The sequence below is a fragment of the Micropterus salmoides genome, unplaced genomic scaffold (genome assembly GCF_014851395.1).
Source record: "Micropterus salmoides isolate LMB-PRFRI ecotype aquatic unplaced genomic scaffold, ASM1485139v1 Ms_hic_scaffold_1, whole genome shotgun sequence".
Classification (NCBI taxonomy): Eukaryota; Metazoa; Chordata; class Actinopteri; order Centrarchiformes; family Centrarchidae; genus Micropterus; species Micropterus salmoides.
This window is the reverse complement of record NW_024040040.1, coordinates 29,773,334-30,891,888: the sequence shown is the minus strand read 5'-3', so window position 1 is coordinate 30,891,888 and position 1,118,555 is coordinate 29,773,334. Positions and strand designations below refer to the sequence as shown.

Below are 1,118,555 nucleotides of genomic sequence, written 5' to 3'. Positions count from 1 at the left end.
TAAATTACAAAATTGATTCTAAAAATATAAATGAATAATTAAAACAGTACAAGTGTGTGTTTGTGTGTGTTAAAAATAATATAATAAATAAATAAAAATATTAAAAATAAAACTAAAGTAAATAAAACTGTATGTGTGTGTTTGTGTGTGTAAAAAAAGAGTGATGATAAATTAATTTAAATAAATAAAAAATGTAAATTAAAAAAAAGAACAGTAAGCCTGTGTGTGTGTTGTGAATTCAATTCATATGGTTCATCAAATAAATAAAATGAATAGATAGATACATAAATAGAGATTTATGCATACATAGATACATACATAAATAGAGATGCGTAAATTGAGATGCCCTCCTCGTTTCCTGGATTGTTGACTACCTGACTGGCAAACCATAGTATGTGCGCCTGCAACACTGGGGTCCCACAGGGGACTGTCCTCTCTTCCTTCCTCTCCACCATCTACACCACAGACTTAAACTACCACACAGAGTCCTGCCATCTTCAAAAGTTTTCTGATGAGTCTGCTGAGGTTGGATTTATCAGCAAGGGTGACGAGTCTGAGTACAGGGCTGTGGTGGGGGACTTACCATATGATGTGAACAGAACCATCTACAGCTCAACGTGACAAAGACTAAGGAGCTAGTGGTAGATCTAAGGAGAGCCAAGGCACCAGTGACCCTTGTTTCCATCTAGGGGGTCAGTGTGGAGGACTACAAATACCTGGGAGTGCACAGTGACAATAAACTGGACAGTGGCAGGGCTACAGGAACAGGAAGGGCTAAAGCCATCTCTAATTTCTGAGGAGACTGAAGTCCTTCAACATCCGACAGACAGTGCTGAGGATGTTTTATGAGTCTGTGGTTGCCAGTGCTGTCCTGTTTGTTGTTGTATACTGGGAGAGCAGGTTGAGGGTAGCAGACCTTAACAGACTCAACAAACTGATCCGCAAGGCCAGTGACGTTGTGCAGGTAGAGCTGGACTTTCTGTCGGTGGTGTCAGAGAGGAGGATGCTGTCCAAGCTACATGTCATCTTGGACAATGTCTCCCACCCACTCCTTGACGTGCTGCTCAAACGCAGGAGCACTTTCAGTGCAAGACTTATTCCCTCAAAATGGACCACAGAGCGCCACAGGAAGTCATTCTTAACTGACTTAAATGTCTGACACAATTTGAATTTCAGTTCCAGTACATCCCTGATTTCACACCCACCTTTAATCAAACATTTCTAACCTCAACCATGTTGTCTACGTGTATGACGTCAACAACTTGGCAACTCGTGTACCAAAATTTTCTCCAACTTTCTTGAAGTTCTTGTTCCGACTTCCGATTCACATAAATTTTCCCAGTTGGGAAATCATTTTTCCGATTATTCCGACACCACATGAATGCACTGTGAGAACTTTGGGGCAGCGAGATGGCAGACCAGAACAAATTCTGGTTCAAGCAAGGAGCCAGGAGCTAGAAAATTTCAAATACGAGACTTGGGATGTACCCACTGAGCTGAGAGGACATCAAAGATGTCAAAGCGTTTTGGTTAATGGTTGGTAAAAGTAGCAGTCAACAAAAAATTTTCTTTTCAATTTATTTCAATACCTGCCATGAGCCTTCCATACATAGAGTCTAGATCTGTGCACTATCAACTTTTGCTGAAGCAGCAACCACAGCCTCCCAAATGCTGTTCAAAGAGGTGTGACTGTAAATCTGACATTTGGGAATGGCCCACAAGTCCTCAATTAGATTCAAGTCAGGTGAGGAAAGTGGCCCGGTCCTTATTCGGGCATCTTTAAGGCCCTTGCTGGCTAGCCAAGCAGTGGAGTACTAGGAGGCATGTGATGGATCATTGTCCTGCATAAAGATCATGGCCTTCTTGATAACTTAGGGCTTCTTCTGGACCATTGCTTGAAGAAAGTATCTTCCAGAAACTGGCAGTAGATCTGGGAGTTGAGTTGCAGTCCATCTTCAGACCACAAAGGTCCGACTACTGTATCTCGTCCTTAGTAATAACAGCCCATACCAGTACCCCTCCTCCACCTTGCTGGCGCCTAAGTCGAAGTGGTGCCGTGTCCATCAGCAATCCAGCCATGGGCCCATCCATCTAGTCCATGAAGAGCCACTTTCGGTTGTGGTTGTGTTTCAGCCTTCCTGACCTTGGCCATGTCTTGTACTTCTGGACACTCCAGGTAGGTTGCAGTTCTGGAATATGGTCGCATTGGAGGATAATGGGTTCCTGGTAGCTTCACGTTTAAATCTACTAAAGTCAGTTCATTTGCACCTTTTCTTCTCCATCTGCTTTTTGTGCCCCTAGTTGACTATTAGCAACAAAACGTTTGATTGTCCAGTGATCACACCTCAAAAATGTAGCTATGTATACGAGTATTGCATCCGACTGAAAGGCATTTTACAGTCAGTTAAATCTCTTTTTTGGTCCATTTTATCTAAAGTAATGAAGCTACCTAATAATCATGCACACCTTGATATAAGGTGTAATTCACGTTTGCCACACCCTCCCTTATTACACAAATACATATCACCTGAAAATTATTAATTTCGATGAGCATTCAAGTTGATGTGGTTTGGAGTTGGAAAATGTCCTTAGAAATAATTATTCATTCCGAATACTTAAGCCCCTTTTCCACTTCACCGTACCAGCTCGACTCGCCTCGTCTCTACTCGCCTTTTTTTTGTTTTCCATTGTGGAAAAGTTGTACCTGTACCTGCTACCAGGTACTTTTTTTCCTATCACCTCCGTCGAAGTTCCAAGCGAGCTGAGGCAATACTAAAATGTGAGGTGACAACACAGCAGACTGCTGATTGGTCAGAGAGAATCGTAACTATTCACTGCATCATCATTGGGCGAGGCCAGCAACATAACATTTTAAATTTTACAATTCTCATACGTTATTTCATCACTAAATCCACTTCTGAGAAGTTCTGAGGTGAGAAATCAACTGTGTAGATTTTGAATATTGACAGTTTTACGAAAAGTGATGGCGGAACAAAAATGTGCTTTTCCTCTCCTGATATTAATTCCAATACCTCAAATCAGAGTAGCTGCCATATCCAGCATCTATCCAATACCAGTCTTCTCTGTTTGTTTGTTTTTACAAATTTAAAATCTGCCCGCCTTTACTGCTTGGAAATCATTGGCTCATTGGAGTTGGTAACTGAGTAGAGGAAACTGAATTTTATAATGGCACTGACAAATAAATTGTATAAACTGATTATGTCACAGCTGATAACCAATCCACTTAATAAGGTTGGTGTTGATACCAATCCAGTGCATCAGATCTGTGCATCCATAATTTTAAGTAATTTATTTATTCATGACTAATTTCATTTCCTGTATAACAATTGAGGCTGGATCGCCAAGCAGGCAAACAGGCAACTGCCCCAGACCCCAAAGAGTAACAAATGCCTGTGTCAATTGGTTACAATAATTCAATTTATGGTATATTTGTTTGAGAATCTGCTCCACTGAAGAACAGTATCAACTCAGGCACATTTGCAAAATTAACTAGATTATCTTTCTTGTCCCTGGAGGGAAAGCTATTTTAAAAGCCTGCATGTTCATGCAGCTGCACAAGACATAAATTGGTAATATTGTCATATGTGCACATATACTGTAGATTCATGGCCCTACATGTAACCCCACATATACTTTCATACACAGGTGCATACATATCATATATACATACACACATTTACTATATAGCGTGCAACAGGGTATTATATTTACAGGGGCCAACTCCTGCCAAAGTGGGCCCTCGTCCTGATGGCATGAACTTGACTCATAGAGAGACCCTGTATCAAAATCTAGCTTTAATAACTTATTTTATTTATGCACATATAATGTGTTATATTAGTACAGTAGACTACATATAGTAGACTATATGCAATATATATTGCATATAGCTCATTTTTGCCCTGGGGCCTCTTTAACAGCTTCAACAAAAAACATGTAAAATGACTATAGCTGTCAAGTAACATTAGTGGGGTTAAAAATACATTTTCCTCAGAAATATTGTGAAGTAAAAGTAGCATGACAATGGAAATACTCAAGTAAAGTACGCCAGAATTGTACTTAAGTACAGTGTGTGAGCACAGTACTTGAGTAAACGTACTTACTTTCCACTAGTGCAAACGAGCCCAATTAATGAAGCTAAAACCCTGCATAGTATGAAACAAGACTCTTTCAGGCTCAGGAGACACTGCTACTACAGTTATGGTTACCAATTTATTCTGTCATTGCTATAAATGCTACAACTACTACAGCCAAGGGTTCCCATGACTATGTTCTTGGTGCAGTGTTCGCACTAATATTTTATTCTTACTGCAATAATAAAATAAAGAAGAAGACTTACATTTAGAGTCTTAAAGATAACAGATAACAGTTTATTTGTGTTTATGCTTCAGTCAGCTCTTAGAATCCTGAAGAAGTCCATTTTAATTATTGCAATACATGACATAAATGCACACATATAAACACACATATTTAGACATACATGTAAAGTGACACATACATACACTCACACCCTTTCTGCTGGTATTTCACACCATGTTCTTGGTGCAATGAAGCATGGTGTTGTTAGTTTTGCAGTTTGAGTCACCTGGGGCTACACATGTCCTGTTCTGTTAACCACTGTCACAGGCCTCCATGTATAGTCTGTGGCAGGTGGCAACACTTTCAGCCTATGAGTGTTTGTTTGTTTGTTTTTTTGTTTGTTTGTGTGAATGAATGATAGACAGAAACAGAAAAAGATGAATTCCGTTTCCTGCTACTTAGGATTTGTGTCTTCTTCTGTCTCTCTTGTTGTGTCTCACACACACATATAGAGAGGCAGCAGCAGTGACAGGAGCTTTGAGAACAAAGACATGTAATCAGGAACTTCAGTACAGGTGTTCTCACTGCTGCTTTTCTGAAAGGGTCTGTTTCATGCTGATAGTGCTCGGCGAGTAATATCAATATTTCTCATCTCCCAAAACAGGATATGAAAGAGAGTTGCCTTTTTCTGTAACCCTTGGTGAAACACTGAGGTATCACTGACTAGCATTTGTGCCACTTGTAACACTTGATTAAATTCACAGATATCACTCTGAAACATATGTTTAAACATTCAAATGATATTCTATTCTGTAGCAGCGTGTCTGGCTGTGTGTTGAGCTCTGGACTATATGAGCTAAGAGCTTTTTTTAAACAACATATAGAGGTCTTAACTATGGAAAAAAAGTAGTTGGCATCCTGACTTTGTGATCAATACAAGGATCTTTAGCTCAGGGCCAAATAGAATTAAGAATTGCTTTAGGATAATGACAGTATCGACCAGTGCTCAGTAAAGCGTTTCAAGCTGTGGCAGGTTAATTCCCATCTATGAAGGTGTACAGAGAGCCAGTCTGAGTCAGGTTTGACGGTCAAAGTAATTCTCTCCAGCGCGGTGCTGTAGCAATATGCACAACGCTTACTTTTCCCCTGTTCCACACAGCCAATTTAAGCAACTGCAATATCATTTACGACCTATTCTTTGGAAAGTCAGACATTTGAGAGCCTCTGTGCCATTGCAGAAATGGGGAAAATTTGGCAAAAGCTAGACTTAGATAGACCACACTAGTAAAATTTAACTCCTGCAAGGTTATGGAATAATTTATCCTCTCCATTGGCATGTGCCTACATATCTGTAAACCCAAAATTCCTCAGGCGACTCATGGATGACATGTCATGAATTACAGGTTAGTATGAGTTATAGCCAGATCAGGCTACAAAACATTAAGGCTGACACGGTAATATAACATAATAACACAATTACAGCAACAAAACAAAGGGTTAGGCAAACAATCATAGAAAATAATTAGCTCATTTTTGCATTTTTAAAATAACCAGTTCCTCTGAGGACACAAAGAATTCTTGCAAAATACAAAAATAAGTGGTGTATGTTCCTCTTCTTTTCAAGCTGATATATTTTTCAAGCAAGGTCCTTTGAGTGAGCATTCCTTGTTGCGTATTCCCTCAGTGAATAAAAGTAATCTACCTTGCTCATTATGTGAGACGTTGAGGTGTTTTGATGTTTGGAGATAAAAATGCTTTGAGATGAAATATTCATTTCTTTAGTTGGCTTAATTATATATGTGTCCACTGTCAAGTTGAAAACTGCTGCTTCTGTGAGGGATGTTTCAAGCGTACCTTTTTGCCATTGGCGCAGAATACATTACCTCCTTATTACAGGGATTGCCTGGCATACACTCATATGCAACCTTATGGAAATATTAAATGAAGAGGCTGCACAACTCAGTGGACACACTGAATAAGCATGAGCGTCTCTTGTTCCTGACTCATAATGTGAAGACTGGGGTGATTGTCATTTTTGACTCATGCTTACTGCGTCATCTGTGGTTTTAGCTAAGACTTTGTTCCTGTTATATAGACGAGAATATACCTGCACACTTTGTTGATTTATTTAAATATAACCTTAATCTAGCAGGGATATAATGAATTAGTGTTCTGGATTATGAGTATATGGTAGATGTGTCTTGGGTTTAATTTGTCTGACAACAGTCACATTCCTGTGTGTGTGGTTTTATGGTTTTGAGGAATCATCTCGTAAACACGGGGTATTTTCAAAGGTGTCATGTCAAAGGAAAAGGTCGGCATCTTGGAATATACTCAAAATGAGAGTGAGATGAGAAGACTGATACCACACTCATGTATGTACAATAAATATGAAGCTAGCAGTTAGCTTAACTTTTTTAGTCATTAAGACTGGAAACGGGGAAACGGTTAAAACCACAACCTACCATTTTTACAATCCAGTTTGTACTGATTAAACAAACAAAACAAAGATATAACATGTTGATTAGTGAGCTTTAGACACTATAGTAGGCAGATGTTGTTACCTTAGAACAGAGCCAGGATAACCGTTCATAACCGTGCTTCATATTGACAGATGTGAGACTGGTATTGATCTTTTCATCTCTAACTCTTGGCGAAAACACAAAGAAGCATATTAACAAAAATGCCAGACTGTTCCGTTAAGCTGGACTTTTTTAGCTTTGATTAGCAAGAAAAATTGGAGGTGCGGAGAACAACTATAGTGGCTCTGTCTAAAGTGAAAAAATGCCTATCACCCTGCTAAAGATCACTAATGTTGTCTCTCATTAAAAAAAATCATACGCAAAGCCAAATGTAAAATTAGTAAGCAGTTTTGGAGGGAGAACAACAGCTGGGAAACAATCCTGGAGTCATGCCATCCCAGTGAAGATGGCAGGTTTAAGGCCAATTTATCGACCACCTCACCAACCATGTATGGCAAATTAACTAGCACATAGAAGTGCTGGGCAAATAATTAAACAGTTGTCAAGATATAGCTACAACACACAACTCCCTCTAAAATAACAAACTATCACTTTTACATTACTGTAGGGATTAAACAAATAAGATAAATTGTGTCAATTAATGATCTGGAAGGTGTGTTTTTGAAATGACTAACTGGCAGACTAGCTGTTTCCCTGCTTCCAGTATACTTGCTAAGCTAGGCTAAGGATGTCCTTGGGATGACAATACTACAGGTATATAATAACTACTGCTAAGTATAGTCCCTCTTAAAGCTACTGCCTGTAACTTTGTTTTTACAGTACAGACAAGAGAATGGTAGAATGGTGATGCACCTTTTCTTCTAACTCTTTGCAAGAAAGAGAATAAGCATATTTCCCAACATGTCAAATTATTAATTAAATGCGCAAACATTTATCAATGATCTCCTCTCACTCTCAGAAAGAAAAACTATTCCTTCAACAACTCATCCCAGGGCATATATAAGAGAAAGAGAAAGACATTCAGCTGAAATGTCTGCAAAATGATGAAATTCTATTTAAAATGGCTTTCTCCTTGTTGGATTATCTGGCTGTGTTCAGTCTGTGTGTCCCAACATTTGTGCATGTGTATTTGTATGTGAGGTTTCCAACAGCCTGGCTTTGTTGCTCTTTGGACCTCTTCTCGCTTCAAAACTATGAAGTCAAGGCCATCTCGCTCTTTCCAAAGTTGTAAAACATGAAAATGAAACACTAGTCTATCTCACTTTCAGTTTTGTCCAGATGTCACATAGACGTGCGATGCTCTCCATGTGTTTCTAATAGGGACTTTTGGTGCATGCTTGGCTTGCACCTTTGGGGTGAATACTCGAGAGGTGATCAGGGTTGAACAGCTAAAATACGTGTGTACAAATCTGCACATGTGTTGCACCGCTGAGACAAGAAAATTGCTCACACATAAGCATCTATTTTACCCGATGAGTTAGATCATACTTAGTGATTTGGAAATGTTAAGTTCTGTCTTATATACAGCCAGGAAAAGCTTTACAAGAATTCGGAGCTCAAACCAAGTTATGAAATGCATCACTTATAATTTCCATAATATAACCACGAGAATCCCACGTGATTTCTTCAAACCTTTCTACATCAGATTACTGAACATGCCTACTGCTGATTGAATTTCCCCTTTCTGAACACTTCATTATAAACACTAAAGGAGGACTATCTCTGTACATGTTTATTTCCAAAACCTTACTGGCTGTTATGATATTATTGCAGTCATTTCCTGTGCTGGAATTTCATTCTGGGGCTCCCCTTTTGCTCCTAAAACTTACTAGCAGCCTGTCACCCTTTCACCACCTCTTGCTGGCTCTTGTAAAGGTGTGGGTGGCCACGGTTGGACCCTGAAGTGGCCGCACGGACGCTGAGCTGTGAAATTACATTAAGCCGCCAGCCTAAGGCCCATGGCAATCCTCCCTTAATGAAAACTGTTTCACAGCGCAGGCTGCTCGCAGCACCAGAGACAATCTTTTTGACAACCAGGGCTTAATATGGAGAGGCTGAGTAAAGGGACACCATAGTAATTGGCTGGCGTTTTGGATGTTCATTTATAGTGCTCTGCCGCTATTCATGTACAGAGAAAAATGTTCTGATGTGCTGTGAGTGTGTGTGGGAAAAGAGTAGGTGTGTGGCATTCATATGCATCCTGTGAAAACAGCAGTGGCCTATCACTGATTGAAATATAAGCACGTTCACAAACATAAACCACCTACACACTACACACTCATAGAGCAACACCACTATAGCCATACAACCACACACTCTCAGACGTGTTTCCTTGTAATGGAAATGTGATTGTATACACAGATACACTAATACAGGGAAATGCAATCCATTAATGTGTATTAAAAGGTCACATTATTCATCAATGAAGGTGAACTCCATCATGTTTTGTGAAATACTACTACTACTACTAATATTTCATGTATTATCTCTGTGGTATCTAGCCGATGGTTTTTGGTTTTATTTACCCAGGGTGTGAGATTGCTGACTTAATCACTGAGATTTGTTGTTCATTTTTATATTCTGTCAATTCATATTTATGTTCACAATATCCTCTTCTGTTGCAATACGTCTGCACAACACAAACTGGAGTAATGCACATGTGAATATCTGCCACATTGTTCTTTCTCTGCAAATAGTATTATTTTTCTCTATTCTTTTTATTATTCTTATATAACTTGCATTTGTTTATTCCATATTTATATATTTCTACATTTATTTATGTCAACTGTATGTTTGTCTACGTGTAGCACCTTATCACCACAGCAAATTCCTCGTATGTATAAAACACTACTTTGTAATAAAGCTCTATCTGATTCTGATTCTGAGATTTCTGCTTCCACAATGGAGGTGAATATAATTTATTTTTGTGCTTCTTACAGCAACAATAGATTTAAAGCTGCACTAATCCATTTTGGGTTTTAAACAATGGATCAAAAAAATATATGTAACGTGAAAGGGGTGGCTCCTCAGTTCTGGTGAGCTTTCTGGCTCCTTGTAGCTCATTGTTCTGGTTTTCCGGCCCACGACTTTACTGTTTTGGTTTAGCCACAATGCTGTCATGTCGTGCAGCAGTTTTCAGCGAAATTCTGATAAACCCACTGTACTTTACCTCAAGCAGACAGATTAAGGTCCCAACCACACTTCTTGTTTTGAAACAATTACGATCTCCGTCCACACCAGCGTTTTTGCTGTTGATCTCCATCTACATTAAAACGACTGAAAATGCACATCTAGTGGTCGTTTATGTAGGCCTACTACCCTGGGCATGCGCGTGCAGGTGTAAACATGAAGCAGATGGTCTCTCTCTTCCATAGGTACAGAAGATTTGGCGAAAGAATAAAGTACAACAGAAAAAGAATCACACCAGATTTTTTTGTTTGCATGGACCAATGACGAGCTGGGACTGTTACTAAATGTAACACAGGAGTTAAAAGCGGCTGTGGCAGCGGAAAACAGACCCGGAGTCTGGCAAAGTAATTACGGCGACATACACGATAGTAGCCTACAAGTGCAGGCTAATAGCCTAAGTGTTATTTGCACAGTACAAAATATTTTAATAAAAATACCAAATCAAAAACTCATTGTGTTTCTGCTTTGCATGACTTTTAAGACCCAATCAGAGAGCCAAACGTGAGCGGCTGCGTCATCGTTTCTAAAGTCCTCCCGTCTTCTTTAAAGCGCTTCCCGGAGTTTCAAAACGAAACGGGGTTGGCAGCGTTTTCAAACTTTAGCGATAACAAAGCGTTTTAGGTCTTTGTTATCGCCGTTTTAGTCTGGACGGTAGGTGCAAACGTGGCAAATGGTCTTCGATTTAAAACGAAAACACAGTCGTGTGGATGGGGCCTAAGTTAGCAATTCGCTGATTAAAATGGTGCAGTATATTGATCAGTATTTAGCACTTCCCTGCACAAACTGCACAGCCCTTTCATTCTAAAAACAGATGTTTTGTGCACAGTTTTGATAATAATTATTTCTTTTTTTATTATTTAAATATTTCTATTTTCTATTTCTTGACTATAGAATACTTTATTTTGTCTTACTATGTTTATTGTTATGCACCAAAATACCAAATTCTTGGAAATTAACCCAATTATTATTCTAAAAGCAAATAAAGAGACAGATATTTCCCTCAGGATTTGTTAGAGATTAAAAACAGACCTTAAATACAATTTTTTCCTAGTGCATTTAGCATAAACATTTGCATGATAATATGTCAGTGTGGTGATTTCACCTGGTTCTGCTGTCCCAGTGGCCAAAAAAAATAAATTAATGTAGCTTTGAAAAAAGTCAACAGCAATAACTCTTTACAGAAGGGTTTATTATTATCCACAGTGGATGTTGTGAGGTCATTTGTAATGTCTTTAGCATCAAACATGAAATTCCATTCCCCTTCAGCTCACAAGTCACCTCATAAGTCAAAAATGTGCTTTTTTAAATTGGGTGACACAACATTAAGATTGCATAATAAACAAAGAGTAGCTTCCACGACCAATTTAAATACCTAGTGGAAAACCTGAAAAAGATACCTTTACTGCATCAACATCATCTTGTCACAGCGATACACCTCGGTACACCTCGGTATCACACGTATTATTTCACCACACACTGGTTTCAACTGTAAGAGAAGATGCCTCCAAAAATAACACCTTAATCGACTGAGTTTGACGTCTTTGCAGTGCGCACAAATGCTGTTCCAGCCGCAAGGACAAATGAACAGTAAAATGCAACAGGCGCTCCAATAAATACAGTATAAATTTACACAGGGCTTTCCAGAGGATGGCTGTCTCCTTCTGACAGTCACAAGAGGAGGGAGAAGACGGGGGCAAGCCTGTCTAGAGCGCTAAGGCTGCGTGTGTGTGTTCAAGTGTATGTGCACGCACGTGTTAGTATAACTTCACACACATGCCTGGCTAGCCAAAACAAGTATATAATTTGGCCTGCCGTGGAGACAGGCAGCATTACGTTCACCCGCAGGTCAGGAGCTCTCAGCCCCGTGGCCACCCACCCTTGGAATCATGGGAGTGGGGGGATTCTGTGTTTGTTTGTGTAACTCTGAGCATCAGAGTGGGATTCTTTAACCTTGCTGTACACCAATCGTTCCTGAGAACTGTTATCTAATCTTTATTTTTGACTCATGAAGTGAAGAAAGATAGTCAGAAAGGACAGAAAGTAAAGGAACATTTTGTTTCCTCCACTTGCCTTAGATTAAATGAAGATTAAAAATGAAGATCAGTTTATTTGTCATGGGGAGTCCTACTCAATCTTTGAAAACAGTTCTATATATTCTGTGGCTCTGCAGGACCTTGGTATAACCTGAGTCTAACCTGATAATGTCATTAGGATTATATTGGGTTGCGCTTGAGACATTGTATAATGGCAGATCACAATGGTGGCAATGCAATTGTAATTCATCATATCTTCTTACAGCATTACAAACTGAAGTTTGAAAGAAATGGGTGTTTACTACGGAGATGACCTGTAAAAGGACCTAAAAAGTTAAAGTGGAAAGGAGAGAAAATGGCTACTGTAACTGTTTTATTAACACAAATTACAGTATGTCATCGGATTTCTTTTACTGATGTATTAATGTGTAAGCAGCATTTTACCACTGTGGTCGGTTAAGGCAAGGTGATGTTATTTATATAGCATGTTTCGTTACTGGTAATCTGAATGTGGAGATCATTTTTAACTATTTTATATACTGTTGAGTAGTTTCATCTATGCATCATGTATTATAAGCTCATTATGTGTTTTGTGTTTAAACTCTTCATCTGTTAAATGACTAGTAAATACAGCTGTTATACAATATTTCTCTGGATTGTAGTGGAGATGATTAATAAATAATAATAATAATAATAATAATGAATTACATTTATATAGTGCTTTATCATAGATACTCAGAGCGCTTCACAGTGAAGTCGGGGGGACTCACCTCAACCACCAGCAATGTGTGGCACCCACCTTAGTGATGCACGGCAGCCATTTAGCGCCAGAACACTCACCACACATCAGCTTGAGGCAGAGAGGGAGGGAAACATTGAGCCAATTACTACAGGGGATGATTAGATGGCCAGATGGTGAAATACAGGTTGGGAATTTTGCCATGGGATCTATAATGACCACAATGAGTCAGGACCTTGGTTTAACGTCTCATCCGATGTGACATGAAATGGAAATATTCAAGAAAAGTGATTACATTCCACCACCGCATTCCTCCATGCTTGCAGTTTGTAATGCAAAAGAATTTTTCAGACTTTGGGGCGCTGCCTCCAAAGCCACAAAAGACATGATTCAACTGCTTTGATCTGCTGATTAGCACTCCCCATGACAAGTAAACAAAACTGTTTCAGCTCTGTGAAGGGCCCATTTAATAGAGGAAGAGTATTAGTACTGTGGATGTCTGACGAGTGTTTTGGTTCTGTCCATTTCACCTTTCCCCCCTGACTAAGATGTTTGGGGTGTGGCTCACTCCAACAAGTGTGTCAGCTACTTCCTGTCTTGAGAAAAAAATCCATGGAAGAAGACGGAAGTGAGTTGAGAATACTAGGCTAGGCGGAGGAAAACCAAGAGATTGACATCTAGTCCTCAAAACATTGTATTGTTGGGCTTCAGACTCTGACAGCATGCATTCAGCTACTGTTGAATACTTGGGCTGCTATTTTGTTCAGCAAGTTTCCCCAAGGCGCTGACTTGACCTCAAGAGAGTGACATGAGAAAATTCTCAGGCTCGCAACACGATCTGTTTATTTGCTGCGAGCCACATTGTTGAAAGCAGCAGAATTTATGAATCAAAAGCTGCGTTTCCCCTTCAAACTTTGCTCATTCCCACAGCTCTTTTTATGCAGTGTGGGGCTTCACTTCTAAGCTGAAATTGATCTGTTCTCTTCTCCACAGTATCAGTTGCATTGTAGGCACCAGCTGAGCACTTTTCGAGTGAGTGTGTGTAGGTGTGTGTGTATCTTTTAGCTGGATAACTGCCTTGACTGCAGCTGAGTAGAGTGCCATGGCAGTGATAGTGTTGTGTGGGGGTTGCTGGTCTGTGGAAAGGGGAGGAGGAGGACCTCACATTTAGCTGCCGTCTCTTGGGAGAGATTAAGCAATTTAGTCTTTGCTGTGTCTCTCTCTATCACTGCCACTGCCTCCTCCTTCTCCTCTCTATTTGGAGCAGGGCAGGGTGTACCTTTCCCGTCGTCCTCCTTTTGCACTTTCTGTTCCTCTCTTCTACTCTCGTTTCCTCTGTTCCTTTGCTCACTTGCTTTCTTTCCATCCATCTTGCCCGCATCTGACACTCTTTTGCTTTCCCCCAGACTGTTTCTATTGTACACCCTCCCGTCTTCTCCCCTTTTCTTACCCACACCTCTGACCCCAGACATCCAGCTGATTCTTTTAGCTGACAGCCCAGATGGCACAGAGACCCCCCCCTCCCCTCTCCCAGCCACCCCAGCGCGTGCACGCACGCACACACACACACACACACACACACACACACACACACACACACACACACACACAACAGCAGCCCCTCTGTCCACCCTCTACGAAAGGCTGCTTTGACTCGGCAGTCCCACCGAGCTGATCCCCTGGTCCTGTGTGGAGCACCATGGAGCTCAACCACTACTCACATTAATCTCCTAAACGATCCTGGACCTAAGAGGATCAATACTCATTTTCAGGGAGCAGCATGATCCCTTAATGTAGTGGAGGATGGCTGCTTATCCCTCACTCTCTCTCCCCTCCTTGCCTCAGTTTCAGCTCCCCAGGAGTCAGCCTTTGATTGTATTTCATGACCCACTTTAGTTAAGACAATATCTGGCTTTTATGGCTGATGTCATTATTCAGGTGAATAGCACCTGTATGTCATCTATTTTTTTTTTTTGGGGGGGGGGGGGGGTGATAAAAAACTGCCTCTGTCTTAATTAGCTGAGCTATTAGTTTTAGTGTGGCAGTTTTTTTAAATTAGATCAATGTCTTGTAATTGACTTCTCTGACCCTACGTTTGTCCAAACCTTAGTAGGGGTCATCAGGAAGCCTATGTGTATCTAACAACATGAGCAGCTCCATGTATTTCTCATTTGCTAGTGTAGGAATTTGCTCCAGTACAAAATACACAAAGATTTGCCAGAGAAAATAAATCACCCTGTTTTACCCCAGTTCCTCTGAAACACATCAGATATGTCTTCAGGCTATTTCATATTAGTGGTGGTTGTATAATTGTTATTCTTTGTTTTCCACAGATGCTGAAAAATGACTTCATGCTAATAGCGGCGGGATCCAAGGAAAATGGGAAAGATCTGACTTTCCATTGGATAACAAGCATCCTATTTTTCCAGGCTCGGTGTGCAGGGAACACCGTTATGGCTGCACAGTTAGCTGAGTGTCTCATCATTGATCTTTGCTGATGTAGACTGTTTCTGGGACCATTTTCATCAGGGAAGACAGAAAGAGAAAGAGAGTCTGGCCCCCCTCCCTTCACCATGTCCCTCTCAGGCAGGCAGTCTATTGGTGGAAGAGGCCACCTGGAGCAAGTTTGGAGGTGTTGTTTACGCTGAAGCTATTAGTCTTTGCCTGGGCAGCCTGCCCTGAAAGCTGGACTGTTCTGCTGCTACTGAATTATTCAGCCCAGAGATCTGCCATCCAATGTATACAAACTGTCACATGTAGTTGAGTGATAAACTGGTTGTCCAGCAATGAGGAGTTTGTTACCTTAACTCTAAATGCTTGATAGGAATTATATCAAGGCTATTATTCTTGTGACATAATATCTAATATACGCTTATATGATGATATCTTGGAATTGCAATCCAAATATAACATTTATACAGAAGTGGTAACTCTGCTCACTTCTTAAATCACTTCCAGTGATTACAAAATGGCACGGCCTTATTAAATAGTCTGTCTTGACAATACAGGACACCCAACTTCGAGCAAAACTGTGTTACACAGTCTAGCTGCCACAATAGACTGAATGATAACAACATCTCGCATACCAAAGGTCCAGGCACCAGAAACCTTATAGTCATCTGCTTCAACAATAGCCACAGCCTTGCAGGAACTTCTTCTCCTCCGACCTAAAATTGCAGGTCATCGGACCTCAAGCATCATTTCATTCTGTGAAGACTTTATAAAATTCATCTTTCCTGTCACTACAATTTCCAGAAGAATTCACTTCAACCATGTGATCCTGGATTTTTTTCTTTTCTATTTACACAGAGCCTAATGTGATAAGTGGTGTGTGTTTGTGCATGGAGGTTTGTCTCCCCGCCTCTTCATCACCACTGCAGAGAGCTCGGCTCAGGAGAACAGCGGGGTCTTTCTTTAGGTGGAGGATTGATTCAGTGATGACAGTCTCATGACCTCTTCCTCTCTCACACACACATGCTCTGTCTGCTGTGTTGATAACCTACTGTTCTACACACACACACACACACAAACACACACACACACACACACACACAAGCAAACAGACACATGCATGACACGTAAACAACAGGTCAGGAGGGCAAAGTTGGGTAGAAAATGTCATATTTGAAGGTGTTTATCATAAAATAATGTAGACGGATTATGTCAGAATAATTAATTTTCAATATATATATGTGTGAGAGAAAAAAGTAATAAATTGCCAAATACAGCACAATAGTACCTTCTCAACAATTAATTGTGAACAAAATAAAACAAAAAACAATAACAACAAATGAATGAAATTTCCAACCTTAACTGTGTTTAGGTAGCTACTGTGCGATGTTATAAACAATGCACCCCCCTAACACAACCCCTAACCACTATCACCTAGACCTACAGGTAGCCTACCTTTATATAGGCCTATAAAAAGACACAAAGAAATTGTTGCATATTTAAATACATGCCACATTAGTAAAAGGCTGGGCAGGTACAGTGTGCATGCAGTCATGACTTTCACTTTCAGTAGGCTACTATCAGTATGAATGGTACTGGCAGCGTTGGTCAGGGAGGTGCGGGAAGGTGATGTCGTAAAGCTGAGTGTCGTAAACCAGGTGCGGAGAAGGGGAGGTGTAGGGGAGGGAGAAGGAGGAGGAGGGGAGAGGGGGTGAGAGAGGAGGTGACTCTCCGGCAGCATTTAGACTCAACGAGAGGATCATGGCGGATGGCCCCAGGTGTAAGCGCAGAAAGCAGGCGAACCCTAGGAGGAACAACGGTGAGTAAAAGTACTTCCGACGCGGAGCTTTCATTTCGGGGAAACGGTCAAGGGGTTATTCTGTCTATCGGTAATTTCGCCGAAAAGTTTGGCAGCCCGTAAGTCTGGTTTTTAGTAACTGAAAGTGCTGGGAAGTAGCAAGTGAGCGCTGTATTACAGCCCTGTGTGGTGCACCGTTATACCTGGGTCGCGTCTCTCCCTCCGCCTAGCGGTTCGCTGCGCCGGAGACCGTTATACGCACCTCACCCTGTTATGAGCGGACCCGCTTTTGTCTCCACTTTAAACCTCTTTATAAATTTCTATACACTTTGACCATCTATATAGACTCTTTATTCATTGATTTAGTTACATTCTGTCGAGTTTTTGAGCCGAATACCAAACTCGCACCAGGTTTTTGTGAGACAGGGTAGCCTACCTGATTGTTATTGCGGACCACGACAGACTGGTTGTCCTTAACGAATTGGGTTGAAAAAAACATTAGATATAACCGTGCTTTTGTCGAGAACGTCGCGGACACCATGTATGTTTGTGAAACAGAGGGAACACAACTGTTTGGTTTGTTCCTTCTTTCTTTTGCTCACTAGGAGCAGGTAGCGATAGGACACTGTTGCTGCACTACATCGGCTGACAAAACGCACATAGCCTAATTTAATCCGGCCCGCTACGTGCTTTAAATTAGGTTTTTATTACGACACCATTATAATATTTTAAGGCAGGAAAGAGAAGACAGGCGCGTTGTTGTGTTGAAGCACGTTTTGAGCAGTTCTCTTGCCTTCATCCTCCAACTTATTACAGTGTTTTAGTTTCGTGCTGCTCATACCGCTCACGTTAATTGTTTTAACAAGCATCTTTGCTGATAAAGTAATCACTGAAAGCTTAGTAGAAACATGGAGGGGGTACCAGAGGTTCCGTAGAACGAGAAATATCTCACGCGCTGTTTGTGTGAACAGGGCAAGCGCAGTCCATATAAGGACAGCGGATCCTCTCCAGTCGCGCGCTGGGAATCCTGATTCTCCTATGGCCGTGGACGCGAGCGAACACTCCGGTTTCTTTTATTACTTATTTTAATACAGCATGTAGCCTATACTTATAATACCAGTGGATACATAATCTGCGTTTCGCTATGAGAAGCTCTACGGGTTTTCACCCACCTTATTGTGGTGTGAAAACAATGTTTATATCGTTACAAAGTAGCATTGAATAGCCTAGTGCTCTCTTCAAGAATAGTCCTACTTTAACACTAGATTAATTTCTGTTTTAATAAGACACGTAAAACTTCATGTTGCTTAGGTGAATAGGCTATATAGCCAATCCTAGGACTTTTGGGAGTTGGTAACCTCGGGTTTCCTGCTACATCTTTCCATGTAAGCTGATTGCGTCGTGGGCTGTTGATAGCCTTTACTAATTCTTTTATTGTGAAATCAAGCTTTTTTTTTGTCGCGGTTCTGATGACATGTGTTGTCTATCAACTAGTCGTGTTCATGTGTTGTGCCACCAAGTGTAGCTTAAAGGAACTGGGGTAATGCAGGACATTTTGCGTTATTTTGTCAAAACAAATATATGGGATGGACGAAGTCGCTCAGTAAGAGCCGCTGCTTTCTGTGGTGCTCAGAACAGCAGTTCGTGGGCGGAAAGGCGACCAAACGGTGTTTTCTTGTGCGGGTTTGCTGTCTTGTGAATTTTCTGCGGATACCTGATGAGTGAAGTGAAGAGTGGTATATTTTTAATGGGTGCTATCGATGTTTTCCCACTGTCCTCTCGGTGTTTTTATGGGGTCTGCTCAGCTATGCGCTTCCTCTCTGGAGCGTGTGTGCAGTTAAATAGCCTACGTGCGAGGCGTGGACACACCTCAGATAACGGTCCTGCTGTCAAGGTGTGGATCTTTGTCTTGTGGGAGAAAGGGAGTCTTATATGGTCTGCTTTGGAGACACTTCATTTGTTGCTTATTTCCCCTTTACCTTACAGGGTTTTCACAGCCTTATTGATATTTAAAGTCACAGCCTTCACCAAACAGATGTGTTCCCTGTTACTTTGACTCATTTGCATCTGCTTCAAAGAGCTGTCATGGTTTGCTTTTAAGCCCTCACTTCCTACCACCTTCTGACAAGGCTGGTGAGCTGTCATGTAAATCAACATATCTGCTTTTGAAGGGAAATACTCAGTAAAGTTAGATTGAAGGCTGGTGTTGTTGTGTGTTGTCAAAACCTTAGCTTTGTAACATTTCGGCAACATGTTGCATTTTAATATGAGCTGCTGTCTTTTCAGGAACTCCAGCCTAAGGGCTACTTTCCTATGGTGAAACACTTTCAATAGCCATTGCTTGGGCTCTTAAGCAAGCCCTCAAGTTGTGCCCAGCTTGTTATAGTCAGTGGCTTTGCCAGATCCCAGGCTAGCAGGGGGAGCTGAGATCAAGGTGAGCTCCATTCCCTGCTGTAAACAGAGAGGTGTTAAGAGGCTGCAGGACGACAGGTGTTTGCAATCGGCGGGATACTACAGCTTCCTTTGTCACTTCTCCCCAGTCCACTCCCCTCAGGAATAGCAGCCGTTCCCTGCAATGGTAATTTAACACAGCAATTTGGGAATAGAGGAATGCGCCTGTTGTTAACATTCTTTGCAAAAATAAACAGGGCTGTGCTGGGACAGCTTTGTACCCATGCTCAATAGCTGGGGCTGATGTATTCAGAACAGTGTTTTGGAGACACCTTGAAATGAGTGTGCATCCGGGTAGCAAGGATTTCTTTTTATTTGACAATATCATAAAGGTCATTTATCTCATCCCATGTCTCTCTCTCTCTCTCTCTCTCTCTCTCTCTCTCTCTCTCTTCATCTCTCTAACTTTCTGAGGCATACTCTGGCACACACTTGCACCTTGATGAATCATCCATCAAATAAGGAAAATGAGGTTGTGGGCTTGGCACTTGGCAACAACTCATGTAATGTTGAAGAGCATGTTTATTGGCCTGGTAAAACTATACTTAAACTATACTTAGTGCCCTGGACTCACTCACCCTGTCTAGAAGCTATTGAATACAACAACATGCTGCAATAAAAAACAGTGGTTTAGCAATAGCTACGGTTTGGTGAAACAATGTTTTGGGCTACAGTGAAGGCTTTGGAGGAAGTGCAGATTGGCGCTGTAGCTTCACATGCCACTTCAATGTTTTAAAAGACATCTGTTTACATTTAAAAGGTCCACCCCTGTTGTGTGAAGAGTTTAGCAGAGGAGGAAACTTTTCATTTATCTCACTGCTTTTCACCAACTTCCTCAGCAGCTTAATTTGAGAGTGCCAAGTAAGAAGAAAATCCCCCTGCCTCTGCTCTCTCTCTGTCTCTTCCCTCACGCTCCTCCTTCCAGAGCTTGTCCTTTATTTCGGGGGGTTGAGACACAGTAGCCAGGGGTGCTGTTGATTGCCCCCTGACCTAGGCACCCATGCGTGCCTAGAGTATGACTTCACTTTCCCCCCCTGTGCCATTGTGAGGCTTCCAGCATGTCCAATTGTGTTTGTGTTTAAGTCTGTTCAATGAAAGGGGAAGAGAGGAGGGCGGTGGGGGGATGTTGGAGCTGCAGTTTTCTGCGCTCACTCCTTCTCTTCATCCATTCCTCTCTGACCCCTTAAACTGTGGGCTCCACGTTCCCTGTGGAGTCAAAGAGGGGTGGGGGGTGGACAGAGTTGGTGAGAGGTGGCTGAGGTGACTAAAGAATTTTACAACAGGTGACAACTGAGAGACTGGTGCTGGCAGATGAAAAACATGACATACATGGCAGCTATCTCTCAGCCCCGTGTGGATTTTAGGTTCAAAACTAGGTGTATGTTAACAAACATCAGCAAAAATAACCTTAAAATAATTTTAGACCCCATACAGGTAAAGATCATTTGATTTGCTTGTTTTTATTAATCATCTGGAAACGTGTTTTGTTTCTGTCTAAGTTTCATCCCTCAAATCATGTCAGTCAGGGTGGGAAAAGGCCTGTCCTCATCTGACCATTCAGCTGAATTAAAATGATGTGATGTACGACCACACTCCCACCTCTGTTAAGGCAGCTTAATGATTAGCTGCTCCCATGGAGGCTGAGAGCATTAGCCTATAAAAAGGTGCTCTCCCTTCGTAAAGAAGGAGTTTTAAACTCAGAGTCAGTTTCAGTAACCCCCTTAACTGTGCTTGGATGTGCTTTATTGGGGTTTGTGTGGCTGAATGCCTAAATGAACCATTGTGTGTTCAGGCTGTAGTGAGAAAGCCTGAGGAGAAAGAGCCTAGTTACCTTTGCAGTTTGCCTGCTCTACCTCATACACTTTCAGTGGAAGAAGAAAAGGCCCATTCAGCGTCCCCGGCATGGGGAGGGAGAGCCCTTTTCACACTCGGCTTGTGGGAAACTTCTCCACCATACTGTGCATGACATTTGCATATGACCCATTCTTTTCCCAAAGGTCCCCGCGAGGGAGGAATCCATGGAACGTTCGCAGAATTCATCAAATCCCTCTCTCACGCAGCCCTCCGGCCCTCAAGGGTCTGCTCTGCAGCACTCTGTTTGACATTTTTGTCTTGGAAATGTAGCTTATGTCTGCGTCACGCTTGCTCGCCTCAACATTAACGCCGACACATCCCTGTGGCATTTATGTCCCCTGTATCTTAAAGTGGCAATGTGTGCTACCCAGTGTGCTGTTTTTAATGTCAGGGTGAAGGCTTAATTTGGCACAGCAGGCAGGAGTTTTCCCATATCCCCAGTATGGGCCATGAGGGGTTCATCTGCATGATAGGACAATGTGATGAGGGCCGCGCGCCTTGGAGGCTTCCTAACTGACAATGACGCAGCCAACCACAAATCGTCAACACTCTCCCTGATAGGACAAAATTACTGAGGATTGGGACAAGTTTGAGGTGGTGGGAGCTTGTAGCGATGCGTCAGCTCAGTGAACTGAACCAAAGCACAACCATTGCTCTGGAGCAAAATCTGGCCCCACGAGAATAGTATCATTTAGGTACTGTAGTAACCTTACTGCGACTCCAACATGTGGAACAGCATCCATACAATCCATACTTGTTGTTGAGGAAGTTGTGTTGGTCTGCAACACATCTGACAGCCTTGACCCTAAACACTGATACTGATACAGAAAGTGGTGTAGGCAAGTATGTGTTGCAGTGCAGCGTAGGGAGGAGAGCTCAGTTAAGTGTATCATGTAAGCTGAGCAGAAAAGCCTCCTCTCTGCCCTCCTCTCCTGACTCCTAAGCAGTGAGTCACGGGCAGATAGGTGTGTTTGCAAGATGTGTTCACTCTCACAAACTCTTCAGCTGTGTTCTTTTCTTTGCTCCCTTGTGGGGAGGGGGATGAGAAGGAGGGAGAGACCAAGGGGAAGAAAGGGACACCCCACAAGTATGAGAGTGAGAGAAAATATTCTCCAGTAGTGTGTACTTGAGCGAGAGATTACCTCTAAATTGCCATCCTGGTGGAGGTAAATATTGTGTATTGTGTGCCCGGCATTGTCTGTTGATGTGTGTTTTTAATCATGTATTTTATGGCTGCTCTTCAGGTCCACAGTGAGTCTCTTTGGGTCTGTCTGCAGACCCCTCCTTGTCCCCCCATCATCACCACCACCTCCATCTTTCCCTTCCCACCCATTTATACCCTCCCCTCCTTGTGGTCATCAGTGAAGCGGTTAATGAAAAAGACTGGACTGACACAATAGGCAGAAGGCGGGCCTGGTAAGGGGCTCTTACACCAGCATGTTTGTGGCAAAAAAAGAATTCTCCGCTGTAGCTTAACTTCAGACCACCTGACTGTTGCTTCTATTATGTTGTTGTCTTTTTTTGACATAGATGTTGGATGTCTTGTCCCTTTTAAATGTGCTTGACCTTATCATCTTCTCACAGTGTCTCTGTCTACGGAGATGAAATTAGATGACATCAGATGAGAAGTAATCCACTGCCATGTATTGTGCTTTGAACACAGCCTACTGACTGGCTTTTTGCCAGCCCGTTATGATGACCATATTGATTTTCCTCTCCATAGCACACAGAACTGATAATGACCCTCCTGAGGGGGTACGCATTCATATTCACATACTGATTCCAGTTACACAGTCTGGCTGTGATGTGACTAACAAATCGAGTGTCCCTCTGTCCCCCAAGCCCATGGATTGAACTAGCTAGGCTAGGCTAGTCCTGTGACCGCCAAATAAAAAACCCTAGTCATCCTGTTTGTTAGTCAGAGAGAAGGCCGGCTGCTATGTTGAATGTCAACATGGATAAACATCCACATGGGATTAATGAGAGGAGAATGGCTAGCCTGAAAGCAGAAGGGAGGGCAAAATAGAGGGAGGCATGGAGCATCCACATCGCCCCATTTAACTCATGAGCGTTTTGTTGAGCTCCCCATGACCCCACTAGTGTGACCTGACTGAAGGAGGCAGCCAAGCCGAAACACACTCATCGACTGTTATGAGAATAAGAAAGGAGCTACAGTATGTCTTTGTGAATTAAAAATGCATGTGCATGAACAAAAGGCAAAGGACATAGGAATAATGTTATATGCAGTCTGGACTAAATTGGTACAATTTCTTTAGAGCAGGAAACAGAAAACAAAGACAGATGCAAGTTTTTTTCATCTTCTCTATAGACATTTACTGTATTTCTTCACAAAGTTAGTGTTAGATTTTATACAGTTGTGACTTTCCGGAAGGTTTCCTTCCTCCTGAAAGAGATCCAACAGGGTTGGCCCCTGCCTGAGAAATACCTGTCACTGAATGATGGATTAATCTACAGTGCTTTATAAATGGTTAATTCCCTTGTTAGGTCACTTCTTACACCTGAGTGTCACTAGTCTTTCAACTCTTCCAGTATTGCTTAAGTATTGCTTCAATAGTTAGTGTTACATTTAACCTTTTGGGTTTGGTTCTGTACAGTAGGATTAGGGGTAGGACATTGTGTTCTTGCTCTTGTTTAATTTAGGCTGTCTACCCCACAAGCACCTATGATACACAATTGACGGCCTTCTAGAGAAAAGTACAGAGTGCAGTTTTTATTACATTTGGTCTCTCTGACTCTGGGAACTGGAATTAAGCCAGTGACCTATGACTTGTTTTAGCTCACCTGTCCTAGCTCGGCAGTTCATGCTGCCAACGTTCAGGTGTTTACAGCCAAAACATACTGGGGCCTCCCCAACTACTTTCCACAAATACATGTGTGGGTGTAATGTGTGTGTAGTAGGCAGCGAAGAGAAGGGAGTAGATACCCTCGGATCTCCATAGCCAGGCGATTGCACATCTGTCTTCTTAGTCATGCTGACAGGGCCCTCCCCTCTCTCGTTACACTGGCGCCGGCGCTTTTTTCTTGAAGTCAATGAAGCACGGCCTTTAATTGATCATGTTTGGAGTTGTACCACACTATTAATTAGTGCTTGTTGATAGCTTGTTTGTTTGTTTTGTCCTGCTGTTCCCATCAGAACACCCATCATTAGTTGTATGATCTGCTGCATGCCAGTGCGCTAACAAAATCAACAAAGCCATGCACTTTTGCCCCACCATCAGGCACTTTCCTTCTGTGACCCTCTAATTCTCTTTTTTTCTCATAAGTCTCTTTGGCTCCTTCTTAAATCCTATGTATTCTTTCCTTTTTGCTGTTTCTCTTTCCCATTCCTCTCTGTGGCAGCTGCCTTGGCTCTGATTCTCCAGCACCAGCAGGTGCTGTAGGCATGCAGCAACTCAGCTATACAGCTCTCATAAATAACACCTGACAAAAGTATGAGCGAGCTAGAGCCAGAGTGAGAGAGAGAGGCAGAGATTGAAAGTTTCCTCTGGCAGGAGAACAGGGTGTGGCTCATGGTCAAATGCTGGCCCTCTCAAGAAGGACATATTCAGAATAGAGAGAGAAAATGTGAGAGCCGCAGAGAAAAGAGGAGGAATGTGAGTTTTTTTTTGTTCTATGAATGTGTTGCCTGTTCTTCTGAAGTTTGTGCATTTCCTCAATGAACTTTTTAATAAATCCCTTTCATGCAAATTTCTGGTAAATGGATCTTTTTAGACACAAGGCCAGCACTAAGTGACTGGTTAAGGAGAAACTTGAATTTGAAGGAAGGACGCGTTATCTTTTCTGTAATTAGGGTGTAAGAGCTTGGAACAATGTTAATTGTGCTCTAAAAGCAAATGAAGAGGTCAGCAAAGAAATGAAATGCACACTTTTATTATCATCATCAGTAATGAACCAGCACTCTGAATAAATGAATCCATAAATCAGCCCTGATCAAGGACTATTAATGAACACGGCTCAAAATCAAATCCGGGCTATCTCTTTGTCGTTGTATGCTCTTCAATTCCAGCGACATCCTGTCTCATCAGAAGCTATCGATCAGCTTCTTAGGGCGAAGGTTAGGTTGTCGTTTTCTCTTGCCTCACTTTGAACAAAACCAGGAAGTGTGTGAGAGATTACGGCCCAGGATGCATCCTGAAAGCCCTTTATCTCTGTGAAAACAAGAGGCTTCCTGCGGCCCTGCTCCCATCCAGGCCACATCCCCCTCCTTCACCTACCCGGCCCCCAGCACCTGTGGCAGCCTATTTAAGGCTCCTCATCAGGGGCTTGCAGAGACCACAAACCGGGGCAGAAAACATGAAAGCCTGGAAAAGGAATCAACGCTATTGCTAAGTTGTAGGCCCATCTGATTCACACCACAGAGAAGGGAAAGAAAAGTCTTTTTTCAGACACATTAAAAAGATTTAGCTCTGTTATGTGAACGGTGAGCGTGGGAATTAAAAGTCTTTTTCATGTCTGCAGAGCACCTTGCTATATTGTTGATACTGTGTCAACCCAGTAAGTCCCAGAATTGCAAATAGTTCCTGGACACACAAAATTTGCCACATTTGTGTGCCTTTAGTTTAGCTTTAGTGAAACAGTTACCCCATCTTCAGAAAGATCCCTCGTTTCCATTTCAACATAAGATCCCGCCTCTCATCTGGTATTTTTGATGAGTAAGCAGTGGCACATAAAAACTCCTTTGGTCACCTAATGTTGTGTTGTTAACCCAAAACCTCAGCCATAGAAAACACTCCCTTGCTCCTTTGAGTTGCTGCCACAGCTGGCAAGGGCGTTTTGTCTTGACAGTAGCCTGCGCTGAATTTCAATGACCCCCGTCCTCCCCAGTCTTATTATGCCATCGCTGCTAACTGGCTCCCATTCACTGCAGTGTCCTGACTTCCCAGAGGGACCTAGATAAACAAGGGCTATTCAGTTACTGAAAAGCCCGCCCCCTGCCAGCCTTGGTCTCTCCTTGTTTCAGTGCCAGGCTGCAGCGCGTCTCGTTCGCCACCGACGCCAGCGGCAGTAGGCTCTGTGCCATCGATTCTTCTGTACCACACAGCACACTTTTAGAGAGATTAAACTTAGACTTAACTATGATGACTGATACATGGCTGCCGCTAATGTAACATATGAATGGCGAGGAAGGCGGAAGGGATGATCAGCGACTGGTTTTTCATGCGCTGATAGTAAGGCGATTTTAACTAACTCACTATCAGAACTAAGATGACATAAAAACAGTCTCTAGAATCTGCGCCACACTGCAGTGTTTCCCATTCATTGATTTATTTGTGGTGACACAACATACTATTTAATATGAGTAAAATCATAATTCACTGTGGAACTGCGCACAGCGCATAACTTCACTCAGCACCTCCGCTTGCTTGCTCTCTCTCTCTCTCCCTCCCTCTCTCTCTCTCCCGCTCTCTCTCAAGAACACATTGAAGTGGAGCTGTGTGTATATAGAAAAACTAATGCATAACTGTGAGAAGTTAGTTTATCTATTTTCTTTATACAACGCTGTCAATGTCGGAGACAGATATGTTAATGTTAAAATACAGCTAGGTTGTCGAGGTTGATACACTCTACATTGCTGCTATAGATTGCACCCTCCTTCTCCCCACGCGTTACACAGTAATTATGTGGGAAACACTGTGCATTTACAGATGTTTGTGGTGGTTTAACTTAACGCTAATAAGCCTGTTTCTTCCATGCTGGTATTTCACTTGCTGCAACGCCGCCCTCTGCCGATCAGATCGCCAATCAGTGATCTCAAGTAGCCTTGATCAGACGATATGAAACCCTAGAGGAAGGGGTGCCTGTGTGCCTTTATGTGTGAGTGTGTATGTTTCTGTGTTAATATGTACTGTGTGTGAGAAAGAGGGAGCAGTTATCTGTAGGTGTGGTGTGATGTTGCAGGACAAGCTGACTTCCTGTTGTTATAGTCCATCAGGGAGATCAGGGGTGGGGGATGCTCCCATGAGACTACCCCGTGAGAGTCACATGGTCTAGCTGTAATGCATTTAAAGGCCATGTTTTTTGTGTCTTTCTGTGTGTGTGTGGCTCAGTGTGTTAAGCGTGGTTTGTGAGCGCATTCCTGGCCTCCACCTGAATTCTGACCCGAGTGTGAACTATCTCTGAGCTTCTTCCTCTCCTTTTTTGTTTCGTTTTCTGCCCTTCCCTCTATCCTTCCTCCTAATCAACAGATCTCAGAGGAAAACCACACATCTCCCTAGGGTTCCTCTTCTTCTCCCTCTGTCTCTCCTAAGCAGATGTTTAAAAGCTGTTTGTTTGTTTTCCAATGGAAGTCACTTTGAATGATGCCTACCATAAACAGTGCCTGCACACCGATGCCACATGCCTCTGTATTATAGTAAAATATTTTTAAGAGAATATCATTTGAATAGGACAGGATTTGTTCACTGCCCTTGCTGTTGAAATTATTACAGGCGTCATTGTGATCGCTGGCAACCATAGACCATTGGTAAGCTACAGGCACAATGTCCCTTAGGCTGTAATGGTCCTCCTGTCCGGCCCACCTCCATCATTCCCTGACGCACCGGCTAATTTAAAGCAGTGCCCTTCTAATCGAATGGCTGTCTGATAAATCTATTGAATTAGGACAGATGTCCGGTGGGGTGTGGCAGTGACACAGCGTCTAGACGTGCCGAGAGGTGAGCAGACGACTCCAATGTGATTCAGATCCTGAGGAATCTCACCCCTTTGCTCTTCGTTTACTCTGTTGTTCCTGCTGACGTGGAGCAGCATTTTAACCCAAATCTGTTCCACCTGAGTGTCTGAAAGTCAACCCCTCAGGAGGACAGGGAGAATTTCTCAGGGCAATGTGGATTATTATGGACACACACAATGATTCTAAAGCACACCCTCAGAAATAGCATTAGAGTTGATTGAAGTGTACATTATGGTAAGAGGGTAGCAAGCTTATATTTGGGTCAGGCTTTATCTAGCCCTCTTCTTAGGAAAGGGCAGAAGCCCAGGGCTGAATTCAACCTAATAATTCTATTGCCCTGTGACAGATAACATTGATGTAAAGCTGTTTATTGTTGATGATGAGTCTATTGAACCCAGGCATGCTCTTTCCTTTGTCCTTGGGGAGCTTATCCCTCGGGTAGGTCTGGCTATGTTTTTATTAAAACCCAGGTTTAAATGGACCAGGTTCTCTGATCTACAAGCAGATTAACCAACTAATAAAACATACATTGCGATGTATAGAGGCCCCCTCTGAGACTCTGGCTATTAATATACAAATATAGTGGATTAATGTCTGCTTGTCTCCCTGGCCATGGAGAGGGGATTAGGGTCCTGGTCCAGACAGATTGGATTTAATGTAGACTAAACGATTGCTGTACGACGAAGCCCGTATGCATGTACAGACTGATCTTTGCTGTCTGGCTGAGGCGTCATAACATCCTGTTGTGTTTATAGCTCAGTTACACTCATATCATTTGTTCTGACCTGTTAGAAAGAAACATATTTTATTACATAGGAAATATATTATTTTATCTTCTATTTTGAAGATCTAGTTAATCATCTGCAAAGGTAAATGCTTGAATCTACCCTTATGTTCATTATTATATAACGCTTGCTTGACCAAACATGCAGGTTTGCAAGAACATATTTGATGGCCTTTTGTGGCATCTGTAGAATTTCCTTATGTTTTGTTTGTTTGTTGTGATGACCCAACAATTTGCTTAGACATCACAATAAATACTAGTCTGTAAAACTAATAGGGGTGTTCAACAAGTCCATGGTTAGGTTCAGACCTTGATTTGTGAGCCACTGTTTGGTTCAAAGCTGGAAGGACAAAGATGACAACTCGTAAATCCAGCGCTGTTTGGCAGTATTTTGATCTAGAAAATGAAAATAAGGCTGTGTCAGAATAAACTGGCATATAACCACTCGACTGGAGCAATGCATAACCACATTCAGCACAAGCATGTGGATATTAACCTGCAAGGAGAGCAGGCTGCTGGTGCTAACACTGCCAATGTTAGCCACATTCGGCAAACCAGTATGACATGATTAACTGACATTGTTTTGCCTTTGTTCTGATTGTTTTCTTACACTGCTAAGTAACTTTCTTAGACTAGTCGACTGCAGATTTGTCATTATCAATAATAAACACGGACAGCTGCTGATAAAGCACATTTTGTGGACGGGTGGCGATCAATGTGCATATAGGCCTATGTGTGAGTTTACAAAACCTTGCAGATTGTCATGAACCTGAACTTTACCCATTCTGACTTGTACTCTGCAGTTATTAAAAAGCAGGTCTGGTATCTCACAAGTTTGCCTGAAATTGATATCAAAGTCTGACCTAAACAAGAGAATGCAGGCAAACACGCACACCACATAAAGAACAGACTAGCATATAGAAATCATATTATTCTCTTAACTTAAAATCAACAATTTCATAGTCCACAGCATGCCTGACACTGAGAAATTAGCCTCAGTCTGGCATACATATTGTTCACTCTTGCAGCTAATGTGACTCCATTTCAGCCTGATGCACTACTGAATTGACAAATTACCAGATAATGCACAAAAATAAGGGTCTTTCAAAAGCACAGACTGATTAAAACAGTAATCACTTTTATACAGAATATTCATATTTTTAGTTCTATCAGAAAATGTCTGGCTTTTCCTTCAAGATGTTCCTCTCTATTCCCAGTCTGTATTCAGGACTGTGTGCTGTCAAGCTCAGGAGTCACGATCCTCAAAGGCTGCAATAGTAGGGGGAAAAAACTCCAGAGAAGTCCCAACTTCCTCTCTGTGGGTCCATCTCCCACAGCATTAAATTATAGCTTTAAGTTAATCTGTATAAAGACACACTTAGATCTTTAAGGGAATATGGCACATAGGTAAAGACTCTCATCCAAGTGACTAAATTGACTGGCTAGAATCTCTAAAAAGTGAAAACTTGTGTAGTATCTTACACCACTGATGTCCTCGAGATAGTGCTTGGTGTGTGTCCTTTACCTGTTTTAACATGCAGCCCACACAGAAACACACACATACACCCACCCACACACACACCCTAGGCTGTTTATCCCCAAGGGCGCCCTGCTAAAGGAGAGAGAGCCCCTTAATCATGTCCCTGTCCCATGTCCTCGTTATCAGCCACGATTAATGAGCGTTCCATAATGAATGAAAAAAAAACAGGAGGTGCCAACTCCTCCTGTAGGAGAGAGAGGCAAGGGGGGAGAGTGTGTGTGTGTGTGTGTCTGTCTGTGTGTGTGAGGGGGGCTGATAGTAAATGCTCCCCAGGTGCAATGACATCACCCTCCAAGGTAGATATGATAGCCGCCACAGCTCACTTTTGTTATGGATGGCAGGGTGTGTGTGTTTGTTTAAGTGTGTTGTTTGTGTGTGTGTTGGTGTACACGCGGCCTCACACTCGATACTCTGCTTTGATTGATCAGACTCACCCTCTTGGATCTAATCCGTTTTGCCTTTGTGTGTCTGTCTTGCTCTTTTGTCTATAGTGGCTATATGGGGGGGTGGGGGGGATGGGGGGGTGGGGAGACGAGGGATAGGGAGCGCTTGATGAGACAGTGGAAGAGGAGGAGGAGCAGAGGGCGGCAGGTGCAATGGACACCCGGCGCAATCACCGGCACTCGGCAAAAGCAGCGACAGGAAATCAAGGTTGTCTTGGCAACCTGGCACTATCGATTAAGTGCGGCCGTTTCCGAGCTCACATCAGAGTCCCGATGGAAATGATGCTGCGTTGGGTTTCAGGAGAGGAGAAGAGAGAGGGGGAGGTGATGGTGGACTAAGAGCAGGAAGGAAAGGTAGGTGAGGAGAGGAAGGATGGACACAGATGACTATGGATGATTGCATCTTGCACAAAAGTCTCTCACCAACACTTTGGCTCTACTCCGTGACTATGTCCTCCTTAACTGGAGATCCACCTCAGCTCCATGTTGCTCTGAATCTCTTCTAGATGTATGAATGCAGAATGAAGTCATCTCCATGGTTTTGTTTCCCCGCGTCTGTCTCTGGATATGGGTCTATGAGCACAGTTCTCATCGTTTTTCCAGGCCATTAGTTCACATTGTACCATTTGATTTAAGGACCCTGTGGCACACATTGAGTTTGCTTTTCCGTCGCCACAGGGCAAGTAGGTTGCTGTGAAAACCCCTGTTTGCACACAGTGATTTCAACATAATTGTACACTGAGGTGGTGATGTTGCATAAGCCATGTGAAGAAGTAATCAATACGCAGTATTGACTTGTTCGGAGGAGTATTTTTGGCTGATACTGCACTCTCTTTCACACTTGCGCCCCCTCTTTCTTTCTTTCTTTCTCTCTCCTGACAGATGGTGAGATTGCCCTGTCCTAAATCCCCAACAGATGTGTCCTCTTTCTCTCGTCAAACACACACATTCGCCCACAGGTGAACATAAAGAACATTTCTTCCTGTCAGGACCGTCTTGTCCATCATCCAAACAAAATATTTTCCCATCTACATTATGAACTAAACGCTTGTTAAATTGGGAAGCTGTGTTGCTGGAGGACATTTACTGCTGTCTTCTTATTGGAAGGACACCAGTACAAAACTCTCCCTGTCTCCGTCCCTCCCTCTCACTGGCTTCCTCCCACCCCCCCATGGTCAGTTGAACACAGAGGAATCCTCTGTCCTTCTATCACGTGGGTTTTACAGCCTGGTTAACTCATAGTTATCTGCTGAGCCAGGCTCTATATTGTTTCATGTAGTGAGCTCAGTAACAAATGTTTAGATATGTTGGGAAATATTCTTATTTGTTTTCTTGCTGATAGATCAATACCACTCTTATGTCTGTAAGCAAAAATATTACCTAAAAATAGCGGACAGTTTGATTAGCTTAGCATAAAGATTGTAAGCAGTGGGAAACACTTAGCTCTGTCCAAATGTGACAAAATCTGCACGGCAGATGTTACATCTTATTTGTTTAATCCATACACAAACCAAAGTGTTGGCTGTTTTACAGGGGGTTATGTGCAGGACTATTTCTGGGCCAGGTGTAGTGTGCATATTAATTAGTTATTGTCTAGTAGTCTTGTCTTTGACGTCACATGCATGACGTTGTTGTCTAGGTGTTATTGTCCATCGAATTGTTAGCTATATTGCTAAATAGCCTAGCTAACATAAAATGTCACGGCAGCTTAGTGTCCGAAGTTTCTTTAGAAAGCTCAGTAATTGTGAGGTGATGTTAAATGAGGTGAAAGAAGAGGGACTGATGCAGTGGAGGGTGAAAGACAAGCAAGTCATACTGATAACGTTTAACGGCAGCTAATGTGGGACGCCAGTGGCAGTAAGGAGGTAAAAATCATTCATCTGCTTCGTGTGGTGACATGAAAGTAGCTGCATGGTCAGTGTCATCTTTTCTCTCAGTGCCCTTACAAATCCATAATCTGTAAATTCTGTAGATTAAATGCTATTAAATGGGCCATGTTTCATCATTAAAAAATTGAAATGACGGAATTTTTAAGACCATGTCTGTTAAAAACAAGAAAGTCTACCACAACCTCTGACCTTCCTATAGATATATTCATATATATATATACAGGGTGTCTCAGGACGTACAGCAGGTTGTCCATTAATCAGAAGGTCGGTGGTTCCATCCCGGCCCCTATAGCCTGCATGTCAAAGTGTCCTGTCAAAGATTCTGAACCCCAAATGTGTGTGACAATGATAGTTTCCTGATGGCCAGTGCCACGGGTGTGTGAATGGGTGAATGACATAACATGTAGTGTAATGCGCTTTGAGTGGTTGAAAGACTAGAAAGGTACTATTAAGTTCAGTCCATTTATCATAGAACCAAGCTTCCGGTTTTCCCATGTTTCTAGTCTTTATGCTAAACCGCTGCTGCTCTTTACACAACATAGAAACAGGTGAGAATAAAAAAGAACTGAACACAACAAAATATCTTACAAGACTGTAGGAGCACCTAACATCTTCTCTTTATTTGGGTCTATTCTGGGCCGGACTAATGTGGCGGCAGCGCTGCGTGCTAAGTGAGTCAGCGGTCATTAGTGCATGCAGACAGCACTCTGCCGGAGGCCACAGGAGCCAGTCGGTCTAATGATGAGGCCAATGAAGTACCGGGGACCTGAGCGCTCGGGACGTCCTCTAGCTCCATCCAATTAGTCTCCCCCGGCCCCGCTCATCGTCACTGACCACGCAGGATGGCTGTGAGATGTACATCCCATTTAGGTTTCCTCATTGTTGAAATAGCTCTAGTGAGTGCTTCTCTTTGCCATTTCTGAGTGGCAAGTTTCTGATTGATGTTGTACTGTTGATTTCATAAATAATATCTTGCATGCTTGCATTTCCGTAAAACCTGATTTCTTCTTGTTTGCGTTGTCTGCCAGAGTAAAATACCCAAAGACTTGACTTTATGCTTGTATGTGTCGAGCCACTGCTATCTGTAGTAACTATCATGCAACTGAGCCAAGCCATCAGAGAGAGAGAGGCTCAGCCAGGGTACTCAGATCCAGTCAGCCTCCCCTGGGAGAGGCTGACTGAACAGGAATGTAAACATGGGAGCTAAATAAACCGCTGTGTGGGACACAGGGAGAAAGAGAGAAGAAGAAGGAGAGAGAAAGAGAGAGAGAGCATTTGCAGAGGTCAGGATCACTCAATGAAAAGGATAGACTATTACAGGGGAGATCGTTTAGCAGATGTAATCAAAGAATTAAACCTGGGAGGGGAGAAGACATCCACTGCGCATCGAGGCAGACAAGGACAGCTCAGCATTCCTCTCCCTGCTCTACTTTTAACACCTTATCTCAACCTCTCACTCTAAAATAAGATGCACTCACACCATGTCACACGGCACCAGCCATCACCCACAGCTCCTCAAATACTCCCTGGACTTTGAAAGCTTGAAAGTGCAGGAGACTGCGTTCACGCAGGTGGGCATTTTTGTGCTGTACAGTTGTGCCAACTGACATTATAAACAAACAGTACTAAACACTTAATTGCGACTGTTTATGATATGAGGAGTAACTCTAATTTTGTACTGCTACCTATAGAGCATTTTCAGTTTTGTCAGGTGTCGTATGAAGCTCTTCAAAAGCTGCTAATTTACTTTTCACATGTATCAAATGGTTTGGCATGCACAGCAGCCGCACTCTTTTTCCACTGGTCCCATTGCAGGGAGAAAAGGCTCTCTCCGTCTGTGGCTTCTTCAGGCGCCCTTCGCCTCCACCCTCAGTCGTAGTCTAATCATTTAGTGTTTTTTTGGTATGGCTATCTGACAGTTGAGCACAGGTGCTGCCGGCTGTTGCCATGAGGTCTTTCTCCTTGCTGTAACCCCGGTCAAGTGCCAGCCATTGTGACTCTGTTTAAGGCAGCAGACTGGAAGGTTTAGCCATCACCACCCCACAGCCTGTTCTGCTCTCTCAGCCCACAGTGTTGGTATGGCACAGAATCTACCTTCCTATCTTTTCCCTAAAAACCCACACTTTCTCAAAGGCACTGGTTTGGATCCCTCCTCCCAGGTCCCTGTTCTTCCCTGTTTTGCTTTTTTTCCCGTCTTTCAATGCCTTTCATTTTCTCCTAAGGTGGATCAAAGAGAAGAGGTTTGTGGAGGCGTATGGAACCAGACTCAGTGTCAACAAGAAACTTCTCTGCATTAACTGCTTCCCTGCTACTTAGCTAAAGTTTACTGTGGGAAAAACCCTTTCTTCTTACACTAGGTTACTCTTAAACCAGTGTATCTACTCTACTATCATTCACCAGCTCATCAGTGCATCTTGGTATTCTACATGATGTGTTCTTCTCATCCCTCTCTTTGTCCTCCCACTACTGTCTCTGCCTCCTTCCACCCGTGCCTCCTACACTGGGCGCTGGGCCAGAGGTGCTAAACTGCGTCTTAACCTGGTGTCTGAGCCTCGACTCATCCTTTATTCATTCCCATTAAAGGAGCATGAGAGTTGTTCTCTGCCTGTAGTCGCTGCTGTTCCCCCTCCATTAGAAAGACAAATGACCACAGTGCAAGTGTACCTACCTAGTCTTCCATACATAACTAATAGGTGGGTGTGAATGAAATATGCATTCTGGGTCTCTCCTGATACCTCTGAGTCCAGATTGTGACAAGACAGGTTGTAGGAAGACACAAATACAATACAGAGGTATAGGATAAAAAAGTCTGGAAGTCTTGAGTAGTCTTTTCTGATGTCTTGTTTTTTATTCTTTTTTTTTATATCTGTAAGTCTTCAAAAAAATTTGGTGAGAATTCAGCCCACTCTGTATTCAGTTAAGAGCCATGTTCCAACAGGTCTACAGTTGTAATTGTTTTCTTGTTTATTTAATTTGGTCTCATGTTATTTTCAATGTGGCATTAAAAGGAAGTAAAATCCTTGAAATCCTCCTTTGAGGAAGCTTGCAATCATCTTGAAATATTTACACTAAAACAGATGCTCAAAAACAATACCACACACACACACATGTGCACACGAATGACTCCAGAAGTGCCTTTTAGCTGGCAGTGTGCCAAAATCTTCCCATGGATAGAAGCCTCTAGGCTCTTTGTATAGTATTTCATGTAGAGTACGCACACACACATATATACACACACACAGGCCAAACAGTATCAGCATCTCCCACCTCTACAACCTTGTTTCCCTGTGAGGAGCCTGTTTGAAAAAAAAAGGGAGAGATAAAGAGAGGAGGACAGCAGACGATGGGAGGAGAGGAGTGAGATAAAGGTTAAGAATGACGATGAAAATGGAGAAAAGTGCTACGCCAGCGACTCTGCCAGGGAGACAGGATTGAGCATTTCTGCCCCGCTGGTGGAATTTTGAAGGTGTAGGGAGGTGTGTGTGTGTGTGTGTCTGTGTGTGTGTTGAATTTCAACATTAGAGCCCAACTGCTATGGGACTTTTAAGACCAATACCGATTTTGAAGTTTGAGGATTTTAAAATCCGATATATCGACAAATATTCTTTTTCTTTTCAGAAACACATAACAAAGATTATTCCTAATCTTTGTTATGTGTAGTTTGGAGACCTCACCAAGATGACATGACGTAATTCAGTTTAAAAACAAACTTTTTTATTGTTAGAAATAGTACTTTAAACAAATGTAGCCCTGCTTATGTCAGCTGATTGCTGTTTTTTGGTGGATTTGTGGTTCTATACACTTGTGTTGCTAACAGGGAAGTTGCAGAGTGCCCTCTGGTGGACAAACTATGCAACAACAACACTCATAACATGATTGAAGGATCTGTCTTCCGTCTCTCACTTTCCTTTTTAATGGTCTATTATTGACTGTTATAAATGCTGATTCTGATATATCAGCAGTTAGCTCATACCGCGCCAATTTATTGGTCGGGCTCTAATAAGCGTATCTCGTGGACTGTCATCGTCACCCTCTCTCTGTTTCTCTTTGCCCTCACTGGACTTGACTTGCTGCCTCTGAATCCATTAACGTAAATGCTACAATTGGTTGGAGACCTGTGGGGAAAAAAAGATTATTGATGTCTGAAACTGAGAGATTCTTTTGTGTCTAAGTGCATTTTTGCATGTGTCTGGGTTTCTACTTGTGGCTGAATGTGTAGAATGGGTATCATTCGGTGCATCGGTGTGTACACAAACTGTGATGTTCTTTAATGTTCAGCAGAGGTGGGCGGGGATTGGGTAAGCACCTGAGCAGTAATCCAGCCAGTTAGTTTTGCAGGAACCGTTTAAAATGAGCTGAGGCATTAAAGAGAAGTGGATGAGGAGGTCAGGGTTTTCCTTTAATCATCATAATGCTGCTGGAAGAGGAGAGTGATGGAGGCAGAGAGACAGCAAACTGCACTACCGTGACAGTATGTTTTGGGAGGTTTGAGGTTGGCACTGTGCCACTGTAGCATTATATATATATTAAAAAACACTGAAAAGTAATTATAGTTAGCATGGCGTCGGGGTTACATGGTATACATAGCTTCACACATATAAACACATGCACAAAGATCACTACAGACCTGTTGTATATTAACCCCCAGATGTGTGTGACAAAGTTGGTATGTGCAGAAACATGTTGGCACACGCACCGACACAGCCATGCAAACATCAGGGAGTTTTTTCAGATATCACCCACCAACCCACTTTTTTACGAAGACCTCTCTCACTAATGAAAAGCTGTTGTGTGTAGAGGTCCAGATCAGCCCCACAGGCACACACACACACACACACATTTGCCCTAATCACCAGCCTCATGGATAAGAGACATTACAGTAAAGTGGCAGGTGCCTGTCCATCACAGCAGTGCACGGGCTGATTTGATGTTAATCTATAATCTGTAAGGCTTTGATGCCACCGCCGTGCTTATCAGCCAGGTTTGTTTGGCCAGGCTCGGAGCGTTGGTTTTAACAGGATGACAATGTTGCACGATTAACTTTCGGTGTTTTTTCAACGCTACTCTTTGTATCATTGCTGCTGTTTTAATTTCTGCATGAATGGAGCGATGGTTTATGTGGTATGAGTCTGTGCACAGGCATTTGTTGCAAATGTTGTCACACTACAACAAAAAGTGTAGTGACTCAGGCTTGACTTAAAATCAGGGATTTTGAAGCTTTTCCAATGCTGTTTGTTTTGTCTTTAGTACAGGGTACTCAGTTTGTGTTGGTAAATCAGAGTTAAACAGGCTGTCTCCTACATTATACATAAGACAACATAAGAATGCATTGTTGATTTAATTTCTCTTTCAAGTATTCTTCCATCCCCCATCTCTCTTTATCTCTCACTCTAATGTAGTCTGTGATAGGTGTTTGTGTTGTTATTAATCCGTATTTGTTGGTTGATCCACCATGTTGTTATTTACAGGCTGGGAATGCAGTAGACAGTGAGGCTGTTGGTGGTGACATGTGTAGCTCACATGGCGCCAACTGCTTTTACTGGACAATAATGGGAAGCTGCCATGGATGATTTACAGGGATGCACCCGCAACCTTCCATATGGAGGGGTTTTATTTGAACACAAGACGCTTGGTACACAACTGTGGAAGGTTTTGCTGTAACGCATGTGAAACACTGTATGATGTATTTATCTGGCCTCTAAGTCTCACACAGCAACACCTATAACTGTGGGGGTGTGTGGCTGTTGGATGTATGATTGATGTGTTTGTGCCTCATAGTGGAAGGTTTTAAAAACATACATCACAGGTGAAGCACTGTGGAACATTAGTGGTAATACATTTGTTGGTTATTTTTTATGCTTTCATACACTTGTGTTTGTGAGTGTCTTTACGCTTGTGTGCTTGTGAGTCACATCCTAATTATATATTCATTCAGGCCAGGTTTTACAACCAGGAAATGTAGATGAGCCAGACATTTTCAGCAGCCTATTTAAAAAGAATTTTAGCTTATGGAAATGACAAATTTGAAACAAATGCGAATGTAGTGTTTGATTAGCAGCCCACAGGCACATGCAGCTGTAAGCCTTCATGAAATCCCAGTTCTTATATATTTCTGGTTTGGAGACGAGTCGTCAGAGACAGAGTCGTTGGCAGCTCTTGCCGTGTGTGACATCCTGTTGCCTATGAGCCACATAGTGTGAACTCCACAGCGACTTCAAGACTCCCGTCACAAGACAGCAAGTTGTGTAGTCTGAACAGCACGGCGACCTGCTGACACTGAAAGTCATGTAGTCTGCACGAGCCTTTAGCTCCACCATATCTGGACAGGACTTCAGGTTAGTGCTGTGCTCTGCATGTTGAACCAATTTCAGCTGGACAGTAGAATCAGAAGAATCAGTAGGAGCTTTATTGCCAAGTAGTGTTTTACACATGCGAGGAATTTGCTGTGGTGATAAGGTGCTACACGTAGACAAACATACAGTTGACATAAATAAATGTAGAAATCTGTACATATGGAATGGAAGAACAACGTTGCAGATATATACATGTGCATTATTCTGGGTCTGTGCCGTGCAGAAGTAACGTAACGGGAGAGAATATTGTGTACATATAAATATATAAACTGACAACATAAAAATATACTACAACAAATAGTAGTAGGGCAGTAGGGCAGTCATTGAATAAATCAAGCTTATTACATGGTCTGGGATAAAGCTAGCTATTGAGTTAACAGTGTTAAGTTATCAGATTAACCTAGACACGCACATCCATGGCATTACCACTGTACTTACATTATGTTATACTGTATATATAACTATAACTAATGCAAATAATTGCAATAATAAATGTAATGAAAATAAATGGCTAAGGTAGTGTGTAGAACAGGTTACTTACACAGCTGGTTATTTGGTCTAACCTTCAGGTAATTTTCTGTTTTTGCACAAGTCACACACTGTCTGGCAAAATTCACAGCCAGACTAGCTTCCTCTGAAAGTAGTCACCATCCTGTCTCCTCTGTCGGGTACTGGAAGTGTTGTGTCATCTCTGTGATATCCCCATCAACTTCCTTCTGCTCTTATGATAAAACTTCCCCTTGCCTGCAGGGGCTCACTAGCAGAAGATCTTTGGAAACACACTGCAATCTGTCTGCGGTGGAAAACAGGGAGATATTAGAATGTGGTTAAGTCTAGTTATGTAGAGATAAATGGATATTGGTGCTAATTATAAACAAGACAAACATCAGTACCTCTACTACATAAGTATGTCTGGTTCCTCTAATGAGCCAGTTTCTCTTTCTGTCCTCCCTTCTCTACTTTCTCCCTCCCTCTCTCTGTTGATGTCCAGTTGGAGCACCTGGGAGGAAGCAGCTGTAGGTGGTGATTACAGTTCAGAAACTCTAAAATAACCTCTCCTCCTCCCTGCCTGCTCTCTCCCTACACTCTGTCCTTCTCAGCCGCCCTCTCTTCTTTCTGTGAATCACCCCATCATCCAAATAACAAAAGAAGAAAAGAAATAAGAAAGAAGAAAACCAAATAAAAAAAGAGCCAAAATGCTCTAAATTACCTCCGTTCTATGCTCTTTAATGTGTGAATGTCTCCTGTGTGTGTGTGTGTGTGTGTGTGTGTGTGTGTAGCCATGTAAATAAAGTGACTGATCATCAACATGGGGAACGGTGGACTCTCACTCACACAAATGAACACAGGATGAATAATGTTAGCTGAGCTTTGCTGCATATGACCAACCCTCTTTTCACCCACCTCCAGTGTGTGTGTGTGTGTGTGTATGTAATTGTGTGTGTGCATGTGTTTACTGGATTAAAGCTCCCATCAATCACACGCCCAGGACCTTTCAGCAAGCTACATACACACACACACACACACACACACACACACACACTGTGACACTAACACGTACACACTGTGAGTTTATTAAAAGCCAGAGTGTTATCACTGATATGTCTGATAACAGCTGCATAACGGTGCAGACAAACACACACATATACATTTGACTCTAACACAAGCGTCAACACAAATCATACTCATGTTGGTGTGGTGGTACAAGATGAGCTAGTCCTTGGACAGATCTGTCTTTCTTTCCTCTTCCTCCTCTCGGCTACAGAGCACATTACCACAGTTGAACAGGAAGGCCAGTGTTCAGGGTCACGCACTGCCCAGTGGAATTCCCCCCTGAACTACAGGGAGCTTACACGGGCAAACCACAGCTCTATTTGATGCAGTTCAGCCACCGTAGTGTTAGAGAAACAAAGAGCAAGCTCCTCTTCTATCCATGTTGGTTTTATTCCAAACTGTCTTAGCTTTAGTCGAGGCCCACGCTTACAACTCTACAGCTGTGATGACTCGTTCTATGGATGCAGGTCAGGAAGTGCACCAAGAACAGATCCAAAGAGTAATGTGGCTAAAGAAGGGATTTGGGCTACAGTGTGTACATGGTTCTCAAGTGCCCTTGAGCAAGTCACTGAATACCTGTGAATCTGGCCCTCCTGGACGAATACAACCACAAAGGACATTTTTCCACAAGTATGTAATATAAAACATCAAAATACTGGGATCAGAAGCAAATGTTCATCAGAAAATACTAGTACAATAGAAAGGGAAATGTTGTTCCGATCAAATGTTTCCCTTGCCTCACATCAGATACAGAGATAAACAGCCATAATTGCTATAGATAGGTGTTGGCCCTAAGGCAAAGCTGTTATCAGACAGGCATCTTTCTACTTGGGAATACTTGACATGAAACATAAAGGAGGCTTTCTCCTAGAAAACATCTGTCTGTTGCCTGCTAAATGGCTTCATATTATGGGTGACATCACATGGGATAGTCCCGAGAGTCTGGTCCAATGTCTGTAGTGTGCTTGGGTAATCAGGATCCCACCCTGTTGGCTGCCGCATATGAGAAACCCTGGTCTGGCCTCCCATCTTTCAGCCTCAGGGAGCAGCAACCAGCCTCTGACCTGAACAGAAAAGAACATGACTTAAGCTGAATGAAGGACAAGATAGCTGCATTTATCTTGCACACAGTCAGAAAGACATTATTATTGGTTTGACAGTTGTACTAATCCAACTATCTAGTCAATCCATTAGCATTGGAGTCTGGCTGGCTCACTTGTGTTTCTCTTCCATATTCAAAAGCAACAGTTTGCAAGGTGATGTAACAGAGTACACACGAGGCCCACAGCAGAAGTGTTGGACTCACTGTAGACCCATTACTATAGATAGCAGAGAGTAGTGAGAGATACGCCACTATGGATTGCCCCAGCTGGCCTGTCAATACTCCCTTTCAAATTCTGACACAGCGAAACTAATGGTGTCCCGGGCCAGTGGCAACCAGGCACCCACCCACTCACCATCACAGCACCTCTGGGTGTAATGGACAAAAGAGGGCCCATCAATACATCAATACATGACGTCCTGCATTTACCTGCTGCCTCAGCCATTTCACCAATCAGCTCTGCATTCAGAGGGGGCATTAACAACGGCGCTGCTCACTCAGCCTTTCGTTTTTCATCTGTCTGCCCCTGTTTTCCAAATCATAGTTTACATGTTTGCCATAGTAAAGGGAGAAGGTGTTGGTGGGAGAGGGGCACAGTGGACTAATTTGACCCCTTACACAAACTTTAGGTGAGGTCTTACAACATGTACCCATTCTTTCTCATCTGGTTAACAAGATTTTCATACCTGTCTTTCTGACATGCTGCCTGTAGTTCACCCTCATGGTCATTTAACAGCAGGGTAATAGTGTGAGTGGTACTGGTTGACTGCTCTTCAGTCTTAGTTGCCCTTGAGGCAGGCGTGGTGAGGGAACGCTAACCCTTCCTGATCACATGGGGGAAAGCCACTGTGCCTGGGGAGAAAGAAAAGGATGTAAGGCGGGGGGGGGGGATTGGTGGAGGACTAAGGTGACAAAGGAGCTTTTGTGGATGTAAGTTTACGGCATTAACCCCTTTCTCTCCCTGCTTCACATGAATAACAAGAAACCACTGTGACAACTGAGCAATAGCCCCAGGCAGTGTGTTTGATTATGCGTTGTGTTCGTGTCAGGGGTTGTCCAGGACGTTTGGCCTCGGGTGTCTTGTGACAGAGGTGACATTCTGGAGAAATGAGAGAGTAGTCAGCTGTTGTCAAATGCCACAAAGAGGAGGATTTTCTACAATAAGGAAGAGCTCTCGTTGCACTTTTGCGTGTTAGTGTCAGAATTAGGAAAGCCACAGTAGGTTGTCAGCATGGATCTTGGCCATGGCTCCACTGAGGTGTGCTGATCTGTTGATTGCTATAATTGGGGAACTTGCAAAGGTTGTAAAATGAGATGGAACCAATAAACAAAAAGGCACTTCGGTGTTATTTCTGCACGTCCACCTGTCCGTGAATGTGTTTACTAATGTGTGCGTATGGGGGTGGGGGGGCCTAGGGCCTGTCCCCTCATTGAGACATCTGTCAGGCTGAATCACAGTGTCAACGATTGACCTTTACTGAGGCGCAGGAAACCAGAGAATGCACATGCGCCAATGTAAAAGTTTTCCTTTACCTTAACTCTTTTACTGCCTCTCTCTCTTTTATCCTGCCACTTCCTTGTTGTCTTTTACCTTCATTTTATTATTCACTTTTCCTCTTTCAGCAGCCACCTTTATTTCAGCCTTTTATGTCTCCTTTTCCCAGCCTCTGTCGCTCCTCTACGTTCTCTCTGTCTTTCTTTCACTCGGATTCTCTGACAGTTTGTGACACTCCCTCCCTGGGGCAGCCATCATTTCAGATGAGCATCGGATGTGACAGGCCAGCTTTGTCTTTTTAAGCCATTAGCAGTTCCTCTCCTCCCACCTTTCCATCGTTCCCCTCCGTTTACCTTTTCTGCCCTCTTTTGTGTTTGTGTGCACACATGTCTCGCTGCTGACTGGCAATCTTTGTATTAATCTACATAACAAACACAGTCTCAACTAGAGTGAAGAACTGACGAATGTAAATATGTGACAGTATAAATGACAGTGATATTCTGACTTCTTAATGAACTGAGGTGTTCGGTTGAATTTACTGATGCCGGTATGGTTTACTTACAGGTAAGCAAGATTTAATGAGATTGTTTTCAGTTGGAGCATTGTTTGGCAGTGTACCTCCCTCCCTCTTCATAGGCAAGTGTAATACTCCCTGCTCTGTACTCCCCCACAGTAAACTGTCAAGCCTAATACAGGAAGGAATGTCCAGTCACCTGCTCCTAAAATGCAACAGCCCTGTGCTACACTAACCTAATATAGACCTGCACAAGCATACACACATATACACAAGCAGGTTGGATAACGCTGTTGTTGCTCATTGCATATATTTAAACACACACCTCAACATGCCCCAGCTCGGCTGTTAGGCCACAAAGAGTAGAGTCTAGACCTCCTCTGTATGAAAAGTGCAATGTAATGAATTGGCGCTACATAAATCAAATTAAATTGATTTAAATCCTGCATTGTGGAAACAACAAAAAATGAAAAAATTTACAGATTATTATATAAATGTCATTTTAAAAGAAAATATTATCCTGAACAACTGAAGTGCAGTGCTAACAGACATAAAGAAAGACTGTTAGCATTTGTAGCATGTTAGCCATAGCTTTGAAGTCCACAGCCATCTGACCCATGTGTCTATGACAGAGCTTGGATCAAGCTATGAAACTGGATTCTGTTGTCTTACAATACACAGAGCAGGCTTTATAGTTTGGCCTGCCACTTGTTGATGACAAATGATTATCACACCTCTGGATACATTAGCCCATTGTCCAGCCTTAATGCATGAGTGGGTGAATTTCACACATGTCCTCAATCAGTATCTGCTGATTCAGCCATGCTGCTGTTATTTGTGCTGAAGTGGTTGGGGACAAGGAAACAAGCTACATTATGGAGTTTGATGCTACTGATGTAACCAACTACATTTAAATGGGCTGAATACCTTAAGGCCGTTGCGCTAATAATATCCTCACAGAGCCTCCACTCAGAATGTCAACCCTTGACACAAACTGGCAAAATCCAAAGGAAGAAGACCATCATACCTCTGCGCAGCTTTCAAAACAGGTCTCAGTCAGTCTGTAACTGCAACCTGAATGGAGTCTGACAGCAGAGGTGACAGGGACATTTCATTTCGCCTGCGAATCTCCAATGAAATTTGACAGAGACTAACGCAACATTAGCCAGGTTTGGTGGCCTGCCTGGTATTAGAGAGTTTTGCACTTAACTTAAACAGCTGCTTACAGAAGGGAAACAACTGTTTACCTAGGTGTGTGCTGATGGTTTCCTGTGCCAGCTAAATATTTGTGTTGCTGTTTTGGTGTTGTTTCTGTGTGCAAGGTGATTTCCAGTTAAATCATAAGTTAATAATATCAAGCGAAATATATGGTAGAGTTCAGGTAACATAGTGTGTTATTACTTGGTTTACAGGCCTGGTATATAACTGGTAGCACTGACTGAGACAAAGGGGAAGACAGTGACAGATCAACCGTAAAAAGGAGCAGAGAGGTTAAAGAGAGAGGAGAAGGAAGGTGGTGGTCAGAAGCGTGACTGCAGGTTTTCTGGGCTTACCAGAATCTACAGCAGATGTTTCCTCTCCTCATCTCTCTTTTTTTCTCCTCCCTTCTTACCCAACTTTTACTCCCTGTACATAATGACAAAAGTCACTTGCCCACACTGTGTAGAACTGTACTGGTTGACTTGGTGGACATTCTCACACCACAGACCTGCTGAGTGTTGGACAACTGAAGCTGGCCTCTTCAGTGATGGACGAAGGGAGGGAGGGATGAACCAGAGATACTCTAAGTGGGTAGCGTAGGGTTCAGATGCATTTTTGTGTAGGTGAATGTGTTAATCATTTGATAGTTCATCATGGTCTCCTTTGAAAGATATGCAGCCAAGGTCATGTGACCACCCATAAGCTGTCTACATGCCAAGCAGGCCTTTTAACAGCTTAACATGCAGAACACACACACACATACACACACACACTCTTCACTCTCACTTAGGTGTACCACTGTTATTACCGTGGATGGGGCTGTCTCACCTCCAACATAAACATAGGTTGGGAGACGAGTGTAAACTTGGTGGCCAGGGCATTGCTGTGAATTGTGTGTGTGTGTGTGTGTGTGTGTGTGTGTGTGAGCATATGTGTGGCAAGACGGAGCCCTCCAGTCCCTACCAGCCCACCTGGCCTTATTTAGAAGAGCAGAGAGGAGCCAGAAGCAGCCACTCTCAGAGGACGCCCAGTGTAATAGAATGTGTGTGGCTCATAACCATGCTCATTTTCCCCAGAGAGAAATACCATCACTTGCCACTATGATCCGTACCCAGAACAGCCTGTGACTTCCCTTCGGTAAAAATATTGTCTGTTTTCAGTGTTTCATTTAGGTGCAGCAACACTAGTAGGACTAACTGTAAGAATTCCACAATCTCAGAGGCACAGTTATGTATTCTTTACTTTTCCTAACACTCATTAACACCCACTGACTTCCTTTATGTGTTTAAGTGTCATCACACAGATTAAGATAACAATAGTCTCCACATTAGCATTAGTGTTTTTATGGAAAGTGCACATCAGATGTGAGATGACTGACCCGAGGAGGCCCATTAGCTCATGTGGTAAAACCTTGATCAGCATCATGAGGAAGTCAAGAGCCCATTGTCTTCTAGCTCACCTTTGAAATGATTCCTACGAAGAGCTCTGCTCCACAGGTTGTTGAAGTGCTTTGACTTTGATGGAATAATCTTACCACTCTGTCTTTGTTAGCTGTTTAAAGTTATTTGCCTACTTAAATTTGCTGGCTGAATCTATCATTGGAGAATTTTACATCTCTATAAGTTGCGGCGAGGGTTGCAACAAACGACTATTTTCATTAATCTGTTGGTTATTTTCTCGATTAATTGATTAGTTGTTTGGGCTATAAAATGTCAGAAAATGGTGAACAGTGTCGATCAGTGTTTCCCAAATCTCGAGATGACGTCCTTAAATGTTTGCTTTGTCCATAACTCAGAGATATTGTTTAATATCATAATGTCATAAATATTCACATTTAAGAAGCTGAAATCAGAGAATCTTTACTTTTTTTCTTAAAAAATTACTCAAACAAATAGATCAATTATCAGAATAGTTGCAGATTAATTTGATAGTTGACAATTAATTGAGTAATCGTTGCCGCTCTAGTTATGGCACAAGTAAATACAGAACTGCATCAAAGTGACTCATTCTCATTACTTGATGCTATTTTTATGCTTCATACTAGTGGTTCTGCTTTTTTTTGCCCTCCCAGTTTAACTTACAAGAATGAGTAAGAGTCATTTGGTGTTGTTGCTGCATGTTGTGTTTTGTATCTATGCAGAAACTGGCCAGGATATGACTGGTCGTAGATGTCACTGGCCTCCTCTGGCATGGTTGGCAGAAACTTGTGGTGGAGAGACATGACATTAGCTGCTTGGCAAGGCTGAACGTGATAGGAAACAGTCTCTTGGGACCCCTAGTGCCCTCTACAGCTAACTGAAGGAATACTGTTATGTGTCAACAGTTGTATCTCTTAGCCTAACTATTAACACCAAGCCGCCTTTGTCAAACCTAAATGGCCTAGCAAGTTTGAAGCAGCCTGCGTGAAAAAGTCCCAATTATTTTGTTTTGTTATCGGCACTTGAGTTGACCTTCCTGACTCTGTGGGAGGAAGGCTGTTGTTTTAACAAAACCAGCAGCATGTACCTCAGTGCTGAATGAGGCGCCTCACCTTGAGACGGCATACTTGAGGTTTTGAATGGCACGGCTTTGTTTTACTTTGGTTCGAGCTGTTTTTTTTTGTAGTGGTTGACTTCCCTGAGAAAATGGCATTGCAGAGTTGCAGGGTCAGTACTTTTCGAGGATGCCTGTGGTAGCTCCAAATGAGATAAGTAGCGTACCTCAATGAGGGAGCCTGTACCAAGGCTAAATATGGAGACGTGAGAGGAGTGGAAGGGCAGACAAATAGCTGTCACAGTTGCTGTCACAAGCAGAACAACAGCAGACCTCAGAATATGTGTCAGTCAGTGACTGAGGCTACATCCACACTACTACATTTTCGTTTTAAAACGGAGACCTTTTGCTACGGTTGCACCTCCCGTCAAGACTAAAACGGCGAATGTAAAAACCTAAAACGGAGAAGTTTTAAAATGCTGCCTACCCTGTTTTCCTTTTAAAACGCCAGCGTAGCGTTTTAGTGCAGACGGGAAAATGATGACGCAGACACTCGTATTTTGTGTTGTGATTGGGTCTTATAAGTCATGCAAAGCAGAAACACAATGCTACTGGCAGAGTTTTAGTTGTGGGATTTTATTAAAATATAACACTTATACACTTTTACTGTGCATTTCGCCGTATTTACTTTGCGACCACTCCCAGTCTGTTTTCCGCTGTTATAGTTGCTTTGTACTCCTGTGTTACTTTCAGTAACAGTTCCACCTCGTTGTTGGTCACTGCAAAGAAATCTCTGATGTGGTTCTTCATCTCTAATAGTACTTTCTTCTTTTGCCGAATCTTCTGCAACTGCGGAGAAGACAATCTGCTTCCTGTTTACCCCGGCACACACATGCCCAGTGTACGTGAGATCAATTCTAAAATGCAGCTAAAACACTGGTGTGGACAGAGATTGTTTTCGTTTTAAAACTCTGTTTTAATGTAACATAGTAGTGTGGATGTAGTCTGAAATTAGTATCAGGGGGATATCCCACCCTTTGATCTATCACTTTAAGAGCCAGACTCAGGGAAAAGTGTTTTGGTTGTACATTCCAGACATACCTCCTATATGTTCTGGTATGGGGCTGTTGGCCTGCACATAAGACGTATAGGCTTGGGTTACAGATGTCCTTATAAGTAATCAATCAAGATAAAAGCTTTCTTCAGACGGTAATGTGTTTGTTCACAGGGTATATATGTTTCTGTGTCCTCATCTAAAGCTTAGCTATTAAGGCACTCACTCACACCTTGAGGGCGTCAAAACAAAGAGATAGCTCACTCCCACATAGGTTGAGATACTGTCATTCCTGTCTGGCTTGTCTCAGTGCATGAAGGCAGAAAGCAAGCCATTACTGTATTACTCTACAGTGACTTTAAGTTCCTGAAATGTGTCTTATTTATCAACCAGGCCAGAGCATGAGTCAGCAAGTTTAGACAGTAACAGGACAGAATCTACTAAATGAACCTGTGTCAAGGGGCATATTCTGCTTCATGTTCTGTGTTGACAGATCAATGATGATACGTCTGCCAAGGTGATCTCCTCCAATGGAGTAACGCTGGGCCTGTTTTGGGAGTGACCCACCCAGTCACCAATTCCTTTGCCAGTAATTGATACAGCCTGGCAGGGGTCATAACAACACAGCCCTCTCTCTGCAGGCATATCTTAGTGTAGCTGATGTGGACTGTCTGGCACTGTCTTTCAATAGACGCTGGGAAGTTTTCAAGGGGGGAAAAGGGTGACGAGTGATGGTGAGGGTGGAGAAATTCAAGCAGCTTTAGCTTCAGTCATTTACTATGGTTTTGCTGGGGAATTCCAGCCATTGGCACGTGTATATATAGCATGTTGCAAAGATGTGTAGGTGAAAAGTAAATAACTCTAACATGTGCTTTTCGGCTACCATCAATAACAGTTGGAATTGGGACCCAGATGCATTAGGTCTTCCCTGGTAACGGCCCTTATCATGTAATGTGGATAGCTGTAATCATGTTACATTGAGGCCACTGAGCTTACATTGATTGTGTGTCCTATTACCCAGATCCATAAAATCTTTCCGTGTCAGCATGCATTGCAACGCCGTGATCCATGGCCAGGGGTTATGGAATAACTAAAAGCCAAAGCCATGGTAACAGGCTATTATTTTCTCAGGTGTTCAACACACTGTAACCTATAGAGGAGAGTAAAATGTTCACCTCCTCCACCTGCCAATACTTTGTCTCTCAGCTGCGTAGGAGTTGTCCTCCTGTTGTGTGCTAGCATGCTAGCGCTAATGAGGCCAGCTGTCCAAATGCTCAGTCGGGTAACCAGAAGGGATTGCAGCCTTTGTTGATGCTAGGTGTTACATCTCCTGTTGGAACACAAATTTTTGTTTCAACACTGCCAACCATTTGGCACAGGAAGACTGTCTCCGTTCACCCCCCACACCACCAAGCCTTTACTTTTTATCTCACCAACCTTTGCTGTACTTCCCAGCTCCCACTTTATTCGTCCCACTGGCCGCTGCCACCTCCCATCTGCACACACCAGCACATTGATTTTCTCTCCACAGTTTTATATTTGATCATTTTCTCTTGACACTGCCGGCAGAGAACGTTGCCTTTGTAATCGCTGACCTCAGCTCCACACCTGAGTGGATGTGGCCCTAAACAGCCTCTCAGACTCATCCTGAAGCACCTACTGTTTCAGAATGAAGTGTTGTACCCTGTTTGGGCTGCTGCACGGAAAATACATCACCTGGCAGAGGCGCTCTGACAGAAAAGAGAGGTAGGGATAGGGAGAGAGGAGGTGTAAGGCAGACAAGGAAGAGGAGAGAGAGGAAGAAGGACAGACCAGCTTATATAGACTAAAATGCAATATAAATCCAATTAATTATCACTTTGTTTGAATGGGATCCCGACTCCCAGGTTTTCAATTGTAATATTGGCTTGCCTGTTAAGAACCTTAACACGTACCTGGATAGCAATCCATCAGCCCTGACTGAGCTGAACGTATCTCTCGAAAACTACAATATAGAGGTGGTCACATCATGGTAAAGGAAATATATAATATTGTGGATAATATTGTGAAGAGGGGAAAGAGGTTGAGAATGAAATAGCTCTCCTGATAAACCCCGAAAGGATTTTGCAGCTGCGGCACAGCGGTATTGACCCTGCAAACGGCTCGCCAAATAACAGTGCTTCTCCCTCCTCCTCCGCCACCTTTCATCCCTCCGCCCCCACACCTCCTTCCTTCCACCTCCCCCTCAGCTTGAACCCTACCAAGTTTGTGTGAATGCTAGCCGGTTGTAATGACCTGCACAATGCAGAGAGAAAGGGAGAGACCTCACCAAAACAATTCTCCTTGATTGAAACGGAGGATCATGATTCTCCCAGATACGCCTCCTCCTGACAAAAAACATAACCAGCCACTTCAGAAAGAGGTGGGCGAGTAGAGTTGGGGTGAGTGAAGACAGAGAGGAAAAAAGAAATGTTCAGGTGCTTTGTACAGTCAGTGCATATTCAGAGAGTGAATGCAGGGTGTGTGTATGATGTGAGATAAAGTAACTGGAGAGGTAGTTTCAGTGCTGCAGCCCGGGCCCTCTGCTGACTGTGTTGCTCTCACTGGAGAATTGATTTGGCCTGTGTGAGGATCTGTAGCTCTCTCAGTGGAACAGAGAGATGAAAGGTCTTTGCCGGGGGGGGGGGGGGGGGGGGGTAGTAAGTAACACAGGTGGAAGTGAGAGATGGAGTAACTGGGTGGGAATGAAAAGAAGACACAAGAACACACATTTGAAGCAGACAGTCGGTCAGGGAAATTTACTCCCCTAATAACCCTCTCTGTAGGCCAGCTGTCTCTGTGTCTCCTGGCTCCTTCAGCCTATAACACAACCGACCAGGTCACAGCGACTCCCACACAGCACACACCACTTCAGCCTGAAATCTAATGATCTCACACACTGGTACTGTATGTGTGAGTGCAAGTGGGAATTTTCTCTGGTTCTCTGCAACGTGGAGCCTGTTGTTCCTGAGTTTGTTTTCACTTTGGTTTCATATTTTTCTCTTACATTTTAATACATCAAGGCATCCGAATCATCAGTTGCATTATATTTGATAACCCTCAATTCCTTTTCTTGTTAGTGCCCTAGCTGTTTTATTCTTTCCTGCTTCAACAATCCACTTTCCCCATGGGCATCATTTAAGTTTAATGTTGTCTGCTGAAGTTAGGCCACAGCCTATTTAATTGGTGTTTCCAGCTCCTTACCCCTCCTCCTTCAAGCATCCCCTTTAATCGTTTTGACATTTAAGTGACATAGTACATATATTTAACCTCTTCGGCTCTTGACCTTTCACATTATCTTTCTCAAAGATAAAAATACTTAATGTGTGTAACCTGTTCACTCTCGCTTCATTAAAAAAATAGACATAATCTGACCAGCCTTTCTAACCTCTGTCCCCCTTACACAGTGACTAACTACAATAGTGTGGTGGAGGCCGGCTCAGACTCAGATGATGAGGACAAGCTGCACATCGTGGAGGAGGAAGGCAGCCTGGCGGATGGGGCCGACTGCGACAGCACCCTGCCAGACGACGAGCACCCCAGGGAGCACTGCTGGGACGGAGGTGAGACCAGACGCACACTCATAGGGCACATTATTATCATCACACATCCACACTGAATCATGCCAATACACACCTCACCTTCCTACCCACCATTTCCACAGGGTTCTGTGACTTGTGTTTTCTGCATTGTGAAAACGTTTGGCACAAGTACTTATTTAATCTTATTTTCTGCTTTAAAATCTTATTTTCCTAGCATGTGAAAAAATATCCCACTAACAGCACTTGATTCACTATTTGCCAGAAATGTATGTAGGTAACTGCTAGTTTATTTAGACAAGACAAACAAAGTCTTTTATGCCATTAGTATCATTTAAACTACCCTGGCAGATTTCTTAAGATGTATATTTTCTTTCATTGTCAGTCAGTACTGACATCTTTGGGTTGGCAAAGTCTCTTTGAATACGATACTTATTCCTATCTGCTCAGGATAAGAGCATTGCTTACAAATGTCTCAAGTTCATAAATGCAAATGTGTCTTCATCTGTTGTTACAACATCAATTGTTTGAGTGCTGCTGTCTCATTTTGACCTCAGCTGACGTGATGCAAGCTAAGTTAGGAAATGTATGCGCTGACATCTGTGCACAGTACCAGGCTTTGTCTCATTGTGAAACACAAAGTGTAGGGAAACAGGTACTACAAGTGGAGGGTTTCCAACTAAGGCAGGAAGCACGGTATTAAACAAAGACAATGCCAACAGACCGAGAGACCTTCAAGAATAGAAAATAGCCTCGCAACCAAAGGGCCAGTGGAGAACTTTATAGCACTGGTGGGCATTGGAGGGGCTGCCGTGAACTTCTTTGTACCTCAACCCATGGGGAAGTGACATCAGAGGCAGCCCACTGTCACAGGAAGGGCTTACACCCCCCTCAAAACAACAATTGCAGGTGCTGAAGGATGTTGGTGTGTCAATCTGGCTGAAGGCCTCTGCGTTGCTGCTCCTGACCTCATACTGCATGTGTATATAAGTCTGTGTGCGTGTGTGTACATTTGTGACGCTGTTAGTTTTGGGCCTGTGCCAAATGCAGTATGTGCAACACTGTGACAAGCTCATATGAAATGTAATTAGATATTCAGCCACAAGAATATTTATTTAAGGGTGTTGCTCCTTGCACATTTTGGCTGGGTTGTTCATTTGTGAGAGATGTGTGAGACTGTGTGGGGCTTTGATTTAGCAAGAGGTCAACTTAGCACATGCGAAAATGTCCTGCAACCTATCACTTTCAGTTCAGGGAGGGATTTTGAAAAATTCCTCTCCACTGAGTTGATCTTAGTCAGTTTCAGTTGCAAGGTTTCAGTTGCACATGCACATATACATGTACACGCTTAAACCACAGACCCGTGCACAGTGTAGTCACCTATTCCCCAGATTATCCTGTCATTTTCATCAGTGCTCTCATGTTTTACCTCCTTGAATAAAGGGAGAGTTGGAGGAAGAATAATGTCATTGGTTTTGGCCAGGGTTCGTGAACATTAAACACTTCAGAAGTATGAATTACACTGAAACAGCTCAGCGAGCTGGGTGAGCGCCACACTTATGCCTGATCAGGCATATTCTCATGTGCACACACACACACACACACACACCTCTTTCTTGCTCTCTCACTGTCTCTAGGCCTCATCTCATACATCATACATACTTTACTGTCACTCTGGATCGGACTGATGAAACACGGAGAAAGCCACAGTCCTTTAAACAAACACACTTCTCTCGTCTCTCATCTCTTCATCCGTCCCTCTGTTGGTTTCAGAACAGCCAAGTCTCTGGTGTAGCCTTGAAAAGTGACCACCACCCACTAATCTTCTCCTGAGCATAGCCCAGTTTGCTTCAAATTAAAACCTTGACACCCCTTCTCCTGAGACTGCCGCTCTCCAAAACCTAAAGGTGGTTTTTCAGTGCTTTGAATCTCTTCTTTCCTCTCCTTTCTCCCCTCTTTTTTACTCTCTCTCACTGTTTCTCTTGTTCTGAATCATTCCTCTTGATTATATGGTATCATGGGCACCCTGCTCGCTGTCATTACTCATTCACTCCTGAATAATTATGTAGTGGTGGAACAGCCCAGTGTTGTTGCAGTAAACTACAGCCTGCTGTCCTCTAAGAACAGGCTGACAAACTCGAGGGGAGGAAAATGTAGAGAGAGCTTTGTCCTAGGAGGGCTTCTCCTTTCTATTTGATGAGTTGAGGAGCATGATTACATCTCAGAGAATGGGCAGGCTGGAACTGGAAAGCTTTGATATCGTGAGGCTGCAATGGCACTTAATGAGAGCGAAACACAGGGTTTAACTGCAAGAAAATGTAGCGTTAGACCTTGTTTGAGGGTGTGTGATGGGCACTCGTTCTGTACTGCATTGTTCCAACCAGCATTGAAGTTTCAAGGTTTTCATGCACAGTGACACTATTTCCTCACTGTTGGACTGACGTGCAGTGATGGCATTTGATGTTCCTTAGCATTGGTCTAAAATCCATTTGTATTATTTGTGCAGCAGGGACTGAATACACAGGAACACCTACATTCCTGCGTGCCTTATGTCACAATGCGATGTTAAACTAGAGCCACCCCTCTGGACACAAATGCTTGGTAGCTCTTAACCAATGATAAGCAAATCATACTAAATTTGGAAATACCTCTCGTCTACTCTTGTTGATGGGAGGTAGAGTGTCAAATCTTTACTGACTTGTTGTCTTGTTGTGACTAGTTGTCACACATTGATGATGTTAATTTTAATTATTTTAATATATTACAGGGCATCCGAAAATGTTTTTTTTAATGATTCCAGGGCTGAGAAAGAATCTTACAGTAATCTTACAGTACAGTAAGTAACATTTACAGAGAAATACAAAACCGTAGTAATAAGACTTTATAATAATAAACATTTTACAAGGGGCATGAAGCAAGCCGCCTGTTAAATGCCAACAGCATACGCGGTAATGATTCTAAATGTGTCGGAACAACCAGCAAGGAGACTGAACATTTTGTTAATTTATTTAAACACCATATAACATCACACATGTCTTGTTCTTCAAAACACGGGAATAAATAACTTACAACTTCAAAAGAAGAAATACTGGTGGACAACACAATGGATGATGTATGCTCACAAATTAACTTGCTACAAACTCGCTCTTCTCCTGTTTCACACCTCTCCTGTCCCCAGCTGAACCTGCTTTGTCTTCATTTTTCCCTGGAGTCACAGTCCTGTTGGAGCCACTGTAAATCACCTCGGTACTGCATTCCCTATTGTTAAACTGGCCAAAGCTCCTGCGCTAGCGCTCTCTGAGTGAGCGTCCAGTCAGGGTGGAGTTATCTTATCGGACCACTAATGCCCCCATTCGACTGGATGGTACCAGCTTAACTCGTCTCGATTCTACTCTACCCCAGACCTGCCAAATTGTTGCATTTTTATCTTTGTGTTTCTTTCTCAGTGCTAGAGTTCTTTTCAGAACTTGATGGCTTTATCTAGTTTGTTTTCAAACTGGTTTTGAACTTGAATCGTTTGTCTCTTCATTATACTCACGCAAGATTATGCCACGGCAGTTTTGTCCAGCGTTGCTTTGACGACCGGCTACATTGACTGGATACTATATCTCCAATAGAAAAGTGAGGAGAGGGCAACAAAGCGAGTCAAGTCGAGGAGAATGGAGGCGAGTTAAGCTGGTACCATGCACTGGAAAAGGGGCTCAACTGACTAACTAGCTAGTGGCAGCTAATGCAGTTAGCAGTATTGTAACGCTGTAAGTGATTTCTGTGTTACAAGAGAAAAGGTCGTGTTGCAAAAATCCCCTGATACTTTCATCCAAATGACATGGCCCTGAATGGAGTTAAGGGATGATTGAAATGAATGATTAACTAATTAATTAATTAACTATTTGAGCTGTTTGGGCAAATTCCTGTCGCTGATATGTCCCATCCAAGATAGACTCATGAACAGGTCTGGATCATGGATGTATAAAACTGGACACAGTGTCAGAGCCTTTTCATTCCTATCAAAGTTGCTCGGTGGCTCATGAAGCCAAAAAAGTTCCACTGTGGAAAATAACTGGATCTCCTGCATCACATGGCCCATAGAGCAAGTGCACTAGAGACTTCCTGTTTAGCCCTCTGCTAACTCGAATTTGGATAAAAGGATTTAATCGTGCAGCTCTTCTAGACTTTTCAAATGTTATGGAACCAAACTGATCAAATTCTGATGATATGAAATGAAATGAGTAATTAGCAGGGGTTATCCACTAAATTATTCACCATTTTATAGCTGCTTCTAGAGTCTATGGGAGAAACTTTGTGAAAAAAGAGAGGGGAGTGGGTGATCTGGAGATCTTGTTCTAAGACGTACTATAGTTAGGTTACACTGTAAAATGAGTAAAACTACTTTTTTAGATCATAACTACAGCCGAAAGTCCGGCTATAACCTCACGGGGCCTTCGTTCTGGGGCTTTTGGAATGATTTTCCACTTGTGCAGTGGTGCATTCACATCCCTGCGTCAGCACATAAATGGCCTGTGTGATGTTTCATGTCAGGGGAGCAGCCTGATAACACGGGGCCGCCTCAGAGAGGCTGTGAACCCTTCCGGCCATGTGCTGTACTTAACAAAATAGCCGAGTGAGACAGACACACACACACACACACACACACACACACACACACACATGAAGAGCGAAAACAACAGCTTGTCATACCTTTGCACCACAGACCCCCAACTGGGACTACTACTTCACACACATGCTCGACATTTAGTAGCCTAAAGGTTTATTTGAGTGTTTGGATGCTGCCTTTGAGCAGGGGATGCAAGCTAAGCACAGTCAAATCAGCACTTTCCCACATGCAAGTTTTACAATATCTTTTCAACACACAAAAAAAGAAATGGCTTGACAAATTGGGAAATGCACTAGTTTTCTTCTTCAATACCACTCTTATGTCTGTCTATTAAATATAAGGCTACAGCCAGACGGTGATTAGCTTAGATTGACATAAAGACTTACAGAGCCAGGCTAGTGGTTTCCCCTGTTTTTTAATGTTAAGCCCAAACCAACCTGACATGGCTGTTAGCTTCATATTAAAAGCACAGATATAAAAGTAGCAGGCTCTTGATTTTTTTCAATTATCTCTTGACAAGAATGTAAATAAGTGTATTTCCCAAAATGTCAAGTTTTTTGTCCCAAAACTGTTTCTTTAAGATGCTAAAACAAATGTGGCAAACATGTCTAGGGGGTGTTGTTGACGCTAATGAGGTCATGGGAGAATAACTGTGTGATATACGGGGGTTAGCAGCCCCTAATGTGTTTCTGACCCTCCACTGAATGATGAGAATTCCACAATTTGACTTTCTCAGCGCCTGCTGTTGCCTTCTGCTTTACACACACACACACACATACACGCACGTTCACCAACACACAGCCTCTTTCTCCATATTATCTCTCACAGGTTTTTTTATACAGGGCATGGTCTTTAATAACCATAGCAACAAATGACTGTGCTTGTTTCAGGGCTTTGTTCACCAGAGTAAGCCAGGGCAGGGCTGTATGTAAGAGTACTGGTATGCACTGTGCGTCGGTGAGTCATGAAGGGCTACACCTGTTCCCATCTCCGAGGAGAACACATCTGGCCCCATCTTTCAACACACAATTCACAAAACACAATTCTCAAATCTCAGCTAAGCAGGAGAGGGTGGGGGACTTGATTCAATCCATAAGACATCTGCTCAGTAAACACTGTCTACAGTATCCACAGTAGCCTAACTTTGCTTTTAGCACCTTTGTAATTATTCTTCGTAATGATACACAAAGGCACACTACCATATCCATAGAGGAATAATACTCGGTTTAATTGCCGACACACTATACTTGGTTCCGTTATCCGCTTCAGGAAGCTCTGGGAGAGAAGAGATGGAAAGAGGGAAGGAAGCTTTCATGCATCTCCATCCTCAGGTTACACTTCCTATAAGTCGCCGCTTTGTAATGAGTGCTCGTTAGACTAGCTGGCTGGGATGTGATGTGGAGGAAGAACACGCTCAGCTCCCAGATGCAGGCTCTCATTTGCTGGGATATTAAGTACAGTCTGAAGGCCAAACCTCTCCAGAAAGCAGAGCATGGTGTGCGTGTGTGATATCTATCCACCGCAATACACCAGAACAAGATTCATCACCTAATTATCAGTCCCAGTCTCAACAAGTACCTTACCTAACATTGTGAATAGAGGCTTGTCATTCAGTTCTTACAAAGAGCTTGATGCTCATACAGTAGCCTGTGGCCTTTGAAACTAATACTAATTAGTTTTCTCATCCTATTGTGAATAATAGCATTCAGGATGTTTGTTTTTTTTTTCTCCCGACGGCGCATGCCTCATACCAGGCTGGTGCTCGTGTCATGATCAAGGGCTTGGACTTTTAAGATCTGGTTCAGTTATAAAGACACTCATTGTGACATTATTGGAGTATCACATTTCATATCAGTATTTTTGTTTTGGTTACAATATATAGGTTTCACTGATGCAAGTCTTGAAATAATGGGGTTAACGCTAACTCCTTTTGCCTCTTATCAGTGTGTGATCAGTGTGTGTTTGTGTTTGCACAGTGAAGGAGGATTGCGTGTCAGACGGTGAGGATGACGTGAGCACAGATGCCTTAGTGGAGGAGATGCTTCAGCAAGGAGACACGGCCGTCATCTACCCAGAGGCCCCAGAGGACGAACCTCAACGTCAGGGCACCCCCGACGCCAGCATCCATGACGAGAATGGTACAGAACATCACCGCACAGCGCTCACAGCTCATTCATGTTACACAAAAAAAAACTATAGAAACACCATCAAGATTTTTGTGTGTACATCCCTTTCCAGAAATACTGTACAAGATGAAAGTAATTAGTATAAAAATAAAAAGAAGAAGAAGAGGAGACAGAGGGGAAGGAAGTTAACTGGGGAATGCAGTCTTGAAAAGGTGTGTTTTGAGGCTCTGTTTGAAAGATTTCATGGTGTTAGCCTGTCGGATGTGGCAGAGGGAGGCTGGAGCAACTGAAAAGGCCCTGTCACCCCAGGTCCAACGCTTTTTCCTGATGGTTTTTTGTGTTGTTGCATCTGCGGTCCTGAGGCCTATAGACGTGTGGCATTGGAGGAGGTCGGGGAGGTAGGAAGGGGCCCGGTTGTTTAAGGCTTTGTAGGTGATGAGTAGAAGTTTAAAGTGGATCCTGTAAGTAAGCGGGAGCCAGTGGAGCTTGTGAAGGACGTGGTGATGTGATCTCTGCGACAGCTGGAAGTGAGCAGGGGGGTGGCGGAGTTCTGGATGTATTGTAAGTTTATTGACGATTTTGTTAGGTGAACCTTAGAGGATGCTCACAAGCAAGATGTAGTGTCCCTAAATCACACACACTGAAACACACACCACTATTTCCACTCAAGAGCTCACAGTCACTGAGATCTCACTATTACTGCACCTACCCAGTAATTACTCGCCCCCTGGGGATGGCTCTACCTGCTCCCTGTCTCACCTCAGGTGTTAACTACACCCCATTAACGCCACTCTCCGACATCATTGCACACACCGCCATTTGTTAAGTGCAGCACACTGGGGCCTTTATTGCTCCCGTGCTTTTGGCTTTTACCTGCTACCACAGAGGGGAAAAAAGAGAGGGAGGAGGGCGGTGGGAAAGGGGAGAAAGAGAAACAGCAACACCTGAGTAAATTTGTCACGTCTGTGCGAGCTCTGACTCACAGCTACCTGGGCGATAATATGTGTGCATTCCCACCCCGAGGCCCTCACCTGTCCCACAGGGGAACTTAATACATCACCTGTTAACAAAGTAATGCTTTACCTGTGTGGGAGCCAGGCAACGGAGACCCTCTGTTAACCAGCTTGGATCCAGGCAGACGGCCGTATAACAAGCTCATTTTTCCTTACACGCGTGGGTGTTTTTGAAACGTGAAAAGCTAAGCACAATAGGCAATCAAATCATGGAATTTGAGGGGTGTGAAAGCTGTAATCGCTGGGCTTTGTGTCAGCAAGAACAAAAGCAAAAATAATACACAGTCCTACAGTGGCAACCCAGGGAGCTATTTTTAAAAGGTCAGGAAGGTGTTACTGTGTATCACTTTATCCATATGGTTACCTGGGTACTGTTTACCTGTGGGGGAGGATCTCGCAGTGATTGGTGAAATAGCAGGGGAGTGTCACTGTGGCAGGCCTTGTGTAACATCAAAGAGCCCTCTCTATTGACCATGTGTTTTTAACCCCCTCTTCTCCTTCCCCCTTCACCCTCACAGATGTCATTAAAACACTCTTCCTCTTGTGTGTTTTTTTTTTCACCCAGGAACTCCGGATTCGTTCTCTCAGCTGCTCACCTGCCCGTACTGCGCACGTGGCTACAAGCGTTACAGCTCCCTGAAGGAGCACATCAAGTACCGGCACGAGAAGACCGAAGAGAGTTTCAGCTGCCCCGAGTGCAGCTACAGCTTCGCATACCGCGCTCAACTGGAGAGGCACATGACGGTTCACAAGAGCGGACGGGATCAGGTAAATCTGACTGAGAAATGAGTCAAGACACTGGATACTGATAAAACACATCCAATGGTTAAACTGTAAAATCTCCTGTTCCATTATCTTCTAATGATTAGAATATTTTTTTCTGCTCTTAGTGTTGGAAATGCAGTTTTCAGCAAACACCCCTATGTTGGATTTAAATGCTAAATTTAAATACGGACAAATAATTTGTAAATCCTTGAATGCTCTTGTAAGAGCAGACTACAATAATGAAGTAGACTCGTTAACATGAACTTTTGGCAAAAGTGACTGAAACAGCTAGAGGAAGAGTTTTTATATTAAAGATATTCTCTGCTTTAATATTGTGTGTACAGGTCCAGTGCATCAGTCTACACTAGACATGTTCTTTTTCAAATACTCAGTGTGACTGGATTACCTGTCATTGGTTTCAGTAGCATACTACTTCTAGTAATTACGCATTGACGAAGTGGTTCTAAATGATGCAAACCTACGTGGAAGTTTAGTCCTGTTTCTTTCGCAGCTCGCTTCCAAACATGATAAATAAACATGAGCTTTTGCCCTCAATTGATTAATGACATTGTGACATGAATTAGTAGCAGTTCAAAGGTTGTGTTTTCATTGTGTATCTCACTGAATGTCCCCTCTCCCCTCGTCTGACAGAGACACATCACACAGTCGGGAGGCAATCGTAAATTTAAGTGCACTGAATGTGGCAAAGCATTTAAATACAAGCACCATCTGAAGGAGCACCTACGCATCCACAGTGGTGAGTGGACAACCCCTGTCACCATGGCAGCATCTATCATCATCTATGTGTGTGTGAGTGTGCGTGTACATGCATGTGAGCAGGACTAGGGTATATGTCCTTGCCATGATTCTCAGTTGGCCACAGATGTTTAAGTGCCCATTGAACCAATATTTATGTTTTATTTTTGTTTTAGTCAATTCCATATATTTAAATATCCTTTTATTGTGTTTCAGTCCTTTGTGCTCTTCCCTAATGTGCTGTATCTGTGTTTCTTTTGGCATTATTATACAGCAATTAGAGAAGGGCATTTCCCAATGGTGCCATTACATCAGCGTCTAAGCATCATTGAAATGCATTAGAGCGTTGTCCTGCCATTCTGCACATAGCCTAGCTTGCCAATTTAGCTTCATTCACTAATGGAAATCTGTTTCTCTCCCTGATTCGCGATCTCTCTCTCTCTCTCTCTCTCTCTCTCTCTTTGTCTCTCTGCTACACCCATTGTGGTTGTATTCAGGAGAGAAACCCTATGAGTGCTCCAACTGCAAGAAGCGGTTCTCCCACTCAGGCTCATACAGCTCCCACATCAGCAGTAAGAAGTGCATCAGCGTCATCTCAGTTAACGGCAGACCACGCTTGGGGAATGCCAAAACCCAGACCCAGGCTCCATCACCAGTGCTGCACACGCCCCCCTCAGTCCTCCGCACCCAGATTAGAGAGAAGCTGGAGCACAGCAAGCCCCTGCAAGAGCAGCTGCCCCTCAACCAGATCAAAACTGAGCCATTGGACTACAAGTACGAGTACAAGCCGACGGTGATAACATCTTCAGCTGTGACCGCCATGAACGGTGGGATTTTCAGTGGGGGAGCTGCAGCTCCTCTGCAGGGCACAGTGCAGGCCGTGGTCCTGCCCACTGTGGGGCTGGTGTCGCCCATCAGCATCAACCTGTCAGACCTGCAGAATGCTCTCAAAGTGGCAGTGGACGGTAACGTCATTCGCCAGGTGCTGGAAAGCAGTGCCAAAGGCCAGGAGCAGGTTAGCTCGGGGTTAACCGCTGGAATGCTCCATCCTTCGCAACAGCAACTCATCTCAGCCATCAGTCTGCCTATTGTGGGTCAGGATGGAAATGCAAAAATCATTATAAACTACAGTTTGGACCCCAACCAGGGCCAGCTCACAGCCCAAAACCTGAAGAAAGAGTCTGAGACAACTTTACCAGCTCAGACCACCACTGACATGAAACTCCCAGAAGATCTTACCATCAGAGGCACCAGGCCCAATGAGACTAAAGAAAACGAGGAAAAGACCACTAAAACCTGTCTCCTGTGTGATAACTGTCCCGGTGGGCTGGAAGCGCTCCATGCCCTCAAGCACTGCAAGAAGGATGGTGTCAGGCTGAACGGAGCAGGCCTGGATAAGTCTGACTCTGCTGTTGCTGCCCTGCTTTCAGAAGGAGGACTCTGCAACCAGCCCAAGAACCTCTTGTCCCTGCTCAAGGCCTACTTTGCCTTAAATGCAGAGCCCTCCAAGGATGAGCTGGCCAAGATCTCTGACTCAGTCAGCCTGCCAGTCCACGTGGTTAAGAAGTGGTTTGACAAAATGCAGGAGGGTCAGATATCACTGGGTGCTCCAACACCTCCCTCAGAGGAAGAAGACACCTGTGAAGCTAAAACTGTGGTGTCTCTGGTCCCAGGGAAGGACACAGCCAATATGAGCCCTTCTGTGACCCAGGACAGCCCTACAGAGGCCACCCCAGCGGAGGTCAACGGAACCCACAGCTCGCCGGCCTCCCCCTTGCCACTAAATCTGACAGCTGGCGGTCCCGTCCCAGCCCAGTCTCCCCAGAGCACTGAGGGACCCCTAGACCTGTCACTGCCAAAGCCTGCCAGAGAGGAAGTGGAGAGAGTGATAGCTAAAGCCTGTGTTTACCCCTCCCCTTGCTCTGGCTCTACCAGTGTGGAAGAACCGCTAAACTTAACTTGCACAAAGAAAGAGGCATCGCCACTCTCAGCCATTGGCACCAGCTCCATCGCACTGTACGCCAGCCAGCCAAGTGCAAAACCCCTCGACATTGTGACCACGATGCAATGTCTAAGGGCACTAGCCACTAACAACAAACAGACTATCCTGATCCCCCAGCTGGCTTACACCTATACCACTACAGCAAACAGCCCTGCAGGGACCGAGACGCATGAAGCCATCCACCTCAACAGAGTGAAGGTGCGCAACCATTTATGTCCCCTAATATAGCAACAGTTGGGCTTTCCTGTGTTGTTATAAGTGTAGTTTGACATTTTTGGAAATACACCCTCAGCTGTGACTGCTACGCTTATTTGCTTTCTTACGGAGTTAGATGAGAAGATAGATCCCACTCTTATACCTGTACACTAAATATAAAGCTGTAGGCAGCTGTCAGGTAGCTTAGCTTAGCACAAACCTGGAACCGGGGGGGGGGACATCTGGCAAGGCTCTGTCTGAAGGTAACAAAATCCACCTCTAAAGGTCATTAATTAACATGTTATGATTAACTCGTCTGCTTAATCCACACAAGAGTGTAAAAACAAGCCTCGTGGTTTTATGGGTGGTAATGTGCTAGACTATTTTGTCACTATTTCATCACTCTATTTTTTCGTCACTGTGAGTTTACCAGGCAACCAGCAGACTCCAGAAGAGGTTTAACCTATAAATTCGTCGGGGTTGAAAGGCAGATTTTGTTACCGTTGGACACAAACAAGCAAACTGTTTCCTGCCTTTGTACCAAGCTAATCTAGGTGACTGTGTTAGTTTTATATTTAATGTACAGACATGACAGTGGTATCAATCTTCTAATCTAACTCTTACCAAGTTAGGTCATAGGCATATTTCCCAAAATGTCAAATTATTACAAACCTTAATTCACCCTGTCTATACTCCCCGGTTACTCTGTGGCCTACTGTATACAGGAGAGGAAGTGATTTTAAAATGTTGTCAGCTTCATTAGCTTCCTCAGTATTTCAGTTAGTTTTTCTTCCTCTAGTGTCATTGCAGGTCAACCACAGCAACAAGGTTAAAAACTCTTATTTTGTAAACCAGCTGATTAACAGTGTGCAGGAAAGGATTCAGTGTCTAATCTGGTAGCCATTTTGAGTAGCAAATGGATTTGAATCAAGTTGGCGTTTCTGTTTTTGGAGCGATCAGTCAAACCCTTCAGTCCAGATCATTACTTTTTATTGTTTAAAACCACCAGAACACGGTAGATAGTCTGAAACCATCCAACAGCTAATCAATAAGTCATATAGAGAAATGTCAGAATTCAGTGCTTTGTAAAAAATAATAGCCCTTGTGCAGGCACCTAATGGGCCCTTAATGATGGATGTAGATCTCTCTGGGTGTGTGAATGATCTTCCTGGGCTGTCACCATGAGGACAGGAAGCTGCACTTTACTGCAGAGCCCCTATTGATCTGCTGGAATCTGTTTAAACGGCACACCTCTGCCTGCCTCACTGATTTATTGTTGTTGTATTATACTTTTGTGTTAAGTGGATTGGCATAGACCTGCCTTGTAAAAAAAGAGCCCTGTGTATATATCTTCTTTTTAATATTGCCTCACATCCTGTTTAACTGCATCCAGCCCAGGGACAGGAGAAAACTGCAAGTGTTCTCATAAGTGAACAGTATGGTTTTATTTTGGGACAAGGAGAAAGTGGTTTTGCTCACCCATAACCTGAAAACCTTTTAATTTAACTACCTCCAGAGAGAGCTATGTGTAGGAAATGACACGGCATAATTTCCTGCAATGCACATGCACAGTTGTTCATTAGGACTGGTAGTTTCCTGAGTCATTCATTGTCTTTTTGCTGTAAAAGCTAATTCTGTGAATTGTGATATTTTCCAGGAGGAGAAGCTGGACACTTGCTCAGAGGGCGTGTCCACCATGGAGGAGCACAACGACTCCGACTCCGGCCCTCAGAGGAAGAAGATGAAGAAGACGGACAGCGGCATGTACGCCTGTGACCTGTGCGACAAGATCTTCCAGAAGAGCAGCTCGCTGCTGAGACACAAATATGAACACACAGGTAAATACAAACTCTCATGTGTTTCTCAGGCCTACGCACGGACACGGCCAAAAACAACAGATGGACTCACCATTCCTTACTGTAGGGTCCTGGGAAAGATGAGTCAGAGTGCGAGCAAAAGGGGATTTTGGGCTATAGCGTAAAGAAGGGTGGACACCTCCATTCCAGCAGGTATTACTCAACATGCACAGAAGAGGTCTGAGAATTTCTTTCTGCCAGCTCCCCACCTCTGCACTGCCAGCTACTCATGTGAAGCACCGAATGTTGCAAGAGGCGAGATCTGGTAGTGATTTTGATTGCTCTAAGATGGTGATTCTGTGGCCAAATGGAGGTCAGCGCTCTCAGAGGTGTTTTAGTTTGTCTTTATTTTTCTTTATTACTCTGATACTTGGCTTGCAACCATACTTTTGAGCTCCAAATGACCTCATCCTAGGTGAAACTAGCTGTTTCCTGCCTGGATAAAGTTTCCTTGAAGGTTTTCACAGCAAAATTGCCGTGATTTTGTTGTATTGTTTTGAAATGTTCTCCTTGGATACATTGATGATAGATACTGTTATGGGCCTTGCAACCTTTCACGCAACAATGTGGGGGGATTCACTCTGATTGCACTGGAGGGTTTTTTTTTTACTCCACAGCATTTAACTTTTTTCATAAACATGTTGATGCCTATTTTTTCTTTCTCTGCAGGGAAGCGACCTCACGAGTGCAGCATCTGCAGCAAGGCCTTCAAACACAAACACCACTTGATCGAACACATGCGGCTCCACTCAGGAGAGAAGCCATACCAGTGTGACAAGTGCGGCAAGCGCTTCTCCCACTCAGGCTCCTACTCTCAGCACATGAACCACCGCTACTCCTACTGTAAGAAGGAGACACAGAGCCAAGGCAGAGACCGGGAGAGCCCTGAGGAGGACAGCGAGGCCCAGGCTGAGATGGAGGCCCTGAGCCGGGTGCAGGGGCAGTACCTGGCCCCGTCCCAGCTGGACTCGGACGAGCGAGGGAGCAGCGCCAGAGAGGATGAGGAGAGCGAGGAAGACGAGGAGGAAGAGGAGGAGGAGGAGGAAGGTGCGGTGGACATGGATGACATCCAGGTAGTGCAGATAGGGGACGAAGGAGGGGACGAGGAAGAGGAGGAGGAAGAGAAGAATGAGGAGGAAATACAGAGAGTATTGGTCGTGGAAGAGGGAGAGGAGGAGAAGACAGAGATGGACATGATAGAAGAAGAAGAGGAGGCTGACACAAGGCAGGAGGAGGTGCTCGGGAGCATTCAGGAAGAGGAGGAAGTCACGATGGAGGAAGAGGTGGCGATGGATCCAGAAGAAGGGGTGACGGAAGAGGAGAAAACAGAGGGTGAGATCTCAGAGGAGAGTGGAGCCGAAACTAACAGGAACACGGTTTCTGAAGACTAGAAGCAGACGCTGCAGGAGAAGGTAGATACTGACTAAAAGAGGAATCAGACTCCTCCGTGGGACACAATCAGATTCCTCCTCTCCCCGTGCAGAGGAAGAACACAGGAGATGATGTCTGGTCACTCTTACAGTTTCTTTCAGTTCACTACTGTGTAGAAATCCAGGTGTGCCTGAAAAAAATACTAGTGACTTTTCCACAGGAGAGAGATTTCTCACTGTCAGAAAAAATCCATTTGTAAAGAAAAAGATGAAGACGGACGTGAATTTTAACGAAGAAGGAAATGCATTATACAGACTTTGGAAGCTAGAGCCGAAGTTTTAGATAATGTTTTATTACTAAAACACCTTGGGTCATTTCTTTTTATCAGTGTTACTAATTTTATCACTCATATTTTAACCTTTAAAAGCTGTACAGTTGGGAGATATTTCTATACCTTTTTATTGCCAATGAACAAAAAAAGTCAGTATTTTATTAAGTTGGAAGGAAAAATTGAAAAATCCTGTGCACTACAAGTGGCTTGGTTTACCTTAGGATTTGAGCAGTTGATTTGTGTTGTCTACCCTTCAGTATTACCGCACTAGATATACCATGCCATCACGCTAGCAGATGTTAGCATTACATTTCTTTTTAATGTTCTTGTGATTGGATCGTGAGCCTTAAGAAGAAAAACAATGAAGAGCGGACGGGTCATTTAGTTCCTTTTAGACTTTCAGATACATTGTTGTCAAAGTTTCTTTTACAAATCAGTGTATTATAGGAATAGTTGAACATTTTGGGAATATGCTCACTTCTTTTCTTGGTTAGAGTTAGATGAGAAGATCGATACCTCTTGCATATCTGTCCAAGTGATGCATGCCAGAGTTTTTCTGACTTTCAGACAGAGTTACGCAAGCTGTTTCCACCTGTTTCTAGTATTTATGCTAAACTAAGCTAACCATCTCCTGGCTGTAGCTTCATATTTACCGGACAGACCTTAGAGAAGGATTGAGCTTCTCATCTAACTTTCTGCAACAAAGCAAATAAGCGTGTTTCCCAAAACGCCAAACTATTGCTTTAACTGTTTAAGCGAGCAGAAAGGGGATGTAGAAAACTGTGGACCCTCCTTATACCTACCCCCAACTCTGAGCCATATGCAAAAAATATAACTTAAACAAGAAAAACATGCATATCAAAAGTGCCATTGAATACTGCTGTTGAAGCTTAGCAGCTGATCAGGTATTGCCGGGTCCCAGATTAACCAATAAACCGGAATACTGTTGACTTTGGTTTGCCACCACACCTGACAGCGTAGAGTTTAGCCTACCACATATTCATGTACCATAGACTTTAGGTAAGTTGCTTTTATTTCTAATCGGAGAGGCTAAAAAATAACAATGCACATGTTTTCTAATGGATGATGATGAAGTATGATTTCTAATTGTTAACTGTGTTCTGCCTTTTTAAAGCTTCAGTGCACTTGTTTAACACACCATGATACGCTCAGATGTCTCTTCAGGTAACAAAATGTAGGCAAATATGAATCCCAGGAGGTTAATTCAACAAACTTTTTACCTGTCAGTATTATTTCTTTTTGTTTCTTATGTTGTTTTATGTCCTGTTTCAGTATGGCAGTATTATCCCCACCCCCAAGGAGATGGGTATGTCTGTTTAGTCATAGAGAACTTTTATATTTATGTGACTTATTTTTTATATTCTTTATGGTTATTTATTACACTATGTAGTGTACAATACTGTAGTTTGTATTAATACGATAATATATTTTAGTATGGAAAAAAAATTCAAAGGCAAATAACTACAAGCCTGGAAAAAATTTGACTCCAGCATACTGAAGTATGTTTTTCGAACAAACAAAAATATGTTTTTCCTTGGGGAAAAAGTAAACCGCACCCTGCAAGCCTGAAAATTGGAACCTGTGACCTCTCTGCATTCATTCTCATGTTAGTTTCGTTCTCTTTCCCCTCTCTAATATGAAGCTACTGAACTTTTGAAAACTAATAGTATGTCTAATAGCATGAGTGTGTGCTGTTTTATTGAAGGATTACCCTTAACCACACAAACTGTCCTTTATGCCAAGCCAAAATAATATTGACGTATGTTTTTCTGTTTTTATTTGTGCCAATTTTGTTATTTTATATGTCAGTGTCAAGACCACACCTGCTTTTATATGCCCCTCCCCCTTTAACATCCTCATCTTTTTTATAGTGATTGTTTTTTGTTTGTTTTCTTGTTTTGTTCATTTTTTTTATGAGTCCCCATCTCACAATAAAATACATGAACTACAAGCTGCTGCGGTTGTTATGTTGTTATTGAGAGTTTTAAAATCACACAATATGAAGTTGTTGCTTACACTGCAATAATCAAGTAAATATTACACGGTAAAATCCCTAAAGGGACCACTTCAAAAATGTAAAAACAAACAAACTAAACAAAAAAATGTTCAGAACAGAGACTAGCTGTAAAGCATGGATAAATACAATGGCTGCTGATATCCTCTATATCTTTTATAATTTGTATTAACAGGGATTTTTACATTGCACCACCCTCACTAATCCCAAATCAGTCTACTTGGATTTGTTTTATTGGAGTTACTGGAGTCTCGACCTCCCTAGAGTCTATTGCTGACCCCAAAGAAGTAATGTCACTCTGCAAGATAACTTATTGTAGATATTCTTTGTACTTTTCTAAAGGAATATACAGTGGCAAGAAAAAGTATGTGAATGTCATTTCATGTCTTTATTGAACACACTCATTCAACATTCAAAATGACAGTGGAAAAAATAAGTGAACCCTTATAATTAATAACTGGTTGACCCCCCCGGCAGCAATAACCTCAACCAGGCGCTTCCTGTAACTGTGGATCAGACTTGCACATCATTCAGAAGGAATTTTAGCCCATTCTTCCAAGCAGAGCTGCTTTAGTTCTGTCATATTCTTTGGACAACGCATGTGTATGGCTCTTTTCAAATCATTCCATAGCATCTCTATTGGGTTGAGGTCTGGATCTCTGACTTTTGTTTTTCTAAAGCCATTCTGTTGTGGAGTTGCTCTGGTGTTATGGGTTTGAGGGGTTTTTATCAGTCAAAGTAGCTGTAGTCCACACCTCCAAACCCATTTTCTTAACGAGACTCCAGGTTTGCTAAAACCTGCCTCCAGTTACCTTTTTTTGAGGTCACTTTTTTTTCCACAAGCACTATGAGGTTCGTTTGGTTGGTCTCAATAAAGAGAAGAATTTATTTTGTGTTATTATTTAAGACACATTATATTTGTCAATACCCTTGACTTAGATGAAGATCATATTTTATGACAAATTTATGCTGAAAACCATGAAATTCCAAAAGGTTCACATACTTTTTCTTGCCACTCTATATTTGTCCATGCCCATATAACATACTTGGTGTGATAACAGTTCAGCACAACTGTCACCAAATTTGTCCAGTTTGAGACAAAGATATGCATTACAACTTCAATAATTTCCCACATTTGTTTTTGATAAGGTCAGAAGAAAAGGAAAAAAAACTATGGAAGGCATTGGTTGATTGTCAAAACTCTAATATTTCACTATATGAATAAAGTACCTGCACATACCCCTCAGTGATCAGTCAGAACCCCCGTTTCAGTCCAGTCTGTCTGTTAACAGCCCAACCCAAGGTCAACGCTATTGATCCGGATTAGGTTTCCAGGAGGGTCAACCCTCCTCCTGCTCCCCTCACCCACAGCTCTTCCACCAGCATGAATTAGTAATGGAATGGACTAAAAATCCATAGTCTGTTGAGGAGCTGAAAATGATACAATAGCTGGTGAGCATATTTGATAGTTTCTCCCTCTGATCTTTTATGTCTTCCCAGAAGCACTGACTTGCTCTGCTTCCAAAAGAGGGTTTTTTGGGACATTTTCAGGAAAGTCTTTTAAAGTCTTAAGAAGGTGAGGCAAATTTGGAGTCTTTGTTTTAAGGAAAAGCGAGTGAGACGGGAATCAACCTGCCACAGCCTCTCGTCTGTGGATGGAGTGTAAGCAGTGTATGCGATTGTACAACTGTGACTACCTGAGCTTGCAGTTTGTGTGTTGGGGGAAGACAGTGTGAGAAGGAAGGTTTGACCCTGCCATCATGTTGAGTGGGTCCCCAGAGACTTGGAAGAGGGGGTTGGTGGTGGAATAATCGTTTATAGGACAGTGAACACCATAACATTACTGTGCCAGACTGTTCTAACAGCATTTTGTAATTGTGCCTGTTATAAATGTCTTTAACAGTGGTCACAACAGCTGCTCTGAAACTCCAAGAAGGTTAAAGAGTGTGTAGCCTGTGGCTGCATGTTCACGATGTGGGGCTGTTTTACAGGCTTTAAGTCCAATCCAGGACACACAGCCAAGATATTGCCATATGTTCTGCTGGTCTCAGCATTTCAAAGGAAAATTGAAAAGCTATAACTGCTAAGAGGATATGGAGTGCTCTTGCCAATAATGGTGCAAAAGCCTGATGAAGTATCATGGCTGCCGGTACTCTGACACCAAGCCAAACCCTGGGGGCTGAAGCTCCCCAGGGAAATTTCGAGTAAAGCCGAGAGGAGGAGGTGGAAAGAAAAGCCTGCACTCAGGAAATAGCAGTCACTTAAATATCATGTTCATTTATTCAACCACTAAATAGCTGAATGTACAGAGACATTATATATATATGTGTGTGTGTGTGTGTGTGTGTGTAACTGTGTGCATATGTGTTGAGGGGCAGGTTAATGTGCCACTTGATGTGACAAATTGCTGTTTCACAGCTCCATTTTTGACATGCTGGTCACCATACAAGCTCATATGTAACTGAAAATCTATTTATTTACCAATGTAACCCATGAGACACAGGAAAACCTTCTAAATACAGTATGTTGCTGGTGTTAACAGACCAACAGACTTGTCAAATGACCCATCCAAGTCACAATCAAAACATGACTCTTGACGACCAAATCTTTCTGTAACTTTACTGTTTAACATTACAGAGACGTGCGACCTCTGACATATGTAGCAATTGTAAGTCGATGACTGATTGATTATTATTGATTGATGATTGATGAATGATTATTTATTATTTACTTGGATGTTAAGATTCCATGTGTGGCGTAATAAGGTACTATGAGCTCTTGCCTTGTCAGTACACGTGCCGCAGTATTCTGGATCAACTGGAGAGTCTCAAGGGACTTGTTTGGAGAGCCTAATATTAAGGAATTATTGCAATAATCTAGGCTAGAATTAACAAAATAAATTCTTTATCTCAACAATCAGCGACATTTGATATTACTATTGACTTGATATTGATTTGACTTTCTCTTGGGTGAATATTTACGCAGCCCAAAAGTTGGTCAGAAATTCATAACAATGACTTTGGCTTTTATCATACAGCACATGCACGTTTTATCTTGTGTTATACTTTGGTTTATTAACAAAGCACAGCATACAAAGCATGACATAATAATGTGTAGTGACACTTTAGCCGCTACTGGCTGCTATTTGGGCTGAATTGTTTAAATGTGTACTCAAAAAAAAAAATTATAATCAGCCTTTACCAAATCATAATGCATTTATTTTCTTACTAGTGTCTTAAAAACAGCAGATATCAACATTTTTAAACATAGGTATTAATAGCTCATGCAATGTTTCGTCAGCACAGTAATTTGATATCAGTCCTTAATCTGCAGCTTAACATAAAAGACAAACTTTAGTCACAGCTATTTCATTTAAATTTGTCTTTGTTTGACAAATGTACAAGACTTGTCCTATCAGGAAAGGTTTTCAGTATTCCTCCAAGCATCTATGATCCAGGCAGTGCTGTGTCGGACTTGTTTCTATCTTCTCTTTGCAAATGGAACTCTCTTTTCAAAGAGTCCTGTCATTTGGATCTTCAGACACTCTTGTGATGGTGTGATCGTTTGAGCATTTCTTCAGCTTCACAGAGCACCCTTTGAAACCCTTCATCATCCAAACTTTGCCTTTTCTGATCACCACCATGATGTGATCCAGCAGGTCAGATTAATACTCCACTTAGTTCCCTTTTGTGACAAAGATCTTTCAATGTTGCTCTGATTTAAAGAAGTTAAGGCTTCTCTTAGCTCTCTTCCTGCTTCCACAAAGTTAGTACCGTTGTCCAACCCCACCTCCCATGGCCCAGCTGTTTGTGAAAAAAGCAGGGATTTGTAATGCGGGAACATGTCTCCACTGTGAAACATTGGAGTTGTCCATTGAGGTGGATAGTGTGCTGTCAATCCATCAACATACGCTGCAGCTCTAATTAAAGCATTTTGCATTTCAACTCTAACAGCAACAACAGCCACTGTGAGTTCCAGACAAGCTATAGTGATGGACTTCAGTGGAGCCACTCTGGCTTTGTCAAAAGCAACATGAACTGTTTTCTGAAAGTTCTGCATTCTGAGGTAGCTAACCATATCATATCCATTCTCGCTAGCATAGGAGAAGTGACGTAACAGGGCACTTGCAACCCTTCCAAACCCTTTGGGCTTAATACACCTCTTAACCATGAAATCTGCCACTCTTTCAAGCTTTGTCATCCACTTGTTCCAATTCTGCTGGAAAGTCTGAGGTATCAGGTCATCTTCTTCTGACATAACTCTTGCAACAAAAGTTTAAAAGCTGCTAACAATTCCAACAGATTGTGGATAGAACTGGTTGTGGACAACATGCCACATTTGGTGTGGGGCTGCTCCTTGACTTTGACCAGTGTATCTGTCTCAATGCACCATTGCAGACCTAAAGCCATCTCTATTGGTAGACAATCTCTGTCCAGCACTAGCTCATACAGGTTCTTTGATTTGTATTCTTCTGCAATGCTATGAAGCTCTTCCTGACTATTACCAATCCATTTTGTGAGGTTGAAACCTCCTCTGTTGCAAACCGCTATGAGGTTCTTAACCATGATGACAGCAACCTGGTTATGCACTTTAATTTTGGCATAAAAAGGGTTTATGTTTTATTATGTTTTATGTTATGTGATGTGTTGGTATGTCTGAACAAATCCTAACATACAAGGCATAATTTAACATAACAAGTAAGTTATAACATAACCTATAATAGTATAATATACTATGTTATGTATTATGTTATAATTTTTATTTTTAAGAAACAAAGCATAACATGGCACAACAATAAATAGCACAACATAACATCAAATAAAATGCACAGCATAATGTAACATGTTATGTTTATTATGTTATGAAGCGAAAGCATAATAAAAAAAGGCAAGGCAAGGCAAGTTTATTTGTATAGCACATTTCAACAACAAGGTAATTCAAAGTGCTTTACATAAAACATAAAAGCAACAGGGAAATATAAAAAAAAAAAGTTTAAAAGCAACATAGGGAAATTGAAAAAAGACACATTAAAATATAATAAAAGTTACAGTGCAGTGTACAATCAGGGTCAGGGCTAGCTAGTCTGTACTCGGGTCCATAGCAATGTTTGGGTCCACTGAAACTCCAAAAATCCTCGGACACTGCAGACCAGGACATGTCTGTCCGCAGGCCACTTTGATCCAGTTATACTCTGGACCCACTTGCGCGTTTACTGGTGGACAGAGGTTCCTGCAAATCACTCGGCGTGAGATTTAAGACCACTTCCTTCACTGTGTTCAATCTCACTATCATTATCTTTTCAATCAATTACCTACACATTTCTCACCGTGTAAATATTTAATTAAAAGCAATGGTAAAAAGCTAAAAACAAAGAAAAAGAAAACATGACAGTAAAAGTTACAGTGCAGTGTAAGTTATCAATCTACTAGTTAAAGGCAGTGGTAAAAAGAAAAATCTTAAATATTTAATTAAAAGCTATGGTAAAACTGAAGATAAATGCATGGATAAGTTTTTCCAGGTCATGCTGAGACAAAAGTCCTTTAATCCTTGATATATTCTTCAGGTGATAGTAGGCTGACTTTGTAACTGTCTTAATGTGGCTCCTCAAATTCAGGTCTGAGTCCATGACTACACTAAGATTTCTGGCTTGATATGTGGTTCTTAACATTACAGACTGAAGTCGAGCACTGACTTTCAATCGTTCCTCCCTGGCTCCAAAAACAATAACTTCAGTTTTATTTATTTTGTTTAATTGAAGAAAATTCTGGCACATCCAATCATTGACCTGCTCACTACATTTACTCAGCACTTATATGGGATCATAGTCCCCTGGTGAAATGGTTATGTAAATCTGTGTGTCATCTGCATAATTATGGTAACATATTTTGTTGTTTTTCATAATCTGAGCCAGTGGAAGCATGTAAATGTTAAACAAAAGAGGCCCCAGAATGGAGCCATGGGGAACTCCACATGTCATTTTTTGTCAGCTCATATGTGTGATTACCTATAGACACAAAGTAGTCCCTGTCCTTTAAGTAGGATTCAAACCAGTTTAGTACTGTGCCAGAAATTCCAACCCAGTTTTCAAGTCTGTCTAAAAAATATAACATAAAATAGCATCATATATAAAAAATCATCATATAACATGAAACAGAACATGTCTCGTTATGCTGAACATGCCATAAGGGATGTATATAGGAGTAGGGGATGTAGATAGGAAACATCATCTGGCTGGCTTCAGGGATTTCCATTAAAATGACCAAATACAGTAAAACCTGCTGTCTGGTCTGCCACTTTTGAACTCTGCCTTCTAGACTTTTATCATCACGTTTAAGAAACAATCTGCGACGCATGCACAAAACACAAGTGTGTATCCAATTGCAGCAGTCAAAGGACTCCAGGGTCAACAGTTGAGGAGGTCAGAGAGAACCTCCTTGAGTGTGTGTGTGCACATGGAGCAAAGGGTTGATTGGATTGTCTTTGTTCTGTATTTAGCTCGTACCTTAAACATCTCCTTGGAGAATTACCCTTCAGCTACAGTAATATGAAACCAATCGTTAACCATGTTGTGATCCGCTAAGGTTTTAGGTGTCCTTGTTTTGCAGGGAGTCATTATCCTGAATCCTGGTCACCTTTTACCAATCACCTCAATCACAAATAAAGCTTAAAGTAAACACACACACACACACACACACACACACACACACACACACCCCTGTCCACACACCGTTCTTCTCTTGCCCTCCAGCTGAATCCTATTACAGTGTTTCTCAGAGATAAGCCCTGGTGAAATCTATCTATAAATGAAATTTATGCATCATCGTTTAAGCTTATAATTGCTTAGAGACTTTTCATTTCATTAGACAGCATATCTTCTCTATTGCTGAAGTCAATGTGTGTTAGTAACTGTTATTGTGTCCTCTTTTGTGCAGTTTGGGTTGCTTTGTAACAGGACAATGAGTTGATACCATTACATGCACTCATTCTCAAATCACATTCTCTCACTTTTACTCTCGCTCTCTCTCTCACACACACAAACACACATATATTTTGCATTAATGTTCTGGCAGTTTCGTGCTTTCTTTTCAGGGTGAGGTTCAGGGCTGACTTTCACCACTTCCCCTCCTCGTTACCACATTGGGACTCGAGTTGCGCTAGAAAAACACCAGTGTAACCACAGTCACCTCACAACCCCTGCCTCTACACACACACACAAAAACACACACACACACACACACACACACACACACAAAACACACACACACACACAGAGTGCAAACCAGCTAGTGTTTGCAGGTACGGCTGGCCCTCCCACACTGCTGGGACAACATGGGGCGGCTCTCAGTCATGACTAGAATAACAAGGAGCTGTGCAGAATTCAATTAAATGGTCTGCTCTTTCAAAAGCTACCACCCACTTGCCTGCACAGAAACATACACATACTGCACTATGTTGTAAGTAACACACCTCCACCCAACTACCCACTCTTGTAGGCTTTGGTCCTCCCACACATGAACACAGACACACATATCCTTTTTTCCTCTTTCCTGTGTATCTCTCAGTGTGTGTGTGTGTGTGTGTGCTGTGTAATCCCATTGTCCCATCCTCCTCAGAGAAGCCTGGACCTTCAAGCGTCGTCTCCAAAGCTGCCCCCTGATTGGCTGCTGGAGGTCAGTGGATAAGCCCATAAAAAGGCGTGACATCTCCTTACACTCCTTTAATGTTCACCTTTTTGTCCTGTGTGTGACTATGTTTCACTGCCTTTGTGTCATTCACTTAGTGATGTCAGTAACTTAACCATATACAGTGGGTACGGAAAGTATTCAGACCCCTTTAAATTTTTCACTCTTTGTTTCATTGCAGCCATTTTCCAAAAATCAAAAAAGTTCATTTTATTTCTCAGTAATGTACACTCAGCACCCCATCTTGACAGAAAAAAACAGAAATGTAGAAATTTTTGCAAATTTATTAAAAAAGAAAAACTGAAATATCACATGGTCATAAGTATTCAGACCCTTTGCCGTGACACTCATATTTAACTCAGGTGCTGTCTATTTCTTCTGATCCTCCTTGAGATGGTACTGCTCCTTCATTTGAGTCCTGCTGTGTGTAATTAAACTGATTGGACTTGATTAGGAAAGCCACACACCTGTCTATATAAGACCTTACAGCTCACAGTGCATGTCAGAGCAAATGAGAATCCTGAGGTCGAAGGAACTGCCTGAAGAGCTCAGAGACAGAATTGTGGCAAGGCACAGATCTGGCCAAGGTTACAAAACAATTTCTGCAGCACTCAAGGTTCCTAAGAGCACAGTGGCCTCCATAATCCTCAAATGGAAGAAGTTTGGGATGACCAGAACTCTTCCTAGAGCTGGCCGTCCAGCCAAACTGAGCAATCGTGGGAGAAGAGCCTTGGTGAGAGAGGTAAAGAAGAACCCAAAGGTCACTGTGGCTGAGCTCCAGAGATGCAGTAGGGAGATGGGAGAAAGTTCCACAAAGTCAACTATCACTGCAGCAATCCACCAGTCGGGGCTTTATGGCAGAGTGGCCCGACGGAAGCCTCTCCTCAGTGCAAGACAAATGAAAGCCCGCATAGTTTGCCAAAAAACACATGAAGGACTCCCAGACTATGAGAAATAAGATTCTCTGGTCTGATGAGACCAAGATTGAACTTTTTGGCGTTAATTCTAAGCGGTATGTGTGGAGAAAACCAGGCACTGCTCATCACCTGCCCAATACAGTCTCAACAGTGAAACATGGTGGTGGCAGCATCGTGCTATGGGGGTGTTTTTCAGCTGCAGGGACAGGATGACCGGTTGCAATTGAAGTAAAGATGAATGCGGCCAAGTACAGAGAGATCCTGGAAGAAAACCTCATCCAGAGTGCTTATGACCTCAGATTGGGCTGAAGGTTCACCTTCCAACAAGACTATGACCCTAAGCACACAGCTAAAATAACAAAGGAGTGGCTTCGGAACAACTCTGTGACCATTCTTGACTGGCCCAGCCAAAGCCCTGACCTAAACCCAATTGAGCATCTCTGGAGAGACCTGAAAATGGCTGTCCACCAGCGATCTGCAAGGAAGAATGGCAGATCCAGGTGTGAAAAACTTGTTGCATCATTCCCAAGAAGACTCATGGCTGTACTAGCTCAAAAGGGTGCTTCTACTCAATACTGAGCAAAGGGTCTGAATACTTTTTTCTGTCAAGATGGGGTGCTGAGTGTACATTAATGATAAATAAAATGAACTTTTGAAAAATTTAAAGGGGTCTGAATACTTTCCGTACCCACTGTATTCTCCTCCTCCTGTCTGGAAAAGTGGCCTTGCCCCTAAAATGAGAAAATTCCAGGAATGGTCATTAGACATCTTCCTCCTCCTCTTTATCAGCTACTGGTTCAGAGGAGAACTCTAAGGAAGCTCATTTCCACTCTGTTCATATCCAGAAGAATAAACATTCTTTCAAAAGCATGTGAGCACGTTTTAAGGTTCAGTGTGTAATATTTAGGAAGATCTATTGACAGAAATGCGATATAATATACATAACTATGTTTTCAGTGGTGTATAAAGACCTTACATAATGAACCGTCGTGTTCTTTATTACCTTAGAATGAACCATTTCTATCTACATACATCGCAGGTCCTCTTAGTGTAGTGTAGTCCCACACGTATAATTTAGCACAAATGCCGACAGAGCCTGTCGGCCACCGTAGCTTCTCCTGTTCGCTTGGAAATGGGTGCGTGGTGCATTCATGTGTTGTCAGGACACACCTCTTAAAAAAAGCCGTCAGGAAACGTGATTCCCCTCAAAGAGAAGTGCAGGAGTTCTCTCTGCCTGGAAATGCTGGGGAAATGAAAATAAGTGTACATAGGTTGATGGATGTGGATCAATCACCGGGACGCACACACTCCAGCACATGCGTTATTGCGAGCATGTGAAAAAGTCTTCATAGTTAATTTGAGACGGAAGTTTTTTTTTTTTTATATTCGCGCAAGCGGGGAATCAAACACACAACCCTTCGATTGAAAGGCCTGTACACTACTGACCCCTTACCTACAGCATTAATTACACTGAAACAACACGACAATGGTGGAGATACTGCTAGATCACTTCCTTAGAACATAACATAAAACTCTTACATCTCTGTTTTAACACATTCGTTTCTAACATATATCAAACCTGCGTGATGATGATAAGTCCGTTTCAACAATTCACTTTCATATCGGAGCATATAAGCCCCGCCCCCACGAGCATACCCCGCTCTCGCTGTTGCAGAGCTGAGCAGCATAATCCCCGCCTTTAAACACTTCTTTTCAATCCCCCAAGGTCAACCACTTCCTACAATAGTATTCGCACATCTCTAATATGTTTTGACTTATATTAGTGATCGGCTCTGCTGCCTCAGTCAAAAGGATGGACCAGTCCTTCTATATTGATGGTTTCCATATTAAGCCTTCATCATTGACTCGTAACCTCGGTGTCTTATTCGACTCAACTCTATCTATTGGCGCTCTTATTTCTTCTCTTGTTAAAAACTCTTTCTTTCATCTTTGGAATATTGCTCGTCTAAGATTTTCTCTCACTTTAGCTGACGCTGAAATCTTAATCCATGCATTAATCACATCACGTCTGGATTATTGCAATGCTTTATTTCTTGGTCTTCCCAAAAAACTTACAGTACGTTCAAAACTCAGCAGCAAGAGTTCTCACCTCCACCAGGCGCTCTGCTCACATTACTCCAGTGCTTCATGACCTTCACTGGCTACCCGTGGCATCATGTATCCACTTTAAGGTATTGCTTCTAACATTTAAAGCATTAAATGGTCTTGCACCCCCATATTTGTCTGATCTACTTTTCACCTACCGCCCTGCATGGTCTCTCAGATCAACTGAACTTGGTTTATTGTCCATCCCTCGTTTCCGGTTGTCTACAGTAGGTGGAAGGTCATTTAGTGTTAATGCTCCAAAATTATGGAATTCACTGCCCCTTTATTATATATATTATATATTTAACAACAGTTAAATATATGTCTTCTTCTTCTTCTTCTGTGCATAACACTTTAAAAACTGGGGTTAGCATATGTGACCGCCCCGCCGCACGTACATGCCGGCTAGGGTGTTAAAAATTTAAGGTATGGATTCTGCGGGGGAACAGGCTGCACCAGAACAATCATGCAAGGCTCAGACCCGAGGTTGACAATTTAAAACACAGTCTTTAAGACATTTAACAAAATTAAAATACACAGTTAAACAATTTAATATATAATATAAATAAAATTGTCTCTAAAATGACCAGTGGCAAATAGTAGCAGTCTCTCTAGATCGAATCTCTCTCTGTATTTCTCTGCTAAATGCTTAAATGGGTCGCCAATAATACTTGGGCAGCCGCTATTTACCTGAGTGGCCCGTCCAAGCAAAGCCTGTGTGTGGGAAACACTGATAGGCCTATTATTATAAATTCAACCGGCCCACCCCAAAACCAGTGGTCCAGCTCCTCTGGCATTTGCCAGAATTGCCAGATGGCCAAACCGCCCCTGCTTGTCACACAACCCTGCTGACAAAACCTATTCAGATTGAATTCCCAGCTGAAAGTAAAATCCTTTGATCAGCGCCGTTCAGCCAATCAGATTTCAGCAAAACCGAGGATCGGTCCAAGTTGGGAGGGGCTGCTCGTATCTCCCCTCAATATTGAAAGTATTGGTCTGGCCCGGTCTGATAGACACAGACAGCGTTCACTGCAGCTGACCGGCTGGATCATTTAAAGAGGTGGTATTATGCTCATTTTCAGGTTCAAAATCTTAATTAGAGGTTGTACCAGAACAGGTTTAGATGGTTTAATTTTCTAAAAACACCATATTTTTCTCATACTGCACATTGCTGCAGCTCCTCTTTTCATCCTGTGTTGTACGCTCCGCTCTTGAGCTACAGAGTGATGCATCTTACTTGTACAAAATCTTTGTTGGGAGTTGCACATGCGCAGTTCCCAGGTAAGGACTACTAGCCAATCAGAAGCAGAGAAGGGCGGGTCGTAAGAAACAAGGTAGTGTGATCCAAATCAAAGCCGCTTCAGACTGCGACCATAACCTAGCAGATGGTATAAGTTACACACAAGTCCACAACCACACAACATCATTGTTCCACATCTTACCATCAGGACTAAACTGCTGCCGGTGTTCTGACGATCTATGCTGCCTTGCTGAAAAATGCTACCAGAGCACAAATCGATAGACTCGACTCTACTCGGCCCTGCTCCATTTTCCATTTCATTACCCAGAGCGTAGATTCTAGTTATAGCGACGCCACACACAACTGCCGCTACATAATGTTCAATGCGACACACACATCAGCGATCCACGCAGCTTTCTCTATTTTAAGTTAAAACGTTTCAACATTACTCGGAATGTAAAGACAGATAAGCGGTATGAAAACCTTCCAGCTGTGTTTTCCTCTGCCGTTGTTGCTGCAGCGGTCTGTGTGACGGTGGAAGCAGAGGGCTCTGTGAGCGGGCGGCTGGTCGGCCTCACACGCTCCTCCCGCGGGTTGGCACAGGCTTCCCCCGCAGCCACTTGCGGAGCACATTTTTGTTCCACCATCACTTCTCGTAAAACTGTGAATATTCGAAATCTACACAGCTGATTTCTCACCTCAAAACTTCTCAGAAGTGGATTTAGTGATGATGGTGCACGCAATGCAGTGAATAGTGTATATTCTCTCTGACTAGTCAGCAGTCTGTCGTGTTTTCACATTACATTTTAATATCCCTCAGCTCGCTTGAAACCTTCGCGGAGATGAGGTGATACCAAAAAAAGTACCTGGAAGCAGGTACAGGTACAACATTTCTACAATGGAAACCCAAACAAAGGCGAGTCGAGCCAAAGGGCCTCCGCTCAGACTAACTTGGTTTGAGGGCGTGCCTGACACACTAGCCGCTTGGCAAGCTTTAGAACGCGTTTTCATTGTGATGTCACAAGTAAAGGAAGTGAAAGGCTGGACTACAAATGAGCTGTTTTCAAGCGGTTCAGAGCAGAGCTTTCTGTGGGAGATGGGAACTCCCTTTGGGCTGGACTTTGGGCTTTTTCACTTTGCAAACCTGTGACATGCACAAAAAAGATATATAACTCAATAAAGGAGAGGGGGAAAGCCAAAAAGCATAATACCACCTCTTTAAAGTTGAACATAAGCAACTGAAAAATAAAAACTCATGAACACTGGCAGGTTCGGCCTGAAATGGACCGGCCATTCATGATTGTTCCCAAAATTCCCGATGGCCAATTCGCCCATGGCTGCTCTGTACACTCCTATACACACATCACCCCGGTGACACATACACTCCTGTTAAGTTAGTTTGAGAACTGGTACCAGATGCAGAGGCAATCTGAAGTTTAGCTGGCTTTATTACTGACAACACCGTTACAACAAAATAACATGACCATCAAGTTGGGGTACTGCCTCGTCAGGCAAGGGTCTATCAGTAATCCCGCTATAGCACTGGTGTACTGGAGCCCCCTATTAGTACTGAACTGTTATAACCTACATCAGCCACTACATAACAGCTAGCTTCGTTAAACAGCTCGGGGTCCCTCAAAGCTGGCTAATTAGCTTAATAAAATACTAGAATTTCTCTCACCGAAAAAACTGAAGCATTGGCCTTTTGGGCGGCAATTAACTGCACAGCAATTCAATAAGCTGGACTCGTTCTCAGAGGCCAGCAAGTTCACAGCCAAAAACTCGATCAGTTAGTTAGTGGTGGGGTTTCTGATTGACAGTTTCAGCAGAAATATCAAAATTTCATGAGGTACACGATAAGTGACAGTTGGGTGTTGTGAATGATGAATGGTAAATCAAGTTTAAACATCGGTTGAAAATGTATTAGGCTACTCTATTTTTTTTAATTCACCTAAATTTTTACCATTCTATTTTTCAAATCACATGTATTTTCATCACCTCCATTTTATCATTTACTTTTTGTTACTTCTCCCCTTGAGGTTACTTTCTTTAAATGCTAAATGCCAGTTTGGGGTTGTGAATGACGATTGATAAATGAAAATGATGAAACACAGTTCTGTTTTCATCCTATCACTACTGCTCTAATCAAAATATAAACTTAATCAGGGGTTTTTCAAAGTCTGAGACAGCAGGCCTCCCCTCAGACAAAGCCCCCCCCCACCCCGATCTTTAGTTTCCCTGGTAAGTTTTGCTCAATTCCAGGATGCCTGTGGGATATCATGATTATATCATATCATATTGTTGGAGCCATACTGAGAGTTCTTTAATATAAATAAGAAAGATCTTTTGAATTAACTTTGATATTGTGATTAATGAAATAAGTTATATATATATATAACTAATAATAAGTTTTACTTTGTTTATTGATCTGCTCCTCCTTTATTCTGTCTCTAGGGGGCTGATAGGTTGCCCTTAAGTAGATGATTGAGAGGACCTGTGGAGGAGTTGGACGGCGGAGAGCCTACAATTTTCCGACAGCAACTGGAGTATTGAGTTGACCATTGAGTTAAGTTAAACTTAAATTAAGTCGAAAATGAGCATGGCACAGGAAAACCTACCATGAGGCAGTCCTTAAACATGTCTCTCTCCATCCCTCGGGTAATGGTGCAAGAGGCTCAACATCAACCCTAACATGCCCTCTGTCTTCCCTGGTCCATGGCACTCTCCTCGCTTACTCCTCTCATGGAGGCTGAGGTATCAGTGGTTCAAATCCTACAGCATTGGGCGTTCCTACAATGTGTCGTGGCAAGGACAATTGTCCTCTCACTGCCTCTCCACAGGGTTGCCCCAAGGCAAGGTGCTAAGGCCCCTTCTCTTCTTAATTTACACCACCTCACTGGGGCCGATTATTCGCCGTATGGCTTCTCCTACTATGCAGCCCAAACCAGACGTAGTTGATCGAAAACAGATGCACCACCGCGTTTTGAACCATTTGGCGGGGTTTCACCTCACAAGCTGGAAGACCAGCTGGGAGGGCATTACAATAGTCGAGGCGAGAGATAACCCTGGCCTGTACCAGAAGCTGGGTGGCGTACTGAGTGAGGTAAGGCCTGATTTTTCTTATGTTGTTTGGAGCAAAGGGGCACGACCAAAGGAGCTAACATTTAGCTAACGATAAAGATTTTTAGGTATGGAATGGCCTTGTTAAGTTGATAATGCTACCCTGTAAGCTATATTTCCTGTACACAGCAGAACACAAAGCAACATTTTACATATATGTATAAAGGTCTTTGCAGACCCCCACAGACATGGGTGGGTGGGACGCTTGTGTCACGCAGACCAAAGCAGATCCCTGTGGACACACAGAAAGTAGGAATTAGGTTATAAGTTAAATTGCAGGCTGATGCTCTGTAGAGCTGAGGTGAACTACTGAGTTGTTGAGTAATAATTCTCTGTGGGTTCGTCACTATGATAACATTTTTCACATTACACCTAGTCATTTCACCGTTTGTTCTTATAAATATATTGATTAGGGCAGCTCTAAAGAATCTCCAATTTCAGAAAATAGAGAATTCGTTCCTAGCAGGCATTTACAAAATACATGTATTTCCAATGTACATCAAGCTTAGGTTTCACCAACATTTCAGTGCCTGTTTTGTTGTCAGTGTTTTCAAAGCAATTTCTGCTTCGGCTCCACTTCCCCCTCATCTTGGGCAACTTGAGCCAGTCGTATTTTTGAAAGTGTTTATTTTAGAAATAATCTGAAGATTTCCTGTTATGTATGACTTCTTGAAATATACGTACAAATCTTACTTGGAGACATCGTCACCTTGCCCCAGGGATGCCAAAGTGGCTCATCCCACCCCGTTCCTTAAAATGACATGAAAAGTGCCAACATTTCAATGATGAGGTTTTCACACTTCAGTAGATACTGTATATGTTCTCTCAGTGTCAATGAGAGCAGGTAACAGAGATTCTGTTTGTGTTTTTGTGTTTAAAATACACTAAAAATACAAAGGTTTAAGCTAATTCCCATCTTTACATTATAAAGTATCTGCCATAAAGACACACTCTCATTTGCTTTTCCCATCATAACCTTTGAAATTATCCTAGAAATGAAGCTACCAGTCAGAGGAAGGGTGACAGAGGGAAATGAAGGGAGAAGGGGGACGTGAATAAAGAGAGATGATGAGGATGTCTCTGTCTGTCCCAATTTCCTCAAGCGCTTTTCATTGAGACACCAGTGCTGGCGTCCATCAGCACCCCTGACCTTTTGATCCTCAGCAGGGCTCTTGTGTGAGGGTTAACTGTGTGTGTTTCCATTTTGGCTGGGGGTCCTCCCCTCCAGGCTCTGTCATGCCTCCTGTCCCCACCATCATTCACTGGTTGAGCTCTGGGGGCATTGTGGGAGATAGACACACTTTGTCCTCATCAAAGGGTTACATTGCAAGTGAAAAAGTAAGAGAAAGAGATATCATGAAATCCCAAGGAGTGTGTGTGTCATGTGTTTGTAATCCAACCCGTCTCTCCTGATACAACCCCCCCCCCCACACACACACACACCTCAGGAAGGAGAACAGGTTGGAGCCTCATCTTTCTGTGCCAGATGGCTCCACATTGACAAATCAATTAAGCTCCACCTCATCACCGGGGGGACCTGGGCTACAAACCTGTCCGCCTCCACCCCCAGCACCCACGGGTCCACGGTCATCCACTCCTCCATCTCTCCTCGTGTTAATCACCCCCCTGGTCCCCAGAAAGCTTTTCCTGGGTAAAGAGGGTGAGGAGGCACAAAAAAAAGATAAAACAAAGAGGCAGGCAGCACATGAGTCACATAGCATCAATATGGATGACTTCCATGCTAATGCAGAGGGGGCCGGAGAGGAACAGTGGCAAAAGCTTGATTTTGTGAGTGTGTGTGTGTGTTTACAAGCGCAATGAGAACAGATTTGCCAAATGTCTCTTTTTGTTTTTCCTTCCCTGTGTGGAGGTGGGAGAGGAGGAAGATGAGGAGGAGGGTGGACGTTTGGGGAAGTTAATCCAAGGAGAATAAACAGTGCAGCCTGGAGCAGGTATGCATCTGGGTCGTGGAGAAGAGCGTGAATCCATGTTCTTCACTACACCCTAGTGGGAGAGCAGAGACACAGCAGGGAGAAAGATAAACAGAACTACTAACCAGACCAAACACTCACCGTGTATTAAATCTTCTTTTTTAAAAGGTTCCTGGTGGATTTCATTGGTGTTGGGAGGTATGATTGGAGAAACAAATGCATAAAAAAAATAGGATCAAAAGACAATATAAAATTATTTGTAGGTTACACACTTTTGCATGCAGACTAAACTTGCTTGGTATTTTAATGGACTGTTGATGGACTGTACTGTTCCACAGTTCAATGCACAAAAGAAATAAAGGAAGTACTCACAGCTGGAAACAAATGAATTGCATGGAGGGATGACTCCAGGCTCCAGGAACATACACAAAAATGTAGTAGTAATTAAGCATTAAACCTTGCTTTCTCTGTTGACTGCCCAAATTGTACATCAGCAGCAGCTTTCCAAAGTTACGATTTCATTGAAGTCATTCAGTGCACATCTTGTATTATTTACTATTAGTACAATATATTAATAGTGTGGATTTTGGACACTAAACCTATCCATGGATGGAGTAGATTTCCAGGACACTTTATGTACATCCAGCTGTCTCGGGTGTGTCTAATGGCATTTTGTAGCAGTAGTTGGTCTCCACCAAATACCGAGGGAAATATTTGGTTCTTTAGCTGCTAAATGTTGCACTATATTCACTGGTTAGTTGATACTTTGGCTGATGTTTGGCATGGGGGAAGAAGAACTCATTACACACAATATCTATCGCTGGATTGTTATTATTGATTTTACTACTTTATAAATTGTCAGGTAGCTTAATCTATAACAGTGCTTCGAATAATCACATGTTTTGAATTAAAATGTAAACGTGCAAAGCGAGTAGCTGTCAAAATAAATACTCGTAAAACTTTAATTAATAGCCGGGTCCCAAATAGCCGCATAGCCCGTTTACTGGCCTGGTGTGGGAACACAATTTGACAAATAAACGCATGTCTCCATTAGACGCCTGGTCTAGTTTTTATAGAAGTTCTATGGATGTACAAAACCTCTTAAACCCCGCGGGGTCTCCCACTTTCGCTGCTTCTAAGCTGTCAAAAATAATAAGCTGAAAGATGCCAAAAAGGCTCTGTAGAGGTGAGGGGAACTGCACATTACATGTAGTCAATTAATCCACTGTTTATAGAAAGACTGCGTAATGTGTAGATTAGTGCAGCTTTAAAGTTTATGAAATGTTCAGTCTGAGAGTGTAGAATCTGTGGGGTGAGAGATATAAAAGCAACAAGAGAGAGATCTGACTGTCATGTAAATCACAAATGCTCCACGTTGAAGCCTTGAGCTTGCTGATGAAGGAGTCAGGGGCAGGTGGGAGGCAGGTTTACTTGTTGGGAGGGGCAGTGGGGTGAGGGAGAGATGTGTGGGTGCCCTCCTGGCTTGCCTCAATCCCTGCGTCCCTTTACTCATCCGATCTGGGGGCAGCGGCGAAAGAGAAAGAGAGCGCTGATGCCGAGGCCCCTGGGGAGAGATTAGCACTGACAGCACAACAAAGAAGAATTATGCCAGGGGCCCACAGCTCTTCGACAAATTCAAATGTAATATATGGCTTTAACTGCGCCAAGGAGGATCAACATAATATATGATCGACCCACTTTGCAGTGCGCTCCGTTGGCAGTGATGTAAAAGCGATTTATGCCCGTAAAAATGTGCAGGCTAATTAAGTAAGACGTTGGCACGGGAGCAAATCCAATGAGCTTATGAGAGAGCTGGCAAAGTAGTCTGGCCCTCCCTCTCAAAGGTCTACCTGCAGTGAGAAAAAGAAACTTCTACTTCCAAATCAGAAATGTTCATGTTTGAGTCTCATCTGATCAGACTTAGACATCCACATGTAAGGCTGTTGATCCTTAAATTAAATTCTTGTTTATGATTTGTTTAGGGCCCCACTCCCGGCGGCACCTGCTAGGGGCCCAGGGCCTCTGTAATTACGCAGGGCTTCTCCTCCAATCACAGAGCTGTATTGAAAAGGGCTGTAGATGAAATGTCCTAATTACCGCCTCAGTGGAGAAAGGTTCCGCCAGGGGAATACAAGCGCTGTTAGCTAACAGATTCTGGAGCCAACAGTGTTAATGAGACAGAGAGACAAAAACATAGAGGAACGCCCCCCATTTCACATTAATCAGAGCACCTAGTTCTTCCTGTCTCACTGTCAATTCATATCATGGCCAACCTCAATCTCACATCTGCATCCAGGTTGCAAGTTCACTTCACTGTTGCTCTGATTTCCAGACCACAAACCTCTTTGGGCGAGGCCTTGCCCATCAGTCTCAATCAAAAGAAATTCACACAGCGATTTCTGAGTGCAATCATCACTTAACGGCCCCAAAACCCATACACTCCACCAACACATAATCCCAGCGTCTCCGGGGGAAGAGTGTGTTCGTGCAGAGGGAGGAGGGGTCGGTCGGCTCAGCCCATTTCTCTAATGAGCTGCTGAATAGGCCGTGTCAGAGGCTAACAGCCACCTAAGGGCCGGTACTCCACTTCATTGAAAAGGCAGACAGTATCTTTGATGTTAATATTTCAGCCTGGAGGAAGATGTTGTAACCACCAGTTGACAAAGCAGAAAGCAAAAAAACGTGTTTTATTTTCTTAGCAACAGTAGGAGTGTTCAGTTGATTCAAGCCCCCTCTACCTCTGTATACATACAACATGGCACTATTGTCTTTGTGTTCTCACTCTATCTACAGTTAATTTCCCCAGGCCCCCATAGCAGCTGCTGCAGGTAGACATCAGAGAGGTGTAACATGGGGCCTCATCTCAATTGTCCTATACGCCCTCCTTTTCTAACAGCCAACGTGTTTTAATCACAGCAGGAATAAACACCATAGAGAACTGAGGTTGTCAACTCTTCTTAACAGGTGAGGAGGAAAAGGAAGCTAACTCAGACTCTAGAGGTGGGTGTATCTGCTGGAACAGCAGCTGTAACTGTCCAAGGGTAAATAAATAGATATTGTGGAGAGGTGCCATTATCTGTCATGGAGCGCTCATACGGTCTTGCCTTGTATTTATTGCCTACTTAATGGACTTGATTGTATTACTGAAGGTAAAAATCCATTGCCAGCAATAAGGTACTTTCTGCATCGTGCAATTACCTTATGTAAATCCTGGCCTGGAATGTTGATCCACTGCTATTTAAAATGCATTGAATTCCCATGGAAAATGATCCACTCCTGCCGCCTGAAGCTCATTAATAACAACGACGAGCCCGGCTGACATTTGGAATACTTACATGCTTACTTAGCATTGCCATGCATGCAAGAACACAGCCTAGTCTGCCATGCGCTGTAGCTATGACAGCACATTTTGGAAAAGGATGGCTTTGAATTGAAGCACGCCAGCAAATTAGTTATTTCTGCAACAGGAACCGGTTCTTCTTGCATGTGATGTTACGCTTGTAAGTGCTCACACGATCTTTGATCATAGAGAGAGGAGCACAGGAAGTGTGTAGGCCTCTAGATTTTTGCTGAAATAGCTTCATTCCCTTGAATTTTACTATTATATTAACATGACCAGCACACTGTACCAGCTTTGATATTGTTACAGTTAGTTTTAAAGGAGCAGTTCAAAGCGACGGTTTCTCAACCTAGGTGTAAATGGCTTCCTTGACACTTCTTTCAAACTATCCATCCTCTGTCTAAAATGTGCACCTGGTGGTTCTCAAACGGGTGTCATTTATTATGCATATGTAGATAAACTGCTCAGTCTTGACCTGGGGAGTTAGCCCATCTGTGTTGAGCCATGTGTTTGTGTTGTGGTTTCCCCAATTTACAGGTCTGTGCATTCCTCACTGCATTGGAGAGTATACAATAGATTGCTTTTCCTGTGTTTGGGTATGCGGTCTTTGGGGTGGACCAGTATCTGTCTTAGCTTAACAGGGGTGGGGGCCTGCACCACCACTTATCCCCCACTCACAATGCTGTCCTTTCATCTCTTCCAGGGAAACTGAATAAACTTTCACTTTTGGTCTCAGGTAAAGATATCAACGATTGTCGTTCAGACCTTGGGTGGCTCTAATGACCATAATGACCATTGTTACAGCCAGGAGCACTCACGAACCAGCAGTATCGACGATCCTGGGAAAAGAGTCCACAGAAGTTAATTAGCCGAGTTTCCCTATCAGTAAGTCAGAAAGAACTGAAGAAGTCTCTTGGATGAGGGATGATATGTCTTCTAGTATCTTCAACCAAGTCCAGTTACCCTTAATTTTAAAGAGGTGGTATTATGCTCATTTTCAGGTTCAAAATCCGATGTAGGGGTTGTACCAGAACAGGTTTACATGGTTTAATTAAAATAAAACACCAAATTCTTTTTCATACCGCACATTGATGCAGCTCCTCTTTTCACCCTGTGTTGAAGGCTTCATTTTACCTATGGAGTGGTACATCTTGTCTCTAAATTTTTTGGGAGTTGCACATGCGCAGTTCCTAGTTAAGGACTACTAGCCAATCAGAAGCTGAGAAGGGCGGGTCAGCGAGAAGCCGGTAAACAGCTTCGATTCAGCTGTAGGCCACATGTTGCTGACCAGCTTGGCAACATGGACTGGAGTTTCAGAGTGGTGAGTTATTAATCTGTAACAAAAGTATCTTTCATCCATAAAGTTTTAACTGAGCTCTGTCTCTACATCACAGTAACAACTTCATGTTCATTGACTGCTTGGAGGGTAGCTAGTGTTTGGAAGGGAGAGGAGAGGTGTGCTGCAGTCTAGTGTTTTTCCACCGGTGTTTTTGAGGGAGTAGCCGCTTGGCGAGCGTTATATGACGCACATTTAGCTTTCATCCCTGTGTCGTCACAGGGATGATAGGGAAAAGGCTGGACTACAGACAAGCTGTTTTCAGGCAGTTCAGAGCAGTGTTTTCTGTGGGAGATGGGAACTCCCTTTGGGGTGGACTTGGGGCTTTTTCACTTTGCAAACATATTACATGCACAAAAAAGGTATATAACTCAATAAAGGTTAAGGAAAAAGCCAAAAAGCATAATATGACCTCTTTGATCTTCTTTGGGTAACTATGAACTGAATGACCGAGAACCTTCAAAGACAACCATTTGTTATGTAAACATACACTTACTGGCCATTTTATTTGGTGCTAGTACCGGGTTGGACCCCCCTTTGCCTTCAGAACTACCTTAATTCTTCGTGGCATACTTTCAACAAGGTGTTGGAAACATTCCTCAGAGACTTTGGTCCATATTGACATGATAGCATCACACAGTTGCTGCAGATTTGTCAGCTGCACATCCATGATGTGAAACTCACGTTCAACCACATCCTAAAGGTGCTCTGTTGGATTAAGTGGCACCCGGTGGGGTCTTCTGGTGCTGTAACCCATCTGCTTTAAGGTTCGACGTGTTGTGCGTTCAGAGATGGTTATTTGAACGAGTGGTTATTTGAGGTACTGTTGCCTTTCTGTCATCAGCCAATCTGCCCAGTCTCCTCTGACATTAACAAGGCATTTTCGTCCACAAAACTGCCGCTCACTGGACATTTTCTCTTTTTCGGACCGTTCTCTGTGTCTCCGAGGTTGTGCGTGAAAATCCCAGTAGATCAGCAGTGCATTGAGCTGCTGCCATGTGATTGGCTGATTAGCTAATTGTGTTAAAAAGTAATTAAACAGGTATACCTAATAAAGTGGCCAGTGAGTGTAGAGTGGAGTAATGGTGTGACATCACGTCCCCTCTGTGTATGTTGCCATCCGAACTTCTGTGCTTTGTTTTGGTAGCCGGTCTGGTCGCACGTGCATGAGTCCCTTTTTATGAAACTGTTATCGCTGGAGAGCGATACAACAGCTGTTCCCATGTAACGCTGTGAATTAGGGCTTTACTTCTAAACAATTAGGGGTTTTCAACCAAACACAAGTTGGTGATTGTTGGAACAGTAAAAAAACTAACAAAGATGTTTTCGATGAGTTTTCTTTTGTGTCAGTCCAATTGAATGAAGTGTGCTTTACAATGCTCTACAAGGTAAAATGACTGTTTTTCCTCAATGGATTCTGGTAGGCCATAGTGTAGGTTTGTTTCGGTCTGGCTGCTGGTGCTCTTGAGCAAGAAGATAGATGAAGATAAATGACTATATTTCATTTGGATGAACCAACTCTCTGAAGGTCCTTCTCAGGTTGCTGATAAGCTCTGGTAGCGCTGAACACTTTACATCCAGCTCAGTGTGTGATGGATGATCGCAAGCTTTCCAAACAGACTGACCCACAATGAGTCACAAAAGGTTGGCTGAGCCAAGTGGTCGCTCTGTAAATATGGCCTCTGCACCTGTTGCTTGAAGGTTAATAGTACATCAGCACTGTTAAGCCAGTGGAGCCAAGGAGGGGCCCGGTTGCCAGCATAGACCACTGCAGGTTGGTGTGGTGTAGCAAAGGGCCTTGCAATGGTGAGATAAATGCACAGAAGCCATTCGAATACTTGTTCTGAAAGATTGTCATGAAGTTCACTGCTTATGCGACTCATGCTGTAATTTTACAGGTTACTAAACAGTTGTAGACATACTCCAACAGACCAGCATTTTACCTAGCATGCTCTAGATGCTAAAAATATACAACAAACTAGTAACGTCACCCAGAAGCCCCTTCCTTTACTCTTAACACAAATACTACTCACGGACTGCAGCGACCTCTATTGTTCAGTGTAAATAGAGCTACATCTAAATCACATTACACAGATGTTGTTTGGGTTGGGGTATAGGTGGAGGCTGTAGGTGCTGAACCTGTATATTTGGCTGTTAAAGTAGTTAATGAAATATCACATGTAGCCTCTACCATATGCAATTCTGTATTAGCATCTCAGACAAATACCAGATAATTAAACAGTGAAACCTGATTTAAAGGTCCCATATTGTAGAAAGTGAGATTTCCATTTCCATTTATAAAAAAATTTATTTATATTTTTATTTTTTCAGGTCTAGTTATATAAACACCTGTGAAAGTATCAAAACGCTCAATCTACAGAGAAATGCACACAGTCCGTATTCGGAAACTGACCCTTAAAATGAGCAGTCAGGACGTCCGTAAGGTTGGGGAGGGAGGTAATCTGGCCATGGGCCAGATATTATTGCTGGCGGGCCAGCTTTGGCCCGTGGGCTGCCTATTGCCGACCACTGACGTAGTGGATCATTTAGCAGATAAAGAGACAGATATTTTCACAGTTGGTGGAGAGCAAATCAGAGCTAAAAGGAGGGTACATATTGGATTTACCTTTATCAGGTGGCTAGAAACACTACTCCAAATGAATTATAACCTAGTTTGAACTGCTGGAAGTGTCTTCTAAAATGCTGTACTATAAACATTTCATAATCACAAACTAACTGCTCCATTCCTTAGATAAGCAGCCATTTGCTCACTGAGCTATGAGTAAAAAGCAGTGCGTAAAGTACAGGAGTCTCTACCACAGAGTTGTTCCTCGTCCAACCACTTTGCCAACAGACCACCTGCAAATGAAGCGGGGGGAAGCACTGAAGACCTTTTAAATCTTTTATGCTCCATAATGGCCTGTTCACATTACCTGCCCACACCTCAGCCTTCTTGGAGCAGACCGGGCCAGCCCTGAGCAGATCAGGCCTGAAAACCACAGCAAGCATATGGAGCACTTCAACCACTCAAAGCCTCCCCGGGCCTGAGCTGTGGTCGCACCCATGAATTATAGAAATGATCTAATTGTTTTCTCATTTGGAAATACTGGGGGCCCTCCTCCCTGCGCCTCAGTTTTAACGGCATGTGGTTTCCAAACAGGGCACATGATTCAGTGCTGCCTACCTCTGACACGTTTGTTGAATCCAAGGTGGTCTGTCCTGTCAAAACAGAGCTAGAGCTGAGGTATTAGTCAAACCTGTTGCACTAAATTAACACGTAGGCAAGAGAACGGTGGGGGTTCTATTTGACATAAAAGAGGACTGGTAGTGATCAGAGGAGGGAGGAGGGCACATTAGGTGGTAAATACACAAAACAGATCTGGGGATTGATGAAAACTTCCAATCCTGGGTCCTCAGAATGTATGGATGCCTATTATTGCCAGGAAAAGGAATAAAAAAAATGTTGAAAAGTTAAGAGTCAAAACGATATCGTGAGTTTTTAGTTCTTGCATAGCTTTAGTGGTAGGTTCTCTCTTAACTCTTAACTGTAGACAAACTGAAGAATTCTATATACAATTTAACATTTCAGTCCTCAGACGTTCCACTGGTAAAATTTATTTCAAATGTGGAATGAAAAAATTAATTTATGAGATAAACAGGTGAAAATTGTGACATTTTAAATCAAAGTAATGAGAAGTTAAATTATGAGACAAAGACTGAAAACTTTGACTCACCATAATTCAACTTGTCTACTGACTTAATTGGTTTGCCTCAGAAAGGCAAATTTTTGAATTTGAAATTGCTGACCATCATGATCTTGACTTTTAAAAGGAACATTTGGACTCACTATATTTTCTTTAATCATTCCCTTTTATTCTTTTCTCCATTTATTTGGCCATAAATGGGCATCCATACAGAGCTGCCATTCTGCAGATGTTAGGGGATACAGATATACCGCCAACACACACAGAGCAGTAAAAATAAGGGAACACTAAACAGAGGCCTTCACTCAGTGTAGCTCTGCTTTGCTCAGCAGCACTCACTTCGCCTTGTGCTTCTTAATCAAAACTGGCACCATGGCAATTACCTAATTAGACATCAATTAATCCACACCCTTCAGGTCTGCAGCCAAGTTTGACCTGAGGAGTAATGACAAAAATGCCTTCGAAGAACGGAGAAATCAGATTAATGGACGCTCAACGGCAGAGTTGCGCTGCATTTGAGAAATCTGGAGAAATATACTGCACTTCATTTCATAATTAACAGGTAGGAATATAAATGACTGAAACCTGAAAGCTTAATCACTCAATTCAATAACCAGGATATCAGTGTTGAGTAGATTAATTCAATTCTGTAATTAAAGCCGAGGGAAAGGTGAAGCATTAGAGTTGATTGAAGGTTAAACAGCACTCACCTTTCTTTATCGTCTCAGTCCACCGTGAACACTTAACTTCACATTCTGATAGCGAATACACACTTTGTACTCTGAACATAGTTTGTCTTTTTTATTAGACGTAGCAATTTCACAAACAGCAGTTAGCCTGAAAATTACATTCAAAATGTGCAGCTGACCATGCGCAAATACTCCAGAGACACCTTCAAACAAAAGTAACAGTCAATCATGTGTTTTTTTTCCCTCCGCAATCAGTCGATTGTCACATTTTAATTCAAATTTACAAAATCAAAAATCTTTCATTAGTTCACAATCAAAGCATACACACCTCAGTCACTATAACACATTTTAACAACTAGTTTCTGTCACTGTACATATGCTCTGCTTTTTAAAGGCTTTTCTTTGCATTCTCACACCCATACGCTTCATACATCAACCTTTGAAATATTCTCAGTACCGTTTCCCTTCTGTGAATACTCTTTAATATTAGCTTAGGTGAAGAGAAAGGTCATGAAATTGACAGTCAGAGACAATTCATGTAAAAATTGGTAACATTTTGGAAACCCACATTGTTGTTTTCCAGTAACACCCCGGTGACTATTCCTGTTACAGAAGAAACCAACACTGAAGTTCATATGGAGCACAGACGATGACCCCCGGCAGCTTAACGGAAACTTTACCAAAGCACGTAAGACTACACGACACACAGTTTGCACAAAGTGGCAAGACAAGGGTACTTTTGCTCAGGTTATATTCCATTTAGGTTAATTCACTTACACACACAAACAGAGGGTTTGTCCTCCATCATTCAAGTCACAGGATGCTCATGTCACAGATTTAATGCTTAACACTGGTTGAAAGGGGGAAGGGGTCAGCTGGATTGTGGGAAGTTGGGGAAACGATCTGTAACTCCAGTTCATCCAAGTGCCAAAAGACAAGTCTGTTAACATAACACTGATATTTTTTTTTTCCACCTGATCCAAAACCATACATGGGTAATACATCACAGACAAAGCTCCACAACGCAGAAAACCTATTCAGGTTGCCAGTTTGCCAAGCTCCCCAGCCGCGGTCCGCCAAAGTCTGGTCGGCTTCCACTAGGAGGCAACTGGTGCCACCAGCTCCGCTTTGAAGTTCAAATTACTGGCCTCAGGGATCCAGTTTATGAGAAAACACCTGAATACTCAAATCCACCAAATCACACGGACATCATCACAGCATCACTCTGAAACACTGTCCATTGTTCGGCCTGCTACTTGCAGCGGGAATGGCAACTGAAAAAGCAGGTGAAACCTGTACACCTTTTTTAAATTCTCCAAAACTTCCGTAAGTGCAACACTTTCGTAAACTGTCCCATCAATTAATGTAAATTAGATTTTTTTTTTTCTCCCAACTGCTTGGTCCACAGCAATGGTCAGCTCAGCCAAAGAAAGGAGGGAAAAAGGAAAAGAAGTCCGTGTTTGAAAAGCCTGGCATCCTTATCTAAACGGGTGCCTCTACCTGCCAAAGATGCTTTCATACTCGAGCAGTATGAGCTCCACTATCTGGTTCTGGTAGACCATGTGGACCGCAATGTTGCCTGTCTCTGTCTCGGGCCGGAGCAGCGTGGGTCCAAACACGATGGCCACGCTCTGTGTGGTCATGCGGTTGGCCTCCCCATGGTCAATCACTCTGGGGAGAGGGAAGTAAAACATGAGGACATTTAAAGATGTCAATGTGTCATGAACAGCTTTAGGTGAGCCTGTGTTTGTTTGACAGTCCTGTGGTTTCAGTACAGCTTCAGGGTTTCAGCTAGTAAAACAACATTCAAGTCTTTACACACATCTTTAGGGCTTGAGATCGAGGGCTGAGGCAAGCCTCACGACACACACTCTGTAACACTACTGAACGCTCCAGGCTAGAGCATAATAGCCTTTTTAAATAGAATCTACATCCTTGCATGCAGATGCACAAAACAATAACATATTCATGGAAGGGAGAAAAAAAGGAGATTAAATCCGCCCGCTGATATACGTAGACCTCCATATACTGAATGTCACGCTATAAATTTCCTCAAGAAACACCACTTCGTAGGTACTGAATTATAGCAAACACAGAGCCATATAAATGCAAATTGGAAACCTAGGCAAATGTCATTGTGAACATATGATATTGCCACTGGCTCCAGTGGGCTAAGAATACACGTTAAAGCTGGCTGTAGTTTGTGTTTGCCTACAGGCTGATCAGTCTGAGGAAAGGTAAACACTGAGAGTCAAACAGGAGCTGGTATAAATAAGACATCCTCAGTGCCATTTCTGATATAAGTGCATAAAACTTTCTGAAGTCACTGAATGGTTCAACAGTTAATCTGAACAGTTAGACATGTTTCCATATCAGAAGACTAGTCACATCATCCAATTAAGGTCAATAGAGCAATCCAAGCAAGTATATATTTGGTGGTTGCGTGTTGTACTGTGTGTGTGTGTGTGTGTGTGTTACTCTTGATGTTTTTCACACCATATTTTCTCTGGTATTAACTCACTTGGACGGTAGTAGTTTGGTTACCCATTCTTATTTAGAGATTAAATGGATGTTTTGACTGATCGATATAATATTTTATGATGATGTGATGGCATTTTGCACGTTTGTGGACTATATCTATATATGTACAGTATAATCTTAAAGGTTTTCTGGCAACTCTTGCTTGTTTGGGATATTTTAAAATGTTCCACATTACTGCCAACAGTAGTTTGGGAAGCAAACGTACTGGAACCCTTTTATACATGTAAACAAAATAATGCTTGATAATAAAACTTCTGTCTGCATAAAATATTGTCAAAATGTTTTTTTAAAAAAGGTCCCTGAATTTAATTCTTCAAATATCCGATTTAAAATCAGGAAATCAGGACATAAATAAGCCTAAGAATCTGATTAAGCATTCTGTACCAATCTTCAATACTTAATAAAAATTTTAAATACTACATACACATTTCGGTCTGTACTCAATTAGTATTGAGGTTCAATACACAGCACCAAGTAGTCAAGTATGACTATAGCTTTTAAATTTCAAAACTGTCCGGATTATCAGTCTCAGTGAAGGGTTTTCATGCCTTTATTACTTCGGAAGAAAGTATATAATAGATATATAATAGTTTTGTTGGTAAGCAGTATTTATTTACACAGACGTCATTGTGTAAATTAAGGAGATTAACAATATTAAGAGTGAGCTGTTTTTGCACTTTTCTTACCTCCGCAGGTGTTTGAAGACGACCTGCATTGTGTCATGGTTGGGTTTTGGCAACTTCTTGATTAGGTCTTTGATTGAATTCACTCGCTGCTTGTAGTCTGGGCATTCTGAGGCAGAGAAACCAGCAGTCAGTAAATGCACATGTGTAGAGCACCATCTTGTGGCAAACCTTGGGACATGAATTATACCCTAAATGCATAGTCTCTGAATAATGGTCCTTTGACAAAAGTTACTCACTGATGGCGTTCACAAAGTCATTGAAGGATCCGTATGTGAAGAGAGGCTCGGGAAGCTCCCTGAAGAACATCTTGAGAGCTCCAGTGGTGACGTGGATGTCCTCCCACTTACTGTCGTTCAGATCCACTTTCTCATCTGATGGAGGGAGAGAGGACAAACAAGACAGGGTGATACAGCAAAATCTCATTTATCAACATATCTGTGTGAAGAGACTGTGTGTGTTCTGTGTGCTGAGAGGTCAGCACATGTCCAATAAATGTCAAATGTATTATTCCATATTAAGGAGGCAGTGTTTTGTACATGTTAGTGGTCAGCTGGCGGACTAGAGCAAAGGGGGGTGACTGTAGTCTTACCGTGATTTACTGCAAAGCGGAGCTTTTGGATCACCGCCAGGTTCCCGCTCACTCTGTATAAGCCGTCAATACTGAGACCTGCAGGAGAAGCAAGAGAGGAGGGGAAGAGGGGGTAAAGCAGTGGGTGTAAACAAAAACACTGCATGCCAAGATGACTTCAAACAAACCACCATCAACAAAGGTAGACTTAAAAAGATGCAGTTTAACACACTGCAAGCACAACAGATGTCGTCTAGCTGACCCTCGACATGCATCAGTCGTCCATATAAACAGTATTGTGATATGCTTTTATAATGGATTGCATTTATGTCTGATGAAAAACACTTTTTGATGTGAACTGATGTAAATCTAGCTGAAATTGGATTCACGTGACCTATCTGTGGCTAATGTAAGAGAGGTGCACAGGTCTGAACAAATCACTGTTTCCTCAAGCTGACGTGGTTGTACTGAATCATCAGTGTCACTGAAGAAATGAGTAGTTTTTAGCGTTGACCTTACAATGTGACTCCAGGTCGCACTGTCAACTCAGCTTTGTCAGACAGCATGCTATTTACTGGTTCACAAAAAAAGAATGCAGGTGAGCAGTTGCTGCACTTTTAACCTTATAAACAGTGGTCTAGATTTGGAACTGAAACCAGCTACATACAAGGCTGCTTGATTATGACAAAAGAGTGACTTTGGGCATTTAGAGAGGGGTAAGAACCAACCGCTGTAAAGGAAAGGGATGAATTTGTAATAAAACCAGAGCATCATTGTGAAACAGAATGCAGCACACTTGTTTTATCTCCAATATCGTATTTCCGTAATCGTTGGGAAGCCAAATTCGTCATTAAAAATTAAATTTGATTAACTGCACAGCCCTAGCTACAGACTAAAAATTCTTCCGAACAAAAGACCATGAGAACCATACTGTCACAAAGTCATGAAAGGCGAGGCGATTGCTTGCTGATGTGCATTTTAATGGTGATGTGTCAAAGAAAATGATTAAAATCAACAAAGCGTTTGGTAATTTCCCTCTCTAAGATATAACTGGAGCTATTACCTACAAACAGTAAATAAGGCTGGACAAATTAAATTGTATTATGTACTGCAACTTTTGTAAAAAGTCAAATTTAACATCATTCTTTTCAATGAACACTTGTTTTGAATGTTGTGTTCACATTACTCTGCCTGTGTTCATATTGCTGATGATTACTGACGTGGTTTGACATGGAACTATGACACAGGGAGAACTATGACACAGTCAGACAGTTGTAGGCTCATACCTGTGTTCTCCACATGGTCGATGCACATTTTGACAAAGTTGGGCACTGATGTGTTCTCCCGCTGACACAGACTGGTCAGACTGCAGCCAAAAACCTGATCTGTGAATTACCAAACAACACGTTCTTTTTTAACTTTCATCTGTTGGGGAAGGAGACAGAGGATACACTTTCTGATACTACATATCCAAACAGCGGCACATATCCACATGTGGGAAATGATCACAGGTAGCGACAGAGCCTGCACTGTATTCTGTCTGTTACCTTTGATGTAGCCCTTGTCTCGGACAGCCTGATAGGTGGGTCGACGTGTGAGGAACTTTTTGAGCTTCATCCTGGTTTTCTTTTGGTCTGATGAGTCCATACTTACAGAGGTCTTCATCACTGAGGAACACAGGCAGTATATATATATATATATGTATTTCCTTACGACACTAACTATAAACACATATATAATATATTGTAGGTATGGATTCCACTGGTCTCACCTCTGTTCTTCTTGGAGTCCCGGTGGTCTTTCTCCTTATCCTGTTTCTCAGCTCCTGGAGACTCAGGCATGTCCTCCTCAATGGCCTCATCAGACTCCCAGGCCTGGAAAGGAGGAGAAACACATATTTTATGCACAGATTTAAGTCAGCTCTGACACCTTTAACTGTGGTTCGTTTGGTCTGGTGTTAACAATTTGATTTAAGCTCTGGTGACATTAAAGTTAGAAAGACACGCACAGAATGGTGGGAATTTCTACTCTGGACTGTAGCTCAGTCATATCCAGCTATTTCTGCTGAGAGTTTTTCATTGCTTTAATACAAAATGCATTCAATAAACATGTTTCATTAAATAAATTTCATGAAACCACCACCAAAACTCTGGGTATTTACACTCTATATTGCACAAGTTTACATACTATTGTCAAAACAGTTACATTTGAAATCTAACTAAAAAAATTTTTTTTTAATTCATAAACTCCTAATTGGGATGTTGAGCACCTCATTTGGTTCATTGATACCCTTGAAAAAAAGATTTGTGCCAGGTGAGGAAAACAGTGAGGCAGAATCCAGAAGGGTTTTCTGTACGGGACACTGTGGCATTTTACTGTTCTCTTCCAGTCACACACTGGTTTGCAACCAATCCCTGGATGTTTATGACCACCAGTCACATAATCAGATGTCCCTCTTGGACACAATGCATGCTGGATGCTGCAGAATATTGCCAGGGATGAATCAGACATGCAAAACATGAGAGGACTTAAAGGAGACCTATTATGCTATTCCATATGTTATGACTTATCTACAATGTTACAATGTTGGATATTCATGTTAAACATGGGCAAAGCCTCAAATAATGACTAGAAAAAGACTGTAAGCTTTCACTCTGATTTGTACTGAACAAATGAAAACGAGGAGTGCAAATAAAAGACGCATCAACTCAAAGATAAAACGTATGACTTCTCAAGATGTTGCTAATGAAAGAGGTCTCCTCACATGTGTGTTGATGGTCTCTGTGAGAGCCCGGTACCAATCACTGATGACACTATCGATCTCTGACTGGATCAGGAGCTCCGTCCCTTGACGAGTCTTTAGCTAAGGGAGGAAAAGTCATCATTACTTTTTTACCAAAACCACCCCGTTAAAACATCTTAGGTACAGGTTGTTGTACAGTGAAACTTGACAGCAGATCCGCAGATACCTCAATGACATGTTTCTTGCTCGACTTGTCCTTGGAGGCCCACTCCACCGACCCCCCTCGCAGATCAACTGTGAACTCGGGCTTTGATTGGTTGCTGCCGAACTTCTGGAATCAAGGAAACGGTATGAGTTCATGTGTGACACAAAGACCATCCAACGGGGATACATTGTTTTAGATGGATTTTTAATTTTGTTAAAAAACAAGAAGTTACACACGGTAGCTCCGCTTTCATCTTGAGCAGCTGCAGAGCTGCAGTCTCTATTCATTCAACTTACACTGTAAATTTCCAGCTAAACTGAGGCTTTTTGAAGATCCTTTTCTCCATCTCTCTCTCTCTCGACTGCTATTCACCCGTCTTGTGTGAGTTTTGCGTGCATGCCGTGCTGCAGACAACTGCATGCACATCACGGTTCCTCGCGGGTCTATTTCAAGTAGCTGGATATTTAACAACGATACAATATTCTTTGTGTGGTTCAACAATGGTGATAAAGTATCCGAAAGTCCTGCGAGGTGCGGACAACTTGGCACAACACCAGTGAAGGTGGAGCTCCAACTCTTCAGCAAGTGTTCCTCTTCTGCCACTACCAGGACGACCCAGGGTTAGGGTTACAATTTTGGATTTATTCACGCACTTTAAAACATTAAACGTTGAAATTTATATTGTAATAGGCTGTAAATTAACTTATTGTCAGAAAACTGGTAGTTCTATGTAAAATCAGACGGTAAGCACGGCCATATTGCCAAAATGGCATGATCCTTGTTTCGCTGCGAAGCTTCGACTGAGATTGACGGTCAAATCAGGCTCCGCCCATAAAAGCACCAAATCTTCGACTATTCGGGGTCAGCCCTAATACACACACATCTTTATTATTGTATTCAGTGTTTCTCCTAGGATTTTTTTCAGGGGTGGTGGTTGACCCTCCTAAATTAACAGTGTAGTGGAGCTGCCATGTTAAGGATACGTGGTCTTGTTATCGACGCAACGCACTAATTTTTGCCTGTCAATAGTCGCCACCTTCTCCGTTCCTCTTCGACATTTTTATTGCTAAAGTTATTACCTCCTGACAGAGCTACAGTTATGCTACATTCAGATATTGGGCGATGAAACCATGAAGAGGGCCCTATGAAATACATCAAAGTTTTTGCCAGATTCCGTGTTTTCTGTTAAAACCTTTCCTCCATAAGCTGCTGAACACATGGTATAAGTGAGTCTAACGATGCTACTCTCACGTGGGCAGCGCGCATACTTGTTTACAAAGCTTGACCAAACATATGTTTTTAATTTTTATAATGGATAATCTGACTGCACCACCACAGTCGCGAAATCTACAACGAGCACGGCTGTTGTCTTGCATCTACCGATGTGGTTTCACTTAAGGTTAGCCCTTACTAGCACACAGTCTTCGATATGACAGTGTGTGTCCATCCGCAATGAAACACCAACAGAGAAGAAAAACGCAGCTCCGATAAACAACAGAACAACGTTGCGCAATTAAGGTTCAAATAAATGGAACTTTTGAGGCGACGATAGCCTAATTATATATTTCTGTCATTCTTTCAGGGCGGGCAGGGAAGGCCACCCCCCCCCCCCCCCCCAAAACAACGGTAGGGGAAACACTGGTATTACAAGAAAAGCAAAAACCTTGTTAGCTGTTGTCATTCATATTATGTGCGTATTAATAAACAGTGATTTTTGTTAGATCCTTTGAAGATTCTTGGACTTAAAATTAAAAGCTATTGAATTAAATTTTTTTGTTTTTTTTTATTTAGCTTTTGCCAATATTCTAGTTGAACCCTACAGGTATAATGCATAAGTTTAGTAAAGTAAGTAAGTACAATGAGACTGAACCAAAGCAGTAAGGTTTTGGGCTGCAAAACTAAAACAAGCTAAAACACACTAAAGTGCTCCATAGAGCTCAGGGGTACTGCGAAGTCAGGTGATAATTCTCTGTGATTTCATTATCTCAACCCTTTTCACATTAGACAGTCGTTTCATCCATTGTTAATGTAAACAAACTGATTAGTGCAGTTAAAGCTTTTTTAGATTAGGAGCAGCTGAATCAGGCTTTACTCAGACATAATGACCAGTCTACCAGTCAGTTACAGAAAAAGTGAATGAAAGAATGAAAGACATGCAGCACACATGCAGAGAGAAGGGACATACAGCGGCAGCCTGCATAGGCCTACAGTTCACATAGGACACAGCAGGACGGGGCTTGACTGAGCGCTTCCAGTTGCTAAGGAGGGTGAGGAGCAGCTCAGGGATAGAGCCACTGCGGTAGTAAGACTTCAGGGAGGAAAAAGAGGAGGGGGGGAAGAAAAGCAAGAAACAGAGGATGACAAATTTCACAGCACAGGTGGCAATGAAGACAGGTGCAGAAATAAGGAGGAGAGAAATAACACAGATAAATGGAATGCTAAAAAAGGGTTGAACCCTTGGGGCTGATGGGATACATACCCAACTGGTGCTGCCCCCCTGACCCTTTGCAAAGAGCAGGGAGGAACCCTGCAGCACTGTCCACGAGGAGGTCCAGTTCTTCCTGTTTGTCACAATACAACAAGAACATTATGTGTATCGGATTTTAGACAGCTCTCTAAAAAGCTTATCAGGATTTTGGGAGACCTGTTAGATTCCTACCTGACTTTCTTTCCATTCTCTGTGATTTTGGTGACATTGAGGACTCCACACTTCTCCGAGGGCTGAGGAGGAATACATAAACGCAGATAAGAACCTGCTAGAACACGTGCATGAAAATATCCACACATCCATATACACACTCTGAGGCTTGAGAAGCAAATGGAATAATGTTGGGGGCTGGAAGTGACTGTGCTGCTTGATGTTGTGTCCAAATATCACCAGCAGAGAGCGCCCTAACACAGCTGCAAAGGGTCAAAATTGCTGCATTTCTGCTGATTGAACTTTTTGGCCATGTTGTTAGATGTGATGCAGTTAGATGTGGGATGAGGCATGCAGCAGATGAGAGAAACCAAATGCAATGCAGACAGAGAGTTTAGAAGATGAGGAGTATGACGTGTTTGACAAGTGTGGTGCGATGCAGTGCAAGCTGGGATACTAACGGTCAAGGGGTGCTTAGGAGATGAGGGGCAGGAGTCAGAGTCTGGAGAGCTCTGCTTGGGCGCTGGAGCACACTCCTACCAACAAGAGGCACAACATGATGAGTTGCTAATCTACCAGCTAACTAGACACATGAAGACAGTCAGTCTGAGATTAGTGAGGAGAAGAAAATTGATCATGAACCTGGAGAGGAAGCACAAGATTGTGTTGGATGTTAGTGTAGCTCATCAAAATATACGGGTAAAGGGATGGTAAGTTAGGATTTATGTTAAAGACAACATGCTTTTGAGGTTCTGAGGAAAGTGCACTAATACAGAGTGAGAGATCCATTCCAAGATGCTGCTTCCTTCCTGTTTATTCAATCCACAATAAGAACAAATCAGACACCTTTGATTGAGTGAAGGCATGGCTTTCATTATCACATCACCACAGCTATTTAAAAGGCATTCTACACACTGACTGTGAATCAAAACAGATTTGTTGATTAGAGAAGGGACTGGAGAGGGGAGCCTCTGTGTGGTACCGACTGTATCACGGTTAAGAGACAGACGAAATTTCCTCTTGTGTTGGTTGGAAGTGAGCCGCCAGAATTTGAAAGAGAACTGCAATGAAACCACCACAGAGTTAGCCTACAATATGTTTTTACTCTGAAGACTAACTTTTTTTTTTTTAACTGGTGTCTTTGAGACCAGTTAGTGTCAGTTTTTTGCTTTTCTAATGCACTACATACAAATTAAATTAAAAAGAAGAAATTAAAGAAATACATTAATAAATAAAATACGAAGATAAAGTTTGTAAGGTGATATGCTTTTGAATACGGAAGCCCTAAGCGGTCATATATTCACGCATTTTATTTACTCCATTTTTCCATGATAACGTAATAATTTTCTAGAGATCTCAAGATAATGAAAATGTGTTTCACGAGATAATGACATTATTAATGAGAGATCTTGAGAAAAATAATACGATGGTCACGGGATCAAAAGTCATTTAAGACTGGTTGTCAGTGTGCCCGGTTAGCTCTGGACTTTCAATGTAAGGTTGTGTATTCAATCCCCACATTGGGTGAATGTCTTTTTTTATCCCCTTCAACAAAGTAATTGTGAAGAGACCGTTTCACATGCTCACAATAACTGGTCCACATCCATCAACTTATGATGCTTATTTTCATTTCCCCAGAATCCCTAGGCAGAGAAAATTCCTGCTCTTCTCGTTCAGGGGAATCCAATCTCACATTCCCTGATGTCTATTTCAGAGGTGTGTCATACAAGCCACAGACTTTTTTAAAATGTCCTTTCGAACTTTTCAAAGGTGCTTGACACACCTCTGAAATAGCCTTCAGGAAATGTGAGAGATTGATGGATGTGGACCAATCGCCGGGATCTCAAATTAATTATGCCATTATCTCAGGAAAACAACATTATCTCGAGAAAATGATCCTGTTATCATGAGATAACGACATAGAGTAGATAAAATGTATGAATATGTGGCCGCTTAGGGCTTCCGTACTTAAAGGATTATTCTTTTATGGGAGGTCAGGTAACTGGCGGTTAACAGAGCATGAGTTAAAGTGTACACTGGTACAAAAACATTAAATTTGGGTAAAATAAATCATAAAAACTAAGTCTGAAACTATACATTAAAGGGGCACTCCAGATGTTTTACAAGTCAGTTTGTGATAACAGTTGCATAATGTCTTTTGATTTGTTATCTTTGATGTCCATTAGACATGTATGAAAATGTCAACTATTTCATATTTAAAATATATTTTACATTTACAATGTGTTGTTTTTCCTCCTCGACTCCTGCCTTGCTCCATAACACATAGAAGGTCTAGCAATAACATGTGAGTGCTTGCATTATGGAACATGTATAAAGCAGTGTTTCTGGAGCTTGGCTTATACTAGGGACCAGGCAGGATATCTCAGCCTCTGTTGCTTCAATTTTGACCATTGTTTTTTCATTTGACTCTTGCAAGTCTCACAACTTTGGACTTTTGGAGTGCAATACTTAATACTACTAAGATATTATGTCTGCTGTGATGGATGTGAAAGTTACCCTACAATCTGAGTCTGTCAGAAACTAGCTGGAATTAATGCAAAACAGAAACTTAAAGTGGGTTTTCACTGTCTGACAAACAACATTCACAACAACATTTAAAACACAGGTAGTAAACCTGCTTTTGTCAGTATTCCCAATTAAAAGAGACAAATTAAGCCACCATAAGCTTTCTTCCCCTGTTGATCTAAAAGCCTCATTAGTACTCTGGGATTAAACTCACTGCCAATGAGACAGGTAATGGAAAGGCCAGACGCCACATGCCCGTTTCCACACCAATCGGACCTAACAGTCTGTGTAACCACATTAGTTCTTGGATTTTTAATCATGCTGTCTTTATCGTGTCTTACTTTGTCGTTGAGGTCTAAGACATAGGTGCTGTGTCTCCACTTGGTGAGGACGATGGGATCCTGCTGCTTCCTCTCCAGACTACGACTCTTTGGAACCTCGCTGGACTGAGGGGAGATATTGTACTGCAGAGACAGAGACAAGAACTAAAGTTTAGATGTCAAAGAGTTATTCTAGCACACCTCAGCATCCTTCCTCTCCACACCCCTACCTCTCCTTTTATTCTCCACAGCACCATTGGACAGAAGGACTTCTCTTAAAGCCCAAGCATTGTCTTCAAAAGTCCACTGATTATATCCATGTCCGCACTACTGTCCATTCACCCTGAGAATGGAGTGCTCTATTCTGATCAGCTCTCCAGATTAGCAGGTAAGGAGCCAGTAATAGTTCGTCGTCCAGAGATCAACACAGACTTGGCTCCAGTTTGAGCTCCTCAGACACTCATCCACTTACATAAACAGTACCAGTCAGTCTATACACCAGGGGGAGGAGGAGTCGTACAAAAGTGTGTTACTGGGTAGTAGTGTTATGTGATGTTATATGAGAAGATTTTCATTTTCAAGAGAAGGGGATTACTTTAAATATGGTATGACTAGAAGGCAAAAACACACAGACATTTAGTGTTCATAGGATAATCTTACCTTGGGCAGTTCCCATTCTGACCTGGACCCATCAGCGCTGTAGTAGTAGGGTCGGCCCTGTTCATCCACATGTTTTATCCACTGCAAACATAAAACACATAGTCAGCATCCAAGAAAAGGGGAAACAAGCACATTTGATTGGGGTGAATCGAAAATGACATGCAGAAGTTAAATAAAAACTGTCCCCCAAGACACATCTGGAAGTTGGAATGGTTAATCACTAGACTGCACCTTCTCCTGTGTGTATTCAGAGATGTAGAGTGTGTGTCCATGTTCATCCAGCTCCTCAGACCAGCCCCTCGGGGGTGATCCATACTGGCTGTCAGACTGGCTTGAGTGGGTGCTGTTACAGGTTTCCTCAGAGTACAGCGGCTAGGTAGGACAGACAAATAAAGAGGTGTTTATGTGGTTCATTAGCAGACAGGTTTATTAGAGTATTTCCATTTTATGTCCCTATATACTATACAAAGACAAACAAATACTTTACTCCAATACATTTAGTAACTACTAGAGCCAGCAGCAGGTTAGCTTAGCTAACTTAGCAGTAACGTTACAGACTACAAACAGTTAGCCTGGTTGTGTCAAATTCTTTCTGTGCTAATTAAACTAATAAGATACAGAATAACGTATTAATAAGTGAGTTTTAGAGGTCCCGGTAGGCACATTATCGTACCTTTGGACACAGCCAGGCTAGCTGTTTCTTCCTGTTTCCAGTTTTGCTAAGCTTAGCTAACTAGTTGCTGGCTTTAGCTTTATATTTACTGTAGAGACAAGAGATCTGTATCAATCTCATCTAACTGTCTTCAACGGCTCTCATCCAAGATGGCGCTGAGTATAGCTGCCTCAGTGTTAGATGCGCTTTGTTTTGTTTTGTTTGTTTTGTGTTAATTCAGTTTTCAGCTGTGATTCCTGGATCTTTTTCACCAGGGAGGAGCTCATGAACATCAGGGGAACAACTCCAACCCATTTAATTCCAACTTTTCTCACGTCATCAGTGGAATTATTGGACATTTTGGTGAAGGGTTCTTTCGCTGTCGTTCGCGCTGTGAAGCGCCGCAGGAGAGGAAAAAGAGCGTCGGCGGGGACTCCGCACACCGCTACTGGCAATATTTCTCTCCAACGTGCGCTCACTGTGCAACAAACTCGACAGACTTCAGCTTCTGGTGGGGAAAAACAGAGACTTTTATTCATCTTCTGTTCTGTGCTTCACAGAGAAGCGGCTGTCTGAACTGATACCACGCTCCACGCTGCAGCTGGCTGGCTTCCAACTGTACAGAGCGGACCGCGACACAGAACTCTCCGGCAAAACAAAAGGTGGAGGTGTCTGTTTTTATATTAACAATGGCTGGTGTAGCGACATTACAGTGATTCAGCAGCACTGTTCTCCTAGTCTGGAATTTCTTATCATTAACTGTAAACCGTTTTACTTCCCCCGTGAGTTTGCTTCATTCACTCTGGGCGGTGTTTACATCTCGCCGCACGCCAACGTTCAGGACGCACAGAGCATGCTGGCCGACCGGATACTGTGTGTGGAGTTTATTAAGTGTCCATCCAGAGAGGGTAACACTTTGGATCACTGCTACACCACAGTTAGCAGTGCCTATCACGCCGTCACACGCGCTCCACTGGGACACTCTGATCACGTGATGGTCCATCTGATTCCTGCTTACAGACAAAAACTAAAGCTCTGTAAACCTGTAGTGAGGACATCAAAGAAGTGGACTAGTGAAGCTGTTGAGGACCTCCAGGCATGTTTGGACTGCACTGACTGGGATGTTTTCAACAATGCTACCAACAATCTGGATGAGTTTACAGAGGCTGTGACGTCCTATATCAGCTTCTGTGAGGACAGCTGCATTCCAACACGGACCAGGGCGAGTTATAATAATGACAAACCCTGGTTCACAGCTAAACTCAGACAGCTAAGGTTGGCAAAGGAGGAGGCATTTAGGAGTGGTGACAGGGCCGGGTGCAGGGCGTTAAAGTACAGGTTTAGCAAGGAGATGCGAGAAGCTAAACGATTACTCAAAGAGACTTAAGAATCAGTTATCTCCAAACAACGCCACTTCTGTCTGGAGGGGGGTCAGACAGATCACTCCATAAACGATTCTCACCTGGCAAATGAGTTGAACCAGTTCTACTGCCGCTTTGAGAGTCAATCGGACACCATCCCCCGTGACTCCTCCGCTCAGCTTCGGCCTCAGTCCACCACTTCTTCGCCGCCCTCCTCAGAGCTGGCCAGCTCCACCCCCTCCCCTCCTCTCTCAATCACAGAGAGGGAAGTCAATGGTCTTTTCAAGAGGCAGAAACCCCGCAAAGCAGCTGGGCAGGACTCTGTCTCCCCATCCACCCTGAAGCACTGTGCTGATCAGCTGTCTCCGGATATTTTTAACACCTCGTTGGAGACATGCCTTGTGCCAGCCTGATTCAAAGCCTCCACTATTATCCCTGTCCCCAAGAAACCAAGGACCACTGGACTAAACGACTACAGACCCGTCACCCTGACCTCTGTGGTTATGAAGTCCTTTGAACGCCTTGTGTTGTCCCACCTAAAATCCATTACAGACCCACTCCTGGACCCCCTGCAGTTCGCCTACAGAGCCAACAGGTCTGTAGATGATGCAGTAAACATGGCCCTTCACTACATCCTCCAGCCCCTGGACTCCCCAGGAACCTACGCCAGGATCCTGTTTGTGGATTTCAGCCCTGCTGGGATGATGGTGTTGCTGAACATGCTGAACAGCTGAACATGCCTGCCTCCACCTGCAGGTGGATCACAGACTTCCTGACGGACAGGAAACAGCATGTGAAGCTGGGAAAACATGTCTCTGATTCCAGGGCCAGAACAGTCTGGAGCTCAACGCTCAGAAGACAGTGGAGATGGATTTTAGAAAGGGCCCAGCCCCACCCTCCCCAGTCACCACTGTGGACTCCTTCCGCTTCCTGGGCACCATCATCTCCCAGGACCTCAAGTGGGAGCTGAACACACCTCCATCATCAAAAAGGCCCAGCAGAGGATGTACTTCCTGCGGCAGCTGAAGTAGTTCAGCCTGCCAGAGAATGATGGTGCACTTCTACATCGCCATCAGTGAGTCCATCCTCACCTCCTCCATCACCATCTGGTACGCTGCTGCCACTGCCAGGGACAAGGGCAGGCTGCAGCGCATCATTTGCTCTGCAGAGAAGGTGATTGGCTGCAATCTTCCTTCTCTTCTGGACCTGTACTCCTCGAGGACTCTGAGGCGTGCAGGAAAGATTGCAGCTGACTCTTCCCACCCTGGACACAAACTGTTTCAGACTCTCCCCTCTGGCAGGAGGCTGCGATCCATCAGGACCAAAACCTCCCGCCAAAAAAACAGTTTCTTCCCGTCTGCAGCCTCACTAAGAAGGCCTGGGTCCCCCACTGACACTGCAAATGATACAAATGTCTCTGCACATGTAAATACGGTTTCATCTTGTGTCGTGCACAGACCTGGCACGTTGCACCTATTTGTTGTTGATTTTTGTTGTTGTATATTTTTATGTTGTTGGTTTATATATTTATATGTACACAATATTCTCTTCCGTTGCGTTACTTCTGCACGGCACAGACCCAGAATAATGCACATGTATATATCTGCAACGTTGTTCTTCTATTCCATATTTATATATTTCTACTAGAGGTGCTCCGATCAGGATTTTTTGGGCCGATCACCGATTGCTGAAAGCAGTATCGGCCGATACCGATCACTGGGTCTATTTGGAGCCTTTTATTTATCATGTAGCATTCAGTATACTGTATATCAGCATCTTTATAAATTTTCTACAACCATAAAAACTGCAACAACAAAGGCTGTAGCCAAAATATTTAGGAGATAAAAGGGCACAGGCATCATGAGTCGATGATAAACTCTGAAGTAGCTGCTTTTTGTTCTGGAAAGCTCAGGCAGGTTCTGTGGGCTTTAAGAGAGAGAGAGGAGCAGAGAGAGGGAGAAGGGCTACAGAGAGGAGTCAAAACTGCCTTCAGTGAGATTTGAAAATAAGGAAAATTTAAATAAATAAAAATAGGCTACAAGTAAATTCCATATTATACAGTCAGTTGTTATTACATAGGCTACTATATTCATTATAATTTTCTATGGTTTGTAGGCTATAGGCCTTATATCATTTCAGTGGATTGTTTTCATTTTTTATCCTTGTGCAAGAAGCAGAGTCTACATATCTTACATGCTGCCACGGACTTTACCAGAGGGAGAGTAGCAAACAAGGTTTTTATTTGATTTCATAAAGGTTAAAAATACGGGAGATTTACAGTGAAACATTTAACGGGTGGATACCAGGTGAGAACAGGAAAAATACAGGAGAATCTCGGGGAAACGGGAGGGTTGAGGAGTAGAGAGAGGAGTGTGGTAATGTGAGGCTACATCCACACTGCTACGTTTTTAAAACAGTTTAATAACGAAAACGATCTTCTCCGTCCACAGCAGCGTTTCAGCTGCGTATCAGAGTTGATCTCTGTTTATATTAAAACGACTGAAAACACATCTAGTGGCCGTTCAGGTAGCTACACTGGGCATGCGCGTGCCAGTGTAAACATGAAGCACATGGTCTACTCTGCTCTAGCAGACGATTTAGCGAAAGAAGAAATTAATACAGACCAAGAACCACACCAGATTTGTTTCTTTTTTTGCACTGACCGACAATGAAGCGGAACTGTTACTGAAAGTAACACTGGAGTACGAGAGACGGTGGCGGAAAACAGACTGGGAGTTGTCGCAAAGTAAATACAGCAACATGCACAGTAGGCTAGGCTAACTGTTACGTGTTATTTACAAAGTACTTATATTTCAATAAAAATACCAAAACTAAAACTCTGTAAAGCATCGTGTTTTTCCTTTGCATGACTGATAAGACCGACTCACAAAGCCAAATGTGAGTGTGTGTCATCGTTTTATAAAGTCCTCTGTTTTGTCCACCGGGTCAGCAGCGTTTTCAAACAAACATCTTCTGATTCACCGTTTTAATCTGGACGGGAGGCGGAAACGTAGCAAAAGGTCTCCGTTTTTGTAACGAAAACAGAGAGAGAGAGATGCAGTCAGCTGATTGAGTGGCGCCGCTCTTTGCATCAGGAAACTGACACTGAAGGATCAGATGCGCTGTGTCTGTTAAACACCGGTTGCGGGTGGCGTGAGTGAGATGAGCACAGCTGCGACAGTTTCACATGATCGCTCCTACGTGCTGCTGCACTTGTCTGAATTCTGCTCAGCTCTAATTGTAAATGATAATGTGGGCGAGTTAATCCCTTCTTGTCTGAGAAGGACTTTGGTGCTAGCTAGCTTTGAAAACCGCTCACACAGCGTAGTGAAACATTTTAGCTGCCGTTGAAAATTTGTCTGGCGTGTTTTGCATCATCTGATCGGCTTTTCTTATCGGCCTTTTTCAGCAACCACCGATCAAACTAGTTAAAGCCATTATCGGCTGATTATGATCGGTGACTGATCGATTGGAGCACCCTTAACTTTTACATTTATTTATGTCCACTGTTTGTCTACGTGTAGCACCTTATCACCACAGCAAATTTCTCATTTCATCAAATTCCTTTTTTCTCCAGAGGGTTGCCTATTATTTGCCCCATGAACTGATTTAGGGCATTTACTAAACCCTGAAATAATGTAAACACTAAATTTGTGGTGATGGAGTATTTATAGTATATACGTAGTTTAGAGAATATAAAAGATCCAAGGTGAAACTGTCAGATGGGCGAGACTGAGAAAAAAGACCGCAATTACAAATACATCTGTAACTTAAGCACCACGGACAGCGTCATTTATCAACAGCACAGTTAAGCCTGCTTTATACTTCTGCGTACCGAATGGATCACATACTGATGGTGAAATTAGTCATTTTGCGGGTGTTGTGACACTAAAATAAATTGATCCACTGTGTTACAGCTGCTGGATTGGCCGCTAGTAAAATTTACTTCAAAGCACTGAGCACTTCCTGTGGGCTTGGAGGAAATGTGATGCTACCAATCCGACCAATCACAGTTCTTGTGGTCCACATTGCCACAACGTGTAGTTACACTTTTGGGAAGGTGCACATCAGGCTACGCCATAGATTCGATGCAGAAGTATAAATCAGGCTTTAGGCTGCTATTACTTCAGAACTATGGGCACCTTGAAAAATCAGCGTTCAGAAAGACTACTTTAATGGTCAGTCCCAAATTGTATTTTATAATGTGGATAACTTTTTCCCCAGATGAACATAGTGGCAACATTATACCTTGTCTGGTGCCTGTTACAGCAACAAATAGGGTTAGTCTACAATATTAGCAGCGATTTGCATGGACAGGGTGCCCTGGAATGGAGTCACATTCCCGGGCCTGAATTATTGTGCCAGTCCGCCCCTGGCTGAAGGAGTTTACATGCTGAGGTTTAGCAAAAACACCATGAACTGTATATCCTGCACTAGATGTGGTCCACAACATGCAGGGAAAAACAAGTTTTCTGAGGCAACTGGCACAACAGCAGCTTAAAATAGAAAATACGCCGAGACAGATACACAAATGAAACGACATTGCCGCAACCTGAATTTCCCCTCAGGCCCCATCGGGCCAGTGGGTTTAAAACTTACTGGCCTGATGAAAATTTTTACTGGCCCTCCTTCCAAAAGTTATTTATCAGTGTTACAACAAAACCAAAGACTTAAAAGTTATGTTATACTGTTAACATGTTTACCCGTTTATTAAATACATCCTGGATATAAAAAAACTAAACTAAAATATCACAATTATAACAAATAAAAAGGTTAACAAAACAATTTACTTTTAAAACAAAACATACTAACAGATTCAAACATGACATGCTTTCTCTTGCAGAAAGCCATTTAATAAAAAAAACTTTACACAGAGCAGCGAAAACAAGTTGCCTCTATCCTGATTGACAGGTCGCCATGATAGCAACCTGTCAATCACAAGGTAGTCCTGCCCAAAAGCACATGCTGCATTATCATCTATTTTCCCCTAGATAGGACCATCATTTACTCAATGAACATCATTTTATATTGAAGAATACTTGAAACTAGCGACTGAGACCGTAAACTCATTATGAAAGTGTGTACTGAGGTAATTATTCAGCTGAGAAGTAGCAACATTTTACTATTGTTTACTATTGTCAGATGGAACCTTTTTGCAACAGCGGACTCGCCACCTGCTGGCCGTTAGAGAGAATGCAGTTTAAGTTCCGTCTCCATGGTTTCACTTTTCAGACCCAGAGGTTGCCTTTTGATTGAGATTAGAGAAATAACATTTGACAACCACTCGTCACGTAACTACAACTCTGGATTAGCTAACGGTGCACGCTATGAGCTCCAAAACAACTACAGGAGGTTGAGTTTCTAAAAACAATAATGTTTTTGCACTGGCACAATTGGGCCAGTGAGTTGCTATTTCAACTGTCCCGGCGTTACTTTTTTACTGGCCCCGGGCCATCGGGCCACCGTTACTGTCGAGCCCTGCCCCTGCAGGGAATAAATTTATATATCTTATCTGAGTTGATTAAATAACCCCTGAAATTTTTTTTTAACTTTAGTTGGTCAAGCAAAAATATTTGCTGAATATCTTTGCTTTGCAAATCTTTGTTGATTCCCTCATCAATTTAGCACTGATTATATTCCAATAATGTTGTATATAATTTCCCATCCCCGCGACCCGATCCCGGATTAAGGAAGTTTTTCCTTGCCTCTGTCGCCTAGTGCTTGCTCTTGGTGGGAACTGTTGGGCTTCTGTAAATATCATCACAGAGTACGGTCTAGACCTGCTCTTTTATGAAAAGCGCTGTGAGATAACTGTTGTTGTGATTTGGCGCTATATAAATAAAATTGAATTGAATTGAATTGAATAAGCGGATGAAGATGGATGGATGGATGGATAATTTCCCATCCTTACTCTCTATAACATAATACTGCAATAAACCAAACAACCACCTGGGGTCAGTGTTAGATAATTAGCCAAGATTACAACCAGACAAGTTCAGTCATTTAAGGTCCACCACACCTTCACTGTCTGTTCATTTAAGACTGATCACACACAGTCCATTTACACATTGTTTGTCCCCCAAAACCGTGGCTTCAGCTAAGACGTTTCCTCTCATACAAACTAAAAACCTAAAACCTGTGTTTAAGCATGTAATCAGATCTATAGAAATCACATATTGTCATGATTTTATTTATTTTTTTACAGTGTGTGTATAAGCGATGGAAGACAGGAAGGAAATGAAAGAAATTGCTTAAACTGGCTAAAGCATCCCTCACCTCACTCTCTGCTGTGCCCTGGCTGTCTCCTCGGATACTGCTGGTGCTGCCACTGGTGTCCCTGGTGCGCGGCGGCTTCCAGGTCCGCTCTCCGGTGGCACGGTTATAGTAGAAATGCCTGCCGCTCAGGTCTTTGTGGGTCTCCCAGTCCCCCAGGATGTGGAGAGGGGAGCTGGAGGGGACTGGTGGCAGGCTGGACTGGGAGATCTTCAGCTCCTGGAGGTTGGTGTAGACCGGCGAGTTGGACCGGCCCTGACCTGTGGGTGATGTTGTCTGGTGGAGGAAAAGGAAGAGAGGTCAGACCATGTACAATTCTATACAACTCTTCAGGATTTTATTTAAGATCTGGCATTCTACTTTTTCCTGTTTTTCACCTGATATTCCATATCTTCTTCACAGACTCTGTGAGTGTCTGGATTTTCCTAGAAACTCAAGTAACTCAATGACTAAAAAGCATTGATGCAAATTCTTGGCATCGATGCTTAGTTGAATCCATATACCTATATACAGCGTACTGTTTCGCCTGGACGAGTACTGTCGCACAATGTGCTTTTGGTGTGGAGTGAAGACGACGTAATTTGATGGCACGGATTGTAAAATGGAGGAAGAGAAAAAATAGCAAGGGACGAAGAAAAGACAGGTCAGAGAAAAAGACAAAGTATGGGATCATTTCAAGCTAAAAGAAAACAACATCAAGGTAACATTAGCATTTAACATAAATCGTGATATTAGTTGAGATGAGGGCCAGCAAAGGTAAGGCTAAATTCTTAATTTGATGTTATTATTCTCTGATTGGATAGTCTGTGAGTTTGGGTTGTTGCACAGCTGATCTCGGTACCAGGGACGCCAAGCAATTGAAATTGAATTGATGGAATAATCTGTAGAATACAGATCACTAAAATAATCACTGGCTGCAGCCCCAGCAGGAATGTTGGTCGTGTCCAGTATAAAAACTAGCAGTTATCACATCTTGGACTATGGAACATAATAATCCATGCAAAATTGGGCTAACAAACAAATCCATTTATTTACATTTTTTCTAAATTCTGTTTTGTTTTTAAATTATTTAAATGTTTTTTATGTCATGCTATGCTGTGTATTTAACCTCAAAAGTTGAAAATGAACAATACAAAACATATTTTAGGAACAAATAGAGGAAAAACACTCAGTGCTATTGATAACTGTAGTTACATGTATGCAGAAACCCAGCAGCATATTGTTATCCTTATCTAACTTCACATTGAATCATCTCAGTTTTAACATATTAACATCCAACATGTAACAGATTACATAGTTGTAGTTAAAACTGATTTCTTTACGGTACAATACTTATTCTTATTTTGTGTAAAGGCTGCAAAACAGTCAAAAGTTGCATTTAATGCTGTAATATGCACATTTGCATTGTTATTAATGTCCATATATTTGTTAAATGTCTGTTTTCTTATAATATAATTTATCACATCTTTGAAACATTAGAATAGACATTCTAGCTGGTTACAGAAATCAAACTTAATGCAATCTCACTCCACTGTGGCCAGTCGGTTTTTGGTGTATAAAAACTACATTTTACTCAAAATTTTGATTTCTAAACCATAAACCTGTTAATAATAATTTACTGTAAATATTACTTTTTTTTTTTTTATCTGGACGGACCTCCTTCAATAAAAGTTTTTCACAGATATGCCTGAGGCATTTAGCACATAGCCATCACAGTCGGCCATCTTGGATTGATGAGGTCATCAAGCAATATATATTTGGAAAACGAGAGTAACCACTGTTACAGCATTGCTATCAATTAACCCACACTTTCCTCAAATTACTTTGAGAACATAACCATAATATAGTAACCCAAAATGGAGTTAAAATAACTGTCCACAAATGTGGACACCATGCATGAAAGAGTTAACAACCTGAGCTGTTGAAAGTTCAAATCACAAACATGCACGTTTAGCTGTAAAAAGACAGACCTGCTGTAAATAAGCCTGTGAATAAATAAATCTTTTTAAGAGCATGAAGGTGAGGCAGTGAGTTATGAGTCTCTCTGACAGTCTGCACGGCAGGATGCAAGGCTGCTGATCAAATCAGATGCCGCCTGTGGCTTGCAGAAACTGTTAAAACCATATCTGTCTGATTCTAATCAGTTCCTTAAGCCAGATGAACTCAGTACAGTTACTTAAACATTTATCTGTCTACTAAGAAACCAGATATAAGAACATGAAGACTACTGGTATTAGCATGCAGACTTTACTTACATAGCACAAGTAGAAGATACAAAATGATTTACAGGGAGAAATAAAGAAAAAAAACAAACAAACAAACAAAAAAATATATATTTATTTTCTCTTTATTTCAGGATGGGAGAATGTCAGGATGGGAGACAACCCATCATCCACTCTGAACTCCTGAACACTGGCACACCAGTTATGTTCTCTGCTTGCCCATCCATCCTACCAAAACCAAATTTGCTGACGACAACACCATAACAGGACTAATAACGGACAATAACGAGACAGCCTACAGGGATGAGGTTCGAGCATCTGACATAATGGTGTTCTTATGAAAACCTGGATTTAAACATCACAAAAACAAAGTAAATTCTTGTGGATTACAGCACATGTAGGTGCACTGAGCACTCTGCCCTATGTCTCTCTCTCTCTCTATATATATATATATATATTTTTTAATTTAAAATGGGTAGAATCGTATTTGATTGTACATACATAAATATATATATATAGGCTTAGTCCCTCCTCTCGCTCGCTCCGTCTCTCTCTCACAAACACATTGGCAAGTGCAATAATCCCATACCCCAAGATCTGGAAGTGCAGACTGGGCTGGGCTTTCTTGGTAAGAGAGCTGATATTCAGCTCCTACTTGAGGTCCTGGGTGATGATTGTGCCCAGGAAGCGGAAAAACTCCAGTGTCCACTCACAGGGTGATTGGGGGTGAGTGGGGCTGGGTGTTCTTCCTAATATTCCACAACCATCTCTAATGTCTTAAGATTGTTCAGCTCCAGGAAGGGTTAATTAGTTGGAACAGCAGGACTGAAGCGGACATTTCACATGAAGCTCAAACGTCCCTGACAAGCCGAGTAGGTTCAGTGTTTTGACAGAATGTATGTTGCAGGGGTTGAACAAGTCGCTTTTCTGTGGAAGAAAAAAAAAACACCTTCTGCAACCTTCTGCCATAAATTGCATAAAAAAGGTTCGTTAAAATAAAGAAGATAAGAGTGGGGAAACAAGCAGAATTTGCACAATACATAGCAAAGACAAGTTAAGAGGAAGTGAAAGGGAAGATAACATACAGCGTACCTTCTGAGGAAAATGCTGGTGTCAAGTGTTAAAAGAATACTCGATGAATTGTTTTAGACCGCTAAATAAGAAGATATGGCACTTGGCAAAACTGCGATTTTGATAATCAATCAATCAATCAATTGTTCAGCCCTAATTCAGCATGGCAACTTAATGTATATACTTTCTAAATGACTTCACAACTACCCACAGTCAAGTCAATAAACTTAATCACAAATATGGCCCCACAGTGTCTTTAATGACTTTAAAGACAGTGTTAAAAGTGGTCTTTGAAAACATGGCAGCATCCGAAGGTCACTCCACAAAAGCCAGAAAGCTACGTTTCCATGGCTACAACTCACTGCATTTAACATAGATATGAATGCTTCTGAAAAATATTTTGGGGTTTTGGAGCAGATCTGAGTCTCTGACACTGATGCCAGGCTTGTGTCTCTCTAGACGAGATCCAACACCAAGAATTCTGAAAAACACAGCAGATAAATGTCGGGCCAGAAAATAATTTGATGTCAGTTTGTTAGAGGTGAGGAATGTGGGGGGGATGCCTCTCAGTCAGAGGATTTGAACTGTTTTCAGGACACAGATGGGACTTCCTGCCAGTCTTGGAATAACAACTTGGAATATTTATCATATAAATTATTATTTAATATCCTGTCCAAATGCATGAGCAGAGGAAAGATTTTAACGGTGTCCTGCTGTTTTCAGTAAGGTTTACCTGCTGTTTCTCAGTTTCGGTCCAACAGCACAGCAAGTGTCCGAGAATGGAGGCAAACCACTGAGAGATAATGGTTTGGCTGAACCCGGGTTCCATCAGACAGAACCAGAATGGAGCCAGTGTGGTGCAGCTTTAATTGGGTTTTTGGGAATAATGTGGTAATGTTCAAGTCTAAATACAGATTGATGAGTGTGGTCTGAGAGTGAGGCTGGGGTCAGATCTATTTAGATTCCACTCAGACCAAACTGCATCCAGTGGAGAAGTAATTTACAAGCTTCAAAGTCTATTTTAACAGAAACAAAAACATTTTCCTGCAGTCTCTCTCTACTTTTATTCAGACAGTAATTTAACAACCATTTTGTACAGAGCGTGCAAACGGCCTATTACTAAACAGAGGAACACAGGCCCCTGTTGACAGACATGCTACACATGCCACAATAATTTAACCTTGTATTATCCAAGCTGCCTTTATAGGGAGTATGTCTTGAATTGTACTTTAATAGGTAATTTAGCTATATAGCAGTGCACCTCCATTAAGTTAGGAGAAGGCAAACTGGCAAATTTAAAAATCAATTTGCTGCAAACATGAGCATGTGAGCATTGTAGTGTTGAGCACATTGGCATGTTGATGATTTTGCATTTGGCTCAAAGCACTACCATCCAAGTACAGCCTAACAGAGTTACTAGAATGGTTGTAGAGTCTCCAGGGAAGGATTTGGACTGCATATGAAACAAACCTGTGGATAAGCTTCCCCAGATCCATCCAGAAGAGACAGGTGAAGTGAATGTTACTGGAGTTGACAACAACTCACTACACTACGTAACTCAACAGTGGTGTTCTGTCGGGAGATGAACTGACTTAAGCCAACTTGTAATTAAGAAAAAGAAGGCTATAAATATGTTAATATTGGCAGCGCAAGTCTGCTAGCGGCTAATTTATGCAGTGTAAAAAGCCATATAGGCTTAAGCTAATAATGGTGACTAGCAAAAACAATCGTTTGTCTATAAACCATGACAATTACATTCCCCCCAGTCAAAGCTTCTCGAATATTCGAGAGTCATTCATTGAAGTTCCGAAAATTAAACTTGCTAGTGCTCTCTGTTGGACAAACTATGTAATGGAGACACAGTTAATACATTTTCTTCCAATATCAGTGATAAAAAAACAGCCCAAAACATCAACCCAGTCAATACATTACACTGGCTCTAGCACTATAGCTTTAAAAGACCTTTTTATGAAGAAAAATAGATGACTCCCTTGAAACTAAGCAACAAACTCAAAATAGAAGTGATGTCAAGAGACAATGGGTGCTCTGTTTTACAAAAAATGGACTGTTCTGTATCAGATAGAAAAACATTAATGCAATGTGCACCATTTGCTGAGAGAGAAGTCCAATACAGGCCTAGAATAGAAGTAGAGGCACTTTTTCTACATTAAATTTTTAATTGAACTCATCATCAAGTGTTTTACTGGCAGACAGCAGTCACATAGTATCTGGTAGTTTCAAACAGGCAGACTTTTGTTAGGACCTTATTAATGTTACCTGGAATTCAATTTAACAGTTTACAAAGAACAAAGCTGGCAATGCCTGCCAGTGTCTGATAAAAAGTTCTCAAACTATAAATGAACAGTCTGAGGAAAAGGACACCAGGAAAGTAATTGTTACAGAATATGAATCTTCAGGTAAAGCAAACACCCCTTGCTCTCCATTAATCTACGAGTGGACATCTGACATGGTAAAAATATCACCTTCGAGATATTTTTAGGCAAAAGGCCCAGATTGTTTTTTATATCTATCATGCCTCTATCGGTTGTGTCACCTTGTATCCAGGGCTGCACACAAACACCTCGTCATCGTCCTCCCCGGCTCTCCTGTAACCTCTGAATGTACTGAATGCACGACGCATGGTGCCCAAGTTGACGCTGACCCCTGTGGCCATGCACACAATAACTTCTTCTTTTCTCTCCGTCCTTTTTGCTGGGTAACGGTCCAGTTGAAGGTAGGAGGTAATTTGAGACCGACTGTGACAGAGGCAAAGGGAAACAGGATCTTTCTACCTCACAAACATGCAGCATAGCACACAAACCCATCTGACAAAACAGGAAATTACACTAAAAAAGTCAGAGTTTCCTCTATCAGAGCAGGTTTCTGTGTGGTTAGGTCAAAGTGGGCACTGACAGATGTTGAAGAGACAAACTTCACAGTAGGGCTGGACAATAAAACAATAACATTAATTACTGCAATATAATTTTTTCAATAACAACAAATGTTCAATAAATATTCAATAAATGTTTGATTTTATTCACTTGAATCATAAATGAATTAGGACTTTTATTCTTCTAAAATTCTCTTATGAAAATATGTATTTTGTTGTTGAAAAAAGCTTTTACTTCATTTTACTCGTGCATATTTGTTGACAAAGATTTTCATCATAATTGTTTTGAATGTTCTACCTCAGATTTGTGAAGTGATCCACTGTTTGGCCTCAAGTGTTGACCATAAAGAAGAGTTTAAACCACCATGGTTTCTTCAACTTTCACTCAGGAGCAAAAATCAGCCTTAAAACTCGAAAGAAATAACGATTTAATACTTGTCGTGATAATAATCTATATCGAAAGATATGAAACTTTTTATCGTGATAATATTTTTGGCCATATCGTCCAGCCCTACTTCACAGTTAGGACTGTTTCACCAGAGGCCAGGCTCTTATTTACACTCAACACACCAGAGCAGAGAGGCTCGAGACGGTCAAGGAAAGATAATGCCACTTATCACTACTGGGCCATCGCCTCCTCCTGCTCTCATCATTCACCTGAACAAATGAGTGGTTAGGAGATGATCGACTGGGCAACAGTGTTTTGGCTAAGTTGCCAAGTTTGAGTAGCATAAAAGAACAAGACAGCAAGAGGAAGGCAGGCAGAAGAGACTATAGCTTAAAGTAAAAAGAACATTGACATAGTTGAACAAACTCTGTCTGCAGAAAAAAAAAAAGATAACCCAGCTGTTAAGGCTTAGCTCAAGGAGCGATGAGATACATTAGTGTAAATCATACTATAAAAGTTATTTTTAAAGATGCATTTTCAACTTTAACATAATGCAATGTGTGTTGTAATGTCACTAAAATCTTGCAACATTAGAGTACAAGTTTGTCTTTTGGTTTATAGAATCACTAAATAACCAGTAACAGGAAGTTTAAGAGGCTTTTATTTTTGACTATACTAAAAATCCATGAGTGATAGACAATAGGTAATCATAAAACCATACCTCCTCTCATGCAGGTTGCAGACAATGCTGTTTGAGGCATTTCTGCATTACTGTGTGGTTTATACTTAAGTATGAGCCAGACACTGTTGATAGAAGGACTTTATTCTAAAGAAGGCATGATGTGTCAAAATGACTGCATCTGAGATTTGAGTGCGTTTCCTCTACTATCTTTGACGTCCACCTGTCAGGGTAGTTTTTCCTTAACGTAAACATATTGCATAATTGAATTTTTTATAGAAATGCCTTAAAGCTGGAGTGTGGGACTTTTACATATAAATTAACATACGTTACATTTAAGCCCTTGTCACACAAGTTGACACAATGCTGATTAAGCCTATCACCACCAGGTAAAGTTCTCTGTATTTCGTTTAGAGGAAGGATTAAAGTCAAAAAAGGAAAGCGAGGACAAACAGGGATAACCATTGTGGTAGCTTTTCCTTGTTGGCTGGAGTGCTGAAAAAAGAGAAGGGACTGAGGGAAGACATGCATTGTAGCTATTACATTTACTCTACTCTATTTACCTAAATAATCTTGGGACTTGAGACTTTGAAAACTATGTTGTTTTTTTTAACTATTTCTGAAGAAAAAGAATAAGATGTTCATAATAACTCTGAGGTAATAATATGTGTTGTTGTGCTTCCCCCTGGTGGTCAAAAATTCTTTATATATACACTAAACTACAATAAACATGATGTGGGCAACATTACACATACCTTTGTACATAAAATAGTCAGTCATCTTATTGTATTAACTTAGTCTTCATGTTCTGAGACTAGTTTGTCTCTTTATATGTGATGTAAGCTACAGGATAACCATTTCACATTAGGCCTATTATTTATAGTAATTAATTTACCTCCAACTCATGCACTCTCATAACAACAATCAACAATGAAAAAAAATCACTCAACACACATATTCCATTACACATTCAAGTTGCAGAAGATAAGTCCTCACAATGCATTAGCAGTCCCATGTCTGCCTGACATGTATTCTCATAAGCTGCTTCCTGGCTAGTCTGAAGTGAATTAGATGTGGCAGAAAGCTGGGGGTCAGGATATTGAGACTCTGGGTCTCTAAAAGGTAATTAAATATAGGAAGGACCAGAGGGGGGTGGAACTTGGGAGGGATCGCTCGTACAGTTATGGGGACAGAGTTGTAAATGAGGGATTAATGTATATAGAGATAGAGGGCAGTAGTGAGGAGATATGTGATGTTGAATGCAGAACGGTCTACACAGCAGCCGCAGTCCGTCTGCACGGCCGTGATTAATGAGTTTCAGACTACAGGCCAGTATAGTATAGAATCCCAACAAACTGCATTAGAAAGCATTCTGCAACATGGAGAGTGTGTAGGCACCCCCAGTATTGAAATGTGTGATTAATGCCACTCAGAGGTGTAATGGAGTATGTGAAGGCAGAGGCGAACAGACACACACAGCAAAAGCAAAACAAGTGATGAGAATTGGCTTACTGATGGAGCCCAATGAGAAGATGCTCAGCTGCATGGAATATACATTACTGCACCTTGTGTTTTTAATCACAAAGTCGAGAATACCATTACGTTTTCCCTTCCCCCCCTCCTCCAGTCTATCCTGCCTCTTGTCCCACTGTGCTTGTACAATCACTACAAAATGCCTGTTACCTCGCACCATCAAATATTGTGTGTGTAAATAAGTGCAGGTCAGAGTGAGGGCAGCAGGGATAATGGGTGGTGGTTGCACCCTGACTCCACTAGGTGTCTCCCTCTGGTCTGGAGGGAGGACACTGGTGAGTGGGTGGGAGTCTCCACTAAATGCATCTGGCCATGAGGAGAGTAGTGTGAAGGAGAGGGGGTTCTCTGGTGCATACATGGCAACCCACTCTGCAGCATCACCATGCTGCACTTTAAGACATTATTAGTATCTGTGCAGCAGTATGCACAGAGCCTACACCATACACTGCACAGAAGCAGCTCAAACACGTCATTCTTTGTCATTTTGGACAGAGCTGTGATGTAATTCAGTAATCTTGCTGCAGCTGATTCAGAATCTGCATCTTACTCACAAGGCTGCTGCTGCCGGGACCATGACAGAGACTGAGACAAAGGAAGCCAAACACAATCCTGTCCAACAGGAAGCAACACCTGAGGCACCGTTTTCCCTCAAGGCTGCGTTCATTCCCCTCTTCTCTCCTCGCTGTACACCAACAGCTGCACCTCCAGTAACCAGTCTGTCAAGCTCCTGTTTTGTGGATGACACCATTGGGCTCATCTCTGGTGGGGATGAGTCTGCCTACAGGTGGGAGATCGACCATCTGGTTTCCTGGTGCAGACAGAACAGTCTGAAGCTCAACGCTCTGAAGGCCGTGGACATGGTCGTGGATTTTAGAAAGAGCCCAGCCCCACCCTCCCCCATCATCTCAGCAGCTGGTTACCTACAGGGTGGTACCAGTAAAAACAAAAGATTGGTAAAGGTCTATTTTATAGAACCTACAGACCAATAAATTTGGCGGGCAGGCAGACATATCAGCCATTAAAGAACTAAAAAAAAAAAATTGAATTAAATTTCAACAATTTTAAAACTCAAATATTAATACTATTATATTGTCCCAAAAATACAGTATCAGTTGAGCTATGGTTACACAACTTGAGAGATTGTAAAGGTGCGTTCCCACCGAAAGCGAATTTAATACTCGCCTCGCTTTACTCGCGCGAGTTTGACCGCTGGACATTTTGAGTGTTCATACACACGCGTTTTAAGCGAATAAACACAGCCCGCGAATACTACAGCTATATGAACACAAAGTAAACCCTTGGCTGTGATTTAATTGCAAACTGATGCCGAAATAACTACAATATTATGCCGTTTTGTTAGACATACGAATTCATACTTTGTTTGGTCTGTCAGCAAGACAGCAGGGCGACAACTTTCAAAATACGTGCTTTCTGAATGGAGTTCGGATCGATCAGGGCTATGCTATGCTAACCTATTTACAGTTAAGTACAATGACAGCTGGAATAAAGTTACAGACACACATGTTCTAAACTCACCTGGTAGTTCAACTTCCTCAATTTCTTTTCTCCAAATAATGTCCAGTTTGGTCCGGTTTTTTATATAAAAATGAAGTAGTAGTCCAGCAGAACTCTGGTGCCATCCCACACTAACAACAACAGTGGAACCGGATGTGCACGGAATCTAGCTGCCGACAAGCGCGAGTGAAGATAAATCAAGTTGTAATTTCAAAGAACAAAAGTAAAAAGATAAAAGCAGTTAACTCTGACCTCCTCCCGCTGGTAAACGGCGTAGTTGTTAGAGCAGAATTCAGACTAATACGGGTGTTTATTTCTCCGAAAGCTGCAGCACTATTCCCCCATCCACTTCCCCTTTATATGCTTTGTTACTAGTACACATGGCTAAAACAAATACAACAGTCTTGCAAGTAATTCTTCCTTCATGAAAGTTATAATGTTCCGTTTTAGTTTTCTGTTAAGTTATTTTGGAGGCTGTAGTTTGTGGTACTGATGAATGATATGGTGTTATACTGAGAGGGGTTTCTAATAATTTGTCCACCATTTACAGTCTATGAACGAGGGTAGATTATTGGGGTAAAATGGATGGTAAATATACTGTAGCTACTTGTATAGTGCCTGTCCAGTCTTCTGACCACTCTAAATGCTTCACACTACATATCGTATTCACTCATTTACACACATTCAACATTCAGACTGGCGAAGGTGGCAGATTAAACCTAATAAACGTGCAACCGTGTATTCTTTCAAATAAGCTGTCTTATGACTTAGAAAGTCTCTTCACATTTCTTTCACCACGTCTCTGATCTAAATTTGTCTTCAACTAGTTTGTTTTTAATTCCATTATACGTTTAAATGTTTCTATAGCACTTTGAAACTGCATCACTGTGAGTTGTGCTAAATAAATAGCTTTCCATATACACGTGGAAGTGTTAGTCAGATCTGAACACACAGATCTAATCTAAAGGTGACCACATTCCATGTTAAAGGCTGCAGACAGAAATAATTAGAAGAAATGTTTGACACCCATGGTAACGCTATCACAGGAGTAATGCTAAAATCATTCTGTGTTTAGTTTAAAAGATCTTATCTTCCATCACAGATGGCGACTGCATCAATGTCACACCTCAGAACTTGTGTGCATTTCTGCTAACTGCATTGCATAATGTGATTGTGTAATTGAATTAGATGAAAGCAGGTTAAAGCATGTGAAAGGTGGTGTGGTGACTGACCGAGCTGCTTCTGTGACCATGGCGACACCCAGCCAATCAGGCGGACACACAGGAGTGTTTGAAGATGGGCTGCCGGTTTGAGGGGAGAAGGGGCTCACCACCTTGGAGCCAATGCATCAACCCACTCGGTTGGCTCCCTCTGTTCTTTTGTTCTCAGTCCTCTCATCTTCCTCCACTGACCTCTTCCCCACCTCCTTCATCTCTCACTTGTTTCCCCTCTCTGGCCCTCTTTTCTCTGCGCGCACACACACACACAGCAAACACGCTCTGTGTGCGCCCCCTTTCCTTCGCTGCATCCTCAGATAATCAAGCTCCAAACCTCTTTGTCCGTTCTTTCCCTTTCTCTCTGACCCCTCCCAGGCTGAGCCAACGCCCGACCGCCTCGCTTCACCCCCTCTCTCCCTCTACTCCAGGAAGTATGATGCTGATCATAATGGCTGTGTCCATATGACCAGATTAACCTACTTTTTCACCTCGCTGGGTGTCAGACCATATTCACCCATTCCTCCATCATCACGTTTGTGGCATTTCACAAGAACCCCCCCCCCCCACACACACAAACACACACAAGCAGAGACTGACACAGAAATGTATCAACGTGAACACAAGAAACAGATGCTTACAATCACATACACTGCTCCTCAATTTCCTTAGCAACCAGTTCCAACCCTGTACTGTAGTTCAGAAAGGCATTGTGTTTAAAAAGAACTGATTAGCTTAGAGGGAAAAAGTGTTGGTAGAATTATTTTAATGAAATGCAAGTCTCACACATACTGCAAAAACATGACCAGGGTTTGTGAGTGAAAGTACAAAAAATCCAGAGAAAGCATATGATGAAAGTGAGTCAGCATCCCCCCCCCCCACTCATCAGGATGATGACGGCTAATTTTACTTCATGAATCAGAGGATTAGGCGAGGCCAACAACCTAACAGAGACAAGAGCAATTAACCTTTTGGTCCTGAGCTGATAGTGCTAGGCTAAAATGTCAGTTTGTGTCTGGGCAAATGCACCCTGCTTCTGATAAACCTCCAGAGAATAACTGGTCTAATAGACACTGCTGCTGCTTGGATACTGCAAGCAAAGAACCTTCAAGGCTGCAGAAACAGGTACTCAACCAGTTTAGAGCACAAGAGCTGCAATTATGTTTTACATAATTTCACTTTTACAAACAGAGGATTGTTCATACAACATCTCTGCAGTATACCTTTCCTCTGTATGAGTAACAGAAGGGTTTACTGGGCAGCGCACGGCCTCTCCAATCAGATTTTCTGCTTGAAATGTTAATGAGCAGAGGACAGGGGAAGCTGCAGGCTTACCCATCATGCAGTCTAATGTGCATATGGGAGACGCCGTCATTGGCAAATAAGCAGTCTGCTGTACTGAGTGGCAAATTCTGCTGTAAGAGTGAGCAAGTGAGCTTAAGTAGAGCGAGGGAATCACACTATTCATATCTGGGACAACACGTGCATGGTTATTTTATGGGCACCCAATGGATCACAAGGTTTGGCTTCTATTTTCATTCAAACCTTTATTAATCCAGGATAAAAAAAAACTCCTTGAGATTAAAAATCTCTTTTACAAGAGTGTATTTGGAGCTAAACTCAAGGTGGAGTGTGAAAGGAAACACAGACGAGCCAGAATCAGCCAGACATCTCCTTTTTAGTCCAGTTCTTCTCTTTAAAGCATATGGAGACATTCCTGGGGTGTTTAAGAATGTATGTGTGTGTGCGTGTGTGTGTGCGTGCGAGGATGCACACCATGTTTTTGCATATGCTGCTTCCTGTCAGCAAGTATGATATGATTTGTGTAACACCCTGCTTGGGCAGTGCCATCTGTGACCCTGCAGCACCTGGGCATGTTTTGTTGCAGTGTCCCCTGGTGTGTGTTTCTTTTATTTTCTAAACGTAGTCATCAGATTAGTTCAGCCTTGGTACATAGCTTCTAATGGCCTGGTCACTTAGATTAGCCCTGTTGCTAACAAAACAATAAATTGACAGTTTATTCAGAAGATGTATTTGTACCATGGACTCCTCTCTCATTACGGTCTGTAAACCATGGCTTTTTTGTGGAACAGCTAACTCCAACAGAGGAGGTTAAATAAAAGTGGATGGTGCAACACAGCTTTTAAGCTACAACAGCATCCTCCCCCATTTTGCACTCTGCAGCTCTTCGTCCCTTCAAAGGTCAGCACTGTCAAGACAGATTGCTATTAGTCAACAGTGCAAATTTGAAGTTGAATTTGATGTGAAATATGTGCATGGATTTACTACAATCCAGTAGTATAGCGATTCTATTGGAATGAACTGAATATGCCAGTAGATTTCACCATTTTAAATGCTGGTATGACCAGGCCTTGAGAAACACATGAGAGAAAAGGAGAGTGTCTGTGAGAGGATGAAACAGAGACAAAGAGACTACATGTGCATGCTAGGCTCCTACGTTTCTCTGCTCTGAGGGTCAAAGGCCACAGATCCACACAGCTGGTGTGAATCCCAGACCCCCAGTAGTCTGTCCAGTCTGGGTGCTATGCCCCCCCCCCCCCTTCACTTTCTTTTCATTTTCTGCCAAACCTGGACACAGAACCACCACTTTTCTAAAAGCTGCACAACAGTCGCGAGCAAGCATCTGTGCTCCATGATCAAAGTGTGAGACAGACAGCCAGGCATGTGGGACAAGATGACAGAGCAGCAGTGCAATCTGTTACCCACACAACTATCCAATAAAAAGAAAGAACAGGATGTGATGGATTCTGCCTACGCTCTTGAGAGAGACCAAACGGGAAGGAGCCCCATAAATGAATTTTGGCTGCAGAAGTCAAATGACCTGCCAGCACCCTGACAGCATCGATTTGTTCTTTTTAGTCATGGATGGGTTTTGGGGGGAAAAATATCAACGATGCGCCGAAGGAAAATTCAATTTCTTTAATGGAACCGGCATTGCCAATTCTCTCTATTATTCATTTTGAGTGGTCTTTGCTGTACAAAGACTCTGTGTTTAAACTCACTGCCATCGAGTTTTCTTCCACTGCAGGGTCAAAACAAACAGAGGGTCTGTTCTGTGCCGACAGCACAAAACATTACATTTTAAATTCTTGACACTTGACTATAAAACGTGGTTAATTAGTGCCAACTCATACTGTTTTCAGATCTGTTTTTCTGACTTAACTACAGCAATATCATCTTCAGGACATAAGAAGAGGCTGGTATGAATGTTTTCAGGCTACACATGTGACAGAGACATTTACAGCTGGTACCTGATCCATCCACCCGTGGCGTTGACAGTGCCACTGTATCTTAAGAACTATTTTCCTTCCAGAATTATTATTTCTTAGCAATGGTTCTGAAACAGAGACCAAAATAGCAACACAAACGTCCATGGACTGGTGTTGAGCTCTCATTAAGACAGTGTGGCGGTGGCCGTGCGGTGGCATGGGCGGGGTAGAGGTGCATAATGTATTTCTATTCATTCTATTATTTCTAGTAGGCTATTTCATAATGTCATGATTTTAATTCTGCTTCATTCTCCACCTTATTTTAGTGTTTACTCACTACTTGAAGCTGCTCCCTTTCTCTTCCCTTCTTTTTTATGCACACTCACTGTGTGTTTGCAGTGAGTATGAGTGACGCCTGTCCATCGCTTTGTATGATGTACGTCAGAGTAAGAACATACGTCAGCTGGTTATAATTTGCCTAATCTTTGCAGATATTTAGACCGCGGTGGAAACTCACACAACAATGGGCTGAAGGAACCTTTTAGTTCCTTGAAACGCAGATCCTGGTACTGTCCCGGGTCCTTTTGGTGGAAATGTGGCTAAAGGTGTCAAATCAGACTAACCACACTTTTTAGAAAATAAAGTAACAGCCTATAGGATGTTACAGATTGAGCCCAAATGTTTGCATCCATGAAGACCTCTATTGTAAGTATGCAGAAAGAAGCATCGCATCAACCAAGGCAAGCTTAGATAAAGTTAATTAAGTAAAAAATAAAATAAAATGTAATTAAAAGCAGACAAGTTTAAAAGAATGGTGAATAACATCACAGTCACATATAGACAGGCACAAGCAGAACATTTCACCTGCCACACCAAGCAGAGCAGAATGTCACAGGATCATTACAAGAGGCCTACATGGGTCAACCCACATGCAGTATTGCCGGTTACTAATTCAGTGTAAAAGGCCTATTAGTTCCCCATATCAGTTGTCAAAAGCAACACTGGAAGAGGAACATTTGTGACAGGTCTCTCCATAAACACAGAAAACAGCTAACTGACAATTCATTTAAGACAATTTTTTAAAGTTTAGTTTAACATTATTTCACACTGGATACACCATATTGTACATTATTGAATACATTACCAGGAGGCACAGACTGCATTGTGAAAGCACATAATCACTTTGTGAGAGCTCATTATACTTTGGAACCAGCTCATAGACAAATCTCCAGTAGCTCTCCCTCTCTGTCTTCAGCAGTGGCCTGGAAGGCAGCTGGCTATGGTTTATAGTGCGATATTAATATTCCCTCAAATCTTCTTCCTAATCTGCTCTGTTTATGTGGAAACAGATAGAGATTCTCAAAGGGTTTCTGAGAGCTGGAGCAGGAGAAGGCCAAGAGTGAAAAATGGGGTGAGCCCTGATTTTCCTCTGCTCCACCACAGAAACTCTGCCTCCTTTTAAATGGGATAACATCTTCAATGATCATAAAAACTAAACATAAAAAATAAGGTAGTTTACAGATGATTAAAATTAATAAAGATTGTTCCATCTTTTAAGTAAATCTGAATAATAAAGAAATGATCACGGCTAGACACTTGGTCACAAGTAAATTGACCCCGGATCATTACGCCCCTGGAGATGGTAACAGTAGATCCAGTACAACTTCACTATAGTAATTCTAACTCCTGGCTGTCATTGCTTCCCATACTCCATTTAATTTCGAGTGTGAATAGCAGTATGTCTAACATTGTGTGTGAGTATGTATAACTGAGTGGTGTATGAATGAGAGCTTACTTCCACTCTGCAGCACAACAACACTGGAACATTCATCCTCTTGCACATATTATCCGCAAGCTAACTAGTAAGCAAAGTGTTTTGAAACATCAATGAGACTTCCATGAGCCATGAGAATATAAGCAAGTCCATATCCTTTTACACACGTGCAACAAACACACATTCTCAATGTGTCTAACAAAACCACTACAAGTACATAAGCTTCATCATGTAAAGGAAAACGAACACTTATACAGTGAAGAAAGAACCCTCAGTACTTCCTGTTTTAATGGATTAGGTTTCAGAAGAAGCCGATTACATGGAGTAGTTAAGTTACTGTGTTGGACTGATGAATTAATGGCTGTAAAAATGTTGCTAATATAATCGCATCAACTTAAAATCAAAATAGTCATGTTTCAATGAATCCTGAGCAGCTGAGAGGAAAATTACAGGAGCGGCATGTTTTTACTACTTTTAGTAACTTAGCATGTTTCTCATTTGACCTTTAATTATACTTCATTCTACATCTCAAGTGTCACTCACTTATTGAATTCGCCTCCTTCAGTTCTCATCACACTCACAGACCTAACGTCTCCGCTGCAAACACGTCAGCGTTCCCCACTTCTCATGCCGTTTTTTTCCCCATTACCAGTACCAGTTCAACTCACCTTGACTCAACTAGACTCAGTTTGGCCGTCCTCCGTTTTCCATTGCAGTACCCAGAGATAGCACCCCTCAATTTAGCTGGTCGTCATAGCGACGCCACACACAACTGCCGCAACGTAGTATTCAATGCGACACACAAACACACACAGCCGTCTCTTGATTTAAGTTAAAACGTTTCAACATTACTTTGAATGTAAAGACAAATAAGACGGGTGTGATACGAAAGAAGTACCTGGTAGCAAGTACAAGTACAACTTTAACACAATGGAAAACCAAAAGAAGGCAAGTCGAGTCGAGCTGGTACCGTGCAGTGGAAAAGGGGCTTTACCGTCTCTCTCTCCCTGTATGTCCGCTTCGGTGGCTTTCTCCATCAGTAGTAGGCTAGGCTGTAAAGTCACCGAGAAAAAAAAAATTCTCCGGTGATTCCCTTCGCACCAGCAGCTGAGCTGCAAGTTGAGGAGGCGTGTTGACGACGTAGCCTATCAAAACCAAACCAACATGGTAGCTAAAGAATAACATCTGAATGGTGTGTTCACTGTCGCTTTACCTGGTCCGCTCTTGTAAAATATCCACAGTGTCGCGACTTGTAACGTAATCACTGTGTTTCTCAGATAAATGCTACAGTGTGTCGCCTAACCTGGGCGGTCCGCCGAAGTAAAGTGAATGTGTGGGAAAAACTGAATGAACCGTGCTTTTCTTTTTACAAGCCAGGTCTTTAACAGTGTTGACCAGCACTGTGTCTCCCTCCATCTTGCTGAGAGTTTGTGTGTAGACGTCTGGCAGAGGGAGGGGCGGGGCAGCGCGGTGAGGGAGAGAAGAGCAAACTCTCTCTCTGCATCACAATCTTTTTTTAAGCTACTGATTAGCTTACTGATGCTGTTTTTATAATGTGCCATTCATCCACAATTGCAGGCGCACCTGGCTTTTATAGGGAATGAGAGATGACACTCCAACTGGTTTCATTTATGTCACACCCAAAACACATGCTGAGTAATTAAGAGACGAAATACAACCCCTTGCGCTTAACTAGCAAAAGTGGAGATGGACATGCCCTAAATGCATTTTAGGGCATGAGCTATAGATTGTTTAGAAAGGGCCCATTGTGTCAGTTTGTCCCGGGAAATGTTGCTATACTATCATGTAGGTCACTCTGTATCTAAAGTATGTTTTACCTGCCAAGATAAACAGCATATGTTTGCAAACTACCAATTACACTACTTTTCTGAAAGAAGAAACATTTTTAATGACGGTAAACATTAAAAACTGAAAAGAGTTAACTGCATAAACTCCTTTGTCACTCAGGGAAAAAGTCCCCAGAAAATCAGCAAGAAAGACATGACAGAGAAGACCCAGGGGGCCTGGTGGCAGTAGGCCTGAGGTCTATTGATGTGGTGCCACATGAAGTGCAGAGACAGCGTGGGACAAAAGGGCTCTTGGTACAGAGGAAAACAATGGCCAGTCAAGCCCTCAGTCACTACAGCTGAGCAGCTGACAATGACAGGAGAGGTGGAGGGAAAATAAAGAAATGAAGGGGGGGCGTGCAGAAACACTGACACAGAAAGAACCACAGAGCAAAAGGCCACCGCCACATCTAGGCCTGAACAATTAGCAGTATGGCCAAGCCAAATTGCAGGAGCTACAATGTTTCGATAAAGTAAAAAAATGTGTCACAACATTGTGGCGCTACAGAGATAATTATAATTTTAAAAAAGGATTTGGGTTATTTTTTTGCCTTTATTAAAATCACATAATTTTCAGCCATAGTTGAATGTCAGCTCTGTTCAGTGTCAGGCCATTTAAGTTGAACTGCATTCAGGTGAAGGTCAAATCCTTTCTCTAAATCAGTTACTGAGTCATTGATGCTGAAAGAGGAAACTGAAAACAACCATCAACCTCTTCTCTCTTATGTAACCCAAAACCTTAAAGCCCCCCTCCAGCCAGTTTTAACTGCTGTTTTTGGTTAACGTTCTTTCTTAAACAGAGAATGGGGGTGTGGTTAATAGTCGGACGTAATCAATTACAATGACAACCAAAAACTCACCAGCTGGTGTGTTCGCTAAAGATATGCTGTGTTAACATCACTGCACTGTAAAGTTTAGTACACTTTACTGTCTGGCAGGAGTAGCTATTACTTACCCATGATAGAAACTAATGTGCGCATATCAGCAATTATACAGTCGATGGTCCTGTCACGCACTGCACACGATAACTCCTACCACATTTTATGGTGCGTTTACTTTACTGCGGGGGTGTGGTTCTATTACTCTGTTGAACTGTATGTAAAGACTTCTGATACCATTGCCTCCCCTGATGCATTGGTAAAACGGCCGTCAGTAAAATGCATGTTGCAGACTGTATATAAGACGGTGGCAGGTGAATGTGCGACGCATTTTCTGTTATGTGTCCTCCAACACCGCACACACAAATGCCATGATGAACTTACCTACTGTAAGTTCTAAGTAAATGACATGATAAATTGGTTAGCTAGCTCACTACGATGTTTATCGGTTTGATGCTCTAACTTAACGAGGCGTGAAAGTTTTTTAACGAGGTATGACATTGTCATTCCTCGTTGATGTATGACTTGTATGGAATTACTCGTCATACGTCACCACCCCATTTTAACAAGTAAGCAACTTTTGCAACTTTGAGCACAAAATTAAGCTATTTGTCATGAAATATTTGGCAAACTATGTGGATAATCAACATTGTAAGGAAATGACTCAGAAAAATATGAAATATCATAGAAATGTCAAAATACACTGGAGGTGGGCTTTAACAATAGACAGCCAGCTAATACTACATGTACATTTTCAGGTGCATGTGAGGAAAAGTTGAGAAGAGAAGTTGTTTTTAATGCTGTAAAATCAGAATGCTTTGAAAAATAACTGGAATTAATAAATGGTATTTACAAATTAACAAATGCAATGTGAGTGAACAGAATACAAATCTAGATCAAATCAATATTTGGTGTGACCCCCCTTTGCCTTCTAAACAGTATCAATTCTTCTAGGTACACTTGCACATAGTTTTTGAAAAATTCAGCTGGTAGGTTGGCCCAAACATCTTGGAGATTTAGGCAGCCTCAGTTTTTTCTCTGTCTTCATGTAATCCCAGACAGACTCGATGTTGAGATCAGGGCTCTTTGGGGGTCATTCCATCACTTCCAGGACTCCTTGTTCTTCTTTATGCTGAAGATAGTTGCTAATGGCTTTCCCTGTATGTTTGGGGTTGTTGTCATGCTGCAGAATAAATGTAAGGCCTCCCTGATGGTATTGCAGGACGAATAAGTATCTGCCTTTACCTCAACATTGAGGAGACGATTAATTCTGACAATTTGCAGAAATGCTGCCCACCATGCTTCACTGTTGCCTACAAACAACTTGAATTCTGCTGCAGCCTAAATTTTGACCCATCAGTCCAGAGCACCTGCTGCCATTTTTCTGAACCCCAGTTCCTGTGTTTCTGTGCATAGTTGAGTCACATGGCCTTATTTTCATGTCGGAGGCCACTTCTGACGAGACTTCTCCAGATGGGTGTACCAGAGTCCTACTGTTTTCTGTAGCTCTGAGCTTCTGGCATTACTGGGAATCTCCCGATTACAAAGGGAAGTAAGCATGACGTGTCTTTCATTTGCCGCATTAAGTTTCCTTGGCCAACCACTAAAGCCTAGTTCACACACTACACAATTTTTAGCCCGATTTGCCGCTCGGCGAGCATCAGTTTTTTATCGGAGGTAAATCAGCAGTCGATCGGCGGTCACCAGTTGTTTTGTGTTAACTACTCAACGACACTATAAAACGGCTCCCTGACACATTTCTGACACATCGCCAACGTCTGCCAGATATCTGGAAGAGTCGGCCGACTCGACATCCACATCCAGCCAATGAGAGCAGGCAGCTGGCAGAGCAGGCAGTTACTTTTCACCGCAAAACACTTTTTACTCACCTCCAGCTCTCTCTGTAGCTCAGACGATCCCTGCTACCTCCGTGTGCTAATCCATTCTTTCACCCATATTCTTTGTCTTTATAATTGCTATCTTTATAATAACAAACAACAGCTGTTTCATGTGTAGGTTCACTCATTTCCCGTTTCACATTTCACGTGTTTTCTTGACAAAACGTTGCTGTGTTGCTGTGTTCAGGCTTGCCATGGTGTCTGACTTTTGACAATAAAGTGTCTTCAAAAGCCTCACCTTGTTAGCTGAGTTTGGCTATTCCTCACCCAGTTGTATTCCTCCTACACAGATGCTTCTGTTTCAGTTAATGATTGTGTTGCAGCATACATATTGAATTTACGATCATTAGCACCTGTTTGGAATTACTATTTTATCATACACCTGACAAGCTAGCTACAAAATCCCCGACTTCGTGCAAATGTACCTAGAAGAACTGATACTGTTTTGAAGGGTGGACACACCAAATATTGATTTGATTTAGATTTTTCTTCTGTTCACTTTGTTTTTTGTTAATTCTTAAACATATGTCGCTATTTTTGAAAGCTTTCTTACTTTACAGCATTTTCACAGTGGCTTTTTCACAGTACTGTAGATCACAAAGTAACATCTTTGTCTGAGGGGAGGCCCGCAGTCTCAGACTTTGAAAACCTCTGCTCTAGTCTAATTTTAAATATTTTTACATATGTTTGTGTGTCTTTAGAGTGAAACTTAATGTGGTCATATTATGCTCATTTTCATCATTTTATTTAGATGTTGTACCAGAACAGGTTTACATGGTTTCATTTTTATTTTTTGCACATGCACAGTACCTAGTTATGGACTACTAGCCAGTCAGAAGCACAGTAGGGCGGGTCCTGACAAGCCGGTAACCAAGGCTTCTGTGCAGCTGTTTATGTACCTGAACCAGTTTTTCTAAAATGAAACTAAACATTGTGGCACGCATGTTTCCTATTAATCAATGAGACTATGGTGGCCTGCCACAGTCTAATTTGTTCTGCCATAGTTTTAAAATGAAGTGAAAATATTTTTACACTTCTTATACTAACAATTTTGTGTTTTGCGCCGCTGCTCCCCGCTGCTATAAGCTGCTGTATGCTCACACACTTTGGCATCTGACTCGAGACAACCACTTTTGCACTGAAACAGAGCAGCTAACAGGCAGGTTAACGACGACGTCACTTTCTCACTTTACAAAGACGTGTTGCATTATGAGAGTCTGACATGAAGAGAGGCTGATAAGTCTTCACTGTACATGATATGAGGTACCACATACAATAAAATTTATCAAATTGCCTTGGACTTGGTGAATTTAGCGCAAGGATATACATGTGACAACATTCGGTCCCCGGGACCCCCCTAGAGGGTCAAGATCATCACAGTCTCACAAAATCCTGTGGGAAACACTGGTCACGTTAGCTTGCTGAAGCCAAATGTAGTAGAGTAACAAGTACAATATTTCCCTGTCAAATGATGTGAAGTAGAAGTATAAAGTAATATTAAATGGAAATACTATTAATACTTACTTTATACTTTAGTAGAAAAATCAACACTATTTAGTGGACAATGCTTGAGTAAATATACATAGCTTATTTCCACCACCGACAATAACCAAATAATAAATAGATGGAAAGCACATGGTTAAATCACAGTTTGTCAGTGCAGCTCCGCAGTCATTACCACAGACCCTGACAAAAACCAAGAACCACTACCACCTGCTCTACTTTTCCCTCAGCCAAGTAGCCTAAGCCTTTATACTGCCATTCACATTCACTAAGCCTGTTTTTGGACAGTGCAGAACAACAGCTACTCACAATGTAGTGTGGGCTCCTCAGGTATGAAAACATGGTCCAAAAAGAGATTAGTCCAGCTGGGGCTGGGTGGTCCCGAGCAGGTATATGGATGTGGCAGCTAATGTAACAGCCTCAATGCATCCAGACTGTCGTCACACAGAACAGAAGAGACCTCATCGGCCGATTAAAGTGTCTTAAGAGATCTATTTAGGGCCCTGGTGCTTGCCTTAAATAGGAGGACTCATTAGCTGAATGACCTGAGCCTCTCAGAGACACAGAGAGAGAGAGAGACAGAGAGAGACACAGAGAGAGAGAGGCTCTCTCCAACAGCCTCAGGACAGCAACGCCAATTCAAGCAGACCAAAAAAAATTATCAACAAGCAAAAAGAAAAATATTGAATACTGGAAAGAAACTACCTAACACACAAAGTAAATTACAATGTTATCTGACCTTAAAAAGAAAATTCACACTGGCAAATTATCTGAGCACAATAAAATGTCCTAAACTAAGAAAAGTGTTGACAACATGCAGACTGAGAGAACACAGCCTGGCTGTAGAAAAGGGTCACCACAGACAGCTGGCTACCACAAGAGGAGAGACTCTGAGGACAGGTAGAGACAGAGCTGCTCTTTCTCACCTCATGTCCTAAATATAAAGCCTTCAGAGAAAAACACTTCCCAAACATTTTCCAAATATATCCTGAATTCAATTTTAATTCAGACACACAGAAACTCCCCTATTTACTGGGAGAAATAACAGAATGTCAAATGCCAAATATATCTCCTCATGCCACGAACTGAGGACCACCAGTGGGAACTCAGAACAGACTGATAAATATATTAAATAATTGTACTGTAAAATTTTCAAATTATTATTAATTTCATTATTTGTTATTTTACATTTGATACTTTATTTTTTGATACCGTTTTTTTTTGTTTATGAATATTATGAATATATTGTATATATATATTGTTTCTTTATTGATCCTAAGCATAAAATTACTTCTACATACTACTGACCTATAGCATGCGCGCGCACACACACACACACACACTTTTACGGTTTTATTTATATTATTTTACTTTATTTGATGAACCGTATGAATTTGATTCACAACAAACACACACACAAAAACTGTTTTATTAATTTTTATTTATTATTAATTTTATTTAAAGACACACACACAAACATACACTTACTGTTTTATTTTTAATTTATTTAATGAATTGTATGAAATGAATTGTTCTTTTGTATTATCTTTGGCAATATTGTTCCTTGACATTCATGCCACTAAAGCAAAATTGAATTAAATTGACAGAGAGAGACAGAGAGAGAGACAGAAAATACAGAACCAGATGAAGAAGTGTAAAGAGAAAGAGACAGAGTGGATTGCTTGAACTGTGGTCATGATCAAAGTTCACCCAACAGGCCATTAAAGGCCAGAGTTTGCGATCCTGGGGTCATAAAGTATGTGGTTCACATATTCCAGTTACACAGAAAGACACTGCAGCGAAAGCTGCACTTTAAACTGTTCTGAATGTAAATGAGAATAAAGCCAAAACAACCCTGAAGGCCTAATCTCAGCAGTGTCTGAGCAACACAAAAATAGCTAAACAAAAGCCATTAAAAACACAGTATTACGCAGCAAATAACCCAATCCAACAAGCTGCAAACATCAAATTGCCAAAATCCCATGTGTTTTCTCTCCTTTGTCAAGTGATGAAAGAAGATTATCAAGATTAGATTTTGGAGTTGTGGTAAATCTGCCACCATCTGTGTGTGAAAACAAAGTGACCACAGCTGATTCCGACGCCCCTTTCAATGCTTCTTCCCACTCTGTTAATGGAAAGGTCAGCCAAAAAAGGAAGGGCAGAGGAAGATGACACATCCAATCCATTATCTACCTCGTTAGTCGAGTGGCAGATTGGTGGGAGGAGTTATCTGTCATGGGAACGTCACGATTTTGCCGCGAGGGGCCAGGTGAGAGAAAAGCTCGGTGAGAACCCTGTGCCTGCTGAGTTTAATGTGGGTAAAATTCTTGAGGTGTGACAATGACATCCAGACACTGCTACAGAGTGCGCACAGACACACACACAAATGTAGACACTGTACAGGATAAGATGCAGTGTCTAGAGTAGGGATTGTTGGCAAACAACAGTTTTTGAGAATCAATAAATGGTCAAAGATTGAAAATGTGCATTCCATAAATGCCATGTTTTATTTTGGCATCATTCTTGGACAGTTGTTTGGGTTCAATATATTATCGGCATTAAACAATGTTGTATTTATATGGTTAATTTATATAATGAGTTCATTATGATATTGTTTGTTTGTAGTAGCCTACAGTTTAATGATTCAATTTAAAATGTAGGGTATTTCTCTTTTTTGATCTGTACTGAAATTAAGCAGTTTTTAATAAATAAACCCAATAACTGCCACACTGCCTTTGTCAGTTTAAAGTCCTCCCACACAGCTGAGTGCTTTGGAATTTTGTTTTCCCTTTGACGTACTTGTGAGCGTTCACGGCTGTAAGCGTAGGACAGGCGTGCGAGAAAACCCCCCCTCAATATTCTAATCCCAAAATTGAAAATCTGCTCCATCCCTGCTAATCTGTAAACACATGTAAATAAACTGGGATTTGCTCTGGTGGCATCATACTTGCTGTACTGTATGTAAAGAGCTTTCTTTCCACTTTAGCACCGGTGTTCTGCCAGTGGACACAGACAAGGTAACAGTAACAGCAACTTTAGCATTTAGCTGAAATCATGATTGATTGTTTAGTTGAAGGCTAGCCAAAGTAAGTCGCAGTCCTGAGCCGCCGCCGCCAAGCAAAAGTACTTCTTAAACGACACTTTGATTAATCGTTGAAATAATCTATCGAAGCTTTGAATACTAAAATCATCGTTAGCTGCAGCCCTATGTCACTACACTGTAAAGTTTAGTACACTTTACTGTCTGGCAGGAGTAGCTATTACTTACCCATGATAGAAACTAATGTGCGGGTATCGGCTGTTATCAATCATACAGTCGATGGTCCTGTCACGCACTGCACACAATAACTCCCACTACGTTTTATGGTTTACCGCAGGGGTGTGGGGGGTGTCTCTGCCGATGCATTGGTAAAACGGCCATCAGTAAAATGCATGTTGCAGACTGTATAAGACGGTGGCAGGTGAAAGTGCGACGTGTTTTCTGTCATCTGTTCTCCAACACTGCACGCACAAATGCCATAATGAAAATTAACAGCACAATAAACCAAGAGGAGGAAACTAAAAAATACAATGAAGACCCTCTGTTAGCTAACTTTCTGCAATAACAATGCTAGCTAACTACAACTTAGTTAACTTAGCTAACTAAAATCAAAAGACAAACCAACAATCAGACACAGAGAGACATTCCTACTGTAAGTCCTAAGTAAATGATATGATAAATTGGTTAGCACAACGATGTTTATCAGTTTGATGCTCTGACTTAACGAGGCGTGACAGTGCGCCTGTGCAAGCTTGGAGAATGAACTACAGTCAACACAAAACCCTGTTTTAACAACTAAGCAACTTTCTTCAAAATTAAGACATTTGTCAAAAAATATTTGGGTAATCAACATTGTAAGGAAATATCATAGAAATGTCAAAATACACTGGAGGGGGGCTTTAAATTGCAGCCCACATGCATTTCTTCCTCACGCATATCGGTAAATAATGAAGCAAATGACAATTATGGATAAGATAACCTGTAAACCTCTAAGACCCAAAGAAATTATTTCTACTTGCTACTCCCACACGGGAACATACTTGTTATCATCATTGCCTTGAAAGAGATGGCCTGGCTATCATTCACTATTAGAACACCAAACCTGACAGTAAAGCTAAGTTTCTTTGAGTTTAATGTCAAGGCTGTGTTTTCACTGTCTTCATGTCGTCTGTGCAAGGTTTCTACTTTATTTTTCATCACAGTTGGTAACGAGCTAGTCTGTATGTGCTGCAAACTGATGATGACTCATTACTGGTAAGAATGGAATGTGAGCGCCTTGGAGACACCGAACATGCACACATCAGGGTATTAACCCCAGTGAATCAGGTTAATTGAAAATCAAACACAGTATGGAGTGCCTTTATCTCACAGTGCCATTTCAGCTTAAGGTAGCAGCAAAATAAGGAAAAGATGGCAAACCATGTTTTTTTTTTTTCCGCTCAGACTTTCACTGTGTGATTGTGGTGGAACCATGAATATGCATTAGTGTGTGTTTGCTGTCATGTAGCTGATTTCTAATGCTCCAAATTTAATGATCCTCCTCTCCAGAATGTGACCCAGATAAGCACCACCCTGCCACCCTGGAGCTTCAAGTGGCACGATTCCACACATTTCTGCCTCTTTCCTCCTTTGTCGCCACACTCCAACATAACCATTTAACCCTTTGTGGATTGCTATAGGGTGCATTTGCAAGGGGTATAAGGGTGTATGTGTGTAGGTGGCGTGCACAATTGGATGTGACCACATGCTGAATTATTCAGACCGCCCGTCAGGTATAGCACTCTCCAAAACACTGAATCTGTGCGGGTGCTGAGGGTCGCAGGTACCACTTCAACGGCCAATAGCTATCCACAAGGGAAACGGAAACTTCCTCCCAGCCGATACCCTTAAACCAGCAGCCCTTGTAAAGACACACTAAACTGGCCTACAAACACAGACAGGCACAGGAAGTGGTGTGCTTCAGCTTTGAGGTGCAGTGTTTCCCCACAGGATTTTGAGAGACTACAATGGGTGGACATCGTTCCTCTCAAGGGGTCTGGGGTATATATCGTATATTTTAAAGTTAAGTGCATTAAATTTGGTGCACTTTAAAAGCAAATTAAGTGGCTAGATCTATGAAGAACTTTGTAATCTTATTAACAAGTTTGTACCCTCATAAACAATTTTATCATAAAACACACTGTATAGATATAAATGGTAATGAAACAGTAAAGGTTTTATTGAATGTTTTTCCAGCAACCATAAATTAAAACAAAAGTAATTACCATTTTGTTTTACTTTTAATGGACACATTTAACCTGTTTTATACTTTCTGTGAATATTATCCAATTTATCTCATTTCCATACAAGTTGTGTTAACACCTTATTTTGAAAACCGGACTTTGTCACATGTGTATCCTCACGCTACATTCACAAAGTCCGACGCAATTTGATAAATTATATTGTATGTTGTGCTCGTATTAACATTTAATAGCCTCTCTTCAGGTAAGACTCTCACACGTTACACTTGTTACAAAGTCAGAAAATGAATAAAGTCGCTAAACTGCCTGTCAGGTTGCTCTAAAATTTCAAAGAACGGAGCACTTCCTGTCGGTTCTGAGGTACTGGGAGGCTACCCAGCCAACCAATCACAGTTCTTACGGTCCACGTCCCCCCCCCCGATGTGAAGTTACATTTTTGAGGAGGTGCAAGTCAGGCTACGGCGTAGGCTGCGGTGTACGGTACTGGGCTATGCGTAGGCTACGCTGTCGATTCGACGCAGAAGTATAAATCAGGTTTTAAGGTTTCAAGTTTTTAACAATGATCTGAGCAAGCTATTCCAGGTTAAAATATATTCAAGCAAACATCAGAAGAATGAAAACGCTTAGTTTAAATAGTGCAAAGTAAGTAAAGCATCTTTCCTTTAAAAGACAACAACACAGGATCTGTAGGACACCCTGGTTTAAATGATCACAATACTCTAAGAGCAGAAACAATAAATGTCTTCAATCAAAATCAGGTTAAGATTATGACAAGTAAGAGTCACATAGTAGCACAAGATCAGTGCTAAGAGAAGAGGGATACAAGGAAACAGGTAGCCTGATGAAGTGAATGAGGGTAAAGAGTAGAGATAGTAAGGAGAGAGATTAAAGGGGGGGGGGGGTTGTTTTGGAGGGTAGCCCACCATGACAGTAGATCTGGGCTGATAGAGACCGGCAGCAGAGACCTCCCACAGAAGAGGAGGCTGCATTCACAGCACATGAGGAAATGGAATTAACTGAGCACTGACAGAACAGCAGGTAGTTTGGACAACTCTATAACTCTGCCCCAAGCACAGCGCAGGAGAAGGCTTCAACTGCATATTTACAACAAAACTGATTTCTATTCTTGTAGTTGTCCTCATAAAAAGTAGTCAACCACTCAAACATATAGAGTATTTGTAATAAATAATTGCTGATTGAGGTCTGGCAGAACAAATGACGAGGACAGGGTGTTAGCTGGAGTTGCTACAGGGTGTGCAATAATAAAATAATGGTAAGAGAGGCAGTGCTATCAAGAGGTGGGTGATAAGTTTTTACTCAACGGAAATTAGTAAATAAACAACAACTGTACTTTTACTTTGGAAAAGAGGTTGGGAAACATTCCATTACAAAAAGTAGTTTGAAAAATAAATCTTGGCTTCTTTCATGATTTTGCAACAAAAGCGCCACCTAGTGGCTGACTGGTGCCAAATTTTGCGCAGAGCCTCAGTGTGGCCCAGGAAACTACGGGCCTGAATTTCTTGTTAATAAGACAGAGCAATGTGTACATATAACATCACTCCTTTTGTATGAGTGAAAGATTTTCCTTTATAACTTCAGATTTTTTTTGGCCGTATTGTATAGCACCTTCCTATTCTTCCGACCATTCAAAGCACTTTTACACTACGTCACATTCATCTCTTCACACACACTGTTACCAACTGCTCATCAGAAACAGAAATTAACATCTGCACACATTCACAGGCAATTTGGGGTTCAGTATCTTGCCCATGGACATTTTGACATGCAGACTAATGGAGCCATTGGATTGAACCACCAATCTTCCGCCCCAGGAAACAGCTGCACCCGGGAACGTACCTTGATTATAGCACCACCTGCTTTTGGACAGGTGTCATTTTTGCCATCCGCCATGTGTGCAGCATTCTATACCACAATCAAAAAATTATTTTTTTTTGCATATATCATGATTTTGCATTTGGAACCAACTTATTTACAGATCCTCAGTGTGGCACGGAAACTACTGGCCCAAGTTTTGTGTTTATTGGAAAGACCAATGTGTGAATATGACATGACTTCATTTGTACCGCCACCTACTGGCAGATTGTTGTTTGTTTGACTGTCCAATAATCACCACAAATTGGAGGTTTTCATTAAACAGCAACAAAATATTTGAGAGACTACAACCAGAAAATGTTTTTTCCTGAAAACTGATTATCTAAATAGGCTAGTTGATCATTTTCTTCTGTCAATCAATTCATCAATTAATAAACAAATCATTTCAGCACTAAAAAGAATCTACAGATTAACCCTAAACGCTACAGGTAGGGCTTCCATAGTAATTGTTAAAGTTTTCATCATTCAGGAGGTTTCTACATGGAGCCAAAGTACGTCTCCTCCTCTCCAAAACAACTGCAACAGCTGATTACAACACGTAATACAGCACGTTATAAATCATGTTCCTCCGCCGCTCAGACGGACACAGATGTGAATGCTGCCAGCTGATCTGCTGATCTTGTCAGCTGGAAATATTTTAATGGCCTTCTAAACTGTTTTTGTTTGCATTTCTTTCTCTGTGCTGGAGTTATTTTAAAAACTTGATGGCTTAGTTAGTTATTACATTTGTAACTTTCACTCGTGTGCCTATTTATATTGGTCAAGCAAAGCCTATAGTTTTTCATTAGATTCCTATCAAATCTGATGTTCATACATTTTGCGCATGGATAGTGGTTACTAATGATGCCTGTCCATCGCTTTGTAGGCCTTGGTTGTACATCATAGACTGTACATAAAAAGGTGTACATCAGCTGGTTCATTTGCCTAATCTTCGCAGGTCTTTAGGACGCTGTGGAAACACAAACAACAATGGTCTGAAGGAACCTTTTAGTTCCTTGAAAAGTAGATCCTGGTACTAAAAGTCCTGGATACTTTGAGTGGAAATGCGTCTAAAGCTGGTTTATTCAAGTGTTAGATAAAATAAGTAGATATCGCTTTAGACTCTGGTTACTTTTGATGGGCATTTGTCATTGTATTTTATTGAATAACAATGACTACAGCCTTGTGGTGACAAGGCTAAGAAACATGGGAATGTGCACTACTGGGCTTCACACAATTAAAAGGGCATATTTAAATCTCAAGCCCTTCTACCCACTGGCCCACAAACCGTGACTCAGGGTGGGACGGTGTGGTAGTGTGTGTGTGTGTGTCTGCACTCATGTGCGTGTTGGGGGTGGAGATGCAGTGACAGAAAGATGCATTGTGTCCCATTCGTATGGGTCATGGGTCACTCGCTTACTACCCAGAGCCTGCCAAACCAGCCGGTCCTCCCCGCTCCATGCCCCCATCCCTCTTTATAACCATCCAGAGAAAAGTTCCAGTAGCAGACCAGCCATTGTTGTGTACAGTCCCCGCCAGAGAGAGGGCTGCCTTGTTATCTATACTGCCCAGTCACATGCTTGGGGTCTTTAGAAAAATTTACTGCATCATCAGCTGGCCAATGGTCTGCATGTCACGCTGAAAACATGACCACATAGTGAACCCTGGATTGCTTGCCACCTCCCTATTTACATATTACCATATTCTTTGCAATCTGACACCCACCTGCTGCTGTGTAATACCTGCTCCAAGAAGCACTTGAAAAACACACATACGATTCAGGTTAATAATCATGCTGCCCCAAACTACCATCACAGAACCAACTGTCACATACAAACCCACTTTCCCAGGCTCCAATATCTCCAAGCGGACGGCCTTGTTCCCTTTCAACCTCTGAGTGACCCATAAAAGGTTCTCGGTTGGGTAATTGATCGTCACAGAGCTGCTTGTGTAGAAAGCAATTCAATTTCCACTGGGCAAGTCCTGCCATATTAGCGAGAATAGTGCCATTGTTTTGTCAAGACGGCAATGGCACGTAAAGGCAACTCTGTTTGCCAAATCCTCAGCGGTCTATTGACAGAATGTACACCGGGCAGGGCAGGAACTGGGACACTCTAACCTTAAGCCAGAAGATGGTCCTCTCCTGCTGAGCGATCCAGGGATCTGAAGGAATGGTGCCGCTGGGTTTGATGAGAGTAGCAAACAGGGTCAGCGGGTTTGCTTTGGAGTAACAAAGGACACTGGATCAGGGCCCAAATGAACACACAAAACAAATGGTTCAGAGGAGCTGGAATGAGACTTGTTACTGTTTCCGGGTCAGGACAGGGATCTGGCAGTTCATGACGTTTATGAGATTAATATTTTAAAAGTAAAGTTTGGAAATGACTGGAACAAGACTATGCTGGATAATAGTTTTGTGAAAGTAAAAGTCAAGTTAATTTTCTGATTAGACAATGCAGTGTCTCCCATTAATTAACAAGACCATGGCGGCCCGCCATAGTTTCAAAATGAACCGAAAATTATTTTTACATCTCATAATATATTACAGACCTCTAACGTTGTGTTTTGTGGGCACTGCTCCGCGCTACTGTAAGCTCGCACGCTCAGACACTTTGGCCTCCAACTCGAGACAACCACTTTTCTTTAGAGGTAACGTTGACAGCCTGTTTCTGTCACTCGTTTGTGAGAAGGCAATTAAGCTAGCCGCGCCTACATTTGGAGTGCACACGTATTAAAGCCTTCATGGTAAATGACTTTATCCTGTCAGTTTCTCTCTTTACAGAGACAAGTGTTGCAGTATTATGGTGCTTTCAGACCAAACGTGAATTTAATCCTCGCGACACTTTCCTCGCGTGAGTACATTTGCTGCAATTGTTCACACACACACACACACACAACACAAGAAGGCGATTAGAACCCGTGAAAATTTGCTCGAGTTGAAAATTGTCAACTCACGCGAAGGCCAACGCGTCGTCGGCACCGCCCCCTTCGCGTCACTTCACGCCACCCGACAGGAAATCGCGGCTCTACGCGTCTTTGCATTGACTTTGTTGTAAACTCACCACCCTGAACGCTTACTTCGCTTTTGGTCTGAAAGTACAGTTAGAGTCCTACTTGAAGAGAGGCTGTGAAGTTTTCATTTACGCGATACGAGAACCACATACAACATTACTTCAAGTTCGGACTCTGGTTAGACTTAATGAATTTAACACGAGGATACACACAACGCCTGGTTTTCAAAATAAGGTGTCTATACAGCATGGAAATAAGATTAATTGGATTATATTCACAGAAAATATAACAAATATTACGTGTCCAATAGAAGTTCAAAAAAAACAACAACAATAAAATGTTAGGGAAATTACTTATTCTGTCTTCTATTCTTTGATTCAGGGTTTTTGGGAAAACATAAAAAAAAATTGTTGACTTTTGTTGCTGTTTCATCACCATTTATAGCTATACAATGGGTTTATGATCAAATAGTTTATTAGAGCACAACATTGTTTACAAGCGTACCAAGTTCTTCATAGATAGCCTCTTAATTTTGTACCAAATTAATGCATTTAACTTTAATATGTACAAAATTTTCTTCCCCACATTCCCCCTGTTGAGAGGGATCAAGGCCCATCCACCATAGTGTCTTAAAATCCTGTGGGAAACACTGCAGTGTTGGGTGATAGACAGGTGGCCACTCATGGCATGGACAAGCATGAAACTTTCTTGGTTAATTCAACAAAACAAATGATGACCAACTATGTCAGACAATGTCTCGTTCTTTGAGACTATACACAACACATAAGCAGGGGCCTAGGGACAAAGGTCTTGCTGAATAGAATGTAAAGCACTGACATGTACACTGCCAACAATGAGCAGAACCCTAATGAATTTGCTTGTTAGAGAACCAATAAGATAATCTCTTGCTTTGGGCAATCAGGGTCAAGACCAAGTGTACAGAGCAAATAAGCACATTGTTCAACAAGATGAGAAATGTTAGAACATGTTGGTGTGGGATGAACAGAGGTTTGGGGGGTTGGAGGGGGTTTAACCCAGGAATGTACTGTACACAACCCTTAATCCAGATACGTAAGAAGATTGCATTCTACTATGTGCATGTGTGTATTCCGTGTGGTGGGGGCTGTCTGTCCAGGCTCAGCTGACCTGTAAGCCCCTCGGTCTCACAGTAGCAGGTGCATGAAGCTTTCCAAGTGAAGGCTATAACAATTTTTAGATGATTATGGCACTCTGGCCTGTTTCTGTTGTTTAATCCATACAAAACAACATTCTAGTAGCATTCATTTCATGGTTGAAACTAAAATTAAAATAAATAATAGTCAAACAATATGCATGCACTTATAATAAGGAAATTAAGTGAAAAGAAGGTGGTTAGCAGGACTGGGGTCAAATGAGCTCAACTATCTGGTGACCTTCCACTGTGGAAACATTAGCCGAATGGATTTAGCCTATGTAACCTCCATCAGGGGTAAACCATAGACTGCCTGATCATCCAGAAAGACAAAACAGAGAGAAATTGCAAGAGAAGTGGGACAGGATTATATGAAGGGAAAAGCAAGGTGAGCAGATTAAAGTAGTTTACGAGTAAACACTAAAATAAGGTGCATAATTAAGTACAATTAAAATGGTGAGATAAGAAATAACCCACTAGAAATAGGGTAATGCATTCTTTCCAATGTTTTTAAATAAAATATTCCAACTTTGTATTCCCTCCCTGACAGAATAATGAACAAGCTGTCAATCAACCCGCAATCAAACCAGCCAATGTTTTTGTTGAGCGAATGGAGCATGAGGAGAACACTAAACCCTCTTTCCCACTTCATGGTACAGCTCGGCTCAACTCTATTGACTTATGGTACCATCTACTTTTCTCAATTTCATTTTCCACTGCAGATAGTACCCTCTCAATTAGGGATGCACCGAAATGAAAATTCTTGGCCGAAGCCAAAACCCAATATAATGAAAACATCTGCAGAATACCGAACAGTACATTTTTCCACATTTATTTAGCCTTTTTTACCACTTTAAATAGTCAACATGTGCTTTTTACTCAGTGTATCCCACAGGATTTGGAGAGACTATGGTGGGTAGGTCCAAGGCCCGGGACACGATGACAATGTAATTGTTTGATGAAATGTCTGATCATTATAGCAACGCTGAGTGACACCCTTGTATCATCTTCAACATGACACACTCGCTTGATCCTTTCATCAGTAACCAAATAGAGGAACATCTGCACGTCCTCAATTGACAATGGCTTTGCGGGCTGCCATTTTTAAAAACATGGGTCCTGTGTATAAGAAAACTGAGGTCGCAATTGATGGCGGGTTTGTGCAGGATGTCCCGTGACAATTCTAGTGATGATTCTCTCTGACCAATCAGTTGTGTGCAGTGTTTTAACTCCGCCTTTTAGTATTGGTTCATGTACTGTATCCCCAAAAGGCATAGCTTGGTTGGCAGACTCCCTACTGAGTGCCCACCTGAGTGGATGTGCGTTGATGCTGTGTTAATACTGGATTTGCTGTTTGAAATGACCGTTTGGGTACAGAGCTGCAAACCTGGCAGAAGGATCCAGAGTGGTCCACAGTGGTATATAGTGTGCACTCTCTCTGTATCCCCTTTGTTTTTCACTGTAGTGTCTCTGTTCAGTGACAGCTGCTAGTGGAAAGTTCTGATGACAAAAACACAGAGCTTCTGGAAAGTCAGTTCTGTAGCAAAAACCAGCGGGCTGTTCCTGGACTGTAGGAGCATCACATCCTCAACTACTAGCATACACATGAACCCACAACATCAGAAGAAAATGATGCATCCAACAGAACAAAAACAAACTCCACTGATAGAAGATCAATAAACTAAAATGCAGAGCTTAAAACACACATCACAAGCCACACCTTAGTAACTCCTCTACACCCTTCCACAACCCTGTACACTCTAAGCAGACACCAACAGTTGCTAGATGAGGTGGCAGACCAATTCTAGTCTCCCTTTCACAGTAAATGACCTCTGGCAAGACAACGTCTAGCAGAACTATATCATCGCTGATTGATTCACAGCTTATTCTTTGTCACTTTGGCAGTCATGGCAAGTAATTAGCAACAGCTCTGGCGTATGACAGAGACAATACGTGGGCCCTGATGCTCAGAGACACCTACGCACTTATGCTTCCCCCAGTCCTCGCATACACTGGCAACCAGCAGCAGCTGCACCTCTCCTGAGGAAATCAATGACAGCAGAGAAGTACCGGATGACTCACACATATTGTCTGTGATCTGTAGTAATGTGCCACATTAATGTGCTAAATCACTGACAGACACCAGCTGTTACAAAAAGTGCAACAAGTCAAAGAGCAGCCAAAACACATTGAATAAGGGCAAACGGTGACAAGAAGATGAAAGAACAGAAATGATACTCTTTCATTACACAACAGATGTGATTTTCCCAATGTTAAACTCAGTTACACTTTGATTTATTCCATAAGGAGAGTCATTTTGTGAAGAACCAGAACAGGACTCCTCTGATGTTACTTGCAACATCCTTAATGACATCTGTGCACAAAAAGTTGGAAAAGCTAGAGCAGATTATAAATAAACTATACCCCAAAAGCTAAACTTGCTAAAGAAGTCTACGGGGGAGGAACTATAACCATTAGATCCGGGAAAAGCCATTTAGTTAGTTTTGATGCTCTCCACAGTGATCTTATATTCATGGCACAGCACCCAAGCTGTTTTGAGACTTACCACCTAAGCCTCATAACGGCAGGAAAACTGGTGTTGGGGTTAGCCGGTTATATTTCTATTTCTAGTAGCCTAGGTTATTTATTATTTCATCATTTTAATTCTACTTCTTTCACTACCTTAATTAAGTGTTTACTCACTAGCCTAGGCTAATTGAATCTGCTCCTTTTCCCTTCAGTTCTCTTTTCCCTACACTTGCACACACACACACCTCTGCTGGAAACACAGCGGCGTGCCCCGCTTCTTTCAGTCCCTCCCAATATGTGTCTGCGGACTTTCTCCATCAGCAGTACCTTTTATAAAGTCCCCGAAAAAACACAGAACTCGTCTTTTGGAATTTTCCTTTTTACAACAGCATGTGCACCGCATGTGGAGGAGGCTTGTTAGTTACGTAGCCTTTCAAATGAAACCAACGTGGTGACATCTACACTGTGTTTACTTTACCTGGTCCATGCTTGTAAAATATTCATGTCTTGTATCGTAACGGACAGCATCTGTCTGTGTTTTGCTGCAAAAAGCTAAAATGTGCTGCCAAATATACATTGGTTGCCCGTTCATTTAACTGGGTGGCCCTCTCAAGTAAAGTTTGTGTGTAGGAAACACTGTACCAACCCTTTTATTTGCATATTAAACTCCAAAAGAAATGTCTCCTCATTAGCTTAAAAGTTATGCTTTGCTTTACAAACCTCAGCTCCTCCATGGTTACCACCATTTCTTTTCCTAACAACCACTTTTTTCAGACTCATCTGAAAATTGCAAAATAATTTCACTATCAAGATGTACAGTATGTGTACAGGACGGAGCTGTATACAAGTTTAATCTAAGCTTGTACCTGATGTTCTCTGGAGAAGTAGGTAGTAATGGCATGCGGTTAACCAGAGTCAGGCAGACGTTAGCTAGCGCTAACCGTCTTCAATTTCCAGCAGTTGGCGAAACAACAAGCATCCAATTTATTTACGGACACATTGTGACCTACATTGAACATTTACTGGCAGACTGACAACAAACGCTTTTTCCGTCACTTTCTGCGCTCGCGCTCTCATTCGCTTCACCACTTACTTGCTACGAACACACACTGCGCTCCTTATAATACCTAACTCCGTTGCTCTCATAACAGCAGCAGTCACGTAACTTAGATGTCCTTTGATGATTGAGAAGAGGAAGCTAGCAAAGCGTGAGTTGCCATGCTCGCACAATGTGCGAGTGAATATTCGTTCCGCATTGAAATGAATAATTGAGTGAAATTTTAGAAGCAGCAGTCTAGGGATGAAACGATTACCGGTTTAACGGTAAACTATGGTAAAATTCCCGACAGTTATTATTACCGTACACATTTTAATTGCCATGATTACCGGGTACAGTTAACCGCGCGGTTATAATCAGCGTCTCCCAGACGCAGGCGCGCATGCGCAGAATGCAACGTGGGTTTGTTTGGGTCAATGACAACACGGCGGAAGACAACTCTGCAGAGATTTTTCAGTCACTCTGAAGTCCGGTCGTATTTTAGTTTTTTATGAGCGTGCTGAGGGAAACTTGATTGAGGAAAATAACCTTATAGTGAACACAGGGTGACTTAACTTTTAGCTTTGGTTTGTCTCTCTGACTTGCTAACAGCGTGTAAACTGAAGCTCTCAGTGTTGCTGCAATTGGAAAAACGCTACATTTTGTGTTGCTGTGTGCGTCGTGTGTCGGCAGAGTCTATTCGTCCACTACACATGATAACACGTTACGCAGTTTAGTCAACCAACCAGCATCATCTAGAAACGCCACAGACTCCTCTGTATTTATGTCAGTTTTTGGGGTCTCACTGCAGTTACTATCACTGTCATCTAAAGACTTGTTTGTTTTCATGTAATTGTCCACGGGGTCATTGTATTACCTATTTAATATAATATATAAAATCTTAATAATGCACACTTAGAGGATTTTCATATGTTTACAAACGGTATTTGCTGTTATTTTATTTTTTATGCAAACAAAATGGCATTGTATTTGTAGTTTTCAATATAAAACTTGTTGAAATGGTTTCAGTGTCTGTATCAGTACATTTTAATATTTTTTGGCACATTTTTACAATACCGTGATAATACTGATAACCGTGATAATTTTGGTCACTATAATCGTGATATGAAATTTTCATACCGTTTCATCCCTACAGCAGTCATTATTCAGCAGCGGCGATGCGCCGAATATAAGGGAACTGTGTCTCCATAATGTACACGTCAACATTACCTTATCAATTAACATTTACATAATCAATTTTTATAATATATGAATCAAAAAAATAAATAAACCCAGCTTTAATAGTTGAGCATATTTACAGTACAACCCTTTGTCAGTGAAGTATGAGGGCAAAAAAACAACATTCAAAAACATAATAATCGTCCAATAATCGTAGTCAAGGTAAAATGTTCAATTAATCATGATTTTGATTTTAGGTGATATCGTCCAGCAATACGTTGCACATTTGACAGAGGAGCTACATAACTTTGCCTGGCAGGAAGCCGTGTTAGATACTTGTTCAGCTCACGTTTATTTACATGTCCCCTCTGGTTTAATCATTTTTGATGCACCAACTGAGAAGCGGCTCGCAGATATATTTAGAATGCGTTAAACATTATAGCTTAACTACTCATTAACATTAGCACTCTTCCACTGACAAACAGCATTAGCTTTGTGCTTTGACAAAAAAAAAAAAGAAGTCATGTTGAAAAATGTGGAGTGAGCCTGAGGGCTGTTTTGGCCTGCTGTTATAATTGTCAACTTGACCAGCAGCAACAAAAATATAGCACACTTGGATCTGCGGGGTCTCACTGAGCTCCTCATGTAAACAGTTAATCAGCTGTTACACCAACACCGATAAAAATGCAATTAGCGCATATCTTCCGATAATATCGGCCAGCCGATAAATCCGTAGGGCTCCAATTGCAATATGATTGGTTGGCATATTGTTCAGCCCTAGTCCCAGTGCAGGCGAAACATGGTAGGAAAAAACAAGAAGGAAATAAAGACAAACCCAAGGACTGTTGCAAGTGACGGCGCTCCACTTTAGTGCTCTGCTGACTCTGGTCCCCTTGGGTGGATTTGGAGGTAATAGGAAACGGGGCACAACACACAGAAACCACAGCATAACGCAGCCATGGCCAAAAGAAAGCGATATCTTAACGACTTCACCTTTCTTGTTCTAATAGCCACATATATCTAACATAGACAGCTTTGTAAGAGATGCTATGGAAAATTGTTGCAGCATAGCTTGACCTGTCTGTAAAGCAGGAGGCCGCTTAGGGGAAAACAACTGCTGTTTAAAAGGCTCTGGATACAACCAGCATCAGTTATATAACTATGCACTGAAAGCCTAGTGCCCTTGAATGCAAACACGGACCTCTGTGGATAACACAGCGGGGGACGGTCAAGTTACTTGCTAAATAAATCCCACACAAAAACACCCACGTGTGCCCAACACCATATCTAACTCATAATAGTACACATAACAGTTGGTGCTGTCAGTATGAATGCTTCAAGTTGAAATGTCACAGGCAGGAGGGGCTCTGGTGGTTAAACAGGAATCACACTGGAACGAAAAAGGGCCCAAACAGTCAGGGCAGGGAAAGATCCAGGGAGGGTGCTGGCTGAGAGATGGGAAGAAAGAAGAGGAAGGAAACAAAAGGTAAATAAATCACTGTGCTATCAAAAGCAGGTTAGCTAGGGGTTCTTACCTTCTCTGGATACATGCTGTCCCAGTCCACCAAGCTCCAGTAGTGAGCCATGCCCATAGAGGGGGGCTGGGAATGACAGGGAGGGACTGAAAAAACCAGAGTGGGCAATGGAGTGATGATGAGAAGGAAGAGAGCGAGCGGGAGTAAGCAAATTAAATAGGTGGTGTATCCCCCCCTCATCAACTCTGCAAATAAACGTCACGCTGCATCACATGCAGACAGGGAGAACAGCTTTATGGACACCAGAGCAGAGACATCTACAACCAAGATAAAGCATATTGTTGGATTGTGGTTAGTTTTGGTTGTGGCAAGAAGGAACGCTCTATGGGTGTAGCTTCTCATTAGATAAAAATCTGTCTATAAAACAGGTTGGTGAGACACTTAATACGATTGCTTTCTCTATTTTGGACTCCCGGTTCTCTTCATTCCCTCAAAGGTCACCACTGGTAAGATCGGTTCAAATTTGCTTGTCCCAAAACTAACACTGTGAAACCACCACGTGAATTTACCCAAAGGTTCTAAGCCGCATTTCCACCACAAGTAACTGGAACTTTTAGTCCCAGGATCTACTTTTCAAGGAACTAAAAGGTTCCTTGAGCTCAATGTTGTGTGCGTTTCCACCGTGGTCTAAAGACCTGCAGTGACCTTGCCTCTACTCTAACCGATTCTGTAGAGGAGGGGGATTCAATTTTCCGTAACCAATCACTAGATGTAATTTTAAGTTGACACTCATGTGTAGCCATGCCAACATCCTGTATTTGCTGGGGTTTTGAGATTGGAGTGAAGTGCAGAAAAAAACCAACTATGTCAGGCTGCTATCATTTTAGAACTGCCTAAATAGCTGCCTCGACAACATTGTTGTTATTACTCCTCCATGGCTCCACCACACAGTTTGACAACAGCGTTAGTCCATCCAATGGTGCTGACTGGCTAATTTTTAGTCTCCCCACAGCGCTCATTGGATAATCAATCAGTTTTTCCAACAGTGTCATGTCATAATTTCAGACCAGCATCAGTTGGCAAGGAAGTCTCAAATAATGATCTGTTTCAAAAGGGATTTCCACTGTGTGCCAAGAAAATACAGAGGTAAAAAAAAAAAAAATTTAACATTTACCTTACACAACAGGCATGATTCTCCTTAACCCAGTCTTTTTTGTCAATATCAGCTCTTATAGTCGTCTTGAAGGCTCAGCCTACTGGGGGGTTGTGGGTCTAATCCTCTTTTACATCACAAGGGCGTGGATCAGGATGGAAGTGGGGAAGAAAACAAATGGTGGTAACAGGTTGGAGTGCAAACCAGGGTTTCCTCACTGTTGCCCTGCCCTTCACCGAGACCACATCTGACAACAACATTCTACTTGAAGGGAGAGACAGGTGAGCAGAGGGGAAACGAGGCTGACAGTAGAACAGGAAACGTCTAAACAAAAAAAAAAAAGTAGAAGAGAAACTAAAAGGCCCAGACAGAGGAAAGAGAAGTGGAAAGAATGCAGGCAGATAGATAAGCAGATAGACAAACAAAGAGGAGCAGACTTATGAACACAGCGGAGGCACCATTTGCTCAGGTTTAATGTTAGATTACTGAAGGACCAGTGCTTCATTTTTGAGGGGAAAGCACTGGGGACCTTCATTGACTTAGTTTGCCGGTTGCCTCGCTGTACATGAGCTGTGTGTGGGCACTGAGGCAGGAATGTCAAGTATGCACTGGAAAACAAGTAAAGGCCTCCTCCTCAGCCGGTTCAGGAGTAAGTCTCTCGGCGAGCTCTAGATTATGGGGCGCAACAGTAAGGGGATGGTTACACTTTACAGTACTACTTGCACATAGATTTGGTGGTATTTACTAGGTAATTATGCAATAAAAGCATGCATGTTCTTTAGCTTATTTGGAAGTAAAGAGTGGACTGCTTTGAGTCTACACAGGCTAAGTATCCATTTAGCACAACATGTAATTAACAGGTTATTGTGGCACTGGGGTGTGGGACAGGTCTTTTCTGTACAGTATTCTGAAGAGGTTCCCAGGACCCTCAAGTGCGAGAGAAAAATGCTCCCATCAGTCACCATGATGTCCTTTATATGAACAATACAAATTCTGCTTGTGGGAGAAAACTCATCACTAGACAATAATGATCCAATTCACTGCACCAAAATAGCAGCAGTAAATTGATCAAACCTTTGTAGAAGTGCCACAACCACCACCACTTAACAGTCTATTTAAATGCATTTCTAAGCCCCTGATACACATTCTCAGCCTTTGCTCTGTTGCACAAGTCAGCAAACATACTTAGCTGTTGGTTTCAACAACTTAGCAGAACCAAGCAAAAGAGTGCACGCTGAAAGTAACATTTGCACAATGAACAATCCATCTACATTCATGTAGGCCTACATATCAACAGACTCTCAGACATTCATGACATCCAGTTTTAATACTCTCCTCTTTAATGGTGGGCTTGTAATGTTGCTCTTTCAAGTCATTCATCTCGCTGTGACAGCCAATCGGAGGTTTACAGCTCACAGGCTACAACTAATCTCCAGATTCACCCAGACGTGAAAACATATCGGTCTGGCCTCCTGTCCCCGGGTCTCTGCTATCCCAGAGGGGCTACAGCGGCTCTGTCACAGCCCAGGGACTTCGCACATTATTCCTGTCTCAAGATGCCCCACAACCCACTCTCTCCCCCCCCCCCCCCTCCTCCTCCTCCAGGCATCATCAGCCTGAAAGAAGACCACACAGCAGGCTAAAGGCAGACAGACCCCGTCCTCAACTCAGCAGTTTCTTTTTGCTTTTAAACCCTTTGAGAATCTGCCCGGATACATTTACAAGCTAGTTATGTCATTATAGGTACCCTTAAAGCAGACCTTCAAGGAGATTTCTGTGAAACAAGACATACAAGGCTAGAAGGCTAGAAGATATTATTAACATGTTAGAGACTAGGGCTGAACGTTTAATCGCATTTGCAATATTATCACGATAATATAAGAGATTTTCTAATTGCAAAGGCTGCGATTACAGTCTGGTCACATAACACGTGAGAGTAAAGCAATTTGCAGACAAAGCAGCAACTTCGCACGTTACGCTGTACCTTGACTTGTTGTTTCCTTGACAGAAGCTGACACTACAGAAACTTTAGCGTTACACAGGCAATGAAAGTAGAACCCGCCACCCACGGGTAAATTGGTGGTAGAAATCGTTGGGCCATCTGCTGCTTTGGCGGGCAGGAAAAATGCCCAACAGAAAGACATGTGTAGTAAGGTAAGCGAGCGGCGCCTGCGTCACACACGCAGCTACCTCAGGAAATATCTGCAAAGCGGCGTTACAAACCAAACTCCCAAGTCCAAAAGAGGCCCAGTCTGTCCTGAGTTACAGCCAGTGTGCTGCTAACCAGCATCAGAGGTTGCGGGGGTGGGGAAGTCAGGTGTTGTCGGAGAATTACTAAACTTGTCTTTTAAACACAAGAGCCGTCACTTGGTTTTAATTTCATCATAACACAGGCTTGACCTACAAGAAAGAACAGTGTATGTTTAATCTAGCTAATATAGTGTTGGTCGTACTATACACTGATTTACTGCTTGTCCTCTTTGAATAATGCAAAAGGCAAAGAGTTTAAAAATTAATCGCATATTAAATCGCAATATTGGTTAAAAAAAATCTCAATTAGATTATTTTCCAAAATCGTTCAGCCCTATTACAGACTACATAGAGGACAGCTATGTGTCTGAACTGCGAAAGAAAGGGAGCATCCATCAGTGGTTGACACCTTGTGGGGAGTGTGATTGTGTGAAATTAAAAAAGGCAGGGTTGTGGGGGCCTCTCAAAGATATTTCTAATCAGACAGTGAGTGAGCGCAGGGCAGCCTGCTGGCTCCGCGGTGCAAAGCCACAGACACAAACACATCCAAGGCCACCACATCTTACCCTCGGTGACACATCTCAGAGTAGGAAAACAACAATCTGGCCCTCTCACACAGTCCCGCAGAGGAGCCTTCATCCACTCATTAAGTCACTGTGCTTTGGAAAGAAAAGGAGCAGTTTCCCATCAAAGGACGAGTCTCGATTCTCCCCATTTTAAGAAGATATGAGTAAAAGTATTCCAAAATAACTCAACTAAAAATAACTTTCTCTGTGGCGATTGAGACTGTGCGGTCATGGTTTTCTGTAGAATTCTGAAAAAGGCAAAACGGCAGCTTCTTAAAAACAGAATCATCATACAGACACCCAATATGTTTATGTGAAAAACTGACTTTTGCATTATATGGTTTGCCACATTCTTTCAGGAAAACAAACACTATCCCACTGCCAGGTTCTTGGGAAGTGAGGAAAAGATGTTTATTTTGCCAGTCCCTTAAGAGCAGAGGAGCTGTACTTTTAGAGGAGGAGGGGCTGGACATAGAAACTAAATAGGATTCAGGAGGATGGCTGTGTGACTACAAATGTCACCTGTAAATCAAATTGAATCAGTTAGAGGTGGCCAGCTGGCACTTGAGGGGAGGCACGTCAGAAACAAATTCTTCTAACGGGTCCATCCATCTAGCCATCTGTCCATTCATCCAGCAGCTCTTTCTCTCCTTTACAGAGTGGATGTGTAAGGGAGAGGAGGAGGTTTGTGGAGGGGAGGCTGGTGAAGGATTAACAGGAACACAGCAAGTCAGCATGCAAATAAACAGCATCTTTAGTTTAACTAGTTATAGGGAGACAATTTTACACATCAAGTTCAGTTTCTTTTCGCAAGTAGTACTACATAACCCGTGTACCCCGTAACAGTTGTATATGTCCTTTGTGGGTCTTTAGTGCCAGCTTTCTAGAGTTTGAGAAATTAACCCTGATGACAACACCAGCTCAAGGAGCGACAAAGTTGCATGACACTGTGTCGCAATAGAGTATCAGGATTGACATTGTCCAGATGTCACAAACGGCTTCAAAGCCTGGTTTAGAGAGGAACGGGCAGAGCTGAGGTACTGAATTTCTGCTGGCCGGCAAACAGCTGCTGAGTAACAGAGAGCTGTGGAGGAGAGAGCCGAGAGCAGCGCTGAAGCTACTGGACAAATAAACACCTGTAGTCGGACTGAATTCAGCTCTGACAACTGCACCGTTTACCGGCGAGGAGCTCAGAGTTGAACTGCTTTTATTAAATTAACATTTTTGGGATTAAAAAGTTGATTCTTCACTTTCGCTTCTCAGCAGTAAGCCACCATGCGTTTCTGACTTCCACTGTTGTTAGCATCAGTGGGCACCCAGAGCTCTGTGGGACTACTGCTTCATGTTCGTATAATAAAACCCAACAAAACTGGACATTGCTTGGAGAAAAGTATGCAAGGAAGTTGAACTACCTGGTAACTTCCTAAAATATGTGTCTGTTACTAGATTCTAGCCATCGTTGTATTTTACTGTGAACAAGTTAGCATAGCACAGGCCTGATCGATCCAAACTCCATTCAGAAAACAAACATTTTAAAAGTTGTTGTCCTGCTGCCTTGCTGGCAGACCTGACAAAGCATGAATTCATGTGTTTAACAAATCTTCGTCCTGTTATTTCGGCATCATTTTGATCAGTTTATGCAATTAAATCACAGCAAAAAGTTTACTTTGGTTTCATACCACTGTAGTAATCGTGGGTTGGGTCTATTCGCATCTCGCATTATGTGTGAACACTCGGCAGTAGTCCAGCGATAAAGGCTCGTGCAGACTACACGACTCAGCGTTGGCCGATGGCAGTCTTGAAGTCGTTGTAGCGTTCACACTACGTGACTGATCGGTGACAAGGGGGCCACACACTACACGAGCTGACAGCGGCTCTGTCACCCGACGCAGGTCTCCAAACTACGTTTTTTGTCAAGAAAACACAGGTGAAATGTGAAACAGGAATTGATGCGAACTTACACACAAAACAGCTGTTGTTATTATAAAGATAGCAATTATAAAGACAAAGAATATTGGTAAAGAATTAATAGCACACAGAGGTAGCAGAGATTGTCTGAGCTACAGAGAGAGCTGGAGGTGAGTAAAAGGGGTTTTCCGGTGAAAAAGTAGCTGCCTGCTCTCATTGACTGGATGTGGATGGTATGCTAGATATCTGGCAGACGTTGGCGATGTGTCAGAAATGTTTCGGGGAGCCGTTTTGTTGCGTTGTTGAGTATTTCACACATCATGGGCAAAAAATCGTGTAGTGTGAACTAGGCTTAAAACTCACGCATTAGGAAGTTTCATTTTAGGCAATGTGGAATCCAACGTTTTTGGATCAGCTTCAATATTCTTTTGTATGGTTGTTTTGTACCCCTTTAAGTGTTAATGGGCCCTGCTTTTTCTTAACAATAGAGAGTTGCCACCATCTGTTGTACTGATTTTTAACCTTATTAGCGATGCATTTTCATCAACATACCTTACTTCAAATTATGAGATATTATGGGTCTTAAAATTTTAACTTTATACCTCACATTTGTGTGTCTTTACTTGTATCTAACATGATCATCATATGTGATGAGGAAACTTCAGATCTACACAGTGTGCCCTAATCATAGTTCAGTAGTAAAATCCCAACACACTGCAGAATGCCTCTCATGCATAGTTCCTGGGCTATGTTGATCAAACTGCAATAGAGGAAGAGAGTCTGGTCTGGCTGAGAATTACTTCAGCCGACTTCCCATTCAATAGTGGCAGCTTTGCGCCATGTAATTCTGTGTTTTGCTCTGCCTTCCTTTCCCATCACTGTTCCTCCTTAATGTACTATATAATTAGGTTTACACTTGGAGCTAATTTATTGTGAGTGTAAATAAGTGTTTTACAATAATGTTGAAAAGTTTATTTTTCAACTGTAAAATGTCCTACTCACTATGTTACGCTACTAGAACACTGCACCCAAGCCTTCAGCTATCAAGCTCCTCTCCTGTGGAATCAGGTCCCAATTTGAGTTTGGGAGCCAGGCACCATCTCCACATTTAAGAGTAGGCTCAAGGATTTCCACTCTAATAATGCTTTAGGGCCAGCTCAGGTGAGACTTTTATTCATCCTCTGTTCTATGCTTCACAGAGATCTGGCTGTGTGGATTGATACCAGACTCTGTCCTGCAGGTGGCAGGCTTCCAGCTATACAGAGCGTATCACAACACAGATCTCTCTGACAAAATGAAAGGTGGAGGTGTTTTACATTAACAGTGGCTGGTGTAATGATGCGACAGTGATACAATGGCACTCTTCTCCTGATTATACTGCAAAACGCTTTACTCCCCCATTTGCTTTATACATTTTACATGTTTACATTCCACCGCCAACGTGCAGAACAAACAGCACATGCTCATGGACGAGATACTGTGTGTGGAGTGGACATACTCCTTAGTTATCGTCCTCTGTAACTTTAACAAAAGGTAATCTCAACTAGTCATGGGCCTGTTAACATTTCAAGGTATCCCGTGGTATGAAAAAGTAAAGGTTTCAAAGCCACTAAAATATTCTGTTATAACGTTGCTATGGCATCAACTGTGTTTTATGTCTTGCCAAAGACAGAAAGTGCAGGAATAACTGCAAGCTGACTGCAGCGTAGAAAGTAACATGCGACAAGCTAAGAGAGTTAGCGTGTTCAGCACTAATGAAATAAATACTATTGGCTTGCTAGCAAAGCAGATATCATGGCTAAGTAACTAGCTAACATCAGCTAATTTTAGCCCTCACATTAATTTGCAGAGCTGGGGAAGAGCAGAGTACTACATTTCTGTGATTTAGCACAAAAATTTAATTTAGCTGATAAAACGTCTTTACTTCTAACATTGTGTCGGCTACATCTGTTAAAAATTATGACAAAAAAAAAAAAATACTGCTGGATCTCTGATGTCAACAGACGGTTGTGTGTGAGAGACACTCGCACTCTCTCTCTCCTTATGGGCATATGTGCATCAACACTGAAATAACATTATTTGATATTCTTGGCAGTAGTAGTAGTGTAAGATGTGTTGTTGCTGCCGATTGTGTTCAATGGGAAAAGTTGATATTGTTTACAGACATCTTTAAGACCTCACTATAGATATGCCATGTGCCAGCCTTCAAATCCACCACCATCATTCTTTTCCCCAAAAAACCAAGGACCACAGGTCTAAATGACTAGAGACCCGTCATCCTGACCTCCGTGATAATGAAGTCTTTTGAGCGCTTTGTGTTGTCCCACATCAAATCCATTAAAAAAACACTCCTGGAAATCCACAGTTCGCCTACAGAGCCAACAGGTCTGTAGACTATGCAGTAAACATGGCCCTTCATTTCATCCTCCAGCACCTGGACTGCTCAGGAACCTATGCATGGATCCTGTTTGTGGATTTTAACTTGGGCTGTTGCGGTGAAGTAATTTCCATCACGGCAATATGTTAGGACTCAACTGCGCTGTATGCGGTATTATTGCATCTTTCATCAATGAAGTAATTTGTAGCCATATAGCATAGTAAGAGTGTCTGTCACCTCGGGTTGCAGCTGCTGGCTGCTAGTCAACAACATTGCCAAGCAAACTCCTTTTTGTAGTTTGACCGTGTCTTTTTCACACGTAGCGATATCATTACCTTCAGGGCACATATATCAAGTCAATTTACATACGCAGCAACACACACGCGTGCCACGGTGCGGAGCTGAATGGCTGTCCGCAACTAACCACTGCGCTGTGGTAACATTATAACTTCAATAGAAAGCAACATGAAAAACAGCTCCAGGCATCCAACACAGTACGCTCGTTAGTTAGCTTCAAATGAGGCTTTCCGTTCTGTTTCTCTCGTTACATTAGGATTACGCAAGTCCACATCACCGAGCCTGCTAGCCGCGCAATATGCTAACGGCAAGTTAGCTAACCTTTCAAATAAACAGTAAAAACACTACAATACATGGCAACACTTACAGCTTCCAAGTTTGAAGTCAGGTCACATACAGCCGATGGCGAGCCATCCTTGAACCATTACAGAGCTTGTTACAGTTGTGGAACTTTTGAAGCACTCATTTATTAATTTAACATGCCCTGAAGTGTACAGTATGAACATTGCTGTTGTTGCGGTGATTGCCATCCTTTGCAGTAGGCTTGACCAATAGCACGGTATTTCAATTTTGAGGTTATCACGACAGCCCTACTTTTAACACCATAATCCCAACAGCTGTGCGTGCCTGACTCCACCTCAAGTCTGTGTTTTTTACTCTCTGCTATTCTCCCATACCAACAGCTGCACCTCCAGTCACCAGTCCATCAAGCTCCTGAAGTTTGCGGATGACACCACCCTCGTTGGACTCACCTGTGGCGGGAATAAGTCTGCCTACAGGCGGGAAATTGGCCATCTGATGACCTTGTTGTGGATTTCATAAAGAGCCCAGCCCTACAGTCGACACTGTGGAATCCTTCTGCTTCCCGGGCACTCTCTGGCAGAGGTATGTTGACTGTTCCAGAGTCTCAACTGAAAACTAAAGGGGACAGTGTTTGCTGTCGGGGCCCCGAGGCTCTGGAAGAGCCAGCCCGAGGAAATCAGGTCAGCTGAGTCAATGAACTGTTTTAAGTCCCTTCTTAAAACATACTTTGATTGGAGAGCCTTTCCTGATTTTAGTTTTGCTGCAATGATGGTGCACTTCTACACCGCCATCCATCCTCAACTCCTCCATCACCATTTGGTACACTGCTGCCACTTCAAAGGACAAAGGCAGACTGCAACATATCATTTGCTCTGCAGAGAAGGTGATTGCTGTAATCTACCATCCCTCCAGGACCTGTATGCTTCCAGGACTCTGTGTTTCAACCAAAGGAACTATACCCTGGAACTAGGAACCTTTGGAGGAACTCACTGCGTTTCCACCAAAGTGACCAGGATCTAAATTTAGTTCTAGGGTCTTTATTTTACCCCCCAAAAAGTCCCTGCTCAGGGGAGGTAGTACTTTCCAAAAGTACCGGTACTTTGGGGAGGGTGGGGCTTGTCTTGCAGTGAATTTCTGAATGGGCGAGTAGAGGCTACTGGCTTTAAATCGAGCCCGTCTGCTGTTTTTTTACGACTGCTCCTCTCTTGTCCACCGCTGTTTGCAAACCAATAAATCAAAATGAACAGTCACCATAGACACAAGTCTCACCGATGTCCGCCTGAAATCACACGTCAGCATTAAATGTATTGCTCAGAAATAGCCAGCGTGCAGCAGTGTGTTTACAGCGAACAGGCAAAGTAGTTACGGTAAATACTGGGTCGAGAGTTGTTATTTTAAGTTTTCATCAGTCAGGAAGTTTTCACACAGAGCCGAAGTCGGTCTCTCCAAAACAGGTGGAACAGCTGATTACAGCAGGTAAGAAATCTCATTAAACGCTCAGGCGGACACAGACGTGAGTCTGGCCAGCGGATCCGCAGCTCTTGTCGGCTGGAAATGTTTTACTAACCTTCCATACTGTCGCGATTTTATTTTTGTGTTGCTTTCTCTGTGCTGGAGTTATTTTAAGAACTTGATGGCTTAATCCAGTTTGTTTTGTAACAAACCTTATCGCGTATCTCCTTATTATACTCCCACACAAAAATGCTGTTTTAATGGTCAAGCATAGCCTATAGTTTTTATTTTATTATATTCCATTCAAATCTGATGTTCATCTATAAATTTTACTCATGGATAGTGGTTACTAAATAATGATGCCTGTGCATCGCTTTGTACAGCGTACAGACCTACAGCCTATGTCAGCTGGTTAATTTGCCTAATCTTCGCAGGTTTGCAACTTCTCCCCTTCTTCTGTCTTTTATAATAAATTCTGTAAATGTTGTTTGCAGGGTCATTCCCTTTTTTCGATACATATCAATTCTGACTATAACGGTTTTAATATTCATTTTCCACAGTATCGATCCTGAAGATATGCTTCTCTTGTCCCTAACAGCGAGCTGATACACACACCGCTGCAGTGCCCACACAACCCTGCCTCCCGTCACTCACAGCAATTTCTTCTCGTCTCATTCGCTCCGTTTGAATCAAGTCCACCCTACTGTGCTGTAATTGGCTAGTACTCAGTACTTGTGATTGGATGCTGGCAAAGAAAACAAGCAAGCCCAAATGAAAGTGACGGTACAGAGCGGTGCTAACGAAAGAGCACCTGCAGGACCGACACTCCGTCCTTTATAAGGAACCTGGAGAGGGTGGAGACATCTCCCCTTTCAACATCACTAAAGTATGAAACAAGATGGCCCAGTAAACTGTTGTTGATAAGATAGTTGTCCTGATGTTTGCCTAACAGACACTTATAATTCTCAAAACTAAGCTAATTCCCCTCAGAGCTGTCAGACCTAAGGAATCTCAAGACAGCACAGTTTCAGTTGACAGGAAAATACTTTGACCAAGGTCAGAAGTAAATTAACTGAAGCTGGTCTGCTTAACACATAGTACTATTAATTAACTAAGATAAGTTGGAAATTAGCGTTTGCTAACTCTGGTACAAAACATCTTTTCGTAAGATTAATGTATTTTGTACACTGTCCCTGACAAATAAAAATAAAACGAACAAACAAAAAAAAAAGTTGATAAGATAATTCAGTAATTATATTCAGTAATTTAAGCAACATGTAAATTCCCGCTGTGGTATCAAAAATCAATATTTTTCAAGGTTAGAGTAAAAGTTAGAAATTCCAGTATTGTGACAACACTAACACAACATCACAAAGACACAATGAGAGAGGGAGTGGGTTCCACCTGCCCTGGGCGACCACAGAGAGTTTAGGCTGAATCCTGTCTGTCATTTCTTATCCGCCCCTTCAGCACTACTGTAGCCTGACAAAAAAAAAACGCTCCAAAGAGCTGCCCATGCAAATGTAAATGGCCGAAAGTAAAATGTGTGTTTATTTTGGCCCATGTGACTTGACAAGCGTGAAATTAATTCAGAAAGGTTGGTGAAAGCAGGCAGCAACACAGAAACCATTTTTTTTCTTGCCTTAAAAGTAGCTTTTGAGTTATGTCAATTCCAACCCATAAACCATTTACCTGTCCTGCATATTGAGCTCTGTGTTTGTGGCTTTTATTCTCACTTTCCTTTCTTTCACATGGCGCATCACACATGGCATTCACACTCACACACGCTCTCACAGTGGTCCCCACGGCGGGGCGACGGGGGCAACAGACTGATCCTCCGCAGATATGACCTAGTTTCTATTCAAGCCTGTCTGTCTTTGTTCACTCATGGAGGAGGCTGCTACAGCCTGTGGAACAAAGAACACAAGTAGCACTTCGAGCCTTCAAACAAACTGACCCTGCCTAGATACAGCCACCCCAAAAATGGCTCACAAAGAGCAGTGTAGCTTGTACTCCCACTGTCTGGAAATCTCCTCTTTTTTTCTACTTTGATTTACCTCCGCTGCAGATGAGGGAGGATAAGCCTGCAGCCTTCCATCCATTCTCCAGGCTCAGAGTGATGACAATGATATCATGGAGGTGGGAAGAGACCCGAGTTATCAATCTAAGGACGGCGGGAGACCAAACCCATTGCAAAGATCATCTGCCTCAAAGCATTAGTTTTGGGTATAATAATATCTTTGTATACATTCCTGTAGTACAACAACAAGAAGTTTAAAAAGTAAAAACAAGTGGTTGTATTTGGCATTTCCTTGTATTAAAGTGCCTGAATACAGAAAGCCTCCATTTAACAATGAAGCTGTGAACAGATGATTAAATCTTTAATGACCAGACTGCAATAACCCCACCCCACAACAAAATCCACATCTGTACAAGACAGACAAATTATGCTTCAAGGGCAACAGTACAAGATTTTAATAAGCACCTGCAACTGTTGCTGCTTTGTCAAATGTGGCAAATGAGGCACAAAATTGTTTGAGGTAGTGTGGTGAAGGGGCTGATGAATGAATGTAGCACTGCAAGAGACAGCAAGTGAAGAACATGCAATCTCTGAACACCCAATGTAACATAATCTGCAGGAGACGAGGGTGATTATCTGCAGCCGGCCCAAGACAATAAAATGAGCACAGGGTGGGAAATAACCGGAACGTAAGGCACAACTGAGAATCAAAGAAGGACAAAACCAATGGTGCTCAAGAGACGGAACTAAAAGAGCTACCTTTCACTGTGTATGGTGCCCCTAAAAACATTGATTGATGAATTCTCTTAAACTCCTAAAGAAGTCACAAAAGCAAAACAAATGGATCAGATTAAGCAGATCCTGGAAGGCCGCTATTTGAAAAAAAGGTAAAGTAGCAACTTACCTGCATGGTTTCTGTTGAGCTGCTGCTTAGCTCGTCCCCAGACTCAGAGTCATTGTGGAGCTTGTTCAGCCCCTCTCCTGGTAGGTCGCTTGGTGGGGAGGTCTTGACACTGTCTGGACTTTTGTTGTGGTTGTTCCCCACTTTGAGCGGAGGTGAGTCAGCCCGTGTTCTTGGCAACGTAGAATTGTTGGCATGGTGATGGTTGTTGTTGTTGTGTAGAAGCACCAGTTCAGCTACCACTTTGCAGTGATGGGGACTCCCCACATTGTGGTTGGCATCCTTGGACACAACCAGTGGTGTGGCTGGATCAGAAGATGGCGATGGGGTGGAGGAAGGCGACGGACGCCCAAAGCTGGACATTTCCGGCTGGGGTCTGTTGAGGTTTTCATTGGATGCCCGGCAGATATCCAAAACAGTGGGCTTGGTCCTCAAAGTGGGCTTCTGGGGGGGCATGAGTGCCCGGCGCACCTCCCTGACATACTGTGCCGGGACATAAAAGGCCTTTGTGCCCTCCTCCTTCTTCACCTGCCACCAGTCCTCATTGGTCTTCTTCACCAGCATGTACCACTCTCCCTGCCGAATGGTCACCATCTTGTCTTTGGCCTTGTACTCATAGTCGTACTCCACCTCGATGTAGACCTGGCCTGGGGCGGCGGTCAGCCCCTCTCTGTCAGCCATGACTGCCCAAACAAGCACTTGAACTCTAACCACAGCTGCTCAGCGACCCAGGCCTGCAGGGCTCTTCATGTCTGACTGGGGGAACTTCGGTGCTGCAAGAGATACGACAGACAGGTTTTTTCAGTTAAATGTCACATGCTATTTTTTTAAAGGCATTAAACCTTTAGCTAGCTCAGACACATGAACATACACTGACCAAACCACACAAACATGCTCCCATTGCACCGTACAAACCTCAGAGTCTGTCACATCCTGCCTTATTACTCACCTGATTACCACAACCACAAGGTGTGACTACTGTATCCTATTATGACATGGTCTACTTCCAGACAGACTCTACTGGTGAGTCGTGTAAAGACCACCACATAACAACTGCTCCATCCGATCATCAAAAACCACAACAGACAGTCACGCTGACTGCTCTGGTAACCAATACCACTGCTAAGGATATCCAGCCTGGTTACCCGATCACCCTCTGGGGAGCTTAAGGTGATGGCAACATGACCCCACAAGCTGATCCTGCATGTGATCCAATGACTACAATGACTCCCTGGAGCATGTATTCCCTCAGAGACTGCATCCAAAAATAGCGTGTGTTGTGTAATAGAGTCCTACTCTGCAGTTTGGCATCATTACAGATTAATGCAGTTACATGAAAAGTCAAAAACCTTTAAAAAGCTTAGGGTGAGCTTCTCGATATGTCATACACAGTCAGTGTGTGCACCACAAGACAGCTGGGACTTTGCCACTCCTCCAGGGTTTGTTTTGGGATGCAGCCTGTCATTGATCTGTCTGTCGGAGAGTCTCCCTTCGTCAGTTAACCTACATAAATACCGGGGCGCTCCCACAGCAGAGGAGCTGCTACTGAGACGCGGCTCCCCTTATATCAAATTCTCCTTCTCCCTCCCTGAAATAGCACCCGCTGTGGACGGACATCCTGAAAGTACAGATAGTAAAAGCAGGTGCATGAGAACACACTACTGAATCTATAAAGGGGCCCATCCTTATGTAAAGCAAAATATACACACACTCTGAAGGTCAGACTGACAGCTACACACTCAGAATAGACTTACAGTGGCGAGAGGCGTCTGTGCTAGAGTGGAAGCCCATGAGAGATGGGCTGCATGTTCATAATGGGCTTACTGTAAATAGTTTCTGATGTATCTGTTTCAACGCCGGATAAAACACACATCATGTCAGGGCTTTTAGTGTGTGTCCCTGACAGCAGCCCTGTCCAGGTCTGTCCTTATACAAGCTTCAGCCATGATGTCAGCAAACACATGCATACCTTTATAAAGATTGTCTCTTAAGGAACAGTGTCTGTCTGTTTTAATGTGTGTGTAGATTTGAATGAGAGTTGGAGTAAGGTGACGTCCCAAGAAATTCAGGAGAGTCCCGAATTACAAACAGTTGCCCTGACTCCCAAATTATGTCTTATTTGTCCTGAAAATTTGACTAAATCTGAGTTTTAAGGAGTTATAGCCTAATAAAACATTAAATACTAAACATTATTTTGGTGTTGCCCACAGATGGACACTGTTCCAGCTCTCCATTGGCTGCAGCAGGGACCGCAGGGTATCTGGACACAGTGTCAACAGCGTTGTTGTAGCCGCAGAGTAACACTCGTGCTCTTTTCCTCTTTTTATTTTCTAGTGTAGATGAAGATAGTGGAAGTTGCTGTCGCGAGGACAGGGGAAGTGTATTTGCAGTCAGCCACGGAAATGGAGAGATCTGACATGCTGACTGATGTGATAGGCACCGCACTGATAAAATTTCTACAAATATCTTTGACTTAAATTGTTGTACTGTTCGCTGACACTGACTAGAATCTCCTGGAGGCCACGTCCACCCCCAACTCCCCTGTCCCAAATATCACCCATTCCCATCTGTTCACCTTGTGTTGGAGTGAATGAGCAATCAGTCACAAATCCTCATGTAACCCCACCTCTAACATCACACAGACACAATCTACAGTATGCAGCATCACCAGAGGTGCCAGGGATGCAGTCAGGAGTCTGTCAGAGCTCAGGCACATGATAACAACCACTATCACTGATGTTGCACGAGAGCAACCGTCTCGACGTCCTCACAGTGAGTTCACAGTGCTGCTGAGACGTGAGTTTCAGCTGTGTATACTGCATTCTAAGATAAAGGATTAAACCTGGAATGATAATTTTGTCTGTCCGTAGGCCTAAATGTCCTCTTCATACCATTAGCATGTGAAGTTGGAGACATTTATCCAAAAAATGAAGCCTCCCAAATATACACCAGTATAATCAAAATCGTTTTCCAGACAGTGTCAGCTGATTACTAAACTGGCAAGACAGAAAAGGCAAATATAGAAACTGAAATGATCATATGTGGAGTAACTGTAATTCCCTTTCTGAAGGCCTATCAACACCCTGAGAACCCTAAAGAAACAGAAGCTGGCTGGAGATCAAGCATGATATCACTAACTTTTGCAGGGACCTACAACTGAGTCACTATGACAAAAAATCTACTGTTAACAATAAATTAAAACTGACTCCTTAGACACAATACAGCAGAAATTTACAACTCCACTTCCTCTTTCATCTGCTGTGGTTTCTCAGAGTGCTGGCAGAGGAGCTGAGAGAGTAAATCCTGCTGCAACTGAATCCCTGTCACCACATGGTGTCAGAGTAAAGGGGAGTCTCAGAGGAGTGCCCAACTGTGCTATTTTTTTCTATTTGGGAATCGAGCAGTGGTTTTCAAAGTGGGGCCCGAGGGTCAGTAACAATGTGTCATGTTTTACAGTAGTACTCATGTCACTTGTGCACATGCTACAGCCAAACACCACCCACAACTATTAGATTGCCTTAATTAACAAAGTTTTTAAAACTTCAATACTTCACCTGATCTTCCGTGACATTTATAATGTAGAATTTGTTGCTGTTCTTGTTTCCAGATGTGACTGCAGCGAAAATGTATTTGATCTTATCTGTGGACAGATATGTAATTCTGAAGAAACCCTAAACCACTAACAAAACTCTGATGACAGATTCCTGACTACTCTGGTAGATATGTTAATGTAAAAAAATATTTTGAGCCACTTGTCCACATGCCTCTGTAATGAAATGCTGTAAGAGGAACCTGTAGTAATCAGCTACCAAATATGCTCAGATTTAAATGGCATTGTGACAAAGCGCTCAAAACTATAACTCAATCGGGAGTATAGCTGGCAGAAAACCAAGGTATGCATCAACACTGAGATTAGATCCGTGCTTCTGTCGGCACACATCTGCAGACCAGCCACTGTAGCAGCAAAACACCCCGAGTGTCGGACAGCCTTTGTCCCTGTGCTTCATTCAAAACAGATGTGGCCGAGCAGCATCCACTCCAACATGTGCTGCTGCATTTCAGTCCATCTATGCGAGTTATTTGCTGCACATGTAGATATGCGTTGGCCTGTAAAAGCCCTGAAAACAGGCACCTTGTGTCTATAAATTGTGGGGGCTAAAGCAAGCCAGGGCCGGGGCGGGGGCATAGGTGGGGGGCAGGGTCTCCTCCAGCCCCACGCAGACTGCAGAAATACAACACAAAGGACTTTAATCCATGTGCATTCATAACAAAGGACTCGACTCGACATCATCAAGGATTCCCAGGACGTGCCTGGCAAAGAAAGCCCCCCCACTCCCCCGAGCCGAACGGCGACAAATAGCAAAACACAACGCTAGAAAATAAGCTCAACTCAATGTAGGTGTGTGCCACACACACTGATGGTATCACGTGGAATGTTTAATTACCTAGCTGTTGAAATATCTAAAAACAGACATGTCAAAAACAATGTCCGTATTCAGGATATTTTACCGGTGGAAGACATTTTTTGTGACAATTTCCAAAGGCTTCGTGCCGGAACAAAAGCACTGCAGGTTCACTTGGATACAAACCCTCCGATCTGCAACAGCGTGCATAGCAACAAAGTAACTCCGACAGAAGCCAATAGCCTCTCGCTGACCAGGCGACAGAAAAGCCCCCCCACAAAACTGAAACATACTAACCTTCAAAAACTCCAGTGGCGTCTCTCTGTTTCGCGTCGAACGCAGGGGTAGTTAAGAGGAACTTTTCCAATCTATTTCAGTGTCGCCTGCTCCGCGGCAGACCTTCAGTCCGTCTGTTCGCAATCCCCCGCCTCTCTACACGCTGTCAAGCTCGTTGTAGCAAACACACGGCATATCCGCTCAAAACCTTCAAAGTAAAGGCTATAGGCCCAGTTGACGAACCTGACCTGCATTTTTTGTTCGTTGGGTCTTGAGGCAAAGAAGCTGAAAATAGTTAATATAATACAAAAATTAGCAGTGTAGTAGGCTATATTAAAGTGTAATTCTTTTCAATTGTTTTCTCTTTTGAATGAAACTTTGGTCACAATTTTCCATATAGCCTACCTATTATTAAAGTGTGGGAAATGGGAAACCTTTGTTAATGTGTGTTGCTACTTCAATGAAAATGAATTTGAATGAATTTACACTGAAATCTTATGCTGGCTTGGTGAATTTATACACACAAATTATACACCTACTCAAACCACACAATAGTGCAGGGGAATTTGTTACCAAAAAGTGTTGAATGACTGATGCCGTTCAGTAGGCTATAATAAATGGTGCTATAGGCTTATTAAGGTGTCTCCATATGTGATCAAATGTTGGCGATGTTAAATACACATTTCCATGCAACCATTAGTTAGCCTAAATTGTTTTGGCAAAAGTGTTCATTAAATTTTGAAGACAAATTCGAAAATTGCAGGTTTAGTCAGTAGCCTATATTTCCGTTTAGCTTGACGCAGATGTGGTCTTAAATCCAGCAGACGTTGGTCTGTCGCCCCCCCCCCCCCCCCCCCGTCAGTCAGCGCTGACACACGGCGCCCAAAGCCCCGCGGCTGCTTAATGTGCAACACCTCACTGTCCAGTGCTTCTTAACGTAGGGTCCCCGGACAATCAGGGGTCTTTTGACGGAATTCCAGGGGTTCCCCTGTTAAATTCGGATTACTTCCTTCACCTTGCACACATTGCAATTATAAAAAGATTAGATTATTAAGATTAAGATTAAGATTATTAGAATTTCTGGGATAAACATGTAAGGACCCCCCCCCCCCCCCCCCCCCCACACACACACACACACACACACACACCTCTCTGTCTCTCCACCCAACCTCTATCTGGCAACCACAGCAGGGAGTTTCACCATCCAAGCAGGGTCATGACTGATTTAGAGCTTGGATGATCCAGGAACACAGCAAGTCTTCAATAGAGGACACTCAGGCTATAGAAAGACTGACATTAGGCAATACAACTCTAAGTTTACAGTATTTCAAAATAATGCACATCCATACAGGCATTGAATCACATCCCTTCTCTCATTCTATTAGCACATTTGTGTGAAAGCACACCCTGGTGGTGAAAGGAGGGAGGTGATAGACATTGAGCATTGTTGATCACAGTTACTTCAGTATTGTTTGTTGAAATTTAAGGACTGATAATGTGCATGTTTTGGGATATGACAACTTATGCATTATTTACTTATTCATTTGCTGGGATATCATAGTGAATTAATTCATTTTCCATTCAAAATAGTAGTTTATAATTAGTAGTTTCAAGGCTTTCTATTCTAATCAAATCTTAGCTCACTTCCACAAGTTATCCATCCATCCATCTTCAACCGCTTATCCGGAGTCAGTGGTGGAAAATAACAAAGTACAAATACTTTGTTACAGTACTTAAGTGTTTTTTTTTCTGAGCATTTTTAGTTGTTGCAACTTTTTACTCTCACTTAGCAACTGTGTGGAGCAGGTGCATTGAAAACAAATGTAATTGGAGTGAAAAATAACTATTTATTACGTTTGATAAACACAGACTGGCCACGGTTATAAACTGTAACTTGGAAAAGATGACTGCTGGGGATTCCTTAGGCGCACATCATTTGAATTCAAGGCAGTGATTATCTGTCTCTCAGGCAAGGGTTAGTTACAACTCTGGACAAATGGAACATGGAAAACAATAAGTTGACATTGAATATTAATATGTTGATAAGCGGGGCAGACTGGGAAATATGGATGAACATCTCAGTAAATAATAAGCATCACATATTCAGGCAAGTCAGAGTATAAATAGTATAACAGTAAGGAAACCTGAGGGAGCCAGTTGGAATGGACCTGGTGAAGCTGATGACATTAATATGTAGAAAATATGTATAATTTACAGGAGCTATGCTTAAGTTTGTCAGTAGAGTAGATGGGATGAGATCATCAGTCAGTACCAGCAGAGACCCAGTCCAGAATTTTTTAGCAGGTCCCACAGACCCAGGTGAAATACATCCAGCCTCAGCCAGTATGAGTAAAGCCAAAGATGTAGAGCCAGCATCAGATCCAAGCAGTTCAGACACTAATGGAACAGTTGCTGCTCTACAAAATGACGCAGCAGATTGGCCCCCAGTCTTATCTGACTTCATGAGGAGTTAGTGCGCAGAGGTCCATTCAAACCAGCACTGGATTTTTTCTAGAAGTGGTTTCCACTCAGGCTTCTTACAGAGGGAGGATTGTAGTGAGAGCATTATGGTGTCAGGTGTGACTGTGCAGCAGACTGCCTGTTTTTGCACTGTGAGTTGCAGCCAGTTTGTGACTGAGCGTAAACGTAACTGGTAGAGTTCTAAAAACTGAAGCCAGTCTTACCCTGTTTGGGACTGTGAGCTGCACTTTATCAGGAGGTGCTGAAGTTAACATCTTTGTGGATTTATGGTGAGATTTCTGCCTGATCAAGTGTTTTCAGTTTCAGTTTCCACCTCCTTTTCTCATTTTAACATGCAGTCTCATTATTAATGTTTTACCAAACAAAGTGTCTGTCTTTTTGAGATAGTTTCAAGCAATGGCAGTTAATAAGAAGAGTGATGGAAAGCCAGTCAGCAGTGGTGGAAAGTAACTAAGTACATGTATTCAAGTACTGTACTAAGTACAATTTTGGTTTGCTTGAGAATTTCAATTGTATGCTACTTTATATTTCTACTCCACTACGCTTTAGAAGGAAATATACTTAACATTTGTTACTAGTTACTTTACAGATTAAGATTTTACGAACAAAACATATGATCAATTCATAAAATATGATACTGTGATATACAGATAAGTAGTTAAAATATGTTCCACCTGCACCAACCTGTTACATTAAAATACTGCTAATGTTAAAAGATTAGTAACTACAAAAGCTCACTCAGTACCTTGAGATCATGTCTGGGAGCATGTGGGTGGGGAACATGGAGTGCAGGGGAGGCTGTGTGTACAGCATGCATGAAAGTAATTAGTGGAATGAAGGGGGAGAACATTTCTTGTATAGTTTATTGTAAGTTTTCTTATACAGATGTTGTTACAATGTTTTTATTATAGTGTTTTGCATTTTGCATTGTATAGTGTCAGATTTCTTTAAAGCAACATTATGTGGGTTTATGTGTGATTTGGCAACCCTACCGTTTCAGAGTGTAAGTCAAAACACAAAGTTAGGGAGGGACTTGTCGCAGATACTGATTGCCGTTTACAGTAGCCAGTAGTTGAATGTGCGTTACGCCCCTACCCCGTCATGCAGACTGTGCAGACTGGTTCCAGCTCTCAGTAAGTGAACATGACTGCCAGACCGGGACTGAGCACAGACTCCGAGACTGACATAAGCCAGTTTGACCACTCGGAATACGCTATCGAGGCAATTTGGCTCTTAGCACCCTGGGGCTGAGTTGAGCTGAGCTAACAGGACCACTTTCTGCAAGGCTAACCAAGTAAACTAGCTACAGACAGATATTGTACAGTTGGTTTAGCAAAAAGTAAAGCTATCCATCAAGATCTTATGTCCATCAAGAAGCTCTGTAAATCATCTCAGTACTGGATTCTGTCCCTAATCAACATCTATAACTTATGAACCAGTTAACATAATAAAAAGGTCTGCTCCGTAAGCAGCTTTTAATGTGAACTTGCTAAATGACAGTTTTATCACTTGAAAGCTGTCTATCTCTTACAAGCACCTAACATCAGACTTCTGAGCAAATGCTGACATTTTTATGATTAACTTGCATGTTTTAAATTATTCATATGTCATCACTCACCTGATCCATTTCCTTTGCTATTCGCAGTCACACAAATACTGGAAACAGATGTCTATGTGTTGTTTACACATTGTGAGAACTTATCTTCTTTGTAGCGTCCCTGTTGCTTCCACATTCCAACTTAAAAGCAAATAAACACACCGAAGTCAGAAGAATGACTTTACAACTCGGGAACTAGGACCATCCGAGGAGCATGTAAATGCAGCATAAATTTGCGGTTGGTCTGAATGCACACTAAGCTCATTCGACCAGTAGTTGCAGAGCTTATTAGGCTGCTAGTTAGCAGCAGTTCAGTTAGCTGCTAACTTACTTCAGCAACAAGTAAAGCTATCTGTCCATCAAGAAACTCCTAAATCACAGAGATGAGGTAGAGCAGCCAGGGGACATCAGAGAGAAAACCAGAATCTTCTCCATCAAATATAATCCATTTTCAGCAAAATCAGTGAATAGAATTGTACTTTCGTACAATAATCAGTCAGCATGGTCGGCTCCCAGAAACACTATATTCAGCACAATCATGATAACTGAAAAAGCTTTTCATTGGACACTACATTAATACAGGCCCCCAACTGCAGGATGAGTCATCAACATTTCAAGAATACCTACAAAACGTTTTTTATCATTGATGGGCCAGACACTGGCATACTGGTGACCTACAGTGCAAGACATACCACGTAAAAACATTTAAACATTGATTTTGATTTCACGGGAATGGAGATTTTTAAATTGTATGTTTTCTAAAAATACACTGAACAGACAATGCAGCTTTGATACTCTCTTGTCTTTCATTCCACGTTTAAAACGTTCACAAACTTTTGGACTCTTTCCAGTTAATTCCACATTTTCACATCAGCCATAGTTTTTGCGCTATCGCAAGTCAAGTTTCATGTCGTTTTCTGAGTTTATAATGAGAGTCTATGGGACGGAATGTTGCCAGCTAGAGTGGGAGGACCAACTGACACAATGGGAATTCACTTCAAAATCTTCAACTCACTGTATCTTCCACAGCTTTCACTCTACATACATAATCTCTTCACAAGTTGTAGGAAAACTTGTTCTGCCGGTGAACTTTGAAAGCAAACAGACTTTCACAGCTGGCACAGTCAGCTTGAAAGTGAGAGCAATCCCAGCCAACTGCCGCATAGACTCCCATAGTAAATGAGTCCTGCAGTTTCAGGAAAGAAGCAGAAAGTTGGACATTTTTACATTGCTGCTGTGGATACATTTTTGACAGTAGACACACAAATCTCAGACATCATCTTCATGAGGATCTTATCTCTCTAACAGTATGTTTGTACTGAGAGTTACAGTCTGTTTGGTAGGAGCAGGAGAAGCAGACCTGTGCTTCAGGTTAAAACTCAATGTGAGCAGCTTTCTAAGCCTGTCTAAGTCAGACAGCTTTTATCATCACCATGGCAACCTTAGAATGCAGGCTCAGCACACAACTGATTGAGATGATGTAATGCGGACAACTCAGTGAGCATGGCCCTTCACTACATCCTCCAGCACCTGGACTCTCCAGGAACTAGGTACTTTGTGGACTCAACAACATTATTCCAGCTCTGCTGAGCATGCCTGCAGGTGTATCACAGACTTACTGTCCAACAGCAAGTGGCACGTGAATCTGGAAAAACATGTTTCTGACTCCAGGACTGTCAGCACTGGTTCCCCTTAAGGCTGCGTTCTTTCCCCTCTGCTCTCCTCCCTGAACACCAACAGCTGCACCTCCAGTCACCAGACCACCAAGCTCCTGAAGTGTGCAGATGACACCACCCGCACTGGGCTCATCTCTTGTGGGAATTACACGCTTATGTCCCATTCATACTTTTTTACACCATTTGAAATTTTCCAAGTCTTCGTTCTCTTCTAAAGATCCCAGGTCAAATCTTTACAACACTTGGGACTTTCTCACATTTCTTCAACTTCTTCATATCTTTCAGCTAAAAACTACATTCAAACCTTAAAATGTTCTACATATATCAGTGCAATTTGAAGTTTATTCAACTTTAAAATCTTATTCATATTCTTTAGAACATTTCCCATGTTTCCAAGTTTTCATTGTCCTTCAGCTGCTTCATGCAAATTAAAGCCAGTAATGCATTTTAGCGTCAGCTTTTTAACAATCCTTAAAACCTTCCAGTCTTTCCTACATTACGTACTATTCAAATTTGCTCAAGACAGCAATTCAGTTTAGCGCAAGCCTTTCAAAAATCATAAAAATATTGCACATCTTTCATATCAGCTTTTCAGCAAAATGTTCCACATATTTCATACATTTGTTCTATTCAACTTTTTTAAAGACAGCAATTCAGTTTAGCATCAGCTTTTCAGCAAAACGTTCCACATCTTTCATACATTTGTACTATTCAACTTTTTTAAAGATAGCAATTCAGTTTATTGCAAGCCCTTCAGCATACAGTATTCACACCGCAATTTCTTCAGGAATTGCTTTTCTAGTTGGTATTGAAATCCAAAAGTAACTAAGATTAATCAGGTTACATTACTTTTATATTGTGGTACTTGGCTTACTTTACTGATTACATTTTTAACAAGTAATTAGTAATTAGACTGGATTACATTTTTAATGTAAAAGTCCAACAGAAAGAATGTCAGCTTGGCGTCTGTCTTTTATTTCAGGAAGGAACGTCTGGAACACTGGCGGCCTCTTGTTTGGTCATTCTCTTCTTAGCTTCCTCTGTCAATGTCCTCTTCTGTCTATTCTGCTAACGTTATGTTCAAAGAGGCTGCTGAGTGTGATTATGTAAGTTGTGGCATCTCTCTCCTCCTGCATCTATATGCGCTAGAGCTAGCCAAAAGACATTGTTGTTCAGTTGTTACATAGTCTTAAAAACTTAAAAAACCAAAAACAATTCTAAAATAAATTTTACAGAGACATTTAAGGAGGTGGTATGCTTTTGGCCATTTTCCCTCTCCTTTATATACCTTTTTTGTGCATGTAATAGGTTTGCAAAGTGAAAATTGGGAGTTCCCATCTCCCACAGAAAACACTTCTCTGAACTGCTTGAAAACAGATCGTATGTAGTCCAGCCACTTCAAATGCACGTCATACAAAAAACACCAGTGGAAAAATACTGAGCTGCAGCACACCTCCTCTCCCTTCCAAACACTAGTTACCCTCCAGGCAGTCAATGGACATAAAGTTGTTACTGTGATGTAGAGACAGAGCTCAGTTAAAACTTAATGGATGAAAGATACATTTGTTACAGATTAATAACTCACCACTCTGAAACTCTTGCTCCAGTCCATGTTGCCAAGCTGGTCGGCAACGATGTACAGATGAACTGAAGCTGTTTACCGGCTTCTCGCTGGCCCGCCCTTCTCTGCTTCTGATTGGCTAGTAGTCCTTAACTAGGAACTGCGCATGTGCAACTCCCAACAAAGATCATTTAGAGGCAAGATGTATCACTCCATAGCTAAAACGAAGTCTTCAACACACAGGGTGAAAGAGGAGCTGCAGCAATGTGCAGTATGACAAAAAATTTGGTGTTTTTTGAAAATTAAACCATGTAAACCCGTTCTGGTACAACCTCTAAATAGGATTTTGAACCTGAAAATGAGCATAATACCACCTCTTTAAAAATAAATCATACATTATGAGAGCATGCAACAACAATAAGATAAAAGAAAACATTAATCCAGACATTGTACTTAAATAAGTACTATTACATGTTTTTTATTTTAGAGCCATAACAAAGCCATTCTTAGCAATACCAGTAGATAAGCATGACAGTAGTGCCTTCTAGTGTTCAGGGGTCCGTCAAGTTGTGATACGTACATTCATGTTGGCACAGTTTTGGCTAATATATTTGTAAGTTGCTGTTAAAACAGCATTATGTGTTGATTTTGCAAGGCAGTAATGTGTTTTGTTTTTTTGTTTTGTTTTTTGTGGCAGTGGTTCCAGGTAAAAGTTTGTTATTTTGGAATTAAAATTCCTTTGGGTCTGGGGCTTTGGCTTCTTTTTTGGGTGACTGTGCTTCCATTCTCAGCAGCTGTAGGGAAAAACAAGAGAAAAGGAACCAAACTGAATCTCCCCTTGCATTTACATGTTATCTTTCGGATGTCTTACCTGGATAATGAATACATAATGCAAATACAAAATCTCAGAATGTCTTCTTCAGCCAATCATAAGTAAATCATTAAGTACAATTGACACACTTGGCTATGATCAAGCAGTCACTGAACATAATACAGACTCTGAAGTATGTTTTTCATACCTGACGTTGTTCTGGATGAGGTTGGATCTGTTGACGCTGGGGTTAATGGGAGAGGCTCCCGGCAGCTGGCCTGGTCTGATGGGCTTGGCTGAGTTAGACACAGAGAGATACCATGGGTCACATACAGAGAGCAAGTTAAGACACCCCATGTTATTCAGAGTTATACATACAGTTCTTATTTCTTTATCCAAGGAGGGTTGAACCAAGGGTAACTAAACTTGGTTGAAGATACTTGAAGACGTTTCACCTCTTATCCAATAGGCTTCTTCAGTTCTGACTGACAGGGAGTCTCAGATTTGTGTGTTAAGTTTGGAGCTAGGGCCAGGGTGCAGTTAGCCTATAGCGTAAAGATTGCGAACAGGGGTTAGTAATTAGCCTGGCCCCGTCCAAATTATAAAAAAAAAAATACACCTACCACCTAACACTAAAGCTTGCCAATTTATATGTTATATCTCATTTGTTTAATTTGTACACAAGCAGAAATGACAATAAACATGATATGTGGTTTTTGTGGGAGTTATAGTCACAACACATACCTCACTGTAAAAGCACAAATTTCCTTTTAACGTTTCTGTCTGTCTACGGATTAAACAAGACATAGTACTTGTACATTTAGTGAGCTTAAAGGTGTTGGTAGGTGCATACTTGAAATTTAGACAGTCAGATTAGCTGTTTATGGTATTTCCCCAAATGCCAAACTATTTCTTTGATTTAAGATTTGATGCTTGTCTGTTGGCTCAAAATAATCTTTGGCTATGACTCTATTTTTAGTCGTGTACAAGATATAGTTCCATATAGTATGTGTATCTGTGTTCTACCTATCTGTGCCGAGGGTCTCCTGCCCATGTTTTTGGGCTTGATGGTGTCCTTAATGCGCTCCACCTCCTGCTCGTAGCGCTTTCGCTCGCGAGCTGCATTCTCTTTGGCCTCCTTCAGAGCAGCCTCCAGGGGTTTGACCCGCTCAGCGGTGGCCCGCAGGCGCTTCTCCAGTTTAGGAATCTCCCCGCGAAGGTCAGCGTTGTCCCGTAGCAGCTACAGAAGGGACAAAAGATCGCACAAAGAGTGAGGGATAGAGAGGGATAGGAGAGGGAGGAAGTGCTGTGGTAATTGTGCGTTTGGTCATATTTGTACCTGCTTGTGCACTTTAGTGAGTTGCTCAAGGTTATTCTCCAAGAAGCAGATCTTCTGTTTCTGAGCAGCGCTGCCTTCTGTATCATCTGAGTCCATCTGAGCATTCTGCACAAGCACAACACACAGCTTTATCTGTAAACCAATTCCAATCCATGTTGTACCTCTGCATTCATTTATCAGTTTATCTGATTTGTTGCTTTCAGTTCTTCTAACACAATGTCTATAAGCAAAGCATCCCATTTATGCCTGCTTTGCCTTTGTTTATCTCAGCAAGCCTCAGTCTGGGGGCTGGAGTGCCACACTGAGGGCCTGGGTCCCTAATTTGGAGCTACGACCATTGAAGAATCAAATGGCCTATTTATCACTATTTAACACTTTCTGATGTGTTACCTGGATTCATTAACATTTCATCATCGCGCAAATTAAATGGAGTGCAGCCGGTGCATGAGTGAAATATGGATCTGATTGTCTCATTGCAGGTAAATGTCGTGGTTTGGACAACAAGGGCTCCTGTGACATTACACTAGATTAGAGATTGAAATCACACACAAAACCTGATCACAGGATTATAATTACACCGATAATGTACCATGACCAATCATCTTCCAGACAACAGGAGGACATGTACACACTGTCAAGACATACCTTTTTGACTCTAGTGGCTAAGTCTTGGACAAAAAGCCTCCTGAGGTTGTGGAGTGTCTGCAGCTCTCGGGCCTGTATGGAGGCAAGGAAACCCAACTCAGAGAAAAGAACAGTCTGTGGATATTAAAGGCTTCACCAAGGAGCTTTGAAAGTGTAGTCAAAAGAATTTCACTACACTATTACAGCATTACTAATAAAATGAAGAAGGATCTCAGAACATAATTTAGCCATCAGATGGCATGAAATTAAATCCTCTCTCATATTGCTCGTCATTTTATATAAAGCAATAATTCAGTTACCAAGTTCCAGCATATTGGTGTAGAAAAAGTTATCCAATCACATACATGTGGTACTTTAGAGAGAGTGGTGCTTTTTCAATTTTCACATTAAATGTCATGACTCTGGTCTATGTAAATGAAATACTGACCTGTCTACTCCATTTGTGGATAGTTTGCACTTTCTCTATACTGTATTTTTGTATTTATTCTACAATGACTCATAACGGTTGTGCTGAAATTGGTATTGAATTGGAATTGCTCATTCAAAAGTTAATATCTATAAAAGGGGTCTGCTTCTATACATTTCTTTAAAGGTGTGCACTATTCTTTTGATTGATGTACTGTACCTCTGGAATTAATGTTGGGAAGTGTCCTTGGGAGATTTTCAGGCAACACTAAGGACACTGATTTTTTACCAGAAATAGACATATTGACACAGCTGTCAGTGATTAAGTGATTTGACATTCAATGTTGGTGACCCAAATCCATAGTACATATAATGTGTATACAGTATCTCTCTAATAAATCTAAATGTTAAATGTTAAATCTAAATCTGAATGTTAAATGTAAATTTAAATGTTAAATGTTAAATCTAAATGTTAAATGTTAAATATAAATCTCAATGATAAACATTAAGCTAAATCTTTAGAAAATATGCAAATAGACTTGTAGTGTCCCTGACCACACCACTGATCGTGGATCAGCCACGGGATGCGCATGTGAAACAAAGAGTAAATCAGAAAGATAGATTAAGATGGTGTTGGATGCTTGGACATATCGGATGGAGAGATAGACACTACACTGAAGGAAGGCTATGCACCAACTCAAACAATTAATGAGATAATGAATGTTGTTTTCCTGTGATAACGGCATAATTTTTTCTCGGGATCTCGGGATCGGCAAGTCGGTTTGTAAGGATAATTTAAGACTGGTTTTCACTGTCTGCATAAATATAGTGTGTGTAAAGATGCAGCGATTTGCTTTGCTTGTCAACATTTTTTAAAAGGAGGGCATAGGTTTCATCTGGAGCTAGCATTTTACAACAAGTTCCTTAACTGGCGGAAAGTAACAGCATATTTGAAAAGCCATCATGAAAGTGTGGAGCATAAATTTGCGTTGGAATCATGGAGTGAGTTAAAACAAAAACCAAGCGTTTTGGCGGCATGATTACATACAAAGTCAATGCAGAGAGGCGAATTCCTGCGAATTCGCACTGGGCGGCGCAAAAGTGGCGTTTGTCGCAACATTCTCTGCTTTGCGCAAGTTCAAATTTTTCAACTTGAGCGAGAAATTTGCTTGACGCGAGGTTGTGAAAGCCAATCAGCGGTGAAATTGTTCAAACGTCACCAGCGGCTTCAGAGTGTTGTTTGTAGAGGACCTGGTGAGCGGTGTAATGACAATCCGCTGGTCGACGGAGAGCTGCTAAAGAATGGGGAAGTGTACGGGGAGCAGCGCTGCAGCTTTTGGACAAATAAATACCTGTAGTCGGTCTGGATTCTGCTCTGACAACTACGCTGTTTACCCGCAGGAGGAGCTAGGAGTTAACTGCTTTTATTAAATTAGCTTTTCACTTTAGTTTTTGGGATTAAAACTTGATTTATCTTCACTCACGCTTCTTGGCAGCTAGCTTCCGTGCACATCCGGTTCCACTGTTGTTGTTAGCGTCTGTTTGGCGCCCAGAGCTCATATTTATATAAAAAACTGACAAAACTGGACATTGCTGGGAGAAAAGAAAGTGAGGAAGTTGAACTACCTGGTGAGTTCAGAAAATATGTCTGTAACTTTATTATAGCTATCGTTGTACTTTACTGTGAACAGGTTAGCATAGCATAGCCCAACTCGATCTGAACTCCATTCAGAAAACAAACATTTTAAAAGTTGTTGTCCTGCTTGCTGACAGACCTGACAAAGCATGAATTCATATGTTTAACAAATCAGCATCATATTGTTGTTATTTCGGCATCCGTTTGATCTGTTTATTGCAATTAAATCACAGCTGTAGTATTCGCGGGTTGTGTTTATTCACTTATCGCGTTGTGTGTGAACACTCAAAATGTCCAGCGGTCAATCGTTATGATATTTCTGTCTGATCACAAAACTAAAGCGAGGCGAATATTAACTTCGCTTTTACTGTGAACACACCTTAACAAGCAGGACCAGGAAAACTGAGAGTTGGTTCTGGAGAACCGAAAGTACATGAAAGCTGAGGTGGAATGCTACACTGCTCGTCAGGGGATCTCAGCATAGCCACAGTGAGGATGAGGACTCATCCAATAGGGGTAATTTTCTTAAACTGCTGCATCTTATTGGGATGTCTGATGCAAAAGGCGATGCTCAGTCAGTAATATTCAGTATAGTATATTCAGTCAGTATATTTTAACTGTTGTGTTATAGTGCTATAGCGCCTCTCTCATGTTGGGACATAACAAATTAAGAGAAAGGTTCAGAAAGGATGTACCAAGGCAATGTATATGCACACATGCACATAGGCTTAAAGTGGACCGTGTGCATAATGTTGATGCTGCACCAGTTTTGTGACACACTGCAAATGGTTCATACATTTTTTTCGGGGTTGAAAATTGATTGATTGACATTTCTGGATCCAGATGTTACAGTTGAATTTTTTAAATGTCACTTTGTCAATTCTAATTGTATTAAAATTATGGTAAAATTATCAAAATTATTTTCTGTAATTTGTGCAAACTCACCCATTAGTTATCCAAGGAAGGTTAAAATCAAGGGCTACTGGACTTAGTTGAAGATACTCAAAGACGTTTCGTCCCTCATCCAAGAGACTACTTCAGTGCCTTCCTTGGACAACTATGACCTGGATAACTGAGAACCTTCACAGACACCCTTTGAGTAAAATAAAGATTTAAATGGACATGCCAGTAACTCACCACCGTCTCTTCCAGTCCCTTCAGGTCTTGTCTGGCCTGCTCTCGCTTGTCCTGCAGCACCCTGCGGAACATAAAAATGGATGTTAAATAATGCAAATAGTATAATAGGAAACTGGCGGTACTACACTATATGTAGAGGAATTACGTCAGCTCTTGCAGCTGGCGGCTCTTCTCCTGGTCCGCAGCCTTGAGCTTCTCATGCTCCACCCTTAGCCTCTCCTGCTCCAGCATGATCTTCTGGTTCAGACTACACGGATGTCAGTAACAGTATCAGTATCAGTACAGAACTATTAGTCACATTTAGAAAGACAAGTGTTTGATAATGCTGTTGTGTCGTACTCCTGCAGCTCTGTGATGAGTTTCTCCTTGTTGTCAAGCTCATCTCTCAGGCTGCTGATCTGTTTCTGATGGGCCTCTCTGTGAGACTGGATCTGCTTTTCCACAGCTTCCTGAAGACACACAAGCATACAGCTATTGTCAAAACTTGTAGTTGGAGACCACCACATGTAAGCGACAGCTTAGTTGTACAGTACCTTGACTTCATTTGCAGACTGGATCTCATCCTCCTTCTCCATGGTGTTGACTTTCTCTAAAAGGATACAGAAATATTACAAAAGTGACATTGATAAACTAGTATTCTGTGTATACTGCTACAACTGCTGCAACCTTTAATGCTTTTAGTTGACCATTTTTTAAAACATAATAACTACATAATGTTTATTTTTTAAGCAGTGGTGAACAGTAACTAATTACTTTACTCAAGTACTGCACTTAAGTACAAATTAGAGGTATTTGTTCATTACTTGAGTATTATATTTTCATGCCACTTTCTACTTCTACTCCACTACATTTCAGACCGAGATATTGTACTTTTTACTTCACTACATTTATCTGACAGCTTCAGTTGCTAGTTACTTTACAAAGCAAGATTTTTACACTCAAAACATATGAAGAGTTTAAAAAATATCATGTTTAGTTATAAATTAAATTAATCAATAGTTTATACAAGTACAGCTAGTTGACAGAAATTTAATTGGCAACTGTTTTGTTTGTATTGTAAGTAAGTTTTTATGTAAAAAAATTTCATGATTCCAGCTTCACAAATGTGAGGAGTTGCTGCTTTTTCTTTCTGCTTTGAGTACTTTTAATTTTAATACTTTAAGTACATTTTCCTGATTATACTTGCATACATTTATTTAAGTAACATTTTCAATGTAGTACTTCTACTTGTAACAGAGTATTTTTACAGTGCGGTATTAAAACTTTTACTTAAAAGATCTCAAAATTTCATCCACCACTGATATTGAGTCCCTATCAAACAGTAATGTCCATTTACAGTAAACAAGCTTTTAAATTAATACATCTCTTTTTATGGACGAGAGCAATGTGCGGATAAAAAACATCAAAATTTAACTAAAGGTGAACAAAATGTCAATATGCAGTTCAGTGTTTGTGGAACTAGGCTCCTCTGTGTTTTGGGGCAACAGCTCTACAGTTTTTCTGTGATTTATCCTCTTTTTGTGGTATTCCACAAAAACATCACTTTCTCATCTTCAAACCCAAGACAACTGTGTATTTCCTATACACTTCAATCTCAACAACTGTTATTGTGCTGAAGTTAGTCTATGTTATAATCATTATTGCCAATATAAAAAGGAGCAACCTGGATTTACCTCATCAGCGACTGTATTTCCATTCAAAATATCCACAAAATGTCAGATGAATTATACTGATATGATCATTTCAACAGATATATAGTGTGATAACATTATAAATTGTTATCAGTGTGATATTTATCATCCTGACAACTATTTGTAATTGTTTTGAATTCCTGAAATTTTGAATTCCATAGAAATATGTAAGCATTTCTTTTGTAGGAAGCAATAGGAAAAAGAAAAGAACAACACTGGCCTGTCATATATACATAAAGAAAATGTTTCCCAGATGTTTGTTTTTGTTCCAAAACCCAAAAAGAAGAAAAAAAGAAAAAGAGTGAAAATTATGGAGAGCTGGCATTGCCAGATTTGAGTAGCAATTTCTATGATGCTCAGATTAAGCATTTAATGATTTGGATTAGTGACACAGCAGATCCGAAATTGAAAGGAATATACATGGAATTAGTACAATCATTAGGTTTAATAAAAATCAAGAAGAAAGAAAATGCATTTATGATAAATAACTATTGTGTCACCAGTACAGTTAAGATATGGAGTAGAATTTGCAAGGTAATGGACATCAATGAACATGAAATGATTAATTTGAAGGAAATTCCAGAATTTAAACCAAATGCAATAGATCTGTAAAATTACGGTTCGGTTAAATTCTGGCAAATGTTCACTGAACATAAGATGGATTCTTTTGTTTTATTATTTTGTAACATAATAACACACCAAATAATCAGTTATATAGATACTTGCAAATAGGTTATTTAAAAAGTAAACAAATCAAATTCATGCAGAATATTGATCCCCTTTGAAATATGTCATGAACAATAACAAAAGGAAAATTCAAAAATACAATAGGCAATGTGTATACAATCTGACATGGGGTATGTTTTTATTTCACACTTGTATTGGCAATGTAAAAGTCTGTTAAAGCCCCTTTGAAATGAACTGAATATTTCTTGACCCCCAAAATTTATTGTAGATATAAACAAAGATCAAGCACTCAGTGCTGGAGGAAAATAATTAATTAATTATTTTATATATATTTTATTCATGCAAACTATGAAATACATTTTGGTTAGATGTTTTTAAGTTTATAGAAGAGTTTTTTTTTTAACTCTGTATTTAAAAGCAGCATATATGTATCATACTGGGAAAACCTCCAACTGGTCTTAGGTAAGATGAAAAGTATCCTGAGAATCACAGCACTGAACCAACTTAAAAGAGTGGGGAAAAAAACAAACCTCCAAATGGAAAAGTATGATGAAAGAAGCACAACTTATGGAGAAAGTGACTCACAGAAATGGAAAATATCTTTGTATCAGAAGTTAAGTCACCATACATACATATATTATGTGTATATACTGTAAATACATGTGTGTGTGTGTGTGTGTGTGTGTGTGTGTGTGTGTGTGTGTGGGTGGGTGTATATACAGTGGGTACGGAAAGTATTCAGACCCCTTTAAATTTTTCACTCTTTGTTTCATTGCAGCCATTTTCCAAAAATCAAAAAAGTTCATTTTATTTCTCAGTAATGTACACTCAGCACCCCATCTTGACAGAAAAAAACAGAAATGTAGAAATTTTTGCAAATTTATTAAAAAAGATAAACTGAAATATCACATGGTCATAAGTATTCAGACCCTTTGCTCAGTATTTAGTAGAAGCACCCTTTTGATCTAATACAGCCATGAGTCGTTTTGGGAAAGATGCAACAAGTTTTTCACATCTGGATTTGGGTATCCTCTGCCATTCCTCCTTGCAGATCCTCTCAAGTTCTGTCAGGTTGGATGGTAAACGTTGGTGGACAGCCATTTTCAGGTCTCTCCAGAGATGCTCAATTGGGTTTAAGTCAGGGCTCTGGCTGGGCCATTCAAGAACAGCCACGGAGTTGTTGTGAAGCCACTCCTTCGTTATTTTAGCGGTGTGCTTAGGGTCATTGTCTTGTTGGAAGGTAAACCTTCGGCCCAGTCTGAGGTCCAGAGCACTCTGGAAAAGGTTTTCGTCCAGGATATCCCTGTACTTGGCCGCATTCATCTTTCCCTCGATTGCAACCAGTCGTCCTGTCCCTGCAGCTGAAAAACACCCCCACAGCATGATGCTGCCACCACCATGCTTCACTGTTGAGACTGTATTGGACAGGTGATGAGCAGTGCCTGGTTTTCTCCACACATACCGCTTAGAATTAAGGCCAAAAAGTTCCATCTTGGTCTCATCAGACCAGAGGATCTTATTTATCACCATCTTGGAGTCCTTCAGGTGTTTTTTAGCAAACTCCATGCGGGCTTTCATGTGTCTTGCACTGAGGAGAGGCTTCCGTCGGGCCGCTCTGCCATAAAGCCCCGACTGGTGGATTGCTGCAGTGATGGTTGACTTACTACAACTTTCTCCCATCTCCCGACTGCATCTCTGGAGCTCAGCCACAGTGACCTTTGGGTTCTTCTTTACCTCTCTCACCAAGGCTCTTCTCCCCCGATAGCTCAGTTTGGCCGGACGGCCAGCTCTAGGAAGGGTTCTGGTCGTCCCAAACGTCTTCCATGTGAGGATTATGGAGGCCACTGTGCTCTTAGGAACCTTAAGTGCAGCAGAAATTTTTTTGTAACCTTGGCCAGATCTGTGCCTTGCCACGATTCTGTCTCTGAGCTCTTCAGGCAGTTCCTTTGACCTCATGATTCTCATTTGCACTGACACGCACTGTGAGCTGTAAGGTCTTATATAGACAGGTGTGTGGCTTTCCTAATCAAGTCCAATCAGTATAATCAAACACAGCTAGACTCAAATGAAGGTGTAGAACCATCTCAAGGATGATCAGAAGAAATAGACAGCACCTGAGTTAAATATGAGTGTCACGGCAAAGGGTCTGAATACTTATGACCATGTGATATTTCAGTTTTTCTTTTTTAATAAATTTCCAAAAATTTCTACATTTCTGTTTTTTTCTGTCAAGTTGGGGTGCTGAGTGTACATTACTGAGAAATAAAATGAACTTTTATGATTTTTGGAAAATGGCTGCAATGAAACAAAGAGTGAAAAATTTAAAGGGGTCTGAATACTTTCCGTACCCACTGTATGTATGTGAATAATGTGCATAAATGTGTGTAGTATCCAACATATATGTCAGATCTCACGTTTTTGTGTTTAATTAGGGATGAGAGCAGTGAAGCTGCTGGAGCCCTATTGGTTTGTTCTGTTCTTCTTCTTTCTTTCTTCTTTGTGTTTGGGCAGCAAAAACTGCTGGACAGAAACTCACCAAAATTGGCTTGTAGGTTGCAAATTCCACCCACTACTGTCAAGCAAAATAAATGGCCCTCATAGACCTCATGGTGGCGCTATAATAATCAACTTTATGTTTTTGCAATTATCTCCAAAACGGCTTTGTTTAGAGCAGGGGCGTTTCCAGGCTTTTGAAACATTGGGGGCTTAGCCCAGCACAGAAATCTTTCATGTTTTAACCCCCCACCCCCCAATGCCGTCTACCCAAATTATGTCTATAAAGCAACAGTAAATTATATATGTAGCCTAAATTTATTATGAATTTTATAATTACTACTGATAATAATTCAAACTGATAGCATAAAATTGGGGTCCTCCCCCTGAAAAATCTGGGCTTTGAACACTTAATTTTCTGCATTCTGGTGAATTTCTTTGCACCAATTTATTGAGGAAATGTCTCAAAATAAGAAGAATAAAGTGTAATATAATGCAATAAGGCGGTCAGGCATTCTGTATTGCTGTCAGATATGTTTCTCCTGTAGATCAACTTTTCTCATTTAATTTAATCCCAGCTGAGTTTACATACATACAGGCACTCCTGAAGTAGCCTAAAGTCTTTTCAAATGTGCATATGGCCCCTTTTCGCCTCAATGATAAATTATCTTAATTACTGTGAATTCACTAAAGAATTATTTATTGACCAAATATTCAACAGGGTGAACATTTTCTGCACCAAATTATGGTGGAAATGTCTTTATTTTATAAAGGGATGGACAAAATTTACGTGGCAGGTGACAATTCGGACTCCATGAGAGGAGCGCACTGCCCTTCATCAGAGGAAGAAAACCGAAACTGAAAACACTTGTGATCAGACAGAAATATCATAACGATTTCACACAAATGTTCCCTTCAGCACTTCTGAAAAAGTGCAGATCACATCCGCTTTAGGGGGAATGAAGCATCCTGGAGCAGAGAAACAGTCAAACAGAGGAGAGAGACAGCAGGACACAGAGGACAGGTGTCTGCGTCGCGGTCAGGTGTGTCATGATATTCTCTCACTACTTTGCGGCGTCTGTTAACCGTTTGTGTAGCTACACACTGACCTGACACTGACCGACAACATTTAAATTGACTGATTACAATTTTTCTAGGGACAATTCAGAAGTCGCAGATATGCCCTGAAGCTGTGAGCAATGCTCGCTCTCTCGTGCTCATTCGAAACGCAGGCGGGCTGAGTAACGGTAAACAAAATGTAGCAGGATTATTGCGAGTAGCCGCCGCTCTTTGAAGACTTGCGAGAAAGGCTGCATCATGAAGATTATTGCATATTAACATGGAAAATATTTTTGTTGCTGTTGTTGAGTTACATTCGGGGCTACGGTCAAAACATTCGGGGCTAAAGCCTCGGAAAAATGACCCGGCGACGCCGATGGTTTAGAGTCAAACTTCTTTCATCATTTTAATCTCTCAATTCATCTGCATCTTTGCTTCAATGCTCTTCTGTTCTACAAATGTGAAATTATACAACTTTTTATCACTTTTCTCTAAAACCTATTTTTGCGAACTGGTCCCAGACGGTTTCGACAATTTTACCTGAGACTTTGGCAGGATCATCTACAGACGTCGCTGATCAAAAGTTATCAAAATAATTCCAATCTGTTTTTTTTCCCATAATTTTTTACTTTTGTGTATTTACGCACAATTTTACATAAATGCCCGTAAATCAAAATTGGCTTAAGCTATTGTCACCACACTTGACTAGTCTGTTCAAATGCTGGGTCTGAGCTTCACTGAGCAGTCCTGGGATATTCTTCCACTAGGGGGCTCTACACTCGCAAAAAGTTTATACCTCGTAATTCGCTGCATGGATTCGTACAAAATTCGGTTTGTACAATCTAGGGTCACTACTCAGTTGAGGTATAAAATTTGGTAATGATTGCTCAAAGTGGGCGTGGCTCATTCCAAACTTCAAAAAATCTAAGAACATCACCCGTACGTCCTAGAGAGCTGAGATGTTTTCAGAACATCCACTGATTTGTGACTAACGTTTGCCTCACTACAACCTATAGTCAATTCAGAAGTCAGTCACTCTATATTTTTCAGAATATGCTAAATCAATTAACATCTATATCTCCACAAGTCTTTCTTCAAATGCTACCAAAATCAACAAAGACATTCTCTAGATGGCCGATATCAAGTGTCGCAAAGGATTTTTAGATCGGTCAAACGGTGAGTCTGCAGTGATCTTCAGAATCTTGATAAAACTTGTACAGTATGCACAACATTTTCTTTTTTTCTCAGTTTTGGATCAAATGCCACCAAAATAATAGACAGCACACCCAAAACCAGTAGAATGATGTGTGATTTTTTTCAGAATGTTCTCACCAACATCTTGACTGTTGCAAGCGTTTAAAGTTTAAACTATCCGGGTCTGGCACATGGGATGTCACTACCTCAACTTGTGAGAAGATGTGTGGCAACAGCCTCTCACCAGTAGCTCAGTCATTAAGTCACCTACTCAGGAGATCTTAAGTTCTAGGGTTCAAATCCCCATGTGACTGAGTCAGACTAGCTCATAATGTGGTTGTTCAGATCATAGTGAGTCTAAGTGCTCTATTTTGTTTGGATCCCGTGACACTTTCTTCTTATTTTTCTCTGCTTAAAAGTGTTTGTGCAGCTTAAACTTTAAATCTTGGAAACACAAAGCAGGTGGACCGAACATTTCACCCAGTAGTCAGGTACATATATTGACACTGATCTCAAGGTGAAGCTGTAAAAATCAAGTTTGCGTTTCCCCAATTATCTTATAAGTCCAAATTCTCTCATCACTTTAATCTCTCAAGTCAGCTGCATCTGTTCTTCTCCTCTGAAAATGTCAAATGTTGCGATTTTCCACGACTTGCTTGGATCTCGATCATTGGCGCTCGCGGCTGTATTTTAATTTAAAATTGTGATCACAAATTAATGCTGAATTTGTTATATGACTGCATAATCAGTTGTTCTCACCTTGGGCTTTGATCCTGACTATTTCCTCATTGAGACAGTCCACATTTTCTTCCAGCTGTCTTTTCTTCTGCTCCACATTCTGGAGGGAGTCTGTCAGGGACTTGATTTTAGCTTCATGCTGAACACCAACAAAAATATGTGAAAATGATTATAAACTGTTGTGTGTGATTAAAGCCCACAAATTCAATGAGAGTTCTTTTTACACCCAGAACAAACAGTGGTTTGGGGTGAGACATGCAAAAACCCATCAGCATGTTAAACTGCTGTTTTATTGATTACCATAATCTGCCATTTTAATTAACTGCCATATTTGTCACTATGGTGACAGCATCTATGATGCAGAGGCAGTAGTGATAAGCAGCGGTTACCTGGGAGATACGGAGCTGGCAGGCAGTCAGCTCTATCTCCATCTCCTCCATCTTTTGGGTGCTGTCAGCGTGGGTGCTCTCCAGCTGTTTGCTGCGCTTCACCATCGTCTTCACTTCTGACTTCATCTTACTGATGTAGAGACGAGCCACAGTGAACTCCTCATCTATGAGACCACTGCTCTCTTGTTGCTGAGAGGTCAGAAAACAGTAATTAGGGCTTAGAAGATGTGATTCATGTTTCTGTCATTTGATCTGTATAACTATAACTAACAGTAACTAACATTTTCTTTGTGAATGAATGTGTCCTTTGCATATTTCTACCAATGATTCACAGGAAACTGAAACCTACATTTACAGAAACCAAACTATATAAACAGAAAAAAGGAACAGATTCATTTTTATGTAATAGATTGGTCCGTAAACTGTAAGAAAATAGTGAAAATGTCCTAGATGATGTCTTCAAATTATATATTTTGTCTGGCCAACAGGTAAAAAACCCAAATATATTTAAATTACAATGATATTAAAGAAAGCGAAGCAGCAAATCCTCATATTTTGGAACATATCTTTTGTAATTTTTGCTTTATTAATGAATGAATGACAAATTACATTGTTATTCATTTAGAACATTATTAAAATTGTTGATGGACTAATTCATTCCTTCCCACTCAAAACTTCTGTATAGTAAGGCTTTTGCCATTTACACACTAGCAGTATTGTATGTTTCCACAAGAGAGACTTGACCTGCCCTTTCTGGTGTGGCATGGAGTTTAATGAGCATGATTTGAACCCTACAGCTAGGGATACACAAGAAACTAAAACCTGTGCAAAATGAAGCTGTTAACAAGTATCAGTGTAGGTAGGTAGGTTTATTGTCACAATATAACAAGTTATAGAGTGTACTCACTAGTACTTGAGGTATATATTATATTTTATACATAAAATTATACTATTTTACAAAAATGCAAAACATAAACTGGTTTCAGTTTCTTAATTGTGAGGGTTTGCTGCTTTTGTTTGTTGTTGTTTTTTGTGAAAATTAATGGAGATGTAACGGTGCATTTTCACTATTTCTGACATTCTATAAACCAATTGAAAGTACTAAATGAAAGATTAAATTACAAGATAAATAATCGTTTGCTACAGCCTTTACACAAATCCATCCCCAATGTGAGCATTACCTGGATACTTGGTGATGATGAATAGATTGTAAATGAGCAGACCAAATACAATACAGTTTTATATTACAGGAACACAAGACAAACAAAGACTATAACCTGGAAGCAAGTTGTCTTAGCTACTGTGGTGAACAAGTAGCTCTGAAATCAGCATGTCATTTTTGTTTCAACAGACTGTTCTTGCTCTGCAAAAATGTCAATTTATTCTCTTTTTCCTAGTATATTTCTGAATTTGAAACAGTTCATCAATAGGACTGGAAACCTTAATGTCGTTGCTTCCCAAGGCAACGCCTATCTCAGCCAGGTCTTTGAGTAATGATGACGTCATCTCAGTGACCCTCTTCTTCTGATGGTTGGTCATCTCCTTCAGCTTCTGGAGTTCAGAGTCAATGGAGGCCAAGGAGCTCTGGTGGGGGATGAGAAGATAGATAAATACACACTGTGGCAGGTGTCATAATTCTTAATGGTCTGTATAGCACTTTTCTAATCTTTCTGACCACTCAAAGCTTTAAACTACACACACTGATGAGTAGAGGCTATGGTGCCAACTGCTCACTGGAAAGAGAACTGAACTCATTCATTCACACACTGGTTGGAAGAAACTTAGAGTTCAGTGTCTTGCCGAAGGACGCTTCAACATGCAGACTGGGGGAGCCAGGGAAGAACCACCAATCTTCTGATAAGTGGAGGGCCGCTCTACCCCCTGAGCCACAGCAGATAAATGAATAATTTCAGATAAAAATAAAAAGTACCGATTTCTCGTTCAGCTCCTCGCTGAGAGCCTCGAACTCTTTTGATTTGTCCTCAACTTCCTGACTCTTCTGGTCATAGTTGACAGCCAGCTCCTCCAGGGCTTGCAGCACCTCCTTCACCTCCTCCTTGGAGGCTTCGTTCTCTGCCAGCAGCCGATTTAGTTCAGTCTGCAGGGTGTCGTGATCACGGCTGGAGGAGGCTAAGAGCTACAGGTGAGGATAAGAAGTGAATATAAGACAATGATGCTTGGAAGGAAAGGGGGTGAACAGAGAGTAAAGTCTGAAATCCATAGCTGTATCAGCAAAATACATTTCTGTACAGCAAAAAAACAATCTACTAATGGTCTGTTGCCAGACTGGATTTGTGTTAACAGGAGTGTCTGAAAGGCTGAGGCGGTGGGAGAGTTGGGAAGGAAGAGGGGATGGAAGAGGAAGGGCGAAGGTCTGTTACCTCCTCCTGGTCCAACAACTGCTGATTCAATTTCTCCACCAACTGAGACTGCTGGTTGATCTCCTCATCCTGAAGAAAGTGAAGGAAGGTGGAGAGGAGAGAGTAAAAGAGAAATATAAAACATCCCTAATTGTCTTTCACTACAACCACACGCAATACTGAACAGCACTAAATCACACCATCTGCTGGCAAATAAATTTCTGCATATAAGCCAGACCAAGCCATTGTATGAGAGCAAGAATGGTACAGAGACAAATTTTGTTAATGCTAGCAATATTAGCAATATTTAGATTTCCGATTACAAATATTACTATTGTGTGATAATACATTCATCAGATATAAATGTGAGATGATCTGGCTTTGGAATAGACATTTTGCATGGATGTGCCTTAATTTTTTTATAGTTCATTTATTTTTCAACACAGGTTACAGTATAATATTCATGATATTCACCACCACTAACATATCTCTGTGTGCACAGTTATGTTCAGGGACACACCCATTAGCTGTTGAAACAGGTAGGTTTAATGGTCTCCAATAAAACAAACAGGATTGAAATGTTGAAATGACAAATATAAGTAAGTTTCCTGGTATGTGTACCATATTTTATTATGATGATGACATTGTTATCTAGAAATTCAATGTGCTTGTTTTTTTGTTTGACTCCCTCTGATTAGAATTAGACCAGCTGCTATCGTGGCTGCCGCTTCAATACTTCACGGTCACTTCACTCAGTTAGGAACCTTCCTAAGCAAAAATTACTATTCAACCACAGCCCCTGTATATTCAGACCAATATGGTATAAAATATTATAGTTGTGTTTCAGGAAGGTCTATTGCTGCAAAGGATTTTTTTGGTAGTGGCTGACACAGAAGACAAGTTCTTTGTTGGCAATGAAATGCTTTAAGTAAGAATTTATAAGGCACCCTGGACAGGTCACAAGTCCATCGCAGGGCCAACAAATATACAAACAACTACTCACACTCACACCTAAAGGCAATTTAGAGCCACCATTGAACCTAGCCTGCATATCTTTGGACAGACTGGAGAGAACCCACACGGACATGGGGAGAACATGTAAACTCCACAGAAAGCCCTGAAAGGTTCGAACCCAAGACCCTCTTGCTGTGAGGTGCCAGTGCTTTATCTTTCTCTTATACTTTTACGCACCAAAATACCAAAGCAAATTTCTTGTAAATATAAATCTAATTAGCAACAAAGCGGATTCTGATTCTATAATGATTCATCTTATTTTTGAAATATTAATGATAATTTAAGAAAATTAGCAAATATATCTAAATGATTGTGTAGGTAGTTCATAAATAGTATAAATCAGCCATTAATGCCATTATCATACCACTGAGAATCATTTATTTTGCACTACATTTTACAGACACACACACACACACTTAATATACTGGGACCTCTGTTGTGTTTATGTATTACAGTAATGCATTACTGTACTTGACATTGCTGTTCAATTCAGATCACTTCAGGTGGTCTGAAGCTGATGAATTTTTAGAGTAATCGTGCAGGGCAACGTTGTCATCAATGGTAATGAATAAAGATTACTACCGTAATCCCCTTCCCCCACCACTCCGCCCCGCAACGCCGCTATCTGTTCAAAACATAGTCGGACTTGCCCCTAGCAAGATTGCCCAGCAAGATTGCTCAAAAAGTTGCCTCGTGTATCATTAGCTGTGTGAATTAGTGTGATTAGTTGCACTCCCTGAGTGCAATGACATTTTTCTGACATGATCAAACCAGGCTTAAACGCTCCAGTGTGTCCATACAAACATGCTTGGTGTGTGTACAGCATAAGCATGCAGAAAAAAAGACCAGACTTTCCTAGAAGTTGTAAAAGATGTGAACACTCAACAAATGTAAGATTGTTAAGAGAGTGTATCTTTCCTCACCTTGTCATCCATCTCTTTGTAGAGCTTGGCCATTTCTGCCTCATATTTCTCTTTCTCTGCATCTGTGAGTTTGACCCCAGGGAGGGTGCTGAGGGCAGGTATGGGTGCTGTCTTGTCGTTGTTGAGTGCACTGTCCAGGGCCAGGACCTCTGCTTTGGCCTTTTCTTTATCAAACTGTTCCTCTGCTGGCACACTCTCTCCTGCAGGGGACAACAAGGAAAGAGCATCAGTTCTAGTCTCTGTGCGTGTCTGTGATGTATCTCCTCCATGAGGACGTCTGACAACTAGATCTGTCATGTTTCTAGATTAGTGTATGGCAGACATGACCCTTCACATTTTTGAGCTTTTTTAAAAACTGAAGAGCTGATAAATATTAAATATATGCTATGAACAAGGAGGTCAAACAATCCAAAATGATTTTGATTAAATATAATCCCAAATCTCAGTGTGTACACATACATTTCCGCATAGGCATATAGTCCCTTCAAGGTCATCTGCCTCTGTTTAAATGACTCACACCAAGTCATAATGTAGCATATGCAGCATATAAAATGTGACATGTTGTTGGACAGTGTATTCGTCACCGTTCCTCCAGCGGTTTAGCTCAGTCTCCAGCCAGGTGACAGTGTTTTTCAGCGTCTTGTTCTTCTCCTTCTCTTTCTCCCACTTGCTCTTCCACTGTTCTGCTGTCAGTTCCACATTCAGACTCACCGTGTTCTTGATGGTCTTTGCCCTGTTGAGACAGGAAGGTGAGAAAATGGCAGCAATCTGTTTTGAATTTCACCCGCCCAGCCACTTATAGATGGGTTCAACTGCAGAACTATCGCACTAACCAAGATTGTGCTTTTTATAATTAAGAGGCTAATGTAGGTCATTGAGGGGTGTCAGGGATTAAACACGCAACCCCTCCTGCAGACAACCGTGTGTTTTCTCTGATACTGCAGGTGGTTAGACAGCTTAGAGTAACAAAATAAGACTGGAACCAGGCGGGTGAGTCTTTAAAAAGCACAGTAGTTCATCCTTCTTTGTAAAGACATTATGTCCAATCCCTGGGATTTACCCATGCGAACAGGCCCTGTGACACACCATGGAAACATCTGCAGTAAGGGCAAGTATTTGGGGTCTTTTTGTTTGAGTGGCCAATAATTTCAGGAAAGTGTTACTGTTGTGAAAATGTTAAATTTCACAGAAGTACTACACTTCTTGTCTCATACTGTGAAGAACCGTTACCATTACAATGAAAACGTAATATCTGACATGCATTATAGATTGCATATGTCCTTTTACAATGTGTTATGGAATCATTTAAGAGATGACAAATGGCTGTGCACAACCACAATTGAGTCGTTGGATTCAAAGAGAAGCGATGCAACGAGAGTCTGGATTGTTATCAGCACAGATATAGAACTTTTTAAGTGATTCTGACTAGAATTTCAGTGTCAACATTATTATAAAATCCTTTGCCTTCACTATCAGTTCCATTTATTTATGACAGGCCATCGACTCGTGTTTTTAGCACCACAACGGTCCCTGGCTTCATGTTACCTCACATAAAAATCATTCCCATGATTTCCATGCAGTATGGTAAACAGATCTGATCATCTGTATGTTTGTGTGTGTGTGTGGGATTGTGTACCTCTGCCCAAACAGCAGTGTGGTCCTGGTCTCAGCGTCATTGAAGGCGGATGGTGAGCAGCAGATGACCATGGTGGTTCGACAGTTCCCTCCTAGGGAGTCCTGCAGAATCCTGGTCATCTTACTGTCTCTGTATGGTACATAGCTCTGACAGAGGACACAAATTAAAATCCACAGGGCACACATGGAGTTTCTACTAAGATCATTTATAAAGAGCCTTGACTATTTCCATATTTAATTTTAGATATACTTTGTTTGTTGGAGTATGGCATCATTTCTATTATTACAATTTTTCTCAGTCGTTGAATGACAGTAAACTTGCACAAATTGCACTGAGTAAGCCTTGCGGATCAAAATACTTTGCATTTGTTTGCTATTAAATCATATTTCTCTCAAATGCAATTATACACACATGTTCATTGTGTAAATCCCTACATGCTAAATAAAGTGGCCACAAATCCCAATAACCTGTTATACAGATATCAGATACATAACAGTAATGTGGTAATTGTTGTAAAAGTTGTCAGATGGATGGATTCAGGCTGAATGGGGAACAATTCAGCTCCTCACAATTTAGAGCAATGGGGTGGTATGGTGAGGGTGAGAGAAAGAGGCAGAGGGGGCCACAGAGAACGAGGAAGAGCCAGAGAAAGGCAAAGATGCAGAGAAATCTCAAATGAGACACAGGCAACAATTATAGACCATGTAATGAGCCATGACCTTAGTATGACAGAGGCTGGTCAGAGAGTGCAGCCTAATTTGGGCTGGCCCACAGTGTCGTGAAATAAATGTTTTATTTACAACTGTCACTGTCATTTGACAAGATGTCTTTGCATTTTGACCGTCTTGGTCTAAGCAATGATAAAGGAACCTTTTGTTTCTTTAAATCTGAAACATGAATTAATTGTTTTGATTGAGTGATCAACTTTTGCAGGTGACAGAGAGTAGTGTGCTGAATGTACCACTTGGTGTGACTTTTTGACAATTGCAAGTTTGTTTGAGAAAAACTGTAACCATGCGATTTAATGGCAGTTATAATGGGAGCACAGGACCGATCCCTCTGAAAACCAAACAGCCCCCAGAGAGTGCTGACTGTCTTACCGAGCCTTCTGCCAGAGCTGAAATCACATTTCCCAGTGAAGACAGGGACTTGTTGATCATCTTGGCTTCATCCAGCACTGTGCCCTCTGCTCCAGTTTTACCCACCTTTGAAGCACACACACACACACACACACACACACACACACACACACACACACACAGGAGATCTTATAATGAGTCTGGACTGTATCGTTAGAAGCAATGTTATTATTTTACAGCATTACTCTGTTAAGCAAGCTTTATAACTGTTCACAATCTGGCCATGATTCTCCACACAGTCAAAATGTACATTAACAAAGATGATGGGGCGGTGAAATGATCATTGAACAACAGGAGGATACAAGAGTAGATTATTAGAAGAATGTTGACGAAGCATTTTAACAGATTTACTGCAGCTTTGAGCTATCTTTAGCTTATCACTGATTACTGTAGTGCCCCCTGCTGAAAGGAAGCAGCAGCAGCAGCAGCATTCCAGTCAACACAGGCAAGAAAACTGTGCCTTCAGGAGCAACTGAAATGAGAGTAAAGGGCTGTCCATTTCTAGAAAGTCATCTATGAAGGAAACTAAGTTTAAAAGCAACTTAAAACTACTCCATTTTCCTGGTTCAGGTCTGTGCAGATGGTTTTTGAACACTGAAAAAATGCAAATGCATGAAACTGATAGTTTCATGATACAGAGGAAGAGGGATGGCGACAAAGAGAGGTGGTGGACAAGTGAGGGATGGTAACATACTTTCTCACTCCCAGCCAGATCGACGAGGTAGAGTTTGCCGGTAAGTTTCTGTTCCGTCTGAGTGTTTTCCTGCTTGATGTTGATGAGGAAGATGCTGTGACTCCTGGAACTGTGCTCATTCATGTCTGAGATGCAAATGTACACACACACAGAAACACAATTAGCATTGTGGTCATGTGGAAACACTGTGTGATTTAACCTGTTTTTAATATAATTCAAGAATGAGCTAGAAAGTGAGTAGAATGTTTGTAGACAGAAGTGGATGAATTGATGAGTTTCCAATGTCACATGCAGCATATGAGCATATGCAGTGACCATACCATAATAACAAGCTACACATGGCCTCAAGGGGACACATTTTACACTTAAAGATCAGTTAACTGGTCATGGTACTCAGCCTGTTAAAACGGTTGAATCCTGTCTTCTGTGTCTTTGGAGAAGTTATTGACAGTGTCATAGTTATGTCATCAGAGTTTCTCTGTACGGGCGTGGAGACTACAAACACAAAGCCTGTGTCACAAACTGGAGGTTTCCCACCGGATTTTTGATAACTTTCACTTGATGGACACCAGGTTTGCGTAAAGTCCTGCCCCCTACTCTGCTTCTGATAACCTTACCAAACCTATCCAAAGGAAACAATGAGTACTAGCCAATCAGAGGCAGAGTTGTCAAAATTTTAGAGGGACAAAATGAACACTTAGCAGGCAGGGAGGATCTAATAAAAGATGCTATCCAAATTCTATCTCGGCCGATACTGGGGAGCAAAAGTCAGGATATTTGGACTGCTGCTGCCCCAATTTTGACCATGCTTTTTCAAATTTGTCTCTCACAGGTTTAAAAACTTTATACTAAATACTAAACCTGTGGCGTACTCCTATAGGCTTCATGTGCCATATGTAGGCTAATTCTATACACAACTTTACTAACTAAAGCTAACATAACTATTGGTCTTAGCCTACTTGAGAAAATCTTCTTTTGAGTTACTGGTTTCTGCTCATATTTATGTTGAGAGGGGCCAATAAAAATCAAGACCTGGACTCAAGCTGAAGATTGATAGAGCAAAGACTTTGTCTAGTGCCTCAATGGAGTGTTTATTTGTGTGGGGTCATGAAAATGAATGACGATGGCCAATATAGAAATAAGGAGAAATGCCAGAATGCCAAATCATTGCCACAAACTTGAGTTTGCTTTTTGAACACGAGGACAAAAAACAAACTCAGACTAGACTAATAAATAAATAAATAATTATATATAATAATTATTTTTATTTTCATTGTTTGTTATTTTAGTAATTGTTCCTTATTTGTTTTTTGTTTTTAATTTCACATTTGATACTGATTTTTGTTAATTGTTGTTTTTGTCTATTATTTTCTACACAAACTCACACAGATTTACTGTTATATTTATTTATTTTATTTTAATTTTTAATATTTTATTTTTATTTTTTAACACACCCACCCACACACACACACACACACACACACACAATTTTACAGTTTTATTTACTTTATTTAATGAACTGTAGGAAATTAATTGTTCTTTTGTAATTTATTTTGAGCTTTGGCAATATTGTTATTTTACATTCATGCCAATAAAGCTGAATTGAATTGAAATATAGATTAAGATAACTAAAAATAAATGTATTTTATTGCACTTTGATAAATGCTGGCCCCAAGAAAAATACACTAATATTGCATTGTAAGTAGGGCTGGGCACGTGAACGCATTAATAAATTAACGTCGACAATTATTTTATCACACATTAACGTTTTTGTGACGAATTTTGTGATTATTAGTTTGAAAGTCCCTTCCTCACTGGCTCTGAATACACATACAGTCAAGCCATGGGTCACAGGAGGGGCGGGATGTTGATCAGCCTGCAAATCACCCACCCAAACAAGCAGTGGAGGGAGACTTCGACTACGCTTTCATTTTTTCCCATATTTTTCCACCCACGATCCGTTATCACGGCAGCAGGTGAGCCGCTTGCTTGTTAATGACGCAGCCTATCAAACAACTCAAACAGCCGAAACTTTATTGCTACTGTGTAAAGGGAATACTGCTGGTAAAAAGCACCATATTTGTTTAAAGTGTTTGCAAACCACATGTTATTACACTTTTGTGTATATAGCAGTACATTTAAATACAAATTGCACAATACACTAGTTTAGAATTTTATTATTATTTAATTATTCAATTTTACACGTAACAATGCGATTAATCGCATGATTTTCTTGCAATTAATCGCGATTAATCTAAAATTTTAATCGTTGCCCAGCACTAATTGTAAGATGACACTGTCAACTGATGTTTAGTGGCTAGAGAATGACAAACTTTTCATTGTAGAAACCATTAGATGTAAAAAATAGTCATGTGAAATGAAAGACAATCCGAAGATGCACTCAAGACTAATTAAATTCAGATGAGTTTCCAGGATTCGAAAAATGTATTGACATCAGTGTGTTATAAACAATGCCTAATTTCACGTCACTTTTCTTTCTGTTTTGGTTCTGTGTGCAGTATACAGACAGTGTCTTGGCTCATGAGAGTCTCGCTGCAGTCAGGAGACTCAGAGAGGCTGAACCCATGAGAGGCAGCAGCACTGAAGGCGCTCACTGTATGAACTCACTTGTGACAGCCACGTGTCTGTTGTTTTTGCCTTCATCTATGGTGTCCATGACCTCTTTAGGACTGCACACAAAACGCTCGGTACACCCCTGGGGACACATGCAACACAAGAAAAAGCTGTTCAACAGCCCTGCAGGAGGCCGGCTTTACAGAAAGACTATTATTAACTGAGGAGACCATGACATACTGCATCAGGCTGATGCTTTCACAGGGAAAGTTATGAGTTTTTTAGTCTCTTTAGTTTTTTTGTTCCATGTCTCATTCCTCCATCCATTTATATAAAAAGTATAATTGAGAACAATATAAGTAAGTGAAAGTAAGTAAAAGTAATCCTATTCCATCAAAGACAGTGATTGTTAGAGTATTGAGCAGGTTATGTGTTATGTTAGGTTATGTTTTGATCATATTCTCTTATCTTATCATTCATGGCTAATGCATCACAATTGATTAACCAGAAACAATCAATGTTTTATTTCAAATTACATTTCAACAGTACAATAAATCCCCCTGGGTCTCACCTTGACAAAGGGCACCCTGTTTTTGTCCTCGTGTACCGAAAGGTTGGTCTTTGTTACTGTGGAGGAGGAGGAAAGTAAACAATATGTCTGAATGAATCATATTGTTTGCGTCAGGGTCTAAATGATAATGATTAGAAGCCACAAGAGACAAACATACCATCCAGCAAGTCCCTGATTTTGTCCAAATAGATTTCAAAATATGAAACCTGCAAAGCAAAAGCTTCCAGTAAGACGTAACCAATATTATGACATGTACCTGCTGTTGTTTAAAAGTATCTGAGCAGCTGAGTGAGGGGTTGACATACTTTGATATGAAACTCCAGGTTCTCATCCATGGAATAAATGTAGTTGAAGATGTCCTGGACTATTCTGGGAATGACTCCCATCATGTTTGGGTCATGGAGGTTCCCCTTTAGGAGAAACAATTATATAAAAAAGCATAAACAAGACAGAGTGGAATTTCTGGCTTTTCATCATAATTTTTGTATTTTTTTCCGGTGAAAGAAACAACAGCTGATACTTCATTTTACCTCCATTGTGTGTGTTTTTCCAGAGGATGTCTGTCCATAGGCAAATATTGTCCCATTGTAGCCCTCCAGAACATCTGTACACATAAAAACAAAGAAATAACCCATTTAGTTAGGTTTAGGTTTGTATTTCCAGGGTTTTAGTGTATCAGACTACATCTGTAGTGTATTGTACATCTTACCTCTGACAATCTTCTGAGCTACAGCGTTATAGAACTGCTCCTGAGTAGTATTGGACTGGAACACGCGGTCAAAGTAGTACGGTTTACCCTGTGAAGAAGAGATGGCAGTGATGATCACCAGTAACACATGCCAACTTCAATTTCCATATTGCTACACAACAATAGGCCTACATGACTCTACTACATGACATGCATGTGAGCAATTCAACAAGGCAGGTAGGATATTCATTTTCTATTGAATTGTGCAATTACTCTCTGTTCCCTACAATTAATTGTAACAAGAGCTCAATTTGGCAATCTACGTGCACAGATTAACACAAGTGTTCAGTCAGCATGTGTTCATGATAATAATAAGACTCCCAATATGGAATAAAAGAGGTGGGGGTATCAACATCAGTATCAGTATCAATTTTATTTATATAGCACACTTAACACTACAAAGGTTGACCAAGGTGCTGCACAGGTTAAATATACAACAATAAAACAATTACAAAGTAAAAGTACAGCATTAATGATACTAAAATCGCCAAGGATAATAACTGTCTTAACTTGAAGGAAATGCCAAAGAAAAGTGATGTGTTTTTAACAGTGATTTAAAGCGTTTGAGAGTTGGAATCGGTTCTGATATGGACTGGCAGCTTCGTCCACAGGTTAGAGGCAGCTACACCAAAGGCTCAGTTTTGAGTCTGCTTCTGGGTACATCCAGGAGGAGGAGTTTGGCAGATCTCAGCACTCTAGCTGGAGTGTGAACGCAAAGAAGGCTAGGTAAGGTGGCGCCAATCTATTAAGTTGAAAGTAAGATTTTAAAATCAATCCTGTAATGAACAGGAAGCCAGTGGAGGGAGTGGAACACAGATGTGACGTGGTCCCTCTTTTTCTTTCCTGTCAGGAGGCGGGCAGCAGCATTTTGGACAAACTGCAGGTGTTGAATGAATGACTGGCATAAGCCCACATAAAGGATTGCTATAGTCAAGAGGGGAAGTTATGAAAGCGTTAATCACCCTCTCTAAATCTTTAGGAGGGAGATAGGCCTTTACCTTGGCTATAGTTCTCAACTGGAAGAAGCAAGATGAACAGTGGCAGATATCTGTTTAAATGCACTGTCCAACACCAAGACTCCTCACAGTCGAGTGATTATTTAAAGGGTAACTACATCAAGCAATCCAGGATGTCCAAACACTATGACCTCGGTCTTGTCTCCTTGGGTAGAAGTTATATAATATGTGTTGAAGAATTAGTGTGAGCCAGGTTCAGGTGTAATGAAGTTTTGGAGACTGATGAAGACTTAACATAGAATAGTTTATTGACAGTCCCAGCATACAACATGGGAACCTCTGTAATGCATGGTGGGAACTGTTCTGGGTCTGTGAATAATATAGAGTATAAGAGTACGGTCTAGATCGGCACTATATACATAGAACTGAATTGTCTACAATGGCTAACAAGCAGTGACTCAGCTAAATTTGGGTTCAAGAGGCAGACACCATCACCACATATTTAGAGTAGGCTTAAGACTTTCCTCTTTGATAAAGCTTATAGTTAGGGCTGGCTCAGGCAAGTCCTGAACCATCCCTTAGTTATGCTGCTATAGACCTAGAGTGCCAGTGACTTCCCATGATGCACTGAGCTCCTCTCTCCTCCTCTCACTCATATGCAGTCTCATCCCATTAATGCATGTTAATATTACACTACACTAAAATGAACCAGTAATTCTCAACTAATTATCTTGTTAATTCAGAAAAATGCTTCCTCATGCTTCTGTAGGCACAACTTTCATCAGACTAAGCTTCACTTTTTAAGGCTCAGCTCAACATCCAGCTTAAGCTGTGTTTTGTCTTTGCTTATTGCTAACATAGCACACTAACATGCTTTGCATTAGCAGACACAGAAGCCTATCCTACTGCGCAGTGTGAGTGAAGCTAATTTAAAAAAAAATAGAGGTGTGAGGATTGCATTTTATTGGAATGGACCATTTTCAGTTTGACTGAATAAAGTCAAGACTGATAAAGTGGAGAAATGTGTGACAACCCAAAGCTGATCTTGACAAAGTGACAATCATATGTCTTTCCACTGACACAGTTACTGCTGCCAGCTTCAGGGAGAAATCCCTGTGTAAAAGTGCAAAAGATGTACAGATGAGCATGGTATCAACAACCCCCTGGAAAACCTAATAAATATGAACACAACAGAGGTGTGGACTCGAGTCACATGACTTGGACTCGAGTCAGACTAGAGTCACAAAAATGATGACTTTAGACTGGACAAAATCAAAGAAGACTTGCGACTCGACTTTGACTTGAACAGCAATGACTGGTGACTTCACTTGGACTTGAGCCCTTTGACTCGAGCTGACTTGACATTCCCCATGCCCAAATATAAATTATGATATAAAAAACTGCTGATCGGTGCTTGTAAAATATCCACTGTGTTGCGCCTTCTAACGTCATAGCGATTTATAGTTTTCTCACCGCTGGTTTCTGTCACTGCATCTCCCGACAAAACACCACGGTTTTATTTCAGCGTTCTGTAACATAACTTCGTCAGCTCGAATAGTGTCACCTGCTCTGCTCCCCTCACACACACACACACACACACACACACACACACACACACACACACACACACACAGCCCCCTCAGTGACCCATCCGTCACCCAAAGCTGTCAACTTGGGGGAAACTGTGCTGCTGTCTCCTCTTGCACTGTAGATGCTACTTAAAGTTAGTAATGTTGGATTATTGTTTCTCATTTCATGGGCCATTTGGGATTTTTCAGTAATGCATATATAGTAGCCTCGTTTTTAAAAAGAAAGTATTACATTTCAGTGGTTAATGTTTCCTAAGGCAATGAGTAATCTTGTTAAATAATTGTGATCTCAATATGGACCAAAATAATTAGCATGAACATTTAATTTAATTCATGAAATTTGTTGTGTGAAACCTCGCCTCTGCCTTCTTTCTGTACAGGCTAATGCTTCATTCAATACATTGTTTTATTTTTTACTTTTGTTTTTGTTGTTGTTTTTTAAATTTGGTGAATTAATGTGACTAACTGAAAAGTGGAAGACTTGTAGCGCTGAGTTTAGTTGATCCAATTCAATTCAATTCAAGGGGCTTTGTTGGCATGGAAAACAGATTTTACATTGCCATTATTTTACAGATAACAACAACAACAACAACAACATTAATAACAATAATAACCATTGTTATTATTTTTATCATTATTATCATAGGCTAATAATAATGCATGTACATATGGTATAGGCTAATATCCTCTGACTCCAGAGCTGTGCATAGAGAAACACACTCACCCCAATCTGCACACAGTCATCCCCTTTAAACTTAGGGATGTACTTATCTCCCCGGGCCACCTCCGCGCTGTTTAGAGGCCTGAAACGGCACACCACCTTGATGGTGCACTCGGCCGGGTCCGCCATCTCAGCCGCTGTGGATGGATGGAGCGCTTCGTCCTCCCGTTACAGTCTGACAGCTGCTGCTGAAACTGAAGCAGCAGGGAGTCCAAAGGGAGGCCGCGCCCCCAACAGAGCAGCTTCAGCTGACTAGTAAACAGTGTCAAAGTAGTCCTCAAATCTCTTTACAGCGGAAAAAATGTTCCTTTGAAATGATAACGTTGAACCTGAGCGTGGCAGCGCATCAGAAGTTCAGCAGACACACTCAAACCGGGCGTGAGGCGCTTTGTCTTCAAAAGTTTAAAAAATAAAAATATGAACTAGATTTTTAATATTGCTTTCTATTGCTACAAAACGCACGTAGTCTATTGATAAATAATCGCATATGTCACATATATCAATCAAATCAAATAAAAGATGAGGTAGAATTTAAAGAAAGATGTAAGGTGTCCACTTTGATGCTCATAATGAATACAAAATCCAAATGTGATCTGTGCAGGACTGAAGAAATGTTTAGAGAGCATGTCTTATGACTAGAACAGTCACATGGGACTTCAGATCTGAGAAAGATAGTTTATTGATCAGTGTAGACGGTGCCTTTTGCTTGTGGTGTCCAGGGCTGTTAGAGGTCAACAGAGGTTTTTTAGATTTAAGAGCTGGTTTCACAGAAGTAGATTTTAATCTTACCTGGTTGCTCTGTTTCATGGAAAATGTCATGTATTCCATCCCTCCTCCATTTCACTGTAAATCAGATGGTGGAGGAGGGCAGCTGTGAAATATTAATGCTTATCCCTTACATCAACAAAGACTCTGAAAGGGTCCTAACCTTTAATACATCTCCATCATTGATCATGATGTTGTCCCAAGTAGCCTAACTGCACAGAATTTTAGAAATGTATATGCATGTTTGTATTTTTCCATCAAGATACTTGATTTTTAAGGTGGTAAATAGTCAAATTACCTTATCCTTGGTACTGTGATACATGTAGCTGCCTCCTGAAAGGATGTTCCTACCTCAGATTGTAACATTATACTCCCTTCAGCTCTTCAACTTCATCTGATTCATTAGAAACATGTCATCAGATAATACAATGTGTAAAAAGTGTGATATTTATCAATGGGAGGATGTGAGAAGTCTGTCTGTGGATGATGTGCAGTATCTATTCCAGCCAGTAGGGGTCAGCAGACGCTTTCATTATGCTGTGTGCAGCCAAAGATAAACCATCACTAAAATAACATCAATTATTTTTTGAAGCAATCTTTTACAGTTTGAATCCAGTCAAAACAACATACATGCAGATAGGATGAGACACTTAAATGGGTTTAATTGTGTTACCAATTCTGTAACCAGTCACCAAAAGATATTTAAAAAAATGAAATTAGAGTTGTTATGGATGTACTTTTTTTATTTCATAGAAACTGCAGCATTACACAAGTGCTGAAGCCGTAAACCATGTACCATACACACACACACACACACACACACACACATACACCCTCATCCACACACATTCAATGAATGCTGAGCACTGGTGCAGAGAGATGAAACAGCAAGACTGGAGTCACAATCAAAAAAGAAAAAGGGGCAGGGATGGAGGTTATTTAACAGAAATGCACCATCACACTTTACAGCACGCAAAGAACTCAGGGGGGCTTTTATTTCTGTGACTGACCTCCTACAATGGCGTTTCGTCCTTAACAGATAGAAAATATAAATTATTTCTACAATAAGTACATTCTCTAGATTAAGACCCATAAATATGTGTTTACAAGCTCAACATATGGTGTGCACAGGGGCCCATGCGTCCACGATATACATACACAATAAATATTGGATATAGTCACAATACAGCATCAAGAAGGGTATTTGATTTTCTTTGAACAAATTAATGGTACAGCAAGGCATGGCAGAAGTCCGCATTCACAAACCAGCTGAGGAAAGGCATTCAGAAGATGTATCCTGTCGGTTATTCATTTTTATTAAAAGGGTTGCCTTGGTTACTCCTGTCTTGGCTCCGAAAGCATATTGAAGAGAAAAGATGAGAAGACAAGTTTTGGGGAGGAAGGTCTGAAGAAGCACCAGTGTGCTTGTGCTCCAGGCTTCAACCTGACTCACAATGAAAGAGAGAGAGAGAGAGAGAGAGAGAGAGAGAGAGAGAGAGAGAGAGAGAGACAGAGAGAGAGAGAGAGAAACTCATTTTGAGAGTTATCCTGTGAAAAATCTGAAATGAAATGACGGATCAGTCACTAGCAGATGAAAACCTGTTATCTCAACACTGATTATGATACTCCTTCTAAGAGCTCACCCTTTGACCAGTCAGTCAGAGAAAGAGGGGGAGAGATGGAGGAAGACCATGTGAAAGAAAGTGGTGTGAATACACACTGAGGAGTAAGGGTACTGTGTTACTGTGTGAGTGAAAATGAAAGAGAGAGAAAGAGAAAAAAAATAAGACGACCTAGTTTGGCAATGTGGCTTCTGGTTGCTAGGTAACGGCAGAAGAAGTGCCTCTTTGAGGTTGTTGGTCTCCAAAATGAACAATTTTCACCCCATCCAACCTCCACCCTACTCTCCCTCAGTACGAGAAAGCCTTTCCCGAACAGTTTGTGAATGCTGACAAAGTAAGAACAAGCAATTCATAGTCACGACTGTCAGCAAACACATCAGTCAAAGTGCAAAGTTGGAACTGGAGCACCTCTGTGTTATTTTTCTGCAATGTCTTTTTTCTGAAGCACAGAGCCGCTTCATCCTTAACAGGCCACAAGCAGAAAGCAAAATGATAAAAAAAAACTGTAGGCAACAAAAAATCTAGACCAGTGAGTCCATAAAGCACAGTATGTTTCATTGCCCACACTGTTGCAATGGTGATACAGTATAAACACCAATTTGATGTCTGAACAATTTTTCAATTAACATTAAAAATCTTCTGAAATATTCAGTTATTCAACAATTAAAAGAAAACAAAAAATCAGTCAAGTAAACATTTGATGCTGCTGACTAGTCTTTAAAATATATGAAATCCTCATACTGTACTGTATCAACTCATTCAAATTGCACTAATTAAATATTCAGTGCTCCAGAACCCAGATATTGCCTTATCTTTATCAGACCGCTGCCTATTCCTATTCATGCAGAGACATGTGTGAACCTATTCATAGCTGGGGTTGATGTCACTAAAAAGCCTTTGCAGGTGCTTCACTAACAAGCAGCAAAGGGTTAAAGTATTATGGTTGTAATGAGAGAATAACTCACTGTCAGCATCATAATGTCACCAAAAAAATGTTTTGCCATGTATCTGCACTGACCTAAATGAAAAGCCTTCTGGTCTTGTAATATTCTTAATTTGAAGCAGATGCTAATGATACATTTACCACACAGCATAGGCAGCTGGCTGAGGAGGTGTCTGCTGAGCTGTTTAATTGCATCTCCATGGAGGAGGATGGGTCTGTGTGGACATGGACTAAGCTCCGGTGGGCTACACAACCGAGAGTTAATCCTTGTTTCAGACACTTGAAAGAACTCAGGAGGGTCTGGTTAAGCTAATGTTAGGAGTCACACAACATCTTTTCATCACTGAGACACTAAATATAGCTTAACATCAGACCAAGCTGATCTAAACATACTGTGCCTATTGTCAGAGGATCCTCACACATAGACGTTACAACCTGTGCAGCCAACAGATGACGGATTAGGAGACAAGAGGGAAGAAACAGGAGCAAAGAAAATATTTGAAATGAATGTAATTAAAGCTAAGATGAGTTTCCCTAAACGTTTGCGTTAACCATTGGGTCGTTTCTTTGGAGGTGGATGAATTTCTGCAGCTTAGTGAGCAAGAAGAATCTTATTACTGGAGACCATCAAACACACACTTTTCCAAATAATTGCTTGTGGAGCCTGATAGCAGCACTGGTACTTGTGTCATGGCTGCATCTCTATTTAGCTTAAATTACCTAATATAATAAAAAGGTGACACTTCACTTAATTCCATGGAGGTTTCTTGAAAAGAACCGTGTAATTTGCTACTAACTATAGGCAAAGTGATCAGTTCGTACACTTCCAATTAATTCAAAATCCTAAAATAGTGTAACCTTGAGACTGACCCTGCAAACCTGTACAATTTGTCAACAAACATGCAATTCAGAATTGCTGGAAATGGAGCAGTTATTTTAAAGACATTTCTCTGGGAATTAACAACAAACTTAACCCAGTTAATTGGACTTACTACATTAAACAGAACTTTGTCTGTATTTTAACTGTAATTAGTACCAACTTGCATAGTGCTTTACAGGAAACCTTCCAGAAATTATTGAGTAAGTGTTACCTGCAAATAAAGTGTTACTATGACATAATATGGATCCTATGATTAAGCTACCAGAAACAAGAGGTTGACCTTCAACTTGTTTTGTGTACCCTGTAAATCAAAATTAGTATTCTTTTGTGGAAGGTATTATACCAGTGGACTAAACTACTCTAAAGGTTGAAGAGTGATTTGAGGCACAGACTTTATCTCCTTGTCAAGCATTTCTAGTCATCTTTACTTGCTATCATCACTGTATCCATACACTTTCAATTCAACAGATAAATCAATACACTTACAAATGCAGTTACTTTGTTTACATGTTTTGCAAAGTAAACCCACCAAGTCAGACTGCACTGAAAGTTAACAGAAGCCATCAGCTGCATGTCTGTTTGCCTAATATTAGATGCAGGTTTAAAATCTGTTCCTTCACCTTATATCCGAGGCTATTCCAGCACAGAGCCATGAATCATGAATTGAGCCATGAACTCAGGTGTCTTCACTGATAAATCTTCAGATTATCATAAATGAACAGAGGAAAAGAATGAACTAAACAAAAAAAGGGAATGCCAATGCACATCTTATCTGAGTTTAAATAAGGCTATTATATTTTGAAAACTGTTATCAGACAAAGGGGGAAAGTCTATATGCAGATTTGATAAGGCGCACGGTACACAAGGGGCAATAATATAACTTGAGTTATCTTATAGAGTGATAGCTTATCAGCGTTTTCAGTCAGACAAAAATTTATAACTTCTCTAAATGTTACAAAGTTCTGTGTAGCTGATCGCCCCACAGCATGAGTTGTAATGTGTCCTGACCGCAGCAAACCATGGTGAGACGTGTTAAATCATAACACTAAAACGGGCTCAGACATCCCTTTTAGGTACTATGAGCTGGGAACATTTCCAAATGTTGATTTTCATATCAGAGTTTGCACTAGGTGACAGTGTAGTTTTGTTGTGACTGTCATGATGTATAATGCATCTTAAGAGCAAACATAAAGCTTTTCATAACAGTCTTAAAATAAGCGTATTTTGGTCAGTAAACTATAAGAAGTTGAAAGCTCCAAGGCCTCAGTCTGCTGTTAATCTCCCAAACACACTGCCGGTCAGTCCACAAAATGTCAACAGCAAAAACAAAGAATAAATACATTAACACTCATCAAGACATGTTCTAGTTACTTGGTTTTTACAAATACATACATACAGTACTTATTTCATTAGACAAACTCATATTGTAATTTTATGATATTTTCATACGTACATTTTCAGTAGTCAATACATAGAGAGTATTTCAGCTTAGCTTAAGAACACAGGGGAACAGAGATGCATCAAAAAAATCAATCTTTTGGCTTGAGGGTAGCGTTGTTCTTATACCTGTAATGAGTTATACTTAACCTTAAATCAAACAGTGTTTGCAAATACTTTCTAAAGGTTTCTTTTAGCTTTCTTATGTGACTGACAGGTAGTAAAACACAATAAAAAGCAAAAACGATATCCAAACACTGAGATAGGTGTGATTTTGTATGCATCACAGATCAGCTTCCCCTCAATACATCAGTGTCACAATTTGATTTAAAAAATGTGACGTCCTTTTGTTCTAACTCTTGCTCTTCTTCATTGGCTCTTTATATGTTTCGTCCTAGAGCAGAGAATGTGTATTAGTCAACAGCTGAAAATAGTCCCTAAGCTAAAAATTACAGTTTATTTTTTATTAATCAAAGCTATATATTTGTGATTAGTTTATAAAGCTAACATGTTAGCACAAAATTGCCAATTTACACATCCAGCAGACACGGAGAAACAATAGTATTTATTTGGATACTTCTTTCTGGCCACCTGATGAATGTAAATCTAACATTTATTCTCTTCTACCTCTGTTTTGCTGAGGGGAAATGTTTGGGTCTTTAGTTGCTAAATGCTTCATTATGTCCACCGGCTATTGGATAATTTTGTCTATCTGACTTTGAGAGTTAGACTTTACCTACCTAGACTTTACCTACAACCTAGAGTAGTAAATTTATATTTATTTATCTGACCTTTTTCACTTGAAACAGATGCATGCCATGGCTGGAAACGACGCTAAGAGTGGTGAGAGTGAATTAAAACAGCAAAAGTTGTGAGCCATAAAAACCAAAACGATGAGCTGACATGCTAAAACACTGCGTTGAGGAGAAGTCAGGTGATAATTCTCTTTGGATTCATCACTAAGAGCAACACCTTTCACATTAAACATAGTAATTTGACTCATTAAAAACATAAAAAATATACTGATGGTGCAGCTTTAGAATTTTACATCTTCAATGAGAATCAGAGTATTGACATACAGATTAACGTGTTGTTGATTGTAGTCTTTTCATGGATTTTTGCTGACATTAAGAAAACAGCCTTAACGTTTAATACCTCTAACTGTACCTAAAAGAAATGCTTTTCTATTCCACCATCTACCACATGGTGGTTCACAGTTAACTGGCTGCAGGTTTCCAGCCTTACTGAAGGTGTGTCCAAACTGAACTTGCATGTTATTCATGCTGACAAACCCGCAATTTCACTGTGCATGTCAAAGAAGCTTTATAAAGCTTTGCATTTACTCGCATCTTAGTGCAAGGCTGCATTAATATCTACACTTAAGGCTCAGTACAGATACACACACAGAATTCAGTGTATTTCATGGCCATGCTTCATAAAATAAAAGAGCATGAAATTATTAACAAAATGTCTTACTGCACTGGCCCCTCATACAGGGCTTGCAAACTATACAGGCTACTGTAACTGCATAAAAGGCATACCACAGTGTATTTTAACCCTTTACTCCTGGCTGGAAGAAGCATCTCCAGACTACAGCTTGGATGCATTGCATACATAAACCAGAAGGTAAACCCTTCTGAAAAACCCACCAGCCAAACTATTGATTTTTTCACCGCTGTTGTTTCACACATACAGAGGAAGCATACAGGGCAGACAGAGGCTGAAGCTATCAAGCACACGGATTCTTTTAAACATTCACTTGTTAAAACTAACAATTACTTAAATTTAGTAGCAACAATACAGCGGCACAGTTTTAACTGAAAGGACTATCGTTCTTCCTTGGCTGTCCTCGTTTGGACCCACAGTGTAAGATGTCGTCTTCTAGACCAAGTCACATAGAGGAGAAGCAGATAGGAGAGGCGCAATACCATTATGGACAAGCAGAACACAGTAGAATTAGTTTCACTCCCTGATCTGCCTCCACAGTAGCAATATAGCTCATATTTCGTTGTATTAATCAGTTTTATTTACAAGTGCATCTTCCTGGAAGGACTCAAGTCTTCTGTCAAAAGGGATAAAACAGGAAAGGCTTCCTAATAAATAAAAGTTTAATTATGGATTACATTGCTTTTTCTCTACTGCTGAGGCAGGGTATCAGGAAACCTTAACTTTCTGTATCATAGTGGTTTGACCTCTCTGTCTGTAACAGTAACAACACATATTTGACAGCATTAAAATGAACTGCTGATTAATATAAGAACTGAACCCGGTAGCGGTATGAATATTGTTCCAGCAACACCAAGGCCTTCCTGAGGTCACCTCCAGTTTTAAGGTAACACAGGAGTTCAGCCATTTTGATGAGGTCAGCTCATCAGATGGATATTAACAGTAGAGTGACATCCTACTCCGCCGCATGGCCTCGCTGATCAAATAGGCTGGGCTGATCTCTGGTTCCTCTGTCATCACCACAATGTTCTGCCACTCTCCACACTGGTTGGATTTCTTGATGGTATCCACCACGCAAAGAGCATAAAGACAATCCTCAAAGGTAGCAGCCATTGTCAGAGGCCTCCCGTCCCACGTCCGCCTGTCGTCTTGGTCATGAAAGGCCTGCCGCACAGCCTGGATCATGCGGATCGTTCCGGTGAGATAGGGGGCTGGAATGTCACTGAAGGCCTTCTCCGGTAAGGAAGCCTTCTCAAGAGGTGTGGTGTCTTTGAGCAGAAGTTCAGGACCTCTATTGCTTCCTCCGTCCCCGCTGTTCTTCTGTCCATACAGGTCCGTCCCCATGACTGTTAACCTCCCAACCGTCCCCACAACGATCACCTCCTGCCGAAACTCACCAGGCACGTTGAAGTTGAGCGTGACGGTGCAGCAGGCGCCTCCCTCCAGTACCATCTGAAACGTGCAGAAGTCATCGCTGGTGATCTGACGGATGCCCCGGATGTGATCCGTTTGTTTGACGAAGGTCTTGAGGAAGCCGTGGACTTTTTCTGCACGCTGACCAGTCAGAAACGTAAGCAGGTCGATGATATAGGTGCCAACCGAATGCAGACCACCACCTCCCATCAGGTCATCGCAGCTCCAGTTGTATTTCTTTCCCAGGAGACTTCCACCGTGGACCTTTAAGGCAAAGAGGAGAAATTGTGACAAGGTTTTTTTTGATAACGTCCTTCCTTACCAGCTCTGTTGGTGTTTCTCATACTAACTTAAAAATTCTCCATCTCCAAAAACAAGCATTAATTTTTTTGTCATACCTGGGCCTCACAGACCAGAAGCTCCCCGATGTACCCTTCCTCTAACAACTCCTTCATTCGAACGAAGGCTGGCAAGAAACGTAGTACATTTCCCATAATGCTCAGCAACTTGGGGTAATACTGGGCAGCTGACATCATTCGGAAGGCATCCAGAGGCGTTGCTGTCCGGTCGCAGATGACATTCTTTCCAATACCTTATAAAGAAGAGGAGAGACTGTTTAGGATGAGCCAAATGGGCTTTACTTTTTTGCTGTATCATTTAAATGTTTTTACAGTACTGTTTTCCTCTATACTGTCCGTGTTAGATGAAGAGAGGATCTAGGGAAGAAGTCAGGAAGAGAGGAAGAAGTAATGTGGCCTTAGCAACATTCGCAGACATAACATCCTCTTGAGCGGGAAAACATTCCCTGGAGAAACAATGCAGAGCTGCAATATGTGGCAGCTCCCAGTATAGCTGACTCAAGAGTTACTAAACTTTGTGGACTTTCTCCTCTGCGTCACGGGAACGTTGTGACAAATGAGGGCTTATGCAAAAAGACATAACATATATGTACTCTATACTGTACAGCATTGCCCACAGAATAAGGCTAACAGGGGACATGGTCTTCTAAAACTTAAGATTCAGATAAGAGTAACAAAATATTAGGGAGACAAGCTCATTAGTACCTACATCCACAATCAAAATATAGGACCATAAAACTGTGGTGTATGGTAAGATATAATCAGAGGCCTGATGGAAAAGCGCAAGCACTGAGGTGTAGGAGAGATGGAAACGGGAGGAGAGAAAGAGGCCTGTAGACACAATATGAAACCCAATTAAAATCACTTTCAGCACTCTTTTTTTTTTATTATTTTTTAATCAATTAATTCTTTAATTCTATTATATATATACACACACGTTACTGTTTCATTTATTTATTTTATTTTTTATATATATTTTTATTTTTTAACACACACACACACACACACACACCGTTTTATTTATTTATATTTAAAAAAATTTTTAAACACATAAACACACATGCTTACTGTTTTATTTATTTTATTTTTAATATATTTTTATTTTTTAACACACACACACACACACACACACTTACTGTTTTATTTATTTATTTTAATTTTTAATATTTCTTTTTTTTCTTTTTTAAACACAAACACACATACGCTTTGATTACTTTACGCTTTAATTACTTGTTTAATGAAATGTATGGGGCTGATTGTTCTTATGTTGTATATATGATGCTTTGGCAATGTTGTTGTTACATTCATGCCAATAAAGCTAATTTGAATTGAATTGAATTGAATGAGAGAGAGAGAGAGAGAGAGAGAGTAATTAAAGTGTTATTGTTAAAAAAGCTCATGAAGTCGTTACTAAGGGCTATAGGAATACATGGCTTAATAGAGCTGTGACTCTGTCAGCCTGGCTACAGTGCTGAAAAGTGGCTGTTCTCATTTTGCTCTATTAATGATGAGTAGTACGCTGCTCTGGCATTGTGGAGGGCGTTCCTATAAGTTTTAAGACTATCTTGCCAGATTTGGAAGATTAATCGAGACTCTTCTAGATTGGTGGTACGTCATTTCCTTTGAAGTTTCTGCATTATTGCTTTAATATGCGAGTTTCGGTGTTACAAGCTAACCGTCTTTGTTTTACTATCTTCTTTTTTAGAGGGGCAACAGAACTTGACTCTAAGTGTGATTCACAGTGAGCCTGCAATACAATCAACAAGATGATCAATTTGGGATTGAAATTAGCATAGGCGTCCGCTACATTGAGACATAACACGTAATGAATAAAAAGCTGATGGAATCACTTCCTTAAATTTAGCTACAGCTGTATCAGATTGACACCTAGTGTAGAGATTTTTGGCATGTGGTCCAGTAACAGGAACTCAAAAGTTATTAAATAGTGGTCTGATGGAAGGGATTCTGTGGGAACACTATTAAAATCACGAATGAATATTAAAATCACCTACAATTAAGGACTAACCCTAACCCTTGGCAAAAACTCTTTAAATTCAGATAAAAATTCAGAATATAGACCTATGGTCTAATTTGTGTCAGTTTAGAGGCCCTTGACGTGAAAAAGTTTGATTACCACTGGGTTAACAAACACATTAAGGCAGAGGTATTAAACTGGTCATATTATGCTCACTTTCAGGTTCATCATTTTATTTGGGGGCTGTACCAGAACAGGTTTACATGGTTTCATTTTCAAAAAACACCATATTTTTGTCATACTGCACATTGCTACAGCTCCTATTGTCACCCTGTGTGTTTAATACTTTTTTGAGGGTGTTCCTGACAAGCCGCTAGGCGAGCATTATGACACGGGTTACAAAGTGACACAGATAGTTTGCGGAAGGTAAACTCCCTTTGGGGTGGACTTTGGGCCTTTTCACTTTGCATTACACAATAAGAAAGAAAGGGAAAAAGCCAAAAAGCACAATATGACCTCTTTAATAGTCTATGACACCCTTTTGTAAAAGAACACAGATGCCTTCATTACTGCTTCTACAACTCTAGAATATGAGCATGCTCTGAATCATTGCAAGTACTGATGGAGACATGATACTATGCATCAAAGTTGTTAAGATTTAAACGACGGCAGATTTTTTTAAACAACAGTTTTGTGGCGGTACTGTTTTCACAAGCCTCAGGGAAAAGGTGACTGATGCCTGGTTCCCAACCACATAATAAATGAAAATAAAGTATCCCCCTTGGAGAAAAGTTCCACAAATATTTTAATACATAATGGAAAAAAAGCCTCTTCAATAAAGTAAAAAAAAAAAAAAAGAATGGGGAAGGGGTTTTAAATGAAAACAGACAAATAAGGGCTCGCAGGCAGAAGGTTATATTTATTGAAACACCAGGGCTGCTTTAGGTGCCCTGGGCTCTATGTCCACTCTGAACTCAAGGTCCAGAGTACTCTTATTTATTCCCACAATAAACAAAGGAGACAGCAAAAGGAATCTCAGCAGGTCCCAAAGGACAGAGATATAGGCTGACTTTGGCTAAGGAACGAATTCTGCACACATTGCATAGGGTTCAGCATGCTTCAGGAATGAGCCACAGTGGGCTGTATGACCCTCTTCTTATGCCTTGCAGAATGGGCGTTGCCACATCCCGATTGGCCAAGAAGGAATCACCCAGCTGCACTCAATCCTTGCTGAGGAGTCAGTGCAACAGGTGCTCTGAATGATCCCTAATCAAGAACTGGAGTACTGGAGATTCGGCCAAACTAATGGGAAAAATAAAGTAAAATAGTAGAGAATTACATACAGACTACTACAGTTTCATGAGCGATGCCTATTATTTCTGAAATGGAATAATCAAAGAACAAACTATTTCCAAAGATTATGAAGACTAAGTCAAGTCCAAAAGCACTGGATTGAAAAAAAAAATACTGATTGGCTAAACCTCTCAGTTGTGTCAGGATATTACTACATCTCAAGGATTTGTTATGTTATATCTATATTCTTGAGGCCACTTCCATTAGCTGACAGTGTCCTTTAATTGTCATGGTCACACATGGTCACCGGGGAGTTAAGAGAATGGTAGTAAGAGAAAAAGCACATTTACAGTACACACAGTGTAGGGGCATTATCCTACACACACATTCCTTTGTGAAAATCAGAATGCAGCATGCACATAGCTTCACCTCCAGTCCTGGCTGAGGGTTTTGGGTGGAGGGGCTGTGTTGGAAGTGAAACTTCCCATGCTAATCTGCCATTAGCTTCAATCATCCAGGCCAGGAAATTAATCCGGTTGACCCAGTTCTGAACCGCGCCGTGTCAGCCCCCACCCACCCACCACCCAACCCCTGCAGACAGACAGACAGAGCCAAGCAACAACAGTGGACCCCTGTCCCCTTGTTTTGGTAAGCAACACACACAAACAGATAACAGATTGAAAGATGAATTGTCCTGGGTGAGGCTCTTCTGGCTAAATGCTCTTGACTGACTTTTTTGGCACTCATATTGAGCTTAATGTCTTCACAGGACAATAGCGTGTCTAGCTTCTACAATGCCTGAAGGCAGATTGCACTTTTCCACATCAATTCTCTCCATGATTTGGCCAAAATACATAAACAAATACATACACATACTCTTCAGCAAAGTCTGCAATCAAAATTATTTAAGCTATATAACATTAAAGCCAAACATAAACAAAATTATTCCAATTTATGACTATACTGACTTGTCATAACAGGCTCTGCGTCTGACCTTTATAGAGATTAAATAAGCTCCTCTTCAGATCAACTATGACCTTTTGTGCCTCACACACAAAGGTCTGAAAGGTCGAGGCTGGCTTAGACAGGTCAGCCTGTTGAGTCATCATTGCTACTCAGCCACAGCCTCCTTCAGACAGTGAGAAAATGTATTTTATGTGAATGTGTCTAATAGAGTACGGATGTAACTGAGCATAAAGTAATCTCAACAGCTATTGCAGTACAATATATAGAACTTGGACTTAGGGTTGGACAATAAAATAACAATTATCACAATATAATTTTCTTCAATAACAAATGCTCAATAAATATTCAATAAATATTTGACTTTATTCACTTGTATCATACACGAATCACGACTTAATTTTTTTAATTATGATGTTTATTTTGTTGAAGCAAAAAGGACTGAAACAAGCTTTTACTTTTTATTCATGCATAAATGTTGACAAAGATTTTATCATAATTGTTTTGAATGTTCTACCTCAGATTCGTGAAGTGATTCACTGTTTGGCATCAAGTGTTGACCATAACGAAGAGTTTAAACCACAATTAACCATCAGGTTACTTCACTCAGGAGTAAAAATCAGCCTTTAAACTCGAAAGAAATAACGATTTGATACTTATCGTGATAATTATTGATATCGAAAGATATGAAACTTTTTGGCCATATTGTCCAGCCCTACTTGGACCACCATTCACGAAAGTAAAACTCCAGACTCCAGAACTTGTAAAATCAGCCATGTGGTGAAAATGTCGCTGGATTATTGGTCATACAGACAGCAGGTAAAAAGACAACAAATCATGATGTGTCTACCTATCTACTATCACATATCATGGAGTACTGTCAGGTTTAAGTTGGTGTTGGTGTGGAGCGCATATCATCAGATTTAAGAGAACCGCGCATATGAATGTCTCATAAGATTAATGCAGAAGTAATGCAGGTGGTACGTTTGCTGTGATGGGAGAGTCACAGAGTTTACTTGACAGCGTTCCCCTACAAGGTGGACCAGAGAGCGGCTGTTTGGCTGCACCAGAGTTTGAGTATACGCTCCAGACTTTGGTTCAACTGGACTCAACAAGGCCCGGCCATGTAATGGAGGAAAAAAAAAACCTTCTGCACGACCCCCAATATTTAATTAATAATTAAATATTCCTGTGCAGGACATAACTGACCGAGACAGACAAAGAGAGAGAGATCCTGCAGAAAAAGTGAAAAGGACAACAGTAACCCTATAGATATTATGTAGGTATTACATTAACTAAGTATGACAATTACACATAAAAGATTGCTGTATTTTAAAACCTTAGCGTGGTTTGGTACTATAGGTCACTATAAACTCTATATATCATGCGTCTCTTTACAGCACAGCAGGAGATAAACAGCAAGCATGAGGTATCTTGTAAAGCATCAAGGACATCACAGACAACAGGTGGTACCCGACCACAGTTCATATACATCAATCTGCTTTTGAAGATTAGAAGATATCCTTCCCTTAGCAGCAGTGAATGGTGGCAGCCTGCTAGCCTTCAGGCACCTTTGATGTGCAGACTACTGACATCCTGTCAGAGAGAATCAGCTAACCTCACCGACCTCACAGACTGAAATCACATTTTTATCATCTCACAAACATGAGGTCTAAAACTCTTCAAACTAATTCAAGTGCAACTGGTTCACATACAGTAGCAATGTACTGTCATTAAGAATAAATGACCAGAGTCATACATGAAAAGGGCTTGCGGTTACGGAGCTGTGAAATGAATGTATGTCTATGGGAGTGTTATTTGATTTCCAATTAATAGCGCCACCTAGAGGCCGACTGACGGCAAATTTCACACAGCCCCTCGGTAAGGCGTTACAGATAAGGTTCCCGAGTTTGGTGTAGATCGGACATTGCAAACGTAAGATCTGACATGACATCCTGGTTTTAGCGTTTGTGCAAAAATGTGTTAGCTTATAATTTGGCCGTTTTTTGGCGGATCAAAATTCTCTCTACAAACTTTGTTTGGCTTGGTCCAGAGATGATCCGTCCGATCCAAAGTTTCGTGGCGATTGGACTTTAAATAGGTTTTCTGTACACTTCTGAATTCATTCTGTTGCTACCATCATCAGTTACATGGTAACACTTTCTATGAAGGTCATCGCTATAATGACTTATGCATATATTTATAACACGATATAATGCGTCCATAAGACATTATATATATATTATAGAGATTATAACAGTTGTTATAATCACTTACAAACATGCATTAGGCGCTATAGCAAAGTTCATGACGCAACAGGTCTTCTCTTGAGCGATCTTTCACCACCCTGAGAATGAGTGTCCTTGATGTAATTATGTTGTGTTTTTGTGCTAAACTGCAAAATGTTCAAAATTCATACAGATTGTTCATAAAGTGAAGAAACATAAATAAAAGTTGTTTTCCTGCGCAAAAATGTGTGTCACTTTACTTAAAGCAAACAATTACGTGTTATAAGGTCTTATAATTAGTTCATATGGTATTATGTCCACCTGGAATATATTATACAGGGATAGATATTTTAACAATTTACTTAAAGCAAACAAAGACATGCTATATAACTTTACACATTACTATAAGCTATTATTCCATTTTATATCACTAATTGTAAATGGTGACTAAAGTGTATTCATAATGACGCAGAGTCGGTGGTTATAAAGTGTTATGGAACATGGTCGGAGATTCTTGCCGCACATTGATATAAACTGGTATTACTATTAGTTATAAAACATTAAATCAAAAGGTCATAATACATTATGAACTTTGCTATAGCGCCTAATGCATGTTTGTAAGTGATTATAACAACTGTTATAATGTCTTATGGACACATTATATCGTGTTATAATTATATGCATAAGTTATTATAGCGATGTCCTTCATAGAAAGTGTTACCAGTTTATCATCAATAAATATTAATGAGCCTGTTCCAGAAGCAGCCATGCACGCCCAAGCCATGACATTACCTCCACCATGCTTCACAGATGAGCTTGTATGCTTCGGATCATAAGTAGCTCCTTTCTTTCTCCACACTTTGGCCTTTCCATCACTTTGGTAGACATTAATCTCGGTCTCATCAGTCCATAAGAGTGTGTTCCTGAACTTTTGCGGCTCATCTCTGTACTTCTTTGCAAATTTCAATCTGGCCTTCCGATTCTTCCTGCTGATGAGTGGTTTGCATCTTGTGGTGTGGCCTCTATATTTCTGCTCTCTGAGTCTTCTTCTAACAGTGGATTGTGATACCTTCACCCCTGCACTGTGGAGGTCATTGGTGATGTCACTTACTGATGTTTGGGGGTTTTGTTCACAGCTCTAACAATATTTCTGTCATCAACTACTGGTGTTTTCCTTGGCCGACCTGTTCGACGTTTGTTGCTTAGTACGCCAGTAGTTTCTTTCTTTTTCAGGACTTTCCAAATTGTTGCGCTTGCTATGCCCAATGTTTGTCCAATGGCTCTGGTCAATTTTCCTTCTTTTCTCAGCTTGACAATGGGCTTGCTTTTCTCCCATAGACAGCTCTCTGGTCTTCATGTTGGTTTATCCTCTTTAACAGGAAATGCAGTCTTTATAGGTTTGTCATGCAGAGCTATTTAATGTTTGGACAATGAACCTAAAAAGCAACACCTGGGCAACAAGAAACATCTGTCAGTCACATGTTCCAATAGTTTTGCTCACTTGCAAAATGGGTGGGTTCAAACAAACGGTGGCACGTCCTGAGTTGTTTAACAACTCAATGTGAAAAAAAACAAACAATCTAGATGTGAATACCAGGAAATGAGAGCTGAAATTCTGAACTCTTGTCTCATACTCATCTTTTAATCTTAAACCCAAATGTCTTCAGTGAACAACAAAAACAAAGGATTTTGCCTCACCGTTCCAATACTTTTGGAGGGGACTGTATAAGCTCTTAAATGTATTTTTGCTCTTGAAAATAAATAAAGCTTTGCTGGGTCAGGGTGACAAATATTTAGTTTGAGACAGGCAAAAGAGTTTACATTAAATGACTAATTATTGGTAGGGCTTTATAGAGTCTGTTTAACCAAATTACAAAAAAATAATTATTAATAATTATTTTCTAACCTACCTCTAGCGGTAACTTTTCAGTTTTTAAATATTTGTCTCTGATATTTCTGACGTCACCTCAATAAAATGGTGAAATCCTCAAATAAAAAAAGGTTAGTGAAATTTTGTTTGTGGTGCCTGCAAAAGGCAAACATTACATTTAATATATTAAATTGCAAACCAGCCCTACCTATGGTCATGAGCTTTGAAGAGTGGCCAAAGCATGCTGTCATTAGTTTTCATGGGGAATATTTCTTCAGTTAAAAGTAGTTCCAATGAAAAGTGTTTTCTGCAACATATGTGGATTATCAAGAGACACTGATTCAGAGACAGATGTCACAAGATTTGGGCAAATAAAACCAAACCTTCAAGGTTAGATGTGGAGAAGTGAACATTTTTTGGGCAATTATGAGAAACTCCAGGGGACAGATGTACAGTACATGCACCAAACCATACACCACTTCCCACACATAAACTGGTATCTATAAAAAAACTGCAGTGTTTCGGTGGATTTAGATTATTTTAGGACCTTTAAGAAAAACTTAAAGTGTGTCTATTTTTACCATCTTGCTAAGACAGCAGCAGGATGAACAGGTTACACTTAGTTTTTGGAAAAACACACACAGTTACAGAGAAAGGAACAGAGACAGGGAGAGCAAGAAACCCGTGGAGAAAAAGAAAGGCCAAGAGAGAGAGCAGCTGCAATATTACGAGTGAAGGCCAATTCTCTCTCGGCTCACTGCCACACACATCATCTGGGCCTCACTGCATGGCTCCAGTGTATTCTACTGAACACCAATATTCACTCCCATACTGGGCATAGCCTTCAAAGAAGCAAAATAAAAGTGCGTGCGTGTGTGTGTGTGTGTGTGTGTGTGTGTGTGCGCGCGCGCGTATGCAGTGGCAGGGGGAATGCCATCTTTGCATGTGCATTCACACCTACACTCTACATCCTGTCATTTGGCAGACGCTTTTATCCAAAGCGAGTTACATTTGAGGAACAACATACAAGCATCAACACAGCACGAGATCTACAACTGACAGTACATACTAGTAAGAGCAGCAATATACTAGTAAGAGCAAATACCATATATCGCAGCAATGGGGTAAATACCTAGGGAAAGAAGTAAGAGTTAACAAAAAAGTGCTATCAATACAAAAGTATAGATTATTACAATAAGAAAATTGTAAGGGGATAGAAGAAGAAGAGCACAGGAAGTGCATACTAGAGGTTAGGAGTTAGAGGTGTTATAAGAGGAAGTGTTCTCGGATGAGATGAGTTTTCAAGAGCTTCTTGAAATTAGGGAGGGACGCCCCTGCTCTGATGGTGTGTGGTAACTCGTTCCACCATCGTGGTGTCACAGATGCGAACAGCCGGGATTGGGATTGCTTTGTGTGAAGGGATGGCAGAGCCAGGCGGCGTTCGTTGGAGGAGCGTAGCGGCCGTGAAGGAACGTAAGTTTGTATTATGGAGTTTAGGTAGATGGGTGCAGACCCAGTAGTCACTCTATATGCAAGCACTGGTGACTTGAATTTGATTCGGGAGGCCATGGGTTGCCAGTGGAGGTCACTGAGTTATGAACCATTTGTAGGGATTTCACCGCACAAGCTGGAAGACCTGCTAGGACGGCATTGCAACAGTCGAGGCGAGAGATAAACATGGCCTGTACCAGAAGCTGGGTGGCATACTGAGTGAGGTATGGCCCAATTTGTCTAGAGCAAAGCGGCACGACCGAGAGACGGCAGCAACATGGTCTGAAAAGGACAGCTGGTCATCAATCATGACACACAAGTTTCTCACCACCTTGGTTGGAGTGATGATTGAGGAGTCAATTTGTAGTGTGATGTTATGGTGGATAGATTGCTTGGCTGGAATGACCAAGAGTTCAGTCTTAGAGGTTTAGTTGAAGGTGGCAAGCCTTCATCAATGCAGATATGTCAGAGAGACAGTCCGGGATCTGCGCTGAGACGGAGGCGGGAAGGACAGGCAGAGTTGTGTATCGTATGCGTAGAAGTGGAAAATTGTGAAAATTTCAAGGAGCAGGGGCACTAGCACCGAACCTCGGGGCACCCCTGTGGAGGGGCAGTGGGAGGAAGATAATTGCCCTTGCCACAAAACATTGAAAATAACTTGTGAAGGATGTAATTACTAATTGTTTATTGTTTCACACATCACAGCAGGATGGAAACATGCAATGGCAACTGTGATACAATACACCTCACAAAAGATTGAAGTAACACTTGTTCTGATGGTTACTGATGGCCTAAAATAAACAGGAAAACACCTTTCCCCCGATTTTCCCCCGAAGAATGTTCACAGTTGCGTACAAGACCATGTTTTTTGTGCTACAATTACGTGAAATGCATCCATTTTATTATCATTAGAATCATTAATGTGGCCCAGTGGCAACAGCTAGAAATGACCACAGAGGAAAACCAGGTGGATTAAGGAATAAGTGCTTCATCATGACAAACTACACAATAGGCCTGTCGCATAAGGATGCCAAAAATAGAAATGCCAGGGGAACCGGTCAGGAGAGATAGCAATCTGCCACGCTGTGCTGCGCATATGCTCCTATAGAGTGAAGGTCAGGAAGAGGAGACAAGTCAGTGAGGAGCATTTGAGATTTTTACATAGTGATGAAAATAATTTGAGACACTCTCAACGCATCATTCATGATTTACGTGCAGTTGCAGTTCACAGGCAGAAGCCATTTCCACATATTTACTTCAAAGCTGCACTGATCAACATCTTTATATCAGTAATGAATCTGTTTTTGGCTCAATAAACACTACCTGTCCAAGCACTTGCATGTGTACATTTATGTCTGTTGCCTTTTTTATTCATTTTATTTCATGCAGGCACATGAAATGTTTCATGGCACAGTTGCCTGCCCATTACACAAAAAACTAATAATTCTATCAAACCTTGTCCATTCTCCTCTGGGCCACCAGAGAGTGCACAGATGTGTGCATGATTACAAAGTGTATAATATTTGTGTGTGGCAGCGTTGAGATCAGACAAAGTGAAGTGAGTGGGCCTGAAAGATCACACAACATCCTTCACCACCAAAAGCTCTGGAAAAGTAATTAGCTTGGTCTGAGGTAAACATATGTTTAAGTAATCCCTTTGAGCAAAAGGCTCAGGTTTCAGACTGCTCTGAAGACTAGGTTTCCAGAATATTTTTATACTTTCTATGGAGGTCCTTATACGGTCATCTGCTCATGATCTCCTTAAGGCACAGCACCCCCACGAAGAACAGGAACGCGCCCATCCACCCTCTCATTTTTCAACATTTTTCGGATGTGAAGGAAAGTTAGTAAGTTGCTTGTTGGACAGACGGCTTTACTTGTCGCTATAGTAACTACTAACTACTGCTTATGGTAGCTACAGTTAGCTAATTAGCTAAGCTAAGATCAAGAAGGATTTTTGAACTGGAATCCCAGAATAAACATAGAAATGAGCAGCATTATAGGTACCCTTTAAGCAACAAACAGACATTGGGATTGGAATAGCTCATATATTCTATTTTGCAAGTGGTTTTGATATAAAGTCAAGTTTATAATGTCTTGTACATGTTACAGAATAACACATTGCTAATAATAATGTAAAAACAATGTGTATGTGTAAAAACTGTGCCACAGAGTGCCTAACAGCCACACCTCTCCATGTGTCAAACCACTATTTCATTCAGTTCACGGTATGCCTACAGGAAAAGCCCATTGTTCCAACACAGCTGGTCTCACATCGCCACAACCTCTCTCCCACTCACTTTGCCTCAGTGGTAGCTTCCACTCTACCTTCCCTCAACACATTTTCCTCACTTGAGGGCAATGATGCCACACAATCTCTGTGCTCTACTCTAAGCTCGTGCCTGGATAGCATGTGTCCTCTATCCACCAAGCCTGCTCGCCCAAACCAGTCCCTGATACCATTCGCGGGCTCGGTACTGATCTCAGAGCTGCTGAAAGAAAATGAAACACCCCGCCGACCTTAAGGGCTACCAATTGCTCCTATCCTCCTTCTCAACAAGCATCAGTGCTGCCAAAACGGCGTTCCATAATAACATAATTAGCAGTGCCACTGACTCAAGGAAATTATTTTCCACTTTTAAAGCGCTACTAAATCCTCCTCCACCTCCACCACCCACAAAGTTGTCAGCTGATACCTTTGCTGCCTTCTTCACATGCAAAGTGGCGGCTATAACTAACCAATTCTCTGAAACATTCAAACTCAACCATTGTAGCAGACCTACTACATCTTTTCCTCTGCCCTCCCAGGTCAGTGGTTCTTCACTCTCCTCGTTTACTCCTCTCACAGAGAGCGTATCAGAACTCTTGACCCGTAGCCGTCCAACTACATGCCCACTGGACCCGATTCCTACGAATCTCCTCCAAGCCATATCTCCTACTGTGGTCCCAACAATCACTCATGTGATAAATATTTCTCTGGCTTCAGGAACCTTCCCAACCACTTTCAAAAGGGCTCGGGTTACACCCTTGCTCAAAAAGCCCTCACTTGACCCAACTCAAGTTGAGAACTATCGGCCAGTGTCTCTTCTACCATTTTTATCCAAAACTATTGAACGGGCAGTATTCAAACAGGATCTCAGAATTCCTCTCACAGAATGACCTCCTAGATCCATATCAGTCTGATTTTAAGAGTGCCCACTCTACTGAAACGGCTCTTCTGTCTGTAATAGAAGCTCTAAGGTCAGCTAAAGCTGCAGCCCAATCCTCGGTTCTTATCCAGCTTGACCTATCAGCTGCCTTTGACACAGTCAACCACAAGATCCTGCTATACGCTCTCTCAGCAATGGGCATCTCCAGTAAAGCACTCCTGTGGTTCGAATCCTACCTTTCTGGGCGTTCCTGCAATGTTTTGTGGTAAGGACAATTATCCTCCTCCCACTGCCTCTCCACAGGGGTGCCCCAAGGCTCAGTGCTTGGGCCCCTTCTCTTCTCAATGTACACCACCTCACTGGGGCCGATCATTCGCTCGCACGGCTTCTCTTACCACTTCTACGCATACGATACGCAACTCTACCTATCCTTCCCGCCAAGCGATCCCACCGTCTCGGCGCGGATCCCGGACTGTCTCTCGGGCATATCTGCATGGATGAAGGCTTGCCACCTTCAACTAAACCTCTCTAAGACTGAACTCTTGGTCATTCCAGCCAAGCAATCTATCCACCGTAACATCAAACTACAAATTGACTCCTCAATCATCACTCCAACCAAGGTGGTGAGAAACTTGTGTGTCATGATTGATGACCAGCTGTCCTTTTCAGACCATGTTGCTGCCGTCTCTTGGTCATGCCGCTTTGCTCTATACAACATAAGGGAAATCAGGCCCTACCTCACTCAGTACGCCACCCAGCTTCTGGTAAAGGCCATGGTTATCTCTCGCCTCGACTATTGCAATGCCCTCCTAGCAGGTCTTCCAGCTTGTGCGGTGAAACCCTTACAAATGGTTCAGAACGCAGCAGCGCGTCTGGTTTTTGATCAGCCCAAAAGGATTCATGTCACTCCATTACTCAGTGACCTCCACTGGCTCCACGTGGCCTCCAGAATCAAATACAAGTCACTAATGCTTGCATACAGAGTGACTACTGGGTCTGCACCCATCTACCTAAACTCCATAATACAAACTTACGTTCCTTCACGGCCACTACGCTCCTCCAACGAATGCCGCCTGGCTCTGCCATCCCTTCACACAAAGCAATCTCAGTCCCAGCTGTTCTCATCTGTGACACCACGATGGTGGAACGAGCTACCACACGCCATCAGAGCAGGGGCGTCCCTCTCTAATTTCAAGAAGCTCTTGAAAACTCATCTCTTCCGAGAACACTTCCTCTTATAACACCTCTAACTCCTAACCTCTAGTATGCACTTCCTGTGCTCCTTTTCTTCTATCCCCTACAATGATCTTGTATTGATTGGACTTTTTTGTTAACTCTGACTTCCTTCCCCAGGTATTTACCCCATTGATGTGATATGTACTATGAGCTCTTACTAGTATTTATTGCTGCTCTTACTAGTATGTATTGTCAGTTGTAGATCTGTATTTGATGCTCTGTTGATGCTTGTATGTTGTTCCTCAAATGTAAGTCGCTTTGGATAAAAGCGTCTGCCAAATGAGTAAATGTAAATGTATGCACTGGCTTCAGTACAGCAGAGTAGACACTTGGAGAGATAGGCCAGGCTCATCTTTATGCTGATTATGCCGAATTAAATTTAGCTTAAAGCAATTACAAAGACAGGAGGGGGTGAAACAGAGAGACACTATACATTCTCGTCAGCGTATAGCTCTCTGGCTGAATGTAAATCAGTGTAAACAAGCTTCCTGCTCACTAATTTGGCCTTATTGTGTGACTGGCATGCGGTGATGGATGAGTCACAGTTTGCCTTTGCAGAGTCAGAACTTATTGCTGTTATGCATGAACACACAGGCCCTGTTATACCTTGCATTAACATGTGTCTTGGCATGATCTCTTCACATTTGGACAGGTGTGACTGCACCCAAGACCAGTGGTGGGTAGTAACCCGTTACAAGTAACGCATTTAATCACTCGCGTTACAAGTAACACAAGTGACTTGTAAGGATTGGTACCTGTTCATGTTCCTTTAAAAAAAATGTACATTTACTCTTTACTTGAGTATTCCCTAGGGCCATTAATTAGACTTTAACGTCACTACATTTGCCATTTATACCATTGTTACAACTAGTCTGTTATCTACAATGCATTTTGATACATTAAAGGGGCTAAATGTAGTTTTATAATCAAATCACTTATCAATAAATTGCTTTTTTTCTGCCTATTTGTCAACAGGATGTAACCTGACATAATCTGCATCTTTCCTGCATGCACACACTCCAACACAAACTCCATGTAAGGATAAAAAAGAAATTCTACAAGAAGAAGAATAACGTAGTGACGAAACGCGCTACTGTAGAAACATGGTAGCACAACATGACTGGCTCAGGTGAGTCCTGAACCATCCCTTAGTTATGCTGCAATATAATAATAGACTGCTGGGGGACCTCCCATGAAGCACTGAGCTCCTTACTCCTCCTCTCTCTTTCCTTCTGTATGCAACCTCATCCCATTGATGCATGTTACTAACTCGACTTCTTCCCTCTCCTGTAGTTTTCTGCTTTCTTGTCCCTCTCCTTTCTCTTCCTATCGCTTTCTGCAGGTGTTTCTGGCTCTGGAGTCTGGATCTGTGTCACCTGCTGCTCTCCGGTTCCTGCACAATATCAGCTGCTACAATTATTACTAGTTCAATAATTAATATTAGTGGTGTAACGATTCTCCAAATCCACGGTTTGGTTCAGACCTTGATTTTTTAACCACGGTTAAAAAAATACAGTGTTTCCCACATATACTTTACAACTCAGTGTCCCTCAGCACCGCAACACAAGACTGTGGAAGTTTGTGTTGTGGTTCTGATCTCGGTTTCAGAACCGTTACAACCCTAATAAATATCATTAATATTACAAGAATTATCAGTACCATTATTCACTTTCTGTACAAATGCTTCTTTTAATGTTTTATTTATAATATTCACTATAACTCACTAGCTGTGTTCGTTATCATCCAATACATCATTATCTATATTTGTTCTACCAACTCAATTATCTGGATTAGGCTTGGGTGGTATTTCATAACTTCATTACTTCCTGACATCTCATCAGGGTATATAGGTACCTGAGTATCTGTGCAAAAAAAACTTCAAAAGCTGGGCTGCTGGTGAGAGAAGTAACAGTAGCATGTATGACTTTTTCTAGCCTACAGTGCTGTGTATGTAATATGTAGTTAGCCTACACAGACAAGTCTGGGTTTAAAAACATGCGGCCCATACAATAATGAACAAATAGGAAATTAGCACCTTCTTCCAAAGATCCTTGCTGGAGGACATGATGACACTTGCTGTTGCTGTGGCATATCCCGCAAATCAGTGGGCTGAATGGAGATGATGTAACCTTTTATAAATCGGGACTAAACCAAAAATACTCTAAACAGGGGCAGAGGCATTTTTCTTGTTTCTAGCCCTGTAACATTATCTAAATTTAGCTTCTCTGTATTAGTTTAATAGAAAGAGGAGCATCTGTATTTTTGATGGCTCATACTGTCTGGATTTCTAAACACCCTTGTTTAATGTATTAACGTGATAACACCCAAGCCTTATCTGTATTTGTACTAAAACTGGGGCTTAAACCACTCAACTGTTGTAATCATTGAGGAAAGGCCCCCAGAAACACCCTGCTCCAGCAGCATCTATAGTTTTTTTGTCTGATAAACAGTAATGTTTACAACTTGAGAGCTATCAGACAGATGGTGGTTCTGTGTGTTTCCTTCTAGTCTTCAGTCTATGGTAACCAAAATTGACTACATCCAACACACTTACAGGAATGATAAAACAACAGCAGGTTGCTGTACTGTCTTGTTGCAACTTCAGGTCCATTAGTGCACAGCACAAGCATTAGTCTGACTCAGCCAGCTTTCCCCTTCAGCTAATGCCCTTGAGTTGCAAGGAGTTTAGCATTCCTAAATGTGTTTAAGTGCTGCCATTAACCCCTGGCTTGCTGGCTACAATGGAGAAGAATAGTAACCGAAGGAGTGGCTTCTGACCAAGTGGTTCCTAATGCGCTCTAGCACTAAAAGCACATGTTAATGATGGGTGTGAACTCAGAAGGCTGCTATATTAGCACAGACACACTACAAGTAACAGTTGTCTGCAGGCTCTCAAAACATAAATTTTATTAATTTCCCAGGCTGTTAGATCTTAGGAAATTGTCATTTTAGCAATGGTTTAGTAATAACTTCCTGAAGTATCTTAAACTGAAAAAAACAATAGACTCTTCTAACATTAGTTAACAGTGCTAGGATTGGTTACAGTAGGGTTTATTGTAATGTTGTGTAAACTATCATATAGGAAATGTTATTTTGAGAATGTATTATTAAGGGTCAGTTCACCAAAATGACAAAAAAATATGTCTTAGAATCTGTGTTATAGCAATATAGATGGATCGTGTAGCCAAGTGGTAAGCCAGACTGTGACATTTTGGGCTTCATGAACAGTTATCATAGGCTGTAACCCTAACCCCCGTTACCACTGAAGATTTATCAGCATTTAATGCACTGCATAAATATTGCAAAAAAGGAGACTAATACAATAGCTTTTACGTGTCTGTGTGTGATCAGGCCTCCGTCTACAACCCCTGTGGTCCTATAGATCCTAATTAACTTTCTAATCACTGTGACACACACAGCACCCAAATTAGCACACTTTATGTGCTTATAGTAACACACAAACTGAGACAAATTAAACATGGCTGCCAAAAAAACAGACCTGTCTTCCTCCTTCCAAAAAACTATTTCAGAAGAACTCTGTGTCATTTGCATTTACCTATCACAACAGCCTTTATCAGGTATAGGTAAAGCAGAGAAGACTGTCCAGACATGCTTATTGTTTTTGTTCCTGTAATTGCCAAACTAAGGTGATTCAAAGAGCAGTTCAGCGTGTTTACGTACTAATGATTGGTTGAGGTGGGTTTTTATTGCTTTGGGTAAACTACCCATGTTTACTCCTGTGTATGTATCCCAATACATTAATTAGCAGAGCGGAATAAATGGCAGACCATTACAAGCTGCTTTGAAGTGGATGGTGGGATTAATAGAGCCCTGCAATGTGTGAGCAATTTGTTCACATGCCTTCGGTAAGCTGCATTAGACAACACCTAGTGAGACTGCCAGCGGTCATCAATAATATAAAGGCAAGTGATTATTTGTCCCATAGAAACTGCAGTGACTGCTCCTAATGTTTTGGTGACAGACTATGGGGGTCATAAATAATAGATTGAATGACTAATTTAATATTTCACCAAGTATCAATATCAATTTATTGTGTACTGTAGCTGCACTGTGAAAAACCTTGCATGTTAGAAGCTCCATTGACCTGGGAGGAATGTGATATTTTACCCCAAGGGATACAAAAGAGATGTGGATACTTATGTTCCCATGCTCTTCCAATTGAAGTCTAAAAATTTTATTTTACAACTTATAAAGTTGGATGGTATGTCAGTCTAGAAGTAGAAAAGCAGATTTATACAATGGCTCTTTTCTACTATAATGGAACAATGCAATATTTATTTATTGAGATAATCATAGAAACTGATTTTTAAATATGGACAATGCGTTAAGACTGAGTTGGTTATTCTTTCTTTCTTTCTTTCAGAAAAAAAATACTTTATTTAGTATATAACCTGAGGTAATGTACATTTGTGATCAGAAGGTGTTTTGCAGTAGTTTGGATGACTGACAAACTAGTGTGTCCTGTAAACCCATCTGGGTCGGTCCAAATTATACAAAAAAAAAAAAAATACTAAAATATTAACCAGACTTTTATTTTTATGGCAAATGGGGCAAATCTATAGTGTAAATTAATATGGATTGCATTTTTTCCACTTTTGGAGTTCTACTGTATCAATGAAGGTCACAAGATCTATCATATTTTTACATGAATGCATTGCCACCTGGAACTATAACATAAATTTCTCTTTATATCCACAGAGACTTAATGTCTACCACTAAACAATCCCTCCTGCACCCTCATATTAAATCACCATCTCCATAATTCGCTTTCGAATTCCAATTCAGAAGCAATAAAAGGAAACAGGGTGCTTTTTCAGCTGATAGGTGAGAAAGTTTGTGACATTTGGGAGAAGTCAAGCTTTTACAAACAAGAGGTGAGCTCAAGCCCTCTTTTCTGGTGGCTTCTGTCAGGGCCATGAAGGGCATCTTTGTGTCGACGAGGCTGCTGAGGAGTGAATGAAGGAGGTGATGGGAGGATGCTCTGAATGCTAATTGGCAGCAGAGGGCTAATAGTTTCTGGCCACCTAAAAGTAATGCACTTTTTCTATAAACAGCAGTGATTACTAATAGACACATCTACATTGTGCACTTGTAAGGAGCACGTGACTCACTGCACATCCTTGTTATTCATTTGAATCCTAAACTTCCCAACTGCATACGACAGGGAGCACAGCAAAAATAATCAAGAGGAATTCCACCTTTTGAACACAGTTCAACAAGTGAAAGTTTCAGGAGTCGCAACATGCAGCCTGGAGATCTAATGTGTTGAAGATCCTAAATAAACACTGACATGAACAGGGGAGAAAAACACATGTACCATGAGCTGAAACTGTGATAAAAGACAGTAAGTGTCCATTATTGACCATTCGTGTCCTGAGGCACAAACTAATAGATAAAGACATCTTCACTGACTAGCATTCACCACAGGGCGAAGACGCTTCCTCTGAACAGCTGTGTGCCAGTGAAGCTCCACTATTATCCACCTCACTGTCAGGGTCGCTCTGGAGAGGGACAGTGACAGATGAGCTTCCCTTTATAATTAGTAAAACGATAGGAGGGGAGGAGAGGGAGAAAAATCACACAGATGCTTGGTTGAAGTTGGATTGTTGTCATGGTGATGATGCCCCGCCTAACACTCTGTCTGGCACCGGAGTCAAGAGAGGAAAAGTGGAGCAGAACGAAAAAAGAAGATTGAGGGAAATGGAGCACAGATTGAATTTGGTGACAGAATAGTTACTAAATATGACTACGGAGGAAAAGCCCACATACTGAAGACTTCTGGATTCGGTTGCGCCAGCAAAAAATATATGGATAGTATGAAAAACTAGTGTTTCCTAAATCAGGTTGCACCATTAATACCTTAAAAATATTTCAGGTAGTTAAAATTTAGTAATTTGTAAATTGGTTGCTAGGAAAAATCTGAAATGCCATCCTATATAAAGCAGCCATGAACAGAAAGTCACAAGTTGTAACAAAACTGGCAAAAAAAACAGTTTGAGGATATTTTTAACTTAACTTCCAAACCTTTATGAATGTAGGTATTACTATTATATGTATACGTGGAAATATATTGGTATGTGTGTTTCAGAATAATAGTCATGCAGTTGGGAAATGTCTGATGCTATCTTATCTGATGCTAATGATACTAGCATAATATTTATATTAGCATTTTGAGGTATAAATATCATAGCGCCAGAAATCTTTTACAAAGACAGACTTAGTGGATGTGTCCTTGACACCCTCATTCCAAACTGTATGAATGAGGAGATCTCAATTCAGTTTTATTTCTATAGTGCCAATTCACAACAACAGTTATCTCAGTGCGCTTTTCATATAGAGCAGGTCGAGTCCGTACTCTGTGCTATTAGCCAACAATTCCCACCATGAGCAAGCACTTGACGACACAGGCAAGGAAAAACTTCCTTTTAAGAGGCAGAAACCTCGAGCAGAACCATGGCTCAGGGTGGGCGGCCTTCTGTCTCATCCTGTTGGCGGGGGAGGGGGAAATAAGTGAGACAGAAAATAAAAATATGCTATAGAAATTCCTTGAGAGAAGTAACAGACTCCTCCAAAAGATAAAAAGCTACAAAAAATCCCAAAAGAAACAGATAAAAACAAACAAAAGAAGTGGAGAGGCCTAAAGTCAACAACAGCTAGCAAAAAAGCTAGCTACAACTGCCAGGAACCAGCTACAGCTTCAGGAATCTAACATACCATTTGGAGGAGACTGAGAAGACTCTGACAGAGAGAAAATTATGCTTTAAATGTTTTTGCTAAATAATCAACTATTTGCCAACAAATTCACCATAACAACTTTAAAAAGGTGATAATATGTCATTGTTGTTCCACTGCCCCCAAATTTCCATTAATTAAGCCCAGTTTAACATATAGACATGACATATTGATCTTGTTATCGCATTCTCAGGAACCAAATATGTCTATATCCCTATATTTTGAACTATTCCTTTGAACACCATTATATACAGATTATAATTTAGGCAGCTGTTTCATGCACCTGCAGAAATGTACATCCTTTTCCTTCTTCTCCGAGACATCACTCCTATAAAAAGTATGATTAATTTCTACTGGTAAGTGCACCTGTTTCCCTGCTGTTTGTGTTTGTGTCTCTGTGGCAGGCTAGTTGAGTCAGTGGAAAACTGTTGGAATATACTTAGCCCCATGCTATCAGTATCACTGAGTCATGCATGACAACAAGCTGGACACTCTATGTGGCAAAATTCAGAAGGATGGAAAGAGCTATGAGCCTTCAGTAACGTGAACCCAAGAAGATATTTTAGAAATGGAGAAAAGGGTTTGTGTCATCTCTGACTTGGACGGTAGATCAGATTCCATGTCTCTTGGACGTGAGCTTGGAGAGAAAATAATGATGATATATTTTACCTGTTGTTAGCAGGAAGTGATTGAGAAGAATCCTCAATGTCACACAAACACTGTACACAGGAAGCGAGACACACCACTGCGGTGTACCAAAATATCACTTCCTGTTGCAGCTGTTTGACTGTAAAGTCATCTACACTTTGTCTGAATACTAAATGCTAAATGTTTTTGTGTTTCTCACCATTCATATCCTATCATACAAAGCACTTATATCTGAAAGAATAAGCCCAAAACACACTGTAGTAATAGTGTCAGTGCCAGGGGAAGAACAAGGCCACATGATCAGGATCAGACAGTAGCGTCACCCCTCTGCCCTCAGATCTAACACTGCCTCTTGTCCTCAGTCCCTGATGGCCAATTAAGCAACACAGATAGGCCTATTCCTGAACACTGGCACATGAAGGACATCTGAGCAAGCCTACAATGGAACAGCTTCACCTTGGGAATACACAGGATAAGCTGTGGACAGAAACTAAAGAGCCAGATAAAGTTCATGACACACTGCACCGTCAGTAATGCATTAGAGAAAATTCTCATGAACAGACACAAACTACCTAACGTGTTTGCGCAAGATGAAAATATTTCATAAGTGATTTCCCAATACTACAGCTTATTACGCAGGTATCTTTGTTTTGGCATGCAACAGTGGGTGTGTTATAACAGTCTCATCAGTGAAGTATTTTAGGGTGGAAAAGAGTAGTATAAATTAATGCAGATCATTGTCATAACATGATATAATAGCAATGATGAAGAACAGAGACAACTAAGCTGACCTAAACAAAAAATGCTACTAACAAAGTATTACAGACATCTGTCTCTATTATAAGAAATAATTGGTCCATAAAATATAGTAATAAATTGTTTATCATTGCTGGAAGGGCTAATTGATTAAAATGATTATTCATAAATTTTCAGCTGAATCATATACAATGATTATATATGTTCTTATCATATTGTTCTACTAATTTCCATTTTACACATATAAAGAGTGGTCTCATATAATACATAAAAGTGGAACACAGTTCATTGCTAAAAGTTAGTTTGACTTTACATGTGATTTTGCATACATTAGCCATTTCGTCATACACAGACACGGATAAATTAAAGGAAAAACTTGAGAAATATCCAGATGAGTTTGAGGTTTGGTGAGTATGAAGATGATGTGAATCATATGCTATGGTATTCACTGTCTCCAAATCTCAGTGAAATAGATATCATTCTTCTTTCTGCTTTGCTATTTCACAGTTGTGAACCAGAGATGGGGACTCGAGTTTGAGACTCGGACTCGAGTCCAACTTAAGTTGCACACACAGTGACTTCAGACTCGACTTGAGACTCGAGGTGCGGGTCTTGTGAACAATGTTTCATTTTAGGAAACGTTTGATGAGCTTGCTGTTATTCCCCTCCCTGCCTTAACTATAACCTGCCTACGTAACACGTATGAGCTGCGCGTGGCCACACATGAGAGAGGACAACAAACACCAGTAGCTGCTGTGCCATTCATCATAAACTTTGCCTTTAAAACTTCATACAACAAGACCCAAACAAAGAAGCGCTGAACGCAAAATAGGTTAGTAACCTGAAGTTAGTAAACATGTTTAGCTCAGCATTGGCCATCTTAACGTAATCATTTACGTCCTGCTGGCTGCCATCACGTTAATTATTTAATTATATAATTAACGTTGCCTGAAACAGGTTACAGGTTTATTGTTGATCATGTAACGTTACAGTTTTATTTAGTTAACATTACACTGGGTTTGAGAGTCTGCAGTGTGTTTTGACTTACAGTAGGCTAGTTAATTGCACATAGCATTGCATCGCACATTACATGGTTGTGCTCTGTGAAAAACAGGTTACAGCTACAGAATTCGTTATAGCTATGCAGTGTTATAAGCACCCTGGATTGACAGCAGGTGATACAACATTCATTATAACCACGAGTGACTTGAGACTTGACTTAGACTCAAGCTCAAAGATTTGTGAGCATCTCTGAACGGAAGAGTGCACTGTGCTCCTATGGGTTGGCGTCACATAATATGTGGCAGATGCTGTCAAACTAGGAAGCGGAGGGCAAAATAATTCCCTTAGATATTTTTTTAATATTTCTTATTTGATAGGACAGTGGAGAGACAAGGAAATGAGGGAGAGAGACAGGGGGCGACACGCAGCATAGGGCTGCAGGCCGGACTCGAACCTGGGATGCTGCAGCAAGGACTCAGCCTTGTACGTGGGACACACTCTACCAACTAAGCTAACCGCGCCCGGAAAAATAGCTCTACTCTTTTTGTCCAGGCATTGTAAGGTTTCCCAGCTGCTACGTCAGTTCTCTCTCGAATAATATTTGTCTCAAATGATACACATTACACACCCCTACACAACACCAAATGATGGAATATCTTTTGGAAGAATGGTGTTCATCCCTAAGCTGCCTTTTATTAAATCAAATGGTAGGCTTTTGATTAATATCTGACACTGCACTGTAACTTTTACTGTCCTGTTTTATCTTGTTGTTTTGCTCTTTTTTTAAATTGTATTTAAATGTCTTTTTATATTTCTCAATGTTGCTTTTATGTGGTTAATATTATGTAAAGCGTCTTGCCTCACCTCCAGTAGTGTTCCACAGACTTATATGACAGTGACCACTGAAGCTGTTTTGGAGGGTTGTGGTGGACCAATACCTTACCAAGTTTATCCTTTTAATTTGTTACCCATCTGTATATCGATATCAGAAAATATCCCTGTTAATATCATAATATTTATCATGCAGTTCTAATTGCTGGTAATAACTGCAATCTAAGTGGGTTAAACCTAAAATGTCATCATTGCCATTTAGAGACCATCCTGATATTTAGGCATTGTGGGAAAAATTAGATTAGATGAAAAATAAATTCTTATTAGAAGTCCTCCGCATCTAAGCTCACCCTGGAGGCCTAGAGGTTTAGGACAGCGACCATATAATCACAAGGTCCCCAGTTCAAGTCTGGATGGGGACCTCTGTTGCGTGTCACCCTTTCTCTCTCTCACCTTTCACTTCTCCACTGATAAAATAAAGGCAAAAATACAAAGAAAAAAGCCCTCCACTGTAATTTAATAATAGAAAAAAAACCTCAGTCTAATAACGCAGAATTATTCCTTATGACAGCCGGCCTCCAACCTATCCTTTATATGTATTGGAAATAATTCCATATTAAAAGCTTGCCCTCTCTCTTGCCCCTGGATTAAATAACACAATGTGATTCCTCATCCAAAGCCTGCAGCCCAAGTTCACAGCCACACAACGGTTCCTTCTGGGTCCATGCAGAAGAAAAGCGTCACTTTGAAGGGGCGGGGATGGGGAGGTCTTCTACTTTCCCTGTTTTCTTCAGGAATGCTCACTTGTCAGCACAGCGTGGCGGCAGGCTGACAGAGCCTCCCCTATTCAGCCATTCATCTGATATACAAAGGCAATTTCACAGGAACCTTACTGCTCCTCGTAGTCTCTCCATCCCTTCCTCTCTGTCTCTCTCACACGATCATTCACACACATGCACCCAGGCTACCATTAGCATACTAATGGACATCCAGGAGAACATGAATGTGAACAAGTGGGAAACTCTATGGTGAAAAAAAACAAGCGCTGACACTGAAAAAGAAGGCCTGGGAAGGGCAGCGTACCTCTCCATCTGTGGCATTCCGCTGGCAGGCCATCTGAAGCTGCTGTCTGGCCCAAACCCGCTCTGAAACACAGCTCAACCCAAAGGCCCTAATCCATCAGACTGATGCATACCAGGGAAGTCAAACTAAAGAAAATGGAGTGGATGCAGCCTTTCTTTCTGGTGTGGAAAGCCTTTTCAAGCCTGGTTACATTAAGTTGGGTAAAAGCATAGTTTAGTTAATTTTAGAGTTGGGCAATAAAATAATATTGATAATTATCGCAATATAATTTTCCTCAATAACAATATAACAAATGTTCAATATATTGTCAATAAATATTTGATTTAATTCATTAGAATCAAACAAATTAGCACTTACTTTTTATATTAAGATGTTTATTTTGTTGAGGAAAAGGGATGCAAATAGATTTACTAATAATATTTTTTGAAAAAAAGTTGTTTTGAATATTCTAGCTCAGATATATAAAGTGATCCATTGTTTGGCATCAAGTGTTTGTCACGTTCTGACCATAAAGTATAGTTTAACCACACAATTAACCATCTGGCCATTCAATTTTCATTCAGGGGCAAGAATTAGCATTTAAACTTTTTTTTATTGTGATAATTATCGACATCGAATTTTTTCACGTTTTTATCGTGAACATTTTTGGCCATATCGCCCAGCCCTAGTTCATTTTTAGGCTTGAAGTTATGTGCCTTTTTTTTTTAATAGTCATATCTTGATAAGTGGACAAAAATTGCTTTTCCAGAAAGGTTAAAAAGGGTATAAATAGCCTAGCAGTGTCTTGGCTAATCTCACACGCTGCAAGAAAAACTGAATATCTGATATTCTTGCTGCGACAGTTTTCCCACTCAATGGTCGCCATCTTGGCTACGTAGCAGAAGGGGAGGGACCACAGACCTACTTTTAAACTTGGAAAATTGATGGCAGAGAAAGCTGCAGTGGTTGCGAATGCACACACAAGCAAGTAAAAGTCAATTCGTTTTTTCTGTCAAGTCAAGTGAGCAAACAAGCCGGCAGATATTTTGGTGGTGACAATTGCAGTAAATGGTAACAATAATGATCCAGCGGTTACAATTCGCTATTAAAAAGAAGAAGAAGAAGAAGAAGCGGTCAAATGCTGTGGTAGTCATTTTCACAACGTCTGTGTTTGATTTGAGATACCAATACCTGTCAAAATTCACGCACTACGCAATTAAGTACATAGTGTACACAGTGAAGCACTATATGAAGCTAGTTAGCCTAGTTTGCTAGCTTCAACAAACACAATACAAACTTGATGGGTCTTTCCAGAAGTTCAGTGTTGTAAAGGGACAAATGCTTTAATTGGCAGTACATAACCAGCTCGATGTAGGCTTGTTGAAAAAGGTGGAAAAAACCTTTGTAGGTTGCTGCCACCATTGTAATGGCCAAAAATGGTTTTATCCTCTTTTGATAAATGGAAAAATATGCACAATAGCATCTTTATTTCATTTCCATTGTGTTACATTTAAATTAATATATGATGTCAAAAAGCAGCTGGCTACAGAATAACTTTCTAATCTCTACCAGTTTTCTTGGAGTATTTTGGGTCTACTAGCCCTTTAAAAAAAGTTGAGTGGGCTGCCAAAGAGCTCATCACCGGTCGGAAGTGCAGTTGCATAAGAGCATCAATAGTAGGAACATGTATTTATGATGACGCCTGCTTGCCCTTTGCAGTCAGGTTATAAATAGCTCTTTGGGGGGCCCTCGGAGCAGGTGTCTGAGAGCTCATCAGAGTGCTGATGATACATTAAATTCAATACATCTTATCCTGCTCACTACAGTATTAAACAGTCTGAATTATGTAAGGTTCCTCTTAGTTTATTCATGTATTAATTTTTTATATTGAGTGGCATTTTTTTTAAAAAGCACATCAACTCATCAAAATAACACTTGAACTCGGATAGAATTTACTTCAAGCACTTTTAGAAAAATATCTTTTCAACAGGTCTTGAGTTTCATGTCAGTGTGTCAGATAGTTGACCCTATGTAAACATTTGACAGGTTTTCATTAGAGTGGAGGTAAAGTAGTAGGTGTCAAGAGAACATTTTATCTGTATGGCACCACTTTGATTAAATTATTTGATTTAGTCTTTTGTGTGTAATATCCAAGTTAGTAACCATGTAAGTCTGAAAATATCCTATTGTGTGTTACAGCCTGTCTTGAGGCAACTTAAAGATACACTCCCTGATTGTATTACAGCTATCCAGTAGCATTCAAGTTTCAAAACACAGACAGTTAGCTGGTAAGGACTTGGGGCACTATCAGATGCTGTAAAATCAGCGTAGCTTTAAACTTGCATTAACTTAGCTAAACAACAACTTAGTTATTGTTATGGTGAAAGTAAACAATTTCATATTTACACATCCAGCAGACACAGCAAAACATTAGCATTCATTTGGCTACTAGGTGATTGTAAGTCCAATATTCACTCGAAACTTTGCTTTGTTTTGGCCCACTGACTCTTAAGGAAAACATCTGACTCTTTAGCTGCTAGATGCTCCACTATATTCCCTGTTAGCTCAGCTGGTTGCTAACTAGTCTGTCTATTGTTTGGTGCTGTGCAGATAGCTTCTAGTTGGTTCGCCATAGCTAGCCTGCTGCGAAAGAAAGAGATGAGAGCGGTGAGAATGTACCAATACAGTAAAGTTATGTACTGTAAAACCAGAAAAGTTGCCTAAACAAAACGCTCCATAGAGCTGACAGGAAACGCAGTCGGGTTACAATCCTCTTTGGGTTCGTCACTACGACTGGCCATTTAACACATAGTCATTTGACCCATATACAGTAAAAATTCAGATTAGAGCAGCTTTAAGGGTACATCTGAACATTAATAAAGCAATGGAGGATGGGTAATTACCCAAACTGCCCATTTACTTTCTTTCAAAATATTATTGGAGTGTGATAAGCATTAGATGCTATTCTGAGACAGCACAGTCTGGTCCAGTCGGCAAGGATGTGCAAACGTTCGGCTGTGCAGCTCAGCACGCACAGACTGGATACCTGATAGGTTCTATCTCAGACACAAGAGAGAGATCGGATTCATTTTGGACATACTTTAAAAAGCTTTGAGGAAGCCTTTCAACAGAAGTGTGTGTGTATCTGGTCTTTAGTTGGACCGACCCTACCATATTGCTAAACAAATCAGCTCAGTATCATTAATTAGACCAATGGTTTTGATACAGAAAACTCACTAAAACTTATTCCTATTCAGTAGTCATGTGGGTTGAGTCATTACTGCTGTGTTTAATGTTGCTTGACGTTTTCAACTCCATTGTGGTTTATGTTGCTTTTTTCTTATTATGTAATAACAGAATATGTTTTATTTCATAATCGCATTAATCATGGAACAAAGTGATGAAGGGGACTTTGCACAAATGACATGAAGTGACGTTAACTGCTATAAAAAGATACGCTTCCGTGCCTGTTGCTCATCATCACTGTAAAACTCTCCAGGTCACACAGAGCTGAGCTGTAGGGCTCCTCTCCTACCACTTCCTCCTCCCCCTGTCAAAACGAAACTGCACAAAGGGACTGAAAGTCCACCTGAAACTCTGTCTCGTGTTACATTTCACTCAGCACTCAGATTCACTCTTAGTATCTGGCCCCCACATACAAACAAGCTGCTGCCCCAACAACACACAGCAGGAACAATATGATGAAGACTTACCACAATAACAGCACAATCTTAAAAAGTGATACTAACAAAAAATAGTTTTTGAGTGGTTGAAGGACATTAAGTTTGGCATCCATCACTATTTTCAAACATTATATAGATCAAACATTTAATTGATACAATGAGAAAATAACCGTGTGAGGTTCCCTCTGCTGCCACTGTCTTCCCACCACACCAAGAAATCCTAAGTGACATCAGACGCCTTAGAAATGCCATAGTAGTAAGAAAGAGAAAGGAGAGATGCGGCTAAACAAGACTGACTGGTTTGCCGTAATGAGGACAAGTTTCTGGATTGAGGATATGAGCCTACTCTAGTAAAACCTGAACAACACGTGGAGCATGTTGTTGACTTGTAGCAGTGTTTTTCCACTTTCCTTACCATTTCAGGTCCCTATGGTTCACTTTGTCGTTTAATTCTATACTCATCCAACTAGGGTCATTTTACCTATCTCTAGTCATTTTATGGCTCTTTTTACTCATTTTACTTCTCTATTTCAACATTTTGCATCTCTTTGTAGTTGTTTTGTGTCTCTTTCTAGTCATTTGATTGACTATACAACAACAAATGTAATTTTATCCAAGGGCCCTGGGCCTCTACTTGGTAGGCTAGTTCAATAATCCATCCATAATACTAATACGCCAACTACATATCACCTTCTGACTCTGTGTGTGTGTGTGTGTGTGTGTGTGTGTGTGTGTGTGTGTGTGTGTGTGTGTGTGTGTGTGCGTGTGTGTAGGGGGAGGGGGGGTCTAGACATGCAAGCAAGTCAGAAAATAACACATAAACGGAAATGTCTTCAAAGCCAAAGTTCAAATTCATCCGTTGAAGAAGTCTGATCACACATATCAATTTAGTTCATCAGATAAGCAATAAGCCGGCCATAGGCACATTACTATCAGCTCACACACCCTGACAGAAGAGGAAGTTAGCTTTGCATTCTTACACAGCTGGCTGTTCTTGTCAATGACCAGTCACTGGTTGCATAAGAGTTTTTGGGGGATGTCATGCATTATAGTGATATAATACACTGAAATTTTGTCTGACGTCAAATGTTCTGTCTATTTAGTGGATGTTTTGAGATAGATGCAGAAATCTAAAAAAACACTTGTAGATGCAAAATACAAATTGTAATATTGTTGCTGTCCTGAGAAAAACATGTATGTTCTTAAACTATTCAGATATGAGCTCTAAAAAAGCAACCCTGTTTTTTTCTTTTCTGGCAATGCATTTCTTCAGATTATGCGGGTTATTTGGCACTCATCCTAGAATTGTCGAGGTTTACGCTTGGTCTTTTTTTCCCCAGTAGGTTTAGACAAATTTGCATTCCCGCTACCACTTGGAGAAGCTAGTTCCACGTAAAGTGCATCCACACTTTATACAATTGAAACGATTAGTCAATTAATCATTTAGATCTATTATCTAGCAAAAATGCCAAACATTCTCTGATTCCAGCATCTACAATGTGCAGATGTGCTGCTTTTCTCTGTTTTATATCATTGTAAATTGAATATCTTTGAGTTTTTGGCTGTTGGTGGAGAACAGGTTGGAGAAGGTATTATTATATATTAACATCGAAGCGAACTCCAAAAGCACATATTCTGACTTGGTCTGATCAATGAAACGAGGTTCAACAGAATTTGCAAACACTGTTTTATGTTTGTCATCCAACAGAATGCAAATAGCATTGGACCCAGACTTGGCTGAGGAAGAGAGGTGGGCGGGAAGGAACATGCTGCGCTCACACAATGATGCCGTGAGGAAATGAGCTGACAGGAAAGGGAGAAAGAGAGAAAGAATGACCATTGACACGTTTGCAGTGGTTGGTGTGCAGGTTGAGTCAAGTTCACTGGGACATGATTAGTGATTCTGGCTCGGGATCAGCTGGCTTGTTCAACTTTCATACAGGGCTACATTTGTACCTCACAAGCTTTGTCACATGCATGAATGTAGACAGGGGATGAAGAAAGGGATTTATTTACCTAATCAACAAGGAGGAGAATTAGTGTGTAGCCTATGATTCAGTGCGCGCATGTACAGTACATATTGACATTACTGTAATCATGTTATACACCCTGTCTACTGTACTTCAGGCCTATCCCTCTTGATAGCTCACGCTGCCACTCCACAGAATTTACTGAAGCCAACAAGCACACAAGGCAGCAGTGTAAGAAGGAATAGAGCCACAGAGGCCTTATCTACACTTTTTCCAGAAGCACGCCCAGTTCAAACCTGATGTGTTAATGACTTTTTTAATTCAAACGTAACAAACTGATCATGAGGAAAACTTGCAATTTATGATAATCAAAAAACACCATGTCAACAGGAGTTTGTTACATTAAAACGCGATGTGTCAGGGTTAGTTTTGTAGTACTCGAGACCGGTCTTAAGACCACTTTTTGATGGTCTTGATCTCGTCTCGGACTCGACCACATTTGTACTCGGTCTTGTCTCGGTCTCGGACTTTGAGGACTCTGGATTTTATTTCAAGACCAGTCAAGACCATAACTTTGGGAATATTAATGAATTGCTTTTGCATTGTCTGATTTATTTGTTAACATCCTAACTTTGACTGGATGTAAAACATATTGCTTCAAATGCAACCAATAACCCTAATTAAAAATGTTCCCGTTAACGACTGTCACCCCTCCCTGCGATGGTCAGCATGGAAAAGGAGTGTTGAATAAAGATGCGTACGTTGATTTCAGCTCTCAGTTTTTGTATGTGGGTGTTTTAATGGTAATGTGGATCTTTCAGATCCGTTTGAGAAGTACCTATGATCTCGTTCCACATTTTATTGTGTGTCATGTAATGTTAGGAACAGGTCTTGGTCTTGACTCGGTCTCGCCCTCCCTCCTTGGTCTCGGTTTGGGCGGTCTTGACTACAACACTAGTCAGGGTTATGCCTGTCCGTACATATCTATTTTTCCAATATTTATATTTGTATGTATGGAGTATTCAGGTTTATACCATCTGAAGATAAATCTCAGTAAAAAAAAATGTTGCACTACAGATGCTTCAGCTGCAATGTGAATCTATTTGTGAGATTCAAAGTTTGTTTATGACCCTGGAAACAAAAGGTGACAAAGGTGCATTTAGCAGCCACCCATGCGCTTCTGATCATATCACATGAGCTTCGCCAGCAGATGTAAAACTGTCCATTTTTTCCCATCTGGTGAGGAAGACCATGTGTTATGACTGAATTTCATGGCATTTATTAAGACCGTATTTAATCGTGATTGTTCATGTCATGGTTGATACCTGAACTCAAGATTAATCAATAATGGAAAATCCCTCCTTTTAGACCTCCTATACTCCCCGCTAACAGTTTTGTAGCTAAGATCAGAAATGTTCCTCCATTGATAGTAAGCATCTTTGGACCCATTTGTTTTTCAGTCACAAACCTGACCTATTAGCTCTGCTGCCAAACTGTGTTGTTAAATAAAGCCTGTGTAGAGTACAGCGCGTTAGTCCTCACCACCATTCTTTCACAGCAGCTCCACAGCTCCCAAATTCAGTCTCAAAAATAAGCTGCATTGCTCCAGATTGAAACTAGAACAACCTTTCTTTCTACATCTCTTTTCCTGCGTCCAGTTCACTTCTCTTGGGGTTCTGTCAAGGTCAAATTTTAAATCCTGTGCTCAAGGAGTGAATGATCAATACTTCCTTCTACTCTACGACTACTGCACACACTGCTGCACTTAAAGTCCAGGGCCTTGCTCAAGAGCACTACCGCTACAATCCTGACTCCACCTTAAGGCCCGCCGCACCCTCACAAGTCAGCCAGGAAGGCAGCTTCATCAGTAAAGGAGGTATGCTGAAAAGGAAAAGAGATGCTGCTGCTAGTGCCATCAATAACCCTCATCCCCAGCCAACACCAACATCACTGCAGTACAATAAACCCACAAAGTTGATGTGAGAAAGTATCAGTGGCCTGTCTGTCAGCTCGCCGCCCACCATCATCCCCCACCACATCAGGGCCGCAGCATCCAGCCCAGCAGCAGCAGCAGCAGGACTCACCCAGTGTTTTGACTGCGATCTGCCGCGTCAAAGGCGGCGGCAGGTTGATGCAGACCAGATCCACGTCCTGATGCAGCAGCACGTCGTCGATCCGGTTGGTGTAAAAAGGTACGTTCATCTCCTTGGCCAGCTCTTCCGCCTCCTCCTGCGTCCGGCCCCACAGCGCTTTGACGGCGAAGCCCTCATTCTTCAGCAGCGGAATGATCACCCTGGCCGTCAGGCTGGTGCCGAACACGCCGACCCCCGGAAGCATGGCGCGGGTTTACTGGCTGATCTGGTTCACTCTGTTTTCAGTTTGTTTTTACAGCTTCGGATGAAGCCAGACCTGAACGGGAGGGAAGCGGCGACCTGGACCGTCAGGTTGGCCATCCACCTGCAGCCAAACACCCGCCGTGCTGCATTTTCCCGTCGCTCCGGCTCTGCGATCAGGCATGTAATGTCGTTACTCCAACGGGAAACTTGACCAGAACGGATGGAAAGTCGAACAAGGCGTTAAAAATAGAAATTCAAACGCACCATTCCGGTCTTTACCTCGGCCACGTCTGACAGCGATCAGCGCACTGACTGCGCCAATAAGTGAACGGCATGTCACCTCCTTCCTAGGTTTGTTAGTCCTCTTCCAAATGGACCCTCCCTTCAGACCAAGCGAGACGGAATACCTGAGAGCCAGAAAGGTGTGTTATCTCACGGCATGCTTACAGGAACACCGCCGTCTCCTTCTGCCCGCTCCCCGGAGGATCCCGCAGCAGCAGCACTCTGCCAGCTTGCTGTTGCAGCTCAGACCTGCCCTGTCAAGTCAGCGACAATAACACGGCGACAGGAAGCACTACTAATTTAAAAAAAACAAGCTTTAGTGACGAGCATAATATTTTCCACCATTGTAGCCGATGACTGGAGTAGGAAAGGGTAGGCTACAAAGATCCTTTACTTGCACGTCTGATTCTTCCTATGATTATTTTGTTAATTATGTCATGAGTAGTAGTAGTACTAATGACAGTAGGCTACACATTTATTTTAATGCAACCACCATTTCCGGTCTTTACTGTCTATCTTTGCGTCACTTGACACCGCGCTTTCCTCCCCAGTTTAACCCTTCCGCTCCAGGGCAGAATTAGGCAACCTAATGCACCGAAAGAGCTATGCTGTGTGGTGGAGTGATTCTAATACAAACAAAAAAAAAAGAAATATAAGCTCGTGTCACAGTACAACAGCCATTATTCAAATTTCAGGTCAACATCCATGATAACATTTACTGTAATATTCCTATGATGTGCCAGGTGGCGTTAGTGCACTTGCTGCACTTTGTTCATTATGTCTTCATTCATGTGCTTTAATATTCACAACTACAATAAGAAAATATGTTCTTCTACAATGCTAAGGGAAAGCGATACGTGTTATTTCAGATTAACAGTTGTTCCAGAAGTCCCAAAAAACGATGTATAAATATTTCTGAATGAAAACATCACATTTTTCCCATTTTCAATGCATCTGTTATCAGTCCTCTGTATGTTGTCTTCTTTTTATCCTGGTTGTTGAATGTTGCCTGTAATTCTGTCACACACCCCTCATCCAGAATCTGTATCGCTCCATTCACTTCAGCCTGCTAACCAAGCTCTACTGCCAAGCTTTACTCACTCAGCTGCATGGGGAACTGAACCCCTAACCCTACGGTATACTGCATCCTTTAACACAGCCTGACAGACAGAAACTGTCACCAGGAGAGACATCATCTTTTTAGGTTTACGATATGATAGAGTTGAGCTACTTTGTATTCTGCAGCAGGGTTTAGAAGCCTTTGAAGAGAAGAGAGGATTTGAATATCATCATGGCCACTATGTGCTGAGCTTTTCCACACATCATCTTTCTTTGGGTTTAATAGAGCGAACACCTCGCACACTGTGCTCAGGTAGGTCCAGTATGTATTGACCTGAAATTACTGCACAGAAAACATATTTTGAATGTTTGCATGTCTAATAATAAAAACAAAACATGTCTGCATTTGCTGCACTTGAAAAAATAAAGTTACTAATTCTGGTTGCATTTTTCTGGTTAAGAAAATTAAAGGTCTTAATAAAGATTGTTGTTAAAGTGGTCATGTAAGCTGATTTTCAAGTTCATCATTTTATTTAGATGTTGTAGGAGAACAGGTTCACATGGTTTAATTTTCAAAAAACACCACATTTAGAACAAAAACACATTGTTGCAGCTCCTCTTTTCAGCCTGTGTTTTGAACGCTCCGTTTTAGCTCTTGAGTGATGCATCTCACTTTCACAAGATCTTTGTTGGGAGTTGCAAATGGCAGTACCTAGTTAAGTTACCAACTTTATGTCCACTGACTGCCTGGAGGGAAGCTAATGTTCATTAGGGAGGGCTGGGGTGAGGGGAGGCAGTGAGCAGATGTTTTGTCACTGGGTGCTTCTCAAGTCTCTTTTTGTCGTTTCCCCGCTCCTTGCTTGAACTGGAAGATGTTCCACACCACCATCTTGCAGACCGTCATACATCACTGCATCCTTCACCGATTGACACACTCCCTTATTGAGTAGCAATCAGTCCAATCAGTAGTATGGTGATTGGACGCTGTAGCTGATCGGACTGATCTGATACATCAGGACAGATGACATTAAACTTGTAAAAGTGTATCACTGCAAAATCTTTTATTTGATTTGTTTTATGATTCACTGTCTTGTTAAAATCTAAGTTCATAATAGGTCTGAACAACAAAAGCCTCACATACAACTTTCTTAATTTATTAGAAAGTTTAGTTTTCGTTCTTTTATTTCTCCCATCAACTTTTAATATGGAGAAAAAAGTCAGAGAGAGTCGGAGAGTCTGTCAGCAAGAAACACATTTTACATAATTTACAGTCATTTCTATTCAGTCACATGTGGGGCTGGTCATTCCTGTGTTTAGTCCAAATTGACGACAATAAAAGATAGTAAACACGTAGCCTAAGGAGTCAGACAAGGTACTAAACTGCACTAAAGTCTCTAATGAAGAAAGCAAAGGAAAATAAAGCCTGCACATCCAGCACATCTCACCGACTTCATCTGACGAAAGCAGCTCCACGAGTAAAATCAGCTGATGAAAGAATGAATCAAAGCTGCTACGCTACAGAAAATCATTGGATTGACGTGATGGAACGCAGGGGTCGACTTGCAAGTGATGTGACTTGCAAATAAACTGTAGTCTTTGCAGTAGGCTAGTGACACCACAATCATATTCTGGGTTAGGCCTATTCAATCACAAATTCACAATCAGAATCAATAAATCTAAATGCAGATATTATAAGCATTGTGCCAGTAGAAATGATCCTGTGCCTCTAAGCAGGACATACAGTAGCCTATAATTAGCCTATTCATGTGCAGGTGTTTGTTAAACAGGTAACAGAGAATCATGCTGCTTTGCACTGATAACTGTGAGACTTTATTAGTACCAACATGGTGCACGTGTGTGCAGACACAAATTCCATCAAAAGTCTCTACAGCTGTTAAAGCCGACTGACTGTGACTGACTGTGAACAGCTGTCACCGTCATCAGAAATGGACGTTGCTTCACATGACGCTTCAGAGGAAAGGACATCTCTTGTCTCTTTTCTCTCCTGGCTTGGTTTCCTTGAGTCTCTCCAGATGAAGGGTGTTCCCTTCTTGTGTCATGAGTTCTATCTCACTCAGGCTCCGCCCTCTACTGGACCCTGTGGTTAATACTCCCTCCAATCACACACTGTGCCCACTGAAATTCACATATCGCTGGTACCGATGTGTGTGTTCACGCTTTATAAACAGTGGTGTGCTCACAGCCTCAACATCCTTTTCTCTTTAGCATATGGTGATCACTCACAGATCTACACCTCCAGCTCCTGGCCCCCCTGCTCAATTGTGGCTAGGAGCTGTTAATAAAACAAGCGGTGTCTGTCATTCTAGATCACAACAGACACAAGGGTCTTTACTCCAAGTACTTCCATGGTCCCCGTAAATACTGGAGGCTTCACACCCATCCTGGATCTGGTTCCACATGTTAACCATCAGGAGGTTGCTGGACCTGGTGCAGCCAGGTGACTGCTTCACCACCATCGACCTAAAAGAAGCGTACTTTCTTGTCGAGTTGGTGCTTAAACAGAACCGCGTTTTGCCTTTCAGGGGACGGCCTCCGAGTACCCCACCTTTGTTCCTAAGAACATCTGGAGCTCATTCAGGTCAAGAACACTCCACGTGTGGTGTCAATGGCACTATTTAGTGGGGTGAGTGTTGAGGAGATCTGTACAGCGGTATCTTGGTCTATGCCTTGCTAATTTGTTTGGTTTTACCTCTGGGATGTTTTGTGGCTCCTCGCTTGCGAGTGCAACTCATGTGGCATCCGTTTTGAGGGACTCCAGATGTTCTTAGGAACAAAGGTTTGAATATGTCAGACCTTGTTTATGATTTGGCAGTGAGTGCACCGCTACTTATACAGCACACATGTATGGGCAGCTTTGTCCAATTGGTTGGTAGTGTTCATGCATGAAAATTGCAGTGGGTGATTGCGTGTGTGTGACTGGAGGAGAGAATCACCCATTGAGTCCAATAGAGGGCTCTGCCTGTACTAATAGAACTTACTAGGGAAGCAACATGAGAAAGCACATTTGTCAAGTTTCGAGAGACATCAGGTTGCACTGTCAACATCCAGCCTCTCTTATCGATTTAACCAACAATGCACAGAGCAAATAAAAGAGAAAAAGACAGTAATTTGGACTGGTAGTGCACAGAAAGTGGTGAAAGGCAATCACAGGCTACAGGAGGTCAAAGCTCAGTCAAGGACAAAGCTCAAGGGTTTGCTTGTCAGAGACCTTTTGGCAGAATGTGTCCATTTCCCTGCTACAGTATAATCAAAGAAACCAGCAGCAGAAACCTTTTTAAACACTGGATTATATGGTAACAAGAATCAGGTGCAGGGTGTTGATCAAGTATTAGCTTTTAAAGAAATAAATCAATACTTATTATCTGTATTATATATAATGACTGCATATTCAATAACATTGATAATAATGGCAGCGTGTAAAGGCCAGCTGATGTAACTTGTAAAGGATGAACTTTAAATTCTGTAAACATAAACAGCATCATGTTCTAACACTGTCTCTGGTTTGCTCTCCCTCTTCTTCTCTGTCACGGTCACGCTCTAATTAAATCAGATGTTGGTATGGTTTGTTTGTTTGAAACAGAGCACATGACCAGTTGGGGTCAGGCCTGTCAGTGCTGGATAGCTGATTGTCCAGTTAGATAAAAGGGAGGGGCATACGGGGCAGTAGGAGGCTGACACCACCCACAGTACATGGGCAGGATGATCACCTGACAGCCCTTGCAAAGAGAGAGGAGTGATGTGGATGGACTAGTACAGGCTTGTAAACAGATCGCTTTGTTAACGTGTATTTGGAACAATATATTTGGAGGTCATCTGATATAAAACAGACAAATCTCTGTACCAGTCACTGCCACCAAGCTGCAGCATGAAGCCAATTTCAAGAGAAGGCAAGGCTGCCCTCTAGTGGACAAATGTTATTCCAACAACGTTAAACACTGTCCAGAATACTTTCTCAAACTGTGTTCCTGAAAGTTTGTTTATTTTAACAGGAGCTTCAGTCTGCAAATCACTAAAACTATAATGAGGATCTACTGCAGTGTTTTCAACCTTTTTTTTAATTTTATTTGTGACCCTTTTTAATATAAAGTCCTTGTGGCCTCTCGTCATAGATTGCATGTGCATTGTGAAAAGTTCAACTGAAGAGTAATTTGCCTTCTCAAATTGTTTCATATTAAAAGTAAAATACAGTGTGTCACAAGAAAGATTAGGAAAAAAATCCTATTTAATAAACCTCTTCTCAATCATCTCACAAACCATTGGGGTTCTGATCCCCAGGTTGGGAACCTCTGCTGTATGCAAAAACCTTGCCATAGAAGGTACAGAGGGAAAAGGACATTCCTTGGATAGATTCTATACTAATCTTAAAAATCTGCAAGTCCGTTTAAAATGTTTTCAAATTCATGAGGAAGTGATTCGAGTAATATTTAAGTATTAATAGAAGAATAATTACCTTATGAATCGGCCAGTGTCTTGGCCAGACACCAGTGCACACCCCATACCATGGTTCATGCTGGACGTCCCTATGGACTGAGCTATAGCCACCCCTTACTAAAGTGGAATAAATTCTACCCTGCCCCAAGTTTGCTTTAAAGGGGCTATATCTAGTTTTCTGTAGCCACTAGCAGTAGGGTTTCAAATTGCAACCACTACCTTACCAAGCATGTGTTCGTGCGCAAACTCATGAGCGAGGGGATTCCAACACAGAGGCGTGAATCTCAGTCGCTACACTCACAGACTCAGAGGCTTGTTCCCGGTGAGTCTGTGAGGGCTATTCAAACATTCGGGCCCTTCATTGCATCGGCCATGAAGAAAGTAAAAAAGGTCAACTAAAAAATCTTCAGCTTCACACAACATGCTGGAAACTCAGGTAAACTCCCACTGCAATGTTACAGTAATATGTTTATCAGCTTGACGTTGAACTGGGTTCTTTCTCTGTGGTGTTGTTTTGCACAGTTATGTTGCATTATTGTAAATTATGTGGGTCACGTTAGTTACAGCGACTGAGACGGTGGATAAGCTGTGTACCTGAGTATCAGTAAAATGACAATAAATCTAAATTGAACTTTACAAAGCAAACAATGGCAGATCCATGATAACGTAGCTGGCTGTCCCTGCCTCGCGTCACTGTAGGCTAGTATAAACAAATCGCTCCACATTTGCTTTGTACCGTTACATCATTTCTTACAAGCTACAATCAACACTTTGACATAATACCAGTACATAGGATAGTAATATGGATCATGTTAGCTGGTGAAGTAATGTGGCAAGCCGGATAACGTTAGCAACTGGTCAGCCTTAGCTGTAGCGTCGCCACCCGTCACGGTTTTCCAGGGATTAAAGTAGAATTTCCTGGTTTCAAATTAAACCGTTTCCTTCTACTGTTACTGTGTTTTCTTCCTGGTTGTCTACATCCAATTCTGTGTCCGTAGACGGGTAAAAACGGGTAAAACAGTGGATTGGCCCATGCCATGTGTTTACTTTTATTTGATTGGTAGCAGAAATACAAAGCTCAACTTATCGCCTATGGCTTAGCAACTGTCCGTGCTGTCTGTCGGTCGCGCGAAATCCACACATCCAGGATGAAACAGTGTGAGTGCAGTTGCTAGCTAGCACTAAGCTTTACTTAGTCAGTTTTGTGAAATGGGGGGAGAGACGGATGAGGAGGATAACACAACAAAGTCGGATGAGCCACCAGTGTCAAAGAAAAAACGATTTATAACCTACAACTCAGACTGGGCAAAAACAGACAACTTTTCTTTATGGGTAAGGCCCACCCAAGGAGACCTGTTCTCCGCTAACCTGTGTTTTGTGTCCTGACAAAATTTCAGTTAAATATGAAGGAAAAACAGCGCTGGAAAATCATGCAAAAACAAAGAAGCACCAGAGTTTTGCATTCAGCAAACGCAAAAATCTAGCCATTGCAACGTTTATGACAAAGAAAGGTTCACCAGAGGAAGACAGGATAGCAGTAGCGGAGCTTAGCAGTGTATACCACAGAGTGCTTCGCGGCCACAGCTACTTATCTACAGATTGTAGTGATAAAGCGCAAAAATCAAGTCCACAAGACTCAAGTATTGCCACAAAAATGTTATGTGGAAGAACAAAAAGCGAAGCTTTAGTTCAAAACGTCGTAGCACCTTACAGCCAGGAGCGTTTAGCTACAGAACTGAAACATACCCCATATTTTTCTGTCTGCTCTGATGCGCCAAACTATATCCATACATAGTAAAATATTTCCACAAAAGACGAGGGTGTTAAAATGCTATTAGAATTTTGGAAAAAATTGTGGATATCTCAGAAACAAATGGCTTGTGTGTCCGCCAGATCAGTGCATATGGTGCTGACAGTGCATCTGTAAATTTTGGCAAGCATAATTCTGTTTATCAAAAACTGAATGAAGTCAGTCCACACATCGTAAATTGCAACTGCAAATGCCACTTGATCCACAACACCCTGAAAAACGCAAACAGAATTCTCAGCGCTGCAGGTTATGATGTTGAATCCATTGTCCTAAAAATCTACAGTGAATTCTCACGCTCAGCCAAAAAAGTAGAATCTCTGAAAGAGTTTTGCGAGTTTACTTCAGTACAGTAAAAAGAGATACTGAGGCATGTACCGACCCGTTGGTTATCTCTATTGCCTAGAATTCATTGGACCCTGGAGTGTTGACCTACCCTCAAGTGTTATTTTTTGTCACTGGGAAAGAAAGAATTGTCCTGACATTATCTGGAAGGTTGTATGCAGAAGTGGTGCTGATGCTGCCGACAGCAATGATGAGGATGATGTGACAGTGTCTGAAATGTTTCCAATTGCTCATGCACAATGTACCGCAAGAATTTGACGGCGCATTTCAGAAGTTGTGCTATCCTACTGGATGTTCACGGAGTAATTAGCTGATTACGCAGCCGAAAACAAAGCAAGCATTCCGAAAGTGCAAGAGACCAAACGAAATTTGCAACACTGGTTGACAGCTTCTTTGAAAAGGCTGTTCAATACCTGCAGTGATGTTTCCTGTCCGTTTCCTGACTCTGGAAATGTACAAGTCCTGAATGGAGGGCAGGTTGGCAGATGATCTTTTCTACAGTCCTGACTGTCCGTTGTAGTCTGCTCCTGTCCTTTTTGGTGGCAGATCCAAACCAGACAGTGATGGAGGTGCAGAGGACAGATTGGATGATGGCTGTGTAGAACTGGATCAGCAGCTCCTTAGGCAGGTTGAGCTTCCTCTGCTGGGCCTTCTTGATGATGGTGTCAGTGTTGGGCTCCCACTTCAGCTCCTGGGATATAGGGGAACCCAGAAACTTGAAGGATTCCACAGCAGACACAGGGCTGTTGAGTATGGTGATGGGGTGCAGAGTGGGGGGGCTCCTCCTGAAGTCCACAGTCATCTCCACAGTTTTGAGCGTGTTAAGCTCCAGGTTGTTCTGACCGCACCAGAGAGCCAGCTGATCAACCTCCCGTCTGTAGGCCGACTCGTCACCGTCCCGGATGAGGCCAATGACGTCGTGTCGTCAGCAAACTTCAGGAGTTTGACAGATGGGTCTCCTGAGGTGCAGTCGTTGGTGTAGAGGGAGAAGAGCAGTGTGGAGAGCACACACCCCTGGGATGGCACCAGTGCTGATAGTCCGGGTGCTGGATGTGATATTCCCCAGCTTCACCTGCTGACTCCTGTCAGTCAGGAAGTCTGTGATCCACTGACAGGTGGAGGCTGGCACAGTAAGCTGGGTGAGTTTGGGGCTGAGGATGTCCGGGATGATGGTGTTGAACGCCGAGCTGAAGTCCACGAACAGGATCCTAGCATATGTCCCTGGAGAGTCGAGGTGTTGCAGGATGTGATGCAGACCCAAGTTGACAGCATCATCCACTGACCTGTTAGCCCTGTAGGCAAACTGCAGGGGGTCCAGCAATGGGCCTGTAATGTCCTTCAGGTGGGCCAACACCAGTCGTTCAAAGGACTTCATGACTACAGATGTCAGGGCGACGGGCCTGTAGTCATTTAGTCCAGAGATGGAGGGTTTTTTTGGGACCGAGATGACTGTGGAGCGTTTGAAGCAGGAGGGAACTTCACACAGCTCCAGTGATCTGTTGAAGATCTGAGTGAAGACTGGGGCCAGCTGGTCCACACAGATTTTCAGGCATGATGGTGAAACACTGCCAGGAGCCTTCCTGATCTTCTGCCTCTGGAAGAGGTGGCTCACATCCTCTTCACAGATCTTGAGTGCAGGTGAGAGGTCAGAGGGGGAAGGTGACTGTTTGAAGATGGTGTTGGAGTGGGGGAGAGGTCCAGTAGGATGAAAGCCAACTCTGCCAAAACAAAATGGAGATCTCTCCATTACACAAGACTTTCTGGAGTTGACCAAAGTTTTTACCAAATGTTGATTTGATTGTCATTTGGCCTGACGGGCTTCAGCACATAAAACTTTATTGTTGTTTTTTATCCTTACATGGAGTTTGTGTTGTGCTGGGAAACGGTCATTTTTTGGTATTAGCGGATTCTATTTTGTTAGCTGCGGTGTTGCTGTTGTGTTTACAGTTTACAATCAATAGGCAAGAGGCTTGGGGGTGCGCATGCAGAAAACCCAACCCAATTCCTTCACATTGCAGAATTGTGGCTGTTCCAAGGGACAGAGAAAGCAGGTGTGTGGTTAATTTTTATGTCAGCTTACAGTCTGTTGACAAATAGGCAGAAAAAAAGTTAAACTACATTAAGAACTACATAGTCCCTTTAAAGGTTCTGTGTGTGAGTTTAGTAACATCTAGTGGTGAGGGTTGTGAATTACAACAAATTGCAAAAAAAAAAAATGTTATTGTGAATATTATTGTTACTTGTTCATTAAACAACAGCCACATCAAGAAATGAAGCGCTACATGATGTCTCATACTCCTGTAATACAGTATTTTACTGTACTGTCATCATGCGTAAAGGGTTGTCTTATCTGGACTAACATAGCAAAGTAAATGAAGAACATCTCAAAAACTATCACATCTAGTGTATAAAGTATGAGCACTGACAGATAACAGGAAAATGTAAACCTCACTGTTTCTGTACCACAGTCCATTATAAACCACATAATACATGAAGTTTACAAAGGCATTGGCTGGTGAGAATCAAGGCTCCTCTCGCTTTGCTTAATTAATTAGATAAGCAATCTGAAAATCTTACCAAAATGTTTTTTTTTATTTTTTTAAATACAACAGAAACACAAAGTAGTACTGACAGCCATAATTTAAGCTTGTGGTAAAATGGTGCCATGTTTTTATTGGGCATTTAGCATGTGAAAGTACAAATTACACGATTGTGTGTACAGTAGCGAACCAATATACATTTAGTGCAAATGCTGAATGTAGATTATTGGTCACTTGATAGGCACACGGTCATGTTATCGTATCACCATTAGCAGTAAAAAGAAATATATATTTTCCACCAGGGCAGTAAAATGTGATGTGTGCTGTTACTATTTTATTGGCAATAATATTCATCAGCTGATTGTCCCAGGAAGGTAAAGGCACATATCTGTCCATGTAGCAAAGCCATAACAGAGCTCTAGAATAACTACGTGAAATTACAATCCAACTAACCTTACATATTTTTTCTACCAGGGCAGTAAAAGTTTAGCTGTCTGAGCTGAGCTTCTATGCTGTAAGCTACCGTTTTACTGCCAATTAGTGATCAGCTGATTGTCTCATGAACATAAGGCAAAGCCAAAACAGAGTGCTGGAGAGAGAAAGTCACCATGAAACTAATCCAACTATTTATTTTACACCACAAGCCAAAGCACAGCCATGAAATTAATCTAATGACATGTTTTTTTCTACCAGGGCAGTAAAAGTTTAGCTGGCTAATGGCTTTCATGCTGTAAGCTAACTTTATCTTTTATTGCCAATTACTGATCAGCTGATTGTCTCTCTAAGTAACCAGCAAAGCCAAACCACAAGCAGGAGAATTAATCCAACTACATATTTTACACCATGGGAAACACCTCACTTCTCTCTGTGATTACATCTTAATACATCTATCAGAGCCTTCCATCTGGGAAAATCCACACAGATTATATCTGTGATTTCTGCTGTCAGCTGTCTGTATCTGTCCCAACTCGGTCTGGCTTCATCAGATGAGGATCCGCAGGCTGTCGGCTCTCGTGCTAATTAACGCAGTTGCTCGTCCTCCATTTGTCCAAATGTCACTTCTCTTCTTACTTCTAATAAACCAGAAGACTACTCAGAGACTGTTTATTTATTATTATGATTTCCGCTTCTTCATAAGCATTCAATGTTGTGAGGGGCCTCTAACATACATAACGGTTCATTATGAAAGGTCTTTATACACCACTGAAAACATAGTTATGGATGTTAGATTGCATTTCTGTCAATAAATCCTCAGAAATATTACACACTGAACCTTTAAGTCAGTTAGTTTGTATAGCTATTTAAACACAGATTTGTTTAGTAATATGCAGCATGCAAGCATAATATCAGGGCCTCAATAAAGGTTATTTTTGTATTAATTTGTTCAGTACTATTGTTTGACCAAATACCTGCAAAACTAATAACATTCCCATCAGCTAAGTAGCAAATGTTTGCAAGATAACAAGCTCAAATAAGATAGTGCACATGGTAAACATACTGCTAACCATCAGCATGTTGACACTGTCATAAGCATGTTTGCAATCAGACGTTTTAGCATTTAGCTCAAAGCACTGCTGAGTACACCCTCAGGGTTGCTAGTATAGCTGTAGACTCTTGTTTTACACAGACCTCATGTAACACCCTTTGATTAATAAATACTAACATAAAGAAAGACACATTTCTTCGAAGTAAATAATGATAAAACTAAAAAGCTTCTCAAATGATGACTGGTGTAACTGGTGTATGACTAGAATTTGGACGCAGACAGGTTTTGGTTTATTTCAGAACTTTTAATAATCACTCAGAGAGGCACAAATATAATTTACAGGGGTACCTACCCTCTATATGTGCACCCACAAGTGACTTCCTGTTCCAGCCTGCCAGCTGACTGGCAAACAGCTTCACCCTACAACAATATGCACAGGAAAATACACACTCACATACAATTCTGCTGGTCCTCTCACATAGCAGAGGCTTTTTTCCTTTCATGTAACATCACTTCTGAAAGAGAGATGTGATTGAGCAAGTTATTTCTTCAGCCGTGCCTCAGTGACACTTTGAGGTAGATAACATTCTCCAGTCACCTCAAACATAAGAGCTGTAAAACACACACTGCTGACAATCCTGTTTACCTCCAGTAACTTTTTTCTTTCTATTTAGCATCATCTGCTTAAAGATTCGTGGTATTTATGTATGCACAGATACAGCTATTCAGCTCAGTAACAAATACACTTCTTCATAATCATATTACTTTCACTGTTTTTAAACTTCTTAAAACTGGACAATTTACGTTTGTTTATACAGAATTAGGTTTCTACGCCCTAAGTGGCCATCCATTCAAATATTTATTTTATCTATTTTCCTGTGATAACAGGATAATTATCTCGTGATCTCGATAACAAATGTTGTTTTCCCGTGATAACGGGATAATTTTCTTGTGATCTCGAGATAACGAAACAGTAGTTTAACACAGTGGTTTAATGGTAATTTCAGTAAGAATATCAGTGTCACTGGTTATCTCATTTGGTAGAGCACAGGAATCTTGGATTTGTGGGTTTGATCCTCACTGAACATGAACTTTTTTTATTTTATTTTTTTCATAATCTCTTCAACAAATTTCTTATGGAGAGACTGTTTCACATGCTCACTTTGTGCATCGCGGTGATTGGTCCACATCCATCAACCCATGGACTTTTCATTTCACCATCATTCCCAGACAGAGGAAATTCCTGTGCTTCTCATTCAGGGAAATCCATTTAATGTTACACATTTCCTGACAGCTATTTTGGAACCTTTGAAATATTTCTTCATAACAACTTTGTTGAAGTGGATACTAAAAAACACAAAAGAAGAAAAAAAAGTTGTTGAAAGTGAGAGTTGAACCCACAATCCTTGGATTATGAGTCTTGCACACAACCAACTGAACTAACTTGGGAAGTAGTTTGAAATTATCCTATAGAAATGCACCGGCCGACCCCTGTATTCAGCTATGGTTTGTTATCTCGAGATCATGAGAAAATTTTTCCATTATCACGGGAAAACGGAGTAAAAGAAATATTTGAATAGATGGATTCCATTTCATAGGTTTCACTTTTGGTGGCTAAAACATAAAACTGAACAAGGAAACCGGAACAGTTTGAATTTGTCTCAAGTTTCTTAATACTTTCAGTCCAGGGTGCCACTGTATCCTGAGGGTTTTTAGTCCTGTGTGTTGTGCTTATTGTGTTTCTGGTGGGTTTGAACAAAACACAAAAACCTGACTGCTGCCATCTTCACAAACACAACGTCTCTGTTTCCTTCCTTAAAAATCACACTGAAAATTAACACTTAAAGTAACAGAAGATCAATTATAATGCAACAAACACTACAGAGACCATAACTATATAGTTACATAGGTATACATCAACAACTGAACAAAACACAAGAAAACACAAGAAAACATGAATATTGCATAACTGCACATTCCCCTGCAAAGAACTGCAGGAAAATACCACTTTCTGCTTTACATAATACTGGACAGCTAATTTGGAAAAGAAACTGCGGAGGTACTTTGCTTTTCTCCTCTGACAAAAAGTCTTTCTTTTTGCAGCAGTTAGCCCATGTTAGATGGGCTGGAAATTGAACAATTAGTTGTATTTGCTCAGTTGTTCAAATACAGAATTTGAAAAGAAATGGGCAGGTACGAGTACCACAATTATAAATAAAGGATTTCCAAAGATTAGAGCTTGTCATTGTAAAAAGCAGTAGCTATTATATGAACATGCTCTGACATCCATTTATAATACGTCCACAGCTGCTTTTGTAGTCATTTTGGCACTTTTTTTCTCCTACACATGCTCATAACAACTCATCTACTCAGTCTGGGACTCAAATCCTAAATATTTATGTTTGGTAAAATATTATAAAAACAACATTGAAGTATTACATAGTATGGAATTACTTGCTGTCTGCATCCTTTTCCATGACCTCGGGAGGTCATTTATCTCAGAATATAGTGGGGTATTGACCAGTAGAAAGTGTCACTGTAGGCGATAGTGCAAAATGAATTAAGTGCTGAAAAAAAGGTAGTGCAAAGTCAACAGCACTGTAACTACGTCGATATGGGAAAATTATACATATATATAATTCACACGCGTCACATTGTGCTTTTACATTTTAAAAAGTATACTTTGTTAAATGGCAAATTAAATATTTAATGTGTGAGCAGATTAGCCAGTCTACTATTTCATTAACCTACTACATGCTGTCAAACAGCCCGTGGATCAAAACAATTTAGTTGTTCCAAACTGAGAACTACTTCAGACACCATAAATATGTATACATATTTAATATGTCATCCTACAAAGCTTACAATTACAAAGCTTACTAAAACATTAACTATGGCTTTCCCTATTAAAACAATAAAGCTCTTTAAGTGTGGGACATGTTGACCAATGGTCAAGTATCAGTAAATGATATCTGAAATGCTTCCACCCACCTAACAGATGGTGAGATAAAATCTGGTGCACATTCAGTGTCCTCCCAGCCGGTCCTTCACCATAAATGACAAGGTGAACAACCACAGAACACTACAACTACAAATGCTGCTCGATGTCAGACCTTTTCAGCATTGATCACAGTTTTGCCCCTACTTTAGTTCAGACTGAAACCACTTTTTGTAAATGAAAACATTAGTACAGATCACCAAACTGTATTTGTATTGAAAATTCAGTATGTGTTGTTATGAGTAAGCTTCCTACACTGAGGGGCGAATTCTAACCCTAACCTGCAAAAGGATTACATGGTCACTAACCCTGAACAAATAAGACAAAAAGAAAATTCTAAAAGCACCTGCAAAGGGTGAAATTCACCCTAACTGTGCTGCCAGTCATATAGTATCTTGGTGCACCGGTGCTATGTGCACATATTTCAATAAAGTAATATTCCTACATTTGGCCCGAAATTTGCCCCTTTTATGCAAATTAGCCTCACTGAAAAAAAAGTCCAATACCTAATATCTACCACAAGGAAATGAAACGATGATTACACACTGTAACAGACCAGCACAGAGCAGAGTAGAGAAAACAGATGCAGGAGGGGGAGTGCAGTTAAAACATCCCAAACAACTCTGACAAAACACCCAATCTAGAGTGAGTCAGAAAAACTAGAGATATCCTGCAGATAAAAATAAATGAAAGAGCAGAGGGAGTTAATGGATAATCAGAATAGTTATAATTCTAATTAGAATACATTCTCTTTCAAATCAAACATTTTAAGAGTTTAAAGTTTTTATCTTACAGCTACATTTGTAAAAATATCTTACTCAAATGCTTAATCATGCCGTGTGATATGCTACAGGCATTCAGAACACCTTAAAGGGACAGTAAGTGATTGTAATCCAGTACACTTTTTGTTAAATTGAGCGAATATTTCCTTATGACTTGCTAGCTCTCAGTTTTATGTATGCTCTGAAAAAACATGTGGTTGTCCTACACAGCCCTGGCTCTGTAAATGGAAGACAAAAAACATGGTGTGGATGTTCCCCACAACATTATTCCAGCCAATCAGCAACAGTTAGTGCTCATGTACAGGAGTGATGGGGGGAGGGCACTGAGAGAGAGAGTTCTTTACATCGCACATTGGAACGTGCTGGACTCCAGGCACTGTGAAGAAGGAGAGATGGTTGAGAAACAGCCAAAGAGGAAAAGGTCTGAAGAGTATAAACAGAAGAATGTTATATGACCAGGCAAGGGCCTAGGTGTTTTAACAGTGTTGAAACCGTCATGATTTGAAATTGGGGAGCGTAGCTTCTGAGGGAGCACTAAAGGAGGGAGGATTTGTTTGGCAGTTGAGCTCGAATATCAACAGTCCTTCTGCAGAATCACTTACTTCCCCTTTAAGAACATATATTACTGGGATGCAAAACAAGGGAAAATTGCTCTCAGTTGCATAACTTTATGGGTGTATTTCAGCCGAATTGTCATTACCACAATATCTTTTGTGAATTGCACGTTTAGACAGGGCAGATAGCGTTTGCAAGAGACACACCTTTCATGGTGCTATCAGCAGCCATTCTTTCCTTTCTTTGTGAATTCGCCCCTGAGTTCAAAGCCATTCTGTAACTTGTCATCTCTGTGCATGTTTTTCTCAGGTCCAGCAAACGTCTCGGCATCTCCCAGAATTGAGACAACATGAAAGACTACGTGGCTCATATCAACAGCACACATTCAGTGTTTTAGGGCCATTGTAGATGAATGAATAATAATAATTATGGAGCCATGAGAGGAGGTAATATTCAGAAAAAAATGGTAAATTTGTGAGAAAAATACTTAAAATGGTGTTGTTATTCATTCATTAAAAATACAAGACAAAGACAATAGGAGAAGAAGTGGAGCTTTCAGACAGTTAGGTAGATACGAGGGACTGCAACAAAGCCACTTGATCAGTGACATCTTCTGCAGTTTGTTATGCTTGTGTCCTCCAGCTTTGGTCAGAAGGAAGTATCTCATAATACTGGTTGGTGAGTTTTTTTTCTTGTAAAATATCCATGATTTTTTATCATAAATTTAATTTATGAAATTCTCGGAATATTACCCCCCTCCCCCGGCAACGTAATCTTTCTTTTGTTATAACTACAATGGCCCTAATACTCCGTTCTACTTATCTTAGACACTGAGTGCCAGTAACTTGACAACATCTACACGTGAGGGAACGAAAATAAAAATGTAACAGAACACAACAAAACAATGTCTTCAGTGTTAAATGAACAAAATAAAGTGTCCCTATCTTCCATGTGCAGGGGTACTGTGGACCAGCATGGACACACATTGTGCTTGTACTCTGTCAGTCAACTGATTCAATGCTGTTTCCTTCATCCTGAGGTCCTTCAGACCATCTGTCACAAGCGGTCCTGCCTTTCAACAAACCCCGCCCTTCATAAAAAACAATTTAGGCTTCTTCAACGAAAATGCCGGCTGTTTCCATGGAAGCAGCTTATGTGTGCAGGGTGGGGTGTGAGACTTCTTTTTAAGAGTAGATGGTGATGACTTCACGGCCACCGCCTCGCACCAGCAGGACCCGGTTCAGACCCTCAAGGAGAACCTCCAGGAACTCCATGTCTGAGAAGAGAGCAGTCAAGGTATAAAACATACAGGGACACAAACAGAGACAGGACTGTACCGTATTAGTACAACTCTGGCAAAACTCTTCATCCATCCAAGTGAATGAACTGGAATGGTAATAAAACTTGCCTTATTACCTATTACTTATTGCATCTTTAGCTAATAATTCTCTGTAAGTTCATTACTACAAGCAACCCCTTCCACATTGTATTTAAATTGGCATTTGCTACATTAGCCGTGTTTACATTATAAAAGACTGATGGAAATGGCAAAAATCTGAAAAACTTTCTCAATTCATCAAAAAGTTTTTTATGCTTACTTGAAGTGGGTTTTGCCTTTTTTTAAAAAGAGCTATTCACAGATGCAAACAATTTTACCGCATAAGTTCTGATGTAGTGAACTTTTAACTCTAACCTTCCTTTTTTCTCTGAGATCCTTGCACAAGCAGTTGCCAATCAGTCCTGTGACATTCTACATAGCAATAGTTTATTTGACGATTTTCAGTCAGGATATAGAGTTCATCATAGCACAGACAACTCACTGGTGAATATTACAAATGACCTAATGACATCAGACAAAGGACTTGTCTCTGTACTTGTTTGCTTGTCTTGTTAATCTTAGTACTGCATTCGACAACAATGACCATCACATCCTATTACAGGGACTCTGACATTTAATTGGCATTAAAGTAGCCAAACCAAACTAGTTTAAGTCCTATTTATCAGATTGATCTCAGTTTGTACATGTTAACAATGAATCCTCCATGCACACCAAAGGTAGTCACAGAGTTCCACAAGGTTCTCTGTGCTTGGACCAATCCTATTCACCTTGCTTCCTTCATGCAATATTATAAGGAAACACTGCCTAAACCTTCATTGCTATGCAGATGATACTCAGTTATATCTATTGATCAAGCCAAATGAAACCAATCAGTTAGCCAAACCTGAAGCGTGCCTTGAGGATGTAAAAATCTGGATGTCCTGCAATTTTCTTATGTTAAACTCTGAGATGTAATGTCTAAAGATACAGCTAGGCCAGAGCCTTCAGCTATCAAGCTCCTCCCCTGTGGAACCAGGTGGAAAGAGTACTAAAATATTCTACTTAAGTTAAAATACTATTACTTTGATGAACTTTTACTTAAGTGCAAAGTAAAACGTAGCTAATTTAAAATTTACTCAGAGTTACCTTACTTTTTTAACTTCCTAAAATAATTCATTTATACTGATTTAATATCTTATTTATAATTATTACAGCCTAATTATATAGTTCGTTTGACAGATATTTTGCCAAAGAAATGGTACAAAACAACATTAGAGACCTTTCATGTTACTGCTCTATATGAAAAGTGCAATGAGATAAATTTGGCATTATATAAATGAGATTTAATTGAATTTATTAGCTCCAAACCAGTTGATGGAAACCTATGGAACACCTATGTCATATCATCATTTTTGTCCATTTCAAAAGTTTGCTGTTATTAACACTGATTGATTATTGCTGCTTTAAGGATACAGTTTTCATCTCCTCCTCTGTTCCTGGGTGGTCCAGGCATGTTGAGCAGAACCAGGTGAGCTCCCTGGGACTTGTTGACCACCACCTCGTTCAGCTTGATAGCGGTGTGCATCCGACGAACATTTGACTGGTTACTAGTTGAACAAGAAGGTGACAGTGAGAAAGGACAACAATGAAGACAACTTTAATAACCAGACTTAACTAAACGGAACCCAACATTTTATTAGTTATAATATGGGGGGGGAGCAGTCATGAAATATGGTGGTTGCTGGGTCTTTTGAGACCATCACAAAACTGTACTGTAGCCTTACTAACTTCATCAAACATAAAACTAGATTTGAACTGTGCAAGAAGGTTTCTCTCTGTATACTGGTGGTCTGTAGAGATCTTTTCAGGTAATCTAAGTATATTTTTATATAGTTTATGCTGGCATCAAACTACACACGCCTTTTTCACAGCATACAAAGGTGTCCCAAGGATTTCCTAGTTCCACACTACACACTGATTCTAAGAAGGTTTAGGGTATCTAGTATGTTCACACTATTCTTAATAAAAACATAAGTGCTTTGTCTATACAGAATACTTCAAGCATAAAGTACACAGACTAATTACAATCTATTTTCCAAAGTTGCAGTATAATTGATATCCAATATTACATGTACTGGAAAATTGTATAAAACTGTAAAGTGTGTATATATATAGTATACTAATATTTATAAGATGTTTTATACATAATACACATTGTATAGAATGTAGTATGGACTTGGGACACAGGTTTTGAGTTGTCATAGTAGGAAAGGCATAGGTGTTACTAAACAATGGCTCTGTCACCATGACAGTGTAACATTGAGCCAACATGAACAACACCAGAACACTGAAATATAATAGCTAAAATGAAATCATTAATTTTATTATTTACACCTGTGCTTTCCCTACTGTGACATGTCAAAATATTTTCTGTGAAAAAGTTGTGTTGGAATATGGCAGCACCTTGTTCACCTAGGTAAATAGGAGCTGCACACTGGAAAATCCTTTCAAAATGTCGAATGTTTTTAGCCAGTGCTTGCTTAGGCTCTTCTCTTTCAATCAATAAAATGTTTATTTACACTATAGTCAGAAAACTCACTGAGAGCAAGCTCCGCTTTTCTGGAGTCAATTATTTACATGGTTATACATTGGAAAAACTAATGTAACAGGATGTTATTCTGAAATCACAATACACTGTGTACCTCTGGGGAAAACACCTTCACCAATATCCATAACACATACTCAGATATTTTAATAACATTTTGTCAAGGAGAAAAGTTGCATTTTAGTTAAAGCCTTCTGTCTGTTCAAACACAAATGACAAAACAAGGCATTATTAAGAGAGTGAAGCATATTGAATTTCAAATAAAGAGGCAACATTTTAAGATGAAAGGGGACATGCAGTATCACACATGATGGGCCCTATTAACGATCTAAGCACACAGCGTGAAACGCGTGTCACAGTTGCGTTAAAGATGTGTCCAACTCCAATTTTGCTACTTTAACGGCGGAAAAAATGTTCAGTGCGCCAGGCACATGGTTCAAAATGACACTCAGATTGTCATCTTCCATTCCCTTTAAAAGCCTGGTGCACCTGTACCTTGGCGAATTGCTATTATAATGGCGGATTAATAGCGCATTATTAAAACCATCAATTGACTGATTGAATGGTAGACTCACAGCAGAGAGGGGATGTGGACAGAAGTGTGGGCGTGATATAAAAACTGTCTCTGATCATTGTTGTGGCAGAAAATTGTTCTGGAAGGGTGGAGAGGTACATGCGCGAGAGTAGTATTGGCATTGGATGTCCTCATCATGCCATACGATGCATCACAGCCTCACAGGCAGATGCTAAATGTCCACTCCTTGCCCACGCAAGCACCGCCATACCAACTCAAAGGTTCACACGGCTGGTCAGTGCTCACACACCTCGGACTGCACCATGGTACAGTCGGCCACTCCCACAGGAGCAGTACAGGTCAGGGATTGCATGGACTTGGTGATAGCATGTCAGCGCAAGGCTTGTATGCAGTGTGGCAGTCTGTGTGGTTGTCTACTGTGCATTCAGTGGTGCAATCCCAGGTGTGTCAGCAATATACAATTCCAAGACAACAAGTCATGAAGCCTAATGTTACTATGCAGCTCTGTGGTTTATCAGCAAAGTGTCTGACCTCCACAGACAGACAGACAGACGCTGTCTCCTCTATGAAACGTCTGGTTCTTCACTGTGCTGCATTATTATTATAACTATGATCTCTCTCTCTTCCAATGGTTTCTTCATTTTGTGTTTTCTTTAACAATTTACTTTCATGATTAGAGAGACTATTGTTAGTCATTAAACAATTCCATGGGTGCAATAAAGTCATAGCAAATATTGTGGGGCATTAAAGCAGTTGGCTAAAACAAGAAAATTGTAGTTATAAATGTGATATGACAGCACAAAGGAAACTCTCCAGAGGAAACAGAATTCAACTTTTAGCTTCTGAAAAAATGTAGATGCTCTGATGGAGCTCAGGATTGATAAGAAGGACGGCTGCTTTACTCCAAACAGTTTCACTCTATGAACCTGGACTGTACGTGAGACCTTTTGGATGTGTAGAAGAACACAGAACATAAATTAACATTAGATCCTGACGATCCTGTCAGGAGATTTTAATAATCAATGATGTTACGCTGCTGTGCCTCGTGTGTAAATGCGCACAATGTTTCTCTTACCATTGGAGTAATGCGCCTCTAAAATAACAAAAAATTGTAAAATACTGCGCCGCTGACTATAGACCTGTTTTTTTTTTGGATCAATGGTGTAATCTCTTTCTGCTGCCACAAGATAGCAATGCACCAACAATGTGCCTGACCACACCTCATTATAAGACCTTCACGCCTCTGGGCATTCAGATCGGCCCAAGTGCATTTGCTATTTAAACAACGTGGGTGCTTGGTGTGAAAATCACCACTGCGTCTGGTTGGAAACTAGTAATGACACTTGCGCTGCGCTTTATGCCATTTTCCGCCACTTGGCGCCGGGTTGAAGATAGGGCCCAATCTGATTTTATTATGTTTGTCATAGCCAATTTATGTTTTTTTAGAGTTTTGAAAATAGCATCTTCCATCTCTTATCTCTTGTTGCCTCTTTATCATCACCTTCACAATGTTAGATCACAAAGCAATAAAGCACACAAAGTCAACTGCCTGCAGCCCAATTACATTAAGGAGAAAAACAAGACAATTTCACAAATTTCTGCTTTCCATTCTACTGAATAGGACTATATATCTAAATATCAAGACCAAATTAACATTTTTTGTATTCGCTAATCCTTTTGGATAAGGTAAATGGAAAGCAAACTTGCTCATGCATACGCACAATGTCATAAATATTACATGCAAATTAAATCGATAGAGGACTTTCCACCAACATACAGGGACGCAGACATACATATACAGAGGTACGAGCACATGAGCTGGAGGACACTGAACAAAGCTACAGTCACCACAGTAGCACTACACACATATGGCCTAGGGCAAAGAGAATGCAACTTACAGACTCTCCCACTCTCTAGAAGGAGGAAAATGGGACAGAACAACAAAAACAGGCTTAGATGCTTCCTACTTCAGCTCTCCAGCCCTCTCCACCACACTGCATGCCGTGTCCCAAATGACTTGTCGTGACACCCAAAGGTGACACATGTAAACCCATAGAAATTGATGTGTATAGTGAGGCTTTGTGCAAAAGTAGCCTCCAATTCTCCCTGTCCTGTGAGACTTTACAATATGTTTACAATGACTAATTTGAATCGCAAACTTTATTAGCCAATATAAAGTGTGGACAGGGACACACCAGATGAAGTCCACACACTGATAGTATGGACACATAAGGTGTTAGACTCAACAGCAAACAGATGTCTGCGTGGTCGGGCCATGCACTATGACTAAAATGGCTGGAAGTGCACACACACACCAAATGCAGCCTGAAGGCACACGCCATGCAGACAGTTGTCCCATTTCACCCTGTCAGGCTCATTACTACTACATCTACACATGCTGTCGTCCTGCACTGAGGATTTGGCACTACCCTGAAATATTGTCAGTACTGTAGGTGCTGTTGTTTACTCTTTAGATCCTTCTAATACTTCTAATACATATTATGACATTTAAAACTTGTGAAAAGCAATTCAAAACTGTGCAAGTCTCACAATGCACATGCAATGATATCATGTTTTGTTCTACCACCTTTACTGTATTTTCAATAGCATGTACAGTTGCTTGACAGCCCTCTAGTTTCAGAATGGACCTTAAAACGTTTTAGCTCTTAAGCTACAAATGTACTGAGGTTCTTTTTAGGGTGGTTTGAAAAGACAAATACTTACGGTTTCATGTTAAACAGGTCGCGTACAGCCACATTGGCATTGCACTCGCGGTTGCGATTACGCTCTGTGAAGAGCTTGTCCTTGGTCCAAGTCATGTGAACCCGCTCAGGCCCAGTGTCGGCCTTGTCATTAATCGTGGCGTGAGATGCTGTGTTTCTGTCATGGATGAGCTGAGCCTGGAAAGGAGGGCAAAAGAAAGATGAGGAAATCAAGTATAACAAGGACATACTTCAGGGGAAAGATGAGATGAAACACAATAGAAAGAAAGGTGGTAACAAAAGAATAGCCAGGATGCTAAGGAATGAACAAACAATGAGAGGATAAGATTTCAGAGTCCAAAATAATGCCAAAACGACAAAAGAAGGAAAGTGAATAATGGAGGGAAATACGGAGAAAAATTGGGAAAGATGAAAGGAAAGTAAGGACTCAAAAATAGAGGTGAATAAATGGTGCAAAATGTGACAGATTGGGCAGTGAAAAAGCAAGCATGATAGACAATTACAAAGGTGGGACCAAGGAAGAAAGGAAATCAACATTCCTTCTACAAGTTGATGAAAGTTGGACGAAACCATACTAGCACGAGTTAAAACACAACATTTATAGGTGACCAGGTATAGTATGATGTCATCCATGTGTTCAAATTGGATACTGGGCTTCCAAACATTATTACACATGCTCAAAATATGTTATGCAGGTATATAAGCCTATAATGCAAGGGTAGTGCAGGAATGATCCAACACAGCAGAGGGTATTTCATTACATTTGACAACAACTTTGTTTACTTCTGTGTCTGTGCTACAGAGTACAATGTCAACAGTTACATAACAGCAGCCATTGGCAAAGGATATCAATAATTATGGATTTATTAGCATCTGTCATCATCAAGATATGGATAAGGGACTCTGTGTTCATTGGCACAGATAAATGATAAAACAGGCTATGTAACATATTTAGGGCTTCCTGAAAATGTTTAATGTCTTCATTGTCCTTACATGTAAATGGGAGGATATGTGGTCAATAGCATGCACATTCTTCTTTCTTAAAAAAGTTTCTAGAAGATATTCCTTCATATGTTATGCTTGTTGACTACTAGCTGTGACTGTTTGTACAGAATGGACACTGGTTACAGGTATAAATGGCAGGAGGGTGGGAGATATCAATATGGAGACGACTGGGGTGGTGGCTCTGGGTAAGCAAAAATCCAGCTGTACTTGATGCACTGACTCTGTTAGCATGCCAACAATAGCATTCATCTCAAAGAACAACTCAAAAAACAACAAGTAAAGCAGAAAGAAAGATGGAAACTTTTGAAGTTGTTAAGATCTCAGGACATCAAGACAGTTCTGAAGACTTTTTTACTGTTCAAAAGTCATACATGATTATCAGGTTTCTGAGACAACACTGTCCACAGTTTCCGGATCAGGTGGGATCATGGAGGTGATGGGAAGTCGGGCAGCAGTCTGGGTGCAACTGGCTGGTATTCACAAAGCAACTCTCAATGACTATACAGTATGTAGCACAACTGCTGGGCCAGTCTGGACTTGTGGTTTAATTGTCAAATGTACAAGATGGATACTATCTGTAATCACAAACCAGCTTCTCAGTCTGCCAGTGACCCTACCAAAAGGGCTAATGGCACTTTGTTTTTTTTGTTTTTTCCGATGCTACAATAACTTGCTTGTAGTCCTGGGCTGACTACAACTTTACACTGGTGTATTCTATGTGGAGCAACAGGTTTTGTCCATCTGGAGCTGCTCTGAAGACATTGTACGAACATGCTAAATCTGCCATGAGCTGATGCTATGGGTAAGCATGTACTGAGAATGTTAAAAAGCACAATGTCTTATCCAGACTACAAAACATTTTCCAGTTTCCAGTTTCCAGTTCCACAATGACTCTAGGCATGGGAATTAATGGGACACTAAAGACATGTTTTGGACATTTGTTTTAAAAGAAGCATGGTATGGAGTATCTATAGTAACTCCAACTCTTTTGCGGTGAAAGTTAATTATAAAAAAAAATGAGTGCCACCACTCATAACAGAAAGTCTCTATCAAGCAAGAAAATTTTCTGATTTAAAGTAATACTTGAAGGGCCCTGGTGAGAACCTCTACAAAGTTTTTCAATTAACAAAACACAACTTGATCTTTTCCTAAATAATCATCTTGATTAGCATCCCAACTCTCTGGGTATGGTTGCATTTCTCGTTTTGAAGGTCTTTATGTAATTCAATGACTGTGCCCACATTTAGACTGAAAATGCACTTCCTATGACACAACTCATTTTAAACCACAGCAGTATTAATACTGCTCCATCCTTTCTGTGGATTTCTCCTATCTGTGGATTGATTAAACTGTACACACATCACAACCTGATGTCCATACTGGAGATAAATGGGATTAAAATGTTTGACTGACCACTTGCACATCTGTTTCTGACATCTCATATATATATATATATGGGACTAAAATCTGATTTTCTGAGTTCAGGTTGGAAACCACAATGACGATAAAAGTCATTAAAGCAGTCAAATGACAAGTGACAACTGTAGCCAAGATCCAGCTTTGTGAAGACGGGCCTGTCAGTCTAACAGTGAGGGACAGTGGGATGATAAAATCGGCTACCTCGTCCTCCTGAGTGTCCTCCATCGGTGAGGACTGTTGGCTGAGGTTCACGCTCGGGGCAGCACCCTGGTTCTTCCTCCGGATTGAGCTACGTGATTCGTCAGTGATACTCTGAATCTGAGCGGTGTGGTGTGAACCGGAGAGGCGAATGCAGATGAATAAGGAAAGGTGCCAATTGTCATATGACACAGTAGTAGGGAGGATATGACTAAAATGCTGTTCAGACTTAACTATGGAAGTCTATCATTTGTATAAATAACCTGAACACCTTGTTTTAGATACTGTATAATCTAGAGCTGCAACGATTAGCCAATTGATCAAGTAGTTCTCAACTATTAAATCGCCAACAATTTTGTTAATTGATTCATTGTTTTGATTAAAAACAAATTTTTTTAATTCCCAAATTCTCTGAACCTTTTCTGGTTTCTTTGCTCCTTTATGACCATATCTTTTTTGGACCAAACAGCTAATCCACTGATCAAGAATCAAGATCAAGAATGATCAACAGATTAATTGACAATGAAAATAATCGTTAGTTGCAGCCCCTGTATAATCTGACCTGCATCATATTAAAGCTACCTAGATGGGTTGTGATAATAACACTACACAACATTCAGTGACAAAAAATGTCATCTTCGTCAAGATGTTTATTCACTGATCTTATTAATATCCGATCTAAGACAAAAATACTGCATGATTTTGTATTGAGTAAAAAAAACAGAGTTCAGGGCTGTGTTGAGGTAGGTGAAGTGTAGATTACCTCTCTCTCCCTCTCAGTCCTGGAAAGTTGCATCTGTTTCAGCATCTGAGACCTCTGCTCCATCACCAGTGTCTTCTCATAGGTGAAGGCTGAGATATCATTATCATGCTGCACAGGAGAGGACAAAAACACAGTTATCAATGTATTTTGGAGCAACAGGAAACGTTCTAATGCTAAACCTCTTGCCAACACTGAACAGTTCTCCAACTTGTAATGCCACAGTCTCCACAGCAGTTTGTTCATTTTGTTTGTCTTTCCGGTTTGTCTTACTGTATGGAAACCAAACTAAAGATTAGTCCTAGATTTTAAATAAATATCAAAATCTATTAACTGATCCTTGGTTGGGGTTGAGGGGTGTCTTACTTCCAGACTTGATCTAAATCATAATTATCTTTCCTACAAAGACAACAATCTAAATAATAACAACTGTACATAAACATTAGCCATTTATAAAACATTCATGAATGAAACTTCCTTCCTTACGTTCTTTAAGAGTATGAAATGTCCCCATTAAGAGTAAAAAATAAGTGGCTTTAACTGGTTCTGGCACTGTTCTGTGCTATGTGAAAAACTCATGACACTGAAACTGAAAAATGTCATACTTTATGTTACAGTTCTGTGGCATTAAGTAGCATTAACGTATCGGCCAACTGAACGTACCTGGCAGAGAAAGACCGTTTTTCTTGTTTTTACCTTGGGTTCTTGATAAACAACAGCCTCAACATATAAAACCACTGTATTGGATGACTATGAGCCTGATTCCAGTGTAGTAATGCATCACTACCATTGCGGGATGTAATACAGGAATATTTTATCAAACAAAGTCTCACCATCTCCACCACTTCCACTTCTGCATCCAGTCGCAGGTGGTAAAGGAACATCTGGAGATCTTTCTTCATTTGGATGCTGTTGTCATCCATCTGGGCCACAGTGAAAATACGCATCTTACACTTCCTCCACACCTGGGGAAAAAACAGTTATTATGGAATGAGGTTGAATGAAAGAACAAGTCAGACCGTCACTTTTATCCAAAATGACTTACACTTGCAAAGAGGTCGCACGCCTCTGGAGCAACTAGCGGGTCGTGGGTCTTGCTCATGGACACATTTGTGGATGTGTCTTATCCACTGCTCCATCGCCACCCACAACACAACCCAAGATACACACACACACCAACCTTGTGCTGTCGCAGCAGGAAGGGCAGCAGCATCAGCATGCCTCCATCGTGAACCACCCACCACACATCAATGGTGCCTTCCCCCAGGCGGTCCTGGTTGGTAGGGAAACTGTCCACATTCTTAGCCACAAGCAAGGCCTGATGGGCAGCTGTGGTCTCCCGCACAGTCTCTGAGTGGATAGAGGGAGAGAGAGTGTCTATGAGAGACATAGCCTGTTAATAAGTATGTGTGTTATCTATGAGACATTTAATCATTGCCATCTCAGTGGAAAGATTGCATTTAAGCAGATATGTAATGTTAAGATGTATTATCATTAATTCCTATGCATTTTGAAAAATCTATTTTCTTGTAATTTTATTTAATTGTCCACAATGTTTATCTAATTTTGCATATCTATACCTAATGTATGTATTCCAATTTATTTTGAACAGTCTCCCGCTCTGTACCTATGAAATTCCTCCATGACTGCGGGTCATTGGACTGCCTCCAGGTCCCGGGCCAGGCCATTAGGACTGTGTTGTGCTTCATGCCTCCTAGCCCTGCAGACTGGATGAGGTGGGAGAAGCCGTCCCTGAGGTTTGAAGACACCACAACATGGCAGAAACCCTTTGTTCGCTCTGCTGACATGGAAGACTTGATGTTCTGGACAGGAAAACCGCAAACACAAATTAGTGAAGAAAACACAAAGCTCTGAATTTGTGACAGGCTACCTGTAAAGCCAAAATTTGTTTCCCAAACATAGACCTTAGTTGGGAATATTAATGTCATAAATCTGATAGTGGATAAAAAACTGTCACTGAAAAAAAGTATCAAGATTGTCATTGAAAAACACATGAAATGCAAATAAAATTCAAGGGCTTTTTTATCTTTATGTTCCTGTTTTGTTTTCAATGCAAAATTTTATGTTTGATAAAAAAACTTTATGTTACTGTTCTAGCTCCATCCATCAGTGTATGAATGTATGTGTGAATTTGAGATTATGACATGTAGCGTAAAGAGCTTTGACTAGGAAGACTAGAAAGGTGCTAAATGAGTGCAATCCATTTACCATTTGCCATCTGTGACTGAGCTTAACCTCAAAATTAATATTCGGCACTCTCATTAGTGTCCAGCCAGGACAATTAATAAAGATGGAACGAAACAATACAGCAGTCTGTGTAATCTGGAATTCAAGCTTCTGCAAATGATTACTTTCGCAGAAAAAGTAATCCACTAATTTGAAATGATTTTAAGGACACAGTCAAAACAGGTAGCAAAAAAAACTTTTACATTAAAAAAATAATGAAAGTACTTGCTCAATTTGGCCAGTAGATGGCAGAGTTCATCTGCAGTTTGGGTGGAACATACATGTTCTAACTGTAAATCCCGACAGACACAACAGTTTCACCTGTGGGTCCAGCAGTGAATTTTAAACACTGCCAGAAAAGATTTTGCCTATAATGCTTAGCACTGGTTGTACAGATAAATTAAGCAGTATAAAGCACATTTGAAATCCCACTTTTGGTACAGGGTTGTGAGCGCAGAGTTGCGGGAAACATCATCATAAATGACATGCACGTAATGCATGTGTTCTAGTGGCTTGCCTGCCAGGCTGTGCATTTCCACTGTACCTGCTCAGCCCTCTTGGCTTCTGCCTCTTTAGTGAGATAGGTTCCCTCTAAGACATTTCCCACTATTGTTAGGCCTTTCCCTGCCTTCAGCTGGGTGGTGAGGGACAGCAGACGAGGGTGTCTGACTCCTTGATCTGAATCCAGGTTCAGGAGCACCAACAACTGAGGCCTGGATACATCAGGAGAAAAAGGAGAGGGAGGACAAAGTCAAATTGCTTGAAGGACAAGAGAGATCCTTGCATCTCAGATGGTTCAAAAACAGTAAATAAAGTAAAATAAAGAGTAATTACATCAAAACAAATCAAAACATTATTTCCAGGAGCTATAATAGTTTAATACAACTACCTTGTAAAATAACACCCTGTGTAAAACACATTATTTCTTTAGGATGTGTAGCAACATTATTACAGTATTATTGGTTCTCACTCATCCGTGCAGGGAGACCTTTATTGGTGATAAATAGGGGCCTTACAGTCTTGTAGTACATGTGTTTAACATAAAACTAACAGAAGAGGGGCAAAAAACAGTAACTTTTAATGAGAACCATAGGTATAATTGGAAACATCACATCCCTAAAAAGACTATCCACACTGAACATGCCAAGAAAGTAAATTAAACTTTTTTGGACAGGCAGTCTGCAAGGTCAGCCAGTGCTAGCCCCTGTACAGTATGAAGGCTTGTCAACCTTTTCTGTTAGATTAGGCAGAGGACCAAGAGATTAATCAAATACACCATCTCTGTGTCTATTTTTATTTCTCTTTTGTCCACCCCAACAGTGGCACTGTGTCAGCTGTTAGCACGTCCATTTGAAGCACACACACACACACACACACACACACACACACACACACACACTGTATGTACTGTACCTCCAGTTCTTCGTGTGTGGTGGAGCCTCCTCCAGGCGAATGAGGGCGTACCGTGCTGCATTGAGAGAAAGGCCACGGATGCCGTCTCCCCACTCCTTCTCTGCCCTAAAGCCAACAAAGGATGGAGAGTGTATTAACAAGAATAAGCAAAAACATGAGAACACACACAGGATGACAAAAAACAATGCCAGTGCATGGATGTTTTCTGATTTAGTCCAGTACCTTTCTGGTAAGCTCAGCATGCCTGAAAGTCACATCTGAATTTTGTATAATTCAAGACATCTTCTCTTAAAGGGGCAATATGTGGTTTTCAGCGGCCACTAGTGGTGTAGTGTTAATATTGCAACCAAGTGTGTGCTTGTACTGCTTGAACCATAGACTTGAACTCATAAGTGAGCATAATCCGAAACACAGCTGCTTTAATAAAGAGATCCCACAATAAACACGGAAACACCGGCTGTAGCTTTTCTCCAGACATGTTCAGACTCTGTTACTTCAATGTTCCTGGCTCAGAGGCAGATCAACACCGGCTCCGTACCTTTCAGACAGCGCAGCGAACCACATATTGGCTAAATATGGCTCCCAGAAAAAAAGGCAGTGGCTATAGACAGACAGGGAGACAGATTCACACAACATGCTGGAAACTCAGGTGAACTCCCACTGCACTGTTACAGTAATATTTTTATCAACTGCAGGTTGAACTAATCCATGCTCATTACATGATTACGCTACATTCACTGCATTTGGCGTTAGCTCGCTGACTGCTTTTTAGTAACTGACATTACCGTTGTGTATCTTTCACCGGAGGCTCAGCAATGTGAGCACAGCTGAATGTATAAGTGAGCTAGACTGAATATTATAATGATATTGTTGCCACACTTTATAACAGTTTGACCGTGACTTAGTAAGTAATGTTTCTGTAGTGAATAGGTCTTCCTCTGTGTTGTTGTCCTGCACCGTGATGTTGTCTCTCTGACTCCAGCCTTTCTGGTGTTCACTGTTTTCACCCAACATCATCTGATTCTCGTTTGGTCTGATGGGCATCAGCACATAAACCTTTATTGTTGTTTTTTATCCTTATGTGGAGTTTATATTGGAGTTTGTGTTGTGCTGGGGCCGGTTGTTTTATGGTGTAAGTGGACTGCATGCTGTTAGCTGCATGTTGTTAACTGCGGTGTGGTTGCTGCCCAAGGTTTGAGTCCCTTGAAAAAAAAGTCAGTAAACATTTGATTTAAATTTGATTGAAAAACTACATATAGCCCCTTCAAGTGATATGAAAAGCCACATTTCAATATTTTAATATTAAGGATAATGCTGTCCTCACTAAAAACTGAAAAGTGTAGAAACAGCTCCTTCTTAAACTGAAGTGGATGATTCTAGAATGCACGCTTGCCAATCCAACAAAGAAGGGGTTTCCTTTGAATCTCTCCACAGTAGCCCAGATCTTAAACTTGTGCACATTCTGCATTTAAAGCTTTTTTTTCTTGAATCTCAAAAGTTTACATTTTTAGGTATAGCAAAAAAGGTCAAGATTATATAAGTATCTTCAAAAAAATTTATTCAGTACATAATTTATCAGTTTTGTACATTTACATTTATTCCCTTGGATTCTGGTTCTTTTCTGTCAGCAGTTTTCCAGCCTACCTTCTGTCATATTTAAACTTTTCCTTGTCAAGGATTTATCGTATACCTATGACATGAAAATACAAAGTCATTCTTACCCTCTGTATTCGATGTATTTGTAGATGCAGCCAGCGATGGCTATGGCCACAATAGCATAGTACCAGGAGGAGATGAACATAAGAGCAAGACACAAGCTCATTCCCAGGAAGGACAGAGCCCTGTAGGAGAAAATACACCCAACCCCAGTCCAGTAACTACATACAGATCTATTTACAAAACTGTTTCAAGTTTTCTGCACATTTATGGAAATGTCGTACACCTTGATTCCACCGGGCATGGCCCCATGACGTGGCATCTGCAGCACGGTTTTGTTCCATCCTCTGCACGGCTTCATACCCACTGTTAGCATTTTAAAAGAAGAGCATTTTGCCTGTCCAATTTTGTTGATTTTATCATTTGTCCCAGATTATTGTGCTTCTACTATGGGTAAGTAGGCTGCATAGTTTTGTCTGTTTTAATTATCTATGCCGCTTCAGTGTCTGACCTCCTGCCCGGTTTGATCTGCTCTGTGCAGCTTGACATGGCTTCCGTCAAACAAGACTAGCTGTGTATTTTGTATGGAGCGAGTGGAGAGAAGCTTCTGGGACGCTTCGGAAATGCATCCGTGCACCTGATAGAAACCCAAACATGGCCTAGAATGGGCGCGATCATCTAAGGCAGATGCCATGCCATAGCAGGAATGCAATGCATGAATCAAGCAGTTAATGAAATGAAAACAGTTCAGAATGGAAACCTGAGAGGCTTAGAACTGAAGTAAAAATTATGAAATCCTCTGCTAACAATAGTGCTGTCCTGTATTGTCCTCAGCCTTTGTCGTGGAAGTAATCTCAGTAAAGGCCATCATCCCACAAACCACACTAAAAAGGTGCGTATGTGGTAATGTGTGAAGGCGTTTGTGTGTATGTGATTGTTGGCGTGTGTCCTAAAATCTCAATAAGAAAGCCTCACTCATCTCAAGAGTAGGTCCCTGACAAATAGAATACAAGCCTTACATAGCCTTACAAATTGTTAAAACTCAAGTGTTATGAGACAAATGAACCTCAGAGACTTTTAATATCCTCTTCCTGCACTGTGAGAAAGTAAATATAGAGAATAAACTGCTGAAAGACAATATATTAAATAATTAATCACCCACCAGTGGTAGTATTTGAAGCGTGGTCTCCAGTTAGGGGTCCGCAGCAGGGTCTGAACCGCACAGGCCAGGTTGACAAACAAGTAGCACATGAGGAAAAACCTGTGGAAGGAAGACAATAAATCAAAAAAAGTACTTTCATTATCTAAATCTCCACTTTATTTTAACTTTAACTTACTTTACTGTAAGTTTATTTAAGAAGTCAAATACTTGTGGGATTATAGACTTTATCTGGTGATATGATTCTATGGAAAGAAATTATGCGGCATGACTATACAACTATACAAACAGACACTGACATGGAGAGAATAGGAGCCACAGCATCCAGGGAGGCGATAAGGATGCCAATCTCACAGATCCCAGCAGTCAGCAGCAGAGCCCAGGTAGGTTCTCCATTAGCTTTCCCATGGCCAAACACCTAACACACACACACAGTCAAGTGTGAATATGAAGGTCAGCACATGAGGATAAAGACTAAATTAACTTTGACTGAATTTGTGTTGACTGTGTGTGTCTAACCTGTAAGAAAGGTACAATGCCATCTCGTGCGATGGCCTGCAGCAGGCGTGGGGCACCAGTCAAACTCTGCAGCCCTGCCCCACAGCAGGAAAAGAATGAGCCAATCACAATAACCCACGGTGACGGCCACGATAGTGTGCCTATAACAAGGTTCCCTTTCACAGAGTCTCCAAATCTGCAAAGCAAAAACAATCATATGCATTAGTTGGACCACATTTATTCAGCCATACAACATGTGAAACAATTTCAAATATTTAATTTCAATTAGGGCTGGGCAAAAAAACAATAATGTTAATTAGTGGATATACTTCCTCAATAATAATATACGAAATGTTCAATAAATGTTGGATTTAATTCATTTGAAACATGAACAAATTAGCACTTACGTTTTCTATAAAGATATTCATTTTGCTGAGGAAAAGCGACTGAAAAAAGATTTTATCATAACTGTTTTGAATGATCTGCCTCAGATTTGTTAAGTGATCCACTTTTTGGCATCAAGTGTTTGTTCTGACCATAAAGAAAAGATTAAAACTACAATTAACCATCTGGTTTCTTCAACTTTCACTCGGGTGCAAAAATCAGTCTTTAAAGTTGAAAGTAATAATGACATTTATTGATATTGAATGACATGACATTTTTTATACTGATAACATTTTTGGCCATATTGCCAAGCCCTAATTTCAATTAACTTAAAGGATAATCCTGGTAATATTCTAGCTTTTCTTATTGTTGACACATCCTATGAAAAAACCAACAATGATATATCTTAATCCTCTGTGCCACAGAGCTCCATTGTTGTCCAAAAACTATTAAAAACACACTAGGTGATATGTTCCTTTATTACCTTGAACACTGAAGTTAAGTACACTGTCAGAGTCAACCAGTATGCACTACTTCCTTTTGTTTGACTACAGTGCCCAGATTTAGGAAATTATTAACTATATATTTGTTTTAAAGCAGGCTTGAGGCTGAGAACCACGGAGAGGCCGGGGTAAAGTAAAGTAGTGACAGAGGAACTAAAGCACTGTTGGTTTTGGTCTTTTCATGGGATGTGTTGGCAATAAAAAATAAAGAATATTTGCAAAGTGATCAAGTCTGACAAACATTAAATTTGAGCCTCTTGTGATGAGGGCACTTTCTGACTAGAACTTTTATCCATCTCTATGTAACAGAAAAAAATAGTGAACAAAACCTAAATGATACAGCATGTTCTGTTTTCCTTGCAAATCCTTTCATAAAATATTTTTTCTAAAAACGTCCCTTTAACATACTTTGTGCAACATGTGTACAGTATTTTACAATATGTGCTCTGTGTTAAACTCTTACTTGTCTCGAAGCAGAACTCCCTCAATGCAGGCCCCGAATAGCACCACACATGTAATGTCTGGAAAGCACTGTTCAGGAGAGTAAATTAAATCCACAGCGCTGCTGCAGAATTATAGGATACTAATGATTTTCACTCGCAGACTGTGAGAGCACGATAACACAATTGGCTAGCTCTCTCTCCTCATCTACAGGACATCTACATGAAAGGAATTATTATAAGAGTAGTGTAACTACTTTAAGGAATGGGGCAGCGTATAATGTGTGCCGGTTGAGAGAAAGAGATCAAGTGGTAGAAAGTGATGGTGAAAGCGAGCTGAGCAGAGAAAAAGCAGTAAATTTGTCAGTCTGGCAGTACATGTACAGTGTAGGTGAAAGTGTGTCAGTTAATAAATGCTACAGCTTTTCATGACCAAGAAAAGTCTGTCTGTTGTTTCCCAACTGCTGGAAAAGTAAAGAGGGCTACGGTCTATAATGTGAGCAGGTAAGCCTAACAGTAGGGAAGACTGGGGACGGCTGGGACAGACTATTTGGACTAGACCACCCAAATTGTTATATTAAATGTACATACAGGTGCATCTAAAAAAAGTTATTATACAATTATACAATAATTGTGACAAGTCAAAAAGTTAAACTTTCATATATTCTAGATTAATTACACATAAAGTGAAATATTTCGTAGCTTTTTTTGTTTTAAACTTGATGATTATGTGTTAAAGCTCAAGGAAATCAAAAATCCATATCTCAAAATATTAGAATAAAGAATGTATAATACATCTAGACCTTCTGAAAAGTTGAAAACTTCTGGAAAAGGTTCATTTATGCATACAATACTTGGTCGGGGCTCCTTTTGCACAAATTACTGCATCACCTTGGCATGGAAACAATCAGCCTGTGGCCCTACTGAGGTTTTATGGAAGCCCAGGTTGCTTTGATAGCGGCCTTCAGCTCATCTGTATTTTTGGGTCTTGGGTCATTTTCCTCTTAACGAAAGCACATAGATTCTCTATGGGGTTCAGGTCAGGTGAGGTGGCTGGCCAGTGGCCAATCAAGCACAGTAACACCACGGTCAGCAAATCAGTTACAAGTGGTTTTGGGACTGTGGGCAGGTGCCAAGTCCTGCTGGAAAAGGAAATCACCACCACCATACAGCTTGTCAGCAGATGGAAACATGAAGTGCTCTAAAATCTCCTGGTAGACGCTGCATTGACTCTGGACTTGATAAAACACAGTAGACCAACAGCAGCAGATGACATGGCACCCTACATTACTGCACACCAGACTTCAAGCAACTTGGATTCTGTGCCTCTCCACTCATCCTCCAGACTGAGGGCCTTGATTTACCAAATTAAATGCAAAATTACTTTCATCTAAAAAGAGGACTTTGGACCTCTGAGCAACAGTCCAGTTCATTTTCTCCTAAGACGCTTCTGACGTTGTCTCTGTTTCAGGAGTGGCTTGACCCTGGGAATGTGGCACTTGTAGCTCATTTTCTGGACCAGCTGCGATGCAGCTCTCTACGTACAGTCAGCCCTTTCAGCAATGACCTTCTGTGGCTTACCCTCCTTGTGGGAGGTGTCAATGAGAGTCTACTAGACAGCTGTCAAGTCAGAAGCCTTCCCCATGATTGTAGTTGCGTGTGCTGAACCACACTGAGATATTAAAGGCTCTACTCAGGTTGACATTTATTATATTATTCTAATATTTTGAGAAATGGGTTTTTGATTTCCATGAGCTTTAATCATTAAATTTTATTCATTTAGCGCCAATTCACAACAACAGTAGCGCTTTTCATATAGAGCAGTTCTAGACTGCACTCTTTGTGCTCTTGAGGGTCTATCTCAGTAAGCTTGAAAGATATTTTTAAATCTACAGTTCTAGCCGTGTCACTAGATTTTCTGGTATCAATGTCACAACAAGGTTTAAGGATACAGATGACGGAGGTGGTAGCAATAGCCAGTATGGTCCCAACGGGGATGGATTTCTGAGCATCCCGCAAGTCACCTGACCGGTTTGAACCAGCCATGATACCTAGAAGAAGGGGTCACAACAGAAAATTGCAATTGCAATGTAGACAATATTGGAAGAAAAAACCAATATTACAAAAAACAAGTTTAAAACTTGCTATTTAAAATACATGACAATAAAGAAAGTACACAAATAATTCCCACAATACAATGTGTGTGATGCTGTTATCATAGTCTCACCAGTGACAGATGGGAAGTAGATGCCAACCAGCAGTGTGAAAAAGGTGGTGATATCATTGACTACATAGGGCAAGTAGATGTCCTGGGCAGGGTCACTTCCCCCAACAGATGGCAACTTCGTGTTTTCTACCAACCTACCCAGAGGGCCATACTCTGACCACATATTTTCTATAAGAGAGACACAAAGAGAGTAATTAGTCTCCGAATAACAAAGGTCATGCACTATACAACGCATTATGTCAAGCTGAATGTAATTCACCCAAAAGACAATATGTGTCTTCTTTACAGAGACCGAAAGATAAAAATAAAATAAATAAATAAATAAATATTAAAGCTGCAAGCAGCGTTTGGTGGGCCCTCGCACGTGTAGCACGTCGGGGTGTGAGGCTGCCGCGTTGTATATTCTGGAGCTCTGCCGCTGCGGCTGTGAATTTGCTCCTCGCTTCAGACACTGCATGAAGGTGTTACACATCACTTCCTGTGTCTCCTTTGTGGCGCTCTAGAGAACTATATCACTATCGGCGATACAACTATAAAATAAAGTTTTGTGCATATGTGAGCATGTACATTGAAGTTACAACAACTTCCTGTGTCATGGTGAAGAGTTTAACTTCGCCGCCACGCAACCGCCACGCCATGCCACGCCACGCCACCTTGTTAACTGCAAACTCAAAAGTTTTGCAACATGGCAATGTGTTTTCTGGGACAGTTTTGAAGTTGATATGTTTGACCTGCTAGGTGTAGTACATTACATTGTAAAACGTGTCATTTCCTGTTGCAAGCAGATGGCGCTATGATTTTGAGTGAATATTGGCACGTAGATGTGTTCAGGGTGGGACTCTTATTCCAAATTTGAAGCAGATGTGAGCACGTAGACTGAAGTTACAACAACTTCATGTTTTATGGCGAATCATCAATTTTGGACGCCACGCCACGGGCACGCCGTTCCACGAAAACTCACCGTTTGCACAACTTTTAATCATCAGTGGGTTTAGACTGCACAGCACAAATCTGAAGTCGGTTGAACAAAATCTCTAGGAGGAGTTTGTAAGTACGGAGTGTGTAAATCATCCAAAAATTACCATTAAATCCAAAATGGCAGACTTCCTGCTGGGTGTCGATGTGTATCAATAAATTTTATTTGCTATTTTTAACTATGTGAATGCAGTGAAACAGGGTGGGAAAAAAACTGTTGCTATTCTTTGGCTGACTTAACCAGAGGAATAGAGAGAAATCCTAAATGTCACTAGTACTGTAGCAAAACTTACACATAATGAAATATTTCTATAAAACAAACAACTGTTTGACATCAGATTCATGCTGAATCTGATATCAGTGTCCCTAAAATTATAAATGATCCAGCTAATGAGTGGTTGGTGCTGAGTGAGCACCGGTAGTTAAAGCAGTTAAGATGGTACGGAGAGGCAAACTGGTTACAGCGTAAGTTTCCACTAGTAAGAGCAGACATCCAGACTTCTACATAGACAAAAAGTAAAACCAATTTGAATCAATGGAAAAATATTTCAGAGAAAGAGAATGATTTGGTCAAGGAGAAGTTATTTGAGAGAAATTAGAGTGGAACAAAGGGGGGGGGGAATTAGAGATAGGATGAAGCCAAGTAAAATAACCACATATGAAATCACTCTGCACCTGCACATGCTTACCCCAGAGGCTTCACTGAAGGTTTGCAGTAAAACTACTTTGTCATGGTCAGAGGTTACATAACATTAGGAATGTTCTGAGTTTGCACTGTAACCAATAAACCACTGCTGTCCTTGACTGTGTGTATTTGTTTTAAGATGTTAGTATTTAACAAACATTGCCCAAGGCTCTATAATAATTTAATTTAATTAATAAAAGTTTTTATATAGGAAAGACTTCCAGGAACCTTTTAGTAAAACTCCACAACATTAGCACACTGCAACTAAAAACTCCAAAGTAAACACTGTGTTCCAACCTGAAATGACTCCACTGGTCAGTCCCGGGATGCCCTGCACCATGGTCACATTGTTGTTGAAAAAATAGTCATTGCAGGTGGCATTGAGCTCAGGTCCGTCACAAAACAACCTCCACAGCTTGGTAGTGACCGTCACATTGTCTATAACCTCTGTCTTAAGGCAACGGTCAAAGTTATTGTTCTGCAGAGTGCGATTCCCCAACATGCAAACACTGTGGAGGAAGAGAGGATTAGAGTGAGACATTTGAAAATGAACCACTAGGAAAAAAAGTGATTTTAATAATCTACTTCACATTGACATGCCATCTTCATTAGACACTATGGCTGTCTGACGAATCTAGTCTGATGCTATTTTGCATCACATAGAACGACTGGAGGTTATTGTATAATGGACTCACGGAAAGTCCGGTGGCTCAAAGATGGTCTTGATGACTCCAGCATAGATGGCGAGGATGGAGAGAATGACGCAGGCCAGGAAGACTAGCGCAAGCTTGTTGACATATTTCACCCCTACAAAAACCACTACAGCCATCAGTGTTAGGCAGCATGTGCCATAAACACGCATGTTATTTAGCAAAGCATCCACTGCATCCTCCTTTTTCTCTGCAACAAAGATGGCTGCTTTAGGCACGATGTAGGTCTGAATGGGTAAGGGTGAAGGGAAGGACAAGACACAAACAGACAAAAAAAGAATACATAAATTTTACTCTTAATTTAAGTTTATCTCTTTCAACATCCCAAGTTGCATCCTCTGCACCTGAATAAAATTTACAGGTGGTGGAAATACAGTGAGTTGGAGTAAACAGTTGAGAATAGCGACTTTAAAGAAATAGTCCGCGCACAGTGTTCACTCACCAGCAGAATTTCTATAGTACCCAAGATATACATGGAGCCAGCGAAGGTTGTGCCCAGGTAGAAACAAAGACCTACAGCGCCACCAAACTCTGGGCCCAGAGATCTGGAAATCATGTAGTATGAGCCTCCAGCTGGGAGAAAAAGAGAAGAAAAATGGTGGGGGCACGGTGGGAAAGAGTTTTATGAGAAAAGGAACTTTGGAGAACTTGCAGTTTTTCTAATACATCAATGAACATCCACTAAACAAGGGAATTATTGTCAATGTTTTGGTCATGCCCTGGAACCTAAAATATTTCTATTTGCCCAAAATTCTTAGACTGTGATATCTGCTTTCAATTATCATAAAATCAACAGACAAGGAAGGAAAAGGTGGATTCTATTTGATATGTAAAGCTGGGAAATTTTATCATCATTAGAAACTAATAATCATACCTGTTAATAATTTCTTCTCTATTTATAATACATCTCTGGTTAACGTTTGTGTTCCTGTACCTTACCTGGCACAACCCCATTAGTAGCGATTGCACTCATGGATATGGCTGTCAGCATGGTCTGTGGAGAGAAGACAGTAAGGAACAACATCAGAATAATTTATCAGAATAAAACTCTCAAATCTAAAGACCTTACACAGATGATATTTCCTTGAAATTATTTTTATAGTTAATATTTAACTTGTATTGTATGTATTTTAACAAGGGATGATGTGGTGTAGTTAACACCCATTCAAAACTAAGTATGACAGTTAATATAAACCTCCATCTTTTTTTCATGCCTACCTAAAATTCTTTATTTCCATGAACATACCAGACTTTCCCAACAATAGGACACTTGAAGGGCTTAATCCAGCATTAGTCCTTTAAAATACTTCTTAGGAGCTTATGCTCTAAATCTTGCTGATTGGTAATGGATATAAGCTTTTCCATTAGATCAATGATTGTGGCGGAGGGTATTTGCATCAGCATGTTACCTAATAGTGTTTCAGGATGAGAGAAGGGACAGAGCAGGGAGAAGGGCAGGAGGACAAGATAAGAAATACAAAGAAAAGAAAAGACAGAAAGACATGAAAGTTAAAACTTTAAGAAAGAAAGAGGGAGAGGAGAGAGCGTGAAGGTGAGAGAATAGAGGACAAAGGCAGGAGGAGGAAGAGGAGAGCAGGGACAAGGACATGACCATGCTGGAAAACAGGGCCAGTAAACAGCAGAAAACAGCATGGAGGCCAGTGACAATGTTACGGTGGTTGCTCTGTAGTCAATAGACACCTTAAAAATAAGGTGTTTCTGGTTAACAACCTCCCGCTTCCACTGAAAACAAAATCCGCACACAATTCCTATAAATCATGTGGACACAGTTGTTGGAGTACAGGCATCTGCCTTTTTGGAAAGCTCCTAGAACAAATTTAACCAGAGCCAGAGGCCCAGACAGGACCAAACAAGTAGCAGATCGGCATTAACCAAAGATCACTGCATTCCATGAACCTCAACGTCAACCATACATCTGGGTATTGTCATTAGTGTTTTCATAGTAAGGTTAAGTTATATTTGTTCAGAAAACTGTATCACTCAAAACAATAAAATGTGCCATTAAAACTGAGATTCCATTTACTAAAATTCCTCATGGTATCTAGTCTTATTTTACATTATAAACATTAAAGTATGGTGATATAACAGAAAAAATAAGAGTTACTAATAGTAAGATAACTGTAATAATTTTAATTTTAATTAATAATTTTAACTGCAGTCTACTATAATAATACAATAATAAGTCTTGAAGACACATTTAGTAAACAATGAGAGTATGAAAATTACTGAATCATAAATAAAAAGAGAGTTAAAAAATACAGTTTGAGTGAATCCAACTGCTCTAAACTGAAGACAACAACATTCACTTGAAGTTATTTATAGATATTTCTGGTGTTGGGTCTAGAGCACACAAAATATGACCTATAAACAGGTGGCTGATGTGGAACCATCAGTGCAAAGTCAGATGTGCTCTAAGAAGCGAAAATGAACATTAATCTGTTTGACTAAGCTTGGCTCTCTTATTATGTAACAGCAATGATGCAGTGGAGGGTAAATCTAGCACTAGCTAGAGTGTGATATATGAAATGGAGTCCCTGTGTTTCTAGGCAAACCGTCATCACAGGTACAAAATCTGCTATTAATCCATAGCATTACAGATGCAGTGTATTTGGTAACATTTTGTTCAGATGATTTACAATACATATATACAATTAGGAATTGATAAAAATTCCAGGTTTGATTCTTGACTTTGCATATATAGTCTGGAACGTGACCAATTTTGGCCATGTTTTAAGTGAAAATGATCATGTTGCCATTAGAGCATTCTATTATAAGGCAAAAAGCATTAAACTGAGATAGTAGTCCAGGTTTCTGTTTGTACTTTCCCTGATTGAGCTAAAGTAATCCATTGTCTGCAGTGGGATTGGCAAATATAGCCACTGTGTGGGTGTTTCTGTTGCTATGTTTCTGATACTTTGCAGAGGGAGGAATTACGCATCAAGCTGTCAGGTTCCATTAAAGCTAGGAGTCTATGGGAAATGGGGAGTCACAGTGGCAAAATATATGAGGGATCAGGGGCCACTAAGTCAACTTGCTGGCCATTCATTACTGCTGTCAGTGCAACATTTGCACCAGTCTACAATTTAAAGTTGATGCAGCATCTGACCCAAATATTACCAAAACGCTCAATCATATGCACACATATTCACTCTTATATGCTAATGTGTCATGACACATCAAAGACATTAGTGTACATTAGGTTCACTCTTACATAATCTTGCACATCATTGCCCTAATGGCTTAAACACTATAGTCTTGATAAAGGACAAATAACATCTATGTCAACAGTCAGACAAGCTCCTTTCAGTTTTTAGTTTTCTTTAATCTAACAAAACATAAACACAGAATAATAGTGTGGAGGTGCAAATGTTTAAACCTATCTTCAATTTAAAAAGAAACTATGATGGATAAAGTATAGAAAAATGTGAGTCATGTCCATCATGAAGGTTTAGTACTCACACAAGAGCAGCACAAGCCGACTATCGCCAAGGACTCCAAGATTCCGGCAGTGCCAACAATCCAAGTAAGCCGCAGAAATAAGATGACCCCCAGAATATTCTGGAGGCAGGGGAGGTAGACACCCATGAAGGTCCCCATCTGAGGGCTCTATAGAGGGGGGGTGATGAAATGGGTAAGAAAAGACAATAGAGAAGAAAAACAGATTAATGTGTACATAAGTGTGTGTGCTCGTTTGTGGTCGGTGATTTTAGGGTGTTTAGGGATACACGGGGGAAGGTAGGAGATAGGAGAGGAACATGAGATGATGTTGGTATCTATGAGCAGCAAATAATAAAGACAGGAAAGAAGAAGACCAGAGAAGGTGATAAAGAAGGAATAAAGGGGAAATAAAGACATGTTGCCCCCAGCCCTCTCCATGACCTTACATAGCGCCTTTTGGTTACAAAAGCTCCTAGTTGAACTGCTAATCTGTTTTATGTTTTCTTTCCTAACAACTGATCAATTCGCACCAGAGGTCGCGCTCACTCCATGGTCAAGAGTGTACTGTGATCCGTTTTACAATCCGCACATGAGCTGATTTCCTGTCAACTTCACCGTCGATCTCCTTATGGTGCTGTTTTATATTCATCTTAGCTACTTTTCACAGTTAGCGTTATCCATATTTTAATTGTATTTACTGTTTGCTTTTGTATACAGTGTTTGATCATTCTGACCTCAGTGTTTTTAGAAAGCCAGCTAGCTTAGCCAGTCAGCTAGCCTTACTAGCTGCAAAAATAAATAATCAAAATGTTGTGAGGATACAGACGTTTCAGCATATAATGCAGATGTATGAGTCTGTTCATTCTGCAGATCCACACACTTCACTGATAACCACAGAAGTGTAGAATTGCAATAGGCTGCATGAGCCCATGGCCGGTGCCTGTTCTCGGCTGTTCTCCTGTGTCAAAATGGCTGCTATTAATCCTGGACCGATTGGTGATGTTGAACTTTTCCATTCTCCATTTTGCCTGTTTCTCAGCATCTCAGCTGGAGTGAAAGGTCACAGAGAGGGACTGAGCAAAACTCTGTAGAGCTGACGGCACTCCCCTGAGCTTGATGATGCTTTTCTTCATTTAGTAGTCATCTAGGCTAGCTGACTAGCTAAGCCAGCTTCATTTTGGAATGATCAAAACACTAAATACAAAAACAATAATATTAACAGAATGTACAACACCATCTGTGAAAGTGGCTAAAATAAGGATGTTGGCACTGTAAGGAGTTTGGAAGTCAGATGTCATCAAAACACAGAAAACATTTTTATACATTTCACCGCTATTTATTTAATCTTACAAAAAGGACAAGGAATAAATTAAAACCTTTGTAAACACAATTCAAAACTTCAATATTAAATACTCAATACTTAATACTTTTAAAGGCCTTATTTTCAGAATATTAAATTCAGTGCTTTTTAAATACTTTTAAGACCCCGCGGCTAACCTGGCAATGGAAATGCTGCCACTGTTAACAATATGAAGTGCAGTTTAAATGTTCTTTAAAACATAAATGTTTGATAAAAATGAGCAACGACATAATACAGAGTGAAGAAACAAAAAATAATCTATTTAGTAACCTTTTAATATTTCTGTGTCTTCAACGGTTTGACCTTTTCATTTATTTCAAATAAAAAATGTTTAAGTTTCACGGTAAGCAGAAAGGGTGAGCAAAGACACAAGATGCTATGGAGAAGAAAATAAGGTGTTCAAGTTTGCATACCACCCAGCAAGATTTCAGAATAAAACAAACGACAGGGCTTTATCGGTCAAAGACCCTGTTATGTAATGACAGTTCAGCTGGTTTAAAAGAACTGTTAATATGCAACTGCACAGTACCTAACTGTACTGTATGTAGACAATGTCACTGTAAAGCTCTAACAGACATTGTATAAAACAAGGCTCTCCCTGTACCTTAACAGCTTTCTTCTTGGGTCCCTCATCATCATCAGCCTCCTCATGCTCTTGGGCCCCCTGGGTGAGATTGGTGTAGTTTGCCAGTTTATTGAGGAGAGATGACACCATAGGGTTGCTGTCCATCTCCTCCTGCAAAAAAAAAAAAATTATCATATGGTTTAAAATGAATGTTCCCAACTCAGAATGTCATTATTCACAAGTTACAGTAACATAATATATATGTTAACAACATATAAAATAATATTTTTTTAAATACTTTACAACTTTAACTTTGCCTTTAGTGGTCGTTTACCATATGCTTAGATGGATGAACTCTTCCAGGATCAAAGTGAACAGAGCAATATTTAGTTAACTGTTCAAAGCATCTTAGAATAGCCTGGCTGGGTCAGCTTCATACAGAGTGGGGAAAACAGATGCCACAGGGCCTAATTGATCCTATACAAGGGCCAGTGACCACAGAGTGGCAAGGTCGGCCAAATGGCAGAGCAAAGCAGTTTCAGCTGAATAAACTTAAAGGAATGCCCTAGCTTTTATGACAAGTAAACTCTTTGATTGACACATTGTTAAGCTAAGAGAAGAGTAGTACTTTCACCCCCTTGTGTACTATTTTTTTAGTTCACTACCACCTACCCTGAGGATTCAGCATAATGTGCATTAATGAATGGTTTAAGCTCCATAGCCTAGTTATAATTTAAACTGCAGAAATAGATGTGGCAGTGAATGTTGACTCAAAAAGGATATTGATGTTTTTGCAGCTTCTAACCCACAGTTTGGGTTTTTTCCTTCATGGCCTCTAGAATTTTACCAAAACAAATCCCAGTGCTACATTTCCTTGTGTAGTAAGCTTGTGTATAAGCGCCATTTCAAGTTGTTGATGACAGTTACCTCAAAAAGAGCCATGTTGGTGCCATCGTAGCTGTTGCCTTTGTCATTGTCTGTGTTGTTGATAAAGGGACTATTTTCCTTTGGGACGCCATCACCTGTGGAAATACAACAAAAGTAGTGTGTTTAAAATGTCAGGTAAGAAAATCAAAATATGTGTGGTGGCTAGCAAATAAAATACTCCACTGGTTCCACGGCTAACCATATTAGCAAAGGATAAGGCAATTCACAATATTAGATCTGCAGGTTCTTTCCGTGTTTTACACTTCCACAGCATCCACTGAAAACAGCGGACACTGTGGAATGGCCCAAAGCCACTTTGGAGTCTCTGCCTTACAGCTGATCTACGTCTCACACAGCAGCCAAGCCATCTTCATAGACAACGCTGTAGGACCAAACTGTGAACCCCATCAGATGTTTGCTGGGGCCGGCAATCTACACAGCAAGGGCACTGAGCACATATTTTGAGTGAAAATACAGCTTAGAGTTTAGGGGCTAAGATACCTGACATGCTGCAGTCAAGTGCGAACAGTGAGTGATCTGATCTTATTTCCAGACTTATTTCCAAATGTGTATCTGTGCTTCTTGGTTTAATTCATTACATCATACTTGATTGAAAGCACAGATGCATTCACACATGCGAATACAGTAACTATGTTGCAAGTGTTTGTTTACACTATTTCATTTGGTTTGTTTAGGGAAGAAAAAAAATCCAAATCACGCAGAAGGAAGATCAACTCATTTATGTCCCATTATCAGATTAATCAGATTAGATTTTCCTTATTCCCCCTATTGGGGTTCAAAATAAGTCAAAAATACTATAACCTTCAGGCTGCTGTCTCGAATCTATGATTCTGAGTAAGAATGAGAGAGAAAAGGTGCCAGCAGTTGAAGTAGATCCCAGTTCTGCCATGCAACAACATGGCATAATAACATCATAAACCTCTGCTGGTGTAAACCTTAGCAAAACAATCACACAGACAAAAAAATGGTGCTTTGGGTTTTATAGACAATAAAACACTATAAATAAAAGCCAGTAACACAAACAATTCAACAATACGCATGAGGTTCAACAAAATTAAGGGAGGAAAAATCCAACAGGAAACAAAACAGAGGTGGTGACTATAAACCACTTAAACTGAAGAGCAAAGACGTCCATACCAGAGCAGCCACAATGAACTAACACAAGGACAATGGAGGACAGAAAATCAAGGCGACAACAACACTATTAACCACATGCAATAAATGCAGTGATTCCTGAAGGCATTTCTTGCAGCCATCTTCAATCACCATTAAATTGGCAACATCATCCACTACTTTCAATGACTCAAAACCATTAAAACATTTAGGTGACAAGTTGATTTGCAAGCCTTAACTGAATACCAGCAGCAATACAGTAGTTCACTACTCAATTCTGGCTGGCTGATCACTTCTGTATCTGAAATCTGAACACTTCAGAATTTAGAGGCAAAAAAGTCTAACAAGGCTACAGATTGCATGTGAAGAAGCCAGAGTTTATCTACCCAAGCCATGCCTGCTCTTTGATTTTAGTTTAGTTAGATTTTAGTTTAACCACTTTTCCATGACGAGCATGAGCTTTTTTCCGTACTACTGACAAAAATATTGCTCTAACCACTAAGGCTACAAATGATTTAACCTATAATTGCTTAATATGTAGGCTACCTTAAAGAATAATTGATTTATCCATCTATTAAATGTCAAAATAAAATTGCTATAAAATTGTTTTCTCTGATCAACAGTTCAAAATCAACAGATGTTCAATGGACAAAGAAAACCAGCCAATCCTCAGATTTCAGCATCTGAAACCAGAGAATGTTCACCTGAAATATTAATCAATTATCAAAATATTTGCAGATACATTTTCTGCTGATTTACTAATCAATTAAATGACAAATTGTTTCAGTTTTACTATGCACTGTGAGGAGATAAAATGTCATGGACATCCTCAAATTCTGCTTTTAAAGGATGAACATCTAGAACAATTAACACCTAACTGTGGGATTTTACTGTTTGACCAGGTCTATCCATGGATGTCATGCACATATTTAAAAGTGCTGTGTTGAATATCCAATACATTAATGGTGCCATAGATTTGTCGCTTTTTCTTATTTAATCAAACCATTTGTCTACATGATCCATTGTTTCATCATTACTTGATCTCTCCTCTAGAGAAAATAGCTGGTGTAGTTGTTATCATGTTGACAGAATCATTTCAAGACAGTACAAGAAATATTCATAACCATATACCAAATCCATTGTTGACCATGGCTCTCTTCTTCATTCATCAGTGGAGCTGCCAACTGTGAGCTCCACTGTGGGGATTTCATGGGTAACTTTTACTGCTTGATCCAGCTGCAGGGAGAATAAGAGGCTTGCAGTGTGGCTTAGCACGGTGTTAATCACAGGGAAAGTCACTATGTCCTTGTTCTGTGTAGCTCTTTAAAACACAGTCTGAGTGGGATAGCTGAACATATTGAGTGAGGACAGAGTGTTTCAATAAGCTGGGATAATGGAGAATGAATTTAAGACAATGGCTATTGTACTGCAAGGATGCAGCCAAGGGTGAATCTACCTTCACCGCTTAGCTTGGTAGGATGCCACACACCACAGGTAATCATTGTCTTAAATTATACTAGCTTAATCCTCTTTGAGGCCCGACGGCATGCTAAAACTGGCATTACTGTTTCCAAAACAAGTGAGGTTTCTGCTTTTAGAGTGTGTCCACCAAGGTGGTTTAGATTCGAATCAGGAGGTGATCAGAATCACTGAAATCACTTCAGGTGTAATGGTTGCATAACACATTTGAGGAAATATTTTGTGAGACAGTGATCAAATTATTAGGGCTGCAATGACTAGTCGACATAATCAACAACATGAATTATAAAAATTTGTCGACAGGGAATTTCAGTGTACACATGTCGTTCCAGAGATGTTCTTGCTAAGATGGCAGTCTTAGCAAGGTCAGGTGGTTCATTTTTAACTGTAATGCACACAGGAGGTGCTGGGGGCAGTATAGCTTCCATTGTCTGCCACGACTGCATGACTGTAAGGCTACTCATGAAGAAGAAGTATGACTGACGGCGCAGCTGAGAATGAGACCAAAACTTTCAGCAGTATTGGAGCATTTCAGCGAAAACTAATCAGCAAAACAAATTCAGTGCAAACACAGTAAAGCAGGGTTGACATTTCAAGGCAGCACTACGGTAATGCATGAACATCTTAAACGCAAGCACCCTGGAGCTGTTATATCTACTCTGATGGTCGGAAAACAAGGTCTCATGGATGGTGCATGCTAAGAGAACACTATTTCAGCTGTGTTAGCTCACACGTTACATGTAATAGTAAATCAGTGAATTATAGGAGTAGCCTACCCTGCCTCATCTTCTTCCCAATTTTTCCCCTCATGTTGAAACTAGCGTTCATTCTGAATAGCAAACCTCCTCCACTTAATGGTAGCTTGTTAGTCTGTGTGTTGGTAGTATATCAGTAATTCAGATGTATGATGTTTATGGTTAATTAGCATAACCAGTACCTCGTATGTGATAAACTATGATACATAACCTTCAACTTGTTAATTAATGCAGCTTTTTGTTTTGTTCTTTCATGACAAAAATAATGGCTGACTAATCCACTAATCAAAAAAATTTCAACAGATTAGTCGACTATCAAAATATTCATTAGTTGCAGCCCTCCAAATGATAAGTTTCAACATTCAAATTATAGTAAAAACTACTGCACTTTTGAACATTCGATGCCACAGTCAGAAGGTAATACATCCTCCTGAATTTAAAGGCTCCCACTGTTTGAAAAAAATAAAGACATGATCTTTCTTCTTGGACAGCACATGTTTTTTTCCCTAAAACGGCTTCTTCGTTAAATTCTTATTTTAAGGCAGAGCTGGAACAATAAGTTGATTAATTTATTTTTCCAGCTTCTAATGTGAGGATTTACTACTTTTCTCTGTTTTATACCATGGTACATTAAATATCTTTGGGTTTTAGACAATTGGTCCAATTTAAAGGTTTTATCTTGCTCCGAGAACCTGCGCTGGGCATTTTTTTGGAAGGTTATGGGCTAAAAGATTAATCGATCAATCAAAAATATAATTGATTGATTAATTGATAATGCACATATATTGTCCAATGTGTGCTGAGATATGATTCTGGTTGCTTCAAAGAAGCAAACTTCAGACAGAGTGGGATGCACCTTCTACCTGGAATTGCACAGTTACATACAACACAAAACATCAAGTATTTACTATAAGATATTGAAAAGATAGCAGTAGTTTTTGACTATTGCAAATACAACAGTAAACACACATTTCATGGGCATTCATTTCTGGTTTCTGGTTCTGGTACTTTTAATTTTTTCTCTGCTTCATTATTTGCATCTCTGTGTCTTGTATTTTTGCCTAAATAACAAATGGAAGGCAATAAAAATGTTTTCACCCCATGGCAACACTCCTACAGTCTATAAAAGCTGGGATCTCATGCTGCTTTAAACCAAAAATACCTAAAATGGCAGATGTGTGGCACAAATCTTGTCCCACCTCTATGTCATTAAATCCTCCAGTGACCTCAAGTTGCACTTGTACTTCACCATTCCAAACTAGGGAAATGTGCCAGCTGCCACAAATCCTTCCAGTAGGAACCAAATACTGCAATTACTGCAGTCATTGTCGTAGATTATGTACTAAAGAAAAGGGTATAGAGACGAAGAAATTAACGGAATGCTATGGATAACCTCATGTTTGTCAGTCTGTCTACACATCATCCTAACGAATGTGTGTTCTTTGTCTTTGGTATGCTGTAGCGACCAGTCCTGGGGGACATGGTCCAGATTCATATACAGTAGCAGTGACAAGACTCTGGCCTAGTTAACAGATGTTAGCCTCTGTGGACATTACACATGTTGCCATTTATCTTGGACTAATTTGTTCTGCTACCTGGAAATTCATGTTTACGTCCTTATTTACTCATTAAATAGAGGTTACAAATTTCTGGGCATTATCTTTTGGGGCAACACAAAGGCGCAGAAGGATTGACCTTCAACTGGACAACCTGGGTTTGCCCTTGGATATTGCAACAGCATCACAAAATAAATAACAGTTTGGCTTAAGCTGTCAAAAAGCTATGATCTATCTCTCTGTTTGGCTTCAAATTTGGGGGAGAAAAAGTTCAGAACATACTGATGACTGACCAGGTATAAACTGCAAAGATGGCAGCCTGCCCTGACATTATTACTCATCCTGCATTACACAAAGTCCTAACATCAGCTGTGTACAAACTCGTTTATAAGTATATGATATACACCTGGTCTACAGGAAAGAATTAGAAGGGAGGAGAGCGTATGTGTGTGTTAAGTAAAACTGGTAACAAAAAAAATTCCAACCTTTAAAGCCCAAAAATGTCTCCAGCTAAAGGGGTCGATATCGCATCAGACTAATCCAGTGATTCTTATACAGTATGTGCACTATATTGTACTCTCATGTGAAATCTATTAATGATATAGGTATTTGGACACTTACACATAAATAAGTGGAACTGCACTGTAGAGAATCTTTCATTAATACTCAAACAACTGGAAAGGATGAATCCCACCAAACCTAAAACTACACTGAAGATGGAGATGCACTCCTCTCTCCAACTCTGACTCACGTTTCCTGTTTCCTTTAACAACTCACCTCTCACAAGATTTTCGAGTGAAAATTGTCCCTGAGCCTGACATTGGCAAAAATAAACACTTTTTGTGGATGTAATTTTGACAAGCATAATTGCCCTAAAGGAACACTTTGTAGCCACAGTTCGCGGCTGCCAGCTGAAGCCATCTTCTGCAATGATTCCAAAACTTTTTGTTCCTACACATATCTTCTTTCCTTTCTATTCTTTCCTGTAGACCAGGTGCATATCATATCGCGTACATCATTTTCTCCTTATAAATGAGTTTGTATGCATTGCACTTTCAGCATTACTGAACTGACATGAGAACAGCTGATGTTAGGACTTTGTGCAATGCAGGATGAGTAATAATGTCAGGGCAGGCTGCCATCTTTGCTGTATATACCTGGTCAGTCATCATAACTGAGCTGATTTTCTCACAGAGGCAGAGCTGGACGGGGTGGTGGGAATTATTTTAGCTCACTGAAAATATTTATGACATTACATATTTTTAGACACTTCCCCATCTTATTTTGCATGTATATAAACATACCATTGTCCGACCACAAATCACTAGAACCACGCTTAACATCACTGTAGTCATTAAAAGGTAATCCAACAATCAAATTAAGGTGGAAGGTGTGGACCAAACAAGGCCAACAATCGTCTTTTGCATCTGAACAATAAAATCCAGTCGAAGTTACACATTTTAAAAAGGTTTCTTACTTAATGTGTAAGTAGTAGACACATTATGTTTCAGAATTTCCTCATTTTCCACAACAAAATTTAACTTTTAACCAGTAGCTAATGGTATGACATGCCTGGAATTATACATAACGCATTCAAGCCAACATAACAAAAACAAGTGGCCCCAGCCAAATAAAATCATAGCCTATAAAATCAAATAAGGAAAAACCTAGATTACAAGTCCTCTTATTTACCCCAAATAGATTTTTACTGTGGTTAACCTACTTCAAACAACTAAGAACAGACAAGATCCTGATCCTTTCAATGTAAATGGTAAACTGAACAGTATAACTGCCTAAACGTTCAGCTATCAACTAGGTTGTCAGCCAAGAGAAGTTGACCAAGGCTGGACATTTGCTAGACATTGACTCCCTGTGCATACTTTCCTGAAATAACCATTCACACAAAAGCCAAAAAAGAAAAGACCACCTTGGAGACCTGTTCCCTCTTACCACGCTTATCTCTCAACAAGCTCTGATAAACCAAAAGGAAAATTCCAACCCAGCTCCAGACGACAGACAGACACCGTTAGCAGCAATGAACTGGTGAAGAAAGTGGAACATCTAGCAGCTTGGTATTTTGTTGGAAAGGGTGGAGACCAAACAAGTTGCCACTTGGCTAAAACAAATCCAAATGCATGCTACAGCAGCTAATGTTCTTCAATGACTGCTGATAAATAGTGTGCAAATACTGTAAACAGGCACTTGAGTCCTAAAGCTGCCATGTGTGCAATGTTTTTACCAATGTGATTCATTCACTCTACATCAGTCAACTCTGCATGCAATTGATTAACGCCTAGTGGCCAGCTGTGATGATTTGTGCAGTTTGCCGAAGTCCATGGCAAAGCTACCAAACTTTACCGGTTTAGGCCAGAATGATCCAGAATAAAGAATCCAAGCAACCCACTGTGCTGTCTATAATAAAGAGGGAGAAAGGGAGAAGGGTGAAACCTCCTGTGTAATTATTGATGAATGAATGCAGGTGCATTTGATGGTGAGATGTTCCACTTCTGCAGGTGGTGAGTGTCCCTGTGCTATAGCACATTTGGTGACCCCTTAAAATGTGACATTGCTAGAGGCTATAGAGCGTGTAACCAGCAATGACCATGTGCAAACTAAAAGAGATTAAATCAACCTCTTTGGTAAAAATATCCTCTTCTCCCATAATTACAAAAGCTAGTGTGGTAGAACACTTTGATGAAAAATATGCAATCTGCCAATCAAAGTTTATGTCAGTTCACAACTCAGTTAAATTCTTTGTAGATGACATTTATTTAATTACTTTCTATTTTAAGAATTATGATATTGCAGGTTTTAATAGTGGCACAAACACCAAAGTATTATTCGGCAGAGAAACATGAGAAATGACAAGCTTAATATGATGTGGCTCATTTCACTCATCATTCACATATTTTATTTGAGCACGCTACCTCTAATTGATAGCACACTTAATAAATAATAATTAATGAAAGAGCTTGTTGTCAAAGACAGATCTTGGCAAAGTAAAGCTGTGATTTACTTGAAATAGGTAAACAAAGTAGATAAGAACCAGAGTTAACAGTTCCTCATCATTACACTTTTTTTGTCAAAGTCCTGGTATCATTGCAGGATGAAGTAGTTACATATGCAGATGGTTTTCACTGTTGATGTGTGCTAGATTATCCCAACATCTGATATTTAAAGAGCATTCTTTTACATCACAGTCAGCGATGTACAGTATCATAAGGGAATGGGATTCCCTGACCCTGCCGCAGTGTATTGCACAGTAGAAAGTAGTTATTTGTCAGGACAGTTGTCAGTGAATGTCATTAGTAAAAGACCGAATGTCACATTGTTAACCACCCTCTTCTGCCATAAGTCTTTCTAATTTACTCTCAGCGCTTTGTGTTTGTGATCACATCCCTGGTTAAAGAAGCTGTGGAGAAGCTCAGGCTAAAGTCAGACTTCATCAGCACTCAGCACAGCAGATACAGGTACATTGAGGATGTCCTGATGGTTTGGCTTAGACTTTCTGGTCACTGTGGTAATAAATGACCATGCATCCTATTTATATCTACTAAGCTGCACACTGTGACAACGCTGTAAGCTGCCTAACACTACCAGCATTAGCCCATGGCTCCTTATACCAAGGAAAAAATATAAAGAGGGAGCTAAAAAAGATAGAGCTGTAGGAGACATTGGGAGTCCAGAAATTGCAAGTCAAAATCAGTTCCTTAATTTAAGATTACATAAAAAGAAACAGATTCAAGATTAAGAAGCAGCTGAAACTAACAAGCAAATTGACTTCATGTATATGTAGTACAGTATACACTTAGTTTAACTGCTGGACAACACAGATGCGACACAGTGCATTAATCTTTAGGCTGAATTTCTATACTCTAATTGAATTAGTTCCATGCCTTGCCCAGTTATCCATACGGAAGTACAATTCATTGAAATATTGTGACTTTTGACTTGGTGAGTCTCTAACAGCAGAAGCACCACAAAGCCATTTGCTGTTAATACTTTAAAGGAACACAACACACTAACACCTACTTTAACGCCACATTTGTCTTTGGTGGAACAATTTATTTTGAGGAGAATCATTACACAAGACAAAAAACTACCTCTAATCCATGTGTGCTACAGAAAGCTCAGAAGAAACAAGTCTCCTTACAAACCCATCCCAGATTCCCATTCCTAAAAAAGGAAAAAAAAACTATAGATAACAAAAATATTATCCAATTATCCCGAACATAGTCTCAATTTATTAGCTTGAATGTAGCGGTGCTAGTGAAGGGCAACTGAAGGAGTACTGAAGTTAAGAAAAACTTACCCTTCCGTCGAGACCCTCCCCTGTGCTCCATTCTGAGGAGCAGGACTGAAAAAGGGGGCGGAAGGGAGGGGGTCCAAGTACTGGTCCCTGGAGAACTCCAGTAATGGGGGTCCAAAGTATAGAGATTCTGCTAGTAAGATGTAGGAGTCAGGAACGCTGCCTGTGCTGTGTGGATAATGTGAGGATCAGCTATTTCTGTGACAGTGTGTGTGTGTGTGTGTGTGTGTGTGTGTGTGTGTGTGTGTGTGTGTGAAAAGTGGCCTGTGACGACGATGTCACTGACATCAGCCATGCATCACAAAGCACCCTCATCCTTCCACTGACAAACCTGCACACACACACACACACACACACACACACACACACACACACACACACACACACACACACACACACCTCCCCTCGTTCAACCTCCCTGAGCTTCTGATCCCTGCTACACACACAAACACACACATTTGAACACACATGCACAAGAGGGAGGAGCAAAGAAAGCGAGGGAAGCAGAAAGCAGTAGTACAACAGACAGCTTCAGGGGAGGGTGGCAGGAATGGGACGGACGGACGGACGGACGGACGGATGTTCACACACTTGATGAGACAGAAAGTGGAAAATGAAAAAACATTTTCACAGAAATTTGTGAGCTTGAGAGTCTGTGAGTGGTGTTGAGAAACCTCTGAAGAAAACTCTGTCACTGCTGTGCAATATTTCATTTTGAATCAATAACTGTTTACTATTTTAAACTGCAGGGGCTGCCTGAGTGAGCAGTTTCATTTACAATGTGACCTCCTGACTGACCTACAGGGTGCCATAGGTGGAGATCAGCAAAGCAGAGTAAGACAATACAGATGGAGGCTACGACAACATACAGTACTTTATAGGAAACTGGCTTGGAGTCATGCAATCACAGACATCGGTACAATAGTTTTAATGTTGAATGTATAATAACACAATTATAGTAATAGTAATAAGTCATTACAGTAATTATAGTAACTAACTAAGACCGGGAAGGGCTGCAGCTATCGATTATCTTAGTAATCCAGTATTCTACCGATTATTCCATCAATTAATCGAGCATTTGAGTAATTGGATAAGAAATACTTTTGCTTTATTAAAGATCAATAGAAAATATGCAAATGAAAAATTTATTGGTTTAATTTTTCGACCCCTTTAAACCCCTTTATTGTATTTAAGTGTCAAATTACATTCTGGGCTTTAAAGATTTTCTAAAATGCAAAGGCGAAAGGCGGGGTACACCCTAGACAGGTTGCCAGTCCATCTCAGGGCCACACATAGACACACAACCAACTGTCCGCTAAACACTTATTCTTACAGTAATTTTGCCTAAGCACTCACAGTTCTTTCCATGTTTTAGTGACTGCTGTTCAATCTCATAGTTGTTAAAAAGGTTTGGTAGCTGACGCTACAGTACTTTAGCTTAGCCGTTAGCGACTTTAGCTCAGCAGCTAGCGATAGCTTCTCCCTCTCGCTCTCCTACTTTCTCCTGCTTGTTGTGTCAGATGTTCAGTTATTCCTCTGCCTCCTTTAGCGGTAATGGTACGTGTAATAAGTGTAGTTTATTTTTAGACATGGAGGCGAGGCTCAGTGACTTAGAAGTCCGGCTCCGCACCTTGGTAGATCAGTCTTTAGCTACTGTAGCTAGCCAGTCCCTGGTAGTCGGTGCGGAACGGCCTGAGTTAGCCTGTGGTAGCCGTCCCTCGGGATTTCCTGAGCAGCCAGGAAGCGGTGGCTGGGTGACAGATTTCTAGAAATGAGACCTGCCCTTAACTGGCACCAACTTATCTCTAAACTCAGGAACATTGGAAACAGCTGTAGAACCAGATATATGTTTAGACTGTTTTGCTTCCCTCAGTCTTTACCAACTAACTTCAATAATTTCTTCATCTAAACCATCAACCTGCATCTTAAACCCCATCCCGACTAGGCAGCTTAAAGAAGTTTTACCCTTAGTCAGCACTTCTATACTAGATATGATCAATATATCTCTATCAACGGGCTATGTACCACAGTGCTTTAAAGTAGCTATAATTAAACCTCTTCTGAAAAAGCCCAAACTTGATCCGGATGTTTTAGCCAACTATAGACCTATATGTAACCTTCCATATCTCTCTAAGATCCTGGAGAAAGCAGTTGCTAAACAGCTGTGTGACTTTCTACAGAGCAATAGTTTATTTGAGGATTTTCAGTCAGGATTTAGAGTTCATCATAGCACAGAGACAGCACTGGTGAAAATTACTAACGACCTCCTTATTGCATCAGACAAAGGACTTGTCTCTGTACTGGTTTTATTAGATCTTAGTGCTGCATTTGATACCATTGACCATCAGATCCTATTGCAGAGACTGGAACATTTCATTGGCATTAAAGGAACTGCTCTAAGCTGGTTTAAGTCCTATTTATCAGATCGATTTCAGTTTGTACATGTTAACGATGAGTCCTCCATGCACGCCAAAGTTAGTCATGGAGTTCCTCAAGGATCTGTCCTCAGACCAATCCTCTTCACTTTATATATGCTTCCCTTAGGCAATGTTATCAGGAAATATTCCACAAACTTTCATTGTTATGCAGATGATACTCAGTTATATCTATCGATCAAACCAGATGAAACTCATCAGTTAGCTAAACTTCAAATGTGCCTTCAGGATGTTTAAACCTGGATGACCTGTAATTTTCTAATGTTAAACTCAGATAAAACTGAAGTTATTGTTCTGGGGCCTAAGCACCTCCGTGACGCATTATCTAAAGATATAGTTTCCCTTGATGGCATCGCCCTGGCCTCCAGCACCACTGTGAGGAATCTTGGAGTTATCTTTGATCAGGTCATGTCGTTTAAGCAAATTTCAAGGACCGCCTTTTTTCACCTACGTAATATTGCGAAAATCAGGAATATCCTGTCTAAAAATTATGCAGAAAAACTAGTCCATGCATTTGTTACTTCTAGGCTGGATTACTGCAATTCCTTATTATCAGGCTGCTTGAAAAAGTCCATCAAGACTCTTCAGCTGATCCAGAATGCTGCAGAACGTGTACTGACAGGAACCAGGAAAAGAGATCATATTTCTCCTGTTTTAGCTGCTCTGCATTGGCTTCCAGTAAAATCCAGAATAGAATTTAAAATCATTTTTCTTACCTACAAAGCTCTTAATGGTCAGGCACCATCTTATCTTAAAGAGCTCATAGTACCTTACTACCCCACCAGAGCACTGCGCTCCCAGAATGCATGGTTACTTGTGGTTCCTAGAGTCTCCAAAAGTAGACTAGGAGCCAGAGCGTTCAGCTATCAAGCTCCTCTCCTGTGGAACCAGGTTCCAGTTTGGGTTCAGGAGGCAGACACCATCTCCACATTTAAGAGTAGGCTTAAGACTTTCCTCTTTGATAAAGCTTATAGTTAGGGCTGGCTAAGGTGAGTCCTGAACCATCCCTTAGTTATGCTGCTATAGGCCTAGACTGCCGGGGGACTTCCTATGATGCACTGAGCTCCTCTCTCCTCTACTTTCTCTCTCTCTGTATGCAACCTCATCCCATTATTGCATGTTACTAACACAACTTCTCCCCTTTCCGGTAGTCTTGTGCTTTCTCGTCCCTCTCCTCTCTCCTCCTATCACTTCTTGCAGGTGTTTCTGGCTCTGGAGCTGTGGAGTCTGGATCTGTGGCTGCGGGTCACCTGCTGCCCCCGTGTTCCTGCTCGACACCCTCTGCTACAACAACCATTGTTACTAGTCCTATTGTTATTATTGTTATTATGATCATTAACATTACGATTGTTATCATTAACACTACTATAAATATCTTTACCATTTTTCATTTAGTCATTTAGTCTATAGCAACATCACTTTTACTGTCTGTACCTCTGTGTGTATATATTGTGTAGGCTGCCTCCCTCCCCTCTCTCTCCTTCTGTCCCTCTCTTTTTCTCTCTGTTCCTCTCCTGCCCTCTTTCTCTCTGTTCCTCTCTTGCCCTCTCTCTCTCTCTCTCTCCTGCCCTCTTTCTCTCTGTTCCTCTCTTGCCCTCTCTCTCTCTCTCTCTTGCCCTCTCTCTCTCTCTCCTTCACCCCCAACCGGTCGAGGCAGATGGCCGCCCACCCTGAACCATGGTTCTGCTCGTTCTTAGTGCTTGCTCTTGGTGGGAATTGTTGGGCTTCTGTAAATAACATCATAGAGTATAGTCTAGACCTGCTCTTTTATGAAAAGTGCTGTGAGATAACTGTTGTTGTGATTTGGCGCTATATAAATAAAATTGAATTGAACCACTCACACCTAAGGACAATTTTGGAGACACCAATTAACCTAGCCTGCATGTCTTTGGACGGTGGGAAGATCCGGAGCACCTGAAGAGAACCCACACAGACATGGGGAGAACATTCAAACTCTACACAGAAAAGCCACTAGTAAACTAGTCATTACATATAGCCATAATTAATGTAGCCTACATTCGTTACTAGCCTTCATATACAGTGAGGAAAATAAGTATTTGAACACCCTGCTATTTTGCAAGTTCTCCCACTTAGAAATCATGGAGGGGTCTGAAATTGTCATCGTAGGTGCATGTCCACTGTGAGAGACATAATCTAAAAAAAAAAATCCAGAAATCACAATGTATGATTTTTTAACTATTTATTTGTATGATACAGCTGTAAATAAGTATTTGAACACCTGAGAAAATCAATGTTAATATTTGGTGCAGTAGCCTTTGTTTGCAATTACAGAGGTCAAACGTTTCACTGCAGGAGGGATTTTGGCCCACTCCTCCACACAGATCTTCTCTAGATCAGTCAGGTTTCTGGGCTGTCGCTGAGGAACACGGAGTTTGAGCTCCCTCCAAAGATTCTCTATTGGGTTTAGGTCTGGAGACTGGCTACGCCACGCCAGAACCTTGATATGCTTCTTACAGAGCCACTCCTTGGTTATCCTGGCTGTGTGCTTCGGGTCATTGTCATGTTGGAAGACCCGGCCTCGACCCATCTTCAATGCTCTAACTGAGGGAAGGAGGTTGTTCCCCAAAATCTCGCAGTACATGGCCCCGGCCATCCTCTCCTTAATACAGTGCAGTCGCTCTGTCCCATGTGCAGAAAAACACCCCCAAAGCATGATGCTACCACCCCCATGCTTCACAGTAGGGATGGTGTTCTTGGGATGGTACTCATCATTCTTCTTCCTCCAAACACGGTTAGTTGAATTATGACCAAAAAGTTCTATTTTGGTCTCATCTGACCACATGACTTTCTCCCATGACTCCTCTGGATCATCCAAATGGTCATTGGCAAACTGAAGACGGGCCTTGACATGTGCTGGTTTAAGCAGGGGAACCTTCCGTGCCATGCGTGATTTCAAACCATGACGTCTTAGTGTATTACCAACAGTAACCTTGGAAACGGTGGTCCCAGCTCTTTGCAGGTTATTGACCAGCTCCTCCCGTGTAGTTCTGGGCTGATTTCTCACCTTTCTTAGGATCATTCAGACCCCACGAGGTGAGATCTTGCATGGAGCCCCAGTCCGAGGGAGATTGACAGTCATGTTTAGCTTCTTCCATTTTCTAATGATTGCTCCAACAGTGGACCTTTTTTCACCAAGCTGCTTGGCAATTTCCCCGTAGCCCTTTCCAGCCTTGTGGAGGTGTACAATTTTGTCTCTAGTGTCTTTGGACAGCTCTTTGGTCTCGGCCACGTTAGTAGTTGGATTCTTACTGATTGTATGGGGTGGACAGGTGTCTTTATGCAGCTAACGACCTCAAACAGGTGCATCTAATTTAGGATAATAAATGGAGTGGAGGTGGACATTTTGAAGGCAGACTAACAGGTCTTTGAGAGTCAGAATTCTAGCTGATAGACAGGTGTTCAAATACTTATTTGCAGCTGTATCATACAAATAAATAGTTCAAAAATCATACATTGTGATTTCTGGATTTTTTTTTTTAGATTATGTCTCTCACAGTGGACATGCACCTACGATGACAATTTCAGACCCCTCCATGATTTCTAAGTGGGAGAACTTGCAAAATAGCAGGGTGTTCAAATACTTATTTTCCTCACTGTATCTTGTGTCAGGTCTGCTCTGTGAACTGGATGCATAGACTGTTATGTTAAGCTTCCTGCTGAGATGCTGAGGCATAGATGTCGTGCCATTGTGGTAGGCTAGTTTTAGAATAGACACTAGAATACACTATACAGAGTATTGTTGGCCACTTTCTGGCTGTCTTATTATATTTCATTTGAATAAGATTCCAATACTTATTTCTGACCTAATCATTCTGGAAAAAAATAAAGCATCAAAGCATTCAGATAAACCCTATATTTTGCACACTGTCATTTCTGATTCTTAAGCAACATTTGTTTAAAGAGTAATTAATCTCTAGTTTAATCTTTTTATGGAGTAGTTTAGTAGTAGATTATACTGTTAGAACAGATGATTTTAATGTAAATTTCATAGTTAGTTGTGTGTTTGCAGTATATAGTAGGTTAAGTAGTGATTTAGTTGTTCAACTTTGTGTGTATTAGATGTTGTTTGATTTAGCATTAGTTAGTTAGTTTTAATATTTGTTAGCTAGTAGCCAGAATTGGTCCGGCACGGTTGCTTTCAAAGCTGCAAAAACACCTGTGGACTGCACAGCTTTCCAGCAAACCTAGAAATAAGGCACCAGTGCTAGTAAAGACTACAGCACCATTATTTAATCTGTATTGTATACCCCTAATCTAAACTCGTGTGAGACAGACTGAGCTAGATGTTAGCTAGAAGAAGCCAAAGATGTGCCATAGCCCCACCAATGGGCTAGACAATACAGACCATGCTCTGCCCCACCCATTACACTAAAGCTTTGGTGAACCTGGCACTCTGCTGTCTACCTTGGTCTTGGCTGTCCATTAATCTGTTCGACTAAGAGCATGTGAAGTAAGCACTAATCACTTAACAAGATTAGTCTAATCCTGAACTTTTTATAACAGCTCACTTTCGGCTGCAGTCTCAGTCAGGTGAGTGTCCTTCAACAGGCTGAGCCATTCTGGCTGTTGGTCATTCAGCAGAGGTAGGCAAGGCATGGCTCTGGGGCCACCTATTTGTGGAGCTGAGTCATCACAAAGTTCCCTGTGATCCCTGACTAAAACATTTTCAAAACTGGATTTCTGAGTGCGATATATAATTCATAATTTAATAATTTGATATTAACTAAATACAAAACTTGCGGACTACAATTCAAAAACTGCAATGTCTGCCCAGCTTTCATCTGCCATGTTAAGACAAAACTGAACATCTGTTGGCAGCATCATTAAATTGACAGATGTGTCAAGGCAGAGCTTAAAGAGGGACTATCAAATCACATAGTAAGAAGGATTTAATAGTATCAAGCTCCACTTGGTTTGATGTCAGATGGCTGCTGTTATACGTTACTTTGTGTGTGCATGTGTATGTGCATATGCGTCTTTGTGGGGCACTTTATTATGTCCTAAGCCTTTAAACCGTTAAGGTAAACAACACTGTCTATTATGCAACACACAGCATGCGTGGGAGAAATAGGACAGAGAGAGACAAGAGTCACTGACAGCGTCTATTAGTGTCTATATAGGGTTGAGGATTCATTTGAAACTTTAAAACATCCATATTATGACGGGGGAAATCCTTGACAGATTTTCTGACTGACACAAGTTAAATGACTGTGGAGAGAAAAGAACCAGGACCACGATCAAGTAGGGCAAGCATTTTTCATCATGGAGCAGCTCAACTTAACTTATGTAGAATAAGAAGAAGAAATGTGTGTGGATGTGGTTGAGAAAGTGTGTGAGTATGTCAGAAATTAAAAGAAAGAGAAAGACGGAGTGAATAAGGGTCAGCCAATGCTAATGGGATCACTGCTACTTAATGCCACTTACACCTGAATCCTCACTTCCATACGTAAACACAAAGCAAGAGAAAGGTAAGAAAAAAATAGTACATTGCTGGCACACATTAGATGCTTTTAAACACCCCCACTACTAAATTCTAGAAATGCAATATTCCTATTTTTGAGCTTAGATTGGTACTGAGCCTGTGTGTTCGAGCTATTGGTTATGCTTCACTATGAAACAAGTTAGCGTAGCTTAGCCCTGATCGATTCAGAGGTCATTCAGAAAACAAGCCTTTAAAAAGTTGTTTGCTTGTCAACTTGCAGACAGACAGACAAAGCATGAATTCATATTTTAACAAATTGGCATCATTATGTAGTTATTTTTGGTATCCTTTTAATCCTTTTAAATTTGATTCGCTTTCTGTGGGAACGCATCATAATTCTTGGCAATTTACTTAAAGAAGCATACAGTATATCAAATAAATAAATAGTTTTATAAATAATTCCTATCTTCCCACCCCACAAACATTTATACTCACTTTGCGCATACACATACTTAACCTTGTGCATACATACATACTTACCCTACCCATATATAAATGCTCATCTCGCGCATACATACATACTTACGCATGACAGTATGTATGTAAGAATTCAATTTTGGCCTAGGCAGCTTCTCATACCCGCCCTTGGTTAAACATGCAGAGGAGAGGACAGAGACACTAGCACGACCATAATATATATATTTTTTTTACAGATCTGCATGATTCACGTGGGTCATTTTCAGGACGGGAAAATCTGGAATTCCGTATTAATCGAAAAAATCACATTTCTGCTGAATAAACCTATGCAAACAAAAGCCATCTGAAACCCTATAAGCCACACACAAAGTACAGCTAATCACAAAATGTGTATGTGCTTAGTTGATGGCTTATCAGAGACACCATATTGAGAGCAGGGAACCAGTGAGGAGATCATTGAACAGGAAAAAGGAAGCAGCAGTCAGAGAAGGTAGGACTGTCTAAACCTTCCAATCAGCAGGAATTAAATGTTTCACTTGGGCAAACGGTTCAAGATTGTTCACTACTTTTGAGCTTTATTATTCTCTATTGTTCTTTGTTTCATGTAGAAATTTAAGGGTTTCGCCAATGGCAAAAAATAAGAATTTTTAATTAGTTGCTAGACACCTCAGGATAATTTGATCTGTGTAAGTGCAAATATTTATGATACCATTTTCCAAAGAGTTATTTGGGTGATCTATTTTCTTAATGTCTCTATAATAATGGAGTCTGACTGTGTTGCTGTGTTGCAGATGGAATAGGCAGAACTAAGTAATGTGGCAAACACAGAAACACAGAGTTGAGCAACACTGTCAGGCTGGACCAATGGTGCAGAATAAAAAACTCGGGGCAGAGTTTCCAAACTACTCCTAGAGGTCTACAAAGGCATTAAATTGAGACAAGAACCAGTTCTGTACTTGTGTTTTTAAGACCTAACCATCATACTACCAAATTATGAGACCTGGAAATGTGACATTCTTCAAAGAGAAAAAAGGTACAGTATGTTTGCCTAAGACACACACAGAGGTTCCCCTACCCCAAAACATATTGGGAACTACAATAACAAATACAGCCAAGCAGGGTCCAATATTTACTTTTTGGTCTACCTGCCAACGGCTGGTAAACTGAACAGTTTTCCAGCAAAAATATCTTTCAACCAGGCATATAACTGCACAAGATATGACGTACAGTGATACAGTGTTTCCTTTGTAATGGTTTGTTTGGGGTGGCAATGTTACTGGGGGTATGAGCTATTTTGACATTTTTCATGTAAAAAAGTTTCATGATTCCAGCTTCACAAATGTGAAGATTTGCTGCTTTTCTTTTTAATAATCGTAATTTATTGTTAATAATTTTGTGGTTGGTTGACTGTTAGTTAGAAAATAATCAGCAGATTAATTCATCATGAAAATAATCATCATACAAAGTACTTCAAAATGAGTGGGATGGGGGCATTTTTCATAATTTACTTCTTTTACTTTTAATACTTTTAAGTATATTTTCCTGATTATTCTTACAAAGTTTTACTTAAGTAACATTTCCAATGTAGGACTTACTTGTTACTTAAAGAGTATTTTTACAGTGTGGTCTTGGTACTTTTACTGAAGTAAAGGGTCTCAGTATTTCTTCCACCACTGCCCCTCTCTGTCTATTAAGAAAAAGAGACACTTCAACAATTATATAGTTACTATGTTTTGTAATAAGTTAGGTTAGCACATCAACAGCCTAACTCTGTGGTTACCAGCTGAGCCTCCTCCTTTAAGTAGTGTGGCCTTGTGGGTAAGCTTTGTATGTGACATAGAGCAGGTTTGTTGTTTGGCGCGAGAGGGAGTGCCAGCACGTTGCTGCAGTCACAGAAAAGTGCATGCTCTAAGGCATAGTTAAGTTACTTTAGTCAGCCGTACTTTTATGGCACAGACCAAAATGCTCGATATGATCGATACTAACTAGTATCAAAAAATGCCTTGTCATTCAGTACCAAATATCAATACCTAAGGGGTAAATATCATCAGTATCATGAAGGAGGCTCCCGGAAGTTTTTCTGGAATTTTTCTGGAATCCTTTCTGTGTACACAGTTGGACTGTTAGGTAATATTGTTTTGTCTTGTGTTGTCACACTTGCTTGATGCTTGACTGTGTTAGCAAAGTTGGCGACATGCTAGTTTTTGATTGTATTGTAATCATAACAAATACATCTGTACAGCTGTCCTTAACGACAGCGGTTAATTAGACTGAAATGGTAGGAGTGCCAAATCGCACAAAAAACATATCTTATATAATGTTGCGTTAAATGCGCAGAGTAAAAACAGTTTCTCCACCTGCTCCCACCTGCTGAACATTGTCCTCCTTTGAAGTGAGTTATTGTACCATAATGTGTAATATTCTTTTATGAAAATGTTCTTGAACCGGTATCGAAGTCAATAAAAAATCACAGATTTTTCAATGATACCCAGTACTAGTCTTTTATTCACAAGGCGTGTCTTTGTGCAGGTTTCTCTGTATGTCTGAGTAGGATTCCATGTACAGCATAATAAACTCATTAGGTAATTCATTAGGCCTATGTTAGAGCTTACATTTACTCTTGAGCAGTCCACACTACAGGTCTGCATAGCACTGCTTTGTCAATTCCGCATAATTCACCTCCCTCAGAGTTTTGACCATTATGTATGCTCTTGCTCACACACCATCCCACTCCACCCACTCCCATAGAGGTTCCCCTCTGCAACTCCGTATTCTGTCTGCCCTATACATCAAAGAAAATAAGATAAGTTGTGTAATGAATCAGCTTTAGATGAGAGGAACTGGAAATTGGTCACTTAAGAGGAAAATGTGGGGTAGAATAAGGTGATGAAGGGATTTTTAAGCCAAATAATTCTCGGAACATAGAAACTTCACACCCAAGACAAATCACCACAATGTTGGTATTTCCAGAGAAACTAACATATATTAGTTACAGTACTCAGCAGTACACAGTCAAACAGAGACATTCAGCCTAGTTACACACTGTGAGACCTACAGTTCTGCAATAACAATGAACTGGGTTTGAAATGCTTTGAAAAGTGCACCTGAGGCCAAAATCACTGCATAATATGGGGGTGTTCCATTGGCAAAGGAAAAGTCACGCTCTTATATTGAGTTTCAACGTGGATATACACATTGGAAGTGCGAAACAAACTGAACTGATACAAGATACAGTGAGGAAAATAAGTATTTGAACACCCTGCTATTTTGAAAGTTCTCCCACTTCTCCCCACCATCATGGAGGGGTCTGAAATTGTCATTGTAGGTGCATGTCCACTGTGAGAGACATAATCTAAAAAAGAAAAATCCAGAAATCACAATGTATGATTTTTTAACTATTTATTTGTATGATACAGCTGCAAATAAGTATTTGAACACGTGTCTATCAGCTAGAATTCTGACTCTCAAAGACGTGTTAGTCTGCCTTTAAAATGTCCACCTCCACTCCATTTATTATCCTAAATTAGATGCACCTGTTTGAGGTCGTTAGCTGCATAAAGACACCTGTCCAGCCCATACAATCAGTAAGAATCCAACTACTAACATGGCCAAGACCAAAGAGCTGTCCAAAGACACTAGAGACAAAATTGTACACCTCCACAAGGCTGGAAAGGGCTACGGGGAAATTGCCAAGCAGCTTGGTGAAAAAAGGTCCACTGTTGGAGCAATCATTAGAAAATGGAAGAAGCTAAACATGACTGTCAATCTCCCTCGGACTGGGGCTCCATGCAAGATCTCACCTCGTGGGGTCTGAATGATCCTAAGAAAGGTGAGAAATCAGCCCAGAACTACACGGGAGGAGCTGGTCAATGACCTGAAAAGAGCTGGGACCACCGTTTCCAAGGTTACTGTTGGTAATACACTAAGACGTCATGGTTTGAAATCATGCATGGCACGGAAGGTTCCCCTGCTTAAACCAGCACATGTCAAGGCCCGTCTTCAGTTTGCCAAGGACCATTTGGATGATCCAGAGGAGTCATGGGAGAAAGTCATGTGGTCAGATGAGACCAAAATAGAACTTTTTGGTCATAATTCAACTAACCGTGTTTGGAGGAAGAAGAATGATGAGTACCATCCCAAGAACACCATCCCTACTGTGAAGCATGGGGGTGGTAGCATCATGCTTTGGGGGTGTTTTTCTGCACATGGGACAGGGCGACTGCACTGTATTAAGGAGAGGATGGCCGGGGTCATGTATAGCGAGATTTTTGGGGAACAACCTCCTTCCCTCAGTTAGAGCATTGAAGATGGGTCGAGGCCGGGTCTTCCAACATGACAATGACCCGAAGCACACAGCCAGGATAAGCAAGGAGTGGCTCTGTAAGAAGAATATCAAGGTTCTGGCGTGGCCTAGCCAGTCTCCAGACCTAAACCCAATAGAGAATCTTTGGAGGGAGCTCAAACTCCGTGTTTCTCAGCGACAGCCCAGAAACCTGACTGATCTAGAGAAGATCTGTGTGGAGGAGCGGGCCAAAATCCCTCCTGCAGTGAAACGTTTGACCTCTGTAATTGCAAACAAAGGCTACTGTACCAAATATTAACATTGATTTTCTCAGGTGTTCAAATACTTATTTACAGCTGTATCATACAAATAAATAGTTAAAAAATCATACATTGTGATTTCTGGATTTGTTTTTTTAGATTATGTCTCTCACAGTGGACATGCACCTACGATGACAATTTCAGACCCCTCCATGATTTCTAAGTGGGAGAACTTGCAAAATAGCAGGGTGTTCAAATACTTATTTTCCTCACTGTATAAGATATCATGTTGGCATATACAGTTGTGTCTCCCCACTACAGCTAGACATATATTCTTCAGTTGACTTTGTGTTGTTTTAAAGAGGCTCACCACAAACAATTTTACTACATGTCAAACCACTTGATGTTTTTCTACAAGTCTAGTGGCTTGTGTTGAAAGGGTAATCATCAACAGCTAATGAAAACAAGTTTGTATTTATATGGCTGACTTAGGATGAGTAAAACTTATTCTGTTTAATTAAAGGCTTGTGTAGACTACACACTACACGAGCTGATGATGGCTGGTCTCCAAACCACATTTTGTCAAGAAAACGCACATGAAATGTGAAACAGGAGATCACGACTCCTCCAGATATTTGCCATGCTAGATATCTGGCTGGCGTCTGGAATGTGTCAGCGACGCGTCATTTAGTTCACTCAAAAAGGAGGGAAAAGCTTCTCTGCAATCTGGTGGTGCAAAAGCAGATACTTCTACATCTCTTTCCAGATGGCAGCAGGGTGAACAGGCTGTGGCTGGGTGTGTACTGTCCTTTAGTATCCTTTGGGCTCTGCGTAGGCACCTCACCACACCGATATCACTGATGCTTGGGAGATGGGTACTAATGATCTTCTGAGCAGTTTTGACCGCTGCCGAGCCCTCCGGTCCTGAGCATTGCACATCTCATACCAATTCGTGATGTTTCCAGTCAGGATGCTTTCTTTTGCTCCTCTGTAAAAGTTGACAAAAACTTGGCATGGAAATTCTCATGGGCCTTAAGAAGCATTTCTTAAGTTTCCTTAAGAAATACAGTTGTTTGTGAGTTTTCTTAACCAGCGTGGAGATGTGAGATGACCATGTCAGATTCTCTGTGATGCTGATTCCCAGGAACCTGAAACTGTTCATCTGCTCCACCTCTGCTCCACTGATGTAGACAGGAGTTTGTGTCTTTGTCTCCTTTTTCCTAAAATCAACGATCAACTCCTTGGTTTTGCTGATGTTGAGCAGTAGGTTGTTCTCTGTACACGACTCAGCAAGACTATTGATTTCCTCCTGATATGTTGTTTGAAATCTAGCCGATGATGGTGGTGACATCCGAGTTTTCTGTCAGGTGATGCAGTCGTGGTGTGTACAGTGTGAACAGGAGGGGGATGAGCACACGGCCCTAGCGGGCGGCCGAGCACCATAGTGGAGGAGGAGCTGCTGCCAATCCAAACTATCTGGTGTCTGTTTGTGAGGGAGTCCAATGTCCAGAGAGGCCCAGAGCGCTAAGTTGGCCAATCAGTTTCATAGTTGAGACTGTGTTGAATGCTGAGCTAAAATCCACAAATGGCCATTAAATTCAAAATGGCTGACTTACTGTTGGGTTTAGGGTATGGCTCCAAGAGGCTTTTCTGTGTGTCCTGGTATGATACATGTGCCACAAAAACTTCTTGCATCTAAGGTGAAACATGGAACGGGCGCTTTATAAGGTCACTTCCTGCCAGTAGGTGGCGCTATGAGTATGAGTGAATATTGGCATGTAGCAGTAAATATCGATTTACGGTTTTAATACTCATTTTCCACAGTATCGATACTGAACATGCGCTTCTTTTCTCTTCTCCCCAACTGCTAGTTGACACACACAAACCAATGCAGTGCACACATAGCCCTGCCTCCTCTCACTCACAGTGCTGTCTTCTCGTCACTCATCTTCTTCGCACCGATTGATCCACGTTTTTTTTTTAACACTGTGCTCTGATTGGCTAGTTCTCTTCACTTGCACACGTCCTTGTGATTGGATGCTAGCTGCGAATGCAGCAAGTCCTGCCTTGCTGTGCTGTGATTGGCTAGTGGCCTACTCATTGACACTACTAATATTGAAGATAATTTACAATATATAATACAAATATAAATGTTTTAAATCTTTATATCTACAGAGGAAATGCAACTCAATTTAACGTTTGTAACTATGACATTTGCTTCTCAGCAAATCATGTATTTTTAACCATAACTTTTTTCAATGAACATTACACTCAGTCTTGAGCCTGTACTGTACAATGCAAATTTTAAGCAAGACTTAATTTCCTGCATTCTGAGGAATCTTTGAGTGAATAACAGGTGCGTTTGACTTCATGCGGCGCTGAGCAGCGCTGACGGAACGTGATGCATGCTGGACTTAAAATAAGGCATGCTGGTTAGAAATTGTGTCCATCTTTCGCTGGCACTGAAAAACGTCACCATGTCACATGACATTAAAACCTTGCTGACCCTTTTCTTTGGCTGCACAAAGTTGGAACTACCTTTTGCATGATCTTGCGACATTTGCAAAGAAAAATGCCGCAAGATCAAGCAAAAGGTGATCAGTCATTGATCTCAGCTCACAGTAAGCTCACGCAGGTAGAATGTGTCCGACTTAACGGTGCCGTTTTTATTCCCCGCCCCTGCAGTCACATGCAGCTCACGTTAGACGATGAAGTCGGTGAAAGTCAGCCACAGTCATCTTGAACACACCTATCAAACATATCAGTCTGACTCTGATATGTCTCTCTTATCAAACATGTAAAGTCTGGTGCAGATTTGAGCATGTACACTGACTTTATATACAGTATACTTCCTGTTTCATGGTGAATCAGTGATTTTTGATAGCACAAGTTTTCATCGTCAATGCCTTTAGACTGCACAGCAACAATTTGAAATCGATCTGATTAATTCTGTAGGAGGGGTTCGTTAAAATATGGAACCTGTAAATCACCAAAAATGACCATTAAATTCAAATTGCTCTATTTCCTGTTGGGTTTAGGGTGACATGGCTCCAAGAGACTTTTTTGTGTCCTGGGGTGATACACGTGCACACAAATTTCTTACAAAGTGTTGCAAAGTTTTGTGAGAAATAAAGAAAGAAAGCATCATTCAGACATATTGTGCCATTATGTTCTCACCTATTTAGACACAAATGTATAAATATTGTACAATCTGAATCCTTAGTTCTGTCTGGTGAACATAGGCTCCATTGTAGATGACCTGTGGCTCTATGTAGCAGATAACAGAGTTGTCCTCCCCAAAACACAGTTTAACCAGAATAAAAGGTGTGTTCCTGATGTTTCTACAAGTTACAGCACATCATTTTGTGGCTACAGAGCCAGTACATGCCCTATGTGACATGTCATCCCCTGCTTTCTTCCTATTGTTGTCACTAGTAAAGCCAGTGTCAGAGACAAATGGTTGCATGCACACAAACATGCAAAGGGGAAACCAAAGCATGCAGCAATATGATATCCAGCATCACCATTACAATAAAATGCCATTCTATATCCCACAGTCTGTAAAACTGTACCCACCATGGGGCCATAATTGCAGCTCCACAGCAGAAATTAACTACTGGAACTGATTCAGCGGCATGCGAAATGCTGTAAAAACCTCACTAACAACAGTCTGGCAAGACATGGAGTGATAGAGGGGAGTTTATTAAATACGCACTCCACGACCTCTCCATGTTGAATATTCTAAAAAAAACAACAACAAGAGGTTTAAAGTGTTTTAAATGGTTTATGCCTTCAGACGGGATAAAATCAGGTTGATATTGCTGGCAGAGGCCAGACAGAAGGGAGAACGTTTTGTTCTGTACATGTCCAGATAAAATTACTTTTACAAGATGAATTCTAAGTGTCCGGATCAAGTCCTTTTGTTATCAACTCCACAAGCTGGCCTTCTACCAACTGTCAGCTAAATAAATACAGGCTCTATATTAGGCTACTCAAAGTACAGTCCTGTTTTTCCAATCCGTAACCGAGACACACTCGCTGAACTTCACATATACACACCTACAAGAGCTATTCAAGTTCATGTATTTTATTTGGTTCAACAGCGGGAATATGTATCATGCCTGAGCCAAGACACTGTGTAAAAGTTCTTGCATGTCAATGGTAATCAACACAGAGAGACGCTAGAAGATTATAAAGTCATGGGTTTCCCAATTAGAGCATCTATGTTGGTCCCATATTTGGTATGACAGAAATAGGAAACCTGGTAGTATACTGAAACAATAAAAAAATAGAACAGAATAGAATACAGATTAATTGTTTGTTATGAGAGGGGCCAGGTGAAAAAGAGATTAAGGCTTTAGGGGAAACACTGACATGGAACAAAATTCACGTCAAACTCTAATTTGTGTGGCAATGGCGTGTGAGGGGAACTCTGATCTCATGCAGTTACTGGAAAATGACCAAGCCTCCCCTAAAATCCACTACTCCCTACACATTATGCAACCACACACAGACAATGTTTTTCTGAAAAATCCGACAAAGCCAAATTATCAGCTTGCAATGGATGCTGTAAACTAAGTAAAAAAGTGATTTTTTCAGAGCTACATCTCTATCTGCTGTCTCAACAGAACATTAAAGATGTAGTCCAAACTTGGGTGCAAAGGCTGGTTGAGATTCACTTGAAAATAGAAAAATGTGTAAATTTGTTATGCATTAAAAGTTTGAATTAGCATAAAATATTTGTATTAATCATCCACCTGATGTATCAAAAAAAAAACTTTGATCCCACCTGTGGCTTCCTCCTCTTCCTCTTTCAGGACATTGTTGTCATCCACATCATCCTCCTCGTTGTCCTCTATTGCCTTCCTCGAATTATCCTTTACTGGGACTACAGTAAAGTTGGTGGGCATTTTTACACCATGTGCTTCCTCTTGTTTGTCTCCTGCTTATCTCTTTCTCCTTTCTCCTACCGCTCCCTTCCGCTCTGCTCTGCTGTTCTGCTGTCTCTCCTCCTCCGTCCAACAGCTGTCAGTCTTCTCCTCTTTCTTGCTCTTGTTCCCAGTTGTTTGTTTTTTCGTTCAGACTTATCGCCCTGGTGTACTTTACTCTCCAGGGTTTTTGTTGCTATCGCTAGAATAGTTCTATAGACCCAACCCTCCTCCCACACCAACTATCCAAATAAGAAAGAACACGCCCAATGGGGCCAGTGCAGTACACACACAAGTTTGCAGAAAACATGATATGCATTTGTGCTCATGTGAGCGTGCGAGCGTACATATGGCTCTTTCTGTGCCTGGGGGTAGATGTTCTGCCCAGGAATGTCGTTCTCTCTCACACACAACAAAAGCCAGCAATGTCTGCCTTTGTTCAAAGAGAGGAGGAAATCCACAGCTGCTGACGAAAGTTTGTGCGTGCAAAAATACACACATATGCATTTCCTCACTTCCTATGCAGTGTTATTTGATCCTATGTGCACAGTCAGAAATGGGCAGGGCCGATTTAAAGACGTATAATGGCCATCTAAAGGCATACCCTTATAGAGGGTTAGCACACATACATGGAAATGCTGACACACGTTCAACTTCTGCATTATATGTACATCCCATTATCAGGGTGCTGTATTTTACTGCAAAACATTCAGCTAGAGAGGGGGATGGGGTGCATTTCATGCTCTTATCTCTTAAGAGCAACATTAGAAATACAAGGTGCAGTGTTTACAGAGAACAACACTGAGAAAATGTGTTCAGAGGATGATAAAAAATGTCACCTCATCTTTCCAGTGATTTCTTTTCCACCATCATTCAACAGAAGGATATTGCTGCTCATATTCAAATCCACCAGCTGACCTTATCACTAATTCAAAAACAATGAGTCATTTCCTTAAGGTTAGGAGTGCACTGAAAGAGATACTAAGTATTACGTCTCACCCCAAGGAAACAACACCTATGGATTATAGAAAATGCTGAAAGCAACCTTGCTTGAGTAAGAAACAGTGAATGCAGATGAGCAGTTCTTTCATAATGCCACAGCCATGGAGCCTCATTGGCTGCTTAACATCTGGAGACCCACCCAGAACAAGTTCCACTCTCCCCCTCTTAGTTCCCAAACATCATGATGACACACAAGATCAATACAGCCAACAGAAGGTAGGGGACTAGGAAAGGGAGGAGATGGAGCAGAGTGCAAGACAATCGATGAGACAGAGACAGGCAGGCAGAGTGATCACCTTACAGCAAAGCATTGCCTCTTTTTTTTAGCACTGCAACTTGCACTTATGAACCATCCCTTAAGCCTAGTTCACACTACATGATTTTAAGGCCCAGTAACGCGACCTAGCTTACGTTCCGGGGGTGATCAGGGCCAAGGCATCCAATTGTTAACTACTCAATGGCTCATCAAAGAGGCTCGCTATAGCATCGTCAAAGCCAGACAGATATCTAGCATGCTAAATATCGGGAGCTGTCAGCAATTGCACATATTTTTTACTCACCTCAAGATGGACTATTCATGTAGTCTGAACAACACAGAGATCTGCCAATGTTGAAAGTTGTGTAGTTTGAACTGGGCATTAGTTGTGCTGCTATAAGCCACGACTTCCAGGAAACTTCCCTTTATGAACTAAGCTCCTACTGTCCCCATTCTCCTGCTCAACAACTACTGCTACAATTACTATTGTTAGTCCTATTATTATTATTATTATTTATTATTTATATTTGTATTATTACCACTACAATTACTATTATTTTGTGTCTCCATGTGGAACTTCTATTGTGCGACTGTGTGTTCTATTTCCTCCTGATCAATTCCATGATCTGACAACTCAGTATTCACAAAGTATTATGCTGCTGCTAAGGTAACAAAGACTGCACTCACCTACTTCCTGCTCAGTGGATGAACAGTGATGTAACTGGCATCCACTGATTAAGTGGCCAGACAGTCAGGCTGCTTCTCATGGACAACCATTGCATACAGGCCAGGAGGACAATGTCCCTTTTATGAAAGAATATAAACTACACAGACTGAAAACTAGGCTAAAATGTTGTGACATAAGCGGTTCTCACACAGTTTTTCACCATGTCACGTTTGATGCAAAATTTCACAGCAAAATAGCACAAAATGAAAACACAGGAACACATCCTGTGTTCACAAACAATGAAATAATTGTATCACATGAATACTGTTCTTCTGTAGCAAAAAAAAAAAAACTTATTTGGAGCAATCCCCTTTTCACCGTTCACTTGTACACACTGACAACAAGCAAGCAGTTTAAACATGCCCTAAATAATAACTACTAAGGATTAAGGCTGGGTGATTAATAAAATTTTATTTTTCAATTGTGTCTCGAGCCAACAAAATGACAGGGGGTTATAACTGCTGTAACTTGCTAATCACCATTATTAGCTGATGCTTATGGCATTTAAACTGCATAAATTAGCCACGCAGCTTGTGGACTTTTCCTCTAGTCATTATTTATTATTTATACTTCTTTATACTCTTCCAACAGAACACCATGGTTGAAATTCAGCGTTATGTAACGTGACAAGTTCCCCTGTATCTCCTCTGTTCAATAAATGTATTGATTGAGTCTACAAGGGAAGATAATGGAAACTAGATTTGCAACAGATATACCAAGTACAGCCCAAGGACACAACCCAGGATGTGGACTGGAAATCAGTTCTTTCTTCTCGTGGAAACTTCCTTTCTTTCTCACCAAAATGGAGATAATTACACATTACAAATTAATTACTGTATATTAGACAGTTGTTTGGCCTCACAACTCCATGATTTATATCCTTAAATGACTCACATCTAACTCAACGTTTCATTGTATTGCTCCTTTTCTCGGTCATGGTTTTGATGCTATTTGATAAATTAGACTTGAACAGATGTTTAGGGGTCCAAAATGGAAAAAAGTAGTTTCAATATTTTTCATAAAAGGACAAGAGAGATATCCATTTAATGCAATTAGTTGTATGGATTCAATTAATGTAATATGAAAGCACATGATGCCTAACCTGCTGTTACTCCCAAATATATTGACAGGTCTTTTAATATGACCAGTACAAGTTTGCAACGATCTACACTAACCAATGTCTTTAGTAAACAAAGAATAAAAATAAAAATAAAAGAATAAATAAATAAGTACACACACACACACACACACACATACATATATATATAATCATTTATATAACATAATCACATACATATATAATCAGTTTCAAAACATGTTTGTGCAAATTGTTCTGCAGGACTGGGACAAAGGAAAAAACAAATCTGTTCATTCGACAGTAGCAAGGTAGCACAGTCAGAAAACACAATTTCAAATAAGTGACATCACCCATCTGCCCTGCACAAGAGCCTGCAACTCTGGATGACAATCTCAGTTCTGTACCCAGGGGGCAGGAGGAACACACAACCTTCCTATGAGGATCAATATACTGCATGACTCTCTGTTAAACTGTGTAAAACATAATTCAAGTTGCATAAATTAAAATATAAAGGAATCAAGCTAGAATTCCGTCTCTTCATTGTGTCATGTGAGTTTGGGTCATGGCCTTTGTCACATGGCATCTTTCCTTCTCTCTATTACTTCCTCTTGCTCTGTCAGACACCAGAGGGTAGACAAAAGAAAACCACTGACACTATACTGTACTACACTGTAAGCTGTTATAGCTTGAGTGTTGCATCCAGTAGTGCAACACAATGGCATCTCACTGGAGTCTTTTTACTTGCCACCTGATAAATGCAAAACCAGTATTCTGCTGTATTTTAGCTTTTTATGATTGGTCCACTAACTCCAACACCTCCTTTTCTTGGTATTTTGACTCTCTCTTTACCAGAGGCTTGTTTACTTCAGCCTTTAATTCTGCCTTTTGAAACAGGCCAGGTAGTGTGTACAGTTGGTCTGTGATTGGTCTGAGATGTGTCTGAGATTGTCTAATTTACATTATGAATACAGTGTGAATTAGATGCAACACACAGCTGAAACTGTCCCATACAGAGAATAGGCCTAATCCCTAAGCAACATGTCTGTTACTGTTACTGTCAGCAGTCACATACTGTCATCCACTGGCAATATGACTTATATCTTATATAAGATATAACATATCTTTGACTGGCTTCTGGTGTTCTGCTTTTCAAGACTAGTCTCCTCACACAGCAGATAGCTGAAGACTAATGGTGACCCTCTGTTGCCCCCATTTGATCACATATGGAAATACAGTTACACCACCATCATGATAAAATATGGACAAACTAGTATTTCTTCTATAATTTGTACACATTTAGACCAACAATCTAAAATAAAATTAGCCATGTACCATAAACCAAAAACACCTAGCAGTATTAACAGTAACAGTAACCAGTGGCAAATGGAAAGGTCATTTTTTTGCAAGCACTGACTCAAGTGAAACTAAGGGAAAACAATGCCAGCCATCATATTCAGTCAGACTTTTCTAATGTCAGACTATGAAATGGTGACTGAACCTTTTAGTTTCCTTTTTAAACAATTCCATGACTTTTGTTTATTGGTCAGTAAAGGAGGCCTTAGCTAGGTGTAGTCTGCAGCAATCTATCTATATCTATATATAATCTATAATAATAACTTATATATATAACTTACTGAATACCAAATCCACCTACCTCATGTACATAACACCGCACATAATACTTATTTTTTCCAGCATTCTTCACACTCATCACACTATGCTTGTCAAATTAATATTGACTCGTATGTGTACACATACCTGGCAATAAAGCTGATTCTGATTCTGATTAGGGATGGGGATCGTTCATTTTTATTGATATTGATACCCTTATTGAGTCTGCTTAGCGATCCAACTTTAAACTTAAACTTAACTTTATCTGACATCACAAGGAGTGAGTGACGTTTAGAAAGAATAACATCAGTCTGTATCAGTCCCTCTTCCTCTCTCGCTGCTGCAGGTAAGGTTACCAGGTAGAAGGAGGAGCGGCTGGTGTGTCTCAGCCAGCAGCTGAGTTTTTAAGACTACAGACCAGTCTGTGCTCCAGACAGACAGCTTTCTATTTAGCTTGTTTTTAACATTTGGTTAATGCCAAGCTAGTGTTAGCTGTGCTTGTATTAGACATAACGTTACAGGATGAGATACTGAGGACAGAGATGATTAAATTAACCATTTCTACATGTTTAACGTTACATTACAGACAGGTGTACTGATAAACTATTGTCTTTTTACTTGCGAAGGTTTTATTGCACGTACTTACAGTAACGAGCGTAGCTGTCATCAACTAATGTTAAAGTAGTTTGGAGCTAACTTAACCCTCACCGTATTTCACAGCGACGGCGCCGCCTCTCGCTCTGCTGCCGCTGTGTGTGTGTGCGTGACGGCAAGTTCGAATCATTTGACAGACTCGTTCATTAAAATGGACTAATCTTTTTTTGAGTCATTTCGTTCATTTGAACTAGGCTGGTTATTGCGGCGCTGCAGCCCTCTAGTGGGCGATTAAAAAACAGCGCGTTCTCAAACACGGAAGGCTGCCTGGCTTGCTTTATTTGACAAAGTATAAAGCATATACAGCCATATAAAGGCTTATGTATATAATTACTATCATTATCTCTGAAGTGCTCATTCATACAGTAGCCTGACGTCCCTATCCATGAGTAAAATATTAATATAAGATTTGCGTATATTGAAGTAATGAGCTTGATACACTATCTGAATAAACACACTCTTCAACCAATTTATTATTCAACCAATTTAATAATAATCTGGATAAAGCCACCAAGTTCTTAAAGAACTCCAGCACAGAGAGAGGAACAGAGAAATAAACACGCAGCAGTTTGGCAGGTCTGGACGCAGAATGGGCCACATCAGGTCCTGATTCTGCAGAAAGAAACACACATGAACACATCGCTCTCAAACACGGCCAGGTTGTTCACCAGTCACCAGCTGTGAAACAACAGCACGGCTCTGTTGATAAATAAAAAGGAAAAGTTACGTTGCATTCTCTGGCGGACCTGGATCAGCTGTTAGCTGTTTACAGAGCTAACGCTAACGTTGCTACGTGGCTGTGTTTTAATGTTTTAATGACCGGGTCTGTTTGATGGGGTGTAAGTGGTGTCGTAGACCTCCTCCCCTGTTAAGCAAGGGTTTCTCAACTCGGTTGTAAATGGCTTCCTTGACACCTCTTTCAAACCATCTGTCCTTTCTGTCAGAGATGTTTCATTACTTCCCAGGAAACTAAACAAACGTTCACTTTTGGCCTCGGGTGAAGAGAAGAATGATGGTTGTTCAGACTTGGCCTCGGGTGTTTCTAACAACCAATAACAGTCCTTGCAACAGCCAGGAGCACTAACGAACCAGCAGTATCGATCATCTTGACAACAAACCCACAGAGGTTAAATAACTGAGTTTCCATACCAGTCAGTCAGAACAGAATCTATCGGATGAGGGTACAAAACATCTTCTAGTATCTATCTCGATTTTAGCCTTCCTTGGCTCAGGAAAAGTAAACATCACTATGCATGATCTGACGCGACATTAAGTCTATAATGCATACATGGACAGCTGTAGCAGTCCTCAAACATCTCAAATAAGAGAACACATGCCTGTCAGTCATCCATTTATCAGTGTAAGTAACACAACATGCTCAGGTGACACTTATAAAGGCAAAAACGTTTCTTCTTTATATTTCATTTTAACTTTTTTCTGCAACTATACTGTAATCAGGTGTGCAAACTCGTCAGGAGTGAAAAAGGTGACAAAGATATCTCTGATCACATTGATGAAAACTACTGTGACTGACGCATTGTAGTTTGTGGCATAGGACATCGTTTTTGAACCAGGGACATGTACACAATACACCAGCACCACCCACACAACCTACACCACACTTAATGACAACAAGATTTCTGAAAAATATTTCTAACAATAACTTTAGTAAAAGGGGAGCCTTTTGCTCTTGGGAGGAGGCGACTAGAAGGAGCACTCATTGGCACAATGGCATCCTGGCTCTGGCTAAATCTACATCTGTCCACTGCAAAGGCTCTATCCACACCTGGAGGAGGAACTAGTATAAATGAGTGTATAAGTATAATGCTATAACATTAAATGAAGAGTATAGTGTTAGTTTAATAGTATACTGAATATCCGGTATACCCACTGTACCTGGGGTGACAGAACTTATACCATCACAACCCCCTCCCTCTGGAACATAGTGGAGGGAGGCTTCGGCAGACTACGCTGGATGCAGCGCGTTGGAGAAATAGATAAACAAAAGCAAGACAAGCGATCAAATGCCATAGCGAAGTGGATAGTTACAGACTGCATGCTGATTAGTAAAACTCACAGACAGCAAGTCTCTTTTCTATGGCATTTGTGCAGCGTGTTGCGCACAAAATGTTCAAGACAATTCAACTTCGGCAGCGGGCCTGTGCGCGAGGCACACTTCACCTCACTCTAACAGGGACACTTGTTTATGCTGGTCCCTGATAAAAGAAAATATTTCTGGGTAGATTCGACGCAGAAGTAAAGGCAGACTGTCAGTTGCCACATCTCAACCCCTAATCAGGACTAATTTCAGGTTGTTACAACTTAGACTACCATTTCATTATTAGTTTAAAGCTATGTGTAAATAGATTCTAAGTGCTTACATTACGGTTGATACGAGTTCCATCTGTTGGCTATGGAAACTGAGCAAGTAACGTGATGGCCTTTAACAATTGTTTTTAACAGTAGCAAAGAGTATATTAATATTAAGAGAGTTAGGAGAATTGAAAACTCAGGTGCACTTTGCTCTCAACTCCAGGGGCCAAATGCATGCCAGAGTGTAGATTCACAAATAAAACTGTGTGTAAGCATGAAAATATGCATATGCATTCTTTTCGCTAGATAGCGCTGCATATGCATGGTGCTGTTTCAAAAATCTCAATCAATGTGGAACTGGACACACACGAGCCTAATTTCTATTCACAGTTTGCTCTAAATTGATGTAGAACCCCCCAATCCACCAAAGAAAGAAACAGAGACTGATAGATTTGGAGCCCTTAAATTGTACAAAGAGACTAACTTTTCAACCACAGTCAAAATTTCAAATTGGAAGAAGTGCAATTTCACAGATTGTAAGTTAACTTTTAATGCACTACATGATGTGTGCAGAATGAAGGAAGATGTCACAGTTTCTCTGTTGACTTGCTAACAGCTTGTAAACTAAAGCTCTCAGTGTTACCTACTCTTGTAAAAACAATACATGTTGTTCTGCTGCTGTTGTGTTGTCAAACTTGGTCAGGGTCCACCGAGTGTCTAATGAGCTTGACTGCTCCGTTCATAGATGAAAAATAGAACAGCGTGCAAGTTGTCGTAAATGTGAAAGCCATGAGTGGATCACACACTTGTGAGTACATTTGTTCTTTGACATGCTAATCGAGTGGGATATAGACGCCGAACGTGCGTTGCTGGTGCTACGGAACAGTGGAGCCAATATGGGATGAGGTAGGTGGAGATGCCTGACCTCAGCTCACACCCTCCAGCTTATCTTGAACAGAGGCCTCCAGTCATGGAGAGCTGTAGGTAACATCCTGGCAAAGCTGAAGAGGTGTGCAACCCATTGTGGTCATTCAGTCCCTGCCAAGCAGAGGCTTTGACAAATTCAGAAGGAGTAGGTCTACCTGAACACAGCATTCTCCAGGCATGTCCAACCAGATGGAATTCCACATTGCATATGTACCAAAGGAAGCAGGAGCAAAAAAGAGCTGTGACGATATACTCTGGGAAATGCGGAGGAGTGGGACCTCGAGTGAAAAGCTGATTAACACATTGTAAGCAATAGCACAGTGTCCCTGTCCATCTCTGTGAGGACTTGTAGAGCCAGTTAACAGTGGCAGGGCTGTCTGAGGGTCTGTATGAGGAACTGGAGCGGTACCATCAAGATCCTGTTCTAGATCAAGATTCCTTTTATTGTCATTCAGCAAAACATCAACAAATATGTCAAGCATGAATTAAATTACGAGCACTGCTACTTTAAAAACACAGAATATAACAGGGTAATGAAATTAAATAAAATGAAAAAATATATAAATACTGGTAAAAATTTTCATCAGCCTATTTATACACACTGTGATGTATTGTACTGTATGTATAAATACATAATATTGCACATTTTCATAATAAGGTCCAGTTTAGTGGTGTGTAGTTGTGTTCAGCAGTCTGATTGCAGGCGGGTAGAAGCTGTTTATATACCTGACAGAGCTGCAACACATGCAGAGTAAAATTCTTAGCTTTTGTGTTTAATTTGTTAAAAGCGGTGAAGAAGGAAAACTTATTCTTAACTGTTTATAATTTATTGAAAAGTTTTATATATTGTATCTCAGTTATATTTTAGCATTATTTTAAATTTATTAGTGAAATACTTTGATAAAGCTCTCTAACTTTAGTATTATTTATACAGACTGTTAAAATCGTGTAAAGTAAAGTGTAAAATGTATTTTTTTAATCATTAAAAATTATATTTATTGATGTGCAACTGTTTACATGTTCAGTCACTGAGACTCTGGACTGATGAGTCGAAATTTGACAGCAGCAGAAGGCAGTTTGTTCACTGAAGGGCTGGAGAGCAGTACGCAGACGGACTACGTGGACTAGGGCTGGGCAATAAAACAATAACGATAATTATGGCAATATAATTTTCCTCAATAACAATATAAGAAATGTTCAATATATCGTCAATAAATATTTGATTTAATTCAGTAGAATCATGATCGAATTAGCACTTTTTCTATTAAGATGTTTATTTTGTTGAGGAAAAGGGACATAGAAAAGACTTACTAATCATATTTTTTGAAAAAGATTTTCTCATAATTGTTTTGAATATTCTACCTCAGATTTCTGAAGCAATCCGCTGTTTGGCATCAAGTGCAATTAACCTTCTGCCCTGGTCTTTAAACTTGAAAGAAATAATGATTAGACATTTATCGTGATAATTATCGATATTGAATGATATGAAATTTTTTTATCGTGATAACATTTTTGGCCATATCGCCCAGCCTTAATGTGGATTTTCGGAACGAGTGTCCGTGATGAAGTTCCGCCCCCACTGTGCTGAGAGTCTAGCTATGGCCCCGCACCAACCACACAGCAAAAGTTATTAAAAACTGCGTTCAGCGCAGAGTAGAATAAGGAGATCTTGAAGTAACGGTATGGCCCCCAAAGAGCCCTGATGTCAACATCACCTCTCTGTCTTGGATTACGTGAAGACAGAGAAACAACTGAGGCTGCCTAAATCCACAGGAGAACTGTGGGAAGTTCTCCAAGATGTTTGGACCAACCTACAAGCTGAGTTCCTTCAAAAACTATGTGCAAGTGTACTTAGAAGAACTGATAGTGTTTTAAAGGCATAGGTTGGTCACACCAAATATTGATTTGATTTGATTTTTCTTCTGTTCATTCTGTTCGCTGAACAAATAATTTAGGCATCAACAAAAATTAACATTACAAAATTCAAAAAGATTGCATTTATTGCAGCAGTATTGTACTGTTCATGTTTATGTCTCCACACCCTGTATGTACTAGAGTCTATGCAACAATTATTTGCCAAAAGGTAGATTTTGTTCTGCACAAGCCTCATTTGGCTTTATTTTGTATTTATTGCAATAGCAAAGGCAGAAAGGCAAGAATGACTCACAGTAAATACTGACCAAGAGCTGGAAAACCTTGTGACCCTGTGACAAATGTAGAGAACCTCCAGGGGGAAAACACATCATGTAGTTTTTCCCACGTCGTCTGTTCAATGTCTATTCAGTACTGGTGGCTTTCAGCTCCTGGAAAATTATTACTGTTCTAACCACAATGCATTGTGTGTCTGAAAAAAACCCTTCATATTCATCTTAAATTATTATATGATATGATATGAATAGAGCCTGACCAATATCAAACTTTTAGGACTTTAGGACTTCTAAGACTTTTCAATTTCGATATTTGAAGATTTTAAAATCTGATATGCCTCAACATAAACAAAGATTATCCCTAACATGTGTTATGTTATAACATCACAGAATGCAGAACAAAAGTATAACAAAATATTTAAAGTTTTAATATCTAAGAGTGAAATGTTTAAAACTACAAAAAAGATTTAAAGATCCATTATAAACTACTATAAGTACTACTACTAATGAACATTACAGGAAATAGTGTACGTAGCCTATTGCATGGCCTTTAGGCCTAAATAAAAAATACTAATATACTACATCTAGTATACCAAAAAGAATAATCATACCATATACAGTATTAACTCATGTCATTACAATTTATATATTACATAATAATAATAAACAGGACTCTCCTACACCCACAATGTATTTTTTTTTTCGTGCAGTAGGTTTTACATTACACATTATCTGCCACAATGAGTATTTTCAACATAGCATATTCACATCTAGTTTATCCCTTTAACAGCACGCTTTTCATTTTATCGAAAGCTACAAGAATTTTTCAACCACCTGCAATGATATAGTACGGTGGCTCCGAGGTCTCAGTGAGGAATATTTTTTTGAGGACTACTTTGCGGGCCTGACTAATAGTGAAAAGCTCATAAAATAACCTACTGGAGAAGTGCTTCCACTTGGCAATTTAGGTTTCCAGGTTTCCTTTATGGCTCTATCCCGGCTGTCTTCCCTCTCCTCTGGAGCCATCACCCGCCGTGGTGCCTGGTCCTTTTGGATTAAAGCCTACATAAATATGCCTATTGAGCAGTAGTAGGCTACTACATCAACATAGGAAATGATCCGTTCAAAGTAAAATTCAATAAGCTGGAGTGTTGCGCTGAGAGCAACTGAGCATACACAGCTATGGCTCAGAAGTAGGCCAACGGAAGAAGAAAAGTATTGCGAGGTAACGCAAAACATTTTGCGAGGGGTCCTCAAAAACAAATTCTTAGTCCTCAAAAAAATATTCCTCACTGAGCCCTCAGAGCTACCTTAATATAGTGACCCAGATACTAACCCTACCCCTTTTTTAAATACATTTTTTAAATTTAAAATTCTTTAAATTAAACAATATATTAATATTATATATATATATATTATATTGTTTAAAGTATAGTGAAATATAAGTATACTACAAGTATACTACGAAACAAAACAAATTTACTGAACAAATTCACAATTTATAAAACCTAAGCCATCCATCCATCGTCAACCGCTTATCCTGTGTACAGCTGGAGCCAATCCCAGCTGACATTGGGCGAAAGGCGATGCCACAGTCCAGTCCTTGTGAAGCTCCCCCAAGTTCTTGAATCAAGGCTGTGGTAACCCCTGTTGCTTGTGCACCTTTTCCTACAACACTTTAACCTTCCAGCTTCATGAATATGCTTTATTAATTGATATAGTACTCTGTAAACAGTTGACTCTTTCAGCAGTGACCTTCTGTGGCTTACCCTTCTTGTGGGAGATGTCAATGAGTGTCTTCTGGACAACTGTCAAGTCAGAAGTCTTCCCTATGGTTGTGGTTGTGTGTCCTGAACCAGACTGAGAGACTAAAGGCTCTTCTCAGGTCAACATTTCTGTATTATACATTCATTATTCTAATATTCCAGTGTTTCGCGCTTATTTTTTTCACAGAATGACAGTCAATATTGACTCACAGCTATGTACAGTGTTTACCTCAACAACCCTGGTAATGACTTTTTTTGAAGGTGGGTTTTCCGACATTAACAGTTGTGTTGGAAAGATTTGTGCAGCGGTGTCTGAGAGAGAGAGAGAGAGAGGAGAGATATTGCTATATAAAAAATATATAAAAAATCACGTATCAATATGTGTCAGCATTGATACTTTGGCGGGCTGCCACAAACAAATCAATGTATGGGAAACACCGACTGAGTGATGATGTAAACGTGCTCCGTTTGAGTACACCAAGAGGGCGTGTGGGGGGGACCTAATACTGTCTGCGGCAATCACGTCAGCGTGCCCTGCTTCTTTCCGTCTCTTCCTGTATGTCTGATCAGGTGGCTTTCTCCATCAGTAGTAGGCTACATTGTATAAAGTCACCGACTTTCTTCCACCCGCAGCATGTTGAGGAGGCGTGTTGACAACGTAGCCTATCAAAACAAAACTAATGTGGTAGCTACTAATGATATCTGACTGGTGTGTTCACTGTTGCCCTAGTGTTTTGAAAAAAAATCAAAAAATTCAAAAAGATTAATACATTCGTAAACATTTTTGTTATTTCTTTACAAATGGCAATGTAATCACACAGGTAATTATGTAAGTTGTTTTTGATGAAAGCATATATGACACATTTTTAATTGTCAAAATTTGCTGTTGTTGATTTTATTGTTATTATTATTTCTTACTATCACCATCATTATTATAATTGTCATCATCATAATGTATTACCCTAATTGTTTTGTTTTTTTTCATTATTATCATCCATCCATTGTCAACCGCTTATCCTGCGTACAGGGTTGCGGGGGCTGGAGCCAATCCCAGCTGACATCGAGCGAAAGGTGGGGTTCACACTGGACAGGCCGCCAATCCATCACAGGGCCATTATTATCATCATTAATATTATTATTATCTATAGATCACTGCAGATCTGTCCCTTTTTGGGGGATAGTCTCTCCTTGCTTGCAGCTGAAAAATGCCCATAGTGACACACGGCCTAATGCAGATTTTCATTTCTTTCACCTAACAGTTACTTACTGCTGGATGGAGTTTCACTCTTGCTTCGTTCTGCATCTGACTTTCTTTATCACAACCGGCAAAATCACCAAAATTCTCGGGTCAGCAGTCACATCATAATCTGGGTGTGAATCTTCTAATTCATTGTTGTTTTCGTCCTCAAAGTAAAATGTCGCTCAGCTCATCAGTATTATCACTGTCTGAAGTGCAGCTTTGGAAACCTTTTTTTTGTGGTCCACCCAGAGGCTAAAAAACTTTTTTAAAATACTAATCCCATAATGCATTTCGCCTCCCCACTGGTATTTCAGCAAATATCAATGCATTTCATCAGTCACGTGTCTTGAAAAAGATGACATCTACTAGGGCTGTGCAATTAATCAAATGTTAATCACAATTTCGATTTTGGCTTCCAACGATTTTAAAAACAAGTTTATCGAAATAAAAGATTATTGTGCCGCGTGCTTTTTCGCAATGACACTCATTTTGTCTTGTGTTATAAATCCAGCGCACCCTTTCCTTTACAGCAGCGCCCTCCGCCCCTCCTTAAAAGCCCAAACTCCCTCAGCCAGGCTGTGATGTTTTGTTATGTCAGGACCACCCCTGCTGTGACACCTGCTGTGAGATCTGTTTTGAGCATGACTGTGCTTGGGAGTTATTTTGACCTTTTGGTGCCCATCTTAGGCAGTCTCGACCACCATCCAGCTTGAACCCCGGACCTCGACCCTTGCCCCACTCCACCGTCCAGCCATCCCCCAATTCACTAACTAGTCACCATTATTAGCTTAAGCCTATGGAATTTTACACTGCAGAAATTAGCCTAGCGGCTAGTGGACTCTACTTACAGCTTAAGAATTTACATATTATTTATGCTTACACTAAACCAGGTGTTGTCAGTGTTGCTTTACCTGATACCTTGTCAAATATTCACCTTACCCCCGTCTTATAACATAACCATATTTATACTTTTCTCACCTTTGGTTTAAATAATTGCATCTCCTGACAGAACACCACGGTTGAATTAGAGCATTATGTAACATAATGAGTTGTCGTCAACTGGAGTTCACAACCACTGTGCTGTTGTCATCCTCTTGCGCTCTAAGATGCTGTTTAAAGTTAATAATATTCAGTTACTTTTTCTTATTTATTGGGCTATTTGGGATAAAGCACAATCATTTAAAGAAATTAAGCCTTCAGTTTTAGTGCATGATGTAAGTATTGGACTAAATGTGATTTATACCTGACTAACAAAGAGCCTGACAACTAAAACTACAGTAAATGCAACAGTGAAACATAAAAGTGTATGTGAATGAAAGTGTACCATTCTGTGACTAACAACTCCTGTGTACTGTGTGAACACATTTATTGTGCTATAAAAAAAGTATTAATATAAACAAGCTCAGGATTGAGCAGTGATTTTGCAGCTGAAATTGACACTGACAGACTCATGTTTCTCCCAAGGTCAATTAACAAATGTTCACATCAGAGAGGTTAAACTTGCATCACCATTATGGTGATAAGTATACTGTTAAACTGGGGTAATGCCCTTGGGTGAAGGGTGTGACAACACTGTTGCTCTCCCAACAACAAATGGCCAAAAGAACTTCATGAATAGGCAATTTCAAGGATTAGGCTAAACTGTTTGTGTTTGTCTGCATTTCCCAAAAGAGGAGGAAAGTTCTCTAAAAACCCTTCTGTCTGACCAGCGATGGTCATACCCCTTCTCCTGAGTGTTGCGTGTAAATAAGGTGACTGGAACAAACACTCCACTCAGGACTGGCAAGGGAGGGACTGTGAGGCCACTCAGGAGCAGAGCAGATATAATGGACGTCAGGGCCCAGTTGGTGTCCATGTGCTGACTGCTGGGCTCCAAATAAAGCAGAGGGCAGCACATGATAGCCCAAGGTGCATGCCTTTTAACACATGAAAGCAAACACATGCATGCAAACATTAACACTGTGTGGTGAGGACATTCTGAAAATTCACCCACCTCAAATCACTAACAATAACTATACTGCATTTACCATGTAACCCCAGGCTGCACCTGAAAAATAACAATCCTTTCCATACATTTCCCCAAGTTTTCTGTGTGTGTCTACATCTGGAGCCAAGCGGTAGTAAGATACATCAAACAATCAAAGGCACTCACGCACGCACGCACACACACACACACACACACACACACACACACACTGTATGTATTAACCTCAAAGACCTTGACATCTATGACACCTAATGGACGTTACAATAAAAAAAGTGGTTTAAGCAGCCTGAAACACATTTCAGTGGTTTTGAATTTTAACAAAACTACCATGTACATGAAAACATATAGCGTGTTTGGTTTTGTACAGCCAGTAAGTACTTCCTAACATTAATGCTAACATTACTGGGGTACTCTGGCAATTTAGTATTACACTTCAATAAAGTTGAGGGACTTTTAAGAGGCACATTTAAAAAAAGAATGGTGAAAATCAAAGCAGTATAGTCTGTAGTCTCTCCTGTATTCTGACTTGTAGTCCGTAAAATGGTTTAAGCTGCAAAAACACTGGCTCATACTTAAAACCCTTCCTAATATGTAGTCCCCATCCAGGTGTAAGCCAAACTAACCCTATGACATCTCAAACTTCAATAATGTCCTCTGTGGCTGTGGGGAATCTTTGTCAACTGTTGAGATGTACTGCACATTAACTGATCTTGATGCGTAAAATCGGGACAAATCAGTAAAAGTCTGGGCAATGTAATTTAATGGACTCCAAAAACACAAAACTGCTGCAGCACTGTGCTCTTCATCCATCCATCCATTGTCAACTGCTTATCCTGCGTACGGGGTCGCGACATCGGGCAAAAGGCAGGGTACACCCTGGACAGGTCGCCAGTCCATCGCAGGGCCACTGTGCTCTTATTAATAATAATTTAATATGTGTATCTCTTTCTCTGATTCTCTGCAAAGAGGAAATTATAGATAACACCACTGCAATAGCACTCAACAGAGGAAGCATGTATTATTACCACAGTGCCTCAGCTGCAACAGGTAGTGGTAGTCATAAAAAGCCTACCATGCAACAGTTCAGCAGCAAGCGTGAATAGTGTTTCCCAACCCCAAAGATCTGCCAGTGTGTGAACTGTCAGAGAGAGAGATTGACTGTCACTCTCTGCGTACTGTCGCATCAAGTTGAAATCCAACACCTTTTGGACAGCCTTGCGCCTGCAGCACCTTAACTGTCTTTCACTGCCTGCTTAATGCTCATAAATCCAAACGTAATATAGTCATCCTGCGTATCTGAGGCAAGCAGCAGGGGGCATCCTCTCTGTTGTACCTTGAAACTTCTTCATTTTATTAGTTATTAATATATTCATTACATCTCTAGTGGAGACAGGGCTCCGGACTAACTTTTAACCCCGGACTGAAAAAGTTTAGGGGCCCGGGCAGAAAATTCTCGGGCGTAAATCGACCTGCAACACTTTTTTTTTTACATTTTCCCCATTTTAACTGTAGTACTGATAAATGCTTTGGTGATTTGGAAGTGTAAGTGCCATTTCATTTGTGTATCTGTCTCGGCATATTTAATGAGCTGCTGTTGTGCTTCTTTAAGGTGTCATGTTCACCTCACATGTTGTGGACCACATCTAGTGCATTAGATACAGTTCATTGTGTCTGTGTTTTTGCTAAATCTAAACTCCCTCAGCCAGGGGCGGACTGGAAACAGAGAGAGAGGACACAGTGGATGTGTGGATTCTCCTGCTTGCTAGCGTATTTTCGATGCGGCTGGCAATTAACTTCCCCCACAACCACGCACACATTGGCCAACTCTGGCAAACTTGCTCTATTCCTTGCTTTTCAACATGAAATATAAAAAAAAACATGTTGTGCACTTCGCACATGTGCGAGTAGAAAATGGTTGCAAAATGCAAAAATATTGTTTTTTACAGAGCATATACTTTATACATTGTTTAAACATATATATTCTTAGAATATATACCACATACTTTTAGCCTACAATAATAATCATGTTCACTTTACTTAGTTTACTCCCAGCCTGGCCTTTTTTCACACAGACTCAACAATGAACAAGCAAAAAGCACATTTACAGATCTCCTGAAAGGCTTTGAGGGCAAGCCAGTGACACAAACAGCTTCTATTATTCAGACAAGTTTCTTTTCCACTTTTTCATAACCACTGCTTCCTCTTTACTTTTGCCCTATAAATGTGATTTGCAACGTCAGTGACAAGAGTAATAAAACTTCCCAATTAAGCTATACTACGAAATGTATTAATATTGCATTTGATTACATGACACTGTTTTCTGAAGAACAAAAAGCAACACTCACAATAGAAAACCTTTTTCCAGTGACCTTCTTTATATATGCTTTATATAACTGGCAACACTCAGTCTGATTTATCCAGAACATTTAGGCGATTCATTTGAGTCATAACGAAATCAAACAATGAAAGAAGAATCTTTTTGATGAGCCAGCTGGGTTTAAGTTGCTCTGTGTTACTAATAACACTAAAAGGTGTAATGGAAGATACTGACCCTCCATTATTTAAACAATATCCAGCCTCATTATCTGCTACAGTTATCAACTTCATCATCTAGAAATTGAATTTAACAGAAGCATCCAGTAGCAGTAAATAGATTACAACAAAACAAGTAGGTATCCCCTGCTATCAGTCATGTTTAGATGGCAATACAGTAACTGCTGTAGAGGAAGGAACAGAGGAAATTGAAATCCAAATAATAACTAACAAAACAAAGGGTCAATATTTAATAATAAGATCCTTAAGTGATGCATGACTCCTGGTGTCCAGTATTTAATCATCCAGCTATAGTACTGTCCGAGACTGCACTTCCCATGACAGAAAGAGTCGCTGACACAAACTCGACATAATAACCCCCCAATACCCACTCTGTTGTGTTAGAGTATCAAATCCACTGTCCAACAGCCAAACTGTCTTTACATTATCCATCTTACCTAGCATTTGAGATGTTAGAATAAGCAAAAGATTGTTTCCTTTTCTAATTTTCTGGATTGATTCTTTTCGATATTAATTTTGTCTAGAAAATGTCAAAAAGTAGTAATAACCCATCGCAACTTCCCAGAGTCCAAAGGGACATCTTAAACCATCCACAACCCAAAGATATTCAGTTTACAACAAAGCAGTAAAAAGAGCTACTTCTCATCCTTTGAGAAGGGGAGGGACTTCTTCTGCTGCTAAATAGTTCAGTTAGGTCAGTTGAGGAGGACACATTTCTCCACAGTGTTTAATGAGTTAATGAGGTTGCTTTGTCGGTTTTTGTTGTACACTTACATGAAGAACACTGCGTACACTATGTATTTACTTGGTTAATGTGTTAATTTCAACAGGATAGTGTTGTCTCAAATAAAGCACTGCTGTTGTGCACTGCCGGGAAATTACGATCGCTACGATTGCGCAATACCACCAGCACAATAACAGTCAGGCTTTATCACCCAAAATAAAAAACTCAGAATAGGGTTTTAACTTACAAGGAATTTGCTTTGGTAAGTTCTAAGAATTATGTTAAAGAATTATGTTAAAAAAAAGCAATATAACGCAAGTACTGTAACCACAACTGTACACAATGTAACGTAATATTATAAAGCAACGACAGTCCCCTTTCATACTACTTCTATTGTTTTTGGGGGGTTTTTTCCAACGTGTTTTACAAGTTTTACAAGTCAGTAATTTTCTGTGCATCACGAGCCAGATGTCTCTTGATTTAAGTTAAAATGTCTCAAAACTTCTCATAACTGAATTTAGTGATGAAATAGCATGTGAATTCTCTGCTGCTTTCCGCCACCCCCATGTTGTTGATCCCTCCCCTTCCACTATGTAGCCAAGATGGCAACCGTTGAGGGTGAGAAGTATTCACCGTCCACACTCAACTTTATGACCGTTATGAGTGCACCATCCGGGACTCATATTGCACAGCATTTTGCCGTACTTCTCAGTGTGAACACACTTACACAAAATAGTAAGTGTAAGTATGGAAGGTCGCTGGTGCAGCAGCGCAGTGTTAAGCCTGCCCTACGTTGTTGTTAATTTGTCATTTTGTGTGCTTCAACTATTAAAAACAGCTCTCTGTAAACACGTTCTGTTCCGCTCTGTGCAGGCTACATTTCCCACATGGAGCATTTCATAATAAGAGCGTTTCACCTGTCTGATTTTGCTGACTTGTTCAGATTTTCTTGATTTGTTTAGTTGTCCTTGATTTGTGTGCTTCAACCATGGTTAAGTTGGCTACGTAGTTAAATTGTTTCTTTTTTTGATATACGATCGGGAGTCTGCACAGGGTGTTTTATTTTGAAAATCGACCAGATTCTCTATGCCGTTCTGTGTCTGGCTTTCTGTCCACTTCATCTGCTCTGTGCTGCTTGATGCGGCTTCCGTCAGAACGTGACTGGCAGTGAATACTGAACTTAAGCTAAACTTAAAACAAGCAAAAAATCAAAAATCGAATCGTAATCATAATATCTGATATCTGATAGATTTTTTCCCCAAATCGTTCAGACCTAGTCCAAGCTGGGTTATATTAGCTCTTATCCCGACTCTCTTCCTGAGGCTATCGCACCACTTGTGATGGAGTTTGGTCCGGTGGGTCTGCTTAGGTGGTCGGTCGATGCCGTGGGCAGTGATCGTCTCAATGTCCACTGCACTTAATCCAGTCTCTGCCCTTCCTTTTCTGACATTGATCCATGTATTTCTGTCATAGGCTGCTGGCAATTGCTTTCTACGAGCCAAGAGCAATGCAATGCAGGTGCAGCCAACTAGCTAACAGAAGTATGGAATTTTAATCTTTTATTTTTTCTAGTGTAATCAAATACTGTTCCGAATGCACACAAAAGAAATGGAACACATCAGTGCTTTCAGTACTTCTTGCCATCGGAGGCTATTGTTAGAGGCCAGAAACTAATTCCTTACCCACCAGCATCTTGTTCTGGCCAAGGGTCAGTGAGACATTTTTTGTTGGACCTTACAAAACACCCTAACACCTCTCACCAGTGCACTAATAATCACCAGTGTGATCTTTGTAGGCTAATTTCTTCCATCCATATTTTTCCATTTGTTTCATGGTAGCATCTTCCCCTTTTTTCTGTTTTTCTGTGATCTATGTAAACCTGTGTGAATCAAAATAGAAGAGCATGGAGTAAATGAAGTGGAAAGTAGGGACCCATGTTCATTAAAACAAACTCTGTTCAAAAGAAACCACATCTAGTCACCTATTTTAGCAATGCAAGAGTCTGCGCTCCCAACGATTATCAATCCATACACACAACAGATTGTCTATGCACACACTAAGCCATCAGCACACTGTAATTTAGTATGCTTCCTTGGCCAGTGTGCCAGGCAATTATTCCGGCACCTTCTCAGCCTGTTGCTATAGACACACCTTGTTTGTGAGCAACTGGCCGAACAAAGCGTGAGAATAAAGACTGCAGCCAAATGAAGAGGGAGAGTATATCCAATATGATGCAACAGTAACTCTACAGTGGATTTCACAAGGAAATATACATGAAATATCATTTCATGCATCAAGTTAAAATTTACTCTAGAAATGGAAGCACACAGTGAGCAAATGGTACAATTTTAACCACACAGTAGGCTATGCATTATTTTTCTGAATTATCATTATTACACTATATTGAGTTTAAATAATAGGGAGGAGGATATATTGTTCTGTTTTATATTGGGTTCTCTCCATTATTAAAAACGCACGAGTGCTAAATCGTAGTCACATCAAATGAGCTTGTTTTCTTCCTTGTCATAAAGTAAAATAAATAAATAAGTAAGCACTTGCTCTACTCACACTCTTTAGATAAAAGAAGAAACTGTGGTTCCTCTAAGTTAGAGAATGTACAGGTACTTTAATTTCCGTTTTCTTGAAGGCAACCAGTAACATTTTCGAGAGAATTGTCTGTTAGTTCCGTTGTGTGCCAATATCCTCAGTGACTCTTTGGTGACAAATGACATTTTCACAACAACGTAATAAAAGATTGTTGTACAGCACTGTTCAAAACTTTTTGTGACTTACGATAGGTGTCATGTCATCTACTCAGCCGTAGCTTCGGTTATGGGCTAATGACGCCCCGGCTTTATTACATAATACAGGAGCACAAACACAGCACGAGGGCATGCGACGGCTAATCTTCTGGTAGATAGATGAGATAAGAAGTGGGACACGGAGTCTGTCACGGACAGCTGTCTTACCGTATTTGTTGGGCTCCCTGTTGTACTCCAGAATGGGCACCACGGGGTCCTGCGTCTCGAACACAGAGTCCTCTCCCGCCTCTTCTTCCTGCCCTGTCCCACCGCCGCAGCTGCTGCCGGTGTCCGGTGCGGGGTCAGCGACAACTGCGTCCGAGTGCTCCCCCTCCCCGGCGACCCCCACTCCTACGCCCACCGGGACTACCACAAATCTTTCGCCCATGTCCCTCTTTCTTCTCCCCTCTTGTCGCACTTCTAATGGAGAGAAAACACACCGCCCGGCTTACCTCTGCGGTTCACTCTAGATGAGAGCGAACACGGGACAGTTTCGGGACAGACACTCACGGGCTGATCAGAGGATTGATTACAGTATAGACGTGCCCGCCCTCGGCCTTAGCTCATTGGTTGAGAGGGTCAAGGAAGACTGTCAATCACCCCAGAAGCAAATCAGAGTGGCTTAAATGTGTAAATTGTAGAATGATGGCGTTCTATAAAAAAAAATATAAATTTAATTATATCCTCCCTATAATTTAATTTCTCTGTAATTTATATAAACATAACATGTCCGTCTGATCCAAAAAATATATAAAATTAAAGCTACCAAAAACAAATTTCCTCTTTCTGAGAACTCTAGGTCTATATAAGACTACATAAATTTTAAAATTTTTATAAATAGGTTTCAAATGGCTTTACTGAAAAAAGGGGGGGAAATGCCTAATACTGTTTCAGCAAAATATTTCCTCCAGTCATCAAATATTTGTGAATTATATATTATGTCATACCTGTACAAATATATCTTCTTTCTTTCATGGTATGTTTAAATAAATTATTTTTGCTTTATGCCTTCATAATGAAGGTGGGCCAACTAGCAAAACAATGCAGCTAAACAGAATACTCCTTAAAATAGTTCATGTGTCAGCTGTCACAGTGGAGCACATGTACTGGCATGTCACACTAAACTCATTACAAGTTTCTTTAATGGTCTCAAAATTATGGGGTAATTAACACTCACTCTTTACATCCTCCACTATTAATAGCCTGCTACAGAAACACAATGAATCATTCTAATTTAAAAATCTGTGATGGTTTAGTCATCTGCCAACACCTCGCCATAATAACTTCAGTATGTTACGGCTTAGAATAAATGATTCGTCAATACCTCAGGATAGGATGACCTCTCATGTTTCCAAGCAGTTTTTGATACATAGCAGGTCTCAAAACTACTTGTCCCCCAAAGGACAAAATCTAGGCTTTTTCAGATTCACACTTTTTTACTTTGACAAGCATCATCCAAATTGTCAATACACACAACAAACAGTATATGTCTTGCATTTAAGTTTCTGCAGCTGTTAGTTTCATAGAAAACAGATGATCATCTGGTGCTGGAAATTCAAGATCAAGATAACCATGCTGTTTTCATTAATTGTTCCTTGGGCAAAGACCCAGCTGTGCACCAAATTCAAGGGGAATCCGTTCACGTCACTCTGACCAACAAAGATTTCACAGAGATTACATAAGCAGGAGCCTTGAAAAAAAACAGGAGGTTGTTTCACAGAACAAATGGAACACACCATAACAAAACTGAAAGCATGGAAATGTCAGGTCAGTAGGTTAGACCTTTTAAATCGGACACCCTCCAACAACAACTTTTCAAACCAATGTTATGCCCTTTATGGTCCAGCATAAAGCCTGCTGGCTGAATTAAAGAGTCATACGCTAAAATTAATAGACCATGCCCATAATGCTATCAGATGGGATACCCTGATTATTGTTGTCAGGGGCAGGGCCAGAGGAGTGGCCATTGGTGGCATGTATATATCCTCCCTATAATTTAATTTCTCTGTAATTTATATAAACATAACATGTCCGTCTGATCAAAAAAATATATAAAATTAAAGCTACCAAAAACAAATTTCCTCTTTCTGAGAACTCTAGGTCTATATAAGACTACATAAATTCAGCGTTTTTATAAATAGGTTTCAAATGGCTTTACTGAAAAAAGGGGGGGAAATGCCTGATTATTGTTGTCAGGGGCAGGGCCAGAGGAGTGGCCATTGGTGGCATGGACCCCCGGATTGGTCCTGTGGTTCCACCTTGTCAGAGGTTGGCTAGGTAGCTAGATACAGTATCTCACAAAAGTGAGAAAAGCGACTACAAAGATACACTAAACAACCACAAAAGCTGCAAAATGACCACAAAGAGACGCTAAACAACTACAAAGAGACTCAAAATGACCAAAGAGAGACTAATAAGAACCACAGAGAAACACAAAATTACCACAAAGAGATTCACTTTTCAGCTATCCAAAACTCTGGGGTGAGTGTGGAAGGAGTTGTGGCGCGGGGTGGCTGAGTTGAGTAGTTAAAGTCAGTTCAATTCAGCTCATTATTAAAATGATGGAAGAGACACCAGAAAGTCCTTTACTCCACAAAGCTCTGTTTATAAATGCTAGCACAAATGAAGCTCTCTGCATTTTGTTTATGTGAATAATGTATTTTTACACTTCTTTGTGTAGATGGTCTTGTCTTTTTCAATCTGGATGAATGTATAAAGAGTGGATGCAGCACACTCAGGCTGTAAGACTGAAATACAGAGCTGACAAAGTAACTTGTAATCCTCCATGTCCATGTTGTGTTGCTTATCCGCAGCTAAACTCATCACCTCAGTTCAGAATGACTTACTGGCTGGACAAAATGAAATGCAGATTACTTTTTAAAAGCTGGGTAAGAACAGATGTGGCCTTTACAGCACAGCCACAGCTGCATGTGTTAAGGTTGACAAATGTCAGCCTTCATCATTGTACCATCCTCATCTCTGCCTTTAGTAAAACTGATTATAGAGATCCCATATCGCTATCTGTCTATCTATCTATCTATCTATCTATCTATCTATCTATCTATCTATCTATCTATCTATCTATCTATCTATCTATCTATCTGTGTTGTACAGTTGACTGTAAAATGCGTGATTAGTCTAGACTTAAATGAAATATGGATTAGCAGTCTACAGACAGTCTCCTCTCATCCAACTCTGTTGTCACAGAGATTGTCTGCTGGGAGGGAACTGAACAAACTGGCTGCTGAAGTGAAGTTGTTGTTGTCAGGGTGCTTGGATATATTTAGCCCTTTTGCCGCTTTTTTTTTTTCAGTGATCAATTTCAAAAATCAACATTGTGTCAAAGTTGAGTGTGTAATCCTAGGTGTTGTCATTGCCCTGTAATCCTGAATGAGAGTAACATCTAACATTTAACAAATCTGGAGGTTATCTCTGTTATATCAAGTTTGCATTTGTTTTTCATTCTACTCATCATCAACTGTAAAAATCTTATCTTAAAAGGTCCCTCTTTCTTTCGTTCAGAAAATTAGAACAAAGAATAGGGTTTTATTAGAAATTATTGTGTCATACAAGCTGCACATGTTAATGTCACAAACTACTTCACTGCTTTCCTCCTGATTTATAAATCCAAAGTGGGTAGGCAGTTACACTCTATACACACTATAATACTCCCATGGCAGCAATTTTACTGTAAGGCTGCCGCTCACTGGCGCACACAAAGATTGCTCCAGCTGTGATGGAGAAATGACTGGAGTCAACCATGCATGCCTGGAGTGAATGTGGGTCAGCGCTATAGCATAAAATGAAGCTTTTATTCTGAAATCTCCCTAAAGTCTCCCACAACAGACAGACAGGCATATCCTCTGGGCATTACACTACATGAATTTACGTTAAGCCTTTCCAAATCTGATAGGATGAACCAGAAAATTCATTAATAACAAAGAAAAATATTAACCCCAATTATTCAACATTGATGAGCAGTATATAAACAACAAATGGTTTAAAAAATAGTTTACAACACTGTAGTATATGCATATAAAAGGACAGATATGTATAAGCATAAATTCTTAATGACTTTTGCTGTATGCTTGGGGTCATCGTTGTCATGCTGCATGAAAAAAATTGGGATGCCTTCATGATGGTATTGCATGATGAATAAGTATTGAGAAGCCTGTTCATTCTGAGCCACAACTCTGTTTGCAGAAATGCAGCACCAAACTTGAAAGGAACCGCCACCATGTTTCACTGTTTCCTGCAGGCACAAATTCTTGTACTGCTGTCCAGCCCTTTGATGAACAAACTACCTTCTGCTACAGCCAAATATTTCAAATTTTGATAGTCCAGAGTACCTGCTGCCATTTCCTGCGTCCCAGTTGCTGTGTTACCAAGTATTTAATTTGCATATTAAAATCCAAAAGAAACTTCTCACTAGCTGAAAAGGTTACTAGTTTGCATCCCTAATTTGCTTTACTAACCCCAGCTCCTTCTTCTTCTTTCTTTTCCTAGCAACCATTTTTTCAGACTCCTCTTAAAACTGAGATATAATTTAAGTATCAAGATGTACAGTATGTGTACAGGACGGAGCTGTACACAAGTCTGATCTAAGCTTGTAGCTTACCTGATGTTCTCAACCCTGAACAAGTTGGATGTAATGACATGCGGCTAATTAATGTTACTTTCTAAAAATGTAGCAAACATTACTTAGCAGCCAAAAAACATACTGTTACCTTTCCTGCTCAGCTTCCAGACCGTAGTCTGAATCCCAGGTGAGCAGTTTCCAGCAGTTGGGGAAACAAGCTTAAACTGTCACTTTGTAAATGGAATATCTTTACGTTTTGGTCAAACAAATCAAGATTTGAAGACATCACCTTCAGCTCTGCAAGGGTGTGATATGCATTTTTCGTTATTTTCTGAGGTTTCAAAGACTAAATGATTAATAGAAAACATAATGACAGATACAAATAATTAGCTGCAAGCCTATATATATGTATAAACAGTTGATAAATCTTTCATTAGACACTGTAAAGATCTGTCTAATCATTTATCATTAAGCATGATTACTGCTATGTTAAGTGTTCATAAACCAGTTACAAATCATTTTGGGGGAAGTATCGAAAACACTTAAAATGTCCGAAATCTGCTTACAAGTGCAATATAGTGTGCTATAAACCTTTTATCAAGTGTATATATGTTTCTTCTGAATGTCAAAGGGGAGGGGGGTTAAAATTAAGTTTTAGGCTTATCAAAAACAAAGCTGTTTTTCTTTGCCCATGAAAAGTCTGCATTGTGAAGAAATATTTTTACCCAACATGAACTTGCATGATCATTGATATATAGCTCATTTCTCTCATGTGTCACTTAGAATAGCTGAATTAAACATAGTATGTGTAAAAGTAGTTACAGCCTGCCAAACTATAACTTTGAATGTCTGCTATACAACATAATGTGTATAACAACTATGATGGATCAAAGGTTGTTTGTCAGAAAACATTGCCCGTGGGATGACAGTCTGAAGCTGAGAGGTAGTGATTATAGAGGAGGTAGGAGATGTTAATGGGCCTTGTTTTTGTCTGTGTGCAGATGGCACATTGGTTGTAACAAGATCCCACGGGCTGCACTATTCATTAGGGAAAGATATGTGTGTGTATGTGTGCAGAGAGACGCAGCAAAATATGAGCGCACTTTACATCTGGACTTGTGTCAACAAGTCGCATTGTGTGTGACAGTAACTGTCTGTCCGCTGTGTACATGTGAATCACAGCTGGGTGAATCAGCAGCCAGTGACAGCCAGGGAAGCTAAACATATAAAAGATGACAGATCACCCAGCTGGTTACAGGGGCTCTATGTAGTTTTTCCAATAAATCCCTTATTTACAAATAACTTTTTACTTCCTTTTTGTCAGCGGGATGTTACCAAACTTAGAAATGAACCCCACACCTGTTTTCTCTGTTGCCTGTTAACAGCCACTATTCTGCTAGTTATGTGAAGGTATTGGGTCGGGATGTAGCTGCACACGCACTCCCGGGTCTCTCTCCGACTACAATAACAACACCGCCGCTGATGACATGCAGTCCACTAACACCACAAAAAAACGGCTCACAGCACAACACAGACTCCAACATAAACACTGCGTAGGGATAAAAAAACAAACAACAAAGTTTTATGTGCTGAAGCATGTCAGGCCAAACAGAATCAGATGTCGGGTGAAAACACAGTCACCATCAGAAATGCTGATTGTTAGCTCGCCGGCTAACACCAACCAGGTGCTAACATTATGCGGTGCAAAAGAAACTTTTCAGATTATGCTTGATCATGAGTTCAGGCATGCGTACCAGCGCACACCTGGTTGCAATCTTAAAATAAAATCTTTTTTTTCCTGCCTAGAATTAACAAATGAGTGGACTAGTTTTTCTGCATCATTTTGAGGCAGGATGTGCCTGATTTTTTCAATGTTACATAGGTTAAAAAAGCTGTTCCTTGAAGTTTGTTTAATGTGAGAGTTAAAGGACATGTCCTGATCAAAGCGGCCCACATCTGAACTGGAAAAGATCAAATTCCATGGGACTTGGCCTGTTCACACTGTCATAAAAAGATCAGATCTGAGTCACCTATGAGCAAAGAAATTTGGGTAATTTTGGCCTGCACTCTGAGCCTTAGATTCCTCACGGTGGTGATGGAGGCCAGGGTGATTTAAATAATGCATCTGGGAGGTGTTTGGGGCCACGTAACATACTTTCAGTTTTGAGTTGAACATCAGAAAATTGTAGGTTTTTACATCCCTAAAGCATGTATGAAGTTTAACTAAGTGATTAGTTTCATCTTGCTTGATCGATAGGTATAACTGAGATTTGTTTGCATAACAATAAAAGTTTATGAAGTGTTTCCTGATAATATTGCATAGGAAGCATATTCTCAGTATGGATCATGGCAGAGGCTGTGAAGAGACGCAGAAGACATCGGAGGAAAGAAAAAGAGAGTGACCAAGCAAGAGACTAAATATTAGGCTGGCTTTTACTTGTTGGCTTAAGTTAAAAGAGACCTTAAGTTGAAAGGTGCAACACAGATGCTGAGCTTGCCTTCTTGCTGACATAGGTAATGTTCCTGTCAGTGCTTTTGCATCGGTTGCTGTCTAGTGTGGTTGGCTAACTTGCCAATCAAGATTCAGCAGCCTTTATGGACACAACATGAGCTAATGGCAGAGGCAAAGAGACCAGCGAGGATGCTAACGGAAGCTAAGAAGAGAAAAAGAGTGACCAAGCAAGAGGCTGTCAGACATTGGAGAGAGCTTTGTGACATACAAAGCTGCAAGACAGGCGCTGAGCTGGCATTCTATTCTGTTACTGGACTATTATTTAAAACAGTGCTGAATTATACCCTGAAACGGTTGGGGCATCTTACATAATGTTGCTTTAGCTACAGCACCATCAGAGAGACATCTAGCCTAATCCACTAACATGAATTCAAAAGTTATTAAATAATGGTCAGATAAAAAGGGATTTTGTGAAATGTATTAAATGTTAAATGTCAATGCTATGTGCTAGAACAATATCGAGAATGTGGTTAAAACAGTGAGTGGGCTTAATGAACACTCTGACAGAAGCCAGTCAAATCTAATAATGAGAGCAATGCAGTACTAAGGCTATCATTGTTGTTGTCCATATGCATATTAAAATCAACTCCAATAATTACTTTATCTGTTTTATGGATGAAACACTAATAAAACCTCTGAGAAATCAGATGAAATTTCAGAATTTGGACCAGACTATAACAAACAGAACTAGGTCCATGTACGTTTTGATTTTTCGTTTTTTGTTTTTTCGTTTGAACCAATAAACGAACAAACGAGAAAACACCAGGTCTGGGTATCTCTGGATAATCCGTAATTAGTTTGTAATTCTAAAACGAAAACACCATTTATCTGGGGTTTTTTTTCAAAACAACAAACCAAATAACTGTTTTTGGTGTCAGAATCAAAAAACGAAAAACCAATTCAAAATGGCCCGGTTTTCGCTTTTGACGATTCATTTTATTGTTATTCCTTTTTGAACAAAGAATGAAGAGAGTCTGTGAACTTCAGTCAATTCGTTTTAAAAACCAAAAACAGAAGTCACGTGGTCTATGCGTTTTTTTGGAAGCGAAAGTAACCGGTAAAGACTTCAAAATAAAAGTAGCCCATGTACGATGTAGTTAGAAAGGTGATTATAGACTAAAACTAAACTAAAATAACGTTTTTTTAGTAAAACTAAAGTAGCACTGGGTGTGAAAAAAAACACACAACTGTTAGGCTGTTAGGGAGAATTAAACATTTGTAAGGCCATTGGTGACCTGTAACTTCAGATTAAGACAAGTGAAATTTACACTACTGTGTTTGTGTAGTGAAAATTATTTAATTCATATTTTAGTTTCCTAACATCTTTATAGGCCTTCTTGCTATGTGGAGGCTCAACCAGCAGAGGTCACTCTGCCCCCTTCTGTGGTGCCAACAGGCAATAAGGTTTTGATCTTTTGACTTGTGTTTATATCAAAGAGAAGGCTGGCACTGCTACCAGAGGAAGCTAATCACTGAGTTTGAAGGGTGTGCAGAACTTCACCTGCCTCCCAGCTGCTCTTTCTATGGTGTTATAGCTGCTAAAAACTCTCAGCTTCCACCATCTACTGTTATGTGTCAAAACAAATCTGTGGAGCTGTAAACTTTTCAGCAAACAAATTGTTGCAAACAAACATATGTGCTTGTGAATGAATGGCTTAATGTCCAAAAAAAGCTTGGTGTTCATCTGACTGATGTCTCCTCAGATTGTTAACTGGCAGTAAAGGCTGCTCTGGAGAAGACTGAACAATGTGCTCAGACTTTCTCATCTGTTTAGGGGAGTTTCGCCCCAGCCCCTATTTAGTAAAAAGACAAACAAAAAAACTACCGTGTTTGTGTATTGATAGCTATCTGCTTAATAACTCAATATTAAAACTAAATATTAACCGATGGTTCGAGTTTGATAACAAGGCTAGCTGTTTAAATGTAAGGTTGTATATGAGTGAATTAGTTAGCCTGTGTGATTATCCATTTTCTTGTTGTGATGGGTAGGCTTTCAGCCTAGTAATGCCACAATCTAGTTTCACCCTCTCATGGAAGCTCCACCCTGCCTCTCCAGTAGTGAGCACACACCTGGAGACAATTACCTCATTAAGAGTTGACGTTCAGGGAGCACTCAGGATCTCTCTTGATGCATTGTGTTGCGGTGTGGTTAGGGAGCAGGTTAGGATTTTGGATGATCTGTCTCGAGGCTGATGCAGAACTGTTTTAGCTTTTGTGAACACTTTTTAAATTGGGTTTTATTACAGGCATTTTAAGCCAACTGTCGCCAAGACCCCTGTAGACTGCATGGCCTGTTTTGAGTTCACCGCAGAGATGGCCGTGGAGGTTGATACCCTGATTTGCCTGGTCCGGTCTTTGAATGAGGTGGAGTCAGGCCTGGGTGGATGATTTGCTGCATTAGTTGAGGGTTATATAGCCACTGCTGATTTTTGTGTCCTGATTTTAAATGTGGATTCTTTTTATGAGACTCCATTACAGGTGGATCGGTCTTTACATCACTAAAAACAAGCACTCAATGCTGAGTACGTGTTCTCGGGATATCAGTCTGGTGAGGCCATATTTAAAATGTTAAGGCAGTCATTGTAAAACTGTTTACTCACAAATGAAAACAAAAAAACAAAGTTAGAAAGCAGAAAATACTTTATAGTTGAACTTAACATCTTGTTGGTTTAGTAGTGGTGGTGTTAATAAAACAGCCCAAAACCTGACTTTTAAAGTTTGATGTTTCATAAATCACCTTTCCAGTCGAAATGCATGTGTCTCTTGTAAAGAAATGCTCTATAAAAATTAAATCCCATGGGTTAAAATGAGACCTTATATATCATGGATCTGTTCCCAAGCTTGCTTATTTGCTTCTAGCGTTATGCTAACTTTTCTAAGGAGGACAGTAGTCCAAAAATGTTCAAGTAGCACAGAATAATTTTATAATGATTTTATTATACACATATTTATAATATGCCTGAGCTCCATCTCCTTGTGTGCATTGACAATTTTATGATGTGAAAACCAGTGGAGGCCTATGGAAATAAAGACCACTGGATCTGAATGCTTGACATGGGCCTACAAATGTTAAAGTTTTTTAACATACTGATTTTGCCACATGCACACACAACCCACACCACACTTTATGTAAACTAGATTTGTGAACATTTAAAGTATATCAGTAACATCTGTAAAGCAGATGTAAAACAGAACAAGGAGAATGTATTGCTCTCAGGAGGAAGCTGTATCGGCACAATGACCTCCTGGCTCTGGCTAAATCTACATCTGTCCACTGCAGAGGCTCTAAACACAGCCTGGAGGAGGAACTAGTACAAATGATTATTAGTATAATATAACTAACATAACAAAATTTACAGTAGGTTTTAGTCTTCACTCACACACTATGCTTGTAAATCATTTAAGGGCGTATGCGAGTGAAGGAGTTGCACTGCAGAGCCCTGCTTCACTGTACTGTTGTACATAAAAGCCTACTGTATATGATTTAAATGTGTATTAAAAGACATAAGTTGACATCATCCTTATTTACAAAAACAGTGCCACAATTACAAGGTGTGGTTACCATAAATCATGATGTAAATATCTGAAAGTGACAACAGGGCCCTTTTATGGTGCTGGAGGAAGGAGTGGTGTGCTGCTATGTCCTGACAGTCCAGCATTTATTTGAAGAGAGGGTGATAGTAGGTCCCTGCGACCCTGTACACAGGATAAGTGGTTGATGATGGATGGATGGTGATAGTAGGTGACTGGGGCCAGCCTTGCTACTATCATCAGTCATAATCCCTAATAATAATAATAATAATAATAATAATAATCCATAATCCCTGCACAGGCTCACATCCTCCAGGTATTGGGGAAACTCTGGGAGGTCCTGAGATGAGTATCAGGAGAAAAACTAAATGACTCAACATTTTATTTTACTTTACACGGTTATGAACAGTACAGAGCACGGCCTTTTCCTGGTGGTTCATCAAACAGAACTAAACCCTAAAAAGGCAGTAAAAGATCCCAGAGCTAGAGGAGATGCTTTTTGACATTAATGCTAGCAGGTTTCACACACAAGTAGGCCTACATAACTAATGAGAACTACAGGCTGCATTAAAAATATTTAATCTACTTAACAAGTATATTACACTGGAAAAAATTAAAAAAGGAAAATTTTTTCAACTTTATAGATTTGTTTTGGAAGAGTTTTGTTTTGACACATAACAGTAGATGGTGGAAGCTGAGAGTTTTTAGCAGCTATAACACCATAGAAAGAGCAGCTGGGAGGCAGGTGAAGTTCTGCACACCCTTCAAACTCAGTGATTAGCTTCCTCTGGTAGCAGTGCCAGCCTTCTCTTTGATATAAACACAAGTCAAAAGGTCAAAACCTTATTGCCTGTTGGCGCCACAGAAGGGGGCAGAGTGACCTCTGCTGGTTGAGCCTCCACATAGCAAGAAGGCCTATAAATACAGTCCCTGACAAAAGTCTTGTCGCTTATCTATTTTGTAGAAACACCTGCTATTAACCGGACTTTTAATTAATCAATTGGTGTTAGAAATAGCTCATATGAAAAGCTAAAACCCTCCCAAATGATGTTTAATGCACTGAAATAAATTAGTTTCACTGAAAAAAGACTTATCATTTAAACAAGACAGAAAGGTCAAATTTTGGCAAGACAAAAGTTTTGTCGCCTATACAGAAATTGAACAAATTTACTGCAAATACAAAAGTGTCTTCAGATGTTTTTTTTTATCCTCTGTACTTGACGCTGAGACACATTGAAGGTGTCTGCCACATCAGCAGTGGATCTGGTCTTCAGCCTCTTGATAATCAAAACTTTAGTCTCAGGGTGAATCTTAGGCATGTTTGCAGAGGTCTAGTTGTACTGGGGTTGTTTTTATACACACCTGAGACCTAATTGATCCATTATTAGTCACAGGTGAAGCTCATATGACAAGGCGACAACACTTATGTCTTTGCAAAAATTGACTCAATGGACTTTACCAAGCTGTGAATATTAGAATACTTTTTGACAGTTTCGTTTTGCACTGAAACATTATTACAAAAGCTGTTGGGATTAAAATGAGCCATTTCTTGTAAAAAAAAAATCTTGATTAGAAATATATTTCAGCGGCACTTCAGGTCAATTTGTACACAAGCGACAAGACTTTTGTCAGGGACTGTATGTTAAAAAACTAAAACATGAACTAAATAATGTAAACTTAAATAAATAGGCAAACTGCTGTCCTAAGCTACATATAACATTAGTTCACTTGTCTTAATCTGAAGTTACAGGTCACCAATGGCCTTACAAATGTTTAATTCTCCCTAACAGCCTAACAGGTATTATTTTATTAGTTATTGTTTTTATTTCAGTTAGCTAAAGTGTTTTTTTCACACCCAGTGCTACTTTAGTTTTACTAAAAAAAAGGTTATTTTAGTTTAGCTTTAGTCTAAAATCACCTTTCTAATTACATGTCACATGGGCTACGTTTATTTTGAAGGTTTTACCAGTTACTATGCCTTCCATAAAAGGAATAGACCACATGACTTCCGTTTTTGGTTTATAACGAAAAACGAATTGACTGAAGTTCACAGACTCCTTTCATTCTTTGTTCTAAAAGAAATAACAATAAAATGAATTGCCAAAAACGAAAAACGGGCCGATTTTAATTGGTTTTTCGTTTTTTGATTCTGACACTAAAAATGGTTATTTGGTTTTTTGTTTTGAAACCGATAAACGTTATTTTCCTTTTAGAATTACAAACGAATTACGGATTATCCAGAGATACCCAGACCCACAACGTCTTTGTCTCCATCTTGTGGCTGACTCGTGGTACTGACACATCACGTGGGCCTTTCATTCTCTGTTTATCTGCCTGTGTAGCCCGGAGCTCTTTGGTCATATGAATATTGATCAATATTCCTTGTGATCATTTACATTTCAATGTTTTTGGAAGGCTTATGTTATTTGTAACTGGACTTGGTTGAAGATACTTGAAGGTTATAATATATAGTGAAAGTGTCTTGAAATTTTTAGAGTTTAGAGAGAGAGTTTTTTTAATTTTTATTAGCTCAAATGTATACTTCACTCATTTGCGAACTGTGTATTCCCAAAAGTATGTTAAGACAGTAAAGAAGAGCCTTCAATGTGGCAAAGGGATTGGTAACATCTTTTAGTTCTTGCATGTGTTGTGCTACACAACAACATCATTATCGACCATTTCTTTTGCCAGCAGCACTTGCTGGCTTTCAGCTTCCTCTGCAACAATGACAGGGCAGGCCATTGTTCACTCTTTTTGTAGCAACACTGAGTTAGCGGCATACACGGATGCAGAACTTTGGTCAAGTGAGCTGTCTTTTGTGAGAACAACGTCAGCTAGCCGCAATTAAATTTGGCGTGTACACGTATTTGAGCCTTTATGGTAAATGCAGTGAAATGGAGCAGTGCACGGTGACAGGCAGGGTTAGCAACTTTATTCTGTCATTTTCTAACTTTAGACAAGTGTTGCAGTATGAGAGTCTTACCTGTGGAGAAGCTATTAAGTCTTAATTGTACCTGATACAAGCACCACATACAATATAATTAATCAAATTGCAAGAAAGTGTATGTGACAACATCGGGTTTTCAAAATAAGGAGTCCACACAACATATATGCAGTATGGGTCATATGGCATACATATATGCTCTTTTTGGTGCATTTAATAGGATGTTTAGTTTTTGAATGTTTTTGTAATTTCTGTATTCATTTTCAATTGTGGCCGACATGGTCCTCCATATTTATGGCATGTGTCCACCACAATAGGATGTCTTCAGCATCAACTGATGATCTAAATAGACTAAACAATTACTCAAGAAACCAGTAGGGGGCAACAAATCACCATCTAAGTTCCCTGGTAATTTTGAATCAGGCACAATAAGAGTTTAACATCCTCTGCAGGCTAAACTTAAATATTTGTTGTAGTAATTTAGAAACATCAACATTTTGTATGTCATATTATTTGTCTTTGGAAGATTTCCTTCTGGATTGTTCTTTTTTATAGGTATCTTAAAGTCTAGACCTCATATTTATTACCACATTAATGTAATTTGTGATCCTCTGTCTTGCTGAACAATATATATGTTGTATACAAATGTAAACATGTATTATTTATCAGTGTTCAATTTTACATATTTTGCTGCTTATAAAAGTATGTCTTCATCATCCATTCAAACTGCCCTAAAGTAACAGATTTGAAAGAAAACATACCAAAAGCTATAGTTTTCTACAGTTGTGACTTCAAGACCATCACTGCCTTGGAAATATCTATGGAAATATTTGTTTCCCAATTGTTTTTTATTCTTTCCAGTCCATTCACTTATGTGTGTATAGCTTTCATATTAACCCTTCTTTTACCATGCATAATGTGAAACATCAGCAAACACGTGTAAATGTTGTTGGCTGGGTTCATTTTTCCTACTCCAAAGACACTCAATATTTACCCTTCACACAAACCAACTTTGCCACTGAAAAACCAACTCTCTCCTCACATAGGCCCGTGTGTATTGATCATTGTTTAATACAGAAAAGTTTCAATTAAAATCAAACCCAAAAGAGTAGAACGTGATTAAAACAGTTTGATTTATTTGGCACTTGAGTGAATCGTTTGGTTGAGATCTGTAAAGTGACATTGCTTTGTTAGGAAATGGGCACAATAAGGACAAAGCAGTTACATGTGCTGTTATTGTGTCATGTTGTACGTGTTAGGTTTCCAGGGGCAACGGCACAGCCAGCAGGAATTCTGGACTGTTTGCAGGGAAGAATCCGGAATCAGGCTGTTTGCTCTTTAAGGCCTGTTTTCTTTCCAGTAAAAACATTCCTACCCAGGGGCAAGCAATGCATGCTGAGGGGCCAGGAGTTTAGCACAATCACTGCGGATACAGAGCATCCTGAATCCTGGATGCTCGCTGCTGCTAAACCTCAGCCATGGAGACCCAACATGGGATAACAGGAGTTCTCAAGGCCTCCCATGCCTTCCCACTGCCAGGTTGCATGTGTGGTTTGATTGGGAGTGGTACGTTAATTTTAACATTAAGATTAACTAAGTGTATTATTTGGGCTATAAGTCCATGATTTTTCTTCATTTGACGCGGAAAAAGAGAGACATGCATATGATTTAGAATGTGAAATGTGTAGCGTCTTCAGCTAAATATTTATCAATTTATCGGATTGTAAATTATATATGATCAGCTATAACAGGCATCATTTATGAAAAAAATGTTTCTTGTAAATGTTCCTCTTCTTTATTTTCTTTTTAAAAATGGATTTTGTTTTTAGTCTTTCAAAATGTAGATACTGGAAATTCTCATAAGGCTGTGACATTGTTAGACATTGCTGAGAATAAATTTGAAGCAGATATACTTCAAGTGATATAAAAATCTGAGATCCTCACTGTGAATGTACTCAAGTGGAGCAAAAATTATATTTGTGGTAAAATACTTTATGGGAAACCCAAAAAAGACCCATCTATACCTCTGCATAAGTGCCATTGTAAAAGAATGGCTTGTCTGTCACACAGTGACCTATGACCTCTGGTGTCCATCTCTGGACCTTGGGCTTTCCGTCCTCGCCAGGCCTAACAATGATGGTGCTTCTGGATGCCAGTGAAGGGTCTTCGTCGAAGAAGTTGAAGGGTCGGAGGAAGAAGCCCACTGCGTTGCCGGGTGTTGCCGTGTTGGGGATGTCTTCTGAGTGAGGCACATGCAGGAAGCCGACTGTCACCCAGGCTACCAAGTCCTGCACACAGGAGAGCAAACATTACATTAGAATTTAGGACGCATAACAGGTGGTCTTTATCTCCTTGAAAGAACAAATAGATGAAAATGTCAGCATTCATGAGTTATATGGTGAGCGACCATAACTGATGAACAGATTATTTTAGCAAGATCAGCCTCAAGCCACTGACATAACCTCTCAGGAAAACTCCCCAACACCCCAAATGTAAACCACATTTCTAAGAATCCACTTAAAACATAAGGGTGCTCGCCATTACTGAATTGTTGCACCAGTCAAAAAGACTCATCACTAATCTCTCAAATCTCAAAAGCCATGGAACAAAAATGGTAATTAAACTGTTGTAACCATGGTCTGTGGTTGGTAATCATAAAATTATATTGTGTGATCCAATACGGTTCTGAGCAAACTTTTCCACTCTGATTTCCAAAATTATGTGTACTTGTTAACAGTGTTCATCAACATTAGGGGGCCCAGTGAAATAAATCATACAATATATTTACAAACAATTGTATTATTATTTGTTATTATTATTATTTAACAACTGGAAATGGGGTGTGTGTAGTCAATGGATGCACTTGTTATGGTTAGAGGAATAGTTCAACATTTTGGAAATTTGGTTTGTTTACTTTCTGAAAATCAGTATAAATCTAACGTGGACAAAACTACTGTCCCCTGACTTTGATCTTAAAAGCATATTGTGGAAATGTGTGATATACATGTACAAGCTTTGTCTTAGGCCCCATCCACACTACTGCGTTTTCATTTTAAAACGGAGACCTTTTGCTACGCACCTCCCGTCCAGACTAAAATGGCGAAAACAAAGACCTAAAACAGAGAAGTTTGGAAACGCTGCCGACCCCGTTTTTCACCTTAAAACTCTGGGTAGGGTTTTAAAACGGAGGACTTAAGAAACAATGACGCAGACGCTCATGTTTGACTCTCTGATGGGGTCTTACGAGTCATGCAAAGCAAACACAATGCTACTGACAGAGTTTTTAGCTTTGGTATTTTTATTAAAATATTTTGTACCATGCAAATAACATTTATTTGCTACACTTGTACTGTGCATGTCGCCATATTTACTTTGCAACGACTCTGTTTTCCGCCGCCACAGTCGCTTTTAACTCCCGTGTTACATTCAAGAAACAATACCAGCTCGTTATTGGTCCATGCAAAACAAAATCTAGTGTGGTTCTTCGTCCGTAGTACTTTATTCTTTCGCCAATCTTCTGTAACTACGGAAGAGACCTTCTGCTTCATGTTTACACCAGCATGCGCATGCGCAGTGTAAGTTTTCAACTCTGATACGCAGCTAAAACGCTGGTGTGGATGGAGATCGTATTCGTTTGGGCCTGAGGGGAAACTCCTGCACTACTACTTACTTGGTTAACTATGTTTTCATTGTTGCGGATGTAATCCTCAAAGGACACAACGGGTTCCCAGGGGTCATTCTGGGTATAAATGCTGCTGCTGGTGGCTTCACTATCTTTATGACGAGTCACAGCCAGAGGATACCTGTGGAGAGACAGTTTACCAGTCAATTAGTATTTAACACTAAATGTAATTGTGATATCTAACTGGAAAAAAAATCATACAGAGAAAAAGCACCTCTTTTTTCATTTCAAGTGGGCCTTGTTGTTTTAATTTTGTCCAACTGTTCTCATTCAGTCAAACAGAACCCTCCTGGGTGTTGAGAAACATCAGCGGTTTTCCTAAATTTACTTCAGGTGCAAACACTTACAATGCCCAAATGTGACAATCCACTATTAGGTGACAAAAGTTCAAGTTTCTGTTCGATGCACCTGTGGTGACTCCCTAACTATGACTCTACTTAGACTCCCAATCCAGAAATTAATCTCTTCAATCCCAATCATGTGTGCAAACTTTGCTCAAATGCTATGATCCCAATGTGTCCAAGATACAAATACCAATGATAATATAATAATAATAAAAGATACGACTGACTGAATTTGGGAAAAGTCTGTATAATATGTCGACAATGCATTTGGATTGAGGGCAAACCATAAAAATGGCATATTGGGTTTAAATATTGTACCCAAGTTATACCTTCTTTATGACTAGACCCGGGTTCAAATCCACTGTGAGACCCCAATGTGAGCAAGACACTTAACCCCTAGTTGCTCTAGAGGCATGCGACCTCTGACATAAAAAGCAATTGTAAGTCGCTTTGGATAAAAGCGTCAGCTAAATGAATAAATTTAATGTATAAGGGGAAGTATTTTATTACCTTGACCAACTGATGCCATTTTCCTCTCTCCAGCCTCTTGGAAGGACACTGTGGGCATGTGAGTTAAACTGAATACGGTAGCCCTTTTGGTGCCCCCACTTATTTTTCTCGTTGGGGTTGTTAAAGTGTACATAGCGGGGGAACTTTTTGCCGAAGCGGAAAGCAGCAGACCGCTCAGTCTTGTGCTCAGTCATGTGAAGTTTGGACTGGACGATGAAATCTTTCGGGCTCCAGGGATTTGAGAAGTTGACAAATTTCAGGTCCATTGTCTCAAAGCTGTTCTCGCGACCTGTGTCACAGTGAAATGAAAGAGTTGTCAGGAGAGGTTCTTCTTTCAAGGTACAAGCAGCCTGTTGAGACATTAGACATTTACTTTAGTATTAGAAGTCCATCCATGGGCAAGTGGAGGGGTACACCCTGGACAGTTTGCCAGTCAATCACAGGATTGACACGTAGTGACAGGCAACTATTCACTCTCACATTCACACTTATGGATAATTTAACGTTGCCAATTAGCCTAAATTGCACTGTGGGAACATCTGAAGAAAACCCATGCAGGCGCAGGAAGAACATGCATACTCCACACAGAAGAGGTCCTGTTGGCCAGCAAGTTCCAACATGGGCCTTCTTGCCATGAGATTACAGAGCTACACAGCACAAGTGCAAGCCAAGCATCAGAAGTCTTCTTGCTATTTATTTCAGCAGAGTTAAGTTGAATATACTAAGAAGTAGAAGTGACACACAGGTCAAGATAAAGTTGTGGACGCATGCATGGCACATAGGCTTGATAACAGCTGGCCTTGATCACACATTTCAATAGAACAGTTGCACAGGCTTGATAGCCTGGAATGTCTCCTTTATGACAGGGTAATGTTCACAAAACCATGTTATCTGGACTGGCATCAATAAAAGACAAAGTTTCTTTGTTCCCTTTTCTTTCATCTAATTTCACCACCAGTTCAATTCAAAGCACTTTGAACTGCCCTGACATTACAGGTTTTATACAAATACATCTATCTTGCTTTGCCTCCTTGCATTGCCTTCAAAAAACTACAAAAGATTGGTGTAAAGGGATTAATTAGTCACCACCACGAAACCCATTGTTTGCTCAAGTAAAAAGATTGAAAAATATTGCAGATGGTTTTCCCAACCCCATCGCCAAGAATGAATGTCAATATTGGAGGACTCTACAAAATGTTATGTTTATTTCCAAAGTTCTTTTATATCCTGTGGCAACATTAAATTATCACTTTCACCAATGTCTGCGCAAGGCAACTATGGCATGGAAAATTGTGGTTATGACTATTGTGGTCAAGGTATGGTTAGGGTTAGGCAACTAAAACATTTGGCTGAGGTTGGTGAATTGTGGTTACAGTTGATAGAAAAGCAAATGTTAATTGTAGGGCTATGGCAGTATGTGAACTTTGGTCTCCTTTACATGAAAATGTGTCCTAATTTACCCTTACTTTCCACCTTGCTACATAAAGGACATGTTACACTAAACATAAACTGTGAGGTGCAGAATCATCCAAAATGGACATAATTCATGGTCTACTGTGGTGGATTTTCCACTGATCTTCTTTAAACTGGGCATTAAAAACTAGGTGATTGTTCCGTAACACTCACCAGCAATATCCAGGTCCACTTTGTAATGGATGAGGTGTGTGTGCAGGTTACCCAGCACATAGTTATACACCTTGGTACCATAGTGAAGTCCATTAGGTGTAAAGAATGTGGCGTGGATATATCCGGTGGCGCTGACCTTTACCTCCACCACTCCATTCTGGTAGAAGAGGAAGTCCCAGATGTAATCATAGTTGTAAACCGTCGAGGTTGTCCTCAGTACCAGCAGAGTGTTTTCCAGCCCTCCAAAGAAGTTATATCCCCCCTGGAAGTTGGAGTTGAAATGCCTTCTCAGAGGCATAGCAGTTGTCATCTCAAAAATACAGAGTGCATTTTTGTATCGCACAGGTTTGTCTGTGTCAAAGTAGTGGTGAAGGTCAACAAAGGTGGCAATTTCTGGACAGTCGATTCCAGGCGCCAGCTCATAGGTTGAAGTGCCCATTGCCCAGCCAGCATCAATGTACTTTGTTTGCATGGCAGCGGGAGTATCACCAGAATAGAAGGCAACAGCTTCTTGGAGGCTGATCTCATAGGCTATCCTTTCTCCATTGAAACGGAGGTCAAAGACTTGAAGTCCAGCTGATGACCGGACTCGGTAGGCAAAAGACCATCCAGCATATTCAACAAAATTGTGGTCAACATGATAGCGAGGCCCCTGTGGCTCCACTAGCTTAGGACCATGGATATTAGTGGGAGTGTTGCTTGGACCCCGGGGGATGTAAGTGGAATAGAGGTCACTGATGTCATGATCGGGTAGTTTGACCTTCTCCACACCTCCTGATTCATATTTTTCTACCAGTTCCTCAACACTGTCAAAGTACATGCTGTTGTACCAGACCTTCTCGACAGTCCACTTTTCTGGATCCAGGTCCCGGTGGTTGATAAGCACCTCAAACCCAACTGGGTGGATGAAATAACCCTCCACAAACTTCTGCAACATGATCCAGGTTCTCCTCTCACCTGGACCCAGCCCACGGGGCGCTATGTCTGAGAACGTCAGGCAGCGGTCAGAGCAGTTAGTAAAGGAAAACCCTCCTGTGGTCTCAAACAGAAGCTTGTGAGCCGTAGTTGTGATCTTATTGAGGATGTCAGTAATATGGTCATACTCTACTGCAGTAATAGGCCTTGACTCAAACCGGATAGGCATATCCCCCTTGAACTTCTTGACTTCATGGGAATTTGGGGATGGCAGAGGACTTACAATGTACTCAGTGATGTTGGACTTGATCTGATTTCCAAACTGGATGATCACACGGGCTTGACGTGGAGGTCTGGCATGTCCATGGTCCAGAGCTCTCAGGGCTTCATGCTTCTTTGGCAGATGGAGTTCTATCAGTAGGATGCTATTCTTCTTCAGAGTCTTGCTACGAGCATCAGTGAGCTCCAGCTCTGGAATACCATGCAGGTAGGCCCGGACAGCTTTCATTTCACGTACTGTGAGGTCAGCAAACATGGGGGCACCATGATGAGCCCAGTCTCTTGATCTGGGAGCACTACAACCAGCCAAGCAGACCAGCTGCAGTAGACAGAGAATCCTCATGGCTTTACTATTATGGAGAAAACAATATCCAGCATAAATTTAGAGAATAAAGGAGAAAAACTGTATATGTCCAATGAATTAATTTAGTAAGGTTCCATTTTAGAAAAGAATGAAAATCTTCCAAATCTTGTATTTAACAGTTTGATGTAGAGAGTTTCTATTTTATAGCCTGTTACTTCCCCCCTTCTTGTAAACTGAAGAATTAACAAACTAAGGATAATCTCTCTACTACCTTTCTTTCTCTTTTCTCTTCACAGCTGGATGAGCAATTTTTACTCTTTCCCTACATGCTATTTATTCTACCATTCTCCTGGTTACTTCTCCACAGGAACACCACTTTATTTTTATTATATTTTATTTATAACAGTATGTATCAGTATCCAACATAACACACTCGTCAACATCGTCTCTCTCTCTGATAATCTTCCGATAATCTACTGTTTGTGCTGCACACTTACAAGATAAACTGGACTGTCATGTCAATTTCAAAATTCCCATCAAGTTCTCAGTGCAGTTTGTCACATTCTTCAGAACTGATCTGATTGTATAAGATACTTACATAATAGCATTTATGTAATAATGTTGTAATACATAATGTACTGACTTTGGAGAAGTTCAAATCTTCCTTGAGAAACACTTTCAGCTCTCTATCAGGAACTAAGAAATTGACCAAGCTACTGTACCTGTAGTTGTTCTCCTGCTTCAATCAATTGAAGAAAACCCTCTCAAAATAAACGATGCACTGCTGCTTATATTTAACCTCCTACTTTGCAGTGACAGCGGCTGATTGGTCAACAGTGGGTTATAAATATGATGAGATAACAGTTGCTCTTTTTAGATAATTCTGAAGAAGGCAAGACAGGTTTATTTGGATAGCACCTTTCAACAACAAGACAATTCAGAGTGCTTGACATAAGACATAAAAGGTATAAAGAAATTAAACACAAGGCAATTTAGAAATATAGTATAGACAGACACATGTGAATGATTTAAAATCAGATTGAGACAAAGAATACAAATCACAGTGTAGTTACAGTGAAATGCAAGATATGAATAAATTGCCCCAATTTTAATTTAATAAAAGGCAACGGCAAACAAGCCTTGATTTAAAATAACTGGGAGTTGGAGCAGAGTACAGTTTGGAATGGATGCATTGAAATAGTAAAAATAAAGCTCTGAAATTTAGCAATACAAATGAATGCGTCAAACCATTAAGGTGTTGTTAGCCACAAGTCACTGGTAGAAGAGATACAGCAGAGTCCTGAGGATTGCTGTAGCATCACCCAGGGAAAATGTGTGAAATGAAGCAGTACAGTTCATCTTTCTCTGCAACATTGTAGAATGACTCTGGTTCTGATTGATGTTTTACAACCTGCAATACATTGATTGTACAAGGATGAACTTTGCTCTTTCATTTGCTCCAAGGTAACACTGTATGAGGGCCAAGTGAAAACTAATCCAACTGAGTGAAATGCGTAGACTGTTATAAAGACTTATCACTTGAGATTAAATTGAAAACAAGTTCAAAGAGTTATTTCTTCTAGTTGTGAATTAGATATCTGAATATTGAATACTGTGTTACAAACAAACAAACCTTAAAACTTGGTCATATTACTGTACTGTACTGAGTGTTTTTTTCATGCAATCCAACAGTATATATCTTTTTATATAAAGTGCAAGGCTTGACTGGGATCAATAGCAATCTTCATCTAGAAAAATTTATTTTTCTCACACAGTTACACACATCTGTACCTGAATTAGGGGGTTAAGCAGGTTGACCCATAATGTCTAAAACTGTCTCAGTGCTGAGACAGTTACTGCATTTCACCCTGTGACTGCTGCTAGAGCTGTGCGTTATTCAGTGTACACTGTAAGCACATCAGTTTAAATATAGATTGTTTGGCTTGGTGCCAGGGGCATTTTTAGCTACGGTTCTGGGTAGGGCAATCGCGGTCATTTTACAGCTCCCACATTATGGATCCTACTGGTGTTGGTATTCCCCTGACTTTTTATCTAACAACAAAAGCAGAGTAAAATTTTTACTTTTTCCGTAAAATATCTCAAAATGTACAAATGAATAGGCACAAATTTGGTGATCCCCTGACCTTCTCAGTGAAATGTGAAACAATTGATACACACATTCATGCACCCCAAAGGATGAATGTGGTGATCTTTAGAGCTAATTAGCAAATGTTAGCATGCCAGCATGCTAAACTAAGATTGTGAACATGGTAAACATAATACCTGCTAAACATTTGCATTGTCAGTGTGCACATGTTATCATGCTGAGGTCAGAATTGGCGCAAAGCACCACTGTGCCTAAGCACAGTCTCACAGAACTGCTGGCATAGCTGTAGACTCTAAATCTAGTTTATTTTTGTCCTCCTTCCTATGAATGACGATGAAAGATTGTACTAACAGTGACTCAGCTCATTGCTATCTTTCTCAAAAAAGCTGCAAGTTAATTGGTGGGGTTTATGGAGGAAAAGTAAAGAAGGCATTTGTGACACATTGTGTTGCTTATGACATTAAAGTAGCCCCTTGTGACATCAGCTTCTCCTTCCTCTGGACTCACGCTATGGTGTAGGCTACTATGGTCACAGCTGTGTTTGAGCCTCCTCGCTCTGGGGTCAGGAGGTCAGACTTGGGATATTGGTGAGTCTGAAAGCCTTAAGTCCCCATGTCTGTTGACACACTTCATTGAATAAATGCCCCCATCATCCTTCACGAAACGCCTCTCTTTACAGGATTAGGCTCTGACAAACATCTCTTTATTCTGTGGCTGAGGCTCCACGACCCCCGCCATCACCTACAGCGTACTGTAATGTTTGATGGGTTGAAGTCAGAAGATGTGTCTGTCACAGGTCTGGTGACCAATGATTGCCCTCCCAGCTGTGACCTTGCCACTTACATCCAATGGTAACAGGTTCAGATGCTACTTTACATTGCATCAGTGACACCCCACATTTAAAATTCTGCATCTGAGGCTCCGCTCCCCCCATAGTATCAGTATCACCTTACTGAGGACTGTATCGCACACTGTTGGACAAAACAAAAAGAAAAGTAATGAAAACAAAACGACAGTGAAACCACAGAAACGTCTGATGAACAAGCCAAGGACATTTTATGGCAAAAATTTTAAACAAAGGTAAGTCCACCTTTTGTTAATTGTAGTTGCAATTGTAGTAGAGAAAATATATAATTAAATTTTATATTGATTGGTTTGATGAATTTATGTGAATTGTTTGATTACTCACAACACACGTAACACATTATAATCAATCTTTTGATTGGTCCTATCATTAGGCGATCATCCTGCCTGACTTTTATGAATACATGTTAGCAAGAATTGTTCAGCTTTCTCAGTTTTCAAGGCAACACTGATTATTTAAAATTGGTATTATGATGTTTAATGAGAAATTATAAATATATTTTATAAATAAAACATACAATTTTGTTTTCATTTAATTTTAAGCACAAACAACCAGGAGAGGACCATGGAGACACTACTGCTGATTTTGCTTGGACTGCAGACAGTGAAGGGAATGGGGTGGGTATGATTCAGACCAGTTAAGCACATTTTGTAGAAACACAGTTACTAATGATATTTTAGCACAAATTCAAATGAGTTTTTATTATAAAGGATCCTCATTGAAGCCATTTTAACTTTACTGTATAACTATTAACTATTTAAGATTGCCCACACAAAATCCATTGCTTATTACCTTTGTCTGTTGCTGTCTTGTGTCTGTGTGTGTGTGTTGTATAATAAGAATCTTTATACAAGTAGAAAGTAGAAGTTCCCTTTTTGACCTTAGAATTTGGGACTTTTAACTAAGCTTTAGGAAAGTACCTTGGTGCACAACAGTAGACTTGAACATGAAGTATTTGTGATGAAATTAAATCTCTGTACCATGCTCCAGACACTGGTGTGAACACACGGTGGAGGAGAGAGTAGAGCGAGTCCTGTCCCCACGTCTGCAGCTTGAAGTGAGCTGTTCTGAGGTGTATCAGTATAACACCCAGGGCTGGAGGCTAGATGTGGACCGCATGCGCATCAAGCATGGGGATGATGATGGCATCGCACTATACTACAAACAACAGGGCCCCACGGCATCCTGTTTTCTATACAAGTAAGTGAAAAGTTCAGCAATTGTCAGTCTGTTGGCCTGTCTCTTAGTCTCCAAGGTATGAAGAGTTTCAGGTATACCATTAGGTGGCTCAGAAGGGGAAGACAGGATCACTCAGTGTTCCCAGTTTATTTTCAGTGATTCAAAAACATTCTGGCAGTATTGCTAGTCTCAATCAGATGAAACGGCCACCTTGAAACATTTGCACAGATGGCATTTACTTTTGGTGTTAATGTGTTGTAGTGGGAATGTGGCAGGGGATCATTCCCTTATCGCTACAACAGTGACTCCTTTTGGTTGTTAAGGGCACCTGTATGAAGGTGGTTATGATTGTGGGGGGAATCGCATGAACACGTGTATGTTAAACCCTCCTAGTGAAATAAATTGACTTGGAATACAGAACAGGAAGTGAGACAGTCCAGTGAAGGTAGATACTGCCAAAAATGAATACATACAGTATTGTGAATATATTCATGTTTCAACTGATCTGATCTCAGACCCCCAGAGGTGGAGAGCCAGATGGTGAACAAGACAGTGAGGGCATGCTGTGAAGGCTGGGGCGGACTACGCTGCTCTGAGGGTGAGGACAAGAAAGCAACAACTGCTGTGCATGCATCATCCCTTTGTTACATGTGAAATGACACACTATACAATCAGTGCATCATTACATAAAATACCACAAATTTTGTGAGAAATTGGAAATGTACTGTAATCAGTAATAACTTTTGTACAGTTTCATTAGTCAATGAAAAACAGCAGTGTCTTACATTCTTACTTTTCTGTGTTTCTTTATTGTGTAATCAAAGGTTGTTGGTCAAGCCCAAAGCTCAGGCCTTTTTTCATTTTATTGATTATGGGAAAACATTGCAAATCACTAAAACTACTTTAAACTAACCATAATAGAATAGAAAATAACCTAATAATGATGTTTCAATGGTGTCTTTCACCAGCTATTATGGATGTAATAAACAAACCTCCCACTATTTGTCATTTATTTTAAAGATCTAAATGCAGTGACTATATCAGGATTTTCCTTTGCAGTCACATTTTCTTCCCATTTTTAAAATTTCTTTCACCCTAACCCCTTTCCTCTCCATTTACTTCCTCCATCCTTCATCTAAACTTTTCTCTCTATATTCTTCCAGGTGTGAGTGCGCGTGGCCAGTGTTACTCTACATGGAGTTGTGAGGAGTTTCCTGGAGTTCATAACTCCTCCCTCATGCACATGGAGCAGTGCTGCAGCAGTATGTGGGGGCTGAGCTGGAAGAATGCATCTGACCAGACCTGCTTGTCTTGCACATACACTCTCCTTCCTGGTCAGAGAACATGGATGCACATTATGCACACACGTACTGGACCTACCTAACTGTTTAAGATGTTGTTCAAGCATGAATTTTTGACATGCACTGAATTTATTTCTCTTTTCAATCCACTGATAAGTCTGCAGTTGCTCATTACTTGTATTTCATATGACATCACATGAGAGCTAATTGCACACACTTCCTCTCTCTACTCTCTCCCTCCTCTTCAGACTCCCAAACTTCCCCTCTGGTACGTGGTGGTTTGCTGGGTAGCGTCAGGCTGCCTCAGAGCTCGGCCACCTGCATGTCCTGGGGTGGAGCCCACTACCGCACTTTTGACAGGAAGCACTTCCACTTCCAGGGAAGCTGCACTTACCTGCTGGCCTCATCTACTGATGGCACCTGGGCAGTGTACATCAGTACAGTCTGTGACAGGAGAGGAAACTGCAGTAAGGTGTGAAATATGGCAGATTCCATGGATGGATGGAGTTGATGAAGCGGTATAATTAGTGGCATACTTTTCTATACTTTTCTCTCCACTAGCCATAATGTAGCAGTAGTTAGTATATATAAGCATGGTAGTAACATTGTGAAGCTTAGCTGAAAGCCAGGTTGGCCTGCTTTGATTTGCTTATATGTAATAAAAAAGTATGTTTGTCAGAAAAGCAGTGATGGAAATGTCTGCTGGTTTATGTTAATGTGTCTGTGGCCATCTGCTTTCAGGCTTTGAGGATGATGCTGGGTCTAGATTTGGTTTCAATTCATCACAGGAACTTAACACTGAACAACCTCCCTGTTTCAAATGGAGAACCGCTCTTCCAAAATGGTAAACTATTTTCAAGCAATCAATCAAGCTCTCTCTCTCTCTCTCTCTCTCTCTCTCTCTCTCTCTCTCTCTCTGGGGTGCAGTTAGCTCAGTTGATAGAGTGTGCGTCACAAGTCCTTGCTGCCGCTCGCTGGATTCAAACCCGGGCTTTACCCTTTGCTGCATGTGGCCTCTTATTTCGCTCCCTCTTTCCTCTCTATCCACTGTCCTATCTAATAATAGCAAAAACTTATTTTCATTTCTTGTCTGTTAACCAGGCAATCCGAGATTTAAAATAACAACCGGAGACGAGCATTATTTTCTTTATTTTAACTTCTTACAGGAGTGAGTGTTCATTGGCTCGGGGACTTTGTGTTTGTGGAGAGCGGCCTGGGAGTGAGAATGAAGTTTGACCTGACCAACACAGTCTACCTGACAGTGACCGCCGAGCATCTCGCATCCACCAGAGGTCTCTGTGGAGACTACAACAACTATGCTGATGGTGAGAAACTGATCAACAAGTTCTCCAACCTAAACAACAAAATAGGTTGTTTGTCCATGCCTCCAAAAACGACACGAGGGTTTCCTGTACCAGTCCAGCGACAGGCAACCGAACATGGTTAACTTTATGAAACAGTCGCAGTTTGATTACGTTTAGGCAACAAAACTACTTGGTTAGGTTTAGGAAAACATCATGGTTTGGGTTATAATAAATACATTACATAAGTCACATGACGTATATTAATCAAGTGACGAAAGTCACATAACTCACGTGACGGAAGTCAGTAACACTATCTTACTTATTTAATTGGTTTCACATTCCCCTTGTGAAAGTCCTGGGTTCCACCTTATCTACCTCCTTATTCACACTTTCTCACTATTTATAATACTTCACCCTTCTTCCTTCTCTGCCACTAGAGGTTGCTCCCACAATAAATGTAAATATGGGTCATAATAACGTCACTTTTTTCACTTTTTCTAATAGAGGCACGCGCACACATACACACACATACACAAACAAATTATTTATTCCCCATTATCTCTTGAAATACCAAAGATAACCCTAACTCTTTATAGTTTTGTAGTTCACATATCTTTGCAATGCATTAGTAACCTATCTGTGTCTTGGTGCCATAGATGATTTCACCACAATGGGTGGAACTGTATCCCATTACGCCGCCAGCTTCGGCAACTCATGGAAAGTTCCTGACCAGGAGAATCAAGTACTGCATTGAATACACTGAATGAGTATTTCCGTTATAGCTCTTTGTTACCACTGTTATTTTTCTTTATGAGAAACTATGAGCTATATTTGTGCTCTCTGAATACACACTGAAAGTAACCGCATCATTTTGAAGCTAATTTGATATGGTTTCAGCAGTTCAGTTCTATGACACTTCTACTGTATATACAATAAATGACAAAGTGCACACCTGAGATGAACCCTCTGTAATTGAGTCTCTCTGTGTCTCTGTCTCTTTCAGGGCTGCAGTGATGCAGCTGAGCTTGGTCACAGCTGTGATGTGTCAGCTGACCCTGCCTTACGAAGGCAGGCAGAATCAGTGTGTTACCGATTGCTGGAAAACCCCTTCACACACTGCCACCTAAGGGTCAGACAACCTTGATGTGCATCACAGACGACATTACCAGTGTTTGCTAAATTAAGTTATTAGGGTCAGGAACAAGACCACGCCTCTCTCTCAGTAATCTAACCACCCGTGCTTCACTTATTTCATCCACCCGTGCCTCTCTAATCCAATCACCTGCACATACGTATATAAACACATCTAATCCCTTTCTCTCTCGTTTGTCTCAGTTTCCACTACCATTTGTTTAGACTCAGACACTAACACTCAAACCACTTAAACGACCAGTCCATGGTCAAGCAGCTCTTTCTCTCTCTCTCGCAGCAACCACTACTAGCGCTGCTGTCTATTCCGCTACAGTCACAACAACAAGCCACATCGGTCCATGTTATGGACTTACTCCATTTCTACCTTTCTTTCTCTGTTCCCCTCCCTCCCCACTCCTCCCTCTATATCACACTGCATCCTACAGCAACCCCCACCCTGAGTCTGCCCACACCACTCATCGTAAATCCCATGACCACCAGCATTTTCACATTGGTCTCCACCGTTCCCCTTTCCACCCACTTTCAGCCGTACAACCCTCACCTTCTCTTAGAAAAAATCCTCTCAGGTACCCACCTCGATCTCACATTTCTTTTCCAGCCATCCATTAGCAACACCACCAGCCCCAGGGAGCTCTTACCACCCAACAGCACGACCCAGCTTATACGTCCAACCTTCACGATCTAGGGAACTTACGACCATAGAATTTGCCTCTGCGTTTTCTCTTTATTGCAATACCATCTATTCAGTGTCCTCAACCGCAGGGCCGAGTTTGAAGACTACCTCTCCATGATCTTGCATTTGGATCTGCGGTTCATCGAGGATATCCCCAATCCATCATAACCTCCAGTCCGCCCTCGCCGAGCCTATACAGTGGCCAAGTTCTTATCAAAAGAAGTTGACAACGGCTTCACAACAGGTCCACAACAATAATTTTTTTCCGGACATGTCAGAGAACACAGATATGTGGGAGAGATTCTGAATGTGCAGACAGTTCTGAACATGAGTAGAAAAGCTGCTGAAACACAGGAGCTATTAAAGTCCATGAGTTGATAACTGAATTTAAATTAAATCATTTATCATCGAGGTAAAAATGTGCCCCAAACAGATAACATTTCATTTTTGTTTTTAAATATTTTAGTTTGAATCAAGCACAATAAATATTATTTATTTATCAATTTTATCAGTTTTTTTAATACCATTTATTATTTATTTATTATTTATTGCTAACAACTATAGAGGATAATAACATAGTAAAGAAACAACATTTTGATTTTGGGACACTTTACACAAACTTCAGGACGGTTCAAATTGTTTTTCAGGACAGTTCAAGGACAGAGGTGAAAAACGTTAGTCTGGAGCCCTGCCATATACCTTAGCAGTTAAACTCCTTCATCAGACTCCTTCCGGAGCTCCTACCTCTTACATCTTACGACGTCCACGCTTTGCTCATTTTCGCTCAGTCTAGCATTTTCGCTCAGTCTAGCAACACATTTTTTGGGGATCATAATGCTAGTGCTTATAGAGTCGTGCCACGATCCTGAGTCTCGACCCCCGGGTTCCTAGCCATTCCTACCACCACAACCCGATCAACCCCCTTCATCCCTAACTTCTCGACCCCTTCATCCCTCCCCTTCCCAAACCTTCTCGCTACCCAAATAAACTACCTCTTGTACCTCAGTTGGTGTGGTCTCAGTTAGTGAACTCTTTGTTTATCACTTGATGGTACTGCTTTTAGAGACTACATTGTAGTGACTACATGGATGTCTATAAGTAACTAAGTAACAACTGTCAATGACAGAATTAATAACTAGTTTAAATTCAACTTACAGCATTGCCAAGGGGTACTTTTGACATCACTCTGGCGTTATCTTACACTGAAATTAATCTGAGTGTAATAAAAGTCTGGTTAATGATTTATAAATTTCAGTTGATGGAAGCTATAATCCTGCACATGGATTTTTACCTTTCTGACTTTAGAGACTCCTAGTTTCAAACTTATTTGTGCATGCTCTTTGATGCAGGTTTACTGTTGAATAACCCAGAAGTGACAAGATTGTGACGTATCTTTCAGTTGGACCCAGCAGCGTACATAGATGCCTGTCTCTACCTGTACTGTAGCCTTCCACCCAAAGAGAGGGATTTGGCAGTGTGTGACACCCTGGCCAGCTATGTCCGAGAGTGTGCCCAGCAACATGTCATCATAATGTGGAGGACAGCCGCCCTATGTGGTAATTAAATAAACTGATTTTAGTATCCTGTTGACTAAGTGTGCAAAGGGCTTCGGACATGCGATGCTGCAATTTTAGATTAGACACATCTCCTTATCTGAAACGAGGGTCTTGGGATGGAGGGTAGTGTATGCTGTACAGATTGTAAAGTCCCTTGAAGGAAATCTGTGATTTATGATATTGAGCTTCAGAAATATAATTGATCTGGGTTGAGTTGACACTTTTGGCAAAGCATCCTCTCTGTCTATTCATCCCTAAAAAATTTACTGCAAAAAGTTTAGTAATTGCATAAAATGCTAAAATGTCACAGTAACAGTAGAGAACAGTCTGTGAGGTTACTCAGTTATGTAAGTGACACAATAATATCTACCGTAAAACTTCAATTAATAGCCGAGTCCTAAATAACCCCCTACCCCGTTTACTGGCCTGGTGTTGTAATGCATTTTGACAAATAAACACAGGTCTCCATTAGACGCCTGGTCCCAGGGTGACTCTCTGTCAATATCAGAGCAATCTGATGTAGTATTTTAAAGTTACAGCCCTTGAAAGTGTCTAATATTTTCACTGAATTTGCTGATTTCAGATGGATGTTAAAAGAAAATGTCCTGTTTCCACTGACTCATTTCACTTCACAGTGACAGCAGACCACCTCAGGGTGACCCTCTGTTAATATCAGAGCAATCTAATGTAGTATTTTAAAGTTACAGCCCTTGAAAATGTCTAATATTTTCACTATTTGCGACACCCGTAATGCCTAGAAAAAACACGCATCGCAAAACTTGACTGGCTTGACTGTCGTTTTTGAAGTGGAGGCTGGCTTGACTTCAATGATAAAAGATACCTGATGCTGATACCTGTTCAGAAAAAAAACAACAAGAAAATTGGACTCTGATTGTAACTTGTTTTAACAAGCTAGATATGTTTAAGTTAGGCAATACTGCTGGTAAAAAGCACCTTATTTGTTTAAAGTGTTTGCAAACCACGTTATTACACTTGTGTATATAGCAGTAGGCTACATTTAAATTAAAATTGCGCAATACACTACTTCAGAATTCAGAATTCAATTTTACGCATAACAATGCGATTAATCCCAAATTTTAATCGTTGCCCAGCACTAGTTTAAACTTAAGATTAATATGACATGCCAAGACTAGACCAAGTTCAGGCTGTAGTGACACATGTCATGACTGTATTGAATTAAGCAAAGTTGGGTTTTATATGCTTATGAATTTAACTTTTAATTTGTAACAGATAATAATTTCCCCATAATGTGGATAAACCATTACAGTGACTGCATGTACTACATTCCAATTCAGTTTTAGAATTGGCAGCTTCCAGACCCAAAAGCAGGTTTCAGAGGAAGATAGTGATAAGAGCAAAGGGTATTTATTGCAAAAGGGAGTGGGGAGTGGAAATTCGTGAGTTGACTATTCTTTTACTCTCGTCTTTCCAGGTCGTGTCTGTCCCAGAGGTCAGGTTTTTTCGGACTGTGTCTCCTCCTGTCCTCCCAGCTGTGCATCTCCCCAGCCCCCTGGGCCTGCTGCAGCCATGGGGCAGTGCAGGGAGGAGTGTGTGGGGGGCTGTGAGTGTCCACAGGGCCTGTATCTTCACCAGGGATTCTGTCTAAAAAGAGACGATTGTCCTTGTTTCCATCGCAGACGCACCTACCAGTCAGGGGACAGGATACAGCAGAGATGCAAAACCTGGTAAGGAGAAACTGTTTGTGTGTCTCCTAAGTCTCTTTTCCCTCCTTCCCATATTCTTCTATATATTTCACCCATTTCCATTCTTCTCTTTCTGTCTCTCCTTCCTTCTTTTTATTTTATTACTCTTTTTAATCCTCCCAGTGTGTGCAGAGCAGGCCAATGGCAGTGTACTGGGGAGAAGTGCGCTGCCCAGTGCAGCCTGATGGGGTCACTACAGGTGACCACCTTTGACAAAAAAAGGTATTCACTAAATGGAGGAGACTGTCCCTTCACTGCTGTTGAGGTGAGATGCATAAAATGCAACCATGGACAGTTACACATTCGAGATATGAGATGCATTTGTGTGTGTTGCAGACACTTCTCTTTTGTGATTATGTTCTGTCTGTGTTCAGGACTTTGTTGACAGGAAGCTAGTGGTGAGTGTGCGCTGTGGAGTGTGTACATCGGGAGAAGGAGGAGGCCTGGGTTGTCTTAGGGAGATGTCAGTGACAGCCCTCCACACCACAGTCTCCATCACAGACACTGGTGAGTTATTTGTTCACTCTTACCCACTACTGACTGTCAGTAATACAGAGATCATTTTACACAGTGGGGACAGGAAACATGACTAATATTAAAGCTCCTACTGGATGTCTGGAATTATTTTTGATCATAGCATCTTTAAACTATTTCTGATGGCGTAACAGTTTATTAGTACAGAAATTAAATAATTCTGACAAAGAGTATATATGTGGTTTCAGCCCATTTATTTTCTGTATCCACAAATCAAATCTGTGGGTGGGAGAAGGTGTCCTCATATTTGAAGTTTTGCGTTGTTTTTAATTACCAATGGGTCAAATGACTCATATCTAATGATCACCATAGAAAATCAATGCCGTTCTCCTCAGTTCTGTCAAACTTTTTAGCATCTTTCAGTATTGGTTTCCCACAACTTGGAAAAAAAAAAAAAAACTTTGGTAAACATTTAGCCAAATATTTCCATAAGGACATGATGGAAAGCAAAACAGAGCAAAAGGAGAGTGAATTTGATTACATTTATCAGGTGGGCACGACGCCTAATAAATTGCATCGTTGCTGTGTCTGCTGGATGTGTAAATGCCCCCAAGGGCAGTGGAACAGGTTGCCACAGATGTAAACCTTAAAGAAGTCATATTATACTTTTTGGCTTTTTCCCTCTCCTTTATTGAGTTATTTATCTTTTTGTGCAGGTAATAGGTTTGCAAAGTGAAAAAGCACAAAGTCCAGCCTAAAGGGAGTTCCCATCTCCCACACTGCTCAGAACTGCCTGAAAACAGCTCGTTTGTAGTCCAGCCTTTTCCCTTTGATCCCTGTAACGTCACAGCGAAATACACGTCATAATGCTCGCCAAACGGCTAGTCCGACACACCCTCAAAAACACCGGTTGAAAAACACACTGAGCTGCAGCACAGAGTGACAAGACGTTTGCCTGCTGCCTCTCTTCTCCCACCCAAACATTAGCTACCCGCCAGGAAATCAATGGACATAAAGCTGTTACTGTGATGTAGAGACAGAGCTCAGTTACAACTTTATGGATCAAAAATACTATCTATATAATAATTTCTTACATATTAATAACTCACCACTCTGAAACTCTTGCTTCAGTCCATGTTGCTAAGCTGGTAAGGGGAACATAAACAGCCTAACCAAAGCCATGTTTACCGGCTTCTTGCTGACCCGCCCTACTCTGCTTCTGATTGGCTAGTAGTCCTTAACTAGGTACTGCACATGTGCAACTCCAAACAAAGATCTTATAGAGGCTAAATGTATCACTCCGTAGCTAAAAAAGGGCAGTCAACAGAGGAGCTGCAGCAATGTGCAGTATGACAAAAACATGTTTTTTTGAAAATGAAACCATGTAAATTTGTTCGGGTACACCCCCTGAATAAAATAATGAATAATATGACCACTTTAACAAACATATCAAAACAATTACAAAATCAGCTTACTATCACTTTAAAAATATATTTTTTTAAAAGATCATCATCATCTCATGTCCAAGGAGGACCTTGAGAAAATTATACATGCATTATTTTTTAGGAAACTGAATTATTGTAACAGGGGCGGCACGGTGGTGCAGTGGTTAGCACTGTCACTGTTCTCCCCATGTCTGCGTGGGTTCTCTCCGGGTGCTCTGGCTTCCTCACACCGTCCAAAGACATGTGGCCTAGGTTGATTGGTGACCCTAAATTTTCCTTTGGTGTGAGTGTGAGCGTGAGAGGTTGTTTGTCTATGTGTGGCCCTGTGATGGATTGGCGACCTGTCCAGGGTGTACCCCGCCTTTCGCCCGATGTAAGCTGGGATTGGTTCCAACCCCCTGCGACCCTGTACGCAGAATAAGCGTTTGACGATGGATGGATGGATTATTGTAACAGTGTTTTCACAGGCCTCCCTAAAAGCTTGATTAGACAACTACAGCTCATTCAGATAGCTGCTGCTAGAGTTTTTACCAGATTTGATCACATCAGTTCAGTTCTGAGGTCACTACCCTGGCTTCCAGTGAATGAGAAAAATCAAGTTCAAGGTTTTGTTGCTCATTTATAAAGCACTAAATGGGATGGGACCAATATATATCAATGATCTAATTTAAAAGCATAACCCTACCAGATCCCTCAAGTCTTGAAATACTGGGCTGCTTGCAGTTCCCTTCCTTAAGAACAAAACATGGAGAAGCAGCTTTTTGCTTTTATACTCCTTAAGCTCCCAAAATACCTGAGATTGGCTGGCACCTTACAGTCTTTTAAGTCAGGTCTTAAAACATTCCTTTTCTCTAAGGCTTTTTAAACCTGCACAAACTTATTCATCACAATTTTATTTGACCAAGCTTGTAGCTCAGTTTAATACATTTATCTTTTAATTGTATTGTTTTAATCATATTTGTTAATCAATCAATAGTCTTTTATATATATTTTAATTTATAGTGAACTATTTTTCTGAAGTATCTTTATATTTGTATCTTTAGGTTTGTTAAGCACTTTGAATGGCTGCAGTGTTGGAAGTTGCTATATAAATAATTGCTTGTCCTTGCCTTGAAAAAAAATAAAAAATAAATAAAAAAGCCTTTTAAGCCTAATCTACAGGTGAATGTACAGCAATTTACATTCAAAAATGGTTTCTCAACTGAACTCCTTTTTGTTCATTATTATCAAGTTACTGGCTTTCTATTTTGAGAATTATTTGTTTTGAATGTGTTTATGGCCTTCAGATTGCTTACAGGTGGTATTGTTACTTACAGGTACAGTAACGTTGAACGGCCACAGGGAGCTGTTACCTGTAGTAACAGGGGACCTGGTTGTGCACAGGGCTTCCTCTTCATTTCTTCTCATCCAGACTTTTGGAGCACAGCTACTCTGGCACCTAGATGGACCTTTGGTCCTCATCACCCTGCAACCTGGCTTCGCAAACAAGGTAACATGCACACCTCATATGGTTAATTCTGTTGTGCCATTTTGAGTGCCGAGGTGGTTCAGAAGTGTAGAACTTGCATGTGGCATTTTGAATTTCCTAACATGCTGTACTATATGTGACTACAGGGAAAGACACAAAATGGCCATAAATTGAACCTTTATGATCAAGCACAAGTCAAACAAACTTCAACTCTACTAGTGCAACTGTACTAGTGCATGGAACTGTTTGAGCTGAAATGTGCAAATGCTGTATTCAAGGTGCGTGGCCTGTGTGGAACACTGACATGGAACCAGCATGATGACTTTACCACCCCAGAAGGAGACGTGGAGACCAGTGTGTCATCATTTGCAGGGAAATTCACAACCGAGCACTGTACTCTACCGAAAGGATCTCCACCTGACCCCTGCACCACATACACCCAGAGGAGACAGTATGCAGAGACAGTGTGCTCTGTCATACACAGCCCTGTTTTTCAGGTAGTTTGCATAATGTTTGTTAAATCTCCCACTATCTCAGAAGTGCGCATCTTCTTCTATGTCCCTCTCTTTTTTTCCCACACATGCTCCTCCATCTCTGATTTTGTAGGTGTGTCATGACGTTGTGGAGAGGGAGCCCTATTTCCGTCTCTGTCTGTCTGAGGTTTGTGGCTGTGTTCCACAAAAAGCCTGTCACTGCACCATCCTCACTGCCTACACCCAACAATGCGCTCAAGAGGGCGTAGCCATCCACTGGCACAATCAGACCTTCTGCCGTAAGTAGAGAGGCCTCTGGTTTAGTTGCATTTCAGGAAGTCCATTACAAGTTACTACAGATTGGTAATTTACTGGTCTGGTCATCATTGCCTTCATTTTATTTGTTTGTTCATCCGTCTGTCCTGTAATCTCAGACACCATTGATAAGATTATGATTGGTCCAAGACACAGCCAGTACTGCACAAAACTATCTGTGTGAACAAGTAGCAGGTGTGAAAAGTGAAGCCAAAGCGGAAGTGTCTTACTTGCATTCTCATGGCCAGCAGGGGGCGACTCCACTGGTTACAAAAAGTCTGATTGCTTTGGAGTTAATGAAAAAATTACACAACTTCTCACTTGATTTATTAACTCACTAAACACGTACCTAATGAATTTCCGTCTCAATTGCCAGTTTCAAGTCTTTTTCAATGCAGCATTTTGTAAAATAGAAATATAAAGAAGCCTATGCTTTAAGGCGTGGCTACCTTGGGATTAACAATCCACTGCAATGTGTACATTTAACTAGCCGTGAACTTTTCATTTAAGAACTAAGAACACCCTTGTGTGTTTTCAGTTCATGAAAGTTAATTGCTTGCCTTAAAATGTATTGTTCAGCAATTGGTTGTAGTAAACGACACTCAGGAGTCTGCTGTGTTTCCAGTAAGTACGTTTTGTTTTAAGCCTGTTTTTCACTGTTCAAAATAAGCATCCCAATTAATATCACAATTACCGTGACTTACGGATGAATCGTATTAAGCTAGCATGAAGTCCAATAGCAGTTCATCTCACAGATATGTGGAGGAAAGGAGGCTTAAAGCATAGACTGTATAAAAAAAAGCTAATAAGTTGTTTATCTATTTGTACAATTTTGGCAGCCGTACTTTAAACACTTAGCTTCAATTGAGCTTCGCTAAGCCCCGCCCCCTTACTGTTGTAATGTCCGACAAACTGTCAGCGCTGCCACTGTCTATTACTGCACTTCCCGGAGAAATAAAGTCAAATTTGCTGGAAAAAGCGATCTCAGAAAGAAGCACAGTTTTGCTGTTGCATTACACATTTGAAGGTTGTATTCAGGTTGTATTAAGACAGAAGCTAAAGCCTACGATCACACAGTACAAGTGAACCACCGCATCCCCCGACGATTGAGACAAAAGACAACGATTAAGGATCAACACTGTTCCTGTAAAGCTGGCTAGGCCTCTATTCACTATTACAATCATTAAAAGCAGAACAGCAGGGCTTTACATTACATTCAGTAGGAATAAACTCTTAGCTAGCGTTAACGTTAGCTAACTAACATTACATTAGGAACAATCCACAGCTGCCATTTTTCTGGATTTATTTTAGGTTTTGGAAAGAGAATAAATTGTACTTCTCCTTTCAACCTCTCTGGGTAACGACTGCAACTATTACAAGTGCCCCAGGAACAGCGTTTGACCATATCTTACAGCCAAAAAAAAGCTAGAAAATACTCTTTTTGCATTAGAGTCAATGGAGCGTATCCATGAAAGTGTCGGACCTCAGTTAGAACGAGTCCTGTACTGCGCTGTGATTGGTCAGCTGTGTATTTGGGACGTGGCTTAACAAAGGGTCACTTAAGATTTTAGGCCCTCTTGGAATTATGAAAATGTATGACCCACACTGTTATAGTAAAAACCCATACACAATGTAATTGAGTGCCCTTTATGTTTCACCCTTTAAGAATAATTAGATAACATACCAAGCTATGTTACAAACCTTTTCTCCTGTCTTCCCAGCGGTCCAGTGTTCAGGGGGTCAGGTGTACCAGGAATGTGGTCGTGTCTGTGGAAACTCCTGTTCAGAGAGCTGGAGCTGCGATAATGGTGGAATTGGTCTCAGGATGTGTGTTCCAGGTTGCCAATGCCCACCTGGACTAGTGCAGGACCACCAGGGCCAGTGTGTGCCCATCACTATGTGTCCCTGTGTGCAAAGAGACAAGATGTACCTGCCTGGGTCTGTTACTCAGAACAACTGTAACACCTGGTATGTAGCAGCAAGAAATTGCAGCTGAGATTTCACGCATTTGTTCAAATCAGGTATTTCCAAGGTCAAGGTACTTTATTATTCCACTGGGGGAAATTGTTATGCAGCAAGTGTTCATATAATGACAGACAGACAGGAAAAGGATACCAAAGGATACAGACAGGACACAAAAAGACAACATCAGCAGCAACATTATCAGATAAAAATAAAAATATGAAGCTAGGGCAAGAAAATGGAAATTCATACCAAGCGCAAAGATTCCAGAGTCCAGAGTCCAGATATGTCAGCCTGTCCTCAGCAGAAAAACGACCATATAGATTGTTTCAGCCACACAAAATTACAAGTCATGTTTACTTTTCACATGACAATGACGGTCACATATTATAAATAGCCATAAAGCTGTACTTCGTTGGTGGTGTGTAGGATGAATTGATGGCAAGTTAGCCTCCTTTTACCCTGGAGACCGGCGTTCATTTCCGGTGTGAAACAAGATTGATTTGTTGCGCAAGTTATATTTTTAATAAAGTTATGTAGGATGCGTAACTAACGTAAGTTACGCAGTAGCATTAGTTTCCTAGCTAACTATGTTAGTCTTAAAGGTGTTGAAAGCCCCCGTAGCCCCTAACCTTAACATTCACAAGGGTGTGTGCCTAAACCTAAATCAGCAATTTTATGCATGTCGACCGGTGAACCCAATACCCGCACACATTGGCACTACTAGTGGGTAGGTTTCACCTCCTTTGTGTCTCTACGGTCTCCACGTGTTTATGTCATTTGACGTAGGTCATGTGATTTACATAATGTAGGTCTGGTTGCAAAGAACAGAGGCATGGACAAATGCCCCCTGTAGGGACGCTGTTGCGCTATGAGTCGTATAAGTCGTATTTGGAGGTTGGTTACAACCTATATGTTGTTGTTTAGGTTGGAGGACTTGTTGGATATGCAAGTGTGCAAACATACAAATGTGCCAGATTAATGCAAGGAATGCAGCCGAAGTGCTACTTGCTATTGAGCATATTAATAGCACTAGGAATGAAAGAGACATGGAGTCTATTAGTCCTCCGAAAAGGTGCCCTAACTGGCAAAATACTCAACTTCTTACAGACACATTTTTGCTACACATTTTCTTTTTGAACATTTTGATTGACACTGTATGTATTAGGTCTAAAATATTTGTTGAATCAGATTTTGCTAGATATATCATCTAATTTATTTGGCACAGTAAAAAAAAAAAAAAGTATAAGTAAAACCAAACCACAAATGAAAGTTTTCTAGTTGCTACGTTGATAATGTCATGTCACAGAACATTCTTTACCTCACTATACACTACAATACTAACGGTGCTGCAGGATGCAGTACTTTTGCAACAAGGACAGAAGACATACTAAACCTGTCGTAAGGAAACATTGTGATAGAGCACAGGCTCTCACTGACCCAATTGCGTAAATTATATTTTTACAGCACATCATAAAAACAGCCCTTTCTCTTTCACGGCTATCTGAATGCTGCTTTTATTATGTGGCAGTTGTGATAAAGAATCAGAGGCAGTAAACATGTTTTTTCTATTGTGGAACACAGCTTTGATGCAGCTACAATATAAATTCTATGGTAGCTTTGGGCTGAAACTCTACTTAAAGAAGTTCCCACCTTTTGTGAGTGTAATGTATGTTTGAATGACATGCAAATGTATATGAGAGCATGTTATCTCCAGTGAGTCCCTGGTGGTGCAAGAGCTCTGATGAAATCACTCTATGTTCCTGCTCCCTGATACAGGATAGGTTGGTTTCATTGCATCTCTTTACTACATAACTACAGTCATCATCACTCTATGGGTCTGAGTCATCTATTAAGGACTGGGTCAGCGCAGTACTGTAGTACTAGAAAGCTACTGATTAATTTGTTTCTCCTTGAGTTTATCATTTACGTGTGTGTCTGTGCGTTGTCCTTTTTGTGTGTGGCTCATTGTAATTGTGTTGTAACTGCTGAGACTGTACTGACCACTGACCCGATACAATTTGATTGAGGAAATGTGAAGTTTTGATATAAAATATACAACAGGTTGTAATGGGAAACTAAGTTTGTGCTACAACTATAAATGAATACTGACATGTCGATGTGTTTGGGGCAGGACAGTTATCAAGCATGTAAAGTTTGGTACAGAGTGACGATGACTCCCTGATACGTCACAGAAATTTCGTACATGTAGGTAAAACGTGCTGCAGGGGTTTGAAGGTCATTTCTTGTTGCCAGCATGTAGTGCTATGATTGTGGTTGGACATTGGCTTGCACAGGGCGGGAGTTTTATCAAACGTGTAAGATTTGGTACAGATTTGATTATGTACAGTCAAGTTACAACAAGTTCCTGTGTCATATCGAAGAGTTTAACTTGCCATGCAACCGCCACGCCGTTAACTGCAAACTTCATCAATGTTTTCTGGGACAGTTTTGAAGTTGTCATGGCCAACCTGCTCGGAGTAGTACATTACAGCAAAAAACATTTCATTTCCTCTTGCCAGCAGGTGGCGCAATGACTTTGAGTGAATATTGGTATGTGTTCAGGGCAAGACTCTTCAAATTTGGTGCAGATGTGAGCATGTACACTGAAGTTATGACAACTTCCTTTTTCATGGTGAATTATAAATTCTGTATGCCACGTGCAAGCTGGTCGACTGGTAATAACCGTTAATAACTTTAAATTGTCAATGGGTTTAGACTGCACAGCGAAAATTTGAAGTCGATCAGATTAATTCTCTAGGAGGAGTTTGTTAAAGTATGTAGCCTGTTTCACCATGGTTAAAAATGGGTTATAATTGGGACATTCAATTCAAAATGGTGGGCTTTCTGTTGAGTTTTGGGGTATGGGTCTTTGAGGGTTTTGTCTGTCTTGACATGATACATGTCCCCAACAAATTTTGTACATGTGGGTTGAACGTGGCACGGGGGCTAATTTTTTCCAACTTTGTAGGTGGTGCTAGCGAGCCATTTCTCAACGCCTATGAGCAGGACGCATAAAATACATAATTTTTTGGCACTTCTGACATGTGTGCAAAGTTTGTTGAGTTTAAGTATTTTTAGGCCCCCCAAAATGAGTTTACTTTGCAGAAACAAATAAAGAAGAAAAAAAAATTCCTTCAGTTCCATGTTTTTATGGTCAGGCCCTAAAATTGGTAAACAGAAATAAACTATATTCAATGGAGCAGAGCTGAGGATGAATTTGAGTTGAATAGTCTGATAGCTTGGGGAGAAAAGCTGCTCTGCAGTCTGGTGGTGCGGCAGCTGAATCTTCTCTCTCTCTTCCCATAAGGGAATTCAAATTCATCCTCAGCACTGCTCCACTGAATATAGTTTGTTTCTGTTTACCGTATGATTGATTTTGTATTACTGCGTATTGTCTAGGGAGTTACAAACTTATCTTCACTTTACAGCCTGTCGTAATGTAACAAACCTACCTTGTACCTTCAGTATAAAGCTTAATCTTTGCTGAAAATAGTCATTCATTACAAGCTTTAAAAAACCTTCAATAGCCTTTCATGTCCGTGTGATACAATGAATCTAAAATCAATTCTTTTCAGTCTGTTCTGCTCATTTTCCTCTTCCCTTCACAGTGTGTGTGAGCGGGGGCGGTTTAACTGCACACAGGAGCGCTGTGAGGAGGTGAACAAGTGTCCAGGCTCTCTGGTCTACTCTCCACGCTCCTGCCTCCTCACCTGTTCCAGCCTGGACCCTCCTGGCCAACAGCAGGGGTCCAATGTTGCACAGTCAAGCTGCAGAGAGCCCCTGTCTGGCTGTGTCTGTCCCCAGGGATTGGTGCTACTGGTGGGTGAAAACTCTAATTTAGTTCAAGTTTTCTGAATGGATGAAGGATATCTTTTTGAAATATGCAATGTCGAGATTGACCGACAGAGAGCCACTACGAGCTCATAAAGCTAAATATAATGCAGCCACTATCAATGTAATGAGTTTGACCCGGTGTTTGTCAAATATCCAGATACCCTCAATTAAAAACATCTAGGTAGGTAATTAACTTAAACCTGCATTAATGTGTTTTTTTGGCCACCAAGTTTAACTGTTGGCAAACAGTTGCTCATTTACACATCCAACAGGGGAAACGATCTCATAACTACGATGTCGGCAGCTTAAACTTCCAAAACTGAATAACACAATAGACTATATTAGAAAATGTAAACTGTTTGTATACCAAAGACACTGACAGACAACACTTGATTTATTTCATTGTGTATTTGAAAGTGTAACAACCAGACACATTTGTAGGGGAAGTCGTTGTTACGTTCAGCTGCCGGCTGAACACAGGGAACAGAGGTTTTGGAACCAAAATGCAGACACGGAGGTGGAACAGGTAGTGATAGTGAGGTTTATTGCAACACGGTGTCATTTACAGGTGATGTGAGCAGTCACAAAAAAATAGTGAATAATCCAAGAAGTCCAACAGAAAGTAGATCCAAAGTTAATCCATAAGAGGCACAAAAAACACTCGAGAAACACTGGCATGGAAATTGCTAGGCTCGAACAAACACAAAAACTACAATGATGGGGCACAAAATGAAGGGGGCAAACCACTTAAATACAACAGGAGGGGAGGACATAATTACACACAGGTGAATCCACTAAAGCAATCAGAGACAAGCACAGGAAGTAAAACATGACAACACATACTAGGAGCAGACTAAACTACAAACTAAAACAGGAAGTAAAGCTAACAGAAACAAACAGGGAAGGATCTCATAACACATCGCATGACCACCTTACTAACAAAACATAAACAAAAGTTAGGAACATTACACTGAAACTTAGGAAACCACACATAAACACATCCAACCAACCCAAACCGTGACAGTCTTCAAGGTAAACCCTCAATCTTACATAGGGAATGAGTTGGAACTATATATGCCTCAAAGTCAGCTCATTCATTTCACCATTAGCCACTAAATGTACTGGGATATACAACAAAAAAGACATTCAAAAGGTTTAAGTATGTCTGAAAGTGGAAACACAGATGTTGGACGTTGGACGGATGTTTTGTATATGATGTCTTCTCCTGTTCCTCAGGATGATCACTGTGTTCTGCCAGATAAGTGCCCATGTCACCATAACGGTCGACTTTACTACAGCAACGACACCATCACTAAAGACTGCAACACATGGTAATGTAACCAGTTGTCTCATTGCATCACATCCCTTAAACATTTCATGATCTCAACTATATTTGATCAACTTCTGCAGTGTTTGTAAGGAGCGCCGCTGGCACTGCAGCCAGTCCGTCTGTGCCGGTGTGTGCGTGGCGACTGGCGACCCGCACTATGTGACATTCGACGGCCGCTGTTACTCTTTCCTGGGCGACTGCCAGTATGTGCTGGCGATGGAGACCAGCGGTTTATTCAGTGTCATGGCGGAGAACGTGCCCTGTGGGAGCACTGGGGTCACTTGTACAAAGTCGGTCACCCTCAGCCTGGGGAATACCATCGTGCATCTGCTGAGAGGTAGGAGGGACGGTGTTGCAGGGAAGCAGAGGATGATGATAGGAAGTTAGGGTTAAGTTTTAGGAACTGGTAGCTTGAGGTAAGCTTTCTTGTCTCTGTCCTTTAGGTAAAGCCGTGACAGTAAATGGGATGCCAGTTAGTCTACCCAAGTCCTACAGTGGCAGTGGTCTGACTTTGGAAAGAGTTGGCCTTTTTGTATCCCTTTCCTCCAGACTTGGGGTCACTCTGCTATGGGATGGAGGTAGGACACACACATCTTCAGCTTCTGCAACCTTAAATATCTCTCACCTCAATCTCAAACATTAAAATTAATCCATCACTTACTGCTGAGGCATTGTTTGTCTGTGGCTGTATATACAGGTTATTTCAGTGGTAACGTTATTGCCATTCCACATGCTGTTTCCAGGTATGCGTGTATATGTGCGTCTGGCTGCCCACCTGCAGGGTCGGGTCGGGGGCCTGTGTGGTAACTTTGATGGGGACACAGAGAATGACTTTACTACACGGCAAGGCATTGTGGAATCTGCAGTCGAGCTGTTTGGAAACTCCTGGAAGGTCAGCCCCTCCTGCCCTGACGTGGCAGACCAGGACCTCCGAGACCCCTGTGCTGTGAGTACAATACAAAGACATGTTCATTCACAAACGCACACTGATACTTGCAGTAACATTAAACTTGAACTTACTTACTTAATAGGACAGATTTGGCGAATCCAGTTTTTAATTATCTTTCTCATACACACACATGCAAAAGCAAACTAACTTTTGTATTTGTGTCTTGGTCAGCTGAACCCCCACAGGGTGACCTGGGCCAGGAAAAGGTGTGCAGTCCTAACTCAGGAACTCTTCTCTCTGTGCCACTCTGAGGTGCCATTCCAGCAGTATTACGACTGGTGTGTCTTTGATGCTTGTGGGTGAGTGACAGCACTAATCTACACTATTTATTCAAGTGTCTATGAAGATTCTCAGTCATCCAGGTCATAGTTATCCAACGAGGGTTAAAATGAAGGGCAACTGGACTTGGTTGAAGCTACTGGAAGACGTTTCGTACCTTATCCAAAGGACTTCTTCAGTTCTGACAGGAAAATTAATTCAAGTATCTCAAAACTGTCTTTTAAACATGTATAATCTACTATGTAGAGTACCTGCAACTGATGCCAAAAATGCTTCAGTGTGAATAAATGGCTTCTTTCTCAGTAGTTCTTGCCCCATTCACTGATTTCAACAGAAATGACAATAACAATAACTCACGATATAATTTTTTTCAACAGCAATATAACAAATGTTCAAGAAATATTCAATAAATAGTTGATTTTATTCACTTGAATCATACAAATGTTTATTTTGTTGAGGAAAAAGGACTGAAAAAAGCTTTTACTTTATTTTACTCGTGCATATTTGTTGACAAAGATTTTAGCATTTTGAATGTTCCACCTCTGATTTGTCAAGTGATCCACTGTTTAGCATCAAGTGTTGACCATAAAGAAGAGTTTAAACCACAATTAACCATCAGGTTACTTCAACTTTCACTCAGCCTACTTAGCAAAAAGCAGCCTTTAAACTTAATCTTAAAGAAATAATGATTTGATACTTATCGTGATATTGATATCAACAGATATTAAACTTTTTATCGTGATAACATTTCCGGCCATATAACATAACTTCCTGACCATTACAGTTTTTCCATATTTGGGAACAAACACATACACATTGCAATGCAACATACACATTAATGCAGCAGTAATATTAATCCAAAAACATCATGTACAGTATAATAGTAAAATGCTGACAGAAATTTTAAGGCACAATGTAACACAAGTAAATTGTGGACCAGTGGAAACACTCAAAACTCGATTGTGATGATATGGTCATCCTCTATATTGCACATTAATAAACATTTGAAAACATCACCTAGCCCAAGGTCAATCAGCAGAAATGTGAATTTCTCCATCCTCATGCATAAGGCATGCGTGCTCTTCTTTGTATGCATGCTGGTACACAAACAGCAACAGAGCATAGCATCAAAACACTGGCACTAGTGTTACAGGGTTCTATTGAGTGGCAAGGATGTAGTTTCCATGGTTAAAATATCCTAAGCATATTTTACAATAATTTTCATTCCATTTAATGTTCATATTTTACCATAAGATCGTTCATCTTGAAATTGTGTACTTGAAGTAGTACTTAAGATGACATGAACAGTCCATGCTGTTTTATTGTTTGTGTTTTAGCTGTGACTCAGGTGGGGACTGTGAGTGTCTCTGTACAGCCATTGCTGCCTATGCTGAAGACTGCAACCGCCGAGGGGTCTACATCCGCTGGAGGTCCCAGGAGCTCTGTCGTATGTCAAACACACACGCCCACACTCACACAGTCAATTTCCTGCACATGCACCTTTACTCCTGCCTTACTGTAACCTTTGTTTTCTTTCTGTTCCCCTCATTCTGCAGCTTTACAGTGTGAAAATGGGCTGGTATATGATCCCTGTGGTCCAGCTTGCGCTCCCTCATGTCCCAGTGTTCAGCAGAGTCCACACACCCAGTGTGGCGCTCTCTCCTGTGTGGAGGGCTGCTTCTGCCCTGCCGGCACAGTCCGACACGGTAACACAAATTTACCAAATTTATCCTGAGCCCCAAGGGTATTATAGTGGAACATTTATATTTATTTTTATTTTGTTTTTATTTTTATTTTGTTTAAAATTATTTTATAAAAACCTGCTCAGGGACAAAACACATATTTCATGTAGGTCAAATACAAATAAATATATATTTTTTATATATATATATATTTTTTAAACAAAAGTAGGGAACTAGTCTTGGATTACCTGCACCTCACACTCCAACCAAATATCTACATTCATACATATACACAACATTTGTATTTGTTGGCATATTTCTGTCATTTATGGATAGTCATTTCTTCCACTTTGAGCCAGAGGAAGATAACACAACATCAGATTGCCATGAAATTTGGTGTGGATATTTATGCTCCTCAGAGTGTAATCATCATTATGTCAAAATTTGCAAACAAGAAGAAAGTCTCTTGATTTTAATAAGCCCATGTCTTATGCAAACTTTCTTGCCTTGCAACTGGCAAAGCTCTAATAATAGTTATCTGCTCTATAGGGGAAAGCTGTATAGTTCCCAGTCAGTGTCCATGTGAGTGGGAGGACTCCATGTTTCCCCCTGGAACTACCATTACCCAACTCTGTCAGAACTGGTCAGTCAATCGAAATGCTTAGAAAAGTATATACCACTTTTTTGCCATAATCAATATTTAAGTCAGAGAGAATTATTTTCCTTTGTGTGTCTAGTTCCTGTGAGCATGGCGTGTGGCAGTGCGACGGTGTGGCATGCCCTCCTCCCTCCCCTCCATGTCTGGACTCAGAGTTTACCTGTGCTTGGGGGCGCTGCATCCCCTCTCAGTGGGTGTGTGACAACGAGGATGACTGTGGCGATGGTTCAGATGAGATCTGCCCATCTACCTGTTCTGTAGACCAATTCCACTGTACCAGCACACCAAGGTGAATCCAAACTCATCTTAATATATCACCAAGCACAATTTGTATGTGGAGATACGAAAGACTGATAACAAAGGGATTAAGGCTCAGCTGTGATAAGTCAACAATGAGGTCATAACCTCAAGCCTATATTAGTGAATATTCTTGGCATTTGTAACCACACTAATAGATTAGCACTTAAGACACCTATCATGGAATGGATTCCTATGCCTAATGATTTGGTTTACTGGAACCGGGGTAAAGCTCTCAACTTGTTTAAAATAGGCCGACAACACCACCGAGGTTTTTTGTCATGGGGCCTAGGACCTCTTTAGATTGATCAAGATTTAAAAATGTAGTAAAAAGAGTAGAATATTAAAAGCTAGGTTATTTTACTAGGGTGAGGGGAGTTATAAAAACAGTGTCATCCTTAAAATATACAGCTAAAAACATGGAAGGTTAAAATACAAGCATAAAACAAAAATCTATGTTAAAAAAAAAAAAAAAAGGAAAAAAAAACATTCAGCCACACTGTAAAATGACAAGGCTAAAACAGGGGATTTGTGCGTCTCTGCTGGTCTCATCTGCCCAGAAGCCTCAATCCTTTGCTCCTGACAAGCCTGCAGAGAGAAACTAAAGGACACACACACACACACACACCAGTCTTTTAAGTTACTTACGCAGAAGGGAGAGGTTTTAATCTCTCCCACTTTTAGTAGCTAGTGATCAATGTTTGGATCTGGTCTCTGAAGTGTCATTTCACACTGTCCCTTTGCTCCAGTTTCTCCTCTGATAGGCACCACCTGAATTATCTGTCCAACTTAAATGACAAATGGTAGATAGGCAGTATGACGGTATAAACTGTTCAAATCAACTCGATGTCAGATGAATAATGATACATGATAGAAATGTAAGACGGGTGAGACAATGCTGTTAACGAGAAAGTTAACATAGAAAGTGGAATATAAACATGATCGGTGGTTCGATGCTGTATCGCAAGTTAATCTGGACGCACCCCACTGCTGTAGCTAACAGCGGTCTCCACTGCGTTCCAGCTGAGCGTCAAACACCTCGGACTATTTCCCATTTAGGATGTACGTAAGTACATACACATTAAAGAGAGTGTGGCACAAATCAGACAACGTGCACATTTGGATGATTAATTGACGTTTGCAGTGTTTTGAACAGGCATTGACAGTCACTTACATGATCACTCCCATTGTTCTTGCTTTGAACTAATTTGCAGGTCAAAGAGATTCCTGGGAATCAGTATGAAGGACAACAATGTACAAACTACTTTCAGAAGCATATATCTCCATAAGTACACATTACATAGATAAACTTATCAGAACGTATTTCCAGGTTAGTAGGCAAGGGAACCTCAAGCAAAGCCTGCGACATATTTGGGACTATCGCCAATTTATTAAGCCACCACTTAGACTGTCACTCTGACACAAAAGCTAAGCAATGTACTGCTGTGGACGGGGGCAGACAAAGATAGCGAGGTTGATTCTTCTGGATTTATTAAATGAACACAAAGGTCACTTTAAATAAAGTCCAAGCACTTGACATGAGGCAGTCCCCCAAAAAACAAGATAATCAATAACACAAAGGTAACCCACACAACCCACAACAATTCAAATCCATAAACAGAAATCAACAATAAATCAAGATGTCAGGGTGATATAATATCGAAGGCATGTGTCAGTACAAACAGACAAGCAGGTGCTCACGACAGAGAGATGAACAATAGACCAGCAAAGACTGACGATCAACCCGGACAATATGTAGAGTAGTGACAGACATACATACAAGCAAGCAGGGAACCAAGAGCAGGTGAGAGACATTAGAAATCAGGGCAGACAGGAAACAAAGCACAAACTCAACACGTAACACAGACCATTTCAAAATAAAACAAGAAACAACCAGAGACACAAAACATGCAGACACAGAACAAACCTCAGATGGTACTCCTGTCTGCTTCTTCAAATTGGGGGCGTGCTGACCGCCATCTACTGTAAGTAATACAACTCCACTTCAAAAAACTAAAACTTAATGAACCAAACTAACCCTTTAAGAATGAACTGGGACAGTCAATTCTCGTGAGTCCACCAGCTGCGGCCGCAGCGCGTCTCAGAAGCGGCTCTCCGCGCCGCTCCGCAGAGAAAAGGTAGCAGGTCTATTTTCACCGCTAGCCGCGTCAAGCAGCACAGAGCAGATCGAACCAGGCAGGAAGTCAGACACAGAACGGCACAGAGGATCCGGTCAATTTTCAAAATAAAACACCCTGTGGCGCCTCCCGATCGTAAAACAATAATAAACACGGTTAAAACGGACACAAAAGGAAATCATTTAACTGCATAGCCTACTTAATCATAGTAGAAGCACAAAATGCAAACACTGGTTCCCAAATCAACAAAATCTAAACATATCATCTTGTCAGGCAGGCAAAACGCTCTGAAGTTGACTGAAGAAACGGGGTCACATAGAGCTTTGAAGAAGCTAGTAGAAGCACGAAAATGACAAATTAATAACAACTCAATAACGTGGGTCAGACTGCACGCTCCGCTGCTGAAACGCTTCTGACATGCTTCCAGTGGACGCATCAAAACCGTGACGCAGCCGTAACGTGCTGTAGACGGAGTCAGTGGATTCCCGGCGTCACTCTCGCATCAGCTGTTGTGTAAACACAACACTCATTTAACTTACCCACACCACGAATGACGTGACGCGTGAGCGCGCACGACAACCTATTATTCAGGGTAGCTCAGAATTCGAGTAGTGCCGTGACGTTATGTCTCGGAGTTCAGGGCAGAGCACCCGGCTAACGATAAGCCTAACTAACGTTACAGGGATATTCCACCATTTGGGGAATTAAGCTCATTTTCCACCTCCCCTCGAGTAAAACAATTGTTTTTTACCGTTCTGGAAACCATTCAGCCGATCTCCGGGTCTGGCGGTAACGTTACCACTTTTAGCATAGCTTAACGTAATTATAATAACGTAATAGGTATGACGACAATACATATTATAGTAAATTATATCACATAAAAAAGCGGTAGCTAACGTTAATTGAATCAAGCAAACAAACAGCTGTTGTTGCTCCATAAAGCAATTACTTACCTCGAATTTCACATTAGATTCCTTCACGTTATAAGTTTCCATCAGACTCGCGTGGTAGCCAGGTGTCTCATCCTATGGCGAGCTCACTTCACGCTCTGTGCTTCAAGTGCTAAGATTCCGATTGGCCCAGAGAAATGTAAACTATAAGAAATATCCAATAATCCCCCCCCCCCACACACACACACACACACACATACACACATACACACATATTGTGTAACTATACTCCTATAAGAATCCGTCTTTACATAGTTAATAAAGTACATGTGTACCTGTTAGCCAATACATCCATGATAATCCTTCTTTAATCAGTTAAACAATATATTCACTGGAATCATACATACGCATCATCAGTATAGTGATAAATTCCATTTAGCTAAAAAATACACTTTATATTATATGCGCACATATGATAGTCTGGACAGACATGGATGTAAACTGCAACTTGACTGGTTGGTGGAGGCATAGAGGCATATCCAGGGCGATAATTCTAGTAATATTTGAGTCAGTCTTTGCTAATAACATGCAATTCCTAAAGTGAATTGACCCCAACCCTGCAGTGGACCATGTTTGAACCTGGCTCTACGTTGTGATGGCCACCCAGACTGTGCTGACCAGTCAGATGAGGAATTCTGTGGACCTACCACCCCCGTGCTCCTCTGCCCACCAGGGGAGTTCAAGTGTGCCAGTGGAAAGTGCTTGCCAGCCAGCCATGTCTGTGATGGAAGGCTGGACTGCGGTTTTGCAGATGTATCTGATGAACAAGGTATTCTATCACTTAATCCAACCGTATACATATATAAAGTTAGATCTTTTGACAAACTATCAAACATGTTTTTTTTGCAGAGTGTTCTATTGAGAAAGATGTTATTTACACTCTTTATCATGCAGGGTAGTTCATTTCACAATTTAGCACAATTGGTGGGTTTTGCTTTCGATATTTTTGCATGTGGGCATACTTGAATAAATACTTTTCTGTACGATATGTATTTGACCCTGTGATGATCTGTACCTGTGCTGGTCCAGACTGTGGTGTGGTGTGTGACGAAGGGGAATTTCTGTGTGCTGGAGGACATTGCATTCCGTACCTTCGCCGCTGTGATGGACATGATGACTGTGGGGACCTCAGTGATGAAAGGGGGTGTGTTTTCAGTTCTGCTGAATTTTACCGTTTAGAAATTTCCACTGTGAAATGAACTGGCATTTATAAATATGCACTGCAGAGTTTGTCCTGCGAAGGATTCAGATTTTACTGTGTTAAGGCAACGACAAGATCGTGACACTTTCTTTATCAGGCTCTAGTTGACATTGTCTGAATGTCACCAATGTCACGCCCAATATAAATATTTTAAAACAGTTACACAATACCTCAAATAATGATAAATAATGATAGTAATACTCTTCAGATTGTACTTTATTTATGTTGTTTTTCATAGCAGGCTCTCACTGCTCTCAGAACACATGATGTCATAATTATCAAAATGTTTTGCATGGATTTAGGTGTGTGTGTGCACCAGGGGAGTTTCAGTGCCCGAGGGACCAGTGTGTGCCTGCAAACAGAGTGTGTGACGGACGCAAAGACTGCCCCTCTGGAAAAGACGAAGCTGTCTGTCCAAGTAAAGGTACAAATAATAATAGAGCATTGGCTGTTTTATAACTTGCATCCAAATAATATAAATATAAAATTAATATAAAATAGTGTTAGTCATATACATTTTTGCCCAAAGCCATCCTGCATGGTCAATCAGTAATCAACTATGCCAACCATGTGTGTGTGGCAGTGACCTGTGCTACTGACCAGTTTGCCTGTAGTGATGCTCTATGTGTTTCTCCAGCATGTAGGTCCAATGAGTTCAGCTGTGCCACTGGTGGGCAGTGTGTACCTCAGGCCTGGCGTTGTGATGGGGAAACCGACTGTATGGATGGTAGTGATGAGGAGCAGTGCACCGCCCCCTGTGGCCCTGGCCAGGTGCTTTGCCTCAGTGGGGACCAGTGCGTGGACTATCAGCAGCTCTGTGATGGGACCCCACACTGCAAGGATGCCTCGGATGAGAGTATCAACAACTGTGGTAAGTTAGTGTAAACAAAAATGTGAAGGCACAAAATAAGAATATGGGTTTTGAGCCTTGAGGAATCAAGCTTTAACACAGTCTTTGTCTAAAGATGTGTTAATGGACATTGACAATAATTTGATCTGTCTTCTAGGCTCTACTAGGATACCTCCCTGTCCAGGCAGCTTCCCATGTGACAATCGCACCTGTGTAAACATGTCACAAGTGTGCAATGGTGTTCCAGACTGTCCACGGGGCGATGATGAGTTTGTGTGTGGTGAGTTCTCATGAGATGTGGAGAGAGGTGAGAATGGTTGTGAGGATGGATTGAGTGAAGAAATGAGCAAAGGACTGCATAAGACCTGACTGGCAATGAAAACCAAATCAAAGAAGAAAATATAGCCACAAGCAGCATTGATTGGGATCCAAGCAAGTCATGAAAAAATGCTACATTTCAGAGGAGAAGACTCAATGCTGATAACTTTGGAGATTAAAGTGATGAAAGAATCTGGACTTTGTGATAGTTGCGGAAACGCAAGCTTGATTTTTACAGCATCACCTTGAGATCAAAGTGTCACTTTATGTACCCGACTACTGGGTGACATGTTCAGCCCAAATGCAAAAGTTGGTGGTTCCAAGTTTCTAGCAGTGAAATATAAGAAGAAAGTGTCACAGGATCCAAATAAAATAGAGAACTTCCATTCACTATGATCTGAACACCTCATTGTAGGAAACTAACTGACTGAGCTACTGGTGAGAGCATGCCTCTGCACACCTTCTTACAAGTTGAGGTAGTGACATCGTGTTTTGTCAGTTTAAACTTAAAATGCTTACAACACTCAAAATGTTGGTGATAAAATTCTGGAAAAAAATCACACATCATTCTGCTGGTTTTGGGTGTGTTGTCAATTATTTTGGTGGCGTTTGAACCAACCTTGAGCAAAAAATAAAATGTTGTGCATACTGTACAAATTATAGCAAGATAGTGAAGATCACTGCAGACTCACCGTTTGACCGATGTAAAAACCCTTCGAATCACTTTATATTGGACATCTAGAGAATGTCTGTGTTGAAGGCTTGTGAAGATATAGATGTTAATTGATTTAGCATATTCTGAAAAATATAGAGTGACTGACTTCTGAATTGACCATAGATTGCATATTAGTGGATGCGCTGAAAAACTTTCAGCTCTTAAGGAAGTAAGGGTGATTTTCTTCGATTTTGGAATGAGAAATGTCTAGAAATTTACATTTGTTGTAAAAAGCCATGCCCACTTTGAGCAATCATTACGAAACTTCATGCATCAGTGACCCTAGATCTTACAAACCAAATTTTGTCCATGCAGCAAATTAGGAGTTATAAACTTTTTGCATGTGTAGTGCCCCCTAGTGGAAGAATATCCCAGGACTGCTCAGTGAAGCTTGAAACAAGCATCTGAACAGACGCTCCAAGTTTGGTTACAATAGCTTAAGCCAATTTTGATTCATGAGCATTTATGTAAAAGACACAAAAGTAAAAATTTATGGAAAAAAACAGATTGACGTATCAAAATTCTTTTGATAACCTTTGATCAGCGACGTAGAAGATGGGTCAATTTGGCAAACCATCGTGATGAGTTTGCAAAAATAGGTTTTTGAGAAAAGTGATAAAAAGTTGCATAATATGAAATTTTTAGATGCAGATGAATCCAGAGATTAAAATGATGAAAGACGTTTTACCCAAAATGAAGCAGATCTCGAGATAATTGCAAAAACGTAAAGTTGATTGTTATAGCGCCACCATGAGGTCTATGAGTGCCATTTTTTTGCCGGAGTAGTGGGTGGAATTTGCACCGCCAATTTTGGTGAGTTTTCGTCCAGCAGCTTTGCTGCTTGGATCCCTAATGAAGAAAGGAAACTTAAAGGCGGTGTTCATCTCAGTCTCTCCTTTTCACAAAATTGATGGTGATGGATGTTTGAATCTCTGGTATTTTTAATACTTTTGAAATCTTGTTCTGTCCAGATAAAACTGTCTCACCCTTGGCCCCTGGCAGTAGGAACACTACTGTCACCTGCCCTGAATTCACCTGTATGGATGGATCCTGTGTCCCCTTTAATGTCGTAAGTCTACCAATAAAAGGCACCTTGGTTAGCCATAATCAGCAAGCTTAAAATGTATGACATTTTAACATTTCCTCACAAACATTATTGAAAGTAGCAATATTTTGCGTAACATATCCAAAAATGTGCTCATCCCCCATCAGTTACATTCAACCCATCTTGCTCACTAACCCTGCACTATTACTTAGGTGTGTAACGGTGTGGTAGACTGCCCAGAATCTTCACCAGCACCACTTGGAGGCCTCACTGATGAGCAGGGCTGTAGAAGCTGGAGCTCCTGGGGTCCATGGAGCCACTGCAGCACTTCCTGTGGTACAGGCTCTATGACCCGGCAGAGAACGTGCCCTCAAGGAGACCCACTGCGCCACTGTAGGGGGCAGGACTTCCAGAAACAGCAATGCTTTAACATAACCTGTCCTGGTAAAGTGGACATGAACTAAAAAATGAATATGTTTCAGAACAGTTTAAAGTCTTAATGCATAGTTTAAATATGTATAAATACATATTACTAAAATGTGATGCTCTCTCCTCCAACTTCCAGTGGATGGTCGGTGGCTGCCGTGGGGGAGCTGGTCGAACTGTTCCAGTAGTTGTGGTGGAGTGCAGGTCAGACACAGGGGATGCATCAGTCCTCGCTACGGAGGCCGAGACTGTTCCCAACTCCCTGGACCATCCAACCTAGCCATGGAAATTAGTAAGAGCTGTCTGTAAATTAAGGTTTAGATGAAATTAATGATACTGAAGGTCAGTTTCCTGGTTGGAGATATGAAAATAAATACCTCTAACTTGCACAATAAAACTGAGGAAGAAAGTGTTCATTTTAAATGTTTGGTTCACCCGAAATCCCATACAAGACAACTCATGTCAAGAGTTTTCACAAGGACTGTTTTGTTGTTAGAAAGTTAAAATGAAAACTGATCTGACTTTCTACAGTAACTGGGACAAAAAAAAATTCCATTCAGCTACATTGTTTTGAGATGGAGGCAGAAATCTCAGAGGTGGTTATCTCAATAACATAATAATTGTAATAATAATAATAATAAATGTAAATGTATGTAGACCTAATCGATCTGTGCATAATTTATGAGTAAATACTTTATCATGAAATAGAACAAAAAAAACAAGAAAAAACCCATCAAAATGCATAGCAAGTGTTTTCTTCTTCCCTGTCCCACTTTAGAGCCTTGTCCTGATGATGGATGTGTCAATACCAGCTGTCCCACTGGGCTGGTGAGACACAGCTGTGCTCCCTGCCCGATGTCCTGTGCCCACATCAGCAGTGGGACATCCTGTGATCCCACAGCACCTTGCTCCTCAGGTCAGTCAGGAGGAATCTGGACTATCTTGTGTTCTAAAATAAATTGTTGCTTCTTGCCATTTTGAAATTGCCATGTTAAATTTTTTATGTCACAATTAACTCATTTCAGGTTGTTGGTGTCCGGAGGGCCAAGTGATGAGCTACATGCAACAGTGTGTGTTACCAGAGGACTGTATGTGTGAAGTGGCAGGTGTGCGCTACTGGCCGGGCCAGCAGATGAAGGTGGACTGTGAAATTTGTGTTTGTGAGAGGGGAAGGCCTCAGAGATGCCAGCCTAACCCAGACTGTTCAGGTGAGTCTGTCAAATTAATTTCAAGTGGGTAGAAATGCAATTCATTTCTACCCACATACTGGGTATAGTTCTTCATCTGCCTAAAAGTCTGAGCAGTCATACACAGTCAGCTTTGTCATGCTGCAGTACACTGTGGCTGGTCGTCATGGTCCGAGTGGGGTGATTGCTTGGGGCCCTGTGGTGTTCAGAGTGTCCAGTGGTCGTTCCGCAGCCCAAACAACCCCACCAAGCATGGAGATGGCAGAACGTGCAGAGGAATTTACAGGAAAGCCCGTCGGTATGTATCCCTCTCCTCATGGGACTATAAACTACTTTTCAGCTACTAGATTGGTACTGTCGGTCCTTTTTGTCTGGCCATGTTCCCCAAATATAGTCAAAACACATAAGAAAGAATCAATAAACTGTCATCTTAGTTCAGTGCTTTTTATTGTGGATGTAAAAATGATAAGTGAAAAATAAAAAAAATAAAAATTTAGGTAATCAATTATCTGAATAAAAGTCTTAAATTATCATATTAAATTTGGTTTAAATCTTTAAAGAGACGAACCAAGGTGTTGCCAGAGAGATTGTCCCTGCTCTGCAGATACAGGAAAAAGGTCCACCCTAACAATCTCTCCCTCACCTTTAATACTCCCTTTGCTCAATGCCACGTGGACTGCATCATTTCACTTCTGAGTTCCAGGTTCTTTCCATGCTATATATATATATATATATATATATATATATATATATATATATATATATATATATATATATATATATATGGTTTGGTTATATATATCTATCTTTAAGAAATAACCTATTTGAAATAGAAATAAATATATACTTAGAAATCATCTACATTTAACAAAACCTCTGGGTGGCTTGTTTTAAGAAATAGCATTTTACTTAGTTTCTAACACCACACACTTAGTCTATTTAATTCCATTACTCCTGCATGCATTTACCATGTCTGTGTGTCTATGCAGGTGCCAGACAGACCCCTGTAATGAGTGTGAGTACCAGGGTCAGTCCCATGCTGTGGGAGACAGATGGAGGTCAGACCACTGCCAGTTATGTCACTGTCAGTCCAACCTTACAGTGCAGTGTTTCCCCTACTGTCCATACGGTGTCAGTGGATGCCCACAGGTAAGAGTAGAATTGTGTGTGTCTTATGTGTATGCACTTACTGCTGCTTGAGTATGTGCCCATATTTGATGGGTATGTGATCAGAATCAGCTTTATTGGACAAGTATGTGTACACATAGAAGGAATTTGACTCCTGTTTTAAGTTGCTCACACTGTATTTATAGGAATGCATTCATTTATAATTTTTTTTTATATATATTTTTTTTAAAGACATGACCAACAACATACAATGTCTATTTTTTCTGTAAATTGTAAACAAAGCAAATAGTGAAATAAAAACATAATGAATGGATATACACAAAATGTATGCATACAGTATATGCAGGTCTACCAGGAAATGTTAGTGCATTTGTGCTTTCACCTGCTGATAAGCTGTATGGAGATGCTGATTTCCAGCAGGATTTGGCATCTGCCAACATTCTGACTAGTGACTGGTTAACTGACCACGGTTTTACTGTGCTTAATTGGCCAGCCAGCTTGTCTAATCTAAACCCCATAGAGAATCTATGGGCAATTGTCAAGAGGAAAATGACACCAGACCCAACAATACAGATAAGCTGACTGATTGACAATCAATTTCACATGCTGTTGTGCAAATGGAATAGACAACAGGTGGAAATTATAGGCAATTAGCAAGACACCCCCAATAAAGGAGTGGTTCTGCAGGTGGTGACGACAGACCACTTCTCAGTTCCTATGCTTCCTGGCTGATGTTTTGGTCACTTTTGAATGCTGGCGGTGCTTTCACTCTAGTGGCAGCATGAGACGGAGTCTACAACCCACACAAGTGGCTCAAGTAGTGCAGCTCATCCAGGATGGCACATCAATGCGAGCTGTGGCAAGAAGGTTTGCTGTGTCTGTCAGCGTAGTGTCCAGAGCATGGAGGCGCTACCAGGAGACAGGCCAGTACATCAGGAGACGTGGAGGAGGCCGTAGGAGGGCAACAACCCGGGCAGCAGGACCGCTACCTCCACCTTTGTGCAAGGAGGAGCAGGAGGAGCACTGCCAGAGCCCTGCAAAATGACCTCCAGCAGGCCACAAATATGCATGTGTCTGCTCAAACGGTCAGAAACAGTATGAGGGCCACAGAGGGGGTTGTACTTACAGCCCAACACCGTGCAGGACGTTTGGCATTTGCCAGAGAACACCACGATTGGCAAATTCGCCACTGGCGCCCTGTGCTCTTCACAGATGAAAGCAGGTTCACACTGAGCACATGTGACAGACGTGACAGAGTCTGGAGACGCCGTGGAGAACGTTCTGCTGCCTGCAACATCCTCCAGCATAACCGGTTTGGCGGTGGGTCAGTAATGGTGTGGGGTGGCATTTCTTTGGGGGGCCGCACAGCCCTCCATGTGCTCGCCAGAGGTAGCCTGACTGCCATTAGGTACCGAGATGAGATCCTCAGACCCCTTGTGAGACCATATGCTGGTGCGGTTGGCCCTGGGTTCCTCCTAATGCAAGACAAAGCTAGACCTCATGTGGCTGGAGTGTGTCAGCAGTTCCTGCAAGAGGAAGGCATTGATGCTATGGACCGGCCCGCCCGTTCCCCAGACCTGAATCCAATGGAGCACATCTGGGACATCATGTCTTGCTCCATCCACCAACACTACGTTGCACCAGACTGTCCAGGAGTTGGCTCCTCATCAGGAGCATGCCCATGCGTTGTAGGGAGGTCATACAGGCACTTGGAGGCCACACACACTACTGAGCCTCATTTTGACTTGTTTTAAGGACATTACATCAAAGTTGGATCGGCCTGTAGTGTGGTTTTCCACTTTGATTTTGAGTGTGACTCCAAATCCAGACCTCCATGGGTTGACAGATTTGATTTCCATTGATCATTTTTGTGTGATTTTGTTGTCAGCAGATTCAACTATGTAAAGAAAGGAGTATTTAATGAGATTATTTCATTCATTCAGATCTAGGATGTATTATTTTAGTGTTCCCTTTATTTCTTTGAGCAGTGTACAACCTTGTGTAGTCTTTGCGCTGCCTGGCGGGAATTTGTGTCTATTCGTGTCTTTGCATTGACATGTATGTAATCACGTGCTTCACATTGTATGTGAAACCACCATTAGGGTTAAAGTTAGGCATGTACTTGTGATAGTTAAGGTTAGGGTGTCCTTGTCCCCATGGGGTTGGAGAAACGTGTGTGTGTGTGTGTGTGTGTGTGTCAAACTGACTTAATTAGGTCATCTTAATCAGCTGTGTGTCTTTGGCTGCATTCAAAGGCTGTGTTTGTGATGCCTACTGGGACACAAATGTGTGTATTCATGCGTTTCTCCTATCTGGTTTGGCTTTTAGTTTGTAAAACTAGGTGCTTCCCTGTTACATACAGTGACCATTGGGGGGGTTTATTTTGAAAAGGCTGGCTCATCCTGATTTTCCTGTTATGATAAGGTTACCATCTTGGGATTTTATTTTGAAAATCAAAAACACACACATAAGTGTCTTATCCACTGCAACATCACCACAATCAGCTTTTTTTTCCAACCACCAGAGGTTTCCATGGTATGGTAACTGCTTTGTGACTCCTCTCAGACACCTGGTATTAAAATGTGATCTGTATCCGAATAAGTTCTTTTGATAAGGGGCTATATTCACAATAACAAGGTTTTAACTGAATAGAATAAAGTAAATGTAATTTCTTATTATACTGTTTCTATCTAAAGAAACCTCATTACTTGGTTGGCTACTCTCTGCTGACGACATCTTTTTTGGAAGGCAGCGGTAGTCTGAAAAGTTTGTCCTGGTGTGTTGCAGTACCGGTGTGTAAGCTACTCTGACTAAATAAATTGTATGCTTTTTTAACAGTAGATCAGCTGCACAGATGAGTAATGCAGACCCTTCACACATGCAGCTATTTCTTGGTGTATATCACTCATTTCCCACCTATATTGCTCAAATCTTTCACGCAGTTCTGTAAAATAACGCATGTTTTGCGTTTCATGTCACAGTATCAGCCTTCCTAAAAACAAATATCTGTAGGCTATAATTTTACTTTGTGAATGGATGCCAGATTGTGATTGTGTCACACTAAGACAGTGTGACTGACAGCTAGATTTCCTCCAGATGTGGTCAGGCAGATCAGATTGAGCTGACAACAGTCTCTTGAAGGATTTCACGACCACGGACATCAGGGCGACAGGCCTGTTAGCGGTTATCGAGTCCTGTGAAAGAGGGTTTCTTGGGGCGAGGATGATTACTGAAAGTTTGAAAGTCCTTCTGTCTCTGAAAGAGCTAACACACATCTTGATTGCTGTTGGGAGGTAGATCAGGATGGGTGAGGTGTAGTTGGTTGTAAGTCAAATGTTGAGTGTTCATTTGTTTGTGCAGGGCCAAAGTCTGGAACCTGGAGAGGGAGACAGGTGCTGTTACTGCAAAGGTAAGATCTGTTCTGCTTTCTACACGAATTAAATGTCTTCCTGTTTAATGGTGAATACAATTGTTTACATTCACCAATTATACACAACTACGGTAAAACTTAAATTAATGGTCCCAAATAGCCATTTAACAGCCTGGTGTGGGTACACGCTTTGACAAATAAACACAGGTCTCGATAAGATGCCTCGTCTAATTTTTATAGAAGTTCTTTGGATGTATAAAACCTCTTGAAGCCCACCTGGTCGCCCGCTTTAGCTTAGATTGTGAATACAAATACAAATGCTTAAACTTTTGTCAGTATAGACATTGTTGCTACACATTGTTAGATCGGTTAGACTTCTACCACACTTTTCTCTGCTTCCTGCACTGTGTTGTTGGGTATGCTTCTTTTCATTACCTTGATGCCTACAAAATAAAAATGCCTATGCTGTCTGTCGGAGATCGATCAAATTAATTCTTTGTAATTACTCAACAACAAAATTGCAGTACACACGACATAAGGTCCAGTTCGTTGTGGCAAAAATTGCAATAATGAAATTAATGTTCTCCAACATTTTTCTATTCTCCAATACCAACTGTAGGAGGAAATGACACGATTCTTGTGACAATTAGCCCTGTAACTGTGACCTCCAAGCCAGCAGAGGGCACTACACCTCTGGTTCCCACATATCCACTTGATCCTCGAGGTAAGTTACTTTTTTTAATATCAGTTGCTCATGCAGTTCACAGGTAGGAGGAAGAGCATTTGAACTTTTTTAGCATCTATGATTGTTATCCAAGAGTTTATCTATTTTGAATTATTGTAATTTTCATTGAATCATACCTCCTCCTCTGTTCAGATGAGTGTTGGGCTCCTCTGGGCATTCAGTCTCTTCCGGCCTCCAGTTTCAGTGCTTCCTCACACCAGACTGGTCATCCCCCAGAAGCAGGTCGCCTTCATGGGTGGGACTCGCATAAGGACCTCCAGGTAGGTACACCAAGCATAATGATAGATTTATAGGATGCACAATTAGTAGATGGATTGCCATGGCAGTTGACACATTCAGGGTATCTTAGGGGATGCATTGGAATGTCTTTGGTTACTCTCTGACATTACTTCTGTATTTGTGCATATAATCAAAAAAGAAAAAAAATATATACACAATAATGTAAGAAAATGCACAGGTGAGATGAAAAAACCCTGAGGACTTGTTAGAGGAACCAACCTAACACTCAAATTAAAGACAGCTGTATTTGCTTGCCTCAAATTTGCAAACAGACATATATATTGTTTAAAATATCTAAAAGAAAGTATTTTTTCCAAACAAGGAATACTAGAAATAATAGCCCAAGAAAGAAATTTATTTTTAATAACATACTTGCACTACGTGTATTCGCTGTATCATACCTCATTTACATTTATTTAATTAAAAGGGACAGTGCCTATCAATGACATCTCAGCTTTCCAGCAATGTAAATCGGTAGTCCCCAGCATGTCAGGGTTTTGGATGAAGTGCAACAGGAGAGAGCCCAAACGCAAGACACTGGAACAGGAGATAGAGATCTGGGATTTTATTAACACTTACGGAAAAAATAGGCGGACACTGGAAGGTACAGACAAAGTCCAAAAAGGCAGGTAATCCAGACTCCAACAGAATACTCTTCCATACCACAAGACTGAGTGTGAACACTACGATGACCGGACAAAGACTGAGGGAAAGAAGCAAGGATATATACACACAGCGTTTACGAGTTGGGAGGAGACACACAGATGAGGGACATGAGGCTAACGAGACACAGGCAGGCAGAGAGAGAGCAGGGGAAAACAGAGAAACAAGCAGACAGAGTAATAACTGGGGGAACAGACGGAACACTTGACAGGCAGACATGGGGCAAAGTAACAACCAACACAGACACAGCACATGTTACAAAATAGCAGACAAGAATCTAACTTCAGACAATAACAGAAACCCTTGTAAACAGACAAACACCAACCAACTATAACACAGGGATCATAACAGACAAAACCTAAACGAGAACACAGAACTAGAACACAGAGTACAGAGCAGACTAAACCAAAATAATGCTGACAAAGAACTAGAAGCAAATACTAAGACATTGAACTAAGGCACAGGACTAGGAACAAAGACTTGGAACCAAAAACCAGACTCCCCAACAAGACACACAGAGGATCGTGACACAGCAGGTTGTCAAGGTAATACAACACAATTTAAGAGACACCATCATTTTCAACATCATATTAATAAAAGACAATTTTGTAAACAGGGTTATGTAATTTAAAGTGCTATTTAGTACAGTAAAGTACTGCATCTAGTACGGTAAACATACACATACAGTACAACAGGGTCAGTTAGTGGCCACAAATTTGATGTGTCTCGAGCCATTGTTTGAGATGGTCCTTAAAACTAGGGTAAGACGGACATTCCCTAATGGCATCTGGTAACTTGTTCCAGATCTCTGTTCCCTTAATTGACAATACAGTTTGTCCAAACGTTGAAACCTAGTTTATTGATGCTGAAAAATGTTACAGGATTTAAAATAATGAGCATTATGAGCATTCCAGCTAGAGTTATTGGCCACTCTAACACATTTGTTTTGTAACTGTTTATTTTTCCAATATTTTGGTTTATGACCAAATATCTTACACAGTATTTTAATCCTCACATGACTAACTCTGTAATTATACATCCTTGCAAGTCATTAACATGGGAATCCATATGATGGGAATGCAACATGACATTCAGCCTCAGCTGTACTTTGTGCTTAGTGTTAATTAACAAAATGTTATCATGCTAACATGCTTAACTAAGATTGTTTACATTACCTACTAAATATCCGTATGTTAACGTTGTCATTTAACACCAAAGCATAATTGCTGCAACATGAACACGATGTGTAATCTGCAAAGCATTTATCTGCAGGGCTGGAGTCCAGAACCTGAGGAGTACAAGGATCTACCACAGCGGAGTCCTGAGGGACACAGTAGCAACACACAAAGCCCCTACCTACAGATAGACCTGCTGAAACCATACAACATCACTGGTAAGCATTCATGCCTTAAAACAAGTAAAGTTTGAAATACTTGTGTACTCCTGTGTGAGAGTATGTACTGTATATCAGTAAAATTAAGAAAATGTTTTCTATCTCTCTCTGCCCTTCTGTAGGTTTGCTAACCCAGGGCGGTGGTGTGTTTGGCACCTTCACATCCAGCTTCTACCTCCAGTTCAGCCAGGATGGTAGACAGTGGTTCACTTATAAAGAGCTTGTCACTGATGCCCGACCCAGAGCCAAGGTTAGACAAATCTAGTCCATACAAGATGTCTATGAAGATTGTCAGTCATCCAGGTCATAGTTATCCAACGAAGGTTAAAGTCAGTCAGTCCAGTTGCCCTTGACTTTAACCTTCGTTGGATAGCCCATGCAACTTTTTATCATATACAATGAAGGACCATTTGCCATTGCTTTTTCAGATCTTGAAATTTATATATTACCATTCTCCCACCAGGTTTTTCAGGGTAACCATGATGATCAAGGGGTGGCAGAGACCCGACTGGACAGGATGGTGTTGGCTCAGTTTGTCCGGGTATTGCCACACGACTTCCAGAATGGCATCTACCTTCGTCTTGAGATCATGGGCTGTAGAGATGGTTAGTAGATGTTTAATGGTACTTTGCTGGTGTTACAGGATTTAGTATACAGCTGGCTCAGGGGGTAGAGAGGTTGTCCACGTATGTCGACGTATCCTTGGGCAAGATACTGAACCTCAAGTGTGCCATCGGTGTGTGAATGTGTATGAAGCAGGTATGCTACGGAAATAATTTTTGTCTGTTTACCGTAAAACTTCAATAAATAGCCGCCTACCCCGTTTACTGGCCTGGTGTGGGAACACATTTTGACAATAAACGCCTGCCTCAATTTAACACCTGGTCTAGTTTTTATAGAAGTTCTTTGTATGTATAAAATCTCTTAAGCCCCACGGGGTTGCCTGCTTTAGTGGCTTCTAAGCTGCTTAGATCGTTAATACAAATATTAATGTTTAAAATATTATCAATATGTCCTTAACATGCTACACATCGTTAGATTGGTTAGATTCTCCACAATTCAATAGTTCCGTTCATTTAAGGGAAACAACGAGCCCCAAAGTCTAATTCTTATAGATATACTGGTGTAACCTGCCTGGTACAAGATAGGAAAGGAAAAAAAGTGATGACTGCTGTTACCTTTGAAGCGCTCGTTAAGTCCGCTTGTTAAGTCCGAATGTGTCCGTTCCTTGATTATTTATATTCCTTTAGTCTGTAAAGATCCACCCATCAAAAGAATCAAAAGAGCTTTTCATAAAAATTTATCCAAATTGTGAATCCTGTCATGTGAAGTCCATCGCTCTCTGTCTGCTAACTTCTCTCATCCTGCAACGTGTTGTTGTTGTGATTAGTATTATTCTGTTTGAAATAAATAAACTGTTTCATAGTAGTTTCAGTTTAGTGCAAAAGAAATGAAAGGTCTGTCCCATATGGACCCCTGTCCCAAAGATAGATAGATAGATAGATAGATAGATAGATAGATAGATAGATACTTTATTTGATCCTTTGCAGGAAATTAAAAAACTGTTACAGTAGCAGCAACCACATTCAGTCCTCACACACAGACAGCACAATCCATATAGTCGATTTGTCAAAAAAGTCTAAAAATAAATACATAAGATAATTCGTTAAGTGGACAGTAACGCAACGAAGCTACAATATACTGGAGTCCTAGAATATAAGAAGAAGAATAAAGCGAATAAAGAAGTAGCCCAAAATCACTACAAGTATCTTATCATACTATTTCTAAAATGTCAGGGTACAATGAATTCCTCAGTTATTTTCTACTATCAGTTCCGACTCCACCTGCATTGTCCTCATTTTTTCACCCAGTAACTCACTTGAGAAGTCGAAAAACATAATTCTTACAGTTGCATCAGAGTTGTTAAGATGTGTATAAACCCTCTGGAGCATGTAGATAAGAGCGTCATCTACACTGATGTTAGGCTGGTAAGCAAACTGTAAAGGGTCAATGAATGTGTGCACAGGGTCAATTCAGTGATTTTAGCAAATAAAAGCCCGGGCTATTATTCAAAGTTTTACGGTATGCTCGTCACCTTCCCCCTTCCTCTCTCCTTTTCTCTGCCGTTTTTACCGCTAAAGTTACTACCTCCTGCTTGCTATGGTTATGCTACATGCAGATATTAGGCGAATTAGACCATAGATACAGCCCTATGAATTCTGTTTTAATTTTTCCCAAATTTTGTGTTTTCCATTTTAATTTTTTTGAATTCTGTTTTACAATTTAATACATTTTATCAAAAGAACGACAGTAAAACTACTATTGTTTATGCAGGAAATGCAGTTGCAAAGGGGCCCATAATTGTTGCAGGGCCCGTAATTTACCTCTTAAATTAGTATAATTTTAATTTAGAAGAGTTAATCTAATCATGTACACTAGTATCACTTACATACAAGTATTTTGTGGAATGTCACAGTACGTTTTTGTAGTAGTCAGTGAATTAAGCTTCTTACTTCATGGTGTCTCTGTCTCACACTTGATTTCATTCATATTCAATAACAATAAAAGAACATGAAATACTTTGACACTCAAACACTATTGCCACATATCTCTACAGTAGGTCCATCTAAATTAAGTTTAAATAAGGATGAATTCATGGAATTTTATGTTAAAGATGAGTAACGTGGGCCCGTATAGAATTCTGGGTAATTGATTGACTGTCTGCGTAGCAAAATCCACACAGAAGAGTAGCTAGCTAGTGTAGCAACTGGGAAATGAACACGAAACGGAGTGAAAACACAGAAGTGGTTTTCAGAAGTGAAAATTGAAAGAAGCAATCGAGCAAGACCAAGCAAAGCCACCAAAAATATTAATTCTCCTTAAAAAGAAACACAGGATAGCAGCAAGCACGAGTTGTGAATAAAAAGAGTCGTAGGGGACACCTGCCACTAGCAACAGCATTGCGCCCTCCACCGTGGTGATGCTGTGCATGAGTAACGTTATGTGACCCCGGACACATGCTAACTTCTACAGCCTGAATCACTGTTCGTTGCAACAGATGGACTTTTTTGCAAGTGAGTTAATTTACAAAATATACAACCTCAACATTTCCTACAAAACTCCTGTCATTTCGCGGATGTTTAATAGACAGCACCTGAAGAGTGAAAACAAAACAACCAACCTAGATATTGTTTGTGGACAACTGCATCGCTGCAAGCTTTGGGGTAACATTGGTTAGTCTGCACTGTTACTGTTTAAAAAAAAACAATTCCAGTGACTGTGGCCTTTTCAAAACGATTTTATTTTACAAACTAAAACTTATCAAATCTTACCTGAAGAGCTCTCTGGCACTCTTAATCTGGACTTGCCATACTGTCAATCGAGAAGGCCCTGCCTGCCAGCTGGATTTAAAGATTTAATAAATGACTTTGCACACCAAAAGGCTCAGGAGAGCAGTTGGTGAATCCTAACGCAATCACCAAGTTGTAATTAAGCTATAAATTCAGGAGTTTCGGGGACATTGACCTGACGACAGAATATCAATCTTTGCCTTACTGTTTGCTGTTTCCTCAACCGGTTCAAAGGCCACACACTGTCCGTCGACTCAGTGCTGTTTGGCATCCTTCTTAAGAGGTGAGGCCCATGAGAAGGTAGAGAGGCAGGAGTTGATGTTTAGAACAGCTGATTTGCTCCGAGGTCCTTCGCTTTCTGGTAGCAGCAGGAAACAGTCATTGGCCCAATCCCAATTTCCCCCCTAAGCCCTAAACCATAGACTGTATATAAGAAATGGACGTAGTCATCGTGACGTAACCCGTTGGTTTGTGGACTGCCGTTTTGATGCCTCGAGTTGGGTGCCGCCATGTCAAGCTTTTGCAACCAGGAAGTGCCCGGAAGTAACGATACGGCGGAGCTAACGGCCATGTGCGGAGCTAGCTAGCTTGTTTAGCTAGGTGCAACTGTAACTCACGTTAACTGTCATTTTAACAGGGCTGATAACTTTGTCTAGCGAACAACAGTCTTAAAACTAAATGTACTCACCAGAGAACAGCCAACTCCTAATAAGCTTTTTCAACGACGCTGGTAAAATTTCCACAGTGCCGAGGGTGCGAGTCGGCTCTAGCCTGATTGACAGGTCGCTATGGTAACGACTTGTCAATCATAGATAATCCCGCCCTGAAACATACTCTGCTTTTTGGTCTATTTTAAAATAAATGGGACCATAATTTACTAAATGAACATAATTTTGTATTGAAGAAGACTTGAAACTAGCGACTGAGACCATAAACTCATCAGGAAAGTGTTTACTGGGGTAATTATTCAGCTGAGAAGTAGAGAAGGTCATTTTCCCATTATTTCTAATGGAGCCGGACTTCTTTTTGCAACCAGAAGAGTCGCCCCCTGCTGGATTTTCAATAGAATGTAGGTTTCAGGGACTTCCGCATTCGCTTCATATTGTAGACCGGAAGCTTCCTGCTTGCCCTAAACTCTGAACCCTCACAGACTTTACTGACATCACTTGGAAAATGATTGAGTTTAAGAGGCTACAAGGGCTCAAAATGCTGTAAACAGGAACGGGACAGCCCTTTGCCACTTTATCACATTACCTTGACAACGCTGAAACAAGTTGCACACGTTTTATTTTATGTTTTTGCCTGATTTTTAAGTCCTGCAGGCTCTTGCCCTACAGAGTGGAGGAGAGGTAAATGTAAATATATATTTGTAATTAATCAATACACTATTGTTGGTCAAACAGCATCATTAAGCAAAAACTAAAATAAATAGTTGAATAAACGAAGTGCGTAATAAGGTGATTGCATTCCTCTGACTTCATGTGTTCTATGCACCATCTTAAGTTAAGAAAACTTTCAACAATTTTAACATCAGCGTAGGTGTTGATGCTTGTTTGTTTATTGTTTTCTTCTTCTCTTATAACGCGAATTTGCCGTGATATTTCTCTCGCTGCCAGGCTTCCCCTGGTAACTCCCATGTTTCACGACATACCACTATGAACTGTGGGCAATTCCCTCTGCCAAAGTCGGCAGAAATGCGGACTTACGAAAGGGGCTATAAAGGGCTCAAAATGTGCGCAAGAGATCCCTCGTGCACTTGACGATTTGACAGTGGGACAGCCCTAAGCCCTCACGGACTTCCCAGGAACATGGCTCAAAGTCTGTGAGAGTGGACATTGGGATTGGGCCTTACAGTATGTGGCTCGCTCTGATCTGTGGTTCACTGTCCAAAGCTTGATGTCCTCTCTGTTACTGGTTGGCTATTAGTTTGAAATACTTTACAAACTCTGTTGGCTGATGAAGTGGTAAAAGTTAATTCAAAACAAGATAACATTTCAAAAGGTAAAACTTGTTGGTTGCTTCTTAATGAAAAGATACTCATTTAAAGGGATTATATGTAAGTTATTAAATGTTTCAAATTTCCATTGCCTGATTGTCAATGGGCTCAAAACTCATTTAGAAATGAAGCACATGCCTGTTTTCTCCATTGCTTGCATCAGCCACTATTCTGCTTTTAATGTGGGGACTCCGGGTCGGATTCCGCTCTGTACGTGCTCCTGAGCCTCTCTCGTAACACAGCGACAACACGGCAGCTAACGACATGCAGTCCACTAACACCATAAAACAGGCTCCACGCAAAACAATAAAGGTTTATATGCTGAAGACCATCAGACCAAACGGGTGCAGATGATGTCGAGGAAGAACAAAGTGAGCAATAGTAAAGATGGAGAAACACAGAGAAAGTCACGTTATCTTGCCAGCTAACGCCGAGCAGTTGCTGATGTTAAAGTTATATCGCTTTCCACATTACTTCACCAACTAACGCGACCCATGTTACTATCCTGTGTACCGCTGTTGATTTAGCCTGTAAGAAAGGATGTAAGCGTAAAAAGCAAATGTGGAGCGATTTGTTTTGTAGGCTATAGTGATGCAGCCAGGAACAGTCAGTTAGCGCTACAGTAGCTTGGACCTGCTGCTGTTTGCTTCGTAACGTTCATTTTAGGTTTATTGTGGTTTTACCAATACTCAGGTTCACAGCTTCTCCACCTCTCAGTTGCTGTAACTAACGTGACCCACATACAACTTCACAGCGACAACAACCCAGAGGAAGAGCCATGCAGTAACACTCCAGTAAAGTTACTTACTGCCGTCTTATTAATATAAAGTGTGACACAATCTTATTCTAAAATCAGCCCAGCTCACAACCCGTTTCGTTATCATCCAATACATTTAGCTGTGCTGACAATGCTGAGCCTCTGGTGAAAGATAGACAGATAGTAAAGATAGTTACTGAAAGCAGCAGGCAAGCTAACGCTGTGGCACGTCGGCTAAATGCAGTAAATGTACCGTGATCATGTAACGAGCATGGATTATGTAGCATGTCTACTTATGTTTTAATAAACTTATGAGAATTAATACAAAATTATGAATTTTAATATTCAGGGGATATTAATTCATAAAGCTTCTTGTTTCGCGGGGCACCACCAGAGATTTAATTCACCCAGAGTCTCCGGACCTCTGGGTAGCGTTTTAATAATTATACAATTATTCACTAGTGATCAGTTAGTTAATAATCACTCAATTATCTTAAATTAATCAGTCAGTCTCATATCGAAGGGGTAAATTCTCATGGCAGGGACTTGGAGTTAGGCAATACACACACACAATTCCTGTGATTACGTGAAATTTATTAACTAAGGTGACATAAAAATGCAGTTACATATACATCAAAGAATTAAACAATGGCTAAATAATGAGGATGTACATTTCTATTGTGGGGAGAATTTGATTCACACAGGCAGCTAATGAACGCAAGCTATGAGTTTTAAGAGTTAAAGATAATCTATTAACAAACTATTGGACATCACTGACCACAGAATGCAGGGTTTTGGTCTTACCGCTTGTCGTTTCTCCCAGCCAGGTTGTTGGTAGGCGGCCCCACGCTGGTGGAGTTCCGTGCGTTCTCGGTTAGGACAGCTTAAAGCCGTCGGCCAGTCGCTTTCTCTGCCAGGGAATTACTCCAGAGGTCCGTCTTTTGTCGGCTTATTGAAGAAACTTGCCGTGGGGGCCTTTTCAACCCTGGATCGGGTTAGCAGTTTGGTTGTCCTTTGTTACTGCTGGTGGGCCCACTTGGGTGGGTCGTCGGTGGGATCAGTGGAAGTTAGCTCGACGAATAAAGCTTAAAAAGTTGGTCGTTCTTGAATTAAAATGGTGTAACTAAACGGTCTGATAACCTTTTAACAAAACAAAACCAAAGAAAATAAAAAAAGCGGCCCCACGCCCCCTCCGGTTTCCTGAGAAACTGTCTTTTCTTTAAACTTTTAATATATCTATTCAAAAATCTATTTGTGCATATTGTAATCAAATATCTTCCCACAATCAAACCTTAATTGTCAAACGGGTATACCGTTCTTAGTTTTACAGAATTTGATAAAAGGAAAACAATTGTCAGTAGTTTCAGGATGATGGCATGCACTACTTATTTTGTCCATTTGGGGGAGCTCGGGTTACATGAGGATAGCTTTGATTAATCCTAAAACAATCTTTACGAGCCTGGTAGCAATCTTAAAACCGCACCGCTAGTGGCCGCTGGAAACTCCATAATGCCCCTTTAAACGAGGTAATAACTTTAAACAAACAAAATGAGGAAAAAGGTAAAAATTCGATAATAGCTTGAGGTTCACAGGACCTCGTAAAATACAATTAAATCGTTGCTGAAATAGATTCGAAAGTGGATAGCCTGGGAATTTCTTCCAGAAGAGGCAAAATCATATGTCATATGTCTTTTTACAATGTCAACACTCTCAATGTGACAAGCAGTTAGACAATTCTACAATTTCTAAGAATTAATAAAGCGGGACAGGAGAAAATATTGTTAATACGTTCTTGAGATCAAAATGTATATTCGTGTTAAAGAAGAATACTTCCTGAGCCACAGGTGTGAGAAGCTGAACAACTGTACTTAGACAGCAACCAGTTCTCTGCCAATGATGCCATCATCAAAGAGACAGAGCGCTCACAAAGCAGCTGGACTAAGCAGCCATGTGCTAAGCTGCTTCAAATCCTCCACCATCATCCCTGTCCCCAAAATATCAAGGACCACCAGACTAAATGACTTTCAGACCTGTCCCCCTGCAGTTCCCTATAGAGCAAACAGGGCTAGATAATACAGTTAACATGGCCCTTTATTTCATCTTCAATCCTGGATTCCTCAGGAGCTATGCCAGAATCCTCTTTGTGGATTTCACCTCTGCTTTTAATACTATCATCCCGGCTCTGCTGCAGGACAGCTAAAAGCCTAGTTCACACTACATGATTTTAAGCCCGTCTTGCTCCAATCTAGGGCTGTGATAGGGGGTAAATCAGCGATTGATCGGCACTCGCCAATTAAACGCATTAAAAAAAACGGCTCCCCGACTCACCACTGACACATCGCAGACGTCAGCCAGATATCTAGCATGCCAAATATCTGGAGGAGTCGGCCGACTTGAAGTCCACATCCAGTCAAAGAGAGCAGGCAGCTACTCTGTCACTACAAAAGACTTTTTACTCACCTCCAGCTCTCTCTGTAGCTCAGACAATCCCTGCTACCTATGTGCTAATCAGTTATTTCACTGGTGACAGTCGTTGTCAGCTTGTGTAGTGTGAACGCCACAATGACTTCAAGACTCCCTCACAAGACAGCAAGCTGTGTAGTCTGAACAGCATGGCGATCTGCCGACGCTTAAAGTTGTGTAAGGTGCGTTTGGGCAGCGCTGACTTAACGTGATGCATGCTGGACTTAAAATAAGGCATGCTGGTTAGAAATTGTGTCCGACTTTCGCCGGCGCTGCAAAACATCACCATGTCACATGACATTAAAACCTCGCGGGAGCAAGTCGGTTGCTTTTCTCTGGCTGCACAAAGTTGAAACCACACTATTGCCTGATCTCGCGGCATTTTTCTTTGCAAATGCCGCGAGATCAGTCATTGATCTAAGCTCACAGTAGGCTGATGCAGGTAGAATGTGTCCGACTTGATGGCGCCGTTTTTATACCCCGCCCCTGCAGTCACCTGCAGCTCACGTTACACTGTCAAGTCGGCAAAAGTCAGTCACCGTCATCTTGAACGCACCTGTAGTCTGCACTAGCCTTACGTGGGTCTGAGTCCACCTGCAGGTGAATCATAGACTTCCTGTCCGACAGGAGGCAGCATGTGAAGCAGGCTAAACATGTCTCTGACTTTTGGACCATCAGCACCGATTCCCCTCAAGGCTGTGTTCCCCTGTCATTGTTTCCACATAAGCACTTGTTTATGCACGTGTAAATAATTAAATGCCACATAGCACATAGTCTTCATTATTTTTCTATATTTTGTATATTTTGGCACCTAGTCACCAAAACAAATTCCTTGTGAGTGTAAAAACTACTTGGCAATAAAGCTGATTCTGATTCTGAAATGTGATTCAAATATTCTCCTCCCCAGGTTACCACTGGTTGTCTACCCCCACTCCCCCCTCCCCTGTCCCCCCAGTGGGTGACTGTAGGGAGAAGGAGTTCCAGTGTGAAAATGGTCGCTGTGTGCCAGCAGGTCCAATGGGAGTTGTCTGTGATGGAGTCAATGACTGCGGAGATGGATCAGATGAGATGTACTGTGGTGAGCTTTCCAACCTAATACATCTGAGTAGTATTTACTGTATAAGAACCATGCAATTGTGCAATTTTAAAGTGTTTCTTGGATGTTGTGGACAGGAAACCAGCTGTTAAGTTGCTTATTAAGTGATATTTTGCCTGTCCTGTCCTTGTCATGATGCAAGTCACACTTACCAAAACTGAATATAGAAATGATTCTTACATAGTCTGACCATTCCCGACATACAGGTACGCAGCCGTCTCCTACAGCCACCAGTCCACGCAGCTGCCCTGCTGGTCAGTTTTCCTGCCCCTCAACAGGGGGCTGCATTGAGGCAGGGCAGCGTTGTGATGGGACCCCCAACTGTCCCAAAGGAGAGGATGAAACCGGTTGCCATCCCCACGGCAACTTCACTACCCAGTCAGACAGGTGGAGGGCATTATTATTATTTGTAGCAGTGGTAATAGTTGTAGTATTTGATAAAACATGTTGTTGTTGTTGTTGTTGTTAATCCGCTCTACTTTCTTTCTCATCTCTTTTTATCTAGCTCTAATTTCATTCATGTAAAGTAATCAAGAAGTAGTTTATGTATCTTCTCATCTTGATTCATCGTGCTACTTTACAGACCATACACACCCACCCCTGCTCCTCTAAGGACTCCATCCATGGCTGCTGTCACTCATCCTGCAGTAACACCAATGGTAAGAAAACATTTAAATTAATCACTTTCTCCAAATTCTGCATTTCTGTCACTTGTGTGTATGCCTCAATATGTCCTTATGATCACCTAATTTCTTTCTAATGTAATCTAACCTTTTTTTTATTGTCAAAGCTTCTACCATATATCACACGGTTAATTAAAAACAGATACCCACAAATACAAGAACATGCTTTAGTATATGTAATTCTTAAAGATTTCAGTGATGACTAGTGATACTATAAAAACATGTGATCATCTTAATTTGTTTTTTTGAGTATTATAAAATATACATTTTTCAGTCAAGTTTACAGATTTTATAAAAATATAATATAAATACCCTACAGCTAAATATAATAATAATTTACTGATACTGAGAAATGTATTTTGGGAAGGGGTACAAGACAGGGCTGCCCTCTTTTCCCACCTCTCCTTACACGCATAATAGAACTGCTTCAGCCAGAATTAGCCAAGACCCAAAGATTACAGGTGTTAATATAGGTATATATCAATATACACTTAATTTATGTTCTAATGTATTCACAGGATGGGGGACCAGGTTATCGTGGTGAGTGTTAAGATTCGATGGATTTACTTTCTGTGTGCATTTTCAGAACCGCAGCCTGTGTTAGTTTCTAAATTCAATTATTGTTTTAATGTATTGTGTTTTAACTGTGCCAAAATTAATCATTCTGCAGGCATCTGCTCCTCTTCCCTTGGACTGGAGGATGGGAGAATTCGCTATGGTCAGCTGACCTCATCCTCACATCATGAGAACAACCCTGCTGATGCTGGACGCCTAAACATCGCCCCTAATGTGTGAGTGATCTGATCTTTGTATGGTTGTCGCCCCTAAAGCATATAATAGCCTGAACATTTGATGTGGTTTTCTGCATGCACTTTAAAGCTATTTAAATGTATTGCCCTTTATTTTTTTAAACTGAGAATATAAAGCATGCAAAAAAATCTTCTTCTGTGCAGTCAGGTTATGGAGCCTGGATGGAGCCCATTGCCTACAGATCCTCATCCATATTTTCAGGTAGACTTCCTGGAGCCCACATGGGTATCAGGGGTGGTGACCCAGGGCAGTGAACGCATGTGGGGTTACCTCACTAAATACCGCCTGGCATTTGCCCTGCACAGCAGTCTCTTCACAGACTACACTGAGAATGGGAAGCCTGGTGGCCCTGCTAAGGTATGTGTGTTGTGATTTCAAAATTTAGAGCCATATTTAACATCAAGTGTTTTTTTGTAATTAGATAGATATATAGATAGATTGATAGATAGATACCATACCAATTAACAGTGTTGGTGGTGATTAGATTAGATCCAGAAAAATCCAACAAGTTATGTACTTATGTGGAAGTGTCCCCTGGTATGTGCAGGTGTTTGAGGTGCGGATGGTGGGAAGGACCCCTGTGACCTGCTGGCTCAGTCGGCTGGTCAGAGCTCGCTACCTGCGTATCATCCCTGTGGAGTTCAGACACACTTTCTACCTGCGTGTGGAGATTATGGGCTGCAGAGGAGGTGAGGAACTGGACTGAATGCACTAAACGATAACAATCAGAATTCTCAGGACCCAGTTCCTCTTGCATGCGCGCGCATCTACAAGTTCTTTGTTTTACAGAACTAGTGCTGTGCAGTATCACCTACTCCACATCAGTGTTCATATGAAACAACCCTTTTCTTCTGATCTTGTAGATGAGCTGGTGACCCCCAGCAGTGTGACCATGTCTCCCTCTGGTGGTGGCAAAGTGACTGTGCAGAGCTGTAAGCCAGGCCAGTTTGCGTGCGGGCATGGTGAAGAATGCATCTCTGTCTCTGTGCTTTGTGATGGTCGACCGGACTGCACCGACCACTCTGATGAGATCAACTGTGGTGAGAGTTAAGCGATATTAGGTCCAATATATTTTTCATCTTCTATCAAGCCACAACACAAATTTTTAGTCTCCTTATGTGATTAAGTGAAAACAAAAACATTTTCCTTTATCCACATCTGTCTTTGTCTCTGTCTCTTTCTCCTCATACTGTTCTTCAGGTACGGCTCCAACTAGAGGCTTTCCGGGGCTGCACAACCAGACAGGCTCAACAGGGAGACCAGGTTTCCGTGGCGACAGTACAACAGGTGCCCCTGGCCTCCATATCACCAGTTCCCACGGTGGCCTTCCTGGTGTACCTAGCCCAGGGGTCACAGGTCAACCTGGACTTCAGAAGACTACAAGCTCAAGTAAAGGTACAGTTGCCGATCAAATCTACTTTTTACTCAGTGTTGTTGTTTTTTTAATCAGGAATTAAACTTTTTTCTCTCCTTTTCTGGTGTTTCTGTTTGCAATACACTTTTGATCAATTCTGTTTTTGTCCTAAATGATCAGGCCATTGACCACCACACCATCTGTCTACCCAGGGGTCCTTGCTGGTTATCCTCCAATCAGACACAACCCATGGGTTAACACTTTAGACAGAATAGACATATGTTGTAACGTCTATTTTATTTTTTATTTACAGGCGTTTGGATCACTACAACCCCTCATGATGGTGGCCTACCCAGAGTGCTTTGTGTGGAGGGGCAGTTTGCATGCCAGTCATTCGGCTGTGTTGACTCGGCGCAGGTGTGTGACGGCAGACAGGACTGTTTGGACGGATCAGATGAAGAACGCTGTGGTATGCATCAACAACCTGTCAGGGGGCAGACTAGTGGAAGTACAGAAGAATAGATTTGGAATTATTCTCTATATATATCTATGTACATGTGTATATTGGCAGGAGGAAAAGCGAACACACAGCACAATTCAAGTTCCACATAGAGATAATATTAATTGTAGCTGTAATAATGTAAATATCAATAAAGAAATTAATAATAATGATAGCAATGGCAATGAATAATAATTAGTGATGGGCAGCAATTAAAATATTTAATTGTGATTAATCACATGATTTTCTGTGATTAATGGCATTGTTTTTCACAAAACTGAATAATGAATAAGTAGTGTATTACGCACTTTTAATATAAATGTACTGCTATATACACAAGTGAAATAACATGTGGTTTGCAAACCCCTTAAACAAATAAGGTGCTTTTTACTAGTATTCCCTTTACACAGTAGCAATAAAATATTTCTTGTAAATCTCACTTAAACAAGTTACCATCAGAGTCCAGAGCCACGATCATAACAGGCACCTTCTGAGCAACAGGTTAATGTATAGAAATCTGTTTTCTTGTTGTTTTTTTTTTAACAGCAGCATAAACAGTCTATGTTCAGTAGCAAGTGTCCCTGTTTGACTGAGGTGACGTGTTCGAGCACAAGGTGTAGCAACAAGTGGGCGCGTTCCTGTGAAACTGCCATGGTTGTGCTCGCCTCACGCAAGTTGAATTGTCTTGAAGTATTAGTATGTGATATACAGCACACAGCTTTAATTAATTAATACGTTAAAACTAGAATATCATGTTGACTTGCCCAGCCCTAATAATAATAGGACTAATAATAATCACCAGACTCTATGGCTCCAGAGGCAGAAATACCTGATGAAAGCGAGAGGAGAAAAATAGATTTTTACTGTAATTTCATGATGGACCTCACACATACATATAAGCAAATCCTTCGGAATAAATTAATTGATGTGTTATTCCTTATAAAACTAAGTTGAAGAAAGTTCTATTATTGTATTCCCATATCTTATCAGGCACCACAGTCACACCAGAGGTGACTCCACCGGCCCCCCCGGTGTCCGGCCCCTGCTCTACTAAGCAATTCTCTTGCGGCAGTGGGGAGTGTGTTCACCTGGACCGCAGATGTGACCTGCAGAAGGACTGTGTGGATGGATCAGATGAGAAAGACTGTGGTAAGATATTCTGCCACTTCAAAAAAAGCATAATCGGACAGAACAGGCACATACTGATATTTTTCCTCTCCTCTCCTCTAGTGGACTGCATCATGTCCCCATGGACAGCATGGAGTGCGTGCAGTGTGACCTGTGGTCTGGGTTCCTTGTTCCGGCAGAGGGATATTTTGAGGGAAGCTCTGCCGGGAGGGGCCTGTGGTGGAGCTCAGTTTGACAGTCGAGCATGTTTCCCCCAAGCATGCCCAGGTCTGTTCTCTGAACCTGAGGTCAAAAATGGGATGAATCTTTCACGGTATTTTTTATTTATTTAACGGTTATCTCATTCTCTCCTTTCGTAGTTGATGGTCAGTGGTCATTGTGGACAGAGTGGTCGGAGTGTGACGCTCAGTGTGGAGGTGGTGTCAGGCAGAGGAAGAGAACATGCTCTACTCCTCCTCCCAAGAATGGTGGGCGGGACTGCGAGGGCATGACCCTGCAGAGCCAGAGCTGCAACAGCCAGCCCTGCACTAAAGACATCAGCACACAGACAGGTGATTCATACTCAATATTAAAGGGTTCAAACTGTAAAATCTCTTGTTGGTGTTTAAATTCTTCAGTTATTCTCTTCTAGCCTGAGGATGGTAGTCCACTACTCTTGCTTTGACCACCTTGATTACTGCATTGCTGCATGATTAAGTCTGTAAACTGTCTGAATTATTTCTGTTCCCTTGATTGGTTGTCCAGGCTGTGTGAACAGCATGGTGCTGGTGACTGAAGCAGACTGCCAGGCTGGGAGGGTAGAGCCCTGTCCTGCGACGTGCTCACATCTCAGCTTGACCAGCAATTGCACTGCAGCATGTATACCAGGTAGGACACATGGGAGGTTGATGGGGTGTCATTATGGACATAAGTGTGTGGAGTGATGCCATTGTCTCCTTTATAATGTCATATTATTGTGAAAGATTGACATAATTTTGGGTACATTGAAAAGTTATTATAGTTTAGCATTTTTTATTAGTTTTTATTTTGATTCGCTTTGACTTTTTGTATTCAAGTTCAGTTTAGTTTGAATTAGTTTTTAACGCAGGTTTGCGTTAGTTTCAGTAGTTTGTTTTAGTCTTTCGGACAGCTTTTTCCTGATTTTCACCACTCTGATGCCAGAAGAGGGGTGTGGACTGAAAACTGGCACAGCCAAGAATTTGGAAGATAGATTTCATATCCAAAGAAAATACTAGGCTTAAGATGAAAAACTAAAGTAATTTACTCTATAATTTTAGCTGACTTTAGTTGTTTTGCAAACAGGCAATACAGTTTCAGTTAATTCTTTTGTAAAGCTCTGTTTTTATTTTTATTATTGAAAAAGTTTTTTCACATTTTTCTAGTTTTTGTTATTGCATTAGTTTTTGTTAACGATAATAACCTTGGTACACTATCACAATACAGTTGAATTAATAACTACATATATAGCATTTGAGTGGGAAGTGCCATGCAAAAACAAAGTCTAAAGGGGATACTACTATATCAGCAGAGCAATAACGTAATGCACAGCAGAGTACAGGGCAGGTAGACTGACAGGCAGAAAAAATATTATGAATACTCATTAAATGATGACGTTAGTCTTGTAATATTATGACTGTTTTTCTGGACTTGTCAGAGAACACAGATATGTGGGATGGATTTTGAATTGCAGAATATTTTGAACATGAGCAGAAAACCTGCTGAAACACCGGAGCTATTAAAGTCCAGGAGTTTCTAACAGAATTAAAAATAATTCATTTCTCATCGAGGTGAAAAGGTGCCACATGCACATTTAAAGAGGTTACTTCCCCAAACAAAAGACACACAAGAGGAGAGAAGAAATGAGAGGGAAATCATGCCTGCACTGAATAATTTACTGGAAACTTTCAGTAAGACTGAATGAAATTGTCTGTTGTTTATGATTCCTGATTGTTTCCATTACATATGCTCTATTAAATTATTCAATAATACAAACATTTTCAAAAGCAACAAACCTGTATTAAAGGATATTTTTGCTGGAACGATAGTGGCTCCCTGAAGGTTCATTCACTGGTAGCTGAAATGCTGATTAACATGTTATTCATTCATCTCCAGGGTGTCGCTGTCCTGATGGTCTGTACCTTCAGGGTGGGCGATGTGTGAATGCCAGCCAATGTGTCTGTCTGTGGGACGGTCAAACACTGCAGCCAGGACAGACGGTCAGCAGGGACCACTGTACCACGTGGTGAGAGACATAGACTCATTCTTTTTTTTAATTTTCTACTTGAAAAGCGAGCTATGTTTTCAAAACTGATGGTATTCCTGAAATTATAAGTATTTTAAATTGTACATAATAAATAATAATAATTCACTCATAATTTCTTCATTATTTTTACTTTTGCAACTGTTTATTTTGGAGGAGGAGTAATATTTTTCAGTTGATGGACAAAGTTTTTCCCAGAAATGTCTCGGACCACTGGACTGATGTAGCATTGTGTTGATGTTGATTAAAAAAAAGACAATAGAAACAAGAAGACAATCTAAATGTAAAGACAGGCTAATGTATGTGTTTCACCACCAGTTTGTGCAGAGATGGACAAATAACTTGTGACACCTCCAGTTGTGTGGGGACCTGTCATTGGTCAACCTGGTCGTCATGGTCACCATGTGATGTAACCTGTGGTCTGGGGCTACAGCAACGCTTCAGGTGAGCCTGTTTAATTCATCATAATCCGATTTGTAAAGCTACTTACTTTTGGAACATCAAACAACTTTCAAAGGCCTTATCTCAGCCTCCTTTCACTTTCACCTCTTTTCACAACAGAAGTGTGATTATGGTGAATTTAATAAATTATTCTGTACATTATGTACTTATTTCCTGTGGTTGATGTCTTTTGTATTCTCTAATAGCACTCTTTCTAACTGCTCTAAAGCTACAATAGACAACTTGGAGAATAGACGGCTAGATTTTATAAGTATCCAAACGAAGAAATTTCACAAGCCAAGAATTATCTGTATATCACGGGCAAAATGTCTCTCCATTAAAGGTAAAATGTTACAACATTACTCAGAATGTAAGGACAGAACAACAGGTGTATGAACATTAAAACTATCTTACAGTTGTGGGCCTTTCTACTCCTATGTTGCTGGATTCATCTACTCTGTTGACTGCAGTGGTCTGTGGTGTTGTGGGGCCAGAGGGGTCTGTGAGGTGACTGGCTGGTCGCTAGTCACCCCACAGGCGCTTGTGGAGTTTCACAACTCCAAAAATTATTTACATTTTTCATTTAGCTGACGCTTTTATACAGAGCGACTTACAATTGCTATATATGTCAGAGGTCTCACTCCAAAGGCATGTGTCTTATCCACTGCGCCATCATCACCCTAAAATTATTTTTTGATTCTCTTATCAATTTTCATGAAATATTCAAAATCTACAGTTTGTTTCTTCCCTCAAAACTTCTCAGAAGTGAATACAGTGATGAAATAGCATATGACATTTATAAAAGACTTTCAGGTGTTCAATTTCTCTGCTGCTTTTCACTCCTCACTTGAATGCCCAAATGATTGCTGGGATATCTGTGCTGTCAAATTCATTCAACCGATGCATCCTCTGTAAAATGGGAGTGTCAAGACCAATTCCGTGAATTTGAACCATTCTTGGTAAATTGTGAACTTGTGTATTGGGACAGTACTTGGGCCACAAAAGAGGATGTTTCACAAGGACACACGAACACAAGTACAGACAAGAACACAGACTGAAAAATAGGTGAAAAGCAGTTTACCTTTTTTCTCCTTGAACATGAGGGTCTCAAGGATAACGTGCAATGTAAAGCTATTTTTTTATTCTGTAAAGAACAGGAAACAGGAAACTTATTCATGGTCCTCGGACTCCACACTGTTGATCAGTAGTGAATAAGTCCGCAGGTGTCACCATTGGTTTTAATAATTGTTCTGGTAATGTGGTTACATACAGGGCAAACCCAAAAATCGCTTAAATTACATCATAACTGTTTTTCCTAAAGACTGAAGCTAACTTACATGTGTAGATGATGTGATGGAAGGACCAAGAGTAGTTGAATGAAACACATCCGCTGAGATACTTCTGTACGTGGAACATTGCAAAAACACCTAGCTAGTAGCAACTAAGCAATGTTGGCTAGCATTACAGCATTAACATGTTGGTGACATATATTGTGCGAGACGAGGGATGTAGTTCAGTATGCTGTTAGCACAAATCTAAATGTTACTGTTCTACAGCAAAGGCAACTTTCTTGACGGACAAAATTATCTTTTCAATTGACAAACAGCACATGTGTAAATCAGGGTACAATTCAAAGGAGATAAAAAAAAACAAAATTAGTCTCTCACCGTTGAATAACCATTATTTCTGAAATAAGTCCCATGGGGTGGAAGCAGAAGGGATGTTATGCTCTCTATGCAGCAACAGGTGCAAATGCCAAATCATTCCAGGTAAAACTCACTATACAATTTCTATAGTAGTAGTAGAAGATATTTTGATAGTATTTGAGTTTTGGTCTCAGTGCGTACCAAACCGAGGAAGTCACATACGAACCAAACGTTGTATATTAAAGGTTTCAAGACAAATAGACATACCGTTACACCCCTATTTATCGTTAATCCCTATTTTACACTGCTGTATGATTTACTGATTTGCTGCTGCAACAATTAGTTTTCCTACAGGTATTGTTACTGTAAGTTCATTTGAACTTTTAAATCACATTCTAATCCACTTGATATAGACAAATTAAATATGTGGTCTGTGAGCATATTTAATTTGGATCAGGAGACTTAATGCCTTCACTTTGTCTCCTCAGGTCTCCATTGAACCCATCTGGAGCAGTCAGAGTCCAGTCTTGTCAAGGAGACATCTCGGAGGCCCGCAGCTGCTCCAGCCCCTGCCTCCCTGGTATGCTAACCCACACAAGGCACACAACAGTAACACTAATGCAGTGGCACTGGATGGTTTTACCTTTGTTTTTCCAAGACAAGTCTAACTGAGATCAGCGATTTCATTTCACACATAACTTTATCACGGCAAGTTTCAACAAATGGCCTACATATAGGAATGAAATCTAGCACTAAAATGAATGTATTTAACATTTAAAAACCCACATGTCCTTAATTTTTTAATATCAGGTGGGCTTCTTCGCATTTACCAAAGATAATATATTGTTGTCGGCGTAACATTATACAAAAGGCCAGTTTTGGGAAAGTGTTAAGAACAATTTCATGAGCAACAATTATAGTAAAGTCTTTCTTCAATTTAATTAATGCTCAGTCTCATGTCACTATCCTAGTTTTATAAATCACTTGCATACTCATTACCTAAAGATGATATGATGACCTTGTCCTCCTCTATTGCAGTCCTACCAGATGGAGTCTGGAGTAAATGGACCAGCTGGTCAGAGTGCAGTAAGACATGTTTCAACCATGTAGATGATGTTGGAATCAGACGACGATTCCGCAGCTGCAACCCCACACTCACACCCTTGAACTACACACACATGAACTCTGCCTGCGATGGAGACAGCGAGGAAAAGGAGCCTTGTAACGCTTTACATTGTCCAGGTATTACAGATTCACACAGAGAAACCACATGTTAATGATTTCTCTGTTTCCTCCAGTCTCCACTAATGATGTGTTAGGGTAAAGAAGTAGACTAAATATGCATACTGTATACTTCCAGTGAATGGTGGCTGGTCAGTATGGTCAGAGTGGTCTCAGTGTTCATCAGAGTGTGACTCTGGTGTCCAAACAAGAGAGCGATTCTGCAGTTCACCCTCACCACAGCATGGGGGCAGCAGCTGTCCCGGGCCACATGTACAGACGAGAGACTGCAACTCCCACCCCTGCTCAGGTATCATGTTTTTTTTTATTACTCAAGCAATGAAGGGCCGTGGAATAATATGAGTAAATATATAATAATAATTTGTGGTGTTTTTGTATTGGATTGCATTAGATTTTCAGTTCCTGTTATTTTATCCACCTCATTTAATAAAGGTCTGTGTGTGCTTGTGTAATCAGTCCTTATTTTCCCTCGTCTACTCTCAGGTGTGTGTCCAGAGGGCATGGTGCACATGACAGTTGCAGAGTGTGAGGCTCAGGGTGGCGCATGTCCGCGGATGTGTTTGGACATGACGTCCACAGAGGTGCAATGTGCCACTGGCTGTTATGATGGCTGCTACTGCGCCCTGGGCTTCTACCTGCTCAATGGCAGCTGTGTACCTCTGGCACAGTGCCCGTGTTACCACCAGGGGGAACTGTACCCACCCGGTGCCGCCCTGTCTGTTGAACCCTGCACTAACTGGTACCGTTGGGCTGTGTCCAATTTTTTTAAGTAGACAAAATTAGTCTTGCAATGTACTGCCATTTTATAATCGTCCCTTGCTCTTGTATTGTGTGTCTCAAACAGTACCTGCACTAATGGAGAAATGAAGTGCGAAACAGCTCCCTGCCCTGGTGAGTGGCTTTACTATTAAACCCAGTTTTGAATGTGCACATACTTGTCTCCCAACCTGTTTCTTGCTGTCCTTAAGTCTTTCCTTCTCTTCTCATTAGTCTCTTTCTATCATTCTCTTTTCCCGTCTTTCATTCTGTGTGTTTTTCTCAGTGGACTGTGGCTGGAGCAGATGGACCCAGTGGAGCTCTTGCAGTCGAACATGCGATGTTGGTGTGAGAAGGCGGTATCGTTCAGGAACGAGTCCTCCTCCAGCTTTCGGGGGTCGTCCCTGCCAAGGAGACAGAGTTGGGATCGATACCTGCAGCATTGAACCCTGCTTTGGTGAGAAGTACTTGGTTGCTAATGTTATAATGTACAGAATCCATGTTTTGCAATACCACACATTAAAATATATAGGAATTAATCTAGTTGTGATGTGTCCACAAGGTGTAAAGGAACCATGGAGTGCGTGGTCACAGTGCTCAGTGACGTGTGGAGGAGGTTACAGGACCCGAACCCGCGGGCCCATCCAAATACATGGCACCGCTCAGCAGTTCAGTGCCTGTAACCTGCAGCCCTGTGGTACAGCAAGACCTACACTACTATCTAAGAATATTGTCATGTTTAATATCATAACTGTAAATGGGTACTTTTCAAGAAGACAGCAGAACGTGTTTTACAACTTCTGTCACACATGTTCATTTCTGTAGTCAGTGACCTTGATCAAGGCACTGAAATCCTACTTTGTGAAGCATTTGAAAAATGATATAAAGGAAGTAAGAAAAACTGAGCGTGTGAGAGTGTACAGAGCATTAATGCATAGATTTATCAACATTAGTATTTAAAGATAGATTTCATTGCCAGATTAATGGATGATACTGAACATTTTTCAGTGTATCAAGAAGCTTTTGTCTGTCAGTATTGGACAAAATTGGATGTCCAATTTAAAAAACAAACAGATTTGTCCAGTTTGCTGAAAGATTTTTGCTGACAGTGAGAGGGTTTTCATTGGTCTCTGCTTGGTTTCTGTGGCAGGAGATGGCAGGATGTGTCCTCCAGGCCAGGAGTGGAAGCAGTGTGTGATGGGAGCAGTGTCATGTACAGATCTCACAATGGACGTTAGCAGGAACTGCACACCAGGCTGTCAGTGTCCACGTGGGACCGTCCAACAAGTGGGTGGGGTGGCTGAGCACAAACAAACCTACACACACACACACACACATAATACAGTAATCACAGCCATATTATTGATGGTTCTTCATATTTCCAGGATGGTGTGTGTGTGCGGGAGTCTGACTGTCGCTGTGATGTGGATGGAGAGCAGTACAAACCAGGAGACACTGTGCCAACAGACTGTAACAACTGGTAAGTAAAACTGACTTTATTCTTTAATTTCTGTATAAGCCATAATGAATTTCACTCCACCCGCATGTGATTAGATACAATCATGATTTAACTCATTTACTTTTCAGTACATGTAACGCAGGGAGGCTGGTTAACTGCTCTCAAGTCAGCTGCAATGGTAGGCAAAATATAATTGAATTATATTTATTTAGTCACAGCCAATGTAAATTACCCTTATCTGTGAGAATGCAGGTGTAGTAAAACTTAAAATGTAATATGAGGACACTTCTTCCTACTGTCCTTGTTCACCTCATTGTTCCACACGTCTTCATGTTCTGTTCCTCCACACACACACACACACACACACACACACTCTCTGTCCAGTTGATGGCCAGTGGTCAGTGTGGACTCCCTGGGGTCAGTGTTCAGTGTCGTGTGGAGCAGGTCTCCAGTCTCGGTACCGGTTCTGTTCCAGTCCTCAGCGCTCTGGCAGTGGCCTGCCATGTCTGGGCCATCACAGAGACGACCAAGTATGCTTCACCACTCCATGTGACCGTGAGTTTGTTTTGTGTATATTTTGTTTGACTGACACTGTATTGATATTTTCATTCATCATTTTCCACCCCCTAAACATTTTGGCTAAATTGCAACCAGAAGACTTACACTTTTAGTGCAGTCAAACCAGAAGATCTTGATTACTAAGTCATTAAATTAGGACAACACAGGATGACTGCACACCTGTCAACCCTTGCTGTTTTTCCCAGGATTGCCCCTCTTTCTAAAAAAAAAAAACTTAAAAAAAAAAAAAGATGTTTGCTACATTCCCCTCCGGTAAAGCAGGTGGCAGTATGTAGAACATTAGTTTAACAGTGACGGCAAGTCAACGGCACCCACCATTAAAACAAGATGAAAAATAAGAAGCAGAACAGCAGCGCAAGGAATCCAGGATGTATGGTGCAGTGCTCTACAGAGTATTTCACTCACATATGCTGCTAAAAATAGATACTTGTGAACCGGAAAAATTATTTAAAAGCACAGCGTGCAACTACAACCTACAGAAATTTTTCTGCATGAATGGTTATGATTATTGACAAGGGGCTTGAACATTTCCCTAATTTTGAAATCCCCATGACAGGTATGGATGACTGACACAAAGTAACACAGTAAAGAGAAAATAGTCACATTGTTTGTATAGTTTATTCAAACAAATTATAGTCCATGTGATCTAAAGGAGTTCTCAAGATGACGTTTCCAGATTGTCCTACATTAAAGTACTTAAACTTCACAAAGATAAGTTCCTCACTGTTATTCCATAAAAATGTGTTAAGTTAAGTACAAAAGATCCAAGAAAAAACACAGTAGCAGGGGTTAGATTTCACCCAGAAGATTTATTGAACAATAACAAGAACATGCAATGTTGAAATCCTATAGGACAGTGGCAGAGAGAGGGCAGGCAGGGGGGTAAGTTCCAAAAAACCCCAAACAGGCAGGCAGACTGAACTTCCACATGCTGAGACTGAGGGAATAAACAAGACAAGGGGAAAACACACTAGACTGGATTAGACGCAGAGTTGTCCGTAGTCACCACGATCTGGCGAATTCAGTGGTGAAGAGCTCGGGTTTAAGTCTGCAGAGGTTGATTGTGGAAAAGACTTGTTTTTTCACATTGCCAGATAATCTCCAGCCTGTCTTTTCTCATGTATGTTAGACAATCTGTCTATCACAGTACACATATGTGACTAATCCTACCAAGGCAAATGATTGAGATCATACATGTAATTGACTAATTTTTAATTTGCTGTGAATTTGTAGTTTTATTTATTTATCTTTTTTACTTTTTCATAATGACGTGTTGGATCTTTTTAGGTGACGGTGGCTGGGGTCAGTGGAGTAACTGGACGGAGTGTACCAAGTCGTGTGGTGGGGGAGTTCGAAGCCGGAGGAGAGAGTGTGACAGTCCCAGTCCAGAGGGGGAGGGGAGCTACTGTGAGGGGCTGGGAACTGAGGCCATAGCCTGTAACACTAACCACTGTCCAGGTACGTTTACAAAGTATGGAGAATGTAGGTGAGGTTGTGAGTATGCGTGGTCGACATGTGCATATTGAGTTTTGTTCCCCGTACAGTCAATTCTCTTGTTTTGACATCATTATCTCATCATTATGTTTTAGTGGCGCCATGCTCTCAGGTCCCAGGCACAGTGTTCAGTAGCTGTGGTCCCTCCTGCCCTCGCTCCTGTGAGGACCTGGCTGTGAGTATCACACTGAACATTCTGTTTGTAACCATTACATTTATATTTACATTTACGCATTTGGCAGACGATTTTATCCAAAGCGACTTACATTTGAGGAACAACATACAAGCATCAACAACAGATCTACAACTGACAATACATACTAGTAAGAGCAGCAATAAATACTAGTAAGAGCTCACAGTACATATCACATCAATGGGGTAGATACCTAGGGAAGTAAGTAAGAGTTAACAAAAAGTGCAATCAAAACAAAAAGTGAAATCAATACAAGATCATTGTAGGGGATAGAAGAAGAAGAGCACAGGAAGTGTATGTTAGAGGTTAGGAGTTAGAGGTGTTATAAGAGGAAGTGTTCTCCTAAGAGGTGAGTTTTCAAGAGCTTCTTGAAGTTAGAGAGGGACACCGCTGCTCTGATGGCGTGTGGTAGCTCGTTCCACCATCGTGGTGTCACAGATGAGAATAGCCGGGATTGCTTTGTGTGAAGGGATGGCAGAGCCAGGCAGCATTCATTGGAGGAGCGTAGTGGCCGAGAAGGAACGTAAGTTTGTATTATGGAGTTTAGGTAGATGGGTGCAGACCCAGTAGTCACTCTGTATGAAAGCATTAGTGACTTGAATTTGATTCTGGAGGCCACGGGGAGCCAGTGGAGGTCACTGAGTAATGGAGTGACATGAATCCTTTTGGGTTGATCAAAAACCAGACGCGCTGCTGCGTTCTGAACCATTTGTAAGGGTTTCACCGCACAAGCTGGAAGACCTGCTAGGAGGGCATTGCAATAGTCGATGCGAGAGATAACCATGGTCTGTACCAGAAGCTGGGTGGCGTACTGGGTGAGGTAGGGCCTGATTTCCCTTATGTTGTATAGAACAAAGCGGCATGACCGAGAGACGGCAGCAACATGGTCTGACACCCAAGTTTCTCACCACCTTGGTTGGAGTGATGGTTGCGGAGTCAGTTTGTAGTTTGATGTTATGGTGGATAGATTGCTTAGCTGGAATGACCAAGAGTCTTAGAGAAGTTTAGTTGAAGGTGGCAAGCCTTCATTCATGCAGATATGTCCGATAGACAGTCCGTGATCCGCGCCGAGACGGTGGGATCCCCTGGTGGGAAGGATAGGTAGAGTTGCTTGTCGTCTGCGTAGAAGTGGTAAGAGAAGCCGTGCGAGCGAATGATCAGTGAGGTGCTGTAAATTGAGAAGAGAAGGGGCCCAAGCACTGAGCCTTGGGGCACCCCTGTGCAGTGGGAGGAGGATAATTGTCCTTACCACAAAACATTGTAGGAACGCCCCAAGAGGTAGGATTCGAACCACAGGAGTGCTTTACTGGAGATGCCCATTGCTGAGAGAGCGGATAGCAGGATCCTGTGGTTGACTGTGTCAAAGGCAGCTGATAGGTCAAGCAGGATAAGAACCGAGGATTGGGCTGCAGCTTTAGCTGACCTTAGGGCTTCTGTTACAGACAGAAGAGCCGTTTCAGTAGAGTGAGCACTTTTAAAACCAGACTGATATGGATCTAGGAGGTCATTCTGTGAGAGGAATTCTGAGATCCTGTTTGAATACTGCCCGTTCAATAGTTTTGGATAAAAATGGTAGAAGAGACACTGGTCGATAGTTCTCAACTTGAGTTGGGTCAAGTGAGGGCTTTTTGAGCAAGGGTGTAACCCGAGCCCTTTTGAAAGTGGTCGGGAAGGTTCCTGAAGCCAGAGAAGTATTTATCACATGAGGGACTGTCGGGACCACAGTAGGAGATATGGCTTGGAGGAGATTCGTAGGAATCGGGTCCAGTGGGCATGTAGTTGGAAGTTACTACTGTTTTAACATTATGTCATACTTTGAGAACTTTGGTGAATTTGATTCTTGTCCCCTCAGCACTGCAAGTGGCAATGTGAGCCGGGGTGCTACTGTACAGAGGGAAAGGTCCTGTCCGCTAACGGGACAGTATGTGTGGACAGAGAAGACTGTCCCTGCCTAGATCTTAGCACTGGACGCAGGCTGGAACCAGGGGAGACCACTGAAGCCCCTGATAGATGTAACACCTGGTCAGAATAATACACACACAAGGAGCATATACTGTTGCAAGTATGCACACCACATTTATATTTAACAGACAAAACATCCAGGAAAATAATTATGTTGGTATTTCACATTTGTTTTAGTACATGTGAGGGTGGGAGGCTGAACTGCACCGGAATGCCATGTCCTGGTGAGTAAGACCAGCTGTAGGTATCTGTATGTGGAAAAAAGTGGAAGTTATGAATGTTCAATAAACAACATCGAAAACTTGACTTTTGATATTTTTTTTACTGGCTTGTGTGCACTCTTTCTTTTTTTGACAAACTCACCCATGCAAAAACAACAAAAGAAGAAAATTAAGGTCTAGGGAGGGCCATAAATTGAAAAAATTATTTTACATCCTTCTGTGTGTTTCCAGTGTCAGGTGGCTGGTGTGAGTGGTCAGAGTGGACTCCGTGCTCCAGAACCTGTGGGGCAGAGTCTGTGTCCCGCTACAGGAGCTGTGGCTGTCCTGAGCCCAAGGCTGGAGGAGAGGCCTGCTCTGGAGAACAGGAATTCCACAATGGGGTCGGAGTTCAAATCCAGAGACAGCCCTGCACTGTCATCACCTTCTGTCCAGGTAAGATGCTGCTACTCTTCCCCACTATCATTGGTTCCTAATGACTGAACCTCTGCTAAGCTAACCAACCAAATTTAAGAAGTTTTTTGCAAAACTATTTAGCCCCAAGAAACACATTTTTTATGTGACTGGTGAATGAAAACTCCTTTATATATAAGGCAATGTTGCCTTGACAAAGGCAAAATTTCATTCCTGTCTTAATTTATTCTTCATATTATATATTATCCTATTATGCTTGTAGTCTTTGTATCTACATGTATCTGTCTTTTTATTGCCGTTTGATGTCCTGTTGTATAGATAGATAAGGTACAGGTAAAAATATTAGATATAAAATATTACATCTCTTTGTTATCCCTATCTTTACTCTAATCACACAAAATTTGTTTGTCTATCTTTCTTCCTTGCTCTCTTTGTTTCCTCACTCTCCCTCTAGTCCATGGTTTGTGGAGTCCGTGGTCTGCTTGGTCACAGTGTGATGGGTGTGCTGGGTCGTCTACCCGCAGCAGGGAGTGTAATAGTCCTCCAACCAAGTTTGGTGGCCTGCCCTGTCTTGGAGAGGGCAGGCAAAGGCGTGGTTGCCATGACAACATCACCGTCTGCTCAGGTCAATATAATGAAGGATTGTATATTAATGGTGGCTTTGAATCTGTCCCTGGTGAAAAAGCCTGGGAGAGAAAAGAGGCTTCAGAAAGCCGGTCAAAATGAAATGGCTGCCTGAAAGAGAATATTAATGAACTCTTTTCTTTGGTTGAACTTTCCCTGCCCGTCCATGTTCCTGTGCGTGTCCAACTCCCAGAGAATGGTAACGGGTGACTGATAAACAGCAAGGTAGCAGGCTCCTGCACTGCTGTGATGGACAACAGCGAATGCAACCAAACACTGTTTAACAGTCATCCAGTTCAGGAATGCATTTCATTTATTAACACACAATCAAGACCCTTTTTGGTTTTTCATTCCTGCTTTCATAGCTTCTAGTTTCCACTGGCCACTCGTTTCACCGAACCAGTTCTCAACCACTGTCCTTGGAAGACTCCATTTTCCTACATGTCTAGTCGGGCTATTTTCAAGTTTGCTTTGAAATGATCTTAAACTCTATCAAAGCATACTAGACCATAAAACCCATTACTCCACTGTATGTGTTATGATTTCTCCTGCTAACTGCAGACTGTGGTGGAGGCCAGGAAGAATGGCCTTGTGGGAAGCCCTGTCCTCGTTCATGTTCGGATCTCCATGGTGACACAGAGTGCATGGACTTTGCTGGGTGCAGACAGACCTGCGGATGTCCGGGAGACATGGTTCTGCAAGATGGAGTGTGTGTGGCCAGGGAGGAGTGTCGCTGCAAATACCACAACAGCTCTGCTACTGGTTATATCAACAATCTATTTATGTGAACATTGCCAATGGAAGTGATTAAGTTGTATAAAATAATGGTGTTGGACTAAGAGAGATTAGTCTAAACAATACATTTTTGTCCCTGATATAGAAATGACATTCAGCAGACCAGATTCCAGTAATGCATCATGGTCATGGGTTGGTGGATCTGATTGGCAGATGGCAAATCCAGGAGACACCATCATCAGTGACTGCAAAAACTGGTACAGCACAATGAATAGCTCTACAACATTTTAAATATATATGTGTGTGTGTGTGTATGTATGTATGTATATGTATATATATGTGTGTGTGTGTGTGTGTATGTATATATATATATATATATATATATATATATATATATATATATATATATATATATATATATATATATATATATATATATATATATATATATATATATATATATATATATATATGTGTGTACACACACACACAGGTGAAACTCAAAAAGTTCATATATTTCAGTAATTCAACTTAAAATGTGAAACTAATATATTATATAGACTCATTACATGCAAAGAGAGATATTTCAAGCCTTTATTTGATATTATTTTGATGATTATTGCGTACAGCTTATGAAAACCCCAAATTCAAAATCTCAGAAAATTAGAATATTGTGAAAAGGTTCAGTATTGTAGGCTCAAAGTGTTACACTCTAATCAGCTAATTAATCCACAACACCTGCAAAGGGTTCCTGAACTGGTCTGTTTCTCAGTGGTCCGAAATCCTCTTTTCTGATGAGAGCAAATTTAGCATTTTGCAAGGTCCCAGAGTCTGGAGGAAGAATGGAGAGGCACACAATCCAAGATGCTTGAGAAGTCCAGTGTGAAGTTTCCAGTCTGTGTTGGTTTGGGAAGCCATGTCATCTGCTGGTGTTGGTCCACTGTGCTTTATTAAGTCCAGAGTCAGCACAGCCGTCTACCAGGATGTTTTAGAGCACTTTATGCTTCCTTCAGCAGACGAGCTTTATGGAGATGCTGACTTCATTTTCCAGCAGGACTTGGCACCTGCCCACACTGCCAAAAGTAACAAAACCTGGTTCAATGACCATGGGATTACTGTGCTTGACTGGCCAGCAAACTCGCCTGACCTGAACCCCATACAGAATCTATGGGGCATTGCCAAGAGAAAGTTGAAAGACATGAGACAGAACAATGCAGAAGAGCTGAAGGCCGCTATTGAAGCATTCTGGTCTTCCATAAGACCTCAGCAGTGCCGCAGGCTGAAGGCATCCGTGCCACGCCGCATTGAGGCAGTAATTCATGCAAAAGGGGCCCAAACCAAGTACTGAGTACATATGCATGATTATACCTTTTGTTTTTGTTTTTTTTGTTTATTGATTTCATGTAATATTCTAATTTTCTGAGATTTTGAATTTGGGGTTTTCATAAGCTGTACGCAATAATCATCGAAATTATATCAAATAAAGGCTTGAAATATCTCACTTTGTATGTAATGAGTCTATATATTAGTTTCACCTTTTAAGTTGAATTACTGAAATAAATGAACTTTTGCATGATATGCTAATTTTTCTCGTGTGTGTGTGTGTGTGTGCGTATACACACATTCACTTGAATTTTCATTCATTGAATAATGAATTCTAAAGTAGTGTATTATTTAATTTAAATGTACTGCTATATACACAAGTATAATAACATGGTTTCCAAACACTTTAAACAAATAAGGTGCTTTTTACGAGCAGTATTCCCTTTACACAGTAGCAATAAAATATTTCTTGTAAATCTCAACTTAACATTAATGTAATCAAATCAAATATAAAACCAAAGCTATTTGCCAGTGTCAGGGCGTTACCTTTTTTAGCTTGTTAAAACAAGTCAGATTCCAGTTTTCTAGGAACACCCACAAGCTGCAGTTTTAGAAATGCTCTGATCCAGTAGTCTAGCCATCACAATTTTACCCTTGTCAAAGTCGCTGAAATCCTTAACGTTTGCCCATTTTACCTGCTTCTAACACATCTGCTTTGAAGATAGAATTATCAGTGTATATGCATAATATAATTCAATTTCATGTACAAAAACAATTTCATGTACAAAAACCCAAAGATTCAAAGTCTGTATTTTCCTTTTTATTTTTGTTTTTGATTTGTTGTCTTTCTCACTGTGTCTTAGTTCATGCGAGGCTGGGGTTCTGCAGTGTCAATCAGTCCCAGGTTGTCATGTTGACGGTGGCTGGAGCCAATGGGGGGCCTGGACTGAGTGCTCCTTTTCTTGTGGAGGAGGAGTCAAGTTCAGGAGACGCCAGTGTGATAACCCGTCCCCTCAGAGTGGTGGGAGAGGCTGCCTGGGAGTCGCTGAACAGCAGAAAGACTGCAACGTACACCCGTGTACAGGTATTCCTGTCAGGTCACTCCAACTTAGAATTTGAGTTTTTGGACTGAAACACAACATGGAAAATAATATTATCTCAGCTTTACTAATATGTAAAAGAGGAGTTGATTTCTTGCATTACCCTTTGAAAAGAAAAGATGATTTTAATTTGAAAAAAAGTTCTTGCCTACTATGCAGTTTTGTATTTACATTTCAGTGTGTTTTTGCTTCCAGACTCTTTGGGCCCGTGGTTACCCTGGACTCAGTGGTCTATGTGTTCGGTCAGCTGTGGTGGAGGACAGCAGTCCCGCTCTCGTCTCTGCAGTTCTTCATCCTGCAGTGGCCTCAGCCGCCAGAGCAAGACCTGCAACACCCAGGTCTGCCTTGGTGAGTCCTCCTGTCCTGTAGAATACCTGTAGCTATAGCATAAAATGTATTTTAATTGTAAGCTGTAGAAAAGTTCTCATTTACAGATTTGTGTTTGTTTTTGAGCATATTAAGTCCATGTGTCTAAACTGACATCATGTTGCGCAGAGGTGGGCTGCCCTCCTGGTAGGTTGTACAGGGAGTGTGAACGAGGTGACGGCTGTCCGTTTAGCTGCACTCAGGTCAGTGGCAGGGAGGGCTGCTACTCTGATGGCTGTGAGGAAGGCTGCCACTGCCCCCCACACACCTACCAACACCACGGAGTCTGTCTGCAGGTGGGTCATCTGGATAACATTAAGGCTTGCGAACACAAAAAGACAAAAAGTTGCATAGTTAACACATTTTCAAAAATGCAAAATGAGCTAAAATGCTTTAGTGAATTTAATAGTGTGAAGGTACTCACTGCAAGTTTCCAACAGTGTTACAGTGAATATACCGTTGAAATTGTTATCTCAAAACTGTTCTTTATCCAATGTGAGTTTTATGTGTGTGTTTCAGGAGTGTCCGTGTCTGGTGGACAAAGAGTTTCTGGCCTCTCTGCAGAGTGTTTCTGTCACACTGCTCTCATCTCTGCTCCGCCATAACATTTCTGAGGGAGAGGAAGTACAATCTGGAGACAGACTGGTCCATGACTGCAGCACCTGGTGAGCAGAAAATGTTTTGTATATTAATAATTGTAAAATATTACAAATACAGTACACACAATGTCTTCTATTACAGGGTATCTGTAGGTTCCTACAGTATCTAAAAATATTTTACATAAGGTATCCCAATCTTTTTAAAATCTTAAAAAGTATCAAAATGAATCACCCCAGTTCTCATCTTATCATCATCATCATCATTGTTTTCATTGTCAAACTCTTCAGACCACTAGCACCATACCTCACTCTTCTTTTTCCTCTTTTGTCTGTAGTGGCTGTGAACATGGCAGGTGGAACTGTTCCTTGCAGCATTGCCCAGTCGATGGAGGTCTGTCGCCCTGGGGCTCCTGGAGCCCCTGCTCACTGTCCTGTGGAGGTCTGGGACTGAAGACTCGCACCAGGAGCTGCACACAGCCTGCCCGGAGCCACGGAGGGAGAGATTGCCAGGGGCCACGCCAGGAAACTACGTACTGCCAGGCCCCTGAATGCCAAGGTACAGGGGCTAGTTTAGGTAGTGTAGGTATGGTATGTAATGGTGTGTTTAGGGATGGAGCAAACAAATGACACTTTGTTACCAGTCGCAGTGAGGGAGGATTGGTTTGGTACTGTGAGAGTGAGTGTGTATACACTGAATTTAATCATAAATGTTATTGAGTTATAATGGTCTATTCTGTATCCTTCATTTTCAGCCTTTCTAAATAGTCAAAACACAGACAGTATATTCTGCCAAGTGCTTCTTTGTGCACAATACTAAATGGTGGAGTTTGTACTGATTATTGAACTTTTGCTTGTTGTTGGCAGTTATTGTTGGTGCTACCGAAGAACCAGTTTTATCAGGTAAAATATCCTTTTATTAAAAGTTTAATACCAGCTAGAATCTTCTCCTTTGTTCATTTACAGTATTGAGTACTCAATTACTTTTTACTTTTTTTCTTTTACTAATTTTTAGGGCTGTCCCCGACTAAGTATTTACATAGTCGAATCAGAATTGTCAAGTCCTGCCTATAGCCGACTGGTAGTTGAATCATATGGGTTTCTGTGAGTGACGATTGCGAGGGGGGTTACACACGGTAGCTCCACTTTTAATCTTGAGAAGCTGCAGAGCTGCAGTCTCTATTCATTCAACTTACGCTGTAAATTTCCAGCTAAACTGAGGCTTTTTGAAGACCCTTTTCTCCATCTCTCTCTCTTGCTTGTCATTCACCGTTTTGCGTTCATTCCGTGCTGCCAACAACTCTTTTTGTTTTCTTTTTTTTTCTTCATGTCTTTTTTGCATCCTTCTCCCCCTACTGGTCTTCACACTTTATTTGTCTGTATGGTACATGGTATTTTGATTTGTTACATTAATTTTAAACCATGTCTGCTACCATCTTTTCTCTCACGAGACAAAACAAAATCACTTGAAAGACTTCTGCCTATTTGAATTGTTTTTCCTTCTCCATCTTGTTTAGATGAGGATGTTGGCTTCTCTCAGTGGTCATTATGGAGTCCCTGCACTAAGACCTGCACTGATGCTCGCAGCCCAGCCAGGAAATTTCGTCATCGACAGTGTATCAAACCTCCCTGCTCTGGAAGCTCTCGCCAAGAGAAGGCATGTAATCTACCCCAGTGTCCAGGTATGACCACAGTTTGAACTGTATTTGTACCAGTTAAACATGAATACAACACGTACTTTTCTGTCCTTCTTACAACCCCTTGTGGAAGTCTACAGGTTCTTTAACTCCTCCTCTTATCACCACGCTGGATGAAGGTCAATTGTTCACTTCTTTAATGAATACCAGAGGGCAAAACTGAAAAAGAGACATGAATAAATGGCTGCAATAAGTCTATTCACATTGTTCAAATATTACATGTATAAATGAAACCCTTTTAGTTCAACACAATGAAGAGGTTCTTTAAAGGTATTTAGCCATGAGGTTAGTCCAGTACTATCCAGCTTCTACAGCAACCAGCATAGGCTAAATTGTTGATATATAAATGCTCATTCTAATAAATCCAAGATCAGCTTATATAGACATATCCCTCTGTAATAATAGGTGATATTTTTAGGAACATTTACATACCGACGATGCTCGTTTATGGATTAAACTTATGGGGAGACAAAACATAGCAAAACATACTCGGCTGACAATACAGAACAAAACACTACTAATAGCTAAAAGTCAGTAGAAATCTTCTGAGAGTCTATGGGAGCCTGGAGGTTACTGACTCTAAGCAGGACAAGCATATCCAGCTGCAGCTCGCAGACCTGACGGAAGTTGAACTTCCAAATATGGTTTGTCCCAGAAGCCACCTCGCAAAAAACGTGATAACGTTAATCTCGGCTGACGTACAGTATAGATCCTAATGAAAACCGTTTTATTCTTAAGAGGCCAACAGAACTTTAAATACACTTCTGAGAAGTTTTTTGGCGAGAAATCAACTGTGTAGATTTCAAATATCGGCAGTTTTCCGAAAATTGACAGCGAATCCAAAATGTGTTCAAACGTTTTCGGAATTGAGAAGCTCCACAAGTGCCGACCAACGTTACCGGACGCTGCACAGCAACACAATGGAAGTTAACTCTATCTGCTTACAGCCGACCTGCACCGCTGTAGAGTTAACCAGTCGACATGCATACAATCAGTAACTTTAGGCACACACCGTGTGATGGTTAGTGTAAGAGTAATATACTTCAGGGGGCTGTCAGGAATAGTTAGCTAGTTAGCTCCGGTTAGCTCCACGTTTGTCTGCAGGCTGCATCTGGACCCTTCTCAAGCAGGAAGCCACAGGCAACATTCCAAGACCAGCTTGGAGTTGGAAAATGCACTGTTGTCAGTCTGTAAAATAACTACTTTTCACTTTTGAGGAAGGAACACAATTTCCAATAATTGCTAATTATAAAGTATCCAGTTGAGAATGAAAAGTTCGGATTGGTGGTCACACCTACTCCACTGTAGTGCTTCACACTGGAGTCCCCCAGGGCTGTATGCTCAGCCCCCTCCTGTTTATGCTTTTCACCCATGACTACAACCCTTGACATGTTTACAATAGAAAGAATCTTTACTGTAAACATTAACACATTTGCATGGCCTAGGGCCGGAGGGCTCTGCAGCATGATTATAACCACCCAGAACATCATTGGTGTCCATGTACCGACTATTACTGATATCGATGAGATGAGGTGTCTGTGCAGAGCCCAAAGTATACTAAAGACAGTACGCATTACAGCCAAAGCATGTTCTGGCAAGAGACACAAAAGCTTTAACTTTTTCAGCAACTTGACCTACAGTAGCTTCTCTGTTGGATCAGACCACATAAGCCCATGACCCTGTCGCCGATTTCTTCCCTGGACCACTTTTGATAGGTACTGACCAATGCAGACCGGGAACACCCCACAAGAGCTGCAATTTTGGAGATGCACTGACCCAGTTGTCTAGCCATTACAATTTGGCGCTATAAAAGTTGCTGAAATCCCTACGCAACGGTTCGACACAAGCAATGGACCAATGACCCGTCGTCAGTAAAAATGTATGTCGGGCAAGGTGATTGGCCAGTCACCGTTTCGTTTAGGCCAGTGACAGTTGCTCTGTCTGCATCGGAAGTCAGCTGCCTATGTCCAGGGCTGCCAACTATTTAATTTAGTTTGGAGTGGGATTCCGTATTGGAGGTCTGTTCATTTTAGGCCTTCTGTATCATAGCAAATTTTTAGCATTAAACACTTAATTTCCTGCATTCTGATGAAAATTCTGCACGACGTCCTGCCTTTTCTGCATCAATTTATGGTGGAAACTCACAAAACTCAGGCAGCAGGTGTCTATATAAAATATAAAATATATCAGAATATAATTCAGTAGGTGTATAGCTTTCAAGCATTCTGTATTTCTTTTTCTTTCGTGTTTTAGTCTTCCCTCCTCTTTGTGTCTTTGTTTGGGGAAGTTAAATGTGGCACCTTTTCACCTCAAGGATAAATTAATTAATTTTAATTCAGTTAGAAACTCCTGGACTGAATGTTCAGAACATTTTGCATCTATCCTATCCTATATAGTATATATCTCCCTGCCCTATACTCTGCTGTTCATTACTTGCTCTGCTGACATGATAGAATGCCAGACAGACAGACACAGAACGCATTTGGGACTGTATAGATGAGACCTGTGCAAAACGAAACTAACTGAAAATACTTCACCACAAATCCTCACATGGTAACTTCAGCAGCTCTGTTCAGCTCACATTCCCAACAGAGAACGCTTCAGATTATACATTTTTATATTGCAAAACTTTACCAGCTATTTTACTTTTACTTAAGTAAAGGATCTAAATACTTCCTCCACCACTGGATAGATGTAATCCACTCCCAATACAAAGTCATATAGCAGCTATCTATAGATAGGGGCATGAAGAAACAGTCACACGCACTGCCCGATCACAAACTGTCTGCCACTCACTGCGCGAGAGCGGTTTCGCTTGATTCCAGCTGGGTGTAGTGTAATCGCACGGAGCCGACGCTATCAGTTATAGGATATAGCCTATTCGTTTTGTCCAATGCTTGAGAAAATTGATGAATGGCGTGTGAAAAGTGTCAACTGCGTGAGTCTCATGCTCAATGCGTGAGAGTTGGCAGCTCTGCTATGTCCTATGCTGTCTCCAAAGGCAACAGTCCCCTGGCTGCTCTGCCTCAACTCTCTGTAATTTATGTAGTTTGCTGATGAACAGATAATGGTACTTGCTGCTGAAGTAACTGATAACGTTTGCTAACTAGCTGTCGTTATCTAATTAGCTCAGTTAGGTGTGCAACTAGTGATCATAGCTGACTCTTCCCGGACTGAGAGCTTGGAGCACCTGGGGAGTGTTAAGTGTTTAACAAGCACTGGAGGGCAGTGCACTGGGCGGGGGGGACCCAGCAGGAAATGATGGCGGGGAGATTGCTTTACTTTTTGCTAAACCGCTAACTGCTGCTATGAGTATGTGTCTGTATCTGCAGTTAGTTAGCTCCGTTAGCCGTGCAGCTAGCAGTCCTATTGCCAAGAGCCAAACCCTTCAATAAAACACCTCAGCCCTGTGTTCCCTGTCTCTGTCGCTCCAAGGATGTAACGCATCAACTTTGAGGACAAAATGTTCATTGGCTGCCTGACATATCCCACCCACTGACCACTAATTAGCAACTTTGTTTAAGAATATGGTTTTATTTGTACATAACATCTGATTTATTTTAATCTAAGCAGGAGTTAGGCAGCTGAACTGTTTTTATCTAAATTTTTAATTCCAACAAAGTGTGTAAACACTAGTATGCACAAATTGTGATACCATCCAGAAAAGATTATACCCTGTTTGTTTGTTGTGTGTTTCTGTGAATTGTGTGCCTCATACAAGAGTAGTGAGGAAAGATAACTAAATATGTCTCTCATGCACATGTATCTGCCCTTATTCTTCAAATAAACTGCTCATTTGATCTTACTTTGTTGAGTTTTCACTTTAATGAATAAATATTTAAACATTACTATGAATACCCTAAACAAGTAGTTTACTAGGTGTAAGAATAGGTGAGATAGAAAAGGAGATGAGATACCAGCAATTAGACCAAAGCATCACAATTATTTGGGCTAAGTAATACAGTATCAAGCAGTGTTTTGGTATATGTTCCCAGACGGAGGCAAGGTATGTGTAGGGGACGACTGTGCATGGAGGAACTGTTCGTGGACAGAGTGGGGAGATTGGAGCTCCTGTTCACGTTCATGCGGAGTGGGTCAGCAGGAGAGGATCCGAACCTTCCTCAGCCCTGGGACCAACGGTTCGTGGTGTGAAGACATTTTGGGGGGAAATCTGGAGCATCGCTTCTGCAACATCAGGCCCTGCAGAGGTCAGTCAACTGTTCAACATGTAGACTCAGAATGAAATTTTTTATTCAAGTTACTCAAACATTTTGTTTTATGCCTGTCTTGAGCATAAATAGTCACTGGAGGGATTATCTAGCTTCAGTTTTGCATATGTTTTACCCATACTTTCCAGACATGAATTAATTTCCATTTATTTAAATAGGATATAAAATTTGAGATTTTACAGTGAACCACATCTGTGATCATTATCAGATTTACATTATTGTTATAAAGTAATGTTGTACAGACTTTTCAAATCCTTCTGAAACTACAACTGCATTGCCACTGCTTTGGCTCACAGAGTTTGTGGCAAAATCTGATTTGCTTTTTCTGAGAGTGAGCACCCTGAGTCAGTGGAATGAGTTGGAAGTTGGAATAGGCAGAGAGAGAGAAAATTATAAATAGATAAGCATGAGGATAGTCAGTCATCCAGACTGAAATTATGCTGAGCATAATTTTATATTGTGCTTAAGTGGACTAATCATCAATTTATGAAATGTCCACAAAGAAATTGCCACATGGTGAACCTGGACTGGAACCTAAACTTGAAAATGAAAATGTAATTCTAACATATTATAATTTTCCACATAGTTATGTGTTATCTGAGTGAAAATGAAAAGTCCAATTTGCATTTTTATTTTCACATACTTGTGTGAAAATGAAAATAGCATTTGACATTGCATTTAAATGTACATGTCAACATGCACTGTGTGGGTCAACATGAAAATGAAAATCTAATCTGTCAGTCATCTCATCAAGGCTGGTCTTTCGTCACTTTCTCTTCTTATCATCTTGTCTAGTTACAATGTTATACATTCTCAAGGTTTAAGTTAGTTTTTTTATCATTATACAACACAAGGCTGTACAACAAAACGAAACCTACCTACTGAACTGCTCAAGGATGGATTGGTATCGACTTCAAACTTGGAACCTGTACATTTTGCCATTGTTTGTACCTTTACTCTTCATTTTGCATGTTAGCGTGTTGATCTTGGCGTTAGCATGTTTTGCGGATAACATGGTTGGCTAGCATGTATTGTAGGCCCACAAGCTGTCAGAGTATTGCAGAGTATTTTTATAATATTTTTTATATATTTTAAAGGATCTAAATAGGCCTATGTTACTTTGTTCACCACTGGCTTAAAAATCCAAAGCTTCTGGTTGCATAGAGGTTGGAGAGTTTTTGACTGCATCATTAATAATTTAGCACGCATTTGGCTACACTTCCCAACATCAGCTACTCTCACTATCTTTGATTACAGGCAAATGATTTTGTCCAGGAATCGTAAAATCAAAATGCTAAAAAAACCTACAGTTACCACATTCATCGGGTCCTGTGCTTCCAACTTCCACTCTGTGTGTGCACGCGCATCCATGTTGTTGCTTGGTAGCGAACGTGCTTCCAGCGTGATCACGGAATTCACCCGGAAACAACACATGATCAGCTTAACGGCTCTGGCATTTAGTAGGCTACAGAGAAAGCTATGAACTTGGCACAAAAATGATCGGCCATTAATTCAATATAGCCAATATAAGACAACTTCGGGGATGTTATCTATTAACCGCTCAGAGTGAGAAATACAAGGTGTGACGTGTGAACATGTGAACTGGCTGAAATGCGCCCATGTGTCTCACAGAGAATGCTTGCGACTTGAGAGCCCTGTCACATAATGATGCTGATTTGTTTAATAAATTAATTCAATCTTTGTCAGGTCTGCAAACAACTATTAATGGAATTCTGATCAATCAGGGCTATGCTGTGCTAACTTGTTTCAAAGCAAAGTACAACAATAACAAATAAACCTGTTAGCTCTCTGCAGCAGACAGGTTGAGAAGCGCAAAGGAAGATAAATCCCAAAAATATAAATTTAAAAAGTTAATTTATTAAAAGCCATCAAATATGAGCTCCTCCCGCCGGTAAACGGCTGCGGGAATTTATTTCCACACAATACACTGAAGATCTCCATGATACATGCAAAAACGGCATTTTCCAATTTAAAATATTTTCACATTGCAGATATTTTAGCCGCATCCTGCCACAAACTGCTCTCTATTTACAACTCTTGTGTGACAACTAAAGCAAAGCAAAACAAAGTATCGGGCTTAGATTTATGCTCAATAAAGCCAATCCGGAAGTATTTGGTAAAAAGAGATAGGGAGGCAACGTATTAGCATGCAATGTTACGTGTAGCACAGTAACTTATGTAAACACTGAGGTCAAAAGTTATGTCAGGGTGGGCTGTAAATTAATATATGAAATTAAAGCTTCAAGCAGCATTGGACGGACTTTCGCACCATGACGGAGGGTGCCGTGGCTGCGGCATAGAGACACGGCTCTGTATTGTCACGTGTTTCGGACACCTCACAACGAACTTAAACTTCACTTCCTGTGTCCTCTATGTGGCGCTAGAAAACACTAATTATACCTTATTTTCCAGTCAGCCAAGTGTGGAACACACCGTAAAAACTTCATGTAAATCGCATGATAATTGTCACACAGAGCTTACTCCCTGTTGCCAGTAGGTGGCACTATGACTATGACTGAATTTTGGCATGTAGATGTCTTAAGGGTGGGACTCTTATCAAACATATACAGTTTGGTACAGATTTGTGCATGTACAAAGCATGGGTCTTTTCCACCACAAAGAAAAAGTTACAAGCTTCACATCATAGCATCATCAATGTTTTACGGCTTTTCTGAGACTGTTTTGAAGTGATGTGGCCAACCTGCAAGAAGTAGTAGATCACAGCATAAAACTTGTCATTTCCTTTTGCCAATAGGTATGACTAGGTATGGCTCTATGACTTTCAGTGAATAATAGGTGCGTTTGACTTCATGCTGCGCTGCGCAGCCATAGACAGTATATTACTGGACAAAGCCACCCCACTGATTTGAATGGAGAGCATTGAAGCCAGTTTTGGACCAATAAAAGGGTCCACTGTGTCAAAGGCAGCAGTCAGATCAAGAAGCACAAGAATAACACAATCCCCGGAGTCAGTAGCTAAAAGGATATTATTAAAAACTTTTAGAAGAGCTGATTCTGTGCTATATAGGGTTTTTAAACCATATTGGAAGACTTCAAGAATATTGTGCTCATCCAAGAAGGCCATTAATTGACTGCAAACTATCTTTTCAATGATTTTTGACAGAAAGGATACTTTGGAGATTAAATTTGCGAGATTTGCAGGATCCAGACCAGGTTTTGTTATTTAAAGGTTGCACTACTGCATGTTTAAAATGTTCAGGGACCACCCCAGAGGAAAGGCTACTATTTAAAACTGCAAGAATAGATGGCCCTATAGGAGGGAAAACCTCCTTAAAAAGTCGAGGAGGGATGGTATCATTTGGAGAACCTGAAGGCTTCAAATGCCCAACAATCTTCTGTAAAACAGACAAAGTCACAGGTTCAAACTTGTCAAAGACAGCAGAACAGAGGACAGGGACTGGCAAGTGTAATGAAACCATGAGCTAAGCTCCTTTGAATCATTACAAATAGACTCCGGTATGTCACAGTGCTGACTGAAAGTGGAGGAGAACTGAACAGCAGTGGAAGGGTTAATAATACAGCATAGCGCGAGGTTTAACTGTATTAGAGGCAAGAACAATCTCAAATAATACAGTCTTGTGGTCAGAAAACACAGGGTCACAGGTCTCAAATTTAAGAATAGGCAACACATTGGATAGGATTATATCAAGTGTGTGTCCGCGTTCGTGTGTGGGTCTGGACACAGACTGCACAAGATTATAAGAGCCAGTGACGTGTAAAAACTTCTTTTGCCTGTGCGTTTTCAGGACAACACACATGGACATTAAAATCTCCAACAATAAGGACACAATCATATTTAGGCATAATTTCAGCCAGAAAAACCATTTACAAAGTCCTTTTTTTATTGTATTTGGGAAGCCTGTGGACCACTGCACACAACACTGTGTGAGAGCGACCCAGCTCAAATAAGCTCAGCTCAAAGCTGGTGAACAAGAATTATAGCGACAATTGCTTACATTTATAGACATTCTTATAAACAATTGCTATTCCTCCTCCTCTACCCAACATCCCCGGGGAGTTCAAACTGCAACAGTCATGGTGTAAGAGTTCAGAAAAGGCTCTGGACTCACCAGCACTCAGCCATGTCTCAGTCATACAGAGAAAGTCCAATACCCGGGATGTGAGGAAATAAGGATAAAAGTTTTGTTTGCTAGTGATCTAGCATTTACCAGGCCAATCCTGACAGGAACCGGCGGCTCTGCAGCACTGATTGTCCGAGGAACCCGACACAGAGGCCGCAGGTACTGCAGATTAACCCCGGGGGCAAGGAGAGCAGGGGCCGCATGGCCTGAACACCTCATCCTTTCAACATTGCCAAGCAATTGGCCATAGGTAGGTTTTGTACATGTGCCAACCATCTATCAGGTAGATTTACATAGCCACGTTAGCCTCAGAATGTGCTAACGCCATGTTCAACAGGCAAACATGCAAAATAAACAATAAAGCAACCAAAACAAATGCAGCGTTTACAGGTTCCAAGTTTGAAGTTGGCATCAATCCATCCTTGAGCAGTTTGGTATGTAGGTTTCATTTCATTGTATATTGTGTTGGATAATGACAAACTACCTTGAATCTTGAGAATGTGTAACATTGTAACTGGACAGGAAGTAACATCCTACCAGAAGACCAGCCGTGATGAGAGGACTGACAGATTAGATTTTTATTTTCATGTTGACCCACAAAGTGCATGTTGACATGTAAATATAAATGCAATAGATTGGGGGTGCTGTTTTATTATCTCTATTGTCGTCTTATTGCATTTGAATAATGTCCACAAAATGAAATGTCAAATGCTGTTTTCATGTTCAGATAGTTAGATAGACTCAGAAAGAGGTAAAAATTCCAGCAACACTGTGGAATTCATCAGCGTCTGCTTTAAAATGTATCAAAGGATTATTCTTCGGTTTTAATTTTGACCATTATTTCGATCTGTAATAATATAATTGTATAAATCAAGTCAATTTCTGCAATCAGTTTCTTTGGTGAGTACACTGTTATCATAACCAATAGAAATGAGCCAATTGAAGAAAAAAAAACTAGAATGATTCCTGAGTCTAAAGTATATGTAAAGACACTTTCACATTTTCGACCTGTGCCTATGTTCATGTTTGTTTGTGTTGATGTATTAGTGGATGGAGGTTGGTCTCGTTGGAGTCCCTGGTCGCGTTGTGATAAGCGCTGTGGTGGTGGGCGCTCCATACGCACTCGCTCCTGCTCCAGCCCTCCGCCCAAGAATGGTGGGAAGAAGTGTGAAGGAGAGAAGAACCAGGTCAAACCCTGCAACCCCAAACCCTGTGGTGAGACAGAACCAGCATGTTCACACACACTGCTCGTTAAGTTTAGATTGCCATGGAAGTTTTCATTGGACTTTATGATTTGTAGCCCACAAAAAACAATCCACAAATATGTACCGCTATCATTTGAACATTTCACTATCTACAAAGATGTATTTTTATATTTGTGTGTAAACATCATATCCACAATCAACAAATACAGAGGGATTTATACATATGAAACAGGTTTTGCACATATGTGGAAACACAAAATACATGTTTGTGGATAAGGAGATATTTGTGGATTTTTTTCGATAGATTTCTGCTGTAAAATTGGACAAAATTATACAAATGTAATGTGACCCACAAAGCAATCCACAAATGTAAAAACTTGTGCTTTGTATTTGCGGATCATGGTACACATTTGTGGATTGTCTTCTGGGGGTTACAAATAATCCAATAAAAACTTTTTCTAGGTAAGTCTTCAAAAAGTTATCACAGCCTGTGATCAGCATTCTTGGTGAGGCACATTATGCAAAGAAAATGCCTAGAGCATCGTGGGAATATTCATGACCTTCTGTTTGTGTATTGTCAGATGAGAGAGGGTGCCCGCCGGGCCAGGAGTTCGTGTCGTGTGCCAACCAGTGTCCACAGCGCTGCTCAGACCTCCAGCAGGGCATAGAGTGCCAAGGCAACACCGAATGTCAGCCAGGCTGTCGCTGCCCTAAAGGCACTGAGGCTGCTATCATTTTATTAACAGATAAGCTTGTGTGTGTGTGTGTGTGTGTGTGTGTGTGTGTGTGTCTGCATATCTGAGTGATTCTTACCTTAAGGATCTGTGCCTACATGTATTCAAAAGATAAGCACCATATAATTTTTGTCTGTGTGCATGTGTGCACTAGTTGTATCTGAATGAACGTTGTGGCTGTTTACCCAAAGTTAGTAATGGACGCTGTCACTATTACAGTGTTCAGATCTGCTTCTAATAAATCTATAAAAGGGTCATTTCACCTTAATGACAAAATGATATATGTAGCAAATAACTACTTTAAAAAAACACTCTTTCAAAGGAGCACCACCACAGTTTATGGAAAACAGGGATCCTTAAACCCGAGTAATTAAAATGTGATTATTTATTTGATTAGCCTCTTCAGAAGGAACTGAATTCTTTCCATAGACTGACTTTGGCTTCTGCTTCATAGAAGAAACACAGTCACTTTTTACTGATTAAATGAGCATTAAATACATAAAATGCATAATAAACCTGATCTTATTAGCAATGATGTGAAGTATGTAATATAATGAAAAGTGCTAAGGCACTTAACTTATTTAAATGTATTTAATATATTTTATTTGACATCAATTCTTTATCACTGCAAAAACATTGTTTTAATGCTGTACATTATATCAGTGGCCTGTTATGTAAACAGGTTGTAATCTTTTTTTCTTTCGTTATTATTTGCTGCTCACTCATTTGTGTTAAAGAGGTCATATTTTCCTTCTCCTTTATTGAGTTATATACCTTTTTTTTTGTGCATGTAATAGGTTTGCAATGAGAAAAATCCCCAAGTCCACCCCAAAGGGAGTTCCCATCTCCCACAGAAAACACTGCTCTGAACTGCCTGTAGTTCAATTTAATTTAGTTCAATTTAAATTATATAGCGCCAATTCACAACAACAGTTATTTCCTTTCACTTTTCATCTAGAGTAGGTACCGTACTCTTTGTAATATTATTTACAGAGACCCGACAATTCCCACCATGAGCAAATTTTATTTTTAAGAGGCAGAAACCTCGAGCAGAACCATGGTGCAGTGTAGGCGGCCATCTGCCTCGACCGGTTGGGGGTGAGGGGGAGGGAGAGAGAGAGACTGGGAGAGAGAGAGCAAGCAAGAAAAAGTTGGGGGGTGAGGGTGAGCAGCCAAAACAGTGTCCACACAGAAATACAGACAGTAAAGGTGGTTGTGGTACAGACTGAAAATGAATAATGGTACTGATAATTACAGCAATGTTAATGATAATAATAACAATTTTAACAAAGGGCAGGAACACATCGGAGGAGGAGAGCGGAACTCGGTGCATCATGGGCCTATAGCAGCATGACTAAGGGATGGTTCAGGACTCACCTGAGCCAGCCCTAACTATAAGCTTTATGAAAGCGGAAAGTCTTAAGCATACTCTAAATATGTGGAGATGGTGTCTGCCTCCTGAACCCAAACTGGAACCTGGTTCAACAGGAGAGGAGTTTGATAGATGAAGGCTCTGGCCCATTCCAATTTAAGAGCCTTTACTTCCATAACCTATCTGCCTCACTGTGTAACACACATCATAATGCTCGCCTAGCAGCTAGTATGTCCCTCAAAAACACACAGAAAGGAGAAACACACTGAGCTGAGAGAAGATGTCCGCCTGCTTCCTCCCCTCACCCCCACCCTCCCTACCAAACGTTAGATACCCTCCAGGCAGTCAGTTGACATAAAGTTGTTACTGTGATGTAGAGACAGTGGACAGTTAAAACATTACGTATGAAAGATCAATTTGTTACAAATTAATAACTTACCACTCTGAAACTCTTGCTCCATCCTAGGTTGCAAAGCTGGTTCGGGAACAGGGACAGCTGAACTAAGGCCCTGGTAATTGGCTTGTCACAACCCACCCTACTAGTAGTCCTTACTGCATGTGCAACTCCAAACAAATATTAATTAGAAGTCAGGGTTTTTCCTGCATGGAGACATTTTTGGCACTCCCCAAAGAGGTTTTAGCAAGCGCCATAGGAAAATCACCAGCTCCAAAATGATCAGAATTGAAGAAGCGTTTCAAATACTCTCCTAATATGTTTTAATAGCCATTAATTAAACAGCTTTTGAGCAAGCACAACATAAACTTTAATACGACGTCTTGACTTCCAGCCGTCACCTCTCCTCTCATCCGCAGCGCTGTTTGTTTGATTGATTTATTTATTTATTTATTTTTACACATGCAGCTGGTGCTGGATTTATAAATCAGCTACTGCATTGGTTTGACTGCGCCTGAACGCTCCGCTACGAAGCTTGCGGTACTGGGAGCGATGACTTCCTGTTATTTCTCACAATATAAAAGCAGTTTATGCTTGAAGTGTACCGGTATTCACGGGTACTGTCACTTTTACATTTACACCGGCCACGGGCCTCTTCTTTGCCCTCTCCATATCAGGTTCTCTGGACACTGGGCTCACCTGTTACCGTTCTGCCTGCCTGCTAATCTCGGCAGGGAGATCAGGATCGGGAGCCTTTCATGCAGCTCTGTGCCCTAGTTGCTAGTCAAAGTCACTTTTCGTGAACCGACCAATCACAGCCTGGAGTAGGCAGGACATTAAAAAAGGCTGATGCACTACATCAAACTTTAGAAATGTTGAACTCGTTGTTCTATATGCACAGTTTTTATTATTGACAAGTTAGTACTTTGCATAAACAAATGAGAGACTAACCACCTTGTAGAGCATTTTTCTTGCACAATAACTTAATGACTGAAAACAACCCACTAAATGAAACTGCTATTTTGTCCAACTGGAATTAAATTAGTCTAGTAAGCTATAGTAGCCTAACCCATTATCTGAAATTATAATGAATACACAAACATTCGCACTAATCAAACCTCAACCACAGTGGTGTAGGCAAATATCAGAGAGAGGTTGTATTTGTGAAAAAAGCTGAATCTCAACTAATAAACTATCTGTAGGCAGATTATCCAAATCAAGTGTAACCTGTAAATATATTATTATACTAACAAATTAACTAACTTTTATACCTTTACTCCTCCAGGTTATGGATATATTTTGTTTATGAAATGGTCAGAAATAACAAGAAAATGTTCATAAGGTAACTGATTGCCTTTACTGTATACATAAGGATCATGCTTACTGTTGTTGCGAAGTCACCGCCCAAAGGCCCATTCTGAGCCAGGAAAAACCCTGGAAGTGAGATGCTTCACTCAGTAGCTAAAATGGTCAACACACACAGTGAAAAGCGGAGCTACAGCAATCTGCAGAAATGTTGTTTTGCTATGGTCCTAAACCAGTTGACGGGGTGCTGGTTTAGACCTTCAAGTACCAAACTCGGCTTTGACCATCACTACAGACATCCATAAACAGTACCAAACAGAGGCTCTCTGCCATCTTGAAACTCAGGGCGCTCTCAGTCACACCACACCTTCTGGTCTCCTGTAACCATCCTCGTCTACTGTTTCACATCCTACTTCACGATGCTCACTGTCACCAACACGAGCAGACTTCAAAAAATCATACACATGCCTCTAAAATTATTGATCTCCCTACTCCCAACCTCCCAGTCGTCATTGACTCTGCCATCACACGCAGAGCACTTACAACAGCACTTGACCTCAGCCATCCCCTGAACTCTTTACTCTCATCCAGATGCAGATACAGATCTCTGGTCTGTAAAAACGGACGTTCCAGTAAAAGCTTCATGCCCTCTGCCATCACTGCCCTTAACAAACTGTGTGTTCCCTATGTCTGTGTTATTGTTGTGTTCTTTAATTGTTTTTATATGTGTAGATAGGCTGTGGAAACAAATTTCCCTAATACTTATTAATTTCGTTAACAAACAGAGAATAATAAAGGGTCTATCTATTAACATAGCGCATTGTTTAAATAACTACTGTATGCATGTGTCCAGGCCAGTTGGAGCAACACGGGGTGTGTGTGCAACTGTGGCAGTGTGACTGCGTGGACTCACTGGGACAGATTTGGGCAGCTGGCAGCTGGCATCAGATGGACTGTAACACCTGCAACTGTTCTGATGGACAACTCCTCTGCACCAATAACAGCTGCCAGGCCACCTGCATTTGGAGCTCCTGGTCCAGTTGGGCATCGTGCAGCGTTTCCTGTGGGCAGGGCCAGAGAACCAGATACAGGTGAGGAAAAAACTTTCAACAATACCTCAGGGAAATGCATTTCTTTGTATTGAGAAACAAACAGTCCAGTAAACCAGAAACACAAAGGTTCTGTTTTATGCCAATTTTGTGTGTTAGGTCTCTGTACCCAGAGACTGAAGGAACAGATTGCCAGTTTGAGGAAGTCCAGCATAAATCCTGCGACCCAGGACCCTGCCCACCTCTCTGTCTCCATGACGACCAGGAAGTTAGCTTTGGAGACACCTGGCTGCAGGGCGAGTGTAAACAATGGTGAGATGGATGCACACAAACACAGAGGGGAAGGTTTCCAGATAAAGGGTTTGCACTGAAAAGGAAATGAGAATTTAAAGGATACAACTTTATGTTTCAAACACTGACTGATTTGTTTTGCCTCCTAGCACATGCACCCCAGAGGGAGGTTACTGCCAAGACATTGACTGCAGAGGTGGGTCACTGCCTTTATTTTAAAGACAAAGAGTTAATGAGTTACTTTTTAATGAAAGAGAATGGAAAGAGCAAATACACATTTGACATATGACCGGGTCACAGGAAAAATCTTACACTGTGTGACACGTATTCATTTTTGCCTTGTACAACAAAAGTGACTGGCATACTGCCAAGATGCCTAAAAGGATAAGTGTTGAATTACCAAATCCTTTGTGTTGTTTCCAGTGGATGGTGGTTGGACCCCATGGTCAGTTTGGTCTGACTGCTCAGTGACCTGTGGCCGGGGAACACAGGTTCGAACCCGTGCCTGCATCAATCCCCCTCCACGTAACAATGGGTCTCACTGCAGCGGGCCAGAGAGAGAAACACAGGACTGTCACACTCCTCCCTGTTTGGGTTTGTTCAGAAATGCCTCAATTATATTCATTCATCCATAGCCATCTTAAGCATCTCTCTGTTACCAAAAAACAGATCATCTTTTCCAGTTATAATATTTTGATAAATACTCTACATACTATGAACTGTATGTAACCAAAGTAACCAAAGTAAATACAGTTCACATTTGCTCTGACCATATTGACTTTCTTGTCTACAGATGACCTCTGCCCCTGGTCGCCATGGTCACCATGTTCCCGGAGCTGTGGCGCAGGTTCTGTGGCACGGCGCAGGGTGTGTCTGTGTGAGGAAGGAGGAGATGCAGCATGTCCTGCTGAGTGGAACAGAGAGGAGACCCAGCTGTGTTACAAACAGCCCTGTCCAGGTACATACAGACAAAACTCAACAATTGTGACTTCATTGTGGTCAGCTTAGTTAACTGATGCTGGTCAGAGTCAAATAGCAGGAGGCACTGTAAAGTTAAATAACCGCATTTTGATACAGGCTACATCTTCATCAGATAATCTTCAACATGTGATCAAGAAGGTTGTTATACATTCTAGACTTCACCTTATTCAACCCAGGTGTAAATCCCAGGTCAGGCCAATCACGTCACTTTGTACACATTAAATTATTTACAGTCTCTACAAAAGGAAACATATCAATTCTGCATAAATTTCTGCGATGTAATCAAACGTGTAACACCCTGAAAGAAGGATCATCTGAATAATATTTCTGTGCAAATTTATGACCTGTTTTTTTGACTGTGCCTATTCATAGTTTTCAGTCACATGACATGTGCGGTGACCTGGAGGGCAGAACAACAGAGCAGTTTGGATTGATAGTCAGTTATTCAGTAAATAAGATTTTCCAGCACTGTCCTTAGTTAAATTTGGCAATTGATTAAATAATAGACTGTGTTGATTAAACAGTTCAACATTATTGAACTATTTGTTGTTGTTGGTGCTAATCACCATGGTTGCTAATTGAATTTTTGTTTCTGCTGTAACTGTACTTAAGTAATTGCCCAAGAATAAGATAGATTAATATTGATTGTAAAGAAGATAGCTTAATGTTTATAAATTAATTAAATACTGACTCACCAAGACCAACCCTGAGTCACATAAGCACAAGTTCCAGTGGTAGTTCACAGATTCTAAGTGAATCAAAATTCAACATGAAGTGTTGGTTTAAACCTGCATGTAGCACCGGTTTGGTTGATTTGTTTTCATCTGCAGGGTGTCCCATGTCACAGTGGAGTGTTTGGTCTCAGTGCTCCTGTGTTTCTCAGAGGCAACAGCGTTACCGTGTAGCTCTCTTCCCATCCACCAGGGGACAACAATGTACTCATGTTGAAACACAGAGCAGGACATGCAATCTCAGTCAATGTGATGGTGAGTTAACAACTACGGGAAAAAAGTATGTATGTATGAATCTGTATGAAGAGAGAGGCCTGTTCGTGATCCTGTCATTGTTTTTATGCTTAAAGGGGCAATATGTATTTATTATTTTTTTTTTTTATGAAATAAGTCTCTTTTTTATTGCCTAAGTGTGAAGGGGTTGTAACCTCACATAAAAACAATCCACTTGCCGGGTTTTTCTGTTACCTTGATGGCCAGTTTGCCTAATCCTATGTGAAGACTCTGGTCGGATTTTTTGACTGCATGCGCACTCCCGATCCTCTTGCCTGCTGCTGTATTGTACACACAGCAGCAACACCGCAGCCATTACCACAGGGTGCAATGGATAAGACGCACGGTGTGAGAGACCCGGGTTCAATCCCCCACTGTGACCCATCCACCATTGTGTCCCTGAACAAGACACTTAACCCCTAGTTGCTCCAGAGGCGTGTGACCTCTGACATACAGTATATAGCAATTGTAAGTCGCTTTGTATAAAAGCGTCAGCTAAATGAATAAATGTAAATGTAATGAGATGGAGTCCACTAAGACTATAAAACATCCGGCTCCCAGCACAACACAGACTCAAAACTGTGAGTTCTAGTCCAGATTTGACAGCTGTCGGTATATTGGGTTTTGATCTGGACCCGCTCTTATGCGGGTTACATGCGAAAATATGTGAAATAGACCTTTTTTTCATCTTCAAAAATAAACTGTGTTCTAAGGAGTCTGTAGCCTTTATGGGACAATATAGTCCAGATTTGACAGCTCTAGCCATAATGGTTTTTCATATGGTCCTGTTCCAATGTGGGCAATATGTTAAAAAAAAACAAAAAACAACAACAACAAAACAAACGTGAAATCGGCCCTTTTTTATTTTCACAAATAAAATAAAGGTTTTAGAAATCTAAAAAAGTGCTTCGGACAGCATTATGGCTTTGCCTAAAATGCCTAACAGCTTTCATAGGGTGACCAGACATCCCGAAAAATCTGGGACAGTCCCGAATTACAAGCAGTTGTCCCGACCGCTCCGGTTTGTCCCGAAAATTAGACCTAACATGAGGTTTTGATTATAGCCTAATTAAACATATACTGATTGTTTGTATAGTTAACCTGCAACCCCTGCTGGAGCAAGATATCTGTACATTGTGTCAACAGTGTTGTTGTTCTTTTCCCCTTTTTGTTTTCTTGTGGTTAGAGGAATTTACAGTCTCAAGGACAGGGAAAGTGTATTTTCAGGCAGCCACGGCGGAGGGATCTGACACGTGCGTTGCGCAGACAGATGTGACACTGCACTGATGACATGAATAAAATAAATTTAAAAATTAGGTAAAAGATCATGACATACCTACATATCCACAGCTGTATTTTTCTTAATAACAGACAGATGACTTCATGAACAAAAATAATTAATTTAAGTGTTGTGTTTTGATTTTCACGTGTGTTAATGTTCATTGACACTCAGTATACCGGTAGCCACGCCCCCAGCATGGTGCAAGGTACTCGGGTACACAGCTTCTCCACTGGTCTCAGTCGCTGTAACTTACGTGACCCACATATTATACAAGAATGTAACATAACGGCACAGGACAACACCACACAGGAAGACCCATTCAGTACAGTAACGTTAAAGTCAAACTGTGGCAACAATATCATTCTAATATTCAGTCTAGTTCACTAATTGTTTTGTTACCATCCAATACATTTAGTTATGCTGAGTCTCTAGTGAAAGATAAACAAATAGTTATTAAAAAGCTAACGCCGATGTATCACGTCAGCTTAATGCAGCCAATGAAACTTTATCATGTAGAGCATGAATGAGTTTAACCTCAAGCTGATAAAAATATTACTGTAATTGCAATGGGAGTTTCCAGCATGTTGTGTGTTCAAACACACGTAGGAGCACACACCTGGTTGTAATCTAAAAACCGCACAGCTAGCGTCCGCTGAAAACTACATATAGCCCCATTAAGGTGCACTTGAACTGTCTTGTCCTGCCCTTAAGTAAGCAGATACCCAAACAGACACAAGCAGCTTTTTTCTTGTCACAGTTTTATTGACTTCATGCTTATGCTTGTGTGTGTTTGATTTTGTGCATGGTGATCATATCCACCATCTACTTTCTTCTCATTCTTATAGATTGCGAAGCCCCGTTTGTGTACTCAGCATGTGGTGCGCCCTGTGAGAAGCAGTGTGCACTGCAGGGCCGTGGAGATCTGTGTTTAGGTGTCAGGGAGTGTACACCTGGCTGCTACTGCCCACAGGTGAATATTTCATTAGTCCTATTTTATGGTGTGTACAGGATAAACTAAAAATGTTAACATCAGCATTCACACTCACTGTTATACTCACATTAAAGCAAACCTGTATTATCTTCAATGTTCACAACTGTGGTTTCTGAAAATTATCTCCTTGGAAAAATAGTTCCATATTGTGAAAATGGTTTGTCTGTGTGAGACCAAAGCAAATATGTACTGGCATGAATTAGGAAACCAAAATATGCTTTCATGAATATTAGTTTTATTATATCACTTTAAAATTGTCATCACAACTTTATATATTAAATTGTTGTGACCATAGCATTGACATATAATCACCTTCCAGGTTGGCATAGCAAACTTGTTAGCATATTTACATATCCAGCAGTTACACTCCACAAATGTTTGGTGCAGAGCAGGTAGTGTATAGTGGGTATATCGTAGTTTTTTGCTGTAAACAGATGCCTGCTGTAGCCAAAAACAACACTGTGAGAGCAGTGAGACTGAACCAAAACAGTAAAGTTGTGTGCTTAAGAGTTAAACAATGCACTAAAACGGTCACCAATTGTCAAGCAGGACACAGGGAAACCAAGGGAGTTGACCCAGATGCAACACACTGAGGCAGAGCAAATTCAATTCAAAGGTTTTAATAATATAACAAAAAGTTAAAAGACTTATGGCAAGTAGAAGCAGGCAAGGGTCCAAACCAGGTAAGCAATGCAGATATAAAGAAAGCAAGCAAATCCAAAGGGCACAGGCTTAATCCACATGCCAAAAAATCCAAAAGAGGTCCAGTAACACAGGAAGAATGTCCAAAGCACACAGAGAAACACAAGAAACTGGCTATACAGCTTAGACATTAAGTCAAAGACAAGACGTCTTGGTCCCGCCCACCGGGATGCATGGAAAGACGCAAGGAAACCAAGCCAGGAGAGAAGAAACGAGGAAATATGTTTTTAGAGACATGAGATGTCCTTTCCTCTGAAGCGTTATGTGAAGCGATGTCCATTTCTGATGACGGCGACAGCTGTTCACAGCTGGATCACCTGTCAGTCGGCTCTAACAGCTGTAGAGACCTTTGATGGAGTTTGTCTGCACAGATGTGCACCGTGTTGGTACTAATAAAGTCTCTGTCTCTGGCATTCTCTGTTACCTGTTTAACAAACACCTGCACATGAATAGGCTAATTATAGGCTACTGTATGTCCTGCTTAGAGGCACAGGATCATTTCTACTGGCACAATGCTTATAATATCTGCATTTAGATTTATTGATTCTGATTGTGATTGAATAGGCCTAACCCAGGATATGATTGTGGTGTCTTGGGATTTATTAGGCTAAATGTTTCAGGGAAATTGAAATGATGTACCTCAGATCAAAGTCGATGCTCAATATTAGGTTTTCTGTTTATTTCCTTTTCTGAAATCCTTTAACTCTAGCCTACTGCAAAGCCTACAGTTTATTTGCAAGTCACATCACTCGCAAGTCGACCCCTGCGTTCCATCATATCAATCCAGTTATTTTTTTTAGCGCAGCAGCTTTCATTCATTCTTTCATCAGCTGATTTTACTCATGGAGCCGCTGGCTGCTTTCGTCGGATGCAGTTGGTGAGATGGCTGGATGTGCAGGCTTTATTTATTATTTAAAAGAAAAATCTTTCTAATAAATGAAGAAAGTTGTGTGTGGGGCTTTTGTTGTTCAGACCTACCATGAACTCAGATTTGAACAAGACAGTGAATCATAAAACAAATCAAATAAAAGACTTTGCAGTGATACACTTTAATGTCATCTGTCCTGATGTATCAGATCAGTCCGATCAGCTGCAGCATCCAATCACTATAACATCTACTCAATAAGGGGGCGTGTCAGTCAGTAAAAGACTTCCGCGAAGGATGCACTGGTGTATCCTCGCTCATAGCTCCTCAGAGATCACTCCTCGATCCTTGATCCTCGCTCATAGCTCCTCAGAGATCACTCCTCGATCCTTGATCCTCGCTCATAGCTCCTCAGAGATCACTCCTCGATCCTTGATCCTCGCTCATAGCTCCTCAGAGATCACTCCTCGATCCTTGATCCTCGCTCCTCCGAGCGCAAATAAGAGCTTTGGGACGGTCAGCAAGATGGCGGAGCAGAACGACTTCTGGTTCAAGCGAGGATCGAGGAAACGACAAAAAAGAGACTTGAGAAGCACCCATAATCTTAATCCTTTCAGATTCAGATAATAGGTGCGTTTGACTTCATGCGGTGGTTAGAAATTTTGTCAGACTTTCGCCGGCACTGCAGAGCATCACCATGTCACATGACATTACAACCTTGAACTATTGAAAAGTACTGAACTATTGTACACCTTTTTGGCTTCCAAATGAACTAAAACAAGAACACTACCACTGCTACAGTTCTTTTTTGTGAATTTTGCGGTTTCCTTTCCAGGGCTTGCTGCAGCAGAACGGTAGCTGTGTTCCTCGAGAGGAATGTGGCTGCATCCACCTGCAGAACCAGGCTTCAGAACAACCATCCACACCTGTCATTGTCCCTCAGGGGGCCACAGTCACCATAGGCTGCAGTACCTGGTAAGACCCTGTCTGTTAGAGGCATATGGAGCCATGGGCCTAATGTTTTCTGTATCAGTCCCTTGTCCCTGTGGCTCAGACAATGAAACCCAAATTGCTCTGTGGCTGTGCTATCGGTGTGTGAATGTGTGTGAATGACTTAATTTCTTTTTCTGATGAGCAGTTGGCATCTTAGCCTCTGCTCATCAGTGTGTGAAAATGTGCGAATGGGGTAAATGTGATGTGGTGTAAAGCACTTAGACTAGAAAGGGGCTATACAAAAGAAACACTTTTGAACTAAGAAACAGCAGCTATGTTTTAATCATTTCAATATAAAGCACCATGTGATTGGAATAATCTTCATCCTACCCTAAGATCTATCAGCACTTTTCGCTGCTTCTTGTCGTCTTTAGCTCTGTCGCTTAAAACTGGTTGTTCATGTTATTAATGCTATCAGGTAACTATGTTGGTTTGTTATACATTTTGCTTACATACAGAGTAAATAATAATTTGATCTGCTTTGGGTTGAATTTTTGGTATAGTTAGTTATAGGATTGTTTTATTTTGTTATTTTTCCTTGTACTAACTGAGGGTGTTGGGTGTGGGTGAGAGTGGTGTGCAAGTTATCTGTATATGTTTATGTGTAATATATGTACTGTTTTGTAATGTTTTGTTTTGTATTTGTTCATTATGTATTTGTGTTATAGGACCCCCTTGAAAATTAGATGCTGCATCTCAAGGGGCTATCCTTCAATAAATTCAATTCAATTGTTGTTTCAGTGCCAAGCACCACACTAAAACAGGATAAATGCAGTATGAGGGACTTGAACATGGCTACCACTGTAATTGTGCCTCTCTGCTTCATCTTAAACAATGTCTGCTATTTCTCCTTTTAACCACTTTTGTTTGCTTTATGTTTGTCTGTTTGTCGTGGATCAGTGCACTCAGTTTGATGTATTGTTATTATAATCAATTTTTTTTGGCTGTTCTGTCCTCCAGCCTTTGCCATGATGGAACTTTGCATTGTGACATGAGAGAGTGTGAAGGTAAGAAAGCAGAGTAATGAGAGTAATTTAAAGAGCTCCTGGTTGAATAATCCCATCATCCTGTTAACCCTGCTTTTTCTTCTTTCAGTCATTCTCAGCGAGTGGTCAGAATGGACTCCCTGTTCTCCATGTGTACCCCTGCAACACAGTACCTCCCAAGGAGGAGATATCAGTGGCAGTAAGATGGTCTCAATCCAGAGACGTTTCCGGGCCTGTTTGGACCTGGATTCAGGTCTTCCGATCTCTAGAGAGGAGGAGAGTCAATGTCTAAGACCACTGGTAGAGGAGAGGCTCTGTCCAGATTCTAACATGTGCAGAGGTAATGGTGTGTACTCTGAACTGTCTGCATCTGTTAAGGTCCACTTTCTCATTTTACTTCACAGTGAGGGATGGAAATGAATGGGACAATTTTGCTCCCCTCAGCATGTTGCAGCAGTTTGATACTTTGATCCCATCATGAGCTGGTATGCAGAAAACACAGTGAACTCCTCAGAGCTAGACTAGCATGGCAGCATAGAAAAAATGAATCACAAATTGTGTCAGAGTGACTGTGATAAAGAAATGAGGAGAGGGACAAACCTTCATGCCAAAAAAATGTTGGAATACAATTTATTTGTGAAGCACTTTTCAACAACAAGGACATTCAAAGTACTTTACCTAAGACATGAAAAGGCATTTATGAGACACAAAGCCAATATAAAAAGACTAAATTGATTAAATAACCATCTTTTTTCAACAGCGTGATCTTTCAATTTGAGTGCATGACTTATTGATTTCACGTATTCTCTTCAACAAATTAATTATGAAGAGACTAATTCACATGATCACAATAAAGTATGTGCTGCAGTGTGTGCGTCCTGGCGATTGATCCACGCCTATGTTCATTTCCCCAGCATCCCTTGGCAGAGGAAATTCCTGCGCTTCTCATTCAGGAGAATCCAATCTCACATTTCCCGACAGCTATTTCAGAGGTGTGTCATGCAAGCCACAGATTCGAATAGAATACTGATAGAATAGAATAGAATAGAATAGAATAGCCTTCGGGAAATGAGAGGTTGATGGATGTGGACCAATCGCCGGAATACACACACTACTGCATGACAAACTCTCATGACACGATTTAAGGATCTGTCACTCCGTTTCTTTTCTAGTTATCATTAATCAGCTGCTATAAAAGCAAAGACTGATTTAAATGCAATTATCTCTATTAAATTGGTCGGGCTCTAATTTCTTTCTCAAGGCTGCATCTCCCGACACAACACCACGGTTGAATTTCAGTCTGCATGCACGTTTTATTGAATTTATTGAATTGGTTGAGGAATTTTGACAGGATTATTGCAAAAAAAATCCACAAGCAGAAATCCAAGAGCAGACGTGTCACACACACGCAGAAGCAACCTGAGCGGGAGGAGAATGGCTGAAGCCGGAGCAGAGGAAATCTATCCAAGTGTTACATTCCAGCTCGTGTAGGGAAAAGAGACCACTTGTTCTCAATCATTTAAATGAAATTGGAAGTTATTTATTTAAAATAGAGAGTTCAACAAAAATCTACAAAAGGAAATGGCCTGATGGGTGCTGAGTAAATCAATGAAAACGATGAAAAAAAGAGATCTCTTCCAAAACGAGGGATTGCTAGTCTAACTAAGCAACAGAAAAATAGAAGAACAAAATACAAATATTTGGCAATATTGTTGTTAGACATTCATGCCAATAAAGCTAATTTGAATTCATTTGAATTGAATAAAACCTCTCTATCTAATGTAGGTTAAAGCCAAACACAAGGAGCACAGCACACCTGGGCTTAGCAAAACAAGACATTGGGAATCTACACGTGAGGCTAACGTCCTCGCTCATTTCCTCTAGATAGAACATACACAAAACATGCCACTTACACTTTACTGATATTACACACAGCACAACTCTGAACTCTGGCTAGTGTAGGGCAGCACATTAACAGACACGCTACAACCTCTGGCACCGAGGCAAACTAATCAATGAGAACGAATAGCTGCCCAATGCTGCAGGAGTACACGCTTTTAGAACTGAGGTGGGCTCGATCGCAGCTTCCAGATTGGAGGTGGTAGCTGGACACTGCTCCAACCAGAATCAGCGGAGAAGGAGGCAGGAAACAGGCAGGTCTTGACTCAGCTCGGGCCAATCCTCAGCGGAGGATTACACATCCTTCTCAACATGTTGTGCTGAAACCATAGTAACAGTTAAACAAACAGACAGGGTGCCAGCCACAGCCGTAACACCAAGCAGAGCATGAGCAGGGTCTTCTTGAGTGCAAGGGAATGTTTTGAATGTGAGGGAACGGTTTTGTGTGAGGACATCACAAAATCTGAATGTGAAATCCAAAAGTCATGCACTCAAATTGAAAGATCACGCTCTTGAATAAAGATGGTAATTTAATCCCATTTCTGAATTATTATTATTATTATTATCCAGTACCATGCCTAATGGACCTTAGTTTAGATTTGCATGTCAAATATTTCAAGTATTGTATTTCATCATAGTTGATGCATATATACTGTATATATTGAATAAAGTACTCAGCAGGAAAAACTGGTGTTTTATTCACAATGAATAAATAGAACAAACTCTAATCTCTAACACATAAATCACACATCTCCCCAGCTCAAGTATGCTTGTACATAGTCCTTAAACAATAAATATGCTTTGTTATCATTGATGGCAATCAGCTGTTACAGCATTCATCATAATAATTACTGTCATTATAATTAGGCTGAGTACAGAGTTAATGGTGGTTATGATTTTCATTCTACCCTTACAGATCTGTGTCAGTGGAGTGTGTGGAGCGCCTGGACAGCCTGTGCAGAGCCATGCAGCGGTGGAGTCAGGCAGCGCTACAGACGGCCCCTGGCCTCTTCTCCAGGACCCCTCTGTAAGAGCCAACAGACACAGAGCCAGAGCTGCAACACAGGACTCTGCCCAGGTACAACTGCTTCTCTGTTTAATACGCACTAGACTTAGCTATTTACAAACACAAAGGAAGTTAACAAATCATCAATTAGCAATGTCTGTTGTCTGTGGGTTCAGATCCTTATTGGAAAGACCTTTGTTGCATACCAATGAAATCTTTCCATTCCCCCACTAATACTGGCAAAAATGCCTAAAAACACAGTAAGCCTTCCTTTTATCTTTTAATCAGGGAAAGTGGAAAAGATTGATCTTGTTTCCTAGGTGAGCGCTGTGAAGACAGGGGGCGGACCTACCAAGAGAGCTGTGCCAATCAATGTCCTCGCAGCTGCACTGACTTATGGGAGCATGTGCAGTGTCTCCAAGGAGACTGTCACCCAGGTAATCTTTTACTTCTCTAACATGAACAGTAGTTAAAAATACTTTGATTACTGGATCAGCCAGCAAAGTATCTGTTTATTTTTTTTAATTTCTCTTTAATTTTCTTCTTTTTTTCTCTCATTTCCCAGGTTGTCGGTGTCCAGAGGGACAGTTGTTACAGGATGGCCACTGTGTGTCAGTGACAGAGTGTCGCTGTGGTATCCCATCAGAGAATGGGACGCTGGAGTTCCTCCCTCAAGAGGAGTTTTCCATTGACTGTAACACCTGGTGAGAATGACTCAGTGTCAGTTTTACTTTTAGAAGTTTGAGCTTGTAGAATGGTTCATTTAAATTGGCCTGTAATACTAGTAAAGGATCTCTTTCAGACTTTATAGCCTGTTCACCTCTGTTACACTTGGCTCTAGAGTTCAGATACCTTTCTTTTCCAGTAAGCATGAGATTAAGATTTTGTCTCACCTCTCCAAACACCCATCTATCTGCAGTGTGTGTGAGAATGGCACTTTGGTATGCACTGAGATTGCCTGCCCAGTTTATGAGCCATGGAGTCCATGGAGCTCCTGCTCAGCCTCCTGTGGGAGTGGTCAGAGGACAAGGAGACGCCTCTGCCAGGACACAGAGGGTGGTCCTTCCTGTGATGTCACCATGCAGACAGAGAGCTGCGATGTTCCAGCATGCCCAGGTCTGACATGGAACAAGTACACACATGCACAATTGACAATGTCTCAGACTTCAATCAGTCAGTTCTCCATTTGTGTCCTCACTCTCTCCAGTGGGATGTTTGTTGAGTGAGTGGTCACCCTGGAGTGAGTGCAGCACCACATGTGGTGGTGGGTTGTCAGTGCGGAACAAGACTGTCCTTATAGAGCCAGAGCCTGGTGGGACGGCCTGCGTTGGACCACTTGAACAGCACACTGTCTGTAACACCAACAGCTGCCTGCCTGGTAACACAAACCCACACATCATTGAAAGTTCTAAATTTAGCAAATTAATGTAATATACAGTATGTGACATGATGTAATTAATTGTATGTTATTTGTCTTTGTGTGTTGCAGAGTGTCCCAGCGGGCAGGTGTTTAGTGACTGTTCAAATTCCTGTCCATATACCTGTCTGGATCTGGGGCCACAGACTCAGTGTTTACCTGGACCATGCACCCCTGGGTGCACTTGCCCTCCTGGACAGGTGTGTGTGTGTCTGTGTGTCTGTGTGTGTGTGTGTGTGTGAGTGATAGAATTTGATTTTCCACCGATAATCTGATTCTTCCTAGTCTCACTGTGTCCCTCATATTGTAGGTGTTGCATGAAGGCTCCTGTGTGTCCCACGCTGACTGTCCTTGTTCACTGCTGTCCCTGCCGACTGTTTACCAAAGCTGGAATGTCAGCACTGAGGATTTCACAGAAGCTCTACTGCCACCTGCAACAACCATTCAGCACCTGTGCAACACATGGTAATTTATTACACACAGTTTCATCCATTCACTCTCTGATTACACCATTCTTTACGCCAGCAGGGTCATGTTGTGAGCAACCTAGCTCAGAGGCTGGGTCTTCTGAATAATATGGTCCATGAGTCCTTAGGAGGCTTAAATGCCAGGTTGAAGCTGTGCCTTCATGAGAGTTGAGCCTCACACAGACCAGTAGTGCTTGGGCGTTTAGGTGGCCCTCGTCACTTTGTAAAGTCAAATTCTTAAAAGTTTATGACTATGTTTATTTTAAATGGCAGAAAATTTGTAAAAACTACGGGGTAACTGGGACAGGTATAAGCCAGTTTCACTAAAACACAGGATGGACCTCTGATTAATATAAAATCTATCTATAAGACTTTCACAACAAATTCAGGCTGCAACAGTACAGTTTATTTCTGGCCTTCATTATTTACACCTAAATTTCAGTATTTTTTTAACCTGGGCCCGTTGTCACATATTTGGTAAAATGACTAGTAGGTGCAAAAAGTTTTGGAATCCATGCTGTACATGGCTTCCAGTGTTTCCCACAGAATGACACTTGGGAGGCGGAGGTGGTAGTAGCTTAGGTTATTTCTTATTTTACCATTTTCACTCTACATCATTCTCCACCTTATTTTAGTGTTTAATCGTTAGCCTAGGCCACTTGATTATGCTCCCTTTCCCTTTAGCCCTCTTTTCTCCACGCACACACCTACACCTGCTCTTCCTGTCTCTCTCTCCCTGTATGTGTCTGCCCTGATGACTTTCTCCATCAGCAGTACGTTTTATAAAGTTGCAGAAAAGACACAGAACTTGTGAAGGAGGCTCGTTAACGACGAAGCATTTTGAAACAAAACCAGCGTGGTACTTCATGACATCTGCACTGGTGTGTTCAGCGTCGCTTTACCTGGTTGTTCTTGTAAAAAAAACTGGCTTCATCTAGCTCCCGCAAACTGGCTGCAGTGGCTGCAACGTATTCCTTCACGGCAATTGCACCCATCAAAATTATGTTCACAAAAAGCACTTCTTTTTGCCACTGACAGGCTCAGACTGTTATACCCGGTGTCTAACAACATCATGTTGTTTGAGTGTTTTCCGGTGATACCCTTTGTTTTTGACCGATGTCTTGCTCAAGGACAATTGACAAGGAAGACTACGGTGGAAACGTGAGTCAGAGTTGGAGAGAGGAGTGTGTTGTGTTGAAGTAAAATTAAGAAATAAAGTCTTGCTAGCAGTTCCTCTATGTACACACCAAACTCCTCTCCCTCATTTCTACCGGCATTTCCTACAACACTAATCTCTCAGAGCGAGAACTGTCCTCGAACAAGAATTCTGTTTCTTGTTAAAAACCGGGAGTCACTCGGGTGCACACCTCAGATAACCTCACCTGGAGCATCAACACAGCAAGCATAGTGAAGGACACCCACCAATGCCTCTACTTTTTGAGGAAGCTGAAGATCACTGGCCTTAGCACTTCGGTCCTCACGCCTTTCTAAAGATGTATGGTGTAGAGCATGCTATTCCTGCATCACCATGTGGTACAGTAACTGCTCTTCTGCAGCATGTTGTAAAGAGTGCGGGTAAAATGCCTCCTGCATCATGAGGGACTCTACTCACCCTGCTAACAGATTATATGCTGTTCATATTAGGGGTCAACCAGACATCGGCCTGGCCAATTATTAGCGCAGATATTCAGCATTTTTCCAGTTATCGGAACCTTTTTTAAAAATCAGATTGCTGTGAAAAAAATGTGCTACTTGGCTCTGATGCAGCTGCCTTTCTCTGTCTGCAGTCACTCTCTAGCAATGTCCCTCCCACAGCACTATCTGATACACATCACAAGTAATATCAACACTGAATATAGTGTATGGAAGTAGATCACGAGTGAGCCATCAGCAGAGCTCCACATACACACACACAAACATGGAGCGAAGTCAGTGGGCAGATCAGTGAAGATTAAACAAGTTGACGACATGAAGAAAGCAATATTAATCTGCTCTGTCTCTCATCCACCGCAGCTGTGTTTTGGTTTTACACAAGCACGGCATGCTAGCTATGCTAACAGTGAATTGTTAGCTGTCTTTTCAGCTTAGTTTTCCATGTACCTTAAAATTTAGCAAGTCCTTATAAACTCAGCTACTGTCTGAGACACACCAGCCGCTCCTTTCTACCAGCAGCAGCACAGGGAGGAGGAGGAGGACAGGAGGAAGGACTGATGCTGACTGATGTCTGAGTTCCTCATTCTTTCTAAACTTCACTCAGTATTTTGATGTCAGGTATATAATTTATTTTACTGATATTTAGGTTTCAATTCAATTCAATTCAATTTTATTTATATAGCGCCAAATCACAACAACAGTTATCTCACAGCGCTTTTCATAAAAGAGCAGGTCTAGACCGTACTCTGTGATGATATTTACAGAAGCCCAACAGTTCCCACCAAGAGCAAGCACTAGGCGACAGAGGCAAGGAAAAACTTCCTTTTAAGAGGCAGAAACCTCGAGCAGAACCATGGCTCAGGGTGGGCGGCCATCTGCCTCGACCGGTTGGGGTGAGAGAGAGAGAGAGAAAGAGAGAGAGAAGAGAGTGAAGAGAGAGAGAGAGAGAAAGAGAGAGAGAGAGAGGGATGTAAGGAGAGAGAGAGGGGAGGGAGGCAGCCTACACAATATACACACAGAGGTACAGACAGCGAAGGTAATGTTGCTATAAACTAAATGAAAAATGGTACAGATATTTATAATAGTGTTAATGGTAACCATCGTAATGTTAATGATTATAATAACAATAAGACAGCGACAACAGTCGCTGCAGTAGAGGGTGTCGAGCAGGAACACGGGGGCAGCAGGCGACCCGCAGCCACAGATCCAGACTCCACAGCTCCAGAGCCAGAAAACCTGCAGGAAGTGATAGGAGGAGAGAGGAGAGGGACGAGAAAGCACAAGACTACCAGAAAGGGGAGAAGTTGTGTTAGTAACATGCAATAATGGGATAAGGTTGCATACAGAGGGAGAGAAAGTAGAGGAGAGAGGAGCTCAGTGCATCATGGGAAATCCCCCGGCAGTCTAGGCCTATAGCAGCATAACTAAGGGATGGTTCAGGACTACCTGAGCCAGCCCTAACTATAAGCTTTATCAAAGAGGAAAGTCTTAAGCCTACTCTTAAATGTGGAGATGGTGTCTGCCTCCTGAACCCAAACTGGAACCTGGTTCCACAGGAGAGGAGCTTGATAGCTGAACGCTCTGGCTCCTAGTCTACTTTTGGAGACTCTAGGAACCACAAGTAACCCTGCATTCTGGGAGCGCAGTGCTCTGGTGGGGTAGTAAGGTACTATGAGCTCTTTAAGATAAGATGGTGCCTGACCATTAAGAGCTTTGTAGGTAAGAAGAATGATTTTAAATTCTATTCTGGATTTTACTGGAAGCCAATGCAAAGAAGCTAAAACAGGAGAAATGTGATCTCTTTTCCTGGTTCCTGTCAGAACACGTGCTGCAGCATTCTGGATCAGCTGAAGAGTCTTAATGGACTTTTTCGAGCAGCCTGATAATAAGGAATTGCAGTAATCCAGCCTAGAAGTAACAAATGCATGGACTAGTTTTTCTGCATCATTTTTAGACAGGATGTTCCTGATTTTCGCAATATTACGTAGGTGAAAAAAGGCGGTCCTTGAAATTTGCTTAATGTGGGACTTAAACGACATGTCCTGATCAAAGATAACTCCAAGATTCCTCACAGTGGTGCTGGAGGCCAAGGCGATGCCATCCAGGGAAACTATATCTTTAGATAATGCGTCACGGAGGTGCTTAGGCCCCAGAACAATAACTTCAGTTTTATCTGAGTTTAACATAAGAAAATTACAGCTCATCCAGGTTTTAACATCCTGAAGGCACATTTGAAGTTTAGCTAACTGATGAGTTTCATCTGGCTTGATCGATAGATATAACTGAGTATCATCTGCATAACAATGAAAGCTTATGGAATGTTTCCTGATAATATTGCCTAAAGGAAGCATATATAAAGTGAAGAGGATTGGTCCAAGGACAGATCCTTGAGGAACTCCATGAGTAACTTTGGCGTGCATGGAGGACTCATCGTTAACATGTACAAACTGAAATCGATCTGATAAATAGGACTTAAACCAGCTTAGAGCGGTTCCTTTAATGCCAATGAAATATTCCAGTCTCTGCAATAGGATCTGATGGTCAATGGTATCAAATGCAGCACTAAGATCTAATAAAACCAGTACAGAGACAAGTCCTTTGTCTGATGCAATAAGGAGGTCATTAGTAATTTTCACCAGTGCTGTCTCTGTGCTATGATGAGCTCTAAATCCTGACTGAAAATCCTCAAATAAACTATTGCTCTGTAGAAAGTCACACAGCTGTTTAGCAACTGCTTTCTCCAGAACCTTAGAGAGAAATGGAAGGTTAGATATAGGTCTATAGTTTGATAAAACATCCGGATCAAGTTTGGGCTTTTTCAGAAGAGGTTTAATTACAGCTACTTTAAAGTACTGTGGTACATAGCCTGTTGATAAAGATAGATTGATCATATCTAGTATAGAGGTGCTGACTAAGGGTAAAACATCTTTAAGCAGCCTAGTCGGGATGGGGTCTAAGAGGCAGGTTGATGGTTTAGATGAAGAAATTATTGAAGTTAGTTGGTAAAGATTGAGGGAAGCAAAACAGTCTAAACATGTATCTGGTTCTACAGCTGTTTCTAAGGTTCCTGAGTTAGAGATAAGTCGGTGCCAGTTGAGGGCAGGTCTTGGTGAATTTTGTCTCTAATAGCTAGAATTTTATCATTAAAGAAGCTCATGAAGTCGTAACTACTGAGAGCTATGGGAATACTTGGCTCAATAGAGCTGTGACTCTCTGTCAGCCTGGCTACAGTGCTGAAAAGAAACCTGGGGTTGTTCCTATTTTCCTCTATTAATGACGAGTAGTACGCTGCTCTGGCATTACGGAGGGCCTTCCTATAAGTTTTAAGACTATCTTGCCAAATTAAACGAGAATTTTCCACTTTGGTGGAACGCCAATTCCTCTCAAGTTTCCGTGATATTTGCTTTAATTTGCGAGTTTCAGTATTATACCATGGAGCTAACCGTCTTTGTTTTAGTATTTCTTTTTTAGAGGGGCTACAGAGTCGAGTGTCATTCGCAGCGAGCCAGCAGCACTATCAACAAGATGATCGATTTGGGAGGGACTGAAATTAGCATAGGAGTCCTCCGTTACTTTGTGACTAGATAATGTATTTAGAGCTGATGGAATCGCATCCTTAAATTTAGCTATAGCACTATCAGACAGACATCTTGTATAGAAATTTTTGCCCAATGGCGAGTAGTTCAGCAATACAAACTCAAAAGTTATCAAACAGTGGTCGGATAAAGAGGGATTCTGTGGGAACACCACTAAATGTTCAATTTCAATACCATACACCAAAACAAGGTCAAGGGTGTGGTTAAAACAGTGAGTCGGTTCATGAACACTCTGAGAGAAGCCGATGGAATCTAACAAAGAGATAAACGCAGTACTGAAGCTGTCATTCTCAACATCTACATGAATATTAAAATCCCCTACAATAATAACTTTGTCCGTTTTAAGGACTAAAGTTGACAAAAACTCTGCAAATTCAGATAAGAATTCAGAATACGGGCCAGGTGCTCGGTACACTATAACAAAAAGAATTGGTTGCAGTGATTTCCAACTTGGGTGCGAAATACTAAGAACAAGACTTTCAAATGAGTTATAGTTTAGTTTAGGTTTAGAGCTGATTAATAGGCTAGAGTCGAAGATAGCTGCAACTCCACCTCCTCGGCCTGTGCCTCGAGGAATGTGAGTATTAATATGACTGGGAGGGGTGGATTCATTTAGGCTAACATATTCTCCATCACCCAGCCAGGTTTCAGTAAGACAAAATAAATCAATATCATAATCTGATATTAGTTCATTTACTAGTACACCTTTAGAAGAGAGAGATCTGATGTTTAAGAGTCCACATTTAACTCTCCTATTTGTTTGCACTATTGCTCTTGTGGTTTTAATTTTATAAGGTTTTTATGCACAGCTCCTCTTCTGTTTACCTTTTTAAATAATTTCGATGGTCGGGGGACAGACACCGTCACTATAGGGTTTTCACTAAGTAACTCCTGAAATGGAGGAGCAGAGAAGTGTGTTAGACTGCGACTCTGCGTAGGGTTTTGGGTGGGTAACTGCTGAAAAAGAAGGGCAGAGAAGTGTGTTAAACTGCGACTCTGCCTCCTGGTCTCAACTCTGGGTTGTCATGGATTTGGTCCACTAATAAACTTGGCCAGATTTCTAGAAATGAGAGCTGCTCCTTCCCAAGTGGGATGGATGCCGTCTCTCCGGATCAGACCAGGTCTTCCCCAGAAAGTCTGCCAATGATCAACAAAGCCCACATCGTTTGCTGGACACCACCTCGACAACCAGCGGCGGAATGACGACATACGGCTATACATGTCATCACTGGTCAGATTTGGCAGGGGTCCAGAGAAAACTACGGTGTCCGACATTGTTTTTGCATATGTACACACCGACTCAACATTAATCTTAGTGACCTCCGATTGGCGTAACCGGGAGTCATTACCGCCGACGTGAATAACAATCTTACTGTATTTACGTTTATCCTTAGCCAGCAGTTTCAAATAAGACTCAATGTCGCCCGCTCTGGCCCCAGGGATGCACTTAACTATGGCCGCTGGCTTCGCTAAATTCACGTTTCTCAAAATGGAGCTGCCAATGATCAGAGTTGGTTTCTCAGCGGGTGTGTCGCTGAGTGGGGAAAATCTGTTAGAAACGTGAACAGGTTGATGATGCCCCGTGGACTTTGAATGCTTACTATTCCTCCTTCGGACAGTCACCCAGCCCCCCTTTCCTGGCTGCACAGGGGATGCCGGAGGACGGCTACCAGAGGCTAACTCAGGCCGTTCCGCACCGACTACCGGGGACTGGCTAGCTACAGTAGCTAAAGACTGATCTACCAGGGTGCGGAGCCGGACTTCTAACTCACTGAGCCTCGCCTCCATGTCTATAAATAAACTACACTTATTACATGTACCATTACCGCTAAAGGAGGCAGAGGAGTAACTAAACATCTGACACACCGAGCAGGAGAAAGTAGGAGAGAGAGAGGGAGAAGGAGAAGCCATCGCTAGCTGCTAAGCTAAAGTCGCTAACGGCTAAGCTAAAGTACTGTAGCGTCAGTTACCAAAACTTTAGAACAACTATGAGATTGAACAGCAGTCACTAAAAGATGGAAAGAACTGTGAGTGCTTAGGCAAAATTACTGTAAAGAATAAGTGTTTAGCGAACAGTTGGCCGCTGTAATCTAACAAATGTAACTGTTATTTAGCGAGAGCAGCACAACACGGTACCAACACACAAGCACCGGAAACGGAAATGAGTCGACACGCTTACCGCAATACGTCAGCACGTCAGGTTTGTTTCCAGTGAGATATTGAGCTAAACAGTGCTTTGGTGTTGTAAACGTTGCTTTTGTTACTGCTCTAGAAAGATTTAGTTATAATAAAATATTGTAATTTAATCCTTGAGCTTATTAGTTTACATCTATGACACCCTTTGTCCTTTTTCTGATTCATTTACTTTTATTATTTATAAAGATTAAACTTGAAAATGATCTTCAGTCTTGTTATTTGATAATGGTAATAAATATAATAAAAAATATGCTTAAAGACATTTTAAAATAAGTTTTGTATTGGACTTTTTGACACCAAGATTTTCATTTTTACAGCAAATTTATATCAGCTCCAAATATCGATCATTAGTCTCCTCAATTACTAATAATCGGTGTCGATATTGGCCCTGAAAAAGTCACATCAGGGCATTGCTACACTTTGGGCCCATTTGGCCACCTTGTTTATCTTTTGCAATTTACAATCTTCTTCCTATCTAGGGCTACAGCTAACAATGATTTTAGTATTCGAAGCTTCTATAGATTAGTTATTTCAACGATTCATCAATGTGTCGTTTAAGAAGTAGGCCTACTTTTGCTTGGTTGTGGTGGTGGCGGCACCTGAGCTGGAGGTGATTTAAAAGGTGCAGCTCCCGACACCCAGTTAACTCATGACTGTGAGGTTACAACTCATGGCCCAAAAAGAAGAACAACAAACGCAAGTGTGTACATTTTTAGCTAGGGACGGCGTATTGCTTTGGCTAGCCTTCAACTCAACAATCAATCGTGATTTTAGTTAAATGCTAATGTTGCTGTTACTGTTACCTTGTTTGTGGTCCGCTGGCAGAACACCGGCTGCTTTCTGATAAGGTGCCATCGTGCTGTTGTCGAGGCGACATAAGTTTTGTTTTACGGTGAAAAAATGAACAAAAATCCCAATCCTTTGGATACTTTCTTCTTTGTCCCTCACTATTTTCTCTCTAATCCTTTGCAAACAGCGCCATTATATTCACATTATGTTCACAGCGTAAGCGTGATGTGCGACAGTAATAAATGTCCCCACGAAACACTGTGCTGTATGGTTATATGGATTAAATGAAGCATCGATGCAAAGAATTTGCGTAGATTAATTTTATTTATCGATTTTATCGATTTAATAGATAAATCATTTCAGCCCTATTCCTATCCTCACACTCTTCTCACTTTATACTTAGATATACCTCATTTCATTCCCTTTGATTCATAACATGTTCTGAAAAGTAAGTAAAATATCCTTATCTAGCAGCTTTTTCATGGTGTAGATCAAGTGAAATGGTAGTGCTGATCAAAGACTGGTAAATGACATGGTCACATAATATCTCAACATAATGAGTTGAGGAAACAATAAATAACTCAACTTCACACAATGGATTGTAGGATACTGATGGACTCTGCTTGTGTCCTCCAGACATGCAGAATACTTCATTTCTTGGCCACATTTGAAAGAGCCTTTGAAATATTGCAGACTTCAGAAAATGCAGCCTCTGAATTGCAGAGTAACCAAGTCCCAGAGGATGCCTCTCATCGTTTAGAAGGTCAAGGGGGGGGAGAGCTCAAAGAACAGGAGATAAGATAAGCATTGTTGGCCAAGCGTTTGACTGGATTTGCTAAAGTTCATCTAATTTTGTCTGAAAACATTTTTGCCTCATTAGAAAAGATTTTGGTAGGGAGGAGAAACTCATATTAAACATCTCTCCTGGCTGCAGACAAGGTGAGACAAAAGTGTGCATTTTTTAACCAGAGAGCATGGGGAGTTATGGCTGTATGTGCTCAGTGAACTTGAACTTGAGTTTCACTGAGCGACTTCTGCACTATGATAATTTAGATTTTTTAGTGAGATATTTACACTCAGGTCATCAGTACTGTTTATTACCTTATGAGTGTTCCTCTTAGTACATTGCTTTCCTGCATATTAATGTATTCGTCCATCCTACATTTGTAACAGTGGATGTGCTTCGTCATTAATCTAAATGTCCTCCCAGTCGCCCAATTCTGTCTATAGGTATAGTAGGTAGGTTTATTGTCACAATATAACAAGTTATAGAATGAAATTTTGAAAAGTTTTGTAACTCCCTTCTGCTACATAGAAGGCAATATACATAAAAAAAATAATCAATTATGAAAAATGGTAAACATAAATAAACTATCATCACTGGAACAGTGCTGAGGAGGATTTAGAATTTAAGAGTTTAAGAATCTGATAGCTTGGGGGGAAAAAGCTGCTCTGCAGAATGGTGGTACAGCAGCAGAAACTTCTTTAACAGGCTGTGGCTGGGTGGGTACTGTCCTTTAGTATTCTTTGGGCTCTGCGCAGGCACCTCACAGATATCACTGATGCTCGGGAGATGGGTACCAATGATCTTCTGAGCAGTTTTAATCACCCGCTGCAGAGCCCTCCGGTCCTGGGCCATGCACATCCCATGCCAGTTTTTTGATGTTTCCAGTCAGGATGCTTTCTATTGCTCCTCTGTAAAAGCTGACCAGAACTAGGAACGGGAATTTGGCCTTCTTAAGATTCCTCAAGAAATACAGTCGTTTCTGAGCTTTCTTCACCAGCGTGGAGATGTGAGATGACCATGTCAGGTTCTCTGTGATGCTGATTCCCAGGAACTTGAAACTGTTCACCTGCTCCACCTCTGCTCCACTGAAATAGACAGAGTGTGTGTCTTTATCTCCTTCTTCCTAATACAGTTTGGTGCTATGATCTACTGTAATAGATAGTCTGGCATGCAGCAGACATATGTCATTTCATCTCCCTCACACTGGTTTTAATAGTCATTTAATACAGTCTGATGGGGTCAGCTATGTGACATGATGATTGCTTTGTTCGGTGTGTAATAATATCAATGTCACTGTTTTCCGCTCATTACTTCACTCATCTGTTTTTTCTAATTTTTCCAGTGTGTGCCAAGGAGCAGTGTTCAACTGTACCTCTGAGCTATGTGATGGTGAGTAATGCTCTGTCGCAGCTGTTCTCTTACTGAGTGCATTTCTTGCACTTTAAAGGGCCTCTCTGGATCAGTTCATTTTATCAATCTCAGCCTACAAAGGCCATTACTGTTTTTTGTTTCGTAAACATGCAGAAAGAGCTGAAAGATAATGGGGAGTACAGTGTCAAAAAGTGTAACCCCTCATATCCAGAGATGCTCACAAGTCACTGAGATAGATTCCAAGTCAAGTCTCAAGTCTCTTGCGGTTATAATGAATCATGTGTCATCTGCTGCGTTCAAACCAGGCTGCTGATAAAACTGCTTCGCTGTAAGGGATTCTGTAACTGTAACCTGTTTTTCATTTACATTGCACAACCATGTAATGTGCAATGCAGTTAATGACAGCTTATTAACTACTGTAAGTAAACACATCCCCAGACTCTCAAACCAGTCTAATGTTATAACAATAATAATAATAACTTTGATTTATATAGCGCCTTTCACAAACCCAAGGACGCTTAACAAACAAAAGAGGTGAGAGGTGTGAGGCCAGGGGAGATTAAAGCCCAAAAGCCTCAGTGAAGAGGTATGTTTTAAGCTGGGTTTTAAAGGTTATTATAGAGGAGGCAGAGCGGATGGCAAGAGGAAGCTTGTTCCAGAGTGATGGTGCACTGACACAGAAAGCTCTGTCACCAAATGTCCGGAGCCTGGAATTAGGTTCAGCAAGCAGGTCCTTGTCAGAGGACCACAGGGACCGTGACTGAGTGTAGGGATGGAGTAGATCTGTGAGGTACGGAGGTGCAAGTCCATGGAGAGATTTGTACATCAGTAGGAGAATTTTATATTTGATCCAGGACTTAACTGGCAGCCAGTAGAGCTTCTTCAGGATGGGAGGGATGTGAAGTCCAAGTTTTGTGTGGGTGAGCATCCTAGCCGCAGAGTTCTGGACATACTGGAGTCTGTCAGTAGCCTTGCTGGGCAGACCGAACAGGATACCGTTACAATAGTCAAGTCGGGATGTGATGAAGGAGTGGATGAGGGTCTCAGCTACAGAGTTGGAGAGGCACTGTCGGAGTCTGGAGATGTTCTTAAGATGGTAAAAGGCAGTTTTATTAGTGTTTTTGATGTGCTGTTGGAAGGAGAGAGTGGAAGAGGAGTCCATGTTTCCGGATGATGATCACAAGAGGTAGCATGTAGATATTGAATAGCACCGATCCTTGAGGCACGCCATGTGAGACTGGCGCCAATTCAGAGCAGATGCCCTTAAGGGTGATGTATTGTTGCCTGTTGGTGAGATAGGATTGAAACCAGGAATACACAGTACCAATGAGGCCAATGAGTTCGGAGAGGCGAGGGAGAAGAATAGCCTAACTAAATAAAACTGTAACCTCGAGTCCCCATCTCTGCTCATATTCTCACAAGATACGTCAATGTGGGAATAGCTCTTCACAGAGTGCAGTGTTTAGCAGATTTTAATGGAAATGTTCAGGTATTTGTCAAGCTCGCAGTTAATTTAATATTAGGAGAACTATTAATTATGATAACATTTTACTAAAAGAGGTCATATTATGCTTTTTGGCTTTTTCCCTCTCCTTTATTCAGTTAAATATCTTTTTTGTGCATGTAATATGTTTGCAAAGTGAAAAAGTCCACTCCAAAGGGAGTTCCCATCTCCAACAGAAAACACTGCTCTGAACTGCCTGAAAACAGCTCATTTGTAGTCCAGCCTTTTCCCCATCATCCCTGCGATGACACAGCAAAATGCGCGTCATAATGCTCGCCAAGCGGCTAGTTCAACATGCCCTCAAAAACACCAGTGGAAAAAAACACTAAGCTGCAACACATAGTTACAAGATGTCCGCCTGTTGCCTCTCCTCTCCTCTCCTCTAACACTAGCTACCCTCCAGGCAGTCAATGGACATAAAATAGTATGATGTAGAGGCAGAGCTCAGTTAAAACTTTATGGATGAAAGATATATTTGACACAGATTAATAACTCACCACTCTGAAATTCTTGCACCAGTCCATGTTGCTAAGCTGGTAAGGGGATATACAGCTGAACCGAAGCCGTGTTTTCCAGCTTCTGAGGACCCGCCCTACTCTGCTTCTTTTCTGAAAATCAAACCATGTAAACCTGTTCTGGTACAACCCCTAAATAAGATTTTGAACCTGAAAATGAGCATAATATGACCTCTTTAACACCGCTACAGTGGATATTTGGGAAACAGACTCTGGCAAGAATAACGCTGATTGGAGTGTTGAAGGAGTGTTGCCTCCAACAGCTTTCAATGGAACGTCAATTTAACAAAAATCATGTTGTCAGATTAAAATAAAATAATAATGAAGTGCTCTACAATGATGATGACAGAATCAAAGCCATAACGACAACAAGTAAGACCGAATTCAGGACTACAAGCAACAGATAAAATGGTTTATGCTATGGCCAATAATACTTGCTCTGGTGATTTCACTGTTTTTTATATTGTTTTGACTTAAATGCTTCAGTTTTAAACACATAAATAAGACATGTTTTTATTAGGGCTGGGCACGTTAACGTGTTATTATCGCATTAACGTATTAATTAATTAACACTGACCATTTGCACATTAATGCAGTTTTTATTATTATTATAGTTATTTTGACAGTCCCTTGCTCACTGGCTCTGAATACACATACAGTCAAACCATGGGTCACAGGATGGGTGGGATGTTGATCAGCCTGCAGATCACCCACCCAAACAAGCAGCAGAGGGAGGCTTTGGCAGACTATGCTGGATGCAGCGTGTGGGAGAAGTAGATAAACAAAAGCAAGTCTGGTGAACAAATGCCATAGCGAGAAGATAGATACACACTGCATGCTGATTAGTATTGAGGAAGATGTCCTTCTTAGGAACGTAAAATCACAACGTAGTTGCTTGTCCCCGCAGGGTGGCTCTTTGCTCCGGTGAAGAGACGGGGAGACAGCGCTCGGCAGGTGCTCTATGGAGAGTAACCATGGCAGCGGCTTCTGTGTGTTACACATCTGTAGCTGATTTAACTTAAGTTAAAATTATAGGCTACATAACTACCTGATATTCCTTCATCTTGTTTTGCAGCAATTTTCTGCCATGCGAATTCCCTCCTGTTGATGTCCTATTTAGTAAACAGTAATAGATTCTGGAAACTCACAAACAGCGAGGATCAGTCTCTCTTTCATTGATTTGTGCTGCATCGCATACAAAATTTCAAGACAATTCAGCTTCAGCAGCGGGCCAGCGTGTGCGTGAGGCGACCACTTCACCTCACTCTAACAGGGACACTTGCTACTGAACATAGACTATCTACTGCTCCCTGATAAAAGAAAATGTTTCTGCTGATACCTGTTCAGAAAAAAAAAACTAGAAAACAGATTTATATATGTTAACCTGTTGCTTAGAAGGTCGCTGATATGATCATGGCTCTGGATTCTGAGGGTAACTTGTTTTAACAAGCTAGATAAAAGGTAATGCCCTGGCAGTGGCAAATAGCTTTGGTTTTATATTTGATTAATGTTAACATTAATGTTTAAGTTGAGATTTACAAGAAATATTTTATTGCTACTGTGTAAAGGGAAAACTGCTGGTAAAAAGCAACTAATTTGTTGTGTTTGCAAACCACATGTTATTGCACTTTTGTGTATATAGCAGTACATTTCAATAAAAAATGCACAATACACTACTTTAGAATTCATTATTCAATATTGCGCATAACTATGCAATTAATTGCGATTCATCGCAGAAAATCATGCGATAATCACAATTAAAAATTTTAATCGTTGTCCAGCACTAGTTTTTATTAATATCATCAGTAAGCAACAATTAATAACCTGTTGTTAACCATTCCTGTTCAGCTCCCAGAACATAGTTGGGAAGCACAGGGGATTTCTCCAGGACTGAAGTTGATGCTAACTTCGGGGCTAACCCCTTCACACTTTCTTCAGTAGTTGGCAAGAAACACACGGGAACTCCGCTTTAGTCTTGAGAAGCAGCAGTCTTTATTCACCGGCCACTGAAACTTGCACTGTACATTTCAGTGTCAGATTTCAGAGGTGGCATGTGCCACGCCTTTGCTGTTTAAGTGTTTTTGAAATGCTGTAGGAGGCTTGTCCTCATTGCCCCAATTCACTTTGTTCTCTTGTCTGAGTCTGTGTTTCCCAAATCTCTTTTAAAGGAGTTGAAGAGTATAAATATTACCATGACCAATAGTCATAATGGAAACATTTTTGAGGGTAAGACTCGGGTTGGCAAATACTAGAATTTTTCAACAGTGACTGTCTCTTTCAAAGAGAAGAAATGATGTGTGAGAGTCCTTTTTCTTGCCTTCTCTGGCTTTAATAAAAAGCAACGTAGGCATAATACCAGTAAATGTCGTTTTATTTGCGCAAACTGAGCCATAGTCCTTAGATGACAAATATTTTCTATATGCTGCTTTACTGCTGCAGGTTACTGAAGGTAAAACTAACACTGATCTAAATGTCCTCTCCTGCAGTGGACTGTGAGTGGTCCAGCTGGTCCCAGTGGGGTCCGTGCTCAGCAAGCTGTGGTACGGGGCGACAGAGCTCCACCAGAATCATCCAGCAGCCCAGCCAGTACGGAGGAGCCCCTTGTGTGGGCCCCGACCACCGCACCACAACCTGCATGGCCCCTGACTGTGGTGAGTCAGAAGATGAGAGATAGTGGATGTTTTATTGATCATCAAAAACCATAATATAAACAAAATAACAATATTTCTGGCAGTGTGCAGCCCAGAGCCTCTTGTGAAAGAAAATACGATGTAAATTGTTCCTGCTTGACACCCACTGCTACAATTATCATTATACGTGCTGAACGTGTGTTCAAATTTACACTGGGTCCACAGCAACATACCCACCATGTTTGAAGTCAACTGGATGAACGGTTCTTGACATAATCGAAATACAAACACGCAGAAAGACACACATACACACACAAATACACGTAGACACACATACACACACACCCACCCAGATTCCGGTCTTTATTAGAGAATTTATTATTACTATTATTGATTTTTATTGATATTTATATTATTACCAGTGCTGGACATTAATTAAGTAATACTTAAGTACAAATTTGAGGTATTTGTACATTACTTAAGTATTTTCTTTTTATTCCACTTTCTAGTTCTATACCACTACATCTCAGAGGGAGATATATTTTGCTTCACTACATTTATATCAGGTTTAGTTACTAGTTACTTTACACACAAAACATATGAAGACTTAATAAAATATGTTTGTTTTTTGTTTTTTAAACCTGTCCTGCCCAGTAGCCTGGCATACAGTATGAGGAGCTGGATACCATGTTGTGCCAGACTGATTTTGCTTTAACAAGAGAGTTTTAATATACTCCTTTGTTGTTATTTAATTATGTATTAATTTGTCACTGGGCACAAACATCAGACAAACAGAAACCACAGAGAATAGACAGCACCTGCAAGAGAACGGGGATGGGGGTTGGGAAACAAATATCTTTAGTTATAAATTAAACTACCCAACATTTGTATGTTACCAGTTACTTTAGCAGTTAACTAATGTTAACAGCTGCTAGCTATTCAGTTAGCCAGGCAAACGGCTGTCCTATTGCGGATTCTGCCCGGACTGGAAGCTTGGTGCTTGCGGGGTGTTTTTCACTCCTCTAACATTTGTACATAAGTTTCTGACCACTAGTTCAGAGTTAGCTGACTACAGCAGCTACCGTTAGCAGCAGCTAGCAGGTCGTGTTAGTAACAACTAAAGCTATCTGTGCATTAGGAAACTTTGTAAATAACAGAGTTGAGACAGAGCACCCAGAGTACATCAGAGGAGAAACCAGATCTATGTAGCATGTCTAAACTACGTATGAATTTTAATAAATGTATGAGAATTAATACCCAATTTTTAATTTTAATATTCAGAAAATATTAATCCATAAAAAGCTCTCGTTTCGCAGGGGCACCACCGGAGTTGTTATTAGCCTAGAGTCTCCGGACCTCTAGGTAGCTTTTAATAATTATACAATTATTCACCAGTGATCAGTTACTTAATAATCGCTCAATTATCTTAAATCAATCAGTCAGTCTCATATCTAAAGGGTAAATTCTCTTGGCAGGGACTTAGAAGTAGGCAATACACACAATTACAATTACAGTGAATTTATTAACTAACTAAGGTGATATAATATTGCGGTTAAATACAACAAAGAAATAAGCAATGGCTAAACAATGAGAATGGAGGTCTATTGTGGGAAGCATTTGACTCATACTCATAAACAGAAGGATATAATCCTATTTTTTTGTACATTGTTTATCTATTTTTTTTTTGTCAATTCTCTTTTGGGTTTTTTTAATTTATACTGCTGCAGAACTGACTCCATTACTTCACATAAAAAGCAGAATAGTGGCTGTTCCAATCAACAGAGAAAACAGGCGAGTGCTTAATTTCTAAGTGAGGTTACAGCCCGTTGACAAAGACACAGTAAAAAAGTGTTTAATAAGTGAATTTTAATTGAAAAACTACATATAGCCCCTTCAATAGAGACTCCAGTCTGTGGTATGGGTCATACACTTCACTGATAAACCACAGAATTGTAGAGTTACATTAGGCTTCATGATCTAAGTTTTATATCACCTTGACACTGAAGTCATACTTGCTCACTCTATCTTGCTCGTCCACAGGAGCTCTCTCTCTCTCTGCTGCAGTTCTGCATCAAACTTTTGTGTTAATTGATGTTATCAGAAGAATCAGAATCAAAAGAAGCATTATTGCCAAATAGTGTTTTACACATATGAGAAATTTGCTTTGGTGATGAGGTGCTACACGGTCACATAAATAAATGTAGAAATATATAAATATGGAATAGATGATGCAAGTTATATAAAAATAATAGAGAAAAATAATACAACTATTTGCAGAGAAAGAACAATGTTGCACATATTTACATGTGCATTATTTGTGTTGTGCAGACGTAAATTATGCCCAAAACACCTGAATAATTAAAAGCCTAAATACAACCCCTTTGCACCATGCACCTTCTTTGCACCCACATTTTGTACACTTTAACTAGCAGAAGTGGACACACCCTAATGTACATGCACCATGCACTTTAGACCATGCTCTATAGATAGTTAGTCCTAGTATGATGAGAACAAATGCAAGATCAGAGTCTTTAATTTCATTAAAAGATAACCCTGTTGTGGCTGCTTACATACTTATTTGTATTTTCAAACAATAGCCTATGTTTTCACTTTCAGGGTACAAGAGGAAGGACGTTTAGGATGAGGACTTAGTGAGGTGTTTGGTAATTGTAACAATATTGACTGAGCTGGCTTGGGTTGCTGGAGCGTAAACTTCCCCAAATTCAATATTTGTTAATACAGTAGGGAAATACTACAGAGTGGATGTGTTAGTTGTGAACAGAACTTTTACATAACCTGTAACCCCACACATAATGTAGTTAGTTGATGATATGCTCCTCGGTTTTGAAAGTAATTCAGTCACTGTAAAATCAGGTACTAAGCTAGTTAGCTAGACAAGCTAACAATTGCAGCTTATGTTAGAGTAGATCAGCAGATAAATACACTGTTTAATCCATTCTTGCTTGCTCTTTTGCTTTCAAAAGGCTAAAAAAAATCACACTACTGTCTAGATTTGACCTCATGGGGGAAAGAAACAGCTGCACATGCTTCTGTGGGGTGATAACATCGCAGCTCCATGTGGATGTACTCTAGTGTGTTGCCTACATGCCTACATCACCTCAGCACAGGGTGTGGAAAATGCATATTGTCACCACTAGTTGACAGTGCAAGTTAGTGATGTGCGGATCGATACTAAAGTATCGATGTTTCTGATCCCAACATTTCCTGCTGATATAAAAGGATCGACATCCAAACTCAGTCAGTGTTTATCTGTTAAATTCTGTGTGTGAGGAGGCATTTAGCGAATGGTCATTTGGTGTTACGTGTTATTAACTATCCATCCATCCATCGTCAACCGCTTATCCTGCGTACAGGGTCGCGGGGGGCTGGAGCCAATCCCAGCTGACATCGGGCGAAAGGTGGGGTACACCCTGGACAGGTCGCCAACCCATCGCATGGCCACACATAGACAAACAACCAGTCACACTCACACCTAAGGACAATTTAGGGTCACCAATTAACCTAGGCCACATGTCTTTGGACGGTGGGGGGAAGCCGGAGCACCTGGAGAGAACCCACGCAGACACGGGGAGAACATGCAAACCCACAACCTTCTTGCTCCCTCGCTAACCACTGCTCCACCGTGCCGCCCGTTTTGTATGATGGTGAAAAACATTGAACTGTCCAGCTAATTAATACTGTACCTTCAAAATGCACTCGTTTTCTGTCAACACTGCCTTTTCATTTCATGTACTTCTATTCTCCCACCAATTCAACATTAAATTGTCTTGACTTACTCAATTTCCCCTCTCCATCCTACCATCTTCCTGTCTCATCTTCCCTTCTCTTTCTATTTTCTTCTCCCCCCCACCACTCTCCTTCGCAGCGTGTCCTGTCGGGGAGCAGTGGAGGAGGAGCATGTCAGAGGAGGTCCTGCTGTGTGAGAGGAGCTGCCAAGACATTTACTCCTCTCCCTTCAACTGCAGCAACTCCGCTGAGGGCTGTGTGTGTCAAGAGGGGTTTTACAGAAATATGGGAGGGATGTGTGTCATCCCCGCCCTCTGCCCTTGCCATGACCAGGGCATCCTGCGGGAGGTACTCTAACTCACACACATACACTGAAAGTAAACAGGCATCTGCTGCTCAGCTAACTCGGCAGCTTGCACCCATTTTCCCTGCCTCATTGTGGCATGTGTCTGAACCTTACCATTAGCGTGGTGTTTATGTTCCCTCCCATTTACTCCCATTGTGGTATTTACTCATAAAGAAGGGCCTATTAGAAGATGAGTGACATGTACTGCGGGCCACATTACACCAAATACCTCTACAGCCATCAGCCTCATCAATTATGTAGAAAGTGCTGTAGAAAGCCAGCACTTGGACTTCAACTGGGTAAGCCTGCCAGGAATTATTTATGGTGGAGATATTATAGGATTATAAGAATGAATCATACACTGACAAGAGGTCAACCCCCCATTGTTTCTTCTTCAGGTCTTTCTCTCTCTTTCAATCTCTCTTTCTTTCTTTCTTTCTTTCTTTCTTTCTTTCTTTCTTTCTTTCTTTCTTTTCCTCTCTCGTAGCTCTGCTTTATCTCACTAGTCCTTCCTCTGCTTCCTTTACAGGATTTGTGTTCAGTCTCTCACTTTCTCCATCCCTTTTCTCATTCAGTCTTCACCATTCTTTATTTCCCTCCATCTACTCCTCATCAGCCATTCTTCCTGTCTCTTTCTTTCCACCTGTCTTCTCTGTTTCTCTTTCTGTGTCTTTCAGCTAGTGATGAATTGTGTCCATAAAGACTATCTATGGTGTTTTAATCAACTACCTCATGACTATTATGCCAAATGGCTCAGTGTGAGCCTCAACGGCACTCCCTAGTGAGTGGCTTTGTATGGGTAAAAACTGAGTACTATTAATGATTCCCAAAGCTAAAACACACACACAGTACACACAGTGTACTCTGTATTACGTGTCATAATTACAGCATCATAACGAGCCTCTATAATCGAAATTATGCACAAGGGTGCAGCCAGAGCTTTAGTGGATTAACTGATGGAATAGATCCTAAGCTATGACCAATTGTGTGTTTTTGTGTGCGTGAGCCAGGCAGGATCAGAGTGGGAGGAGGGCTGCCTTTCATGTCGCTGTGTTAACGGAAGAAAATGGTGCCAGTTAAGATGTCCACCGCTCCACTGTGATGAGGTGAGAAGCACACACTGACATTCAGGGCTAAACTGACATCAGAACAACAGAATTTGATATGTTAATTGACAGGCACCTGGCTTTAGTCTATTAATCGTAGGTTTCTAAACACTTCTTTGCAAGATCATATATTCAGAGGCACTAGTGGTGGTTAAATTGAAAAAATATGTAATTTTACATTGCAGTATTAATGTACTGTTTATTGTTGATGATAATTTTTGGGAAATCACTTGAGAAACTGTTTATACATTAAATAACTTAATGGGAATGTCTGTTTTTCTCTAATTCTAAATAAAAAATCAAGGAACTTTATTGAATTAAGGTTGAAATCCTGTAAATATTGCCTTAACACACAGTAGAAACTGTATAACACAATCTTAACCAGTTGACAAATCTCTGTTGTTTCATAGTATACCATACTGTATATCACCATTTTGCCCAGCCTTAAGTTAGTTATTTAGTTATGCTTTATTCATTCAGTTAGCCAAGAGATCAAGCTCTCTTTAGCAAGAGAGACCCAAGAACAAGTTACATGTACTGTACATATTCAGTATACAATACGACAACCTGAAAATTCACCAAGTCACCAAAAAAGTCATTACTTATAGTGCATTATATAAAACAATCACACATATTGTTAAAAATAGTAACAAGTAGAACTGTGAATTCCCTTAGAGGATAGTGTCTCTAACTTCAGTTTGTTTTGCCATACATAACAGTAGCAAGGTGCAAAGCACTGGAAACCTGTCTTTTCTAGGTCAGAGTTGTTGTGAGGAACTTTTAAAAATAACCCATTCTGAGATCTTGTGTCACATATTTTAATGTTAAATTCGTTCGCACAGTTGATGCTTTGTAGATGTCAGTGACCATCAACCTTAACTGGCTTATCTTCTTGGCTATGTGCTGAGTTTTGTCATGTTGTCTGTTATTTAGTGGAGGAGCATATGAACTATAATAACTGTTTCTGTGTCCCCATCTTTGCAAGGTAGATCTCTCTCACAGCCAATCTGTGCTGTGCAGCTCTTGCACAGAGATTTTTATAACACCCTTAATACTAAGCATTGTCTACTTCAGACTGCTCATTACTCTGTATGAGGATTGTCGGCAAGGTTGGGTTAACAGCTGTGTATGTACAATAATAATGATTTTTATAAAGTACAAAGTTTCAGTACTATATTTCAGATTTCACCATGATGTAGGTTCTGATAAAGCTGCATTTGTAGTCCCAGTTATTTGGTCTTCGGCAGGTGTGTGCATAATGCATCCAAACAAACATTCCACCACCACTGCTACCGCAGGCTAGTACAGGTCACACAGCATCTCTGTTGGCCGTAAACGTCTCAGTAACTAATTACACTGTCATATATGAGGGATTACGGGTACCAGTGCATGTCATTAATGATGATGGGCCCTTCAGGCATTTGCCTGATGAAGGTGTAGTACTGAAACGTTATGTAAATATATATTTTTTGCAAGTTAGATAGTGTGCGGGTGTTTTTCTCTGCTACCTCTATAACACGAGACAGGTGCGTACCTGTCTCGTGTTATAGAGGTGCGAAGTTATTATATATAGTATATATAGTAGCTGTTCTGAGGCCTTCCTGGTAGAATTCAGGCAGTATAGACACTCATCACTATATTGAATACGTACGTTAGAAGAAGAAGTTGTAATAATATACTGCAGGGGACTGCAAATACGTTTTGCACCGGAGCAATATTTTCAACCATTAGATGGTGTATGAGAATAGCCATAATATTGACTTACATTGACTCACGTTATTCGGTTAGCTCTTGGTAATGCCCAAGACTCACATACCAAGGGATGAGGGTTCGATCTCACCTTGAGACAATTCTTTTTTTCTCTCTTCAACAAATGGATTCTGCAGTGACAATTTCTAAGATCACAGCATGTGCTGAACTGTTTTTGTTTCAGTGTTTGAGTCACATCCATCAACCTAAGGACGCTTTTTCATTTCCCCAGTATCTTCAGGCAGAGGACATTTAGGGGAATCATGTTTTCTGACGGCTCTTTCAGAGGTGTGTCAAGCAGGCTACAGACTCTTTTAATGTCGTTCAGAATTTTTCAAAGTAAAAGTTCAGTCCAGCTCCAAATATTGAATTATAGTAAACAGACTTCTCATGCTTTTATTTTGTAGGCAAATCCACTAAATAATAATAATAATAATCTTTATTTGTAAAGCACTTTTCAACAAGTTACAAAGTGCTTTAACAAGTGTAAAGACAATAATACCCAAAAGACAATAATACAAAAACAATACAATATTCAATAAAACATTGAAAAGACTAAAATACACGTTTTAGATAAATATAAAATAAGTAAAATAGGATAAAATAAAAGGGATAAAATAAAGTCAAATAAGATCGGGAAAGGCTCTCCTATAGAAGTATGTTTTAAGAAGGGACAAAAAGAGTTCACTGACTCAGCCGACCTGATTTCCTCAGGCAGGCTGTTCCAGAGCCTCGGGGCCCTGACAGCAAACGCTCTGTCCCCTTTAGTTTTCAGTCGAGACTCTGGAACAGACAGCAGACCTCTTCCCGAGGATCTCAAGGTACGTGCTGGTGTGTATGGGACTAAAAGGTCAGAAATATAACAAGGCGAAAGGCGATGAAGAGCTTTAAAAGTGATCAATAGAATTTTAAAGTCAATTCTAAAACATACTGGGAACCAGTGTAGTGAAGCTAAAATAGGAGTAATGTGGTCATATTTCTTTGTTCTGGTTAAAAGCCTGGCAGCTGAGTTCTGGACAGTCTGGAGTCGATCAGTAGATTTTTGGGTTAAGCAAGTGAAAAGGTTGTTGCAATAATCCAGGCATGATGAGATCTTGGTGTCCTTAAAAGTTAACACAGATCAAATTTTTGCTATATTTCTAAGTTGATAAAAACATGATTGAACAAGCTTTGTGGTGTGCTGCTCGAAATTTAAATTACTATCAAACCAAACACCAAGGTTCTTTGCAACAGGCTTAATGTGATTTACTAGGGAACCAGCAGATGGCAGTATTTGTTTTGCCATCTGCTGGGACCTGATGACCAGGATTTCTGTTTTGTCTGAGTTCAGCTGGAGGAAATTATTTGACATCCATTTTTTAACTTCACAAAGGCAGTCGGTAAGTGAACTCAGCATTCCAGGGTCTGTGGATCTGACGGGCAAGTATATTTGTGTGTCATCAGCATAAATATGAAAAGAAATACCATGTTTATGGATAATATGTCCAAGGGGAAGCAGATACAAGGAAAACAAAATGGGTCCTAAGACCGACCCCTGAGGTACACCATATTTAACTGGACAGAATGAGGAGACATACTTGTTTACAGACACGCAAAACTTCCTATTTGACCGGTAGGATGAAAACCATTCTAGGGCAGTACCAGAGATCCCCACTAAAGAGGAAGTGATTATGTGAGTAAATATTGCAGTCATGACTGAGATCTATTTCGCTACTGCTATCAAAGTATTTATTTGTTTAGATTTTTTGCCGCTATCAAAGCACCATAATCTGGCAACGGGCCAGATTATTGCTGGCAGGCAGTTTTGGCAAGGGTCCATAATCACAGACTGATGAATGATTCCCTTGTCAATGTTTGTATAAACTTTATCTAATGTATGGTTTATAATGGACTGTGGTGCAGAAATAGTGACAGTGTTACATTTTCCATGTTATGTCAGTGGCCAAGTCACAATAACATATAGTTTTACTGTTTAAGTAAATATAATTTCTTAACAAATATACCTAACGAAACCTCATTTTTTGACTGGCCACTCTCTGCTGTCTCAGAAGAGACATCGTTTGTGCTGTTGTCAGCCACCATAGCTGTCCTGCGCTCTTTGAAAGGTTAGGAGGCAGGGACAATTAGGGAGACTGGACAGATGGTTCCAATACACAACCTAGATGCCACTAAATCTTACATACTGAACCTTTAAAAGGTTAGTTCATTATAATTCTATCATCACTTTTTGTAATTTGGGTTCCCTAACCCATTAAAAAAAGACTACTCACTAACAAACTTCATAAAAAATTTTACTTCATAAAAACAAAAAATGTCTGAGAGAAGTTGAGAAAAGTCACAGTAGAAAAGTCAACTGCCTCCTCGTTGACATATTTTTAACACACCATTGTGTAAGAGACAGGGTAAAATTCTGCTGACATCCAGGACTATAAAAAGAGAGGTTGTTTGCACTGTGAGCTCCACAAAGTAGATAGTCTACCGAGTGTGAGGACTGGGACACTGATGTAAATAGTCTTTATTTCAGTTTTTTACTGGTATGTCCTGATATTTTTTATACTGTTTTGGTTTTTAGCCATACTAGCAGCAAGGCTCCTAGGATGACAGCGTTGGACAGCCCACCTCTTTGGTCTATAAATAGCTCTACAACTAGTGGATTAATGAGGATGAACATGAGGATTAATTCTAGTGATCTCCTAGCTTTTCCTCTAGCACCACCATGATTAGTAGTTTTTAATCAAATGTCTCTATTGGATGGATTACTATATTCATGTTCCCCCCAACAGTAATTGTAACTTTTCATCTAGCACCATCCAGAGGTGGGGACTCTAGTTTCAGACTCGAGTCCGACTTAAGTTGCACACATAGTGACTTCAGAGTCGACTTCAGACTCGTCCTTGAAAGACTTAAGACTCTGGGTGCGGGACTCGGGAACAATGTTTATTTTTAGGAAACGTCTGATGAGCGTGCTGTTTTTCCCATGCAGCCACGCGTGAGAGGAAAAGAAACACCGGCATCTGCAATGCCATTCATCATAAACTTTGGATTTACAACTTCATACAACAAGAGCCAAACAAAGAAGCGCTGAACGTAAAATAGATTAGTAACCCGAGGTTAGTAAACATGTTTAGCTCAGCATTGGCCATCTAACGTTAGCTTGCTTCTTGCTTTAGCTACGACCTACGGGAGGTTAACTCGTTCGTTATGTTCGTTTACTTGCCAAACTTGTGGTGGTCAATTAACGTAGTCATGTACGTCCTGCTGGCTGCCAATAGGTTACAGGTTGATTGTTGATCATGTAACGTTACAGTTTTATGTACAGTAGTTATAATGTTACACTGGGTTTGAGAGTCTGCGGGACATGTTGACTTACAGTAGTTAATAAGCTGTCATTAATGGCATTGCACATTACATGGTTGTGCTCTGTAAGTGAAAAACAGGTTACAGTTACAGAATCTCTTATAACTATGCAGTGTTTTTCGCAGCCTGGGTTGAGCACAGCAGGTGATACAACATTCATTATACCCAGGAGAGACTTGACTTGGACTCTAGCTCAAATACTGTTGAGCATCTCTAGCACCATCATCAGGTCAAATTTTTGATATGTCTTTGACTTTTGACCAAACACCAGCAAAACTCCTGACATTCCCATCAGCCTCAGCTGTGCGTTGTGTTTAGTGCTAATTAGCTAATGTTAGCATGCTAAACTAAAATTGCACAAACAGATAACCGTTCGCTGCAAAATAGCGAGAGAATAACATGACACGCCTGACCACGACACAGACCCTTGTCGCTCTCTTTGCTGTCTCTGTCCTCATTGCTAAAAGACACCATTGCTCTGTTTCACTGTCTCTGCTCCAGGGTTCTTCCCTCTGAAGAGACTGTGAGCTGCACTTTATCAGAGGTGCTAAAGTTAACATTTATGTGGATGTGTAGGCTTGTGAAATTTATGTCTGATCACAAGTGTTTCAGTTTTCTACCTCTGATGAAGAGCAGTGGACTTGTGTCATCCAGTACAGTCCCAGATGGGCTTTGTGTCAGACGATCTAAAGGTTATCCCCTTTAGACACAATAATACAGGGTAATGCACATCAGAGGGGCAGGTAGATTTTGTTAAAATATTATGACTTCATTCTCATTAGATTGCGATTTTATTCTTATCTCCTAATGTTATTCAGAAAACACAGATTGAGTTATGATATGTGGGAGAGATTCTGAATGTGCAGAAAGTTTTGAACATGAGCAGAAACCCTGCTGAAACACAGGAGCTATTAAAGTACAGAAGTTTCTATCTGAAAGCAATACAGAATGCCTCACAGAGCTGTAGAGTCTTAGTCTTGCTAGATTATGCTATTGTAGATCTACTGTATTCGATGTTCTAGCTATTTTAAATATTCCGGTTTAATATTGAGCTTCATCTGGATGGACTTTAGTTTGTTTTGTTTTTTGACCTGTGTCAATTCTCAGGTGTGCTCTTTTGGAGAACAGACTACTTTGTCTCTTGTTTTGGTTGTTGTCCTTCTTGAAAAATATATGTACAATGTGTGTTCATTGTCACAGGTTGAATGAAATGCATGACAAAAAGCTGTTGTGCAAACATGTAAAACTGTCTAATAAGTAGTTGAGTGTGACAGGGTGCTGGAGATTATTTTAGATTTTTTTGTTTATCACTTGTTTTATTACACACATTTCACAAAGACAACTTATGTTATCTCTCTCTCAGGGAGAGGCCAAGGTGGAGGAACCAGGGAGCTGCTGTCCAGTCTGTAGAAAACAGTTCCCAGGTCAGTACAACATACAGTATGCAGAGAAACACAAAATACACCAATCAACTTAGAGAGTGTGTTCAGGAATCAAATGTATAATACAGATATATTTGTGGTTTACATAGTAGACATTAAATTCCCTGAATAAATGAATTAACCTGAGAGCATTTCTTTGCACCAATTTTTGTATCAGAAAGAGTGAAACCGATAAATGACTTTTATTGACAAGCATCAAAACAAAGTCAATAAAGCCCAAAGGCTAACGATGATTTTTCCTCTATGGTAATGTAAAAAAATGGAACAATTAAAATACTACTTCTTATAAAACACACAAATCTCAAACACACATACAAAATCACTCTTGTTCCCTTTCTGCCATGCCATGACTTTCAAACCACTTCAATGGATTTGAAAATTCTGTAGTTCATTTTATAGGAGACTAAAAATCAAGTGCCACAGTGCACAATTAGTGAGATTATATTACTTAACCTACATTGGGGCTTTAGTCTCTCCCAGTGGACGAGATGTCACATGCTGTGAGCGAGCAATGTCACTGTGCTCTCTGGAAGAAACTCTCTGGCTTTGTCTCTAATTTTGTCTTTGTCCTCTCTTTTCATTCAAATTCAAAAAAGACTTCTTGATGTTTTGTTTCTACTTTCTTATTTTCTCCTTTTCATTGTCCTCTCCTTTCCTATTTACTCTATCCTACCTAATTTTGCCCTTTTTCTTCCATCCTCTTCATCTTCTCTGTTTCTGTCAGGCGAGCCCGTGCCAGAGTGTCGTCGCTATGTGCAGATCAGGAACATCACCAAGGGAGACTGTCGGCTTGACAACGTGGAGATCAGCTTCTGCAGGGGACGCTGTCTGTCCAGGAGTGATGTCATCCTGGAGGTACAGAGAAAAGACATCTACACACACACACCCTATATTACTCTCTGAACATAAGGCAATATCGACAAGTATTGACTTCAACATGAATGACAACATAATAAAGATCAATACAGGCAGCACGAGACCGGAACTGGAACATAAAAAGCTGTTGGCTGTAATAGTTTGCAAATTGCCCATCAAGGCTGCAATCAATTGTGTTTAATCATATAGTCCAATTTCATCTCCTGCAGTAAGGAGTTTCTGCATTATTCATTAAATTAGGAATGTCTGCCAGACTTAAATAATAAATAAAGCGACAAACAGCAGCAAAACAATTTTGTCTCTTCAAAGCCACCGTTAATAATATTGTTCAAAATAATGTATTTTCTTATTTATCTTTGCTCAGCCAATCTATTTTCCTCCTGAAGCATGACCTAGCATCACAATGTTGTGTTTTTGCAAGACAAAGTGAAACATGTGGCCATGTGCAGCTTGTCAAACTTGCTGTAATCTCACTTCTTCATAAACACAGGCCATAAAGACAATTAAGGGTACAGCTAACAGTCCCTTACAGTCTCTGACATCAACAGTAGTTACAGTTATATACACAGTTCATATAGATGCAAGAACACAAGTAAACAAAAATACATAATTTAGTAGTTGAGTCACCAGTGATCTAAATATAGATGTTCTGTATAGGAATCTTCTGCAGGGCGCACATGTTGAGCCTTTTACTGATTTTATCTGCATCTTCTTGTCCTTTTTTTGTTTTTTTATTCTTGCAAGTTCATCACCTCATCACCATGGAAACTTCCATACATCTCCACTGCAAAAATAGAGTCAGTCAGATTAGTAAAAATAAACATCAGCTCAGCCTAATGTTTCATTACCGTCCTGGTGGCAACTAGGGATGGTAACTGGTGACTTGGCAACACAGAGAAGTTCCCTTTCCGTTGATCAGCAGGAATGGAAGAAGCAGGAATACACTTACAAGAATCGCATACTCTTTCCCATCAACGATATTGGGGAACACTAAAGTATTAAATGCATGAAAGCGCGCACACACACACACACACTAGTGTTGTCACGGGACTGGAATTTCTAACTTCGAGACAATACCTTGAAAAATATCAATATTCAATACCATTTTTGATACCACGGGGGGGAAATGTACACAACATTGATAATTAATAATAAATAATTACTGAATTATCTTATCAATTTATCTTAGTAAGTAAAGTTACTAGTACTGTGTGTTAAGCAGACCAGCTTCAGTTAATTTACTTCTGACCTTGGTCAAAGTATTTTCCTGTCAACTGAAACTGTGCTGTCTTGAGATTCCTTAGGTCTGAGCGCTCTGAGGGGAATTAGCTTAGGCTTAGTTTTGAGAATTATAAGTGTCTGTTAGGCAAACAACAGGACAACTATCTTATCAACAACAGTTTACTGGGCCATCTTGTTTCATACTTTAGTGATGTTGAAAGGGGAGATGTCTCCACCCTCTCCAGGTTCCTTATAAAAGGACGGAGTGTCGGTCCTGCAGGTGCTCTTTCGTTAGCACCGCTCTGTACCGTCACTTTCATTTGGGCTTGCTTGTTATCTTTGCCAGTAGCCAATCACAGCACAGTAGGACAGGACTCTGGCTGTGAGTGACAGGAGGCGGGGCTGTGTGGGCACTGCAGCGGTGTGTGTATAAGCTCTCTGTCGGGAACAAGAGAAACTCATCTTCAGGATTGATACTGAGGAAAATGAATATTAAAACAGTTCAGAATCGATATATAAAAAAAAAATTTTGTGTCTTTGACAACACTAACACACATATTTGTGAAGCACTAATAACCGCTATTTAGAAGTTGAAGGTTCTTTTTATTTTTTGATCCTGGACACTCTCCATCTCTCACCTACTTCTCCTCATATTATCTATGATTCTCTGCTACCATCCTACTTACTTACTTACTTTTTCACAATCTCATACTTTTTCACAATCTCTCTACTCCTTGGGTCTTTGCCTGCACTAATTGGACACATGAGCACAACTTCCAAGAAGTTGCAATCTATCGTACAAAACACCAAGGCTAATGTTTTTGGATTCCAAGAGCTACGAAAAAAGGATCAGTTATTACCCAATTCCCAAATTTGTGCATGGACTGTGTACATGTAAAGCTTTCCAGCTGTCTTTTCAACTAATTTAATACATCATGTAAACTTTAAAAAAAATCTAAATTTTGGCTCCCTATAAATAAAATGCATATTATTATGATTATAATGTAAAATCATCAAAAGGACTTAGTCTGTAATGTTTCTGTATTATATTTACCTACCCTAAGTGTAATGTGAAAGGTGTCACTCACAGTGATGTGACCACCAATAATTATCAATTGACTCTGCAGTTCCCCTCAGTTCAGTCAAGAGTTTTAGCATCTTTATATGGGGGTAAATCAATGTCAGTCTCATTGTAAATGCACTTTTTTTGTGACTGAGTCACAAAAAAAATTGTATGTAAACAAAACATGATCCAACTCCATGATCCAAAAATAGAAATCAGTGACTTTTACTTGAAAACCAGAATTTGATCAATGCAAAATGATGCGTTGGCGTGAGAGGGTCATTCTATTTGTAGATTGTTTGGCATTTGTTTTCAGAATTGACGCTACTGTTTCGTTGTTTTACAAATTTCAATTTCTACAGAAGCACTCTTCCAAGATTGAAAATACAGGTTTGACTGTTTGTTTGCAATCCACTGTTTTAAGACATGCGTTGCAAATTCTGTACAATGCTCTGCATTCAAGTGTCAAATCTGTATTTGCAGATCAATTTGTATTTGTTTATAAGTCATTTTGACACTGGTTTACCAGGGAGAGTGCGACTTTGATTCACAAATGTAGTCAGACAATTAGGGGTATTGCCTCTTTGTGATGTCACGCCCTTCAATAAGCCCTTCAAGAAATGCTTTTAAGCATTTGGAAATGACAAATTATAAACTAATCCAAATTAATATATTACAAGATAGAAAATAAGAAGTACCTGCCAGTTTAGAGTTAAACTGACGTGTTTCATTGTCAAATTTACATTTCAGGGTTGACAGATCTTAAAAAAAAAAGCACTCAATTGAATCAATAGCTAGATGTTTAAACAACTAGGCATGGTTGGAACTCACAGGAGAAAACATTGATTTGGAAGAACTATGATTGCAGTGTTCAATGTTATGTTTTTTTTTTTGTTGCCCTTATAACAAGTTGTTTTTATTTATTAGCTGTTTAAAATAACAAGACAAGGTCCCAAAGCCCTTTTTCTTACTCAGGAATTTTTACAGATGTCTTGAGTAGACAAAAACTAGGCCTAACTGGACCATATCAGGTAAGATGAATCTTTATAGAGCTTGTTTTATTAAGTGTGAACAAGCAATTGAACAGGTGTACCTACGTACCTTTCAGGGGTTCAGGCAATAAGCCAAGTAGGCTACATTACTATTGCAAAAAGAACGTACATATGAAACACAAGGGTATATGTATACATGCGGTATATAATGTTCTAACACATTTCAACTCATATTTCAAAGGGCTTTTTGAGGATGTGACATCAAATAGACGCAATACCCCTGATTTACTGACTGCATTTGTGGATCAGTCACAGTCTCCATGGTAAACCAGTGTTAAAATGATTTGTAGACAAAAACTAAGCGATGTTACGGTGGATGTGGGTTGAACAGGTTGGAGGACCCAAATGCAGGACGCAAGGCAGAGGAGGTACGGTTCAAAATGTGATTTATTTAACAAACCAAAAGCGAGCACACTTGCATACCGAGTGGCTGAGTCCATAAAAAGCCAAATGAGAAACGAAACCGTAATCCAAAACACCGGACAAGACTGAATCCACAACTGACGGGGAGTAACACCAACAATGACCAGACAAAGACTGAAGAGAAACACCAAACATATATACACCAGGGACTAACGAGCAGGGCGGGAGTAACACAGGTTACAGACATGAGACTAACGAGACACAGGCAGAGAGAGAGCAGGGGAAAACAGAGAGACTGACATGCAGAGGGATACTGGGGTAACAGACACAATATAGGTTACTGAACACTAAACACAGGCCATATCACCAGAAGTAACACATCAGAAATAAACAACTCAGACACGAGCAGACTAAACTAGAATAATGCAGACAAGGAACCTGAAGTAAACACCAAAACATGAACCAAGGCACAGAACTGGGAACAAAGACGAAGAACTAAAACGCAGGAACAAGAGCTAAGATAAGAGACAAGACATAAACTACTAAGGACAAGGAACGAGAGAAACAGACAAATAGAAGGAGACATGAAAACAATGGCAAAAACTCAGAAAACCCACAGGAAAAAATGGAACTCATAACAAGCGATCCACAAATACACAGATTTGACACTTTAACACAGAATATGTATGCATGTCTTGAAACAGTGAATTGAAAATACAACCCACTACTCATAGTATTCAGTCACGTGACATGCGCGGTGACCTGAAAGGCAAAACAACAGACCAAGATAGCGGCTCACACTGCGACTCCTCCGTAGAGACCACAATATCACCTTTCAACTTAAGAAAAAGGAAGGGGGACACATTAGCATTAATTTGGCGTCGTGTTTCTGGCCACCTGATGAATAATTCCCATATTCACTTCCCTTTCAGCTTTGTTTTGGTCTAAACCATACTATGGTTTGCAGCTAGTCATGCCACGTCTGTCTTCTGTTTGGTTATGGGCAGTATACAGTGGGCTTATCATAGGTTGTTTGCTTAATACAGCTGCCTGGGTTTATGAGAGCAAAGTTTGCTTGACAATGAAAACAATTTTTCACAATGTCAATATATAAAAAAGTAGAGCCAGAGTCTGATGTGATTTTTTTTATTTTTTATTTTCAGGATGCACCGCAGGAAATGTGTTTATTATACTGTGTGTTGATATGTTGCAGATATATTTCCCCTATGTCCTCAATACTGTGTACTGTAGATGATACTGTGTCATCTTTTAGTATAATGTGGAGGGGTTGTAATTTCTCTACCTGCCTCCTCTCTCCTATGTCTATCCTGCCAATACCCATTTACCTCCTTTCAACTTATCCTCCTATTTCCTTTCTTCCTGGACATCTGACCCCCTAAAATTATTTTACTTTATCTCCTTTTTCACGTTCCATCTCTCTATTCTCTTCTTTCCTCTTCTCTTCCTCTCACCCATCTTCTTACATTCTCTAATAACATCCTTCTCCTCTAATGTCACTCTTTCTGCATCATATTCCAATCTTCTAATTGGCCCCTCCACATTATCCCCCTGGCTCTCCTTTTACCTCTTCTCCATCTTTTGCTTAACTCCTCCTCTTCCATCTTTTTTATTCTTCATACTACAATCTTCTCCTCCCTCTTTCTCTACAGGAGCCATACCTCCGCTCAGTTTGCGAGTGCTGTAGTTACCGATTAAACCCTGACAACCCAGTCCGTTTCCTCAGCCTGCAATGTGAGAGTGGAGAGAGTGAGCCAGTCGTTCTGCCCGTCATAAACAGCTGCGAATGCACCAGCTGCCAAGGTGGGGAATAATGAATGTGGCAGAGTGGATTTGCATATGTATCTCTCATGTCAGTGAAGCTTTTAAATATATGTAAAAAATATTTGCATGGGACGTTTGCATGTTTATACACTCCAGGTTCCCATCAGACATAGAAGACTGGTATGGAAGTGCTAGGCATGTTCCAAACAGGTAAAGTCAGGGAGTTTGATTAAAAAAACATACATACATACATACATACTGTACATTCAGTACTGTGCATACATCTGCATACATCAGGTGTGGAAAAAAAAATGCTGTAAAGTAAAAATGCTTTAAAAAATAGACATGTTAATAAATTTTATTCATCATTTTACAAAATGCAAAGTCAATGAACCAAAACAAAAATTAACTGAAGTCAATATTTGGTATGACCAACCTTTGTCTTTAAAACAGCATTAAATCTTCTAGGAACACTTGCACAAAGTTTTTGACCACCAAAGGGTGGTCACACCAAATATTGATTTGATTTAGATTTTTCAGATCTTCTGTTCACCGTCTTAGAAATTTGTTAATTGATAAATATAATCCATTAACATGTCTATTTTGAAAGCATTCTTACTGGACAGCAGTTTTCCACTCATGCCTATAACTTCTCCACGTATCGAGAGGCGTATTGCATTTTATCGATCTGTTCTTCAAATGTGTTTTTACTTTGGAATATTTGGCAACATGACTAAAGATTCATAACCATGATCAGCACGTTTTGCCATTTGGACCACACCCCAATCAGTGATGTCACATCAGATGTTAAAAAGACTGAAAAGACTGTGGTCATTTGAGTCAGTGTACTGGGCGGTATGTATCGCCAATGGTGTGAAAACCCACTGAAATGAAGTGCAGGTGGCACGTCCATATAGTATGTTACATTAGCTCAGTTGTTCACACACCTCCATAGTCCTATAAGATGCAACATCCCTTAATCAACACCACCTGGAATGTTCCAATGTGTTCATTTGTAGGGATTTTACATTTTAAGTTATTTAATAATATTACGGGGTGGTGATGGTGCAGTGGATAAGATACTATCTTTGGTGTGAGAGATGCAGGTTCAGTTCCCCACTGTGACACATCCACCAATGATGTGTGGAGGTACGTTAGGTCTGTGAGTGTGAAGAGAACTGAAGGAGGTAGATTCAATAAGTGAGTGACACTTAAATAAGGTGGAGACTGAATTATATATTAAAACGATGAAATAACATATAACATAGTAAAAACATGCCCCTAAAACTGATCTCCCACCCACCCCCGCTCCCCACAACCAACTTAGCAGAAAATACTGATATATATTTTATACCTGAGTTCTGCCTAAACAGTTGCAGGTAATGTGGCAGATGTAGCATAACCAATTGTGTCTCAAAGTGAAGTGGAATAGATATCATTGCCACCCGGCTCAAACTGGCACCATGCTGGTAGTTTTTGAAACAAACCCATGAGAAATGCCAGCTGTAACATCACTGATCGAATGTGGCCAGTGTTGCAACCAGTTTGAAAGTTTTACCCCATATAAGGCAGCTCAGTAAGTGGCTGTTACATTCAACTGTCATGTCTGTCTCTTCCACTTCTCTCTCAGCACAATTTCTCAGTCACTTTCTATTAACGCTAGGCCGACACACACGCGGCCAACTGACATACATCATTTACACAGATTCACACACACACTCTAATCTTAGTGAAACATATGTTTGCCCTTGCCTACCATGAATAATTCAATCAAGGATCCCACCTCTGAAGTAATTATGTGGTAATCCATTCATCAACATGGATAATTGCCTTGGTTAACTGGATGTAGCCACATACGACACAAAACACCCCCAACTCTTATTTCCCCCCAGCACTACACTTGCGGACATCATGTCTGACAGATTTGGTCATTTACAGCAATCAATCTTTGATAGTGTGTTGTCGCTCTCACACACACTTATCAACTGCCACTACAGGTGGTCATCTGGTGCTCTCTCTTCTGACATACACACACTTATTAAAGACACAAGACTTGACATGACATACATGGATACAGTTTTACACTGCTGTTGGGATTTTGTTATTTATATACTTTGGTTCATGCATTTCACATTATAAATGCATTTCATATAATTTGCTGTACATTTGCAGTAGATTTAATGTAATAGATTTTTTAAGACAGTTATATGGAAACGCAGATATCCCTGAATATATCAAGTCATGCTGTTCAAACACATGCTATTCTGAATGAAGATAAAATGCTTTACAGACACTCAATCTTTTATCCTGCAGAGGAAGCATTTTACTTGGTTGTTTGATGCATGTGTTACTGTATTACAGAATATAACAGTGCAGTTATGATTCCATTAGTCTCACTGTTCTCACTGTTCCTCTTCTTCACAGGAGGTGACCTGTCCAGACGCTGAGCAAGTATGTTGAGTGTGTGTCTGTGTGTGTGTCTGTGTCTGAGTGTGAGAGAGAGATAGTGTGAGTGTGTACACACACTGGAGAGATCAAGAGCAGGATGAGTATGAACACCAAGCCAAATGAGAGTGCCACAGTGATGGATCATCATTTTGCATGGATGGAAGATACCCTGTTGATTTACACATTGCTCTGTAGTCCTTAGTCATCATATGACTGGATGCCACTATTGCTCATAGAGTCCTGTTCTGAAACTTTGTTTATTCTTCAGCCTGTACAGCCTGTTTTCTACTGTATATGTATAGTAATATTAAGGGACATATGATTCAATCCAAGTAAGACCTATTATACATTAAAAAATGTTTCATTTATATGCTTTAAGAAAATGTCTGTGTACCAGCAGTCTTCTGTAAGTTGGAGTTTACTGTAACTGGGTAGATATTCTTACATGTTGCAGTTTACAGTACAGTTCTAATGGACTGATCAATAAACATTTTCTACACAAGGAGAATACTGTCAGCTGTCTGTCTTTTAAAGAATCTTTTTATTATCAATTGTTTTAAAAATGTTCTGCCTTTTTTCCATCACATCTCTTTGAACAGCATCATATGCAGTAATCAGCAGAATGTGGCAAAACTCCCGGTCCCTCCCATTTCCCTTATTTTCTCCTTCGTCTATTAAATTCAATTGATTTAAAATTGAAAAATAAATAATCAACATTATTGACTTTTATAAAACAAAAGAGCCCATCTTCAACCCCTTGTAAGGTGTACCATTATATTGATATTTAGTCATGAACCAACGTGTCATTAAATGGTTCTAGATTTCCTCATAAACAATCAACACGATGTGTCTGCCAACTGTGTGTGGATTATCACTTTCCAGTTCAAAGCAATAAGTAGCCTTGCTTTGTAATGTGCACATATCTATGAACTTATAAACTCTCTAATTTAGGATTGGGAGGGTATACAGGTTAAGTGAAAGGAAAACACATGAGGGACCTTCTAAGGGAGTATAATAAAAAAAATCCAAGATCATATTAACCTTCCAAAACTCCTTCCTTTATATTAACATGCAAGACAAATATGAGGAATATTTTATTAAATAGGAGTTACATTACATCATCCAGTTGTACCGAAGCAACTTAGTATTAATTGTTTGTGTCAGGTTTTAGTAGTACCTGATATAAGCCAGTTTCAAATAAATGTGCACTTATGATACATTTTTCCAAAGATGAAAATGGGGGTATTTCCTACGATTTATCCTTTGTGGAACGAATAATGGTTCTCTGGAAATGTTATACTGTTGTATGACGTGATATTTCTGATGACAGAGTTTAATTTGCTGCTGAACAGTTTATTCATTATAAAAATATGTAGCTTTTAACTGGTGTGTCAAAGTGTTGACTGGAGCCTTTTCACTTCCTCTATTCAGACATTAAGACATCCTTAAGCAACTACAGTCAGCTTCCTATATGTGTCTATCTTTGTGTGTGTGTGTACATTATTGTGAGTACTGTAACATACAGAACGAGTGACAGACTGGGATCTGTCTCATCTGTGACAAGAAACTGTCTGCCCTTTTCTTTTCCTCCTTCCCCTCTCCTCTTACCATTCTAGTCTCCTATATCCTTTCCTCCTTTCTCCCCTCCTCCCTCACTCTTTTCCTGACTAAATAAGGGTGTTGAGAGGGGAAGGCTGGCCAGTGTACCTCCTCTAGCACTCAGCTGCTGTAGTAAACGATGCTGGATGTAATAAGAGTAAGAACTGATGCATTTTTAATTCCCACCAAAATGTCACATTTTGATGTATAGCTCCTCAGGTCTCATCTAACTGCAAGGCTGCCATTCATCATGTCAAACCAAACATTGAACGCTGGAAAAGGAATGCATTAATGCTGATATGCAGGTCATTTTGATAAATGCATCCAGCAGGCAACAGTGCTGCTTCAGCCCTGTATCTGACAGAACTAAAAAACAAGGAAATTTTACACAGTCAAGGCCAATTACTTCCCTGAGATAGATAAGAAGAGGCTCTGAGAAAGCATGAAGTTGCCATGCAGAGTGAGAGCTTTGTCCACTGTTGCATTCAAGTGAGGTCAGAAAAAAACACATACGTAATAACTGTCATGTAACAATCGAACAGGAATAGGCAGTATTTCTGATAAATACATGATTACATACAAAATAGAATTTTGTCATTTGTATTTGATAGGGTTGAGAAAAATCATATTTTGTACTTTGTTTTTTTTTATTTTAAAGTTTAAAATACTGTAAAATAGTTTGTGAGATATCTATCTGATGACATCATAAAAATGCTGCCTCTGATTGGTACCTCATTTTCCCAGACTTGTTGAAGTAGCAAAACGTTTTTTCCAACGGAAACGATGGTGCCTTGAACACCCCATTGTGTATGCAAGCGAAAAAATTACAAACCAGTGCAAAACGTTTTGAGATTGAACTCCCCAGAACAATACATTTATCCAGACCAGAATAAGGTCAAGGGGAGAAAGGTGTAAGTGGCCAGCTTTCCATAGATTTTTAGCATAAATTCTTACAATTCTTAACAGTTCCTCTTACAGTTTGGTGATGGTAGTAATAGCCTAGACTAAATCGTTTACCAACTTACATAGGCTAATGTGTAACTAACTATTTGACCTGAGTAGCAGCCCTCACAGTTGACCTTAGCTTGCTACTTTCAGCCTATGTTTAGTTTCCATTGGTTTTGCAGGAAAAAGTGTTTCAGAGTAGCTGTACAACATTACTTTATAATGCCTTGAGATGTTAAATGCGCACACCTGTGGGGGCGAGTTCAGTGTGGACAAAACGTAGCAAAACGTTTTTTTCACGTTGGAAACCCCTGGTGGTCGACCCATCCGCCACCGGTGTTTGTTGTAGCTTAGAACTTATAGTCAGGTTTAGAGATATGAGCATGAAGAGGCCGTAGCCTATGAGGAGAAATGTGCATGAGAGAAAGGCAGACAAATAATAGAAGAGTTAAGGCAGTCACACTGGTGGAAGCGGAGGCTACTGCACTTCTGAAATGCTCACATTGTTTGTAGCAGCATTATTGAAAAATATAACTGATCCCTATCTTACATGCAGTTAAGTCAAAAGACTGTCGACACAAGACACTATTCTACAAATGAGTCATTAAACTGTTAGTGAAACGTTAAACTGTTGGTTACTTTATTTCTAACCTAAGAGATCACAGGAGTATGTGAGTAGGCTATTTGATCTGTTAACTGGTTGCCTGTCAGATTTATGCATCATTTGCCAGAGCTGTTGAAAAGCTGTTGCTTTCAAACATTGTCCACTTAATCAACTGAGTCAGTGCACTGAAGAAGGGATAGGCCGATAGATAGAAGGTTTGTGAAGTGATTTCATGGATCATTGGAAAAAGTATTTTTGAATTTTCTTTGAAACAATACAGTAGGCCTAGTTTATTTTGATACATGGCGTGGCTGCTGAATTTTGTAGTTTATTTTGATAGCTATTCTTAAAATTAAGATATTTTAAGTTGGTCAAAGGCTGTAATAGGCTATGTAGGTTGTAGTGTGACAAATAAATCTACCTTGTTGTACCTTTTGGACTACCTTGTATTTGGTATCTTATTTTAATATACATTTTGATGTATCTTTGCCTGTTAGTGGATTCAAATGTGTCTACTATCTAGAACAATGGTTGCTTGATTTCCTGAATAAAAATGAAAACGTTCCACACGCTGTCTCGCTTACTATTGATATGACTGTCCCTCATAATTTATGCATAAAGATAGCATAGAAAACGTAATGGACAAATCATCCATTTGTGCCTCAGCACAATATCCCACAGTTGTTGAAGGCATCATCCCCAGCATGACGAAAGGGGGGAACCCCGACGGTGTGACGTACATGAGCTGCCTGAGTGGTGAATCCCCATCCAAGCCTGAAACACAATAAAGCAGCTTCACAACCGGATTTCCTCGGCATTTATGACATTCACCGATTCAGGAAAAGCAGGAGAGACGCTTCACTTCAGTGCGGGTAAATGTTCTTTTGTGGGGCATGGAAATAGGCTAGTTTTAGTTTTAGTTACGTAGGCCTAATTTAATCACAATAGTTTTCCCATACAGGTAAAACAAGACAGTTGTTCGATAGCAAGCCGAACAACTGTCAAGACCAGCCGTTTGTCTGCTGCCTTTCAGAGCAGGTGTGCCTGCGGTGGTCTTACATGGGGGTGTCAATTTTAGTCCATTTCCCCCCCAACTGTAACTAATGCTCCATTTTTGTCAGATAAATAATATCTGTATTATTGATACTCGTACCAATTTTGTAAGAACAAGACACCCCAGGCTCTACTTTAGGAACCTCAGGTGTAGGCTAATATTGTATGCGGAAAATTTGGGTAGGCTAACTGATAGCAGTAACGTACTTCTTTATCTATTATGCTGAAGTGAGCACTCCTGATGAGCAAAGGGTTAAAAGAGGCGCAGCTACACGCCGGTAGAGTGAGCATAGCGAACAGCGAGGAGGAGGAGAGATACAGAGAACACCTCCATAAAAACCGATCTACGATTTAAGGTGCGGATCTGTGCCCTGCTGGGTATTTAAAAAAAACAGCTTTGTGTTCCCTCTCTCCACAGTTAAACACACAGAGAGTCAGAGGCAGAGAGTGGAGATGGAATGAAAAACAAATAAAACGCGCAGCTGAGCGCCCCAAATATGGCTCCTACGACGCTCGTCGGAAAGCTCGCCCAGTCCGCTTCACAGGAACGGGCTGTAGTGCACGATGAGAGGTCTACTGTGCTCCACCGAGTGTGAGACCAGGAAGAAATATCACCTGACAGGCGGCCCTCCCCTCGGGGGACAGAAACAGACACCATTGCTCCTCTCAACCTGGAAACTGGAGGCTGGAAACGGCTCAGTTCTACCGTGCGTACAGTGCGCCTCCTGTCCAGAGCTGGCTTCTCCTCACTTTCTCCAGGAGATCCATTACAAACCTTTCGTCTTTCTGGCCAAGTTGGGCAAACTTGGGCCCCCGGATTCCTGTCAGTGAACCTGTCAGTGTTGAGTCCTCATGCAGGGAGCCCAGTAAGCAACGTGCACTCGACTGCGGGGACTGGAAACGCATCTTCGGTGTGATATAATTAAAACTCTTGCAAAGTCTTTTTAAGTCTAGGGGCCACCACAGCGAAGATGCCGGTCCGGAGGGGCCATGTGGCTCCGCAGAACACCTTCCTGGACACCATCATCAGGAAATTCGATAGTCAATGTAAGATCATTGTTTTCTTACCTTCTGTGGGATAATTTACATAATCTTGCAGCCTCGCAGCTCACTTTAATAATTTGTTGACACAAAAGCTGGTGTGGCATTCTACTGATGTAAGCTTTCAGTTAACATTTTGTTTTCCAGAATAAGCTTTAATAATTATGTTTGTAGATGCATCGTTAATAACTTTAGCAAGTCACATAGTGGTACAGTGATGTTGTAGCAGCTGAGGTGAAAATGTGTGATAATTAAAAAAATATGATCAGAAATCAGGTAAAACCCCCGAACAAACATGACTGTTCACACCATAATAACTTGCATCAGTGTGATACTTAGATTGACTTTAGAGGGATTTATTTTTCACCACATTCATTTCTGATGACAACATGAACAGCTTGTGCAGATTTATTTTTATTTGGGGAAATCTGTTATTGGGACCCTCCAGTTGCAACAGTCATTCAGGAATGATTAGGGCACAAATGTATTATATTCAGAGGTCACAAAGCAATCCAGTATGGTACTTAAGTTTGTTTTTGCAGATCCTCTCATGCTTTTGTCACCTTAAGTGTCCGATGCTGCTGCTGTCTTTACTGATTTTGTCAGAAAAATCAATCTGCAAAAAAAGACACACTTAGATGCTTTTGGAGGCATGGGATCTATTATCTTTAGCTCAGCTGGTGTGGATATGTAAAATAGTTTTAATACAGGAGCTATTTGACACCTCCATAAATCTATCCCTGTACAAATGCTTTTCAGACATAAAACTATTATATACATGTTTGCCTTGGAAGAAATATCAGTATCCTATCAATTAATCGGCAGCAAGTTATAAGATAAAAAAACAAACATATCTGAGCTACTAAATTTTTCATAGAATCCAGGGGCATGAAATCTGAAGCTGCTTATATTTCAACATACACAGCCTTCATCCATCCTCTCTTCCCTGTGGCGCGTTATATTTGATGCAAATCATTCATGTTTTTTTCCATCAGTGAACTGGCGACCAGACTTCAAACACACATCTGCAGCCACAACAGCACATTTCCTGCAGGAAATCCATCTCAATGGCTGATGTAGAAGATGAGGAATGATGATAGTTGTGGTGTGAGGAAAAGTGGAGGATGTGTATTGTTAACATTTTGGAAGTTCAGATTTTGACCTTCAAGCTGATGCAAGAGACATTTATTGTAGGGTTAAATGCAGTTTTTAAGGAATCTTAATGTCAAGTACTCCCCTCAGGAGCAGATAAGAGCTGAAGTGAAGTATACCGGGGAAGACACACAACTTTTAACCACACTGTAACTCTTGAGGTACTGCTGGCTTAATGCTGAAAAATATGCTGCTTGACTTCCACCATTCACCATATGCTATTGGGTGGAGCATTTTACAAGGCTGCTTTGTAACAGCAAGTGATATCTCGCTGCATTTGTAACAACCAAGAGTCCCGGCAGAAGGAGAGCTTCAAACGAGGTGTTATAAGGGTGGATTTGGTGCCAAAACACTGTTTCCTGACACAGAGGTGCTGAAAAGCGACTCCACACAAGTGAAATCAAGTTGAATAATTGCATTGGAATTGGGTAATTAACATTAATCCCACAGTACTTATTTCACCATCCTAATAAGTGTGGATATCTCTGCAAATGTGATCACAATCTACTGCTAACTAGAATCTTTAATCTTTCTTTCCAGCAAATTAGCATTGTTTCAGCATGTGGCAGGAAGCTTCTGTAGGTGATGGTCATTATTTATAAGAGGAGCACTTTAGTGTTACTGGGGACCATAACCCACAGCTGAAAGGCAGATAACCTCACATCATGGTAAATGGACTGTACTAGACAGTGCTGCCTAGTTTTAAGACGAGTACATCTAGTCTTCTGACCACTCAAAACGTTTTACACTATATGTCACATTCATCCCAGGTGCCAGCAGCTCATTAGAATCATCCCCCTCCCACCACACACACACACACACTGATGGCACAGCCTGTGGAAGCAATTTGGGGGTTCAGCATCTATCCCAATGACACTTCGACATGCAGACAATTTCAACGTGTGGGCTGGGGGAAGCCGGGGATCAAACCTCCGATGTTCCGATTAGTGGGGCACACTATCTCTAAGCTGCCCCATATCAGTGCTTTCCAACTGTTATCCCAGTGACTCTGCTGCTGCTCAGCTGCTTCTGATATTTAGGTAATTTCTTTGTACAAAATCAAAACAAACCTTTTAATAGATATTCCAAGCCACAGTCAAAGTTATGCTCCATTTCTGGGGACCTCCCTTCTCACTATTCTAAATGGACCAACATTCCGTAGGCCACAATCAACTCTAGCGACTTATAATTGCTATATATGTCAGAGGTCGCACACCTCCGGAGCAAGTAGGGGTCAAGTGTCTTTCTCAGGGACACATTGGTGTCTCACAGTGAGTCTCTCACACCAAAGACAGGGTGTTGCCATGGTACACTGTACCAGTGTAGAATGTAAAGTTAGGCACCACAAGACCTCTATCTTATCTGGACAGTGGTAGATTCTATTTACATCTCGACAGCAATCAATAATTCAAATGCTGCAACACTAAAACTGGGATCTGTGGCTGTCACTGGACATTTGGTCCGAAAGAAATGACTGGCTGGCCTAACTGCCTGTCTACCTGCCCACCTGTGTGCACTCTGCCTGTGTATGAAAATCTGTTTCAGGGAAATGGCTTTGGAGGGAGGCCTGAGGTGAAGTGGTGGGATTTTTTTTCGGTTGAATACAATATCTACCTGTCTGTTGTTGTAGGGGGGACCCCGAATTGTCGAAGATTTGTGGTTTTGATAGGAGGAGCCTGATTTGACTACCAATCTCACCGTCGAATTCTCACAGAGGCAGTATGAAACGAGGATCATGCCCTTTTGGCTATGTGGTGGTGCTTAATGTCTGATTTTTACATAGAACTACCGGTTTTTGTGGTCCGCGGACTAGAAAGACGTACAGTACAGTCCATTTAACAAGTTAACAAAATCCTCTGCTTCTTTTGTGGTTATTGAACACATGAAAATCCAACCAGTTTTTGATTTTCAGAGTAATTTGGTAAAGCATAAGGTGTTCAACTCCTCTTTCTCAAGCGGTGTCCATCGCTATCCCTCATTCCCTTGACCCCAGGCCCACACAAAGGTTGCAATAACTGTTCCTATCCTTCATGTCCATTATTTTAAATTCCAACATCTGCAGCACAAGCAACAACCTTTGAATTATATATAAATATTATTATGTTGTAATATCAAATCAATCCTGAGAGCAAGGCTTGCTCAGCCTGGATGGCATTTAATTTGTTGTTCGTGCATTTGCCCATATCGTGAAGCTATGCTAGCTGCTGCTCTAGATAGCCGTCAATGTACGTTGTTTAGAGTGCATGGATTGCATCAAAGTCAGTAGCACAAATCCCCAACAAATGCTAACTTTGTGGGGGCACCGCACAAACTGGATTTAGTCAGTCTACCCACGTATGACAATGATCGTGATGACATGGTGTCTAATAGCTGTAGGTAATGGACTGGTCAACCATGGAGGATACCTGATGCGTAGGATCAGGATATGATTAAGGAGAAAACTGTGGGCGTATGTATCTATTTGTTTTCACATAACAAATTTAGGAAAAAGGCAGCACACCAGTGGTTAAGAAAATCACTTTAGTGAATTTTTATTTTGAGCATAGACTATGCAGTGGGCTCACTGCTATCGTATAGTCTGATTGTTTAGCTAGTCCATTAGCTGAAAATATATAAATATAAACATGATAAAGACATGAGATGATTCTTTATATATTTTATTATATTTTACAAACGTGGCACCTTTTTTCTGTAATTGCACAGACAAGCACCTCCAGGTACCTCCATGTCGAAATGTCCTTGGGCAAGATACTGAACCCCGAATTGCCCTTGGCGACTGTTCCGCCAGTGAATGAATGTGTGTGAATGTTAGTTTCTGTTTGTGAATGTGACTAGACTAGACTAGAAAGGCGCTATACAAATACGGAGCATTTACAGGTGTTGAGGACCTCTTGTGGGCCCTTTTTTCACACTTTTATTGTTACGAAAAAGTGCAACGGGGTACTAAGTGGGTGGAATCAGCAACATTACAAAATCCAGATGCCAGAACATTGCAGAGTGGTCAAAACTCAAAGTATTTACAAATTAATCAACCAGGAATGTGCGATTGCATATGACGTGACGGGAGTATCAATTACCGTAAAACTTTAATTAATAACCAAGTCCCAAATAACCGCCTACCTCGTTTACTGGCTTGATGTGGGAACACAGGTCTCCATTAGATGCCTGGTCTGGTTTTTATAGATGTTCTTTGGATGTATAAAACCTCTTAAACCCTGTGGGGTTGCCCACTTTAGCTGCTTCTAAGCTGCTTAGATTGTGCATACAAATATTTAAGCAATAGCTCACGACAGGCCGTGGTATACGCTTATTATATCACAGTTAAGGGCCATTGTTCGGCCCGACGCGGTTACCTAGTATGGCAAAAAGAAAGTATGCTAACAGACGCACTACAATTTGACTTTATTTCATCAATAAATGTTTCTTTATGAATACAAAAAGTATTCCCACCAGGCTGCCGGTAGGCTACATAGCACATGAAGGTTGCCTAAGCAACATACATCAAAGGCTAGAATTATTAGAACTATTTATTTATATCTGTTTGCACGTTGCTGTTTGTTGTCCAGTCACTAAAAAACTGAGGCAGTAGATAACTTTGGTTACTTAAACTTCAGATTCAGATTCAGATTCACTTTATTAGCCATTTGCAGTATAAAACCACATTGGAAAAGAAGCTCAAAGTGCAATGTCACCACATAAAAAGACATAACATAAAACAGACAAGCAAATGCCACATAAAACTCAGTAATAAAACACTGTACAATAAAATCCATACATAAGATATAAAGTGCCTAATTTAAAGTGCTTTGTTTAAAGTGATCACAGCTTGGGGAAAGAAATTGTTGAAATAGTGATCAGTAGAACATTTGACAGAGCGATACGTTCTCCCTGAGGGAAGCATCTCAAAGAAGGCCCCTGCAGGATGGCCTAAAGCAGAGGTCACTAATAGGCGGACCGCGGTCCGGATCCGGACCCAGCCGCCGTCCTCTCCGGACCGCCAACCTACAGCCCATTTATTAGTGAGACTTACTACCTCGTGACGGAGCGTTTCTATTTTAACCCGCGCAGCTTTTCTAGCATTTACTGTACTGGTTTAGAGGACCAGGAAACTCACAGACCAATCGCATGTGCTCCAATCGTCTCATGTGACGCTGCTCAGCCAATCAAATCTGTGCATACCGATGCTTGCGAGTTGAGTCCGCGAGATTCACCAGAGACGTTTTGGAAACACACCCGAATTGAGGAGACGAAAGATAAAAGAGATTTCACATGACTTTTAATCAAGAATGTACAGATTTTTACATGTACATTCCTCCCACGGGCAGTTCAAAACCAGAATATCTCATAGATCTCCAATATGCTAGCTGGAGCTCATGTTTCTCACTGAACAACAGAAAGTAGGAAAGTGGTAGCTCTGTAAGAGGAAATGAAAGAGAAGAGGAGGCATTACAGCTGTTCATTTGTGTGTTTATTATAAAATTGGTTAAGACAGCACTTCATCACTTCAAGCTACACTTTTTATTACATTTTTTCTAAAAATTAGGCACTTTAGTTTACTTAAATTTAGAATTTATTATTTGAATAGTTATTATTTATTATCCCTCCAGTTTGATGTGAAAACTGACTGAAATATTATTTGATTTGACAGTCCGTTGTTGACTAAAAACATGTGTTGATACAACTATAGGTGATAGTACTGAATGATAACGCAAGTTCGTCGTTTTGATGGACCTTTCCGGACCTTTGCTTCAGGAAATTTTCTCTAACTAGACCTCTTTGAAATCTAATTGAATACCCCTGGCCTAAAGCATCATTAGCAAGTTTTAAAGCTCGATTCAAAAGTCTAACTTTATATGTAACCTCCAGAAGCGGCAAAGTACAGCCAATGATCCTGCTGGCTGAGCGAACCACTTTGTTCAAAGCCTTCTTCTCTTTCAAGGTGAGATTACCAAACCACACAGTAATACAACTAGTTAGGACACTCTCAATTACACAATAGTAAAAGTTCAAAAGAATCTTAGTATTTTGAGTGAACTCTCGAAGCCTACGTAAAAAGAAGAGGCGCTGTCTTGCTTTCTTAGCAATATTAGTCGTATTAGAGCTCCAGTTCAAATCATGCGAAAGAGTCACACCCAAAAATTTACATTTCTCAGTAATCTGCACATCGGAATCATGGATAGTAATAGGCAACTTCCTATTGTGACAAAAATCAATAACAAGTTCACACGTTTTTGAAGTGTTCAAAAGCAAGTTATTTTCCTTGCTCCATTGAACAACATTATCCACCTCCTCGCGACAATGAGATTTATCGTTTGAACTAATCAGCCCAATGATAGTTGTATCATCGGCATATTTGATTATCACATTATTAGCTTTGGATGCTTCAAGGTCATGAGTATACAGTGTGAACAATAGGGGGCTCAAGATACACCCCTGCGGTGAACCAGTGCTTACATACGACTCATCTGAAATACCACCATTGATTTTGACCCTTTGTGGTTGACAAGTGAGGAAATTAAAAATCCATTTACAAATAGCATCATCGAGTCCAAGACATTTCAATTTGTGAGAGAGCTTTGTTGGGACCATTGAATTAAAAGCCGAACTGTAGTCTGTAAATAGCATTCTAGCATATGATTTATGTACATCTAGATGCTTGTAGACAGATTTCAAAGCAAAAGAAATGGCGTCCTCGACACTTCTGTTTTTCCTATATGCAAATTGTAGTGCGTCCACAGACACAGGGATTTGATCTTTGATCCACCAAGTCCACCACCAACAGCTCAAAGGTTTTCATCAGGACAGATGTGAGGGCCACTGGCTGATAGTCATTCAGACTCGTCACAGGTGTCTTCTTTGGCACTGGAATTATAATTGATCTTTTAAAGCTAACTGGAACAGTGCACCTCGCAAGTGACATGTTGAAAAGATCAGTCAGAACAGGAGTAAGTTGCTCGGAGCACAATTTAAGACGAGGAGGAATACAGTCCGGTCCAGGTGCCTTCTTGACCTTCCTCCTGGACAAAATCCTCCTGAATGATGGTAAAACTCTGCTCATTACAAGCAGGAAAAACAGCAGGTTCAACATTTCCAATTTCAAAACAACAATAAAACTCGTTTAATTTGTTTGGCAAGGATAGATAATCATTAGTAATGGGTCCTCCTTTAGGTTTCCAAGCGGTGATAGAATTTAACCCTTGCCACATACATCGTGGGTCCACCTCCTTGAAATGTCCCTCTATCTTAGCTCCATAGGCTCGTTTAGCAGCTTTAATTGCCCGCTCCAAAGAATATCTGGACAACTTGTAAGCAGCAGCGTTACCAGCTGTTGTATTTTCCTATTCACATCACCATTGTACCACGGGTTCTGACTAGCATTTTATTACCTTTTTTGGAACACAGCAATCAATGCAAAAGTCAATGTACCCAGTCACTGCATCACAATACATATCCAAATTATCTGAATGGAACACAGACCAGTCAGTAGCATCAAAGCATCCTTGTAGTTTCACTTCACTCTCCTTCGTCCAGCACTGAACAATACATGACGAAGGTTTTGATTGTTTACTCCTCTATATATGTAGGAAGAAGTAACACAGAGGAGTGATCTGATTTTCCAAAGGCTGGTCTGAGACTAGATTGATAAGCAGATCGATCCAGGACATGTACTCTCCTAGTTGGATATTTAACATGCTGATAGTAGTTGGGAGAAACAGTTTTAAAATTACTCTTACCTACTTATATGATAATATGTTGTGATTCTGTTTGCCAGCGGCTAGCAGTGCGTAAAATAATAACACTTGCAGAATTGCGTCTCTCCTTGAGCAAGTCTTTTGAACAGGCTATTGAAACTTAAACTTTGTTGCAATATCGCAGACATCTGGGGCAAGTAGTGGACTACTGTGTGTGTAAATGCTCCGTATTTGTATAGCGCCTTTCTAGTCTTTTCAACCACTCAAAGCGCTTTTACACTACATCTGCATTCACCAGTTATACACATTCATACACTGAGCCTAAGTTCTCAAACAGAAACTAACATTCACACTCATTTATATATGTTCATACACTAGCGGAACAGCCGCCAGGGGCAAATTGGGGTTCAGTCTTGCCTTGTCTTGTGTGTGTGTGTGTGTGTGATGGAAATATTGAATCACGTAATAAGCAATGATTTATCTCTGTCTCTCTCTATCGGTCTCACTTTCTCATTATTATCGGCCCCACGAAGCTCAGATTATAACCCTGTTTGTCACGGAGTGATACGGATCTGTGCAAAGGAATTCGACGTCATACCCGTTATATGCGCTCATTATATTGCTACTATGAACCAATCAGATTGCTTGATTTGAGCTACTCATTTTATAATAAAGTTTAAACTTATGATCAATATGTCAGTATGGACATGCTACACATCGTTACATCGGTTAGATTCTCCACAATTCAATCGTTCAGTCCATTTAACGAAAACAACTAGCCAAAGTCTAATTCATATAGATTTATCAGTGTAACCGGCATGGTACAAGAGAAAAAAGTGCTGACTCCCATTACTATTATATTATTTATATTCCTTTAGTCTGTAAGGGTCCACCGATCAAAAGAATCAAAACAGCTTTTCATAAAAATATTCCAAGTTGTGAATCCTCTCATGTGAAGTCCATCGCTCGCTGTCTGCTAACTTCTTCCACACTTCACTCATCATGCACCATGTTGTTGGGTATGTTTGTTTTCGTTACCTTGCTGCCTACAAAATAAAAGTGCATAAGCCGTCTGTTGGAGCTAGATCAAACAAATTAGTGTATTTGATATGGCTGTCCAGTCACAAGTTTCTATTTGATCATGTGACAAGACGACAAGACTTAGCCAGGTGAAACCGTGTGAAACGCAAAATTGGAATTGCAGAGCACACTTGCAAGCCAGTAGTCATGCCATTCATACATAAAACATAAAAAGTTGTTTCAAGAAGACACATAAGATAAAAACTGTTACCACATTACGACTTAAAAGCTCATGAAGACACCTAATCCATAAAGACTGCACCGCAAAGCTCCCAAATAAGATAGTTTTGGATTTTTTACTAAGGACATTGTCACAAAGATTCTGCTCAATGCAGGGCTTGTTGGACGACGTTCCAATAGGTAAGTAAACGTTACACGTGCTTTTCCCAGGGAGTTGGTGTGGCTGCTGTGCTCCTGTTTAAAAGGTTGTTATCATTTTGGGGTCGCCGCCGAGCACCTGTTTGTGTGGATGTTTGTGGTTATTAACCGTGTGTGTGCCATAGCTGGCCTGTTTTCAGGACATGATGTTATTTTTAATTCGGCAGCTTTTCTTTCTTATTTACCATCTCTTGCTTCTCTGTTGAAGAGGGATGTGGTTGCTGTGATTCGGGAGGTTAGTTATTGTACAAAAAAAGATTTTCATCATTGTGCATACCTCCCTTACACTCAGCTTGTCAGTTTGTAGTGATGTTTCAGGATTTTGACAATGACAGCATTGGCCATGGCCAGGCTCCTTATAACTTCCTCTCTGACTTCTGTACTTTACATTAGTCTAGGTGACACATTCCGACTCTAAAATCCTTCTCATGATGGTACTTTAGATTGCTGAGCCCAGGCGCATGCAGGACAGCTGCAGCAGTAGTGCGTGTCTGTGCTGGAGATAAGGACATAAAGAGATATGTTTAATTTAGTATGTTAATATGGAAAGAAATTAATTTAAGGAGGTTAGGTATTTACTGCATATAATCTTATCAGTTGTTAAACTGTGCATAATGAGGAAACAAGGCACATAAATTGGCAATGTGTGTGTTTTTAAACTATTAAGCCCAAGGGCCCATCATAACAGCCTGCACTGGGGCCCGTCGTTACTACCTTACGCTACTGCTTCCAAGCCAATGCAACTGTCTCATTCAAGCTAAAGAGGGTGCTAATGTCTGGCTGAACTAGGCCTTAAACTTATTTCCTATTCATATTTCCTGCTGGTTAAATTGTGGTAATGCAGGCTTGTAAATGCGCATCCCCCAAAGTGAGCAGCACACTCCATTTCTGAGCAACTTTACAAGCATAAACTAGTTTTCATTTTGCCTTTGAACTTAAAAGAAGTACATTTACATGTAGGCAAATCCTCTGCTTTCAACCAGTGACTAAGCTAAAGGTGGTTCTAATGATTGTCCTGTGTTTTCAGACATACATACATACATACATACATACATACAGACATCCCAAGAGTGAAAGATACATTTATGATCATGCAACTTCTGCATTTTTTTTCAAGAATCAAACAACATGCATAGAGTTTATTAATTAAATAATTACTTATCTCCATAAAGTATGTAGAGACCCATGAGGTCACATTAACAGCAACTATGAAGTATGAATCCAACCAAGAAATGCAGATAAATCAAACAGATGTCAAGCAGCCTGGACAGTAATGTGCAGTAGCTGTTAGATATTGATTTATAGGATACAGGTATTGGACAGGAATGAAAAAAATGTCAAAGCTGTTTTGCATAGAGATTATTGATGTGTGCACTGGAGGAAAATCAGTGATAGGCATGATGACAGAAACAGACATGTTTTACACATGTCTGTTTCTGTCATCATAACCACTGAATGTTAGCAAAGAATATTCATACTAATATGACTGAAATTTATTTATAACTGACTCTTCACTGATTCTTTGTCAATGTCTACTCTTTAGAGCAGGGAGTTATGGGCTCCAAACCTTCTGCTTCTTACCCAAAATGTTGTAGACACCACTAATCAGATTATGTCTATATATCAGGAGAGATTCTGTTTTTGCTACTGTGACATATACAAAATGATAAGCGTGATATCAGATAATCAGATTTGCCCATAAAGGGCTTCTCATTTCTCCATACTGGCACGTTCTGAAGTTGCACTGATTTCGCAAAGGATGTGCGATTTCTTTTGGTGACATACTCATTTGCAAGTAGCCTTGACAGAGAATGCATAATTCATGAATGAGGGACAACATGTCTATTGTTACCTTGTTTTCTATTTGTTCTGAAATTCTTTGGACAAAATAATTTGTGTTTAGATTACAAATTGGAAACTCGTGTATTTTATCCACTGCTATTCACTGACTTCAGACCTTCTCTGCTTACTATACACTGATCCTTTGTGCATGTAACCCTCTCTGTTTACTGTATTGTGATCCTCCTGTTTGATAACCACGCTGCTGCACACAGAGTATACTGCACCGACAGATTGTGTACCTCCCCAAGAAAAAACAACAACACATTTGGCCTCGACATGTGGTCATAGCAACCGTTTGGGTCATGTGTTGTCTGTTCTGCAATCCTTAGAAGAGACTTTGCCCAATTACAAGCCTCAAAGCCACTGTCCTCTGGAGAGGATGTTACAAGTCTACAGCAGAACAAACACCTCGTCACCATGGCAACTGCCCCCCTGACTCCCCCACCAACATATCCACCCACCCTCATGCACACACACACACACACACACACACACACACACACACACACACACACACACACACACACACACACAGCAGTAAAAGGTACAGTACAGTAGTCAGTTCCTAGTAATTTTACATTCTTTATCTTGTAGAAAGAGTTTTTAGTATATCGTACCATATATTGAATGGTAACTATTGCAATGCACTATAACTGTTATAACTTATATAACTGCCACATGTGCAGCAAATTCTTATAATATAGAGCACACAGAAAAGTGGACCCAATTTTAGGTTGGAGTGAACCAGGTGGGAGTTGCCATATTCATGAAAGTATCAGAGGCATGTCTTAGATGGAATAATAAATGTGTTGGAGAAGATCCTGCTAAAAAGTATGTGTGTGCCATATCTTATTCCTGTGTGCCATAGAGCTCCATTGTTGTCCAAAAATGAAACACATGACTGAGCCACGCATCTCCTGCACAGTTAGTTTGTTTCTGGAATTGACAGAAGAAATGGTCAACTTATGCATAAAACATAACCAATTTAGAGAAAGGGTCTACTCACAGTGGGACTACTCGCAGGGTTCACCGTTGAGCTACTGTATCTGGCGAGCAAATCATTTAACCCGGACTCACATGCCGCCTTAAGTGTGATTTACACTCCTGCGTCGGGTCTACGTGCGTAGCCTACGGCACAACAAGGCACGTAGACATCCATTTATACTTGTGCGTCGGTGTCTCCGTCATTCTGCAATTACACCGCCAAATGCAAGTTGGCAGTAGCGCTATAGCGTCCACTGTGTTGACATTTGCCGGTCGAGCAGGCTAACTTCCTGCTTAGCCCTCTGCTCACGTGAATGTTATAGACTTTTCAAATGTTATCGACCGAATGGATCGCATTCTGATAGTGAAACGAGTCATTTTGCTCGGGTTGTGACTGTCAAATATATTGAGCCACCGTGCTACAGCCACTGGTTTGGCCGCTAGTAAAATTTACTCTTCCTGTTGGCTCGGAGGCATTGCGAGGCTACCCAGCCAAACCAACCACAGTCCTTACGGTCCGCATCGCCCCGACGTGTAGTTACATTTTTGAGGAGGTGCACGTCAGGCTACGGCATAGGGTACGGGACTACGCAGAGGCTACGCGGTCGATACAATGCAGAAGTATAAATCACACCTTATGGTGGCGCCGCGGTTTGGATCCGTCTTCAGCCCTTCGTCAACTCACACTGGAAGAGTCTCAGAAGCGTGCACATTCCACACGGAGCATTTCAGAATAAGCGTTTTGCCTGTAAGTAGCTTGGACTTACTTCCATTTATATTAATTGGTTTTGCAATGAAATGTTTCCATTTGGATTGCTGACACAACTGGATTTAACTGGAAAAATTGAGGAAAGCTCAGGAAGAGAAACATATGGGGATCACTATTTCATAATGCATGTAGTCGGAATAATAATCAGAATCAGAATCGGTTTAGATTATAGAGAGATAATAGAGAGAATTACAATACCCAACCAAGAACTGCAAAGTAGCAATGCTGAAAAGTTCAAGGAATACAGATTCATACATTAATCTGTATTAACAATCTGTAATTAGTAATCTGTACACAATATATACAATACAGGACAAAGGCAGTGTCAAGTCGTGTTCTGTGGAGTAACTACCGCCACGTTCGGGTGAATTCAATCTGGTTGAAAATCGCCAAGATTAGGGCTGTAGCGATAACAGCAAAATTGAGAATGCACTATTGGTCAAGCCTACCACAGAGGACGGCAAGCACCGCAACATTCATATTTTACACTTACATCCAGGGAGAACATGCAAACTCCACACAGAAACTGGGGTTTGAACCCATGACCTTCTTGCTGTGAGGCGATAGTGCTAACCTCTGCACCACCGTGCCGACCCTTTACACTTACAGTGTGTGTTAAATTTATAAATTACTGCTTCAAAAGTTCCAAAACCGTAACGAGTTCTGTAACGGTTCAAAGATACTACAGCGCAGTGGTTAGTTGGGGACAGCCCATTCTGCTCCGCACCTGTGTGTGTGTGTGTGTGTGTGTGTGTGTGCGCGTTGCTGCGGTATGTAAATTGACTTGATAGACATGCCCTGAAGGTAACGATATAGCTAACGTTACGTGTGAAAAAGACACGGTCCAACAGAAAAATGAGTTTGCTTGGCAATGTTGTTGACTAGCACCCTGCAGCTAGCTTGCTCCGACCATAAAGCTGCTGTTAGCAGCTCTCTGTGCAGTACACTTTTACTATGCTATATGGCACCAAATTACTTCATTGATGAAAAATGTGATAATACCACATACCGCTCTGTTGAGCCCCAACATATTACCGCGGGGGAAATTACTAGGGCGACAGCCCTAACCAAGATTGCTCTCACCGACATTTTTCCCATTATTCCAACACCACGTGAGGCAGTGCCACTTGCACCAGCAGTGATATTTAAGATCATCATGGCTAACGTTACCTCAACTCAAGAGCAACTTCATCACGTCATTAAGAGACATACCCTTCAGTTATTGAAGTAAACAGGATAAATTAATTGGCAGGTAAAGAAAGCCTTTCTGCCAGAATATAAACAGGCAATAAAGAAAGCAGGTACGGTGAATGAATAGGTCGGACACAAGCCTCTCACCTGGGAGATGAGTTTGGTACCTGTGTGACCAGTTAATATTGAGTCACTGTTTTAACCCAAACCATGATCACAGTTTGGTTCGGGTTAGACACCAAAACTACTTTGTTTGCATTGCTAAAATACACCGGTGAGATATGTTAGGGCATGTTTCCTTGATTTTTAGTAGCAGCCCTTCCTGGAGGAAAATGCACCAGCTGCCACTGTGTATGCAATTTTGACAATCAACTTCAAGTCAAGTGTATCTTGAAAAAATTTCAAGATTCAAGTCCTCCAAATTCCTTCAACACTCCATAATTTTCCGAAACTGTAAATATTGCAAATCAGAGCTTTGATAAGCTTGACTCAGATTTGAATAAGGTTCAGAGCCTTGATATTCTCACTTCAGGGAGGAACAGACGCCTTCTGTGAAGACATGAAACTGCTGTTGAATGCATACTGAACAAATGCAGCCATTGTTTAGCTTTTTCCTTACTGTGCATTCCTACATAGCATCCCATGGTCACCTTCCAGATGTTTGGAATGAATCAAAATGTTATTAAAATTATTTTATAATGGTATATGTACAAAATTATTACAAGATTTAGGGTCCCCAGTGGTTAGCTTTATTTCTATGCCCCATCTGTTTCACTCAGAGGGTGTAAACACAGCAACACTGGTGCTGAGGCCTCATGATTGCACTTATTGGTGTGAAATCACTTGTCTCTCGCTCCGGCACTCCGTCCTTCTTCTCCTGTCTTCTTCCCTTTCTCTCGTTCATACACGCCAACCATATGTTACCAAGCGGGCACACAAATAAACACACAGACATGAGGGCACACACATACTTGTAAACTCTTGGAACTTAAAAAAACACTCCTCTTTCGTTGTCCTCCCCCTCCACCTCGCTCTTTCCTTCTGTCTGCTCTTTGTCTCATTGACAATATTTTTTCTCCCTCTCTCTTCCTCCTTCCCTCTCTCTGGTGTCCAGCAGATGCTCACTGTGCTGCCATGCCTAACTGCCTTCAGATCTCAAATGGGCATGCATCCAACATTGGTACCTGCTGGGCGGTGCTGAGAGGAAAGAAGGTGTGTGTGTGGTATATAGGGCTGCACCTGAATATTGGAATAATCGATTGTAGGGTACGCATTAAATTTTCACATCAAAGGGAAAACAAAATGAAGACCTCAGCTGTGTGGGGGGACTTTAAACTGAGTGATAACAACTGTAGTGTGGCAGTTATGGGGTTTATTCATTTTTATATTGCTTCATTTCATTACAGATCAAAAAAATAAAAGCTTACATTTTAAAGTCAGTAAACTGTAGGCTACTAAAAACAAAGAACAACATAATGAACACATTTAAATAATTAAAAGAAGCAGATTGTAGAAGAAGAACATTTTGTAGACTAAAATTAAAGTTAAAAGCAAATTTTGCAGAGTAACTTGTAGTTTTAGATCCGCTACTGAAAATAGCACTCATTCTATTCAATTCAATTCAATTAATTTTTATTTATATAGCGCCAGACGATGGAGATTTGGAGTTTAGCTAACTGATAAGTTTCATCTGGCTTGATCGATATAACTGAGTAACATTTGCACAACAATGAAAGTTTATGGAGTGTTTCCTTATAATATTGCCTAAAGGAAGCATATATAAAGTGAACTCCATGACTAACTTTGTGGAACTCCATGACTAACTTTGGCGGACATGGAGGACTCATCGATAACATGTACAAACTGAAATCGATCTGATAAATAGGACTTAAACCAGCTTAGAGAGGTTCCTTTAATGCCAATGAAATGTTCCCGTCTCTGTAATAGGATCTGATGGTCAGTGGTATCAAATGCAGCACTAAGATCTAATAAAACCGGTACAGAGACAAGTCCTTGGTCTGATGCAATTAGGAGGTCATTAATATTTTTCACTAGTGCTGTATCTGTGCTATGATGAAATCTAAATCCTGACTGAAAATCCACAAATAAACTATTTGTATGTAGAAAGTCACACAGCTTTTTGGCAACTGCTTTCTCAAGGATCTTAGAGAAAAATGGAAGGTTAGATATACGTCTATACTTGGCAATAACATCTGGATCAAGGTTGGGCTTTTTCAGAAGAGGTTTAATTACAGCTACTTTAAAGTACTGTGGTACATAGCCTGTTGATAAAGATAGATTGACCATATTAAAGAAGTGCTGACTGGGGGTAAAACATCTTTAAGCAGCCTATCTGCTCTCCGTGGACCCCCACCCGGCTAAACTAGTCCCGTATTCTGCTCTGGACCTGCTCAGATCGGCCTCTGGACTCTCAGCAACGGTTCCCCCTGCTCTGCACAGCAGCCACCAACCAGGTTCTGCAGCATCTGTTTTTCCAGTCTGTCTCGCTCTTCCCTGGCTTAATATCCGATCCCTTCAACTCTGCAGTAAATATTCAGTAAATATTCCTCTATTTAACTCCAGTCTCCTCCCTCTCTTAGTCCTGCACTTGGGTCTACTAGCCTAGCTGTAACAAAGTTAAACAAAGTTTTGGTAATAATAACTTTGCTGTTTTAGTTAGCCTACACTATGAGAATAAAGAAATGGAGCTCTTTCTTTCTCTCTCTCTCTCTCTCTCTCTCTCTCTCTCTCTCTCTCTCTCTCTCACAGGCACACAGACTTTCGCACTCATGATCTCATGCTGGCCTTTATCTCTCCTTCATCCTGTTCTCCCTCTCTCATGTCATTGCCTTAACTTATTGTGCATTCATCCTTCTGCTTTCTGCTACAGCTCGTAAAATGACAGCTTGCAAAAGACCTCTAAACAATCGGGCCAATAACGTGACTTAGCTTCTAAACAAGGACGCTTTGATAGGGAAACATGCAATAACTGCGGAGAGAATTAAGCATGTGACCCTGTATTTATCAATATTTCTTGACCACCAGGACAATGGAGCACAGTGACCCTTTAGAACAGACATGTCAAACTCAAGGCCTGTACAATTATATCTGGCCCGCAGGAAAATCTCATGTCTATTATAATTGGCCTGTTGGTATTAGGATGCTCTGATAACTTTAGACTTATCTGTTTTGTCAGATCATGACACAGACGTTTGAAGCATCTCTGGAAGAGTTCTATCTCCCTCCACATCATGAGTTTATAATTGGCTATGCCTTTGTAAAAATGTGCGCCCAAAAGACTAAACTATCAAACACTGCATCTCTGCTGTGTTTTTTCTTGCCACAATGAGAAGAGACAAACTTAACTGCATTACCCTAGCTTGTCAGGTGAAGCTCAGGTGCCTCAAAGGCAACCAGCATGTTTATTCCATAACTTCATGTAAAACTGGAAAAAGATCCACATCTTCCCTCAAACAGAAGGGATAAAGAAGAATAATGAAAGAAATGATACAAAATGAAAATCCAATAAACCTTTTCACAGTTGACAATGATTGATGCATTACTTTTGCGGGATATTTGTGTCTAGTTTTGGCTTTCAGTACACCTACCAAACCTAAACAGGTTTGTAGCTTGTTGGATGTTAACCCATGATCCTGCCATATTTCTGTAATAGGTCTGTGTAGATGTTAACTCTGCAAAGAAAAATTGCTTTCAATTTTCTATGTCATAGTATTTGAAGTATCCACAAAACGTCAAGCAGTTAAGGCCAGTAGGAGCCCAATTATGTTGGTATCGGATGATAGGTAGGTACATTTTATTGTCACAATATAACAGATTATATAATGAAATTGCACTTTGTAACTCCCATCTGCTACATATCAGACAATTTACATTAATACAGAAGCAATTATAAAAATGGTAAACAGAAATAACAAATATTCAATGATCACTGGAGCAGTGCTAAAGCTGCTCTGCAGTCTGGTGTTGTGGCAGCAGAAACTTCTATATCTCTTTCCAGAAGGCAGCAGGGTGAACAGGCTGTGGCTGGGTGGGTACTGTCCTTTAGGATCCTTCGGGCTCTGCGTAGGCACTGCAACTCACCGATATCACTGATGCTCGGGAGATGGGTACCAATGATCTTCTGAGCAGAGCCCTCCGGTCCTGGGACGTGCACATCCCATGCCAGTTTGTGATGTTTCCAGTAAGGATGCTTTCTCTTGTTTATCTGTGAAAGCTGACCAGAACTAGGAACAGGAATTTGGCCTTCAGCAGCGTGGAGATGTGAGCTGACCATGTCAGGTTCTCTGTGATGCTGATTCCCAGGAACTTGAAACCGTTCACCTGCCCCACCTCTGTTTCACTGAAATAGACAGGAGTTTGTGTCTTTATCTCCTTTTTCCTGAAATCAATGATCAGCTCCTTAGTTTTGCTGACGTTGAGCAGAAGGTTGTTCTCTGAGCACCACTCTGCAAGATTATCAATTTCCTCCCTATATGAAGTCTCATCGTTGTTTGAAATCCGGCCGATGATGGTGGTGTCGTCCGCAAACTTCACAACAAAGTTCTCTCCATGCCGGGGATGCAGCTGCAGGTGTACAGCATGAACAGGAGGGGGCTGAGCACACAGCCCTGGGGGGCTCCGGTGTTGAAAACTAGAGAGGGGGAGGTATGTCCATCCATGTGGATGATAGCATACAGTTAAGAAATTCATTGCCAAACTAGGCAAAGTATTGTGTCTTTGTGTTGCAGAGTAGAAGGTAGAAGGTAAAGGGCTCCGTATGCTTCATACAAACTAATACTGAACACATTTAAAGGCAAAAGTGTTTCTACCTGTACCGAATGGCTCCACTGTAAGGTGGGGCATAAAGCCTACTGTTATTTAAAGGGGAAAGATGTAATCAATAAATGGAAATAACATCGCACACTTTTCAACACTCAAAGGCAGTTGAACACACAAAAAGCAACCAAAAAGAAAAAGAAAAGAATTCAAACCTTGCCAACTTTATCACATTTGCACACCTGACCAATTGATGTGACAAGTGGGTGAGCTTGCAAGATGTTGGTTTTGGAAAACTACAGTAGCTTTGTTAAAAGTCTTCTGAACCCTAAAAGGTAGAGTTTGTGATTCTGGAGAAATCCCATACCATGACAAATACCATGTTACAGAGCAAACAATGACACAGCAAGAAATGTAACTAATGATAGCTAAGTTGTGGGTTAGCAAACTGTCACTACAGTTGCTCCTGCACAGCTAACATGCAGAGTCGACAAGACAGAGCCAGCACACCAGCTCAAGACAAATACTCACAACTCTACTGCTACTATAGCCAACATCTGTAAGGATTATTGTCGGGTTCAAACAGGAGTATGGTCCAAATGCAAGACACAGTACTGGCAGGATTAGTTCTGATGATTTATTTAGCAAAAGGTGTGCACACTTACTAGCAGTGATAGGGTACAAGCTAATCCAAAAGAAACAGTAAAAGTCCAGACTTGAGAATAACCTCACAGGCTCAGGCAGGGAACACGACAGACAGGACTTAACAAACAAGGCGTGACAGTGCATGAGACCGAGCACAAACAAGCTACAGTCATCCAGCAGAGACTGAACAGAAACACAGACAACAACGATTCGGGAGGGAATAACCAGGTGAGACAAATCAGGGAAATCAGGAGGACAGGACACAAGCTGGGTATCAAACACCAACAAATGACAACTGCAAACCTCGTACATCTTTCTGTTTCGATAATCAATAAATCATTTAATCGTCTCTGTTGATTGTGGTCCTTGCTAGTGAAATAGGGCCATGCTCAAAATATCAATACGGAATCGTGCTCGGGTACTAGGCAACTGGGCCTACTGAGAGTACACCCTAATTGTAATTCCAAATAAAGAAGCTAAAATGTGTGTGTGTTCATTCTGTTGGCCCCTACTAAACATCACACAGTAGCATTAATCTTTCACATTACAGTTTTTCTTTACTGCTTTATTCCTTTTTCTTTAAACTCTAAACACAAATCCACAACTTCTCACTCAATTCCCCAAACATCCTATTTTCAGGTAAAAATGAAGCTCTCCTCTCAAAACCATTCAATGCTGCTAAAAACATCTTCTGCCTCTCCCTACTCCTCCACCTCCTCCTCCTCCACCTCTTCCTCCTCTTCCTACTGCTCTTCTTCCTCCTCCTCTCTGGTCTGTACCTCTTCCTTTACATCTCTCTGGATCCATCATTCCAAAACTGAATGAACTCACTCTGGCCCTTTTATCTATGTATTGAAGCTTCTGTTTATGTGTTATCAATTATGACTCCTAGGCTGTTTCTCAATCTGCGTTCTTGTTTCTACTTGTGTTCTTGTGAAACTTCATCGGTCGCAGCCCAAGCACTGTTCCAATTCAAAAGTCTGCATCTAGCCAAGTACAGTCAAATACCTGGATGTATTCTTGCTACGCCCGTTTTACTGAGCCTGCATCGGTGGTGACTTGTGTGGACTTCAGATAGCCAGGTATCCCAGAATGCATTTCACTGCCAAAAAGCAGAAATGTCAGAGGAGAAAACTGACAACTTTAAGTTATAATACTGCTGTTCTTGTGTTATGGAATGCAGTTTTAAGAGTTTTTTATGTGGGAACTCCAAATATGTGGTCAATTTCTCAAGACAGCTGATTTGAAAATTTGCTACAACGTTTTCGGAGATGTGAGGTCCTGCCCGCTAACAGGTTGCCATCATCAAGTCTGCTGCTGTTGAAATTGCTGAATGTCCAACTGCGTGCTCCTGTTGATGGGAGTTTGTTCTCCCGAGCCGAACTTGCCAAGTCCGAGCTTTAAAGTACAGAAGTCCAAACTTGGGAAACTCGGTATTGGGAAGCAGCTCTAATGTTTCATCTGGGTAGCTGTGTGCTAACTGAGCCTAAGCTGTGCTGACTTGAGTGAACAATTCTGAATGTTAGTGCTTTCTCTTGAAATAGTGTTGTGTGGCTTGGTCTGAGCCACTTTGTTTGCCCTTTACAGAGCCAGGGCTCTTTTTCACAGATTTATTATTATTATGACTCTGAAGTTAAAGTGCCTGTTTATTACCAATATATTTCCAATATTTTCCAGTCCTTTTCCTTTTAGCCCTTTACCTTTATCTCCCGGCAGCTGTCCTTTCGCTCTGCTCTTCCCATTCATCAAGTTTTCCTACTCTGGGTTATTCTGAAACTTGATCACACACCTCTCATCCACTCATCCACTTGCTCTTTGTCTCCTTCTCACCCCTTCAGTCTCTCTCTCTCTCTCTCTGTCACTGTGACTCCTTTTCCACCTCAAGAGCAGTGGCACAGAAAAGGCCGGGTCTAACCGATTTAAAGACCCCGTAGTCCCAAGTGTCCTGGGATTAGACCTAATTTGCATAAATCTGCATAACCTTGTTAAAGCAGAGGGAGACACTGTACACACTGTAGCCTAACACACTTCAGAGGGAAACGGCCCATTAAGGATTGCCACGATTATGGGATTATCATTCTTAACGACTGTTGGTTGTTGTGTGTACTCTCTGAATAGCGACACGTCGCTTGACTGAATCCCAATCTGTGTGGAAGGAAGGAATCCAAGCTTTGAGGCAGGTGGTCTTCAGCTTGCATTTGCATGGGATTTGTTCCTGACCATGATTTTATTTCCGTTAAAATTATTAGTAACCTACAGTAAAGGTACCACTGAAACATACATACAAACACGGTGGCCCATTTGTTTAAATGAAAACTCACAGGAAATGTGCTAACATGCATTTTTGTCAACACTTTTCTGTAAATAAGTAGTAAATAGATAAACAAGCATATTGGTGAAACTGTATTATTTCTACACACTTTTTTAGAAACTGCTCCAAAATATAATCCTTAAAATGGAATGAAAAAAATGCTTGGGCTTTCAAAACATGACAGGGCCCCCATTCCTCTGTCAGCTGTCTCACACTGATGACATCAGCTCTTTTCCAGCAGTGCACACTTTTGACTTGCCAACGGAGGGTCTGGCTGGCATCTCTAATGGGACGAAAAGTATACTGTGGAAAGACATGTTGTGCTGTGGCAGCATTTTCATTCTGGGAAAATACTGTAACATGTTTGCAAAACCAAACAAACCAGATGAAGGATAGATGTAGCCTACTATAATTATTTTGAGTATTTGGAGGATCCTGACTCAGACAGGAATGTGAGCTGCCAGCTGGAAGCTTTGATTGGTTGACAGCTACAGTATTGCATGATGAACTCTATTGTTGGCACATGGCTCATATACAGTAGCTGTTTGCTCCATAAAGTATTGGTGAATACATATGTTTTACTTAGTCCCTTGAAAGTGTTTTCAATTCCAGCATTGTTCCATACCCATTTTCCCTCAAGACGTGGAAACTTATATGCAGTGTGGGAATGCCCAGATGTGAAGGCCTTTTGCTCCTTAATGGCAAATGCTTTTTCACATGTAATTAAATGAAACTATTGAAAAAAACTATGAAACTATTATTACTATCACAATACAAAAAGGCTGTACTTTTAAATTAAGACTCATCCTCTCAGAAGAGTTCTGTGTGTAGATCTGATGGCTGAAAATACTAGTGTTGTATTATGGAAAGATCCTGCTTACAAATTGCAGTATTACTCAATGGACTGTGTTGTTGCTAGTCGTCATTTCATTGGAGCGCTCTGAATTGGACCGATGGAGCCAGCATAAATATAACTGCAGTCTAGGGCAGTGGAGTGCATCATAAGGAAATACTGCTTTATAACACAATTTACTGATGTGATTATACAAACTGATTGCGTCTGTTGGTCTCGTTAGCGCATGGAGTTACGTCAGTTGTCTCTAGTGGGCATTATGGGTAATGGGTACAATAAGTAGATGGTAAGACTCTTTCCATGACTTAAGACCAGGACAGACACTGCTAAATCAACAGACCACCAAAAGCGTCTCAGTGAAGTCTCACTGTGTCTGGACTGTCAGAACAGCTAAGCAGAGTGTTCTAGTCACAAGGAGTCCACAAATCTGATCCACTCTGATCTTCTCCTGAAGGAAGACTGGTATGGTGTTTGACATCAGGTCCATTTTACAAGGCAAAGACCCTGACCAACAACTAAGATACTATCTTTGTATAGATAGAGACAGGGGTTACACTATACAACTACATGACTTAAGTTTTACACTTATGTCATGGGATGACATAGCCAACTCCATGACAACAGGGGCTGATGAAGCTCTTGAATAAGTGCACCTTGAGTCACTGGGGTGCCCCAGCAGCTAAATGGTAAAATGTACCATATGTAATGTGAAGCAATTACATGTATTTGTATTGCCATTTTGAATGGATAGGCTTAGCATTGGCAATATGAGAATGGAATGTAATGTAACTTAAAAAATGACACCTGCCCCGACTTCCCTGATCCAAAAAATGTTACATTTATACATTATCCCAAGTGCCTTTTCGTGCACTCCACTACAAAGCCCACAGTATGCAATACTAGCTAACGTTAGCTGAGAAATGGAGCGCACTAACATCAACAAACGACCAGCACAAAGTTGGACTCTTTAACAGGCCAATGTAAGCTAACGTTAGCTTGCTTGCTAATGTAGACAAATTGTTATCTAGCTAACGTAGCAGTCTCGTGTAGATAACAACTGGGTTAAATAGCTCCTATGCCGGCTCTCTTCCAGGGAGGATCACGGCAAGTTTGGTCCGGCTGGTCTAGTTAGTCGGTTGGAAGATGCCGTGGGCAGTGATTGTCACAAGGTCAGCTGCACTTGTCCAATCCCTGTACCTCCTTTTTCGTCATTAAGTGTATTTCTGTCGTAGGCTGCTTGTATATAACTAACGATTGCTTTCTACTACCCAAAAGTGATATGGGGCAGGGGCCAACTAACTAACTGTAAAGTAACCTAAGCTGGGGTTGGCCGACTGGCTGTGGCTTGGCTGCATGATGTGGTGTTGGCTGATAGGGTGATTTGCAAACAGCAAGCTAGTCAGTATATGGACCCAGGGACCTTTGATGCATTTTTACCTCTCTCCACTTATTTTCAGCCTTTATCCTATGAGTATATAATCTTAGTGTGCATGGCCTCGAATTGTACTGTACGGTCCTGACTCAAACCAGTGACCTCGGGTACAGGAGGCTAAGAGCGGCTAAAACCAGGGGGAGCTCATGGGCCCTAGCATCAGTTGCTAGCGTGCAACTGAATACCGTTACATTCATAAAAAATTATTAATTTATCCAAGTCTCTAAATGAAAGTGTGCAACTATTGTTACAGTTCTGGTGTGATGTGTGTGTGTGTGTGTGTGTGTTTCCTGTTTTACTTTGTAGTTTGTCTAACCCAAGTGTCCTTGTTTGGTTTTATTTCCAGTCTATGTTTCTCACTGATTGTCTAGTGCTTTCAACTGTCTGTGTGAGATTTTGTTTCACACCCACTGTTGTATTTAGTTGTTCTTGCCCTTTCATTTGTTGCGTGTTTATTGTTCTACACCGTGGATGGTTTGCTACCTTATATCATGTCTCTTGTCCCTGAATACTTGTCATGTTTTCTCCTGGAGGTTTGGATTTATTATTTCTGTTAGATGTATGGACTTCGCCTTTTTCATAATTTGGATTACTGTACTGCCTACCCATATCACTGTAAGTTTCACCTTTTTTGTAAATAAACACCCTGACATCGTACCTGTTCAGTTTCCGTGTCTGCATCTGGGTACAAACTCTCTTTTTCTAGTGTCAGCACATAGCTGACCGTAACAAATATAGAATGTTGATATCCAAATTAACTTGGTTTTAAGCAAGTACCAGTTCATTTTTAGCTTACCTAAGAGCAGAGATGGGGACTTGAGACTAAGAGTCGCACATTCAGTGACTTCAGACTCGACTCGAGACTCCTCCTCAAAAGACTTGACTCGGTGTGGGGTTCGTGAACAGTGTTTATTTTTAGTAAATTTCTGATGAGCTTGCCTCCCTGCGTTACCTAAAACCTGCCTACATAACACGTACTACGGATCTGCTGCGCGCGGCCGCACGTGAGAAAGGACAACAAATAGCGGCAGCTGCTGTGCCATTCATCATAAATTTTGGCTTTAAAACTTCATACAACAAGGCCCAAACAAAGAAGCGCTGCAAAATGCAAAACAGATTAGTAACCTGAGGTTAGTAAACATGTTTAGCTCAGCAAGAACCATCTAAAGTTAGCTTGCTTCTTGCTTTAGCAACTAGAGGTTAACTCTGACTGTCGTTTGTTATGAAAAGCTAAATGAGTGTTTGTTTACTTGCCAAACCTGTGGTAACGTAAGTCGATTAACGTAATCAATTACTTCCCGCTGGCTGCCATCATGTTAATTATTATCGTTGGCTACAAACAGATTACAGGTTTATTGTTGATCATGTAACGTTACAGTTTTATTTAGTTAACGTTACAATGGGTTTTAGAGTCTGGGGGGGTTGACTTACAGTAGTTTATAATCTGTCATTAGTTGTAGACAATTGAACATTACATGGTTGTGCTCTGTACGTGATAAACAGGTTACAGTTACAGAATCCCTAATAGCTATGCAGTGTTCTCAGCAGCCTGGATTTAATGCAGCAGGTGACTATAACCATGAGTGACTTGAGACTTTACTTGGACTTGTGGTGTCCGAACAATAATGCTGCGATGAAGTGTTGAGAGGAAACCCGCTTGACACTGTTCTTGATCATAAAAGTTTATTACATCAAAGAGTTCAGCATCAATTACAAGCTCTGCAGCAGCTTGGAGAGTGACCCAGCCCGATGGCCACTCTGTCTCTCTGTTCATCAAACATAGCTTATATAGGATATGTTTAGGTATCTGTTAGGTACCATAGAAGGGTTTGAGTCTGCAAAGTAAAAGGTCAAACCCATAGAAGGGCACAGTACCACTTTGAGGCAACAAAACAAGGGCCCAGTCCCTACACAACCACCAATCACTGCTCTCCCTGCAGAAGGCCACCGACCCTCTGTCCTGCTGCCACAGTGCCACTCTGAACTGCCAGGAGTCAAATGCACAAGCACCGGACACTACAGACTCTAGCTCAAAGACTTGTGAGCATCGCTGTGTAAGAGATTTAAGAGAAAAATCACTTATTTATCCTATAATGTGAACAGGTCACAAATGTTTACGTACAACCAAAGAAGAGAAAAATGTTTTGACTTAAGATGGAAAACATGGAATCCAGGACAGAATCAACATGGATTTTCTGGAAGATTAGTAATCATTTTTTATCTATTTAAAAGAGCCAGAGTTGCTGTAAACTCAGTGCAAACATTGCATCGGAGCCTCATAGTCCTGGATATCTGTAGACTGCATGAAGGGTCCTACATTTAGTCTGACTTTATGAGAGAATTTAGCATGAGAATTGTTTCAGTTTCCATGGCAATTGCACAGTTAGAAATAGGTAGACAAAAAAATCTCTTCAGCCTGTTAACCTAAACCAACCAATCACATACAGTATGTCTATTGTTGTTCTCTATTTTCTCTTTTTCTCTCCATGTTCCTTTCTATTTCATCCTTTCTTCGTGTTTATTTCTCCATGTGTCTATCTCTCTCTCTCTCTCTTTCTCATTTGTCCTTAATTTTACTCACTCTCTTTTTATCTGCTCTGTAACTGGCAGGCACAGAGCTAGTGTGTTGACTTGTGGTTCTATCACATGGGCTTCCCTCCTTATCTGCCTACGCATCGTACTCAGGGAGATTCCAAGCACATACACACACTCGCTCATACACACACAAACACAACGCATGCACACAGACAAACTGGCAGACTGCAGAGCCCCCAAGGTCCGGTCTTAGTGAATAATTCAGTCTGCGTTGGTGGGTCTGTCTCAAAGTGTACATTAGTCTACGATCTTAGATGTGTGCATGTTTCATGAATCTGTGTGTTTGTGTTGGTAGGAATATGAAATGGTTTTTTTTTTCTTAAGCAGCAGCAGCTTATCTTTAATCAGGCTCTCTATTAGTTTCCTCCTCTCTGGCTTCAAAAGCTCATTAGGAGGTTATTGCAGCGGGAAATCTACATGTAGTCAATGATGTCATCAAAAGCAGAGACTGCTGTTTTTTTATTATTTTAAATTACCTAAAACACTGCGTGGTGGTGTGTAGGGCACATTTTTCTATACTGACAGACTATCTTGTAAAGTTCTTAAGAAAATATCACACATTGATTAAGTAACATGATCACGAACAATGTAAATTTACTAAACGTGAGGTAAGTTGGAATTTCTATATGGGCAGGTAAAAGCCAACAAACCCAATCCAAGAGCACTGCACAAGGTTGTATAATGAATTGTGTTTCATTCAAGCTACACAAACAGATCTTAACAGGTCATTAATTAAAATATGGTAAGATACAAAATATAGTGTTGTAATACTGGAGATCGGTCTCAAGACTTTTTGAAGGTCTCACAATCGTACCTGGACCTGTCTCGGACTGAAAATGTAAGAGTCAGGATTTTATTTCAAGACCAGTCAAGACCACAACTGTGGGAATACCAATAATTAGATTGCATTGTCTGCTTTATTTATTAACATCCTAACTTTGAACTTTGATTAGATTTAAAACTTACTGCTTTAAACTCCACCAATAACACAAGTTATTGCTAAACATTTTTGTTACCCCTCCACGCTCCCTTTCACATGCACTCCAACAAAGTAAGAAAGGAGAAGTTGTGGCTGTCTGGGTGCGGGAGAACATGTCAGCAAAATCTTCATAATAACAATTGGTAACTTAATTGTGTTTTCTTCCCGTCGACCATGCACTTTTTATCCTCCCGGGTAAAAATTGACCCGGTCTGGTTTGCCTGCTTTTAAAGCATCCAGTTTAACTTATCACCCAATTCTGTGTTACACCTTCTTAGCCAACTTCATTCCAATTCATTACCACTATTTTTACACTTCTTGGTGGAATTCATGGTTAATATGTCTCATTTATATGAAACTATACCAAATTTATAAGGTAGAAAAAGCAGAAATTATGAATTCTTTTGAGTAATAGTTAGGATCAGAGGACTATATGTTGATGGATTATCACAGACTAGTATATGTCAAAGTTTGGTCTGGATACTGGTTTGAAACCATTTCATTATTTTTAATGGCAGCAAATAATCAGACTTTTTGTCCTCCTGGGTCAAAATTGACCCGGTCTGGTTTGTCTGTTTATAAAGCATAATGTATAAATTATCCCCCAATTCTGTGTTACACCTTCTTAGCCAACTTCAATCCAACTCATTTGGAAATCAGGGTAAAAAATTCTAATTTATATGAAAGTATGCCTGGGCATGCCATAAACTGGCCGTGGCTTCTTTACTGGATTAGTACCAGTGAGCATCAACAGACTCAAGTATGCCTGCTGAGGTATGTGATCAATCTTTGCTGTACACATAATGCCCCTGTTGTTTGTCATGTCCAGCACTATCTTCTCAATTTGCTCTGGCAGAAAACATCTTATCTGTTGAAGCATATTCCTCATCATCTTCTTCTTTACAGTTGTGCTCTTCTTCTCATAAATCCTTTTCTTCTGCAGATTCCTCCTGGTCTCTCTCCTCCTCAACAATTTCCAAATTATATCTAGAGCCTCTGACATAGTATAGTATGGTAGAGCATGATAGGGAGGCCTCTTTATCGTGTTGTCTCAGACTAAAAGGGCTAAAAAGCTTCAAATTCCCAGATTTATCACCTTTTGTTGTTGTTGTGAAAGGCATATCAAAGGAGTGGTAGGAGCACATTTACAGGGATGTACTTACTCTGAAGAAACACTTTTGTTTAGGCTCCCATTCATTGTGAGCTGAACTCAAAGATCTAAGACCCTCTCTATGTACACAAAAGGCCTATTTCTCTCAAATATTGTTCACAAATCTGTCAACATTCTGTGTTAGTTAGCACTTCTCCTTTGCAGAGATAATCCATCCACCTCACAGGTGTGGCATATCAAGATGCTGATCAGACAGCATGGGTATTGCACAGATCTGCCTTAGGCTGCCCACAATAAAAAGGCCACTCCAAAATGTGCAGTTCCATCACACAGCACAATGCCACAGATGTCTCAGGTTTTGAGGGAACGTGCAATTGGCATGCTGACTGCAGGAATGTCCACCAGAGCTGTTGCCCGTGAACTGAATATTAATTTCTCCACCATAAGCCGTCTCCAAAGGCATTTCAGAGAATTTGGCGGTACATCCATCCGGCCTCACAACCACAGACCACATGTGTGCGCATTTATTAAGCACGATAATGTGATTAATTGATTTTTTGCACCAAAAGTGAAGACCAAAAGTGGAACATATTTGAATAAAATACCCACAATTCAGTGAAGGTAGTGATCATTTTGTTTGTTTGTTTAGAGCGTAGTGTGGAACCATCCATGTTATTTTGGTGTAATTTCATGAAAGAAAACCATATTTTTCATACAAAATTTTTTTAAAACAGGTCAAATTTGACCCGAAGACAAGTAATCTGTAAAATAACATCCAGAAAACACACAGCAGTAACATTCTGCACGCTTACAGAGCCAGCTGGGACCACGTTAAACTTTAGAACACTTAGAAAGAAAGCATAAAGAAAGGTAAGGTAATGGTAATGTGTAAGTGACGATAGCAAGGCAAGCAAGCTTACCTATGTATATACTGTATGTTTCAGAGTGCTACTTTCAGTTGCTAGCCAGCTTTTAGACACCTAGCTAGGTGCACAAGCTACCTAATTTTATGGGTTCCCCAGGTTAAGATATTGATTGAAGTAGCTAATGCAGTGGTACCTGTTAGAGAGTTAGAGTACTTGTTAGAGATAGAGATGTTGTTTCATCTGAGGCAACCTATAGACGTGTGGAGAGTGTTGAAGTACGCTGACTTCACCGGGTCCGTTGATGAGAAGAGATCAGATGAGACAGTGCCTTAAGTTTCGAGACCTTTATTACCAAAAAAAAAAATTGCAGATATATGTCTGGAGACTCCTCTCACCAACACAGAGTCTACTCTGAAGCAGTAAGCAGAGGAGTCGGTCACTTCCTATGCAGCCTGACAATTTATAGAAGTAACTGTACCCAGAGTGGTGTGTCTGTGTGTGCATGTGATATGGTGTGTGTGCTTGTGATTCGTTGTGGATGATTGAATCACAATGTATGGTATGTGTTTGTGTCAACACAACTTCCTCAGCATCATGTACCCTTCTCACAAGAGGTAGGGAGGGGCCAGGTTGTTTAAGGCTTTGTATGTGATGAGAATGAGTTTAAAGTAGAACCTGTAATAAACCAGGAGCCAGTAGAGGTTGTGAAGGATGGAGGTGATGTGGTCACCATCATCAAGAAGGCCCAGCAGGGGATGTACTTCCTGCACCTGCTCAGGAAGCTCAACCTGCCTAAGGACCTGCTGATCCACTTTTACACAACCATCATCCAGTCTGTCCTCTGCATGTCCATCACTGTCTGGTTTGGATCTGCCACCAAAAAGGACAAGGACAGACTACAGTCAGGACTCCAGAAAAGATCATCGGTGCCAACCTGACCTCCATTCAGGACTTCTACATTTCTAGAGTCAGGAAACGGGCAGGAAACATCACTGCAGATCCATCTCACCCCAGACACAATCTGTTCCAGCTTCTCCCCTCTGGTAGGCGCTATAGAGCACTGTTTGCCAAAACCAACAGATTTAGAAACAGTTTCTTCCCACAAGCCATCACTCTGATGAACAGCTGATTTCTGACTCACGGTGTCAGGAATAATTCTTGTGCAATAACCCAGTAACTCTGTCTCTAATCAGGCAGCTGTTTACTGGCTAACACTTATTATTTATTCACCATTCTCTATTTCAGTGCTGTTCATACTGTTATATTGTCATATTGTATACTGTATACCAAATCCACCTACCTCAAGTCATTACTCCTGCACAAAAATACTTTATATTCCAGCATCCTTTGCACTATGCTTCATTGCACTGTGTACACGTGTACATGTATGCATGAATATGTACCTGTGTATCACATCCACCTCCGACATGTACATACTCCTGCGTCCTTTGCACTCTGCTCACTGCACTATTTGTCAATATGTCAATATTGTTTTTGTTCATAGTGTGTATATTTGTGTTGTCTACACTGAAGTCTGTGTCTGATTTTACTTTATTTTTATTATTGTGATTTTGTATTTTTGTAGGAGTAAGCAATCGTGAGCAATGTACAATCCAGAGTCAAATTCCTCGTATGTGTACACATACAGTGGGTACGGAAAGTATTCAGACCCCTTTAAATTTTTCACTCTTTGTTTCATTGCAGCCATTTTCCAAAAATCAAAAAAGTTCATTTTATTTCTCAGTAATGTACACTCAGCACCCCATCTTGACAGATAAAAACAGAAATGTAGAAATTTTTGCAAATTTATTAAAAAAGAAAAACTGAAATATCACATGGTCATAAGTATTCAGACCTTTTGCCGTGACACTCATATTTAACTCAGGTGCTGTCTATTTCTTCTGATCATCCTTGAGATGGTTCTACACCTTCATTTGAGTCCAGCTGTGTTTGATTATACTGATTGGACTTGATTAGGAAAGCCACACACCTGTCTATATAAGACCTTACAGCTCACAGTGCATGTCAGAGCAAATGAGAATCATGAGGTCAAAGGAACTGCCTGAAGAGCTCAGAGACAGAATTGTGGCAAGGCACAGATCTGGCCAAGGTTACAAAAAAATTTCTGCTGCACTTAAGGTTCCTAAGAGCACAGTGGCCTCCATAATCCTCAAATGGAAGACGTTCGGCCAAACTGAGCTATCGGGGGAGAAGAGCCTTGGTGAGAGAGGTAAAGAAGAACCCAAAGGTCACTGTGGCTGAGCTCCAGAGATGCAGTCGGGAGATGGGAGAAAGTTGTAGTAAGTCAACCATCACTGCAGCAATCCACCAGTCGGGGCTTTATGGCAGAGTGGCCCGACGGAAGCCTCTCCTCAGTGCAAGACACATGAAAGCCTGCATGGAGTTAGCTAAAAAACACCTGAAGGACTCCAAGATGGTGATAAATAAGATCCTCTGGTCTGATGAGACCAAGATAGAACTTTTTGGCCTTAATTCTAAGCGGTATGTGTGGAGAAAACCAGGCACTGCTCATCACCTGTCCAATACAGTCTCAACAGTGAAGCATGGTGGTGGCAGCATCATGCTGTGGGGGTGTTTTTCAGCTGCAGGGACAGGACAACTGGTTGCAATCGAGGGAAAGATGAATGCGGCCAAGTACAGGGATATCCTGGACGAAAACCTTTTCCAGAGTGCTCTGGACCTCAGACTGGGCCGAAGGTTTACCTTCCAACAAGACAATGACCCTAAGCACACCGCTAAAATAACGAAGGAGTGGCTTCACAACAACTCCGTGGCTGTTCTTGAATGGCCCAGCCAGAGCCCTGACTTAAACCCAATTGAGCATCTCTGGAGAGACCTGAAAATGGCTGTCCACCAACGTTTACCATCCAACCTGACAGAACTGGAGAGGATCTGCAAGGAGGAATGGCAGAGGATACCCAAATCCAGATGTGAAAAACTTGTTGCATCTTTCCCAAAACGACTCATGGCTGTATTAGATCAAAAGGGTGCTTCTACTAAATACTGAGCAAAGGGTCTGAATACTTATGACCATGTGATATTTCAGTTTTTCTTTTTTAATAAATTTGCAAAAATTTCTACATTTCTGTTTTTATCTGTCAAGATGGGGTGCTGAGTGTACATTACTGAGAAATAAAATGAACTTTTTTGATTTTTGGAAAATGGCTGCAATGAAACAAAGAGTGAAAAATTTAAAGGGGTCTGAATACTTTCCGTACCCACTGTACCTGGCAATAAAGCTGATTCTGATTCTCTTCGACGGGTGGTAGTGAGCATGGGGGCAGCAGAGTTCTGGACGTATTGAAATTTTTAAAGATTTAGTTATGTGAACCATAGAGAATGCTGTTGCAGTAGTTGAGTCTAGAAGTGATGAGGGCATGGATGAGTATTTCTGCAGCAGGAAAGGACGTGGAGGGCCAGAGGCTGGCCATGTTCTTGAGGTAGAGACAGCAGTTTTTGTGACCTGTTTGATGTTGGGCAAGAAGAAGAGGGCGAGGTTAAAGATAATTCCATGGTTGTGGACCTGGGTGTAGGGGGTGACAATGGAGCCATCGATGTTGAGTGAAAAGGTCTTGGTGGTGCGGGTGAGTGCTTTAGGGCCGATTGCAGTTGAGTTTAAGGTAGTTCTGTTGCATCCAAGACTTTATGTCTGCTAGACAGGTGGTGAGGGTGGCATGGGAGATGGATTTGGAGGAGAGGTAAAGTTGAGTTTCATTGAGATGCACCGGATGCTGATGTTTTCAAAGAACTACTAACAAAGAAGGCAGAATATGACATCCTGGCCTCCGATGAAACGGCAGAGTCCCTTTTCAAAACACTATGAGTTTGGAGACAAACCAAGTAAATTGCTTGCTCACCAAATTCAGCAGTCCTCCTCATCAAGGCACGTCAGCCAGATTAACACAGATATTGGAACAAATATTGACCCCCAAACCATTAACAATCAGTTTAGAGAGTTTTATGCTTCGTTATATTCCTCTGAGTGCCAGAATAGCGAAAAACAAAAAGAACACTTTTAATTTCTTGGATATCCCTTCTATCACTTCTGAAGCGGCATCTAATCTGGACACACCATTTACAATAAATGAACTTAGGAGTGCTTTAATGCTTATGCAGAATGGGAAATGCCCTGAACCTGACGGTTTCCCTGCTGAATTTTTTAAAACATTTGCAGATACACTGTCCCCACTGCTACTTAACATGAATCACTGCAGAGAAGCACACTCCCTCTCACGTTGCGTCAGGCTACTATCTCTCTTATATTGAAAAAGTATAAAGACCCTCTGTCCTGTAGTAATTATCGCCCTATCTCTCTGCTTTGTGCAGATGTCAAAATACTGGCTAAAATACTGGCTAGACGTCTAGAGAGTGTCCTTCCTAACATCATCGGGGTTTGTAAAGAACAGACATTCCTTTCATAACGTCAGACAACTGTTTGATATTCTGTATTCACCCACAACCTCTACCAACCCTGAGCTGGTCATTTCAATGGATGCCGAAAAGGCATTTGACCGTGTGGAGTGGCCCTACCTGTTTTACACATTGAAACGTTTGGGCTTTGGCGATACATTTATATCATGGATTAAGCTTTTGTATACATCCCCTCTCGCCTGTGTCCGCACAAATAATGACTATTCTGACTATTTCTCCCTTGAATGTGGTACCAGACAGGGCTGCCCACTCTCCCCATTACTGTTTGCTATTGCCATTGAACCTCTAGCGGTGGCCCTCAGGTCCAGTCAGATACAGGGCATCTCAAGAGGCGGCATAGAACATAAGGTATCCCTGTATGCCGATGATCTCCTGGTCTTTCTTTCTTGTCCAGACAAATCTATCCCCATTGTACTATCTGTGTTGAACGTCTTTGGGCATATCTCAGGTTATAAATACAATTTGCATAAAAGCAAACTTATGCCAGTTAATGCGGTGGCCACAGCCTATCCTCTCTCAAAGTTACCATTCCGAATATCCCTGGATCACTTTACATGTCTGGGTATCTGTGTGACCAAAACCTATTCAGAACTATTTGAATGTAACTTCTCCCCTCTTTTAGCCAGACTATCCCAAGACATCCACCGGTGGCCACTCTTGCCTTGTCTCTCGTTGGCCGAATAAATTGTATAGTGTGATAGTGAAAAACTGCCTTAGAATCTGGAACCAGTTCAGGTGCCACTTTGGGCTACAGGCAACACCTGTCTTAGCCCAGTACATTCTAACCCTCTGTTCACTCCATCAGTTATTGACAAGGCTTTTTTGACCTGGAAAGACCTAGGGATTGTGTCAATAAAACAGCTTTACATCAGTGGCATATTTACCCCTTTGAACAACTAACTCAGGATTTCAACTTGAAGCCCACTCATTTCTTTAGATACCTACAAGTCAGCGATTTTGCTCGCAATCATTTTCCTGGCTTCCCTGCCCTCCTTTCCCCTACTCTCGTTGATACCATACTTGTTGTTAACCCACATCTCAAAGGTTCCATTTCCATACTGTACAATACTCTTTTCAAGTCAGACAACAACCTCTGATGCCTTACGCAATGCCTGGTCCTGCTACCTGGGAATATGCCCTGGGTTGAGTCCACTCATCGTCTGTCTGTGCTCGCCATGGAGTGTTCAGTGCAAAGTGATTCCCAGAGTTCACTGGTCTAAAAGTAAGCTTGCCCGTATATACCCTGACATTGATCCAAACTGTGACAAATGTCACCAAGGTCCAGCCAATCTCAGTGACATGTTCTGGTCTTGTCCCACTCTTGCTCCTTTCTGTCTAGGCGTTTTTGAGTCCCTCGCCGCCATTACATCTGACAACATTCACCCCTCACCATTACTCGCCCTGTTTGGTGTCCTACCCATTGGCCTCTCATTGCCGCCTTGTTTTGCTGAGCTTGTTGCCTTTCTCACACTGCTGGCAAGACGTGCCATTCTCTTGCGATGGAAAAGCCCTTGCCCCCCCTCTCGCTCTCATTGGATAAAGGATGTGCTTCATTTTATGAGATTGGAGAAAATTAAATATTCCCTTTGCTTCCCAGAACGGAAATTCCATAAAATCTGGCAACCTTTCCTAGATCATGTTAGGTCTCCCAATGTGGACATTGACCCTGATGTCTAGGCGACTAATTATATTTCCCTCCATAAGCAGTAGCTTGTAGCACAGTTGGTGTGTTTTATTTTGTTTGTTTGTTTTTTATCATTATTATTATTTTTGAATTTTTATTACTATTATTATTATTTTTATATATATAGGCTTATATATTTTATTCCCTCATTCTCTCCTTACCTCGTGATTGTGTTTATTTCTTTCTTTCTCTTTTTGTGTGTCTTTGTGAGCGTATGAGCATGCATGTCCTGTATGAAAGTATGTATATATGAGGGCATGGATGGCCTATACTAGACTACCATGTTTACCTGTATCAAAACCCATTTTACCATTTTCCAATGATCCCTCTCTGTAAGGGAGAATGGGGGGGTAAACAGTCTCTTTGTTAGTACCTCATTTCACAGAATGACCCTTTGTATTAGTTTGGCTCCATGGATGAGCTGTAATGTGTATCTGTTATGTTCAAAATCCCACAAATAAATAAAAAAAAAAAGTTGAGTTTCATTGGTGTAACAGTGGAAATGGAGGCCATGACAGTGGAGGTGGAAGGATGTAGATGATGAAGAGGAGGGGACCAAGCACTAAGGGACCTTATCGGAGACGGAGAGATGGAGGATTTGCAGCTGTTTATGGAGAAAAGAAAGGTTGGAGATGGGTCTGTAGCTGTTCAGGGTGTCAGGCTCGAGTACAGTTTTTTTAAGTATGAGCTTGAGGGCGTGATGAGACCAGTGGACAAGGAGGAGTTGGTGACATTGGTTATGAGTGGGTAGAGTGTGGGCAGGCAGGCCTTGACTAGAGAGGAGGGGATAGGGTCAAGGGTACAGGTTAAGGACTTAATGATGAGACAAGCCATGTAAAACTATGTAGCTAATGTTAAGTTACATCAACCTTAGCTAATGTCAGCTGCGTGCTGTTCCTGACATTAATGCTAGACGCCATGGTACCGCTCCCTCTTTGGGTGAGAGAGCTACCCTAGAGGTGTGACAGCAGAGAGTGAAGAGTACTGTGCCTCCACTTCTATGAAGAATTTACATATTAAATATGTTGCTCTTTAGGGCCATAAAGATATGGCACATTACTTAAAGCGAGAGTTTGAATACACTGTTAGACTAGATTTAATATGAAGATCAAATACGGAACATAATAACAGAATAATAACAGAATAACAGAAAACCTAATGCCTTCAAAAAAATTGTATTGTGTTAGGTGATGGTAAAACATGGAAAAGGTGTGTTGAGTGGATTTCAGCTCTTAGTGTATGTATGTGGGTGTTTTTATAGGAACATGGATCTTTCAGATCAATTTGAGAAGCACCTATGATCATTTTCCACATTTTATTGTGTATCATTTAGTGTTGGACACTGGTCTTAGTGTTGACTCAGTCTCGCCCTCCATTTGTATTTTTCTTGACTTGGTCTCTCCCTCTCTTGGTCTTGACTTGGTCTCAGCTAGAGCACTGCATTTCAGCCTGAACCCAACGAGGTCCAACTTATTTACGCCCCGTAGGCCGGGCTTCGGGACATTTTTAAAGAGGTGGTATTATGCTCATTTTCAGGTTCAAAATCCTATTTAGGGGTTGTACCAGAACAGGTTTACATGGTTTGATTTTAAAAAAACACCATATTTTTTGTCATACTGCACATTGCTGTAGCTCCTCTTTTCACCCTGTGTTGAAGGCTTTGTTTTAGCTATGGAGTGATACATCTTGTCTCTAAATGATCTTTGTTGGGAGTTGCACATGTTCCTAGTTAAGGACTACTAGCCAATCAGAAGCAGAGAAGGGCAGGTCAGCGAAAGGCCGGTGATAGCCAATCAGAAGTTTTAACTGAGCTCTGTCTCTACATCACAGTAACAACTTCATGTCCATTGACTGCTTGGAGGATAGCTAGTGTTTGGAAGGGAGAGGAGAGGTGTGCTGCAGCTCAGTGTTTTTCCACCGGTGTTTTTGAGGGCGTGATGGACTAGTTGCTCAGCAAGCATTATGACACGTATTTTCATTGTGACGTCACAAGAAAAGGAAGTAAAGGCTGGACTACAAATGAGCTGTTTTCAGGCAGTTCACAGCAGAGTTTTCTGTGGGAGATGGGAACTCCCTTTGGGCTGGACTTTGGGCTTTTTCACTTTGAAAACCTAGTACATGCACAAAAAAGATATATAACTCAATAAAGGAGAGGGAAAAAGCCAAAAACCATAATACAACCTCTTTAATGTCATAGCTCACAAGCGGGCCAGGCATTGGGCCTCTATAAGGCTTCTCCTTTTTATGTTTTAGACAGCCATAAATTAAATGTAAATATGAGTAGCTCGAGATGGACTCAGTGGACTTTCCAGGTAAAATGTTATTTATGTTTTGCTTCATGGCGATGATGTACTTTAAGGACCAGTCTTATTTTGATGAAAGGATTTTTACATTAGCAGAAATCCAGCACAACATGAATGTCAAAGCAGTTGCCTGTTTATTTACATTTGAAAGTAAAATAAAAATGTCTTCCTTAAATCAATGAATAATCGTGATAAATAATCATGATCTCAATATAGATAAAAAATAATTATCATTTTGGCCATAATCGTGCAGCCCTAATACACTCTTGTCTTGGTCTTAATTCGGGTGATTTTGGTGTGGACAGATGAGGCTACAGCAGCTCTACAGGACTGTTTTGAGTGCACATACTGGCACATGTTCATAGAGAGGCTGCCACCCAGGAAAACTACATCACTCTCTTGAGGAATATACATTATCAGTGACATCATACATCAGGAAATGTAAAATTAATCAGACAATAAAATCATTCCTCAACCAGAAAGCATGGGTGAATGGAGAAGTGAGGGCGCTATCCTGAGCCAAAAAGGCTGCTTTTGCCAACTGACCGCAGCAGGGGTCAGTTGGCAAGGAAGTATACAGCACCGCCAGAGCTAGACTGAAAGCTGGAGAGAGCAATATGACATTGACTGCAGCTCAGTTAATGGCCAATGGTAATCTTTAAAAACAAGGATTTTCTGAAAATTTCAGATAGAACCTTTAAACAGCTTGGGAAAAAAACATCTACTTGGTTCTTTTGGCCATTATCAGTGACCACTAAATCAAAGGCTGGGAAATTAAATGTCTCCACAGACATCTCTGTGTTTGTATTACCTTCTGCTCATCGCAGCCAGACAAACCCATCAAGCTTTATGACCCACTGAGGGCTGCTGCTGCTACTAATTCATGGAGGCATTGCTATCAAGCCCATTCACACCACACAACCTATCTCCACTGTTCCCATGAATATCTGAACAGGCCCTTCCACCAGTTTAAGTCTCCCACGACAACAGCTTGCAGCTTTGATAGATGATAAGCCTGTTTTATGAAGGAAGGAGGAAGAGAATGTGAGAATTGTGTGCTCAGTACCAGGGAGAAAAGGTCACAGATATTTTCATTCTAGAGCACTGTGCTGATTGATTTTCACTTTATGTTGAATAAAATGGACAAAGTCAGTTTTTGGTCAGTGATGGCGTAGTAAACTATTGAGTGTCTCTTATATAGGCAGTAGTGAATGAGGGAATAAAGGAGTGACTTTGGACAGCCTTGCTGTAGTGCAGTGGTGGCCAACTATATGCCATTGAGAGCCAGCAGTCTGCAGGTTTGCATTTCCAACTGATCACCTCATTGATTTACTGATGAACTCTCTTCCTCTTCTTGAAAGAGTGTTAAGACTCCTGCTGTAGTGTCTACTGTATCTGTAAATACATTTTAGGGGTCTTGTATTTATTCATGTATTTCCTGATTTCAAAACAACAGGTCTTGGCAGATTGTAGTGATTGTATTGTTAGTGAATCAAGCTGGCTGATCAATCCTATTGGTCTTACAGATTTACAATGGCATAGCCTGATGTAGTGCATAGCACTCATAGTATTGACTGGTATTTTGGGATCATTCAATTTGATTCTGATGGGTCCTCTGAAAAATTGGGCATTTACTGTACCATTTAAGCCTGTTTCTGTGTACGGGGGGAGCGAGGAGCCGATTAACTGGTCATTCGTGAGCAGACGTCAATAAAACTTTGGTTAGCTCTCGCACATTTGAAGCACTTTCACAAGTTGACTCCCCACGATCAGTCCCTGTCTCACTGCGCCTGTGCAAAGTGGCAAAAAGAGCAACTGAAAATGCAATGCAACTAGCTAGCACTGCAAGCAAATAAGCTTCTTTCAAATGAATCTTTATTGACTCAAGACTGGAAACCTGGTTGGAAACTGAGGCAGGGTAGATTGCAGACAACGAACATGGCAAGTGAGGCCCCAGCTGGTTATTTTAGTAAAAGTCCAATCAATATTAGGATTGTGTGTGACCCAGAAAAAGTAAAGTGGAATAAACGGTGACTTGATAACAAAACAACATATCTCCTCCTGGCTGTTACCTGATAGTTGTACATGGGCAGGGCAGGTCCTGGTGTGGTTACACCTGACTAACAGCCGCCCATCCAAAGTGTTTCGCTTCAAGGGGCTCATCCAAGTCCATGGATATTGTTTATAATTATAATTTTTTATTGCTACAAAGGCCTCTGTACTTCAACAATATTTTGTCTTACTGATTACTTTGAAGAACTGTTTTCTCAAAGCAAGAGGATGTTGTTTATAGTCAATAGCGGCGAATAGTATCTTGCTGGATGAGGAAATACACCCAGAAACTTGCAGATACCAGTGATTCTTCAGAACTCTGCTCTTTTTAACATCTTAAACTGCAAACTTGGTAATGAAATATAATGCTTGCCATTATGCTCAATGTTTAATTATTGTTTGTGGCTTTAAGGCCTTATTACTTTTTTTTAAATAAATATATATATGATGTATATATGATGTGTGTGTGTGTGTGTGTATATGTGTATATATTTAATTTTTTAAAATATTGTTTTTTAATATATATTTATTTATTCATAAATGCATTAACCGTTCTACATATAGTTTTTAAGCTTAAAGCCTTTCGTCGTTTTAGCTTCACCAATTTTTTGTGCATCTGGTGATCTGGATGGCAAGCCGTTACATGCACTATCCCACACAGGGATAAATAAAGTTCTTTTTAAAAATTTATTTAATTGAATTAAACGGAATTCACAGCCACAGAATGAAATGTTCTGACATAGCTTTGGAGAAAAAGTGACGGGTTTTTCACCACAGTCTCCTGTACAGTTACTGTTTACTGTGTACATGCAGGCTAATTGCTGAGAAATGTGGTCACATTCTTCCTGCGCTTTCCATCCCTAGACAGATATCCCCAATCTGCTTTATCTTTATCTCCAAATCTTCCTCCATTCATTATCTTACTTCTGGTTCACTTATTTCACATTCTCTATCCATCCCTTTCTCAATTCATCTCCTGTTTAGCGCTCAGATATTAAAATTGAATTGAATTCTTCCTTCCAAAAGGGATCTGTTTATCTATTCTCATCCAGCCCCCTTTCTGTCTCACCCACCATTTTCTGTCATCAGGCTTTCCACCTTCTCTCTATCCATTATTTGTGAGTGTTGTATTACTAACTGTGGGGCCCAGTACTAAGTAAAAGTAACAGGGAACATTGGGGCTCTTCAGAAGCTTAAAGCTCTTTAGTGGAGGCCATCTATCAGCCTGATAGACTGTTAACCCAATGCACACATTTATGTTGTTTCTATGTGTTCCTACGAGACACAGGAGATTCATAAACTGGACGTGTAGTTTATTCACTATGTATTGAAAGCAGAGAGTCAGTGTGCTGGGTAAGTGAGTATGTGCAAGTTTGTGTGTGTGTGTGTGTTCAGGCAGCTCTCTGAGTACATTAAGATCATCCAGATACATTGAGCTGAGGTCATGGAGCTAAATAGTTTGTTCTACAGTAAGTGGTTTAGAGAGAGACACACATTAGAGCTTTGTGGGAGACCAGCTACACAACGTTGCGGCTATAATAAACACACATATGCAAACCTATGGGCACACGCACGGGCATTAAGGTGAGTTGCAGAAGAGAAGACTTCTGTTGATAATATTATACAGCTCAGGAAATAATAGTCCATCAATGTTTAAATCATATTCACAATCTGGTATACTCAAAAACATCTTTATTAAGTTTTTATGAATTCTTACTTATATTATTAGAAGGATTTATTGTGTTGCTTCAGATTTATTTTGAAAACGGACCTTTTGACAGCAGAAAGCTAAAATGCTTGAAAACAAGCACGAAAGTGACTAGCTTGTAAAAATGTCTTCCAAAAAGAAATATTTTTAATATTTTAATATTGTTTAGCATATGGCTGATAAGGCCACAAGGTTTGTGAATGTTTCATTTAATTTTGTTTTTGATTGATACTCAACTGCTTTCTTTGCATAGGTTTATTAGGTTTGAAAATGAGCTATTATAGCTGACTATAATGCAAAGGGATTCCGTCACCTTGAAAGAGTAATTAGCATTCCTTACTAACTGGACTTATAATAAAAATATTTTCTCTGAAAATATTCAATATAATTCTTATTTTACTGAGTTTTAAGGTACTTAATTAAATTGTCCCCAAGAAATATTGATTTCATAGACCTTTTTCCAAGCAGACATTTTGACTTGTCACAGCTGCTTCTAATAACTTTCCATTCCATGAAGGTGTCTCAGTAAGTTAGCTAACCCCGGAATTGGTTAGACTAATTGGAATGCTAACAATATTAATAGTACTGATGACACCTGCGATTTCCAGCTTTGAAAAGTCAAAATGCTATGAGAAAGGCGTTTCCCATCAATGTCAGGATATTTTCCATCACAGCATTGTCACATCATAATTTTCTATTTTAATACTGTATGATAAAGCTGTATTTCATACACACTTCTTTATACAACAAACATATGATTTACACTGACTACCTACATTTGTTGGCTTTCATGTTGATTGCAATTTAAACTGTTAGTATTCCGCTCTTCATAAGTTAAAAAGGCCTGCCTCTAGCAATATGGACATAAATGATCATTCTCATTAAGTTGCTATGTTTATTGTTAAGCACCAAATCACCAAAGCAAATGTATGTGTAAACTTACTTGGCAATAAATCTGATTCTGAACAGTAATTGATGACATGTAAATATGATGTTTGAGATTGTGTTAATTGACAACTACATTGTATTTTATTCACTGTAAAAGCTTTTGTGAGGGGGCAGCTGTGGCTCAGGTGATAGAGTGGCTGATCACAGGGTTGGTGGTTCAATCCCCACCTCCTCCTGTCCATGTGTTGAAGTGTCCTTGGGCAAGACACTGAATAACGGGTGCTCCCCAGCACAAGTGCATTCCTAATTGCCGGTCCCAAGCTAAGAAAAATGGGAGGGTTAATTTGTTCATTTGTTTCTCTGTCACACACTTTAGTACAATTAATTGGGTGTTGGTGTTGCTGTCTTGGTGAAAACTAAAGTAAATTTTTCTCATTCTATCCACAGGTCGTAAGTTCGTCATTGCCAATGCAAGAGTGGAGAACTGCGCCATCATCTTCTGCAATGATGGCTTCTGCCACATGTGTGGTTTCTCACGTGCTGAGATCATGCAGAAGCCATGCACGTGTAACTTCCTGTATGGACCCGATACCAAGCGACTGGCCATCGCTCAGATGGCTCAGGCCCTGCTGGGGTCAGAGGAGAGGAAAGTGGAGATCAACCTTTACCGCAAAGATGGTAGGGAAAAACGCTGTGTGTTAGAATGATTTGAGAGCTCTGTGTGTGTAGAAGTGGGAGTGGACACCTGTTTTTTGCCCTGTTCATTTGTACAGGAGATGAATATGGAGATGGTCATCTAGTGTGTAAAGATGGCACAGTGTCTGTACATGTTTGGGAGTTGTTATTTTTTCTTTTTTACATAAGTTAGATGTAACACTGATGTAGCAATAGAAATTTGGGGATGGACTATACCAAAAAGGAGGTCAGTGCGTGTATACTTTGGAGAAGGAAGTGGTGGTCGGGTTGTTTAAGAAAGATAAAGAAGTCGGGAGAGGATGCCATATTAGTTGTTGTGTTCGTGTGAGTTTGAATGCATTGGGTTGGAAAGAGGACTATGGAAGGTACTTGTGTGTGTATGTATTTGAGTGTGCTTGTATCTGAATTTTTTAGGCATTTAAATGGTTTTGTCACTATTAAATGTGCTTGTTTGTCAGTTGGCCTCAGTATCTGTTTGTGTGATGTATACAGAGTATTTGGCACCCACCTGCTTGTGTTTGTGTGAACTGTTATGTGTAAATGACCTGACTACTGTTTACTCTAGTAAAGTTTAGTCCACGTTCTGTTTGTGCATGTCTGGCCCTGACAGTATTGGAGTTATATTGCAAAACTACTAGCGTAACTACTCTGTCACACGACTTACAGCCGCTCACATCACGAGGTGGGTGCACTTAGTACTATCACAGTGTTCGCTGGTGTCGCATCAGCTGGGCAGAGTTGATTCGCAGCGAGTCGAAAACTTTCTCTTGCGGTGCCCCCTGACATTTTGTGTCTCTTCAGATTTCTTGATGTGATGAGCATGGAAGTGCAGAAAATGCAGTACATTTGGGAAGTTTCCAGATCGTATTAACAGAAGACTATATAAATGTGGTTACATTACAGATGAGTACACTCAAAAAACACTTTGAATTAGTGTCTGCACATTCATTTAAAACTCCCTTCAAAGTTAAAACACAACAGCTGTTTTGTAACATTTTCATGAAATTAATTTACCTTTAAAGTAAAATGAGGAAAGTACAGTAAATGGGGGAAGCCCTTGGCGAATCCTCTCCAATGGCGAGGCAGTATTTATGTCTACACACATGCCAGCTGGACCAGGACCAGGTAACAGGACACTGGTCACTGCAAGGATAGGCAGCTTCCATGGTGATAAAGAGCTACCATGGTGATAAAGTCAGCAACTCCATGGGCTACGGCCAAAGCTGCTGCTGGACATTTTCCACCTGTGGACCGATGCCAAGGAAAAGGAGGGAGGAGGAAAGGGCTTGAAACAAATTTAGGGGTGAAAAGAGGTCAAGATGACTAAGAGGAAAGACAAGAAAAAACTTTGAAAAGTGAGAAAAAATCAGCGGGTGAGTAATGGGAGAAACAGTGACTTTCAGAAAGTGTATATCTCACACAATCTGAAAGTGTTGCTGTGGTGTGAGAAAGCAAGTAAAAGAGAAAGGGGGGAACACAGAGAGATGGCGCCAGCTGTCTCCTCTCTATTGATACTTCTGACGGGTGCTTTGCCAATTCAACCCTCCCCTCTGCACATTTCACTTTCCACTGTTTATACTGGAGATGTGAACACACACACACCAGCAATCTGCTTTACAAAAGTACCTTATAAAAAGCTACAACCTTGTATATAGAGGTGTTGCCATTTCTGTACGACTGGCTATGTTAACAAGAGTCCACCGTTCTAACAACACATTGTTATAGGCTTTGGAAGCAACAACATTTAATGCCAGGGAAAAGTCTTGTGCCAGTGCGGGTTGATAGCTGTAATGTCATGATGCAAAAACTTGAGGACTCAAAGGCAGACTCGGAACAGTTCGAAGGGGTAACAAAGGGGTTTTATTGAAAGGTGCAACGGAGGACTGGGTGGTTGGTGCCAACAGGGCAGAATGAACAACACGGAGGAGGGGAGTTAGTCTAGGCAAGATGTGAGCAGAGCAGGGTGTGGCGTTCAGCAGGGTTCCCGGAGGTAGTGTGATCCTGGGCACAGAGAAAAACAGGTTAATCCAGGGAGAGACAGAAATTACAAGGAATCTTACTGGAGAAGATAGTTAGCCTTGACGCATGTACCACATGTGGTTAACTGACGATCTGGCGAAGAATGTGAGGAGGACCGGGGTTGAAATACTGCAGGAGCTTGATTAGTGTGAGGACCAGGTGCGCCGCTGGAGCCAGAGAGTGTAGCCACGCCCAGACAAACACAGACAGGGAGGACAGACAGAAAACACAGGGAAGGGGGGAACAAAAGAACACAAGGTAGTGGGGAGATTCTGTAGCACCACAACATGTAAAGCCTTTCGCCCAATGTCAGCTGGGATTGGCTCCAGCCCCCTGTACGTGGGATAAGCGGTTGACGATGGATGGATGGCCAGCAAAAATGTTTGGTAAACATGCAGACAGAGGTGCCACGTTGAAGATGTGTTAAAGCTGTAGCACCTGGTAGAGCGTGTACCCCATGTACAAGGCTGAGCCCTTACTGCAGCGGCTGGGGTTTCGAATATGACCTGTGGTGCTCCCCCCTCTCAATACTACCACTATCCACTTTTTCTATCCAATAAAGGCAAAATACCCCCCCCCCCCCCCCAAAAAAAAAAGATGTCAAAGCTAACTGTCCAATCCCACAAAATGATCACCCCTACACATCCATGAGCTGTTATGCCCGTTTACTTCATGGAGCCAGAGGCACTAACACCCCTTCTCAATCCCCATGTTTACCTGCCATCTGTTATAGACTATGTTGTTTGTCAAATACAGCGCAGTCAGTGCTACTGAAGCAGTCCTGGAGCTGCTCGGAAGCTCTCTCTGGCCACACATGCATGTCTAACCATTGGTTTGACCATGTTGCTGTCCCAGATGAGAGATAATGCTTTGAATCCAACGCTCACACATGGTGCGGGGTTTGACTCCATCCCTATGACTTGTTTCAGATCCCACAAACAGACAAAGCAGTGTCTGATTAGTTATAAGATATGTTTAGCAATTAAGACGTCTCCCTTTTTAGTGTTAATACTTTTGTTGGGGATCAACGTAGGGTCAGGTTTGGTTATTAGCTGGAGTTAGATATAAAAGAAATGATTCAGGTCAGCACGATAGTATCAGCAAGCTCTTGTTTTTTATTTAAATCATATTCAACTTAGTTCCACTCACTCCACAGTTTGAGAACCACATTCAGTTATATAGCGCCAATTCATAAGAGTTCTCATTGCACAGGTGGACAAGGAGTGAGAGAGAAGCAGCAAACACAATATCTACACAGAAATACAAAAACCGTAAAGGTGGTAGTGGTACAGACAGAAAAATTAATAGTACTAATAATGATACCAATATGTCACGTGTGGATACATGGTAAAAGAAATTAAAAGGGTAGGATATTACTAACAAAAAATAAGTTGCGAGGGCTCGCCGACAACGCCACCTAGGGAATGAGCCCTAGGACTCACAGACACACAGGTTCTTTAAAAATCGGGGTTGGAGCAGAGCAGAAACAAACCACAGAAGCTAATATAAATGTTAACAATTACAATTAAAAAAAAATGTTTATAAGTTTAAAACAGCCTAACTAAAACCCATGTGATGCCACAGATGAAACAAAAGCTAAATAAGAGAAATGTTCCGTGATTTGGCAGCTCCCGGCACGGCAAACAGTCCCTCTGGGGAATCCTCCGTCCCACGGCCCAGCAGCTCCACGGGTCGCAATCCGTTGCCGGCTTCCACACCTGTTGCTCATTTGGTCATTATGTCATCAGTGGAGGTGTGCGGTTTAAGATCAGTCCAGCCAGTAAGTAAAACTTTAAAAATACATGCATTAAAACACACCACATGCAATAAAAACACAAACAACACAAAAGGTAAAAAGGCACAGCACACAAATTAAAAAACACCAGAAGCATAATAATTCGCCTGCAATTTTCTGGCCCTGTCACAAATACTTATATTAATAATAATAGGACTAATAATAATAATTGTAGCAGCGGGTGTTGAGCAGGAACATGGGGGGAACAGGTGGCTAGCAACCACAGATCCAGACCCCACAGCACAGGAGTCAGAAACACCTGCAAAAAGTAATAGGAAGATAGAGGAGAGTGACGAGTAAGCCAAACTATGGGAAAGAGAAGAAGTCGAGTTAGTAACATGCATTAATGGGATGAGGTTGCATAGAGATGGAGAAGGAGAGGAGGAGAGAGGTGCTCAGTGCATCATCATTAATAAAATAAAAAATTGGTATACAAGTTCTACACATAAAGAAACTTCATTTTGCAGCTAGTTATAAAATCCTTTGTGTTTTGGTCAATAACTCATGAACTGTGAGGACAAATGCACTGCTCAAAAGAATTAAGGGAACACTTAACTATCACAGTATACGGTACAAGGTCCACAGGATTTTGGCCTTCTTAAGCTTCCTTAAGAAATACAGTCATTTTTGAGTTTTCTTCACCAGCATGGAGATGTGAGATGACCATGTCAGATTCTCTGTGATGCTGATTCCCAGTAACCTGAAACTGTTCACCGGCTCCACCTCAGCTCCACTGATGTAGACAGGAGTGTGTGTCTTTATCTCCTTCTTCCTGAAATCAGTGATCAGCTTCTTAGTTTTGCTGACGTTGAGCAGTAACATAAAGTCAATTAAACTTAAGAGATTTTAATCTGTCATGTTAGGAAGCCTACAATATGACTTCCAGTGGGCTACTGACTGCTGTTAGGTACCAGGATGAAATTCTCAGAGCAGTTGTCAGACCTTATGCTGGTGCACTGGTTCCTGGGTTCTTCCTGTTGCAGGACAATGCCCGACCTCATGTGGCCAGAGTGTGTAACCGGTTCCTGGATGATGAAGGCATTGATGCTAGTGACTGGCCCTCACATTCCTCAGACCTGAATCCAATTTAGAACCTCTGGGACATCATGTATTTGTGCATCCTACCAGCAAGTAGCACCACAGACTATCCAGGGGCTCACTGATGCCCTGATCCAGGTCCGGGAGGAGATCCCCCACGACACCATCCCCCGTCTCATCAGGAGCATGCCCAGATGTTGTTGGGAATGCATATAGGCACAGGGGGGCCATACACACTACTGAGTCACATGAGTTGCCACGATGAAAGTCAGGCAGGTTGGATCAGCCTGTGATTTAAATGTTTTTACTTTAATTTTCGGTGTGATTTTGAATCCAGCCCTCAGTCGGTTGGAGATTCTAGTTTCCATTGACCATTGTTACAACAAATTATACAATGTATAGTCAAGATTTTGAACTTTTAACTGTTTCGTTCATCAAGATCTGATGTGGGATTTAAGTGTTCCCTTAATTTTTTTGATTAGCGTATTCGGGTGACTCCTCCCTCCTGGGAGTGTGTTAATAGCACCACCATGTGGTTAGCTATGAAACACTTTTAACCGTCAACATTTAGACAAACACTGTCTTCGCATTATAATATCATTATAATATAACGCTGTGAAAATGCAATATATGTTTTGACAATTTTAAGATCTTAGAACAGAACCAGCAGAAGCAGCAACCACACGCAATGTCTTCAAAAAATGCAAAAATTCTAGTCAGTCTTTCATAAAATTTCAATGGCCTTCATCAAAAAGTTCCCACTTTTGTCTTGGAATTTTCTTATCATTACATTTACATTTACTCATTTGGCAGACGCTTTTATCCAAAGCGACTTACATTTGAGGAACAACATACAAGCATCAACAGAGCATCAACTACAGATCTACAACTGACAATACTCCTAGTGATACTCCTACTAATATTGAAGGGATGGCAGAGCCAGGCGGCGTTCATTGGAGGAGCGTAGTGGCCGAAAAGGAACGTAAGTTTGTATTATGGAGTTTAGGTAGATGGGTGCAGACCCAGTAGTCACTCTGCATGCAAGCATTAGTGACTTGTATTTGATTCTGGAGGCCACGGGGAGCCAGTGGAGGTCACTGAGTAATGGAGAGACATGAGAGCAAAGCGGCATGACCGAGAGACAGCAGCAACATGGTCTGAAAAGGACAGCTGGTCATCAATCATGACACCCAAGTTTCTCATCTCATCAGTCTTAGTGAGGTTTAGTTGAAGGTGGCAAGCCTTCATTCATGCAGATATGTCCGATAGACAGTCCATGATCCGCGCCGAGACAGTGGGATTGTCTGGCGGGAAGGATAGGTAGAGTTGCATGTCGTCTGCGTAGCAGTGGTAAGAGAAGCCGTGTGAGTGAATGATTGGCCCCAGTGAGGTGGTGTAAATTGAGAAGAGAAGGGGCCCAAGCACTGGCATTATCATCCTCTTACATCACAGGTCACACTTTTTGTACCTTTTTATTGTGGCTATATTAACTGCAACAATGTATCTCTGTTTCAAAGTCAGGAGGCAGCTGTGTCAACAATGCAATGTTGTGTCAGCAATGCAATTTATCTTAGCTGTATAAAAACTCAGTAGTCTCCCTCTTTTGTTTAGCACTCAAGTTAGTGCGTGTCCACGTCATACATGAGTTTCATTTCTTCAACAGCTGTGCTATACGAATACTTCTTGCATTGACACTGCCGTGAGCTTTGAACATGCAGTAAATCATTAATGCAGAACAGTTGGACATTCATTTTATATAATTCTAGGATATAGGGTTTGGGTAATCACATCACACCCTTGGCTTTAATCACAGGTTTTACTCTTACCAAAGCTGAATGTCTTTTTGGGAGTTTTGCAGTAAATTACATTATAGACCATCTGGTTACAGATGAAAGGTAAAGCATTAAAACATAAGGAATTTTCTGCCATATAACCTTGAAATCTTGAAAGAAATCACCACCCTATTGCAGATATAATCACTTGTTTTGCTAGCTTGTGTGACTGAACTGATAACACCACTAGGCATTATGAAAAGACTATCTTAAATGTGTTGTGGGTCTCGAGAACCAAGCGTGAGTGTCCACAACATTGCGCAATGAGCCCAGAGGAGCAGGCTGTCCTGTGTTACTGAGGGGACTCTTGATTGCCTAGCAGCAGTAGCTAAGCAAAGCACTTAGAGACCTGCATTCTCTCTGAAGAGGTTAGCACCCTGCGCCGATGACTGCTGTAGATGATCCCACCTCTTGCAAACAGCACATAATGCACACACACAAACATGACTGTGCTGTCAGATGTCGCCCACACAACAAGTTGCATTAGGTTTTTTAACTGGAGAAAGAGGCGTCCATTTTCAAATGCAGAGCTTTGTGTTTGTTTCAGCACATATGAACAAGATAATGACATGAACTTGCATTTAGGTATGTAAAAAGGAAATAGGACAGGGGAGATGGGAAGGAGAGAGAGAGAGATAGACAGCAAGTCAGACAGGGGTTTAGGTGACAAATAGGAAGCTGGATTTAGACCAACAGCTTCACCAATACATGATATGCACCTTAACAAACTCAGTATTACAATGTAAAGCCTAGTTTACACTACACGATTTTAAGCCGTATTAATTTTAATTTTAAGCCGTCGGGCTGTGATCGGGGGTAAATCTGCGATCGATCAGCATTTGCCAGTCGTTATGTGTGATCTACTCAACGACGCATCCCTGACACATTTCTGACACATCGCCGACGTCTGCCAAATATCTGGAGGAGTCGGCCGACTCGACATCCACATCCAGCCAATGAGAGCAGGCAGCTGGCAGAACAGGCAGCTACTTTTTCACTGCAAAAAACTTTTTACTCACCTCCAGCTCTCTCTGTAGCTCAGACAACCCCTGCTACCTGTGTGCTTATCATATTCTTTGACTTTATAATTGATAGCTTTATAATAACAAACAACAGCTGTTTCGTGTGTAGGTTCACGTAATTTCACATTTCATGTGTTTTCTTGACAAAACGTGGTTTGAAGACCAGTGTTGTGTGTGTGTGTGTGTGTGTGTGTGTGTGTGTGTGTGTGTGTGACCCTCTGTCACTGATCAGTCATGAAGTGTGAACGCCAAAATGACTTCAAGACTCCCATCACGAGATGGCAAGTTGTTCAGTCTGAACAGCACATCGATCTGCCGAACCTGAAAGTCATGTAGTCTGCATGAGCCAATAGAAAACCATCACTAATAGGTTCACTGGGACTGGAATATTTGTGTTAAGTATTACAAAACACTTCAGGGCAAGCTCGGTTCTAGACAACGTGGGACCCATGGCAAGATTTCCTTTTGGTGGCCCTCCTTGCTTTGCCTGAAACTGAGAACTATGAAATAAAATTATAAACTATACTGTTTACCTTTTTATATATATAATTAAAGCCATATTTAAATTAAGCATTCAGACTATTTGTGCAAGAATGATCAATAATTTTTTTCAATATTATTTTTCAATTGTATGACTGCTAGAGAGTTGTATAGTTTTACCGGCCAACATGCTGGTTGTCAAGAGTTGGATCACCCTCATTTTTCGTTGACAGTTTAGAAAGACTTGGGAGGATGTTGCTGAGACATCTGATTTAAGATCTGAGTGTAGAATTCTTGAATGCCGGCATGTTTAATACAAATGTGTGTTGTCTCTGTCATTACCATCTATAGTGTTCAAGGGTTTTTGAAGTTTCAGTGGACCCAAAGATTGCTATGGACCCGAGTACAGACTAGCTAGAGAGAGTAGATTAAGTGTACTTCTCTGTTTATTCTCTTTTCAAAATAATTGTAACTCAATTATTTGCTCAACCCCTCAGCCTGTTTTTATTTTCCATTTAACTCTTTTAACCCTGATTGTACACTGCACTGTAACTTTTATTATATTTTAATGTGTATTTTTTCAATTTCCCTATATTGCTTTTAAACTTTTTTGTATTTACCTGTTGCTTTTATGTTTTATATAAAGCACTTTGAATTACCTTGCTGTTGAAATGTGCTAAACAAATAAACTTGCCTTGCCTTGCCTAACACATTGTGCAATATCACAGGATTGTCATGATGTCCTCATACTTGCTAAATTGTAGATGCTTACGACTGTAGATCAATAAAATAATAAAAAATATTTTTTTAATTCAGTAGACCTATACTTTAATAGGTTGATGCAGGGGGTCTTGTCAGATATTTATTTAGCATTCATGCATGATGCCTGCTGGGTGTCATTCACATGGGTGCTGTGCTGTAATTTATCAATCAGGGAAAAAAATACATTAGGTGGGAATAAAAACAACAAAACATCAGAAGTGGTTGTTTAATAATGTGCGATGATAAGCACTGATTAAATGATGTTTGACAAACTAATGCAGTGCCAAATAGTTTGAAGACTGTTGTTTAATTACTTTGCCTGATTTTACAGGGCATTGCTAGAACAAGAAAATGTTCAGACAAAGACTGTGATGTGTGTAAATAATAAAAAATATAATTTAACTATAGCAAGTTTTGATTTTAAAGCCCCCCTCTAGTATATTTTGACATTTCTATGATATTTCATATTTTACTGAGTCATTCCCTTACAATGTTGATTACTCACATAGTTCGCCAAATATTTTTTGAGAAATAGCTTAATTTTGTGCTCAAAATTGCAAAAGTTGCTTAGTTGTTAAAACGTGTTGTGCATTGACTATAGTAATTCCATAAGTCATACGACATTGTCCAAGCTTGCGCAGGTGCACTGTCATGCCTCGTTAAAAAACTGTGTGCTGTGTACCCCCATTCTCTGTTTGAGAAAGAACATTAAGCAAAAACGGCAGTTAAAACTGGCTGGAGGGGGGCTTTAAGCTTTTTGGGTGTTGTCTATATTTGTGAAAACCCTGCATTTCAATTCTACTCTTTCAGTGTTACTATGTTGCTCTTGGATCCTGCGTATTGAGCACACCGTGTGGGTATTTGTGTATGTGTTGGTGTGTGTATCCCCCTCCAAATAATGAATCATGACAAGTCGAAGTGTGATAACACCGCGTTGTGTGTCCGCCTCATTAGTCACCTAATGTGCTGTACCAGGCTGCTCTGCATGCTTGCGTATGTGTACAAACACACTGATACACACAGCAAAGGACCAAGACTCAGTAGAACCATTGCACCATCCAAATCAATGTGGGCATCTACAATCACACATGCTCTAGGTCAGGCCTATTCAACTGCTGGCCCACAAGGATAAATTCTATTTACAAATAAATAAAATTTCAAACCTGAAGCACCTGCAAAACCTGAGCATTTGCATCACTGTTTGCAGATTGCCCTCACTTTATATGAACCGGCCTTCTCTTCTATTGCCCAGTGAAAGAAGGGCACTCTCTGTCATTTGTAGCCTATAGGCGTGTAGGCTAGGCCAAGCTGTGTTTTTTGATTCATGAGATTTATTTTCTTTCTTACAAGGTAGTTTATTTATCATTATACAACAGGTTGTATAACAAAAAAAAAGTTTGTAGTCCCTTCATGCTAAACACACAAACGTTAGCAGATGATTAACTGTGTATTAAAATACGGTAACATATAAAATAAATAACATAAAAGCAATACATGCAGTTATTTATATACATATATACATAAACAAATACACCCCAAACATTCTGCAGTGCATTTTTTGAGTTTGAGTTTAGGGAGAATGTAAACAGCAGCAACAAAATTATAAAATGGATTCATCTTTACAATAAAAAGGCTGACCTTTGTCCATCTTGTCTGTGTTTGAGCACCAAGTATCATCAATGGAGCCAGCCTCCTCCCATCTTGCTGGAGTCTTGCACTGACAGCTCAGAACATAGTCTGCTCGCTGAGTGCTTGATCTGGGATGTTGATGAGCAGGGTCTCTGGTTTCCATTACTTGGCCCACATGAATCCCATTTTGTCCAGACTGTACCTTTAGTAGCAGCCTTAAGTCCAAGCTGGGCCAACATGGCTCCTATCCCAGCTCTCTTTCCTCTCCTCTGAGCGATCACTGCACCCGCCATGGTACCTGGTCCTGTTGATCTGGCTGTTGGATCATCTAAGGTCCGCTGCTTTTTAATCTGAAACCCCATCTTCCTTTACCAGTGACTGTATTTCTGTCATAAAACTTGTGTTTCAGCAATAAAGCCGGAAAAAACTGATGAAAAAATAAAGTGTAGTGAAGGTTGTTGGAGCTAGGAGCGCACGAGCCCCTTGTAGTGCAGCCATGAAGTCACTAAAACCATAAAGAGAAAGCCCACCCATCTGTTCTCGCCTTTCCACTGCCACAGCCGTTGCTACATGAGGTAATCCACATTGACGTTGAAGTTAACTTGATTCCAAAGATCGTAATACTTCACATAATGATTTCACGCCTGCAGAAGAAAGATTCGGATTCCACCGTTTTGAAAAAGAGTATGACCACTGTGCCCCTCTCTCTCTCCACTTTGCTGCTTTCCTCTGCTGCTGTCCTGAGGATCAGCTGAGCCATTGAACCCGCTAATAGCACCGTACCCCAGATATCATAAGGACTGGAGCCTGTGAGGACTCCTCTGGATTAGCTACCTAAACAAAAGTCGCTTTCACACCGCGTTGTTTTTCTGGGAATATTATGGCAATATACCGGCTCACTGCGCTGTATGAAATAGCCAGAGCTGGAAAGGGGGGTCCAATCTGATCCGCCACTGAGCCAGGAACATTGGTAGTAACAGAGATGGAAGGATGTCTGTGTGAAAAGCCACAGCCGGCGTGTCAGACTTTATGGTCTTTTTCTATGCCGCTGGTTCCCGAAAGCCAGATTGCTATGTGAAAGCGCACAAGCTTGAAGGATTATGCCCCAAATGTGGGTTTGTATGAATGAATGAATGAATGAATGCGGCATCTTGGGCAGATATTCTTTCCGTGTTTATTGCGGGATCTCTGTATGAAAGCAGCTAATATTACCTGTTACCTAAATATCTGTGCTCTATCAAGGTCAAAGCAAAGGACCACTGCTGCTGAACACTAGTTCGATGTAGAGTTCCTGTGTGATAAAGTATTAGGTAGTTTGTCTTGTGGCAACCAGGGTCCTATGTACCTTTCTTCTGTGCCTTCTCTCTCTCTCTCTCTCTCTCTCTCGCTCTACTAAACTACCACACACATCTACAGGCCTTAGGCACATCCACACACATCCACATCTGGAACCCACAGAGAGCTGGTAGCCTAATGCAGTTGTGCTCTATGCCATCTTGGTGAGGACAGGTAGAGTGAGACCTCTATTTGTTTAAGTTTCGCCATTTGTTTTTTTATCATCGCATGAAGAGCCACCCACCTGGAGGTGTCTACCTTGCTCGCCCCCTCTATCTATCCCCTCAGCACACACACACACACCTACATCACATGGTTGATGACTGTTGTATACTTTTATTGAAGTAGATAATATTAGTTTAAGCTGTTGATTATTGATCTGTGCTAAAGTTAATTAAACCCTATTGTTTAATATTAATAACTTTATTATTATTGTAATATTGCAAGTTGCATGTTATCTATAAAGGTCCACTCTGTAAGGTTTTTTAACCCTTACATTCTGGATATATTTTCTTATATAATTGAAAATTATGAAAAAAATTTTTGTTTGTTTGTTTGTTTGGGAACTGATTGTAAAGGAGATTCATTTTCCTGCTACTGTTGACATCACTCATACGCGTAGGAGCCATTATGCATGGGGGACATGTCCCCCCCCACATTTCAAAATCTATCTTTTGTCCCCCTCACTATTCTCCGGCGATTTCGGGGTTGGCTCATAGCCGAGGCGGTTTACTATGAGTGAGTCAATCAATCACACTCTCCACATTAGACATAAGTAAACGGTTGAAACGCGGACAAAAATCATGTAAGTTTATTGGCAAGGCAAGTTTATTTGTATAGCATATTCCAACAACAAGGTAATTCAAAGTGCTTTACATAAAACATAAAAGCAACAGGGAAATATATATATATATAAAAAAAGTTTAAAAGCAGCATAGGGAAATTGAATAAAAATACACATTAAAATATAATAAAAGTTACAGTGCAGTGTACAATCAGGGTTAAAAGAGTTAAATGGAAAATAAAAACAGGCTGAGGGGTTGAGCAAATAATTGCGTTATTATCAATCTTTTTGAAAAGAGAATAAACAGAGAAGTACACTTAATCTACTCTCTCTAGCTAGTCTGTACTTGGGTCCATAGCAATCTTTGGCTCCACTGAAACTCCAAAAACCCTCGGACACTACAGAGAAACCAGGACATGTCTGTCCGCAGGCCACTTTGATCCACTTATACTCTGGACCGACTTGCATGTTTTGCAGGTGGACAGAGGTTCCTGCAAATCACTCAGGCGTGAGATTTAAGACCACTTCCTTCACTCTGTTCAATCTCACTCTCATTATCTTTTCACTCAATTACCTACACATTTCTCACCGTGTAAATATTTAATTAAAAGCAATGGTAAAAAGCTAAAAACAAAGAAAAAGAAAACAGGACAGTAAAAGTTACAGTGCAGTGTAAGTTATAAGTACTACTAGTTAAAGGCAATGGTAAAAAGAAAAATCAGAACTGGAGTAATGTGATCCACCTTTTTGGTCTTAGTGAGGACTCGAGCTGCAGCTGTCTGATGGATTTCTTAGGGAGCCCTATAAGGACACTGTTACAGTAGTCGAGTCGACTGAAGATAAATGCATGGATATTTTTTTTTTTACAGATTGAAGTCGAGCACTGACTTCCAATCGTTCCTCCCTGGCTCCAAAAACAGTAACTTCAGTTTTATCTTTGTTTAATTGGAGAACATTTTGGCACATCCAATCGTTGACCTGCTTAATACAGTTACTCAGCACTTGTATGGGATCATAGTCCCCTGGTGAAATGGTTATGTAAATCTGTGTGTCATCTGCATAATTATGGTAACATATATTGTTGTTTTTCATCTGAGTCAGTGGAAGCATGTAAATGTTAAAAGAGGCCCCAGAATGGAGCCTCGGGGGACTCCATATGTCATTTTTTGTCAGCTCAGATGTGATTACCTATAGACACAAAGTAGTCCCTGTCCTTTAAGTAGGATTCAAACCAGTTTAGTACTGTGCCAGAAAGTCCAATCCAGTTTTCAAGTCTGTCTAGTAATATGTTGTGGTCGACTATGTCGAATGCAGCACTGAGATCCAATAATACTAAGACTGAAATTCTTCCACTGTCAGTGTTTAAATGGATGTCATTGAAGACCTTAACAAGAAAGAAAACCTGACTGGAAGACTTCAAAACAGTTATTTAGTGCCAAGAAAGCACTTTTTCAATGATTTTACTTAAAAATGGGCCTGTAACTGCTCATTAGTGACCTGTCTAGATTGCTCTTTTTTAAGAGTGGCTTAATGACTGCAGTTTTCAGGGCCTGTGGGAAAAAACCTGAGAGGAGAGACATGTTGACAATTTGTAGTAGATCTGTGGCCATGCATTTAGACACATTTAAGAAAAAACCTGTTGGCAGAATATCAAGGCAGCATTTCAGATGTTGTATTATGTCCTCCAGGTTTTTAAGGTTAATAGAATCAAATTGTCCCATGCTATATGAATTGTTTTTAAGTGGACACAGGGACAAGACATATCCTGTTACTGACATGGAGGCACTGATTGCTTGTCTAATTGTTTGAATTTTGTATGTGAAGTAGGAGGCAAATTCATTGCAGGCCCTGGTGGATAGAAGTCAGAGGTCAGAGGCTACAGACACAGGAGGGTTGGTTAGCCTGTCGACAGTAGCAAACAGGGCACGTGCATTATTAGTGTTTTTGGTGATGATGTCAGAGAAGAAGGACTGCCTTGCATTTGTAGGCCGTTAGAAAACATGTCACACAACGCAAAGGTGGTGCTGAAAAGTTAAGCGAGAAGACAGGAGCAGCAAAGTGCCTCAATATTATAGACTTTTCTTTTATATTTTATTTATAGCCTAGGCCTACCTGAAGACAGCAGTCACAAGTAATGCAAATTTGCACAATAAATAAATAAAGTAAAATAATAAATTAAGTCATTGGCACCTTTTCACTTTCCATTTTTATAACTGTACTTTTACTCCTTTAGCCTACTCCAGTATTTTCTTTGGGCCAGTGATCTACTTTTAATTTCGCTACATTTTCCATTCATACCTTCATAACTTAACCAGTCTCTTAACTGCATTTTGCTTCATTAACAAAATGAGCTGTCATTCCAGGCTGTGCGCACAGTTACACAGAAGAGCGCCAGGTGGTACAAAGAGACGGGCGCAGATGAATGAGCTGGGCAGATGCAAACGTTTAGAAAATCGATTGATTCTGATATATTAACAGTATCCTGTTATTGAAAAGACGGTGAGTAACCTATAAACAGAATGTCGAAAGACCCGGGTGAAACTAATTTTGGCTTTCAATCAGCAGTTACCAGCTGTTATTTATTCAGCAAACAGTCATGTATGAGATGCGCAGAGAGAGAGAGAGAGAATATGGGTGGATAAAATAGTCCTGTTGGGCTTTACGCACAACGTACAGCTTTCTCTGTTAGTAGGTTTACCCTGATTCAACAATGAGCTGCTCCTGTGTTACTACAATAATTCTTTGTGTTGTACAGATTATTTAGATGCTTATAATAATCAGATTGTATTGGCTGCCTGTGCTACTGCAAAGTAAGTGGTTTGGTTAGCTACATGTCCATAATAAAAGAGACAGGCAACAATAATAGGCTAGGCAGCAAACGCGATATTTTAAAGTGATCTTATCAATACATTCATGGAGATTTAAAAAGGAAAATAATTGTATTAAACAGAAATGGCTAAATTACAGATAATCAACCAGAAAATCAAATTGCATTCCCTATAGAAATAACCATGTTGGACATGACTTTCTAACCTGATGCACAGCAGATTATGAAATATTATGAAATATATTAATCTTTTACTCCAGTAGGTTTGTAATTTTTCTTTTTACTTGAGTAAAGATTTGAGTACTCTAAAACCACTTTTTCACTTGCATTCAGTTCTGTTTTGTTTTTTCCATCAGGGGTTCTGGTACAAATGTTCTCTTGAAGACCTTTTGTCATGCATTTGTAGATACATATTTGTGTATACTGTATTGGTCTGTATTTGCCTCTGTTTGTGTGTACATGTACAGCAATACATTACACTAAATGTACTGGAGGTGATTTGCAGTACAGGTGAACTACAAAAGGTTTATAAAAGATATAAAGACCTAATATAATAATTTGGGTTGTTAACATCAGATAATTCACAGAGTGTTCATATTGTTGACATTCACCTACACACATACCAAAACTTTATCCAATTTGAGACTAACAGCACTATAGACACCATAAATGGCAGACAACGTGATAGATGGATGTTGTGATGCTGTGTTAATAGGTGCAGTGAGTCTGCCCTGTCCCTTACAGTCTTGTTAGCTGAGGCAGCACTCCATCTTGCTTGCGGGTCCATATTTGTGCCCCAGTAGTATTCTGTAACAATTTTATCAGCGATGGTTGATGGAATCAATTACCAGTGATAATTGGCTTTACCTATTTTTAGATGAATACATTATTCTGTATGATGACTTGTTGGGTTGAGTGCATGTCTCTAGTACACTACTTAAGGCAACTGTTCCATACAATCTGGCGAGACTATCCTTCCACAGTGCTGGCTGGATTCACCTAAAACAGCACTCATCTCAAGGGTGATAGACAAAGCTGTGTTAGCGATCGTAATAAGTGGAACAGGTCCATTCTCATAGCTTCGTTACTTCAGTTCCTACTTCATTTGCACCATCATGATCTGTCAATCAACCACCACCATGGAGTGCAAGCCCTAATATCCATTAAATGTGTTTCGTTCTCATCCAAGGTGAAAACACTCAAATGGCCTAGCTTTCTCATTTGCTATTGCTCCTTCATGAAGCTGAATGCAGAGATGAAATGGCATTGGGGCAGAATAAAACCAGCAAGTAATAATATGTACGTAATATGTCAAATTAAACAAAAGAGGCAATTTGGAATGTGATTATAAATTATAGGGTGTATCCTTCTCTGCATGGTTTACATTGGTATGAGCAGATAGACATGTGTTTGCACTTATGTAAACATGTGTTCATGTCCATATGGAAAGTGCTAAGTGTTTTAAACAGAGGTTGTAACAATTTGCCTTACACTAAGACAGCAAGGGAACTGACATACGCCAAAGATAAGGTTACGGGCGGATCTGATACCTGTTTAGGAGATTACATTCGGCAGCCTGCTTACCTTTGTTGAAGAAGCCCTGCCTAAACCAGATAAGCAACTAACTTGCACCTGTACACACTTACAAAAATTATATATTAACGAAAAGTCCATAGGATGGGTTTCACAGCGTGTATTTAAAGATATACCAGGTTACACCACGGCGGGATATTAGGCGCTGGAGGCTCGGCCGCACTCCGACGCATCAAACCAACATTACAGACATTATCACCACAAAAAAAATACATAAAAGGTCCTTACAACAATCCGTGATACACCACAGGCTTCTGATATACAGTTGCTTTTTTTTTCCACGTGAAGGCACAACCAATACACATAAAGCAGGTTTACCAACACATTAAAAGCTATACCTGAAGGCAGAATAGGCGACTATTACAAGGTGATCCCTTTACCACTGAACTGTGGCAGCTAGATGTTTCACTTACGATCCTCTTAGATCTCCTATTATAGGGAAGGCTTCTGTGAGGACTTGATCCCTCCCTGGTGCGCACACCTACAGTATGTCATTGTTTATTTGAGACCCCTTGATAAGTGTGTGTGTAGCTGACAAGCCACTGGCTGATGTAAAGCTGTGGTCTGATTCACAGGCCAAGGATTCCCCTCTGCCTCTCTCCCTCTTTTTTCTCTATGTGTATTTCTGTCTTCCGTCATCACATTCACTTTTGTGTGTATGCAGACCTGCTTTAACTACCTGCATACCGACGCCCGTGGTACTGGGGGCAGCACGCGATCTTTACAACCTCTGACTTACTTTTGCCGTTTTCGCCGTTTTCAGTCCAAAAATCAGCTAATGTGTTGCTAAAAATATCACAGACATAGACATACAGGGTATCAAATGAAAGGTCTGCTCAAGCCGGATCGATCCCATCACTGTGGGATGTTCCATACTCAAGTTATATGCCTGTAAAGCATGGGAGTGCTTTTGGTCACAGGAATGTTGATGAATATTCACTGTTTTTATCAATATTTCAATGTTTTGGAAGCTTTATGTTATTTGGAACATGGTTGTATGGACAGAAATAGTGTTTTAAAGATAACTCCCAATAAAAGTCATTTAAACAACAAATATTGCCAAAATATGGACATTTGTCTGGTATATATTTTAAATACTGGATGATAACTGTTGTATTTTAGTTTAATGTAATTGTAACTTTACAGTTACAATTGCATTACAGGTGTATTAAAATATATTCAGTTGGATTATAATCTGTTTGATGACGGTTTTGATGGTTTATTTCATTAAAAATTTTATGTAAAATAAATAAATGGTAAAAATAAATACGTTAATTTACAATGGATTTATTTTCCTTAGCTTCTGACCTTTCAATGAAGACCAGAATTATGCATCTAGGCCAAATGGTTGAGGAGTTATTCCGGATTCTTTTTGGGTATGTTATTTTAGGGTTTTTTCCTGAAAAAAGGTGGCAGTTTCCATCTTAATTATAATTTGCTGTGTTGTATACCTCTGAAACTGTTAAACAAAGATCAAAGCAGCACTTGCTTTGCCTATGTTTTGATTTACGTAATTGAGGACAATATTCTTAGTTCCAAATAGGCTGAGTGATCTTTCAGTGTAAGGACTGCATGATGAATGTGTCCCCTTAGCACTTTGTCAGTCTGTAAAATGAATGTTGGTAGAGATGTTAGTGGTGGTTTTTAATTTGGATCTTTTTGTGTTTAGTGTACCAAAAATGTTCTTGTGAACAAACAAAGCAAATCTAAAAAAGCCAAGTACTATAGGACCTATATTTTTTAATAATTCCAATAAAACCCCAGCATATATTGGAAATGAGATTAAGCATTTATTCTACAGCTCTGATTCAAATAGTGTGTTAGCATTGTTGGCATTTCCCATATAATCACATGGCTACATCTAGACCTGAGGTACTGTAGTATTAAAGTTTTTTTTTACAATTGCTAAGTCACATTTTTAATATGATTTTTACTTTTTCAAAATTCTTTACAGTTTTCTTTGTCATCTCACATCCAAAATGCACTAATGCAACCAAAAGACTTCATACATATCTCAGAATCAACTTGTGTACCTCAACACTGACAACATCGGGCTGCTAATAGAAAGAATTTGTCACTAACTATACATTGACCATTAAAATAACTAACAGGTAGCATTACAATTAGTGTTACTGTTGTCTAAATTACGTTTTGTTTATTTATGTAGCATTATCCAAGATTTCATTAAAACAAAAATAAAGTCTCTTATTTATTGCATAGATTGTACTACTTTACAGTATGTGTCACAAACATAAATCAGAAATGTTGCAATATGCTTCAATAAGCCTCTTGCCATTTTCTTGGCAGAGAGTAATTTCACAGCAAAAGTGCACATGGGATGAGCTATAAACCACAGAAAACATGAACTTGTACAGAGAAATGTGTTATAGCAATTGTAAAAGCTGTATCTAATATGTATAGAGCATACATATTTTATATTATGTAAGGACTACTTATGTTGTAAATATTCAGTTTGGTGTGAAACTTGACTTGCAGCCAGGTCACAAGATAAAACATACAATCAGATTAAGTACAATAAACAAACTTTGTTTACCAGACAAAGTCCTTATCTTTTATTCTTCCTCCATTAGGGGCACAATTCCAGCAACAGGAAACAGTCAAACACAACAGTCTGTGTGTATTGCACAGAGAAACACAGCAATGTGTGGGTTTGACTAACCTAGCTGTCCCCTTGGCTTTTACTGAGTGTAAAATCGAAGGCACTCATCAAATTAACGTCATATACACCACTCTCATTTGTCGCTCACCATTATTCTTCATAGTGAATGCCAGTGCATTAAACATTTACTGTCTGTGGTTCTGGAGAGCACTAATGTTGTTTGTTGCTGCAAACAGTACATTAGTATTGGGGGCCTGGCTTATTTGCTGGCGTATTTGTTTCACTTAAATTAGAATTACTGCAGACCCTCATTCCCAAGTGGTACAGCCCAAGGAAATAGTCTGAAACATTAGCTTGGCACTGTCTCATTCCCTCGTTCTAGTGATCCAGCCCAATCAGACTGGCGCTTCACCTTCCTTCACCTTCCTTCACCTTATCAATTCAATTTTATTTATATAGTGCCAAATCATAACAGAAGTTAAGTGCACTTTTTATATAGAGCAGGTCTAGACCGTACTGATCCGTGAGTAAAATCAGCTGATTGCTGCTGCACCACAAACGCGTTTAATTGATAAGATGCAGGGGCTCCAGGCTCTTGAAACATTGGGGGCTTAGCCCAGCACAGAAATCTTTCATGTTTTCACCTGTTTTCACCCCCTGCCTCCTGTTGCCGCCTACCCAAAGTACGTCTGTACAGCAACAGTAAATTACCTCTACACAGTAACTCTAACATCTGTCTCATTTTCTGATAATAATTAACACTGATAATATTAACTAGTGGGGGGGTCTGGGGGTCCCCTGAAAAATTTGGGCTTTAAAAACTTAATTTCCTGCATTCTGGAGACATTTTCTGCACCAATTTATGGTGGAAATGTCTTTATTTTTATAAAGGGAAGGACAAAAGTTAGGTGGCAGGTGACAATTCAGAATTTAAAAATATAATAGAATGTAATGCAGTAGCTTATTCTTTTTTTACCTTAAGTTACTTTTTAAAAATATATTTATATTGCATTGCAGGTTTTCTTATTGTGCAAAAAAACCTTTCTTTGAAGACCTGCGAGACAGGCTTTGTCTGTGTTTAAGCCCCAGAAAAATGACCTGGCGACGCCGTTGGTAAGATGGAACGCAGTGATCTATCGGTAACAATTGATGTGAATAGCAAATAAAAATATACAGAGAAGTGTAAAATGATACCAGAAGATGAAACCAACAGAAAGATTTTGGTGATAATCTTGCAACAGTGACGAACATATCGGAGACCGCAGCCAAAAAATCACGCATGGACTCGACTTTTTTTATACAATTTAGGGTGCAAGCATATAAGGGAAAAAAGGGCATGCTCTTCTCTTTCTTTCAGTGTGTTGCTTGCGTGTTTGGCTGCAAGCAAAACCCTACAAATAGTCATTTTTTGATGATCTGGTTACAAAAAGTATTGAATGAAGTACTGGTTTGACTGGAGACATTTTGATTCTACTCAATACTGGGCTGTTTTGGTCGATACCTTAAAGGTATCAAGTAGCGATACCCATCACTACTCACCACTAGATGCCACTAAAACCTACACAGTGAACCTTTAAGTCTATTAGATCATTTGGAATACAGTAAGTCAGCAGAGGCAAATCTCTTAAGTCTTTGGCTGGTGTTGGTCTGAACCCCCACTGAAGCTGATGATACACGGAGCAACTTTTAGAGCAATGTTACAGTCAGTGGTAATGAGTAAAGATCACTACTGTAATCCCCTTCCCCCACCACTCCGCCACCCTCCCCGCACCACCACTATCTGTTCAAAACATAGTCAGACTTGCCACCAACAAGATCGCCCAGCAACATTGCTCAAAAAGTTGTCCCGTGTATCATCAGCTTGATAGTCTTAAACTGGTAATTTTCAAAACTTTTTGAGCAATCTTGCTGGTGGCAAGTCCGACTATGTTTTGAACCGATAGCGGCAGGGCGGGGTGGCTTGCCAGGGCAGCGGGAGGGGTTATTACAGTAGTAATCTTTACTCATTACCATTGACAGCAACATTGCTCTAAAAGTTGCTGCGTGTATCATCAGCTTTATGTTTGCAAAGTTGACTGATGGAGTTGACATATCATTGTGAAGGTCTGTTAGGGGGATGTTTAATAATCCAGCACAACTAATGATGTTGGACATGTAAGGCATTATTATGCTTCAGTGACCTCAATTTTGTATATGTGTGAGTGTATGTATGAGAATTTGTGTGCATGTGTTTGTAACTGTGTGTGTGTGTGTGTGTGTGTGCGCAAGTGTGTGAAATATTATAGGACTGTACTTGTCCTTTTGTGTGTGTGTGTGTGTATGTTTACAGTATATTGTTATTTGCCTTTACGTATCTGTACCTGGGTTTGTGTGTTTGGGCTTTCTTATGTATTTGTGTGTTTCTGTGTGTACATTAGTAGCATCATTTTGTTGTCATCTGCTGAAATGTCCGTGTTTGAATATATAATTTTGTCGATCAACTATGACAATATTACTCTCTCAGTGTGGTTGCGACAAAACACTGTGGAATTTTAGGTTGGGAAGATACTGCAGTGCACGAAACCATGACAAAAACAACTGTCGTCAATGATGAAATGGGACTTCCTTTTCCACCCTTGCTTAGGCCTTGAATACAAAACTAATCACGTTTAATGTTGTTGCAGTGATATTTATTTAAGCACTTCAGGCGCAGGAGAAGAATAAATCTCTTGCGCAGACCGACGTTACTGAGTAGTATGTCTATTCCAATGCTATTAGGACTTAATGTAGCGCTATTCAGAGGGAGGAGGGAGGAAATGGAAAGAGCGGTTGATGGACAGAGTAGAAGGTAATGGAAAGGAGGAGGGATAGAAAAAGCATGACTGAGCAGTGGCGAGAAACAAAAAACCACAGAAACAGTACATTTGTACACACTTTAAGATATCATAAAAATCTAACCCTGGCAAACCCTGGCATTCATTATACACTGCACTCAAATAGACATACATCATTGTTTCCAGTTGTATCCATTACATTTTATTTTATCCATCTGTCTTTATAATGAAAAGATAAACAGTAACCTTGAAAAGAAACATCGATGTGGCTATTGATCTGAATACTTTTGTATTGTATTGTATGTTATTGCCACCCTGATAATTTCTTTCATCCCCATTTATTCATTAACACCATTGCTATTGCTATGAATGATGCCACTAACACCACAGTCATGATTGCTGTAGGAATTAAGCAAAATGTCTCAGCTGCATCGCTGCAAATTGGATTCAGAGTCTGATAGAGAGGTCAAAATAGACATGATGGGTGTCTGTATTATCACATTCATGCCTGCTTTGACATTTGGTCACTCTGGGCTTCCCCACTGATTCCTGAGGGGATTCCACCTGCATCCAAAACCACTTATCCTAAATCCAGGGACACTCCACACCGTCATGCTTGAATCTGACTCTATTTCAGCAAGATAAACCCCTGGCACTAGGTGAAACCCTAGTAGTGGTAAGCTCACTCACTGACTTCAGATCAACAGATAACCCTTGATGCCAGATGAAACCCTAGCACTGCTTGTTGCTAGGCCTCTGGCCTCAGCAGAGTGACCACACATGAGCACTTTGGCTTGCCTTAGGCCCCATCCACATGCATTATTCACCACAGACAGATTGGTGGAGCTAAGCCATGGTCCTGGTATCTTAGGGTTCATATTACACAGAGGCTAGGGAGAGTCTTCCACTCTGTCTTTGTCCTCAGGTCTCAAATTTGTAATAGAGAGCAGGGAGCGAACTCTTCTTAATATTTCTTCTTTTGCTGAGCGGACTACAGAGCAGTAGACTCAGGAGAGGGGGATCTTAAGGGATATGATCTCAGGTTGGAAGGGAGAAATATTAGGAATATAATATAGGAACATAGTCTTGAAATACTAATTTTATCCATCTCTAACATTGTCATTGTAATAATGACTTGATGTGCACACTTCCTCAGCCTAATGTTATTTGACTTCAATTACTGCTTTCCCACATTTGCCCGAATGATTTTCAACAACCCCCAAAAAATGTGTTTGAACAGTCTGTATTCATTATGTGTTATGTTTAACAATCTTCTTTGCCTGGCTTTATTGGGGCTGTAACTAAAAATTATTTTCATTATTTTCTCGATTAATTGTTTAGTCCATGAAATGTTAAAGAACAGTGAAAAAATGACATTCACAGTCCAATACCCAATGATATTCACTTTACATATCATATTGCATGTCATATTTAACAAAGGAAAACAGCTAATCATCTCATTTGAAAAGCTGAGAACAGAGAATGAGATTTTTTTTCTTGTGAAGTGAAACCATTAATCAATTATGAAAATAGCTGGCCATTAATTTTCAGTCGTAATTTTTTTCAGACTGACTTACTGATTAATCGGCTAATTGTTACAACTCTACACCTCCACCAGGTTCATGTATACTCGCCCTCCTGTCCACCCCTAATACACCATACAATTACATTGTCATTTGCTACTGACCACAGTCTCAGAGGAAGTCCCTAACCCTGACATATTGTGGTCTCCCTTTGAGGTAGCCAGAGACCCAGGTCGCCAAGTATGAGTCCACCATCATCTCTTTCAGTATCATGAGTTTGCTGTTTCATACAAATGGAAACAATGAAAAATTTGTGTCTCTGTCCAATGGCCTGGCAGTGGAGAGACATGAGACAGAGGTAAAATGCAAGCGCAAACGTGGCATTTATTGTCTTCAATACAGACAAGAGGAGACACTGACACCAACAAGCAACAAAACTTAGAAAGCAACTAGCTACCTTATATACATTCCCTCCTGCAGGTAATTAAGTGGGTAAAACTACTTAGGTGGGACCACCATCATTTAGAATAATAAATATTTACCTAAAAACCCAACACCATAGAAAAATAGAGCACAAAGAATTAATATTTACATAAATACAAATTTCTATCAATAAATCAAAAACACATACTCACAAAATAATCACAAATCAGCATTGTTGATGCCTTTACTCCCCCCACACTCAGCTTCATGGTTTGCTCCTGCAGCTCTTAAGCAGGTGCTCGGCCTACCATATTCCTTTGCCTCTGCCCCCTGCTGAAGAGACAACCAGGAAGAGGTGAGTGCTTACATTGTTTGCTTTATTTGTTTAAACTAATTTGATAACTAACTGGAATGAAGTAGAAGCACTCAATACTATGTTGTGAACCTTGACCATCACTGATTGAGGTTTCTTTCCACACAGGCAGGATGGCCAGACCCCCCTGTGTTTCCTCGACCCCCTCTGGAACTACTCACAGCAAAGGCAGTTATCAAATGTTTCACAAATCAAATAAACAATCAAAATAATGTGTATGGCTCCCGCTTTATCAATATTCCCCACCTTAATACTCAGTTGACTATTTCAGGTAATGGAACCCCTGGTCTCCATTACATTCCTCCCCACTTAACCTAAGACCAAAGTACATCACTCTTCATACATACAAGAGAGACAATCAGCCACTGTTAGACTTCCCTGCCTGATACTATATCCATACCTATTTTTTCAAATGGTGTCTATTATAGGCAATGGCTGAAGCTGGGCACGGGCCACTCCTTTGTTTGAGGTCAACTGACATGTCTGACATGATGCACAAAACTGCTGTACTTGAGTGTACATGCCTGGCCACACAAATCGCCTAGCGATTCTATTTAGAGACTTTTGTAATGCTAAGTGGCCTGCCCAGGGGATTGAATGACCAAGTTCCATGACTTTCTGCCTAACAGCCTGTGGCAAAGCAATGGCCTCAGTCTTGCCTTTGCACTGATAAAGAATACCGTCTTTCACAGCATAGGTTGCTTCTGCAAGAACACCTGCTTCTTCCCATCAACCTCTGAGACTTTATCAAACCAGGGCTTTAAGGTCGGGTCAGTCTGCTGCAGTGCTGATCTATCAGAGGGCACATCAAACTTCTGGCCTGGCTGAACCCAAAAACTTATCCCTTCTCCTCTGAGCTCTGGACTTAGTCGGTTTAACTGGACCTGCCTCCAATTCCACATCAAAAAATGGCAGCTCTTTAAGGGGGTTGCTGGCCTTCTGAGCTCTGGTAGTCACCAAATTACAAACTGGAAGTAAAAGCCCTGGGTTTACCTGCCGGTCATTTGCCTGACCTAATGAGTCGACTTCTTTTGACTCAGCCTCCTGTAGATCATTTGCAAAGTTCAGATTTTTAGCTTCTCCGTTATGTACTAAATCTAGCAGTGTGGGAACATCTAGACCAAGAATGACAGCATAGGGTAGTTTGGGTGCTAAGGCCTCTGGCAAGAGAAATGTCTGGCCACCTACAGTCAAATAAACCTCAGCCATGGGATAATCTTTCTTATCACCATGCACACAGCTTATCAAGGCCCTAGCATCACTCCATAACTCCCTTGGCACTAAGCTAGACAGAACCCGTTCTAGCAGACATGAAGACTTCTGCTAGGCTTGTGGCCTCCTCTGCAGACTTAGGAGCTCGTTCCCGTATCCACACCTCCAGATCCTGATTCACCATCCTCAGAAACTGCTCTAGGATCATCAGTTCACAAATGTCCTTCACAGTAGATTTCTCTGGTTTCACCCACTTGTGAAACAAGTCTTTAAGGCGGACATATAGTTCCCTTGGAGTCTCATTCTGATGAATGTCCAGGGATCGAAACCTTCTACAATAGGTATCAGCAGTTATCTCATACTTGGCAAGAATGGCATCTTTAACCTTGTCATAAACTTCAGAATCAGCAATGTCCATGAACACATAAGCACTACGTGATTTACCTGTGAGCAGAGGAAGCAGTCGAACAGCCCATTCCTCTCTGGGCCAACGGTAGACTTGAGCCATCCTCTCAAAAGTAGTCAGAAAGTGTTCAGTAAAAGTCATCCTCTGAAGTCAGCGGGAGCAATTTGGGATCTCTGTGTGTTAATGGTTCCCACCTGGGCAAAACCCCCGCTTGCTGACTCACCATACTGGGCCCCTCGTCCGGTTCACCCCCGTCACTTTGTCTGTCATTATCCATTCCAAAGTTGTCTTGGTCCTGCTGTTGCTCATCTCTCATTTCATTCACCTGGAGTTGGAAACTGGTGATACTTCTCCATCTTTGTTCTTGTCGAGCGGACTCATTCTCTATTTGCTGATCTCTTGAAATGATTATGTTCACTTCAGGTTGGTATGTAAATCTGTTTTGGTGAATTCATGTTTTGTGTTAATGCAGCTGAAATTCCTGTTTGATTTGAAAAGTCTGGTCTAGACCATTCCTGTGGTGGGGGAATTTTCTGACACCCAAGACCAAGGGCATTTTCACACCTGAAAGTCTGAACCAAGGTTAGTTTTGGTTTCACATTGCAAATATGCGAGCACACTAAAGAACTATATATGACATACCCACAGGATCTATGTGAGTTGCATCTCCGTATACTTAATTCCAGTTGAGTTATTGCAGTTTGAATGTATGGAGAAAAATTAACGCACAGATTCATGGTGTTGCCTCTATAAAAATAATTCTAATTAATAATTTGGTCTCCTCCTCCTCTCCCCGTGTGATACCACGGCTCATTTTGTTTTGGTTTTTTCCTGTTATGTCTTTAGCCTGGCAGAACTTACTGTATTTTGTCCAAAAGTCCAAACCATCCTAAAAATGTTTTCACAGTAGAAATTAACCGAACCACCAAACGAGGTAGGTGTGAAAGGGCCCTAAAGATTTGGCTGCCACACAACATTGAAGTATAGATATATTTTCTGACCTGTATGATGGGGCTACTGTCTGTTTTTGTTTTTTTAGCTGTAACATGCAAATAGAAATGCAACATGCTGTTACAGTAAACAGTTCCAGTACTGCTGAGTCATGTGTCAGAGCCCACATAAGCTGGCTATAGTTTACACCTTGATGCGTCTGCCCCATGCATTATTCTTTCAGTGTAAGATAGGCCTTTCCTGCCTTTTGTGTCTATTCTGTGTAAAGTGCACTTGCTTGTCTCAAATGACACCATCTCCATAATTTCTTCCCTGTCCTCTACCCTTCTTCCCCCACTTTTTTGTTGTTTGACACAAGAAACAATTCTGTGGGCTTAGTAAAGACTAACAAGCCATCTGTTGAATGAGAAAATACAATATACAGTTATAAATACAGTTTTTCACAATTGTACACACTACACACACGGGGTTGGGACAGAATGACCACAACCTGTAATTCATGTACCAACCCCCTGAACCAATTCTGCTAAAATGCAAGCACACTTCCTGCTTAACACTCGGACTGCAGTTCTGTACCTTAGCGATATATTTCTATTGATTTATTTAAGCACAATTTTGAAAACAGTGCTCATTTCTTCAAAACTCTTCACACAGTTCACACAACCAGGAAAAAAAAAAAAACCTAAGGATTGTCTCTTCGCTTTGCTCGATCTGGCCACAAGACCACATGTACATCACAGGCTATGTTCTCTCTTGCAAGACAATGAGGGAAAAATATCTTCTTAAATGGCGAATCCATCTTTGCACAGACCCAATTCCAATGTGGTCACAAGCTTCCTCCATGGCTTGAATGAGTGGTATTCTGGTATAGGGCTGGAGATCATAAACCGTCTGCCTCACAAGACCCATTTCTCTCTAGTCAGTCTTGCTAACCTAGCTGGGCAATGGATGTCGTGCTCTGTCTGTGTCTTGCTTGCCAGCCACTTCCAGTGCTGTGACAGTGACAAACAACCATTGCTGTTTATGAACATCTGTTCATATGCGCGTGCACCAAATGAAACTAAGCTTTCCAGCAGCAACCTGTGGGGACCAGTCCAGACTCATTTTAAGTATCATTTTAACAAGACAATCATTATCTAGTCTCTACGTCAAGATTATATAACTCCTGACTAATGCAAAATAGAAACCAATGCACTGAAAATGAATCGGCTCTTGATTAGTTCAAGTTCATTTATTGTCATCCATCCACATTCAGAGTAGCCTATACAAATGAACGAAATGCCATTACTCATGGTCCAATGTGCTAAAAACAAAGTTACAGTTGCCTAATGCAACTTAAAACATAGGACACTGTATTAAAAAATGATGAGATGCTGGCCTGCCAAAAGGAAGAATGGCATTTGTTTAATGCTGCAGTCATACATTCATTAAATTAAACCAAAGGTACAGTGAATCTTTTGTGATTTTTAAGTAAGCTGTAAAGGAAACTTAGAAGCTTTTCACCATCAGTCAGGCCCGCAAAAATAAGATGGTAATATACAGTAACTGACAAAGAGGAGACAGAATTGATCTGTTTCTGTCAGGCAGAGTGAGCACTGTGGGACTGGAGCATTATAAAGTGCGTAGTGCAACCCCTATCTGAAGTATGTACACCTTATAGCCTGTCTCTATTTAAATAATATCAGCACCAGAAGTACATTAGCAGGAGTATGCCTTATAATGAAATTATAGCAGCATCAGAAGTAGTTGGAGCAGCGTTGGCTATGTAAACATTGTGGAAGTGCCGTAGCAGCACAAGCATTTATACTGAGTGGTTAGTGGTGCCTATCTAGGCTACAAAAACGTCTGACATGGAAACAGTGTCATTCCACTTTGACTGTTTAAGCACCAAGCATCACTGATGAAAACATGGTGTCAGCCTCTTCTCATCTCGAGCCCTGTGCCCTCCGCCTGCTGAATGCTCCGGGATATTGATGGGTCAGGTCTGTGTAAGGGTGTAGGCAAAACAGATTTCCCGTTGCTTAGCAACCACTCGTTCAGACTGGAAATTTAAGAGGAACAGCCTTAAGTCCTACCTGGGCCAGTATGGGTCAGCTCTCTTTCCTCTCCTTAGGGGAACTAAGGGGAACTATCACAGCACCGTAATGGTGCTGTGATAGTTTAATTACATAAACATGCATATTGAGCTGTAGTACCCTACTATATCAGCATAGGAAATGCCAGGCTCAAAGTAAAACTCAGTCTGATCCATACTGGGGCGCTGCCAGGGAGCAGCCGAGTGGACACAGCTATGGTTCAAGAAAAGTATTGCGAGGTAATGTACATATATTGCGAGGGGATGCAAAGTATTGGATTTAGAATTTAAGCCACCAGTGTCTTGCCTTTACATCCGTGTGTAATCACTGCATTTCTTGTGCATTATGATTGCAATGAAGAAAAGAAATAATGCAATTTATATTTACATTCATCCCACTTCAGTAGTACAGGATTACAAAGGGACACAGCTAGAAGGAAGGCAAAATAAGGGGTAAATACTGAAATTTGTTTAAATAAAATGTATGATAACATGATAGAATGGCAAACCTTTTACCACACAGGCTTGCATGCGTAGCAGCCACAACATATAGGGTATTTATTTTTATCTTGTAGACAGTTATAGATATATATAGAGTTATATAGTTATAGATATATGTTCAAATCAATTGTACTAGATATCTTGAAAAGTGTGGGGTTGTAACACATGGTGCATTCCATTTGACATGGGAAGTTGGAATTTCTGAGTTCAAAGGTCAAAATTTCAAAGGGAATGCCCCCTGAAGTCGGGCGAACCGCACTACCCTGACTTTGTGATCCAAGATGGCTTTCGGGGTATCAACAGTTAGTGAAAGCTGTAGTTTATACTGTTTATTAGCACTTCTGTGTACTTGTGACTCATATAAATATTCGTACACAAAGTGCTGTCCAATAGCTGTCTGTGGACGTGTTGCTACAGTGTTTAGTGTGAGTAAATACCGCACAATGCATTTTTTAAAATCAACCGGCGTATCAATAGCTAACCTGGCTAGTTGAAACAGCTGGCCGAGCGAGGTTTTCCGACTTGTTAACTGGTTAACCAGCTCCGACCTCCGACTTCTGAGGTAAATGGAACGCAGCAACATTCACCATTGTGTCCCTGAGCAAGACGCTTAACCCCTAGTTGCTCCAGAGGTGTACGACCTCTGACAAATTGCTATATATAGCAATTGTAAGTCAGCTAAATGAATAAATGTCAAATTGAAGACATCATTATTTACTATTCAAGATCTCTGAACTCTTGGGGTGCGCAAGTGGTCAGTTTGTGACAAAAAGATCCTGAGATCCTCTGCCACTCCTGCAAAGTAGCACACAACAGCTGTATCCATAAATAGATAGAAGGACAAATGATCATTGCTACAACATAAGGTGATACAATAGATAAAGTATACTGTGACAAAATTTTTGTACACAGTGATTAATCTCTATAAAAATCTGAGGAACTCAAAGCACTTCATAGTGAATCGTTACAACACACAATAAATTCTAGCTTTCTAAAGTCAAATTTATACGGAAGCCCGAAGGCCATCAATTCAAATATTTTTTACTCTGCTTTTCCATTCTCGAGAAAATGATCCTGTTATCACAATAAAACAACATTAGTTATCTTGAGACGAATCTCAATTTAAGTCTTAATTGTGAATTATGGAAGTCATGATTATGAAGAAATGTGCGTCTGTATCTCTCATTATCTTCTTTATGTCTCTGATATTATGTTTTATTCATCTCTTCCTCTTTCCTAAGTGTTTCTCCTTCTGATTTTTTAAAAATTTGCATTCCTTCTCATGAGGTTTTTTTTCTTGCTTGATGATCTAAAGTGTTCTAAAGTCAGTTGCAAACTAAATGAAAATATTAAATCTCCACAAGGCAATTTTGCACATTGGCAGTCTGAAATGGCAACTGAAAGTAAGTTTTGAATTTTAAAACCTGCAGTGCCCAGGATTACAATCTGATGTAGCCCATTTCCTCTGTAGGTTGAAAGTATTGGAATTCCTTTCTATAGAGACATCATTATTGCAGCTTTTGTCAAAAATCAAATCTCCTTGTGCAATTCTGTAATTTATTTATATTGTAGATTATATTTCTCCCCCATATTCTCCCCATATTCATAAACAACAGATGTGCTTCTCTGCATGTCAAGTAAATAAAGCATTAGTTTAATTAAAGAAAAATGTCGTCTTCATAGGACATTAGCTCCATTAGTGAAAAATGCTGCGAATGCTTCTCTACTGCCTAATAAAGTGTAATGTCACTGATATAAAATGTTTTCTCTTACACATCTAAAAAAAAAACATTTGGTCTGGATTTATGGAAAACACTTGATCAAACACAAGCTAATCAACTCTCTGTGTGTCCCTCTCACACAGATGCACACGCACTACAGGCTGCTCTCTCCTCCTCCATCTGTTGGACACACCTTAATCTATTTTAGGACTGAAGTTTAACCTAACACACACACACACACACACACACACACACACACACACACACAGGTCTTCACTTCAGTAAGAGAAATTATACACACTCTGGCCACGTGTCATTGAGCTCCAGTCTAGAGTGATGATGTTTGTTTTTTCTCACACACCTCATTTGAAATAAACACACTGCCACTTTGACAGATAATTCTATCCCTGTACACTGTGCCCCATGGCAGCCACTACTGCCTGGCTTTCCAAAATAACTTAATGCTGGAGCAATAGTGCAGCATGCACATACTTTGCTGTTGCATTGCATCTGTAGAGACATTGCTACAAACTAGTAATCATATTGCCAGTTGTTTTTGTTGACCAAGTGAACTTAAGGATCAAGTGGTGCTTCTAACCACTTTACAGCTTTTTATAATTGGCAGGGGCGGAGCTACACTCTCAGTACCGTGGGAGCAGAGCTTCATCACAGGGCCCACCAGCTACAAAGTCATTTATACCAAGTTTACATGACCGAGCAGTTTCACTCCGAAAGTCCACTGAGTCCGTCTGCGTTGCGGCTGCCGGAGCTGATCGCACCTACTCTAGACAATGCTTATGCACACCAGAAGTGTCTCTCCGTTCCTCTCTGGAGAGAATACACAGCCATTTCAAAATAAAATACCATGTGCAGACCCCCAATCGTATATATATCAACAATAAACACAGTTAAAACAGACAAAAAAGAAACAATTTAACTACGTAGCCTACTTAATCATAGTAGAAGCACAAAAAGCAAGCACTTATCACTAAATCAACAAAATCTAAACATGTCAGCAAAATGATGCAGGCAAACGCTCTTATTCTGAAATGCTTCCTGTTTTACTTTAAGCTAGGCTATGAAGGAATACAGTAGCACACAGAAGCCGTTGCAGTGGTTACTATCTATAGAGCGCCTTCCGTTTACTCGCGGAGCACTTGTCTCCGTGTCTGTTCATATGAGAAGCGCAGAGCGACCCCGCAGGGTCAGGCAACTACGCAGGCGGAGTGTTGCTTCCCGTGTGAAAAGACCTTAAGTCCGTCCCTCAGAATTCCCATGATACATGGCGGTGAAGGGAGTTTAGCTAAAATGTGCAAATAAGTCTCCTATTCGTTTGAAATACAAAGTTACTTTGTGATTTATGTTTTTTAAACGTGTCTGCTTAGAATATAGTGCTTTTTGTTTGTAATTGTCTTGTGGTGCTTTACTATTGATGTTACCAGCATGCAATTCTCTCATCTGGACGTCTCTAACAAGTAACTGATAATAGTCGCAGCCCATGTAGTGGGCCCCAACCCAGCCAGGGCCCTGGGTTGGCCGCCCCCATTCATCCGCGCTACCTCTGCTTATGACAATTGGTAACAAGCTTACTTTGTCGGCATAGTCAGTCAGAGTTAAATGTGGACTAAACTGTGGATCACTTTTCTTTGTGTTGACACAAAAGACATTCAATCACCACATCATTTAAAATTCATTCCAATATCAAATATCAATGTGTAAATATTCCACAGTTAACTTACGGAACCTCACCACAGTCTGTTTAGCCAATGGGATGATGCAGTAATCCAGAAAAGACCCAACATAAAGTATACCAAAAAGTAATATTCTTTAGTTGAGTTCGTCTGGCAAGCTTGTAGTACAGAGCCCACTAAACTCCAACCGCTTCAACTGTTGCACTCCGGAGTCCCCCCAAATGTCACTTCTCACTGTCGTTTTTTTAAAACATATCCGGTGGCAAAACAATAATGAAAGAAATACATAAAGGATAGTCCATATAAAAATCCCTGATTGCACCACAGGCCTCTGATCTAATAGTTTCTTTTTTACATGTGAAGGAAAAACAAAACACACAAAGCATGTTCACCATTACAGTAAAAGCTGTACATGAAGATAGTACAGGCCTGGCTTTGTAAATGGAAAACAAACAAAGTAGCCCTCACCCTGCCACACAACACCACAACCATTCCAGCCATCATTTGTGTGTCAGGTAACATTAAATGACTTGCCCACGGACATTCAGCTTACTTTCTAGTTTGCCAAGTCCCCGTGTAGTGATGTTTGCTGTAATAGCATAAGAGTTGTGAGTATCGCTGTCTGGAGCTGCTGTGCTGGTTCTGGGACCGTCTCGTCCTCTCTGCATGTTAGCTTCGCAGCAGCAACTGTAGCCACACTTTCCTAAACTATAACTTAACTGACATTAGTTCATTAGTATCATAGTATTTATCAAGGTGTTGGATTTCTGCAAAATTGCTTAATCCACCATAATCCACCAACTGTTGTGGTGAGCTGCATGTCGGTAAAGAGATCTGTCTGAATAGTTTTGAAAACGTAAACTCCTTATAGAGACATGTGAAAACTGCAATGTCTCTGCACAAAATCTCATTTGATGAGAAACAAGTGAAACAACACCCCCTAACATCTTCATTTATCTCACATATGGAGAAAACCTAACTTGCCAGTCTATTTGTTCTTTTTGCTGTTCTCCAATTATGTAAATGAATCATTTGTGTCTTCTACAAATTATTCTCTGAAGCTGATACGGTTTGGTTTGAAATGATTCAACCACTAACATGTTTCTTGTGGTTTTGGATGCATGTAATTTATTTTATTTTATCAGCATTGCAGTAAGGAAATCAGGATGATTGTACCCCTTATGTATCAGTATTCATCTCTTCTGGACAGCTCACTTTATAACACAGGACATTTACAGGGTCAAACTATACCTCCTATATTAAAGGAGTGGAAAAAATATGTTTATACCATAGGGGAAGCATGTGCAGAAAAATTATTTGTCAGTCTTCTACATTCTCATTTGCATGGACCCAAGCGATTTGACCATCAGTTAAATGATATACGTTGTCTGAGATCAAGTTATCCTGCAAACGTACCAGCAGGAACCAAAATCCATGCCTGGCTAAATGTCTTTGAGGACATTTTTATAACGCTCCACAGATCGCCATAAATTCTCAGCAAAACAAAGCATTGTTGGACATCAGAGTTCTGTATTTGTGTCTGCCTCGCAGCTTATAGCTTACATGTTGCCTCTACTGAAGCAGACCTTGATGACCCATCAGAAAATCTTGCCTGTTCTCTCCTGTCCACAGTTTGTGTTTCTTTTTTGTGAAAGGAATAGATAACAAGAACAACCATTTTTATGGTCTGATTATAAATCAGAATCACTTTTATTTATTTTACTTTATATATATATATATAAACATAAACATAAGCAGTAAGGGAGTGCATGTTAGAGGTTAGGGGTTAGAGGTGTTATAAGAGAAAGTATTCTCCGAAGACATGAGTTTTCAAGAGCTTCTTGAAGTTAGAGAGGGACGCCCCTGCTCTGATGGTCCGCGGTAGCTCGTTCCACCATTGTGGTGTCACAGATGAGAACTGCTGGGACTGAGATTTAGAAAGTAGATGTCAGACTCACAGGGTTTTTGCACAGGGATTATTCCTGACACTGTGTCTGGAGTTAACTGTTCATCAGAGTGATGGCCTGTGGGAAAAAAACTGTTCCTGTGTCTGTTCGTTTTGGCATACAGTGCTCTGTAGCACCAACCAGAAGGGAGGAGTTGGAACATGGTTGTGTCGAGGATGTGATGGATCTGCAGTGATGTTTCCTACCCGTTTTCTGACTCCTACCCATTTTCTGACTGGAGGGCAGGTTGGCACCAATGATTTTTTTCTGCAGTCCTGACTGTCTGTTGTAGTCTGCTCTTGTCCTTTTTGGTGGCAGATCCAAACCAGACAGTGATGGATGTGCAGAGAACAGACTGGATAATGGCTGTGTAGAAGTGGATCAGCAGTTCCTTAGGCAAGTTGAGCTTTCTGTGCTGGCACAGGAAGTACATCCTCTACTGGCCTCTACTGGCACCATCTGGGATGGTGTCTGTGTTGTGCACAAAAGTGAGATCTTTAGGTCCTGGGAGATTGTGGATCCCAGAATCCTGAAGGTTTCCACCGCAGACACAGGGATGTTGAGTATGGTGATGGGGGGCAGAGTTGGCGGGCTTTTCCTAAAGTCCACTGTCACCTCCACAGTTTTGAGAGTTCAATCTCCGATCTGTATGCAGACCCATGGTGTGTTCCATTTACCTCAGAAGTTTGAGGTTGGAGCTGGGCATGACGTCACACCCGAGTTGAAGGCGTTCCAATAGAAACACAGAATTCGAAAAACCAATATTGATTCCTCTGGCCAGCGGAATGTTGCACATACAAACACTGTAGAAACATGTTTACAGATATAAGTTGGATAGGACTGTGTGTATGACTGATTTAATGAGACACAAACAAGACAGAAGTGTCATAAACAGTATATTACTGTTTTCTCCACGTTAGTTATCTAGTCAGCCGGGTGTATTAACGCCTCACTACACCCTGAATAAACGAGGAAATCTCTCACGGGGAATAAAAGGTTTGCTGGTAATGAATAAAGTCTCGAAGTACTACATAATTTGATTCACCCTGTGACATCTGTACCTCAACCTTTATTTATATAATTAAGGTTCAGCCTTCCTTCATTTTCCCTGAAAGCTTCATTACATGGTTCAGAGGAGATGAAATCCCAGCGGGTGAAGTGAGCTGTCCAAGATGTGCTCACTATGAGGTTTCAGTGAAGCACAGGGCAGCAGATCTTTAAAAGGTGGTATATGTTCTGTTGAAAAGCAGCAGTTAATCTATCTTCTTGGCCAGAGAGGGGACACTTGCCAGGTATATTGACGGAAGTGCAGTGCAGAATCCGCCATCTCAGTTTAACTAGTGATTTGGCTGGCTTTCCTTGGCATCTTGGGCAAATCCCATAGAGAGCTGCTGCTCCTTCAACTAACAACTCCTGGAAAGTTTCCAGTTTAATGAAAATCTGTGCTATAGTTTGAGCAGTGGAAAGTTGGAAAGTACAATGTTTAAAAGTCATTCTCTGGTAAATGTGACCAGAGAAGGAAGGCAGAAAACAAAACAAGTAACACAAGAGTGAGCAATATCAAAGATGAGACTCACAGCCTAGGGGCAAAAGCTGCTCTGCAGTGTTACAGGTGTGGTGTGGGGACAGAGTGGACCCAAATGCAACGCTCAGGTTTGACAGGTTTTATTAGGGGAAAGAAGGGGTTGAGGGACTGGAGTTGAGAGTGAGGTGGATGCCGGGGAAACGCAGGCACGGGGAACCGAGGAGACAGGGACCAGAAAGCCAGGGGACACTGGGGCCGAGGAAGATAGGAGGCACAGGAGAACTGGGAGGATGCCGTGGGGGTAGTCCGAGGGGGAAAGGGCAGGTGAGCGCACCCAGCTGACTGACTGAAGACGAGGGTGAGTGAACCTGGGGAGAGACAGACAGGCAAACAAGGTGAGACACAGCAGAGACAAAGCACAGGGAAATAGAAAGGATGCAAAATACGTGCTAGCTTGAATGATGAAGTGGCACCGGGTAAGGAGCAACGACGATCAAGCAGAAGTAGTATGGAGAACTAGGGTTGAAGTACTGGCAGAGATGGAGTTGATTGCTGGCAGGTGTGGCAGGCTGGGGAGGAGGTTGACAAGATGCAGGTGCGGGTCTTTGGATGGGCTCAGGAGCGGAGGAAGAGAGAGAGAGAGCACACACAGGGGAGGAGACACAGGGAGGCAGGCAGAGAACAGGGAAAACAGAACACAGACAAAAAAAAGGAGAAATAACGAGGACACTCACCGTCAGCCGGGCTGCCACCACAACACTGCAGACTGGTGCTGCGACAGCAGATACTTCTATATCTCTTACCATAAAGCAGCAGGGTGAACACGCTGTGGCTGGGTGGGTACTGTAACTTTAGTATCCTTTGGGCTCTGCACAGGCACCTCATCTCACTGATATCACTGATGGTCAGGAGTTGGGTGTCAGCACTCTTGCAGAGCCCTCTGGTCCTGGCCCGTGCACACCCCATGCCAGTTGGTGATGTTTCCAGTCAGGATGCTTTCAATTGCTCCTCTGTAAAAGCTGACAAGAACTTGGCACAGGGATTTTGCCTTCTTAGGTTTCCTAATGAAATACAGTCGTTTCTGAGCTTTCTTCACCAGCGTGGAGATGTGAGCTGACCATGTCAGGTTCTCTGTGATGCTGATTCCCAGGAGCCTGAAACTGTTCACCTGCTCTACCTCAGCTCCACTGATGTAGACAGGAGTGTGTGTCTTTATCTCCTTCTTCCTAAAATCAACGATCAGCTCCATGGTTTTGCTGACTTTGAGCAGTAGGTTGTCTCTGTACACCACTCTACAAGACTGTCGATTTCCTCTTGATATGAAATCTCATCATTGTTTGAGATCCTACCGATGGCGATGTCACAACAGAGTTTTATCCGTGTTGGGGGTTGCAATCGTGGGTGTACGGTGTGAAGAGGAGGGGGTTGAGTACACAGCCCTGGGGAGTAGAGAACTAGAGCGGAAGAGGTGTGTCCAATCCAAACTTTCTGGTGTCTGTTTGTGAGGAAGTCCAGTATCCAGTTGCAGAGTATGGTACGGAAGCCCAGAGTGCTAAATTTGCCAATCAGTTTTAGTGGGGGAGATTGTGTTGAAAGATGAACTGAAATCCACAAACAGCACTCTTATGTAAATTAGATTAGATTACATTAGATCGGTATTTAGTTCATCTGGTTACTTGGCCTCTAACATGATGTTGTATCCTGTGTGTCACACATACATTGGTGTTGTTGGAGTTGAGGTCTCCCTCCAGTCTCTGCTGATGTCTCTGTTTTTGTTCTGTGTTTTTTTTCTCTCGCTCTGGCGGTGCTGTATGCTTCCACAGTCCATTCCTTCCTCACCTGACCGAAAGGCAGCTTTGTTGCCCTCAACCCTCCATTCAATTCATAGTGCACACAGTGGACAAAGTAACTTCCTGACTGCATATTTTGTCTGAAGGCACAGCAAAGTAATGGAACAGCAACTGAAAGAAATCCAGTTTGAAGTACCAAATTCTTTCAGAATTGTCCAAAAATGTATATTAATGACCCCAAGCCATAAAAAACAGTATATTTTATAAACAGTAATACAATGTAAGGAACTTTAGATCATCAATAATTACACTTTGTGACAAGTTTGTGACATCACAGTTGTTTTGCATTGTGAAAATATGACACACATTTATGGCCAAAGGTGTTCATGAAAATTGATTAAAACTTGATAAAAAAAAAAGTCCTTCAAGACTTGAGATAATGTTCAGTATATATTCATGAGCTTATTGTAGCTTCTGCAGTTGGCATGAGAGGCACTTACACTTACTATGGGCTACCTGATTTTCATGGAACTGTCATCTGTTTGTGTGCGTGTGTCCTGCTCTCCTGATTTTCCAGCTGATGAGAGCATGTCTTGTGGTGTGCTAATATGGTTCTCGGTCAGCTAGCAACAGACTTGATCAATCTCCCTGGCTGCTGGACCACATGAGAGGTCGGCTATGTCACACCTGTGACTGAAGCATTCATAATCACACACATGCACACATACATACTAGAAAAACACTTGCATATTTTAGTGCATGAGAACCACGTACATTCACACACAAGCATGTACCCACATCTACAGTATGCAAACTTACACAGAGAACACACATACTTCCTTACACCCTCATTTGGTCCTGCACTTGGTCACATATGTGGCACAGATTTTTAAATTAGTTAATAATAATATATAATAATAATCTTTATTTGTAGAGCACTTTTCAAAAGCAAGTTAAAAAGTGCTTTAACAAGTGTAAAGACAATAATGCCCAAAAGACAATAATACAAAAACAATACAAGATAAAAGCAAGAAAACATTGAAAAGACTAAAATACACGTTTAAGATAAATATAAAATAAATAAAATAGAATAAAATAAAAGGGATAAAATAAAGTCAAATAAGATCGAGAAAGGCTCTCCTATGAATGTGTGTTTTAATTAGGGACTTAAAAGAGTTCACTGACTCAGCCGACCTGATTTCCTCGGGCAGGCTGTTCCAGAGCCTCAGGGCACTTTAATGAGTTAACGACTTAACTCATATTAATTTCTATTTACAGATTTACTTTCGACTATGTTTTGTAAAGGTTCAGTGTGTACAATTTAGTGGCATCTAGTGGAGAGGGTTGTGAATTGCAACCATCTGTCCAGTCTACCACTGCCCCTAACCTTTCAACGAGCATAGGACAGCTACGGTGTCTGACACAGCCCAAAGGGTGTCTCTTCTGAGACAGCAGAGAGTGGCCAGTCAATAAATGAGGTTTCTTTAGGTATATTCAGGGCCATTAAGTTACGACACGCTTCGATCTCGCCGCTACGTGGTTACGTGGTTCATGTAGCTCTCCATAGTTCCAAAGAACTCAGTGCTGTCAACCAGTTTGAATGGGTTTAGGCGTGACGGACACCAGCAGCAGCTATATTTACAGCAATTATCTGTAAATATTAACAAAATATGACACTGATTACTGAGTTGACACTTACATTACATACTTATAATAACATTTGTTCTGGAGAGCGGCGGAGAAACATATTTAATCAGTTTTTGTGTTTAATTTTCGAAGGAATAAGGGGCTGTTCCCATACGTTACACATTTACAGCAGCGACTTAATTTGCAGCCATTTTCGGTAAATATTAATGCATAATGTGCATTGATTACAATGTTGACTACACTTATAGCTAGTGTATTCTATCCTGGGAGTGATGGACAGACAGCATTCACAGTGTGGTCTGTTGAAATGTAACTAGAGAGATGGTTACTGAATGAATTAACAACATTCCTAAATACGATCCATAACATTACTGTTAACTGGGGATTCATTTCAGTAGACTAATGTACCCTTTCACCCTTCCCTACAGAACACAGACACATTTTGACTGATCAGTCCACACCTCCTGCTGCCTGGGAGAGACCTTGCTGATGCAGTAGCTCTACCTTGTGTCTGGCTGCTGTGCTTTCTCTTGCCATGTAAACCGAGTTAGGCTGTTTCACTCAATCATTGTGTTTCCACCTACATATTGAATATAACCCATTTATTTGAGGATTTTCAGTCAGGATTTAGAGCTCATCATAGCACAGAGACAGCACTGGTGAAAATTACTAACGACCTCCTTATTGCATCAGACAAAGGACTTGTCTCTGTACTGGTTTTATTAGATCTTAGTGCTGCATTTGATACCATTGACCATCAGATCCTATTGCAGATACTGGAACATTTCATTGGCATTAAAGGAACCGCTCTAAGCTGGTCCTATTTATCAGATCGATTTCAGTTTGTACATGTTAACGATGAGTCCTCCATGCACGCCAAAGTTAGTAATGGAGTTCCACAAGGATCTTTCCTCGGACCAATCCTCTTCACTTTATATATGCTTCCTTTAGGCAATATTATCAGGAAATATTCCATAAGCTTTCATTGTTATGCAGATGATACTCAGTTATATCTATCGATCAAACCAGATGAAACTCATCAGTTAGCTAAACTTCAAATGTGCCTTCAGGATGTTAAAACCTGAATGACCTGTAATTTTCTAATGTTAAACTCAGATAAAACTGAAGTTATTGTTCTGGGGCCTAAGCACCTCCGTGACGCATTATCTAAAGATATAGTTTCCCTTGATGGCATCGCCCTGGCCTCCAGCACCACTGTGAGGAATCTTGGAGTTATCTTTGATCAGGACATGTCGTTTAAGTCTCACATTAAGCAAATTTCAAGGACCGCCTTTTTTCACCTACGTAATATTGCGAAAATCAGGAACATCCTGTCTGCTCGAAAAAGTCCATTAAGACTCTTCAGCTGATTCAGAACACTGCAGCATGTGTTCTGACAGGAACCAGGAAAAGAGATCATATTTCTCCTGTTTTAGCTTCTCTGCATTGGCTTCCTCTCCTCTCTCCTCCTATCACTTCACTTTTTCCTTGCCTCTGTCACCTAGTGCTTGCTCTTGGTGGGAACTGTTGGGCTTCTGTGCATTATAGAGTATGGTCTAGACCTGCTCTCTTATGAAAAGCGCTGTGAGATAACTGTTGTTGTGATTTGGCGCTATATAGATAAAATTGAATTGAATGATCATTAGCACCTGTTTTGTTTGTTTAATCACCTGATGATATGCCTTACAAAATCCACGAGTTCCACCAAACTTTGATTTTTCTTATGTCCATTCACTTTGTATTTTGTTTTATAACTAATAACATGTCCATTTTTAACTTACTGTGTATATTGACAAATGTATTGTATTTTGATGCTTTGGAAACACTGTTCTTGAAACCTTCATGCCAATAAAGCCCTTTAAATTTAATTACATTTTTTTTGTTTAATATTGGAGGGAAGGGACTCCCATAAGGTATAATTCATTACAGTATGGATATATTTTTTCTCATGCTTCTATTGTCATAATTACTGACATTCTCATGTTATTTTAAGACACATTCATATACACAGTAAATGTCAATGAATGCCAGAAGCTGTTTAGTTTAATTCAAGAAAGACGTTTTGGTAAACCAATTGCATTCAACAATACATTTTATTATATTTTATATCCAGGGAGGATAGGTAAGTTTTCCTTTAAAGTGATGTCTTCAAAGAAACACTTTTTTTCTTCATGATAGAGAAAGATCAAGAGGTGAATTTGTTCATTATAATTTGTCAATTAGAGCAAGCCAGGCAGCCTTCTGTTGTTGTTTTTTTAAATCGCCCACTAGAGGGCTTCAGCGCTGCAATAACTAGCCTAATTAAAATGAACCAAATGAACGAAATGACACAAAAAAATATTAGTTCATTTTAATGAACGAGATTTGGTGACTCGAGTCTTTCAAAAGAGTGACTTTTCCCATGACTAGAACTGTCCAGTGTTTGGAACTATCGGCTGCCCCATGAACTATCGGCTGCCCCATGAACTATCGGCTGCCCCAAGTCAATGGGAGTGTCGTAACTCTCTTATTTAACGGCCCTGGGTATATTTATTAAGAAATTATTCAGTAAAACCATCTGTTACTGTGACTTGGCCACTGACAGATAACATGGAAAATGTAAGCCAAGAGTGTGTAACACTGTCACTGTTTCTGCACCACAGTCCATTATAAACCACACATTAAATAAAGTATATAAAAAACACTGACAAGGGAATCATTAATTCTATCTGTGATTATGGACCCTCGCCAAAACTGCCCGCCATCAATAATATCTGGTCCGCTGCCAGATTACGGTGTTGTGATAGCAGCAAAAAATATAAATAAATCAAACACCGAAACAACTACAGTGCAGCACATGCGGTGATCTGAGAAACATTTGCTGCAGAATCCATTTGTTGAAGAGAGAACAAAAAGTTATCTCAAGGTGGTATCAAACACTGAACCCTTGGGTTGAGAGTCCTGGGACTTACCGACTGAGCTAACCAAGTAACACATTGATACAGTTGAATATTATGGTTTATATTCTCATCCACCATCTAATGTTTGAAAATATTGCTCCGATGCAAAACTTATTTGCAGACCCTATAGTATATTATTACTACTTCTTCTTCTTCTAAAGTACGTATTCAACATAGTGATGACCTTCTGCACTGCCTGAATTCTACCAAAAGTAGAACAAGAACAACGTAGTGACGAAACGTGCTCTGTAGCACTGTTCGTCTGTTTTCAGCTATTGTAGAAAAATGACGATGCAATGTGGCAATGTCCATGGAAGGGGATGCCTGCGGTTATGTAGATATAAATGGCTCATTCTAAAGTAATAAAAACATAATGGTTTATTATGAAAGGTCTTTACACACCACTGAAAACATAGTTATGGATCCTTTATTGCATTTCTGTCGATAAATAGATAGATCCTCAGAAATATTACAGACTGAATCTTTAATGGTAACACCATCCATATGGTCTATTACCTAGCATCAACTCCTCCTCACCTTTTGCACCCTGGGTACTGTGTCTAGATGTGATTATAGTATGCACACTCAAACATACACTCATGAACTCAGTTTTGTGCATGCAGCCAAAATAAGAAGTGATTAAGGAGGAGTACCTTTTGTATATAATCACTCTTATTTACAGACAGTGCTGATGGCAGCTCTTGCAGTGGTGGTGACATTGTATGAGTGTCACTATCTGTGCATATGTGTGCAGGACAGCAACCAGATGTTCCTGGATGTTTGGTGTATATTTGTAAAGCCGCTGTCAGCCCTCCAGGCTCTGAAGAGCCAGCATTTATCCGGCTGTGTCAGATCGTCAGCCAGCATCTGCTAATGGCAGGCCTGGTTATAATTAGGATGGCCATTAACCCTCCTTAATTTTTCAATTGATTTGAATTTATGTCTCTTTCTGTTCTCTCTCATTCTCATTCTCCCTCTCTCTGTTGTGGTCTAGCCAAATCTCTCCTGCTCACTTTTTTTCTTGTTGGCATGTTTAACTGTTCCAGTATCTGCTCAGTGGCCAACAAAGGAATACTGTGTTTGCCAGAGCAAACAGATGTTAATGTGTTATACTGTGAATATTAAACAGGTAGCTGCTGGAATCAGGCATGTTTAGATGCTCTTATCTGGATAAATAATGATTAACATGAAAGAAAATTCTCCATCTGCTCCTTGGACTTCTCTGACTGGGATGTTCTCAGGACTGCTGCCAATAGTCTGGATGAGTTCACAGAGGCTGTGATGTCCTACATCAGCTTCTGCTGTGTACCATCATGCATTATATTACATTTAGTCATTTAGCTGACGCTTTTATCCAAAGCGACTTACTATTGCTACAGTATGTATTCAGAGGTCGCACGCCTCTGGAGCAACTAGGGGTGAAGTGTCAGCACACATTGGTGGATGTGTCGCAGTGGGAACCCAGGTCTCCCACACCAGAGACATGTGTAAGGGTGAGTTACAACAATGACAATCCCTGGTTCACAGTTAAACTCAGACAGCTAAGGTTGCAAAAGGAAGAAACATTTAGCAGTGGGAACAGGGACAGGTATAAGAGTCAAAGTACAGGTTTAGCAAGGCAGTGAGAGAGGCTAAACAACTATACCAAGAAACTCCAACACCTCAGCTAACGACTCTGCTTCTGTCTGGAAGGGGCTCAGACAGCCCACAAATTACAAACCTAAAGCCCCCCACTCCATTAAAGTGAGTCACTTAAGGTGATTTATATAGAATGGTTAATGAAACTTGGCTGTGGAGATTATAGTGTCAGCATACAAAGTTCCTCCACCCACTGACGGTCCTTTAAGTGAGTGATCTTCTCAATGAGATTTCCCCTTTGAAGCCTGGAGGTCCCCAATCAAAGCAGCTGCTGGCAGGTTGTGTCAATAGAATAACCAGATGATACGCAATTCAGTGGATAATTCATTTTGCCTGGTTGCAGTACTGAGAGCACGGGATTAATTCACGGTTATAACTTTAACTTTGTCTGTCTTGGAACAGAGAAAATGAGATGGCATTATGGACAGCGCGATTAGGGCGCTTTCTGAAGGTGTTAATCTCACCGTCTTAATCAGAGGCCTCTGGTGGGGCTCTCTCTGGCTTGGAAAGGTCCTGAAGAGACTGAACACAGCTATTGTTCTGAGTCAGTATGTGCTGGACTAACTTTGGATAAACTGTAGCTCTGTTTTACCTGGTTAGATGTTGATAATGTGTGCCAAGAAACGTAGCCAGCAAAGGCAGAGAAAAATGAGACAACGTGCTTGTAAACATTGATAGAAACAACACAGTATTTAAAATGTTTGGGAAAAAAATATACATTTTTTATGGGCAAGGAAATGCATTCATCACGTTTGTTTACACACAACGGGTTTTGGGGAGCAACACTGTCAACATAATTTCATAAAATGATTGAGCTACAATTTAAATCCTCTCAAACCATGTGACCAAACTTTAAAATTTATCTGGGCTTGGCTGAGCAAGGCTGTGAGCTGGGTTGGCCTGAGTGGCCTGGGAATCAGGTCAGTCAAAGACAAATAGGTGTGTTTGTGTGGTATGTGTTTGATCCTCGAGTAATGCTTGTATACTGGTGTGTATTGGTATGCATACGTGCGTCTTTCTATTTGATGACAGTAGGCTGTCATTTAACCAGGATGCCACCAGAGCTAAATAGACAGCCCGCTTAATTAATAGGATGCAGAGCCACTCAATTCTTAATGTCAGCTTTCCAATAGATCTCTTCGTAATGGCTCCACAGTGCATCCCAGTGGGCTGGGGTTTATGTGCCAGTGGTCATCCATCAAGGACATTGGATTTGGCAACAGGAAAGTTCTTTGTCTGGAATGGTCCAAGTTTCTCTGTCTGTCTCTCTCCCTCCCTCATGTTTTCTTGCCTACTCTTGAGAATTTAGCACTCTTTATGTATATATAGACACACACAAACACTCAACTTCACTACATGCTTTCACAGACTCACAAACATGCAGGTGCGCCCTCTATGTCAAATCACAAATCACCAAATCAGAGTGACAAAGGCCTCTGTCTCCCAGTCAGACTGACTGTGCATCTGTCTGTCACCAGCAGGCTGTTGTAGTATTCATACCTTTGTAATAACCACCAACTGTTACCATGACCACCTCTAAATCTGGAGCTTTTAATCCATGCATACAGAATCAATCAGCAGCAGGCAACAGCAGACCAATGCATGATGTACCGTGTTTTGTTTGTCTGTGTAAAAAGCAATTGATGTTGTAATTATATAGTATGAGCTTGTTATTTAATCAAAGCAACATGTTTATTATGGAAGCATGTAGGTGACTAAATTAAAATTATCATGCAAACTTGAAAACTTGAAAATGAAAATGTAACAATAACATAATTTTCCACATATGTATGTGTTATTTAGGTAATAATTTAAATATTATAATTCACATGCTTGTGTGAGCATTCTAGGACCATATTAAAATGAAAATGGAAACATCATTTGACATTTCATTTTCAAAGACTTAGTCTGCTCTATAGTGGACTATATTCAAATGCAATGTTATTGTGGGATCACATTTTCATTTTCAAGTTTGCATGATAATTTTAATTTAGTCGCCTATACGCTTCCCTAGTTTATGTCTGTGTTTGTAATGGATGTGTTTAGTTGACACTGGACCTGTCAAGTTAGACACTAAATACATTTTTCACATTGTGTCCCAGCGCCTGCTCTCATCTTGTCCTTCTTGAATAACGATGCAGTCCCATGTATCCTGGATATTGTTAATTATCAATCAGGAAGATGAGAGCAGAACACACATATTGCTTCTCACTACACATGCTGAGTTTTAGTTGAGCAAGGTTGATTGGCATACAGGCCAGTCATCTTGAAATGTTGAAATTCCCCTAAAATATGAACTGCTTTATAGATTAAATTAGCGCTGATATTAATGTGTGATGTGTATGAAGAGGTAGCTGTCAAGGCTTGTATTGTCAGACTTTGGCTGCTTTGAAGGCTCTTTATGATCCAGCTCATTATCCAGATAGGTTGTTCTTTTTCCAGCCCAGACTCATCTTCAGACCATTTGCATTGTTCTGCTGATGTTTTGCTGATACACTGGTAATGACTAAAAAATAAACATACTTAGACAAATGCAGACAGACATTCAGGCTCACAGATCCAAACAATGAATGTTAAGAAGGAGTAACACATTAATCTATTTCTAGAGTGGAAAATTAAAATGTCAATGTGATGGAAAGCTGGATTCATAATTGTTGGAGTCTGCTCTCTCAAAGTCAAAGAACAAATCTTTCATTTTATACATTTTATGTCAATGTTTTAGCTTAAATGCTAAGTTGAGACTGAGATGCAAGATATTAAGTTATTGTTTCTACATGAACTCATTGATGGATCCTCATGTTCCAAGACTGAGATGTGTTTGAGGCAAACACTGTCTTCACCAATTGCACATAACTGTACCAAATGACAAACAATTCAGAATTGGTTAGACTGCTTAGAAAAGTTGTTGAGATCAAATTTAAGTATTACCCGGTCCAATTGTGATTTGTTCTACATGTCATTAGAGTTGTAACAATATCTAATCAGTGAATTGACATGTTCATTTACATATCAACGTAAGCCATTAAGTGAGATAATATCTATAAAGAGGCCTAATGCATTCTAGACCACACATTTATATAAATAGCAGTGGAATGAACAGTGGTGCAGACCAGTATGTATCTAACTGAGCAGACTTACTGTACTAGTATATGACAAAACTAATAACAATAATTGAAAAAGTAGAAACTTCAACAGTAAACCAGATCCACAGACGAGAAGGAATTGATTGGAACATGGGAATATGACTCTGAAGCCCTTGAAGCCTTGGGTGTGTTGCTTTGACAGGGTTTGTGATTGGTGGGGGATTATAGAGAAAGTAATTTCCCACAGTGGATTGTGCGCTCAATAGAGCTGCTCTAATGAGCTGGTATGGTCAATGCTGAAGGCTGTGATTTTCTTTCTTCTCTTCTCTTCTTTTCTCACTAGAGATGAACTGTTGTCCCTGCTAAGTTCCCAGCTCATTTCGGATCCAGTAACCCTTGTGTCCACCCACTTAGTGGTTGAGCAGCTGGCTGTTTCCTGTGTTTCTGGCTGAGGTTGTGATTGTGCATTTAGCAGGAATACTCCAGGGCTGTGACTGGCCATTGGTACACCATTACTGTGCATTGCTTGTATGTCCTGTCCTCTCTGTCTCTTAAAACGAAAGCTATGGCTCTGACCTCTGTGGAGTCAAGGAATGTGTGGGGTAGATAAGAGAGTATGACTGGAACGGTGGAGGGCTTAGTTTCAAAGTTTTACAAGATTTTATAGAACAATTAAGTGCAATCCTTTACACTGTCAAGTTATTAATTTTGTTATTTCTGCTTGCTTATGCCTGCATGATATAAGAGACGTTTGTTTGGAATTATTAGAGGAACTGGGTATGAACAGTGACCACCTGGATGAGATGTTGTTGCACTAGCTACACTTATTGATATGTAATCTGTAAAACAAGAAGTGTAAAAATTAGAGTCTTAGAGACTTCATGAACTAGCACTTTTAAATTCTGTGTACATGTTTTCATTGGGTCTTCATCATTCAGGCATAGCACAATACAAGAAAACATGCTGTAAAACATTCACAAATATTCTTCTCATTAACTAATCACATTGTGATGACCCACAGAAAAAGGCATATAGACAGATGTAATGGCTAAGACGGCGTACAGATATGTAAATGACAGAACTGTATGGGTGCACACTTGCTGTTCAGCCTTTCTCCAGTTTTTACTTTGGGCACCTTGAGGTTTTCAGTGCATGCCTGCTTTCACTTTTGTTGGAGTTTTTGTTATTGTTCACTGCGGTCCCTATTCATTTCTGTACCTCATTATCTTTCACTTAAATGTCAAACATTTTCTTTCTTGCTCTCTCATCCTCAAATTTTGTCCCTTCATCTCTTCAGTCCTCTTTTCTCCCTCTTAGTCTCTGTCTCTCTTCTTAATAGCCCAGGACTCGTCAAGTTACAGGTCTGCTCCTCTCCACCCTGATTTACAGCTCCTTAATATTTCACAGTTGGTGAATCATTTAGGCGTTGGCGGCTCTCCTCTTTCGTCATTCTGATCTTGATCAGGGCACGTTTTTGGATTGCTGAGCTAGTTGAAGCCAGCTTAATTTGTAGGATGGCCACTTCCTGTGATGATGGCTTTTTAATTTGCCTTTTGTGTTGAGATAAAGTTTGCTCTTGGTTTTTAATGACTGGAAACTTCAATCATAATAGCTGTTTTACCACCTATTCCCTCACTTTAAGCAGACAAGAAGGGATGTCAAGATGGATGGTTAATTAATAGAGGGAAATTTTTAATGAACAGAAAAGTGTGTGCAGTGTTGTGCTCATGTATTTATGTCTGCACAAGGGGACGATGAGTATGTGGACAAAAAGGTGGCTGATGTGTCTTATGATGTATTTTTCTGAGCAGCCTGTTCCCCTCCCTCCTTTCAATACAGACATGAAAAGCCAGCTGTCCAATTTGCTCTACCATGGTCATAATTTCTAAAGTGCCGCTGTTGTTTCCAATTGTCTTTCAGACGTTTAAATTGCATAAAAAGACGCCGTGACTGTCTTATTGCCTGGCATGACTTCGGCTGGGCGAGTATGATTTTTTAACTTAATGAGACGTATCTCATCAACATCAGCCCCACATAGGACTGCCATTAAAACCACAGAGGGATTGTAGAGGCTCACTGACTCACCAGCTAATTTAAACTTCTGTTTTTAGGTGTTCAGCGTAGGTGGTATCTTCCTTAAAAAAAGAAAAATGGTAACAGTGCTGATAATCAAGTGTTTGTTATGTGATTTAGTTAACACTACATCCAGCACACACCATGGCATCAATGTCCAGCTATCTATTGATCTGTATGTCTGACATTGTTTCACAGGGTAGTCTTCATAACTCTTAAGGGATGCTTTTTCTTCTGCAGGTGATAAAATGCCAAAATGAAACTTTTCAACGTGCTCCTACTTTGACTTGGAGCTTATTCTTTTTTACCAAACTTAATGTGTTCACATACTGTGCAATACAGCAGCATGTGGGGCTTTATGGGAATACGCACAGATATCTTGACATTAATAATCTTGTTGTCACTTCTTCTTTTGTATTATCTTTCACACTATATCTTGTGTCTTCTGTCTGGTGCTGCATTAAGCTTTTAGTTGTACAAGTTGAGGTTTGTGTAACAATTTTATAATTGTTTTTGCAGTACATGATAATGCTCCCTAGCCGGACCTTTAGGAGAGTAGTTGTAGTACATGGTATGGGACAGAATGAGGATACTGTGCGAAGTTTGTTGCATTAAACACAGGAAGTCAGGTTTTCATATGGTGCCTAACAAATATATTGCAAGACCAGGAGATGTTAAAAGAAAAAAATTGCATAGCCAAGAGAATGTAGACAATAGGAGGATAATGATTATGAAAAAATGACATCTGTTACGGATCAGGACAGAACCCAAATGCAACACTCAATTGAAATGTGGTTTATTTAGGGGAAACAGAGGGGCTGGGGAAAAGGAGATGGAGGTGAGGCGGACGCCGGGGAACGTGGGCACGGAGGACCGAGGAGCTGGTGAGGCGAGGGAGCCGTGGGAGGCAGGGGACCGGGGAAGGGAGTGGTGTGGTGGCAGGTGGACTGGCGAAGAGCAGGGGGAGCCGGGGGGGCCCTGTGGAGGAAGCCCGAGAGGAGAGGACCGGTGGGCGAGCCCAGCTGACTGGACAGAGGACGAGTGCACCTGGTAAGAGAAACAGACAGGCAGGGTTGGACGCAGGGGAAAAACCAAGAGCTGGAAAATAGATCTCTACAGGAGTTTTCAGGAGCTTGAGAGAAGTTGTGGCACAAGGTACAGGAAAACACAACGGTGGAAGAAATAAAATGAGATAAAACCAGGACACTCACCGTCAGCCAGGCCGACACCACAACAGACATCATCCTGTCATGTTATTTATGAATTATGAATAGAGGATATATTGTTTTTTGTCTCATTTTCTGAATGGGTTTGGACATCTTTGTTTAGTTAAACAGGTTTACTGTAAAAAGACACAGAGGAGATTACAAACTACAAAGGTCCTGGCTGGATGATGTTTTAACGTCGTATACACTCACCTAAAGGATTATTAGGAACACCTGTTCAATTTCTCATTAATGCAATTATCTAATCAACCAATCACATGGCAGTTGCTTCAATGCATTTAGGGGTGTGGTCCTGGTCAAGACAATCTCCTGAACTCCAAACTGAATGTCAGAATGGGAAAGAAAGGTGATTTAAGCCATTTTGAGCGTGGCATGGTTGTTGGTGCCAGACGGGCCGGTCTGAGTATTTCACAATCTGTCAGTTACTGGGATTTTCACGCACAATCATTTCTAGGGTTTGCAAAGAATGGTGTGAAAAGGGAAAAACATCCAGTATGCGGCAGTCCTGTGGGCGAAAATGCCTTGTTGATGCTAGAGGTCAGAGGAGAATGGGCCGACTGGTTCAAGCTGATAGAAGAACAACTTTGACTGAAATAACCACTCGTTACAACCGAGGTATGCAGCAAAGCATTTGTGAAGCCAAAACACGCACAACCTAGAGGCGGATGGGCTACAACAGCAGAAGACCCCACCGGGTACCACTCATCTCCACTACAAATAGGAAAAAGAGGCTACAATTTGCAAGAGCTCACCAAAATTGGACAGTTGAAGACTGGAAAATGTTGCCTGGTCTGATGAGTCTCGATTTCTGTTGAGACATTCAGATGGTAGAGTCAGAATTTGGTGTAAACAGAATGAGAACATGGATCCATCATGCCTTGTTACCGCTGTGCAGGCTGGTGGTGGTGGTGTAATGGTGTGGGGGATGTTTTCTTGGCACACTTTAGGCCCCTTAGTGCCAATTGGGCATCGTTTAAATGCCACGGCCTACCTGAGCATTGTTTCTGACCATGTCTATCCCTTTATGGCCACCATGTACCCATCCTCTGATGGCTACTTCCAGCAGGATAATGCACCATGTCACAAAGCTCGAATAATTTCAAATTGGTTTCTTGAACATGACAATGAGTTCACTGTACTAAAATGGCCCCCACAGTCACCAGATCTCAACCCAATAGAGCATCTTTGGGATGTGGTGGAACGGGAGCTTTGTGCCCTGGATGTGCATCCCACAAATCTCCATCAACTGCAAGATGCTATCCTATCAATATGGGCCAACATTTCTAAAGAATGCTTCCAGCACCTTGCTGAATCAATGCCACGTAGAATTAAGGCAGTTCTGAAGGCGAAAGGGGGTCAAACACAGTATTAGTATGGTGTTCCTCATAATCCTTTAGGTGAGTGTACATCAGAAAGCAACCAGAGGTCACAAATGCAGTAGAGCACTATCGTACCACTGATGGCTAAACTGACCATGTCCAAGTGTCAGTTTAGGGGCGTGCTATCAGTGGCGAGTATGAGGTTGTGGTAATTTAGTGTAAACTTTCTCTTCTGATGCTGAATGGTTCACTGCAGCCAATTGGGCATTTTCTCCACTCTGCCTCTGTCCTTGGTGCTGAATTCACTCAGAAAGAACGTTGATCTCTTTTCAAAGGTCTTGGCCAGTTCACTTTGAAATTACACAAGGCAAGCCTTTGCCCTTTCAGTGTTCATTTAAAATGTTCTCATAATGAGAAAACATTTTCAAGCTGTTAAAGTGTAAAATGTGTTTTGTTGTGCTGTGCTACTCTTAACCACATCCAATGTCTCTTTTAAATTAGTTTAACAATCATTATTTTATTATGTAAAAACAAAAACCTGATCATTATGATTATTCAAGTGCTTATCAAAGGAGAATACATTGGGATGTAGTTTATCCGCATTCACACTAACGTGTTTATGTATCCTCTCTCTTAAAAAGACTAGATCTTTGAATGAATTTCATAGCTAGTCAAATCAGATTGAGACAGGCAGGACGAGATCATTTTTCAGATGTAATATTTATTTCATTTTTATCATCCCCTTCATTGCAACATCTCTTTCTCTCACTCTGTCTTGTTTACTCCCACAGCTCCTCTCTTTGCATCTGCCTCTGTCATTTTGCTTCAGCCTTGTTGCCTGTTCCATTTTCTGATTTTATTTAGCCTTTAAGAAAACTTCCACCACACCCTCATGCCCTGTCAGCTGCCATCACCCTCCTATCAGATCCGTGGAAAAGTCAGAGGAAACACTGTTCAGTGTTCAGCTTCTCCCCATTCATCCCTCCCTGAAGGCGTGAAGCAGCATTAGTAGCTCTCATTATGCACAGGCATGACAGAAAACCAATTCAAGGTCATACAAGCAGTCACACATATCTCCTATCCCCAGGGCGTATGTATGTGTAAAAGAGCTAGGAGATGATAATCATTCATATTGCACAGCAGTCTACTGTTTCAAAGTGCTATTGTTTTTCACTGCTTGTTATTAGCCGACCTGTACAAGGGGAGAGTAGAGAGCTGCAAGTGAAAGACACACAGAGAGCTGGATGGAGTGAGAGAGCTGGAGTGTTTGTGTTGTACAGTGTGAGGGTTTAAAAAGACAGCATCTGGCTTCTCCTGCCTGACTGTTGGACTAAATTGTATGAGTGAGTGTATGTTTGTTGTGACGCATCTGTTAGCTACCAGTCTGTCAATACATGCTCAGTGTGTGTTAACTGTTATCGCAACATGATACACTCTCTGCAGTGTTTCCAAATGTTAGATCTTTCTAGTGATCAGACAGGTGCCTGGGAGATGTGAGGTAATTGCTTCACTGTGTGTACAAGGTACAAGGTATATTTATTCATCACTTTACAACACAAATAGTTGTATAACGACATTAATGTCACGGGTATGTGTGTGGTGAAGCAGGTTGTAGGACCCAAACGCAGGACAGGGAGCAGGTATAGTTCAATGATTTAATAAACAAAGGCAAGCACACTTACAGGCGGAGTGGATGATAAACAAGTACAAAAACAAGGTAATCCAAACAAGAAACCAAAAATCCAAAGGAACTGGATGATAAGATTAGAACGATGAGCGAGGCAGGCTACGCAGGACCGCAGGACCGCAGGACTGCAGGACCGCAGGAACTGGAAGTGAATACTAAAACATGAACTAAGGACCAGGACTAAGAGAAAAGATATAGAACTAAAACCCAGACTCCCCAACAAGACACACAGACGGGATCATGACAGTACCTCTCCCCTATGGACGACCCCTGACGTCCCAAAACCAAAAACCCACCCAACAAAACAAAAAAAAGTCCAAGACCCAACCAGGGTGGACGGAGGGAGTGCTGAGGAAGAGGGCCAGAGTCCATGGGTACAAAAAAACAAAACACACAGTCCAGAGTAACAGGGGCAAAAGCAGGCGGTCTGGGACACAGAGGAACCGGCCATCTAAGGCAGGTGGCCTGAAGGCAGGGCAAAGGGGAACTAGAAGGTCTCAGGTGGGCGGCTGGGCTGATGACCACCAGCGAGACAGCTGGGCTGAGGTCTGAGGACTGAGCACAGGGAGCAGGAGTCAGCTGGACCTCCGGTTGAGTTGTTACCGGTCGGACCACCGACGGAGAACAGGGAGCAGGAGTCGATAGGACCACCGGCGAAGCAGGTGCCGGTCGGACCACTGACAGGGCACGAGGAACAGGTGTCGGCTGGACCACCAACGGAGATGGTGCTGGTCGGACTACCGACGAGGGAACAGGAGTCCGCTGGAATCAGGAAGGCTGCTAGCAGCGCTAGCAGGCCTTGGATCAGGCAGGGCAGGCACGGGTTTAGCTGACAGCTAGCTGGTTGGCTGACTGGTTGGGGGCCAGCAGTCCTTGGGCTCTCTGGCTCTAATGCCAAGTCCATCAAAAAGGAGACCAGAGAGCTAGATGTCCAGGAGTCCCAAATCAGTCTGGATGCTGGAGCCAACACAGGAGGGGGATGACCAGGCGGGCGGCTAGCAGGCCGGGCGCCAGCAGCCCGGGAGAGGAGGAAGCCTCCCACCCTGCAGCTAGCAGGCCGGGAACAAGTCCTCTGTGGGTTAGCAGGCCGGGGAACAGATGGCCTGGAGCTAGCCGCACTGGGAACAGGCTGAGGACTAGCAGCGCTAGCTGAGCTGGACAGGTGGAGGCTTCCCAGCGTGCAGCCCGCAGGCCGGGAATCAGGCAGGGGGTTAGCCGCAGGGGTGGTTGCAGACCGAAGCTCAGTGCCAGCAGGCCGGGGGTCAGGCTTGGGGTTAGCTGGCTTGTAGCTAACTCGCTGGGTGCTGGCAGGCTGAGGCTCCAGCAGGCAGCTAGTAGGCCGGGGATCAGGTGGCCTGGTACTAGCTGTCAACCTGTTAGCTGGCACCGAGCTAACAGGCTGAGCGCGCTGGGGGGTTACAGAGCAATACTTTGATACAGCCTCTAGATCAAAAGTCTTTCTCCATCTTGATGTAACCCAGGTTAAAATTCTATGGTCCCATTTCTTTTCTCAGTCACCTGAACACACCACCAGACACACCCTTGTGTCACATGGTAGTTTCAGTGAACGCTTTCAACCTATCATAGCACTTGAGCACATTTTACAAGCTGAGGTGAGTTTCCCCAATCAGTATTGTGAGGGAGAAGACCTAACAAGTTATATACAGTAGATGGGTGAATAAATAAGTCATAAAAATAAAACAATTTTACATGGGGGAGTGCTGAGGATGATAGGAGTCTCAAAGCCTGAGGAAAGAAGCTGCTCTGTAGTCTGGTGGTACAACAATGGATCCTTCTGTATCACTTGCCAGAAACAAGCAGGGTGAACAATCTTCTGAGCACCTTTAATCACTCGCTGCAGAGCCCTCTGGTCCTGGCCCGTGCACACCCCATGCCAGTTGGTGATGTTTCCAGTCAGGATGCTTTCTATTGCTCCTCTGTAAAAACGGACTAGAACTAGGAACAGGAATTTGGCCTTCTTAAGCTTCCTCAAGAAATACAGTTGTTTCTGAGATTTCTTCACCAGTGTGGAGATGTGAGACGACAATGACAAGTTCTCTGTGATGCTGATTCCCAGGAACCTGAAACTGTTCACCAGCTCCACTGATGTAGACAGGAGTGTGTGTCTTTATCTCCGTCTTCCTAAAATCAATGATCAGCTCCTTGGTTTTGCTGACGTTGAGCAGTAGGTTGTTCTCTGTGCACCACTCTACAAGATTATCAATTTCCTCCGGATATGAAGTCTCATCGTTGTTTGAAATCCAGCCGATGATGGTAGTGTCGTCCACAAACTTCACAACAGAGTTCTCTCCATGTCGGGGATGCAATACTAGGTGTACAGCGTGAACAGGAGCAGGCTGAGCACATGGGGGCTCCGGTGTTGAGCACTAGAGTGGAGCAGGTGAGTCCGCCAATCTGAACTGACTGGGGCCTGTTTGTGAGGAAGTCCAATATCCAGTTGCAGAGTGTTGTATTTAAACCCAGAGTATTAAAGTGGTCATATCATGCTCATTTTCAGGTTCATAATCTTATTTACGGGTTGTACCAGAACAGGTTTACATGGTTTAATTTTCAACAAACACCATATTTTGTCATACTGCACATTGCTGTAGCTCCTCTTTTCACCCTGTGTTGAACGCTCCATTTTAGCTTTGGTGTGATGCATCTTACCTCTACAAGGTCTTTGTTGGGAATTGCACATGCGCAGTTCCTAGTTAAGGACTATTAGCCAATCAGAAGCAGAGTAGGGCAGGCCCTGAAAAGCCGGTAAACATGGCTTCGGGTCAATTTTCAACAGGCCAATTTTAAAATACAAAAAATTTTAATATTTATTGCTGTTGTCAAACATTAAGAATGCTGTGTACACATAAATGAATGTTATTTTTTCAAATTAAATGATTTTAGTGTCTGCGGCCTTACAAAATGTTATGTGGTGCGAACATAATTTATTTTAAAATTAATTAATTTCCTTAACAAGCTTAACAGTTTTAACAAGATCTCAGTAATATAAAGGTTTTAGATACAATGTATTTGCTTTTTCTTTTGGGTTTTGGTAAATAATGATTTTGTATTTCTGTTCTATAATGTCACAGTCCCCTTCTTAAATCTAGTTGATTCATTTTCTCTGTAAATTGCATAAAACTGATAAAAATGTTTAAAAAATACCATTCACTTAAACATACTGTATCAGTAATTAATATTTCAGTCACAGGAATGAGATATTTTATTTTTAATTAATACAGTTATTGTTATTATTGGTCATACCACACAATGGGTGGTCACTGCAAATGACATGAAGACCACATATTATTAAAAATATTTATTTAAAGAGATCAATAAACAAAAAATTCTAAACCAAAAATATATTTTAACCAGATGTTAAAAGAACATTTTTTTGATGAAAATCACATTACAAACATTTATTTTAGTGCAGTACACATTCACAGCTTTGCTTTGAACAAACATATAACTTGACAAAATATTTAATCTAATTTCATTAACTGCAGGCATGTGGTGTTTTTTCTTGTGTATTGGGTGTGTCAGAGGTGTTACCCAATCAGCTGCCACATTTAAAAGACAGCGAAGTCCAGTGCACTGGCGTATGCAAGAGGATGTTCAAGGCACCACCATTTCTGCTGATATAAATGCTTTTCTACATTTTTCTTAGGGCTAAAGTTAGCTTCAAACTGAAAATAACTCTACATTTACTTGATTTCATAGGGGAATTGAACGCTGTTCTCCTGTGTGAAAGTCCTGGGTTTGACACAGCCAACATGGCATAGGTCTTAAAGCAGCATAATAAATCAACCTAAACGGCTGTTTCTCTGGTGAGGACAGGCTGCTACACCAACGTGTTCATAAAAAAATGCATTTCCTCCTAGGAAATGGAAACACACACAAGAGCAACATGTTGCTTCATTTAGTTTTCATTTTTAATTTTCTTTAAGATACAAAATTTTTTGCTTCTTTTAGCGACTCCGCTCTTGCTGCAGGGTCAAAATTAACATGCTGTCCATAGTAAGCAGTTTTTTTTTACTTGGCAGTGGCAATTGGTAAAACAGTTATAAATAATTAAATATTACTAATATTGTATAGTTACCAAAGTAAAATTACAAGCTCTAAATAAATAATTTGTTTAGCATTTTTCTCATGATATTGTACAATGACTAAAAACATCTGTTTGATTGACGATCAGAAACGCTGTTTAGCTCAAGTAAATCTTACCACTCTTTCAATTACAGGTGACCCCTGCAGGTAAAAAAAAATTGGTAACATCAAGTAACAACTAATAATACAATTGTTAAACTTTCCAAGTATTGATTTTATGTTGGGAGGATATTACGATTAATCATCTATCCACTAAATTGGACATTATGCATCGCTGGCTATACTAAATTTAACTTTTACTGAGACTTTTTTTTGTTTTTCTTGAAAATACTTGATGTGCAATAACGTTTTGGGGTGTAAATCAATGGATTTATTTTATTAGAATGTAAAACGTGCAGTTTTGGTAACAAAAACAATATTTTGTGCAGATTACTTCCATTATGTGAGTAACATTTACCTAATGTGTTCATTGTTTTGTAGAGCTCAAGTGCAGTGAGTAATAGAAAGGCCTTCAGGATAGTGGAGCATATTCCATCAGAATTAAGAGAGGATAATGCTAGTGGCAGTGATGATAAATTGCTGCCAGAAATAGAAGAATTATCAAATGCTGGCAGCAGTGATAGTGGTGCTGAGGAAACTGAGGATGCTGAGGATGCTGAGGGTGCCCTGAGTTTATCTTTGTAAAAATGGTTAATTGGACATATAGTTCAACAGGGGGAGGTAGGGCTGTGCGATATTCATATCAACAATTCATATCCCAATATAGGTCAATTTATATATCCTGATTTATTTTTGTAAATTCAACGAAATATGGCATTTCCAACACGGGATATTTCTCTGCATTATAAAGGTGGGGTAAGCCAGAACTTAGAAGGTAGAAATTCAACAACATGACAAATACCATGAAAAAGTGAACAACGACACAGCAATGTGTAATGTAACTAATGTTAGGAAGGTTGTGGATTAGCAAACTGACGCTACTTGCTGCTACAAAGCTATCACGGGAGGACGAGACGGTCATAGAGCAACACAGCAGCTCCAGACAGCGACACTCACAGCTCTCCTGCTGCTATAGCTGACATTGCAACAACAGTATGTCTTGGCAAACTATAAAGTAAGATGTATGTCCGTGAGCAAGACATTTAACATTACCTGACTGACACACACATCATGGCTGGAACTACTGGATAGTGTTGTGTGGCTCATCCATTATATTTAATGCAATTTGTTCTCCGTGACACCAGCACGTGTGGAAGAACAGACCATGGTAAAGTTAGTTTAAAGTTGGATATTTGTTTTACGTTGGACATGCGGTAGATGTCAAATTTCAATGTAAAGCTAACATCACCACGGTCACAAATATATACGGTAAAGTGTGGAATTTGCGGACATCGATATAAACGATTATAATTGTTAACAATAGACATATTTCTATTGTCAAACGATAGCTATCGTCATATCGCACATCCCTAGGGGGACAAAGTGATGATCTGAGGAGTCAAGAGTGAGGAGCATGAGAGAGGGAGTGAGGAGACAGAAGCGAGTAGTAGAAGGAGATAGGGGAGAGGCTGAGGAGTCGGAAGTGAGGTTCAACGTTTTTGCATTGCATTAAACAGTATTAGAATGTATTTAAATCTGTGACCACATTAGTTTAACAACATTAAAAATATAGTTTTCACATACTATATATCATTTAAGTCATTGGTATGTAAAATACAAATTTCTTCAGCTGAAAACCAAAAACCACGCTGTCAACTCCTTGAAAAATGTGTCTTTAAAAAAAATGATGTTTAAATTTTGTTTTTCATCACTAAAGAGCAATAAAAACACTCCTGACAGAGGCTGTCATAATTCATGCATGAATGAATACACTTTATATAATAGCGTGTATCATTAGTCCAGAGTGCTGGAGCTGCATGCTGTCAACTTAACTTGTTATTTATGTTCCTAAGTGGAGCACTGTTTCCAGAGCTACCCATCTAAAACTGCTGTTCTACTGAAGTCAGTGACTCTCACTGTTAACTAAGCTGAGGTTGCTAGGCAACATATGTTGTGCAAGCCAGTCAGCAGAGTTTTGGATAGGGTTGCAGAGAAACAATATTAGGTTCTAAAGAGTAAAATGCATCCCTGAATGCTCACTAGATAACGTTTCTTTCCTCACTGATGAAACTGGATCCTTTGACAGCAGCTGTCTATCTCTCTGCCTTCTGGCTTCATCAGCTCCTTCATCTCTTGATTAATGTTCTCTCCTCTACATTTCCTCCACCCTTCAACTCAGCCCCAGTGGGGGTGAATGAGACAGATATAGAAGCAGAGACTATCACGGATGTATGTATGTGTTACTGCATGCTCTTGGTCTTGTCTTGATGTGCATTTTTGGTGTGTCAAGGACCATGGCAGCAAGCTGCTGATAATATGATAATGAAGGCCCAGATTCAGGCACCCCTGATTTTGGACTTTACTATGACCTAAGCTCCACTGAGCCTTCATGGTGTCCTCCTGAATTCATGCCAATAATCCATCAGAGGCGCGTATATCTGGATCACTCCTTGACCCAAGGACAGGCGGTGATGGTGGGCCTCAAGCAGCATGCTTGGAAGCTTGGCAAAAGATCAAAGTGCTCTGAGTGTGGCTGTGGGGAGAGAGGAGAGAGTACTGAGGGTTGAAGGTAAGAAGCTAGATCATTACAGCTGACTGTGGCTGCTGGTTATGTGCTTGATGATTTCAGCCCAAAGTCATAAACAATTCTTAAAGGTGGAGTAAACAATTTTAATCCAATACATGTCTTTTTGTGAAATCCAGTGAATATCTCCTCACAGTCAGAAAACGGTCTGTTCTGTGTGTGTGCTGAAAAAAAACCCAGGTGTTTATTCTCAGCCCTGGCTCTCTAAATGTGAAACAAAGTGTCCTGCACCTCACCACTCTTCTAGTTGTTCCAGCCATGTTCTATTTCATATAGGCTTTGCCCTCTAAGCCCTTCACTGTCGGGTTTACCCCAATGCGCCTGCGCGGCACTGATAAATTTTGTCTACACCCGGTGAGACCCAGCCATCACAACCAGACGGGTGTGTGGCGTCTGCCAGAACGCTCTCTCCCGGTTCGCACTGCCCGTTCTGTGTCCTTCTCCCCCCTGAAGAACGGTGCCGCTGAGCGCCTAGAGGGTTTAGGACACTCCCCGGCGGTGGTGTGCACCATCCAGGGGTAGAGAGCCGCTTCTACTCAGTCTTCTTACTCCTCCAAATGGTTGGTGTTCCAACACTGGTGTTTGGACCAGGAGTCGGATGCTGTAGCTGTCCGCTGCTGAGGGTGCTTTTGTCCTCCAGAGGTCTGGCGTTCAGTATGGTTAAAACCTGCGCGGCCGCTATTTCATCCTACCACAAAGGCTTTGGTGACAGGACGGTGTTTGCTCATCTGCTGGTGAAGCGTTTCCTGAACGGGGTGCAGAGGCACAGGCCGGTATCGCGGCCTGCTGCTTCACAGTGGGATTTGGTGCTAGTTTTACGCGCCCTGACCCAAGTCCTTGTTCAAGCCCTTGGAGACGGAGGACCTGCGGTTCCTTTTGGCCAAGGTCGCGTGGCTCTGACGTTGGCCAAGAGGGTCAGCGATCTGGTTGTCCTCTCTGTGGCTTCATCGTGTCTCCATCGTGTCTCCGGATACAGGGTGACAGTAGCTCTGCAGTCCTGCTTTCATGCCTAAGGGCATCACCAGCTCCTTCCGATCAGTGATTACCCTCCCGGGCTTCTTTCCTCCACCCCTTATGGGTCTGGGGATGAAGCTACATCTCACCGCCTCTGCCCGGTGCATGTACGGCCGCCTGCCGCTGTTCACAACGCCTGTTTGTGCACTACAGGGAACAGTCCAAGGGGCTTCCCCTGTCGGCGCAGCGCCTGTCTCACTGGCTATGTGTCAGCCAGCGTATCTCCTCCGGACGGCATCAGGGCGCACTCCCCAAGAGTTGTCTCCTCCTCTGTGGTGTTGCACGTTGAATGTCGGTGGACGACATCTGCACAGTGACCTTCTGAACTTCCCCGTGCTCTTTAATCCATTCTACCTGAGGGATGTCTCCCGCTTCTCATTGAATCACTCAGTACTGAGCGTTCTGTCTGAGCGATTGTCCTCCGTGAGTGCGCAGTGCGTTCTCCCATCTGGACAGGCACTGCTCTGTGCGCAGCTGATGCGGACGTTGTCGTGACCTGTCTGCACCTGCACAGATGTGGGGCCCCCCATGCGGTCCCTGGCCTTTTACACATGGGTCTGTTCTCTGCCTTCCCATGTTGCGCCATTGGTGATTGCGCACACAGCGACACCAATGTCATGGGCTGCGGGGGATCAGGTGGCTTATTATGTTGGCTCTGGGCAGGTGGATCTGTACTTGGTGGTTCCGTATGGGCCAGTGAGGTGTTGACTCATCCTGCTTTGCCTCTAAACGAAATAGAACACTAGTTACATATTGTAACTCCAGATTCTATGAGTATAGGCGCAGCCCTCTAAGCAGTGGGCCTCACTGGGCCTTGGTTCTCAGTGCTGAAGAAAAGACACTATGGGAGCCGAGGGCTGGGTCTCACTGTTGTGTGTATATATACAAGGTGCAGACGTAGGAGAGGCCCACGCGGTGGGTCAGCGTTGACAACATTTAGTGCCGTGCAGGCGCACATAGGGGTATACCCAATAGCGATGGCCTCAGAGGGCTGCTCCTATACTCATAGAATCTGGAGTTACAATACATAACTATTGATATCTGTTTCAGGTAACATTAATGACATGCCCACGGACATTCAGCTTTCTTTCTAATTTGCAATACATGCTGTTGTTATGATGTAAGCTATAGTAGCAGGGGAGTTGTGAATATCACTGTCTGGAGCTGGTGTGCTGGCTCTGGGACCGTCTCGTCCTCTCTGCATGTTAGCTTTGCATCAGAAACTGTAGTGACAATATGCTAAACCACAACTTAGCTGACATCAGTTACATTACTTGTGTGTTGTTGTTCACTCTATATCGTAGTATTTGTCATGGTGTTGGATTTCTGCAAAATCACTTACTCAACCTTTTACTGTTGTGTTGAGCTGCATGTTGGTAACGAGAACGTCTAAACAGTTTTGAAAACGTGAACTCCATATAGAGAATTGTGACAACTGTAATTTCTCTGCACGAAATGCCATGTGATGAGAAACATCACATCATTAAAATAATAACTTTCCAGTCTATTTGTTCTTTTTGCTGTTCTCTAATTATTACACACAATCCTTAGTGTTTTTTACTTCGATTTTAACATAGTAGGAATGGTATCTCTAAATCAGAGGTCACTAATAGGCGGACCCAGCCGCCGACCTACAGCCCATTTATTATTGAGACTTACTACCTCATGACGGAGCGTTTCTATTTTAACCCGCGCAGCTTTTCTAGCATTTACTGTATTGGTTTAGAGGACCAGGAAACTCACAGACCAATCGCATGTGCTCCAATCGTCTCATGTGACGCTGCTCAGCCAATCAAATCTGTGCATACCGAGGCTTGCGAGTCGAGTCCGTGAGATTCACCAGAGACGTTTTGGAAACACACCCGAATTGAGGAGAAGAAAGATAAAAGAGATTTCACATGACTTTTAATCAAGAATGTACAGATTTTTACATGTACATTCCTCCCACGGGCAGTTCAAAACCAGAATATCTCATAGATCTCCAATATGCTAGCTGGAGCTCACGTTTCTCACTGAACAACAGAAAGTAGGAAAGTGGTAGCTCTGTAAGAGGAAATGAAAGAGAAGAGGAGGCATTACAGCTGTTCATTTGTTATGATGTGTTGAGTGTTTATTATAAAATTGGTTAAGACAGCACTTCATCACTTCAAGCTACACTTTTTATTACATTTTTTCTAAAAATTAGGCACTTTAGTTTACTTAAATTTAGAATTTATTATTTGAATAGTTATTATTTATTATCCCTCCAGTTTGATGTGAAAACTGACTGAAATATTATTTGATTTGACAGTCCGTTGTTGACTAAAAACATGTGTTGATACAACTATAGGTTATAGTACTGAATGATAACGTTCGTCGTTTTGATGTTCCGGACCTTTGCTTCAGGAAATTTTCTCTAACTAGACCTCTTTGAAATCTAATTGAATACCCCTGCTCTAAATGTTTCAATTTTAGTAAAGTACACAATACTTTGCACAAAAATGCATTTTTATCCCACTGGGGTCTTTCACTGGCCACACCAGTATTTGTATATATAGCTGCACATACAGGTTACCAACACAGATATCAGAGGAATGATTAAAAAAATATTTAGACTGTCTTCCCCAGCAGCCTGGTATACAGTATGAGGAGCTGGATACTATGTTGTGCCAGACAGATTTTGTTTTAACAAGAGAGTTTTAATGTACTCCTTGGTCTTCTTTATTATTAATTTAGTTATGTATTAATTTGTCACCGGGCCGGACAGACAGGGATGGGGGGCACAAACCGACAAGACAGAGAAAGAACACCTGCAAAAGAATGGGGATGCGGACAACAGGAAACAAAGGAAAACACAATTGCAGAAAGCGAAGACACCTGCAAGAGAACAGGGAGGGGGCTTTGGGCAGGAAAAAAAAGAAGGGGGGCAACAGGAGACAACCAGCCGAACAACAGAAATAAACAGCAGACATAAGAAAACAACTGAGGGAGAATGAAAAAGTCATGCAAAATAATTAAACAACACAGCACAGCCATGATAGGGGAAATAATAACAATTATGTCATGGTTGTATGGTGGAGTGGAGTTAAGGTGCGTGATAACAAAGGCACAGTTAAAATTCGGGAGTAGTTGCAAAACAGGCATCCCAACGTGCCCCTTCCACCGGGCAAACGGGGTAGTTAGGAGAGTGAGACCACAATAAAGCAGCCCTGCCCACCAAATGCCTGCCCACCCCCCAGAGTCCTAAGGGAGTGTAGTGAGACATAACTGAAGGGGGAAGGTAGAGGAGGTCAAAGGGAGTCTAGGAAGGAATGGTCCTCCCCACTGGTGCCAGGTTCCCGACTGGCCTCAGCATTGAGCCCCGTCTGCCACCCCCCTAGGCAAGAGGATGACATGTCCCTCCAGTCCAGGGCTTGTAGCAAGAGCCCCTGTCCCTTTCAGGTATTACTATAACTGAATGCAAATGAATATCAAAGTTGTGCAGATGGTCATTCAGGATGGCTCACAGTTTACCATCATAGCTTGACTGTGTTCTTACATATTTCTATGAAGGCCTTCAGGCTTTACGCAAAATAACCGAGGCCAGTAATGTCTGAGGAAAATTCACTACACTTTGATATTTTTATATGGCTGCTACAGGATTGTGGTTGGCAAAATGATCGTCAGTGTTTCAAGCAGATTGGTGTATGCAGTAGCTGGCAAATCCTGATGGCAGGGGCCTGTGGTGTTGAGATGAACCCATAGTACAGTAGGAATAAATTACTCCCTGGACCTTTTACAAGACACACGGCCATGTGCTTCCACATGTAAACAAACAAACACACACACACACACACACACACAAACACAGCAGACACCTGCTGCCATTGTCCAGAATGAGAGCCATGCACCAGTCATAGTACCCCTAGAGCAGTTTGTGTATGTGTGGAGAAAGCAGTGGCTGGACATTGTGGGGAGAGCTTGGCAATACAGAAAATGTGAGAAATGCATTCTCAATTGTCTCCAGTGATGCTACTTTTTAAGTATGTTTCAAACATTGGAAAACTGAATATGCTGTTTCCTCATATGATACATCATAAGGTAAAGCATTTTACAGCACAGATTGAGACTGAGCATTTTGAAAGAGTATTAGATTTTCTTGGCAGAGTGGAGAAGTATTGTTATCCAATACTAATGATTTCTCTGAAACAGAATTTAGACAATGTGAGTCCAAAACACTCCATGGAGACTAAAGAGGCACATAAATTCCAATTTATTTATCTGATTTTGAGAGCAACATATGCAGTGTGAAGCTCCAGGGTCTGGTGTAGCGCAAACCTTGTTATTGGCGTGTTATACGCCTCTTACACACGCTGCTCTGCAAACTTGCACATTGACACATTTTAATAGCCGTTGCTCCTCATCGGGTGAAAGCCTGCCTTCACATCTTCACACTCTCCTCTTTCTCCATTCCTTTCATCTCTAGCCTCTCTACCTCCCTGTTTTCCCTCTTTCTCCATCATTGCCCTCCCTTTCTCCTGCAGGGTGATGATGGTGTTTTTAGTTGCTGTGATTTTTCTCCCCTACTCTCCTCCCAGCAAATACAGATGGCAGGAGGTGCTGATGCTTGTTGGAATGTGTTGTCTAGTAGCTCTGCTGAGCCCTGCAATTGTGTCCCTGGAAACCCTGTTGTTTTTATGTCTGACATGTAATACCACAGTCACAATTGGTTTATACAGGATTCATTCTGCCCATTCCCTTACAGCTAAGTGGACAGGAATGGAACAGAGTAGATTCAATTATGCCCCACAGCCATCTGAATGGCAGTAGCTTCAAATTCACATACCAAAACAACAGGGGTGTCCCTGACTAAGATCATTGAATCATGTGTGAGGGGTTACACACGGGAGCTCCTCTTTAATCTTGAGAAGCTGCAGTCTCTATTCATTAGTCACTGTAGCTTACACTGTACATTTGCAGCTATTGTTGACCTTTTTCTCTTTGCTCTGCTAGCCTAGCCTGTCTTGTGCAGAGTTGTGCATGCCCACTAAAAATTGCATGTAACTCACGGTGCCATCCAGAGTACTGTTTTAAAACAATATAATATTCTTTGTGTGCTTCATCAATGGTGATAAATGATTTGAACGTCCCGCCAGACGTACGCACAACTCTGCACAACACAGGCGCAGGTGGTGCTCTGTCTTTCTTCCTCTTCTACCAAACACACACACGCACGCTACTCCCACACATGCACTGGGCTGGCAAAATCTAAGAAGAGATCTCATAGTTGTTTCCTTCTTTTCACCTAGACACAAATGAGCTGCTTTTAATACTAAGGTGAGACCAAAAGCCTTTTTTTTTTTAACTTCAGCTCGGGAGAAACAACCATATAAAATCTAATTTATGTCTTACTCTGATCAAAACAAGAGATCTCTAACTGATCTTAAATAATTTAATTTAAATCTCCTGAACATTGGACCATGAAATCAGAGAAAGAGCTCAATGAAAACTCAGCTATGACTCCTGGGATCTCATGATTCTTCTCAAATATGTCTCAGTTTTCTCATATTGGCCTCAGGAGCAAAAAACTCATCTCTGTCTTACTCTCATCAAAAGATGAGATCTCTAACTGATCTTAAATTAGTGTAATTTCAGTCTCCAGAATGTGGATCAGAAATGGAGTATTTCTTTTTATGGGGGTTTGTACTTTTACCCTTACTGTCAAATCCTTATTGTATTTATTGTTAATTATCTGTTACAAGTTACTGAGAAAAAGAATAAAATTGAAATTGAAAATAATGCATTTTCAAATGTCACAATTTCCAATTTGTTAAGGTAGTCACAGCCAGCATAACTGGAACACCCACCACTTTGACATGACGTTAGAGATTAATTCATTAAGGACCGAATGCACGCATACAAAATGAGCACTTTTACTTTTGATACTTAAGTACATTCACTATGGAATACTTTTATACCTTTTACTTGAGTAGAATTTTGAGGACTTTAATTGTGGATATGGTATTTCTCCTCTTTTAAGTAAAGGAAAATTGTACTCTATTTAAAGGCAATCAGTCCTTCACTGTTAATTTTAGCTGGATGGCTAAAAAAAAGATACAATGATGAGATCTCATCTGTTATTTCCATTTTTCCTATTGCAATCTCAATTCAATATCCATTTGTCTTACCCAAGTCTCAAAAACTCAATCTCTCTTCATGCTCCTAAGGGGTTTTAGGAGCAACAATTCAGATTGGAGTTATCGCAAAAAGATACAATGATGAGATCTCATCTGTGACTTCCATTTTTCCTATTGTAATCTCATTTCAGTATCCATTTGTCTAAGACTATTCTGAGCAAAAGATTTTTCCTCTGGGAAGATTCAACTGTGACATTGGCATGCATCGAAACTTCGACTATTCAGGTTCATCCCTACAGCAAAGGTTGTTCATGTATTTAGTTAACCACTTTGTACAGCTATCCAGCCACCCTAACCTCCTCCCTCAACCCTATTTTTCTAGAAATGACAGGATTATTAACTTGGAGGTTTCAGAGGCTACTTTTGATTGATCGGATCAAAACTTTGTGTGAGTGAATGACAGTTATACTGTGAAAATGAGTGAGATATAGCTTCTTTTAACACTAAACTTGTGAACTGTGGTCAGCTTTCAGGTAAAGGGGGGATGTGTATGACCCACAATCCTACATTCACATCCATGATTGGCCAGCTGTGCAAAGGTGCGAAAGTAAGCTGAATTTCAACTTCTCTCTCTAGCCCATTTTCATTTTTTACACAACTATTTTTGGCTCATTTGGTGTGGACAACTAATAAATTTAAATGGTTCACTCTTGCAACGTTGATGGTGAATGACATCTGAAAAAAATGCCATCAAAATGGACACATTTCAAAGCACATTGGTTGCTGCTGAGTATAATGAGGATGTAGAGTAAAAGGAGAGATGGAATGAAATAGTTGCATAATGAAAGAAAGAGGAATGACTGAGGGAACAGAAGAGGGAAGCTAGAGGAACGTCCCTGGTGGATGATTTCAGCAGGGGAGTGAGTTGAGGGGAAGGGAGATAAGGTGATAGGTAAATGGACTGCACTTATATTGCATTTTTCCATCCGACCACTCAAAGTACTTTACAATACATGTTGCATTAACCCCAGTCATACACTGATGGTTCAGTTTCCTGCCCAAGGACACTTCAATATGCAATTTCCATTTCTAGCAGTGAGGTAGGCTGCTTATAATCACTTTGAGCCCAGCAAGTGCTCCCGGTACCGGGGACAGCGAGCACAAAGACATACCTTTGCTATTACCATGGACATAAAGTAATGTATATTTGCATGTTATGACAGTTTGATCCAGATAAAAGCAGCTGTAGACGTGTGAAATCCCTGATCCTGGGACATCTGAAGAAAATGTAGATAGTTTCTCAGGGCATATTGGACATTGTGAACAAATGTGAGAACAAAAAGTCAATGACTGATTTCAGTGACTTTGCCATGACAATAGATCTGTTTTAGTATTAAACAAAGCAAAGCAGATTCTAAAAATAAACTACATATAAAGCATTCTATCTTTTTATCTATCATCCATCTGCCCGAAAAGGCAGAAAATGGAACAGAAAAAATGCCCCTGAATGCAGAAAATGAAGTCTTTAACACTGAAATTTCCTGATGGAGGACACTCAGACCCCCTGATAAATATTATTATTAATTATTATAATGTAGCTATGAGTAGTAATATTAGTTACCTAAAGCAGGGTTGGGTGGGTGCTGGGGGGCTGAGCTAAACCCCCAATGTATCAAGATCCTAGCAATTCCCCTGCTGCACCACCACTCTGAATTGCTCTCATACTCTCTCGTCCTTCCTCTGGAGTCTTTCATCTGGAGTTGGATCAATGGTCTTTCTTTGTCTCTTGCTACTTCTCTCTCTCAAACACACACACATTACAATTTACACAGTTGTATGCTTGTTCATGCAGAGAGACATGTGCATACGCTCATATCTCATATTCCTGCCAAACTATCCACTCCATGCCTCTAAGGTCTGTACTGTACTTCAAGGCCACAACTGCTCAAAACCCCTTTGAGGCAACACAATTTTTTTCTTTTGAGCTTGAAGAAATGGTGAACAGCCTTGTTTGCTTGTCTTGGGATTTTTTTTATATCTCTTCCAGCCATTACAACAGGAATCCGGTGTCAGGTCTGGAGATTCTTGTTTGTGTATGCAACCCCTCATCTTCAGGTGCTGGATGTATTACACCTGCTACCAAGTAATCTGATTCTCTATGGGTTTTTTTTTTTGCTAACAGCATAGATCAACCGTAACTTCAGTATGTTGGTATCTGGAGACAGCATGACAGCTTTCCTATTTGCCATTTATTATGGAACTAACTGGCATTGAACAGTTTTCTCTCTCTGTGTGGTGTGTGAACCTCTGCAGTTCAGTGAATACAGGATAGTAAAATTATCTGAAGTCACTTCCTGATTTTGCAAAACAAAACCAGTGGATATTCAGGTAACAACTCTTTAGTATGTAAGTAAATATAACATTTAAATAGCAGGGCTCTAACGGGTGCAACAATTTTAGTTGCCCGTATAAATCATTACGTGCAAACCGGAAAAATTATTTATGAACACAATATGCGAGTAACTACAACCTACCATATTATTATTATTTTAATTTCCCCAGCATCTCCAGGCAGAGGAAATTCCTGCGCTTCTTATTCAGGAGAATCCAATCTCATATTTCCCAATGGCTATTTCGGAGGTGTGTTGTGCAAGGCACAGACTCTTTTTGAATGTCCTTCAGAACTTTTGTCCTGCTTTATTGTGAGCATGTGAAACAGTCTCATATTTAATTTGTCGAAGAGGACAAAAAAAAACTTCACCCAATATGAGTAACAAACACACAACCCTTAGATTTACCGTATGTATGTTATCTGCATGTTATTAGTAACGTAGCAAGTAACGTAACAAATTACTTTTATCACCTTTTTTAGTAATAAGTAACTAGTAAATTATTACAACTTCTGAGTAACCTGTCCAACACTGCAAACCACATTTCAAGCATAATGCACTCAGCTAAGACAATTATTATACAATATACTGAACACATGGATTAATTGCAGAGAAGTATATCATGCCTCAGGAGTGGTTTAAGATGTTTCTTTAAATCTATCTAAAGATAGATTTTTCTTTTGTTTTGTACTATTGAATCAATTGTATTGTTGTGAATCCAAGCTGACAGCAGCTGCTACAAGCTACAGACTTTTTAGAATCACATTTGGTTTCAGTTTGATTGACTGTGCATTGTTATATTGTTTGTACAGGAATGCTGTACTGCTGTCCTCCTCTCAGTTAATTTAGGAAAGATTGGCTTCTGCTTACCAATGCAACTCTGGAGAAAGGCGTAGTCACACTGTAATTACAATGTGAGTTTCGACTCCTAACCTTGTCTCTCTCTGTATTAAATCTGTTGCAGTAAGCAGCACTGGGAATATATGACAGATATTTTTTACTCTGTGGATTCAGCATTGCAGCTCCTTTGGGAATACCAAGCACTGTTCGGTGAAGGTGAATAACCTCCATCCAAACTCCACTCTAGCTGTCTAAGATCTAAGTTAATGGACTCCGCACTTAACTGCCTATACCTGACCAAACATTCTCCTTCAAATAGGTACAATGACCCCTCCTCAAAGACATAGAAGTGACCATACATTATGTGCCACCACAGCTAAGAGAATATTCCACTGATGGGGCCTTGTGTCAAGTGGGCACTTCTTTAAAATGATGCACTGATGGAAATGGTAAATGAAAGTGGACATCTTCTTACCAAGTGTCAGAAACTCTCATGAAAGGAAGAAGAAGACTGAAACATTACTGTTGTACTCTGGCTTGTCTTTCCCCTTTTCATCAATGACAGAGTGGAACCTCTAAACTATAGCATATTTGGACACTTTTGGCATCATTTTACCAGTAAGAGTGCTATATTGTGTGCTTTATAACATTTTTTAGGTAAAATACCATACAGAAAAGGCATTTACTCTCCGACTGTCGAATTCATACTCCAAAAAAGTAGGAAGCAGCATATCACAAATCACGTTACAATTGCTGCTAGTTAACTCAGTTATTTGTGAAGCTAAGTTAGTAGTCATATTAGCTGACAGAAGCCAGTTTGGCGGAATACAGTCAGTGGCGTATCCAGAACATTTTTACTGGGGTGGCCAAGATGGGGCACAGAGCTAGTGTGGGGTGGCGGTACCAAGAGAATCTTTATGAACAGCACATGATCAAAGTGTGTAAATATCACATTACTTTGCTTCAACATCTAAAGATATGTTTAATAAGTGAACTCTAAAATTCATATTTGCATTCACTGAATTGTTTGTATTCAAAATCAGTAATTGTTCAGGAAAAGTAAGTTACACATTTTTAAGAGCCAATCTCATTGTAAAGAATCAATCTGCACATAACATAAGGTAGATTATATAATCACAAAAAAGATACATGTCAAAAGTAATGATTTATTTGAAAAAGGACAGAAGAGAAGAGAACAGCATTCAACTTAATTTAAACGGCAGTATCCGAGGAAATACTTTCAGATGAGGCTGTGTGGAAACCCCATGAGCAGATTGAGCTCTGTATGGTAAAAAACAAAACTCTATTTACAGTGTCTACAGGGCAATTTGCCCTGCCTCTGCATGTTTTTTGTATTTTTTTGTTTAGATTTTCCCTGCCCTTATAGTTCACTGAGCTAGGTTTTCTACTGTAAAAATATGCTCAACTATTTAAAGGTGGGATATTTTTTTCGGTCAAAAATTGATGCTCTAAATGTTAATTTGATAATGTAATGTTGATGTGCACACAACAGAGACGTATTCCCGCTATATTCGGTGCATTGCTGCTTCTAAGATTTCACACGATCATTAATAATAAATTATTAATAATTATTAATAATAAAGTATTTCTCATTCTGATATCAACACGCCACTAATGATTTTCAATCGCACATTGTGCGTGCATGCCAACACTCAATGCTTGGCTACATTCCTCTGCTCATTCTTTACAGGGCAATGCAATGTGTGTAGCTAGTGCGTGGGTGAGTGAATGCGAGGGAGTGAGCAGTAGAAAGTGACAGTGAAAGCTTGCGTTGCGTGTAAGTTGTCAGTCTGGCAGTAAATGTACATGTAAGTCACAGTGTGTCCATTAATAAAAGTCTGTCTGATGTTTCCGATGTTTCTGATGTTTTTCACTGCTGGAAAGTGAAGGCGGTTAGCGCTAGCTAAGCAGGTTGTTTTTATATACAGTCTATGGTTGTTGCAGAGGAGTTGTCCCAACTCCTGTCCTGTTTGTCTCGAAAATTATACTAAACCTGAGTTTTGATTAGTTATAGCCTAATAAAACATATAGCATATTGATCATTGTGACAAATTCTTTTGGTGTTGCTCACAGCAGTGTTCGGCTTTCCATTGGCTACAGCAGGGGCTGCAGGGTATCGTGACAGTGTGTCAACAGTGTTGTTAGAGCCACAAAGTAACATGAGTGTGTGCTGGAGGCTACGCCCACCCCCAACTCCCCTGTCCCGAATTTCACCTATTCTCATCTGGTCACCCTAGTTAGGTGAAAGAGAAAAACTTGAATTGGTGTATGGTTTTGTTTTCTGTTTGATTCCTTTCTTGACATTTTGTGATTGCCTTTTGTGAAAGCCTAGATCATACTACACAATTTTTAGCCTGATTTGCCGGTGTGAGAGCTCGGCGACCATCACGCTGTGATCGGGGGGGTAAATCAGCGGTCGATTAGCAGTCGGCAATCGTTATATGTGAACTACACAACAACACATCAAAAACGGCTCCCTGACACATTTCTGACACATTGTCTGACGTCTGCCTTTTTCAGGGCAAAACACTTTTTACTCCCCGTCAGCTCTCTCTGTAGCTCAGACAATTCCTGCTAGACGGCAAGTTGTGTACTCTGAACAGCACGGCCTTTGGCCGATGCTGAAAGTCTTGTAGTCTGCGCGAGGCTTAAGAGAGCTTGTGTAACAGTGAACTCGCTGTTCACACACATCTCCCAGCTGAAACTACGGGGGGAGACCTGCGCCCATATTTATCAAAAATTAATCATAAGAACACTACTAAGAATTGACTTAAGAGTAAAAAAATTCTTGGCTCAAAGATGCGCTTATAAGTTAGTTATCAAGCATCTCAGTCCTAATTTAAGTGAAGTGTAGGACTAAATCTTAAGTGCTGTCCCGCAAACGGTATTTTGGATGACAAAGCAGGCAAGGACCAATCACTGAATAGATTTCCTTACTGAAGAAAATTATCAGATAAATTCACAGTGAATGGTGAAATTCCAAAGAGGAGTTTACATTCAACACACATTTGACAAAAAAGAACTTTCAAGAGAATACTTTATGGTATACACATTGGAAATGAAACATTAAGAAAAAGAATCTTTATATGTGTGCCAATACTACTCATGGCTATTTTCAAGAATCGTGTTTGCTTCTGTTGGATTAAACGATTTGTTGTTGGGAAGTTGATCAAACGCATGACAGTGTGTGGAGCTGCAAGTGTCATGACATTTCGGCTTAATGATGGTTGTGATGTCCTCAAATGCAGGACGCAAGGCAAAGGAGGTACAGTTCAAGGGGTTTTTATAAACCAAGGCGAGCACACTTACAAACTGAGTGGCTGATGACAGAGTCCAAAACAAAGTAATCCAAACAAGAAAACCAGAATCCAAAATAAGCAGGGAAACACGACAAGTAGGCTGGCAACAAGGCAACACAAGTTAACACACTGTAACACTGGGTGACAATAAACAATGACCCGACAAAGACAAGACAGAAACACCAGGTATATATAAACACACACACAAACACACAGGGACTAACGAGCAGGGCGGAAGCAACACAGGTGAAAGACATGAGGCTAACGAGAGAGAGAGAGAGAGAGATCACAGACATGACAAGGGTTACCGAACACTAGACGAAAGACAAGACAGACCCCCAAAAACCAACAGCCCAAAATAACACTAACTAAACACAAAAGTGCAAAACACCGCATGGCAGACAGGCAGAGTGTTGCCTTGCCCCCCCCCCCCTCAAAAGGACGGTCCCTGACGTCCTAAAACGAAACATCACAAACAAAAAAAAACCCAAACAGGTCAAGCCAGCCCAGGGTGGGCGGAGGGCCAAAAAAACAAAACAAAAAATCTCAAAGGGCCAAATACCGGAAGGGCAAGGCAGTTCAGGAAGCCGACCAAGGTGGCCAGAGGTGAACAAAAGTTCGGGGGGCAGACCCGGAGGTCGACACAGCAGACCAGGAGGGCAAAACAGTTCGGGAGGCCGTCCCGTAGGACGACCCAACAGGCCGGGCAGAACTGGGGGGTACAGAGTTCGGGAGGCCGTCCCGGAGGACGACCCAACAGGCCGGGCAGAACAGGGAGGCAACAACGTTCAGGAGGTCGCCTGGGAGGACGACCCAACTGGGCGGGAGGACCAGAGGGTCCACAGAGTTCAGGTGGCCGTCCCGGAGTACGGCCCTGGAGGCCGGACTGTTCAGGGGGATGGCAGGAAGGCCAACAAAGAGGCTGGAAACCCACTGGAGGCCAAGCGGGGGACTGGCAAAGGTGGCGAATCCTCCCTGAAGGCCGGTGGCGAAGGCGAGACCTCTCTGGAGGCCGGGCAGGGGGCCAGAGACAGAAACTAATCCTCCCTGGAGGTCGGCAGCGAAGAAGAGATCGCTCCAGAGACTGAGCAGGAGGCTGGCGATGAAGGCGAGATCTCTCCAAAGGTCTCAGCAGGGGTTGCAGATGACGGAAGGGACCCACCAGAGGCCAAAGAAGGCGAGGCTTCTCCAAAGGTTGGGCCAGGGACCGGCGTAGAGAGCCTGGGATCTCCGGTGGCAGAGCACAGCTGAGGACCACGGACTGAGCTGCTGGGCTGAGGACCACGGGCGAGACACGAGGTGCTGGAGTCGGTCTGACCACTGACTGGACAGCTGGGCTGGGGACCATGGACCGGACACGAGGAGCTGGAGTCGGTCTGACCACTGACTGAGCACTAGGAACAGGAATCGGCTGGGCCACCAATGGAGATGGTGTTGGTGGGACCACCGACGAGACAGCTGGGCTGAGGACCATGGACTGGACATGAGGAGCTGGAGTCGGTCGGGCCACCGGCGAAGCAGGTGCCGGTCGGACCACCAACGTGGGTACAGGAGTCGGCTGGGCCACCGGCGAAGCTGGTGTTGGTCAGACCACCGACGAGGGAACAGGAGTCGGCTGGGCCACCGGCGAAGCCGGTGTTGGTCGGACCACCGACTAGGGAACAGGAATTGGCTGGGCCACCGGCGAAGCAGGTGCCGGTCGGACCACCAACGTGGGTACAGGAGTCGGCTGGGCCACCGGCGAAGCTGGTGTTGGTCAGACCACCGACGAGGGAACAGGAGTCGGCTGGGCCACCGGCGAAGCCGGTGTTGGTCGGACCACCGACTAGGGAACAGGAGTCGGCTGGGCCACTGGCGAAGCAGGTGCCGGTCGGACCACTGACGAGGGTACAGGAGTCGGCTGGGCCACCGGCGAAGCAGGTGCCGGTCGGACAGTCGGTCGGCTAGCAGCCCGCTAGCAGACCGGTCTCCCTCCGACCAGTGGTTGGTTGGCTGGGGACACTCCGTCTGTTCACTCTCTGGCTCCAAAGGTAAGTCCAACAGAAAGGCAGCCAGAGAGCTGGAAGTCCATAAATCCCCAACTAACCTGGAAGTTTGGAGGGGGATGGAGCAGGCAGATGACTAGCCGCTGCAGTGCTAGCAGGCCAGGAAACAGGCAGGGAGCTAGCCGCTGGAGTGCTAGCAGGCCGGGAAAAAGGCAGGCTTGGAGAGTGGCTGGACAGGCTGATGGTGCCAAGCCTGACTGATCGGGACGCAGGCTGGGAAACCGGCTGGTGGCTGACAGCTTGAGCGCCACCAGGCAGCGAACCCTCGGAGTGTCCATGATCTGCTCCAGGTCTCTCTTCATTCGCCTAATGACGACCAACTGCTCAGCCAGGGAGGGGAGATTCAGCAGCCTTGGCTTGCTGCACAGGGTCTTCTCCATGAGGCCATAAACAAACAGTCTGCGATTCAAGTCCGTGGAATCCAGGACTGAGGAACCTAACCTTTCGCAGGTCGACGTCCACTCCCTTATATCCTCTGCCAGAAATGCTAGGTCCGCTGGGTCCACACTTGGTCGGGTCATTCTGTCAAGGTTTGGTGTGGGTGAGGCAGGTTGGAGGACCCAAATGCAGGACGCAAGGCAAAGGAGGTACAGTTCAAGGGGTTTTAATAAACAAAGGCGAGCACACTTACAAACTGAGTGGCTGATGACAGAGTCCAAAACAAAGTAATCCAAACGAGAAAACCAGAATCCAAAATCCAAAATAAGCAGGGAAACAGGGAGACACGACGAGTAGGCAGGCAACACAAGGCAACACAAGGCAACACAAGGCAACACAAGGCAACACAAGGCAACACAAGGCAACACAAGGCAACACTGGGTGACAATAAACAATGACCCGACAAAGACAAGACAGAAACACCAGGTATATATACACACACAGGGACTAACGAGCAGGGCGGGAGCAACACAGGTGAAAGACATGAGGCTAACGAGGCACAGGTGGGGAGAGAGAGAGAGAGAGAGAGCATGCAGAGGGATCACTGGGGTAACAGACATGACAAGGGTTACCGAACACTAGACGAAAGACAAGACAGACCCCCAAAACCCAACAGACCAAAATAACGCTAACTAAACACAAAAGTGCAAAACACCGCATGGCAGACAGGCAGAGTGTGACAGCATTGCAGTATTTTTCCTGTGGCAAAGAAACAAAGTGTCATCACAACCTTTAATTTAGCTGAAAACGCATTGCTGCGTAAAGTCTGTGGTGAGATGACGACCCTCACAAACTTGTTGACAAAGAAATATGCCTGCTCTGTCCAAACCATACTGTCAAATAATTCCGAAATATTATTCCTATCTTCTTGCATTTCTTACACATTATACATTTAAACATGTTTAAAGGAGCTTGTGCATAACAAAGAGAACTCTCGACAGAAAAGGAAAGATAATGAAGATGAAAAAGATCACACATTAGGATAATACTTTCATAAATGTTTCACCTCATCTTGTTGTTTTACTGATCTATTCAGCTTCAACATTTTGTCCTTAACTGCTTCACGTAACAGTTAATTCAGCATAGTTTTGAACATGGTTAGTCTTTGTGAAGGCTTCAAAGGACAGGTGAATAAAAATGTACCTAAAATAAACAGCAAGACATCCATTTGAGGTCAATATTGTTGCTGAATTTGCTCCCAAGAGTGCTTTCATCCAGTGGTTGAGGGTATGTTTTTCCGGTGAGAAGGTCATCATGCTTCTGTTGTGCTTCTTAAGGCACATGGTAGCAGGATAAAGAAAACTCCCAAACACTTGGACAGATAGCAATTTGCGGCTATAATCTTTAAAACTGCAGCCACCTGGCTGGCTTCCCTGGCTCTCTGTCAGAGCCATTACAACTCTCATATGTATCAGTCAGTTCCATCTCCTCAATCATCCATCAGTTACTCAGTGTCACAGAGCACCATTACCTCACTGCTGAGGTTAGATAACTATAATCCCAGAAACAGTTTTAGTACATGTTGAAAAGAAATGATTGGAAATATTCATTTTCACATTTTTTTCTTTTGATGCAATTTCTTTGACATCAAATTTCTACAGACTGTAAAATTGATTAAGGATCAATCTTAGGTGCTTATGCTTCTTGGACCCTTCACCCAATTAAACATCCAGAAACTTATATCTTATCTTATCAACTATAATCAGAGTTGAAACTCTGCCCACACTGGTGTTAAATGTTACTACAATGGTGAATAAGATGTTAGTTAGTTGAGTCAGTCTTTACTTAACTGGAGCTTAAAAGGGGCATGTTCAGCCGTGCAGAAAGGTGCATAACAACGCATTTTCCCTAGAAGAATGCCCGATGATAGTGTCTGAATGTGAGGAGTGTAAAGACATGTTGACAGCAAAACACCGTGGCCACCAACAGTGCCAGGGAGGCTTGATGGCAGCGCACTGAGTAAATTTGTAAGAACAGTGTTCTTGTTTGTAATTATCTATTTAATATTTTATGGACTCTTATTTTATGTGTAATATGATGAAGATATAAAGGTACAACTGCACATAGGGTCCATTAAAAAAAATGGAGCCAGCGGAGAGGGCTAATAATCCGAGAAAAAAAATGAATTTCCGAGATTAATCTACAAGTAAAAAAGTTATATTCTCTGACATTATAGTCACACATTTATGAGAGAAACCTCTGCTGTTCATTAGGCATGCAGTGGGAATTTTTTATTTTATAATATTATAATATTAGATTTTGCAATCGGATTTAGCAGTGAGGAAATACTTACCCCCAATCACTATATTATAATGCACCTTAGAAATTTTGGGCGTATACAGAAGAAAACACCAGAGTGATTTAGATTTATTGTGACTTTAATTTCAGGGAATTTCCGATGTTTGTTCTTGTAAATTTGACACTTTGATCTATTGATTTTCTTCTCAGTTTATTAACCCCCACCTTGGCTCTGTATTTTTTGGACATGTAAAATAGTCAATCTAAATATGTGAAAACATGTAGGATAATTTAATTATAGCCTGCAGATGGGCTACATCTCAGGAATTCATGCAGGGCTCGCTGTATGAACGTAATGCTGTTGTGTTAAGAATAACTTCATTTCAGCTGAAACCACAGTGGAACAAGTCAGGATGAAATCTAAACATATTTTATCAAGTGGTGTGTATTAATATCCTACTTCTCATCATTAACACTGAGTACAGATGTAGTGTGTAGTCTGTGTATACAGGGTAACCTTGAGTTAACCACGAACAAAACCTGCTTGGAGCTGTTAAGAGATGCAGCATAAATTGCCATGGCAAAAGACCTTGGTTAACACCTATCCATCTTTTGTAGTATGGGTTAATCCAGAAGTTACACCCAACGTCACAGAGTTACTCCTGAAGTTACGTGAATAAGCAAGTTACCTTGCTTCGTACTACAGGCCATTAGTAATGGGAAAAGTCACTCTTTTGAAAGACTCGAGTCACCAAATCTCTGTTTTTGTATCATTTCGTTCATTTCGTTCATGTTAACTAGGCTGGTTATTGCGGTGCTGCAGCCCTCTAGTGGGCGATTTAAAAAACAATAGTGCTGTTCTCAAACACAGAAGGCTGCCTGACTTGCTCTAATTGACAAAGTATTATGCACAAATTCACCTCTTACTCTTTCTCTATCATGGTTCTATAAAGCCCCATGGAACCAATTCAGACCATGTAAAAACCACAGAAATATGTTGTCAATATTCGATTAAGCCACTACTCCGGCTAAATCCTTCCATTTTCACAATCTTTCCTGAGTATACTACCAGACCAGCCATATATATAATTATAATTAATATCACTATATCTCTAAAGTGCTCATTCATACAGTAGCCTACGCCTATCCATGAGTAAAATCTATATATAAACATCAGATTTACAGGGAATATATTTAAGTAATAATCTTGACACACTAGATGAATAAAACATAATAAAACTCTTATTAAAATTTTACAAATTTAATAATAATCTTAAACACTGCAGGTTGTTCACCAGTGAGGAGCGGTGAAACAACAGCACGGCTCTGTCGATAAATAAAAAGTAAAAGTTAAGTTGCGTTCTCTTGCGGACTGGATCAGCTGTTAGCTGTAAACAAACCACAGGGCTAACGCTAACGTTGCTATGTGGCTGTGTTTTAATAGTTTAATGTCCGGGTCCGTTTGTTTTGGAGAGGAGACGACCTCTGTGTTAATTCAGCTCCCAGTAGAACTCTGTCAGGGCTCTGAAGTGGACCCAGAACAACTCTCATCAGCTGTTGTCTGTAAACACTAGCAGGACTAAAGTTACGGTGCGGCTGTGTTAAAACTATAACTTAGCACAACATAACTGCGCTGTAATAACGGTATGCTTTATTAAATGTCACAAAATTATCAAAATAGATATTAGATAAACGTCAGTCCTGTGACTGTTACCTGACAACAGACTTGCCTCTCATTCCCCGGTGCTGGCAGTAAGTCAGCCTGCCGAGTGAAGACAGACTCCGAGGTGGACCCATGTGAGCGGTGAACGATTAGTTCATTCCTGCTCCACAGTAGCCGAGATGTCATGTGAAAAATGAACTCAAACCCAGAGACCCACAGTTATGAGTCCTGAACTAATCAATTCTGTTTCCTGTGCTGCCTGCTTACCACAGCCTGTAGCCAGCTGTCACGTGACAAATGAACGACTCAAACACAGTTATGAGTCCTGAACTAATCAATACTGTTTCCTGTGCTGATAGAGCCCGTGCAGCTGCTGTGTAACGAGTGAACGTAAGAGTCCAAGACTATTCACGCATGTGTAAAAATGAACGACTTACTCACCGAGACAATCCATTACGCCTGAGTCACATACAAGATTAGCTCAAATGAACGAAACGTTCTTTGAACGACACAACACTACAGGCCATAAGTCTACAAGAATTTCCAGAGCATGAATAACAAGGTTGAGAGCTAACTCTGACAACCTAAGTCAGTTTAGTAAATCCCAACTTGCTTGGCCTGACCATGACTAGGATTACCTGATACCACCGTCTGATACCAGCATCTCATGAGCTCTGGTTTCCATTAAAGTGGAACTCATATGACTCAGATGACAGAAGACAGACTTTGCAATGTCGAATTAAAATATGCAGTTTTAAGATTGCAACCAGGTGTGTGCTCAACACCGTGCTCGCTCGAAATCATGAGCGAGCACAATCCAAAACACAACTGCTTTCATACAGAAATTTGCAATAAACGCAGAAACACCAGCATGCAGGCTGTGGCTTTTCTACAGACATGTTCAGGCTCTGTTACTTCAATGTTCCTGGCTCAGAGGCAGATCAGCACCGGCTCCGTACCTTTCAGACAGCGCAGCGAGCAGCGTATTGGCTCAATACTCCTGGAAAAAAAGGCAGTGTGACAGCAGCTATAGATAGACACAGCTTCACACAACTTAGGTAAACTTCCACTGCAACGTCACAGTAATATTTTTATCAGCTTGAGGTTGAACTAATTCATGCTCGTTACATGATAATGTTACATTTACTGCATTTAGCTGACGTGCTACTTCGGCGTTAGTTCGCCTGTCTGCTTTTCAGTAACTGTCTTTCACCGGAGGCTTAGCAATGTGAGCACAGCTAAATGTACTGGATGTTAACGATATGTGGGTCATGTTAGTTACAGCGACTGAGAGGTGGATCTGTGTACCTGAGTATCGGTAAAACGACAATAAATCTAAATTGAATGTTATGAAGCAAACAGTAGCAAGTCAGAACTAATGTAGCGTTAGCTGGCTGCTCTGCCTTGTATAAGTATAGGCTAGAAAACGAATCAATCCACATTTGCTTTGTAGCGTTACATCCTTTCTTGCAGGCTAAGTCAACACTCTGACATAATACTGGTGGTACATGGGATAGTAGTGTGGGTCGCGTTAGTTGGTGAACTAATGTGGAAAGTGATCTTTAAACTCTGCACCGTATGACATTAGCAACTGTTCGCCATTAGCCAACTGATCCTGGATGCAGGGTAAGGAACCCGGGACAAACATTCTGTATGTGAAGGTATGAAGGGCACAGGATGCTTTTAAAAAGTTTCCCTCACTATTTGGTGTAAGCATGCTTGATAATTTGTGACTCAGTTTCATACATGACAGGACATTATTTAAGTGATTTATTTATCCTGTTTTATTAACAATAATTAATAATAAAAGGTTACCTGATATTATGTAGCACTATTGTCTGACCCAATAGCTAAAGGTGCATTGTCAAGATTGTACAGAATATTTTCCATGCTGACATTTCCACATCTGGACAGGAATTAAACGGCTTGAGAACATCATTTTTGGCCAATGGGGTTCCATCTCACATGGCACATAACAGTGGTTCTTAACCTGGAGGTCAAGAAAATGCTACTCTAGACACAAAAAATAACTTAAAAATAACTAGACGGCTGTCCCTGAATTTACATAATCGAATCAGAATCGTCAAATCCTGCCTATAGTCGACTGGGCACCTGCTCTGGCACTGTTTGAGTGTGAGAGGTGTAGCCTACAAACACGCAGGAGACAGGGAAAGGGAGATATGTATGGGCACATGATACCCTCAGAAAGAAGAGACACTGCTGCATACCAGTTGGTCCAGGGGCTTTGTCTTAATGACGGTCGGTTTAAGGCTGAGTCGGGGACGGTTTGCTGCAGTCTCTGGACAATCCAACAACTGTAAACTTTCATCAGCACAACTGAGGACCCGTCTCTGCATTCATTAGATTGGACAATGGAAAAAAACATGAATAAGGTCGGGCACTTTTCTGCCCAGAGTTAAAAAATTTTCAACTCCGTGTGCTCAGAGCGGTCTTTAGAAAACACAAGGCACAGCAGGCGGCCAAATCGCGAGGCGCTTGCCTGAACATTTGTATTCACCTTTGACAGGAAAGGCTGTCCAGCTCTGCACTGGACTGCTGCATATGCCGGTGTTGTATCAGCTGGCCAAAGTTGATTTGCGCCGAGTCACTACACAGTAGCTCCGCTTTAATCTTGAGAAGCTGCAGAGCTGCGGTCTCTTTTCATTCAACTTACACTGTAAATTTCCAGTTAAACTGAGGCTTTTTGAAGACCCTTTTCTCTCTCTCTCTCTCTCTCTCTCTCTCTCTCGCCTGTCATCCACCGGTCTTGTGTGAGTTTTGCGTGCATGCTGTGCTGCCGACAACTACATGCACAATGCGGTTCCTCGCGGGTCTATTTCAAGTAGCTGGCTATTTAAAAATGATATAATATTCTTTGTGTGGTTCATCAACAGTGATAAATTATCCGAAAGTCCCATGAGGTGCGAACAGCTCGGCACAACACAAGTGAAGACAGGTCTCAGTCTCTTCAGCAAGTTTTCCTCATGCATTCTTGCTTAAATTGAAGGACCCACACTTAGTCATTGGCTTCACGACATAATCTCCTGGCCTAAATTGGAGAAGATACACTTCTCAGTCAGTGACTCTGAGAAGATATTCTGTAAGAAATGGGGAGTCTTTTTTGACTACGCCCTTGAGACAAAAAATAACACCTTACTTAAAGGAAATAGCTACATCTTTAATTTTATTTTTTTATTTCTACACATTGTACACCTATTCTAGAAAATCAAGGAGTTGGGGAGTGGGGCAAATAGATATCTCACATTCCATCCATCCAATCCCAAGGTGTTCCCAGGCCAGATGGTGTATGACAATGTGGGACATGACTGCCTAACACTGTGGTCTTTTGTTGAAAATCTCAGTAAAAGTATTTTGGAAAGAAAGAGAAACTTTTGGAGGTGTTTCATAACCTCTTCTAGCTTCTTTGGCAGTTTATCCTCCTCCCCCCTTTTCTTAAACTCCCCCACACACATATTCTAAGCCTTAATGACGAGACCTTCCTCTTGTTAATGTCCATCTTTCTCTGCGCACTAGCAATTACCACCCTCTATCTAATCGACTCCTCACGTCTATGAGCATATCTTGCCGTCCATTTCTCAGTGGCCCCTCAGCAGCCCACTGCCACTTATCCCCATGAGTCACCATAGAGATCCATACACATCTTCACATAGCCGCAGGGGCTCAACTCAAATATACACACACAGACACACAAACAAGCACAAGCAAAGTGCCTGAAGGGATGCTGTTAAATGCTGTGTCTCTTTACCAGCCAACAATTTATAAACTTTGTCATGCTGTGGGATGTTTTATTACAATATTATTTTTACTGTTTGTGTCAGCTTAATACCCTGTTTTCTTCTGCTCAAGGATTTATGAGGGCACACTTTTGTAAAGCAACTGCTGTGACAGTATCTTAACAATATCCTATCATCGCCTGGTTTGATTTTCACTCACGTTTCATGACTATCTTTTATCAGCTATAGAAAATGACATGGAGTCAGTATTTATATATATCCATATTGAATGGACAACAAAGTTAACTTTTGATTGTTTAAACCCTCAACCTCAAGTTTCAACTCCATATGTTTTTTTTGTTATGCTCCCATCATTGTCATCATTTGCCTTGGAAGAATAAGTGCATCGTACTGATGAATATTGAGATGTGCATCATCAAATTGTGAAATGGATAAACATTGAACATTTTACATGTTCTGCACTGAAAGAAGTGTTGACATGGAATGGTGTAGGTTTACATCAGCAAGTATACATAGCCAGAGTTTGGATGTTCCACAGGCAAGAAAAGACCCTTCAAACATACTCTCTACCCAGAGGCAGACTGGGGCAAAAAAAATGGCCCAGAAGTTTGTCCTTGGTCAGCCCTCTCTCTTGAAAAGATTTATACTTTATTCCTGTATTCTTGAGAATTTTATGCAATTACAGAACATCACGAAATGAGCCAAATACATTTTTATAACTATAAACACCTATCTAGCTCTCCTCAAGGAAAGTCATCACCTCAGCTGAGCCCTTGAGTATAATTAATAAATTATAGTGTACATACAAGCCCAATGGCTGCCCAGACCATGCATCTTTGAATAAAATTTTAATAGATCATGGATGCAATAAAATTTGGACCCACCAATTTGCTTGAGCCAGGCTAGACGCATGGAACAAATTGATACTGCCTATACCAAAAATCAACAAAAACAATCTACAGACAATTTCAATAAGAATTGTATTTGAAAGGATACAATTTCTATTTGCACAAAAAATGGTAAAATGACCAATACACAAACTCTCAAGCTTGTGACTTGTATATTTCCTTGTTTATTAAAGCAGAAAATCTTTCCACATTTCAATTGTTTCATTAAGTTCTGATTAGTGATGTGCGGATCAATCCTAAAGTATCGATATTTCTGATACCAACATTTCCTGCTCTAGGATACTCATATAAAAGGATCGATATCTAAACTCAGTCATTTGGAGTGAGTGTGTGTTTTATCATAAGTATCTGTCACCAGGATGGTCTAATTATACTCGGTTGATAGGAACTACTTTTCCTTCCGCCTGTCAAAGTCATGCTTGTGCTACGGCTTCTTTGAAGTGAGCCGCTGCAGCCCTTTACATTTCCCGCGATTGAATACTGACTCTGGCTGACTGTAAAAACAGTCAGGTCTGGCTGTATTTTAGCTGTGAAGGTAATAATGTTGCTCTGTGTGATGTGTGTGCAAAGACAGTGAAATACTTTGGCAACACTGCAAACTTTGCTAAACATCTGAGATTAAGTCACAATAATATGATGATGTTATGAAGCGGCAGTTCTGAGCAGGATATTTCAATTATAATTAAAGAATATGAAAAAAGTTTGATGTCTTGTCATTATGCTATTTTGAATTGGTAAGACTACAGCCTACTCCTTATTTCTCTCATAAATACAGAAACGGGAGAGGGAGGTCACATTAAACTAGAAATAAAATATGTAAAAAGTATTGGTATTGGTATCGGCAATACCAGCCTGGGTATTACTTGGTATTGGATCGGGGGCCCCACCCCACTCTGTCTGGGCCAGTAACCACACACTATGGGCAAGTTGATCAAGGCACATACCAATCAATTTTCCACTCCAGTTTCTCTTAATATAACGTGGTTCATTGGTCCAATTGTATGGCGGCCCACCAGAGATGGTAAAATTGTGGATTTTTTTAAGTGTTTTTAGTTACTAAAATATATTTACCTACACTTTATATTATACATATCTCTCATCTCATCTCTCAATGGATTTCTGCGCACCTAAAACAAAACTTCAGGGCATGGCAACAGTAGGAGCAATATAGAGGATAAACAACAGCTCTGATGTTCGAGAGAGACAGAGAAACCACAGAGGACAAAACAAAATTACACAGGATGAACACACACACACACACACACACACACACACACACACACAAAGATAGAACCAGCAAGGGTAGGCCAAATGTGTATGTTTATCCTCTTCCAGACAACAGCGAGGCGTCCGTAGGGAGAGCTTTTAACCTATGTGTGTGGGACTTCAGGAGAGCTCGCTCACAGCCTTATCTCTCCAACAAGGCTTAATGTTGCAATGGAAACCTCCTAGTGCATCCTGGGAATTAGCATATAATAACATAGAAGCAGTGCTATTGAGGAAGAGAAACAATGATGGCTGATAGGGCCACACAGGATACACAGTAGGGTTGGGCGATTCCTATAAAATTAGATATGTAGACGATGTCTACATTGAAACATCGGGTTGGACAGTGATATCGGGGGTGGTGGGCGTGCGAACGTGTGAGGGGGAGGATGGCGGTCGTGTTATGTGCATGTGTTCAGTCGCACAGACTTGGTTAAAAACTTCATAGCCTATGACGTTACAGGTCGCGGTGGATATTTTACAAGCACGGAGCAGGTAAAGCAGCTTTGAACACACAAAGTTCAGATGTTGGTTTTGGTTGTTTAACAAGCCCACAGGCGGCTCACCTGCTGCTGTGATAATGGATCGCGGGTCGAAAAATACAGAAAAAGTATGAGTTCTGTGTCTTTTAGGCGACTTTATAAAACATACTGCTGATGTAGAAAGTGGAGTAGAGAGAGGTGGGGAAAGAGAAGAGAATTCCGAGGAAGGTGCGAAGCATATTTAAAATTTCTAATAATAATGTTCATGGTGATTGAAACCTACTTTCACATGTCGGTATAATGTAAAGAAAATTTAGATTTTTTTTGCCAGGTTATACAATCACAATGCCTGCTCAACATCGTGATTGTAACCCCCCAGCATGGCATCGTCTATCGGCCCAACCCTAATTCACACACTTACAGGATTTAAGGGATTTTTTCTGTATTACTGATTTATTTTGACGATAAAAAAAGTAAACTAAAAAAATGTAAAGGAAGAGAGTAGACAGGAAAAGTAATTAAAATTACATTTACAATAAAGCATAAATCTTTTTATTCAAAGGGCTTTCTCAGGTCACTTCATATAATAAACCAAGAGTTTCGATCTGAAAATTGTAATACTTGTAAAACTTGAACGCAAAATTTGGTAAACTAGGGCAGTAAAAACTTTAATGTCAAGGTTTGTTAGATATTACTGTATGGCCTTTCTAAAATGATTCATAGACCCTTTTTTATTTATCTGTAAGACTCTCCCTTTATAAGCAACTCTCTCCAGTGCTGGGTTCTAAAAGAGCAGCCCATCATTAAACCCCGTCAAACACACTGCTCAACGGCTCGTCAATTTTTACTTCACCTCGTTCAACATGCAAGCTTATTTCCAACCCAATTTCACAGACTTTTGAATTGGATGCATTTGACTCTGTCCACTGAGAGACCACAGTGGATTTCCCTAAAGTTGGGGCCGGCTGAGAGAGAAGGTGGTGCAGGGGAAAGAGGAAAAGATGAGGGAAGTAGAGGAAAGACAGTGAGACTTTATGTGACTAAGAAGAGTGAAATCAATCAATGAAAATCTCCAAAATGAAGAATTTTGTTTGATTACATTTTATATTTTAATTATTACATTAATATGTAAAGTCCTTAACCTGAAATGATGAAAATGTCATATTTTCATCAGATATTACACTAATAAGCTTATACTTTGTTATTATAGATTTCAGTGGAGATCATTATTTGCAATATTCTAAATGAAGCTACACAGACTTACAAAAATCTAAACATCAGCTCTGGGTTTAAGTGCTTTAGTGTAGTGAATGTCTTGTTATTTCTCTCAAATCTTGTTCACAAATCTGTCAAAATCTGTGTTAGTGAGCACTTCTCCTTTACCGAGATAATCCATCCACCTCACAGTTGTGGACAGCACGGGTAATAATAGTAATAATAATAATAATAATAATCTTTATTTATAAAGCACTTTTCGAAAACCAGTTACAAAGTGCTTTCACAAGTGTAAAAACAATAAAACACATAAAAACAATTACATGCTAAAAACAAGAAAAGCCTTATAAGACTAGAATACATGTTAAAATAAATATAAAATATATTTAAAAAAAAGTAAAATCAAATAAAATCGGGAAAGGCTCTCCTATAAAAGTATGTTTTAAGAAGGGACTTAAAAGAGTTCACTGACTCAGCCAACCTGATTTCCTTGGGCAGGCTGTTCCAGAGCCTCGGGGACCTGACAGCAAACGCTCTGTCCCCTTTAGTTTTCAGTCGAGACTCTGGAACAGACAACAGACATCTGCCCGAGGATCTCAAGGTGCGTGCTGGTGTGTATGGGACTAAAAGGTCAGAAATATAACAAGGTGAGAGGCCAGGAAGAGCTTTAAAAGTGATCAAAGTCAATTCTAAAACATACTGGGAGCCAGTGTTATGAAGCCAAAACAGGGGTAATGTGGACATATTTCTTTCTTCTAGTTAAAAGCCTGGCTTTCTGGACAGTCTTGAGTTGATCAATAAATTTTTGGGTTAAACAATTGAAAAAAACTGTTGCAGTAATCCAGACGTGATGAGATGAAGGCGTGTAAAATGATTTCAGTGTCCTTAAAAGTTAACATAGATCGAATTTTAGCTATATTTCTAAGCTGGTAAAAACATGCTTGCACTAGCTTTGTAGTGTGCTGCTTAAAATTTAAATTACACCAAGATTCTTTGCAACAGGCTTAACATGATTCACTAGGGAACCAGCAGATGGCAGTATTTTCTTTGCCATCTGCTGGGACCCAATTACTAGGATCTCAGTTTCGTCTGAGTTGAGCTGGAGGAAATTATTTGACATCCATTTTTTAACTTCACAAAGGCAGTTGTTAAGTGAAGTCAGCATGCCAGGGTCTGTGGATCTGACCGGCAAATACATTTGTGTGTCATCAGCATAAATATGAAAAGAAAATAAAGGAAAATAAAATGGGTCCTAAGATCGACCCCTGAGGCACACCATATTTAACTGGAAAGAATGATGAGACATAGTTGTTCACAGACACACAGAACTTCCTATTTGACAGGTAGGATGAAAACCATTCTAGGGCAGTACCACAGATCCACACCCAGTGCCTAAGTCTGTCTAACATGATGTTGTGATCAATGGTGTCAATAGCAGCACTAAGGTCCAGGAGTACCAGGACTGAGCACATGCCATAATCAGCGACATTAAACGGTCATTGGTGACTTTAAGGAGGGCAGTCTCAGTGCTGTGGTACTTCCTGAAACCAGATTGAAACTTTTCAAATATTTTGTTATTTTCCCATACAGAGAGCAGTTGTTTGGACACAATTCTTTCTAAAATTTTTGCTATAAAAGGTAGTTTTTGTATTGCAAAGGTATGCCTTAGGCTGGCCACAATAAAAAGCCACTCGAAAATGTGCAGTTTCACTGTATTGGGGTGGTCCGGGGGTGTCCAGAAACCAGTCAATATCTGGTGTGACCACCATTTGTCTCATGCAGTATAACACATCTCCTTCGCATAGAGTTGATCAGGTTGTAGATTGTGGCCTGTGGAATGTTGGTTCAATGGCTGTGCAAAGTTGCAGTCAGGTTGAGACCCCAATGAGGACAACGAGCATGCAGATAAGCTTCCCTGAGACGGTTCCTGACAGTTTGTGCAGAAATTCTTTGGTTATGCAAACCGATTGTCCGGGTGGCTGGTCTCAGATGATCTTGGAGGTGAAGATGCTGGATGTGGAGGTCCTGGGCTGGTGTGGTTACACATGGTCTGCGGTTGTGAGGCCTGTTGGATGTACTGCCAAATTCTCTGAAACAACTTTGGAGACGGCATATGGTAGAGAAATGGACATTCAATTCATGGACAACAACTCTGGTGGATATTCCTGCAGTCAGCATGCCAATTGCACGCTCAAAACTTACGACATCTGTGGCATTGTGCTGTGTGATGGAACTGCACATTTTCGAGTGGCCTTTTGTTGTAGCCAGCCTAAGGCATACCTATGCAATACCCATGCTGTCTGATCAGCATCTTGATATGCCACACCTGTGAGGTGGATGGATTATCTCGGCAAAGGAGAAGTGCTCACTACCACAGATTTTGACAGATTTGTGAACAATAATTGAGAGAAATAGGCCTCTTAGATCTTTGAGTTCAGCTCATGATGAATGGGGGCAAAAACAAAAGTGTTTATAATTGTGTAAATCATGTATGCCAGTCAAAGGGGGATATTAGAAAAACAACATTCAAGATGTTTTAAGAAAAGTCACTTAAGCTGATTGGCAACTGTTTGGTAATGGTTTAAATCACTTAAAGATGTTTTCTTAGTATTACTTATTTGAATTGTGTTAGGGAGCGATGTACGTGTTTGTGAGATTTACAGGGACAGAGTGCCTGTTAAAGGTAAGGGCAGGGTGGGCCTGTCACATAGTGGGAACGTCTCTGTCTCTGTTCTCAGTGCTTAAGTAAGACCTTGGACCTTTTTTCCCCCAGTGGAGCAGCCACCCTCCTTTATCTTCTGCCCTCCGGGGGAGGACACCTTTCATCTGCCAGTCTTTGATTTAACTGTGCAGTTCAGGATGACTGGCTTTCACCTTCAGCTTCCACCAGACTCAGCACATGTCATCCCCCTACAGTCCATTCCTTTACCTGGAAGATGGCGTGAATTAGGATGTGGTTGAATGAAGAGCTCTCATTTCCCTGCTTTGGCAATATTTCTCTTTGACTTTTATATCAATAAAACTTCATATCAATAAATGACTTCAGCTGAATTCAAAAAGGGTGTGATTGATTAGTAGAGTGTGAGAAATAGTCAGCAAGATGCAGACTGAAAAAAAGGTCTCAAGTGAGAGAAAGTTAGAGAGGAGACTGAATAGGTTAAACAGAATTAGACTGAGAAATGAGAGCGATGAATAGGTTTAAGTGAGAAGGGCAGGCAGGCAAAGATTAAGAGTTAAAACAGGGGACATAAATTCAGAGTAGGAGTGATTTGGGAAACATCCCTCAATAAAAGAGGAAAGGGTGATTAGAAAACACCTGAAATGTCATAAAACTATGTAAACAAACACTGAGAAGTTTGTACATATGTTGAAGGTAAGACTGAAACAAGGATGACGGAGTGAAAAAGAGAGAGAAAATATACTTCTTTCAAAATGCTCATTATTAACCTTGTTTTCCAAATGTCATTAAGAGCTGAAAAAGACAAGAAATGAGGGGAAAGTGTTTTCTTGCAAAGTGGATTGTTGCAGTTTAATTGCTCATGGCATAGACCACAACATCCTGCTGGCTTACAGAAAGTCAGGCCCTGAGTCGTGGCCACAATCTAATTATCCTACACCTGACAATTATTGTTTTCCTTCTTTCACCAAGTTATTGTTTATAAAAAGAGGTGCCCACCTGGCTTCTCACAGTGGAAGCACTTTAGTGGTTCGAGTGTGGCATATTTACCTCTCTGAACTTTGAATAGTATCTCTGGTGTTAAAATGAGGATGGGAACACACCGAAAAGTGAGGCAGGGTGATGAAACACACTCACAACTCACATGTCACCTGCTTCCTCTTTGTGTATATATACTGAAAGTTTGAGATGTTAGGAGGTGTGTGCTTTCCATGATACTGTTGTTTAACGACCACTGCCTCTATTTACGAACCACTAACAGCTGGCCCAGTGATTTTTATAACTTAAGTAACTACTAGCTATAGCTATTAGGTAAATGAAGTGGAGTAAAACTGAATATAATTTGTAATATAATTAGAAAGTAGCAATACATTGAAATACACTGCAAAAAAGAAGAAAAGGGGGAACTTATGACATCATGTCAATTAAACCTCAGGGATATCAATCTGTTCAGTTAGGAAGCATAAGTGACTGTGATTCATCTGTCATTTGTTTTGGTACAAATATAAAAGTGACAACAGGTGCACTGGAAAGGTAACTGCAAGACAACCCCCCAAAAGGCGATGGACATAAACAATTGCTCTCTCCTTATCCTTCTTGCCTGATTGTTGTCTAGTTTGGCTAGTGTCCTTGTCACTACTGGTAGCATGAGGTGGTACGTGCAGCCCATTCAGGTTGCACATGTAGTCCAGCACCTCCAGGATAGCACATCCGTGCATGCCGTTGCTACAAGGTTTGCTGTGTCTCCCAGCACAGCCTCAATTGCATAGAGGAGATACCAGGAGACGGGCCATTACACGAGCTGGACAGGGCAGTAGAAGGGCATCAACCCAGCAGCAGAACCAGAGGAACACTGCTAGAGCCGTACATAATGAGCTCCAGCGGCTACTGGTGTTCATGTTTCTGACCAGTCGTCCTCCAGTGGGATCTGTACTCATAGCCCAGTTCTTTGAAGCTCAATTGGCATTTGCCAGAGAACACCATTGGCACCCTGTTCTCTTCACAGTTGAAAGCAGGTTCACACGTAGCACATGTGACAGACATGAAAGAATCTGGAGATGCCGTGGTTAAGGTTATGCTGCTGGCAACATCATCCAGCATTTAGTGGTGGGTCAGTGATGGTCTGAGGAGGCATCCTTGAAGGGTTGCACAGACCTCCACCTGCTAGCCAACGGTATCCTAAATACTGTTAGGTACCGGGATGAAATCCTCAGAGTCATTGTGACACCTTGCGCTGGTGCAGCGGGCCATTGATTCCCCCCTGTGCAGGACAATGCCAACGAGTGTGTAGGCAGTTCCTGGATGACGAAGACAGTGACGCCAGTGACTGGCCCTCACGTTCCCCAGACCTGAATCCAATCAAGAATGTCTTGGATGTTATGTATCGTGCAGCCGATGTCGCCAAGTACATCCACAGACTGTCCAGTAGCTTAATGATGCTCTGGGTCAAGGTCTGGGTGGAGATCCTCCATGATACCATCCGCCGCATTATCAGGAGCATGCCCAGACGTCGGTAGTGCATACAGGCACATGGGGGCTAACACATTACAGAGTCACATTATGAGCTGCCATGATGAAAGTCAGGCATGTTGGATCAGCCTGTGATTTCAAATTTACTTGATTTTTGTGCGATTTTGAATCCAGCCCACAATTAGTTGGTGATTTTGGTACAAATATCTCAAAACTGTTAAGTACTGGTACTTCAGCAAATGTTTATTTCTTCTGTGCAACTATCCCCCACTAATTATGAATACAAATACATTTTGACAGTCATGAAAATGTTACAATATGTTTCTTTCAGCAAAGCTAGGCCAATAATTTTTGGTAGCTATCTTTTGTTGAATGCACAGAGATTGATCTTCTCATCCAACCCTTGGTAAGAAATGGAAGTATTGCTGGAAGTATTATTCATTGGAACACTGACATCCAAGAACTCGTATCAATTACAAATGATCAGATGTATACCCAGAAAAAGCAAACCAGTAATTTACGCCATCTTAATGATTGAAATAAGATGTAGTTTGTGAAAAATGAGGTGCATTGTGGTCCTTATATATTGTACATTACAGATTAATTTCAAAAGTAAGGCTAGTCATGGCAGCAGTACACCTCAAACACAGAAGATACAAACTACAATATTAGACTATAATGTTAGACACAATAGTAGAGGCTGAGGTACAGTGGTTTCAACATGTTTCAGGGCACATTCAACATGTTTCAGCTGATGCTGAACAAAGAATGCAGCCACACAGCATCAATGCATCCATTGGCTTTGACCTGTTCTTGTCTTCCCCCTTCAATCAGCTCTTTAAAGCCAGTTCCTCCGAGACCCCCTTTGTCATTATTATGCAAATGGAGGTATTCCACATTATCTTGCTCTGTTGTAAGTAAAATGCATAGTAATTAGGAGCATGATTTATTTGTGTTTGAGCAAACTTACTAGGATGAAAAGTAAAAAGGGGGAGAGAGATGCTACATAGCCACAGAGCTACATAAAATGACTTATTTCAAATGATTTTCATTGTAGCCTGTGCTGTCTGTGAACAGGATGCTGACCTAAAGAGAACTTCTACATTTTCTTTAAACTGCGAACCTAAGTGATTTTGGCATTGTGGCTTCATTGATAACATTTTGTGTTTTTTTTAACTTTCACACCTTGCACAATCTGTTCCATATGATGACATGCACTGATACAAATATACTGGTAAAAGCTGTAAAACAGTCTATAATGTCAACGGGACTTGTTGAGTGTCTTGGTTAAACTCCATACAAGAGAGGATAAGCTCTTTCTAATCACATCACTGTCTCCTTGAATTATAATTTGTGTGAGTAGTTGGTTAATCTGGAGGGAGGATTCGATCAGTGCTGTCTCTCTTGGGAAATTTGTACATTTCAAAATCCAGGACTTCTGCTTTGTAGGCCCTGTTTTTCCGGGTTAATAGATGCTGTTTGAGCATGGAAAGATACATGTGCAGTCATTTCCTTCCATCTTTTTCCTCATATTAAATGAAAATGTCAAATATTATGTAAGTAATTTGGACAAATCCAAACTCAAGGGGGATGGATCTATCTAAAGCTGAAAGCTGCAGCAGTTTTAAATTCATTTATTTAGTCAAACAGCATTATAGAACCCTGGAGGATGCTTAATAAAACAACACAACATTAGTCATTCTTCTCTTCTGTACACCATAGCTACTCTAGAATATTGATTGTTTCCTTTTAGACAGCAGTTTATTTCCAAATGTTTGAAACACAGAATATCGTAGTATAGCAATTCCTGATCATAGCCCAGTACAATAGGATAATCGTTTCCCAGACACTACACTTACATGCTCCTGGTGAACTGACCAACTGCTGCTTTTGGATAATGCATTTAGGACATTTGTAACAGAGCAAATAGATTTTATATAGACACAAACAGACATAACATAATTGTACAGTGGGAAACCCTGAAGACAAACCTTAGGGGACAGATGATCTCCTATATCTCTTTTCAAAATTAGCAACAATATAAATATCTCCTAGAGCTGGAATATTCAATTTCTAAACTCGATAACACATTACAGCCAATCCAGACCTCTTAAGAAAGCGACTGCCGTGGACATCATTAGGTCTATTTTGGGGGGGCTGAAACTACCCTAAAATGGTCCCCCACTTTTCAAAAACAAGTTAAAAAGTGCTTTAACAAGTGTAAAGACAATAATACCCAAAAAAACAATAATACAGAAAAAATACAAGATAAAAGCAAGAAGACATTGAAAAGACTAAAATACACGTTTAAGATAAATATAAAATAAGTAAAATAGAATAAAATAAAAGAGATAAAATTAAGTCAAATAAGATCGGGAATGCTGTCATTTATCCAGGGTTGCTTACTAGCTTTAGACGTAGGCCTAACCTTTAGAGGAGCAGTAATATTTAGTGACGACAAGCAGATATGATTGGAGTGATCGACCACATTATTGGTGTTGGAATCAGACAGGTGTTGGCTTTGGCTCTGAAACTTTGAAATACTTTGTTCATTAAAGATGCGCGAACACACGGAGCTTGGTGAGGCGGCATGAGTAACAGGAGAATTGCAGCTAAAAACATATCTGACATACAGTATCTGTCAGATATGGTCATGTCCACTAATTCCACCGAGGAAATGCTGACACCCAGGGTAAAAACCAAGTCCAGTGTATGACCACGGTTATGTGTTTGCCCTTTGACATGTTGTTTGAAGTTAAAAGAAGTGGCCATATTTAAAAAGTCAGTTGCATTAACATTGGTGGGGTCATCAACATGAATATTAAAATCGCCACAAAGAACAATTCTGTCATAATTTAAAACCAGAGTAGATAAAAATTCAGGAAGTTCTGATAAAAATCCTCCAGGCGGTTTTGGGGGGCAATAAATTATAACAAATATGATAGGTTGCAGCCCTCCAAGTTTAAGAGTGAGAACTTCAAAGGAGTTAAATTCATCACAGCGTACTTGATGACATTTTGACATTTTTCCTATACACGCTCACTAGCCCACCACCACGACCACTGACCCTCGGTTGACTAAAACAATCATATTGAGGCGGACACAGTTCAGCTAGCTGGCTATAGTCATTCATTTGCAACCAGGATTCAGTTAAAAACATAAAGTCTAGATTTGCAGACAAGATAAAATCATTTAAGATAAAATTCTTACTTGATATAGATCTCACATTGAAGAGAGCCATTTTAAATGAGTTTGTTCTGGGTGCTGGAGTTGGTGCAGTTGTCCCAATCCTTATAAGATTAATATTATTTCTGTGTGGGATGTGCACATTTCGGTTTACTGGATCTATGAGTGATGATGACAGGAATAGAAGTCTTTGGAACAGTGCTGGGAGCAGATGGCTTTACATGCCAGCAGGTGGAGACAATTGTTAGTGGCAGTGAGGCAGAGTTCTGTTCAGTGACCGGTGGACACATGGACTATCACTCTTGTGATGGAGGACGGGAGCGATGGCATCATGTCCTGGAGGTTTTTTAAAATGTCAGCCTTCGTGGCACCGGAGTGGTAGCGTTAAAGAAACGTATGTTTCTGGTTATGTAGTCGCCAATTATTAGTGTGGTTGGGGAGAAAAGGGGACGAGGAGATGCCGGTTGTGGGGTTCCAGAGCAGGACTGAGCAGAATCTGCTTCAACACTGCATGCGGACTGAGGATGGAGTGTGTGAGCTGCTGAGTGTTGTGTTGGAGTAGCAGTAACAGACCTGAGAGAAGGGCTAGCCGCCGGTGCAGGGTGGAGACTGCCTCCAGAGCGTCTGAGCACAGCTTCCTTCAGGATCCTACGTCGGGAAGCGGAGGTTTTTGACCGGGATGATGGCCGCCGATCAGGCCCGGCGGCAGACCGGCGGCCCAGCTGATCACCGTTTGGCGCCAGTGGAGGAGATGCTACAGCGTCGGCAGGCACTGTCCGGCGAAAGGGATCCGTATCAGGGAGACTCGAAGCCACAGGTGCATCTGCTGGATGGACCGGACTGTCGTCAGACAGGGCTGCATAGCAGTTGGAGAGGCCAATGTGCGAAGGAGAGGCAGCCCCGTCCAAGCCTCTCTTGCAGCCACGGACCACCACTTCAGCCCAGGTTGACTGATGCTTCGGAGTCGAGCAAGAGGAAAGCCTCGGAAGGGTAGAGGGGTCCCATAACACGGTGTCCTGGATGTTAGTGGTTGCGCTAAGAGAAACAATCTGTTTGGCTTGTACTGAAGCCACATCTATAAAGCCATCAGTGAGCAGGGAATCTTTCTCTTTGAGTTCCTCTGAAAGTCGTCGGATGTCTTCCATAAGGTCAGCAATCTTTTTGTTTGCTTTCTTAAGGAGTGTGCAGTCCTCATGGGGCAGAGTTATCTCGGCTAGCATAGTCACTGGAGCTTTGTTGTGGTCAGTAGCGTTGAAGGTGTTTTTACGGTCATCTAGCTTAAAATCCATGTGGGATGACTAAAATCCTTAACCCACGTAAAACTTAAGTTAAAAACTTAAGTTAAATAAAAAGGATATAAAAAACGTAACGAAAAAGTGTGGATTAAAACTGGATAAGAGTCCGGTTTAAGACGGAGCTTCCGACAGGTGGCTACAGACACCAACGCATGCGCAGAGTACAGATTACGTCAGCAATTACGTCAGCGATCTTGTGACTGTTGCTAGCGAGTTAGCAGTTAGTTCCACAGTTCATCAGCTAGCAAATGTCCACGCCAAATAGCACGATAATATGTAAAGATGCACGCATGAATTTCACTGTGCCACTGATATTGGAAGACATTTTAGGAGAGAGATAGAGAAAAGCAGGAGATTGACAGGACACCTGATTCTGAGGTCTGTAGTGGTCTACAGGTCTATAGTGGTCTACAGGTCAGTAGTGCTCTACAGGTCTAAAGAAATGTGGGTGTTTTGTTTTCTTCGTCGCCTAAACTAAATTATTTCATGATATTTATTATATTTGGTATATTCTGACCAGCTTAACTTTCTGCATTCCTTGGCTGTAATGAATCAAACAAATATGTAGATGTTGCCTAAAACCATCCATCGTCAACCACTTATCCCGTGTCCCGTGTCGCGGGGGACTAGAGCCAATCCCAGCTGACACTGGGCAAAAGGCAGGGTACACCCTGGACAGGTCGCCAGTCCATCACAGGGCCACACAACCACTAACACCTAAGGACAATTTAGAGACACCAATTAACCTAGTCTGCATGTCTTTGGACGGTGGGAGGAAGCCAGAGCACCCAGAGAGAACCTACACAGACAACATGCAAACTCCACACAGAAAGGCCGGGGCAACTGGGGTTTGAATCCGCAACCTTCTTGCTGCAAGGCAACAGTGCTAACCACTGCACTACCATGCCGCAAACAGGAAAATATGATAAAATTAAAGCAATCATACATACAAACATGATTACAAGCATTTAGTAATCATTATTCCAAATCTTTTATTCCTTCGGCCATCAGGTTATTAAATTCAGTCAGTAGCCGCTTTAAATTGAATCCTTCAACAGCTTACATGATAAAGGATTTATTGTATGATTGTATGTAAGCCAAACTACAGAGCAAAATAACACTCTGATTGAACCAATCAACAGTGCAGTAACTAGTAATTACTATAATTAATAGCATTCTCTGAACCTGCAACTTATCTTATAGAGAGAGGAATTAGATATGGTATTACTTTATCACACATTTACATAAGCAGCTGGATAGCATTTAAATCACAGCCTACAGCAAGAACTCAGCAGGAGCAGTGTCTGGCCTAAGTAAATGTCTTTCAATCCCAATGACATCCCTGGCGACTGTTACTGCAAGGGGAATTTCACAACATATCAACAACACAGATGGAGAAAAATCTGCATAAGATCAATTATGTACTGAATGAACATGGTGATAAAGCCGGGAAACTACTTACTCACCAACAGAAATTGATTAGTTACTAAATTCCTGAAATTAAAACAAACTCTGGCCAGTCCACCTCTGATGTTATATCGATTAATTAACAGTTTAATCAATATTTCCCATTCTTACACACTTCAGACGTAGGTACAGATATTTCTAGGTTGTAAAAATTTCTCAGAGCTCTTGAGGATTCCCAAAAGCTCAATGTTCTCTTGATAAACCATTCACCGTAGTCGAATTACAGACTGCGATACAGTCTATGCAGAGAGGAGAAACCCCAGGACCAGACCAAGTTTCCAAGTTTCTACTTTACTTTTCAAAGTGCTTCACAAAATACACTATTTTAATTATAGGTTGTCGAAGTTGGACCCCTTTGTTGCGCCACAGTGTCCAAGATGCAGTGTTCATGTTCTCATGTTCATGTTGCACATGTTCTGGTCAATATCACTCTCTGGTTGACTATTGGACCTCAAAATTTGACGCTCTCTCGTCAATATGCAACATAACTATACACCCAAAACCCTCTGACTGCTGTTTATGAGGTAATACCACCTGGCTTTATGCAGGACGGAGCTATAGCCTTTGTCAGCTTCTTCGATACTCCTGAAGTAGAAATTGGATAAAACCCCATCTTTCAAATGATGGATCCAAGAGGTGATGAGCCTGTTACACCTTGAGGAAATTATGCCCACTTTGAGAGGTTAGTTCCATAACTTTGTGCATAGCTAGTCTCTGTTCATTGAATATGTAGAGAAAATGTCATTGTGACTTTTTAAGCGTGATATATATTTCTGCATCAAATCGTCTTGTAGCCTACGCGAAGCCCCGTACCCTATGCAGCAGCCTACGCCATAGCCTGACGTGCACCTCCTTAAAAATGTAACTACATGTCGGGGCGACGCGGACCGTAAGAACTGTGATTGGTTGGCTGGGTAGCCCAACAATGCCTCCGTGCTTTGAGTAAATTCTATTAGCGGCCAAACCAGCAGCTGTAACACGGTGGATCAATGTATTTGAGCGTCAAAACCCGAGCAAATCAGAATGTGATCCATTCTGTCAAAAACATTTGAAAAGTCTACAACAGCCACACATATATAATTTTACCCGCATTCAAGTTAGCGGATGACTAAACCGGAAGTTAGCCTGCTCAGCCGGCAAAAGTCAACACAGTGGACGCTGTAGTGCTACTGCCAACTAGTGTTTGACTGTGTAATTGCAGGAGGATTGCACGACTGACATACTGAGGCACAAGTATAAATGCATGGCTATGTGCGTAGCCTACAGCGTACTTATTTTATTTTTGTTTTGAAATAATTAAAGTTTTGGCTAAATTCAAATCAGGCCTTGAACAACATATGGCAGTGTGTGTTTAACACAGAAAATTTATTCTGAGATAGATTAAAAAAAAAGTGGTAAAACACAGAATGTTTCCTGCTATTAGGTCATTTTCTACGAGAGTTTGTTATAATCCCTGCATAGATGATTGTAACTAAGAGACATTCCCTCCAGCAAGCATGCCTCATTTTCATGGCAGCACTCAGCCATCCATATTTTGACATTTACACTGTGCCGCTGGGTTTGCCAGACCTCAGTGGAGGCAGAATGGTAATGGCCAGCGATAACCTTTTGGATAGACAGTTGGTAAATATAAAGAACAAATATAAAAAAGTCAAGGGAATAGTTGTCTCCTTTCATTTGTTGTGCCTGTAATAATTTTACCCTATATAGTTGGCTTCCCAGTTAGATTGATAGTACTTGCTCTGCTTTGACCCCCAGGTTGAATCTACAAATCTACACCCAAACCCACTACACCTTTTTTTCCGGAGAATTTTCAGAGAGCTGGTAAATCCATGGAGCACAGTGCAGAGAAATGTTGATATGCATGCATGCACACAGACGTACACAGGGGATGGAAGTGGCACTGCAAGATGTATTCAGTGATTCTAAAGGGACTGTCAGTAGCATTAAGGTACACACACACATACAGGGTGTGGTTGTAAATGAGACAGATACGTTAAAAAATACTGAGGTCTTCACATTCTATGTCTTTACATTAAAATACATTATATTTTTAGTAGCTTTCCTGCTTCAGTCATGAGTATGAAACATTGTTCCACATACAAAAATTTGTACAAACAATGGAAATACATGCTTGACTATGACTCTGTATTTCTGTGCGTGTGTGGGTCAGGCCAGCTGGATGTATCGCGTCAGTAATTATAGCAGACAGAGGAGGTAAGTACTGGACCCTGATGGTCCAATCAGCTGTTGAGTAAACATCATTAAAACATGTTCCCATTGATCAGACAGGGCTCAAACACCCTCATATATGCACACACAGACACACACTTAAATACACACTTCAAGTACTAGTATTATCTACTAAGAGAAGACAATTTGTTGTTTCATTTTATACTGTAATGATACATACTTTTTAGGCAAGTGTAGAAATCAAAATTGTTTTTCAGAAATAGCTAAAAAAATAAAGCTATGTTTGCTTGTATAAGATGCTTTGATAAGAATGGGAGATAGATGTTTTGTCCAAGTCTTCTACAAACATGAACATTTAAAGATCAGAGTTGTTCCAAGCTTTGTTTTGTCCATCTGTCTCAACGTCCCTATTTTTCAGTCATTTTAATTGCTTTAATGAATCACAAGGTTTCACTTTATAAAACATTTTGGGCTGAGCACTCAAACTAGTACAGTATATCCTTTTACTGTAGTCTGGAGTACAGGTTACAGTAGATAATCATCTCCACTGGAAATATTTAAAAACAAATTCGTTTAAAGACAAGATTCCAGTAGATACATGCTTAGAAATGAGAAAATACTAGAGATTCCTTAATTCTAGCGTCAAAGCAATTTGCTATACCTTATTTATTCATGCATTCCTTTCACGTGTGTAAAGAGCAGCTGTCAAAACACTTTCATTTATATATTTTTCTCTACATTTTAGCTTCTCATCCAAACAGAGTTGTGCGTCAGTAAAACAGGTGAGAAAAATATACGTTTTCAGAAATCAGTGTATATATGTGTAGACAAGACCATCATTTTTTATTTACATCAGTTCATCTCCTTTACTCATAAATTAACCCTCAAGATTGCTACACTGCTCTGAAGTGTTTACGTGCACTGACACAAACACGGCCATTGAAGTCACACAGTCACACAGAGAACATAATGTAAGATCTTGTATAACATCAGAGGGGTTTACTGGCCGATGAAACCTATCGATTCACTGAGAGAGCTGGGATTGGAGTTGTGGCAGCACTTCAGAGGTATTTGCCCTCTGCTCAGTGGCACAGTGAATTTTGAGAAGGTGAATATTGATCTGAAATAACCTCTGTAGCCCTGAGCAACTAACTAGTAAAGAAGGATTTTGGCAAACAGGGGCTGTTTGGAGACCTTGGTTATGACCTAATTAGGGCAGCAACAGTATTTTAAACCGAATGTCAAGGTGCTTTCATCTTTTATCTATTATAAACAACAGCAATAAAGATGGTCTTTCCAAAAAATGCATGTAGGAACAGGTAGTAATGGGGAGGAAGTTATGAGGGCTGATGGGGATTGAAGAGGAATAGTCAGGTCTTTGGCAAGCTTTGAGTATCCAGAAGGTCTCAAATGCGTGCCCTCTTCAACCTTGAAGCCTGGCCAAGTTGAATCAGTGAAATAACTCGATACTGTGTACCAGTCCCAAAGCCAAGTGCTACATGAATTAACCATGGAGGACTAGGGGGGAGGAGTTAGTGAAGGACTCAAGAAAGGGAGGAAAAAAAGAAGAAGAGAAGGATGTAGTGACAGGAGGGAGCAGATGTCAGAATGATCTTAGTTGTTAAGGTTATGTCTTGCTCTAGCAACAACTCCAGGTCACTACTTTCTGGCAAGCCCAAGGTGAATGGTTCTCTGCAAGGATGTGTGTGTTTTCATTCATTTCCTCATGTGTGCGCTGCTGAAAGGCCATGAGCTAGTGCTGGCAGGGTGGTATAACGCTGATGAAGCGAGAGAGTGAGTGATGCCTAAGGGCCAGGGCTGTCAGCCAGGCTAATGGGGGGGGCTACACTTGGCCGCCCACTGACTGACAGGTGCCAACCGAGGCCTTTGTCAAGCGAGTACCAAGCTGGCGGTGCCAGCTTGCTTACGGCAGTGAAGGATGATGACACAGAGATTGCTCACTCGGCTAATGCTGACACACATAGCCGTGCACACCCTTCTGAGCCTGTCACTCAGTGAGGAGCATAGGCTGCGGGATGAGATTTTTAAAAGTGCCCTGACTCATCAAGCTAGAAGGTCAAGTTCCTGCTTTGAAATTGGAGTCACCATTATCAGTGCCATTTTCATGCTGTCAGGCTGGCCTATGATCTATTCTGGCTGGATTACAGTTCCTCTTCATACACAGGCAGGATCACTTTCAGGGCATTTACATATATCACAACTTTTTTCCAATTGAGTTGCTTCATCTTATCCCATCTGGATCATTGTGACTCTTCTCCCTCTTAGAATAGGTGAGCAGAAACCCATTGACCGTATTAAAGACATGTGGTTTTCAGTGAGCAGTGTGGGAAAATGCCATTGTGTAATCCCATTTTGCACATTTTCTGTTGAGTGTAGTGTAAAAAGACAAAATTGATAGCAAGATATTTGATATTACCTGATGCTACTGTGTAGATTTAGACCAATTTATGGAGTGATGGTATAGTTGGTCAAGTGTTGAACTGGGTTTTGATCAATTGAATGAATGACTCTCCAAATCTCTCAAGAGTGTTGAATGTCCAGTTTATCAAAAGCCTTTTCACCATTCAGCAATGTTATAATGGTTGTTAAGGGTTATCTTTGGGATATGTTGACTGGACTGAATGAACGACACATGGCTGATGAATGTCTAGAAATAGGAAAAGACTGTTTCTAACCTGTTGGCTAGTACTTTGCTTATTATTTTAAGGTCATGGTTCATTAGGCTAAGTGGTCTGTAGCTGAAGTTGGATGTTGGGCTGTGTTCGGTTTGAGCAGAAACGAAATGAGGGCAGCATTCATGTGTGGTGGTTAGGTCTATGGGTTATGAATTAAATATCCATGTGGATCTTTGATTGTTTTTAGCAGGGTTTTTCTTTGTTTAGCTTAAGCTGATTGGTGAGAAATTTACCTGTTTTCATTGTGTTCAAAAGTTCAGTCTTGCTCTGAATTTGCATAATAAATTATGTCTTTTAATGTTGGATTTTTCTTTAAAAAGTTTCTGTATTTCACTTCGGATTTGCTCAATTGGCGAGTCATAAAGTCTGGAATGAATGTTTTAGTTTGAGTTGAAATTCTTGTTGCATTTCTTGTTCGTCCTCCTGTTCCAGTAAAATATAAGATACATTCTCTGTGAACTGCTCTTACTGTCTCCCAAAGGACAGAAGCTGATGTTTTGATGAAAGACATCCACTCTCTAGAAAGGAAAAGAAACATGATAACTGATAGTTTAACATTTTAAAGTTAGGTTAAGTTATCTTTTATTGATCCCTATATAACTCAGAGATTCCTCACGGTAGTGCTGGAGGCCTGGGCGATGCAATCCAGAGTAACTAGGCTATATCTTTAGATAACAGTCTCGGAGGTGCTGGGGGCCCAGTAAAGTAACTTTTTATCTGAGTTTTTTTACATCCTGAAGGCACACTTGAAGTTTTGCTAACTGATTAGTTTTTTCTGGCTTGATCTATAGATATTATTGAGTCATGCCTATCTATCTATCTATCTTGTCTGTCTGTCTGTCTAACAATGAAAGTTTATGGAGTGTTTCCTGATAATATTGTTAAAGGATGCATATATAAGGTGAGCAGCGTTGGTACCAGCACAGATCCTTGTGGAACTCTGTGACTAACTTTGGCGTGCATGGAGGATTCATGGTTAACATGTACAAGTTTGGACTGATCTGATAAATCGGACTTAAAGGGGCAATATGGAGTTTTCAGCGGCCACTAGCGGTGCGGTTTTAAGATTGCACCAGGCGTGTTCTCGGACGTGTTCTCGCTTGAACTCATGAGCGAGTATAATCCAAAACACAACAGCTTTCAAACAGACATCCCACAATAAACGCGGCAACACCAAAATCCCCGCTGTGGCTTTTCTCCGGACATGTTCAGACTCTGTTACTTCAACGTTCCTGGCTCAGAGGCAGATCAACACCGGCTCCGTACCTTTCATACAGCACAGCGAGCCACGTATTGGCTCAATACTCTCGGAAAAAAAGTCAGTGACCGCGGCTATAGAAAGGCAGGGAGACAGTTTCACACAGCATGCTGGAAACTCAGGTAAACTCTCACTGTAACGTTACAGTATATTAAGTGGGTCACATAAGTTACAGCAACTGAGATGGTGGAGAAGCTGTGTACCTGAGTATTAGTAAAACTCAATCAATAAATCTAAATTGAACGTTACGAAGCAAACAGCAGTAGATCTGAGCTGAAGAACGTTAGCTGGCTGCTCCTGCCTTGCATCAAGGCTATAAACACTCCACATTTGCTTTGTAGCGTTATATTCTTTCTTGCAGGCTTAAATCAACACTTTGATGACACACAGGTCATGTGGATTGCGTTATCTAGTGACATATTATATGCTGCAATGCAATACTCTCTCTGTGTTTCTCCAGCCTTTCTGATGTTCATGGCACTTTCAGTTTTCACCGACATCATCTGACAAGCATCATCACATACACATTTATTGTTGTTTTGTATCCTTACGTGGAGTTTATGTTGGAGTTTGTGTTGGAATCTGTGTTGTGCTGGGAGCCACTGCTGGTCAATGGTGTCAAATGCAGCACTAAGATAAGTGATAAGATAAGATTAGTGCTGAATGAAGAGGATGCTCGAATTGATATTACCGTCAAATATTTTTATGTCAGCAGCTGTTTGCACTGTTTGGTAATAATTATATTTTTAAGCCTGAGTGACCTATAAGAAAGGTTTGATTTGACATTGTACAGCTGCTTTTCAGAAAGCAGAAGGCTGGGATTGGTAGGGTTGTATTGTTTCGTTTGAAACTGAGCATCTGGTAAAGTACGGGATTCAAAGAGAGTTGCAAAGTGTTGATTTATGACGTCTTGATTTAATGGAAAGGTTGTTTCTCAATTGATCTTTTACAACAGAAATGTCAGAATTTGGCAAAATAACAAAAAAATAAGACTGTTACTGTCAGTTGAGAAGTCCCTCAACTGGATAACAGGTGAGTAATAAAAAAGGAGGAAGACGTCCTAGGGCAGGTTAGAGAAAACAAGGGCAAAGATCAAAGAGAAAGCAGGAAAGGAAGGAGTGGTAAATTGATTGATGAGAGCAGTAGTGAAGAAGTGGACAAAGAAGCAAAGTAGCGCAGAATAATAATAGAAGCACGTGGATCAAGAAAGAATGGATGGGAGTGGCAATTCCCCCAGTTGTCACCCTATCTACCACCATGTATCATGTTCCCGGTAAGAGACAGGCCGACTGACAGAATGGGACCAGCCCAGTCAAGCAGGCTGATGAGCTCCTGCCTTTTTTAATTGACTAACTGAGGCCTCAGATCAGAACCAAGCATCTGGACTGGAAAACACATCAAGCTATGCTTCACAGCCTGAGTGAGCCTTAACCCCTCCCTCACTGCTGCTTTTTAATGCAAAGCTTATCAGTCTGCCATAGAAGTTTTCTTAAGGCTGAACACTATAATGAGTCTACATCAGTCTGTATTGCGGTAGAACCTAAACAAGTGTGGAGAAGAGTCTGGCAACGCATTCTAGCCTTTGGGGTCTTTGGGGCGGTCAGGAAAGGCGCCGTGTTTTGCTGAAAGTTTTACATTTTTCAGTGAAGGTGCACTTTATCTTAGCATCATCTTATTGTAGTGTCAGGAATAGGTTGTAATGTTGAAAGCACATAGTAACATCAGTATGATTTTATGTGGACTATGGGTAAGTGGCCTGAACAGTTCCCTAGCAGAGAAATAACCCCTTTGAGAGGTACTGGATAATTGTAGGCTAACTGCATTTGGGCAGAGTAGAGTGGAGAAGCTATGGAAAATGGTCTGGAGAGGTCAGGGCCAGGTCATACAGTCCTATTTAGGGATGCTTGTGTTTAATCTTTCTTAGTTTAAACTGTCTTGTTTTTCTATCTTTTTGTTGTGTGATTGGCCTGTTAATTTTTTGTATATCTTTGTTCTGCACTTTGGTCAACTCTGGTTGTTTTTAAATGTGCTTCATAAATAATATTGACTTGACTTGACTTGACTGTCATCATTAGGCTTTTCAGCCACAGGCTCGTTAGCACTAACAAAACGATATAACTGTTTCTAGATGAACAATGAGCGGAATGGGGGAAAAGGAGGAGGGGGTATCACTGAAACATTACATTCACAGATCTTTTTATGAACAAATTCTTATTGATTTTACTCATTAACATACGAGCTACATAAAAATCTGTTACTAAAGTTACAAAGAATGCCAAGATCTGAATTATTCTGAGAAGAGAGGTAAATAACAAAATCCTCTGGTCAATATTGATAATGTAACTTGAGCCCCTACACCCTACCTACTACCCTAAATGACACAGGAATATCTAAGTTTAAGCTAGCAAGTGAACTTATAAACTTAGTTTAACAGGAAGTGCTAATACATGCATGCTTACCTCTCCTATGAAGGACGACAGCAAAATGGAAAAGGTAAGGTTAGGAGACTCTGTTCACTTTGTGTGTACTTTGTTGAAGTTTATGGAGACATTTCTACCACTGTCTGTCGGGTAACGTAGGCCTATTCCTACTCCAAACCTTTCTCCAGCTACAGTGTGTAGGTATGTATGTACATTCAAACTGTTTGGTGCTGCCGTCCAGTAAGCATGCACGTGCACATGGTATGCACATGCAGAGAGGTCAACTGTCTGTCAGACTTCCCAAACATACAAGTGCACGCTTGATTTTATTGCCCTATCCGTTTATTTATTCTCATGTCTATTACTCCTCTCTAAACATTAATATAAAACAAAAAGGTGATCTATTAATCATTAAATACGTTATGCAATATTTGAATACTTGAAATCTGTATGAACTGAATAGTTAGTATCCAATGTATCAAGATGGAACGAATCCATGCATTAATTGAATAAACGACTATTTGGTGATTACCAGTATGGTGTTAAATTGTACAGCTTTTTGTGCTTAACATTGCATCTTTATCAGGGAATTCCAATAATTATGGATCTGAAGTGATAATGAGATTACATAATTATGTTAATATCCTACCCAATTAATTGTCATAATCTCTCCCTCTCTCTTTATGTCACTGTCGAGTCAAGCCGGGTTGCTTGCTGGCTTGCAGTGTAAGTGAGAGACAGGGAGGAACAAGAAGCTGTAGACTACTTGAGTAAGAACATTGTGTAGCCCACAGCTACCTCTCATTACCAAGGAGTTAGTCAAGAACGAGTAAGAACACTGGTCGACTTGCATATTGGTACACTTGCCCACGGCACTTCTCAGCTTTGTAGTAGTTTGGGGGAATAGTACGGTATGCTTATTTAAGGGGACAGCAAGGATGGTTTACTGTTGGGGGTGTTTAACCAATTGTGGGTTGCGGTTCAGTGCAAAAAATGTCCCAGTCATGCTCTGACATTAACAAAAACACATTTTAATAATGGGTATGTACAGTATATAAATTAGAACTGGTACGAATATCATTTTTTGAGCTTAGAAGCTTTGACAGTTCAACAAATAATCGAAGCTTCGGCTAGGCTAGCAGACCCAAGTACAGGACCAAGAAAGAGAGGAGTTACATAAAAGAGGAATATTTATTGCGGGGTTAAAGAGATCCAATATTGAGACGGGGAAGAGCGAGCGAGAAAATAGATGGTTGTTGGCTGCTGTGCAGAGCAAGAGGAACCGTAGCTGAGAGTATTTAAACTTCATACTTAAATATTACCGTATAGGTGTGTATTTGGAATTTGCTTGAAAGTCTTAAGATATAGGTTTTTTAATGTCTAGTAAAGCTTTTTGTTGTATCCTTCTGTCCACACATGACTAGTATTGATGGTGCTGTTGCCAGATGATGATGGATCCCAAAGATTGTGTGTCTCTGTGTGGGGAGTCATTCACTGCACTACTGTCATCAGGTGTACAGATAGAATCCAATGATGTCTCACTGAAGTTAAATGGAAAACAGAGCCCATTTTTATCACCATAAACTTGAAACACTGCTTAATAATAATTTAATTTCCCAACACTCAAAAGAAGCAGATGTGTATTGAATAATAGTGTGACGAGATCTCGTGATATTAAATTGTGACGATTGGTAACGTAGCTGATAGAGTTTTGCAACATAAACATCTAAAAACTGAAGTCATCCTTGCTCTGTTTGGAACTGTGAGCTGCACTTTATCAGAGCTGCTGAAGTTAACGTGTGTGGATCTGTGTTGAAATGTCTGCCTGATGACAAGTGTTTCAGGTACTTTCAGTTTCACATGCAGTCCCAAACTGCGTTAAACGGTCTGAAGGGAATGACGTTACTATCAGTGCATCAAAAACATAATGCACAGCAGAGTAAGGGCAGGTAGACTTCTCATCAAATGATGACGTTATTCTTGTAATATTCTGCCTTTTCTCTGGGCATGTCAGAGAACACAGATGTGTGGGAGAGATTTTAAATGTGCAGAAAGATGTGAAAGCTGTTGAATCGCAGTTGCTATTAAAGGAGTTTATAACTAAATTAAAATTTAAAAATTTATCATTGAGGTGACTAAATCATGACTCAGCAGCGATGATATTACATGAGAAAAACACTGACTTTATTCTGTTATATTTAGGCTATAGACTTTGAATTGTCCCCTGCCACCTGAATTTTGTGTTTTTCTTTATATAAATAAAAAAACACCATAAACTGGTGCAGAAAAATCCAATCTCTAATCTTGTCTCGTCTCGTGGGTTAAGTGTCTTGTCATACCCCTAGTATTGAACCTTTTCAAGGTCATTATCTCATCAAAGTATTTTTTACGTGATCAGATAGAAAGCTAAATTGTTAGCAACAGAGAGAGTAAGGGCTCAAAGGGAAGCACTATTGACACACTCGTTTTTCAACACATAGTTTGACAGTAACTTGTCAGCTCTGTAACTAGTGATAGCAGGCTAACCTGAAGTGAGGTGGATAGCACTGTCAAAAATGAAGACAAGAGAAACTTTGCCCTGTTCTTTCTATAGATATAGATAAAGATATAACATATGTTTGTGTTATTTGTGGACCTTCTCCTAGTTGAAAAAGGGCTGCTACTGTGAGATTGTGTCATCAAGTGAGACAGATGATTCTTTCAGCTCAAAGGTGGTCAAAGTGAAGGGTCAAGATCTATACTGTTGTCTTCAGTATGGAGCAAAAACTGAAGCGAATAACTACAAGTACATGTGTCATGACCAGCCACTGAAAAAAACTGATAAAAGACACAGATGCATTCAAAGAAATATCCTACTCTTGCCACCTCTTTGCTGGACTATATTATTGTTTCTGTCTCTTTTATTCATCCTCCCACTCATTGCCATCAGCACTGTTTGGGATAACTTAGTTATATAACTTTGAGTTATGTCATGTCACTTCAATGAGCAACTGAGTCATAAAATCCAGCAGGAGTTTCTTTGTAAGTTATAGAGTTGATTTTAAACACTGTACTAGAGTACAGTGGGGCTGCTATCTAAATTCAAAATTTGGCTTATTTTCACTCATGGTATAAATCTGCAAATTAACTTGATTCAGTGGAGAAGGAAAGAAATTAAATGTAATTTCTCATTTCTTATGATCTGTCATTTCAGAAGCCATCTTGATGCTCTATAGAAGCATCTGTGTTCCTAAATAGGACCTGAAACATAACATTTTAGCTGATGCATTTATCCAAAGTGATACTGTAAGTGATTACAATCAAATGGATACAATCCAAAAATTAAAGCTGCAAGCAGCAGTGAACGGGCTCTCGCACCTTTCTGCAGGTTGGGGTGCGCTGCAGCCACAGTATTGTGTGAATTGTCGTGTTTAGGACAGTGTCTAAACAGCATCTGTTGAAAACTCACAAGCATTATAATATAGCATATATATATAATATCATCATGGCTTTTTCGGCCCACTAATAAATAACTATACATGACATTCAATCATTCATTTGACCCACCATGGCTGACAGACAGAATATAAGAAATGGTGTTTTGATTTTGATGAGCAATTTGAATTTAAAATGTAATATTACATAAGTGGTCAATATATTTTAGTTTGAATTACTGTATTGATTATGAAATCAATGGGCCAGGGTTCACATAGTTACATATATTTAACTTACACATATCTGCAACCAGTCAATAATGTGTTCTTGTGTAACACTGTAACAGCTTCATGCCACACACTGTACAGAGAGAGAGAGACAGCACAGTAGGAGAACATGTTTTTTTCTGTGTAACTGGAGTGAGGGGAGGCAGTTTTCCACTTGGCCTTGGTTGGAAACATTTGTCTTGCATCCAAAACCCACACACACACACAAACAGCCCAGCATGAGCGTGTCTTAAATATTTAAGCATAGCTGTATTGGGTTGCCATGTGTGGGTGTAGGGTAGTGTATGGCAATGTCCTTTACTAGTGGTAGCCATTATGCAAAGTGCATTATCTAGCATGTAGTGGGCCAGTGCCCTGTCTGCAGACTGATGAATGACCCACAAATACTGGACACTTTACTGCACACGCACGCACACACACACACACACACACACACACACACACACACACACACCCACGTTCTCCCTCTCTTGCCCTGTGCCTCAATCTTTCTGTCTCTATATCACTCACTCACTCTCTCACACGCTCAAAAGGTGACTCTCCTCTTTCTCTCTCACACACTCAATCACTCATCCACTCACTCCCAGTGTCACTCTCAAGATCTCCCTCAGCGCTCTGTCTCTCCCTCATCATCAGTTCTGCTCACAGATACACACTTACTGTACTTACACACATAGACGCACGCACATGGGATTTTTTTCGGCTGCTGGTGGAGCTAACAGAAACTCCTGTTAAATCACACACACACATTCACCTGTCGTCTGCCTCAGCTGCTGGCTGGTTTAGTGGTTCTGTGTGGGTACACTGCAGGATTTCCTGAAGATAATTCTTCCTGATCCGTTCAAAAGCATACATGGAAATAGTTTTGTATTTTTAGATTATGGCTACACCTGACACATAGCTAAAGACAGTATGATCTCATCCTGACACTCACGTATAACAAGGAAAGCTCTCATATAGCTTTACTCTCTGATGTTGGCAGTTCTAAAGCCTACTTCACCTTGAGTCTTGGTTTGTCATGTCATAGCTTCACTTACAGCCCAAGGTTATTGCTAAGGCTGGGTTAAGTATCCAAAAATAAAAGTAATCTTTTCACGTTGACCCACAGCAACAAAAAGGATAACTTCATACTGTAGTTGTGTGCAGTAAAGCTCTAGCTGTCTGCTTGCATTGTCCTTAATTTGTTCAAGTCTGTGTGCTCCTATATTTGGATGGCTGGCTCATTAGCTGGTCAGTTACTGAGTAGTATAACAATCACATTCATCAAACTAATAAGCCACACAGCATGGATATGGTTTGTGGATCATTGAGGCCATTTATTGATTGTTTTGCTCTTTACACAAATAAACCACGCACAGATAAATTGTTTGAATACACATAAACAAGCATACAAATATGTTGTCAGCTATTTTTTTTATTTAGTCTTAGTCCTGTTTCAAATGTCCATGTTGTTTTTTTAATCATATTAAAACATCCTCATCCTGTTTTTAGTTGACAAAAAGTCTGAGCAAAAGTCTCTAGTCTAGTCCAGACAAAACCAATAACTTTGTATTGTATTCAAATTTATTTCACATTAACTTACTTTTCTCTGTTAAAAAAACACAGGTTGTAGGATCAGCACTACACATGGCTACATAATGTAACATCACCGCCTCACTAGGTGGTTTAAAGGTGGGGTATGCGATTCTAATCCAATACGTCTTTTTTTTTAAATCAAATTCAGCAAATTCCTCAAGGTCTGCCTGCTGTCCATTCTGTGTATGCACTGAAAAAAAATCTGGTGTTTGTACACAGACCTGGCTCTGTAAATAGGGATACAAACAAAGTGGACCGCATCCTGCCACACAAGACTATTCCAGCCTTTCCAGCCATGATTTGTCTGTCAGGTAACATTAAATGACTTGCCCACCATTTTTTCAGCTTACATTCTAGTATACTGACACATGCTGTTGTTTTGATGTTAGCCTTAATAGCAGGAGAGTTGTGAGTTTCGCTGTCTGGAGCTGGTGTGCTGGCTCTGGGACCGTCTCGTCCTCTCTGCATGTTAGCTTCGCAGCAGCAACTGTAATTGCAGTTTGCTAAACCACAACTTAGCTAGTGCTAGTTACATTACTTACTGTGTTTGCTCCATATCATGGTATTTGTCATGTTGTTGGATTTGTCCACTTACACCAACTTCAACACAGCTTTAAAAAGTTTTGTTAACCTACCTCAGTTTCTTTGTGGGGAGCCTTATGGTATGTCTCTCCAGGTTTTTGGTATTGTTACCAGCATTTTTATCGCCACATTGCTTTCCTTCTGATAAAGCAATGCATTTGTGTTTTTTCTCAGCCCCACTGTAAAAAATGGGCCCAAATGTCACCTTGTTTCTGTCTCCCGAGGCCTGTTGTTGTCATTGTTAACTTTAACTTGCTTTCTGTAAAATGTAACACATTGCCCTGTCCAAACAGGAACATTCAGGTCTGTCTTCTTCTTCTTCTTCTTTGGGTTTTCACGGCAGCTGGCATCCATTGAGTTGCATTACTGCCACCTTCAGGCGTTATTTACCCTTTGCTTTCATTCATACTAAATCCGCCTATCTAATCCAGTCGCCCTCAGAAAACCAAATATCCATTTCCTACCCTCCACACTCTCTCCATACTCCAATAAACGTTTTACTGTATTATCTACCCATCCTACTTTTTTAACTTTGTTATAATTTTTTGTCTTTCCTGAGTAAATTTCCTGCATGTTGTAAGAATATGTTATATGTTGCTCCCCTACTTCTTGAAATGCCTACTCTGCATTGGATTGCATGTAAATGTGTCCCTTTTATTGCATTATCCCAGCTCTGTTGCCATTGTTGATTTACACCTCTCCATGCTATGCCTTTCCCCACTGATTTTGATAATTTTATGTTGACTTCAACATCTCCTTTTTTAACTGCTTCTTTTGCCAGCTTAACTGCTTTCTCATTTCCCTGAATTCCTGAGTGTGCAGGGACCCAAAAAAATATGACATTTTTCCCCTGCCTAGCTATTCTTGAGTTCATAAATAAGACTTCATGCTTAGACTGACACAGAGTCACTACTTATTAATATATAACTTTATTATTAATTTGTTCTGTCCACAACAGTTAAACTGCAAACACACTCAGAAAATCAGATGTTCTTTTGCTAAGTTCCACTTGATACCTAGGAACAACAACTGCAGACCCTGTTGCATCTGTATGCATGTCCTCTGACCCATCTGTGAAAATCTGAATACTCTCCTTATACTTACTTTCCCTATAGCTATAATGTAGACTAGTTAAATCAGCAGTCTTATTATTGTGTTTAATCTTAAGTAATTCCAAATCTACAAATGGTATTTTTAATTCCCAGACAGGTCTGACAGGCCACACCACATTTGCGCCAAACTTTTTATCATATACTCCTGCATCCTTTGCCATTTGATCCACCCAAAACTTGTTTTTTGTGTTGTCTCCTTCTCACAGCATGTCTGCAGTACCCTTTTTGCTGGATGGCCATCTCCATGCCCTCTTAGACTGACACAGTAATTAGCCCCCAGCTGCTTCCTCCTCAACCACAATGGCATTTCACCTGCTTCAACTTGGAGAGTACATACTGGGGATGTTCTAACCGCTCCTAAGCACACTCTGAAAGCCCAAGCTTGTAAAACATCCAGGTTTTGGCTGCTGAACCATATACAATACTTCCATAGTCTAACCTTGATCTTATTAAGGCTATATATGTATTTCAGCGATGCTACATCAGCTCCCCACCCCAATCCTGCAAGACACCTAATGACATTTATAACTTTTTTACACTTTTTATCAACTTCATATCTAATATGCTCCCTCCATGTTAATCTCACATCAAAATACACTCCCAAAAAACAAAAACTTTCAACTCTCTCTAAATTATTTCCATACAATTTCAAATACCCTTCCCTGACTTTCTTTCTTGTGAAGAATAAAACTTTAGTTTTTTCCACTGAAAACTTAAATCCCTGTTTTGTTCCCTATTTTTCGACTTGATTAATTCCATCTTGCATTTTTTTTGCTACATATTACACATTTCTCCCTCTTTTCCACAATGCTCCGTCATCTGCAAACAATGATCTCCCAATATCCATGATCTCCCAATTCAGTTTTTTTTTGTTGCATGGATCAATAACCAGCTGCGACTGTTACTGAATGTAACGGGAGTGTGGCGGCAGAAAACAGACTGGGAGTTGTTGCAAAGTAAACTGCGACATGCACATTACAAGTGTAAGCAGATGAGTGTTATTTGCACGGTACAGAATATTTCAATAAAAATATGATGTCAAAAACCCGGTCAGCAGCATTGTGTTTCTGCTTTGCAAGACCCAATCAGAGAGCCGAGCGTGAGCGGCTGCGTCATCGTTTCTAAAGTCCTCCGTTTTGGCATGTCTTCACTAAAACGCCCTCTGGAGTTTTGAAACGCAAAACGGGGTCTGCAGCGTTTCCAAACTTCTCCGTTTTAGGTCTTCATTTTCATCGTTATAGTCTGGACGGGAGGTGCAAACGTAGCAAAAGGTCTCTGTTTTAATTCGAAAACGCAGTAGTGTGGATGGGGCCTCAGATAGAATCACAACGCTTCCTCCATTGTGTTCTTTTTGCCTGTCTTATTGTCCTCCTCGCCTGTGCTTGCTTGTACTGAATCAAAAGTTATGAGTTCTTTAAACTAACTCTCACTGCTTCCTTGCACTCATCATCCCACCATGGTACTACTTTCTGCCTTGTTCTGCCTTTGCTTTTAGGAATTGATTTTATTGCAGCCAATATTATGCCTTGCTTTAATTTACTGTACAGTGTTTCTATGTTCATCCCATCCTGAATCTCACTTAAATATCTATCACTTACATCAAGAAATTTCTCCCAATTAGCCTTCTCAAAGATCCATTTCCCCCTTGTACTCTCTCTCTATGATCTTAATCACAAACTGATGCCATGGAGTTTGATACCAAAGTGAGATCCAGCACAGATTCTTTTCCTGTATATATATCTATCCTTCTATATATGGCCATCATTTAAGCATACTAAATTCTTTTCATCAAGTAACTCTGTCACCTGACCATTTGTGTCTGTTCTATCACTACCCCATAATGTGTTATGTCCATTAAAATCTCCACACCAAACAATATTACTACTATTCTGCCCTTCCATCTCTTCCAGCTTCATTAATTCTAGTTTTTTGGACGGGTTATAATAATTCACAATCGCTACTTCTTTCCTTTCAGCCCACACTTTCACTACCACGTACTCTTGTTCTCTTTCTATCCCTAAAATCCTGTAAGGAATGCCCTGCTTTATAAAAGTGACACATCCCCCGCCTGCCCCCTCCATCCTATCTCGCCTCACAGTTACATGTCCATGTAGAACAAAATCACAAAGTTTGGTTTTAACCAGGATTCTTGGATGCACACAATGTCAATGTTTCCCCCCCTACTAACTATAAAGCGTTTGATATCTTGCCCATTAACTATCAAGCTTCTCGCGTTCCACTGAAGAATTAAAATTATTAGTATTAGGACTATCAACTTGACTGTATACTAAGTTCCAAATGGTGCACTGCAGCTTTTGCTATGACCTGAATCCGTTCAGTTTTAGATTTGATCTCATATGTTGCATTTATCACTCCTGCTATGAATGTCACCAACTTCTTCTTTTCTACCCATGCCTTCTTCTCGTCTTGCTGTTTCCTCCCCACCACTGGCTCTTTGCTACATCCTCCCTGCTTATGCTTCTTATTCTCTCCTGCCATCTTAACTGCCTCAGTATATAATACTTTTTCCTTTACTCGAATTTGTTGCACCTCCACCTCTTGCTTCAACCCCTCACATCCCCAATATGCAACGCTGTGATTACCTCCATGGTTGCTACATTTGGGACTAACTCCCTTTCCACATTTCTCATATTCATGATCACCCCAACATCTAAAGCATTTTCTTTTTCCTTTGCATACTTTAGCTACATGTCCAAACTCTTGGCAGTTGAAACATCGCAAAGGTTTTGGTGTGTATTCTCTTACATTATATCTCACAGCCACAGTAAACCTCCTTTGGAATCACCTTTTCTCCGAACTCTACCAAAACAGTTTCAGTCTCAGTTTTCTCTATTCCTCTTGTCATTCTTTTCACATTCTTAACTGATCCATCCCTCACTCTCAGGTTCTCCGTTAGCTCCCTCATACTGACATTAAGAGGAACTCCAGAAATCACCCCTTTGCTACCATTGATCCTTTGTTCACCAACTCTTACAACCTTAGACACTGTCACCATGAAGTACGTAGGCCTACTTGCTCTGGCCCTTGCTCTGCATAAAGAGAAGGCTTAAACATGAGTGCACAGACTCTCCGTACGTGGATTCATGAGATTATGTGGGCGAGGAAACACCTCGGCGAGTATGCACATTGTTTCGTTCAAGATCGGACGTGCTCGGTGTGGTGTTAGTCCCGCCCCTCCTGCACTGTGTTCCTCACAAAACCCAATTCTACGACTACAAATTCAGAATATTCGCTAATTCAAACTCAATTTCAAACTCAGCGCCAAACAATCGAGCATCTCATCTTCCGGGTACCAATTCCTCCGCCAACAGCCGCTTACCAGAGCGTCACATTCAGGTCTTGCCCTACTTCTATTACTTGATTTATTACCTCACTAATGAGTTTATGGTTTCAAAACTAGTTTTGTCCTTCATTAAAGTATGATGTTCATTTTGTAAATAATGGTCCCATTTAGAGGAAAATAAATGATAAAGCTGGGAATGCCTTAGGGCGTGGCAACTTCTGATTGACAAGTCGTTAAACGGCGACCTGAGAGGCCTGAGATCCCTCCCCAGCTCCACCCTGTCATCCAGGTATGGTCACATTTGATTCCACAAAACCAAGATGGCGACGGCCAATATTCAAATTCGAGGCTTCAGAATGGTATTCCACAAACCAATGGGGGACATTATGGTGGCATTTGTTTTGATGTGTTTTCTTGCTTTTATCTTGTATTGTTTTTGTATTATTGTCTCTTGGGTATTATTGTCTTTACACTTGTTAAAGCACTTTGTAACTTGTTTTTGAAAAGTGCTCTACAAATAAAGATTATTATTATTATTATTATTATCTCTTGGGGTATGTCAATGAAAAGGAAAATACTTTTTTGTAAGGCTTTGTTTTTTTAAACTTCATTTGAGTCTTTATTCAAGATTTATTGCAAGTCGATATACACTAACTGGCCGCTTTATTAGGAACACCTTGCTGGTACCGGGTTGGACCCCCCTTTGCCTTCAGAACTGCCTTAATTCTTTGTGGCATACTTTCATCAAGATGTTGGAAACATTCCTCAGAGATATTGGTCCATATTAACTTGATAGCATCACACAGTTGCTGCAGATTTGTCGGCTTCAAAATGGCAGTTGCATTTTCTTAATACATAAGCATTCATTCATTTTAGTAATATGCTACAGGTGTTTGTTGGCACATTTTTTTAATACTTATATAAATAAATAGTTGGTGCGTTGACCCACTGTGCATTGGTATGCCAGATTACCAGTCCACCCCTGTTTTCTGCTACCAGTAGCAGTGCAGTTTTAAGATTGCAACACGGTGTGTGCTCTTATGCATGCTTAAACCATACTGTAGGCATGAACTTGTGAGAGAGCATTATCTGAAACACAAGCTTTCATACAGAGATCCTGCAATAAATGCGGTAACACCGGCACGCCGACTGTGGCTTTTCTCCAGACATGTTCAGGCTCTTTTACTTCAACGATCAACACCGGCTCCATACCTTTCATTCAGCGCAGCAAGCCCGGAAAGTGTGACAGCAGTTATAGACAGACAGGGAGAATCAATCTTCCTTCGCCATTTATCTCTGTGTGTGTGTGTGTGTGTGTGTGTGTGTGCACGCTAAACAGGGAAGCAGAGGAAACATCCAGAACAATTATTTAATGCCAGTAATGAGTGAATGATTATATTATTATTTTTCTTGTTATTATTTGGGGGGGGCTTAGAAACATTTTAAGGTATCTTCAGCCCCTCTAAAATCACAGAGTTGCAACTTGCCGCATTATGTGGAATGTGTTTTTCATGTGGGATTTGTTTAGAATGAATATGTATATATAAGTGTATTGTTGCTTTTCTGATTGTGTGTGTATGTGTACACATGTAGAGTCATTGTTGTGCTTATCCTGTGATGGATTAGACATGTCAAACAGGGCATACTTATGTGGTAGCCCACGTATACCTACGTGGGCTACTGTTAATAAAATGATGAATATCAATATTCGGAAATATTAATTCGTAAAACTCTTGTTATTTCGGGGCACCACCTAAAGATTTGATGTCCGTGCCTGGCTTTAGGAACCTTGAGTATAGTGTAATAATTATACACTTATTTCCTAGTGATGAGTTAGTAGTAATTGCTTAATTATCTTAAATAAATCTAATCAATCAGTCAATCTCATATCGAAGGCGTAAATCCTCCGTTACAGTGACCTGGAGTTAAACAATGCACACACACAGTTCCTGTGATTTAGGTGAAATTTAGTAACTAACTAAGGTGAAATAAATGCGGTTAAATATACATCAAAGAAATAAATAATGACTAAACAGACAGAATGAAAACAATGAGAATGATGTCTATTGTGGAAAAGATTTGAGTCTAAAGAGACAAGAGAACCAATGAACGCAAGTTATGGTAATAACTCAGTTAAATTAAACTACACTTATTTTATTTTGCATTTGTTTAACATCATTATATTTTGCATCCCTCACGGTCTGAGAGGAGGGTGTGAACTAATGTGGTCACATGTTGTATCATTGCAGGTATAATTGTGAAGAATAACCACTATATCTAAACTGTATAAATGTTTGTTTTTTGCAGTCTATATTTAGAACGGAAGGAGATAGTGGTCTGAGATGATGGTGCGAACTGATGGTTTCCCTGAGACTTCCCTGAGACACAGACTCATTCAGTAATAATCATAATCAGTGTTTGAAGTGGAAAAAAATAGGGGCCAGTGTCAAGGTGCAGGTGCTGCGGCGTTCTGGCCCACTTCAAGCACTGATCATAATATAATAATAGAATGTATTTGAATAGCACCTTTCAAACAGGAAATGCAGCTCAAAATGCTTTACAACAAAGAAAGTACATGCACCAAGTTCTTCAGAGCGGAAAAAAACAGAGATAGTGGACCTTAAATCAATTCTGAATATTACTGGAAAATACTGCAGCATTCATCTCCAATATTGAACTAATGTGCTCTCTCCTCTTAGTTCTGATAAACAGCTGAGCTGCGGAGCCATCCAAATTAAAATTCTCACGGTTGGGAGACACAGCAGGTCTTGTTAGTCCTTGTTTCCTCTGTGTGTGTGTGTGTGTGTGTGTGTGTGTGTGTGTGTGTGTGTGTGCGTGCGTGCGTGTGTGTGTGTGTGTGTGTGTGTGTGTGCGTGTGCGTGTTTGTTCATGTAAATGTGAGCAGAGTTAGATAGATGTGGAGTTCTAGCATCACTCATGCTAGCTTCACCCTCTGGCCACAGACAGAGGAGGAGGAGGAATAGGAGATGAAGGAAGGGGATGGAGAAAAATAGATGGAGATGCCGGTGTCTGTCCAAGTCACACATCAAGTTAACAGCTGCAAGAGATGAGCTTCAGGCTCTTTTTTACACTATGGTTTCCATCACACAGCTTACAAACTGACGGCTGGTGACAGTCAGCAATAAAGTATCACACACACACACACACACACACACACACACACTGCCTTTGCTTGCATCTCAGCAGCACTGTAGCACCACATTCCACCAAGCTCTGACTCCTCAAACCTCGACAGTAGTCCCCTTTCTTTGAGAGTCTTTCTTCCTTTGTTACCAAGGCAACAAAGCTCCCACAGTTTATTAAGCTGTCTCTTTAAGATTAGGGAGCAGGTGCTGGACTGTGTTTGTTGAAGTGTTCCTTCATCATTAATGCTGATATCATGGCCACTCCTCATCAGCTTTTTTTTAAAGCCCCCGCGTCGCCTTATTATCACCTAATGCAGATTGCTGTAAAGGTGACTGGTTCATTACACTTAACAAGCTCTGTTGCCCATTTGCCAAAACCACTTATCTTGCTGCTTAGCCAAAACACAGAGAATAAGCCCAGCAATTATAAACTGTGCTTCAAAGTGGCTTAGCTCCATACAGAGTAGACAATTACTGATTGTGTTTTTAAGTGGGCCAGCTGGTGAAGGAGCATGACAGCAAACAACAGTGGACTTGTGGTGCATTCACAAGCATCCCCATTTTGGAAAACTGCTTTTGTGGATTGTGGCGGTTGTGGTGGTTGGAGGGGAGGAGTCTTCCCGCTCTGTTGTGGAAAGAAAGGCTTGGGGAAGCCTTCACCTTTGATGGACAGGGAGGTGAAGACACTTCAGCAGCCTATACTCCTGAGAAATCTTGAGATCTTACATAACCACATTTAAAGACAGAGAGAGGGAGTTAAAGAGTGGGAGATAGACGGAGAGGCCAACATAACAGGCAGAAAAGTGCACACAAAGAAAACACAGCAAAGAAAATGGAGAGGGAGATCACTATTTAAAGAAAAACAGATCTGAGATACATGTATTAATTCATACTTAAATACAACATATACACTTACTGGCCACTTTATTATGTACACCTTTTCAATAACTTGTTAACACAAATAGCTAATCAGCCAATCACATGGCAGCAACTCAGTGCATTTAGGCATGTAGATGTGGAAGTTCAAACCGAGCATCAGAATGGGGAAGAAAGGGGATTTAAGAGACTTTGAACGTGGCATGGTTGTTGGTGCCATACGGGCTGGTCTGCTGATCTACTGTGATTTTCACACACAACCATCTTTAGGGTTTACAGAGAATGGTCCGAAAAAGAGAAAATATCCAGAGAGCGGCAGTTGTGTGGATGAAAATGCCTTGTTGATGTCAGAGGTCAGAGAAGAAGGGGCAGACTGGTTGATGACAGAAAGGCAACAGTAACTCAAATAACCACTCGTTACAACTAAGGTATGCAGAATTCCATCTCTGAACGCACAGCACGTCGAACCTTGAAGCAGATGGGTTACAGCAGCAGAAGACCACACCGGGGACCACTGTTGTCAGCTAAGAACAGGAAACTGAGGTTGCATTTCACACAGGCTGAAATAGACAGAAAAACGTTGCTTGGTCTGATGAGTCGTTGATTTCAGCTGCAACAGCAGGATAATGCTCCATGTCACAAAGCTCAGGTCATCTCAAACTGGTTTCTTGAACATGACAATAAGTTCACTGTACTCCAGTGGCCTCCACAGTCACCAGATCTCAATCCAGTAGAGCCCCTTTGGGATGTGGTGGAACAGGAGATTTGCATCATGTAAGTGCAGGCGACAAATCTGCAGCAACTGTGTGATGCTATCATGTCAATATGGACCAAAGTCTCTGAGGAATGTTTCCAACACCTTGTTGAAAGTATGCCACAAAGAATTAAGGCAGTTCTGAAGGCAAAGGGGGGTCCAACCCGGTACTAGCAAGGTGTACCTAATGAAGTGGCCGCGGAGTGTACATATAGCCCATACTAGACACAGTACAGTATGTATTTTAAGTGGTTGCTTGTTTTTATGCAAATCTCGAGTCATGTCTGCCAACTGCCCATCATGTGCACTTATCTTTATCAAGGACCATGAAAACGATGTACACCCGGAGTATTTTCCATTCAAATAAGCTCGTCTCATCTATTTAAATAACCCCAACTGACCTCCAATTGGCATTACTTCCACCACCTGGGCCCTCTCACACACTTGCACACACTGTCTGGCTTGTGTATACAGCACATCTGTGTGACCTTGATTTTACTGTGCGGTTTGTGCTGCTCTGGATTCGAGTTTTTGCACGTGAACTCTATTATCCTTTTCTGATCTGTGAATGTTCTGTGTTTAATACAAACTATGAGGTCTGAGATGTTTTGGTCAAGTAGAAACGCTCGGAAAGTCATTTTTATCTCTACTTGACTCTCTGAGGTTCATCCACAGGGATTTTAATGTACATTCCTGTCTGTCTTTAAACAGTGAGAGTGCAGGAATGTCCGGCAGACAGGGACAGAGGAGGATGGGAACCATCATCTTATTTAATGATGGCAGCTTTGGACAGGAAATTAAACTTGTCTTCTCATTCTGTTTTTTTTCTCCTCAACAATGATATCGATCCACCTATATACAGAAATCCAATTATTAGTTTACTAATTCATTGTCAAAAACAAACCTACATGTAAAAAAAAACAAACAAGAAAACACATCAGAAGAACTCTTTATTTAGTTTGAGCTTCATCACCTAATCATTTAATGGCTTGCTTACCACATTAGTGCACTAAAGTAGACTGAACACACTTAACAGATGAGATCAGGGTCACACTGAGCACATCTGACAGACATGAAAGAGTCTGGAGATGCCGTGGTGAACGTTATGCTCCCTCACCTCTGTGGTCATTTAGGCTCTCTTTGTGGTCATTTTGCAGCTCTTTCTGGTCGTTTAGCAACTTTTTGCGATTGTTTTGTGTCTCTTTGTGGCCATTTGTGTATAGAGTAGTTCCAAGTTCACAAAATGAAACTAATGAAATTCCAGCAATGCAATACAAAACTATACATATTTACTGCACATACAAGTGGAGGAGAGCCACAGATATAGAACTACAACAGTGCTAGTCAACCCTTTCGTATGCATTTGGCCACAGATTTTCATCAACATCACACCTTATATCCTTTCCTGCAATACACCAGGGAAAGAGCTATATGCCCGATCCATCCCTGTGAGTCTACAGACATCCACAATCCATTGTGTCCAAGAGGGACAGTTGATCATGAGGCTGGTGGCTCCATGAGGAAAATCTTTCCTCTTTGGGGTTGAGGAGTGGGGAGAGTAAGATTGGTGGGAAAGTGATACTATCCTTTGATGGACTATAAACCACACTGTCACTGGAGGAAAGTGGTGAAATGCAACATTACCCCATACAATTACAAAGTGTTTTGGATTCTACCTCACCTGCCCGCTGTCCTCAAGTCTTTCATAGAGGAAATCAAGGAATGAAATAAGGCTCTCAGTTTACCAATTAGAAGTAAATGCATTTTTATTTCTTTATATTCTTTCTTACATTTAACAGTTTAGACAGTAGTATGTAAACGTGCAAATGGAGTGTAATTCAAAGAGAACTGAGTTTGAGTGAGAAGACAGTTCATCAAGTTTTAAAGACATGGTCATTGAATGCATTTTGTCTCAAAGCAATTCAAAAGGTGATCCACAGTTTAGTTCACGTTGACTTATTGCAGTCAACACAATATCCACTCAGAAAGTAGCAGTGGTACAGAAAATTAATAATGGAACTGATAATTATAGTAATATTAATGAGAATATGATTAGTAATAATAATAATGATAATATGTAGTCGATATAATAAAAATTTGAGTTAGTAATTTATGTTAGTAAAAAAACAAAACAAAAAACAAAGGAAAAAGCTGTTACCCTGCCACCTAGTGGTTTATGAGGACCAGTTTTCAGTGATGTACATGGAAGATTACATAATGACTTCAGCCTGGAGACTAACAAACTTCATTACAGAACAACGTCATTAAGACCCCTGGGATCCTTCCCCTGATAACAGGACAATTATCTTATGTTTAGTTTACCACATGCCTTTCTGTAAAGTATTTGTTATCAAGTGGGCATAACAATTATGATAATTACTAGAACCAGTAACAGCAATAATTACACAGAGCAAATAACACAGTTAAAATTAGGTAAACTGTGTATTTCTTGTGCTTCCATGGTGATTAATGCATAGGTTATTAAGTCCAGTGCATGAATGAGATGCGTTTCTGAAGCATATAGTGGCAACTGACTGTCTCAGAAAGGTAAGGTAAGGGATGCAGAAGGATTCCCCCACTAGAATGACTCAAGGTGAAGTTGGTCAGGGCATGTTGATGTGACTTGTAAAACGAGGCATTACTCTTCATGTCCAAGTGGAAATTCCCTTTCTCATGCTCATTTCCAGGGAGGTCAGTGTGTCTAAACTAATTTCCTAAACACTATATAGTCCACTGTATAGTTGAGTATACAGTCCACTGTAATTGATGGTCACTTAGCAAGAGCTACGAGCTATACATTGTAAAAACAGAAAAAGTAAAAATGATTTAATGATTCACTGCTTTATTTAGAGCATGTCACTTTAAAATGTTTAACATCACTGACTCATGAAAAAACAACCCTGCAACTGATTAACAGAAGTCCTGCCAAAGATACCCAAGCACAGGTTTTGATTTTTAGTTTAGTGTTGGATTTCACCTGTTGATTGATGGCACTAACTACAACAATATGTATTGTATGTGATTGTGCCATGTCCCCACAGACAGTGGGCTACTGATGTATTTATATACAGAATACAATCTCTGTGAATCTCTGTGTTCACTGTGACAAAACTGGGTTAAAGGTGAGCAGAGGGTTTAAAGCTAGAAGACTAATGAGTCTTTCTTCAACTTTCTTAGCATTGACTTCACTATTAATAATCTCCGCCACCATCATAAACAAAAACACAAGCAGCCAATCACGGTTCTTGTAATCCCCACATGGTACCTAGTTACGGTTTTGAGAAGGTGTACTTGCAACTACACTGTATTGGCCTTGTGATGAATGACACATCCAGGCCACTTTCAAGTGCGATTGTCTGCTGAGTGTTTTGGATTGAAGCAGGCTTTCTGTGGCTCTGAATATAGAAAGTAACAAGCTTCGCCAGTTGGCCTGCAGCCAACCAGCCTGTAGAATATTTAAAGCTGTCTCAGTGGATATAAAGATCTGCACTCGTTTTTTTCAGCCAAAGAGTGATGGAGCGGAGTAATGTGTTTGTGAATGAGACTCTGTTCCTTTTTCATTTCCCTGTGTCGCTTTGGCCCTGTTTACACCATTAACGTGCATCTTGCCGGTCACAAGTACACAGCTCTTAGTAAAGGTGTGAATGCACCCAAGATGCATTTACATCCAATCGCTTGGACCACATTTGGAGATGGACTAACTAACTTTATCAGATTCTGTAATGCTTTCCCTAAAAAAACCCTCCCCTCAAATTGCCCCAGCTTGTGCTTAGATTTGCTCTGCTATTGCTCAGACTGTGTGTGTGTGTGTGTGTGTGTGTGTGTGTGTGTGTGTGTGTGTGTGTGAGAGATACAGAACAGAGCAGCTGAGGGGAAACACATCCTCATCCACTTACATGTCCCCCCGCACTTTGTCTGGGATAGATAGTAACAACGAGTGACACTCTCTTTCATCAATGTGAAAACTGATGTCAAACAGAGCTGAACGTATAGTGCTCTGCAAAGTTGCCATGCTCCCTTTTTCAACTGTCAGTTTCTTGAATTTGCTCTTGGCAAAACATTATTTGTGGCTGGTTTGTTCTAAAGTGTCTTTGTAAAGGTTCTTACACAGTGAGAGTGGTGATTTTAGCATGTCATCCACTAGAGGGAGTGGTTGCATAGGTGTACAGAGTGCCAATGCTCCAGATGGTGTTGATATAGTATTTTGGTGCCTTTGCTGAATTTGTGTGACATAGTAAAATCTTTTAAAGATAGTCATTTGTCAGTCAGTCATCAGTAAATAGCATTCAGTAATAGCAGAAGTAGTGATGATGGACAATGATGCTTCTGACTTCCTGAAAGATGTATGTCTGACACCAGTCACTCATTAAGTGTCTGTATGCTGTGGGTGAACAACCTAAAAATAACTGTGTCTGCTGCTTACTGCCAAGTTCTTTGGACATTTAATATCTCCAGTGTGATGCAGTATTGCATGCATGCAGTTTTTTCTCTAGTGTTATGTATTTCTATGAAACTGTATTTAGAAGAAGAAAAATAACTAAAGCGACAAACAGAAACACCATAAAAACAACAATAAAATCATAAATGAAATTATAACATTACTAAATTATTTTGGCTATAGTGTGTTATACATACTATACTGTACATGTTTATAGAAAGATATCTATATAAGAATATATAATAATGCATGCTGTAAAAAAAAAATTCTATATATATACTATGTGTAGTGTAAATATACAACTCTGAGATTGAATTTATTTTTTAAGGTTATTTTATTTCTAAGCACGCCCTTCTTAACTTTTCACTTCACTTCAGGAGAGAGGAGCTGGTTGATTGAACGCTAATCTTTTCCCCTTTAATCCACTTGTTCTATAGCAGAGATTATGATACAGAGTTTTAATCCACATTGCAGGATACTGTGTGGCAGAAAAGGCAGACAGAGTGGAAAGTGTTGGTTCATCTGTTAATTTTTCTCAGGTTGAAAAGAGAGTTAAAAGGAGACGAGAGATGCTAAAACCTCCTTGATGTTTTTGGGAGTTCTCCCATTGGAGGAATCTTTCAGCTTCAGAGATGTACAGTATGTGGTTTGACATAAGTTTGCTTTGGGGCAGCCATATCCCTGTTTATAACCCTCTCTCATCTTCAGCTAAACTGGAAGAAAGATTTTCCTGAACAACTACTGTAAGCCTTCCTTCCGTGTCCCTCTAAATAAGCAATTACTTGGAGACAGTAGCAAGGACTCCCTTTTTACAGGCAGAAACATCAAGCAGAACCTAGACTCGGGATGGGAAGCTGTCTGCCTTGACTGATTGGGTAGCGAGAGAAAGAGAGAGAGGAAAGAGAACGAACAGTAGCACAATGCAAATTCCACAGAGAGATTTGAAGTAATAGTAATGTACCTGCAGTGGTGATATTATTAATATTAATAACAGTAATTGTAGCAGCGGATGCTTAGCATGAACATGGGGGCATTAGGTGGCTTGCGATCATAGATATTAAACCTGAGAGAGACGAGAAAACACAAAACTATGGGAGAGGGAAGATGATGAGTAATTGTAGTAACATGCAGTAATGGGACAAGACAGATTGAAAGGGAGAGGAGCAGAGAGGAGCTCAGTGCAGTGTTCTAGTGGGGTAATAGGGGACTATGAGCTCTTTAAAAATGATGGTGCTTGACCAAGGGATTTGTAGGTGAGGAGATGGATTTTAAATTATTTTCTGGATTTTACAGGGAGCTAATGCAGAAAGGTTCTTATCGTGTGCTGCAGCATTCTGGATCAACTAGAAAGTCTTAAGGAAATTATTGGGGCCACGTGCCTGATTTTTGTAATGTTACGTAGGTGGAAAAAAGGCAGTCCTTAAAGTTTGTTGTATGATGGAGTTAGGACACATCCTGGTCTAAGATAAATCCAAGATTTGGCAACTCCATTTAGAGTAACTACGTATATATTCAAGCTATTGTACTTGGCCCCAAACACCTCAGTTTGGGGCCAATAATAACAATAACTTCAGTTTTGTCACAGTTTAAATTCAAAACATTCCAGGTCATCCAGATGCTTGAAGTTTAGCTAACTGATTGGTTTCATCTGACTTGATAGATCATCTGTATAGCAATGAATGTTTTTGTGTTTGCTAATAATATTGCCTAAAGGAAGCATATACTGGATGAGGTGGAGATGATGGGTCCAAGCATAGAAGCTTGTGGAACTCCATGACTAACTTTGGAGGATTCATTGTTAATTGATTCATTGATTTGATAGATATGATTTAAACCAGCTTAGTGTTAAGGGCAGTGTAGAGGTGGCTGTTCCTCACTTTACCTCTTTTTTTCTTTTACATCATCTTGATGATGAATATCCTAAAATTAAATGCAGTCTTCACGTAAAACAGTGTGATTCTACATACATATCTTGTTTCATATTATTATACATAACCCTACATGGTCCCCCAAATAAGCCAGCCTGACAACTGATACAAGGTCTTAGTGTCTCAATTACTCAATCGCTAAATCAGTAGTATACACATTAGACAGAGCTATCTAAGATTTTGGTACCAACCCTTTTAAGTAATGATCAGCATCCCCCATACACCTGAGTAGTCCTTTATATATGAAGTTTGGTAGTCTGTTTGGCTGTGTTGTGTGATCACATGACTATCAGCAGTTTTCACTCTGTGCTTTTTTTGGATGTGTTTTAGTGCATTGTGATAATCTCCCAGAGCTTTGTAAATCAGCAACACTGAATCAGATTATCAGTTGGTACACGCTGAATTGGAATACATCCAAGGGCAGCATTTAGATGTAATGGCATTTGCCCTGTTAACCTCAGAGCTCAATTCATTTCAGACCCTTCTATAGTAGACAGTGAAAGGATGATGGTCAACAACTAATGATCAGGTCTGATGTGCCTAAAATATGTATTCTTTATCCTTTTCGTCTCTCTGCCAAATTCAGGGGACACACAAAGACTGTGTCTACAGTACAGTAGAACACACAGTGTACACTGCACTAATGCATTAATGTATATATGCAACGCGGTCATGCATGCATGATTATTGTACATACATGTATAAAACAAATGTAAAACACACAATCAGAGAATTGAAACATAACCGAGTGAGCGTTGCGGAGTCACACGTTACAGTAAATACATTGTATTATAATGTATTAAAACAATCAACTGAAACTAAATCCTCTTTTGATATTTAATCCTACATTGTACTGTGCACATGTGCGTGCATGCACATGTGTGTTTGTACAAATCACATCTGTCATCCCCAAAACACAAATCAGTCTGTCCTGTTTCTCAGCAGCTTTTAGATGAAGAGTTGCAGGTTTAATGTCTGGGACACAGCCTGTAATAATACCAACATGTTTCTAAGGCATTGTCTTCCATGAATACATGTGCACCAGTTTCAGAATATAATCCACCTAGCAACATGGGATCTAAAATGAAAGCCGTCTATAGGACCTGTGCTGGAAGTCTGCCTCAGATTGCTGTTCATGTGACAGGAGTTAGAATCCGTGAAGGATTCCAGGAATCCAATTTAATCAGATTGACAAAGTAATATGAGAAATGTTATTACATCCGTGTTTTCATTTTAAACTGTGTATCTGTTTACATGGAACACCATGTTTACATAGAATCACCAGTTAACCTAGCCTGCATGTCTCTGGACAGTGGGAGGAAGCCAGAGCGCCCACACAGACACAGGGAGAACATGCAAACACAGAAAGGCCTGGGAGGACCAAGGTTTGAAGCCAAGACTTTCTTACTTTGAGGACAGTGCTAACCACTGCACCACTATGCAGCCCCCTTTCTGATTTTCTGATCTTCTAGTATTTGTTAAAAGCAGAACAGCTGCATTTTGTACTAGCTGAAGGCATGAGGGCTTAACCCTAGATGAAATGAATTACAATAATCTTACTGAGATGATATAAATGCATGAATGACCATCTAGGGATGAAGCTGGGAAGGTCATTCGTGAAACATGATTTCAGTTGACAAAATCTTGTTATACAAACATAGGCAACAAAGCTTGAAAACCTGTGTTGCATGTCTGCAAGTTCCTCCTGGCTGGGCAGGTGGCTGCAGAGCTGTGTAAAGCAGCTTCAGGCTTGATGCAGCCACACCTTCAGTGATTAAAAAGGCTGCAAATTCAACTATTATAGAAAAAACTTGAATGAACATGACCCTGTAGCATAAGAGTGACCATCAGACTGGGCATCTACCTACACATGGGCACATAAGCTTGCATGTGCACACACACACACACACACACACACACACACACACACACACACATACACACACGCTGCTAGATATGGCCAGATGGTGTAATCCTTTAGTTTTCCCTGTGTTTCATATTTCATTCCCCTCCTGTGCTGGGATTATGCTGTTGTCCAATCGGATTTCGGCCCACTCTCCAGTGATGATGTGAGATGAATGACAGCCGGGTGGGTGACTGAGGCAGGCGTGCAGTAGAAACGTTGTACGTTAGGTTGCATACAATCCACACTGCCAAAACAGCTGTAGCTGCCATTTGTAGACCGATCACTGACTATCACTGTCCAGGACAGAGACGGGACGGATCAGAGCCAGGTACGCTGGGAAATGTGAGAAGGACTTTTTAACTTCAAAAGGCCACTTTAGGCAGTGCCCAGTGCGTCCATGCTCGAAGGAAACAAATTTGGCATTCAATGACAAACTAAACAGCTTTCTTAAATTTTCAAAAAGCTGATGCACAGCATAAGCCTTTATTTTGACATTGCAAACTGGATGCATTTCATTGTAGCTTGGTTTTAAAAATATTGTTATTAGGACAAGGAGTTGTATGGTCTAGAAGGACAGATTATGGCTGCCTGATACTTCAGAAATCATAGTAAATGCATTTCTCATATTTGAGAGTAAATTATAGTCGTTTTATTTGCTGTCTGTTCATTTTTGTGTCACTGAGAAGCAGTTCTGTTTAAACATGCTGTAAAGTATTAAATCTTATGGGACAAAATCCTTCTTTCCTGTACCATATGACCTGGATCTGCATTTTGACTTTGTATATGTTGTAATGTTTATATTGCAGTTTTATCTCGCTTTTAACTGTAGTGTGTGATTTAAGGATAGTTTAATTATTTTAAACTTACCATTTGAGTTTCTCAGGATATTTTGTAGTTGTTTACTTATTTTCAGTGTGCAGGTGATACTGACTTTCCTGAACAAGGGTCCAGCATTCATTTGCTGGAGATTTAAGTATCCATTTTACTTCTGCTGTACAATGGAAAAGAGGAGGGATATAAATTTTTAAAACATTATTTTTATCTAGATTATTTCCGTATGTTTCCAGATAATCTTCACTGAATGTTAAAAATGTGGCAAATACTCAAATTGTGTCTCAGTAGTATCAGTTTTGTCTACTCCAGTTAATTTGCAGTGTTTTAATTTAAGATGACAATACCTTTTTTGTGTGTGTATTTTGATGCTATGAAGATTCAAAGTCCTTGTGTCAAAACCATCTCTTTTTTTTTCACTTACAGTCTAGCTTGTATACACAGTGTGTCCAGACACATATAGACCTGGTCTAATTTCACACATACTTAGCTGTTTTAGCACTGATGTGGCAGATTAGAAAACGTGCCTGGCCTCATATTCAGAACAGTGTGTGAGCTGATTAAGCACAGATGAACATTTAATGAGAGAATGAAAATTGTGTGTGCAAGTGTGTGTGTGTGTGTGTGTGAGAGAGAGAGAGAGATAGAGAGAGAAAGTTGGCCTGTTTAGCATATATGCTCACATTCACAGTGTGTATGCATCTGTGACTGCGTACGACTGTGTTTCTGCACACAGAAGTATTTGGAATTGCACGCTTGTGCTGGAGGTTTTATTCCCAATTCTAAAGCCATATACACATTTGGTACTGTAAGAGGTCCTGGATAAAAGCTTCCCCCAAAGACAATCTTTGAGCTTTATCTATCTCTCTTCCCACACAGGTCACTGCTTCCTATGTGTGGTGGATGTGGTGCCAGTGAAGAACGAGGATGGCTTGGTGATAATGTTCATCCTCAACTTCGAGGTCATGACAGAGGAGACATTTCGAGGCCACAAAGAGGAGCTCAACCACCGCCTGCCCACCTGGCTTGTCACCGGTATCTACTGACTGTCCTAATTTCTTTGTTTGTTCTTCTCTGTTCTATGCCAAACAGGTCAGGTTTAACCAATTTTGCAGGAGACTGAGGAGTCAATTGCTGACACTTTTTACCTGAGACTTAATGTGTTCCTTTATTCTTGTTCATCCCTGTTGTCCCACACTCCCACCACTGAATTTACACTCAAACATCATATCTCAATGAACAAAACTGTTCAAAGTTCCACATCTTTACTGTACATTTCTCCAGAGTCTCCAGACTCTGTCACGTCTGTCACATGTGCTCAGTGTGAACCTGCTGTCATCTGTGAAGAGAACAGGGCACCAATGGCAGAACTTCCAATTCTGGTGTTCTCTGGCAAATGCCAATCGAGCTGCACAGGGCTGGGCTGTGGGCACAGATATTACTAGAGGACTTCGAGCCCTCATGCCACCCTCATGGAGTCTGTTTCTGACAACTTGGTCAGAAATATTCTCACCAATACATGGTACAAGGGAGATTTATTTGTCACAATACAACAGATTGTAGATGGAAATTGAGTTTAGATCTCCCTTCTGCTACGTAGCAGACAATATACATAAAAGCGATATATATAAAAGCAATTATGAAAAATGTTAAACAGAAAAACACTATCATCACTGGAGCAGTGCTGAGGATGAATTAGAGTTTAAGAGTCTGATAGGTTGGGAAAAAAGCTGAAGTCTGGTGGTGTGGCAGCAGAAACTTCTATATCTCTTCCCAGAAGGCTGCAGGGTGAACAGGCTGTGGCTGGTGGGTACTGTCCTGCAGAGCTCTGCGTAGGCACCTCACCTGACCGATCTCACTGATGCTCGGCAGATGGGTACCAATGATCTTCTGAGCAGTTTTAATCACCTGCTGCAGAGCCCTCCGGTCCTGGGCCTTCTTAAGTTTCCTTAAGAAATATAGCTGTTTTTGAGCTCTCTCCACCCACGTGGAGATGTGAGATGACCATGTCAGGTGATGCTGATTCCCAGGAACCTGAAACTGTTCATCTGCTCTACCTCAGCTCCACTGATGTAGACAGGAGTTTGTGTCTTTGTCTCCTTTTTCCTAAAATCAACGATCAGCTGCTTAGTTTTGCTGACGTTGAGCAGAAGGGTGTTCTCTGTACACGACTCTGCAAGACTATTGATTTCCTCCCGATATGTTGTTTGAAATCCAGCCGATGTTGGTGGTGTCGTCCGCAAACTTCACAACAGAGTTCTCTCCATGTTGTGGGTGTACAGCATGAACAGGAGGGGGCTGAGCACACAGGTGAGTCCGCCAATCCGAACTGACTGGGGTCTGTTTGTGAGGAAGTCCAATATCCAGTTGAAGAGTGTTGTATTTAAACCCAGAGTGCTGAGTTTGCCAATCACTTTCATTGGGGAGATTGTGTTGACTGCTGAGCTGGAATCCTGATGTAGGTGTTGTTTTTCTCGAGGTGTGTGAGGGCTGAGTTGAGGGCAGTGGAGCAGCAGTTCTCTGTGGATCTGTTGGTTCTGAAAGCAAACTAGTGAGAGTTCAGGCTAGCCTGCTAGAGGTCATTTTGTAGGGCTCTGGCAGTGCTCCTCCTGTTCCTCCTTGCACAAACGAGTAGATACCGGTCCTGCTGCTAAGTTGATGCCCTTCTACTGCCCTGTCCAACTCTCCTCGTGTAGCGGCCTGTCTCCTGGTATCTCCTCCATACTCTTGAGACTGTGCTGGGAGACACAGCAAACCTTCTTGCGACGATGTGCCATCCTGGAGAAGCTGCCTACCTGTATAGCCTGAATGGGCTGCAGGTACCTGCTACCAGTAGTGACAAGGACACTAACAAAGTGCAAAACTAGACACTAAACACTTTCTGAAGCTAGACCCACGCCACTTCCACTCCGTCACGGAGTGTACTCTCGTCGGAGTCGTCCTTACAGCCAAATTGAGTTCACTTAACGCAGAGGGTATAAATACAGCCGCCAACTTTCGGATGAACTTCCCTCTCACTAGCATAAATAGGATCAGCCGTTACCGCTGCACTCTCTGTCACTGCTTTCATACGTTTATGAAACAAACAACAGTCGCATTAAGATTCAGGATTGATTTTTGAGGAAAAATGTTTGTTTTGCAAAAACAAAACTGAAACCATTTGCCATTCATTTTATGATTGTAGGCTATGTGTACCAAATTATTTTGGTTAGCTTTATAATAATTCTGTAAGACGTTGACTGGTTCAGCTAATAATTTATGAAAAACAGACCTCACATTCTTTTTAAGATTTATATTGATTGTAAAAGACTAGACTATATATGTTGAACCACTTTATCTTATATGGAAATGATTACATTCACAAATACAAATGGTCTTAAAAGAAACCACCAGGCCTACAACATTACAAACTAGAAATCAAACATTATATTGAAGCATTATATGGTCTGAAGAATAGCAAAGCAAGTAAAACTGTTAAAATGTGAAAAGATTTAAATATTAAATTCTAATATTCTGTCGTTTTATGTACTTTTGTTTTGGCTGAAGATTTTCATATGAGATGAATAAGATTCTGTTGTATTTTCTATCAGACAAAAGCATTGTTTTTTTTTTTTAAACACATGCAAACTTTAGGCTATGTTGTTAACCTGTGTATTGTGAAATAGAAATGTAAAGAGAAGTTTAGGATTTTAAAAATCCTACATGTTTAGGGACGTAGTTTGAAGAAGGGTCCTTCATCATGCAACAAAGGGTGTTACACACCTTCAACAAGCCAGCATCGATGCTCACTCAGCATTGGAGGGTTTTATAGCCCACTACTACTCCACCCTCATTGGTTTTGGATGGCAATCAATGTGGCAGACCCTCAACGTTAACATGCAAACGCAGTAGAAGTAGTGTAGGAGGAGGGAGCAGCAAGTACTTTCGGAAAGGCCCTTAGTTAGGAAGGATAAGGAGCAAGCTATGGACACCACCTGCAAAACCATTCCTTTTTTGTGGGTTGTCTTGCTGTTGTCTCTCTGCACCTGTTGTCACTTTTACTTGAACCAAAACAAGTGGCATAGATTCACAATTGCTTGTGCTTCCTAACTGAACAGATTGATATCCCATAAGTTAAATTGACTCGCTGTCATACTGTGAGTGTTATATTTAAGTGTTCCCTTCATTTTTTTACAGTAGGTGCACAGACTGTTCAGAAAACAAAATAAAAAGAAATAGCATTACACTGTTGATCGACACATCATTTTGGAAAATTTATAATTTGACTGGTTCAGTGCTTGAATCCAAATCCAATATGACCATCTGTTCATTTACATTTCATTTTCAATAAATGAAGCGGACTTAATATGTTCAGTGGGTGAGAAGTGACAACTGTCCCTTTAATTTACCTGGATCATTTGTTGATTTTATTTAGTGGATTAGGATTTAGGTGGTTGAGGTATTTGCGAAGTAATTTTTTTCCTGTGAAACCTGGGTGTGTCGGATCAAGTTTTAAGAAATGCTATTTTTCATCAACATGAACTTGTACTTTATGTTCCAGAGGGATAACCCTGGGAAACAGCATCTGCAGTAGGACATTGATTGTACGATTCTCTTTGCATGTGTGCATAGGTACACAATTCAATTCAAGAGAGCAGTATAGCTACGGTGCCTGAGACAGGACAAAGATGTCATCTATGAGATAAAAGAGATTGCCAGTCAAGAAATTAGGTTTCTTTTAGATATATTAAGAAATTATATAAATTATGTAAAACCAAATTTTTTTGAATATTATTGTTACTTTTTCATTAATAAACAACAGCCACATGAAGAAATTAAGTGCTACAAGATGTCTCATACTCCTGTAATACATTATTTTACATCTTGGGAGGGTTGGCTCATCTGGACTAACATAGAAGAAAATGAAAATGAACTATCACATCTTGTGCATCCAGTATGACCACTGACAGATACCAGGACAATATTACAAACTGGACCTTTAAAGGTTCAGTCTGTAATATTTCTGAGGATCTATTGAAAGAAATGCAAAATAATATCCATAACTATGTTTTCAGTGTTGTGTAAAGACCTTACATGCATTGTGTTTTTATTACCTTAGAATGAGACATTTATATCTACATAAGCGCGGCCCCCACTTCCATGGACATTGCCTCATTGCGTTGTCATGTTTGTACAGTAGCTGAAAATGGACAAACAGCGCTACAGAGCGTGTTTCGTCACTATGTTCAGGCAGTGTAGACACTATGTTGAATACCATTTTTTTCAACCATTAGCTTTTTTTTCCTCTCTCTTCAACAAATGGATTATGCAGTGTTTCTCATGCTCACATTAGTGGATGTGCTGCAAAAACACTAAAGAGGAAGTGATTATGTGAGTAACTGTTGCTGTCATGACTGAGGTCTATTTCAGCACCGCTATCAAAGTATTTATTTATTTATATTTTTTGCCGCTATCAAAGCACCGTAATCTGGCAACAGGCCAGATATTATTGGTGGCGGGTAGTTTTGGCTATGATCCATAATTACCGAGAATTAATGATTCCCTTGTCAATGTTAAACTTTATCTAATGTCTGGTTTATAATGGACTGTGGTGCAGAAACAGTGATAGTGTTACACACTCTTGGCTTACATTTTGTTATGTGTCAGTGGCCAAGTCACAATAACATATGGTTTTACTGAATACTTAAGTAAATATAATTTCTTAATATATCTGACTAAAGAAACCTCACTTCTTGTGCAACAGCTTTTGTGAAGTATATTTTATAGTGCTGGGCAACAATTAAAATTTTTATTGCAATTAATCGCATGATTTTCTGCTATTACAGCTTCTTTGCGCCACACAGCTGTAGCCTATTTAACTTAAGTTAAAATTATAGGCTACATAACTTTACATGATAGACCTTCATCTAGTTTTGCTGGGATGCTCTTCCATGCGAATTCCCTCCTGTTGATGTCCTGTTTAGTAAACAGTAGTAGATTCTGGAAACTCACAAACAGCGAGGATCAATCTGTCTTCCAATGGTTTGTGCTCCACGTCTCCTACAAAAAGTTCAAGACAATTCAACTTCGGCAGCGGCGTGTGCGTGAGGCGAGCACAACCACGACAGTTTCGCATAACGTGCCCGCTTGTCACTACACCTTTTGCTCGACCACTTCACCTCACTCTAACAGGGACGCTTGCTACTGAACATAGAGTGTTTATGCTGCTCCCTGATAAAAGAAAAATGTTTCTGCTGATACCTGTTCAGAACAAAAGACAACAAGAAAACAGATTTATATATGTTAACCTGTTGCTCAGAAGGTGCCTGTTAAGATGTTCTGATTATGAGATTTACAAGAAATATTTTATTGCTACTGTGTAAAGGGAATACTGCTAGTAAAAAGCACCTTATTTGTTTAAAGTGTTTGCAAACCACGTTACTGCACTTTTGTGCATATAGCAGTATATTTAAATTTGTGCGCAAAACACTACTTTAGAATTCATTATTAAATTTTGCGCATAACAATGCGATTAATCACAGAAAATCGTGCGATTAATTGCAACAAAAATTGTAATTGTTGCCCAGCACTATAAAATATACTTCACAAAAATACTACCCAGATATTGTTCCATGGCCTGTGCTTAAATAATACTTACAGACAGAGCTTTCAATAGCCTCAACAAAAGGAGGGATTGCAGCTTATGGTTATTGAGACCATTCAGCTGCACACTAAAAACTAAAATGGCAGAATTCATGTCAAAGTGCATGTCAAACTAGAAAACTAGGCCTGGGAGGGGACACTAATCCACCAAGGTGTAAGGTTGTTTACTTATTATACAACACATGCTACACATGCTTACAGATAATTAAATGTTTATATATATATATAAATTATTTAAAATAAATAAAATAAAAACTCCACTTCCTCCCACTGTACAAACATGCTGAGGAATCTGAGGAAGCTGGCAATCATGACGTGAAACGCCGTTTTTATAGTATCAAATAGCTAATTAAAACCAAACTTATAAGAAAGACCATTTACAGAAACCATCTTTGTGAAAATTCTATTTGACATGCACTTTGATTTTTTTGTTTGGCCAATGTCCCATAATGGAGCATGGAGATGTTTTGGCTTCACTTTTGGGGAGTTGTCATGTTGTCCATCTTTGCATACAGTCTATACTCTTAAACTGATTTCTTGTTTTTAACTCTGTGGCTAAAACCAAAATCTAGTCAGTGTTACTGTCCCAGATTCCAGGAGATTGTTTTTGAAGCTGTATTTTGAAGGTCTGTTAAACTTAGCATGATCCAGTTAAAATCTCCTTCTGTCCTCCTATGACCGCCATTGCCTACAATATCCTCCCATATCCTATTTCTACTTGTTTCTCTCTTTGATTCACACTTTTCTTTCAGTTTCCATTTCTCCTTCCTGCCACTGTTTAATATTGGATATCCACCTGTCACTGCAGGCAATGAGTCTTATCCTCCATTCTCCTTCTCTCCTCCAGGTCGTCCACGAGGCTTTAAGCTGCGTCTTCCCCTGCTGCGCTCCCTATCAAACAGTAAAGTGTCTCTGGACGACGCAGAGGCTAGTCATATCCCCACTGCTACACCCCTGCCGCTGCACCAAGACCATCACAGTCACGAGTCCCTAGGCCTAGGGGAGTTCCTGCCCCTTCCCCCTTTACCACCAGACCACCAGGAGCAAATCAGTGGAAGCAGGTAGGCCCTTTGGATTGTAAAAAACACGTTTAGGATGTACAGAGATCAGTTAACAGAGGCTTATGTTAAATTCTGTTTATGAGGAACATCTCACTTATTCTTGAATAATTCTTAACAGTTCTATAAAAGGGTCTATGCACACCCATTTTAGCATGAGCAACTTTCAAGAACAAATATGTTCTGCCATCCTCAAGTCTGATGAACGTTTGTCTAGTTTGTGTGGAATCTTTTTGTTTGTTTGTTTTTTGTCTTTTGTAGACTTTCAGTTATTTAGGTTTGACACTTTGATTTCCTCAACAAGGCTAATGATTTTCAACTTCTTCTTTTCACTTTTCGTGCATGAATTTCGTGCAAATAAAATCCTATAAAATGAGAATACACCACAGTAACTCAAAAGGCCTTCATTTTAGTTACGTAGTATGTGGATTGATGTCACTTTCTTGTGTCTCGTTTTAATTTCTTTTGCACATGTAAAGCTCCTCCTTACTTAATATCCTGTTAAAACCCATTACGTTTCTTTCCTAGGTCAGTTCTACAGAGTTGGCCAGAAGACTTCCAGGAGGACCACCACACCTTACTGTGCTCTGACCATCCTGTACCTCCTCCTCCCAACAGAGCCCACCTGGTGGGTCCCCTCACCCAGTCATCCCCCTGCGTAGCGCCTCACCATCGCCTCAGCCTCAATCCGGACGCCTCAGGCTCCAACTGCTCCCTGTCGCATAGCCGCTCGCGGGAGAGCTTCCACAGCATGCGTCGCGCCTCCTCTGTAGATGAGATTGAGGCCATGAGGTCCGACTGGAACCGAAAGAACCGGAGAGCGAGTATTCGGCTGGGGAGCAGCAGCACTGGTGAGGGGGCTGAAGGAGGAAAAATAGATGACAATGACTTTTGTCCTCTTTGATTTTACCTTGCTGCTTTGTGTGTGTTTGCAGGTGCGGTAAACAGTAAATCCAACATATTGAACTCCACGTCGGACTCAGACCTTATGCGGTACCGCACCATTTCCAAAATCCCTCAGATCACCCTCAACTTTGTAGATTTCAAACCTGACCCACTCATTGCCCTGCCCACGGGGGAGATGGACATCATAGCTCCCTGCAAACTCATCGACCGGACGCACCACGTCACTGAGAAAGTCACCCAGGTAGGGCAGAATTCATGTGTAGAGTGTGTGGTAAGGGAGAGGCTGTGCTTGTGTTGATTTTGAGGGTGTTGGCCTGTCTGAACCAATCTGTGCTCCTGATATGATTTTCTGTTAGAGCTTTTTCTATTCTTCGCTGCAGATTTGCCCATACTATACTTAGAGGTTCAGTTCTGGAAATGTGTGTGCTTATGTATACACTTCTAGTCTTGTGTCTTTTTTTTACCACATATACTTAAAAATAATTTCACAAAGTAATTTAGTTGAGGAGACACAGAGGAGGGACCTCTGGAAAAAAGGAAAGTCTGCTTTGACTTTATTGCAAAATTTTGCCAAAGTGCTTGCTCTGTTGCCATGGAAACCAACCACAAATAAAGAATGAACCAACTCAAACTGTAATACCTCTTTTTGGACGTCAATATCAGAGGAGAGCTTTACTGAGGACAGTGGTTGCACAAACAAGATGGTTAATATGGAAAGTTTTCTTGTCTACATGCGCAGAAAGATTTACCTATTTTCTACATGTGAGGAGGATGTCTTTCACAGGAGCAGATTAATTAGGTACCATCACAGAGCTTTATTCTGCCTTGTTTCAGAGCGTGCTGAGTGTCTGACAGTCTCAGAGAAAAGAGGTATCTTTAGCAGATCAAAATATATATCAAATCTGGTGTTTGACACTCTTGATCACTCTACACATCTGTTTTTTCTCGTTTTTTGTTTTTCTGGTGTTCCTTCCTTGCGTTACACATTCTGTATGTGCATTAGAGGGTGATACAAGAGTGGATTTCCACTCCTTTTCCATCCCACTCCCACAAAAATACATATCACAGTGTAGGGTTACAAGGTTCCTTTATTTATCATTTACAGGGTTGTAAAACATGTACAAGTTGTAGTTCCCTTTATGCTACTCATAAAAACAAAAAATATATACAAAACAGAAAGTATATACTGTAAACGGTCATGAGTAATGTTTAATATGTCTTAAAAAACATTTTTCCTGATATAGTTCTGAGGATAAATTTAGGATTCTCACAGCCTTATGAAAGAAGCTGTTCTGTTACAGCGGCGGATCCTTCTGTATCTCTTCTCAGAAGGCAGCAGGGTGAACAGGCTGTGGTTGGGTGGGTACTGTCCTTAAGTATCCTTTGGGCTCTGCGTAGGCACCTCACCTCACAGATATCCATGATGCTCGGGAGATGGGTACCAGTGACCTCCTGTCCTGGGCCGTGCAAATCCCATGCCAGTTAGTGATGTTTCCAGTCAGGTTGCTTTCTGTTGCTCCTCTGTAAAAGCTGACAAGAGCTTGGCATAGACATTTTGCTTTCTGAGCTTCGCTAGAACTGGAGAGTGCATGGAGTTACTAAAGGGGAATATGAATGATTTATTCTTTCATATTGTATGAGACATCATGCTCTCTTTTCTCACCATAAACAGAGAATAATCCAAAGTTGAGGATGCAACACAATACAAACCTAATGCTACATAGCACATGAGGTGCAACTGGCAAGGCTTAAACATAACCCTCAGTGGACGTAAGTGGGAATGTGTATGTTGGTTATCGCTGCATTTTCAACTACAGAGAGATAAATAATCTGTTAAATCTACAACTGATCTGCATGATTCCACTTAAAACCTTCTTAAGCTTTCATCTGTCTGGTTGGCTATGGCAAAGGCTGCGCATGCAGATGCAGCTCCTTCATACTCAAAATGCTACATTTTTTCTTTTTCATCTGTTTTTTCGTTCTGGCTTTATTTCTGAAACACATATGACAGAAATACAGTCATCAGATAAGAAAGCTGGGTTTTGGATTAAAGAGCAGCAGACCTTAAGACAATCCACGCAGCCAGATGAACCGGATCAGGCACCACGGTGGGTGCTGTGACCAAGGAGGAGACTAAAGATTGCCAGGATAGGAGCCTTGCAGGACTTGTACTTAAGGTTGCTCCTGGCTAATGTCCGGTCTGGACAGAATGAGACTCAGGCTGCCAAGCAATGGGACAAAGGAGACTGTTGTGCCCACACCTTTACCAACAGACCTGCTCTATCAACATCCTGAATCAAGCACTTGGTGGGTGGACCGTTTTTCAAGCTAACAGAGCTCAGGACTCCAGCAAGATAAGAGGAGGCCAGTGATGCCTGGTGCTTAAACGCAGTCAAAGTGGATGGACACTGTTTCCATGTCAGACTTATTATGTGAAGATGATATACGCATCACTGTCTTGTTGCTGCTGTTTACACTCTCCCAGAGCCAAATTTTAAAAAATATGCACAGAATTATATCCTAGGTGCATGTACATATGTATATAAATAAAAACTGCATATATATATTATCTATTTTATGTTACCAGATTATAATATACATTTAATTATCTGTTAAGTTCTATGCGAAGCTTGAAGTGACTACAAACGGTAATTTTTGTTGTACAACCTTGTGTTGTATGATGATAAATAAACGACCTTGATAGCTTGAAAAATGCCTGAGAACAACTGCTCAGGCAGTGTAATGTTATTGGAAGAGCACCTGTATTTCCAAATCAGGCCTGAAGATGGCAGCACCACATCAGGTAGCATGATGACAGGCCTCAGCAATCACTTAGAGGAGCAGAGAAGAACAAGGCAAACCAGATTGAATAATTTAAGTGATCCATAAATCATCTGACACCCTGAACAAGTGCACACATACAGATTTTGTGTTTCATTTGATTTTGACTCATTTTCCATGCCCCGAACATGTTGTTTTTTGCCTCTTGCTGTCCTTCATGACCAAGCTGCTTGCACTAACACTGGCTCATGAATGCTAACTTCTGTTACTTTGTGCACTAGTAAATAGGTACAATGTAAATGCACCCGCTGCCTTGAAATGTAATTGACTTATCTTAGTGCATTAGCACTACTTGTTCATTAATCATTTCAACAGTTGATGGAAACATTTTATTTACAGTTCACATTAAGGAGCTTTTTTTATTGAGCGCATGTGACCAGTGACACTTTAGCCAGTCTAATAAGGGAAACTGGATAGATAGATTGATGGGGAGGAGCAGATGAGAGGATTTTACTCAGTTTTCGAAGAGGCATGATGGGCAGAGCAGACCACTGAGCAGCGCAGATAACCTGGGATCATGCCTCATCGCACACTTTGTTGACAGCAGTAAGAAACACCACCATCTCCTTGAGTTTTGGAGCATGTCTCTGTGAATAGTGTTTATGGGAAGGCCTGTGCATTGAGTGCTGTATGTAAGACTGTTGATGCTGGTGTTTTTTTAGATTCCAGTGTAAGACTGACAAGGTTGAAATAGTGTTGTTTTGGCATAGCATGATGTGCACTTCATTCTCAGAGTTATCCAGTGGATGGATTTTTATTTATTTTGAGAAAGTTTGGGAAGAAACAGTTGGAATGCAGATATATTACTGTCTACATTACTATTGTCTATTTTTTACATAGCTTGACACTCAGTAGGTTTTTTTATTGTTAGACTGCATGTGATCAAAAGAATAGAATCTGAAATTCCTTCTCCTTCGTTTTAAAGTTATTATGAATGCTCTAAAGATAAGGTAATAATACCAAATCGGTGGAATTTACTGGATCTTGCAGATCATTTCTGTAATCTGCAGGAACATTTTATTACAGATGCAACGATCACCAGATATGTAATATGCTGCATTCTTTTGTATTGCCAGCATTCTTGGATATGCATCTCCATACTTTACCATACGATATTATTTTAAGAATTTGAATTACTCACATATGGGATCGCCGCTATTTATGGACTATTTTGGTTTCATGTTATTTTCTTAAAAGGATTAAAGTAAAAAGTCAAACTATCAAGTCTGGGTGTGGCTTTTAGGAACTCTGTTGGTCCTGCTTCCAAATCAGAAACAGAACATGAGGTCTTTGTTGTACTTTGACAAGATTCTGTCCCAGCTAAGAACCATATAAAAAGTCAAACATTTTGGGTAATAATCTTTTAAATGTTTTACTCGAACTTTAAAAGCAGTATCACAAGTCCAATGCTGAGCACCCTGGTTGAGAGAGTGTGAAATGTTGTGGCAGTAAATAGTTGTAATACTGTAATGAGCTATTTTCATTCACCGTCAAAGAATGCCATTTTAGACTTCCCTTACATTAAATGTAATGTAGGTTGTGTATATTTCTTTACTGAGCTGGCTTTACAGCAAATGGGAGATCTCTGTGGAGAAGGCAGGAGGATTGGGTGAAATCTAATGTACTTTGGCTGTGTGTTACTGTTTACATATGCATATTTTTCTGTGATGTAAAAATTAATTATGTATACGTTTCTATGTTTTGTGCGAGTACGAGAGCACTATATGCCATTTTGGGTTGTCCATTTTTCACAATTTCACTACCCTACAGTAAAGTTGCTTGCATGGACTGGGGCAGTTACAGTATAGGTTCACAAAACATGTAAACTAAAGTAAACTGGTCATTCATCACAGTAATTTCTGCTAAGAGTTTTTTGTCTTTTTTTTTGTTGTTGACTTACAGACATGGAGCTTTTTTCCAGTTATATTTTATTTCCTGATTTTAATCGGCTTCTCACAAAGTACAAATGGCAGCCTGATTCTTCTCTTCAGTGGAATTAGGCAGCAAATATTTTAAGCCTGAAGAACTGGTCAATTTGACAACATCTACAGGTGTTGAAGAAAATATTGTGAGCCAGGTTTAGGTGTGAAGAAGTTTGTGTAATGCTCATTTGTGCTGAGAAGAGAGGTTAAATGTCCTTTTCAGATACTTTTGCTCTGCACACTGATCAAACGGGTTAACACCGCATATTTTTGCTGAATCTCAATGAATTCTACTTCTACTGTGAGTGCAATAAAATATTAACGACTCTAAACGTTCATAAAGTAAATACTTTGAATCTTTTATCACCATTGATGAACCCCACAAAGTATATTATAGCTTTTAAAACATAGGTTTAAAAGCATTATTTGGAGGTGCCTGCAATTCTCGGCATAACACCGGATATTCCGTGCGGAGACATGGCTGGTAGCAACTTGCACGCTAGAAATAGCCTACATTTCTGAGGACTTCTCTCCATTTTTCTAAGATCAATGGCCATCAGGAATGTGACTGGTTTTGTTTTTGGTTTGGGACCCAAACGTCTTGTTTATTACAGCCATGTGTAACGTCAACTACTGATAACTACGCTTGCCATAGCCTGGTTTATTCGTTCCAAACCAGCTGATGGAAACGCACATATTTCGCGATTTCTCTCTTTTTGCACATAGTTGCACCGGAACAGGACCACAACTTCCTTTTCTTTCCCACTTCAAAATAAAAGCCTCTACTCAACAAAGTAGCTTTCACTAATCAGTCTATAGTTGTCTCCCTGACAAGGACAAGTAGGCCTACATGTGAGAAATACCTAAAGGTAAAATGTCAGAAAACACTTGTGGGGTCAGCTAAATTACTCTAAGATAGACCTGTCTTACCTTTCACTGTTACATCAACAAAGCCCCTAAAGAAATATTTTCAACAACAGGCATACTGTATATGCCTTAATATATGGGTATCTTGACACTGCAAAACATACACATTCATGACTACAAGGGGTGTGACGAGATCTTGTGCCACGAGCTCTTGTGAGATTACATTGTGCCGAAATTTCTCGTCAGGAAAAAAGCTGTCTCGCGAGACTCATGCAATTGACATTTTTCACACGCTGTCAAGCCACACATTAATTGCTGATCAACTCCGTCCAGCTGACGCCACACCGGCATACACCCTGATAATCAACCACAATGCTCGCGCTGTGAATCCAGACAGCTGTGACGAGTGGTAACGTAGCTGATAGAGTTTTGCAACATAAACATCTAAAAACTGAAGCACAATCTGCTCTGATTGAGACTGCACTTTATGAGCTGCTGAAGTTAACATGTGTGCAGATTTGTGGTGAGATTTCTGCCTGATCAGTGGTGTTTTCAGTTGGTTTCGGTTTCACATGCAACATGCAGTCCCAAACTGTGCCAGTCAAATGTTCTGTAGGGGATAACGTTACTACCAGCGGATTTATAATGTAATGCACAGCAGAATAAAGGGTAGACTTCTCATCAAATGATGACGTTATTCTCTTAATATTATAACTTTTTTCTGGACATGTCAGAAAACACAGATGTGTGGGAGGAATTCTGAATGTGTAGAAAGTTTTGAACATGAGCAGAAAAGCTGCTGAAACACAGGAGCTATTAAAGACCAGGAGTTTATAACTAAATTGAAATTAAATTTCTAATTGAGGTGAAAAGGTGCCACATGCACATTGAAAGAGGTTACTTTCCCAAACAAAGACACAAAGAGGAGGGAAGACTAAAGCATGACTCAGCGGGGATTTTACATGAGAAAAGTTAAAACAGATCTGAAAGCAGCACAGAATGACTGAGAGCTGCACTGACTTATATTCTTTTATAGTTAGGTTATAGATTTTGAATTGTCACCAGCCACCTGAATTTTGTGTTTTTCTTTACATAAATTTAAAAAAATCTAGTGCAGGAAAAAATCATCAGAATGCAGGAAACAAAGTGTTTAATACTCATTCAAATTTGAAGATTTCTTAAAAATAGTGTTAAAATCTCATCTCGTCTCAATCTCGTGAATCCAATCTCAAATCTTGTCTCATTTCATCTCGTCTTGTGGGTTAAGTGTTTTTTCTCTGTCCCTTATCTCTTTATGTTTTCCACAAGCCAGTTCATAGCTGTCTCCATTAAATTGCACACAGGTCACCACATGTCTCTTGCCCACACTATCTATTTTTGTTAGTGGATACATGGGGGTTGCTGTTGTGGAGATTACCTCTTTCATTTAAAAAGTGTGCAACTCAAACTTTGTGGTAACCCACTTACAGTTGATTTCAGAACCATCAGTGAGGGGAAGGCTTGCCCGTATAAACTAAAGCAACGTTTCAGTAAAACCTTAATTATGCATTAGGGGAAACAGCTGCAAACTTAAACCCATGTTTTAGTAGAAGATATAACTTTGATCATAGTTAATTTTCCTTGCATGCCACTGTTTTATTCATGTTTGTTAGTGTATAGGATAGCAGAACTACTCATACTGCAGCCCCTCTTATCCCATTAATTTTATTCCCTAGACTAGTCAAAGTCTGATGATACATATTTGCATATGGCCATGAGTATGCATGAGCACACTAAATAGTGTATGACGTAAATGATTCAAAAGCAAGTATTTTTAGCAGTGCCACATGTTTTTTGCCGAGAAAGCACCGGGGGGCTGTGGCTAATGTGACATTGCAGTTGTTTTAGTGAGAGATGCACCTCTGGCAATGTTCTACAGCAGGACTGTGTCCATTAAATAGGACAGAAATTAGTTGAAATGGAGGGGGGGGGGGGGGATTTATCTGTCTACCTGGACTTTATCTAGCTGTGTATGTCTGTTTCAGCTTGTGGATGGTTTCAAAGACATCTGAAGGTGTCACTGCTTCCAAATTTAACTCATGTGTCTTCCAGAAATGACTCCAAAATGAAGCAATAAAATAGAGAGCATACTATAATAGATACTTTAGACAGTTTGAGCCTGCTGCCATACTCCATAGCACATGTTTGCTACGCCTATCTTAAATAGTCTTTTAGCATTCAAATTTCGCTATTCCTTTCTAATCATTGTCGTTGGGGAGCAGTTTCCTGTGGTGCTGGCGTGCTGATGCCTTGTGGGCAGGAATAGAGTAGAGTCTGGGAGCATTTGATGTAATCAACCTGCAGGACTGTAATTTAGCCACCTGCTCAGTGGCTCTGCCTCAATACCTCAAACTGATTGAGTGCTTCCACCGTGTGAGTTCAGCGACCCACAAATAAGGAAAGCATATTGTAAGTGTCTTGAAGTAATATGGATATATATATATAAGGACTGTATTCAGTGCTATTCAAATGGGACAAATTATATAGATCACAGGTGTACATAATGATAAAAATCCTACCAAGCTACATATATATATATATATATATATATATATATATATATATATAGAGAGAGAGAGAGAGAGAGAGAGAGAGAGAGAGAGAGAGAGAGAGAGAGAGAGCAGGTCATGATCTTTGCATGCTCTCTCTCTCTCTCTCTCTCTCACTCATCCACATGAGATCACATAATAATAGATACACTATATTGCCAAACCATGGCTGAGCAGCTCCATCCAAGCCTTACATCACCAAGTGTAATGCAAAGCGTTGGATGCAGTGGTGTAAAGCATGCAGCCACTGGACACAAGAGCAATGGAGACGTGTTCTGTGGAGTGAATAATCACACTTCTCTGTCTGGCAATCTGATGGACGAGTCTGGGTTTGGCGTTTTCGAGGAGAGTGGTGCTCGCCTGACTGCATTGTGCCAAGTGTAAAGTTTGGAGGAGCGGGGATTATGGTGTGGGGTTGTTTTTTAGGGTTTGGGCTTGGCCCCTTAGTTCCAGTGAAAGGAACTGTTAAAACATTTTGGACAAATTCAAGCTCCCAACATTGTGGGAACAGTTTGGGGATGGCCCCTTCCTGTTTCAACTTGACTGCTCACCAGTGCACAAAGCAAGGTCCATAAAGACATGGAGAGCGAGTTTGGTGTGGAGAACTTGACTGACCTGATAGAACACCATTGGGATGAATTAGAGCGAAGACTGCGAGCCAGGCCTTCTCGTCCAACGTGTGTGCCTGACCTCAAAAATGTGCTTCTAGAAGAATGGACAAAAATTCCCATGAACACTCTCCTACACCTTGTGGACAACCAAAGTAAAGGGTGGGTCAACTCCATATTAAACCCTATTAAGAATGGGATGGCAAATAACTTTCATGTTCATGTAAAGGCAGGCGACCCTTTTGGTAATACTAACGTTTGTAAGATACAAACAACTAATCTGGCAACTAATCCCATGTGAAGGATAAAACCTGTCGAACATTGCCCGGTGTAAAACTGCAATTTATCCATGAATCTTTGTGTTAATGCAGTAGTGTTAATAGTGACTTTAAAAATGTCATCGCTGTTCAACAAATGTTTTGATTCTCAAGCAACTAATCTATGTCAGACTAATTTATTTGCCCTTCCTGCTGCTGAGAGGCACCCAATTCAAACAACATTAGAGGGACATCGATTTGGCCATTTGTAATGCTCTATATAGCGTTGGTTGGGTTCAAGTAAATTGTGGGGTGTTATTGGAATACTGTTCATGGGGAGCATGGACTAACACAATTAATTTTAGATGAAATGGAAAATCTTTCCCGGACTTATAACAGACATTAAATATTAGTTTTATTATTTGTTGTTTGGGTAGAATGAGTTGTTATTTCTGCAGGTTTAGTGTGGAGTTTTGCGGGCTTTAAATATGATACATTCATTAAATTTTGAAGGACTAGTTCAGTTAAATTCTTTCACCCAAATAATTGAGAGTCAAGGGACTGGATAACTAAATCCGTCCAGCTCTAGTTCACACCAAGGCAAGAAGGCTTCGCATTCTGTGTGCAGTCTGATTCAATGCCTTGTACCACCGCAGGCTATGACGCTCTGTCTTCCTACCTCACTCATACGCACACACCCACTCACACACACAGCTGGGGTGGTTGTGGCTCAGGAGGTAGAGCTAGTCATCCACTTATCAGAGGGCCGCAAGTTCAATTCCCAGCTCCTCTATCGAGGAACCCAAATTGCTCCTGATATACACCCATCAGTGTATAACAGGGGGCAAAGTGAGACCGTGAAGGAAAAAAGGATGGAGAGCATAGGGAACTGAACAATATCAATAGGAAGGAACGAAGAAGCAAAACATTGAAGGAAGAAAGAAAAGTATGGGTGGCACAACTGGGCAAGGGGGATAAAAATGAATGTTTACTGTTGTTTTATTTATTTTTTATTTAACCCCCCCACCATTATTGATTTAATGAACTGTATGAATTGAATTGTTCTTTTGTATTAACCTGAAACTTTGGCAATATTGTCCCTGCTTCTCTTTCATTCTCCTCTGTTCTGCCTCTGTATGACCCATTTCCTTGGCCCCATTAATCACAGTACTTTACACAGTACATTAATCACAGTGTTGTGGGTTCATCCTGACTTATTCCCTGCCTGGCTGCGCTTCCTCATCAAAGCAGGTAATAGAATCGGAGCAGGTTCAAGGTCTTGATAATAAGCAAGCATTGATTGGTCTGTCATTTACCCTGCTTAGGTGTGGCCATATGTGGCAGTCATGCAAGGGCAGACTGGACATCAAAAGTTTACTCGGTGGGCCAGTGGACAATTATCTGGCAGATAAACCACACAGTATTAAAACAGAGACAAAAAATGCAGTTGAAAATCAACTGGTATGTGCCTTAATCGACCATAGTGTGTGGTTACTGGCCCAGACGGGGATGGTACAAAGAGACGAGCCCTTCTGCCAGATATTAATGAGCTGGACAGATGCAAACATTTGGAAAATCAGGCAAATACCTTCTCTTTTAAATGCTTTATTGGCGTATTAAAAGCGTATTTAGTCTCTGCAGAACAAATGGAGGCTACACACATCTAAGCCAGATGATCACTAGTTTCATTGATATATTAACAGAATCCTCTCATTATCACAACATGGCTATCCTATCATGGAAATTAGCCTGTTTCTTTCTCTAATTCACATTTGTTTTAATAGCTATCTCGGAACAAAAACTCAAGGAAAAGTTGAGTAGAGGGAATGAGGTTCTGCTCACCACTGCAGGAGTAAAGTAACATTTTTGAAAATAAATATCTTGGGTTTCAAATGCACCCAATTTTATGTCTTACATAACCAATTTTGGTTGTTATCCCACATGGGAGATGGTTGCATCCAGATCCGGTTAGTGAGTCAGTCAGGGACCCACCTTGGACCAATCCATCAAAGGGCGTGGAAGGGTAGGGCAGAGTGAGGGAGTGGGCTCATCTCCGGAGGCAGTGGAGTGAACCAGGGAAGGCACTGAGGTGCTCTGTCACTGACACACATAAGCATACACACATGCAGCCCACAGTGCAGTTGGGAGATAGTTTCCATTACTTTGTACCAGTATTCTCACTACTGTAAAAGCACTTGTACTATAATGGAGCATTTTAGGTAGGTAAACCGGCTGACATTTCTCTTCTCTATGTAACTAATGTTGCTCTGTGACTGTAAGTGCATTAAAAATATCATACTATTATTATACAAAGCATGTGAGGCACATCCTTCAACCTCAACACTGATATAACACACGCACTAGAACAGATGCTAACACATATGTGCACACACACACGCATGAATGTGAACTTTCTAAATCACCACTGAGGTTAACATTGAGACTAGAAAATCAATAGCTGACACGATCTGTCACCTCTCTCTCTCTCTCTCTCTCTCTCTGTCACACACACATACACACAAATACACACACACCAATGTGATTACCTGCAGTAACATTAGTACAGCAGGTCCCCCTGAGACTCCAGAACCTCTCCAGAGATTAGCTCGGTGTCAGCTCCTTGGCGGCCACCAGAGAATGGAAGTGTAGGCTGCCATTTACACGCAGTCATTATCCATGACCCTGGTTCAGACCTTGAGCCCTGCAGAAATATCATGGAAAATGCCAGCAGAGCAGCACTGCAAGAAGACATGCTTCAACACAGCCCAATATATCTTTCTAATGCTAACAGTAGATCAAACAAATATTGTACATCCGCATACTGTATACACACACTGTCACATTCAGGGATGTACACAGAAAAAGTCTTTACTAACTGTCCAGTATTAAGTGATTGTGTCTTACATTGGTTGGCAGATTTGTGCGTGTAAAGAGAGAATACAGGGGGAAAAAAATACGTTAAAAATCTCCCACACGTTCTGATGAGGTGCCTTTGAGAAAGACGCCTAGTCTCTAATGTAGCTGCTCAGTGGCCATCATGCACAGGTAGAGGGAGGCAGTCTTGCCCGGGCTTTATATGGTCATCTGCACCAGGCACAGAACACCCACAAAGTGAAACCAATTAGCGTAGAGTGGTAGTCAAGTATAAAACCCTCCAATGCTGAGTGAGCATCGATGCTGGCTTGTTGAAGGTGTGTAACACACTTTGCTGCACAATGGAGGACCCTTCTTTTCAAATGTGATTTCTGTGTCATTACACGCGTAAACATGTAGTATTTTTATATTCCAAAACTACTTTAACATTTCTATTTCACCATACACAGGTTAACAACACAGCCTTAAGGTTATATTTTATAAATAAATATCATATTGACTTTTGTCTGATAGACAATACAAATGTTTATTTATATGTTACATCTCATATGAAAATCTTAAGCCAACAAGCAATACATACAATGACAGAATAATACAACTAGAGATGAGGGTATCAATAACAAGCAACACAGGCATTAAAGAAAAATATTTAAATCTCTGCACATTTTTGATTGCTTTACTATTCCTCAGACCATGTAATGCTTCAATATAATGTTTGATTTCTATTTTTAAATATTGTATTTGTGGTTTCTTTTTAGACCATTTGTGAATGCAATATTTTCCATATAAGATAAAGAGGTTCAAAATATCTAGCCTAGTCTTTTACAAAAAAAAAAAAATCTTAACATAAAAGATTACGATATTATGTCTCTTTTTCATAAATTAATAGCTGCACCAGTCAACTGTCAAACAAATATTATAAATCTAACCAAAATAATTTGTTATTGCAAAACCCACACTTTTCCTCAACATCAATCCTGAATCCTATTACAACTGTTCTTTTATAAACATATGATAGCAGTGATAGTGCCGATAGTACAGCGGTAACATCAGATCCTATTTATACCAGGGAGAGGGAAGTTCATCCGAAAGTTGCCTTCTGTATTTTTACCGTATATGTTCAGGGAACTTGATTTGGCTGTGAGGGTGACTCCGACCACAGTACACTCCATGACCTAGTGGAAGTGGGCAGGATCTAGTTTCAGAAAGGCCCACTGTGTGCGGTTTTGCATTCCTTTGACCTTTCTGTGAAAGGTCCCACCTACTCACAATCCACCTTGGGTTGGTCATATAATCACAACCTGAATGGGGTGGAACATTTTAAAAGGTTTACGTGCTACAGCAAATTTCGAAATGTTGAGCTCATTGTTATGAATGAATGGTCATATTACTGACAAGTTGGTACTTGGCATTAACCATGACCATTTTACACTTGGTTGAGGTTTAATAGTATTTAATGAATGAGAATAACATAACATAATAAAACTGTAACTGGAATTAATATTATACTGGTGGTAAGCTATATAAGATAAAATTATCTAAAATTATAACTAATACACTAATATTAGGAACCGTGTGAAGCAGCATGCATGACCTGCAAAGCTGGTACTTAAATGTCAGTGTCAAGTAAAGGTGGTAGTGATCAAGAAGCCCACATGTAGGCCCTGTTAAAGTCCAACAACATACAGGTGCTGGTCATATAATTAGAATATCATCAAAAAGTTGATTTATTTCAGTAATTCCATTCAAAAAGTGAAACTTGGATATTATATTCATTCATTACACACAGACTGATACATTTCAAATGTTTATTTCATTTAATTCAGTATCTCCGAAAATTAGATTACTTAAGACCAATACAAAAAGAGGATTTTTAGAAATGTTGGCCAACTGAAAAGTATGAACATGAAAAGTATGAGCATGTACAGCACTCAATACTTAGTTGGGGCTCCTTTTGTCTGAATTACTGCAGCAATGCAGCGTGGCATGGAGTCGATCAGTCTGTGACACTGCTCAGGTGTTCTGAGAGCCCAGGTTGCTCTGATAGTGGCCTTCAGCTCTTCTGCATTGTTGGGTCTGGCGTATCGCATCTTTCTCTTCACAATACCCCACAGATTTTCTATAGGGTTAAGGTCAGGCGAGTTTGCTGGCCAATTAAGAACAGGGATACCATGGTCCTTAAACCAGGTACTGGTAGCTTTGGCACTGTGTGCAGGTGCCAAGTCCTGTTGGAAAATGAAATCTGCATCTCCATAAAGTTGGTGAGCAGCAGGAAGCATGAAGTGCTCTAAAACTTCCTGGTAGACAGCTGCGTTGACCTTGGACCTCAGAAAACACAGTGGACCAACACCGTCTTAGGACCCATTTTGTTTTCCTTGTATCTGCTTCCGCTTGGACATATTATCCATAAACATGGTATTTCTTTTCAAATTTATGCTGATGACACACAAATATACTTGCCTGTCAGATCCACAGACCCTGGAATGCTGAGTTCACTTAACAACTGCCTTTGCCTTTGTGAAGTTAAAAAATGGATGTCAAATAATTTCCTCCAGCTGAACTCAGACAAAAGAGAAATCCTGGTCAACGGGTCTCAGCAGATGGCAAATCAAATACTGCCATCTGCTGGTTCGCTAGTAAATCACATTAAGCCTGTGGCAAAGAACCTTGGTGTTTGGTTTGATAGTAATTTAAATTTCGAGCAGCACACCACAAAGCTTGTTCAATCATGTTTTTATCAACTTAGAAATATAGCAAAAATTCGATCTATGTTAACTTTTAAGGACACCGAGACCATTTTACACGCCTTCATCTCATCACGCCTGGATTATTGCAACAGCCTTTTCACCTGTTTAACCCAAAAATCTATTGATTGACTCCAGACTGTCCAGAACTCAGCTGCCAGGCTTTTAACCAGAACAAAGAAATATGACCACATTACTCCTATTTTAGCTTCATTACATTGGCTCCCAGTATGTTTTAGAATTGACTTTAAAATTCTATTGATCACTTTTAAAGCTCTTCATGGCCTCTCGCCTTGTTATATTTCTGACCTTTTAGTCCCATACACACCAGCACGCACCTTGAGATCCTCGGGCAGAGGTCTATTGTCTGTTCCAGAGTCTCGACTGAAAACTAAAGAGGACAGAGCGTTTGCTGTCAGGGCCCCGAGGCTCTGGAACAGCCTGCCCGAGGAAATCAGGTCGGCTGAGTCAGTGAACTCTTGTAAGTCCCTTCTTAAAACATACTTTTATAGGAGAGCCTTTCCCGATCTTATTTGACTTTATTTTATCCCTTTTATTTTATTGTATTTTACAAATTTTATATTTATCTGTATTTTAGTCTTTTCAATGTTTTCATGCTTTTATCTTGTATTGTTTTTTGTATCATTGTCTCTTGGGTATTAGTGTTTTTACACTTGTTAAAGCACATTGTAACTTGTTTTTGAAAAGTGCTCTACAAAAAAGGATTATTATTATTATTATTATTATTATTATTATAGGGTGTGGGGGGGGGGGGGGGGGGGGGGGTTAAAGAGACAGGAGCTAAAACAGCTTGTTTCAGACAGAGAATGAAATGAGAGGCTGCATAAAACACCAGAACAAGATAAATAAGAATGATAAATCCTGCAAATTTAGTCTAGCAGAGTCCAAGAATAAAAATATAGAGCTGGTAATGAGCATTACAGGTCTCTTTTAATGAAGTTGTTTGTGTGTGATAAAGAATTTCAATTAATTAATTGATTGATCCCCTCTTTTTAGAAGCAGTGGTTAGAACTGTCGCCTCAAAGCAAGAAGGTCGTGGGTTCAAACCCCGGTTGCCCCGGCCTTTCTGTGTGGAGTTTGCATGTTCTCCCCGTGTCTGCGTGGGTTCTCTCTGGGTGGTACAGCTTCCTCCCACCATCCAAAGACATGTAGACTAGGTTTATCGGTGACCCTAAATTGTCCTTAGGTGTGAATGTGAGTGTGAGTGGTTGTCTGTCTATATGTGGCCCTGCAACGGCCTGGCGACCTGTCCAGGGTGTACTCTGCCTTTCGGCCAATGTCAGCTGGGATTGGCTCCAGCCCCCTGCGACCCTGTACGCAGGATAAGCGGCTCACGATGGATGGATGGGCAACAAATTTTCACTCTCTAAGCACCTGCATTCCTCCCTTCCATTTGACTTTGTCCTAATCTCTTTTCATGTACACTCCATTATTATGCACTAATGACTAATAATGTCTCTGTGTCCCTATTTTGTCAGCTTAGTCACCGAGGACGGTAGAATGAATGGTTTTCCCACCACCACACATGAACATAGGATGAGATTGTATTTGTTCACAACTCCAGAGACTGGAGACATATAATTACAGATCAGTGTTTCGGTTTTTATGAACGTAATCTAATAGTTTCATGAGTCTGCTTACAAACTTGTAACCCTTGTTACTCTGTCATGACAGAGGGCCATTCCAGGAGAAGGACAAACAATGTGATGAGCAATGGCCTTAACATCATTCCAAAGTGCATTAAATCTGGCTGCAGAAAAGAGAAAACCAGTCACCTTAAATCAAGTGTTTCTAGGACATAGTTTTAACATGAATGCGAGCTACCAGGCAAGTGCTTGATAGCGGTCTTCAACTCGTCAATGCGTCTGGTGTCTCTCATTTTCCTTTTTCCTATTAGCCCATAGAATCTCTATGAGGGTTCAGGTCAGGTGAGTTGGCTGGCCAATCAAGCACAGTAACACCATGGTCAGCAAACCAGTTCCAAGTGGTTTTGGCACTGTGGGCAGGTGCCAAGTCCTGCTGGAAAGGAAATCAGCATCTCCATAATGCTTATCAGCACGTGGAAGCACAAAGTGCTCTAAAATCTCCTGGTAGACACTGCGTTGACTCTGGACTTGATAAAACACAGTTGACCAACACCAGTAGATGACATGGCACTCCAAATCAACACTGACCATAGAAACTTCACACTGGACTTCAAGCATCATCCTCCAGACTCTGGGACCTTGATTTCCAAATGAAAAGCAAAATTTGCTTTCATCTGAAAAAAAGACTTTGGACCATTGAGCAATGGTCCATTTCTTTTTCTCCTTAGCCCAGGTAAAATGCTTCTGATGTTGTCTCTGGTTCAGGAGTGGCTTGACACTAGGAATGTGACACTAGCTCATTTCCTGGACATGTCTGTGTCTGGTGGATCTTGATGCATTGACTCCAGCCCCAGTCCACTCAGTCACATAACAATTTTATTTTGTGCCATACAAAAATCAAGCAGATGTGTTCTGAAATCCAACCTGCAGGCACACAATTTAAAGATGTACAGTATGGTAGAGAGGATCTCAGTAGTATATGTTTATGGTAACTTAAAGTATCGTCATAGAATGCATTTGTTAATGTGGAATGATGTACTGATGGTGACTTTTATGACTTTCATTAGGATATTCATTTAAAAATGGCTGTAGTAGCCCTGAAGCCACCTGCCTTGGTGACGGGTTCTTCAAAAGTGAGTTGAGTGTCCTGAATAGCATAAAGACAGGAGTACAAGTTCCCTGATTAAAGAGGCAGTGTAAACAAAAACAGAGCAATGAGACTGAAAGTAATTTGTTCCACTAGATTCACTGTGAGGAGAAACAATTTGGCATCCTGTGGTATTTCTAAAAGACCACCAATTCACAGTTTAAAAGAGCAAATCCCTCTCAGCCTCAGCGGCTCTCTGTGGGAGCCTTTCTCTATTCTTTCTCTCCCTTTATTCTTTTTGTCCCTTTTCCTCACTCCCTTTCTCCTGTGTGTTCCCTCTGTTTGCTATTCATCTTAAAAGGTCATCCCCACCTGGCACGGCACCCAAAGTGAACTGTCAAATCCCATCTGTCATTAGAGACTGTGTGTGTCTTCATATAACAGACCATTTAGGGCATTTGGTGAAGATGGGAAAATATCTGTAAAATATATATAACTGGTTAATGCATGTAAGTTGAAGGGTGTAGTGTTTTTTTGGCGTTTTATGAATCTACAAGGGCAGAGTGAACATTTGGTTTTGTATGTGTACGTTTTTAATATCTGTAACTAACTGACATCTGAGATTATGATACCAAAATACACTTTTCACACAAAGTTTTATTTATTGTGATACCAACCCTTATGCCAATGTGCTCAAGAGTGTAACTTTTTGTAATTTAATTGGTAAAATACCTGTGTGGTCATGCACTAAGAATGGTTTGTGATATCACAATTCTGATGGCAATGAAGGCAGTTAGGAAGCTGGAGGAATGACAAGAAAATGCGAATTAATGCATATTTGCATCCACTACCCTTATGCTATTTTTAGTTTGTCAGTTGGTTCATCGAGATAAGCAGTAGGTGGCACCATTTCTCCCCCCATTAAACCACTGCAGAAGAAGAGGGGGCCACAAGATGACATAACTAAAAGAGTGCCAGTCAAACCTCAAATGGTGGAAAACAATCGAAATATAATATAATAATATTTGTTTCATGCATTAATTTGAGGAATTTTTCACTTCTTCAGTGGAACTGAAGCTGCAGTGGATGTAAGTCATGAATGTATTTCCATTGCAGTTTGTCACATCTTATCGATACACCGACTTTTCCACCTCAACCAAGTGTGAAAACATTTCTGCATCATTTCAAGAGTGTTTAAGAATTTTTCCGTTTACATTTTCTGATGCGCAAATTGAAAATATGGATTAAAAACAGGCTGCCGTCAGTAGCATACTAAAGGTATTGTATCGTGAATGTGATTGTAATGACAATGAAAATCATATATTTAGCTACTTCTTAAAATGTAATAGGTTTAATGGACTATAATGGCAACATGCAAGCTTCTTGGATCCTCCCCTGCCACACATACATACAAACACACACACACACAAACACAAAGATTGCTTTTACAGTTTTATTTTGTAGATCCAACTACAGCCACCAACTAGGCTACTTTGATGAATAGGAAAGTAGGCACTGAATAAGGGTCTTGTATTCATCCGTGTGTACATGCATTTGTGTGTAATTAATTCTCATGACCCTGCAGGTAAACTGGTTACCTGCATATATGCACCCTTACACCCTTCCACACACAGACTCATTGTACTAATGAGCAAGTTGAATCATTGTGCTGTCACCGCTGCTTTAATGAAACATGGAGGTCAGGTGACATGAATAATTTGTAGTAAATTAGCCACTACCCATAATTTGTAGAGGTTGATAAATTAGTTTGATTAACCTGAGAGGTGGTGTTAAGCTTATACAGTTGGGCGTTAGTATCAGGGATGCTGGTTGGACCTTTTGTACCTGTTTGTTATGTCCCTGTCTTGATGACATGATATGTACTACCCCTCACAATCCCTCGCTGATGGATCACTACTTGTGTCTTCTGTTTCTAAATATCATCTGTGGTGGCATATATTAGGCAGGGTCTTGCGCTATTTAGCCTCTGACACACAATCACACCTGACCTTTATATGCTGAGCAACAGATAACGCAGAATTACTTTCAGCACTCTCCCTCCATGGATTTAAAAGGCATCAAGATATATATTAAATAATGTTATAGTTATTATTATTACTATTATTTAATACTAAATAATAGAATATAACTTAAAGTTATATTTAACTTGGGGCACCACTCACACAGACAATTATTATTATAATTCAATACCATACAATTCAGTCTCATTAAATTAACTACTATAACAAAATTATTTAATTAATATATAGGTAGTCGGTTGAGGATTTGGAGTTTTACATGGAAGAGGTTGGCAATATATAGATTATTATGCAATATTAAAAGAAACCAGGAGTATATACACAAGCATTTTACTAATTTAACTAAAATGCACTAAACTAAGACAAAGAGAAGACAAAGCAATCTGCATGTCTGATGTGTATGTGTGTGTGTGTGTGTGTGTGTGTGTGTGTGTGTGCTGTTCCTAGCCCCAAGCATGTCTCCTCCACTTAAAAGAATGTACGTCAGTTTCAATTCAACTTTTGTGAGTTGCCTTCTGATGTCAATCATGAACTCTGTTCCCTGGAGTCATGCACAAGGACATTGCTAATAAAGGAGAGAGCTTTACTAATTTCCTTGCTCATGTCTCCTTAGCCTGAATTTCAGGCAGTGCCGTCCTGCTCAAGACATTTTACACGTGCATCACCCTCCTGTACGCCATGTGCCCTGCCTTTTGCATTCAGCCAACCCCTGACCTCTACCTCCCCTTCCCCTGCCTCCCTGGAGCTTTCTCCTTCACCAACCGATCCTTCTCTTCCTTGCCCTTCCCAATCCCTCCCTCTCTCCCTATCCCCAAAGACAGCAGATCACTCTTCACTCTAGAATCTGTCCTTCCTCCTTTTTTCATCCCATATCTCACCCTTTTCACTACGGATCGTTAATGAGGGTGGAGGGATTGTCGGGTTCGTCCTTTGCCTGTCCCTGGGGTAGGCTGCCCTATCCTGCCTCTGTAATTCCCCTCCTGTCTGTTGCCACCTGACAACTTTTACACATCATCAAAGACAATGAAGGTTTATTATCTATTTATTTACATATCTTTACAGCAGCAATAAAGCCAATGAGTGATAGGGGATAATTTAGGACCACTGGATGTTTCCCAAAGCTGAGCGAACACCAGAGTCAGTAAATATATAGAGAATGTGTGCCAAGGGGTCAGTCTGTTTCCGTCGACTACCGAAAGACTGATTTCTGTCAGTACTACAAATATTGACCTCACCTGTGTCACCTCTGCATCCAGTTTTCTCACAGTGGCGTCAAACATTCTCTGAATACTCATCCCACACATATATGCACACAAATGTACGATCACACTGGTCAACTGTGTAATCTAAGAATGACTCGATGTTAGGGGTGTAACGGTACAAACAATTCACAGATTGGTATGTACCTTGGTTAGTAGGCGGCTGCCTCAATGCTGTGGGGAGAAGGACTGGCCTTCCAGTTTGTTTTTGTCTCGTGCGACACATTATGGTGATGGCATTTTTGCTGTAACTAACAGTGATACCTCAATGCTCCCATATGGAATACACTTAAAAAACACAAGCTTTAGGAAAGGCACCTACTATTGAGTGTACAGTACCTACAAGTGTAAGGCAAGATGTTTTTGAAAAACAGCTCAAGTACACACAGCACACATACACATAAGCAGGACATGTAACTGTGCCATATATAGCACTGATGTCGTACGTCATATTGAGCATTAGCAGCACCTGGGCCACATTTTGGGGCCTCTGTAGACAGATAGGCACACACATGATCACACGCATGCATACACCCACATGTGCTGCCTACCTCAGCAGTATGCAAACATTAAGTGGGACACAAACACAAGCCTTGGAGAAGAAAAGTAATGGTGTCATTTGTTATCGGAGATCATCAAGAGAGGGAGATGTAAGGAAATGCTGTACCATTTTGTCTCACCTGCCTTGATGGCTGGCCGGTTGGTGTGTGTTTGGCAAACCGAAAACAAAGAATATCCTTAAACCACTTTGTATGAAGCAGCCACGATATGTCTGCTTTTTTTTGTCTTTTGACACTGTCACCTGTAACTTTTTTAAATATATTACCCAGTCCTTCTACTCACTGAACTGGCTAAATGAGGTAAATCATTCTGATGAAATAGTCACTATCACATTTCCTGTTTTGTGAGAATGGACAGTACAGTATTGGCTTGTTGTTGGGGCCGTTGTGGCTCTGGAGGTAGAGTGTGTTGTCCACTAATAAGAAGGTTGGCAGATTGACCCCCAACTCCCCCATTCTACATGTTTAAGTGTCTTTTGGAAAGTACTGCACCCCAAATTGCTCCCAATGGCTATACTGTTGTTGTGTGCGAATGTATTAGTTTCTGTTTCTGATGAGCACATGGGCATAGAATTTTGTAGGGACAGTAGGGACATAAGGGACTTACTACTGAATTGTGATAATTATGATCAAAAATAAATAAATATAACCTCTGCTGTCAGTGTGTAGTCAATGTATTTGGTACACAATAAACAGTAAGCAGATCTAGTTCTCTACCACGATTCCAATGTTTTTTAAGTTTAAGATTTATTCCCATGGATACTGCCCAGAGTAATCTCAGTCAGTGGCTCTTCTGGCAGCACAGCATCTTTATAATACAAAAACATGCAGCTGGTTTAAACCATATTTTTCTCTAAATCTTCAAACTAAAAGGAAAGGTCTTAAAAAACATGAAAACTCATGTGGTTTCATACTCAGACTGAGTTGATTTAGCCGGTAGTTAGTTTGGATGTACTCTTAGACATGTATCCCACTAATGTACACAACACAAACAACAGAGGTAAAGGGCAGCCATGTGCATGGAGTAAGGGTTTATAGTCTTGCTCAGGACCATAAACTGTATATAAATATGGACGATAAGACAGCTCCCCAAAAGTGAAGCCAAAACATCTCAATTGCCCCCTGGTGGCTGGCTACAGTATAGGTCATAAACCCCACCCCCTTCATGTTTATGCAGACAGGACATGTGCCAAACTAATAATGTTTGTGACAGATGTGACACCTCAAATACATTTCTCCCAAAGATGGTTTGTGTAATTTTTCTTGATGTATGTTTTTCTTTATAAGTTTTCACTACCGCACAGACTCCAAACTCCAAACGACGTCACCAGCACAATATGGCAATGCCCGTATCCGCGATATTTGGGCTTCATTTTTGTACAGCAGAAAGAAGCAGAGAGGCACCATCTGTCTTTATGTACAGTCTATGCTCAGATTTAACAGACAGGTAGAAGCAGTTTTTATGAGATCAGACACTCCTCACTGCTGCTGTTTGCAGCTTCTCTGATGCAGAGCACCTGGGCACTGTGTCACAACTTCACTAAAGTCTGAGACTGATATATGAAAACCTAATAAAGAAAGCCATCCAAAAAAATCCATCTATTGTAATGCCTGCCCCCACTCCTGATGAAATCTAATTTAAGGAAGTCCAAAGTTATTAGAGGACAAGTGTCCCATTTAATAATTATATGTTGCGCCTGCTGACACCATAAAGGAAATTGTGCCATAAAACTCTGATGGCACAGAAATATAATCTAGTCAAGTCAATTAGGCTGGGGGTGTCCTCCCTCCAAAAGGTTAACCTCACAATGTCCTTTCAAAAAATGTTTTCAAAATCCAATCATTGCAATAATTTAAAGTTTACTGGCTGTTCTGGAGGCAGGAACACAGTGAATTTAATTTCAGGAAGCCGTTTAAAACAAATATAAACATCAAAATCCTGCCTTTTGGGCAAGATTGCAGCTCTTTGGAAAGTTTGTGCCACCAGCACAAGAGATATTCGTCAACAAATAAATAATAATATAATGATGCTTATTAATATTGACGGTGCACAGGCCATGTCAGCCCACTAATTTTATTGTACAATATTATGATGAACAGGTTTTCATTGCATTAAAACACTGCCAGTGGTTTCAGTGAGAACACTAACATGGCAAGGATCACACAGCATTGTGTGTGTGGAGCTGGTGTTGGTACATGTGTCCACAAAAAACACACACACATACACGCACCTGTCATTTTTGTCCCTTGACATGTGTAGTCCTATCATAAAATGAACATACGATGACACCGATGCACACAGATACACAGTTCCTTCTTGACTGCTGCACATACTGTACATACACATCCACATACCTGTCTGATGGCTGTCATTGCAGCAGTTTTCACACATCATTTGTCATGATCCCCCTTGCAGTCTCCACCCAAGGGGCCTCTGACAAGTCAGCAAGGCAGTAACTGATGTGTCCATTGTGTTTGTGTAAATCATCCCTCAGAGCTAATTAAATACGGCTGCCTGGTCCATTGTGTGGTGGAATGGTAGTAGGAGCAACAGCCTGCTGACAACTGCCAGAGAGACACAAAGACAGAGATAGCGAGAGATTTGCTTACTTAGACCTGTATTATCACTTTTCATGAGTACAACCTATTGTAATGCAACACTGTGAATGCCTTCCAGTGGAGCCTGTCTGAAAGTGTGCACTGTTGTCCTATTATTTGAACAATGACCACGTCTCCCCCTCTTCCCTTGGTTGAACAGCAATAAACACTGCCGCCTTTTTCAATTCAACACAGTTTTATTTATATAGCTTCAATTCATAGCAGAAGTTATTGCAGTTTTCTGAGAACAGACTGAACAGACATACACACAGACCAGGATCGTGACAGTACCCCCCCTCCGAGGAACGTCCCTTGACGTTCCAAAACAACATTGAAAACAAGCACCACAAAAGTTCAAAGGCAAAGCCAGGGTGGGTGGAGGGAGGAGGGCAAGTGTCCAGGTGCAGGCCGACAGGAGCAGTGTTCATAAGTTCATGACAAGACAGAAGCCAAAGCCAGGCCAGAGCAGGGGACCACTGCTCCCCGTCGCTTTCACCGTTACTTTATGCCGCCTGTCACGTAGCTATCCCCACAAGGAGCTAAGCGTTACCATGCTACACAAGGTGCGAGTGAAAATCCCTGCAGGCAGTCAGTAGACATAAAGTTGTTATGTAGAGACAGTGCTCAGTTAAAACATAATGTATGGATGATAAATTTGTTACAAATTAATAACAACCATGTGTGGGGTTGAAATACAGTTAAAACCCCTGGATCTTGAGTAGGCTTTTCGAGAAGAGGTTTAATTACAGCTACTTTAAATGACTGTGGTGCGCAGCCTGTAAGTAAATACAGATTGATCATATCTAGTAAAGAAGTGCTAACTCGGAGTAAACCTCTAAACAGGTTAGTTGGGATGCGGCCCAAGAGATAGGATAATGGCTTAGATGAAGAAATCATTGAAGTTAGTTAGTGAAGACTGATTGGAGAAGGATGATCAGAAACCCCAGTACAGCCAGACTGACTAAAGGCAAACAACAGGCTGGACTGATGATCTGATTTACACGTCATAGTTGCATTCTGTTTTTGCATATGTCTTTTCTACTTATTGACAGAGTGTTCACACTAAAAGCAATTTAGCATTCTCACAAAACCATCTATTCAGTATCCCCAGGTAGAACAAGTCCGCTTGCATACACACTCAGCTGTACATGTACAACACACTTTTTCTGAGTTGACAGGTTCACCAAACTCTGTCAGGTCACCAAGCTACTTGGTAGGTTCATGAGAATTCTGTATACAGGATGGAGAAAGCTGATATGTGAACCTGTACAAATATAACATTTTGCTAGGGTTTGGAATAAAGGAAACACCTGAATCTCTGTGATTAAAAATGAATTTTCTCCACTCTGTAACCTTTTTGAGAACGAAAGAGCTCACTTCACATCAGGTTTGGTGGAGAGGGAGGAAAAGAGAGTTGGAAGGAGGGGAGAGAAAGAGAGGACAAGTATAATTCTAATGAGAACTTCTGGTCTGTCAACCAATTATGTCTGAATAAGGTAGAAGGAAAAATTTGAATCCAATTCATTGTTTCATGGGATTTTAACTGCATATGCAGAGAGGAACAATGGAGTGTTATCCAAGGTGGGTTAAAATCAAGGGCAACTGGACTTGGTAGAAGAAACTTGAAGATGTTTCGTCTCTCATCCAAGATGCTTCTTCAGTTCTGACTGACTTGCAGGGAATCCCAGGTATTTAACATCTGTGGGGCTGTTATCAAGGTAATGGTTACTTCTTGGTTTGTCAGTGTTGGTGTTCTTCCTGGTTCTTGTGGCTGTTCACAAAGGTCCACTTTGGATATTCACAAACGTTAAGTACATCCTTGAGATGTTTATGTTCCTTCTTTTGGGCTTGAGCACTTGTTGGTATGTTATCAGCTCTGTGGTGCAGGGTTCTGATGACCCCTATCTTACGCTCTAGTGGGTGGTGAGAATCAAAGAGTAAGTATTGGTCTGTGTTCGGGGGTTTACTGTATACTCAAATGTGCAGATTCCTGTCCTCTTCAGTGTGTACAGCACAGTCCAAGAAGGCCAAACTGTTGTTGCAGATATCCTCTCGTGTGAACTTGATGTTACTGTCCACCAAGTTGATATGTTCTGTGAAAGCTTGCACTTCCTGGGTTTTAATTTCAATCAGGGGTGTACTGGGACTGAAATTCAGCCCGGGACTTTGAGACGGAGAGGCCTTTTATGCAAGCGCCCTTTGGGGTTGGGCAGAATGATTTTTTTGCAGTTATTTGGGTAATCAGTTTATGCTGAAGACCTTCAAGAAACTTCCGTATGACACCTGCCTCTTCGGTTTGCATAAGCAAGGCAGCTCTGCACTGAACTAGACCAGGTCAGGCAAGCCCGAGTCAGTCAGAGTGCTAAAATACTTAAATAAACTCAAAAACTACATTCATGTAGTCCCATAAAATACAGCAGTGTGTATGTGTGTGCATAAAAATGAAACCCCTCAGCTTCAGCTCTGAGTAGAACTATCCATGGCTGAGCTTCCCCTGTGCTGGACCCTGACTCTGCTTGTACCGATTGTACAACTACATATGCACGAGAAGAACATAAGCAATAAATATGACAATAATCAATTCTCTAATTCTAAAAACACACTGCCGCTGTACCTGTCACTGTTTTGTCTGGTTCCATTGACCTTCTCCTGCTGCTTTTCCTCCTGCTGCTCCTTCTGTTTCTTCTCTCCCTCCTCATCAACATGACTGGGGTCATCATCACCCTGTCCCTCTGCATCACCTCCACTGACCTTAACCTTTTTCGCCACATTTACTGTTTCTGTTGTGCTTATCACACAACCCAGCCCTGAGTTCAGCCCCGACAAAACGTTTGGAGATTGAACTCTCCCCAGATGGAAAGTAAACTCCTTTGATCGGCACCGTTAAGCCAGTTAGATTTCAACAAAAACGAGGATCAGTCCAAGTTGGGAGGGGCTGCTGATATCCCCCCTCCATATTGAAAGTATTGGTTTGGCCCAGTCTGATAGACACAGGCAGCGTTCGCTGCAGCTGACTGGCTGGCCGGCGTGGTCGTGGATCATAAAGTAAAATATCAGAAATTGAAAAATAAAAAACTCCTGAACACTCCCGAAAGCCACAATGGCCAGTGCGCCCCTGATTTCAATTCATGTGTTGTCCACATATCTGTACCAATGGCTTGTGCTGTTTCTCTGAAGGAGTTCAGTGCTCTGCTTTCTTCTTCTTCTATACAGATCCACAATAGGAGATACTGGTGAGTCCATGGTTCTGTTGTCGCCGGTGTTGTAGCAGTCGTATCCTTACGGTTTTCACTGCCTCCATGGTGGGGATACATGTGAACAAGGATCCTTAGCCTCTCCCATCAGTGTATGAATGTGTGTGTATATGTAATAAAGTGTACAAGCACTTTAAGTGGTAGGAAAGACTAGAAAGGCGTTGTAAATGTACAGACCATTTACACATACAGTATGAATATAATGTAAACTTCAATTTGCTACATTTTTTGTTTTTTGCAAGTTCTGCATCTTACTTATTAGTCCTACACATTGTTAGGTTGCTTCCCATCCTCAGAACTCTCATTGGTCAACACACATAGGCAGTTTTTAGCTCCTTTTATGGAATTAGAGTGTTATTACACTACAAATGTCCCCTGACCTCAGACAGTTAACTGGTATTTATCTGTTTAGCTCCTTAACTTCAGCACTGCTGAGTGACTGTTGTTTAGATATTAAAGGTATTATGTACACAAGGTGGATTTTAGGTCATGCAGTGTGTCAACTGCACTACTAGCATTTGCTTGAAACTTATGAAGAGGACTTGCAGTCATGTGTGATCTGAAATAACTCCATCCGGCCTATAGTTGGAGATATTTTGGTGTGAGCAGTTAGCTTCATTTTATCACCTAAATATGGCTTTGTTTGCAGAATAAACAGACAAGATTAGGGAGAGAAAATGGTGAGGAATGGTAAGCAATACACAAGCAGTATTTGGTTCTCATAAACACAAAAGCGTCACAGGGTCAAACATCAACTCAGACTTGTTATTTTAGCATTTTGAGTGATCCTTGATCCTCAGGGTTTTTTTCTGTATTTCAGCGTTACACTTCATATCTACAAAGGAAGCAAGGGCCAAACTTGCCTCGCCTCATCCGTCAAAGCAGCCTCCCTGTTTTGGCATACAGGTCCGCATTGCTGCTGTGTTTATTATTTATGAAGCCTCCTAGATGAAAGAGACATAGAGATCCATTCAGATTGGTGGAAGGATGAGCTGTCAGCCTGGATGGACCAGCTAGCACAGGACATACACAGCAGAGGTATATGAACTAATCAGAACCTCAGGTACCACATGTACAACATCAAACCATATCTTATTATTAAATATGAAAGTGTAAATGAAGTAAAACAATGCACTATCCCTGTAAGGTGCAAGATTTTATCCCTTACACTGTATGTGTGTGTTTGGTAATTGTTTTTATGCATCAATGAAGTTGAAAAAAGTGTATGTGTATGTATGTGTCTGAGCAAATGCAATATACAGTTTCTGAAAATGTACATCTGTGTGCATGTGTGTGTATTAGAGAGAGAAGAGACAGAACGCAAGTACAGTATGTTCCTGCTGTGGGTTCAAGCAAAGCAGTCCCAAACACAGTATGTCCCTGTTGCAGCTCTCTTGAATCAGCCCAATTCTGAAAGTTGTGGATTTGCTCTTTTATGAAAAGCGCTGTGAGATAACTGTTGTTGTGATTTGGTGCTATATAAATAAAATTGAATTTAATTGAATTTAATTGGATTAGCAGTAGTATTGTGCTAACACTATTTTGTGTGGCTTATTTGGTATCAGAAAAGTTGGTAGCTGATTTTGAGTGAATCTTGTTTTCAGTAGCAAAGAAGACTAATTTCTGTAAGTGCAGTTCCCTGCTGTTTTAGTGTTCTTTCCCAAAGGACAGAAATGGAGGTTAATCAGAAGAGAGAACATGTAATGTTGTTTGTGTGTTGTCTGTGTGCATGCATTTTTAGTATGTGTGCCTGTAACAGCTCCAAGCTAGAAGCTCTTTCGTCCCTGTTCATTCGATGCCAGCAGAGCAGGACTCAGGACAGGGCAGGGTCCTGCACACACACACATACACACAATGCCTGAAACAAATTTGGTTTGGTAATTAGACCAATAAAGCAGACTATTCAAATTCACCAAGGAATGTTTCTATTGCAGTTGTAGTTCTTTTTGGCTGTGTGCTGAAAACTGCACTGCTCTTCAGCGTTGCTGCCACTTCTCCAATCATTTTAGACTTTTCAGAGGGATGCATGTTTGAGTGTTTTACTGCATGACTCACATATGTATATACACAAATGTGTGCACACCTCCACACACGCAAACTAGGTCAGCAGAAGCCAGAATCATTTGCTGTGAATCATAACCTACCATAATAGAGAGAGGTTCACTACAAATCAATATGAAAATTGCCTTCTGCTAAAGGCCAATGATTGGCTGATGACGCAGGCCAGTGTGTTAGCAAGCTGTCACCAGTTCAATTGCTTTTGATCTCTGTTATACTGTATGCTTCTCCAACAATGCTGCTGATTGTGTTGATGATCTAAGTGAGGACAGTTATTAGGCTACTGTGGTCAAATCTACAATTAGATTTTTTTTAAAACTCACCCCTAGGCGCTGCATTATTTTGAGAACAGTCTTAACACTTCAGAGTTGGTCTGAAGGGCCTGCTAGGGCTGTGGAGCTTACTCGGTTCACAAAGGAGCAGTTGATATTTAATCATTTAAGAAATCATTATCCAATACTTTTAAAATCCCAGTAGGGAAATCTTTTTTTCACTTACTCTCATAAGGGAGGTCAGTGGTAACTCTCTGCTACAGAGGCCCATCACAGGAGCTGGAAGTGTTGTGTTCATAGACACTTTGTGAGGGTTGCTGACATGCAGCTTGAACTCAGGAAGATAACATATTATTTTTTTATTATGGCTCTATTGTTTATGTTCTAACATCACTGATGACCCATTCGCATTTAATTAATCACTTTCATTGATGCTGCTTGAACTATAGTGAAAACTGTGTTGGATCCAAATAAGAAATCAATACGAATAACGAAAGAGCAAAATAAATTTTACATTTTCTAACTTGCTTAGAGAACATGTTTTACTTTGAAAGCCTCAGCAGTAAAGTTAATGAAGTGAAATGGAAATTGAGAGAAAAAGTGAAGCATACAGAGGGGGATGAAAAAAGTGACATACAGTCCCAAAAAGCTGTGGAAGCAGAATCCTGTTTATGGCATTAAACACACACTCTTACACACACTCTAATCCAGCAGTATGTTCAGTAATGACAAGCAAACAGAAGGGGATGAGAAGATAGAGAAAGAGGGAGAGGGGGATGTTAAGAGTTTGTAAGGACTGGCTGGATGGACAGAGGAAGCGATGGGGCTCTCACATAGCAATTAGTATTGACACAGGCTGTGATTTAAACAGCGGGAGGAGGATGAAGGGAAAGGAACCAGATACACCAGAAAGTAAATATAAAAAACATTTTAAATAACATTTAGCAGTGGGAGCAGACACTTATCTTTATTTTCTTCTGTGCTGATTTGTGCCGCTTTTGTGAGCTGTAGTGGCTCATGAGCTATTTTTATATTTATTTATTTTTTGCCTCCTTTCCATTGAGAAGTGTGCTTAAAATTGTCTCAAAGTTTTATATTCTTGTTGATATTTTAGCTAGAATCAATACTATGCTCTCTAACTTGTCTATACAGAGTAGCAATATAGACCTGGTTTGTCTCCTAGAAAATAAAAGCAAACCTAAAAAGAGAAAATTAGGGGTAGACAAACATTGTGGAAGAAATACAAAAGTACACAAATTATTGTAAAATTGGATAAATTTGTATAATAAGAAAGGGAAAAACTGCCAATGTACTTTTTTTATTTATTCGACATAGGGAGAGAGATGGGGAGTGACAAAAGAAAAAGGAAAAAAGCAAGGAATTCAGGTTGGAGAGATTGAACATATGAAAAAAAGAGATGGGGATAGAAGAGAGACCAAGAAGAAAAGCAATAGAAAAGAGCAACAGAGACCCCCTAGAGAGAGAGAGAGAGAGAGAGAAATCAGGTGTTTTGAAAGAGAGCACAAAAGGAAATCCTAGATAAAAAGCCAGTTTCTACAAAACGAGGGAGGGAGCTCTGTCTAGAGTAAGAGTGAGAGAGCTTCAACATAGAAGCAGAAAGAGAGGGAGGGAGAGAGAGAGAGAGCTGAGCAGGGGGAAGTCTCAGCAGCAGCAGCAACAGCAGCAGCAGCAGCAGCGGTTTTGGCTGAGCGCTCAGTCAGACTGGCTACAGCTGTTATCTGATACGAGCTCTGTTTCTACACTAGTCCCAAGAGACTGACTGAGAGACCGACAGAGAGACGGACCAACAGAAAGAATGAGAGAAACAGAGGAAGAGCAATCCTGACTGACACCAGAGTAGCAGGAGAGTACAGAGGCTGAGGGGAGGCAGAGGGACGAACGCTAAAAGCCCAAACTCTTTGTCGTTGCTGGAGCATTGGGGGCCGACCACTGACAGCACGGTCAAGGGGGAGGAGGAGGGGGTGTGAGAGAAACGAAGAGGCCTCGGGGTACACATTGACGGTGCCGACGGTGCCAACTGTGGTGTCGCCCTTGTCCTTTCTGAGTCTGGGGGAGAGCGGAGGGGGGAGGACGGCCGACGGAGTGGAAGGACTGGGGAGTGCAGATGGCGGGCGGGTGCGGGGGGGCAGCTGGGGAGGGACAGGGGATGCCCGGTGGGACATGCCTGTGCCCGTGGGCCGGGGCTCCTGGGCCGACCAGATGAGCGAAATGTCACTGAGTGGGCGAGATAGCCTCCCCCAGGATGGGGGGAGGAATGCCAGGGTCCGAAGGGCTGTCCGCATATCGTCCCTCGTGGCTCAGGAGGTGAGTGGAAGAGCGGTGTGTGTTTGTGTTTGTGCTCGGATGTGAATATGTGTGTATCTGGTTCAGGGGCAGATTACACAATCAGATGGAGGCCTTAGAATGTGACAAGTAGGAGATGATTGTGTGTGTCAATGTGAGTGTGACAGGGGAAGCAATCAGTGAAATACACGTGCTGTGTATTACAGATGTATCTATGTATTTGCTTTCATCAGTTCTCTGAGTTCTGGCACATGTGACCCTTGACCTCATCACTGTTGGTTGTCTATAATGTAGATGTTTAGGAAAGGAGACATTGGTTGAGAACATCGGCTACGATTCCTGTATTCAGATATATTTTGTCAACACAAAATGGATTATTCACTTTTATTCTGTACAGTGGTGTACGTGTTGATTTAGAATGGATTGACAAAGCAATTGTAGACCTCATATAATTACATTTTAACGGACTGCACTTACATAGTGCCTTTCTAGCCTTCTGACCACTCAAAGCCCTTTATACTACATGTTGTGTTCACCCATTCATACACTGATGGCAGTGGCCGCTATGCAAGGTGCCAGCTGCACATCAGAAAGAAAACAGACATGAATCCTACTCACACACACTCACCCATCAGGAGCAATTTGGGGTTCAGTATCTTGTAGGAGCCGGGGATCAAACAACCGACCTTCTTATTAGTGGACAAAGCACGCTACCTCCTTAGCCACAGCTGCCTAAATTATTAGTCATTACATTTCTGGAAATGTTTAGTTCTTAGGAATTGCACTACACTGCACTGAAAAAAGTTTCAATCTGTGAATTGATACAGTTTAGAGAATAGGCCTTTAAGTTTATCTGGACACTATAAACCAAGGTTTTAGGTTTTCAGCTGGCCATCTTGCCTGTTGTGTTGTAAGAAAATGAGTCCCAAGTAGATAATTCCCTTAGTGTTAGCTAAATGCTAAAACTTGCTGACCATTGCATCTCAAAAGTGAGAAAGTGACAGCTTGGCACAGTTGAATCTAAAGGATAAGTTCTCATAAATCATGAGTATTGATGTCTATGAGAGTGCAGAGAAGATGAGGTGGTGAATTTGTACTTCTGAATTGCAGTTTTGACCTACACTCTAGACTTGCGGACCGATGTAGATAAATGATTCCTTCCATGGAAAAGAGATGAGTCATCATGAATTAAAATAATACATTTACCAACTAATTAAAGTCTAATATGTGTGATGGCACAGTGGATGAGACACATGCCTTTGGTGTGAGAGACCCAGGTTCAGTTCCCACTGTGACACATCACCCAATGTGTCCCTGAGCAAGATACTTAACCCCTACTTGCTCCGGAGGCGTGCAGCCTCTGACAAAAATAGCAATTGTAGGTCGTTTTGATAAATGCGTCAGCTAAATGAATAAATGTAATATGTAAAGTAATAAAATCCTGGAAAATCAACTGACTCAAAGCCTACTTACTACTAATGCTAACAGTATGCACATTCTAAAAAAGGGAATTGTGTGAATATTTGATCTGTTAACTGGCTGTATATGTCAGATTTTTCACCTGACTCATTAGGCAGAGTAGAGCTGTTGCTCTCAAACACTGTCCACTAGATAGATAAAAGGTTTGCAAAGTGATTTCATGGTATTTATAGTATTTTTGAAATTTGAATTTGAAAAAATACAGTAGTTATGAGACACTGTGTGGTATTTGGTATGTTATTTTCAAATAGACTTTGCCCCTCCCTGACATTTTAGTGCTTACTGTAATGTGATTCTCTTGCATGTGTGTGTGTGTGTGTGTGTGTGTGTGTGTGTGTGTGTGTGTGTGTGTGTGTGTGTGTGTGTGTGTGGTCCCTGGGCGAGCAGTGTTTTACACGCGTTTGGCCTCGTGTCCAATGTCGTCTCTGGAGAGAGACAAGACATCTGCACTAAAGCATCTGGGAACATTGGGTCCAAAAGTGCACTGAACCCAGCTCTCTTCCCCTGCACTGTTCCTTTTCTTACCTCTCCTCTTCTCCATCACCCCAGCAGCTGATGTAGACCCACTCCGGGGCAATACTAATAGAACAGCATAAACGCTCCATTTTTAGGCAATGCAATCAAGTAAACACGGTGTCTCGCAGCTCTACATGCGTTATGTTTTAGTTCCCTCCATTTTTTGTTTATTTTTGTGTGTATGAAAAAAGAGAAAGAAAGACTGAGGTTAGAGCTTGGCTGTTCTTCAAATGTTGCCATTTAAGCTCCCCATTTAGCATCTCTGCAAACACTAGAGATTTGCCATAAATGAGAGAGAGCGACATGGAGAAAAAAGGGGAAGAGAACAAGAAAGAGATGGAGGAAACAGGGGTGAAAATGAAAGTGGAGAAGAAGGGAAAATATCCTAATCCACCCATATTTCACTTTATGCAAAATACCGGCAGATGCTGCAACCCTGCACCACTCGTATTTATTACATCAAAATATGTCAAATGTCATTTGATTAAAGGAATTTCCTTAAGAAACGTTTGTTTCTAGCTTGATAAACAGACTTTAAGTTGTCGGTAGCATCATAAATAAATAATAATATGTATTATATGTGTTTCTGTGCGTGTGTATTTTTGTGTTTGTGCGCTTGTGCTCATGTGCGCATGTGTGTATTGACAGAGAATGTGCGTGCAGAAGCAGATTGTATGCAATGGGACAATGGCAAGCTCTGGTTCATCAATACAAATGACTGTGTTTACATAAGGTGTCCTACTAGGGGGGTTCGGATGTGTGTTAATCACATTACTTGCCCGAACCTGACCTCGTGTGGCCGACAGGGTGTTAGTCAACACACTGTTACTGTTAAAAGTTTTTGTGTGTGTGTGGATTTGTTTCACTGGAGATATAATTACACAAACACACACACACACACACACAGTTTATATGTGCTTCCCACTTGTACACATTAGAGTATGTGTGTTTTTGAACATAAATTCATGTCTTCGCACTTCAGTTAGTTCAGGGATGGGCAGCATTTATGATTTATGTATTTAAGAATACATATTGAAAATACTAAATGTTTTTTGTAATTTGTGTTTCATGAAAAGGGCTTTATATTTTGTATCAAAATTCTTTAGTGTTTTGTATTTTATAGTTTAAAAATATTGATTGATCTACTGGTTGGCATCAAGTGTTGACCATAAAGAAGAGTTTAAACCACAAGTAACCATCAGGTTTCTTCAACTTTCACTCAGGAGCAAAAATCAGGCTTTTAACTTTTTATCGTGGTAGCATGTTTGGCCATATTGTCCAGCCCTACTACAATTTTTTTTTCTAACTATTTGACCCAAGTAGCAGCCCTCACAGGTAACAATATTTTGCTACTTTCCAACCTATGTAAAGTTGTTATCGTTTGCAAAGGAAAAAAACTAAAATAAGCGTTTCAGAGTTGAGCAAACTGTAAGCTAAACATTAAACTGTTGATTACAATAAAATTAACCTTCATGTGGGGATATGTGAATATTTGATCTGTTAACTGGCTGTATATGTCAGATTTTTCACCTGACTCATTAGGCAGAGTAGAGCTGTTGCTCTCAAACACTGTCCACTAGATAGATAGAAGGTTTGCAAAGTGATTTCATGATATTTATAGTATTTTTGAAATTAAAAATACAGTAGTTATGAGACAAGGTGTGGTATTTGGTGTTATTATTTTCAAATAGACTTTGCCCCTCCCTGGCTGATCTGCAGTATACATTTTTTAGAGAACTATCTAGAGGACAAATTTTCTTTAGTGAGAAAAGCTGTAATATTTTTCAGGAAGTGCACAACATTTTCTGTTCCCACAACAGATACATTTAGTTTTTCTCCTTCATGTACCAGCTGAGGCAAAGCACAAAAGCAGCCTCTATGCTGGACTACCGTGAGGCAAAATAAATCAGTAATCGCTTCCAAGACAAATTGCTTTTTTTATTGTCCAGTCCCCCTTTTTTCTTGCCCACGGAAAAAGTTGTGTTGGCGGTCTCCAGGAGTGGCTGATCATGGAGAGGGAGAGAAAGACCAAGGGAGAGAGTGAAAGAGAGAAAAGGGAAGTGCAAACAATTCCCATCTATCACTTTTGCCAGCAATGCTCTTGAACGCAGCAATCAGTAGCTTTGGACAAATAAATCAGGGCTCTCTTCCTTCTGCCTTAAACTGTATCCTCAGTACACTACACTATACTACAAACAGACATACACCCACATGCGCACGCACACACTAATTCACTCACACACCCCACCCATCATGGTTGGTGGATGATGAAGTATCACTGTGCCCATGAGCGAGTCCCAGGTTTCTCTTTCTTTCTGCCTGTCTCGCTCTCTCTAATCTATCTTTATACCTCTGATATACACAATTTTAAATTAAATTTGGTGAGTTTTCAAAGGCTGTCGAATGCAGCGCTGGGTGTAAATGCCAGTGTATCAACAGAAACTGGAGGTGTGTTCCTCAGTGCCAGAGGGTGGGGTTTGCAAGTCATGGTGAAATTGTTTTGTGGTTGTATTACAATCTAAAGCTGTGAGTATAATAAGAAGAAGATGGCCCTTGTATCATTTTTACAGTTGCGTGGATATGTATATGTCCAGTTGCATCCTTCTCTGTTTACCTGAATGGTTCATAAATGCTGTTATGTAGGAATAAAAAACTGCAGTTAAGCTATAGTAAATAAAACTGAAGCCATACGTTCTGGAAAAACAACACCATTACCAGTCTTGGTGATCTATCTAATGCATTCAGGGAGCTGACTCTAAGGCTGGAGGATGGAGAATTTGTCTTGGTGTCACAATCGTTCCATCCACCCAGTATAGCCATAAAAGTAAAGTGGAATGTACCAGAATTGTTAAAAAAGCCATACTAATTGCATGACATTGTTAAATAATTGCAAATGCTGGTATGATGGAGTAGGGATGATCAGTTAATTGAAATATTTTTTGAAATTGCAGTGTAGCCAAGTGAAATATTTAAAGAGATGCAATTTTTGATAAAGGTAAAATGTGTAACAACATACCATTCTAAATGAAGCATCTACAGAGATGCCCTGGCCTACAAATCATATTCTCCAGATGTAATGGAACATGCTTGTTTGGTACAGACCAGTGCTTGAAGTGGAAAAAAATAGGTGCCTGTACTCTCCCTTCACATGTTAGAAAATTGTTTTCTGATATTACACCACTGTGGTTAAGGTTTGAATAGGGCTAGTGTTAGTGTCTTCATTATAATTTCAGAAAATAGTATAGATTACTGATATAGCTTACCACTAGTAGGCTACAATATAAATTCCAGTTGGACTAAACAGCAGTTTCATGTTTGTGTGTTGTTTTCATTTATTATTATTGTTATAAGAAAGAATTATAAGAAAAATGCTCTACATGGTGGTAAGTCTCTGATACTAACTTGACATAATCATAACCATTCATGCAGTTCAACATTTCAAAGTTTTACTGATTGCTGTCAACACTTGTTGAAAAGTGGTGCGAGAAATATTTGATGTTAAAATAGATGAGTGGGGGTTCTGGGGGAAAAGATACAAAATTCAGGTGGCAGGTGACAATACAAAATATAAAAATATAATGGAATATAATGCAGTAATCAGTAGCTTTTTTTTTATCTTAAGTTACTTTTTTGGTTAATGCACATTTGTTTATTGCATAGCATGTTTTCTTTGCATATAAACCAATGCATTTTTATTGTTTATTTAACATTTCTTGTTGCAAGTTATTTTTCAGAACATTTTTAACAAATGCTTTCACAAAGTGTTGGGGAGATTCTGATTTTGACATGTCCTCAGCGTCCCCATTGTTGATGACACCTATGGCTGTCCACCTTTTATTAATGTCCAGCCCCATCCAGGCTATGATTGATCGCTTCACAAAAAGTGACATTGACGAGCTACTACATTTTCATTCCTTGTTTAATGTATTGTGCTCCAGGGAGTGTGGGTGATTGGGGGAGCCAGAAGACAGACTCTTTGAAGCCTAAAGGCAGCTATGAACACTTTCTCTCTGGCCTTTGAAAGACACTAGCCAAGCAGGAGAGTTGCCCTTGTGGATTATTGTTCTGTCTGTTGTATATCAATTTGTGTAATTTTACTTTTTTATCATAAATGTAGACATTTTTAACCTAACAGAGAGCCATAAGTGAGGATTTGATTATGTCAATGTATTGCATGGTTGGCTTCATTCTAATTGATTGATTAATTCATTCACTTTGATTACTAGTTACACAAAGTTACACACTTGTAATTAGCTTCAATGGCATGAGGTCATGCACAAATCAATGTCATGGAATCAATTTGTTTACAACACAGGCCATTATGTGTGATTTCTGTAAAAGTCTCTGATGAGAATGGTTGACAGGCCATGTGTCACAGGTAAAATAATATAGGGTGTATTTTCACCATGTATGTTCTTCTCTTTTATCATGGACCCCATGAAACTGAAATCAAAGCTCATTTATAACCCCTGGATGTTAATAAAAGGGAAATATGATGGCAAATATTGATGGCACAAACCGGGTTGCAGAGAGCAATTGCCGGAAGGCCTAGAAGAAACAAATGGTTGTTGGCCGACAATGCACTCTGCTCCTGAAACGCTTCTAGTGGAAGTTGATGACAGAGGACGGAACAAAACCGCGGCATAGATATTCCCCGTGGAAGTCCGGGTTTAGACTTTGGGTTTTGAGGTGTGCAAGTTTGTGTGTTTTCATTGATGGTGCCAGCTCAATGGCGCAGAGCCAGCAATTGTCTTCTCACAGTTTCATTGTGCAAGGCACTCACCCATTAACAGGTAGAAGGTGATGATAGGAACAGGAAAAGGTGCTAAACAACCAAACACACACAGACTGGCTGGACCGAAGCTGCTACCCACATTTTCATGTGCAACTTGAGCTCCATTCGCTCTCCATCACATCCTGCTCTGTGGCAGACACAATGCATAGTACACACACAGACCGGTCAGTCTATGCGGTCTCTTCACACAATAAAACCCACACAGAGAAACACTCTTACACACACATGCAACGCAAGCAGTCGAGACCCTCACTTAGGATTCAATCAATGGTCAGCCTCCTACGTTGTAGTCATGATGACAACTTGTCCTTGGCAGATCTCGCTGTGTCTCTCTTTGTCTCAATTACACACTTGCTTGCTGTAATTGACTCTGTATCTGACTCTAACAAACATCTCTGCCTCTTTGTGAATCCAGCCTCACACTGGGAATGTGGAAGGTTAATAATTACACACCGATCACAAGTCCTCCTCTGTCATTATAGCATGTAAAGTGAGAGAGAGTTGACACTTTCTATACTTTTCACACCTCATATTTCGTTCTTTTTCATCCTTGCTTCCTGTCCCTCCTACCACATTACAACTGCTCTTAAAATCATCCTGGACCTGGAGATGTTATCTAGATAATGGTATGGTTCTTGTATTTAATGTACCCCTGCTATTAATTATTCTCGTTCTCCTCTTTGTAATCTAGTGTATTGAATTTTGCGCTTGCAGTCAGGGTTGATGCCAAAGTCAGACGTGGTGATCTGCTGTTTTTAACTTGTGGGTAAATGCTGTATTTTTTCTATTTTTGAGCCAACTGTTTGAATTACATAGCTGACTATAGCCAAGTTCCCAGATCACAGTACAAGACAGACTGCCTCCAGATGTGGTTGGGTTTTTGGAATCACTATCTGTGTGTGAATGTCTTTTCACAATTTTATTTACAGCATAATATGTTGATATTTACAGTATATCATAATAGGCTGTATATGAACTTATTGGGAGAAAAACGGTAGTTCTACGTAAAATCAGACATTGAGCACCCCCATATAGCCAAAATGGCATGACCATTAATTGGAAATCAAGTAACACTCCCACAGACATACATTCATTTTAGATCTCAGATCTTTGATTGATGGAGTAAGGAGGATTTTTAAATCTGATAAATTTATTTATTTATGTTATAATAACACAGAGAAATTTTCTTATTTTTTTTCTAACTAAGGCTATAGTTTTACATCTGATAAATGTCCTTAACTTGAATACATAATCAAATAAAGAGACAGTTATTTAACAATATGTTAAGGAGTAGTTACGTTTATACAGTCTTACAGTTGCAACTGGCCCTTTGAGGGTAACTGTAATGCTTATGTGGCCCTTGGTGAAAATGAGCTTGACACCCCTGTCCTACACCATTAGTTCTGCTTATTTTTCTTATCAATAAATCAGTTTGTTATTTAGTTTACCAGTGTGTCTCCTGTTTTTGTTACAGTCCAAGAGCTGGGCTGTGACAGTAAATACACATGTTCACTACTGTAAAATAGTATATTTATATAAAAGTTATAAAGTTAAAAGTATAAGAGTTTTAGGCCTTTTTAATAATAAAAATTAAAAAGTCAACTACAGCCCATCTCTAATGTGATCGTAGTCTTCCATTACAGTCCTTCTCTTTAGCACCCCCAGTGGACATTTGTTTCTCAAAACTGTGGCAAAATGTACCTGAGGGTATGTAATTGTGGCACTGCAAAAATGTAGTCAGAGGTATGTATATCCCATGAGACCAGGTTGAATAGTTTGCTTATTTACTCTGTTTCTCTGTCTCTCTACCTTTATCTCTCTTTCTCTACCTCACTGTCAGCCTCATTGATTTTGTTCCTTAGTGGAGATGATGCATCCTTCCATCTTTTTTTACCTGGCAACAGTAGTTGCACAGAGATTATAAAGGGAGAAAAATTATCTACTTCCTCTGCTACTGCAGCCTGATTCATTCCAACATGGTCGATAGTGCAAGTCTGGTAATGCATCGTAGGAGTCAACATTCTGACTTTGTTCCTCCTCCATCTCCCTGATCTTCATGTTTTCCCCATAGGGTGTTGCCAGGTGTGTGTGTGTGTAAGAGTTATATTCAGGATTGTGAGGTCTGACTCCTGTGGGCAGTCTGCTGTCATTCCTCATTTTGATACCTGTTACATAAACGTTGCCAGACAGTTTGTTGCAGTATTTTTATATGTTGCATAGTTGTAGTATTTAATGAGCTCTGTTTTAGAGATTTGTATTGGTGTTTGAGCTCTCTACTCAGGATTCAACTACTATGCCAGCAGGTCAGTTGTTAACCTGCCATGACCATAGAGAGTTGTCTCCCCTGATACGGAAGGTGCTCTTTGAGAAGCTTGGGGATTCTGGCCAACAGAAGTCAGTTTCTGGGGAGGTCGTTGGTCAAGGTCTCCCGTCACAAAGGAGCGTCGCTACTGCCGCCGTTTATCACCCTCGGCGCCAGGACTCACTCAGGATTCACTGTTGCAGCTGGTAGTCTTGCCATACCCATTCATCAAAGCTCCAAATGGCTCAAAGTGAGGTGCAGCGATCCATCCATCAAGCTCACGCTAGATATTAGCCATGAATCAGGGTTGTTTCTCTCCCCAACATGGTTGTACAATATGAATGGGTTTATCATAATTTTTGTAAAGGGAAGTAATTTTAGATTTTGTTAAGAATTATATGTATTTTGTTTGACACTTGACACTACATCCAGTTTAAAAAGTGAATAACTATGTTTATATTGTTGGTCACTGAACTGCCAGTAGTGATTGGTTTCATTCTCAAGTAAAACTCATAAAATTTGACATATAGCTAAAGAATGTAACTGTGTGACAGGTCGGGAAGAGAGCTTGAATATTTGCATGTATGAACTTGTTTCAAAGTAACAACTTCTTTCAGTACTTTATGTACATTTTTCTAGCCAGTCCAAGGACATTCAGTGTGAGCTGCACAGAGTAGGGAGCTGTGCTGAACACTGCTCATCCACTTATTGTGTTTTAGCTAAGTTAACAACTCATGGTTACATCACATGATGAGACAGTGCAATAGCCAGGGACAAACACTCCACTAAAAAGACATCCGCCCACGTGCATAAATGCCTGATAGAAGATATGTGTCATACCTCGACAAAATGTTCATGACTGACACTTTCAACAGTGCTGCGCTCTCAAAAATACACTCAAATCACTCCAACTTTGTTTTTCTTTTAGGGAATAGTTATGAGTGAACACACATGTGTGATGTGTGTTCACTCATAATGCATAACTAATCTCAGAATGCTCTCTTCTTCCTTATTTGGGCAATTCATCAGAAAAATGTGCGAGCAAGACCTGAAATGAATTAAATGTTGAGTGTTGTTCTTGTTTGTGATAAAAGATGCCCAGCTTCCTCCCAGGCCGTGGAATGTAAATATGTAATTGAATGATAGCTTTTCAGTGTCTTTCTGGATGTGTGTGTTTGCACATGCATATGCTTACATGCACACACCCCATACCCCAGTTAGAGAGTGTGTGTGTGTGTGTGTGTGTGTGTGCACACTTTTGGGATGTGCATGTCATTGTGATAATGGTGAAAATACGATTTATCAGTCAGCACTAACCAGCACACACATAATGAGTTTGTATGTGTGTCATGCTGATCACATTAAATGATTTTGGTGCAGACTTTCCTACCTGAAGATGCTGCCCCTCTCTTTATGTTTAACATCAACTTCATGGCATAAGCCCCCATTTAAAGACTCTAATTGAAATTTGTAATGACTCACAAATTAGAACAGGATCATTTAAAGCTAAAAACAATATTTCTCTCTCCAATGTGAAAACATCTACCTATATTACCTTGTTATTATCAGGTTTTTACACCAATAATGTCACCATGTTACAATTTTTTATCCAAATATTACATTGAAATAACCAATTGTATTTGTTACCATAAAGTTACCAAATTAGTACTTTTTTTTTAATTATCATACTATTTCTAATAGTTTAGCCTCTTTGCTATCTATATATGTGTTTACCCATTATTACCTTTTCTAAAACTACCCAGATATACCCATTATCAATATTACAGTAGTACCTGGTAATTACATGGCATTGCTTAATTATTACCTCTTTATTTCAAACTATTACCCCACTATTACTGAGCTGTAATGTGAAGTGTTTCCGAAAACCCTGCTTTTGCATAGGTCACTCTCAACTGAACTGAACAACTACAGAAGATTTTGGAGCCATGTGTTACACGACGCTTTCCATCATCATGAAAACACCAAATAAGGGAATATCTTTTGGAAAAATGCTGTTCACATACTTGATAAACATAAAATCTCTGACAAAGAGAAGCTGTTCTTGCAGTTTGTGGTGGCCCAGCAGCTTAATTAGACCCTCTATGTTGTTGTTTCTTTTAATGGATAAACTGTATCTACTGTATCTCGACTTTGAGGGAGTAACATATAGCTAAGTAACAAAACAAAAAACAAAAACGTAATTAGCCCTCACTCCCAGCAGACTGCCAACCCAAGAATAGGGGTTAGATTAACGAGAACTGAATACTTTTAATCAACTCTCAAAGCGTTTTCTTGCGCAATCCCCCTCCCGATGTCAACAGTTCACAAACACATAATGAGAACGAGTGGAGGAAATGGAAGTTTGGTAGGTGATGAGGTTTTATACATTTCAAAATACAAACTAAGTAAAAACACTATTTGCCTGATACTACTACAAGTACTTTTTTGTAATTTTGTAAGTAGAAAAAAGTAATTTAAAGGACTGTGTGTGTGTGTGTGTGTGTGTGTGTGTGTGTGTGTGTGTGTGTGTGTGTGTGGTGTGTGTGTATTTATTATTACTATTATTTAATAATTAATAATAGGATATAACTTAAAGCTCCCATGAAATCAAAATCTATGTTTAATTGTTTGTATTGCATATTCCTTGCGCTATATGTCACCAATACAGCAGCATCTGGCCTAACAATGATTAAAAACATTGTTTTTTAGATATTCTTGATGATATTTTAGAGTTTGTCATTTCCTGGAAAACTATTTGAAATGGTTTGATGATGACTCATCCTGCACCCGGAGGCGTGTATTAATTTAACGTCCAATGAAGAGCTTTCTCAAGCAGTGTTTCTGGGGGCCGGCCAGGCCTCGCTGTTAAAGAACAGATTAAGTTTGTTGGCCTTGTCCAAGCTGCCTTTAGCTCCTCTGCTGTCCGTCAGTGTGAAGCCAGTGATTTTCCTCATGCCGCTCCAAACCTCTCTCATATTGTTCTGTTGGAGTTTCCGCTCCAGCTTCCTTTTTCACTCATCCTTAGCCACCCTGATAGGGATGGGTACCGCTACTCTGTACGTTTATGGTATTGACCAAAACAGTCCGGAAACCTCTCCAGTCAAACCAGAAGGCCTACTTCAGTCAAACCTAAGCCTACGTTTTGTAACGTGAAAAAATTACTATTTTTATGGTTTTGCTTGCAGCCAAACACACAAGCAACACACCGAAAAAAGAGAAGAGCACGCATATTTTCCCTTATGTTCCTGCTCCGTAAACTGTATTAAAAAAAGGCCTGCACACGCCTGGTCCATGTGTGATTTTAACAGCTGATCACCTTCGGCTGCGGTCACAGGCATGTTCCTCACTGTTGCAAGTTTATCACCACAAGCTTGGCTTTCCGTTGGTTTCATCTTCTGGTATTATTTAACACTTCTCTGTAGTGTTTTATTTGCTGTTCACATCACTTGTCACCGATCGATCGCTGCGTTCCATCACATAAATTAAACGCTTTCGTGGCGCATTAGCGATCAGCTGATTTTACTGACGGATCCTCCGGCTGCAGCTGCGGCTGTTCAGGTGTAGTTGGTTTGATCGGCTGGACGTGCAGCCTCTCTATTCCTCTGTTTGTATCTTAAGTGTAGTTTAGTGACTTGTTTAAACAGACTGCTTTCTCGTTTTATACTTGTGACTGCCATCTTTTCGGAGGTTTGCGACTCACCAATAAAGGAAAAATGCACTCGCGTAGATCTTTCAATTCAGTTTATCGATCGAAAGTTAACAAAATAATTTTCCATTTACTTTCAACACACCTATCAAAAAAATACCTTCAATTTGTTTCACACAACTTATTTGGTCACTAAACTATTTCTCTCCTCTCTCATTCAAATATAAAATTTATTTATTTGTTCTTTATTTGAATAGGGACAGATACAAAAAAACATAGATTATTACATAAAAAACAATGCGATGCCTGTATCACATGTTTATAGCTGTGGCTAATTCGCAACACCTGTCCCTAGAAGTTAAGTTAATGAAGGAGTAAAAATTTACAGTGAATACAAAAAAATGCCCAGAAACCAGTTAGCACCAATAAAAGTTAGTGTAGTAAATAAATACATTCACTCGAACTCACACAGATGCACACCTCACATACACACAGATATACATTTCATATGGCATGATCACACTGCTGCTGCTGTATGAGCCAAGCTTTTGTTTGTTTTTTGAAGGTGGACAGTTTAGTTAAAGTCTTTATATTTGTAGGAAGACAGTTCCATAGATTTAGATTTTGGGCAAAAGATGTTTTATGAAATGGAACTTTACAGTCTCCACATGTAGCAGCTCTTGTTGATCTGGAGGGTTCCAGCCTGTTCACAAATTTACAAAGTGGCTCAGGTGCAAGTCCAGTCAAACATTTAAAAAACAACTTTATATGTCTAAGATTAAAAAAGTTTAAGATTTTATGTTTACTTAAAATGTAACAGTGATGGAATCGAATGGGCTTTTTATCTAAATTTTTTAGGGCACGGTTATAAAGCCTCTCAATAGGCTTTAGGGTAGTTTGGCTGGTCTGGGACCAAACAGTGGTGCAGTACGACAGGTGGGACAGAATCATAGTGTTCAGAAAGACATGAGCACATTCAAATGGTAGACCGCTCCTGATCATTCTGAAACAGTTCATACTGGCCTTCATTTTTCTTGAGATGTCTTTGATATGACTTTTAAAGTTTAGCTGAGAATCTAAAATCACTCCTAAATATTTTTCTTGTTCTACCTGATTGATGAGTTTGGCATTCATTATGATGTTAAGGTCATCTGTTCTTTTTATAGAAAAACACATAGATGTAGTTTTCTTCAGATTAAGTGTTAAACAGGATTTGTTTAGCCAATTAAACACTTTCTCAAAACTTTTGGCAGCTCATTCACGTACAGGCTGAAGAGAATAGGCCCCAGTATGGTTCCCTGAGGGATTCCGGTCTTAATTTTATATGGGGCAGATTTTACATGATCAATAACTACACATTGTTCTCGGCCCTGTAAGTATGACTCGAACCATGATAATGCCTGGTGTGACATGTTAAAGGATGACAGTTTTGATATAAGACGGCTATGGTTTACTGTATCGAATGCCCTCTTTAAGTCCAGAAATACTGCACCCACGATGTTTCCTTTATCAAGCGGCTGCACAGTATTTTCCAATAATGCGCAGATGGCTGATTCAGTGGAATGGTTCTGTCTGAAACCATACTGATGAGGGTGTATATACTGATGTGTTTCTAAATATGGAGTTACCTGTTCTGAAACAATTTACAATTACCGGAACTAGACTTATTGGTCGATAGTTACTAACGTCTGTGGTATTTCCGGACTTAAAGATGGGTTTAACCAGTGCCTTTTTCCAAGCATCATTTAGGATTAGGATGAGGAGCGATCTGATACAATTTCCCAATACTTTTTATGTAGCAGTTATTCGAAACAAGAAAAATAAAATAGATAACCTTGCTTGTCCATTACAACAACAAAAATAAATAAGCTTCCAATCAACTAGTATGGCTTCAACAGGTGACATTTTATGCAAGGTATCAAATGAAGTACTCAATTGGTATCGGTATCACTTTAAGGGTACTGGTTTTGGTACTGGTATCGTAAAATTTTAAACGACACCCAACCCTACACCCTGATCTTCACTTTCAGGTCCCCCTTAATTATCCTTATCTCCTCCCTATTGCTGTCTTTAAAAGCCCACTTCTTGGCATTTATGTCCTTTATAAACTGTTTGCTATTCAAATTACAATGGTCAGTCTTTGCTGGGACAGTGCATTCCACACAGACGTTTATGTAATCTGTGATGAGAGTGCATCCCAGTCTGTCACCTCAAAACATCCCTGAATTGTCTCATAGAACTCCTCTGACCATCTCCTCACTCTCCTTGTGGTTGCATGTGGCCTTTTCACACACAGAGAAATAGGGGTATCATTTCTGTTCCCTAAAGGTTCATTTGTCAAAAAAGTACCCTGTAAGATATGGAAATTGTCCTTTGTTTATTTTTTAAGGTACAGAATCATTGCTGACAGGAAAGGGTACATACTGTACCTTTAACAAGCTTAAGGTACAGGCAAATGATGCAGAAAATCAGTGATCTCCCGCTCCCAGGACATAAGGGGTTGGTGATGGTCCAGTGGATAAGACACATGTCGTTGGTGTGAGAGACCCGGGTTTGATCCCCACTGTGGCACATCCACCAATGTCTCCCTGAGCAATACACTTTCCCTTACTTGCTCCAGAGGCATGCAACCATAGAGATATATATAGCAATTGTAGGTCACTTTGGATAAAAGTGTCAGCTAAATGAATAATTGTAATGGTACATTTTTGTCATTAGAGGTGCAGCAATGTTCTTTTAGAAGTACAGACAGGAAGGTACATAAATGTACCAACTTATAAGGTACAGTCCTCGTACCCTGCTAGGGTAAAGCTGGAGCGACAAAGCATTTGTACCTTTTTCGGTCCATTCCTGTACCTCGATTTCTGTGTTCTTGTTCTGTGTTCTCCAGAGGCACATAGCAGGGATTGATGAGTACCAAGGTGTGGTCTGACCTACCAAATAATATGACCGGAGTCCCATAGCAAGCAGTTCAATGTCTGGGCTACAGATATGTTGTTTAATCATAATGTGACCAGAATTTACACCATCTGTTGTTAACTAGAATGGAAAGCCCCCCGCCTTTACGCTTACCGCTCTTGGTGCAATCTTATTTGCCAGTAATCTCACACTAACAATATTAAAAAAAAAACTCCAATGGAAAACGCATCAATGTACATTTACAAAAGCTAAACAGTCCTGTGCTTAGTCAAGTTAACGTTGCAGGCAAGCCTAGGCAATGGCCAATACGTTACCAGTATGTAAAGGAAGAAAGTTACTTTGGTGTTGCTAGATGTTAGCTGGCAGGTCCGTTGTCTGAGATGGCCAAGCTAGGAGGTAGTTGAGGCTATTTGGTCCATTCAGATGAAAAGAGGAGCCAGGTGGGAAGAGAGTGGAGAGAGAGAGAACAGACCAATCAAGGCTGCAACTCTCTTTTCCCTGCAGGTGCATTACAGACACATTCTCAGTAGTTATTAAAGGTCTTTAGATGTGTGTGGAGAATTTCTTTTATTCATATCCACTTACAGTCCCCTCCAAAAGTATTGGAACGGTAACACATCTAGATGTGAATAGCAGGCAATAAAAGCTGACATTTTTTATACAACAATACAGGGGGTGGGGAAGAGGCAGGCTGCTTTTGATTGCTGCCTCAACGTCTTGGTTCTTTTCTTCTTAGTTCTTTAAATAATAATAATAAAATAATCTTTATTGTAGAGCACTTTTCAAAAACAAGTTACAAAGTGCTTTAACAAGTGTAAAGACAATAATACCCAAAAACAATAATACAAAAACAATACAAGAAAAAGAAAAGAAAGACTAAAATACATGTTTAAGATAAATATAAAATTAGTAAAATAGAATTAAATAAAAGGGATAAAATAAAGTCAAATAAGATCGGGAAAGGCTCTCCTATGTTTTAAGAAGGGACTTGAAAGAGTTCACTGACTCAGCCGACCTGATTTCCTCGGGCAGGCTGTTCCAGAGCCTCGGGGCCCTGACAGCAAACGCTCTGTCCCCTTTAGTTTTCAGTCGAGACTCTGGAAGAGACAACAGACATCTGCCCGAGGATCTCAAGGTACGTGCTGGTGCGTATGGGACTAAAAGGTCAGAAATATAACAAGGCGAGAGGCCATGAAGAGCTTTAAAAGTGATCAATACAATTTTAAGTCAATTCTAAAACATACTGAGAGCCAGTGTAATGAAGCTAAAATAGGGGTAATGTGGTCATATTTCTTTGTTCTGGTTAAAAGCCTGGCAGCTGAGTTCTGGACAGTCTGGAGTCGATCAATAGATTTTTGGGTTAAACAGGTGAAAAGCTGTTGCAATAATCCAGGCGTGATGAGAGGAAGGCGTGTAAAATGGTCTCGGTGTCCTTAAAAGTTAACATAGATCGAATTTTTGCTATATTTCTAAGTTGATAAAAACATGATTGAACAAGCTTTTGTGGTGGCTGCTCAAAATTTAAATTACTATCAAACCAGACACCAAGGTTCTTTGCCACAGGCTTAATGTGATTTACTAGGGAACCAGCAGATGGCAGTATTTGTTTTGCCATCTGCTGGGACCCAATGAACAGGATTTCTGTTTTGTCTGAGTTCAGCTGGAGGAAATTATTTGATATCCATTTTTTAACTTCACAAAGGCAGTTGTTAAGTGAACTCAGCATTCCAGGTCTGTGAATCTGACGGGCAAGTATATTTGTGTGTCATCAGCATCAATATGAAAAGAAATGCCATGTTTATGGATAATATGTCCAAGGGAAGCAGATACATGGAAAACAAATGGGTCCTAAGACCGACCCCTGAGGCAACCACATATTTAACTGGACAGAACGAACAGACATAGTTGTTTAATCAATACACCTGCTTTCATTGATGCCCATCAGACTGCTGCTGTAGATACTGTAGGACATTTTCCAACCATGACCAAAGTGAGGGGATGTAGGGGATGATAGGAAATTGAGGACTTGCAGACATTACATCCTTCCGGCAGATTTGATGAAGACTTTTTACGCAGCAGTTAAGGATGATAGTAGTGGTAGTCATATCAAAAGTTCTAGAAAAAGTTCTTTGTTTATGATGGACTGGCATTTTGTTCAGGGTGTCTCCCTGCTGTCTACCCAGTGCATGCTGCGAGAGTCTCCAACCATTTTTAGAGATGTACCTGTTTCATTAGTCATTTTACCAAAGTCTTACTCAACCTCCACTTGCTATTATATTAGGACAATCAATCGTAAGTGCTGTTTTATTAGTCTCTTAACTCAAGTGATGCCCCTGAGATCGACCTTTTGAGGGAGCAGGTTCACAATGACTATGGACACAATGGACATTTGCCAAGAACGCATTTAGATCTCCTGTCATTTTCTGTGCACGCCCCAATCTGGTTGAACAAACATTTTAGACAGTTTAAACTCCCCGTCTGAGCCCCAGCTCTGCAGACTGCATGTGGCTGTTCAGTGTATCGCCGGGAACCAGAAGGAAGTCCGGAAGAGCATGTTAAATGACAAACAAAATGAGCCTCCTGAATACAAATAGACATGTAAAGAAAATGAATGAGCAGTAAGGCAATAAAACAAAGATAGATAGGAAAAGAGAAGCGCCATGCTGAAACTTCATCAGCTTCCTCAGTCCTTACGGTGATGCAGCCACGAGTTTTTGTTGTGATTTCCTAGCCAGGGAGGGGAGCTGCTGGCTCCCAGTTAGAAACAATCCCAACACAGCTCGATGTTATATCAAAAAGCATTATGCAATGCTTCATTTGGAAACCTCAGCCATTTATCAATGCCAGCATTGATTTTGTGCAATATTAGTAAAGGATTACATTTTCATATCTTAGCTACTTAAAGTGCTTTAAGTGTGTGTGTGTGTGTGGGGGGGGGGGGGGGGGGGGGGGGCGGACTACATCCCAAGGATAAAATATGTGGTGCACAGCCACAAATCTACATAAAACTGTAATGATGAACCATCTCATTAAAAGAAAATTAAAAAGGTACCAGTAAGGCCTTAGTAATAAATCCTAGCCTCGGTATATAATCATGTGGTCTCCCCTCCAGGATGTGACAAGGCCAGCGCTCAGCTTTTTACAACGTTTTAGGGGTGAATAGTAACTTGTTACAAGTAATACTCGTTACCACCAATGCAGTAGCAGCCCATCAAATCCTCAATCAGTTTAATTTATCACTAAGCCAGCTGGCGCCTAATTATGAAGCTGCTGTCACTCTCTCTCTCTCTCACTCTCTCTCTTACTCATGTACACACAGAAACACATGTATGGAAGGCACACCTAAAATGTTCAGGCACTGTATACATCTAGCACTTTACCACACATTTGCAAATGCTCGCAGTAAATTAGCTTATTCAGTTTAAACTACACATGTATGAATGTAAAGTACACAGATCTATTTACATACTATAGAACATATTATTCACTTAAACAAAGAAAAAATAAACCATCACACTTGTTACATTTGAACAGAAACAGAAATTATGCTCCCATCCAGGTGACTACTAACACCAGAGTTTCAGTATGTGCTGGGAGCTGAACGGTCACATTTTTTAGGCCCTCTGCCAAGATGAGTTAAAACATATTTTGCAGAGTAATGTGTTTTAACAGATTAAAAACTACCCTGTTCACGACTAAAACTTGGATGGTCAGCAGTTTTTGTGTTTAGTTAGAATATGTTCAGTCTGCTAAATCAGGCTTAACAGCTTAGACAATACTTGGAACATAATATAAAGAAAGTGCTTCTGTGTTTAATTTATTCAACACATAAGATGTAATAATCACAAATGAGCAAAAGCATCTGACTGGCATAGCTTAGTGTGAGCCTACACAGCCTAGAGGAAGCACCACCCAAACCTAACCATGAAAAGAGACTTCCTGACATTGCTTCCTCCTAGGCAGTTACGTGTCCAGCAACAAGCTCTACCAATCAAATGCTTTAATGTATGAATGATTAAGGCTAGGTTATAGTTAAGTAGGGCCTGCCAGTCCAAAGGATGAGTATTTGTTCATAGTCTGAGAGGGTCTGCCTAGGTGGCACAACATGGGGCTAAAACCCTCCCTGAGCCTATTTTAAGAATACTAGCTGAGCAAAATGAGCTTGCTAGCCTGCAGGTGTCTGTGCCAAGCAGTCACTCCTTCACTTACTGTCTGCATAATGCATTGATACTGGCTGCCAATAAACATCCCAGTTTGGCTGTGGGCAAGACCCTCGTATTTTCTCTCTGGACCAGTCGCTGTCCGTCTGCATTCCTATAATATTATTCAAGTGACACATTGGGGATAATATTGGGGATTTGAGGTAGTTGATATTTTGTACAGTCAAACCTGTGAGGCTTCCTCACTAACCAGTCAAATGATATTTGACTTGCACATTTGACTCATCCAGTCCAAGTCCAGTTTAATTTCATTATGTTGTTGCCTACTGTTTCAAAAGATTTTTGTTTTGTGAAGAATAAACTGGTTGACATGGAAAACAGAGACAATTTTGAAACTACACTTGGTAGAATATAATAATATTCATCAAAATCTCAACGCTAACTGCATTTAAAAAAATATTGGTATAATCGAATGTAATTTGTATGATATGGTCTCTTTGTATCTGTATGTGTATCTGTATCTGTATGTGCTGTCTGTTTGTTTGTAAGACAGTGTCTCTGTCACATACAGTAGTACAGTACAGGTTGGACATGGATATGGATGGATATAGAGTTACATGAACTCCAGCGCAGTGTAATCTAATCCTTTGCAACAGTCCTTATTTTTTTTGTTTGCACTCTGAAGGCTTTTGATTCAGCTCCATGATCATGTTGGACAGTTTGTAGTGTTGTTGCAGTGGATTACATAATATTATAAGGTGTGCACACAATTTTTCCCACCCCCTGTATGTAGCCTGGACAAAATAAATTTCTCACAAAATACCAGCACCTTCAACACTGTTTCACTACTTGTGTATGCATATGCCATTATTTTCTCCTTACTTCTTCTCTCTCTCCCCTCTATCAACCCCCTCTCTCTCCTCCACAGAGCATATTCTTATCTCTTACTGAAACATTTCCCATAACAAGCTCCTTTTCTGTCTACCTCTCTTTTCGAAGTAGTAGTAGTAGTTATACCAGTAACAGCTAAATGGCATCGTTGCTCGATCTACAACTAATGGAATCCGACTCTCCTGTTGCCATCTTTCGTCTCTCTTTTCTCCTCCTCCTTTTCTGTGTGTGTGTGTGTCTGTGTGTGTGTGTGTGTGTGTGTGTATCTCATTGAGATGTTAGAAATAGAAAGGCGATGCCTGTGGTGATTTAATAAGGAACCATTGGCCAGCCGATCTGAGCAATGCAGATGGAAAGGAAAGCAGAGAAAGAAGGCAGGCTGAGTTTCAGTTGGAAGCTGGATCTTAGGCTACAGAACAACAGTGACTCCCTCCATTTGTAAACCTGAGGGGGAAGAAGCCTACCATGCCAAGCAGAAGAATGAAGAAGATGAGCTTTATTTAGGAAGCAGGGGAATAGACAGATCCTCTTTCATGTGACATCTAACAGCGTCACAAGGTATGAGACACTGTTTATTGCTACACTGCGCCTTTTGAGCTGCCTCTGCACAGTGACCTCCTCATTCGCGCAATACCAGATAGTGAAGTGGGTTTGTGGGGCGCATGGGCACGGACTCCAGGGGGCCACCCTGATCCCACCGCGGTGTGCTGCCGCTGAGGACCATGGTCCTGTCATCGCTGCTCAAGCTCATCAACGTTTTCCCACACCAGTCGACATTCACCAAAGCCGTTGCCACTGATCACTGCTGCCGCCTTTCCTGCTGCCCGGCTGCTCTAATGCTGTGCCCGCCTGGCCTGCCACTCTCTTGCCGCCGCGGATGGGAGGCAAGAGAGCACCCACAATGTCTGCCCACCGAAGGGAGAGAGGTGAGACAGAGAGATACAACTAAGGTGAAGGAAGAAGTGAAACAGTGGGAGGACAAAGTGTAGGAATAAGGATCTGTGTAAAGGGAAGAAAGTGTATTAGACCAATTTGGACAATGCTTGAAGGTTAACACTATAAGACACAGAAGGAAGTGGCAGAAAAAATTTATTGAAAATGATTTGTGAGAATATGTAAAAAAAATAAAAAAAGTATCTACTTGTTTTTTTGTAAACTTAAAGAACAGTGCTAGATGCTAGATAACCAAGTTCCTGATGAAGTCAGTATAACATGAAGCCATTTCAGAAGAATATGTGGCATTATCATTGTTGGATCTTACGTCATTTGGAATGTTTAATTGTTGTATTTGGAGGCAGATTTTCTTGTATCTCTTCACAAAGCTGGAATCTGTTGCAGTGACCTTTTAAATTTACCACGTCATTCTCTATACTGGTGTAAAATGAGTTTACAGATACAGTAAAGAGTGGAGGCAGCCCATCTGTCTAGTTTTGGGCAGTTGGACAGTAAGAAAATCTTCACTAAAACTCAGCCAAGAAGTCTGCAAATCAGCAGCATATTTCTTGAAGAAATACAGTGGTGTAACAGGAACATTTTAAAGTTAGATCTTTTGCTTAAGTGTAAATATCAGTCTGTTTATGCTGTTGTTGGTTTGTTTGGCCTACAGTAGGCCTAAAATGGGTAACTTTCTATCAGCTTAATAAGTGAGCAAAATAAAAACAAAGTCACTGCCCTACATCAAATATTTCTACTAAAAATTCTGAAGTCATTAGCTAAACTATTAGCTAATGTCAGCTTGTCAGCTGATGCACATATAGGATGTATATGAATAGCCTTCATATGTCACAACGGAAAATGTCAGTACCAGACCCACACTGTTCTGTCTCTGACCTAAGTCTTGACGATATGACCTATCCGTTATATTACCTTGAATACGACTAATGAATGATTTTTGCCCTCATCATTCACTGACAAGGTTCGTACTGTAAAAATGCTCAACTATTAAAGGTGGGATATTTTTTCAGATTCACAGATGTTAAAAATTTATCATCTGAATGTTAATTGATATGTTGGCGTGCACATAACATAGATTATTCTCCCTTTACTTGACACATTGCCACTGCTGAATTATGGCTAAAATCTCACGTGATCATCAATATCAATGCATAACTGATGTTTTTCACTCGCATACTGCTAGCGCGGCAACACTCTACATTCCTCTTCTCAGTTCTTAAAAGGACATCCACGTGGCAGGTGCTGTTATAAGAGCAGCAAAGTTAGGTCTTAGGCAGTGTAATGTGTGTGTGGCTGAGCGAATGTGAGAGAGTGAGCGGCAGAACGTAATGGTGAAAGCGAGCTACTAAGTTCTGAGTCTGGCAGTAATTATACATGTAGGTCACAGCGTGTCCGTTAATAAAAGTCTGTCTGTTGTTTACCCAACTGCTGGAAAGTGAAGTTAGTTAGGGCTAGCTAACATCTCCCTGGGCTTCAGACTCTGGTCTGGACGCTGTGCAGGACTAGACGAGGAGTCACATGACAACACAAGCGGTAGTATAGGTTTTTAAGGGGAAAGTACATGAACATGATGAACACACATTGTGGGGGACAGGATTAAAAAACAAAATAGCCGACATGGTGAAATGACATCGGTTAGAGGTTTTGAATTTCAGTTTTGATTACTTTTCAACTAATCATCCAGCCCTACACTGACATTGACCTCAAAACTCCCCATTGAAGGAAAAAGAGACATTTTTACACGAACATAACCCCACATATATTGGTTACAATTGGAGTTTGTCTTTGAAAAAATGAGGTGCAGTCTAGTGCATGATTGCATTTCGTAACTAAATTGCTTGCCTACTTTTTGTCGAATGGTGGTCTGTTAGTACATTCAGCTAAATTTGAAGTTAAATTAGATTTTTTAAATTAAGCCCAATAATCATGCTGGCAGCCTACAATTTAACTTCATTTGACATCAATACTATGCTACAGATAGCACAACGTCATAAAAAATACAAAGAATAAATAACTGACCATGAACATGTGGTTTTGTGTTTTCCATACACACATACACAGAAATACAAACAACAAATTGAGGTTAGCTCTTCCTGTTTCTGTTCTCTCAGATACATACAGGAGTCACAGATCAGTGGTCAAGCAGGGATCACATTTTCACCCACTCTGCAGAGTTTGTAGTCTTGATACAGACTGGCAGTCAGATATCCAATTTTGACGCAGTCTTTCTCTCTCTTTCCAGCTTTTTCTCCCCCTCTCTCATTCTCTCTTCCTCCTACACAGCTTTCAGACAGGATCTGTTTGACACCTGAAAGCAACCTTAGTTTTAAATGCACCTGCTGCCAGTTTTAAAAGTTATGTAAGAGTTTGGCAAACCCAGAAATAGGACGCAAACGTGGTTTTATATTACACAAAATGTTTTCTTTTCTATAGTTCCGATCCGAAATTGGATATCTGCCAATACCAAGTACCAGTCTGATACCGGTGTTTAGCACTAATTAATAAGCTGTTTGCTCACTTTGTTGAAGAGACTGGGCTCATTCCCAGTCCTTACTGTAGCTCATGAGTTAGTGTGGGTTGCCCACATCGGAATATCAGCGGTTCCATCCTGCTGTTCCTCTACTCCATGTTGAATTGTCCTTGGACAAGACACTGAGCCCCTAATTGCTCCCTGTCAATATTAATTTCTATTTCTGATGAGTAGTTGGCACCTTAACCTCTGCCGTTAATAGGTGAATGTGACATAGTGTGACCGTTCTTTTATGTTTAAGGCAAGATCAGGTTTGATGTAAACATTGCTCTCCTAATTAAAAAACAACAAAAAAATGTAACAAATAAATACATATTTTTATATGTATTCATATATTCATACAGATATAAAATTACTGAATTGGTTTTTTTTGTTTGTTTTTTATTAAATAATAATCGCTCTCCAGCAACTTCTATATTAAGAGGAATCACAATGCAGCAACATATTGATCAAGAATTAAGTATAAAACAACACAACCACATCAACAAAATCTAAGCATGACAGGGAGCCTTAGAGTTTTGTGATTGTGGGTTGCTATAGGATTGTGGCTTGTGACATTTAAGTTTCTGTTTGAATATTACTGTGTTGTTAATAAAGTTTTTAAAAAGGGGCGGAAACCTGAGCGTTGGGTGTGAATGGTATGAACTGGCACAAAATGAGTTGTTGTTGAGTTGTAGAGAAAATTAAATAAAATGTTAAACAGCTTTTATTTCAAGGCTCCTGCGATTGACTCACATTAGTCCACAGAAGCCCGTTTGATATTATGTTTTTGTGGACACTATGACAATATTGATTTTGGATTGGGTTGTTTACTTTGTATGTTAGTGAGATGCTAGTCTCAGGTTGTTCATAATCTCAGTAAGTTTGTAGAGAAAACTCTATGCAGAATACATCTGCTTTATCAAAGAGGAAAGTCTTAAGCCTACTCTTAAATGTGGTGCCTGCCTCTCAAACCCAAATTGAGTCCTGATTCCACAGGAGAGGAGCTTGATAGCTTAATAGTTTTAATTTACTGACTCCTTTCTCTACTCCTGTTTTTTTTACAATAAATGTCATGCACTGCACGCAGTCATATTTCAGGCTCCACTGGATTAAACTGGAGGCTTTGCTCTTTTTTTACCAGTTGCCATGGTGAACCATAATAGGCTATCGGAGCTCCATTGATGATGTCTTTTTTTCATTCACCACTCACACGCTCAAGTAAGAGTGAACATACTCAATAGCTAATTGAACTAACTCAGATCAACTCAAATTTTCCCATCTCAGGGTTCACTGACTCAGAATTCAGGGTTAGAGTCAGAGTAATATGTGTGTAAATTGTTAATGTCATTGTAAATACACAGACTATGAGCCAGACATATATGTACAAATATATTTCACTTCACAATTTGCAAACAAACACAGTCTAACTTGCTAAGAAAGTGTCAAATCTGTGTTTGTGGGAGAATGTGGAGTAAAACAGACGTACAAGCTGTTTGAGAGTTCCAGGTGAACTCATGGAAGCCAATGCCTCAGGTTTGCGGCAATGCCAGAGGCTTCAGAACGGAACGGCTAGTTCAGGAAGAGTGACGTTCTCTTTAGTATGCAGATTATATGTAAATCACGCACTACTTTCTCCTCCCCTCACACCCCTCCCCATGCCAAAACAGTAACAGAAAGTTAAAACTAAAAACCTCTGACACTGAAAAAAACTGACAATGTAAAAAAAACTGTCAGTAACAAGAAGTGAAATGAACAAAAAAAATCTTACATAACACACATCAGAATGCAAAAAATATCAAAATATAATGAAATCATTTTAATGCCATTGTTTTATTTTTCTGTAAACTTTTTTCAATACCAGTACTTGTTTTAGTGCCAATACAACGTTTTTCCAATACAAATGTCTCACAGTTGTTTCCTTTATCAGTTCTGTCACTGTCCTGCCTGCAGAGGTCATGCACTGGTGCTACAGAGTTAAGCTTATTTTACCTCAAAAAAAATCTTTGGCAGAGTACAGACACAGGTTCCCCAGAGGTTCGCATAGAGCACACAAACCAGACAGCAGTAGAGTTTTATTTTAGCCTGCCATAATTCGACAGCCCGGCTGTCTGTCACCTGTGCGACCAAATACTCTTTTCACATTCACACACTCTAATTTTCATATGCAATGAAATGCCCACACTGTACTCTGTTACTAAGAAGAGCAGTAGCTGCAACACAAGCAGGTGGACAAAACACAGTAAATAGGAGATCTTCACCAATACTTTAGGATCAGCTTGGGACATCCCTTGAATTTAGCCAAATTAAAAATTATTAAAATTCATGAGAGGTAGTACGTGACTTTACAGTTCAAACACTGTAGCTAGAGATAACACAGACTCAACAACAGCAACTGCAAGCTGCATCAAAAGAGTTACCAGTATGAGCACTCCACAATTAAACTTTTTGTCACTTTGCAAGAGCCCCACTCTCAAAACAAAAACAAACAAATTACAGACTGGACTCAATTAGACTAGGAAAAAGTAAGATCCTTGAGAGGGGAGAGTGCCCTTCCGACAAACGCACAATAGTCCCAGTACTCTCAATCATTAACAGTATCTCACAAAGGTGAGTACACCCCTCATATTTTTGTAAATATTTGATTATATCATCATTATATATTTTCATGTGACAACACTGAAGAAATGACACTTTGCTACAATGTAAAGTAGTGAGTGTACAGCTTATATAACAGTGTAAATTTGCTGTCCCCTCAAAATAACACATCACAGCCATTAATGTCTAAACAGTTGGCAACAGGACTCCAATGGCAACCTGTGAAGTTCTGGTGAACTCCATGCCCGAGAGGGTTAAGGCAGTGCTGGAAAATAATGGTGGCCACACAAAATATTGACACTTTGGGCCCAATTTGGACATTTTCCCTTAAGGGTGAACTCAGCCAGCGGCTTAGACATTAATGGCTGTGTGATGTGTTATTTTGAAGTGACAGCAAATTTGCACTGTTATACAAGCTGTAGACTCACTACTTTACATTGTAGCAAAGTGTAATTTCTCCAGTGTTGAAAGATATAATCAAATATTAACAAAAATGTGAGGGGTGTACTCACTTTTGTGAGATACTGTAAATACTCACACTTCAGTGACACAAAGCAAAGGCTGGTAGCTAAAGCAGCGAGAGATCGTAGTGTAACTCTGGTGCTCTCTGAAGGTGCAAACCGCCAAGTGTTGCACAGAGATGGCTGCTGTTATTGTTGCCAGGAAACACAGGCATAATGAAAGAAGACGTAGAGAAATTAACAATGTTAGATAATATTATTCTATATCCAATATATAGAAATGAAATTATTTCATTTTATTTATTTGATGAACTATATAAATTGAATTGGGGTTTTTTGTATTTTCTTTGAAGCTTTGGCAATACTGTTGTTTTTACATTCATACCAATACAGCAAATTTCATTTCGACCTGATGTCTTTTCTGTATGAGATGGAAGCATTTAGAAAGTTACGTGGTCCTGCGAGAGCCCCCAGCAGTGGTGCATGGATCACGCGTAAACTTCATCCAGCCAGAGGGAACGATCACCAACTGTTCACAGCGTGCCGGTCGTAATAGCAACACAACCCATTATGGGTATTGGAGAGGGAATGGGGCATACAGGGACAGGAAATCACAGAGCGACCGGGCACAGTGCAGACGGTGATTATTCCCTCTGGCTGGATGAAGCACGATCTGCTGGCATTTCCTCGCATCTGGGTCATTCCAGCATACTGTAGCTGTTTCTGCTGGGGTTTCCCAAAGCAGTTTTTTAAGTGTGCTGTCCCAAGTACTTAGTGCAATCTTAGCAGGATGGGCAGGTACAAATGATTTCCACATACTCAGGACGCACTGAATGAAACAAACCAAGGTTTTTACGCGGTGCTGCTTTCCCTTCTGAGTCTCTATGGCGGAAACAATTAAAACACGCAAAACCCTCATTGAAATACTGCCACCTCCAGTTTGCTCCTATTGTCATCTACGCAATAATTCTTAGTTGATCAGCCATAACAGGTACTACATGCACACGCAATTTAGTACTTGGGATGTTTGTAAATCCGGCCCTAAGTCACCTGCTATACAGTTAAAAACACTAATTTGCAACCTGCAGTTGGTTTGCACATTCCTCCGACTCTACCTCTGCAGTTCAGTGTCATTGCCTTTTTCATGCACACAACAGCTTATCAGATCTTCTGTTTCTTGGATTTGGTTTCTCACAAAAGTTAAATGTGATTTCCAGGCTCATTCATGCACATTCATGCATGCACACTATGTACGGTAGAGAAATGTGTGAATCAGTGTGTGTGCAGAGTGTTTCTGGGTATGGGTGTCAGTGACTTTGATAATAATCTGGGAATTAGAATGGTGCTTAGTGAAGCAATGAGCTGTGAAACAAAGAGACAAGAGTTGTACCCATCCCTGAAGGACCACAGGGCATGTGAGCACCATTGTGTTTGTTTGTGATTGTGTGTGTGTGTGGTGTGCCTTTATGCCTGTGTATTTATGCGCATGCTACAAATGATGTCGCAGGTGATATGCAGGCTACTGAATACAAGCACACATACAGGACAAACCCATGACAGAACAATGTCTACACAAATGCTTACAAGCACTGAAGTGTCATCGCTCACATGCTCAGATTATGCTTCTTGCTGTGAACTTGTGAACTCTTTCTTATACACACACACTAGGTGATTCAGTCTGATGGCTGCACACATGCAAAACACTTGTTGGCCAACAATGAATTGTGCATCATGATTGCTTGGTCAAGCAGCTGTTATTTAGACAGTGAAACCATTCGTCCATGGAAAGTAGTGAACCAAATCTTTTTAGCCATCCATTCCACCATCTTCTGCCCTGCTTTCCTGTCTGACCTCTCCGTTTACCTCATGTTTTTCAGAATATAACATTGCATTACCTTGGAAAGTAGCATTAATAGAATTGTTTAAGATGCGACCAATGATGTTCATTCTTGACCTTTGGAAACAGTATGGCGGTCACAAAGGTCCACTTACTAGCATTCTGAGCTTTCACAGTCTCCATAGAGCTGGTTCAGGTGTTTTAGGTGACAAGATTTAAGTCCCTCTTCACTTAAAATTGTGTTGCTTTTTCTTACTTCACTTGGATGTTTGGCATTAACTGTGCAGAATTATGTATGGGGATGGTTTAACACTATAATGTTGTTTTTCAAAAAATCTGCTGAAAGGGGAAATTTTCTCTGTGCTAAAACATACAAGCAGGACTTTGTGACATCACAATTAGTTTGGAGCCCGTCGTTGTCTAGTAGGTATATTACACAAGTGTGATGAGGAAACTTCCCTCGAGTGCACATACACTGAGAATGGACTTTTCCGTGAGACATCTTGTGTGCATCTTCTGCAATTTTCAAGAGAGGGGGAATGAATAGATCTAAATTTACATTTTAACTAGTTAATCTACTGTTTATAAAAAAACATATCAGACACAAACAGGGATGTACTAGGACTAAAATTCAGCCCGAGACTTTGAGACGGAGAGGCCTTTTATGCGAGTGCAATTTTGGGGGGTGGGCATAAATATTTTTTGCAGTTATTTTAATAAGTATTAGTGTTTTTGTTGTATACAGTGAATCAGATTATGCTGAAGACCTTCAAGAAACTTCACGATGACACCTGCCTCTTCAGTTTGTATAAGCAAGGCAGCTCTGCACTGAACAAGACCAGGTCAGGCTTGAGTCAGTCAGAGGGCTAAAATACTTAAATATAATCAAAAACTGCAATACATTCCCATAAAATAGAGCAGTGTGTATGTGTGTGCATAAAAATCAAATCCCTCATCTTGAGCTCTTAGTAGGACTTTCCCTGGCTGAGCGTCCCCTGTGCTGGACCCTCTGCTTTTACTTCTCCTCCTGCTACTCCTCCTGTTTCTTCTCTCCCTCCTCATCAACATGACTGGCATCATCATCACCCTGTCCCTGTGCATCACCTCCACTGACCACAACAGCTAATAAAGACATACAGAGATTCCTCGGGTTAATTTGGCAAATTTAGCTGCCTCTTACGCCAACATTTTTTATATATTTTTATATTTTATTTTATATATTTTAACATATTTTTTCAGCATCACAAATTTCTTTTTCCTCTTTCACTCTCTATTTCACTTCACATTTAGTCTCTGTTGAGCCTATCACACAACCCAACGCTGACCTCAGCCCCAACAAAACGTTTGGAGATTAAAATCGTTCCAGATGGAAAGTAAACTTCTTTGATCGGACCTGTTGAGCCAATCAGATTTCAGCAAAAACGAAAGATCAGTCCAAGTTGGGAGGGGCCGCTCGGACGTACACCCCCTCCATACTGAAAGTATTGGTTTGGCCCAGTCAAACACACAGATGGCGTTCGCTGCAGCAGACTGGCCGGACGGAAACTGAAAAATAAAAACTGCCGATCCCTGGCCAGTTCGGCCTGAAATGGACTGGCGAACAGCACAATGGCCAGTCCGCCCCTGGAAGCATAGTGTTTTTGTTTGTCTTGTGTCACATGTCTGGATGTGATCTTCAATGACAATGACAAATGAGCCACCTTCATACGCTGAAAAAAAACTGCTTAAAATTTCCTTATTAAAATTTTTTATTAAACATTATGTTCTGCCCTGTAAATAAGAACAAGTTTCCCATTTTTGCAAATCCTCTGTTATCTCACATATTATATTTCATATTGTAAAAAAAAATAAGCCAATGTCAGCATTCAGCATTTTGAAAAAATATGCACTGTTGCAGTCAAAGACACCTTAGTTCGAACCCCGAGTCTTAAGTGTCTTACAACCCCTATCAAATTAGTATAATTTAAATGTCACAGACCAGTTTACCTAGCCATAGTATCAATCGAGAATGCCCCTGCCTGCCAGCTGGATTTAATAAATAACTTTGCTCAGAGAATGCACATATAATGTCAGTAGAGCATATTTGTTTTAATATTTGACTAATAATAAATCTAGCCTACACACTTGTGTTTTGTATACCTATGCGCAGACATGAAACATTTTGTCAATAATGTCCATCATCACAGATCAAAATCATTTTTATGTTTTTGCGCTGTCACCAAGAGATTCATGTTTTCATAAGTGTGAAAGTGCGTTGTCACTTGTTATGGTTTTTCATGTGTGAAGGTACACTGTCACCAGTTAGCCTATGTTTTTGCTGTGCAGTGCGTTTGGCTGTTACTTGTTGTTGTAAAGGTGCATGCTTTCACTTCTGTAATCCGCTGCTGACATTATGTTACTCTGATTGTGATGGGAAGGCCAGATTTGACCATTTTGCATTGGAGCTGTAATGCAAATGTAATGCATGAAACTGTAATGTTTGTGATTAAAGTAGATATGAGAAAAGTTAACAGAAAGAAACAGAATTTGACTTGTTCGTATGTTTGCATGAATGTAGTCTACTTCATGCAAACCCTGCAAAAAGTCAGTGCCCCACCTGTGCCACCCTAGTTAAAAATGTTTGAAAAACGCCACTGGGTCAGAAGTGTAGTTTAGTGAAAAACAGCAGAGAATCCAAGAGGGGGGGTCTTTCATGATTGTTTTCTTTCGTCAACACAGATTGAATACCTTGATGGGTTCTTCTTCACTGTATCTCTAGTTTGAATTTCTAGTCGATGATAGCGATTTCTCAGACTGAGAGAGAGAGGAGATTAAAAACCTAAAGCTGAGAGTTGACTCAGAAGTCTCAGAAGTCTTCTCATACCGTGGATTATCACTTAAATGTGTTTGCACTTGTGTGTGTGCAGACCGTGTGTCAGGAGCTCCCCAGCGGTTGCTTGCGTAGTATTTTGTTGCTGCATTTTATTTCAAGTCTTTTTTAGATGGAGAGAGAGATGGACAGAGTAAGGGAGAAATTAAGGCAGAGAAAGAGCAAGACAAAGACTCAGAAAAGGTAAAAAGAGAGACAGAGATGGGGCAAGACGAATTCATGGAAGAAAAATTGGAACAAAGACAAAGAGAGAAGGAGCAACCTCCCTAAGCGCTGATTGTGCTGATGAATATTGGAGGAGAAGGCTGCAGTGAGGAGGAGGAGAAGGAGGAGAGATGGTGGGAGAGAGATTGGTGCTGAGGAAATATGCCCCTTTGTTATGTCTTAATGGGTACTGTCAGAGTTGGAGAGAAAAAGGTCAGCCAGGAAGCCAGTTATAGCGGCAGGCAATCATGAAACTATAGACACATACAGATGCAGGCATACCCATGCACATGCATCATCATGAGCACGGGTACAAACAAAATACAGTATGCTTGTACAAATACTCATACACTATATACACTTAAGTGACATTGTAGAAACAAAGTTTATTATTTGATCATAAATTCTGTGTTTATCTGTTGTAAACTAAGCTGGAAACGTTAGCATGCACAGCTTTATTTACAAAGGCAAGTTGTAGTTCATTCGATGACTACATTAGTTTGTGGAGTTACAGTTTGTTAGAAAAACACTTGTTTAGGACATCCACAGTGTGAGTAATACAGATTCTGGCTTACTCTTTGGTTTAGCAACACTGCTGCTAACTTTGTCTCAGCATTTAGCAAATTTTAAGACCCCTTTTGCAACTTATTCTCAAAAAAGCACGCAGCAAGCAAGCAAACATTTCTCAATAAATATGCACTTATGACTGTGGCTCTCTGGTCTGACTGTGTTCAGTCAGTGAATGAGGGGAAGCAGCTGCACATTCAGTCAGACAGAAGTGTAAGATAAGATAAGATATACCTTTATTAATCCCCCGTAGGGGAAATTGAATGAGATGTGAATGTGCACACCGTAAGACCAATCACTAATCCCCATTGTTCAAAATCAGCCAGTTTTCAGCTTGATCAGCCGTGAGTAATGACCACGCCGATTAGTCTCACACATCCTATTCTGTGCAGGCAGAACTGGTCCTGACCTCCCTGTGGCCCTCAGGAAAATTCTGCTATGGGGCTCTCTTATCTTACTTGTGAGCCCTGTAAACAATTTGCCATTGCTGCGTAGTCACACCTGACTCTACAGTGCTCTGACTGCAATTCTCCCTCCTCTCAAACAGTCTGTCTCTGTAAGAAGCCTGAATGGAAATCTCTTCTAGAAAAATCCAATGGACCTCTGCGCACTAACTCAGTCCTCAGGCCAATCTGCTGGGTCACGTGCTGGAGCAGCAACTATTCAATTAGGGTCTGAGCTGCTTGTATCTGATGCTGGCTGTACATCTCTGGCTGTGCTCGTACTGGCTGAGGCTGGATGTAATTCACCTGGGTCTGTGGGACTCGTACTGGGTCTGTGGTAGTACTGGCTGAGGCTGGATGTGGATCAACTGTGCTTGCAGTGTTAATTTTGTCAATGAAAATTTTGACAAAAATATTACTCTGACAACCTTTTATTCCATGACTTAACTGTAATGAAAACATAAATTAAAAAATATTTTACAATAAAAATGATCATGAAATCTTAAGACGTTGTGTCACATTGTGCTGCTACTATGCCTACTGGCAACAGCTCTCTGTGACCCGTTTTTTTTCCGTTCTCTGCACAGCTGGATATCCCACAGGGATTAGCTCTGGTGTTCTGAAGATTTATGCTACCGATTAGGGCTGACCCCGAATAGTCGAAGATTCAATGCTTCGATGGGCGGAGCCTGAATTGACTGTCAGTCTCACAGTAGACGCTTCGCAGTGAAACAAGGATCATTCCATTTTGGCGATATTGGGGTGCTCAACGTCTGATTTTACATAGATCAGTTTTCTCACAATAATTTAATATACAATTACAATATACATTTCAATGTTTAATGCTGTAAATAAACATGTAAATAGAATAAAACTTTCAATAAATGTTTTTTAAGTGCGTGAATAAATCCAAAAATGTAACCTTAACCCTGGGTCATCTGTGCGCATGCGTAAGCGTAGCGTGTATGTGTGCAGTGGCAGTGGAGGAACGCTTGCTGAAGAGACCGATCCCCAACTTCACGGTGTTGTGCCGAGTTGTTCACACCTCGCGAGACCTTCGGATAATTTATCACCGTTGATGAACCACATAAAGAATATTTTATCGTTTTTAAATAGCCGGCTACTTGAAATAGACTAGCAAGGAACCGCGACGTGCATGCAGTTGACGGCAGCAGTAATGCACGTAAAACTCAAAACAGGGTCAGTTTAGCTAGAAATTTACAGTGTAAGTTGAATGAATAGAGATTGCAGCTCTTCAGCTTCTCAAGATTAAAGCGGAGCTACCAATCGGCGTGCACAAAAACACACACAATTTGACTATTTATCAACTATAGGCAGGACTTGGCAATATTGATTTGACTATGTGAATCCTTAGTCGGGGACAGCCGTACTACCTATCAAGATGTGCTACTTTGCATGCATAGGCATTGTTTAGGGGTAGGGTTCGGGTTAGACACTAATGATTTGCATTAAGGTAGCCTTTTTTGACTGGCAGCCGTGGCGCAATGCAGTGCAGCCACGCCCTGTAACACATTATCCTTCTGGATAATTAAACACATATTTCAAGGTACATTTACTTCTCAAAATGAATGTCCATCAGCAAAATCAGTACTGTATCGTATGATAATTAGTCCTATGATGCATGAGATGGATCATTGTCCTGCATAAAGCTCATGGCCTTCTTGAATGCTGAGAGCTTCTTCTTGTACCATTGCTTGAAGAAAGTATCTTCCAGAAACTGGCAGTAGGTTTGGGAGTTGAGTTGCAGTCCATCTTCAACCCGAAAAGGTCCAACTTTCTCATCCTTAATGATAGCAGCCCATACCAGTATCCCTCCTCCACCGAAGTGGTGCCATGTCCATCAGTGATCCAGCCACAGGCCCATCCATCTGGTCCATGAAGAACCACTCTCATTTCATCTGTCCATAAAACCTTTGAAAAGTCTTTCTTCAGGTATTTCTTTGCCCAATTTTGATGATTCAACTTGTGAATTTGATTCATTGGTGGTCGTTTTTGAGCCTTCCTCACCTTGGCCATGTCTCAAGTCACGTGTCAAAGTCAGCTTTATTATCAATTTCTCCACATGTACCAGACATACAGAGGAATCAAAAGGACATTTCTCACTATCCTACGGTGAAAGTAATAAAATGCACAAACAACAAACGACTAAGATGAGCACTTGGCACCTTGTACTTCTGGACACTCCAGGTAGGTTGCAGTTCAGGAATATGGTGGCACTGGAGGATAATGGGTTCCTGGTAGCTTTTGCAGTCTTTTGCAGATAATTTGCACCTTTCCTTCTCCATGTGCGTTTTGTGCCCCAGTTGACCATTCGCAACAAAGCATTTGATTATCCCGTGATCATGCCACAAAAATGTAGCTATTTCAAGAGTGTGACATTTTACAAATTTTGACTTTTCAGTGTCAGTTAAATCTCTTTTTTACCAGACGTAATAAAGCTGCCTAATAATCATGCACACCTTGATATACGGTGTGATTCACTTTCACCACACCCGACCTCCAATACATTTTTCATAATGATTAACTCTAATGAGCATTCAAGATTATGTGGTTTGGAGTTTGAAAATGTGCATAGAAATAATTATTCATTCAGAATATCTACTTGCCTAATATTTGTGCACTGGGATATCAACTAAACACTGGCGACCTGTCCAGGGTGTACGCCGCCTTTCGCCCGATGTCAGCTGGGATTGGCTCCAGCCCCCCGCGACCCTGTACGCAGGTTAAGCGGTTGACAATGGATGGATGGATGGATATCAACTAAACACTTTTATTTCACATTGCTAGATGTCCCCACCTGTCTTTGATCTTTTAATGGTTAAGTTTTGTTCAACTTGGCATTTTCTCTCATTCTGACTTTTTGGTGCCAAAACCTTCTATTGCTTCAGGCCCTGTGCTTTGCAGTTTCCTGATTAAAGGCTGACCTACAGTGGCCCACTGGGGACAGTTGCAGTATTCACATGTACATATTGTATACGGCATGTCAGGTTTAGTGGATGGATTAATTATTGGGGCAGCTGTGGCTCAGGAGGTAGAGCGGGTTGGCCGTTAATCGGAAGGTCGGATACTGAACCCCGATTTGCCCCTGGCGGCTATTCCGCCAGCGTATGAATGAGTGTGAATGTTAGTTTCCGTTTGAGCACTTAGGCATAGTGTATGAATGTGTATGACTGGTGAATGCAGATGTAGTGTAAAAGCGCTTTGAGTGGTCGAAAAGACTAGAAAGGCGCTATACAAATACGGAGCATTTAAATGCAGAAATGGGTCATGTTTTACTCTTTTTAAGGGCAAGATATTACTAATACATCTGTACCCAGACATGCACACATTAACACATTTACACATAACATGCTTTACAAATGGGACACAAACACTACTTCTATACCTCTACTTAAGGTAAAAGAATGTGCCAAAGCTCAGGAAGACTTCCTGCATCGTCCCCAAAAAGGGATATTTCAGCACCCTCACCGACTTCAGGCCTATGGCACTGACATTGCATGTCATGAAGACATTTGAGATACTGGTTCTGCAGCACCTCAGGCCCCTGCAGTTTGTTTACCAGGCTGATATCAGAGCTTTACAGAGCTCACACTCATCTGGAAAAGCCACACAGCACTGTGAAGATCATGCTCTTTGACTTCTTGACATCGTCCAGCCTCTCCGGCTGGAAGAAAAGCTCTCCATGATGCACATGGATCAGGACCTTGTGGCCTGGATTACAGTCTACCTCACTGACAGGTCGCAGTATCAGGCTCCACGGCTGCCTGTCAGATGTGATGGCAAGTAACACTGGTAAATCCCAAGGAACTGTACTGTCACTGTTTGTGTTCCCTCTACACCTCTGACTTTTGCTTCGTCTCAAACTGGGAAAGCTGGTAAAGGACAGGTTGGTGGTGGGGATAGAACAGGATAGTGAAGAGGCAGTGACTGAGAGGAAGATGAGAGGGAAGTTGAATCCTCCTCACTTTCAACTACAGACTCATCCAGCCCCACGCCTCAAAGCACTTAGGAGGCTCATTTGTGCCGTCTACCATCAGACTTCACAACGCCACAGTACCCAACATCTCCCATCTCCACTGACACACTATTTTGATTGTTGGGACCAGAACAAGAGAACAATGGAATGGGTCTTCAGGAATCTCACAGTCCTGTTGGACGTCCAGAAGCCTAAACTGGATTTCTTTTCAGACAAAAAAACCCCAAAGGCGCAAAGCACTGTTTTCACAGACAGGTGTGAAATCTTGGGTCAGACCTAAAAGCAGAGCTGCCAATGGCTGCACTTGTGAGTCTACAGGTCACCCCGGTAATGCACCCTTGGATGCTGATTGGTCATTGCCTATCCCAGGTGATTCGTGAGCTGCAAGGGGGAAACCTCTTGCTGAACTTTTCCAACGTTGATCTTTTGTTCCTGAATACAGACTTATACTCGCAGGACAAGCTGCTCTGTTTTTCTCTTTTACCTCTCTTTTTCTTTTGGATCCTGAGGGCAGTTGCTGATTACAACACAACGAATTCTATGCCTGCAGAAGCAGATGGATAAACTCCGTCCAAGTAACCCTGCATTCTGGGAGCGCAGTGCTCTGGTGGGGTAGTAAGGTACTATGAGCTCTTTAAGATAAGATGGTGCCTGATCATTAAGAGCTTTGTAGGTAAGAAGAATGATTTTAAATTCTATTCTGGATTTTACAGGAAGCCAATGCAGAGCAGCTAAAACAGGAGAAATGTGATCTCTTTTCCTGGTTCCTGTCAGAACACGTGCTGCAGCATTCTGGATCAGCTGAAGAGTCTTAAGTGTCTTATTCGATCACCCTGATAATCAGGAATTGCTGTAATCCAGCCTAGAAGTAACAAATGCATGGACTAGTTTTTCTGCATCATTTTGAGACAGGATGTTCGTGATTTTTTCAATATTACGTAGGTGAAAAAAGCTTTCCTTGAAGTTTGTTTAATGTGAGAGTTAAATGACATGTCCTGATCAAAGATAACTTCAAGATTCCTCACAGTGGTGCTGGAGGCCAGGGCAACGCCATCCAGAGGAGCTATATCTTTAGATAATGTATCTCAGAGGTGTTTGGGCCCCAGTACAATAACTTCAGTTTTATCGGAGTTTCAAGTCATCCAGGTTTTTACATCCTGAAGGTACGCTTGAAGTTTTGTTAACTGATTAGTTTGATTTGGCCTGATTGATATAATTATCATCTGTATAATAAGTTTATGGAATGTTTCCTGATAAGATTGCCTAAAGGAAGCATATATAAAATGAACAGCATTGGTCCTTATGGAATTCCATGACTAACTTTGGCATGCGTGGAGGACTCATTGTTAACATGTACAAACTGAGATCGACTGATAAATGGGACTTAAACCAGCTTAGAGCAGTTCCATTAATGCCAGTCAAGTGTTCATGTTTCTGTAATAGGATATGATGGTCAGTGGTATCAAATGCAGCAGTAATATCTAAGAAGACCAGTACAGAGACAAGTTCTTTGTCTGATGCAATAATTTTCACCAGTGCTGTCTCTGTGGTATGATGAACTCTAAATCCTGACTGAAAATCCTCAAATAAACTATTGCTATGTAGAAAGTCACAAAACTGCTTGGTGACTGCTTTCTCAAGGACCTTAGAAAGAAAAAAACACCACTAGGTGTATGTACAATCACTAGACTCTGCCCAAAGCAAAGCCAGCATCCACCAATTGAGTACCACTCAGTGCATATGCTGTGTACGGCAGCATGTTATTTAACTTGTAATCTACCATGATAACTAAGCTCACAGACACTGCATTGAATGATCTTGCTATTTTCCTGCTGTCCTTGAACTAAACTATACACCGATACACCGATACACCGATACACTCACATGCCATGTGATCTCTGCCGCTAGCCTGACCCACTGGGAACATAGCGTCATGGTACATTGCCATTTTTGGAGTTTAATCAGCCGGTTTGATTCTAATTTCACAATTTGAATTTGGCCTAGTGTTGCGCAACCCACACACATAGTTGCAAACCCCCATCTCTCTCTCTCTCTCTCTCTCTCTCTCTCTCTCTCTCTCTCTCCTCTCCCCTTTGTAACTCTCTCTCTCTCACACACACACACACATAGACACACACTCAACAACCCTCTTGAATAATTGCTGTATGTTTGATTGTTTGACTTAGATTAGATGATAGTAGCTTACTTGCTAAAGTGAATAAATCCTGTTACTTTTAGACAGATTTCATATTTTGTAATTGGTCCCTGATTCCAGTGTAGTGCCCCATATTTATTAATGAGGATTAATAACTTTTATATCAATATTTTTATTACAGTTTCTAGAATATCTTTGATATTCAGCCAATAATCAAACCTGACCCTATGTTGACCCCAACATGATTGTATTTGATTTTACATAGTTTGTAGTTAGTGTGTATTTGCTGTATATTACATACTTGATTCTGATGTTTATGGCCTTTTATTGTACTTTGGTCTTTTTTTATTACATTCGCCTGTGCTGCTGTGCCAATTTGAATTTCCTTAACAGGGGATCAATAAAGGAATATCTAACTTTATCTCACATGCAAACACACACGCGCAAACACACCCCTACAGTTCAGTCAAGTACCCCTCTCAGCTGTACTTCCCCTTCTGGATTATCTTGCGCGTTATTTTTAGCCATCTGTGTGAAACTTAAAAACATTGCCACGAGGACTGTTAAAAGTGCAGATGTCAAGACACATTTAAGTGCAGATAGGGCAGAGTTGTATTTGAGGACAGCACTGGAGGGAGAATACTTTGGGCAACAAGGGGGGTGGGGCAGTTTACAGAGCTGACTGTCTGTGCTATGAAGATAATATGAGTTTTTCTTATTTCAACCAGAACAATCTGTTTCTTCCTGATGTCAATCTACAGTCTACAGAGTGGAATCCCCGGTCCAGTAGAAAGCAGCGTCATCAGCTAATTCTGCACATCATCACTGTTGACATTTATCCCTGAAACTGATGGGAATAGCCTGGACTGCATTTAAGACACTGGGTTTAGCTCAGGTTGATTGTACTGAATTTGTTCATTTAACTGCTTGGCTGAAAAAATCTTTTAAATTAGATATTTATTGGCCATTTGAAGTCTTGGCCAGTATAATACAGCCTACATGCAGACAGAACCTTAGTTTTTTATGCAAAAGTCAAATTCAAATATGAGCCAAAGCACTGGCTGTACATTAGTCTAAGAGTACTTTAATTGGAGCCAGTGCCAGCTGACATTGGGGTACACCCTGGCCAATTCATCACAGGGTAAAAAGTTGATTCAGGGTCAAGTGGCTGAAGAATATATACTACACAGAAGGAAATTAAAAGCAAGATGGAGAGATAAAGAGATAAATATAAAGAGAGGAGAAAGGAAATTACACACAAAAGAGGTGTTTCGCACCGTATCATCTGATGAGATTTCTTTTTTCTATTGGTGCAGAAGACTGAGCCACAGTCACACACCTCCAGAGGTATATACAATATATAGTATATATAAGTTATAAAATCTAAAGCTAAGTGACACTGGTCAAAGTGCACCTGGACGGCTTTCCGTATATTTTGAACTGTTTCTTATTTCTTAAATGAAAATTTGCAACAACAGTGGAGGGGACACTTTGTGAAATGTGAAAAAAAAGAGACACTGTACATCATCACAGATGATGGACATCCAGACAATTTTACAGACAACCGGTTACTACAGTATAACACTACTTACTGTTGTAAGTATTAACTGTAGTGTAGTTGGATCTAGCTTAGAAGAGCTATGGGTTTCTATTAAACTTGACACCCTGCATGTTGAAAATTTTGTGCATGTGTCAAAGGGGAATGGACAAAATAAGGATATGGTATGAGATTAACGGCAGCTGAAGGCTTTCAGGCAGCACGCACCATCCATCTGCTTGGTAAGGGTATAGGGGTTTTGGGAGGCTTTCGTATCTCACATTAATTTGGTAGGGACACTTGTGTAGCATAAACTTGAAAAAAAAACAAAAACAATTACAGTCCAATCATGCAGACAAATGGATACAGAGACTGAAGAAAGAAGATGTCCTCTGAGTTCTTTTTAGTGATATTTTTAGCCAGACATTAATTACTATCAATTGGCTCTTTGTTCCAATTTAGAGTGAAGGAGCTGGACTGAGGAAATGTTCAATTAACTGTATTCCAACAGCTGAAAGCATCATAGCAGTGTTTGTGAAAAGCCCTCTTTTCTTCCCGTGGTGTTGTATCAGGAGAGACGCTTTGACAAAGACGCAGAAGGTACCCTTCAGTGGAAACGTGGATCATGCCATTTTGGCTATATGCGGGTTCAATGTCTGATGTTACATAAAACTACTGGTTTTCTCCCAGTAAGTTAATATACAGCCTATTATGATATAAAAATCAACATATAATGCTGTAAATAAAAATGTAAAAAAAAGATTTAAAAAAATCTTTTTAAAGTGCTTGAATAAATTCAAAATTGTAACCCTAACCCTTAAAGTGGGGGGCCAATGTGCATGAGTGGGCGTAGCATGTGTGTGGGTGTGGCAGAAGAGGAAGAGCGACAGAGCGACAGATGCAGCAGTGTTGTGCAGAGTTGTGTGTGCACCTGGCGGGACGTTTGAAGCTCAAACAATGGCCAGTAATGTGAAAAGGCTTGTACCTCTACCCACTGCCAAACATAACCCTCTTTTAATTCGTCACAATCTTTTGTCTTCATTTCTCTTTTGGGATAAATTTGTGATTTATGCAGAAAATAAATTTCTTTAAAATGTGGATATAGGAGGTAAAAATCATGTTTATCTTTGACAATTAAAAAAACATTTCATGTCAAACAGAAACAGCTCTGTGGAAATGTATGTAGACTTTCAAATAACATCGTTGTGTGTAGCTGTTGAGGGGTGTAGTTAACACAACAAATGTTGCGTTACTCGTTACTCGTCGTTTTGACATATGTAAACTTCCATAGTGAGAGTGCTGGAATGTGTGCAAAGATGTGAGAGAAAGAGAAATCATTTGTGTGTGTGTGTGTGTGTGTGTGTGTGTGTATGTGTATACAGATGCACATGTGTTTTCAAAGCTACTAATACTACTGTGTATTTATGCATGAACTTTAAGTACAGTATATACTTGTATGTAGTAGTGTAGTGTGTATGTGCATTTAAGGCCAGTGAGCCATACAGTGCAGAAGTGACAGAACCTCACACACACTTCCACTGTGTATGTGTGTCTGTGTCTGTAGCTCCCTGCCTTAGGGCAAACTGTGAAGTTACACCACCACTTTGACATAATATCGATTTGTTTGAGAAAATGAAAGAGAGATGGAGGGAATAAGAGATGAAGAGAGAGAGGAGAGAGGAAGAAAGTGAAAAAAGATACATACATGCTTGAGCAAAAAGGAGAGGGAGATCGTGTGAAAGAGAGATAGTGGGCGAGACAGAGAAGGATGGAAAAAACAGTAGAGGGGGCAAAAATATAGAAAGACAAAGAAAAAGCTAAAAAGTGAGACAAAGATTGAAAAAAAGAAAGAGTGATAAAAGTGAATAACAATGACAAAACTGTACAGCCCTGTGAAGGATGGTCAATGTGACACTGCACACAGGTCGATAGTGATCCTGGCTGAAAGAACTTTGGGCAGGAGACATAGCACAAACAACTGGTTTACAAAAAATCACACATTCTTGTTTTATTTTTGCTCATCGTTTGTTTGTGTTTGTTCATTGTTCCTTCTTTGTTTAAATTATGTCATTCTTCAAGTATGTATTTTTGTCTCATAAAACCTTCTGGAGATAAACTCAATACACAAAATGTCTGTGCATTTTTTTTTTATCTAGAAAAGAGTTTTCCTCTAAAACACCTGATTCCCTACATTTCTTTGATTTTCCTCAACCGTGTTGCTATGAAAGCCTTAGAAAACCGTCAATATATTAAACATAGTCAAGAAATAGTTAGAAAGAGCCTGTCCTGGCAAGCACAATGTTCAAACAGCAGTGAAAGAAGCACATAAAAAATTCAGAAGCTTCTACCATAATCAGAGTGACCTGTGAGCCACCAGCACTAAAGCGCACCCATTTAATAATGCAATATCCAATCATGCCTGTTTGATAAAGGTGTACTGTATATGTGTACATAGCTCCTGACTCAGTCTATTGAACTACTGCCACAAACATGACACACACACACCAACATTCCAGGAATTAGCAAGATTTTATTTGGATTGCATTCACGCACATAAAATCCCTATTAAAATGTAGCCAAGAGGCACTTCAATGCAGATAATCCAACTGACCTCTGGAGGAGGTGAGAGACATGTGTATAAGTTTTTGTGCAGAAATCTAACCAGAAAGAGAATGTCAACAGGTTGACATGCAGGTTGACATGCATTCGCAGTCTGAATATTTCCATCCCTTGAAGCTAGCAGCAAAAACCTCTCCTCCATCCTCCAGCCTCTTAACAGTCCCTTTTGGGTTTACACACTTTACAGCCAGCTGTACATGATCTGGGTATGCATGGATTATATTAGGTGTAAAAGGGAGAAAAAACATTGACATAGAAAAAGACACATTCCAAACACGTTCTCATTCCCAGGTCATGTACCAGCGTTTTTTAATGTCCCTCTGCTCCTCATACAGATGCACAAAGGACCCTTTAGCGTCTGAATAAAACATCTTTTTAGTGTATGAGATGCCTTCAGAAATTATTTGGTTAGGTAGTAGGAAGTCACGTGACGTAAGTGTATTCGATGACCTGGGAATGAGATCAGGCTGAAGTTTCTTTAGTACTCCTGTAAATCGAGCCTGTCAGCTAAATGAATGAATCACATCCTTACCTTTTCTCAGTCTTATTCCAACACTTATATTTCAAATAAAAGTCAGACCGACTTATTTTTTCATCTTACAACATTAATACAAACACTGCTGTGCAGGCACACTCATTGACACACATGAGAGAATAAGGTTTCGACAATGGCCGGCGGTTTCATCTTTCACTAAAGGATGAGCATGATATTAATAGATAGTGTCAACTGATAAGTTCACAGTTAGAGGACAGAACAGCCACTGCAGTCTGGACAATGCAGATGGAATATGCAATTAATACTGGATTATTATAGTAAAATAAAAATTAACAAATGCATAACATCCACAATTTTCTTTTGCTACAATTATGCTAACCTTGAATCAAGTGATGTTAAATCCAAAGGGTACCAACTATAAAATGAATGAGATCAACCAGACAATCAGACCATCAACCATCAGATTCTCATAGTCTTAAGGTTTTTAAAAAATAGTAATACAAATAACATTTTTCACAATGATTTACAGTAAATATAATGGCAATTTAGGGATTAAAGTCAATCCAAGGTGACTCTATACTATCAGGGCAGCTGCAATGCATGTGTATTTTTAGTGTTGATAGGTGAAATACAAAATAAATAAGACAAAATAAGGGAATATGGAATAATAATCATAAAAGATAATAATAATAAAAGAAAGTGGTTTTGGATTTTCCTACCCCCTGTTTTGCCACAAAGCTGCTCCATTTCCCCTCGCTGCCAAAGCAGAACTTCGTATTTTAGATTAGGAGCCTGAGACATAAGTATATATGTTTTGTTTATATGAGTCATTAAATTACTTTACATTTGATTTCACATCAGAAATCTTCTTTCTAGAAATGCACCCATTGCAATTAATTGACATCATACAGCCAACATTTTGTAACTTTTCTTTAACTGAAAATTCTTTCTTTCTTTCTTTCTTTCTTTCTTTCTTTCTTTGTTAGGATCCCCATTAGCACCAGCATACACAGGGGCTATTCTTCCTGGGGTCCATTCAATGTTCATAACATTGACTATTAAACTTTTACATTGTCTCCGAAACAGCATCGGTTTACATCTCAAAATAAAAAAAGTATCCAGGTTAGGATACTGGGAAGAGCCAACTGAAAATTAATTGCTGTATAACACGGTTCAGTGTTTCCTGCAGAATGACAGTGTAACTGTGGTGAGGACAACATATTTCTAAGAAAACAGTTCCCTGTTTCTAGTAGGTTATTTCTTATCTCACCAATTTAATTATACTTAATCTTACATCTACACCTCTGTCTCTCTCTGTGTCTCTCTCCCTGTACGTGTCTGCTCTGCTGACTTTATTGGTCACATTACAGTTTTATAAAGTCACCCAAAAAACACAACTCTTGTTTTGGATTTTTTCACCCTTTGATTTTGTTTTCACGACAGCAGGCGAGCCATGTGTGAAGGAGGCTTGTTGTTAATGATGTCACTTCCAAAAAAGCAAAAATATCCAGTGAGCAGCAGTTGTGGTCTGTGATGTTGATTCCCAGGAACTGTTTCACTGCTCCACCTCAATTCCACTGATGTAGACAGGAGTGTGTGTCTTTATCTTCTTTTATCTGTAATCACCGATCAGCGCCTTGGTTTTGCTGACGTTGAGCAGTAGGTTGTACTCTGTGCACCACTATGCAAGATTGTTGATTTCCTCCCAATATGAAGTCTCATCGTTTTTCGAAATCCAGCTGATGATGGTGGTGTCATCCAGGAACTTCACAACAGAGTTCTCATGGGTGTACAGTTTGAATAGGAGGGCACACAGCTCTTGGGGGCTCCGGTGTTGAGCACTGGAGTGAAAGAGGTGTGGCCGTCCATCCGAAATGTCTGTGGTCTGTTTCTGAGAAAGTCCAGTAGTGTGGCTCTTAAACCCAGAGTGCTGAGTTTGCTGATCAGTTTCACTGGGGAGATTGTGTTGAATGCTGAGCTGAAATCCACCAACAGCATTCTGATGTAGGTGTTGTTTTTCTTAACCCTTAAGAGTTCCTCGGGACATTTTGTGCCATTCCGTTTTTTATTTTCAAGCAATTTTGGCTGTGTTGAATGTATATAGCTCAAATTTGCCAGAGGATATTCTTTTTAAAGAAATTTCAAATTGTCGTCACTTCCTTAAATTAGCTTAAAATGGCTAAGCTATGCAAAAACCAACACATTCGTCCCTTATAGGACAAAAAATGCCCCACTGAAAATGTGTCTTTTGATCCCACATTTATCCTAACCTAAACTGATGCATTCCTTTATGTTAATATTTCAATATTTTAAACTACTAGCTTTCAATTCTTTTTTTTTATATCTGTCCACCAGTTTGTGCTACTTTCCCTTTTACAGCATGCAGCAAAATTTCACACTTTTTAGCTGTTTTCTGCGAGGGTGTCTTGCCCCTGAAATGATATGTGTGTGTGTCATATTGATGTTGGATGATGGTGTCTGTTTGAAAGAAAGGTCTGTGTGTGTGTGTGTGTGTGTGCACGTGTGTGTGTGTGTGTATGCGCACGCGTGTGTCCAACTTCATCTTCAAAGTCTTTTCTCTTTGAAGGCCACACGCATTATGAACTAATTCAGGAATGAAAACGATGAGCAGCGAGAACCAAAACAAAATTGGGACATTGTTTTTGTTCTCATTCAGGTTGTTTATGCAGGTGCACAGCAGCCATGGTTAAACACTCACCGGCCACTTTATTAGGTACATTGGAGACCCTTTTGCCTGCAGAACTGCTTTAGGCCTAGTCCACACGGACGCGGGTATTTTTATAACCAGAGTTTTTCCTGTGTTTCAAAAAAAATCTCTGTCTACATGAAAATGCAAAAACACGCTATCAAGCGCTGCCAAGAGCATGCCAAACCACCAGGAGGCAATATGACCCTAACCGTAAAGCCATGTTGGCCAATCAGTACCTAATAATATCGGAAACAAAGCAGGCAGTGGCCCACAATCTGACATCAAACACAGCAGACAACGGTGCACGCACTCTTACAACGCAAGGCAAAAACTCTGGTTTTACTGTCAACATAACAAGACTGCAACATTTGCAGCATTTATTAAAATCTTCACCCTGGCAGGGGTTTTCAAAAATGTTTGGATTTCATTGACCTGATACTACGTTTCCATGTGTACGGTACGAATGGCCAAACCGCATAGAAAAAGTCACGGTTTTGAAAATACCCGTGTTCATGTAGACAGGGCCTTAATTCTTCATGGCATATTTTCAACAAGGTGTTGGACACATTCCTAAGAGACTTTGGTCCGTATTGACATGATAGCATCATGTAGTAGTAGTAGTTGCTGCAGATTTGTCAGCTGCACATTCATGATGTGAATCTCCCCTTTCGCTCTATTGGATTGAGATCTAGTGACTGTAGAGGCCATTGGAGTTCAGTGAGCTCATTGTCATGTTCAAGAAACCAGTTTGAGATGATTTGAGCTTTGTGACATGGTGCATTATCTTGCTGGAAGTAGCCATCAGAAGATGGGTACACTGTGGTCATAAAGGGATGGACAACAACAATACTCAGGTAGGCTGTCGCATTTATACAATGGTCACTGGTGCTCAAAGTGTGTCAAGAATATTTCCCCCACACATTCCACCACCGCCAACCGTTGATCCAAGGCAGGATGGATCCATGCTTGTTGTTTGTTGTTTACGCCAGAATCTGACCCGAGCATCTAAATGGTGCAGCTGAAATCGAGACTCATCAGACCAGGCAACGTTTTTCCAATTTTCTATTGTCCAGCTTTGGTGAGCCTGTGTGAACTGTAGCCTCAGTTTCCTGTTCTTAGCTGACAGGAGTGGCACCCGGTGTGGTCTAATGCTGCTGTAGCCCGTCAGCTTCAGGATTCAACGTGTTGTGCATCAAAAATGGTATTCTGCATACCTTGCGAGTGACGAGTGGTTATTTGAGTTTCTTTTGCCTTTGTCATCTCGAACAAGTCTACCCATTCTCCTCTGACCTCTGACATCAGCAAGGCATTTCTCGTCCACACAACTGTATATTTTCTCTTTTTCAGACCATTCTCTGTAAACCCTAGAGATGGTTGTGTAAATCCCAGTAGCTCAGCAGGTTCTGAAATACTCAGACCAGCCTGTCTGGCACCAACAACCATTCTGATGTTTGAACTACAGCAAGTTGTCTTGACCAAGTCTACATGCCTAAATGCATTAAATTGCAGCCGTGTGACTGGCTGACCAGCTATTTGTGTTGATAAACAATTGATCATGTGTACCTAATAGTCTAAGTATGAGCAGGAGTTAGTAGCAAGTAGTCATTTTGGAGATGGCAAGACAGCACACAGGAGAATCTGGAAATGATCATATATCATTCTAAACTAAGATTATGAACTTTAATCTGCCACTGCAGAAAAAATAACAATGCATCAAAATCAATCTTGCTGCCAATCAGTGATAATAATCAAGTAGTCCTTGAATTGTTTTTTATGAAAATTATTTTAGATTTTTTTGTTTTTGTTTCAATAAAATAACAGTGGAGTTATGTAAACATAATGGCATTTAAAGGGTTAAAATCCCCCAAACATAATTAATGTTTGATATGTATATTTCAGGCTGAAGTAACTTTGAAAGACTGAGTCGTTTAAAGTTGAAAAAAAATATTAATTTATGACATTTTTACAGCAGTTTTTCGGAAGGAGCCATTTTATGTCACGAGGGACAATTAAGTTTTTTTTTTTTAAGGAACTCTTAAGGGTTAAGTTGTGTGAGGGCTGATTGGAGGGCAGTGGAGATGTCATCCTCTGTAGGGCTATTGTCGCTTAGTTGAAAATGTTGTTAAAAATAGTCAGTAATAACATCAAGTAGCTGATTGGAACAGGTTTGTAGTGCAGACCCAGCTGATTTACTGATATTCACTCTCAGCAGGACTCTTCTCACATCAGCTGTGGATACTGACAGTAGCTGGTCCTCTGGAGGTGGAGTAGACTTTACAGCTGACTCCTTGTTGAGGAGATCAAAATGAGCATAAAAGGTGTTAAGTTAATCTGGAAATGTGACCCACACATGATGGGGGCGCTGAGGTCTCTTCAGTCTCTGCTGATGTCTTTGCCTCGCCTCCTTGACACCAGCTTTCAGTCTTGCTCTGACTGTGCAGTATGCTTTTGACTCCATAGCAGCTTTTTTGCTCTGGATAGAGCCCTCATCACCCAGGCTCACTGGCTGGGGAATCATTTTATTGGCTTAGTGATGATGTCACTGATGATGCATGTTCCTCAAGGTTGATGTGGCTCTCCTTGGTGGCGGGCTGTCTGAACATATGCCAGTCTGTGCACTCAAAACAGTCCTGTAGAGTTGCTGTAGATTCGTCTGTCCGCACTGTTTAAACTCCTTTGACACTTTTAATCAGCCGGTTAGTAGAGAAGCAGAGAAATATGGTCTAATAGACCAAAATAGGGATGGGGGAGGGCTTTGTAGCTGCCTGGAATATTTATTTAAACATAGTCCAGGGTATTGCGTCCCCTGGTGGGGATGTGGACATGCTGGTGGAATTTAGGTAAACTTGTAAGATCTGTGTGATTAAAATCACCAGCTACAGTAAAAACACCATCTGGTTGTTTTGTCATGTGACTCCTGTAATGCTCATAATGTGCTTTTTTTAGAGACTGTGTCTGAGAGATCATGATTCAACTCAAGCACAACAGCCAAGCTTCTGCAGTTCACTGTGTGATTTTGGTAAGCAGAGACACAAGGCAGGCTGTGCTAATGCCTCTTTACACTGATTCATTCCTGTTCTCATCCAGGGCAAGTGCTGTGCAGACAGTGGAATACATTACTGCAAGTAAAGCTACTTAGAACAGCTCCATAATACCCAAGATTTCTTTCCTGGTGTGTGCTTGTATGTGTGAGACAGAAGACAAAGGAAAAGGTGTCTGTGAGTGTTCTTACATTTCGCTGGGGACTTGAATACACACTAACCCATGGGGAGTCGTGTCAGAGTGGGAATAAAAATTGTAGGTCCCCCATAGACTGTATGAGGTCCCCACGTGTAGAGGCTGCTTTTAGAGTGTTAAGATGTGGTTTTGAGGTCCAAGGTACACTTGGGTTATGCTTTAGGGTTAGTGTAGGGGTTAAGGTTAGGCATGTAGTTGTGTTGGTTAGAGTTAGAGTAAGGGGCTAGGGCAGAGGTCACTAATAGGTGGACCGCTGTCCTCTCCGGACCGCCGACCTACAGCCGATTTATTATTGAGACTTACTACCTCTTGACGGAGCGTTTCTATTTTAACCTGCGCAGCTTTTCTAGCATTTACTGTACTGGTTTAGCGGACCAGGAAACTCACAGACCAATTGCATGTGCTCAAATCGTCTCATGTGACGCTGCTCAGCCAATCAAATCTGTGCATTCCGATGCTTTCGAGTCGAGTGTTTAATTTTCGAAATTCACCAGAGACGTTTTGGAAACACACGTGAATTGAGGAGACAAAAGGGAAAAGAGATTTCACATGGCTTTTAATCAATCTCCCACGGCCAGTTAAAAAACAGAATATCTCATAGATCTCCAATGCTAGCTGGCAGGACAAACTAGAGCTCACGTTTCTCACTGAATAAGAGAAAGTAGGAAAGTGGTAACTTAGCTCTGCAAGAGGGAATGAAAGAGAAGAGGCATTACAGCTGTTCATTTGTTGTGATATGTTGAGTGTTTATTATAAAATTGGTTAAGACTACACTTTATCACTTGAAGCTACACTTTTTATTTCATTTTTTCAAAAAAATTAGGCACTTTATTTTAGTTTACTTAAATTTAGAATGTATTATTAGAGTAGTTATTATTTATTATCCCTCCAGTTTGATGTGAAAACTGACTGAAATATTATTTGATTTGACAGTCTGTTGTTGACTAAAAATGATACAACAATTGATACAACTATAGGTTATGGTACTGAATGATAACGCAAGTTAGTCGTTATGATGTTCCGGACCTTTGCTTCGGGAAATTTTCTCTAACTGGACCTCTTTGAATTATAATTGAATACCCCTGGGCTGGTTATGCATTATGTCAATGAGATGTCCCCAAGGGGTGGGTGTGTGTGAGTGCATGTGTGTGTGTGTTTCATGTTTCTACATCACGGTGGGGATTTTAACCTGAATGCACACTGACCGATGGGGACTCGTGTCACCATGGGGACAAAAAAAGAGGCAGGGGGTCTGTCTGGGAGGGTCAGCACTGCCTTCCCCACAGTTCTCATCATCTTCAGTGGACACTGGTTGTAACACTGTAATTGCAATATTGTTAACTAATTTTCCATCACACTATCACTTTATGTACACATGGCGATATAGTCTAGTTTTCCCTTCTCTCCTCCCCCTTTCCTTATCACTTGCCTTCTCTCCTCTGTTTCCTATTATTCAATGTCTAATTGCTGCTCTGTCCCTCGTTCTCTACCCAGGTGCTGTCTCTGGGAGCAGATGTGTTACCAGAGTACAAGCTTCAGGCTCCTCGCATCCACAAGTGGACGGTGTTGCACTACAGTCCCTTCAAGGCGGTTTGGGACTGGCTCATCCTGCTGCTGGTCATTTACACAGCCATCCTGACACCCTACTCAGCCGCATTCCTCCTCAATGACCAGGTGGGGTCTCATCTTGGGATGTAATCATTAATCAGCCTGCTGTCAAAAGTAAAATCACAAACATATGATTCTTGGAAACGACTATTGCAGAGATTAGTTTATACACTGAAAAAAATTATAAACGCAGTACTTTTGTTTTTGCCCCCATTCATCATGCGCTGAACTCAGAGATATAAGACTTTCTGGTGGACATTTCTGCAGTCAGCATGCCAATTTCATGCTATCTCAAAACTTGCGACATCTGTGGCATTGTGCTGTGTGATGGAACTGCAGATTTTTGAGTGGCCTTTTATTGTGGCCAGCATAAGCCACACCTGTGCAATACCCATGCTGTCTGATCAGCATCTTGATATGCCACACCTGTGAGGTGGATGGATTATCTCGGCAAAGGAGAAGTGCTCACTAACAGATTTCGACAGATTTGAGAGAAATAGGCTTTCTGTGTACATAGAGAAAGTCTTAGATCTTTGAGTTCAGCTCAGTAATTTTGTTCAGTATGATTTTTCTTTTCCTTTTCTTAACTCACTAAAATAATTTGTATAATACACTAAAATACAACAAAGTACACACCACTAGAGATACGGATGGAAAAGAGCCGAGATTATATACCAGAATGGATTAAGGGTCCAAGTGGAGACATTCAGTGATGAGGAAGCAGAGTGAGGGTTCGAGGGATGTGGGGATGAGGAAGAACTGTGAGGAGTAGAGGGATGTGGGGATGAGAATCGAGAGTAGGGTGATGAAGAGATAAGGGTGATGAATGAGGGAATGAAAAGGTGAGGTATGGAGGGTTAAGGGGAGGGATCTGGGTTGTGGATGGATTGATGGATGGAAGGAAGAGAACGATGGATCGGTGTCAGCCAGTGGCAAGTAGGCAGGAGGGATCCAGAGAAGTCGAGACTCAGGGCAGGTGATCCATCTCTTCATGTGCTCTGCTTTGGATAGAGCCCCAAGAAGAAACTGTTATTGTTCGTATAGTTGCGGAGGTTGATAAGGTACAGTATCTCACAAAAGTGAGTACACCCCTCACATTTTTGTAAATATTTGATTATATCATCATTATATATTTCATGTTACAATACTGAAGAATGTAAAGCATATAAAGAGCTTTATAACAGTGTAAATTTGCTGTCCCCTCAAAACAACACATCACACAGCCATTAATGTCTACACCGCTGGCAACAAAAGTGACTACTCCCCTAAGTGAAAAAGTCCAAATTGGGCCCAATAAGCCATTTTCCCTCCTGGTGTCATATGACTTGTTAGTGTTGCGAGGTCTCAGGTGTGAATGGGGAGCAGGTTTTTTAAATTAGATGTTATCGCTCTCACACTCTCTCATACCGGTCACTGGAAGTTCAACATGGCACGTCATGGCAAAGAACTCTCTGATGATCTGAAAAAAGATTTGATGCTCTACATAGACCCATGGCCTAGGCTTTGAGAAGATTGCCAAGACCCTGAAACTGTGCTGCAGCATGGTGGCCAAAACCATACAGCGGTTAGACAGGACAGGTTCCATATCCAGAAATTGTCTTTGGGAAATAGACATATGAGTGCTACCAGCATTGCTGCAGAGGTTGAAGGGGTGGGGGGTCAGCCTGTCAGTGCTCAGACCATACACTGCATCAAATTGGTCTGCATTGTTGTCGTCCCAGAAGGAAGCCTCTTCTAAAGAGGATGCACAAGAAAGCCTGCAAACAGTTTGCTGAAGACAGAAAGACTATGGACATGGATTACTGGAACTATGTCCTGTGGTCTGATGAGACCAAGATAAACTTATTTGGTTCAGATGGTGTAAAGCGTGTGTGGCAGCAACCAGGTGAGGAGTACAAAGACAAGTGTGTCTTGCCTAGAGACAAGCAAGGTGGTCATGGTCTGGGGCTGCATGAGTGCTGCCACTGCCTTGCTAAAGAAGCTGAGGGTAAAGGTGATGTACTGGCCAAGCATATCTCCAGACCAAGCATGTCTCCAGACCTGCTTGGGCAACCCTATTGAGCATCTGTGGGGCATCCTCAAACGGAAGGTGGAGGAGCACAAGGTATCTAACATCCACCAGCTCCATGATATCGTCACGGAGGAGTGGAAGAGGACTCCAGTTGCAACCTGTGAAGCTCTGGTGAACTCCATGCCCGAGAGGGTTAAGGCAGTGCTGGAAAATAATGGTGACCACACAAAATATTGACACTTTGGGCCCAATTTGGACAATTTCACTTAGGGGTGTAATCACTTTTGTTGCCAGTGATTTAGACATTAATGGCTGTGATGTGTTATTTTGAAGGGACAGCAAATTTACACCGCTTTACACTCACTACTTTACATTGTAGCAAAGTGTCAAGATATAATCAAATATTCACAAAAATGTGAGGGGTGTACTCACTTTTCTGAGAAATGGTATGCTGGACAAGACCCTACTGTGAACTGAGTGTCTTAAGGGGCAAACGTGACTAGCTAGTCTTGGGTTGTACGGACCGTGAGTTTGCAGGGCTTAGGTGCGAGTCTAGTCGAGTGAGGTGAAAGGGTTGAGGTAGGCTGTAATGTTGGTCTTGTTGCGTTTGGGCTAGCATTGTTACGATCCTGTCCTGACTTTCTCTGAGTTTTTTGTTTGGTCAGTTAAGTATCTGTTATTTAGTCTGTGTTTTGGTTCCATTTCTTTGTTCCTAGTCCAGTGTCTTAGTTCATGTCTTAGCATTTTACATCAAATAATTTGGAGACTTAAAATTCCTTCTCTCTCTCTCTGAGAGAAGGAGGAGGGGGTTTGGGATATCAACCCTCAACAGACAGCTGAAGCGACCCAAAGGAAGAGGTGAAAGGTTTGCTTTCTGTTTCTGGGCAGTTCAATCCTAAAACCTGCCACCTCTGATGCTGCAGCCAGATAACGCTTGGTGGCTGACTGTTAAAATGACAAAGAAACACTAAACAGAGATTAGCTTCTCATGAACAGCCTATCAGAACTCTTCTTAAGAGAGGGCAGGAAACCCTAAACTCCCCCCCACACACGTAAGCATGGCAACTGACCTCCCTCTTTGTTTAATTACCTCACATCAAAGGATATTCTCCTTTCACAGCCAGATGTAAATTTGTGAGGAACTTTGTGTAAACAAAGAGTACTGTCTCCTCAAAACTCAAAGAATTACCTTGTTTAATTAAATAATCTTTAAGTTACTTAACTAGGTCTCTCCACTCCATTTGATTAGTTATGTTACCATGTTGGTGTTATTTGTTGTTGAAAAGAATCTAAATAAGTTAATTTTGCAGTGTTTAATTTTCAGCAAGGATCCCTGACCTTTATTCATTTTATGTTGTAATCAATGCTTTGTTCCCAACACTTTCTGACACTTCCTTTAGAAAGGATATGATAAAGAAATGTCATCCCATACTCGATTAATTTTCCAGCTTGAATTTAAGGTTAAATAACTAAATTCCCCAGCTCCTGAGCAAAGATTGTTTTAGGGTTAATCAAAGCTATCCTCATGTAACCCAAGCTCCCCCAAGTGGACAAAATAAGTATTACATGCCATCGTTCTGAAATGCCGTTTAATGTATAAATGTCACTCTGTATTTACCTGTCCATAATCTAATGCCATTTGTGTATCTTGCTTATATTCTCTAAGAACGTGTTACAGCCAATATATCCAGAAAGCTAGTTAAGTTCCTCTCATCTGATGTGATTCCTATGAAATGCTAACCTTTTAAGGTCTAACTACTGACAATTGTTTTCCTTTTTATCAAGTGCTTAAAACTAAGAACCGTACAACAGTTTGACAATTAAGGTTTGATTGTGGGAAGATATTTGATTAGAATACCCGCAAATAGATTTTTGACTTTTAATATGTCTAAAGAAAGACGGTCTCTCAGGAAACCAGAAACAAGCCCTCCCTCAGGGGAACAAAGGACTGCCCTCTGGGAACCACGCCCCAACAGACAAAAGCAGCTACACACGCTGTCTCGCGCTCTCTTGTTCTGCTCTTGTCTTGGCCTCTTCAACTGTGCTTCAGCATGCGCCCAGCGTGCCCCATCTCCCGGCAACGCCCTAAGAAGTTCGACCCGGCGCAGCGAAGGCTTTGTTCGTTTCAAGCCACCCACGCGAAGTGCCACAACCTCAGCTTTCCCTCGTTTCCAGCAACTTTACTTGCTTTTTATTTTCTTTGGTTTTGTTTTGTTAAAAGTTATCAGTCCATTAAGTTACACTAGTTTAATTGAAGAAAGATCAAGTTTTTTTTTAAGCTTTATTTGTCAAGCTAACTTAAATTGATACCACCGTCCAAGCCACGTGGTCCCGACAGCAGTAACCCAAGGATATCCAAACAGAACAGCCTCGTTGCCAGACGGAGGACGGTCAACACTTGATGGTTTTTCTTCATTCAAGACACGGAGAACCCCCCAGAAAATTCCCTAGGAGAAAGCCAGGAATTGGGCAGCTAGTGTGGGGACCCGTGCAACCGGCCAAGGCAGGCCGCCGACCCATAGTAAGGCAAAACAAGGCAGTCTGTGATCAGTGATGTCCAATAGTCTGTTAATCCATTATCTTTAGTCCTAGTCATCTAAATACTTTCATTAGTTCTCTTCCGCCGTATGAGTCAAATTCTCCCCGCGATAGAACTCCACATTCTTATTGTTTAGCCATTGTTTATTTCTTTGATGTATGTTTAACCGCGTTTATGTCACCTTAGTTAGTTAAGAAATTGCCACGAGAATTTACCTCTTCGATATGAGACTGACTGATTGATTTAAATAATTGAGTGATTGTTAACTAACTGACCACTAGTGAATAATTGTATAATTATTAGCCATACCCAGAATTAATATTCTCTGAATATTAAAATTCATAATTTTGTATTAATCCTCATAAATTTATTAGATCAAAAGTAGTCATGCTACAACTCTTAGTTCTTTGTCTGCATTATTTTTGTTTAGTTTGATCTGTATTCTGTGTTCTAGTTCTGATCACTGTGTTTATAGTTGGTCAGTGTTTGTCTGTTTACATGGGTTTCTGTTATTGTCTGAAGTTAGATTCTTGTCTGGTATTTTGTAACGTGTTCTGTCTGTTCCCCTAGTAATCTGCCTGCCTGCCTGCCTGTCTCTCTGTTTTCCCCCGCTGTCTCTCTGCCTGCCTGTTTCGTTAGTCCTGATTCCTCTCACCTGTGTTTCTCCCGCCTGCTCATTAGTCCCTGGTGTTAAATGTTTGCTGTTTCTGTTCAGTCTCTGTCCAGTCATTGCAGTGTTTTGTAGTGTGTAGCCTGCCTAGCTCTGTCTCTTCCTGTTTCCCTGGGTTTTGTGGATTTCTTGTGGATCATTTATTTTGGATTTTGGATTCAGTCACTCTGAAGTAAGTGTGCTCGCCTTTTGTTGGTCAAATAAACCTTTTCTGAACTTGACCTGCTCAGTGTCCTGCGTCTGGGTTCTCCAACCTGCTCAACCTTACAAATCTGTGACAATTGTGTGTGTGTATATATAAAGAGTGTTAGGAGAATGGACAGAAATAGACAGTCGTGTAGTTGTGTTTTGAGATCGATAGTAGTTGAGGATAGAAGCGGTGAATTCTAGGCAGTAAAGAAGCCGGAGGAATTCCAGTGGAACATGGATTTGAAAACATTGTAGGTGTACAGAAACAGCCTTTCAGGAGAGTTCTGAGTCAGAAGAGGGTTGGAGGCTAGTGGCAATATCTGAATTTCCGAAACATGGAATGAGAAATAGTCAGCTATTGGGTTTTGTAACCTGGGATGCAGGAGGCTTGGACAATGACTGGTGCTCGGCCGAAACCAGGGGAGCCTCCGCGTGACCTGTGTCATGACTAGACAGTACAGGTGCTGGTCATATAATTAGAATATCATCAAAAAGTTGATTTATTTCAGTAATTCCATTCAAAAAGTGAAACTTGTATAATGTATACATTCATTCCACACAGACTGATATATTTCAAGTGTTCATTCCTTTTAATTTTGATGACCATAACTGACAACTAATGAAAACCCCAAAATCAGTATCTCAGAAAATTACAATATTGTGAAAAGGTTCAATATTGAAGACACCTGGGGCCACACTCTAATCAGCTAACTAACTCAAAACACCTGCAAAGGCCTTTAAATGGTCTCTCAGTCTAGTTCTGTAGGCTACACAATCATGTGGAAGTCTGCTGACTTGACAGCTGTCCAAAAGACGACCATTGACACCTTACACAAAGAGGGCAAGACACAAAAGGTTATTGCTAAAGAGGCTGGCTGTTCACAGAGCTGTGTCCAAGCACATTAATAGAGAGGCGAAGGAAAGGAAAAGATGTGGTAGAAAAAAGTGTACAAGCAATAGGGAAAACCGCACCCTGGAGAGGATTGTGAAACAAAACCCATTCAAAAATGTGGGGGAGATTCACAAAGAGTGGACTGCAGCTGGAGTCAGTGCTTCAACAACCACCACACACAGACGTATGCAAGACATGGGTTTCAGCTGTCGCATTCCTTGCGTCAAGCCACTCTTGAACAAGACACAGCGTTTCATTTTCCAACAGGACTTGGCACCTGCACACAGTGCCAAAGCTACCAGTACCTGGTTTAAGGACCATGGTATCCCTGTTCTTAATTGGCCAGCAAACTCGCCTGACCTTAACCCTATAGAAAATCTATGGGATATTGTGAAGAGGAAGATGCAATACGCCAGACCCAACAATGCAGAAGAGCTGAAGGCCACTATCAGAGCAACCTGGGCTCTCATAACACCTGAGCAGTGCCACAGACTGATCGACTCCATGCCACGCCACATAGCTGCAGTAATTCAGGCAAAAGGAGTGCTGTACATGCTCATACTTTTCATGTTCATACTTTTCAGTTGGCCAACATTTCTAAAAATCCTTTTTTTTGTATTGGTCTTAAGTAATACTCTAATTTTCGGAGATACTGTTTTTTGGGATTTTCCTTAGTTGTCAGTTTTAATCATCACAATTAAATGAAATAAACATTTGAAATATATCAGTCTGTGTGTAATGAATGAATATCATATCCAAGTTTCACTTTTTGAATGGAATTACTGAAATAAATCAACTTTTTGATGATATTCTAATTATATGACCAGCACCTGTATAGTATAAAATGGTAATAAACTTGATTGCATGGAGCGGTGGGGAGAATGAATTTAAATTTAGGAGTGTCATGGCTACTTGTATAAACAATAGAAAGAGACAAGAGTAGAATGGCAGAGGACAATGTTACAAGTATGTAGAAGTCAGTGTTACTGGGAGGAAATGTTTTTCAGTTTTAGGACAACTGGACTTAAAGACTTACTTAAAATGAATGGACATCGTGGACGCCAACTTCTGTAAAACCTCGACAAAGAAGAAGAGTTCGATACAACCTGGCCCTCTGAGAGGGCTGATGTGGAAGGATACACTTCCGCTGTGACATCATAGGGATTGTTTTAAACACGCTACCAGGTATCCAGAAGTGCTTGGGTACTCTGGAAGGGAGAATGGTGTTTTGCTGCTAGTCCGTGAATAGTTGAAATAGTTTTGCTTTATTGTCACCGGTGGAAAGGGCTGATTTGCTAGCTGGTTGTGTGTTTCAGGTGAGCGACTATCCACACCGATTCTTTTGAAGCTGTGGTCAGAATATTTGCCAAGTAGTGGATTCGGGTTTTAATGGCTTAGCTTGTCGTTCGGCGTCTGAATCTCCAGTGGGTCGGAGAGGAGTGTCTGGATGGGGTGAAGGCAGGATCTGCTCCTGGAGCTGCTGGACGGCAGAGCCCAGAGTATATTTGAGTTGATGGAGGATGAAAGCTGAGAGCACTGGGGAACATGGACTGCTGAGCGCAGTTAGGAAATGGTGAGGATTCCAAGACTAAAGTAGTAGGTGAATTTCTTCTAATGTTCGCTGTCTCAAGGGTTGAGAATGAGCTCCTGGTCCATTGTTTGAGGTAAGCATGTTCTATACTAGCCTTTTGCAGGTCATGTGAAAAATGAGTCGGAGGTGAAGAAAAAGGATGAGGTGTGCTTAAATACTTTAGAGCAGAAATGCAATGTGTCCGAGGCGTGGTCTTTGTTACCAAACCTAGTTAGGAAACACAATTTAATGTGTATAATTTAACGTCAGTTATCTTTTTCTGTGTATTATTTTTTGGAGATACAACAAAATCTATTTCATCCTCACATTTTTTCTTGATAAACTTAAAGTTAGCTAGGTTGACTGACCTCGCTAACTTGGGCAACACTTCCTACGGTAAGTTAGTTTCACAAGAAAGGCCTACCGCTGTCTTCATACGTACTCTTGTTGAGTTAGTATCAACAGTAAGTTTAAGCATCAACATTTTCTTTCCACAGTAAAGAAAAGTAAATTAAGGTCTTCCACTGTGAGATTTCCTTTTAGTGACAGAATGTCTACTGGCAAACAGTGATAAATAAAGTAATATCATACATGGAGGATTTCCATGGCACTGAAAATTCAGACTAAATAAGTGTTTCTTAGAACAATAAATTTATTGTAAAAAAGGCAAGTCTATTGAACAGCTGTTTTTGTGTCACTACTGTTTTGTCTACACATGTAATGTATGCAAATGATCTTGAAACCCTTAATGCTAATCAGTTTGAAGGAGGTAATCACAGACAGTTCTATGTTTAGAGCATTAGATTATAATTTCTTTCTGTCTTTTTTCAGCTCTGCTTATATATTCTCTCTTCTCTTTTCATCTCTTCTCTCAGGAAGACGTAGCCATGCAGAGTTGTGGTTACTCCTGCTCTCCTCTCAATGTAGTGGACCTCATAGTGGATATCATGTTTATTATTGACATCCTCATCAACTTCAGGTCTGACTTTAGACACATCAGTATGTAATAGTAGTAGTAATTGTATTAGTAGTAACAATAGTAGCAGTGTTGTTCTAGTAGAAACAGCTTCAGCAGTAGCCGTAGCCGAATTAGTCATAGTAAATACAAAAATGCTGCAAGTCGAATTCCTAAATCCAGTGCTCTGTCCTCATTAATGTTAATAAAGCTCATTGTTAAAGAATTAACCTGGTAGAGGTATTAGTAAAATAGTTAATGGTACAAAGTAGTTTTCACTGGCTTACTTCTAAAACATGTGCTGTGAAAAGTTTCAGAAAATCAACTACTAATGTCAGTAATTTTTTATATAATCTACACTCTTCTTCTCAGGACAACATACGTGAACACTAATGATGAGGTGGTGAGCCACCCGGTGCGTATAGCCGTCCACTACTTCAAAGGTTGGTTCCTCATCGACATGGTGGCTGCTATTCCCTTTGACCTGCTCATCTACCGCAACGGAGAGGAGGTATATCATGATGGAGGGAGGGAGAGACGATTGGCTGTTTATGTTCCGCAGAGAAAGTATAAGGGAGGACTAGACAAGTGGTAGGAAGATGGAGGGATAACAAGAACAAAAGAGAAATGCTGTTGTTGCATTTACGTGTCTTCTATCTATACCAGTGTCTTTATCTGATGGAGTAAAGAGTAGATGGGAGGAGGAATACAAGGAGGTGGAAGATAGGGAATATCAGTAAGGAAGAAAGAGGCAGAGGATGTTTTTGTTTCAAAAAGGTGATTTTCAGTCAGCTGGGGTGGAGTCACTTTACATCACATAATGCAGAATAAACAATGCTAGTGATGTTGTTAAGGAGAAATACCAAGCATTCTTTGCTTCCACCTTCTCCAATGCAAAACAGTATTGTCAAAATTCTGAATAGAAATGCAAAACAATCTATAAATAGTATTTGACCCACAGTTGCAGACAAATCATTTTTCCTTCATTGAAATTCTGATTTTCAAGAACAAGTCACGGATTTCTATTTGTGGTTCATGATGAGTAAACACTAATTTTGTGGATATTGAATCTATTTGTAGATTGCGTTTTGTGTTTACAAATTGAAATATATATTTGTGACTCATGCATTTACAATGATATTGACATCGATTTACCCCTATACACTCATTGTCATTTTGCGTCATCACTGACAGCTGTAGAGGAGTACGAAGTGTAATTCTATATCTATTAGATTTGACACATCTACATTACAGTTTGCGCAATTATTGGAATTTTTAACACTTAAATAAAACTGGGTGGGGGCATTTTGTGCACTACACAGTAAATGCAGCCTACAGCCTATGTAATATGGTTCTAAATATAGAGAAGAAAGGATTTTTTTAGATTGAAAAGTTCCATTTTAATTTAAGTAAATATCCATTAATTACTGGAATTAATCCAACAGTGTTTCTACTTTTGTCCATATAATTGGAATCAAATTATCTTTTCTTTTATTTCCATGAAATTTCTTGTAAATTTATATTTCTTGTAAGTTATAACTTATTATATCTCCAAAAATGTATAATAACATAATTGTTTGGACTTACGGTTTAAATGACATCAATAGTTACATTAAATAATGTAATTAATATTATGTAATATAATAAAAATAGAATTTAACTGTGTTAAATTCATGTCGGGGCGCCACTCTTAAAGAAAACTGATAACCAATTACCTCATTTAGTGTCATAAGATACACTAAACTATCAATTTGGAAATGATCATCAATACCTAGTAGCTTGATGGATTTAGAGTTTTACATAGAAGAGGTTGGCGATATATTCACTCTTATGCAACATTTAAGAAACCTGCACACCCTCACCGGCCACTTTATTAGGTACACCTGTTCAATTACTTGTTAACACAAATAGCTAATCAGCCAATAACATGGCAGCAACTCAATGTATTTAGGAATGTACAGTAGATGTAGAAGTTCAAACCGAGCCTCAGAATGGGGAAGAAAGGGGATTTAAGTGACTTTGAACGTGGCATGGTTATTGGTGCCAGACGGGCTGGTCTGAGTATTTCAGAAACTGCTGATCTACTGGGATTTTCATGCACAACCATCGTTAGGGTTTACAGAGAATGGTCAAAGAAAATATCCAGTGAGCGGCAGTTGTATGGCCCAAAATGCCTTGTAGACATCAGAAGTAAGAGACGAATGGGCAGACTGGTTCGAGATGGCAGAAAGGTAACAGTAACTCAAATAACCACTCATTACAAGTGTAGCCACCTGTCGGAAGCTCTGTCTTCAACCGGACTCTTATCCAGTTTTATTCCACACTTTGTCGTTACATTTTTTATATCCTTTTTATTTAACTTAAGTTTTACGTAGGTTAAGGATTTTAGTCATCCGACATGGATTTTAAGCTAGATGGTCGTGAAAATGCCATCAACGCTACTGACCACAACAAAGCTCCGGTGACTATGCTAGCCAAGATAACTCTGCCCCATGAGGACTTTACACTCCTTAAGAAAGCGAACAAAAAGATTGCTGACCTTACGGAAGACATCCGACGACGGGAAGAGAAAGATTCCCTGTTGATGATGGCTTTATGGATGTCACTTCAGTACAAGCCAAACAGATTGTTTCTCTTAGCTCAACCGCTAACATCCAGGACAACGTGCTATGACCCCTCTACCCTTCCAAGGCTTTCCTCTTGCTCGACTCCGAAGCATCAGTCAATCTGGGCTGAAGTGGTGGTCCGTGGCTGCAAGAGAGGCTCGGACGGGGCTGCCTCTCCTCCGCACATCGGCCTCTCCAACCGCTATGCAGCCCTGTCTGACGACACTCCGGTTCATCCAGCGGATGCACCTGCGGCTTCAAGTCTCCCTGATACGGATCCCTTTCGGCGGATAGTGCCTGCCGACACTGTTGCATCTCCTCCACCGGCTACATCTCCCGCACTGGCGGCAAACGGTGATCAGCTGGGCTGCCGGTCTGCCGCTGGGCCTGATCATCGGCCGTCATCCCAGTCAAAAACCTCCACTTCCCGACGTAGGATCCTGAAGGAGGCTGTGCTCAGACACTCCGGAGGCCTTCTCTACCCTGCACCGTCGGGTAGCCCTTCTCTCAGGTCTGTTACTGCTACTCCAACACAACACTCGGCAGCTCACACACTCCATCCTCAGTCCGCACGCAGTGTTGAAGAAGATTCTGCTCAGTCCTGCTCTGGAACCCCACAAACGGCATCTCCTTGTCGCCTTTTCTCCCCAACCACACTAATAATTGGTGACTCCATAACCAGAAACATCTGTTTCTTTAACGCTCTTCTTTCAGAGCCAAAGCCAACACCTGTCTGATTCCAACACCAACAATCTGGTCGATCACTTCAATCATATCTGCTTGTCGTCACTAAATATTACTGCTCCTCTAAAGGTTAGGCCTACGTCTAAAGCTAGTAAGCAACCCTGGATAAATGACAGCATTTGCAGCCTCAAAAGGGAATGCAGGAAAGCAGAGCGCAGACGGAAAAAAATCCAGTCTCCAAGTCCATTACCTCAGTCTGAAGGATTTATTTATTAACTACAATAACATGGTTAAGGATGCGAGAACACACTATTTTTCTGAACTCATTACTACACATAAACACAATCCCAGGTTTCTGTTTAAGACTGTGGATCAGCTGGTAAACCCAACCCCTCCTTGTGCCTCAGCTGGAAGTAATGACGACTGTGAATTGTTTTTATCTTATTTTACCAATAAGGTGGTGTCAATCAGAGCCTCTATTACCCCCGCGGCCTCTTACTCAGAGGTTCCTCACCAGCAACAAGAGAGTTTTAACCAGTTTTATCCCATTGACTTGTCTGAGCTTTTAAAAACAGTATCACAAATGAGAGTGTCCTCCAGCCCACTTGATGAAATACCTACAAAGTTTTTACTGAAAGTAATGGATTCTGTTGGGCCCCATTTGATCTCTGTTTTTAACAGCTCCCTATCTACTGGTTGTGTTCCTGATTATTTTAAAACGGCTTGCGTGAGCCCACTTTTAAAGAAACCTGGTTTTGATCCCTCCCTCCATCAAAATTGTAGACCAACTTCAAAACTGCCTTTTATTGCAAAGATTCTAGAAAGAATTGTGTCCAACCAGATATACACTCATACACACACCATACTAATACTGTGTTTGACCCCTTTTGCCCTCAGAACTGCCTTAATTCTACGTGGCATTGATTCAACAAGGTGCTGAAGGCATTCTTTAGAAATGTTGGCCCATATTGATAAGATAGCATCTTGCGGTTGATGGAGATTTGTGGGATGCACATCCAGGGCACGAAGCTCCCGTTCCACCACATCCCAAAGATGCTCTATTGGGTTGAGATCTGGTGACTGTGGGGGCCATTTTAGTACAGTGAACTCATTGTCATGTTCAAGAAACCAATTTGAAATGATTCGAGCTTTGTGACATGGTGCATTATCCTGCTGGAAGTAGCCATCAGAGGATGGGTACATGGTGGCCATAAAGGGATGGACATGGTCAGAAACAATGCTCAGGTAGGCCGTGGCATTTAAACGATGCCCAATTGGCACTAAGGGGCCTAAAGTGTGCCAAGAAAACATCCCCCACACCATTACACCACCACCACCAGCCTGCACAGCGGTAACAAGGCATGATGGATCCATGTTCTCATTCTGTTTACACCAAATTCTGACTCTACCATCTGAATGTCTCAACAGAAATCGAGACTCATCAGACTCATTTTTCCAGTCTTCAACTGTCTAATTTTGGTGAGCTCTTGCAAATTGTAGCCTCTTTTTCCTATTTGTAGTGGAGATGAGTGGTACCCGGTGGGGTCTTCTGCTGTTGTAGCCCATCCACCTCAAGGTTGTGCGTGTTGTGGCTTCAAAAATGCTTTGCTGCATACCTCGGTTGTAACGAGTGGTTATTTCAGTCAAAGTTGCTCTTCTATCAGCTTGAATCAGTCGGCCCATTCTCCTCTGACCTCTAGCATCAACAAGGCATTTTTGCCCACAGGACTGCCGCATACTGGATGTTTTTCCCTTTTCACACCATTTTTTGTAAACCCTAGAAATGGTTGTGCGTGAAAATCCCAGTAACTGAGCAGATTGTGAAATACTCAGACCGGCCTGTTTGGCACCAACATCCATGCCACGCTCAAAATTGCTTAAATCACCTTTCTTTCCCATTCTGACTTTCAGTTTGGAGTTCAGGAGATTGTCTTGACCAGGACCACACCCCTAAATGCATTGAAGCAACTGCCATGTGATTGGTGATTAGAAAATTGAACAGGTGTTCCTAATAATCCTTTAGGTGAGCGTATATAAATGACAAATTATTTGAAAAGTTTCAGTCTGGTTTCAGGAAGTACCACAGCACTGAGACTACCCTGCTTAAAGTCACCAATGACCTTTTAATGTCTGCTGATGAAGGTATGTGCTCTGGTATTCCTGGACCTTAGCGCTGCTTTTGACACCATTGATCACAACATCATGTTTGACAGACTTAGGCACTGGGTGGGGATCTCTTGTACTGCCCTAGAATGGTTTTCATCCTACCTGTCAAATAGGAAGTTTTGCATGTCTGTAAACAACTATGTCTCTTCGTTCTGTCCAGTTAAATATGGTGTGCCTCAGGGGTCTGCTTCCCCTTGGACATATTATCCATAAACATAGAATTTCTTTTCATATTTATGCTGATGACACACAAATGTACTTGCCCGTCAGATCCACAGACCCTGGAATGCTGAGTTCACTTACCGACTGCCTTTGTGAAGTTAAAAAATGGATGTCAAATAATTTCCTCCAGCTGAACTCAGACAAAACAGAAATCCTGGTCATCGGGTACTAGCAAATGGCAAAACAAATACTACCATCTGCTGGTTCCCTTGTAAATCACATTAAGCCTGTTGCAAAGAACCTTGGTGTCTGGTTTGATAGTAATTTAAATTTCGAGCAGCACACCACAAAGCTTGTTCAATCATGTTTTTATCAACTTAGATCGAATTTTTGCTATATTTCTATGTTAACTTTTAAGGACACCGAGACCATTTTACACGCCTTCATCTCATCATGCCTGGATTATTGCAACAGCCTTTTTTTACTTGTTTATCCCAAAAATCTACTGATAGACTCCAGTCTGTCCAGAACTCAGCTGCCAGGCTTTTAACCAGAACAAAGAAATATGACCACATTACCCCTATTTTAGCTTCACTACACTGGCTCCCAGTATATTTTAGAATTGACTTTAAAATTGTATTGATCACTTTAAAAGCTCTTCATGGCCTCTCGTCTTGTTATATTTCTGACCTTTTAGTCCCATACACACCAGCACGTACCTTGAGATCCTCGGGCAGAGGTCTGCTATCTGTTCCAGAGTCTCGACTGAAAACTAAAGGGGACAGAGCCAGCCTGCCCGAGGAAATCATCTTATCTTAAACGTGTATTTTAGTCTTTTTGAATGTTTTCTTGCTTTTATCTTGTATTGTATTTGTATTACTTTTATTGGGGTATTATTGTCTTTACACTTGTTAAAGCACTTTGTAACTTGTTTTTGAAAAGTGCTCTACAAATAAAGATGATTATTATTGTTATTATTATTATTATTATTATTATTATTACAACCAAGGTATGCAGAATACCATCTCTGAATTCACAACACGTCGAACCTTGAAGCAGATGGGCCACATTGTCACTCCTGTCAACAGGAAACGGAGGCTACAATTCGCACAGGCTGAACAAAATTGGACAATAGAAAATTTAAAAACATTGCCTGGTCTCATGAGTCTTGGTTTCAGCTGCACCATTTAGATGGTAGGGTCAGAATTTGGTGTAAACAACATGAAAGCATGGATCCATCCTGCCTTGTAACGGGCTCTATGGATCCAGGCTGCTGGTGGTGGTGTAATGTTGTGGGGGACATTAGCTTGGCACACTTTGGGCCCCTTGGTACCAATTGAGCATTATTTAATTGTTTTGAGTATTGTTGCTTACCATGTCCATCCCTTTATGACCACATTGTACCCATCTTCTGATTGCTACTTCCAGCAGGATAATGCACCATGTCGCAAAGCTGAAATCATCCAGTAGCGTTCTGACCATGGAGTACCGTGACAAATCCCGGTGGGCCGGCCAGCCTCAGGGCCGGTGGGCCACCTTCCTTAGCCTACCTACTTTTTACTAATAATAAAAGAATTGGCAGAAGGTTGAGCAACACGGGCCAACCCCCCCTTCTCCCCTGGCCTGTTGGTCTATACCATATGAACATCTACGCAGCCCTTAGCCCACTCCATCCATCTCACTCACACCACAGTGACACTGACAGCTGGAAAACGAGCTACAATAGAACATGGAAAAGCAGAGTTTAACTGACATGCAAGTAAATGTAAAAAAGTAACCGACTCGTTCTGTAGTAGCACTAGTACCATGGCCACAGACGCTAAGTCCGGGAACAGGAAGATGCCACTGCACAGTTCACGGGTAAAAGATTAAACAGAGAGGACAGCGAAGCCAGAGATAGTGCAGCTGAACAGTAAAGTGTTCCCATACATTGATTTATTTGTGGTGGCCCACCTCAATATCAGACGCTTTTATTTTTTTACTAGGCCTATTAAAAATTGTACTATTGCAGAGCTGAACACAGTGCATATATTCACGCAGCCTCTCTCAATCACACACACACGCGCGCACGCGCCACAACAGCACTGCACGTTTACATGCGCACAGTAATGTCACGGTTATCGTGGGACATTTATGCAGCAAAACAAAAACATAGTTTAAAACTTGACAGGTCAGCCAGAATAAAAGATGCTTTGATGGAGCTCAGCATTGATCAGGAGGACGGCTGCTTTACTCAAAACAGTGTCTCTGTATAAACCTGGACTGTGAATGAGACTGTTTGGATGTGTTGACAAACACAGCATATTATTTAACATTAGATCCTGATGATCCTGTCGGCTTGTCAGGAGATTTAAATACGAAGTTATGTTGCTGTGGCTCGTGTGTAAATGCGCACAGCATTTCTCTTAATGGGGAGACACTTCACCCTGTTTCACCCACCCTTAAATTCTCTAAATGTATTTTTCGTCGAAAACTCTGCCTGCAAACACCGCTGCTCTCAGTTAATGCGCGCATTACATTGTCCTGTGCTTCTCGTGTTTCCCCAGGTCTGGACACTGACCATTGATGAGGAAACAGTTTTTCAACTTCAAAGGAGGGTCGCGATGGTGTAATAACATAGGTGTCATTTACACTGGGGACACATCCCCACAACTTTTTGAAAGCATTTGCTAAAAGTTTTCTGAAAATTAGCTTGCAAGAAATGTCAAATAACAAATACAAATTCAATGACATATTGTGCATTATCATGTCTCATGGACTAGGTGTTTGGTCACACCACTAATATGAGGCCTTAAATGTCCCCACCACTTGTGGGTGACGCCCTTATGTAATCAGCTGCATCCACATGGTTCTAAAGCCTTTATTTAAGTTGAGCTTGTTATCAATGGTTTTTATTCAAATTTGTTTTATTAAAAGGCTATAGACTAAATACAATTACGGAGGTCCGGACCTCTGTGACCTCATAGCTGGTTACAGCTATGCCTTTTTAAGGTAGTAGCCTACTGCCATAGTGATCAATGACTGTAATGCTGCTGGTGGTTTATTAGAGGCTGATCCTGTTTGGATGTGCGTGCATTAGCAGGGCGGCCGTGATAGAGTATACAGTAGATTGTTCTGGTGGGCGGGTCTGGATCAAAGTCCAGGGCCAATTTTTTTTCTTGAACATAACAATGAGTTAACTGTACTCCAATGGCCTCCACAGTCACCAAATCTCAATCCAATAGAGCACCTTGGGATGTGGTGCTAGTTGTTAGGTGGCAGGTCTGTTGTGGATTGGCCAGGTAAGGAATAAGTGTGGTTCTGTAGCAATCTTTTGCTGCGTTTTGTTCCGATTGTATAGATTGAGAACCCAGTCACTCCGTCTGATTAGAATTGCTGAGCGCCAAGCTACTTACAGCTTGTGCAGACTACTCGATTTTCAGCGTCAGTCGATCGCCGTGCTGTTCAGACTACACAACTTGCTGTCGTGTGGTGGGAGTCTTGAAGTCATTGTGGCGTTTACAATACATGACTGATCGGTGACAGGGGGTCACACACTACGCGAGCTGACAGCTGCCTGAACCTACACATAAAAAAGCTGTTTGTTATTATAAAGAGAGCAATTATAAAGAATCTGGGTGAAAGAATGGATTAGCACTAGCAGGTAGCAGGGATTGCTACAGAGAGAGCTGGAGGTGAGTAAAAAGGGTTTTTACTGCCTGCTCTGGGGGGGGGAGTAATTTTTAAGGAGTAATAAGTAACTAGTAACTTTACAATTTCTGAGTAACTTGCCCAACACGGATTACGACACCACATATCTTTAACATACCTGCTCCGCGACACTATTAGTTTTGGGGGGTCTACTGGGGGATGGCTGTTGCTCAGGAGGTAGAGTAGGTTCCCGTTATTCGGAGTATCAACCTGATGGTTGTTCCAACAGTCTATGTAACCTATTCAATGTGTGTGAATGTTAGCTTCTGTTCTAAGTACTTAGGAATGTGTGTGAAAGGGTGAATGTGATGTAGTGTAAAAGCGCTTTGGCTGGTTGTAATGGTGCTTTCAGACCAAAAGCAAAGCGAGCGTTGCATACAAAGTCAATGCAAAGACATGTAGTGCCGTGATTTCCTGTCAGGCGACACGAAGGGGGCGGTGGCGGTGACGCAAAGCGAAGGAATTCGTGCGAGTTGAAATTTTTCAACCAAAAAAAAGCAGAGGGCCAGGCAGAGTGGGCGATTGAAAATCTGCTGGCCGGCGGAGAGCTGCTAAACTTGGGGGAGAGGAGCAGGGAGCAACGCTTTTGGACAAATAAACACCCATAGTTGCACTGGACTATGCTCTGGCAACTACACCGTTTGCTTGCTGGAGGAGCACAGAGTGAAGTGTTTTTATTAAATTAGCTTTTTACTTTAGATTTTGGGATTACAACATTGATTTATCGTCACTCAAGCTTCTCAGCAGCTAGCTTCTGTGCACATCCGGTTCCAGTGTTGTTAGCGTCGTTTGGTACGCAGAGCTCCTTTGGACTACTACTTCGTATAAATACCGGACAAAACTGGACATTGCTGGGAGAAAAGAAAGCGAAGAGGTTGAATTACCTGGTGAGTTCAGAAAACATGTCTGTAACTTTATTCCAGCTATCGTTTTACTTTAACTTTGCTGTGACCAAGTTAGCATAGCATAACCCTGATCGATCTGAACTCCATTCAGAAAACAAACATTTTAGAAGTTGTTGTCCTGCTGTCTTGCGGACAGACCTGTCAAAGCATGAATTCATATGTTTAACAAATTTCGGCATCAGTTTAATCCATTTATTGCTATTTAATCACAGGGCGAAGGGCGTAGTTGTCGCGACTCAGCGTCATGCGACTTTCTCGCTTGACTTGAAAATATTCAATTCACGCGATTCCTTCGCATTGCCTTTGTTTCGACTTCACGTAGCTGTCACTTTTGGTCTGAAAGCACCATAAGACTAGAAAGGCGCTACACAAGTACAGACCATTTATTATTTACCATTTATCCCCCCCGAAAAAAAAATCCTATGGGAAACACTGAAGTGTTAAACTGTAGGTTGCTGGACATAATAAAAGGATGAAAACCAGCCAGTTAATAGAATCACTCCACACAGCAGCTCAGCCAGGGTAATTAGTGAGCAGTACTTGAAATGTATCTAAAATTAATGGATATTCTGTAAGTAATTTAAAAAAAAAAATTATTGCGATTAAGCCGCCCACCAAGCCAAAAATGATAAATGTGGGAACTCCCCAATATTCAGATACCGCCCACGGAAAGTTTGGCCAAGGTTCACTTAATTGATGCTGTCCAGAAGGGGCCATGGAGCCAAGAAAGTGGAGATTTTCCTCAGTAGACAACTATCATTTACAGAGAGGACACGCGCGCACAAACACACACAGAGTAATAGGCTCTCTGCCTGCACAGTAATGGACCAGTTATTTATTGGTTGTATGGACACAGTGGGGGCCAGCTGAATACAAGTAAAAAGGACAGGGAGTAGACAGTTCAGTAATGAACGGGAGTCAGGATTTACCACTTTCACAAAAATTAATCACATTGGAACAAGGCCACGGCGGCACCGCCGTGTTTGTAAATGTGTGTGTGTGTGTGACAGGATGCCAGCAGGTGGGAACACTGTGAGGAGATATGATAAGATGCTTTACAATACCTTATTTCTACTTTCCTCTGTCTCTCCCACTCCCTTTAGACCACTACTCTGATAGGTCTGCTGAAAACTGCCCGTCTCCTGCGATTGGTGCGTGTAGCTAGGAAGCTGGACCGCTACTCGGAGTACGGTGCAGCTGTCCTTTTCCTCCTCATGTGCACCTTTGCCCTCATCGCTCACTGGCTGGCCTGCATCTGGTACATTACAATAAGCTGGTCTGATCTAACCAGATAAGATTTACAGAGGAATGATGGGAATAATCATGTCTTTATCTACATACACAAGAATTTATATTAAATGGGTGCTGGTTGTAGACAATATCGAAAGTCTCAACTGCAATACATTAATTTAAAATATAAAGTTTCACATTTATATATTTATAATAGCCACAGTCAAATTGTAGAAATTCATACTTTTTCAAAATTTCTGAATCAGGATTAACCAAGCCAATTATTTTTCAACACCACTATTAAAGGTTTAAAAATCTATTTAGCGTACTTATTTATGTGCCTATTGTAGCAGCACCGTCCTAATTATTGCTTATTGCTATAACTTCCCCAGGTATGCCATCGGTAGCGTTGAGAGGACTGGTTCAATTGGCTGGCTCCACACGCTAGGGGACCAATTAGGAAAACACTACAACGACTCCATCCCAGGTACTGAGAAGAAACATTATGTAGTACTAATACTGGTTAGAATTGGGGGTGGCGCATAGATAAGATAATTGCCTTTGGTGTGGGAGACCCGGGTTTGATTCCCACTTTGAGACATTCACCATTGTGTCCCTGCGCAAGACATTTCACCCCTCGTTGCTCCAGAGGCGTGCGACCTCTGACATGTATAGCAATTGTAAGTCGCTTTGGATAAAAGCGTCAGATAAATGTAAATAGTGGTTTGGTCTGTACTGGTTAGCTGAGTTTTAAGCAAATTAATGTTAAAAAATGAATGTGCTTTTTGATTTGATTGTTGAATGATTATCAGTGAACAGCTATGATTCTATTAAGCAATGAACTTTTTACAATATTTGTTTTACTTTCTAAATTTCCACACCAGGCTCCGGACCATCCATCAAAGACAAGTATGTCACAGCTCTGTACTTTACCTTCAGCAGTCTGACCAGTGTGGGATTCGGAAACGTGTCCCCAAACACCAACTCTGAGAAGATCTTCTCCATCTGTGTCATGCTCATTGGATGTAAGTACTGATATTATGGTAAAAGTATCTGGCTTCAAATCTGGGTGGAAGAAAGAAATGTTTAAATGTCACAGTATGTGGAAAAATTGCTTAGTACACTGACAACTTGATTAACCTGATACTTAATGAAATAAACTAATTGAGATATTAACCCCATGTCCTGGACTCTAACTGCCAATGTCAGATCAGATCTGGCTGCTTTGTATTCAGGCTCCATCAAACCTGCCAGAAATTATGTGAGCGCAGCAAAGACCAACACTCCCGTGACTGAAATGTTTCAATCACTCTTTTCTCTACTCCTTAAAGAATAAGTAAACACCATACAATATGTATTACACCAGTGTCTGACTTGATTTGCACCTGTTGTGTGTTTTGTTTAGGAGATAGCTGAATTTCAGTCAGCCCATTACACATGATTTATGTATGTCTAGTTCTCGATCTAAAAAGTAACTAGAAACTTGTAATGGCTTGTTTATAGCATGCACGTACTTATTAGTTTGTGTTGTGCATATTAAATAAAACTGAATGTATTTCACTGTTACAGTTAAACAAGGGTAAAAATCAAAGACTTGGAGGGGGACTTATCAAACAATAGTTTTTGTTTTTGGCTGTGTTCCTCCTCCAGACAGTTTGGCATTTACTTGGCCAGAAAACGACCTAAGGCTAGTAAAATTTCCATAATTATGGTACAATATTCTGTAAAATGGAAGTGTACTTTGAAGTTGCAATGAGCATTATAAAACCTATTCAAATAGACTAAGAGATGAATTGTGTCCTTTGAGACACATGAGGGCAAAAATAAACATACTCACTCACACACACAGCAGTTTAAGTGGGTGATGTAGACACTGATGGGAGATGACAGAGGTTGAGAGGTTAGCAGAATCCAACATAAAAACAGGACAAAACACAGAGGCTCATGAAGGATACTACACAAACTCCTGCTGTATTTCTATTTTCTCCAGACGACTGACCTCATGCAAGAAACAGTTGTGTGAACTGAATTATTGTTAACTGTTGTAGCTCTTAGGAGCAATGTCAGAAGATGTTTGAGTCATGTAAAATGATTGTGTGTATACGTTAATCCATGATCTTATTTGGTAGTAGTATTTAAACTTGTAAACTTATTGAGAAAAAAATATTTTTTTCAAGTCAGTCATTGGAATTGCATCAGGTATGAGTCCCTCTTGTATGTCTAAATATGAAGAGGAGGTACCAAAATGCCTTTCACCATAGATATGGAGATGAGAGTGATTAAGATAGTAAATAGATGTCTTTCTAATGCAAATTCAGTGTAGGAGATGGAGTGACAAAATGTATGTGTGCTATATTTTTGTGAGGCATATCAGGGCTGCATTCTTGCCTCGCAGCAGGACTGCCCACGTTCTTGCATGACTTGAGAGCGACAGTTGGTGGCAGTAATGCACCTCTAAGGTGGTTGGTCAAAGACCACAGAAGAACAGAGTGACAAGAAAACATGGGGTGCTTCTCAATTCTCTTAATTGAATCCATGTTTCCCTTACTTGCGCCTTAGTCCTTCCCACCAGGGATGCATGGAGAGATGCAAGGAAACCATCCGAGGAGAGAAGAAACTAGGAAATATGTCTTTAGAGAATGAGACGTCTTTTCCTCCAAAGTTTCACATGAAGTGACGTCAGTTTCTGATGACGGCGGCAGTAGAGGTGTGTGAGAGTGGGGAAAAGATAGCTGAAGGGAAAGGGAGCAAATAAAATTAGTCAGTAAAGCCTCTGGTGAGTGTGGCCACTAATCCAAACTGTCTGGGGAGTGTATGTGAAGTCCAATATCCAGATGCAGAGTGTTGTACTCAAGCGCAGAGTGCTGAGTTTGCCGACCATTTTCATGGGGTTGATTATATTTAATGCTGAGCTGAAATAAACACCATTCTGATGTAGGAAGATGAGTGAGGGCAGTGGAGATGGCATTCTCTGAGGATCTGTTGGCTCTGAATGAAAACGGATGAGGATCCATTCACAATTAATCAACTGTTTTGGAGACACAACTCTAAATGAACATTTAGTTACATCTAAAGATTTAGAAACTCTGAGTACAGCTACAGTAAGTCTTAAAAGTTCAGTGTATAATATTTCTGAGGATCAATTGATAGAAATGCAATATAAGATCCATAACTATGTTTCCAGTGGTGTATAAAGACCTTACATAATGAACCGTTATGTTTTTATTAACTTAGAATGAGCTATTTCTACACCGCGGGTCCTCTTACATCGAAGTCGCCATGTTGCAGCACCATGTTTCTACAGTAGCCCGAAAGGACAAACTGCTCTACAGAACAACTTCACAAGGTTAAATAATAAAAAGAACAACAAGTAGCCTAACTTTTTCCCCTCTTCCCTCTTTATTGACAAATTAATAGCCTAGTACAATAATGTCAAGTAACATAAGTAGTAGAAGTAGTAGTAGTAGACATGTTTATTAGAAGTAAGACAAGAAGAGAAATTTGGACAAATGGAGGCCCATTCGTGTAATTTAGCACAAGAGCGGACAGAGTGTGTCGGCCACAGTAGCTTCTCCTGCACACTTGGAAAGGGAGGGCTGAGCTGTGACTGATGGTGCATTCATGTGGTGTCAGAATAATCAGAATCTTTTTTTCCTACTTAAATCTTTTTTGCAAAAAGAGAAATAAAGTGTATATGAGACATAAAGAATAGAACTATGACTCATGCAAAATCACATTGCATTTACATATTTTGCAAACATGTAATTTGTAATATGGTTATAATGGTTACTTTGCTGTCTAGAGTGAACAAGATGTCTGTGTGTTGTCTATATGCTCTGATAAAGTTAATCCAACACATCTTTGTAGTAGCGTCCATGTTGATTCCACATTCCAACTTGAGAGCACATAAACACACACTGACGTCAGAAGAATGACTTCACAACTGTGGAAATGTGACCATCCAAGGAGCACGTGAATGCACCGTGAGCCGCTGGTTGTAATTCGTAAACCTCACCACTAGATGCCACCAAAACTTATACACTGAATCTTTAATGGCCCCTATGAGGACACTTACAATTATTAACTTATAATCTATATATCTGTACTTTCATACTGTGCAAATATGTCATCTTTTCTTCAATACAGCTCTGATGCATGCTAATATATTCTCATTATTCTACATTATTATGCCAGCTGTCTGAGCTTCCTCTCCAAATGTATCAAATATATCATCCAAAGGTGTCAAGCATAATAATGTACTTCTTTTCAGATGGAACTATAGTCATCAAGAGATGTGTCATGCCATATTAGTGTGCGAAGGGCCTGTGTGTCCCTATAATCTATACTGTTAAAGAATATATTGTTCTCTTGCTTCCTGCCTACTTCCCTTGTTTCCTCACTCCTCACATTTCAAAATCCTCCCTCACGTCTCACCCTTACACTCTCCCTGTCTCCTACCTCCAGCCCTGATGTACGCCAGTATCTTTGGGAATGTGTCAGCCATCATCCAGCGGCTTTACTCGGGGACGGCCCGCTACCACACCCAGATGCTTAGAGTCAGGGAGTTTATCCGCTTCCACCAGATCCCTAACCCACTCAGGCAGAGGCTGGAGGAGTATTTCCAGCACGCCTGGTCCTACACCAACGGCATCGACATGAATGCTGTGAGTACTTATCCTCATGCATCCAAATCCTGTGTGTGTAGGCTACACCTAGTCTGTTAATGTTCATGAATGAGTGCTAAGCATGACTACACACATGTACACACAAAGGGCCAGAGAAGTATTTTGAGCCTACGTTGTACGTTACTAGGATGATTGGAAGACTTTGTCTCAGCATGCATGGTCTGATGCCATCAGAGAAAATAGGAATGATGTGAGTATCATTAATAATATGTATACATGCACACATATACTCAAATATATGCAAATAGACGGGTTAAAGTATTTACAACATGCATGGTCCTACATCTTTTTGTTCACATGCATGAAGGCTAATACACTGTTTTCACGTACAAGTTGAAACACATACAGACACAGTGAGTCACATCTGTCAAAGGAGACAAACAGCCATGGTTGCACCATGCATGCTCACACACACGCAGACCGAGTATTTTCATCATGCTTGTTGTATACAGCCGACCTCAATCTGGATAAAGTACACAACTCCATTACTTGAGTCAAAGTATAGATACTCCTGGTCAAATATTACTGAAATACAAGTGAAAGTTGCTCAAGCATTTTTTTTTACTTGAGTTAAAATACTGGAGTACTAGATTTTAAAAATTTTTCAAAAGTACATTGTCTTTAAAATGTCAACACTTTGTTGTACTGTTGCCACAATGTATTATGCTGTATCTTCGCTGTGGTCATACGCACGTTGCGTTTGTATGCTTGTGTATGTGACTTTTTAAATGTTTTTCTCTTGTATGAGCTTTGCATTTTTGTGCTTTATATTGATGTAAAGCATTTGTACCTGTGTTAAAAAGGTGCTATATAAATAGAGTTTGACTTGCTTACTAGTAAATTCACTAGTTCATTACCGTCCTTCCCTGTATGAGATTGTGTCGCAGTCCAAGCCATCTTCTGTTTCTCTGTACCAGGGTAATGAAGACTTTGAATCAAATGTGACATTGGACACACATGCAACTGTAGTCATACATGTTGGGGATGAGCCCAAAAATATGTAGTGGTTATGTATATGTGCCGTCCTGAAATTATCGGACTGTCGGGTCGCTCTGTGGCCACTCAAGCAACTCGTTATACAAGAACAGCGGCAGAGATGCGTCGTCTACAGCTGAAGCGGTAAGATAAAAGACAATTGTTATAAGAAAAGGAAGGTTCGGCTAGTTGGCTATTTAGCTATATCAGATTGAAACTGCTGTAACTAAAATTAATATTACTAATGCTAAGCTATATAGCATACTATTATATGAAATGATGACGAATATAGAAGCATTATATAATTCATATATTAACATTATACTAACAGTATACTATTTAATGAACATTGAACTTTTTTTACTGTTATAATATTATACTAATACACTTATTTATACTAGTTCCTCTTCCAGGTTGTGGATAGAGCCTCTGCAGCGGACAGATTTAGAGCTAGACAGAGCCAGTATGCATTGAAACACTTTCATGATAAGAGTCAATATGCTGTTTTTGGTCAAATAACATGAAATGTTTTTGGGGGAGGACCCACAGCGCTGCGCCGTGTACTCTTGTGTTCGATTTCTTTTTGTGATTTTTGGTCCTCTGCCGATCTAATTCCTGACTAATGTCGAAGTAAACACTTATGACATCTATTGATTAAGGTCATTAGCCAACAAAAAATATTTCTGCATATATAGAAGCCTCCGGTGAGACTTCGCCAAATACCCTACGTTCTTGTGTGCGTTGAGTCTACGTCAGTTACCAGTGGCTTGGTTTGGAAAATACACACCACCAGGGAAAAGAAGATTTAATAATAGTGGCAAGGATACCAGCTTCATCTCTCTCCTCTGTTACCAAGCAAGCAGTGGTGACAGATGTTTTATCTAGATCAATGTTTTGGTTCTTCCAGTTAATGTCAGTCTATTTATCGGGAGTTTATCTGATTTGATTGAGTAATGTTCTAGGTTGAGTGTCTTGGCAGCTCGTGTTCTACCATCTTGCAGACAAGGGAAAAATCTCCTAGAAAGGCCCGCCCCCCTGTCTCCATGATTGAATAGTGAAATAGTGAGATGTTTTTTAACAGGAGGAAATCGCTTATAGCTGCTTTACAATGTTTCTAAAGCTTGTTGATGACGTGGTGTGTACCACGCCAGTGGGGAAACATTCAGAACAAATGCAGAGTCGGGGATGGTGTCAGCCAGGATGAAGGAAGGATGGAAGGGTTGATGGACTTGAGGTTATTTAATATTATGGTGCGCTTTTGTTTAACCGTCATCATTTATCAAACATATAAAACAGATGTATTTCACTGTAACACTGTTCAGGCACAAAGTCTGGCAAGCAACCCAGACACAGAATCTCACAGAATAGAGGGATGCACTGCAGGTGCACATTGACCTAATATTAATTTTATCTGCTGACATCAGACTTTGAGAGGAGAGAACACAAGTTTGCCTGACAGTTGTTCCTTAGTTCACTCTCATTCAGTTTTCTCTCTTCCTGTGCCCAAAAGGATTGTCCCTCTTCATCCTAATCTTCATCTAATCAAAGTTGTAAACATTAACACTCGCTTTGACACAAGAGTGATGCGGGGCCTTGCTCCGGCTCTACAGGTGCGTGACTTGGATCTGAGAAAATTGGAGAGAGGGCTCGAATGTAAAGAATGGGTGGTGCCAATATCAGCCTGAAGCAGTTTCCACAGAATATGCAGTCAATTAACCCATTTCTCAAATGCTAAATTTTTCTTTACGTACAAGCTTGGCTAATGTCAAAACTATGGATGTTTCTTGTCTTATTTACAGATGCTTGCTCACAACATGTCAGAAATTAAGACATAATTTTCAAAACCTTAAATAATTTATAAAGCCTCTACTTCTGCCACAATGGCACCTGAAAATCTATATTGAAACAGCTGAAAAGCATTTCTGAAAGAACGTCTCATCGAAACATTGAGAAATGGCTGATTTATTGTAATTTGGGTACAATATATCAGCCACAGCTAATTCCAATCTCAACCAGAGACATATACCAGTGTTGAAGTTCTTTCAGTTACATACACAATGAATTTATCTAATGTGGATACAGAACAGGACTGTGCATTTTTGTTTCTTTCCCTTCTGTGCCTTTTTTGAGCATTTGACAGTATTTCTTACCCATTTTCAACCAAAAGCCACACAGATTGGATTATTTGTTGATCACTGGCTGCAATTTCATGTTGCTAATAAAGCTTTTACTTCTGCACTTCTGACGCTTACAGTTTTTTTCTACTGTACATTCTGTAAAGATGACTCACTTTTACAGAATTTGTTGCCAAAAATGCATATATTTGACCCTCAAGCCAAAAATGTAGTGTGGTTTACAGTAAAAGGAAACTGAATTACAAAAAACAATGAATTTCACATTGTCTACTGTACGCAGGTAGAGCTGAAACATGAAAAGTAATGCAGTTTTTGTAATGCCATCAACTGTTTGTATTTAGAAAGTTGTTGTGCTATGATTGATTGATCTGTTCCTCATGGAAAGAAAATGTGCTAGTGTTTTGACAGAATGACTTGATTTTGAGTCAGGTTTGCTGTGTTATGATAGGTTGTGTATGTAGAGATTTTTTTTTTTTTGCCTTTTCGAAATGTAGTGTTGGTGTTTAAAGAACAAAATGTGGTTTTGAGTAGAAAATGTGTGTATAGGGTTTCAATAAAGTATCTTAAGTTTAGGTAAACGCTTGAACATTTGAAAAAAACTGTAATTTAGCATCAGTTTGAAAGCAAATGAAAACGAAAAAAATAAATTTTCTTAAATAATTGTAGATAAATTAAGGCTTCAAGGGGTTAATCCGATTTTGATCGTCAAATGCTGTGATTCTGTCCGCCTAATTGTGTTTTGACTTTTATTGGGGGGGGTATGACCAAAACAAAGGTAGGGGAAACACTGATTGATACACTTACATTTCCTCACATAGATCCTTGCCCTCTTCAAAATCCTCCTCTGACCTGCTTGAGAAACTATCTGAAGCTGAGTCTCTCTTGCTGTAACTATTGACATGCTCCACTGTATATCCTTTTTGAGCCATGCTGCATTTATTTTATTGCTCAAGTATGTTGTGTTTTAGTGTTCTACTATCTCTCTCATCTTTCTTGTCCTATTCCCTTTGCTCGGTGTAAACAGACGCAGGTTGTAGGTTTCAGAGGCAGTAATCATCATAACAAATTGCACTTTATCTTACATTTGCAAATTTTACTTTGTTTTCCAACTAAAAAATATATTACTACCATATATTTTACACACTCATCTGAGTGTGACAACACCTAGTTTTGCATCTGAGGCTACATACATTGTGGCCCACTTTTTTTTTTTGGTTTGTTGGGGCTGAATCCAGCATCAGAGGAAGACTGCAGACAACACTCAGGTCTGAAAAAAGATCTTTTGGGGTAAAAAAATATTCTAATAATATGTGTTTTACACTTTACATTTAATGAATGAATAAAACCTTTATTTGTATTGGCAGAATTGAACAACAGTGATAGACAAGGCAGTTGAGGACTGTTCTCTTTGTCATCATAAAGTATCAGGTCTCAATCAATATAATTTTACATAGCACCTCTGATTTATCATTATTTCACAATAAACAGTTTAATCATAATTTGTTATAGGCTAGGTTGATTTAAATGTAAATAAATGCAGGAAATATGTATATACTGTATTTTTTCTCTTTCCCTTCTCACCTCCTGTCCTTCTCTTTCACATATCCTTGTTTCTTTTTCTTTCTTCCCCTCTTTGGCTTCACTTGCATCTATTACTTTATCTCATCTTCTTTTGTTCTTTTTTTCCTTCTGTCTTCCTTCTCCTTATATCCTCCCCTACTTCTCTATCCCTCATTCCTTCCTTGTCCTTGTCTCCCTCTGCTCCCTCACTCCCTCTCCTTAGGTGCTAAAAGGTTTCCCAGAGTGTCTCCAGGCGGATATCTGCCTCCATCTGAACCGGACATTGCTGCAGAACTGTAAGGCTTTTAAAGGCTCCACCAAGGGCTGCCTTAGGGCATTGGCCATGAAGTTCAAGACGACCCATGCACCCCCGGGTGACACACTGGTCCACGCTGGGGACGTCCTCACAGCCCTCTACTTCATATCCAGGGGATCCATAGAGATACTAAGAGGAGATGTAGTGGTAGCCATCTTGGGTATGCTTTTAATATATGTTTTACTGATTACTCTTATCACCTATTGTAGCCCCTGTTACCTTGGATTTAGGTAATGACTTAGAAGTATAAACATCTCCCTACAGCAACTACGATTATTTCAGACTGGCATACACAAACTTATCAGTAGCATTGTAGTAATAGAAGTTCTCCATTGGTCCATAGCCTCCTGTCCCAATCTAGACTTAGAAAAATTATGTACACTATGTACACAAGACTATTTCTTGCCCAGTTACATTTTCTTTAAGTTTATACCTCAATATATCTTTCAAGGTGCATTTCTGGGTGTTGACTCTGTACAGGCACACGTCATGCTGCCGCTCAACAACTGTAAAATATGGATTAGGTGGTGCTGCCATCTGCTGGTGTGCATAAAGTGTTACTCCTATTAATTCTGGATAGGAAGAAAAGACAGGGTGTTTAGGATGTACCTTGTCTGTTGCCCAATGTGAGCTGGTGTGTGTGTGTGTGTGTGTGTGTGTGTGTGTGTGTGTGTGTTGGTGATCATCCTGTAGAAAGCAGTTAACTATGTGGGGAGACATTTTCCTGTCCCTTCACACCTCCCTCCAAAGTCACCACCCCAAAAGACATTTTCAAGCGCAATGAGTGCTCATGCTTATCAAAGGCCAGAGATGTTTTTCATTTTTGTGTCAGGGCATTTGATTTATTGATTGCTGTAAGGATGTAAAGAAATGCTTCTGAAATAAATTGCCTACCCCAGCTTAAGTATTCTAAAATGTGATATCTGGCATTTGTCAGCAATCAAATAACAGCAATCAGTTAACTTTGGGACAGTTTAACACATCCATTAATTTTGCCAAAGAATATATTGGGCCCACATTTTCAGATAGATTTAGTGAGATAGTGATGGCTCAGAGTTCACAAAAAAGTGTATTGCCCAAAAAGACCTCTGTCACTGGCCTCATAGACACAGACAAATACCCTATAAATGTTAGGATAACTTACAAATATCACAATGAAATATAATGTATATATGGCTTATATTTCAGATCATGTAAAAAGATGTCTCTCCATTGTTATATAGGATATTTGTTCAATAGTTTGCAGGTGATTTGTTGGCTGCTTGTGCAGGATGAAGTCACCACTGAAGATACAGTACTGTCTTTCATCCATGTGTTTCCTCCATAAAGATTGACTTTATTTTCACCTTTCCCAGGGAAAAATGACATCTTTGGCGAGCCTATTAACCTGTATGCTCGACCAGGTAAATCCAACGCTGACGTGAGGGCTCTAACCTACTGTGACCTCCATAAAATCTTTAGAGAAGATGTTCTGGAGGTGCTGGACATGTATCCTGAGTTTGCGGATCACTTCTGGAACAACCTGGAAATCACCTTCAACCTTCGAGATGTGAGTTTACAACCTCATCATATAGCAAGTGTAAATATGTGAATTCCCTGACACCCTGAATATTTGATATATTAGGGCCAATTCGAATGATTGCTCTGTTGTTAAAGCTGTATTGGTAATATTCTCTTTATCTATCCATACAGAATGTGCTTTTTCTGGGTTGTTGTATCTAATTATCTAAGCAAAGCATGTCTGCATTGTTTCTTTTAAATAAAGACTATTTAATGCTGGTCCTCATTTCAGACCAATATGATCCCAGGCTCTCCAAGTAGTGATGACTCTAACTGTGGGGGATTCAACAAATTGCGCAGACGCAAGTTATCGTTCCGAAGACGTACAGAAAAAGGTAACCCATATACCCTGGATATCTGCATAAATTGGTCATAAAATGTAATCTGATTTTCATCTAAGTCATAACAATAGACAAACACAGTCTGCCTAAACTAATGCCACACAAACAATTATATCTTTCCATGTTTTTATTGAATATGCCGTGTAAACGTTCACAGTGCAGGGCGGAAAAAGTATGTAAACCCTTGTATTTAAAAACTTGTTGGACCTCCTTGGCAGCAATAACCTCAACCAAACGTTTCCTGTAGTTGCAGATCAGACTTGAATAATGATCAGAAGGAATTTTGGACCATTCCTCTTTACAAAACTGTTTGAGTTCAGCAATATTCTTGGGATGTGTGGTGTGAATCGCTCTCTTGAGGTCATGCCACAGCATCTCAGTCGGGTTGAGGTCAGGGCTCTGACTGGGCCACTCCAGAAGGTGTATTTTCTTCTGCTGAAGCCATTCTGTTGTTGGAATCAATTTTTCTGTCGATGATAGCAACCCTTCCAGGCTCTGAGGCAGCAAAGCAGCCCCAGACCATGATGCTCCCTCCACCATACCTCACAGTTGGGATGAGGTTTTGATATTGGTCTGCTGTTCCTTTTTTCCCTCCACACAAAGGGTTGTGTGTTCCTTCCAAACAACTCAACTTTTTTTTCATCTGTCCATAGAATATTTTGCCAGTTGTGCTGTGGAATATCCAGGTGCTCTTTTGCAAACTTCAGACCTCCGGCAATGTTTATTTTGGACAGCAGTGGCTTCCTCTGTGGTGTCCTCCCATGAACTCCATTCAAGTGTTTTATGTATCGTGCATGTATTTATATGTATTTGTGCATGTTCCAGAGATTTGAGAGTATTCAGCTGACACTCTAAGATCCTTCTTAACCTCACTGAGTATTCTGCTCTGTGCTCGTGCAGTCATCTTTGCAGGAAGGCCACTCCTAGGGAGAGTAGCAGCAGTGCTGAACTTTCTCCATTTATAGACAATTTGTCTTACCGTGGACTGATGAACATCAAGGCTTTTAGCGATACTTCTGTAACCCTTTCCAGCTTCATGCAAGTCAACAATTCTTAATCTTAGGTCTTCTGAGAACTCTTTTGGTCAAGGCATGGTTCACATTAGGCAATGCCTCATGGGAATAGCAAAATTAAAATTTATGAATTTTTTTCTCTAACCAACACCTCCAAACTCGTCTCATTGATTGGACTCCTGGCTGGTTGACTCCTGACTCCAATTAGCTTTTGGAGAAGTTATTAGCCTAGGGGTTCACATACTTTTTCCACCCTGTACTGTGACTGTTTACCCATTGTGTTCAATAAAAACATAAAAACAAATAATTGTTTGTGTGGAGTTAGTATATATATATATATATATATATATATATATATATATATATATATATATACAGTAACCATTTTTTTACTGTCACTTATAAACTTAAATGATCTGACTGAATGGTTACAGAAATAACAACTTAAATTTCACTGCATAATTAAAGGTTGTCCATGTGAGATTTTTTTCTGTCAATCCTCCCCTAGTTTTCATCTTTCAAAACTCAGTCCTGATCCAGCTGGACTACCCAATTGCCATCATTTTTTATCTTTCCTCCACACCTCTATCTAGATGATGCAGATGCTGGAGAAATTAAAAAGTCCCATAAGTCTGTGAGACGTAGACAGAGGGAGGCAGCCAACAACCAAAAACAGGAGGAGGCACCTAAGTGTCAGTGGGAGACACATCGAAGCTCAGTGTCTTCACACTCCAGTGGTGATGAGGTATAACACAATTTATCATCATGATTTATTCTAGAATACTTTCTTTACATCTTGCTTTGTGGTTGCCACTGTTGTACACCATGGCACAATAAAAACTTGTGTTAATGTCTTGAATCTACACTTCTTACAGGGGGAGGAGTCAGTTGTGACCAGACTTGCCCCTCCACCGGTAATGCCGGAGAATCCGCAGGCTCAGGCTACACCCATGAACTTCAACAAAAACACTGAGGGTGACGGAGACCCTAAGACTGGGAACACCTGCAATGCCCTGTCAGGTAAAATAGAACAGAATAGGATCCCCATATCCTCGTCAGCTGTACAGTCATGCCTGCCTACTGTTTTACGCAAACACATGCTCCCTCTCTCCATCTCCACCTGTCTTCTTCAGGTGCATTCTCAGGTGTGTCCAACATCTTTAGTTTCTGGGGGGAGAGTCGAGGGGGTGGTCAGTACCAGGAAATTCCCAGCTGCAGCCTGGCCTCCCCCCCGCCCCTCAACGCACCGCTGAACAGCTTGAGCCGACAGCAACGCAACCAACTGGACACACGGCTGGACCTGCTGCAGAAACAGCTCAACAGGTATGACTGAATGTCTGTGCGTATGTTTATTGTGGCTGTTCCAGCTCTTTTGTGTTTTGTTTTGTAACAAACACTTGAAGGCAGACAATGTTGAACTCCCTGCTGAAACACTACAGTTATCAGACAGTGTGAAACCATTTCAGTGTGAAAACTTTTTTTTTTGCTGCTTGCTGGTCTAAGCTGTTGTATTTATGTATTGTTGTTGGATTACTTCTGTTTGTTTGTGGATTGTACCCACTATGATTTATCTCTTTATCCTGGGTTAATGAACAGCTCATTTGGAGGTCACCGTCACTGGGACATGGTGACTTCAAGCCATGTGTTTGTTAAGTGTCATTTACAGACTGACCTCTTGGTTTAGCTTTGACCTACTGTACTTTCCATAGTTGCTCTTCCACACAGTTTTTATGTTCCTTTGGTATTGTAACTGTAATGGTGAGCAAAATTAGACCCAAGACGATAAAATGCATACATTTCTAAATACTACTAAATGTCCTACATAGAAACAAATTTAAAAGAAACAAATTTTTAAATGTCTCTTCCGTGTATTAATTAACATTGTGTGCAGGTTGGAGAGTCGCATGTCAACGGATATCGGGGCAATCATGCAGCTCCTGCAGAGACAGATGGCACTTGTTCCACCTGCCTACAGTGCCATCTCATCACCACCTCAGGTAACAGCACACTTAAACTTGGGCGCACAGACACACACACACACACACATACACACACACACACAGGCTATGTACATAGAAGCATAATTCTTGCCATTAGTATCTGACCCATGCTATGACTAGATAGAAGGCTACAATTCCTGCAGACAGATAAGATGTTGTCTCCTGCAGGCCTCACCCTATGCTGGCCCCGGCCCAGGTCCAGGAGAGGGACTGGTCCAGCTTGTGACACCTCTGGAGACAGACACCCTAGCCTCCTTAACACAGGTGAAGCACATGTAGTAATGCAATGGCTGCTATGCATATCGATACATTTAACTGTATTCTTTGACAATGACGTGTTCGCTGACTGAATGCTGTCACTGGTTTCCAGTCAGTTTAAACTAGAAATATTGAAACTCAAAGCATTACATTTATGGTTATATTTATTTTTAAACATTGTTAATTATTCTACTTAGTTGCTACACTATAGGTTTATCTTCAGGCATGTCTTAGACTAGAGAGTTTATTTGAGTGTGATCTCAGTACTCTGTTAACATATATAACTGGCTTGCAGCATATCATATAGTACAGAAGCTTTGCTTATATAGTGGTTAATTATACAACAGTAAATCATTGTTGTACATTTCCTGAGATCCATTTACAAATCAAAGACATTGTGTATATATCCATTATAGCGTGCCAGTTTGTACAAACTATAAACACTGGACTGAGATTGATAAAAAATTGATAATGATTGCAACCACAGCAATTGGTAAAAATTTGTTTTTGTCACAACACCCAGGCACAGAGGAGTGAAGTTTTACTGATAAAATTTTCTTGACCTAGTTTTCCCTTGTTAAACCCCAGTTCACAGAGGTCAACCCTCATACAAGGATTCGTCACATATGAAATTCGACTTTGTAACTAGTAATAAACTAAAAAAAGTGTAGTAGTAGCCAGTCCCACTGACCTCTGAGTTTCTGTCTCTGTAGATCTTGGATTCCGAGGACTTTGAGGAGTTCTCCACCAAGCCTCTTGACTCCCTGCGGCCCCAGGACTCCTCACTGATCAATGCCAGCGAGGGCCAGCTTGCCCCTGCTGTACTGGACAGCCTGGGGCAACATCTGGAGATGGGACTAGGAACTGGGGTAATTTCAGGGCCAGCAGTAAGTTCAGGTTTAGAATTAGATTTAAGGAGCGGGGCAGCAGTGGGGTCAAGTTTAGGAACAGGGTTTGACTTTGGTTCTGGGGTATGTATGGGGGCTTTGGTTGGGCCAGAGGCTGGAACAGGAGTATCTTCCATGGATCCTGAAACCCAAAGGAGGCTGTCCCTTCAAGAACCTCAGACACCTCTGGACTCAAGGACACCACACAGACACAGCTCGGACCCAGGGGGGAGCTAAGGTAGAGAGAGTGACGGGGGAGGAGAGTAGAATTGAAGAGAGGGAGAGTGAGGAGAGTGAATGAGAGTTTTATCCAGCAGTTCATGAGGCATGAGTTAGGAACTTTGATACCTACCACCAAAACCCCTTAGGGCAAACCCCTTAGGGCAGCTACTATATCTTCACCATTGAAATTTCACCTCTGACCTCTCAAGAAAGGACACACAGCTCAGAGAGAGAAAGAGTGTGAAGCCAGGCTGATCTGGTCTGGACCTTTCAGTCAGCCACTATGGATGACACGTCTTTGCACACACATAAATGACTGCTTATTTGTAGAAGATCCCTTTACTGCTGTATCTACAAACTGGACAATATCAGAAAGAATAATGACGAAACAAGTAGCCATTTATGTCTTGCACTGAAATTCCTATTGATATAATAATTATTCTATTCTACATGTCCATGGCGCTTCCAATGAACTCACAAACTGGTCGGTGTTTGTAGTGTTAGCTGGCCTAACAGGAAACCTGCTATCCTGTTCTGTTATTGGTTCTTGACGCTCCCCCCTTCCCAAGAGCACACTGGATTGGCTGGTTTGCACCTCAGGGGTGGGAACTGGAGGGTTAAAGCCATGAATTTTCTTGATGAACATATCAGCTGCCCTGTCAGAAACGTTGTTTAGATTTTCTAATGAGTGAAGAACATATGGCACGCTTAGGCAGTGTTGCAAACAGGTAAACTGGCAAACACCAAAAACAGTTCACTATAAATATTTAAACAAGCAGGAAATCCCAGTTTACTAATTCCATGAGCTATGAGTTGTGACCTTGTAGAGAAACCGCGAGTTGTGTTTGGTTATCAAACACTATGAAGTGATAAAGTCAGCAATGACATGGTACTAGCCTGTTTTGATTCTAAAAATCAAAACACATGCATAAAGGGAAAAAAATATTGAGTGATTCTAGGTTATCATAGTTGAATTTGCTACCTCAGATTTCATTGGTCCTTCATTCTTTTGCCTGAGCAAGCACCCAGAATGCTTTTACCTTGTATATACAAGTTGGTCACGTGATACATAAATATACAAGTTTGCCAGTTTACAATGACCAGCCGAATGCGTCCTTATTCTATGTATGGTACAATATGCAAACACTGGCAAGAAGAGATGAGTGTGCTTTAATCTTTATGAGTGAGATAAGTTCAGGTCCAAAGCTATTTATGTTTGTTTGTCCTGTTATTTTGTCTTTCAGTATGTAGAGTATGACATAAAGTGTCTTTGCTTCCACATACTGTAGAGGGTCACTTGATTTTATTGATTAGGACACATTTATTTTCTTTGCACCCAACTGATTTTATTCTTGTTTAAACAGGCAAGTAAATTGTTAATGTTTTGAATCTAGACGGCAGAAATGAAAACCCTTTAAAATACTTACTAAGTTATACAAGTCATAGCAATCCCAGGAGGAAGAAATTGTACTTTAGCACCACTGTTTCTGGGAATATTTGAAGTCCTCAAATACACATCTGATCATTGTCATGTCATATTAGCAGGCCACCAACACACTTGAATAGAGTGACCATCTATCACACTGCACCGTTCAGGATCATCAAAGGTTACCACAGCTCAGGTTGAATTTGGCTTTGTGCAGTGGAATTATACTGCTGTACTGTATGATATACTGCAGATTTCCACCACAGTACCCGACAAATAACACCACTTTATAAGAACAAGGGGAGGTAAAGTATAGAAGTGATCATGAAACTGTGACTTGAAAACATCTTTGGTCCATGCCTTCATTTTCCTAAATAATACTTTATCCCTTCATCGGAAGGCAAAGCAGGGCAATACCTCACCAGTCACCAGATACATTTGGCCTGTTGGAGAAATGGCAACTTAATAGTGTACTCATTTATGAATGTTCTTTTGACTTCAGTCATATTGTAGGTTAGTGAGCAGTGTTAATAACATAAAATTGTGCTTTGGACACATTGGACAACTAGGAACATTTACACTTCCCCTTTTAGATTTTCCTAACCATGAATGGAATACATAGCAATGTAAATTTTCCACAGGATTTATAATAAGATGATACATTTCAAAATGTGGAAATGAACAAGGTATAGTGGCGGAGTCTGGAGTTTACCCGGATCCCCCAGGGTAGGCAGAGAAATACAAAATAAAAAGAGTAGGTACGATGAAGTTTGTTTTTATCCATAAGTGTCCATTTCTGCAAAATCTTCCAGTTTCATTAGTTTATAGTTTGAGTTGCCAAGATGAAGGAAAATAAAAACCTGTGACATCTTCAAATTGTCTTCCCTGATACAAGACTATATGGGCAGACCCTTTCCTGTACCACACAATAAAGTCATAACAGAGAAGGGAATGCCTGTTGAAGTGCAATAGTCCTTTAAACAGTTAAGACTTGTAGCAGCTTAATCACATCTGTTACTTTTTAGCACTTTATTTCTTAAACAGTGCAGATGTTTAATAACGGCTCAGGAACGTGTCATTGATGTTAGAGGATTCATTTTCTTAAGTCTCAGAACTCAAAACAAGCCAATCAGAAGGAAGGAGAGAAACACTGGAAGGAATGTAACATTTGAATAAGTTAACATCCTAAATATTAACTCTGGCAGAATTCCCCTTTAGAAGAATTGTGAAAATGTTTATTTTGCTGCTTGCTGGTCTAAGCTGTTGTATTTATGTATTGTTGTTGGATTACTTCTGTTTGTTTGTGGATTGTACCCACTATGATTTATCTCTTTATCCTGGGTTAATGAACAGCTCATTTGGAGGAGCACGTGGACACTTTCTGTGTAAACATGTCACTGCCCATGTTCTTGTGTTCTTTTATTCATAATCCTGAAATTTACACTCATCCAACCACTCTCAATATTTATTCAATATTTTTGGGTAAGTGTGCTTGGTGAGCAGTACATATTAATAATATTATTATTATCATTAGTAATGCTAAACTAGTCAATTCCCAAATGCACACACAGCCACACTGAATATACAGTGTGTACGTGGCCTGTTTGACCTGAAAGTTCAACCAACCAACAAGAACTTTCAGATGAATGGTGATTTTTAACATGTCACTGTGTTGTATTAGAGTTTGCTACAATGTTGCTAGAATCAATTTGATCAGCATTTTGTAGTTTAATGTGAGTGAAGCTGATAAGCTGACATTGACCAAATGTACTGAGTTCTTTTAACTACTGAACCCTATCTGCTGCTTGTTGTGTTTTATTTGTTTTACTTTGCTGACATCAGCTTTTACCAGCAGTCCCTGCTTACAGTCTCCAGGATTACAAATCAATCTTTATCTAAAAATGTCCAGTAAATACCAAGTGAATCTGGAATTCCATGAAGTTCTTCACCAGTGAATCCTTTCTTTTTTACAATGCAGTGCTGAAATACTGATTTTCTGATACCGAGTGGGCTCTCCTCGCCATCACACATATTGTAGCGAGAGTGTTTCTAGTGTTTAATAACAGTCACCTAGTGGCCTGAACTGTATCTTTACATTCAGAACTATGACCTCAAAACTAGAATGTGGTTGTTGTCAACTCTTGTCATTTGACCTTGTATTTGACCCTAGACTTAAATGGAATATTCAGTGCTAGAGAATACATTTATGTAATGCATACTGCATATTATAACAGTAGAGGGTGCGCTTTGAATAAAAAAAATCCATGGGGGACTGGGAAATGGGTGTGTTTGTGGGCTGTGGCAGGGGGGTGGTTTTCCCCCTTTGCATTTAAACACACACACACATACATATATAAAAACTCAGCTTACTCAAATCACACCTGCACAGTTACACACACACACACACACACACAAACACACACCTTCTATAATACTGCTAAGCTTTTTTTCAGGTCTGTTCAACTTTCTATTAGTTCTGACAGACTTAGGTCCCATATTTGTAGGTGTTTTGAGCGCTTGGGAATGGGGGTTTTGGTAACATTTACACAACAATGGATCTGCTCTGACACTCCTTGCCTGTACATACTAAGTTCTACTACTTGTAAAGGAATCAAACTCTTTGGCACTTGTATAGCCAGCACTATGCAGTAATTAACCCTTTTTTTTGGCATGCTTTGAAATGCAGAATACTATAGAGGAAAATATACTAAATAAATAAAGTCTGCTCTAATAAATAAATAATCATCTTATTAGAAAAAGACTTAAATAAAGCTGTCCATTGTAAAAGTGGATATGATGACGATGATGATTAAAGGTGATTAGGATGATAAAGCTAATGTTGTGCACATTTTTACTTGCATGCTACACTGAAAACCATCCAGCAATGAGAGGGTTTGACCTGCAAAGCAACTGATTTTTGCTGGATGGTTGTGTTTAAAGTGACACACTGAATTCTTCCATGATACGGGAGAGTCATATTTATATATACATACTACTTCTAGGTCATGGAAGAGAAGGGTACTAAATAGCTGCAAATATAGAGATCCTAGATGATACAATATTAGAATGTATATTTGTATCGTTGATTGCAAACCACTGTTACAGAGTGATGCATCTGTGGCAACCCAAGGCAGAAGTGTTAACTGTTTTCTAACTATCAAGGAGCACTTGATTTACCTTATCTGGGCTGTGTTTCCATCCTGCCAGGAAAGTTAAATCAAGTGTACCTAAAATATTACATATTCTGCTTTTGAAATCACATCTTAATCAGTTTTCAGTGCATGGGATGTTAAAAATTGATTCGAAATTGCACACATTTTTGCTGAAAATTACTTTTGCTGAAACTTTGACAAATGTTTTGAAAATAGCTCATCTTTTTAAGTGTGTAGCCGACTCTATGGCAGTCACTGGAATGTGGAGGCAATGGAGCGCTTCTAGAAGCTCATAACATTATTCATATCGAATGTTGAAGAAAGCTAGAGGGGGAAATGTTTGTCCAGGCTGATTGTGTGTTAGCATTATCAGTGGTTGAACTTTATAACATTTCAAAATATATCTTTCAATAAACCTCTTTCAAAGCAACATGATGAAGTCAGGAGTGGTCCTTATGAGATTCAATAGGGGATAAAATTACATTTATTAAGTGGAGGGCGTAATTGCATCTGCTGTAGGAAGGTAGTTTTTATTTTTCTTCATATTTTTGTCCTAATGAACGATCTCTGTCCTGATAGAATTTTTTAATGGGAAATAATCTTACTGTGTCATAAATGCATACTACTTTTCAATACTAATGAAAACGACTAATGACATAATCCTCCTCTTCTGACAAAGCCAAATTTAAGTGCAATTATTGACTTATCCAAGGCTTTTGACTCGGTGGATCATTATATACTATTACAAAAATTAGGAACCATTGTACTTATAATACACTGACCTGGTTCAATGCTTATCTTAGCAATTGGAAGCACTGTGTGTTTATTGATATTGGCAAAAGTTGATGTCATATTTAATAGTTGCAGATTTATTCTCAATTGTCACTTTCAAACTCATCACTGTACAATGTACAATTAACTGCGATGGCTTTCTCTCAAAAAGAGACAACAGCTGCACCGTTACCAATTTCTTTTCAACTGTATCAATTTCAATTATCCTATCTACTTACAAGAACTATTCATCCTGCATAATTCTAGGATATGCGGGATACACCATCATCATCAACAACAACAACAACATCATCCTGGCCCTGCTGCAGGACAAGCTCTCCCAGCTGAACGTGCCTGATTTCACCTGCAGGTGGATCAGACTTCCTGACGGACAGGAAGCAGCACGTGAAGCTGGGAAAACATCTCTCTGACTCCAGGACCATCAGCACCGGTTCCCCTCAAGGCTGCATTCTTTCCCCTCTGCTCTTCCAGTAACCAGTCCGTCAAGCTCTTGAAGTTTGTGGATGACACCACCATCATTGGGCTCATCTCTGGTGGGGATGAGTCTGCCTACAGGTGGGAGATCGACCATCTGGAGACCTGGTGCAGCCAGAACCAGCTGGAACTCAACGCTCTGAAGACAGTGGAGATGGCTGTGGATTTTAGAAAGAGCCCAGCCCCACAAGGAACAAGGGCAGGCCGTAGCGTATCTTTCGCTCTGCAGAGAAGCTGATTGGCTGCAATCTTCCTTCTCTTCAGGACCTGTACACCTCCAGGAAAGACTGCAGCTGTCCTCTCCCATCCTGGACACAAACTGTTTCAGACTCTCCCTTCTGGCAGGAGGCTGCGGTCCATCTGGACCAAAACCTCTCACCACAAAAACAGCTTCTTCCTTTCTGCAGCTTTACAAGGCCCGGGACATAATAATTTACATGTACAATAATGCACATGTAAATATCTGCCACGTTGTTCTTTCTCTGCAAATAGGTGTTTTCTCTATTCTTTTATCATTCTTATATAACTTGCATCTGTATGTTCCAATTTTTATATATTTCTACATTTATTTATGTCAACTGTATGTTTGTCTACGTGTAGCACCTTATAACCAAAGCAAATTCCTTGTACGTGTAAAAACTACTTGGCAATAAAGCTCCTTCTGATTCTGATTTATGATTCTGAAAAAGAGAATGAAAAAACCTACCAACTTCTCTAAAATCTCTGCAGTATCTAGGTTTATTTAAAAATGCTCTTATACAGTGGGTACGGAAAGTATTCCTTTAAATTTTTCACTCTTTGTTTCATTGCAGCCATTTTCCAAAAATCAAAAAAGTTCATTTTATTTCTCAGTAATATACACTCAGCACCCCATCTATACAGAAAAAAACAGAAATGTAGAAATTTTTGCAAATTTATTAAAAAAGAAAAACTGAAATATCACATGGTCATAAGTATTCAGACCCTTTGCTCAGTATTTAGTAGAAGCACCCTTTTGATCTAATACAGCCATGAGTTGTTTTGGGAAAGATGCAACAAGTTTTTCACATCTGGATTTGGGTATCCTCTGCCATTCCTCCTTGCAGATCCTCTCCAGTTCTGTCAGGTTGGATGGTAAATGTTGGTGGACAGCCATTTTCAGGTCTCTCCAGAGATGCTCAATTGGGTTTAAGTCAGGGCTCTGGCTGGGCCATTCAAGAACAGCCACGGAGTTGTTGTGAAGCCACTCCTTCGTTATTTTAGCAGTGTGCTTAGGGTCATTGTCTTGTTGGAAGGTAAACCTTCGGCCCAGTCTGAGGTCCAGAGCACTCTGGAAAAGGTTTTCGTCCAGGATATCCCTGTACTTGGCCGCATTCATCTTTCCCTCGATTGCAACCAGTCGTCCTGTCCCTGCAGCTGAAAAACACCCCCACAGCATGATGCTGCCACCACCATGCTTCACTGTTGAGACTGTATTGGACAGGTGATGAGCAGTGCCTGGTTTTCTCCACACATACCGCTTAGAATTAAGGCCAAAAAGTTCTATCTTGGTCTCATCAGACCAGAGAATCTTATTTCTCATAGTCTGGGAGTCCTTCATGTGTTTTTTGGCAAACTCCATGCGGGCTTTCATGTGTCTTGCACTGAGGAGAGGCTTCCGTCGGGCCACTCTGCCATAAAGCCCCGACTGGTGGATTGCTGCAGTGATGGTTGACTTACTACAACTTTCTCCCATCTCCCGACTGCATCTCTGGAGCTCAGCCACAGTGACCTTTGGGTTCTTCTTTACCTCTCTCACCAAGGCTCTTCTCCCCCGATAGCTCAGTTTGGCCGGACGGCCAGCTCTAGGAAGGGTTCTGGTCGTCCCAAACGTCTTCCATGTGAGGATTATGGAGGCCACTGTGCTCTTAGGAACCTTGAGTGCAGCAGAAATTTTTTTGTAACCTTGGCCAGATCTGTGCCTTGCCACAATTCTGTCTCTGAGCTCTTCAGGCAGTTCCTTTGATCTCATGATTCTCATTTGCTCTGACATGCACTGTGAGCTGTAAGGTCTTATATAGACAGGTGTGTGGCTTTCCTAATCAAGTCCAATCAGTATAATCAAACACAGCTGGACTCAAATGAAGGTGTAGAACCATCTCAAGGATGATCAGAAGAAATAGACAGCACCTGAGTTAAATATGAGTGTCACGGCAAAGGGTCTGAATACTTATGACCATGTGATATTTCAGTTTTTCTTTTTTAATAAATTTGCAAAAATTTCTACATTTCTGTGCTGAGTGTACATTACTGAGAAATAAAATGAACTTTTATGATTTTTGGAAAATGGCTGCAATGAAACAAAGAGTGAAAAATTTAAAGGGGTCTGAATACTTTCCGTACCCACTGTAAAAACAATGGTTCAGCAGGTGCAGGAGCTGTCAGGGAAGAGAGCCAGCCACTATGGAAGGTGGGATTTTCATATCCTGTAACGCACTGGGCCCCAGGTAGAAGTAGAATAAGCAGGGGCTGTCACATGTCCTACATGAAAGACAGACAAGAGGTTAGAAATAAGTGTAGCCGGAGAGCGTAGACACAAAATAAGAACCACCTGTCACACACCTAATATCTCTAAGTAATCTAGCTTTACATAACTCGCCCTACAGCCCAAGAGACGTCCAGTAGGGTGAAGATGCTTCCAAAGTTCTCTGCCGCTCTCTGGAAACGTAATAAGGCAGCAAAATATCTAGATAACAGTCTATATTTCCAATGTAAAATCAGCGATCTAAAGTCTAGTTTATACTGTGTGATCATAAACTTCAGTTACCACAGTCACAGAAAACTAGTTTTGCAGTGCAATGTGTTATACATGAGTAGCTAACCTTAACCTACCTATAGTCATGTCCGAGTGCACAAATGCACAGCCAGTCAAGCTTCATGCTAAGACGGCTAACATTAGCTAACTGTTATAAATGTCATTTTAAAGACAGCGATAGACTCTGTGGCCTTGCCAACGGTAAATATAAATAATCATTAAATCATGCCATACTACATTTAAAAGCATTTCTATTGAAATGAGCGACATAACGTCAATTTACCTCCAGCTAGCCTGCACACGTTACAACGCCGTATCCAGTAGAGCTGAATGCTGCTGGTCGGAGCCATGGGAGCGAGGGGATTGTGGGCGTGGCCATGTGTTAAATGCAAACCCACCAATAGAATCTCTTATTTTGACCATTTTCAACTCGCAAAACTCTCTCACTTGCAAAACGGTTTAACCTACAAAAATTTCTGACTCGCAAGGAAAACCTTTTGACTTGCAAAACTATTTAATTTGCAAAACTTTCTGACTGGTAAGGAAAACTTTTTGACTTGCAATAAAATATTATGACATAATAGCAATTATTACATAAATGTGACACAAAAAAGGCCTGTTTATTTTAAATTACAAACTTGATTTTTGATTGCAGTGCCATAAATATTCTCTCAAAACATTTTTTTTACTTGCATTAAAAAAAAAAAACCTTCATAAGAAATTAGCTGATAGTGCGAGAATTAGCCCGAAGAAATTTGTGCAGTACATTTGTTAGACACATAGACGGTATAAAATAAGTGGACATAGCCACTGTGACATCACACTAGGACTAGAGTTTTGAAGCTTAAGTTTAAGGCTGCAGCTAACGATGATTTTAATATTCGAAGCTTCGATAGATTATTTCATCAATTCATAGATAGATGAAGTTAAGAAGTACTTTTGCTTGGCGGCTGTCACCCGACGCTGGTCTCCAAACCACGTTTTGTCACAAAAACACACTTGAAATGTGAAACGGGAAATGACTGATCCTGCACACGAAACAGCTGTTTGTTATTATAAAGATGGCAATTATAAAGACAAAGGATATGGGTGAAAGGATGGATTAGCGCATGCAGGTTGCAAGAATCGTCTGAGCTACAGAGAGAGCTGGAGGTGATTTAAAAGGTGCAGCTCCCTGACACCCAGTTAACTCATGACTGTGAGGTTACAACTCACAGGCCAAAAAGGAGAACAACAAACACACGTGTGCACATTTTCAGTTGAGGTCTGCGGCTTACTTTGGTTTCAACTCAGCAATCAATCATGATTTCAGTTAAATGCTAATGTTACTGTTACTGTTACCTCATCTGTGGTCCGCAGGCAGAACACCGGTGCTTTCTGGTCAGGTGCCGTCGTGCTGTTGCCGAGGTGACATAAGTTTCGTTTTACGGTGGACGGAGTGTGAGTCTTCTTTGTCCCTCACTATTTTATCTCTCTTCCTCCACTTTGCAAACAGCTCCATCATAATCACGTCTGTTCACAGCATAAGCGCGATGTGCGACAGTAATAAATGTCCGTGTGAAACACTGTGCTGTATAGTTATATGAATTAAACAAAGCATCGATGCAAAGAATTTGTGTCGAAGCATTTTATTAATCTATTTTATCGATTTAATCGATGAATCATTTCAGCCCTACTTGAGTTTGGCATTTTTGCCTTGTCCATCTTGGGGGTTTTTTTGGAACCAAGTGACCATATTTGGACAAGAGGGTGGAGCTAGCAAGCTGTAGCATAATTCACGTTAACTGTGAAATTAATTGGGATGCAAATTTTGGATAGTGAAAAAAGAAGTGGCTTTCTTAGAGTGTACAGCCAAATACTGTAGAAGACATTGTTAGGCAACCAAAATGATACATTGAACTTTAATTAGCGGAAACAATACTGGGAAAGGGTCAAAGTTCTTAGATGAAAACACAGACAGCACCCAAATAGAAGTTTACAGCTAGTTAAACGTACACAATGCAGTGGCTTAAGTTCGCCTCTATCATCAGGTCTTCATGGTAGTGACCTGTCAATAACAAGGTAGCCACACCCTAAAGCAGATCCTGCTTTATAGTCTAGTTTTACTCTAAATGGGACCATAAATTACTAAATGAACAATGAACATATTGGAGACAACTTCAAACTAGTGATTGAGACCATAACCCATTAGAAAATGTTTATTAAGCTAATCAATCAAGTGAGAAGCAGGGTTTTTTTCTTATAACCTTCTTGAATCGGACTTCTTTTTGCAACCAGTGGAGTCACCTCTTGCTGGCTATTAGCAAGTTGAAGGCACTTGACTTCTCAGACCTGGAGGTTTCTACTTGGTTGGACATTTTATATAAACATGTCTTTCTGTTGTTCTGGCCAAGGCTATCATACGCAATTACTTTCATTCATTATCAAAAGTATAATCAGAAGATTATACTTTTGACATAAATTATTGTGATTAGCTAAAAGAAACATCTAACTATTTTATTTAACAAATAATAGCCTACATGATTCCCATTTTAAATTCAATTCAGTAATATGTATAGTGCCAAATTATAACAGACGTTATCTCAGGACACCTTTCATATAGAGCATTTCCTCTTTATAATGTTATTATCCCAAAAATTCCCACCTTGAGCATGTAAAATCAAATTATGTATACTTGGCCCATCTGTTACAGGTGAATTTACTCCTGGAATTTCCATTTTCTGTCTGCAGTCTCTGTCTTTTCTACAATCTCATCCCAGTGGAATATCTGGGAGGTATAAGGCCGTTTTCCTGGGCCGTGGCGTATCCTCTTGGTGATTGGACCGGCACCGTCCCGTAAAAGGAGTCAAACTCCTCCATTGTATGTACAGGGCGTCTGTCAAAGGCATATTTGATGAAGACGAAGGGCCTGCCCAAGATTTCGAAGCTGTTATTGGATAATACCTTCGTCACTCAATGCATAGCGTCGATTTCATTGGAACTGATGAGAGCCAGTCACCTATCTCGATCTGTGATTGGAATAGAGCCTTTCTGGGGAGGAGCATGTTAGTCTGCGGCCTGCGGAGTGCACACTGAGGTGGGCGGATCGGAGCGGTGACAGCGACGCTGGTAGACTCACTAAAAACTATTAAAAAGCGGACTACTAACGGTGAGTCAAGTTGAAATATGAATATTGTGTTTTCCTCGCTTTGTATGGAAATGTGGACTGTCGGAAATGGTCGCGGAGGTAACGCGCGAACAGCTGGAGTTTTTGTTGCAGTGATTTTGGATGAGTGATTTCACAGCACACATTACAGCGACGGTGTGGTGGCTAGGATAATGATGCTTTCAGGTGCTCTTCGGAAACTCTTTATTTTCGAAAAGCAGTGGGCTGAATGCGCAGAGTGGTAATGGCCACTAAATTGTTAGTTAGTGAAAGGCATTTGTTGCAACCTTCTTGAACCTATCATTAGCAACACTGACCATACACTTTGACATTCCCCGTCATATTTACTACAATATTGGGTAGTTCACGTGCTATTGAACATGCTGGCTGCAACTTTCCCGACAGCACTTAAGGCATCATGGGTGTGCACGGTGAAGTTGCACTGTCACAGCAGACGGAGGAGCAAAATTATACAAGCTAGCTTGAGCCTGTATGTCTCTGTCCATTTATTAATAGTCTGTGAGGAGGACTCGAAAAGAAGTGAAGTGTGTTGTACTGCGTTACTACCACATAGCTCCATATACTTAACTGTGAGCGTGCATAGACTTCTTCCATGTTACAGCAATATCACTGGGTGGGTTTGTAGTAGTGCGTGCTTTGTAAGTGCAGTCAGACTGACACCAATAAATCTAACGAGACAAAAAGTTATTTTCCCACCGCAGCTGTCGCTGTTTAGCTCTTATCACTGCTAATCAACGGCAGCTAGCAACGCTGATGACACACAAACATAAGCCTTTCAGTCATTCAGTATTCTCAATTCCCTCTTCATAAGTGCTCATGTTCAGAGGTGACATTGTAACTATGTGGTATTACCGTTAGGACTGGGTGATGTGGTTAAAGTCTGGATCCCAAGATTAGATTGATAGACAGATTTTATTGTACCCAAAGAGGATCACATTTTAAATGCTAAAATGTGACAAGGCTGAAAATCCATTCTTTTAGTCAACTCTTAACTGATGTTCAACGTGATGAACTGTGTTCCTCTCTGTTATGCATAACATAATTACATAAAACAAAACTCTTCATAGTCAACAAAACCAGTTTTAACTCCAGAATCATTCATTTGGACAACATGATAAGATAAGAAGAGAATGTTATCACAATATGATTCAGCTGAATGTAACTGTATTATTGCCAAGCCCTAAATGCTATTCTGTTAACAAGAAGAACTTCTCTTATATTATGATATGTTTTTCTAATTTTTATATTTTGAATGAAGCATATCAGTGTTTCCCACACATATACTTCACTTGGGCGGGCCGCCCAGGTATGTTAACGCCGAAGTATATTTGGCCACTAATTTTGGCATTTTGCAGAGAAACAGAGAGAGAGACGTGATCTGGTAGTATGTTAGAAGGCACAGACATGGTGGATATTTTACAAGCACAACTAGGTAAAGCTACAGTGAAACACCTGTAGTTGCAGATGTCATTCGGTACCACGTTGGTTTTGATAGGTTATTAACAAGCCTCCTCCACATGCTGCTCACCTGCTGCGAAAATGCACTGGCAGATGAAGGAAAAAAAAAAACATAACAACACTGCTGACAAAGACAGTCAATGGAGCAGACTCATACAGGGAGAGTGAAACAGAAAGAGGCAGGGCAAGCCGGTGTGTTAACAGTAAGAGAGCAGAGGTGTAGGTGTGTGAGTGTCGAAAAGATAACTGAAGGGAAAAGCAAGGTGAGCAGGGCCCTGGTTCAGAAAGCAGGCTTAACAAACTGAGCTTAACCCTGAGCTCTGAGTTGACTGAGCCTGTGGTGAGAAACTCTGAATTTTCGGTTCCAGAACAGCTGATCAGAATAAGTTCAATCAAATTTTAAGCTGATGATACACGGGGCAACTTTTTGAGCAATATTGCTGGGCAATGTTGCCAGCTAACTGCAGAAAGTAGTACAAACAGAAGTAGTACGCATCCATGGGTGCGTGGGGATGAAAAAAAATGCCATCATCAATGGAGCTCCGATACTACGATTCACCATGGCAACGGGTAAATAAAGGCAGTGCCTCCATTTTAATTGGGTGGAGCTATAAATATGAATGTGTGCCAACGCGGATCATGATAGGCTCTAAAACGCAGGAGTGGAGGGAGTATCAATATTTTGACATTAGTACTGCAGAGCGTTGCTCATTCATCATTTACCTGACTGGAATTTCCTTAATGAAAAAGTGCTGGAATTCTCCTACAGTCATTTCAAGTTTAAATACTAACTACGATAGGAATGTTCCAGTCAGTGCTACTAGCCTACAATATGAAAGATTACTGTTCATTAATCAGTTTTATAGGTTACATATTAAACAGTTATTACTGCAGTAATGTAGATCACAGTAAGTGTTTTCAGTGCAACTGTCCACAGAGTCACAGTGTTATAAAGACGGAAATAGATTTCATTCTGTGCTGAGGATAAATCCATGATGTGCGGAGATCTGTCCATAAATCGATGACAGATTTATCATAAAAGCGGTCATGTTCAAGATCATGTTTGGGTAAAAAACTAATAACCTATCTAACTGGGATTTTAAAGTTTTTTTTAAGATGTAAATGCATTCCGATATGTGCTTTGATATTGATGATGAGTTGAGTATGAATGAGGAAATTAAACTGGGTGTCAGACAGCCGCCTCAGGCTCCGCAGGAGGGGAGGAGTTGGAGAGTAACTGAGGTTTTTCTGTGATGCTTAGGTTCACAGCATCAGTTGCTGGAGTTACTGATCTAGGGTTTATCTGATCTTGCTCTCTGAAACAGAAAACCCAGTTTCCCTCATCTCAGGCTTAACATACTCAGAATGTTCAATAATCCTGCTTTTTGAAACGGGGCCCAGATTCATCTAGTTTGTGAGTAAACACTAAAATGAGGTGGATAATTAAATTAATTATATCTACTCTACTCTATTCTTCACCACGGTAGAATTTCATCATTGCGTAACGAGTTGTCGTCAACTCAAGTGATGTTCACTCCACCTGTCTCGAAGCATTCAGTTCAGCCCTGAACATTTCAGTACATTTTGCCACAGAAATTGATGATATAAGAGGAATCACAGAAGAGGGTTGTCCTTCTCTTCTCCTTCCCTCCCTCCCTGTCTCACTCTTTCTATCCAGATTACTCTCCAATCCTCCCCCATCCAGATTACTGAGTAGGAAATAAGAGGAGGGACTGATCTAAGGCTGTGAATTTATTATGGAGCTGTGAACCAATCACATTCCTGAAATGTCCCATTGCTTGGCTATAAGCCTACCAAAGTGATCAGGTATTAGGCCTGAGGGGTTGACCGTTATCAAACAGGTTAGTAACTGTCATAGCAACTTTTCCTAGAGTGAAATGAACAACTACAGTATCTGTGTGTGGAGTTTCACAATATTCAAAGAATCAAGGATTCAATGCGATTGCACAATGATATTGTGTTGTGGCCTCCTCCATGCTACACACACAGGACATGTATGAACAGATATTTAAATATTAAAATTAGAATACGATAAAAATAAGAACAAATTATATAATAGTAGCACTAAAGGAAGAAATAAAAAGGGGAAAAAATGGTTACATGGTTGACAAAGGAAAAACCAATAAAGTGCCTTAGCATGTTGTTAGGCCACCATGAGCCTCCAAAACAGCTTCAGTGCTCCTAACCAATTCTGTTGAACTTTATTGGAGGGATGAACACCTATCGGGGTGATCACTCAGAACAACTTTGTATTGATTTGCAGGGACCCAAACATGGCAGCAAAAAAAGCACAATGGGCTTCCGGATCCACTCTCTGTAGGGTGAGGCATTCATGCATTCACCGACTTGTTGAGAATACGGTGAAGGATGACTCATTAGATCAGATCACTATTTTGTCAACCAGTGCCTAGGTTTTTGAACTCTCAAATGTGCATTACTTTTTGTAATGAGGGATTAATTCACTGCAACTCTACTATAATATCCCTCAAGATGTAATTGTCGCCAGACTCTTCTTGATCTCATGCGGCATTCAGACCAAATTCGATTTTTCAATTATGAGATTCGATTATTGAGGGGTTTTTTTTGCGCGCCTGACCTCCGCCGACAGCAGCGAACGTAACACTCCAGTTCACATCAAAGGGAAAACTAAATGAAGCCCTCAGCTTTGTGGGAGCACTTAAAACTGAGTGTTTACTAATTTTACAATTGCTTAATTTCATTACAGATCAAAACAGTCAAATTTCAAAAATCAGTATCAAACTGTAGGCTGGAAACAAACAGCAACACAATGAACGCATTTAAATAAGCCTAATTATTTTAGGCCGATTGTAGAAGAAGAGCATTTTGTCGCTATAATTAAAATTAAAAGTTAATTTTGCATAATAACGTGAATAAAGAGATTTAGTTCCGCTACCGGAAACAGCGCTCATCCCGTGCGCTCTCTGCCTGCTTTGTCAGGTCTGTCAGCAAGACAGCAGAACTTCTAAAATGTTTGTGTTCTGAATGGAGTTTGGATCAATCAGGGCTGTGCTATGCTAACATGGTCACAGTAAAGTAGCCAGCCTGAATCAGAATCAGAAGGAGCTTTATTGCCAAGTAGTGTTTTACACATATGAGGAATTTGCTGTGGTGATAAGGTGCTACATGTAGACAAACATACAGTCAACATAAATAAATGTGGAAATACATAAATATGGAATTGAAGAACAACGTTGCAGATATATAAATGTGCATTATCAATGAGACGAGTTTGGAGGTTTTGGTTAGAGCTGCCCTGCCTTATAAAAAAACACGAACACACCAATTTTAATTTTGCTATTCCCATGAAGCATTACCTGATGTGAACGATGCCTCGAACAATAGAGTTCTCAGAAGACCTAAGATTAAGAATTTTTGACTTGCATGAAGCTGGAAAGGGTTACAAAACTATTTCATATAGCTTTGATGTTCATCAGTCCACAGTCGCAAGAATATTGCTGAATTGAAACAGTTTTGTAAAGAGGAATGGACCAAAATTCCTCCTGACCATTGTTCAAGTCTGATCTGCAACTACAGGAAACGTTTGGTTGAGGTTATCACTGCCAAAGGAGGGTCAACCAGTTATTGAGTCCAAGGGTTGACATACTTTTTCCAACCTGCACTGTTAATGTTTACAGGGTGTGTTCAATAAAAGCATCAAAACATATAATTGTTTGTGTGGTATTAGTTTAGGCAGAATGATTGTCTATTGTTGCGTCTTAGATGAAGATGAGATCACATTTTATGACCATTTTATGCAGAAATCCAGGTAATTCCAAAGACTTCACATACTTTTATGACTGTATAAATGAAGGAAGCCCATGTTGGTGTTTCCTTTAATTTGTCACCCATCTATTAGTTGCTTAAACTCAATTCAACTCTTTTATCAAAGACACAGTTACACCAGATTGTAGCACAGCAAAATTCATCAGTGTGTACTTACAATATTTTATTATAGAAGCTTGATGACGTAGTGACTACCTTTAGGGCTACTTGATATAGCTGGCAAGCTAACGGCTTACACACTAGGCAGCTGGAAACATGTTAGCACAAGTCACTCACTGCAGTTATTCATTTTATTTTTTATTTCGACTCCCTCTAGTTTTTTGTTTTCTCTGGATTTTACATCATTTCTTTAAAAACAGAGTTTAATTGAAGAAAGAAAATAGCTTTCAAGCCAACGAGCTTGCAAACTGTTGCTAGCTGTCAAGCTTGTTAGCATGGTGTATTGGCACCTTTGACTCCTGTCAAGTAAAAGTGTATGATACAGCACAACAGGTTCCTGCATTTTGGGATCTTCAGCTCTCTGTTTTTACCAGAGGTCAGCAGTGTCAAGACAGCTTTCTATTGGTCAAAGGTGCAAATGTGTGGGACAAAGTTAAAGTAAACTAGGCATATTTACTTCAACTTGGCAAGCAAATCCACAGATCATGGTGATTCCATTGGAATAAATTGATTTTGCCATGAAATTGAGCTATTTCAAATGCTTGGATGACCAGGCCCGAAGAGGAACATATCTTATGAAGTTATCATGCCCTTTGAGCAACAGAATCTGACCTCTGACCATTATATTGACTCATTGAAAGTTGACACAATGCAGTTTAAAATTTATACTATATATATATATATATATATATATAGTTATAGTTAGTTAGTTATATAGTTAGTTAGTACTTTGAACAAAAGTACAGGTGATTATGTCAGCTGCTTGCTGTGTGTTGTGGTGGTTATCTTCCATTTGCTCATGTCGACTGACAACTAGGGCTGGCCCGAATGTCATTTTATGAGCTTCGACGCTTCGATAGCAATTAAGAGCGAATAATTGAAGCTTTTTCCTCATAGCTAGGCTAACTGAGCGATTATTAACAAATCTTTGTTTTTAACTTTGTTATATCACGGATAGCCGACCCAAGTGTGGGACTAAGAAAGGGAGAAATATTTATTGCAGGGTTAAAAGGATTGTAGGCCTATATTGAGCAGGTGAAGAGCAGACAGAGTAAAAATCGATGCGTGCCGAACCGGGTTGGTGGCTGCTGTACAGAGCAGGGGGAACTGTAGCAGAGAGTCCAGAGTGAGGGAGCTTGATCAGGCGGAGAGCGCACGGGATGAGCGCTGTTTCCGGTAGCGGAACTAAATCTCGTTATTCATGTTATTATGCAAAATTCACTTTTAATTTTAATTATAGCGACAAAATGCTCTTTTTCTGCAATCGGCCTAAAATAATTAGGCTTATTTAAATGCGTTCATTGTGTTGCTGTTTGTTTCCAGCCTACAGTTTGATACCGATTAATTTTAAAATGTAGGAAATTTGACTGTTTTGATCTGTAATGAAATTAAGCAATTGTAAAATTAATAAGCACCATAACTTCCACACTACTGCTGTCATCACTCAGTTTTAAGTGCTCCCACAAAGCTGAGGGCTTCATTTAGTTTTCCCTTTGATGTGAACTGGAGTGTTACGTTCGCTGCTGTCGGCGGAGGTCAGGCGTGCGAAAAAAACCCTCAATAATCCAATCTCATAATTGAAAATCGAATGTGTACCCAATAGTCGAATATTTGGGTCAAGCCCTTCTGACAACATGCACAGCGATATATCAGTTGGGCTTGTCGCTATGTCTGCGCTGGAGAAAGGTTTGGCTGGCTTGGTTGTATTTCATCTTCTTCTGTTGCAATACGTCTGCACAACACAAACCAGAGTAATGCACATGTAGATATCTGCCACATTGTTGTTTCTCTGCAAATAGTATCTTTCTCTATTCTTTTATTATTCTTATATAACTCGCATTTGTTTATTCCATATTTATATATTTCTCCATTTTATTTATGTCAACTGTATGTTTATCTACGTGTAGCACCTTATCACCAAAGCAAATTCCTCGTATGTGTAAAACACTACTTGGCAATAAAGCTCCTACTGATTCAGATTTTTTAAACCACACACAATCATCTTGGCCAGCGGGAAGCCCAGGATGCCGCAACACTAATGAAGTAAAATAATGTCGGAAGATATTTGAGGGGAGGAGAATTCTGACTGAAATCAATGACCCAACATCTGGAAATATAATTTTGTGATTGTGAACACACAGAGATGTGTCCATGTGTGCATTAGTATGAGTGAACACATACATAGGGGTGTGTGTGTGTGTGTGTGTGAGTGTACATGGTAGGGCTGGAAGGGTGGAGTCTGAGATTGCGTGACAACGGCGGATTGAATGAATGAAATGATGGAGGGATACAGAGTGAAGAGGAAGAATGGGATGGTACAGAGTGAACCGTTGCTGTAATCCCCCTTCTCAACAGGAGCAGCTGGACCACTATGTCAGCAACCAGGCTTTACTGCTGCCAATCAGGCCTGCTGGGAATTATACAGCAGGGGGAAGAGTTGGATGTCCAAGAGATGAATGGATAGGTAGATGCATGGATGTGGTTAGAGGTGTGTTTTTGAAAAGCAAAGTCAGGAGAGAAAATTCTGAGAAAATTCTCTAGAGAGTCAGTAGGCACGCAATATGAGAGTATTTCATAAACTAGATATTTTCTATAAATAATTCCTTTTTATGTTAATAGCTATTTTATAGTTTCAGAGCCATCATCCGCTTTAAGTTGGAAATATATTATTGGTTTTGGTTGCTCAATGAATTCAACTCCACATAACATGGAAAAGCCCTCAAACATGTAGCAGACATTTTGTGAGGGGTGATAACAGGGATAGTGTAATCCTAGCTTAATGCCAAATTAAATGAATCTGCTTGAGGCCCATCTCATGTGTCATCCAAGGGGGAAAATTCAAAGAAAAGGACAGCCACAGGAAAGTCATTTTACTGACATATAGGTGTGTCCTGGACTAAAGATTTATCTTGAGAAGCTACAGAGCTCACTGTAGCTCACACTGTACATTTCCAGCTAAACTGAGTCTTATTGTTGACCCTTTTCTGTCTGCATGCCTGCGATTCACCTGTCTTGTGCCGAGTTGAGCATTGCATGCGGGTCTATTCCAAGTACTGTTTAAAAAGGATTAAACTATATTATTCTCTTTGTGGTTCATCAATGATGAAAGAGGCTTGGAACGTCCCACGAAGTTTAAGAACAACTCTGCACAACTGTAGCAAAGCTGGTGCTGCTCTGTCTCTCTCCCTCTTTTACGCCACACATGCGCACCGACGCCCCCTACCGTAAGGGTTAGGGTTACAATTTTGGATTTATTCACACTCTTTAAAAAGATTTATTAAAAGCTTCTTTATGCGTTATATGTTGATATTTACATCATAATAGGCTCTGTATTAACTTATTGGGAGAAAACTGATAGATAATAATAAAAGACAACAAATAAAACAACAGCCAAGTCAAGTGAAAATACTGAAACCTTGCAGATCCGGAGATGGGCTTTGGGAACCAACATGTCTCGTGTCAATATAAATATAGTGAACTAAATTTATGAACAGAAAAATCAACTGGACAATTCCAGGTGAAAATAACATATAATTAATATATAAAATAATATATTATCAAAATCATTATTATCACTGTCACCTATAACCCTACCTCCCCGCTCCCTCCCTACAGGTTGAGCTACTCCATTCTTACCACTTCACTCTCCTCCTGCTCACTCAGCCCTGTCATGGTGACTCTGTCTCTCTGCTTCGCTGTCTCACGCCTCCTCCTCTGCCTGGCAGGGGCCACGGCTCTCTTATACTCCTTCAAGTGTCTGTCTCCACAACGTTGGCTACTGCAGTTAAATAAATAATAATTTACGTAACACTGGCCCGAAAGGTTCATCGGAGAGAGGCTTCGGCAGCTCATAGAAACTTATTATCAGTTCATGTCTGTAGTTCAAAATCCATTATGCACGTTGTATAATTAGTTAAGAACAAAATGACAAAACAACGGTCAGTGGAAACCAAAATCCTAAACTGGATTCAAAATCACACTGATAATCAAAGTAAAAAAAAAAAAAAAACTGGATTCAGGTCTGGGGAAAATAAGGGCCAGTCACTGGCATCAGTGCCTTTATCATCTAGGAACTGCCTACACACTCTGTCCACATGAGGCTTGGGCATTGCCCTGTATCAGGAGGAAGTTTATTAGTGTCCAGCGTGAACCTGCTCTCAACTGTAAAAAGAACGGGGAACCAGTGGTGGGCCTGCCAATTCTGGTGTTCTCTGGTGAATGCCAATTGAGCTGCACGGTGCTTGGCTGTGAGCATAGATCTCAATAGAGGAGGTCAGGCCTTCACACCACCCTCATGTAGTCTGTTTCTGACACTTTGGTCAGAAACATGCTCACCAGTAGTCTGCTGGAGTTAATTATTTAGGGCTCTGGTAGTGTGCCTCCTGTTTTTCCTTGCACAGTGGAGCAGATACAGGTCCTGCTGAGTTTATGCCCTTCTACGGCGCTGTCCAGCTCTCCTTGTGTGTCTTGAGACCGTGCTGGGAGACACAGCACACTTTCTTGCCACAGCACATATGAATGTGCTGTCCATGAGGAGCTGGACCACCTGTGCAGCCTGAATGGGCTGCAGCTACCACCTCCTGCTAGTGACAAGGACACTAGAAAAACGCAAAACTAGTGAACAGTCAGTGAGGAAGGATACCACCGCCTGCAAAATCATTCCCTTTTTGGGGGTTGTGTTGGTGTTGCCGTACAGCGCACCTGTTGTCTCTTTCATTTGCACCAAAACAACCGCCATTGAGTCACAATCGCTTATGCTTCCTAACTTGACAGATTGATATCCCTTAAGTTTAACTGACTTGATGTTATACTGTGATTAGGGTTAGGTATTGTTTAAAATTTTACGATACCAGTACCAAAACCAGTACCCTTAAAGTGATACCGATACCAATAGAGTACTTCATTCGATACCTTGCATAAAATGCCACCTGTTGAAGCCATAGTAGTGGATTGGTAGCCTATTATTATTTTTATTGTTATGGATGAGCAAGGTTATCCATTTATTTTTTTTCTTGTTTCAGATAACTGTATTTGGAAATTTTATCAGATCGCTTCTCATCCTAATTAGTTCATCCTCATGGTTAGTAGCATATGGGGAAAGACTACAGCTTGCAAATTTGAATGAGGGGAGTGAAATAGTTTAGCGGCCAAATAAGTTGTGGGAAACAAAGTTAAGGTAATTTTTTGATACATGTGTTTAAAGTTAACAACAGAAAATTTTGTTAACTTTCAATCAATAAACTGAATTGAAAGATCTCCGCAAGTGCTTTTTCCTTTAGTGGTGAGTCGCAAACCTCCAAAAATGACAGTCAGAAGTAAAATGAGTAAGGAGTCTGTTTAAACAAGTAACTTAACAACACTAAAGACTCTAAAGAAGCAAACAGGAAAAGAGAGGCTGCACGTCCAGCCGATCAATCCAGCTACACCTGAAGCAGCTGCAGTCGGAGGCTCCATGAGTAAAATCATGCATGCAGCAAACTGAAAACACTGTCTGTCAGAGCGTCCACACGAAAAGGCAAGGAAGACATGGCTGGTAGTATTGTCTTTAAATAGAGTTGCTAAACACCTCAGCGCACTGAAGGAAGCCATCTGACTGTGTGAGGAGCAAGCTTGCTGATGTGTGCAGGTAGAGTAGGCCTAGAGCGCTCCCATCTGATTGGTCCACCAATGGGCAGAAGTTGAAGCCCCTCCTCATTTGCATAATGAGGCAGAAATGCATACAGAAATGTAAAAAGGACAGGCAGAAATAAATACCATTGGGGAAATAAATAGGGTAGAAAATCCAGCGGAAGAATAAAACAGACAAAAATATTAAAACACACACATAAATAAATACATTTAAAAAATAAGTAATTAATAAATAAAGTTGAATATTATAACAGACAATAAATAAGGTAATTATTACAAAAGTGAATAAGTAAAGAAGCTAATTAAAATAGATATATACATTTATGTCTCCATGTATAATTTAATTACTGCCTACATTTATTTATTTACTTTATTTTTTTGTGCATTTAATCGGATGCTTATTTATTTATTGAGCATTTATTTATTTCTGAATTTGTCAGGATCAGTCCTCCATATGACAGGGCCGAGTGAGTATTGTTTTTTTTACCCTTATTTTAAGAAACACATGACATAATCAAAGATTATCCCCAAAATGTTATGTTGAGACCTCACCAACATACCATGAAATATTGCAGTATAAAAAGAAACTTTTTATTGTTATAAATAGTACTTTGAACAAAAGTACAACAAAATATATCAAGGTTTTGATGAATAAGAGGCAAATAAAACTACAGAATTTTTTTTAAATATCTGATTTGTTATAATTTATGGACTACTACTACTAATGAACATTAAAGTAAATAGTGTATTGTGGGGGCCAGGAACACAGAAACTATACTACTACTACTACTGCGATTACTGCTAGGAATAATACCATATATCATATATTCTAATGTCATTTGTCATTGCTATAATAATAATGATAAACAGGGCTATCCTAAATAGGCAAATAATTATATATAAAATGTGTGTGTGTGTGTGTGTGTGTGTATGCCGCACTGTTTCAGAATAAATCTACAATCACGTCTGTCAGCGTAACGTTAGCCTCCACCACTCACCTACTATAACATGAAACATCCTGCTGTGACCCGGGAGAGTGCAGTGAAAAACGGAGGGTTAGCAAGTCTGGTATGAATGCTTTCAGTAGAGGAGAAGTGATGAGCTCTGTGTTTATTATTATATAAGTGATGTGATTGACGTGACAAATTAACAGCTCACCGTGAACAGTGAGTGTGAGCGCTACAAGGAGCTAGGGAGCTCCTCACCGTAGCTCCAGCAGAGCTGCTCTGAGCTCCGGTGCACACCGGTCAGATGATGTTTTGTTCTGTGGTGCTTCAGTGTTGCTAACAAAGGAGCTGCAGCGCGCCCTCTGGTGGGCAAACTATGACCTGAGGGAAGGATTCCACTCTGTTTTTCTTTATTAATTGTCATATCGGCTGAAATAAACGCCGATGCAGATGTATCTGCAAGTAGCTTATATCGGCTGATATAGTATAAGTAGCTGATATCGATAATATCTGCAAAACGATATATCAGTCAGGCTCTAATAATAACATAATCATAACGCTATCATAAAGTGAGACTGTCGCCAGACTGCTGGTGATCACTTGCTGTCATACAGTGCTACATGAGCTATTTGACATTGTTTTTGTAGCTAGCATAGTTTCCTAATGCAGTCTTAACTTTGGCTAAATGTGCTAATGGCTGAAGTGATGTTATTTTGTCAGCATCACGTTGGCTAATCCCGCGCTGCTGTGAAAATGACTTGTAGGCTACTTGAGTATGAGTTGTGTACTCCACCTCTGATCACCATGGAGTCAGTCCATGAGTGCACTCATGGACTGACTTGCACTGGTACACTTATTGACAGCACATACACTCAGCTGGTTTGGGGGAATATTACAATAGGTACACATGTTATATGGAAGAATGTTGTATTGGTGAGGGGTGTCACAGATTTTGGTGGGCCGCCTGGGCCAACAATGCCAGGGCCGATTTTTTTGTCCCAGTCCAGCCCTGACTCTTATATATCTCTTTTTTTGTTTGTATTTGTATTCTTTTATTTTTTTGTAAAATTTTTAGAAATGGAAATTGGACCTGTGAAAAATAGAACCCAAATAGCTGTTCATAATGATTGAGTGTGAGGAATTTAAAATTTATGGTCATATGGTATAAAATTACTTATAGAATCCTCTATTCCAGCAGACCAAGCTACAGTGTACACACACTAATACCCTCTCATATGTCCTCGCCCTGAATGAGGGTATGTCCACTACCTCTCTTTTTTTCGGCATAAGAGTTTGACGTCTGTGTGTCTGTCCGTGAGTTTTTGTCCGTGCTGCTTTGCATTCCATTGTGATGAGTTCAGCCTTGCTATGCAACAATAGGGCATAGTTCCCAAAGAAATACTGTGTGTGTGTGTATGTTTCTGAGCGTGTGTAGGCGAACCACGGGGACACAGTGAATTCATTCAGTCTACTACTGTGTTGTTTCCAAAAGGAGGGAAAGAGGGAGTAGAGAATGAGCAGGAGGAGGGGAAGGAGGACGTGTGGACATCACTACTTTTTCTCTGCTCACTAAAATACATGCTGATGGGCTGCAGCAAGTGTTGAGTTATACAGACATGTGTAGAGAATCCTTTGTAATTCTGTTAGGACCAGAAGACAGCTCTGTCGCGCGCACACACGCACACGCACACGCACACACACAGAGTCAAACACTAGCCCTTTCACTTAGCCCTCAAACAGGCCCAGTGTGAGTTCCATCAAGGCACTGTGTGGATGTGAGAGCAGAACACACACACACACACATTAACATTACCTAAAGTGGAGCTGTGTGAATGGAGCCAAACATCAAAGACATTGACTGTTAGGAGCTAATCAGGAGGGCACTGGCTTCTCCACAGATAAAGCCACGCGTGCAAATATATGCTAGATGACCTTTTTAAAATATAAGGTCATTTCTCATTAACATATTTACTTACACAGCGGACTGGCCAAATGAGCAACACTGCTTAGAGGATAAGCCGAGCTAATTACTTTCTCTCTTGGCTTTTGTTTCCATCTGATATGTTTTCACTTTGTCTCCTCGTGTGTCTGTTACTCCACGTTTCCCTTTCTGTATTACTACCACACACCTGTCAAATAAGTGTGTCTAGATCAGTATTTCCCCGTTTTTATTGCCACTTATGACAATGCTATGCAGTCCTTCATTCGTAAATCAGGAGGTCCCAGAGCACAGAGAGGGTGCTGTTCAGGTGGGTCAGGGAGAGAAAAAGTCCCACAGCGCATGGAGCACATTGGACAACGCACAGACAAGGCATTGTTAATTTGCATTTGTTAATCGGAGCATTCACAGTAATCACTCAAAATCACTGTAGAAACAACAGCTTATGGTTTGCGAGCAGGCGACACAGAGCTAAGTGACATGTTCTGACTGGCTGTCTGTCTATCCATCCATCTCCTCCTCTGGCCTTCAGTACTATAGACAGTGCAGTCCGAATAGTTTTCCCATTTGTTTATCGTCACATGACTGAAGAGCAGAACCTTTTAATTAAATTACACACCAAGGAAGCTATGAAAAATGTCATGTGGTGTGAAAAGCTTTACTTTTGCTTCGCAAACAAAAACAGTATGATAAAAAATCACGTAGAGGGGCTTGGTGCAAAGAATAGATGTCATGAAATAGGCAAAGGCATGCAGTATTTTAATTACATCTTTCTGTACACATTTTGTTGGCTCATGCTTGTTGTGTCGACATGCAGAGCTGTCCACTAAGGTTTACAAACAAATATATGTGACATTTGACAGTTCTGGACAGATTTTGTGTTTTCAGACATTTCCCAAAATATGAACAACAAGTGGTATGGAAAATAATTGATTCTCGGACTGGGGCGATTCTGAATCGATTCACACATATCAATAATCGAATGTCTAGAGGTTAATTGATAACGTAATGTTGACGGGACGAAAAATGTGGAATTTAGAAATGCGGAAGTGCAGCACCGGACTGTCTGTGGTAGCTGTTGAATGAATGACTGTTGCTACTAAACTTTCACATGATCATTAGAATCAATACGATAATAACATTAATGATTTTCACCTGCACACTTTGCAGCACAGTACCGCTTAGCTAGCGTCCTCTCCTCATTCTTCAAACGACAGCTACGTTACAGGCGACAGAAAGTGACGGTGCAAGCAGGCGGAACGCAGTAGCTCCACTTTAATCTTGAGAAGGTGCAGAGCTGCAGTCTCTAGTCATTCAACTTACACTGTAAATTTTCTTTCTCTCTCTCTTTCTCGCGCCTGCCATTCACCGGTCTTATGCAGAGTTTAGCGTGCATTCTGTGCTGCCAACAGCTGCATGCACGTCGCGGTTCCTTGCGGGTCTATTTCAAGTAGCCGGCTATTTAAAAACGATAAAATATTCATTGTGTGGTTCATCAACGCTTATAAATTATAATTAAGTCCCACGAGGGGCTCCGTCTCTTCAGCAACCCTTCCTCTTTTGCTACACCACTACACCATAGCACTACACACATACATGCTACGCCTACACATGCGCACTGATGACCCAGGGTTAGGGTTACAATTTTGGATTTATTTACGCTCTTCAGAAACATTTATTGAAAGTTTTATTCTTTTTACATGTTTATTTACAAAATTAAACATTGAAATGTATATTGTAATGGGCTTTAAATTAAGTTAGTGGGAGAAAACTAGTAGTTCTATGTAGGGCTGAAACGATTCATTGATTAAATCGATAATCGATTAAATCGATTAATAAAATGCAACCTTTTTCCCAAGGAGCTCATATGCTTCTAAAATAAAAAATGTAGGAGCACAGTGAAAAATGTTCAAGTAACACAGAGTTTGACAAACTATTTATTATACACATATTTATACTACGTGTTTGCTCCTTCTCTTTTTGTCAACTGTGAAACCATTAGAAGACTATGGAAGTGAAGACCCTTGGATAGGTACACTCAGCACTGGCCTTAAAAATTTGTCGGAGGTTTTTAAAATATTGAAACAGATGTTTTGAAAATTTGCTTTAAAAATACTGATCACTCTTCACAACTTATGCAAACAAGTTTACTAAAATAACTTCAGTAAAACAGAACCAGGGGAATGTGTTGCTCTCAGGAGGAGGCTAGAAGGAGCACATACTGGCAGTGGAAATCTGCATCTTTCCACTGCAGAGGCTCTTTCTACAACATGGAGGAGAAACTAGTTGTAATGAGTGTATTAGAGTAATTTAACATTAGATAAAAAGTTCTGTTTTAATCTAATAGTTGTCATTTAAAAAATTGTCATTTTATGTAAAAGTATAATATACAGCCCACCACTAGTATAATATTAACTCCAATTGGACAAAACAGCAGTTTCATGTTTGTGAGTAGTTTTGAACTACATTGGTGGCCGATGGTCGTGCCGTTCACACTATTCCTGAAGTCGTTGTGGCGTTCACACTACGTGACTGATCGGTGACAGGGGGTCACACATTACTCGAGCTGACAACAACTGTGTCACCCGACGCTGGTCTCCAAACCACAAGAAAACACACGGGAAATGAGCAATCCTGCACACGAACCAGCTGTTTTAAAGATCGCAGTTATAAAGACAAAGAATCTGGGATTGCAGGGATTGTCTGAGTTACAGAGAGAGCCTGAGGTGCAGCTCCCCGACACCCTGTTAACTCTTGACTGTGAGGTTACAACTCATGGCCCAAAAAGGAGAACAAAAAAAGCACATGCGTACATTTACAGCTGAGGACTGCGGCTTACTTTGGCTTCAACTCAGCAATCAGTCATGATTTCAGTTAAATGGGAGGTTAGATCAGTTAGACGGGAGGTTGATCAGCTGGCTCTCTGGTGCGGTCAGAACAACCTGGAGCTTAACACGCTCAAAACTGTGGAGATGACTGTGGACTTCAGGAGGAGCCCCCCCCACTCTGCACCCCATCACCATACTCAACAGCCCTGTGTCTGCTGTGGAATCCTTCAAGTTTCTGGGTTCCCCTATATCCCAGGAGCTGAAGTGGGAGCCCAACACTGACACCATCATCAAGAAGGCCCAGCAGAGGAAGCTCAACCTGCCTAAGGAGCTGCTGATCCAGTTCTACACAGCCATCATCCAATCTGTCCTCTGCACCTCCATCACTGTCTGGTTTGGATCATCTGCCAACCTGCCCTCCATTCAGGACTTATACATTTCCAGAGTCAGGAAACGGGCAAGAAACATCACTGCAGATCACCCTGGACACAGCCTGTTAGAGCTCCTCCCCTCTGGTAGGCGCTACAGAGCACTGTATGCCAAAACCAACAGACACAGAAGGAGTTTCTTCCCACAAGCCATCACCCTGATGAACAGCTGATTTCTGACTCAGTGTCAGGAACAATTCCTGTGCAATAACCCAGTAACTCTGTCTCTAATCAGTCACCTGTTTACTGGTTTCCACTTATCATTTATTTATTCACAATTCTCTATTTCAGTGCTGTTCATACTATGTCATATTGTGTATATACTGTATACCAATTCACCTACCTCACGTCATAGGGTCATAGGTCTTATTTATTTTTTCCTCCATCCTTTGCACTCTGATCACTGCACTATTTGTCAATATGTCTGTATTGTTTTGTTCATAGTGTGTATGTTGGTGTTGTCTATACTGTAGTTTGTGTCTGATTTTATTTTGTTATTGTGTTATTGTATGTTGTATGATATTTTTGTACGAGTAAGCACATTGTGAGCAATGTACAATCCTGAGTCGAATTCCTGGTATGTGTACACATACCTGGCAATAAAGCGGATTCTGATATCTGATATTGTTTTAAAGTACCAAGTAGTCACACAGTGAGAAAAAAAAATCTTTATCCTACTTGTTTAACAATCACAGCGTAGCCCTCATAATTGTAATGAGGTGCCTAGAGATTCCCACCCCTAGGGGTGACGCATCGTGATGCATCCATCCATCGTCAACCGCTTATCCTGCGTACAGGGTCGTGGGGGGATGGAGCCAATCCCAGCTGACATCGAGCGAAAGGCGGGGTACACCCTGGACTTGTCGCCAGTCCATCGCAGGTGCATCGAGATATTGAATCGAATTGTTGACAGGATAATCTTAATCGAATCAAATCGTGCGTGAAGATTCACACCCCTACAATCAACCAACCAATAAACTGCAGCACAATCAAATTGAACTATTTATCATGCCAAGCTCGTGCCCTTTCACTCAATATTCTGCATTCACATAGATTTAGGCAGACAGTAGACGGCAGACTGGTTATCATTTTAGTGCATTTCCTTCACGACAGAATTTACTACCAGATGTTGTGTAGCTCCCTCACAAAAGGGGAAAACAACAACAGCCAGAATTATATGTTCAGAGTTTAAAATCCTATTACAAGAAAAATGGACATATTGCAGGCAACAAAAAAAGAGCTATCTGGCGAGCTATTAACAGTGTAGCCGACATCACCATAGAAACATATCATCACACATGTTTAGTTTTGCTGTCTTCCCCTTCTCTCTGGCTGTTTGTTTGTTTCTCCTGCGCCATCCAGAAGGTGTTGTCCATCTGCCGTCTACCACCTGCCTTAGCAGTTAGTTATTACATTAACAGTTCAATTATATGTGATCTATAAATATAACAACAATTTTGAATTTCATGTTTATATTTCAATCAGTGGCATACTTGACATTATGCCACTGATGCAATATCTTTTTCAAAACTCTTCCAACAGCAATATTGGCCCTAGTTTGTGGTATGTTCATGCCTTATGATCTGTCAGATGACTTGAATCCTTTCTGCTGCTTCATCGTCGCTGTGCCTACTTGTCACGGTGCTTTATTGTTTACATACACTAGTGGTGTGTGAAAACAGAGGCTTAACCTTGACCTCTGCTTTTTTGACAGCCAGCCCTTTGTTGACTCCAGTGGGGCCACACCAATCTTTTGCTCAGGAAGTGGAAAACAGGAGCTCAGCTCAAAAGTTGGCGTCTCGCTGGGGTCACAAAACTGTTGAGTTTGACTTTCTCATCCCAGGATCTAAATCCATCCCACTGTAGGACCCAGGCTAATGAAAAGGCTCTTCCCCTGTGGTCATGTGGGGACCCACTGTAGAAATAGAAGCTGAAGGAGATATAAAGGAACATGCAAACTTGTATAGCCTAGTATTCAAATGGCTGTGATAGGTGTCATCATAAGTTAAATCATATCAGTTGATAGACTGGCTGGCGTGGATCACCCAGTGAACTTGGCAGGCGGCACAGATGACACACTGTGTACTAAACACACACACAGAGATGATGTGGGGTTAAATATGGAAACTGGGGCAGTGTTTCTGACCACCATGGCTTTGTGGTCGAGGCAGTCAAGAGCAGTCGTCCTGTGACACACCCTGGTCTCTGAAGCACTGGGGGCTCATTTAGTCTGATGATAGACTGGCAGTAAGTTTCCACCAGATTTTGGTACCTGGCAAGGGATTTGCTCCCTCTGTTTCAAACAGTTGTCATGTTTGTGATGGCTAATCCCAACTGGTTAGCTTTGTTAGCTTTGCCAGAGCAGTTATTGAGCTAAGCGTAGTTGCTGTACGTGCTGTGTTTATATGATAGTATTTGTCCATAAAAAAATGTTTTTGAAGGGTTTCACTGGGGCATTGTCATGAGAAAGGCTTTCCCCAAGCACAAAATATAATTGTATGCTGTAGCGTTAAAATTCCCATTAAACCTGAACAGAAGGTCACTCAGGGTGCTTTCACACCTAACTTCTTTGTTTGGGTTAAAACAAATCCTGGTCTGTTTGCCCAGTTAGTATGGTTCATTCGGGCTAATGTAAAAGCTGTCAATTAAACATGTTGAATGATTTGCGTAATATTAGCTCCCTTGTTCCGCTCAGTCGTCTGAAGGCAGCACATCTTCTTTGCAAAGTGTGAAGCAGTATAATGTTTTCAAGACATTGTGCATTTGGCATTCTTCTGGTATAGTTTTACCTGGTATATTGCCCAGATAATTTCTTGATTATCTGGGCATTAAAATGTTCTCATGTGGTTAGTAGTGCATTTTGGTTTGCTTGGAGTTTTCTGTATGAAAAGAAACCGAACCAAGGGGAAAACACTCAAGTTAACAAACTGATCAACTGATTTGAGCAGAGCAAACAAACTATAGGTGTAGTGCCCTATAATATTGTGTACCTGTGCATCTGTTCTCCTTTTGGTAAAGATTCGATGATACAGCAGATGGGGCTGTGGAGTTACAGTTAATGAGGACGCTTTAGGAAACAGACTGACCTCAGAAAACAACAGAAAACATGAGAATACAGTCCACACACTTAACAAATATTTTAGATTTTTCAGTGCAGGTATTAGCTTTAATGAACGTTAGAATCAAATATATTTACTGTAGGTTCATGATATACTCTTGTAGTCTGCAGTTAAGGAACAAAGGCTTCATTTATGTGTGGATGTGAGTATGGTTTGCAGAACAGCCAGGTAGAAAGGAAATCATTATAATAATTATATAAATGTAATAACTCAAAGGCGTAAGGATAGATCCTCTTTGCAGCAAATGTGTTCTCTTGAATCGTCAATGAGCAAGTCCTTAAAGCCTAACCTGCTGTTTGTGGATCAGCAGAGGTTTTGTAGAAGGCAGAGATGTCAAATGTACTGTACACGACAACAGGAGAATTACAAAGATGGAGATAAACACAGTGTCTGAGCAGCAGAATAAGGCTAGCTGCTGCTGGCGTTATAGTTAGAAGATGACACAACATGACTCATCAGCTGATCTCCCCGACATGCTGATGACTGCTTGGATCTGTGTGTGTGTGTCTGTGTCTGTGTCCCTGTTTAGGTACAGATTGTGCTTCTGTGTTGCACAAAGTCATTCATTTCTTATCCTTGCTCATGCTGCACAATCCAATCTGAAACTTTGCCTCCTTGTGGTGGAAAGACGTATAACATAAGTTATATTCACAATTTAGAAAGCTTTATTTTGACAAAATGCCCACCAGAGAGTTTGGACCTTGCAGCTGACAGACATTCGCTGTGTTTCTCAGGGGCCCCTCAGCAGGATGAATGGCATCACAGGCTTATTTCCAGGTCCCGTGGTCAATGCTCCAGTGGCTACTTTGATGGCACCTCAGGACACAAACCTGCAGCCTAGTACAGTTAACATCTGATTTTCTCCTTATCACCAAAAACAAATCAATTTTGTCATTTTGTTCATAGTGCTTGTCAGATTTAAGACTTCATAGGCACTATGATGCAATAGACTTTAATTTAGTTTTTCTGATGTCATTGTGTGCAGCGAGAGAGAGAGAGTTAGTTTATTTTAATTTTTAACATATATATATATTTAACACATACTGTTTTATTTATTTTAATTTAATATAATATTTCATTTTACTTATTTACATTTTTTTAAAATATTTTTACAGAATTTTTATATTTTTATATTTTTTTATTATTTTATTTTGTTTTAACACACACAAAAACAACTTTTGCTGTTTTATTTCCTTATCTAATGAAATGTATGAAATTAATTGTCCTTATGTACTTTATATGTAGCTTTGGCAATATTGTTGCTATACATTCATGCCAATAAAGCTAATTTAAATTTGAGCAAAACACAGAGAGAGAGAGAGAGAGAGAGAGAGAGAGTAACGGTACACAAACTTCATAGTTCGGTATTTACCTCTGTTATGGGGTCATGGTAACGTATGTTTTCAGTAAAAAAAAACAGAAAATACATTTTTTGTCAATGATTTTGAAAAATGTAAACATTCAACAGTTGCACATAATTCTTACTGTAACAGATAATGCACTCAAATACTGCATATTTGTCAATAAGAAAAAATAAATAACACAAATGTCAGAAATGCTCCATTGAAACACTCAGACCTGTTTATAATTCCTGAACATTTGCAGCTTGACCTTGTTTATACAGGGCAGGCACAGCAGACTGACTAACCTGCACAATTTAAGGGATATTACAGCATGGCTCAGGCACTTTGACCATATGCTTAAATTCTTGTATGTATGTATGTATGTATGACCAAGTGAGGTTGCATATCTGCAGCAATAAACACTCCAATAGCATTAGTTATTGCTTTGGTACAGTCTGAATCTTCAGTGAGAGGATGCGTGAATGCTGTGCAGAGAAGGACTCTCCTTCCAGTCTGTTTTTGTCTTGTTCAGCTAATCGACACATTCACATGATCAAACGTCATGAATTATGTTTGAAGTGTTTCCACAGACAACTTCAGTTGAACAGTGTTGGCTTGACACTAATTATTGACATTTTCATAGTGCATCTCAAATCTTTTTCATCTTTTACAAATCCAAAATCTAAAAATATTAGAATAAAGAATGTAAAATACAGAAACATCGACCCGAGGAGAGCCTTTAATCTCAGTCTGGTTCAGTACACACAAACACAATCTTATGGAAGATTTCTGACTTGACAGTTGCCCAGTAGACACTCATTGACACCTCCCACCAGGAGGGTAAGCCACAGAAGGTCACTGCTGAAAGGGCTGACTGTTTTACAGAGAGCTTGATCAAAGCATATTTATGGAAAGTTGAGTGGAAGGTTAAAGTGTGGAAGGAAAAGGTGCACAAGCAACAGGGATGACGGCAGCCTTGAGAGGATTGTCAAACAAAGCAGATTCATGAACTTGGGGGAGCTTCCCAGAGTGGACTGAGGCTGGAGTCAGAGCATCAAGAGCCACCAGGCACAGATGTGTCCAGGAAATGAGCTACAAGTGTCACTTTCCCATTGTCAAGCAACTCCTGAATTAGAGACAACGTCAGAAGCGTCTTAAGCCTAGTTCACACTACACGATTTTTAGCCAGATTTGCTGCTCGGCGAGCTCGGCATCCGTCAGGCTATGATCGGGGGTAAGTCAGCGGTCGATCGGTGGTCGCCAGTCGTTATGTGTGAACTACTCAAATATCTGGCTGAGTCGGCAGCTTTTCACCACAAAACACTTTTTACTCACTTCCAGCTCTCTCTGTAGCACAGACAATCCCAGCTTTGGCGGCTGTGGCTCAGGAGGTAGAGCGGGTTGTCCATTAATCAGAAAGGTCGGTGGTTCAATCCCCGGCTCCTCCAGGCTGCGTGTCGAAGTGTCCTTGGGCAAGATACTGAACCCCGAATTGCCCCTGGTGGCTGTTCTGCCAGTGTGTGAATGTTAGTTTCTGTTTGAGCACTTAGACTCAGTGAATGAATGTGTGTATGAATGGTGAATGCAGATGTAGTGTAAAAGCGCTTTGAGTGGTCGAACTATACAAATACGGAGCATTTACCTGAGTGTGCTAATCCATTCTTTCACACAGATTTTTTTGTCTTTATAATTGGTATCTTTATAATAACAAAGAACAGCTGTTTCATGTGTAGGTTCGCGTCATTTGTTTTCTTGACAAAACGTAGTTTGGAGACCAGCATCGGGTGACAGAGTCGCTGTCAGCTCGTGTAGTGTGTGACCCCCTGTCACCGATCAGTCACATATTGTGAACGCCTTGACTTCAAGACTCCTGTCACAAGATGGCAAGTTGTGTAGTGTGAACGGCACAGCCATCGGCCGACGCTGAAAATCGTGTAGTCTGCACAAGCCTTTACCTGGGCTATGATGAGACAGCAAACTGAACTGGACTGTTGCTCAGTGGTCTATAGTCCTCTTATCAGATGAAAATAAATTTTTGCTTTTCATTTGGAAATCAAGGTCATAGAGTCTAGAAGACGAGAGGACAAAATCCAAGTTGCTTGAATTCCAGTGTGAAGTTTCCACAGTTGGCCCATATTTTTTTCTTTTTCTTCTTTTCAAAAATGGATAGCGCAAAGATTATCCCTAACATTTGCTATGTGTAGTTATGAGACCTTATCAAGAAAACATGACAAAATGCAGTTTAAAAATAAACTTTTTTTATTGTAATAAATAGTACTTTGAACATAAATGCAGCTGATTGCTGTGTTCTGTTGTGGATTTGTAGCATTCCAACAGGTGTTGCCACGCCGACAGGGCTCAACGTTAAACTGCAGCTGGCCCCACCGAAGACAGTTTTTACTGGCCCTCCACTAAAATGTAATCACAGTTAAAAAAAAAAAAAAAATTAAAAAGGTTAACAAAACAATTTACTTTTAAAACAAAACATGCTAACCAACTCAAACATGATGTGCTCTCTCTCCTACTGACAGCCATTTAATAAAAAAAAATGGACACAGAGCAGCGGATACTAGTCGCCTCTATCTTGATTGACTTGTTGCCATGGTAGCAATGGTGCCATGGTAGTTGACTTGGTAGCAACCTGTCAATCACAAGGTAGTCCCGCCCAAAAGCATATGCTGCATTATCGTCTATTTGCCCCTAAATAGGACATAATTTACTAAAAAAACATCATGTTGTGTTGAAGAATACTTGAAACTAGCGACTGCGAGCATAAATTCATTAGGAAAGTGTTTACTGAGGTAATAATTCAGCTGAGAAGTAGCAACATTTTACCATTATTTCTAATGGAACTGGACTTCTTTTTGCAACCAGTGGTCCTGCCCCCTGTTGTCTGTTAGAGAGAATGCAGGTTTAAGTTCCGTCTACATGGTTTCACTTTCAGACCCAGAGGTTGCCGCTGAGATTAGAGAAATAACATTTGACAGGCACTCGCCACATAACTACAACTCTGGATCGGACAACAGTGCGCGCCAAGAGCTGCAAAACAACTGCAGGATGTTGAGTTTCTAATTAATTTTTTTAAAAATACTAATGTTTTTGCACTGGCCCGATTGGGCCAATGAGCTAGTTCAACTGTCCCAACTTTACTTTTTATTTGCCCTGGGTCATCGGGCCACCTTTATTGTTGAGCCCGGGCCGATAATATTGGTCAGTCTCTAAACCTGGTTTAAAGGGGCACCCCATTGTGTAGGAGCAATCACTTAAATTGTGGTTATCACGATGATCAAATATAATAATAAATAATAACTTTAAGCAATATTTAAGCAATAAACTTCCTGGGGCACCACCAGAAGACTGGAAAGGCGCTAAACAAGTACAGACCATTTACATTTAACAAATTAATTATTAATATGGAACTCTGATTAATAATTACATTAGTAACTACAACCAAAATTACCTAGCTAGTAGGTTCAAGGATTTGGAGTTCAGCAGGTTCACAAGCATATACTTAATATACACATGCATTTATTAAAAAGCTAATCAAAAGCAAAACACACAATATACAATCTAACTAAATGCATTAAGCTAAAGAACACAAGGAGTGTGTGTGTGTGTGTGTGTATGAGGGTGCGTATCTGTGTATGTTTCTTTGTTCTGCCGCAGTATGGGCTGAAGGCTAGCATGCTGGATGATTAGCTGGCTGAACACTGAAAACTGGTGACCTAAAGCTCAGGCTTGGGCTGATAGCTGGGAACACGACTTAGAGGACACTTTCTTGTGTGCAAAAGACAAGACCGCCTCTTTGTGATGTTTACTATTTGCCTTCCTTCAATTTTTAAAAGTCAGAATTCAGGTCATATAGTTCATCAAAATAATCTTTGTTGGCTTGGTCGGAGGAGAGGCATGTTTCAAAATAAGTTCAGATTAAGTTACACAATGTCACACAACAAATTACTCTATGGGGTCCATTGGTCCTTACAGATGAGAACGAGTCACCTGCATGTTAACGCCACCTGTTTTTAAAGCATAAATACATTACAAAAATACACACACAAATATCTCGGTATAATGATATGGTCGTCTGCCATATTGCACATAAATAATAATTCAGCTATATCAGGCATGCATCTAGCTCTCTGTGGAATTGCCTTAAAGATAATCAGTACAAAATATGTATTTGATTTTTTTTTCTTAAAAAATCTAAATCTAAAAAGATGAAAATCATACAAGTTGTTCTTTATTTTCTATTTATTTAATAAATCTGTATATATATAGGTGATGACATGTTCTCTTGTTTATTCCTCTGTGTGTGTGTGTGTGTGTGTGTGTGTGTGTGTGTGCGCGTAGCCATGGCAGAGTTAGACCTGAGTCTGAGCGATGCACTGACAGACAGCGTTCCCCAGCCAGGCCCGGAGAGCCTAGTGGAAAGGGACTTTGTGGCTCAGCTGGAAGCGGAGGCCTTCGATGATCAGGTGGGGGAAACTGTGGGAAAGACGGACTACATTCCCCTGCTGGACACCGACGACACCAGGGCAGGTGAGACTGATATCATGTAGCCCACTGAAGCATGGGCAATGTATTATTCATCATGACTAAAAGCACAGTAATAAAAGTGAATAAGATAAGAAAAACTAACTCAGAGACTTAAGCTGATGATACACGGAGCAACTTTTAGAGCAATGGTGCTGGGCAATGTTACTGTCAATGGTAATGAGTAAAGATCACTACTGTAATCCCCTTCTCCCACCACTCTGCCACCCTCCCCGCACCACCACTATCCGTTCAAAACATAGTCGGACTTGCCACCAGCAAGATTGCCCAGCAAGATTGCTCAAAAAGTTGCCCTGCTTTAGGAGCACTTTGGGGAAAAAGTTCCCACTGAAATGGAATCACAAGATCACAACATATTTTCAAGCTCAGCCTGTTTGATATTGATCCGTGCAGACAATTTTTTTTGTGTCCAGGTTTTTTATATGCTTCCACCCCAACACAATGGAATTGAATGGACCTTTGGTCTGTACTGCTAAAAACATTGAAAATATATCTGTGAACATTCTCAATCATCCTGTGGAAGGCAACTGCAGTTGCTTTAGATTCTATTCTAACTTCCAGTTAAGATACTGATCTGATCTGAGGCTTTTATTTTTACAAAGTAGGTCATCCCAAGTTTCCTGTTCCTGGAACTTTTATTTTGATAAACAAGCATGAAGCATCATCCTGAGGTTCTTGTTAAGACACAGCCAGTCTATGGGGCTTTTATAAAAAAACAGAACAGAAAACAGAAATGGATGGAAACCAAAATGACAGTGTTTTTGTGTGTGTGTGCCTGCCTACATTGTGTTTCCTATATATATATATATAGTTTAAAGGTCCATGATTTGAATAGCCCTTATATTGCACGAACGATTAGAAAAATAATTCATTTGAATGATTCATAGCTCGAGTAAAAGTCCTTATGCAGAATGGCTCATTTCACAATAATAAATATCAGTGGATTATAGTTAGTAATGCATTAGTGTATTAGCATCACTAATGTTGCAGGTGCTAAAGATGGGGCTACATTTAAGTACTATATATACTGCTGGGTACCATAATCCATAATATTATGATTGATTTATATTTTGTATTCATGATCTAAATCTACAAAAATAACTAGTAACTATTGTTGTCAAATAAATGTAGTTGAGTAAAAAGTACAATATTTGACCCCAAAATGTAGTGGAGTAGATGTACAAAGTAGCATAAACGGGAAATACTCAAGTACCTTTAAATTGTACAGTACTTGAGTAAACGTACATTACATACCACCACTGTGAAGATGTGTGAAGTGTGAGGCCTGCCTGGTTGTGTGTCAAATTGACCTAATTAGCTCATCTCGATCAGCTGTGTGATCCCCCTGAAATCAAAGGTTGCCATGGTGATGGTGACCGCTTTGTAATTCCTGGCTCAGTCTCATATGTGTGCTATAAAAGGCCATGTCAGAATGACTTATTTCAGGAATATGGTGCGATGTACCAACTAGGGCTGAACGATTAATCGTTTTCAAATCAAAATTGCAAAATGTAAGTTAATTATACACTGCATCGTTTTAAACTGTCATGCAGTTACAAATTCATTCTGTTGTCATCCTTTTGTGGCAGATCTGCTCGTCAATCACAAGCTCCATGAGCCTCCTGTTAAAATCCTGGGAGATTTGTTATGACTGGTCACACTATTTGTGATTAATAGTAGGATTTGTGTTATGCCACGCCATTTCTCGCATTTGTAGTGCTCCCTTGTGGTTGATTTGAAAGAAACTTTCAGTGTATGCGTGAGGTCCTTATGTGGACATATCCTGGAAATTTGTCTTGATCGGGCAAACATTATCTAATTTGTAGCCTGATTTGCCTTATGTCATACAGTTTTTTTGCATTTTTGCATTTATAGTTCTTAACATCTGATTATATAGTCTATTTTGTGTTATTCCACGCCCATTTCTTGCATTTTTAGTGCCACCTCGTAGTAGATCTGTGATGGTTGGCCAAATGGTTGCTGATTTATGTCCATTTAATTCCAGAACCACTCCCCTTTTGAAGTTCATTGGTCAATATTTTGAAAACTAAGTGAGATACCGACAAGCTTTGGATAACTTTTGATCAGCTTGGTCCAATGATAAGCCAGTGAAAATTTGGTGGCATTCAGACCTACGGTCTAGGAGAAGATTTTAAAAATGTGTTTTTCAAAATGGCAGAAAACATTTCTAGATGGACCTTAATGGTTCTTGAGGCTTTTTTGTAGAACACACTCAGCTGGACTTTCCAGCTTCATGTAAGTCAACAATTCTTAATCTTACTTCTTCTGAGAGCTCTTTTGTTTGAAGCATGGTTCACATCAGGCAGGTTTCATGAGAATGCTAATAATAAATCATCCTGAATGACAGCAGATCTCATCTTAAACCATTACTGGCTAGTGTCATGTATGTTATATATTATTATATATATTATCATACTGTAGAGAATAATGCAGTTGAATGACAAACTATACCCCACTCTTTACACCAATCATGATATGAAATCTACAGCATAACTTTCTGATCAGGTGCCGTCGTGCTGTTGTGGAAGCCCACATAAGTTTTGTTTTACGGTGCACAGACTGTTACATTACAGAGTCATTGTTTTCCTTTAGCTTGAAATAATCCCATACTTTGGACACTTTCTTCTTCGTGCCTCACTATTTTTCTCTCTTCCTCCACTTTGCAAACAGCGCCATCATAAACACGTTGTGTTCACACAGCGTAAGTGCGAAGTGTGACAGTAATAAATGTCTGTGCGAAACAGTGCGCTATATAGTTTGCATACTTTAGTTTATGCTACTTTGTATATCTACTCCACTACATTTTGGGGTCAAGCATCGATGCAAAGAATTTGCGTCAAAGCTTGTTAGTAATCAAATAAATCGATTTAATCGATGAATCATTTCAGCCCTAGTTGAATGCATCTAATACTACATGACTGTCTACAACGAGGACCTGCAACTTTGAGATTTCATTTAACTATAACTACAACCACAGCCGTTTCACATCTACAGTGTCACACAAAGAGGAGCTAGATAACTTTGCCTGGCAGGAAGCTGTGTTATGTTTATGTTGTTGATCATTTCCGTCACGCCGACTATAAAAGTCGGCTCGCAGATATATTTAGAATACATCAGAAACTATAGTTTAGTGGTTTATTACCGTTAGAGCTCCTGATAAACATGGCATTAGCTTTGTGGCTAAACGGGCAGCATAGCTGCTGTAAGTGATTTTAGAGAATATTAAGAACTGATGTACTAGGGAGAAATGGTGGGACCGTTCGCTAGAACTGCAACATTGTTTCAGAAATAAATCTACAATCACTTTTGTTAGTAGCGTAGCCAGTAACACCCACCTACCGTAACATTAAACTGCTGTGAGCCGGGAGGAAACCGGGAGAGGGCAGTGAAAAACAGGAGGGTTAGCAAGTCATGAATGTTTTCCGGAAAGGAGAAGTGATTGGGGCTACTTTGATTATTATCCAGTGAAGGTTAAAGTCAAGGGCAACTGGACTTGGTTGAAGATACTGGAAGATGTTTCATCCCTCATCCATAGGACTTCTTCAGTTCTGACTGACTGGTAGGGAAACTCAGCTATTTAACCTCAGTGGGGTCGTTTGCCAGGATCGTCGATACCGCTGGTTCGTTAGTCTCCTGGTTGCTGTAACGACAGTCGTTACAGTCATTAGGACTACTCGAGGCCAAGACTGAACGACCATCGTTGGTATCTTCACCTGAGGCCAATAGGTTACGTTTGTTGAGTTTCCTGGGAAGTGATGAAAGGACAGCATTGTAAGTATGTTGTTGCGTTTGAAAAGAAGGTCAAACGCAATCTAGTGTATGCGTTCCAATGCAGTGAGGAATGCACAGACCTGTATATTGGGGAGACTAAACAACCACTACACAAACGCATGGCTCAACACAGAAGGGCCAACTCCTCAGGTCAAGACTCTGCAGTCTACTTACATCTGAAGGACAGAGGACACTCGTTTGAGGACCACCAGGTGCACATTTTAGACAGAGAAGATGGATGGTTTGAAAGAGGTGTCAAGGAAGCCACTTACAATGCTGTCCTTTCATCACTTCCCAGGAAACTCAACAAACGTAACCTATTGGCCTCAGGTGAAGATACCAACGATGGTCGTTCAGTCTAATGACTGTAACGACTGTGTAAATATTTAGAATCAGTCAGAATCATTTGACCTGCATCTGTAGCCTGAATTATTGTACATCCTGCTTTGTGGTAGGTCCCCTATAACAAAAACAATAGACAAAAAGCATTAGATCGGCTTGAATCAGAAGCTTTACTTCCACATCTGAGTCAGGAGCACAATTATTCACAATCATATCACTCACTTTAATCTGGAGGTGGAACAAAATCAGCTGGAGTTTGGTGTTGTTCCTTCATGTTTACATCAGGAAATTGTAACAAAAGAGTGCACGCTTGGTGATACTGTGCTGTGAGAACAAAAAGAAACAAGATTAGTTAATTTGTGTGACAATAGAATCGCAGATTAAGGTTACATGAAGAATTTTTATACATCAGACTGATAACACCTAGTAACAAGTGGGAAACCCTTTCTCTACTGATGAATAATATGAAAGAGGCTACTTTCGACTTCCTACACTCCTGTAGCTTGGTTGCTCCTGTGGGATAATCATAATTTGGTACTGCAAGTGCACAGGCTACTGAAGCAGCTCCTTAATGGTGTTAAAACTGCTTCCCCCTGAGGTAATCCATGTAAAGCAAACCTGAAGTTTGTCTGCTTTGTGTTTGCAGCACAACAATGGAGTCATTTAGGGTACTTCTCCACAATCAGAACAGATCATTTTGAAAAACATGACATGTTTTAGAGATTCATTCGCTTGCTTCATCTAAATCATCCTTTAAAACTTGGTTGAAGATGTGAGGACTGTGCTTGAAACTTTAGGTGGATGCAAATGCCATGTTAGTTAGATGCTCAGTTAGATGATCTCTAACTGAACACTAAAGAATGCCAAACATAAATCAGTTACCATACAGCAAGTAGTCTGCCTTAAGTAAAAGTAGAATAGGCATATCTCCGCATGATGCGGGTAGTGTCGGTATCCTGCCTTTAACACATTAATTGTCTTACCTTACATACTGGAGGCCACTTGGTGTGTGAGGGTAAGTGATGCTGCTGGAGCCACAGGGTACTTTGAGTGTGGATAGTGGCACACCAGCTTGCTCTGGCTGATCCAAAAGGACCTGGAAAGTTTCCTGCACTATTACTCGTCCCTGGGCTTCTTTGCTGCGGAAGCCTGAAACTCCCAAGATTCCTTGCACTTCTTTCTTTCCCATAACTGGTTGTTGTTGAGTCAACTTGAGAGAAGAAAACTTTCAGACACAATAGGTGCTTAAAAGTGCAAATGCTGCACTTGGGCTTTAGAGAAGCTTTTAAGGACTCCTAAAAACATAAAAAGTCCCTGGCATGTAATGGGGGGATTAAGGTCATTTATATTACACATGACGTTACTTGGTTATTCCCATGAGTATGGGATACCAAATGCTTGCTTTTAGTGTGGCTAACTTGTAAAGACCTGAAAAACAGATAAAGTGGGAAATCCCCATAAACACAGGTACACGTGCTGTAAATAAACTTAAATACACACAGGTACACATTGTCTCTTCTTAGTGTTCATCTGGTTCCACAGAGGAGAAATGGCTGAAGTCACTGACAGACGGCTGCAGGGCGGTGTTGCCAGTGATCAACTGTGGCATGCTGTGTGCATTTAGACCAACGCAGATATGCTGACGCATCGAGTGCCAAACAGCAGGGCGAGGCAGTCCACAAAGTATTGTCCTCTGTCAGCAGGAGAGCTAGATGGAGGAAGCACAGTTTGTTTTTTTTCACCAGAGTTGTTGGTTAGGTGCCCTGATGCACACGTAATGTGCCCCCGTACTGACCGATGTGTGTTTGATGAGACTGTACACATAATAGTCATACCTTGTGTGTATGTGTGTTTTTGCATGTGCTTTTAGGTGTTTGCATGCCTACGGGTTGTGTGTGTGTGTACTGTACATACGCATGTATTGACTGCAGAATGGCATTTTTATTAGTTTGTGTGTGTGAAAGAGAGAAATGGTCCTGTGACTTGTATCACAAAGTAGGATTAGTTGGTTTACTAGCTGTCTTTAGGCATAGTAGCTTTGTTTGTACAAAGCCTGCTCACTTTTAACCTGGTTAGATCACCATGGTAGCATATGCTGCACGGCTAAACGTCTCCAGAGCAGGTTAATGACTGATCAATTGGCTCACAAAGTACAGAGTTTACAATAAAGTAACAAGCAATAAAGAACAAGAGAGGCTTTTTTCATAGATCAGTAGAATCACTTTGCTCACTATATTAATTATTTTAGAGAAAGAAGAAATTAGTTTTGCACCACTATGTGTCCACATACTTTACCACACTAAGAGCAGACATACCTGGTGATTATAGCTACCCATGAGTTGCGCACACGGATGCACTCACTGGTAAGTAGCTCAGTAAAAGTGCATCATTTTGGTCAAATGGAACTTATCAGACATTCCTTTTTTTTCTTCATGTCTGCAGATTTTTTTTTTTCTTCTCGTTTTTTTTTTTTGACTGTACTTTTCCAGTAAGGAATAAGACTGCTATCAAGCAAACATGGATGTCAGCAATTAGGGATGCACAGAATGTTCAGCCCCCGAAATTAATTTGCCGAAAATAGAAAAAAAAAGCACTTTCGGTGTTTGGCCTAATAAGTCAAAAGACCGAAGAAATTTTACCAAACAATTAACGTTACATTTTGACATGTCGGCAGTGTGGAAACCTTTTAAAGTGTCTGAGAAAGACGCAAAACTCGCTGTTTGCAGACACCGTTCTGCTGAATTGTCTCCTAGCACATCCACTCCATCTGTGGCTGACTTCTTAGAAAAGGCAACAAACGGTCTGAACCACTTTGAGTGTTCCTGTCACTCGTTTCTGAGAAGGCGATTAAGCTAGCCGCACCTACATTTGGAGTGCACATGTATTCAAGCCTATATGGTAAATCTACTGAAATGAACCAGTGTGAGCTGACAGGCAGGTTAGAGACTTTATCCTGACAGTTTCTCTCTTTACAAAGACAGGTGTTGAAGTATGGGACTCCTACCTGAAGAGAGGCTGTCAAGTCTTCATGTTACGCGATACGAGAAACACATACAACATTATTTAAACTGGGTCGGACTTGATGAATTTAGCGTGAGGATACACATGTGACAACATTTGGTTTTCAAAATAAGGTGTCTATACAGTATGGAAATCAGATTAATTGGATTATATTCACAGAAAGTGTAAAATGTATTACACGTGTCCATTAAAAGTAAATGGATAAGAAAAAAAGATTTAGGCCCCTTTGTGGCTCACCAGTAGAGGTAGATCAGGTTGTCCACTAATTGTAGGGTTAGTGGTTCAGTCCCTGGCTTGTTGAAGTGTATTTGAGAAAGACAGCAAAGCCCAAATGGCTTCCAATGGTTAGACCAGCATCTGGCATGGTAGCTCACTGCCATCTGTGTGTGGAGAGTGTATAGGTGAATGAGGAACAAATTGCGAAGCAGTCAATTTACCAAAATCTTTGTGGTGTATGTGCACGTCTATAAATGTGTTCGTTTGAGTCAGTAATGTGCAGTGATTCATCAGTCTGATGTCACACAGTATCACCTCCTTCAGCATCTCACACTGACACCAGTCAATATGTGCTGTCCTCTGCTTGCCCCAGCGTGACCACAACAGGCCTGTGTGCTTTTAACAGGCACATTCACAGGCAGACGACACACACACACCTAATGCTCAGTGACTACAGTGAGGTGCCCTTTAAAAAGCCTTAAAAGTCAGGGTCAGTGGTTTCCATTTAATACCAGGCTCAGTCTGTCATATTTCTGCTGTACAAACCAATATGATGCAGTTTGATTTTTTTGGCCCGTCAAGTCATTAGCACTCAGATGGAAGTAATGCGTTTGCTTGTTTTTGTGTGTGTGTGTGTGTATGTGTGTGCAGACATGGGTACTACGTTGGAGAATGGAGAGCAGGAAGCTCATGGGGTGCAAAAGCCTGGTAAGAAATATCCCACAATTCCCTCTGCCGTTAATCAGTCTGCTAAGGCCACAAGGTCATCCTCATCCAGACCTGTCTTTTCTTGTCTTTCGACCTTGGTTTGCTTTCTTCTTGTTCTTCCCCTCAGCTCGATTGTGTGTGTTTGTGTGTGCCCTTAGTATTATTAGTTGCCTTTCAGAGCAGGATGTGAACTGCTCTGATTGCTCTCAGAGTACAAGGCTGTGGCTCTTTCTTTTTTTCAGTCTGAGTAGTTGAGCTGAAGAGGATAAGATATAATATTAATGCTAAATAGGAATTTCCTAGGGAACATTAAACATAAACAGTTTTTTTTCAATTGCTAATATGCAAAGGTCAAAACTGAAGCCACTCTTCATACATTTGCATTACCAACAAACTGTTAATCTCACCTACAAAACCATACAATACCATAACACTGGCAACAACTCTCACTTAGAAAGCACACATTGTCAATCATAACACACAGACCTATGAAACACTAACAGCATTACATAAATAATGAATTTTTGTCTTTGAAGTTTGAATGATTTTTTAACATAAATCAGTATAGTATCATAATAGAATAAGAATAACTATGTATTTTCAATGTATTGACTGTACTTAAGTACCACCCCCACTAAACAATGGAAGGGGAAACACTGCAGGTGTTTCAAAAGTTTTTAAATCAGTCAAACAGTGATATTCAGTATCTTGCTGTAACTTGTACAGTATGCACAACATTTTATTGATTGCTCAGTGTTGGATCAAATGACATCAAAATAATTGAAAACACACCCAAAACTAGCAGAATGATATTTTTTCCCAGAATTTTCTCACCAACATATTGACTGTAAGTGTTTTAAGTTTAAACTGACAAAAATATCCGAGTCTGGCACATGTGTAGTCACTGCCTCAACTTGTGAGAAGGTGTGTGGAAACAATTTCTCACCAGTAGCTCAGTCAGTTGGTCATCTACTCTAGGGAACTGAAGTTCCAGGGTTCAAATCCCCAGGTGACCAAGTCTGACTTGCCGACTATGGGTGTGTTCAGATCATAGTGAGTCAAAGTTTTCCTATTGTACTTGGATCCCGTGACACTTTCTTATTATTTTTCTGTGCTAATAAGTGTTTGTGCAGCAAAAACCTTAAAACCTGGAAACACGCAATTTTGCTGGTGGGTTGAACATTTCACCCAGTAGTCGGGTACATATACTTACTATATGCTCTCTGATCTCAAGGTGACGCTGTAATAATCAAGTTTGCGTTTCCACAATTATCTTTAAAAAAGGTTGGCTTCAAGTCCAAATTCTTTAATCACTTTAATCTCTGAAGTCATCGGTGTCTTGTCTTCTCCTCTGAAAATGTCAAATGATGTATTTTTCACGACTTGCTCGGATCCACGATCATTGCAGCTATATTTGTTGATTGAGATGACTTCCTGCTTGGTTAAGATTAGAGAAAAGGCAGTGATGATGACATTAATGAGGTGTCATGTTACCATAGTGTAGGTGACGGAGTAACTGGTCTCTCACTCATTTCTTTATTAAATACATAATGTAATAATTGTCTGCTAAGGTGCTGCACTTGGTGAAGCTATATCTCTATTTGGGAAGAATAGAGCTGTCAAACCTGCTCACTGCCGTATTTTATCTACTGTGTATGTTCCATTGAAGCCTCGTTTAGATGGATGTTGGTGACAGTGGAAGGAGGGATCAGCATGTAAATCAGACATCTGTGTCGGCATGTTCACTGCTTAGCTGTCTGGCTGTTTGCATGAATTTGTGCATGTGTGTATTTCTAATACAGAGAAAAACTGTTGGAAGGATGCTTAAGTTTTGGTTAAAGTCTGTCTCTCGTTTCTAACACTATAACGGTCATTAGATCGACAGTAATAGAGGAGTACAGTGTGAGGTGTGATAATTTTTTCCCCCCAGTGGGCCTACTTTAGTAGAAAGAGCATCTGGCCTTGTCGAGGAGCATTGGATTCATTCATCACTGTTATTGCAGCAGACCCCAGGGAGAGCACACAGGCGGTATAAGTAGTAACTGGGTCAGAGAATTGAGAGCGCAAGCTGAATCCTGACAGAGCAAATGCAGATGTGTGTATGTGTGAGTGTGTACTGTATGTGGTGAGACACTGCATGCCACCAATGCATGAAACGTGTCTGCATGGCACATAAGTATATGATGAGCATTATTCATTTCTGGTGTATAGCCCTCGGAATAAGATAAATCTTCTTTTTCTCATGTAAGTCAAGTATTTGACATTGGTTAGATGAGTTTCAGTTGATTTTGTGACAGCTTTACTAACCTGATTTCTTCCCTTTCCCCCCTTATCTCTTCCCTTCATTCTACTTTTTTCTTCTTGTCCCTCTGCATAATTATATTCATGCTCTTATTTCCTTTTTCCTCTTAATTTCTCTTTCTGTTGATGCACTTTTAAAACTTTTTCCCTCTTTTTTCCCTCTTTTTTCCCCTTCCTTTTGATTGCTGTCATCGCCATTTTTTTTTTTTACTGTACTTCCCTTTTCTCCCCATTATTTCTCTTCTCTCCTACTTTCCCAATGCCCGTGCTTCAGAGGACTAGAACCTGCCTCCATCGCCAGCCGACTATTAATCAGCTGTGCTTTCGTGCACCTCTCCCCTCTCCTTGTGCAACAAACACACACACACACACACACACACACACACACACACACACACACACACACACACACACACACACACACACACACTATGGCATGTGACAGAATTCACACACAACCATATATGTACACACACAAACATGCACACGAAGCCATGTTATGCTGCGCCGCATGATTCACTCTGGGCGAACTGGATATCTTTGACACACCACTGTTTTTGGACATCCACACGGTAGGGCTGTGCGATATGACGACATCTGTCGTTTGACGATAGAAAAACATCTATCGTTGACAATTATGCTCTATAGTTTATATCCTTTGGTCGGAAATTCCACACTTTACCGTAATATTTTGGTGAGGGAACGGCGCTATGCACCGCGGTGAAGTTAGTTTTACTTTGGTATTCGACATCTATTGAATGTCATAGATAAAATAAATATCCAACTTTAAACTAACTTCACGTGGTCCGTTCTTCCACATGTGCCAGTGTTGCGGAGAACAAATTGCATTAAATATATTGGGCGAGCCACAAAACACTATCCAGCAGTTCCAGCCATGATGTGTGTCAGTCAGGTAACGTTAAATGTCTTGCCCAGGGACATACAGCTTACTTTCTAGTTCACCAAGACATGCTGTTGTTGTGGTGTTAGCTGTAGCAGCAGGAGAGCAGTGAGTGCTGCTGTCTGGAGCTGCTGTGTTTCTCTGGGACCGTCTCGTCCTCTCGTGATAGCTTTGCAGCAGAAAGAAGCGTCAGTTTGCTAATCCACAACCTAGCTAACATTAGTTACATTACTTGCTGTGTCATTGTTCACTCTATCATGGTATTTTTCAAGGTGTTGGATTTACCCCACCTTTATAATGCAGATAAATATCCTGAGTTCCAGTTGGAAATGCCATATTTCATTGAATTAACTAAAAATGTTCTATTCTGGCATATATATCGTTATTGGGATATATCGCACAGTCCTAACACACCGCCAAATTTGAAATTCAGGTAGCTTTTTGTTTTGTCTGTAGTTCTTCTTGGACCACAATTACCACTATTATTTATTTCCACTGTGACCAATGAAATGTTTTCTCCTTGTCTGTTTATTTATTATTTCTTATTATTTGTAAATCAAGTGTATTTTTCCAATTTTAACAAAAATACTTAAAAATTCAATTCAACTTTACATAATTAAAAGCCTACTGTGGCATCAGCAAATAACTTGAATCATTCACATCTCTCTAGTTTCTTTCTCTCTGTATCCCTATCATGCTGAAACAGACAGGAAGTTCATAAGTTCATGTCCTCACATACACACTGGCACAGACACCATCCAGCAGCCAGCCCTTGTCCTCCTGTCTGAAAGCTTTCAGACTGAGTTGCCAACGCTGCAAGCTGGATCTGTCAACACCCAGAAAGCAGCACACATGTGCACACACACAAAGAAACACACTCCCATATTAACCCAGTAATGGACTATTTGTATTTTGTCTTTTTATTTTATTTTAATGAAATGCTTGTAACACATCGGCCCTCTTTGATGACCTCGCTTGAAAGTGTCTGAGCTGGAGGGCCTTGGTAGCTGGATAGTTACAGCGCATGCCACATGGTCGTAACAGTCTCACCAGTCGCCAGTTTGGTTCCAGCCATTGATCACTGTTGTGTGTTATACCCCTCTCTCTCCCCATTTTCTGTCTACCTCTTCACCTGTCACTATCCAATAAAGGCAACAAATGCCCCCAGAAATCTTTTTTTTTTTTTTTTTTTAAGTCTCTGAACTGTTAAACCTGGACTCTCTCTGCATTTCACTATTTTCAATATATCTTTAATCTAATAGTCAGAGGAGTGAAGTACTAAAGCCAGTCTTTCAGTAGAAAATCATTAATGTAAACAATATAAGAAATATCCCAATAATCTCTGACCTGCCCTTGAATAATTTTTTAAAATCTTACTTATGTCTGTTTACTTACTAATAATGCTATGTATTTGTTGTCCCTGTTGCTGTGATTTATTGTATAGGCAATAAATTCAGTCAGTCAATCAAATATTTTCATTAATTGAAAACTAACTTATCAGAATGTATCGTTAAAATGCCCTGTTAGCCATTTAACTTTCTGCATGTTTAGATCAGGAAGGAATTATGTTTTTTTTTTTTTCTTGTGTAAGTTGGTTGAACTGACCCTTTTAGAAGAAATTTTGACCGAGACCTAGTAATGTTCTGTGGCTTGCCATAAAAGACTATTTTCTTTAATGATCTAATGAGTCATTGGCCTAACAGAATTAAATGTCAAAGTGTGTGATTTCTAAACTGACACACTTCAAACACAATGTCAGCTACATACACCACAACAGTATTTCACCCTGCATTATAAAGTATTTATTTATATTTAACTGTTAGAAGCATATACATATCATTCTGTATGTGTGCCACAAAATTTAGATTCCACCTCTTTTATGTGTTTGTTCCCAAAGATATTTTATCTCAGTGTCCTTCTTATAGACGTGCCTCTCTCTGTTGTCAGACTGCACCTTCTGCTAATAAACTGATATATAAAACACACTTACCTGGCTTTTGGGTTTCTCTTTCTTCTTTTAACCAACCTCAACTAAACCTCTTATCTAATGTCTGACTGCTGCTGCTTTTTCCTTCTCTTGGTTTCTCTATTCTTGTCCCTCACAGCCTTTTTTATTTTGAGTGCAGTGTTATTTCCCTTTTCAGATATTTCTTATATCTTAGCTTTCTAAGAGAACTAGACACTTCATCATTCTGGCTTTAACCTTTGGATGCAGTGGGTTTGTACAGTCTAAAGCTTAGAGATTAGTGTGTGCTACAGGGAAATAATTTTTGTATCTCTGGTTACAAAACAGATTTCTTTCTTACTATTTCATTTTTTGGACAGAGAAAAGAGAGACCAGTTATGAATATTGCATTCTTACCATGGCTTCAAAGGAAATACAGGGAATTATTTATTTTCTAAAGAGCTATCAGTATTTTTGAACTGCTCTTCCAAAATCAATGGCTGACTGAAATCAGGTTCCAAACATGAAAGGAGATGTGCTTCAGGAAACGCAGGCTAGATAGAAATAGCATGTAAGAAACTCATCTGCTTTTTCTACCACTTTCATTAAACTACATTGCATCATCAGGTAAACAAAAAAAAAACTGCTTGCACAGAAATCTCAAACTTAAACCACAATATGACCATCCAAAATGACCACTATGAGCTTTGGTGATGGCATCCTTCCAAAACCATAACACAATGAGTGTTTTCTGATCATCCTTTATGATTAAATCCTAGTTCACACTAAACGATTTTTAGCCTGATTTGCCGCTCGGCAACCTTCAGGATGTGATCGGGGGTAAATCTGTGGTCAATCTGCGGTCGCCAGTCGTTAGGTGTGAACTCAACAACGACGTATTAAAACGGCTCCCCGACACATTTCTGACACATCAACCACGTCAGCCAAATATTTGGAGGAGTCGGTCGACTCGGCATCCACATCCAGCCAATGAGAGCAGGCAGCTACTTTTTCACCGCAAAGCACTTTTTATTCACCTCCAGCTCTCTCTGTAGCTCAGACGATCCCTGCTACCTGCATGTGCTAATCCATTCTTTCACAAATTTTTTGTCTTTATAAGTGCTATCTTTATAATAACAAACAGCTGTTTTATGTTTAGGTTTGCGTCATTTCCTGTTTCACATTTCACATGTGTTTTCCTGACAAAACATGGTTTGGAGACCAGCTTTGGGTGACAGAGCTGCTGTCAGCTCATGTAGTGTACAGGGTGTCCGCGGGGTCTTAAAATGTCTTAAAAGGTGATAAATCAAAATTAAGGCCATTAAAATGTCTTAATCGCCATTTAACAAGGTATTAAATTTGAAGATATTTTTTTCAATGTGAAAATCCTGTTTGTCCAAAAGTTTGTTTGCTAAAAGTGTAGATGAACGTACTATTTATAATGCATTGCTAAAAATACTAGACAGGCAGTGAGTAGCGACTGTGTGATTCGTTTCTGTAACGTTAGGTGCAGCGATCTTCCGTGCGCCTATTTCACTCTTAAAAGCTCCAAAAAATAGATTGATGCAAACCGGAAAAAGATTTACGTATACAACCGACCGTAATTTCCCACCCCGCTGGACCCGCAATGTTAATCGTTCAAAACATAGTTGGAGTGGCGATCAGGAGTAACGGGCTTAACCCGGTTGGCCAGTCGCTCTGTGGCCACTTGAACAGCCCCGTTCCTGAAAAACAAGAGCGAGATGCGCCGCCAGCAGTGGAATCGGTAAGACAGAAGACAACAAGGAAAATTCAAGGAGCGTGTGGGTTTGGCTAACGTTAGTTACATAATGGATATATTAATATCAAACTTACAGTTTACTATTACATTAACAATATACTTTTAATTTAATGTTATAATATTAGGCTATACTAAAACAGTCATTTAGACTAGTTCCTCTTCCAGGTTGTATCTGTGCTACACCGCCTACGCTACTTACGTTATTCATCACTCAATTTATTCTCTTCATCTTTGTTCCCTCCTGGCCTATTTGAATTTTGTTGTATTCATCAAGTGGTCGATTAAAGTTATCACACGTATCATTGCAGGCAAGCTCACATTATCTAGTTTAAACCAACTAAAACATGATTTGCTGTAATGTTGCTTACATAAACGTCAAAGCTAATGTAAGACGGTGGCTTTTCGCAGGAAATCTGACCAGTTCTTCACATAGAAAACAGTTGGCCATTACAGGCTGTTATAGGCAACTGAGAACGTTGGTGAATGCCTCAATTTTTATAAATATGTTATAAATATATTTAAATTCCTTTTAAAAACTCAAAAATGTCCATTTTAAAGGTGTGTAGCTGATTTAATTGGTTAGCTCAAAGTGGGGCGGCAGACTTAAGATATTGAAAAGGTCTTTAAAAGGGGTCAAAAAGGTATTGAATTTTACTTCAAGATTCCTGTATATACCCTGGTGTATGACCCCTTGTCACCGATCAGTCACGTAGTGTGAACGCCACAATGACTTCAAGACTCTCGTCACAAGACAGCAAGTTGTGTAGTCTGAACAGCACGGCCATCGGCTGACGCTAAAAGTCGTGTAGTCTGTACAAGGCAAGGCAAAGTCCAAAGTGGGGCTGAACAATTAATTGAAATATTATCAAAATTGCAATATGGATCAATTTTTGTAAAAAAAAATAGCAGCAGCAAATATTTTGCACATTTTGTGATTTTGCAGAAAGAAAATCTGATATGCAGCTCAGTTGAGGTAACGTGCGATATAACGTTTTTAAATGTGGAACATACTATGTGGGAGTTAGGAGCCGACACACAGTTACATTAATTATAGCGTGTGTGAGTTTCACTAACATAACTTTTACAGTTTAGGCTGCAGTATGACATACCGACAGAAGAATAACAACAACAACAAAATCTGAGCCGTACGAACAGCGTACCTAGCACCACTGGCACAGGGACCCATGTTTTGCGAATCTTCATGAGTACCATGCACTGCCCAGTTTCTTTGTTGAGGAGATCAAAGTGAATATAAAATGTGTGTCGTCTGGTAATGTGGCCTCACACATGATGGGTTGCTCCTGCTTTCGTAGCCTGTGATTTTTTTGATGGCCTGCCACATATCTTTGGCAGCTGTTTTGGCTCTCATCCTTGCTTTCTGGTTGGGGAATGATTTTATCGTCTTAGTGATCACCACATCATCAACACATGCTGATGAATGATGTCACTGATGCTGTATATTTCTCAAAATGGATGTGCTTCTGCTGGGTGGCAGCCTCTGAACTTGTCTTACACTGAACATGGACCAGTTTGTGCCCTCAAAAGTCCTGCTTTTACTGAGGGTGAAACATTTTTATCAACTGGGTGTAAGTAGGCAGTAGAAGTAGAAGCAGGGAAGTATGGTCTGATATACCTAATGGGGACAGAGGAGGGCTTTGTAGCTGTGGGGAATGCCGACATGCTGGTGTAATTTAGGTTAAATAGTTCTCTCAACTTTTCTCTTGACTCGGTAAATAGTGTAAGGGATTACTATTTCTAGAACAGTGAACATATTACAGTTACTAATCCAAGTAATGCTGCATTATTGCGTTAACAGAACAGCACTTCTTTACGTGTATACGTGACTGCGCGGCAGGTCAAGGGCAGTTCAGTTGAGCACATTATGTTGTTAAGTCAAAGAAGGAGGGAGAGAGGCGTTCTTTCGACAGCTGTAAATATTGCTATTACAGTCTTAAGATTCAAAGAACATTGCTATCCGTTGTAAAGTTTGTGTGACCAGCAAAAAGTTTTCAACCGCGAACAATTCTACATGTAATTTATTGACAACAACACGGGAATGTGAAACTTGTCGAAAGAAACTCTAGCACTGACCGGGAGGCTGCTGCTGTCAGTGATGCATGCACTCATCAGGAGAGAGTGGCTGTAGCAATGTTTTATGTTTTGTAAAAACATTGAATACTGCTCTTATAAATCCATGTGGTGAAAAACACGAGTTAAAAAGTAACTTGCTTTATTTTTTTTTATTTCAGCCACCCGTGTTTTTCATTTATCTCTGATAGCCAGTATGCCTATTCCTATGTGAAGACTCCAGGTCGGATTTTCCAGGAAATCCATTGACTAACATTACTGCAAAGCATGTGAAATAAATTGTGATTTTGGGCTTTAGTTGGCTGAAGTTGGATAACATTAGCTTTAGGGGTAACGCCAACACTTCCTTACGTTATCCAGGGCAAAATGCTACAGTTGTATGGCTTTCAACATTACTTCACCTTATGCAACCCACATTATTATCCTCTGTACCACCGGTATTATGTCAAAGAGTTGATTTTAGCAGAAATGATGTAATGTTACAAAGCAAATGTGGAGTCTTTTGTTAAGGCACCTTAGCATGGATCTGCCGCTGTCTTCTTCGTAACGTTTAATTTAGATTTATTGTCGTTTTACTGATACTCAGGTACACAGCTTCTCCACCGTCTCAGTCGCTGTAACGTTTAACTATATATATATATATATATATACACAGTGAGGAAAATAAGTATTTGAACACCCTGCTATTTTGCAAGTTCTCCCACTTACAAATCATGGAGGGGGCTGAAATTGTCATCATAGGTGCATGTCCACTGTGAGAGACATAATCTAAAAAAACAAATCCAGAAGTCACAATGTATGATTTTTTTAACTATTTATTTGTATGATACAGCTGCAAATAAGTATTTGAACACCTGAGAAAATCAATGTTAATATTTGGTACAGTAGCCTTTGTTTGCAATTACAGAGGTCAAACGTTTCACTGCAGGAGGGATTTTGGCCCGCTCCTCCACACAGATCTTCTCTAGATCAGTCAGGTTTCTGGGCTGTCGCTGAGGAACACGGAGTTTGAGCTCCCTCCAAAGATTCTCTATTGGGTTTAGGTCTGGAGACTGGCTAGGCCACGCCAGAACCTTGATATGCTTCTTACAGAGCCACTCCTTGGTTATCCTGGCTGTGTGCTTCGGGTCATTGTCATGTTGGAAGACCCGGCCTCGACCCATCTTCAATGCTCTAACTGAGGGAAGGAGGTTGTTCCCCAAAATCTCGCAGTACATGGCCCCGGCCATCCTCTCCTTAATACAGTGCAGTCGCCCTGTCCCATGTGCAGAAAAACACCCCCAAAGCATGATGCTACCACCCCCATGCTTCACAGTAGGGATGGTGTTCTTGGGATGGTACTCATCATTCTTCTTCCTCCAAACACGGTTAGTTGAATTATGACCAAAAAGTTCTATTTTGGTCTCATCTGACCACATGACTTTCTCCCATGACTCCTCTGGATCATCCAAATGGTCCTTGGCAAACTTAAGATGGGCCTTGACATGTGCTGGTTTAAGCAGGGGAACCTTCCGTGCCATGCATGATTTCAAACCATGACGTCTTAGTGTATTACCAACAGTAACCTTGGAAACGGTGGTCCCAGCTCTTTTCAGGTCATTGACCAGCTCCTCCCGTGTAGTTCTGGGCTGATTTCTCACCTTTCTTAGGATCATTCAGACCCCACGAGGTGAGATCTTGCATGGAGCCCCAGTCCGAGGGAGATTGACAGTCATGTTTAGCTTCTTCCATTTTCTAATGATTGCTCCAACAGTGGACCTTTTTTCACCAAGCTGCTTGGCAATTTCCCCGTAGCCCTTTCCAGCCTTGTGGAGGTGTACAATTTTGTCTCTAGTGTCTTTGGACAGCTCTTTGGTCTTGGCCATGTTAGTAGTTGGATTCTTACTGATTGTATGGGGTGGACAGGTGTCTTTATGCAGCTAACGACCTCAAACAGGTGCATCTAATTTAGGATAATAAATGGAGTGGAGGACATTTTGAAGCCAGACTAACAGGTCTTTGAGAGTCAGAATTCTAGCTGATAGACAGGTGTTCAAATACTTATTTGCAGCTGTATCATACAAATAAATAGTTAAAAAATCATACATTGTGATTTCTGATTTTTAGATTATGTCTCTCACAGTGGACATGCACCTACGATGACAATTTCAGACCCCTCCATGATTTGTAAGTGGGAGAACTTGCAAAATAGCAGGGTGTTCAAATACTTATTTTCCTCACTGTATATAGATATAGATATATATATATATATCTATATATAAAATATATATATATATATATATATAGATAGATAGATATATAGATAGATATATAGATAGATAGAGATATATAGATAGATAGATAGAGATATATAGACATACAGTGGGTACGGAAAGTATTCAGACCCTTTTAAATTTTTCACTCTTTGTTTCATTGCAGCCATTTTACAAAAATCATAAAAGTTCATTTTATTTCTCAGTAATGTACACTCAGCACCCCAACTTGACAGAAAAAAACAGAAATGTAGAAATATTTGCAAATTTATTAAAAAAGAAAAACTGAAATATCACATGGTCATAAGTATTCAGACTCTTTGCCGTGACACTCATATTTAACTCACATGCTGTACATTTCTTCTGATCCTCCTTGAGATGGTTCTACACCTTCATTTGAGTCCAGCTGTGTTTGATTATACTGATTGGACTTGATTAGGAAAGCCACACACCTGTCTATATAAGACCTTACAGCTCACAGTGCATGTCAGAGCAAATGAGAATCCTGAGGTCGAAGGAACTGCCTGAAGAGCTCAGAGACAGAATTGTGGCAAGGCACAGATCTGGCCAAGGTTACAAAACAATTTCTGCAGCACTCAAGGTTCCTAAGAGCACAGTGGCCTCCATAATCCTTAAATGGAAGAAGTTTGGGACGACCAGAACTCCAGCCAAACTGAGCAATCATGGGAGAAGAGCCTTGGTGAGAGAGGTAAAGAAGAACCCAAAGGTCACTGTGGCTGAGCTCCAGAGATGCAGTAGGGAGATGGGAGAAAGTTCCACAAAGTCAACTATCACTGCAGCAATCCACCAGTCGGGGCTTTATGGCAGAGTGGCCCGACGGAAGCCTCTCCTCAGTGCAAGACACATGAAAGCCCGCATGGAGTTCGCTAAAAAACACATGAAGGACTCCCAGACTATGAGAAATAAGATTCTCTGGTCTGATGAGACCAAGATTGAACTTTTTGGCCTTAATTCTAAGCGGTATGTGTGGAGAAAACCAGGCACTGCTCATCACCTGCACAATACAATCCCAACAGTGAAACATGGTGGTGGCAGCATCATGCTGTGGGGGTGTTTTTCAGCTGCAGGGACAGGACGACCGGTTGCAATTGAAGTAAAGATGAATGCGGCCAAGTACAGAGATATCCTGGAAGAAAACCTCATCCAGAGTGCTCAGGACCTCAGATTGGGCTGAAGGTTCACCTTCCAACAAGACAATGACCCTAAGCACACAGCTAAAATAACAAAGGATTCTTTACTGGCCCAGCCAAAGCCCTGACTTAAACCCAATTGAGCATCTCTGGAGAGACCTGAAAATGGCTGTCCACCAGCGATCACCATCCAACCTGACGGAACTGGAGAGGATCTGCAAGGAGGAATGGCAGAGGATACCCAAATCCAGGTGTGAAAAACTTGTTGCATCATTCCCAAGAAGACTCATGGCTGTATTAGATCAAAAGGGTGCTTCTACTCAATACTGAGCAAAGAGTCTGAATACTTATGACCATGTGATATTTCAGTTTTTCTTTTTTAAAAATTTGCAAAAATTTCTACATTTCTGTGCTGAGTGTACATTACTGAGAAATAAAATGAACTTTTATGATTTTTGGAAAATGGCTGCAATGAAACAAAGAGTGAAAAATTTAAAGGGGTCTGAATACTTTCCGTACCCACTGTACTTCTATAGGAGAAGTGGCAGATATCAAGAAATCCTACCAGTGGCTACAAAAACTACAATATTATGCAGATTTGTTAAACATATGAATTCATGCTTTGTCAGGTCTGTCAGCAAGACAGCATGACAACAACTTCTAAAATGTTTGTTTTCTGAATGGAGTTTGGATCAATCAGGGCTGTGCTATGCTAACTTGTTCACAGTAAAGTACAACGATAGCTGGAATAAAGCTACAGACACATTTTCTGAACTCACCAGGTAGTTCAACCTCCTCACTTTCTTTTCTCCAAGCAATGTCCAGTTTTGTCAGCAACAGTGGAACCGAATGTGCAAGGGAGCTAGCTACTGAGAAGCTCGAGTCTAGATAAATCAACGTTGTAATCCCAAAAACTAAAGTAAAAAGCTACTTTAATAAAAGCACTTCAGTCTGAGCTCCCCTCGCGGGTAAACGGCATAGTTGTCAGAGCATAATTCTACGAACACAAAGTATTAGGAGGTAACGCAAAAGTATGGCGAGTGAATGCAAAGTAGTCCTCAAAAAAAATTCATAGTCATTAAAAAAAATATCCCTCACTGAGCCCTGGGAGCCACTGTACTTTATTACTGTACGTAATAAGAAATGTTAAAAAAAACTAATGAAAATACTTTGAGAATTTGCACAATAAGAAAACACAACAATGCAATTTAAAGATAGAAGAAACAAATGTGCATTGTCCAAAAAAAGTTTCTTAAGCTAAAAAAACAAGCTACTGAGTACTGCATTATATTCTTTGAATTGTCACCTGAATCTCTTTATATAAATAAAGACAATTCTACCATAAATTGGTGCAGAAAATGTCTGCCGAATGCAGGAAATTAAGTGTTTAGTGCTCCAAATTTTCTACCCCCAGACCGCCCATTTTTATATTTCAGCATTGTCTTGTTCTCGTGACCCCAATATTGTAAATCGTGCATGTGGGCCAAGTGTATTGTCACACCCCTAATTGAACCCTTATGTCCCCACCACTTTTCAACACCAAGTGACGTCCTTAATTCATTTTATCTTATCAAAGTACAAACACACCCCAAAAAGCTATAGTGTGTTCAATATGAATGTATTATAATAAAATATTTTATTAAATTCACGCAGCTTTGTAAATCATTTTCTCAGGCTTAAAATTCATACAGATTTTCCATTATACAGCCATGAAGTTAGTATTAAATTTCATCCTATGTGGTATTAAAAAGGTCTTAAAAAGTCTTAATTTAACTTTGAGAATCCTGGGGGTAACCTGGTTTGTGTGCTGCACCATCTCCACTCTGGGTGTCTTTAAAGAGGTGGTATTATGCTTTTTGGCTTTCCCCCTCTCCTTTATTGAGTTATCTCTCTTTTTTGTGCATGTAACAGGTTTGCAAAGTGAAAAAGCCCAAAGTCCAGCCCAAAGGGAGTTCCCATCTCCCACAGAAAGTTCTGCTCTGAACCGCTTGAAAATAGCTCTTTTGTAGTCCAGCCCTTCACTTCCTTTACTTGTGACATTACAATGAAAACGCGTCATAAAGCTTGCCAAGCGGCTAGCGGGGTCAGGCACCCCTCAAACCAAGCTAGTCTGAGCGGAGGCCCTTTGGCTTGACTCGCCTTTGTTTGGGTTTCCATTGTAGAAATGTTGTACCTGTACCTGCTTCCAGGTACTTTTTTCACCTCACCTCCGTCGAGGTTCCAAGCGAGCTGAGAGATACTAAAATGTAACGTGAAAACAAGACAGACTGCTGATTGGTCAGAGAGAATATTCACTATTCACTGCATCATCATTGCGTGCGCCAGACAGAGGCCAGCAACAGGAAGTTTTATATTTTACAGTTTTCGTATGGAATTTCATAACTAAATCCACTTCTGAGAAGTTTTGAGGTGAGAAATCAGCTGTGTAGATTTCCAATATTGACAGTTTTACGAGAAGTGATGGCGGAACAAAAATATGCTTGAATATTTTCGGAGTTGAGGAGCTTCGCAAGTGGCTGCGGGGGAAGCCTGTGCCAACCCGCGGGAGGAGCGTGTGAGGCCGGCCAGCCGCCCGCTCACAGAGCCCTCTGCTTCCACCGTCACACAGACCGCTGCAGCAACAACGGCAGAGGAAAACACAGCTGGAAGGTTTTCATACCGCTAATCTGTCTTTACATTCTGAGGAATGTTGAAACTTTTTAACTTAAAAAAGAGAAAGCTGTGTGGATCGCTGGTGTGTGTGTCGCATTGAACTTTTATATACAGTCTATGGTTGTGTTTGGCGTCGCTATGACGACAAGCTACATACTATCTCTGGGTACTATCTGCAATGGAAAACGGAGCAGGGCTGAGTAGAGTCGAGTCTATCGATTTGCACTTTGGTAGCATTTTTCGGCAAGGCAGCATAGATCGTCAGAACACCGGCAACAGTTCAGCGTTTAGTCCTAAAAGACAATGCAACGCCGACTCTGTTTGGGCCTGGAAATTCACAATCACAACCTGTAAGTATGCTTTATTGGTTGTGAATTATATTTAAAATAAACACGGCAATGTAACTTCACAGACTGTTCAAGTGTGGAGTTGTTGTAAACGTTGGCTAACACAGCTAAAGTTATAGCTATAATGCTAATGTTGCACCTGATGTGAAAGCTACTGAGTAAACTGTCAAATTGTTCGGCCAATTTTTATGTAAAATTGAGTTGAAATATGGTGATTTTTGTATTTTTATGGTAAGATGTGGAATGATGATGATGTTGTGTGGTTGTGGACTTCTGAGTAACTTATACCAACTGCTAGGTTACGGTCGCAGTCTGAAGCGGCTTTGATTTGGATCACACTACCTTGTTTCTTACGACCCGCCCTTCTCTGCTTTTGATTGGCTAGTAGTCCTTACCTGGGAACTGCGCACGTGCAACTCCCAACAAAGATTTTGTACAAGTAAGATGCATCACTCTGTAGCTGAAGAGCGGAGCATACAACACAGGGTGAAAAGAGGAGCTACAGCAATGTGCAGTATGAGAAAAATATGGTGTTTTTTGAAAATTAAACCATGTAAACCTGTTCTGGTACAACCTCTAAATAAGATTTTGAACCTGAAAATGAGCATAATACCACCTCTTTAAGAGTTATCCCGTAAATAAAATGTGTAATGGAGTGGAGATGGGATAGAGAACATGTTACATTGTTACCTTGGTTCTCTTAAGTGAAAAAACTATCTCTCCTGCTTTTAGGCCACTCAGAGACAAGGGCATTATATTTAAACTGTGGGGTGTGACAGAGTAAAGGTGTGTTTTAAAGGAATATCAACGTTAGGGGCATCATTTCTTGTACATATTAAATATGTAACTGTACGTTTTAGTAGAACTACCTAATAAAAAACCCTAGCCACCAGCAGGATGACACATAATAATAATAATAATAATAATCCTTATTTGTAGAGCACTTTTCAAAAACAAGTTACAAAGTGCTTTAACAAGTGTAAAGAATAATACAAAAAAACAAGATAAGAGCATGAAAACATTGAAAAGACTAAAATGCAGATTAATATAAAATTAGTAAAATAGAATAAAATAAAAGGGATAAAATAAAGTCAAATAAGATCGGGAAAAGCTCTCCTATAGAAGTATGTTTTAAGAAGGGACTTAAAAGAGTTCACTGACTCAGCCGACCTGATTTCCTCGGGCAGGCTGTTCCAGAGCCTCGGGGCCCTGACAGCAAACGCTCTGTCCCCTTTAGTTTTCAGTCGAGACTCTGGAACAGACAACAGACCTCTGCCCGAGGATCTCAAGGTACGTGCTGGTGCGTATGGGACTAAAAGGTCAGAAATATAACAAGGCGAGAGGCCATGAAGAGCTTTAAAAGTGATCAATAGAATTTTAAAGTCAATTCTAAAATATACTGGGAGCCAATGTAATGAAGCTAAAATAGGAGTAATGTGGTCATATTTCTTTGTTCTGGTTAAAAGCCTGGCAGCTGAGTTCTGGACAGTCTGGAGTCGATCAATAGATTTTTGGGTTAAACAGGTGAAAAGGCTGTTGCAATAATCCAGGCGTGATGAGAGGAAGGCGTGAAAAATGGTCTCGGTGTCCTTAAAAACATTTGGTTGAGTGAAATAATAATAAAAGTGAAATGATGAGAGTGAAATAACAAATAAATTTCATATCAGTTGCCAGTTGGTCGCCATACTCCAGCACAATTGTCAAGGATGAAAAGCTAACATAGCACCTCAGACCTTCATTTCCTGTACTCTGAGCGTTAAAAACTCACAGACTAGTGGCTGTAGACTGTTGCAGAAACATGGCTTTTTTGCCAGGTTTTCTGAGTGTCAGCATCTTGCATAAACCTTATTTCTTTATTTTGTTTGTTAGAAGGTTAGACCAAGACACGTGAAAATATTTGTAGGAAAAACAACCAGTTTGTATCAGCCCTTGAAAAGTCAAATACGCCCTAGTCTGCTTTTCATTTTGTCATCTTTTTCTATTTGATTGATAAATCGTAAATCCTAACTTTTAGCTGAGCACATCACCATCTTTGTGTAATTTGCTCATGCTGTCATCTTATTTTACTTGAAGGAGTGATTTTGTAGAAATGCTGGATAAATCTCCTTTAAATATTCATGATGCACCTCTAATCCCCGAGGTGGGAAAAAACATAATTCCTTCTTCACTGATGTCTTCTGTATAGACAGAAAGCCTTTCAACAGTGTGAACTTTTCTCACATGTGAAGGTGTGTTTGACTTGTTTGACGTGTGGTGTATGAGTTTGTCTGTTCGCTATGTATGATGTGTATGTTTTTGACTGAGTATATGTCTCCCTCTTAACTCTCATGTCAGAATATTGTGTGTGATCCTGTTACTTTGCCTTTTGCTCTAAATGCTGTGGATGGGAAACATCCACATGTGTAACAACATTTTTCCCTGCACTTTAAAGTGTGCACTTGTTCACTTCATCTGTTGATTTGACAGGTACTGACTGCACAGTCAGTACTAGTGGGAGCTAAATGCAGCCCCCTGCTCAACTCAGTAAAATGAATTCATTGATCTAAAACATAAAGGTGTGCTAGAAAGCATTACAGCTGGAAATGCAAATACAAGCAAACAAAATACACAAAATCCAATCCTTCACGGTAGCGAAACTCCTTAATCGTGCAAATAAAAACTAACAAACATTAATGTGAAGATGGTCAAGAGAAAGTCATGGGTTAGTTAAACCCATGGCAATAGATGGCATTCATAGATATATAGATCCATGTCTCAGAATTTATTCTTTGTAGTAACGTAAGGGGGTACATGGGTGCACTACCATTCTGGGGAAAATTACTGCAGTACATATTTCACTCCGGACAGACTTAGAGTTAAGTTTTCATTAGTTAGTTAGTTGCAGGGAAAAAAAAGGACTCCATTCAGCAGCTGCGCCTTGTTGTTAGGGCCAACACAGAAGAATCAGGAGATTCTTGTAATACAGAAGTCACTTACTGGCACACATTGCTCATGGATGTATTATTCATAGACATGTGTTTATGGTATAATTCTACATGACACTGCTGCTGACTGTTGGCCCTGCCATTAGCTACTTAGCGATTCTATTAGCTGACTCTACCTGTACTGGGAGCTTGGGGTAACAGGGAAGGATTGGTGTTTACACCACTAGCACAAGAGCTTTGGACGCACCTGACGAGGACGACAGGGACAGGAGAGGCATTAAACAGGAGAAGAGAGTTTTTAGCAAGTTAAATTTTAAGTTATACATCATCCATCATGTTGAGAAGTCTGCAAGTATTTGTTCTTATGAAGGTGGAAGTTATTTTTTCCCGTGTTTTGAACGTGACGTGTGTGTGATGTTATACTGTGTTGAAATTAGGGCTGCTCGACTTGGAGAAAAAGTCATATTGCAATTATTGTGGACAATATTGAGATTGCGATTCGATTATAATTGAACAAATGCTAATATGAGTGTACTTGCTTAATTATCAAGGGATGTGCAAAATACTGACATTTTGAAATGCATATACAATATTTATAAATATAACTAGTAAAACAGATAGAGGTTCTGTCTTACTGCTTTAGCTGCTGCTGACGTCTCCCTGTCTTTGTCACAGAGCGACCGGAGCACCGGCCTTTCTCTCGTTGCACCGGTGGCGAGTCTGACTATGTTTTGAACGATTAGCAGTGGGGTGGGGGGGTTACGGTAGGTTGTTGTCTTAAAAGTAACTGGCACACTGCTCATGAATAATTTTTCTCATTGCACGTAGGCTTATCTGTTTTTACGGGCACATGCGAGAGCCCATTATGGGCGGAGATAATGAGCAGACTGCAGCGCACACACAGAAGAGAGCGTCACACACACTTTTTCTGTTTTATTAAATCGCCCACTTTTTGCGGTTATGTAATCACACTTGACCACATCAATTAGATTAACTGTGCAGCCCTAGTTGAAATAAATAAACAATGTACATATCTGTCCCACCAACATCATTTTCAGTTGACTCTGAAGCTGGATAGCATTTGCTAAGGTCATTTTAAAGGTGTTACACTCTAAGTTTATTTATAACAAGCTGTACAACTTCATCAGTCTCAAACACACTTTTTCACCATTTTTCTGTCGCTAATTTTCATAGATGTAGTTAGCTAGTACAGAGGAAGATCATGTACACACAGAGTGTCCCGGGGTGTTAAAAAGCCTTAAAAGGTAATAAATCAATTTTGCGAAAATTAAGGCCATTAAAAAGTATTAATGGCCATTTAACAACGTGTTTAATTTTGTAGATATTTTTGTCAATGTGAAAATCCTTTTTGCCCAAAGAGTTTGTATGGTAAAAGTGTGAGTGAATGTATTTATTTATATTGCATAGCCAAAAACATGTGATAGGCAGGACGTAACTTTAGCGGCTGTGCGATTCTTCTGTGTAACATTAGGCGCAGGGATCTACCATGTGAGCCTTTCACTCTCATCCGCCCCTAAATCCGTGCAAACCGGAAAACTGATTAACGAGTACAACCAACTGTAACCTTCCACCACACTGGACCCCCAATGCTAATCGTTCAAAACATAGTCGGACTGAGCTCTGGGGTCCGCGTTACTCAAAAACAAGATGCGCAGGTGAAGCAGTAAGACGGAAGACAACAGGGAAAATATAAGCAGTGTTTGGGTTTGGCTAACGAAGGCTGTTTAGCTAAATCGGTGCCTTTTATCAAAACGTGATCAAGTGTTCATAAAGCCGATGTACTCGTCAATGTCACTTTTCGTGAACAGATCAATCACAGCCTGAATGGAGCGGGATATTAAAAAAAGTCATAGTTCTGCATAAATAGTTGACGCATTAGTAGGCTACTTAAAATTAAAGATGGAGACTAACTACTACCATGTAGAGCATTTTTCTTGCACAAAGTTAATGAATAAAAAACAACCCCCAAATGAAACGGCTTTAACTGGAATTATTATTATAATAGTGGCTAGCTATATACAGTACTATTATATGAAATTATAATGAATATAGTAACATCATATAAATAATATATTAATATCAAACTAATAGTTTACTATTATATTAACAATATACTTTTAATAGAATGTTATAATATTATGCTAATACACTCATTTATACTAGCTCCTCCTCCAGGTTGTGGATGGATCCTCTGCAGCAGACAGATGTAGATTTAGCCTGAGTCAAGATGCCATTGTGCTAATATGTGCTGCTTCTGCAACATGTTCATCTTGTTCTATTTAGATAATATTATATGTTTTACTAAAGTTATTGTTATAAAAATTTACCTAAAACTATTTTGAAGGTGTGTTTATGACTAAACCGGTTAAAGCTCAAATTGGCGCGGCAGTCTTAAAATATGTTGAAAAGTTCTTGACAAAGGTTTTCAAAAGTATTGAATTTTACTTCAGGATTCCTGTGTATATACCCTGACACATTTCTAATCCTGCCTTCAAAACACTGTTTGGTTGACAGCTTTCTAAAGTAATCATGAATAGGGCCCAACACCACGACTAAATCGGAGATGAGGCGGACATTCAGATTTGTGGAACCAGGCTAATGGATATAGTTGTGTTTCTCAATGATCGCAGCATAAAAAGCATAGGAAAATCTCAGAAGGTATGAGAATTGATACTCGAATACAGTTTCCATACCTCCACCACAACATACTCACCACTAAAAAAAGTTAATTATTTTCTAAAGCCTAGCACATGCAGAGAGTTTGTAGATGACTGTTGCAAGTAAAGGTGAACAGAAAGGGAGGTACCTGCTGATTGAAACTGATTCAAAGTACATCCTTAATGCTTCTGGCTGAATCAACAGGATACTCTGGATGTTTGTCCTTACCAGAGAATAACATTCTGTCCTTTTGGTGAACCATCATTGTGCGCCTGTGGTACTGGGGCGGCCCTTACCCAGCCAGTTCAAAGTGTCTATTGCAGTTTGAGGAGCTAAGACTGAGGCAGAGGAGCAGGACGAGGCGGGGGTCAGCTGGAGGACAGCTGCAGGATTTCAGCCTATCCTGCCGGCTCATCCCATATTAGACAGTTTTGTTAAAGCAAACCACAGGGCGCAATGCAGAATCTAATTGAAATGCATTTAAAATCAGCAAGGTTTGGCATTAAGTTTAAATAGTAGTAAACTATTATGATAATCAAATGAATTTTTGAGGGTGTGAAAAAGAACCTCTCTTCTACTTTTCTAATATTATTATTATATTATTATAATTATATCACTGTATTTTGTCTGCTACGTTGCAGGAGGGAGTTACAAACTCAATTTCAGTTTACAACCTGTTGTAATGTGACAAATAAATCTACCTTGTACTTCTAGTTCCTTAAGTTTACTGTACAGTATAGTCATTTATAATGGTAAGCCTGACATATGCTGGCTTCTTATAGACCCAAACTAGGCCGTGGCCTTATTTCTAGAGGTTGGCCACTTAAAGGGATAGTAAGGGGAAATTTTGCCCGCTGAGCTCTGGAAGTATTTTAATGGGAAACATCTGTTTGTTATTGATGTAAGCTTCATAATTTACTAAAAATGGCAAAGTAGAATAAGAGCAAATATATAGCTAGAGCATTTTCCTTTAAAAAGACAAACAGAGCAGCAGAGTTGTATGACGTGACTTTATTGTTGTACTGATGGATTTAGTACGTTAAACTGATTGTATCAAGACATCGGTAAACACAGTTCGTGTTCCAAATAATGGCCTGGTTGTGTCTGTTGTTAAGGTTAATAAAGTCAGTGTTTGAGAAGCAAAGTTAGTGTAAGTTAGATCAGGTAGACCATCTTATGCTACTCATACATTTGCATATCTCTCCCCCTTCTCCCACTTTCTTTGCAATCAGCTGACTATGGGTGTTTACTCTTTAAGTTAAATCCGTTCACCTCCAGTTCATCACTTTCAGCCCCAAAGGCCTGAGCTCACCAGGAGCCTGCTCCTCTCTACATCCATCAAGATCTCTACACCCCATCTCTACAAACACCAGTGTCTTGACTCCATCAGGGGGATATCCGGCACTATTCATGACTTCACTGTCCCCTTAAAAATTTGATTTTGTCCCGATGGGGTCTTATTGCCAAAAGACTTTCTAATTATTGTGCATGTCTTTAAAATTATTTATTTAATCTAGTCATACTTCTAGCTAAATATTTTAATCCTTAAACTAAATGTCCAGTCCAGTTACAACAGTAACAATCCTCATCCGTGTATTGTTTGTTCTTTGATTATTCAGTTTCTAAACTGAATTGGAAAAGCAAAAGAAAAAATGCCTTTTTTGTTTTTCTGTTTTAAAACCAAAATGGAAACGATTTGATTTTGGTATTTAATGTGTCCGATAAGTGTAAGCAGGAAGATACGATGTGTGTTGCACATGATACACGTGCAGCAAATACACATGGGCAATGGCGGTTCCTGATTTAACGTAATGAAGCTTGAACATCAACCAAGCGGGTTTTTAGTTTAGTTAGTTAAAAACAAGGCTCAACTTGCAGTAGGCCTGCACTGTGCAACTCACTATGCGTGTACTGGGACAGGAATAGGAACATTTCAGAACTTGCCTGAGAATCCTCTGGTTTTTAAGATTTTTTCAGTACCAAAGTACATGCTCCTTAAAATGTAAATGCTCCGTATTTGTATAGCGCCTGGAGTCCAACAATAAGATGAGATTGGAGGTGTTATAGCTGCCCTGCTTTTTTTTTTATTGCTATTCCCTTGAAGCACAGTCTGATGTCAATCAATCGATCAAACTTTATTTCTAAAGCATATTTAAAACAACCAGGTTGACCAAAGTGCTGCACATTGACATGAAACAATAAATAGACAAAATACAACACTAGACAAATACAACATACAGTTCTCATGCCAGATTAAAAGCCAAGGAATAAACGTGTTTTAAGTCACGATTTAAAACCTGGAAGGCTTGGTGCCAGTCTGACATGAAGAGGCAAGTCATTCCACAGTCTCAGGGCTGCGACTGAGAAAGCCTATATACTGTGAGGGATAAAAAGGGCTTAAGCTTAGTAAGAAGCCTAAGTTGAAAGAAACTTGCTTTCACAACAAAATTGATCTGCTTCTCCATTTTAAAATCACAATCCATTTTAACTCCAAGGTTTGTTACAACAGTGCCCAGGTCTATTTGTGAGACATCAGAGGTGCCACTAGGTCTAAAAACCATGACCTCAGTTTTACGTTAGTTTTCGTTAAAGTTGAAAAAATTCAAGGCCATCCAGGCTTTAATATCATTAAAACAGTCAACCAATCTTGTTAAAGAACCACCATCATTTCTTTTGATGGGCAGGTAGATTTACGAATCATCTGCATAGAGATGGAAGCTGATATTATGTCTTTTTAAGATATATCCAAGGGGAAGCAAATAGAGTGGAAAAAGAATTGGCCCGAGAATTGAACCCTGGGGAAATCCACATGTGAGGGACACAGAAGGTGAGACAGAGCCACCAAAACTGATTCTAAAATCTCTGTCTGACAAGTATGACCTCAACCATTCTAAAGCAGTGCCCTTAATCCCCATGCCATGCTCGAGGTGAGAAATAAGGATGCTGTGGTCAACTGTGTCAAATGCTACTGTAAGATCTAAAAGCATAAGAACTGCATAATCTCCAGAGTCAGTTGAGATTAAAAGATAATTAAAAACTCTTAAAAGTGCGGATTCAGTGCTATGAAATGTCTTAAAACCAGATTGGAACACCTCAAGAACACAATGTGTGTCTAAAAAGGACTGCAACTGTAAAAGAACTGCCTTCTCTAAAATCTTCGAGACAAAAGCGAGTTTAGACATAGGGATAGTTTGAAATTGCAGATGTGTCCAAATTTGTTTTTTTGATGAGTGGCTGCACCACTGCCTGTTTAAAATAGGCTGGTACAGAACCTGACGTAAGGCTGCTATTTATAATTTCTTGGATGTTAGGTCCAACCTCTTTAAAAAGGCAAGGTGAGACAATATCAGTTGGACAAACTGAGGGTTTCAAATGTGTAACAATATTTTTGAGAGTAGAGATGGATACAGACTCAAATTGGTTGAAAACAGCTGCGCACTCTATGGAAATGGAGGGCTCAAAAGCAGGAAGTGAAATGCTTGCACTAACTGAGGCAATCTTATCGACAAAAAAATGGAGAAATTTTTCACAGGCATCAGAGGATGCTACATGATAGACGGATTGGGGAGTTTTAAGAACAGAGTTAATTGTTTTAAAAAGAACATGAGGTTTGTGGCAATTATTTGAAATAAAATCTGAGAGATACTTGGTCTTCTCAGCTTTAACAGTTCTCTGATAATTGTGCAAACTTTCTCTAAGAATGCCATAAGAAACCTGCAGATGATCTTTTTTCCATTTGCTGGTTCAGATTTGGGTTTTGAACATATGGATTTAAATGGGGCAATGGTGTCAAGAATGTTGCAACAAGTAGATAAAAAAGAAGAGATCAACTCCGCTGTATTTCGACAAGCAGAAGATCCCATAGCCTCCCTAGCAATATTAAAAGCACCAGAGAATTGCGCAGCAGTGGTGGGTTTGATCATCCTGCAGATACGAGGTGGAGCGTATTGCTTAACGGTTCCATAGGGAAGAGAAACGTCTAATGTGTGACCATGGACCTGTGTCGGACCAGAAACAACCTGTGTAAGGTTAAAGGCACCGATAAGATTTAAAGAAGTCTTTTGCCAGCGTATTTGAAGGACAACACACATGAATATTCATATCCCCTACAATTAACATCCGGTCTTATTTCGGCATGATTTCAGACAGGAAATCAGAGAAGTTAATGATAAAATCCTTATTACATTTAGGAGGTCGATATATAACTGCACATAGTACCGGCTGAGATTGACCCAACACGAACATGGTTAGTTCAAAACTTGAGAAGGAGACCAGTGGCAGCTGTCTGCAGTTGTACTTTTTCTCGAAGATAGTAGCAAGTAAATGCTCCGTACTTGTATAGCGCCTTTCTAGTCTTTTCGACCACTCAAAGCGCTTTTACACTACATCTGCATTCACCAGTCACACACATTCATACACTGAGCCTAAGTGCTCAAACGGAAACTAGCATTCACACACATTCATACACTGGCGGAACAGCCACCAGGGGCAAATCGGGGTTCAGTATCTTGCCCAAGGACACTTCGACACACAACCAGGGGGAGCCAGGATTGAACTGCCGACCTTCCGATTAACGGCCAACCCGCTCTACCTCCTGAGCCACAGTCCACCTCCTTGACCAGTAGTCCTCAGAAAAAGTGCTCAACTCACCAACATTCAGCCAGGTTTCAGTAACGAGGTTAGATAGGATAGAACGCCAGATAAGCTTCACCAGCTGTCTGCTGCGTTTCGACCGCTGCTTGGAGCAACTTCTCTGGGAAAGTGATGGCAGATTGTACAGGAGGTGAGCAGGTATCTCTGACAGCAGAGGAGGGAGAAAAGTTTTCTGTCCACCCTGATCATATTTGATCAATGTTCCCACAGAGAATCGGAGATCAAGCAGCGTTTGGCAATCGTAGACCAGCAGAGTCAATATTTTGTATAAACAGTGACACAAACAGCAAAAATACAAACAAATTTGAGAGCGACGGCCGGCCGGCCACACACACTGGCGCCATCTTCAAAATCGATTCAGTTCAACACCAACCATGTGAACCTTGCCTCAACCAAAAGATTAAGATTAAGAATTGTTGACTTGCATGAAGCTAGAAAGATACAAAAGTATCTCTAAAAGCCTTGTTCACGATAAGACAAACGGTCTATAAATGGAGAAAGTTAGGCACTGTTGCTACTCTCACTAAGAATATCCGTCCTGCAGAGATGACTGCATGAGCCCAGCGCAGAAAGCTCACTGAGGTTAACAAGGATCCTAGAGTGTCAGCTGAAGACTTACAGAAATCTCTGGACCATTGCCAGGATCTCTGTTGAGAACATCTACGATATGTGAAACACTGAACAAGAATGGAGTTCATGGGAGGACACAACACCGCAGGTCTGAAGTTTACAAAAGAGCACCTGGATGTTCCACAGCACTACTGGCAAATATTCTGTGGTTCCCAGCACCGCTGGTACCTTGCATGTGTGGCCCCCAGCCTCCTCGGGCTTGGACCCCTAAAAAGAACGAATAATGTTGTCATTATTAATAGTTTTTTTAGGCATAGATGGTCCTGCCTTTGTCCACCTTGACTGTTAAGATTTTTTCTTTCTAGACAATTATTAAGCCAATAAATTAAGATAATCAACACAAGTTACTGTTATCAGTGTTGAGGTAGATTGAGCTGCTACTGCACCTTGCGGAGCTCTCTGCAAAGCTGTGAGATGTTGGGCCATTAATGAAGTGGCGGACACCAAAAGCCAGATCAGTTTTTCTTTAATGTTCTATAGTGAATTATTGACTGCCAAATTCAAACCAGCACTGTTTAGCCATGGCCATATGAGCTCTCTTCAGGCCGTAGTGATGCACATGGTTTTACTCTTGTCTGTGTCCCAATCGTGCATTGCCTGTCAGCCAGTTGCTTCGCAGTGTTGTTCTCCGGGATCAATGTAGTTTTGTGACAATGTAGTTTCCAATTTCCAAATTTTGGAAATATAATGGACGGTCACAAATATAGGGGGTTGTGTTTTGCTTGACCACATGTCTGTTAAGAACTATCCTTGGTGAATTCTTGTATCCCAGCTGCTCTTACTGTGTGTTAAAAGTTTGGAGTAGTTCTCTTATAACTTTCTCATCCTCCTTGACTGGATAGTATGACAGGAGGCCATCTCCTTTGCGATACACTTGGAGACAGGTGTTGTGCACTGTACCCATCTTTCGTGGTAAAGTTTGTGTTTGGTGCTTTTTGTGTGTATAAACAGTTCATTCATCACACTCGTGGCTGCTCCAGTCTGTCTTACCAAACTTCGTCCTCACACTGAGGTCAGCAACCCCCCAGCAGCAGCTCTTACATAATATGGAAACACAGTATCAGATATCTAACTCTTAATAGCACTTAAAGTCACTCTTTTTGGGTGCTGCCTACTAGAGGCCAAAGGCAATTTCTTGTTTTCTACTTAGATACTTGGGAAGTATCATGAAGCAGGACAAAAACAGCACATTCTTGAGGATGGGCAAAGAGGCAGGTCATAGGTGGAGCTGAGGTGCCCGGTTGCTGAAACCATGTCCACCTAGCTTGAAGTGACCAAGTTAGCACATTCTAAGGAGCTAATGCTATATGCTACTCTGTGTTAGCAGAGGAAGCTAGTTGGCTAAATCCCCAGGGGCTTTTTGGTTGGCGGTTGGTAGCCTGTGGCCGTATCGTGACCAACTTATACTGTAGGTAAGTTAAGACATCTGTTCGATTCTTTTCGATTCGATTATGTCAGGAACCGTTCATCAGATCACCTTCCGACGTGGCGGGTGTGTTTCTGCGGACCAAAGTGCAGTCTTGTGTTTGGTGCAAACTGAACACGCAATCAGAATTAATAAATATACTAGAGAACAGTACTGAGCGTTCTGCAGCAACGACGTTGGGGAACACTTGCGGGGGCACCATAGAGCTGCTTGCGTGGGTAGGGATTATGCTGCTCAGCTCTGCAACAGCGAGAGCGGGGTGCACAAGCAGGGACGGGGCTTATTTGCTCCAATGTGATAGTGAATTGTTGAAAGTGAATTATCGTTATTACGCAGGTTAGATATACAGTATTAACTGTACATTACAGGTCCAGAGTGAAACTGCAGTGTTTCCCACAGGATTTTAAGAGACTATGGTGGGTGGACCACGGACCCTCTCAGGGGGGTACGGGGGCATGCCCCGCCCGAAGGAAGAAAATTTTGTACATTTTAAAGTTAAATGCATTAATTTTAAAGTTAAATGCATTCATTGGGTGCAAAAAAATTTGCACTCTTGTGAACAATGTTGTGCTCTAGCCAACTATTTAATCATAAACCCATTGTATAGCTATAAATGGTGAAGAAACAAAAGTCAACAGATTTAGTTAATGTTTTACCAGCAACCCTAGCTTAATCACCCTCTCACAAAGGAGTGACAGAAGTAGACCATAAACGTTACCGTAGTGGTTGTCTCGAGTCGGATGCCAAAGTGTGTGAGCGTGCAGCAGCGCAGAGCAGCGGTGCAAAACACAACGTTAGAGGTCTGAAACGTTATTATGAGATATGTGAAACTATTTTTTTTTTTGAGACGATGGCAGAGCAAATTAATTAGTCAGTAGTACTGATTATATGTGCTCTCATTGAACCCCCCCCCCCCCTCCCCACACACACACACATACACACATACACACATACACACATACACACACACACACACACATACACACACACACATTTGGTGCATCACAGTTGGTCTTTGTCCATATTTCAAGCTGAGCAGTTCACAACCAGTAATAATAAGATGTTAATTCTTATGTGCAACATGTTTACAACACCCCCACGTCGGGGCGTGCTGCTTCTGCATCACCGTCTCCGAAGTTTCGGCTCTGAATTTACATGAATATTCGACAGTAAACGAGGTAGCTGAATCCGGTCTTTGATCTGGATCTTCATCCCCCAGGACATTCAGCCTCTAGTTTGCATGTTTCCATGCCTCTCTCTGTCTGTGTATTTGTTTGTTACTGTTCTCTGTGTTAATGCTGTTCTTCTCTTGTGTTTTTGTGTGGCCTGTCCTCTCTTCACCTCTCTATGGTGGGGAGAAGGTGGTGTGGCTCAGATCCTACCTAGGTGTCGCAAGAATTCTGACTCCAAATTGGCATGTAGATATCCCCTGGCCAGGACTCTTATTAAACATGTAAAATTTTGAAAAGATCTGGTGATTTGAAGCAGAGGTAGCACAGATACAAAATGTGAAACATCAAAACCCAGAAATTTGGCACCACAGTGTTCAATGTAAACTTGAAAGCTGTGCAATTTAACACCACAAAGGTCTTCAAATATTTTTAACTCTGTAGTTGTTTCAACTCGGTCTGTTAATATGATTGCTTATTTTGGCCAAGAGATGATTTCTTTGAGTGATAATAAATGGCAAATGGACTGTCTTTACACTACATATCACATTCACCCTTTCACCAAGAACAAGAAAACAAGAACACATTCTGGCCACAGCTTTAAATTAAGGTTGTGATTTACCTGAGTCAACCCAAGTGGTTTAGTAATGGATAAAAATTCAAATACGGAGATATTAGAGGTTTTCAGACCAATGCCACTGACTGCCCTTTCAAAGCTGCTTAGTCTGATTTCAGCACCTTGGACAGCGGCACATCAGTTTGGGGGAGACGTACGTCTGGTTTCCTGCAACCTTTTTGCTTCGCTGAGGTAATTAAGAAGAACAGAAGACGCTCAGTCCATGTAGGTGCACTCATTTTGGCCTCCATAGCCATGCGGGAAGTCTACTGTGACGTGCATCTTCTGTTATTTGCCCAAAATTATGTTTACAAAGCAGAGAGAGACACAAAGATAGGCAGACAGACACAAATGTGCTGCAGCACTAGTGTTTTTGAATCAATCAGTGACCCTGCCGACAGAGTATTTTCTGTGTCCCATCGAGACAGACAATGCACACCCTACCATAGCCCCTGTGTGTTTGTTACATGGAAGCCTTTGTGACTTTGGGTGGCATCCTGTCTGTTCGCCTCATTGTCACCGTCTGTGAGTGCTGCTCCGAAAGGGTTGCCAGTGGTGCTTCCCTCCTTCTCTCTTCTGCTCTTCCCCTCTCTCCGCTACTCATCTGCCTTTCTTCCTTTCATCCTTCCCTTTTTCCATCCTTGTCTTTTTCCCTTACTCATTCTGTAAATGCTCTTTCCTGCTTTACCCTCCTTCCTTACTGTCCTTCTATAACTCCTCATTCATTCAACTCTTCATCCTCCTCTGACCCTCCGCCTGCCTTTCCCTTGCTGTCCTTTTACCACCTCTCCTCCTTCCGTTTTTACCTTCCACACCCAGCCACAACAGCCAGTTGGGGGTTCTGGCCTCTGCGGTCAAATCAGGATCTCTGGTTGGAGACTGGGACAAGGGTTAAAGGGTGACTAGAAGTGTAGAGAGGGAGGGAGTGGGCAGTGGGAAGTCAGGGAGTGGGAGGGGAGGCGCTGTCTGGCGGGGCTTGGGACATGAACCAGACAGACAGTGAAACGTCACACCAAACCCAGACTCTCCGACTGTAGTCGCATTATTTTGTGTGTGTCTCTTTGTGTGCCAAGTGTGTGTGTGAGAGACTGGGGGTTCACAATTTTTGTTGCTCAGAGTCAGCTGAGGCTGCAGTGGAGACAGAGACAGAGGCATTGAGCAGTACATAGCAAACACCACTGAATGTTGAGGTGTATGGGACTGGGATATCTGGTTTTGGGAGGATATTTGGCAGGTGAGAATGTGAGTGTATGTGTTGTGTATGTGAGCATTTTATGTGTGATATATTTCACTATGTAGAGGAGTTTATGTTTTGTAAATATGAGCAATATTTCAGTGTGTGGATTTGTGCTCTATGGAGTGTGATTTCAATAGCCCCTTGTCACTAAATTACAGTTGTAAAGTAGTGCATCATCAGCGAAGAGGGGAAACTGATTTTCGATGATCCATGTTGTCACTGCAGGTTGCAAGCTGACTGCGGGGGGACAGACATCAGCGTTGTGCAAAGAACCCCAGGGAGAGGTTTGGCCACACTCACTTGACCAGCACCAGGCCTTGACTACAGACTTCTCATCAGGTATGAAAGTCAACAACATGTTCCAAAATCACACTTTCAAATGAAATGAAGTAAATTAAAACTATTTGAAAAAACTATATATTCCATGATGCAATAGCTTTTTGGTGTTGCTTATGGTATCTTAACATAAATATAAACAAGGGGGTGTATAATATTTGTAGTTAGTATAACTGGATAATAATAGAACTTCCAAAATCTTTATCCAGTTCTATTTTTATTGATGGTGAATCGTTGGGTTTTGTTTCAGATAACTTAAACATTACAGTTTGCACTAATTAAGAGTTATTAATAAAATCTCTTACTACTCCTTCTCCTTCCCTTCTTGTTCTCCTTTCTCCTCATTTTGTCCATTTTTGCCTCTATTATTAATCACCCTCAACAATTTCTTTCTTCCCACTTTTTTAATCTTTTCTTGCCCCGTTTCTGTTCCTCCATGGCACTGTCTCTGTTGTTCATTGTATCCCTCTTGTCAGCCTCCATGGCAGGTTATTCAGATCCTCTGGGCTCTCAAACCAGCCCTGCCCAAATGATGGATGCTGGCCGGATGGGAGCTTTTTCAGGTATACGCCCAGTATCTTCAAGCTGCCACACAGCAACACTGCATTAGCACAGATGCTGGTACTACTACTATGATAATAGAAGCAGTACTAATAATACTAACATAATTTCCTTCATAGTTGACTTTTCAAACGTTATGTTGACATGTGCTTCTTAAAAATTCTGAGCTTAAATTTTTTTAATCTTCTGATGGCAATAGTTATACATGAATCATGTTTACACACACAAATTAATATTTGCCTTCCCCAACTCCAAAAAAATATATCTGTTGTGAAGTCTTCATGTTAAGGGACCTTTTATTTTAAAACTTTTATTTTGAAATTACTTTGTTTCAGTTTCCTTCTCATTCCACTCATCCTCTGTTATGTTTCTGTCTTTGCTACCTGTGCACTGACAATAAACTACAGAATGAATTTTTTTTTTGTACTATAGTACTATTTCCATTCTGCAAGTAAAGAGCTTAATTCAAACTGATGACTCTGTGTTCTCTAACTAGAACCCCGTAGTGGTCAATCTTTTAGCAAATCAGTTTCCGGGGTCCAGTCCCCATCAATATGTCAATCCTTTTGCTTACATTAGCAATACCAATAAGTTTGAATTGAAGTGTTGAGTGATGGTACAAGTGGTAACCCATATTTGCTTTTAACTAAACTCAAAATGCAATTGTTTTCTTTGCCATTATGTGCCATTACAGAAACAGTGTAACAGTATAATTTCATGGTGCTTTCCGCTGAAACACCTATTGCCCATCTAATGCCTTTATTTATATAGTGACTTTTTTTCTCATGAAATATATTTTCTAAGCTTTGGATGTTAATCAAAGTCAAATTATAGCCAAAAGAGAGTTGTTGTTTAATACTGTACCAAAAAAACATTGAGACAATGTTTCTGTATCTGGCAATCTATATATATGTTGGACTATTAAGTGTTAAGGAAAAGGTGATTCAAGTTAACTGTAAAATGCACCATTAAGCAACACAAGATACTGAAGCCTTTTTTACTTTTGGCATTTATAAAAATGTGTATTTTTATTATTATTTTTAGTGACATTATAGTTATTTGATTATTTTTAGTCACTTGGTACAGTCTACTTATAGTTAAGTCAGTGACTTTCCTTAGAAAATATGGTTGTCAATCCCAAACTGAATACAGCCAGACCTTCACTGTTTTTCTTGCTCACTACATTACATTACTTCATCTTGAATACTTGCATACATTCTATATGTAAACTCAAATACTGTTCATGGTCTGGAATTGGCTTGATGAGCAGTTATAAACTCTGCCTAACATTAATGCAAAATATTATTTCCATTAGTTAATGTAAAATTAAGTCTATATCAATCCTGCACTAATTCCTTACGATAGCATTTAATCTGGACACCAAAAGATATCCAACTTAATGTAGCATTAAACCATTCACATTAGTACTTTCATAATTACAGATAAAATTACATTAATGTTATCTTCGTTTGCTGTTTTGCATTTTTGTTTTGGCTGTTTTGTTGCCATGTTTGCACTGTGTCATTTTCAGTGGAATTGCACATGACATCAGTCCATATATGTATTATTTTTTAATTGCAACGGGTAGATGGTGGATCGATGGTGATGGGGCAGTGGATAAGACATGTCTTTGGTGTGAGGGACCCGGGTGACATGTCCACCAATGTGTCCCTGAGCAAGATACTTAACCCCTAGTTGCTCCAGAGGCGTGCGACCTCTGACATAGATAGCAATTGTAAGTCGCTTTGGATAAAACTGTCTGCTAAATAAGTCAAATGTAACTCGTTAGATTTTTTTCTCATTCATTCCAACAACTGGCTTTGACTCTGTGGTCGGGAAAGCCACACTGATGGTGCAATAAGATAACTTTTTATTATGAATAGGCGCTATTATAGATAAAACTGAATTGAATTGAGATGATAGCCGATGATAGCTTTTGGTGAGGCAAAACTTGTTAGCTACATGCAGAGCTGTAGCTGTCACTAGCTTGGTATCTGCTGGTACTCCACAGAATGACATACAAACACACTCAGTATGAGCTGTAAGGCTGAGTTATGCCTTTCACTATGCCAACCTCTGCATACCCAGCTCTCACTGTTGCCTTAATGAGACCTGTCATCTCTGGCCGCTGAATTACTGCTCCAGGCTTGAACCCACACATATACTCTTTTGCCCTCGCTCTCTCACTCACACGCACACATTCCTATGAAAATACAGTTGACACTTGCTTCAGTGAATGGCCACAAAATTACTTTCTAACCCAATTTTCACCAATTTAGTTTACACACCACTGTGTCATGCACGCTCACAATCTTAATGAATTATCATGTCATGTATATTTGGACACATGTTCATAATCTCACAGAGGGTCTGACAGTTTCTCTCACACATACTGTAAACGTTCAGTCCACACACATACCCACACAGAGTATTCCCAGGAGCTGTGTAGATTGGATGTCTTTTGCTTTGTTTGAGTCATTCATGCTGCTGTGTCTTTTCATCTCGTACCTTGCCCTCTTTGGCTTTCTCTCTCCTGGTTTTTGTTTTGTTACCTCTCCCTCTTTTTCTCTTGCTCTACCTTGCTTTGTCAATGTACAGTGCTGTACTTGATTGTTGATAATCAATAATCTAATAGAGACAATGTTTGTGTCCACCTTGTTAGTGGTTGAGAACCTAATATAAGACTGTGCTTTTGCAGGATACTAAGTGCAAGATAGGTTTCCCCAATGAGCTGGGAGGACTACTGTAAAACTTCAATTAATAGCCGAGTCCCAAATAGCCGCCTACCCCGTTTACTGGCCTGGTGTGGGAACACAATTTGACAAATAAACGCCTGCCTCAATTTAACGCCTGGTCTAGTTTTTATAGAAGTTCTTTGGATGTATAAAACCTCTTAAACCATGTCCAGGTCGCCCGCTTTAGCTGCTTCTAAGTTGCTTAGATCATTAATACAAATATTAATGTTTAAACATATGATCATTATGTCAGTATGGACATACTACACATCATTAAATCGGTTGGATTCTCCACAATTCAATCGTTCCGTTCATTTAAGGGAAACAACGAGCCCCAAAGTCTAATTCTTATAGATTTACCGGTGTAACCTGCCTGGTACAAGATAGGAAAGGAAAAAAAGTGATGACTGCTGTTACCTTTGAAGCGCTCGTTAAGTCCGCTTGTTAAGTCCGAATGTGTCTGTTCCTTGATTATTTATATTCCTTTAGTCTGTAAAGATCCACCCATCAAAAGAATCAAAACAGCTTTTCATAAAAATTTATCCAGGTTGTGAATCCTGTCATATGAAGTCCATCTCTCTCTGTCTGCTAACTTCTCTCATCCTGCACTGTGTTGTTGTCGTGATGTTACTTCAAAATAAAAGCGCACAAGCCGTCTGTCGGAGCTAGATCAAATGAATGACATATATTTGATATTATTTGATAATTCTTATACAAGTATTATTCTGTTTGAAATAAATAAACAGTTTCATAGTAGTTTCAGTTTAGTGCAAAAGGAATTAAATGTGCTACTCTCTATTAAAAGAGAAAAATGTACCACCTTGGATTATAGTTGGTGTATCTTTAACAACAGTAGCATCGGTGCTAAGAGAATCTCCCAACACTGACTGTATACTGTATCTGTTTGTCTGCCTTTGATTGTTAGGTTTGTCCCAGCCTGGTGGGATTGGGGTGAATGTGGAGGTGGGGGCTGTACCCCTCTCAGCAGAGAGGGTTCAAAGTATAGCAGAACCCCAGCATCCCTCACACCCAGAGGGGTCAGATGCCCCTGTAGAGCCCCACAGCCCCATGCTCCCTGAACCCCAGGCTCCTTGCAGCCCTCAGGATTTGTCAGCAGGTAAGACACATGCAGATGAACTCACGTCACAGAAAGTTAGTTATATGAAAACAATGTCTGTATTAACCTGCTCTTCTTCAACAAGGCAATGAGTGCTTGATAATCAGAATTTAAATGGAAATTTACAACTGTGAGCTGCCCAAGGCAACTCAGCCAATTGTCTCGAGCAAATGGAGCCTCTGTGCCTTGCATAGGGGAATCTGGGCATAAGTGATGAAGATACTGTAAAACTTTAATTAATAGCCGAGCTCCAAATAGCCGCCTATCCTGTTTACTGGCCTAGTGTGGGTACACATTTTGACAAATATACGCTGGTCTCGATTAGACGCCTGGTCTGATTTTTGGATGTATAAAAACTCATATAGCCTGCCTGGTCACCCATTTCAACTACCTCTCAGCTGCTTTGATTGCGCATACAAATATAAATGTTTAAACTTTTGTCAGTATGGACATGCTACACATTGTACAGTTAGATTCTCCACAATTCCATTGTTCAGTTAATTTTACGGAAACAACAAGCCCCAAAGTCTAATTCACTCAGATTTGGATGATAAACAAGATAGATGAATAAAAAGTGCAGACTCCCTACTTTTGAAGTGGTTGTAAAGACCACCTTGTTGGTTATGCTTGTTTTCGTTACCTTGCTGCCTACAAAATAAAAGTGCCTACGCTGTCTGGAGCTAGATGCAATTAACAATTTGTAATTGATGTTATTTGATATCCAAATTTTTATACAAGTAATATTTATACTGGTTGAAATAAACCAAATAAAATTTGATGTTAGCCTAGTTCACACATTTGCTGAGCAAGAGATTTGTGTAAAGGAATTAAATGCCTGGGCTATTAATGAAGTTTTAGGGTAGTTTCCCGTTTTTGGTTCCCACCAAACTGAAATACAAGGGTATTTTAAGTTTCTGATTGACTTAAATATTATATCACATGGTAGAGAACCTAAGCTTCAACTCTGAAGTCGATACAGTATGTCACTACTGAAAACACTGCTATACTTGGTACACTTTTTGGCATATGATGTTGTGACTTTGTGCCATACATATTGAATGATTTCTATTCAGATGTTTTTCACCAATCCTCCTGCAATTTGCACAGATGGTACCTTTTTGGGTACTGCTTATAATTGTGTCATGTTTCTTTTAAAACCAAATATACCAATGGTTAACTAATAGACCTAATGCTGGACTACCTGATTTGTTCAAAAAAGGGGTGCAGTATACAGAGCAGCTGTCACTCTTTGCCTTTCTATAGCTTCCTCTTCACACACACTACAGCTGATGTGATTTAGTCATCCATCTCAAGGTCAATGCACATCTCATGCTGATATGTAGGTGGCTGTGGCTCAAGGGTAGAGCGGTCATTCAGTTATCAGAACGTCGGTGGTTTGATCCCCGGCTCTCCCAGTCTGTAAGTCTTAAGTGTCCTTGGGCAAGACACTGAATCCTAAATTGCTCCCAATGCCATTAGTGTGTGACAGTGGTGCCCCTTGGAAATTTTCCTAGGGGTGGCCAGATGGGGCCACTGAAAATCCTGGGGTGGCACACTAAACCAGAATTTCAGGAATTCGATTATGCAGTATATAGACTAGTTGAATACTACATTAAAATATGAGTTAAGGAATCACAGACTGAATTACTTTGTTTTTTTTAATTTTACAGTTAAAATTGTCTAATGTCCATAGACTAAAACCATTTCAGTTAACATTCCATAAACATCCTGTTTAATGTGTTATCTGTATGTGTTAGGCAATTAATTGTTCTTTAAATACGCTAGCTGACCTTTTCCTTAAAAAGACAAATACAGCTCTTATTTGTAGGAGTGCATTGATGGGGAGGAACAAAACATTTACTGGGAACAAGCCTACTCTAGATGAAGCATAAATATTTTTCTTTAAATTTGTATAACAATTAAACTTGAAATATACGATGTGTATGTATAAAGTTGTGTTATTATCTATTAACATACTATTTCACAGGTTTCGTGTTATTTTTGTTACAAGCAAATAGGATAGTTATTCTTGAAATATCCCACTTTTTAACCATCGATTTGACCAATGTCATATTTATATGTAAAACTGTAGGGCACCAACCATTTCAAAACCTAGAGAAAAACTACAATACTCTCTCTTGCTACTGTGTTTTTTAACATGTCAACAAATAGCATGGCTCCACAAAACACTCAACAAGAGAGATCGAGAGAGAGAGAGAGAGAGAGAGAGAGAGGATTACATTGACACAAGTTACAGTACCACTGTCACAAACCTAAATTAAGAATGCATTATTTAAGGAGACACAAACAAGCTCAGAGCAAAGGAGCCTACAGGGCTATAAGCAAAGAGGAGTGAGCTCAACACCACTGAAGTCAACAACAACGCGCACAGACAAGGTTTTAGGGACCCAGACCCTTTCTATAGCCGCTTTCCACAGAGATCCCGCAATTGAAACGTAAAAGACTGTCCGCCAATATATATCCCATTTCCAGCTCCGTACCTTTCATACAGCACAGCGAGCCAGCAGATTGGCCTAATAATCCCGAATAGGGATGGGGATCGTTCATTTTTATTGATACTCTTATTGAGACTGCTTAACGATCCGGTTCTTTATCGATACCACTATCGATACTTTACTATTATTTACTGATGGTTACTTGGTAAGACCAGACCCAACATGCAGGCATGAGGTAGGCCTGCACGGTATGAGGAAAATATTCAATGTGCGACGTAACGTTATATATTGAGATGACATATCACTTGCGATAAATAAACATATATTGAAGTGTACATATTAACTGCCTGGTTGTTTTTAATTTAATATTTTAATTACAGCTAAATGTTGTTTCTAGAGCAGCAACATTAATGTTTACAGCAGCAAAGTAACTCAATAACTTTATCTGACATCACAAGGAGTGAGTGACGTTTAGAAAGAATAACATCAGTCTGTATCAGTCCCTCTTCCTCTCTCGCTGCTGCAGGTAACGTTACCAGGTAGAAGGAGGAGCGGCTGGTGTGTCTCAGCCAGCAGCTGAGTTTTTAAGACTACAGACCAGTCTGTGCTCCAGACAGACAGCTTTCTATTTAGCTTGTTTTTAACATTTGGCTAATGCCAAGCTAGTGTTAGCTGTGCTTGTATTAGACATAACGTTACAGGATGAGATACTGAGGACAGAGATGATTAAATTAACCAATTCTACATGTTTAACGTTACATTACGGACAGGATAAAGTATTGTCTTTTTACTTGGAAAGGTTTTATTGCACGTACTTAAAGTAACGAGCGTAGTTGTCATCAACTAATGTTACAGTTATCCATTGCATTGCAAAATCAAACCGAATTGATGCTTGAGACAAAACATTACATCATAGGACCCGCAAGTCTCGATAGTCTCAACCGATCCAGCAATACAATTTGCCCATGCAGGAACCAGCAGCAGATTCAGAATGATAAAAGATGCTTTCACTCACCAGAGCTGAGGCCTCACGTGGAGAAAGGCGGCGCAGTGGTTTCTCCTCTGGACAAACTTCTGGATGACTCTTAAGTTTTTCAGACAGTCCACCAAAGTCGTTGTGGCCCCACAGTGTTTGTTGTGCTCCCGCTGTTCTCATGTTTTGCAATCCTTTCAGAGAGATGAAGATATAAACAGGCACAGGACAGTCTCCCTCAAAACATAACGTTAACAGCTGGTCACACGCGGCGCTGTCAGGGGCTCCAGTGTTCGTACGACGTTAGCTTGCTGTTAGCGATGGTGCTAACCTGTTGCTATCTGCAGACTATTAGCTCTCACACACAGTACAATACACAAAACTGTGTAGCAGTGTGATAAACTTATTATAAACTAGCCAGGCTACTAACTGTCTCTGTACATTAATTAAATGACACTTTTCTTTCTTCTGCAGCTTGTCGCTGCCTCCACAGAAAACACACACATTCGGCACAACACCGGTGTACTCCGATTTGCTCTGCCTGTTAATCCCGCCCCTTAACCAGTCACAATTTTAGAAACGTGATTGCCATCTGCATGGATTAATTGGATGCCTCTCCTAAAATAAACATCATAGTCTGTCACACCTCACCCACCCTCTTAAAGTGACCGAGCCTAATATGAGAACACTTGTATGCTGCTATTCACCTTTTAACTCAAACCAAGGGGTTACATAATGTATACTGTATATAGCATTTTATACATATGCTCCTTGCCAGGGGGGGACCACTGAGGTGGCCACCCATTTTGTTAAGGTGGCCGTGGCACAGTCTGATCCTAGAGAGCATGAAGTTTTAGTTCTCACCATGTGTCAGCTAACAGGGCCATACTAACATCCCACGTGGTCAGTGGAACGACGCACAAAGTATCAAAGCAGCAGGGACCCCAATGGTGCACTGTTACACAGCAGGTGGTAGAACCCCCTGTGCCTCTGTACTAAATAAGAGTGTCTTCATTTGGTGAACACTTTGGTGAGTTTGCACTATGAAGTGTGCAAAGATGTCTAAAAGTGCACAGCCCGCTACTGTTCTAGGACCCCAAACTGAAGGTTTATGGGTGGAAGGAGATAGATGTCATCAAATAGCCATAGAGTTGATATCATAGAATGAAATAAAATAATGCAAACCCTAAATGCAAACTGGTGCTCATTTTCAGCTTATTCTTCGTCTTCTTAAAAGACAGTTCTGGCAGAAAACAAGTGAAGATATTCTGTAAATTCTCAAATAAAAGCAGGTATTTAAATAATGACCAAGTCTTAATAAATAGTTGCTGCTCAGCACCACTTGCAGATTTTTCAAATTAAAAGCCTAACTGGAAAGTCAGGGATTGTGCCTGTTGAGCCACTGGAATATTGAAGTTTTTATTGGACATTATTATTTGTAACCCACAGAAGACAGTCAGGTTTTGCACATTTGTAGATTGCTTCCTGTCAATTTGTGGGTCACTTTACATCTGTGACTTTTATTTATTAGTGGAATTTTGTCCAATGTGTAGCGGATGTAGCAATGTGTTTGGAAATCTCTAGAAAAAATTCATAAACATCTCACTATCCACAAAGATGTATTTTTTAATTTATGTTAAAGTGGAAATCAAAATAACATGTAAACATGTAATTATTTAAAATTAAGAAATGATTGAATTGATTTACAATATTTATATATGCAATTTGGCACCCCTACCGTTTCGACTGAGTGTAATTCACTGCCGTCATAAATAAGGACCGCTGTACATGTGCATTTCTTATACTTACATTACTTCAAAATCTAGTCTATGTAGCAGAAAATTAAATAGTAAATTTTAGTTATGCAATTTAATAAAATTATGAGAATTGATACCCAATTATGAATTTTAATATTCATAAAATTGTTAAAGTCGCGTGTCGCTCTTTTGTTGCCTGGGGCGTGGTTCCCCAGGGGGCGTATCGGGTTTCCCAAGGGACTGCCTTTCTAAACTTAATGTCTAAAAACAAATCTATTTGCACGTCTTATAATCAAATATTTTCCACAATCGAACCTCAATGGTCGAACGGTTGTACTGTTCTAGGCATTTGGTAACCGGAAACAGTTGTCACATTATTGGTCAGGATATTTATACATTTAACGGTATTTCCGACGAGGGCATGTAATACTTATTTCGTCCACTTGGGGGAGCTCAGGTTACATGAGTATGGTAAAACGTTCCTTTGTCCTCATTTCTAAAGGAATTTTGTAGGAAAGTATTATGAACAAGCATTGATCACATTAGATGAAGGAGTGTCTTGCTGAAAATAAAAACACTGCACAAGTAACTTTCTTTTCAGCACTAATAACAGATAGCAACAACAGTTAACATAACTACTCAAATAGAGGCAAACGTAATCAAGTAACTAAAGATTTAATTAAACTTAATTAAATGCTTTGAGTCTTTGGAAACGCCAATAGCTGGCTCGTGTCCCTTTGTCAGTTTAACAGTCAGGCCCCGCGTTATCAGCTTCGGAATCAAAAAGGTGCCAGTTTTATGGTGGGGCTAGCACTTAGAGAAAGCAACTTTGACCCCTCCCCTTCTTCTCTGGGGAGGAGAAAGGAATTTAGGTTAGCTCCAAATTTATTCAATGTCAAATGCACAAATCCACACTGTTGTTCACTACATCTACAACTTTGCTAACACAGCCAAACATCAAGCAAGTGTGACAACACAAGACACAGCAAGCCAACTAATGAGTTATTAGTCACTAGTACAACAGCAAGACCAGCTTAGCATATGTCCTATGTCCTATGTTGCATCCTTCCAGTTTTGACGAGTAAAAGTCCAATATTTACTCTTCCTCACTTTCTTCAATGTCTTCGTGGGTCTCTTCACAGCCTCTGTCATGATATCCATACTAAGAATACCAAGATAGCTTCTTCCAAACAACATACAAAATCTACTTTTTGCTTCTTCTTCTTTGTAGAATCATGTTTGTGCCGTGAACCCTGAGACTTTTGTCCCTATACCTCCTTGACCCTCTGGCCCCACCCCTAAAGATATCCCATGCAAAGGGTAGACCTCCAAGCAGTATTAACAGTGAATTTGGAAGGGATGTGACGAAAGGTGCATGGCATGAATCTGAAAATGCATATACATACACACACAACTATTATATTATAGTGCAGTAATAATAATATTGTATATTTATATATTTAGCCCAAGGATTAGGCTTTACATGGATAATCGAATTGTGAAGTAGGAGGTAGTTGCTAATGTTAACACAGTCATATGTTGAAAGCAAAAATCTACATCTTGGACATCAATACAAACTGACAGTGTGCACCGTCTGCACCATGTAGATCGAGCAGACCGCAAAAAGTATGAAACACAAATGCTGAACTAGCTAGCAAGGTACTTTGTTAGCTTTAGCATGCTAACGCCAAACAGCATGCATGAAGTGATTAGGCTTGCAGTATACTTCAGAATTCTTACCCGACTTCTCTGGAGATTCGCTACTACGCACCAATCTCTTGCGTTTGGCAGGGTAACTTGCCTACAGTACTTTGCGCTTCTTCTTAGGAATGATGTGACCTGGGAACATTAATAGTAGTTTGCTAGTTTTCCTAAACTTACATTTTAACTGTGCTTTGAGCTCTGCATCTTCTGCGTCACACATTTAGTTGCTTTGATTGCTTGTAGGTCTATCCAACTGCGTCCAGAGGCACTTTTGTCTGTGCCCGTTTATAACTCCCTTTGGAATTCCAAAATAAAGGATTAGAAAGGGGAGCCAGGGACTGAACGACCAACCTTCTGATTAGTGGCTGACCCGATCTAACCTCCGGAGCCATAGCAATTTAGTGGGGGACAATCCACTAACATGCTTTAACATGTAATTTGATTCAGACATGCTGATATTTTACAGTCTGATTCTTTAACCATCATACCTTTGAAAAATGCAACACACACGGCCTATCCTGCTACAACGCTACTGTGCTGCCAGTATTTGCTGCTAACTTCTGTAAACTAATGACAGGCTCCCTGATCTGCCATTGATGTAAAAAAAAAAAAAAAATAGAATAAAAGAAGGTCCAAGAGAACAGAGATGACTCGACTCTCCCTTTACATGTTTATGTCCTGTTCCAAATAAAAGTCTGGTTCTCTCTGCCATTATGGTCAATAAATGTTCCAGCTAATATTGAGAATGTATAGTACTATAAAATGGCGCTCATCCCATCTTAATTCAGTGCTATTCAATTTTGGATTCCAAAATAAATTACCTTTACTAGTTATCTATTAAGTACTAACTTGATTCAAACACCCCAGATACATGTCTTAGCTTTTTTACACAGTGTGTAATAGTATCATATAAGAATAGAATACAATTTTATAATTGTACTACTATAAAGTTACTACAGTATATGCACATACAGTGAGATGGCTGTTCTTTGATGATCCTCCACACTAATGAGCTTGCACAACACAACATTTAAGTCATTCTGATTCATTTGGCCAATGTCTTTTTCTGCCTCTCCCAATTACTGCACATAAACTAGAGAGAGCAGAGGTCTGTCATAGGTTTGTTAATATGAAATATGGCACGCCAGAGAGCAACTGTACTGTATTGGGCCTGTCAGCTGCTCAACTTTAGCTCTTATTCTGTATGTGTACGTGTATGTGTGTAACTGAAAACTAGAAGCAAGCGAACGACGCTGTCTCATTGAGCAATTTCCCCTCTACTCTTTGTTTACCTGAGCTTTATTATACTATGTCCCAAGCAGGACTGTTGCAGCATAGTTCTCTGTAATTGACCTCCTCCTTTCTATGGGACCATTAAGCAGTCGTTTTGTATTTGTGTTTCTGTGTCCATGTCTGTGTACATGTGGAACACTGTATATGTACTGCGAGAGCTTATTTGCGTTTGCATTCAAATGCTCTCTCACTCTCTGTTTTGATTTGCAATAGTTTCAGCACAAGAGTAGATTGTGCACTAGCTGCAGTGAGTCACTTAAAAGAGAAAAAGTACTTCTACAGTTCATATCCATAAAGAGTATAATGATTAAGGCTCAGCTATCTGGAGCAACATGAACCCCTTCTGGCCTTTCTTATATTCCTCCGGATGCTTCTATACTGTGTCTGATACATTTTGTCATCTTCTCAGCCTTCTTACTTAACCACTGAATAAAAAATAGCTAAACTAGCCACCATGATTTAAAGCTGGGTTTTGCAGTAAATTTTTATATACTTAGATTGTTAAAAATAGCTTGTTAAATTGTTTTTTGACGACAAATGTCTTCCTCTATGTCATACATTCTCAGGTTTCCCAGTTATTTCTGTTAGATTAAGGAAATCAATTCATGTGCACATATCCATCTCCCCCAACTTTAAACTCTCCCCTCTTCACCCACAACAAGGTGCCTTAAGTGAATGCTGGCCAGATGAGGCTGGCTGCCTACCAACAGACCTCCCTTTCACCCCCAGTGTCTCCACGGTGATCAGTCGCCATGCAGGCTATCTCGCAGTTAGCCCTGATGACCCACCTGACAGTTGGCCTAGCAGAGAGAGCACTGCCTATGCTGGAGGCGATGAAAGGGGGGGAGATGGATCAGACCGAAAACAGAAGAAGAAGAAGAAAAGGCGACAGAAAGACGAGGGATCTTATGAACACCTGGAGAGCAGGGGTCTCCCTGAGGTGCAAGCACAGGGACAAAACACTTCACACACTTCTGCAGAGGATGTCTACCACAGGATTGGTCCAAGGCGTGATAGAGGAGACTGTGGCTGGGAGGAGCAGCTAGGAAAGAGTGGAGGCCGGGGTAAGAGGGGAAAGAGCAGGAAGAAGCTTCCAGAGGAGTGGGGAGTGATGCCAGAACCATTTGTCCCTGCGTCAGCAGCGACCTCTCAAATCACAGATGAGGTGATGACGGATCTACAGTGTTCTGATCAGGCAAACCTGGAGGCTTCATTCGCAGACATAAACACCAGCCAGACCCCCTGGAAAAGGGAGGTCTATCCAGAAGAAGGCCTGGTCCCTTCCCCCATGTCCCAGGACCTATTCTCCCGAACATCTCCTTCCATCAACCCACTGGTCCTGAACAGCGAGCTGAAAGCCACAGCCGCTTCGTTCACTATGCCCTCCACCACCAGCAGTGCAACACTTGGTTCCTTCAGCATGGCTCCTTGCTCTGGAGATCTGTTTGACTTCCTTATGGATACTGAAAATGCCAGTTTGGGTAACAGCAGCCAGGCCTTTTTGCCATCTTTCTCTCCAGAGAATGAAGCAATGCGTGGTGACATGGTTGACAGTGGGATGTTTGACAATACCAGTTCCCTCCAAGAATTTTGTGTGCAAGGCATGCCTGACGGAGACACCTCAGCTTTCAGTCCTGCCTCCCAGCCAAGCCTTTCCCCAAAAGGAGAGGTGTTGGCCACTGCCCCACCTCTCTCACCTTCAGATGCTTCATGGCTTCTGAATGACTCCCAAATAAGCAGCAACAGCGAGCTATTTGATATCAGTGACATGAACATTTCATGTCATCCTTTAACCTTTGGGCTGTCCTTAGATACACCTAGCCCAGCCCCTCTCCGCTCCCCCAAAACGACAGCACAGGAATTCCAACCCAAAGAGCACAAAGATGCCAAATCAGCCCAAAAGCAATTCCAGATGTCCTGCTCTCCATCCTCTGTAAAGAGTCCCAACTCCTCAGGATCTAAGTTCTCTCCACAAGCATCCCCAGTCACCAGCCCCTCTTCCCCTGCATTGGTCAACCCTCTGGTTCAAGTTCAAGGATCTGGTCTTAACCCTGCAGCTAAACCCTTCTTTCCCAGCTTTGCTGATCCCATGGAAGAACCAGCCATGGTCCCTCCAGTTAATCCCATCATCGAAGGTTGGTTGCAGTCAGGCCTGGACAAAATAGAAGTTAAACAGTAACTAAAAAATAAAGAATGTCATGCATGATTTTTTGAGTCGGTAAGATGCTTGGGTGTCTTTTACTCATTAAGGATTAGATGGATAATTCGACCCATTTGTATTGTCTCTTGCTTGGACAAAATAGTCTAAAAACTTTGCTGGGTTTTTGTCTTGTCCAAATTGTACTGTTTGTGAATGACTAATGCATGGGCTCAAGTGTTGATCAACTGAGGCTTTGGATTGGCTTGACTTTTATCTATCTTAATTCCCAATGATACACTGCTGGGATGTTCTCATAATTAACAGTGTTGGAGTTGATGGGCGTGCTACTACTAACCAGTCAGGACTCTTTCTTCTTAGCGACACCATTATGCATTTTCACCAAATCAGAACCAACCTTCTCTTTTTCTCTTCTGTGCAAGTGTATGTGTTAACACTGTAATCATTCTGTGTTTCTTTTGCATCCAGGGTGAGTTGTCCAATTAACCCTGTTTTCACAGTTCTAACTAGCTGCCTGTTTCTTTACAACTTCTCCTTGAAAAGAATGTTGAAGATAAAAGGCTTTTTTGGTGTCATGTTAACTCACCTTGGCTGTTATGCATCAACAGTTAACATTCTGGTGTGTCTCATGAGAGTATACATGTTGAACCATATCAAATAGGAGGCTAATTGATGTTTTTGTTGATTTTACTTTCCATGGTCTGTGATGATTGCTGCCCTGGATGCTTCTCCACCATAGGTGAGTCCTATTTTAATTCTGCGTGTGGCTTTGTTGTGTTTTTTCATGCATCATTATTGAGACTAGTCACTGGGATGATTAAAAAGACCTCTTGAGTGCAAAATTCTGCAACAAGGCTGCTGTTGCTTAGAACAGAAATTAGGTGCTATTGATACAGGCATTGGATTGCGACAGCGGTGCCCTCTTTATGCTTAGGATATCAAGGCACAGCAGTCTGGATAGTGTCTTGCTGGTGACATTAGGGTTGCATCCCTACTATTTGCAGATGATGTTGTCCTTTGGCTTCATTGGGCTGTTGTGACCTTACCTATAGTCATGAGCTTTGTGTAATCAGCAAAATAAGAAAAACTGTGGATACAAGTGGCCAAAAGTAGTTTCCTTTACAGGGTGGCTGAGCTCACCCTTAGAGGGAGGGTTAGAGGCTCAGACATTGAGAAAAGCTTGGTAAGTAAGTTGTTTTGGGGCATATGACATGGATGCCTCCTGAATGCCTCCCTTTAGAGTTTCAAAGTCATTTCAATTTGAGAGAAGGCCTTGGGGCAAACTCAAAACATGCTGGATTGTGTGAGTATGTTTCAATGATGTGTGTGTGTGTGTGTGTGTGTGTGTGTGTGTGTGTGTGTGTGAGAGAGAGACATGTGGGCCTCTATACATAGGGTATCTGTGCATGTTTGTGTGCATGAGGCAACCAGTGATCCATCCATGTACTGCTGCGATGCAAGCTGTGACAGCAGTAAATGTCCTTCCAATTTGATGTACATTGCAGTATATGTTTTTTGGGTACACCTTTCCGGTATAAATGTGTGTACATATGCGAGAGAAAGAGCAAAACAAAGTGCTGAACGCAGCTGGCTCTGTCTTCCCCCTGTGTAATGAGACCTTATGTTAGTGTCCAGGGGTGGGTCTTTGTCACCAAGAGTGGTATTTAAGCCTTGTACAAACAACAAGTAGACATGTGGAGCAGGATAAAGAGCAAGGAGAGAGACTTTGGTGGGTTACATACACTGGCGTACAGTGCAGTGAGGAAAAGGAACGTAGACATAAAGCATAATAAATTGGAGAAGGCTTTCAAATAACTTTGAGAGACACAGAGGAATCTACTAGAGTGGTGCAGTGATACTGTTTATGTATCAAGTGGGGGGCATTCAAAGTGTCCAAAAAATCTTAAACAGAGATTTTGAAATGGCTGGATATCTCTCTACTGTCATAGATATCAAACAGAGGCAGCTTCTTACCACGTACAGACTTCATGACCCTTGCAATTGTCAAATAAAGGAAGACATAAAAAGTCCTTGTTACCAAAAGAATATAGAGGTGGAGAAAGAGAGACATTTTTTCCTTAAATGTGATATATAGCGGCGTGAATATGAGCAATATTTTAAGAAATTCCATCTATTAATATTGGATTTTAAAGAACTTGAAGATAACTCCTCCTAGGGATTTAGTCTGATCAGCTTCATTTTTGCTGTGCACTCCAAACCCATTGACGGTTAAAAACTGTACAAACAGTTATTACAAGTCGACCAGTTTGCCCGTCATGTGTCATTGAAAATTGGTGATTCGCCATGAAACAGGAAGTTGTTATAACTTCTGTATACATGCTGCACCAAATTTGTAAAATTTATTGTGCCCTAAACACATCCATATGCCTAAATTCACTCAAAGTCATACCACCACCTGCTGGCAACAGGAAATGACACAATTTTCTGTAATGTACTACTCCTAGCAGGCTGGCCGTATCAACTTCAAAACTGTCCCAGAAAACCCTTAACACATTGATGAAGCCACGTTTTTGGTAAATAGCTTGACGGCGGCATGACGGCAAGTTCCATGCTTCGCCATGACACAGGAAGTTGTTGTAACTTGACTGTACATGCTCAGATCTGTACCTATTTTACACGTTTAATAGGAGTCCTGATTTACAGGCTCCGTACTTTAACGAACTCCTCCTAGAGAATTAGTCCGATCGACTTCAGATTTTCGCTGTCTACTCTAAACCCATTGACAATTAAAAGTTGTACAAATGGTGAGTTTTTGTGGCGTGGCATCCAAAATGAATGATTCGCCGTGCAACAGGACGTTGTTGTAACTTCAGTGTACATGCTCACATCTGCACCAAACTTTACATGTTTGATAAGAGGCCCACCCTGAACACATCTACAAGCCAAAATTCACCCGTAGTCACAGCGCCACCTGCTAGCAACAGGAAGTAACTATGTTTATGGACATTCAGTTTACTTTCTAGTTTTCCAAGACATGCCGTTGTTGTGATGTTAGCTGTGGGAGCAGTCGGTTCAACAATAGAAAGAGCCAGCCAGCAAGCTACCAAGTGAAGCATAATACTTCTAATTCATCATTGTGTATTTTTTAGAACTGGAAAGAGATTTGTACAAATGTGGAACCGGTTGGGACATTTTCAAATGTTTAATATTTCTCTTCTGAAAGTCAAACGATCACAGACTGGTGTAGCTTCAATGTGGATTTCTTGTCTAGTTTTCTGTCTACCTTATTACCTAGCTGTGAGGCTAATAATAGACAACCTAGAGTACAAAGTGTATCCTTTCTGACTGCGCAGTGACAACCATCTACACATCTTTGTATGCATACATAACCCACACATATACAAACATTCAAACGTACATATAAATAATGCAAAGACACACTGTGTATTGACTAGCCTATAACTTCCCAAAAAATATTATTTAGTGGTTTTGTTGGCTAAAATTAAATCAAATAGCCACACAGATAAAAATGTTTTTATTAGCAGTTGATTTGCCAGAGGAAATTGGAGTTGGAGCACACTTTCTAGGTGCCTTGAACAGGAATACCAAATGATTTGTAATGATGCTTTGAGTGTGCTGGATGTGTAAATAGCTAATTGTTTGCCAAGAAATACATCATAATAACCTTAGGAGTTGCCAAGATTTATTTATTTTTGTTTACAGCTCATTCTGCTGACTAAAAAAGTACAGCTTAAAGTTTCTTCTCTCCTTCTGTGTTGTTTCTGATTTTCTTTCCTGAGATGGTTCTTTCTACTCTAAACATATGAATTCCAATAAAAAGTAGATGTGGCACCAAAATAACCAGGAGCGACAATCAGGCAACATCGCAACGACACCTGTTCTCCTCCAGCAAAACACTATTCCTTCTCTCTCTGAAAACACAGGTGCCAGCCAGTTGAACGACTATAAATATACCACTACTGTGGTCCTGTCTCTCTACCCAGACACACATACACACCCACACAAGCACACATACTGTACACAACTGAGTCATCACGCTAATTGGGGACAAATACAAATCCTCAAAAAGCAGGCATGTGTGATGTATCTATCTGTATGATCTATAATGTATCAGTCACATAGTGCTTTTCACTGTTAACGATGCTTTCATTGGGACAGAGGCAGGCCCAGAACTTTGGAGTTTGTTGCTTGTATGGAAAACAGCTCTGAATATGTCGTACACATCCTATATTATGTAGCTTTTGTGAGATTTATTGAAAGGCTGCAGGTTATTTTAGTATTTTTGTGACAAATGGTTTTCATTACTTTATACCCACAAAGCATAGTTGTAACATTATATCATACATCATCAATGGCGGCTGTGGCTCAGGAGGTTGAGAGGGTTCAGTCCTAGGCTCCTCCCATTCTGATGTGCAGTTTGCACCTTGTACGGTGGTAGCCTCTGTCCCTCGGAACATAGCCCTCCCTCTCTTCACACATACAGGTGCATCTCATAAAATGAGAATATCGCGAAAAAGTTCATTTATTTATTCAAAACATTCTAGATTCATTACACATAGGGCCCGATTTACTAACTTCCCGAATAAAGAGCACTAAATTGCATGTGCATTTTTAGTACCAATTTTAGTACCTGTTATGGGTGATTTACTAAGATTTATTGCGTAGATGACAACACAATGGAGGTGGGAGTATTTAAATGAGGGTTTTGCGTGTTTTAATGGTTTCCGCCATGGAGAGTCGGGAGAGAAAGCAGCCACTGCGTGAAAACCTTGGCTTGTTTCGTTCAGTGCATCCCGATTATGTGGAAATCTGCTTTGGAAAACCCCAGCAAAAACAGATACAATATGCTGGAATGACCCAGATGCGAGGAAATGCCAGCAGATCGTGCTTCATCCAGTCTGAGGGAACAATCACCGACCATGCCCGGTCGCTCCGCGATCTCCTGTCCCTGTACGCCCCAACGCCCCATTCCCTCTTCAATACTTACAATGAGTTGTGTCGCTATTATGACCGGCGTCCTGTGAACAGTTGGTGATCGTTCCCTCTGGCTGGATGAATTTTACAAATGATCCATGCACTACTGCAGCTAGGGGCTCTCCGCAGCGCTACGCAACTTTCTAAATTCTTCCCTCTCACGGAGAAGAAGTCAGGCCGAAACAAAATTTGCTTTATTGGCATAAATGTTAATACAACAGTATTGCCAAAGCTAAATGAAAATACAAAAAAAATTCTATTCATATAGTTCATCGAAAAAATAAAATAATTGTATTTCAATACATTGGATATAGAATAATATTATCTAATGTTAATTTCTCTAGATTTTCTTTAATTACGGCTGTGTCTCCTACTGGTAACAGAAGCCATCTCTGCGCAACGGTTTGCACCTTCTTTTCAAACGTATTAAATACAGAGGCTGTTGCACTCACATGAAATTGCGTTTAGGCTTGGTAGATCACATTGCATGTAGTAAATAAATGTATTTGCATGTTACACCCCAAATTGCATATTCATTAAGGCAAAAGTACTAAATGAACAACAGGTGCTATCTTGCGCTTTTGAAAGACGTCATTCTGCGTGCACACCGTTAGTAGATTACCTTTAGTAAATCAGGCCCATAAAGTGAAATATTTCATTTTTAATTTTTTTTTAATCTTGATGATTATAGTTTACAAGTCATGGAAACCATGACCTCCAAATCATCGCTAGTGGTTTTGGCACTGTGAGCAGGTGCCAAGTCCTGCTGGAAAAGGAAATCAGCATCTCCATTAAGCTTGTCAGAAGTTGGAAGCACAAAGTGCTCTAAAATCTCCTGTTAGATGCTTCATTGACTCTGGACTCGATAAAACACAGTGGACCAACACCAGCAGATGACATGGCACCCCAAATTACTTCACACCGGAAGCAACTTGGATTCTGTGCCTCTCCACTCCTCCTCCAGACTCTGGGACCTAGATTTCCAAATTAAATGCAAAATTATTTTCATCTGAAAACTGGACTTTGGACCACTGAGCCACGGTCCAGTTCTTTTTCTCCATAGCCCAGGTAAGACGCTTCTGACTTTCTCTCTGGTTCAGGAGTGGCTTGACACTGGCAATGTGACACTTGTAGCTCATTTCCTGGACATGTCTGTGCGTGGTGGCTCTTGATGCTCTGACTCCAGCCCCAGTCCACTCTGGGAAGCTCCCCCAAGTTCTTGAATCTGCTTTGTTTGACAATCCTCTCAAAGCTGCTGTCATCCCTGTTGCTTCCTACCACACTTTAACCTTCGAGTCAACTTTCCATAAATATGCTTTGAGCACTCAGCCTTGTGGAGGGTGTAAATGTCTTCTGGATAACTGTCAAGTCAGACGTCTTTCATGATTGTGGTTGTGTGTACTGAACCACACTGAGAGATTAAAGACTCTTCTTAGGTTGACATTTCTGTATTATACATTCTTTATTCTAATACTTGAGATTTTTGATTTCCATGAGCTGTAAGCTGAAATAATCAAGATAAAAACTAAAAGGGCCTGGAATATTTCGCTTTGTGTAATGAATCTAGAAAAGTTTCACTTTTTGAGTAAAATTTTAGAATTAAATGAACTTTTCAACGATATTGTAATTTAATGAGATGCACCTGCATATACAGACACTGTTAGCTTTCTTTGCCATTATCTATCATCATCCCCTGATTCTTCAGACAATAGCCACACCAAACAACCCCCCAAACCATTTCCCTCAACACCCCTCATGGCTAGAGCTGGCACACTGATGAGGAACCAGTTGCCATAGCAACAGGAGGCAGTTGATTTAGCAACTCATGGATAGAGGGGCCACAGAGGAAACAATGGGGATGTTTAGCAAGGATGGTGTTTACGCACTGTGAAGGAGATGCAGTTGAGCTAAAAACAGACTAAAATCTGTCTTCTTCCATCATCCATTTCTCCAACACCTCAAACACCAGGATGTCTCTCTCTCTCCACACCTGTGCCCATTACTCCTTGTCTATATTCTTGCCTTTGAGAGGTGAATTAGCATATTGAAAAAAAGTCTTTCTGTATTCAGGCCACAGCAAAGGAATTTTAATTTGTTTGAGCCTACTTGCTGTCTTGCAGTATCAGATATACCACACCTTGTGAATAACTTGCATGGGTATGTATTGCACAACGTCATCACACGTTAAAGAGGGGCAAAATGTAAGAAACAAGACAACACGTTAAAGCTGGGCAATATAAACACATAAAAACATTGATTGTTATAGAAGCACTTTCTCGATAAGAAAAATGAGGAACTGTGACATAAACAAGTGACATCACAGATATGATAGATATGTAGATCTGTATTTGATGCTCTGTTGATGCTTGTATGTTGTTCCTCAAATGTAAGTCGCTTTGGATAAAAGCGGCTGCCAAATGAGTAAATGTAAATATGAAGCTATTTCGAACCAATATATAACAAACGCACCACATGCTATTGTTTTGGGATCAATAGTTAGTTAGAAGACAGGACTGATTAGCACTTCAGCACAGAAAATGGCTGAAAAGTCTTAACAACCTCAGATGACAACAACTGTTGCGGAAAAACATGGTACCAAGAGAGAGTTAGTATTTTAGCTACTTAAACCATGTTTGGCCATGCAGTGGACAGTCCCCAACTGTGCTAGGTCACTTAAATTGTGACATGAAGCAGATAGGGGAAATTTACTAATAACCACACATCCCAAGAATTTTGTAAAAGAGGATCGTTGTTCAGGTCTGATCCGCAACTACAGGAAACGTTTGGTTGAGGTTATTGCTGCCAAAGGAAGGTCAACCAGTTCAAGTCCAAGGGGTCGCATACTTTTTCCATCCTGCACTGTTAATGTTTACATAGTGTGTTCAATGAAAACATGGAAACATAATTGTTTGTGTGATATTAGTTTAAGCAGAATGTGTTTGTCTATTGTTGTAACCAGGTAATTCTAAAGTCTTCACATACTTTTTCCTGTACAAACTGTACAATAAGAAAACAGGCGAATCTGTGTCTTTTAGTTCACATTAAGTCAGAAAAGAAACAACATATGAATCCAAATTAACATCTAATCTAAAATCAGACAGCTTAGGGCAGAAGTCTTGAAGTTACTTTAAGGCTGCAGAATGCCTATCTAGAGTTCTGACAAACTGTTTCATAAGGCCCAATTTGATGTGCAGTAGTGGCATCAACACCATTTAGGGGTCCACCAGTGGCTCCCACTTGAATTTGTTCCTCCCCATAGAAAACTCAGTCCTCTGTGACCGGTCCCATCTGTGGTGCGCCTGGGTGTCCCCGCTGTCCGAAAGGCAATGATAGCACGAAAACTGGATAAAACCTCAGAGACCCATCAGGAATGCCACCATTTTGAAGTCTCCTATGACCTCCCAGCCGTTCTCATCATACTTCAAGGCGTCCAGCAAGGTCTTTATGCTGTTGTTTTTCTCTTTGAGGTGCACCAAGTCAGCCAGGGGAAGAGACATAAGATGTTTACTACCATTATGGAACAGCACAGCTTTGAGGCTGGTGGCTTCTTAATTTTACTGAAGAAATGCAGCCATTTGTCAGCTTTCTTCACCAGGTGGAGATGTGAGCTGACCATGTCAGATTCTCTGTGATGCTGATTCCCAGGACCCTTAAACTGTTGACTGGCTCCACCTCAGCTCCACTGGTGTAGACAGGGTGTGTGTCTTTGTTGATTACAGGAAAAAGTAGATCCTTGGTTTTGCTGATCTTGAGCAATAGGTTGTTTTCTGTGCAAAAGAACCGCAAAATTAAACAGTGCCTCTCATTTAGCTATCGGCTTTTAAATTAAACTAGAGGTTGTTTTAGGCATGTGATAATTAACAGTCAAGACAATAAAATGAATACTGCTTTCAAAAATACATCTTTAATGAATGTTTCTGCTGCAGCAACAGAAAGTTCTGCTGAAATCCAGTCCTTTCGTGGACAGAGCAGGTATATACAGTAAGAAATAACTGTTCACAGCGCTGTGCGAGCACTGTTCAAGCTGATCTGCTGTCTAGTGACAAAGCAGCTTACCCGCTGGTACTGCAACCCACCGGGACAAACTGACACTATTAATATACAAAGAAAGGAACGTCATGCATTACATTTGCCGAATTTACAAGAGGGGACCAATAATAATGATTTTGTAGTAACCAGCATATCACAATGTTTATATAGTTTCCCCTTACTCAGCAACTCACACAACTCAGACTTAACGTAGTCTAGGGCAGATTAGCCACCACCTTACGCAGAGACATGAGAACTGTTTTTTTTTTCTTTGTTCTGAAAGTAGAAACTTGTCCGATTTTCTTGTGCACTCAGTAGCAACATGTTCTCCAGCTGTAAACGTCGCCATGAGCGATGCATCGTTTATGATTATGAAGTTACGGCGCATCTGGGAAGTGAACAGGATCGTTGTGCATCATTATTTGACACTCAACGCCGTAAACAATTAAACGGAAACTGTAAAGAAAACGTTACAGCTCATAAAGTGCAGTAACACGGCTTTAACGTGAAGCTAGCTTGCAAACTCACTTAACTTACCGAGACGAGCCTTCATCATCCACAGAGCAACATTACGTGCCTCCTCTTCAGATGCTCAGGTGTTTCCAGGACGGCTCAGTTTTGCAGATGCTGCACTTCACAATCTTTTTGGCTGAGTGAAGAGTGAAATGCTCCCACACTTTGGAGGTTTAAGGTTGTGAAGGTGTTACTGCAGCGCTGTTGTTGTGTTGTTTTAGTAACTTTACTGTTCACATCACTTTAGTCCGTTAAGCTGACGGTGTTGTTGCGGCCCAATGATGTTATGAACAAATCGTTGGCAACGAATTTAATAATCAAAAAGAGCCAGTTGAAGTTGTTTGGGCATCTGATCAGCATTCCTCCTGGGTGCCATTTGGGTATACACAGAACACGCTGAAGGGATTATATTTCTCATCTAGCCTGGGGACACCTCAGGATGCCCCATGAGGAGCTGGAAAACAACATCTGGACTATCCTGCTTAGCCTGCTGCCACTGCGATCCGCCATCAATTATTAGGTCAGTGAAACTGGCCAATGAATTATCCACAATATCAATAAAAAGGCACCTGATCACTGTGTTAAAGCTCCCATGATATTTTTCGTTTTTACCCATGCACCTGATAGAGTAATAGGATGTCCATGCACTACTTTGTGGCAACATGTCATCGACCAAATGCTTTCCCAAGTTTTGAGGATGACCTGGTCAAACACCACAAAAATACACCCATCCCCTGAAACTGCTCTCTGCTGCATGACTGGTAGTGACTCACCCCCTGCTGCGCATTTTCTCACACTTCCTTGAAGTCAAGCTAATGGTAGGTCACCAAAATACCAAACCTGCATGCACCACGATGAAAATGCCACTTCCCTGGAGCAAAGTCCCGCCATTCACTGTGTGCTGCCATAACAACAACATTGCTCCCATTGTCCTACATGATGTGCATTCATGAACATGTTAAATCAGATGGAAAGCTTTCAGAAGGCATTATTTCTGTATTGGTAAGACATAAAAACTGTAAAGATTATATAAGAGAGGGCAGGGTTCTTAGGGTGGCATTACATCTCAGCTTGGCACTGTCTCATTTTTGCCTATAGAGATGTCATGTCATCTTTTTAATACATGAGTTGCTCAATGTCCTCCTGCATCCATTCTTCATATATTACCATCTGTTTATAATTTTGTCATCATGAGTGTTCATGCTGTAATGTTTTATATTTTGGTCTATTCTGAACACACGGCATTGCAAATCTCTCCATCCTGGGAGCGGGATTCTACTCTGTTGCTCTTCAGTTTTTCCGTGTTAAAAATGTTTTTTGAGGGTAGGTTTTCCTTATCTGAATCAAGGGTCTAAGGATAGAGGGTGTTTGTGATATTGGGCAATATAAAAAAATTGATTTGTTATATGACACATGGGTAAATGTGTGTGTACTCAGCAGTTATCAGGTTCAAGACTAACAAGACACAAGATTACAATTTCTGTCTTGTATTGTAGTTCATTTACATATCCATAGATACGTTTTTTTGTTTTGTCTATGGGCAGCCAAAGAGAGGTTCTATCTTTCTTAGAGATGGATTGATTGCAGATTTCTTGTCCAGATTTTCTCTGCCGATTCTGATGTTTTTGTATATTTTATTTGAAAATATTTGAAAGAATACGTTACTCTGTTCTTTCTTTCACAGACCTACACACACGCACACCCCTCCATTACTGTCTCGCACTGCACACACCAGCTTGCCCCACCTCTGTGTTTATCTCTCCCTATATCGGTCTGTTCTGTTGACATTCTTCAGAAACAGTATTTTTTATAATTTCGCCCAAAAAACACAATTAGCCTATTAAAACCAACGTGGTACTAAATGACATTAGCACTGGTGTTTTGACTGTTGCTTTACCCGGTCCATGCTTATAAAATATCCACTATGTCTGTGTCTTCTACCCTAATACCAGATAACATTTCTGTCCCTGTGTTTCTCTACAAGATGCAAAAAAGGAGTACATGTGCTCCTAAATGAAAAAATGTAGGAGCACACAAAGAAATTTAGGAGCACAGTAATAAATTTTCAAGTAACACAGTGTTTTACGAACATACATACCGGACAATTCCAGTCACCGGCCGATTGATTGGTGAATCTCTAATCTTTCTCCTTTTTTCTGTAAGTAAGTAAGTAAAGTTTATTTATAAAGCGCTTATCTCAGATAAAATCACAAAGTGCTGTACAAAAGAGTAAATAAAAACAAACAGTATAAAATGTATATAAAAATATTAAAAATTTAATTAAAATGACACTAGTGAAGACCCATCAACCAAAAGCCTTCTTGAATAGACATGTTTTCAGATCCTTTTTAAAAGAGACAACAGTGTCTGCCAGACGCATGGACAGGGGCAGGGCGTTCCACAGTCGTGGAGCAACAGACTGAAATGACATGTCCCCTCGGGTCTTATAACGGGTCTTAGGGACTGTAAGTAGGTTCTGGCCAGAGGACCGAAGAGTGCGGTCAGGGGAATACGGCTTCAAAAGGTCCAGGATGTAATGTGGGGCCTGACAATTTAAGTCTCTGTAAGTCAGCACTAAAATCTTAAAATCAATCCTGAATTTTACAGGGAGCCAATGGAGGTCCAATAAGACTGGTGTAATATGAGAACTTCGAGGGACACCTGTTAAAAGTCTAGCAGCAGGATTTCTGTCTTTCCGCTTTATATGGTATTATAATTGTTAATTTGGCTTCCTTGTGCCTCCCCATCTTTCTTTTTTCCAATGCCAGCTTGGTCCCGACTCTTTTTTTTCTAGCCGGAAAATGTGCAATGAAAACAGAGATCTTGTTCTTTTAATGTTTTATGAAGCAGTGCTTTCTCGGGGTATTAAGAAAGTTGTGCTTTTGTTTGTAGTAAACATGGTTCAATTAAGATTATTAGTCAAGAACCATTTTAAGTTTAACCTTCAGAGCTGCGAAATAGTATTTACAAAGTGAGGTGATTTTGGCCAATCTTCAGGTTTAATAGGAAAGTAAAGGTTAGGGTTATGCCACAGGTAGGATTTCGATATGAATGATTTAATGACTTTAGAAGGACACATGCATTCAATATACGTAATTTACATTCAGGGCAACTGAAATGAGGCAGAGTCTCATGTTTGTTGTTTGGAGATTCAGTGGACAAATCAGACAGAAGCATTGTACTGTAGCTGTGTGTCTTGTTCTGTCATGTGATGGTGACAGGAGGGGACATGTGTACCCACTCCATATCTCCACCGCCCTCATTCCGTTCCAGCTTTACTGTTTACCCTCACGTATTGTGTCCTTTTATTTTGCCCTTTTTCTTCACTTTTCCCCTTCTTGCCTTCCTTCTTCACCTTCTTTCTCCTCACTTATTTGACACTCGGATGCGTCTGTCTGGCCCCCAATTTAGTTCCCCTGATAATTTCTTTTTTCTATTACTCTTTTCCTCTGCATGATGCCCAACCTTCATCCCTAATTCTGCACTTAGTCCTCATATACATTCCCTCCATTCATTCCTATTCTCTTCTTCTGCCTCACTCTTTCTGCCCTCACCTGTCTGAATCCTCCTCACCCTCTGTCCCGCCATGCCTCACTGTGTCCCTGTTTGCCTGTCTGCCTGTTATAAATCATTGTTTTCTGCCGAAGTTCAGTCCAAACCGACAGCCACAGGAACGCCTGTAACTGGCGGCTGTTTTAACTGGGATTGGACACACAAACACACACAGGTCTGCCCAGGCCAACAAGCCCATCTCTCTCCTCTTGCCCACCCTTACCTTTCCCATTACATACTGGCCTTTCTCTAAAATGCATGCTGGGTAACCTTAGATGATCCATCTACTTGTAATAGTCCCTTTGATAGTTTGCATACATTGACACGTATTTGATGTGTGCAGCCAAAAAATTATATGTTGACACCATCTGTAATACAACAATACATTATTCTGAAGGATATTTCTGTCTCACTCTGAGGTTTGTTAATAGCTTCTCAGGAATGGAAACTGCACTCCCTTGTAGCACAATCATTTCCTACAGACAGGTTCAATCACCACAGCTTTAGAAAACGTTTGACAGTCTCATGTCATTTTATTGGTAATAACACATTTTGGTGCAATTCACAAAGACAGAATAGCTGAAATTGAGTTGAAAGTGTTTCTGTGAAAGACACCAAGCTGAGTTCCTGTTAAATGCTTACAGACGTGACTCTCTCTGTTCATCAGAGTTAGCCTGAATTGTGTGTTTGACTGCGATTGTGCATGTAGAAGCCTGTCTTTCGTGAATGTTTGTTACATGCTACTTGGCAGAATGATTACCCAGGTACTTACACTGTGTGTCTGTGTCTGTATACATGTAATAATGTGTGACAACTTGCATGTTTTTTTGCATTGTACATAGTAGGCAAAAGGGGGGTAATAGAGTGTGATTCTCCACATGACCAGAAGCAGCCTGACAGTCAACAAGGTCTCTTTACCAGAGGCCTTACGCCTCATCTGTCTTCTGTTACTCTATTTTCCATCTCCCTCCCTTCTTCTTCTTCTCCTTCCCTCTTATACTGTGCACTTAGATTGATAATGCTGGTAGATGTACACTTATCGTCTCACACATGCTTAGGTAGACCTTCCTGTTAAGATACACGCAGGCATCTAAAAATATGCACATATTTTCACATATACACCCGGTTGTTCATGCTAAGGTTGGGCCGATAGACAATGCCATTGTCACTGATAACTGAGAGACATCACAATGTTGAGCCGTCATCGTGATTGTACTAGAGTATGCATGCTTTGGAAAGTTCTTGATTTCAAATCCATTCTCCCCTCAAAGAGACTGCCTCAGCCCCTCACTAAGTCCTCCCTGTGGGGGAGTGTATGTTGTGCTTTTAACCATGAAACAGACCAAGAGAAAGAAAGGGGTAGAAGGGGAGAAAAATGTTAGGTGAAAGAGAAAACTAGAGCCCATCACCATGAGTGAGATATGGAAACTGCCAATTGGCAGCCACAACTGGGTCACATGACAGCAAGAGCCAAAGAGAGAGAAGGAGGGAGGGAACTAGGGAGAGAGCTGCACATCGAGTTCATCCTCAGTGTGTGTTTGAGTTCAGAGTGGAGGCGCAGCACAAGAGAGACACACACAAAGTATAGCACACACCTAAGCTGCACAAGACAACAAAGGAAAAAGGGAGAGAAGGGAAGATTACTTTCAGACACAAAGACTGAAGACAAGACTGAAACAAAGACAGTCTAAAACAAAGAAAAGGTGAGAGAGAGGATAGAGAGGAGAGACAGCATGTCTTCTCTCTCCGATCAGCAATCTTACGCAGAGCACAGTGAGCTGTGTAAGGTGGCATCCCTGTCACCCACCTTGCCGGCTCAGAGCTGGGATTGGCAGCACCCCTCAGGCATGGACATGGGCACCCCGAGGGACCTGGTGGTAGGTGGTGGGGCTCTGGTGTCAACTGGACTCACAGATGAAGACAAGCTGTGCTTCTTCAAGCAGCCGGGCAGGGGCAGCATGGACTCGGAGCTGAAGGTGCCAGGCAGGGTTGGGGGAATCTCTGGAAGCACTTCGCTGGGTAACACATCACTTGGCAGTGCAGGGGAAAGCCCAGACAGCCCTCTGTCCTCCTCCCCATCTCCCTCCCCAGCTTCCACATGCAGTCTACCTTCTGCCCTGGGGTGTGCGGGCACCAGCAGGGTCTCCCTGCCACCAGTTCCTGGATCCCCAGCACTCACTAGTGCAATTCCTCCACACTCATTGGGAACTTCACTGATGGAGGCATCTCCACAGGATGGAGACTCTCCATCTGAACCATGGAAAAACTCCAGCCCAAAGGTCGCCATGCCACAGGTGGCTCCTAACCACTGCGTCACTGGAGTTAATGACAACCACTTGGAGAGGGGTGATATGGTTATGGCCGGAGCGCAGGCAGCCCTGAGGGTCCAACAATTATCTGGGGGCTCTTCGGGAGACGATAGTGAGGAGAAGGAGATGGAAGAAGAGGAGGAAGATTTAGAGCCGTTTTTTATGGTGCGAGCTCAGCAGCAGAGGAAGGCTATGCGCCGTGCAATGTCTGAATGTTCCCACCTTTTGGTCCCAACCAGTCTCGAGCTGCCTGATAAATACCCAGGTGGAGATGGGGTTGGGCTCGACCAGGTGGCATCACCCACGGGTGGTCCGCGTCGCTCACCACACTCCATGAAGCGCTCACTGACCGTCGCAGAGGATCAGCCCCCGACTCTGCCACCCACCCTCTCAGCAGCAGGCGCCACACACACCGACCTGCGGCAAGCCCCATGTGAGCCCCACTTCTGCCTCTCCCCATTCCCACCGCTGAAGGACAGCGATAGTGCCTTTCCTCTGTTACCAGTAGAGAGCCTAGTGGAGAGCTTTAAGGCAGAGAAGGACACAGGTGGCATTGTGCTTCCTGATCCTCCCAGCCCCAAGGTGTTCAGCGGCATGGATACGAGCTTGGCTCTGTATGTAGGCTCCAGCACTGACGGGGAAACTGGTAGCAAATCTGACCTGGCTAAAGATGCTGAGTTTGACAACAATGAAGCAGATACTAAACGTAACACTAGTGCAGTTGTAGACTTTGGAGATTGCAACAAAGTGACAGTGGCAGGGGATGGCGACCTTCCCACAAGTGGCAGTACCAACCTTGGGTTGAACTCCAGCACTAGACCCTTCATCACAGTGGATGGTAGGTGAAGGTCATGTTTGTAAACCCCCCCGCCCCCCTTTTAGGTAGAGCTTTTACTGCCCACAGTCCTGTTTGCAGGATGCTAGCACTATGCATAACTTTAACAACAGACTATAACACAGACTGCCAGTGCTGTGAGTTTTGTGAATATGAATATGTAATATATGAATTGATAGAGTATTGTAGTATTGTCTTTTGTGTTCATTTCCAAATGCAGCATGCACGCAGGGAAATAAGTCTGAATAACAAAGATGATGTCTTGATCAAGTGTTGTCTGTTTGTACTTGACATACAGAAAGGATGTCTTGCTGCCCAATCACTCATTATTCACACAGCATCCCTTATTACTGAGGGCTCTTGTATGGTGATGAAAATATTATAAAGATCATTTTTGTGCTCTCCACACACACTGTGACTGTGTTGGTCTATTGATGAAGGCAGTGATTGTTCATTTATTGTTTTAACGCTTCATTTATTGACTCCAGTCAGTTTCATACCGAATTTAGTTTCTGGTTTAAGCTTGCAAATGGCTTGGGGTCAAGAATAGCTGCAGAGGCAGACTGAAAGGAGGAGCAAGAGAGACAGAGAGTGAAAGAGAAAATGAAAAGCCGAGAAAAGTCGCCAGCAACGGAGCAGCCCCCCACAGGCTACTTGACATTCCATGTTGGTAGTGTCTGTCTCAGTGTGTTGGTCAAACACAAATGGTAAATGAACTGTACTTGTATAACACCTTTCAGACCACTACAGACCACTCAAAGTGCTTTACACTACATGTCACAATCAGACACACGTTCATACCTGATGGCAGTGGCTGCCATGCCAACTGCTCATCAGATGGAGCAACATTCAGACACACACTCACACATTGTCAGTAAGCTTACAACACGAGGTCATATAGTAGCTGACTCTCCAGCTGACATTTGGATTCAGGTTCTGGATAAGACAGCTCTGTATAGCTGATGGAGGCTCTGTCTTTGTCCAGCCTTCTCTCATACTAAATGCATCATTTTCAGTTAGTCTACAATTCCGTCTTCCTGTTTCTCTGGATTCTCATTAGATTCTTGTTGAAGACAGGCTGAGCCAAGATGGCTGAAAGAGGGTCCTGTCTGAGAAGTGTAGGCCAGCACTGTGATGCTTTCATTTTGTCTGTTGTCTGAGACTTTTTCCTTTGTCTATTTCTTTGTGTCTGTCTTTTCCTCTTTGCTGGCATGCTGCAATTGTTTTTGCTGCCTGCTACAAAGCCGAGTGTGGCAGAGGCTGTCAGCCTGGTCACTGGAGTATTAAAGGGGCAGAGTCATATAGCCTCTGGCTATGTGCTGTATTTATACATCTGTTTGCTTTCTTACCAAGGTCATGGAAATGTGTGTAGCTGCTGCTGTTGTTTCACTGGATAAAGCAAAAAAAAATATATGAATGGGCATAGGCAGTCAGCATAGGCAAGGACATCCTGTTCCTTGAAAGAAATAAAATGTTTAGATATGATGTTTTCGCCAGACAGTGTAAAGTAGTAAAGGCAATTTTTGCAGCTGGATTATATAAGCTGCACATGTGCAATACTATAGCTTAGTCTGACACCAACAGGGTTAAATATATCACATAAATTAATTGACTCGTATACACAGCTTCATTGCCAACACTTTCTGTGATAACTAAAATAAATAGTGCTCCACTGCTAGCCTTTTTGTGACGACTGCACAGCCTATATGTTGCAAAGTTCACACGCTTTGTTTGAACATCTTATTTTAGGGGCCTTTCTAAAAATATATTCCTATGCCCTGTCATATGGGGACGCCTCAGGACAGGGTCCATTGATGGAGATCCTCAAGCAGGCGGCCAGGTTGAAGCTGGTTTCGGAGGTCTGTTTTTATCTTAGGATAAAGCCAAACAAAACACAAATTGCACTAATACAAATAAAATGTGCAGTTATTTGTTGTGCTTGTTAAATTGATGCTCTTACCCTGTTCATTGTTGAGAAATCATGTTCACAGTTCACATTGGAAACTGGAAACCTTGTACCTTGGGATAACTAGTGCAATGCCCGCAAGAAGGCCGAGGCAGGGATAGAGGTGGGCCCACTCACCAAACTCACTTGCCAGCAGACTCACGATCTCCTCCTGGTCCTTGTCTTTCAAACAAGATTTAGTTTAACATCCGGGCATTAGTTTGTTGTGTTTGTGATGTGAACCATAGTTGATTGTTGTCACAATACACCCAACTTGAATGCCCCAGTGAGGACATGGTTCTTGAATGAGAACCTCATTTTCATGTTGAGGGCAAAATTTCCTGGCAAGAGTCTGCAGATGAGAGTTCTTGATTGTATCATCTTGTAGAGTAGTGCTACCAAGCAGTCCCAAGACACTGAATGCCCCGAGGATGTCCAGACCAGGTGTGTTTCCAGGCCAGTTATGAAAGGGTGGATGACCTACAATGAATAGATCATCATCACAGAGCATCTTTTTAGGAAGAGCCTACACCCACCTTCACAACAGTCATTAAAGGCCAGGCCATAGAGTCTGTTCACGAGTACAAATACAAGCAACAATACAAATAATAAAATTTTCTTGTGGAAGGGGGAAATTCATTAGTTTTAAACTCTCGCTTGAATCTGACCTACAGCTCCTCCCTCAACACTTCTTGGACATACCACTGCTTTTCCTCTCCTCTACATGCTGTATGTTGAAGGCTCCAAGTCCTTAGTGATCATCGAAGTCCTGATCTGAGAGAAAGCATAGGCAGGGACATGCAAATCAAGTTGCCTGGAGATCGACACATCAGCTTCCAAGCTAATAGGCTGTGATGCTTTCATCTAAGAATTGGCTCCCCTATGACTGACATTGGGAAAAGGGGAAAAAGGACAATTTGTATTTATTAATGTATAGACTGATTTTAACTTAAGTAATGCCTAGGTGACATTTATCTTTAATTTACTTGTAGTCACACCCTAGATGCTCAGCCAGGCTCAAAAGCTTTGGGTTGTTTGTGTGGTGGACCAGTTAATTTTTTAAGGGGCCAGTAAAGGCACTTGAACCCACCAATAATTGCCTCATGCTCCAAAACAAATGTGGGTTCAATGAGTCTATGACTGAGATGCCTGTGACAAGATTATTAGAAAAATATTTAAAAATTCTGATGTTATATTAAATTGGAACATAACAGATGTAAGAGATGCCTGGTATCTGATGCTGTCATGAGATTACTTGGAGTGTCACATCGCTACGGAGCGTGGATCCATCTCATGATTGCACAAATTAGGCACCTATTAAATGCATCTAACCCTAAACCTACCCCTAACCCAAAACCAGTGCCTCTTTGCTTGCTGCTTGCTGATGTCCTGTCTACAAGTCACAGAAAAATAGAAATGAGACACCTTTTCTTGAGAAATCAGGTTTTTTGAACTGTCCTGTTTAGGGCTGAGATGCAAAATCTTTGCATCGATGCTTCGTTTAATTCATATTCATAAGTATTTAATGTTTTTCAATGTTTTGCACGGACATTTATTACTTTATTACTATTACTTATTTATTTCACTTCAAGCTCATGCTGTGTGAACACGACTTGATTATGATGGCACTGTTTGAAAAGTGGAGGAAGAGAGAGAAAATAGCGAGCGACAAAGAAGAAAATGTCCAAAGTATGGGATTATTTCAAGCTAAAAGAAAACAACTCTGTAATGTCACAGTCTGTCCACCGTAAAACAAAACTTATGTTGCCTACCGCAACCGCACGACAGCATCTGATCAGAAAGCACCCGGTCTGTCATCAAGTCCACGGAGCAGACAAGGTAACCGTAACAACAAATTAAGCATTTAATTGAAATGATGATTGATGGTTGAGTTGAAGGCTATCAAAAGTAAACCGTAATCCTCAGCTGTAAATGTATACAAGTGCATTTGTTGTTCTGACTGACTGATAAAGTGTCTTCACAAAGAACCCATGAAATTGCCAGTGATTCCACTTTTCTTTGGGTGGGCGCCGAGCAAAGTACTTCTTAAACGATGAATCGATGAAATAATCTGTAGCTGCTTCTACCTCCAGGGGGCGTAACATATTTGCGTTTGGGCTTGGAACTCCCGCATACGAAGGCGCATATCAGAAACCTTATATCTACGTGTTCGGGGGATTGAGCTGAATTTTGTTATAGGCCACGCCCATTTCTGTCTATAACTTTTTTTCTGCAAAAACTGAAAAACCTATTTTAATTAAGTCCTCTGAAGCCACAAGTCCAATCAGCACCAAACTTGGCACGGACAATCTCTGGACCAAGCTGATAAGTTTGTAGTGGAAATTTTGATCCGTGAAAAAATGTCCCCATTATAAGCTAACAAGTTTGCAAAAAACAGGAAAAATCTTAGTTTTGGAATGGCACCAACACCAAACTTGGTGCACTAATGTGGGATGGCTTGCTGAGTGGCTGTGCAAAATTTGGTGCAATTAGCCCATAGGTGGCGCTATTTAACACAAAATATTCATCGCACTGACATGACACTTGACTCCAGGCACCAAAGTTAACTCTAATATGCCCATAGATGGCGCTGTTTTTGCAGATTAAAAACGATTCGGTCAAAAGGCGGCACTATAATCGAATCTGAAATACTGTGGGAAACCAAGGGACATTTTGACCCATAACTGTGCACCACTACGTCGCACGTTCATAAACCTTATATCTAAATGTTTGGGGGATACTGCCGATTCGTATGGTATAGGACACGCCTTTGTGCGATGTTGTTTTCATTTCACAAAATCACCAAAACTGAACAACCTATTTTAATTAACTCCTCCGAAGCGAGAGCGCTGCGTGCAGCTCTACAATGACATTTTAATCAATATGTGGTGGTCAGTGCTGATATTGTGGCGGGCTGCCACAAATAAATATATGTATGGGAAACACTGGATAAAGTCAAACTACAAGAGGTCAGAGGTCAGTCCATCAGCTCACATTTGGGCAGACAGACACAAGGCAAATCCCAAGGAGATTTTCAGCCTCCTTTACTATTAGACTCAAGAAGATAATTATCACATAATGTTCTGTAAAGCACATTGAATTAAATGTTCTACTGTAGAAAATGGCATTGGGACGTGGGTATGTGTTTGTCATGAGAAATGGCTGAGTGCAGTCAGGGAGCTGAGGTGTGGACCCAAATGCAGACTCAGGCGAGGAGGATGCAGTTCAAACGAACTATAAGAATTATTTAAACAAAAAGGCAGGCTTAGCAGCATTAGTCCAAACAGAAAATACTCCAAACCAAACATAATCCAACGGGAGAAATCCAAAAACAGGAACAAGATACAAACTAAGGGCATAATCCAAGAAGGCGTAGGGACAAGACGGAACACTCAACATACAACGCAGACGATGCAAGGACGTGACAAAGACTGAAGACAACTGAGGACAATATATACACTGGTAAACGAGCAGGGAGGGAAGCACAGCTGAGATACATCAGGTAATCAAACAAAGCTAGAAAAGGACACCAGGTGCAGAAGAGTACCAAAATAAAACAGGAAGTAAAGTTTACAGGAACACACAAGGACAGATCTACCAAAGTAAAACACAAAACATGGAAAGACAGCAAAATCAGGACACGAACACAGACGGGACCAAACAGGAGACAAGACTACACTTCAACATGGAGATATAAGACTAAGGACTAAGACAGACCATAATGATAAAACACAGAAGTACACAGATCAGGGAAACACTAAGCATGAACTAAAGCACAGGACTAAGAACTAAGACGAGAGACAAGACAGTTACTGAGAAAACTTCAGATCTTGCTCATAATGATCAAAAGTTTTTCTTGAATAGGTTCTTCTGTCTTTTCTTGTCATGGTTACATGAAGATTTGCTAGTAGCTAAAGCAAATCGGCATTTTTCAGTAGTGCAGATTTGCCAAAACTTTAGGCTAAAATGAAACAGAACTTAGTTGTAGCGTACAGCTAATTCACTGACTCAATGGCAATGGTTATCTTCACCCAAAGCATAGTGAGAACTGCAGTTCCAAAATTCAAAGCAAATATCATCCCATATGGAGAGAAGAAAAGGAAACACAATAGACACATAAGGCTTAAAGGTTCAGCAGGTAACCTTTATATTCATATTTGCTGAAACTGTCACTATATCCTGACAGTAGTACATGAGACAGATAATCTGTGAAAGAAAATCAGGTTCATCTGGATCCTCCCACTGCTCCTAATGACATTTGCAAGAGTCCACCGTGCCCAAGTCAAAACAACCAGTCAGAACCAGGAGCAGTCTCTTACATAGTCTCAATCACTGCAGTCCCCTCCTTGCGTATGCTCTCACTCAGTCAAGCTCAGTATCTTCAGCGTGTGGCTTCAGAAGTTTTGCAAACACAATGGCTGAAAAATATCAACCAGCAATAAAAGAACTGCCCATCCTTTCTTTGCAAACAACAGCATATAGAACAAAACGTGTGTAAACACGTCACGGCTTTGGGCTGATTATATTCGATGCTGTGGCACTCGTCTCGACGAGTGGTAAAGAGGCATGATGACAAACAGTAGGGATTATGGTGTACTAGCCCCTCATCCCGCTGTTAGACGTTGTTGCAGCTGCCTCAGAAGCCTGGGGTGCTCTGCCCTGGGCCGTGAAGCATTGGAGGGGAGTATAAGCGAGAGGGACCAGGATCTTGGCAAGGCTCTCACTGTGGAGAACAAACCCTCTGTGGGATGAGATTTTGCAGGGCAACCTTCTTGTGGGTTTGGGGGGAGGGGCTTAGCAGAGCGATGCATGGTGTTGAGAGAGACGTGGAAGGTATTGCAGTGTATGTTCAACTGTTACAGACTGTTGCAAATGTTGTTGAAATTTGGAAACTATGGAGTTCCCCATCAGCATGGTTCTTATTTCCCTCGCACAGCCACTCTTCAGTGCCCATACATTTTAATGTGTGTGCAGTATCTCATACAAGTATGAATTCAAGTAATATTAAATTGCATTAAAGAAAATGTATACAGTCTGTGGTTCTAATGGTTCAGCAACTGCTGTAACTGTATCATAACTGAGCTGGCAGGGAATATTTAATATGTCTACTAAGAAATCCAAACAGAGGGTCTGACACTTCAGGTAGGATAGTAAACCACAAATATCCTCTCTCCACTCTATTACCACTTCAAATCGACTTTCAAGTGTTCAGCATGTTGGGTGTGCTACTACATGGCAGTATGTAGCTTTCACTTCACTAAGAGTTGTGAGAAACTGTTGTGAGAGTGCTGACAAACTCCACTCAGAGAGTGGAGAGCTATAAGTGTTGTGGAGCAAAGAGTGACAGGGTTTTAGAGAGACAGTGTCTGTAAGAGCTGAGTCCACCTGAGGAGCCAAATGATGGCCTATTTAAAATAAATAAAAAGACAAAATGCTGTATTAAGGATGGAAACCGAAATGCAAAAAGTCTGAGTAGATCACTGTAAATTTTCCCGACAAGATGAAAATACGTTCTTAAGCATATGCTTATGTATGTCATGCACATTCATAAATCCTAACTGATGCTTTACAAATCAGACAATCATCAAACATGCCTTTTTAACTTACATTTAAAAAAAAAAAAAAAAAAAAAAAAAACTCTACTACCTCATTAGTAGAGTAGTAGAGTTGGCATATTTTGCCATATTTGTAAGACAAGAAGAAAAACCTCAGGAGAGTCCAGGCTTAAATGAGCTGTAAGTGTTATCATTATTCTAATGAAAACATCAAATGATTGGCACCTGGCCCCCAGATGCTAATTCTTCTCTACAGTCCTAAGCCATATGTTAGACAAGAGCTAAAGCTGGGATAGGCAACATTGGAGAACTAGCAAGAGACAGCTACATTTTTGAAGTATCCAACCCAAAAAGATCCTCCCTCCTCCCTTCAGGCCTCCCTCCAAAGTGACTGCCTCAAAACACTTTTTAATGCTCAATGAGTGCACAGGTAGGCAGGCAGCTAGGGCAGCTAATCAGTTCATTTGGACTGAATGAAATGATTGGCCATGCTTTACAGTCCTGCGAGAGCCACAGATACCGGATTTAACAATGTTTTTTTTTTCAGAGCTTTTGATTTATTTCAGCTATCATTCATTTTATTATTTACACCTGTGCTTTTCCTACTGTCACATGTTAGAAATTTCTTCCATTAAAATGACCTATTTAGCACAGGCTACATACACCAACACAGTCCTGAGAGTAGGTCTAATCAACCAAAAAACCCCCAGTGTAGATTTACCGGTGGTGTGCTGGGCTTTCAAATCACTTGTGCGTACAAATTAAAAACTAATGTCTCCAGTTGATCCTTCATGATGCCCATTCTTTTGTGAACAATCATGGCTTCATTCACCAAAAACACAAGCTGCTTGTTGGACGTACATGTTACAGTCCAACATTTACAATTAGAGTCATGTTATTGTCATGACTGAACTTCAGGAGTAATTACTGACATCATGCTTGACCTCCAGTAATGGCCCCAATCACTAACCCTTCCGGCACACTGTTTGATGCTTTCAATCATCCTGTCAATAATTAATGTGCCTCTCTAGGGAGGTGAATTTTTCTTTTTCTCTTCTTGTTGCCAGATAGTCCAAACCAAGACAGTTCACATTCTGAGCTCATATAATATCTGTGAAAAGAAAAAAGAGTAAATGAGAAGGGCACATGGACCACAGGGTGAAAGTAGGAGAGAAAGTTATAGTTCTCTTATTTTTATGTACTTAAACGACTGTTCCGTCTGTGTGTTTTTGTCATTTGGGCTTGCTGATGTTTTGGTCTGCTGTGGTGACTCTGATCTATATCAAATTAAAACAGTGGCAGAATTGTTTCACTGAAGACAAATGATGATGACTTAATAACAGGATGGACAGGATAAAAAAGTTAAAAATGGAGCATTACAAAAAAATTTAAAAGACAGGGCATTGTGAAAAAGAGTCACAGATGTCACCTCCTGTTGTTTACTTTAATAAAGCCATTTTCAACTGGCTTTTTACATAACAGATTTCTGCCCTAATTAGAAGATCAAGTTGATCTACCTAGTCTCTCATTGTACAGTGTACAGAAAGAATGCCTCGTTTGTTCCTATATTTTACTGCCTGGCTTTATTTAGGTCAGTATTGTTTTTTCTTCTATATTGTCACCTATTTGTGTTCACTCTGTTCGGTCTGATGACTGTTCCAGGTCTTGGGTTGCTGCATGTTATGCAAGCTACCAATGTCATGTCATTCTACTCAAAGCCTTACACCCGATTCCCTTGACTTCCCATTTCCTCTTTTCTTTCATATATTGTCCTCTATCGCTTTCAGTCCCTTGCATTTTGGCTTACACTCAAGCATAGGAATCAAAGGCCAATCCCCTCTCCCTGCCTATGCTCTTTCTATTATTATCATTTTACTGATTCTCAATAATGTGATTCTTTTTTCTGATTTGTCAGTCAAAATCAACAGGGAACCTGTAAAGCCACAGAAGTGATCTTGATCTGTTTTCTGTAAAGTTAACTTTTTTTGTGCACATTGCGTTGTCAGGTCAAGAACTGGTAAAGCGTTGATCTGCCAATGAAATACCTAGCACTTGACTGGTACATTAGGAAATGAAGTATGGAAGAGAAAGCAGAGGCTATAAAAGCTGAAAGGAAAAGCTAAATAGCCAGTTGATCAGCAGTGATACTTTCAGGGTTTCAGTACACAAAAGGGCAATAAACGACATCAGCATTTAAATGATAATTCCAGTGGTCTGTTGGACTTGGACAATGGATTGCGGCTTGTACAGGATGCAATGCTTTGGTCTGATTGAATCTGTTATGTCGTATTCATTTAAAAAATGTGGACATAAGAGTATCCAGCTCTTATGCCGCATTTAGACCAAACGCAAATTTTCTCCTCACAACGCTTTCCTCGCGTGAGTACATTCGCTGCAAGTGTTCACACACAACGCGAGAAGGCGATTTTAACTCTTTTAACTTGCCATTACTATAGCTGTATGAACCCAAAGTAAACATTTTGCTGTGATTAAATAGCAATAAACGGATTAAACTGATGCCGAAATAACTACAACATGATGCAGATTTGTTAAACATATTAATTCATGCTTTGTCAGGTCTGTCAGCAAGACAGCAGGACAACAACTTCTAAAATGTTTGTTTTCTGAATGGAGTTTGGATCGATCAGGGCTATTCTGTGCTAACTTGGTCAAAGTTAAGTACAATGATAGCTGGAATAAAGTTACAGACACATGTTTTCTGAACTCACCAGGTAGTTCAACTTCCTCGCTTTCTTTTCTCCAAGTAACGTCCAGTTTTGTCCGTTTTTTATAGAAATGTGAAGTTGTAGTCCGACAGAGCTAACAACGCTAACAACAACAGTGGAACCGGATGTGCACGGAAACTAGCTTCTGAGAAGCTCCAGTGAAGATAAACCGGCTAGCAGATTTTCAATCCCCTGCTCTGCCCGACCCTCTCCACACATCGCTCTGAAGCCGTCGGTGACCTACGGACAATCTCAATCACTGATAGGCTATCGCGACTCAGCGTCATGCGACTTTCTCGCTTCTTGTTCAGGAATGTCTCAGCAGGTGTATAACTGATACCAATAAGACATTTTTTCATCTTTGCATTGATTTCAGGTTTCAGGCACAGTTTGTCTTGACATATATTTCAGAAACTGATTTTATTTGTATATATTTATTTGTATATTCTCCTATTTCCAACTTCTCCAGCTTTCCAACTAGCATTCTCACTTGGAAGAGATCAATTTGTTGCCAATTCAGTGGTCTGTCCACTGATCATAGTCACTAACTCACTGGTTGAGTCGCTAACTCACTGGTTGAGTCGCTAACTCACTGGTTGCTAATAGGACTAATAGGAGTGTTGAAGCTAGTTGTCAGGACCTGCCCACTACTACAGCAGATACCTGATCTCGAGCCGGTGGCCAGTTAACATAAGCACTCAAATAATCCTGGCAACATCATCCATGCCGCGCAGCACTCAGCCCATTACCGGGATCCAGGTGAGCAAAGTACAGTAGAACGTCAGGCCGCCACACACTACCGTAGTCCTGCCGTGGGTCCACCTGGACAGTTGGGCAGCAAGGCCAGAGGCTGCGCCAGCAGAGCAGAGCTCTCCATTGGCTCCCCAGAGACATCGGCTGCTGCCACGTCCCCAGCCAAATTTAGCGTTCATTCAGGTCTGCTATAGCAAGTTAGCTGTGTAAATATGAAAAAAGGAAATTTGAACTCTATAAAAGTTACTTTTTTAGTGATGTGTTTATAAGTAGTTTAATTTCCAAAGAAGAGTGTAAAGTTATTTTGGGAGATTTGGTAATGGTTTATTTCAACCAATTACTCTTTTTTTTTTATTCTATCTATCTGTCTGTCTATCTGTCACACAAACTTCAAAATATAGTACCAACACAATTTAGGCCTAATCAACAACAGAATCTAATTTACAGGCAAAATATTATGTAATATAGTATAATATAGTAATATATTATTACTTAGCATGTTTAGCTATTTCCCATCAACATAAACTATGCATTAATAGCTAACAAAACTGCACCACACAGCCAGAGGGGAGAAGGGAAAATAAGACAGAGGTTTAGGACCACACAACGAACCACAGCACAACTGGTCCGGACCACAAGGACCATAAACAGATAGATTTATTACTCTAGGTATAACCACACAAACTACAATATATAGTGCAACTACAAGAATATAGTCATAATCAATAATATATTATATTTAATAGACAAAGGACTGTAATCTCCGACATTTATTTGGCTAACTGCGTTGCCAACACAGCCTGAGGACCACAATGACCACTCCACGGACCACACACTATCTGATCCGGATCATTGACATCAGCGCCCCTAGTGGCAGCAACGAGTGACAACTGGTCCGTTGTAGCGACCATGGTTCAGTGAAACTTAGTGATAGCAACCAGTGGGTCAAGGTTGTAGCCAATTCTGTGGTCTGTCCACTGACTTCTCCACTTTCTGTTGATAATGTTTTTACTAAAAGTCTGCCCAGATCTTACACAATGAACCTTTAGTGGCCACATGATCAGAGTACACATCTTTATTGCAGAAGCAGAAAAGCTTTTCTTGAAGCCATTTTGTTTTAATTTTCAGTATTTTCTTTATTTATTTTCTCGCTTCCCAGAGGGCACAAGTAGTTAGCAGGGTGAGCTTGGTTAGATATGACCTTACCCTTTTCATTATGCAAATAGTGACTGTTATATTTTTGCTGTGTTTTCCTACATATTACAGTTATACAGTAGAGCCCGACCGATATGGGTTTTTGGGGGCCTATGCTGATATAAAAGTGAAAAGGAGCCGATTTATGAGCTGATATTTCGATTTTGAGAGTAGACCCCTTTACTGTATAAACTACACTACGAACAGGCCGATATTGAAAGCTGGTATGTATTTGGGCTATAAAACCTTTTCCTAAATGATTTATGTTGTTTATGTTATGTATGTCTCAAAAGTGATCATGTAAACAATTGCACATCAATAACTATTTGCTGCTGGAAGGTGCAACTTTTTCAGTGAGAGAGAATAAGCATGTGTATTTCACTTTACACATAATCTGCCATAATTTCAATGTAGCATATTCACATCTAGTTTATCCCTTTACCAGCACACTTTAATTCTAACCATAGCTACGTGAAACCATTTCTTAACCACCATTCTGTCTAAATCATGCCGTCTACGATACAGTGACCTGCTGCTGAATGCATCTAATATTAAATGACTCTCTACAACAAGGACTTGCAGCTTTGAAATTTCATTTAACTAACGTTATAAATATAACCAACACCGCTCTGACAGCATTTCACATCTACGTCACAAAAAGAGGAGCTACAGAAAGCAGTGTTATTTACATGTCTGCTCTGGTTTAATCATTTCAGACAGGCCGACTAACTGCAGAGAGGTGGCTGGCAGATATATTTAGAATAAGTCAGAAACTATAGTTTAGCGGCTCATCAACGTTAGCGCTCCTCCACTGACAAACACGCCATTAGCTTTGTGGCTAATTTAGCAACGGGCAGCGTTAGCTGCTGTAATGTTACGTGAATTTTAGAGAATATTTAGAAGTGATGAACAAAGGAGGACCGTTCGCTCGAACTGATACACTTTTTCAAAAATAAATGTACAACCACGTTAGTCAGCAGTGTAGCTTTAAACACTACCGTAACATTAAACTGCTGTGAGCTGGGAAGAAGCCGGGAAAGTGCAGTGAAAAACGGGAGGGTTAGCAAGTCATGAATGTTTTTGTGCGAGGAGAAGGAATTGTGGATGTCTTTATTATAATTATTTAAGTCATGTAATTAATGTGACAAAAGACTGACTCACCGCTAACACAGCCCTCTGCGTGTTTCTACATGTGGCAGGCTAGCACCGGTAGACTGCGGTCAGCTTATTGTTTTCTTCTGTGGTTTTTTGTGGTGAGGCAGTGTAGTTAACAGCTGCAGCGCGCCTTCTGATGGGCAAACTATACAACACCCATGACATGAGTGAAGTATCTGAATCTATGTTTCTTTTTTATTAGTCATATATCTGCTGTTATAAACGGCCGATGCCGATTAAATGCAGTTAGCTCATATCGGCCGGCCGATAAATCGGTCGGGCTCTGTTACACAGTGCATACTCGGGCACTGTGTAATGAGCTGACATAAAAATTAGTAAAGCAATTTAAATCTGTTTGAGTGCTAAGTAGAAAATATAATCTGCTTACTTTAATTTTCTGTAATATTTTGAATTGCACTCTTCAAGAAAGAAGACAGCATCTCTTTTCCTCCAGTGTGAAAGCAAAATACTGAAGCTCAGGTACAGTTTTCAACAGCAGCATTTTACAGTGATGGTTAACCTGCATATTGTTCCTGAAAAAGATGCAGAACTGAAAGGCGCATGGAGGCATTTCATGCATCTGAGCCCTGGGGCCTGTTCTTTTATATGTGGCTGTGAACTGAGTGTTTACCTGAGATATCTCTGCCAAATAAGTAAAATGTAAATGAGATATTTATATTAGAAATTAGTGTTGGTCAATGTGATTCAAGTCAAGGATGAGTTTCTATCTGCTGGTATTATTTATAATATACTGGCGTGATTTCTAATTAAAATCATTTTTTTTCCCAGTAAAATCAAACACCATGGTGAAGCCAGAGAAGAAGGAGGAGAAGCTGGAGGACAACGTAAAGAAGGTGGACCTGTTTGACCCTTTAGACAATTTTCAGCAGAAGACTGTGATGGTTGAATTCACTAGCAGTGAGACTTCAGCCAAGATGGAGATAGGAACGGAGAAGGAAAAACAGAAAGAGACACTAAAGGAGAAGGACAAAGAGACAGAAATGGTAAAAGAGAAGGAGAAAGAGGCAGCAAAGGTTAAAGAGGAGAAAGAGACAGAGAAAGTGAAGGTGACAGAGAAACAGACAGAAAAAGTGGAAGAAGAAAGGGAGACAGAAAAGGGGAAAGATAAAGAGCAAGAGACAGAGAAAGTGAAGGTGACAGAGAAACAGACAGAAAAAGTGGAAGAAGAAAGGGAGACAGAAAAGGGGAAAGACAAAGAGCAAGAGACAGAGAAAGTGAAGGTGACAGAGAAACAGACAGAAAAAGTGGAAGAAAAAAGGGAGACAGAAAAGGGGAAAGACAAAGAGCAAGAGACAGACAAAGTGGAGTCGGTGCAGGTAAAAGAATCACCAGATATATTGGCAAAGACGGATAAGGTGGACAAAACAGAGAAAGTGGAAAAAGTGGAGGTTAAAGAAACACTAGAAAGCAAAGTGGTGAAAACAGAGAATGTGGAGAAAGTGGACAACATTGAAGAAAAAACAAACAAAAACCCTGAGAAGCTTGAGAAAACAGAGATGAAGAATGGCAAAGAGCAGCACATGGACAAAGTGGAAAAGACCCCCGAGCAACATCCGACACACGACAAGCTCGATACCAGTTATGAGCTGGAAAAGAAGGCTGACATAGAGACAAAGATGACAGCAGAGATGAAAGAAACTGAAAAAGAGACAGCAGACACAGACGAAGCAAAGAAGACGGAGAAAGAGGATGAGGTGGAGAAGACATCTGAGAAGCCAGGGAAAAAACAGACGCAGAAGAGTGAAAAGGAAGAGAAGCAGGATAAAATGCAGGCCAACAAAAAGGTTGTGGAGAAAAAGGATGGCAAGAAGGAGAATGCTGCAAAAGCAGACGAAGACAAGGCCAAAAAATCTAAACCTGTAACTAACGGAAGCAGGGCCACTCCAAGCAGAGACCTGGCAAGTGCAGAGAAGAAGGCCAAGGTAGGATTTATTGTATAAGTATGTGATGTTTCTAACTCAGTGCTGATAGGATCCACATGAACTATACTGAAAACATGGGTCAGACTATTTCTTTATTATAATATTGACTAAAACCAATAACCCTAAAACCTATAACCCTGTCTTATACTTTAAGACATTACATCACAGACTCATGTGTGGTAGGAGGAGTTTTAATGTCTAAATTTAGTTGAAAATTGCCTTTTGTACCTTTTCTCAAAAGCATAAGTATTTACTTATTACCTTGCTTTCCTTAACACTGCTCAGCTATGCGACTCCAAAGCCTACATTACCCTACTGTTTGCACTTTATTTGATCAAACTCAAACCAAATTTTGCAATTAGGTTTTGATTAGGGCTGGGTTATAATCTCACAATAACACAGTTTTTATTATTATTTTGAAAGTCAGTTGCTCACTGGCTCTACACATACAGTCAAACCATGGGTCACAGTTGGGGCAGGATGTTGATCAGCCTGCAAATCACCCACCTAAACAAGCAGGCTTTGGCAGACTACGCTGGATGCAGCGTGTGGGAGAAGTAAGACAGCGCTCCGTGAGTAAACAGCAGGCGCTCTATGGATAGTAACCATGGCAACGGCTTCTGTGCGCTACACAGCTGTAGCCTATTTTACTTAAATTAAAATTATAGGCTACATTACTTTACCTGATAGGCCTACACCTAGATTTGCGGGGATGCTCTGCAATGCGAATTCCCTCCTGTTGATGTCCTATTTGGTAAAAAGCAATAAATTCTGGAAACTCACAAACAGCGAGGATCAGTCTCTCTTCCAATGATTTGTGCTTTGCGTCGCATACAAAAAGTTCAAGACAATTCAACTACGGCGGCGGGCGGGCGTGTGAGTGAGGCGAGCACAACCGTGACATAACAATGCGATTAATCGTGATTAATTGCAGAAAATCATGCGATTAATCAAGATTAAAATTTTTTATTGTTGCCCAGCACTAGTTTTGATGTGTCCACACATTCTGCTTTTTGTTTTAGTCCTAATACTTTGTTTTTGCACCCTGGTCATAAAAAAACAATATTTAATTTTGTCTGTATGTGTTTAAAAAGATTATTATTATGTCATGTTTTCTTGCATTTATGGTAATTTTCTCTCATGAAGTCACATGACTGATTGATGGACTGTAGAAAAAGAATGTGGAAACAATGTCAGATCCCACCCTGATGAGGCATGATATACTGGAGAAGAGTTGTGCGACATGTTACATTTTTATCAGACCATTTATGATTACAATAAATAATATAAATCTAAATATTTTATGATAAAAAAGGGGCAGCTGTGGTTTAGAGGTAGGGGGGGTCGCACAGTAATTAGAAAGATTGTCTGTTTGATCCCTTTTCCCCAGCCCGCATGTTAAAGTTTCCTTGGGCAAGAGACGGAACCCCTAATTGTTTGTGAATGCTGTTCAATATTTGTTATTATATGTGTCAATGTTACAGCTGGATTCCACTGGGCATGGATGCATTATGTTCCAGCTACAACATGGTCTGCTTAGCTTCATATTCCACCAAAAGCATTCATTGACTTTTCCTTTTTGTGCTTCTACTACTGGGCACAGCTCTCTGCAACACGGTTTTGTTCCGTCCTCTGCACCGCTTCATACCCCCGCAGGAAACATTTCAGAAGCAGAGCATTTTGCCTGTCTGATTTTGCTGACTTTTGTTGATTTGGTCATTTGTCCTTGATGTTTGTGGTTCTACCATGGGTTAGGGGTAAGGTTAGGATCTGCTCTCTGCAGCTTTACGTGCTTCTGAAATGCTCACGGTGAGGTATGAAGCCATGCAGAGGATGGAACAAAGCTGGGTCACAGAGAGCCTTGCCCGCTAGTAGAAGCACAAAAAGGAAAAATCAGTCAACAGTCATCAGTAAAGCTGCGCACAAGACGGAACAAAACCGAGTCACAGCTGGAACGCAACGCAGCCATGCTCAGTGGAATCCAGCTGTTAGTCTCCTTCTGATGAGTAGTTGGCTCCTTGCATGGTAGCCATCAGTGTATGAATGTGTGTAAATGGAGTGAATGTGGCATGTTGTGTAAAGCGCTTTGAGTGGTCGGATGACCTATACAAGTACAGTTCATTTTCCATTTACCATAATCCTGCATGTACTGCGTCACCATCTCTTCCATTATCATCCATTTTCCTTATTTTTTCCTTTGCTCTCCCTCCTTATTTTGCCCTCCATTGCTCCTGTATGTCTCGGCCCTGCGTCACAGGCTAATGCTGGGTCAAACAAACCAAGTGCTGTGTCCAAAATGCGGCCGAGTTCCTCTTCTGCTGGTGGTTCAGTCACAGGCCTTACTAAGCGCCCCACACCCTCCACCACCACCTCCATCTCAGACAAAAAAACAACCACAGCCAGGGCACCATCCACAGCCGCTGCTGGTCCAAAGCGGTCCTCCACCAGTTCTAGCGGTCACCCTGCCTCCTCAAACACCATCACTACACGTGATGTCAAACCCAAGGTAAGTTTTACCTGTCAGGACGTCTGTCAAAAGCTGCAGATCCATAAGGGATTTCGTCAACACCCCAGGATGCTGGATGCTCACAAGCAGTATAATAAACAGACTAAATACTGTAGGTCTCCTTCAAGTGCTGTTGAGATTCCCTCTCAGCCCCAAACAGAGGAGATAAGGTTGAATTTTATCAAACTGCACATGGACATTTAACTTTGTGGGTTTGGATCAAGACTGACCAAATGTTTCATTTGTATAATTCTTTATCTTATTAATTTGGAACTCACAAACTCATAGTATTGTATTGTAACTGATAAATCTTCCAGCTGCACATCAAGTCCAACCTCAGAAACATGTAGTGCATTCTCTTTAACGCATCCACAGAAGTTGCTATTGCTATTTTATTGTTTATAATGTGCTGACATACTCAGCTCATACAGAAATGGAAAACGCTTTCTAATAAAGCATCCTTTACAAGTGGTTAACCAGTTGAAACTAATTACACCTTCTGGCGTTGAGCCTAACTACACAAACATTATTGCAGTCACTGTCAGTTGCTGTAGCCTCCTCCGTCACTACAGTTGCTCCAGATTCATGTAGAAAGAGAGTTGCTTCATCACTGTTAATTATCAATTTAAGTGGCTTTATTGACATAACCGCACACACTATAATGATGCCAAAGCATATTAACTTTAACTACAGCCAATGTTGCACCACAACCGATAAATTAACAGCCTTTTTTTAGCCTCTCAGTGCCCAGGGGTGCAGGGTGACTCAGTTCAGTGTGCTGTTAAAGGATGGCTCAGCTGTATGTGGAGCATGGCATCATCCTAGGGTTTATGTGGTGGAGGATATGTTGTTGAATGATCAGGTATCTAATTCTAATTTGCTGATGGTGTTCTATTGATATGTGGCATTTACTGCTGCTGACAAGGTTTGCCTTCATCGCCTTTTTTTTTTGTTCCTCATCTGACGTTTCCCATGTTTTTTATTTTTTCTCCTTCTCCTCAGACGACCACAGAGAAGTGCCCCCTTGTGCCAAAGGCCAGCACTGCCATCTCAAAACAAGCAGGCTCCTCTGCTGCCACCAAAAATGGAACCGCTATCACAGCAGCCAGTAAAACCGCTACATCAGTGCGTGCAATGCCGTCTACCCGCACCACTAGTACCTCTGCAGCCAAAAGGCCTCTGGGTATGGCTGACATGGTCACACACAGATGTGTTGTATATAAACACATTTTTAATCGTTTTTTTTGAGGAGGAGTTTTGAAGTGGCACAGTCTTCGATACTAAAATAAGTGCATTCTGTTTATTTTTTGATAGATTATAGAAATTATTGCGTACTTACCATATTATTACACACCATCTGTGTTTCAGCCTCAAAGACAGACAGCAAACCAGGAGAGGATAAGAAGCCTGCCGCTCTGAAGACTTTTACAGGTATTACAACACTCCCTTCACATTCATACAGAAACAGGAGATGCTCAGCCTTGGCCTGTAGTTTGTCAAATATGCAGAAGAAGCTAAGAAAAACAGCCAAATGAAAATTTAATTGGAAACAAAAGATGTGTCATGTGACACTAATCAATCTTCAGTTTGATGAACAGAAAAATAAAATCTGAGCTCGTCATTACTTGAATATACAGTATATTACAAGACAAATCTGACATCAGAAAAGAACTTTGCACAGCATGTATGCATGGACACAGTCAGACACCAAAAACTTAAAGAGGCTAAATGTAGGTTTTCAATTAAATTATTTTTTATTAGGATCCTCATCAGCATAAACGTTGGCTATTCTCACTGGGGTACATTCAGTTGTATGGTCATAATAAAAAATTGATTATTAGATAACATGCGCATTAAAACTGGAGGGAGCTGTTTTGTAGCTACAAATAAAATCCAACTAAAAAAATTCGGACATTTTTAAATAGCCTATATCTTAATTGAAAATATTTGAAAGACTACATTACACTGTTTCTAGTAGGCTATTTTATTTCTAATCTCACAATTTTAGTTCTCCACCACCTTATTTTAGTGTTTACTCACAAACTACAGCAATCTGCTCACCTTGCTTTTCCCTTCAGACACACAAGCACAGACCTACACCTGTCTCTCTCTCTCTCTCTGTATCTGTCTGCTCTGACTCTATTTGTTAGCAGATTCGTATTTTGTACTTTTCACCCGCGATTCTGTTCTCACAGCAGCAGGTGAGTCGTGTGTGGAGGAGGCTTGTTGTTAATTACCGATAGAGACGGTGGTATGAATGACATCATCACCAACAGCTGTGTTCACTGTTGCTTTACCTGCTCCATGCTTTAAAATATCCATCGTTGTCTTCGAACTTAATACAAGAACGCGTCTCTTTCTGTGTGTTTCTCTGCAGGTGTAAATAGTGAGCATTATGTCTTCTTCACTCCAGTGAAGAACTTTCACACCTATGACATGTTTTAGTGTTTGTATGTGGCTGTGACAATAGGTGGTTACATTTTATGCCGCTGTGCACATGACGCAAAATACCGTGCAGCGCAGTGTGTGTATCATTCACTGTGACCGGCAGAAAATTGGATATTTGACGCTGCTTAGCCCCGGTTGGTAGTCATGGCCAGTTAAGCTGAAAACTGGCCTATTTTAGTCTCCATGTGATCAATCAGCGCATCTCTACTATAGTGGGTGACTTACTATCCAACAAGCTTTTAGAAAATATACTAAACAAGCTAGGTACGCTAATATTAAAATAGATAACATAGCAGACTCATGGAAAAATAAATTGGTTATCATATTTTTGGTCATGATTAATTTATTGTTATGACTAATAAAGAGGGAAAGCAGGCAGTGGACCAAACCACTGTGAGGCGAGGGAGGGTGGATTCAGAATGTTTCTAAACTTAAAACGCACTTTTATTGCCCCATTAGAGTTTGTATTGTTTTACTGCTTACACAATTATTTTAAATATATAATTATCTTATTTAATGATTTTTTTTTTTTTAGGGGGAGACAACCCCCCACCCCTCCCCACGATTTCCGCCTATGGTCAAGTGTGAAGGACAGTGAGGGTGTAGGTCAAATTACCATGTCCATGCACAAATGAAACATGCCTTCATTTCCATAAACTTCTGCCACAGTCCTATGAGTTCTGCATTTTACGGCCAAACAAAGGCCTCTCTATGAAAAATACTCTTAAGTGGTTAAAGATCTCTGACGGAGGTCATTGGTCACATGCACCTACACACAATGGCCTCAAAATCCCACTTCCACGGGACAAGAAATGGAACGAAATCACCTAAAGCGACTAACTACACCAAACAGACAGCGCAAAAGGGAAAACCTCTAAATGGCAAAAGAAGAAAACATTTGCCATTTTGGATCTGTCGTACAAGCATACATTAAATCATTTCAATTGCAAGGTAAACATACTTATTAAACTTGATTATAGCAGTCCATTAGTAATGAATCATTAGTTAACTCACTTCAACGGTACAAAAGACAATTCCCACCCCCTCCTTTTAGTCCTCCCTCCAAAGCCACTCTCCCAAAACACATTTTCATGCACAATGAGTAGACAGGCATGTAACCCAGCCTGTCGGTTAGCCGTGCTTATTACAGTCCTGTGACATTTTAAAACCTGAATACAGACCCAAAAAATGTCGACTTTAGAGCTTTATTACATACATTAGATTATGGTAACCTTTTATTCATATCAATCAAAATAGAAAACAAATCCAACTGATAAATGTAAATAGACTGAAACTTCAAAATTAAATGTAATATAATATGTATAGGCACCACAATTAACTGTAACTGTAATTACTAATTAGGTCATGTAACCACATCCCCTTCATTTCATTTATCAATATAACTAAGGTTTTCCGATCCAACTTAATTAGGCGATAACCTTCACTAATTAAATCTGAATCATCATCTGAATGATTACATATTATTATGAGGAAAGGTAAGTAGGGTTTGATTTTGATCAGGGGAAATGTCATTAGTTTCTGGGTTCAAGGTTTGCATGACCATAATAATAATAATCTTTTTAACACTTTCTTTAATAACATCAGATACTTATGGCAGTATCATCAGTTTAGACAGCCTGCAATGTGAGCTTCTGATCTCAAGGTTAAAATTGGTGAGAATAATTAAAAAAACAGGAAAAGCAAGCCAACATTTGTGTATCACTCAATCCTGACCACATGACTATAAATCAACTCAACTGGTCAAAAGTACACTTTAATATGCAACAATCAAGCAGTTTGAATCATTAATTCATCCGGAAGCTCCAAATATGCCATCAGAAATAGAGATAATTATAGCAATTATTATATTATAGCAAATTACACAAATCAGCTAATTATTGCTCATGTAATAAGATTTGCTATCTCCCTGATATAGGCTTCAATACAAGCCCATCTACCAACTCTAGAAAAAATAACATACTATGTATTTGTTATGATTTCTCTATGGTTCAGACCTGGAGTGAAAAAAATCTGGCTATGGCGGCATGTTTCTCTGATTCGTCTGATTCGACAGGTGATATATGTACTATGTGTGAAAATCCTTCCTGACCTTACAATCTATAGCCCAATACCCAGTTCTTCCGCATCTATTAAGTCAAGAAAATTTTAAGCAAACCTTTAAAATGTCACAAAAACGAGAAAAAAATAGGATTAGGCACGTTTTCATCATCTGGTTTGGATTCACATGGACCTAAAGACCATGGACCTGAGAAAAATGGAGAGAGGTCTTCTGAAATGTGTTACAAGTGGGCGAGTTGCTACCAGCCATGGTACCGCTCCTTATTGGAATATCTGAGAAGACACGGACAGCTGAAACAGCTGATCAGGCATGTGAGGTAAAAGTAAAATACCACATACAACTTACTACTCTGGTTATTTAATTGGCTTTTACATGAAGCTTAAAGTTCACATACTTTGTCTTGCCTGTCGCTCAGTATTAAATACTCCAATATTGCTCCATAATGTGTACAATAGATGCTAACCACATTGGCCGCGGGCTAATATGCAAAATAAACCTTAAAGCTACATAAAAATGCCAAACTTACAGGTTCCAAATTTGAAGTCAGCATCGAATATACAACAGTGCTAGGCAATAAAGTTGACATCCGTTTCAAAATATTAATAAGGATATAAGGATACGGTACAATATGGAAAATCTATGCAGAATGTTGAATGTTAAATAATGTATAATAATTATCTAATGAAATGTGCTTATTCATTTATGTCAGACCAAAGTCCTTAATGGTGTAAAATGTCATGGATTTTAATTACACTAGGCTCGGAAATATTCATTTGGAAAAACTGGTTGTGTAAATGTATGTTTAAATGTGATCATATAGTTATATCATTCAACAACTATATATAGTATACAATACTACCAAAAATGGATATCAGATAATATTGTGTGTTTGTCAACACACATTGTCGACAACTCTAACTAACCAACTGGTGCCATTATTTACAACTACTGTTTGACCTTGCAGTGCTCTCCCTCTCACTTTGCTTTTCCTCTGCATATATTTCTGTTCTTCACTCTCCTCTTCTGTAATCCTTTTCTAAGTTTTGCTTCACCCCTCTCTCTTTCTACAGCTTCAGTCCTCCTTGACAGATTAGTGAACATTTTGGCAACAGGAGAGCTGTCAGCAGGAGCGCAACGCTGTCCAACCATTACAATGCTGGGCAGGCTTATAGAGAGAAAGATGCTTTATTGCTGAAAGGCCCTGGAGAGTTAAAAATCATCACCACAGCGGTCTGTGGATTACTGTCCCATTGCTGTTGACAGGAGTTTGCAGCTCCTGCTGATACAGCCTCGGGTTGTCTAATCTGCCAAGGTCCATACGGCAAGTCAAATTACTCTTTAGAAACATGGAAGCAATTGCTCAATTTAACATGTCTTAACAGGAACATGTGATATACCAAAGACTTTCAGGCAGGATTGACAACAGATCACTGTGCTTTGAAGAAAAAGCTGACACAATTGTGAATTGACAGATTTTAATTGGTGCATATGCTGCAGTGCTGAACTGAAGGATGCTGAAATGTATTCAGCCAAACCAGAAGGAGAGAAAAGTGGAAGGGTATGGTTCAACAGAATTTGCTTTTAAGGAATTACTTTATGAGTGACCCCCAGGCTTTCAAAATAAATGGTCTTTCACAACCTTAAAATTGTGATTTTCACCTTCCATTTTATTATGTTTGTGACTATGTACAAAACAAGCGACACAGGTCATATAATTTACATAAGCAATTCATGGACATTTGGTTGTTCATTTTGCTGCAGGCACGTTGGTTCATTACCTTCATTGGTTAGGGTTTTCTTTGCTTTGATAAGTTAAAACCTTTCACTTATTCAAACTGACTATACAGTGGGTACAGAAAGTGTTCAGACCCCTTTAAATTTTTCACTCTTTGTTTCATTGCAGCCATTTTCCAAAAATCAAAAAAGTTCATTTTATTTCTCAGTAATGTACACTCAGCACCCCATCTTGACAGAAAAAAAACAGAAATGTAGAAATTTTTGCAAATTTATTAAAAAAGAAAAACTGAAATATCACATGGTCATAAGTATTCAGACCCTTTGCTCAGTATTTAGTAGAAGCACCCTTTTGAGCTAGTACAGCCATGAGTCGTTTTGGGAAAGAAGCAACAAGTTTTTCACATCTGGATTTGGGTATCCTCTGCCATTCCTCCTTGCAGATCCTCTCCAGTTCTGTCAGGTTGGATGGTAAACGTTGGTGGACAGCCATTTTCAGGTCTCTCCAGAGATGCTCAATTGGGTTTAAGTCAGGGCTCTGGCTGGGCCATTCAAGAACAGCCACGGAGTTGTTGTGAAGCCACTCCTTCGTTATTTTAGCGGTGTGCTTAGGGTCATTGTCTTGTTGGAAGGTAAACCTTCGGCCCAGTCTGAGGTCCAGAGCACTCTGGAAAAGGTTTTCGTCCAGGATATCCCTGTACTTGGCCGCATTCATCTTTCCCTCGATTGCAACCAGTCGTCCTGTCCCTGCAGCTGAAAAACACCCCCACAGCATGATGCTGCCACCACCATGCTTCACTGTTGAGACTGTATTGGGCAGGTGATGAGCAGTGCCTGGTTTTCTCCACACATACCGCTTAGAATTAAGGCCAAAAAGTTCTATCTTGGTCTCATCAGACCAGAGGATCTTATTTATCACCATCTTGGAGTCCTTCAGGTGTTTTTTAGCAAACTCCATGCGGGCTTTCATGTGTCTTGCACTGAGGAGAGGCTTCCGTCGGGCCGCTCTGCCATAAAGCCCCGACTGGTGGATTGCTGCAGTGATGGTTGACTTACTACAACTTTCTCCCTTCTCCCTTCTCCCGACTGCATCTCTGGAGCTCAGCCACAGTGACCTTTGGGTTCTTCTTTACCTCTCTCACCAAGGCTCTTCTCCCCCGATAGCTCAGTTTGGCCGGACGGCCAGCTCTAGGAAGGGTTCTGGTCGTCCCAAACGTCTTCAATTTGAGGATTATGGAGGCCACTGTGCTCTTAGGAACCTTAAGTGCAGCAGAATTTGTTTTGTAACCTTGGCCAGATCTGTGCCTTGCCACAATTCTGTCTCTGAGCTCTTCAGGCAGTTCCTTTGATCTCGTGATTCTCATTTGCTCTGACATGCACTGTGAGCTGTAAGGTCTTATATAGACAGGTGTGTGGCTTTCCTAATCAAGTCCAATCAGTATAATCAAACACAGCTGGACTCAAATGAAGGCGTAGAACCATCTCAAGGATGATCAGAAGAAATAGACAGCACCTGAGTTAAATATGAGTGTCACGGCAAAGGGTCTGAATACTTATGACCATGTGATATTTCAGTTTTTCTTTTTTAATAAATTTGCAAAAATTTCTACAATTCTGTTTTTTTCTGTCAAGATGGGGTGCTGAGTGTACATTACTGAGAAATAAAATGAACTTTTTGGATTTTTGGAAAATGGCTGCAATGAAACAAAGAGTGAAAAATTTAAAGGGGTCTGAATACTTTCCGTACCCACTGTATATTACAGAAAAGAAGACACTGGAGGTTTTCTTCAGCCAGCTATAAAAAAATGCTATATAATATAGTTGTGGTCACTAGAGATACTTACATTTACATTTGGGTTTTTCCAACTTTTATGGAACTTGAATTATTTATCTGTCAGGGTTGACTCAAATTGTAACATTATCAACTAGCACTGAAGCACCTTAGCTTCATTTCATGTCTTCTGACCACTTGCATATTTGTACTGACTTTATATGCTATATGCTATTCTCTTTGTGTTCAGGAAGACGAGATGTATAGAATGCATCTTAAATATGTTTAAAGAATATTCAAAAGTCAGCATTTTGGGAAATACTTAAATCTAGAGAATTAGATGAGAGGATCGATATCACCCTCAAATTTTGAGCATTAAGTATGTAGCAGGACCCAAGAGTTGATTAGCTTAACATATCATAAAGGCTGGAAACCTGGCTCTCTCCAAACTCCCAAAATGTGCCTATCAACACCAACTTGTTTGTTTGATCTGTTCACAAACAAAAAGTTGTTTTATGTGACTCTTGACAAGCAAGCAAGTTTCCCAAAATGTCAAACTTTTTAAAAAATTGGTCTTTGCAAACAAAGTGAGACAGAAACAAAATTGCATATAAAATTTTTATCCCAGTCTCCATAAGTGAGCTCATTCAAATAATCAATATCTAGTAATTTAACGAAATATTATACAACTGTCATTCCAGCCGACTCTACCAAGCCCAAGACCACCACCACCACCCGCAGCACTGCTTCTACCACTGCTGCCCTTCACACCCGCACCACAGCAGCCAAACTAGCCACACAGTCTTCCACCACTGGCACAGTACCAGAGAAGAAGCCCCCGGTGCCCCGTGCCTCCCGGGCTATTTCCTCAACCACCACCACCACCACCACCTCCAGGGTGACAGCTCGCCCTGGCACAGCACCACCCCCCGACATCCGTAATGCCCGCTCTAAGATTGGCTCAACAGACAACATGAAGCACCAGCCTGGAGGAGGGAAGGTAGGTCCTCCTTTATCTGCACCTTTCATACCTCTACAGGTGTTTTGTTTTTTATTCATGTATTTTCTGACACAGGTTGCCACTCGACTAACAGGCAGTGTATAGGATTATTTTCCTATTTTTATTCAAGAGTGTGGTCTTTAATTTAAAGATTGAAAAATATTCTCACAGCAATGTAGCTGCAAGACCTGTTTAACATGTGACTGGCTTTCTGTTCCTCATTTACCCTTCAAAGTTATTTCTTAAGTTGTTCTCTTGAAAAAGTATACATACCACTTTATCCATTAGTGTAAATAAAACCAGCTATCAGTGTGTTAGCATCATGCTGAATAAAGTATATTCACTCCACCAGCTACAATAAAATACAGGCCATACTTCTTTCTTACTGTCTTTAGCTTTGTTAATTATCTTTGACAGTCATGCCTTTTATTCTTACATATTTTACTCCTTTGCATGTTCATTTACTACCGTTTCACCCATTCTCTTAGAACACTTCATTGTCCATGCATGTGGAAGAGGAAGCCTGTTTCTTAAAAGGAGCACTTCAATGGATGTTTTTGGTTTATTTAAACTTGGGTCTTATTTTTGTATTTTGTTAACTTTTATTTAGTTCTGTTATGGTTGTAATGTACTGACCAAAGTGAGGCCTGTAGCTACAATTGAGGACTCTGAGGTCATGCCCTCCATATTTTTTGGGGGTCTGTATACTGTGCATATACATATAAAATGTTAAATGAAAGTGAGAAATTCCTAAAACTACGTAATAATTTGACCATTTGCTTTCATTTAGTCTGCTAAATAAGTCTGGTTTACAACCTGTCCCATTGTCTCATTGACTACTCGCTTCTTGCCTCGTGGACACTGTTAAATCGACAAATTTGCAGCTCCAGGGAAAATATTTGCTGTGGTGACCCCCCACCTTCATTCCTCACCTTCCATCTTTCTTAGTTGTACTTAAGTGGTGCAATTTCCTAACAATTTGTAATTAATCAAATTACCATAACCCTATGTCTTTCACTGAACCTTGGACATTATGAGGCTGTTGCCTGTTTTGCTGAATTCATAGTCCAGCTTTGCCCGTTGCTCTTCTTTTTGGTGATGGCACTGGATTCATAGACCCAGGTTGGAATTAAGCAGAATTATCCTTTAAGTCCCTCTCTTTTGTCAAATCATCCCCCTCTTCTGTTTGTGTAGCCAACCTTTTCTTTCCTACTCTGTCTCCTACTTTTAGAAGCATCTTTCTCCTCTTCCTTCATGTTTTCTTGCTCTTCTTTCCTTCTTGTATGTCTGACTTTTTTTCTCTCTCTCTCCCGCTACTCTTCTAACTTCTTCTCTTACTTCTCCCCTGTCTAAGTCACCTTTTTCTCTTTCTGTGTTTCATCCATCACCCTCGTACATAATTCTTTGTACTTCCTGCACCGCCTCCTCTTCCTGTGTATTGTTATGAGGTGTTGTTATTGACCCAGGGTGGGCTTGTTTCCCCAGGTGTCATCTGCATCTAAGAGCAGGGCTGTCGCCTCCAAAGAAACGAGCCAGGGCAAAGTGAGTTCCCTCTCCATCCTCCCCGCCATCCCTACATACTCTACCTCCCACTTGTCTTTTCTTTTCATGAATATTTTCTTTTCACTACCTCTCATATTTTTATTTTTTACAAATTGATCTAATGAGGGACAGTGCCAGGCTTTTGGGTAATATTAGCACCCACACTATCATTTAATGTCACATTTCACATTTTCAAAAACAAATACACATTTTCAAACTCATTTAGTCTTGATAGATATTATAGCTTGCAATTTGTAATACCTGTAAGGCCAAAATAAGCCGTGTTTTCCCACATACTTTAGGGTGGACTGCCCAAAGAATATTTGGCGACCCATTTTAGCACTTTGCAGAGAAACACACATAGAGAGACATTATCTGGTATTATGTTAGAAGATGCGGACACAGTTATTTTACAATCGACCACATAATGAAACCATGAATACACCTGTTGGTGTTTTCAGAATGCGAGTTGTGTTTTTGGGGCAACTTTATAAAGCTGCTGACGAAAAAGGTCAACAGAGCAGACACATAACAGGGAGAGAGACAGAGAGACACAGGTGTAGGTGTTTGCACATGTGACTGAAGTAAAACACAAGGTGAGCAGATTAAAGTAGTTTGTGAGTAAACACTTAGATAAGGTGTTGAATGAAGTATAATTACAAGGGTGAGATATTAAATAACCTTCTAGAAATAGGGTAATGTCTGCTTTCACTGTCACTGTGACTGTCACACTGTCTTTCTGTGGGAAACACTGAGACGTGTTATACTGCAATTCATTTTCAGTTGGATGTTATTTGTACAAAACTGTTCTGTGCAGAAGCCTAAACTGGAGCACTTTTATTTTGAGATTTGTTTGAGTGAGTTGTTGAGCTGGTCCTCTAACCTGCTGCAGTTTTAGAGAAAATGTAAAAATGATTTAAGAGTCAATGTTTTATTATTTTATTTCCTATTTCATTTCATGAACATACAATTTGAATGGACCCCAGGAAGAACAGTCAATGCTTATGCTGGTGCTAATGGGGAAGAAATTATTTTTTATTAAAGAAAAGTTACAGAAATGTTTGTGTATGCTGTCAAAAAAAATCAGAATCAGCTGGAATTGTAATAGGTGCATCTTTATTAATTAGCATCCTGGTTAGAGAGCTATAATGGTAACTTACCTTGACCCAGGTGTAGTTGACTGCTGACTTGGGATCCACTCCTAAATGTTGGTATTTCCTTGAGCTATGAAAAATTAGAAATCGAAGAAAGATGACTTTAAGCATTACTACCTCATTTCATCTTCACCCTACATCCGAGCCTGGTTCACTTAATTTATCAGATCTTAGCAGTGGCCATTGGGTTTTTTTTATCTTGTAATGCAAAAAGGCTCAATTTAAAGCAGCTTTTATACTCTACTTCCATGGTACCTGTGATCTAGAATGCATAAAATCTCTATTCCACTACTACAGTCCTCCGGCGGTGGAGGCCTGTATTACCCTGCCTCTGGCAGTGTTTTTTCAGCAGGAAGCAGGTGAAGGATCACGTCCTAGTTGCTGCATTAGCGACTCCTGCTGGTTAGTCTTTTACTTGTGTAAGAGGTCAGTGGGGATAGCGTTAGTGTTATGGCTCTGAGCTGGAGCTCACGACTGATAAATCTGTGACTGTGTGGAGTTGGTGGGTCTGTCAGTGTCTTATTGAAGAAGACAAACATGCAATCATGTAAGTTTTACTAGAATTGTAACCATTAACTTGGATCCATTATGTTTTCTGTGCCAGATTTGGTTTGTAAGATCTAGCAGTCTAACTTGACATGTAACTATAGTATCAAAGGGGGTATTTTTTTAATGAAATGAATCACTTTTTAATTGCCGTGTGTGCTGTGTGTGAAGGAGCTGTAATCTAATCTAAATGTAATCTCAGCTCCCAGCACAACACAGACTCCATGTAAAGATAAAAACCAACAAAGTTTGATGTGCTGGAGCCTGTCAAGACAAATGAGAATCAGATCGACCTTGCGTGAAAACACAGTCAACATCAAAAAGGCTTGAGTCACGGAGAGACCGCCACTTTGTTTTGAAACTGACAAAACTGACACAGAGTTGGCTTTCATCCTACTGGACAATTAAACATTTCTGCTAACATATGAAATATATGTAGGGCCCGAGCATGAAACGTACAAGGACCCTATTGGAACTGAAGGAGTTTATTTTTTTTGTTTCATTTTTGGCGATTTACGCACTTTGTACTTGATGTGACAGACTTCAAATTTAAAAAAATCAACGGTTATCCACAAAACAGGAAGTTGTTATAACTTCAGTGTACATACAAATTGACATGTATGATAACAGTCTGGCCATGAACACATCCACATGCCAAGATTCACTCAAAGTCATAGCGCCACCTGCTGGCAACAGGAAATGACATGTTTTATGCTGTAATGTACTACTCCTAACAGTTTGGCCTTATCAACTTTAAAACTGTCCCAGAAAACCCTTAACACATTGATGAAGCCATATTGTCAAATGTGTGAGTTTTCAGTTAACAGTGTGGCAGTGGTGTGGCGGCGAAGTTCCACGCTTCGTCATGACACAGGAAGTTGTTGTAACTTGATTGTAGATGCTCAAATCTGTACCAAATTTTACATGTTTGATAACAGTCCCGCCCTGAACACATCTACATGCCAATTTCCACCCATAGTCATAGCACCACCTACTGGTAACAGGAAATCACCTTCGTCAAAGCAGCCCCCGCAGCATGTTTCACCTACATGTACGTAATTTCTGCGGCACATGTATCAAAAAAGCCTCTTGGAGCCATTGCCTTAACCCAACAGGAAGTTGGCCATTTTGGATTTACTGGTCATTTTTGGCAGTTTACATGCTCTGTACTATAATGAACTCCTCCTACAGAATTAGTCTGATCCACTTACAATTTTCGCTGTGTGGTCTAAACCCATTGTTTACGTTTGGCATCCAAAATCGATGATTCACCATGAAACAGGAAGTTGTTGTAACGTCAGTGTACATGCTCACATCTTCACCAAACTTTACATGTTTGATAAGAGTTCCGCCCTGAACACATCTTCAAGCTAATATTCACTCATAGTCATAGCAGCACCTATTGGCAACAGGAAGTGACTACCTCTATGCTGTGGTGAACCACTTCTTGCAGGTTGGCTATATCTACTTGAAAACTATCTCAAAAAACTCTTAACACATTGAGGATGTTATGTTGTAAAGCTTATGAGTTTCCTTCAAGCAAGGCAGGAGCAGCCAGCTGCTTTAGCAAAGATCTACCGTTTACTTCGTAACGTTCAATTTAGATTTTTTGTTGTTTTACCGATACTCAGATACACAGCTTCTCCACCTCTCAGTTGCTGTAACTTAGGTGACCGACATAATATACAATAAAACAACATAACGGCGCAGGACAACAACACAGTGAAAGAGCCATTCACTACAGTAACGTTACAACGGTAGAAAGTGTGGCAACAATCTCATTTATAATATTCAGTCCAGCTCACTAACTGTTTTGTTATCATTCAATACGTTTAGCTGTGCTCACATTGCTGAGCCTGCGATAAAAGATACACATGTAGTGATTGAAAATCAGGCAGGGGAGCAAATGCCGATGTGTCACGTCAACTAAATGCAGTCAATGTAACGTTTTCAAGCAATGAGCATGGATTACTTTAACCTCAAGCTGATAACTTACTGTAACTTTGCAGTGAGAGTTTAAATGACTTTCCAGCATGTTGTATAAAGCTGTCTCGCGGTGTTTTCGTCTCTGTGTGATAAATTATGCTCGCTCATAAGTTCGAGCATGCGTACAAGCGCACACCAGGTTGAAATCTGAAAACCAAACTGCTAGTGGCTGCTGAAAACTACATAGAGCCACTCTAATATTGGTGTAGTCAGTTGTTAATCTGTGTTAATAACATTTTTATTGTAGTGCTGCATGTGTGTGTGTGCTCTATAAAATAGATTATGTGTGGCATTCAGTAGCTTCTGCTCTACTTTAGTCCATACATAGGTTAAACAGCATTTAAACACCAGTTGATATCTAGCGCACCTTAGATAGTTAAGATGTTTGTAGCCATGTTTGATTTTGCCCAGGTGAACCTTGCTCCTTCCTTCTGTCCTTTCCTTTCTAACCCTACCTGTAATTGGTGACTTCTCCTCTCCTCTTTTTGTTTTAATCCTCATGTCGTCTGTTATCTTTTCTATTCCCCTCTTATATTATCTTGCATTCTCGACTTTTCTTATCTCTTCTCCTTTCCCTTCATTTCCTCTTTTGTCACCCCTTCCCTTCCTTGCTCTCCTCTGCTCTCCACTCCCAACTTGCATTGCTGCTATGCTGTGTCCATGTAGGTTCAGATAGTCTCCAAAAAGGTGGACTTCAGCCACGTCACTTCACGCTTGGGCTCCAAGGACAATATGAAGCATGTTCCTGGTGGAGGGAATGTAAGTACTTCCTGGTCTACAACCAGAGCTCACATGCATCGGCCAATTAGTCAAACTAATATGACTTGATGAAATGGCTAGAAGGAAACTGAGCAAAGATTACATTTTAAGTTTCCGTCTCTCTTTCGCTCCTAAAGACGGAAGCTAATCAAATAAAATAAGAGCCCTCAGTCCTTATCAGTGCCTGCGTGAGTAAGTTGTACAGTATATGACAGGTGTCAAGCTACAGTAGTCATAGCCAATGATATGTAGTCCTGTTCTTGGTTTGACCTTTGGAGGTTGAGGGGATTATTGGACAGCATGCTAGCAAGCCTGAGGTTCCAGCCCTTCCCCAGAACCCGCTTCACACTGCCTAGCTTCCTTAAACTTTTCCTGTATTGTACTGCTCTGTCACTAACTCACTAAACAAATGTGCAGCATTGGCCTCTAACTGTCTCTGTCTCTGTTGTCTGGTTCTATGAGGACAGTACCACAGAGAGATAAAGTTGGCATTACTGGTTTCGTGAAATGATGCTGTCTGTCTTTTTGGTGTCTGGCATTTTTACCCTGTCTGTGCCAGGGTGATCCTGCCATCTTTACAAAATTAGGAGGAATTTCACAGTCTGAAGGAAGAAGCTGCTCTGTAGTCTGGTGATAAAGCAACAGATACTTCTGGATCTTTTGCCAGAAGGCAGCAGGGTGAACAAGCTGTGGCTGGGGTGGGTACTGTCTTTTACGATCCTCTGGGCTCTGCGCCTCTGACACCTCACCGCACCGATAAATCAAGATCTATAAAGCTCGGTAGATTGGTACCAATGATCTTCTGAGCGTTTTTTTTAATAACCCGCTGCAGAGCCCCCCTGTCCTGGGCTGTGAACACCATTTAAATTTGTGACGTTTCTTATCAGGATGCTTTCTATTGCTGAAGTTAAGAATTTTGCCTTCTTAAGTTTCCTTAAGAAATACACAGCCATTTCTTAGCATTCTTTACCAGTGTGAAATTGTGAGATGACCATGTCAGGTTCTCTGTGATGCTGATTCCCAGGAACTTGAAACTATCACCTGCTTCACCTCAGCTCCACTGATGTAGACGGGGTGTATGTCTTTGCCTCCCTTTTCCATAAATCAACAATCTAAAATTGAGAAGGAGCTCCAATATCCAGTCCAGAGTGTGGTACTTAAGCCCAGAGTGCTCGGTTTCACAGGGGCGATTGTGTTGATGCTAAGCTGAAATCAACCAGCAATCTAATGTTAAGGTGTTGTTTTTCTCAAGGTGTGTGAAGGCTGAGTGGAGGGCAGTGGAGATGGCATCCTCTGTGGATCTCTTGGTTCTGAATGCGAACTGTTGAAGGTTCAGGCTAACTGGGATGTTGTTTTTATGTGCTAGAGAACCAGTTCCTCGAAGCACTTCATCAGAATGGAGGTGTGTGTGATGCTTAGCGCTTATCCTGGCTCTCTTTCCTCTCTTCTTGGTTTGATCACACCGCTTGTGGTGACGTTTGGTCCAGCTGATCTAGTTGCCGTGACAGGCGATTCCGTGATCAGTTCAAGGTTGACTGCACTTAAACCAATCCCCATGTGCATTTCTGTCAAAAGTAATATGTCCTTCAGTAATAAAATTTAAAAAAACAAAACAAATTAAAACAAAAGTATAAGTTTGGGGGGAGCTTCTGGTCACAACATCTGCATGCACGACCACTGTCTGAACAAGAAATAGACCTTAAAAAATAAAACTATCAAGGGACCCTGTAGAATGTTTTAAACACTCATGATAAAAAGGCCTCTGTGACATTTGACAGGTGCAGATACTCAGCAAGAAGGTGGATCTGAGTAAGGTGACGTCAAAGTGTGGCTCGAAGGACAACATCAAGCACAAGCCTGGTGAGCTGGAAAATTGCCAACTGTGTTAGCTGATCCATCACTTTTATTTTTACTATTTAATACTTATGCTCAAAAGCCATGTCCATGTATACTGGCTAAAATGAATCCAGTCTAATACAACAGTCCTGCAATAAATCTTGCCTTCATGGGGCTTATCATGTTTTGATTCACATTGTCCACCCCATTTATATCAGTGAGGTTAGAGGAAATATTAGAAATACTTTTCAAGTATACTACAGTGCAATGTACTGCAGGGCTGTTGGATTACCTGGCATTTGTTTTAGCTAGGTGTAACTATTGGCAAGTGAGTGTATATGCAACTGTATGTATTGGATCCATTATATATACATATTAAATGTATAAAAATCCCTCTTAATCCCTCATTTATGTTGTGATTATGTTGCACTGAAATTCAGAACTATTAAATCAGACTTTCTTTCATGTGAATATTTTAAGCATCAAACTCAAACAGGTTCTTAGAAATTGTTGGGAAATGTTGGGTCGCCATTGTTGTTTACAGTAAGCATGAAAGGTTTGTTTTATTTAGTGTATTAATTTGGATTGCATTATCACTCATCTCCAGCAACAACATTTAAACTAATATATACTGCTCCAAAAAATTAGGGGAACACCTAATTTACACATCTGATCCAAATGGACAAAATTGTTTTATGTTCAAAATCTTTACTGTACATTCTATAATAATAAAACAAAATTACATAAAAACCGTCTGAGAGAAATTTAAACCACAGGCTGACCCAACTTGTGTGACTTTCATCATGGCAACTCATAATGTAACTCAGAGTGTTTGGGCCCCATGTGCATGTGTGCACTCGTGACAACTAAGCAGTCAGGGTACTGTTGGCTAACAGGTGGAGGTCCGTGCAACCCTCCAAGGATATGCCTCCCCAGACCATCACTGACCCACCGTCAAACCGGTCATGCTGCAAGACGATGCTGGCAGCATAACATTCACCGTGCACTCAGTGTGAACCTGCAGATTGACTTCCCTGAAGTCTAATTGACATGATGTTATAACGTGATGATTAAGTGTCCCTTTCTTTTTGAGTTTTTCAGCAGTGTATATGAACACAAGATTATCTAATTCTTGACTTGACCTGAAAAGGCTGTGTAGAAGATCTATCTATTTTGCACATGCTCATAAATATGTAACTTGTGTCAATGCAGGCATGTGTATGATCATCAGACTAATTATCCATGTGTGCTGCAGGTGGTGGTGACGTGAAGATTGAGTCCCACAAGGTGAGTTTTAGGGAAAAGGCTCAGTCCAAAGTGGGCTCCGTGGACAATGTGAGCCATTCACCTGGTGGAGGAAACATCAAGGTGAGATTATCACACATGACGAAATATTTTGTCTGTGAACACTGTTACTTTATGAGTCAGCCAATGAAGATGAATCAGATTTCACAGTAAATTAGCAAATGAAAATTCCCATAACAAGTATGTGTAGATTTTGGAGAGTTGTTTTGATACTAATTGCAGTTTACTGATAGTGGTCCAGGTCATGATGAAAACAAAATGTGCATTGTGTGATTCACTTTCTTTATTATATGCATAAAATACTATTGAGCCAATGTGTCCAGCTGAAACGCCCTCATGTGAATATAAAACATGTACAACTGCACATCTACTCACAAATATTTTCTGAATATGGGTCTACTCATACAATACTTCTTTTGTATGAGTAGACCCATATTGTATGTTGCTGTGAACAGTTTTTGTAAGCGTATGACCAATTTCCCTGAATGAGAGATCAGATTTAACTCTGGGATCCTAGAGTTTTAAAGGGTAATTTAATATTATGTAGTATTTTTAAACCTGGGCCCTATTTTTACACATTTTGGTTTCTAAATGACTAGTAGCTACAAGACGTTCTAGAATCCGTGAAGTCGATGGCTTCAGCCTGCAGTGGCTGCAACGTATTCCTTCAGAGCAATTGCACCCGACAAAATTACGCCTTCAAAAAGTGCTTCTTTTGCCACTGACAATCTCAGACTGTTATACAACATCATGCAACATCACAGAAAGGATCCCTACAAGAGACTTCATGTGACACCATTTATTTCTAAAAGAAACTGAAGTCTGGGAGAGGAGTTTGTTGTTGTACATGGAGAACTGCTAGCAAGACTTTATTTCCTAATGTTACACATTACATGAAAGCTTTCTCTCCCAGGTCCATCCATACACCAGGAACAGACAACAAGACCACATCTTGTGGTCTCAAGTAATGGCTAGAGTCTGATCTTTGTGTAATCAAGGGGCAAATATATGATGGGAGTTTACCCAGAGTGCCAAGGTCCTAGATGGCCCTGGAGTAAAACATACAATGATGATTGAGGGCTTTACCTTAGTGAAGTCCCTTAGATTTCCTTAAAGAGAAGGTATGATGCAAATTTTCAGGTTCAAAATCCTATTTAGGGGTTGTACCAGAACAGGTTTACATGGTTTAATAAAAAAAAAAAACACCATATATTTTTTTGTCATACTGCACATTGTTGAAGGCTTCGTTTTAGCAATTGACCCTCGCTATTTATTTCTAGGCTGAGGAGGCCCAGGAGACAACGGAGGGGAACGGGACTCCTTTGAGTGGCACCACAGCCTCAGCCCCAGGCTCCGAGCCAGGACTGGCAGAGGGCCCTGCTGCCCAGGAGAATGGGCTGAAGCAGGGGGCTACCTGTGGTAGTGAAGGCCTCCAGGAGCCCCAAGCTCTGGACTCACTCATCCCAGAGACAAGTATGTTTGTGTGTGTGGTTCATCTGCTGTAAGTGAAGGGTTTGATTCCCATGTAGCAAACACGGAGGGAGGAAATGCAAGGGTAACAGTATCCTGTTGCCAGGAAACATCTGAAACATAGCATACTGTATTACAATGTACTAACGGTGTGGAAGTTTTTCCTTAACTAATTTCAAATTGTTCATCATAAAGTATTTGTGACTTAGTGTAAATCTGTATCTCTGTTTGTGCTGTATTCAGGTTGTCTGCAGTCCAAAGCACCTGATCAAACCATCATCTTTTGACTTCTTATCTTGCAGGCATCTAATTCTGCTGTCCCTCTGCCCTCCTCATCTCAATCCCTGACAACATCACCTCCTCCCCTGCCCCACCTTTTCCTATCTAACTTTCTTCTTCCCTGTCTTTTCTGCCCTTTTCTTTCCAACCTTTCTGCTGCAGATTGAGTGTTTCGAGCTCAACTTCCTCTGGAACGCTCGCTTTCGCACGGACCACGGCGCTGACATCATCCCCTGGCCAGCCCCCCCCCCCCCCCCCCCCCCACAAGGACATCAACAGTTCCCACCCACTCGGTTCCTTCTTTTCTCTACACCAGAACCAAAACCGGACTCCTCGTGGTGTCTCCCTCGTTGAATCATTGGCTTCTGCGAGCTGTGTCAGATCCTCTGCCCCTCCGAAAACCCCATTTATCTTAAATCTGTCGTTACAAATGTTTTAATCATCCAACAGTTCTACCACTCTAGTATCAAAACTTAATGTTATCATGCTTCTTCTCTCACATCTGAGCTCATCATCATGCGCCATCATTGCCATCCCTACCTTCCTATTTTTGGCTGAAGTGACTGTAGACTAAGCTTGGGCCTTGGTAGGAATCTGCGTGGAGGAAAATGAGGGGCTTTTCTCACATATTTGGTTGTGTCTTCTCAAAGTTGGCTGACCTGGAATCAATTACATGGATCCTCTTTACCCACAGCCTGGTGGTGGACTCCGACCCTCACCTCCACACACCAAATAACAGCAGCGTGCAATTCATATGTCAACTGAGCAGCACAGAAATCCTCTCGGACTCACCTATGACTATCATACACATATCGTCTCTTTTCCTTGTGACCTTTGAGGCTGTTCCCAATAACCACTTACTCTCTTCTTCAATAACATCATGGTAATTCATTATCCATCTCATCTGCTTCATCGCTTCTTCTCTCCTTAATATCACTTACGATAAACAAGCTGACAAAAAAAGCTAGACAACAAGTAGGCTGTTTGAAGCATTTTAGGCTGTTTAAGTCTGTATTCTCTGTGTTCGTGATGATGTGTTTGAGTGACAAAGATGTTAAAAATTTTGCTTTCGTGTTCTGTTCGGATCTTCTGTTTTTCTCGTTTTCTTTCTTTCTTCCTAGTTTCTATATTTTAAAACAATGTTTTATTTATTTATTGTATTTGTCTTCCTGTACAAGCAATTCAGTGGGTGGTCGTTTTTCCCAGTAGCACTCAGATAACTCTTGGAAACACGCACAGATTACCAAGACACACAGTGAAGGAAATGATATTCAGAGGGAGGAAGAAAGTAAGTGCTGCCAAGGCTGAAAATGGATATGTTTATGACAAAAAGTGAAAGACATGTTGAAAAGTGTTTGAAAGGCAATAGAGGGAGTTTGCTAAACTAGAGAAGCTGAGCCTGCAGTCCAGAGGGAGATGAGGAAGATGTCTAAATGTCGCAGATAGCAAACGTCTCTGAAGTCAAAGGAGCTGTGTGTCTCATATGTGCCTCCTGTCCTTCTTACCTGAATATTGCAATAAATGTGGACGATGCAGGCTCAAGCCAAAAACTGCTCAGAGAAAGAAAATATCATAGTTAACTGAATGGACATAGAACATTGCTGTGAGGGTTATGGTAGCATGTTGTTGGGCAGTTGAGAAAGGTTCGACTGAATACAAAAACATAGTTAACATGTGTAGGGCACTTTCTTGTTGAAGTAATGGCAGTGGAACATGATGTGGCTTTATCTTCTTCTTTTGTAACAATGTATTCAATTATTGCCTTTATAATGCATTGGCAGATCATTTTATATCATGCCCAGGGCTGAAAGCCTATGTGCAGTATGACTCAAAGTGTTGTAGTTTTACCATATGTGTATCTCTGGGGCAATCCTACAAAGTTGATATGTTGTTACCGTAAAACATCAATTAATAGGCCGATCTTTTATTTGCTTTAATCACTGGACTCACCCTACCTCTATTTGGGACCGGCCTTTAATTCCTTTCTCACAAAACTCTTGCTCAGCAAAGATGGGAAATAGGCTAATATCAAGTTCTTTATTTAAACCAGTATGACTATTATTTACTTAATAAAAATCAGGCTATCGAATAACATCAAAGAAGATCATGAATCTCACCAAACATTTGATCCCAACCGTTGTTTTAACTTGTCGACGCTATGGACACATTTCGGTTGATCCCAATAAAGTTCAGTCACCAGTGCAAATGATAGCATACAGTATATATGACTTCCAGTTTTGATTGTGTTTGCGTTACACTTTTGTTTAATTTTAGTAAAGATTGCCAATAAAGAAAATTCAACAAAAATCAAGCAGGATTATGGCACATACCTTGGCAGATTTTGTTGATTTTCAGGTCTTCATTTTTAAATTTAAAGCCCAAAGCTCCATTGACTGCTCCGACATCAAACTACAAAAACACTCCTGAGTTTTTCTATTCAAATTGTAATAGTAATCATTTGTAAAGAAGCCTTGACAGAACTAAATTGCACCTTATTGCTTTAATATATCAAAGAGGGCTCACCGTGATGGAGTGGTTGTATTTAATTAACCATCACCCGTCTCTGAACAAGTGATCATAAATGACTTAATTATGAATGACCTTTTGCATGATGACATGAATAGAGCAATAAACTTAATTACAGTGGCCTCATTTTTCCTCTACTTTTCAATCATAAAACGCAGTTCAACTCAGAATTTGTAATTATTTTGCTTTACAGTGGAAACCCTTCATAAAATCTTTTTTTTTTTTTCTTTATATAAGAAAATTAAGGCTTTTACAAAATGTCAATTTTTTGGACAGAAACGGGCAATATTAATTAATGTCTTCTAAAAGTGGGAATGTTCCAAATGCAGATGTTTGAATGCTTGTTTGCCAGTTGAGCATTGAGTGACGGAATCAAATAGGTCACTTGCTTTGTTTGTGCCACGGCTGCTGCCTAGTTAAATTTGTCCTGGTGCCTATCCACAACCAGGTTTTAGCTTTGCTTTTACCCCAGAGTTTTTACTTACCATTACCTATGAAATTGCACACGGATGTATATAGATATTTTGTTGTTGATGCACTCTTTTTGGCCCTAAAAAAAGACAGTATAGCATCAGGGGGGTTTGGTGGGTGGGGGGGTTTATGGATTGTTCAATACCGTTTTTATGTCCATGTACCTTCATGGTTCTAAGGGGAGAAAGTGTTTTATCATGACTATTATTCTGATTATTAGTCTGACAAATTGAAAAGGTCTGCCTTTTTCATTAGAAAGGGGCCACTGAAGTGAAAGAAAATCTTATGAGATATATTGTACTAAAGACGCAACACTTTTGTATATGTATTTATCGTTGTGTTCCTGTAGCCTCACGGTGGGTCTGCTTACCTGATTAAAGGGATTATACTTTTGATTTGTGACCAGCCAGTTTCACAAACTGTGTCCAAGGGTGTGCACAACAAGATCTGAACCCAATACAACACTTATAGTCAAGCTGCTGTTAGTGCTTAAGTAAAATTTACTTAGATAGATTTTATTTAAGCACTCTAACAGCAGCTTTATTAAGAAATGTCGATCTGGCAACATAAAGCTTGATTTTTTATTTTTTATTTTGTAGTGCACAATAATGCTTACACACAGTTCATGCCGCAAGCAGTCTATAGATGAAGAATGTTCTGACTAGCTGGTAAATTTATCGTTCAGGACACAGTGACCTCTGCAGGTTTACATGATTAAAGAACAAAGCTGAATGGGACTAAAGCTAATGCACTTGAATCACGACAATTTACATCACAGTGGGCACAGGGAATTTCTTGTCCAAGCAAGCACTAAGTGTAAAGGTCAATGTATCGGCCTATGAATTTGTTTACTGCATATCAAAATATTGGCTGCTACCTATGGCACTCAAAAACAGCAGTCCTGAAAAAATCACATATCCCTAACATATCTTTGTCTAGGTTAAGAAGGTTAAGTTTAGTTTTGAGGTTTGTGTAATAAATGCTCATCAGTAATATATCCAAGGAACATTGTAGAGCTTCATCTACAGCCATGGCATGCATACCAGACATACAAGAGCGACACTAGCTAATAAACACATACTGTACCTGCAAAGCATGATGAAAAACAATGAGGTGTGTTAACTGGGCGACTTATATAGTTTAAAGAACCTCCTTGTTTTTTTGTTATTTTATCTTTTCCATTCATTTGAATTTTATTTTTTGGTTTGAAAATAAAGTGTTAATTGTGATTACTTGTTAATTAGTGATGTGATTGTTGAACATGAAATAAAATGGACTAAAATTCTCATGTGTTTAACTTTCTTTTGTTTGAAATATCAAAGGACCACACAGGTGTTTTCAGTGGGCTGATTTTACATTGGGCAGCGCTAACTCCACTACTATTTTTAAAATAGAACCTTATGGGTCAGCGAAGTCCAAAACCTTTACAAATGCCATGATATAGCGCAAACAATAACAGAAGCGCTAGAGAAGTTATTTAGGAAACTGTTGATGCTGCTTCAAAGCTAACATACAGGAAGGGCGAGACTGTTAATCAGAACGAGCACACAAGCTCCAAAAAGTGATACTCACAACTATCCTGCTACTATAGCTGATGTCAAAACAACAGTATATCTTGACAAACTAAACTCCTGGGGTGCTTCTCAATTCTCTTAATTGCATCCACATTTCCGTTACTTGCGTCTTTTTCATGCGAGGAGAGAAGGAACAAGGAAAAATGTTAAAAGAGATGTCCTTTCCTCCAAAGCATCACATGAAGTGATGTCAGTTTCTGATGACAGCGGCAGCTGATCACAGCTGGATCAGCTTTCAGTCGGCTCTAACAGCTGGAGAGACTTTTGATGGAGTTTGTGTCTGCACACATGCGGTGCTGATACTAACAAAGTCTCACAATTATCACTGAGCAGCATGTTTTCTCTCTGTAGCTGTTACCTGTTTAACAAACCCCTGCATGTGAAGAACACCCTGCATTCTGTAACTAAACTGTGCCCGTTATCATGCCAGGGTTTCAAATAGGCTACCAACACTTTCTCAAAGTGTAGGAAGGCCTGATGGAAATGACAATAAATGATGTAAAAAGTGTTTCTTGCTGACAGACTCTGACTTTATCTCCATAATAAAAGTTAATGGAGAAAGGTAAATCTGTTTTTATAAATGTATAATGTTGTCTGTAGTCCTTTTGTTGTTCAGACTTTTTAACTAGGCTAGACAGTGAATCATAAAACGTAAAGTGTAAAACTTGGCAGTTATACACTTGGGTGTGATCTGTCTTCACTCTGGTATGAAAAAACAGTGATGTTGGGATTTATCAAGATGGCGGAGCGGAATCACTTCCAGTTCAAGTGAGGGGTGAGGAAACGACAAATAAGGGAAATGAGAAGCAGTGTATGTTTGCTGCAGGGTGGGAAAAGGTGTCCTGGTGGTGCGTTCAGCTGGCGGTGATGCTGCATGGAGGATGAGACCTTGAGTTTTCACAGCTGTCAGAGGAATAGGAGCCTTTGTCTGGATTTTTTGAATGTGCTGGGTGTGGGTGTTTCTTTGTCTTGCCGACTTGCTGTTAAGGTCAGGTTCCTGGGTTGCCAGGTCCTCTATCGGGTTAATGTAGGCCTGTGTGTTGTTGGTAGTGATCAGGCCTACCACCTCTGTGTCATCTGCAAATCAGATGACAGAAGTGGAGCTATCGTTGGCTTTGCATTCGTTGATATAGATGTTATACAAAAGGTGGCCCTTGGAGAGAACCAGTTCTGAAGGTTAGTGAGCCAAACTACCTTTGATGTTACAGTGCAAACTTGTTTCAGGATAAAATACATGATTTTAATGTCACAAATGCACAGTGTTTCTTCTATGGCAACCTGTGGCCTGCACTATGAAGCAAATGAACTGCCTTATCCAAGTAACTTCAGGAGTTACTTTTAACCTGTACTACAAGAGGTGGATAGGTTTTTCCTGAGGTATGCTGTCATGGCAAAGTCACAAAAAATCCAGATTACTGTGGTGTTTTCTTCTGAATACGCCCAATTCATGGAAGAGTAGAGTTTTTCTCATAAATGTATGACTATAATGTCAGAGAATTGCCCCTGTAAATGAAAAATGACTTTTTTCAAGGATTATTACCCCTCTCCCCTTGCCCCCTCTTTTTTTATTACAATGGGCCCACTATGCAGTTGTAACCTTAAATTTTAATCAAAATACACACAAAAGAAGAGTCCATAAAATACTAAATAGAGAATTACAACGAGAACACTGTTAAGATGATTACAAATTTATATATATATAATGCGCTGCCAACAATCCTAACCTGGCTTTGTTGGCCGTTAATGTTTCTTTACACTCTTCATATCTATCATAGCTAGTAAACTTCTCTCACACTTACAGATCTCTTTTTACAGATCTCAGTGCTCAGGCTACACAAAGGACAAGTCCACAAATGCGTAAAAAGGAAGTCACAAATGTAAGGTGACCCACAAATTGCAAAAATTGTTTTATGTGTAGAAACAGATCCATAAATGCGTAAATAACACTTTTTGTGTGAAAATAAAACGTATGTACAGGGTAAATTGTGCATATTTGCAAATTGCACTATTTTTTGTGGATGTGATTTTACACAACACAAATGTAAAAATACATGTTTGTGGGTAGTGAGATATTTGCAGATTTGTTCTACAGATTTCCACTGAACTGAGTGGACAAAATTCCCAAATGCATAAAAGGGAATCAATTTGTGGGATCACAGAAAGTGATCCGCAAATTTTACACAACACAATGTAAAAATTCACATTTGTGGATAGGGAAATATTTGCCGTCATAGTAGACATTTGTAGATTATTTTCTGTGGGTTACAAATATTAAAGTCCAATAAAATCTTCCATAGACAATGATCATAATATAGGAGATTTAGGAGATAGGAGAATATAGAAGACTCCCCCATATTCTTCCAGTTTTTAATGATTCCAGAATAGAAATGCTTTTCCAAGGCCTTCTGGACAACATGGCAGCTCAGTCAAAACAAAGTATTTAACATTTCCAGTATAGAAAGTTGTGTCTAAGAGCTTCTGTGGAGCCATGACAGCTTAATTACCTCTTATTTAACGGCGCTGGTTAGGCTTGGCAAGAAGAGTCAGAGTACGGTTAGGGTAAGAATAAAGCTTTCCCACCTCAGAGAAGGGAGGATTATGTCTTCGCCGTCGTACGAAAGCTTATCGCCTCCGCTACGTTAGGTGGCGATATGCACCAAGCCGACAAACGCTAAGAAGAAGAAGAAGAATTTCGGGAGAGGGGGACGGCTCATGGGACGGTTGCTGTGGTAACGTCAACATCATTTCGAGTTGCTGACTTTCTTATAGCTAGCTAGCGTTTTACCTTTTAGTTGACATTTCCCCCTCCTGTAAATTAGCTAACCAAAATTGGGTTAGAAATTTAAGAGAATTAACGTTGTACTGTCGACGAAAACGACCAAGGAGTTCAGTTTAAGGTACGAAACACTTGCTAACGTTAGCTTATTCATGCTGACCCGTGTAAGAAGAAGATAAGCTAACGGTGCTAAGTTAACTTGCAAATTAACCGCAAGTTAAAATATTTCTAACAAATAACTTTAACGTTAACTGTGTCGTACAAAGTAACGTTAATGCCGTCGGTCGGTAGTTAACTGACCAACATAATGTTAGCATACATTTTGGCAGCTAACTTAAGTTACCTTACCTGCGCCGAGATACGTCAAATGTTTTCAGTTAACGTTACAGGCTATCAGGGATTCTTCCAAGGGGCATCTTGGCTTTAAGCGTTATCCTTTAATAATCTGTGCTTTATGCTACAGAGCAGCAGCACATAGCTAACTCTTTGGTATGCTTTCCTTAACAGAAAAACAACGTTTTCCAAACACAGATAACGAGTATCGTTAACGTTATTGTACATGATCACGTGATAGACTACAGCAAAGAACTAACGTTATCTTATAAGTTAGTTAACTTATCTGAATTGGCATCATTGGTGCAAGTATAATTGTTGTGTGACTGATTATGATCACATAACGTTATATTTGGTGCATATAACTTAATTATTTAGAGGCCCAGCTCTACATTTTCCATATTTTCCTCCTTTACTCAGACCGTATTTGACAGATGTCAAATGTGAGGTGTGTTCAGCCAGTTAAAAGCTAATCGTGTGTGGGCAGAGTAGGGAGGGATGGAAAATATACAGTGCTCTGGCTTGAACGTGTCTGCTTCAGGTTTCAAACAAGTCATTGTCCAGTCACACTGTCCTTTTGGCTGCTGTCACCAAGCAATCATTAACAAGAACTGAGCTATAGCAGCACCCTATGCTGTATGAAATGTTTTCATGATTTACTTATTATTGTTATTATTAATATGTCCACTGCTTTTAGGCATCATGACAAGCCAGCGCCCTCCCTCCAGCATGGGCCGCCCAGTTAGTCGCAGTGGATCTGTGGTCCCTGTTGCTGGAAGACCCCCAACGGCCATCCGACCTCCTCCTACAGCTTTACGTGTTGCAACTGGGGTAAGTCAGCATATCAACTTGAATAACAAAAGTCCAGATGTAACCCTTTCTCAGTGCCTTAGCCTCTGATTACCTTTTTTTATATTTTATTTTTGTTTCATTACACAATCAGCATATCAGATGTTGCAGTGTTGGTACATTTATATATTTAGCTGACGCTTTTATCAACAACAATTGCTATATATGTCAGAGGTTGCACGCCTCTGGAGCAACTAGGGGTTAGGTGTCTCGCTCAGGGTCGCATTGCTGTGTCGCAGTGGGAATTGAACATGGGTCTCTCACACCAAAGGCATGTGTCTGCGCCATCGCCACACCGGTAACTGCATCTACAGATGATTTAGTAGAAACCAGTCCTAAAAAGTTTTATTCTTTCATTTTCAATCCAGATGGTTCCAGGTACAAGTGGTCATCCTGGAATGAGGGGCGGCATCCCCATCGCCACCCCTGGAGTCCTGTCAGCACAGATCAAAGTGACTGAAAGGCCTGTGACCCAACAGGGGCTCAGTGGGATGAAGACTGGCATGAAAGGTAAGTTTGAAGTGACATCAGCTCACTCCTTTCACATGGATATAGTTATATTTTATGGTTCATGTTAGGGCAGACACGTTGAGCCCTTCTTAAAACATGACATTACATCATTACAAGTGTAACTCCTTTGTCTTTCTCTCCACTACCATCTTCCATCCCCAAAAGGACCTCAGAGACAGATTCTGGATAAGTCCTACTACTTGGGCCTTCTTAGGTAAGACATTCTACTATTAGTCCTACTGCCATCAGCTAAATTATTTTGTTAAATATGTTATGCCCTTATTGGTAATACTTAACGCTGTGCAGCGGGTGTTTCCAGCAGGGCAACCATTTCTTAAACTTCCTTCTGGTACACAGCTGTCAATTTTATTATTTAAAAGTAAATGTTATTATTGTTGTGCTGTTAGGAGTAAGATCAACGAGTTAACCACAGAGACCAGCAAACTACACAAAGAGATTGACAACTACAACCAGGAGAACTCAGTTTATCTTTCCTATGAGAAGAGGTGAGTGGTGTTTACTACTTAGTGCTGACGCTGTACATTTTGTAATTAAAAACACACCATGTTCCAGTTTTATAAAGGCTTACTGCATTCCCCCAGCCTTCAAATATTCATAAATATAAGAAGAAAATATCCATACTGACCAAGAATGTTTGAAAATGTTTGTGGACTTCACTGATCAATGGACTGGAGAAAAAAATCATCTCTCATCAAGAGCTAGAAATTCTAACTTCAATTGAAAAATGAATTAGACTAAAATGCATAAAGCTCACCCATTGCACATTTGTGTCACCGTAATTAATTAGTCAGAGCAACATGTTGCAATCTTGGGTTAAAACAAATAACCATCTTCTGCATTTCTTTCAAAATAAGTTGAATTCCAGTCTGTTTGCAAATTAGAATTACCAAATCACTTAATACAAAATAATGTAATGTAATAGAACACAATATAGAATGAATGAATATTGTATTGCAAAAAATCGCATAACCGTGCAAAATACCAAATTACCAACCCTTTGTTGTTTTCTTCCCCCTTCAGAGCTGAAGGCCTGGCTGTAGAGATTAAGGATCTACAAGGCCAGCTTGCTGACTACAACATGGTAAACAGCTGTAAAGTCATTCAATTAAGTTTTTCAGTTCAATTTTATTTATATAGCGCCAAATCACAACAACAGTTATCTCACAGCGCTTTTCATAAAAGAGCAGGTCTACACCGTACTCTATGATGTTATTTACAGAAGCCCAATAGTTCCCACCAAGAGCAAGCACTGGGCGACAGAGGCAAGGAAAAACTTCCTTTTAAGAGGCAGAAACCTCGAGCAGAACCATGGCTCAGGGTGGGCGGCCATCTGCCTCGACCAGTTGGGGGTGAAGGAGAGAGAGGGAGAGAGAGAGAGAGAGAGAGCAGGAGAGAGCGAGAGAAAGAGGGCAAGAGAGGAAAAGAGATAAAAAGAGAGAGATGGAAGGAGAGAGAGGGGAGGGAGGCAGCCTACACAATATACACACACAGAGGTACAGACAGTAAAGGTGATGTTGCTATAGACTAAATGAAAAATGGTACAGATATTTATAGTAATGTTAATGATAACAATCATAATGTTAATGATTATAATAACAATAATAACAATAGGACTAGTAACAATGGTTGTTGTAGCAGAGGGTGTCGAGGAGGAACACGGGGGCAGCAGGTGACCCGCAGCCACAGATCCAGACTCCACAGATCCAGAGCCAGAAACACCTGCAAGAAGTGATAGGAGGAGAGAGGAGAGGGACGAGAAATCACAAGAATACCGGAAAGGGGAGAAGTTGTGTTAGTAACATGCAATAATGGGATGAGGTTGCATACAGAGGGAGAGAAAGTAGAGGAGAGAGGAGCTCAGTGCATCATGGGAAATCCCCCGGCAGTCTAGGCCTATAGCAGCATAACTAAGGGATGGTTCAGGACTCACCTGAGCCAGCCCTAACTATAAGCTTTATCAAAGAGGAAAGTCTTAAGCCTACTCTTAAATGTGGAGATGGTGTCTGCCTCCTGAACCCAAACTGGAACCTGGTTCCACAGGAGAGGAGCTTGATAGCTGAACGCTCTGGCTCCTAGTCTACTTTTGGAGACTCTAGGAACCACAAGTAACCATGCATTCTGGGAGCGCAGTGCTCTGGTGGGGTAGTAAGGTACTATGAGCTCTTTAAAATAAGATGGTGCCTGACCATTAAGAGCTTTGTAGGTAAGAAGAATGATTTTAAATTCTATTCTGGATTTTACTGGAAGCCAATGCAGAGAAGCTAAAACAGGAGAAATATGATCTCTTTTCCTGGTCAGAACACGAGCTGCAGCATTCTGAACTCGATCACTCGATCATGACTGGAACCAAATAGTCACGTGACACAGTTGGAAGACAATAAAATAGATGTACTTTGTAGTATTTACAAAATATAGGCCTACACTTTGGCCTAACTTTACACAATGTTTCCCACATATAGACTTTACTTGGGCAGGCTGCTCAGGTATATTTGGCGACCCATTTTAGCATTTTGCAGAGAAACACAGAGAGAGATGTTATTTGGTATTCTGTTACAAGATGTGGACATGGTGGATGTTTTACAAGCATGGACCATGTAAAGCGACAGTGAACACACCAGTGCAGATGTCATTCGGTACCGTGTTGGTTTCTTTCGTTTTGATAGTTACATCATTAAAAAGCCTCATCAACATGTGACGCACCTGCTGCTGAAAACAGAAACACAGGTGGAAAAAACAAAAAAGTTGAGTTCTGTGCCTTTATAAAACCTACTGCTGATGGAGAAAGTGTTGTGTATAATTTTAGAGCATTACAGCCTAAATTGTTAATTTTAATTAATAATTTTAATTGTTAATTATTAGATCAATGGTGGTCTACATTCTCATCATATAAAGTGTTATTTTATAGTGTAAAGTTAGGATCAGGATGTGTGTGTGCGCGCGCTCCTTTCTGTATCTAACTGCCAAGGCTCAGCAGTAGCGTGTGTGTGTGTAAGCAAGCATGTGAGCTTTGACAAAGGTAGAGGCAGACACACAGCACCAAAAACGCCTGCTTAGGAAAATGTAGAAGCAGATTTTGTGATAATTGTATTACAAGACATACATCAATATAGTCCATCACAGTAAGAATGTCCTGTTTCTAGCATAGAGCACAACTTATTCCACAAAGTCAGGTTATGGTTGAAATAGTATGATCAGCAGAGGGCATGCAAAGGACACAGAGAGGAGGAGCAGTGCAGTAAAAAAAAAAAACAGACGTCAGTGCAGTCAAAAACAATCTTAGTTAAATGAAAATCTACCAAATGCTGAAAGATTGGAAAACGGAGAGAAGAGAGACACCCACTCATAGTGAAATAAAAGTGCTAAAAATCCACCAAAAAGCTGAAAGGATGGAAAGCGGTGGTCGTAGTGGTGGCTGAGGCACGCAAAAATTCCCAGACCCAGGTGCAGTAGGAAAGAGACAGATGACAGAATGCTTAGAAACAGAGCTATAAAAGGTGGTACAGAAGAGGTTGAAAGTCCGTTGTTACATGGTTTTCATGTCGACTCAGGTTGCTGTTCTGGTAACAGAATGGGACTCTGTTTTACACCAATCTCTGACCATCTCCAGTGGAACTTTTGTATTCTAATTGGTGTCTATTTTTGTTGAAAATAAAAATGTTACTAAAAGTTCATACTTCATTATCTGGCCCAAGTGAAGTCAAGAAGGGGGGAGCCGGTGTGTTTGCATGAAGGGAAAGGGGGCAGATTCCAGTAGTGAGTTAAAGGTGGAGGTGGAGAATGAAGTAGAATTAAAATGGTGAAATAAGAAATAACCTACAAAGACTAATGCCCCACCGTCCCTGCACCGTCACAGTTACTGTCTTAATGAGAGCTCAACAGTCTGAGGAGCGTGCGACACGAGACTGGATGTTTGTTTCGTCTCAGTTTCAGCACCGTTACAACCCTATTACTTTTACTACATTTATACTATACTACTTACTAAACATCATTTGAATATTAGTGGTGTACTTCAAAAGCTTAAGTGTCAGGTGTTTTAAAAAGTCTTAAATGGTTTACAATGGGCTGTGCTACCCTTTTAAACACTGAGATGTAGCTTAATTTTTTTTATTCATGTTTGTGTAAATTCTGTATTTGTATTTCCAGCTGGTGGACAAGCTCAACACCAACACAGAGATGGAGGAAATGATCAGCGACTACAACACTGTATGTACACCATGTTAGCAATATGGCAGTGGTAAACAAAGTACTATTCAGTTCCTTTACTTAAGTAAAATTACTAAAACCACACTGTAAAAGTAGTCTGTTACAAGTCTGTTACTGAAAATGTTACTTAAGTAAAAGTATGTATAATGCAGGTACTCAATGCAGAAAAATGTCACCTGTGACTGTTCTACTATTACATATTATATCATGAGATTATTATTACTAATGCATTTATGTAAAAGCAGGATTTTACTGTTGAAGTTGGTTAAGGTGGAGCTCATTTTGAAACAACTTTGGATCTGACTACAACTAATAATTCATTTCATCATGAATTCATTTGCTTATAATTTTCTGTATTAATTGATTGTTGAATATCAAGAAATGCCGTCACAATTACCCAGAGGCCAAAGTGACAACTTCATAATGCTTAATTTTGTCCAACCAATTGTCCAAACCTCAACATTATTAACACTACATTCAACTTATGAATCATGAAGTCTTTTTGTATGAAAAATAGTCGATGCCAATTAATTTTCTGTCAACAGACTAATTGTTTCGGCTGTACTTGTAGAAACTGTTGGGTAGTTTAATATAAAACAAAACATCATATTTTATAAGCTCTTCATATGTTTTGTGTGTAAAAGCATAGGATAAAAGCTAAAAGCTTAATTTGTTAAGTAACCGCTAAAGCTGCTAAAATGTAGAGTAAAAGTAAAAATTACAATATTTCCCTCTGTGATGTAGTGGAGTAGAAGTAGAAAGTTGCATGAATAGAAAATTATCAAGTAAAGTACTAGTAACTACTAGTAATATTTGTACATAAGTTATGTACTTGAGTAAATATACTTAGTTACTAACCACTGCAGGATGGTAACTGTTCTGACACCCAATGCTTAAAACCTAAAAAGTCAAAAGAGAATGTCCTCTGATCGCTGTTTCCTTCTCTACCCACCCAGTTGAAAGCCCAGAATGACAGAGAGGCCGAAAGCATTGATAGCATCTTCACTGAGAGGCGAGAGTAAGTAGTGATTATTGCAGGCTGTTCTGTCAAAAACAGTTGTTTTGCTTGAGATCACCGGAAAATGTTGGGAAATCCTGACCTGACATTATGTTATAGAAAAAAATGTAATAGCAGAGCATACAACAGAGATAATTAAAACAATCAGCTGACCGGAGTCAAGCGGAGCATACAACGGAGATTATCAGTGTTCATGGTGAGTTGGTCATTTGTCACCTGAAATACATTAACGTTACTTAAGTAATAAAAATAGCCCTCATCGCTTAATAAGCATGACAACATTCATGACCATACTTGCCAACACTCTGTGTTTTCCAGGAGACTACAGTTTTTCATTCTCCAAATATTCACATATCGAAATCGATGTCGGTCTTAATATTCCCAAATCAGTCGGGCTCTAGTTTAGACAGCTCTGATGGAGCTCAGGATTGATCAGGAGGGTGGCTAATCTACCCCCAACAGTTTCACTCTATGAACTGTGTGTGAGACCTTTTGGATGAGTAGAAGAACAGTGAACATTAACTAACATTGGGGAGATGCTTCTCCCTATTTCACTCACCCATCTGCTATTAATCAAAATGTTCCTTTTTACGACCTGGCCTGCCATATCCGCGCATCAATGGATTATCTGAAATAACTAATACAACTTATGAAAACAGAAGGAACACTGTACTGTAGAACCATTGATTCTGTCATGGTTTGTATATTCTGTGTGTGTTACAACTCTTTTATACATCACGGGTGCTGTAAAGACTTGTAGAGGATATAACGTTGCATCCTTGCTTATAGCTCCTCCGGCAAGCCTCCTCTCTCCTTGATCCTTGAGATGTATTTTAGGAATTGAGATGTCCTTAAAAATGGCTCAGATCGATTTCCGGGTCACAGGCAGGAGGACGGCGGAGCGAGAAGTCAAAGAGGCACAAAATAGAGAAATGTGAAAAGCCCATGTTGTGCGCACTTTACCAGGTGAGCTACTGGCGATGATGGAGTGTCCGTTTGTAATGAAGCCTGTTTAGTCAGGGGATATAATAGTCAGTAGGCTGACTCTAGTCCTTTGGAAATCAGTTTAGTAAGGATGTTCTTATTTAAGAATTTAAGAATATCGGACGATAGGAGCAGTCTACATTTACATTTATTCATTTAGCTGACGCTTTTATCCAAAGCGACTTATAATTGCTATACATGTCAGCGGTCGCACACCTCTGGAACAACTAGGGGCTAAGTGTCTTGCTCAGGGACACAATGGTGGATGGGTCACAGTGGGGGATTGAACCCGGGTCTCTCACACCAAAGGCGTGTATCTGTGAGGGAGCTCAATGTCCGACCCTTCAAACGCCCATAGTTGCCTGCAAATGGTCAGTGAAACGCTCCTCATTAATATTAATACGTACTGACTGCATGAATTAAAGGAGGCAAATTCTGACAGAAAATCTACAAAATGAAATTTAACTCAGTGTGACACTGACGTTCCTTTTGGTGAAGCTGAAGCATGTTGTTTGGTGGGTTAAAAACGCACTTTCACACAACGCTTGTGCACCGGAGGAAAGGGGGCACCGGAGCTCCAACCCTTTATAACCGATCTGCAGGATCGGGCGTTCCTCCTTATTAGTGACGTCACTTGCTGGAGGGGGGCACACACATGCAAGAAGGGATGACCCAGGTACTAACTTGGATTCCCCCGTTTGAAAAGAGAGTAAACCAAATGCGCATTCCCTTTATTTAGGCTGCACAAACAGTCCACAGTCATATTTCTTTTAACGCTGATGAGTTAAAAGAAATATGACTTGTTGTAAATGACATAAAATAGTGTTATATTATATTATATCCATTATGTGTTTTTACACGCAGCGCATCACATCCACACGCTGGCGCACAGCGTTTGGCTCGAAAAGGCAACGAACATCTGAAAACAATAGGCAAAATAAAACTATGCACTCCTATTTGCTCGGCTGACACATTGAAAACGGCATCAATTTAAATGTAATTTGTCCTCATGTTCACCTTATTTATGAGAATAAATTGTGCTGCATGCAAGTATTAAATAATATGATTCCTGATTAAACAGTACAGTATATTTGCAGAAACAGATATCTCCATTTGTGTTTATTATCCTAAATCTGGATCTTTTTGTGCGCTGCAAATGATCTTAATGTATGTTTTTTGCGCACTTCAGGGAAAATCAATCAAATGGGTGTTTTTTTTATTCAGAAAGGCTTTAAGCCTATAATACTCAGAGGTAATATTTGGATTTATTTTACACAATAGAAGGCCTATTCCTATCAAACCGCTTCATCCTTCTGCCATGTGAGTCGCCGTTTCTCATTTGTCCTCTTTATGTGCGTACGCATGGTTCAGAGTTTACTTAAAGGATGCACATTTTCCCGTCAAGTTAGTTTTTTTTATAGATCACAACCTTTGCTTGGGAAGTGGTGTACTCACGTTTCCAGCCCTGTTTTGTACGTACGCACTATTTATAAATGAGACCCCCTGGTGAATTATACTGTACGTCGGCCAAAAACACTAAACTAATACAGAAAAACTACATTATGGAAAGACTAATTCAGTGGCACACAACATTGAGCACAAGCTGTTGTTGTTTTTTGGCAGTGATGTGATGCTACAGAGTAATGTAAAATCAGTAGAAACGGTACAATGAGTTTTAATTACTTGATAACCAACATTCAACAGTCTTCCAGTAGGAGTCACAGAGCCATGACAAATTTTTAGTCTAACCAGTGCTTAGAAAACAAATACCTAAATAATTGTATTCGGCTGTCAGCTTATCAACCTAAGGTGATGTATACTGTACATATCCCATATACAGGAATTATTCTTTTACCAACAGTCCACAGGGAGCACCTAGTTTTCAGAGTACACAAGTGACAGCTGCTGTTTGCTACTTCACGGTTCTGCTGATGTCTCCTGCGTGTTACTATTCCCTCCTGATGTATGGATCCTCAAAATACCCATCATCCTCCATCTGCCCATTCTCTTGCTCGAAGATGAATGTTTGATGGTTCAGGTACAGGCCTCTGACAGGGCTGTTGACATAACATCCTCCTCCTCATCTTCTTGATGCAGTCTCTGGTGACGATAGTTGTGGAAGAGTTTGTACCAGGAAGGCCCCTTTATGGCACATACGATGAGCATGGTGGTGCTTAGCGCTAAGGCTGCAACACATGCTGTGAACTTCCATGTGTTGCCAAGCACAGGTGTCTGGTCTAGTTAGAGTTGCAGGGTGGAGATAAGGAAAAACCAGTCTGTTTAGCTTGTTATGTTCTATGTGTACATCCACATATGTAATAATGGAATGTTTGCACAGAAAATGTACGGAAATTTGTAAAATATCATCTGTCTTTATACCTTTGTCAATGTTGTGGTTTTTTGTTGATGTCAATGTGGTCTTCAGCATAATGGATGAGCCCCAAGACTGAGAGTTGACGGGTGCTGGTGGTTTTTGTTCCCCAAAATCTCTCTCAGCCAGATTTTCTGGAGAAGCACAGGTGACTTGTGGTCCCCCTGTAGAGCCAGACATCATAAAGAAGAGAAATTTAATTAATGAGCATTTACTTAAGGCCCTTACAGACCTTTTTACGTTAATCTGACCTCAATTTCATTTATTCATGTCTAAAGAAACACCTGATCACATAACATAAAATTCACAATGGCAATCTTACTAGTTGAAAAATTACAAATTAAAGCAAATATATAGCTAATTGTAAGGGAGCTACTGGCCGCTGCATCTACATGTGCTGCTGTTTACATAATAAAACAAAATATATAAACTACCGTGTGTGTGTCTATATATGCACAGTAAGACATTTGAAATTTGTTTAACTTAGAAATGCAAGTTAACTCAACTTGAAGATTGCCTTTGTTTCAACTCACAATGCTTCAATCAAATAATTATTTTACTTTACAATGCAAGAAAACTTCTCTTAACTTATCTAACCGACATACATTTTTGCATTATTGTAACACAGTTTCAAGTTAAACCACACTTAACTACATTTACACTAATTTCCATTTCAAGTTAAAAGGATTTGTTTCAGTTTACATGTATAAAGAGCTTTTCAGACCGACTACGATGACACCGCTGTGCTATAACCATTATTACCCATTATTTTCCATGGCTGCTTAAAGCAACGCCCAGCGCACCTCTTGGCAAGCTCGCACGCACACTGTGCTCAGAGTTCAATATTGTTGAATTCTTAAGCTTGATTTATACTCCTGCGATGGCCACTAGTAAAAGTTACTTCTAAGCATGGGCACTTCCTGTCGGCTCGGAGGCATTGCGAGTCTGCCCAGCCGACCGATCATAGAGCTTATGGTCCGCGTCGACTCGACGTGTAGTTACATTTTTGAGGAGGTGCATGTCAGGCGACGGCGTAGGGTATGGGGCTACGCAGAGGCTACGCCATCGATTTGATGCAGAAGTATAAATTGCATTTAAGGTAAAGTGTCTCCTATTATTTTGCTGACATTGAGATGGAGGTTGTTGTCAAGGCACCAAGATGTCATCTTGCAACATGATGGAGGCACTTCTACTTTTGTAGCTTGTGGGTCTTAATCACATGCCATATATCTTTGAGGTCTCTCTCCAGTCTCTCCTGGTGTCTCTGCTTTGGCTCCTTGACATCAGCTTTCAGTCTCACACTAGCTGTGTATGCTTCCTTGTCATCTAACTGAAAGTTAGCTTTTTTTGGCTCTGGATAGGCCCATCACCCATAAGGCTTTCTGGTTGGGGAATAATTATTATGCCTCTGTGCTGGTGATAGTCGTGGCCAGCAGCTTTCAGGTTGTCTGTCCCATTTTTGTCAAGACGATATCTCAGGAACGTCTGGAACATCCACTTGGACTCAAGGATGATTTCTTAAGTGTTATAATGATATTTTTTTAACCTGGGTTTTTGTTTCACTCTACTTGTATCAAGAAAGAATCTAAGAAATCTTGAGCACTCTGGATATGGTCACATATATATTACTGAAAATTTAAAACTGCAGAAAGGACATTATTACCAATTGTAACTCCTGTTGCTTTGACATCTCTAATATTGCTCAGCAGCAGACTGGAACAATTCCAGGGGTTTTCCTGTAGATTCAGCACCTGATGGGACCAGACAGGGTCAGGTAAATAGATTAATAACTGAATTGGTCAACACAGCTTGACTTTAGCTTGGCCAGGTTCACACTTAGTTGTGGTTCTTTTATTTTGCATAGAAAAATGATGCTGATCCACTGATAGGGGGTAACAACATGTTTGATATAATGTTCTCAATGGAATACATGATTCTCTCTCCTATTGACAAAAATCTGCAATACAAATGTATTTAGTGAGGTTGTATTTCAAACATTGATAAATTAGACAGATGAAAAAAGTCAGGCTAACACAGGATTGTGTAAACGTTTTACCTAATATTCAGTTTTAGCCTCATTATACACAGTAATTATATCCTAATAAATCTTGAAAGCATTCTACATTTTATGGGATCTTTCAGATTATCCCCAGGGATTTTTAGTTTACCTGTAGATTATTTAGCCGTCTGAATAGCTGTGTATGGAGACTTGTCAGCAGGTTGTGGGACAGATCCAGCTCTGTCAGGGCATCTAGGCCAGAGAAAGACTCTGGGTCCAGGCTGAAATAACACCCAGTAAGTACGGTCAGTTGTAAATGCAGTAATGATTGTAGCATTAGCAGTGGTAGTACAAATACTGTAAATAGTCATGAATACTGTTGATGCAGTCACTTTTTGGCTAATCAGTTACAATTATTTGGTCTGAACATTTTCAAAAGTCTAGAGCAGTACAGATATGCAACAATCCCCAAAGGTTTATCAAATGTGGCAGTACTATCCATGAACTGCACTTCAGAGCAAATGTGGTGCATTTAATGCTTACTGACATCTTTATATACTTTTTCAGTGTATTCTGAACTTTAGAAAATTAGTGTGTAGAATAGGAAGCTAACTTTATTTGCTTTCTCGTATACCTGCTGATTTTGTTCCGGGACAGAGACAGCACTCTGAGGTGTGGTACCACAGAGAAGTACTTGGCTGGTATAGTGGTCACCAGGTTACCATCCAGGTGGAGTTCTACCAGTCTGGAGTAACTAGCCAGGGCTAGTCTGTCAGCCTTATTCAAGGTAATCAGGCTCCGCTCAATCACCAGTTTAGTAACAGAGGAGCTGTTGTCACAATGAGGAATAACTTGCAGAAGATGGTTGGTCAAATTCTTGACCTGCTGATGGGTAATGGGTGGATTGATTGACAGCTATTACATATGTTCTTACATAAGGCACACTGAAAACAGTAATTGTGTGATCCAGAAACCACATCAGTTCTCAGAAAGAATATAAATCATCCTACCAGTTTGTCTTCTTCCACAACCGAAGCATTACTTCCCAGTATATTCATTGCTACCACTGCAGTCAACCACAGCAGTAGAAGTGGTTGCCGGCACTTTTCCATTATCCTAACCTGAAAGACACTATGGGTAATCAATACTTTATATGGAAAATAGACTCATCTGTTTTACCTGTGATGCTGCTAAACAATGGAATAGTTTTTTTCTGCTGTACCCTCCACTGACGTGTTTTAGCTCTGACCTGTTACCTGTAAGTCACTCATTAAAACCAAATGTCTTTATTTGCAGACATTGCTAAGTTTGCCTACTGCTACTCACTTTGAGTTGAGTTCAACGGGTAGAACAGCTTCACTACACCACAGATTCCGCATACTAACTTTAGTGTGTGCAATTACAATTATTGCCAAGTACAGTTTGCTCATTTAATCTGCCCAACAGTCTAAGACCCAGAGATATGTCATATACAAATATGTAAGAGAAAAGTGAGAAATCATATTTGAGAAGGCAGAGCCAGAGAGTCTTTGTGGCTTTTTTGCTTGATAAAAACTTTAAAAATACATTGTCACAATTATTGAGAATGGCTAGTTGGTGGATTCGTTGTTTTTAGATTTGCTCTATTGAAGTACAGCTTAGTGACACAAAATCTGTGCGGCAGCCATGTCAAAACCATTAACCTTAATCTGAAATGACCCGGATTAAGGTTAATAGTGTTGACATGGTTCTGTGTAATGTCGCTTCTCAGTAATTGTCCAAATGTTGTTTGAGTTCCCCAAAAGATATAAGAAAAAATGTTGCATTCGAGTGGTAAATGAAAACTTTGTGTCCTGGTCATTATCTGATAATGGACTGAAAAATCTGCTGACTCGTTTCAGCATAAAACCTTCATCAGAGGACAGTAAGCTGTTTCCATTACAATACTTATATGAAATCTTTGTGTCATCAGTTACACAGATTAAACCTACACTGGACTGTCTCTGATTTTCCTGATACTGTAAATTTTAGAGAAAATAAACACATTCTTCTTTTGAAACTGTAATTCAGTGAAGAACAAGCACACCTGTTTCTTTTATGAACTCAAGTAGATATGTGTCTGTTGAATAACATTTAACATACTGTACAACATCTGTCAGTGTCCTTACTGTTTTCTTTCTGAATGTTTGTGATTTCATAGTGTTTCTGATCTCAGACTTTGATCTTACTTGTGTTATTATTCTCTAATATAGAATAGTGACAAAGACACTTACCTGTCCTTCTACGGGCACTTAGACTAACTTTAATTCCCCTGTCACCGGGATGTAGCCAGTATAGCAAATGACCTTTGTTCTTTGTTGTAAAACCTGAAGGCTGACATACACTGTGTCAGCTAGCTAAACATTTATGATTGAAGAACTCACTCAACCTTTCTTCCTTTCTTTCTTTTCAAATCTTCCTTTCTTACTTTGGTTAGAAGTATATGTAAGACTTTTGTTGGAAATACCTCTCATTTAAAAATGTAATACATCAAATTAATGAATACGATTAATGACAATATTATTAAAGTAGACATTGTTTTAGGGAGAGAGTGATTGGAGGCTGATAGAATGGAATAAAGTAAGAACTGTACATTTAACGTCAATCTGACATCTCTTCCACTCCATCCTCTCTATATCTTCCTTTGTCTATCTGTCTAGGACATTTGTCACATCTCCCTTCCCCTTTCTAATAGGAAGTTAAGTAATTAAGTCAAAGTAAAAAAAATAAATAAACAAAAAACTCACCACGCTGCTGTGTTTGCTGTGCAGGAGAGAGGAGGCAATCAGGGCGATCGAAGAAGAGATCAGGAGGGAAAGGCGGGTTGCTGACGAGGTTGTCCAGGCAATGCCGGCTACAAAGCAAGAGAAGTATTTCACCATGACAGCAACAAATGAAGAACTGCTGGAGGTATTAATGTAGATTAAACCTTATATGATACAGCTCTACTTTACCTCATATTACTTCAGTATTAGTGTAATGTTTACATGGTACTGCCATGGTACTACTTGTAGCTTTAAACTACTTTACTCTGCTGGCAATCTTACATCAAGTTTGAGGATGACGCTGAGTTGTCACACTGGTAGTCTGTTTATATAAGAAGTAGTAAAATGTCAGCCTTCTTACACTCTCTGACCTTCAACCATTGTATTAAATGTCTAAATTATCGTATATCTCAAAAAGTCAGATCAATAAACTATAACATACACTGAATGAGGTTCCCTTTTGGTCGGTACACTCGGTGCAATGAATACAATTAACATTCAGATATATTCACTCAACAAATCTTTCTCTATTGTTTATTTTTTGGAATTCTGGTGTTTTATTCAGTCCCATTGCCACAGGCATATAAAATCTAGCACCTAGCCATGCAGTCTGCCTTTACAAACATTTGTGAAAAAATGGGTCGTTCTAAAGAGCTCACTACAGTGAATGTTCGTGAAATTTCTCCCCTCCTAAATTAATTTCACAATCAACTGTAAGTGGTATTGATATTTTAGTGATATTTATTAGGAACCACAACAACTCAGACCTTGTACAGTTACAGATCAGGGTCACGGAGTGCTGTGGTGCATAGTACGTGAAAGTCGCCAACACTCTGCTGACTCAATAACTGCGGAGTTCCAGACTTCTTCTGGCAATAACATCAACACAAAAATTGTGCGCTGGCAGCTTCATGGCATGGGTTTCCATGGCCGAGCAGTTGCATGAAAGCCTTACACCACCAAGCACAAAGCCAAGCGTCTGATGGAGTGGTGTAAAGCACAACACTGTGACTGTGGATCAGTGGAAATGTGTTCTGTGCAGTGACAAATCATGCTTCTCTATCTGGCAGTCTAATGGACGAGTCTGGGTTTAGTGAATGCCAGAAGAACGTCACCCACCTGACTGCATTGTGCTAACAGTAAAGTTTGGTGGAGGAGAGATAACGCTATGGAGTTTGTTTTTCTGGAGTTGGCCTAGGCCCCTTAGTTGCACTGAAGGGAAATGTTAACGCCTCAGCTTACCAAGATATTTTGACTCTATGCACACAAGACATCTGTCACTTTGTTAGAGCAGTTACACTAAAATGTTTATTGCACATAATGTGTAATCTCATTTTAAACTGTTAAATTGGTATGAAGCTTAAGACACGTAGACTCAGTGAATAATTATCTCTATAATTCATGATGTGATTAGTCGCACTGATGGAACATAATTCATCATCACATGGAGATTATATGTTAATTCTGAGTGAGCAGGATCATGGTGTAGCTGCAGTATGTAGTTAGGCTGGGTAAAGTCTGAATGTGTATTAAAAATAATTAAGTGACATTGTTTAAATTTACTACATTTGTTGAAGTAACTGAAATAAAGCCACTGAATGCTACAATAGTAGTAGTAATAGTTATTAGCTGAATAGCAAACATGAAGATACTGCTTTTAGTGTGGCAAAAAATGTCAAGGCTTAAAAAATAGATAATTTGGGCAGTCCCCCGAAACACAGGTACACATACTATAAATAAATATAAATGCGCACAGGTACACACAGATAAACAATGTCTCTTGTTACCGTTCATCCAGTTCCACTGCAGAGAAACAGATGAATAAATATCAGGAACAAACTGAACTGAGGGCTCGAACAAAGAAAAGTCTTGCGAGTTTCATTCACTTTCGACACAACATGACACCAGTAGCTTCATAAACCTTGAGACATTGCTTTCACATGTTGCTTCACGTGCTTCACTTCCCGTGGAGTCAACATCAGAAATACAGACAGCAGCACACACTGCCTTTTCTGCCCACATTGTAGTCGGAGTTGGTATTATCCGAAAATCCTGCCACCTAGCTCTACATTTATCAAGTGCAGCCCTCATTTAACCAGTTGAAACAAATAACATCTGTCCTAGTATAATGTCTCCATGGTACTGCTGTGATGATGCATTAATATTACTCACACTAGTTAACACTGTTTTTTATGTCCTCCTTTTTCCATCTCCTCCTCTCTTTTCCTTGTTTTATAGGAGCTAACTGTTCTCCAGGAGGAGCTGGACATCCTGATAACCAGGAAGGAGGACTATGAAGTAGTGAGTTGGGTTAAAAGAGGAGGGGGTATGTGAAAGTAAGGGTTAATGTATGGAAGGAAAGCAGGGTTTCTGCATTGGTCACCAAGTTAAATAGAACACTTTTCAAGACATTTTTAATACTATTAACACATAATACTACAATGTATTACTTTAATAGGTCCACATATATTTTTTTTCATAAGGTCAGAGGTCTGGAACAGTACTGGAGATTCTTTAGCAAGGTTTTGCTAAAATCACATACAGAAACATTTTATAACGTTACTGCCTGCACCAGGCTAGAAAAAATATTTAAGACCTGTAAATTAAGATTAAGACTTCTAAGGCCTTTTTTGAGGAAACCTAAATTATAGATATCTGTAGATACATGCAGATACCGTAGGAAGAGAAGAGATGAAGTGTGGAAAAGAGGTAGGGGAAGAAGGAACAGACTTTCATACGCATGTATAAGTAAGTAAGTAAGTAAATGTAAATAGCTTTTCAGTGACATGAATGGTAGCTGCTGTCTCTACCACTATCTCTAGTGGTAACAGTAGTATGAGTTGCTTTATATTACATTCTCCTGTGTGCAGGAGCTGGCCCACTCTCACATAAAGCAGGAAGTGGTTCGGCTTCATGAGACTCTGTCAGCGCTGGAGGTGAAACGTGACACCATGGAGGCTGAGCACAAAAGCCAGGGCTCCCCACAGGAGGAAAGGGAGAAATTATTTAAACAGGTTAGCTCCACAACCAGCTAAAGATGGCAGAATATTAGTGAAGAACATGAAACTTAAATATGCAACAACAAAGTTTTTAAAGAGGTGGTATTATGCTTTTTGGCTTTTTCCCTCTGCTTTATTGAGTTATATCTCTTTTTTGTGCATGTAACAGGTTTGTAAAGTGAAAAAGCCCCAAGTCCACCCCAAAGGGAGTCCCCATCTCCCACAAAACTCTGCTCTGAACTGCCTGAAAACAGCTCGTTTGTAGTCCAGCCTTTACTTCCCTTTCTTGTGACGTCACAATGAAAATACCTGTCAGAATGCTCACTGAGCGGCTACTCCGACACGCCCTCAAAAACACCGGTGGAAAAACACTAGACTGCAGCACACCTCTCCTCTCCCTTCCAAACACTAGTTACCCTCCAGGCAGTCAATGGACATAAAGCTGTTACTGTGATGTAGAGACAGAGCTCAGTTAAAACTTAATGGATGAAAGATACATTTGTTACAGATTAATAACTCACCACTCTGAAACTCTTGCTCCAGTCCATGTTGCCAAGCTGGTCAGCAACATGTAACGAAGCTGTTTACCGTCTTTTCGCTGACCCGCCTTTCTGTGCTTCGGATTTGGGTAGTAGTCCTTAACTAGGAACTGCGCATGTGCAACTCCAAACAAAGATCATTTAGAGACAAGATGTATCACTCCATAGCTAAAACGAAGCGTTCAACACAGGGTGAAAAGAGAAGCTGCAGCAATGTGCAGTATGACGAAAAATATGGTGTTTTTTGAAAATGAAACCATGTAAACCTGTTCTGGTACAACCCCTAAATAGGATTTTGAACCTGAAAATAAGCATAATACCACCTCTTTAAAGTAATATAAGATTCATTCATTTGAAAATTGTTTGAAAAACAATCGTGATTTACTCTTACTTTCTTCCATGATATGTAGTTGAAAGCTACAGGAAATAGACAAATAGGAACAAAGTATATTATTATAAATAATTGTGATAATTTCAATATAATTCCCATAAAATCAAGAGAACCAACCTACAGTATCAGATTAATTATTTAATCTAGACAGACTGATAACAGACATTCTTAGGATAGTTAACTTGCTTAATTAGTGCAGTTCAACATCAACACACTAACTGTAGGACCTCAGACTGAATATGATGTGAATAGGGTATGGTACGAAGTGCTGAGTTAGTTTTCTTATAAACCAGAGTCAACGTTTCATTTTATTTTACAGATTTGAAGAGTTAGGGTTAGTAAACAAATTATTTAGGCTGCCGTTTTGTTTTCCAGGTGAAGGAGGATAACCAGGAAATTGCCAGCATGGAGAGACAGTATGTATTCATATTAACCCTATGAACTCTACAATAGAAATGGTCTGCCAGTGCCTACATTGGTATTTTTGGTTATTGTGATGTCATTTCTTGGAGTATCTTCAAATGTTTTATATCCATAAAATCTGTACAACCTAAGCTAAAAGATTATGTAAGTCAGTAAACCTGAGAATCTTTTCCTCTCCATCAAGACACAAAAAGTGCTCCAAAATAAACTACAAACTTCAGTGTACTCTGCTATGTACAAACTGTGTGGCGTCTGTCAAGGTAGGGACATGTGTCCCCGGACAAGATGCTCACCGTGTATGAATGAGTTAATTTCTGTTTCTGCTGAGCAGTTGGCACCTTAGCCCCTGCTTATATGTGTATGAATGTGTGTGAACGGGGTGAATGTGATATAGTGTCAAGAGCTTTGAGTGGTCACAAAGACTAGAAAGGTGCTATACAGACACATACCATTTTCCATGTGTTGACTATACTAAGCTGTGCTGTGCTAAACTACTGACTCTTAGTATTTCGCTCAATCTCACTCTGACATTGCAGTTGATCTGCTTCTAAGTTGTCAAGTGACTTTTCGCACGTAATGTAACAATGTGATGACCCCTCCAAAAAAATGAATAAATGCTCTAGCTATTATAGCTTTTATTTTATAATATATCGATTTAAACAGGATCATGCAAACAACGATATTCATACAAAGGGTGAACACAAATCTCTGTCTGCATTGTTAGGTTAGATTTTCAATTTTATTTTTTTATTCATTCTATTTTTAATTTAAGTTATTACTTTGATTAGAAGTCAAATCATAAAACACTGAACAAATGGTGGGCACAGTGACACACAACAAATATCAGTTCTTATTCTATAAATTACTTGGATGGAGCCAAATCAGATGGCGTCGTCAATTTTGCATCTTCTTTTGTCAGAAGTTATCGAAACATTTGTGATGGTTCAAATGGTTGTCTGTGATAAACTGATCCATTTGGAAGTTACAGATGAAAAGAATGGCACAAAAAATGGCTAAATGAAGAGAGAGTAATCTGATGTTCTATTCATAAATTTGAAACTCTTATGCTTGTGTGTAATGTGTATGTGTTCAGGCTTACAGAGATCAGGGATAGGACCGTACAAATCTCAGAGGAGATACGGCAGCTGGAGCAGGACTCAGAGGACGCACAGGGTAATGCTAGATGGCTGCTTTCAACTTTTCATTTCTCGATCATAATATCTTCTGGCAAATTGAAAAAGTGCCTCTAAAATGAGTTTCACATCTTTCATCTTCTGGTGGAAACCAGGTGTTACAGTGTGAACTGCACAAATACTGTCGATCCCTTATTTGAACAGATGGATGGCTGAAACTCACAATAATTTCAATGAGTGATTATCTAATTATTATTATTATTATTATTATTATTATCTAATCTGCTGATTGTTTCCACAATTAATTTCTTGGTCTATAATACACTGAAAAATGTCCATCACAACCAACAACTTATTCTGTCCAACCAAGAAACACAAAGATATTTAATTTACTGAGATATGATGTGAGGTGTTTATTTAAAAATGTGCTATTATTATTATTGAATATTATTTTATTATGATTATTAAAATGTTTGATTAGTTAGATAGGACTAAACCATTGTTTTTGTCTGTCCATAAGGAGAGTGTCAGCAGAAATACAAAGAACTGAAGAAGAAAGAGGAGGAAATTGACCGTGAGTTGAACATTTATAATAATTGATGTACCTACATGACTGGGTGATGTATCAAAAATCACAGTAATATTTACCCAGTACCAGATATCAATAATGTGTCAATATTGTAGGTGGATAATAATCTCAGAGAAATGGTAGCAAGAAGAGGTTATTAGTAAGAAAATATCGAGTTACTGTATATTGAATCCATATCAAGTCATATTACAATTACAATATTGATGTCTCTAAATCTAAAATGTTTAACTAATATGGAAATATCAAGGTAGTGTATTTATCGATACATATATAAACTATAACTAAATGAAAGTTTGTAGGCCCTTCATGCTACACACATATAACTTTGCAGAAAATTAACACATACATAAAACCATATATACAGTTAATAGTATACACTCAGGAAATAATTCTGCAGTGCATTTTTTGAATGTGCGTCTGCAAGAATATAAACCAGTTGCAACAAGATAGTGATGATAATATGGTTTTCATTTTCACATAAAAAGCCTGACATTTAGGAAACGCCTTTGCGTTTGAGCACCAAGCATTGCCGATGAGTCTCGCACTCAGAACACAGTCCGCCTGTAGAGGGCTTGATCTGGGATGATGGAGCAGGTCTCTGTAAAGATACGGGTCTCTGATTTCTTGTTGCTTGGTCATTTCGTCCAGACCGGACCTTAGCCAGCAGCAGCCTTAAGCTGAGTGAGCGGGACCAGCATGGCTCCCATTCCTCCGTTTTTCTTTCCCCTCCTCTGGGGCACCCGCCATGCTGCCTGGTCCGGTAGATCTGGCTGGGTGGATCGTCTCAAGGTCCACTGCTCTTTAATCCAAACCCTGGCTTTTGGAGTTTGAAGGAGCTGCAGGTCATTTCCATAGTCAACATCTCCTGATCAGTTCATTTGAACAATTACGGCTTAGCCTGTTAAATCATAATTCAACAGACATCATTCAATGATATTTCACCAGTAATGCAGGAGGGAGGAAAAAGGAGCTACTGGCTGCTACATGTACATGCACAGCTGTTGCCATAGCATGAATAGATAACGATATCAAGGATGACCCAGATACATGGAAACGTGACGTGACTGGAGTCAGAAAAGTCGGAGAATTTTCAGATCCTGCACATAGAAGCTTTAATGTATCCACACAACACGATGTTTGTTTAAGTATAATTACATGCAGCTAGTAGTAACTGCTACTTAATTCTTCTTTTGTTTCAGGGTACCTGGAGTCATTTGAGGAGTCCAGGCCTCAGGAGCAAGAGAAGATATCACAGAGCCAGGAGAACATCGTCTCCCTCCTGGAACACTGCAGCAGGGTGAGGAGGACGAAGGGGAGAGGTGGCGACGGGGAATGATAGCAAGAAGGAAGGAATGTAAATATTACAGTAAGGGAGAGAGATAAAAGAACAGTGGTGTAAATAAGCAAGGTGGGGGAAGAAAGAAGGAGGGGTGAGGAGTAGTTGGAGAAAGAAACTACTGAGGGGGGGGCGTGGTAAAGGAAGTGTGTAAGAGAAGATTAAGTGTTTAGTGTGTGTGGATATGTGTTACTCGTGTTGTGGGTACATAAAACACCATAACATCAATGATACAATTTTAGGATGAAGGCTTGCTTTAAAGATTAGGATAAGGTTTAAGGTTAGGCAAGTAGTAGTTATGGTTAGGATAAGTCTCCAGTACATGAATTTAAGTCGATGAAATTTCCTCTGAAGTAATGGAAACACGACTGTGTGTGTGGGTATATAGCACATGCTGCGGCTACGTCAGGTGGATACAGTGACAGCCAGTGAACTGAGGAACATCCAGGAAGTGCTGGTCAGCAAGGAGACGGAGATGGTCCAATCAGAGAGCACTGCCAGAGGGCTGACAACTGGTCAGTAATACACACACACACACACACACACACCAACCAGTAAAGTATGCCTCCTTTGAAAAACCTAACATGCCAAACAAGCAAATATTAACTCCCAAACTATCACTTTCTAACCACCACCCAGAGTCCCAGCGTCTGCAGCAGGACCTGGAGAAGGTGCAGCAGCTGGAGGGTAAAATCACAGGTGAGCTCAGCACCCTGAAGGAGCGTGTCAGCACCATGGAGTCTGAGCTGCACACCTACCGAGACCTGGACACTGTGAGGCACACAGCGGACGAGAAGAAAAAGGTACCACTGGAGCACTGTATATAGCTATTAGCCTTTGTGTGGGGCTCTCTGTATTTTGCTAGGCATATTTATTTGCAGTTACAGACATCATCATCAGCTCAATGTGGATCGTTACTGTTGATTAATTAAACACAACTCTAAACTATGCGTTTCTGTTTTGCAAAAGAGAGCAACTGTAGCCTAACCACATGTATGTTCTGGTGCAGAGACTACAGCAGGACCGAGTATTGCTGACTCAGCGTCTGGATTCATTCAGACAGCTGTTGAAGGAACTGAACCAGAATTATGAAGCTCTGAAGACCAAACTGCAAGAAAACGAGACTCACGCTCAGGTTTAAGCATCACTACTGTAGCTTTTGACATTGAGTAGTGTAGCAAGTGGATAGCATTTATTTTTCATAGTTCAGATGCCACTCTGCCATGACTTCAAACACGTTGCTGCAGTGATCAAAACTTCAAATATACTTCGTATGTAAGGATTTCTGACTTCCTGCAGTGCATAAAACATTTAACCTGACTCTCATCCTCTGCTAATAATATTCTCAATATTTACAATTGGACAGTCAGTACAGTAGAAAACATGTGCATTCCTTCCTTAGTACATACTGTTGAAAGGCAATTGAACCATTGTAGGTTGTTACAGACCTTGTGTGTTATTCTGCTCATCCTAATCTTGTGTTTTTTGTTCCTGTGTGTTTTAGCTGGCTAACCTTGAGAGGAAATGGCAACACTTGGAGCAGAACAACTTTGTAATGAAAGAGTGTATCCTTCTGATGTCGGTGTCTTTATCTCTTCATTACCTAGTTTTTGTCTGTGTGTGACAGGAAGTGCAGTGTTGCCACTCAAAAAGATACAGTTCTGTGATTTGTCCTTGTAAAAGCCACCCATTGGTTACACAAGTGACCAGTGACCTTTCCTTAACTGCAGCATCAGTCATCGCCTCGAAAACTCAGGAGAGTGACTACGACTCAGTGGCCAAGAGCGTCCTCCGACAAGTGTCAGAGTACAATAAGAGTCTTATAGACTTGCAGAACAACAGGGGTTAAACATGCGTCAACACACACACACACACACACACACACACACACACACAAAACATGATATATTTCAGACATCTGCAGACTGACAACACAAGTGTTACTACTTGGTTATCACCACAAATTTCAGTTAATGTTGTGATAAAGTGATTAGCACATGGAACATTGATGATTAGATATTGGTATAATTACAGTTGTCTCTTGACAAAGCATTGATGCTGAACAATATGCCACTTGTCTACTTGCTTTTAGTAGCACTCTGTACAAAAAGACACATTTTGCAGTTATTTGTCTTAAAAACACAAGACATGAAACTGAAGTGAAATTGTTTTCGTTCATATTCCATTAGGTCTTACTCTTAAAAAACATTGTGTGTTTTATCAGTTAAATACAAAGTTTTTCAGTTTGTGATGAAAGTGGATCTGTTTCATCAATTAACCTGTTCCTGCTTACTGTCCTTGAAAATTACAAATTTTGAATAAAGAGACAAATGTAGGTGCTAAACTCTATTTTGTATTGAAAACATACAGCTGCTGCTGCTGCATTCCATATCACTAATGTATGTTTCTGTGTACGCAGCTCAAGTTGCTCTGATCATTTCTATAAAGAGGTTTTGAGAAAATTTTAATTGAATATCTTGATTACAAATATCACCCAATGTAAAGCCAGCTGTTATCCAAATTTACTTTAGATTTATTGTATTTATTGCTTTTAATTACTGGAAAAAAGCCATCAACAAAAGTCGTGAAATCCAATTTTTATCCCTAGATAGACATTTTACCTTTCAAATAAGCTACCTAGAAATCAAACACTACACTATTCCAGCGGGTGTGAGCAGTGACGCGTTGCAGTGTGTTTGAGGGAAATTGAGACAAGGTATTAAAAAATAATTTTATCTTTTGTATTCATAAAATGTTTCTCATTTACCCCTTTACCAGTTACCAGATTATTTTCTGATAGCTTTTTAAAAATAAACTTGACATCTGTCTCCTAGGAAAAAAAGTAGGAAAAGAAACTCAAGTTATAATATTAAAAAAAAAAATAATAAATCTACTTGCTGCCCTATGCCTACGAGACAAGATCTGCTCTTAATGAGAGGTAAAATTCACTGAAAGACCTCTGATAAATCTCACCACAAATGGTAACTTCACAAGTGTAGCTCAAAGAAACAGCAAAATCTGTATGTATATGCTAAATATAGGCTGTGTGGAGAAAATATATAGAAAGAAGCATTTTAATTTTGTACGAATTATTGGTGTTTTGTCATTCAGAAATGTGTTTTGAAGAGCTGCTGCAAAGGAATGACTGCTTAACCTTTTATAGTCGTGAATATAAATAAGGCTCAAAATAAACATCTGGTGTCTGGAGACAAAATATTAAAAGAAACTCATGTCAAATAATTTTATTCTTCATTTCCATCCAATTGTGATGCTTCTCATTTAATTATTGGTGTATGTCGTTCAGAGAAGAAAAGGGTTGACAGCTTTTCCATTTAGAGGGGAGAAACTTCAAGAAATAAGCGTCTAGTGAACCAGCAGTGTTATTTGTGCCTATGAGCCATCACTATTCCATAAGCACGTGGCCAACTGACAGAGCAAGACAAGAGTTTGCGGGATGGCCCACACATGCTCATGGCTGGTCCAGAGTTTGCAGACAGCCACCACATGTGCATGAAAACCAGAGTACGCAACTTTTTAGTACATACACAACATTTATATATAAGGCCCCAGGTCAGTAGGGACTAAATCAAAATACAAGAAACAACATTACTTAACAATAAGTGGTGAGTATAATAACTTTATACTATAACTTAAAATTATAGTAGAGATGTTGCATATCATCTGAGATTATCTACTTACATATTTATAAGCATACGCATGTTTACATAACCTTCATATTAGTTGTGAGTTAACTAACATGTTTACAGAGTACAACTATTCACATCTACATTTAAATCTTACAAATTAGATAGTTAATGAAAATGTTAAAGCACTTCAATAAAAAAAAATTTAAATCGATGCATCAGTTTGGCAAATTCATGGTCTATAATAATAGAAATGCTTTGGCAGGTTGTTTTTCCTCCATCATTCTTCATTCTCTTCTTATGCTGTCCCAATTCCAACCAACAGTGCCACAACAAAGGTCAAGTTTCCCAGGAAGAACAGAACCATCAATAGGACATCAACTGTTATCTACAAAAAAATACAATTTCCATTACAAATGTTATTGTTTTCTAAAATATACTTTTAGCCAATTTTCTCTTACCCTTTTTGGTTCCAAAGTATCTGTAATCCAAAGAAAAGAGAACTGTTAAAGCTGCTACAGGATATTTAAACAGTTTATCTACATTTTAGCAGTGAGTGTGTGGTGTCTGCTACTCGGGGGAGCCAGGAGGTGCTGCAGGCGGGGGCGGAGCTAGACTGTTAGCACAGTGGGGGCGGAGCTTCATCGTGGGCCCACCTGCTACAAAGTCATATTAACCAAGTTTACATGACCATAGACTCGCTCCGAAAGTCCACAGAGTCTGTCTGCTTCGCTGCTGCCGGAGCAGCCATTCTACTAAATGTTTGTGTTCACACCAGAAGCGCCGCAGTGCGTCCAGGAAGCGTCCCAGCGTCAAGCAGCACAGCGCAGAGGATGAACCGGGCAGGAAGTCAGACACAGAAACGACCAGACTTCCGATCGTATGTCACCAATAAACAGTTAAATCAGACAAAAAAAGAAACATTTTTACTACGTAACCTACTTAATCATAGTAGAAGCACGAAAAGTAAGCACTAATCAACAAATCAACAAAATTTAAACAAGTCCGGCAGGTAAAACGCTCTTATTCTCCCTGTGGCAGTTTCAAGATGCACCCGTCAAGACGAGAAACGAAAGTGATACACAGAGAGCTTTTAAGAATGTAGTAGAAGCACAAAAAGGACAATTAAAAATAAGTCATTTAACGTGGGGCAGCTACACACTTTGCTGCTGAAATGCTTCTGAGAGGCTTCCAGTGGACACATGCAGCCTACGCCCCTCCCAAGATCCATGAGAGTGAAGGGTTTTGTTAGAGTTTTGTTAAAATGTGTTAATAAGTTTGCCATTTGCTTGAAATACAAATGTTACTTTAAGATTTATGTTTATTTAAGCGTGTCTCCTTAGAATCTAATGTGTTTGTTGGTAATTGTCGTTCTTGTGCCGGTTTACCATTGACACCATGAGTGATCTGGTGGATCGTCATGTTTGATCGTGTCCAATATAATCAGCTCATATCACCGTGATGCTCATAGTAGTGATGTTCCATGAAACTTCATACCTGTACGATAAAATACCAAGTAATACCCAGGCTGGTATTGCCGATACCAATCCCTTTTACATATTTTCTTTCTATTTTAATGTGACCTCCCCTCTCCTGTTCTGTAATTATGAGAGAAATAAGGAGTAGGCTGTAGTCTTACCAATTCAAAATAAAAGCTGCAAAATGACAAGACGTCAAACTACTGTCATATAATAAATTATAATAATATAATATTATAATAAAAATATCCTGCTCAGAACTGCTGCTTTATAACATCATCCTATTATTGTGACAAAGAGCTGCAAAGAGCTGTAAAGGGCTGTAAAGGGCTGTAGCACAAGCATGACTTTGACAGGCGGAAGGAAAAGTAGTTCCTATCAACTGAGTATAATTAGACCATCCTGGTGACAGTAAGATACTTATAATAAAACACACTCACTCCAAATGACTGAGTTTAGATATCGATCCTTTTATATGAGTATCGATCCTAGAGCAGGAGACGTTGGTATCAGAAATATCGATACTTTAGGATCGATCTGCACATTACTACCTTATAGTCCACTTAGTGGGCCCCCTACCAGCGTGGGCCCTGGGTCGGCCGCCCCATGCACCCACGCTACCTCTGCTTATGGCTGCAGGAATGTATGCTCCTCAATACAGCTCCTTAATCAAAAATTATTTAAAAAATCCGCCTAGTAAAAATTTGGAAAATCAATATGTGGCGGTCCGCGTTAATAATTATCCCAATTATAGGTTATGCTTACAAATAAAAACTATATGACAACTAAATCAAACAAATCAAACTGAAATATGCACATTTGACTATTAGAAGATGTAATTAAAAACTACTGGAACTCTGTTCTTCAATGATATTTGTTTGTTGTTATTTTGTTTATGTCATTGCCTACTATTTCATTTAGTTATTAAATTGTCTATTAATTCATATATTTATTATTTTATTTTCCTATTTTATTAATATAATTATATGACCCATCCGGTCTTCCATACTAATGGTAAGATAAGACAAGACTGTAGCCGCGCATTCCCTGACACAGATTCAGGTCACTTCAGATCCTTGGTGTTGTTGGTAGGTTGGGTCTGCTCCAAGGTCTCTACTCTGATAGAACAGGAAAGGTTCCCTGAGCACAAATGCTCGTCTCAGGTGCAATCTAACCTAACAAAGAGCCTGACAATCATCAACATCATTTGTTGTTATTGTTGTTGTTGACACATGACACCACCACTGAGCGTATTTTTCCCCCTCAAATATATAAGCTTTATAAATTTATATGTGCAATCATTTATTTTTACAGTGTGCAGGAGTTTCTTTGCTACTTTTGATCGCCCCCCTCCATCACACCTGTCTCACGTTATAGAGGTGCAAGGTCATTTTCTGTTATTTTCCTCAAATAAAAAATAAGCACTCTTAAATGAGAGTCACAGAGGTTAGAGTATGTAAGTGTTTCAGACTTCCACTGAAGTTTCATCTCATCAGTAAATAAGCACCATTTAAGAGCCACTTCACAACAACAACAACAACAACAATAATAATAATAATAAAATAACAACAGCATAAGAAGGTGTATTTACCGGTACTGTTAACCTTCCATCTCCCATGGACCTCAAACAGGATAAAGAACAACACCTCCCAGCCAACACAGCCACCCATCACTTTCGTCAGCCATTGGTCCAGAGTGCTGTCGATTAACTTCAGGCCAGTTAATATGGCCGCCACTGTATGATGTGACATAAAAACAGCTTCATCGAGACATGTAGCAAGGGTTGACAGTATGTATGTAGTTGAACTTGAACATTTGTTATTAAAGAGTTTGCAGAGCATTTATCAGTGCATAATGAAAGAGCTTACCAGATAAAGCTTTTATTGCCAGTCCATTTAAAGCATGTGACCAGTTGAATAGAAACCTCCTGTCAAAGAAAAGAGGAACAACATGAAATGATCACCGGAGAAACAGTACTGGTCGTTTGTTGCTCAAAATGACCTGTGTTTCTAAGCATGAAATATTCTTGAACTTCGAGACAGTAGTTTGACAGCATTAGTGTGGAAAAGCTAGTAGGTGGACTTTGAGTAAAGATTAAGTTTTTAAGTGGGGTGATAGTCATCAAAAACACTAATGAAGATAACCTGCTCTGAGCAGTTTAAAGATGCAGTGTAAATTGCTATGACAGCACACCTCGGGTAAAACGCATCCACTTTTCATAGTACAGGTGAATCGGGAAGTTATACCCGACATTACAAAGTTGCTCTTGAAGTTACCTGAATAAGCCAGTTACAGCAGAGCACTGATAAATGTGTTGATTTTACCTATTTTACCTATTTTTTACCGATTTTATCTATTTTGTTATTTAGATTTGAAGACTTGTTGAATCACACACACACGCACACACGCGCACACACACACACACACACACAGCGGGGGTACCTACTGTGGATGTTGAGGTCCACAGCGAAGCAGAGCCAGTAGGAGCTGGAGGAACATGAGGATCACAACCAGGCAGCCTAAAACAGGATGGGCTCCCTGCAAACAGCACAAGTGACAGTCACTGACATACAACTGTTTGCAATGTTTATTTCAAATGGCTTCACTGGTATGATATAAACAATTATTTACTCACTTTTGTGAGACACCATTTCTATCTATCTATCTCTATATATATATACATATGTTTCAGCATTTCATATTTCTTCAAAATAGTATTAAAAATCTCCTCGTCTCGTTCTCATGCATCATCACGTCTCGTGACTCAAGTGTATCGTTACACCCCTGATCTAAGCCCTTGTGTCCCCACCACTTTTCAACACAAAGTGACGCCCTTGAACACAGCGGTGTTAAAAAGATATGAAAATATAGCACGCTTGCATACACAGTGGGGTGCGCAAGCCACCACCATTTCTGAGGTAATTTCCCACTGCATGCATAACACTACACGGTAGAGGTGTGTGTGTGATGTTGTAGCTTTAATAAAAACCTTGATAAAACCCCCCACTATTTTCAGAGTGTTTCTCTCATTAATGTATGACTATAATTTTATAGAATATTCAGGTTTCTTACTTGCAGATTTGTGATAATTTCCCCCCTTAAAAGGTCGAGTGTGTAATGTTTCTGAGGATCTAGTAACAGAAATGCAATATAAGATCCATAACTATGTTTTCAGTTGTGTATAAAGACCTTACACAATGAACTGTTAAGAATAAGTAGTAATAGTATACAGCAGAGGTGGCACATTGTTTTATCCATTAGGTGGTGGGTGAGAAAATATGTCATAATACTGAACTTAGTTGGTAAAGTGTCTGACTCTCACCTAGAGGGTTGTGTGTTCGATCTCATGTCGGGAGAAAATTATTTTTCCGTCTTCAACTAATTGATTATGCAGCGACTGAATCACATGCTCACAATAAAGCATATGCTGCGGACACTTTTTAATTTCCCCAGTTTCTTATCTGACGGCTCTTTCAGAGGTGTGTTAATGTCATTCAGAAAAAGTAAAAGCTCTCAATTCAACTCAAAGCCAAAATCTAATGTTTTAAACAGGTGAGTTATATAAAAATTCATCCCCTCTACAGATGTCATGAATGTGGGCCTTTAAGGATTCAACTGCAGTTTTGGCACTTCCACTTTTGGGCTTCATTTTTTAACAACATAAGTACTCATAATCCTTGTGCATTCTGATCCGTGAGAAAGGAGGCTGCAAAAAGAGTAGTGAGTCCCAGCAGTGCTGTTGTACTGACCCCAGACCAGTCCTTGGCGTATGAGAAGGGGAGGATGAAGGCAACAATTGTGGCAGATACCGTTACACTCATCACTGCAACATGGACCTGGAGTAACACAAATAGTACAATATGATATTGTCGAACACATACAGAGCTCAGGAGATATGCGCCTAAGAGAAGGCAGGCTTACACCAAGATTTATGAAGACTGAGGTGGAGGGACTTCCCATGATGCACTGCGCTCCGCTTTCTTCCCGTTTCTTTCCATCTGAATGCAACCTCATCCCTTTAATGCATGTTACTAACTTGACTTCTTCCCTTTCCCGTAGTTTTGTGCTTTCTTGTCCCGCTCCTCTCTCTTCCTATCACTTTCTGCAGGTGTTTCTGGCTCTGGAGCCTTTTGAGTCTGGATTTGTGGTTGTGGGCCACTTTCTGCCCCCATGTTCCTGCAATAGGACTAGTAATAACAATTGTAGCAGAGGGTGCTCTTTCATGGTCACTTCCCGAAATGTGGGATACATAAAAAATGCAATTATGCGGTGTGAAGTCTCACCAGAAACCAGACATCTTTCCCGCACAGGTTCTGTCCTTTGGCCATTCCTTTCAGATACCGAGCAACCAACATTCCCAATGATCCTGTGGTCATCCAGGCTATCAGCATCAGTGATCCTGAAACACAGTTCAGTGTTAGAATGCTGCTCAATTCTCACCACATTTTTCATGACTCCACATCCATTTCATCCTTTTGTCCCAACACAAAACTTCTCTCTGTGAGGAGAGTATGGGCAAAGACTTCTTCTCCAAGCAGTAAATGTGAAGGTCTTCTAACTGACTTCCTGACTGTGTTCATGTGAAGCAGTCTCTCATGACGTACAATCTACTCCGTTAAACCTAACAACAACTCCTTTTTCTGAAAGGGTATTGATATACTGGCAGATGGTGCAGTCAACAGAACCAGAACGATATAACAGTGACATTACGTTTACACACCGGTCTAATAAAGATGGTTACCAACTCCCATCCTGATTATACTGCAGTGCAGATGTTTCAAGGAAAGGCCAAGGGGTTACCAAAATCAGCTAGTACTACTGTAAACACCCCCCTGGGCAGAATCTCACCATGTGCTTTGAGGATATCAGGACATCCATCCTTTCCAACAAGCTGAGGTCTGGAAATGTCAACCTTGTCAGGGCTGATGAAGGTATCTGTATGGATCTGGATTTGTCCTGTTGGAGAGATGCATGAAACAGACAGAGCTGAATGATCCGCTTCCAGCTCTTTTTGTTTTGCTTTGGAATGATGCTTAGAGTTTACTTAGAAGAGCACAATTGGTGAAAGTTTGACTCTTATCATTAGCTCAGCTTTTTAATAACTGCTGCTCATCTTGTTTAAGCTGAAAGATTTCTGTGATATTGTTACACTTTACAGAAGCAAGCAGTAACAGAAATGATTTTCACACTACAGCAAAGAAGGTGATATTTCATCAGCCATTGCAATACTTGGAAAAATCTCCAGCTAGTTAAGTGTGATAGATTATGTATCATTTATTTTAACATAGTAACAGATGAGATCACAGTGACATCACTAAGAAGATGACTAAGAAGTCAGACAGAAAGAGTCCGATGCATGTGTTTCTTTCAGACAAGAAACAAGAGCAGAGTGAACGCAGCCAAACCAACCTTCCTACCTGTCTAATAGGCCTACCAGGCTTACACCCATAACAATTTTCATCCAGTAACATCCACCAACATTCAGTGCCAATGCATTAAGTAGTGTGTCCTTTTCCATTTGGCAAGGTGGAAAAAAAGGGTATTGAGGTCAGGGTGGTGCACGGGCATGTAGTGCCTCACACTTTCATGCAGGTGATTGGGTTTGCAACCTGTTACAGACCTGCAATTAACATTTGTTTTTAAAAATACCGTAACCACAATCTTTCTCTAACCCTAAAGGATGAGTCTGATAATATTCTATATTGTTCTTATGTGAACAAATCACACGAAAAGACCCAAACCAACATTGAATTGATCCAACGAACAAGAATTGTGTGTGTATCTAAATCCTGATGTAATTTATTCCTCTGTGCCATAGAACTCCATTGTAGTCAAAAAATTAATCACTAACAAAGACCACGCCTGCGGAGATGTAGATTTAGATTGGTTAACTGCATGTAATAGAGCTAAAATGACATGATGTGAGAGGAATGGATTGAAGGTCCGGAGAAAAGACCGAGTGATAAGGGGGTGAGGGTCGAGGTGTGATGGATGAGGGGGTGACGGGAAGATCGGTGAGGGATGAAGGGATGGATTGGAGGAATCGGGTCCATGGCTGATGAATAAAAGAGTGTAGAGGAGACTGGTGTCTGCTGGCAGGAAGATGGACGGGAACTGGTGACAGTCGAGACTCTGAGCGGGGGAGCTGTCTCTTTGTGGTTGGATGTACGGAGCCCCCGAAAGAACTTCAGACAGACAGGTGTACATGTGTGTTTCTGATGTCATTTAGATCGTTGCGGTCAGATAACCTGAGCTAGGTGTCCTGTTGGTGGTCCAACAGACATTTGTAATTCTCAAAACTAAAAAATGATTTTAATTATTTAGAATTTTGTACTATTGATTGGACAAAACAAAAACGTCACTTATTTCTCACCATCTTACATTTAAAAGTCACAGAACAGTTTGTGTTGCGTACTTTTACTTTTTTCCTGATTACATGTGTATTTTCCTGATTACTGAAATCAGTAATAGCAATAATGCACACTGTATCTTTCCTGAAGCCAATTTATCTGTGAAAAATGTGACTGATCACTTATCAGAAAATGTAGCACTTTCAAGATTATCACCATTGATAAGTACATTAATCTGTTTGCAAAACCTTTCTTTGTTGTTGTGGAGACAGTATCGGAGGACATGCAGTTTAAATGCACAGTGATTATACTCCACTGACAGCTCTGATTATCAGACTTCCACAGGGGCTTGGAAAAGTCCAGATCTCCCTAGATGATTCACCATGTCAAACGGATGGTCAGTTTGTTTGCCACTATCTACATGTGAGCAAAAATTTCAGTAGCACTTTACATTACAGTTCTTACTAAAATGGTAATAGTTTGATAATAAAGAAGTAATAAATCATGCCCAGTGTTAGGCAAGCCACTTAGAAAATGTATTTAGCTAAGGTAACAGTTACTCTACATTAAATTAAGTTTCACAACACTGAAGCTAAATGTAGCAAGCTAAGCTACAGCAACGTGGCAAAAGTATTTTACCAAATCTAAGCTATTTTTTAAAATATTGAACCAACTTTATTCCACAGTAGAAAAAGAATAAAGACTTTAGAAACATTTGGACATCCTTGTTCTAGTAGTTAGTAACATCTTCATCCCTGATTAATAACTACCTCCTCCACCATTACACAATGTCTTCATTACCATTGCTGCTGGGTCCATGGACAAACATGAGATAGTAGCTTTGGTTGAAGCCAGTAGTCCTCTGAGTAGACAAAGTGTTCATGGAAGTGAAGGAGCAGCTGATAACTTTGTTCAACACTGATGCGCTTACATTAGAAACATTCCCCTGGTGGACAGTAAAGAAACCATTAGAACAACAGAGCATAAAATATTTCATGGTTAGAGAAATTCTTACACCTTGACCAGATATGAATCAGGGGTATCAGAATAACTTCAGTACCAGAGGAAGAAGTTGTGGAGTTGTTCGTCCTGTTGAAAAGGCATGCTGCAACCCCACCAGGCCATTACTGCCTATGCCACAAATATAAATGTCATCGTTTCCCTGAGGAAAGAAAGAGGCAAGAATAAAACTCTTTCACGAGAAGTTACTTTTCATTCTTCTCAAATATCAACCCAAACCTGTCAAGATGTTGAGAAAAGTGTTTGGTTGAAATAACAATCCTGCTGGATATTCTCAAATCGACCTCTTGAAAACATGAACAGAACAAAGCGTATTTGTTTGTCTGGCAGGGCTTTAGGATTGACAAATGTTATCCTTAGTGCGTGTTGTGAACGCAACCAGACGCACTTCAAAGAAGGTCAGATGGTGTCAAAAGAGGGAGGGATGTTTTCCTCCCCGAGAGTTGACCTCACCTGGTGTTTGGTAAGGACTGGCAGAGACTCAGTCAGACAATGCATCGCTTAAGGATTGTGTATTCAAAGAGCCTTAGTGAACCTTTCTAGCCGTAAAGGTGTCACTAAAGACAGTCCACAGGACAGGAAAGGGGGCTATCTGACCCCTTTCTCCCTCCTTCTCAGGTCACCTCCGGCCTCAATCTGACTCTTTTATCTCCACAGAACGGCTGAGCCATAAACCACCATTTCGTTCTCTAATAGCCAATGCGATAAGCCAGGAATGCAAAGAAAAGAGACCATAACAACCCCTTTTTCTCGAACCAAGCAAGGTTCCATTATAACTGTGTTTATTCTGTTTAAATAATAACCTTGCTAAGTGAGCAGTGGCGTTTGCCTCTGAGTTTAGTAAGTAATAACCCTGTTGTTATCCTTTCAGTGATGTTTGAAAACTAGCAGACCCATAAGAAAGTAATCTTGAAGAGTTCCCTAACCTCTTTCTGTTTTGTCTTGATTCCTCCCTGTTACTCCCTAATAATCACTGTTTGATCAGCATTAACTAATGCTTTAGTTAAATGTTTCATATACAATTTCCTACTAAAATATCCATTCATACGCTTGTGTGTATCACCAGCCTCTCAGTTAAAGTGGTAAATCTGTTAAAGTGGAATGTCTAATGTTTTCTCGTGTGACCCGAGCGCCACCAAGGGGACAGGAAAGGTATAACACGACAATGATCTACTGACAATGATCGCTAAGTAGGCCTACCTATCACCATGTAATTGCATAAACAAAATTTTGCTGCCACGCTTACATCTAAATTGTCTCTTGAGTTAAAACCAGTAACCAGCAAGTATGCTGAGGACATGTAATTAAGCTTTGTTACGTTTTATATAACCATTATAATCTTTTTCCATAGTGTTTAGCCTCGTTTTAATTGTCTTTATCCGAATGTTTAGAACTGAGTATTTTTCCAAATGTCGATATTGTGGAGAGAGAGATTAAAGGGAAATATGCGCAACGTATATTTGTTTACCTTATTTGTTTAACACCTTTGGGGTGACTTCCCCTAAGACCCACTCCCAAATTGACGTCACTAGGCTACCTAATGACGTCAAATAAAAGCGCCTTGTTGTCCTCTGCTTCTTTTTTTTTTTTTTAAACTCTCTTGAAACTAAACGTATATGCTCTCTTAACTTCCTTTACTTTTTGAAATTCTGATCTTTTTTCTGTTTCGTACTTAAATTTCCTTCAGACGAGCTGAGAAAGCTACGACCCTGAATCCCAATTTTCTTAGCGGAAGATTTGATTTTTTGAGATTTGGTCATGCGTTCCCTCATACTCGTAGAATTCTCTACCTCTACAATATAAACTATAAACTGAAATTCAATCGAGCCTTACATTGGCTACCTTGTTCATTACCCTGTTCGTTGCCTAGATCTGCTACAATGCGCTAATGGTTCATCGTCTAGAAAACATGAATGTGGTCAGTACATGCCATGGTATTTGATTTTGATATGGCTTAGGGGCAGTATGACAGGATTTGTGTTGTAAGGTCAGCATTAGACTCTGAACAAACAACAACAATGGCTGAATATTTTAAACAGTATAATAATCTGAGCGTTCTTGAGCGTTGCAATATATAGTTATGGTTACAATGTGCAAAGTCTGAGGTTCTCAAGGAAAATATTTCATATCTCCCCTCTGATGGGTGTACCTTTTAAATATCGAGAGCCTAATTGTTAGAAGTGTTACAAAACATGAAACATTTCATAGAATCAAGCATTTTGTCTTCACATTACCATCATCTGATCATCTGAGAATCCAAAAGCGATGTACCCATCAGAAGGACCAGTCATCTCATAGCGAACGGCTGAATAACTGGGAGACAACATCTTGGCTGACATGAAATAACAGTCAGCACTGACAGCAGGGTCACAGTTTGAAGGCTGACTGAAACACATCTTGGTGACACCGCAGTCTGCACTGGAGATACCTTTCTGCAGGAAAAAGATTAAAGCTGTAAAATCATTTTAATATAACCAGAGGAACAGAATTCAATCCCAGTCTTCATAATTGACAGCACAAAAGGCATTCTTGAATTCACTAAGGACATGGATTGCGGCGGCTGGTTGCTACACGAATTGCGCTACCCGCCCTGTCTCAAGGTCTGATTCACAAAAGATGAAAATACAAAGCAAACGCCTAAAAAGTTTTGCTACTTATGTGTGCAATATGCCCTTGTTGTGAGTCTGTAAAATGTTCACCTGAAATTTTCTGTAGTGGTCCCAGTAGGCTAATATTTGTAAAGTGTACTGAAGTAGCATATTGCAAGACATTGTAAAGCAATATTTGAGTCAAAAAAGCATAAATGCAGCTTCAGAACAAAACTTTCCACTCATATCTTATGAATAGCCTATGTTTGATTTGAAAGAAAACATGTTCTAATTCTAATTAAAACTATTCTAACTATCTCTCCCACGCTATTTCATTGATTTCTTGTGTGTCTCGATGTCTCGTTTTTCTATGACTCACTCTATGTTACCACTAGGATGGTTATCGCTACTTGAACAGCTGCTCACCTTCGGCTGCGGTCTCAGACATGTTCGTCACTGCAGCAAGTTTATCACCACAAGCTCACTGTAAAAAATGCCTGTGAAATCCACAGTAATTTACTGTGTTTGTGCACAGTTAGTTACAGTATACTAATACACAGTAACATACTGTGTAATCAAAGAGTTATTGTGAAAATCACAGTAATCAGGTTGCTACCCTAAAAATCACAGTAACCAAAAATGTACTGTGGATAATCACAGTTATGATCGTTGTACTGTAGATAATCACATTAACCAACAGTGTGCTGTGAAAAGCACTGTAATGAACATTGTACTGTAGATAATCACAGTAATGATCGTTTTACTGTAGACAGTCACAGTAATGATCATTGTACTGTAGATAGTCACAGTAATGATCATTGTACTGTAGATAATCACAGTTATGATCGTTTTACTGTAGATAGTCTCAGTAATGATCATTGTACTGTAGATAGTCACAGTAATGATCATTGTACTGTAGATAGTCACAGTAATGATCATTGTACTGTAGATAATCACAGTTATGATCGTTTTACTGTAGATAATCACAGTAATGATCGTTTTACTGTAGATAATCACAGTAATGATCATTGTACTGTAGATAATCACAGTTATGATCGTTTTACTGTAGATAGTCTCAGTAATGATCATTGTACTGTAGATAATCACAGTAATGATCGTTTTACTGTAGATAGTCTCAGTAATGATCATTGTACTGTAGATAATCACAGTAATGATCATTGTACTGTAGATAATCACAGTTATGATCGTTTTACTGTAGACAGTCACAGTAATGATCATTGTACTGTAGATAGTCACAGTAATGATCATTGTACTGTAGATAATCACAGTTATGATCGTTTTACTGTAGATAATCACAGTAATGATCATTGTACTGTAGATAATCACAGTTATGATCGTTTTACTGTAGATAATCACAGTAATGATCATTGTACTGTAGATAATCACAGTTATGATCGTTTTACTGTAGATAGTCTCAGTAATGATCATTGTACTGTAGATAATCACAGTAATGATCGTTTTACTGTAGATAGTCTCAGTAATGATCATTGTACTGTAGATAATCACAGTAATGATCATTGTACTGTAGATAATCACAGTTATGATCGTTTTACTGTAGATAGTCACAGTAATGATCATTGTACTGTAGATAATCACAGTAATGATCGTTTTACTGTAGATAGTCTCAGTAATGATCATTGTACTGTAGATAATCACAGTAATGAACATTGTACTGTAGATAATCAAAGTTATGAATGTTTTACTGTAGATAGTCTCAGTAATGATCATTGTACTGTAGATAATCACAGTAATGAACATTGTACTGTAGATAATCAAAGTTATGAATGTTTTACTGTAGATAATCACAGTAATGATCATTGTACTGTAGATAATCACAGTAATGATCGTTTTACTGTAGACAGTCACAGTAATGATCATTGTACTGTAGATAGTCACAGTAATGATCATTGTACTGTAGATAATCACAGTTATGATCGTTTTACTGTAGACAGTCACAGTAATGATCATTGTACTGTAGATAATCACAGTTATGATCGTTTTACTGTAGACAGTCACAGTAATGATCATTGTACTGTAGATAATCACAGTTATGATCGTTTTACTGCAGATAATCACAGTTATGATCGTTTTACTGTAGATAATCACAGTAATGATCATTGTACTGTAGATAATCACAGTTATGATCGTTTTACTGTAGATAGTCTCAGTAATGATCATTGTACTGTAGATAATCACAGTAATGATCGTTTTACTGTAGATAGTCTCAGTAATGATCATTGTACTGTAGATAATCACAGTAATGAACATTGTACTGTAGATAATCAAAGTTATGAATGTTTTACTGTAGATAGTCTCAGTAATGATCATTGTACTGTAGATAATCACAGTAATGAACATTGTACTGTAGATAATCAAAGTTATGAATGTTTTACTGTAGATAATCACAGTAATGATCATTGTACTGTAGATAATCACAGTAATGAACATTGTACTGTAGATAATCACAGTTATGATCGTTTTACTGTAGATAGTCACAGTAATGATCATTGTACTGTAGATAATCACAGTAATGATCGTTTTACTGTAGATAGTCTCAGTAATGATCATTGTACTGTAGATAATCACAGTAATGATCATTGTACTGTAGATAATCACAGTAATGAACATTGTACTGTAGATAATCACAGTTATGAACGTTTTACTGTAGATAATCACAGTAATGATCATTGTACTGTAGATAATCACAGTTATGAACGTTTTACTGTAGATAATCACAGTAATGATCGTTTTACTGTAGATAATCACAGTAATGATCATTGTACTGTAGATAATCACAGTAATGAACATTGTACTGTAGATAATCACAGTTATGATTGTTTTACTGTAGATAGTCACAGTAATGATCATTGTACTGTAGATAATCACAGTTATCATCGTTGTACTGTAGATAATCACAGTTATCATCGTTGTACTGTAGATAATCACAGTTATGATCGTTTTACTGTAGATAGTCACAGTAATGATCATTGTACTGTAGATAATCACAGTTATCATCGTTGTACTGTAGATAATCACAGTTATCATCGTTGTACTGTAGATAATCACAGTTATGATTGTTTTACTGTAGATAATCACAGAACTAATATGTTGCTGTCTGTGTGCTAAAGGTTCACATTTTTATAGTCTACCTTAATACTCCATGTTTACAGGAAGTTATTGGTCACTGTAATCATTATTCCTGCCCATATAGTCTGTAAAGACATCACCACAGTTGTCTTTTTTGTATAAATTCATTCTAAAGTTTAGCTGAAGCTACTATGAATTATCAGCTAAGCATCTGCATTAGACTATTCAAAAGTGGATATCTTCTAAAGGTACACTGTTTTTAAGAGATTTCTCTTCACTGCAACCATGGAGGGGGAATTATTACAGTGACCAATAACTCAGTTATAACAGCAATGTTAAAGTTTACATGTGTATGTGAGAATTGTTTTAAGACACACTTGAAATAATGTTTTTATGTACTGCAATGCCTGGCCACCAAAACCTCAAAGGACCAGCTGGAGCTCATATGTGCTCATAGGTATGTCTGGCTCCTGCACACGAGCCAAATATTCTTGTGAAAAAATAATTTTATTTAAAATATTGTTATACATTAAGTAATTGGCTACTTTTGTACTTCACAAATTGACTGCTGTGTTAATGTGAAATGACATGTAGACAGAACAGTTGTTAAGCAAATCTGTATGTTTGTGTTATTTGTTGTACCTGTTTAATAACATTTTATCATATACAGCTCCTTGGCTGAATGTACAGTAGTGTTTACGTAATGTTTTGATCATGTTGTAATGTAAGAACTGAGCATTAACTGGGAGGGGTCCCTTGTGGAAAACCATTTCACCTGAACCTAAACGGTTAGCTCTATCAGAACAGTTAGACATGATGTAATTTTGTGTTTCAGCAACTTTAAACAAAATAAAAAATCTGACAGTGTTTGTTAATTAAATAGAGGTAATATTGTTTTGAAATAGACAAAATATTTCCTTTTCCCTTCCACAGATGCTGTGTGATAAAGCAGTTTCCAAATCCCATAGTGTCTGCAGTCGCAGAAAATGTAGAGAGTCCTACTCAAAGATAACCGTCCCTCCACTCCAAGGATAAGGATTGTGGCATTTTTCAGTTTCAGTTTGGTTCCGCCATTTGTACTGTAAGCTTGCGACGAAGTACCTTCACTACAGTTGAGTAAGCGCTTGGACTGCCATACCAACGAGCCTGGCTCTTTGGCGTTGCTGTCAAAGTTGCATGTTTGGTATCCTGTAGACCTGTGTTTGAATCTGGGCAGGGTGACACATATGGTGTCAGAAGTGGGATGGCTTGCCGTGAGGTCATCTGAGCCGTGCCCAGAGTCCGAGGGACCCCCATGGGTAACGTTAATGATGGGATGTTTATAGTGTACTTTTCAGTAATACTGATTATATGTCATCATTTTACTGATTTTATTTTGATTTGAAGGTATTTTGGTCAAGATGTGATACATGCTGCTGTACCTTTTAATGTACAGGAATGTATTTTTGTAATGTACACAAAATTAAAGGTTTTTAGTTGTCTGTATGTGTGTGTGTTGTAAAATATTTTTAATATTTTTACTGATTTTTGTTATTATGCTAAAAGGGCAATTTGCAAGATATTTTTAATGCATTAATAATGAATTATTCTCATACTGAATGGTTTCATAAAGAAGCTCTTGGAGTATACTAGTAATAAATTAGTAATATGCTTAAATGCTGATAAAAATGTTCAGGAACACATTTAAAATAAATTTAAACTGTTCTTCAAGTATAGCACAAAAGGATATTTTAAGTTAAATTTAAAGAATTATATTTAAATTACAGTAAAGGTACTTAAAATAGGTCAATTTTAACACAACTAAGTATATTAAAATATATTGCAATTATATTAAAGTTGATTTTAAGTCTTTCTAAAATGACATTTAACATACTTTAAGTTGTTCCAAAATAACACATTTAATATACACTTAGTATAGTACAATTAAAATGTGATAACTGCATCCAAAAAAAGTGCTACTTAAGTATATACAGTATCTTATATATCTTTTTCACTTGGGAATGTATCTCAGCTACACTGGTCCACATTGCAAAACGTAGGTTTACAACGACAACTGTAAAAGTGTGTGGTTGTTACATTTAAAAAAAAAAATAGTCAAGTGATTCTAAATATTAACTTCCATTTTTACTTCTACTCGGTTCCTTCCACAGAAGCTGGAGGAACTATAAGGCAGAAGATCTCATACATGAACCTACGCAGCATCAGGGACTTCACAGAGTTTGACTGGCAAATAACTAGATGGAGGTGAGGATGTGATAATAATGTGTCTTTGAAAGATTTTCCTCAAGTGGTATTTTTCCATGAAGATATATTCGGTCCAAGTTTTGAGACCTTACTCTCAATAATATCTTTCCAAACTGCTTTCACTGTGTGTCCCTGAGACTATGGACAATCTATCCACAACACACCTGAGACAGTGTTCATTGGAACTACTGGTCTTTTTATATAAATCTTTGACAGTGAAGTGGGAATTTTCAAAATCTTTGGGTGGAGTTGAGCAAGAGAAGAGGGAAAAAAATCACTCTTAAAGGGACAATGTGTTGACAATATTAAATCCTACAAGCAGTACGTACAAACGAATAAACTGCACAACATAGGAATTTATGGTGTGTAGTTATGACCACAGAGTACTCAAGGACTGGAGCGTTGACATGCTGACAGGAATCACAGCAAGTATATTCCCATTACAGTATTGTCTCTTGTTACATGAATAGTTGGTATTCAATATTACATTAGTAAGCACATCCCCCTTTGTTAAGCAGCCTTGGGCACCTTGAAAGGCGCTACATTTAAGTTATTATATTAATTATTATTATTTATTATTATGTGTGGGGCAGGCCACCTTCAGAATTGGCCTTCATTTTTTATCTCAACTATACACTTGTAAGGTTTTATGGCTGCATCTTTCATGATTGTGATGCTATCATGGTGACAAAATCTGATCAAAAACAAACACATTACAAAATGAGCTTGTGTTGTAGTTTCTGCTACTGTAGGTGTCTCTAAGACCATATTTTGCCACAATGACACAGACAAACTCACAATTTGAAAACAATACCAGCTACGAGGGATAAAATGGTTAAATAAGCTGTAGCGATAGGTTCTAAAACCTGGTATTACATGGACCATGGGGTTATGAAAGACCGAAGTATCAATAATCTCGGTACTGCCAGCGTTATTGAAGAAATTAGGATAGTTGTGTAGCATGACTACTTTTGATTTAATACATTTATGAAAATTAATACAAAATTATGAATTTTAATATTCAAAGAATATTCATTCATAAAGCTCTCGTTTCGCGGGGCACCACGAATTGTGTGTTGCCTATTTCTGGCAAGTAAGTCCCTGCCAAGAGAATTTACCCTTTAGATATGAGACTGACTGATTGATTTAAGATAATTGAACGATTATTAACTAACTGATCACTGGTGAATAATTGTATAGTTATTAAAAGCTACCTAGAGGTCCGGAGACTCTAGGTTAATAACAACTCCGGTGGTGCCCCGCGAAACAAGAGATTAATATTGTCTGAATATTCAAATTCATAATTGGGTATTCTCATAAATTTATTAAAATTCATAGCTAGTTTAGACATGCTACAATCCTTTGATGTGCGATAATTCAACAAAGAGGGAGTTCAGTTGCCATGGTTACGTGTGTGGGGGGCAGTTTAGGGTTTTCTGCCCTCCGATAGGCTGTTCAGGTGAAGCTAATAGGCTGTTCAGGTGAAGCTAATCTCTGTTTAGTGTTTCTTTGTCATTTTAACAGTCAGTCACCAAGCGTTATCTGGCTTTCTCCCCTTTCCAATAGTCTTGTGCTTTCTCGTCCCTCTCCTCTCTCCTCCTATCACTTCCTGCAGGTGTTTCTGGCTCTGGAGCTGTGGAGTCTGGATCTGTGGCTGTGGGTCACCTGCTGACCCCGTGTTCCTGCTTGACACCCTCTGCTACAACAACCATTGTTACTAGTCCTATTGTTATTATTGTTATTATAATCATTATCCCTATGATTATTATCATTAACACTACTATACATATCTATACCATTTTTCATTTAGTCATTTAGTCTATAGCAACATCACCTTTACTGTCTGTACCTCTGTGTGTGTATATTGTGTAGGCTGCCCCCCTCCCTCTTCCTCTCTCTCTCTCCCCACTCCCAACCGGTCGAGGCAGATGGCTGCCAGTTATTTGCTGTGATTTGTTTCACAGTAAGTTACTGGTCAATTGCTGCCAGTTATTTGCTGTGATTTGTTTCACAGTAAGTTACTGGTCAATTGCTGCCAGTTATTTACTGTGATTTTTTTTACAGTAAGTTGCTTGTCAGTTGCTGCCAGTTATTTACTGTGATTGTTTTACAGTAAGTTACTGGTCAGTTGCTGCCAGTTATTTGCTGTGATTTGTTTTACAGTAAGTTACTGGTCAATTGCTGCCAGTTATTTACTGTGATTTGTTTTACAGTAAGTTGCTTGTCAATTGCTGCCAGTTATTGACTGTTTTACAGTAAGTTGCTTGTCAAAAGACACCAAAAGAGGTTTGCGACTCACTAAAGGAAAAAGCACTCGCGGAGAGCTATCAATTTAGTTTATTGATCTAAAGATAACAACAAATGTATCAAATTTACTTATGGTAAATTTGTTTCCCACAACACACACAAACAACATTTGGTCGCTATTTCACTCCTCCTCTCTCATTAAAATACAAAAACACTTCCAAGTTGTAGTCTTTCCCTGATAGACACTAAGGGTGAGGAGGATCTAATTAAGATGAGGAGGATCTGATACAGTTTCCTAATATTTATATAACAGTTATTTGAAACAAGAAAAAAAGAAAATAGGCAAAATAACCTTGGTTGTCCATAACAACAACAAAAATAATAATAGGTTACCAATCAACTACTATGGCTTCAAAGGGTGGCATTTTACGCAAGGTATCGAATGAAGTCAGTATCTGTATTGGTGGTAACTTTGGGGGTCAGGGGGTCAAAGTGAAAAAAGGGAACTTCTACTAGATTCAAGTATATATTTAGAATAAATGACTGCATGAAGGGTTGGACATGCAAGATAACCTACAGCTTCACACACCCAAACGACAGAATACTGAATTGCCTGAATACATTAATGTTTTGATCAAATACATTATTATTATTATTTTACACACACGCGCATGCGCGCGCACACACACCCAATAACTGATGGAGACTTGACTGAAGGACTTAGTTTCACATTTGTGACAGGGCTGTCTGTATCAGTAAAGATCTATCAGCATACAACAAACTAATAGAAAGAATAGTTATCAGATGAGGAGCCTACCCTCAAAATGTTGAAGTTGCTGTTTAAGGCAGGACACTTTTTAATCATGCAGTGATCAATTTTGAGATTTTGGTCTATTTTGCTTTTACGTCTTCTTTTACTCTAATGGAAAGAACACTTCCAAAATACAAATTTAGATGGTGTTTGTTTTGAGCCTTCTACCCTTCATGTGTTTGCACCCGTAGATTTCTTCTAAATTAACCAAAACAAGCTAATCTGTACATTTAAACATAACATTTGAACAAAAAAACCTTACTCTTGATGTAAGTTATTGAGGAAGTTATGTGGTGATATGCTTTGGTTATTTTGTTTGTTCTATTCACCTGGAGTGTCCTGGCAAATGTGTGCAAATTAGCACATTTAAATCAGTTTTCCAGGTCATAAGGAAACCTAGTACATTGCAGGTGCGTTCTTCAGTGAACTAAAATCTTACAATGGTTACAATATCCATGCTTATTTAACTAATGTCTGCAGTCTGTGGATGATGATAAATCAAATGTATTACACCAGTTAACGGGTGCCCGTCAGTTCAGGTCACCAAGTATTCTGGAGCAAAACTGCCAGACCCTCACACACACAGCAGACCAAAATTTATGCTAAAACACAGACCCACACAATGCTGAACCAGAACCAAATTCACTATCATAAAATGCAGGCTGCATTATCATCTACAATTCCTTTCCTTTCCTCCGTTTCAACTTACTATTTTTTTTAGCAAATATCTCCTTTCCCCTTGCTCATGTTGACTGTAAATCCAATATAATCTGGGTTCAATAAAGCAGTTGTCATACACTGTTGGGGAATTGGGAATTGTCTCTTTAAATAATATTAAACAGAGTACTGTCTGGACCTGCTCTATATGCAAAGTCCGATTAGATGATTTGTTATGAATTATATACATTAGAAATAATAAATCTGGATTTTCATATTTACCTAGCCAGGTATAATGCTTGAATTCCAGAGTGAAAACAAACGCCATTTTATTGTTAAAGACTCACAAAAGACTTCAAATGAAATAATAAACTCTAAATTGATGACAAAATGTATCTCTACAATAACTAATCCTCAATTTCACTGCTCACGCCTATGCACCAGTGTAAACAATTGGATAAAAAATATGACATTTTATAACGTTAATTAAATGACAGGGAGCCACAGGATACGATGAATCTGTGTCAGCCAGACATGTATCCGGGCGGCAGTGATGGCTACAGCAGCGCATTTTGTGAGCTGCGCGCTTGCCCCTTTGCTGATTTCCTCCTTTTCTTCCTCAGTCATGGTGGTGGAGTTAGCCACTACCTTCATGAATGAGGAAGCAATCCTCGGGGTCAGAGTCCCCCGCCTCGGGGTCGGCAATCGCCGGGGACAGGGAGAACGTCGAGCCACTGGGAGACCCGTGGACAGAAGAGGAGGACGACCGGCAACAGCAGGCTGAGGACTTCATCCAAGGAGTGAGTGGGCTTCCACACCTCTTCCTGCTGAACGGTGAAATCATCGGGCAGCCGGTCATCGGGGGTAAGGAGGGCGCAGAACGGCATTGTGAACTGGGAGTGAGTGCTCCGGGCCGAGACACGCCTCGCAGCGAGGATGGAGATCCCCGGGCATGATATCCCATGTGACAGACGCTGCACACCTGTACGGAAGGAGCGGCACCTCACCCTGGGCCGGTAAGCTTGCGGGCAGACATTTTTCTCTTTAATCTTCTTCTCTTTAGAATAGCTCTTAAGACAGCTCAGTGCTGAAGAAAATTGTGAGCCGATGGCTGGGTCTCACCGTTGTTTATATACAAGGTGTGGACGTAGGACAGGCCCACGCTGTGGGTGGCCGTAGGCAAAATGTATCAGTGCCGCGCAGGCACGTGTAGGGGTAAACCCAATAGCGATGGCCCACTGTCTTCTGATTGGCCAAGACCTGAAGCATGTTACCAGGCTGTTGTTGTTGCTGGGCAGAACAGGCAGACTGAGCCATTGCGGGACCGTTGCTATGACCATATATGGAACACCAGCTCCTTCTTGCTCGGTAATACATAGAACGGAGCTCTTGGTAGAAAAAGCAGTTCAAAACAGAGCGTTCAGAACAGGAGGAAATCTGAGATTTTTGCTCACAGGGATTTCTTTTAAAAGCTTTAACCTCATTTTTTGAAGCTTTGGTCATGTTTAACATGAACATCCAACATTGTAGATGTCATAAAATGTGGAAAAGCATAATAGGTCTCCTTTAATAACCTGCTCCTAATCATCATTATTACTTACATCAGGTTGTTGTATTTTAGATGATGTTGTTGGCGTAGTCGTGGAACCGGTTATTGTTGGTGTAATGGGGGGACTTCCACCAGTTCCGGTATTAATGAAGGTCAGGGCAGGACTTGTAACATCAACCCAGAAGGTCTTGAAATCCTGCACGAAGGATGCACTGCAGATACAGCAAAACCAGTTTTTATGAATCAAGTTAGAAACACATAGAGATTATGCAGAGTAATGGTTCACTTTTCTGAACCACTTGAGCATGGCATGACATAGAAAAGAACAGAATGGAATAGGACAAAATTATTGAATTCAACCTTACTGGAACTGAATTGGTTTTGAGTTTGCTGTCGCTTCTGATGTCCATGTCACCTGAACGGAGGTCTTACTAGAACTTGATCTGTGGGATACAGCTGAGTTCTGGACGCACAGACGCGCGCACACACACACACACACACACACACACACACACAGAAAGAGGGAGAACAAGAGAAAAGGAGGTCATCTGTTCCATCTGAAGGTTTTCCACCATATTGTTGCCATATTATGCTACGTCTATTTTCTGCTGTTTTTACAAATGTAACTACATTGTTTATTGGGCTCTGAGCACTGCTCTCTGGACAACACTGAAATGCAATGCACCTCATTAGTTTGTTTTATTTATGTTGTGATTTGATTTTAATGTGACATGGATTGTTCATGTCAAAATGAAAATCATATCATTTAGTTACCACTTAACATTCCCACCCATGGGCCGTCAGGTTCTGGCGGCAGCTTTCAGTATGTGCACACAACTGCTATGTTAGCTTCATATTCATATGACACACCATTTGAAAGCTAAAACCCTCGTGATTCGACCAATGCAAACCATTTCAAGATACAAAGCCCAGAGCGGATACAATAAGTGCTTCTTTCAGACCAACCAGTACAAGCAAAATTGACACGACTCACCTATGAAGCCTCATATCAATCCACCTATCGATTATATTCCAACAAAATGGTCTTGTTACATTGTCAGAGGTCCAGATGATCCAATCCAGTACAAATATTTAGTCCAAAACACATTTTTCCATCAATAAAACCCCAGGGACTGCTGCCGCATTGTTTCATATTTGCCGGCAGACGTGGCTCGTATGTCATTAAAACCGTAATAACGCTTCTATTCAAATTAGTCCCAATATCCACACTACGCCCTAAGGTCTGCCTCGAAGTGGACACTTGTTTAAAGTGCACTTAGCGGAGTAAGTGCGCAAGGGCCCTGTGAAGCTGTGAAGAGCAGAATTGGGACATTTTTGCACATGTCACTATCTACGTCACTTATGCTGTGATCAGGAGAGCAAACATGGCGCTGGCAACTTCCATTTAAATTTGTTATACCCAATAAAGTGAAAGAAATGCATTACAATATCGCGCCTAACATATACCCTACTAACCAAATGTTGTCAAAATTTATAGATATTGATCAAAAATGTGAATTCTGCAAAGATGAAGACGAGACAATTCTGCACTTATTTTTTGAGTGTCAATACTGATACACATTGGGATTCTGGGAAAAAAATATGGATTACTTTGTCAAACTAATCATTTAATCAAACTAGAAGCCAAGGATGTAATACTACACTATTTTAAAGTTAAAGTTAAAGTTTATTAAAAGTGTAAAATCACCAGCTGTGTGGTCCCAATACACTTTACAGAAAACACACATTGAATTTGCAGAAAATGTTAACACATAAGAAACACACATTAAAAAACAACAATAAAATAGACAATTATAAAACTAATAATAAATACAATAAAATAAAATAGACAAATAAAATGTATAAAAAAATTCATAAAATACCGTAGCCCAAACTATAAGCCTTCTCACAAAATACAGAAAAACCATCCCTCGCTAAAAGCTTTACTAAAAAGAAAAGTTTTTAGCCTACTCTTAAATATGGAAATGTTGGTTGCTTCCTGAACCCAGACAGGGGTCTGATTCCACAGCTGAGGTGCCTGATGGCTAAAGGTTCTGGCTCCTATTCTACATCTGGAGATCCTAGGCACTACAAGTAGCCCTGCATTTTGGGAACGCAGTGTTCTAGTGGGGCAGTATGGTTTAAGGAGTTCTTTTAAATAAGATGGTGCCTGACCATTAAGGGCTTTGTATGTAAGAAGAAGTATTTTAAAATCAATTCTCAAATTTACCAGGAGCCAGTGCAAAGTTACTAAAACAGGGGTGATATGATCTCTCCTGCTGGTTCTTATCAGTATGCGTGCAGCAGCGTTTTGTATTAACTGGAGAGATTTAAGAGATTTTTTTGAGCAGCCTGAAAGTTACAGTAGTCAAGCCTTGAGGTAACAAATGCGTGAACAAGTTTCTCTGCATCATCTCGATGCAGAAGGTTTCTAATTTTAATATTGCGAAGGTGAAAATAGGCAGTCCTTGTAGTTTGCTTTATGTGTGCGTTGAAAGACAGGTCTTGATCAAAAGTAACTCCCAGATTCCTCACGGTGGTGCTGGAGGCCAAGGCAATGCCATCGAAGGCAACTATGTCTGCAGACAATGTGTCTCGGAGGAGTTTGGGTCCAAGTACTACAACCTCAGTTTTTTCAGAGTTCAACATCAAGAAATTATAAGACATACAGGTCTTCAAATCCTTAATGCACATTTGAAGCCTAGCTGACTGGTTGGTTTCATCAGGTCTGATAGAAAGGTATAACTGAGTGTCATCAGCATAACAATGAAAGTTTATACTGTGGTTCCTAATGATATTACCTAGCGGAAGCATATACAAGGTGAATAATATAGGTCTAAGGAAGGAAAGACTTATTGTTTACATGTACAAACTGCAGATAAGATAAGTAGGATTTAAACCAGCTTAAAGCAGTTCCTTTAATGCTGATTAAGTGTTCAAGTCTCTGTAGTAAAATATGGTGATCAATTGTATCAAATGCCGCACTTCGATCTAATAAGACTAATACAGAGACTAGTCCCTTATCTGATGCTGTTAAAAGATCATTAGAAATTTTTACCAGTGCTGTCTCTGTACTGTGATGCATTCTGAAACCTGACTGAAATTTTTCAAATAAGTTGTTGCTATGCAAAAATTCACAGAATTGATTTGCCATGATTTTTTCAAGGATCATGGATATGAAAGGAAGGTTAGATATCGGTCTGTAACTGTCTAAAGAAGTCTAGAAGTGTTTCGACCTTTTGCCACATTTCAGGCTTCAAACATAAAGATATAAAACTGTAATTTTTTGTGAAGATCAACAACAAGTGGGACACAATCATGAAGTGGAACGAAATTTATTGGATATTTCAAACTTTTTTAACAAATAAAAAACTGAAAAATTGGGCGTGCAAAATTATTCAGCTCCCTTAAGTTAATACTTTGTAGCGCCACCTTTTGCTGCGATTACAGCTGTAAATCGCTTGGGGTACGTCTCTATCAGTTTTGCACATCGAGAGACTGAAATTTTTGCCCATTCCTCCTTGCAAAACAGCTCGAGCTCAGTGAGGTTGGATGGAGAGCGTTTGTGAACAGCAGTTTTCAGTTCTTTCCACAGATTCTCGATTGGATTCAGGTCTGGACTTTGACTTGGCCATTCTAACACCTGGATATGTTTATTTGTGAACCATTCCAGTGTAGATTTTGCTTTATGTTTTGGATCATTGTCTTGTTGGAAGACAAATCTCCGTCCCAGTCTCAGGTCTTTTGCAGACTCCATCAGGTTTTCTTCCAGAATGGTCCTGTATTTGGCTCCATCCATCTTCCCATCAATTTTAACCATCTTCCCTGTCCCTGCTGAAGAAAAGCAGGCCCAAACCATGATGCTGCCACCACCATGTTTGACAGTGGGGATGGTGTGTTCAGGGTGATGAGCTGTGTTGCCTTTACGCCAAACATAACGTTTTGCATTGTTGCCAAAAAGTTTGATTTTGGTTTCATCTGACCAGAGCACCTTCTTCCACATGTTTGGTGTGTCTCCCAGGTGGCTTGTGGCAAACTTTAAACGAGACTTTTTATGGATATCTTTAAGAAATGGCTTTCTTCTTGCCACTCTCCCATAAAGGCCAGATTTGATAGTCTCCCACCTCAGCTGTAGATCTCTGCAGTTCATCCAGAGTGATCATGGGCCTCTTGGCTGCATCTCTGATCAGTCTTCTCCTTGTATGAGCTGAAAGTTTAGAGGGACGGCCGGGTCTTTGTAGATTTGCAGTGGTCTGATACTCCTTCCATTTCAATATTATCGCTTGCACAGTGCTCCTTGGGATGTTTAAAGCTTGGGAAATCTTTTTGTATTCAAATCCGGCTTTAAACTTCTCCACAGCAGTATCTCGGACCTGCCTGGTGTGTTCCTTGTTCTTCATGATGCTCTCTGCGCTTTAAACGGACCTCTGAGACTATCACAGAGCAGGTGCATTTATACGGAGACTTGATTTCACACAGGTGGATTCTATTTATCATCATTAGTCATTTAGGTCAACATTGGATCATTCAGAGATCCTTACTGAACTTCTGGAGAGAGTTTGCTGCACTGAAAGTAAATGGGCTGAATAATTTTGCACGCCCAATTTTTCAGTTTTTTATTTGTTAAAAAAGTTTGAAATATCCAATAAATTTCGTTCCACCTCATGAGTGTGTCCCACTTGTTGTTGGTTCTTCACAAAAAATTACAGTTTTATATCTTTATGGCAAAAGGTCGAAAAGTTGAAGGGGGCCGAATACTTTCACAAGGCACAGTACATAGCATGTTGTTAAAGAAAGGTTGATAATATTTAACAAACAAGTACCAAATGATGGCAAAACCTCTTTGAGCAGTTTGGTTGGGATGGCGTCTGTGAGGCAGGTCGTTGGTTTGCACGAGGACACAACTGAAGTAAGTTGCTGAAGGTTGATGGTCGCAAAACAGTCCAAATATCCATTGAGTTTAAAATGTGCTTCCGAAGAGACTAAGGGCAGGTCGGCATCCATTGAAGACAGGAGGTGCTGAATTTTATTTCTAATAACAAAAATTTTGTTGTTAAAATGGTTCATAAAAATGTCACTACTGAGGTCAAGAGGGACACCTTGTTCCTTAGAGCTGTGACTTCCCGTCAATCTGGCTACAGTGTTGAAGAGGAACCTGGGATTGTTCTTATTTTCCTCTATTAATTTTGAGCAGTAAGTTGCTCTGGCGCTGCGGAGGGCCTTCCTATACATTTTCAAACTATCCTGCCACATTAAATGAGAATCTACTTGATGTGTAAGACGCCATTTCCTCTCAAGTTTCCGTGTTGTTCTCTTTAACTTGCGTGTTTGACTGTTGTACCATGGAGCTAGTCTTCTATGTTTAATCATTTTCTTTTTCAAATGAGCAACAGTTTCAAGTGTCATTCAGATCAGTCCTGCAGTGCTGTCCACGAGATGATCGATTTGTGAAGGATCAATTTGTGATGGATGGACGTTAGCATAGGAAGCTTTATGAGACACGTAATTGAGGTACACACTGATGCAATAGAATCCTTAAACTTAACTACAGCACCATCAGATAGCGATCTAGTATAGGCACTAAATTATACTATAAAAACAAAAATTAAAAAATCTGTAAAATGGTTAACTTACTCATCTTATTATGTAAGTACCACATCCATAAGATGTGGTACTAAGTTCTCAAGATCATTCGAATTATTTAGAACAGAATTGAGAATGTATTGTGAGTCTATCCAATTTATAAATGACAATAAATGTGCCTATTGAATTAATTTTGTTACGGGAACTATTTATAGAAATGTAATCTTTATACTGCCTTTTTGCACCTTATTTTTCTCTACATTTATATTTTCATTTGTTATTCCTATAGTTTATATTTTCCTTAAATTATTTACCAGAATGTTTATGATGTTCCCCTTCGAGGGAACTCGAACTGCGTCGGTGACGACACTATGGGAACGCCTCTGGGCTGAACTATGAATGAAACTACTCCAATCCGCACGCCCAGGCAGCTCTCGAGGGGGCTGCCTGCGGCCACGGCGAGGCCCGGTCCCAGAGGGTGCTGAGGTCTAGTGCGGCTCTCTTTCGGAAGATGGTCGGATGTGCTCTCCCCGTGGCTCAGGCCCCACGGTTGCTGAAGCGTTGCGGTGGCTACGGTCATGGGGATTGCAGCGTGAAATCTCCGAGGGCGTCGGGACGGCTGAGGCCTTTTTCCATTCCTTGTCTGCTGACTCCGCCTCCTCTCTTCCCCGTTCCTGATTTACACAATGTGTTGTGTAAATCTTGGAACAGACCGAGAAAAAAGAAAAAAAGAAAAGAGAGCTGCTCTGCACGGCTGACTGCGTCCCCTCTGCTGGACTACGGCAGCGTGACAGAAACTAAGCAGCACACCTTTGGAACGATGCCTCGGGTGGAGGAAGCACTCGCGAGCTATCTTTCTCCCACCCTCGCTTCATTCCTTCAGACGCCGGCGCTCCCCACCAAGCCGTGTCGGATGACATCCGCTTTGGTGGGCAAGGCCTACATGGCAGCGGGTCGAGCTGGTGCAAGCCTGCACACCATGGCCACCTTGCAGGCGTACCAGGCCGATCTTCTCAAAGACTGTGACCTAGTGGGAGGTCCCTCTGAGCATCCGCGTACTGCTACATCGACGACTGGCTTGTCCTGGCCCAGTCGCGAGAGTTAGCGATTCGGCATCGAGATACCGTCCTCGCCCACCTTCAGCGTTTGGGGCTGTGGCTCAACGCGAAGAAGAGCATGCTGACGCCCGCCCAACAGACTACGTTTCTAGGGGTGGTGTGGGACTCATCGACGATGCGTGCCCACTTGTCTCCCACACGCATCGAGCCTGTTTTATCCTCAGTGACCAGATTGCAGTTAGGCCGCGCCATCACTGTAAAACACTTTCAGAGGGTGTTGGGTCTCCTGGCAGCAGCGTCCAGTATAATACCTACTGGTGGTTTTGTATGTTCAACGATGGAAGATACTCACACATAGGCCTACCTGTTGTGATGCCTAACCTTGTTAACTTGTTGTGAACCAAATAAAGTTTTTCATGAAAAAAAAAAAACAAACCTGGTGCTGGCCGCAGGTGCGGTATTCACGGTACTCCTGCTAAAATTGATCACAACTCACCACCAGTTTCTTACCAGAAGAATTAGGTATATTCTGAACAAAAACGATTTTCACTTACACTTAAAAAGAAATGTTGTCTTCATTTGTTTACGCTCTTGCCGGCTTCCTTCTTCTTTGGAGTTTTCCCGGTGTCCGACCAGCACCATAGCAACCGTTTTGCTCTCCCATTGGTTAGCTGTTTGAAACGTCACGACACTACAAGGATTCTGGGTAACAGCCCATAGCAAAGTGAGGTCTGATGCGCACTTGCGAAAGGGGTGCATTAAGTGATCACCCCTGGAGAACAACATTAGAGGTTAGATTTTCCCCTCTCCTTTATTGAGTTATATCTCTTTTTTGTGCATGTCATAGGTTTGGAAAGTGAAAACGCCCAAAGTCCAGCCCAAAGGGAGTTCCCATCTCCCACAGAAAGCACTGCTCTGAACTGCTTGAAAACAGCTCGTTTGCAGTCCAGCTGTTTCCCTTCCTTCACTGTGATGTCACAATGAAAACGCGTCATAAAGCTTTCCAAGCAGCTAGAGGGGTCAGGCATGCCCTCAAACCAAGCTAGTCTAAGCGGAGGCCCTTTGATTTTAATTAAGACCCTTTTCCACTGCACAGTACCAGCTCGACTTGGCCCAACTCGCCTTTGTTTGGTTTTCCATTGTAGAAATGTTGTACCTGTACCTACTTCCAGGTACTTTTTTTCGCATCACCTCACCTCCGTTGACGTTCCAAGCGAGCTGAGGGATACTAAAATTTAACCTCAGAGAAAATATTCACTATTCACTGCATCATCATTGCGTGCACCAGACAGATGCCAGCAACAGAAAGTTTTATATTTTACAGTTTTCGTATGTAATTTCATCACTAAATCCACTTCTGATTAGTTTTGAGGTGAGAAATCAACTGTGTAGATTTCGAATATTGACAGTTTTACGAGAAGTGATGGCGGAACAAAAATGTGCTTGAACATTTTCATAGTTGAGGAGCTCCGCAAGTGGCTGCGGGGGATGCCTGTGCTGGAAGGTATTCATATGTTGAAACGTTTTAACTTAGCTGTGCGGATCGCTGGTGTGTGTGTCGCATTGAACATTACGTTGTGGCAGTTGTGTGTGGCGTCGCTATGACGACAAGCTACGTACTATCTCTGGGTACTATCTGCAATGGTAAACGGAGCAGGGCCGAGCAGAGTCGAGTCTATCGATTTGTGCTATGGTAGCATTTTTCGGCAAGGCAGCATAGATCGTCAGAACACCGGCAACAGTTTAACGTTTAGTCCTAAAAAACGATGCAACTCCGACTCTGTTTGGTCCTGGAAATTCACAATCACAACCTGTAAATATGCTTTATTGGTTGTGAATTATATTTAAAGTAAACACAGCAATATAACTTCACAGACAGTGAAAAGTGCTGAGTTGTAAACGTTGGCTTACACAGCAAAAGTTATAGCTATAATGCTAACGTTATACCCGATGTGAAAGCTACTGAGCAAACGTTCAAATTGTTTGGCCAATTTATATGTAAATTGAGTTGAAATATGGTGATTTTTGTTGTGGTTTATGGTAAAATGTGGAACAATGATGTGTGGTTGTGGACTTGTGAGTAACTTATACCATCTGCTAGATTACGGTCGCAGTCTGAAGCAGTTTTGATTTGGATCACACTACCTTGTTTCTTACGACGCCCTTCTCTGCTTCTGATTGGCTAGTAGTCATTACCTGGGAACTGCGCATGTGCAACTCCCAACAAAGATTTTGTACAAGTAAGATGCATCACTGCTTAGCTCAAGAGCGAAGCGTACAACACATAGGGTGAAAAGAGGAGCTGCAGCAATGTGCAGTATGACAAACATATGGTGTTTTTTAAAAATTAAACCATAATACCACCTCTTTAAGTAGAAAGTCCATGATCTATCAGCAAAAAACACATCTGCATCAAGCTACCAGCTAAAGGTGCATTCACACTGAAAGCGCCTTAATATTCGCCTAGCTTTTTTTGTTTTTCGCCTTTTTTTTTAAAAACCTTTTTCGTTTTCTGAATGGAGTTTGGATTGATCAGGGCTATGCTATGCTAACCTGTTTACAGTAAAGTACAACGATAGCTAGAATAAAGTTACAGACACACAGGTTTGGACAATCTCACCGCTGATTGGCTTTTGCAACATCGGGTCAAGCGAATTTCTCGCCAAAGTTGAAAAATTTTAACTCGCGCCAACCAGTGATTTCTGTGACAAATGCCTCATTCGCCCCTGCCCGGAGCGAATTCTCAGGAATTTGCGTCTTTGCATTGACTTTGTATGTAATCAAGCTGCCCAAAATGCTGTATTTGCTTTCAGTGTGAACCCACCTTAATACGGAGCGATGCAGCAGCAGCCACCTGCTGCAAAGAGGCGGTGCTGTTTTAGAAAAAATAAGGTAAGACATATGCTTAGAAAAACCTGTGTTCATGGTATTGGTATGAAATTTAAACTTGGGCTAGGTAAGGCTTTATGCCGTGGTCCTACAGTGTTTTCCAGCTACCAAGTCCCACCTATAGTTGTCTGCATGCATTTGTTAGCAAGCATTTTCAAGCGGAAATGAAAAATATATTATTTTTAGTGTGTTTAAACTTATATTAATCAATTCCAGTAGCACATACAATCATTCTGACTCTCACACTCCAGATTGTTATCTTTCAGAGAAGCCCAAAACCATGCATATACTTCAAATGGTTCAAGAACTACATTCAGTTTACTTTGAATATGCCTTCAATAGGCGTTTTGCATGAATTTTACAGGAATCATACAGGTATGCCACTATTATAGTTTCAATTTGCAGTGTGTATGGTGTGGTATGATATGGCAAGTATATCGTGTCCTCAAAAAATTGAAAAGGTCTCTTGAGAAGCTCCCGCTAATTGTCTTGTTTACTGCTGGATTGTGAGGTCAAACAGACCAAAATATCGTAAATGAATAAACATTCCAACTGTAAGTGAGACAGTATGCAGGAGTTTTCTCATGATATGTTGTGTTACCTGCTGAGGCCTGTATGTTATTCACATTAAAGTCTGCTGTGTGGGAATAAACTCACAGGTTTCTGGCTGCAGGTGAGTTGCTGAGCATTCCCTGATGTCTCAGTGAAGGTGCCCACAGGAGACTGGCCCCCCACCTCTCTAGCCTCCAACAAGAAACCAATGAATGGTGTGGAGGCTGGAGCCTGGAGCAGAACTGAGAAAAAAACAAACATTCCTGCTCAGTGTTCACAAGAAAGCGCTACTGACAATGAATACTGATATTATGGGACCCTTATTTAACATTTAGCATTTTACATGCTTCAGTTGTTTTCATGATCAATTAAATATTATACTGTTTATTTAAATAATATTTTTTTTCTGTCTACAAAATGTCAAAACATGCAGTAAATGCGCAGAGCTCAATGGGACATCTACAATTGTCAACAGTGCAGAAACTAAATTATTCAGTTTAGGATGGAATCATGGAGGATGGAACCAAAAAATGCTTTGGTTTGTACTTGATAAATGCTGTAAAAATATGTATATATTATCAAAATTGTTAATTGTTAATTATTTATCATCTAAACAATTCATCAGCTAATTGTTTGTATTTAAGTAATCTGTCATAGTGAACATATCCTCTAAATTGATTTTTTAATCATGTGGATGGAGTGAAAACGTTTTAAAATAAGGAACAGTTGGCTGGGTGTATTTTTAGCTACTTCCTGTTTTAGTTTGTAGTTTTGTCTGCCCCTAGTGTTTCTTGTTTTCATGGGCGTCACTTTGTGTTGAAAAGTGGTGGGGACATAAGGGCTCAGATTAGGGGTGTGATGATACATTTGGGTAACAAGACATGACGATGCACAAGAACAAGAGGAGAAGATTTTTAACAGTATTTTGAAGAAACATCCATCCCTCGTCAACCAATTATCCTGCGTACAGCGTCGCAGAGGGCTGGTGCCAATCCCAGTTTACCCCGGGGGCGAAAGGCGGGGTACACCCTACAAACTAAAACAGGAAGTAACTAAAAACACACCCAGCCAACTGTTCCTTATTTTTAAAAATAGCCATTGGTTTGCACTACAGGTCGCCAGTCCATCGCAGGGCCACACATAGGCAAACAACCACTCACATTCACACCCAAGGACAATTTTAAAGACACCAATTAACCCAAGGGGGTGTATATAATGATGATAGAGAGTGATCAAGAGGTGAATTTGTGCATTATATCTTAAAGGGGCTATATGTAAGTTTTTGATTTTAATAAATCAAATTGTCATTGCCTTATTGTCAGTGGGCTCAAAACTCACTCAGAAATGCAGCACACGACTGCTTGCCTCCCGAGGCTCTCATGCTACAGCGACAACACGGCAGCTAACGACATTCAGTCCACTAACACCATAAAACAACCGGCTCACAGCAAAACACAGGCTCCATGTAAGGATACAAAACAACAATAAAGGTTTATGTGCTATCAAACCAAACAGGTTCAGATGATGTCGAGTAAGAACAAAGTGAGCATTAGTAAAGCTGCAGAAAGTCACGTTAGCTCACAGGCTAACGCCGAGCAGTTGCTAATGTTATCCGGTGCAAAGTTATATCACGTTAGCTTTCCACATTACTTCACGAACTAACGCCACCCATGTTACTATCACGTGTACCACTGTTGATTTAGCTTGCAAGAAAGTATGAAACGGCAAAAAGCAAATGTGGAGCGATTTGTTTACTAACGTTAGCCTATAGTGATGCAGCCAGGAGCAGCCAGCTAACGCTCGGCTAAATGCAGTAAATGTACCGTGATCATGTAAGGAGCATGGATTAGTTCAACCTGCAGCTGATAAAACTATTACTGTAATGTTGCAGTGGGAGTTTACCTGAGTTTCCAGCTCTGTTTGTTCTCCCTGTCTGTCTATAGCCGCTGTCACTCTGCCTTTATTCGGGAGGATTGTGCCGATATACAGCTCGCTGCGCTGAATGAAGTGACATTATGGTGCTGGTGTTGTTCTGCCTCTGAGACGGGAACATTGAAATAACAGACCCTGAACATTTCTGAGTGAAAAGCCACAGCCTGCATGCAGGTGTTTCTGGGTTTATTGCAGGATTTCTGTATGACAGTGGTTGTGTTTTGGATTATGCTTGCTCATGACTTCAAGCTAGCACGCGTACGAGCACACACCTGTAGAGGTCGACCGATATGGTTTTTTTCACGCCGATGTCGATACCGATCTTTTGAAATCCGGGTCGGCCGATGGCCGATATTTGCTTGGTTTTTAACCTCTATTTGCACCGAACTGAAGCACAGAAATCCGCGTTGATATTCGGTGTGGTAGATAACGGGCGTTAAGGTTCCAGTGCCGTATTAGCACTGGGTCTGTCTGTAGCTACCCGTTAGCAAAGCAAAGCCAGTCTGTTACTAGCCTATAGTGCGTTGGTCTCTTTTTTATTACTTATTTCTCTGCATTGAGTGACAACCCTCTCAAATATAAGACACACAAACAGAACAAATAAAAGTCTCAGATTAACTTACTTATTGTGACATGATCGCAACTCTTCTGTGATAATGCAACTTCAACTACGATCCAAATTAGCCAAATGTCATGTGTCTTATTCAGGTTTTTTCTCGAAGTTGGCAGTAACATATCAAAAGTTTTTAATTAAATATAAAGGAGTAATAAGAATTGAATCCTTACCGTTAGCTCCTTAGGCACTGGATAAGGTCTGCTGCTCACTTGGCTGGAAAATGACTCTAGCGGCAGCGCGCGTCAAACACGTGTTCCACGACAACACTAGGCTGCCCACAGATGCGCCTGTCTAATAATCGGCTTGATATACTTGGATATTTGCCGATGCCGATTATGTTAAAAAATGCCAAAAATCGGCCGATTAATCGTCCGACCGATTAATCGGTCGACCTCTACACACCTGGTTGCAACCTTAGAACCGCACCGCTAGCGGCCGCTGGAAACTCCATAATGCCCCTTTAATTGACATTATACTATGTCAATTAAAGCAAGCCAGGCAGCCTTCCGTGTTTGAGAACGGCGCTGTTTTTTAATAATCGCCCACTAGAGAGCTGCAGTGCCACAATAACCAGCCTAGTTCAAATGAACAAAATGACTCAAAAAAGTATTAGTTAATTTTAATGAACGTGACCCCGAGCTTCTCTTCTCTCCTGTCTCTCTCCGCTGACAGAGTTTAGCAGGCAGGCGGGAATGGGAACAGGTGAGTTTCACGTAGCGCCCAGAAAACCTGATACGGAGAGGACAGAGGAGAGTACCGGCAGCTTGGGAGAAGTCCCAGTACGCCAAAGAGAAAAATGTCGAGGTGCCGGTACTGCATACTGCCACCACTTCAAGCACTGGGAAAGTCAGAAAATATGTATGTTTATTTATTTCGGTAGACTGATCCTTAGAGAGAACACATTAGTTGTTTTTAAGAAACATTTGTCCCCTAGTGCTTTAAGTTGTTAGTGCCATCCACTTCAGGATTAATATAGCTGAATGAGCATATAATAGCTGCATTATACTAATTCCAGGTTAAGAGAAGCCTGATACTTACCTTTCACCTGCTCTCTGAGGCTGTAGCTGCTGCGGTCGGTAGTGACGGTGAAGGCTGGAGCTTTTGTCTGTGGGCTCAGCCCAGAATGGTGGGGTCGCATGTCTTGACAGCTGTCTGTTACTAGACCTGAGCCATAGCCCTGGACCACCGGAGCAACACACACCAGCAGCAACACAACACAGTCCATTGCAATGAAGTGATGAATGAAAATCCGCGAGTGAATGAAACTGTAAAACTGCGTCAGCTCTACTCATAAATACAGTTATTGAAAAACAGAGTCATACGATACTGTTGTTCAGCTGAGTGGGACTCAGGTGTCTGTGGAAACTGAAGGAAGGAGGGGTGTATAGAGCACTGGTTGGAGGCTACAGGTATAGACATGTATACCTGCTTAATTCCCTTCCCATAGTAACAGGAAAGGCAGGTGGAGGGTTGGACATTCGAGTCTCTTTGAGTGTGTGCGTGTGCGTGTGTGTGGGCATACATGAGAGAGAAAGAGAGCAGTGTATGCAGTCTCTGATGTAGCTAGGTGGTGATCATGAGACGATGACAAAGCAAATTTACATTTAAAGAGCAGATGTGGAATTCATGGCTGTTACAGCTAAACCTTGTCCTATTTCTTGTAACTAAATCCAACGGCTCCAGCCATTAGACATGTGGTACTGTTGCCTCATGCAGATAAGCTGGCTATGAGGTTTTATTTACTATTTATTTATTTATTTAATGTTTATTTATTAGCATTTCAAAGTTTTGCATATTGTTTCAGAGTCAAAGCCAACCCATGTCTGATTCCCACACCAATGATCTGGCTGACCATTTCAATCAGATTTGCTAGTCCTCATTACATTATTGCTCCTCTAAAGGTTAGGCCTAAGTCTACATCTAGTAAGCAGCCCTGGATAAACGACAGCAATCCAATCCAATCCACTTTATTTATATAGCACAATTTCAAAAACAACAAGGTTACCAAAGTGCTTTACAGAGATGAAATAAAATATGTTCATGATAAATAAAAACAAAACAAATAACATCAACAATGACAGCGACAATGAAGAGCACAGCAGCTCTCATGGTGAGTTGAAAGCCAGGGAATAAAAATATGTTTTTAAACAAGATTTAAAGGTGTGGAGGGTGGGCGCCACTTTAATGTAAGGAGGTAAATCATTCCACAGTTTGGGGGCAACTGCTGAAAAAGAGCGGTCGCCCCTGGTCTTCAGCCTGGTCCTGGGCACGTTCAGCCGCAGCTGATCAGCAGACCTCAGTGACCTTGATGTGGTGTAAGTGCGCAGGAGCACAGAGATGTACTGAGGTGCCAACCCATTAAGTGAAAACAAACTCCACAGAGAAGGGGAGTGGTAGATGACGCAAAGTCACCAAGTTTTACAGAAAAACATTGCTCAGATAAATATGATCTGAACCACTGCAGGGCAGTATCTCGGATGCCCACACAGTGCTCTAGGCGAGAGATGAGAATGGCGTGTCAAAAGCAGCAGTAAGGTCTAAAAGCACAAGAATAGCAGAGTCACCATGTTCTGTAGTTAGTAAAAGATCATTAAAAACTCTTAAAAGTGCAGTCTCGGTACTATTAAAAGCTTTTAAACCAGATTGAAAAGTTTCTAAAATACCATTTACCAATACCAAGGATTGTAGTTGTGCAAATACAGTTTTCGCAGCTTTAAAAGGGAATGCACATATATACAGATAGAAAAAAATACAGCCTCCAAGTCCTTTATCTAAGTATGAAGGAATCATTATTAAACTACAAGAACATAGTTAAGGATGCGAGAGCACACTATTTAACTCATTACCACACATCAACATAAAGAGTTCACTGATTCAGTCGTCCTAATTTCCTCAGGTAGATTGTTCCAGAGCCTCGGTGCCCTAACTGCAAAGGCTCTGTCCCCTCTCATTTTCAGCTGGGTCACTGGAACAAATAAAAGCTCCTTACCCAATGATCTCAAGAAAAGAAGAAATAAAATTGAAAATGGTCTCAGTATCTTTAAAAGTTAAAAAGGGTCGGATTTTAGAAATGTTTCTAATAATAATAATAATATTCCTTATTTGTAGAGCACTTTTCAAAAACAAGTTACAAAGTGCTTTAACAAGTGTAAAGACAATAATACCCAAGAGACAATAATACAAAAAACAATACAAGATAAAAGCATGAAAACATTGAAAAGACTAAAATACAGATAAATATAAAATTAGTAAAATACAATAAAATAAAAGGGATCAAATAAAGTCAAATAAGATCGGGAAAGGCTCTCCTATAAAAGTATGTTTTAAGAAGGGACTTAAAAGAGTTCACTGACTCAGCTGACCTGATTTCCTCGGGCAGGCTGTTCCAGAGCCTCGGGGCCCTGACAGCAAACGCTCTGTCCCCTTTAGTTTTCAGTCGAGACTCTGGAACAGACAACAGACCTCTGCCCGAGGATCTCAAGGTACGTGCTGGTGTGTATGGGACTAAAAGGTCAGAAATATAACAAGAGGCCATGAAGAGCTTTAAAAGTGATCAATAGAATTTTAAAGTCAATTCTAAAACATACTGGGAGCCAGTGTAATGAAGCTAAAATAGGAGTAATGTGGTCATATTTCTTTGTTCTGGTTAAAAGCCTGGCAGCTGAGTTCTGGACAGTCTGGAGTCGATCAATAGATTTTTGGGTTAAACGGGTGAAAAGGCTGTTGCAATAATCCAGGCGTGATGAGATGAAGGCGTGTAAAATGGTCTCGGTGTCCTTAAAGGTTAACATAGATCGAATTTTAGCTATATTTCTAAGTTGATAAAAACATGATTGAACAAGCTTTGTAGTGTGCTGCTCGATATTTAAATTACTATCAAACCAAACACCAAGGTTCTTTGCCACAGGCTTAATGTGATTTACTAGCGAACCAGCAGATGGCAGTATTTGATTTGCCATCTGCTGGGACCCGATGACCAGGATTTCTGTTTTGTCCGAGTTCAGCTGGAGGAAATTATTTGACATCCATTTTTTAACTTCACAAAGGCAGTTGTTAAGTGAACTCAGCATTCCAGGGTCTGTGGATCTGACGGGCAAGTATATTTGTGTGTCATCAGCATAAATATGAAAAGAAATGCCATGTTTATGGATAATATGTCCAAGGGGAAGCAGATACAAGGAAAACAAAATGGGTCCTAAGACCGACCCCTGAGGCACACCATATTTAACTGGACAGAACGAGGAGACATAGTTGTTTAGAGACACGCAAAACTTCCGATTTGACAGGTAGGATGAAAACCATTCTAGGACAGTACCAGAGATCCCCACCCAGTGCCTCAGTCTGTCTAACATGATGTTGTGATCAATGGTGTCAAAAGCAGCGCTAAGGTCCAGGAGTACCAGGACTGAGCACATGCCTTCATCAGCAGACATTAAAAGGTCATTGGTGACTTTAAGCAGGGCAGTATCAGTGCTGTGGTACTTCCTAAAACCAGACTGAAACTTTTCAAATATTTTGTTATTTTCCAGTACAGTGAGAAGCTGTTTGGACACAATTCTTTCTAGAATCTTTGCAATAAAAGGCAGTTTTGAAACTGGTCTAAAATTATGTGGGAGGGAGGGATCTAAACCAGGTTTCTTTAAAAGTGGGTTCACGCAAGCCGTTTTAAAATAATCAGGGACACAACCAGTAGATAGGGAGCTGTTAAAAACAGAGATCAAATGGGGCCCAACAGAATCTATTACTTTCAGTAAAAATTTAGTAGGTATTACATCAAGTGGGCTGGAGGACACTCTCATCTGTGTTACTGTTTTCAAAAGCTCAGACAAGTCGATGGGATAAAACTGGTTAAAACTCTCTTGTTGCTGGTGAGGAACCTCACCTCAGTAAGAGGCCGCGGGGGGAATAGAGGCTCTGATTGACACCACCTTATTGGTAAAATAAGATAAAAACAATTCACAGTCATCATTACTTCCAGCTGAGGCATAAGGAGGGGTTGGGTTTACCAGCTGATCCACAGTCTTTTAGAAAAATAGTGTGTTCTCGCATCCTTAACCATGTTATTGTAGTTAATTAATAAATCCTTCAGACTGAGGTAATGGACTTGGAGACTGGATTTTTTCCATATGCGCTCTGCTTTCCTGCATTCCCTTTTTAGGCTGCGAATGCTGTCATTTATCCAGGGTTGCTTACTAGCTTTAGACGTAGGCCTAACCTTTAGAGGAGCAGTAATATTTAGTGACGACAAGCAGATATGATTGAAGTGATCGACCAGATTGTTGGTGTTGGAATCAGACAGGTGTTGGCTTTGGCTCTGAAAGAATGCGCAAAACTTTGAAACACTTTGTTCATTAAAGAAGCGAGAACACACGGAGCTTTTATCATCTAAGATGACTCTTTTATGTTTACCTTAATGACACACAGATCTACTTGCCCGTCAGATCCACAGACCCTAGAAAGCTGAGTTCACTTACTGAATGTGTTCTTGCTGGTATTGTGCAACACCCTCAGCACAAAGGCGGCCTCCCCCTCTCACTGACAACTACATTCCGTGACACGCACACACATATACACTTACAAACACACACACATGCCTACACACACATACACACGCCTACACCCATGCTCTGTGTTGTTTTGTTTTTTCTGCTTATCTGTTTTTCTCCCGCAGTTGTTTTCCTTTCAGTGCTCTTTGTTGCTGTTGTTCTGCTGGTTATCTCTTATTTCCCCCACTATACCCTGCCATAGTTTCATAAGGACCTGAAAATATTTTTATTTAGAAAACATCTTGCTGAAAAAAGTCAGATACCTGAAGCTAGAGAAACAGTGAAAAGTGTGAATGTGTGTAGACACCCTTCCTGAAATTATTTCATTCAGAAATGGGGTTTGCACTCACTACCATTTATATTTGTGGTTGTAATGTGGTGGTTGTAATACCATTCATAACTGAGACTTTCCCTTTTTATAATGCCACAGGTCCTCATGACGACAACGGAAGCCTTTTCTCTTTTTTTTTAATGTTGTGGTCTATGTTGAATGAGGTGAACTTGTAAACTTTTTACTTTCTTTTGTGAAAGTCATTGAACATTACCAAAGTAGCCACAACATAATTTGAGATAGCGTAGGTGCATGGGGTGGCCAACCCAGGGCCCCGGCTGGTAGTGGGCCCCCTACCTGCGCCATAAAGTTTAGCTCAGTTGATTGTTATGGACACGGACAAACAATGCTGCACGCAGCTCCGCTGTGTGGGGAAAATTCAGCAGCTCTTTCAAATGAAACAGTGTCTTCACTCCTGGTTTCAATGGTAAACAACCACAAGAATGACAATTGAAGTAACATTTGTGTTACAAACAAATGGCAAACTTATTAGTGCATCTTACAATATTATATAGCTGCAGTACCGGAAGCTGCAGTTTCAGGACCCCCGCAATCCTGAGACCACAGTTCTAGGACTTTAGTTATTTTGTGACAGTGCCATCTAGTGAAGTGGTAGTGGTAATGCACAGCAATGCGAAGGAAGTTAATCTTGTCTGCTAGCACAGCCGATGTGCGCAGCTGTTGGGTTAACTGGTCGACATGCCTATAATCAAAAACTTAGGTTCAGGCACACACCCTGTGATGGTTAGGGTAAGGTTAATTGGCTTCGGGGGGCTGTCAAGAGTAACATAGCTAGCTTGCTAGCTAGCCAGTCAGATAGCTGGCAGTATCAAAGTAAACAAGGGTCCTACAAATGCAGTTCCGGTCCTAGGATTGCGGTCCTGAAACAGCAGCCTCCGGTACCGCAGCTACATACTACTCACATTTTAACAAAACTCCCTTCACCCTCATACATCATGGGAATTCTGAGTGATGGACGTAGGCTGCGTGTGTGCAGAGATTTATTTACGGTGTTAAAGTCCACCGGAAGCCTCTCAGAAGCATTTCAGCAGTGTGTAGCCTGTCCCACATTAATGACTTAACTTTAATATGCACTTTTTGTGCTTCTACTACATTCTTTAGAGCTCTCTGTGGCCTGTTTTGTTCCTCATCTTGACCATAGACTGTATAGGTCTTGACCATATACAGTATATTACTGGACGAAGCCACCCAGCTGATTTGAATGGAGAGCAGTGAAGCCAGTTTTGGACCCAATAAAATGCTACTACAGGGCTGCTTCCTGTTGGCACCAGCGTCTACTGCGCATGATCGCGCAGCATAACTGTGGTTTAATGATGTAGAACAACGGCAGAAACACCTTAAATCTGGTAGCTGCATAGCTGCGCCAACAAAAAGTCTCATGGCTCAGTGTGTTTGTCTGACTCGGATCATTACTAATTAATCAGTCTACCTACGAGGCTCACCTGTCAAACACCAACGCAGCGTCATAGATGGTCGAATAGTTTTTTTTAAGATTGCAGAGAGTTAATAATCTAAGCAATACGGTTACATCTCTCATGTGACAATGGGGTGACACGGGGTTCTGACGTCATTTTTGGGCTTACATGTATCCCTCCTTGCAGGCTTTGGTCAACTTCACTGTCCGATCTCTGGCTTACCCCCTTGGTCTTGATGGGTACATCTAGCACCCACAGGGAGCATTTCAGAATAAGAGCATTTTGCCTGCCGGATTTTGCCAACAAGTTTAGATTTTGTTGGTTTGGTGATTAGTACTTGCTTTTTGTCCTTCTACTATGATTAAGTAGGCTACATTGTTCGGAAATCTGTACTGGGTATTTCATTTTGAAAATTGACCAGATTCTCTGCCGTTTCTGTGTCTGACGTCATGCCCGGTTCATCTGCTCTGTGCTGCTTGACGTTGGGACGCTTCTGGCGCACTGCAGCACTTTTGGTGTGAGCACAAACATTGAATAGAATTGCTCCGGCAGCAGCGACACAGTTGGACTCAGTGGACTTTCGGAGTGAGTCTGGGGTCATGTAAACTTGGTTTAAATGACTTGGTAGCAGGTGGGCCCCGTGATGAAGTTCCACCCCCACTGTGCTGAGAGTCTAGCTCCACCCCTGAGCCACGGGCATTGTGGAAGAAATTGTCCACTAACCCACATATACAAAGACAGCTCTAAACAATCCCTGCAAGTCCACTTGAGAGATCATGAAACCATAGAAGATATTAGTGGGATTGTTGGTTTTGAAGTGAAATGCTTATTGTGTGCCTTTAAAGAGGCAGTTGGCCTGAAGCATTATATTACTTACATTATATTATATTACCTTTAATCAGTGTGCTTTTAAATCAAACATTTTCTCAAGTTTTGCATCACACAAATGTCGTCATCTATGTTCTACTGTAAAAGACTTTAAGGCAGAGATTATCATCCAAGAACGTATAATTGAGGATTTGGCAGAATGTGAACTACCTGAATCCCAATTAGGAGTTACTGACAGTGATTTTCCTGTGCCTCCTGAGAATAATTCAGCCAAATCAGCAAATAGTCAATGAATTTTATGAACTTGGTGTTTTCATTGGTGAACTAAACAAGGATGCAGTATAAAGGGTACCAAGAGACCACAGTTGTAATATTGATGAAAACACTTTAACTTTAGAGAGCCTCACTCCAATTCCCAGAGTGAATGTCTGGGATCAGATCAAAAAAGGTTGTTGTATTTGAAAGAGAAGTTTGGAGTTATAGACCCATTTGAATATGTGTTAGATTTGCCATCAAAGAATACCTTCGTTTATGTTTCAGTTCTAAAAACGCTGCAACGACTGTTAAATAGGTTTGATATTACTGACAAATTTTAGAAGAAGCCAAGACAAGATCAAAGTCTGACCATTACAACACCTCATTTGATGGATCATATTATAGGGAGAACCCACTTCTATGTGGGAAAGATCTAAGTATTTTTTAGCCCTGTGTATTGATGACTTTGAGATCTTTAACCCTTTAGGCACATAATAAATAAAATAAACATATTTTAAACAGTTGTGTGTAATATACTGGGTGACAGCAAATTTACCTGTTAAATGCAGGTCATCATTGTCAAGCATATATCTTGCTGTCTTGTGTAAAAGCGTTGATGCTAAGACATTTGGAAATGAGACGCGTTACAAAGACAGAGATGTCAGCAGCTGGAGCGGTGAGTCAGAAGACAGTAGGTAGAAGATAGGGAGGTTGTGTGTTTGGCTAACTGGCTATTCAGCTATATCAGGTGCCTTTTGTCGAAACGTGTTCAACTTTTCATAAAATGAATGTGCTCGTTAATTTCACTTTACTTCACATCAACTAACAATCACAGCCTGGATGGAGCGATGGACCAATGCCGAGGTGTACAGATACAAGGGTCTTCACTTCCATAGTCCTCCAATGGTTTCACACCATAGTTGAACACAAAGAGAAGGAGCACACACGTAGTATACATATGTGTATATAATAAATAGTTTGTTAAACTCTGTGTTACCTGAACAATTTTCGCTGTGCTCCTAAATTTCTTTGTGTGCTCCAAGGATCACATGTGTTCCTTGGGAAAAAGGTTAGCGTAGAGTCCTGTGAGAGGATTCCCAAGGAATTTACACCACTAGGTTGGGAATCAGTGTTAGGGGTACAGTGTTGTATGTATCATCTGATAATTTGAGAGCACATTCATTTGCTGGTTTTCAGGAGTCATTTAATATTGAAAAGTTTTGTTTAGCCAGTCATAGTGACAAACAAACCTGTTCTGTACAAAGTAAGTAATTTGTATTGAGAACCAAAGAGTCCTATGATCAGAATGTTTCCGGGCTCAGGGAGAATGAAAGCTAAACAAATGTTGATGGAGTGAAAAGGGACTGTGTTTTGAACACATTGTCTTTACTTTCATTGTATAACAGGGTTTCCACCTGACATTTTACATGACCTTTTAGAAGGTATTGATCCTTTGGAGCTCTGATTGTGTTTGGAAACCTTATTAGAAAGAAGTGCTTCACAATGGATTATTTGAACACTGCCATACAGCGCTTCCCATTTAAATTTTCTGACAGAACTAATTGCACAGAAACTACCAGAAAATGTTGTTGTAAGTGAAAACATTGGAGGCAATGGCCATGAGAACTGGACTCTTTTGAGGTTGCGACCTCTACTAATAGGTGATGTTATACCAGAAAATGATGACGCATGGACTGCAATTCTGGAACTTATAGACATTATGGAACTTTTAAAAGTACCCACCTTTACAGATGAAAGCTTGTGTTACCCTTGATGCCAAAATAAGTAAGCACAGGAAACTGTTACAGACTGTGTTTCCAGACCTGAGACTCAAGCCTGAACACCACTTTCTGGAACACTACCCTCATTTGATCCGCTGCTTTGGGCCACTGGTTGATTATTGCAATACATTTTGAAGCTAAACATAGCTGTCTCAAGAAAGTGGTTCATGATGTCAGTAATTTCATAAACATTCTACTGACTCTGTCTCCATCAGGCACCAGCTTATGTTGGCATGCTACTTGGAGGCGCACAACCAGTTTAAACCAACAGTGGAGGTAAAAGGAGTGTCAGATGTTTCACTGGACATTTTGGCCTCCTCTATCAAGCAAGTGATTGGGGAGACATTTAGAACTCTGAGCAGTATATCCCTGGCCACAACCACATACACACAGTACATGGAACAAAACATACCATGTTTGTGTCACTTGGAAGCACAAGTGGATTTCCTGATTTTTGAAAAATTGTCCATGGTTGTTTCTCAATCTACGTTCTTGTCTGTACTTGTGTTCTTGTGGACTTGTGAAACGTCATAAGTTGCAGCCAAAGTACTGTTCCAATTCAAAAGTCCGCATCTAGCCAAGTACAGTCAAATACCTGGATATGTTCTCGCTCCGCCCGTTTTACAGAGCCTGCATCGGTGACTTGTGTGGACTTCGGATCGCCAGATATCCCATGATGCATTTCGCTGCCAAAAAGCAGAAATGTCGGACGAGAAAACTCAGAACTGTAACTTATAAAACTGCTGTTCTTGTGTCAAATATAGTAGTTTTAAGAGTTTTTAATGTGGGAATATTTTTGGTATGGGAATATTTTGTTTTTCTGCATAAATTTGTCATAAAATGTGATCTGATTTTCATCTAAGTCAAAGGTTTAGAGAATGGGATCGTGACGTCAGCCGATCCCAGTAACGCAAGGCATTGTGGGATTTTAGAATAAAACTTTTATAAACATTTTAGTTACAGGAGAAACGTAGTAGTAGTAGTATTGGCGGTAGACTGTAGGTGGTGGTATATTTTAGAAGTAATTCAATTTAGAAACACGACAGGATGGTGAACGCGTGCTACATTTCACGTCTTCACGATCGCCGTGGAAAACGTATCACAAATGGAGTACCATTTTTCAGCTTTCCCGCTTGGAAGCAAAGCAATGGAACTCAAGTCGCAGAGTTAAAAAAGAGGCGTTGCATGGCATGGGTAGCAGCTGTAAGACGGACAAACATCACCTTCAGCAAAATTTCCCAACACCTTCGTGTGTTCACGGCATTTTCACAAAGGTAAGTTATTACAACACCTTTAACTGTCATGTGGTTTTAGTAAAAACTACCAGCGAACTTTGCAAAACTAAGTTAGCTGGCTGCATAGCTATAAAATTAAGCTACCTATAAAGGAAGGAATCTCTATAACGTATGTAACTGTTATGTTATGTATCTCTAACCGTTCACCGGATCAACTTTACACTTGAGTGTGAAGTTATTTGGATGAGCAGTTAAGACAGCTGCAGGCAAAGGCCAATCAATCGGCCAGCTTTAGACGGGAACTGCATTTGTCAGAGAAATTCTGTTTTGTTTTTTCAGGCAAACCAGCCTATGAAATGCTGGATTGTCATCCCGACTGGGTACTGTCATTACACCTTGGCCACACAGAAGTCAAAACAACACACACGCACAGAGGACGAAGAGACAGCTAGCTCTGACAGGGAACAACACTTCACCTGCAACACCACTGGATCCAGCTGCACAGAGGTCACAGGTGAATGACACTGCACCGGAGGATAACAACAGAGAACAGGAACAGGAATTCACTGCTTGTTGGAGGAGAACAGGAAACTGAAGGAAGAGCTCTCCCAAAAGAAGATGGATGAGCATTTCTTTAAAGATGATGACGTGAAGGTAAAGTACTACACTGGGCTTCCATGTTTTGCTGTTTTGATGGGTGTGCTGCAGCAGCTTCTTCCTTGCCTGCCACAGACTGTCTGAAAACTTTTGCCTTTTCAGATGCTCCTTTTAACTCTGATGCGCCTGAGGCTGAATCTGCCAATCCAGCACATTGCACTCATCATCTGCATAGACCGAAAGACGCCAAAACTCAGGGAGAGGCATTTGAGTGATATCTCCCCCGCCGGTCAGACTCCAGGACCACGACAGCTCAGGAAAGGTGGACGTAGCCTTCATCCAGCACCTACCGCCACAGCCAGAAGCAGAGCGTTGCTTCGCGGGATCCCCCTCAACCAACCTGGGACGCAAGACGGCGCACTCGCCCACAGCCCCCCGGGAAGACAGATCTGAGGACCGTCATTCAGTCTCGGCGGGCCCGGGGGGAGAGGTCCTTAGACCTCGAGTAGGGGGTTCAGGATGCTTACCATTCCAGTCATCATCAGTCACATCCAATCCGAGGATTGGTTTGTCACGATAGATCTGCAAGACGCTTATTTCCACATCTCCATCCGTCCCTCTCACAGGAAGTTCCTGAGGTTCGCCTTTAGGGGCACGGCTTACCAGTATCGGGTTCTTCCGTTCGGCCTAGCACTATCTCCCTGCACGTTCACCAAATGCATGGATGCAGCTCTGGCTCCGTTGAGGCTCCAGGGCATCCGCATACTGAACTACATCGACGACTGGCTCGTCCTGGCCCAGGCTCGAGAGTTAGCGGTTCGGCATCGAGATGTCGTCCTCGCCCACCTTCAGCGTTTGGGGCTGTGGCTCAACGCGAAGAAGAGCGTGCTGACACCCGCCAAACGGACTGCGTTCCTAGGGGTGGTGTGGGACTCAATGACGATGCGGGCCCTCCTGTCTCCCGCACGCATCGAGTCCATTTTATCCTCAGTGACCAGAGTGCAGTTAGGCCGCGCCATCACTTTAAAACACTTTCAGAGGGTATTGGGTCTTCTGGCAGCAGCGTCCAATATAATACCTTCCGGACTACTGCACATGAGAGCCCTGCAGCGGTGGCTAAAATCCAAGGGATTCTCCCCGAGGGGAAATCCGCTCTCTTGGCACATAAATTGCCTGGAAATGTTGGCGGTTTTCAGGGCTCTGAGGAGTTTTCTGCCTGCTCTCTGCGGTCGCCACGTCCTTGTCAGGACCGACAATACGGCGGTGGTGGCCTATTTGAATCACCAGGGGGGTCTGCGCTCGCGCCCATTATGCAAACTGGCACATCGGATCCTCCTGTGGTCCCAGGAGAGACTGCTGTCCCTCAGAGCGATCAGAGGATTTTTGTGGATTGCTTAAATAGCACTTAAAGTAATAATAATAATCACCCAATAGTCATATTTTTATGAATCAGAATTGATTAAAAATAAAAACACTGGATAAAATATTACATACAAAACAGAATGAAAACTTTAATAAAGAACCAGTGTCCAGTGTTCATTTGCAATGGTAGTCCCAAAGGCAGTTCCGTTCCTCTGAAAAGCAGAGATGGAGATTGGACTTCCTGCAGAGCACATTAGAATATCTTATTTGCAGTGTCTGCAGCGTCCTCTCTTTGTCTTCACTGGGAAATGTACGACCATGTCCCTGCACACATCTGTTGGTAGTTCACATGACCTCTTGGCTGGGACCCCATTTGGTGGATCCTTGTTACCTGAGGATGGTCTCTTCGGGTCACTGAGGCGTCACTGTTCTGGATGTAAAAGTGGCCCCCCCTGACTGAAAATGGCCACCCTCTCCTTGGTGTGTTGACAGTTTTTTGTCTGAATTAGATTAAAAAGAAATCTATTCCAATATCAAACATACATTAAAAACAGCATAAACACTATACATCCATCCATCGTCAACCGCTTATCCTACATACAGGGTCGCGGGAGTATAATCAGTAAAATAGTAAAGGGTAAACAGCTGAAATGGATTCTTATCGGGATGACAGAGGATGCTTGTTGCACCTGGAACAGTCTTCTGGGCAGCATTAGCACCACTGGTAACATCTGGACCAAAGAAATCAGTATTAGGACAGATGAAATCCTTTTTCAGGAAGCGATATCTGTCCCATGGCATTGTTGGTTAAGTTGGCTGGCTTGGTTTCATTGGTTCGATGTCCACATCATCATCAGCTGGTCATTCAGCGGGTGTCTGATTCTCTCTGTCCACTTTATTGACATATTCAACCACTTCTTCATCACTCGAATAACTAGTGCAGGTGTCATTCTGAAATGTAAATAATAGTTGTAAGATTTCATTGTGTTCAGGTATAAATAGTTTCAATGCAAATGAATCCTATTTATGTGTGCTCTACTTTACATACTAAAAGGAATATGCAAACCTCTACCTCTACATGCCTAAATTGCAGAACATTCACACCTGTCCCTGATCAATGCACTATACATGCAACCCCCACATTTCAGTACATTTGCGCGTGTCCTTGACTAACCATCCTCCAAAGCACTCCACCAACAGTGTCTGCTTTGTGAAAGAAGCAGATATTTGGGCAAACAAACAAAGCCCAGATGAAAGCAGTTAACTATATTTTACTGCTAACATACAGGAACAATTTCAAATACATATACTGAAAGAACTTAAAATTTTGCAGCCAGAAATAATTTATTAATTTATAACTATACAAATCTGGTTTAAACACATTTAGAAATTGAGAATCGTCAAATACATTATATTTCTGTAAGTGTTTGTCCTCTTTGAGAACATTTTAGAAGCGCAATGTCTCCATGTAATGTGCAAGGTGCACATGTTATTTTGACACCCATTCAACATTGTAAAATTACAACAAAGACATTACAAGCTGAAAATCTAATTTGATGCATTCATTCCACAATAACTTAGTATTTACATGAACTACACTTTCTAACAATCACAAAAAATATATATTTCAGGGATTTTACTTACTTCAATGTTGATATATCCAGTCCAATAAAACAAGGAGGTGTGCAGGAGACAATTAGTTCTGAAGTATGCTGTCGACTTAAAACAGCAGTTGGTAAAAATTTAAAATACAATGCAAAACCTTCCACATCTCTCTACACTGGTCATATCACTCAGCCTAGCCAAACCCACAAGAAGGAACTGGTTGACCTGCAAAATTCAGTCCGCTCTCCATGGCAAGAGTGTTGCTGAGACCCCTGTCCCTCTCGCTGTGACTCATATTCTCAAAGATGCCCAACCAGCACTTCGCAGTCCAGGGCATAGCACCCTAGGCTTTAGAGGCAACTAACTCCAGGAATCCACTGACTATTGCTGTTTTGCAATCGGGAGTTGCCACCAAAGTTATTAAAATTTTGGATTTTTCATTAGTTTTCATTTTTATTTCCTTTTGACATTTTGTTTTCAATTTCAGTTTAGTTTTAATTAGTTTTTAACATGAATTTGCTAGTTTAGTTTTTATTTTTTGAAAATGCTTAGTTTTAGTTTTTATTAGTTTTAGTGTTAGTTTTATTCTTTGTCGCTGCAGGATGCCAAGTTCAGTTCAGTTTAGTTCAGTCCAGTTTTGTTTATTCACAAAAATTAAAATCATCAGAAATAATACAGATTTGTGAAAAGGGACACCTTTTTAAGCTTGTAGGGACCCAAACACTAAGCATATTTCCAGCAGACATGGGTGGTGCAAGGGGAGCACACAATCAATGTAGGCTGCTAGGGGCAAGTTCATCACACATGCAGAATGAGCTCTAAGCCAGACCATCAGAAAGACAGTGACTCACTACCTGCAACCCAAACTAAACTAAACACAGCTCTGTACAGTTGTTGCATTCATATTATTTTGTACACATGTAGGCTATGTATAAGAGATAATAAAAAACATGTTCAAATCCCACCAACTACCAGCTGATCCCTACCTGGGTCTCCCCAACTAAGTTAGCATCCCCATAACGTTACATGGGGCTCTCCGCCGCCCTGACCCCGGGCTCTCTTGATGGATAAAGCAATCGTGGCAGGACAGCCACATGACACGCAGCGTGCCAGCTCTTCACGCAGAAGACAAAAGCATAACACACCCACGACTCACCAACAGGTGCCTATCGGAGTTTGCCATTTGCTAATCACCTCATGCACCTCTAAACTGCTGGTTCGGCAAGACCAACTGCCCGCAACATCAGTTCCCCCAGCTTCATATCCACTTGAAATGTAGGCTTCGGTCCTATGAAATAAATAAATAAACGAAAACTGCACCCAAAAAAGAATTTTACTCTTTCATTTTAGTTACTTTTAGTTAGTTTTGCAATCCTAAAACATAGTTTTAGTTAGTTATCGTTTTCTTGTAAAGCTTCTTTTTTTTATTATTTTAGTTAACGAGAATGTTTTTTCTCATCTAGTTTTCGTTATTTAGTTCGTCTTCGTTTACGATATTAACCTTGGTCGCAAAAGGTTTTATTTTGAAAATGGACCGGATTCTCTCTGCCTTTCTGTGTCTGACTTCCTGCCTGGTTTGATCTGCTATGTGCTGCTTGTCGCGGCTAGCGGCAAAAATAGACCTGCTACCTATTCTTTGTGAAGCGGAGAGCCGCAACCGCAGCACAACCGCAGTGCAGCCGTAATGCCCTGTGGCCAGAGTCAGTGGATTTTAGGCTTGAGTCTAGTAAACCCCTCAAAAGTTATTCCCCACTGTTTGTCATCATGCCTCTTTTCCACTCATCGATACTGAATGTCATTCCCTTGAACATAACATGCTGTAGCAGGTCTACGTATGATTTTTAATAAACTTACGGAATTAATATTTAGAAATATTAACTCATAATTCCTCGAAAAAGGGCACCGCAGGAGATTCAGTTCGCTCAGGGTCTCCGGACCCCTGGGTAGTGTTTAATAATTACACAATTATTCACTAGTGATCAGTTAGTTAATAATTGCTCAATTATCTTAAATCAATCAGTCAATCTCATATCAAAGGAGTAAATTCTCCGTGACAGGGACTTGGAGTTGAACAATACACACACACAGTTCCTGTGATTATGGTGAAATTTATTAACTAAAGTTGGATATAAATGCAGTTAAATACACATCAAAGGAATTAACAATGGCTAAACAAACATGGGCAAACAATGAGAATGTGGAGTTCTATTGTGGGAAGAATTTGATTCATAGGGAGAAAGAGAACCAATGAAAGCAGTTAGATGATACTAACTCTGTTAAATTTGTCTAGAAGTTTTAAGGATTAAAGATAATGGATTAACAGATTATTGGACATCACTGATCACAGAATGCCTTGGTTTGCCTTACTGGGTGTCGTTTCTCCCAGCCGGGTTGCTGGTCGGCGGCCTCACGCTGGCTGAGTCAGCCGGTCGCTTTCTCTGTCAGGGAATTGCTCCGGAGGGCTGTCTTGGTCGGCTTATTGAAGAAAACTTGCAGTGGTAGGCTTTTAACCTTTGCTCGGGTTAAAAGTTTGATTGTCCTTTGTTACTGCTCAAGTATCAGACGCACGGGGCTGGGTCCAGGCTTCGGTGGGAGCAGTGTAAGTTAGCTCGATGGAATAAAGCTTAAAAGAACTTGGTCGTTCTTGAATTAAAATTGGGTGACTTAACAGCCTGATCTTTTAACAAACAAAACAAAAGAGAATAAAAAGCAAGTAAGTTGCTGGAAATGAGGGAAAAGCCAAGGTCAATGAGAATTTCCTTGGCTTTTCAAGCGTGTGTGGCTTGAAAAGGACAAAGGATCTTTGCGGCAAGCCGGGCCGGACTTCTTAGGGCGTTGCTGGGAGACGGAGCATGCTGAGCGCGTGCCGAAAGCTGCTGAAGAGTGAAGAGGAGCAAAGAGAGCCAAGAGCGAGCGTGTGTCGCTGCATTTGTTTGTTGGGGCATGTTTCCCCGGAGGCTTGGCTTTGTTCCCCTGAGGGCTTGTTTCCGGTTTCCTGAGAGTCTTTTAACTTTTAATATGTCTATTCAAAAACCTTAATTGTCAAACCGTTATACCGTTCTTAGTTTTAAGCATTTGATAAAAAGGAAAACAATTGTCAGTAGTTAAACCTTAAAAGGTTAGCATTTCATATTTTATTTCATCATTCGGTATATATCATTTCTAAGTATAAGAGGTCAGAAGGAGCTGGAAATAAAGCATTAGTTAAAAACATCATTTAAACGAATGTCAGGAATCATTGCTGAAAATTAAAACACTGCGAAATTAACTTATATGGATTCTTCTTTTCAATAGCAACAACACAGTAATATAACTACTCTAATGGAGTGGAGAGACCTGTTTAATAACTTAACAAAGATTATTTAATTAAACAAGGTAATTCTTTGAGTTTTGAGGAGACAGTATTTCAGTTGCCATGGTTACGCATGTGGGGGGCAGTTTAGTTTATGGCTGCGAAGGTCCTCAAAGCCTGGTTCAGGTTGAGGTTAGTCTCTGTGTAATGTTAATCTTGTCATTTTAACCGTCAGGCACCGAGTCTTATCTCAGCTTCACCAGAGGTGGCAAGTTTTACGATCGAACTGCCCAAAAACAGCACTTAGGGAAAGCAAACCTTTCACCTCCTCCTTTGGGTCGCTTCAGCTGTCTGTTGAGGGTTGATATCTCAAACCCCCTCCTTTTCTTTCTCTCAGGGAGAGAGAAAGAATTTGGGATCTCCAAATTTATTTGATATAAAATGAACCAAACCACACTGGCTTGTTCACTACAATGCCCAAATCTAAAGCCAGGGAATCTGATTTTCTTTTACAGATTATCTCTCATGTACTACTGTCAGGACATAGTAACAGTTTTACCATGGCAATAACCTTCACTAATGGAACCATCATCTGAATAACTGTATATCTAATCTGGGTTTCCGTACAACCACAGAAGGTAGCATTAAACTATCTTGGTACAATGCATTGTTAAACTAACCTTGTTGGTACCACCATGGTTTGAATTAACTTAGTTTGAACCAACATGACATGTTTCCATGTGTGTTTGTCAGACTTTCATAGCAGGAAACTCACAAAACTTCATGATGTTCTGGCTAAATAAGTTAGTTATCATTATGCTAAATTATTATCGAGGCTTTTCATATTATAGCCATACTGGCAATTACAAGAAAATTAACAAGAGTATTAATGAAATCAACAATATAAATAATATCTACCCTAATGATTTTATTTAGCCTAAATATAGGCTATAACTTTTTTATAGCAATAGTGACATTTTAGAAGACAAAATTAAGAACTATTAGCGATTACAAGACATATATAGTATATATATAGTAAAACAGATTTAATCTGCAAGTATGTTCATTTCAACACTTTAACAGTATTATGAATCCCTTGGCCACAAATGATGTCAAGGTCTTGAGAATAGCTCAGTGCGATAAGTGGCTGAGCTTATAAATGTTCTCTATTGAGACAGACATGGTTTACAATCCCGCGAGATCTCTATTTATCTTTGTTATAATGGCAAGGAAAGATCTAAGGGATTTATTCATTACAGTACTTTCATGAATTTTACGCTGTCCCTTTTTATATTGATGTTTGTAATGAAGACTAGAGAACACCCATCTTCCTCAGAGGCCTAGAAATGTATCCATAAAGATAATAATAATATCAAGCATTGCTTGCTTAGACACATTACATCCACCTCCTAAAACTGCATTTTCTGCTATCTGTGACGTAGTCACCGTGAACTAAGCTTCTAACCGCAGGTCAGGAGCTGTAGTTCGAACTATGCAACTTAACAACCGTTGCTGCGAACGTTGGTCAGAACTATGGTTTTGGGGAACACCTGCGTCGCTTAACGACGGTTCTTACCATGTAAAGTTGTGTACCAACTTAGTTACCTCCGTAGTTCAAACTAGGGTTTTGGGAAACAGTTGCGTTGCAACTGCATAGTTCCCCTTCGAGGGAACTCGAACTGCGTCGGTTACGACACTATGGGAACGCCTCTAGGCGAAGCAGGTCTGAACGTGAATGAAATCACTCCAATCCTATTGGCCTGTTGCTAGAACGGTAAGGTGTGACGGAATAACCGGAGGAGTATAAAGCACACCTGTACACACTCATCATTAGCTTTTTTTTATTCAGCAGGCGCTCTGTATGTTGTTTGAAGAAAGCTCCAGTCCTACAAGCAGTATGTCTTACCTGAAGAAGAAGTCTACCAGCATGTCCGGCAACCAGATGTACAGAAGGTGTGTTTTTTCTTGCCCTCGGTACATCACGGATGGAGATTCTCATGAGATGTGTGTCTCATGTTTGGGGATGGAGCACGCCCGGGCAGCTCTCGAGGGGGCTGCCTGCGCCCGTTGCGAAGCCCTTTCCGTGCGGGTACTGAGGTACAGCATGTCTCTCTTTCCGAGGATGGCCGGATGTGTTTTCCCCGTGGTGCGGGCCCTGCGGCCGCTGAGGCGGCCCGGCGGCTTCACTCATGGGTTCACAGCGTGATCTGTCGGAGGATTTCGGGACGGCTGAGGCTTTTTCCCGACCTTCATCCGCTGGCTCCGACGCTTCCTTTCCTCGTTCGGGAGCCCGTTTTCGGCTTCTCCCGCTCGCGGTTTTGGAGCCGGAGACGCTGCAGCAATCCGACTCCGAGGAGGCGGACGTGCTCAGCGCAGTGGACGATGACTTCCGGGTGTCGGGGCGGCGTCATCTGGCCGCGCCCGACTATGACGTGCTGCTGGAGGTGGTGACTAGAGCCGTGGCTAAGCTCAACATCAACTGGCCACAGGAGGAGCAGACACCACAGGCTAGTGGTAGCTTGATGAAAGGTTTCTTAAGCACCACACGCCACCTCCACGCCGGTCTCTGCCATTCTTTCCTGATTTACATGATGAGTAAATCATGGGGCAGACCCTTCTCTACATGGCTTTCCACACCCCGATCACTGAACTACAGTAATGTGATGGGGGTTAGGGACCGTGGTTATGGGAGGATGCCTCGGGTGGAGGATGAGCTTGCGAGCTATCTCTCCCCTCGACTTGCGTCCTCCCTGGAGAAGCCAGCATTACCATCCAAACCATGTCGCACCACATCCACGCTTGTGGGGAAGGCGTACATGGCAGCGGGCCAGGCAGGTGCGAGCTTGCACACCACGGTGCTTCAAGCCTACCAAGCCAACCTGCTACAGGAGATGGTTCAGAGGGGGGGTCCCTCCGAGGAAGATCTGGCGGAGCTTCGCAGAACCACGAAGCGTTAGACGCAGTGCGAAGCGTTCCGCCAGTACCTCCCTCGCCGGTCTGGACCCAAGGCAGCTGAGGCTGCCAGGCGTAGGTCCCTTCCCTCTACGAGCTCCTACGGAGAGGAGGGAAGCAGAGTGTCGCTTCTCGGGGGCCCCCGAGGAGCTGGGGCAGCGAGACGGCGCTCTCACCCTCAGCCGTCTGAGAGACGCGATCTGAGGACCGTCATCCAGTCCCGACGGAGTTCAGGGAAGACCGGGGTAGGGGAGTCTTTCTCCCCTCCCGCACCCCCCCCCCCCCCCCGGAGGCCGACCGAGGTCCCCTCCGCCGTGGCAACAGGTGATGTTATCCCGCCGTTTACACGTTCAGGACGCACCTGCCACCACCGAGTCCGCGCCGTACTGCCTGCCCCGAGGGTCTGCAGACGGACGGCATCCCGACTCACTCACCGTGGATCTTCGGCGGCTCCCCCCTGCCGTTCTGGGGCTTCAGGGGTCCACCAGAAGATTACACGAGACACCGACCACCAGCCCCGAGGGGCTGGTTCCGTTGGCAGACTTTGCAGACGCTTGGCGGAGCCTGACGAACATTTCTCCGCGGGTCCTGCGCACTGCCATAGATGGGTATCGACTACAGTTCAAAACCCGCCCTCCAAATTCAACAGAAGAGAGGGGGTGGTTTGGACTGTGGTCCGCCCGGAGCAAGGTCCGGTGTTGGGACAGGAAGTTTGTACTCTGCTGAGGAAAGGGGCCGTGGAACGTGTCTCCCCCCCAGACAGAGACGCCGGTTCTACAGCCGGTACTTCATAGTCCCCAAGAAGGACGGAGGGCTGCGTGCCCTATTTTGGATCTGCGGGTTCTAACCGGTCTCTGAGGAGATTCAGGTTAAAGATGCTCATCATCCCCGCCACCGTGACGCACATCCAATCTGAGGATTGGTTCGTCACGATAGATCTAAAGGACGCCTATTTCCAGGTCTCCATCTGTCCTTCTCACAGGAAGTTCCTGAGGTTTGCCTTCGGGGGTGTGGCTTACCAGTATCGGGTTCTTCCATTCGGCCTGGCACTTCCCCTAGCACATTCACCATGTGTATGGATGCAGCACTGGCCCCGCTGAGGCTCCGGGGCATCCGGATTTCAACTTCATCGACGACTGGCTCATCCTAGCCCAGTCTCGAGAGTTGGCAGTTCGGCATCGAGATGTCGTTCTGGCTCGTCTGCGGCGTTTAGGGCTGAGGCTCAACGCAAAGACGAGCGTGCTGGCGCCCACCCAACGGGCTACGTTCCTAGGGGTTGCATGGGATTCGACAACGATGCGGGCACAATTGTCTCCGGCACGTGTCGACACCATATTGGCTGCCGTGAAAGGGGTGAAGTTAGGCCACGCCATCACTATGAAACACTTTCAACGAGTGTTGGGTCTCCTGGCGGCTGCGTCCAGCGTAATACCATCTGGACTGCTGCACATGAGACCCCTGCAGTGGTGGCTAAGGAACAAGGGTTTTTCCCCGAGGGGAATCCTCTCCGTCTGGTTTGGGTTACGCACAAGTGTCTTCGTTCCCTATCAGTTTGGAAGGAAACTTGGTTCCTGTCCCAGGGGCCCGTGCTGGGAGGGTCTTGTCGCCGGCTGGTTCTTTCGACAGACGCCTCCCTCACGGGCTGGGGCGCGGTCATGGACGGCCGCTTTGCAAGGGGATCCTGGCAGGTGCATCGATCCGAGTGGCATATCAACTGTCTCGAGATGTTGGCGGTGTTCCAGGCTCTAAGGAGTTTCCTGCCCGATCTCCAAGGCCACCACGTCCTGGTTCGCTCCGAGGAGAACAACACAGCGGTGGTGGCCTATCTGAATCACCAGGGCGGTCTGCGCTCGCGCCCTCTGGACAGACTGGCGCGTCAGATCCTCCTGTGGTCCCAGCAGAGGTTACTATCGCTCAGGGCGATGTATCTCCTGGGGACGCAGAATCAGGGAGCAGACCTGCTGTTGAGGCAGGGGCTGAGGCCCGGGGAATGGAGACTTCACCCCGAAGTGGTTTGAGCCCCATAGACGTGGATCTGTTTGCGTCTCAAGAGACTACGCACTGCCCGCTATGGTTTCTCTCGTTCCTCCAGCCCCGTTGGTACATTCGTGGTCGAGGCTACGTCTGTACGCTTTTCCCCCAGTCGCTCTGCTCCCGGGGTTCTGGAGCGGGTCCACCAGGACTATGTCGGCCTACTGCTCGTAGCCCCGTTCTGGCCAACCCGGGTGTGGTTCTCGGACATCATGTCGCTCCTGGACGGCCCGCCGTGGCGGGTCCCTCTGAGGAGAGACCTGCTGTCCCAGGCGCAGGGCCGGGTTCTTCACCCTTGCCCCGCCATATGGCGACTGTGGGTCTGGCCCCTGAGGGGGCACAGTACCTAGAGGCGGGTCTAACAGCCGGAGCAGTCGAGACCCTCCTGAGCTCCAGGGCCCCGTCCACACGGAGGATGTACGGCCTGAAGTGGAGTGTTTTCTCCACTTGGTGTAGGGAGCGGTCGGTGGACCCTGTTACCTGCCCGGTGGTTCAGGTACTTGAGTTCCTCCAGGACCGGTTCTCTGCTGGTCTTTCCCCTTCCACCCTCAAGGTGTACGTGGCAGCTATTTCATCTTTCCACACCCCTCTGAGGGAGGGGTTCTTGGGGAAACTTCCCTTGGTTGTACTTTTCCTCCGTGGTGCCCGGAGGATGAGACCTGCGACTCGGTCCAAGGTTCCCACTTGGGATCTGGCAGTGGTTCTTGGGGCGTTGGCTGAGGCCCCCTTCAAACCCCTGGAGTCAGCTGAGGCTAAGCACTTGACCCTCAAGATGGCCTTTCTCCTTGCTTCACCTCTCTGAGGAGGGTGGGGGAGCTCCAAGCGCTTTCGGTTTCCCCGCAAGCCTGGAGTTTGCCCCGGGGAATATTAGGGCTATCCTGCACCCTCGTTCAGGATACATCCCTAAAGTGCCTTCTTGTGCGGCAGGGTCCACAGTGCTGCAGGCATTTCATCCTCCACCTCATGTGACGGCGGAGGACGGGAGACTTCATCTGCTCTGCCCTGTCAGAGCACTGAGTATTTACACTCTGAGGTCCTCCCGTTGGAGGAAGGCTGACCAGCTGCTAGTGTGTTTTGGGTCTCCCAGGGCCGGGCTCCCTGCATCCAAACATGCTATTAGCAACTGGATTGTTCAGACTATTTCCCTGGCCTATCAGGTGCGCGGTTTGCCTTCACCTGTGGCTGTGAGGGCTCATTCTACCAGAGGCAAGGCGGCCTCTCGAGCCCTCCTTTCCGGGGCCTCTTGCAGGATGTTGTTTAGCGGCTGGCTGGGCCACTCCGCACACATTCATTCGGTTTTACAGTCTTGACCTTCCTTCGGCACCTGGCACTCGTGCGCTCTCCTCTTAGTAGTGCCACTTTATTGCACACAGGGGCAGGCGGGGTTTTCGGCACGGTTTAGTGGGTATCTCGTTCCCATAGTGTCGTAACCGACGCAGTTCGAGTTCCCTCGAAGGGGAACGTCTCGGGTTACGTATGTAACCCTGGTTCCCCGAGAAGGGGAACGAGAGACTGCGTCGGTCCGCCGCACCTCTCTCCCCGCCTGAAGCGCCTGCTTCATAGTTTAAGCTAATGATGAGTGTGTACAGGTGTGCTTTATACTCCTCCGGTTATTCCGTCACACCTTACCGTTCTAGCAACAGGCCAATAGGATTGGAGTGATTTCATTCACGTTCAGACCTGCTTCGCCTAGAGGCGTTCCCATAGTGTCGTAACCGACGCAGTCTCTCGTTCCCCTTCTCGGGGAACCAGGGTTACATACGTAACCCGAGACGTTCCAACCAAAGAAGTTGCTACTGTAGTTAACAACGATGCTTTTGGGAAACGCACCCCTGATCAGGGAAAACATCAGTAGTTTCTAGGTTCAAGGTTTGCTTAAACACAATGCTATTATTCCTTTAATAACAGTGGATACTCAGGAACATATCATTTTCATTATGACCTCCATGAAGGCTCTTTACAAAAGAACAACGAACAACAGAAGACTGATTGGGCAACCAAAAATAACAAAAGGAACCTCCTCCCAACCAACTCACAAAGAATCATAGGATCTGGGTTCTCCCCTCTAATCTGAGCCAACCTTTGAACAAAATGAACACAAATAAAGCTGTGAAAAGAGCACTACTGGACACATCAAAAACAGAAACACCAAAAGCAGACACATACATCAACTTGATTACAAACACCAGTTGCTGCTTTTACTTATATGTATGTACTGAACAAGTTGGTTTGTGTTTGTATTAGTACTGGGCAACAATTAAAAATTTTAATCGCAATTAATCGCATGATTTTCTTGTGATTAATTGCGATTAAACAAACAAAGTGCTTTTTACCAGCAGTATTCCCTTTACACAGTAGCAATAAAATATTTCTTGTAAATCTCAACTTAAACATTACTGTAATCAAATCAAATATAAAACCAAAGCTACTTGCCACTTCCAGGGCCTTACCTTTTATTTAGCTTGTTAAAACAAGTTACCATCAGAGTCCAGTTTTCTGGACATAAAATGACGAACTAAATAACGAAAACTAGATGAGAAAAAACATTGTCGTTAACAAAAAAAAAAAAAAAGAAGCTTTACAAGAAAATGATAACAGGTATCAGCAGAAACATTTTTCTTTTATCAGGGAGCCCATAAAGAATCTACGTGTCATAGTACAAAAACTTGAGGACTCAAAGGCAGACTCGGAACAGTTCGAAGGGGTAACAAAGGGGTTTTATTGAAAGGTGCAACAGAGGACTGGGTGGTTGGCTCCAACAGGGCAGAATGGAGAACACAGAGGAGGGGAGTTAGTCCAGGCAAGATAGGAGCAGAGCAGGGTGTGGCGTTCAGCAGGTTTCGTGGGGGTAGTGTGATCCTGGGGACAGAGAAAAACAGGTTAGTCCAGGGAGAGACAGAAATTACAGGGAGACGCTAGTTGGCCTTGACGCACGTACCACATGTGGTTAACTGACGATCTGGCGAAGAATGTGAGGAGGACTGGGGTTGAAATACTGCAGGAGCTTGATTAGTGGAATGAGAGCCAGGTGCGCTGCTGGAGCCAGGGAGTGTAGCCACGCCCAGACAGACACAGACAGGGAGGACAGACAGAAAACACAGGGAACAAAAGAACACAAGGCAGTGGGGAGATTCAGTAGCACCACAACACTATGTTCAATCAGTAGCAAGTGTCCTTGTTAGAGTGAGGTGAAGTGGTTGAGCAAGGTGTACCAGCAAGCGGTTGCGTTCCTGTGAAACTGTCATGGTTGTGCTCGCCTTACGCACACGCCCGTCCACTGCTGAATTTGAATTGTCTTGAACTTTTCGTACGCGACGCGCAGCACAAATACTTGGAAGAGAGACTGACCCTCGCTGTTTGTGAGTTACCAGAATCCATTAGTGTTTACTAAATAGGACATCAACAGGAGGGAATTCGCATTCCGCAAAACTAGATGTAGGCCTATCAGGTTATGCAGCCTATAATTTTAACTTAAGTTAAATCACCTACAAGTGTATAGTGCACAGAAGCCTTTGCCATGGTTACTCTCAAGAGAGCCCCTGCTGTTTACTCGCGGAGCGCTGTCTTACTTCTCCCACACGCTACATCCAGCGTAGTCTGCCTAAGCCTCCCTCCACTGCTTGTTTGGGTGGGTGATATGCAGGCTGATCAACATCCCACCCCGCCTGTGACCCATGGTTTGACTATATGTGTATTCAGAGCCAGTGAGCAATAGACTTTCAAAATAATAAAAATTTTTAAAAAACTGCGTTAATGTGCAATAAAATCAACGTTGGCGTTAATTAATTAATGCGTTAACGCGTTAATATGAGATGTATAAACAGGGTCCTCTGATGGTTTTGGGAGTGTGCCAGATACCTGCAAATTAACATTTCTCAATGTTTGTGTTAGTCCTAAAACACCTTGTGTGCTATAGTCGTCAGTCAGGGTGGTTTTGTACATCTCATAAAATCAGATTTGGAAGTTAAAGGTTTGCTATGACTTCTTCTCAGTTAGTTATTTTCAGTTACTCTAAGACTCTCCAGTCTCTTGGATGCGATTTACATCAATATTATGTATTGATATGGTAAGATACAATATTATGTATCTTTTCTCCATTATTGCATTCTCTTCCAATGGCAATTTTGCTATACTTCAGAACTGATTGTGTGCTGCATGTTTAGTGAATTCCATGATCTTTTGGGTTTCATTTAAGTGGGCAGTTTATTTCATAAGCATTTTTTATGTTTGATGACATTCTCTTTACATCCCAACAGCAACCAAGAAATCAAATGCTCTGACACAAATTTGAAAAAGATCCAGCATCTGTGGCTGTGTAAGACTTTAATAAGCATAGATGAAATTAGATGAAGAGGCTCAGTTGCATCAGTTTAAAATCACCATTAAAGTAAACTGAAATCCTATAACTGTTACAAGACTCTGTGTAGGAGCCATGTATATTGGCATGATATTTTATTTTGTATGAATATATTTATATTAGCATTTTGGACACTGGGTGGCAGTGATTAGATGCACATGGTTGTATATAGACGGCATAGGTTACAGGAAGTGGTAGGCACAGGTAGGGGGAGCACAAACAGTTCTCACCAGACCACAGAGCAGAATAAACGCAAACAACTGGAAACAAAATAAGAAATTGTGGTGTATAACATATGTGCATTTGACTCTAGCAGTTGGACAGAGGGTCAGTGACCTCTTAAGGGGGGAGTAGTGATTGATGGTGATGTAGGGAGTGAACCCTTCTATAGAATTTGACCTCTGACCCCGTGTTATGTTACCTCAGATTAGTACTGAACCCTTCTATGGTGTCTAACAGATGTTTACACTTATCCTACAGCACTGTGCCCTTATATGGATTGGAGCCTTAGTTTGCAGACTCAGACCCTTATATGGTATTTAGCAGATACCTAAACATGTCCTATATAAGCTGTGTTTGATGTACAGAGAGACAGAGTGGCCATCGGGCTGGGTCACTCTCCAAGCTGCTGCAGAGCTTGTAATTGATGCTGAACTCCTTGATGTAATAAACCTTTATGATCAAGAACAGTGTCAAGCAAATTTCTTTTCAACACATCATCGCAGCAATATTGTTCGGACACCACAAAATCAACCGGTATGTTCATCTGTTTGTACTATTTACTACTGCAATAAACCACAATCCTCAACTGTAATAATCTCTCTGGAAAATCTTGTGTAAAACCTTCACTCCTACCTGTGCATGATGGCAAAGAGATTGGAAATAAAGCTAACGGTAAAGCAAGGAAAAATAGCCATTACACTCTGAGTTATTGTTTCTTCTGGTTTGTTGAAATGTCATGCATCTGTCCACTAGTATCTGTAAGATACTGTGTGATGCCTGATGCCTTGGTGAGCAGTTATTTAATTTATCCCCTCTTTTCCTACATGTGTGGGACGGGTGCAACCTAGGTTAACACATGGAGGAGCAAAATTAGAGTGGAGTTAAGCGTGGTTTCGTAGCAGATTTGCTCTGTGGCTCAAGAGGGAGAGCGAGTGTCCTTGGGCAATATACTGAACCCCAAATTGCCCCCGATGGCTGTTCCATCGGTGTGGGAATGTTAGTTCTATTTCATTCTTCCTGACCACCAGAGGCAGTGCTTAAGACTGGATGTTATCTGTCTCGCACAAGCACAGGTCGAGTATTTAATATCAACAAAGTCATCTGTGACCTGGGATGATGCGGGGGTAGCTTATATAAGCCCATATTATCATGAAAAATGTTTCTTAATTCTTCTCGCAGTTAATTGCAGGTTGAATTGAAGGAAGGAAGGGAGGAAGATAGAATTGCCATCTTACTATCACATGAAGCCCTGCAACCGCATGGTTGGAGCTACAGTTTCGTCCTCCAAGGGCTGCGATTAATTAGTACGGCTGCACTCCTAACCTGCTGTTAGATCGGCAATTTTTGCAGATTTTGCCAGCACTCAGCACAGGTTACGGACAGGCTAGCAAGTATCTCTCCAGCTCTGGAGTTAGGCCGGCGAGGTAACTGCCATTTTGAGGGGGAACCTCTCCTTTTGACTCTTTTTGTTAATGTTTGTTTCACGCTTAGCGGTAATTCTTAGTTGATTATCAAAAGGCTCCCTGACGACTGTATTCGCTCGTTAAAACATGTCAAGATAAACTTTAACTTAAAGCCTTAGTTTTGATAAAGAGTGTTGGCTCCCCAGTAGTAGCTACACTTATGAGTGCATTTATTTTTGTTATTAAGAGAAGGAGTTATTTAATTTGAGCAAAAAAAAAAACAAGTGAGACTCACTCTGATCTGTTACTCTAAGTGACTTTATTTTTAGGTAAAATTTACTTTTATTGTTAAGAGGAGGAGTCATTTTCAAAAATATAATCTGATCTGTTGTTTTCTGTGTTTTTGGTGTTATTTTTAATTAAAAGCATAGATATGCAGGGTCCTACTATGTTAGGGGACACATGGTTGTCACTTCTGCATGGCTTTGCTGCTGGCTGCAGATGGCCATGATAAATGCCCCACATGCCTCGCTGTTACTCACTTGAATAGTCCTTCCCCTCAGCTAGCCCAACTAGCTAACCCTAACCCCTAACCCAGCGCACGCATGCTTGAACTCAAATGGCACAGAAGTGGCACTTTGGCCTAACCCTCAACCCTCTTAACATTCAGGGCCACTCTCCCAGGAGTGTCTCCACTTGATGGGCAGCACTGAGGGGGATGATTTTTATAGGGTCAATGTCGCTGCTCCTCCTTCAGGCCATTCCCGATAGGGTGGGATTCCTTGTGACGATGTTGGTAGTAGTCATCCAGTGTTAAGCACTGCCTCTGGCGGTCAGGAAGAATGAAATAGAATGAGAGTTACACTAGGACTTCTTTGACATTCAGGCTTCCCATGCATTTCTCCATGACACATTGAAATGTGCTGGGAGCATTGGTCATTCCCTGGGGCATGCGATTAAATTCCCAGAAGCACATGGGTGTGACAAACGCTGTCTTGTGCTTATCGTCTTCCTCAACTTCCACCTGATAATATCCGGATTTCAAATCCATGACTGGAAACCATTTTGAGCCCATCAGTGGGGAGCGCCATTAGCACATACAGTATGTAGAACTATCGCCCTATTGTCTGAGAGAGGAAGGAAAACAGGGTACGAGACCTTGCAAAATGCGTTTCATAATCTAAGCAAAAACAACAGGTTCCTTGCACCTTGGACCTCACAGCTGTCGCTGTTTGGGCCCTAATTAGTGATGGTTAGACCCATCCGGATACTCCTGTCTTAATGAACACCTGGACAACAGTACGGACCACAATAATCATTGGAGATAATACCAACACAAGAAAATACTACAAAATAATTCTACTAATCTCCTTTCTCTGTTATAGTCAGTTGTTGCCAGATCCAAGAGCAGACACAGAATAGTAAAAGGTAACAATCCTTATTGTAAAAGGTGAGGTGGTTTGGCAAGACTGGGGCTGGCAGTTGACAGGCAGGCTGGTGGTAGCGTGGTCTAGTTAGCAGAGGTGAGGTAAACGGTGCGGGGAGATCCGGTGAGTACACTGTAGTGGGACAACCGTGTGGATTTGTGCATTTTATATTAAATAAATTTGGAGCTACTCCAAATTCCTCTTTTCCTCTCCCAGAGAGGAGCAGGCGGGGTTAAAGATCAACTTTCAACAGATTGCTGAAGAGACCCCAACGGAAGGGTGGTGGAAAGTTTGCTTTCTCTAAGTGCTATTCCTGAGCAGCCTGATCATAAAACTGGCACCTTTTTGATTCTGAAGCCTGATAACGCGGTGCCTGACTGTTAAACTGACAAAAGGGACTAACCAGTGATTAGCATTTCCCTGAACAGCCTATCTAAACTGCCCCCCCCACACACATAACCATGGCAGCTGACCTTGCTCTGTGTTTCAATACCCCATCAAAGGGATACCCCCTTTTACGCCTAAGTGTGACATAATCCAGGACAGCCGAACTTTAAATAAACAAAGACTGCAGTCTCCAAAGACCCCAAAGCCTTAACTGTTCAAATCTTTTAGTTACTTGATTACGTTTGCCTCTATTTGAGTAGTTATGTTACCATATTGTTGATATCTGTTGTTGATATTAGTGCTGAAAAGAATCTAAATAAGTTACTTTTGCAGTGTTTTTTTATTTTCAGCAAGATTAAGGACACTCCGTCATCTTATGTGTAACCAATGCTTGTTCACAATACTTTCTCACACAATTCCTTTAGAAATGATGATAAAGAAATGTCATACTATACTCTATTAATTATCCAGCTTGAATTTAAGGCTGAATTCCCCAGTTCCTAAGGAAAGATTGTTTTGGGTTAATCTAAGCCTTCCTCATGTAACCTGAGCTCCCCCAAGTGGACGAAATAAGTATTACACACCATCATTGGAAATGCCGTTAATGTATAAATGTCATGACCAATAATGGGACAATTGTTTCCTGTTACCAAATGCTTAACTTAGAACGGTACAACTGTTTGACCACTGAGGTTTGATTGTGGAAAATATTTGATTATAATACGCGCAAATAGATTTTCTTTTTAGACATTAAAGTTTAGAAAGGCAGTCCCTCGGGAAACCTGAAACGCCCCCTGGGGGAACCACACCCCAGACAACAAAAGAGCGACATTTTCTTCCTCTGATTACCATTTTTCTGGTACTTTTGCACTGTCTAGGGAGTATAGCTAGTCTCACAAGTCTTTTTTTTAACCTATTTTTAGACATATGTTTCAGCCATCATTTTCAAGCCATCATCAACAAGGAGTAAGGAGGGGTAGAATATATATTGAGAAATGATGGTCTGAGCCACAGCCACACAACTCATAATGCTGATTATAGGTTAGAAAGAATCACAACAAGGAAGCGCATTCAGAAATAATGAGGATGATGAATGAGTGTGGCAAATGTGTAGAGAAGGCAAAGCTGAAATGTTGCAAAACCAACAGTGATGCAAGGCAGGGGCAGCCAGCTAGATTAGCATGGATCTGATGTTGTTTGCTTTGTTTGCAATTTAGATTTATTGTCGTTTAACCGATACTCAGGTACACTGCGTTCTCGCCGGTCTCAGTCTCCATAACTTTCGTGACCCACATAATATACATAACAGACCAGAACACCACAGTGGAAGACCCATTCAGCACAGTAACATTGCTTTTACGGTCTAAGTGTTGTACTAAAGCGTGGCAACAATCTTGTAATATTCAGTCTGGCTCAGTAACTGGTTTTGTTATCATCCTATAAATTTAGCTATGCTGACATTGCTGAGCCTCTGTAATGAAAGATACATAAATAGTCATTGTAAAGCTTGAACAATGCAGTCAATGCAACGTGATCATGTAATGAGCATAGATTAGTTCACCGTCAAGCTGAAAGCTGAAAAATATTACTGTAATGTCGCAGTGGGAGCTTACCTGAATTTCCAGCATTTTGGGTGACGCTGTTTCTGATGTGTAGGTCTCTGTTTTGGCTTGCTCATTAGTTTGAGCATGCGCAGAAGTACACTTGGGAAGGTAGTGGTTGCGATCCTAAACCGGACCGCTAGAGGCCACTGAAAACTACACATGGACCCTTTAAAAAGGCAAAATTCCTGTGCCAAGTTCTTATCAACTTTTAAAGAGGAGCCATAGAAAGCATCCTGACTGGAAACATCACAAACTGTGGGTGCAGTGGGTGATTAAAACTGCATTGGTACCCATTTACCCAGCATCAGTGATAGCAGTGAGGTGAGGTAGCTGCAGTATTCGCCACAGCCACAGCCTGTTCACCTTGCTGCCATCTGGCAACACATACACAAGTGGATAACTGTAGGATCTGTACTACCACTACGTGCTGCACGGCACACCAACCCATCCAATCTACTCTACCCAAAGCTCTCTACCTACACAGACCTTGAACTGATGTGAGTACTTTGTAACTGCCAATTAGCAATCAAGAAGGCCGACACCATTTCAGCCTACATCCAACCAGAGAAGTTGCACTCACCTGAATTTATAGACTTTTTCGCTAACCTAACACACTCCCTTTTTCCTCCCACCCACAGGGCCGGGAGCCAACTAGACATGGTCTTTACAAGGTCCTGCAATACCTGTGTCTGACCACCTCTTTGCCCTCTCTCTCCAGTTAAAGACCTCCATCTTCCTCCTCATCCTGCACTTCCCACCATAACCTAAAATCTCTCACTCCCTCTACTCTCTCCTCATCAGACTTCACTTCTACTGTGGCAGTAGCCAAATCTGCCTTCTATCTGACCCAAATCAACTCTTCTGCCTCCAACCCCAGGAAAATGTTTTTCATATTCTTTTCCCTCCCAACTTGGCGTAGTACTGGACAATGAACATTAGTCAGACCTTATGACCCAGCTTGAGCACTCTGCTCAAATACCTCTGCTGGCTGGCTGGTACCATCATTGCTCAACTCTTCTCTGTGGTGTAATGTGCTCTCGCCTGTTACGCACTTAAATATATATATATATATATATATATATATATATATATATATATATAAAAATGTATATATGTATGTGTATGTATATTTATAACATAAAGACTGAACAACAGTGGCCCAAGTATAGATCCTTGCGGAACATCAGTATTATTTGTATAAGCAGTGGATTTATGATTTTGAACCTTTACATAATTTGTTCTTCCCTTTAGATATGAATCAATCCACTTAATGGTATCATTGGAAAAATTTAAAGAAATTAATTTGTTAATAAGTATTCCATGATTCACAGTGTCAAAGGCCTTTTTAAGGTCCAGGAAGATTGCCCCCACAGTACCACCCATATCCATCATGGATTTAATGTTTTCCAGAAGAAAAAGGGTAGCAGTCTCTGTTGAATGGTGAGCTCTAAAACCAAATTGCAAAGGATGCAGGCTAAAGTCACTGTTGTTCAAATAAAAGACTATTAGCTCTGAAACCCACTTCTCCATCACCTTGGATACAACAGGCAAAATAATGATAGGTCTGTAGTTACTGATAATCTGGGGATCTCCTGCTTTAAGAATTGGTGACACAATAGCAGTTTTCCATGTGTTTGGAAAAATCCCTTGAGATATTGAGAGGTTTATGATATTTGTAATGGATGGACCTAAGCAGTCCTTTAACTACTCGAGCATTATAGAGTCCATGCCGTAGCAGTCCTTAGCTTTGGAAGTCTTAAGTGTTTTAATTATGATGAGATGTTACTTATACAGAATTGGGGTTTGGAAGTTTGGAACTGACAGACCACTAAAATGTTATCATCTGTTTCAGTAAAACTTTGAGTAATCTCATCTACAGAGTCTATAAAGTATCTTTTAAAGGCTTTAGCCATTTCAAAGGGATCCTCAGATATTTTACCATGTAGCTTTAACTGTAGTTGCTTTGAAGATCCACTGTTATTTACACCAATTAATTTCTTAATATGCTCCCAGATTTGTTTAGTATTACCTCTAGACTCATTAATAATACTAATAAAAAAGTTTGCTTTAGCCTTTCTGAATTCTCAAGTAGAGAAATATATGTGTGTGTGTGTGTGTGTGTGTGTGTGTGTGTGTGTGTGTGTGCATATATATATATATATATGTATATATATATGTATATAAAAATAGTACATAGCACTGTGTAGCATCTCAGCCTTGCTATCTTTGCTACCAGCAATGGCTAACCTTTGAGTCCTTGAAACTTGTTCTGTTGACATCCTTACTCTACTGACAGCGATCTATTGCTTTTTCCCTTTCTTTTGACTAATGTACTTATTGTAAGTCGCTTTGGACAAAATCATCTGCTAAATGTACTAAATTTAAATTTCTAGGACCACCCATCTAGTGTATATAATTTCTACATATAATGTTTGCTTTTTGTGAGTAGCATAAAGGGAACTACAACGTCATCTTTTTATACAACCCAGTGTTGTAAAATAATAAATATATCAACTTTGTACCTTGTACCTTGAGCAAGTTAAAGCTATTAGATATCTTGGTGTTTGGTTTCATGAAAAGCTCACATGGAATGTTTACATAAAGTTCAGAGCAAATGTAAAAAGGTCATCAATATACCTTGGTCTTTGTCAGGAGAGGAGTGGGGAGCATGTAGAGCTGCTCTACAATATACACTGGCCACTCATGAGATCTGTTTTGTGGCGTATATGTCAGCCGCAGAATGAGTCCTTAAAAAAGTGCCAGGCCCTGACAATCTGTAGTAGATCATTCAAAACATCTCTAGTCTCAGCCATAAAGGTGGAAACAGGAGAATGCCTTTAAGGATCAGAAGAGTGAAGTTTATGCTGGTATACTGGGTTAATCTCCAGGGGTAATGTGGTACTCATCCTGCCAAGAGTCTTTTAACACTGCTGGGAACATAATGAGACAGATTTCACAAGTTTGGGTTGAATTGGTGATGCAAAAGCTGAAAACATAGGATAACGACAATTACAGTACAGTTTCCATCATTTCTCTCTGGTTATTGCCCATGCCAAAAGTAGACTTCAGCATACAGGAGGAATTGAAGAATAACAAATTAGAGCAACTTCCAAAATAGCGCATAGGCCAGAACTATTTTGATCAGATTTTTCAGACTTAGTACTTGTATTCACAGATGACTCCACATATCCTGATACAGGATGAGCAGGTGCAGCAGTATATATTCCATTGAGTGATTCATTAAGTAAAGAGTATCAAACTATTTATCAATATATACCACAGTGCTGTTGGCAACACTACTGGCCCTGCAGTGGATATAGAACAAAATAAATAACACCATTATTGCATCTGACAGCTTTTCAGCACTAAGATCTGATCACATAGACAAACAACCATGCGTGCGCACACACACACTTTAGAGCTACCAATTAACCTGGTACGCATGTCTTTGGAGCACCCCGGGGAGAATATGCTAGGTCCACACAGGCTGGGGCGACTGGGATTTGAACCCACAACCTTCTTGCTGTGAGGTGACAGTGCTAACCACTGCACCACCGTGCCACCTGCATGGATGTTATTAATATTCCTTACAATGTACTGGATGAAAATTAAGGGTATATCTACACACTTCTTTTGGGTCCCAGCTCATGTTGGTGTGGAGAGAAAGGATCGGGACAACAGTCTGGCCAAACAAACATCAACCATGTAGACCTACAAGCTCCATTAAGCAAAAGTGAAGCTTAGACATTCATTAGGATATATGCACAGCCAGTATGGCAGGCGTATTAGGATAACCGTGAATCTGGAAGACATCTATATGATATACAAAGACATGATGGTGCTGGGAGGATGGTGGGCTGGAAATAAAGGGAAGAAAATATAATCACTTGCCTGAATAGGTTATGCAGGTCTCAACCATGCACCCAACTGGAAAGTGCACACATTGTAGCCAACCAGAAATAGGCTAGTAGAACATGTAGTCTACTTCATAGTAAAAACGTTCTTCAGTCACTAAGGAAGGCAAAACACCATGCCTTTTCATTGTCAGGTCTCTTTAGGAAAACGACAGGGCAGATATACTGTGACATTAAGTTTTAAAATAAACTGATTTAGATAAAATAAACGAGTTATCCTCCCTGCATAATCTGTTGTTCCACACTCCAGTCCAGTTGGTGGCGGTAATGTGCCTTGAAGATGGTTTGCCAACCGCCAATAAACACTAAAGAAGAAGAAGGAACCAAGCGCGAAGAAGAAGAAGAAGACCTCGAGCAAATAAACCGGTCGTTGTGTTGGAAACATGGCGGCCTTCAGTAAATATGTGACAGCGAAAAACTCCTCCATAGCGGGCGGCATTTTGCTTGTTTTATACCTGCTAAAACACAGAAGACGGACGTCCAAACAGAACAGGTAAGTGTGCGTCAGTATAGAATGCTGAGACTTGCTTTCTGTCAGGATGCTAATTAGCAGCTGCTAGCTCCCCAGTCTGACAGTTGACAGCGACCTGCTGCTGGGACGCTCCTGATTTCATTCCCATTTTAGTGAGCAGGCGGCTTCTTATTCTGCGCAGTTTGGCCGCCTTGCTCACTGATCCAACCAGCTCAAATGTCAACTCAGTACAAGCAACAAACGTTGATGTTTTCCAATCATAAACACAGTTAACATTACACAGATTGCTGCACATCCATTAATTGGCAGTTTGTGTAACTTCGGCTAACTTGGTAATAACTTAATCGTCAAGTCTTTATGTTGAGCTCTGACTGCGTGTAAAGTTAAGCTGTCGATAGAATTTATTAATTTATTTTAATCTCTGACATTGTTCTAAAAATCGATTATCTCCCTTGGAGAGAATAACTAGATGCGCCAAACTCAACTAACTTAGTTGGAGTAACGTTAACGTTACCAGGTAAAAACCACCTTTAAAAATAGTGCACAACAGCTCACAATTGTTATAAGCCACTTTATCAAATATGTTTCTGAATTCTAAAATATGTAAGTAGTTGTAAATGCTATGAAAATACGTTTATAAGAACAATTCATGAAGAAAATGACAAGCTATCCCTGTTATGCAATACTGTTTGCAACTAACGTTACTGGGACAAGTCTTTCAAAAGAATGTATAAGTTACTGTATCTACAGCATCATTACAAAAAATGAATTGCCTTAGGCAATATAGACCTTGGCACTGGGATTGACTGTAATCTATAATTGAAGAATTTAACTTTGTGTGATTACATTCACTGTATTTTTAGTAGGGCTGCACAATTAACAGAAATATTAACGAAATCGCATTATGACTAAGTGAAATATCCAAATTGCAGAAGCTGCAGTTTTTTCATGAAGGTAAAATGTGTGACAAAACAGCATTATAATACTCGTGCTCTAGTGCTGCAGAGATGTCCCTGTCTACAAATCTTGTTCTCCAGATGTAAGAAAACATGTTTGTTTGGTGCAGACCCCAACAAATGTCACATCATCGTGATTCAGATTCCGATTTTCGTTGACAATGAAAATTGCGACGCAGAATTGATCGTTTCTACAAATGGTGAATCATATCGCAGAAACCTATTGTTTTGGTAAGGATTATTATTATTTTACTTTGGTAACGCATTTTTGAGTGGCTTAGGATACCTGAAAACTCACGAAACTTGGCACACGCATCAGAAGGCATGTTTTTGTCATCAGATATGGTTCAATGTATGGGTGTGAAAAATTGCTCAATAGCAACAGTTGAACCAGTAAATATTTTGATTTGATGTTGCATTTAGGCTTGGGGGGTGCACGATGGCTCTATAGCGCCCCCTAATAACCATTTAACCTTAAAACAGCTATGGATGCTCAAAAACTCTCAAAACCTGGCACAATCACACCAATTTTCTCCTACAGAATTAATCCGATGAATTCTGAATTGGAGCAGTGCAATCATAAGACCTCTGCAATGCTAAATTGCAAAGCTTTTGAGGATTTGTCAAATGCCGTTACCGTGGCGATGAAGCAAATTTTGATGTTTTGATTTTCCAAAATTAAGCATGAAATAAATTCCAAAAGTAAGCATGCTAACATGTTCAATTTCAAAATAAGTAACTGTTGCACCTTGACCACACATTGTCAGATCATGTTGTTGTTGTTGTTATTATTAAATTATATTATTTTATCACATGCATGCATTACCAAGTTCACTGATTTGCATCGTTGGCTACAATCCTCCAATACAAGCAGAGACATTAAAGGAAAGGCAATCTCATTATAAAATGTTATCACATTCATGCCTAATTAAGGACCCCACACTGACCTTTAATCAATATCTTTAATTCCACAACATAATATGTCTGATTTAACTATTGTTCTTTCTGTGCAGTATAAAAGGAGGCTCAAATCTAGTGGTGAACAATGAGGTATGTCAGTCAGTCTTTCATGTTTTGAGTGTCTGGAGCCTATAATTTTTTCACAAAATTTGTCATAAATAGTTAGCTGTAGTTGTATCACAGCCCATCTTTATGTCTCTTCATACAGAAAGATAGTAGAAAAGACCGTGCAGCAGTGGACAAAGTTTTCTTCCTCCGAACCCTCCAGATTCTGCGGATCATGGTACCTCGAGTTTTCTGCATGGAGGTATGACATTGAACTGCTGTTAGGGTGGTTTTGAGTTTACTATGTTATACTATATACTATGCTATGTTATATTTCCAGTAGTGATCCAGACCAGTGTAGGATAGTTAGACAAACTGGAGAGATCTCAGGGATAGTACATTTTTTAGTTTATATGCTCAACAACATGGAGGCATCCCAGCTGGCTGATTCAAACCAAATAGTTAAATGAACAATATTTGCATATTCATAGAATCAGGATTTTTCAAAGAGGGAGAGTGTAGATGTAGGGATGGGCACTGAAACCTGGGATTAAACTGGTCCCATGGCTTAATTATTTAAGACCTTAGTACTGATAAGTTCCAACGTTAACAGTTCTTTTCTTTTTCTTTTTTTTAAAGTCTGATGTTTATTTATTCAGTTTCTCATCTTACAATATGACACATGAAAACATCAGTCATTAAGCTATGAGGTGCTTAGAAATAAGTTTTTGGGAATAGCTGTTGTATGTAAAACTACATCAATTTGGCACAGTTGAAATTCCTCTGTACATTTCACAACATTGACATGATGATATGGGGGGAAACGAGATAAAACCAAAAATGGATCAATAAAGATAAATACATAACAGTAACCATAGAAAAATAAAATCACATGATTGCGTGTGTTTGTGTCTTATATTGTCAGAGTAGGAGACCGACGAGGCTGGTGGGGAGCTATGGGGAACCAAACAGAACTAAGAGAATACTGGCAATTAAAATAATAATAATAAATAAAAATGTATAATAATAATGATGAAGAAACATAATTTGTGTTTTATTTTTTATTATTAAATGTTTTAAATTGATTTTGTCATGTGTTGGTTCTGTTTTCGGTCGCCCGCAGACCCTTTAGGAGGGGACAGCCCAAAGTGGCCTTGTGTGGACGAAAATGCCTTGGGTCCCCAGAAGCGGGATCAAAGATATCTGTGATAAATGAATATTGTCCGATAATATCAACCCAGTCAATGTATGATAGCATAGTGTAGCACCACAAATCCCAATGTTTTCCCAGCTCACTGCTGTTGTTTTGATATTTGAAGGTGAACTGTAGTTTTGTTAGGAGCTTTTAGGAAAAACCAAACGTCCTATTATAAATCTTGATTATGCATTATATTTGACAGTCTTGCATAGTTTACTTTATCCTAACAGTGATTACACTTCTCTTAGGATCCAAACCTCAAAATACTGATTCTGATGTGATTTCTGATGAGTTTTTGTTGCTTTACTGAATAAAGTTATAATTCTATCTGTACAGCATCCGATCTGCTAGTGGAGGTCAGTATGACCTCTTCGATGTTGATAAGAACATGTGAAACAAAAAGAAGAGCCCTTTGACACACATACATCAACCACATCAGTCACATACATAACCCAAGGCCACAGCCACTTGGCGATCATTTCAGTAGATATGAGCAGAGTCAAGGGCAGGACAATAAAGTACTTTATGATCTGCAGTGTTTTACAGGCTTTACTAAGGCTCTACTAATTCTGTGGTTGTTGTCTTCACCACAGACTGGCTACCTTATCCTTATCGCCGCCATGTTGGTGGCCAGGACCTACTGTGATGTATGGATGATCCAGAACGGCACCATGATCGAAAGGTTTTGATTTTCCAGTTCATTACTTTAAAAGCATATTGTGGGTTTTGTGTTGTCACCATGTAGCAGCCATGTCAATCCTATCGGTTCTGAATGTCCACCCAAAATCCACCACTGACTGACCGTAGAATAGTATGTACTATGTACAGAACAGTTTTTTTGTTTAGTTTGTTTCAGCACGCTGGATTTTAGAGGCTCATTTCACCCCCAAAACAAACAGTGGTATATAGCCATGAAAATGTTTTGCTTTGTGTGCAAAGTTTTGATTGTTCCGCCTCTGAAAGTTGTCTCAACCCCAATACAATAGAACTTTTTCTGTGCTACTCAAAACATAAAAACCATTATCAAAAATACTACTCAATATTCACTGGGAACTATCTGACCATTTTTCGAAACATTTGCATGTTCCTGCTGGTCATTGATAGACTTGACTCGCCATTACACTGTTACTGCAATGCTTAGTGCTGATACAAAGTCCTGACCCTGGTTCCAGATTCCACAAAGTTAAGAAAGAATAAAATTCTGACATTTCTGTGGAGGTTGTAGCCCAAAGTGTGTAGCCTAAAAACATCAGTTATTGCCACATACCAATAATAATCTTTAAGTCAGTCATGGTATCAATCTGTTAAAAAATATTGAAGCCAATGCAGCTGAAACAGACATGTTATCTTTTTCTTAAGTACCATAGTATTGAAAATGGGAAGGGTGTTCCATCATGCATTGCTGTTGGATTATTTGCAGGAACTAATTACTTTGTTTTGATTCTCCCACAGTGGTATTATAAGCAGAGACATCAGTCTATTCAAGAAGCACTTTTATTCCTACATATCAGTCATACCAGGGGTAACAGTTCAACACCTGGATTCTCATAGATGTGGAAAACTAAGCTTAAACCACTGAAGCTTGGCATACACTGTACGATTTGAGCCCATTTAGGAACGGATTTGTACTTTTAGAGGTGGATTAGAGCTGAATTTCAGGATTGTCGGGCAGTGTACAGTGTGAAACGAGGGCCGATCGCCTGCTCCTGAACAGCCATTGTATGAATTTCGGACATGACAGAAACTTTGGTCGACTGTCAAAAGGCTGTCGCACAGCTGGAGCAGAGCCATGTGTCAATTCCCCACAATCAGGGCCTTTTTCTCTCACTGCATGAAGTCGTGAATAGCATCTGAAAATAGCATGGCGACATGATGCTAGCTATAGCTATCAAGTTAACGGTCTATAGAGTAAGACATAGCTAGCATACATCCAATTCTCTTCACCTTTTTTATTTTGTAATTTTTTTGAAGCTGTGGAACACAGGATCGCAGATGATCGAGGCAACTAGATTTTACCTGGCTTTCAAACAAATCTTTATTAACAATTGTCAATAACCAGAACGTTCCACAGGGGCCGACGGTCCGTTTTATACATGTACAGTGTGAGCACTCAGGTCGTGGTTTTACCATCAGCCTGTACAGTGTGAGCACGTAAATCATGAGCTTTGGCTTTACATTGCAGACGATTGACTCTTACAGTGTGTGTTAGATTTCTCAAACCATACAGTGTATGCCCAGCTTAAAACTGTAGCTTTAACGTCTTGCTTTGTAATAGTGTCATGTTGTGCTTTTTCATCACATTTCACACACATCATGTCTGAGGTCTACATATCTTTCCCAGCCATAATACTGAACTATGTGTTTAATCAGGTGGTATAATTTATATTGTTGGCATCCATTAACTGGAAAAGATTCACATGGAATTTCATTCAAATTATGTGTTTTATGATTTCACTGAAATGTATATTAATTCGTAACATCAAAAGTTCTGCTGATGTTATTAAGCAACCTGTTTCAGGAATTAACTTTTTCTTGATTTTAATTAATCGGGCTAAATGTAGTTTTCCCTGATGTTGAGTTGCTAATGTTATCTTCAAAATACTACAAATGCCACATTACTTCATCAGCTAACACTGGTACCAGTTATATGTCAAAGTGTTGACGGTAAAAACAAAATTTGGAACGGTTTGTTTAAACTAGCCTTAAGTGATGCAAGGTGGGGGCAGCCAGCTACTTTAGCATCAATCAAGGGACACTTTTTTTTGTAAGGGAAAATTTGTCAAGTATGTTATTCTGATTACAGGGTCCTGATCACAAACTGCAGTCCACACAGATATTGTGCCTCATCCAAGAACCGCTTGTACTTACAGATTCATTTTGAAGTGACATACAATTTAAGAGAATTTGTGGCATTCACCAATTTTATCATAACTACAGTTACAATATACAATACAGTTCAGTAGTAAAAAGGAAAATCCAAATGTCCAAAAAGTGAGTGTGAACCATAAAAATAACATGGAATACATAAATTGAATGGTATTCCTGTGTTTATATCTGTTTCATCACAGTACAATAATTCATACTCTGCTTCAAGTTCAACCAGAAGTTCTTGTTTTTGAGCAGTTTAGCAAAGCTGCACTGGTCCCACATGAAAAGGAAATTAAATTTATCAAGTCTCAGTATTTGTTTCACTGACTCTGTTGGCATTGTTTACTCATCTTTGTGCATGTTGTGGTTTGCAGTGCAATTATCGGTCGCTCGACAAAAGATTTCAAGACCTTCTTGTTCAGCTTTATCAAATTCATGCCACTTGTAAGTGTATTTTTTTTTGTTCATTTTGTCACACTCTTTAGTGTGATCTCAATTTCTATATATATTTTATTATTCTGTTGTCACACATCTGTAGTTCAGTGTAAGTTCATACATCTGCACATAGTTTTGGGTAGTTGACCTTTTGTTAACAATATACATAGGAAACCTTGATATGAAAAACATTTGTCTTTTGTGTAATTGCTAATTTCCTGGTGATAGTGGATTATTTTCATTGAATCATTTTATGCACTCCAAAAAGCTACCATTTGGCATGATTATTCTTTTGAGCTAACGTGCAGTGTATCACTGTAATGCAAATATACTTGCCTCAATGTTAAATGATAAGGCTGTCAATATTCTATATTTTTATTGTCAACAAATCCCATTAAAAGACAAAACAGCAATATGTTAGTCCATCTCTCAATACTTTGACTGAAGTACCTTGTCTGTGGCACATAGACATACATCTCTAAAATTGGCACATAAATATACAGTTTCATTTAAAAAAAAATTACTAATAATAAACAGCTGTCCACTGTAGTTTTTAACAAACGTTACTCAAACAGGAAGAACTTGTTGGGATTGAGTCAAAATACACGTGTTTGTGTGTGTGTGTGTGTGTGTGTTTTCTTTTTTCCTCCTTTGGTTCTTAATAGCTTTTGGACAATAATGGAGCTCTATGGCACAGACGAATAATATACTATATATCAGGCTTTGGATACACACACAATACTTAGTACGATACATCCATTTTTGTTTTGTTGACAATAAGAAAACATAGATTATCTCCAGCCTAATACTTTAAATTGTGAATTAAATTGCTGTTGTAAAATCACATTAAATATTCTGCGTTTGCATGTTTTCCTGTCCTATACCTAACAAAAAGATTTGCATGTATACTATAAGATTTCTAAAACCTGTCATGTGTGCAGCTGTACTGAAGCAATGAGCTCATTGTGAGAGTTGGGTGCATGTATCTCATGTGTGACGGATCATTCTAGATAGCCTTGGTGAACAACTTCCTGAAGTTGGGTCTAAACGAGCTGAAGCTGAGGTTCCGTGAGAGGCTCACAAAGAACTTGTACGACCAGTACCTGCAGTAAGTACTACAGCAGTACTAAAGCTGCTACGTAATTTATCAAACAGGATGACCTAATATTGTCTGGTTAATGCATTATCTTAACATAACATTGACATAATGAGCAGTTTAAAGACATTACCACGGGTTATGGGAAATTGTAATGGCCAATTTTCTCACTAAATTAATTGTAAAAATAATCAACACATTAGTTGATATCCACAAAAATTGTCAGTTCGAGCCCTGTAATTAATTTTACGGTGCTCTTCAGTTGGTGCCAACAGAAAGAAGAGGCACAAACAGGGTGACCTCCAAGAGAAGGCGACAATATACAATGTAAAACACTGTATTACTGTGTCAACGTTTTATCCCAGAACTTTTGATGTTGTTTCACTACAATCATCAAGGTATTTTAGAGAAGACACACAAATGTAGTGTCAGCATCAAACCAAAAATCTGAAAGTACGTCAGTGACACAATTAACCCCAGTTTGGCTGATTTCAACCTAGGGACCTTGATTTGTTTCATAGACAGATGCAATTTAGCAGTAAATTGCAACATAATGACTTGTTCTATGGTAAAAGAAGGAACCACGTAGTTATTCTAAGCTCTTGGTTTTTCTCGTTGTTCAGTCAAAAGTAGAAGCATGTGTTCTGTGTGTTTCCTGGCTTCTTTGAGTGTTCAACATGTGTTCTGGCTCTTCAGAGGTTTCACCTACTACAAAATGGGAAACCTGGACAACCGGATAGCCAATGCAGATCAGCTGTTGACACAGGATGTGGAGAGATTCTGCAACAGTGTGGTGGACCTTTACTCCAACCTCAGCAAGGTACCAAACTTTGTTGGCTCTAAGCTGAGTAATGTTATGCAATCTTCTAGATTGCACAGTGAATGAGAATTTTAGGATTAATAGATTTAAGTGCTGTGCAAGTCTTTGTCATAGAATGAAATGAGCTTCAGTGGCATCACCACTCTGTATGCCAAGCAGATAACTCATTTGTATGACACTCCACAGGCTCATATGCCTCAGCAGTGTGCACTGTAGGCACGCTGAGTGCCTACAGAGGTGCAGTTTGAGAACATCTGAAACCAGATTTTCCCAAATGATTTTGATTCCCAGAAACAATATCAATACATCATGATGATATGAGAACCTAAGTTTCCTGTTGCCATGGAAAATAGCAGTGTGCATGATGAGTGCAGGGCAAATCGGAAAACTGGAAGGGTAGCCCAGCAGTTTTTGCTGGCCCAGGAAGTGCTTCTCTGATTGAACTGAATTGATAAGAGCAATATATACCAATCAGTGAGAACAGTTTTTCAGGAAAAAATTAAAAATTCTAAAGTATTATTAAATCTGTCTGTCCTCTAGCCTCTGCTGGATATAGGTCTATACATCTTCAAGCTGACAAGTGCCATCGGTGCTCAGGTAAGCAGGTTATCTTATGCATGTTTTCTTCTGTCTATGGAAATACAATAAGGACAGTTTGTTGCCACGGTTGTGGCTTATGAAGTTATTGAAGTCGTCTTATAGGTAGTAAAGAGGTCATATTATACCTTTTTCCCCCTCTCCTTTAGTGAGTTATATACCTTTTTTGTGCATGTAATATGTTTGCAAAGTGAAAAAGCCCAAAGAGAGTTTACATCTCCCACAGAAAACCAGCCTTTTCTTGTGGGGGTCACACACTACACGAGCTAATGACGACTCTATCACCTGATGGCTGGTCTCCAAACCACGTTTTGTCAAAAAGCTTGGCAACTGGCAAATCAGGCTTTAAATTGTGTAGTATGTACAAGACTTTAGAATACTCACAGTACATCAGAGGTTAGCCGTCTAAACTCACATGCTTAAAAACATATCTGGGGATGAAAAATGATTCACCTTTAATTCAGGAAACCTTGCACGCTATAGGAAACTCTATTTATGTGCACTCCTAAGTTAACAACATAATCAGTCCTATCGTCACTGATACCCCTGTTTGTTATCTGTCATTAGCAATAATTTTACAAATTGTTTTTCAAGTTCCTTAAAATTTCAAAGATGCTTTACAAACTTTCTTTGAGTTTGCTTGCTCCTGCGATGTTAAGTGCACACTGCAGATCAGACTGTGCATGCACACAATGGAGGAAAGGAACAAAAATAACAGGAAAAACTAAAATAAGACTTGATTTTTTTTAAAAGCCTTCAAAAAGCAAAAATTTTTTATTCTGACTCGTTTTACAATTTTCTGGATCAAATTTAAATAAATAAAGCCAACTTTAATAACTTCATGACTAGCAAACAATGGCAATAACAAGTTTGTGTAGAAGCTGTGTTCATCACTTTCTAGTGTCCCCTGGAAACAGTGTCCATTGTTTGTGCTACTTGCAGTTTTCTCAATACTGTACATGTGTTGTCAAATTGATAAAGATGTTTTCTTGATTTTTACATGTGTTTTTTAAGGTGCAGAGCCACTGTAGTTTTTACATATACTGCATCACAATTAAATGCAAAACACACAACAGCATGTGTTTTCCTCCCACTGCATAGTAATCAGAAAACTGATTGTTTCAGTCTTGTCCAGCAGAGTTTATTCATAGTTTCCTGCCCTAGTCCGCGAGGGTCTGGGGAGACCCATGTGCGGGCATCCACGTGTATGGATATATATTGACAACAATTGATTTGAGAGAGTTTGTATGCCACTCAGTCTGCATTTGAGCATGCATAATGGTAATGAATAAACTAGACGACAGTAAGGGGATCAGTTGGATTGCTTGTTTTGTGTTCTGTATGTATGTATGTACTGTATGTACCCTACCCTTGGTCCTATTGTTTAAAGTGGTCACTTTAAAAAAAAAAAAAAAAAAAACTTTCATGTTTATGTTCTTCACATTTTGCAGCTTGTTTTGGACAAAATGTGTTTTGAAGCATTGCTTGGTGTCCCGACAAAGATTCACCAATGCTATACACCATATTACACGGGGACATATATTTTCTGGTGGTGAAAGGTGCACTCCGTTTTTTTACAGTGCAAACAGCTATTCCTGTTGATGTTTTAAGTTTACTGTTACGCTCTGAAACATCAGAACGAGTTAGGGGAGAATTTGGGACTTGGTTGTGCTCTGAGGTAAACTACATCTTATGTTGTAAGTAAGAACATCCACTGTATATTTTGTCTTTTGTCATTTATTGTAACTTGTAAACCAACTGGGCCCTGAGTTTGAAGAAATGGTAGAGAGATGTATGCCACCATGGTCTCTACCACAGTGCTAAACGGGAAGTGACTTCATTGTGGCCACCTTCCCTCTCTAGGGCCCAGCCATCATGATGACCTACCTGCTGATCTCAGGTCTGTTCCTGACAAGACTGAGGAGGCCCATAGGCAAGATGACAGTCACCGAGCAGCGCTACGAGGGAGAGTACCGCTACGTCAACTCTCGCCTCATCACCAATAGGTTAACAAACTAGCAACTGTTCAAGCTCTGTTACTGTACAACTGTTTATACAACACTACATTGTGCTTTTCTGTCTCTTTAGTGAGGAGATTGCCTTCTACAATGGGAACATGAGGGAGAAACAGACCATTCATGCCACATTCAAGAAACTGGTAGGTACAGTTTAGAAGTGTTTCCCACAAGATGAGACTGTGTTATTCCACAAAGGGAATGCATTTATCATGTTCAGTAGAATGAATAGTGATGTCATGGTGTACAGGAGTACACTTGGACATCACTGCTGCAAGGTGAGACATGAAGCACTGGTGGTCAACTAAAACAAGATTTTCACATGGTGTTGAGTTACTCTTTAAATTGTACTGTACAGCGGTGCTGTGTTACACAGGAAAAATCTTTTGCCCCTTTGTACTATTTACTGAAAGGCAGTTTGACACATGCAACATCTACATTCAATGCTTTGAACAGTTGAAAACGTGTGGAAATAAAAAATAAAGAACAGTAGCTCTGCCTACATGAGCTATAAGAGGAAAGGGACAGCAGCGTGTTGTACAGACAAACGTCAGGTTAATCTGACCTTTTCTTCTGAAAGGAACATTACTGTTTGCTTTCTCAGCTTCAGAATGTGAACATATTTATTTTGTCTTCCAGGTGGACCACTTGCACAACTTCATCTTCTTTCGCTTCTCGATGGGATTTGTGGACAGCATAATTGCCAAGTGTAAGGAAATATATTTCTTTCTTTAATGGTCACTATTTAGATCATATCATGATATTTATTAATTGGCCCTGCTGTACCAAATGTAAGCGAGAAGAAAAAAATGTTCCCTTTACAATAATGCACAATCAGGATAAAATAAACTTTTATTCAACACACCCTTTCAGCAACTGGTTTTGAGACAGATTTTCCCATGAAATGGGAGTATAAAGCTATTTCTTAATCAAAATAGCAATAGCTAATGAAAGTTGTGAGAGTCAATAACATTGTCTCTTGTTATGATACGGGGAATTTTGTAAAATTGGCCATATTAATAAAATTGGGCCCAATTAAATGGTAAATAAAGTGCTTCTATTCAAAGTGTTTTACAAGGTTTTTGCCGCTCATTCACCCGTTCACACACATTCTCACACACTGATGGCAGCGAGCTACCACACAGGCTTACCAATGGAAGCAATTTTGGGGTTCAGTGTCTTGCCTCAGAACAGTTTGACATGTGGATGAGTAAGTGGACAACCCACTCTACCTGCTGAGTTATGTGTTCTTTGTTCCTTATGTGACCACATGCTGTTTCTCTGCAGACGTGGCCACTGTGGTGGGCTACCTGGTCGTGAGCCGGCCATTCCTAAACCTGTCGCACCCCCGGCACATGCACAGCTCACACTCTGAGCTGCTCGAGGTCAGAGAAAGCTCGCACACACACCTGCTTTGTAAAACGGTTATTGGTTGCAAATTAAAAATCAAAACTATAAAATAGAAATGCATCTTTTGTTGAGAGCATTGATTCTGAGACAGTTTTGACTTTTAAGATTACAGATATTCATCGTACTGGAATAAATGAATGGAAATGTAAAGATGCCATGTTATTGTAGCACAATCTTTTGAAACCACTTATACAACTGCATAAGCACACAGAAATAAGGTGGTTTTGACAATAATCTTATTCCAGTGGCATCTACTCATAGTGAAAAACACCAATGACTCCTTGATAGAAAACACGTATAAAACATTACAGCTTGCTTTGCAGTAATGTTTGGGGGGCTGTGAGGTTTAACGTAATGGAGTTACTACAGTTCTGTGAATGCCTGGATGACTTCCAGTGTCAGTAAACAAATTGTATATGTCTTTTCACCTTCTGCTCAGGTCGTGATCTTATATAAACAAAGCTCCGTGTATGACCTGTAGGCTACCTGCGTCCCAGCTTTTGATACCATGTCTGCATAGCCTAGATTTTTCTCTCCCTAAAAGGCTCAGAGCGGCATGACTGAAAGTCATCCAGGAATTCGCAGAACTATGGTTACCCCTACAACACTTGTTCTGTTTAACAGATGACCGCCTTCCTGACCGCCAGTGGGAGTAAACAAAGTGAATGATTTTGGACCTCTGGTCAGCTGCAGAAGCCAATGGTAGAATAGCTGATACTAGTGTGGCCCCAGAATGACGGATGACATATGAGGGGGCAGGTTTTACCAGTTAGCTTCCTTGGTTTCTTGGTTCGAGTCCAGCCTCTGGCGTTTCTATACACCATCCTTGTGGAAGAGCCCTTGTATTCTGTAAGATCTCACAAATTGAGGGCTCAAGGTCAGTTAGATGTTGAAGGAGACTCTGAGACGGATGCTAAACCCTCCTGTCCAGCTAGAGCTGGAGATACCTCCTCACTGGGAGCTGCCAATGATTCCCTTCCAACATACTGAGGAGTGTGGAGAACCATATCGTCAATGGCCACTAGGAGGACCGTGTAATCCAACAGTCTCACCCTGTGAAGCGTGGGTGATTTCAGGGAGATCGGAGGGAATGCATAGGCAAGAGGATGAATCCCAAGCACCAACGTTTCACAGACGGCCCCAAGCAGAGAGCGAGAGAAAGCTGGTCGAGCGAGCTAGAATGTATGAAGCGTTGTGTGAACAAAGCAGTGAATCAAATTTTCACAGCTGTTCAGTTTTTAATGCATCCAAAGTCACGCTTCTTCCTGTCTTTGCCCTGCGTGTTTGTGTAGCTCAGCCACAGCCTCGGTCTAACAGACACACAGAAGTCAGTCAGAGAGCAGAGGAGAGACAGAGAAAACCAGGTCGCTAAGTTTTTAGAGTCTTGGCTGTTTTCTCTCCTATTAGCACTAGCTTCACATTGAAGCGTTCGGGCCTATTTTTTTCTCAATTGTTATAATTTTGGTGCTGGGTATTTTCCTTTGGGGGCACAAAAAATGAGGTGCTATCCAGGAAGATCCCTCATAGCCTACGTGCCATTTGTTCATAATAAGATCTTGATGTGCGCGGTGTGTGTGAGGAGACAAATCCACTTTGTTGACTGTCATTGGCAGTCAGTAAGGAATGAAAAAGAACTGATGTGACCTGTGTGGCCTGTAGGACTACTACCAGAGTGGGAGAATGCTTCTGAGAATGTCCCAGGCCCTGGGCAGGATTGTACTGGCTGGCCGAGAGATGACCCGCCTCTCAGGGTGAGTGTGACAAAGTGTATCCAACAAATAATTCATGAAGTGATTTAAAAATATAGATATATTAGTTATATTAGTCTTATCTGGTAGATGTTAGTCCTTTTTCTCGTCTCTTGGCTACAAAGTCAGTAATTCACAATGCATGTCATGAATTAGCATCTTGGCCGTTACATGGAAAATTCACTACATTTTATGTGGATGTCCAGTCAGTGTTGATGGTACATGCAGTCGATTGACGAAATGAACTACTGTGTGCATGCAATATTGAGTTCAGCAAGCAGTTCTTCCTGTATCCAGCACAGTCATTTGACCCAGACACTGATGTAGTTGGAGGCAAGGACAAAGTACAGGCTACTTCATCTTGGATTTTGTAGCTTCCACCTCTGGGTAGCCAAGGGCTGTGCTCTAGATACCCCTCTCTTTGCTTGTATTCATTCATTCATTCATTCATTCATTTCATTTATTATACAGGAAAAGTTTAATAGCAACAATTTAGTTACAGTAAACGGGCCTGACTCAGTTTAAAAACTGGTTTACAGCAGGTTCCTGTTCTGCAGCAACATGGAACAATGTACACAATTTCAACACATTTATACAGGACATTATTATTGACTAGACAGATACAAACAAGAGAAACATTAAATACGGGGAAACAAGACTAAAAACAGATTTCTGACCGTAGTAGTTTATGTATGATGGAACTGGAATGAGTGCCTATGAGACTGACCTAGTGAAGCGTAGTGGTCTCATTGTCCATGGGAACATGAGGGAGAAACAGACCATTCATGCCACATTCAAGAAACTGTTTCCCACAAGATGAGAATGTGTTATTCCACAAAGGGAATGCATTTATCATGTTCAGTAGAATGAATAGAATTCCTGTGTCACCTTTGACACAGTGATGTCATGGTGTACAGGAGTACAGTACAGGAGTATCTTAAGTGCTCGGTAATATAGTCGTGCTATTGGTTCAGTGATGTCCTTAGTGGTAAGAGACCAGATTGGAAGACAGTAGGACATTGTTGAAAACACAATGGCATGTAGATAAGTTTCAGAAACCGAAACCGAAAGATATGACCTAATCTTGTTATACATATAGAGTTTCTGATTCAACTTTTTTGTTAATCTAGAAATGTGTTCCAGATATTTAAGGTGTGAATCAAGTAGCACACCAAGGTAATTGTAGGTCTTTGTGATGACAATTTCTTGGTTTGCAAAAGTAATAAAGTTAGTAAAAAGACTTTTTCTGGGTGAATGAAATTACATACATTCAGTTTTCTTTACATTAATGGTCAGATGGTTCCTTTTCAGCCAATCATGTAGCAAGTGAAGATCAAGTGATAGTTTGGAATTTATGACATTAAGATTTAAATCAGAGAGAAAAATCAGGTATCATCAGCATACAGTAAGCATTTTGAGTGTTTACACACTCGAGGGAAATCATTGATATATAAAAGAAAAAGTAGGGGTCCAAGAATGCTGCCTTGTGGAACGCCCATGTCACAAACTAAAGGTATGACATGATTAATTTTGACTGTCTGCAACCTGTTCGTCAAATAAGAAGAGAGCATTTCCATCACAGATGAAGACAGTTCAAATGAGTGAAGTTTATTTAACAAGATGTGGTGGTTCACTGTATCGAATGCTTTACGGAAATGAATAAAAATAGCTCCAGTGATGTGACATTTGTTAAGAGAGTTACACAATTGCTCAGTAAAGAGTAGTAATAGACATGGTTGATTGCAAACTAGCTACGTTACTAGCCATACAGGAGGATATGGCCGACTGGAAACCTCCCGAACCTGAACCGCAGAGAGCATACACCTACTGGTGGACCCTTTGCTCAAATTGCCAATAGAAACTAATGGAATATTGAGCCGTATGGCTGTCAGACATTCTGTTGCTTTCAGATATGTTTCTCCTGTAGATAATTTCCCATGTAATATCATCCCTGCTGACTCAGCACACATGCAGGCATGATTTAGTCTTCCCTCCTCTTTTTTGTCTTTTGTTTGGTGAAGTAACCTCTTTAAATATTCATCTGGCATCTTTTCACCTCAATGATAAATTAATTCATTTTAATTCAGTTATAAACGACCTGGACTTTAAGCACCTATGTTTCAGCAGGTTTTCTTCTCATGTTCAAAACTTTCTGCACATATCTTTTCTACATATCTGTGTTCTCTGACATACTACGAGGCTAATGTCAGCATTTGATGGGAATTCATATTTTTTATAGGGGCAATATGTAGTTTTTTAAATAAATTTAACGAAAAGACACAAGAAAGAGGGATGACCAAATCATGCCTACATGTTTGCTGACTCAGCAGGGGTGATATTACAAGAGTGTTTGATCTACAGTAGAAACAAATCTGGAAGCAACACAGAATGTCTGAGAGCTGCACTACATTATGTTCTGTTAGAATTTAAATTCTCATTTGCCACCTGAATTTACGTAAATAATATTTCGACCATAAATTGGTACTGGAAATTAGTGTTCAATGTTTAAAATTCATTCAGCATAGAAGATTTCTTAAAAACAGGTGTTAAAATCTCGTTTTGATCTCGTGAACACAATCTCATGTCTCGCTAGCTAAGTGTCTTGTCACACCCCTAGTAATCAGTAGTACAGTACATGGAAATATGTATATGAAGTTCTTCTTTCCTTATTCCTATGTTTTTTGTACATTAGCTCAGTCCATGGAAATATAGGTGCTGGTCATATAATTAGAATATCATCAAAAAGTTGATTTATTTCAGTAATTCCATTCAAAAAGTGAAACTATAATGTATACATTCATTCCACACAGACTGATATATTTCAAGTGTTCATTCCTTTTAATTTTGATGACCATAACTGACAACTAATGAAAACCCCAAAATCAGTATCTCCCAAAAATTAGAATATTGTGAAAAGGTTCAATATTGACGACACCTGGTGCCACACTCTAATCAGCTAATTAACTCAAAACACCTGCAAAGGCCTTTAAATGGTCTCTCAGTCCAGTTCTGTAGGCTACACAATCATGGGGAAGACTGCTGACTTGACAGCTGTCCAAAAGACGACCATTGACACCTTGCACAAGGAGGGCAAGACACAAAAGGTCATTGCTAAAGAGGCTGGCTGTTCACAGAGCTCTGTGTCCCAGCACATTAATAGAGAGGCGAAGGGAAGGAAAAGATGTGGTAGGAAAAAAAGTGTACAAGCAATAGGGATAACCGCACCCTGGAGAGGATTGTGAAACAAAACCCATTCAAGAATGTGGGGGAGATTCACAAAGAGTGGACTGCAGCTGGAGTCAGTGCTTCAAGAACCACTGCGCACAGACGTATGCAAGACATGGGTTTCAGCTGTCGCATTCCTTGTGTCAAGCCACTCTTGAACAAGACACAGCGTCAGAAGCGTCTCGCCTGGGCTAAAGACAAAAAGGACTGGACTGCTGCTGAGTGGTCCAAAGTTATGTTCTCTGATTAAAGTCAATTTTGCATTTCCTTTGGAAATCAAGGTCACAGAGTCTGGAGGAACAGAGGAGAGGCACAGAATCCACGTTGCTTGAAGTCCAGTGTAAAGTTTCCACAGTCAGTGATGGTTTGGGGTGCCATGTCATCTGCTGGTGTTGGTCCACTGTGTTTTCTGAGGTCCAAGGTCAACGCAGCCGTCTACCAGGAAGTTTTAGAGCACTTCATGCTTCCTGCTGCTGACCAACTTTATGGAGATGCAGATTTCATTTTCCAACAGGACTTGGCACCTGCACACAGTGCCAAAGCTACCAGTACCTGGTTTAAGGACCATGGTATCCCTGTTCTTAATTGGCCAGCAAACTCGCCTGACCTTAACCCTATAGAAAATCTATGGGGTATTGTGAAGAGAAAGATGCGATACGCCAGACCCAACAATGCAGAAGAGCTGAAGGCCACTATCAGAGCAACCTGGGCTCTCAGAACACCTGAGCAGAGCCACAGACTGATCGACTCCATGCCACGCCGTATTGCTGCAGTAATTCAGGCAAAAGGAGCCCCGACTCAGTATTGAGTGCTGTACATGCTCATACTTTTCATGTTTGTACTTTTCAGTTGGCCAACATTTCTAAAAATCCTTTTTTTTTTTATTGGTCTAAGTAACATTAAAATTTTTGGAGATACTGAATTTTGGATTTTCATTAGTTGTCAGTTTTAATCATCACAATTAATTGAAATAAACATTTGAAATATAATAGTCTGTGTGTAATGAATGAATATAATATCCAAGTTTCACTTTTTGAATGGAATTACTGAAATAAATCATCTTTTTGATGATATTCTAATTATATGGCCAAAGGCCGGGCACAGTGTTAGTGATGGCAGCCTCCCTAGGTAAACAAGCTGACGTAGATCTTTAGACCAATCCTCAAAAGATTACGGCACCACTGACACGGGCATGCCTGGCCCGCAGCAGTCTTATGTGTGAGACTGTATCCGTGTTATCTGCATTTTGTTCTATGGCGGTGCTGAAGGAAGGACCCAGACCAAAAACGGCTACTAGTTGCTCTTTTAATTGGAACTGTATATTGGTTGTGTCTCTGTAAGTCAGAAAAATAATTTAAATGCTGTCTGGTATGTAGTCTCTCTCTCTGAAGGTGGACAGAGGTCATCAGTCCACCTTCTCACTCAGCGTGGACTGAGAGTTGCGTAGCATTGACATAAAAAAAAACTGTCACCTCTTAAAGTGACAGTACAAGTATTAAAACTTCAGTTGGAATAGGCTACAAAAGACATTTAAACAAAACAAAGGTTATTTTATATTTGTAAGGATTTGTTGAAGTTTCAAACATAAAAATAAAGCTTACCCTGTTACAATACTAAGGAAACAATAAAATAATATTGTCCCTTTCAAATGAGAGTGTCAGGAGCTGTTCTGATGAATTCACTTGTTTATCTGATGTCCCCCACAGATTCACAGCTCGTATCACTGAACTGATGAGTGTCCTGAAGGAGCTGAATGCTGGCAAATATGAACGCACCATGGTCTCCCAGCAGGAGAAGGGTACACATGACTCCTAATTGTAAAGAAATATGTCTGCTGAGTTCTCACCTCAGATAGCTGGAGCTGTGCAGCTTAACAGATTTTTGGTTTATTCCATTCGCCGTAGAATCAGACACGGCAGAGAAGCTCACACTGGTGCCTGGAAGTGGTCAAATCATCAACAAAGATAACATCATTAAGTAGGTCTTTTATTATTCTTTACTTGAATATACATCAGCATATTATTGTTATTTTCATGAGCTCAGCTTTAAATCACCTTTTTTTTTTTTTTTTCAGATTTGACCATACCCCACTAGCAACACCTAATGGAGACATCTTGATCAGAGACCTCACATTTGAAGTAAAGCTCATCTTTCATTCCCATATGTTTATTTGAGTTTAGTTGATATATTGTATTCCAACATATCATTGTTTCCCTGTCCCCTGAAGGTAAGGTCTGGCACAAATGTTCTCGTGTGTGGGCCTAACGGCTGCGGAAAGAGCTCTCTGTTTAGAGCACTCGGAGAGGTGAGAAACCTTCCAGTCCAATAGTGACGTAATGAAAAGCACACTCAGTCAATATAGTCTGCACAGTAATGTACATATGTTCAATCTACACATGTTTTTTTTTTTGTTTTTTTTAAGTATAAAATAATTATAAATGTTTTTTTAAAGCTGTGGCCATTGTTTGGTGGACAACTGACAAAACCTGAGAGAGGGAAGCTCTTCTACGTACCACAGGTAAATATACTCTGTAGGCCATGTTTTTTGTTCCACCCACTAACAACAAACATTATCCTCAGAACAGCTATGTTCCAGCGCTAACATTTAACTTAGTTTATGCACAAGGAAATATTGCTAGACAGAGCAAAATTTCTTCAAGCCAGACAGAATCTGTATTTGTAAAGGTGAGACACATGTCAATATTTGCAATACAACTATACACTGATATATATATATATATATATATATATATATATATATATATATATATATATATATATATATATATATATATATATATATATATATATATATATATATATATATATATATATATATATATATATATATATATATAAAAATAAATAAAAACAAAGACAATGTGTATTTAAATTATAAAATAAAAATTTAAGAAAGATTAAATGCGAACCAATCTGCAGCCAATGACACATTTATTGACTGCAATTTCTATTTACATAATAATATTTACCAATACGTTTGTGATAAACCAATTTTGGCCAATCATTTCAGCCCATAAAGTGACTCAGGCTCCAATTGCAAAGTAATTGGAGCATGAGTTTCTATTCATTTGTCTACAACACTGCAAACATTTTAGGTAGGTGTGGGAACAATTTGTAAAGTAAGAATGCTTTCAAAAATAGACATGTTAATGTCAATGAAAAATCTAAATCAAGTCAATATTTGGTGTGACGACCCTTTGCCTTCAAAACAGCATCAAATCTTCTAGGAACACTTGCACAAAGCCAGGGATTATATAGGCATATTCTCAGATGTATGATTAAACATTATACCAAGCAGGTGCTAATGATCACCAGGTTGACAATCATTAAACATAATAATAATCTGAAACATAAACCGCTGTTTAGGAGGAATACAACTGGGTGAGGAACAGCCAAACTCAGCTAACGAGGTGAGGTTGTTGAAGACAGTTTACTGTCAAAAGTCACTGACCATGGCAAGACTGAGCGCAGCAACAAGACACAAGGTAGTTATACTGCATCATCAGCAAGGTCTCTCCCAGGTAAACGGGGATTTCCTGATGTATCAAAGTTCATCTGAAGATGCACAAAAAAACTGGCAACACTGAGCAATGTAGACGCAGTGGTCGGCCAGATGAAGCAGGTGACAGACACTTCATGCTTACTTCCCTTGATGTGAGAAATCAGCTACTAGAAATAGAAAATATACTCCTGCCACCACCACCGCCCCAGTTGTCTGTCGTCCTGTGGTAAACACTGTACACCCATCTATTGTCTGAAGGAGTCTGGTCAAAGTGGCCTTCATGGAAGACTTGTGGACAAAAAGTGCAAAAAATATGCAAAAAAAAAATGCAGGAACTCTGAGGTGCAGAAAAAATGGGAGCAGGTGCTTTGAACTGATGAGAACGGAGTTGGAGATTTGGTTAAAATTAATGGTCTGTACAGGCAGACACTTATTCATCATGCAATACCCTCAGGGACATCTTATCGGGCCCCAAATTTATTCTGCAGCATGACAATGACCTGAAACATACAGTGAAAGCCATTAAGAACTATCTTCAGCTTAAAAGAAGAACAAGGAGTTCTGGAAGTGATGGTATGGCCCCCACAGAGCCCTGATCTCAACATCATCAATCCCCACTGTCTGGGAAGAACTGTGGGGAGTTATTCAAGATATGTGGGCCAACCTACCTGCTGAGTTCCTTCAAAAACTTTGTGCAAGTGTACCTACAAAAATTGATGCTGTTTTGTAGGCAAAGGGTGGTCACACCAAATATTGATTTGATTTAGATTTATATAATTTATAAGCATGTCTACTTTTGAAAGCATTCTTACTGTAAAGCATTTTTTTGCTCACCTGCCTTCACTTTTGCACAGTACTGTGTGTGTGTGTGTGTGTGTGTGTGTGTGTGTGTGTGTGTATTAGGGGTGTGACAATACACTGACCTCACAAGACAAGACCATACATGATATTGGGTTCATGAGAACGAGACAAGATTTTAACACTATTTTTAAGAAATCTTGAAATATATGAAACTTTTGAGCATTAAACAGTAACTGTTCTGCCTTTTCTGCATCAAGTTATGGTGGAAATGTTGTTATGTATTTAAAGGGAAACACAAAATTGGTTGAAGGTGACAAAATATAACAGAATATAATGCAGTGCAGCTCTCGGACATTCTGTGTTGCTTTCAGAGATATTTCTCCTGTAGATGAACTTTTCCTTTATCATCCCTGCTGAGTCAGCAAACATGCAGGCATGACTTAGTCTTCCCTCCTATTTTGGGTCTTTTTTTGGGGGAAGTAACCTAATTAAATGTGCATGTCGCACATTTTCACCTCAATGATAAATTAATTAATTTTCATCACTTTAATCAGCTATAAACTCGTGGACTTTTTGAATCTGCTGCTCCTGTGTTTCAGCAGATTTTCTGCTCATGTTCAAAACTTTCTACACGTTCAGGATCTCTCCCACATATCTGTGTTCAGAAAAATGTCAGAATATAACGAGACTAACATCACTAAAGGAGAAGTCATAATATTTATATAGCAATTTATAATATTTATATTTAAGTCGACCTGGCCTATACTCTGCTGTGCATTACGTTATTGCTCTGATTTTGTAGTATCCCCCTCAGACAGTCTCACAGACTCAGAACCGTGTGTGACGTCAGGATGAGACAGGGAGGTGGAAACTAACTGAAAACACTTCTGATCAGGCAGATATCTCACCATACAATTTTTAACTTCAGCACCTCTGATAAAATGCAACTCTCATTCCCAAACAGGGCAAGTTTGTGCCTCAGATTTTAGATGTTTTTATTGCGAAACTCTACCAGTTACACGGTCACATACTGGCTGCGACTCACAGCGTGAGAGCGGGTGCACTTGATTACTACCATGGCGTACACCGTTGTCTGATCAGCTGGGCGGAGTTGATCCGCCCAGCGAGTCGACATTGTACATTTGTTTTTAACTGCGTGAGCAATATTATGTGTGGTGTGACAGCGTGTGAAAGTGTCAATTGTGTGAGTTTGGCGAGACAGCTTTTAACCTGACAACAAATCTCAACACATTTTAATCTCCCGAGATCATCACAACCCTAATATTTAATATATAAAAACTGTACAATGTTATAATTGGATGGCTTCATGCAAACCTGTTGTATTTGTCCAGAGACCCTACATGACTCTAGGTTCTCTGAGGGACCAAGTTATTTACCCTGACACCTATGAAGACCAGAGGAGGAAAAACATCTCTGATCAGGTGGGACACAACACATATTTCACACTTTCATCGTCTGTGTGTGTTTGTAATTCCATGCCTTATCGCGTCTTACCTCACCTTGTGTCCAGGTGTTGAAGGAGTACCTGGACAATGTTCAGCTGGGTCACATCCTGGACAGGGAGGGCAGCTGGGACTCAGTCCAGGACTGGATGGATGTCCTCAGTGGAGGAGAGAAGCAGAGAATGGCTGTAAGGGCTGGGGATGTTTAGTCGCTATCAATACCAGTAAAATTCTATGATTCTAAATACCAATTCAGTACCATGATAACAAAACAATAAATCCTATTTTGAGATGCATTCCTTTAACAAAAACATTTGAACTTTACAAAAAAACAACTAACAGCTGGGAGAGTTGTGAGAGGATGTCCAGGACAGATTAAGGTGATTTGAAATAAATGACAACATTTTTATTTTTATTTTTTTTACAAACACTCGTGTGAAACGTTTAAGGGTCACTAATCTATACTGGCAGTGATTTGAGATTTCTATGTTTAAAAACAATAGTTATGACGATTGAAATGGATTGTATTGCACTTTTAAGACGGTCTGTAACTCTGCCTATAGTAACACGTTAGACAGACTTTCAGTTCTTTGCACTGCAAACTGCACCATCAACTGAAACGTCTGCCTAAATGAGCTCTCATATCCCAAAACTAGGAGAAATCGAGGCTTTGACACAGCTGGTGAAGGTGACAACAGTGGAAACCGACCAATGTTAATTACTAAACTAACTCCACCCTGGTTTCTATGCACAACTCTTTCTGTTTTGGCAAGTCGAGAAAGAGCTGTCGCTGCAGCTGTACTTGTCGCTGTCTTCCACGTGTTGGATCCCCAGTACCTATGATACCGTAGAAAAAGGCGTACTGTCATTTTAGGATTGTAAAATCAACTTGGTACCAAAGTATCAGTTCTTGTCACATTCGTAGTAAAGACTCACCGACTCCCTGTCAACAGGTTGTACAGGAAACTTGACAGAGTGAATGATTTGTATTATTAACAACACAAGTCAGACAATAATCCATCTATTTTCCAAACTAGAGACCTGGTTATACGTACTCAAATCACTGCCACTACTACTACTGATTCATTGTTGAATTGAGGCCTGGTTTTCTTTTTATCATGTCAAAGTGAGGAACTGCAATCACAATACCCGTTTCAGTCAAAGTAGGCAGCCTGTGAATATGTTTAAGAATACTGTGGACCATCATTTAAGATTATTGTCAAAGGTCTATATGCCACAATACCTATCGTCTGGTTTGTAGAGTTCACTATTAAAAATCTTAGACATGACATTTTAACAAGAATAAATTCTACTGGACTTCATGGTTCTGGTTTATACATAGCATTTTTTTCACTATATGTTTGGTAATGATTCTGGTGTTATCAAATGATGAGTGTGTCTGTTTATTTATGTAGATGGCCAGACTGTTCTACCACAAGCCCCAGTTTGCCATTCTGGATGAGTGCACCAGTGCAGTGAGTGTAGATGTGGAGGATTTCATCTACAGCCACTGCAGGACGGTACGACCCAACCACACGTCATACACACAAATACACATCTCTGATAAACTAGGTTTACATCTGGTCTCACTCAGTACCACGGTGGTTACAATCCACAAGCTGTGCACTTCGCGGGTCAGTTTATTAAACGTAACGACTTTATTAAACATACTGCTGATGGACAAAGTGAGCAGAGCATACAGGGAGAGAGAGAGACAGGAAGAGGTGGGGCAAGCTAGTGTGTTCCCAGTGAGAGACCAGAGGCAAGTTCATTCTCAAAACGGTTTACAACGGATTGAACGACATGTTTCCAACGTTGTGCAACGGGCTTCGGGGGATGTTTTTTTCTGTTTGGTGGGCGTGTCGCAGGTGTTATCCAATCAGCTGTGAAAAGTTTGTAAACATAACGTCGTTAAAAAGGCAGGAAAATGCAGTGCGCTTGTGCACACAACAGGGGGTTCGAGGCAGCACCGTTTCCATTAAACAAAACGTTTTGCTACGTTTTGTTGGCTCTGAACTCGCCCCAGAGGTGGGAGTGTGAGCGTGGGGAGAAGAGACGGGGACCAGCTTCAAGTAGTGACACACTGAACAGTAGTAGTGAAACACTGAAATAAAGTTACACTGTCTTAATGAGAGCTCAACAGTCGGGGAGTGGGTATGTCATGGTTCTGTCTCACAGAACCGTGAGAGGAGGCCGTGGACTTTAGTGTCACGGTTTCTCTACCTTTAGCACAGGTAGATTAGAGTCTGAAAGTCAGCTCTTTACCATTTGTAATTACCAGGCTTTCCCTCTGGGTTTAGTGCTATAAAGCAGTCCATCAAATGTTATTATGCACAGGACAACCTGGTGGTACACAAACAAGGTCATTTTAGAGGGCAGTTGAGGCTGCCAATGTTTATTAATCTTTTGTTTAGGAAAATTCAAATGTCTGATTAATGTTGTAGTTATTCACATCCTGTTTATGTGGATTTTTGAAGGTTTCTACCTTGTTGAACTGGAGTCTAGTACTACCTGTGTTTTCTTTGATCCACAGGTGGGCATCACCTTGTTCACCGTGTCCCACAGAAAGTCTCTGTGGAAGCACCACAAGGTAATGACTGTAAATCATTCGTTCTCTTGGTCACCTTTACTGTTTCCCTGTAGTATGTTGTTTTTGAGAGAGAGAGAGAGAGACCAAGGCACTGAACTGGTCAGCCCACTTACGGCTATTGCTGAATGCTAGTGAATGCTAAAACACTCTTCTAATGCTATTATATTTTATTTTTTCTTCTTTATAATGGGTTTTTATACTTAACATTTTATCTACTTGCACCAGACACACTCTGTTGAGACTAAACACACATAAAACTTGCCAACATTCTGTAAGTCTGACAGCTGATAGATTTGCATGCATCGACAGATTTATGTTTAATTTGTAGAATACTGCTTACTTTCTGTGCCTTCTTTCTTTCTTAACGGACTTTGTGTTTTATGTTTTCATCTCTCTCATGAAGTATTATCTTCACATGGATGGGAGAGGGAACTACGAGTTCAAGCCCATCACGGATGAAACTGTGGAGTTTGGCTCTTAATTGACTGCTGCCGTTGGCCACAAATGCACTGCTCTGAAAAATCAGTCCATTAATTCCCTGCACTCAAGATAGAAATTATACCTAAAACAAGAAAATGTTTTTAATCATTTGTAACTCAACAGTGTTTCCTTTTTATGTTTTCTGTTATTTAAAGCATCACTTTAGTCTTGTCTAATCATTATTTTGTTCAGTGTGATTATAAAAACATGTAATTTATATTGCCAACTTCTAGGTTGTGTTTTACTCGCGCACAACAGATATTTGAGTGGAGGTGGAAGTATACTTCACAAGTGATCATATCTCACAAAGCTAACAGGTTAGCATTACCCTGTAGAGATAAGCTAGATACCACAGAGGTCTTTGAGGCATCATGTCCCACAGTTAACTGTGTCCTGCACAGAATAATACTGGATGTATGCACAACTTGATGCCTCCTGGATGTGCACTTATACAAGTAATCTGTCCACAGCTGATGGAAGATAATAGCAGCCAAGGCTGGTAATAATTTTCAGGCCTTGTTATCTTAAAATAACAAACAGCAAGTTTTGGCTTTTTTCTTTTTCTTTTTTTTTTTAAACAGTTTCCAAGGAAACGGTTAATTATCATGTCACCTTAAGGAATTATAAGTGTCTACTTGCTTCCTTCTGTAATTTTTTGCTCTGTCCATTTCTGGCTCTTTTTACTTGGATTAGCATCTAAGTAATGAGACATGGAAATCATTTAATCACTAACAGGAACATTTCAGTAACTCAGGCATTCAGAAATGTGTTGAAAATATGAATTCACTAGAGGAAGGCTGTCTCTCAAGATACCCATAAGGAAAAAAAGAAAAAATCTGACCAAAACATGACTTGATGCGGTAATAGTTATATATCTGATATGTAGTATGGGGAAATTTCACATAGAGTTCAACTTTGATGAACTTGATGAATTGCTACCATTGACCAAGCCATTGTAGAAGTGCTGACTTTTGTAAAGATTGTATGAGGCTGATAAAGAAACAGAACACAATGAAATCTATTTACAACTGCATTCAGCTTCCTTTTCCACTGGATTGTTGATCATGTTACCTGAAATCTGAAGACTGAGGGTCTGCACTGAACAAACAGCTAATCATGGTGAATCTTATTATTAACCTTTACATGAATAACAATTCTGTTTCTTGGGTTATGGGATTAAAAGTTCTTCCAAAATTTGGATAACTGTGTTGATGTCCAATTTTACATGAGCTCTATGAAGCTGGGGACTGGGTCTAAAGTGCCATCTGATAATGGATCACTGGTACACGAATATTCAGATAAAATCATTCCTCAACCATTGCTCAACACCACTCTGTCCTGTCAATCTAACACAACGGTACTGTAACTTTATTGTGAAAATGTGAAGAAGGAGCCTCAGCTATACCCATGGTTTTCCATGTATAAGACTGATGATCTCACTCTGCATTAAAAAAAAAAGTAGGTGTAATTCTTCATAAAGAGTTCTTTTTTTTTCTGCCTGTGGGTGGTTGTGAGAGTGATAAGAACTGAAAAAGATCGATTGCAGTTTAATCAAGATTCCCTAATGGATTATTCAGTAGGTCAAAGGTTACTCTCCTGTGACTGCAGGAACCTGGACTTAACACAAAGGCAGAATAGTAGAACAGTACTGGACTGGTATCATTTTGTGAGGTGTATTTCAAACCGGGACATTTCTTATGTGTTGAAAATCAGTAAATATCAGATCATTAAAGTGGTTCAGTGTTAATGAAGGCATGCTTTGTCAGAGATCTCGTACTTCCCTTTGCTTTATAAAACAAAATGCTCACACCAGTTTACTTGTTGACCTCAAACTGGGAATTAGTGCTCTTAATTTGTGATTTTTTTTTTAAACCCCAAACTGCACTGCCATTGAAGAATAAAATGTTCTGCCACAAGTATGAAAGTCCAAATCTGTTCTAGCAGCCACTATAGTTCAATGAAATCTGTGAGTTTAAAGGCCCTGCAAACCCTGGATAAACACACAGGGTTTACCTCTGGTTATGGCTGATCTGACTTTAGACCTCTTCTCAGGGCAGAAACACAATAAGTAGTTATAAGTACCTTGTGAACCACCAACACTTCCCAACTGTCGGTGGTAGGAAGATCTGGGGGAGATGCTAGGTGTGAAAATAAATGGGATGCAGTGACTGCACCTAGCTCACTGCATTCTGTGTTTCTAACGTCAAGAATGTGTGGGCGTGTACGGACTGCGATTGCTTTATATGTGACTGGCTCTTCCGTTTTGTTTTGTTGCACCTGCTAGGGTGGGAAAAATTCCACCTCTAACTGTTATTGGTACTTGGTGTCCCATCAGCTCACATCATTCCCAGCATAACTCTGCCCAATTTTAACCATGAGCAGAGGTCTAGTCAGCCAAAATATCTGAAAACACCTGTAAACGCCTTTATGAATCATCCTCAACAACAAATTTAAAATATATTTTGACAGTGCTTCTCATGATATCTTGATCTAGACCAGCAAACCAACATTTCAGCACTCCTGTACAGTCTTACTGTAGCAGAGGTAAAACAAGAAAGCCAGCAGCTGGTTGCACCAGCTGTGTGCAAGTTCAAACCTAGTTATAATATAAATTATAGTAAGTGATTCACACACTACTAAAATAAAAGCAGTTGCACCACTGAGATAAGTTACAACAAAACTCTTAAGTAACAACTTAATAATTATACATGTCCTAGGGTAGGTGTAAATTATACACACTAATGGTAAAACTGCAGTTTTTCTTTCCCACAGCATGATTTTTCATTAATTGCATGTGATTTTGTACCACAGTAATCCAGTAGAGACCTACTTTATTGATATATTTCAATAGCGATCTAGCTTACTATGATGTGCTTTGCCAACATTTCTGGACTACTACTAAGTTTTCTTTGACATTACTTGTACTTCTACTTGAGCACAAGGTATATCTAAAATAACTCTTCCCACAATTCAGTGCTATACCCTCAACTTCCCACTCTGTGTACTGGGACCTTAAGAGTTGCAACTGACATTGTATGTGACAATGATGAACAAACTGTTTTCCAAAGTTACTGCAGTGTACGTTCTGAGTGAACATCTTCCATGATGATTCAATGCCTTGTCAGAGGATGATTATGGGAACACTAATTTGTATAGGCCACTGCTGTAGGCTTACAGGGGCCATAGTGACCTCTAGCTGTGAGTTTTCAGATTGCAACTACTACCTTCCCATTTCAATAACTATTTGCATATCTTTCATTGGAGAGGCTGAGCAATGTCAACATTGCTACATTTACTGGATCATAATGAGCTAGCTTGCATGTATTCAGGCAGGATTCTAAAAACATATTGTTTTGCATTCATCATAAATGTTCATGTCACACCCCAGTCACACCTCCCGAGTTGATCACTATCCAGGCATTCACCAGAGTAATCCACCCCTGTAACTTAGAAATGGGGATAACAAAATCCATAATGGCGACGTACAACAGTGTGTCTGATATTATTTTGACCACGGCCTATCCGTGGCCCCGTGTACAATCTGCAGTTGACAGGAGGAAATAGAGAGAGACATGTTTTCATGTCCGCAAAGGACTCAAACAACCTGTACCTCAGAAAATGGAAACTTCCAGGCACTTAAATCCAGTGGGCACGAGGTAACTTCGACAGTGTCTGTCAAATTTGACTTATTGGGAAGAGGGTATGCTCAGGTCAGAATTGAGCTGTATTTTGGTTTTGTGTGTATGAATTCCCCACAGAGTGATGGTTATGTGAGCTATGGACTCCTTATTGTGTTGTTGAATTATCTTTTGGGTTTTGACATTTTTAATTTAATAAACTGATTTATATTGAAAATCTGGTTGCATTGTCACTGATTGTTGCTGTGTTTATTTGGTTGTTCGGATTTCATAAAAGTGGGTGTATAGAGCACCGACTCATGTATCTATGGGGGATTGATACATACATAAGCAAACAATTACACTGTTGAATAAGGCTTCAGCTGGCACCCCTAAAAAACATACAGGCAATCCGCGATGGCAAATAAAATGAGGGCCTGCATGACGGGCCAGTATAAGATACAAAATTACTTTCTTGAACTTTGAATCATGCAAAGCTACCGTACAGGAGTCACAGAACTACACTAAAGGGCTGGAAATGCAGCATAATAGATCCCCTTTAAACACTGAAACACAACTCTCTCTACTAGACATGGACTTATGTGATGGGGAGGGTCTTGCTGCTCCACCATTGATGTCCCCAGTGGAGAAGAAAGGATTAACTGAAACCCTGGAAGAATTGCAACATTCCAATCCAGAAACTGAACGTCATTGTAAGGAACTTGGAAGCTGAAAGGAAACATATTCAGAAGTCAAACTCTGATGGAAATCAAACAAGCAATCAAGGAGCAAGGATACTGTGACTTAAAGGAGTTGCTGGGGCAACAATAGATTAACTAAGAGGTCAGCTCACAAACTATCATTGAGATGTCATTGACAAACATGAGGTTATGTCCCCCATGGTTACTATAATCAGCCAGCTGCATGTAGCCTCCAACTACACAGTATTGTTGAGGAGGTTAAAATGAAAAGCAACAAACCCTCCCCGCACCTCCTCCAACTGTATCCACTACTGCAGTTCAGACTGCCCACTTAGCCGACTCATCTGAGTTGACACCTGTGTTGAAGGTACGCCTGCGCCTTCAATCCACCAAGCAACTTGCTGTTCTCTGGCGTCTGTGATTGGTGTGGCTGTGACTCGACCGACCCTGCCAACCAGGACTCTCCAATCAACACCTGCTGGACTACAAATAGGTTGTGTGTCCACAATTCAGGGTGACTGAGGCAGTGATCAGTTCGCCTTGCTGTTAGTTGTGTACCTCTTTTAGGTAGGGAATATCTAGAGTGTTTGTATTTCTTGTCTCTGTCTGTTGCCTGTCCAAGTGGCTTCAGTCAGTTTGACCCCTTTGTAAATCACATAGTGTGATAGTGCACCAAGTGTTGGCCGCTCTTTTGTTTGAGCATTGCTTGTTTGTTCACCTTGCATTATTGTAAAGCATATAGGTGCTGACCTCCTTTTGTTAGTGTTCTTTGAGCAGAGTAACTGTCTTTGGACAAGACCCTCTTTTGTTTCTCCTTTTTGTTGTCAGCACCTATATAGCCTCTTTTTGTTGTTTTCTTGAGTCAACTCCTTTTAATTAAACCTTTGACTTTAACCAGAATTCAGTTGTCCTTTTTTCCACCTTCATTTCAATCCCAAATCACTTGTTACAGCCTTACCTTAGCGAGCTGGCTTGTAACAACATCAACCCAGCTCTGTGTTACTGGATTCTGGACTTTCATAGAAATAGAATTCTGTCATGGTTTACATTTACATCTCACCACAACACAGTCAAAATATTCAAGTATGCGGACGACACCCCTGTTATTGCACTCAATAACAATGACAAGACTCAGTACTGCCAAGAGTTAAATCACACTGAACATTGGTGCAGTAACAACAACCCATCCATCCATCGTCAACCGCTTATCCTGCGTACAGTGTCGCGGGGAGTAACAACAACCTCATACTCAATACCTCAAAAACAATGGAATCAGCTGTAGACTTCAGGAGGATCTCTGAGTAACCCATAACCCTGGCAGACTTCAATTTCTTCAGCACCTACATGAGTTTCTCTAAAAATGAATATCAACACCAACGATATCATCAAAAAGCCCTAACAAAGATTGTATTTCTTCAGACAAGTGAAGAAGTATCATGTCAAAACATCTGTTGGTCCACTTCTACAAAGCCATCATTAGAGAGCATTCTCACATCATCTCTCACAGTCTGGTATGGAAGCTCAGACAGTCATACCAAGAACGGATTGGAGCGGAGTGCCACTAAAGCCTCCAACAAAATTGGTTGTGACCTTCCCCTAAGTCAACTCGTTGTACATAAAGCGCACATTCAACTGGGTAGCTAAAATATAACCAAGGACCTCTACCACCCAGCCCACCAGCTCTTCCAGCTGCTCCCCTCTGGAAGATGCTACAGGTCTATATCAGCTACTAGATTCAAAAACAGTTTCTTTACTACAATAGGTACACTTGTTAGTTGACCCTGTGATTGTGAATACTAGCATTACTGAACAGGTTTCCTCCTATAAATATTTTTGTATTATGGTGGAAAACAGATTGAGGTTGATTATTTATGTGCCCAAAGACTTCATTTCCTTTGGAGGCTTCGATTGTGTAGTGTCCATATTGAGATTATGTTAACCTTTTACAAGGTTGTGATGGAAAGCATTATAAAATACGTTATGGCTGCCTGGTTCTGCTGCCTGACTGTACAGTCTAAACTGTAAAAAAGTTCTAGACTCATGAACAAAACAAAAACTGCTATGAAAGTGATGGGCATGAAGGACCTACTGCAGTCACTTTAGTCAATGTTTAAGTGTGCTGACGTTAGATGCATTTAAATATTACCTTTATTCATTTTATCCTATTTCTATCCTTTTATTCATTTATGAACCATTGTTCTTTTTTCTTTTGTATTTATTGCTGCATGTGCCAGTATGTCAATGCCTACTGTTTGGTGCTGACACGTATGTTTGTACTGTGTGTATGTCATATCTAGACCGTGAAGCAACAATGTGCACTATGTACCTGAGAAAATTATCTTATCTTACAACCAAAAGATCCCATACTGACCTGAATGCACTTTATAGGTACATCAATCATTTACTTTCTGCCTGTGATGTTACCTGATATGCTGAGGAACTGAACTGTACACATCATATCATATATATTCACTGTATACATACTCTCACATCAAAGCCGGGAGCCACTGCTGTAAAGAGGTGCACTGGATTTATAATTGTATGCAAAACAGCATTAACACGAAACTTGGGCCAGTAATTTCCCATGTCCAACTGAGGCTGTGTGCAAAGTTTGGTGCCAATCAGCTTGCTACAAAGAACAACCAACTTTTCGGTGGATAATTATTGGACCTACGCTATACACGTCAGAGGTCACACGCCTTTGGAGCTACAATGGGTTAAGTGTCTTGCTCAGGAACACAACGGTGGATGGGTCACAGTGGGAATCGAACCCAGGTCTTTCACACCAAAGGAATGTGTCTAATCCATTGCCCCATCACCACCCCTGGTCAGTAAACCCTGAAAGGGGCATGTCTCGGCACATAATAGACCAAACTGAAAGTTTCATTCAAGTCGACCACTAGGTGGCACTACAAATTAGACTATAAATTGTGAATAAATTGTTTTTTGTCTGCTGCATTGGCTCAAATTCCAGTAAGCTGAAATGAGCTAGAAACATGAAACCTGGGTCACTAACTGGAAATGATGTGCATGTGCTTCCAAATAAATATGAGCCCCATCTGCCAGATTGTGGCCCTGTAATTAAGGGTTAGGGTTAGCATACCCTGAAGGTTCCATTCAAATCGACAACTAACACGACGCTACAAATGTGAAAAATGGCTATACTACAAATCAGAAATTGTTTGTCAAATCGTTTCAAAACGGAAAAGGTTTGAACCTGCAAATTGCCAATTATAAATTATTCTTTAGCTTAGGAGAACATTGATTTGTGGAATTTCAGCAGATTTTTCTCTGCTTCCCACTGATACAAATGAAAACTACATTATGAACATGTATTTTCAATTCAAGCAATAATAAACTACAGATATTTAACAGTATATTGATTCGGAAATCATCTCAGCCCTAATGCTGGATACCAACACTTTAAACAAAAAAGTATAACTGTAACATTAATGTAATAACTTACCATCCAGTTTCTCATCATCATTGAACTGTATTGACAGTGACATGGAAACATTTTTTTGAACAAACTGATCATGCTCTGTAAAATATTTATTACTTCTTCAGCATTTCACTACACAGTAAAAAAGTGCAACAATCTGAACAGCTCAAAACAGTATCATATGCAAATATGTTAATTTAAACACTAAATTATATAAAACATTAAATAAAGCATCAGGTACAAAAATAATATATACTTTTTTTCCCATAAAGTGTTGCTTTCATCAGTCTCCCAAAATTCCTCATCATGACAATTATTTCAAGTTACAAAGTACACTATAAAATGCAACGAATAAAATCAGTTGGTAGTGTTTATCTGCAGGCATCAGTGACCACTCACCAGACCAAGGAATTAAAAATTAATTACAGCTTCAGCAATATGACAAGTGTGCACAGTAGGAGTTTTCAAACAGTGTTTTCCGAAAGTCTGAATGTTTTATGCAGCATGAAACAATAAAGAAAGAATCAAATATGTATCATATTCAGAGGTTGTTTCACAGAAACTAAAGGGAGGATAAATTCCAGTGTTTAACAGTGGAATGTTGGACTAGACCTCCTCTCCTGCTCTCCTTAAAGGCCACAATCCAGTTCAGTAGTACCACATATTCTCACAGCAGTGTGTGTGTGTGTGTGTGTGTGTGTGTGTGTGATGGAACACACGCTCTATACAGTTTGAAGGGGCATGCGTTCTTTTCCACTTTTCAGAGCTTTTTTCTTGCGCCTGTAGCAGACCACTGTGACAGTTATGATGAGGCTGACCAGAAGCAGGACGAGGAAGATGGCAGCAGCAATCACACCGCCTGAATACACTGTGGAGACAAAACAAGACATTACATTTAATAAATGTCATTTTGTTATATGTATAACAGCATGTAGAATAGTTAAAGTAGCCCAAACAGACACAAAACAAAATACACAATAAATCAGAAGTCTGATCTCCATTATCTCTAAATAAATCCTATTTTAATTTTAAAGAGTCGTTACTTGCTTGTGTATTGTGTTATAATAACAGCTGGTTGTGACGGCCAGTGTACCGATTCACCCTTCACTGTCCGGCTATTAATGTGCAATAGTGTTTCATTATTGACTTTTATAAGTGAGCAAGCCTCTTTTTGAGACTGTTTTTCACATTTGCTTATTGGCCCCTGATTCCAGGGTGGTACACCGTATTTATGAATCTTTCATAATATTGTTTATAATATTCATAATTGTGATGGTTAATATTTTCAAAATATAAGGGATACTTTGCTGATAACCAAACCTACCCCTAAAATATCCCAGCTACTGCACTCCCAGGGTTACTTATGGATCCTAGAGTCTCCAAAAGTAGAATGGGAGCCAGAGCGCTCAGCTATCAAGCTCCTCTCCTGTAGAACCAGGTTCCAGTTTGGGTTCAGGAGGCAGACACCATCTCCACATTTAAGAGTAGGCTTAAAATTTTACTCTTTGATAAATCTTATAGTCAGGGCTGGCTTAGCCTGTTGAAAGGGAGTCACTGTTACAAGTGCTCATGGTGGGAATTGTTGGGTCTTTGTAAACAATATTATTAAGAGTTCAGTCTCTACCTGCTCTCTATGAAAAGTGCAATGAGACCAACTATTATGAATTGGCATTTTATATATATATATAAATAAAGTTCAATATAATTCTTCAACTGAATCAGGCACTTATAGGAACATGCCACCTACAAGTATATACTTGGTTATTTCTTCCACAAGGGGGTGCTGTTGGATCTCGAAACATAATCTCAGTAATTCAGAAATTACATTAGGTGTTGCATATGAACTGATTATTAGAGGATTAGCACCAAAGTTATCCTTTTATTTCCAGTATTCCAGTAACCTATCAGGCTTGTTTTTTAGGGGGTTTTACCCTTTCCTGCCCAGCAGCCTGGTATGCAGTATGAGGATTAAACCTCACCCCACCTTTTAAATAAGGGGGGGGGGGGGGCAGGAAACAAACAGCTAAACCTGTCAGGCTTGTTACATTACATTTTCTCATTTAGCTGACACTTTCATCCAAAGTGACTTACAATTGCTATGTATGTCTTGCTCAGGGACACATTAGTGTCTCACAGTGTCTTCAAACCCGGGTCTCTTATGTGTTTCTGGATTAGCCGGGCATCGCTTCTGCAAAATTGAAGTTAAAAGGACGTAATGATCTATGAGGAGGGGTTTCTTTCCTGCCTGTGTGCATCTGTCACGCTGTTTCCACACAGCTGACAAATATGTGGAAAATTTATGGAATTGAAACTGCTGGAGAACAGTGGTGAGAGAGACAGAGAAATCAAAAGGATTGGCAAGCAGGGGATGACTGGCTTTCAGTACATTATCAGTGTGTTTTCTTGGCTGTACCAAGGCTTGTGTGACCCTGGACGTCTTCACACCCTGTCTGCCCTGTCAGAGACAGGGAAGATGAGACTGACCACTGTGTTGCCTCACGTCTTCTGTTTAAAGTTTCTCTTAAAAACACTATAAAATCTACAGCCAACAGACATCTGAACACCAGTATGAACCTATGCGCTGCGCCTTCATGAAGCGAAATGACTAGATCTGGACATGTGCTCTAAAGAACATCATGAAGATCCACACAAAACAAAGCAGCAAACTATTTTAATTATTCAGGGTAGGCACATTGAGGTTGGCTGCTGTTTTCAGCTCCACCCTGCCTCACACACACTACTACTGAGTTCATATTTGCTTATTAATAAACAGGAATAAGACCGTGTGACCTAATAAATATGAAAAATCCAACACTTAGCTTTTAGCTTAGCAATTAGCTTGCTTTTAATCTTTTCATATAACTTAATTTTAATTCAATTTAGATGCACAAAATAACAGCAAACTGCAGTGTTATGAAATTTAAATGTTTGCATTTTTTTTTAATCTTCTGCTCAGCTTAGAAACCGTGTTTGGTAATTATTAAAGCTGGTGCAGAAATGGCCAAAATGTGTGAAAACATTTTTCAAAGGAGCAGTTAAGACACCCATTTCTGAAAAATACCACTTTTTCTAATGCGTAAAGTGAATTGTTGGTGTACAGAAAGCAATAGAAACACAAGGATTTAGCTGCCTGCTTGGTTTCGTGCAAATATCTCACACATAAATTCTGACATGGTGTACTTCAGTCTGCAAACAAATTTACAGAAAATTAACAGCACCAAAACTATGGCATGTCAGCACTTGATTACTGCTGTGAGTGTGTGTCTTGGTGGACAGTACTTTGATCATTACACAGGATTTAACTTGCATGTGTTATGTCTGGACAGTTTGTGCACTGAGGGAAGATGTAACAGAATCACTGGCTGCCCACATTTTCTCTGTAAGAATCAGGACACCTCACCTTTAAAGAAGGACTGGTTGTTGTTGTTGGAGCACTGGGTGTGGCTCAGCTCTCCCAGCTGCTTGTCGATCCTGCGGCTGGGGATGTAGGCCTGGACGTTGAAGCAGTAGCTCTCCCCTTGGTCCAGATCTGTCAGCTCTATCACATTGGTCTTAGAGTTGTACACTTTCTGCACACAACACAGGAGGAAAACATGTAGTTTCTAATGTCTTATTCTTTCGTGTTTGAGGCTGATATTGCAATGTCTGCTGTTACTCACCTTACCGGTGCTCTGATTTTTTCGATAGGTGACTTTGTACTGCAGCTGGTCAGAGAAGATATCGCTGAGCTTCAGCTGGTGGCCATCTTTAAAAAGGGCAGTGAGTGGGTCAGCCACATACAGGGTGGTCTTCTTTTTGTCTTCACTTACCTCCAGCTTGAAGTCAAGTCTGCCTATATCAGCTGTGGAGAACACAAGGTACTGTTCAGAGACCAGTCTGAAGATGTTTGGGAGCAAAAAGCTAAATGAGCCTCTCTACACCTTGTATTTATAGAAATTCAACTTTGGGTTTTATTTTCACAGTTTTGTCCATCATTTCTATTATTGCACTGTATTGCACATTGTGTAGGAAATATGATGATGGTAAACAATACAAATAGTCCACTGAGAACGGATGCCGTCTCATACACAGCCCGCCAATGGCATCTGACTTCTAAACAAGCTGAGGGAGGACATCCTGTCTTCACTTACTTCTGAGTGTAAACAAACCATGCCAGGACATAAAGGATGACATCATCGGAAGTTACATTACTATTGGAGACGGAGGAGAACTGCCAGGCCTGTGGGCCCTATATGATTACACTGGTCCTCAATCATTTGTCAGTTATTCAGCGCTGTATTCATAACATTCATGGCTGCATTTATCCATTTATTTGTTTGCCTATTAGTTATTAGTTGTGTGTATAATAACTGTTTCATGTATAAAGCAGGATTTATATTTGAAGTACAGAGTTAACAGTGTTAGATTTTGGTTTTTGACAATTTGTGATACAGAGCAGTGAAGCCTCTGATGTGAAAAACCGCTGATTACTGAGTCTTTGTTTCAACTTGTGTCATGTTGTCTTCACTCTCTGTCATCTATACTGGCATCAGAAGATTATAGGACAAAACTCAACCAGCCCAAGCTGTCCAATGACAGTTCTTGGAGTCTCCATGTGGGGTCTTTGTAGGTACACCATAACCTCTTATACAGTAGGTCAAAGTTATTTACAGTTTGGTAAATAATTTTGCAGTTCACCTTTGTTTTCTCTTGAATCATCTGACTGCTCATGTTTCTTGACCTTTTAGACTTATTTTCATTGATGTCACCTTGTTCCAGAGCTCAGCAAATTAACTTGGTGAGTTATTAATAATTGAGATGATGGCAAAAAGTCTCAGAATAAGACTTAACGTGAAAGAAACTGGAATAATCCTTTCAAAAATGTTAAACCTGAGGACAAACACTTCTTTCACTGGCTAACACTTACACAAACCCTTCAGCTCTTTTCCAGTGCTGACCTGCCTGAACGTGCATCTGGACAATATGTATATTCTGACATGCTGTAATTTCCAAGACATGTTGATTAAAAATTGCAGATAGCGGCAGAATAACCTACTGTCTTTGTAGGGGCAGAATCGTGGTGATTTGGTGTAGGGGAACTCAATTAGATCCGAGGAGGCCCCCAGTGGGGGTTCAGACAGGACGTCAGCTGTATAGTAAGCATTCAGCTCAGTCAGAGAGCTAGACAGATCACACACTGTCACTGAGGACCGGATACAGTGAGGGTTCCTCTGTTTATCTCCACCAACCCTGCAACAGTTTAATAAGTCACATTATTTAGTACACAGACATGACTGATGGATGCAAACATTTTGAGAAATCATGAGGCCATTAAAATTAGCGCAGTATGAATGTATGAATGAGCAGGGAATGAAATGCCATTTCTTGAAAAGGTGAGGGTTTGAATGCAGGCACTCACACGGAGAACTCCACTGTGTAGGAGTAATCAGCTGAAGGTTTGGGCTCCCATGTCAAAATTGTTTTAAAGTTGGTGGATTTCCAGGTGACATTCTGTGCTTGGGGATAGGAGCCTGCAAAATAAAAGAGGTGATGTAAAAATACTGTTCTAATTCCTTTCAAATCCTGAAAAGACGTATTAAATGTTAAATAATGAAAATCATTTAGTTAGAACAACACATCGATGGAGAACCATTGTGGCAGAAAACAACGCACCAAATGTATTGTACATTTGCAGATACATTGATGTACGTGTATCAGGCATTCCAAAAGCTGTAGGGAGACTTAGTCACACAGGTCTGTTGTTGCCTAACTCTGCCACAAGAGGAGACGGCCTGCTTGTTTTTACCCTTGAATTTATAAACACCAAGTTACACATTTTATGTAATAAAACCTTAAGAGTGGTCCTTTACAAAACTATTATACAGGACCACACTAACTTAGTAGAAGGAAAAAATGTTCTGATCTTCATGAAGTGCTGAGTGAAATGCGTTACATTTAGCAATGTTAATAAAAGATCCATGGCCATATATTTTTATGGACTGACTGTTTGGTCACAACCACAACACTTGTGCTTAATTTTTTCTGAAGTGTGTCGCCCAAGGAACACAAGGGAGAAAAGCTGTTTTGCAGTCTGTGGTTTTCCCTGAATGGAGGATTTAAAGGTCAAATCTGCCTGAATCACTGTGTTTATTTTTTCAACAACAGACTTACAGTATTAGATGATGTAAATCATTGCTTCCTGTAGGCAGAATGGCCAAACAAAGCACACTCAGGGCTAATTCAGGTACTGAATCACATCACATTTTAGAATTTGAACATTAAAAAGTAAATTAAAAATCAGAATTTTTTTAACAGCTTTAGTGGCCCAGATAGAACCACAGTGAGCGGATTTTTACTTCAGCAACTTCACTCACTGAATTTTGTAGCTAGAGTTCTTAAACTTTTATTCAAAGTACCCAGATTTGTACAGATTTGTACAAATAGCACCAATTCAATCCTCTAGAAGAATATCACAGACTCGTGAGTTGATGTCAAATGCATTGTATTCCCTTGTTATAGGGTAGGTTGTGACACATGCTGGGGTACGTTGTAACAATAAGACATAGGAAGCAAAAATAGATGACACACTATTGATATGCTTAAAAAACTGGTAGTTATATAAAAGAACCATGTTTCTCTCTCACTGTAACAGACAATGTCTGATGACACTTGCACATGTACAGTACATGTATTTAAATTTAGCTAAAGAAAAAACTTACTTAAAAGTATACTTAATAAATACTACTAAAATGCACTTAATTAAAGAACATCTTTGTACATCATTAGGTCTAACAAAAAAGAGGTGTGTGTCTGTGTGTGTCAATGTGTGTGTATTCTTAATCACAGTCAGTGCTTGAAGTGGGCCAGTACCGGCACTTCTATATTTTACTCTTTGGCGTATTGGGACTTTTTCTTGCGCACCGGAATTTCGCACAAGCTGTCCGTACGCTTCTCTGCCCTCTCCACTGACAGAGACAGGAGTATGTAAAATGTTGAGTGCCGATACATACGCCAACATGTGAACAATATGTAAATGGAAGGTACTGGTCACAGTGCTGGCAAATGAATGCTGGTAACCCTGGAGTGCAGGCTTGGTGAGCCCAGACTGCAAAGGGCACTCTGTAAAAAGACAAAAAAGTCCCTAGTTTTATGTATTGTGGATGGTTGTAACACTTTCTAAAGAAGTGTTACACACCCACCCCACTCCCGTCAGCCAATATTTAGCTAGCTGTATCAGCATGGTGGTTTGAAATAAGTAAATAAGTCAAGCAATTGTATCTGCAATAGTATAGAGACTAAACAAAATCTAGTCTTGGTCAAAAAATGTACTTTTGACCTCAAAATCAGTCTTTTCTCTACATATTCTGAATGTACCTGTTTCCAGCCTTGATAACTAGGCTACCTTATCTGATCAGGGAGGAAGTAGGTAAATACTGAAATGACCACCTAACTCCTATCTTATCTCTACTTGGTGGAATTGGTGTTGTTACAACCATACCCAGTCTCACCTAGCAGAAGTGGTGTCTAAGACAGTAATTTGCAATACTGTTTCAGGTAGGCCTAATAAGATAATTGCCTGGACATTTCAAGGTTGGGTATGCAATTCTGGAGAAAGCTAATCCAATACACTTTTTGCAAAGATTCAGCGAATATCTCCTCAAGGTCAGCTATAAGTTCTGTGTGTGCACTGAAAAAAAGATCTGGTGTTTATTCTGTCAGTGGGAAACAAACACATAGGCTCGAGACACAGGAGCAGAGGTACGGTAAACCTGCCACATGCTAAAGGCAATGGAGAGATGGCCAAAAGGGGAGAGAGGTCAGAATAACAGAGATCGAAAAAGAATTTGTACGACCGGGCAAGGGCGAGGAGCCACGTTACGGTCGGTGAAGCTTTCCGACGGAGGAGGGCCACCCGAGAGTTGAAAAGTTTATACTTAGTGTTGTATGTTTAACAGAAGCAGTCGGTCAGTATCCTGTTCATTTGTCTGTTAGCAGAAGGCTGTAAGTGTTTTGGAAAAGAAAAAAAAACATTAAATCTAAATAGGCAGAGTGACTTGAAGCCCTGTGCCCACCTACAGAATGACCTTTGTGGGCCTGTTCGTGTGAATACAACTTTAGATTTGCTATAAATCCATGTGTGTTCTCATTCACATTGCTACAACAACAATTACTTAATAAGAATAACGCCTACCATAATCGACTTTTATAATATTTACTTCTATTTTATTCCACATGCACAGTAGGCTTCTGTTTATATTTCACGGGCTATACATTTCTTATGTTTACATCTTATAATGTGTACTAATCAACATATCTTTACTCATAAGCTCCTCTTATCATGACATACTCTGTATTACTTACTAATTCCTTCCTAAAGTTGGATGGACATTAAAATAATCATGATAAAAATAATAATAGGAGCTGCTTTACTCACCTGAGGCAGAGTGAGCAGAGAGAAAGAAGACAAAAAGTAGAGCTTGTGGTAGCCTCAGGGTCAGCATGTCGGGAAATGTCTCTCTAGAAGTCCAGATAAAGTGCACGTGCCTGATCCAGCAGATCAGCTCGCTCCCTCTTCGTGTCCTGGATAGAAGTAATAATGTTACCGGATCACCGCAATGAATCCTTTCTGCTAAGTCTGACTACGAACAACTTATAACGATGCAACCGCGTGAGGCTTGGCCAAATATGGAGCGTCCGGCTGTGACGTCACCAGACAGGGCCGGCTATTACAGTTCGCTATTATACATGCAACCACAGCGCTTGGCTGTCCTGCTGAGGTCACTCAGCCTCACAACTATTTCCACGATACGTGACGTTTAACTGCAAAGTTCCAAGGCTTGTAAATTGATCTGGGGTTTACTACAAGACTCTGTCTCCTAACAGGGACTTGGATCTCTTTGGATGATCTTTAATTCTCCCTTCACACATTCAAACAGCCCTACTGATGGGCATGGTAATAGCAAAAAAACACAAACAACTTATTCTCAAAGACTCCACCAATTCTAACAGGCTTCAAAGACTGGTTCCATGAACTTGTTTAATTTATTCACTTGGAGAAATTGCCATCTAATAATGTACAGTTTTTTTACAATCACTCTGGCACTAAATTCAGAACCTTGATGTCCTTTAAAACTCTAGATAGAAAACTAACAACTGATGATCGAAATGCTGACATAACATCAAATTATTACCATTTCACAACACTGTTCACACTTTATATTTGAGATTACTGTTCAGTTCATTACAAAATGATAAGTAACTGTTGCATTACTCTTAATGCATAGTTTTATGGGAACTGATTAACAATATTTAATATCTACAATATCTATCTATCATGGCAGTATTTACAAATGAATGCATGACGGCACATTGGAGAGAAATGCTCTATGACCCCCAGAAGCCTGGTTGGATCTGACAGCTGACAGCATCATCATGGATCTGACAGACAATGCAGCCTAGTACATGAGTCAGGACAGGCTCATCAGACAGCTCCAGTGGGTAAACTGGAGGTCTTTATATAGCCTGGATTCACTTTAGAAATATGCTGAATCTCTCAACACAGAGAGGTGACATTGAATATGCACTGTGGTCTGAAGTGTTTATACGATGGTTTCACTGGATGAACCGCAGTTACTGTTTTACAAGTTCCAACACCGACGCAGCATTTGTTTTTCTTAATTTGGAGCTGGCCTCAGAATATCTGGCACTGTGCCAGTCCCCCCTGCACTCATTATCTTTCCCCCTCTCTGGCAGTGAGGGGCCCAGCTGTATCATGGTCGACTGTTGTTCTGAATACCAAGGAACCCTCTGACAGGGAGGACTGAATGCAAATACGGCCAATACACTAGTTCTTTGATGTGGATAAAGCACAGTTAGAGCCTCAAGCGTACACACACACACACACACACACACACACACACACACACACACACACACACACACACACACACACACACACACAGTTTTTGAATTTGTCATGAAAGAAGCAGCCATTATAAACATATTGTAATAAAAAATCTAAACAGACTGGATTGAAAGTGTGAGCCTGGCTACAGGAAGGGCCAGAGCAGACTCTGTACTTCTTGAGGAAGCTTCGGTCCTTCAATGTGTCCAGCAAGATGTTGCACATTTTCTATCTGTTGGGGCAACAGCATCAGAGCCAGTGACACTAAGGAGCTGAACAAACTGCCCTGGAGCCTCTCGAGTTGGCTGTGGAGAGAAGGATGTTGCACAAACTGCTAAAAAATATGGACAACGCTTCACATCCTCTGCACGAACTACTGGTGGGACAACAAAGTCTCTCCAGTTGGAGACGCCTTCAGCTCCGCAATAATAAGGACCAAGTCATCCCTGCTCACTGCAAATAAAGTATACAATAACTCCCCTCAGGGCAGGGAGAGGAGGGCTGTTTCTTAATGACAATGCACATTCTACACTCATTAGCGAATTTGACCTTTACTCTGTTTATGTACAGCAATGGAATGAATATTTAGTGTACATGTGTTTTTTTATTTTTTATCTCTTAACATATTTCATGCTTGTTACATACCTCTTGTGTGTTTTGTGGAAGTTGTGTATGTTTCGTAACTGCAACTGTATCTTTATTTTATGTACAGTATGTAAACCTATGCAAACCCAAATACTGCAATTTCTCTGGGGATGAATAAAGTTGCTGAGGCAGCAACTGATAAGAGCGCAGTGCCGGTCATGCTTACTGGATGACTAGATTAAATCAAACTGCTGAGGAAAAAAAGCTTCATATTTCCCAGACACTGGTGACTCTCCAGACATTTTATTTACCTCTCACAATACATTCCCATCTCCTCATATCTTGAGGTGTTTCCTGGCAATAGAACTCCAACAAAGTGATCTACAAATACATCTATGTCAACTCTATCAGATCGTGTTACAGTCTGTGTTAACTGACTATTTTCCCAGGCACATTCCTGGAAGAAAGAAGAGGAGCAACAGCTGTACAGCATGTCTGGGTAACAATTTATTGTTAATTAAACAAGGCCTCAGTGGCCGGTGAGTGGCCAATGACAGGTATGAAGTTGGCTGCAGTTTAGACAACATATTTAGCAACCCATTACTGTCGTCATATCCTGAGTAGTATTTTCTTTCCACGTTTTATTGCGGGATCTCTGTATGAAAGTGGTCGGATTGTAAATTCATGTGATGAAGTGTCTTTCCCTGTTCGTGCACTATTCTTCTGTATTGTGGATTTCTGTACTTTGGTTCTTGCCTTTCGTTTCCCTTTTGGAATAATGCTTTTTGTTCGATTGTGAATGTTTTGTATTTTCCTTCTGGACTGTCTGCTTGCCTTGTTTGTAAGTGACAAAATCCTTTTGTTAATTAACTCTGAGAAACAGTACCTGCTCTGCCCATGTGTCTGCGTCTGGGCTTGCATCCGTTTTCCTGTGTTTATGCTCGACAGTTCTTCGCCAACTGGATTAATAACTGTTGATTGATGTTATTATTGTCATTGTTGTTATTAGTATCACTTCTCCCCCACTTACAATGCCTGAACAAAACTGAACAAACGCTCACATTTGGCCTCATGTGAGAATGCCGACTTTGGTCGTTCAGACTTGGCCTCACATGACTCCAACGAATGTCGTTACAACAGCCCGGAGCAGTCAGTCAGAACTGAAGAAGCGTCTTGGATGAGAGGCGAAATGTCAAGTATATTCAACTGTGACCTAGATGACTGAGAACATTCACAGAGATTTTTATCGTTACTATTGCTATGATTATAATCCATTGTTTGCCCACGCTGAGTCCAGGTTCTGCTCAATGTTTCTGCCTGTTAAAAAGGAGTTTTTCCTTGCCACTGTCACCTAGTGCTTGCTCATGGTGGGAATTGTTGGGTCTCTGTCAAAAATAATACAAAGAGTCTAGACCTGCTCTACAGACGAGAATTTCTGTTATGAACTGGTGCTATATAAATAATTGTCTTGAATCTAGCCATGCAGAAAGCTTTGGTTTTATTTGTCCATTGAGATATCTGTCTCTGAGATTTCTGCCTCTACCCAAATGCAAAGCAGCTCACCGTATTAATATTCACATTCATTGGCAACATCTCTCTTTCTAGTCCCTGTTGACATAATCACAAGCTGTATCTGCAATCACTCCCTTGTTCCCTCATTTACTACTCCCTATATAAGGACACTCAGTAGTTTATTCAATAGTGAACACTGAGATTTTGGACATTTACTTATCAACATTTGTGTCATTAGACAGCTGTAGAGTCACTCAACTGTAATTTAAAAAAACTGTAAAACACAACGTTTTTCATTCAATTGTGAATAAGGGCATCACTTTGTGTTGAAAAGTGGTGGGGACATGGGGGCTCAGATTAGGGGTGTGATGATACACTTTGCTCGCGAGACATCACAATAAGGGATATTAAGGTTACGGGAACGAGACAAAAAAGATCCTTAAACAGTGTTTTAAAGATATATGGGGGGGTGGAATTTTGATCATTAAACACTTCCTGCATTCTGGTGAAAGTTTTTGCACCAATTTATGGTGGAAATGATTTTATTTATGTAAAAGGAAACACAAAATTCAGGTAGCACATGACATTTTCAAAAAGATAAATATAATGTAAGAAGTCAGTGCAGCTCTCGGACATTCTGTGTTGCTTTAAGATCTGTTTTTCCTGTAATATCATCCCTGCTGAGGCAACACATATGCAGGCATGATTAGGTCTCCCCTCCTCTTTTGTCATGTTCACAGGGAGAGAATGTAAAACTTGGCCAAAAAGAAACTGCGTCAACAACTTGTTAAAGTTACGGATTGGTGCTGCACGTTTTAGGGTCATCTTATAATCAGTAGCTTGTTTTTTTTTTAGCTTAAGATACTTTTTTGAACAATGCACATGTGTTTCTTCTATATTTTAATTACATTACATGTTTTCTGAATGATTTTTTAAAACAAATTATGCTCTAAAAAAGAGGACAAAATCAGCCATTTCAAAAAGTGGTGGCAACATGTCCCCAGCTTCCCCAGTTTAAATGACACCTATGATTGTGAATTATATAATGGAGAAATCAGCCATAACAGTAATTAACACTAATTATCTCATTATCTTGGCACCTGTCAGTGGGTGGGATATACTGTATTAGGCAGCAAGTGAACATTTTGTCGACCAAGCCTTTGGTGTGAGAGATCCGGGTTCAATTCCTCACTCAGAATTCTTAGACTCAAAATGGTGGACAGTAAATTCAAAGCTTGAGTGCACTGTACTGAATAGTGTATATGGAGTGATTTTGGACACAGCCACAGACCTCACTGTGGCTAGATTTCCTTGAATCTACTTTATACCAAAATATAAGTCCATGTGAAAACTGTTGACAGTGAGGTGTAGGAATCCATGTTATAGCGCCGTGACAACAGAATAGGTACCTGTTAGATAAAAAATACCAGCAAAATAAATTACTGTTTTTTTAAATTTAATTTTGGTTACCCTCTTAATCCCTTACTTAACATCTTGCTCCCTTGTACCTTGTATCTATATGTATGTATCAGTATGTTCTGTCCTGGTGCTCCGTCAGTTAAAGAAATTACATACATTCACACATATAGGTGTGAAGGCCTGTTTATCGCTTCTTGCAGCTTTAATAATTTTTGCTTCCCTGCTTAGAATTATTTCTTGTAATTCATAAATGTATGTTTAATTTCTCCTTGTTCCACTTCTTGTTTTTTAGGATGTGGAGTTTTATAAGCATTGAGCTCTGGAACAGCCTCCCCGAGGAAATCAGGTCAGCTGAGTCAGTGAACTCTTTTAAGTCCCTTCTTAAAACATACTTTTATAGGAGAAAGTGCTCTACAAATAAAGATTATTATTATTATTATTATTATTATTATTATGAAATACCATACAGTTGAGAGCATTAATTATTTTGACTTCTGAAGAATAACTGTGCATGAATCGGTGAATTGTTAATATAGTAACTACTATGTAATAAAAGGCTTTCCCCACATGTTTTCCTTCAGCACTGAGACAAAAGGCAACAATAATCAAGATGAATTCTTCCCTGAGACATATTTGTCAGTAAAACAATATGTCAGTACTCCCTGATAAAATGTTATTACTCACTGATACAATGTCAAAACCCATAACTGATACCTCATTGTGTTACTGTAAGTCTTCTTAGTGTGAGTCAAATGTTTTACAGTGTACCATGTTCAATTCTCATGTTTGTTTAAAGGTCCGCAGAAAAGATGTGTTTATCTTAATTCTTGGGGTGGGGGGTGTCTTAAAGACAAAGGCCTGTGAGACTAACAACACTTCCTGTTTTGCTAGCTTCTTAGTCATGGTATATTTACACAGTAAAATCAGTATACCCAAATTAGCACTGTCAGAGTTGACCTTAACACTTTTAAAGTGTTGGTCCACACCAAAGAGTGTTAATTTAATTATTTTTGGAGTGATGGCACCTTAACAGTAGTGTAGTGTAATTCTTTACTCTTTTTGGAGCTAAAATTGAACACTTCTTAACACTGACCAGTGTTAGTTTTTTTTTAACACTTTTATGTAGTGCTAGACATTAACTCCCTCACCATGTTTGGTGTTTTGATTACCTTACATGAATTTATGTAACAGAATGAACAGATTAGGTATGCATGCTAACCGCTAGCTCGTTAAGTAGGTGTTAAGGTGGCTAATAACAGTGTGGTGAGTTTAAGTTATGGTGGCTCACCATTGCAAAATGAACAGATGCCAGAAGAATAATTAACAGATACTACTTAATTTACTTATAAAACAGTGTGAAGTTTAGACTCAGGCAGCTTCCCAGCAGTCAGTGGAGTGTTTCATGAAGACTCTCCTGGCTTCAGAGGATCAGAGTTAAGAGTAAGACGTTTAGAGTTAACATTTATACAATTACACTTACAGGTTTGATTTAGTGACACTTCGTTTATACACTTTGAACTCAGAGTCAAAGATAGTGGATTTGACTCTTTCCAGAGTGAAATTAACTCTGCTGTTTCTCATATCTCACTAACACCGACAATTTAACTCTCCTCAATTTGCTGTGTACTGTGAGCTTCCAGAGAACGTGGACATCTGAGCGCTGCATGCGGATGACTCTGTAAGTCACTTTTACAGTTAAGCAATAGGTTGGATGAGTGTGACACATGTAACAAGTACCAACATGTTTAAACTGTATAAATCAGATATGTTATTAAGGTTTGGTGTGTATTGGGAAACTACAATGTGGGAAATTAAGTGAAATGAATTACTTATTTTCCCTTAGTGACATCCAGCAAGCGAAAGTGCTTATTTCAAATGAGGGTTTATGGTTCATTTCCTTCCACAGGTCCAGATATTGAATTCAGAGTGACTCAAGAAATGCATAGTTTAAGCCAAGTGGACTAAGCACAACTTAAAAAACACTGGTTTAGGTTTTGAAGATGACACAGGTATGTATTTGAAATAGTATTTTGTAGTTTAAAAGTACTGTAAAATTTAAAAAAAGTTTGTCCAGACATGGTGAGATCAGAACAGAAAATGCATCCAGAACCAAAGAGGAAGGTCAAGGTGGGAAACGTGTAAGTTGCCAGCTTTCCATTGATTTTTAGCATTGCAATTC

The 1,118,555-nt window shown here is 40.7% G+C and overlaps 13 protein-coding genes across 23 annotated transcripts; 6 read left to right on the top strand and 7 right to left on the bottom strand.

Moving 5' to 3' along the window:
• Positions 1–16,898: 16,898 nt before the first annotated feature.
• zeb1b (zinc finger E-box binding homeobox 1b) lies at positions 16,899–68,069 on the top strand. 2 transcript variants are annotated; one of them, XM_038723861.1, is made up of 8 exons: positions 16,899–17,031; positions 51,832–51,987; positions 58,555–58,716; positions 60,283–60,485; positions 61,134–61,239; positions 61,736–63,438; positions 65,093–65,273; positions 65,961–68,069. In XM_038723861.1, exons 1-8 carry the CDS (start codon positions 16,974–16,976, stop codon positions 66,680–66,682), a joined length of 3,291 nt encoding a protein of 1,096 aa, XP_038579789.1. In that variant the 5' UTR covers positions 16,899–16,973; the 3' UTR covers positions 66,683–68,069. The 2 variants fall into 2 exon arrangements, with proteins under 2 accessions (XP_038579789.1, XP_038579790.1); XM_038723862.1 differs by lacking the exon at positions 16,899–17,031 and adding an exon at positions 38,861–38,997.
• Positions 68,070–95,186: 27,117 nt separating this feature from the next.
• Positions 95,187–174,522, bottom strand: arhgap12b (Rho GTPase activating protein 12b). 6 transcript variants are annotated; one of them, XM_038723833.1, is made up of 19 exons: positions 174,390–174,522; positions 169,693–170,462; positions 116,270–116,542; positions 108,212–108,352; positions 107,981–108,061; positions 107,342–107,464; positions 105,461–105,535; positions 104,936–105,010; positions 104,496–104,557; positions 104,316–104,397; positions 101,858–101,962; positions 101,653–101,751; positions 100,660–100,762; positions 100,436–100,555; positions 100,175–100,273; positions 98,910–98,987; positions 98,557–98,691; positions 98,321–98,426; positions 95,187–96,764 (listed from the first exon to the last, which is right to left on the bottom strand). In XM_038723833.1, the coding sequence occupies exons 2-19, from the start codon at positions 170,368–170,370 to the stop codon at positions 96,590–96,592; spliced, it is 2,610 nt and encodes an 869-aa protein (XP_038579761.1). In that variant the 5' UTR covers positions 170,371–170,462; positions 174,390–174,522; the 3' UTR covers positions 95,187–96,589. The 6 variants fall into 6 exon arrangements, with proteins under 6 accessions (XP_038579761.1, XP_038579770.1, XP_038579777.1 ...); XM_038723842.1 differs by having other exon boundaries at positions 101,858–101,959; XM_038723849.1 differs by lacking the exon at positions 105,461–105,535.
• A 7,588-nt stretch (positions 174,523–182,110) lies between these two features.
• On the bottom strand, positions 182,111–211,286 carry LOC119906255 (kinesin-1 heavy chain-like). Its single transcript, XM_038723824.1, has 26 exons — positions 210,836–211,286; positions 207,528–207,615; positions 207,349–207,422; positions 207,124–207,228; positions 206,976–207,024; positions 206,819–206,874; positions 206,302–206,389; positions 203,674–203,798; positions 202,941–203,045; positions 201,841–201,986; positions 200,789–200,937; positions 200,205–200,404; positions 198,289–198,357; positions 197,838–198,044; positions 197,348–197,491; positions 195,908–196,096; positions 195,540–195,657; positions 188,190–188,245; positions 187,996–188,105; positions 187,802–187,903; positions 187,657–187,717; positions 184,479–184,550; positions 183,834–183,938; positions 183,521–183,734; positions 182,703–182,790; positions 182,111–182,477 (listed from the first exon to the last, which is right to left on the bottom strand). The coding sequence occupies exons 1-26, from the start codon at positions 210,959–210,961 to the stop codon at positions 182,471–182,473; spliced, it is 2,853 nt and encodes a 950-aa protein (XP_038579752.1). The 5' UTR covers positions 210,962–211,286; the 3' UTR covers positions 182,111–182,470.
• Positions 211,287–212,322: 1,036 nt separating this feature from the next.
• si:ch211-276f18.2 (glucose-fructose oxidoreductase domain-containing protein 1) lies at positions 212,323–253,481 on the bottom strand. Its single transcript, XM_038723815.1, has 3 exons — positions 252,692–253,481; positions 219,737–219,930; positions 212,323–219,602 (listed from the first exon to the last, which is right to left on the bottom strand). Exons 1-3 carry the CDS (start codon positions 252,942–252,944, stop codon positions 218,862–218,864), a joined length of 1,188 nt encoding a protein of 395 aa, XP_038579743.1. The 5' UTR covers positions 252,945–253,481; the 3' UTR covers positions 212,323–218,861.
• An 11,716-nt stretch (positions 253,482–265,197) lies between these two features.
• slc12a7b (solute carrier family 12 member 7b) lies at positions 265,198–326,319 on the bottom strand. 4 transcript variants are annotated; one of them, XM_038723776.1, is made up of 26 exons: positions 325,940–326,315; positions 299,021–299,115; positions 298,133–298,264; positions 296,190–296,336; positions 293,649–293,703; positions 293,152–293,282; positions 292,695–292,936; positions 292,297–292,508; positions 290,340–290,507; positions 290,065–290,163; positions 288,136–288,193; positions 286,807–286,981; positions 286,587–286,705; positions 286,291–286,389; positions 285,194–285,313; positions 283,473–283,577; positions 282,604–282,772; positions 281,440–281,635; positions 280,993–281,162; positions 280,646–280,777; positions 279,816–279,923; positions 279,056–279,172; positions 276,432–276,607; positions 275,606–275,620; positions 272,041–272,174; positions 265,198–270,525 (listed from the first exon to the last, which is right to left on the bottom strand). In XM_038723776.1, the coding sequence occupies exons 1-26, from the start codon at positions 326,058–326,060 to the stop codon at positions 270,434–270,436; spliced, it is 3,387 nt and encodes a 1,128-aa protein (XP_038579704.1). In that variant the 5' UTR covers positions 326,061–326,315; the 3' UTR covers positions 265,198–270,433. The 4 variants fall into 4 exon arrangements, with proteins under 4 accessions (XP_038579704.1, XP_038579710.1, XP_038579718.1 ...); XM_038723782.1 differs by lacking the exon at positions 275,606–275,620 and having other exon boundaries at positions 325,940–326,319; XM_038723790.1 differs by lacking the exon at positions 279,056–279,172 and having other exon boundaries at positions 325,940–326,308.
• A 36,164-nt stretch (positions 326,320–362,483) lies between these two features.
• Positions 362,484–369,129, bottom strand: aoc1 (amine oxidase copper containing 1). The gene is made up of 4 exons (XM_038723764.1): positions 367,593–369,129; positions 365,967–366,255; positions 365,101–365,233; positions 362,484–363,718 (listed from the first exon to the last, which is right to left on the bottom strand). Exons 1-4 carry the CDS (start codon positions 369,127–369,129, stop codon positions 363,449–363,451), a joined length of 2,229 nt encoding a protein of 742 aa, XP_038579692.1. The 3' UTR covers positions 362,484–363,448.
• A 6,638-nt stretch (positions 369,130–375,767) lies between these two features.
• Positions 375,768–509,163, top strand: scospondin (subcommissural organ spondin). The gene is made up of 109 exons (XM_038692256.1): positions 375,768–375,867; positions 376,503–376,588; positions 376,850–376,975; positions 379,071–379,227; positions 380,681–380,933; positions 381,075–381,216; positions 381,326–381,458; positions 384,187–384,359; positions 384,617–384,835; positions 384,945–385,110; positions 386,848–387,094; positions 390,700–390,910; positions 392,162–392,256; positions 392,336–392,592; positions 392,699–392,833; positions 392,999–393,201; positions 393,376–393,503; positions 394,821–394,930; positions 395,040–395,189; positions 395,715–395,808; positions 395,903–396,112; positions 399,772–399,977; positions 400,238–400,352; positions 400,712–400,833; positions 401,047–401,280; positions 401,417–401,539; positions 403,264–403,361; positions 403,550–403,781; positions 403,903–404,055; positions 404,542–404,679; positions 404,789–404,971; positions 405,098–405,248; positions 405,940–406,099; positions 409,439–409,487; positions 410,068–410,172; positions 410,326–410,453; positions 412,408–412,528; positions 412,651–412,778; positions 412,992–413,133; positions 422,002–422,172; positions 422,397–422,577; positions 422,774–422,849; positions 423,392–423,413; positions 423,544–423,664; positions 423,827–424,040; positions 424,231–424,372; positions 424,547–424,723; positions 424,884–425,111; positions 425,351–425,506; positions 426,527–426,685; positions 426,767–426,931; positions 427,024–427,215; positions 427,409–427,531; positions 428,777–428,906; positions 429,243–429,368; positions 431,500–431,591; positions 432,050–432,253; positions 432,372–432,542; positions 432,737–432,992; positions 433,098–433,144; positions 433,296–433,466; positions 433,572–433,706; positions 434,160–434,296; positions 434,395–434,489; positions 434,597–434,646; positions 434,853–435,023; positions 436,335–436,505; positions 436,637–436,716; positions 438,587–438,756; positions 438,874–438,920; positions 439,149–439,349; positions 439,783–439,953; positions 440,514–440,714; positions 440,833–440,944; positions 442,874–443,094; positions 443,306–443,458; positions 443,606–443,772; positions 443,996–444,141; positions 444,411–444,631; positions 444,940–444,975; positions 445,590–445,754; positions 449,765–449,977; positions 455,170–455,337; positions 455,909–456,043; positions 459,986–460,223; positions 460,341–460,493; positions 460,622–460,668; positions 460,896–461,066; positions 461,266–461,430; positions 462,284–462,439; positions 464,585–464,709; positions 467,133–467,272; positions 468,251–468,297; positions 468,386–468,616; positions 471,092–471,253; positions 471,502–471,618; positions 471,747–471,885; positions 472,101–472,297; positions 472,389–472,559; positions 472,671–472,798; positions 472,909–473,063; positions 483,429–483,475; positions 487,963–488,127; positions 491,993–492,201; positions 493,210–493,305; positions 499,775–499,835; positions 500,578–500,708; positions 506,099–506,249; positions 508,635–509,163. The coding sequence occupies exons 1-109, from the start codon at positions 375,768–375,770 to the stop codon at positions 508,655–508,657; spliced, it is 16,098 nt and encodes a 5,365-aa protein (XP_038548184.1). The 3' UTR covers positions 508,658–509,163.
• A 4,036-nt stretch (positions 509,164–513,199) lies between these two features.
• On the top strand, positions 513,200–822,992 carry kcnh2b (potassium voltage-gated channel, subfamily H (eag-related), member 2b). Its single transcript, XM_038723752.1, has 22 exons — positions 513,200–513,906; positions 557,091–557,321; positions 690,789–690,944; positions 697,399–697,612; positions 698,138–698,460; positions 698,545–698,756; positions 781,650–781,829; positions 790,510–790,613; positions 790,962–791,100; positions 801,906–802,060; positions 802,425–802,519; positions 802,917–803,057; positions 806,497–806,696; positions 811,611–811,863; positions 813,059–813,252; positions 813,496–813,598; positions 815,211–815,362; positions 815,493–815,637; positions 815,751–815,940; positions 816,509–816,614; positions 816,786–816,881; positions 817,589–822,992. The coding sequence occupies exons 1-22, from the start codon at positions 513,831–513,833 to the stop codon at positions 817,997–817,999; spliced, it is 3,876 nt and encodes a 1,291-aa protein (XP_038579680.1). The 5' UTR covers positions 513,200–513,830; the 3' UTR covers positions 818,000–822,992.
• Positions 822,993–829,638: 6,646 nt separating this feature from the next.
• LOC119882129 (microtubule-associated protein 4) lies at positions 829,639–968,079 on the top strand. The gene is made up of 19 exons (XM_038692172.1): positions 829,639–829,749; positions 855,792–855,980; positions 864,018–864,074; positions 895,051–895,164; positions 895,638–895,724; positions 899,383–899,574; positions 908,420–909,892; positions 940,227–940,513; positions 940,634–941,380; positions 943,638–943,886; positions 944,889–945,069; positions 945,255–945,317; positions 952,621–952,919; positions 954,405–954,461; positions 958,814–958,906; positions 960,685–960,766; positions 961,998–962,110; positions 963,328–963,520; positions 963,820–968,079. Exons 2-19 carry the CDS (start codon positions 855,794–855,796, stop codon positions 963,825–963,827), a joined length of 4,482 nt encoding a protein of 1,493 aa, XP_038548100.1. The 5' UTR covers positions 829,639–829,749; positions 855,792–855,793; the 3' UTR covers positions 963,828–968,079.
• Positions 968,080–971,071: 2,992 nt separating this feature from the next.
• On the top strand, positions 971,072–995,973 carry ift74 (intraflagellar transport 74). Of its 2 annotated transcripts, none has more exons than XM_038723720.1 (20): positions 971,072–971,096; positions 972,174–972,307; positions 972,694–972,835; positions 973,001–973,049; positions 973,243–973,341; positions 973,877–973,937; positions 977,000–977,059; positions 978,016–978,077; positions 986,221–986,359; positions 988,453–988,515; positions 989,085–989,228; positions 990,519–990,559; positions 991,660–991,739; positions 992,220–992,273; positions 993,488–993,585; positions 994,013–994,139; positions 994,264–994,427; positions 994,634–994,759; positions 995,129–995,189; positions 995,361–995,973. In XM_038723720.1, exons 2-20 carry the CDS (start codon positions 972,179–972,181, stop codon positions 995,471–995,473), a joined length of 1,812 nt encoding a protein of 603 aa, XP_038579648.1. In that variant the 5' UTR covers positions 971,072–971,096; positions 972,174–972,178; the 3' UTR covers positions 995,474–995,973. The 2 variants fall into 2 exon arrangements, with proteins under 2 accessions (XP_038579648.1, XP_038579642.1); XM_038723714.1 differs by lacking the exon at positions 971,072–971,096 and adding an exon at positions 971,103–971,264.
• Positions 995,974–996,851: 878 nt separating this feature from the next.
• Positions 996,852–1,033,374, bottom strand: zgc:163022 (putative ferric-chelate reductase 1). The gene is made up of 15 exons (XM_038723730.1): positions 1,032,989–1,033,374; positions 1,029,508–1,029,644; positions 1,019,686–1,019,783; positions 1,019,373–1,019,532; positions 1,008,351–1,008,548; positions 1,006,157–1,006,258; positions 1,005,898–1,006,042; positions 1,003,595–1,003,702; positions 1,003,030–1,003,145; positions 1,002,496–1,002,582; positions 1,001,193–1,001,284; positions 1,000,615–1,000,673; positions 1,000,338–1,000,481; positions 997,730–997,749; positions 996,852–997,656 (listed from the first exon to the last, which is right to left on the bottom strand). The coding sequence occupies exons 1-15, from the start codon at positions 1,033,173–1,033,175 to the stop codon at positions 997,567–997,569; spliced, it is 1,743 nt and encodes a 580-aa protein (XP_038579658.1). The 5' UTR covers positions 1,033,176–1,033,374; the 3' UTR covers positions 996,852–997,566.
• Positions 1,033,375–1,068,851: 35,477 nt separating this feature from the next.
• abcd3a (ATP-binding cassette, sub-family D (ALD), member 3a) lies at positions 1,068,852–1,096,685 on the top strand. The gene is made up of 23 exons (XM_038723702.1): positions 1,068,852–1,069,008; positions 1,070,957–1,070,993; positions 1,071,112–1,071,210; positions 1,072,740–1,072,828; positions 1,075,389–1,075,458; positions 1,076,460–1,076,557; positions 1,077,242–1,077,365; positions 1,077,906–1,077,962; positions 1,079,826–1,079,968; positions 1,080,051–1,080,120; positions 1,080,617–1,080,686; positions 1,081,265–1,081,362; positions 1,083,047–1,083,138; positions 1,088,067–1,088,158; positions 1,088,265–1,088,337; positions 1,088,435–1,088,498; positions 1,088,588–1,088,665; positions 1,088,813–1,088,878; positions 1,092,037–1,092,126; positions 1,092,216–1,092,335; positions 1,093,563–1,093,667; positions 1,094,681–1,094,737; positions 1,095,141–1,096,685. The coding sequence occupies exons 1-23, from the start codon at positions 1,068,899–1,068,901 to the stop codon at positions 1,095,216–1,095,218; spliced, it is 1,980 nt and encodes a 659-aa protein (XP_038579630.1). The 5' UTR covers positions 1,068,852–1,068,898; the 3' UTR covers positions 1,095,219–1,096,685.
• Positions 1,096,686–1,103,069: 6,384 nt separating this feature from the next.
• f3a (coagulation factor IIIa) lies at positions 1,103,070–1,111,594 on the bottom strand. The gene is made up of 6 exons (XM_038723690.1): positions 1,111,391–1,111,594; positions 1,108,376–1,108,487; positions 1,108,013–1,108,206; positions 1,106,637–1,106,818; positions 1,106,378–1,106,546; positions 1,103,070–1,103,845 (listed from the first exon to the last, which is right to left on the bottom strand). The coding sequence occupies exons 1-6, from the start codon at positions 1,111,455–1,111,457 to the stop codon at positions 1,103,700–1,103,702; spliced, it is 870 nt and encodes a 289-aa protein (XP_038579618.1). The 5' UTR covers positions 1,111,458–1,111,594; the 3' UTR covers positions 1,103,070–1,103,699.
• Positions 1,111,595–1,118,555: the final 6,961 nt, after the last annotated feature.

Excerpts from the sequence above, each read along its gene's own strand:
- zeb1b (XM_038723861.1), top strand. The coding sequence starts at position 16,974 with ATGGCGGATGGCCCCAGGTGTAAGCGCAGAAAGCAGGCGAACCCTAGG. Across the intron at positions 17,032-51,831 it reads GAACCCTAGGAGGAACAACG|TGACTAACTACAATAGTGTG; the intron begins GTGAGTAAAAGT and ends CCCCTTACACAG. Across the intron at positions 63,439-65,092 it reads TCCACCTCAACAGAGTGAAG|GAGGAGAAGCTGGACACTTG; the intron begins GTGCGCAACCAT and ends GATATTTTCCAG.
- arhgap12b (XM_038723833.1), bottom strand. The coding sequence starts at position 170,370 with ATGGCTGACAGAGAGGGGCTGACCGCCGCCCCAGGCCAGGTCTACATC. Across the intron at positions 108,353-116,269 it reads AGGGCACAGCAGAGAGTGAG|CCGCTGTACTCTGAGGAAAC; the intron begins GTGAGGGATGCT and ends TGTCCTACCTAG. Across the intron at positions 98,692-98,909 it reads CCGCTTTGCAGTAAATCACG|ATGAGAAAGTGGATCTGAAC; the intron begins GTAAGACTACAG and ends TCCCTCCATCAG.
- LOC119906255 (XM_038723824.1), bottom strand. The coding sequence starts at position 210,961 with ATGGCGGACCCGGCCGAGTGCACCATCAAGGTGGTGTGCCGTTTCAGG. Across the intron at positions 187,718-187,801 it reads CGCCAGCTGCAAGAGCTGAC|GGTGCTGCAGGACAAGCGAG; the intron begins GTAATTCCTCTA and ends TATGTTCCGCAG. Across the intron at positions 183,735-183,833 it reads TCACTAAAGTGCACAAGCAG|CTGCTACGGGACAACGCTGA; the intron begins GTACAAATATGA and ends TCCCTTCTGTAG.
- si:ch211-276f18.2 (XM_038723815.1), bottom strand. The coding sequence starts at position 252,944 with ATGCTTCCGGGGGTCGGCGTGTTCGGCACCAGCCTGACGGCCAGGGTG. Across the intron at positions 219,931-252,691 it reads GATCGCAGTCAAAACACTGG|GTATTGGAAAGAATGTCATC; the intron begins GTGAGTCCTGCT and ends CTTCTTTATAAG. Across the intron at positions 219,603-219,736 it reads TTCTGGTCTGTGAGGCCCAG|GTCCACGGTGGAAGTCTCCT; the intron begins GTATGACAAAAA and ends TTTGCCTTAAAG.
- slc12a7b (XM_038723776.1), bottom strand. The coding sequence starts at position 326,060 with ATGCCCACCAACTTTACTGTAGTCCCAGTAAAGGATAATTCGAGGAAG. Across the intron at positions 288,194-290,064 it reads TGCTACCACCTCCGTCATCT|ACATTACATGTGTGGTGCTA; the intron begins GTATCCTTAAAC and ends AGTGCTTTCCAG. Across the intron at positions 281,636-282,603 it reads AAGCCAAGAGGGCTGAGCAG|AACATCAAGTCTTCCATGTC; the intron begins GTACAGTGGAAA and ends TTTCCTGTCCAG.
- aoc1 (XM_038723764.1), bottom strand. The coding sequence starts at position 369,129 with ATGAGGATTCTCTGTCTACTGCAGCTGGTCTGCTTGGCTGGTTGTAGT. Across the intron at positions 366,256-367,592 it reads AGTGGACCTGGATATTGCTG|GTCGCGAGAACAGCTTTGAG; the intron begins GTGAGTGTTACG and ends ACTGTGACACAG. Across the intron at positions 365,234-365,966 it reads AATGGCATCAGTTGGTCAAG|GTATCCTCTGGCTGTGACTC; the intron begins GTAATAAAATAC and ends GTCTCTCCACAG.
- scospondin (XM_038692256.1), top strand. The coding sequence starts at position 375,768 with ATGAAGTTTGACCTGACCAACACAGTCTACCTGACAGTGACCGCCGAG. Across the intron at positions 403,362-403,549 it reads CCTGTGTCCCCTTTAATGTC|GTGTGTAACGGTGTGGTAGA; the intron begins GTAAGTCTACCA and ends ACTATTACTTAG. Across the intron at positions 444,632-444,939 it reads CCAGGCCCCTGAATGCCAAG|TTATTGTTGGTGCTACCGAA; the intron begins GTACAGGGGCTA and ends TGTTGTTGGCAG.
- kcnh2b (XM_038723752.1), top strand. The coding sequence starts at position 513,831 with ATGCCGGTCCGGAGGGGCCATGTGGCTCCGCAGAACACCTTCCTGGAC. Across the intron at positions 698,461-698,544 it reads GCTGGGGAGCAGCAGCACTG|GTGCGGTAAACAGTAAATCC; the intron begins GTGAGGGGGCTG and ends GTGTGTTTGCAG. Across the intron at positions 816,615-816,785 it reads CCATCTCATCACCACCTCAG|GCCTCACCCTATGCTGGCCC; the intron begins GTAACAGCACAC and ends TGTCTCCTGCAG.
- LOC119882129 (XM_038692172.1), top strand. The coding sequence starts at position 855,794 with ATGGCAGAGTTAGACCTGAGTCTGAGCGATGCACTGACAGACAGCGTT. Across the intron at positions 855,981-864,017 it reads CACCGACGACACCAGGGCAG|ACATGGGTACTACGTTGGAG; the intron begins GTGAGACTGATA and ends ATGTGTGTGCAG. Across the intron at positions 909,893-940,226 it reads AGTTAATCCCATCATCGAAG|TAAAATCAAACACCATGGTG; the intron begins GTTGGTTGCAGT and ends TTTTTTTCCCAG.
- ift74 (XM_038723720.1), top strand. The coding sequence starts at position 972,179 with ATGACAAGCCAGCGCCCTCCCTCCAGCATGGGCCGCCCAGTTAGTCGC. Across the intron at positions 973,342-973,876 it reads TATCTTTCCTATGAGAAGAG|AGCTGAAGGCCTGGCTGTAG; the intron begins GTGAGTGGTGTT and ends TTCCCCCTTCAG. Across the intron at positions 977,060-978,015 it reads TGATCAGCGACTACAACACT|TTGAAAGCCCAGAATGACAG; the intron begins GTATGTACACCA and ends CTACCCACCCAG.
- zgc:163022 (XM_038723730.1), bottom strand. The coding sequence starts at position 1,033,175 with ATGGACTGTGTTGTGTTGCTGCTGGTGTGTGTTGCTCCGGTGGTCCAG. Across the intron at positions 1,008,549-1,019,372 it reads CTAAAATACAACAACCTGAT|AAAGGTATCTCCAGTGCAGA; the intron begins GTAAGTAATAAT and ends TTTTTCCTGCAG. Across the intron at positions 997,750-1,000,337 it reads ATGGAAGGTTAACAGTACCG|ATACTTTGGAACCAAAAAGG; the intron begins GTAAATACACCT and ends TTTGGATTACAG.
- abcd3a (XM_038723702.1), top strand. The coding sequence starts at position 1,068,899 with ATGGCGGCCTTCAGTAAATATGTGACAGCGAAAAACTCCTCCATAGCG. Across the intron at positions 1,075,459-1,076,459 it reads TTATCAAATTCATGCCACTT|ATAGCCTTGGTGAACAACTT; the intron begins GTAAGTGTATTT and ends GGATCATTCTAG. Across the intron at positions 1,092,336-1,093,562 it reads GAGAGAAGCAGAGAATGGCT|ATGGCCAGACTGTTCTACCA; the intron begins GTAAGGGCTGGG and ends TTATTTATGTAG.
- f3a (XM_038723690.1), bottom strand. The coding sequence starts at position 1,111,457 with ATGCTGACCCTGAGGCTACCACAAGCTCTACTTTTTGTCTTCTTTCTC. Across the intron at positions 1,108,207-1,108,375 it reads TACACAGTGGAGTTCTCCGT|GGTTGGTGGAGATAAACAGA; the intron begins GTGAGTGCCTGC and ends AAACTGTTGCAG. Across the intron at positions 1,106,547-1,106,636 it reads AAAATCAGAGCACCGGTAAG|AAAGTGTACAACTCTAAGAC; the intron begins GTGAGTAACAGC and ends TGTTGTGTGCAG.